The sequence below is a fragment of the Canis lupus genome, chromosome 16 (assembly GCF_011100685.1).
Source record: "Canis lupus familiaris isolate Mischka breed German Shepherd chromosome 16, alternate assembly UU_Cfam_GSD_1.0, whole genome shotgun sequence".
NCBI lineage: Eukaryota > Metazoa > Chordata > Mammalia > Carnivora > Canidae > Canis > Canis lupus.
Window position 1 is genome coordinate 22061773 of NC_049237.1, and position 893378 is coordinate 22955150.

General features: G+C 38.7%; 4 protein-coding genes, 4 long non-coding RNA genes and 1 pseudogene across 17 annotated transcripts; 4 read left to right on the plus strand and 5 right to left on the minus strand.

The window, feature by feature from the left end:
- Window positions 1-2755: 2755 nt before the first annotated feature.
- Window positions 2756-596809, minus strand: PSD3 (pleckstrin and Sec7 domain containing 3). 4 transcript variants are annotated; one of them, XM_038559857.1, is made up of 18 exons: window positions 596122-596809; window positions 450591-450699; window positions 405923-407006; window positions 402796-403191; window positions 340396-340590; window positions 340214-340294; window positions 338180-338292; window positions 335402-335460; window positions 308235-308324; window positions 251934-252005; window positions 208344-208387; window positions 179737-179930; window positions 94460-94530; window positions 62384-62541; window positions 59458-59602; window positions 39864-40007; window positions 15492-15550; window positions 11046-11215 (listed from the first exon to the last, which is right to left on the minus strand). In XM_038559857.1, exons 1-18 carry the CDS (start codon window positions 596428-596430, stop codon window positions 11182-11184), a joined length of 3357 nt encoding a protein of 1118 aa, XP_038415785.1. In that variant the 5' UTR covers window positions 596431-596809; the 3' UTR covers window positions 11046-11181. The 4 variants fall into 4 exon arrangements, 3 of the variants coding, with proteins under 3 accessions (XP_038415783.1, XP_038415784.1, XP_038415785.1); XR_005371404.1 differs by lacking the exon at window positions 11046-11215 and adding an exon at window positions 16045-16198 and having other exon boundaries at window positions 15520-15550; XM_038559855.1 differs by lacking the exon at window positions 15492-15550 and having other exon boundaries at window positions 2756-11215; window positions 596122-596785.
- On the minus strand, window positions 226873-236917 carry LOC119869591. The gene is made up of 2 exons (XR_005371409.1): window positions 236780-236917; window positions 226873-227290 (listed from the first exon to the last, which is right to left on the minus strand). It is a non-coding gene; the product is annotated as an uncharacterized LOC119869591 (long non-coding RNA).
- LOC111090268 lies at window positions 396930-421706 on the plus strand. Of its 2 annotated transcripts, XR_005371406.1 has the most exons (4): window positions 396930-397047; window positions 397149-397314; window positions 416050-416147; window positions 417080-421706. It is a non-coding gene; the product is annotated as an uncharacterized LOC111090268 (long non-coding RNA). The 2 variants fall into 2 exon arrangements; XR_005371405.1 differs by lacking the exons at window positions 416050-416147; window positions 417080-421706 and adding an exon at window positions 397724-398198.
- Window positions 532771-537184, plus strand: LOC111090269. Its single transcript, XR_005371407.1, has 3 exons — window positions 532771-532910; window positions 535287-535360; window positions 537044-537184. It is a non-coding gene; the product is annotated as an uncharacterized LOC111090269 (long non-coding RNA).
- On the minus strand, window positions 579253-581015 carry LOC475563 (ubiquitin-conjugating enzyme E2 E1-like). The gene is made up of 2 exons (XM_038559858.1): window positions 580568-581015; window positions 579253-579372 (listed from the first exon to the last, which is right to left on the minus strand). Exons 1-2 carry the CDS (start codon window positions 580998-581000, stop codon window positions 579275-579277), a joined length of 531 nt encoding a protein of 176 aa, XP_038415786.1. The 5' UTR covers window positions 581001-581015; the 3' UTR covers window positions 579253-579274.
- A 90478-nt stretch (window positions 596810-687287) lies between the features above and the next one.
- On the minus strand, window positions 687288-724521 carry LOC111090270. Its single transcript, XR_005371408.1, has 2 exons — window positions 724266-724521; window positions 687288-687531 (listed from the first exon to the last, which is right to left on the minus strand). It is a non-coding gene; the product is annotated as an uncharacterized LOC111090270 (long non-coding RNA).
- A 64214-nt stretch (window positions 724522-788735) lies between these two features.
- LOC100855487 lies at window positions 788736-790019 on the plus strand (annotated as a pseudogene).
- Window positions 790020-813652: 23633 nt separating this feature from the next.
- On the plus strand, window positions 813653-884759 carry SH2D4A (SH2 domain containing 4A). 6 transcript variants are annotated; one of them, XM_038559860.1, is made up of 10 exons: window positions 813653-813980; window positions 819314-819693; window positions 830744-830903; window positions 832570-832741; window positions 849715-849795; window positions 854930-855041; window positions 856724-856934; window positions 859655-859785; window positions 882787-883007; window positions 883492-884759. In XM_038559860.1, the coding sequence occupies exons 2-10, from the start codon at window positions 819513-819515 to the stop codon at window positions 883582-883584; spliced, it is 1362 nt and encodes a 453-aa protein (XP_038415788.1). In that variant the 5' UTR covers window positions 813653-813980; window positions 819314-819512; the 3' UTR covers window positions 883585-884759. The 6 variants fall into 6 exon arrangements, with proteins under 6 accessions (XP_038415788.1, XP_038415789.1, XP_038415787.1 ...); XM_038559861.1 differs by lacking the exon at window positions 813653-813980 and adding an exon at window positions 813991-814144; XM_038559859.1 differs by lacking the exon at window positions 813653-813980 and adding an exon at window positions 814317-814455.
- On the minus strand, window positions 814286-816811 carry LOC119877061 (collagen alpha-2(I) chain-like). The gene is made up of 2 exons (XM_038559191.1): window positions 816736-816811; window positions 814286-814992 (listed from the first exon to the last, which is right to left on the minus strand). Exons 1-2 carry the CDS (start codon window positions 816809-816811, stop codon window positions 814286-814288), a joined length of 783 nt encoding a protein of 260 aa, XP_038415119.1.
- Window positions 884760-893378: the final 8619 nt, after the last annotated feature.

Here is an 893378-nt window from a genome sequence, read left to right on the forward strand (position 1 = left end):
TGTTGTGGCCAGCCTTGTGTGGAAAGCTCTTCCTTCTATTAAGTTCTTGTAGATTCCAATAATCAATCCTAGTTAAACCCCTTAGATTGCTATAGCACAATTCTCATTTCCCTTCCACATAAGATTCATTAACTTTTAAATCAGTATTCCTTAGTTCTGTCATGGATTAACCGTTCTCTGTTCGTATATGCTACATTTCTCATTACATTGTTCATGATTTTTGCCATCCTGACTGATAATTTTGCATACTCTCTGGTTTGTTTACATCTCAAGTCTCAAGACACTTTATCCTGGTGTAGTCTCATTAGTGTAGAGCATTAGTGTAGTGACTCACCTTCTTGTTTTAGAAATCATACTTATATCACACAAAGTATGCACCAGTGTCTTTGGTGGCTACATCACTGTTCGTTTTGAGCTTGCTGTGGATTAAAGCTGGAGAATTTCTTTCCTATGTGTTTGCTATACTATGCAACAGAAGGTCTTAGCTTGACCTTGTATGGTTGGTTTTTTTTTTAATAACTGATATGTAAAATCTTACACACTTACACTTTAACACTTCACATTGTTAATTTGTCCCATTTCCCTGCCTCGTGAGATTTTTTTTTTTGTATTTTGATTCTATCCTTTAGTAAAATCATTCTCTCCCAGCCTTTTGACATACACACTTTTAATAAACACATTTTTTTGTAGTTTTAGTCAAGTTATTAATTGAAATGTTGGACAGCTGGAGCCAAAAAGCAGGCTTTGCATAAGGACACTAGACATGCTCTTCTAGGTTGAGAGGTATCTTAGCACCATTCAAATGATTACACACCCACCAATTGTATTATATCGATTATTTCACTATTTTGCCCAGATATATTTATGACCACATTAAATTCTTTGTTATGGCTCATTTTGTCTACTACATTTTCTAATCTACTTAATCTTACAAAATAGGAAATATATAGTCTGAAATGATTTGTTCTTGAGAATCCATGCTGGCTTGTAGTAATTGTTGCATCCTTATGCTCTCTTAACTATGCCTAGAATTAATACCAAGCTCACTAGTCTACAGTATCCAGAATTTCTTTTCTGATATTAGAAAAAATATATGCCTATCTCTAATACTTACCATGGCTTATAATTTTTCAGTAAAAATTGCATGACTCAGCAGTCCCACTGTTAAATCTCACAGTACTGTGGAATAGAATTAATGTAGAGGTGAGACATTACTTAGAGTTGATAGTTCTTTCCTATCTTAATTTTCCCTGGGTTTTAGTTTCTTCTCATGAGTGTTTCATCTTTTAATATTAAATTCTGCAATAAATAGAATATGCTAAGACATATAAAACTCCTAATCCTGAACAGACAACTGGGCAATTAGGATTCATGTTTGTTTCTTTTCTAAATTGAGATATAATTGACATTATAACATTATATTAGTTTCAGGTGTACAGTAGGATTCAATATTTAAGAGGATTAATTTTTTTTAACAATACATTTATTTTTTATTGGTGTTCAATTTACCAACATACAAAATAACACCCAGTGCTCATCCCGTCAAGTGCCCCCCTCAGTGTCCGTCACCCATTCAGCCCCCACCCCCCGCCCTCCTCCACCCCCTTCATCACCCCTAGTTCGTTTCCCAGAGTTAGGAGTCTTTATGTTCTGTCTCCCTTTCTGATATTTCCCACACATTTCTTCTCCCTTCCCTTATATTCCCTTTCACTATTATTTATATTCCCCAAATGAATGAGAACATACAATGTTTGTCCTTCTCCGATTGACTTACTTCACTCAGCATACCTTCCAGTTCCATCCACGTTGAAGCAAATGGTGGGTATTTGTCATTTCTAATGGCTGAGTAATATTCCATTGTATACATAAACCACATCTTCTTTATCCATTCATCTTTCAATGGACACCGAGGCTCCTTCCACACTTTGGCTATTGTGGACATTGCTGCTATAAACATCGGGGTGCAAGTGTCCCAGCCTTCCATTGCATCTGAATCTTTGGGGTAAATCCCCAACAGTGCAATTTCTGGGTCGTAGGGCAGGTCTATTTTTAACTTAAGAGGATTCATGTTTGAGAGTCACACAGGGAATCTTAGTGGAAGCCAATGGGTGCCAAAGAGCCTATCTCCTCCATTTTCCCCACCCCAAGCTATTTATTTCTTTGAAATTTACACATAACAACAGTTTTCATCTCTGCCAGACAGCACTTTCATTCATTTATCAGCTATCTTGCTTCAAAAAGCCCAAATCCCCAAACATAAAACATCTTCTCAAATATTCAGAAGTTAGGTGATTAGGGTGGAGTTTTATTTTTTCATTTTTCAAATCAACAGATCTTAGTTTTAGTATTAAGTTTGGTTATGAGAACACAGATGTATATACTAGGCACCATAAAGCAGTGACCAACATTTGCATTTTAGCACAATAATGAACTCTCCAGTCCTTACTTTGATAAAAAATGTTAGGAGTATGGGAATGCAAAATGAATTTTTGAAATTGCTTCAAAACTTCTTTCTCTGCTCAAAGTCTGCTAATGAAGACAGTAGGCCCCCTAAGTCTCATCAACATCTTTGTGCAAACACGGGTTTTGACCGATGTTAATGGAGGTGAGAGCTAACGATTTGACTTTCTTAACATCTTAATCAATTATCCTGGCCACTGTGGGGCTTTTTAATGCAGGATGGGGTGTGTTGTGTTTTGATTTTTAAAGGTATTATACAGTTGCTTAAATAAGCAAATAAAAATATTCCCCTAAATGATTGAAATTTGTTAATTTATTTCTTTCTAAAGTTTGTACATTTACATATATCATATACATATTTTAAATCTTTCACTATTTTGCATAATTTCTATTACATAAAAGCCACTTAAGTTCAATTGATTTTGTTGTTGTAAAACAACAAATTATCCCCAACTTATAAAAACACAGAACAATTATATTCATAAACATTTACACAATAGAGAAAAGTACTATATATATATCATAGCTTCTATACATATCAGGTGACACACTTGTCTACATGGTTAGGTTTACTTTAACATCAGTGAAATGGAGTAATATTTATATACAACTATTTTAATAAAAAATAAAGCAATTGTAAAATGTAAACTTAATTTTCAAAATAGTCTCTGAATACTTTAACAATATCCGCATAAGTTACTGTTCCATTAAAAAGATGACCACCATAAATGCCATAATTCTCTAGGAGATGGCATGTCTTCAGTCTGGTGGGTGATAATGAGGAACAGGTTTCCAGTACATAATTCAGTCCCACTAGCTTACCTAAGTCTGCTAATGCTGACAGTCTGGCCACTGAAAAGGATTAGGCTGCTATTTTGTCACTAATTACTTTCACAATTTGCAGGGAGATATGGCACCAGTACTGCAATGAAACTGCAATGATTGGTGGAGAAAACTTTGAAGGTAAATGAAAGTTCCACACTGCCAATTAGTTTGAGTCACAGAAAACATAATCCAGTTACTAGGTTGGACAAGTTAAAAGCTTGTTCTATATTACAGGATACATATTACTACCCTCCTGCCTGTCCTACAGTAATCAAGGCTGACAGTATTGGTTCTCCACTCGTATAAATTTCTGTTCTAGAAATGGGCTCCTAAAACCTGAGGTAGAAGAGAATGGAGGGAGGCATTTAGGCCTTTACCCAACAGCTCTCATCTAAACTGAGCAGAAATGCTAAGCAATAAGCACTGAGCAGAAATGCTAAGCAATAAACTTAGTGTTCCCTGACCCTTCCCACAGAACTGAAACATTATCCATTTCCAGAAATCTGGGTGCAAAGGCAAAATATGTGGTCTTGGTGTCAGTCAGAAAATTTTTAAAATACCTTTGTCATATGCCACCTCCAGTGACTCAGTCACTCTCAGAGTTGATATCTTACCTCAGCAGGGTCTACTCATTACAACAGCTGGATTCCTAAAGCCAGGGAAACAACATTGAAATCCAGGATGTGCCTGCTGCTCAGTAGAAGCCCAAGTGGAGTGGAAGGCCAGAAGAGAAGCTCCTCTTTGCAGAGAGAATACATTGTCATCCTCTGTAGTGCCCCAGTATTCAGGGGTCAGAGCAAGGAGCCTCAGACCTACAGTACTGTCCTTAACCGAGCTTTCTGAATAGGACTCTCTTGGGAGTGTCTAAAGTCTTATCTATGCAAGCTCACAGGGAAATGGTAAGTGAAACTCCAAATTTCTCTCCATTAACCAAGATTTTCAGGAATTGAAGTGAAGGTGTTTATGACATTATTAGTGAGAGTTTAGTTCTTAACCCTGCAAAGGGAAATATATTTTAGCTAAGTTTCTTTTCATCTCCATCTTTACTGTCATTGTTGATAGAAAAGTGCTTAACTGTTCAGCATAACTTCAATCTGAGCTTTCTCAACAGTATGGCTGAAAAGCGAATGTGGACAATTCATATTAATGCTCCTATGGTAAGCGCTTTTTTGCTTCTCTATTTGTGTTCCTTTCTCAAAGGAATGATCTCCAGGGCAAGCAGCAGTGCCACCCTGGAAAACAGTGAACATCAGCCTTCTGGAATGTCCCCATGGTACTGCAAGATGTTGGAGACTGGCTGCTTATGAATGATAAGAAAGCTTTCAATTTGGTGGATGTGATATATATGTATTCATATATTTGTTAAAAATCCGATGCTTCTCAAAGTCAGACTCTAGAGCTCAAACTCCTCCCTAGCCCTTAGAAAATATTCCTGTGATGCAGTTTCCACCCACTTCGTTCAACATTTTTACACCCTGGCCTTTTGTGTTTTAAAGTTTGTATAACTTAAAACATCCACTATGTATACATGTGTGCAAGTGTATGTACACATGTGGGAGGCCTACATGTGTAAGACTTTCCCCTTACACATGTCCCTAAGGGGACAGTTAACTGGTTCTGAATCTCTCAGGAGCAGAGGACTGACCACATGTATGTCTACCTTAAATGGAAGGCAACCAGCTCACATACTTCCCCCTCAAGCCCTCTGATTTCAATTTGGTCTAATTAGTCTCATTCGTATAGCTTAAAAAAGTATCCTGATGGCATTAAAAATCAGTGTGCATATATACTCTCTATACAGTGGATATTATTATCCATGCCAAATGGTTACTTGGCTTTATAACATACATGGCTTTATATGAAAAGTCCAAACATTTCAAATGATTAAGGCCCAAAATGAAACTTTATTTTTGCTACTCCTTTTATGTATACTTTCTGAATCAAATGGATTTTTTTGCAAATCACTATAATTTTTAGAAAGAAACACACTCTTGCAGAACAAAGATCCTTCTGGTTAGTCACAGAGCCAGTTTACTGCATGTCAAAAACAAATTAGGAAATATGATATATTTGCAAAAATAGTTTGAAACTGTAGTTTAATAAAAAAAAAACCCTCCAATGTAACTACCAACACACTACTGTAGACTGGAGCCAAAGATTGGTCTTCCACTCTACAACTCCAATTCTCTGAATCAGATACAAAGAATAGGAGACAGTATTTTTAAAAATATACTGCACTCAACCACTCACTCAGACATACTCAGTTGCTGCTTTAAATACACCAAACATGCTGGTTAATATACATTTAATCTCTAATTATATATTTACACACTGTAAGATAAGCAGTAAGCTCAAACAACTAAGGCCAGTGGCTCTTCTTTGGGGAGAGGCAGGAAGAGACCTAAATATAAAAATATTAAATTAAGTTTTAACCTGGTCCACAGCCTGCCCTAAAATTCTTTTACTTGTGACACTAGATGCTAATTTGTACAACTGCAAACCTAGAATATAGTACCTGATCTTGGGAAACCCTGATATACTTTAACATTGTAATATTTCTTAAAATTAAAGAGGGTAAAGAGGCGGTGCTAGAAGAGTGGCTTGATCTACTGTAAAATAGACACAGGCACAAAAATGATATGGTGGGCACTTATTTAATTCTTCTGAAAGCTCTATTTTTCTGGACTAATTACAACAATAAAGAACATGTGCTTTAAAGCATCACAATTTGTAATAAGCCCAAAACTGCCAGTTTGAGTTTATGGTTAAGCGCCCAGAATACTGAAGTTGTTAAGACTGCATAGGATGTCTGTTTTTTCCCCTCTTTCCATGTATCTAAAATTACAATGAGCTACCCCCTTAGTGTTGTACACAGTACACTGAAATAGTTTCACAAAGTTAGTTCAGAGTCATTTTGCCCTGGTGATTCAAAGATCAAAGATGGAATTTTCTAACATAAAATCTTATTAAAAATCTAATCAAAATATTTTAATTTAAGTTTAATAAAACAGTACCACTATATATATTCTCAATAACTGCATTATATAATCAATCCTATGAGGTTTTTACTTGCTTTTCATATCACACTGGTTATTAAAGATAAAAATAAATTTGATATACATATACCATATACTGATATACAGTCTACACAATGATACATATACATACGTACAACTATAAATAACCACAATACAACATTGGCAGGTGACAGAAAGCATTTTTTTGATGTCTGACACACTATCGATATGAATATTCTCCAAAATCCTGCACTACTACAGATACACACATAAATTACAAAGAACAAGCCAAGGAGATTTAAGGAAACTGTATATACAATTACTTAACTTGCAATATTTTCTTGCTGTTGCATTCAAGTCAACAAACTATCATGCAGATTCAAGTATTTACTGACATTCTGTCTATGAAGATATTCTCTTTGCATGCAATGGGCGTTATTATCCTAAGCAGAATGATGCCCACTCGGGATTTGGATACTATAGGTACAAAAGGAGAATGGCAATGGCTTTGGACTTTAGTCCCCCTTTTATCAGTGAGACATTGAAAAGGATTCTGAGAGGAGAAGCAATGACCAAGCACTTCCCTATCATTTGTTGGGATTATTTTATGGTGAACTACTGACCTTTAAAGTCTTGTAGGTGACTTGACAGTACAGGATGTCAAAGGCTAATGGAGATATCTGTTGACCCAAGGAGAAGGCAGACGAATGGCCTGAACTGGCCTGGGAGAAGAGACAGCCAGAAAGCTTTGGTGCAAGGTAGCTGCAGAGGGCTCATCATACAGCTGCAGTCACAAAGCTGACTGATCTCTTTTTGTCAGAGCAAATTAGATGCTGAGAAAAGCAGATGCTATTTAAATCCAAAGTCACACTATTATTCATTAACTAAACTCTACTTTAACAAGTCCTTGGATGCCACTTTGGTTCTTTGTTTAACAGTGTTAATGTTACAATTGGAAAAAATTGTCATTTGAAAAGTGAAGAGATTGTTCACCGCTGAAATTAGGTAAGGTAGCTACCAATGTGCTGAAAACTTGACTAGGTCCATAAGTGCTAAAGTACAGAAATTTGGATCTATAAGGCTGAGAAACTCCCTGTGAATTCAAAATCCAATGACAACTAACTGTACTCAAGAAAGTCTGGCTAGTAAGAAATAGAGAAACTTCTGAAAAGTTCAATATTCTTCCCATTGTCTATGATTAGGGATAAAGACAGAGAAGAGGTTTAGCTCATACCAAATCAGGCCCTTCCTTACCTAAGAACAGATTTTCAAGCTTTTTACATCAGAAGGAGTAATAGGACAGGAACAGCAGAAAACTCTCCTTCACTTCAGGTTGTATAAATTATTATCTAGCCTCAGAAGTTCTGTGGTTTGGCCACAGGGTAAAATACAAACTCAAGAAACCACCTGTAGCTTGGCCTTGGAAAGCCAGCCAATTTTTCTCTTTCAGAATTAATTCTCTCTTATCACTCCTGACTAGGACATTGTCCTATCTTCTGAATTAGTATAACAGAGAAGTCTAGAAGGTCTCACACAATTGCTTTCTACCATCTTTACCTAGGATCAATTGGAACTACAGTTTTACCAGTGGACTCTCCCACATATTGGTTTTACTTGAGATTAATTAAAAACATGGAAGTATTGCTTGGTTGAAGTAGGTGTTGCTAAAAGTACCAAAGTGTTTCTAAAAAGTGCACTTTAAATAAGGGCTATAAGCCTGGCAAAAAAAAAAAAAAAAAGGACTCTGTATGCTAGTGATTAAGTTTGATTGCTATCAAGAGATTTCTGACACCTGTAAAAGTCAACATGCAAGGTGGGGGAACAAAGCCCGAAAACTCTCAAAGATTTTATACATTAGCCACGGTCAATTATGCAACAAGACTATCACCAAGGTGTTTTGATGACTATCAAGATTTTCTGTACAAAAAATATTAAGTGTATTTATATGAAGGAGAATAATAATTTACCACACGGAGAGAAATCCCAAGGCTCCTGGTGCTGAGATATGGATGAGGAGTGGGAATGGGAAGAAGGAAAGGAGAAGAAGAGGTCCCTGTACTGTGAACTAGGTAGCAGGCTTGGAATAGCTGTGAAAGGAAATGTCTTCAATTTCTTCTGACTAGATATCATTGTAAAAAAAATTATCACAAAGGAAAATGTGGTTGGCTATTGGCAAAACTCTTAGAATCTAGTCAAATCAGGGACCACTTCCTCCTATTGAATAAACTCTTGGCCTGCTAGGTGCACTGACAGCAAATAGGGCAGAAGTATTCTCAACCCATCCCCTGCAGATGGGCAACATCATGCCAGGGCAATCTGGGATCCTGGCTCACAGAAAAACCTTTTGCAGTTGTTTTTAAAGAGGAACTATGCAAGCATAGTATATGGCAGCTTCAAAGTGTCCTTCTCATCCATTTATCTATTAGCATATCCTACAGAAGTTCCTGTAGGCTAACAGTAGTAAGTCATATAATAGGAATAATGCTATAGTGCTGCTGATGCTAACTGAGCATTTCAGAACTACTCTAAATGTCAGAAACACTGTAGCAAGGTACCATTTCATGTCTATTATATACTGTAAGTAAAATACACAGAGACATTCTATATACACAGACACAGTCACACTATGGACAAACACATTCAAGCCAATCAGGGATGTTTATTTTTCTTTAGTTATTGAAGCTCAGAGATTATATAGTCTAGGTATTTTTCTGCTTGGTATGAGTTAAGTATCTAGGCAGAAAACAAATAGGTTAATTATTCAGATTTGAGGAAGAGAGATGATTCCCTCATGGAAATCTCGGATTTGGTCAGAAGCTACAAAAATGAATCAGGTACACAGGGCTATATTGGGAACTACCTTGTTTTTTGGGTTTGAAACATAAATTAGTCATTGCCTTCATGTAAACAAGATAGAGGGTTAGAGTGAACTTTTCAAGGTGTGGCAAAATACTTATCACAAAGCAAGCAGCTACAACCTTAGCATGGGGTTTCTCTTTTCTGGGCACTAGCAAATATGGGCATTTATATAGGTAAAGGAAGTAAATGTTAATAAATAATCTTGTGATTAAATGCTGGTACATCAGAACAATACAGCACTAGAAACCACCATGGTTTAATAGCAGGTTTTCTCTAATTTACCAGAACCATGCTATTCATGCAGAGTCCCTGATTCTTTGGTCATAGTACCTTTAACTAATAAACTGAGCACAACTAGAGCAAATATGTATGGGAGAGAAGAGTATTCAAAGTGATTCTATTATCTCTGAAGTCATGAAGATTATAGCTTTAACTATCACAAAGTATCAAGGTTTCAAAATCAGAAAGTTCTAACTAATAGAAGGCTCAATTTTCACTTTTTCTACCTCTACAGGAGAATGTGATGTTTATTATCCTAAATTGCAAAGGGACCATCACTGGAAAAAACTCATGACTGTAAGGTTAATAAAATTTGAGTAGATAGAAAATAATGATTTAAAATAAAGTACTTGTTCTCAGGAGAAAGTTCAGTAGTAGCAGACTGAATTGGCTATCAAAAAGACTGAGATAAGAATAAACTAAGTAACCTTGCTTATGTAGCCAGTAGATTCCAGTTTTCCAATCACAATTCATTCAATTTATTACTTTCAGATTTATTTTAAAGAATCAATATTCATTGCATTGCTGAACAACTGCAGCTACTTTTTCCTGTCTTACTTTGTTTTGATTTAAAAAAGAACAAAAGGAGTTCTGTTTTCAACATTATTTTGTTAGGAAGACTCCAATATTTTACAATCAGGAGATAACACCATGCCTAAAATAACCTAATTCCTGAATGGCAGAGTATTGACGATAGAGATGATTCTGGATTCCTAGTCTAGACCCTGGGAATGAGGTAACGATTTCCTGCACACCAATCGCAAGCCTACTGCTACAGCTCCCCAAGAGTCAATTATTGCCACTACCCTTTAGGAAACAAAATGAACTTGGTGTCGTCTTTCCACAACCTTCAATGGCGAAAGATTTCACTTTCTCTTTCCTTCTTTGGCTGAAATGAAATCAATACTTCAAGGAAGCTAATGCACTTCTTAAGTTCTCCAGTCCTCTGATCTTCACACCTCCTATCCCTGCTTCCAGCAGAGTCAGAACTCAACAGTAAGTGTGAAGATGTATGCACATCTGCATCACAGTGGGACATCTTGATTCCCAGAATTTTAATTCTTAACTGAATTTCTGTGAGTGCTCAATTTCACCTCAGTGACTGAGCAAGATTTCACATATAAAGGCTTATATTAACTCTGGCTAGAATTTGCTAAACTACCAAGTTTGTCCAGTTAAATGTTCCACAAGGAATTTAATTTTTTAACCTTAAAAAAAAGTGTAATAGCTGATTTGAGAATACATAAAACAACTGAGCAGAGTGCAAACAAGAAAAAAACCAAAGGAAAAGTGACACATAATCATTCTGAAATCATGATCCCCTTCCCCTCATGAAAAAGGTGCATTAGTCATCAAGTAGCAAAAAAAATCATCAAAGCCAAGAAATCAAGAGCAAAGAGACAATCAGTACAGAAACTAACAAAGCTATGCAATAGAAAAGGTTACTAATGCACCATTTAGTCACAGACTGTTTAAAAAGATATTCACGGGTTTACCAGAAAGATCTTGAAAAACTCTATTTTGCTCCATGACCAGTACTTCCTGGTCACAGATGGATTCTAAGTAACTTTTTGCTTAATGCTTGGTGTTTCAGGTCGGTGATCTTTCCTCTCTGACACGTTACGCTTGACCTTGGCTGTAACTGGAGATGAATCTGGGTTCAGCGAAGGACTTGAATGTGACTTCTTCAATCCTACAGCCTCACTTTCATTGTTACTCAGGAGCTCCTTGCCTCCTTCTTTTAGAATGCTGACATAAATTTCATAACGGGTTTTCTGGAGGGAAAATCAGAGAAGAATGGTAGTCAGTACATTGTTCATAATGCATGGAGGAATCATGCTTCCTCAACATTAAGGCTCAAGAATGGTACATGCTGGAGGAGCTATCACCTCTGGTTGTGGGCAATCAGATGGCCCCTATTGCGCCGTCACTCGAGCTTCCCTCACATGACCTAGGCCCTCATCTGAACCTAGTTTGGATATGGTTGTTTACTTCTTTCCTACTCTCCATACTTCTACAAAGAATCTATGGTGAATTTACTTTCCAGTCCCCTACAAGACCACAACACTTTCTAGAAGCTGCTCTGGGTTTCCCAACATCACTTTCTGTTAGAATTATCAATTTCTCAGAGTATTATGGTTTCTTATAAAACTTCATATAATATTTTGATAGTTTTCTCATACTACAAAATTTTTTTCATCATCAACTATTTCTTGAATATTATGTTTAAGCAGCCATTTGATTCTCCTATCTCCATGTATGTTTACCTAAAAATACCTGGAAAAAAAAAACACTGCAGAGATTTTTTTTCTCTAACTGTAATTGGTGCTTTTGTTTTTATCTAGGTCACTACAGAACTATATAGTATACTATATATGATATATATATATATAGAAAGAGAAAGAGATCTTGCAAATTACAGATGGGTCCCAGGTTCTTGATTTGATAGATTCTAGTCAAAAGAAGCCTTTCACCATACTGCTTTGACACACGAAGCATTTATAGAAAACCTAAAGAGTTTTATTTCTAAACAAAATGACATGTCGGTTATAAGTTATCACAACAGAGGCAAGCAAATTCCGTTATGACTATAAGTCTCTTAAGGGTTTTCCTAGTCAGATTGAGATTTTGTATATCTTAGTTTAAAGTTAATAATTATGAAGTTGACGCTACTGGAAGTTACTTTTTTAGGTAGTTTTGTTCAAAAGTGGGAAAAAGTTGCTAGTAATTAAGCTTGCTCTGAGTTTGGTATCTATGTGGAGATGCCAAGCTTTGCTTGATGATGATAATGGCATATATAGGCAGTACTCATCATATGCTAACTTCAAGTCACTAGTACAATAATCATGTATGTAATTGGTACATTATTATCCCTGTTTTACAGTAAAGCAGACAGAGGCATACTCTCTAGAAGTCCAAAGTCAAAGTTTGCAAAGACGCTAGGGTTTAAACTTAGGAAATCTGACTCCAGAACCCATTGTCTAAGATATAGTTCCTTCCCTGGATATGAAAATATATACATGTATATTTTAGGATGACCACTCTGACAGTTGTTGGTAATTTAGTCAATCAAAACGGATTCTCAATCCCCTATGCTACTCCTATATTCCTCCCACTATAAAGATTCCTCTCACTGTAAAACATGAATGCTTTCCCAGCCCCTCTTGCAGCTAAGATGGGTCATGTGATAGTCTTGCCAATAAAATGTAAGGAGAAATGTATTGGGGAGCTTCTGGGAAGGTGATTTTACTTTCTGATAAGGGGGCCAGGCTTTAGAGGAGAAACTACAGGTGCAAGGCCCCCTTTCATTCTTATTTCTTCCTCAACTTAGATATGATTGCTTAAACTGCACCCCATGACATAGGGCAGCAGGCACGAAGACTAAAGGACCAGATGCTAGCTTGAGGAAAACTGGAAAGACAGAAAGAACTCAGGTTCTTGAAGATAAAATCAGTTGGATCCAAATCTAAGATTCTCTATTATCTCTGAATATCTTGTAAAGTATGAATAATAAATATTTTTAGGGTTTAAGCCACTGTTCATCAGGCATTGTCAAATGCAGCTGAAAGCATTATTAACTGATATACATTCCAATTTTAATAAAGTAACAAAGTAAAAGAATAAAATACTAAGCTTATCTCAGAAAGTTGTAAAAGGGCTTAATAAGGGCATTTGCTAATAAAAAATGTTATCAGTATTACCCATCAGTCAAATCAGGGGACTGAACTAAACAATATCCAAAGGGCATACTAGTTCTAAAGTCTTATTTATTATGAAAGTTTATTATTTTAATCTATCTCTACACTGCTTTGGTGGCAAGATAAAAGTGCAGGAAGAACTACTCCCAATATGAACATCCTTTAGTAAAATGATCTAAAGGCAGTTTAAAAAGAGATTTGGAAAACCAGCAGAAGGCATACTATTTATGAAGCTGGGGCATTTATACAATAAAACGAGTATGAAAGATGAATTTTTGAGATGACTTAAAGGGGACAAAAGGAGAGAAGGTAATAGGGCCAATTTTCTAGTAGTCTTTGAAGAAACTGATACCACTGGGAAAATTCAACTAAAAAACACATAAAGGGAAAACCATTTCAAACATTAATTCTACAGCTTTAGCTATAAAGCTATTGTCTCAAATAAATTACATCAGTGTGTCAGTCAACAAACAAAAGGAATAGCACAGAAGAGTAGGAGCATGAGTCATCAGATGAAAAGAAAAGGCAAAGCAAAGGATGAAAGGGGACTAGAAAATGAAGTGTTCAGTTGTTGTTAAGAGAAATAAAGAAAAAGAAACTGATGGGTCTTTATAAACTTCCAAATAGCTTTACTCTGTGTGTGTGTGTTAAAAAGGTTTACAGAGACAGAGACTACCAAACCCACTGATGCAGACTTGCCTTTCAGCCTTCTCTAAAATCAAACCAAATGCATACTGAAAATATTTTAGGGCGTCTTTAATCTTAGAATTATTCAGCGGGTAGAGTTTCCTCATATTCTTCTGAGATTACAGATTCATCTGAATATGTAAATCTCTATCTATCTAAAGGCTTGCGGCTAAGGAAAATGATGTGGGAGAGTTTATTTCCTTTCTTCCTTTCTTTCAGAGAAGATGTGATTCTTATCTCTTTTTCTAAGACCAACTTTAAGTTTGAAGTTAAAGCTGGGGAGAGAGGAAGATGGAGGAGTAGGAAGATCCTGCACTCACCCCCTCTCAAAAACATGAAGGGTACAAATACGTGTAGTGCAACTCACTCTGAGAAAGAGCTGAAAACTATTATGACTCTTCACAAGATAGGGAGAAAAAACCAAATTGAGAAGGGCAGGAAGGGCAGAGATATGGTCAGGAACTAAATCCCTGACATAGGGACCCACAAGGGGCAGAACTATTTATTACAGGTGTGGAGGTCCCCCTTGAGAATTGTGGGATTTAGCCCCTACATTACACCCTCCCCCTGGAGGTGGGAAGATGAATGCCTATGACATTTGACTTTGAAAATCAAGTGAATCTTAACTCTGGGAGAGCCAGAAATGGAGACTCCACTCTTAAAGGGCCTGTGTGCAATATCACTCACTCTAAGCACAAAAGCAGCAGTATGAAAATACTTGAGCTATCCACAAAGGACACTGATTGAATAATTTTAGGGCATGTGCTGGAGGTGCAGGGATCTAGCAGAACTTTTGCTGGGAATGGAAGTGTGGGCAAGTGCCATTTTTATTGCCCTCCTTTAGCCTAGCAGGCTTGGTTGGCCGATGTCAGTTCTGACATTCTCCATCTATCTTGCTAGCCTTTTGCCTCACCCTCCCCAATCTTTCTGTCCTGGCAGGTGCTCCTCCAAAATAGCTCCCTACCATCCCTGCAACACCTGGCAGGCAGCATCAACCAGGACCTGTGCCCTTCCAAAGCAACTACTGGCCCATGGAGGGGGATCAGGCCTGCTCACCAGAACTGCTGCAATAGTTACTTGAGTCTTGCAGCCAGCCACAATGGATGCTAGTCCCACCTCCAGTACACCTGTAAGCCACACCAGGCTGCAAAGCCAGCCATAAGAGAGGCTATCCCCACCCACCAGCATGCCTGTAGCAGCTGCAGCTGGACCTCTTAGCCAGTCCTACACACCAGTACATCTGCAGTAGTGATGACTACATTACAGCCAGCCTGGCAAGGGGCTAGCTCTATCTATGAGCACTCCTGAAGTGGTGTGGCCTGCCTAATCACAACAGGAAAGCACAGGCAGCCCACACAGGGGACACCCCTAGAGTGCCTGGTTCTGGTCATCAGGGAGAGTTGCTGATTCCCACAAGATACCTTCATTTTTTAAATTTATTTTTTATTGGTGTTCAATTTGCCAACATATAGAATAACACCCCACAAGATACCTTCTATATAAGGCCACTACTTTTAAGACCAGGAAACATAGCTAACCTACCTAATACATAGAAACAAACACAGAGAGTTAGACAAAATAAAGAGACAGAGGAATATGCTCCAAATGAAAGAACAAGGCAAAACCTTAGAAAAAGAACTAAACAATATGAAGAAAAGCAATCTACCTGATAAAGATGATCATCAGACTTGGGAGAAGAGTGGATGAACTCAGTGAGATCCTCAACTAAGAGACAGAAAATATTAAAAAGAAACAAATCAGGCTGAAGGGTACATAACAGAAATGAAAAATACCCCACAGGGAATAAACAGCAGGTTAGAAGATACAGAATGTATCAGAGATCTGGAAGATAAGGTAACGGAAATAATCCAAACTGGACAGCAAAAAGAAAAAAGTTTAAAGTAAAATGAGGATAGGTTAAAGGATCTCTGGGATAACATCAAAAGTACTAATCTTCCCATTATAGGAGCCCCAGAAAGAAAAGAGATAAAGGGGTAGAAAACTTATTTGAAGAAATAGCTGAATAATTCTCTCCTCTCGGGAAGGAAACAGACATCCAAGTCCAGGAAGAAGAAAGAGCTCTAAACATGAACCAAAAGAGGTCCGCATCAAGACACACAATAATTAAAATGCCAAAAACTAAAGATAAAAAGGGATCTTAACAATAACAAGAGAAAAGCAACTAGTTACATATAAGGGAACACCCACATGACTCTCACCTGATTTTTCAGCAGAAACTTTGTGGGCCAAGTTGGCTAGCAATATGAGTAAAGGTTATCATGTCTAGTTTAAATCATGATTCCATTCCTGGGGCTAGGTATACTGATCCCCTCAAAGAAAATCACAGGTCTGCTAGCATGATGGTAGAGGTTGCTAGGGAAGCAGAAAAAAGTGCGCAATACTATACAAGCTTGTTTGACCAACATTGATCATTTGAACACGATCATCAAGTTTTCAGTCTCTAAACTGGTACCTCAGATAGTTTAAAATCAATTTACAAATATACTCCCTGTTGATTCACTGCTTGCCTTGCACACTAGCTTTAACTTAACTTAAAAATGTTTATTTTTAATTAATGTATAGCTGACATACAATATTAGTTTCAGGTGTACAACACAGTAATTTGATATTTATATTTGTTATGAAATACTCACCATGATATAAGTATTGTTAACATCTGTCACCATACAAAGTTATATAATCTTACTGAGTATATTCCCTCTGTTGTACTTTACATCTCAGTAACTTATTATTTTATAACTACGGTTTGTGCCTCTTAGTCTCCTTCACTTATTTGACCCATCCCTGTACTCCCTTACCCATCAGGCAACCACTGGTTTCACTGTTATTTATGATTCTTTTTTGTTTTGTTTTGTTTGTTCGTTTTGCTTCTTAAATTTGACATAAAAATGATGATGTCTTTGACTTCTTTTACTTAACATAATACCCTCTAGGTCCATCTATGTTGTTACAAATAGCAAGATCTCAATCTTTTTTATGACTGAATGATATTCCACTATGTGTGTGTATATATACACACACACTAAATCTTCTTTATCAGTGGGCACTTAGGTTGCCTCCACACCTTGGCTATTTTGTGTGTGTGTGTGTGTATACACACACACACACACAGAATAGTGTATATATACACACACACTAAATCTTCTTTATCAGTGGGCACTTAGGTTGCTTCCACACCTTGGCTATTATAAATAATGCTCCGATAAACATATAGGTGCATATATCTTTCAAATTAGTCCTTTTGTTTTCTTAGGAAACATACTGTTTTCCATAATGGCTATACCAGTTTTCATCCCGGAAGGGTTCCCTTCTATCTACATCTCCACCAATACCTGTTATTTCTTGTCTTTGATATTAGCTATTCTAACTGATGTGAAGGTAATACCTGTGGTATCTATTTGCATTTCCCTGATGAGTAATGACGTTGAAAAAAAATTTGTTTTTTCATTATCTGTTGGCCATGCGTATATCTTCTTTGGAAAAATGTGTATTCAAGTCCTTTGACCAATATTTAACTGAACTGATTTTTTGTTTGTTTTATTTTTGGCGTTAAGTTGTATGTGTTCTTTATCTATTTTGGACACTAACCCCTTATTGGATATAACATTTGCAAATATCTTCTCCCATTCAATAGGTTTTCTTTTCATTTTATTGATAATTTCCTTTGCTGTGCAAAAACTTTTTATTCTGGTGCAGTTATTTTTGCTGTTATTTCCCTTGCTGAGGGAAAAGGACGGTCTTTTCTCCAATGTATATTCTTGCCTCCTTTGTTGAAGATTAATCAATCATGTTATTTTGGGTTTATTTATGGGCTCCCTATTCTGTTCATTGATCTATGTGTCTATTTTGTCTATGTGTCTATACACTGATGTATGTGCCAGTACCACATGTTTTGATTACTCTAGCTTTGTTAGTATATCTTAAAATCTGGGATTATGATACCTCCAAGCTTTATTCTTTCTCAAGATTGCTTTGGCCATTTGGGGTCTTTGCGGGTACCATATAAATTTTAGTATTATTTATTCTAGTTCTGTGAAAAATGTTATTGGTATTCTTAGAGGGAATTCATTGTATCTGTAGATTGATTGCATTGGGCAATACAGACTTTGTAATAATTCTTTAACAATTAATTCTTTCAATCCATAAATATTCCATATTCTTTTGTGCCATTTAATTTTTTCATGTGTGTCTTATAGCTTTCAGAGTACAGACCTTTCTTTTCCTTGGTTAAATTTATTCTTAGGTATTTTATTTTAGTCTTTTTGATGCAATTACAAATGGGAGTTGTTTTTGTTTTTTTTTTTAAGATTTTATTTATTTATTCATGAGAGACCAGAGAGAGGCAGAGACATAGGCAGAAAGAGAAGCAGGGCTCCATGCAGGGAGCCTGATGTGGGACTCGATCCCGGAACTCCAGAATCACGCCCTGAGCTGGAGGCTCATTCAACTGCTGAGCCACCCAGGTGAGTTTTTAAAAGATTTTTTCTCTTTCTGCTAGTTTGTTATTAGTGTATAGAAACACAATGGATCTTTTGTACATTAGTTTTGTATCCTGCAACTTTACTAAATTCATTTATTGGATCCAGTACTGTTTTGGTGGAGTCTTTAGGGTTTTCTATATATGACAGTATCATGTCATCTGCAAATAGTGACAGTTTCATTCCTTTTCTAACCAACTTAGATGCCTTTTGTTTCTTTTCCTTGTCTGCTTGCTGTAGCTAGAACTACTAATACTGTGTATAATGAATATGGCAAGACTGAGAATCCTTGTTTTGCTCCTGATCTTAGAGGAAAAGCTTTCAGCTTCTCACCATTGAATACCATGTCTGTTGTGTGTTTGTCATAAATGGCATTTATTAAGTTGAGCTATGTTTCCTACACATCCATTTTGTTGGAAGTTCTAATAATGAATGGATGTTAAAATAAGTTCACTTGAGCATGTCATCTTTGCTCAAAATTCTCCAATGGTTTCTCATCCTTAGAAATCTTTCCCAACCTCAAATCCTTAAAATGGCCTAGAAATAGCAATGCCTACTCTTAATACTGTTCACTGATTTATTTTTCTCCTTAGTACTTCTATCAGGCTTAAATTTTACTTAGAAAAATCCTGTTTCTCTTTCTCCTGCCAATCCTAGAATATAATTACATGAGCTTAAGGACTTGGCTTTTGCACAGAGAATACAGAGAACACATAGAATACATTGAATAAATGTTGAATGTTTGAATGAAAGTGGGAACAAATATGAAAAAATAAAATTTCTCAATACACCTTCACATATTTTCAACTCTCAATATGGAAAATACTAGAAAAATTAAAATAACATGTATATAAAGGATGAATAGATGCCTGATGAATTCCTAAGTCAGTAACTCCTGGGGACACACATAACTCTTCAGCGTTTTACCATTCCTATGTTTTCCAGAAAAACACGAAGGGCTGAACCTGTGGATCAGTAATGAGACTCATGACCCTCTACTCATCAAAGACTTGTTTATATTCTTCCCATGTCCACATCTACTTGAGTATGGTCATCATGATGACATGCAGGGCAAACCCTGCATGGTGCAATGACAGGCAGGCTGCTATGCTTAAAACAGAGGGTCTGTTGGGGTGCCTGAGTGGCTCACTCAGTTAAGTGTCCAACTTGATTTTGGCTCAGGTCATGTTCTCATGGTTGTGGGACTGAGTTGTGTTAGGCTCGAGCTGAACATGAAGTCTGCCTGAGATTTTCTTTCTCTCCCCCTGCCCTTCCCCACCAGTTTGACCACACGCACACTCTCTCTGAAAAGAAATAAATAAAATTTAAGAATTAAATTTTCTCAGTTTTCTCTTTCTCCCTCTATGCTGAGAAAGATAAGTAGTTTATATCATATTTTTATGGTAACTAAAACAGACATATTTCTGAGCATCTCATATAACAGTAAATGAAGACCCACTTTGAGCTTAAAAATAAATTGAGAAGTGGGACCACTGTAAACAGACTATGGTGGCTCTTTTTCTGATAGTTACTAGACACTGTTTTGACATGAAGAGCAGCTTCTACATTTACCTTCTAACAAAAGCAGCCATTATAAAGATCCAAGGATTATTTTTCAATGGTTATTTATATCTGAATTCCCTTGCTTGATCATCTACATGTAACTTATATCACATTTACTCTTGGGTAAATACCTCAATACTGACTGAAGAAACTAGACTCCCTGGGTCTGAGAGTAATAGCCTTGTCAATATTAATAATCATCTGTTGATAGTAAACAAATAATAATAGTTTTTAAATATTTTTATATTATTTATATTATATTTTTTATATTAAAATTTTATACCTTTGCTGTGACAATAATGTTCATAGCCAGATGGTAAAAAAAGGAAGAAGAAACAGCAAAAAATTGAATGTTTTAGTTAATATAATTTCATGCCACAAAGTAATCACTATGTAAGAATTAACATGGTCCCTCTAGGGCAAGTAAAAAATGAGATAGAATATAAAAAAATGAGTGAAAAGCAATGAAAAGACTGGTGGCAATGAAAAGACTAGTCTTGGGGTCAGGTGGCCTGCTGTTGACACTGCCACTGTAAGTGTGGAATTTGTCTATTTTCATAAATTGTTATTTACTCTTTGTTATGTAGTTCTTTCAGAGATATTTCTTTCATTAAGGAAGGCATAGAAAGGGATGCCTGGGTGGTTCAGTGATTGAGCATCTGCCTTTGGCTCAGGGCATGATCCTGGGGTCCTAGGATGGGTCTGGGATTGAGTCCCACATCAGGCTTCCTGCTTCTCTCTCTTCCTATGTCTCTGCCTTTCTTTCTCTCTCCCTCTCTCTCTCTGTGTCTCATGAATAAATAAATAAAAATCTTAAAAAAAAAAAAAGAAAGGCAAAAAAAAAAAAAAAAAGAAAGGCAAAGAAAATTTGAGAATAAGATGTACCTCAGGGACAATTTGCTGCCTTTGGCCAAAGTTATATTTTTTATTTTATTTATTTATTTTTTATTTAAAATTTTTTTTATTTTTTTATTTTTTAAAGCTGTAAACTAGGCTTTATTCATTTTGGCCAAAGTTATTAAAAATTTTGTCTTAGTCTCTGCTGATTCATTCTCAGATCAATTCTAGAAAATCTGGTGGTTGTATGTTTAGCTTTCTTTCTCAGGAATTCAACAGTGTGAATAGATTTCTAGCAGTGTAACTGCAAAACCTTAGTATACTATCAAAACAATTTGAGATGGGATTTTACCAAATCCAAGTATAATAGCTACTCTCTTACAGAAGAACTTCTAAATTTTTTTTTTTGGTGATTTTATCCATTCAGGAAGCTCTCTTCTTTAATCTCCTTCTTAAGATTTGCTATTTTCATGAAGCCTTCTGTGACCACCAAGAGCTAAAGACAATTCAAATGATTAATGCCTTCTTTCTCTACTAAAATAAAATTTTCTTCTGTCTGTAACCTCTTGACTACATTTTTGTTTTGCTATATTTGTTTATTAAAAAGTTGGTCTTTAATTACCTATAACAATGCTTCTCAATATGTAGAATATCCCTTTCAATAGCAGCAATGCCTACTGGGGAGGAATGGAAAACACTATGTCTAAGAGGCAAGCAAGCTGTTGCTTAGGTTGAAAAAAGAAAGAAAAACAAAAACAGAAAAAGAAACAACAACCAAACTATTGATATAATTTGAAAAGAATGTACATGCATCTGATTGAACAGCTTATTTTCTCTTGAACCCTGCATACCATTTATTTCATTTAAAGGTAGACTATATCCTTTTGATTTCTGATACATGAATACAATAGTAATAACCAGAATGAAAATAACACTGTGCTGGCAATTTTAATTTGGTACTGCCATTTGTATTCAGACCTCATTGCTTTAGCAATCAAATCCTGAATACATTTCCTCCTGACATTTGCCTTTCTCATGCAGGTAGGGTAAAAGGTCATTCCAAAATGAAGGAAGGAAACCAATAATGTCATATACACGACAAAACACTTTTGCTCTTAGATTTCTACACTGGGAAACAAACTAAAAAATAAAAACATGCAAACAATAGAGGAAGGAACTCTTCAAGTAACTGCTTATTCAAATAAAGACTGTTCATCTCCATTTTGCGTTGTATGGAATGATGGCAGAATTGATTTGCAGAGACTTTATTCTTAACAAGCTGGCTCATCCACCATTACCTGCTAACTTAAGAAAGCAATTACATTCAAAGCAGCTTTCTGGAAGTTCTTATCTGAAAGCTATGCTAAGACTTACATTTTTAAAAAGAAATTTTTCCTTTATGTGACTCTCATATTAGGCCTCAGCATGCAGTGGTAATGCACTGCCTAAAAATAGCAAATATACACCTTTCAATCTGTATAGTCTGCATTTGTGGCTTTCTGGGAAAATCTGAGGAAATGTGAATTCCACTTTTTTTATTTCACCTCTTGGCTGGCTCTCTCTTTTTAAAAGATTTTATTTATTTATTCATGAGAGACACAGAAAGAGAGAGAGGCAGAGACACAGGCAGAGGGAGAAGCAGGCTCCATGCAGGGAGCCCGATGTGGTACTCAATCTCGGGTCTCCAGGATCATGCCCTGGGCCAAAGGCAGGTGCTAAACTGCTGAGCCACCCAGGGATCCCCCTCCTCCCCCAAGAACTTTGTGGCTTCTATTTGAAAAACTTTAAAACAAAAAGCTTGCTTCTGTATAATAATGTAAGCAGAAGGGATCAAAAAGTTCTACTATATACAGGAAGGACTGGATTTGTTTTTTTTTTTTTTTTTAAATTTTTATTTATTTATGATAGTCACAGAGAGAGAGAGAGAGAGAGAGAGGCAGAGACACAGGCAGAGGGAGAAGCAGGCTCCATGCACTGGGAGCCCGATGTGGGATTCGATCCTGGGTTCCAGGATCGCGCCCTAGGCCAAAGGCAGGCGCCAAACCGCTGCGCCACCCAGGGATCCCGAAGGACTGGATTTGTAGAGAGCTTTTCTGTCTCCATTCTTTTGCCCTTGGCCCTCCCAGCCCAGATATTCCTATGGCATTCTGTCTTTGCCAGGTGGGAACTCAGCCCTCCTCCACTGCACCTAGAAAGCTCTTCCACTGGCCCATTAGAGAGCAAGGGGAGATGAATGGTTATCAGTGGATCCATTCCACCTCCTGGTCCAGCTACTGCTCTCCTCAGGGCCTGCCTGGCTGCCAACACAAAGCACGCAGGTCACCTGCAGTGCTTTTTACCTTTGTAGGACAACATCTCCATCTTTGTGGAAAAGGAAAAGGCTTGGATTTTTAAAAATATTTTTAATTCATTTATTCACGAGAGACACACAGAGAGAGGCAGAGACACAGGCAGAGAGGAAGCAGGCTTCCCATGGGAAGCCTGATGTGGGGCTCGATCCCCATACCCCAGGATCACAGCCTGAGCCAAAGGTAGATGCTCAACCACTGAGCCACTCAGGCACTCCAAGGCTTGGATTGTTAAAGAATAGTCCTGATTCCTGCTAAGAAATAATTTTTAAAACACTGTTACCTCTCTCAATCATTTACTTTCTCTTGCTTTTAAAACCCTTTCTAAGCACCCAGTCTTTATTAGTGTACAGATTTCTATCTCTTTTAAAAAATTAAAGTCAAAATTCTTAAAGTCCACAAAGCTCACTTAGAAAATAGTACACATTTTGTTTTCTTGGTGGAAAGTTCAAGAAAGGAATTGTTTAGTTCCAAACCCACCCTGGGGCATTTGTACAGAGAACTGCCATCCACAAGGCTTCTGGCTCTGGGAGCTCTAGCTACACCTATTCTCAATGGACCCACACAGTTTGGCCTTGTGTGAGGGTTTTGAAGCAGCCAAGTATAAAGTTAAATATAAAAGAAAGTTCAAAAAAAAAAAAAGAAAGTTCATTCTGGATTAATGGTATTAAAGTTTGCTGTTAAAAAAATGGAAAATATATTGTCCTTTGAAACACAGGGATACAAAGTCAAGTTTTACATACCCAAGTTAAGTAATGTGAGCTAGAGAAATGCTATTTATCTGGACAAATGACTAAATTTAACTCTTATGGAATAAAAGTTTGTCTCTTACTAAATTTTTCCTTATGGAACTCACATCTAAAACATCTAAAACAAAATTTTAGTTTTTATGACAACATTTTTATAAAAACTCTTAGTCTCTTGGTTTATATCTTGGTAATACTTCTGATTATATTGTAATTCCCTAAAGTCATATCCCTTAGCAGCACATTCCCAAAGTCCTCACTATAGCTTGTCACAAATTCACAGTTCCACAAAGCCCAATGCCAGTCATAAGGACCCAAAGTCAGTCTTTCCAAGAAATTTTTAAAAGGTCGGATTTGAGGAGGCTTTGAAAAACCTTGGCTTTAAACTACCTTCCCCACTAATCTTCCATGATATTTCATTCCTGAGATTTATTAATTGCTTTTGAGCTAAAAGCATTTTTACACTTTCTGTATTCTCAGTTCAAATGTCCCTTTAAGAGAAGTACCATAAGCTACTATCTGTCCAATTTTTTGAGCCTGTCTTGGTAAAGCAACTTCCCAACAGTGGAGTAAGAACACCAAGCAACCCAACCATGGCTAAGTCCCTTGCTCTCTCCAGGTCTCAAGTTCCACATAGGGCACTGAAGGGAAATGGAAAACCAGCCATGCTTTACTTATTTCACAATTTTGCCAAAAGCCAGACCCGGTCAGGGAAGAAACCTGCTGTGAAAACACCTTGCACATTCCTTGGTGTGTGTGAGCTACACCTCAAGGAGGAACACAAGTAGACAAATTATTGAGTACTCCTAAAAGAAGTCTATGACACGAACAGAACCAATTTCTAGTCTTCCAAAGAATGTTGGCTGAAAGGTCTTACAGAAAACATCTTTTGCTTTGCATATGGTTTTATTCCCTAATATTTCCAGAAAATTTTTTTAAAAGTTTACATTTTCATTATAAGTCTTTTGAGTAATTTTAAACCAGATACATCTAAAGAATCTCAATAGCCTGTTACAGCACCCCACCCCAAAGCCTCTTCATCTCAGATTAGATACTGAAGTTTTTAAAAGTCTTATATCAAAAACATATAGATACTTCTAGAATAAATAGGAAAAAAGTCTAATGTAGTTAGAGATAAAGTATTCTGGGTGAAAATAAAAAAGCAAAACCAATATACACACCACCTTTTCATTGTTCTGATTTGGCAGGTTAATCCAAGGGAAGGATTCAGCACCAGCAGTTAACAAACAGATGAGACAGGGAGGGTCATTTAACAAAAAGTCTACAGGAACCAGAAAGGAGGTGATTCACATTGTTTGCATAAGAACTTTCTTTGTAAGGGAAATGTATTTCGTTTTTTCCTATCTCAAAAGTTACTGATATGAAAAAGGACACAAGGCTACAGGCAACATCATTCACACCAGGTGAGCCTCCTGTTTATTGTATTTCTAACCAGAAGTAATAATCAAAATATTAAACTACTGCTACAGTGCTAAATCAGAATGAAAACCACTTGCAAACCATTGTAAAGCTTTACAGATGTCTGATAACTGCCTATCAGCTCACTTACCACTTCTTAAATTAGCCATTAAATCTACCGAGGCCTGTTATCAGACCTCCAAGTCCCTGACTGACTTTTAAGCAGATTTAATGGTTTTATACATGTATTAGTCAATACAGCAGCCGCTACCCTCAGGTAGCTAAAGTTCATGTGAAATGTGGCCAGTCTGCATTGACATATGGTGTAAGTGGAAAATAATTACTAATTCTCAAGATTTAGTAAGAAAAAAAGAATGTAAAATATCTTAATATTTTATATTGATTACATGTTAAAATGATAATGTATTTTGGATATATTGTGTTAAATTTATAAGTCTTATTACAATAAGTTCTACGTGTAATTTAATTTTTAAATGTAGCTACTAGAGAATTTAAGATTACATAAGTGATTTGCATTATATCTCTATTGGATAGTACTGGTCTAGATCTCCTGACATCCCTAAATCAAAATATCTTTTTTTTTTAAAGATTTAATTTTTTTTAAAGTAACCTCTACACCGAACATGGGGCTTAAACTCACAACCCCAAGATCAAGAGCTGTATGCTCTATGGATTGAACTAGCTAAGTACTCCCACCAAATTGGAATATTCTTATTCTATGTTTAACACTCTTAGGGGGGTCTTCATGAGACAAACTAATAAACTAAGTGGTGGTAATACATCACTCTCTTCAAAAATACAGAGTTGTAAGGGACATTTAGCCCTTTGGGATCTTTGGGTTAGTTCACCCAATCCCATTTCATTTTTAATAGCTAGGAAACTGAGGCCCAGAGACAATAAATGTGTAACAAACACATCAAGGATAAGATTAAAACAGCCTCCTAACTCCCAGCCCAGTCCTTTTCCCAATTTTACTATTTTATCCCTGCATTTGCCCTTATCCTGCAGCTAATACCTTAACCCAAAGCAGTGACCCTCATGAGAGCAAATATTTCAGGAATAAGGAGGGATATAGGGACAATGAGTCATTTTAAGTCATATGGCTGGCTGTTTATTCTGTCTTCTCAGGTATGGTCTTAGCTCTTTTTGATCATCTACTTAAAATATGATTCAAAGGATCCTGTTGCTTAGCTTCTCCTTTTAAAAGCATATATCTTCACTTCCAGAGTAAACTTCTGAGCTTCTTAGCCTTCATTGTCATAAAAATGCAATTCCAAATGGCATGGCAAGAATGATGTCTCTATTATTAATCACCAATCTAAGTTCTCTAGCATTTGACATACAATAGTATCCCACTAAAAAAAATTCTTAAGTTTCCTTAACAATTCTATTAAGTTGCAATACAGCTTCTCAGATCCAGACATTATCAATACTTCTGTGATGTTTTCTGTACTATCATTAGATTCCAGTCTAGATTCAGTTGCTAATACTGAGACTTCTCTAAGTGAATGGAATTTCTCCCTTGCTTTCACGAGAGAGAAAAGGGTAATAACTGCTATCACTGTACCTTTATGATCAAAGCCATTATAAATTAATAGCATGATCATTTGCTTCAGAGGTGGATTTGCCTTGTGACAGTTGACATTGTATTGAGGTATGCCCTTGCACTGCTCCTGTGAGAGGAAAAGTGGTCTACAATGTGAGAATTACTTATCTAATGTTGACAAATTAAAGATGAACAATCTGAGGAAACAAGGCTAAGATCACAAGGAATTTATTTTAAAAAGTATCTCAAGCTACCTACCCACCCACCATGCCACAAACAACCCAACAATAAAACTGAGGGTTTGCAACTAGATATTTATATTATGTGCACTTCTAAATATGAGTTTCTCTAATGAGGATGTGTCAAATATGCTCTTATTCCCAAGTATGTAAATTTCAGAAAGAATCATGCCATTTTACATGTCAAGAAAAATTAGAAATTCAGAAAAAAATGCATCATGTTTCAAGAATGTCCTAGATTTTCTAGATTTAAAATACTCTGTCCCCAAACTATTATGTCTTGTTATAGTGGACATTTGTTGTTTCTAAAACTGAATTTTCTAGCCATGTGGTTGGTGTGAGTCCTAATGGTCTTAAACCATAAGCATATGCTACACTAGGTCGCAATTCAGGAGTGAGAACTCACTTAAACCTACCACATGAAGCCAAGGGGACATTATTCTGCATCTAGCCTGAGCCATCCGGGAAGTAGACATTTTTTCCTAAGATTAGGACCTGAAAACACATACCTGCAAGTATCCACTTTCTAAATATGAAGGGACTAGTTGACTCCAAAGCACATATTCAAATGTCTCATCTAACTGAGACAAAATATATACAACTGGCTGCAGCCTTTTTTCTAGGGATGGCAAACCCAAATGCCTCCGGGGGCCAGGCCAACAAGTCAATGTGGAAACCTACCAGATGTGATATAATAGGGAGTCATGGAGAAGATACTGCTTATCTTCTCTCAGTGCATATAAATTACAATGAAAAAAATATAGCACTATGGTAATCAAACAAAAATGCTGACATTAGGTCTGATGGCCACATAAAATTCACTGACATCGCGTTGGCCACCAGGTTTCCAGCTGGCTCTACAATGAACCTTAGAAACCAATCTCTATTAACCCAACTCTAATCCCTTTTCATTATATCTCTTACAGCCCACTTATATTTTTAATCAGTTTGGGCAGCTACACCATTTCCCTTTCACTACTTAGGTCTAACGATTAATTATTGATGCCAATAAAAACATCTTAATTGTTTTTTTAGAAATCTCAATGAACTAATACTTTTATTAGCATCAAGGTAGAGTTTAGTGATTTATCAATTGTATATAATACCCAGTGCTCATCCCATCAAGTACCCTCCTTTTTTTTTTCCAAGTACCCTCCTTAATGCCCATCACCCAGTTACCCCATTCCCCCACCCACCTCCCCGCCCAGCAACTCTCAGTTTGCCTCCTAGAGTTAAGAGTTGCTTACGCTTGTCTCCCTTCTGATTTTTGTCATATTTTAGTTTTCCCTCCTTCTCCCTATGATGCTGTTTTGTTTTTAATATCCACATATGAGTGAAATCATATGTAATTGTCTTTCTCCAATTGACTTATTTCACTTAGCATAATACCCTCATTACATGCATGTCATGGCAAATGGTAAGATTTCATTTTTGATGGCTCAGTAATATTCCATTGGTTTTTAAAAAATACTTTATTTATTTATTCATGAGAGACACAGAGAGAGAGGTGGAAACATAGGCAGATGGAGAAGCAGGCTCCCTCCAGGGAGCCTGATGTGGGACTCAATCCCAGGACCCCAAGATCAAGACCTGAGCCCAAGGCAGATGCTCAACCACTGAGCCACTCAGGTGTCCCTCAGTAATATTCCATTGTATATATAGACCACATCTTCTTTATCCATTCATCTGTCGATGGACATGTGGGCTCTTTCCATAGTTTGGCTATTGTGGACATTGCTGCTATAAACACTGAGGTGCAGGTTTAATCACTATGTTTGTATCCTTTGGGTAAATATCTATAGTGCAATTGCTGGGTCGTAGGGTAGCTCTATTTTTAACTTTTTGAGGAACCTCCATACTGTTTTCCAGAGTGGCTGTATCAGCTTGCATTCCTACCAACAGTGAAGGAGGGTTTCCTTTCTCCACATCCTCTCCAACATTTGTTGTTTCCTGTATTGTTCATTTTAGCCATTCTCACTGGTGTGAGGTGGTATCTCATTATGTTTTTGATTTGTATTTCCCTTATGCCATGCGATGTTGGGCATTTTTTCATGTGTCTGTCTCCTCTTTGGAGATATGACTGTTCATATCTTCTGCCAATTTCTTGACAGGATTATTTGTTTTTTGGGTGCTGAATTTGATAAGTTCTTTATAGGTTTTGTTTACTAACCCTTTATTTGATAAGACACTGGGAAATACCATCTCCCATTCAGTAGAGTGTCTTTTGGTTTTGTCGACTATCTCTGTGCTGTGCAAAAAAGCTTTTATCTTGATGAAGCCACAATAGTTCATTTTTGCTTTTGTTTCCTATACATTTGAAGATGTGTCTAGGTAGAAGTTGCTGTGGCCAAGTTCAAAGAGTTGCTGCTTGTGTTCTCCTTTAGCATTTTGATGGATTCCTGTCTCACATTTAGATCTTTCGTCCATTTTGAGTTTATTTTTGTGTGTGGTGAAAGAAACTGGTCTAGTGTCATTCTGCACATGGCTGTCCAATTCTCCCAGCACCATTTGTTGAAGAGACTGTCTTGTTTCCAGTGGATATTCTTTCCTGCTTTGTCAAAGGTTAGTTGACCACAGAGTTCAGGGTCCATTTCTGGGTTCTCTATTCTGTTCCATTGATCTATGTGTCTGTCTTTGTGCCAGTACCACACTGTCTTGATGATCACAGCTTTGTAATACAGCTTGAAATCAGGCATTGTGATGCCACCAAGCTTTGGTTTTCAACATTCCTCTGGCTATTTGAGGTCTTTTCTCGTTCCATACAAATTTTAGGATTATTTGTTCCAGCTCTGTGAAAAAATGTCAATGGTATTTTGATAGGGACTGCACTGGATGAGTAGATTGCTCTCGACAATATTTGTTCCTCTACCTATGAACATGGAATGTTCTTTCTATCTTCCTTAATTTCTTTCATAAGTGTTCTATAGTTTTCAGGGTACAGATTTTTTACATTTTGGTTAGGTGTGTTCGTAGGTATCTTATGGTTTTTAGTGCAATTGTAAATGGGATTGATGCCTTACTCTTTCTTCTGCCTCATTGTTAGTGTATAGAAATGCCACTGATTTCTATGAATTGATTTTATACCCTACAACTCTACTGAATTCCTGTATCAGTTTTAGCAATTTTTGAGAGGAATCTTTTGGGTTTTCCAAATATAGTATATCATGTCATCTGTGAAGAGGGAATGTTTGACTTCTTCTTTGCCAATTTGAATGCCTTTTATTTCTTTTTGTTGTCTCATTGGTGAGGCTAGGACTTCTAGTACTGTTCTGTTCCTGGTCTTAGGGGAAAGGCTATCAGTTTTTCTTCATGGAGGATGATAGTCACTGTGGACTTTTTGTAGATGGCTTTTATGATATGGAGGTATGTTCCCTGTATCCCTACACTGTGGAGAGTTTTAATCAAAAAAAGATGCTGTATTTTGTCAAAAGCTTTTCTGCATCAATTGAGAGGTTCTTTTCTTTTCTTTCTTTTTTTTTTAAATAAATGTGGTCTTTCATTGACTTGCAGATGTTGAACTACTCTTGTAGCCCAGGAATAAATCCCACTTAGTCATGGTGAATAATCCTTTTAATGCACTGTTGGGTTTGTATTGGTATCTTGGTGAGAATTTTTGCATCCATGTTCATCAGGGATACTGGTCTGTATCCCTGGTTTTGGTGGAGTCTTTGTCTGGTTTTGGGACTATTGTAATGCTGGCCTCATAGAACAAGTTTGGAAGTTTTCCTTCCATTTCTATTTTTTTAAACAGCTTCATAAGAGTAGGACTTAATTGTTCTTTAAATATTTGGTAGAATTCCACTGGGAAGCTATCTGGTCCCAGAGTCTTATTTGTTGGGAGATTTTTGATGGCTGCTTCAATTTCCTTGCTGGTTATAGGCCTGTTTGGGTTTTCTATTTCTTCTTGTTTCAGTTTTGGTAGTTCTCTGTTTCTAGGAATGCATCTATTTGTTCCAGGTTGCCTAATTTGTTGGCATATAGTTGTTCATAATATGTTCTTATAATTGTTTTTCTTTGGTGTTATTGTGATCTTTCCTCTTACATTTATGATTTTATTTATTTGGATCATTTCTCTCTCTCTCTCTCTCTCTCTCTCTCTCTCTCTTTTTTATAAGTCTGGCTAGGGGTTTACTGATCTTGTCTCAGAAAACCAGCTGCTAGTTTCAATGATGTGTTCTACTATTCTTTTGGTTTCTATTTCATTGATTTCTGCCCTAATGCTTATCATTTCTCTTCTGCTGAATTTAGGCTTTATTTGCTGTTCTTTCTCCAGCTTCTTTAGGTCTAAGGCTAGCTTATGTATTGAGACTTTTCTTGTTTTTCTTGTAAAAAGCCTGTCCTGCTATATACTTCCCTTTTAGGACCACCTTTGCTGCATCCCAAAGGTTTTGAAGTGTTGTCTTTCCATTTTCATTGGTTTCCATGACTTTAAAAATTCTTCTTTAATTTCCTGGTTAACCTATTCATTCTTTAGTTGGATGTTTTTTAACCTCCATGTATTTGTGTCCTTTCCAAATTTTCTCTTGTGATTGAGCTCAAGTTTGGAAGTGCTGTGGTCTGAAAATATGCAGGAAATAAACTCAATCTTTTGATATTGACTGAGACCTTATTTGTGACCCTACTCTGTAGTATGTGATCTACAGTATGTGATCTACTCTGGTGAATGTTGCATGTGCACTTGAGAAGAATGTGTATTCTGCTGTTTTAGAATGAAATGCTCTGAATATATCTATGGAGTCCATTTCTCCTGTGTGTCATTCAAAGCTTTTGTTTCCTTGTTGATCTTTGGCTTAGATGATCTGTTCCTTGCTGGGAGTGGGGTGGTAAAGTCCTCTACCATTATTGTATTATTTATAAATGTATTTATTTAATTTGGTTTAATTGGTTGATATAATTGGCCGCTCCCAAGTTAGTATTTACAATTGTTATATCTTCTTGTTAGATAGACCCTTTTATTATGATTAGTATCCTTCTTCATCTCTTATTACAGTCTTTGGCTTAAACTCTAATTTGTCTGAAATAGCGATGGCTACCCCAGCTTTCTTTTGATGTCCATTAGCATAATAAATAGTTCCCCATTCCCTCACTTTCAATCTAGAAGTATCTTTGTGTCTAAAATGTGTCTCTTATAGACAGTATATCGATGGGTCTTGCTTTTTCATCCAATCTGATACCCTTGACTTTAGTTAGGAGTATTTAGTCCATTTACATTCAGAGTGATTATTGAAAGATAAGGATTTAGTGCCATTTTATTATGGTTAAAGTTGCTGTTTCTGTAAATTGTCTCTGTTCCTTTCTGATCTTTGTTACTTTTGGGCTTTCTTTTCACTCAGATAAGTCAGTTTATTAATATTTCTTGGAGGGCTAGTTTAGTGATCAACAATTCTTTTATTTTCTTTCTGTCCTAGAAGCTCTTTATCACTCCTCCTATTCTGAATGATGGCCTTGCTGGATGAAGTATTCTTGGATGCATATTTTTCTCATTTAGCACCTTGAATATATCATGCAGTCCTTTCTGGCCGGCCAGGTCTATCTGGACAGGTCTGCTGCCAGCCTTATGTTTCTACCTTTGTAGGTTAGGGACCTCTTGTCTGCAGCTGCTTTCAGGGCTTTCTCTCTGAAATTTGCAAGCTTCACTATAATATATTGAGGTGTTGACCTATTTTTTTTTTGTCTCTCAGGGAGTTTTCTGTGCTTTCTCAACTTTAATGTCTGTTTCCCTCCCCAGATCAGAGATGTTCTCAGCCATAATTTGTTCAAATAAACCTTCTGCTCCTCTCTCTCTTTACTTTTTTTTTCTGGGACCTCAATTATTCTAATACTGTTTCATTTTATGGTATTGCTGATCTCTCAAATCCTCAAATCACTTCATGATCCAATAGTTAGCTTTTTCACAGCTACCTTATTCTCCATCATTTTGTTTGCTATACTACTGACTCTCTATTCTGTCTTATTTATCCCAGCAGTTAGAGCCTCCATTTTTTATTGCATCTCAGAGAAGTCTTGATTTTAACCTGATTAGATTTTAGTTCTTTTGTTTCTACAGTGAGGAATTCTCTAGTGTCTTCTATGGTTTTCTCAAGCCCAGCTGGTATCTTTATAATCATTGTTTTGAATTCTCATTCTGACATTTTACTTATATTTGTCTTGATAAAATCCCTAGCAATGAGTAGTGGCTCTTGTTCTTTCTTTTGGGCCAGGTCTTCTGTCTTGTCATTATGTCCAGAAAAGAACAGATGAAACAGAGAAAATACAAAAATAGCAACACCACCACCAGAAACATATACAGTAAACAAATCAGTAAGGAACAGAAACACACACACACACACACACACACACACACACACACACAGAATAAAATCAAAGAAGAAGTTGAGCAGGATGATAAACTAGATCTTGGGTATATTTTGGTCTGTTGCTAGCACAAACTAGATCCCAAAATAGGAAAGAAAAAAAACACATACGAAAATAAAATTGAATGAAAGGAAGCCAAAAATGGGAAAAAAAACATAAATGTAAAAATGAAAATTAAAAAAGATCTAAAAAAAGATTTGATATAATAAGGAAATAGCTGAAAAGGAAGAAATTATAAAAACAAAAGACTAAAGAATAAGAAGAAAAAACCAGGAATGCTAAATATTGCCTTCCTCAAGAGCTTAAGTTTTGCAGTTCTCTATAATGGGTAAACTGGTATTAGCAGGATGTTCCTACTGGTTTTCTAGGGGAAGCGCCTGTTGTGCTGATTCTCGGGTGTCTTTCCCCATGTGGAATTGCATTTGCCCTTGTCAAGGGGTTGTGCTCATGTCAAGGGGTTGTGCTCAGTGTGAGAGGCTCTGGATTGCTCTTTGTGCCTGATTTGCTGCCTGAAGGCTTTCTGCACTGATGTGGGGGATGAAAATGGCGGTGTCCCAACTCTAGCTCTGGAGCTGAACATTTGTGCCCTCTACCTTTCAGTATAACTCACAGAAAAGTAGTCAATCACTCTTGTCTCCCTGGTTTCCAACCTCTTTGTTCACCCAGCCTGTGACCAAGCGTTTTTATCTGGGATATAGGATTCCATTTCCAGCCTCCAAACTTTATGGACTCCTTTGGCGTGCCCCCATGTCACTCCTCTCAGGGGATGGAGGGGGCTCTCACCATAGTTCTGCTTCTTGCTGGGCATTTGCTTGGAGAGTGGTCACCTGACCATGCAGTCATTCATGGTTTACTGTAACACTGAGTAAAAAGTCAGCACCTGGACTCGATGTTTTCAGCTGGATTCCCTGTCGATGCTTGGGAACTCTGCCACACTCAGGCACCTGCATTCTTTTTGAGACCCTGGGGATCCTGAGACCATGCTGTCCCATCTGGGATTCCACCCCTCTTCACCTCCTGAGGACCTTTCAGGCAGACTTCTAAAAGTTCTGATTTTGTTCTATGCTGCTTATAATACTTTCTGGTAACATGTTTACAGAGACTCCCTCCCCCTGTGGTTTATCTTCTAATAAATGTATTGCCTTGGATTCATATCTCCACACCTCCTACCTTGCAAAAAGTGGTCACTTTTCTATTTGTAGAATTGCAGCAATTCTTTTTTTTTTTTTTTTTCAGATCTCTGGTTGATTTCACAGGTGTTCAGAATGACTTGATAACTATCTAGCCGAATTCTAGGGATCAGATGAAAGTAGGGTCTCCTACTCCTCTGCCATCTTAACTCCTCTGAAAACCTAATTCTTACATGAAAAAGATCTTGTTGTAAATAGTAACTTCACTTTCTAATTGCTATTGTCTTTAAGGCTGAAGAAACTAAGACAAATTTATGGGGCTACCATGCTATCAAAGGAATCTCCTTAACAGGGCTGTTTCTTAAAGGTCTCAGAGGTTTCCTGGCACAGCTCAGCCTACTGTGCTTTGACTGGCTCAAGTTTTGTAAATTTTTATATTTGATTCAAAGTATCCATCTCTCTCATATCTTGAAAAATTTCCAAATGCACCAGAAGCATTTAGACAATTTTAAGTGAAATAGGAACTGAATAAAGTAGAAATTACTTTTAAAGAAGTGAGGCTATTACTGATATTTATTTTTTGAAATTGGTGAGTTTCTGAACAGAGACTTGTGATGTCTAATAGCTCTTTCATTTTTTTTTTTTTTGATGTATAATAGCTCTTTCAAAAGTGAGTTTAGGTTCCAGGTGAACTCTTCCAAAGAATTAATAGCCACAGCTTGGGGGTACCAATCTAATCAAAAACAAAACAACTGCCCTTCCCTGCTAACTAACAGTTAACAGAGAGATAGGCACGGATTTAGTCAATGATAGCCCATTCTAAAGGAAAGTTGCTGCTTTAAGTAAAAGAGAATCTATTTATTACACGCTAAGGCTAGTAAGATAAATGGACGTTTCCTTGCTTTCTTTTCTTTCTTTTCTGTAGATTTTGTATAGACCTTAAAACAAAAATGAAACAAACTCTGAACCTATTTATTTAGTACAATTTCTAGTAACATACTGTCAGAGTTTGGAGACTATTTCTTTCTTCTTTTGGGGGCATTTTATATATTTATTGTCAGATCTAAGACAAATACTTCTTGAAAAATTAAGAGGCAGTAAAAGGTAGTGCTTTCTTCTTTTCTTTATTGAAGTTTTAATTTAAATTCTAGTTAGTTAACATATAGTGAAATATTGGTTTCATGAGTAGAACTTGGTGATTCATAACTTACATATGACACCTGGTGCTCATCACAATAAGGGCACCTCCTTAATACCCATCACCCATTTAGCTCATCTCCCTCCCATCTCCCCTTCAGCAAACCTCAGTTTGTTCTCTATAGTTAAAAGTCTATTTTCTAGTTTGCCTCTCTTTTTTTTCTCCCTATGTTCATGTTTTGTTTCTTAAATTACATGTGAGCGAAACATGGTATTTGTCTTTCTCTAATTTCACTTGGCATAATACTCTCTAGATCCATCCACATTGTTGCAAATGGCAAGATTTCATTATTTTTGATGGCTGAGTAACAGTGTGTATATATCTTCTGTATATATCTTCTTCATCCATCTATTAGTCAATGGATATTTGAAGTCTTTCCATAATTCTCTTATCAACAACAATGGCTATTGTTGATAAGAGAATATTTCTGAGGCACAGGAAGAGCTGTGAATTTGGCCCACCATGAAGAACTGTTGGTACTGAGAACACCTTGGGATATAAACAACTGAAATGCATACATTTAGGAACAACTCCCAGTGTAATTACTAAAAGTTTAATATTTTAACAAAATAAAAACACTTGTCTTGGGATGCCTGTGTGGCTCAGTGGTTAAGCATCTGCCTTTGGCTCAGAGCATGGTTCTGGAGTCCCGGGATTGAGTCCCGCATCGGGCTCCCTGCATGAAGCCTGCTTCTCCATCTGCCTGTGTCTCTGCCTCTCTCTGTCTCTCTCATGAATAAATAAATAAAATCTTAAAAAGCAACAACAACAAAAAACATTTGTCTTTACCAAGATGTAAAAAATTATAAGAACTGTCTGTGGTCTGAAACCACAGGGAGGCCCTTTCTATAGGAATAGGTGAAAGAGCTCATTTCTGTCTCTGATTCTTCTTGGTGACTGCATGCAGATGGGATTAAAACTCCCCTTCTTGTCACTGCCCATTTGAGGTTCACACTGAACTATGGAGAATGCTAGTGCTTTCTGTTCTCATCTGCCTATCAGATTTGTTCTCAGGGGACCTACACTAAGCTATCTCAGAGAACTACTTTCTTTGATGTTATTTTTTATATATAATAATAAAATTCCACTCATTTATTCAATGAATATGTATTGAGCACTCAGTGCATGTTCCAGAATGTGATAAAATATACAAGATGATCAACCACTCTCACGTCCCCTATTCAGGGAATGAGATTAGATCCATCTGGGGAATGAAGTTGTCTGCTCAGGGAATGCTGTTCATAAAGCAGGGTACTTACTGCTATATAAAAGATCTCCATAAGCACACACACAAGGCAAATACTGGTGGCTGAAAGAATAGCAAAGTGGACCCCACAAGATATACTATTTCAATTTTAAGTTCATGAAAAATAATAATTCATTTTTAAAAAGGATTACTTTTACAAAAGCCTGTTTGGATAGCATCTACTCTTCTACATTCCTGGTGGACACAAATTAATGCAGTTTGAGAGACAATCTAACATGCCTAACACATCAGCATCAGAATATGATTTTAATGAGCCAGAGGCTGTGGGTACAATCTTCAGGTTCCCTGAGGTGATGGTATGATGAAAGCAACATTTATCCCCACAAAGCTTGGTCTAAGTTTCATCAGGAAATGAAAATGCTGCTCTTGTTAGGTTGCATTTTTGAAAAGGGGGCACCGGAGCACGTTTGAAAATAAGGAGTGCTTTTAGCAGTGACAACCCTCCCATGGTCGTGCAGCCACCCCCCGTCTCCTGGGAGCAGACTTATAATCTGCAAAGGCAAGGACTGAAAGTGAGTTGTTAGGGACCAGAAACAGGGGACTGAGGTGTTGGGAAATTTAATTAGCATGTGTGAAAATAAAAGGGCCTATAGGTGAAAGCTACTCTAGGAGTGTGAAGAATTATGATTGCTTTTTGAGATATTCCCATTTCTCAAGAATGAACAAGCCTGGGGAAAGAAAGATGAGCTGTAGTTGTTTTGTTTATTTTTTAAAAAATATTTTTCAGGTCTTTTGCTGGCAAGGTTGATGTGGAGAACAAAGGCAAAAGAAATGTAGATAAAATTAAAGTTCCTTACAACTTGCAGCCTATTGACAAATACTTGAGACAGGCAGAGAATGACATTCCTCCAGGAACTCCCAACTGTCTTAATTTTAATGCTTTGCTAGAGGAAAAAACAACCTTAGTGTGACAACAGTTAGGCCTCCAGGATCCTATAAAGCTTCTTTAACATACAAAAATCCTTTTGGAAACTTCCTTTGTAAAGACAAACTTAAAAAATACATAACCAATCACTGCTCATATTCCCAGTGCAGCTCCTTCTGCCCAGGAGTCCAGTCCGGGTGCTTCAATAATAAATCAACTTATTTTTTTGCACCAATGACATCTTGAGAATTCTTTCTTATCCATACACTCCAGAAGCCAACAACATTCCAAAACTACATGAGGAGGAATTTGAGCTGCATCTTGAAAGATGAACAGGACTCTTAGAAATGAAGGTGCAGGGAAGAGCATTTGGAGCAGAAGAAAGTAGAGGAACAAAGGTGTGCTTGGAGAGAGTGGGCAGAAATGTGACTAACATACACAAAGGCTGTTGTGGAAAAACTAGTGTGGTGGAAACATAGAAAGAATCCAAATCCTCTTAAATTAAGGATCGAGACTTTATTCATAAGTTGTGGGGAGAATTGTAGGGGAAGTCATGGCAACTGCTGAAGAGAGGAACGCCATTGTCTGGGTTAAGCCTTAGAAAACTGTCAGAAGAGAACTAAAGAGCAGGAGGTAACCACCACATTCAGGTGAGAGATGAAAATCCCAGGGCATGAGCAAAGGAAGTATAAAAGCAATGCCTGTGATAAGGAAGGGACAGAAGCAAGACACTATAGAGACAGAACACTGAGATTTGACTCCTGGCTAGACGTGGGGGCCTGCAGGTGCCAGGAGGAGGGTGCTCAGATGATTCTGAGTTTCAAGATAAGGCTTTCTTCCTTCCTATGTGAGGAAACAGGATGGTAAGATGGGAATAAAGGAGATGAATGATGGGAAGTAAAACAGACTGTAACTAGAAGAAAAACAGTAGCTAAAGATGGATTTAGCACACCTAACAGAAAACACAATCATGTGAGAAATTTTAAAATAACTGATTTATTCATTTTGGACTATATGCTATCCATGTAAAGCAAAACAAAAGACACTTTAAATGTCTGAAAGTGGCAGCTGAAGGGGGGGAGGGAGTCAGAAGATCCTTCCTAACCCTGATACTGTCTAACTGGAGAGAAAATGTAGCCAAAGCTAACATTGACTATATATACTGCTTTCACCTTGCTGTAAAATTTTTCACCTACCCAGAGATTACAGATCCTCCTCATTCTTTGCTTTTAAGATTTTATTTATTTATTCATCACACACACACACACACACACACACACACAGAGAGAGAGAGAGAGAGAGAGAGAGAGAGAGAGAGAGGCAGAGACACAGGCAGAGGGAGAAGCAGGCTCCACGCAAGGAGTCTGACGTGGGACTCGATCCCAGGTCTCCAGGATCAGGCCCTGGGCCGAAGGCGGCGCTAAACCGCTGAGCCACCCGGGCTGCCCCTTCCTCATTCTTTTTAATAACTATACTTGCTATATACTTCATGGATATGACACAATTGATCTATTAATCTCCTTCTGAAGGATACAGGTGAGGAGAGGAACAATGCATCAGTGTTGCCTAAAAGCAGGCATGTAGGAAGAAGCTGATGTTTCATATCACCCTGTAGCTCATTTCCTCCACTGTATTTTTATTTATTTATTTAGACTAAAACTCTGTTAGAAAAGACACAGACACATAGAAACCAGCTGCCCATTCTGGCATTGTCCATCTAATGTTGTTTTTTTCTCACAGCAGGCACACCTTATCCCAAATGAGCAGGCTATTTGCTTTTAAGCACATAAACTGGCAGTTATTATTATTTTTTAATGTTTGTTTGATGCTTCAATAGAATCTTGGACACGAGTGGCAGCATGAACTAGACCATGCCTGGAGCTCCAAGTTAGAGCCACGGCCAAGATACATGTCCTACAGTTACGGTGGCTGAAGAAAACCTGCCTGGTGGAAAAATCATAAAATAACTTAGGCATAGGCACTTACTACATTTCGGTTCAACATACCTCGAACTCCAGATAGTGATCCTTCAGTCTGTATTCATCTATCTCCTTGGCTTTAACTTTCTTGTCTGGGGGATAGGAGCGGTGCTCAGCCAGCTCAGTGGTAATCTGCTTCAGCTTGCTTTCATGAGATTTCAGCTGTTCCTCCTGCAGGAAATTATTAAGCTATTTAGCATCCGGAAAATAAGTCAATCAAAAAAATCATAGAGTACTTTTCAAAATCTCTGATGATGAATGATTTTAATTAATCAAAACAGTCCAGTGTGCCGCTGCTGCCCCATCTTATCAACTTTCTCAGACTAGTATTCATATGTACCTCTGCAGAATGACAACCAGGCCCCTTGCTGAAATCCAAACACTTTCAGAGCCCCTTATCAAGGGTAGCTGTCATGGAGTGAGACCAGGCTTCCTAAGGAATAGTTCAAAAGGCAAGGCCCCAGTGAAGCACCTATCCTTAGAGTCCTGCATGACTTTTTCATTCCCTGTTCACTCAGCAATGCTGCTGATTCCTCCGTCTGTCACAATGAATGAAGAGCATCTCTGCTTAGTTTTTTTTTTTTTCCATTTTGAGAAAAGCAATGCCACCAATAAATCATTCTCTGTAGACTATCAGATGATATTCTAAAAAATGCAGCAGCTTATGCTTTTTCCCTCCAAAGTAGTATAGGTTCTGACTTCTTTCAAAATCATATTGACCCAAAGTAATGATTCAATTAAATGTACCTATAGAGCAATTCTTGCCTAGACAGTGTTACTATAGATAGGCACCAAGCACCAACGCAACATGATTGATCCTATGTCAGAGAACTCCCATCCTACCAGCACCATTTTTATCACCTTACAATAATGAAAGATGCTGATCAAACCCTCTGACAACATTTTAAAAATGAAAAAGATTGGCATTTTCTTGCATTCCTGTAATTGCATAACCACTTTTTAATATTCCACTTTCACAAATATATTACCCAAATTCTTGTTGAATATAAATTTTACATGCACAGTAAGACATAATGGATGAAAGTGAATGAAAGGAACTGATTAAAGTAGGTGATAAATATATATTGTATAATAATATCATAATTTTTAAAATAGCAGACAAAAGGGATTTCCCTCTTTTATTAACTTCTTATTTTAGGAACATACCATTTGTACTTCTTATAAAAGGCATGACATTAAAAAAAAAAGATGAGTTTTTCCCTTCTGTTCCCAAAATTCATGTCACTGTGGATGAACACAAGCAGAATTAAAGGTAAAAAATTAACATGCACAACATATCATCACCACAATTTCCAGCTGAATTTTTTCCATATGGCATTTTATAAATCAAAATTATTATCTAGGTGAAGAGTTGGACTAAGGCTGGTGGTGAAAGCCTCCAGGACAGGAAAGCCCAGCCCCAGAGAAGCAGGAATGTTAAAAATCTGCACCGGGGGGGATCCCTGGTGGCTCAGTGGTTTGGCGCCTGCTGGAGTCCCCAGATCCAGTCCCACATCAGGCTTCCTGCATGCAGCCTGCTTCTCCCTCTGCCTGTGTCTCTGCCTCTCTATCTTTCAAGAATAAATAAATAAAATCTTAAAAAAAAAATCTGCACCAGATTCTTCCCATACGGAAAGGTGCTCATCAGGGAAACTGGGCAGAACCGCAGGAGGGGCAGTGGAGCCTCCAATCTCCCAGAGTCACTGAGGAAGTACGCCAGGGAAGAGTGGCCACAGACTGTGGGCAGACCTCGGTAAAGGGCTGGAGTGTGCCCGGTGGGGCCTCAGGGAGAAGCCGGTTGGTCAGGCAGGGACTCCGGACCGAGGGGGCTGTGCCTTGCTGCCTTCAGGAGCTGAGGCTCCAAGAGTGCGATTCCAGTAGGACAGACTGTGGATCCCAGGGCGTGGGGGGACACAGCCCACAATCCTGCGCTCCCCTGGAGATAGGCGGAGGCAGGGAGGGCACAGGACAGCGACGACTCTCCTGACCACTGGGTGCCCCCGAGCTGTGCAGATCAGCACCCCTGCCCCGGAAGCATCCAGGCCAGTGTGGACTGGGAGCTACAAGTGGTTACCCTGGGAGCTGACTCCATAGCTGGAGAGCTGGCCTGCCGCCAGTGCTGTTGTTCCTCTGGTGTCACCCTGTGCCTGGGAGGGGTGAGGCTGCCAGGGAACAGAGGCCTCATGGGGTAACGGCTCCCACTGAGCCCCGGCACCTGGCAGGGGGTGGGGAATCTCCCCCAGGTGCACACACCTGAGAATCAGCACAGCAGACCCACCCCTGGAAAAGCAGCTGGAAGAACAGGGGAAGAGCAAGCTCTTGACCGAGTAGTGCTGGAAAGCTCCAATGGAAGTCGAGAGATTCACAGTATATAGAACGAGAGGGTACCCCTCCTATTTTTTTTCTTTTCTTCCTTTTTCCAGTACAACTAGTTTTTATATCAGACTATAAATTTCCATTTTTTCCTCTTTTCCCACCTTAACTACAATATTTTACCACCTCTTCATTTTTAAGATTCTTCATTTTTGACTTTGATATTTCTACAAATACAGGTCCTAGGTATATTTTCCACTTCTAAATTCCCTTCAACATATTCAACTTAATTTTGGAGATATACATGATATGTTTTCTTTGTTTTGTGTTTTTTATTTTCTCTGCCTCATTTTGTTCTACAATGGCAGAAGTTAATACCTTCTAAACCATACCAGTATGCACCCAGAACCAACTGTGCTGGTTCATTCTGTGAGATTCCTCATTCCCATTCTGCCCCCCTCTTTTTTTTTTTAAGATTTATTTATTTACTTATTCATAGACACACAGACAGAGAGAGAGGCAGAGACACAGGCAGAGGGAGAAGCAGGCTCCATGCAGGGAGCCTGATGCAGGACTCAATCCCGGGTCTCCAGGAACACACTCCTGGCTGCAAGTGGCGCCAAACCACTGCACCACTGGGCTACTCTCTGCCCACCTCTTTTATCACATTTATGTTTTGGGGGTCAATGTTGGAGCCCTCTACAAGTATTTCTGGTTTATATAAACTTGGGACTGAGCATCTTCTAACATACAGAACTTAATATACTCAGAAACAAGAGGATCACCCTCTAGAACCCCTCAGATAGACTACATTCTCCCTCCACTACACTTCCTCACCACCACCATCTCCCAGTCCAGGCCTTTTCTTTCTTTCTTTTCTGTTCTTTTTCTTCTTCTTTGGGATTCCTGGCCTTTTACTTTTTACTATTTTGTTTTAAAATTTGTTTTTCACTTTAGAGGTCCTTTTGTTTTATTTCGCTCTGATCTTTGTTTTCAGTGTTTGGCCTCTGACCTTGGAAGAATCACCTAGGGGAAATTTCTTGGGTCATGGTTGATATTCTTTTTGTTTGTTTGTTTTTAAAGATTTTATTTATTTATTTATTCATGAGAGAGAGAGAGAGAGAGAGAGAAAGAGAGAGAGAGGCAGAGATTCAGGCAGAGGGAGAAACAGGCTCCATGCAGGGAGCGTGACATAGGACTCAATCCTGGGTCTCCAGGATCATGCCCTGGGCCGAAGGCAGCGCTAAACTGCTGAGCCACAGGGGCCGCAGCACGGTTGATATTCTTGATGCAGCCCACTCATACAGACACTCTGCACTGAGCAAAATGAGCTTCCAAGATAGAGCTTCCAAGATAGGCAGAAACTGAAAGCATGTGTGACCACAAAACCAGCTCTGCAAGAAATATTAAGGGGAACTCTGTAAAAGAAAGAGGAAGTCCAAAGAAATAATCCACAAAAACAGGGACTGAATGGGTATTCTGATGACACTAAATGCATATCTTTCAATAGCAACTCTGAATATGACTGGGCTTAATGATCACATCAAAAGATGCAGGGCTTCAGACTGAATAAAAAAGCAAGGTCCATCTATTTGCTGTCTACAAGAGACTCATTTTAGACTTAAGGACACCTAAAGCCTAAAAATGAAAGGGTGGAGAACCATTTACCATTTAAATGGTCCTCAAAGAAGGTCATCCTCATATCAGATAAATTAAAGTTTATCCCAAAGGCTGTAGTAAGAGATGAAGAGGGATACTATATCATACTTAAAGGATCTATCCAACAAGAGGACCTAAAAATCATGAATATTTATGCCCCAAATGTGGGAGCTGCCAAGTATATCAATCAATTAATAACCAAAGTTAAGACATACTTGGATAATAGTACAGTAATACTGGGAGACTTCAAAATGGCACTTTCTATAAATGATAGATATTCTAAGCACAACATCTCCAAAGAAATAAGAGCTTTAAATGATACACTGGACCGGATGGATTTCAGATACTTCCAAAACTTTAATGCAAACACACCTGAATACACATTCTTCTAAGTGCACATGGAACTTTCTCCAGAATAGACCATATACTGGGTCACAAATCTGGTCTCAATCATACCAAAAGATTGGGATTATCCCTGCATATTTTTAGACCATTATGCTTTGAAACTTGAACTCAATCACAAGAAGACATTTGGAAGAAACTCAAATACGTGGAGGTTAAAGAGCATCCTGCTAAAAGATGAATGGGTCAACCAGGAAATTAGAGAGGAGTTAAAAAGACTCATGGAAACTAAGGAAGATGAAAATACAACCATTCAAAATCTTTGGGATACAGCAAAAGCAGGAGGGAAATACATCGCAAAACAAGCATTCCTCAAAAAACTCAGATACAAGCTAACCTGGAAAAAAACTCAAATAGAAGTTACCCTCACAGCTAAAGGAACTAGAGAAAGAACAGCAAATAAAACCTACACCAAGTAGAAGAAAAGAGTTAATAAAGATTCGAGCAGAACTCAATGAAATAGAGACGAGAAGAGCTGTAGAACAGCTCAACAAAATCAGGAGTTGGTTCTTTGAAAAAATTAATAAGATAGATAAACCACTCAGGTCCTATTCCCAGGGTCCTGGGATCGAGCCCCACATTGGGCTCTCTACTCAGTGGGGAGTCTGCTTCTCCCTCTGACTCTGTCCCCACTTGTGCTATGTATTTCTGTCAAATAAATAAATAAAATATTTTTAAAAAGACAGATAAACCATTAGCCAGTATTATACAAAGAAAAAAGACTCAAATTAATAATAGCACAAATGAAAAAGGAGAGATCACCACCAACACCAGGAAATACAAATGATTTTAAAAGCATATTATGAAAAAAAAAACATATTATGAGCAGATATACCCCAATAAATTAGGCAATCTAGAAGAATTGGATGCATTTCAAGAAAACCACAAACTACCAAAACTGGAACAGGAAGAAATACAAAACCTGAACAGGAACCAGCAAGGAAATTGAAGCAGTCATCAAAAACCTCCCAAGACACAAATGTCCAGCGCCAGATGGCTTCCCATGAGAATTCTATCAAAAGCTTCAAGAAGAAATAATACTTATTCTGCTAAAGCTTTTCTGAAAGATAGAAAGGAATGGAATACTTCCAAACTTGTTCTATGAGGCCAGCATCACCTTAATTCCAAAACCAGACAAAGACCCCATCAAGAAGGACAGTTATTATTATTTTTCAAAGATTTTATTTATCTATTCAGGAGAGACAGAGAGAGAGAGAAAGAGAGAGAGAGAGACAGACACAGAGACAGAGACAGAGACACAGGCAAAGGGAAGAAGCAGACTCCATGGAGGGAGCCCAACATGAGACTCGATCCTGGGTTTCCAGGATCAGGTCCTGGGCTGAAAGCGGCACTAAACCGCTGAGCCAACTGGGCTGCCCCAAAAAGGGGAATTACAGACCAATAACCCTGATGAACACAGATGAAAAAATTCTCAACAAGATACTAGCCAATAGGATAAAACAATACATTAAAAAGATTATTCACCATGACCAAGAGGGATTTATCCCTGGGATACAAGGCTGGTTCAACACTTGTAAAGCAATCAACATGATACATCATATCAACAAGAGAAAAAACAAGAACCACAGTATTCTCTCAATAGATGCAGAGAAAGCATTTGACAAAATACAGCTTCCATTCCTGACCAAAACTCTTCAGAGTGTAGGGATAGAGGGAACATTCCTCAGTATCTTAAAGCCATCTATGAAAAGCCCACGGCAAATATCATTCTCAATAGGAAAACACTGGGAGCCTTTCCCCTAAGATCAGGAACAGGAATGGGATGTCCACTCTCACCACTGCTATTCAACATAGTACTGGAAGTCTTAGTCTCAGCATACAGACAACAAAAGAAATAAAAGGCATTCAAATTGGCAAAGAAGAAGTCAAACTCTCCCTCTTCGCAGATGACATGACACTGTACATAGAAAACCCAAAACTCCACCCCAAGATTTCTAGAACTCATACAGCAATTTGGCAGTGTGGCAGGATACAAAATCAATGCCCAGAAGTCAGTGGCATTTCTATACACTAACAATGAGACTGAAGAAAGAGAAATTAAGGAGTCAATCCCATTTACAATTGCACCCAAAAGCATAAGATACCTAGGAATAAACCTAACCAAAGAGGATAAAGGATCTAATCCTAAAAACTACAGAACACTTCTGAAAGAAAATGAGGAAGACACAAAGAGATGGAAAAACAGTCCATGCTCATGGATTGGAAGAATTAATATTGTGAAAACGTCCATGTTAGCCAGGGCAAGTTTACACATTTAACGCAATCCCTATCAAAATACCATGGAGTTTCTTCAGAGAGTTGGAACAAATCATCTTAAGATTTGTGTGGAATCAGAAAAGACCTTGAATAGTCAGGGGAATATTAAAAAAGAAAACCATAGCTGGGAGCATCACAATGCCAGATTTCAGGTTGTACTACAAAGCTGTGGTCATCAAGACAGTGTGGTACTGGCACAAAAACAGACACATAGATCAATGGAACAGAATAGAGAATCCAGAAATGGGCCCTCAACTCTATGGTTGAGGTCTCCCTTTAATTATGTTTTATATTCCCCAAATGAATGAGACCGTATAATGTTTGTCCTTCTCCGATTGACTTATTTCACTCAGCATAATACCCTCCAGGTCCATCCACCTCGAAGCAAATGGTAGGTATTTGTCGTTTCTAAAGGCTGAATAATATTCCATTGTATACATAGTCCACATCTCCTTTACCCATTCATCTTTCAATGGACATCGAGGCTCCTTTCACAGTTTGGCTATTGTGGACATTGCTGCTATAAACATCGGGGTGCAGGTGTCCCGCCATTTCACTGTATCTGTATCTTTGCACTCCCCAGCAGTGGCAATTGCTGGGTCGTAGGGCAGATCTATTTCTAACTCTTTGAGGAACCTCCACACAGTATTCCAGAGTGGGCGTACCAGTTCACATTCCCACCAACAGTGCAAGAGGGTTCCCCTTTCTCCACATCCTCTCCAACATTTGTTGTTTCCTGTCTTGTTAATTTTCACCATTCTTACTGGTGTGAGGTGGTATCTCATTGTGGTTTGGTTTTGTATTTCCCTGATGGCAAGTGACGCAGAACATTTTCTCATGTGCTTGTTGGCCAGGTCTTCTTTGGTGAAATTTCTGTTCATGTCTTTAGCCCATTTCATGATTGGATTGTATGTTTCTTGGATGTTGAGTTTCATAAGTTCTTTATAGATCTTGGATACTAGCCCTTTATCTGATAGGTCGTTTGCAATATCTTCTCCCATTCTGTAGGTTGTCTTTTAGTTTTGTTGGTTGTTTCTTTGGCTTTGCAAAAGCTTTTTATCTTGAGTAAGTCCCAATAGTTCAATTTTGCTTTTGTTTCCCTTGCCTTCATAGATGTATCTTGCAAGAAGTTGCTGTGGCCAAGTTCAAAAAAAGGGTGTTGCCTGTGTTCTCCTCTAGGATTTTGATGGATTCTTTTCTCATTTAGATCTTTCATCCATTTTGAGTGTATCTTTGTGTATGGTTTAAGAGAATGGTCTAGTTTCATTCTTCCGCACGTGGCTGTCCAATTTTCCCAGCACCATTTATTGAAGAGACTGTCCTTTTTCCAGTGGATAGTCTTTCCTACTTTGTCGAATATTAGTTGACCATAGAGTTGAGGGTCCATTTCTGGATTCTCTATTCTGTTCCATTGATCTATGTGTCTGTTTTTGTGCCAGTACCACACTGTCTTGATGACCACAGCTTTGTAGTACAACCTGAAATCTGGCATTGTGATGCTCCCAGCTATGGTTTTCTTTTTTAATATTCCCCTGACTATTCAAGGTCTTTTCTGATTCCACACAAATCTTAAGATGATTTGTTCCAACTCTCTGAAGAAACTCCATGGTATTTTGATAGGGATTGCGTTAAATGTGTAAATTGCCCTGGCTAACATGGACGTTTTCACAATATTAATTCTTCCAATCCATGAGCATAGAATGCTTTTCCATCTCTTTGTGTTTGGTGGATTTTCTTATATCTCAAAAGTTCTTCTACCACTTGACTGTACAGTAATATTGCACAAATGGCATCATTTTGGTGGTCCTCAGGGTGAAACCAGGCAGTTTCTGATGATGTCACACAAGGCCACGATATCATCACTATCTAGAGGTTGAGCAGGTTATGACAACCCTTTATCCCTCGGTAACTAAGCCCTGACATCTTGACACCCCAAAACAGGGGGGAGAGGGTAAGTCATTAATGTCACCCCTTTAGGCCCACCAGGACAGGGTCTTGGCTCATAATTTTAAGATATAAAAATTTTATCTAGGGTGCATGGGTTAAGCATCTGCTTTAGGCTCAGGCTATGACCCTGGGGTCTTGGGATTGAATCCTGAGTTGGGCTCCCTGTTTAAGGGGGAGCCTTGTTCTCCTTCTACCCCTCCCCAGATCATGCTCTCTCTCTTGCTCTCAAAAATAATTTTTTTATATAGAGAGGGAAGAACTAAAGACTACCAAGAAGTGAATAATTATGACCATAAATTAAGATTATATAGCATCATTCTAAATTAAAAAAAGATATTCAGAAATTATGAGTCAAATGTATTTGTTAGGGATTTGTTATAATGCACATCTTAAAGGCCAAACAAGGAAAAAAATCCAAGTCTAAAGCCATCAAAATAAAGAGAACATGAACAGTTTTTAAGAAGCTAAGTACATAAGTGGAAAACTAAATGAGAGAGAGGGCAGGAGCAAGTAGAGTAGATGAAAGATGACAAAATTCATTTTTAAATATTAACTAGGGGTGCCTGAGTGGTTCAGTCGGTTAAGCATCTGACTGTTCATTTGGGCTCTGTTCATGATCTCAGGGTCATGAGACTGAACCACAGGTCAGCCCTGTGCTCAGCATGGAGTCTTTGAGATTCTCTCTCTTCGTCTCCCTCTGCCACTCCTGCTTTCTCTCTCTCTAAAACAAACAAATAACCCTCCCCCCAAATTATTATCAACTAACTAAAATAAAAACCCAACAAGATACCAGAAAAGTAGAGGGAGAAAAAAAAACTTTGAGATTTTATTCAAACCTGTCACTTGTACACTAATAATAGATGTAAGTAGATGAAAGCAATACTTCAGTAACTTTTATTTACAACTTCTCATTTATCTTTTTGTTTCTTTCTCCAAGAAGGCTGTAGACTGGGCAGCCTGGGTGGCTCAGAGGTTTAGCACCTCCTTTGGCCCAGGGCGTGATCTTGGAGTCCTGGGATTGAGTTCTGTGTCGGGCTCCCTGCATGGGGCCTGCTTCTCTCTCTGTCTGTGTCTCTGCCTCTCTCTCTCTCTCTCTCTCTGTGTGTCTCTCATGAATAAATAAATAAAATCTTTAAAAAAAATAAGGCTGCAGACTATATTATGGACTGAATATCTGAGTCCCTTCAAAATTTCTGTTGAAGCCTAGTGTAGTTATCTCTATACATAGGGCTTTTATAGTAGTAATTGAGGGTAAATGAGGTTTTGCAGGCAGGGCCCTGATAGGACAGAATTAGAGACCACTTAGGAGACAGAGAATACACACTCCCTCTGTGCACAGACTCTAAGAAAGACCATGTAAGGATGCAGAAGGGCCCATTTGTGATCCAAAGGGAGAGCCCTCACCAGACTCTGATGCTGCTGCTGCCTTGATCTGAGACTTCCAGTCTCCAGAGCTGTGAGAAAAACATTTCTGTCATTTAAGCTACCCAGTCTGTGGTATTTGGAACTAAGAAGAATGTATCAATAGATTTTTCCTTTTTTTTTTTTAAGATTTTATTTATTTAACAGAGAGAGTACACACAGAGCAGCAGAGGGAGAGGGAGGAACAGACTCCCCACAGAGCAGGGAGCCCAACACGGGGCTGTATCCCAGGACCCCAGGATCATGACCTGAGTCAAAGGCAGACACTTAACTGAGTCACCCAGGTGCCCCTCCTACTTTTTTTTTTTTTTAAATATTTGTTTGAGAGAGAGAGAGCGTGCATGTGCACTCACCAGTGGGGGGAGGGGGTGCGGGAGAAGGAGAGAAAAGCAGAGAAGCAGACTTACCACTGAACGCAGAGCTTGATGCAAGGCTCAATCCCAGGATCTGGGGGGCATGCCCTGAGCCAAAACTGAGTTAGAGGCTTAACCAACTGAGCTACCCAGGTGCCCCTATCTTCTTCCTTTCAAAATAATTTTCTTTTGTGTATTTACTGAAACATGTACATTATTTAATAGAAGGTTTGACAAAGAATTTGGTAATCAGACCATGTCAATAAATTAAATATTTGGTATTCTTTTCTTTAATAAAATGTTTCCGATATACAAAAAGTCATATTGAATGATGTATAAAAAATGCTCATGTATCTAAAGAAAAAAATAAAAATTTACTCATCTTTAGGATTTATTTATTTATTTTAGAGAGAAAAAGCAGGGGTGGGGGCAGAGGGAGAGAATTTCAAGCAAACTCCCTGCTGAGCATGGAGCCTGACTCTGGGCTTGATCTCATAATTCTGAGATCTAAGCCGAAATCAAGAGTCTCCTGCTTGACCAACTGAGCCACCCAGGCACCACTATCTAATTCTTTTTCTATGCTTCTCCTGTACAAATATAAGGATCCATAAAAACAGAGAATATGTTCTACTTTATAGGTTTCCTTTTGCAATTTGTTTTTCACTCAACATGTTTTTAAGATTTATTCACATATATACTCTAATTTCTTTTAAGTATACCATTCCACTGTAGGACATACTATAATCCCACTGCAGTATGTTTAGGTTGTTTTCAGGTCTCTTGAGGCTATTATAAATGATGCTACATTGAACATGCTGCCAGTGGCTAAGGGCAAAAACTGTCCTACAATGTAATCAAGATACAGAATTGGGGGGTTTTAGAATATGCACATCTGTAAGATGACATTAACTTGTTTTATAAACTGTTTCTACCAGTTTACATTTCCATAGTAGGCCTAAAAATTCCCATTGTTCTATATCCTTGCCAAAGTTTGATATTCACTCAAAACCAGTGTTATTCCAGATCTCACAATCTCTTCCACTTCTGCATTACTATAACACTTAAATGTCTGTACTGCATGCTTATAACAAAATATACTTTGACTTATGTGTGAATTTTATCTCCTTTACTGATTACAGGCTTAAAGGCAGAAATCCTGTAGTGTGCAGTACTGGGCAGAAAAGATAGTAATGGAATAGTTTTATATAATACCTGAATAACATTAACACATTCCTTAAGTTCTCATTAGCTGAGAGCCAAGACAATCATCTTAGCTATTTTTATAATGCCCATACCTAATACAGTACCTGATATATAGGTTCTTCAGTAAACAATAGCTGAATAAATAATTTAATAAAGGGGGAGAAGACTTAAAGAGGGTAGGGCTCAGACTGGTTCCTTTGTGCTGTTTTAAAGTAGATGATTTAGAAGGCAATGACATTTCTAAGAATCTTCTGGGAAATGTATAAGTTGAATTGCTAAATACTGCAGCCTCATCAAACCACCCAAGCTATATGGAATTTAGAATAAAGAATATTAGTTTTAAGTCAGTTTGAACTATTGTCAGAAAGATTTTATCATTTTATGTTTAAGAGATTTAAAGACTTTAAACATTAGTGAGCTTCTGCATAACTTCAACATGATTTAATTGTTTATTGAATACTTAATATATGTTAAATACAAATGTCTAAGAAATGAAAAATCTGTCTATTTTGGAAAAGTGTAGTCAACCATTTAAGGCGATGCCAAGGAGTGTGGACTGCATCTTTTTGGCAAAAGTGAGCCAATTAAGTTTAAGTGATAGCACATGAGTCATATTTTAGCCACAACTGTGAAGGATGGATTGGAGCAAAGCAAGACTGGAGGAAGAGAGATCTCAAGTGGTTATACAAATAGTCTGTTAGAGTTTTTCAAAGTAGGTTGTGTGCAACCCAGGCAAGACGATCCACTGAGGAGAATTTTAAAAATCAGCTTTGGAATATAATTCACATAGCATACCATTAACCCATTTAAAGTATATAATTCACTATTTTTTAGTATAGTCACAGGGTCGTACAACCATCACTACAGTTTAATTTTATGACATTTTATTTTCCTAAGAGAGATCCTTTTGGAATGGAATCACACAATATGCTTCTTTTTGTGACTAGCTTCTTTCACTTAGCAGAATGTTTTCAAGCTATTTTGTAGGATGTATCAGTACTTCATTGTGTTTTACAACTGAATGATATTCCATTGTATGGATATATCACACTTTATTTGTCTATTCATCAGCAGATGGCCATTTCCACCCCTGGCTGCTATGAACTTTGTGCAAAAAACATTGTGTAAAAAGCTGTTTTCATTCTCCTGCTACCAAAGCATGGATTGCTGGGTCACATGTTAACTTTATGTTTAATCATTTCATGAACCACCAAACTGTTTTCCAAAGTAGCTGCATCATTCTATATTCCCACCAGCAATATATCGAAGCTGTAATTTCTCCACATCCTCATCAGTACATTATTTTCCTTGAAAAATTAAAAAAAAAATTATAGCCACCTCAATGAGTATAAGGTGGCATCTCCTGGTTTTCATTTGTATTTCCCTAATGACTATTGATGTTCAGCATTTTTCCATGTTGTATTGATAATAGGACATACAGTATATTTTTATAAAAATATATACATATATTGGAGGATATCTGCTCATATATTTAGTATTAATAAGGTGAATAATCAAAAAAGCTAAGAGACCAGTGATTTAAGTGAAAGATGACAAAAGTCTGAATTAAGGAATGTGGGTAGGATATGGAAGTTATTTAAGAAGCAGAAGTGACAGGATTTGTGACCAACAGTATAAAATAGAGTGGGGTGGGAAGGGTGTGGTTTTGGCCAGTGAGAGACACAATTACAAGAATGACTTCCTCCTGTGAAATCCTACCGCCCTAATGCTTGCCTGTCGGTGGAGGTCATCAAGAGGATGTAACCACCGGCTGACAGGCAAACTGGATCTGGGCAATTGGAGGCTCCTGACCTCCTCCCCTCCATGAGATGGACATTCTACTTGCCTTTCCTGAGCTAGAAGCTGCCCCAAGGACATAGCCTTGAAATAGTAATGTAGTTTTGAAACCATCTGAATGGTCTCAATTAAGGTCTCTGTCTCAACTTTATGATTCTGGCAGGTGGGTATAAAGATCTCATCTTGTGGCCAGCTGAGACAAACCTCTTAAGTAAGTTCCATTGCTTATTAAAACTACCACTTACCAATCTGAAGCAGTTTACTTCTTTCTTCAGTCTCTCCTTGCCCTCTGTGTATATAGGGCCAGTTTATGAACGAGCCCTGCCACACTCATCTGGCCCCCTGGCCACTATTGCCCTGATGGTCAAACCACAGGATAAAAAGAGGGGTGAGAGGGAAGCAGAGGGTTTCCCTTTGTTTCCAGTCAGTGTTTATCACAAAGCCTGGCCCTCAACAGCTAACATTTAGTGAACAAACTAATCACTGATTATTGATTCAAATAATCATTGATCATTGATTCAGACCTTTATAGGAAGAATGGCTGAAATTCAAAGAAAAGAGGACTACATATCAGGAAATGGTAACTCCATGAGGTACAGGTGAGACAGAGCAGGGACTAGACTCACGTCCCCTAACCCTGACTGTGAACAGTGTTCCTTGCCTTCTCCATAAGGAGAAAAAAGAAAGATAAAACTCTGTGCCTCCTGAGTGGCACATCTTGCAGGAATGCAGGGTGAGGATGCTTACTGAAAGGAAGATATTTACTATGATGACTGGTAAAGACCGGACCAAACCAGTCTGCACCAAGATGGACCCCAGTGCTGAACTTTTAAGGACTTCTTCCCTTATAATAATATTAAAAATCACACCTAGGGGTGGAGATTTCACATACTATTCAGACATGTGAAATATGAAGAAAAATGAATTTTAAATGCTTAGGTACTAATAAACCCCTGCCTCTCCATGCTTACACAGTACCCTATTCCTACCCAAGTTTCTTTTAAAAACTCCCCTAACCTTGCCTCAGGGGAGCCCGCTTGAGGGGTTTTCCTTTGTGTTGACTGCCCTGTGCTCAAGCATAAGCCCCAATAAAGTCTTGCCTGAAACTCCCATCTGGCCTCTTGTCAATCTCTATGGTTGAACTAGCGCCAGGGTTCAGTTCAGTTTCACAGTCTCCAGAGAAGTAGTGTAAGGGAGTGGGGGTTGTAGGAATTACAGTGCAGTCCCTTTAAGTATGATCTGCACACCTGGTGTGTATTAAAACATACATGTTCCTGGGCCCGTGACCTGGACTTGATTGACCTGGGGTGGGGATGCTGGGACATGTGCACTTTCAAAGTCCCCAGATCATCTTGTGCATATTCAAGCCTGAAAACCATTACTTTGATGTGTACAAAGGGAGGTCCTGAATAGATCCTGCAGAGGGCCAACCATGAAATCCTAAATTGAGAGTGCTGTACCAGAAGGAGAAATGAAACTTAAATTTTCAAACTAGTCTCCCCACCCTCAAAAGAAGAAGAAAAATGTGCTTTGGCAACACTGCTACAAAAACAACCAAAGAAGATGACTCCTACACAGCAGAGTTGTTCAGAAAGAACTGCACTGCACTGACAATAATCAATTTTAATAATGAAGGCTAATATGTTTTCGATAGAAGACAAGAATAAATTAACGAAAAGCTTGCAAATGACAGGGTGATCATGAACAGTATGTCTTTAAAAGCATCAAACAATCTTTTAATTGAATGTTTAGTTTTTTCCTAATACTATTAAGTTTTTTTTTTTTTTTTCCAGCTGGGTACTCACACTGTTATACATGTATTTTGTAAACTAAAATTATCCAAGTGGTTCTGGCATTTAGGGGAATCACAGCCAGGCTGTGGGTGTATGGAGAAAGGAAAGATGGCTTGGATAATTCAGTGGTTCTCAACAGCAGCAGGTAGCAGTAGAGTGGGTTTTGACCCCACAGATATTTGGCAATAAGTGGAGACATGTTTGGTTGTCACAACTAGGGGGATGATACTGGTATCTAGCAGAGAGGCTGGGAATATTGCTAAACATCCTACAATTCAAAGTACAACCACCACAACAAAGAACTAGCTAGGCTAAAATGGCAGTGGTGCTAAAGCTGGCAATGCCAGGGTTAAATCATGAGGATTAATCTCCAAGGCACTGGAAACCTTGTGGGTGCACCTTGACACATATTCCAGGAATCACTAAAGTGCACTATGACTCCTCCAGAAATGCACCCACAGAGTCTCTACCTGATGTGGAGGGTGCACTAAATACTGTACAGGCTGTGTGCGGACTAATTCTTCTCTTCCTCTTTCTAAACTATTCTTTATCACGTGCTTGGTTTTACATATTTATTTCTAAATTGTCCTGTTACTCTCAAAGGCAAACTATCTTCATTTTTAAGTTAACAAAGATAATCACCTGGGCAAAAAATACACAGCTAGTGAAAGAATCTTAGAAACATTCTAGAACAATCTCTTCATTTTCCAGATGGAACTGAGGCCCACAAAGACTTGGTGATTTACTTGTGGAGGAGGAAAATGTCTTATTTTTTATAAGGAAATTAAATTCCTGAAAAGTCTTGGTCATCTTATGTGACAAAGGAACACATTTCTTTTTGGTTATTGCCTTATTTTAAAATGCTATCCATCATTTTGATCACATTACATAGCAGTTGTTTTTTTTTTTTTTAAATCTCTGTGGATTTATGTTCAAAATCAGGACAAATATTAAAACTTTTATGTATTCTATTTTTAGTTCCAGTGTAAGACATTTGTTTAAAATAAGAGATTTTTGCCTTGATAAAGGTGCTTGCTTGCTCGGTATTGTGGTAAAAAATACACAAATGGAGGAACATACTCATTTTCATGCACCCATGACTTACTAATATACAGCGCATGTATAAATAGAACAGAAGTACATTTTCAAAGTAGAAAGTAAATAGAAGTGTAGATCCATAGGAAGGATAGAACAAGTTAAAACTTGCATGTTGCTCTATGCTTATTAATGCTTCTTTTAAACTTTAACTTACCTTTCTCCTGGATCTTTCATAAGAATGATTGTGAGAAAGACCAGTCTATTGAAAAAATAACTACTGGAGAATCCCTATTGAAATTAATAGAACAAAACCCAAAGGTATCTGTTGCCTCTATCTAGTTGTTCAATTGTTTTCTCTCCTTATATAATGTGGTTTACTGTTTCATTTCAAATATCCAAAATTAAAGTGGGGGAAAGCATTTGCTTTAAGAAGTCATAGTTTAGTTATATAGATGGAGAATCCTGCTAACATTGTTCTTGGTCCTCAATAAGATGACCTGTTCTCTTAGAATATTTGTTATCTTTGAAAATTAAATGCCATTCTGCCTTGTACAGTCCTTTCTATTCTTAACGGTTTTGGGTTGTCTTTGAACTACAGAGTAATAGTAATGTTTACATGGGGAGTATCCAATTCACATTAATAATAATTATAAATTAACAAAACCAAAAGAGTCTGTCATTAAACCAAGAAAGGAGTCTCCTCTTACCACTAGTCTATTTTTCATAAACCCATGGCAAGACTTGTACATATTCCCTTCCTCCACTTCTTTACCACCTTCCAGTCCTTCAAAGAAGACTAATGTGGCTTCTCTTTCCATCACTCCATGAACTACTCCCACCAAAGGACCCAGTGACATCCTTGCCACTTCATAGGAGATATTTTTTGTACTAATTTTACCTGATTTCTCTCCTCGTTCTCCCTTTTCCTTGGCACAACATTCTCCCTGTTTTTCCTTAAAAAATTGTTTCTCATGTGTCCGTTTTGGCTTGCTTCTGAGCACTGAGCATTACAACATTTGGAAGTAGAAAGAGGAAAAGGACCCAGGAAAGAACCCTCAAGAGAAGAACAGGATGAAAACCAGATGATGAGGTCACAAAGGCCAGTCAGACACTACAGTCGCCAGTTGCTGATGCCTAGATGACAGTCTTTATTTCTTTAGGAGCCATAGGAACACACAGTCCACACTCTCAAGATCTCGCAAATACTTTCACTTCTATTCCTCTCTTCTACAAAATAACTTTGTTATTTTTCCTTTCATTATTTCCCCTGCCTTTAAAATTAGACTTTCTACTTCTAGTAGTTTCCTCCTCTGATACTTTCTTCCTATTTTAACATAAGTAATTTTTAAAGTATAAATTTGGTCACATTACTTTCCTGCTTAAACTGTTGTCTTAAGAATGCTGGGGAACCAGTGAAGCATCCAAAAAACTGCACATGACATACAAGACCTTTCATCATTTGGCTTTACTTACTTCTACAGAGGAATGTATCTTGCCTTTTCTCAGTATTTTGTGCTCAAGTCACATTTGATAAATTGTATGTGATTCCCCCATCTCAGTATTTTCTCCTCTGGGCCTTTCTGATCCTCTGCTGTATCATTTTCTCTTCCCACACCACAACTAACTGCTGTTCATCCTTTAAGTTTCATATGAGATAGCACACTTCCTCCTCCACCTACAAGCCAGGCTAAATGTCTTCTTATTCTCCCTTAGCACTCTGGACTTATGTTTCCTGTACTCTAGTCAAACTGTATTATAATTACTTGCATGTTTTGTATCCAAAGAGTGTCTGGGTTTCATTTGTCTGTCTTCAGAGCCTAAAATAGTGTCTCAGGTTTAATAGGTACATAATACATTGATAATCCATGATATCAGGTATGTAGAGGAGTTAGTTAATAGTACGACCTAGTTGACTAGAGCCAGATGAAGCTATTTCTATTATTTCACCAATAAGAAATTCACAAGGACATCAAACTAGCTTCCAAAATCCTTAACTAGTCAATGGCAACAGGGGCACCACAGACAGGTTTTAAATTGGCAAAACTGGCCTATATACCATGTCCTTACAACAGAGTTTTAAGTAGGAGAGGGATACAATAAAATATGATCTTTAGACAGATCAATCTAACACCAGGAGAGAAGCTTATGTGACTACATTTGGAATACTGTTTTACTGTTTATTGTCTTGATTAACTAGGAAAACCCGTATGTTCTACTCAGCTGCTCCCTGAGAGGCAGGGAAATCTCTGCCCCATGGTACTATGGATAGTGGATCCCTGGAAATATTCTTATATATCCAGCATAAAATACAGCCTGGGATATGGGAGAAGTTCAAGAAAATGAAAAATAAATAAATAAATAAGCTTATTTTTCAAGACAGGATGTCTAATACTAGCCAGTCATTTAAAAAATATGAGCTGTTAGTACAAACAAGACCAAAAACCTAAACCCGCCGTTTATAAAAACATGGATGGACCTAGAGAGTATAATGCTAAACGCAGTAGGTCATACAGAAAAACAAATACCATATAATTCCACTTAAATGTAGAATCTAAAGAACGAAACAAATGAATAAACAAGCAAAAAGCAGAGACAGACTCATAAATACAGAGAATAATAGACTAATGGTTCTCAGATGGGAGGAGGGATGGAGAATGGGCAAAACGGGTGAAGGAGGTTAGCCTGGGTAGCGCAGCGGTTTAGCGCCACCTTCAGCTCAGGGTGTGATCCTGGAGACCTGGGATCGAGTCCCACATTAGGCTCCCTGCATGGAGCCTGCTTTCCCTCTGCCTGTGTCTCTGTCTCTCTCTCTCTCTCTGTGTCTCTCATGAATAAATAAATAAAATCTTTAAAAAAAATAAAATAAAATTGAAAGTTTAAAAAAAATGGGTGAAGGAGAATAGGAGGAATAGGTTTCCAGTTACAGGATGAAGAAGTCATGGGGATGAAAAGTAGCAGAGGACATAGAGTCAATGGCATTGTATAGGGACAGATGTAGAGGGACAGATGATAGCTACACTGATGATGAGCATGGCATAACGTGCAGACTTGTTGAATCATTATGCTGCACACCTGAGACTAATGTAACATTATGTCTCAACTATACTTCAATTAAAAAAAGTAATTGTTCTTTAAACAAAGTAAATGAGTCTTGTATGACTGAGTAGTATAAACTAATATAAATTTTGGAAACTCATTCAAAGTATGTGTCCTACCAACCATGACTCAATTGTGTCAGCTTCCAATATGAAGTATAAAACATACTGCATTTTGCCCCATTTATACAATAGACCTCCCAGGGCAAGGTCTCATCTCTGCTGCTAAAATGTGGAGTATTATTCCACTCAAATGTTAATAAGATTATTTTACAAAGTGGTTTTGCCGAAAGTCGGAGCACTATCAAAATGACTTACTTACCTGAGATAATTTTGTTGTAGTGGCAGGCAGAAGTGGACGACTAAACTTTTTCTGAGATCCAATGGCTGCTGGAAATGGTGGTGCAGAAAATACAGCTGCAACACAATTAATTTTGTTTATCCACCCCTGCATTTCCTCTGGACTCCTATGAGAAACAGATAAATTTACATCAGGGCATTTCTCTATCTTAAGTGCATTACATATTGCTCATTTCTCACTATTTATTTATTTATTTATTTATTTATTTATTTATTTATATTTTTTATTTTTAAAAGATTTTATTTATTCATGAGAGAGAGAGAGAGAGAGAGAGAGGCAAAGACACAGGCAGAGGGAAAGCAGACTCCATGCAGGGAGCCTGATGTGGGACTCGATCCTGGGTCTCCAGGATCATGCACTGGGCTGAAGGTGGCGCTAAACTGCTGAGCCACCCAGGCTGCCCCTCACAATTGAATTAAAATGGCACATAAAATTATTTTTCTTGGTACAGTTAATTCCTGACAAAATTTCACTAAGATGAACATTTTCAACAGCAATCACCACGGTAATAAGAGGTCTTGGAACCTGTGATCATTATAGTATAAGGCTGTGATTATCCCTCAAGGATACAGAAGGGGAAAAAGCAAAGTCACTTGAAAATAAATATTAAACCCCTACTTTGTCTGATGCTAGGCTCAGTCAAAAACTAATTGAAAATTTAACTCATCTTTTCCAATCACATAATTCAATTTAAAAATCCAACTGAGTGACAAACTGATAGAATTTAAAAGGAATGTAAAAGAGAACACCCACTTGGAAAGCAGCTTTGACAGTTTCTTGAAAAGTTAACTATAAATTTATCATATAACCCAGCAATTCTACTCCCAAGATAAATAAAAACATACAGGCACAAAAAGATTTGTATGTGAATTTTCATAGCATGAGAGTCCAAAAGAGGAAACAATCCAAATGTCTATCACCTAGGGAATGAATTTTAAAAGTGCGGTATATATTTATACAGTGGAATACTACTCAGCAATAAAGGCAAGAAGTGCAGATACATGAACCCCCAAAACTTTATGGTAATTTAAAAAAGCCAGACACATATCATTATATGATGCTATGTGTATGAAAAGTCCAGAAAAGGCAATATTATAGAGACAGAAAGGAGATTAGTAGTGTCTGGGATTGGGGGTAAAAATGGGGAGTGAGTACAGAATGGTCATGGAGAATCTGGGGTGATGGAAGTTTTCCAAAACTTGATTGTGGTGATGGTTGCACAATTCTGTAAGTTTTCCAAAAGTCATTAAAGTGTACACTTAACCTAGATGAGATTAATGGTTGGTAAAGTATATCTCAAAAGGATGTTAAAAATATACCTGAAAGGATGTGAAAATCATCTGGTGACATTAACATAATTTTAACTTGAATGTCATATATTTGCAGAGACCAGCCTTGACAGCACTTAATAAATATTTGTGAATTCATAAATGCATGGGAGAAATAGTTAGGAGCCAGGAGAGATTATCCATCATGTATATAAGCAATAAACAGAAGATGGACAAAATTTCAACCCATTTAAAATCATTTCATTTACTGATTACTCTGAGAAACCACACTAATCTGAGACCACACTAGAAATCAACTCCTCTTTGCACCCCATATGCTTCTCTAATCTGATTTCTTGGGCTCTGTTAATTTAATTCACTGATTTCTGCATCAATTCTATCTGAAGTAATTAGAGCTTCTTAGTTATCATATTTGGTATTTTAGCAAGAAAAAATGTTGGGGAATAGAATAATTTGAGGGACTCTGATGACTAATAACTGCAATTATACATCTGGCTCTGATTCCCTCTGTGGTGTTAAAGCTGTCTTACTCCCACATTAAAAAAATCCTGTGTAACTTGGATTTCCTTACAGCTTCCTCCTCACCCGATGTCAGCTATCTCATACCTCTGCAAATTCAACATTCAAAAACCACCAGAGTACCTGCTACTGTTCTATTTCTTTTTTTGATCTTACATTGCTACAATCAACAAGCATGCAGATGTTTGTGTTCACTATCTTGATGTCAAATTTTAAGTCTGGTGCCTAATGCAGTCAATTGGTGGTGTGCTGAGAGTGATTCTGAAGTCAGGCTCAGGCTGTGAAAAGCATGCCATGAAGAATTAACACTGCCACAGATACTGATGCTATGTGTGCTTCTATAAAAATTCTTGTTCTAGAGGCTCAGTTCTGAAAATCCAAAGTTTCTTACTTCACAAATTCAGAATTCTCCACGTGAAATGCTTCACTTCTAATCTGAAGTTTATCATGGATTCCTTATTAAACTGGCAATCCATCCCATTTCCTTGCCTACAATATAATTCTTTCTTTTTCTTTGAATTTTATCACAGACTATTAGAGCTCAGAAGGAGAAAGAAGAGAGACAGAGGGAACAAAATGGAAATCTACACTAACTAAAACAGTTTCTATGTGCCAGACACTGTATGGAGTACTTTATATACTTGATCTCATTTAATTCTCACAAAAACCTTATGAGATAAACAGTATCGTCTGCACTAGTGACAAGCTAAGGTTCAGAGAGGTTAAATTACACACCAGGACAAAGAGCTAGGAAATGATGACTTGAATCCAGGTTTATTTTACTTATTGTGTGATAAAACTTGTACACTACAACCTTTGTATTTTATTCATAAAAATATTAAGTTCTGGAGTTGGTAAGTGGCTGACTAAAAGTCATAGGGCTACTTTGCAGCAAACAAAAAAACCTGAACTCAGGGTTTTTATTTATGATTCTAGTTTTCTTAGGTAATTGCCTAAGAAATGTTTTGAATCTACCTCAAAACATTTCCCCTGAAGACTCTGATTCTAGTTCTTGGTCTAAGGTGATGCTATGCAAACTAAGAAGTCAAACCAAACCAAGCCAAACCAATGAAACATACTGGGCTTGAAAAAGCAAGACCCTCCAGTCAGCCGTTTTAAGTTTAAGCACATTTGGCTTCTTCTCGTAGTCTGTGGCCTTGGATGCCAGCGCATGATGCACACTCACGGCGTTTTTCAAATCCTCTTCTGACAGGGCCTTTTCTGGTTTATATTCATCCTATAGATGGATAGATGGATACAAAGAAAACTAAGACAAGAACATGTTCACATTTCACCTCTTTTTATGATAAAGAAAAAAAATCCTTAAAATTAAAAGAAATTAGAAAATCCAAGAAGGTGCATGAAAAAAGTGACATGGTGTAAAAAAACTTCTTTGCTACTTCAAATACCCATCAACAGAATTATACTAATGGTGAAAACCACACCATTGTGTTCTTTGCTCTAAAGATACTATATTTTTCTTGCTACTTTCTTTCGAATCTAGTATTATCAAAAGAAAATGAACAGTAAAATAAAATGATTTCTCCAGCTATTCTTTGAAAAAAAAAAAGAGGAAAATCAGTTTAATATACAGGAGAAGGCTTAGTTCTATTAATAATAAACTTGGAAAATGGATAAAATTATATGAAATGGAAATTATATACACTGTCATGTATACATGCAATTTTATCTTTGGGCATAAATTACACGCAGTTTATAAAGGCCTTTGTATGGCTTCCTTCCAAAATAAAAACAACAAAAAAATCCCAACTAGTACAATAATAATTTAAAGCAAATTTGATTATTATTATCATATTATTACATCTAGTAGTTTCCGCAGATCCATTAGAATAAAAAAGGACTTCAAAAGCAATTAAATATAGTGGATATTACAAACTGTTTTAGGAGATGTTTTCTAGTATTTAAGGTCCTTTCTTTCCCCTTTTCATATTTTGTCAGACATGCTAAATAAACTTGTACTTCTGTAAAGAAACATGAGCACGCATTCCTCTTACTTTCAAACTAGTAAAAAATCCTACAGGAAGACATTATCTATTCTCCTGTAGTCTGGTTTTACAAATCTCCAAAAAATCAATTACACTTTCTCATACCTCCTACTTCTGTCCCCCATCCCCTCCACAAATCAAGCAATTCAAATGTACTATTGCTATTAATTCAAACTGAGTCAGAAATAAACAGCACCTGTTGATCCTCAATGATCAGTCAGTGACAGTGTTGAGACAAAGGTAATTAAAACCTAAAATACATAGCAAATAGCAATAGGAATATAAAGATTACCCAAATTTATAATATTAAATGATGAAATTACTACTTTAAATCACAAGTCTATTTAAGCCTCAGGGATTAAGAATTGCTATTGACAAGGACGGTTATCCAGAGAAGTATGACAAATACAGAAAACAAAAGGCAATCTTAAATACAATATATTTACACCTATCTGCTCTATAATTCCCATTAATACATAAAGTTGTAATCTAGTTATGTTCTAGGGTCTTGTATTTTCTAAATGAGATTTTCCTTAGTATGTGGCATTGCAAAGATTCACAAATCTCCTCCAGGGGAACTGTCATTAGAGTAGGAGGTATCAATTCATGGTTATGCTACAACACAACCCTGCGTAGCTGGCCATCCACTCATTTTAACCACTTAGTTCCATATGGGAATCTGGAGCAGGTAAATCATGGGGAGTGGGCATAGAAGGCCAGGGCCAAAATTATCTTCATAAAATTTATATGCTATCTCCAATTCCATACACCCTTATCTCTAATACACTGGATACTGGAGTTTGCACAAAGATCAGCCTAGAAATTTCTGTGTTGACACACAGAATTACCTTAATTCCTTCTCACTAGTTTCTTTTCTTTTTTTGTTTGAATTTGAAATGATTACTTCTTTTGCTTTTCTGATTTCTTAAGAAAGAATTTGAGGCTAGAATTTTTCCTCTGATTACAGGTTACACATAGTTTGAGGATGAGTATTTTTTTATTGTTCCCTAGATAGTTTGTAGTTTTATTTTTTGATCTCTTCCTTGATCTCAGTCATGTCAAATACTATGTTTCTTAACTTTAAAGTAGTTAAAGTTTTAGTTATCACTATATATTTCTAACTTTATTGGCTTGTGACCAGAGATTTTCTAGCAGTCTGTTAAATCTACTTTATTTCTTCAAAATTTGTTAGGTTTTCAAAATATATTTGATTTTTGTTAATGTTCCATGCACACACAGAAAAAAATTATTCTGAGGGATGAGTGTGATTTTATCTTAAAAAAATGGAATATATTCTATCTGCTGATATTTTCATTTAAAACCAAGATTACACTCTTAGACTGTGCTTAAAGTTCAAGAGATTTTAAAATGCAACATTTATTATAGCCCTAAGTAAAAGCAAACAGTGATTATCAAATCTGGGAGAAATTATATCAATGTTGCTGAAGAGGACTCTAGAGATTCTATGGTAGTTTCCAAAACTAAGATACACTGCCAGTTTACCTACATTGGAAGGAAAATACTGCTCAGGACAGAAATGGTAGGCAAAATCTATGTAGTTAGGATGGAACCGAGGTCTAGGAATTTAAGTTTAATAAACTTATTTTTTTCTAGTTGATAGTAATACCACTTTACCATGAAAAAATAAGGCAAAATAGTAGAGGATCAAGATAATGGAATAGGAAGATCCTGACTCATCCTCTCTCACTGACACACCAAAAAGCTACAACTACAAATAGAACTATCTCTGAGAACAAACTGAAGAACAGCAGAACAGATCATACACAATTAAGGATACAAGAAAAAATCCACAAGGAGTTGGGTAGGAGGGGCAGAGATGTTGTCTAGTCAGGAACCATACCCCTGGTTCAGTGACCCACAGGGGAAAGGGATTTCAGAACCAAAGAGGGCCTTCCATGAGGAAGGAGGAGTTCACAGCCCAGGGGATCTGCACCAGAAAGATAAGCACCCATAATGTTTGGCTTCAAACATCAGTGGGGCTTGTGTCTGGGGAGCCTTTAGGTGTGTGCACACAACTCACTTGCTCCAAGTCCCAGCACAGGGGCAGCAGTTCCCAAAGTGCCTGGGTTAACAGAGAAGGAGATCCATCGACTAACTTTAGGGTGTGTGCCAGAGAGAGGAATCTGTTGGAACGTTCTCTGGGGATGGAAGTGCTGGCAGGAACCATTTCTGACAGTCCCCATCTACTGTGCTAGCATCATTCATTTAATGCTTACATTTAACTCTGTGGACTTACACTGCCAAACTGTCTACCCCAGCACAACACTCCTTTCAAGTGGCTTTCTGCCCTTGAAACATGGTGGTGGCCTTGGTTGGCACCAGTGACCCAACCCCCAACCCTGCACACCAGAGCATCTACAACAGTCAGCCATCCCTCACAGCCAGCTGTATCAGAGACCTGTCCCACCATCAGCACTCCTACAGTTGTCACAGCCAGGCATCTCAGCAGGCTATGCTGGGGGCCAACCCAGCACTCTATAATTTCTACAGCAGTCACAGCCAGGATGCTTGTCCAGATGAGTTGGGAGTCAACTCCATTCACCATGGTGCCCACAGCAGTTGTGGCCAAGCCTCACAGACAGCCACGTTGAGCCAGTCCTGTTAACTACTGAGTCTGCCGGGCAGCCCCGGTGGCTCAGCGGTTTAGTGCTGCCTTCAGCCCAAGGCCTGATCCTGGAGACCTGGGATCGAGTCCCACATCGGGCTCTCTGCATGGGGCCTGCTTCTCCCTCTGCCTGTGTCTCTGCATGTCTCTTGCCTCTGTCTCTCATGAATAAATAAGTAAAACCTTAAAAAAAACCAAAAAACTACTGAGTCTGCCAGTCATGACCCAGCCAATAGAGGAGTGTTCACACTGCCAACAAAAGGGCTTGGGTGACTAAAGTTTGCAGAACTGGGCCCCAGTGACATCTCCATCAAATCACTCCTTCAAAACCGGGAGATATAACCAATCTACCTAACATATTGAAACAAACACAAGAAGTTACTTAAAATGAAGAGACAAAGGGATATATTTCAAATGAAAGAACAAGACAAAAATCAAGAAGAAGAATTAAATGAAATAGACATAAGTAATCTATCAGATAAAGAGTTTAATGTGATGGTCATAAAGAGGCTCACTGAAATCAGGAGAAGAATGGATAAAAACAGTGAGAACTTCAACAAAGATAGAAAATACAAAAAAGAATCATTGGAATTGACAGATACAGTAACCAAAATGAAAAATACACTAGAGGGTATCCGCAGCAGCAAATTAAATGAAGCAGAAGAATGGATCAGTGATCTGGAAGACAGGTAGTGGAAATCATCTAAATATAACAGTAAATAGAAAAAAGAATTTTAAAGAAAGAGGAATATTTTAAAGGACCCATGAATATACTATCATTCATTTAAATGTGTCTCAGAAGGAGAAAAGAACAGAAACTCTATTTGAAGAAATAACAGGTGAAAACTTCCCTAACTTGGAGAAGGAAACAGATATCCAAGTCCAGGTAGCACGGAGAGCCTCAAACAGGATGCACTTAAAACGGCCCATACCAAGACATATAATAAGCAAAGTGTCAACAGTTAAAGAGAATCTTAAAAGCAGTAAAATAAGAAAAACCAGTTATGTACAAGGAAATCCCCACACAATGACTTTTTCAGGACTAACTTTACAATATATTCAAGGAGGGCACAATATATTCAAAGCATTGAAATGAAAAAAAACCTCCAACCAAGACTACTTCTTCTGGCAAGGTTATCATTCAGAATTGGAGATAAGGAGTTTCCCAGAAAAGCAAAAGCTAAAGGAATTAATCAACACCAAATTGGTCTTACAAGAAACATTAAAGGGCCTTCTTTAGCGGAAAAGAAAAGGTCATAACTAGAAAAATAAATATGAAAGAAATAATCTTACTGCTAAAGGTAAACATATAATAAAGGTAGTAGATCAAGTACTAACATAGCTACTATGAAGGTTAAAAAACAAAAGCAGTAAAATCACCTAGACCTAAAACAATTAGTTAAGGGACATAACAAATAATAAGATGTAAAATATGACATCAAAAATATAAAATGTGGTGGGGGGATGGGAAGATATAGTGCTTTTACACTGTACTAGAACTTCAGCCACTCACAACTTGAAATAGTCTGCTACATATAAGAAGCAATGTATGAACCTCATGGTAACCACAAACCAAAAACCTGTAAACCTGTAAGAGATACACAGTAAATAAAGAGAAAGCAATGCAAATACACACCCCTAAAAATCACAAAATCCAAACAGATGATGGCAAGAGAAAGGAACCGAGAAGAACTATAAAAACAACCAGAAAACAATCAATAAAATGACAATAAGTACATATCTATCAATAATTACTTTAAATGCAAATGGACTAAATGCTCTAATAAAAAGGCACAGTGAAATTGAATGGATAAAAACAAGATACCAATCCATCAGTCCAGGAGGCCTGAAGGCAGGAAGAGGGCAGGTAGGGCAGTGTCATTGTGTTGGCTGCCTGGAAGTGGGAATTAGGTCCCCAGGCACGGCTCCAGGTTCAGGGCCTGTAGGGATTGTTTGGGACACCACTGGTGCTTACAAGGTTACCTCAGGGATGAAATTATAAGGAAAAAAACTGGAAAAAAACCCAAGAAACACATACAAGCTGACATCCAACGTGTCAAAGAAGAAAACAGATAGGAAAAAAATATATTGAGGCAAATGAAAAATAAAACAGTCCAAAACAATGGGATTCAACAAAAGAGGTTCTAACAAGGAAGTTTACAGTGATATAGGTCTACCTCAAGAAACAAAAAAAATTTCAAATGAACAATTTCATACTTAAAGGAACTAAAAAAAAAAGAAGGCCCAAAGTTCGTAGAAAGAAGGAAATAATAAAGATCAGAGTGGAAATAAATGAAATAGAAAGAAAAAAAATAGATCAATGAAACTAAGCTGGTTCTTTGTTTGGTTTTTAAAGATTTTATTTATCTATTCATAAGAGACACAGAGAGGGAGGGAGGGAGGGAGAGGGAGAGAGAGAGAGAGAAAGAGAGAGAGAGAGAGAGGCAGAAATACAGGCAGAGGGAAAGCAGGGTCCATGCAGGAAGCCTAACGTGGGACTTGATCCTGAGACTCCAGGATCACGCTCTGAGCCAAAGGCAGACGCTCAACCACTGAGTCACCCAGGCATCCCCCAAAAAACAGAACTTTCATATGAGCTAGTAATTGTACTTACAGGTATTTATCCACAGAAAACAAAAACACTAATTCAAAAAGATGTATGTGCCCCAAATTCATTGCAACTTTCTTTTTTTACTATAGCCAAGATGTGTATGCAACCTAAGTGATCATCAACAGATGCATGGATAAAGATGTAGGGTGTATGTGTGTATGCGTTGTGTGTGTGTGTGTGTATGTGTATACATACATACAATGGAATATTTCTCAAGACATATAAAAGAATGAAATCTTGTCATTTACAACATGTATGGACTCAGAGGGTATGATGCTAAGTCAGAGAAATACAAATAGCATATGATTTCACTTATATATGGAATCTAAAAAATGAAAGAATTGAACAAACAGAAACAGACTCATAGATACAGATAACAATCTGGTGGTTGCCAAATTAGAAGGGTTGGAAAGATACAAAAAACAGAGTAAAGAGGGCGAAAAGGTACATACTTCTAGTTATAAAATAAATTAAGATAGGCAGATACAATGTAGAGCAAAGGGAATAAAGCGCATAATATTGTAGTAACTTTGTATGGTGATATGGTAGCAGATTTATGATGGTGATAAATTCCTAATGTTGAATCACTGTGTTGTACACCCAAAACTAATATAATATTGTATGTCAACTACATTTCAATTAAAAAAAACAAAGGCCAAATAAAAACAAAAAATAAAAACAAAATATGTTTGACATTCTAAACTCTCACTAGAAATTGAAGCTCCAAGTCCCTAGAAAATGAGCAAATCCCGAGACTAGCAACACTAGGATTGACAGCCATATAAAAAGAAATGACTTTATCCTACACAGTTTGTTCTGACTTCTTTTTCACTATTTAAAGCAGAAGATAGTGTTTAAATGATAGAATTGGAAAGGAAGAAATGGGATAAATTATCATCAAACCATTTCAAACATAAGATTCTTTGCTATGCAGACTATATACGAAACAGCAAAATAAATACAATCAAGAAATTTTCTGCAAGAAAAGGAAATGCTCCATGACATCTAACTACTGTCCATTTTTTTAGTGCCGAAAAACATGTTACTTTTCTCTCCATGTTCTGTCACAATCTTCCTATCTAGTGTGATTCATCAGAGCATTCCACCACCCTATTAAGCACCAACAATGTGATTTTACGATGCTGTTTACTTTAACTCCATTTAAAGTATGGAATGAAAAGCTTCCCCTGTCCCATAAGCTTGTTAATTAAACATCTAATAAAACTGAATCATAACATACTAAAAAAATCATCTACATCTGTACAAATAACTGGTATCGGTCTGAAAACTTGTACTCTCAGGTAAATATAAAGTCCAGTTTGGAAAGTGACCAAATTGCAACTGAAATTCTTCAACATCAATGAAAAAGATTCTCAGATTTACAGTTTTCAAAATATTATTAACTTCATGCCTTACTAAATATGTAAATTGGTATACCTACTTAAAGCAACTTAAAGCAAGTTGTAATGGTCTTGATTTCCACTGAGAGAATACAGACTGGAAAACAGAACAAATTCTTCTTTGAAACTATGATGATATTAATTAAAATGTTAGTAACTAAGGGAAACTGGATTCTAGGCAGTCTATTAATCCTTGATTTTTAAAAAGGCATTAACAGTGTTTTTTTATAATCTGATGACTATCTTTTTTAAAAATTTAAATATTTCTGGCTAGATAGCTTTCTAAAAACCATTCAGTTTCCTTTTCTTCTCCCAGGGAACACATAAAGTGCTATGTTTTCACAAAAGTGGGAAGTGAAGAGTAAGAAGAACAAATGAAATGAAGGCATGTTTTAGCCCATTACTCAACTAATTACATATTTGAAAATTAATTATTTGTAGAATTTTAAAAATGGAAAGGAACCTAATTTTCCCATTTTAGGTAAGCAATGTTACAGTCAGAAAAATATGACCTATTTTACAGTACACTACAGAGAATTAGGGACAAAATAAACAAGTCAAAGGCAAAGGATTCAAAATGCTTATATTACTGCTACAATAATGTGGAGGCACTGGCTTGTACTAGGAGAACTTTGTTATGTACTGAACACTTTGCACTGTAGCCCTCCTTAGTCTACATAGAGAGGAAGCACTTACAGACACAGGAGAACATGAAGGACTTGAAATCCTTTCTCAGTAAAGGTCCTGAACTTCTGCAAAGCCCAGGAAATTTTCTAGGATCAGTCTGGTGACTGAATTAGGAATTTAGGATCAATATTTTTAATGATTCCACAACTGAACTGAAAGAGTTAGGTGGAAGTGATGGTTACATCAACAGCCTTTGACCAATTTTTGCAACCTCATTTATTGAAGAGAGTGTCTTTTCTCCAGTGGATATTCTTTCCTGCTTTGTTGAATATTAGTTGACAATAGAGTTGAGGGCCCATTTCTGGGTTCTCTCCTCTGTTCCAATGATCTATGTGTCTGTTTTTGTGCTGGTACCACACTGTCTTGATGATCACAGCTTTGTAATACAGCTTGAAACCCAGAACTGTGATGCCACCAACATTGGTTTTCTTTTTCAATATTCTTCTGGATATTCAGGGTCTTTCCTGGTTCCATAAAATCTTAAGATTATCTGCTCCAACTCTGTGAAGAAAGTCAATGGTATTTTGGTAGGGATTGCATTGAACATGTAAATTGCCCTGGGTAGTATAGACATTTTCACAATATTTATTATTCCAATGCATGAGCATGGAATGTTTTCCCATCTCTTGGTGTCTTCCTCAATGTCTTTCATAAGTGTTCTGTAGCTCTTAAGGTATAGATCCTTCACCTCTTTGGTTAGGTTTATTCCTAGGTATCTTATGCTTTTGGGTGCAAATGTAAATGGAATTGATTCCTTAATTTCTCTTTCTTCAGTCTCATTGTCAGTGTATAGAAATTCCACTGATTTCTGTGCACTGGACAGCCACATGCAGAAGAATGCAACTGGACCATTTTCTTACAGCATACACAAAGATAAACTCAAAACGGTTGAAAGATCTAAATGTGAGAAAAGAATCCATCAAAATACTAGAAGAGAACACAGGTAACACCCTTTTTGAACTTGGCCACAGCAACTTCTTGCAAGATACATCTATGAAGGCAAGGAAAACAAAAGCAAAAATGAACTATTGGGACTTAATCAGGATAAAAAGCTCTGTACAGCAAAAGAAACAGTCAACAAAACTAAAAGACAACCTACAGAATGGGAGAAGATACTTGTAAATGACATATCAGATAAAGGGCTAGTATCCACATCTATAAAGGACTTAAACTCAACACCCAAGAAACAAACAATCCAATCATGAAATGGGCAGAAGACATGAACAGACATCTCACCAAAGAAGACCTACACATGGCCAACAAGCACATGAGAAAATGCTCTGCGTATCACTTGCCATTAGGGAAATACAAATCCAAACCACTGAGATACCACCTCACACGAGTGAGAATGGTGGAAATGAACAAGACAGGAAACAACAAATGTTGGAGAGGATGTGGAGAAAGGGGAACCCTCTTGCACTGTTGGTGGGAATGTGAACTGGTGCAGCAACTCTGGAAAACTGTGTGGAAGTTCCTCAAGAGTTAGAAATAGATCTGCCCTATGACCCAGCAATTGCACTACTGGGGATTTACCCCAAAGATACAGATGCAGTGAAAAGCCAAGACACCTGCACCCCAATGTTCATAGCAGCAATGTCTACAATAGCCAAACTGTGGAAGGAGCCTCGGTGTCCATCGACAGATGAATGGATAAAGCAGATGTGGTCTATATATACAATGGAATATTACTCAGCCATCAGAAAGGACGAAACCATTTGCTTCTATGTGGATGGAACTGGAGGGTATTATGCTGAGTGAAGAAAATCAATTGGAGGACAATCATCATATGGTTTCACTCATACAGGGAATATAAGCAATAGTGAAAGGATAATAAGGGAAAGGAGAGAAAATGAGTGTGAAAAATTAGAGAGGGAGACAAATCATGAGAGACTCCTAACTCTGGGAAATGAGTTGTGGAAGGGGAGGTGGGCAGGGGGATGCGGTATCTGGGTGATAGGCACTGAGGGGGGCACTTGATGGGATGAGCACTGGGTGTTATACTACATGTTGGCAAACTGAATTTAAATAAAAAAAAATTTAAAAACCAGCCTTTGATAAAGCCAATAGGATTCCTTGACTCAATATATGAAAAGACATAAGAAGTCTTTTCAAGTTTATAAACACACAAAAAAAGAATCTTGAGCACCCTTCCATATTTCTAATACAACAATTAGAATTTTTATTGGTTGGAGGCTATTTTCTGCTTTCCTCTCAGTTATAGGCATCACTAACATTCTGTTAAAGCCTGTGGTTTTTGTTGGTGGGAATGTGAACTGGTGCAGCCACTCTGGAAAACTTTGAGGTTCCTCAAAGAGTTAAAAACAGATCTGCCCTACAACCCAGCAATAAATACTGGGGATTTACCCCAAAGATACAGATGCAGTGAAATGCTGGGACACCTCCACCCCGATGTTTCTAGCAGCAATGTCTGCAATAGCCAAACTGTGGAAGGAGCCTCGGTGTCCATCGAAAGATGAATGGATAAAGAAGTTGTGGTCTATGTATACAATGGAATATTACTCAGCCATTAGAAACGACAAATACCCACCATTTGCTTCGACGTGGATGGAACTGGAGGGTATTATGCTGAGTGAAGTAAGTCAATCGGAGAAGGACAAACATTATATGGTCTCATTCATTTGGGGAATATAAAAAACAGTGAAAGGGAATAAAGGGGAAAGGAGAAAATGTGAGTGGGAAATATCAGAAAGGGAGACAGAACATGAGAGACTCCTAACTCTGGGAAATGAACAAGGGGTGGTGGAAAGGGAGGTGAGCAGGGGGTGGGGGTGACTGGGTGACGGGCACTGAGGGGGGCACTTGATGGGAGGAGCCCTGGGTATTATTGCTATATGTTGGCAAACTGAACACCAATAAAAAATAAATTAAAAAAAATAAAGCCTGTGCTTTCATGTGTCTGTCCATCACCCACCCTACCATCATTCGGTTCAGAATCCTGTGAGATCCAGTTAGTGTCTAATTCTTGTTTCCCTTTACAACTTTCACATGATTGATGAGGGTATAATATTTATTAAAAGGAAAAAAGAGGGAAAGTGAGAGGGAGGAAGACAAAGAGGGAGAGAATCACTGCCTAGGGACCTGAGAAGCAAATGCAGAAAAAAACAAAAAAGGGTTTGAGTTTGGGATCTTTCTCACAGTTGAATAATTTGGAAGAAACCACAAAGTACCACATCATCTCTTCATGTGGGGGGCAAAAAATTTTTTTAGGAACAAACTAGTTTCTATTTGCTAGTTTCTCAGCTGAATGAGAATTGTGTTTTAAACAGAAATCTTCAGAGTATAGTCTATATGACTTAAGCCCCAGAGACCAGGTGTGTTTCTAGATATACTGTCTTTTTATAAATTTATAGTTTTTTTGATGTGATTATTTCTAAAATATCTCTTATATAATGGTCACATTTCTCTGCTGGACTACATCATTCATCTAAATTATGACTAGTGAACACTTGGATCATCGTTCTCCCATGGAAACACTAGGCTTAAAGCCTAATTATCTTTATCTTTCATGCATTTTCCATTGTTTTAGAGAATAAGAGAAGTCCTCACAGCCTTTTCAAAGGATGAAAGGGCACAGGAGCCAGCAATTTCATGAAAGGAAATAAAAATGCTCTGACAATACAGGAAAGATTTTTGCTCTTAGGGATTAGTCGGATCCTGGCACTAAGCATCTGTTATATCAGCCCCAGACTGGCCACCATCATCACAGTTAGAAGACTTAAATCATCAGTATCTTCCTTCCAGGTTCACTCCTGATGCAACCTATACTTCAGACAAACACTGCAAAAAAAACAACAAACAAACAACAAACAAAAAAACAAACAAAACCCCCTCTCTTTCTAATCACATTTTAAAAACCTTATAGGTAATTGGAACAAATCTCTTTTCCAATTAATCCAAGAAACAAAAAGAACATCTTGTTATATGCACAGAGAGCTCCTAGGATCTAATAACAGCAAATACACTTTTATTTTATTTTTAATAAATTTATTTTTTATTGGTGTTCAATTTACCAACATACAGAATAACACCCAAGGCTCATCCCATCAAGTGCCCACCTCAGTGCCCGTCACCCATTCACCCCGACCCCCCGCCCTCCTCACCTTCCACCACCCCTAGTTCGTTTCCTAGAGTTAGGAGTCTTCATGTTCTGTCTCCCTTTCTGATATTTCCCACACATTTCTTCTCCCTTCCCTTATATTCCCTTTCACTATTATTTATATTCCCCAAATGAATGAGAACATATAATGTTTGTCCTTCTCCGATTGACTTACTTCACTCAGCATAATACCCTCCAGTTCCATCCACGTTGAAGCAAATGGTGGGTATTTGTCGTTTCTAATGGCTGAATAATATTCCATTGTACACATAGACCACATCTTCTCTATCCATTCATCTTCCGATGGACACCGAGGCTCCTTCCACAGTTTGGCTATTGTGGACATTGCTGCTATAAACATCAGGGTGCAGGTGTCCCGGCGTTTCATTGCATCTGTATCTTTGGGGTAAATCCCCAACAGTGCAATTGCTGGGTCATAGGGCAGGTCTATTTTTAACTCTTTGAGGAAGCTCCACACAGTTTTCCAGAGTGGCTGCACCAGTTCACATTCCCACCAACAGTGTGAGAGGGTTCCCTTTTCTCCACATCCTCTCCAACATTTGTGGTTTCCTGTCTTGTTACTTTTCCCCATTCTCACTGCTGTGAGGTGGTATCTCGTTGTGGTTTTGATTTGTATTTCCCTGATGGCAAGTGATGCGGAGCATTTTCTCATGTGCATGTTGGCCATGTCTATGTCTTCCTCTGTGAGATTTCTCTTCATGTCTTTTGCCCATTTCATGATTGGATTGTTTGTTTCTTTGTTGTTGAGTTGAATAAGTTCTTTATAGATCTTGGAAACTAGCCCTTTATCTGATACGTCATTTGCAAATATTTTCTCCCATTCTGTAGGTTGTCTTTTAGTTTTGTTGACTGTATCCTTTGCTGTGCAAAAGCTTCTTATCTTGATGAAGTCCCAATAGTTCATTTTTGCTTTTGTTTCTTTTGCCTTCGTGGATGTATCTTGCAAGAAGTTACTGTGGCCGAGTTCAAAAAGGGTGTTGCCTGTGTTCTCCTCTAGGAGTTTGATGGAATCTTGTCTCACATTTAGATCTTTCATCCGTTTTGAGTTTATCTTTGTGTATGGTGAAAGAGAGTGGTCTAGTTTCATTCTTCTCCATGTGGATGTCCAATTTTCCCAGCACCATTTACTGAAGAGACGGTCTTTCTTCCAATGGATAGTCTTTCCTCCTTTATCGAATATTAGTTGACCATAAAGTTCAGGGTCCATTTCTGGGTTCTCTATTCTGTCCCATTGATCTATGTGTCTGTTTTTGTGCCAGTATCACACTGTCTTGATGACCACAGCTTTGTAGTACAACCTGAAATTTGGCATACGGTTTTCTTTTTTAAAATTCCCCTGGCTATTCGGGGTCTTTTCTGATTCCACACAAATCTTAAAATAATTTGTTCTAACTCTCTGAAGAAAGTTCATGGTATATTGATAGGGATTGCATTAAATGTGTATATTGCCCTGGGTAACATTGACATTTTCACAATATTAATTCTGCCAATCCATGAGCATGGAATATTTTTCCATCTCTTTGTGTCTTCCTCATTTTCTTTCAGAAGTGTTCTGTAGTTTTTAGGGTATAGATCCTTTACCTCTTTGGTTAGGTTTATTCCTAGGTATCTTATGCTTTTGGGTGCAATTATAAATAGGATGGACTATTTAATTTCTCTTTCTTCTGTCTCCTTGTTAGTGTATAGAAATGCCATTGATTTCTGGGCATTGATTTTGTATCCTGCCACACTGCCAAATTGCTGTATGAGTTCTAGCAATCTTGGGGTGGAGGCTTTTGGGTTTTCTATGTAGAGTATCATGTCATTGGCGAAGAGGGAGAGTTTGACTTCTTCTTTGCCAATTTGAATGCCTTTAATGTCTTTTTGTTGTCTGATTGTTGAGGCTAGGACTTCCAGTAATATGTTGAATAGCAGTGGTGAGAGTGGACATCCCTGTCTTGTTCCTGATCTTAGGGGAAAGGCTCCCAGTGCTTCCCCATTGAGAATGATATTTGCTGTGGGCTTTTCGTAGATGGCTTTTAAGATGTCGAGGAAAGTTCCCTCTATCCCTACACTCTGAAGAGTTTTGATCAGGAATGGATGCTGTATTTTGTCAAATGCTTTCTCTGCATCTAATGAGAGGATCGTATGGTTCTTGGTTTCTCTCTTGCTGATATGATGAATCACATTGATTGTTTTACGAGTGTTGAACCAGCCTTGTGTCCCGGGGATAAATCCTACTTGGTCATGGTGAATAATTTTCTTAATGTACTGTTGGATCCTATTGGCTAGTATCTTGTTGAGAATTTTTGCATCCATGTTCATCAGGGATATTGGTCTGTAATTTTCCTTTTTGGTGGGGTCTTTGTCTGGTTTTGGAATTAAGGTGATGCTGGTCTCATAGAACGAATTTGGAGTACTCCATCTCTTTCTATCTTTCCAAACAGCTTTAGTAGAATAGGTATGATTTCTTCTTTAAATGTTTGATAGAATTCCCCTGGGAAGCCATCTGGCCCTGGACTCTTGTGTCTTGGGAGGTTTTTGATGACTGCTTCAATTTCCTCCCTGGTTATTGGCCGGTTCAGGTTTTCTATTTCTTCCTGTTCCAGTTTTGGTAGTTTGTGGCTTTCCGGGAATGCGTCCATTTCTTCTAGATTGCTTAATTTATTGGCGTATAGCTGTCATAATATGTTTTTAAAATCGTTTGTATTTTCTTGGTGTTGGTAGTGATCTCTCCTTTCTCATTCATGATTTTATTAATTTGAGTCTTCTCTCTCTTCTTTTTAATAAGGTTGGCTAATGGTTTATCTATCTTATTAATTCTTTCAAAGAACCAACTCCTGGTTCTGTTGATCTGTTCCACAGTTCTTCTGGTCTCGATTTCGTTGAGTTCTGCTCGAGTCTTTCTTAACTCTCTTCTTCTGCTGGGTGTAGGATCTATTTGCTGTTTTTTCTCTAGCTCCTTTATGTGTAAGGTTAGCTTTTGTATTTGAGTTCTTTCCAGTTTTTGAATGGATGCTTGTATTGCGTTGTGTTTCCCCCTCAGGCCTGCTTTTGCTGCATCCCAAAGATTTTGAATAGTTGTATCTTCATTCTCATTAGTTTCCATGAATCTTTTTAATTCTTCCTTAATTTCCTGGTTGACCCTTTCATCTTTTAGCAGGATGGTCCTTAACCTCCACGTGTTTGAGGTCCTTCCAAACTTCTTGTGATTTAGTTCTAATTTCAAGGCATTATGGTCTGAGAATATGCAGGGGACGATCCCAATCTTTTGATATCGGTTCAGACCCGATTTGTGACCCAATATGTGGTCTATTCTGGAGAAAGTTCCATGTGCACTTGAGAAGAATGTGTATTCAGCTGCATTTGGATGTAAAGTTCTGTAGATATCTGTGAAATCCATCTGGTCCAGTGTATCATTTAAAGCTCTCGTTTCTTTGGAGATGTTGTGCTTAGAAGCCTATCTGGTATAGAAAGAGCTAGATTGAAGTCACCAAGTATAAGTGTATTATTATCTAAGTATTTCTTCATTTTGGTTATTAATTGATTTAAATATTTGGCAGCTCCCACATTCGGGGCATATATATTGAAGATTGTTAAGTCCTCTTGTTGGATAGATCCTTTAAGTATGAGATAGTGTCCCTCTTCACCTCTCATTACAGTCTTGGGGTAAATTTTAGTTTATCTAAGGATGGCTACCCCTGCTTTCTTTTGAGGACCATTTGAATGGTAAATGGTTCTCCAACCTGTAGGTGTCCTTCTGGCTAAAATGAGTCTCTTGTAGACAGCAAATAGATGGGTCCTGCTTTTTTATCCAGTCTGAAATCCAGCGCCTTTTGATGGGGTCATTAAGCCCGTTCACGTTCAGAGTTACTATTGAAACGCATGAGTTTAGTGTCATCATGATATCTATTCAGTCCTTGTTTTTGTGGATTGTTCCACTGGACTTCTTCTTAAAGGGGAATTTTAAGAGTCCCCCTTAAAATTTCTTGCAGAGCTGGTTTGGAGGTAACATATTCTTTCAGTTCCTGCCTGTCTTGGAAGCTCTTTATCTCTCCTTGCATTTTGAATGAGAGCCTTGCTGGATAAAGTATTCTTGGTTGCATGTTCTTCTCATTTAGGACCCCGAATATATCCTGCCAGCCCTTTCTGGCCTGCCAGGTCTCTGTGGAGAGGTCTGCTGTTACCCTAATACTCCTCCCCATAAAAGTCAGGGATTTCTTGTCTCTTGCTGCTTTAAGGATCTTCTCTTTATCTTTGGAATTTGCAAGCTTAACTATTAGATGTCAAGGTGTTGAACGGTTTTATTGATTTTAGGGGGGGATCTCTCTATTTCCTGGATCTGAATGCCTATTTCCCTCCCCAGATTAGGAAAGTTTTCAGCTATGATTTGTTCAAATACATATTCTGGCCCTCTCTCCCTTTCGGCGCCCTCTGGAACCCCACTTAAACGTAGGTTTTTCTTTCTCAGGCTGTCGTTTATTTCCCTTAATCTATCTTCATGGTCTTTTAATTGTTTGTCTCTCTTTTCCTCAGTGTCCCTCTTTGCCATCAACTTGTCTTCTATGTCACTCACTCATTCTTCCACCTCCCTAACCCTCGTCGTTAGGACCTCTAGTTTGGATTGCAACTCATTCAATTGATTTTTAATTTCTGCCTGATTAGATCTAAATTCTGCAGTCATGAAGTCTCTTGAGTCCTTTATGCTTTTTCTAGAGCCACCAGTAGCTGTATAATAGTGCTTCTGAATTGGCTTTCTGACATTGAATTGTAATCCAGATTTTGTAACTCTGTGGGAGAGAGGACTGTTTCTGATTCTTTCTTTTGAGGTGAGGTTTTCCTTCTAGTCATGTTGCTCAGTGCAGAGTGGCCAAAAACAAGTTGTATTGGGAAAAGGAGAAAAAGAGAGGAGAGAAAGAAGGAAAGAAAAAAGAAAAAAAAAGGAAGATAATAAAGAAAAAAGAGAAGAAAAAGAGAAAGAAAAAGAAAGAAAAAAAAGGAAAAAAAAAAGAGGAGTGAGGGAAGCAAACAAATCAAAAAAAAAAAAAAAAAAAAACCACGGGGGAGTATCTTCTGATTCTCTATACTTTAAGTCCCTTGACTTCCCCTGGAACTTGTCCGTCTAGCTGGTCTTCTGGGGGAGGGGCCTATTGTGATGATTTTCAGGTGTGAGCACTTGGAGGAGCTGCTCTGCCCCCTGCCTGGTGCAGGGCTCAGTGGGGGTTGTTTACCCCGTGAGGCCGCAGGAGGAACAGCCCCAGTGGCGGGGCCAGCTCTGCAGCCCTGGAATTAGCTCCCGCAGGAACTACGGAGCTCTCTGTCTGCAGGGCCTGGAGGCTCCGGGGCGGGGCCGCTGATCTGCTCAGCTCGGGGCAGGAGCGTCCTTGCTGTCTTGGGCCCTCCCGGCCTCTGCCTGTCCCGGGCGAGGCCGGATCCTGGGCTGTGTCCCGGCGCCCAGTGCTCTGGGACCTGCGCTGTTGGATTCGCGCTCCCGGCCGCGCAGCCCCCTCCACGGAGCCGCCGCCCGAGCCCCTCCCAGCTGCTCCCGGGGCCGCGCAGCCCCCTTCGTGGAGCCTCTTCCTCTGCCCAAGCCCCTCCGAGCTGCTCCGGGTCCCGCCGTGCGCTGCAGCCCTTAGGGAGCTCGGCGCACTCTCCCGGGGCGCAGGTGCCTGTTAGTGTCCCCGGGAGCCCAAGGGCATCCCCGCCCTCCTGGGTCCTGCTCCAACTCCCTGCGAGCCCCTTTCCGCCCGGGAAGGTCGGTGCAGCTCCTGCTCCTCCGGGACGGGTCTCTCCTGTCCTGGGGACACTCGCCCCGGCCGTAGCCCAGCTCCTCGCGGGGCCCCTCCCCCTTGGAGGCCTTTTGTTTCTTTATTTCTGTTTTCCCGTCTTCCTACCTTGATAGAAGCGTGAACTCTCCTTACTGTAGCATTCCAGCTGTTCTCTCTTTAAATCTCAGGCCGAATTCGTAGATTTTCAGGATAATTTGAAGGTTATCTAGGTAATTTGGTGGGGACAGGTGATTTGGGACCCTACTCTTCCGCCGTCTTGCCCCTCCCTCTAACAGCAAATAAATTTTTAGATAATGAACTGGCTTTTCACCTTTGAAAGACCTGATGAAGATAAATACATCCAGGTTTGAATAGTTATCTTCTACACCCTTGAGATAAAAGAGAAGATTCTTGGGAGCCTGGTCTGGAGAATGCAGTAATCAAGTAATTTAGTGCCATGTACTAACCGACAACCTACGCCCATTTGTCTGAACCAATCCATCAATCACCTGACAATTTATTTTAAGAGTCACATAGTTCAGTTTTGTCACCACCAGACCTGTAATAGAAATACTGTCATAAAGCTTACAAAAAACTACTTTCAAGAAAAAGGCACAGACTAGCAAGGTCAGGCACAAAGCCCATGATAGAAATCAAAAGAGAACTTTTGAAGCTCTGTGATAGCAAAGGCTTGTCTAAGCATTTAGCTAGCAGATGACTCCTTCTCAGTTAACAAATGGATATGAAGTTAATATCTGAATTAATAATGATGGATCATCAGGACCAATAAGAATTTAATCATTAATTCATCATAATTTCAAAATTTTAAAGCATATATAAACTGTTACATTAAAGTGATAATACTAGAATCATCTGTAATGAATACTTTATATTCCAATAATAATAATATAATTACAAGGGTATACTTTTCTTAGGGATGAGCTGCCTGGGTTCAGGTATACTGCAAGTATGAGACCTAAACAAAGACAGGAGTGTATTCTTACTTACCTGGAAGACAGACAAAATCCTTGTATTATAAACACCCTATTTTGGTGTACCTGAAAGAGTACTAGAAACTGGAATCAGTTATTCATCTAATTTTATTCCATTTATCCTATTTTTCCATCTATACACTTGGTTAATATCATATCACTAGCCCTTCATTGCACGAGACTGGTCTTCTCAACTACATGGTAAGCTTAAGCTTTCTTAGGGGGTAGTTTGTTTCTTACAGAGCTCTCAATATGACATTTTATAAATAGTCCTAACATTACTATGTGATACTCTGTGGACTTACTTTTTGCTTGAAAGTTAGAGACAAATGTGACTAAATAATATTAAGCAAGGGGCAGAATGGGAAATGGGTGGTCATGAAGAAGACTATGTGTACCCCAGAGGAGCAAAACAAGGGCTCTGCATAATGTCAGGAATTGTCTAGGGAAAAAGAAGAAAGAAAATGATGTATTTTACTTAGAGAAAAATCAGTAACAGGAAATAAAAGAAATTCAATAGAAATGTATTAGAAACTGGGGATATGTTATTGGTAAAATTCACAGAGAGAGGGTATTGGAGAAGGGGGAGTGAAGATCAAAGGGAAAGCTATAAAACAAGCCTCTTCAAAACAGTTGTCTATATATTTTCTGCCTGTATGCCTTTTTTAAAAAAGAGTTATTTATTTGAGGTCGGGGAGAGGAAGAGAAAGCGCCTCAAGCAGACTCTCAGCTGAGTATACCCGATTAGAGGCTTGATCTCATCACCCTGAGATCAAGACCTGAGCAGAAACCAAGAGTTGGATGCTCAACCAACTGTGCCACCCAGGTGCCCCATCTGCCTATGTGTCTTTAACTCTTAGTCCATTTTGGTTTCCATACCTGCTACTCTACTGAAACTGATTTATCAGTAATTTCCTTATGGTGAATTCAAGTGATACTTTCCAATTCCTATCCTATCCTATCCTATCCTATCCTATCCTATCCTATCCTATCCTATCCTACTTAACTTCTTACAAATTGACATCTGTAGCATCTCATTTCTCTGTCTCTCTGGTTACACTGTTTAGGCTCCTCAGGCTCCTTCACTGTCTGTTCCTCTTAGAATACTTATGAAGTATCTGTTCCCCTAGCTCTATCTTCCATCTTTTCCTCACTCTACTCTGAGTGACATCACTTATTTCAATGGCTGAAATCAGTAACTATTTTTTGATGCCTCTCCAGCTCTGTATTTCTTTTTTTTTTTTTTTTAAGATTTTATATTTATTCATGAGAGAGAGAGAAAGGCAGAGGGAGAAGCAGGCTCCATGCAGGGAGCCCGATGTGGGAGTTGATCCCAGGTCTCCAGGATCACGCCCTGAACTGAAGGAAGTGCTAAACCGCTGAGCTACCCGGGCTGCCCCACCAGGTCTGTATTTCTAGGTTCCCTCCTCAGCTCTGGAACTGAATATCCATAACTGTTGGATATATTCATGTATTATTTATTATTCCAAAGACACTTTGAATTCAACACTACAAACTGAACTCTCTAGTCAAACTATGTTTCTCCTTTTCTGTTACTCCTACTATAGTTCAAGCTAATCTGGCCTCTATGATTCTGATTTAATCGGACTCCAGTCCTCTCTATTATATAGTCCAACTAATCTTTCTAAAATATTTATCTGATCATGTAACATCCCATTTATACCTTCTGATAACTCCACATTGCTCTACAACAAAATCTCAGCATTTTATTTATTTATTTATTTATTTATTTATTTATTTATTTATTTATTTATTTTTAAGAGTGAATTCTTTTTTTTTTTTTTTTTTTTTATTTATGATAGTCATACAGAGAGAGAGAGAGAGAGGCAGAGACATAGGCCGAGGGAGAAGCAGGCTCCATGCACCGGGAGCCTGATGTGGGCTTCAATCCCGGGTCTCCAGGATTGTGCCCTGGGCCAAAGGCAGGCGCCAAACCACTGCACCACCCAGGGATCCCCAAACTCAGCATTTTAAAAAAGATTTTATTTATTTACTCATAAGAGATACACAGAGAGAGGCAGAGACACAGGCAGAGGGAGAACAAGGCTCCCTGTGGGGAGCCCGATGTGGGACTTGATCCCAGGACCCTGGTATCATGCCCTGAACCAAAGGCAGACACTCAACCACTGAGCCACCCAGGCGTCCCAAAATCTCAACTCTTAAATATAATTTTCTAGGCTCTTTTATCTGCTTTGAATATCCTTTATTCTCCACTGACACTGCAGTTCCTTAAATGTGTTGTGGTCTCTCACAACTAGGCATCACGCTGGTTTCTCCTGTTTCAATTCTTTGTATGACTAACTTTTATTTGTCTTTTAAATGTAGGCTTAAATATCACCTACTTCATGAATTCTTCCACAATCTCCCCTTCTCTTCCTGAAGCTCATTTAAGTGTTTCCAATTTGTACTTTTTGTAGCATCTATTAAGCTGGATTCAAATAGTTTGTTTTGATTTTGTTTTTGATCTCTTCAGATAAAGCATAAACTTTAGGGACTGTATCTTGCTCACAATCATGTCACGAGTGTATAACACTTTGAAAAACGGGCAAAGTCCTAATCTAATAGATGTATTCATTATGGATTTTCTTCCCAGTATGGTCCACTGTATCAGAATGGTAGTTTCTTTGCCAAAGTTCAGCTGATAAAGAATGCTTGGAGTACTTTTACGTGTCTGTCTGGGAGTCATGAAATGGTGAGAATGTTGATATTTTCATGATTTTTCATGGTTTGTGGGAATAAGGAAGAATAATTGAAAATGTTAGAAAAATTTCAAATAGTTACTCTAACTATAGAAGATAATTAGAGAGTCTCATATTTTAGTTAAAACAATAGCTGGAACCAGGGGAGCACAATAAGAGAGAGAAGGTAACCATTAGTTCTTACCAAAGCAGGGTGTTAAAGGGAAAGAAAATAAGCTATTGTGTAATTGCTATGTATTGGTTGAGAATGTAGAGTTAAAGAATATCTCTCCAAAACTGCTTGTTTTAAATGTCTAGTAGGGGTGCCTTGGTGGCTCAGTGGTTGAGCATCTGCCTTTGGCTCAGGCCGTGATCCTGAGGTCCCAGGGTCGAGTCCTGCATTGGGCTCCCCACGGGGAGCCTGCTTCTCGTTCTGCCTATGTCTTTGCCTCTCTGTGTCACTCATGAATAAATAAATAAAATCTGAAAAAAATAAATGTCTAGTAATTAAAAAAAATCACAAAATAGAGTTTTAGTGTTTATTCAATTAATACTTTAATGGAAAAAATACTAGTATAGCTGCTACTATCTTCACAATCTTGAGGAGGATTTTTAACCTTTGAGCCTCAGATTCTTAATTTAAATAATGGGGACAATATCCTCCTATGAAGCTGTGATACTCAAATATACAAAATATCTTAAATACTATATCATACTAATAAACCAGTCATTTCTGGTGAATATCACTGAAGTAAACTGGCTTATTAATAAGTTTGCCAACCCATTTCCTATCTCTTTGCTGTATGATGCTTGGATCAAGAAATGACTATTCTCCTAGATGTTAGATAAAAAGCAGTGCTCTGTAAGGATTTTTTAAAATACAGGAATAGTCATGCAACAGAGAAGGTTATAAACATACCAGCAGTATTATAAACTTTAGAGTTATTAGATATTTATTAACGCTTCAATTTCTTATAATGGTCACTAAAAACCTTTGGGATAAGCTTCTTTGGCTGGGATGGAAGTAGAAAAGGAGGCGTAAATGGAGATTGAGGCTTCAGAACTCTTAGTTCTGAATGACTTTTTTTTTTTAAAGAGGAAGTGGTTTTTCTTATTCTTCACTCTTAATCAGGAAATACTAACTGAATTGTTCCATATGGGTAAAAATTGTTAGGCTATTTCATAGCTGGGAAGTCTTGATGAAAGGCTTAAATGTAAATGATGAGCATCTGATAATGGAATGAGCACCTAAATATGCCATTAACTAAATAGGAGAGGGGTTTTGTGTATGTGTACAGTGTGTAAATATTTATAATAAAAAGAAAGTGGGCTTTAAAGGAGGGAGTTGCCAGTCATTACAATCTCTTTAGAATATTTACTTGATTGATTTATCAAGAAAGTAGAAGCCCTGTGTCTTCCTGCCTTAGGCAATACTATCCAGCACCCCTCTCCACTGCCCACTGTTGTCCCTTTAGGAGCCAAGATATCAGAAGTCATGATGTGGTAGGGAGCAGTGATAGAGCATCTGAGCACCTGAGAAAAATGGAAGGGACCCAGTACAGAACAATTACTGGAAGTCTTTGGATAGGAATCTTTAATGCTAAGAAGTTTATATAGCGTGAAAACACATGAAAAAAAGAATGGTGGGCAATCTAAGTTTGAAGCTCTAATACAAACTGATGCTAAATATTCAAAGTTCACAAAATTATTTCCTTGTCAATATTTGTCCTTTTTCTTCAGTTATCTGAATGAGTCAAACTCAGTCCAATATACTTAAACTGAGGGAGAGGGCAACAAGATAGGAAAGCTGGTAAGCTGGAAACAGCATCTCTCTTTGTATTGCCTCTGTCAAATGTTGAATGCAAGAGTATTTTTCTCTCTTCCCAGGCTCTGGGATGGAGTGGGTGGAAATCCTGTGGCTCAGTATTCAATGAAATGGTTTTGCCAAAGACAGCCATGCCCTTTATAGAGATTTTAGAGAAAATGAAAAAGTAAGCCAAAAGAATAGGAATTGTGCTGGGGAAACAACCGTGCAATGTGAAATTTAATTTCAAAGGGTTGTTTCCTACAGAGACAAAGCTAGCTGAAAGAACCAGTGTGGGGCCAGCATGTACATACCTGCTGCTTTGGCAGAGGCCAAAGTGGTTGACTTATAAATTAGAAGCTGTAATGGCTCCATAGGGAAATAAAGACAATACAAGATATCTGACCATGTAAGAACATGGATAATCTAATATCAATGATAGTCTCCATTTCTCCTGTTGTTTTGTAACTCAAAGTAATGTGTACATTTTAGAAGGATGCTGCAACCTCTTTGTAATCTTTGGATTTCAGCTAAGTCCACACCTTTTTCTGCAAAGGTGATATATCAACAAAGAGAACTCTGGTCCAAGGTGAAGCATCCCATGCTCTAATATTCCTTACCTAAACTATTACAAAAGCAAGAAAACAAAAGGGTTTGTGTAAGATACGGTTCTTTCCAATGTAGACATCTAAAAAAAAAAAAAAAGGCTCCAGTAAAGAACAGAACAAAAGAGAATTATAAAAGTTTTCCTTACAAAGCTGCTCTGGCAATATGCAAAATGTTGATATAATAAAGTACACTCAAAGTCCTTTGGACTGAGTGGACTCCTAAGGAAGGGTGGTTTTTAAAGCAAATCATTCTTTCAATTTTATTATATAGGGCATTATTAGAGCATTTGAAATGTTTAAAATAAAAATATATGAAATATATTTCCAATTAGTGATATCTCCATTCCAAAGCATTTTATTATCTCAATGGTGCAAGTGTGGGTGCCATCATACAGGGAATGCTACCTGACTCAGTACTGTAGATGTTATAGCAAAGGAAGGGCTCTTTCCCAGAGAAAAACACATATGAAAAGGTAGCTATAGAAGAGTATAAAATGTATAAGGGCATGTGTTTGTACACTAAAAACAAATAGTTCAAAATGGATGGGAACTTTCTCTTCAGATATACAAATAACAGTAAGTAATGTGGCGAGAAGAGGCTCTGATGAGACAGATATTGTTATAAATAATTGTTGGGAATAAATGTTGGTTCAGCCTCTTTGGAAGGAATTTAGAATTATGTCTCAATAGTTTTAAGCAGTTCCTATCCTGTTCCTATGACCCGTGACACTACTAGGGCTCTATCTTCCAGATATAAACAGATACGTGCACAAATACACCATAATTTTAACTGAAAATCAACTGAAATGAGGGTATGTTTGAAAATGGGAAAAAGATGAAGTTATGGTAAATCTACTTAATGGAAAATATACTATAAGCAATTAAAAATGAATGCTTTTGTAAACTTTATTAAGGAGAGAGGAAAGAATTAAAACCATATGACTTACCATATCACAGTCACTAGATACCAGATTGACCAAAAAATATGCTTCTGAAAAAAATTTTAATTCAAGAATGCTTATAAGTAAAAAAAAAGATGCCAAAACTATATGTTATAGTCCAACTATATCTAAAAATATTTTCCTAGAAGTGATGTCAGTAAGATGGCAAAATAAAAGTCTCAGTTCTTGTTCCCCTACAGAGACACAATTTAGCCATGATATATGCATCAAAATGCCTTTGTAAAAATTTCAGAATGCAATGAAGAGGTTGCATTACTATAGGAGAGCAAAAAGTCAAGAACCACACTGAAAGATAAGAACAATTTTACTTTACCAGTGTCAGCCTCTCCCTGAAACTGCCACAGGTCAGCACTACAAGAAAACACCCTGACCCTTGACTACTCCCCTCAGGGTAGAGTGAAGAGTGGGAAAAAATGAATAATTAAACAAATAAAATAAAATGATCTGGCTTTTTTAAAGGTTTCTCAAGGAATGGTTTCTGGCTTGTCTGGCTTGGAATTCTGAGTGAACCGGCATAGATTAGATGCCTGGACGTTGCTGAAATTAAAGGAAAGTTGTGGGTGGCTTACTGCAGCCAGTACGGCCTGCTAGAGTTTGGGAGAAAAGTGCACAACCTAAGGCTTCTCTCTCAAGAGGGAGATATAGGTGTGGAGTGCATATCTGGCATTCTTATCAGAGGGCTGCCCACGGGAAATGGTATCTGTCTTGCCTGACTTGGGGTATTGATGGGAGCTGGCATACTCTGGATGCGTGATTGTCACTCAGAAGAAGAGGGAGCTGAATGGCTTGGTGCTATAAAACCAGAGCATTTGCACTGCTACAAATAAACACGAGAGAGCAAAAATTACTAGTGCTTAAAAAAGAAGAATGCAAGATTGTTCTCCTGAGAAACTGCATGCAGAGGCACAGAGAAGTTGCATACCTCAAAAAAGTTTTAGAGGTCCCCAGAATCTTAGCCAAGCAGATTGGTAAGGGTCTTCCCTATACAAAAATGGTCTGTAAAGATGAGAGATGTAACTTTAGATGTGCAGATCCCAAAACAGTGTTATTAGACAAATGAACAAACAAACAGATATGGCCTGAACAGAAAATCAAAATAAACCTCCAGAAACGAACTCTAACTAAGAAACGGTATATAACGAAAAAACAACAACAAAAAAAAAAAAACAACAACAACAAAAAAAAAAGAAACGGTATATAACGTATCTGATAAAAAGTTCAAATTAACCATCATAAAGATGCTTAATGTGCTCAAGAAAAAGATGTGTGCACAAAATGAGAATATTAACAAACAGATAAAAATATAAAAAGGAACTAAAGAGCAACTTTGGAGTTAAATAATAGAATAACTGAGCTAAAAAAATCACTAGAAAGGTTCAACAGCAGACTGGAGCAAGAAGAAAGGATAAGCAAACTTGAAGACAAGAAACTTGAAATTCTTCAAAGAAATACAAAGAGAAAAAAGAATGAAAAAGAGTGAAGAAAGCATAAGAGACCTATTGGACACTATTAACTGGACCAAAATCTACATTATCAGAGTCCCTTAAAGAGAAGGGAGAAAGAGACAGAAAGCATACTGAGATAAATAATGGCCAAAAATTTCCCAAATCAGGAAAGAAATAGATATCTAGATTCAGGAAGCCCAAAAGTCTCAAATCTAGATAAACTTACAGACAACTACACCAAGACACATTATAATCAAAAAGTCAAAGATGAAGAAACTTTTGGAAGTAGGAAAAGAGTGACTTTAAATATACATGGACTCTCTTAAGACTCTCAAAGGACTTCTCAGCAAAAACCTTGCAGGTCAGGAGAAAATAGCATGATACATCCAGAACAGTGGGAAACAAACAACCTGCAAACCAACAAATTAGTACTTTACTCAACAAATTAGTCCTTTAAAAAATGAAAGAGAGATAAAGATTTTCCCACATAAGCAAAAATTGAGGGAATCGGACATGCTTTACCAGAAGTGTAATGAAAACAAAACAAGAATTTGAAATGAGAGAAAGTGAAACTGTAACTTGAAAGCATATGAAGTAAAAATCTCACTGGTAAAGGTAAATATACAGACAAATACAGATTAATGTAATACTGCAGCTGTGGTGTGCAAATCACATATAACTACAGCATGTAAGTTAAAAGAGAAAGGTATCAAAGAATAACTTTAAACACAAAGCTTTGTCAAAAGAATTCTGACATCAGTATCATAAATTGTGCATGTTGTGGTCGGCAGTGAAAGTGTATGTTTTTGTATATGACTGAAGTTAAGCTGTTGTCATCTTAAAAGAGACTGTTAGAACTATAAAATATTTTATGTAAGGCCCATGGTAACCACAAAGGAAATATATACAGAAGATGCACAACAGAAAATGAGAAAGCAATAAAAACATGTTTCTACAAAACATCAACAAAATGCCTAAGAAGACACTGATAGAGGAAAAATGTGTCAAAAGGCCACAAAAGAGACAACACTTTACAAAATGCTAGTAGTAAGTCCCTGACTATTAATAGTTAAATGTAAATGGATTAAACTCTCCAATCAAAATAGAGAGTTTCTCAATGGATAATAAAACAACCCCCAACTACGTTGTCTATAAGAGGCTCACTTTATATTTAAAGGTATATTTGAGTTAAAGCAGTAATTAAAGAAGCAGAAGCCAGAAAAACAATATGAAAAAAAATCAGTGAAACAGAATTTTTTTTTTAAGTAGGTACGCTCCATGCCCAAATTGGAGCCCATCAAGGGACTTGAACTCAAGACCTGAGCTGAGATTGAGTCAGATGCTTAACCAACTGAGCTACCCAGGAACCCCAAGAATTGGTTTTCTGAAAAGATTAATAAAACTGACAATCCTTTAGATCCACTACAAATAAATAATATCAGAAATGAAAAATGAGGCATTACAATTGACACCACAGAAATTAAAAGGATTATAAAAAACAACTATGAGCAAATTGGACAACCTAGAAGACAGGATAGATTCTCAGAAAAAAATACAATCTGTTAAGACTGAATCATGGGGCAGCCCTGGTGGCACAGTGGTTTAGTGCTGCCTGCAGCCTGGGGTGTGATCCTAGAGACCCAGGATCGAGTCCCACGTCGGGCTCCCTGCATGGAGCCTGTTTCTCCCTCTACCTCTCTCTCTCTCTGAATAAATAATTTTTTTTTTAAAAAAAGACTGAATCATGAATAAATAAAAAATCAAAACAGATGTATAACTAGTAAGCAGATTAAATCAATAATAACCTCCTCCCCTCCATGAAGAAAAGTCCAGGACCAGATGGCTCACCCATAATTTCTTTTGAAGAAGAGTTTTAAAGAATAATTAATGCCAATTCTTCTCAAATTCTTCCCCAAAATTGAGGAGGGAACACTTTTAACTCATTTTATGAGGTCAGCATTATCCTGATACCAAAATCAGAAAAAGATACACAAGAAAGCTACAGGTCAGTATCTCTGAAGAATATAGATGCAAAAATCCTCAAGAAAATATTAGCAAACCAAATTCAACACTACATCAAAAAGAGCACACACCATGACCAAGTGGAATTTATTCCTGGGATGCAAAGATAATTCAACGTATGAAAATCAATTAATATGATAAATCATATTAACAGAAAAAAGGTTACAAACCACATGATTATCTCTCAATAGGTGTAGAAAAAGCATTTAATAAACATTGAAGACTTTTCTTTAAAAAGGTTTTATTTATTTATTTAAGAAACAGAGATAGCAAGAGAGGGGAGGAGAGGAAGCCCAATGTGGGGCTTGACCCCAGGACCCTGGGGGGTCCAGTATGCCGCCCAGGTGCCCCAAAGCTTTTTTATGATAATATTCAACAAGGAATAAAAGGAAATTACCTTACTATAATAAAAGCCATATATGAAAAGCTCACAGCTTACACTATACTCAATGGCGAAAAACTGAATGTTTTTCTTCTAAGATAAAAATAAGACAAGGAAGCTCACTCTTGCCTCCTCTATTAAGTTCTGAAGTCTTAGCCAAAATGGGTGAGAAAATGAAATAAAAGCCTTCCAAACTGGAGAAGTAACATTATCTACTCACAGATGTCATGACCTTATATATAGAAAACTCTAAAGATACCACAAAAAAACCTGTTAAAACTAAGAAACCTATTTATTCACCTGGAAAAATCAGGTGCATTTCTATATACTAATAATGAACAACCCTGAAAGGTAATTAAGAAAACACTTTCACTTACAATAGCATCAAAAACAGTAAAATATTTAAGAATAAACTTAATAAAGGAGGGGAAAAAAACTTATGCACTGAAAGATACAAAACATTGCTAAAAGAAATTAAAGAAAAAAAACAAATAAATAGAAAGACATTTCATGTTCATGCATTTGAAGGCAATAGCGTTAAAATGTTCATACTCCCCGAAGTCACCTACTGATTTAATATAATCTCTATCAGAATCCCAACGGTATTTTTTACTGAAATAGAAAAACCCTCCTTGAGATTCATATGGAACTGGAAATGATCCTGAACACTCAAAGCAATCTTTAGAAAGAACAAATTTAGAGGCCTCACACTTCCTGATTTCAAGATATATTACAAAGGTACAGTAATTAAAACATAGTATTGGCATAAAGACAGAATCACAGACAAATTAAACAGAAAGGAGACCCCAGAAATAATCCTATGCTTATCCAGTAGTAAACTGATATTCCATACAGTGCCAAGTGCAGAAGGGGGAAAGATGATTGCTTCCACAAGCAGTACTAGGGAAATGGGTTTCCACATGCGAAAGAATGAAATTTCATTTTTATCTTATATCATTCACAAAAGTTAACTCAAAATAAAGTCTCAAATGTAAGATGTGACACTCTAAAAATCCTAGAAGAAAACATAATGGAAAAGCTTGTTGGCATGGACAGTGGAAATGATTTCTTGGATGTGATACCAAAAGGACAGGCAACGGAAGCAAAAACGGACAAGTGAGACTACACAAAAGTAAAAAGCTTCTGTACAGCAAAGGAAACAAGGGAGTAAAAAGGCTACCTACAGAATGGGAGAAAATATCTGAAAGCCATGTATTTGATAAGGGATTAATATCCAAAATATATAAAGAATTCCTATAACTCAATAGAAAAAAACAAAACAACACAAAACAAACGGAACAACAGAGAATAAGAAGTACTCTGACATGCATATGGAGACATTGGAACTGCTGTGCTCTATTGGTGGGACTTGAAAATAATTCAGCCACCATGGCAAACCATATAGACCTCCTTCACAAAATAAATAGAACTACCATATGATCCAGTGATCTCACTTCTGTGTTACCCTTATCAATGGGAATTGAAATCAGGATATCAACGAGAGATTTGCACTCCATGTTTACTTCATCATTATTTAAAATGACCAGAGGTGGAAACAACATAAATACCCATAGGTGAATGAATGAAGTAAAAAAAATGTAGTATTAGCCCTAAAAAAGAAGGAAATTCTGTTATAGGCTACAACATGGATGAACCTTCATCACATTATGTTAAATGAAATCAGCCAGTCATTGAAGGACAAATATTACTTGTTTCCACTTATATCCAACCACATTGAAACAGAAGGTAGAATGGTTGGTGCCAGGGACTGGGGAAAGGGGGGAATGGGAGGATTACTGTTCACTGGGTATTATTTGTCATGCAAGGTGGAAGATTTTTCTTTTTTTAAAAGATTTTACTTATTTATTCATGACAGAGAGAGAGAGAGAGAGAGAGAGAGAGAGAGCAGAGACACAGTTAGAGGGAGAAGCAGGCTCCATGCAGGGAACCCGCTGCGTGACTCAATCCCGGGACTCCAGGATCACACTCTGCGCCAAAGGCAGGCACTAAACCACTGAGCCACCCAGGGATTCCCCCAAGATGGAAGATTTCTACAAACATATTGTACAACATTGTTCTGATAGCTAATACTATCCACTGTGCATGCAGAAATTAATTGAGGGTAGATCTCATGTTATGTGTTTTTGACCGCAATTAAAAAAATAAGATTTTTTCCTATCAGTCATCATTAAGGGGCAGTGGTAGCAACTGCCTTGCCACCTATTTGCCCAAATTCCAAGCTGCCCTTCACAGTTAGAGCTGAAATCCTGTTTGGCCCTGGGAAGCAGTGGACCTTATTCCAGTCAACACACATATTTTCATGTCCACATACACAGAGCTAGGGAAGTAGAAGCTCCAGGGATTACCTTACAAAGGCTAGAACACACAAACTTGATCCCAAACAGATTTCCAGATTCTGGGATCAGAAGAAAGGATCCAGGCAGGAAATGGTCTGATGGAAAACTTACCCAGATAATTTGGATTATATACTTGAATGAAAATGTGTTTTTAGATTTAAGTAAGATCTAAATGAAGGCAAATCACTAAATGAAGAGATACTGTTACATAGCAATAGTGAGGGACATAAATGAAGGATCTAACTAATCTATAGTATAAATAACCATTGAAACAAGTGCTGCCACAGGTCTATATCTACATAGACTGTATGCAGTCTGACTTAACCTATATTTTAAATTTCTAACTGAACACAAATGGAATATAGTTCTGATCACAGGCACATATACACTATTTATATATATTTAATATATTCTACAAAATATATATAACATATACCTTAAAATATTTTGTGCAAAATACTTTATATTATATATACAATTATACATATATAATTTCTAAAGTAATTTTTTAACCAGAAACAAAAACAAATCTGAAAAAGAATTTAGACATCAATTAAATAATTTTTAGGGTGTCTGATGTAGCCTCTGTGCAAAGTAAATATTTCCTGGATACCTTCTCAAATCATTTCATGAAGTTTTCTGGGCTTCATTTATTTAACTTATGTTTACCTTTTGCAAATAAAGGACTGTTCCCTTTAGTACAGCATAAAAAGTTTTCCATCCTCGCTTTCCTCTTGGAGCTAGAAAGGAGAAAAAAAGGAAAATTTTATTTGACAGAAAATAGCATTTTAGACAAAATTGAAACAATCAACATGGTGATTGTGTTTCAATGTTCCTGGTTTATTAATATCCAAAATTAGTAACAATGAGAACTAAAATTTTCTTGAGGCTTAACTTTGTAACAGGCAATATTCCAAACATGTCTTCCATATATTGTCTCACTAAATCCCCACAATAATCCTTTGAGGTAGGTATTATGACTCTTGTCTTTTTATAAAACTGAAACAATGATACATAATCCACCCGTGGTCACATAACTAGGAAGAGAAGCCAGAATCTGAACCCAGAAGCATGGCTCTATAGTCTGCACTTGAGTAGACAGAACTTAAGGACTGGGAAAGCAGTGAGACATTCTGGAAATACATATTAATCCAAGAAAAGCTTAAAAGTCTCATTGTACCAGATCATTTATAGCCCTGTCAAAGTTTCTAGAAAACATTAAAATCTCAGAATATAAAAGAACTCCTGTTGGCATTTCCACACACACACCCACCAATTGGATTATAACTTTAATTATTACTATTCTTATGGCAACCTGTGATACCTCAGTTGCAGATCTTGCCATACTATAATACAATATTTTTGTTTAATGTCTCTCAGGAGACTATGAATGACTTGAGAGCAGGTATCCTTCATTTTTATAATTCACAGTATCTGGCACAGTGTAAGGCAGACATTAAGTACCCTCATAAAAATTCTCCAAATTAATTTTATTTCAGAAATCCTTACATTCTTTTTGTTTACATTTTCTTGGAGTAAAAAGTAGAATTTCCCTATTGAGATCTATCTATCTATCTATCTATCTATCTATCTATCTATCTATCTATCTATTCTTAATCTTAATTAAAGTATGTAACTGGAAAATGTTACCCGAATGCCATTTTTCTAAACATGTCTATCCAAATAGGGAGGGAGGACCACTTATTCTTATTTCTTTATCAACTATTTGGCTAATTTTATACTGTCTTTAACTTGGATACCTGATTAAATTAGGAAATACATTATTCTTAAGCAAATCCTTTAAATCTCCTTTGACTGAAGACTCAAGAATCCTTAGGGTTGGGAACTGTGTGAATATCCACCTGCAGAACACAGGTGCCCTTGCCAACACCATACTGATATATTCACCTGGCAAAAAAAGACTCAAAACATCCACTCTGCAGGTTTCCAGGGGAAATTAAAAAAAAAAAAAAAATCATCCCATCTGTTTTCACTATGCAAGGATGTACTCAAAAATAAATGATCATCAACAGTACATCATTATCTCCTTTATAAAGAAAATCTAGATAATTATACATATATATATAACATAAATATTGACTATATTGTTCAAAGATGTCAAATTCTGATATACTTAATGTGAGAACAGTACACACAGAAGTGACCACAGGCTGCAGGAGTTGTTGCAGAGCAAACCAAAGGCAGCAGCATGGTGTGCTGAAGGCACCTGACCAGAAAGACCAGCTGGTTTCTAGTCCTGTCTTAACACCCATCTCACCCAAAACCCCTAACTGGGGAGCTCCTGACAATCCAACTTTTCAAAGCTTTGGATGCTTCATTTAATAACATGGATAATTTACCTAAGTTAAAGCAAATACTAGCTAATGGTGGAAAGTAACTTAGAAAAACCCTTTTCTTTTTCCCTGTTTCTTTCTTTCTCTCTCTCTCTCTCTCTCTCTCTCTCTCTTTTTTTGCTTTTTTTCCCATCATATTTAATCCCCATCACTTCCATCCATCCCCCCACCCAAATCACCTCTGGTAACCATCAGTTTGTTCTCTATATTTAAGAGTCTGTTTCTTACTTTGTCTCTCTTTTTTTCTTTGTTCATTTGTTCTTTTCTTAAATTTCACATATGAATGAAATCGTATGGTATTTACCTTTCTCTAACTTATTTTGCTTAGGATCACATTCTCTGATCCATCCATTTTGTTGCAAATGGCACAGTTTCATTCTATTTTTATGGATGAGTAATATTAACAGTGCGATTACTGGGTCCTAGGGTAGTTCTATTTTTAATTTTTTGAGAAACTTTCATGCTGCTCTCCACAGTGGCTGCACCAGTTTGCATGCCCACCGACAGTGAGTGAGGGATCTTTTTTTTCCACATTCTCACCAACACTCATTCTTTCTTGAGTTTTTGACTTAAGCCATTCTGACAGGTGTGAGATGATATCTCATTGTGGTTTTGATTTGTATTTCTCTGATGACTAATGTTGAGCATCTTTTCATGTGTTTATTGGCCATCTGGACGTCTTCTTGGGAGAACTCTCTGTTCATGTCTTCTGCCCATTTTTTAATTGGGTTGTTTTCTGGGTGTTGAATAGGTTCTTTATATATATTTTGCATACTAACCTTTTATTAGATATGTCACTTGCAAATATCTTCTCCCATTCCATAGTTTGGCTTTTAGTATTGTTGATTGTTTCCTTTGCTGTGCAGAAGCTTTCAATTTTGATGTAGTCCCAACTGTTCATTTTGGCTTTTATTTCCCTTGCCTCAGGAGAAATATCTAGAAAAATGCTGTGTGTGATGTCAAAGAAGTTACTGCCTGCACTCTCTTCTAGGACTTTTATGGTTTCAGGTCTCACATTTACATCTTTAAGCCATTTTGGCTTTATTTTTGTGTATGGTGAAGAAAATGGTCCAGTTTCATTATTTTGGACATAACTGTCCAGTTTTCACAAGACCATTTGTTGAACAGACTTTTTCCCATTACATATTCTTTCCTCCTTTTTCATAGATTAACTGATCATGTGTTGTGTGTTTATTTCTGTGTATTCTATTTTGTTCCATTAATCTATGTGTCTATTTTTGTGCCAGTACCACACCATTTTCGTCACTGCAGCTTTGTTAACATAACTTGAAGTCTGGATTGTGATGTCTCCAGCTTTGCTTTGCTTTTCAAGATTGTTCTGGCTATTCAGGGCCTTTTGTGGTTCCACATAAATTTTAGGATTGTTTGTTCCAGTACTGTGAAAAATGTTAGTAATTGGTTTTTTTTTTTATTTTTTTTTTTTTTTATTTATGATAGTCACAGAGAGAGAGAGAGAGGCAGAGACACAGGCCGAGGGAGAAGCAGGCTCCATGCACCGGGAGCCTGACGTGGGATTCGATCCCGGGTCTCCAGGATCGCGCCCTGGGCCAAAGGCAGGCGCCAAACCGCTGCGCCACCCAGGGATCCCTTTTTTTTTTTTTTTTTTTTTTTTAAATGTTAGTATTTTGATAGGGATTTGCATTAAATCTGCAGATCGCTTTGGGCAGTACAAACATTTTAACAGGATTTGTTCTTCCAATCCATGAGCATGGGATGTCTTTCTGTTTCTTTGTGTTGTTTTCACTTTCTTTCATCGGTGTTTTACAGTTTTAGAATACAGGTCTTTCACTTTTTAGTTAGGTTTATTCCTAGGTATTTTATTATTTTTGGTACAATTATAAAGGGGATTGTTTTCTTAATTTCTGTCTGCTGCTTCATTAATATTGTATAGAAATACAACAGATTTCTGTACATTGATTTTATATCCTGCAACATTAATGAATTTATTTATCAATTCTAGTAGGGTTCTTTTAAAAAAGATTTTATTCATTTATTTATTGTCGGGAGTGGGGAGACAGAGAGAGAGAGAGAGAGACAGAGAGAGACAGAGAAAGCCTGCACAAGTGGGGGGGGGGAGCGGGGGGTGGCAGGCAGAAGGAAAGGCAGGCTTCCCACTGAGCAAGGAGCCTGATGAGGGACTAGATCCCAGGACCCTGGGATCATGACCTGAGCTGAAGGCAGTCACTTAACCAAGTGAGACATCCAGGGCTCCCGAGTTCTAGCAGCGCCCAGTTTCATTATTTTGGACTTTTAGGGATGTCTATGTAGGGATTTCTATGTAGTCTTATGTCATCTGCAACTACTGAAAGTTTTACTTCTTCCTTGCTCTTCTGAATGCTTTTTATTTCTTTTTGTTGTCTTACTGCTGTGGCTAGAACTTCCAGTTGAATAAAAGTAGTGAGAGTGGACATCCTTATCCTCTCCTTCACATAAGTGAAATGCTCTCGGTATTTTTCCTGTTTAGTATGATGTGAGATTTTCATATAAGGTCTTTATATGCTGAGGTATGGTTCCCTCTAAATTACCTTGTTGAGGGCTTTTTAAGAAAAAATCATGAATGGATGTTATACTTTGTCAAATGCTTTTTATGTATCTATTGAAAGATCATATGGATCTTATCCTTTCTCTTATTGATATGATATACCATGTTGATTCATTTGCAAATACTGAGCCACTCTTTCACCCTGGGAATAAATCCCACTTGATTTTGTTCAATGATTTAATATAATTAATGATTTAATATATTGTTGTTGTTTAATGATTTAATATATTGTTGGATTTGGTTTGCTGGTATTTTGTTGATGATTTCTGCATCCTCAGAGATATTGGCCTGTAGTGTGGTTTTTGTTTTTTGTTTTGTTTTGTTTTTGTAGTATCTTCCTCTGGTTCTCTTATCAGGCTAATGCTTGTTGTTGATCTTATAGAATGAATTTGGAAGCTTTTCATCTTCATCTATTTTTTTTTTTGGAATAGCTTGAGAAAAATCGATGTTGACTCTTCTTTATATGTCATCATGATAAATACTCGTTAATCCCCTTGCCCTATTTCCCCTATTGATTCATCCCACCCCCACTCTGGTAAGCATCAGTTTGTTCTCTATAGTTAAGAATCTGTTCCTTGGTTTGTAGGTCTCTCTCGTTTCCTTTCATTGTTTTCTTTCTTATATTGTGCATATGAGTTTGTCTTTCTCTGGTTTATTTCATTCAGCATTATACTCTCTACCTCCACCTACATTGTTGCATATGGTAAGATTTAATTCTTTTTATGGCTTATGTATATACCACATCTTCTCTATCAATTCATCAGTTGATGAACACGGGCTGCTTCCATTAATTTGGTTATTATAAATAATGTTGCTATCAACATAGGGTTGCATATATATCTTTGAATTAGTGTTGTTATATGTTTTAGGTAAATTTGTGATTATTAGATTATAGGGTAGTTCTATTTTTCAGTTTTTGAGAAAGCTCCATACTATTTTTCACAGTAAGTTCACATGTCTATGTTCCGGTCAACAGTGCAGGAGGGTTGTTTTTCTCCACATCCTCGCCAACATGTTTTTCTAGTGTTGCTGATTTTAGCCATTGTGACAGGTGTGAAGTGGTATTATACTGTTGTTTTCCACCCTTGGTCTTATTAGATAAGATAGTACATTTATATTGAAAGTAATTGTTGATAGATGTGTACTTATTGCCATTTTCTTACTTGTTTTGTGGTTTTTCTTATTCTTTTTCTCCTATCCTATCTCCTCTTGTTCTCTTTCATGGTTTGCTGGCTTTCTTTAGTGAAATACTTGGATTTCTTTCTTGTTATTCTTTGCATATCTATTACTGGTTTTTGATTTGTGGCTACTATTGGTTTGTATATAACATCTTCTGCATATAGCAGTCCATGCTATGTTGATGGTTGCTTAAGTTGGAACCCATTCTTTATGCCTCTCACCCCTATGTTTTAGGTATATGGTGTCATATTTTACATCCTTTAATTTTGTAAATCCTTTGAGTGATTTTTACAGACACACTTATTTTTACTGCTTTTGTGTTTCCTACGTTTCATACTCTCAACTTTCAGTCTTTCCCTTTCTTTCCACTCAAAGGATCCCCTTTAATATTTCTTGTAGGGCTGGTTTAGTTGTCATGAACTCCTTTATTTATTTATTTATTTTTTTGTTGTTGTTTTTCTGATAAATTTTAGCTGTCATTCTGTTCTGAATGATAGCCTTGCTGGAAAGAATATTCTTGGCTGAAGATTTTTCCTTTCAGCATTTCAAATATACCAGGCCACTGCCTTCTAGCCTATAGAGTTTCTGCTGAAAAACCTGCTCATTTTCTTATAGGGTCTCCCTTATAAGTAATGTCTACTTTTCTCTTGGTGTTTTAAAATTTTTTTCTTTGCCACTCTTCCTATCTTCTTTCACGTGACGACTTCTTTACATTTAGTTATCGACTTTGTCAGTCTCGGGCTTGTTTTCTTGGGTTATTTATGCTGATTTGAGTGTTACCTAGTTGTATCCGTGGGAGACAGCGAGCTTTGGTTCCTCGTACTCCGCCATCTTCAAGAAAACCCATTGTTTTTATAGGACTATCAGAGTCCTGGATTTTAAAGGCTTTCCCCAAAATTCTAAAACTAGTTTAGAGGCATCTTGAGATTCCTTCATTTCAAAGATCTACAAACCTATTTTATACTTTTCAAGTAGAAATCTCTAATCCATGAATCCTTGTAAATGTTCCCCCCAAATTTTAATAGCTCTTTATCATTACCACACCAAGCCTACTAGAATCAGATCCCAAAGAACCTTCCAAATGAAATGTGATCTTAAGTTACTATGGATGACAAATGCTTAAGTCAATGAGCATTAACTGCTTGCATTCTCTACTTTTTCATCTCCTACAGAAAGTTAAAACTTAAAATCTTGTTTTTGATCAATTATATTGTAGTTGTTTAAGTCTTTGAGTAAACAATCAATTCTCCTAACAGATGACTAGAAGCAAGTGCTCAACAGTATATAATTAGTGTGTCATAAAAGCACTTCTTTAAATGATTTTACATGTATTAATTCATTTAACTCATACCACAATGCTAAAAATAAGGTATACTGTTACCTCCACTTTACATATGGGACTGTGAGTGCAAATGAATGGAACTCAGGGAAGAAAGAGACTACTATGCACTAAAGCAGGCTGGGGAGGCTCTCGAGAGGCAATTTCAACTGTCCTGATCCTAAAGCCACACACATAGTGCTGCTATGGCTCTTGCATCTGTGATAAGACTTGCCATGGGAAGCACATGGGTTAGAGGTCAATGAACCAGGAGCATCCTCCTCATAATGACTGTAGAATGAGTTAAAACTGATTTCATAACTCTAGATTACTAAGTACAGAAGACCAGGGAAAGAGTTGTAACTGTGGTTACATAATAAACATGATAGAAGGAATAAGTGAGTTTGGAAACCCAATGTTTCCTACTAAAAGGCTTTAAATTATGAAGGTGATAGGGAGTGGGTAGATAGACTTTTAAAATACTTGGGTTTATACTGTGAAAAGATGTTTACTGACCTTGATCAAAAGACACCACTCTAAGCACTAGACTATGTTTTCACTGCCGTTTTTAATATGCATACTCAAAACCTAAAGATACTTTCTTTCTTTTTGAAAATACAAAGATCTTGGAGTATTTTATTCTAATCATCTGCCTCCAGTCTTACATGATAATGGTACCTGTTACTTTATTTTTTTAAACACTACCAAAAGGGATATCATTTTTCTATAAACTGCCATTATCTATTTAGATTTACTCTCCTCTTTACTATTACCTGTATTCATTATCACTTTCTTTACCTTAGATTTTTTTTTTGAGGTAAAGATTTTTTTTTAAGATTTAATTATCTATTTAAATATTTTATTTATTTATTTTTTATTTGCGAGAGAGAGCCAGGGCCAGAGCACACGCAGGAGGAGCAGCAGAGGGAGAGTGAGAAGCAGGCTCCCTGGTAAGCAGGGAGTGCGATTCAGGACCTGATCCCAGGACCCTGGGATCATGACCTGAGCCGAAGACAGATGCTTAACCAACTGAGTCACTCAGGTGCCCCTAAAATTTATTTATTCATTAGAGAGAGAGAGAGAGAGAGAGAGAGAGAGAGAGAGAGAGAACTTGAGTAGGGCAAGGAAGCAGAAGGAGAGGGAGAGAAATCTTCAAGCAGACTCTTTGTTGAGCCCAGAAACTGAGGTGGGGCTCCATCGCAGGACTCTGAGATCAGGACTTGAGCTTCAAAAAGAGTCAGATGCTCAGCTGACCGAGCCACCCAGGCACCCTGAGGTCCCTTTCAATTAATTCTTTAAATGTATACTTATAATTTCCTTTAGTGAGGGTAATTTTGTAAGTAAATCTTTTTCTATTTTTGTTTATATAAAAATGTCTTCATTTTATTAAAAGTTCTAGGTTGAGGGCAGCCCGGGTGGCTGAGCAGTTTAGCGCTGCCTTGGGCCCAGGGTGTGATCCTGGAGACCTGGGATTGAGTCCCATATTGGGCTCTCTGCATGGAGCCTCCTTCTCCCTCTGCCTGTGTCTCTGCCTGTGTCTCTCTGTGTGTGTCTCTCTCTGTCTCTCTCATGAATAAATAAATAAAATCTAAAACAAAAAAGTTCTAGGTTGGCAATTATATTTTCTTATGAAGATATTATTTCACTATCCTTTGGTTCCCTCCCATCATTGTTGCAATGCCTATCTTGAGCATATTAGGTCTAAAAAGAGGTTTCTTTAAAATGATGCAGATTGGTGTTCTTTGGGTTTTCTGTGTATTATTTCCAAGCACCTGTAGTCATTAGATCTTTAAATATTGTCTGTCCTCCATTGTTTTCACTATTGTAACCTGACATTTTAAACTTCTCATTCCCTTCCACAGGTTTCTTAACTGCTTCTTCATATTCCTTTTGTCCTTCTGTGCTAAAAATTGTGTAATTTTATTTCCAATATTCCTTCAACCTCCAGATCTGGAGATACTCTGAAGGTATAGCAGCCGGAGGTTTAGCTTCCTTCCCCAGATTTGTATTCACGCACTTGACATGGCTCACAGGATTTCACTTTCATTGTTATAGTCATTCATTCTTAGGGAACATACCTCAATATCATAAAAGCCATAAATGAAAAGCCCGAATATCATTCTCATTGGGAAGAAGTGAGAGGTATTCCCTTAAGGTGAGGAGCATAGCAGGGATGTCCACTGTCACCACTGCTGTTCAACATAGTACTAGAAATCCTAGCCTCAGCAATCAGACAACAAAAAGAAATAAAAGGCATCCAAAGCAGCAAAGAAGAAGTCAAACTCTTACTCTTTGATCACGTGATACTTTATAGGGAAAGCTCAAAGGACTCCACCTCAAAATTGCAAGAAGTCATAAAGGAATTCAATAAAGTGGGGGATCCCTGGGTGGCGCAGTGGTTTGGCGCCTGCCTTTGGCCCGGGGTGCGGTCCTGGAGACCCGGGATCGGGTCCCGCGTAGGCTCCCGGTGCGTGGAGCCTGCTTCTCCCTCTGCCTGTGTCTCTGCCTCTCTCTCTCTCTGTGTGACTATCATGAATAAATAAGGATTAAAAAAAAAAAAGAGTAAAATCTTAAAAAAAAAAAAAGTGGCAGGATATAAAACCAAAGCAAAGAAATCAGCTGCATTTTTATATACTAACAATGAGACAGAAGAAAGAGATATTAAGGAATCAATCCCATTTACAACTGCACCCAAAAACATAAAATACCTAGAAATAAACTTAATCAAGGAGGCAAAGGATCTGCATTCAGAAAACTACAGAACACTCATGAAAGAAACTGAGGAAGACATAAAGAAATGGAAAAACGTTCCATGCTCACAGATTGGAAGAACAAATATTATTAAAATGTCTATGCTACTTAGAGCAATCTATACATTCAATGCAACCTCTATCAAAATATCATTGACATTTTTTACAGAGCTGGAACAAATAATCCTAAAATTTGTATGGAACAAGAAAAGACCCTAAATAGCCAAAGGAATGTTGAAAAGGAAAATCATCCAATGCCAGACTTCAAGCTATATTACAAAGCTGTGATCATCAAGACAGTATGGTACTGGCACAAAAACTGACACATAGATCAATGGAACAGAATAGAGAACCCAGAAATGGACCCTCAACTCTATGGCCAACTCATCTTCGACAAAGCTGGAAAGAATATCCACTGGAAAAAGGACAGTCTCTTCAATAAATGGTGCTGGGGACATTGGGCAGCCACGTGCAGAAGAATGAAACTAGATCATTTCCTCACATCAAACACAAAAATAGACTTAAAATGAATGAAAGACTAAATATGAGACAGGAATCCATCAAAATCCTAGAGAACACAGGCAACAACCTCTTTGACCTTGGCCACAGCAACTTCTTGCTAGACTTGTCTTCAAAGGTATGGGAAACAAAAGCAAAAATGAACTATTGAGTCTTCATTAAGATGAAAAGCTTTTGCGCAGCAAAGGAAACAATCGATAAAACCAAGAGACATCCCACTGAATGGGAGATGATATATCCAAGTGTCTTATCAGATAAAGGGCTAGTATCCAAAATGTATAATGAATTTATCAAGCTCAACATCCAAAAAATAAATAATCAAGTCAAGAAATGGGCAGAAGAACGTGAACAGGCATTTTTCCAAAGAAGACATACACATGGCCATCAGACACATGAAAAAATGCTCAATATCACTCTGCATCAGGGAAATACAAATCAAAACCACACTGAGGTACCACCTTACACCAGTCAGAATGGCTAAAATTAACAACACAGGAAATAAATGTTGGTAAGGAGGTAGAGAAAGGGTGCAGTCACTCTGGAAAACATTATGGAGGTTCATCAAAAAGTTAAAAATAGAACTACCCTACAACCCAGCAATTGCACTACTAGGTATTTACCCAAAGGATACAAACATAGTGACTTAAAGGGGAATCTGCACCCCAATGTTTACAACAGCAATATCCATAGTAGCCAAACTACAGAAAGAACCCAGATGTCCATCAACAGATGAATAAAGGAGATGCAGTATGTATGTGTACACACACACACACATACACACACACACAGAGGAATACTACTCAGCCATGAAAAAATGAAATCTTGCCATTTGCAATGAAGTGGATAGAACTAGAGGATATTATGCTAAGTGAAATAAGTCAGAGAAAGACAATTACGAGTTCACTTATATGTGGAAATGAAAAAACAAAACAGGATCATAGAAGAAGAGAGAAAAAATAAAATGATGAAATCAGAGAGGGAGACAAGCCATAAAACTCTTTAATTATAAAAAACCAACTGAGGGTTGCTGAAGGGCAGGGGGTGAGGAGATGGGGTAACTAGTTGATGGATATTAAAGACGGCACATGATGTAATAAGCACTGGGTATAAGACTGATGAGTCACTGACCTCTATCTCTGAAACCAATAATGTTATATGTTAATTAGTTGAATTTAAATAAAAATTTAAAAATAAAAGGAATTTTAAATACTTAATCATTTTTATTTTTTATTTATTTTCCTTTTTTTTTCCCAAAGATTTACTTGTTGGGGTACCTGGGTAGCTCAGTAGGTTAAGTGTCTGTCTTCAGCTTAGGTCATGATCCCAGGGTTCTGGGATTGAGCCCCATATTTTTTCTCTCAATATATTTTCTTCTCAACTATTTATTTGAGAGAGAAAGAGAGCACATGAGAGATAGCCTGAGTTGGGGGGTGGGGCAGAGGGAGAGGGAGAAGCAGGGTCCCTGTTTAGCAGGGAGTCTGATGTAGGGCTCCATCCCAGGACCCTCTCATGACCTGAGCTGAAGGCAGACACTTTACTTAACTGACTGAGCCCAGGCTCCTCTATTTTTATCATTTTTAGATGTTTTATAAGAGAAGTTTTGGAATTTGTAGGCCATCATATTGCCAAAATAGATCCTCTAGCTCTTTTATCTTTTCTTTTTTTTTTTTTTTAAAGAATTTATTTTGTAGAGAATTTTGAAATCTTTGAAGGGTTCACTTACAGCAGAATACAGGAGATAAGTGCTGAGGGCAAGATGAGAGAAATTAAAAAATGGAACACTGGTGAGGAGGCTATTACAATTGCCCAGATGAGAGAAAAAGCCCAAAATATGACAGAGGTGAATGATATAAAAGATAAAAAATAGGAGGAGTGTCTGGATAGCTCAGTTGGTTAAGCATAGGACTCTCGATTTTAGCTCAGGTCAAGGTTTCAGGGTTGTGAAACTGAATCCTACATTGGGCTGTGTGAAGCCTCCTTGAGATATTCTCTCTCTCCTCTCTCTGCCCCTCTCTCTGCTCTCTCTCTTTAAAATAAATAAATAAAATCTTTAAATAAAAAAGAATAGAAGGAAAGGGGTCACAGTCGTCTATGACCAACAAAGAATAATCAGACCCAAAGAGAGCCATTAAAGGTGGTATCACCACCTTACTCAAACCAGGACATCACAAGAATGATAAGGCCCCAAGCTCCCTGCTCAGTTCTAGATAAAAGATTGTCCGAAGAGGCCCCCATTGGCAACTCTGTTGGGACCCCCTCACTCCTGAGAGCTTTCTCTGTATCCTTGCTTAATAAACTTCTGACACTTTACTCATTCTCCTTTATCCTCAAGACTCATTCTTCGACTCTGTGAGACAAGAACCTAGCTCTCCAACTTCACACCTAACCTGTGGTACTTGGTTCCCATAGTATTGGATACTTTTATTCTGGTTTGTATGCATGGAAAGATCAGTTAAGCTAGACTTAGGATATAAAGATTTGGTTAACTCAGATATAAGAGTTATATTCAAGTTATTTAACAGCTGACTCAGCATGGACCCTGACTCACCAGGAAAGGCATCACCCAACCAGGATTTGAAGGGATATCCATGGTAAACAATCTGTACAACTGAACCAGTCCACATTCCTTGATTAATAGCTCTGGCTGGGGGGCTGTTTCCTGCCCACAGTAGGTTAAAAGAAGAAGAAAAGTCAAACAAACCTCTGTGGTTATTATTCTATACCACACACAGACACACAGATACACACACACACACACACACACACAGAATATACATTTCTGCAAAAGAGAAACTGGCAGTTGTTCCAAAGATGGGCGATATTGGAACTATCATTAAATCTTCAATATTACAAACCAGTTCTTATTAATGTTCTTATCTCATCTTCATTATACACTTGAAAAAGTCTTTTTGGAAATATACAGTAATAATACCTTGGCTTCACTTATTGTCATTGATCTTTGTAAAATAGTGAAATATAAAACTGGGATGGAAAGCACCGGTTGTCATTCTTTCATAAAGAGGAAGGAATCAGAAAATATTTCTGAGCAATGTAATGCTGGATATATGCCAGAAAATAGTTATGCATTTTTTAATCCATCAAAAGATATAGGCATCCTGTTTATTTTTTTATTTTTTATTTTTTTGTGTAAAAGTTTATATATGCATGTTATACTCTCCAACTTTAATTTCTTCTTAACTAAACTGGAAACAAATTGTGGCTAAGGTCTTAGTGTTCCATTTTTTCTAATTTATTAAAAAATCAGAGAATTTTTTCCTACATCAAAATCAATTCATCCTGTTTCTGACCACTGGTCACTCTGGGTTCTCTGATCATCGATTTTTGCTTTTATTCAAGTTTAATATGAGAAAAACTTAATATATATTGAAAGATATAGTACATACATTGCCTAATTTTTTCTCTTAATGTGCAAATCTTTCCTGTTCGTTGGCTTGAAAAGCATTCTTCCACTACCCCAGTAAAATGACAAAAATACCATTTCCCCCAAGAGTAGAGAAGATCAGTAAGCCATATCCGCACTTATGAGAAAGAATTGTGGAGTAATGGCCTGAAGGCTAACACTGCAGGCTCTATGAGGTATGGAACCAAAAGAAATGTGAAAATGTGAGCTCTATGCAAAATACCTTCAAATTCCTTATATTAACAGACAAAGATATTTAAAATACAGTGTGATACCAATGAGGGCATTCCCAAATAAGTCCTTGCTGAACTTGGAAACAGGGATGTGCTCAGCATAGCTCTTCTATACTAGTACAATTGGGATACATTTATATTAGATTTGTAAAAGGAACAAGACATTTTTAGAGCTGCTCTATTTCTCTAGTGACATCATCTGAAAATTGGGAAAATTCCTAAAGTATCTTCCTTACAGGAGGAAGAGGTATCCTATCTTGGTAGAAGGCCAAATTCTTAAATTCTACATCACTGAGGGAGGTTTTTTTTTTCTTTTAAAGATTTATTTATTTATTTGAAGGGGGCGGGGGGGGGAGAGAATGCAGGGGGAGGAGCAGAAGGAATGTAGATGGAGTTGAGCACATTTCCCACTGAGTGGGGAGTGGGACCTGGGGCTTGATTCCAGGACCCTGGGATCACGACCTGATCTGAAATCAAGAGTTGGCCCCTCAACTGACAGAGCCACCTAGGGGTCCCTAAGGTAGTTGAAGGTTCAACACAGGCAGGCGGAGTTTGCTTTCTGTGACTGGTTTGCAAAGGATTTAGACAGATTCATAAATGACAGTCCTACAAATCGTTAAGAAAGTTAAGGGTAATCCTTGTGAATTTATCCTTAATTTTTTCCTATAAATATCCTCAGGCATCATCATAACCGATGAGGGAACAGAAAGCTAGGAGAGGACAAAGCACAAGCTGACACCCTGCATCCCTTTCACCCCCCACCCAGATGTGATTCTGTGTGACTTTCCCCAGGCACTCCTGGCTGACCTAAAGCTAAGGAAAGGATAAACAAATAGTTAGATCAGAATCTTGCAAGACATGAGTCTCCCTCAGTTTACAAATGTCCTAGTAATTTACACGAACAAAAAGCATTTTTATCAATAACCTAGCTTCCAGAAGGAAATTTAGATACAATGAAATGTCCTTATAATCTGCCCCCCATTAGTAAGATACTTGAAGTGTGCAGAGTGTAATGCTCCTCCAGGAAGCTCCCAACTACTTATTGTTAATGCCTTGCTAGAAGGGAAAACAACCTTAACTTGACTTTGGCAAGGCCTCCAGGATTCTGGAATCTTCTTTAACATATGAAAGTCCTTTTGAAACCTCTCTTTGGTTACCTCCCTCCAACTTCCCAGTATATAATCAGCCACCCTTACAGGCCCTGGGCAGCAGCAGTTTCTGCCATGGGTCCGGTCCTCATGCTTTAATAAAACCACCATTTTGCACCACAGATGTCTCAAGAATTCTTTCATTTGTAGAATATAAGAAATAGTGCCATAAGTGAAGGAGGGGAAACCAAAATGGGGGAAAATCAGAAGGGAAGACAAACCATGAGAGACTCTTAACTCTGGGAAACAAACTGGGGGTTGCTGAGGGTGGGGGCATGGGGTAACTGCATGAGGGGCACTAAGGATAGCATGTGATGTAATGAGCACTGGGTGTTATACTATATGTTGGCAAACTGAAATTAAACTTAAAAATAAATTAATGTTTTTAAAAAGAGAATTCTTTCTTGATCACTAGCTCTGGACCTCCCACCACCAAACCTCACCAGTATTTTTGAAAAGTACATCAATAACAACTACTAAGTCTTTATAGAGTGTAAAGGCCAAGGGCAGGCCACACAAAATGTTCCACTTCAGCAAAGGCCAAGGGCAGGCCACACAAAATGTGCCACTTCGGCATATCCATTATTTTTAATAAAGTTGAAACTTAAGAAACTACCAGGGATCCCTGGGTGGCGCAGCGGTTTGGCGCCTGCCTTTGGCCCAGGGCGCGATCCTGGAGACCCGGGATCGAATCCCACGTCGGGCTCCCGGTGCATGGAGCCTGCTTCTCCCTCTGCCTGTGTCTCTGCCTCTCTCTCTCTCTGTAACTATCATAAATAAATAAAAAAAATTTAAAAAAAAAAAAAAAAAAAAAAAAAAAAAAAAAAAGAAACTACCAATGAACCTAAGGAACAACCAACGCAAAAGGAACACTGTAATCCCACCCTCCTTTGACTCCAGAAAACAAGATGTACATCTCTCATGTGAAAGGTACCCTTCTTGTACCAGATAGTAAAGATATTCTTATAACCAAGAGATTGAATCTTATTTGGAGCTGAGAAGGCTATATTAAGAACCCTTATTATTTTTTACTAATTTACTACCCGAGCCCAATTCTTCTTAGAATTCCTTACTAATTGAAGTTCCTAAGATTAAGTATTCCTTTTGTCAATTCCACACAGATTTATTGTCTGTTTGTCTAAAAAAGTATAAAAACTGCCTTCTTTGGCCATTTTTAAAGGCCTCAATTTCATTTTTGGGCTTCTGTTTGCATGTAATAAAACTTTGGTATTTTTCTCCTATTACTGTCTCATATCAATCTAATTCTTAGTCAAGAAAGATCCTGAAGGGCACAGGAAAAATTATTTCTTCCTTTCCTACAGTAGGCATGGTTGGCAAGATCAAATTCTGCTTGATATTTTCTCTGAAGATTCTGCAGCTTTCTGATCTTGGGACATCTGATATATAGCCTGCAGAAGGTAAGATTTCTTACCATGGCAGCTTTCAGGACCCCATCTGCAGAGTCCAATGGAGCAAGTGGCAAGGTGCTTTTTTTTCCTTTCTCTAAAGTTAGATTAGGGCAGCCCCAGTGGCTCAGCGGTTTAGTGCTGCCTTCAGCCCAAGGCCTGATCCTGGAGACCCGGGATCCAGTCCCATGTCAGGCTTCCTACAGGGAGCCTGCTTCTCCCTCTGCCTGTGTCTCTGCCTCTCTCTCTGTGTCTCTCATGAATAAATAAATAAAATCTTTAAAAAAATAAAGTTAGATTAGCAGGAGAAAATATTATGGAACTAGTTCTTTGGGCTTACTTACTGATTCTTGGTAAAACTTTGGTAGAATACTCTTGGTTTTACTAATTCATTTCCTCTTAGAGATGGTTATTTTCCTTTCTCAGTGTTTTTTTGTGTTGTTTGCTACACAAAGGTATCTTATAGGACAGAACACAGGCATAGGCCCTATACACCTGCTGTTCAAGCTTGCTTTACAGACTGAGTTCATGGTTCTCATCAGACCAGCATCTGTTTAAGACAAGCTTTGTTGAGGGCTAACGTGCATATGAGGTAAAGGCTATCCTTAAGAGACATCTTGGAAGCCAAAGCCACAAAATTGGCTGGCATAGGTCGAACACTTAAAAGCTGTTAGGGCACTCGCCACCTAACTCAAAGACTCCTACGTTAGGATAAATTGGTCACAGAACAGGGCAGATTGACACTAGATCACTGGCAAACCTCAGGAAAACTATCATGCAATGAGGTACACTGTAAAAGAACACATAATCCCCAACCCAATGGCACATTCCTTATAGGTATTAGCTTAATGCTGAGAAACCCAATGCTTAGCTAAAGCTGCTAATGTGCATTAAAAAAACCAAAATAGGGCAGCCTGGGTGGCTCCACGGTTTAGCGCCGCTTTGGCGCCGCCTTCAGTGCAGGGCATGATCCTGGAGACCTGGGATCCAGTCCCACGTGGGCTCCCTGCAGGGAGCCTGCTTCTCCCTCTGCCTGTGTGTCTCTTTCTGTGTCTCGCATGAATAGTCAAAATCTTAAAAAAAACCAACACATGGTTTAAGAAATTCTATTCACAAATTTACCAATCTAAAACAATGCTGGTGCAGCAGTTAACATTTGCCATTTAGCTTTCACTAGAAATTAAAGCTTCTGAGAGTGAAAAATTTCAATTAATATATATGGATAAAGCTGAGGCAGGGAAGCTGAAGGGACTCTATTTGGAAGTAACTTTGTCTCTGCTGTTTTTTTGCTTGGCCCCATTTATTCATGTTCTATATTTTATCTCTGAATAAGCCAAAGAAGCTTAAGCCACTTCAAGGGGGAAACAAGAAAGTTAATCATTCTCTAAGTTTTATCCTAAGCTCCAAACACCTAATAATGTCTAAGAAAAGCCAGATACTGAACATGTTCCAGAACTAGCTTCAAACAAACCTCGACTGAGGCTGGTATTGGTGTAGGAAACAAAGGAGGAAGGAAATGTAGATAGAATTAAATGTTCCTATAACCTGCAGCCCATGACAAATATTTGAGGCATGCAGAATATATGTTCTCCTCCAGGAGATACCTCCTGTCTTTTTTTTTTTTTTTTTAAGATTTTATTAATTCATAAGACACATAGGGAGAGACAGAGACACAGGCAGAGGGAGAAGCAGGCTCCCTATGGGGAGCCCAATGTGGGACTTGATCTCAGGACCCCAGGATCACTACCCTGAGCCAAAGGCAGGTGCTGAACCACTGAGCCACCCAGGCACCCCTTGTCTTAATGTTAATACCTTGCTAGAGGGAAAAACAACCTTGGTTTGACAATAGAAAGGCCTCTGGTATCCTTTGACTTCCTTAGCATATGAAGATCCTTTTGGAACTTCCCTTATCTTTACTCCCCCCAGCCCCAAAACATATAGTCATTTGCTCCTCATAATCCTGGGGCAGCAGGCAACAGCAAGCAGCAGCAGCTCTTTCTGCACATGGGTCCTATCCCCTGCTTTTAATAAAGCCACCATTTTGCATGGAAGATGTCTCAAGAATTCTTTCTTGGCCATCAGCTCTGGACTCCAACAAATCTTAGCTAGGTATCCAAAAACTACATCAGCATCAATATACCTACCTTTGGTAATTTATGGAATAACATGTATTGTTCACTTAATGGTTGCCTTTGATGGGATCTCACCATGGATTCCTGAAGGAATGAATACTACCCTAGACCTCTTTCTTTTCTTTCTTTCTTTCTTTCTTTCTTTCTTTCTTTCTTTCTTTCTTTCTTTCTTTCTTTCCTTCCTTTCCTTTCCTTTCCTTTCTTTCCTTTCCTTTCTTTCTTTTCTTCTTTCTTTCTTTCTTTCTTTCTTTCTTTCCTTTCTTTCTTCTTTCTTTCTTTTTTTTTTAAGATTTTATTTATTTATTCATGAGAGAGAGAGAGAGAGAGAGAGAGAGGCAGAGACACAGGCAAAGGGAGAAGCAGGGTCCATGCAGGGAGCCTGATGCAGGACTTGATCCTGGGACTCCAAGATCACGCCCTAGGCCGAGGCAGGCGCTAAACCACTGAGCCACCCAGGATCCCCTACCCTAGACCCCTTTCTAATATAAATCCCTAACCCCAAGCAATGACGAGACTTATTCTCCTTTTCTTTTTGAGTCTTCCAGACACTGCTATTCTCTGTTACTCACACTATTTAATAAATTCTGTTTTCACTTTCTCCAATTTGCATTTGATTTCTATGCTGTGAAAAGCCAAGAACCTTCTTGGCTGGTTCTGTGGGGGCCCTCTCTGGGTCCACGAACCCAGCCTGCCTGCGTCAAAGCTACCAAAAATAAAAAGAAAAAAAATCTTGGTAAGAAAGGAAAGTAAAATGCATGCTTTTGGTATGAAAAAGTATGAGGAATGGAAATAGGTTTTTTTTTTTTTTTTGAGGAAAAAGAAAATTTTGTCCTAAAGTGAAGTTAGTTATTTAAAGAGAGAAATCTCAGGACAAAATCTGAATGTAAAAAAGAAAGTTGTAAAAGGTTTACTGGAAAGGAACCTCTAGAAAGAAATTTTTCTATGCAGTCTGTATCAGCTAAATTTCAAAGAAATTTACTTAAGAATGAGTTTTGAGAATGAAATTTGCTCATTTGCAATGACAAGGATGGAACTAAAGGGTATTATGCTAAGCAAAACAAGTCAGTCAGAGAAAGACAAATACCATATGGTTTCACTTATATGTGGAATTTAAGAAACAAAACAGATGAACATAGGGGAAGAGGGGGAATCAAATAAGATAAAAACAGAGGGAGGCAAACTGTGAGAGACTTAACTCTAGAGAACAAACTGAGGGTTGCTGGAGGGGAGAGGGGTGGAGAGTTGGGGTAACAAGGTGATGGGCATTAGGAGGGCACGTGATGAGATGAGCACTGGGTATTCTATACAATTGATGAATCACTGATTGGGTCTGATGAGAGGATTCAAAGGATCCTCTACATAAGAAAGTGCTCTCTACATAAGAAAGAGATAATAAATGACTTAGGTTTTTTAAAAAATGTAAACTACATGGGAAGCACTATCAAATAAGTGATACTTAACCTTCTTATATTATATTTGCATAGGTATATACTATAAAAAATATAATATGCCCTGGTATGTTATTGTCTTGAAGTATTGTACATTCCAGAAATGACCAAATTTCTCTGTCAACTGCAATATGATGAACACTGATCTGATCTTTAGCCATGGCCATTTTTAAATCTTTGATCATTCACAACAATTAAGCTATAACTCAGATGTGTTTGCAGAATCTTTCTGTAAATGAATGCATTTCATCTTTAGTAAGACTCAAGAGAAGAACTCTAAGTACAAGTTTCTGATGACCTTAAGATCATAAACTGACACTGGCTAAAGGTTTCTGGAACTAGTTTAAGAACTGGATTCAAGCAAAAGTAGAATTAATAACATGGGACCGAATGAGTTGAAGGGGATGGTTATAATTTTTATAACAATTTTGTTTGTAGCATTGCTAGTTTTCCTAATTTTTGTTTTTCCAGATTTAGGGAAAGTTTTTCTCTTAAAGTAACTAAGACTTAGAGCAATTTGATAAAATATACCTTTGTGAACAAAATGAATCATTTATCTTTTTCTCCCTACCAGATTCCTACAGAATTAAAAAATTCTTAGTCTTATATTTTCATGACAACATATTTATTTGCTTAAGTTCAATAAGAATCTGTTTTCTTTGTAACAATTGGAAACCTTGGTAAAATAAATAAATAAATTTATTTTTATTTACTTACTTTCGAGGGAGAAAGAGAGAGCAGGAGCAGGAGAGGCAGAGGGAATGGGAGAGAGAATATCAAACAGACACCATGCTGAACACAGCCTGATGAGGGGCTCAACCTCATGATCCTAAGATCATGACCTGAACTGAAACCAAGAGTTGGACACTCTACCAACTGTGCTACCCAGGCACCCCTGAAACATTGGTTATATTATGAAAGACTTGAGCAGAATGTCATATTTGAGAGACATGCATAAACTCAAGATATGACCAGACAGCTTTAAGGTGCTAAAGTTGACTTTACAGAGCTGATAAAGCCCATTGGAAAAATAGCCTGCTACCTTGTTTATGGGGTTCCCAAGCAGCCTTAACAGATGAGTAAAGAAAGTTACTTCCTGGCAGGCCTAAGAACCTCAAGATATTTTAGGAACCTTAAGAAGAGTATTATTAACCCAAGTGCACACAGAATGATAGGCTAAATCTGATGGCAAGTATTTTGCTTGGCTTTTGGCTTAAGAGACTGTTAAAAGTTCAATTTGGAGATTCCTTATAAAAAGTTTCAGCAGAGACTCCTGAGTAGCTCAGCGGTTGAGCCTCTGCCTTCGGCTCAGGATGTGATCCGGGGTCCTGGGATAGAGTCCCTCATTGGGCTCCCCGCAGGGAGCCTGCTTCTCCTTCTTCCTATGTCTTTGCCTCTCTCTGCGTGTCTCTCATGAATGAATAAATAAAATCTTAAAAAAAAAAAGTTTTAGCAGACCAGATTTAAAGAGCTTATATGACCAATTGTTCTTCTTGCTGCACTAAGTAAATAAAAAGGACAAAGTTTTTTGTTTTTTTTTTTAAACTTGACTTATTTTGCAAACAAATTAGTATTAATTTGGCTATTTTTGGTAGGGTAATGGTCATTACAGAAGGAAAAAATGATATTTTGAAACACACCTTTGTGGATATTAGAATATCCACAGTAATACAGTCCATTATAAACTGAACTAGATCCTGATCTCTTATACTTTTATACAATGCCTAGGCTACAACTCTCCAAAATAATTTTTTCAATTCTTCCTCCATCCTTTTGACTCGTTAACCTTTTGATAACTAAAACTACCCTTTTTCCTGAGGCCCTACAAACTGATTATGAACAACTTAAACTTCATAGCAATCAGCACAATCTCATATATAGTCTTCATGCCTATTGCCCCAGTGGGCAACTCAAATAGATCCCCAAAGACACCTGAACGACAAAAATCTGTTAGATTGCTGCTACCTGCCCTCACTCTAAAGATGCTTGAGGCTGATATCTAGAAATCCTCTTGACTGCCCTCAAAACTCAAAAAGTAGTTTATAATTTGATCTAATCATTAACCATTGTTTTTTCTTTTGTTTCCATGCCTCTGACTTATTACCTGATTATTTAAGCCCTAGGTCTCAGTTTGAGAACACACTCATAGCACCACTACCTGAAATGAGTCTAACTGAACTGACCTACTATCAGAACAAGGAGACTAGTTGGAGGAGACAGAACCACCTACCACCTGAACTTTTAATGTGTGAAACTGATGTAAGAATGAGTTAGGGACAGATGGGGCTAGCCAGGGAAAGATAAGGTAAAGGCCCAGAGTCAGGCCCCCGCAATCTGCGGGTTCCCATAAATCCCAAGGAAAACAGAGATAAGGCAATCAAAACAGAGAAGAAAGTAAGTTAGGCTCCCTGGCTCTGAGGAGTTAGGGAGTATCTCCCCCTTTGATGGTTACCAGACAATCCCAGAGATGAGATTCACCAGAACCCCAAATAGCCATACATCAATCACTTGAGATAGTACAAAGAAATCTCAAGATCTTGAGTTACCTAGTTAGGTTCCCAATAAAAGGTCAGTCCTACAGGTCCCCAGTGGCAACACTGTCAGGACCTCTCTCACTCCTGAGAGCTTTCTCTGTATTTTTCCTTAATAAACCCCTATTGCTTTACTTACTCTCTTGTGTCTGCAAGATTCATTTTTTGACTCTGTGAGACAAGAACCAAGCTCTCCTGTATCAAAACTTCCAGAGAACTTTAGGGGTGAAGGGAAGGATACCCAAAATGTGCCACTTTGTTATATATTTTTCAATAAAAGCTATTTAAGAAGCAACCAATGCAAAAAGCACTCTCTGATCTCCCCACCATTAACACACTTTGTCTACAGAAATAAGAATCTCTTATGTTGAAGTAGGTTTTTGTCTCATGGAGTCAAAGAATGAATCTCATGGACAAAGGAGAGTGAGTAAAGCAACAGAAGTTTATTAAGCAAGGGTACAGAGAGAGCTCTCAGGAGTGAGAGGGGTCCTGACAGGTTTGCCAACGGGGCCTCTGCGAACAGTCTTTTATTTAGAATTGAGCAGGGAGCTTGGGGCCTTATCATTCTTGTGATGTCCTGGTTTGAGTAAGGACGGTGATACCACCTTTAATGGCTCCCTTTGGGTCTGATTATTCTTTATTGGTCACAGGGGATTGTCATAAAAAGACACCTAGGGCAGGGTGATCTGGTTTGTTTCCTTATCTCTGGTTTCCTTACACCTCAGCATTTTTGGGATTTCTGTGAGCCTGATCCTATAGTCCCCTACTTATTTTTCCCTACCTAGCCCTGCCTGCCCCTTACTCCATGTAAAAGGTACCCTCACTGTACCATGAGGTAGAGGCATTCTCATCACCAGAGACAGAAAATTTAGAGATGAGAAAAACAGTATAAACAACCATTGTTACTTATTTTTTACTAATTTACTCCTCCAGCCCCAACTCTGGTTAGAATTCCTTACTAACTAAAGATCCCGAAGTTAAATTTTTTCACAGGTCTATTGTGTCTTTGTCTAAAATGTATAAAACTTGCCTGCCTTGGTCATTTCTTTAGGTCTTGGTTTCATTATTGGGCTTCTGTGTCCATGTAATAAAACTTTTTTTTCCTGTTTATCTGTCTCATGTCAACTTAATTCTTAGTATAGTTAGAAGCATTCTGAAGGGCAGAAGAAACATTTCTTCCTTCTTTACAAGAGTAATTCAGACATTTTTAAACTACTACTTGAAGCAATGGAATAGAAACTCCACATAACAGAAGTTACTTTTGGAAGATGAGTCACACAGGATTAAGCTACTGACAGTGTTTATCCTGGGTTCATAACAGAGTAGTAGAAATAAAATAGGACTATTATTATCTTATATTTCTACATCATTTATATTTGAAACACTTAAGGCAATTTGCTTATGTTTGAAATCAGTTAATCTTTGCAATTTTTCTCTTCAAGACTAGGAGCTGTTATTTGTACTCAACTGTATTTTATAAAGGAAAAAAGCAGCAGCCTCAACGGAACCAGAAATATAACCTATTCTTACTGTTGTATCCAGTAAAATATTTCCTTCTTTTATATATAGGACTAGGTTTTTTTAATTGATAGACAACAGAACCTGAAACAAAATAGAGGACTGTGAGAATATTCAACATAAAAATGTCCCCTAATGGGCTGATGATCGTTCTGGATGTGGTTCTATGCCTTTAAGAAATCAAACTCTTACCTAAATTGATCTTCCTAGAATGGCAGAAAATGCCTTAAACTGGTTGCTAAGAAATGTGGATTTTATTTACACCTTTATATCCACTATTTTTCTGATTTTAGATAAGTCACCTAACATCTCCAGTTATAAATCTATAAAATGAATATGCTATATGGTACTATAATTACTTTACAATGTTGTTAGAATTTTGTTACGTAAGGATTAACAGTACACAGATGCTCCCCCTAGCGAGTCTGTATATAGAGGTAGGCACATTTTGTTAATAATAAAACTTAATACAACATAGTAAGCTGTGTAAACAAATGGTAGCATGGTAGCAATCTAAGAAAATCTAAACCATCTAAACACAATGGTGTTTCAAGTTGTTAAAGACCAAAAGAAGTCATTAATTCTACCAATAAGTAGGATTTAGAAGTCAGAAGATTTTAAATAAGCATTTAGTTTTCAACAGGACTTTGAAAGAAAAATAAAGGTTTTCTTTTAACCTTCTCTTTCTCTACAGTATGTCTGGGCTAAGACACTGAATCAAAATGTGGATCTCAATTATGCAAGTCTCATAACATTGTTAATAACCACCATCCCTTAATAAGACAGCCTCTGGATGAAAGCCAACATAGCATTTTTTTTCCCCAAGATTTTATTTATTTATTCATAAGAGATAAAGAGAGAGAGGCAGAGACACAGAGGGAGAAGCAGGCTCCCTAAGGGGAGCCCAATGTGGGACTCGATCCCAGGACCCTGGAATCATGACTTGAGCCAAAGGCAGACGCTCAACCACCTGAGCCACCCAAGGTGCCCTATCAACATATTATTTTTTATAGAAAGCATCAGATTTGAAATTGTGATATTATCAGAGTGACATTGGGCAAGTCACTTAACCTTTTCATGTTTCACTTCTTTTCTCTGTAGAATAATAAAACAGTACCTACTTCTGAAAATTAATGTATGTGAATCTTTTAGAAGTGTACTTTTATTTTTTTTAAGATTTATTTATTCGTGAGAGACACACAGAGAGAGGCAGAAACACAGGCAGAGGGAGAAGCAGGCTCCCAGCGGGGAGCCCAATGCAGGACTCCATCCTTGGATCATGCCCTGAGCGAAAGGCAGACGCTCACCCACTGAGCCACCCGGGCGTCCCTAGAAGTGTATTTTTCTTTAAGGATACTGTCTGCTAAAAGAAAATGCATCCAAATTCCATGATAAAACATAAGAGCTTCTTTTAAAAATTTCATTCATGTATTCAGAATTTTTTCTTTATTGTTAAAATCAATATTTTGAGAATACTCCCCTGACATAATTGATAAATTTTTAATAGAGCATATACCTTTCACTCTTAATTTGACTAGGGTAAGTGCAACACATTTATTAACATATTTTTTATCTATTTGTCTCAGGCTCCATCTTAATATTAGTGATATAGAATACAATTACAAACAATAAAAATAATAGGAGAAAGGACAAAAGCTGATGGAGAACTTTTTACTCAAGTAATAAGCTACAAAAATGTACAAACCTAACTTATAAACAACTATCTTTCTCCACTTGGGTAGAGATAGCGTCACTGGTGACCATTACTGAAGCACAGGAAGAATTTAAATGATGTTTGCTGAGGTTGAAAGGAGGGCAGAACACGAGAAGAACTTATCATAAACTCAGAGCTACAGGATTCATCACGCAGGAAGCAAGAATCACAAAAATGACGCTAAATATATTTTCAGGAAAAACAGAAATAGTAGTCATGTAAAACTTAAAAAAATTTTTTTTACAAAGGAACATAGCTTACATTCTCTCCAGCTAAAATGTTCCTTCCTCCAGTATCATCGTGGCTTACCCCTTCACGTCAACCAGGTCTCTGCTGAAATGCCACCTCATCCACAGGTCCACATTAATCACTGTATGTGATACAGCACCTACCCACTTGCTTCACTCTCAAAAAGAAAACCAAAGGCCCAAGATGGACTCAGTTATATTTAGGCCCCAAGTCAGCAAATCAAGACTTAATACTTAACCTAAATGCAGTTTCAACCTCCCCACGAATGTAACCTTTGACCGATCAACATAGAATTTCTTGGTCAGCACTAAGAAATTTGTGGGAAGACAACCTCTGTTGCCTTTAGGAGGAAGATCTTGTCTAAAACAATGCATTCTTTGTGAATAAACTTTTTTTTTCTTTTTTCTGTTCCTTTTCTACTTTTAAAAACCTTTCCTTTTTTACTGCTGAATAGAATTCCTTTCTATTTGCTAGATGGGATGCGGCCTGATTAATGAACCATTTAACAAAGCCAATTAGATCTTCAAATTGACTCAATTGAATATTTGTTATTTACACGGATTTGGTGACAGTAGTTGGGACCAAAGGAGACTTATGGTGGCTTGAGGAACAATGAAAAAAAATGTATAGTATCACAAACCCTTTGAGGTCACTATTTTTCTTGCAGTTTCCAAGCGCTGTGGATAAGAGTTCCCTCTTGGTTCTGAGCTTTGCTCTCTTTACTTTGAGCACCCAATCTAATCGGCTTTTCTTTCCAAGGAACATCAGTTGGAGCTGGCAGACAATTCTGCCTCCAGCCCAGTTGAACTGGCAGATGATTCTGCCAAAAGCCAAGCCCCGTAGTCTTTCAGACTGCAATCCTAGGTTTTTTAGTGGAAAATCCTAGTCCTCAATTCTATCTCCAGATTCCATGCAGGAAACTGCTGGCAGTTTAGTCCATGGTTCTCCATTTGTTTGGAATCCTTCCTGGGATTCCAACATTGGGAACTGTGGGTGGCAGCTGCAGTTCTGCATTTTGTTTGGAAACAGTCTGCAGTCCCCATTCTTGGATTTGTTGGTTCAATCCTTTCCCCAGTCCAAGGTTCCATGGGAATTAGTGGTGGTGTGCACAGGGCCTTCTCTTGGCCAACACAGTAACATCTCTTGGTTACTGCTGATTTATTAAATGCACATGTTTTTTTGTCTTGTTTGGTGTAGATAAAAGCTATTGCTAACAGGGATCTCAAATGCCAAAAGGTCATAAAGATTGGTGGGTACACAATGAGCATTTAAGAGCTGTGAAAGTGCTCATTTCCTAACCCAAAGACTCCTTTGTTAGGATAATTTGGTCATGGAAGCTGTTAGATTGACACTAAGTCACCCACCAACCTCAAGAAAATTTCTGTGCAACAAGGCACACTGTGAGACACTACACAACCCTGCAGCATTATCCCTTTTTGGTATTAATTTGGCTCCAAGAGACCAAGATGCATAGCTAAGAGAAAAATCATAAATAAAGAACAATAAAATGGGATCCAGAATTAAATGCACCACCTTCTATCATACCTGCTTATTTTATATTTAAGAACTATGGTCCCAGAAGTCAGAAATATCTACAAAAATGGCAAAATCTTACCAAGTTTGTTTTGTGTCCTAAAGAACTTGATTTGATGACTGTCAGGCTACGGTCCTTAAAAATAAGGCTGGACAGAAATGTGAGTTGTCATATGCAGCTAGGGTCTGAGTGAACTGCCATCCCTCAGGGTTATTACAATCTAGAATTACAATGGCCATTATGAGGAACATTCTAATTAGATAAAATTATGTAAGAAGTGAACCTAAAGGCAAAATTTTCAAAATTCCCCAAATAACTTTACTAAAACTTTCACTGTAAAAAGCTGGTAACAAATTAAAGATAAGAAGTACCTGATAGGAAAGGCTACAGATATAACTGATGTAACTCCTGCTGCTCTCTTCTGTTTCCCCTGTGAGTACTCATTCTAGTGACTCTCTGAATAGTTTTCCCTGCTCTGAAAAGAGGACATGAATGTAAACAAGAGCCCACCAAGTTAATGTCCTTACAGACACCTTCATATCTACCTTTCAAAGGAGGGCCCTATGCGCCTCTTCCAGTCTACTCAGGGCTTTTCTGATAAACTGCAACCTTATACCCTTAAACAGCCAAGTGAAGATTAAGATTAAAAGAAATTGTCCTTATTTTACAAGTCTTTTCAAAACCAGACATGCAGCACTAGAGGCAATTCAAAATTTACTTATTTCTTTCACACTGATCTCCAAACATCCTGTTTATCTCAAAGGCTTTTAAATTATTGGTCTTGGAAAAACAAAGTTTTCCTTTTGGAGGAACTCACATTCTTTCCCTGTGCCAGAGATGAAAATATTAAAAGTACAAACCTCAGGGAAGTAATTCTTTTCAGAAGTAGAATGAAAAAAGGAAAGGTCATTTTAAATTTAGAAGAGTAAAAAAATCATGTGTTGTTTCCACAAATATTAGCAGAAAAAACTTAAACCATTTGAGCAGGTAACCTTAATTTACTCTATTTGCCAGTAAAACAGTTTGGATCCAACTGTTCTTTTACAGACTAGTGAATATTGCATACCATAATACCAGTCCTATGGCTAAAAAAATCTGAAAACAAGATCTCTGTTTATATGTTTATCTATTGTAGATATGCAGCATTTTCTACCTCATTTCTACATTTGCTGAGATTTGCAAAGCATTCTATTTAATTGGCTTAAAAATAAGCACTTATTTTAAAATCTCAAATAAAATAGAAATCAACACAAATGCTTTTAAGTTCATGTGACCATAAGATATTTATATTAAAGCTAGTTTAAGGTTGTTGGTTTGATTAAAATACTTATCTTAGAATTATAAACATTGAATATAATGCAGACATAACTTCCTTACTCTTTCTGGGTTTATGAGTCAGGTAAGTTAATGTTATATCTGCTGCAAAACTTGTCAGCAAAAAATAACAGAATAATGGCTGACTTTGCCTAATGCTTCTTGATGTCTTCACAAGTAATCTCAAAATAATTATTAAGAACAAGTAAATTAAATAAATATATGGATGATAAAAAGGTTTTATGTCAACTTTTTTTAGCAGTAAGTATGTTTTATAAAACATATGTACTTAAAAACAGTTTTCCTAATCTCTTTGGTAGCTTAAAATTCTAAAGTTTTGCTAAGTGAAGTTAAATAATGGAAAATTATCAAAATATCTAGAACATTTCCAGATAAGATAAAATAATGAAACACTAATCACTAAACATAGGCTTACCCACTTTTTGCTCCCTTTTACATAGGAACTAAAAATATCTGCAGCTATTAGTAAACATGTTTTAAGCAATGCTAAGAAATTTCCTGAGGGAAAAAAGCATGTTTCTAGAAATCATAAAAAAGTATTTATAAATCTGCCAAATTCACAGAACGCTAATGTAAAAGACAGCTCACAGTTGTTTACTTTTTAGTTAAGGTTCCTAAAGGTTAAGAAAGAATTCAAGTAAATATATGTGATTAGAACTACTAGAACATCTCTGTATACAAAAAAAGTAGGATTGCTCTTCTGATTTGGAATCATTAAGAACAAAGACTGCCCTTAAATCTTCCTGGAAGGGACTATACCAGATCTTTCTTAGTACCCAGATGAGAGTCACAATTCAGGGACTTAAATTTTGGATATGCATCTCACAAATAAAGAAGTCTCCACCTGACATGCAGTGCTGTACAGATGTTGGAGACTCCAAATTAAATTGATGAGGAGGGCAGCCCGTGTGGCTCAGTGGTTTAGCGCCGCCTTCAGCCCAGGGTGTGATCCTGGAGACCTGGATCTGGTCCCACATTAGGCTCCTGGCATGGAGCCTGCTTCTACCTCTGCCTGCGTCTCTGCCTCTATCTGTGTCTCTCATTAATAAATAAATAAAATCTTAAAAAAAGTTGATGACGGAAGTGAAGTCGCTGACATTGAGGTAGACTCCTTCCTCCAAACATGCTGGATCAAGATTTCATACTTTAACTAAACAGGTAACTCCTTCTTCTTTCCTTTCTGTCCTTTACTCTGGCACTGGTCTGGAAAAGATAATGCCACCATCTGGGTCTCCCAGGCCATGGCAAATGGGAGAAAGTTTGTCTTTCAGATCGTTGGATCTGCCATCAAAAACTTGTAGGTACCTGAGCGGCTCAGTGGTTAAGCATCTCCCTTAGGCTCAAGTCATGATCCCAGGGTCCTGGGATTGAGTCCTACATCGTGCTCCTTGCTCAGCAAGGAGCCTGCCTTACCTTTCCCTCTGTCCCTCCTCCCTGCTTGTGCTCTTTCTTTCTTAAATAAATAAATAAATAAAATCTTAACCCCCCCCCACCACACACACCCAAACTCTTGTCTATTAACAGTGCCAGCTTAGTGGAAGTAAGTTTATATCCTGATAGGGTTTATCTTTGTCTGTGATGTTATTCCTTGGGCCTGTGAATGCTAAAATGGCTGCTGCATAATCAGGTAATGCCTCTCAGGTTTTCCCAACTGTGCCCTAAATTGTTGTATCTCATCGTTAGACTCAGGGGGATTTACATCATGAAGGTAGAGAAAGGAGCTACAGAATTATTTACAACTCAGGATTTGCTTCCTTTGGTGGGACCATACTACTCTGGTTAGAAGTAAATATAAATAAGAATATGATCAGAAGCCACTCCTTAACTCAAAGATTGAACAAAATCTGTTGCTAAGACAATAGCTGCTCTACAAAGATCCTTAGAGCTTCCTTCATTTATAAGGCTCCAAGTAAGCAAACCAAGACTCAATACCTGACCAAAGTTCAGTTTCAACTCCTACCCAACCCTGCCAGGAATATAACCTTTAGCCAGTCGACATGGAATTTCAAGGTCAGCACTAGGAAATTCACTGATAGGCCCCTTCAGTTCCTCTCAGGAGGGTGACCGTGCCTAAAACAATATATTCTTTGCTAACACTTTTCTTTTCTATGTTCTGCCTTCAAAAACCTTTTATTTCCTACAGTTCCTTTTTCTTTGTTAGATGGGGTGCTGCCCAATTGTTTACAAAGCCAATTAGATCTTCAGTTTACTCAGCTTAATTTTTGTTATTTAACAACTCTCCCTTGGCTTTTTCTCTGGATCACTTAATATCTGTCTGAAATATGGCATGTTTATTATTGAGCTCCCTCTATGTTAGAATGGAACCTCTGGGTTTGTACTTCAATTTGTTGCCATTTTCAGAGAGCAGATTAAAAACTTGGAAGAAAAATGGAAAAAATCGGAGTCCCAAATAGGCATGCAAATGATATGACTGAACAAATGCTAAAGGGAATTTTTAAAAAATTTACTTTCTCAGGCAGCCCAAGTGGCTCAGCGGTTTATCATCATCTTCACCCCAGGGTGTGATCCTGGAAACTCGGGATCAAGTACCGTGTCGGGCTCCCTGCATGGAGCCTGCTTCTCCCTGTGACTGCTTCTCCCTCTGCCTGTGTCTCTGCCTCTCTCTCTGTGTCTCATGAATAAATAAACAAAATCTTAAAAAAAATTTACTTTACCATTGAGGTGAAACATGTTAGAAAACTCAGGTTGCTTAAAGAGAAAAGAGCAGGCAGGATAAAATTTTTATGCAGATTATATCAGCAAGATGATGTTAGATACGAAAATAAGATTATTAGCAAAGACAAGGGCTCATAAGGAACAAATATAGCTTGACAAATTACTATGGTTTTCAAGAGTGTATACAATGAACATTTGTGGTAAAACTTCAAAATTCTAGGAAAGAAATAACACCTCAAAAGTCCTTTTTTTAAATTGAGGTATAATTGACATATAACATTATGCTAATTTCAGGTATATAATATAATGATTTGATATTTGTATATAATGAAATGATCACCACACTAAGTGTAGTAGCATTTTTTTTCTCTCACGATGAAGATGTTTAAGATCTTTTCTCTCGGCAACTTGCAAATATGAAATATAGCATAATTAGCTACAATCAACATGATCATAATTCTTATAAAGTGAAGAAGGATGCAGAAGAACTTGTTTTTAATAACCATCTTAACAAGTTGGACACAGCTAAGTGTTACTGAAGTTCAATAACTTCATTATACATGAGAGGTATGAACACTGAACTACAAGAAAATCAAGCATACTAACATTTTTTTCATAATTTCTTCAGCAATTTATAGAGCTCATAATAAAACTTACAGAGAGCTAAGTGCTAAAATAAAATGTAAGGTTAAGTCTATCTGAATAGTGCAGGTAACTGTTGGATCAGGCACATAGGCTTATCAAGTGACATCAAATCAGGTTTCTTCAACTTCATAAGAATGTTATGACTGAGAAAAGTCAGAGTCAAAGACCTGCTGAACACGCATTTCTACAAATAGCAATTCAAATAAGCTATTGTCATTGTAAAACAGCCCAAGGCTCCTGACATCTTTAGAATGTCCCTAGGTAAGAGCTACTGCAGGTCAGTAAAAATAATTCCTAGCGGCAAGGATGAGCAGCCTCCAGACAGAATCTGTTCTCCAGGGCATATAAGAGCAGTCTTCCACTCTTCTCCAAACTTAGAAGCTTTAGGAAAGGCTTCCAGCTCCTTCTTCTGAAATATGACTCTGGATCCTCAAGCTACAAGGCTGCTCACACAGAGGTGTCGCAGACTCTATCTGAATGGATGCTGCTGTGTGCTAAGTTCTTGGCTTTTCCAATTTAGGTCAAACTTCTTCCATTTACTTAAATTTCTGGTGCTCTAAAGTGCTTCCCACTTTGTAAAAAGGCAAACAGGAATGCATTCCCAGTGCAAGAAGCAGACTTTAAACAAATTACTGCTGCTAAAACAACACAAAACCACCTTTGTCAACTATATGGTCATCCCTTAGCTCCAATTTATTTATGGTAAGAACCGTATCACAACTACCATTAAGTGAATCTTTAAAAAGGAAAATACAGACCCGTGTTACCATAAGTCATTATTTTTTTATTGTTAACTCCGCTATGATAAATGTTTGTAACATCTTTTTTGATTTATCATTATTTTGCAAATGTTTCTCTAGATTTTTAGATATAATTCTACTTCATTAGAACATTAAAAGATACCATTGAATTAATGTCACATTTTAAATAACAAATGTTTGGGCCTGGGTGGCTCAGCGGTTTAACACTGCCTTTGGCCCAGGGCATGATCCTGGAGACCTGGGATCCCGTCCCATGTCGGGCTCCCTGCATGGAGCCTGCTTCTCCCTCTGCCTGCATCTCTCTCTCTCTCTTTCTCTCTCTCTCTCTGTTTCTCATGAATAAATAAACAAAATCTTTAAAAATAAATAAATAACAAATGTTTTAACATAAAATATTGATTTTCCCTGAAATTGTAAATCATGCTTGCTCAGTATTAATAGCAAAAATACAAAATTAAACAAAAAATAAAGAGAAATAAGTGAAAAAAATATATAAAAAAACTATAAATTCACCAATCAAATCAGAGACTATCATTGTTGACATTTTGGTATATTACTTTCTAATAATTTCACTATTCACACACAACTGAAATTTTACACTTGTATCTTTTAAACACTTCTGCTAAGAATATATCATATGTTGCTTAAAAATGACATTAAATAATGACATTATATTGTTCTCTTTAGTTTACTCAAGTGAATCTTCCGTTGGCCATGGAATTTCCGAGATGATGATGATAATATTCTGTAGCAGAAAGGGCAATTAGGTTCTTTCTATGTGCTAAGGAAATTTAAGTAAGCACCTTAATAGGCATTAGCTTCATTTGATCCTTCTCATCTTAAGGCTTTGCATGATCTACTTCCTTGCTAGAATACTTATATCCATGATCTCTGTGTGCAAAGATTTTTATGGGCTTCCTTTGATAATTCAGCTCTCAGTTGAATGACACTTTTCAGATATATCCACTTCTCCTTACTTCCCATCAAGAGTAAGTGTACTGGGGATCCTTGGGTGGCACAGCGGTTTGGTGCCTGCCGTTGGCCCAGGGCGCGATCCTGGAGACTTGGGATCGAATCCCACATCAGGCTCCCAGTGCATGGAGCCTGCTTCTCCCTCTGCCTGTGTCTCTGTCTCTCTCTCTCTCTCTCTCTCTGTGTGTGACTATCATAAATAAAAAATAAAAATTAAAGAAAAAAAGAGTAAGTGTACTGGCACACAGCTGGTGCTCCAAAGTATTTTTTAAATGAATCCATGAAGGAGGAGAAATAAAAATGGCAAAATTGAAGATTTGGAGCTCATCTCCTCACACAGACATGCTAAAACTACAAACACATAAGAAGAATCTTCTCTGAGAATGACCTGACACTAGGAGAACAGCTCTTTCACAACTAAAGATATAAAGAAAAAGCCATATTAAGAAAACTTGAAGGGGCAGAGATATGATCTGGTAAGGACCAACAATTCCACTGTGGTGGCCTACAAAGCAGGAAAGTTATCACAAATGAAAAGATTCTATCTGAGGAGTGGGGTGTTTTGCCCCACATTGGGTACTCCAGCCCTGGGAACCTACACCAGAAAGCCAAGAAACTCACTTGTCCTGAGACCCTGCACAAAGGTAGTAGTTTGAAAAGCACCAAGGTCACATGTGAAGGAACACTTAACTAATTTTAGGGTATGTGCCAGAAGGGAAAGGATCTGTAGGAACTTTCTCTGGGAATGGAAGTAGATACCAGTTTTTGTTACTCTCCTTCTGTGTTGCTGGCCTGACAAAGGTGAACACCATTTAAACACTTTCTGTCTGCTTGGCCTGCCTGGGCATTCCTCTATAGACTTGCCCCATTCAGGTAGGCACCCCTACAAATTGGCTCTAATCTTGCCACAAGTATCAAGCAGCCTTGGCAGGAAAGCAACTCTCACACACACAAAAGTGGCTCTATTCCAAAATACCTAGCAAGTAGCCACAGTCAGGACCTGTGTCCCTGATTCAAAGCAGCTCCCACCCTACCACACCTGCAAGGTGCCTTGTGGGGACCAGTGCTGACAGCTGCTGGGCCTGGCAACTGGCAAAACCAGGGGTTACCCTGCCCATCAGTGTACCCACAGATGCCCAAACACAACAGAAGGACACATGCAATAAATACAGTAGACACCCCTGTAATAGCTGGTTCGGTTACCAGGAGGAATATTATCAAAGGCCACCACAGGACAATTCTACATAGGCCAAATATCTTTAAGACCAGAAAACATATGGGATCCCTGGGTGGCGCAGCAGTTTAGAGCCTGCCTTTGGCCCAGGGCGCGATCCTGGAGACCCAGGATCGAATCCCACGTCGGGCTCCCGGTGCATGGAGCCTGCTTCTCCCTCTGCCTATGTCTCTGCCTCTCTCTCTCTGTGACTATCATAAAAAAAAAAAAAAAAAAAAAAAGGCCAGAAAACATAGCTGACCTACTAATACAAAAAAGCAAACAAAGAAAGTCAGGCAAAATGAGGAGACAGAGAAATATGTTTTAAACAAAGAAAAAGGAAAAATCCTAAAAAAAGAACTAAACAAAATGGACATAAGCAATCAACCTGACAAAGAGTTTAAGGTAAAGGTCATAAAGATGCTAATTGAATTCAGGATGAGAATTAACATGAGGAATTTTTAAAAGTGATAGAAAATACATACAGAAAGATTTAGAACTGAAGAATATAGTGGAAATGAAAACCATACTACATAGAATCAGCCTAAGGGACTAAAAGAAAACTTCAAGCATAAAACATTCACATCATACCTATCCCATTATACAGAAAGAAGAAGGAAAAAAGGAACAGAAAACATATTTCAGGAAATAATAGCAGAAAACTTCCCCAACCAGGGAAAGGACATCTAGATCCAAGAACATAGAGCCCCAGGCAAGATCACACAGAAACAGATTATAATTCAAACGTCACAAATTAAAGATAAAGACAGAATTTTTTTTTTATTAAAAAAAAATTTTTAATTTATTTATGATAGTCACACACACAGAGAGATAGAGGCAAAGACATAGGCAGAGGGAGAAGCAGGCTCCATGCACCAGGAGCCCGACGTGGGATTCGATCCCGGGTCTCCAGGATTGCGCCCTGGGCCAAAGGCAGGAGCCAAACTGCTGTGCCACCCAGGGATCTCAAGACAGAATTTTTAAAGTGGCAAGATAAAGTTAGGTAGCTACATATAAGGGAACACTAATAAGACTATTATCTTTGAATGATAGAAACTTTGCAGGCCAGAAGGGAGTAACATATATTCAAAGTGCTAAGAGGAAAAAAAAAAACCTATAACCAAGAACACTCTACTCAGAAAAGTTATTATTCAGAAATGTGGCAGAGAAAGAGTTTCCCAGACAAATAAGAGTTCACTGAAACTAAACTGGACTTACAAAAAATTTAAAGTGACTTCTTGGAAAGTCACTTTATTTATTTTTATTTTTAATTTTTATTTATTTATGATAGTCACAGAGAGAGAGAGAGAGAGAGGCAGAGACACAGGCAGAGGGAGAAGCAGGCTCCATGCACCGGGAGCCTGATGTGGGATTCGATCCTGGGTCTCCAGGATCACACCCTGGGCCAAAGGCAGGTGCCAAACCTGCTGCGCCACCCAGGGATCCCGGAAAGTCACTTTAATTGGAAAAGAAAAAGCCATAACTAGCAGTAAAAAATTATAAAAGAAAAAAAAATCTCACTGGTAAAAAAGCAAACACATAGTAAAGGTAGCAGATAAACACTATTACAAAGGTTGAAAGAACTGGTAAAATCAACTGTATCTACTAATTGGTTAAATGATACACAAAATAAAAAGATGCAAAGTAACACATCAAAACATAAAACATGGGCAGCAGAATAACAATGTAGTACTTTTAGAATGCATTTCAATTTAAGTGAACATTAACTTCCAATAGACTGCTATGTAAATAGGCTGTTATATGAGTCACATGATAACTACCAATCAAAAAGATATGACAGGTAAACAAAAAATGAAAGGAATGCAAACATAACACTTAAGAAAGTCATCAAATTACAAGGGAAAAGAGCAAGAAAAAATTAACACAGAATAACAAAAACGATTAAAAAAGCAGCTAATAAATGGCAATAAGAACACAGCTATTACTTTAAATGTAAATGCACTAAATGTTCCAATTAAAAAAATACAAGGTGGAGATTCCCCAAGATGGCAGCAGATTAGGAAGATTCTAGGCTCATCTCGTCCCAGGAACACAACTAGATAGCTATCAAAATCATTCTAAATACCACAGAAATTGGCCTGAAGATTGACAGAAAAAACTCCACAACTACAGGGAGAGAAGAGGTCACACTGAGAAGGTAGGAAGTGTGGAGATGTGATTTAAGGAAGAAATGGATTGTGAGTGCTGCAGAGGGGAGGGAGCCTTGGCCCTGGAGCAGGGCAAGAGAGAGGAGCACTCTGGGGAATGCACAGAGAGACCATTTCCCCAAAAATGCTTGCCTGGAAAATAAGAGGGGATGAATTTTGTGAGTTCTTGCAACCAGCAGGTCTTAAAGCCTAGAGTTTAAAAGGCCAGTGGGCTTGGCTGGGATACAGCCTGGAGGGCACTGCTATGTTCCTGGAGAAAAGGCAGGCAAACAACCCAGGGGCAGATGACATGGAAATAGCGATCTGAAGAATGCCTGGGGCACACAGTGGGGAGATTATTTGCTCATCTTGGGAATGCATTCAGAGACCCCTTTCCCCAACAGGGAGCTGGCCAGTGCCATTGGCCTCCCCGGCCCCTCAAGATAAACACAGTGCCACCTGCAGGAAGCAGTGCAGAGCCCACACAGGCTGCCTCAGTTACTTACACTGATGGAACTGCCCCCTGTCTTTTTTTTTTTTAAGATTTTTTTTTTCGTTAAGATTTTATTTATTTATTCATGAGAGACACAGGGAGCGAGGCAGAGACATAGGCAGAGGGAGAAGCAGGCTCCACACAGGGAGCCCGATGTGGGACTCGATTCTGGGACTCCAGGATCACCCCCTGAGCCAAAGGCAGATGCTCAACCCCTGAGCCACCTAGGCATCCCTGAACTGCCCTTCTCAATCAAGTCTACCTCAGTCTCACTGGTGGGCCATTCTCCAAGAAGACTAGCACAAACCCCTGCCCACACAACAACTCCTGACTAGAAGCTTGATGCAATGAATAGCAGGATGGAAGAAGCAGAGGAATGAATTAGCGAACAAGAAGACACAATAATGGAAAATAATGAACCCAAACAAAAGAGAGGAAGAATTATGTAACATGAAAGTAGACTTACAGAATCCAGTGACTCAATCAAATGTAGTAACATTTGTGTTATAGAAACTCCATAAGAGAAGAAAGAGAAAAGGGGACAGAAAGTTTATGTCAAGAAATAACATCAGAAAACTTCCCTAATCTAGGAAAGGAAACAGATATCCAGATCCAGGAGGCAGAGAGAACTGCAATAAAAATCAACAAAAGTAGGCCAACACCAAGACATATTGTAATTAAATTGGCAAAATGTACTGATAAAGCACAGCAAGATAAAGAAGTCCTTAACTTACAAGGAAGACTAGCCCATTAAGCTAGCTGCAAGAGTTCTCCACAGAAATGTAGCAAACCAGAAGGGAGTGGCATGATATCTTCAAAGTTCTGAATATGAAAAATCTGCAGCCATGTACACTCTATTCAGCAAGGTGATGATTCATAATAGAAGGAAAGATACAAAGAGCTTCCCAAAGAAAAACTAAAGGAGTTTGTGACGACTGAACCAGCCCTGAAAGAAATATTAAGGGGGACTATTTGAGTGGAAAGGAGAGACCAAAGTGACAAAGACAAGAAAGGAGCAGAGAAAATCTCCACAAACAACAAAACGAGTAGTAAAAATAGGCCTAAATACATATCTATCAATGACTACTCTAAATGTAAATGGACTAAACGCTCCAATCAAAATGGATTACATGTTCCAATCAAAAGTGTCAGAATGGATTAAAAAAACCAGACCCATCTATATGCTGCTTGGAAGAGACTCAATTTAGACCTAAAAACACCTATAGATTAAAAGTGAGGGGATGAAAAACATTTATCACACAAATGGATGTCAAAATGAAGCCAGAGTAACAATATTTCTATTTGACAAACTAGACTATTTTGTTCTTGTATTGTTTTTCTTTTTTAAAGATTTTATTTATGAGAGAGAGAGAGAAAGAGAGAGAGAGAGAGGGGCAGAGACACAGGCAGAGGGAGAAGCAGGATCCATGCAGGGAGCCTGATGTGGGATTCGATCCCAGACTCCAGGATCATGCCCTGGGCTGAAGTCAGGCGCTAAACCGCTGAGCCACCCAGGGATCCCTCTTGTATTGTTTTTATCCTGCTTTGGTATCAAGGTAGTACGGGCCTCATGGAAAGATTTTGAATGTGTTCACTCTATTTGTAAGATTTGTAAAGATTTTTTAAAAAAGATTTTTGTAAGATTATTTGTAAGATTTTTTAAAAAATATTTTATTTATTCATGAGAGACACACAGAGAGAGGCAGATATGGGACTTGATCCCAGGACCACAGGATCATGCACTGAGTCAAAGGCAGATGCTCAACTACTGAACCACCCAGGTGCCCCTATTTGTAAGATTTTGATAATGATTGTGATTATTGTTTTAATGTTTGGTAGAATTCATTAGTGAAAACATGTAGTCTTCGGCTATTTTCTTTGCTAGGAGATTTGTTTTATTTTTATTTTTATTTATTTATTTATTTATTTTGCTAGGAGATTTGTGACTTCTAGTTCAACCTTCATTCCTAATATTGGTCTAAGATGATTTCCTATTTCTTGGATTTAAGATTCATGATTCAATCTTAGTAATTTGTGAGTTCTTAATAATTACCTGTTTTTCTTTTCCTAAATAACCTATTTGTCAGTATATAATTTCTTATAGTAGTTGATTATCGCACTATGTATTTTTGTGATTATCTGTCGTATTATTTTCTTACACTTCTCATTTTGCTTTTTGAAGCTTCTCTCTCTTTTTTCTTAATGTAGTATGGCCAATTTTGTTTATATCTTTGGAAAAACTGGTCAATATTATCTTATTATTTATTCTGGTCTCTATTTTATTTATTTCTGATTTTTCTTTTTTATTTCCTTCCTCTTCTAAATATTAAGTTTCTTCTTTTTCTAGTTCTTTGTGGTATAATGTTAAATTGCTTATTTTAACTTTTTTCTAATACAAGTATTTATATAATTTAGAGTATAAATTTCACTCTAACATCTGCTTTTGTTGCATCTAATAGGTTTTGAATATTGTGTTTTCTTCTTTTATTTTGAGACATTTTTGACTTGCCATTTGATTTCTTATTTGGCTCACTGCTTGTGCTGCAATGTTTTAATATTTGCATATTAAATATTTCATATTAAAAACGATAAAGACAAATCAAGAAAGACAAGTCTTAATTATAGAGAACAAGCTAATAGTTACCAGAAGGGAGAGGTGTGGGAAATGGGTAAAATAGGTGATGAGGATTAAGGACTACATTTGTCCTGATGAGTACAGGGTGATGTATGGAAGGGCTGAATCACTCTATTTTACACCTGAAACATATTACACTGTACACTAAGGAGAATTAAAATAAAAAAGTTTTTAAATTGAACAAAAGATATAGGATGGCTGAAAGGATAAAAAAGCGAAACCCATCTATATACTCCCTACAAATGATTCATTTCACAGCTATAGACACATATAGACTGTAATCAAAGGAAAAGAAGAAGACATTCCATACAATTGGGAATGAAGATATATTTGAGATAGCAAAACTTATACCTAGAAAATAGATACTAAACAAATCTTATCAAGCATCTTTTCCAACCACAATGGTATGAAACTAGAAATCAGTTATAGGAAAAACAAATCCCACACAGAATACATGGAGGCTAAAGAACAGCTACTAGACATTCAATTGAGTCATTGAAAAAAATCGAAAGAAAATTGTTTCAAATATCTTCAAACAAATAAAAATAAAAGAACAGACGAAAAACTATGGGATGCATCAAAAGCTGGTTTAATAGGTTTACAGTGATATAGGCCTACCTCGAGAAATTAAAAAAAAAAATCTAAATAAATAATCTAAACTTACACCTAAAGGAAATAGAAAAATAAGAAAAAACCCCTAAAAGTAGTAGAAGGAAGGAAGTAATCAAAGATCAATAGAAAAGATCAATAAAACCAAACAGTTTCTTTGAAAATATAAAACATTTTGACAAACATTTAACCAAAGCCATTAAGTACAAAAGAGATGACTCAAGTAAATAAAATTGGGGATATATGATGTTATAATGTATACCACACAAATACAAAGGATTGTAAGAGACTACTACAAAAAACTTATACACAAATAAACTGGAGAACCTAGAAGAAATTGATAAATTCTTAGAAACATACAATTTTCCAAGACTAAATCAGGACGAAACAGAAAATCTGAATAAGATTGATTACTAATAACGAAATTGAATCAGTCATCAAAAAACGCCCAACAAAAATTCAGGAACTAGATGACTTCACAAGTGAATTCTACCAAGCATTTAAAAAAGAATTAAATACCTGTTCTTCTCAAACTATTGCAAAATATTAAAGAGGAGGAAACACTTCCAAATTCATTCCACAAAGCCAGCACTACCCAGATATCAAAACCAGACAATGCAATGACACTACAAAAAAGGAAACTACAGGCCAACATCTTTAATGAAAAAGATTAAAAATCCTTAAGACAATATTAGTAAACCAAATTCATCAATATTTTAAAAGATTCACATACACAATAATTAAATGGGATTTATTCCAGGGATGCAAGAAGGGCTCAATGGTTTAATATCCATAAATCAATCAACAGTTCACCATATTAACATACTGAAGGATAAAAATCATGTGATCACTTCAATAGATGTAGAAAAGGCTTTGATAAAATTCGACCATGCATTTATGGTAAAAAGTCTCAATAAAGTGGATATAGAAAACATACCTCATAGTAAAGGCCATATATGACAAAACAACAACATCATACTCAAAAGCTGAAAGCTCATCCTATAAGATCAGGAAGAACAAGACATAGATGCCCAATCCTGCCACATTATTCAGTGTTAGAAATTTCAGCCACAAAAGACAAGGGAAAGAAATAAAAGTCATTCAAATTGGTATGAATGAAGTAAAACTATCACTATTTGCAGATGACATGTACTATATATAGATAACCCCAGACATTCCACAAGAAAAACCAATCAGAATTAATTAATTCGGGGATCCCTGGGTGGCTCAGTGATTTGGCACCTGCCTTTGGCCCAGGGCATGATCCTGGAGTCCCAGGATCGAGTCCCGCGTTGGGCTCCTGGCATGGAGCCTGCTTCTCTCTCTGCCTGTGTCTCTGCCTCTCTCTCTCTCTCTATGTCTATCATGAATAAATAAATAAAATCTTAAAAAAGGGGATTCCTGGGTGGCTCAGCGGTTTAGCACCTGTCTTTGGCCCAGGGCGTGATCCTGGAGTCCCGGGATCGAGTCCTGCGCCGGGCTCCCGGCATGGAGCCTGCTTCTCTCTCCTCCTGTGTCTCTGCCTCTCTCTCTCTCTCTCTCTCTCTCTATCATAAATAAATAAATAAATCTTAAAAAAATCTTAAAAAAAGAGAATTAATTCAGTAACGTTTCAGGTTATAAAATTAATATACAGAAACTGGTTTTGTTTCTATATACTAAGAACAAACTTAAAAAAGTGAAATTAAGAAAACAATCCTATTTACAATTGAATCAAAAAGGACAAAATTTCTAGGATAAATTTAACCAAGGGGAAAGACTTATACGCTGAAAACTATAAGACACTGCTGAAAGAAAAGGAAGATGACATATAAATGGAAAGATATCTTGTGCTCATGAATTGGAAGAATATTGTAAATATTTCCATAATACCCAATGAAATCTACACATTTAATGGAATACCTACTAAAATACCACTGTTATTTTTCATAGCATTACATATCTATGGAAGCACAAAAGACCTTGTCTTGTATAGCCAAAGTAATCTTGAGAAAAGATAACAATTCTGTAGGTATCAATCTCCTTGATTTCAAACTATATTATAAAGTTATAGTAATCAAAATTAGTATGGTACTGGCACAAAACCACATAGATCAATGGAACAAAATAGCCCTGAAATAACTCAGGCTTTTCTGGTCAATCAATCTATGACAAAGAAGACAAGAATACCAATGGGAAAAAGACATTCTCTTCAATAGATGGTGTTGGGAAAACTGGACAACTACACACAAAAGAATGAAGCTGGGCCACTTTCTTATACCACACACAAAAATAAACTCAAAATGGATTAAAGACCTAGATGCAAGACCTGAGACCATAAAGATGCTAAGAGAAAAATAAAAGCAATAAACTCTTGGACATTAGTTTTAGTAGTGTTTTTTGGAGTTGTCTCCTCAGGCAAGGGCAACAAAAGCAAAAATAAACAATTATGACTATATGAAATAAAAAATATTTTACATAGTGAAGGAAACCATCAACAAAACAAAAAAGGCAGCCGATTGAATGAGGGAGGATATTTGCAAATGGTATATGTGATAAGGAATTATTATCCAAGATACATAAAGAACTCATACAACTCAATAGCGAAAAAACAAGGTGATTAAAAAACTGACAGAGGATCTGGATAGGTATTTTCCCAAAGAAGATACAACAGATGGCTAACAAATACATGAAAATAAATTCAACATGATTAGTTATCAGGGAAACACAAATAAAAACCATAATGAGAGAACACCTAACACTTGTCAGAATAGCTATTATTAAAAAGACAACAAATAAATGTTGGTGAGAATATAAAGAAAGGGAACCCTCAGAAACTGTTGGTGGAAATGTAAATTATTGTACCCACTATAGAAAACAATATAGAGGTTCCTTAAAAAATTAAAAATAGAACTACCATATGATCCAGCAATACTATTTTTGGATATTTACCCAAAGAAAATGAAAACAATAACTTGAAAAGATACATGTGCCACTTTGTTCACTGCAGCATTATTTACAATCATCAAGATATAGAAGGAACCTAAATGTCCATCAATAAATGAATGGATAAAGAATATATACACATGCACACACATACACATATATATGCATGTTTGTGTGTATGTGTGTGTATAAAAAAGACGGCATATTTAGCCATAAAAAAGCATGAAATCTTGGCATTTTGACAACATAGATAAACCCAGAGAGTATTATGCTATGTGAAATAAGACAAAGAAAGACAAAATCTATATGATTTCACTTATATATAGAATCTAAGAGACAGATAAAATAGAAACACACAAATACAGTGAACAAACTGGTGGTGCTGGAGTAGGAGGGATGGGCAAAATTTGGGAAGGGATTAAGAGGTACAAACTTCTAGTTATAAAGTATAGCATAGGGAATAATAGTAACACTGTAATCACTATGTATGGTGACAGAAGGTAGTTAGACTTATGGTAATTATTTTGTAATGCATATAAATGCTAAATCACTATGTTGTATATCTGTAACCAGTATGATATAGTATATCAACTATACTTTAGTAAAACAAAAAAAGTGAGTCAATGGCCTAATTTCAAAGTCCAAATTAAGTCTGTATTCGGCAGCCCCGGGGGCTCAGTGGTTTAGCGCCACCTTCTGCTCAGGGCATGATCCTGGAGACTCAGGATCGAGTCCCACGTCCGGCTCCCTGCATGGAGCCTGCTTCGCCCTCTGCCTGTTTCTCTGCCTCTCTCTCTCTCTCTCTCTCTCTCTCTCTGTGTGTGTGTGTGTGTCTCTCATGAATAAATAAAATCTTAAAAAAAAAACCAAATTAAGTCTGTACTATTTGGTGATAAAAGTTTTTTTGTGTGTGTCTTTGCTGGAAGCTTTATTTTTATTATTTTTATAGAAGCCTTATTTTTAAATGCCCTTGGTCACTTAAAGAGATCCTTGGGGTTGTCTTCTGTCTGTAGAAGATGAAAAATAGTTTATTTTTGTTTACCATACAGGACCCAGAATTTCTGGATTCTCTCTGTTTTCTTTTATCTCTGCTTTCCAGTCAGTCAGTTCTTTCCTGGGTTCATTTCTAGTAACTTCTTTTCTAGTAACTTCTCCATTACAGCCAATATTAACCAGATACTCCTGTAACATTGTATTTCCTCATTTCTTTTAAGGCATAAATATATTCAGTACATTATCTGCCTTCTCAGTTGTTGAAGTTGATAGACTCACCAACACTATGAGTTCATTCCAGCCTCCAGTAATAATTTCCTCACCAACCACTCCCAGCAGCAGAGCTAATGACAGTGATATTTTTAGTGGTTTTGCTACTGTTGTTGTTGCTGCTTAGGCTGCACGTTTGTGTTTCCAGCTTCTATATCACTTAGTTGTGGTGCAATAGTAACAAACAACCCCCAAATCTCAGTGGCCTATGGCAACAGGTTTTTTTGCATGTCACTCAAAATTAGATATTGCCCATAGGTTGGCTGTACCTCCACTCTATTGTAGAGCACAGGCTGAAGTAGCAGTCTCCATCTGGGTGATGTCACTTTTGTGACAGGGAAAAGAGAGATGATGGAACTATGTGGTAGTTCTTAAGGTTTCTACTCAGAAGAGACACAAATATTTTGTTAGCCAAAGCACCTTACATGATATCTTCAGGAACAGATGTATAATCCTCTCATAAGGACAGGCTTAATAGAGAGGGGCAGAGAATGTTTGAACAAACAATATGCAATCTCTTAAAAACAATGTATCTGAAAATACAGGGAAAAGCAATGTATATCAATTTTAATGCATTTTAAAACATTCCGTAACTACAGAACATCTATTCAATGAAATATATAGAACCATCAAAACAACCAGTCAGTTCTATATTTATATACAAATATATGCACAGAATATCTCTAAAACATATTAAGATGCCAATGTTTGTTCCTTAGAGGGAGGAGAACTCTGATAGAGGATATGTTTGTGAGGGAGATTTATTTTTCACTATATACTGATTGGAAACACTTGAGTTATGTAATTTATATTTAACATTGCCTAGTAAAAGTGAATTAATTTAAAAACATATTACATGAAAAGCTTGACTCAGGAAAAAACTGATAAATTAAAGCTTTTGCTTTAATAAAAATGAAAAGCTTTTGCTTTGTTAAAGTAGTGTGGAGATAGTGAAAGACAACCTGCAGCCTGGGAGAAAATATTTGTAAATGACATATCTGACAAATGACTAATAGCTATGATATTTAAAGAACCTTCAAAATTCAGCAACATAAAATACAAACAATCCAATTAGAAAATGGGGAAAAATATGTGAAGGTGTATTTCACCATGGAAGATATACAGGTGTTAAAAAAACACATGAAAAGATGTTCAACATCATTAGGCATCAAGGAAATGCAATTTAAAACTACATTGAACTATCACTGCATACCTATCAGAATACCTAAAAATGATGACAACACCAAATGTTCATGAGGATGCTATAGAATCTAGGCCACTCATACTTGCTGGTGGGAATGTAAAGTAATATCACCATAGAAAAAAGTTCCAGTTTCTCAAAAAACTAAGCATGAAACTACCATAGGACTCAGCAGTTATACCTTTGGGCATTTATCCCAGAGAAATGAAAACTTATGTTTGTACAAAAACCTATACATGAACATAAGGGCCAAAAATCAGCCCAGGTATCCTTCAATAGGTAGATGGCTAAACAAACTGTGATAACACATATCATGGAATACTATTCATCAGTAAAAATAAAGTAACTATTTGATTCATGCAACAACTAAAACAAATTTCCAGATAATTATGCAGAGCCAAAAAAGCAAAGCTCAGAGGTTACATACTGTAAGATTTCATTTACACAACATTTTGAAATAATAAAATTTTAGAAATGGAGTGCAGATTAGTGCTTGCCAGGATTTAGGGATATTGGATTAGCAGAGGCAGAGGGAGGGGAGTATGGTTATAAAAGGGTCCTTGTGGTACTGGAGCTGTTCAGTATCTTGACTGTGGCAGTGTATACATGAACCTTCATAGGTAATAAAATGGTATAGAATTTAATACCTACACAGACATACAAATTAGTACAAGGAAAACTAAGAAAATCTAAATAACATTAGTAGATATATCAATGTCCATATCCTGTTTTTGATATTATACCATGGTTTGGTAAATCTTATCATTAGGGGAGGGGAAGCTGGGCAAAAATGTACAAGGTATCTCCATATTTTTTTCTAACAACTCCATACAAAACTACAATTATCCAAATAAAATTTTCTAAAAATATTAAATAAAAGAAAACTAATAGTCTAGCAATATAACTGCCCCCCCCCCCAAGTGCTGATGTAGAGGAATTATCTTCAAAGTGATTAATAATTTATTTTGTGACCAAAAAAGGAGGAAATAAATCTCTCTGGGCTTATTAAACAATCAGGGAATACTGAATGAGAACACATTATATGAGAAAATTATTGCTAAAATCCCAATTTAAGCATTTTTGAATAGCATATACCAAATTTAAATCCTGTTGTAGGAGTCTGATATAAATAAGAAAGTTCTTTAAAGTCTTAGAGCTAAAAAGTGGACCCTAGACAGTCTTATCCCTTGACTGTTGTAGGTCTGATTTAAGAAGAATGAAATCACAGTTATATTGTTGAAGTTGTTATATTTTTTATATTTCACTTCTTTACACTCATTCTCAGTAAGAGGGTAAAAGTAAAGAACATTCTTAGTACACAAATCTTCCTGGAATATTTTCTTTTCATTATTTCTATGTCTCACAGTCTATTTCTTTTTATTATTTGCATTTCTTCTTACAGCATATTGGAGAATTGCAATGAAAAAGTTATTTGATGGATTGAAAGCTTCTACAGGTTAGTAGGAAATGATATGAAACCAAGATCCTCAGGCTTTATGTAGTAGTTCATTTTTACATATTTTCTATTTTATTTATTTTATTTTATTTTTTTAAAAAAGATTTTATTTATTTATTCATCAGAGAGAGAGAGAGGCAGAGACACAGGCCGAGGGAGAAGCAGGCTCCATGCAGGGAGCCTGATGTGGGACTCAATCCTGGGTCTCCAGGATCATGCCCTGGGCTGAAGGCGGCACAAAACTGCTGAGCCACCAGGGCTGCCCTTCTACTATTTTATTACTGATTTGTAAATATTAGCTTTCAACCTTTTCTAATAAAATATTTGCTCTTCATGTCCCATAATTTGCCTTTTTATATAGTAATCAAAATCAATAACTTACCAACAACTTCTAAACTTTCTGGAGTTTTTAGACTAACAATATTTATTATTTAACACTAGATTCCTAAATCAGGATGTATCAAGCGACAAGATAAAGTTTTATTGTCAGTATTAAAGCAAATAACATTTCAGAAAAAAATTTTTATTTTATTTATTTATTTTTAAATTTTTATTTATTTATGATAGTCAGACACAGAGAGAGAGAGAGAGAGAGAGAGAGAGAGAGGCAGAGACATAGGCAGAGGGAGAAGCAGGCTCCATGCACTGGGAGCCCGACGTGGGATTCGATCCCAGGTCTCCAGGATCGTGCCCTGGGCCAAAGGCAGGCGCCAAACCGCTGCGCCACCCAGGGATCCCGAAAAAAAATTTTTAAATGTAAAATACTCTGGTAAGGTGTGTAAACGAATTGATGTTGATAACCAGATAGTTATTCAGATAAAATTCATTCTCTTCTACTTTGACTCCTTGTCCAGTTAGGAAATCATACTTTTCAGTATGTTTATGTTTAAATTTGATATATGGTCCTTAATTCTGAATAGATGTATATATGTTATTATATCCTTGAACTTCCACAAATTAAGAAGAAACATGTTTAATATCATTAAATTATTATTTGAAATAATTATTCTATAAAATTATTTAATGATCACATTTCATATTTTCAAAGGACGAAGGATTAATGTGCAACAACTGCCAGATTTTGTGAGCAATATGTGTATTGAGCTAACAGATAACAAAAGAGGCTGCTAAAGGAACTTCCAGTTGATGGTGAGCCATAAAGATACCTTAGTTGCCATCTGGAATACTTAGCTTTATGGTATGATGGGAGAAGTTTTTTCAAGTTCTCTTTTAGCTGTAAGAATACATTTATTTAAAGTAATTAGAAAAGGTATGTCTTAAGTTATATGGATACCCTTCTGTTCATTTTTTTTTTAAAGATTTTATTTATTTATTCATGAGAGACACACACACACACACACACACACAGAGAGAGAGAGAGAGAGAGAGTCAGAGAGAGCAGCAGGCTCCATTCAGGGAGCCTGATGTGGGACTCGATGCCGGGTCTCCAGGATCACACCCTGGGCTGAAGGCAGCACTAAACCCCTGAGCCACCTGGGCTGCCCCCCTTCTGTTCATTTTAATCCAGGCCATCAGGGGCAAAATAAATTTAGTGTCATAACCTCTAGCCAAGGAGAAAACTACAGGAAAGAAAATGAAGAAATGTGATCTGGGGAGAGATTTTTTAGAAGAATTAGAGATCAAAGGAGAAAGAAATATCAGTGTAGAAAGTCTGTTAACAGTCCTGTCACCTGTTTGGAATTGCATAATTCTCCCTTTTAAAAAAAATAACACTTATTAAAAAAAAAATTTTTATTGGAGTTCAATTTGCCAACATTTAGCATAACACCCAGTGCTCATCCCGCCAAGTGCCCCCCTTCAGTGCCCATTACCCAGTCACCCCAACCTCCTGCCCACCTCCCCTTCCACTACGCCTTGTTTGTTTCCCAGAGTTAGGTGTCTCTCTTGTTTTGTCACCCTCCTGACATTTTCACTCATTTTCTCTCCTTTCCCTTTATTCCCTTTCACTAATTTTTATATTCCCCAAATGAATGAGACCATATAATGTTTGTCCTTTTCCTGATTGACTTATTTCACTCAGCATAATACCTTCCAGTTCCATCCATGTAGAAGCAAATGGTGGGTCCCACAACTTTATGTTCAACTAATATTCTTTTGCACGTGGCAAATTTGTCATTCCAAATGGCTAATATTCCATTGTATGCATAAACCACATCTTCCTTATCCATTCATCTTTCGATGGACACCGAGGCTTCTTTCACAGTTTGGCTATTGTGGACATTGCTGCTATATACATCGGGGTGCAGGTGTCCCGGTGTTTCACTGCATCTATATCTTTGGGGTAAATCCCCAGCAGTGCAATTGCTGGGTCGTAGGGCAGATCTACTTTTAACTCTTTGAGGAACCTCCACACACCATTCCACAGTGGCCATACCAGTTCACATTCCCACCAACAGTGCAAGAAGGCTCCCCTTTCTCCACATCCTCTCCAACATTTGTTGTTTCCTGTCTTGTTAATTTTCAATTTTCCCCATTCTCACTGGTGTGAGGTGGTGTCTCATTGTGGTTTTGATTTGTATTTCCCTGATGGGCAGTGACCCGGAGCATTTTCTCATGTGCTTGTTGGCCATGTCTGTGTCTTCCTCTGTGAAATTTCTGTTCATGTCTTTTGCCCATTTCCTGATTGGATTGTTTGTTTCTTGGATGTTGAGTTTCATAAGTTCTTTATAGATCTTGGATACTAGCCCTTTACCTGATAGGTCATTTGCAAATATCTTCTCCCATTCTGTAGGTTGTCTTTTACTTTGTTGACTGTTTCTTTGTGCAGAAGCTTCTTCTCTTGATGAAGTCCCAATAGTTCATTTTTGCTTTTGTTTCTTTTGCCTTCGTGGATGTATCTTGCAAGAAGTTGCTGTGGCCAAGTTCAAAAAGGGTGTTGCCTGTGTTCTCCTCTAGGATTTTGATGGACTCTTGTCTCACATTTAGAACTTTCATCCATTTTGAGTTTACCTTTGTGTATGGTGTAGGAGAATGGTCTAGTTTCATTCTTTTGCACGTGGCTGTCCAATTTTCCCAGCACCATTTTTTGAAGAGACTTTTTTCCAGTGGATAGTCTTTCCTACTTTGTCGAATATTAGTTGACCATAAAGTTGTGGGGCCCATTTCTGGATTCTCTATTCTGTTCCATTGATCTACGTGTCTGTTTTTGTGCCAGTACCACACTGTCTTGATGACCACAGCATTGTAGTAGAACCTGAAATCTGGCATTGTGATGCCCCGAGCTCTGGTTTTCTTTTTTAATATTCCTCTGGCTATTTGAGGTCTTTTCTGAATCCACACAAATCTTAAGATGATTTGTTCCAACTCTCTGAAGAAAGTCCACAGTATTTTGATAGGGATTGCATTAAATGTGTAAATTGCCCTGGGTAACATTGACATTTTCACAATATTAATTCTTCCAATCCATGAGCATGAATATTTTTCCATCTCTTTTTGTCTTCCTCAATTTCTTTCAGAAGTGTTCTGTAGTTTTTCAGGTATAGATCCTTTAACTCTTTGGTTATGTTTATTCCTAGGTATCTTATGCTTTTGGGTAACAATAGTAAATGGGACTGACTCCTTAATTTCTCTTTCTTCAGTCTCATTGTTAGTGTATAGAAATGCCACTGACTTCTGGGCATTGATTTTGTATCCTGCCACACTGCCAAATTGCTGTATGAGTTCTAGCAATCTTGGGGTGGAGACTTTTGGGTTTTCTAGGTACATTATCATGTCATCTGCGAAGAGGGAGAGTTTGACTTCTTCTTTGCCAATTTAAATGCAAATTAAATTGCCAATTTATTTCTTTTTGTTGCCTGATTGCTGAGGGTAGGACTTCCAGTACTATGTTGAATAGCAGTGGTGAGAGTGGACATCCCTGTCTTGTTCCTGATCTTAGGGGAAAGGCTCCCAGTGCTTCCCCATTGAGAATGATATTTGCTGTGGGCTTTTCGTAGATGGCTTTTAAGATGCTGAGGAATGTTTCCTCTATCCCTACACTCTGAAGAGCTGTGGTCAGGAATGGAAGCTGTATTTTGTCAAATGCTTTCTCTGCATCTATTGAGAGGATCATATGGTTCTTGTTTTTTCTTTTGTTGATATGATCAATCATATTGATTGCTTTATGAGTGTTGAACCAGCTTTGCATCCCAGGGATAAATCCCACTTGGTCATGGTGAATAATCTGTTGGATTCTATCTGCTAGTATCTTGTTGAGAATTTTTGCATCTGTGTTCATCGGGGATATTGGCCTATAATTCTCCTTTTTGGTGGGGTCTTTGTCTGGTTTTGGAATTAAGGTGATGCTGAACGAGTTTTAAAGTACTCCATCTCTTTCTGTCTTTCTGAACAGCTTTAGTAGATTAGGCATGGTTTCTTCTCTAAATGTTTGATAGAATTCCCTGGGGAAGCCATCTGGCCCTGGACTTTTGTGTCTTGGGGGGTTTTTGATGACTGCTTCAATTTCCTCCCTGGTTACTGGCCTGTTCAGGTTTTCTATTTCTTCCTGTTACAGTTTTGGTAGTTTGTGGTTTTCCAGTAATGCGTCCATTTCTTCTAGATTGCCTAATTTATTTGCGTATAGCTGCTCATAATACGTTTTAAAAAATTGTATTTCCTTGGTATTGGTGGTGATCTCTCCTTTCTCATTCATGATTTTATTAATTTGAGTCTTTTCTCTCTTCTTTTTAATAAGGCTGGCTAATGGTTTATCTATCTTATTATTTCCTTCAAAGAACCTACTCCTGGTTTTGTTGATCTGTTCTATAGTTCTTCTGGTCTCTATTTCAATGAGTTCTGCTCAAATCTTTATTAACTGTCTTCTTCTGCTGGTTGAAGGTTTCATTTGCTGTTCCTCTCCAGCTCCTTTAGGTGCAAGATTAGCTTTCGTTTTGAGCTCTTTCCAGTTTTTGGATGGATGCTTGTATTGTGATGTATTTCCCCTTAGGACTGCTTTTACTGTATCCCAAAGATTTTGAACGGTTGTATCTTCATTCTCATTAGTTTCCATGAATCTTTTTAATTCTTCTCTAATTCCCTGGTTGACCCTTTCATCTTTTAGCAGGATGGTCTTTAACCTCCACGTGTTTGATTTTCTTCCAAACTTCTTGTCGTTTAGTTCTAGTTTCAAAGTATTATGGTCTAAAAATATGCAAGGGACAATTCCAATGTTTTGGTGTCGGTTATGACCTGATTTGTGACCCGGTATGTGGTCTGTTCTGGAGAAAGTTCCATGTGCACTTGAGAAGAATGTGTATTCAGTTGCGTTTGGATATAAAGTTCTGTAAATATCTGTAAAATCCATCTGGTCCAGTGTATCATTGAAAGCTCTTGTTTCTTTGGAGATGTTGTGCTTAGAATATCTATCGATTGTAGAAAGCACCGTATTCAAGTCTCCAAGTTAAGTGTATTATCCAAGTATGTCTTAACTTTGGTTATTAATTGATATACTTGACAGCTCCCACATTTGGGGCATAAATATTCATGATTGTTAGGTCCTCTTATTGGATAGATCATTTTAAGTATGATATAGTGTCCCTATTCATCTCTTACTACAGTGTTTGGGATAAAGTTTAATTTATCTGATATAAGGATGGCTACTCCTGCTTTCTTTTGAGGACCAACTGAATGGTAGATGGTTCTCCATCCTTTTATTTTCAGGTTGTAGGTGTCCTTAGCTCTAAAATGAGTCTCTTGTAGACAGCAAATAGATGGATCTTGCTTTTTTATCCAGTCTGAAACCCTGTGTCTTTTGAGGGGATCGTTAGCCCATTCACGTTCAGAGTTACTATTGAAAGATATGAATTTTGTGTCATCATGATACCTATTCAGTCCCTGTTTTTGTGGACTATTTCCTTGGACTTGCTCTTTCTTTTACAGGGTTCCCTTTAATATTTCTTGTAGAGCTGGTTTGGTGGTCACATATTCTTTCAGTTTCTGCCTATCTTGGAAGCTCTTTACCTCTCCTTCTATTCTGAATGAGAGCCTTGCTGGATAAAGTATTCTTGGCTGCATATTCGTCTCATCTAGGACCCTGATATATCCTGCCAGCCCTTTCTGGCCTGTCAGGTCTCTGTGGAGAGGTCTGCTGTTAACCCATAAAGGTTAGAGATCTTTTGTCTCTTGCTGCTTTAAGGATCTTCTCTTTATTTTTGGAATTTGCAAGTTTCACTATTAAATGTCGAGGTGTTGAGCGGTTTTAATTGACTTTGGTGGTGGTGGTGGGGGATCTCTCTATCTCCTGGATCTGAATGCCTGTTTCCCTTCCCAAGTTAGGGAAGTTCTCAGCTATGATTTGTTCAAATACAGTCTCTGGGCCTCTGTCCCTTTCAGCGCCTTCGGGAACCCCAATTAAACGTAGATTTTTCCTTCTGAGGCTGTCATTTATTTCCCTTAACCTATCCTCATGATCTTTTAATTGCTTTTCTCTTTTTTCCTCAGCTTCCTTCCTTGCTATCAACTTGTCTTCTATGTCACTCACTGTTCCACCTTGTTAACCCTCATTGTTAGGACCTCCAGTTTGGATTGCATCTCATTTAATTGATTTTCAATTTCGATCTGATTAGATCTAAATTCTGCAGTCATGAAGTCTCTTGAATCCTTTATGCTTTTTTTCTAGTGCAACCAGTAGCTTTTTATTGTGCTTCTGAATTGGCTTTCTGACATGCATTGTAATCCAAATTTTGTAACTCTGTGGGAAAGAGTACTGTTCTTGATTCTTTCTTTTGTGGTGAGTTTTTCCTTCTAGTCATTTTGTTCAGTGCAGAGTGGCTAAAAACAAGTTGTACTGGAAAAAGGAGAAAAAGAGAGAAAAAATAACGGGGGGGAAGAACAAACAGAAAACAAAAAACAAGGAGGGGTATCCTCTGATTCTATATACTGTAAGTCCCTAGACTTCCCCTGGAAGTTTCCAGCACTGCTTGGTCAAGAACTTGCTTTTCTCCTGTCCTTCCAGATGGTCTTCTGGGGGAGGGGCCTGTTGTGCTGATTCTCAGGTGTGTGTACCTGAGGGAATTGCTCCTCCTCCTGCCAGATGCATGGCTCAGTGGGATCTGTTTATCCTGTGAGGCCCCTGCTCAGTCCCAGGTACAAGGTGACACCAGGAGGAACAACAACAGTGGTGGCAGCCAGCTCTGCAGCTCCAGAGTCAGGTCCCGCAGTAACTACTGCAGCTCCCAGTCTGCAGCGGCCTGGATGCTCCCGTGGCAGGGGCCCCGATCTGCACAGCTCAGGGCCACCATGTGGCACGAGCATCCTCGCTGTCTTGGGCCCTCCCAGCGTCCGCCTTTCCCGGATCCTGGGCTGTGTCCCTCTGCGCCCTGGGGCCTCTGCCACTAAATCACGGTCCTGGAGCGGTGCAGCCACTTCCATGCAGAGCTGCCGCCTAAGCTGCTCCTGGGGCCCTGCCAGTCCAACGCTCCAGCCCTTTAGGGAGCTTGCCTGCGGTGTGTGGTGCGCTCTCTCCCAGGGGGCACCTCCTCTGTTAGTGCCCCTGGGAGCCTGGGGGCTCCATTGCCCCTCCTGGATTCCTGCCTGAGCTCCCTACAAGCGCCTTTGTGTTTGGGAAGATTGGTGAAGCTCCTGCTTCTCCGGGCCTGGGATTTCCTGTCCTGGGGCACTCACCTCGCAGCCTGCCCAGCAACTCGTGGGGCCCCTCCCCCTTGGATGCTTTTTTATTTCTTTATTTTTTTCTGTCTTCCTACCTTGATGGAAGTGTGTACTCTTCTCACCGCAGCCTTCCAGCTGTTCTCTCTTTATAAGCCGAATTTGTAGGTTTTCAGGATGATCTTAAAGTTATCTAGGTAAGTTGGTGGGAACAGGTGACTTGGGGACTCTACTCTTCTGCCATTGTGCCCCACCTCCCTGATAAACGTTTTGTACATAAATTTCTGTCACTGTAATTATTTCCTTTAAAAAGCATTATTGTATTTTTCATTTCAAATTTTTACCTAATTACTGAAGAATTTCAGAATGCATTAAATAACCATAACAGATACACCAACATTAGTTTTTTCAAAAGATCAAAAATCTTTAGAATCAACAGTTCAAATAGAATAATTTCTAAAAATCAGATATAGTGAAAACAGTGCATTCCTCTTTCAGAAAGAAATATGTCAGAAATTATGAACACAGACATTTTTTATGAACACAGGTACTTTATTTTTTCACAAAGGGAAAGGAGAGAAAATGAGTGAAAATATCTGTGAGGGTAACAAACCATGAGAGACACCTAACTCTGGGAAATGAACAAGGGGTGGTGGACAGGGAGGTGGGAAGGGGGTTGAGGTGACTGGGTAATGGGCACTGAGGGGGGCACTTGGCAGGATGAGCACTGGGTGTTATGCTATATGTTGGCAAATCAAACTCCAATAAAAAACTTAAAAAATAAGTATTTATTCATGAAAGACACAGAGAGAGGCAGAGACACAGGCAGAGGGAGAAGCAGGCTCCATGCAGGGAGCCTGATGTGGAACTCTATCCTGGGTCTCCAGGATCACGCCCTGAGCCAAAGGTAGATGCTCAACCAGTGAGCTACCCAGGCGTCCCCAGATTTTTTTTTGTTTTTGTTTTTGTTTTTGTTTTTTTGCACTATAATGTTTGCAGTTCCTGTTACATGTCAAAGGCTTGTCAAGGGCTTCTGAGGATAGTGGATGGTCACTTTCAAACAACTTTTTTCCACGTTAAGAAAAGAATTTTAAATTATAAAGACAGGGATCCCTGGGTGGCGCAGCAGTTTGGCGCCTGCCTTTGGCCCAGGGCGCGATCCTGGAAACCTGGGACTGAATCCCACATCGGGCTCCCGTTGCATGGAGCCTGCTTCTCCCTCTGCCTATGTCTCTGCCTCTCTCTCTCTCTCTCTGTGTGACTATCATAAATAAATAAAAATAAAAAAATAAAAATAAAAAAATAAATTATAAAGACATTAGCCATCAAAATGAAACTTAAAAAATTAATTTAAATGTAGAATTGTGAAGAGGCTTTCCCCATGAAAACCAGGTAAAATGTTACCAAAACAAGACTGTTACATGTCATACTACTACATGAGATTCAAAAGGTGCTGCCCCTTAACCTTATACAACATATCAAAAGCTTCATTTTACACCCAATTCTCACAGCACAGCAAAGTGGAAGGAGGGGGAGAACTTAGCATACTTTAAAATAATTGCTTTGCTTTGCCTCCACTTAAAGAGTCTTTCTCTAACAGGAGAAAACAACTGGCTTATGGAAATAAGAAAACTATTTCAATTTTATCAACTTTTAATTATAGTGTCACTGTTCCAAATGTTACACAGTAGCAAAGGATTCTACCTGCACTGCCATTATAAACTCTATTTTCAGTATGTGTGACTCAGAATAACATCTACTCTCTCAAATTTGACACGTTGGAATAAATTTTCAAAACTTTTACTGACAAGCAAGTGTGTAAATCCCTTTAAAGTGAGTGAACCTCCCTAACCTTCTCAAGATGCTACCGAATTCTCCTTAAATACAAAGTATTTAAAATAGGATGGCTCAGTGGTTTAGCGCTGCCTTCAGCTCAGGGCCTGATCCTGGAGACCTGGGATCAAGTCACACATCAGGCTCTCTGCATGGAGCCTGCTTCTCCCTCTGCCTGTGTCTCTGCCTCTCTCTCTGTCTCTCGTGAATAAATAAATAAAATCTTAAAAATAATAAAGTAAGATTAAAAATATGAATCCAATGGGTCTTACTTTCTTACAAAGCAATCTACATTTCAATATTTCAAATTAGAAACAAATCTCACATGGGTAAGGTCACTGAAGAATCTATACTGGAAATATGATGTGATTAAAGTATTTTAAAATTATTAAAGTGGCATGTCCACACAATTAGCCAACTTGGTTCACTTCTTCACAAGTCCTCCTATCCAATTTGCCATCAGAAACTACTTTTAACAATTGACCTAGAGACGCCTGGGTGGCTCTGCAGTTGAGCATCTGCCTTTGGCTCAGGGCGTGATCCCAGAGTCCTGGGATCCAGTCCTACATTGCGCTCCCTACAGGGAGCCTGCCTCCTTCTGCCTCTCTGTGTGTGTCTCTCATGAATAAATAGGTAGAACCTTAAAAAAAATGTTATTGTAGTGATGGTGATTACTAATTGTTTTTTTTTTTTTTTTTGGCTTTTCCAACTGTTCTTTTTCTCACATAGACTTCAAGAAAAAAACACCCTCCACTGTTTCTAAAGTTCCAATGCAATCATGTGTTCTATCAAGTTTTTAAAAATCATAAAACACTAATGCATCTAAAGTTTATCAAGAGCAATAAAGCAAACAGACATGCATCCTCACCTAATTTTTTAAATGATCGATATAGTTGCACTGCTGTGTATTCCTCACTGACTACATGTTTCCCCTCTGTCAGAGGTAACCACTATTCCATATTTAATAATTTTCTATATGTGAACATATTCCTACTAAAAACAGTGCTGTTTTACATGCTTTAGAATCTTAGGGGAAGGAAGGGAAAATAAAATTAAGATGAAATCAAAGAGGGAGACAAATCATAAGAGACTCTTAACTACAGGAAACAATCTGAGGGTCACTGGAAGGGACAGGGGTGAGGGGATGGGGTAACTGGGTGACGGGCATGAAGGAGGGCACGTGATAGAATGAGCACTGGGTGTTATAGGCAACTGATGAATCACTGGAACTCTACCTCTGAAACTAATAATACACTATATCTTAATTAATTGAATTTAAATAAAATTAAATTTAAAAAATCTTCTATGTGTGCATTCTTCTGCAAGCTGGTTTTTTTCATTTGACATCATGTTTGTGAGAGCCATCCATTTTGATACATGGAACTCTAGTTCCTTGCTTTTCATTGTTACATAGTTTTCTATTATATGAATATACGAAACCTATTCAATCCCTTATTAAGGTCCATTTTGGTTATTTCATTTTCAGCTATTATAATATTGCTATGAAGTTTCTCCTCATAAAATGGCAAGAGTTTTTGTCAATATGTACCTAAGTAGGATTGGATTAACTAAGACAGACTGAAGTATTTTCAACTCTTGATGAATGCCACCTGTCTTCCAAAGTGGTGATACCACTGATACATTTACATGGTAGGAGAGTGCTCATTGCTTGCCAACATTTGGTATCATTCTTTTAAATTCTTGCCAATATGACATATGTGAAATAATATCTCAACATGTGTTTAATATGAATACCCTTGATTACTGGAGAGTTTGGGTATCTCTTCATATATTTATTAATCATCTCAATTTCTTTTTCTATTGGTGATTTGTTGCAACTGTTGCTCCTTATGTTATTAGGCTGTCACTTCTAACTAATTTAAGATTTTTTTAAACGTATATTATGGAAATCAATCTTTGCAATGTGCTACAAGTATCTTTTCCCAATCTGTGGATTGTCTTTTAATTTTTCAAGAGGATTTTAATACAAAAGCCATTACTTTTAATGTAATCATATATTAAAATATTCTTCCACTGTGTTTTTGTTTTTCTAAATTTTATGAAATCTTTCTCTGCCCAAAGATCATAAAGATATCGTTCCATAGTTTCTTTTAAAAATTTCAGATTTTGTCTCTCAGATTTTTACTTTTGATTTATCTGGAACTAATTTTTCTGGTTGGACTGATGTGGAGAATACACACACACACACACACACACACACACACACACACCCTACTATACCCTACATGAACACGTACTACATAACCCCCTACCACACACACCATATCCTCTACATACCCCATCCACATACTTGTATGCCCCATACTCTGCACATTTACTGAAGCATTTCTGATATCCTTAATTATTTGAAATACTTTTTTTAAAAAAATTATTTATTTATTTGATATAGAGGGAGCACAAGCAGGGGGAATGGCAGAGGGAGAAGGAGAAGCAGGCTCCTCGCTGAGCAGGGAGCCCAATGTTGGGCCCAATCTCAGGCCCCTGGGATCATGACCAAGCTGAAGGCACACGTCTAACTAACTGAGCCACCCAGGCCCCTGAAATACTTCTTATGACATCTTTCAAGTTATTATAAATAATGGATATTACTGCTTCTGGGCTCTCTTCTATTCTAGTCTTATCAATGTCTTCTTATTTGAGAAAATGTAAGCATAGTCTGAACAGCATTTCTTCCACTCAACTCTGAACACTAGTGTGGTACCTTAGCTGATTATGTATATAAAAATTTGTACTGTGGATGCTAGATTGTAATTACTTTCTACATATTACACCTGAAAGTAAGCTACTTAGGAGGGAGATTATGTTTCATATAAATCTTTCTCCATATACAGTCTTAGGTACTTAAGGAGTGCTTAATTCATGTAGGAAAAAATATCATTACTTGCACTTCACCTTATGTAGACTGTGGTAATAAAAACTTGGCAACCACTTCATTTCTTGCCACACTGATACCACTAAAATACAAAGATGGCACTATGTATGATCTTATTCATCTGCTTGCTCCTAGCTTTTCTGTGCTACACTAGTCTAAATGGAGGACAGGTATGGGGGTAACAATCTCAAAAGAATACGTGGCCAGAAAAGGAACAATTATTGTGCGAGAAGGCCTTATATGACGTAGGGAGTTGTGGAAAATATGGTCCACAAGAAACTAACAAAATTAGAATTTTGCCTAACAAAATTCATGCAATTCAAAATATATAAAAGAACTGTGTTGGCCAAGGAAAAGAAATGCTCAGCCCACATAGGCTCTAGATTGAGACCTCTAGTCATCTAAACGCATGCTACATAGTAACAGACTGTTTCTCAACAACACAGAAAATGCAGAACTTAAATATTTCATAAGCATATTTTCTCTTGGGTACTGCTTTAAACAATATGCTGCAATTAGTTTGCCATAATCAGATTTTAATAGTACCAGATGTCCTGCTATTCTCTACTATAGCCTTGGTTAAGAGGTTTAATATCAATTTTCTCCTTAATAAAATGGGGATACTAATAATATTAACTTCATAAAGTGAAGATTAAATGAGTTAATACATGAAGTGATTAGGATAAAGCTTTAATATTGTCACTTTTATCACTTGCTTATCAATGTTATTATCCTCATTTTAGGGCATTTATATTTTGAATACTTTGTTTCCAGTCACTTTGATTTCTACAAGTTTCTTACATCAGATTAATAAAACTAAGAGTTCATACTGGATTTTTTTAAAAGAGTTTATTTATTTATTCATGAGAGACACAGTGAGAGGCTGAGACAAGGCAGAGGGAGAAGTAGGCTCCATGCAAGGAGCCCGATGTATGACTCGATCCCAGGACCCCAGGATCATGACTTGCGCCGAAGGCAGATGCTCAACCACTGAGGTTGTTTTTTATTTTACTTGACAAAATCCAAAGATACAGTTTGCTTTCCAAATTTGACTATTCAAGGGCTCCTGGAGGGCTCTGTGGCTGAGCGTCTGCCTTCGGCTCAGGGTGTGATCCCTGGGATCAAGTTCCACATTGAGACCCACATAGGGCTACTTGCTACCTGCTTATCCCTCTCCCTCTGCCTGCCGCTCCCCCTGCTTGTGCTCTCTCTGTCAAATAAGTAAAATCTTAAAAAATTTTTTTGACTTAATGTCAGATTTAATGAGGCTGATAAACACATATACTTCTGTGAGAGATACAACATTTGCTTTCAATCATGATTTGTCTCCTGGAGGAGACAAATCATATTTTAGAATTTAAAATATGATTTGAGCATATTTTTAAAAGGCTAAATAAATTAATTAAATGAAGCAAAGAAAAGCTCCAAAGCTTTTAAAGTGTTTATGAGCAATTACAGATGCAATCTGACAAACTGAGTCCTTAGGGTTAATTACAAAAGTGAAAGATACCAAATACTGAGTCAGACAAAAGGTCCTTTAGAGACAAGTTAATCAGGGTTTTAATCTCTCCACAGAGCTTTAACCCAAATCTTCACTTATTAAAAAATTGTAGTAATATCTGTCATGATAGCACCTGGCTATGTTTACATATATATTCAAATGCAATACAGTTCTTGCTACACTGACCATTATAACCCAAATAAATGTCTATAGACTTTGCAGGATGTCATTACACAACTTTCTTAAAAATTATTTGAAGCACCTATTCCAAATAAGCTTCACTATTGTTCTGATTTTTTAAATGTCTTAAACATGAAAAGGGATATATTTTAAAGCACATTAGATATGAGTGGCATAAAATATATTCCAAATTTACTTATACTGACCACCTCTCAAAAGAGAAGAGCAGATGCATTCAGAAACAGTTCAGCCACTCTGGTACATCTCTAAGAAGCAGCAGCTTCACTGAGACAAACCAGTTCAACCAGATATTACTGAAAGTCCAACAAATAGGAGTTGGGTAGAGCATGGAGAAGATTAGCTGGGAAGCCAAAATATTCCCTTCTGGATTTCCAAATACATTTCTAAAGAGTTCGATTGTACTCACATGCTTAGAATTCCTTTTTTTTTTTTTTTTTTAATGGTTCCCTTCCCACCCACCCTACCCCCAATTTCTATTTAAGTTCTTTTTGTTTTTTTAAGATTTTATTTATTTATTCATGAGAGACACAGAGAGAAAGAGGCAGAGACACAAGCAGAGGGAGAAGCAGGCTTCATGCAGGGAGCCCGATGTAGTATCTAGGATCAGGACCTGGGCTGAAGGCAGAGGCTCAACCACTGAGCCACCTAGGCGTCCCTCTATTTAAATTCTAATTAGTTAACATACAGTGTAATATTGACTTCAGGAGTAGAATTCAGTGATTCATCAACTTACATTTAACACCCTGTGTTTGTCGTAACAAGTGCCTTCCTTAACATCCATCACCCATCTAGCCCCTCTCCCCGCCCCTCCAGTAACCCTCCATTTGTTCTCTGCCCTTAAGAGTCTCTTATGGTTTGCTTTCCTCTCTCTTTTTTCCCCTTCTTCTCCTATGTTCGTCTGTTTTGTTTCTTAAATTCCACATATGAATGAAATCATTTGATATTTGTCTTTCACTGGCTGATTTATTTCACTTAGTATAATATGCTCTAGCTCTATCCACCTTGTTGCAAATGCCAAGATTTCATTCTTTTTGATGGCTGAGTAACATTCTGTTGTGTATATATATATATATACACAACAGAATATTGTTATATATATTGTTATATATATGTATAACAAATTCCTTCCTTCCTTTCTTTTCTTTTTTTTTCTTTTTTTTTCTTTTCTTTTCTTTTCCTTCCTTCCTTCCCTTTCTTTCTTTCTTTCTTTCTTTCTTTCTTTCTTTCTTTCTTTCTTTCTTCTTTCTTTCTTTCTTTCCTTTCTTTTTCTCTTTATATTTCTCTTTTTCTTGTAAGTCATAAACTTTATTTTCAAAGTTTCCCACTGGTTGTTGCTGAGGGCAACTTGCAATTATGATAAAACCAAAAGGCCAGTGCAGTCAGAACATTGGTTATTGATATGCTGAGACTAGCACAAAGCAAGTTCAGCACAACTGAATGACATATATAATAAATTCATATTCTATCATTGCAGTTACTAACCAGTGGTACCACAAATATGTTCAACATTTTTAATACTTTGTCATTTCCAAAATTTTATATAAATGAAATCAAATAGTATGTAGCTATTTAAGATGGGCTTTTATTGGAGCACCTGGGTGGCTCAGTGGTTGAGCATCTGCCTTCATCTCAGGGCAAGATCCTGGGGTCCTGGGATCGAGTCCCACATCGGGCTCCCCGCAGGAAGCCTGCTTCTCCCTCTGCCTGTGTCTCTGCCTCTCTCTGTATCTCTCATGACACATATAAATAAAATAATAATAAAAAAAGATGGGCTTTTACTCATTCAGCATAGTTCTCTGTGTCATCCCAGTTGCCTGGTGTATCAATAGTTAATTTTATTATTACTGTGTAGTATTCCAGGTGTGTATATAATACAGTTTACATTTAACCTGTTGAAGGAACATCTGGCATGTTTCCAATTTTTGGCTATGACAAATAAATCGACTATGGACATTTGTATAAAAAGTGTCTGTGTGGCCACAAATTTTTATTTAAGATAAGAGTGTATTTGCTGGGGTATATAATAATTGCATATTTAGTTTTATAAGAAACTGTTTTCCAGAGTGGCCTTGCCATCTTACAATCTCACCAGCAATACAAAGTGATCCAATGTCTCCATATCCACCCCACCATAGGATGTCACTGACTTTTACTTTAGCCATTCTGATACATGTGTAACAAAATTTCATTGTGGTTTTAATTTGAGTTTCCATCACAGTTAATGATATTGGACAATCTTTCATGTGCTTATATGCAGCAATATGTCTCTACAGCCTCATGTCTACTCATTTTCTCATTGGATTTTTGCTGGTTTTTCTTTTCTTAATTTTTACTATTGAGTTTTGAGACCTATTTATATATTCTTGATAGTAGTTCTTTATTAGAAATTTGATCTGCAAATATCTTCCTCTCGCCTGTACTTATGTTTTATCCTCTTTACAATGGAATTCGCACAGCAAGTTTTTAATCTTTATGACATCGAATTTATCAATTTCTCCTTTATTGACCATGTTTTTGTTGTCAGACCTAAGAACTCTTTGGCCCTAAACTCCAAAGATTGTGTTTTTATCCCTTGAAATTTTAAAGTTTTATATTTAACGTTGTGATTCACTTTGAGTTAGTTTTTATATAAGATGTTATGTTTAGATCAAGATTTAAATTTTTTTTTTAATTTTAATTTTTTTTTCTTTTTTGCCTGTTAATGTCCAATTGCTTCAGTGCCACTTGTTGAAAAATCTATCTTTCCTCCACTGAATTATTCTTGCACCACTGTAAATAAGATGAACATATATGTATGGTCCTATTTCTGGGTTCTTTATTTTGCTCCATTGATAGGTGTGACTATACCTGTACTAACACCACACACTCTTGCGTAGTGTCAGTATACAGTAGGCCTTCATATCACATAAAGTCATTCCTGATATTTTATTCTTTTTCAAGACATTTAAGCTATTCCAGGGCCTATGACTTTCCATAGAAGTTTTAGAAATAAGCTTCTTTATGTCTACAAAAATCTTGCTAGAATTTGGATATTAAATTGCATTAAATCTACATATCAATTTGGAAAAAAATTGACATCTTGCATATGCTGAATTTTCCTACCTCTGAACACACTATGCCTCTGCATTTATTCAGTTTATTACTTCCATCACAATATTATAATATTGAGCACATAAATACTGTACATGTTTTAAAGGCATACCTAAGTGTCTTAGTCTGCTTTGGCTGCCATAACAAATTACACAGACTGTGGCTTAAAGAATAGAAATTTATTTTCTCACAATTCTGAAGCCTGGAAGTGTGAGATCAGGGTGCCAGCATGGTTGGGTTCTAGGAAGAGCTGTCTTCAAGTATTCACATGGCATTTCCTCAGTGCATGCATGTGGAGGGAGGGAGAGAGAGAGAGAGAGAGAGAGAGAGAGAGAGAGAGAGAGAAAGATTCCTCTTCTTTTAAGGCCACCAATCCTATTGGATTAGGACTCTAACCTTATGAAATCATTTAACCTCAATTACTTCCTGAAAGCCTAATCTCCAAATAAAGTCACTCTGGGGGTAAGAACTTCAACATATGAATTTTGGTTGGGGGGTGGGGGGCAAATTCAATCCACTGCACTAAGTAAAATTTTTTCCTTAAAGTAACTGTAAATGGAACTTCATTTTTAATTTGGTTTCCTTATATTCATTGTTAGTATATAGAAATGGGATATATTTAACATGTAGATCTTTTAATCTGCAACAAGTCTGAACTCACAACTAAATACTATGATTTTTCTTTTGCACTAAATCCCAGGACTTTTTGGTAGATTCTTTGGAAGTTTATATAAAAAATCATGTCATCTATGAATTGAGGCAGTTTTATTTTTCCATCTAATTTTCTAATTTTTTTTCCTTTATCTGGCCTTATTGCACTGATTAGAATTCCAGTATTATGTTGAGTAAAAGCGGTAAGCATATAAATCCTTGCCCCCTTCTCAGTCTCAGGGGGAAAGCATTTAGTCTTTCATTAGTAAGTATGATGTTGGAAACAGGATTTTGGTATAGGCTCTTTACCAACTTCAGGAAATCCAATTATTGCCGAGTGTTCTTTCGTTCAGTTAACAGTTTTTAATAATTTAATATTGTCTATATTCATCATACTTCTGATCTCCAGAACATACATTTTTTTCCCAAGTTTTAATTAAATTCAAGTTAAATTCAAGTAGTATTTAGTGACTCATCACTTACATATACCACCAAGTGCTTATCACAACAATGGTTTTCCTTAATTCCCAACACCCATTTAGCCCATCCCTACTCACCTTCCCTCCAGCAACCTTCAATTTGTTTTCTATAGTTAAGAGTTTCTTATGGTTTGTCTCTTTCTATATATATTTTTATCTTATGGTATTTTTCCTACCCATCCCCTCTGTTCATCTGTATTGTTTTCTAAATTCATATGAGTAAAATCACATGGTATTTGTCTGTCTCTGATGGACTTATTTTGCTTAGTAGAATACACTCTAATTCCATTCACGTCATTACAAAAGGCAAAATTTCGTTCTTTTTGATGACTATTTTGCCACATATTCATTACTATTCATCAGTCTATAGATACTTGAGCACTTTCCATAGTTTAGCTATTGTTGACAATTCTGCTCTAAAGATTGGGATGAATGTACCCATTCGAAATTTGTACTATTGTACAAATTCTTTGGGTAAAGAATCTAGTAGTGCAATTGCCGAGTTGTAGGGTAGCTTTATTTTTAATGTTATCAGGAACTTCCATACTGTTTTCCCAAGTGGCTGAATCAGTTTGCATTCCCCCCAACAGTGCAAGAAGGTCTGCATCCTCACCAACATGTGTTGTTTTCTGTGTTGTTAATTTTTGCCATCCTGATAGGTGTTAGGTGGTATGTCATTTTGGGTTTTGATTTGTATTTCCCTGATGATGAGTGATATTCAACATCTTTTTATATGTTTGTTAGTTATCTGGATATCTTCTTTGGAAAAAAATGTATATTCATGTCTTCTACCCATTTCTTAACTGGATTATTTGTTTTTTGGGTGTTGAGTTTGAGAAATTCTTTATAGATTTTGGATACTAACCCTTTATCAGATATGTCATTTGCAAATATTGTCTTCCATTCTGTAGGTTGTCTTTTAGTTTTGTTGATTGTTGTCTTTGCTATGCAGTTGTTTTTATTATTTTCATTAAATTTTATTTATCTGAGAGAGAGAGAGAGAGAAAGTGAGTGAGCGCAAGAGCAGGGGGGAGGGCAGACTTTCTGCTTATTGGGGAGCTTGATGCAGGGCTCCATCCCGGGACCCTGAGATCATGACCCAAGACAAACATAGATGCTTAACCTATTGAGCCAGCCACCCAGGAATCCCAACCAATAGTCCATTTTGCTTTTGTTCCCCTTGCCTGTGGCAACGTGTTTAGTAAGAAGTTGCTACTGCCAAGGTAAAAGAGGTTTTTGTCTATTCTTGTAGACTGTCTTTTTTTCCATTGGATATTTTTTCCAAAACATATTGGCTCTAGCAGTTTTTTGGTGGAGTCTTTTGAGTTTTCTCCAGAGTATCACTTCATCTGAGAAACTGAAAGTTTGGTTCCTTCCCTGCCAATGTGGATGCCTTTTATTTATTTGTTTTTTGTTTTCAGATTGCTCAGATTAAGATTGCCAGTAATATGTTGAACAATAGTGTTGAGAGTGGACATCCCTGTCGTGTTCCTGACTTCAGGGGAAAAGCTCTCAGTTATTTCCCTTAGGATAATGTTAGCTGTGGATCTTTCCTATATTGCCTTTATGATGTTGAGGTATGTGCTGCCTTCTTTCCCTACTTTAGGGTTTTTACCAAGATAGTTACTATATTTTGTCAAATTCTTTTTCTGCATCTATTGAGAGGATCACATGGTTCTTATCCTTTCTTTTATTAATGTAGTGTATCATGTGGATTAAGTTTGGGATACTAAGCCCAAAGGAAAAAAACCTTTCTTGGTTGTGGTGAATAATTCTTTTAATGAACTGTTGGCTTTGATTGGCTAGTATTTGTTGAGAATTTTTTTAAAATTTTATTTATTTATTCATGAGAGACACAGAGAAAGAGAGAGAGAGAGAGAGAGAGAGAGAGAGAGGCAGAGACACAGGCAGAGACACAGGCAGAGAGAGAAGCAGGCTCCATGCAGGGAGCCTGAGGTGGGACTTGAACCCAGGACCCCGGGATCACTCCCTGAGCCAAAGGCAGATGCTCAACTGCTGAGCCACCCAGGCGCCCCTGTTGAGAATTTCTGAATCCATGTTCATCAGAGATATTGCTCTGTAATTCTTAGTAATTTTTAGTGGGATCTTTGCCTGGTTTTAGAATCAAGGTAATACTGGCTTCCCAGAATGAGTTTGGAAATTTTCCTTCCATTTCTATTTTTTTGGAATAGTTTTGGAAAAAAAAAGGTATTAACTCTAAGTGTTAGTTAGAATTCTCCTGGGAAGCCATCTTGTTCTGGACTCCTTTTCTTTTGAGAGAATTTTGATTACTGACTCCATTTCTTTGCTGGTTATGAGTCTGTTCTAATTTTTTATTCCTTCCTGTTGTTTGGTAGTTTATATGATTCTAGGAATGCATTCATTTCTTCCATATTGCCCAATTTATTGGCAGGTAATTGCTCTTAATATTCTCTTATAATCATTTCTATTTCTTTGGTGTTGGTTGTGATCTCTCCTCTTTCATTCATGGTTCATTTATTTGGATCGTTTCTCTTTTCTTTTTGGTAAGTCTGGCTAAGAGTTTATCAATTTTGTTCATTATTTCAAAGAACAAGATCCTAGTTTTGTTGATCCATTCTGATTTTTTATTTCTGTATCATTGATTTCTGTTCTAATCTTTATTATTTCCTTCTGCTGGTTTTAGCATTATTTGCTGTTCTTTGTCCAGTCCCTTTAGGTGTAAGAGTATGCTGTGTATTTGATACTTTTCTTGCACCTTAAGAAAGACTGGTTATCATTATATACTTCTCTCCTATGACCACTTTTGCTGTATCCTAAAGATTTGGGACTGTTATATTTCTTCTTTAAAGTACTGGTTAGCTCATTCATTCTTTATTTTTTTAAAATATTTTATTTATTTATTCATAAGAGAGAGAGAGAGAGAGAGAGAGGCAGAGACACAGGCAGAGGGAGAAGCAGGCTCCATGCAGAGAGCCTGACGTGGGACTCGATCCCAGGTCTCCAGGATCACGCCCTGGGCTGAAGACGGCACTAAACTGCTGAGCCACCCGGGCTGCCTTCATTCATTCTTTAATAGAATATTCTTCAACCTCTATGCATTTGTGGTTTTTTCAAATTTTTCTTGTTATTGATTTCAAGTTTCATAGCGTTGTGGTCTGAAAAAAATGCATGGTATGATCACAATCTCTTTATATTGGTTGAGGCCTGATTTGTGACCTAGTATGCGATCTAGTCTGGAGAATGTTCTATGCATACTTAAAAAGAATGTGTATTCAGTGCTTTAGTATGAAATGTTCTGAATATATGTTAAGTCTATCTGGTCCAGTGTGTCATTCAAAGCCCTTGTTTCCTTGTTGATTTTCTGCTTAGATAATCTGTCCATTGCTGTGAGTGGGGTGTTAAAATCCCCTACTGTCATTGTATTATTATCAATGAATTTCTTTAAGTTTGTTACCAATTGCTTTATGTATTTGTCATGAAGTTCAGGGGCATCAATATTTACAATTGTTAGATCTTGTTGGATAAGATGCTTGTATTATGATACAGTGTTATTTTTCATCTCTTATTACAGTCTTTGGTTTAAAATCTTGTTTGTCTAATATAAGTATGGCTACTCCAGCTTTCTTTTAATGTTCATTTAAATGATAAATGGATCTCCATCCTCTCACTTTGAAACTGAGGGGTCTTTGGGTCTAAAGTCCATCTTGTGTAAGGAATTTATCAATGGGTCTTTTTTTAAAAATTTTTAAAAATTTTTATTTATTTATGATAGTCACACAGAGAGAGAGAGAGAGAGAGGCAGAGACACAGGCAGAGGGAGAAGCAGGCTCCATGCACCGGGAGCCCGACGTGGGATTTGATCCCGGGTCTCCAGGATCGCGCCCTGGGCCAAAGGCAGGTGCCAAACCGCTGTGCCACCCAGGGATCCCCAATGGGTCTTTTTTTAAAAAAAAAAAAAAAAACCTATTCTGATACCCTATGTTTTCTGAGTAAACAAACATTCAGAATATTGTTAGATAGGAATGTAGTGCCTTTGTATTACCTCCCGAGTCCTGTTTGTATAGCTTGTTTCTGTTCCCTTCTGGTCTTTGTTGTTTTTGGTCTAATATTTCTTGCATAGCTGGTTTAGTGTTCATGAACTCCTTTAGTTTTCACTTCTCTTGGAAACTCTTTATCTCTCCTTCTATTCTGAGTGACAGTCTTGCTGGATAAAGTATTCTCAGCTGCATATTTTTCTCACTTGCATGTTGAATGTTTCCTGCCCTCCCTTCTGGCCTCATAAGTTTCAGTGGCCAGGTCTGCTGCTAACCTTATGCATCTACACTTGTAGGTAAAGCATCTTTTGATCCCTAGCTGATTTTAGAATTTTCTCTTTATCACTGCATTTTTTAAGTTTCACTGTGATATGTCATGATGTTGACCTGTTTTGTGTATTTTGAGGGGAGTTCTTAGAACCTCTTGGTCTTCAATGCCCGTTTCTTTTCTGAGCTAAGGGAAGTTCTCAGTATAATTTGTCCAAATAAAACTTCTGCCACTTTTCCCTACTCTTCTGCTAGGACTCCTATGATATGGCTATTATCTCGCTTTATGGAATCATTGATTTTCTTAAGCCAACCTTCATGATCTAACAGTTTTCTTCCCCTCTTCTTTTCAGTTTCATTATGTTCCATAATTTTATCTTCTTTATCACCTATTGTCTCTTCTGCTTCTCCCATCCTCATTGTGATTATATTCATTTGGTTTTACATCTCAGTTCTAGCATTTTTTATTTTGGCCTGGCTGGTTTTTAGATTTTTATCTCTGCAGCAAGGATATCTCTGGTGTCTTCTATGTTTCCTTCAAGCCCAGCTAGTATCCTTATGACTACCGTTTTGAATTCTTGTTCAGATGTATTGCTTGTATCTGTTTTAGTAAATCCCTGGATGTGATTTTTTTCTTGATCTTTCTTTGGAGAGAATTCCTTCATCTTGTTATTTTGTCTAGGGTTCTGTCTTTTGCATGTTATGAAAGCTTATTATGTTCCCTGCTCCTGAGAGTAATGCTATATCAATAAGGGGTAATATATCAATATTGATATATTAATATATCAATAAGGGGTTACACTGTCCAGGGCTTGGCACTTCAAAAGGTGTTTCTGGTATATGCTGTGTGTACTCTGCTGTTGTGTTCTGGCTGTACTTCACAGGTTAGTCATTTTTAGAGTTCCTCCTTGCTTGCAGTGGGGAATGTTTAGGCATTTAACCAGGTATGCTTTGATTTGCTTGAAACTATAAGCCTGGTTTTTTAAAAAGAGAGAGAGAGAGAGAGAGAGAGAGAGAGAGAGAGACATAATATCCCAAACACACAAACTAAAAATGATGAGTCTGATTCCAAAGAGAAAAAAAGAGGAACAACAACAAAAAAACCTGATCCGAAAAATGGCTTTGGAAATGAAACCAAAACCAAAACCAAAACCAAAACCAAACAAATTAAAAACTATAGACCTGATTCCAAAGGGGAAAAAAAAAAAGGAGAAAAAAAAGAAAGTCTGGGCCTCTTTCCACTGGGGGTGAAGATGACAGTTTGGAGCACTCTAAGATCAGTAGACTTGGTGCATGCAGGGATCTTGTGCTATTCCTCTGGGGGAGAAACCTGCTGTGCTAACTCTCAGTCTGACCTGCTATAGTAGAGATGCACCTGCAGGATGCAGAGGGGCCTGGTTGGGTGTAAGTGTCTCAAGATTCCACTGGGGGCACTGAGTGTTGCTCACTGAGGTCCAACCATGCAGTTGGGAGAGGGAAAGATGGCATTGCCCCATTCTCTCCTCCCCAGAGAGGGGAGCTCAGGCTGCTGCTGTTCAGAAAACTTTCACAGAAAAGAGAACAATCTCCCTTCTCGTGTCTCAGGCTTCAGTCTGATCCCCATCCTCAATGTGTCTGTGCCTGGACCACAGGCACACCTGGCGACAGAGTTCTCTTATGTTTTATCTCTGGTGCCTGGATAGGACACAAAACTCAAATTCTTAAAGGACTTGATATGGCTCGGACCCAACCTGTTCTTCTGGAGCAGAGCTACATTGCATTGTTTCTGGTGCTGTTCTGTCCCAGGAAAGTAATCATATGACAGTGTAGGTGCTTGGATTTGATTGTGAAGCACAGTGAAAAACTGCGAACAGGTTATTTGCCCTCTGTGTGTACTTCTATTCCTTGCTAACAAACAGCCACTCAACGGTGCTCAGTGAGTATTTTGTCCTTAGAGAGACAATGTAGCCTCTTCCCAATGTACTCAGGGAGGGGAGTAATCTCTCCCAGGGTGACCCAGGGGACACCTGCACCACGCTTTCTTCCCCTGGGCCTTCACCTTCCTCCCCAGAAGAAACACTGCCTACCCTGCTGGATTCTGGTGAAGAGTGCAGGCTTCTAAAACTTCAAAATTTGAATTCTGCTGCTTGCAAAAACTTGTGACAGTCCCTCTGGATTCCCAGTCAATGGTTTTGGGGAAGTGCTTTTCTAAACCAAAACACTGCTCTCTGTTCCCCTCTCTCTCTTTCCTTCCTCCATGGAAAGTATTCCCTCCCCTTCATGGCACTGTGCCTTTTCTCTCCTCTAATTCATATCTCTGCAGCTTGTACATGCCACATTCTCTCCAGTTGTGCAGACTGTTCTCTTAATCCTCAAATAATTTCCTAGGTATTTAAAATGATTCAATGTTACCCTAGCTATTCAAAGGATAAGGCAAGACCAGGGTACCCCTACTACTCTGCCATCTTAACTCTCCACACCCATCACAATTTCTTTATTCAATCATCAATAAGTGGATATTGAGGCTCCCTCCATAATTTGGCTGCTGTTGATAATGCTGCTAGTAACATTGGGGTGCATGTACCCCTTAAAATCAGTATTTCTGTATCCTTTGGGTAAGTACCTAGTAATGCCACTGCTGGGTGATAGGGTAGTTTTATATTTAACTTTCTGAGGAATGTCCATAGTGTTTTCTACACTGGCTGCACCAGTTTGCATTCTCATCAACAGTGTAAGAGGGCTCCCTTTTTCCTGAATCTGTGCCAAAGTCTGTTGTTTCCTGTGTTGCTTATTTTACCCATTCTGATAGGTATGAGGTGGTATCTCACTATAGTCTTGATTTGTATTTCACTGATGAGTGATATTGAACATCTTTTCATGTGTCTTTCAGTCATCTGGATGTCTTCTTTGGAAAAACGTCTATTCATATCTTCTGCCTATTTCTTCAATGGATTATTTGTTTTTGAGGTGCTGAGTTTCAGAAATTCTTTGTAGATTTTGGATAATAACCCTTTATCAGATGTATAATTTTATTTATTTATTTATTTATTTATTTATTTATTTATTTATTTATTGTTTAGAAATTTCATTTTATCTCACATATGTAAACACAAAATTTGGGTGAATACAGAAGTCAGAAATAATTTTTGTAGATACCCATAATATTCTTTACTCTGTTTTAGTGCCAGTGCATATTCTACAAAAGAAAATGGTTTCATAAATTAATATAATTTAAAAGTAAATGCCAATGTTTTTATTTTAAAAATTAATTTTATGTAATGAAATCTAAAAAAAAGGTGTTGTTGACAATTTTTAATGCAGCAAGTTGGTCTGGGATAACAGTTTTCAGGTTAGATGTATCATTTTAAATATTGTCTCCCATTCCATAGGCTGTCTTTTAGTTTTGTTGGTTGCTTCCTTTGTTGTGCATTAGCTTTTTAACCTGAATAAGTCCCAACAGTTTGTTTTTACTATTGTTTTCCTTGCCTCTGGAGACATGCATAGTAAGAACTTGCTCTGGTTGAGATAAAAGAGGTTGCTGCCTGTGTTCTCCTCTAGGATTATGATGGTTTCCCATCTCACATTTAGGCTTTTAATCCATTTTGAAATTATTTTTGTGTATGGTGTAAGAAACTGGTCCAGTTTCATTCTTTTGCATGTTTCCATCCAGTTTTCCCAATATCACTTATTGAACAGACTCTCTCTTTCCCACTGAATATTCTTTCTTGCTTTGTTGAAGAGCAGTTGACCATATATTTGTGGGTTCATTTCTGGGTTTTCTATTCTGTCCCACTGATCAATTTGTCTGCTATTGTGCTGGTAAATTTTACTATGGCAAAACTGAAGAAACAGCAGTAAAAGAAGTTACTAAAAGAAAGTCCTAAAAGTACAAAAAAAATTTAGAAAAAAATAGAATAGTCTTAATGAACTTTTTGTGTAATATCAAGTAGTTGAATATACAGGAAAGGAGAATCCCAGAAAGAGGAGTGAGTGCAATGGAACAAATGGCCAAAAGATTTCCAAAATTGGTGAAAAATGTAACCTGATGAATCTAAGAACATCAAACAGTACCAAACAAGGAAAACAAAATGAAGATCCCATTAAGCCAGCTCATAATAAGACTGATGAAAATCAAAAATAAAAAGAAAAATCTTGAAAGCAGCCAGAAGGAGAGAATAAAACCATGATAGGTACAGAGAAACAAATAATGTCAGTAGGCTTTTTGTCTAAAACCACACAGGGCATTGAAAAATAGAACATTTTTTAAATTACTGAAGGAAAAGGAAAACACTGGCAAAAAATTCTGCAACCAGTAATAAAAAAATTCCTAAAATCAAGGTGCAGTGTACAATTTTTAAAAAAACAATAAAACAGAACATTTCTTGCTAACAGGATGTCACTACAGGACATATTAAAGGAAATTATTTAAGCAGGAAAAAAAGGTACTAAATGGAAATTGGGAATGCAAAGAGAAACTCAGTATGCCAGAAATAGTCAATTTGTGGGTAAAAGTAAAAACTACATTTCTATTTAAAGCAAAAATAATCACAATGTCCTGAGTTTTATGCACAAGTAAAACAGAGGACAATAGCACAAAAGCAAGGGAAATAGAAAAGAAAATAATCTGTTGTAAGAGTTTCAATGTACACATGAAGTGGTAAAATTTGAGAATAGACTGTGCCAAATGAAAGATTATACTGTATATCCTAAAAAAAATCACTAAAATTATTAAAGAGGCACAGCTAATGCACTAATAATGAAGACAGAACCACACAGAACATATGCACAATCCTAAACAAAGCAGGAAAAGAGGAAAACATAAAAGATAGAATAAGTAAAAATAAATGGCAATATTGAACATTTAAAGTCAACTATATCAGTAATTACTACAAATATAAATGGTCTAAGCACTCTAACGAAAACAGAGATCATAAGCTGAATAAAAAACAAGTTCTGTCATATGTTTTATACAATGATTTTCAAGACAAGATCATAGATTAACAATGTGGGGAAAATGTCTAAATATCAAACAAAAACTAAGAAGAAAGGTGGAGTCACCATTATTATAGTTCAAAATAAGTAATGACCAGGAATAAGGAGGATCATTTCATGATAAAGGAATCATTTTATAAAGAGGATTTAACATGCAGAGCTGGCCAGAATGCAAAATGGTAGACACTTTAGAAAAAAGTTGGGAGGTTTCTTATAAAGTTAAACATATATTATACTAAGGATGTACTGCAGTAATGTTACAATCCTTCTCACTCCAAAATAACTTATTTTTATTTTTCCAAATTTTCACCTAAATTCCAGTAAGGTAACATATAGAAATATTATTTTCAGAATTAGTGAAATTAGTGATTTAGTGAATTTAGTGATGCATCATATACAATACCCAGTGCTCATCACAAGTGCACTCCTTAATACCTATATCAATTTAAATATTAACTGGTCCTCCCACCTCCGCTCATCTCCCCTACAGCAACCCTCAGTTTTTTCTCTATATTTAAGAGTCTCTTATATGGTTTGGCTCTCTCTTTGTTCCCCACTATGTTGGTTTCTTTTGTTTCTTAAATGTCACATATGAGTGAAATCATATGACATTTGTCTTTCTCTGACTTATTTTGCTTAGCCTAATATTTAGATGCATCTACATAATAGCAAATGGCAAGATTTTATTCCTCTTGAGGTGGGGAGCTAAGGAATATTCCATTGTATAACATTTCTTAATCCATTCATCAGTCCCCATGGGATATTTGGGCTCTTTCTATTATTTGGCTATTGTTGGTACTGCTGCTAGTAACATGTATCTATTGGAGGTGCATGTATCCCTTTGAATTAAATTTGTATCCTACTAGGATAAATACCTAGTAGTTCAACTACTGGATTGAAGGGTAGCTCTATTTTTAACTTTCTGAGGAACATCCATAGTGTTTTCTACAGTGGCTTCACCAGCTTGCATTCCCACCAACATTGTAAGAGGGCTCCGCTTTCTCTGCATCCTCACAAAATCTGTTGTTTCCTGTGTTGTTAATATTAGCCATTCTGACAGGTGTGAGGTGGTATCTTATTATGGTTTTGATTTGCATTTCCCTGATGATGAGTAATGCTGAGCATCTTTTCATGTATATGTTAGCCATCTGGATGTATTCTTTGAAAAAAATGTCTATTCATGTCTTTTGCCCATTTTTAAACTAGATTGTTTTTGGGGGGTTGGGTTTTTTTTTTAAGATTTTATTTATTGATGAGAGAGAGAGAGAGAGAGAGAGAGAGAGGCAGACACACAAGCAGAGGGAGAAGCAGGCTCCAGGCAGGGAGCCCAATGTGGGACTCAATCCTGGTACTCCGGGATCATGCCCTGAGCCAAAAAGGCAGGTGCTAAACTGCTGAGCCACCCAGGGATCCCTGACAAGTTCTTTGTATATGTTGGATACTAAGTCTTTATTTGATATGTCATTTGAAAATATCACCTTCTAGTCTGAAGGTTGCTTTTTAGTTTTGCAGACTGTTTCCTTCACAGTGTGAAGATCTGTATTTTGATTAAGTTCCAATAGTTTATTTTTGCTATTGTTTCGCTTGCCTTTGGAGACATGAGTATTAAGACGTTGTTGTGGCTGAGGTCAAAGAGGTTGCTGTCTGTTCTCCTCTAGGATTTTGATGGTTTCCTACCTCCTACTTATGCCTTTCATTCATTTTGAAATTATTTTTGTGTATGGCATAAGAAACTGGTACAGGTTCATTCTTTTGCATGTTTCCATCCAGTTTTCCCAATACTATTTGTTGAAGAGACTTTTTCCTTTTTCCTTCCTGCTTTGTCAAAGTGTAATTGACCATATATTTGTGGGTTCATGTCTAGGTTTTCTATTCTGTTCCATTGATTGTGTCTGTTTTTGTGCTGTATTATAGTGTCTTGATCACTGCAGCTTTGTAATATGACTTGAAGACTGGAACTGTGATGCCTCCAATTTGCTTTTCTTTTTCAAGTTTGGTTTGGCTATTCAGGATCTATTGTGGTCCCATACAATTTTTTGGATTGTTCTAGCTCTGAGAAAAACGCTGGTGGCATTTTGATAGGGATTGCATTAAATGTGTAGATTGCTTTGAGTAGTACAGAAATTTTAACAATGTTTGTTCTTTCAATTATGAGCATGGAATTTTTTTCCCATTCCTTTGTGTCCTCTTCAATGTCTCTCGTAAGTGTTCTATAGTTTCCAGAGTACAGATCTTCTCTCTGGTTAGGCTTATTCCCAGGTATCTTACAGTTTTTGGTGCAATTTTAAATGAGATTGATTCCTTGATTACTCAGTACAACATATTTCTGTATGTTGATTTTGTGTCCTATGAACTTTACTGAATTCGTGTATCACTTCTAGCAATTTTTTGACGGCATCTGTAAGGTGTTCTATATAGAGTATCATGTCTTCTACAAAGAGTGAAAGTTTGATTTCTTCTTTGCCAATTTGGATGCCTTTTATTTCTTCTTGTTGACTGACTGCTTGGCTAGAACTTCCAGTACTGTGTTAAGTAACAGTGGTTAGAGTAGACATCCCTGTCTTGTTCCTGACTGTAAAGGAAAAGTTGCCAGGTTTTCCCCATTGAAGAGGATACTACCTGTGGGTTTTTCTTACATGGCCTTTATTATATGTTGAGAATTTTTGTTTTTTTTTGTCATGAATGGATGTTATATATATTTTTTCAAATGCTTTTTCTGCATCTTTTGAAAGGATCGTTTGGTTCTTGTCTTTTCTTTCATTAATGTAGTTGATCATGTTGATTGCTTTACAAATATCACACCACCCTTGCAGGCCAGGTATAAATCCCACTTGATAGTAGTGAATGATTTTTAAAAATTATTTTAAAGATTGCATTTATTTATTTGAGAGATTGAGAGAGAGATTGCAAGAGAAAGAGCAAAAGCATGGGGAAGCACCTTGGGATCATGCCCTGAGCCAAAGGCAAGATGCTAGAACTGACTGAGCCACTCAGGCACCCTGGTGAAGGATTTCTTTTTTCTAATGTACTGTTTGATTTGTTTTGCTACTATTTTATTGAGAAGTTGTACATCTATAAGCATCAGGGATATTGGCCTATAGCTCTCTTTTTTAGTTGAGTCTTCATTTATTTTTGAATTCAGGGTAATGCTGGCCCCATAGCATGAATGTGGAAGCTTTCCTCCCTCTTGTATTTTTTGGAATAGCTTGAGAAGAATAGGTATTCACTGTCCTTTAAATGTTTGGAGGATTGATCTGTGAAGCCACCTAGGCCTGGATTAATTCAATTTATTTGCTAATTATTGGTCTCTTCAGGTTTTCTATTTCTTCCTCTTTCAGTTTTGGTGGTTTATATGTTTCTAGGAATACATCCATTTCTTTCAGGTTGTCCAACTTGTTGGCATATAGGTCTTCATAATATTTTCTTATAATTATTTCTGTGGTGTTGGTTGCTATTTTTCCTCCCATTCTATTTATTTGGTTTCTTTCTCTTTCTTTTTGGTAAGTCTCACTTGGGGCTTATCAATTTTGTTCATTTTTTCAATGAACCAGCTCCTGGTTGCATTGATCTATCATTTTTTGTTTTTTAAGTTTCTATATTACTTATTTCTGCTCTAATTTTTAGTATTTTCTTCTGTCTGCTGGATTTAGGCTTCATTTATTGTTCTTTTTCTGGCTCCTTCAGGAATAAGGTTAGGTAAGATTCTTCATGAGGTTACCCTATATTGCTATATATTTCCTTGTTAGGACTCCTTTTGCTGCATCCCAAAGGTTTTAGACCATTGTTTCACTGTTTTTTTTTTTTTTTTTTTTTGTTTGTTTGTTTGTTTGTTTGTTTTAAGATTTAATCTATTAGGGTTTTTTTTTTTTCCTTTTACTGAGGAGGAAAAAAAATTTAATATTTTTGTTGTATAAGGAATAGCGCCCAAGGCAGGTACTTATACTCCTGACCTCAGCCCCACACACTCCTGTTTTAATAAAGCTATAGGACAGAGCAGAGTTGGAACTGAAAATAAAGGCAGGGTAGAAGACACAACAGATAAACCAAAGGGAGCAGGGGGATGCAGAAAGAATGACAGTCACACATATACCACACACATTCTAGCCCCTGCAGCGAATCAGAATGATGCCAACAGAATCTGCACTGGCTGGTGACCCTGCCATGGACGCAGGAGGAACGATGGATACTAAGAGTGACAACAAAGAAGACTGGGCCATGGCCACAGTTGGGCAATCCAGAGGAAAGAGGGGGAGTACCGGATTTTACTCCTTGTGTCACACAAGGAGCAAAGAAGAACCCTACCTCCCATTGTGGAGGCACACCTACGTCCCACCCATTTCCTTACCTTACCGTACGGTCTACCCCTCTGGGAAAACTGAGACCCTGGCTAGATACTCCACTCCAGGATAAGGCTGAGCAGTCTTAGTTCTCGAGACTGCCTCTTTTATAAAGATTGGATTAGAGTAGGTGAGAAGTGAGACAGAGACATCAGAGACAGAGAGAGAGAGAGAGGCAGAGACACAGGCGGAGGGAGAAGCAGGCTCCATGAACAGAGGGAGCTTGATGTGGGACTCGATCCCGGGTCTCCAGGATCAGGCCCTGGGCTGAAGGTGGTGCTGAACTGCTGAGCCACCCTGCCTGCCCCATTGTTTTCACTTTTATTTGTTTCCATGTACATTTCTATGTCTTCTTTGATTTCCAGGTTGACACATTGTTTAAGTAGCACATTATTTAACCACCATGTGTTTTTAGTCTTTCCATAGTTTTTTTTTTTTTTTTTTTCTGTGTGTGTGTGTGTGGTTGACTTTAAGTTTCCTAGCACTCTGTTCAGAAAAGATGCATGGCATGATCTCAATCTTTTTGTACTTGCTGAGAACGGATTTGTGACCTAGTACATGATCTATTCTGGACAATGTTCTATGTGCACTCAAAAAGAAATGTGCATTCTGCTGGTTTAGGATGAAATGTTCTGAATATATCTGTGAACTTCCAGTGTGTCATTCAAAGTTATTGTTTCCTTTTTGAATTTCTGCTTAGGTGATCTGTCCACTGATATAAATGGGGTGATAAAATCCCCTACTCTTACTGTATTATTTTCAATGAGTTCCCTTATGTTTGTTTTTTTTATATATTTGATGCCTCCATATTATGCATATAAATACTTCAATTACTAGACCTTACTGTTAGATTGTGCCCTTTGTTATGATATAATGCCCTTCTTCATTTCTTGCAGTCTTTGGTTTAGTCTAGTTTCTCTGACAGAATATTGCTTGCTACTCTGGCTTTATTTTGACATCCAGTTACATGGTAAGCATTTCTCCAAATGGAGAAATTCACTTTCAGTGAATGCACAGGTATCTTCAGGTCTAAACTGAGTTTCTTGTAGGCAGCATTAGATAGGTCTTTTTTTTTTTTTTAAATACATCCTGACACTATATGCTGATTGAAGTGTTTAGTCCATTTATATTCAGAGTAATTATTGATAGATATGTATTTAGTGCCATTTTATTTGTTTTGTTGTTGGTTTCGGAGATTTCTCTCTATACCTTTCTTGTCTTTGTCACTTTGTTCTTTCCTTTTCACTCAGAGTCCCCTTCAATATTTCATATAGGGCTGGTTTAATAGCTACAAACTCCTTTAGTTTTTGTCTGGGAAACTCTTTTATCTTTCCTTCTATTCTCAATGATACCCTTGCTAGATAGAATATTCTTGGCTGCAGATTTATTGCCATTCAGTACTCTGAATATATCATGTCACTCCCTTCTAGCTTGTCAAACTTATGTCGAAGATCTGAAGCTAGCCTCGTGGGTCTTCCCTGTAAGTTAGGTCCTTCTTTTTTTCTTGCTCCTTTTAAGACTCTTTTCTTTATCAGTATATTTCATAAGATTTAATTACAGTATGTTGTTGGCCAGCTTTCATTTTTTTAAAAGATTTATTTATTTATTTGAGAGAGAGGGAGGGAGGGAGGGAGGGGAAGAGGGAGAGAGAATCTCAAGCAGACTCCCTGTTGAGCACGGAGCCCATGCTCCACGGGCTCAGTCTCACAACCCTGAAATCATGACCTGAGCGGAAATCAAGAGTCAGATGCTTAAGTGACTAAGCCACCCATGCACCCCAGCTTTTGTTGATTTTGATGGGAGTTCTTACTTAGTGCTTCCTGGATCTATGATGTCTGTTTCCTTCTCCAGTTAAGGGAAGTTTTCATATATTATTTTCTCAAATAAATTCCCTGTCAACTTTTCTCTGTCTTCTTCTCCTAGCACACCTATAACATGAATGTTATTATGTTTGATGGGGGCACTGAGTTCCTTAAGAGTATTCTCATGTTGCAGAATTCTCTGTTTTGTTCAGCTTCAATATGCTTCATTATTTTATCCTGTACATCACTTATTTGTGCCTCTGGTTCACCCATCCTTGTATTCATTACATCATGTCTGTTTTGAATCGCAGTTATCACATTTTTCACTTCTGACTTTTTTTTTTACTCTTTTATCTCTGTGGTAAGGGTCTCCCTGGTCTTCCATTATTTTCTCAAGCCAGCAAATATCCTTAACGATTGTGCTTTGAATTCTTCACCAGTCATATTACTTTATACCTGTTCTGCTTAATATCTGGCTGTGTCTTTTTTTTTTTAATTTTAATTTTTTTATTCATGATAGTCACAGAGAGAGAGAGAGAGAGAGAGAGAGGCAGAGACACAGGCAGAGGGAGAAGCAGGTTCCATGCACTGGGAGCCCGATGTGGGATTCGATCCCAGGTCTCCAGGATCGCGCCCTGGGCCAAAGGCAGGCGCCAAACCGCTGTGCCACCCAAGGGATCCCTGGCTGTGTCTTTTATCTTGTTCTTTCATTTGCAAGAAATTCCTCCACCTTGGGATTTTGTCTCTGTCTTCTTCTCTGTGTCAGAAAGCCTGTATGTTTCCTGCTCCTGATAGTCATGACTTTCTGAGGAAGAGATCATATAGGTCCAGGGTTTGGTAGTTCAGAATTCAGATTCTCTGTGTGCGTGTGCTGTGTGCTCTCTGCTACTGTGTTTTGGCTGCTGTATCCTTCCGGCCTGTCATCTGCAGTCTCTCGTTGCCTGCAGTGGGAAGTGTTTGGTCTTTGCCCAAAATGTTTCAACTAGGTGCGCTCTGGTCAGCTTGTTAAATGAGACCTGATACTTCCACTTAAACTGAAGTCATGTAGAACTCTCTGGTCAGGGGCCATGGTGTGGGCAGTGGTTTTTGCTGCTCCTCTGTGGAAAAGGCCTATAGCACTGGGACTGAGGCAAGCTTCACTGACAAGGGCAGTACTACCAGACTGCATGGGTGCTGGATTTGTAAGGAGGTTAGACAGCCAATGTGGGTACTCTGCAGCTCACTACAGGTGGCTACTGTTTATGTTGAGGGGTGGGAAAGGAAGTAGCACTAGTCAGTTATTTTGCTCCTGGACAGGAGTATCTACCTATGCTGCTTCTCGGGGAGGCACACCTAGAAGAGTGAATAATCTCACCACTGTTTGTTCCTGGTGTTTTTCAGATTGCTGTTTCCACAGTCTGCTTCTGGGTTGTTTGACTCCTCCCAGAAACAGGGCAATGCCCTCTGGGCAGTATCCCAGGCAAGTCTGCTGACTTTTGAAACTCCAGGCTTCAGAAGGCAGGGCCTTGTGCTGGTGCTCAGGGGCAGGATCTCCCCTTTGCAGAAATTCTTAAGTTGCTAAAATGACAAAAGTCCCAGGACACTTAAAAATTGCCTTAATGAATCTAAAGTTCTCAAAGGAGTTAACTAAGGCTCTAAATGAGTTATATTGGCAAGAAAATCTAGCATGATATAAAAGGTCTGTGATGGCTCAACTACTAAGCAACTCCCAGGTTTTGTACCTATATGCATATACAGTGGGCTGTTAAGGGAGTAGAGCTTCCAACAAGGGAATTCTCTCAAATAATCCTCAGAAGTGGCCCAGGAAAACAAGAAAGAAAGAAAATTTCACTGGTAGGCTGAATCTGGGGACTCTTTGGAATGAGTTAACCAATTATGTCAATCCATTGCTAGGGAAGTGAGTCAATGAAAAGATGCTCAAGTAGGTTAACTTTGTTATCTTTGTTCAGCATAATGTAGTAAAATTGCTGTTTTTGCTTCCCTTTTTGAGCCTTTCCTGAACTGGTATTTTAAACTACAGTTATTCTGCTTTTTTCATCTAGTACTTTATATGAAATATGTCAGATATTTCTGTATTTTTCATTTAGCCCATAGAGTGAAATTTACATCCTCACCTGAGGAAAATGGACACCAACCTGCAAATTTAAACCTTAGAGATGGGAGCTATTCCTAGGCAAAACATGTGGGACAGAGATGAATATACCTGTGGCTATAAATGGAAAACAGTACCGTGTTCAGCAAAAGCTTCATTTGAAGTGGCTGGAGAAAGGGTGTGTGTGTGTGTATGGTGGCAACTAAGAGAAGATTATTGCTTTGTCTACCAAAAAGAACTCCTTTTCTGTGAGAACCGTATCTTATTCGTTTTTTTTTTTTTTTTTTTTTTTAAGATTTTATTTATTCATGAGAGACAAAGAAAGGGAGGTAGAGACAGAGGGAGAAGCAGGCTCCTCATGAAGCAGGGAGCCCAATGTGGAACTCTATCCCAGGGCTCTGGGATCATGACCTGAGCCAAAGGCAGATGCTCAAACAACTGAGCCACCCAGGTGCCCCCTATCTTATTTGTTCTTGAGGGAGCTTTCCTCTTTGCATTTCAACCAAGTGAGAGCTGTCAATTCAGTATTCTATCCCTCAGTCATACAAATCGGAGTTCTGCCCCAGATTATAGTAAATTCAAAATCAGGGAAGAAGGAGAATACTTTTTGTTGACAAAATTGAACACATGCTCTATAATGCTGCTAATAATCCTGTACCCAGCAATGTAAAAGAGACCTGTTTCAAAGAGTAAAGGTGACATGCAATGTAATGCAGATACAGAAATGGACAAAATGTCCTGGAAACAATTCATTTGAAGTGTGTTGTTGCCTTTTTCCCTAAGCCAGTCAGACTTGCTGTCACTGGCAACTATAAGAATCCAGAAATAATTCTCTTAGAGAAAATTAAGTAGTCTAATAGGCTAGTATATAGAGTGTACAAGATGTATGGTAGAGGTACTCCTAAGGAACTTGGAAAAACTAAGAAACATACTCAGCATCAAAAGGCAGTGTCAAAGCCACTTTATTACAATGTTTCTCTTGACTGTAACTCAATAGAATGTGCTAACACATTAAGAAAAAGTCCCCAGCCAGATAGAAATAGTGGTACTGTCCATCCAAGCACTGCATGTTTGCGTTTATAGGGAGAAAGGAACACCTTAAAGGTTTAACCTACTAATTTTGAGCATACATTCCAGCTTACCTTAACCTGTTCAAGTATATCAAATGGCTATTTCACTCTCTGCATTGGCTTTTCCAAGCACAGAAACACACTTCATTTCTTTTAAATTTCAAATGTCATTACCTGTCAGTAGATAACAATGTCTCACACTTCACAGAGCCATCAGATGGGACTCCTTTAGTTTTCCAATACTAATTATACCATGCTTACCTACAACACACCTCCCATCCATCTCTCATAAAGGCCAATCCATTCAAACGTGTGTGTGGACTGAAATTCTTTCCCTTCCTTGTCTGTGGGATCTTACATTATTGATTATTCTATGTGTTATAAATCCACTCTTCCCCCTTTCCTTCAACCAACCAGAGATATCAACTCCATGAAGACAGGGACCTTGCCAATCCTATTCACTGCTATATTTTTGATGCTGAGCCCATGCTAAGTACTTAGAATTATATTTGTTGAAGGCAAGGGTAAATAAGTGAATAAAAGGTTGGAAATGAATAATCTGTAAGAGGTCTTCCATTTCTGAAGCTTTATAATTTTACTTGGAGAAAAGCAGGTGCCAGAATGGATTTCTGCCTTAGGGTTAGAGGTTTCACCAAACTTCAGTTAACACTTCTCTAGATAAACCTAATATAATATTTCTTCATTTGTGACTTTACTTCAGATAAATTCACTTTAAATTTTGAGCCTCAGGATGAAATAAGTGAAATAGACAATGACAATAAATTGTGCTTACTCTTCTTTCCATCCATATCTGCATGGATTTTCCGAGCCAAGAATCCACTTTTGTACACAGCAGCATTCGGGTCGTGAGGAATGTCTAAGAATGGATTGGTAGTGCTCCCGATACGACTGATGGTCTTTGGATGTGTTCCATTAGCCTTCTCATCAGTACCTTCTGATGGAGATTTTTTTTTCTCTTCGTCATCTCTAAAGGGAGAAAACACAGATTGAGCACCTAACACAATATTCAATAACTAAAGTTATTTAATATAATAAACTATCATGTTTTCCAATAGTCTATCAGTCTTGATAACAAAGACTATAGTAACAGCTATCACTTACTATGTGTGTATGTGCCAGGTATCAATGATTATAACAATTTTCTAAGACTGATATTTGTATTCTATAGCACAGATAAGGAAACAAACTCAGAATAAATAACCCAAGGCCACAGATCTAGTAATCAAAGAAATAATGAGGCTATGATGGCAAAAACAGCTAAAGCCTTTGCTCTTTCTACCCACTACAGTTTCTTCCTGTCTTGTCCTCTTTCAAGAGTGGAGATTCTTTGGCAAAGATCATGATTTTGGTTTTGATTTTTTATTTTTACATGGTTTATAACAGTTCCAAGTATACAGAATACAATTATAGATTATTCATTATATATATTATATAGATTATTATATTCCCCAAATAACCAGGTTATTCTTTTATAGTAAAGCCCCTGGTAAACCTATCAATGAGGTAGGATGGTGACGTTACCCACAGTGCTTTGGCATCTTATAGTGACTACTTCCTCAGCTGCCACGAAAGTGTGGGGCATCCTAACAGCCATGAGAAAACCTGTAATTGCCTAGTCTTTTAAAAATTCTGTTCCTTCAAGGAGGGAAATTTAACTCTGAGATTCTAATGTACATTAAGTATGAAAGAGGCATAAAGTGAATGGTTACACTCAATAAAGAGGAGTGAAGAGAAGAAAATAAACTCTGATATACAGCTGAAGAACACATCACCGAATTAAGAGCATTTGTTTTGGTTCACCTGTTCAATTTCCCGAATCACCTCTGGTTTTATTGCCCATTAGATACTGATTAGTGAATATATTTATTAAAACTTCAAAATAACCACAACTAAAATATATTTAAAATAAACCACAAAATTGATAATTATCAAAAGTGTTTATCTGGTGATCAAATTAAAAGTCTTTTTTTCTCCAGTGCTATTTGATTATTGTGAGATATAAAAACAACACTGGAATGATCCTTAGATATCTATATTTTGTTTCTATTTTTGAGATAATTCTAGGTTTGTAAAGATAGTACATACATTCCCATCTGCCCATTATCCAGTTCCCCTAATTTTAACTTACATAACCATAGTAAATATTTCCAAATGAAGAAAGCAATAGTGCAAAATACTGTGAGTTAAATTTAAAACATTATTCAGAAAAATTTGTCCTACTCCAGGATCTATCCATGATCCCACAGTGCATGTACTTGTTAAGATTTCTTAGTTTTCTTCAGTCACCAACAGAACATTTATCTTTCCTTGTCTTTCATGACCTTGATATTTGAAGAGTACTAGTACCAGTAGTACCAGCCAATGATTTTGTAGAGTAGCCCTCATTTAGGTTTGTTTGATTAGACTGAGGTTGTACATTTTGGGGAAGGTTATCAGGGTGATGCATCCTCTCAGTGCATCAGATCAGGGTATATATGTTTTATGACAAGTGGTATTAACCTTATGACTTGGTTAAGGTGCTGTCTGGCAAGTTTCTATTCTGTAATGTGATTTTCATTTGTGAATGTCTTGGAGAAAATTTGTGACTATGAAAATACCCTCTTTCTCCTTAAATTTCTCAACACTAATATGAGAACTCATCAGTGGATCTTGCCTATGATAATTTTTATTGTGCTGATCAAATGGTGTTTATTTCCCTCATTTCTTCTACATTAGTAATTGGAATTCTTCTGTAAGTATGGACACATGGGTATAATCTTATTCTTTTGATAAAATATTATCATTATTAAATTTGTTGCTCCATTTTTTTCAGTTTTGGCCACTGGGAGTTCTATCAAAGAGGTTTCTGTGTCCTTTCAGCATGCCTTTCTCTTTTTCCTTTTTGTTTTTTAAGCTCTTCTTCTGGATAACACAAGATGATATTCCAAGCTCATCTTAAATTTTCCCTATTTCAACCCCCAAAGAAATGTCTCCAAGAAGTCTAGTTTTTCTTGTTGGACAATGGTATTTAAAACCAAATTTAGGTGCTAAATGTGTTCACTATGTGTACAAAGTTCCCTCCTGCTGCCCTCTTTTAGTCAATTCCTTTCCCCACCAATTCTTGAAAATTACTGATGTCATCCATCGCTATAGATTTCCCTTTTTCAAAATAGCATAAAACTGAGTTCTTTTACCCAGTAAATTATATTTGATTCATCCATATTGTGTAAATCTATAGTTTGTTTCCTTTTATTGCTCCATATTATTTCATTTTATGCTAGACCATATTTGTTTATCCATTTGCCTCTCCACTTTACTGAGGAACTGATTTTTAATACATTTTAAAATTTTTAAAAAAGATTTATTTATTTGAGAGCGAGAGACAGAGATAGCAACAGAGAACAGGAGCCAAGGAGGAGGGGAAAAGCAGGCTCCTCCCTGAGCAGGGAGCCTGACGTGGGGCTCAAGCCCAGGACCATGACCTAAGCTGCAGGCAGACACTTCACCAATTGAGACACTCAAGTTTTACTTACTGAGCCACCATAAGTTTTTAGTTGATTTCAGTTAATTAATACACAGTGTAAGAGTTTCATGTGTTAATACAGTGATTAAACACTTCCGTATATTACCTGGTGTTCATCACAAGCACATTCCCTTGGATCCCATCATCTCTTTAACTTATCTGCTCACCTACGTCCCCCTTCTAGTAACCATCATTTTGTTCTCTACACTCAGATATGTTTCTTGATTTGTGTGTGTGTGTGTCTTTTTTGTCCCTTCTCTCAGTTGTTTTATTTCTTAAATTCCACATTTGAGTGAAATCATATGGTATTTGTCTTTTCCTGACTGACTTATTTTGCTCAGCATAATACTGTCTGGTTCTCTCTGCTTTGTTTGCCTCCTTTCTCTTCAGGAGTAGCACAGTGCCCTCTAGTCTCTAAGTAAGCCAGGCCCTCTGACCTTTAGAACTCCAGGTTCTGGGCAGCCCAGGTGGCTCAGTGGTTTAGCACCACCTTCAGTCCAGGGCCTGATCCTGGAGACCCAGAATCCAGTTCCACGTCGGGACTCCCTGCATGGAGCCTGCTTCTCCCTCTACCTGTGTCTCTGCCTCTCTCTCTGTTTCTCATGAATAAATAAAAAATCTTAGAAAAAAACAAAACAAAACAAAAACAAAACTCCAGGTTCTAAGCTCCTCTGATGGCAAGAAGACATGAAATCCCATCCTTGTTGTTTGCCAAACCAACGGCTTTGGGGAAACATTCTCCTTGTGTGTTCCCCTGTGTGCTCCACTCTCTTTTATCCTTCTCTACAACCACACTTCTCTCCCCTCTGTAGCACCTGGCTTCCATTTCTCCCCTAAATCACATCTCTGAAATTCCTATGTTCTTCAATGTCTTCTCTCCCTTTAGTTGTGGGGCTTTTCTGTCAGTCTTCATGTCAATTTCTGGGTTATTTAGGATGATTTGACAGTTATCTAGTTTGTGGTCATGGGACGTTAGCCTAGGATTCTCCAACTCTTCTCCCTCTGTAATAACTGATTAGTGAAATGTAAGAGATTTATTTATTTATTAATTTATTTTGAATTAATGGTCACTATTGATGTTCAGAAAATATCTTCTGGATATTGCAAAAATCCTGGAAAATTATAATTCGTTATTGTACGGATTACATTTCCTCTTCTATGCTGCTTATTAATTTTTTTGAGTGTAATTGACAATTTAATGTGAGATTTTTATTTTTTAAAAATTTTTATTTATTTATTTATGATAGTCACACACACAGAGAGAGAGAGAGGCAGAGACACAGGCAGAGGGAGAAGCAGGCTCCATGCACCGGGAGCCTGATGTGGGACTCGATCCCGGGTCTCCAGGATCGCGCCCTGGGCCAAAGGCAGGCGCTAAACCGCTGCGCCACCCAGGGATCCCCTAATGTGAGATTTTTAGAGTACACAGTATGAGGATTTAATATATATATACACACACATATTGTGAAAAGAGTCCCCTCATTGAGTTAACATCCATCACCCTACATATTTTATACATTCACACACCTTTTTTTAGATGCTGCGTAATATTCCATTGTGTGTGTGTGTGTGTATATATATATATATATCTCATGTTCTTTACCCACTTATCTGTAGGCACTTAAATTTTTTTCATACTTTGGATATTGTAAGCCATTCTGCTATAAACATGAGAGTTCAGGTTATTCTTTCAGATTATTTTGTTTCCTTTGCCTATATATCCAAAAGTGGGATTATTGGTAGTTCTATTGTTTTGAAAGATTTTATTTATTTTTGATAGACAGAGAGCATGTGCACAAAGGGTGGCAGAGGAAGAGGGAGAAGCAGACTTCCCACTGAGCAGGGAGCCCAATGCAGGGCTCATTCCAGGACCCTGGGATCATGACCAGAACCAAAGGCAGACACTTAACCAAATGAGCCACCTAGGTGCCCCAGGTAGTTCTAGTTTTAATTTCTTGAGGAGCCTCTATGCTGTTTGCCATAGTGGCTGTACCAGTTAACATTTACACCAACAGGGTGAACGTCTTTTCCCATTTAGTAGGTGGCCTTTTTATTTTGTTAATGGTTTCCTTTGTTGTGTAGAACTTTAAAAAATGTTTGATGTAGTTCCATTAATTGTTGCTTTTATTCCTAAATCTAAAAATGTATTTATTATCAAGATCAATGTCAAGGAGCTTATTCTTTGTTTTCTTCTAGGAGATTCATGGTTTTAGGTTTCATGTTCAAATATTTGATCCATTTTGCGTTGATTTTTGTGCAAAGTTGAAGATAGAGGTCTATTTGCATTCTTTTTCTTTTTTTTTTTAAAGATTTTATTTATTTATTCATGAGAGACACAGAGAGAGTGAGGCAGAGACATAGGCAGAGGGAGAAGCAGATTCCATGCAGGAAGCCAGATGTGGGACTCAATCCTGAGACTCTGGGGTCATGCCCTGAGCTTTGGCTCAATGCTGAGCCACCCAGGCATCCCATTTGCATTCTTTTTCAGGTGTATATTCAGTTATCTAAAACCATCTATTGAAGGGACAATCTTCTCCCTTATATATTCTTGGCTGTCTTGTCAAAAATTAATTGAACAAATCTCTGTGAGTTTATTTCTAGGTTCTCTATTCTGTTCCATAGATCTGTATGTTTAATTTTTTTTAATGTCAATGCCATATTGTGTTGATTACTGTAGATCTGTAGTATAGTTTGAAGTCGGGACTTATGATGCCTTCAGCTTTGTTCTTCTTTCTCAAGACTGCTTGTCAAGATACCACAAAAAAAAGAGATCTACAATCCAATATTTCTCATGAATATAGATGCAAAATTCAACAAAACCTTAGCAAACCAAATCCAACAAAAAAATCCATTAAAAAAATTATACACCAGGGCACCTGAGTGGCTCAGTTGTTTAACTGTTTGACTCAGGTCACAATCTTATGGGTTGTGAGATCAAGCCCCACACTGGAGTCTGTGCTCAGCCGGGAGTCTGTGTGAAGATTCTCTTCCTCTGTGCCTCCCCACATACATGTTCTCTCTCTCTCTAAAAATTAAAAAAAAAAGTCATACACCATGACCATGACCAAATGGGATTTATTCCCAGGATACAGGGTGGTTCAACATTTCCAAAACAGTCAAATGAAATATGTCACAGGAGTACAGAAAGGATAAAAACCCTATTTCATTAGATGCAGAAAAAGCATTTGACAAAGTACAACACTCATTCATAATAAAAATCTGTGAAGTAGGTCTAAAAGGAACATACTTCAACATAATAAAGGCCTATATGAAAAACCCACAGCCAATATACTCAATGAGAAAAAACAGAGCCTTTCCACTCAGGTGAGGAACCAGTCAAGGATGTCCACTCTTACCACTTTTATTTGATATAGTACTAAAAGTCCTAGCCACAGCAATTAAGCCACATAAAGAAGTAAAATGCATCTAAATTGGTAAGGAAGAAGTAGAAATTTTAGGATTCACATATGCATGATACTATATATAGAAAACCCTAAAGACTCCACAATAAAAAAAAATTATCACTAGAATTGATAAATTCAGTAAAGCTGCAGGATACAAAATCAAAGTATAGGAATCCGTGGAATCCGTTGAATTCCTATACTCTAATAATGAAGCAGCAGAAAGAGAAATCAAGAAAATAATCCCACTTACAATTATGCCAAACACAATAGGATATCTAGGAATAAGCATCATTAAAGAGATGAAAGACCTGTACTCTGTATATGATAAAATACTGATGAAAGAAATTCAAGACAATGTTAAGAAATGGAAAGATACTCCCTGCTCATGGATTGTGTGAATAAATATTGAAAATGTCTACACACACACACACACACACACACACACAAAAGAAAATGTCTACACTACCCAAAGCAATCTACAGATTTAATGCAATCTCTAACAAAATACCAAGAGCATTTTCTACAGAACTAGAATCCTAAAATTTGTATATAACTATAAAAAGAACTCAAATAGCCAAAGCAATCTTGAAAAAGATCTCAATCTTGAAAAAGAAATACTGGAGGTATCACAATTCCAGACATCAAGTTATGTTCAAAGCTGTAGTAATCAAAACAGTACTGTTTATGGTACTGGCATAAATACAGATACATAGATCAATTTTTTGCTCTTTGTTGATTTGTTTCTTAGATTCCACATATGAATGAAATCCTATGGTATTTGTCTTTCTCTGACTGACTTATTTCCCTTAGCATAATAATCTCTAGAGTTCCAACCATGTCATTGCAAATGGCAAGACTTCTTTATAATGGCTGAATATATATATATATATATATACACACACACACACACACACACCACATCTTCTTTATCATTCATCAGTTGATGGACACTTGAGCTATTTCCATAATTTGGCTATTGTAGATAATCCTACCATATATATCAGAATGCATGTAGCCTTTTTGATTTGTATTTTTGCATCGTTTGGACAAATACCTAGTAGTGTGATTCCTGGATGATAGAATAGGTTCTATTTTTAACTTTTTGAGGAACCTCCACACTGTTTTCCAGAGTGGCTGCACCAGTTTGCATTCCCACCAACAGTGGAAGAGGGTTCCTCTTTCTCTGCATCCTCACCAACATCTGTTGTTTCCGGTATTGTTGATTTTAGCTATTCTGAGATGTGAGGTGATTATTACATTGTGGTTTTGAGCTGCATTTCCCTGATAATGCATGAGGTTGAGCATCTTTTCATGTCTGCTGCCTATCTGTATGTCTTCTTTGTTTTTTTTTTTTTTTTTTTTTTTTTTTTAATTTTTTTTTATTTATTTATGATAGTCACAGAGAGAGAGAGAGAGAGAGAGAGAGAGAGGCAGAGACACAGACAGAGGGAGAAGCAGGCTCCATGCACTGGGAGCCTGATGTGGGATTCGATCCCGGGTCTCCAGGATCGCGCCCTGGGCCAAAGGCAGGCGCCAAACCGCTGCGCCACCCAGGGATCCCTGTATGTCTTCTTTGGAAAAATGTCTACTGATGCCCATTTTTAAAACAGATTATTTGTTTCTTGGCCTTTGAGTTTTATAAATTCTTTATATATTTTAGATACTAATCCTTTTATCAGTTATGTCATTTGTAAATATCTGCTCCAATTCTATAGGTTACCTTTTAGTTTTGTTGATTGAAGACAGTCTTTACAACAGATGTAGTTGGGAAAACTGGACACCTACATGCAGAAGAATGAAACTGGACCACTTTCCTATACCATATACAAAAATAAACTCAAAATAGATGAAAGACCAAAATGTGACACCTGAAATCATAAAAATCCTTGAAGAGGACACAAGCAGTAACTTTCATGACATCAGCCATGGCAACATTTTTCTAGATACGTCTCCTGAGGCAAGGAAAATAAAAAGCAAAAATTAACTGCTGGAACTATATCAAAATAAAAATGTTCACAGAGTGAAGGAAACAATCAACAAAACTAAGAGGAAACCTACAGAATGGAAGAAGATATTTGCAAATGACATATATGATAATGGCTTAGTACCTAATATATGTGAAGAACTTATCAAACTCAACACCCAATAAAAGAGTTATCCAACTGAAAAATGAGAAGACATGAATAGACATTTTTCCAAGAAGACATACAGATGGCCAACAGACATGAAAAGATCCTCAACATCATTCATCACTAGGGAAATACATATCAAAACTACAATAAAATACCACCTCATACCAGTCAAAATGGCTAAAATTAACAACGCTGGAAACAGGTATTGGCAAGATGTGGACAAAAGGGAACCCTCTTTCACTGTGCGTAGAAATGCAAACTGGTGCAGCCACTGTAGAAAACAGTATGGAGGTTCCTCAAGAAGTTAAAAATAGAACTATTCTATGATCCAACAATTGTTCTACGTATTTATCTGAAGGATACAAAAATGCTAATTCAAAAAAATACATGCCCACCAACATTTATAGCAGCTTATCTACAATAGCTGCATTATGGAAGTAGCCCAAGTGTCCACTGACTGATGAATAAAGAAGAGGTATATATGTATATACATATATAATGGAATATTACTCAACCATAAAAAAGAATGAAATCTTGCCATTTGCAATGACATGGATGGAGCTAGAGAGTATTATGCTAAGTGAGATAAGTCAGAGTAAGACAAATACTGTATGATTTCACTCACATGTGCAATTTAAGAAACAAAACAGATGAACATATGGGGAAAAAAAACAGAGAGGGAAGCAAACCATTAAAAGACTCTTAACAACAGTGAACAAACTGAAGGTTTGTTTGTTTGATTTCTGTGAAAAATGGTATTGCAATTTTGATAGGGATTACATCTAGTCTGTAGATGGCTTTGGGTAGTACAGACATTTTAACAATATATATTGTTCTAATCCATAAACACAACGTACTTTTCCCATTTACTTGTGCCCTCTTCAATTTCTTTCATTAGTGTCTTATAGTTTTCAGTGTACAGCCTTTAACTTCCTTCATTAAATTTATTCCTAAGTATTTTGGTGGTTTGGATGCTATTGCATACGGAATTTACTTAAAATCTGTTTCTGATGGTTCATTTTTTTTTTTTAAGATTTTATTTATTCATTCATGAGAGACAGAGAAAGGAGAGAGAGAGAGGCAGAGACACAGGTGGAGGGAGAAGCAGGCTCCATGCAGGGAGCCTGATGTGGGACTTGATCCCAGGTCTCCAGGATCACGCCCTGGGCCGACGGCAGGCGCTAAACCACTGAGCCACCCAGGGATCCCCGGTTCATTGTTAATATATAGAAATATAATGGATTTTCATATATAGATTTATATTTTGCAACTTTACTGAATTCATTTATTAACTCTAATAGTGTTTCTGTTGAAGTTTACAGGCTTTTCTACATATTATATCATGTGATCTGCAAACAGAGGTAATTTTACTTCTTTCATTTTGATTTGTAGATCTTTTATTTCTTTTTCTTACCTAACTCCTCTGGCTAGGATTTCCAGTACTATGTTGAATAAAGTTTTGAGAGTGGGCATCCTTGTCTATTGTTCCTTATCATAGAGGATCTGCTTTTAGTATTTCACTGTTGCGTATGATATAAGCTATGGCTTGTCACATACAGCCCTTCCAATGTTGAGGTACATCCTCTCTCTACCTAATTTTCTGAGACTTATCATAAAAGGGTGTTAAATATTGTCAAATGCTTTTCTGAGTTTACTAAGATAATCATATACATTTTTTATACTTCATTTTGAACATGTGGTACATCACATTTATTGATTTGCAGATGTTAAATCCATCCTTGCATCTCTGGAATGACTTCCATCTGATCATGGAGTATGATCTTTTCATTGATTGTATTTCTGTTGTATCAGTTGTAATGTGTTTCATTTCTTCTAAGATTTTATTTATTTATTCATAAGAGACACAGAAAGGCAGAGACACAGGCAGGGGGAGAAGCAGGCTCATGCAAGGAGCCCAATGTGGGACTTGATCCCGGGACTCCAGGATCACACCCTGGGCTGAATGCAGGCACCAAACTGCTGAGCCACCCAGGGATCCCCAACTGTCTGTTTCATTTCTAATTTTATTTGAGTCCTCTTTATTTTATCTTTTTGAAAATTGAGCTCTTCGCTTTATTGATCTTTTCTATTGTCCTTTTTAGACTATTTATTTCTACTCTGACCTTCATTATTTCCTCTTTTCTTCTAATTTGCAGTTTTGTATATCCTTTTCTTTCTAATACCTTGAAGTATAAAATTAAGTTGTTTTTTTGAGATCCTACTTTTTACTTAATGTAGGTATTTATTGCTATAAACTTCCCTCTTAGAATTGTTTTTCATGCATCCCATAAGTTTTGGTACATTGTATTTCCATTTTCATTTTCTCAAGATTTGTTTTTATTTATCTTTTGAAGGATATTTAGGGTACTTCTAGTTTCTATGCTTTATTTTCATAATGAAAAATTATCTATGTTGGTAAATACCATCATGATAATAATATAAAAATACAGTTTTATAGATCTTTCATAGTTTGGAATCAATCCAGAAGGAAAATCCCTAATATTCAAAAAGATTATTCTACTGTCATTATTAAGATTTAATACTGGTAAGATATAAGTTTGGATTCATTTGAAAAACAAAAAGTAATTCATTGTATTAAAGAAAAACAACTGCAGGTTCACATTCAAATATTGCTTGTTGAATATCACTTCATTCTGTGTCACGTCCTATATAATTTTTTGTTTGTGCAACTGATGATATGTGAGCAAGCCAAAATACATTTATCTGAAGAAATTATAACTCCTTTCCAATTTCACCTATTTACAGCATGCTTACAAAAATTACTTATTTTTTTCACATTATTCTATATTATTAAATTTGATAGTCATCAGAAATACAAATTTTGAAAGTTCTGATTATATTAGATATTTTGTAATGTGAATAAGCTACATTTCTATAAGAGAGCACATGACACACATAGTTATTTCTAAAACAATTTTGACTGCTTTAAGTGGTTATGTCCAAGACAAAAATAATAGTAAATTATTATTTTGCAGTTTTCCACTTGCTATGCAGGGGTATTTTAAGATGACCCAAAAGTACTATTTTCTCATTTTTAAAAGAGAAAAATAGGACACATTAAATAAAGTTAATGAACTGTTAGCTGCTTGACTTCAAAATTTATTCATAAATTTGTCCTTAGCATTTGGGCATAACTAATTTTTTGGGGGGGTTAGTTATGAATAAAAAAAACAATGATTATCCTGGGAATTATGTTAATTATTTTAGAAATGAAGAGCTATAAGAGACACTACTATATACATGGTTTCCAAGCTTGTTTTCTTTTTTTTTTTTTTTATTTTATTTTATTTTATTTATTTATTTTTTTAATTTATTTTTTTATTGGTGTTCAATTTACTAACATACAGAATAACACCCAGTACCCGTCACCCATTCACTCCCACCCCCCGCCCTCCTCCCCTTCTACCACCCCTAGTTCGTTTCCCAGAGTTAGCAGTCTTTATGTTCTGTCTCCCTTTCTGATATTTCCCACACATTTCTTCTCCCTTCCCTTATTTTCCCTTTCACTATTATTTATATTCCCCAAATGAATGAGAACATATAATGTTTGTCCTTCTCTGACTGACTTACTTCACTCAGCATAATACCCTCCAGTTCCATCCACGTTGAAGCAAATGGTGGGTATTTGTCATTTCTAATAGCTGAGTAATATTCCATTGTATACATAAACCACATCTTCTTTATCCATTCATCTTTCGTTGGACACCGAGGCTCCTTCCACAGTTTGGCTATCGTGGCCATTGCTGCTAGAAACATCGGGGTGCAGGTGTCCCGGCGTTTCATTGCATTTGTATCTTTGGGGTAAATCCCCAACAGTGCAATTGCTGGGTCGTAGGGCAGGTATATTTTTAACTGTTTGAGGAACCTCCACACAGTTGACAGTCTCTTCAATAAATGGTGCTGGGAAAATTGGACATCCACATGCAGAAGAATGAAACTAGACCACTCTCTTTCACCATACACAAAGATAAACTCAAAATGGATGAAAGATCTAAATGTGAGACAAGATTCCATCAAAATCCTAGAGAACACAGGCAACACCCTTTTTGAACTCGGCCATAGTAACTTCTTGCAAGATACATCCATGAAGGCAAAAGAAACAAAAGCAAAAATGAACTATTGGGACTTCATCAAGATAAGAAGCTTTTGCACAGCAAAGGATACAGTCAACAAAACTCAAAGACAACCTACAGAATGGGAGAAGATATTTGCAAATGACATATCAGATAAAGGGCTAGTTTCCAAGATCTATAAAGAACTTATTAAACTCAACACCAAAGAAACAAACAATCCAATCATGAAATGGGCAAAAGACATGAACAGAAATCTCACAGAGGAAGACATAGACATGGCCAACATGCATATGAGAAAATGCTCTGCATCACTTGCCATCAGGGAAATACAAATGAAAACTACAATGAGATACCACCTCACACCAGTGAGAATGGGGAAAATTAACAAGGCAGGAAACAACAAATGTTGGAGAGGATGCGGAGAAAAGGGAACCCTCTTACACTGTTGGTGGGAATGTGAACTGGTGCAGCCACTCTGGAAAACTGTGTGGAGGTTCCTCAAACAAGCTTGTTTTCTAAGCAGATTAATCTTTTGGAGGGAGTAAACTAAACAAAATCTGAGTATGAAGTTCATGAAACATAATTCTGCTTTATAAATTTTAATGTATTTTATTATAAATCATCAATTGGAAAGGTGGAACTTAATTTTTTTTTGTTTTGTTTTGGGGAACAGTTTTTTACAAACACAGAATTTATAAAACTTGGACTATGTATCAGTGTAGTTAGCCTCAATATTCTGTTTAATTTTGTACTTTGGATGGTTATACAGGTTTGTAAAAATTCTGATTCATGCAAAAAAAAATGGTATAAATGATAAAATTTTTATTTTAAGTTGCCTACTTCATAAACAGATCACTCATTAATAGAAAAGTGAGATAGCAGTAGGACAGTATTCTGAGATCTGTAAAAATTAATATGATGATGTATAAATGCGTACATTTTTAGTACATGTCAGGCATTTTGTATTTTAAGCTGAAAAGTTTAAAACACATTTTAAAATGAATGCAGAATCAAATTCGTTTAAAAGTCCTGAAGGACTATGAAAAACTCTTCAACTTCAGTCAACACAAACACAATTTGAAAAGCACTGTACTAAAGAGTTAGCATCAAAGTCATGTCCCAATTAATGTACTTAATTCATTTCTGGAAATCAATGTTTGGTCAAAAAATGCAAAATGGAGGGGCCCTGGGTGGCTTAGTCAATTAAACACCTGCCTTTGGCTCCAGTCATGAACCCGAGGTCCTGAGATCAAGCCCTGCATTGGGCTCCTTACTCAGTGGGCAGTCTGCTTTTTCCTTTGTCCCTCCCTCTGCTCGTGCTCTCCTTTGCTCTCTCAAATAAATAAATAAAATCTTAAAAAACAAAAGCAAAATGGAGACCTACTTCCCATTACTTGCAAGAGAAAAAAAATGATCGTTTATTACATGTCAATCTCAAATAATTTTCTGAAGAAGTGGCTAAAACATAATAATAATGCCTATATATAAGCAATAATCACTCACATAAGATAAAAAGAACTTAAAATATTACTTCCATATCACCAAATAACTGTGTTTTTAAAGATTTTATTTTAGAAAGAGACATAAGAGAGCATACACACACCAGTGGGGGGAGGAAAGAGGGAGAGGGAAAAACTCCACACCCAGTCTGATTTTTCTCTAAATAAACATCAATGAAAAGAAGCTTACAGAGGGACAATGTTTAATATGGTAGCACTGGCCAGATATACCTACTGAGAGCTTGAAATGTGGACAATCCAAATTGAGATGTGCAATAAGTAAAAAAATATACACCAGATTTCAAAAGATTCAGTATGAAAAAATGGGAAAAAATGTTTCCATAGTTTTTTATTCTGTTTACATATTAAAATGATAATATTCTGTATACTCTGGATTAAATTAAAAAATACATTGTGAAATTAATTTCATTGATATATTACTTTTATGATATGGTACTAAAATTTTTAAAATTACATATGTGGCATACATTAGATTTCTTTTAGGTAGGTCTGCTGTTAGAGTAGCTTGTATATTCTAGAATACTTGAATATTAAAAAATAGTTGGACAACAATAATTAAAGAAATGTTCAGTAAAACCCCGAAAATAAGTGAGGGCTGAAAATATTCAACCCTGCAAAACAAGTATTCTTGATATTTTGAAAATTAATGAAATGATCTTGTCAAACTCTGAGAGTAAAAATCTACCCTAGTCTGAGATGCAGATTGGTTCCATCTGGTGGTAGTTGCTTTTTGGGCTTAAATATATGTAGGTATAGGCCTGTGTTGGCTGGGATTTCTAGGATGAATGTAATAGCAGATAATAATGTGAGGACCTTCCCTTTCTCTAACAGCTACCCCTCCACCCCTGCAGTACACTCCGTTTCTCTATTATTCCTGCCTTTCTTCCGATGTCTCTGTAATCCCCAGAGGAACCTGTACCAGCCTTCATTTGAGACATGGAATTTGCATAGAATGGGAACCAATCACTTTATTCCTTAATTCCTGACTGCATTATTGTGAGGTTTTATTGCTTTTATAGTTTATCATAAATGCCAGTGCTTCCCCATAAGGGAGATTATTTCCACTGTATATAGGAGAAGACATAATATTTTGATAAGAATAATTCTATAAATAAAGTTAGCTCATTTCTATGGCAAACAGCCCACCTAACTAGGACTTTTCTGCGTACACTGAACCATTAAGAAATTTTCAGGATGATGATACTTTGTTAAAGTAAAATGATGGAGACACACAACAGGGCTCTTGGTCTTGATTATGAAAAGAATGATTCATGCCTGAATATTTTTATAAAGACTAATAGTGTAATATTTTCTACTTGAGATTCCAGACATCTCAAAACCTTACAACCTACAAAATTCCCCTACTTTTTAACATGAATGTATTCTCTCAGTAATCAAGTATATAACTCATGGAGTGGTCTAAATTCACTACTTAGTGGTACAGTTCATTTTAAGATGATGAAAGCTCTAATGCTGATAGCAGATAATCTTTATACTTGCATGTTCTTTTTGAAGGTCACCTGTAAATCACGACTTTCCGACATTCTGTCTTACTCATGACAGGTGATTTATTGTGAAACCACAAACTTAGATAAGAAATCATATGAATTCGCTGGAGTATTGTATCTCAGTGGAATTCCACAAAGAATGGAAAACAACTGCTTCCTATAATTTAGAAAAGCTGAGTATCATTACATTGACCTGAACACTGAGCAGATTTTGAAATACCTCATTTTGGTAAGTCTCATCATAGTGGAGTTTCAGTTTAAACTAAATAGTTAAGCTAGAACCAAACTTAAACTTATCTTGAAGGGCCTTGGTTATATGGAATTCAAATACTGAAATCAAATATAAATTGGAGGGGCTTGTGGGTGTATGTGCATGAGTGTGTTGGGGGTAGTGGTGAGAAGTAACAGTTGAAAACAAAACCATTTTCCAGAGCAAAACTGAATATTACTCAACTACATTCAATATGAAATCATCACTAAGAATGTGATATTGGAATTGGATAATAAAGATAAGTTCACTAGGCAGAAAAAGTGAAACACTTCCAGTATTCACATTTATACGTGCATTTCCTTTTTTTCTAAATTGTAGTAAAATATACTTAATATAAAATTTACCATTTTCAAAATGGTACTGTTCTGTGACATTAAGTACATTCACATTGTTTTAAACCAAAACAACCATCCATCACCAGAATTATTCATCATCCCAACTAAAATTCTGTAACCATTAAATAACAACTTCTCATTCCCTCCTCCCCCAGCCACTAGTAACCATCATTCCATTTACTATCTCTATGAATTTCACTACTATAGGTATACCTCATATAAGTGAAAACATACAGTAATTGTCTTTTTGTGACTACCTTCTTTCACTTAGTATACTGTCCTAAAGGTTCATCCATGTTGTACATGTTTCAGAATTTTCTTTTTAAGGCTAATATTCTATTGTGTATGTATATGTATATAAATGTGTGTGTTTATCCATTTTGTTTAAGCATTTAGCCATCAAGGGACACTTAGGTTGCTTCTACACTTTGGCTACTGTGAATAATGTTGCTATGAACATGAGTGTAAAAATATCTCAAGTCATTGCTTTCAGTTACTTTGGGAAAACAGAGCTATCCTATGACCCAGCAATTGCACTTCTAGGTATTTGTTCAAAGAATACAACATAGTGATATGAAGGGACACATGCACCCCATTGTTTATATAGCAGCAGTGCCCACAACAGCCACGTATGGAAAGAGCCGAGATGTCCATTGACAGATGAATGAAGAAATACTACAAATATACAACAGAATATTAATCATCAAAAAGAATGAAATCTTGTAATGGGTGACGGGCACTGGGTGTTATTCTGTATGTTAGTAAATTGAACACCAATAAAAAAAAAAATAAAAAAAATAAATAAAAAAAAAAGAATGAAATCTTGTGATTTGCAACAATGCGGATGGAACTAGAGTGTATTACATTAAGCAAAATAAGTCAGTCAGAGAAAGATGAATGCCATGATTTCACTCACATGTAGGATTTAAGAAACAAAACAGATGAACATAAGGGAAGGAAAGGAAAAATAAATTGAGATGACAATAGAGAGAGAGGCAAACCATAAGAGACGCTTAATTCTAGGAAACAAACTTAAGGGTGCTGGAGAGCAGGTGGGTGAGAGGAAGAGGTAATTCACAGGTGGTCAGCATTAAGGAAGGCACTTGATGTAATGAACCCTGGGTGTTATATGCAAATAATGAATCACTAAATTCTATCCCTGAAAGAAATAACATAGTATATGTTAACTAAATTGAAGTTAATAAAGAATTAAAAAAATTACTTTGGGGATATATTCAGAAGTACAATTGCTGGAACATATGGTAATTTTTTGAGGGTGGGGGGTAATTCTTTTCTTTTTAACTTTTTGAGGGGGGATCCCTGGGTGGCTCAGTGGTTTAGCACCTGCCTTTAGCCCAGGGCACGATCCTGGAGTCCCGGTATCGAGTCCCACGTTGGGCTCCTGGCATGGAGCCTGCCTCTCCCACTGCCTGTGTCTCTGCCTCTCTCTCTCTCTATGTCTATCATAAATAAATAAAATCATTAAAAAAAAAACTTTTTGAGGAATTGCTTGCCATAGGTGGCCATGCCATTTTACATTCTCTCAGATGGTCCACAGAGTTCCTTTACATGTTTGCTAACACTTTTCTTTTGATTTGATAGTAGCTATCCTAACAGGTATACAGTAGTATCTCATTGTGATTTTGATTTGTATTTCCTTAATGATCAGTGATGTTGAGCATCTTTTCATATGCTTATGAGCCATTTGTGTATCTTCTTTGGAAAATAATCTATCCAAGTACTTTGTCCATTTTTTAATGTTTTGGTTTTTTAATTGTTGAAGTGTCATCCTTTATATATTCTGGATCTTAATCCATCATCAAACATTTGAATTACAGATATTTTGTTTCATTTTATGGGTTACTTTTTCACTCTGTTGATAATGTTTTGATGCACAAAATTTTTTAATTTTGATGAAACTCAGCTATCTAACATTTCTTTTGTTTCCTGTATTTTAGGTGTTATACCCAAAAAATCATTGCCAAATCCAGTGTCATGAAGTTTTTCCCCTTCTGTTTCTTCTAAGAGTTTTATATTTTAGCTCTAATATTTAAGGTCTTTGATCCATTTTAAGATAATTACTATATATGGTGTGAGATAAAGGTTCAAATTCTTTTTTTTTTTCTCATGTCTAAGTCCAGGTTTCCAAATGCCAATTGTTGAAGAGTGTCCTCTCTTCATTTGAATGATCATAGCAAGTTGTTGAAAATCATTAAATCATAATATGGAAGGGTTTATTTCTGGCTCTCCATTCTATTCTATTGGTCTTTATATCTTTCTTTCTGTCAATACTGCACTGTTTTTGATTACCATGGATTTATAGTTAAGTTTTGAAATCATGAAGTGTGAGGCCTCCAACTTTGTTCTTTTACATGATTATTTTGGCTATCTGGGGTTCTTTCAGATTCCCTATGAATTTTAGAATAGGTTTCTATTTTTTTGCAAAACAACAAAAAAGTCATTTAGGAATGTTCTGGGAACTACACTGAATCTGTAGGTTGCTACAGGCAGAACTGATTCCTATAGGTTCATTGGGCCTCTTGGATCTGGTGTCTATTTCTATCTCTAGGTTTGGGGCATCTGGGTGGCTTAGCTGGTTGGGTGTCTTGACTCTTGGTTTCAGCTCAGGTTATGATTTCAGGGTTTTGAGATTAGGCCCCACATTGGGTTCTGTGCTTGGTATGGGGTCTGTTTGGGATTCTTTCCCTTTCTGCTCCTTCTCTTGCTCATTTTCTTGCTAAAATAAATAATAAATGGATAAAACCTCAAAAAATATTTTTTGAAAGTCACTGCATCATCCACAGGGATGCCTGTGGAGCATGGCAGACAGCAAGAGGTCAAGCCCCTGCTTGTCTCTCCAAGATGGAGTGGGTGCTGGCTCAGTAATAATTAAAATGAGCCTTTAGTTGTCAGGCAGTGTGCTAGGCAATGTGTATATCAAAAAGATTAAGACCATCTGAGGGACTTATAGTCCAACAGAGGAAATAAATACATATAATAATGGGTAATATACTTTTTTAAATAAATAAAATAGAGTATTGTATTATAAACCTCAATAGAGCTGGGCACAAAACAGTGAAGGACTGGACAAGAGGGAAGAGTTCATATCAAATATGCTGAATGATATGCACAAGGGATCTTTATGAGTGGTAACAATGGGTGATGAATTCTAGTGATTGTTATACAACTCTATAAATATACAAAAAATCATGAAATTACACAATTAAATGAGTGAATTTTATGGCATGAAAATTGTACCTCAGTAAATCTGTTCTTAAAAAATAAACATAGTAGTTGAGTGCAGGAACAGAACACTAAGTTGAATGTGATCCAAATATTATGATCAGGTGATTGTTGGAAAATAAAGAATAAACTTATTTTAAAAATCTGCTGATGTGTCAAGATATTTCTGTGATACCAGATTATATTATGGCACAAGGCAGAGTGAGTTTAAAATGAATGTCTTTGTCATTTACCAACAGTATAAAGTAAAAAAGATATGTAAATTTAAAATTGATGAAACTTAGAAATATATTTTATTTTCTAAAATTATCTTATTCTCACACAGGCATCTGAACTATAAAAAAGAGACGGACTTTGTATTAAAAATGTCAAACTCCGTCTTTATTTTTTTTACCATCAAAAAGAATGCTGCCAAATGTGATGAGGATGATGCAGGCTGGTAACTTGGCTTTCTGAAACAAAGGAGCCGACCATATGTACAAGTACTGTAGCATGCTTTTCCAACTAAGAAAAAGTTAACTATAAATGATAAGAGGTTTTTAAAAAGTTGTTGAAAGTGTAGTGGGATCAAATAAGAGGTTTCCAAAAGATCTACTGAGAAATTTTTAATGGGCAACTTAAAATAACTTCTTTTAGTATTATTGACCTGGCTAAATTTTCCTCACCCCTGAAAATGTATGTATGCTAAAATGTACACATACAAAATGCTTAATTAAATCCAGACAACTATTGTCTAAAATGTCTAGGCACTATATTAGCTACTGCATACATAGTATGCTTCATTTAGAAACTATATGCATTATAGTATTTTCCTCTTATGTCATTAACAAAAATCAAAAGGTTAGCAATTAATATAGATGGTATAAAATTCTAAATCATCAGCATGTTAGGAAAAATGAATTCCTTATAGCCCCGCTTCCATAATTCTTTGCACCTCAGTGATTCTAAAATTGCTGTGGGACAAGTAGGATACTAACATTATAATCATGTTCTATCTGGTCACCAACTATCTGTTCAGCATATTCTGAAGTTAACGATAATGTAAAGCAAAGATAACAATATTTGTAAATTACATCATTTTCATCATCATCTTTATGGATATTAAAACTGTTAGGATAATAATTCCTTAAGTATTCTAAGTATCCATCTATATCAGCATTGAGAGATATGCTGCTTACATAGAAAGCAGATGTTTTGTTTTTAACTTGCCCTTTAAAGCTAAGAATTGGATAACAAATTCCTCCAGTTTCCTATACACTTGAGTTCAGAATACTTGAAATGGCTGAGAAAAACAGGTACTTACAGATTAAACATTGTGGGCTATGATTCAGATTCTTAATAAGTTACATTTCACAGACTATGAATATATTCTTTTCAAGTGTACATGGAACATTCTTCAGATAGACCACATATTAGGCCAAAAAAACAAGTCTCAAGAAATTAAAAAATATTGAAGTTATACCATGCATCTCTTGTGACCACAATGGTATGAAACTAAAAATCAACTACAAGAAAAAAATCTGGAAAGAGTACAAATACATGGAAGTTAAATATCATGCTATTAAACAATGAATGGGTCAACCAAGAATTTTTTTTTAAATAAAAAATTAAATGGAGAAAAAAAGAGATAACATAATGATACAAAATCTTTGGGATGCAACAAAAGCAATCCTAAGAGGTAAGTTTAGCTGAGACACCTGCACCCCGATGTTTATAGCAGCCACGTCCACAATAGCCAAACTGTGGAAGGAGCCTCGGTGTCCATCGAAAGATGAATGGATAAAGATGTGGTTTATGTATACAATGGAATATTACAGCCATTAGAAACGACAAATATCCACCATTTGCTTCGACGTGGATAGAACTGGAGGGTATTATGCTGAGTGAAATAAGACAATCGGAGAAGGACAAATATTATATGGTCTCATTCATTTGGGGAATATAAAAAATAGTGAAAGGGAATAAAGGTGAAGGAGAAAAAATGAGAGGGAAATATCAGAAAGGGAGACAGAACATGAGAGATTCCTAACTCTGGGAAACGAATTAGGGGTGGTGGAAGGGGAGGTGGGTGGGGGGTGGGGGTGACTGGGTGACGGGCACTGAGGGGGGCACTTGATGGGATGAGCACTGGGTGTTATTCTATATGTTGGCAAGTTGAACACCAATAAAAAATAAATTTATTAAAAAAATAAGAGGTAAGTTTATATAGTAATACCGCCCTATCTCCTAAAGCTGGAATAATCTCAAATAAACAACCTAACTTTTTACCTAAAGGAGCTAGAGAAAGAACAGCAAACTAAGTCGAAAACAAGCTGAAGGAAGGATATAACAAAGATTACAGCAGAAATAAATGATACAGAAACTAAAAAAACAATAGAACAGATCAATGAAACAAGGAGTTGGTTTTCTGAAAAGATCAAAGAATTGATAAAATTCTAGCCAAAATATCGAGAGAGAGAGAGAGAGAGAGAGAGAGAATGAATGAAAGAACTCAAATAAACAAAACCAGAAGTGTAAGAAGAGAAATAACAACCAACATCACAGAAATACAAACAACTGTAAGAGAGTATTATGAAAACCTATATGTTAACATACCAAACAACATAGAAGAAATGGATAAATTCCTAGACACATATTACCTGCCAGAACTAAAGCAGGAAGAAATAGAAAATTTGAAAAGATCTATTACCAGCAATGTAACTCAATCAGTAATCAATAACTCCCAATAATCAAAAGTCCAAGATCATATGGCTTCACTGATGAATTCAAATATTAAAGAGTGAATACCTATCCTTCCCAAAAACTATAAGAAGAAAGAAAACTTCTATATTCATTCTATGAGGGTAGCATTACTCTGTTACCAAAACCAGATAAAGACACAGTAAAAAAAGAGAACTGTAGTCCAATATCTCTGATGAACACACATGCAAAAATCATCAATAAAATACTGGCAAACTGCATCCAACAGTACATTAAAAAAATCATTCACCACTGTCAAGTGGGATTTAATGCAGGGATGAAAGGTGGTTAAATACTGGCAAATCAATGGACTACATCACATCAGTAAGAGAAAGGATAAGAATCTTAAAATATCTGCAGAAAAAGCATTTGATAAAGTGCAAGATCAATTCATGATAAAAGCCCTCAACAAAGTAGGGCTAGAGGGAATATACTTCCACATAATAAAGGCCTCATATGAAAACCCACAGTCAACATCATCCTAAATGGGGAAAATCTAAGAGCTTTTCTCTTAATATCAAGAACAAGAAAAGGATATCCACTCTCTCTGCTTTTATTTAACATAGAACTGAAAGTCCTATCCACAATAATCAGAAAACAAAAAGAAATAAAAGGCATTCAATTTGGGAAGGAAGAAGTAAAACTTTTGCTATTTGCAGATGATACCATATTTTAGATAGAAAACCCAAAAGACTACACCAAAAAACCTCTAGAATTCATAAATGAATTCGGTAAATACATAGGATACAAAATCAATGTACAGAACTCTGTTGCATTTCTGTGCACCAATAATGAAGTAGTAGAAAGTGAAATTAAGAAAATACTCCCTTTTCCAAGGCACAAAAAATAATGAGATAAGTAGGAATAAACTTAACCAAAGAGGTGAAAGACTTGTATTCTGAAAACTATAAAACACTGATGAAAGAAATTCAAGATGGTCTGAAGAAATGGAAAGACATTCCAGGCTTACGGATCAGAAGAACAGATATTGTTAGAATGTCCATACTACCCAAAGCAAACTACACATTTAATGCAATCCCATCAAAATACCAACAGCATTTTTCACAGAAATACAAAAAACAATCCTAAAATTTGTATGGAATCATGAAGACTCCAGATAGCCAGAGCAACCTTGAAAAAGAACAAGAAAGCTGGAGTTATCACTATTCTGGACTTCAAGTTATATTACAAAGCTGTAGTGATCTAAACAGTATGGTACTGACACAAAAAGATACCGAGATCAGTGGAATAGAAAATCCCAGAAATAAACTTATAATTATATGATCAATTAATATTCAATAAAGCAGAAAAGAATGTGTGTTGGGAAAAAGACAGCCTTTTCAACAAATGCTGTTGAGAAAACGGACAGCAACATGTAAAGGAAGAAAACTGGATGACTTTTTCACACCATACACAAAAATAAACTCAAAATGGATTAGGAACCTAACTGTGAGATCTGACGCCATTAAAGTACTAGGAAAGAACACAAACAGTCATTTCTCTGACACTGGCAGTAGCAACATCTATCTAGATATGTCTTCTGAGGCAAGAGAAACAAAAGCAAAAATAAACTATTGGGGCGACATCAAAGGAAAAGAAATAGCCAAGAAAACTAAACAACAACCTACTGAATGGGCAAGATGTTTGCAAATGACATTTCTAATAATGGTTAGTATCTAAAATATATTAAGACTTTATAGAACTCAACACTCAAAAAACAAAAATCCAATTAAAAAATGGGCTGGATGCGTCGAGCTCTCGGCGTGGAGCCTGCTTCTCCCTTTGCCTCTCTCTCTCTCTTTCTCTATCATGAATAAATAAATAAATAAATCTTTAAAAAAATGAGCTGGAGACATAAACAGACATTTTTCCAAAAAAGACATTCAGATGGTCAATAGACACATGAAAAGATGTTCAACATCACTCATCATCAGTGAAATGCAAATCAAAATCATAATGAGACATTACCTCACACCTGTCAGACTGGCTAAAAAATACAAGAAGCAAGTGTTAGTGAGGATATGTAGTAAAAGAACCCTTGTGCCCTGCTGGTGGGAATGCAAACTGTAGTAGTAACTGTGGAAAACAGTATGAGGTTTCTCAAAAAATTAAAAATAGAACTACTCTATAATCCAGTAATCATACTAGTTATTTACCACAAAAAATACAAGAACACTAATTCAAAGGGATACATGCACCCCCCCCCATGTTTATTGCAACATTATTTACAACAGCCAAATTACTGAAGCCGTCCAAGTATCCAGTGAAAGATGAATGGATAAAGATGGGATGTGTGTGTGTGTGTGTGTGTGTGTATACAATTCTATATATATGTCTGTATAGAATTGTATACACACACACACTGATATTATTCAGCCCTAAAAAAGAATGAAAACTTGCCATTTGTAACAATATGGATGGACCTGAGCATACAATGCTAAGTGAAATAAGCCAGTCAGAGAAAGACAAATACCATACTATTTCACTTGGGTGGAATTTAAGAAATGAAACAAATGAACAAAGGAAAAAAAAAAAAGAGAGACAAACCAAAACAGACCCTTAACTATACAGAACAAGAAAATGCTTACTAGAGGGCAGGTGGGTGGGGGGATGGATAAAATAGGTGGAGGGGATTAAGAAAACACTTATCTTGATGAGCACTGAGTAAAATATGGAACTGCTGAATCACTGTATTATGCACCTGAAACTAATATAAGACTATATGTTAATTACACCGGAATCAAAATTAAAAGAGAAAATACTTTTTAAATTACTCAAAAATAATTAAAAAATAAAAACTGAAATAAAAAACGAAATTACTTTTGGATGTCTTAGATCAAAGTGTGATATAAATGTCTTGATCCAAAATACTTTTAAGTAAGAAAGTTTTCCTTTGTCTACATATACTATTAAGAAACACCACCTTAGGGAGATCCCTGGAGATAAATAAAATCTTAAAAAAAAAAAAAAAAAGAAACACCATCTTAATTAATAACTTCATATATCTAAATTCACTAGGGCTTTAGGATATTAAAGTTATTAGCAGAATAATTCACTGCAAAAATGAATTACTGTGATTTATCTTTTTGTGATGGAAATAAAATAATTTTAACTTCAAGGTAAAAAGTATTTAAAAAATAAGACAGAGAAGTACCCTTTTCTTTAGAATACAAGTTCAAAACATTCTTTTTTTTTAAAAAAAAATTTATTTATTTATTCATGAGAGACACACAGAGGGACACAGACAGAGGGAGAAGCTGGCTCTACACAGGGATCCTGATGTGGGACTCGATCCCAGGACTCCAGGATCACACCCTGGGCCAAAGGCAGGCGCTAAACCACTGAGCCATCCCGGGATCCCTAGCATATAAGTTCAAATCTAAAAGGTAAGTATAGGGAATTACAATTTTTCTTCCTGGAGGACTCTAATGTTTACAAATAATAAAAAATAGGGAGTATTATAATAAAAGAGAAAATGATAAGGAAAACAAATTTAGGACAATAAATTGCATTCACAAGCTAAAGGTGGCTCATCTAAATCAGTCTAAGTTACAAGAAAAACACGATTGAATGGAAATAAAACTACCCTTTTCATATGGCCATTTCCTACAGAGCAACATTTGAAACAACATTTTAACAAATTCTAGCTTTGTCACTAGACTGTAACTTTGGATTTCTTAATGAATGCTTCTTTCTTTTTTAAGATTTCATTTATTTATTCATGAGACACAAAGATAGAGAGGCAGAGATACAGCAGAGGGAAAAGCAGGCTCCTCAAAGGGAGCCCAATGTGGGACTCGATCCCAGGATCCCAGGATCATGCCCTGAGCTGAAGGCAGATGCCTAACCACTGAGCTACCCAGGCATCCCTTAATGAATGGTTCTTGACTTCATTTTCTTCATATAAGAAATGAGAACACTGGGATTTCAGTGAGATACAGTGAGAACCAGTGAGAACTGGGAACTGTGGATTTTGAAATACACATTTCAAAAAAGATAAAAGTGAGGCTGCTTTGATCATCTGAAATAGGCATGATGCTTCTAGAATGTAGAACTGAGCCCCTGTTATTGCCCTTCTTTCTCCTTACTCAGATCACCTAGGGTGGTACCTAGATGTATTCCTAGGTTCTAGGAAGTTCTAGTGCTCTATGAAATCCAGCTAGAAAGCCAAAGGACTAAAAACTCTTAAGTCTCTCCATTTTATAACATTCCACAGTTGCATAATTTGATTTTTTCTAAGCTTCTACAGTCCGTATCAAGTAGCCTCCCAAGCAAGTATACATTATTCTACAAATTTTGTAGAAGCATCTTCTTTCTCACTAACCATTGTCTAAACTATACAATGGTAGGCTGATCTTTTAGGAAACGCAATTCCTTGCACTATTGTTATTGTTCTTTCCATAGCTTTTTATGTAGACTTCATTGCCTATAAGCACTATACTCAGTAAAGGAAGATATAAAGGGACAAATGCAGACATGTATCATTTCCTTAAAGAGCTTACAGTAATGGAACATTCCTACAAATAACTATAATGAGGAGTAGAAGCTGACAGTATCATTAAATAAAGTAAAATAGATGTCTAAGGGCTGAGATTATTTCCAGTTAGGAGCTCAGCTACAAAGAATGGCAGGCTTTGAACACAAAAGATTGGTACAGATGTGGATTCTAGGCAGAGGTTGCTTCATGAATACCAGCATAAAGGCAGGTAGCCATGAGACAAGTACAGGGATGTGTGCATAGTAGTTAACTTAGTTGAAATGTAGGCTATGTAAAGACAAATATTGGAGAAAAAATAGATTACCGACAGAATGTAAAGAGCCTAAGTGAAGTTTTATTTTTTTATTTTTTTATTTATTTTATTTATTTATTTTTATTTATGATAGGCACACAGTGAGAGAGAGAGAGGCAGAGACACAGGCAGAGGGAGAAGCAGGCTCCATGCACCGGGAGCCCGACGTGGGATTCGATCCCGGGTCTCCAGGATCGCGCCCTGGGCCAAAGGCAGGCGCTAAACCGCTGCGCCACCCAGGGATCCCCTAAGTGAAGTTTTAGAGCAGGGGAGCAAGTTTGAATTCTGAATTCAAATAGGTTAAAGTAGTAGAAATGAGGCTGGAGACGGATGCACCTGCTAGGATACAAAAAGTCTGATTGCCTGAAATCAGACTGTAGCAGTAGGAATGGAGAGGAAGGGTGCTGTTTGGAGTCGAATCTGCAGCAGTGAAAAAAGTGGCATGGGAGGAGTCAAAGATAATGTAGAGGCCAAAATCTAACCAGACGCCAAATTCCCTAAGTAGGGAAATACTGGTACTGTTAACAGAAATGGAGAATATATGACAAAGTTCAGACAGATGATTAAGGCTAAGTTTATTTTTTTTAATATTTTATTTATTGATTCATGAGAGACATAGAGAGAGAGAGAAAGGGAGGGAGGGAGAGACATAGGAAGAGGGGGCATAACTCTGCCTCTTTCTGTGTCTCTCATGAATAAATAAAGATCTTAAAAAAAAACTACTGTAACAAATTCACTACATCAAGAATTTAGATTTACAGAACAGATCCTCAGAGGTACATTTATCTGGTTTTTAAAATAACTTTTATAAAGGAATCTTCAAAATATTCTCTCCCATAGTATGAATATATTTATACTTCATTTTTATTAATTTTCTCTAGAGGAGATTAATTTTCTCTACAGAGGTCAGGATATGCCTTTTTTTTAAAAAAAGATTTTATTTATTTATTCATGAGAGACAGAGAGAGAGAGAGACAGACAGAGACAGAGACACAAGCAGAGGGAGAAGCAGGCTCCATGCAGGGAGCCAGATGTGGGAGTCAATCCCTGGACTCCAGGATCATGCCCCGGGCCAAAGGCAGGCACTAAACCACCGAGCCACTGAGGGATCTCCAGGATATGCCTTTAGTATCTCAGCAAGATTCTAAGTATATTATTTATGAAATTTTTCTAGGAAACTCACTTTTATTCATGACTTATAAGTCCAAAAGTGATCACTTTGGAGCATAGGCCATGAATTCTTTTTATTATCTTAACAAGTTTTCCTTGAAATGATATATTGTCTTTGAATCTGATGATGTATACAAATATAGACATATCACATGTACTTGTAAATATTAGTCTCAAATTCAAAATCCCTAATTTAAAATAGTATCATACAATCTTACAGTTATTGGAAACAGTTTAAGTAGCATTTGCTTAAATTCATTCTGGCCTGTTATATGTGAGATATATGTAGTCAATGCTAAACCACTTTTTTCCAATGTACAGATGAAAGGAATAAGATTTATCCTCCAAATTCTGATTCTAAGTTCATTTGCAGATTGTTGTTACGTCGCATGGTAGAAAAACATATTTGAATTCTTACTATCAGTGAAAATCAAAAATAAAAATCATATGCAGTTCTATTTAAAAGACATATTTTGATCTAATTTATGGACAACTTTAGTAACTTTTTTAAGTTAAATTCTTACATTAGACACTGGTGTAAAATGAGAACTGGCCATGCATATTTAATCCTTCTCTAGGATCACCTTCTCTAGGATCACCTCTAAAGCATAAAGAAAGACAGTAAGAAAGAACTGGTTCATTTATTAAAATGCTGACATGCAGGTACTTACACTGCCCATTCAAGCTTCTCATTCTTAATAGAGTTGTACAAAGCCTGTAAAGAGAGAAAATAAGATGGAATATTCTTTCAGTTCTATTCAATATTTTTAATTCAGCAAATGACCAAAGCCAAAAGGTTTGAATGGAGTCAGCAAGCAACTCCCCAGCCCCTTGTTGGTCACTCTGTCGGCTCTGAAAGATCAGGAATACACAGATGAAACAAATGAGCATAGGGTAAAAAAGCAGCATTTTGTAAAATAGATTTTGCACCAAGTAAAAAATGACTTTTATAAATACACACAACACTGTATTGCATTGTACCATAGTAAAATATTAGGATATGATGAAAATTAGACTGTGTACTCCATTTTTTAATTCAAAATACGGTCTTATAGTTTCATGAGTTTGGATACTGAAGTGTGAATATCTTTTTCATTGATATAATAAATATAACTGTTTTCATAACAATTTAATGAGCAAGATACATGTGAGGGGGGCTGAAGCTAGATTATGGAGAATGATCGTGGAATAATTTTAGAGTTTTATACCAATGACTCATGCAGTTTTTATCAGTCTAACTTCATAATTGTGCTTATAGCTAATGAGTGTTACCCTGGTGTGCATGAGGTGGTCAAGGGGAAAGACAGAAAACTTCCTTAGAGCCTTGGCAACACTAATGACAAAGTCAACCTGATTGCCTCTGATTCTCCCAGATATGATAAGATCCTTGAAATCAATTGTTCCACTATGAAAATCATCCAAGAAAATGCTATTCCACATCTCTACTTCCTTAATTTTGAGTAAGTTATATATAAAAGAAAACACAAATGTATCTCTAAGCTATAAAACCACTGCAACAAATTGTATCAAAGAAAAGAATACTGCCTCATAACATTATAATGATGTTGGAATGTTTTTCTTCAAAAAGGACTTGGACCTATATGACTCGCCAAAGATTCAGCACAAAGACATTTAGGTTATAGACTTTATATTACTTAAGATTTAATCCATGTATCTTAGCCAGTATTTTCATAGATTCTGTGGGAATTTTGTAGGTGGCTATAACAGTCAGTTTAAATACTAGATAATTACCAAGCTAATAAAAATTAGGAGGCATTTCATCACTATCAGGACATAGTAGAATGCATCCTCACATGTAAAAACTGATAGAACATCAAATTAAAATAAGGGGTAAATTGAAGGACAAAGATTGGATATTCTTTTTGAAGAACTAAACTTCCTGAAGAACTACAGCAACCCACTGTTTAAATGTCTCAAGAGGCTGCACTTATTTAGAAGTGCAGAGAGAGTAGAAGTCTAACTCAAGCCTGGAGACTCCTGCTGGCAAATCCTTTCTGAATGTGTTTCATTACTTGTGTGAGTATTTTGAATCCCCAAGCAAGAGTGAGCTGAGAAACTGCATTGAAAAGAGACAGATGTTGGCAAATTGAACACCAATAAAAAATAAATTTATTGAAGAAAAAAAAAAAGAGAGAGAGAGAGAGACAGATTGGGGCAGCCCCATTGGCTCAGCAGTTTAGTGCCGCCTTCAGCCCCGGGCCTGATCCTGGAGACCTGGGATTGAGTCCCACGTTGGGCTCCCTGCATGGAGCCTGCTTCTTGTAGTAAAGATTAAAAAAAAATCGATTCTTAAAGGCAGATACTTGAAAATGATATCTAAGCATCTAAAAATTTTCAATACATTTAATTCTGTCCTAGAACAAGTTTTTTCAAATATTTTGCCCTTGAGAATATTCTCCTTAATGAGGTACTGAGTTCCAAAATAGAAAATCCTATTCAGCTGTACATCATGCAAAAAGAAATCTTTTATAAAATATCCTATAAAATTCAGCAAACTTGCCATATTGTAGTCCCCTCCCAGTGTATATATTATAACATGACAAATCTAAGAAGTGGATGTTCTCCTTATCCTTTTCAATTGCAAAATTACAAAGGGATTTTCTTGAATTTTTCTGGTACTTTATAATGACACTATTTTCCTTAAAAAAAAAAAAAGGAAAAGATATTTTGCAAATGCATCTAACACTACATATCCTTCATCACAATTTCCCCTTTTTTTATCTACTTAGCTTAGTTAAGAATTGAATTCCCTGATTCCCCTTATCTTTAGCACCAGTCTCCCTTCCATCCTTGTGCAGCCTAGACTCCACGGTCTCCCATATCAACCAGTCTTGTTATTATTAATATCCTCAATTTCTTTGTCCCCCTGCCTCTTTGCTGTACCCAAAAAGAAACATTGAAACTCTTGAGCAATCCTACTCTGACTTCTCCACAATTATATCCCCTACATTAGTTAAGGTTTCTTTAGTTTCAGACATTAACCCAGAGCTACCTTGAGCATGAGGGTGAACTCTTGGTTTCTTTAGCCAAATCAAAAAAGACATGGATGAACCTGGCCTCAAGGACACAGGCATTCAAAACTCTGCTCCTCTCTTCTCAACAATTCTCCTCTTTTTACCCCAAACATCTCCATTCCTTGTTTCCTTACTATATAAGCAACTTGTCTACAATAAGCAACACTCATTTACTTCTTTTATAATAAGAGAAAACAGTTCTTTCTCCTAACTCCAACTTGAAAAGATTCTAATTGATGTGGTTTAGATCACCTGTCCTCCCCACAGACTAATCCATGTGGCTGGAAGATGAGGTATAATAATTGGACCCATCCCTGAAGTCAAGGAGGTTGGCTACGCAGCGCTGACCTAGCCCCTAGAGTAATCCTCCTGAGCTTCACAGCTGACCCTAATTCAGCCCTAATAATGAAAATTAAACAAGAGCACAAATTAATGCCATTGAATATTCATCATCTCAAACTTCAGGAGACACTTCATTCATAAGCCTCTTTTTGCCATCTTCCCTAAAATACATTTTTTCTGTCTTTCTGATGGTAAGGAAGGGGACATCCCACATCTACAAAAGGCTGTCTGTGGTAACACGTCTCTTCCTTTATTAGCTCTTTTCTATCAGCTCTCAGACATGTGCAAGTTTCTCTGAACCCTACTTCTGCAACTTAGTTATCACCCTTTGTTCCTCAGTCCCTATTGTAGCCAAATTTCTGGGAGAAGTTTCTGCAATTCATATCTGTACTTAATTGTCTTCTCTTCAACTCAAGCAACTTGCTTTCATTCCTGCTCCTTCATTAAAAACTGATCACAATAAATGTGTCAGCTTCATTATAAATTCAAGGCCACTTTTCAGTGTTCCTGTATCACTTTGCCTATCAGCAGCATTGAATATTCTTAATATTTTCTTCCTTATTTTCTGTGACACAATACAGTTATTTTCTCCTCTTTGGATAATCCCCATTACTCATATCTTCCTCATCTTATCACTTAAATGTGGATGAGCCTAAGGGTTTATCTTCAGCCCATGTGACCTCTTGTGAACTTTAGATCCATATGTCAGATGCACTGAGATGTCTCCAAAGCACCACTACTCAGAAAAGAGGAACTATGGCATGAACGCCTAAAAGCGAAAATGTACTCTCAGTCTTAGTGAACTCTATTAGTATACAGTACTTAAGTTTTTGATGGAAATGCTATACATAAAGCCCAAGTAAAGGTAGCTTATAGTAATATGAAATATATCCAAGATGATCCTAGGACTGCCAGAATTTTTCTATCAACTGTTTCATCCATTACTATTATATTTATATCATACAAGCAAGAAAGCTCCAAGTTAAAAATCATATTTGTATCCGCCTACTAATGGCAAAGGGACAAGCCTTTTACTAATAATGTCGGGATGAACTGCGAAACTCTCTAATTTCTACTCAAGAAATTGTCGGGCTGGCAGGATCAAGGGGGATCAGGAGGGACCAAAGAAATGGAGGCCAACCCTCCACCTTGTTGCCCCCACCTCAGAACTTTCCCATCACAGCAGACCACCCAACAATACATCATCAGGGGGAGACTGGACCTATGCAGGAAACCTGAACCGTACTTTACCCAGATCCCATGTAAGGGCATAAGCAGTTATCACTCCATGCTGATTTACCAGTAATATGCCTTATACCTATCATCCAGTACAGACACACAACCCCTCTCCCCTCCCCCCTTAAAAAGCCTGCTTGCACTCCCCTGGGCGCAACTTTCCCAGCTGCGACTTCCCTGCTCTCTCCCTCCCCTGCTGGCTGTGGAACCTCACCCTAGAGCACATCCCATTAAAAGCATGTTTCAAACCAACTTTCTTTTTTCTTTTCTTTTCTTTTTTTCTTTCTCTCTTTATCTTCTCTTTCTTTCTCTCTCTCTCTCTCTTTCCTTCCTTCCTTCCTTCCTTCCTTTCTTTCTCTTTCTTTCTTTCTTTCTTTCTTTCTTTCTCTTTCTTTCTTTCTTTTTCTTTCTTTCTTTCCTCCCTTCCTTTCTTTCTTTCCTCCCTCCCTCCCTCCCTCCCTTCCTTCCTTCCTTCTCTCCCTTCCCTTCCCTTACTTTCCCTTCCCTTCCCTTCCCTTCCCTTCCCTTCCCTTCCCTTCCCTTCCCTTCCTCCCTTCCCTTCCCTTCCCTCCCCTCCCCTCCCCTCCCCTCCCCTTCCCCTCCCCTCCCCTCCCCTCTCCTCTCCTTTCCTTTCCTCTTTTCTTTTTCTTTATTGGAGTTCAATTTGCCAACATATAGCATAACACCCAGTGCTCATCCTGTCAAGTGCCCCCCTCAGTGCCCATTACCCAGTCACCCCAACCCCCTGCTCACCTCCCCCTTCCACTACCCCTTGTTCATTTCCCAGAGTTCTGTCACCCTCTTGGATATTTCCCACTCATTTTCTCTCCTTTCCCCTTTATTCCCTTTCACTATTTTTTATATTCCCCAAATGAATGAGACCATATAATGTTAGTCCTTCTCCAATTGACTTACTTCACTCAGCATAATACCCTCTAGTTCCATCCACGTTGAAGCAAATGGTGGGTATTTGTCGCTTCTAATGGCTGAGTAATATTCCATTGTATACATAAACCACATCTTTATCCATTCATCTTTCAATGGACACCGAGGCTCCTTCCACAGTTTGGCTACTGTAGACATTGCAGCTATAAACATTGGGGTGCAGGTGTCCTGCCATTTCACTGCATCTGTATCTTTGGGGTAAATCCCCAGCAGTGCAATTGCTGGGTCGTAGGGTAGCTCTATTTGTAACTCTTTGATGAACCTCCACACAGTTTTCCAGAGTGGCTGCACCAGTTCACATTCCCACCAACAGTGCAAGAGGGTTCCCCTTTCTCCACATCCTCTCCAACATTTGTTGTTTCCTGTCTTGTTAATTTTCACCATTCTCACTGGTGTGAGGTGGTAGCTCATTGTGGTCTGGATTTGTATTTCCGACCAACTTTTGCCTGGCCTCTCTATTTCATTTCACTACCCATCGATTGGATTAAACCTGACAGAAACAACAAAATGAAATTTCACAGATGACAGGACAGGAGCCTTAGAGATCATAAAACAAATTCTTCCTTTTATAGATGAAAAAAATTGAAGTCCAGTGTTAACTAACTTCTCTCAAGGTCCAATAGCTGTATTTCATAAACTGACTCAAAAAACACATTTCTCAGAAATCAACTGGCTATATTCAACTAACTACATTCTCTCCTCTCAAGACCAACCTTTACAGCACTGTAAATGCTGGCTTGTCAAGGCCCAGGTGAAAAGGTAACAAGGCTTGTGCCTCTCTTAGAATATATTCAATAATGGTAGTCACTGTAATATTCTAAAGGATGAGCTTTCAACAAGAGCCACTGCTGCTAGGACATATACTTGAAATGCCTTTTTGGTGACCATGATTGGTTTGCCACACTGATTCTATATCCTCAGTCCACTTACAACTAAAGATACTTGCCATATAAATGGCTAAAACTGGAGATGTAGTCTATAGCTCAGGAAAATAATTTATCCCTAATTTAAGGAATAAATTTGTGAGGAATTATTTGGTCTAGCTCCAAGAGAACAAGGTTTCTGGGCAACATTGTCATGAAAGGCTGTTATATCTTGGTGACTATGAATTGATGGTTGGGGATAAATCAACCTTAATGGGCCCATAGCAACCCATATATATATGCAGTGAGGTGATAACCAGTTGTGGTGGGATAAATAATGGATCCTCCAATGATGTCCAGGTTCTAATCCCTGGAACCTGTAAACATTTCTGATTATAGTAAAAGGACTGCAAATGTGATTAAGTTAATATCTTGAGATGGGGAGGGTATCTGGTCTGGGTGGTATCTATAGACGATGGAAGATGGGATATTTATGGAAGACAGAAGAAGAGAAGGACAAGTGAAGATGAATACAGAAATTGGATACAGACACAAGTGAAGGAATGCCAGCAAACACCATACATTGGAAGAGGCAGGGATTCTCTCCTAGACACTCCAAAGGGAGTACAGCCATGTTGATACCTTGATTTCAGATTTCTGGCCTCCAAAGTTATGAGAAGATAAATTTCTGTTGTTTTAAGACACCAAGTTTGTTAGAGCAGCCTTAGGAAACTAATACACAAAGGTATAAATGGAAGACAGATATCTGAGTAAAGAATGAGCATACCCATAGGCTGATTTTCAGAAATATTTCCAGAATTGGTACCTAGGGAAAACATAGTCTTCACCATACTGGTTTCAACCAAAAGTGTAAGGTTGCACACCAAAATGAGTCAAGGGATTCTTTAAAAATATTGATCACTGAGTCCCATCCCAGATCTACTAAATCAGATTTCCAGTTGAGAAAATACATGAACGCTTTTAAATGCTCTACTCCTGACTCTGATATGAACTCTTTGTTGAAAACCACTGCTTTTGATGGACATCTGGGCTCTTTCCACAGTTTGGATATTGTGGACATTGCTGCTATGAACTTTGGGGTGTAGGTGTCCCCTCGGATCACAACATTTATATCTTTGGGGTAAATATCCAGTAGTGGAATTGCTGGACAAAGAAGATATGGTCTATATATACAATGGAATATTACTCAGCCACCAGTAAGGATGAATATTTCCAATTTACATCAATGTGGATGGAACTGAAGGGTATTATGTCTAGTGAAATAAGTCAGTCAAAGAAAGACAATTATTATATGGTTTCACTCATATGTGGATTATAAGAAACACCACAGAGAATCATAGGACAAGGGAAGGAAAACTGAATGGGAATTCATCAGAGAAGGAGAAAAACCATGAGATGCTCTGCTCTTAACTATAGGAAACAGAGTTGCTGGAAGGGAGGTGGGTAGGGGAGATGGGGTAATTGGGTGATGGACATTGGGGAAGGCACTGTGCGTTATTGCAACTGACAAATTATTGAACACTACATCTGAAGCTAATTATGTACTACATGTTGGCTAACTGAATTTAAATTAAAAAAAAACAACAACATACCACTGCTTTGAAGTTTATCAATTGTTTAAGTGAAATTCCTGCAACTTAACCCAGGAGGTAGATAATAACCAAATCTCCACTGAGATTAAATAGGACAGAATGATTCTTCAGATTTGAAGTTCATTAAATTTTAAGAATGAGAAAGCAAAAGTAAATTGCTTAAATCACAGAGATCAAGGTATCTTGGTCTAAATTTACTTTTAAGTCTTTGTTCTAAAATTTTGATTGCTTTTCACTGAGATGATAAAATGCAATTTTATTCAAGGCTTAGCACCACCACTGACAGCCCACACCTGGTTCTCTGATGTTTTCTCCATTATCATGCATTGTGTATCCCTGAGATTCTCTGTCTCTCTTTCTTCCTCCCTTCCCTCTCTCCCACCCTTCCACCGAGAGGCACATTTTACAATCTATGATGTTCATGTATTTTAGTTCAATCATCTCTAAACTCCCATGATTTTTTTCTCCATGTAGTCCTTAAGTTATTATACAAAGTACAAAGGATAAATTAGATAGCTTCCAATTTCCTTTAGTGAGACAGTGACCGCAGTAAAATTTGTACCCAGGAAGAATTATGGCACCATCAACACCATAGCAATCTTTTCCAAGTGCAATGCTGCTTCATGCAGATAATCAGATCAAATAGACTTTTTAAATATAAAATTAAATATGTACTCCTCTGGAAGTTATTATAAAAAAATGACTATGTTTGAAAAAGACATTACTTAAAAACTAATGATAAAACTAGTAACCAAATGAATTTCAAATTGTTTAGAGAAACTCAAAATATGTTAAAGTAATGGTGATCTATTTCTATTTTCTTCTCTGTGCCTTCAAATAATATTGACAAATTGCATTATCTCCCTCATTAGAGGCTCCTCTAAAATCAATATTTAGAATAGGCTTCTTGTTTGCCCCTTCTATTCCTGTAGGATTTCACATGTTTGCAATGTACCAAATAAGATTACAGATAAGAGCTATACCTCCCCTTTTCTTTAAATTGGTCTGTCATTTATTTCATCACGTGTAGGTAATTCTTTTTTTTTAAATTTTATTTATTTATTCAGAGAGAGAGAGAGAAAGAGAGAGAGGCAGAGACACAGGCAGAGGGAGAAGCAGGCTCCATGCAGGGAGCCTGACATGGGACTCAATCCCGGGTGTCCAGGATCACACCCTGGACTGAAGATGGCGCTAAACCGCTGAGTCACCGGGGCTGCCCCCCCTCTTTTTTTTTTTTTTAAGTGGCAGAAGGCAATTGTCAAGCAGAGGTGAAAAACAATAAACAGCCTGAAACTCTGACCATAAGTGCATTCACAGAGGGTAGATTCATTTAAGGGAGAAGTACTAAAGATGAATTTCTCAAAATTGATTCCCTTAATCCACTTGTTTTCCCATACCCATGAGGCAATTTTCATGTACCCAAGTTTAAAGAGCACTACATTAAAGGACATATATTCACAAACATCATAAACATTCATCTCTAGTTCTCACTCAGGGTGACAGAAGCATGCTTAGTATAAAGTAACTTATTTTGAGTTTTGTTTTTTCCACATCTGTTATCAGATTTATTTTTTTGGATCCAGCCACCATGTAAACAGAATCAAAACCTATGTCTTAGGTTAACCTATGTCTTAGACAATTAACTTAACCTTCTGTTGTGGTACACTTACAAACCCAGCTAGCAACGGCGGAAATATTGAACCATTAACTGTCTGACTCAACTGAGTAGACATGCCAACAAAAACGCAAATAAGCACTAGAAAACTAATTAAAAAATGCTTATATTATTGAAAGGCAATCTGAGGTATAATTAATATGCATAATTCATCACATAATAAACACTTTTGAGAACATTCTATTGTCTGGAGTAACACTATGCTAGGTGCAGATAATTACATTCTGCTTTCAGGGGCCTCTTATATGAGGGTGACAAAATGTGATGCTAAACCTGACTGATCTATTGGAGAATTAGTTGGCTAACAGTCAACTAATTTTACTTCCTATTTACAATGTGCAAGATGCTTTTACACACAGAAACTGTAACTGCTAATTAACATTTCTATTAATGTAATACTCCAAACAATTACACACACACACACACACACACACACACACACACACATTTTTATTCATTCATTTTGAGGGACAGGTTGGTCAATAAGGTGTTATGAGAATTTATACTCCTAAAGTGCTTTTCCTACACCTTACAATTGCTTTCCATTTGATTAGCACCTGTGTCTTTGGGAAAATTTCTTAAATATGCTAGTACAAAAAACATTATTGCAAATGTAAGCAAAAATTTAAATACTAAGTAGCCACTAAGTTCCTTTTTTTAAATTGAGGTATAATTGACATATAACATTACATTAGTTTCAGGTATACAATATAATGATTCAGTATCTATACTAAGTTCCTTATTAAGCAAAAAAAAATTTTTTTTAAAGAATTTATTTATTTATTCATGAGAGACACAGAGAGTCAGAGACATAGGAAAAGGGAGAAGCAGGGTCCATGCAGAGACCAACACGGTACTCGATCCCAGGACCCCGGGATTATGCCCTGAGCCAAAGGCAGTCACCCAACTGCTGAGCCACCCAGGCATCCCCCAAAATTTTTAAGCAGAATTTTCTTCTACTTGTTAGAGCTGTAGCAGATCCCTTAACATAATAAAGGCCATATGTGACAAGTGCACAGCTAATATTCAACAATGAAAAGGCTCAAAACTTTTTCTTTTTTTAAAGATTTATTTATTTATTCATGGGAGACAGAGAGTGAGGCAGAGTGAGAAGCAGGCTCCCATTAGGGAGCCCGATGCGGAACTCGATCCTGGATCCCAGGATCATGCCCTGAGCCGAAGGCAGATGCTCAACAGCTGAGCCACCCAGGTGTCCCTCAAAACTTTTTCTCAAGTCAGGAACAAGATAAAGATGTCTACACTTGCCACTTTTATTGATCACAGTATTGAAAGTCCCAGCCAGACCAATTAGGTAAGAAAAAGAAATAAAATTCATTCAAATTGGGGAAATTAAAAAAAAAAAAGAAGTAAAACTGTCCTTATTTCCAGATGACATGGTATTATATATAAAAAAACCTGAAGATTCCATAAAAAAAAAAAAACAAAACTATTGGAACTAATGAAAGAGTTCAGGAAAGCAGCAGGACACAAAATCAATATATGAAAAATATGAAAAGTGTAAAGTGTTTCTATACACTAATAACAAAGTATAAGAAAGAGAAATTAAGAACATAATTCCATTTATGATTATATCAAAAAGAATATAATATCTAGGAATAAATTTCACCAAGAAGGTAAAAGATCTGTACAGTGAAAACTGTAAGATATCAATGAAAGAAACTATAGAAGACAAAAATAAATGTAAAGATATTATGGGTTCAGGTACTAGAAGAATACTATTAAAATGTTCATTGTACCCAAAGCAATTTATGAATTCAGTGCAATCAAATAAAAGTTCCAACAGCATTTTTCATAAAAATAGAACAAACCACCCTAAGAGATGGATAGGACCACGAGACCTCAAACAGCCAAAGCAATCTTGAGAAAGAAGAACAAGGCTGGAGGCATCACTCTCCCTGATTTCAAACTATTTTTCAAAGCTACAGTAATTAAAACAGTATGATACTGTCGTAAAAACAGATTCACAGGTCAATGGACTAGAAAGCCCAGAAAAAAAAAGTCATATATATATATATATATATTTCAATTAATTTATAACAAAGAAGCCAAGAATCTGCAATGGAGAAAGTACAAGTCTCTTCAATAAATGATGTTGGGAAAATTGGACAGCTACATGCAAAGGAATGAAACTGGACCTCTTTCCTACACCATACCTAAATATTAACACAAAATGAATTACATATTTGAATACAAGGCCTGAAATCATGTAAGTCCTAGAAGAAAACATAGAGGGTAAGCTTGCTTTATTTATGTATGTATGTATGTGTGTATGTATATATGTATGTATGTATGTATGTATATTTTTTTATTGGAGTTTGATTTGCCAACATATAATACCCAGTGCTCATCCCGTCAAGTTCCCCAGAGGGTAAGCTTTTTTTTTTTTTAAAAAAAGATTTTATTTATTTATTCGAGAGAGAGAGAGAGAGAGAAGAGAGAGAGGCAGAGACACAGGCAGAGAGAGAAGCGGGAGAAGCAGGAGAAGCAGGCTCCATGCCGGGAGCCTGCCGCAGGACTCAATCCCAGGACTCCAGGATCACGCCCTGGGCCAAAGGCAGGCGTTGAACTGCTGAGCTATCCAGGGATCCCCCAGAGGGTAAGCTTTTTGATGTCACTATTGGTAATGATGGTTTTGGATTTGGTACCAAAAGTAAAGGCAGCAAAAAGCAACAATCAGTTAAGTGGGACTGCATTAAACTAAAAAGCTTCTGCACAGCAAAGGAACCACCAACAAAATAAAAGGGCAACCTACTGAATGGGAAAAAATATTTGCAAATCATATATGTGATAAAGGGGTAATACCCAAAATATAATACACACAACTCAACAGCAAAAACAAAAAAAATCCAATTTTAAAATGGGCAGAGGATCTAAATAGGCATTTTTCTAAAGAGGATCTAAATAGACACTTTTTTCCCCCAAAGAAGATATATAGATGGCCAACAAGTACATGAAAAAAATATTCAACATCACTAATCATCAGGGAAATGTAAATCAAAACCACAATGAGTTATCACTTCACCCCTGTTAGGAAAGCTAGTATCAAAAAGACAAGAGATAACAAGTGCTGGCAAGAATGTAGAGAAAAGGGAACCCTTGTGCACTGTTGGTGGGAATGTATACTGGAGCAGCTACTATCGAGAACATTATGGAGGTTCCTCAAAAAATTAAAAGTAGAGCTATCATATGATCCAGTAACTCCACTTCTGAGCATTTATCTGAAGAAAACAAAAAGCATTAATTAAAAAAGATATATGCAGCCCCATGTTCATTGCAGCATTATTTACAATCACCAAGATATGGAAACACTGACAGATGAATGGATGAAGTGTGATATATATATATATATATATATATATATATATATATAATGGAATATTATTCACCATAATAAAGAGTGAAATCTTGCATTTGACACAATATGGATCGACCTGGAGGGCATTATGTCAGGCGAAACAAGTCAGACAGAGAAGGGCAAATACTGTATGATATCACTTATATGTGGAATCTAAAACAAAAACAACAAACAAAAAACCAAGTTCATAGATACAGAGAACAGATTGATGGTTACCAGACTAGGGGATGAATAAAATGGGTGAAACAGGTCAAAATGTACTAACTTCCAGTTACAAAATAAATTATGGCATGTAACGTATGGCATGGTGAATATAGTTAATAATATTCTATTGCATATCTGAAAGTTGCTAAGAGAATAGTTCTTAAAATTCATCATCACAACAAAAAAATTGTTCTGTCAATACGTAAGGTGATCATTTTATAATATATACAAATATCAAATCATTATGCTGTATACCTAAAACTTCTCACATACTATAAGAATTGATAGTAGTTCGAATTATCCTTTAACACATTACTGAATCTTTATAAACTGTTTCAAATGGCATATCTTGCATAATTCATAAATACTGTACCACTCTACTGTACTGTAAGTACAACAAATATTTTATCATAAGCTGATATGTCACAGGAAATTCTTAAGTAACTTTTAAAAACTACTTTTTATAACTACCAATGATATTTTTTTCTATAATAGTGTATATATACTGTAAGTATTTACACAAAATAGTAGTTTCATTCTTCACTACTAGAAGCCTATAATTCCTACTGTAACATCAACAGTACAGTATAACAGTTGTAACACTTGTAACAATATAATATAAACAAATGCCTTAAAACTATTCACTCATTCATTCATATATTCAGTCAATAAATATTTACTGAGTCTCTACTACCTATCATGGCATCAGGTATTAATACAAGTCCAGTGGTGAAAAACACAGGCATAGAACTTAGATTTAGTAGAGGTAGAAACAGACAATAAAGGAATAAGAAAACAGACAAACACATCAAGGTGATTCTGTCATTTTCTGGTAGACTTCCACATAATTATCATAAGGTAGTTAATATAAGGTACCTTAAAAGACTAGCTTTTCAACTGGATGGACAAGAAGACCTCTATGCAAGGAAATTCAAAACATAAGTGGACAAGGGGCAACCATACAAAGATAAAGGGAAGATCAATAAGCAGCTCCTTGGCATACCTGAGCATGGTAGGTCTGAAGGCCTGCGGTCAGGGCCAATAGGCAGACAGGATCACATAGGACTTTTTGACCAGAAAATAAGGAGTTTCTGTGTGTGCTGGGCAACCATGGAGGAGACACCTACTCTAGCACATGTTCTTACAGGTTACCCGGGGTTCTGTGTGGAGAAGGAAGTGCAAGAGAGCACAGGAAGTGGCAGAAAGACTGGTGATGTCTGGGTAGAGATGATGGGACCTGGACTGAGGTAATGGCAGTGGCAGATTTGGGACGTATCAGTTATATTCCTAAATTATGGGAGAAGGGTGGCCCATTTTTGCATGCCTCAAGCACAAATAAAAAATAGCTTATTTTTTATTTAACAATACCAGACATATATTGTTATCCATTCATATTTAAAGTCATTTAAACGAAAAATGAAGTAGATATATTAGGACATATTGTTAAAAGAAAAAGGTGCAAAACAGTGCATATGTGTATGTACAAATATAAATGTATGCTCCTACAGAACACTTCTGAAATGCAGAAAAAAACCATTGAGAGTGATTGCCTTTGGATCCCTTCTGGGGCGAGAGAATTTTCAATGTATAATCTTCTGTACTATTTCAATGTTTATCACACCATGTATATATTACCTCAACCGAAAATCTAGATAATACTAAATTTTAAACTCCTTGCACATGTGATCAAGTCTTTTCCCTCTCTGTGTTCTCTACAATGCCTTGTAAATTATTTTGACCACAGCAAGTTTAAAAAAAAATTGTTGAAAAGACAAAGACCTCAAAGATGATAATCCTAATATAACAATTATGATGGGAAGCAGCAAACATAGAAAAAAGAACAATGGACTAGAAATCAGCAGACTTGTATCCAACCAGCCTCTTCAATCAGCTGTATGACTTTAGCCACTAACACTAAACCCTCACTTTCTTCATCTGTAAAAATAGATAACAACACCTACGTCACAGAATTGTGAAGATGATATGAAACCATTGTACTCTGGTTAAATGACACATAAATAAAAGGTACTACTTTTGTTGCATGCAGTCTACTCCTATCCTCCTCAGTACTTTACAGAACACTTGAATTTAAATATCCAGAATCTTTCCATTTCATGCCAAATCAACTCCATGAGAATCAATAGCCCATGGCAAACATATGCTGGGCATTGGGAGAATCACTTATTTTGAATCATGGACAAATTATGTCAACAGCTAACATTTACTGAGTAGTTAACAAGTGCCAAGACCTGTTCCTAGGGTTGTGCAAAACCTACATCATTTATACTCTGTATACCACCACCAAAGGGTATTACTCCTATTTTACAGAGAAGGAAAAGAGAGTGCAGAGAGGTTCAGTGCTACTAAGTGGAAGATCTCAAAATGGAATCATAGGCAGTTTGACTTTACAGCCTTTATAATTTTTTCCTTGACCTTTGGTTTCCCTAAAACCAAATGTGCTTTCACTTCCTATTTCCACCTCTGTGTATAACTAATGAGCCTGGGTTATATAATTCTTCCTCCCCAAATTTTGAAAGACAAGAGTATAAAGTCTCTGACCAGTCAGACTAGCATACTGTTCATTCAAATATCCTAGAATTTGACACAGACGTCCAACCTGGGGGATCCCTGGGTGGGTCAGTGGTTTAGCGCCTGCTTTCAGCCCCCCGCGTGATCCCGGAGTCCCGGGATCGAGTCCCACATGGGGCTTCCTGCATAGAGCTTGCTTCTCCTCTGTCTGTGTCTGCCTCTCTCTATCTGTATCTCTCATGAATAAATAAAATCTTTTTTTTCCCTTTTTTTTAAATTTATTTTTTATTGCTGTTCAATTTACTAACATTACAGAATAACCCCCAGTGCCCGTCACCCATTCACTCCCACCCCCCGCTCTTCTCCCCTTCCACCACCCCTAGTTCGTTTCCCAGAGTTAGCAGTCTTTACGTTCTGTCTCCCTTTCTGATATTTCCCACACATTTCTTCTCCCTTCTCTTATATTCCCTTTCACTATTATTTATATTCCCCAAATGAAAGAGAACATATAATGCGTGTCCTTCACCGACTGACTTACTTCACTCAGCATAATACCCTCCAGTTCCATCCACGTTGAAGCAAATGGTGGGTATTTGTCATTTCTAATAGCTGAGGAATATTCCATTGTATACATAAACCACATCTTCTTTATTCATTCATCTTTCGTTGGACACCGAGGCTTCCACAGTTTGGCTATCGTGGCCATTGCTGCTATAAACATCGGGGTGCAGGTGTCCCGGCATTTCACTGCATTTGTATCTTTGGGGTAAATCCCCAACCGTGCAATTGCTGGGTCGTAGGGCAGGTATATTTTTAACTCTTTGAGGAACCTCCACACAGTTTTCCAGAGTGGCTGCACCAGTTCACATTCCCACCAACAGTGTAAGAGGGTTCCCTTTTCTCTGCATCCTCTCCAACATTTGCTGTTTCCTGCCTTGTTAATTTTCCCCATTCTCACTGGTGTGAGGTGGTATCTCATTGTGGTTTTGATTTGTAAAATAAAATCTTTTTAAAAAATAATTATTTGTATTTTTTTGGTGTTGGTTGTTGTTTCTCCTCTCATTCATGGTTTAATTTATTTGAGTCCTCATGGTTTAATTTATTGGAGTCCTTTCTCTTTTCTTCTTGATTTGTCTGGCTGGAGGTTTATCAATTTTATTGGTTCTTTTCAAAGAACCAGCTCCTGATTTTTTAAATCTGTTCTATTGTTTTTTTTTACTTTCCATTTCATTTATTTCTGTTCAATCTTTATTATTTCTTTCTTTCTGCTAGTTTTAGGTTTTGTTGTTCTTTTCCTAGCTCCTTCAGGGGTGAGGTTAGGCTGTTTGCTATTTTTCTTGCTTCTTGAGTTAGGCTTGTGTTGCTATAAACTTCCCTCTTGGAACAACTTTTACTGCATCCCAGAGGTTTTGGCTATTGTGTTATTTTCATTTGTTTCCATGTATTTTAATAGCTTGGATTTAATTCCCATTGGATTCATTCATTGCTTAGTATCATGTTATTTATCCTCTAAGTATTTATGGTCTTTCCAAATTTTTTTCTTATGACTGACTTCTAGTATCATAGTGTCATGGTCAGAAAAGATACATAGCATGACTTTGATCTTAAATTTGTTGAGGTTTGTTTTGTGGGCTAATATGTGATCTATTCTGACAAATGTTCCATGTGCTCTTGAAAGGAATGTGTCTTCTGCTGCTTTAGGATGGAATGTTCTGAATATATCTGTTAAAGCCATCTGGTCCAGTGTGTCATTTAAAGCTATTGTTTCCTTCTTGATTTTGTTTAGATGATCTGTACTTTGATGTAAGTGAGGTGTTAAAGTCCCCTACTATTATTATATTATTGATTAGTTCCTTTATGTGTGTTATTAACTATTTTATGCATTTGGGTGCTCCTATATTGGGTGCATAAATATTTATAATTGTCATTCTTTTTGGATTATCCCTTTATAAGATAGTGTCCTTCTTTGTTTCTTTCTTAGTCTCTGTTTTAAAGTCTACTTTGGGGCAGCCTGGGTGGTTCAGTGGTTTAGCGCTGCCTTTTGCCCAGGGCATGATCCTGGAGACCTGGGATTGAGTTCTGTGTCAGGCTCCCTGCATGGGGCCTGCTTCTCCCTCTGCCTGTCTCTACCTCTCTCTGTTTCTCATGAATAAATAAATTCTTAAAAAAAAAAAAGTCTAGTCTGATATAAATATTGCTACTCCAGCTTTCTTTTGAAATCTCTTCACATGATAGATGTTTCTCCATCCCCTCACTTTCAATCTGCAGGTGTCTTTAAGTCTGAAATGAGTCTCTTGTAAGCACTATATAGATGAGTATCAGTTTTTTTATTCACTGTCACCTTATGTCTTTTGATTGGAGCATTTAGTCCATTTACATCCCAGGTAATTATTGAGGGGCACCTGGGTAGCTCAATCAGCCAGATCTGCGTTTGGCTCAGGTCATAATCCAGGGACTGAGCCCCACATCAGGCTCCCTGATCAGCAGGGGTCTGCTTCACCCTCTTCCTCTATGCACTCACTCTTTCTCTCTCAAGTAAATAAATAAAATCTTAAAAAATAAAACAAACCAAAATAATTATTGATATATACTTACTGTTGTTTTATTATTTGTTTTGTGATTGTTTCTTAATATTTTCTCTGATCTTTTCTCTGTTTCATGAGTTGCTTATTCTCTTCAGTGATATATTTGGATCTCTTTCTCTTTATTCTTCATGTTTATTAGTGGGTTTTGATATATGCTTATCATTAGGTTTGAATATAACCTCTTCTGCATATAGCAATCTATATTAAGTTGATGGTCATTTAGGTTTGAACTCATACTTTACTCTTCCCTGCACTTTAGGTTTATGTTTTCATACTTTCTGTACTTTTATTTTGTGGGTTTCATGACTGATTTTTTTAAAGAAGTATTTATTCTTATAGCTTTTGTGTTTCCTACTTTTATACTGTCACTTTTAGTGTCCCCTTTACACCCAAAGAGTCCCCTTTAATATTTCTTGCATGGCTGGATGGACCTAGAGTATATTATGCTAAGTAAAATAAGTCAGAGAAAGACAAATACTATATAACTTCACTCATGTGGAATTTCTGTAACAAAACAGATGACCATAGGGGAAGGGAAGGAAAAATAAGAGAAAAACTGAGAGGGAGGCAAACCATAAGAGACTCTATAGCTAAGAGACAAACTGAGGGTGGCTAGAGGGGAGATTGGGGGGGATGGGCTAAATGGGTGATGGGTATTAAACAGAGTACTTGCTGGGATGAGCAGTGGGTGCTATATGTAAGTGATCAATCACTAAATACTACTCCTGAAACTAATATTACAGTATATGGTAACTTGAATTTAAATAAAATTAAAAACATATTTCTTGCATGGCTGATTTAGTGATCACAACCTCTTTTATTTTTCATTTGTTTGGGAAACTATCTCTTTCTGTTCTGTATGATAGCCTTGATGGCTATTCTTGGCTGTAGGCTTTTCCCATTCAGCACTTGGAATATATTATGCCACTCCCTTTTGGCTCTTAAAGTTTCTGCTGAAAAATACCCCACTAGCCTTATGTGTTTTCCTTTTGAGTTACTGTCTTCTTTTATCTTGCTGCTTTTAAAATGTTTTATCACTGTATTTTGCCAATTTGATTATGTCTTGGTGAGGATCTGCTTTTGTTCATTTTGATAGTAGTTCTCTGTGTCTCTTGGATCTGGATGTCTGTCTCCTTCCCTGGATGAGGGATGTTTTCAGCTATTATTTCTTCAAATAAATCTTCTCCCCTTTTGGTCTCTCTTCTTCCAGGACTCCTATAATACAAATGTTGTTACAAATGGAGTCACTGAGTTCCCTAAGTCTGTTTTCATTTTGCATAATTCTTTTTTCTCTTTCAGTTAGCTTAATTTCCATTACTCTGTCTTCTAAGTCACTAATTCATTCCTCTGCTTCTTCCGTTGTGCTGTTCATTTCATCAAGTGTACTCTTCAATTACTGAGCCTTTTATCTCTGCTATATTATTCCTTACCTCCATGTTAAAGGTCTCACTCATGTCTTCAACTCTCTTCTCAAGTCCGGTGAGTATCCTTATGGTCGTTACTGTAAATTCTCTATCAGGTATATTACTTATATCTGTTTCACTTAGATCTCTGGCTGCGGCGTTGTCCTGTTCTTTCATTTGGGATAAATTTCTCTGTGCTCTGATTTTGTTTAAGGTTCTATGTCTGTTTCTGTGTTATGAAAGTCAGCTATAATCTCCTGCTCTTGAGGATAATGGCCTTATGAAGAAGAGGTCTTGTAGTGCCTTGCTGTGTAGCGTCCCCTATTGCTTAGATTCTGGCATTCTTGGAATTGTCTCCAATGTGTGCTGCTTGTGCTCTGCTTTTGTGTCCTTGGGGCTTTATCCTTGTGGCCAGTTGTCTGCGGAGTCTCCTTTTGCTGTGGGCAGTGTTTGTTCCTTGGCCTGAATGCAGTGCATTTTATCTAGGTATGCACTGTCTGCTTGTGAAATGAGATCTGTCACTTCCACTAGTAAAAGGCTCTACAAAAAATTTCATATCAGGATATTGATGTGAGCAGGGGTTTGGACCTGTCTTCTGGGGGAAGGGGTGACATGTTGTGGCTAAGGCAAGACTGGGAGCGGCTGTTCCACTAGAGCATGGGGGTGGGGCTTGGTGTAAGCAAGTTAGGGAGCGAGTGTTGGTGCTGTGCTGGTTCCTGCAGATGGCCTGAGCTTATGCTGAAGGCAGGGAAGGGAAATAATGCGTGCCAGTTCCTTATTTCCTGGAAGGCTGTCTGTGAATGCTCTCTCTCTGGGGTGAGCTCCAAGAGATGAGCAAATAACCTCCCCACTCTATGCCCTGGGTGTTCTTCAGATTGTTTCCTCACTGCAGGTCCACAGGTTGTTTGCTTGCCTTCTCCTCAAGAGTAGTCCCAATGCCCTCTGAGGTCTCCCAGAGCCAAAGCAGGTTGACCTTTAAAACTCTAGGCTTTAAGCCCCACTGTTTGCAGGAACTACAAAATTTGGACCCTCTTGCTTTCCAAGCCAATTACAATGGTGATTTGTTTGCCCCATGAGCTCTCCTATGTGCTCATCTGCCTCTTACTCCATGACTGTGGCTCCCTCCCTATCACAGCAGCCATGCTCCCTTTCTCTTCCAGCCTGTGTATCCACACTTCTTACCTTCTTTGATGTGTCCTCTTCTCTAACTTTAGTTGTGAAGTATTCAGATTGATTTCTGGGGCATTTAGGATGATTTGATAGTTATCTAGTTATATTCATGGGATGAGGCAAGCCCAGTGTCCTACTCTGTTGCCAACTCCTCCTCTAGCCTTTCTACAGGAACCATTTTATTCACTGGAAAATATTCTAGTCCTGTGTGTGTGTGTGTGTGTGTGTGTGTGTGTTTGCTATTTTCTATTCATTTTAAAAAGCTTAACAAGGCAACACATGTCTGTAATTTTTATAATAAAACAATTACTAAGAGGCATATAATGAATATAACAATCCCTTGATTTACCTCTGATTCTTGCTGCCCAGAAATAATCTCTTTCAATTCCTTTTGGTTTTTTGTATTTTCAGTATGACCTATTGACTTTCACCTATTGATTTGTGGAAAAAGGGGCACTTATCTCTCTCCCTCTTTCTCACTCACACATACACACAGCTGACTCTCACTCTCTCTCCCCTCTTGCACCTCTAATCCTTTCACTATAATTATATCACAATCACAATTTAGCACTACATCCATTTTCAGTGCTTACATTATTATGACTGCTCAGATATAATCCACCCCTGAGCTATGTATGCACTGTTTCATTTGTTTTGTTGTGACCTTTTTGTTTTCTCTGGAGTTATTACCTGATTTTGTTGTTTACTTCATTTTCAAAAGCCTATGTCTAATTCACCTCCACAATCTCCAAAAGAACCGTGACTCTCCTCCTCCATATGGTCCAACATTTCACATATTTTCTCAGTGACATTGTTGGAAGCATCCTTGGAAACCTCTATTCTCCCACTCAAAACTGGTTGGTTTCTATCTCCTGCATAGTTGATGTTCTAAGGTTTCCCTTTATTATCATCCTGAGGTTTTCCTCTGCCTCTTTGCTATTAGATTTCCTGTTTACTGGATACAAACCTCCTATTCTTCAAGTACCTAAGAAAAAGTACATGAATGAGGAGAAAGGGAAGAGTCTACCCACTGTGAAATGTGTGTACTTTACCCTTAAATTTGCTATTTTCAATGTTGGAATCTCACTATTATTGGCCTCAACTAAGCCTGAATTCCTATGTCCAAAGCTTTTGGGCTAATCTTCTAAGACAGGAGTTGCAGAAGATGAGGAGAGTAAGGTCATTCGACTCTACAAAGTAGGGAGGGCATTGATAGTGTCTAGTTATTAATTTAGAACCTTTAAAGGGTCTTCTTGTTTTGACCCACTGCCCTTAGATGTAACCAGTGCATCCAATTCCTAGACTTTCCTTGTGTTCTATGGGGAAACATCAGTCATCTTTTCTTGGCTTCCAGGCCTGCAGCCACCTGGGTTTCAGCTTTCTCTGGGGTGATAAATAGTTGACGTCTGTAAGCTTTCCATATTTCAAATTTTTTTTTTTGACATTTTGAGGGCATCAGGTCTCATTCTGTGTCCTTTAAGATCTATGGAGTTCTATTGTCATTTTAGTAAGGTTTATATAGGCATGGAGAAAAAAGCATACTATTATCTTTATTTTTAAGAGTTATGCTTTTGCAGTATGTAAATACCACTTAATCAATATTCTTAGAGGTCACAACAGGAGGTTAATGAAACATACAAAAATTCCCTTAAAATACTGCCCAATCATAATTAAAGTATTCTGGAGAGTCTTTCTATTTTACCTGTTCTTTAAAAAGTACTCTGAGGAGAATTGTCATAAATCAGTGCACTGATTTATATACCAGTGACTGCTGGTATTTTAGCAATCCTACGTGCCTATAAAGAGCTTTTTCTGTCAAAGCATTCTCCTGTATCTGTCTGCCTATTCAGTCTACTTAATTAGCTAGACCTCAACACTTCTAGTTTGCTTACACTGGGAAATCTTAGAAGAAAACTAATAAAAAGCTCCATAGGAATGAACTCCCTTGTCATGAGCTGCTAGGAGCTCCAAGGGTCTAGCGAAGTTCCTATTTAGCTGTAAACAGCTCAGCATGATCCAGCGGATTTCTCAATTACAGAGTGGAAACTGACCCCACCTAATTGCACCTGGATGCAAGGGGATTATTGTGTCCGGAAAAGCTATAGAATATTGTTTAATTTGGTAGAATCAAAGAAAAGCATGGCTTGCCAGATTTGAATCTGGTGATGAGTAAGTATATTAATGACTCCAGTGCCTTGGGTATCATCCTGCCTTCCAACACTTAACTGTAGGCTACAACCAGTGTTATGTTATGAGATGAGTCAGACTATAAAAATTGAGTTTCAGCCAGTACTTTCTTAAAATTTTTGACATGAAGCACTCTAAGTAATCTACCTAGAAAAACAAATTCCACAAAGATCAGATGACCTATATGCACAAATAAACCAAATGTTGTACCATCAGAATGTGAAAGATTGGCTTTTAAAAAGCAATGAAAAGTGATGTGCTTAAAGAATAAGATAATGCTCCAAAATCTTAATTAAGATCAAAGATAAAATAGAAAATCCCATGATAAATGACTGAGGAGGAGCCACCCTGCCCAGCTCCTCATGGTTTCTGTATCACTATGGATGAGTAAATAGAAATATTTTCCAAAAATCTATTAGTCCCTAAACTGAATGCAATCTCTAAATTATAAACCAGGCAACCAGGCATGATCTAATAACAGGATAAATAAAGGAAAGGCATCATCCTGGGAAATCAGGACATCTGGTCACCATGCATATTCCCACACAAGAGCTCCCAGATGGTTAAGTTCAGGTTATCACGATGCTACTAAGTTCCCTCAAGCTTCAAAAACTCTTAAAAATGAGAGGATTCTTTTTTCCTCCCTGAACTCTGATCTTAATATTTGATAGATTTTTTTTTTCCTTTTCCTTGATTCTGACAAGGGTATTATACTACTTGCCAAGAATGATGGCATGGGCCAGCAATTTCCTTACAATGTCCAAATACTACATGGAAACCCTGAAACACCTGCTTTAGAGTACCATCACTGGAAGAATGTGTTCAAATAGAAAGGCATGAGGTAGCAGATCAAGAACACAGTATGACACTGGGAATTATTTTAGAGACACTCAAATCAAGCACAACTCTACTGGCACTTTAATCAAGTGAAAAATGAGTAAATGATAAGATCTGCTTTTAATTATATTCAAGGGTCAACAAGGGTCATTTTATCAGGAGCACAGTTTGCTCAACACTCAAATAATTTGTATTATCTAAGGGAAAAATATTAATTTACATGAAAGTACTGGCAAGAGCTGAGAAACTCAGAAACAAGCTGGTGGTGGTGGGAGGTAGGGTTAGGGCTTAAACGAAAATAGAAAAAAAACCCAAACCAACAACAAAAACCAGTATCACTTTGCTAGCTTTATTATTTCAAAATAAACCCAAAAGTAGTACAAGCTTCTATTTGGAGGCAAGGCTGACTAAAGTCATAGGAGAGTTAAACGGCTATTGATAATAATATAGTCTGCAGAAATATCTTCCAGAAGGAGCCAGGTCTCTTCCTAACACCTCCTTTGGGTAAAGACCACTTTAGAACATCAAAATTTGTTAGTCTAGTAGAATCACATCTGAAGGAAAAGTGTAACTTCTTGAAATACAAGAAGTGACTCTAGTGTAGAGCCAATGAAAGAAAAGCACAGAGTTCTGGAGATAAAATTATTTTTATCTTTACACTATCAGATTTGTTTTGTAAAAAACACTTGCTCTCTAATTTTCTCAAGTGCCAGAGTTATAACTAGTACAGAGAGATGTTCTTGAATTCTGATCCCAATTGTTTAAATCTCCTGTCCTTCTGAAAGGATCCAAGTAGGGATGAATTTACAAGATTAAAAGATGTTCTGCTTCCATTTAATAATAAAATATATATAAACAGACATTTGCACGAAATTTTTCAAATTATGACTAAGGATTTTTCCCATAATGTATGAGATATACATTTTTAAAAAGACAGATATAAATGATCCATTTGACCAGAATCTCCTTCCCAGGCTTTAGCCTTAATCTAAAGCACAAAAGGGATCTAGTAGAGAAAGACAACAATCTGCAAACCTCTCATGAAAAACTTTGGATTGCAATGGGCATTGTAGTGGTATCTTTAAGGTTCCCTTGTCGTATAGATTTGATTCACAGAAGGGGAAATGAGTAACATTTACCTAACAATGTAAAGAAATAACAGGCAAGCTTATGCAGGATGGAGAGAATAGAGTTGATGGGGTCTTTCACCACAACCGCAACATGTTTTACAAAGCAATGAATTAGGCACTTACATGTTTATGGTTAACATCTCCTAGCACAGGAAGAGTTTTATCCAAATACATATAAAACTCATCTTCCCTGAATCTAGCTCAGTCTTTAGGTTCCTTTTAGAGAGGAAATAACCCCCATCAGCCCCCGCAAGATTTCTAAAATTAACATTGCTCAGAACAAAGCTATCATTCTATCAACCCCTGCATTTTATGGATGAGTCCTAGGGAGAAGTATCTGTCTAGGCACACAGTGTTAATTATAGGGAACACCAGGATGCAACACCCTGGCACAGACAGCAAATGGCCAACTTCTTCCATTTTGCACTATCCAAAGTACCAGGTTTTGGGGTTTTTTTTTAATGATTTTATTTATTTATTTATTCATGAAAGACACAGAGAGACACAGAGAGACACAGAGACACAGGCAGAAGGAGAAGCAGGCTCCCTGCTGGGCTCCCTGCAGTCCGGCAAGAGATGAAGTAAATAAGTGATCTTATCAATATCAACTTTTACAGACTTATGTTTTAAACTTGTAATTGACTTACTCAAGTTAAAAAATAAGGAATAACAAAATAATTTATATTTGAGGTATAACTAAATCCAAGGGAGACCTGTGAAAATTCCTGGCAGAATTGAGGCCTACTCAACATATCTTATACTACACACACCAAATTCTCGAGCACTTGCCTGTTAAGAAATTGATTCCAAAACGTTACTTCTGTCAAAGTCATAGCAACCAGCTGGACCTGACAGCAGGAAGGTCTGCACTGCCCCCTCATGGCCAGGAGCCTCACTGGTAACTCTTCCAATGACAGACCCTTGTGATAAACAGCTTAAGTCAAAGTAAGACTTATTAATACATTTGAACATTGACTGCGTCCTCCACAAAAATGCATAGTCTTCTAAAACATACTGAACATGTGTCCTATCCATTTTATCTGCTTCAGAACTTGATATAAGCAATGTTACCTAGAAAAGGACAAAGCCACATTCTATCCAGAGGTCTAAAGAATAGTTTAAAATACCTTGAAGAAAAAAGAAAAAGACCATACAGAAAATCAAGTTTCAAAGAAAATAACATATAGACTGTGTTTTGGTAGTACAAATAACATTCTTCAGACTATGTCAAAATTAACCACAAAAGATTAGAAAATTCAATTTTCTTAATTTAAAATGATTAGATCAAGGGAAGCTTTTAAGATATTTTGCTAAAATCAAAGGCAAAAATACCTAATCCTTTCAGAAGTCCTTTAAGACTTCAAATGAAGAACAAATATGAATAAACTAGATAAAAAGGGAGGAAAACCGTTGAATCAAATTTACATTAAACCATTAGGTTTTCAATAAACAACAAAACAGAAGTTACAAACATGAAAAATGAAAGCTTTTAAGGAATACAAAACATGTTCCAATTCCAACTCTCTACAAAGGACATTTGATATCCCTATTCTAGAAAGAACCAGAGTTCCAGAGAGAGAAAATTAAATCCCAGGAGCATATATCACAAACACCTTACCAAATTTTTGGAAGGGATTAGGGGAGAAATTTTTTCTAATCATTGGAGTAGATCTCTTTTATTTTGTATAAAAAGTCAGATAATTAAAGAGTGTTATTTACATGGTTAGCAGGAAGAAACACTAATTTGAGTGCTAACAAAGTACTACCAGTGAACAAGAATTGATTATTAACCCCCCAGAGTAAAATGTGTACACTGTGGATAGAAATATGTGTTGATATGTATTTATGCAACTATAATACAATTCAATTCCCCTGTATTTAGGGTACTATCTTTAGTGTTACTCAGTTAACTTCATTTAGGCAGTAAAAATCGCTAGTGAAAGATGAAGTTCAATCTATCTAATTTCCTGTTCTAGTGATTTTCTATTAGCTCCTGGTGTTCAGTTTTAAAAGACTACATAATCCTACAAAAATATCTCTTGTGAGATATTGGGGACTTGAATTACATTCTTAAATATGCACTCTAGAACTTAAGACCACAAATGTTTAAAAAATATAATTAAAAAAATTTGACTATCATTTCCGAAGTATTATATGATGACATATTGATTACAATTCTACCAGGGGTCTTTTATACTGTTCACTCCTTGTAATGTTTGTGTTATTAAAAAAAAAAAATTCTTGGCTTTCTCTTGCACAGATGCAATGTCAAATAAGAAAACCTATACTGTGTAACAAACAGAGAAGACAGTAGAAAGTCTTTTCCTCTCACATCTATGCTAGATTCCAACATTAATTACAGTATACAGCCATAATTCTGGGCAAACAGACTAATATTATAATGCTCACATTACCATCAGGATTGGTGGTAGATGATGATGATCTGTTAATTTCCCAAAGTCTCTGACTGAATACTGTAGGGTAAAATTCATGTTAAAACAAAATCTAAAAGATGCTTCTTAGCATTCCTAGTAGAAGCTAATGTTAAAGCCATGTTGAGAATCATACATATGCTTACATACATTTAGTTATTTAACAGTATAATAAGCCATCCAGGTCTATCATAGCATGACACAGTAGTCATGACACCACAGGAGGTCTCACGGCAGTCTCAACAGAGACCGATACATCACTGTGTGGGTCCCAATGACAGGACGGTGAAGATTACATGTGAACAGGACACGTGAAGACACGTTTCTCCCCAAAGCTACAGCTTTAAAAAAAAAAATACCGAAGGGGAAAGAGCTATATTTGAAGACGTTCTGGCTAGAAAATTTGTTAATGCTAATAACCACAGTGGGTTACATCCCACTGTGTCATGATCTAAGGGGGTGGCGGGTGGCTAGAAAGCCAACATGTTTCTTAAAGTCACATTAAGGTATTCTGCACCCCCCACCCCAATTCCTCACCCCTGCCATTCTTTGAAAGGAATCTGATATTGCCAAAGGCTTTCAATAATATAAATGCCATAGAAGGGGACCGGGAAGGTGAAAGGTGGGAGGTTGTGAAAGCCTAATGTCACTCTCCGGGGGTCTGGATATACGACTTGTGAAAAGACTGAAAGGACACGGAGATCTACCTTCTGAGGCTTTTTCTGTGCATTTTCATACCTCCGAAATCTCCATCATAATCATCTACATCTCCAGCCTTAGAGTTCTATGATCCTATGATTCTATGATTCCATTTTTAAACCTGTGGAGTGGGAGTGTTTCTGAGTACCCTGCTCACACAGATGGTGGTGGGAAGATCTCAAGAATATGTTGCATGTAGTAAATGCCCATTTCACTACGTAATCACTCCCTTCATATTTCATATGAACAGAGATAATATCATCCTACAGACAATCACAAAAAGACAAGCAATTAATGGCAGCACAGCCAACACACGTGTAAGAAAAATGAAAGAAGAAAATCTTCCCGATTACATATACCTCAGGCTAATGCCTCTGTACAAGGCAAGAATGTAGTTTAGTAAGACCAGGTTGCTATTGTACCTCAGCTCCATATACTGTGGGCAGAGCAGAGAAGGGGAAGCAAGGGGACTAACTGAATGCTAAAATCATACACAATGTCTCTGTATTCCTGATGTTCTAAAAATACACTGCACTGGCAAATCATCTGTCAAGGCAACCTTTCTGAGACTAAAAACAAGATCGATGTGCCAACCAACACTTTCTCACAGTCATCTCATTTTGAGCATTGCCTCACCTTCTCTCTTCCACAAATGGGCTCTTTACAAAACTGACCCATGCAGCCACAATCTTCCTATCTGGAGTTCAGATACCACCCCTGTCAACTGATCTCACCTGATTGTCTTAGAACCATTCTATACACCTTACTCTCCCATTCTGTCACTGCACATTCAACACTGGCAAGACTATCAAATTGTCAATGCAGTTTAACATGGTATTTCTTTACCTTGGTATCCTTAGCTGAAAACTCTGAGGAGTTAGAAATTTTCATAGACTTTGACCGGTGGGACTGCCGCCGGATAGAATCCTCCCGGGAGTATTTCACGGAACCTGAGGTCCTCACCCGCACCTTGCTGGTACTCTGAACACTGTTCACGCCAATCATGTTGCAGGTTGACGGGAAGGAGGTTGGGAGAAATAGAAAGGCACTTTCCAACCGCTGAAAGGCTCTATGCTGAAGGAACTCCGTCCGGTTGTGCCTGAGCAGCTCCGAGAGCCGAGATCTGCGTTAGCTTAAGAAACACCAGGCTGCCTCCCCCAGCATCTTCAACAACCCTGTTTGCAGCGAGTCTGATTGTTCCAGGCACGGCTCACGTCACTGGCTGCGAAGAGGAAAAAAATGCAATCCCACCCCTGCTACTCGCCTCTCTTTTACACACACACACACACACACACACACGCACACGCACGCGCATGCACGCTCCATATTCACACGCTGGAACAAATGGCAACTGGCCAGGCAAGCTATTCATTAACATTCCAAATAGCAACACCGTTTCTCTTGTGATATTGTGCAGCAAGCTCATTAATGTCAACAACAAAATAAAGATAGCACAAATAAAAGTCTCAAGTAACCTGCTAGGCACCATGTGGGGTGGGAACAGAGATAAATCTCCAAAAGGAGGGGGGAATAAGGATGGAAATCAAAAGGCTCATGAGTTATGGGCTAGGAAAAGGGTGGTAGCCACAAAGGCATCTCCAAAGATCATTCATTTTCCTCTTTCTCCAGGCCACAGATTATTTAACAGTCATTTAAACTGTATAGCCTTCTGAAGAATTAAATGTTTATTATGACCTTAGAGTACTTAGTCATATATTTAGACAGGAATTGTGTCACATTGTATGAAAAATCCAGAATAAAAAAAGGTTATGCTACCTTCCTATCACACTAAAAAGTCAGTTCGCATGTTAATTTTAAATATGGTTTAGAATAAGAGCAATAAAACCGATTCCAATCAATAAAAAGAAGTAAGTTTTTCCAATAGCTGTAAATGCTTGTCAGTGTAAATAGCACATACAACCTTCTGAGTAAGAATTACAAATTGGAGTTTATTAGAAGACCAAATAATTTCCGTTCCTGACACACAGAGTCAGTTTCGAGTATAACACTCAGGAATACAATGTCTCACTTATCTGGCCTCTCAGGAGTAGAAAGAGTGTCAGCCAGATAACCTCCAGATAAAAGAAGCTTTAGTATTAATACAAATTTAAAAATTTTAAAATAGTTTGTAAAATGCCAATCTAGGAAGAGAGTGGGGCCTCAATTGATCCAATCCTCAAGTCTGAACTCTCCCTCGATGACTCAGGATTATAAATTTTGTACGTAGTACGTGGTAAAGCACAGAACTTAACCACCACTTAAGAACACCAATGGTGTCCAGGCCATTTTATCCACTGTCAATCAGCCCAGGCAAAGTGATATTTGGACTTGGGGTTTTGTTTCACCCTCAGGTCAGGGGCTTCCTCCCACCCTCCTCTAGACTTCTTTACTTTCCATCTTTTATCTCTGAAGGCACTTGATACTTCAACTCTGTTATAAACAAAAAAAAAAAAGAAAAAGAAATTTATTTTTGATAGAATTTTGTCTAAAATAATAATAGATGATAGCTTTTTAGAAGATCTTGGGGATCTCCTCTAAGAATCCATTTCAGAGTCTATAACATCTTTTTGGTTACTATGCAGTTGATTTTTCCTCTTTTCTCAGGTAATCTTAAGCGATTGCATAACTGTTCTTTAAATTAAAGAATAAAAACAAAAACAAAAATGCAGCAGCTTTACATATTACAAAGCATGTTCCAAAGACATAAAAAGAAGTGCTATAACATTATGATAAAGTTGATCATTTAAAATATGCATAATTCAGATTTAAAATATGCATGATGTTTATATAGGAACATATCTTCATTTAACACAAGTAAGCCTGAGGTAGAACCCATGAAGGAACTAACAGCAGAGGCAAGATAAAAATTCAAAAAGTACTTTGTAAAAGACAAAAGCCCCTGCCTCAGCATGGTTATAAAACAGAATACTGGTTTAAAAGAAATATGTCTTTTGGATATTTGCTAGTCACTATAATAAGGAGTTAAAACTTGTTTCCTGATGAACTGAATTTCCTTTTCTCCACCAAAAAGGTTACATAAAAAGAATGAAAACCACGTGTTAGTATGTACAGAAATGGATTGTGACATACAACTTGATTTCTGTTTAGCAGAAATATTCTCTTTCTACCCACAGACTGCCCAAATGGCACTATTATTCCTGTAATGTCATTATTAATAACAATTTTCATCTGTTAACACTTTATAGAAGCAACATTTGTTATCTCGTTTTGATTGCAATTTGGCAATTTTGTGAAGTGGGTTGACGTCACATTACAATCCCTACCATTTTATAGATGAGAGAGTTCAGTTCGGGATCATGCCACCAACCATACAGTCTTCCACAAACTATGGCTGTCTACATTGGCCCCTTCCTTTTTAAGCCTAGAATAAATCTTTCTGCAAGTCAGGGAGGGAAAATTCCTTCCCTTTACTTCCCCTATATTTTCTGTTCCAAACTTCTATCTGGACAGAGTGAAGAGAACCACTGCAACGCTGCTAGTACTCTACGAATTAACAACAGATGATACCTATCTGAGCATGTCCACCAATAGGTATGTGGAGAAGCTGGCAGGACCCCTAGCACTCATGACTAGTGGTGTGGGCCTCATCCTACTGACCTAAGCTTAATTCCCACCACTTCCCAATACACTCTCTCCTTCAGTCAGGACTGTCTCTCCATTCCAGTTTCATGCACTGGACTGTAGCTTTCACTAAACCCACATATAAAATGCAAGCTCATTTCCTTACTGTAGCTTTCCTGAGTCACTTCCTATTTGCTGTCCTCCCACCTGGAACTCTGTTGCCCCACCCTGATCCTCCACATAGCTGGGTTCTCATCATTCAGGGTTGAGCTCAGCCGCTACTCGTTCCAGGAGACTTTCTCTGTCACCCTTCCTAAAAGAGCCCCACTCTCCACCCCTCTTGTTCTCAACTGTAACCTCTATCTTCTGGTCTTTATAATGCTCATTCCTGTCTGAAGTCATCGGCCCCTCTGAGCCGACAACAGTACCTGGTAGAGAGCAGGAGTTCAAGGACTGTTTGTTGAATAATTAAACTCCTTAAATACACAATAAGCTTTGCTTCTCTACTGCATTTCATGTTGTTAAACTTTCTAAGAAAATTCATCATAACTTTTTTCTGAAAAATGAATATATTTAATACACAATTTATTTCCTAATGGTACAAAAGAGTATGCAGTGAAATTTAAGTTCCCTCCCACACCAGTTTCCCAGTCCTCTCCCCAGAAAAAAGCACTATTGCCAGTTTCCTGTGCACCCCTCCAGAGATAATCCATCCACATACACTGTGAGAGTGTATGTTGGGCTTTTTCTCCTTCTTATGGGCTATAAATGAAAGCATGGCATATATTCTTTTAGTTTCTTGCTTTTTTCTCTTTTCAAGATCTTTCTACATCAACACAAAGCTACCTTATTCTTGTTAATAGCTGCATAGTATTCCAGTGTGGTGAGGTATCATATGTTATCAGAATCATCTTATTGGACATTTACTTTACAGTCTTTACTATCATAAATAAGGATGCAGTTATGGGCACCTGGGTGACTCAGTCAGTTAAGCACCTGCCTTCAGCTCAGGTCATGATCCTAGAGTCCTTGTATTCAGCTCTGCATCGGGCACCCTGTTCAGCCCATCTCCCTCTTCCTCTGTCTACCGCTCCCCCTGCTTGTGCTCTCTGTGTCAAATAAATAAACAAATAATTAATTTTAAAAATCCTTGAAAAAAAAAAGGGATGTTGTGAATCTGCCTGTAATATTCTACATCTTAAATAATATTTAAACCATATGGTTTTCTAATTGTTTTCTGAACAGGTCTTATTTTCCTTTTCCTACATTTATTTCATATCCCTCATTGTCATCATGATTAGGTATTTATGGGGTTCACAACTAGAATCAGTATGAATCACTTCAGAGACTTATTGGATGGCCCTGTCCTGCCCCATCCTGCTCTGAGTGGGCTTGACTGTCCTTAGACTTTAGCCAGCCAGTGCACAGAGAGCCTGCTTGCTATAAAATAAAGGCAGGCCTCCTAGAGAGCACCAGCTATTTAGAAGTTAAAATAACTTTACATAAAAGCTTTCATAGAAAATAAAAGTCACTTCCACATGAAATAAAAAGGGTAAGGGAAATTTAATTATACAAATTAATTAACTGGAAGTCTGAAAATTAGCACTTCACCTCCTGATGCTTTCTCTGACTTAGGATACTAAACCCTAAAAGGCTGCTAAAAAAGTGTCCCAGTTAATGGGTAACAGAAAAACTCCCTAAGCCTTTCCACAGGCAGAGTTCCAGAGAAACTAATCCAATTTAATGCCTTGTTCATGTGTGCCAACTAGATACCAGGTGCTAGGGATATATACAACACCAGTACGAGGCCCCTAACTTTAGGTAGCTCATAGCCCATTGGGGGTAAAAGTCAGAAAAAACAGGAAAGTCTATTACCATAATTATAATGGTAAATACTTTGAAATATCAATGAACTTAAGACTGTAGGCCCCAAATGAAATAGAGAAGACAGCATCAATGGTATCTACGTAGACACTTCTTTCCCTTCTAGGAAAATGTCATGGAATCACGAGCAGAAAAAGATAAAGACTGAATTATGAAGAGACAACTGGAGATAAGCCAAAGTGGTATAAATTCTAAATACCCACTGTCCAGAGGTAAAATTATTGACATGATACATAGAAGGGCTGGGGGTGGGGAGAGACGTGTGATCTGGCAGGAGGAAATGAAACCAGCTCACTTTATTTTTAGAGCAGAGTGGTGGATGTAACATTCACTTAATATAAAAAGTTCTCGAGGCTTTCCCTCGGTTCTTTAGAACACACTGTCTTTTTAAAAAGAGAGTAAAGTGACAGAATGTTCATCTGGGAGTCAGGTGCTCACTGAGCCTCTCTGGCCATGACTATCATGTGGCCCCACATATTTAATACTGGTGCTAGTGTTACTGTCATAAAGGTGCTAATGAGTGGTTGTCTTCTAGGTCATTCATTTGGATTTCAGCTCATTGGTAGAGAGCTACAAGGGACCTTAGAAATAATCACCTTCGATCTCTTCACTTCACCAGTGAAGGCTTCTGAGACCCAGAAACATGAAGTGACTTGTTTAGGATCTCCTAACTAATAAGTGACAGAACTGAGACTTGTGTCCAGGTTTCCTAATTTCTAACAGAGGCTGTTTTTCTCCTGTGTTGTTTGTTTCTTGAAAGCTAAGGATTCTAGGGCCACACATTTTTTCAGATTGCAGTAAGGCTTAAAATGGTTACCCGGAAATGGAAACTTCACTACAGGAAGATTGACTCTAAAAGTAAAATGGACGCCAGCCACTCATACAATAACTGCAGGGAAGACCTGAAAAATCAACTCCACCAATAGCTTAGGAACTAGTCTTAGGGTCCAAGAAAATGTGTGACAGCCTCCTGTTCCTGATGGGGCAAGAATGAGGTATGCATGCTCCCATTCTCTGGGTCCTATTCCTTTCCATACAGCAACATGATTGCAAAATTAGTTAATCTTCTAGAGGACAATGTCTACTTTATTGTGACTGCTGAGAGTACATAAAAACAACAAATGATTTTGAAGTAATAGATACATTAGATAAAAACTTATTCCCTGCTTTATTTTCCTGTCTTCTTTCAGGCTTTCCTATAATACTGATACTTTTCCTATCTGGGGACCCATAGCCTAGATTCTTCTAGAGCTCTACACCCCAGGACTCGATCCTGATCCACAGGTGGTCTGACCACACAAGGCCTCGTGCAGGCTCACCTGCCTGACATCTGTGCTGACAGTTTGAACTTGAGCTCTATTGCCATGTGTCACCAATCTACTACTTTAATGGACCAGACACACCATCCACTAACAGACACTGAACCTATTCTCTAGTCCCTCTATCCTTCAGTCTCAGCCTAACAAGCAAGTCTCTTTCCTTTGTCCACTGTCCCTTTTCCTAAAGGTCTGACCATGCTTATCTTTACATATCTCAGCCCTGCACAAAAGTGAAAAGTTCTGTCTAGCAGTGGGGCTACAGGTTTCTTTGGGTCATAATTCATCATCTAAAAAGTCTAATTTTAAGGAATAACCAATTGTCTTCTGCAATTGGCAGTTTGAAGTCAAAATCCCTATGACTTGTTCAACCTATGAAGGCACACTGCCTCACTCTAGCAGCCCTCAATCTTGCCTCTATTATCACATGCTTTAGTTCCATCTGTTCCTCATACAAAGCAACAGGATGGGGAAAAAAAATCTTTAAATAGAACCTTCTTACATTTAAAATTAAATAACATTCTTGAGGGGGGAAGACACCCTGTAAGCATGTAATAGTTCCAAACTTGAAAAAAAACCTATCATTTTTCCATCATAAAACCAAATCCAGTGATGTAAAACATTTAGATAAGGGTCAAATATTAAATACGCTATTTAGAAGTACAGGAAAGTACAGAAGGAAGACTTCATTCACGTGTTCATAACACAATTTTCTAGAACACTGTCATGCTCAGCTTAGGCCTTCTAGGATGCTAGAAAAACCTATCATGTATACCTGAGACACTATAAATTCTTCTTTCTGTGCCACAAGAAGGTACTCTTCATTCTATCCCAAAATACACACAAAATGCAAATGCTGAAATGGTTATCATTTCAGAGCCATAAAAGATGTTCTTCTAGGAAGTAAACCAATAATTATAGATGGGATGGTAAGTGCTGAGAAAATAATCTGCCCCAGAAGCTAATCCAGTAAGTCCAGTCACGATAATCTCTTTATAACATTTAGTGTTAATTCAACAAATATTCCCTAAGTCCTTTACACATGTCAGGCACAGTGTCTGGGAGTAATGAAATTGGTCAGAGATTGCTGCCCTTGTAGAGATTCACACAAAAGACAAATTATTATCTGAGTAAAAAATAATGCTAATCAAAGTACATGACTCTACTTTCATTTTTTTCCCCAAAAAAAACCCACATGAGTTGTAGAGAGAGAGCACCACTCTTTGCTGTCTCTTTTTCAGAAAATCCTTAGAAACCACAAAATTTCATTTTCCAATTCTTTGATTCGTTTGCTTTGATAGGTTAGGTCACTTTATCAGTTTCTATCAGTCCTTAGTTATTCAAGTCATATTTAATGTCACCAAAAATGGTCACCACTTAGTGTTACATAAGAGTAACTATAAGCTCTATGGTGCAAGACAAAAGACCAACTTAATTTTGTTCACCACTAGAATTTCCTTCATTCACTATGTTAGGCACTAAGAACAGAACAGTCACAAAACCAGACAGGTTCCTGCTTCTACTGAGTCTACACTGAGATGGACATTTGTCAAAGAATCAATAATTAGTAGATAATTAAATAATCCCACAAGCAAATGGAAAACAATAACTGTGCCACTGATGTGAGAAGAAACACAAGGTACTTTGAGAGTCTCCAACAGGTTCAGAGCTGGTCTTAAGAAGTCTAGGAAGGCTTCCCTGAGGAAGCCGATGATGAGATGGAATCTGAAAGATAAACCGGAAGGAGAGGGACCAACAGTCTAACCAACTAAAGCATAAAGCAGTAGCTAGCCATGGTTATATTAGTCAAAAAAGGAACTGCAAAAATTGTTATTTGGGGACATTTTCTGTGTCCAAATCTATCTGTGGCTTTCATTTTCAAAAGGACAGTAAAATCAAACTGCTCCAACTACATGGATACTATTTTAACTTCTTAATAAGAAATTCCAACCAAAGGAAAGAATGGAACACAGAGTGTTAGGAACATTCAAATTCCTGAAATATCAAAGTTGTGATCTGGAGCTTTAGAAAGTCATTTCCATGGGTAGAAGGTCCAGGTGGGAGGTTGGATTGGTATGGGTTTACCTTCAAGTAAACTCCTGAAGGGTTCAGAAAAATATTGAAGAAAATTCAGGAGTACAATTTATTCTGAAATAGACAAAGGCTAGACTAGACTATATATATATTATAGAGTATCCAATGATCAACTTCTCAAACTGAGCCAGATTTTTCCAATGGAACCAGACCAGCTGGAAATGTGCAACCTTCAAAAAACAAAACTAACTAAACAAAGCAACAGATTTTCTATTTAATACTCCTTGCTTCATTCAAATTTCAATGTGGACAAGACTATAGCTGTGGCTTCTACAAGGTTAACAGCCTTAAGACAGCAGTAAAATGTAAGGTTATGAGCCAAAACAGACTAGAGTTTAAACCTTGGCTTCATCACTGACTGGATGTATGACTTTAGGTAATTTATGTGAATTCTTGAAATCTCAGCGAAAAACAGGGGTAACAACTCAGTGTACATTTGTTGATTTTAGGCTACTCATCAAGAACAACTTCCTACTTTGGGGGAAACCCCTACTGCAGGCCAGAGGTGGGGTCCAGATAGTCTCTGTCTGTGTAAGCTGGCAGCAGAGGCCCTGTGACCTAGGTTTGACCACCTGGTGCTCCCAAGGGAGAGGCAGTAACAGAGCATTCCTGTTACAGTCCTGGTGGCTGGTGCAGGGTCCTAACTGCACCTTTCTCATGGAAGCAACTTGATATTTTCCTCTGCTGTCAGCCTGCCTTGGAAGGAGCCCATTTTCCACTACGATTCTCAAATAATCTCCCCCTCCATTCTATGAGCTACCTGATGACCCTCCAACAAATTCTTTTTATCCTTACCAAAGGTCAGTTTCCTTTTTGAGGAGGAGGGGAGTCAACAATTGTGGTTATTACAATGTCATTATGGAAGATGGTAGAGACAGGAAACACAGATGAAGCACTTAGCATAGCACCTGATATATAGAAGATGTATTTGTGATAATTGAATAGTAAAGCTAGATCCTGATGCTCTGAAAGACTTGATTTTGAGATCAGAAAATACTCCTGTCCAAGTTTCATGAACAATAAAGCAGCTCAAGCCAGAGTTTCACTTAAGCAATGAAGATTAAAAAGATCCTGGTACCTATTTAAGCCTGGGCTATAAACAGTAAATAATCATTAATAAAACATTCTTATTTCCTATGGCTTAAACAGCAACCCACCATTCCCACCCACCAGCCAACTCTGCTTACATGTTCCCCTTGACACAGTGCTCCCAAGTCTTTTGGAAAAATATCCTACCAAACTCAAATTAATTAAAATGTGAGGTTACCTTTCTAGATGAAAGCTCTTCCATGTCTTACTTAGATAATGAATCTAAATTATTCTGATAATAAAATGGTTTTTAGGTTAGTGGCAGTCATTCAAAGGGATCCTTAGAGCTAGCCAAGTATATGGAAATTTATACCACCCCCTCAAAATACTACTAACTCTTAGATATTAAAATCCAATACACATTTTATTTATTTATTTTTAAGATTTTATTCATTTATTTGAGAGTGTGAATACGCCCACACAAGCACAAGCAGTGGGGAAGGGGTAGAGGGAGAGCAGACTCCCCAGTGAGTGAGAAGCCCCACTAGGTGCTTGAACCCAGGACCCCAGGGTCATAACCTGAGCTAAAGATGGACACTTAACTGACTGAGCCACCCAAGCAACCGGAAAAACAATCCAATACAATCCAATACATTTTAATATAAGAGGAACCAATAAATGGAAACAGAGAATCTAAGACAAATAGTGTGAAAAATGGACCACAGCTATTCTGTGCAATTCTAAAATTCTCTGGAGATAAGTCTCTAAGAAGACTAAAGACCTCTAGCAGAAGGAAAAGCTTCTTTACAAAGAACAACAACAAGGACTGATGAGAGCTATATCACAGTAATACAGTAGCATAATCACTCATCAAGTCATACTCATCAATTAAGTTTATCAGGAAATACTTAGTTTTGATTAAGCTAGTTCTAACAAATTTGGCTCTACCACTTTCATCCATTCTAACTAGGACAGGGAAGAGGTGTTCAGTCTTAAATCATACCATCGTTAGTTTTGGGGAAAAATTGGGGGCAGGTACTGTCCAAGAGAAATATAATGAAACATACGTACTTTAAAATTTTCTAGTAAACTCATTAAAATGAGTAAAAAGAAAACAGGTAGAATTAACTTAAGGCTAATAGGGCTGTTGCTGGAAACACCCACTGTTTCTCAGCTCCACTTGCAGCAAGATGCCTGCCAATGGAATGTGAGTGGAAGGAACATGTGCCACTTCCAGGTCAAAGCTTTTTAAGAAGGAGCTCCCTCTCCCTGCCTGCCCCCCATGTCCTCTTTCTCCTTTTACAAGCCAGATATAAAAAAAATTAAGGTGTCCCTGGGTTTGTTAAAGCTAAAAAATGGAAACTGACTGCTATTTTTCTTCATAGAAAAAAGCAACAACTTGCTCACCAGGAATACCTGCCTTGGACAACTGGGTAAGAAGCAAAATAAACTTCTAATGTGTTTAGCCATTATACAATCTGAGATTATTTACTATCGCAATTTAGCCTACCTAACTGACAGATCTAGTTGCAATTAAGAAAGAGGACCCAATATTTGATTTCAGTTTACTTTCATGGTGACAACGTGGTATGTGGTAATTCACGTAGTAGGAAAGATAAATTAATCATAAGAAAGGTTTGGATCGGCATATTGAGATACAAAATGGGTTTTTAAATTAAATTAAATTTTACTTTACATTTTATTTTATTTTATTTATTTTTTAAACTTTAAGTCCAAAGCGGGGCTTGAATTCACGGCCCTGAGATGAAGAGTTGTATACTCCACTGACTGAGCCAGCCAGGCACTCCAGAATGAGTGTTTTAAGACAGATGAAAAAGTAAGATGTAAAGCATTTTAATTATTTCCATTATTTAAACAAAGTTTATTAGTTTTCTTCCTAGTACTACACATCGTGTAAATTGTAAAGAGGCCTTAAAAAAACAAAAAGCAAGAGATTCTATATATTCTGCTTTTATTTCTTCCTTTCTTTACTGACCACCGGTGAATGGTTAACTTTTTAAACTTACTTCCAAGAATAAACTTTTTCCCACAGGCCGTTAGTTAATCAATGACAAAATTCCTTGAAAATTTTAATGTGGTGAGGCTTCCTTCTTTGCAAGAGGATTTGATAGAGTCTTACTTCAGCCAAATCCTGTTATCATTTTCCTAAGCCAAGATTTAACCAAATGGGACCTAAGAAATTAATCACCACTTTTGGGGGCTCTCGTGTTAGCATTAGACATATCTTTTAAAAACAAAGATCTATTTCACTCTGAAAACAGATTTCTTAATCAGTTAATTAAATATAATTTAAAAAGCTACATAAAGTCCCAGAATTTATAATATAGGCTGATATATTATAGATTATAATGAATGAGTCATCAAAAGGGTATATTTATTCATATTAATAACTGGAAATATGATGTACTTTCTACAGTGTGGCTGGTTTTTTTTTTTTTTTTGGATCAAGTTCTTAAAGATATAAAACATCACTAAACAGTGTGAACATTGCTTACAGGCCAAATCCTACACCTACCATCTACACCTGCTATATACTTCTAATAATCTGAAAACTGTTTAAGAAAATCAACAATTTGCTTTGGGAGCTAAGACTAAGCAGAAGCACAGCTTCATCATTTAGCAGGCCTGCAGAATGGAATAATGGCTTCCAAGCAGCTGTTTAGGGGTTTATAATTTTATAATTAAACACAGTTACCTGTTTATATATGATCTGTACTCTGTAGAATAAAGATTTAAAGAAACTCCCTTTTATAAAACAAAATGTATAAACATTCTCTTTCCCATCAGAAACCAACGAAACACCAAAATAGGACCAGATACATAAAACACTGCAAAAAATAGTTTTTATTTAAGAGGAAAATAAGACCAATATTAGCAAGGGCAAAGACAGTAACAGAAGCCAAACCTCTAAACTACTAGACTCTGAAACCAATGGATTTCACATCACACTAAAGACCAATCTACAGAATATTGAGGCCTCCTTTCCTTTTGTCCCTTCGTCCTTCATTTCTTTTTAAAGATTTTATTTATTTATTTGACAAAGAGAAAGAGCGAGAGACAGTACAAGCAGGAGGAGCAGCAGGCAGAGGGAGAAGGGGAAGTGGTCTCCCTGCCAACATGGGACTTGATCTCAGGTGGGGATCGAGCCCAGGGCCCTGGGATCATAACCCGAGCTGAAGGCAGATACTTAACTGGCTGAGCCACCCAGGTGCCCCTCGTCTTTTCTTTCTTTACCTCTGCCTACGTCTAAAGAAGCAGTGGAATAGAAAGTGTGCTAGGCTGAGATTCAAAACCCTAAGTGAAGTTGAAGCAACCTTGGAAGAATCTCTTCACATCTCAAGGCCTCAGTTTACTCATCTGTACAGAGGGTATGACCTCTTAGGCCCTGGCAGATTTAAAGTTTCACAATTTCATAAAATAACATCTTAAATTACAACTAAAATTTTTTTTGGTCATTTTTTGGAAATGATACTTTGAGTTGGTATAGCTCAAAGTTGGAGTTGGATATTTTGAGTTGATATAAATAATTTCAATGACAAAACAAGTTTCATTCAGCTCGCTATAAATTTCAAACCTGTATAAAGTATGCTACTTTAACATGTCCCTACGTGAAGACTGCACAACTTAAAACCTAGCATATAGCAAAGGACCTCTCATACAGAACAAAGCAATCTTAACAATTATCAAAAGACTATAGTTGATCATTTATATTACAATCCAGTTAAACCAAAAGAGTGCAAAGGCTATCATTATAAGTTCTTCATTGTAGAAAGAAACAAAAAATGGTTTCCCAACAGGACACAACAAATAAATTCCAAGATATGCACATGTATCTGTCAAGGTGAATTTTCTTCAAATGCAATGAGTTTATCTGATAATGTTTAGTATTTGTCTTTAAGTGGATATTTATTTTTAAAATGGAATTATTTACCACTTACAATAAGCCTTACAATAGCATAGCCATAAGCTCTCCCAAGGGTGTAAAAACCTACTTAGGAAGTAGAGACTTATGGACAATACTTCATTTCAATCTTTTTCAATCTGACACACAAAAAAAATCATGAAAATGTCTCCATGTGTAATACTACGTTCATAGGACGACTTATGGCTCTTGGGACTTTTTGCCTACATATTGTTTGAAAACTATGTGAAAGAACTGAAAATAAAAGCAAAACAAAACAAAAAAAAAACTCAAGATCTAGTTTTAACACTGTACTTCTCAAGGCAGATGTTTCCCAGGAATTGTGGTGTTGCCTTCAGATACTCTGAGTGACGTTTATCACTGCGGGTATTACACTGATAGCTCATCCATCTGCAGAGGAAGGCTGAAACCTTCCAATTTGTAACCAGCAGTTGCTTCTACATGCTTAAAATAGTCTTGAAATAGATGGAACTGTTTGTAACTCTATATCTAAGACCCACATTCTTTCTCCCTAATAACTTCAAAACATGACCTGATCAATTAAGAATATTATACTGCAGCACACACAAACACAGTACAGTGGTTGAGAAAGATGGGGGGGTGGGATGGGGAGATGTGCCATTTTCTGCCAAGGGAACTATGCTATATGTTAAGCTGTAGTTTTCAATTCTGTAAAATAAGGAAATCTTGTGTATGTGTATATGCGTACATATATATATGTATATATATATGTACGCATATACATATCACCTACTTAGGGATTGTTCTCAGAGTTATAAGATGGAAATGACATAAAATGTTATTACAAATGTTATTTGTAAAATATCTATACCTTAATTGGTACTCTTTACAAAAGGCACTTTATTATTTTGCACACTGCTTGCCAGGGCCATGTTCACGTTCTACTAAAATATCCTTCGCTTATCTCTTTTCTAATAACTGTCTTGGTTTTTGTGAGGACTAGAACTGGGAGAAATTCTAGCAAGAGAAAACTCTTATTTGTCAGTGTCAAGAGCTGCATAAAGTGTCCTTTAATTCTTTGCTGCTAGGACTCCATCAAAAAGAAGGCACCAACAGTCCCTGAGCTTTCTTATTATTCTCCTGGTTATAGAAGGTGTTTTCTTGTTGAATTCATAGTCTATGAACCATGACAGTGATTTTTCTCATGTGTCTTCCATGGTTGTAAAAGAGAGTGAAGCTCACTGACCAACATGCAAATGAGACCTGCAGCTACCTAGGACCCACTTCGCTCAGGAATGGCTTACCCACAGTTATATAGTCATTGTCCCCTCCAGGTACCTAAAGGTGCTTAATCTGACTTGATTCAAGGGGTTGAAACCAAAATGGTTTTCCGTCAATTCTTCATTAGCAGGAGATTATTTGAACTCTGAGGAGATCAGCCATCTACTTTTCAAGGACAAGTTTAAAATAAATTTCTAAGAATATAAATAACAATGTGCCATTTTTGTTGGTGTAAATAATCACCCACAGAAAACACACTCCCACATAGAGAATTTCCCTGGAAGTACAACTGTTAGTTAAGATAAATAACATACAAATAACTTCCACAGAAGACTGGGTGATATATATCCATTACAATGGATGCTATTTCTAAAAGATCAGTTGCCAACCTTTAGGGTCATTTTTTTTTTTAAAGTAAAATAACATGAGTGTGTTTCTAATGAGAATATAGAACACTAAGCCAGAAAATTAGTAAGTAAACATTGCATTCTAAAACCAAGAGAAATGAATGCAGTTGAATCTCAAAGCAATCATTTTCAGCATTTGGCTTGAAGTATATTGCCATGAATTTCACATTAATCAAAGTGCTTTTAACCCTGAAAATACTGCAACATCACCGGTTTGTTCCTAAAACTGTGGCACTGATTTAAAAACAAATAAGCAAACAAACAAAAACAAAGAAAAAGAAGATAAAGAAAAAAAGCTGATTAATTGAAAACTAACTTCCTGGCAGTAAGACCTAAAATAAAGATGCCAAAAGGATGAAAAAGCAAAAATCAAAGCAAGGCATGATGTACCAAAGTATCGCTTCCCAATTGAAAACATACACTTCTGTATTCTTTTCAATCACTAACTTTACTGCCACTAAAATAAAGATTATTTACTTTATTCTGAACATTTTTTCTCTTACTAGATAAATGAAGAATGCTCCGGTTCTGGGAAGATACATGTCCACAGCGGGGGGAAACGTTAAATACGGAGTCTAGAGGAAAGAAAGAGAATCTCAGTGCTTCCTGCTCTTCAAGTTTCACCCCAGGCCCTCCCAGTTACTGAGAGACCTTCTGCCCTGTCTCAGTGCGTCTATTTCCTGCATTCTACTCAATATACTATCCATAAGGTTTTTGCCCTGATTAATATTTAGAAACCAAAAGTTTAAAAAATAGAGTTAAAAGACAGACCAGAAAAAATAAATAAAATAAATAAAAGACAGGCCAGAAAAAAAATAAGCAGCATAGGTGAGAGACAAAGATTAAAAAATCGTTAAAATACAAATTTTAGAGATGAATCAAAGAAAAAAAAAGATGAAAAACCCAATTCAAAAAATTGGAAAAAAGTAATAAGCAGGCGATTCAAAAATGAATACTAAAATGTTCAATAAACATAAGGAAAGGAAATTAATACTTAAAAAGGAAACAATAAGATAGTATTTTAACCTGTCAAACTGGTCCAGAAACAGCACAGAATAGCCTTTCTGGAGTATAATTTTATAATACAAAGGAAAAGCACTAAAAATATGAATTTATCCTTTGACTCAGCAATTCCTAAGTAAATAACTGAGAAATAAAACAAATGTTTAAACAGGTGTTTAAAATAGCAAAAACTAAAAACAAATGTCTACTAACAGGAGGACTGGTAAAAACCCGTATGCCATAAATAATGAAATGCAATGCAAGCACTAAAATTTTATTAAAATATAAATGGATATGGAAAGACTATTTATTATATGAATTGAAAAAAAGAAGACCACACCACTTAAATTTGTTTTCATTTATGGCTATATTATAAAACCCATGAAGAATGCAACACAGGCTGTTCTTGGATGTCTCTTCTTTGGAGAGGGGGTAAGAGTATGTTTGCCTGTGGAAGGAAGTTAGTATTCATGAACAGGAAAGTAGAACGTAGTTGTTGTTTTACTGGATACATGTATATTTGGGGTGTGAAGGAATATTTGTGACCAAAACTATCGCAAATTGTACTGTTTTTCACAAATCCCTATATACACCCTTCTCCCAAGGTTTCCCAAGAAAACCTACCTACCCCATTGATGTTGGCCACAGCCATGTAAGTTGCTTTGGCGAACAGCATATGAGTATTTAAATATGATCTATGTCACACACCAGTAGAAGCTTTAAGTTCGTTGTGGTTGGGTTCAGCCTCTCCTGGTCTTCCTTCTACCACAAGAATGGGCCTGTACACAGAAGAACCCCTTGTCCAGGTTGGATCTCCAAATGAGAAGACACTTGGAGCAGAGCAGAGATCAGTCATAGCCATTCCACAACCACCAATATGTAATAGGAGAAGGAAATAAATCTGATTTAGGTCATCAAGATTTTGGGGTTGTTTGTTATGTAGCAAAGCTATTTGAAAAAATATCCAACGGAATGCTATTCTGCAAAATGTCATTATGGGAGAATTTTTCTCTTGTTTTGCTTATATTTATTTCCTAATTTTTCTATTATAACTATGTATTACATAATCATACAGTAGTTCAAAAAGTTACCTCAACAAGCCAGAAGTATTCATGCTGACCGCATATATTACAGTATCTAAAGAAATACACACTGTCAGCTATTTATTAGCCAAGGAAGAAGAGCAAAAGAGCCATACACAAAAGCACTGGCAGTGCCCATCCCTGTACATTCCAGAGGGGAAGAAGCCTGAGCTAGTGAGGCTAGATATATTTTTGGTCCAATTGGCAATCTCCAAGCACAGAGATGAATACAGAAGCTACAGCTAAGGAACTCTGAAGTTTGTGGTCCACTGCACACTCATCTCTATTGGAAACTGTTATATCAAGATGCCTTATTAGCTCAATGACGTTAAACATTCAATTCATCTAACTCTCTCTGTCCTGATGCTACCCCCCAAAATCTTCTACATATAATATGGTCTTGTAGTTTTAAGCAATGGAAAAGAATTTGCTAATAAAAGGCTCAGATAAAGTTATTTAAGTCCATAAGTTAATAAACTGGGATTCAGATTTCATTTTGAGGAGAGAGAGCAACAAGGTGTTTTCAAAAAAAACACCTCCAAGCTCACTCTCCTCTCCTTTCCAGGAACCCTTATTCCTTCTTTTCTAATTCACAGCAGCACTACCAGTTATTTTGCTCCACTCACGTGTCAAGTATATGAGACTTTTCCTCTGCAGAGAACTATAAGCTCCTTGAAACTTTCTATATTCCCCACAGCAACAGGTGAGCAGTAGATTCTCAAAAAATATTTGTGCAACTGATTTCTGACCACATTAATTTGGCAGTTTCAGGGCATGTAGGCTTAGGATTTATGGGCAGCAGCCCTGCAGCAATCATATTTACTATTCCAAGTTATAGTCCTGAGCACTCGTTTACAAATTACCTGGAAAAAAAAAAGTACAAGACTATGAGATAGATACTGTCACCACACCCATATTTCATAGACACAGCAAGACTCAGATAATTAATAACATTCCCAAGGGCAGTAGTAGTAGAACTGGGATTCAGAGTCTATTAGCTTGGTCTTGTGTATATTACCTCCTGCTAATTTTAGCTTCTAATGTAAGGCTCATTGGAAATGTAACAGGATAGAGAAAAATTATTATACTCCTCAGAAGAGTACCATGTGAGATTGGAAAGTTTGGAACAGGAAGTAAGAGCCTCCCCAAAGAGTGCTTGAATTAAAACAAATACCAATCTGTCTTCTCCGGAAGGCAGAGGTCACAGTTTTTGTTTGGTCGAGTAGGGTATGACAGCTTTAAAAAACAGTAAGGTCATCCACAGGCAAATTTCAAACTTTCTTTTTTTTTAAAGATTTTATTTTTCATGAGAGACAGAGAGAGAGAGAGAGAGAGAAAGAGAGAGACAAACAGGCTCCATGCAGAGAGCCCAATGTGGGTCTCGATCCCGGGACTCCAGGACCACGACCTGGGCCAAAGGCAGGTGCTAAACCACTGAGCCACCCAGGAGTCCCCAAATTTCAAACTTTCAATATCAGCGGTACTGCTGGGTAAAGCTCTATCACTGATGAATTGTGGATCATACAGTTGCCTCTCCCATGTTTTTTTCAGGCAGTTTCACTCCAATATTCAGTAACAACATTTTCATCATGACCCAGCACATACAAGACACAAATATATATCTGAAACAAAAATTTCAGAAAGTAATACTTTTCCCATAGGTACTTTTCCTACATGTACTTGCATTTTTTCTATTCCATTTTAATGAAAGAAATGCTAGTTACAAAACAGATTAATTTAATGATCCAGTAACCTGCAATTTAAAAAGCAATGGTCTAAACTCAGCAGATTTAAACACCCAATTTTAGGACATTAATTTTATTAATGTATTCATGTATGTATTTGTTTATTGTCCATCTACAAACTGTAACACTTGAAGAAAACATTCTGCTATTCTTTAAATTATCCTAATTCTGATTGTTCAAGAAAAGTAAGCACTCTACAAATTCTAAATTACATAGCTTATAAATTGGCAATAATTTTAAAATGTGACTTATTTCTAGAGACTAAGTCTAAAGACTTATCTGTTATATTTATTAAACATAACAGATTTTTAAAAATATTAAATTACTTGAAAATGCTTTCTAAACACAGGTATCTAAACACAGGTATCAAATATTAAATTACTTGAAAATGCTTTCTAAACACAGGTATCAATGCTTTCTAAACACTGTGCCTCATCTGTGAAAGTCTACGGCAGGCATGGTAAACACATGCCTTGCTGCTCTTTATAGCCCATGATGGATATCACTTATTAATAATGCTTGTTTTTCTTTCTTTTTTTTTTTTTTTTACCAAACCCCATTTAGGTCTTTAGTTTCTATCTCAATTCTCTCAGAAGCTACCCCAAAACTGGATTGGCAAAGAGATTCTTTCAATAAATATGTACTGAGACTACTACATGTCAGGCATTGTTTTGGGTATAGAGGGGCACACTAAAACAAAGAGCATCTACCCTCCTAGAACATGGATTTCAGTGAGGGAACCCACCAACATATGAATAAGCAAATGCACGAATCATTCCAGGTTGCTTAGGTGCTATGAAGAACATGAAGTGAGTAAGATAACAGAATGTAATGGTCGGGGTGGGTAAGTGCTACTTGAGAGAATAGGCACAGCACAAATACTGGTCAGGGTGTAAGTGCAGAGAAAGGAATCTATTTAGGAAGTTTAAGACTGTGATTTACCAGATATTAAACAGTTTATAGATTGCTAGAAGGGCTAATGAAAAAATCCTGGCTGAGTGTGCAGGAAATAGTAGCAGAGCTGTACCACAGAACAGCACCACTATCAGGGCCACTGCCCTGACCACGATCAGGACACAGTGCTGCCATCAGAACCACCTAACCTCAAACATAACTGGCCCTTCATCCTGCCTCTGGATAGGTACACAAGCAATGGACATTGGCATATCTGCCATGGAAGCTACAGAAAAATGAAACTCCAGCAGAAAGAGGAGCACTATTACAAGCAGATTCGGCCTCTTCACGGCTTATGTCCATCTCACTTGGAATCTGGATGGCCAAACCTAAATCACAAATCTGAACCTGAGCAGCAAGGATAAAAGTAATACAATTTTTACCTTTTCAGGCACTGCAGAGGCATACACGCCTGAGAATCCAATTTTTGAGGAGGCTGCTGATTAAGTTCTGAGTGTGTGAAACAATAAAAAGGCTGAGAGTAGGAATGAGCTTATTGTATTCACAGAGTGGCAAGAAGGCCAATGGGCTGAAGGTTGTGCAGCCAGAAAAAAACTGGCAAGACATGAGGTGGGGGTGAGGTTAGAGGGTCAGTGTCAGGAGTCTGATCACAGGAGCCTTGCAGGTCTTGATAAGGAGTCTAAATTTGTTTTTCTAAGTGTGGAGGTTAGTTATAGGATGAAGGATTTTATGCAGAGTAGCATGATCTGATTAACCTTTATAATAGATCATTTTATCGTTTTATAAACTATTCTCCATGTCTGCTTTAGTCAATGGTTTAAAAATGGCTAATTTGGGGATGCCTGGGTGGCTCAGTGGTTAAGCGTCTGCCTTCAGCCCAGGGAGTGATCCTGGAGACCCGGGATCGAGTTCCACGTTGGGCTTCCTGCATGGAGTCTGCTTCTCTCTGCCTGTCTATGTCTCTGCCTCTCTCTGTGTCTCTCATTAATAAATAAATAAATTCTTTAAAATACAAAAATGGCTAATTTGATCTCATCAGAATGAGAATTTTAGAAATCAAAAGGAATAACTACAAGGTAGTATCTCTCAATTTTATCTCTGTTACAGAGATAGAAGTGTGAATATGACCGTCTCCACCTCCCCCAGGACAGAGAAGGGTGGTACGATGGCCGCTGGCCCAACCTTGGGCAGATGTCTCCTGCCAGCCTCCAAAGACATGTGGTTGACCAGGATGCACCTACTTAAAAAAAAAAAAAAAAATTCAAACCCCTGGACTTAGAAACCTGAAGCTCTTCAAACATGAAAAAAATGGTGCAGTTAGAAAAGAAAATGAAAATTAGCCAGCAGAAATGAAATCAGCCTTTTTAAAGGAGTCCCAGTATCAACAGTGGCTTTTTGTTTTCTTCTCCAGTACACAAAACAAAACCAAAACAACAGGATTAAATAAAAATAAATAAGCCATCAAAGTAAATCATGTTTCAGGTAGTAAGCATTACACCCCAAGATTACATTTACAACAGACCTACCTTTTTTTTTTTTAACAAGGAGTGAAGCCATTTAAAAGAAAATGTCAATTTAAAAAATGTTCCAGAATGAGAATTAGGGGAACTTTCCTTAAGTATATACCAAGTTAAGCAATTGTCTTGCTTTTGCCAGGAGCACCTGTTACTGGTGTGAGGTCACACATCTCAACTGTGGTCAAAACATTCTAATTTGCTTTTATTTTTACAATTATAATGTTTTGGCCTTTTGAGCCTAAACATATTTTGCTCCAATTTTAAAAGAAGACATAAAATTGCAGAAAGGAGTCAGTTTTATACATCTCTTGATATATTATCTATTTCGTGTATTTGTATATTAGTTATTTATATAATTTCTCTTACCTTTTTCTACACAGAGCAACCACAATACTGGCTTTGATGAATTCCTGCCATCTTGACAGACTCAGAAAAAACATTATTTGGCTTTTTTTCCATACAGCCTGCCTTAGTGATTTTTTTTTTCCACACATAAATTAAATCTGAACCAATCATTCTTTCCATGTCACAAACTTTCACCTGCTTCAGCTCCCCTTCCTATACTAAAGGAGACAAGTTGACACTTGGTAAATAAAAGAACATAGAAAATGTTCCACAGGGTTCAAACCAAATGCCAAAGACAGCTCAGAAGGATTTGTGGCAGCAGGTGGCTTAAGAAGGTACCCACTGTGTCCTGCCTCTGGGAGTCATGCTCTTGTGCATCGCTTCCCACTTGAATTTTTTTTTTTGTTTTAAGATTTTGTTTATTTATTCATGAGAGACACAGAGAAAGAGGCAGAGACACAGGCAGAGGAAGAAGAAGGCTCCATGCAGGGAGCCCAATGTGGGACTGGACCCCAGGACCCTGGGATCATGACCTGAGCCAAAGGCAGACGTTTAACTACTGTGCCACCCAGGCGTTCCCCTTTTCCCACTTTGTAACAGGGTTCTTTTTTTCAAGGATATTCAGTACGGGGGGGGGGGGGGTGTGCAGTTTTCACATGGGCTCCAGTGAACCCTCCATGAACCTTCCACTGTCAGCTGGCTTTGACTGTTTCTTACCTCCTGCTGCTCCCATGCAAACCACCTACCTCCATTTACTAAAAGAACACCACACAAAGTTATAGTGTAAATAACACTCTTTTACACTCACACTTTATCCTTTCATCCATTTATTCATTCATGTTCATTTCTCTAGAATCATCAGTAATGTTTATCTGTTTTCCCATGCTATCCATTACCTTTTTCTCCCCATAAGAAATTATAAAAGACACCTACCTTTTGCATACTATTGTATGTGTTTTTGGTTTTAGTTTTTCTAAGAAAGTAGGCAGAGGAAGGGATTACAAAGAGATTAAACCATTCAGCTTCATAGATAAAAAGGACTAGAAGGAAATATTCAAAAATATTGTCTCTGGGCTACAGGAATAGTGAAGGCATTTTTAATACTTTAAATATTTTCTATAACTAGTATTTAGTAATTTTATAGTCATAAAATATTAATAAAAAGAAAATACATGACTACTGCATATATTCATGTCTCAGCTGTGTTCTTGAGTATAAGGTCTTCTAAAACTTGAAATGTCAAACAACCTGAAGTAAAAACCAAAAGCCCTTAGGAGATGAAAAACAGAGGCAGGAGGAAAATAGGAAATGATAGTAAAAGAAAGTAGGAAGTCAGGGAAATTTTTTAACTTAGAGATATAATGAATTTGAAAGTAAAGAGATTTGGTGTTAAAAATAAAAAATTAAAAATTAAAAAACTAAACTAAAATGGGAAAACAGGTTAAAAAAAAAAAGAAGGCAAATTAGGATAGCAGAGTTTAGCAAAAATGCCTAGACAATGTGCAAAGACAGACATCACAGAACTTCAGACTGTACCCAACAGACATAGACATCTGTAAAACAGTCAGGCAGCTGATGTAGAGAACTTGTGAGAATAAAGGATTAAGGAATATAAGTGATAACAGAGTTAGATCAGGATGAGGTTAAAGGGAAGAATGAAGAGGGAGATTGAAAATTAGGTGTCTGTGACTTCTGATTGGCATGGAGTCTGTTTCAGGAGCACTCTGTCCTGTTCCAGCTAATAAACAAGATTCTAGAAAGCACCTGGGAGGAGGAATATGAGTAGACGCCACTGAGGCTGTCAAAGTAACACGTTTGGTGTGTAGCATATATAAAGTCCCCTCGTTTTTTTTAAGATGTCATGTGAGATGATTAGTAGCACCGAGATCACTACGGGTTCATCTTTAACAAAACTGCCAGCTTCTTTATGGGATGTATCCTGTTTCTAAAATGACAGTATAAAATACAAAATCAAAGTTAAGACTCTGGAGTCAGGGATGCCTGGGTGGCTCAGCGGTTGGGCGTCTGCCTTCGGCTCAGGTCGTGATACTGAGATCTGGGATTGAGTCCCTCAATGGGCTCCCTGCAAGGAGCCTGCTTCTTCCTCTGCCTGTCTCTGCCTCTCTCTCTCAGTCTGTGTCTCTCATGAATACATAAATAAATCTTTTAAAAAAAAGACTCTGGAGTCAGACTTTAGGATTGTAGAAATGTTCCTCACTTAAACACTTCAACTGCCTTATCTCTAATCTGAGGATGACTCCTAAGAAAAAAAAATTTCAAGCCACATAAGCAACATTGGCAGAAATAGAAGACATTCAAAGGCATCATCTTTATTATGTATTACTAGTCATCTTGTTTAAAACAATATTCACATCTGTATTAAACTGTAATGAACTATAAACCATAGACTCTTATTTGAGAAACACTTGAAAAGTTATTTGGTTCAACTATTCTTTTAGCTGAACCTTCTCCTTCAGTATCCCAGCTAACTGCCCAGTATGCTTGAACACTTTCAGGTCACGGAAGCCACAATTATAGAGGCAGTACATTTTATCTGTGGACAACTCTAACTCTGAGAAAGACTGACTTGCTTGTTCTAGGATATTTTATTTTTATTCCTAAAACTGCCTACATCTCCTCTTTTATGGTCAAGTGGTTTCATTTAACCAAATAGCTTTGTAGGAAGATAGCATATATGTAAATAGCAAAACTCGGTATTTTATATTTTGTTTTGCTAAAGATTTTGAGATAATAAGAAAACATTTTGTACATCATAAGCTATATACTAACACATATGATTAAAAAATATAAGTTACCTGCATTATCCTGATATCAAAACCAGACAAAATCACAAGAAAAGAAAACTACAGGTCAATATCCACGAGGAACATAGATGCAAAAATCCTCAACAAAATATTGCCAAACCACATTCAACAATACTTAAAAAGAATCATTCAGCATGATCAAGTAGGATTTATTATGGGGATGCAAAGATGGCTCAGTATCAGTGAGCATGATATACCACATCACAAAACAAAGGATAAAAATCATATGATTATCTCGATAGATGCAGAAAAAGCACTTGACAAAATTCAGTATCCATTCATGATAAAAAAACTCTCAACAAAGTACATTTAGAGGGCACATATCTCAACATAATAAAAGCCATATATTAAAAACCTACTGCTAACATCATACTCAATGGTGAAAAATTGAAAGCTTTTCCTCTAAATCAGAAATAAGGATGTCCACTCTTGCTACTTTTATTCAACATAATACTGTAAGTCCTAGCCACAACAATCATACAAGAAAAAGAAATAAGAGGCATCCACATGGGTAAAGTAGTTACACTGTCACTATTTCCAGAGAATCCTAAAGTCTCCACCAAAAAACTATTAGAAGTAATAAATTTGAATACAGTAAAGTTGCAGGATAAAAAATACTCAGGAATCGGTAGTATTTCTAGACACAAATAACAAAGTAGCAGAAAGAGAAATTAAGAAAACAATCCCATTTATGATTGTACCAAAAAGAATAAAATACCTAGGAATAAACTTAACCAAGGAGGTGAAAGACCTATACTCTGAAAAATTTAAAATATTGATGAAATTGAAGATAACACAAAAAACTGAACGATATTTCATGTTTATGGATTGGAGGATTTAATATTGTTAAAATGTCCATACTACTCAAAACAATCTACAGAGTCTATGTAATCCCTTACCAAAATTCTAATAACATTTTTCAAGAACTAGAACAAAAAAATCCTAAAATTTATATGGAGCAAAAAAGGCCCTGAGTAGTCAAAGTGGTCTTGAGGAAGAAAAACAAAGCTGGAGATATCATAATTCCAGATTTCAAGATACATTACAAAGCTATAGTAATCAAAACAGTATGATACTAGCACAAAAACAGACACATAGATCAATGGAACTGAACAGAAAACCCAGAAATAAACCCATGCTTATCTGTTCACTTAATCTATGAAAAAGGAAGAATATACAATGGAGAAAAGACAGTCTCTTCAATAAAGGGTGGTGGGAAAACTGGACAGCCACATGCAAGATAATGAAACTGGGACACTTTCTAATATCACATACAAAAATAAAATGGATGAAAGACTTGAAACCACAAAAATCCTAGAAGACAACACAGACAGTATAATTTCTCTGACATTGGCCATAGCAACATTTTTCTTAGATAAAAATCTCCTAAGGTAAAGAAAATCAAACCAAAAATAAACTATTGGGATGATAAAAAAATTAAAAGCTTTTGTATAGTAAGGGAAACAACAAAACAAAGACAACCTACTAAATGGGAGAAGATATTTGCAAAAGACATATCTGATAAAAGGTTAATATTCCAAATCTGTAAAGCGGTTATCAAACCCAACACCAAAAAGCCAAATAATCTAATTAAAAACGGGCAGAAGACTTGAAAAATTTCTCCAATTAAGACACACAGATGGCCAGCAGACTTATGAAAAGATACTCAATACCACTCATCATCACGGAGATGCAAATCAAAACTGAGTTACCTGTCAGAATGGCTAAAATCAAAAGCTCAAGAAATAACAGATGTTGGCAAAGATGTGGAGAAAAAGGAGCCCTGGTGCACTGTTGGTGGGAATGCAAACTGGCATAGCAACTGTGGAAGACAGTGTAGAGGTTCCTCAAAAAATTAAAAAGAGATACTCTATGATTTAGTAATTGTATTATTGGGCATTTACCCAAATAATATGAAAATAATAATTCAAAAACATATATGCACCCTATGCTTTTTGCACTGTTATTTACACTAGTCAAGAGATGAAAGCAACCTAAGCATCCATTAATAGGGGAACAGATAAGGAAGCTGTGACTATATAAAAATACACACACACACACAAACACACAATGGAATATTATGCAGCCATAAAAAGGATGAGATCATGACATCTGTGACAACATGGAAGGACCCAGAGGATATTACGCTAAGTGAAAAAAACCAGAATGAGAAAGACAAATACCATATGACTTCACTTATATGTGAAATCTAAAAATCAAATGAATAAACAAAAAGCAGAATCAGACCTGTAAATACAAACTCAATTGCTAGTGGGTAAGTGTAAAAGAGTGGTAGTAGGATGGTCAAATTGGGTGAAGGGGAGTAGGAGATATAGGCTTCCAGTTATGGAATAAGTAATGTATAAGTAATGCCCATAAAGGGCACATCAAAAGGAATACAGTCAGTGACACTGTAACAGTGTTATATGGTGACAGATGGTACCTATACTTGTGCTGAGCACAGCATAATGTATAAACTTGTCAAATCACTATGTTGTATACTTGAAACTAATGTAACACTGTACTCAAAAAAAATTTTTTTAAATAGAAATGAGGTATTTCTCTTCTGTTCATAGTGATGTATTACATTTCTCTCACTAAAATACAGAAAAGTAAAGATATGTAAATTTTGTCCTCAGTGCACAAAGTGTAAAATATAGAAACCCACAGGCCATTATGACTATTCCATTCTGACCCACCCCATTAAGGGTAACTACCATACCCAGTATGGCAAAAATGGTATGTACAGAGAAAATCTGCAGCGATATTCTGCAAGTAGAGGAGCATGCTGGGATATATAAGGAAGCTCAAAGCCCTAGCTTTGGGTATAAAAACATGACCCTGTTTTATTGGACTAGACAATAAAGCACATAGGTACATTCCAATCATTACCACCTACCTGAACTACCAGATGTTTACTGGATTATACTTTTGGCAGAACTGCACTCTGAACCTCTTAAGACCCTTTGAATTGACAATCTATTTTAATATAAATCTGGAAAAACAGCACAATTTTGGTGAGTAAAACGCAGTAATGCAGGGAAAAAAACTTAAAAAAAAAACTATATCCAGATCCTCAAACTACTGGAATTACATATATTTAGAGCTATTTATAATTAGCAAAAAGCAGCAAGAATGAGAAGCTCTTGATGGGACAGAAACAAAGTATCATATGCAAACTGACCAGAAGAAAAGAAAAAGGAAAGATTCTTAAAGAAGTTCATACTGAAATCTGCCAGAAAAACTGAAAGAAAAATCCAGTCTAGTATGAAATCCTCCTCCCTGACCACCCCCACAGTGCTCTGCAGATGGCATATAATACCCATAAGCAGAGATGCAGATGCATTCATGTAATGCGCTTTAAATACATGCATAATTACAACAGCTCATCAAGTCTTCAAGAAAAGCAAAGAAGGTTAAAGGTCACTTTCAAAATTTGTGACTTATCATTAGTGGTGATTTTTTTAAAGGTTTTAATTTTTTCTACCTATTTTCTTTTTGAGGAAGAGAGCAGGAACACAAGCAGGGGTGAGGGGTTGAGGAGGGGTAGAGGGAGAGGGTCAGAGAGATTCTGAAGCAGGCTCTGGGCTCAGCACAGTGCCCTAGGCAGGGCTCAATCTCACAACCCTGATATGACCTGAGTGGAAATCAGGAGTCCGATTCTTAACTGACTGAGCCATCCAAGCACCTCTAATTTTTCTTATTTTATATCACTCTTCCTCAGAATTTGGGGAAACCAAAAGGAGCCTTTATTCTAAAAGCAAGCATGAAGATAAAAATATTTATACTGAGGCGTAAGCCTCATCAGCCAGTGTAAACAAAGAGATTTCATGAACATTCTATCAATTTTCTTGGTGAAAGAAGACTTTGCCCACTGTCCCCATCCCTCTGAGAACAAAGGCCTACCCGCTCTTAGAACCCCAGTGAATATCACTGCCATCTGACTCACAGGATACCACTTTGGAGCACTCTCTTCAGGGCTAGCAAAACAAGATGTATGCAATTTCTGTTTTTTTTTTTTTTTTTTTTTTTAAATACACTTAATGGGTTCCTTTTAAGGATCAATTATTTCTGAATAAAATCTACCAAATTTCTAGGAGAGGCTCCAAAAGGCTGGGGGAAGAAACAGTGCTATTTGATGTAAGATTCATTTTGAGATATGCCTACAAATGTCTGCTTGGATGAGTCAACCATGTCCTAGGTAATCAGAACCAAGTACTTGAGCCACCTGAGACCAAGGAACTGGATTGATCCTTTCATATTCCTCCAGAGTTCTGTAGAATACCAGGAGCATAAAAATCTCAGAAATTAAAAAGATTGACATTTACTAAGATGATAAGGCAATGTCTCTGTTTATATAGGAGGAAAGTGAAGCTGTGTGTACCTGGCCCAAGGTCACAGAACAGTGTACCATCATGGCTATAGGAGGACCTGCGTGTCTCGACTCCTGCTCTAGGAATCACTCCGCATAAACAGATGGTCACTCTGGAAAATGTGTCCTAACTAACACAGAACAGGGGGGAAGTACTTAATTACTATTAACTATTTACTAGATAATTCCCTGAACAAAAGCTCATTGTACTTCTTCACCCAGTAAGATCCAGTCCATTTAGAATCAGTCAGTATTCATTTAACCTCTCAATGTTCAAAATCAGGTTGCAATTAAAAGACAGATTTGTAGAGGGCCTACAAGTCAACCAGTGGCTATACACATGTTGTTCCCAGTGCAAGGACAACCATTTTAAGTAGGTCACAGATAGTAATTCCATGTAATTTAAAGTGTGATGACTAATAACATTCTAAAATGAAAGTCAATTTATTGTTATGATTTCTAAACTAGTGCCGACATAGAGACTGTGATTTCTGAGGCTTTTTTAACAGTATAAATTATATTTCAACTCCCCTTTCTCCCAGCTGCAGTATTGAACTTAAATGTCTACTAGATCAGTGGGTGGAAGATCAAAGAACATTTAAAAAATTTTAACTTTACTACCCACAAGGATGTGGGAGTAATATGTCAGTGGGACTAAAAAGTATGTGACAGAGTCTTAGAGATTCCCTAATTCGACAAGGAGCAGGTTGTTCCCTTTTTTAAAGAGGCAACAGTCAGCCTTCCTTTGCCGGGTCTACTTTAGAGAGCTGACAAACACAAGAAAAACTTCAACCAGAATCTAAAAATGTGTATGTTCTTATAATGTTCTCTTTCCAGCACAGTATAAGCACTAATCACAGGTGACGATCTGAGATTTTTCTTACCTAGATGGCCTTGTAAAAGGTTTCCCTTGATCTGGGTAATAAATAATCTATTTACTCTTTACTAAGAGTAAATTTAGTCTTTGAAGAAAGGGACAAACATTAAGTCTTTCTCTCCATTGTCTCTCCTTCACTCCCACTTCACAAGAGGACATGGCAGTGGCATCAGCTGTGCATGGAGCAAGGGAAGCACACCCACCTCCTCAAGCCCCTGGTTGCTCTTCCAGTGTCTCCCATTAGCGTGACATCCTCTCAAGTAACCACAAGACTTGAGCAGTCAGACTTCAGTTGGCCATTTCCAACTGCTAGCCAACACTATTAACTATTCTCCCTCCTCCCCCCAAATCTCTAACCCCAGAATGTCCTTTTCCTCCTCACCACAAGCCCCCTTCCCATCTGTCTAAATCCCATCAATTAGGCCCATTCAAAATTCATCACCCAAAGAGAGCGTCCCTGGAGTACCACCTATCTGCCAGGCTCTCATTTTCTGAACTCTTACAGCACTCTTGTGTGAAATCTGTTAATTCGTCACCAATTCCAGAATGTCTTGTGTCCTTTGCTAGTTGTTGCATATATATCACCAGCTTTGTTTCCACACTTAGACTGTAAGATCAAGGACATACACCAGAACTTATGCTTTCAAAATATGTTCCATTGGGGATCCCTGGGTGGCTCAGCAGTTTAGCGCCCACCTTCAGCCCAGGGCATGATCCTGGAGTCCCGGGATCAAGTCCCACGTCAGGCTCCCTGCATGGAGCCTGCTTCTCCCTCTGTCAGTGTCTCTGTCTCTCTCTCTCTCTCTGTCTCTCATGAATAAATCTTTAAAAAAAATATGTTCCATTGCACTAGTATGCCAGTGGACAAATAGGTACTTGGGGAAAAAATCCTGCTGCACTGAATTAGCATAGCATGGTCAAACTCATGCCTCTCAAAGGTGACACAGTATTTGTTCCTTTGGCTATACATGAACTCAGATGCAACTAAAAAATTTATGGCTGTAAATCACACTGTGATCCAGCTCCTTTGCAGACTAGACATAATCATCAATAGTATTGTTGTTATTCATCTTCAAGAAAGCAAAGTGCCATAAGCAACACTTAGGCATGCAAATTCCTCAAATGCCTTTGTGCCAATATGGAAGTAATTTTCCTTTCATTTTTGGACTTCATCATCCAGTGCATTTTTTTTTCATTTTACAGCAAGTCATTAAAAGGATCCTTCAGTCAAGTATTTTAATGTAATCCAAGTTAGTCATATAGGCATTTATTTCTCTACTGAAGATCTATTAAATGCCCAGCACCAAACAACACCCTGAAATACAAAAAGACATGTAACAGAGTTCCCTTCTTATTTTGTTAATTCTCAAATATAAAAAGCACACACATAAACACACCTAGACACACTCACATATACAGAGTTCTCAAAGAAAGGAACAGAAACCTATTCCTTCTTTATCTCCATCACCATCTTTCCTAGTGCTGCATACACAGTAATAGCTCAAAGAGTGCGTCAGTGGCACTGCATTGTTTATGAAATAATGAAGTTTGTAGGTATAAAGACAGAAAAGCACAGTAGCCCTTTATAAGTAAACAATCCTATGAAAGCCAAGTACATAAAAATAATATATTTTAAGAACATGTTTTTTCTTCTGACTTAATTTCTAGAGAAGAGTTGATTCACCCACACACTGTCACTGCAAAAACCATTTATTGATTTTAAATCTCATGTTTCCTGAAGCAGAAATTAGAGAGTCAACTTCTGTATCTATACATATTAATACCTATGGAAGCCTGCTGTTGCCACAGCAGTGATTTGCTATCACAGCTATATTAATATAAGTAAAGGACTGTAAACTTATGTGTATAAAGAAAGTTCCATAGAAAATTATGTTTTCAAAAGTAAAAAACAACAGTCATTAAAAAATAGATATACTAAACAGACCAAAACACAAACCTAGGGTTTGGGTCACAGGTGACTGTGGAAGTATTATGAGGAATGGAGACTTGGCATCAGGCATGCCAATGCCCGTTATCAAGGGGTTGATCACCAGAAGAAAAATGAGGCACCAACATACTAAGTAGCCAAAACAAGTAGCAGTACTTCTATGTCTAGACACTTCTTTATAATTCTTTCCAGCATGGGTATAAAAGTTTGTGTGAATATGCAATGGTTAATGTGAGGAAGGCAATTATTACTTAACAAATGATTCTAGAACAAATAAATACATAAATAAATAGAGGAAGGAATAAGTGAATACAAGAATAGAACAAGGAGAGTGGGGATAAATGATTTACTCTTGGATACAGGGGAAGTAAATGAACAAAGAACAATCCTAACCACTAGACAGCAATACCGGATGATCTGAAGTGGGCAGGTGAGCTTGGGGCAAAGTTAGTTAGGAGGAAAAACAAAATTATGTAAAAAGATTTTAAGACATAGATAAAGTAAATTGAATTTTTCCCATGTAGCTCATTGAGCAAATCCTAATTTCCTAGTTCTTTTCTGCCAAATAACCTTTCATTAGGCTTTCACTATAGAAAACATGTTCTATGTATTGGCTCCCAACTATGTTACTTCTTTTGTACCTCACGTCCGTAATAAGCCTCCACCCCACCTCACCCTGTATTCATCCTTAAGGTCTAACTCAATACAAGCCCTAAGAATTCTTTCTTCTTTAGGAAACTTAGAAAATAGCTAGCTTTGAGAAGAGAGCCTACAAACAGATAGGGACAAAAATAGATAAAGGAGGAGATGTAAGTAGGATCTGAGCTTGGAAGAAATTAATATTACAGACTTCCTTGGTTGGGATCTGAAAAAAAAAAAAAAAGATGAAAACCAGGTCTCTCAACCACACTTTGTCCTAAGGGGGTAAAAATTCTTCAAGAAGGCTTGCTTTTGATTTCTGGAATCACTGGAAGGAATAGGGTTGGCATTCTTATTTTACAACCCTTCTATCTTATGTCCCATTTTAAATCCCCTCTTTTTGGCAACTGAGGCATCTCAAATATATTCATTTAGGATATGTCCCGAGTAGAAGACAATCAGAGAGAAAAGCAGAAGATCAAGTGAGAGGGACCTTCTCTCTCTTCCACTGTATTTCTTTCACCAATTCCTCTAGCATTAACCCTGTAAAATGGGATGGGTAACATTTCCTAGATTATTGAGAACATTGCCACACCTCTAAAGAAAATAAAATGCTGAGACACTGGGCTACTCCCAAAGAAACAAGGATGGATGGGGTAAGTAAAATTAGTGGCACTAGTGGCAATGACGCAGAGCAAAAGAAAAAGGGAAGAAATGCCAAGCTGTAGCCAGGCAATGCAATGCGAACCATTGCTTCACGTCCCGCCCACTTCCACACCCACTGAGAGTGCTGTTCTTGGGGACGGAAAAAAAAAAAAAAAAAACAGCTTGAGATAGCAACAGAAGAATCAATGCCAAACCATCCTTATCTCTGAGCCAAGACACTAACCTCACAGTTCAGGGATATTATTGAAAGAAAGAAGAAAAGACAAGAGAAGCTATGACCATGGGTCTCTCCTTATTTCACTTCCCTAAACCCAGAAAGGCACTCATGTGCTAATAAATCTATTTAAAAATCATATGAATTACTGGTCCCTATTTCTTTCATGCATTTGTTGGAGACAAGCCTAAATTGACATCGATGAGCTAGTGAGATACTGCCAAGTAATAAGCAAAGAGAGACATTAAGTTACTGAACTTTAATAAAATGACAGTTCAGAATTTAAAGACAAGGAAATGTCTTTATTTCCGTACTTCTTCCACATATGGGAATGGAGTATAGCTAGATAAAAGATTCACAGTAATTCCCTGATTTTCTCTTATCTTTTTTATTTTCATATCAATTGCCATATAACTGTTTACAATTATTACATTATTATAGCAAACCCTAGATATAAAAACTTAAGTAAACTATAAGATTATCTGCTACCTAGACATCCCATGGCTGCAACTCATATTTGTTACAGAAGATTGCCAAACTCTGATCTACAATTCCATCCTCTCATTTGGGTATCCATTAAAATGTAAACTTTATGACAGCACAGGCCTCATTGGTCTTGTGTATGTATGACTCTGTATGACTACACATACACGAGAATGATAAAGTGTGAGAGCTTAATAAGCATCAATTGAGTGAACCTAAGTCTGATGAAATCTGATTCAACTTAGGCAAAATATCTTAATTGCCCCTGTGTTTCTTGCTTTCCAGGCTCTAAATGTATAGTCTTAATTTATCTCTCTCCTTTATTTCCTTTATCCAGACAGTCCATCATCTAGGACATTTTCTTTAGAAACTAAGTTGCTGAATTAAAAACAAGTCCAGGGACACCTGAGTGGCTCACCGGCCAAGCATCTGCCTAAAGCTCAGGGTGTGATCCTGGAGTCCCAGGATTGAGTCCTGCATCGGGGTCCCTGCATGGAGCCTGCTTCTCCCTCTGCCTGTGTCTCTGCCTTTCTCTCTGTGTCTCTCATGAATAAATAAATAAAATCTTTAAAATAAATAAATAAAATAAAAAGAAGTTCAACACTCCCCCCATACACACGTGCACTCTCACACACACCACACACACACAGACAATGTCTCTTCTAACAATCTTTACCTCTCTGCTACTACCCTATTCCAAGTTGGGTATCATTACCCCTATTTTGACAATCTTGTCTAAGTTGGACTTTTTACTTTCAGTTGCTGCATACTAATTACAGACTAAAAGTCTCCTTTACTCAAAAGCTATATATACTTCTCCAATACACACCTACTTTCCGAAGTTAAATTATGCTCTTAAGGGGAGCCATTCAAAGTCCAACTTGCAACGTACCTTATTCATCAAGCTGGTCCTCCCCATTGCCTTACTAGCACCAAGCTAATTTCTATACTCCAGTTTAACTCATTTTTATCCATTTAGTCCATCAGAATATGAACTCCACTCTTCTTTACTTTTATATCTTCAGCACCTAGAATAATGCTGAAACATATTAAGACATCAAAAAATATCTGTTGGATGAATGAATGAGTTGTTATAAGAATAATAGAAAAACAGAAGGGAGAAAAAAGAGAAGTAGGAGAAAAAAGATGCCAAACTTTCCCCACGAAGGAGTTTATAATTCAGGTCAAATTCCCATTTTTTCAAATCACTTCTATCTTCAGTGCTTTTTCATTTCATACAGCTTAGCACTTTGATACTCATCCCAAGTATTCAGCGAGTAGTTGAGAACCAGCTATGCATCAAGCTCTGTGTCAGGCACTGGTGATAGATCAATGAATACAATAGACATGGTCTTTGTCTTCTCCAAATTTATAGTCTGGTGTAAACATTAAAGTCAATTAAAACCCAGGTGCTATGGATGAAACAGAAAGCACACTTGGAAGTCAACAACAGGGAAGGCTTCTCAGAGAAGGGACATATAAAGGAAGACCTGAAGGATGGGTATGAGTTAGGAAAAAAAAAAATTGAGATGTATTTGAGGCAGAGGGAATGGCATGAATGAATGAAGACCTAGAAGCAAGAGAGAGTAGAAAGTGTTCAGGAGTTGAAAGAAGTTCAATAGGTCTAGAGTTCAGAGCTCAAAGGAGTTCCAGGATCGAGTCCCACATTGGGCTCCCTGCATGGAGCCTGCTTCTCTCTCTGCCCCTTTCTCTCTCTGTGTCTCTCATGAATAAATAAATAAAATCTTAAAAAAAAAAAAACCCACAGAATAAGATCCTTGTGATCTTACATTTTCTCTATATCCTGAAATGCCTGCTCAAGAAATGCACTGTTGAAAAAACTGATGGAAAATTTTTATTCTTCTAGCCCCTTTCCCAAAGAGTAATTTTAAAATGTAGTAATTGAACTAATAAGCTATTTTATTTTATTATAATAAATTTATTTTTTATTGGTGTTCAATTTGCCAACATACAGAGTAACACCCAGTGCTCATCCCGTCAAGTGCCCCCCTCAGTGCCCGTCACCCATTCACCCCCACTCACCGCCCTCCTCCCCTTCCACCACCCCTAGTTCGTTTCCCAGAGTTAGGAGTCTTTATGTTCTGTCTCCCTTTCTGATATTTCCCATACATTTCTTCTCCCTTCCCTTATATTCCCTTTCACTATTATTTATATTCCCCAAGTGAATGAGAATATATAATGTTTGTCCTTCTCCGACTGACTTACTTCACTCAGCATAATACCCTCCAGTTCCATCCACGTTGACGCAAATGGTGGGTATTTGTCGTTTCTAATGGCTGAGTAATATTCCATTGTATACATAAACCACATCTTCTTTATCCATTCATCTTTCGATGGACACCGAGGCTCCTCCCACAGTTTCGCTATTGTGGACATTGCTGCTAGAGACATCGGGGTACAGGTGTCCCGGCATTTCATTGCATCTGAATCTTTGGGGTAAATCCCCAACAGTGCAATTGCTGGGTCGTAGGGCAGGTCTATTTTTAACTCTTTGAGGAACCTCCACACAGTTTTCCAGAGTGGCTGCACCAGTTCACATTCCCACCAACAGTGTGAGAGGGTTCCCTTTTCTCCACATCCTCTCCGACAATTGTGGTTTCCTGCCTTGTTAATTTTCCCCATTCTCACTGGTGTGAGGTGGTATCTCATTGTGGTTTTGATCTGTATTTCCCTGATGGCAAGTGATGCAGAGCATTTTCTCATGTGCGTGTTGGCCATGTCTATGTCTTCCTCTGTGAGATTTCTGTTCATGTCTTTTGCCCATTTCATGATTGGATTGTTTGTTTCTTTGGTGTTGAGTTTAAGAAGTTCTTTATAGATCTTGGAAACTAGCCCTTTATCTGATACGTCATTTGCAAATATCTTCTCCCATTCTCTAGGTTGTCTTTTAGTTTTGTTGACTGTATCCTTTGCTGTGCAAAAGCTTCTTATATTGATGAATTCCCAATAGTTCATTTTTGCTTTTGTTTCTTTTGCCTTCGTGGATGTATCTTGCAAGAAGTTGGTATGGCCAAGTTCAAAAAGGGTGTTGCCTGTGTTCTCCTCTAGGATTTTGATGGAATCTTGTCTCACATTTAGATCTTTCATCCATTTTGAGTTTATCTTTGTGTATGGTGAAAGAGAGTGGTCTAGTTTCATTCTTCTGCATATGGATGTTCAATTTTCCCAGCACTATTTATTGTAGAGACTGTCTTTCTTCCAATGGATAGTCTTTCCTCCTTTATCGAATATTAGTTGACCATAAAGTTCAGGGTCCACTTTAAAAAGATTTTATTTATTTATTCATGAGAGATACGGAGAGAGAGGCAGAGACATAGGAAGAGGGAGAAGCATCTCCCTCCCATGGGACTTGACCCCAGGATCACGACCTGAGCCAAAGGCAGACACTCAACTGCTGAGCCACCCAGGTGCAATTTTATGTGTAGATTTCATCAACTATAAGAACTTTAAGTCTCTAATTCCCCTCACCCATTTGGACTCTGAACTTTCTTTGCTAGTCAGCAGAGATTTCTGAACTGGACTCCTCTCAGGATCCATAATCCTATAAATTTGCATAATTACCAGGAGTATGTAAAAGTTTAAGCAGTGAGCTAAGGAAACAGTTCAAACTGGTTCTGCTTTCCATTTTATTTCTTGCTTTGAATTTATGAGATCTCTTTAATCCACCACATTAGTCCATAATCAATACCAAGTTCTGTTCAAATGTGGTATCTTGTTTGGGACTGTCATCTGAAATTCAAGACAGAGGGCTAAATCTAGACTCATATAGTATTCCTGAGAACATGCCATTACATTAAAGAAGTGGACAACAAAGATAAAAGGGATAAACAGAATTCACAGCTCCCAAGACAAAAAAGATGCAGTTTTCCAAGTATGAATTAGAAAAGGTATGGATTTTAAGTGGACAATTTCTAGTAACTGTGCATTAAGAACTGCCCAGAACCTGTCTCATATATTACCTTTAAACATTGTTCTTCCTCAAAACAGCCATCAATCACTCTGAGCAATGAATGAAATGAGGACACTATGAAAAAATATAAATGCTATTCTGGGGGAAAAACCTCATATCTCTGTTCTGGCCTACTATACAAGAGAGGGAAACAAATCCCCTGCTAAGCCTTCCTTCTGAAGAAGTTATTTATTAAATCAATTTTTAAAAATAATATTGCCCTACTGCATTAAACAATGTTACCATCTAGTAAAAACTCTATCACATTCATTTATTTCCTCTTTCATTAAAATAGAGAAGCCAGAATTCCATGGAGACTAGAAAAGAGAGCATCATAAAACAAAAAAGCTGCCCCTTTTCTAAAATAGGGGCATCATATGCCATACTAGTTCTTGCCTTTCAAAAGGAAGAAATAAAGTGTTGTTTTTTCTAATTACAACTGGTATGCTGTGTTATTCCCAACTACCACTTCTTTTAAGATTTTCCTAACAGGGAATGTTACTTTGGAACAGCTTTAAAAAATCACATGTATTCCACAACCCTAGGACAACAAAATGAGGACCTGACATTATAAGGATGAAGGTCCCATGGTGTGATCAACCTTGTCATTAATTCTCATCTGTTAACACCCTAATCTCTTGATCTCTAGTTGGTAAGTGGCAAGTATTCTCTAATATAAGCACACATGTGTGCATGCATACATATACCCACCCCCACATTATAACTAAAAACTTATTTATCTTTCATCTCTATTGTGTGTAGGAAATGCAAAACCCTTTTATCTATGCAAATTAACAAGAAGACCATGTGATCTTTAACAAAGCCTATGCTCAGTATCTTTGAGGCAAGAGAAGGGTGACAGACTAATAATCTTGTTACACTCACTGACCTCTCAACCATCCATTTAATACTCATTTAATCATCACTTCCTGTGTGCCTGATATCATGCACTGCACAATGTTCAGCGGCACTTTTAGTCTCTGTGCATTAAATATGAGTAGCATCCATCCACCTCCAGTTGTAAAACCCAAAAATGTCCCCACACATCGCCAAATGTCCAGTCGGAACCAGGGCCTCAGAGGTTGTTAAGAGTACATAATAGCACATTAGGGTTGGAAAGATGGTAACCAAGCAAAAATTAACACATACCTAGGTAAGGTCGAAAATATTTTTAAATAAAATGAAGGAAAGAGAATTCAGTCCTAAAAATCATTCCCCTCAGCCTTTTATAGAAAATTGTCTCCTCCCCTTCACCTCAAAGAATCCTCTCATCAAACAGCAAAACATTTATTCTAACTATGGACTACTGCTCATAGAATCATGTTACCCCATAAATAATGACTCGAAGTAAGTGAAACCGTAAAAAAATCATTAAGGTGGGCCTGATATGATTTTTCTATTAATAAAGGCAACTTAGATCCTCTAAACCCAGCCTCTTCTATCCATTAGATAGTTAAACTTTACTGCCTGATCAAACGTGATTCTAGTAAGTCTTTTTAGTCAACTGTTTGGGAGTTTGAATAAAGAAATTGCTAGACCCAAAGACAACAGAAAAAATGACAAATCTTTAATTGAAGTATAAAAAACTGACAACAAAATGAGAAAAATACTACCTTGAGTTTTCAAAGGAAATTGCTTATAGAAGCTGACACTAGGACCTCAGAATAAGCATTCATTCTACTCAGGAAATTAAAAGTCATATTCTTAAAAATGGTTTCAGATCCTTCCAGAAAATGTAAAGTAAAACTAAATAATTACTTTCTAAGTTTTCTGGGAATACTTACAATTTGAATAACCAATATATGTTGTAAACTCTCCCTGGACTATCTTGGTCTTTGCTTGATTTTTTATCCCAGATCCTTCTGCTTTGTTCTTTGTCCACAATGAGCACAATGTTCAGTTACTTTGGAGTTTGAGAGGTGAATATGTAGTAGCAGAAATACTGGGGTAGCAGAAATACTCTTTAGAGAAAATAAGTTATCTTTTTTGTTTTTTTATTTTTCTTTTGAAAGACAAGACTAATATTTTGTCGTCCACACACTATGAGAAATCGGTCTCTCTGTGTGCTCCATAGAAATGACCTCTTAGGGGCATTTCAGGAGACATAGAATCTGCTCTAAGTGAAGACAAATAAAAAGCTGGCAAAGAACAAAATGAGAAGAGCTATTAAAATAATGTCAATACATTTTTACCACAACAAACAAAGTCTGTTTGTAACTGATCAATTAGCAGAACCCTCAGGAATATTATTAGTTCATGGATGTACTTAGATGATCAGTAACCAGCTATGAGAAAAGAGGAAAGATTTGGAAGAAATAAAAATCCTGTTTTGATTATCTCTTGCTCTGCAACAAGCTACCCCCAAAGCCAGTGGCATATAACATCTACTGTTTTATTTGCTCATGATTCTGTGGATGTGAGTTTGAGGCAGAGCTCACAGGAGACTGCCTATCTCTGCCCCCATGTGTGTTAGCTGGGATTACCTGGTGCTGGAGGATCCAAGGTACCTCACTCTTATGTCTGGAAGTGGTGCTTCCTACAGGAAGCAGAGTTTTGAAGTTCCTATTACAAATGCTTCCCTTCTCCAGCAGGATAGCTTGGGCTTCCTTTCTTACATAGTGGCTAAGAAACTGTTCCTTCTAATGCCTAGAACTCTCACAGCATCCCTTCTGCCACTTCTGTCCCACTAAGGCCAGTCCAGACTTCAAAGAGAGGGGAAAGATGGGTGGAAGAGCATGTGCAGAACAGGATGTGAAGAAGTACAGGTGACTATCTTTGCAAACAATCTGTCATAAGCCCCACTACTGGAAACCACTATAACACAAAGGAAATCAAGAGAAAAAATTAAAAATGGCCAAAATAAAGTGTCTTTTCTTGCCAATACACCCTATTTCCTACCCTTGACTCTTCAGCCAATGAAGACAAGAACAAAGTGGAAGATGCAGGACACAGTCTAGTCTTCACAGAGAGCAACCTTGATTATAACATTTAATTAGAATTTCTTATTAAATGTAGAAATAGAGAACATAAGAGTGAAGTTATAAACTGTCCCTCAGTCTCTTTGTACTTTAGCTAAATGTATATTGTAAACAAAAAGATACCAGAATTTAGTACCAGGTAAAGAATATACAAATTCTTAGGGGAAAAAAATGGAAAGTTCTTTTCAAAAAAGTTCTACTTCTTAGGGTCATGATTATAAGACATCAACGTTTCTAACATCTTTTTAGAAGAAATAAATATTGGAATATCCACAGTTGAAAAATAAAAGTGATAGCAGCTGCCTCTTTCCTGCACCAGCCGTGCAATGCTGTGGAATACCATCCCCTCTTGAAATCTCCAGTCTCCATGTAGGGGAAACAATGGTATTACTCATGCAGGACTTTTCCCAAAAAGTGGTTGATAGATGGGTTTATATACCAAAGTGGAGATGTAATGAGATTGTCCTGAGTCCCAAGAAACTAGTCCAATTGAGCTTAGACAAAATTTCATTGGGTAAGAGGTTTATCATTTGCAATGAATGTGGACAAATATGCTTCCACTCATTTCCCAGTTTGTCATTGTTCCTCTCCATTTTCCAGAAGAAAAACAATAAAAGGCAGTATTTTTCTGCCAGCCATAGATGTTAGTTTCCAACTAAGTAAATACCATATCATCTCAAGGGTGTCCATAATTTATTGTTTCTTTTTTTTTTAAGATTTTTAAAATTTATTCATTGGAGAGACAGAGAGAGAGCTAGTGAGAGCACAAGCAGGGGGGAGGGTCAGAGGGAGAGGGAGAAGCAGACTCCCCACTGAGCAGAGAGCACAGTGTAGGGGACACCAGGATCATGACCTGAACCTTGATCCCAGGACCCCGGAATCATGGTCTGAGCCCAAGGCAGATGCTATCTGTAATTTACTAGGAAACCTCTGAAGCCTGCAAATCATATAAGACCAAAATTGGGAAGCGATGCTTCTTTTCTTATCTTTTAAACAGAGACCTGTAGGAAAAGCCAACACTCAACAAACTTTACAGGTGTAACGTCCGCGACATAAAAGGCTAAGTAATTTCAGGTACTGTTATTTTGGGCCTGGATCATTCTTTATTCTGGCAAACACTGGCCCCACATAAAAGGCAAAAGTAGAAAGATCACTAAACTTGGGAAGTGGTAAAAAAATGGATTTGAATCCTGGCTTTCTGACTCTGTATAGAACTCCTGGTAAATTAATCTTTAAAAGTGCAAGTTTCTTCACCTATAAACATATGGATAAAAATACACTCAATCAATGAGTTTTACTCTATGGGCTCAATGAAATAAGTAGTTTTTATGCCTGAAAATTAGTATCGAATAAATGTAAACTGGTATGATTCTGCCTTTTTATACAGATTAAGGCCCCTGAATAATTAAGTAAAGTCTATTTTTTTAATCATAAAAAAGGCACAAAGTTTGTAGTCAGAAGTTAAAGCTTCTAGGTCATATTTTGCAACTTCTGGAAGGACAATCTTGGGTAAGTCTTTTTTCCCTAAGTTTTAGGCTCTTCACCTATTGGAGCACTGGAGACCTAACAGTGAACAATGCAGATCGAGTCCCTGCCCTCATTGAGCTCTTTGTGGCATGGGGAGACATCAAAGGAACAGAGGCATAGTGCCAGGTAGTGTCACCTATATATGACGTGAATGGGCCAGAGTGTCTTCAAGCCCCACCTCACTCCCATTTAAGTCTGTGAGTCCATGACTGTAAATATCAAAGTCAACAAAAAGAAAGGAAGATCACAATTTCTCATTCTGATGTTTTATAAGGTGTTAAATCATTCTTTCTAAAGCTGAAATCAAAGCTTCCAAAGAATAGCAGCGTCAGTCACTACAAAGCTTTTCTGTATGACAAAAGTAATAGTCCTCATCTGAGATGACAACTTAAAATTCTGTTAAAGGGAAACTTAGATCTTCACATCAAAGACTGCTTTTCCACATAATCCTAAAGCCAATAATTTAGAGGGCAATACTGGCACATATTCAGAAGACCACCAAAGGCCTTAGCATAAACAATCAAACTGATGGCTGAGAGGCTCACAATACTAGTTCAGAAAAATATACTGAGCTGGTGCATGGACTGCAAATGAGCACAAGGAGACCTACTACCCTGTAAGTTAAGATTCAAAGGGAGCAGAAATGTTTTATTTGCAGTTTTTATACTTTATATTCTGTCACCAGTCATACAAACATATCTGCTAAAGTAAGCAGATGAAGACTAAGTTCTATAAGGTCAATTTTTCTCTGAAATGTTTCCATTCCCCAGTGGCATGGTTTTTACTGGCAACCTTGAATATATATATAAGCCTTACACAGAAAGACTGAGCTTTCAGAATGAATCAGATAAGGACTAAGAAATAATATTCATAAAAAGTTAGAATCAATACAAATTTCTCAGGCTGGTGAAACTGTGAGAACACAAAGGATTACTAGGTATCAACAAGTGTTCTTGAAATGATTTTTCAATGATACAGTTGAAATTTTCTGTGAGTTAATTGAAGAAACACTCATCTAGATAATAAAATTATGTTTTAGAAAATTTACTTGGCAAATTGAACAAAGATTATCTAGCAGAATTCATTAAAAATCTACTTTAAAGGGATCCCTGGGTGGCTCGGCGATTTAGCGCCTGCCTTTGGCCCAGGGCACAGTCCTGGAGACCCGGGATCGAGTTCTGCATTGGGCTCCCGGCATGGAGCCTGCTTCTCCCTCTGCCTGTGTTTCTGCCTCTCTCTCTCTATGTCTATCATGAATAAATAAATAAAATCTTTAAAAAAAAATCTACTTTAAAGAATAAATAAAAATAACATAATTAGCATATAAATTGTTTTTATGGAAAGTAGTTTCTGAAGTACTTGAAGTTTCTTAAAACAGCATGTAATTATAACAAATCTGAGCACATCTCCTATAATTTAGTTTACCTATTTAGGTATAAAGCATAAACCTCATGCTCTCCATATAACTCCTTTAATTTCCAACTTTCACAATTACAAACTAAGGATAATTCAAATCATGAGTCACAATGCTTAAAACTCTAGAGATCTAGAATTCTATGAAATGAAATATAACAGGATTTAGGCCAGATTCTCCCTAGACTTTTAGATGATGGATGAATGAACAGAGTTTATTTTACATGTTTATGCATGTATGCATGTCTGTATTACTATAAAATAAAAAGATTAATTTTTTGTGCAAATTTAGGCAATGTATATGTGATTTATAATAAAATAAATGAAAAACTCTTGGCTTCAGAAATCTTTGCATATACTATGCTAAATTGATTAGTATCAATATATTAGTATTAATTTACATAGAATCATAAGAATTTGGAGCTTAGTACTTAGAAATCAAGATTCTTACATTACAGATGAGGAGACCTCTACTGAAAGGCTGAAGGGTTACAGGTTCTGCAGTAGGAGGTTTTATAGTATTCCTACTCTAGCTCTGCCACCCATTATAAAAATCAGAAGCAAGATACCTACCTGTCATGCTTCTTGGCTTGTTTCTTCTTTTTATCTATAAAATGAAGATAATAATGGTATCTACCTAATAGGGTTATTCCAATAATCAAATGTGTTAATATACTTAAACACTAGAACCATGCCTGGTACATTAGAATTCAAAAATACTAGGGATTACATAATCTATGGTATTTATTAGTGAATATATTTGTAAACTAGTGAGTGTCAGTAAATAATTAATTATTTACTGAAACTAGGGTCTTTCATTAACCCTATGCTCAGTAAGAGTTTCAGAGGATGACAATCACCAAAACCACCTAGGCTCCCTCCTGTCATCATCAAGGGATTGTGTTCATTTCTGGGAACACACTTCACAGAGATGACAGCCATCCAGGATGTCAGGATATGGACATATTGTCCCATCAACAGAGATGGGTATTCTGCTTTAAGAGGCAACTTTGCAGAATCATAAAAGTAATCTTCATATATTAGAAAAGTCATCAAATAAGGAATTAAAGTTATTATCTGTTTCTCCAAAGGCCGATATGGTTGCTTATCAGAAAAAAATTTTTAAGAATCTTAAATTTCTGATGGTAATGGGTATTCTTTCAATGTGTTAACATAAAAATAAGATCCCACTTTTCAAATACTAATGGATGATTTTGCTAAGTGAGAAGTTGGACTAGATGACATTTTTTTAAAACTCTGAGAATTGCAGAATATTAGAACTTGAAAGAACCTTCAAAGTCATCAGGTCTGCTGGCTTAGTTCTCCATTGGAATCACCTCAAGAGCCGTAAAAACAACACTAATTCCATCCAGGATCACTTAAAATCAAAGCTTTCTCAGGGTAAAGGCTGGCACTATTTTGTTTGCTTTGTGTTGTGTTTATAATTCTCCCAAATCATGCTAACATAGCCACAGTTGAGAAACAGTGCCTTAGTTCAACAAGAAAGATTAGAAAGAAAATTAGATGGAACTCAGAAACTGATACAACTATCATTTGAACCCAGGAATTCTGCTTGCCATATTATCTTTGTTCGATTTTAGAAGTCTTTTGGTGTAAGACTGGGAGAAGGACAATGTAGTAGGAATCATGAAATGTGATCCCTGACATGGGACCCTGGCAAAAAAACAGAACTGAGTGTTAATTCTAGACCTTGGCATCTGTATCACAAACTATTATCATGATTTTCCACTAACCAGTTTTACATATGTCATTTCAAAATCAGAGGCATCCTCATAGGTGGGAAAACCATGGCAGTGAGAAAGAAAATTAGCTTTTACTCCTCTCTATTGTGTCTTTGCCGAACCATACTGACTAGGACCTTGAATAAGTCACTATTTCCCTGAAACCCATTTTCTCATTTGTCAACAGAGAGCGTTCATCAGAATCATGTCAGGAGTGACTTCTAACCCTAATGACTTATGACTAAATAACATTCATATTGTCAGGACCAATATGGTTTACTATATGTAGCTGCTTTTTCTGGGGACACAATCCACCATTTGAATGGTACATTTGAATCCACCTAGTAATCATCTTATAAAGGGGTCTACAGTACATACTGCACATTAAATTTTGAAAATTCTACTCATTATTGGATATAGGTTAAATCACAACATGAATAGGTCTAAATGCCAAACTGGCACCTTATTCTTAGCACCAAAATGAAGACCCATACTAGTTACCAGAACAATGGCTGCATGAAAGAAATATAAACATCACATGGGTGGAAGGATTGATTACACCTTTAATTCACTGATTATGTTCCAGAAATGGTCTTCTTGGATTGCTAAAAAGCAGACAAAGTTAAGCTTTCTGACTACCTCCTCTCTCCAAAAAAAATTGCTCTATAATTCTAGTCATTCTTTTCTCTAAAATTGTCTTAATATATTTATAAGACAAAACCCCTAAGAATGATTTTCTTTTCCTTTTAAGAACCTGTGGCATATAAGTGTCACAGATTGTTCAGGACAACTCGGACTAAAGGTTGATTTTTATTTTGTGATTTAGTTAGTAATAAGTTCAATGTTAAAAAATCATTTTGGAAGGCACATATGGAAAAGCAGAAAAAGTTCAAATGGATAAGAATTTAGCAATAAATATCCTTAAGAAAGAAAATATTAAGCAACTGAAAAACTCATTTAGATTGAAAACTATGCTCAGCTATAATCGGTAACAAGGAAACATATGATTCTCCCAGCAGAAATAGATTTTAGGCAATAAACAAATCTTTGTGCAAGAAAGAAGACTAGGATATATAAGGAAAAAAATGGGTGTTCCTATGCTTAATTATTAGTTTTAGGCTCACTGTTGAAATACCATCAGTATTTAAAGAAACAGAGGGCTGGGCAAACCTGGAAAACATCAAATATAAATACATTTATTTGAACTCTACGGTGAACCATAAAATTTCCTAAAACATCTGTGTTTTATTATAGGATTGGAAGTGAAGAACAGCATTATGTACTCCAAAATTAATTTTTTAAACTTCCATTTTTCATGTCTAATAGTAATAGGATAAGTCCATTTTATTAATACACTCTACCTTTTACTTACTAATAAACATGGTCACAGATTTCTAACTTATCTTTTTTAGTAGCAAAAAATAAAAACCAATTTTTTAAGATTATATGAGACTAGATGAAATTAACACTATTAGCTATTTTTATTTATTTATTTAAAGATTGTACTTATTTACTTGACAGAGAAAGAACACAAGCAGGTGGAGCAGCAGAGGCAGAGGGTGAAGCAGGCTCCTCACTGGAGCGGCGGCCCAATGGGGCTCGATCCCAGGACCCCAGATCATGATCCGAGCTGCAGGCAAACACTATTAGCTATTTTTAGAACATAGGGTCTTTTCAAAAGAATACCGCAAATAATATAACATCAAATCTGGGATAAAAGACTGCTTGGTAACTTTCTTCTTCATGAAAAAGCTCAGAGAAACAAGCCTGCAAGATGTCAGAAGTCAGCAAAACCCTCAAGAGCATAGTTGGCAGGCCAGCCTGTGGGAGAGGTCCTCGGCCACCTCACAACAGCTTCCCACCTTACTGCTCTGCACCAACTCCATATTCATATAACATGGCCTTGCTTCCTTGTCTTCTGCCCTCAGCTCTGATCCCTACCTGGCCTGCTGAACAGGTCACTGACCCTGGCTCCAGGCTGACTGCTTATGCTGTGTTGACTCACCCTGGGTCACTCACACACTCCCTTTACTAGCAATGGGTGTTGGCAACCTACTCACTCCTCAGAATCTGACCTCAGCTCCATCCTTTTTTTTTTTCCCCACTTCACTACTCCTCCTCCATTCTGACAGCTTGCAGTGACCTCTTCCTACAAAGACAGAAATGCCTTGGTGTTTCATGCGTAAAATTCTCAAGTAAAACACATAATAAAACCTTTAGTCCCATTTTGTAGGGCCTCTTTCAGCAATCAAATTACTCCTAATAAATCAGGGAGAGTGTCTGAGTGACCTTGAATAAATCTCAATTCCTCTTTGAGCCTACGCTTAATAGTTCCAGTTTTCTCATCTAAAATTTCAGGGATATCAGACTAGATAACCTTTTAAGACTACCTCCAGTTCTTGCCCTTGAGTTCCTAATCTCAGTGAAATGACACCACCAGACATTCAGAAATCCTCTCTCTCACTCATCCCCATATCCAAATGAACAAATTATTCCCTCTATCCCTGTCACTTTGTCTTCTGTTCCTCCTAATTTTGCTTAAACATTGCCTCAACCTCCTCTATAGAGCCAACGTTAACCCTCTCACACCTTTTAGCTCCCCTTCAGACTTCTCCCAGTGTCTTCTAACATTCTCCTGAGTGTGAGCTTGGGTGCCTTCCTAAGAGTTTATATGATCCTCCAGAAAATGTTCTGATACACAGTCAACAATGAATGAAAGAATGAAAAGAATAAAGAAAGCCTGTAAAAATCTTCAGGCCCAAATCTATAAAAGGGACTTAAGTAATATATATTTTTAAATTTTTTCTTATTTTTAAAATTTGACTTAGGTAATATTTTCTGTTTTTTAAATATTGGAAAACAAAGCACTGAGCAAGAGGTAGATTAGAACAAGTGGGGTAGGGTGGAGGTAATAGTTATGAGCCAGAAGATGTGATAAACATTTTGATACACAAGATCTAATTTAATCCTTGTAACAACTGTTCAAGGGGATTTAATGTTGTCTCCATTTTACAGTTAAGGGAAAGGATCTCCAGAAAACTGCAATAATTTGCCCAAAGTCACAAGGCCAGTTAAGTGGCAGGGTCAGAACTACACCCAAGATGATGTGACTCCAAAACTCTATTGCTCTTTCCTAGACTTGATACTATCACGATTCTACCTTCAAAGCACTGGCTCACATGAGCAGTGCCCACTACAGCTAGCCAATTTTATCTCATATTAAAATTCTAGAATTTAAGAAATCAAAGTATTTAAGAAAAAGTGGGAAACTCTTGACATCCCAGCTGTGCTATTCATGTATAGACTCTATAGTTGTATGTTGGCCCTAGCTATACATACCAGTCAGTATCTTTAAAATGTAATATTGTATAACCCAATCTTGTGCTAAGATTATCCAACAGTACCTTATCTACAAGCACACTGCATTTGGGGATGCCCTCCTTTATCTATGTTAAGCTTCCCAGAGATTGCAATATAATAATATGGGCTTTGATGCACTGCATCTAATTTTATCGTAAAAGAAACATTCTCTGCCATCCAGTTACCATGGATGAAACAGTAACTACTGCAAACAGAAGAAAAAAGCAGGTGGAGTCCTGAAGTAAAAGTGAAATGTAAATGAAACCTAAATTATTTTAAAATAGTAGGTCAACTACCGGTTGTATATTTGAACAAAATCGTTTAACAAAACCAGGAGGAAAGAGTGTAAAACCATTAACAAGAGTCAAATGAGGAAAATATGCTTTCAACATTTTCACTTTTTTTCTTTCGAAATCTTTAGTGATTCAAATTTGAGAGTCCTCTTATAGGGAAGATATTAAAAAGGAATTACAAATGCAAAAGAACAGAAGAGCATTTTACCTTTTATTCCAGTTTCTAGAAATAGTCTTCCTATATTCCTGGAATATACTTATTTTTGAGATTTCATCCTAGTCCACCCTGTGATCCTTTTAGAAACCCAGTACAGTCTAAAACTACAAAAACAGATGTACTCAAATCTTCCACACAGACCTGTACAGATCAGAGTGGTCAAGCATAGAGTCCTAGCACCATAAAGAACTTCAGAACATTATAAGTACTGAAGAAAGTATGAAACACAAAAACAAAACAAATCAAAAACAAAAAAAAAATCACAAACCTTTTAATCACAAAAAAACTGATGTCATATTCCAAATATGAAGCAAGCATATTCTTAAAAAATGTGTAGTTATTTACAGGTATACTTATAAGTATATTCTATCCATACTGTATATAAATATAAATGGCTTTTGCTATCATAGTGGGCCACACCACTACCTAGGGGTCAAAAAGCAATTGATACCTATCTATTTTAAACTATAAGCCTAGAGATTACATCATTTTGGTGCTCTCCTTCAGAGTTTAATCATTTTGATGAAAATTACTAGAACTACTTATTTCTGGCTAAAATCTACAATTTATGCCTTTTGGGTTAGATCCCATGAAGACAAGATCCCATATCCACCCTCATAATAACCTTTCATAGGCTAGAATAATCAGCTAGAGCCATTCAGTTCTTCATTTTCCAAGTCAAGAACCGTGTTGCAAAGGATTAGATATCGAGTAGCTTTACATGATTAAGAGCAGAGTCAAATCTCTTATACTTTCCACTATAATGGAACACAAGTCATATGATCTTGAAGACTCATCTAGAATGACTAACCAATTCCTTTAGCCTTACGATACAGTTTCCATTTCTATTAATAATTATTTCTATTTAATAATTTTTATTTAATAATTATTGATAGCAGGTTTCTTTTAAAAGCTAATATATATACTTGTCCAACTATATACTTTATAGAAAATATATTTTTAAAAGTTTAACTTAGAATGTGCAGGTTCCTTAATTTGCCAACCTCCCCTAACACCACCACCATTAACACATTAGTATCTGATCTTTAAAATTCATACCTATGATTTAAGTAGACTTCTTTTTTTTTCTTTAAAGATTTCATGTATTTAGAGAGCACACATGCACAGGCACACACATGAGCAGGGTTGGGGGCAGAAGGCAGAGAGAGAGAGAGAGAAACTGAGAGAGAATCTCAAGCAGACTCAGTACTGAGTGTGGAGCCTGCCTGACACGGGGCTCAATCCCACAACCTCAAGACCATGACCTGGGCAGAAATGAAGAGTCGGATGCTATCCCGAGCCACCCAGGTGTCCCACAATTTTTTTTAACAGAAATGGCATCATTTAATACTTAATGTTATTTTGGATTTTTTTCCTTCATTTATTCCTAAAAAATAATAAATAATATTTAATCAATATTACACTTGCTAAGTATTATTAGCACAAGCTTTACAAGTGTTTTCACATTTAATCTTCACAGCCAGTCCATGTACTTATGTATTGGAAACTGGTAACAGAGAAAAGAGAAATAATCTGCCCAAGGTCATAGAATTAGTTTTAAGTATGGAGGAGAGGATGAAAATCCAGGCAGCCTAAATGAAACTGTACACTCTCAACCCTTCACTATGACATACCTGTAAGTACACACAATGCTATGTGGTTCTTTTTATGACTATATTAATTGTATGAATATAACATAATTTACTTAATCCCTTACCAAAGATGGCTATCTGTTTTACTTTTAATTTCTTGCTTTGGTACACAGTGCTGCAATTAATGTCCTTGTACACACAGCCTTGTACATTTAAGTACCCAGCATCTTCTCTTTTTCTTTGAAATAATTCTAACTTAGAAAAAAGCTGTACCAATAGTACAGAGTTTCTGAATACCCTTTATACCTGGCCTTCCCCTAATGTTAACTTATAAAACTAAACTATAATGACTAAAACCAAGACATTAACATCAGTATGGTCTTATTAAACTAAACTACAGAACTTATTTGAATTTCACCGGTTTTTCCATTACTGTCTCTCTTTAATTCCAGGACCCTATCCAGGATTCTATGATCCATTTGGTCATTGTGTTTTCCTATACTCCTCTAATCTGTTTATAGTTCTCCAATCTTTCATGACCTTGACACTCCTGATGAGAATTGGCTGTTCTATGGAATATTCCTCAGTTTGAGTTTGCTTGTGTTTTCTCATGTTTACAGTGAGGTTAGGCATTTTTCAATGGATACTTGTTTCTTTCTATGGGGTATAATCGAATATAATATTTTTGCTCGAATCATTCCAGCGTTGACCTTGGGCATCTCTCTAGGTTGGCCAGGGGTCCTGGCATGCCTCTCTCCTTTGTTGAGCACTTCCTTAACTTTCTGGCATTCTGAGATGTATTTTCCCTGCCTCACGCCTAGAACCAAACACTCTCCCAAGGACCTCTGGTTCCTTTTATTGGTGAATAATACTTAAAATCAAGGTCTGGATGCTAGGAAGGTCACTGCTTCTGGATCCTCTCAGCAGGCAGAACCAGGAAATATCTGGATGTGTACTAACCCAGCATATACACACCCAGCTATATTTCTGTGTCTTTACATTAAAAACTATAAATTCATACTGATAACTCCAATTCCAATCTGACACCAAAGGGTTTGATTTTACCCCCTTTGTAATTTGTAATGTCTTTCTCCTATAGAGAGAAACCTGGCTCTTACCATCTACAGTTTATTTGCTTATTTGTTTAATCTTAGTAATAATTTCAGAATTGCTGCCTCATGGCCTCCTGTGTTCATAGGAAATAATGTGAAGTTTAGAAACACTAATTTTTTAGTGTTAAAAAGCACTTCTCAAATGCAAATACTGCCAGATAGTTCTCTATTTCTTAATAATGTAAAACACACCACAAATCAGAGTTTGGCCTTTTCATAAAAATATATGTGGGTACCTATAGAAGTACTGACACTATTTACTGGAGGTTAACAGCACTGGAAAAATCCTTACAGTAAGCTTTATTAAAAGTATCATAAACAAGGAAAATATAAGACCATAAGAACTTGAAGAAGTTACTGAAGAGAGTTTCTAAAGGTTTAGTTTTCAGGTATTTTTAATTCAATTTTTCCTATTAAAAATGTACCTGGTATAGTAGACAGACAAAAAAATATATAATCTCAAAGTCAGTAGCATTATGGAAATATGAAGAGAAAGAAATAAGTAAAAGTAATTGCAATCTCTTAGAGCTCTTGGGAAAATATACCTTAGCATATAAAAGTGGGTAAATGACTGGAAAAAGATGAAATCTGAAAGAGTTCCAGTAATTTTGAATATGAAAGCATCAAGTTTTGATCAAAACACCAGCAGAGATCCTGGCAGGATGATGACAAGAAAAAGATGTGTGCTTCCTTTGCAGGTGCTAAATAGCTAAATTAACTACTGTATGAATAACTTATATACAATTTACCCAGAATGCAGAAAGCAATTCCAAAAACAACAACAACAACAACAACAACAACAGCTAATTCTCCTCTTAAAGCTAGTAAAAAATGACACAGAAGAAGTGGTTTCTTTAGCAGGACTCCAATCATCAATGACTACCACTTCAGGTTTGGGTAGAGGCTGGGAAGAGAAGGAAAGAAAACAGACACTGGCAAGACCTAGGAAGAAAAGTCTGGGAAGACTCTGGAATGCTTAGTATGCACCAGAAGTTTAAAGAGCTAGCTGTGCTCATCTTATTATTTTAGCTTTTATGTACATATCTTTAGAAGGCTGAATAAAATGGCCATTGGCAGTTACATCCTTTGTATTTTTAAAAGGTTAGCAAGAAGTATTCTAAGACTTTTTAGATAGATGCATGTATTTCAAAATAAAAATTTCACACAATCTTTTTAAAAACTACCTGGGTGACCCAGTTGGTTAAGTGTCTGACTCTTGATTGAAGTTCAGGTCATGATCTCAGGATTGTGAGATCGAGCCCCAGTGTGGAGCCTGCTTAAGATATTCTCTCTCTCTCTCTCTCTCTCTCTCTCTCTCTCTCTCCTTCCACTCACCTCTCCCTATCTATAAATAAATAAATGAATGAATAAATAAATAAAAGCTTATAGATAAATTAGGTAAAAAGAAGGTAACATACAAAGTAATTAATGCTTATAAAAAATTTTCCTTCATGCTAAATTAATATAAAAAAAAATCAGTGGAGGGATCCCTGGGTGGCGCAGCGGTTTGGCGCCTGCCTTTGGCCCAGGGCGCGATCCTGGAGACCCGGGATCGAATCCCACATCGGGCTCCCGGTGCATGGAGTCTGCTTCTCCCTCTGCCTGTGTTTCTGCCTCTCTCTCTCTCTCTCTGTGACTATCATAAATAAATAAAAATTTAAAAAAAAATCAGTGGATAACACTGAGTTTTTTGATAGATGCCACAGGGCCATGCCACTCTACACAGAAGCTGCGATTGTATTCATATTTTATCACCCATCTATAGCAGGGTACAAAGTCCACTAAAAATGGTCAAGAGTTAAGTATTGTGGGGAAATATGAAGGAAGAGTGGTATACTTTTACGGAAGGCCACAATCCCCAGGTTTTCTTTTTTTTTTTTTTTTTTTTTTTTTTTTTTAATTTTTATTTATTTATGATAGTCACACAGAGAGAGAGAGAGAGAGAGGCAGAGACATAGGCAGAAGGAGAAGCAGGCTCCATGCACCGGGAGCCCGACGTGGGATTCGATCCCGGGTCTCCAGGATCGCGCCCTGGGCCAAAGGCAGGCGCCAAACCGCTGCGCCACCCAGGGATCCCAATCCCCAGGTTTTCATCAGTATATCTGGAGTTCTGAAAAATTTAGAAATACATAACTAACTCTTTAGACTTTCATATGTAATTCTACTGGGTTCTAATAGCTGAAGAAAAGTTGACACAAAAGTCACATCACATAATTGCCCAGTCTTTTTAAAAATGATATTTCTACATTAAGTGTGTAACTTTTTTACATTCCTATTCTTCTACTTTAATCTAAAAAAAAAATCTGATTTTATGCTATAGTGGTTCAAACAGCTCAGTGTAAATAACCAATACACATGGATGTTCTAAGTGTATCACACACTGTCACCTTTCCATTCTCTACACTTGGCACTTAAACTATTACCCCACCTCTCTAATCTAGAGTTCTGTCTCCTATTTTAGCCTCGCAGAATCCATAAGAACCACCTTTTAAATGATTAACTAAATTCTACTTTCTCAAAGGAGGTTTCCATGATCCCTAGTTGGAAGTCATTTCTCTTTATTCTGAAAGCCCAAAGCTTTTTTTTTTTTTTTTTTTTTTTTTTTTTTTTTTAATTTTTATTTATTTATGATAGTCACAGAGAGAGAGAGAGAGAGAGGCAGAGACAAAGGCAGAGGGAGAAGCAGGCTCCATGCACCGGGAGCCCGACGTGGGATTCGATCCCGGGTCTCCAGGATCGCGCCCCGGGCCAAAGGCAGGCGCCAAACCGCTGCGCCACCCAGGGATCCCAGCCCAAAGCTTTTTATACGCAACTAACTCTACTGTAGTCTGAACATGCTTGCCCTCCCTCCCATGATTCTCATTCCATATGTGCTGCTGAGAAGGAACTCTGCAGGTAGAATTAAATTTATTAATCAGTTGACCTTAATACAGGATGATCATCCTTGATCATTTAGGTGGGCCCAATTTCATTTTACAAGCCCTCCAAAATATAAGAGGAAGGCAGAACAGTCACTCGGGAGATGTGCCAAAAAGAAGAGCAGAGGAAATATGAAGCAGAAGGGAGGTCAGAGAGACATGAAGAAGGAGAAGAACTTGGGCCATCATTGCTGGGTGTGAAGATGAGAAAAGGCACCAGAAGCCAAGGAATGTGGCTGGCTTCTAAAAGCTGAGAATGACCACTAGCCAACATCCAACAAGGAAATGAGGACCTCAGTTCTATAACCACATGGAACTGATTTCTGCCAACAGCCTATATGAGCTTGAAAATGGATTTACCCTCAGAGCTTTCAGAAAGAGTAAATTTGTCTACACCTTGACTTGGTTTTGTGAGATGTGGAGCATAAAAATCCAGGTCAACCCAAACCTGTGACCTACAAATCAGTAAGAAAATCAGTCTGTGTTGTTTTAAGCTGCAGAGTTTATGGTAATTTGTTACAAGAGCAATAGAAAACTAACATGTTTGCTTTTGCACTTTATCCTACTCAAGAAACCTTCATATCTCCTAGGACATCAGAAATGTCTGAGGAGCTTTTAAAAATGCAGATGGACCCAGAGACTTGAAATTGATGAGGAGGGGAGAACTGGGAGAAGACATCAAGATTTTATTTACAGCTCCACAAGTGACATTTTCCCCAACACTTTTTTTTTAATATTAGCATCACCAGAGAAAGTTCCTCCTGCATGCCCATTCCTAAGATATTCCCACTCTCACAACCTCAGACTTTTTTTTATTCACCATAGGTCAGCTTTGTTTATAATAGAACTTCATACATCATATAACCATGCATTGCATACATTTGTTTATAAAGCTTTTTTCATTCATGAACACCACACTACGTGCCATAGTTCATCCATTCATCTGTTAACAGACTTTTGGGTTGTTACCAGTTTAGAACTATTATGAATAAGGTTGCTAACAAGTATTTTTGCGACATAGGCTTTCATTTATCTAGAATTGCTAAATCATAGGATAAATGTATGTTTAGTTTCATAAGAAAGTTCAAGACCTTACTTCAAAGAGTCTATACCATTTAATACTTTCCACCTAAGTAAGAATACAGTAGTTGCCTATTATTTCTCCTCTCACCTCAAATGATTTTAATGTGTAGACAGAGTTGTGAACTACTATATTATATTAAAAATTCCTTCAAGGCAAGATGCATGTCTCACTCATCTCTGCTTTCCCCAATATATTTAGCACAGTCTTTACCAAAGCAGAAACTCATGAATCCTACCAAATTTCATCTTTTTTTAAAAAGATTTACTTATTTATTCATGAGAGACACAGAAAGAGAAAGAAGGCAGAGACATAGGCAGAGGGAAAAGCAGGCTCCCTGCAGGGAGCCTGATGTGGGACTCGATCCTAGTCCCCGGGATCATGCCCTGAGCCAAAGGCAGATGCTCAACCGCTGAGCTACCTAGGCATCCCTCAAATTTCATTTTAATCCAGTTTTTTATTACTTTTGTCATACATGGCAAACCTATTAAGTATGCCTTTTCTACCTAACCACAATTAGTGTATAATTTTGAGTAAAGCATTTCATAATCTGTATAATCATCGGTCCAAAATTTGTTTTCCCTAACAAATTCTGAGCTCTATGAGGGCATAATCTGTATCTGTCTTATTTAGGGGCTGCACCCCAGAATCTAACAGAGATTGGCCCATAGCAGGACCTCAATGAACGAACAACAAGTGTTGGGGAAAGAAAAACTCTTCCTGCTAAGTACTTTGTGTGTTTATTTAAATCAAAACAACAAGGCACAAATCTCTACTCTCGGAGGGTCCTAAGTTTATAGGCTCTTAATATTTGGGGACCAAAGATCCTTCTGCAATCTGATTAAAAATATAGTTTTTCATACTTAATATTAAATAATAATTTAGTATTTAATAATAATTTAATATTTATGGATCCCCTTGCTCTCAAAAAAAAAAAAAAGATGGAATTATATATACACACACACATTCACAATTCTGCATACAATGTCAAGTTGTTCACATGATGCTCACAAAGCCAATTCATGGTCAGAAATCACTGCAAAGTGTTTTATGTAAAACTACTTTCTTTCACAAGTATTTGTTGAATACCTGATTTGTCCTGGAATTACACTAGGTATTAAGATACTGTGACCAATAAGACACAGTCTCCGCCCTTAAGAATAGGGTGAGAGAAAACAAAAGCAAAAATGAACTATTGGGACTTCAACAGGATAAAAAGCTTTTACACAGCAAAAGAAACAACCAATAAGACTAATAGGCAACCTATGGGATGGGAGAGATATTTGCAAATGACATATCAGATAAAGGGCTAGTATCCAAGATCTATAAAAAACTTGTCAAACTCAATACCCAAAAAGTCCAGTCAAGAAATGGGCAGAAGATATGAACAGACATTTTCCCAAAAAAGACAAACAAATGGCCAACAGACACATGAAAAAATGCTCAACATCACTTGGCATCAGGGAAATACAATTGCAAACCACAATTAGATACCACCTCACACCTGTCAGAATGGATAAAACAATTCAGGAAACAATAGATGTTGGCAAGGATGTGGAGAAAGGGGAACCCTCTTACACTGTTGGTGGGAATGCAAGCTGGTGTAGCCACTCCTGAAAATACAGAGGTTCCCCAAAAAAGTTAAATATAGAACTACCTTATGATCCAGCAATTTAACTATTGGATATTTATCCAAAGGATACACACACACAGTGATTCGAAGGGGCACTTGCACCCCAGTGTTTATAGCAGTAATGTCCACAATAGCCAAACTATGGAAAGAGCCCAGATGCCAACAGATGAATAGATAAGATTTCACTCATAAGTGGGGTTTAGGAAACGAAACAGATGAACACAGGGGAGGGGAAGAAAAAATAGAAATAAGATAAAAACAGAGAGGGATGACTGGGTGGCTCAGAGGTTTAGTGCCTGCTTTCGGCCTGGGGCATGATCCTGGAGTTCCGGGATCAAGTCCCACATTGGGCTCCCTGCATGGAGCCTGCTTCTCTCTCTGCCTATGTCTTTGCATCCCTCTCTCTCTCTGTGTCTCTCATGAATAAATAAATAAAATCTTAAAAAAAAAAAAAAGACACAGAGAGAGGCAAACCAGAAGAGACTCAACTATTTGGAATAAACTGAGAGTCACTGGAGGGGAGGTGGGTAGCGGGATGGTCTAGATGGGTGATGGGCATTAAGGAGGACACTTGATATAATGAGCACTGGGTGTTATATGCAACTGATGAATCACTAAATTCTACCCCTGAAACTCATAATATGCTATATGTTAACTACATTGAATTTAAATAAAATTAAAAAAAAAAAGAATAGGGTCAGGGAAATGAATAAAGAATATGTCACACACACACACTGGAATATTACACAGCCATAAAAATGACAGCATACCATTTGATACAATATGGACCTAGAAAGTATTATGCTAAATGAAATAAGCCAGGAAGAGAAAGATAAACACTCGTTTATCACTCGTGTGATATGATTTCACTCGTGTGGAATGATTTCACTCGTGTGGAATTTAAGAAACAAAACGAATGAACAAAGTGGGGGGCGGAGACAAATAAAAAAACAGATTCTTAACTATACAGAATATTCAGATGGTTACCAGAGGGAAGGAGAGGGGATGGGATGGGTGAGTTAGGTGAAGAGCATTAAGAATACATTTATCTTGATGAGCACTGAGTAATATACAGAACTGCTGAATCACTATATTATACACCCGAACTAATATAACACTGTACGATAACTACACTGGAATTAAAATTAAAAAATGAATACATAAACAAAAAGAATCAGAACTATAAATACAGAAAACTAACTGATGGATGCCAGAGAGGAGAAGGGTGCAGGGTTGGGCAAAATGGGTGAGAGGGAGAGGAATAAGCAAGCCACAGGAATAAAAAGCAGAACATAAGGAATACAGTCCAGAATATTATAATACCAACATAATGGGTCAGATGATAGATATACTTGTGGTGAACATACCACAACACATAATCTTGTCAAATCACTAAACTGTACGCTTGAAATTAATGTAACATTGTGTGTCAACTATACTCAATTTTTTAAAAAAGGGCCAAGGAGGTCATACACAAGCAACAAGCCATATCATCTAATAAAAATTCAGATACTCTCAAAATCCATAACTCTTTTCAAATATGCCTTTCTTTGGTGAAGTCTACAACATATGACAACCTGAAATGCAAACAACCCTTCAAGGTAATATTTTAGGTACACAGATTCGTCTTTGATTTATGTTTCTACAAGTGAAAGAAAACAAAAGAAAAAGAAGTCAAAACAAAATTTATCTATGTTGCATTCTTAAGGAATAATTGCTTTTGATTGCTTCTAGAATTAAGTAACCACCAGGTAAAATGACTTGCCTAGGATTAAGTACTGACTTCCCTTAATGGTGTTCTTTAAATGGCAGTGTATTGAAATGAACATAGTAATTCATTTACATGAAACCATCAGAATTTTCAACAGGTAGCTGAGATGATGAGGGAGAAGTGCAGGAATGTCTACTGGTCAACAGTAAAGCTGTGTACCTACATCATACTAGAAACACTTCCTTGTGAAGTGTGGGAAAATGCTATTTCATGTTTTTTTCTGAAAAAGCAGCATTACAGCACAATAACTATACTTCAATCTATGACAAGTCTGAGGGAAGGGTAAATGTTACAATTACTAAAATAAAAAGCTTTAAATTAACAACAAAAAATCCAACATTGACAGGGAATGGAGTTCATAAATGAGTAGAGAAATGAATTATTCTACAATACTGGATTTTCTGATGTCAGCTAATTTCTTTAAATACCAAAATCTTTATAAAATAGTTTTGTTGGCAATCTTTCCAAATCTATTTCACACTGTCTCCTTAAACTAAAGTTTAATGCAACATTTTTGACAACTCATTAAATAGAACCATTTCTTTGATGTGCCATATAATATAAAATAATGTAATTAAATATAACTTCTCTGAGAAGTTACTTGACTACATAGATTTCCTATCCTTTGTCAAAACAACTCCAGCTGTTCCATTTGGAGACCCAGAGCTTTTTACGGTTTCATTTCCTTGTCACCTCATTATCACATCACTTCTTGCTAAGGTCCATAGAGCTAACAGCACTCACTCCAGCTTCATCCTTCCAATTCATGGCTAACTGGGAAAATAACAAAATTAAGTTAAATTTTCAAATAAAAAATTTAAATGAAGACCTAAATACTTGTGTTTTATGAAGTATGTTTATGAAAAACTAATTGGATATGGCTATTACTTTGTCAGTAAAGAGCTGGTTGAGATTGGCAAGTGCCCCAGCCAGCTCATAGACTGAAGCAGTCGTTTGTGTATCAAGTATCCACCTGTGTCTGCATGTCCATTTGCTTAGGATACACCAAGGAAGGGAGATAAGGATGAAAATTTTGAAGTAAAAATTGTGGTTTTTATTCAAAATAGGCCACAAATGCGGGCCTGAGTAAAATATTAAGGTCTGTTACACAGACACTGTAACACTCATTTCTTCTGGCTGTTTAGAGGTCTTATTTTAACTTTGTGTTTTCAATTTTCTGAGTCTTTTTCAGACAATTGACCTTTACATGAGTAAAACATCAATACAACCACAAAAATTGTTTATGGCATTTTTATTGTACAGCTAAAAATGCCTTTCTATTAAAATTTGTTTCATTGTATCCTTAATGGATAGGTAAGCATTGTACTTAGAATACGTATTTGCTGACAATTCATTTACATTTGATTGCAGACCTGTTTAAAAAAAAAAAAAGCACATCACTCCTAAGGAACCCATCCCCATGTGGTGTATCATAAGCAAAAGGACAATGGTTTAAATTCACAGTGTGACTCATGACATTCATACTAATATCATATGTTCATACTTGAGTGAAAGGAGCAGCAACCTGGACAGATTATGCTATGATGTTTTAAAAAATCTCCAAACATACAATTTAACTTCCATAGAGACATCTGAATATGAAATTCTGTAGCACTCCTTCATGATCAAATTAAAAATAGAATCTCTGTGGGAATCATTAATATTCCATTAAAATACCCATAATGATTACTATCTTGCTACTCAAACTTCTTTCCTTTCTTTTTTCCTTTTTTTTTTTTTTTTTTTGGTTAAAAAATCTGTTCGTACTCTTTAAGTAGCATCTGTTCTGCCAAAATGTTCTACCAGACTTCTTTTTGGTAGATTTTTAAAAAAAGATTTTATTTATTAATTTATAAGAGACACAGAGAGAGAGGAAGAGACACAGGCAGAGGGAGAAGCAGGCTCCCTGTGGGGATCCCGATGCAGGACTTGACCCCAGGACTCCAGGATCACGAACAGAGCCAAAGGCAGATTCTGCTCAACCACTGAGACACCCAGGTGTCCCTTGGTAATTTTTTTTTTTTTTGGTAATTTTTTTTTTTTAAGCATGAACGTGATTTGTGGATTTTCAGCTACTTCAAAGTATTATCCTCATTACAGTTACCATGTTTCATTCAAGGTCTGAACCATATGAAAAAGCAGCATCATTATTCAGTCCGTGACGAGCACAGGACTGACAGCAAAGCATGTTTCTAGATCTCCATGGGGAAAGCAGAAGGAGAAACACACCACGAACCTTTCATCACAACTCAGCTTGATTCATTTTACTGAAAAAAAGCAGTAATCTTTATTTTAAACAAGAACCTTTAGAGCTTTTCTCTGAAAAAGCTTGCTAACATAGCTTTTCTCTTTAAAAGCTATCCTGCTTATACCAGGATAAGTATCCAAGCCCTTTTCCTCCATAGATACTGTTGCTACCAGGTTTCCATGACCTTCTCTCTAAGAGAACTCACCTACTCTAGGCAACAGTAGATGCTCTTTTTTTAGCTACACTTAAATACCACCCATAAGTTCCTATTTTCAACTACATACTCCGAATATAACTCAGATCAAGTATTTTTGAGAATCCACTTCAAGCTTTTCATTTATAAAAAGTTCAGACTTTTTTCTGACTGCAGCCTGTTTCTTCCTCTCATGTAATTCTTTAGGACTAAGCCTTTGAGAATGCTGCTACAACAAAAGTGATTTTCCTGGATTTAACTCTGAACTTTCACTATTAGGTACACACTTGTTTGTCTAAACCAATAAATGCAATATGAAGGATAAAACTTGATATGATTTGAGTTTACAAAGAGGAAAATGATGTTCAGAATGCTTCCAATATTTAGATTGAAAGGTACCTTAAAGATTATTTGTAAGATTTTTCCAATGTATCTGCCATGGAATATTTAGATCAAAAAATATGAGCACAACAGAAGACCAGAGCAAGAAGTTCAGGTCCGGGTGGCAAGTGGTGGTGACAGAACAGGAGTAGGCCTTAGACATGATGGGCTAAAGGAGACCAAACAGATTATGGGCACAGCCCAAATATCTTATTTTACAAAGAAGAAACTAAGGCACAAAGAGTTGAAATAACACCGAGGGTCCATCATCAGTCATTGGCAGCTAAGACAGGCTCTGAGCCAGTGACCTCCACAACCCAGTCACAAAAACTATAGTAGTAGAAAAAACAAGGAAGCTAACATTTATGAACATTTGAATGCATTTTAGATCACATAATGCTAGCCACTGAACACACATCATCTTACTTAATCCTCAAAATGACTCCTGGAGGAAAGTAGTATTATCCATGTTATACATGAGGAAACTGAAAAAAGTTAATCAGGTAAAATATTGGGCTTGCTTTCCAGATCTGATACTATTCACTTCAAATGGCCACAAAGCCTACCATGACATTCAGCCTAATAGGTCAAACATTAACTCAGAAAAAAAATTATGGTTGTTCTACCTTTTATTGCTCTTCCATTCCACGCAGATTAGAATGCAGGTGATATAAGAGGTGGCAGATAGGCAATTCAGGGTAACAATTTAGCAAGAGAAACTCTAATGATAAACTTGAAATAATAAAATAGTATATTTTTCTCAATACTGTCAATTACCCCTCTCCACATCACTATTCCTTCTCTCATGGGCAGATCATTTCTTTATCATCTTTTCCATTTCTATTTCCACATCTTCTCAAAAAATCTCTACACTCTCTGGAGTAATCATAAAGGTAGATTTACATGACTTTCCAGCTTTCAACTCTTCAAAATAATTCCCATTGCCTTTTTCTTAATATGCCATTGTTTCTAATGCTGCTACACAGTTATACCTATCCTGTTGATATTTGGTAATTTATTTTTATTTTTTTATTTTTAAAATATTTTATTTATTTATTCATGAGAGACACAGAGAGGCCGAGACGTAGGCAGAAGGAACAGCAGACTCCCTACAGGGAGCCTGATGAGGGACTCGATCCCAGGACCCTGGGATCACCACCTGAGCCAAACACAGATGTTCATCCACTGAGCCACCCACTCAACCACTGAGCCACCCAGGCACCCTGATATTTGTTATTTTTTTTTAAGATTTTATTTATTTATTCATGAGTGACAAACAGAGAGAGAGGCAGAGACATGAAACTTGATCCTGGACCCCAGGATCATGCCCGAGCCAAAGGCAGATGCTCAACCGCTGGGCCACGCAGGTGTCCTGATATTTGGTATTTTAAAAGCAAGAGCCAAGAGTGGTAAAATTTCATTAAGCTGATTTTTATATGATTCCTAAATCTCTGGCTGAGTGGAGAGAACAGCCTCATTTGCCTTATTTTTTTTTTTAAGTGAGCCTTTTCTTCATGAAAGTTTTATTGAGATAATTTCAGATCTGCATATAGTTGTTAGAAATAATAGATTTCTTATACCTTTTACCCAGTTCTCTCCAATGGTAACATTTGCAAAACCACAGTATAATATCACAACCAGAGTACTGACATTAACAAAATCCGATCTTAGATTTTTGTCTTCAGTGATAATATTTGAAGAGAAGATGAAAGCAAAAGTGATGTGTGCAAGGGGGAGTGCGGGATGTTGCTTAAGGTCAGTTTTGGGCTAAAAGAAAAGAAGGGCAATTTTAGGTGTTAAATTTTCAACCCTCTCCCTGGCTGAAAGGGTTAAATTAGATAGAAGCCTGGGAGTGAAGTGGCCTGGATTTGCTCTTTTTTTAAGAAGAATTCTTACAGCTCTTCCTTCATGTCACACTGTGTGAAGCAGGTCCTTTTCAGGGATTGAGATCACAGAAAAATCACTGATCTCTAAGTCTAACTGCTGACTGATTTTTGTTTGTTTACCCTTAAATACAACTGTAACTGATTGAAAAGCCTAATGGTTATCAACCTTCACAGGATATTTCCTAATCATATTTCTTCCTTGTCCAATAAGACAGATTAATCTTTATTTAAAATGTATTTTTCACCCCAAAGAGTCAAAGCAATCTCTAAAAAGTAAAGCAAAGTGGAAGGCATCACAATTCTGAACTTCAAGTTTTATTACAAAGGTGTAGTGATCAAGACACTATGGTACTGGCATAAAAAATAAGCAAAAAGATTAATGGAACAGAATAGAAAACCCAGAAATGAACCCACAACTATATGGCCAACTAACATTGACAAAGCAGGAAAGAAGATCCAATGGAAAAAAAAGGACAGTTTCTTCAACAAATAGTGTTAGGAAAACTGGACAGCAATATACAGAAGAATGAAACTGGACCACCTTACACAAAAAGGAATTCACAATGGATGAAAGACCTAAATGTGAGAGAGGAAACCATCAAAATCCAAAAGAACACAGGCAATAACCTCTTTGACATTGGCTATAGCAGCTTCTTACTAGATATGTCTCCTGAGGTAAGGGAAACAAAAGCAAAAATAAACTACTGGGATAGGACTTCATCAAGATACAAAGCTTCTGCACAGTGAAGGAACAACAACAACAAAAAAACTCAAAGGCAGTCTACGGAATGGGAGAAGATATTTACAAATGACATATACGATAAAGGGTTGGTATCCAAAATATATAAAGAACTTATCAAACTCAATATCCAAAAAAACAAATAATCCAGTTAAAAAATGGACAGAAGACATGGACAGACACTTTTCCAGAGCCAACTTATAGATGGCTAACAGACACATCACTCAGCATCAGGGAAATACAAATCAAAACTACAATGAGCTACCTCCTCACACCTGTCAGAATGGCTAAAATTAACAAAACAGGAAACAGGTGTTGGCAAGGATGCAGAGAAAGGGGAATCCTCTTGCACTGTTGGTGGGAATGCAAACTAGTGCAGCCACTCTGGAAAACAGTGTGGAGGTTCCTCAAAAAGTTCAAAACAGAATACCTTACAGTCCACCAATTGCACTACCAGGTATTTACACAAGGGATACAAAAATACTGATTTGAAGGGATACATGCACCCCGATGTTCATTGCTGCATTATCGACAATAGCCAAATTATGGAAAGAGCCGAAATGTGCATCGACTGATGAATGGATATAGATGTGGTCAAATATTATATATATATACTTACACATGCAACAGAATATTACTTAGCCATCAAAAAATGAAATCTTATCATTTGCAACCATGTGCATAGATCTAGAGCATCTTACGCTAAGCTAAATAAGTCAGTCAAAGAAAGACAAATACTATATAATTTCACTCATATGTGGAACTTAAGAAACAAAACAGATGAACATGTGGTAAGAGGAAGAGAGGCAAACCAGAAAACAGACTCTTAACTTTTAGAGAACAAAGCATTACTGGAGGGGAGGTGGGCAGGTGAATGGATTAAAAGGCTGATGGGTATTAAGGAGCGCACTTGTGGGGGATCCCTGGGTGGCTCAGCGGTTTAGCGCCTGCCTTCGGCCCAGGGTGTGATCCTGGAGTCCCAGGATCCAGTCCCACAACAGGCTCCTTGCGTGGAGCCTGCTTGTGTCTCTGTCTCTGTCTCTCTGTCTGTCTCTCAAATAAATAAATAAAATTAAAAAAAAAAAAGGAGGTACTTGTGATAAGTTTGGGTGTTGCATGTAAGTGATGAATCACTGGACTCTACACCTGCAACTAGTATTAAGTTGTATGTTAACTGGACTTTAAAAACTTGAAAAAAAATTAACTCTTTTTTTTTTTTTTGCTGACCTTTTAAGTATATCTGTTTAAATGATACCCTTCTGGCTAATTTCTCCATCATTTTCACAAATTATTTTTCCCTAATAATACCAAATAGGAAAACTGCATTTACAATAAAACATAATGCTTTCTTTCTTTTTTTAAAAAAATATTTTATTTATTATTTGTTTGAGACAGAGAGAGAGAAGGAGAGAGGCAGAGACACAGGCAGAGGAACTAGCAGGCTCCATGCAGGGAGCCCGACGCGGGACTCGATCCCAGGTCTCCAGGATCACGCCCTGGGCTGAAGGCAGCGCTAAACCGCTGAGTCACCCGGGCTGCCCGAACATAATGCTTTCAGCCAACTACCTATGTTAAGGATTATATATAGCAGCTTATATATTCTTAGAAATTTCTTATAAAAAAAGCTCACAGAAATTCTGTCTTTAGTGAAAGCTAAAGGAAAACAAGCACATCTGAATAAGAACTTTCATTGGGATTCTGAGCAATACAGTATGTAACCTTTTAATTCACTATGTTATTTACCATTCCACTTAATGGAATGATGCATATAAATCCCACTAAGCCAGGCATACTGATTAACATTCTGTCAATTTAATTTAATTGCCACTCCCCCCTACCCTGCAATCTTCACACACACACACACACACACTCTCTCTCTCTCTCTCTCTCTTTCTCTCTCAAACACTTTTCACCAGTAACTACATCCCTGAGAGAGTGAAAACTTTTGGTTTTCCCTCACTGGAATGCAAGTTAATATAATGTTAATAAATTCTCAACATGCAAGTAATTTCTACCCCCAAAATTAAAATTTCAGATATTCTAAAGTCAAACATCTAATCATAACCAGGAGCCTGAAAGGATGGCATGTTATTGACTTGCCCAAGCAAGATTTATTTACCTTGCTTTTTTTTTATTTCCAGTGACACTGCCTTGTAACCAGAGCTATTATTAAAGCTATTTGTGTACATAAGCAGATTTAAAAGGAGTTATGTTTCAAAACCTCTGCAAAATGTATTCAGTTTTTTTTAGTTGTATTAGAATCATTTTGAAAGTTGTGGGTGGTTTGTTGTTTCTACTCTCTCATCATTAAGATGGTATAAAAGTTCTTAAGACATTTTTTTAGATAATTTTTTTCTAATTTCCTTTGGCACCTATTGAATTCAACTGCTGCTCAAGAAAAAAGAAACTTAAAGACCTAACTATGACAAGGATAAAAATATTAAGAATGTTACTTGAGTATCACATGGTAGGTGGCAATAAGAAAGTTGAGTTAGAAAACAACCAGGGTTTCATGTTTCATTGCCAAAATCTTGAATCTTGAATCTGAATCTCCCCAAAATAAAATTATGCAGACAATAACTTACCTTCCATCCTATATGTTTACATGACACTTTTCTTCGGCTCTTTTTGCCTTATTTCCCATTGCTTCTTTCATGCTTTCATGTAAATATATTTTGAAATGGCTACTTTCCCTCTAAATATACTATAACTGGTGGCCATCTCCCAAAGTTCCTGTGTTTCCCCCTATATGTAATGAGAAATGAAGGATTATCAACTGCCAGGGTTAGAAATGGAAAGCAGAATGAAGATAAAAATGTAGCTCTTCTGTTAAAACCAAGAATAGAGATTTATAGGAAACTCAGAAGATATAAAACTTACAGAACAGTTTAAGACCAAACTTAAACTGGTCCTGGAATCCTGATGAACCTTTGAGGAAGCAAATTAGTTCCTGTCCCCTTTGATGATCCCAAATAATCCTGGGATATTAATGGAGATGTGAATTATTTGAAGTGGTGAAAAATACTGGGGAAAAAAGAAAGGTTGCTAGATGTCCAACTGCTCTCTTATATTTTCTCCAAATAGTCCTAGGTAAGAAAGCTCAGGACCTCCAATCTTGCAACTTCAAAGATCCAAACCAAATATCACATATAAAAGTGTGGCAAGAGGGATAAGATCTAGGAGAAATCGCTTATTGTTAACAAGGTAAAAAGGCAAGGAAAACATATTGCTAACCAAGGTTCATTTTCAGGTGCCTCCACGATGATAAGACAGACTTTACGGAACAAATGTATCCTGCAGAAAATTTTGATGGCCATTCTTTGGAATCAACAAGTCTCCGGAAAGAAAGGAAGCTATAAATGATAAGGGTTAAAAATCTTACCACAGAAAGAGGAAATATTCAAGGTCAAGGTCACAGATGGCCCATTTAAAAGAGCAAGAGAATGTGTATGCTTAGGCTAAAAAAGGATGGGTAACAGAGGTCTTGTGAATTAATGCTAATCCCACGTGGCCTAGTACTTGTAAAACACCTAAGATCCAAACCCTAAAGGGATGCAGGCCCTTTCCAGTCCACTTCAAGCTAGGTTAAGAATAAAATAATATTAAAAATAAAAAGCTATGACAGCTAACACATACAGCATTTATTACATGCTAGAACTCTAAAGGCTTTATGTGTTAATTCATTCAATTATTAAAACTGATGAGGTGGGTACTAATAAAATCACCCATTTCGCAGATGAGGAAATCAAGAGACAAAGTTTCAGTGAATTTGCTTACAATCCCTAAACTAATAAGAGAGGGGAACTGGGATTAGAACCCAGTCAGAATAGCTTCCAAGTCATAGTCATAATCACCACACTACAGTGTCTCTCAAAAAGTTCAGTCTCCAACCCAGAGCTGGCCCACATTTACATTTTCATCCTTCTCTATTCGTGTATGTAAGAGTTTTATTACTTATTATAAAATCTTAGGAATGTCTTATTGAGTCTATCAGAACTCAAAGCAGAGCCTCCCTTCCCCCTTCTCTTCCACATCGTCCCTCCAGGATGTTTAAGCACAAACCACATCCAAGTAGTGCGATGGGCAGTCCCTATGCAAGCCATAAAACACGCCAGATTGTTTGGCATATTTCGTTAAATGAATTGCTATCCTGGTTTGGTGAAATAATAGAGAAAGGTACTTATGACAGAGATCATTAATGTTTATGGGTGGGAAAGGTGGGAAATGAAATACAATAATAATCTAACTAAAAAACAAAATAAGTCTACTATTACAATGGTACCTATGTTTCAAAGGCCTCTCTCAAACATCACATCCTCCCAGCCAGATGACAGCTTTAAAGAACCTAAATAATATTCTGTAACTGGTTGTCTTTTTAGTATTCAACTAATTCTACTTTACAATATAGGCATCTAGAATGTATACTCAAAGCAACTTGTGGGAGAAACATTCTTATTTGCACTAAGCACTCATTTATCTCTTAGGTCATCAGGTCAAAAGGGACACTGCAGTGGAACTGAAAATTATTTAAAAAAGCACAAAGTAGCATCTATCCCTTTCACAAAGTCTAAGGCAAAATTAAAGCAAAATATTAAATAACTGAAGTCTCCAAAGTGAAGGCTTGAAAAAAATTTCTCATCTTTCATACTTTTAAATACATTAAAGTTTATCTTTTTTGATAACCATTTCTGTTGAGAACAAGTAGAATCAGTTTATATTTTAATTTTAATATGGAATAACTGTTCATTTTAAGGGAAAAAGAACCACCCATCTTTCTTAGTGATTTGTGAGGAAAGGTGCCCAATTAGTTCCAGCATGTTTTCCAAATCTACAATACCCAATGAAAGCAAAGGGCCTTCACTAAGTATTTCCTATGACCCAACCACACTGACAATAGACATTAAGTGAAATATTACTGCCAGTCCAAAGAAATCTGAATAGACACAGATCCAAATGTTACTTTTGATCCAAAGAAACCTAAAAGTAATAGGATCTATATGTAGCAATGAAAGCCTCAGTTTAATCCATGTAACTCTAGGCATCTCACCTCATAAACTGATTGTACATGCCTGCAATTTTCAAGTTGGAGAGAGGGTAGAAGAAGACTGAGAGGGGTTAGGTTACTCAGAATCTGTAATGTAATATCAAACATTTTGTGTTTATCTGTGTGATGTGTCATTTTCCACAATAGTTCAAATCAACATTCCACTTAGTAATTTATCCCCGAAGAGAATCAAGAAACAGCCATTGAGAAAGAGAGTGAGGGAGAGAGTTTGAGAGAGAGAAGAGGAAAAAGAAGAAAGACAAAAAGAAGAGCACAAGAGAAAGGAAAAAGCAGAAACAGAACCAGAGGAGTAAGGGAGGGAAAAGAGGAGGAGGGAAGAGCCAGAGGGCAGGAAAGGAAAAAAGAACAGCCACATGGGAAAGAGAAATGAAACAAAAATGGTTTGAAGAAAACCTTTTCTAGATGGAATCTGCAGTAAAATCCAGATTCTTACTGAAATGGAACACTCCCCCATCTCAGGTGGGTGAGTGGCTGGAGTCTTTGCTATGAAAGGGAATCGGTATTTTACTTGACAGTTTCCATGCAAAAAACCACTGTCATTTTTCAGTGTCATTTCACTGTCATCTTCCTACAGTAAATAAAAGAGTTTAATAAATATTTTCCCCCCTGAGGTTTATAAACATGATCTCAATGGACAACTGTAACAATCATCCAGAAAATTCTCGGCAGAGTCAATCAAAGAACATATGTTTACCCAAGGTGAATGGCAGCCACTGGACTGTATGTTAACTATATTTGGTTTCAGACAGCTCATCAAACATGCTCTAAACCTGCCCAATAATTCATCCACAGTCATGCAGGTTACCACAAGCCTACCAATAGAATCTAAAAGCTTCACTATGAAAATTTTTCCTGCCAATTTCCATTTCTGACATAACTTGGTAAAAGCCTCACCAATCCTTATCTTAGAAAGACTGCATTATTTTCCAGGTTAATACCACTAAGCTGAAAAAAGGCTTATTAACATGTGTCTATAGTACATCTTCAATGGATATAAAGAATATATTTATTATGTCACAATCCAATACCGTTTCTCACTCAGAACCATAGCTTCAGCAATGGCAGCATTTGTCCTTTAAAGAAACAATTTAAAAAATACCTTCTTTATATAGTAACCTGAAGCTACTTTTCTTCCTGCTTTTTCCATAGTGTAATTTTTTAATGAGCTGCAATTAAAGTCAATAAAGAGAATCTCATAATACCATATTCTTGTGCCTTTTTTCACTTTCCATATATATATGTCTTTCAAAATACAGAACACTCTATATTTTATATGATTTAAAAAATATCATAAAACATAATAAAGGACTTATTTTCAACTGGTATTTTTTCCAGATCATACCATGATTCACGTGTCACCCTTAGAAAATTCAAAGGAATTGCCAAAGAAATCTACACATGTACAAAGATTTTAAAAAGGCTAGAATCAAACAAATCTGTAAAGCTCACATTGTCAACATACACATCTTATACTGAACTTCTAAAATACAACCATTATCAATCACTATTTTGTATTCACTTTAAGAAATGAATATCATCTCATTATACTGCTGTAGAATGTTATGAATTGTAAAGCTGATTTTTTTGCCTCCTTGAAAATAATCTGATGGGAACAACATGCTGATTGTTACCAATAATGAAGCTGACTACAAATAATTCGGACGTTCTACCATTACTCAGATTTCCAGAGACAACCTAAGTGGCTCTGTAACTAGGAACTGAATACAGCTTCCATTATAGAATGTAAATGCTTTTTTGTTTCCATAGTAAATAAACCTTTGTGATCTTTCTCAAGTTCTGGCAGTATGTTTACAAATAAAATAAAAACTACCCATTATTTGAATCACTATTAATTACAGTGTGAACTTTTAGCATTATTCATTGAAGGGTACTTGCAGACTGACACATTAGAGGTCCAATAGAAATATCATCAACAAAACCAAAAACCAAAACCAAAATGCTTAAGTGATCCTTGGTCTGTTTATTTTAGATTAAAAAATAAGCAGAAAAGATAAATATAAGCATATCTTTAAAAACAAATATTTCATTGCTCACTTTTAGTAGATCCTTGGAGAAATCACCACCCTCATTTACCCCTTGGAGGTTTGCAATGAACTCTTGGCAGGTCATCTTCTTTCCAATATTCTGGAATAGAGGCAAATGATACATTCTAATGACACACATACATGGAATCCTTAAAACCATATAATTAAGCAAAGCAAGACTGGATTTTTCAAAACATAAATGAATACACATGACCTGTATATGTGCATATATATCCACACATACATATAGTATAAACTTATATGCATAAGAAACAGATAACATTATGCTTTCAAAAGTCATTAAATATAAATAACAAATTATCCAAACCTTTATTTTAACCTAAGAAAACACCTGAAAAATCTATGCTATGTTCATATACAAATAAGGTCATTTTAATGAAAAATATGTATAAAATGACATTTCTGAGCTAAACTCTGATAGCCATTTATGAAATAAGCAAATAAATGGCTATCAGAGTTCCTACACATCGTCAAGAACTGTGAAGGATCTGAGATTTTAGCCCACTTTCAAGCTAACACAGTCTACCACAATCTCACATGTTGGCAGATGAAGTAAGATTCCTGAGTCAGAGGCACAGAAATTTATTACAGCAATAGGAGTAGCCAAGATACCAGCATTTTCTTGTTCCAGTTTCCTGGGTCCCAATTCTCACAGAATCTGAACATGGTCAGCAGATATGCATACACAGTGGGTTGTGACAAGGAAAGGAGCCCTATAATTTGGGAATCTGAATATCTTTAATGGACAGTAACCATGTCTATCAATTGCTTTTGCTCTAAAGGAAGAAACCAACTCCTATCATCCAAGGCTATAAGCAAACCTACCTATTGTTCTAAAGTCACTATATTTTCCAAAGTTGATCACTAGAGAAACAATTTTGAAAAAATAGACCAGAACAAAGGCAACCAAAGCTTCTGTTCACAAAATGTACCGAAATGCAGGAGACCCATGGAAAATTGTCTCCAAACACATTTCCAAGTTGATTTTAGAACAAGTTTAACCAAAAGAAGACTACATAAATAAACAAAATGAAAAACACTAGGAAATCTAAACTACAAAGAAAGAGAACATACAAATATGTTAGACTGAGAAAACTAATAAAACTCCTATGCCAGCTTCAGTAAACTAGTAAGAGCTTCCAGTCATGAAGGATTCAGAGGTTCAATATGAACATCAACAGAAGTTTGTCATGACTGCAGGAGAGGGATGTAGAACACACATGCACCAGCATGGGATCACTGGCAAAATGTGGTCCAAGCGAAATGAAGTGTACCAACATATGAATATCCTTGTACACAATATGCATACAAATAAAAGTATGTTCTGTGAGGCTTTTTCAGAAAAGACTAAGAGTGGGGTGGAACATTAATTTTCAAGTTGAGGAAAAATATTAAGGCTTTAAAAAGGATTCAAAGCCATGGGTAGTTTTAAGAGAGTATGTATACAAAACCTTAACTTCAAAAATACAGATCTGCCTGGGAACATATACATCAACATGCCTTAAAAGTAAGCACTTCCCACTCCTCCTCTCAAAACTGCTCTCTGCTTTATAACATGAAACAAATCATCAACCAATCTCATCTAATTAATTGTAGTCAAAGTGCTAAATAATTTTGTTAAAAACCTTGCCTCTTCCATCAGCGAAGAGGGCATGAAAGATTGGATGAATGCTTTAATAATGAAAACTGGCTTTGCCAATTATTTGGTAGATACTTCCCATAATTTAAGTAAATTAAACCTGCAGCCCTAGGTTCTGATGAAAATTTATTTAAAGCACAGAAACTTTAATAAAACATAGTATTTCAACCTTATATTGAAAAACAAAATTATTTCAACCTTCCAAATCCTTATCAAGTGTATCAGATCAAAAAAGGTACTTCAAGGTAAAAAGTAACAATGACTATTAAGTCATTTTGATATGACTTGACAAGGTCTTTCTGGTTAAGTTATGAAGACCTGAGAAAATGACTAAATAAGGACTACATAATAAATTCTTTCCCAAGCCAGTCAGTTTCCAATTCTCAAAATCAAAAGAGGACATGATTTAACCAACATTTAAAAATCAAAATTTTCTCTAACATGTGATCTGGTGAATTCGAATATTTGTAACATTATCCTTTGTAACAATTTTGTATTGTTCATAACAAAAATTTCTTGAATGATTTATATTTAAACTATTGTAGTATTATACTCGTGAGATATCAAAACTCTCATTTCAGTTTATACAGTTTTTGTTACAAATAAGTAGCAAATAATAATCAATAAAGGACTCCCAAGTATAAAAACATATTACATGAGAAAAAAAAACTATAGAAAAGTAGACAATTATGACTATTAGGAGAAAAAAAAGTGAAATAAAATAGTTGATTTTTTTATATGATGGAGTGTCCACTCACTATAATTTTTTACAAATACTAGTTTTATTGAAATATAATCTACATAACATTTATTCTTTTGAGTTATACAATTCAGTAACTTATTTATTTATTTGCTTGCTTGAGAGAGCAAGAGGGAAAGTGGCAGGGCTGGGGCAAATGGGGAGGGAGAGGGACAAGCAGACTGCACTGAGCATGCAACCCACCTCGGGGCTCAATCCCACAACCTTGAGATCATGACCTGAGCTGAAATCAAGAGTCTACTACTCAACTGACTAAGCCACCTAGGGGCCCCCAGAATTCTTAATTCAGTAATTCTTAATATATTAATAGAGTTGTACAGCCATCATTACTATCTATATTCAGAACATTTTCATCACCCTAAAAGACACCCCATATCCATTAGCAGTCAGTCTCATATTTCTCCTCTCAATCCCAGTACCGATCTCCTAACAACCACTAATCTTTTTATTCCCATGGATTTGCATCTAAATTAATGGAATCATATAAAATGTGGCCTTTTTTGACTGGCTTCTTTCATTTACCATATTCTTTTATTTATTTATTTATTTATTTTTTTAATTTCTATTTATTCATGATAGTCACAGAGAGAGAGAGAGAGAGAGAGAGAGAGGCAGAGACATAGGCCAAGGGAGAAGCAGGCTCCATGCACCGGGAGCCTGATGTGGGATTCGATCCCGGGTCTCCAGGATTGCGCCCTGGGCCAAAGGCAGGCGCCAAACCGCTGCGCCACCCAGGGATCCCTACCATATTCTTTTAAAGTCACATCTATATTTCAGCATTTTATTGCCAAATGACATTCCATTGTGTGAATATACCAAATTATCCATTCAGAATTGATGGCTTCTTGGACTAGTCTCACATTTTGGTTATTATGAATAATGTTGCTATAAATATTTTTGTTAAGTTTTTGTATAGACATATGTTTTCATTCCTATATATATAACTCACGAGTGGGTTTGCTAGGTCGTACAGTAACTGTTTAATCATTTGAGGAACTGTCAGAATTTTTTCTAAACAGACCACACCAGTTTACACCCTACTAGAGGTGTGAGTTTCAATTTCTCGACATCCATACCAACATTTATGTCCTTTTTATTTTAGCCATGTCTCATAGATATGAATTCCCATCTTGTGGTTCTAATTTGCAATTCCCTAATGACTAATGATGTTCAGTGCCCTTTCATGCACATATTGGCCATTTGTATATATTCTTTTTTTTTTAAAAAAAAAGATTTTATTTATTTATTCATGAGAGGCACAGAGAGAGAGAGAGAGATGCAGAGACACAGGCAAAGGGAGAAGCAGGCTCCATGCTGGGAACCTGACGTGGTACTCGATCCCACGTCTCCAGGATCACAACCTGGGCCAAAGGTGGCACTAAACTGCTGAGTCACCAGGGCTGCCCCATTTGTATATATTCTTTGAAGGAATGCCTACTCAAATCCTTTGCCCTTTTCTTGAGTCTTTTGCCTTTTATTGTTGAGTTGTAGGAGTTATTTATATATTCTGGATACAAAACTCCTTATCAGATATATACTTTGAAAATGTTTTCTCCCATTCTGTACTATCTTTTCTTGATAGTATTGTCTGAAGCACAAAAAGTTTTCATCTTGATGAAATCCAACTTATGTGTTTTTTTTCTTTTGCTGCTTGTGTTTTTATTGTCAAACGTAACAAATTATTGCCTAATCCAAAGTCAGAAAGATTTACTCCTATATTTTCTAAAAATGTTATATGGTTAGTTTTTATATTTAGATATTTAATCCATATTGCAATAATTTTTGTACAGGGTAGGAAATACAAATCTGAGTTCATTCTTTTCCATGTGGCTATCCACTTGTCCCAGCACCATTTGTTAAAAAGGCTGTTCTTTCTCGCACTGAATAATCTTGGCATCCTTGTTGAAACTCAACTGACTGTAAATATAAGGGGTATACTTATAAATTCTCAATTCTATTGTATTGACCTAGACATATGACTGGATGCCAGTTTAATACGGTCTTGATTCTTGTACCTTTGTTGTAAGTTGTTTTTGCCTTTGCACTTTACTATGGCTAAAAAATACACAGCAAAAAAAAAAAAAAAATTGACCATCTTAAGCATACTTAAGTGTATATTGCAGTAGTGTTAAGTATATTCATATGGTTGTAAAACAAACTTCTAGAACTTTTGCAACTTGCAAATCTTAAACTCTATACCCATTAAAAGACAACTCCCCTTTCCCCATCTCCTGAGCCTCTGGTAACAATCATTCTACTTTCTTTCTGTTTCTCTGGATTTACTGCTTTAGATATTTTATGTAAGTGGAATCATAGAAAACTTCCTATATAGGTACATATATGTATGTATAAATGTATGTATATTTTTCAAGTGTACAGCTTCATATATAACGACATCTGCACACACTACCAAATGATCATCACAAGTTCAGTTACCATCTATCAGCATACAGTTACCACCATCACCATGCTCTACTTTATCCACTCCCCAGTTCCCTTACACTTAGGTAACCACTCACTACTCTATTTTCTCTAACTATGAGTTTGTTTTGTTTGTTCATTTATTTTCTTTCCATATATGAGGGAAATCACGCAGTATTTGTCTTTCCCCATCTGACTTATTTTGCTTAGGATAATATACTCAAGGTCCATCCATGTTGTTTCAAGTGGCAAGATTTCATTCTTTTTATGGCTAATATTGCATTATATATCACATCTTCTTTTTCCATTCATCTATTGATGGACACTTAGCCTGTTTCCAGATCTGGGCTATGAGAAAAGGGGGACATGCATCTTTTTCAGTGTTTTTGTATTCTTCAAAAATATGTTCAGAAGTAGAATAACTGGGTCATATGGTAGCTCTATTCTTAATTTCTTGAGGAATTTCCATAATGTTTATAATGTTTTCCATAGTGGCTACACCACTTTACAATCCTAACAGTGTATGAGGGTTCCCTTTCTCCTACACCCTATCAGACACTTACTTCTTGTCTTTCAATAATAGCCATTCTAACAGGTGTAACGTGATATTTCACTGTGGTTTTGATTTGCATTTCCAATAATCAGTGATGCTGAACTTTTGCCCAACCGTATGTCTTCTCTGGAGAAATGTCTATTCATATTGTCTGTCCATTCTTTAATGAGGTTATTTGGTTTTTGTTGAGTCCCTTATATATTTTGGATATTAACCCCTTATTGGATATATGGTTCACAAATATATTCTCGCATTCAGTAAATTGCCTTTTTGTTCTGATGATGGTTTTCCTTTTCAGAAGCTTTTTAGTTTCATATAGCCCCATTTTATTTTTGCTTTTGTTTCTCATTTTGGGTGTCAGATTCAAAAAGACATCACTACGATTGATGTCCAGGAGTTTCCTGTCTATGTTTTCTTCTACAAATTTTATGGTTACAGGTCTTATATTCAAGTCTTTAATTCATTTTGAGTAAATTATTGTGTATGGTATAAGATAGTGTGTGTAGTTTCATTATCTTGGATGTGGCTGTTCTGCACTCTTTATTGAAGAGACTATCCTTTCTCCATTGTATGTTCTTGGTTTCTTTTTTGTAGTTTAATTGTCCATGTATGGATTTATTTTGGGGCTCTCATTTCATTCTGCTGATCTATGAGTCTATTTTTATACCAATGACATACTTTTTAATTATTACAGCTTTCTATTATGGTTTGAAGTCAAGTAGCATGATATCTACAGCTTTGTTCTTTCTCATGATCATTTTGGCTATTCAGAATATTTTGTGGTTTCATATAAATTTTACAAAACTTGAAAATTTTAAGTTCTGTGAAGTATGCCATTAAGATTTTGATTGGTATTGAGTCTACAGATTATTTTGGGTAGTATGGATATTTTAACAATAGTAATTCTTCCAATCCATGAGCATGGAATATCTTTCCATTTATTTGTGTCATGGATTTCTATGTATTGATTTTATGGCCTGCAACTTTATTGAACTCATTTATCAATTCTAACTGAACAGTTTTTTGGTGGATTTTTCAGGGTTTTCTATATGTAATACCATGTCATCTGTGAAAAATTTGACTTCTGCCTTTCTGATTTGGGTGCCTTTTATTTCTTTTTCTTGTCTCACTGCTATAGCTAGGATTTCCAATACTATGTTGAATAAAAGTGGTAGGGGTGGGCAATGCTGTCTTATTCCTGTTCTCAGAGGAAGTTTTCGGCTCTCTACCATTTGAGTATGATGCTAGCTCTAGGATTGTGATACTTATTATGTTTAGGTATGTTCCCTCTATATCCACTTTTAGTTTTTCTCATAAATGAATGTTGAATTTTATCAAATGCTTTTTCGGTGTCTACTGAGATGATCATATGATTTTTATCATACATTTTGTTAATAGATCACGTTGATTGATTTGCAGATGTTAAACTGTCCTTGCAACCCTCAAATAAATGCCACCTGATGATGGTGTATGATCTTTTTGCATATTACTGGATCAGCTTACTAATAATTTGTTGAAGATTTTTGCTTCTATGTTCACCAAGGACTCTGGACTATAATTTTCCCTTTTTTGGTTGTCCTTGCCTGGGTTTGGTATCAGGATAATGCTGGCCTCGTAAAATGTGTTGGGAAAGGTTCCTTCCTCTCCAATTTTCTGGAAGAATTTGAGAAGAATATTAAATCTTCTTAATGTTTGATAGAATTTTCCAATGAAGCCATCTGATCCTGAACTTTCATTTGTTAAGAGGCTTCTGATTATTGTTGTAATCTACTTCCTGGCAAAAGTCTATTAACATTTATATTTCTTCATTTTCAGTCTTGGAAGATTGTATGTTTCTACAAATTTATCCATTTCTTCTAGGTTGTCTACCTTGTTAGCATACAATTGTTCACTGTAGCTCTTATGATCCTTTGTATTTTTGTGATATCAGTTGCAACTTCTCTTTCATGTCTTATTTTATTTATTTGAGTCCTCTACCTTTTTTTCTTGGTCAGTCTAGCTTAAAGTTTGATTTTGTTTCTGTTTTCAAAGAACTAGTTCTTAGTTTCACGGATTTTCTTTTCTTTTGGTCTCTATCTCCTCTCTGATCTTTACGATCTTCTTCCTATCAATTTTGGGCTTTGCTCTTCTATCTTTAGTTCTTTCAGGTATAAAGTTAGATTGAGTTTTTCCTTGTTTTTCTTGAGGTAGGCCTATATTGCTATGAACTTCCTAGAACCACTTTTGTTGTGTGCTACAGATTTGGGATTGTGCATCCCATAAATTTTTATATGTCACATTTGTTTCATGTTTCTTTAGATGTTTTTTCTTTCTGTTTTGATTCACCCTCGTTTTTCAGTGCCTTATTATCTAATCTCCAAGTTTCTGTGAGTTGTTTTTTACTCATTATCTTCTTGTAATTTCTAGTTTCCTATCATTATGATTGGAAAAAAAATGTTTGATAGGATTTATTTTCTTCAATTACTAAGACTTGTTTTATGACTCAAAATGTGATCTACCCTGGAGAACATTCCATGTACACTTGAGAAGTTTGTGTATTCTGCTGCTTCTGGATGGAATGTTCTGTATATAGTTATTAAATACATCTGGGTCTAATGTGGTATGTAAGCCTGATGTTTCCTTCTATATCTTTTTGCCTGAATGGTCTGTCAATTTATGAAACACTACTACTGTTATTGTACTGCTTTCAGTTTCTCTCTTTAGGTCTGGTAATATTTGCTTTTTATATCTTGCTGCTTCTGTGTTGTGGGCATATTTATTTATAAGTATTCTATCTTTCTATTGTACTGACCCCTTTAAGATTGTGCAATACCTTTCTGTCTTTTACTACAGTCTTTTAAAGTCTACTCTGTCTGATACAAGTATATCTACTCCGCTTTCATTTCAGATCCATTTCCATGGAATATCTTTATCCATCCCTTCACTTCCTGTGTGTGTCCTTACTTCTGGAGTGAGCCTCCTATAGGAAACATCTATATTGACTCTTGTTTTCTTGCCCATTCAGCTACTCCATGTCTTCTCACTGGTGAAATTAGTCCATTTACATTTAAAGTAATTATCAATAAGCATATACTTATTGTCATCTTGTTCACTGTTTTCTGGCTGTGTTATAATTCCACTCTATTCCTTTCTTCTCTTTCTCTCTTCCCTTGAGGCTTGATGGCTTTCTTTCAAATTTTATTTAGATTCATTTCTCATTTTTGTCTATTTTAAGTTTCTTTCTTTGTGGTTACTGTGAGGCTCACATAAAATATCCTATATAAACAGCATCCTGTATGAACTTGGTAGCAAATTTTAAAGTTTTTATATAAATTCCAGTTAGTTAACATACAGTGTACTATTAGTTTCAAGTGTACAATATAGTGGTTCAATATTCCCATACAACATCTAGCGTTCATCACAGCAAGTGCATTCCTTAATCCCCATCACCTATTTTACCCATGCCCCCACCACCTCTCTTCTGGTAACCATCAGTTTTTGTTCTCTATAATTAAGAGTCTGTTTCTTGGTTTGCCTTTTTCCCTTTTTTCGTTTCTTAAATTATACATATGAGTGAAATCATATGGCATTCCTCTTTTTCTGACTTATTTTGCTTGGCATAATACTTCCTAGTTCCAACATGTTGTTGTAAATGGCAAGGTTTCATTCTTTTTTATCTATTCATCAGTCGATGGACACTTGGGCTGTTTCCATAATTTGGCTACTGTAGATAATGCTGCTATAAACTTAATTTTAAACATATTCCAAAGCTTTACCTCTTTTACTTTCTTCATCCACATTTTATAATTTTGATGACACTTTCTACATATTTTTATTTAATGGTTCCATCATCTGTATTGTAATTTTAGTTAATTTTACCACTTTCGTCTTTTTAATGTTCATGCTTCATTTTTTATTACAGTTTTGGTACATATACAGGATATTGACTCCTCACCACATACAGAATTTGCAAATGTTTTCTCCCATCCATTTAACTCTGTTGTGTCCTTTCATGCACAAAAGTTAAGTCTAATATAACCCTGTTTGTCTATTTTTGCTTCTGTTGCCTGTGCTTTGGGTATCATAGCCAAGAAATCATTACTAGGCCCAATGTTATGAAGTTTTTCTTCTATGTTTTCTTCTAGGAGTTTTATACTTTTAGCTCTTATATTTAAACTGTTCATCCATTTTGAGTTAATTTTTTATATGGTATAAAGGTCCAACTTCATTTTTCTGTCTTGATATCATTTATCCCCAACACCATTTGAAGAGACTGTACTTTCCATTGAGTGGTTTTGGCATTCTTGTTGAAGATCATAAACCAAATATGGAAGGATCTATCTTTGCACTGTATATTCTATTCCACTGATCTATTTGCTGATCTTTATGTCAGTACCACACTCATGATTACTGTAGCCGTACACCCATATTTTGGAATCAGGAAGTGTGGGTCCTTCAGTTTTTTTCAGTCATTTGGGCTATCCACAGTACTTCCGAATCCATATGAATTTTAAGTTTTTTTTCTATTTCTGTAAAATATGCCATTGGGATTTTGATACAAATTGTTGAATCCACAGATCACTTTGGGTGGTATGAACATCTTAACAATATTGTCTTCCAATCCATAAACATGGGGGGTCTTTCTACTTATTTGTCTCCTCTTTTAGCAACGTTTTGTAGTATGTTTTACAATCAAAAAGTAGAAGTCCTCCCAGTTATTTCTGGGCTCTAGGGGTTTTTTTTGGCATTTCTACATGAACTTCAGGATTCACTTATCAATTTCTGCCCCCCCACCGCTGAAAAAAGAAAGCCAACTGGGATTTTTACAATGATTTTACTAACTTTTAAGATCATTTTAGAGAGAGAAAAAAAAAAAGATCATTTTAGAGAGTATGACAATTGAACATTAAGTGTTCCAATCCCTATAGAATGACCATGGATAACCTTCCATTTGATTTCTTTGAACGTTTTATAATTTTCAACATCAATATATTAATCTTATTTTCAGTTTATTCTTATGTATTTCTAATGCTACTGTAAATGAATTTCATTTTCATATTGCTCATTACTGATATGTAGAAATATAATTGATCTCTGTATATTTCACTTTCATTCTGCAGCCTTGCTGAACTTGTTTTTGAGATTTTTAAAGGGTTTTTTGGTAGATTCCTTAAGATTTTCTATATACAAGATTACTGCAAACAGAGTTAATTTTACTTATTCCTTTCTGATATTGGTATGTTTTTATCCTTACCTAATTACTCCAGTTAAAATCTTCAATACGGTACACAGAAGTGACAAGAGGTACCAACTTACATATCTATCAACAATGCACAAGAGTTCCCTTTTCTCCAAATCATCACCAGCACTTGTTACCTCTTGTCTTTTTGATAACAGCCATTTTAACAGGTGTGAGATAATATTTCATTGGGGTTTTGATTTGCATTTCCTGATAAGTGATGGTGAGCATCTTTCATGTACCTACTGACCATGTGTATTGATCTTCCTTGGAAAACTTCAGTTCCTTTCCCAATTTTAATTTTTTTTCTTGCTATTGAGTTGTAAGAGTTCCTTATACTTTTTGGATATTAATCTATCAGATACATGAAATACAAATATTTCCTCTCATTCTATAGGCTGCCTTTTCATTTTATTGATGGTTTCCTTTGCTATGCAAACTTTTCAGTTTGATGTAATCCCACTTACCTATTTTTACTTCTGTTGCTATTGCTTTGGTGTCAGATTAAAAACAATAATTTCCAAAACCAATGTCAAGGAGCTTTCTTCCAATGTTTTTGGCCTTATGTATAAATCTACTCCGTTCTGAGTTAATTTCGTGAGTGGTGTAATATAGGGGTCCAGTTTCATTCTTTGGCATGTCGATAACCAGTTTTCCCAACCCCATTTATTGGAGAGACAATTATTACCCCATAGAGTATTTTTGGCTCCCCTGTCAAATATGAGTTGATTATAGGAAACCTGGGTGGTTAATTAGCTTAAGTGTCCAACTCTTGATATCAGCTCAGGTCATGATCTTAGGGTTGTGAGATCAAGCCCCATGTCAGGCTCTGCACTCACCGTGGAGTTGGCTAAGATTCCCTCCCCCTCCCTTTGGCCTTCCTCCACCTTTGTTCATTCTCTTTCTCTCTTTAAAAGAAAAACATTGGGCAGCCTGGGTGGCTCAGCAGTTTAGAGCCGCCTTCAGCCCAGGGCGTGATCCTGGAGACCTGGGATCGAGTCCCACGTAGGGCTCCCTGCATGGAGCCTGCTTCTCCCTCTGCCTGTGTCTCTGCCTCTCTCTCTGTGTTTCTCATGAATAAATAAAATCTTAAAAAACAAACAAAAACAAACATTTATATACATATAATGTATACATATAACATATAATACATAATAATTATATATAATTATATGTGTGTGTGTATATATATATATATAATATATAAAATCAACACATATGCTGATTGTGTATGTGGAATTCATTTCTGGGCTCTCAAATCTGTTCCATTGGTCTGTGTGTCTATTTTATGCCACTTCCATACTGTTTTAATTACTGTAAATTTGTAGTATAGTTTGAAATCCAGAAATGTGATATATCTGGCTTTGTTCTTCCTCGAACTGCTTTGGCTCTTTGGGGTTTTTTTGTGATACTATATAAATTTTAGGGCTGTTTTTCCTTTATTGTAAAAATTGCCATTGAAATTTTGATAGGGCTTGCTTTGAATCTATAGATGACTTTGAGTACTATGGACATTTTAACAATATTAATTATTCCAATCATGAATGGGACGTCTATTTGTGTCTTCAATTTCTTTCATTAGTGTCTTCTAGTTTTGAGTGTACAGATCTTTCACCACCTTTTATTCCTAGGTATTTCGTTGTTTTTGATAATATTGTGACTGGGATTGTTTTCTTTTTCACATACTCTGTCATTAGTATATAGAAACCCAAAAGACTTTTTGTATATTGGCTTTTTATCTTCAATGTTTACTGAATTCCTTGATTAGTTCTAACATTTGTGTGTGTGTAGTCTTTAGTTTTCTATATTTAAGATCATATCACTTGCAAACAGATGATTTTACTTCTTTCCAAATTGGATTCTTTTCTTTTCCTTGATTGCTATGGCTAGGATTTGCATTACTAAGTTGAATAGGTATAGTGAGAATGGAAACCCTTGCCTCATTCTTAGATGAAAAACTTTCAACATTTCACCATGGAGTACAATGTTAGCAGTGGTTTGTTGAGGTACACTTCCATATCCAATGTATTGAGAGTTTTATCATGAAAGGATATTTATTAAGTTTTGCTAAATACTTTTTTTGCATCTATTAGGATGATTATATAACTTATTTCATTTTATTAATGTAATATATCATATTTATTGATCTGTGTATGTTGAAATATCCTTGCCTCTTGGGAACAAATCCCACTTTATCACAGTGTATGTTCTTTATCAATGTGCTTTTAAATGTGGTTTGCTAGTACTTCAAGAATTTTTGTATCTGTCTTCATTAGTGGCCTGTAATTATCTTTTCTAATGGTGACCTTATCTGCTGTTTGTAACAGGGTAATGCTGTTCTTATAAATGGTTTGGAAGGGTCCTCTCCTCTTCTTGAATTTTTTGGAAGAATTTGATAAGGACTGGCATTAATCCTTCTTTAAATGTTTGAATTCATCAGCAAAATCATCTGGTACTGGCTTGTGAGGCTTGTTTCTAATACTGAATCAATCTCCTTACTCACAATGGGTCTGTTCAGGTCTTCTGTTTCAAACAATCTTGATGGGCTGTGTGTTTCTAGAAATTTATCCATTTACTCCAATAAACTGGAGTATAATCATTAATATGTAGTTTTCCATAATTCTTTGGATTTCTGTAGTGTCTGTTTAATGTCTTCTCTTTTTTTCTTGGCTAGTCTAACCTAAAAGTTTGTCAGTTTTGTTATCGTTATCATTTCAAAGAACCAATTCAGTTTCTTTTTTTTCTTTTTTCTTTTTTTACCAATTCAGTTTCTTAATCTTTTCTATTGCTTTCCATTTTCTATTCCATTTAGTTCTAATCTTATCTTTATTATTTCTTTTCTTTTGCTAACATTGGGCTTTTAGTTTGTTGAGGTATAAGATTAGGTTGTTTGAGATCTTTGTTTATTCTAGCTATAGTTTCCTTTTATAGCTTTTATAGTTTTTAGTTTAGTTTTAGTATATATGTTTTATAGTTTCCTTTTGTAGCTATAGTTTCCTCTTGGAACTGTTTATGCTACATTCCGTAAGTTTTAGTATGTTGTATTTCCATTTTTAATTGTCTCAAGATACTTTTTCATTTCCTTTTTGATTTCTTCTTTGATACACTGACTTAATTTCGATATATTTGTGAATTTTCCTGTTTTCCTCCTGTTATTGATTTCTATTCTCATTTTCTGACCTTTGTGGTCTATAGTATTGTTTAAATATATTGTTTCTTTATTGATTCTCTAAGTGATCTATCCATTCATGAGAGTGGGTATTAAAGGCTATTACAGTACTGCCGCTTATTGCTCCTTTTAGTTCTGTCAGTATTTGCTTTGTATATTATGGTGCTTTGATTTTGGGTGTATTATCTACCTTCCACTTGTCAGTTGTTTATCCATTTATTACAGGGCTATTTACTAAGTGCCTACACTTAGACCTGTTGTAACCTCTTGGTGCATTAACCTTTTCATCACTACAAAATGCCTTTGTTTCTAGTAATTCTGGTCTTAAAGTATATTTTGTTGATGTTAACATAGAAACACCAGCTTCCTGCCCATTACTGTTTACATGGTACTACTCTTCTCATTCTTTAACTTTCAACCTATTTGTTTCTAAATCTAAAAAGTGTCCCTTTTAGACAGCACATAGTTGAATATTTTTAATCCCAAAGTCTGGCTTTCCTTGAGGACAGTTTCTATTGACTTCTTTCTTTTACTGTGTATGACCCATACTTTCTTATTTCTTTGCAAGTCTCATAGTTATTTGTTGAAAACTAAAGATTTTAAATAATGTGGCAAATCTATAAATCAGATTCCTCCCCCTTCCCACCTGTTTGTTGTTACTGTATTGTTTTTTTTTTTAGTGGCTTTTCCGGAACTAAATCTTTGCTGTTCAGGAACAACGTTGACCTCTGAAGTCTCAGTGAGCTCAGCAGCCAGCTTATTATTGGATAGAGATTTCCTTAAATGCTTTGGCATCGGGTTCTGTGTGTGTTAAGAAACACCTTCAATGCTCCAGGAGACAGTAGATAAATAAGCTTTGCAAGTCAGGATTTTCCAGGGAGCTTCCAGACAATTCAAATAATGACAATTCCCTGGGAATGGGGCTTTTGAGGGAGCTCCTAACTGCCCATTCCAGTGAATGCTAAACTTCTGGTTTTTACAGCTACTTTTTACTGACTGTCAGAGACTACTGGTTTTCAAGACTACTGTGGAGCTGGGGAGAGGGGAATGATAATCTTGCAAGTGAAAACACCACAAATTTTACTGTTCTTATGGATATTCAGTTGTTTTTTGTTTTCTTCAATAAACATTCTTTGTATTGTTTGTAAGCCTTTGTTAATCTCCAAAGTTCTGAGAACACTGATTTTTGACCAATTTTTGCAAGTCTTCTCATTGTTCTTTGAAGGAACAGATACTCAGAAGTACTTGCTGTCATTTGGAAGTACTATTCCCTCAGTATAACCTTTAGACTCTAACAAAACACTATTTTTTTTAAGATTTTATTTATTTATTCATGAGAGTCAGAGAGAGAGAGAGAGAGGCAGAGACACAGGCAGAGGGAGAAGCAGGCTCCATGCAGGGAGCCCAACGTGGGACTCGATCCTGGGACTCCAGGATCACGCCCTGGGCTGCAGGCGGCGCTAAACCGCTGCGCCACCAGGGCTGCCCAAAACAGTATTTGTTAATGTCAATACTCTCCACATCAAAAATTATTTTTTAATTATTTAAGCTTATAACAAAAAAAAATTTAGAGGACATCTTTAAAATGGAAGGATACTATTTTTTGTTCAAAATTCTTTTGAAAGATTCATGAGAATACGTTTAAATATCACTAAGTCAAAAAAGCTTCTTTAGGGCGGGCACCATAAATTTCTATTATATGGTATAAATAAAACTTTCATTGTTTAATTAACAATTGTTATGTTTTATAACATTTAAAAACAATGGTAAAGTCTCTGGCATTATTTTGGTTTATAAAATCATACTGCGTTCTAAAGTCAGATTTATTTTATTACTTACTTAAGCGTTTCACTTTTTGTATACTTTCACAGACTACCTTAGTTTAAAGATACCATTCTGACTCATCTGTATTTTGAAATACAATTAGGAAAAGAGCAATTAGAGGGAAAATGGATATGTGAATTCAAACCAACAAAAACAATTCATACGTTCTGGGTGCTCCATAGTAAGGAAGAATTTGTATAATCAACCCAACACCAGGTGCCTCAATTTGTCTGACTAATGCAAGAAAATAACCAAGATAAATGGCTTTCTATTAGTCCAAGATGCCCAACATCTTACTGAATATTTCATTAGTTGAGGCTATTTATATCTGCTATTTATTCTCCTCCTCTGACTCCCTGGTATTTCTAGGTAAGGCCTAGGAGGAAAGGCAAACGTTCTCATTAGCCCATTTGTGCCTTACTAACATCTATGTTTAAACGTTCCCTGAGTTTTTATACCATTTTTTAAATTGTATTTATTTTTATTTTTTTAATATTCTTTTTTTTTTTTAAGATTTATGTATTTATTTATTCAGAGAGAGCGAGAGGCAGAGACGCAGGCAGAGGGAGAAGCAGGCTCCATGCAGGGAGCCCGACGTGGGACTTGATCCCAGGCTGCAGGCGGCGCTAAACTGCTGCGCCACTGGGGCTGCCCTTTATACCATTTTTATCATGGATTAAAAGTAAAATGAAGTAAATAAAGTCTTTGTCTTCATTTCTTTGTCGAGAAACACTCCTTCACATGATACCTGGATTTTTCCTTCTTGTTATAGCAAATTGTATCAATTATTTTGAAATACTGTTATTCAAATACTGTCCACTGAACAAAGCTAGCTGTAATCATTGATTTTGTATCTCTACCATATATAGCTATCACAGAGAAACTCACACAATGACATGGTTCTATTTTTTTCCCAAATTGATTCATAACTTTGGAAAAAAGTAGGCTTGCTCTGAAACAAATGCTGGCCAATTACATGCCAAGGCAGTAATTCTGTAGTAACTTTTTATATTCTGGATTGCTTTCCATTAAACGAATAAAGCATAGAGATGTGAAAAAGCCTCCTGATACACTGAGAGCCAAAGAAATTGTTATTGAAGTCAACGCAACATTTCCAATATAATCTGAGATGTTCAATGAACATGAATCTCTAGATAATTAACTTTAAAACCAAGAGGCATCTTTAATCAAACCTAAAATTTAACATACAGAATGGAAAACCAACAAAAACTAAGAATTTTATTTGAAGTCCCAAAATAAGGCAGGCCCAAAATTTTAATATTTGGCCAATTAAGGCAGCATCCTTAATGAGAGAAAATATTAAGCAAAAAGAAGAAAAACCCAGGGCTGGAGGTTCATATACCCCAGAAAAAATTAAGGCTTTTCTCCAAAATGATTATATTGCTATTTTTTTAAAAAAATATTTTACTTATTGATTGTGAGAGACACAGAGAGAGAGGAAGGGGGGGCAGAGACATAGGTAGAGGGAGAAGCAAGCTCCCTGCAGGGAGCCCGATGTGGGACTGGATCCCAGGACCCCAGGATCATGCCCTAGCTGAAGGCAGATGCTCAACTGCTGAGCCACCCAGGTGCCCCTATATTGCTATTTTCAAATAAGTTCTCTTATAATACATAATAAAAAGCTGTTTATTCCATTTGTTTTCTTTTAAAGATACATTAAATCCCTTTTAGAGAGAAATTCTTTGATAAATGTATCATTTCTGAAAAATTGAACTCAGATGTTTTTAACATGTTCTCATTCAGAGTGTAAGTAAAAGGATCATCGTCAACATTACTACGGTTGGGAGACAGAGAAGGTTTCAAGGACTAAGGATAGGGGATGTAGAAGAGAAAAGTTCTATAAATTTGTGGAAAGAACCAGATAGGAAATATTTTAGGCTTCACAGCCCATGAGGTCCTTGTTACAACTACTCAACACTGTCATTTTAGTGTGAAGATGTAAAGAAATGGATGTGATTGTGTTCCATAAAACTTTACTTACAAAAATAGACTGTTAGCTGGATTTTGCCTATGGTGCATACTTTGCTGACTCCTGATTTTTTTTTTTTTTTGAGATTTTAATTTTAAGTCATTTCTATACCCACATGCTCCACCAACTGAGCCAGCTAGGTACCCTTCTGACCCCTGATCTAAAAGAAAACTGGAAAGGGACACCTGGATGGCTCAGCAGTTGAGCGTCTGCCTTGGGCTCAGGTCATGATCCTGGGGTCCTGGGATCAAGTCCCGCATCGGGCTCCCCACAGAGAGCCAGCTTCCCCCTCTGCCTATGTCTCTGCCTCTCTCTGTGTGTCTCTCATGAATAAATAAATAAAATCTTTAAATAAAAAAAAAAGAAAACTGGAAGGAAGTGGCTTGTATTGAGGACAACACCATGAGCAAGCATACATCCAGGCATCCTGATGTATTCTGTGCCTTACTATTAAAATTATGGCATTTTTTTTTCCTAATCAGCTGATAGCTCCCAACTTTAGTGGTAACAATGAGAGCAAAGGGGCAAAGTTAAGATGAAGACATTCCTTCTTTAGGCTCACCTACAAACCATTCAAGCTGCTGGCCAAAATTCTGCACAAGAGTGACCAGGTCTTTGCTTTGAGCATGCCTTCCCTGACAACCGGAGGTATGAAGCCTTCTTTATTTATTTTTTATTTTTTTTTAATAATAAATTTATTTTTGTTTGGTGTTCAATTTGCCAACATACAGAATAACACCCAGTGCTCATCCCTTCAAGTGCCCCCCAGTGCCCGTCACCCATTCACCCCCCCCCCCCGCCCTCCTCCCCTTCCACCACCCCTAGTTCGTTTCCCAGAGTTAGGAGTCTATGTTCTATCTCCCTTTCTGATATTTCCTACCCTTTTACAGCCATACTACCGTGAATGCGCCCGATCTCGTCTGAAGCCTTCTTTAAAGCTCCAGTCAAGACCTAACCCAAACTCAGTCGCAAGAGAGAGCTGCTAGCAAAGCCAGGTATTCCTGTGAATACCCAGAAAAACAGAACGCAATATATATACTCTGACCTACAGGTTGTAGAATTAGGCAAAATAACCCTAAGATTATTTTTTTTAATAATGTAGAGTATGGAAGCATTGTGGGAAACATGCTTTCAGAGAAATTAAAAGCCTTCATGATCCATTCATAAAATCTGGCCCCATAAATCCTGGGATACTAAAAACACAGCAGGCATACCTTCCCACATGACAACCCCACCCTCTCCAACATGTTACAATAAATGGTAAAAACGAAACAAAAAAAAAAAAAAAACCCATACTACGAACTCGGTAATTACTTTAGTTCCGTAGCTCTGCTATAAGATCCTATTTTGTTTTTGTTCTGTACTCTTCTCTAACAAATACGTTTAATCGTATTATGCCACCCTCAGGTGTCTATTTTTTTATATTTTGATTAGCAGGCAAAGCAGAATCCTTTGTAAATTTCCAACCAAGTAGCTATGACTGATATTCAATGTACTCTTTCATAAACCCCAATCACAGAGCTAATGTAAGTTTTAGAAGTTCAACTTTTAGGGATATCTGAACTATTACTTGGACTTTTCCTGCGTCTTGTGTATAAACTACCATTGACAAAAGAACTAGAAGTGGTATAAAGAAAAAAATATGGCAACTGATAATAATACTGTAACACAGTGCTTCTCAAAGTATGACTCAGGGATCCTGTTCAGAGTGTTCATGAGGTCAAACCTGCTATTAAAATAATACTCAGAACATTTTTGTCACTCTCTCTCACAAGTTATAGTGGAGTTTTCTAGAAGCTACATTACTTGTGACATCCTGCAACTAAATAAATAACAGCAGCAGAGAGTTTAGCTGTCTTCTATTAAGCGAAATACGAGTTTTGCAAAAAATTTTCAATCCTATTCTTTTCACTGATTTTTTTGTTTTTCTAAGTATAATTATTATTCATAAAAAAGAATTATTCTCATATGATTTCACTTATATGTGGAATCTGAAAACAAACAAATGAACAAATAGGTGATGGGGATTAAAGAGTACACTTGTGATGAGTACTTAGTGTTCTTTGTAAGTACTGAATCACTAAATTGCACATCTGATACTAATATTATGCTGTATGTTAACCAACTAAAATTTAAACAAAAACTTGAAAAAACGGCAGCCCGGGTGGCTCAGTGGTTTAGCGCCGCCTTCAGCCCAGGGCCTGATCCTGGAGACCAGGGATGGAGTCCCATGTCAGGCTACCTGTATGGAGTCTGCTCCTCCCTCTTCCTGGGTCTCTACCTCTCTCTCTCTCTTTCTCTCTCTCTCTTTCTGTGTCTCTCATGAATAAATAAAATCTTTAAAAAATTTTTTGAAAAAATAAGTGTTTGTAAAGTAAAAAGAAAAAAAGAAAGAAAAACCGAAACAGACTCATAAATACAGAGGAACAAACTGATGGGCTGCCAGAGGGGAGGAGGATGGGGAGTTGGGCAAAATAGGTGAAGGGGACTGGGAGACACAGGCTTCTAGTTATGCAGTGAGGAAGTCACAGGAAAAAAAGTACAGTATAGGGAAAATAGTCAAAAGTATTGTAATAGCATTGTATGGTAACAGATGGTAGTTACAGCTGTGAGCACAGCATAACATAGAGATCTGTCAAATCACTATTTGTATACCAGAACCTAACAATGTATATCAACTATACTTCAATTTTTTTTTATACTTCAATTTTTAAAAAGGGTACAATCTTCCAGTTATAAAATAAATACCACATTGGGATATAATGTAATTCATGGTGACTGTAGTTACAGTCACATGGTGAATGTTGGAAAATTAAGAGTAGCTTAAAAGTTCCGATCCTAAGAAAAAAAATTATAAACATGAATGGTGACAAATGTTAACTGGACTTATTGTGGTGACTATTTTGTAATATATATAAATAATGAATCATTATGTTGTACACCTAAAAATAAACTAAAATATGAAATCCACTCATTTTAAAATAGTATGTTATTCAGTTAATGGATTAATTAATGCTACTTTAACTTAATAAATATTTTAAAATATTATCCATTTTAGTTTCTAACATAGTACATATTAATGGATATAAACAAAGGTTCTTTGGAGCCCTCAAAAAGAATTAAGAGTATAAAGGGAATGTGATACTATCAAGTTTGAGAAGTACTGTAGTAGCAGATTCTATCACAATTTCATAGAAAGTGTTTCCTCTGAAATTTGAGAAGATAAAGGAAAAGATATTGACCTCATTATCATATTACAAAGACTAAACTTGTACTTTAGGACAAATATTAACTTAAATAATGGAATTAGAGGTGAGAGGTTTCAATCACCTTCCTCACTTCACAGGAAGAAAGAGCAAAAACAGACCTAATATGGAGTTTCATCTACTTTCTTTTATCATTTTCTACTAATGACTGTGCAAATGTAAAAAGTTCATAATAGTAAGAAGGAATGCAGCAACTGAATAATGTATAAATTATACTACCTGAGGTCCCTAAATGAGCCCACTGACCCAACTGATATCTGAGTTGTATTTTCCATGTATGAACCTATTCTTAAAAAAAGCAGAACTACAAAAAAAAAAAAAAAAGTGAAGAATGAAAGAAGAGGTATGAGGTGACTAAGGAAAAAGAAATGGGAAAAAAAGGAAAAGGAAAGGAGGAAAGAGAAAAAGGAAAGGAGGCTTTCATTTTGAGCAGTCACAGAAGAAAATGCACCAGTACATGGTTAACTGTGACATGATTAAGTAAGCAAGCATTCCTATGAAAATTCACATAGTCATATGTGACAGGATTTTTTTTTTTTAAGATTTTATTTATTTATTCATGAGACACAGAGAGAGAGAGATTAAGAGAGAGAGAGGCAGAGACACAGGCAGAGGGAGAAGCAGGCTCCATGCAGGGAGCCTGATGTGGGACTCGATCCGGGGACTCTAGGATCACGCCCTGGGCCAAAGGCAGGCACTAAACCACTGAGCCCCCCAGGGATCCCTGTGACAGTATCTTAAAGGTCATTTTAAAATTGAAAAATCTGAGGGGTGCCTGGGTGGCTCAGTCAGTTAAATGCCTGCCTTCAGCTCAGGTCATGATCTCAGGGGCCTAGGATTGAGCCCCATGTCCGGCTCCCTGCTCTGCTCAGCCAGAAGCCTGCTTCTGTCCCTACCTCGGCCCTTCCCCACCATTTGTGCTCTCTCTTGCTCTCTCTCTCTCTCACTCCATCTCTAATAAATAAATAAAATCTTTTAAAAAATTTAAAAATCTGAAATCAAGACATTTTTCTGTATAACATTTCCACAGCTGATGGTTAAAGTTGTCAGGCAATCCCCAAAATGCTCATTCTAACCAGAGAAACAGTAACAGTAAAACTGAACCCAACACCCCACCATAAACCTTTGGCAATTCTGGTCCAGACCTGATGCTTCTGTGAACTACCAAATCACTGAGAAGCCCCAGGAATGAGAGCCTTCTGGAAGTCACGGTGGCTGGGAAGCTCTCAAAGAGGTGAAAAGAAAGATTTGGTATCAAGGACATGGAAAAGAGGATTCCCAAGGGATGGGAGTTGTGCTGGGTGAATGGAAATTAAGAACAAGGCTAGAATCTACAGTAGAGTAAAACTTAGGAAAATTAATGAATGCCAGGGATGGCTTTCCTGGCAGAGGGCATCAAGGATATGGGACAGCACAGACAGGAGAGGAGCCCATAGAGAAGAAAGCTATACAGGAGGGAGGGCAGTAGGCAAAAGGTACTTAAGGTAGCTTCCAGTTACAATAACGATAATCACAGCAAGAGCTTTCCTAAGGATATTAAACCTACTTAATCAACCTCACAAAGGTTTGTGATGCTTTTGTGAGTAGAAAGGCAAAACAGCATACATGAAAAGTAAATGTATTAAACAATTCTACTTATAATAGTCATTTTCCACTTCTGATAATAAACCAAATATTTTACCCGCCATTTAAAACTCTATGATCCTACAGAGCAAACCTAGAAATTAAAAACACAATTACCAGTGCAGTTTACAGACTGCAAAATAATGGACTGCTGTGACCTATGTCAAATTGAACTACATATATATATTTTTAACACTATTCTATTAACAAAATCTATACTTGATTCCTTGACTTCTTTATGGCCCCCTACCAGTATGGTATACTAACTGGGTTTTATTCCTTTTTTTTTAAGATTTTATTTATTTATTCATGAGAGACACAGAGAGAGAGAGAGAGGCAGAGGCAGAAGCAGGCTCCATACAGGAAGCCCTATGTGGTACTCGATCCCGGGACTCTGGGATCATGCCCTGAGCCGAAGGCAGATGCTCAACCGCTGAGCCACCCAGGCGTCCCACTGCGTTTTATTCCTTATTCAACCTACAAGTGAACACCAAAACAAAAACAAAACAGTAAGGTCCTGCCTCATACACTAAACTCAGACCACTGAGGATGATACTCAACACACTCAGAGTATCCCAAAGATATCTACAGGATGCTCCTTGCCTGAGCCACATAGAGCCACCACTCCAGAACCACACCCCCAACCCCTTTACACCTGTTGCAGAGCAGGCTAGCTCCTTCCATTACTGAAAAACATAAGATACTTCGGGTAAAATTGCTACTAAAAATCTTAAGCCACATTAAAAATAATGTCCTGGCTATTGCCTTTGACCATGGTCTGACCCTGGCAGCCACTGTCTTATAGATCTCTTTTGACTTCTAGTTGTGAAACTGACCAACTGATTCTATACTTATCTATCCCACTTTTCATTACAACTCAGTCTATATCTAAAACCTCCTCCCACCTCAGGGTCCAGTCCTGGTGAGAAGTTCCTGCTTATTGTCCTGCCCCTGATACCTGTCTTCGGTCCAAGTGATAATCCTGGCAGATAGTTGAATCTCAACTATGACAGAAGTACCAGAGAGCTACAGTCAATAAAGTACATTTGAATATTAGTCCAGAAAAGAAATAGGTTTGAATTCATTCTAACATGACAAAATCTTTTTATTCATACTATTTCCAATAAAACACAGGGCTTTAAAGAAAAAAGATTTTCAGATTTTCAGCTCTTTCCACATTGGTAGTTTAAACATCAATACAACTTAATTCTAAAAAAAAAAAAAAAAAAAAAAAAAAAAACTTAATTCTAGTACAGTAAGAGAAAAATAAACTCTAGAGTTTATTTTAATGAAATTTATCTGTATGTGCAAAAATTTAATTTACATACATATTTTACAGATGAAGGCATTTTAAAAATAAGAGATTACTTATAGCAAATTAGCCATGTGACCATAACTATAAAATACTTAATTCATCTAAGAGAATAAACCACATGCAGACAAACAAAACCAAGTCAATACTATTGCTAAAATAATGATGTGCCATTCATATTTTTAAAAATAGGTAAGAAAGAGAATCATCGTTTTTAGCTCCAACAAAATTATAACATCTGAATGAACTTCTCCCAAAAATATTGCATTTTCTTCAGTTTGTTTTTTTTTCCCTAGGCTACTTAGTGAAATTCAATAATCTAAGGTATAATTAAAATAGCACCCCAGTACTTTTCCACCATAGCACCTCATTTACCTGCTATCATTCTTCAGTTAAAAGGAGTAATGGAAATCAGCCTAACCAACACTACCAGAAATGAAATTTGACTTCCATGAATGTCTCATTCATTCCCGATCCTTACCCAAATGGCACAGAACTTGGATAGAGTAGACATACTGTGTTTGCTGAATGATAGAATAAATTTTAAAAAGAAAGGCAGAAAGGCATTCCAACATATAACATTATATTAGATATGCTATATTATTAGTATTTGTTTTGTCATTTTATTAGTAAGAAAGTTAACAGAATGAACAAAGGCCCATACCAGTGCATTTTCAATGTATCATCATTCCTTAGAGTAAATAAAACTTTCAAGGAGGATTCATACACACACACACACACACACACACACACACAAAGCCAAAAGAAGCTAATTCCCAAGTTATGCCTCCCCCACTGAAAGCATGAGGACAAATTTATCTCAGTACTTCTGAGAAAGATCATGCTGTTGTATTGCTATCATGGCACAATGGTAAGGAAGAAAAAGAAAATGGTTTATTAGTTCACTCCCCAAGAGGGTTATTCTAGTATTAGACTAAGTAATGAGAAGTGATGATGGCCTAGGCAGTACAGCCTAAGGAGGTGAAAAGTGGCCAACACTGGAAATAATTCACTTTATATTTTGAATGATTCACCTTCAAAGGGGCCATGCTATTAAGTCAAACAAATACTGTAACAATAAATCAGGCAATCATGATGCAAGAGAAGCTACATCCAAAATTATGGATAAAAACTTACCACCTAGAAGGAAAATTTATTTTTTAAGTGAATCCAGAGTTGGAAGAAAAAGAAACACATTTTCATATGGTTAGTTTTTATGAAACTACTATATATTCAGCAAACTTTTAACAGCATCCATTGTAATTAAGGATTAAAAAGCACCTCTACTATTTAAAACCTAAACAACAGATAACCCTAAGTATATATATATAGCACACATTTTTCAAAAACAAAGCTATGAACTAATAATCACTAAAAATATGATGATGCTATTGTACTTATAATATTCTCCCTCTTATACGTAATTCTGTCACTATAGCCAAGTGTTAATTATGTATGATTGGCATAAATCAGGATAATACTAAACTGCTCATTTGTATACTGCCTCTTACCTATAAACTCTTACATTCTAGTTGCCAAAAAGAAGTATGATGCTCCACTTAATCTCTTTCCAGTTATTCAAAAGTGGTCTGAAGACAGAGCAAGAGCAAATCCGAGGTCTGTGGTTCTGAACCTATGGACATAGACACTAGGGTGCCCATGGCTAGTTTGGATATCAAGCATGCTGAGTTATCTGAATAAAAAACCAACTTCACACCTTTATTTACTACTATGTTTCAAAGTATTGTGATTAATAAGATACAAGTTTATTTGAAAGTATTATTAAAGCAATATTAGCTTTCCACAAAGTAATTCAGGTTTTAAAAGAAACCAGTCTCCCATCTAGCAACTTCCACAGAAGTTCTATGAGATCCTCAACTCTTAAATAAGAATTGAGAGTATTACTGGACTTTTTTTTTTTGGTCATTACACATTTTCTCAGTCAACAGACACTAACTGCAAAACCACTGTATGTGAAGGAGACCTCAAAATATCTCATGTGAAGAAGATACCTAATGCTGGAACTCACTGACTTGGGTCAAAGTTATATGTGGACAAGAGTATTCAAAATTGTCTCTTTCAGCTGAAAGTTAGGTTGAGAAATTATGTGGGAGGAAAAGAATGGGGACAGGATTGTAACTGTCACCATAAGACAGAGAAGAAAGGAGAGAAAAACAGTGGTCAGGACTGTCCACTGACCGGTCATTGCCGTTACAAGCTGGATGAGTTTAAATTCTGATTCTCATGTCAACGCTCACATTATGGGAATCCTAATACTTTCATTTCCCCAAGATGTATTACAATGCCACTACCCCAAAATGTCCTTCGAAAGTATCTACTAATTTTATTCTGTATCACCTCTGGACACGTATCTCTGAATCAATAGGTCATTCTAAATTTACCTCATGGAAATTGCAGTAGGAACTTCCTGGTTGAGTATTGTGAGATTTGCGAAGGCAATGTTAACTATCACTACAACTCTTCCTCATTTTTCTGATGATAGAACACTTATTTTCCCTTCAAACCATCTCAATGGCCCCATACAGCTCCATTTTGCCTTTCCTAAGGAAATTACATAGCCTTTTGGAATATGAGATCAAATTTGGATGGATACCTAAAGTTTTAGTTCTTTTAATATGATTTTTTTAAATTGCAAAATACATTGTATAGCAAATCAAGGAATGATCTAGATTCTTTAATTCTAAGAAACCTAGTTTTCTCTTCAAAATAAATGGACCTGGGACTAATGAAATAATTTTTGTGCTAAGTACATATTGGCCTATATTAAACAAAAACACTTTCATTTTCTCTAATATAAAGTTTAAGTGAATGCTAAAACTTCACATCTATGATAGGTAAAAATTTATATATAATTATAAATTAAATTTCACTCAATATCTTAAATAGAAGATGAGACAGTAATTAGATTATTTTGATATTTCAACTAGTAAAAGGCCAATGTGAACTGAGAAGTGTAGAAAAGGCTGATCCTAAGACTGGCTAGCTACTGTATTTAGTAAAAATACAGTTAACATTTTCAGATCTAACTTATATCCCCTTTCCATCAAATATTAACCCAAATAGCTAACCAAAAAAATGAAACAAAAAAGCAAATGCTCTGTCTCTGCCATCTACTGGAGAAAGAAGATACAGAACACACTCACTACAGATAAGACAATTCCACACATGTAGACAATATATTCACTTTTAAGTGAATTATGCTCATAAAGTTATTTCTTTTTCCAAGGATTTACATTTACCTATCTGCCATGTAGAGAATGAGAGTTGGGAGGCAGAGAATAAGCACATGTGAATGCAAAAGCAAAGATAAGCCTAAGATATTTCACTTTCTCTAAGACAGCTTCACAACCCTATACTTACATGGCCATGGAGATCTGTGTTAAGAAGCATCATTGCACAAGTGAGACAATGGACTCCATCTAAGAGAAGAGACAAGGAAAGAAAGCATTGATTCGCTATTTCCTGTTGGATTCCTTATTATCATTAAAGTAGCAAATTATATTAAGAACCTGTGAACACATAATAATGTAGCTAGCCACCATTGATCATATCTGTTAGGGAGACAAGAAATAGATAAATTATTAAAAGGACCTCAGTGTACAGAGTTGGACTCTGTTGGTGATAAACTATATTATTCTTCCCTCTTTGGAGGGCAATTTGATAGTACATATCTTAAGCTTTGAAACAGTATCTTTTGACATATCAAATTAGTTTATAGGGCTTTTCACTAAGGAAATAAAGATCTATACAAAATACAAGTGTATCCAAAGAAACGTTGCTTACAATGGGGAACAAGTAAATAAAACTCTCCAAAAACACAATCCTATTATGCTTAAGTCACTAAAAACATTGTCCAAGTATACATGTTGAAATAGATAGTTCACAATAAATTATTATATAAAAAACACATTATATGCAGTATGGTACCATTTAAATATAAATACACCTAGAATAATATATAACATTATATTAAAAGTTTATTGTCTCTGGATAGTGAGATAATTTTTATCTTTTTATTTATATTTTCCCAATTTTCTGTAACACAAGATACAGAAGCGAAAATAAGTCATTTGCTACTCTTCTTTCTTTTTTTTTTTTTTTTTTTACTTCCTGGGAGGAAAGTGAAGAAAGAAGCAAAAGTCAAAGAAAACTAAGTTTTGGGTCTTTCATTGTACTGTCTTGGTATCAGTTCTCTGGCTAAAAACATATGGGCAGGAACAGTTAGGCAACATGTAGGTTGACTGGTCCAGGATATTATGGATCAAACAAAAATACAATAATACAATAATCTCTAAAAATTGAAAAATTAAATATTCAGGGGGAAAATGTTGCTTAAACCAGACGGATCATGTCACATTTAGACAGAAACATCACTCTCTCCTTACTTTATAAAGGAAAAGAAAAAGCACTAAGAATTAAGCTTCTCATTTCCAAACCTTAGAATTACTTCTCCCATTCTTTTCCCCCAATTTTCAATCTACGTATAGTAGACAAAGGTGGTTGCAGATACAGAAAAATCTTATTAGTGTATGCCAAATATACAGCAAGGCCTTCCTAATTCCTGAATTCATGAATTAAAGACCACTTATTCTTCAGGAGTATGCCTTTGAGTATAGTAGGTGATTTCTGTCATTAAGGTCTCTAAGGAGATGCTACTAAATGCCCAAAAGTATATTTATTCCAGTTCTAGTTTATTAAATTTTAAATATATTTAAAATAAATTCCTTGAAAGCATTTGTAAAACTCAGCAGCCAACTCTCATATATCCTTATCAATGTCCAGTTGAGTGTACACATCCATATTCCTTATTTCACTCAGCAATGTCACCATATGGGGCACCTGGTGGCTCAGTTGGTCAAGTGTCTACCTTCAGTTCAGGTCATGATCCCAGGATTCTGGGATCAAGTCCTGCCATCAGGCTCCCTGCTCAGCGGGGAGCCTGCTCCTCCTTCCTGCTTGTGCTCGCTCTCTCTTGCTCTCTCTCTCTCTCAAATATATAAAGTCTTAAAAAAAAAAAAAAAAAAAAAAGGAAAGTCAACATTTTATTAGATTTGAAGGAGGTTTTAATAAAAACAACTCCCTTCTATCTCTTTCATTCTCTACTCAATCCTGATAGTGATAGAAGCAGTGAATAAGTAATCTAAATATAATCCAAAAAAGGACTAAAGAAAATTAAGTTTCCATTTCACAGAGAGGAAGTGACTCTAATGATCAGTTTGTTAGTTAATTTAGCTATACACTAGAGGGCAGAGGCTGGGGGATAAGTACACTCATTCCAGTTAACTGGCAATACTGAAGCTAAGACAGAATTGTTATTTCTTGCGCATTTAGTACTAGTGATCTATTTCAGATTTGTGTTTATTAAAATTCTCCAATGGCAAATGAATGCATCAAACTTTGAAAATTTTGCTTTATTGCAGGAATCAACATGGAGGAGAAACCTCTTGGTAGGGTGAAAAATAAATAGTTTAAAGTTGCATTTTAAAAATAATACAATGAATATAAACTCATAGTTCATTAAAATCACAAGCCAAAGTCAGTGGTCAGTGCTGTTACAATGAATATCAAACCAAAGCACTGGAGACACACTACAAACTCCAGTGTGATTTGTAAATGTTCCCAAAACATTATTATCCCTAACCACAAAACTAAGCAAACATGCACTTCAAGAAGTTTAGAGATCAGATGTATAGGGAGAAGAAATAAGAAAGCTGGCATTTCATTTATTACAATATGCTTTGCATGTAAAATCTCTGAGTGACTGCATGAGCAACTTAAAGCATCTCGTCATACTATGGAACTGGAAAGCAAAGTAAAAAAAAATGAAAAGAAAAGAATATCAGGCAGTCATTAAATATCATGTTTTTTAAAGAATATTTAATGACATGAGAAAATGCTCAAAACGAAAAGGAAACAACAGGAAAAAAAAATTCTGGAATGATTCAAATTCAACATTGTACAAATAGAGCAGAAGCAAATATATCAGTGAATAATAGTTATCTCCAGATAATTAGAGATATCTAGATGATTTTCATTTTCTTCTGTATAATCCTCCATATTTTCCACAATAAAATAGAACTTTCATAGTGAGAAAAATAAGACTTGTTTTTGGAAATATAAACATTTGCATCAAATTACCTTGTGAAGCAATGGCATCTGGGTTACAATAAAAGTATCTATTGGAGAAGTGTATTAAAACTCTCTCTCGTTCTTGAGTTTCTCCCACAAGAGAAAATGCTTTAAAGAAATACCTTAAAAAGATTTAAGAGAAAAAAAGTGAAACTAGAAAAAATTACCATACTCTTCATGTTTGACAATTAAAGTTAATTCTATATAAGAAATTAATTATACAAAGTAAGATAGATATTCTAGTTATTTTTTTAAATCACTAGATAGCCATTCAATATAAATTTATTTAATTCTATAAAATGTCAATATAAAAGATGAAAGGCAATACCAACAACATGTAGTTAATACATTAAGAAATGCTTTGGCAAGGTAGTAACTCTCCCATATGACTAAGTGACAAGTAGCCATTTAAAAGATAGGTCAGATAAAAACCAAAGAACACTCAAGACTAAACCAACCCATAACCATTGGATCATTGTTTGTCATCTTGCTGTATGATTGATTGTATTTGCTACTGACACATTGTTAAAATTACAACTATATTATTATCCTGTGTACAGTAGGTTTCTGTTAATTTTATTTTGCCTATTATCATATTATATTACTTTTTATATGAGAAGAAAATTGGGAGCCAAAATCCTAATTTACTCCTTAGGTTAAGAATAAATTAATTTATGTATAAAAATTTTTGAAAAGTAAAAATATGCCTAGAACCACACACCAATCTAAATCAGAGTCACTAAGAGTATTATCTATTAGTGATAAAATCCTCACTTGACAAAGTATATGGACTTCCCTGAATATAAGATGGAAGAAAAAAAAAATCCTTTAAAATGTTCTAAGAAATCTTACAATTAAAAGAAACATACAAAAATCTTATTTCTGGGACACCTGGGTGGCTCAGCAGTTGAGCATCTGCCTTTGGCTCAGGGTGTGATCCCCGGATCCAGGATCAAGTCCTATATCGGGCTCCCCGCATGGAGCTTGCTTCTCCCTCTGCCTGTGTCTCTGCCTCTCTCTCTCTGTGTCTCTCATGAATAAATACATAAAATCTTTTTTAAAAAAATCTTATTTTTATGATAAAAATGTTGCTATCTTAGTTTGTTAAATCTAAATTATATTGATCAAACTTTAATTTTTCATAACTGTCTTTTATAAACCACATCAGAAAGCAAACTACAAATATAGATATTTCCTCTCCTCTTATCTGTTTTCAGTGGGAAAACCTATGCATGCCCTCAATTCACGCGAAGTGCCACTGAATAAGTCACTATTGTGCATTCTAATCCAAACACCCTCACTTTACCTCTCAAGATTCCTGATTTATAAAACTATAGGGTTACACAGATGATCTCACAATTCTTCCAGGCTCTGACACGTTATAAAGTTTATAAGAGTAACTGCTGACTGGGTTTTACCTTCAGTGGCTCCTAGAAATTTACAGTACCATATGGTGTGAAAAGTGAGGATCAGTGTGTTTATTAAACTTTAATTTGAACAGATGAGCAAAATGTGTTACTACCTAAAACAGTTTTGCAGATATCTTCTGCTTATTAGTATGGTGATATTCTTTTTTATTCCATTCATGAATTAATTCCAAAGTATCATCTTAGAAGGCTATTTAGTTATTATAAATCTGTGCCTTCTTTAAACTGATCATTAGAAAACCAAATTCCCAGATTCCACTTCTCAAGACTTACTTTGTCACTATTCTTTTCTACGTCATCTACTAGATACAAAATATCAGTTCATGTGTGTTTTTATAAAAACAATATAATTTTCATTCTACTAATGGGCTACTAATTCTACATTCTACTAATCTGGGCTAAGATCACAAAGTCACTGTGTGTTTTATAAAAACAATATAATTTTCATTCTACTAATGGGCTACTAATTCTACATTCTACTAATCTGGGCTAAGATCACAAAGTCACTGTGCTCTAAAAAAAAAAGAAAAATCAGATTTTAGTTTCAGCATTACTTTCTCTTCTCCGAACTAATCATTTGGAAGCAAAAAAGAACAGAAGTGATATTTAATCATACCTGAGAGACTGATCCAGGGTCATTCCTGTAAAATCAAAAAACTTCAGATATTCTTCTGCAACTAGTTTGCTAAATTCATTGCTATAAGAAAACAAGACAGACTTTGTTATTCAAATTCAAGCTATTAAAAATGAGACACAAACGAGGACATACGCAAACACCAGCCCTAGTATAGAACGTACTTCTTGCCTAGGTGCTTTGCGACATCCGACCTTTTGAATCTGTCTAGTTGATAAAGTCGTCTGGCCAGCCTCCTGGCTGCTTCTACGTTGCTGCGGGTACCATTACTGAGACTTTCTGAGGCCTCCTTTTCCAGAATTTCAGTGCTCCCCATCTCAGAATGAGCCTCTAGCAGGGTTGTTTTTACACCAGCATTGCTGTGAGAATTGATAAAGAAGAAAAAAAGAACAGAAAAGTTTTTGTTTTTTTTTAATGTGACAAAAAGGGAAACTAGCTGATGAAATTATTGTGCCTTAGAACCAAATGAAAAAATTTAGATGAGATAGTTTTATACTTATTATTATTCATAAAAGTACTTCCAGCTGTTATATTTCCATCTTTCAAAGTGTTGGCTTAAACCCTTGATGAACAGTTCTCAAAACTTTTGATCTCAGTACCTCTACATTTTAAAAAATATGGAGAAAAAAATAAAAAATAAAAAATAAAAAAAATAAAAAATATGGAGGACTCCAAAGACCTTTGTGTTTATCTGAGTTGTTATATCTATTGGTAATTCACCATATTAGTAATTTAAAAAGAAAAAATTTAAATACTAATTCACTTAAAAATAACTAGCTCATTTCATGAATATAAATATTTTATTAAAAATAATTATAACTTCCAAAACAACATAAAATTTAGTGAGAAAAGCAATAATTATTTACATTTTTTACAGATTTCTTTAATGGCTGGCTTACTAGAAGACAGCTGGGTTACTCACTGTCACATCTATTTGTAACCAATATTTTGTTTTGGTTGAAATTAAAATAATCCAGTCCCACACAGATAATTTAGTTAGAAAAAGAAGTATTTTAATATACTTTTCAGATAATTGTAGATATTCTTTTTTTATATGGCACTAAAATAAGACAAGTGGTAGTTTCCCAAAGGTTAGTGTCAATATAGTATCAAAGAATTTTTTGTACTCATATTAAAATTTGTCTTCATCTTTAAATGGATCTTTTACCCAGGCAAGATTCTGTACCATGCACTGGTCATTGGCAAAATATTGGTTGACACATTTTATTATACAATAGTTTTGAAAATCACATTTATCATGTCACCACTACTATCTTCATCAAAATCTTTAAGTACGGAAAAGCTACTAAACTTTTAGTGGAAGACAGAAGTTTTTTTGACTGAAAGCTCACATTGTATTGTTGGCAACAAATACTATCAATTGTTTTCTTAAAGTATTGATAGGCTTACTCAATTAATTTTTGAGAAAATGGTTGCCAATAACCATGGCTTATCAGCTACACTGAAAAAATGGCAAAATTTTTCCTAAAATTGCATTTCCTAAAAAGTAACTAGTTTATAAGTCACAACTCAAATTGCATACAAAATTGTCCTCAAGAAAACCATCAGGAGAAGTGTCTTATGCATATTTTCCATCTCATCACATGTGAAATTAAAAGGGTATGTACCAAGGGTTAAAATATAATTATCAAGGAATTTTTATCAAGGAATTTTTAGGTGAGACTGGTTTTTTTATCTTGCATGCAGGACAGTAAAGAACATCAGAACGATTAGGACAGTTTAGTGCCTCTACGTTGATTTGTGCTGAAGCCCTCACCATGGCTTTTGTACCATCAGTGTGATTATCAATATAATGAAAAAGGAAAATAATGCTGTATACTGTTATTATAAAATAACTTCAACCTCATAAACATCCTAAGAGGGCCTCAGTAAGCCATGTAAACCACCTGTGAGCATCTCTGCTCTTGAAAAAGATCACAAACTATAGTCTGTGGCTGCCTATAGAATGCTACATCATGCAATATATAACATGGACACCAATAATGCAGTAATTTCCAAATTGGTGAATGAGGAAAAGATACATTTGTGATAAACTAGACTTAAGTAGCCTTCCAACATACCTACCACACACTCTAAACCAGACATAGAAATTCTTCTGTAATGAACTAGATAGTAAATATTTCAGGTAAGGACACATAAGTTCTCTGTTACACATACTTGTTTTTCGTGGGCTTTTTTTCAACCTCTTAAAACTTAAAACCATTCCAGGTTAGGCTGAAATAGGCCAAGAGGCCTCATTCTGCAGGTCTTTGCTCTATCATATTCTTCTTTAACTTGTCCTAAATTATGAGTATCCATTTATTGTCTAGCCTGAGACACTTGGAAGAGGGAACAGGGATGATAAAATCACTCAATATGTAATTATAATTGTTATAATGTTTTTTAAAAAGGTACTGCCAATAAAAAAATTATTTGTAAACTTGCAGTATATAATAAACGACAAAAATCATTATAGCAAAAAGTGAACATATTTCTAAGCAGAACTATTCAATATCTATTTTTGTTACTTATTCTACCTCACAATTTTCCATTGTAATTGGAAATTACACCAACTAAGTGGTAGCCTAGCAGGTTCACTATCCCTCAAATGCAGCAACTGCCACTGTCCACCCAGCCCATACACCAAGTAGCTCCGAGGGACCGCACAGCCCCAGACATCCCCAGACATCCCCAACCACTGCCAGACTGGAGGCAGATAACTGTCCCTCACGACTTCTCTCCGAGCTCATTGTATCAACAAGTATTCCACATGCTGTCCTTGACAGGGAGCATACAGGGAGGGAAAAGAGAGATTACCTCACATTGTCTTTTAGACTCAACTATGTGAAAATTCTGTTCAACGCACACGTCCACTCACACAGCCCAGAGGAGACTGCGGAGAAGCTTAGAAGTACCAAGTGGAGGCTTATCAAACCCAAGCTGACTTATTTTACTGCAGTTATTAATGATAATACTTCATTTTTTAAAATCAACGTAAAATGTTAAACCACAGTCAATGCCAGGACAACAAACATAAACTGGAATTGCCCCAAACTAAGATGTTTAGTAATCCTTCTTTAAACAATTAGCCACCTTAAATAATTTTCCAACAGAGACAGATACCAATTAATATAAATTGCTTCATTATGATGAGATCTTCAGGCAAATACATTTAAATATTTTTTCATCCTAAACCTTCCTCCACAGTTACCAGCCAGTTTTATGAAATCCATCCTATCAGAAAAATGAGTATTTAATCATTATATACAGCAAAGCTATAATAAGTAAACTCATATCAGAAAATTCATTTAAAGGACAATTCACATTTCAGGTTTTCCCACATTCATGGCTGAAACATAAAATATTAATTCCAAGAACTATTTTAGTGACGATCAAGTAATCTTTTTAATTATAAAAGAAAATCCCTGCAGTTGTGTCTGCATGCATTCTCTTACTCTATATAGTAGCTATCATGGAGAAAAAAACAAATGCCAAAGAAAGAATTTTCTTTTCAATTACACTGCCACTTATTGCTCATTTTTCATGACAAATTTATGGCATATATTTATGTCACTCCATGTAAATGGTATAATTACACCAGATATACGGCACTGCAAAAATTTTGTTCAAATACAAGAGACTTATCCTAATGAGTATATGTATTTTTTAAATGTAGTGGTCACAGTCACTCCTGTTTCTTATTTTTCATTCCTTATGTTTCCCTTCTTCCTACTCTCTTGCCCAACCTAGGCTATTTCGCCTCATTCTCCCTACATTCATCAAAAAGAGGTAATTTAAAAATCTGTAAAAATCAGACTTCTCTGGATCTTCTTAAAAAAATCTTCAATAAGGGCAGCCCCAGTGGCCTAGCAGTTTAGTGCCACCTTCGGCCTGGGGTGTGATCCTGGAGACCCGGGATCGAGTCCCATGTTGGGCTCCCTGCACGGAGCCTGCTTCTCCCTCTGCCTGTGTCTCTTTCTCTCTCTCTGTCATGAATAAATAATTTTTTTAAAAAATATCTTCAATAAAATAGAAAATAAGGACTACAGTGAGGATAAATACTTTCATTCCTAGATGGCTTCATTCTGTCCCACTTCATGATTTAAGAGATTACTTGAATAAGAACAGAAACTGTTTCATTTAAATCAGAAAGCCTAGCAATATAAATATAAACTTACCAGCAATCAGACAGACCCCAAAAAGAACTCATCTCAGAGCCCAGGGTGCCTGGGCCACACATATGTCCTTTTATAAGCCCCTTCCCAGTACTCTTTGCCCTATAAGTTCAGTTATCTGTTGGTCTCTAGGCTTCTAAGGACCTGGCTCCCTGTGGGGTCATATTACTATGACCTCACATTCTTGGCAGAGTGCTTATTGTTAGAGTTTTTGTAATGTTTTTACAACCCTAATAAAAACAGAAGCCAGAACACAAGAGCCACTGTATATCAGGAGCATAAACAACAGTGGCAACCCAGCCTTGCTCACATTTGATAAAGCAAACTGGATGATCCCTCTCAGGAGGGATGACACCCCATTTTGTTTCCTGGAATACACAAGACATTATCCATCTAGTCCACTGAATATTAGATGCTTTCAGTTGTTTCAATTTTCCCTTTTTTTTAAAAACTCTCTTTTCTTTTTCACAAGTAACTTTTACAATTTTCTAAGGCGAAATCCCTAATAGCCACTTAAATGTAGAAAAGATTCCCCAAAAGGTTCTCCCTGTGTTCCAGAAAATGCTTCACTGGGGCCCATACCTCACACCTGCAAACAAATATGGTAACACTATCACCAAAAGAAGGATCAGATTGTTGAGTGTGATCGTGGGGCATTCTTATAACCTTTTTATCATACTAGGATTACCAATTTTTCTAAGTAAATATAATAGGATACTCAGTTAAATCTGAATTGCGGATAAACAATAGTTTTTAAGCACAAGACATACACTAATAAAAATCATTCAATGTTTATCTGAAATTCAAATTTAACTGGCCATCTTATATTTTACCTGGTAACCCTACTTCCTAAAATGTTTGTTCTAAACTTATTTGAAGAATTCCAATTATGGCATTCCTTGTCAATTGGTAATATGTTTCACAATAGATTCCTTCTGGGTTTATTTTGACTGACTTATGTGATTCAATTCTTATTCCTTATTAAACTATTGTTCTATAGTTTCACCAAGACCTTCTCTCAGTTGTCCATGACCTACTGATTCTTCTCTGATGTCCTCTAAATATAAAGGAAAAACTCTATTTTCTCTGTATTTCCACCCTTCTTTCCCAGCCTACATACTGCTACCACAGATGTAATAAAAGGCCTCCATAAAAATCCTACACAAGATAAAAATCCATATTCTGTAGTATGTCAGATAAGACCATTCACAAGGTGACCCCTATAGATCATTTAGATTTATCATTTACCAGTTTCCTCATGCTTGGGCCACACAGGAATTTTAGCTATGCTCTCGTACCCTTGTTCCATCTTGCTCCCTTTGCTTCTCTTGTTACCCCTACCCTAAAATTCTGAGATGCCCCAAGTTTTGCAAATTCTTGTTGATTCTACAAGAACCCTAGTGAGATAACTTTTTTAAGAATCATACCCCAATTCCCTCTTGCTGCATTCTCAGAGCACTTGATAAATTACCTTTATTCTAGCTCTTCTTTTAAAAGTCCTGTCTTTCTCGTCTACTACAATCTTGATTTTCACTCTGTATTCACATCACAGGAATAGGCTAAAGTTATTCAATAGCCATTTGTTAAAAGGATGCAAGAACTGAAATGGCTGTGTCCACATTCTCCACTGTCTTCTATGCTATCAATGACACGCAGCACAAATCTTCTAATTCATTATGACTAATCCTGGAATGTTCTAGAAGGACTGATATCAGCAGAGGGTACCAGTTACATTGTCTGGTTTCATATTCACTTTGAATTAATTTTAAAAAAGTATATAAATTTTTATTGAATTGAGATAATAAAACTAGGATAAAAAAATACATTAGGCTAAAGGTTCAAGGCTTCCCCTCCCCATCATCCCACTGCATTTATAAAGTATACTAGGGGAGTTGTGCATAAAAAACAACAACAAACAGTAACTTGATTCAATTTCATACTGTAAAAGCTAGATAAAGGCAATCAGAAGAATCCCAAAGAGTGGAAAGAAATGACTCCAGTTGCACGTGGAATGAAAGGACCAGAGGGTACAATGACTCTGGAAGCATTCTTCAGGCTGCAAAGACAGATATAAAAGGCCTGGAACTGATAGATTCAGGAAAACTGGTACAAATGCATTAGCTTTCATGGGTAGAATGAATGTCAGTCAGAAAGTGTTCTAAGTATATCATAAGCAAGATTAAAATCCTGAAATATAAAAAATTGCCTTTGAGAAAGGAAAGGAAATCTTCTTGGCCATCATTATGTAAGATATTCATTTCTCAGGCATTGCAGAGATAGCATATCTAATCTTGGAAGAAATATACCTGAGAAATTATTCAGAGTAGCTACACTTCTTCCAATGGTTCCCATTCACCTAACAGCATCTAACATTGGCTAAGTACTTATTTTGTGCCAGTCACGGAGATAAGTGCTTCCTAGAAATTGTCTCATCTAATCCTCAATTATTTTATGAAGTACATAGTAGTATAAACATTTTACAGATAGAAACTGAGGCACAGAGCTGGACATGGACAATGGCACTTCAGTACCCAAGTCCTTTATATCCTCTAGTACTATTAATTTTGCTACTGCTAGTCATTTTCTGGTATGATTGTTTTGGCAGAGTCAACAAATATCTTACCATGTGTCAGGCAATGTATACTTCAATAAACAAAACACTTCTACTCCAGGGGAGCTAAAACTAAACAAACATAATAAATGAAAAAAATAAATATACATAGTATGTTAGAAAGTGGTAACTGCTATGGAAAAAACAAATAGAACAGAGAGATCAAGAATTGCAGTTTGGGGAGAGAGGTAGATATATTTTTAAAGTGGTCATGGGAGTTCTGAGCAACTTGAAAGGTGGAGTTACCTTCAATTAACATAGAGAAAACAAAGTTGGCACAAGTTTTAAGAGAAAAAAGTTCCATTTAGACACATTCTATCTATCTCCCTTAGATATCCAAGGAGAAATATGGCAATATGAACATATGTGACACTTTCAGAAAAGACATGTGCCTGGGGCCTACTCCAGGGAATTCTCAGACCATTGGCCTTCACATTTTCTTTTTAAGCTCTAAGATGATTCTGATGTGTATCAGGATTTTGAGCCACCACTATCCCAGGGAAAATCACTATAGGTCTAAAGAGGGGAAATGGTAATGATCAGACTTGGATATTTTATTTTATTTTATTTTATTTTATTTTATTTATTTTATTTTATATTTTTATTTTATATTTTGTATTATATTATTTTATTTTATTTTTATTTGAGACAGGAAGAGATTGTCTTAAGCAGGCTCCATGCTCAGAGTGGAGCCCAACTCTGGGCTCAATCTCACAACCTTCTAAGATCATGACCTGAGTGGAAATCAAGAGTCAGACAGTCAAAGTACCCAAGCACCCCATTAGACTTGGATTTTTATAAGATCACTTTTCTTTGTACCGTGGAGGAAAAACTGAGCCTAGAGTATTTTGATAGCTAGGACAGCTGAACCTGAATTGAAAGATAATTCATGTGAATATTTTTTAAAAATACCTGCTCTGAGGGGCGCCTGGGTGGCCCAGTTGGTAAACTGACTGAATCTTGATTTCAGCTCTGGTCCACAGTCTCAGCGTTGTGAGATCAGGCACCTCCGGCTCTATGTTCAGCACATAGTCTAAGACTTTCTCCCTTTCCCTCTGCCCCTCCCCATGTGCACTCTCTCTTAAATAAATAAATAAATAAATAAATAAATAAATAAATAAATAAATCTATCTAAAAAAATCCTGCTCTGAAAGATATTTAGAAAGTAAATTCAAACAACATAGTGAATAATTTGGTATGTGTTTGGAGTTGTGTTCAAAGAGAGGGCAGAAGGCTAACTGACTTAGAATCAACAAAATATGTTGCCAACAACCAAGATAACAAATACAAGAGGAAGACAACAGAATGTGTAACAGTGTGGGGAGGGGGGCATGTGAGCACACACATGCACATACAGAAACAGGAAACAGAAAAAAGATGATGAGTTTGGCTTGAAGATGTAATAAAACATGGCATCCATATGACTCTCAGACAGAGCTGTCTAGTAGCCACAGCAACCATCCACTACCTGTAGGAACTCAGTATGGGCATAGCAGTCCCCTCCACTAATGTGAATAGATCATCTGGTAAGGGGTTGTAATGTCCAATATGCTCAAGGAACTCAGAAATGTGTCAATAAAGAAATATGTATAGCAGCGTATTCATCTGAACACAGTTCCATTACAGTAGAAGAATTAGGAGGTCTCTTTTCTTATTAATGAGATTCTACATGCAAGTGCTTGGTTTGCCAGTAATAATTACTAATTTAGAAGATGCTAAATTCAAGTAAAAGATTCACATAAATGCTTACTTAGTAGTGTTTGGCTCATAGTGAACTATAAATGTTAGGTGTCATCACCAGACCCAATTCTTATCATTACTACTACTCCCTTCATCTTTAAGATTATTACTTGGTTATTTGGACGACCACATGAGATAATTACATCAGGCAGTAAATGTAAATGTAAACTGCTATTTGTATTGTATACAAGTGTTAATTTAGCTCTTAGTAGCAACTAATACTTGACTTCTCTAAAGAAAATTACCTCAAATAAACACACTTTTGACATTTATATAGAATATATCTCTCTAGATAGGACAGCATTTACTTATGATTTCAGAGACTTTAAGAGAACCATAGGTAAAATCTGATAGAAACTCCTAATGGCTATTTCTCTGTTTGGAATGGAAAACGTAATTCAGTCTTTACAAATGAAGAATTGTAATTAAGTGTCACCTAGAGGTTCTGGCTCAGGATATTGTTTTAAATAAACTTCATTCGTTTTATTCAGTTCTGCATTCAGTATTCAGGTCACCGACGTGCAACTGACCAAACTTAGCAATTTGCCCTGGAAGCACTTATTTCCAATAAAGAATTGGAATCTTTACTCTTCTGGAGCTTCATACTCCTCTGGGGGCATAATCCAGATGATTCAGGGTTTTGGGGGTGTTTCTTGTTTTTTTTTTTTTTTCTTTTTTGTTTTTTAAAAGGAGTTTTTTTGTTTTGTTTTGATTTTCCATATTAAACTCAGTTTTTCTGGACCAGCTCTCAAATGAGAACATAATTTTGCTGCAATATTATTAAGTCAATTTTAATACAACTACATTATAAAAAAATTTTTAAGATTTTACTTATTTATTCCTGAGAGATATAGAGAGAGGGACAGAGACATAGGTAGAGGGAGAAGCAGGCTTCTCACAGGGACTGGGATGGGGGACTCCATCCCAGGACTCCAGGATCACACCCTGAGCCAAAGGAGGACGCTCAACCGCTGAGCCACCCAGGCGTCCCACATTATAAAAATTTGAGATGAATCATTTGCAAAGCAACTACTACTAGATGTCTAGCTTGATAATAAATAAGGAGGAAAGTGATGCATAACCACTAACATGTTCATTATTTGCACAGAAGCTTCAGTGAACAAATCAGTGAATTCCAATTCCAGTGGACAAGAAAGGAAGAATGAATCATTCACAGATGGACTAGCTTGTTTTCTTAGAATGCTATTAAAATGTCACTGCATATTTTGAGTTTACATCTTTCATGAGATATAGCTTTTGGCTATGTTACTTCATTGCCTTTATATGGCATTAAAAATCTCTAATGATACCGTATCACTCTCTACCCTGACAAAAGGAAATAAAAGGGGTAACTACATTCCATATCCTTGCAAATTCATAAGTCGACAGTCTGAAATTGATCATACCCTTTAATGACTGTGATTATGCACTGCACATTCTGAGCAAACAGGGTGGTATGAAATTGGACAATATGTCTACACAGAAAAACACTAGCTTATCCCCCATGCCAAGATATTACATTCTTTCATGGTATTCCAAATCCGAATTACCTAACTTAAATTTTTTTCATTTAAAGGAAGGCATTAACACTCTAAATGAATGCATACATACACAAAGCCAAACTCATCAAAACACACGTTCCTTTGACTGAGGAGAAAGGAGGTACTACTTGGCCCTATGACACATGAAAAAAGAAACATGTAAAAGAGACTAAACTGCCAGAGCTCACTAACCTCATTCCTGGGATTTAGCCGAGGATACTATTGCCAAATGTAATACAATTATAAGCAAAAAAATTTAATACCCTTAGGGAGAATATTTATAATAACACAGAATGAGAAAGATGAAAGACCTGCACTCTGAAAACTTTAAACACTGATGAAAGAAAGTGAAGACAACACAAGGCAATGAAAAGACATTCTATGCTCATGGATCCAAAGAACAAATATTGTTAAAAATGTCTCTATTACCCAAAGCAAGCTACACATTTAATCCAATCCCTATCAAAACACCAACAGCATTTTTCATACAACTGCAACAGACAATCCTAAAATTTGTATGGAACCACAAAAAAAACCCAAATAATCAAAGTAATCTTGAAAAAGAAGAGCAAAGCTGGAGTTATCATAATTCTAGACTTTAAATCATATTACAAAGCTATAGTAATCACAACGGTGATCACTGGCACAGAAGACACATAGTTCAGTGGAATATAACAGAAAACCTAGAAATAAACCTACAATTACATGGTCAATTAAACCTTGACAAAGCAGGTAAGAATATCCAGTAGGAAAAGACAGTCTCTGCAACAAAAGGTGTTGGGAAAACTGGACAGCTACATGCAAAAGAATGAAACTGGACTACTTTTTTACACCACACACAAAAATAAACTCAAAATGGATTAAAGACCCAAATGTAAGACCTGGAACCATAACAATCCTAGAAGAAAGCACAGGCAGTAATTTCTCTGACATTGGCTATAGCCACATTTTTCTAGATACATCTCTTGAAACAAGGGGGATAAAGGCAAAAATAAATTATTGGGATTACATCAATATAAAAAGCTTCTGCACAGTGAAGGAAACAATCACCAAAAATAAAATGCAACCTATAGAATGAGAGAAGATATTTGCAAATGACATATCCAATGAAGGGTCAGTATCCAAATATATGAAGAACTTATACAACTCAATATTCAAAAAACAATCCAATTAAAAATGGGGAGAAGACATGAACAGACATTTCTCCAAAGAAGACATACCGATAGTCAACAGACACATGAAATGATGCTCAACATCACTCATCATCAGGGAAATGCAAATCAAAACCACAATGAGATATCACTTCACAAACCTGTCAGAATGACTGAAATCAAAATCACAAAAAACAAGTGTTGGCAAAAGTAGGAGAAAAAGGAACCCTCTGGCACGGAGGGTGGGAATGCAAACTGATGCAGTCATTCTGGAAAACAGTGTGGAGGTTCCTCAAGAAGTTAAAAGTAGAGCTATCCCCACCATCCAGTAATCATCATGCTACTAGGTATTTATTTAAAAAAAATAAAAACACTATACCAGATGGATACATGCATCCTTATGTTTATAACAGCATTCTTTACAACAGCCAAAATATGGAAGTGGCCAAGTGTCCAGCAACCAACGAGATATGGAAGTGGCCAAGTGTCCAGCAACCGACGAGTATATAAAAGAAGATGTGGTGTGTATATATATATACACACACACACAATGGAATATTACTCAGCCATATAAGAGAATAAAATCTTGCCATTTGCAATGCCGTGGATCAAACTCGAAAATATAATGCTATGCAAAATAAGTCAGTCAGAGAATGACAAATACCATATTGATTTCACTCATGTGTGGAATTTAAGAAATAAAAAAAAATAGAGCAAGGGAAAGAAAAGAGAGGGAGGCAAACCAAAAAGAGACTTTTTAAAAATTTAAATTCAATTAGCCAACATATAGTACATCATTAGTTTCAGAGGCAGAGTTCAGTTATTCATCAGTTGCATATAACACCCAGTGCTCATCACATCATGTTCCTTCCCTGAATGCTCATAACCCAATTGCCCCCCCCAACTCTGTCCCCTCCAGCAACTCTGTTTGTTACCTAGAGTTAAGTCTCTCATGGTTTGTCTCCCTCTCTGATTTCTTTCCATTCAGTGTTCCCTCCCGTCTCCTATGATTCTTTGCACCGAAGAAACAGACTCTTAAGTACAGAGAACAAACTGATGATCACCAGAAAGGAGGGGAGTGGGGGGGTTGGGTAAAATAGAAGATGGGGATTAAGAAGTATTCTTAGCATGATGTGCACAGGGCGATGTATGGAAATGTTGAACCTCTATACTGTACACCTGAAACTAATATAACATTGTATGTTAACTATATTGTAATTTAAAGAAAATTTTAAAAGGCTGGTGTATCTAAACCAATCTTGTGAATCTATTTCCCTCAGAGCACACAGGTCAAGAGGCACCAAACCGAGTCAGGGATAGACAGCCGTCTTCTATCTTGCAAGCAGTGGCTAGAGTTAGAATATGTATCCTAATCAAAATTGAATGTTTTTATTTTAATCAACCCCTGCTAGAAGTCTCAACTTAGAACTTAATTTTTCTTTAATGTAATTTACTTGAGAGTAATAACCATTAGGGGTAAAACAGTTAAAATTAGCTTAGTGAACATAAGTACCCCATCCCTAAACTCAAAAGTATACTTGTAAATACAAATTTAGCTTGATCAAACACCGCCCCCCCCCCCCCCAGCCCCACACACACACCTTTGCAGGTCCAGGTACTAAATAGTATTATCTAGCTAGGGAACATTAGATCAGTTTTGTGCTCTCCTCTGTCTCTCTTCCTTTTCTCTTTCATTTTCCAAAGAACAAGAGGCTTTATGAATATTTTTATGGTTAGATATATCCAAATGTTATCATCACTATTAGTGTTTTATGATCTCTCTTTGAATTTTTATGAATACTTGTTTTCACCGTCCCATATCACAGTTTTGCTGCACCTAGAAGGGCATGTCTGCCCTGCAGCACCCCTCAGCTCTGGGAGGTTCACTACCGGGCCCTTAGGCTCACGTTCTGCAGTCTTCCAGAAGAGGGCACCAACATGCAAAGCAGTGGCACAGAAACTGACCAAACACCAAATGAATAAAATAGGCTGCATTTACCTTAGAAGCATTTATTTCCAATAAATAATTGTACTCTTCACCTCTCTAGAGTTTCACACTCCTCTGGAGGCACAATCCAGATGATGCAGGTTTTTGTTTGTGTTCGCCAGCTCCATACATGTCCTACTACCATGGCCTGTCAGTACATCTTCTCCACACTAGGTTTTCTCTGAGTGCTATTTATTGCCACTACACTGTAAGCTGCTGTATTTGACAGAGGTTTCTCAGATTTGCTTAACAATTTTTTTGTGTGTAATTTTAAAGAGAAAAAATTAGCTCCCTAACAAGAGTGTAGGAAAATCAGCATGAAGAAGGCAGGACGATCATTCCCTAAGGAAATAAAGTCTTATCTCTGTCATGTCCTGCTTTCATCTCTTTACATTACTCAAGCTCATCTGGAGACAGATCAAAGAGATCATCATCATCTGGGGCTACAGGAATAAAAAGGGATTTTTCCACTCTTTATTGCCTATGATGATGAATGAGTTAGCAAGAAAGGCCATATACATTTTTGTCTAAAAAATGTAAGCACATCTGGAATGTTTACTGTGCTCTGTGCACTATTCTAAGCATTTTATATTGCCTCACCTATAACCCCTTTAACAACCCTATGAGAAGTACTACCATCACCATTTTACAGAGGAGTAAACTGAGATATGGAAACATAAGTCATTTCATAAGTCACAATGCTAAAAATGGCAAAGCTGGGATGGGGCTCAAGCCAGGCAGTTTTATCTGCAAAGTTCAAGCTCTTAAACAATATGCTGTGTGGCCTGTCTTCTGTTGCAGTATAACTACAGGTTCTACTTCAGGTATAACACTGGCATGTGAGAATAAAAATGTCTACTTTTTAAGGGACATCCATATGACTAAGCATGCTTAGTATAACTATACTTAATTAAGTGTACACATCAAAATTGCGTAATTCTCTCTGCAATAACTTATTAAAGCATGTAATATGTGCTGGACATACCACAGGTGCTAGGAGTACCGAATAACTATAAAAAAGCCCTGTCTTTGGTACAGTTTTCACTTCTAATAAGAGACAGACAATAAACCAAACAAAGGTCCTCCCTCTCTTTTACCATTCCACAAATATTTCCTGAATATATTATGAGTCAGACACTGTCCTAGGTAAATATTAAGTATTCAATAAAGCACTGAATAGCAAAAGTGCTTGCTTTCATGGAGCTAACATTCAGATAGTGATAGTGATTAAATGCCATGGAGATAAATATAGCCAGGTAAAGACATGGGGAGGACTAGACTTGCTGTTTTATTCATGGCACCAGGAAAGTGCCATTTGAGTGAAAACTGAAGTGAGGGATGTGTCCTGGCAAGGTATCTTCAGGAAAAGTGTTCCAAACAAGGACTAAGGACGGCGCAGAAAGGGAACTATGGCTAGAGAGGAGAGAGCAGGGGGTGGGTGTTGAATTCACTTGTACTTCCAAAGCAGTCCCTCACTCAAAAGACCCCAAATCAACTCCAATTCTCAAACATCTATGGTCAGAAAAGGCACAGTTAAAAAACAACAGACTGTTAGTATCCTAGACACATGTTAGCTTCCCAAGTTAGTAGGCAGTTTTTCAGTTCCTCCTCTACTACTGAGAATGCTTCTGTGACCCTTAGCATCATCCAAGGCCAGACTCCAGCCATCCCCTAAGTCATCCTGTGGAAGGAACAAGGATCCACTGCATACTGTGCATACTGTCTACACCATGGTCCCCACTGGGCTGGTCTGTGACGTTTCTGGGGTTGAATCCAGATCTTCACCACATTTCTATCCCAGTGCCTAGTACAATAGGCTGGCACATAAATGGTTGCTCACTAAAAGTGCCCTAAATCAAATTGCAAAAAATTTAAAAAGAAAAGTCAACGACTATATTCTAAACAGACCACTCAACTTCACTAGAAGATGCCTAAAAATAATAATTTGGATGCTTCCTCTCATGAGCCTAAATAAAGGCTGAAAGTCTCCACCACGAAGTTTTGGTTACCCTTATCCACCAATAAGAATTATTACTTCAATAATTTTAAGGACTTCTCTTCTCATGTAATCTAGAAGCTCTGACCAGTAGAAAACACTTACCAGTGAGCTCTCTCTAGACATTTTTCCCCAGGTTTATTTATTTTTAAACATCACCTACTCCGTAATATTGCACAATGGGGAGCAAAGACAAAAAAGTGGCAACAAAGTAGACAGAATCCAAGTGGGACACTCAATTCCTAATAACTCAGAAAAGTAAAACCATATTTACTAAATGAAAAGACCATATTCATTATCTTAAAAAAGAAAAGCACCATTGCCAGTTGCCAAGCTCTGTATGTTCCCAGGCATGATGCTTAAACCAGTTTCTTTCCATCTTCATTTATTATATGTTAAAAATAGATGAGACAATGCTTAAGATGACTTCCTCAGATCACTGAGTCACATAAGAGGAGGAGGTGCTCAGACATGGGGTGCCTTCCTTTCCAAGGAATATGTTTTAGAAAGTTACAGGTTTCTTGAAACTATCTTTGATTTTTAAAAAATATATTTTTAAACAAATGAGGTAATAAGCGAGAAAACCAGGAGAACTGTGCCTACCAGACAGTTGGCACACAGTCTATTCTTACCAAAGTGTTTGCTTAATGAATAAATCATCTGAACCATGTATAAGTTTAATTTAGAAATAAACTACTTTGGGCAGCCCCGGTGGCGCAGCGGTTTAGCACCGCCTGCAGCCCAGGGCGTGAACCTGGAGGCCCTGGATCGAGTCCCACGTCGGGCTCTCTATATGATGCCTGCTTCTCCCTCTGCCTGTGTCTCTGCCTCTCTCTCTCTCTGTCTCTATGAATAAATAAATAAAATCTTAAAAAAAGAAAAAAGAAATAAACTACTTTGCCCATGCAAAAAAAATTACCAAATTTTAGGGAGCTGTTTATCATCTTAATTTGCCCTTTGATTTCACACCATCACCTCCTAAAATCAATCACCTGCAATGCAAGCGGAGGGAGCCTGGTGCTCCTTAATGTAAATTATATCAGCTATCTACCATCTAACCCTTTTCCCAAGTATTTTGGTATTTTAAAATTGAAATTGTAGGATTTCAGAGGTAGTTTAATAACATGAGCTGGAACAGATTCAGTTTCTGGACACAAGACAAGACAATCTGCTCCCCAAATAAGCTGAGAATTAAAGGGACACATTAGACAACAAATCGTAGTGAACACCTCCCCTCCCCAAAAAAGAAAAAAAAAAAAGAGTCTTTAAAATCAGATGAGAAGAAAGAAAAATCACATTTCCTATCACTCTGGCATGTGACAAGCCCTTTACATATATCATCTCATTTTAATGATGATCAGAACCTCCAAGTACAAATTCTTTGAGTGAATTTTAGAAAAGTATCCCTATGTACAAATGAAATATAAAAAAGTATCCATTTTGGTACATGTTTTAAATAAAAGAAACCCTACCAGGACTCACAGCTGAGCAAAAAATAATTCAGGACATATAACTTATCACTCTGAGACCCTTGGAGTGGTGCAAAGAAGTTAGTGCATAATTACGACTACCACCTACCATTAGATCATGCGGCCTTAGGAAAGCACCTGCAGAATTTTCAAGTAATAGATCCCCTAACTATTCATTGTTCACATGATAATAATTGATATCCAAAAGGTGTGACTTGCCCTTGGAGTCATGTCTTCCAACTCTAAATCCAAAACTTCGTCTACTACACAACTGTCCAGGCAGAGATGATAATTTAAATAATTGATAACAAAGTTGTGCTTCCCAGAGGGTAGACTCAGTCTCAAAAAAGGTTTCAGAAAGTATTTTTCAGGTAAACTGAAAATGACAAGTTTCTTAGTCAAGGGAAGGGCACTGGGGGAGGAGCACTTCTGAAAGTCCAGAAAACTAATAAAGGAGGGCATGGTATCAAAGGCAAAGCAAACTAGCTTGAAGCCCTGAAAGTAATCCTCTAGAACCTGATCATGAGCCTTCCTATAAGGGAGGGGGGTGATAACAGGAAGAGCCAGGGATGCTCCTGAACAGAAACTAGACATCCTCTCCCCCTTCCTGTTTTTCCCAGTGCGCATCCCCAGAGAGATGAAGAAAAAGTGGTACTGAATTTGGCAAAACTGTATAAATACAAGTACATATCATATTCCATTGACTCTTAATTTCTTCTAAATGTCATAGTCTCTGAAATTAGGATGGTTTCTTATAAAGTATAACCCCTGTCAGCCAGACAGATGTTCATTACCTGTGTACAAAGAAATATTATACATTGTTGGTTTTGTCTTGACTTAATTGATATGTGTACAAGGTCTCCAAAAGGATTATCCTATTAATTGGTATCAAAACAAAAGTATTATGTATGGAGAAGGTAATGAAAACAAGCAACTAAAAAAAAAAATAAAAATAAAGAAAACAAGCAACTATATACTTATTTTTATGTAAAAATCTGTATGTTTAAATAGAAATACCATATGATCTGGTAATTTCACTGCTGGGTATTTACCCAAAGAAAACAAAAACAAATTTGAGGAGATATATGCACCCCTATGATTACTGTGATATTATTTACAATAGCCAAGATATGGAACCAACCCAAGTGTCCATCGACTGATGAATGGATAAAGATGCAGCATATGAATACACAATGGAATATTATAAAAAGCTATAACAGAAAGAGACCTTGCTATTTGCAACAACAAAGATGGACCTAAAGAATATTATGCTAAGTGAAAAAAGTCAGAGAAAGAAAAAACTTCTAAGTATTAGAAAGCATTGGCATAATTAATTAGTGGTATATTATTTTCCAGTGGTACTTAAAATAATGATTTATTTCTAATCAAGAGCATCTTAGATTTTAAAAATTTTTATGCCTTTTTGTTTTTATTACTTTATACTTACCTTAAATTTCAATAACATTTAATTTTTAAAAGGAAAATTATATTGTTTCTTGATATGCTCGTTTATGAGTCATGAGAGTAAAATAATGATGGCACAGAATTCTTTGGCTTCTGTTTCCTCCATTTTGGAAAAGACAAGTTATTTTGTCTTTGTCTCTTATTTTGAAGTTCTGGTATTTACATTTAATTCCAGAAGTATATGACCCACTTCTCAAAAATCACCATTCAAAAGGTCGTATACTCTCTAAACAGTGCTTTTTAAAATACTATTTTTCAGCATAAATGAGAGCAGTATTTTTAAAGCTGTTATCTCCAAGACAATGTGCACCAAGAACACATTTGAGATCATTAGTATTAAAATTTTGCTCCTCTAATTTAAAAAAACAACAATATACTAAGTTCCAAAATGCTAAACTTTTAAAATTATGGTTAACTATTCCTCCTAAGAAAAATGATAAAGTATAATTTATGTGAATTAGTTAAGGCCTAATAGGTGAAAAGCAAATGAGAACTCTTGTGCTTTCTTTAAAAAAATAAATGCTTTTCTCATTTTTTGGCCAGTTTCTGTAGAAATTAAGACTATTTCCTAGCTAATTCAAACACACTACAGATAATATTGAATATTCATATTACTATAATATCAAAATTTTGAGCTTTTAACATGCATGCACACACACACAAATAAAGCTGCAACTCCATACAGTTCATGAACTTCTATATCCATGGCTTTAAATATATACATATTTTTTTAATATTGAATCATAATCAATTCTATCACTTCAAATTGTATTTTGAGAAAGTGACAGCAAAGAGAGAAAATAATCTATAGAATAAATACCCTTCATACCATAAAAAGGAGGAATGGGAAATAAAGAGTATTTACTTCTAACACCTCCTCCTCCCCTGCAGATTCACAATACAGTTAAGTCCTCTTTGTAATAAAGACTTAGAAGTTCTTCAGAAAGAGTTTTACTTTAATCTTCATAAAATCTTTTTTTGTTGTTTGGTTTTGGTTTTGTTTACTACCCATTTAGATCCTAACTATTCTACATGGAACACAAACTCTGTGAACACAAGCTTTCAAACTTTCACACAGTTAGATGCTTCTGTATTACAGAAACTTTTGCAGGGAGGGCCATAAGAAGATCCTGGGTGGCCTGAATCTAGTAGATGGCCCAGGCTGAGTCTTTAGATTTCAAAGACAAGCAAGCAGAAGGAGATCTGGTCACACATATGCCTTCCTGAAAAAGAAGTACCATGCAGAGCCCTAGACTGTATCTGTTGTCTCTCCAGCGCAGCTCCTCAAAGAGTGTCACTCACTTCAGAGTAGGAAGGCAAACCTGGGTCCCTACTTCCCTACTACAGTCCATCCCCTATAATGTGTTCCTGATACGCCTTCACCTCATCCCTAGCTGGACATACACACTCTTATGAGCAATACCTTACACCATGGTGCAAGAATAAAGTAGAAATATCCTCAAACTCAACTTTTAAAGCAGCTAGAACAAATAGCCCAGATGTGATGTCTTGGGTGAAATCTATCTATCCCCAAGCCATATCCCCCTAATGACTATCTGTTTATTTCCTGACCTAAATGCCATAGCTGTCAATGTGAACCATTTAACAAATCCCATCTATGTGCCATATAAAGCTGCGTATCAGAGATTAACCCAGGAAACAGCTTGCACATATATTTTGTGACTTTCAGAGAATATTCTGACATTTCAGAATGAAATTCACAACAGAAAATAAAATATACTGTCCTCACTAGTACATTGACTCCATAGAACATCTTGTCCTTCTTCCAAAATAAAAAATACATGTCAGACGACCGTAAGTATTTTAAAGTTTATAGAAAAAAAATATTTGCTTGCCCACCCTGCTCCTAGATTCTAGCACCACAACTCCTATTCCTGCTAGGGAGATATATACTCATTCAAAAATGATGAATCAATAATCAGTCCATTCTAGTTTTTATATAAGCATTATTCTTTAATTTTATTTCTTAGGTATATGTAAGAAATTTTATTCTGAGGTATAAAAACTCTAGTTTTATAAAGCAATAGGGAAGGAAGGAGGGAGGGAAGGAAAACAAAGAACAGAAAAAACTAAGTTAATAGCTAGAAAAACACCCAAGGAGTAAAATTAAAACACACACACATACACAAACAAAAGAAAACCTACCAGTCTGGAACTTCTACCCAAAGGATACACTCCTTCCTTTAGGGTCTGTAGGAAACAGTTTACTGTGGCGCCATTCTTAAAATTCATTTTTAAATTTCTCCCTCAACTACAGTCAAATCACCTGGACAGTCTTACTTTCACATTCTCAATTCTTATCCTTGGAACAAGGGTTGATGAAATAAGATCTAAACATACTTTAAGTCAATCTCACCATTCCTATCAAAAGATTTTTTATCTCAACCACTTAAAATAAAAGAAGACAGTGCAAGTCAAGTGGCAATAATTGCAAAGGTGTGAATTCTCCACTCCCCTTTATCCATCAAAGGTGTTAAAAGTCCTGTCCTACTGGAGATCAGGCTAGCTGTTTGGTCCTGTCACAGAAGATCCTAAATTCTGCAATTTGCTGCAATGCCACCAGCTCCAAGTCACCCAAGAGATGACGTTTCTGCACCTTGTCACAGTGTTGTCACATGCTAGTCACTTCACAGCGACCAAAATACTTGCAGAAGTAACCCCCATTGATACCATTTTAAACTTGCCAAAGTTTGGGGATTCTCATTCTTATAAATGAGAATACCATTACCTGCTCTCTTCCTTTACAGTTACAGATGGAACTTTATACTGAATACACACACATACACACACTCAAAACTTTTCCTAATATGCTGAGGATAAGATCTGGAAAGCACTACAACCTTAATGGAGGAAAAAAAAGTGAGTCCCAGAGAGATTACTTCCTTTCTCCCAAAACACAAACTACTAAAGGCACAGAACCGGAACTGAGTGGGGCACCAGAGTGAGTGGGTCAGCAGTTGAGCATCTGCCTTCAGGCTCAGGTCCGGGGTCTGGGGATCGAGTCCTGCAACGGGCTCCCCGCAGGGAGCCTGCTTCTCCCTCTCCTTGTATCTCTGCCTCTCTCTGTGTCTCTCATGAATAAATAAATAATTTTTAAAAAACAAACAAACCTGAAACTGAGCGACTTTAATCTACAGTCTTAGAGTATTTCCCACAGTAAACAACCCAATGCACTAATATAGATCTTAAATGAAATTGAAAGGCAAGATCCCTACGGAAAAAAAATTATGAGTTTAGAGACTCAAACAGACTTTAGGGTCAAGGGTCAGCCTCACCACGTTGTATCACTTATTTCAGCCTTGGCTTCCCTACCTACAAATAATGAAGATCACAATACCTCCATTCAAGGGTTACTACAAAGATTAAACAAAATTAGTCACTCAAAAATAGTGATAACTATTAAACTTTTTAAAAGATTCTAATGTTTTCTCTTTCCCAGAATTCTTAATTTTACAGAATAGAAATGGGGAAAAAAAAGTTCCCCACAACTCCCCAGAATCAATCCAGGGACCACATACCAATGCCTAAAGTTCACACTTCATCATCTATGATAAATACTCCAAAGAAACTTTCAGTGGTTGGGGACAGCAGTTAATAAAAAAGTAGAACCAAGATAGCTTTATTCAATACCTGACTGTAATACAGACACCTAAAAGAGACAGGCTAACCCCCAACTCAAAGTACCAATGACCAGTGTGCCCTACTATAAACAAGTCCAACATCACCTCTTTAGTCATGTCTTAGAACAAAAGGGACAGGAGCCACCTTCTTCAAATGTCCCCCATGTCCCCCAAAATAGTATTCCATTCCTAGTGCTCCAGGTTCTGAAAAGTGGAGTTATTAAAGACAACAACAAACAAAAAAAACTTTTTAACTTTCAACATTGCGCAAGCTTATTTTGTACTGAGACCATCTCTACTGACACCTGAAGAAATACAATTCAGAAAACCCTGACTTACTACAGTGCTGTCATATACTAGAGCAGTTTCTTGAACTTACTTTGCATTAGAAGCACCTGGGAAATTGTTACAAAGGCAACTTCTCTAACCCACTCAAGACTTAAAGTTTGAAAAACAATGGGTTAGTTATATTTCAAATAAGCCTCCCAGGTTATAACAAATTTAAAACCCTATACCAATAGTTGTAAAGTTGTTAGTTTGTCTCATTGTAATTACCACCAGTACTTCTCAAAGTTCATTGTCTTTAAGAGTCACCTGGAAGCTTATTCTAAACAAAGCACATGACTGGGAACCATCCCCTAAAAGAATCAGATTTACAGGATGTAGGCCACTCTGAGAATCACGCCTAGAGGGCATAACTGAAATGCTGGCTATATGCACCCTCATCCTAATCATTATATTTTATAAGATTATTGTTAATTAACAATTAGGATATGAATGCTGAGAGGGAAGGGAGCTCTGTTCACTGGTTAAAAACAGCTCAAAGCATTTCAATATTATTTTGAATGAAGATGCTTTCAATATCTGCTTTAAGATAGGAAACTGTGATATATAGTTTGACTGGTTTGACTGATGGCTACCTTTCATGGACTAAGAATGACCTGGTAAATCTGATCTCTCCCACTGCCTCCATGCAGATGGCTGTCAAAGTATGGCAAGATCAGAATACCCAGCAGGATCTATGTAGTTGGCTCACAGCCACTTCCTTTGGTCAGATACTTAAGTTCTTCTGCATGTTCCCTTTATAAAACTAAAGGCATTGTGATGATTAATTTTATCTATCAACTTGGCTGAGCCCCAGGATGCCCAAATATGTGGTTAAACATTACTTCCTGGGTCTCTGTAAGGGTGTTTCTGGAAGAAATTAACATCTAAGTTAGTAAACTCAGGAAAGCAGATCACCCTCCTCAATATGGGTGGGCATTATCCAATCCACCAAGGGTATGAACAGAAGAAAAAGGGAGAGAAAAGCTGAGTTTGACCTCTGCCTGACTGTTTTAACTAGGACATCGATCTTCTTCTGCCCTGATCACTCCTGGTTTTCAGGTCTTCAGACTCAGAATCTTGCTTCTCTGGCTCCAAGATCTTTGAAATTACACTGCCAGCTTTTCTGGGTCTCAAGATCAAGATGGCAGGCCATGGAAACTTTCAGCCTCCATAAGCATGTCAGCCAATTCCTTAAAATAAATCTCATTATATATAGCTCCTATTGATTCTGTTTTTTGAAGAACTCTGACTAGCACAGGTACACTACACTCTGTATGAATTTGTGCAATTGTTGGATCCAAACAGAATAATATTAACAGTAATTTCCCTGCTAACCCAAGTTATAGGTTCTCCTATAGTTCTCCTTAGATGGTATAATGTCATAATACTTTATATTCTCTGTGATGTAAAAAGAGTTCCTTTTGTACTTTTCTGTTGGGAAAATAAAAGTGTCATCATTAAGGAAGAAAAGTTTATTATGTACAACTGATTTCACTAATATGTATTGCATTATCTCTGATGCTTGGGAATGCATACCAGTCTTGGCAAAGGCCCTTTGGAAAAATTTTTGAAAGTTTTGTTTCTGATTTTTTAAAAATCTAATTATGTCTACACATACCCAGGACTACTTCCATATCATATTCACAAGAATGATATACATATTTCTATAGCCAGAGGAAGTACATCTTCTATCTTTCAAATGTACTGTAAGTTCTAAGTGCTGTAATAAAACTAACATCAGCTCATACCAAAGTAATATGAATAGCATGATGGTTTCTACATTGTTTTGCACAATGTTAACATCATGGGAAGAGCACAGGCTTGACAGATATGTGTAACCATCTGCGATGTACCCTCACTGACATCAATTACTAAGTATCCAGACTTCACAATAGGTACGGAGTATACAGAGATGAATAAAGAACAAAATATAGCTCCCAACATCCAGGATTTCAATCTAGGGAGTGAAGACAAACTATACAAATAACTACAAACAAGATAGAAATCATGGATCAAATAGTGCTTTAGATGGAAGAGGTTATATTCTGCACAACCCTGAACCAAAAGGAGGCATTCACCAGGTGGATCGTGATGAAAGGAAGGCTTTCCCAGCACAGGAAATAGCTATGTGTAAGTTATGGAGGAGTAAAACTGCATAGTTTGTTCAGAGAACTGCAACAGGCCAGGGTCACCAGATTACAGGGTTCAGGAGAAGGGGAAGGAGGAGAATGAATATGCAGGCAAGGAAGCCAGACAAGACTAAGAAGGCAGGAAAAATGGCCAGATATGAGAGAGATAAAAGTGGCTTTATGGAAGGTGATTGGATTACACAGATGGATTAAATTAGTTGGAATTTATAAAGTACTTAAATTGGCAGCTGGAAAGTAGTGCCATATAGATGTCTGTTAGGAAGAGAAACTGAATATAGGGGCTTCCAATTATTAAACTACTGCAAAGGTCCAGGTGAAAAACACAAAAGACTCAATACAAGGTAATGAATATGGAGCTAATGAGCAGAACTGTGAGAAAAGTAGTAAAACTGGTAAGATGTTTTAGCCAATTATACTTGGGAGATGAAGGAAAGAGAGGAATCAAAGTAGGCTTCCAGGCTTTTGGCTTTGTATACCATATGGGTGTTGGATGAGTAATAGTGAATTTAACCAACTTTTAGCCAAGATAAGAAATGGAAGTTAGACTGATTTTGGAAGGACAGTGATAACGCATATGATTTTTTTTTATATCTGCAATAAAATCTGATATTTCTCATTCTTAACCACATGGGTTTCATAAACTCCTTGTAAGGTGGACAGTTTATGTTAATTTACAAAAAAAAAAAAGACTCAGAGAAGTTAACGAGATTCCCTGAGTTGCATAATTTATTTTTTTTTTAAATTTTTTTTTTATTTATTTATGATAGTTACAGAGAGAGAGAGAGAGAGGCAGAGACACAGGCAGAGGGAGAAGCAGGCTCCATGCATCGGGAGCCCGATGTGGGATTCGATCCCAGGTCTCCAGGATCGCGCCCTGGGCCAAAGGCATGCGCCAAACCGCTGCGCCACCCCGGGATCCCTGAGTTGCATAATTTAAAAGTTACAGACAGAAGAATTACAAGCCAAATCCTCTGGTTCCTTGGTTCAGACTTATTTCCGCTTCACAGATTTCACTGGAGGAAACACATCATCCTCATACTCTAATTTTCCACTTTTCCCTTAACTAATTGTAGAAAGCAGTCTAAGTTACCAAAATAGCCTTTTTTAAATACAGACTAGTCTGAACAGATGCTAATTTTTCCATTGAAGGCTTTGCCATATCTATTTAGTAATGAGAAATGCCTAGACACTTAATAATAACTAAGGATTCAAGTCTATTTATAAGTTACAGGAACAACCAAGTTATCATATCCCAAATTTTGATAATAGAAAAAAACTGTCTTATTCATGATTTTTAAAAACTTTTTTTAATTCCCTGACAAGGGCACTTTTCTTTACAATGAAAGGCAAGGTACTTAATATTAAAAATTTTATACATTTTGTTTTTAATTAATATTTAAATTTAATATTTAATTAAATTTAATAACTATGTATAGAAAAAATAAAAGCTCATTAAAAAATACAGAAGGAAAAAAGTTTCAAGGTTTTATGGTAGCGTGGAAATCTTTAGACCCATTCAATCACCATGGGCCTTTTCTTTCTAATCCAATTTCCATTCGTCCAGAGTTCTCCTACTATCATAGGATGGATATCATTCTCTTAAAAACAATTCCAAAGCCTACAGAATATCTTCCTACCTCTCTCAGCATGATGTTCATCACACTGTTCCCAGCATGGCACTGGTTCTTAGTACTGCTGATCGAGTCCCTAGCCCCTGTCCCCACTGCATCTTTCCCTGGACACTACACCGCCCTTTGCTCAGATTACTGTTCTCTTATAGCTCCAAGTGCTTCATCCTGTCTAGCATAAGGAAATCCACTCACTCCTCCAGGCTCAATTCAAATGCCCCCATGCAGACTCCCCAAGCCCTCAAATGACTTGACTTTACAATCCCCTAGCACCCTTGCTCTGCCTCTAAAAGGGCACTTCTTTAATTCTGCCTTGAGATAATATATAGGAGATGAATTTAAAGATGCCCTAAAGTTTGAGAGAAAAATTTTATTGTAATTTTATAAACAGAAATTTTTAAAAGGCTACCATCTTATATAACCTGACTAGAAAAAAAGAACCACTATTTTTCCCTCAAAAACGCTCTAGGAACACCAAACCTTAGCAACTTTCTACTTAATGAATAAGCCCTCTGGACACCATGGACTCTGGATTCCTAAGGTGCAGTAAAATGTGTTCAGGTCTACTTGGTCTTCCCGATGATAGATATGTTCCATATCTAAAACAGATCCATTTGGTGGTAAACCTAGCTTTACAGCAAGTTTTATGCACCAAAGCCCCTGGGTTTTAGCTATTTCTCGAGAGGACATAGAACAGATGCATAAAACAACTCATTTCAAAGAATACGAGTAGAAATTACCTTCTGTGGGACACCTGGGTGACTTAGCGGTTAAGCGTCTGCCTTCAGCCCAGGGCGTGATCCTGGCATCCTGGGAATGGAGTCCCACATCAGGCTCCCTGCATAGAGCCTGCTTCTCCCTCTGCCTGTCTCTGCCTCTCTCCCTCTCTGTGTCTGTGTCTCTTATGAATAAACAAATAAAATCTTTAAAAAAAAAAAAAAAGAAATTACCTTCTGTGATCTACAGCAGATAAATATTTCATAAGTATCAGAGTACCTTTGCCTATTATAGCATTAACAAATTTCATCTGTTGGTTTTTGAGGGAAAACAAATTAGTTACCTAAAAAATTCCATGGCTGAGAAAGGAAATAAAAGGATTGCAGCATAACCTAAACTATGTCCCTACAGAAGTTGTATTGGTCTTTTGGGGAAACTGCCCCTACTGCCTGTAGATCTATCTCCTGTCTCAAGGTTCCTTAATCACAGAATAGATCCGTTCAACTTCAACCAGCTCTGAGGACAGAGTATATATGTTGTCTTGGGGAAAAGCTAATACCATTTTCAGGTATGAAAAACATCTACAGGAACCAAATACAGGGGAAACAGCAATGCTGAAACAATTCTAGGGGGCAGTATGGTAACTTAGAATACCGGACTGAGTGGAGAAGCAAAACAATCCAGCAGTTAAAAGCAAGGATGTGAGACCCAGTCCTTGGCTGATGAGCAAAGGTTTGTGTGTAGGTGAGCAAGTTACTATTCTGTGCCTCAGTTTCCTCTTCTGTAAAGCAGGTAAGAGTGTTACCTCATCAAGTGCATACAACAGTGTGGCTACTATTATTAGTCTGACCCTGCAGCTGGAAAGTCACATGACCTCAGGTAAGTCCCTTAATATCTCATACCTGGTCTGTAAAGTGAAAGGGTTAAATCTGAGCCCTTGTTCAGCTCTAGAATTACACTGAACTGAAAAATTCAGCACCGCAACCAAACTGCCAAAAAGCACAGTCTCAACTTGTTTATTAGTCATACAGTAATCTCACATAAAATCAGCTCAATTGCTGTTTGTCTTTAATAAAAATTCAACCCTCAGTTCAACATTATGTCAAATAGCAGATTTCCTCAGAAAGACATAGTATGAGTAAATGAGACCTAGAAAATAACAACCAAAAATGTATTTGATCTTCCTATTAATATTCAGTTCTGAGTTCACACTTTATAATTTATAAGAGGATACAATAATAGTCAAAAAAGAAGCATAGGAAAACAAGTTTACTCTCACTTAAAGAACACTGAAACTATATGATAATTTTTCCCTCATGGCTGGAGATATTTTCATCAGCTGGTACCATCAGGCTCACAAAAGCAAAGCTTCCTTTTTCTTTTGACAACAAAAGAGCACCAAACACTACATTTTTATAAACATTCTTGTTTTTCCTTTTGCATTTTTTCACTCTGGCTTCTTAAATATGGTCTTTATTGTAGGTGGGGTTCCTGAAATTGATGAGGCAGCCTGCCATTGCAGACAATGTAGAAGTCCAGGAGCTGAACAACTTCAACCCCAAGGAGCAAATAAATTAAAGGGTAAAGGAATAAAGTACAGGGTTATATTTTCTTTCATGTCCAAGGGTACACAAGGGTACACAGAGTTCATCTGTGTATGAAACAGCCTTCCAAATTCCTCAAAACCCTATGTTCAAACACCAGCAAGAGAAGACAGGCCTTCTTTCAGTACTGCAGGGGCTGAGATCCAGGTAAAACTAAGTGCTTTTGACACAAGCATATGCTGTTGTTACCCCTTTCAACTCCTCCAACTTCTCTCTTGCTACTACTGTTGCTACTTAATCGAGGCAGCTCTCTGCAGGATCTTACTGATAAATTCACCCATAAGCACGCAAAGCACTATCCTCCATACTCTTTTTTTTTTTAAATTGTATTTAAATTATATTAATGAACATACAATGTATTATTGGTTTCAGAAGTAGAGTCAGTGATTCATTCGCCTTGTATAACACCCAATGCTCATTACATCACATGCCCTCCTTAATGTCCATCATCCAGTTACTCCATCCCCTCACCCCCTCCCTTCCAGTGACCCTCAGTTTGTTTCCTATGATTAAGAGTCTCCTACGGTTTGTCTCCCTCTCTGATTTTGTCTTGTTTTATTTTTTCCTCTTCGCCTATGATCCTGTTTCCCGTTAATCATCAATTTAAGAAGCATTTATTGAGTGAGAACTTTTATGTGTCAGACACAATGGTCAATCAGGCAGATACAAGATATACTCTCTGGCATTGCAGTATGAGGGCACAGTTGAATAGCTGTAACAATTTTTTAAAGGCATGATTTTAAAAATCACAATGTTATTCAAAAGACAAAAACCCCAAGTGCATTAGGAATACATGGTAGGACTCAACTTAGTCTAAGAAAATCAGTCTTCCTAGATAAACTAATACTGAAGTTGACCCTGAGGATGAGGATGTACTGGGGAAAAAGAACAGGAAAATCCAATGCAAAAGAACAAAATATAGTTAAGAAAGCAAAAATTCACTAAGGTTGAAGTTTATGGGGTGGAAGTGGGAGGTATGCAGAATACAGAACAGGCAAAAGAGGAAGCTAGAGAGGTATGTAGCTGCTAACTTATGAAGGTTTTCTGCTGACATTACCATCAAAACACTTTCTATTTCTATTTAAGGTGTATTTATCAATTTTCTATAATAGTAAACAAGAAACAGAAAAATAAATCCATCAGAAGACTAAATCCATGACATACTATATTAGCAAGTATAATATGTTAATGGGAGGGATCATAACAGGGACTTTCTAGAGACATTGGTTGGACCAGAAAAAGTGTGAAATGTTCAAGCTCTAAGAGAAGACAGTGGAAAACAACTGGAGGTCAAGATCCATTTTTCACTCGTTTCACTTACTTATAGGTTCCCAGAGCATTCTAATCAGAATGATCCCTAACAAAATGCAACAGAGTCAGACATGCCTTAAATTTCAATATTTCAACTATTACATTTATTTATTACAACTATTAGATTTCAACTATTATTATTCTCATTCTAAAAGTTCTACCACCAAAAAATGGAAAAAGAAAGAAAGCAATGAAAAAGGTAGAAATAAAGTGATAATTACTTATTTATTAAAATTCTCCAAATGTAAAGCCCTAAAGTATCAAGTAAAAAAGTTATTAGAACTAGTATGAGCCAGCCTGCCAGAGTTGGTCAGTCATAAAATTAAAATATTTTTTAAATAGCTTTAATAAACCATGAAGGAACAGTTAGAAAATATAACTGAAAAAAAATCCTACTCATAATTAAAAAATTTATAAAATAGCTTGAAATAAACTTAAAAGTACAAAACTAAAATAAAGCGACAAAACTTTGCTAAGCGGAAAAAATTAATACTAAATAAAGACTATACTCCTGGAATGGATATGGCAAAGATATTATTTCTCAAATTCCTCTAAAATTTAACACAATTCAAGGGGCACATAAAAAATAAAATCATAAAGAACTAGAAGAAAATATAGTTAAATGTATAATTTCCTCACAGAGAAGGTATTTCTAAACATTACACCAGCAGAAATCATGTTTTAAAGTAACAGATTATATGGCAAAAACACTAAGCAAAACTAAAAATGTTAAATGGACAGAAAAACACCCATGAGATAAAGACAACACTAGCCTACATATGTAAAAGACTTCTGTGTACCCAAAAGAAAAAAACGAATACAACAAATCAAAAAATGGGCAAAAGCACTCTACTGAACATTCTAGTTGCTGTGTCTCTTGTAGAGAAGCTGCTTCATCCACAGCGCCTGGAGAGAACGGACCCCAAGTACCTCAACTCCTGATCTCAGCTGACTGAGCCAATCGACTGCTCACTCCTAGAAACCTGGGACACAGTGACACACGGCATTTAGATGATGATGGGTACCCTGAACTGGAAGGTCCTGTGAAAACAAGGGCTGAACTAAGTGACACACATGCCAAAGCTAGATGGAACAAAGAGTTACGGGAGGGCAGAGAGGCCAGGAGCAAAAGGAAATCCAGGATGTAAAGGAAAGCAGGAGAGTGAGGATGACAGAGGCAGTCTGACTCTCAGGTTCTGGTCTCTAGGAGGGAGGATGAACCTTTGTATTCTATTCCTCGATATAAACCAGAGGGCCTGTGATATCAGTCTCATAAAACCAGTTCATGTAGGTTTTCCATCCACTACAACCAGAGCCCAGACCAAAATAGACATGAGCAAACAATTCACAAAACAGGATAAAAAATCAGAATTATACATGTGACAAAATGCTCATACATATAAGTTGTCAAAGAAGTACAGGTTAAGGTACTCAGACAGCTTTTTTAGCTATTCAACTGGCAAATATACAAAAAAATGTACTGAGATAACTGCACAGTGGGGCATGGGAAGGAATATGTATGGACACTCATACTGGAGGGAGGAGTGTTAACTGTAAAGTTTCTAGTTTCACTAAAACTTAAAAACTGTATATCCTAAGAATCAGAAATTATACTTTTAAGCATTCAGTTTAAGGAAATAATCATAAACATGCACAAAAATTATGAAAAAATATATAGTACAGCACCACTTATAATAACACAAAAGAAACAAATTCAAAGATTCCTTAAATCAGTGTTTCTCAAACATCATTCCTTTATCACTTTCAAGGCTTTTATATATCCCTTTACCCCATGTATTGATTTACTTAACATTATTCAAGTCAGCTCATGATTTTTATTTAACCTCCTATTTCGACAAGGTTTTACTGAGTGCCTACTATATGCCAGGAACTGTTCTAGGTGCTGGAAATGCAGCAATGACTAAAGCAAACAAAAGTCCCTATCCTAGTGGAGCATACATTTTAGTGGGGTGATAGTTAATAAAAGAACTAACATATACTGCATCTAAGTGACATGGTTAGGGGAAAAAATAAAACAGGAAAGGGGAATATGAGGCTTAGGGGTGTTAGAATTTTAGAGAAGGTAGCCAGGTAAAATGCTAACTAGAAAGACCTGAAGTGAAGGAGCTGGCATTGAGACTAAGAGATAGTATTCCCGAAAGACGAATAACAAGGACAAAGAACCAGAGGTGGAAACATGTCTGGTGTGTTCAAATAAGGGGAAAGAAGCCAACGTGAGTAAAGCCAAGTAAGAAGGCTGAAAGGAGATGAGATCATAAAGGTGTAGGATGTAGACATGGAGTATATTTAAATTGTAGGGACTTATAGGTCATGGTAAGGACTCTGGCTTTTGCTCTGAGATGAGAAGCCAACAGAGATTGTTCAAAGACTGAAGTGGGACACTAGTTAAAAGGATATTGTAATAAACCATCATGACTTGGATTGTTTGGATCATGGAGGCATTTGTGATGGTAAAGAATTATTTTTTTAAAATTGAATTATTAATATATTTTGAAGCTAGGGATGCCTGGGTGGCTCTGCAGTTGAGCATCTGCCTTTGCCTCAGGTCATGATCCTGGGGTCTTGGATTGAGTCCCATATTGGGCTCCGTGTAGAGAGCCTGCTTCTCCCTCTGCCTGTGTCTCTACCTCTCTCTCTGTGTCCCTCATGAATAAATAAATAAAATCTTAAAAAAAAATAAACTAAATTTTAAAATATGTATATATATAGATGCTAGAGCTGACCAGATTGCTGATGTGCTGGATATTAAAGACCTAGTGAAATCACCTAAGGAGTTAGGCACTGCAGAGGTATGGAGGATGCCCAACAACTAAAGGTCTTACACAGTAATTGTAACCATGAAATCACAGGCTTGATGTGCTAGTTATAATTTCATAATATATTTTAGAATATATAACTATTAATGAAACATGCTCATTACCTCATATACTACAAATAATGTCTGCACCAAACTTGGGGAAATTCTATTTAAATAAAGTTGATACATTCTGTGCACACACGCATGCACACACACACACACACACACACTGAAAATGTATATACCAAAATGGCAACAGTACTAATCTCTTGGTGGTAGAATAATAGACTGTTTTCTTCTTTGTGCTTTTCAGGTTGTCTTCAATGAATATATACTTTACTTTTTGAAATTATCTTCAACAGATATATACTTACTTTCCTTTTTAGAATTAGATTCCTTTTAAAGTGGTTGGGTTTTTAATATACACGCAAGTCTTGTTCAATTTAAGTTCTTTGGCTTATCAAACTCAACACCCAAAAAACAAAAAACCCAGTCAAGAAATGGGCAGAAGATATGAATAGACATTTCTCCAAAGAAGACAAACAAGTGACCAATGGACACATGAGAAAATACTCAACATTACAGAACACCAGGGAAATACAAATCAAAACCACAATGAGATACCAGCTCACACCAGTGAGAATGGCTAAAATGAACAAGGCAGGAAACAAGGCAGATGTTGTCAAGGATGTGGAGAAAGGGGAATCCTCTTATACTGTTGATGGGAATGCAAACTGGTGCAGCCACTCTGGAAAATAGTATGGAGGTTCCTCAAAAAGTTAAGAATAGAGCTACCCTATGACCCAGAAATTGCACTACTAGGTATTTATCCAAAGGATACAAACATAGTGATGTCAAGGGGCACCTGCACCCCAATATTTATAGCAGCAATGGCCAAACTATGGAAAGAGCCCAGATGTCCACCAACAGATGAACAGATAAAGAAGAGGTGGTATGTGTATACACACACACACACACACACACACACACAAAATGGAATATTACCCAGCCACCAAAAAAATGAAATCTTGCCATTTGCAACAACATGGATGGAACCAGAGGGTATTATTATACTGACGAGGTAAGTCAGTCAAAGGAAGACAAATACCATATGATTTTACTCATATGTAGAATTTAAGAAACAAAAGAGATGAACAAAGGGGAAGGGAAGGAAAAATAAAATAAGATGAAAACAGGGAGGCAAATCAGCACCAGGTGTTGTATGCAACTGATGAATCACTAAATTCTAACTCAGGAACTAATACAAAAAAAATAACTTCTTTGTTTCTGGTTTGATCCAATGGGTAAGGCTTTTAGTTACATATCCAGGACAGAAAGGAACTAAAGAGACTTCAAGGTGGGGCAAGGGATTATTCTCAGAAACAAAAACCAGAAGCCCAGATAGCAGTAGTATACATAATATTACTAGTCACAGATACAAATATCTGTTTAAGATTGTATACACAATCTTAAAACTCCAGTAGATGGCATTCCACATGCAAAAATCAAGGTTCAGAAAGTAGAAGATAGCAAATGTGAGATGCTCTTGAATCAGTCATGAGTAAGCTCTTGGGCACTCTGACCAGGGGCAGCTCTCTACCAAGAGCCTCTTCAGTGCTTTGTGGTAAACAAGTCTTCTCAACACATGCCAATACCAAAATACCATATTGTAATAAACTGCTCAAATATTTCCACATTAATGTCATCTAAAACATTACCTAGGTAAAATGAACATAGGTTCACCTGCACAGAGCTCAAGAGGAGTAAGAGCAAGTTCAATGAAAGTCAGGGTAGATTCAGAAGAAACTGACTATGCTTTCCATCTCCTTCCTAATGGCCTAATTTTCATACCATTTAAATTATCAAGATATCACTGTTCTGAACACTTTATTACTAACTGGCAAGAGACCATAAAATGTACACACTAAATGAAATGAGAGAAGAAACTCTAAAACATTCTAGTCAGCTCTAAGGTTTTCAAGTACTCCACCCTGGGTGAGAACTAGGATGACTCTCTTCTAACTTCAATCAGATCAACAACTCGTTTTATCTTCAAAATGTCATGCTGGCTGTTGTACATCAGATAGCCAGTCACTGGGTAAGGGAGGGTTAGTCTGAGAGTGAAATGATAGAGGACTCTTCTAGATGCCTGCCCTATGTAGACACTGCTCTCCAATTCTCTAATAAAGCATAATTATGAATGGTTTTAAGTTGTCTCATTTATTGAATGAATCACATGGCTTAACCAGTTATCACACAATGTTATCTGACAAAGCTCACACCTGTATTCACCTGGCAGCCCTGAGCAGGGCTTTTAGTTTCTAAACAATCTTCTGCCATTAATACTAGAGTTTAAGTTTTGATTACATGTAGAGCTATGGCTCCATGATGTGATCAAGAAACATTAAGTCTAAAATACTATCCAAAGGACTGCATTCATGGTCTTACCACTCTTGACAAGTGTTAGAATATGGTTTCCTTGAAAGGAAATACTCCACATCTGCTCATCTGCTCTCCAAAGTACTTCTGTGATTAATAAAGTTAAGTATCACTATTCACTAAATATGTCCTGTCCTGTTTAAAAAAACAAACAACAACAAAGCTACATAGAGTTAGGGAAACTTTTTATTTATTTATTTTTAAAGATTTTATTTATTTTTTCATGAGAGACACAGAGAAAGACAGAGACACAGGCAGAGAGAGAAGCAGGTTCCATGCAGGGAGCCCGATGTGGGACTCGATCCCAGGATTCCAGGATCACGTCCTAAGCCAAAGGCAGACACATTCAACCCTTAAGCCACCCAGGCGTCCCTACGGAAACTTTTTAAAGTACATGCAAACCAAAGTTCGATTTTTCAAAAAAATTATGTTCAATAAAACAAATATTCTACAAATGACCCAGAGGAAATGGGCTTATCAAATGGAAATGGCAGAAAACTCAAATCCAACTTTGAAACAAACAGAAAGAAGAGGTCTTTGAATAGGAAACTAAATCTCAAAACATCACTTCTTGGGATGCCTGGGTGGCTCAGTGGTTGAGCATCTGCCTTTGGCTCAGGGCGTGATCCTGGGGTCCTGGGATCTAGTCTCACAGCAGGCTTCCCACAGAGAGTCTGCTTCTCCCTCTGCCTGTGTCTCTGCCCACCCCTCCCCCATTGCTCATGAATAAATAAATAAAATCTTAAAAAAAAAAAAAAACACCACTTCTTGCACTAAGCTCTAAGCCCTCTCAAAAGCAGCCAAGGTATTGCTCCTCATTTTAACCAGAAGAGCAGCCATGGAAGTGTGCCAGCATCCTAACTTGAGAGTACACCATTTACAAGTGTTCTGATTTGGCTAATTCATCAGTTTCTCGCATTTATATCTCATCAGAGCACAGACAGAAAAGGCATCCCTAGTACAAACACATTTTCTCTATTGAACTTTTAAACACAAATCTAACTTACTTTTTAAAAATATTTTATTTATTCATGAAAGACACAGAGGGAGACAGGCAGAGACACAGGCAGAGGGAGAAGCAGGCCCCATGCAGGGAGCCCAAGGTGGGACCTCTATCCAGGGTCTCCAGGATCACGCCCCGGGCTGAAGGTGGTGCTAAACGGCTGAGCCACCCAGGCTGCCCTAATCTAACTTACTTTTAAAGGAAAATTGTTTCTTAAGCCTAAAAGAGGAAAATGACCAAAAAACAATACAGCAAAGCTTTTCCTTTAAAAGATCCTTTATCAAAAGGCAAATTTCCCTGGTTTCTCTAGGAACACCTTCCTCACAGAATTCTCTCTCCACCAAAGCACCTTGAATTTGCTTTTCCTCATACAATTCATGGCCCTTAAAGGCAGAGCATGTTTACTACAGCAAAGCAAAGGGAGTGACAGCCTATGGCCAGTCACAGAGGGGCAACTGAGGAGAAATGCTTCTGCAGATGTAAGCTGGAAGCAAGATTACTCCTCCAGAGAAAAGGAAGTTTCCTAAGAAGGTTTCAGAACTCCAGTAGTTCCAGAACACCACTCACCACAGGTATCACCCGCTCAAAGTACCAATGGGGTTATCCTCCAAGAATTTTAGTACACAAAGCAAGACTTGGGCTTGGCTGTAGCTCTCCCATGACACAGTGATGACACAATTAGCTTCACACAATATCTCCCTGCCTCCCCTGCAGCCTATGGCAGTGGACTGACAGATGTGGTAGTTACTTAGCATACTTTGTGGTTATTTCACCCACATCATTCACATAGACAGACAATGCAGTGCCATCGCTCCATAAAAACCTTTCTCTCTCCTCCCACATACTGTTCCACATAATAATTTACATTTTTACATGAACAAACAAAATAATGGCTCATGCTTAGTAAAAAGTAACTATCCCATGATCCTACTTCTGATCCCTTTGTCCTCCAGGTCTCTGAATTATCTCAAAGCAATGTGATTGCCAAGTGAATAAGCCTAAAGAGCTTACAGCGAGAACTACCTGCCGCCTGAAAACATCCCACCATATCATGTTAAGCAGCTAAGCCTCGTGCCCCTAATCACTCCTGTGTTATAGGCTGGGATGGGGAGGTGTGTACTGGAGGGCAGGCTAAGCCAAAATGTCTCATACTTGTGACAAACACGTCAGCCTTCTGGAGATGACCTGGATGGTATATATTTTGCTAATGCTACATGAACTAAATGAACCCTAGCTGGTCTGCCCAGGTGGAGGTAAACATTTCAGTGTAATCTATAATGGACCACACTCAATTTCTCTGCACTGCCATTCAGTGCCTATCTGCATTCAGATAAAGATGACAGTTATGGGATCCCTGGGTGGCTCAGCGGTTTAGCACCTACCTTCAGCCCAGGGCATGATCCTGGAGTCCCGGGATCGAGTCCCACATCAGGTTCCCTGCATGGAGCCTGCTTCTCCCTCTGCCTGTGTCTCTGCCTCTCCCTCTCTCTCTGTGTCTCTCAGGAATAAATAAATAAAATCTTAAAAAAAAAAAAATGACACTTAATGTGTATTAAGTACTTTCGATGTTCCAGGCACTGCTCTGAGACTTTTACAGGCATTTGCATACTTAATTTTCATATCAACCCTATGAAGTAGATATTATTAGGATGTCCACTTGACAGATGTGAAAACTGAGGCACAAGTAAGCAGTATGTCAGAGCCATGATGTGTATCCAGACAGTCTGACTTAAGACATCACACTGCTTATCCTGCCTCCCCAGCACAGGCCTACGATGCCAGTGTGGTAAGGCAGACTTACAAATAGTGGTCAGATGGGGAAGCACATGTCAAGGACATTCTGGAACAGCAGGATATATATTGGAGTCAAGGAAGCTGAATTCTTGTTTCCATTTCATCATTAGTTGTGAGATTTGAGGCAAGCTGCCTCACTTCCTTAACTTTTAGTATATTCATTCATCTGCACAACTCTGGGGAAGGGTAGGTGGGTGTTTAGGAGAGGGATGGATTATGAATGTGCCTTCTCCTCTAAAATTCTACAACAATCTACTATAGCTGGTCAGGTTATTAAAATACTTATGTGCTACTAAAAAAAGCACTAAAAACAACCTAAGTAGGGGATGGAAAGTAAAAGAAGTCTCATAATTTCTGTTGAATAAAAATCAAGTTTATAACCTAAACTGCCTGGTGAAGTCCTGGCCGCAGTGACAATTCATACTTAAGGCATTTAGGTAGTACCTAACTTTGTCATGGCTTAGTAAACTGTCCTACTTGTTATGGCTTGCTGACGTATATACCCGTGCATATGCATGTTCATGTATAGCACGGAAAGCATATGTTATGCATTCTTAGCAAGGACAACTCATGAAAGCAGCCCCTGGGGAATGCTGGGAATGCCTGGAGTAGAATTCAGTTTATCACCCTATTAAGCTTCTGACAAAGCAAGTTCCATTGTCAACCATCTGATAAAACTGGGAGTTCTCTATACTTTCTTATTTTTAAAAATGTCTGTTTAAACACACATACAAGCGAGCAAACCCACTAGCATGGAGGAATCAATCACTCTTACTTGCCATGAGGAGAAAGAGCTCACTGGATCCCATGTGGAAATGAATGGAAGTGCAGGTGTTGTTTGAACTGGGTAAAAAGGACGCTGGTGAGTGGGTGGGCTTCTCTGGGTTGCACCCAGCCAGCTGGTATCACCCAGGCATGCCTGGGTGACTCAACTTTGATGATGACGGACAAAATTCTCTTTAGTATTTTAAGAGACAGTTGCGTGCTGCTAACAGGAATGAACCATTCTCAGGAAGCCTTAGAAGGACCAGGAAAAGAAAAGTCTTGTACACTGAACCATACTACCTATAGAAAAATCCTGCATGGCTCAATATATGAGGGCTAACAATGAACTTTATTTTTTTTATTTTTTTTATGATAGTCACACACACACAGAGAGATAGAGATAGAGATAGAGATAGAGATAGATAGAGATAGAGATAGAGATAGAGATAGAGATAGAGATAGATAGAGAGACATAGGCAGAGGGAGAAGCAGGCTCCATGCACCAGGAGCCCGACGTGGGATTCGATCCCGGGTCTCTAGGATGGCGCCCTGGGCCAAACCGCTGTGCCACCCAGGGATCCCAACAATGAACTTTAAAAGCTTGACCTTACAAAGGGTCCCTGGCCCCTTCCAGAATCTACTGTATGTGTAAGCAGAATACTCAAGGTCAACAGAGGTGTATAGCTGATGAGGAAACCCTAGCTACTTGTTGTCATAGGAGCAGAAAAAGAGTCCCTCCTCTGCTGTTCCCAAGGCCAACAATCAAATGGACTTCACCATCTTCCCATTTTAGTCAGTATTTCAAATGTCTTAGAATCCCAGGAAGGAAGTAGTACCTGGAGCCTACCACTGGATACACAATAAGACTTGAGTCAGCTGACTGAAGATCACACCAACTAGCATTTAGCCCACAACCAGAGCTCCGTGGACAAAAACCACAACTACTCTGTATGGTATCACTGTGTACATTCCCTTTATCCCAAAGCAGCTCAAGACTGCACAGTTTCAAAGTTTACATGCCTTTATATACCTTCTGTGTTGCAGAGCCTGCTTAGAGGTAGTCTATTAGATGTAGTTCATTTTTGACACAAAAATGCTCCTACCATGCACTTAAAGGGAAAAATCTTTTCTGGATCTCTTCGTAGCAATCTAAATGTTTTCTTTATGGGTGTCTGCCTAGCTCAGTTGGTAGAGTATATGACTCTTGATCTTGGGGTTGTAAATTCGAGCCCCACGTTGGGTATAGAGATTACTTAAAAATAAATAATTTTTTCTTTAGTTTTAAGATGAGTTCAATCTCACAAAAATTTATAGTTTTACTAATACATAGACTTTGTTAATATTCAGTCAATGAGAGCTCTTCAGCAAAGGTTTTAGACATAAATATATATCAAAGAATAAGTGTAGTGACTAAAGAAAGCCTGGTAAAATGTTAAGGTACAGAGGTTTTTCTCTTATGTTCCCTTTTGTCATTATGGAATCAGGCATGGGATTTTTCTTGGGCAGAGACCCATAAATTTTCATATTATTCTAACTTTTAAAAAGAGATACTCAGTTTCCATGTTGTTTTACCTGATGTCAATGCACCACTCTAGAAAGCTATGTTTCTGCTGTGGATGTTAATAAAAAAGAAAATCTTTGGAAGAATTATAAGGAACCGGTTACTGAAAGTTATTATTCCAGATAGACAAACAGCAGCATGAGGAATTAAAATCACCATACTTAAAAATCAAAGCATAGGAATCAGACATTATCTAAATTTTTCTACTTTTTTTTCTCTTTATGCAATAAAGTACCACCAGAGACATTAGGAAATTCCCTCTCCCTGGAAAGATGACTGCAAAGAACTCTGTATTCTGGATTTTCTCCTCCTCTAATAATAGCTGTGAGATACAGCTTTAATCCTCACCTAGCGACCCCTGACCAAAGGGCACCAAGAGGTACAAAGTAGAGTGGAGAAGTAGCAAGAAAATGAGTATGCAATAATGTCCCCTGTTGCTAATTTAAGCTTTTATGCTTGATGGAAATAATATAAAAAGCAGAATGAAAACACCGACATTTTCAAGTATATGGAATAACTTGATAATGATGACAACTGACATCTTTCTGTAAAGTGCTTCATGAGCATTATCTTAACTGAAACACCTCTAGGAAGTAGGTATATTACTGTCCTTTTAAAAGGGACAAAAGGCCCGTTTTTTTGTTTTTGTTTTTGTTTTTGTTTTTTGCCCAAGGTAATACTGTCAGGAAATGGCCAGCTTGGGCTGTGAAGATAAATCTCCTGATAAAGAAAGAGTTTCTTAGCCCTACACGTGATACTAAGCCATTGCATACTTAGAATTCTAGCCCTAAAAGAGGTCCAGCAGTTAGCCTGATGGGATTACGTAAAATAGTTACAGCAAGACATGCATTAATACCCTTTAAATCATATAAATTACCCATAATGATCTAAGGGCTGTGGCTTCCCAAGGATAAACCATGAGTTCAGGTAATTATTCATCAAATATGAAGATATCCTAGAAAGTAAAGAAGATCCCTGCCCTTCGTTCCCTGAGAGTTCTAAAGAGGGTGGAATTTTCTATAAGGTGACCCCTCGGGCAGCCCAGGTGGCTCAGTGGTTTAGCACTGCCTTCTGCCCAGGGTGTGATTCTGGAGACCCAGAATCCAGTCCCACATGGGACTCAGGCTCCCTGCATGGAAACTGCTTCTCCCTCTGCCTGTGTCTCTGCCTCTCTGTGTGTGTGTCTCTCATGAATAAATAAATAAAATCTTAAAAAAAAAAAATGTGACCTCTCCCCTATTGCTTTTCATATAAATAATTTGAAGTAAACAAGCATACCTTCCATCAGAAACTTGAAAACTCTATTACTAATTACTAATTCCTCTACTTCAAGGCCTTATGTATAAACAATTTAGAGTACACTTTATTTTGGCTAAATAGAATAATGATTCTCCTTTTATTCACCATATTTATTGCTCTTACTGTTCTATACCCTTGAACCCAAACCGCACTGATATTAAGCCATTTCCGCTGAATACTCTGAAGCTAGAAAATCAAAATAGAACACACTGAGCACACACACACATGTGTGTGCTCGCAATTTCAACCACAACTCCCACTCCACCTTAAATAGAATGGACTGCTTTCTCATGGAAAAATAAGATTTATTACTAGCAAAATGAGAATCACAAAAACAATAACTTATAAGGGAAACTGTTCACTAGCAGGGTTCCTTTGCAACAGATTTTAATTGGGAGAAAAATAGAGCAGTCAAATTCCAGAATAATCTAGTCTGCACAGCATTTATTTTGAGTATAAAGAAAATGATGTCATTATAGGGCTAGGATCTGAAACAACTGTCCCATACAAAACTGGTTACAATGACCAGTTCATTCCAAATTGGTGGGAAAAGCCTTGTACTCAAATCTAGGAATGTACAACCATGGATGGATCAAAGCACATCATATGAGTTCACAAACTAGCCTAGATTGTCTAAAATATTGTTATTTAAGTAGAACAAAGTTTTAACTTGAGGGCAAGTTTGTTCTAAATCGGAAAAAATCAGGAGGTAGAAATATATCTAGTAAATTAGTATTTTTCTTCAAAAATAAATAGCATCTTTCACTATTACTATTCTGATTTGAGATTACTCATAGAAGCTTGGCACATCAATACAGATATTATCTTGAAGAAGATGGGGAGAGAAAAGGCTATCACATCAGCAGTCAGCTGAAGAAATCTTGGAATCAGCTGGAGTAGCGGCCCCTGGGCAGTCAGCACCTGCTCCATCCGACTGACATGGCCCTGTTTGTGGTCCCAGAGCTAGTGACAGAGGCAGGGTAGCAGCTCCATCCTCAGTCATCACCTCCAGGGTAGAGGACAGGGCTTTGGGAGGGTAGGTACTTCCAAACTCAGAGAGCTCTGTAACTACCACATCCACGCCTTCTTAGTTGTGTCATCACACGGGTGGGGGCTACTTAAGCCCTCTGACCCCCTTTTCTCCCTCAGGCAAAGCTTTGCACATCTCATCAGTATATCAATTAGGACACAGCAGAAGAGAGAAACAAAAATAAATCAAACTGTAACCCAGTCTAAAAGTATGAGAGGAGAGAATACTGAAACTATGATTTTGGGGGTTTTTTGTTTATTTTTTATTGGAGTTCGATTTGCCAACATATAGCATATCACGCAGGGCTCATCCCATCAAGTGCCCCCCTTCAGTGCCTGTCACCCAGTCACCCCATCCCCCTGCCCACCTCCTTTTCCACTACCCCTTGTTTGTTTCCCAGAGTTAGGAGTTGCTCATGTTCATCACCCTCATTGATATTTTCACTCATTTTCTCTCCTTTCCCCTTTATTCCCTTTCACTATTTTTTATATTCCCCAAATGAATGAGACCATATAATGTTTGTCCTTCTCTGATTGACTTATTTCACTCAGCATTATACCCTCCTGTTGAAACTATGATTTTGAATAAAATAAGCATATATAAGTAAATGAAATCCTTCCTATTTCTGCCAACAGCACAGATAACTAAATGCAATTGTAATAATCTCTACTCACAGGGATACCCTTCCCTTAAGTCAGTGGTACGAGCCTAAACAAAAGCATTCTCCAGGATTGGATATAGTGGCATCCCTCACTGAGACAGGATGTATTTTAAACTCAGGGCAATGTGCCAACTCTGAAGTTGCCCTGTGCTACCAAAAAGAAGTAAAAATAGGAGAAGGATTCTTTCAGATCTCCTCAGGAGCAGAAAACAATTCCTAACAATCTATTCAATGCACGTACTCAACTTTATCAATCAGAATACACATTTTAAAAATTTTTTTATTTAAATTCAATTTGCCAACATATAGTATAACACTCAGTGCTCATCCCATCAAGTGCCCTCCTCAGTGCCTGTCACAAATGTTTTGAATGGCACTATTGTTATCAAGAAGGCAAAGGCAAAGAATTCCCTGAAGAAATACTAATGTCCCTTGCTAAGCTTCAGGAAGGGTTGAAATCCACAAGCAGGTCCTTCAACCAGGATGCCAACAGACATTTTGACAAGCTTGGGAACAACGCATGTCCTTGAGGCTTTTGTTGAAGAAAAAACAAAGAGAGATCAACAGAGAAGTTTCTACCATTCCACGGAGGGAGACATTTTCCTCTTGAAGGTACAGATAGTTCAAAACTTCGCCACCATGACAAGGAAAATTCAGGGTGAAATCCGCTCATGTTTCTGGGAGGTTGTCTCCTCACAGGGAGAGCCTCAGACTGCTGATGCCTTCATAAATGCTAAAATCAATACACCAACCCAAAAGAAGACTCAATTTTAAAACACTGTGGTAACCCAAACATAGTGCTGTACAAAAATTAAAAGAAAGCCTATGCCCTCAAGGAGTCTGTAAGTGCCACACAAGGCATAAGAAGAATCTGAGTGCTGTCACTGTTGTCTCCCTCACTGCCACCTCTTTCTCATGGTCTCGCAGATGAAGAGCAAAATTACAGGGCTCGTGGCATGCTGGCTCTGGAAATAAATCTAAATACTGCCTAGCCCAACTCCCTCATTTTAAAGACAAGATCAGCTCAGAAATGGGTATGTGACATGCCCAGAGCCACAGAGCTAATGTAAAGTACTAGAAAAACCCCAGGCTCCTGACTGCCAAGTCCATACTTCAGTTCAAAGAGCAGAGAATATTTCTCCTAAATGCAGGGGATACAATATCCAGACATTGGATAACTTAGAATCCAGAGAGAATTACATGGACTTTAACCTCCTACACTCTGGTTTCATTTCAGCTGCTGTGGGTCACACTTCTGCTTTCATGTGAGAAACAAGGACTCTAAGAAGGGATAAAGAAGATGCAACATTCAGTCACTTCAGCCAAGAGAAGGAAAACTCTAACGCCTTCCTATCTCTGCGCTCATCTTCCTAGCAGAGTACATTTGGATTTCAAAATAAGTATTTCTTTTCAGCCAACTCAGACTAAAAAAGGGTAATTGGTAGATATTGCTTCCATGGAAGGACAATGCAAAAGTCAAGCTGTGTACACAGCCCAAAAAAGATCACAAAAGGATGGAAAAATGGTCTCTCCCGCCAGTTGCTCTCCATCCTATCAACTCTATGAGCATTGTTGGTAAATATTGGTGTTATCCTACCTGCTCCAATTCCACAGTCTCCTCATGATTTTTCAGTTTGTTCTTGTAGAGAAGATTCTAATCGGTCACAAAGAGCTAATCTAAGGAGCCAGAATTTGTGTAATTTCAGAGTCAAGTAATGGATTTTTGGAGTTGAAAACACACTTTGTGAATTATTTAATATAATCTCATTTTCCATATGAATGCAATGAATGAAAATGGAGTGAATGAAGAGACAGGTTAAGAATTTAGAAGAAACAGAACAAGGGCTAGAGCCCAAGTCTTCCGACTCCCAGCGCAGCACTCTTCCTACTACCACTTGCATCACCAGAGGACACGGGGCTCCTGTAAATGTCTACCTTTCATAGACAGGCCTGGAGGCAACCTGGGCTTATCAGAGACTCACGGGTCTTAGATGTGCAATGGCCATACCAACAACATAGCAACCTAAAGACCCTGCCCATCAGTGGCTACTGAGGCTCCGCAAGATAAGAATGTGGACTGGAGAAACAATAGGGGAGACATGAACATGGTTAAATATTCAAAGAAAGGAAAAGACCCTGTAGCAATGTGAATTCTGAGGATAGAGGAGACAGGAAAGACAGAGGACGGAAAGCAAGAAGGAGAAAAACACGTTATCAAAAAAGCAAGTGAGAGAATGGCATCAAAGCACAGAAAGGATAGCCGGTGGCCGTATTCCCTTCAAAATATATAATATTTTATTATATATATAATATTCTTATATACTATTATATATAATAAATATTATTTAATATTAATATTTTATTATATATTATATATTTTGAAGGGAAATACCTAAATCCTGTTATTTTTCACAATGAGACTTCCTCTATAAGTTCTTTAAGAAGATATATCTAATTCAACTTTTAATCAGCTTGGTGTACAGATACAGCAGATTGCTGTCTTTAGGTATGGTTCAGAAAACTGAGTATAACACTCGACAAATATTAATTCTACACTAGCCAATATGGGTGGATTTTAATACTTAACACATACTGGGTAAGGCAACCCCACCCCTGGCAAACAGTCCAGCTTCTCCAGATGTACGTCTCAGCTCATTGCCAGAGCTGGCCCTATGGCTGTGTGGCCCTGAGACATCCCAAGAAGACCAGGAAGAGATATTGCTGAATCACGAGATGGCCAGCTCTCACTTTGCAGCAACCAAATGAAGCCAGGCATGGAGCTAAGAATCAGTATGTAGCAGTGCTGACATTTCAAGAATCCAAGGACTGTGGCTCAAATGTAAATGCTGTATGTTCTTTCTCATGTTGGGATATTTCTGTGAATAGCCGTGTGTGTGTAATAGTGGTGCCTGTTTTGTTCAACCTAAATTTCCCAGTAAAATATTTTGCTAATAAAAATGTTTTTCTCCTTAAAAAGAAGTTATATTCTAAGGATTGAGATGTGAAATCCATATTGCCTACCAGTGAGGAGCTCCAGAATGATCAGCTCCAGAATGTACCAGGACCTACAGAGAAGGTAGGGCTCAGAGACTAGGCAGTTCCTTATTACATTAAAATATGCCAACATTTTTTGGCTGTGTTTCCAGTAGATACTTTGGTTCTCTCATTTTTAAGCTTAAGATAATGCCCAGCAATTATCACGGTGAATTCAAAGTCATAGTCAAGGATGGAATACACCAGCTCTCCCAAGGTCAAGATGCCAGAAAATGCAAGGCCAAACTCATCTTATATTGACTTAGTCCTTAGGTTTATTCTTCATTACCTTCTAAACCTGTTGGCCATATCCCCACCTCCAATCCTGAAGCAGCACTTATACGTTTGACATTTAAGTAGGTATTGATCTACTTATCACAAAGTTTATGCAAGGTAAATGTCGGAGACCTCACCTTTAGGAATTGGCAAGAAGTATGAAATCTTGAGCAACAGAATCTCTACTTACACTGAGACAGAAGAGTCCACAACAGAGATGATCTCTTTAACATATGGACATTATTGGGCTATTCAGCCAATCATATAAGAAATCTATTGCCTTCCTACCAACCATTGACTTGAATTCATGAATCCTGGAATTCTGTAGCTGAATTATTTCAACAAGGACACTTTCCATAGGACTCCAACAGTTGGCTCGGCTGATCTAAGGAACTCACTAAACACAAGTCACAGCAAGCAATGACTGTCTCACGATACTTGGGCCAGTCCTAAAGCCATCTGATTTATAAGCTGCAGAGACGGTTTTTAACTCTTTTTATCTTTTAGCAGCAAAATACTGAAGAAATACAAATGTTTCCCTATCATTCTGTCACCGAGAAATGCAATCTTATCCTGGGAAAGCCAGACTAAAATGTCCACACATGATAAATGTGCTCCACTAGTGAATAAGATTTAGATTAAAAAACAAACAAAAAAACAAACAAACAAACAAAAAACTTAAGAAATCAGAATGGATGAATAGTACTGAGAACCAAGCCACAGCAATGCAAACACCTCATACACAGGCTGGCAAAAGACCCCTCCTTTTCACACTCTGTTTCTTCTCATGGTGGCATCTCTATTTCAGCTACCACATGCCATGGTATCCTTTTTCTCTCTCCCATCAGGTACTCACAGCTCCTGTAACAATAGATCTAAGACATGGAAGCCCTAATCAAAGATGATTAGTTCTAGATAATCATGCTATAAAATAAAGCTTGTCAAGGTCACTGGATTATAGACAGGAGAATCTGACATTCACTCTTAACCCTGTCACTCTTAAAGGGTTTTCATTATATTTAGGTCTCACAAATCAATACAACATCCCTCAAGTTGATGTTTAGCCTCATTACTCACTTGTCTTATCTGTCCTAAGAAGATAACTGTCCTAAGTTGTTTAAAAGGGGCAGTAAGAATTGATCAGTAAGATGATGGATATAATTAAGATAGAGGCAAGATAGAAAAAGTCAGATATCTAGTCACCATCTCCACTCCCACAAGCCAAAAAGTCCTCTGTCCAACCGCCTTTGTTTTACAGATGAGAAAAGTGAGAGATCAGGAGATGAAAGGACTCTTCCCAGATCTCACAATCAATAGCACAGATGGGCCAGTGGAGATGCCCAGGGCCTTCAGTTCTCAGTGCTTCCTCTGCTAAAAAGTAGGGTCTCAATAGAGGACCAGCTGAATCAACAAAATGGAGTGGCCTCTTTGAGACATCACACTGCTCTCCCCCATTCCCAATGCAGGCCTTATAGGTATGCCAGGAGCATTCAACAGCAGAGGGGACCAGCGGCCTTCACAAAGAGGTGGGATCAAGTCCAGCTATACCATTCCTCCTTCTCCAAGGCACAGAATTTAACATACCTAAGCCAATCAAGAGAAATAAGCCAGTCCTTCCAACAATCCATTAAGAAAAACAAATTTAAAAACCCCTAGAGGACTTTGCAGTCCACCTAGCACTTTCACATGCATTATTGTATCCCACCCTCACAAGAGTCCCATTTTCCAAGTAAAGAAACAGAAGCAAAGATGCCTTGGCCTGGCTCACAGCTGGTAAGCAGCAAGGCTGCAGTTGAGCTTGTATCTCCCAACTTCACATTCAGTGCACCTACTTGTATGCTCCCTCCACCCAGTGTTATTAATGACAAAAAGCCTAACACAACAGCAGCTCAAAGGGCTGACTGAACCACACCCTCTAGCCAGCTAAACAATGACTAAAATCCTTGCTGGAACCCAAAACAGATTCTGCCTCCCCAGAATTCCAGGACTGAACATTTCACAGTAGGGTCAGACCCAGTATGCCTCACTATCCTGCAGAAAATCTGGCCTGATCACATGAATCACAGCAGTGTGGCTACAGCTGGACCTGCCCAGTGCATGCGGCTCCTGGTGACACAGCCCAGCTGTGCAGGCAGCTTCCCTGTAGGAGCTCCCAAACATTCCAAACATGCTGCCGCAGAGCTGGAGGGAGGAACTGAGCTACAGAGGGAGCTGGCAAATCTGACAGAACTTTCCATCCCACATCTGCACTTTTGCACCAGTAAGGCAGTCTAAACATGGTTCCCAAAGTCGGCACAGACCATGCCTTAAAAAACACACTAGAAATCATCAGGAGGTTCCTTCTGCAAAGTGGGAGCAACGTGGGAACAAAGAGAACATCGATTTCAATTTTTACCACTTGGCACATATTTGTTTCATAGTTTTGAAAACTAGTTCAAAATTAAATGTAAAAGCTATAATGACTGCCCAGGAAAGTCATGGGGACAAAGAAACTGACACTAGACAAAGTAAACTATAACAGACAAGAAAATCATTTTAAGCAAAAGCTTTAGAAACACTGATCTATATATGAGACCTTTATAAAGCAAAACTGGGGAAGAGACCCATCTACAAGTTGTATGGATTTTCCTTTCACAGTAATAGAAGAATGGAAAAAATTTTGGAGGAGCAAAAAATCTGTTGTTACTTAGGACTTTGTGCTAAGGCATTTCCACATATTTTATCTTACTTTTTAAAAAAGTTTTTATTTAATTATTTGAGAGAGAAAGCACAAGCTGGGAGAGGGGAAGAGGGAGAAGCAGGCTCCCCACAGAGCAGGTAGGCCGACTTGGGCCCAATCCCAGGACCCTGAGACCATGACCTGAGCTGAAAGCAAATGCTTAACTGACTGAGCCACCCAGGTGCCCCATATTTTATCTTATTTAATCTCAATAAGCATTAAGAAAAGATATAATAAGAAAAAGACATTATCCACAAGTTATAATTCGGGAGATAGAAGTTAAGCAGCTTTAAAAAGCTGCACAGCTACTAACCCCGGGAGCATAAAGATAGAAAAGGCCAAGCTGGAAACACAGAGAAACCCTATCAGAACAGCCACCAGCGGGTGGAAAAGGACAATGTACACCTATGGAAAGAACGCAGAAAGAATGGCTTGGTTCTGACCATCGTTTCAGCATTACTCCTAGTGTGGGTCACACTCCTCCTCTGAGGTACATGTGTATGCAGTGCTGTGCTCCCCTCCAATGATGATGGAACAGGTACACTATCAACAGGACACAAGCATAAGGAAGCTTTCACAGGGTGTTGATGGACAGCTGTCAAGGGGAAGCCTGTCTGTCAGAGGCTCAGGGCACTGCCTGGAACCCTGCATGCTTGTGGTGTAGGCATGCAACAACTGCAAGTCCACCACCACCTCCTCTGAGGTCTAAGTGCCCTCACGGGCCTGATGTAAGGAAGGGCAACTTAAACATAACAAAAGCCAGCTTATTAATAATTATTGAGCTTTTATTAATGCAGTAGAAATTCTGCCAAGTGCTTCCCATGCATTGTACCTCAGTTAATCTTCACAACATCCTCTCTCGGGTTAGGTGCTGTCACCATCTCAAGGTCACGTCTGAAGGCTGGTTAAGTGACTTACTAGAGGTCAAACCGTAAAAAACAGATAAAACTCAATCAATAGGCCTAAGACTCAATCAATAGCGTAAGTCCAAACTCATAACCACTAAGCCTGTCACAAAATGTTCCACATCCTTTTAATCAAGTATTCTCTTTGTCCTTTGTTATTAAAGCTATCAAACAAAATATCCAATTGGAAAGAAGCTTTTCTAGTGCTGATGGCTATGTAAGATAAATGACATTATAAAATACTGGAAATATGAATTTAAAATGATGAACTTAAAAACTGTTATCAAGGCAAGAAACTTCAACTTAGCCAATACCAACCCACCAACACATCTGTTACAATCAGCTGGCCATCCTGGGCATCCAAACGCCAGGGTTCTCATGGGCATCTAGGTGCTCGTGAATCCTCTAACCTCAAGCATCTCAAGAATGGACAAAGTACCAACACACTGGGTTCAAGCTCCTTTCTTTACCATCGCTGGCCTTATTTATGAATATGAAATAAGAGAGAGACCTTCTCAGAGGTAGACTACGGAGGTAGTAAGCTGGTGACCTTCCAATGCCTAGTCGCGGTTTCAGAACAGGTAGCTGAAAGCACACTACAGTCGTGTCTGAGCACCTCCAAGAGCAGCACAGCTCTAAGGAAAAAAATCTCATCCTGTCCAAACATTACAGACCCTACAACAAATACACCCTCTTCATTTTTTCAACCTTATTTAGAAAACCATACAAATGAACTATCATTTTCTAAGACTTTCTTACAATGTTTTCCATTTTAAATAAAACAACTTAAAATCCAAGGAATTTTCTGTAACTACAATTATACAGAATCCAGTACTGCCTAGGAGGAGACAAAGAAAACAAACTGAATTCCAGTTACATCTGTCAGCAAAGAGTCTGCCCCTAATTTTGTCAGGAATACAAAGAATATTCTCCCGTTCCATGTGTTCAGCAAACCTTCATCATCAGCAAGGCCTCTTCTAATATACTTACACAGCTGCTTCTGTCATGAGTACCAACTGTTCCACGCTGACTCCACAGAGACATGCTCCCAGAACGCCACTCTGTCCCTCAGGGGCTGTGGGATAAAGACTGCAAAGAAGTTCAGGGAGCATGCCCCCCACCCCACTCTCAGCCAGCCTCCTTCTCAACAGGCAGCTTCCCTCCAAGAGATCTGCTTCAAAAGTCCAGACCCAGTGAAGTCACACATGATCTCACAAGCCTCCATTTAACTCTTTGGAAGCCAGACAGCAAGCGGACCACAGGGAGGAAGGACAGCTGTCCTAGCTGACCTGGAGTGGCTCTTATAGGAGGAGGGAAAGTTTGCCCAACATCATTTTTTTTTTTTTTTTGCCCAACATCATTTTAAAAAAGAAAAAAAAAAAGGTAATTTCAGCATTGTTCTTCCATAATAGCACTAAGACTTCTGAAGTACTGTTTTTGAAGTACCATTTCTTGCAGCGCACAAAAAGATTGAATTCATTTATACTATATAAAATTCACAATCTTATGTGATTTGTGCTTTCCTATTTTCATTTCTAGTTTTGTTTCTGTTTTTCTGCTATAACACTAATGTGAACATATTCATTTGCCCTGTTGTTAAGTCTTGCTTCACACAACCAGAAGCAGACAGGCAACAGTCACAGATGTCAGAGGAGCAACAATTGTCACTGGTGCTGGTGCTTCCAAACTGGGAGCATTAAGCGTCCAGAGAAAGGACGGCCACCAGACCCAACTAATGGATAACAGAGTCTGCACTCAGTGCTCCTCAACAGGAAAAAAAAAAAAAGGAGTATTTTACTTCATTTTCCTTCCCATGCATTTCCTTCAGGCACTAGCTCTTTTTGTTGGGATTATCAGAATTATAAGGATCAGGAGGTAAAATAACTAAAAATTATAAACAGAAGTAGATAAAATTATATCCTCTCAAAGAAAATGTAATATACACATTTTCAAGAATGCCTTGGTTCACCCAGAAAATGATTATAACTTACTGTCCAGCAATTTTATTCCTAAATATACACCTCGCCTAGAGAAACTCTCATTAGTGCACAAAAGGCCATGAATTAGAATGTGTTCACCATGATGCCATTTGAGATAACAAAAATACAAGACAACCAAAGTGTTCATAAATAGGAAAATGGAAATAAATTATAGTATACATCATGTAATGAATACTATACAGCAAATAAATTAATAAATTTGGACTTCATGAATCAGTAAGAATGAATTTGAAATACTGAGCAAAAAAGTGAGTTACAAAAGGAGAGAAGATAGTAGCATTTATATAAGGTTTAAAAATATAAAAAAATCCTATCTAGTTTACAGATGCATTTATACAGGAATGACAAACACCCACAGGTCATGGTTACCCTAAAGAGAAAGAGACGAATGGTACCATGCAGACATTCACAAGAACTGGCAATGCATCAGCAATGTTTATTTTTTAAATTGGCTGGTGAGGTCACAGATATTTATTATTTTCTACACTTTTTGGTATGCCTAAAGTGTTTCAAAAGTGGTGAAAGTCAACCATATAATGGCTGCCTTTGAGTGTAGCAGCACCTGTTCAGTCTAAAAACATTAACAGAAGCAAAGAGGTTCGCAGTTCCCTCGAGTCCCCAAATCCAAGTACATGTTACCAATTCTGCCTCAGTCTGGCTCCATCCCGATAGTGACCCTGCCTACTCCCCCCATGACCATTTACATGTATCTGCCTCTGCCTCAATAACCCCCACAAGAAGCAACACTTCAGAGGGCCTTCAGGACACCTTAGACTGGAAGCAGCCCCAGCCTCAGGACCTTACCTGAGGCTGGCTGGCTAGGCCTGTACTAGAACTATTTGTGAAGTTATCTTATCTGCCTGCTTTCTGGAGACACCAAGTACCTAGCAGCTGGTAATTAAGTTCTTCTTTGAACAAAAACCGAGTGCTGGTATGTGCAGGCTCCTGTGACAGAGATTCTTTGAGTCTCCACACTGAAGACTTGTGAAGATCACTGCCTAAGAGAAGGGACAGGCCCATACCTGACTACGTACAATAGTACAGGATGAATCCTGAAACTACCAGTAACACTGTGAATAAAGAACTTTTATGATTTTGTTTTGCAATAACTATGCAATACCTCTTATTTTCTCTGTACTAAAACTTTTATATTACTATATCATTAATACAGATATACAACAGCTAAGTTGATCTGACCACAGCCTATTCCATTCAGATAACTTTAAAAAAGTTTTAAAGAAAATACTTCAAGCAGTGTTATTACTGACAATAACAGCCAACATACTTTGAGTATGACTCAGGTGGAATTAAATTATTATCCCTTTTCCTAGATAAGAAAGTTGAGGTTTAGGGAAATCATTCACCAAAATTTGAACCAAAGCAGTCTGACTTCAGAACTCACACTGTACTAAAAAACCCATACTGTTTCCTGGCAGGAAAATGGATCAATCCCTATTATTTCCAGAGCAAGGACGGGCAAGATGAAACGAGGTTCACAGCCAGGACCACTCATGTTTACAAACCTCTGTTAGGCTTCTCCCTGCCACCAGCACAGTGACCCTGTTTACCTGAGAAGAGGGACTAACTTAGTTTTGTATCCTGCCTCTAAAGAGTTTTTACCGCATGTCAGTCTCAAACTTTGAAGTACTTATGAATCACCTTGGAATCTGCTAAAATACACATTTTGATTGGCTAGGTCCAGGGGTCAGGTCTGTGGTACACATTTCTAACAAACTCTGAGAGGTGACGGCCTAAGCTAAACACCAAAATCATTTGGGAATCTTCTAAAGCTATCATTGTCACCACTGTCCAGATGTCGCCCCACAACAACAGAATGAGAACCTCTAGACATAAAGTGTGGGAAGTCGGAATTTTAAAAAGCTCCCATGTAACTGTAATGTGAAGTCAGGTTAGAAAACCCTATTCTAGAGCTTTTCCTACTTTAGCTTGGTCCATGGACCACTGTTCTAGACCAGTGCTTCTCAAACTTCATTATACATGTAAATCACCTGGACATCTTCCTAAACTGCAGATCCTGTAGGTCAGAGGTGGGGCCTGAGATCCTGCACTCCTAACAAGTTCCCAGGTCAATATTCGGGGAAGCAAGGTGGTAAGTAGAAGGATTAAAAATCTTATTAGTTCAGTGTGTGTAGTTTATAAGGCTTTCCTTTCATAATTCTTAATTCAGAGACCAGTAGAATACTGCAGATGGATGTTTAGGCACAGGCATACGAAATAGCATATGGGATACAGGGATTATAAAGATAAAGTATTATCTAACATTGGTTTAGATGTAGTTTAATATTAATCCTCATTAGCATTCATGAAAAAGATGATGCTGAATACAACTTGCACCATGGCCACTCAGGTACTAAGTATTAAGGCTCTGCTAGGACCCTGAACCCATTTAATCCAGACTCCATACATCAATTTATAGAAAGCTTATGAGATCTGCAGTAGAAAAAGAAAAAAAAAAAAGATTAAAGCACTGGAAATGTACCCATTTGGAGTTCTGATAAATTGGTAGTCCATGTAAAATACCTTCAAAGAACTTTATTTCTCTTTTTTCCCCCTGAAACCACAAATCAATGGATAACAACTCATCTAGTACTACAAATCTTGTGTTAAGTGATCTCTGCTGAGAGGAAGTGTTGTTTCCTTTAAAAGTTAAATATTCCACTGATATATGAATAAAAAGACTGCTGCATCATCCCAACCAGTTTACAGTATTAACCGCCAGTCCAGTTTTTATTTAGACCTGTGATCCTCCTTGACCAACATCTTTTATCACTTGAAGTCTTTTAACGTGGTCTTTGATAAAAGATCATCCACTTGAGGGAGCAGTGTTATTACTGACAATAACAGCCAACATACTTTGAGTATGAATCAGGTGGAACTAAATTATTATCCCTTTTCCTAGATAAGAAAGTTGAGGTTTAGGGAGATCATTCACCAAAATTTGAACCAAAGCAGTCTGACTTCAGAACTCACACTGTACTAAAAACCCATACTGTTTCCTGGCAGGAAAACGGATCAATGTGTGCTTGATGCACAAGCAGCACCCTGGTGTTCCTTCTGTGCGCGTCTCTGCAGCTGGCCTCCGCGCAGCCCTCACCCGCCATGAGTCCGCGTGCACCCACATCTGTGGGCTTCACCTCTACAAGGTCACTCCACAGTCTCTGTAGCCAACCTTCAATCTCATATTCCCACCAGCATTTCTACATAAAGCACCATCCCTCTCCTCAAATTTAACCTGTGTAAAATGACTCCACTACAAGCTGTTCTCCTACAAAACCCTGATCTCCCCAATTCCTATTACTTCTGGATTCAGTAAGTCCTCTAAGCTTGAAGTCTTACAATGATTTTGACTCAGCCTGCATGTCCTGTACTCAAACAGTCACCAAATCCTTACATGTTTTTTTTTCTTTACCAGGCTTGTCTTACCTATTTTCTTATATCCCTTAGTCTATTACTGAGAGTACTACAAAACTCATAACAGGTTTAAAATAAATATCCACAAACTAGAACTTAGCAAATTCTTACAACAAAAACATACACTGAATGGTAAGGTTACTTTCATTTTATCCATTAGGAATCAGAGGCTTTCTGAAGTAAAACAACCTACCCAAGATCAGGCAGCCAGTGAAAAGGATGACTTGACCTCCTGGTCTTCTGACCCCAAATCCCCACATTTATGCCACCCTACCACAGTGCACTGTACTTTATGAAAAGAAAGGATATAGCAGGAAGTCCAGTAATAGGTATGCCAGATAGCTTAGAGTTGAGAGGACAGTGCTGGCAGCTCAGAGCACACGGTAGAGTGGCACGATGACATAAATTTTAATTTATTTATCTCCTACTATGTACACCAGCCACTTGATTTCCTTTTCTTGATTTTTGTCACCTGATTCATCCCGTTTGCTTCTCCTTCCTTTACCAGATAGATATTATTCATTGTATTTTACACTTAGAAAAGTTCCCAGATTTTCTTTTTTTTTTTTTTTTTTTTTATTTATGATAGTCACAGAGGGAGAGAGAGAGAGAGAGGCAGAGACACAGGCAGAGGGAGAAGCAGGCTCCATGCACTGGGAGCCCGATGTGGGATTCGATCCCGGGTCTCCAGGATCACGCCCTGGGCCAAAGGCAGGCGCCAAACCGCTGCGCCACCCAGGGATCCCCCAGATTTTCTATAATACTCAAGATCACACACTAAGTAAGTAACTGTGGCAGGATTCAAACCCAGGTATGCCTGGCTCTCCTAGAAAAGTCCACATCACTCATCACTCAGCAAGAAGCCCCTTTAATTAAAAAAAAAAAAAATCCATTATAACTCCTAGAACGCAAGCTAGAAAGAAAAAAATGAGAACCCATTCTCTGCAGAACTAGTTTTAAAGCGTAAAAAAAAAAAAAAAAAAAAAAAGGACTAAAGAGATTACTAGGGCAACAGCAAATCACCAATAATGAACCTATGAGACAGCAGAGCTTCCCACTCCTAATGATCCAAGAAAAGTTGGGAACTCAGTGGTCAGCCAGATATCTAAAAACCATTTCACAAGATCAAATCCTTCTCTCGGTCACCAGCTTACCTAATACATTATTTTAATTTCTTATTTTAATACTTATACCTCATATTAAAGTGCCTGCAAGTCTTAAATTGGAATCAAAAGAATTTTTGAAATCACACTTCCCAAATTTCTATATTAATCTTATTTCACATGACTTTTTCCTAGACAGAAAGACACTAAAGAAAGAGAAAAACTAAGAAAGGGATACTTTTAAATGCCTGCATTCCATGTAAGAAGGGGCAGAGGGAACAAGAGGAAGACAAAACCCAAAACTACCCAATTCAGAGAGGACTCAGGGTGGGCTGAAGCACTCCCTCAGGCAAGCCAGCTGCACACAGATGCAATTCACCTCCTCTGCTGGCCTCCGTATCTGGAGTGCTATCTGAAAGGAAAACTAGGAAGCTGAGACATAAAATATATCCATTACCCCAAACAGGTGATTTTAAAAAGCAGTTTTATATATTTCAGAGAAACAGAAGAAAGCTCCTGCCATATTACTGTATTTGATCTCTCTTTTCCTATCTGTCCAAACCCAAGCTCAATGGAAATGGACAATGTTCAGCTCTGTTAATGGACACAGTGACAACATCTGTGCCTTAGTCTTCAGGTCAGAACTTACTGATTGGAGCCGCAATCGTCAGAGGATAAGCCAGCGACGGAGAAGCACCCAGACACAAAGGAACCCATTGGAACATGTACAACTGTAAGTAGATAATCATCCTTTCTAATTTTGGAGCTATGTGACCCTTTCAGCCTGAGTGCTGTGTAGCGGACCACAAAGGGAGGGGATACTCCTCTTTGCTCCTTCATTAAAATATTGTGTTACATTCATAGGGTGAGCTATTTCCTGACTGATGTGCAGCTCCCTCACCAATATTCAGTCTTCAGAGCACTCAGAGCACCTGAGAGAACTTAACTATTTCTGTCCAGGTTTATTAGTCCAAGGTCTTAAGAGGTTTTTTTCACTTTATAAAGAATGATCTATTTGATTATTGCAAAAGTATATAATCTTTAAGAGACAAATAGTGAGCACGTGTTCTCTTTACAAACATCCCTTCCTGACCTGACAATAGAATATTATAGATTTGAAATGTTTTCTTCTTTGACTTAAGCAAAGAGAGAGAATAAGGGAAGAACCACCCCCGCCTCTGGCCACCAACTCATGGTTAAATCCCAAACTGGAAGGTGTTCCTGAGAGACAAAACTAACTTTTGCTGAAGCAATAGGACAACCTCATCACCTTTTCCAAACACTTGCACCTGTCTTTAAAGAAGCAACACAACAGAGAACAGTGTCATCCTGCGTTCAAAAGAAATCATGTCAAATATTGCCACTGAAATCATCTTTAGCAACAAAGTAAGTCATGTAGTCGTAGAAAAAGATTTTAAAATATACCTAGGCCGTGTCAAATGCATTTTTGTTTAGAAACGAACAATAAATGGACTATGGAGCCTGACTGGCGGGTTCAAATCCTGGGTGTGCTGCTTACCACCTGTGTGACTTTGATCAAGTTACTCAACTGTGCTATGCCTTATTTACCTTATCTGGAAAATTAAAACATTACTAGCTCCTTTCTCCTGGCTTTTTTTTTTTTTTTTAAGATTTTATTTATTTATTCATGAAAGACACAGAGAGAGGCAGAGACACAGGCAGAGAGAGAGAAGCAGGCTCCATGCAGGGAGCCTGATGTGGGACTCCATCCCGGGACTCCAGGATCATGCTGTGGGCTGAAGGCAGGCGCCAAACCGCTGAGCCACCCAGGCGTCCCTCTCCTGGCTTCTTATGAGAATTACGCACTCATGTGTTTACAAAATAAAACCTATAGGATGCCTTTGATATTAAATTGTGCTGAAAGACAACCTCTAAGTAATCTTACAATCTTTTCTATTGGCTGAGAGCTAACATTTTATACAATAACATCAATGCCTCAATAGAAATGGGCTTAATTTCTTGGTTCAGGTCTAGTTGAATCAAAGAAGCATTATCAGGAAGACAGTCATATCATTAGTCACTAGTCATATGATTAGTGGTATCATCCCCTCTCCTTTGAGCCTTCTTCAGATTCTCATTATTTAATATGGTCAGAGCCCCCCAGTCTACTGCCAACAAACAGCAAGACCAGTGAATAGAGACAAAATACTAAACATGTGCACTTATTTGTCACTTTGCTTATGTAAATGTCACAACATTAATAAAATTGGAAAATATTTTTCCCCCTTGAATTATAACACTTTGTCTCTGAGTGCTTGGTTGAGGGAAGTCAATCAGGTTGACAATTGTGCAGTCAGCATTCTAGTCTGGATCTCCTTAACAGGCTCAATAGTCTATCTCCTTACCTATGCAGAAGAATGTTTTAATGTAGAAGAAATGTTTAAAAGCCTGCTCATTGATTACTTTAAAAATTTATGGAGGCATGTTTATTATCAATTTGGCAAATTTTTTCTCAAATTAAACACACACACCACCACCACCACCACCACCACCACCACCACCACCACTACCACCACTTGGTTACAATTACCAACTACAGACTCCTGATGCTATAGACTTATGAATGAGAGAAATTAGATTTAGAAAAAGAATAAAGATATGAGACCAGGCAGCCTAGAACAATGAATGTATCTGGTCTAGGAGTCAGACAATTTGAATTCTGGTACAGTAATTTTGGTACAGGATCTCTCACAAGGTAAATCTATCCCATCAAACTGGGATTTGGATTCTTTACCATAAAACCAGATTATCTAAGACCCCTTTAAGCTGAAAAATGTCATAAATCTTCAACCTACAATTCTGGTGCTGTGACTTGAAAGCATCAATAAGAAAGAGGGAGTAAAGAAAAATGTAAAAGTTACCTAGTTTCTTTAAAATATCTTAGGATCATTGAGCCCACTCTATATTTTTAACCCTGAATAGAGACATATATCATAAAACAAAACCTCTTCCCCCTATAACCACTTATTATCATATGCCAACTCAAAGAACACAAATAGGTCCAACCATATCACCAGCAGGGTTCAAGGAAGGGTAGAATGACCACTAGTCAGGAAGCATGTGGAAGAGTGCCAGGGCTGGGAGAGAAGTTTGGCTGGCACATCTCTAAGAACACTCCTTATTCAGTACTAGAATTTCATCTTATTTTTTTAAGCTTTAATTTAAATTCCAGTTAGTTAACATACAATGTAATATTAATTTCAAGTGTACAATATAGTGATTCAACATTCCCATACAACACCCAGTACTCATCAAAAGTGTGCTCCTTAATCCCCACCTCATCCATCCAAACAATACAAAGAATATCTTTTTGTTTGTTAAAAACCAGTAAATTTAAATATCTGTTCTCTTTTTGGTTTTTTTGTTTGTTTGTTTGTTTTGAGGTAGGGAGGTTTTGTTTGGATTCTTTTTGTAGTCATTGCTGGTGACACATGACTTTTTTTTAACAGGAAAAAGGAGTTCATTATATTCATATTTTTATTTGTATTTTCAAGGCTTGAAACACCTACATTTAAAAGTGAGAAGAATAATAATATTCAGAAACTGATTCTTGAAGTAATGCAAGCTGATAATGTATCCCAATAACTTTCTGACATGATGAGAAGACTTTTTTCTATAGTAAACTCTGTGGGCATTCTCTAAGTATTACCTCTGGACTATAAGAATTAGCTCCTGCATGCACACATGGACATACCCCCCCCACACACATCTATCTATACATACTAGCTTAATCCAAACTCTTGTCTGGCAGATATAGAAACTGTTGCTTTGTTTCTCTGATAAAACTGGTTTTAGAGAAAAAATAGGGATAATCTCTCTCTTAGACCATGCGAATGTTAATAGAGAAGAAGCATTCTTTTCTTTCTTCTATATAAAACTTGAATGAGGAAAAGCAATTCTAGTGTAAGTCATATAAGCATTGTAATTACTATATATAAGAAAATTCAAGAAGATTCAATCACTGTATAGAATGGTAAAGTACCAAATCATTTCTTCTATCAATCATACTGTTAAATAAACTGTGTGCAACAGACAAAAAGAGTGGTCCTTTCCTTAAACTTACCTGAAAAAGCTCTAATTTTTTTCCTGGATTCAGGTTCATAATATTAACACTTAGCTTTGGGTTTTTTTGTTATGAAAATGCTGCTGCCCTCCTTATTCCCCATCTCACCCATCCTCCTACCCATCTTCCCTCTGGTAACCATCAGACTGTTCCGAGTCTGTTTCTTGGTTTGTCTTACTATTGGCCAAGATCCTGTGGTTTTACAATGCAGGTACTGTAGTTTTGTCTTGAGAAGACCTGAAGTATACAGCTGTCTAAATCTAAGATGCTAAAATACTGTAACCTACCCTAATACTCTCTTAACTATCTAACTCTGCCCTAATAATAATGACTGGCACCCATGCTGTGCCCAATGATGACTACTTCCTATTCCAAGTAAACAAACCATACATTTGATAAGCCTTTTACCTAATTTCTTCCTGATCTGACTCCCTGATGTTCACCTCTTCTTTTTCTTACCGTCCGTCCCTGCAGATTCTGTAAACAAAGCCTCTCAGCTCAAAATGCTTGGGCTCCCCAACTTATTTTTTGGGTCTGTAATATAAACTTCAACTCACCCCAGAAAGGTGGACTGAAATTTTAATAAAATTATCTGCGTGCCTATGCTATTGCATTTTATCACAACTTAAAGTTATCAGAGATGATGGTAAAACAGAAGGATAAATGAGCAAAACAAAAAGTTTCCCCTCTGAGAGGAGGCCACCTGTCTCAGAGAAACCTTCCCCTCCAAGATCCCCTCCAGAGATACCCCCTCTCAGAGATGCAGGAAGCCTAAATGTGGACTTAGCAGCCAAGCCAATTCTGATTCACACCTTTACTCAAGCTCCTACTTTGTGCCAAGTACTGTGCTAGTTGCTTAAATCTATATTAATTCTTTAAATTTCATAGCCACACAGCATACTGAGTATCATTAACCCTGTTTTGCCAATAATATCAGAGAAAGTGGCTTGCCCAAGTAATTCAGACCAAGGTCTTCTGCTTTTAAGGCTAGTATTTTTTCATTATCTCACTAGTGACCCAAGAAGATAATCAACATCCGTGGTCCATTTCACATGGAAATGCATAGCTACAATGCTATAACATGCTGGTCTTAAATGTGTTCATTCAACGAATTATAGAAAATGCTCCACATAAGACAGTCTGCTCACACAGAGAGGTTCACTGGAAACCTATAACATGAATACTGACTGAAAAAAAGCACTGACACTTTTTCATACAGCTTTAAAATAGTTTATCCCCGTATAACCTCCTCTCCCCCTTTCCCAACACACATGCACTGATACACTTTAATTCAAGTAAATTAAATAAAAAACTAAATTCAGAAAATCGCTAAGAAGTTTAGCATTTCCTGCCCACTGATAAAGATGCTAAAGGATAGGTAAGTGACCTGAGGATGATGAAGAAGAAATGAAATGCTGGATAATCCATAAATAGACAGGGAATCACTAAATGACCAGTATGGCAGATAGAAACTATATTACTTGTCATCTTATCTCCCAGATAGATTTAAATCCTAAATTTCGCAGATGTAGAAACTGCGATTTTTTAATATTTGTATTTATAGCTTTGACCAAGGTACTGGCTCTATCAAGCATTCATACAATCAGATTCTTCCCCCACCATCTCAGGAACAGGAAGAAGGCCTGACTGAACAGGATTTCATACAGCAAAGGCCTGGAACAGACTTTGGTGACCATCTAACCCAACATCCTTAATTTGCAATTAAGGAATTTCTGGCCTAGTCAAGCAACCTGCTCCAAGTCATCAACCAACATTAGTGCCAAAACGAAAGTCAACACCTCTCAGTGTTCTTTTCACAGCACCATACCACTGCTACCAAAGCTGCACCATGGGAACTAACACCCACTCCTCACCCACAAATATTTGCTCACGACAATTTACATATGGTAATCCAGGAAATGTCACCTAATAAGATAACCACAGCTTGCCAATTTGGCAAACTGCTAAAGTGTATTCTGCCTGCTCCTCAATTACTTTCTACTCACATCATTCACTTATATCCAACAGAAACTGGCCAGATGCTGCTCAGACATATTTCACACTCAGATTTCCCAAAGAGAAAATAATACCAAAACCACTGCATGAAAGTAATGAGAATAGGGTTAGTACCTTCCCCAGAAAGCAATCTCCGGGGTGCCTTTCGTGTAGATGGGGTCACTGGTGTCATTCAGCCCATTGGCGATCTCACTAGAACAGCCCATCACTATCTCACCAACTGCTGAGATGCTCAGGACGTCCTGCTGTCCTGCCACCGATGTCCTCTCCAGGAACTGAGTGCCTTCTTTAATGCGCTGCTGGATCATCGGAGTGAGGGGCATGTCAAAGCTAAAATAGCTATCGGGTTCTGAATATAATGTCTCCAAGGATTCAGCACTGTAGTATAACGAAGTGTTGTCCAAAATAGTTTCAAACTGGGAGCTGTACACATCAGTGGAGTCCTCTGCATACCCATGCCCAAGGAGATCATCATCTCCCCCCCTAAAGTGCTCCTCTTGCTCAAGAATCCTGGAAAGGAAATAAGAATAAAGAATTTCAATATTAGGTTAATATTCTTTTTTACTTTTTCCTATATTTCAACCATATAAAAAAGATAATATTCTGTAAAGCTAACAATTATATTCTTTGGGGTTATATTTTAATATATTTGGAAAGGAAGCTATCATGGAAACATAGGCTGAGAAACCTCTTAGCATACATGTGCTACACAACCCTCTAAATAATTTATTTAGTTTCATACTAGTTTCCTAGCATGTGACTAATCTGGTCTAATGAATATCTGGATAAAATATTAAATTTTCTCATTTTAATGAACTAAACTCCACAAAATCAAATTATTAACAGCTACTGTCATACTCAGTGTTAACAGACACAGATAAATATAGTGTGTAAACCTAATGGAGTAAAATACACTAAACTTTCATCAGTCTATTAATACTTTCTGGTTTAAACAAAACCAAATGCTTTTAAGAAGATGAATACATTAGAATCTAAGGGCCGCCCTCTGCTGACAACAAGGCAGCACTGCAAGAGAGATTTCAGGCCCAAAATTAGCCAGTGAAGGACCTTTAAAAAAAAAAATTTTTTTTTAAGCCAACAGACATGTTAATTGCAAGGCTAACCAAAAGAGTGAAAAAACTATAAACAAATTACAATTTAATATATATGGGTGAAGCATCAATTAATTAGTATGTAGCATTTTGTTCAAATATTAAAAATGAATGTTAGAAAAATAAAATAAAAATGAATGTTAGGATAGCTATGTAAAATTTTTAAAACTCAGTAAGAGGAGGAGATCAAGTGTTAGAAAAAGCTGCAGCTGAATGCTGGATTGCCAATCACCAGCTGTGTCACTTTAGAAAACTTCACTTAACCTCTCTGAGCCTCAAATTCCTAGATACAGGAATAACAGGAAAAAAAAAAACTACCTCATAAGTACCCATATTCCTAGGTATTATGAGGATTCACATCAACCATACAGTTGTCTCTGTTGTGGGTTTGTTTTTGTTTTTTGTTTTTTGTTCTTCTCTGTTGTTTTTAAATTACAAAGGTCTACCATGTACCAAAGAGCATCCTGGGTTTATCTCTCTTAATAACTTCTTCCTGCTTATGGAATCAAAGGGGAAGTTCCTTTGAGGAAGCTCCTCCCTCCCCCTCCACACTCACTTCCCACTCCCACCTGGCTTCCTCGTGGTCCAGCCACACTGCTGGAATTCCACATCTTCAAACTTGCCATAAAGCTTTTGTTTCACACAACTCTAGGAAGTGCATGTAGTCAGGCATCCCAGCAGCCCTCCTCTGCATGTTGTCCCTTTACATGTGCTGATCCTCCCTGGAATAGTTTTCTCCTCATTCTCCACCTAGTTAACTCATACTCATTTCTCAAGCCTCAGCCTACTTATCATTTCCACAAAAAGGCCTTCTCAGAGCTATCAACTGAATTTATTTTTTCCAGTATGTCTCTCTTCTTCTTCTTCACAGAACCTCCCACAATTTATGATTAACCTATTTTATATGGTCAGTGTTTATCTTCAGCAGTAAACTCCATGAAGGTAGTGACCACAGGCCATTACCTATTGTGAACATCCTTTTATGCCCAGCATCTAGCAGGGTCAAGAACACTGTGAACAAACAAACACCATTTGTGAGAGGAGAGAGAGAGAAAAGGAGGAATGAATTAATAATATCCATAAGTGCATATTCCAGTGGGAATATCATTAGTGAGCCACATGCTCTTAAGGGAAGTCAAGAGATTTTATGTATTAGGGAGTTGGGGAGGCAGGAGTAGAAAGGAGACACATCCTGGTAACCATCTAAAGGAGCATTGCTATAGGTGGATTTGTTAATTAACTGCAGAGGAAAAGGCATTTCTTTGCGCCAAAAAAAACCACAAAAGCCCTTCAGCCTTGACACAGATGTTCCTACACATAAACTATAAAATGTGGTCTTATGAAGACTGATGGAATTCAAACTGGAATGATAGTACACAATAAATGACTTTGACAAAAGCAGCACTGCATGCTCAAGACTGCAATCAAGAGAAGTGAAGAAAGACAAATCATGTCTTCCATTTATCAAGCCTTTAAAGCTGGTACAGCTGCCAGAAATGCATGGGAAGATCAGGAAATATCATATATATAAGTTGACTTTTCAGGCTTAAAAATCAAAACATGCTACTTGCAAGAAGGGATGGATTCTCAGGTGAATGCCATGGGACAGCTGAACAATGAGTCACCTTCTGACCTCCTGACCTCCTTTCTAAACCCAGGAAATTGAGGCAGCCTGAAACCCAAAGCTTCAGTGTTCACACATGTCTGGAGCTTGTATGCAGGCACTGGTGTTGCACCCAGAAGAAGTGTCTAAAATATGACTATAGGATACATCATGACTCTAAATCTCTTCATATTATTAAAGATAACTGTGGGGTATTGTAGTTATCTTGATGCTAGAAAACTTTAAACCTGGCAAATATAAAAAATGTCAGAAATGTATCAACATGATTTAGGGTTCACAGTTTGTCCGTAACTCTGCCTCCCCTAGTCAATGGCTAATGCACAACTTTATAACAAAAGCACTTACATATCCTACAGACTTAAAACCAATCTCGCTTACAGGAACTCCTCTCCCACTGTACAAGGACCAGAGTACTGTGTGGAGTTCTCACAGCTAAGCACAGGATAAAGGTCTCCCATGATGCGTATCAGGCATCACAGATAGCAGACTGGCTATGGGAGCTCACCTTTCCTTGTCTCTCTCCAGTTCAGGTTTCTTCTCAAGATGTTCTTTGTTTTCCTTTAGGAAGACTTCATCCTCTCCACTGTCAACAAGAGGCAGAGGCGAGAATGCCCCTGAGCTAGCTCCCGGCTTCTCTGATGAAGCGCTCCAGGTTTCATCCCAAACACTCTCAGTTAAACCAACTGAATTATACAAACCAGCAGATGAGATGAGATGGCTTGGCACTCGGGGAAACTCTCTGCTTTCAGGAGGGGCCGTCCTTTCCAGTGAAATCTCAAAATCCACAGGCTGTTGTGGCTCTCTTTTCTCCCCTCCTGTCCACAATATCTCTACCCCTTGAAATTCCACATGTTTGACCCGGCCTGGGCGTCCCGTGGAGCTACCTTGATCAGACCTCATCTCCCTCAGAAAACCAACAGTACCTACAGAGGCATGGGCAGCTGCTGGGCTCCCCACAGAGGATGCTGGACCAGCTGGCCCCTGCACATGCAAAGCCCCTTTCCTGGCATCATCAGTTATCCTGCAAAGCTCTACTTGAGCCTCTCCAGCTAACAGTACAGTCACATCCTTCTGGATGCTCGAATAAGAGTTCTCCTCAGTCGTAACTTCAGCTGAAAGAGGTACATCTGGTCCTTTTTCTTGGCCAGCAGGAAATATTTTGTTGGCTCTCTGTCTCTCTGTTTTATAAGGGGCAGTGTCCAGCTTCTCCTCCACCTGCTGAGTTGAAAAACTAGAAACAGCATTCTTTTCCAGTACCTTTGTAGCCTGTAATGTTCCTGAAGCTATTCTGGCTTCTGTGGCTTTCAGAGTTGAAATCAAATCATCAATGGGTTGTAAACTCTGTTCCTTGAGCTGACATCTAGGATGGGACTCTCTGCCATCCTGTGGTCCTTCTGTAACGTTGTTGAGCCTACAGTGGGGGCCATCGACAAACTGGACCCCCTGCTGTCCTCGTGGGGCACCTGACAGAGACTCTGTATCAAACCCCAGAGAAGCTCTTAGGCCGTCTCCACTTTCTTCCATGGTCCCATATTCTGGAAATTCATTTGTGACATTCGGTGGGAGTAAAGTGCTTCCTCCATGATCACCTATGAACACAACAGAATGGACATATAACTTGTTTTGAATAAGTTCCAACATGTATTAATAAATATCCACACATAGCAGGCACTCAATAATCCTTATTTGATTCTTTCACTGTTCCCGCCTGTCAACCACCCTGCCATACATCTTTCTCATAACTTTGCCAGTGGTCCCCTCCACTTAGCTTACACGAGGGCAACCACGAAGGTTTCAGTGTAGAAGAAGACAATCTACTGACACATCCATATCACACCTGCTTTTGATAAAGTCTCATACATGCAACTCAACTGCTGCATATGCAAAAATAGATTACAATAAGATGTATTTCATTTCCATATACCACTTATGAAGTAGTAACTAGAATATTTACATTGGGCATAAAAACATACAGCTTTATGATCCAGCCAACAGCATCTGTGCAATGCAATCTCTGAGACTGATTTGATCTATTTAAAGTCAGTAAACACTTTTTCAGCTGGAAGCCTCCCCTTCGCTATTGGATTTCTATGGGGAAAAAGGCTTTCAGAACATCCTTTGAGAATGAAAGTGAAGTCAAAATGGATTAGGATACTTAATGTGTTAAGAAAAAGTTTCTGGGATCCCAGCTGCATAAAACTTAAATGGTGTTATGCAGAATATATATATATATATATATATATATATATATATATATATATCACAGTAAAGACAATAATTAGTATATATTTACTATATTGAACCAAGTTTACAACTTTTTCTTATTAAGATGGTAGGCAGTGAGAACAATAAAAATGTTCTGATGAAGAAAGATTTAAATTGGGAGTTTATGGATAACAGTTAAAGTTATACCAGCTTTGATATCCAATTTCCTTTTGAACATGGTTTTAGTTACTTTGTATCAAGAAAATCCTCATCTACATGGGGAAATGTAGTATACTCACTTTGACAACTTTATGAAAGAGCACATTTTTTGTTTTGGGTTGTTATTGTTAAAGCACTGTGAACTACAACCTTTCTATTTAATGAAATATTAGATAAATGTCTGAATATATACACTAAATGACATGAAAAACTTAATTCCAAGACATGCAAAAAATGAGCTTAACTTGGAAACATGAATTTATATATGGTATCCCATAGTATACAAAATATAATGAAAGGTATTACATCTGAGAGCGTATATTGTTTAATATTCCATTTTTAAAATAATTTGAAATACATTTTTAAAATTAAATTTGAATATAGTATGGATGGAATCCAACAAGCACTTCTCTATGATGGCAGTACTTATAATACCTTTGTAAGACAGAACTAAGAGAATGTGGCTTGCTAAAATCTGAAGAGGGAGCAGCTCTTCAAATCCTGATTTTGAAAACAAAGACAGTTAAAAACAGTAAGATCTCTCTTACTAGGGTGGCATATTGACATTTTTTTTTCCTCTAGTATTTTTGCTGCATAATATTAGTCTGCAGTTGTTTTGTATTACATCTTCATCTGGTTTTGGTATTAGGGTAATGCTGGCTTCATAAAACAAATTGGGAAATATCTTATATTGGCATCTGTTTATACCTTTTTACACTTTCATAAAACATTTTTCATGTTTTACACTTTTTGGGGCTTTTAAAATTTTTATCTCCATTAACCAGTTTCTTCAGCACTTTAAACCTATAAATTTATTATTAATATGCAATGAAAGTAAAAAGTGAATAATCCAAAAAGATGTTTTTCTTTAACATAGTAAAAGAGCTTAAAATGAATAGAGAAGTACTTAGTCCACAGTAGGAAATATTTCCTTTAGATTTTAAATGTTTTTCATTAGTTCTCTAAGCTAGAAAATACATTTACAAAGAATTCAAGAACGAAAGAATATAGAATTTCAAAGGTTGAAGGTATTTAAGAATTAATTCAGCCACCTAATAATTACATAAGAAACCAGGCTCAAATGGATTATGTACTCTACCAACATGACACAACAATAACGACAAAAAAAAAAAAAATCAGAGCTTTTCTATTCTACCTCTACTATGCTTTAATCCCCCCCACCCCTCTATCTTTATTGTAGTAAGGTACCCTAATATGTGTGTCTTCGACCTTTTCCTACAGAATAAAGTCTAAAGTCCAAACTCCTTGATCCAGAGTAAGGATCCATAATTCTGTCCCAATCTATTTTTCCCAAACTACTTCGCTTGCTCAACTCTCTTTACAAATATGTTATACTATTACTTCTCTAACTGAAGGAGGGGTACAGCACATGGATATTTTGAAAAGATTCTCTGAAATATATACTGGAAATAAGATTAACTATATATACACATCTTTGCCTTTGCTCAAAATCTTTTCCCTATAGGACACAGTTTTTCTCCCCATCTCTAAATGACCAGATTGTCTTCATCTTTCAAGACCTAACTCAAATCCCTTCTCCCTAATGAAGCCTTCCCTTAATCACCATCCCTTGCAAGAAGTCATCTTTCCCCTAACAAATGTCAAGAGAATTTTAGCTGTACATTACCTATAGTACAAATAGATAAAATAAGTGACATCACGTTAGCTCATATTTTAAACTAAGAGGCCTCTGAGTTGCCAGACCTTTATTTCTAACAGCAATAATATTACCAGACACAGTAAAGACTGAAAACGCTTCCAGATGTAGCTTCTGGGTAGAAATAGCCTTAAGCATCACATGGCCCAGGTTAGACCTGACTCAGCACAGCATGATATCTTTACTTTCAAATAAGACACTTCTTCATTAGAAAGCAAGAGCAGTTTATTTCTGGTTTGCATTTCATGTCACCACTTAAGCTGCATTTAACAGCAAACAAAACTTCATAAAATATTAATCCTGACCTTTTTATTTAGAATCTAAGATTTATTACTTATTTTTAAAAATCAGGACTATTAAAGACCAAATTCTTTTACTATAAGACTTTTTTTCTTTTCCCTTTTGAAACAGAACATAGATAATTCCCATTAAATGCCTATCATTTCCAAAATTCCTTCAAATTCCACAAACATTTATTAATTACTTGCTATTACTAAACACAGGGGATTCAAAAGTGAATATTGCCAAAGCATGGAAAGTCCATTTAGTATGTTAGAAAAGTCTATTCTGGTAGCATTTGAAGGAATAAACAGGAGAGAAAGAACGAGCATAAACAGACTCAGGAATAACAACACAGGCTACTGGCTGTCGCACAGGTAAAGGGGATACGTGCTTGAGCCAGGGCAAAGACCACCATATCTCCCACTCCAGCCAGTATCCACACCCAGCATCACCTCATGCCCTCTGCCCAGTCCCCCCTAACTTCAACGTGTTCCCACAAAGCTACTGTGCAGCCTGTGCCCTGCTGTGGGCTCTTACACCTAACTTGTTAAAGCTTTTCCTTCACCTTTGTCAGTCTAAATCTATTACTAATGTAAGAATCCACGTGAATACTAAAATAGCTATTTCTCTTCCAGAAAGTCTTACTGAATTAGTCTTGCCCAAATTTGGTTTCATATGTGTGACAAAGGGATTTGCAAAGTATAAAAAAAGAACTTTAGCACTTACCTAAATATAAACCACACACTAGTAGAATCTGAATTAATAAGAGTTCATAGCTTTTCTGCATTTATTTTTCCCCTCAAAGGAATGAAAATGTAGTGTCATATGTGTTGGAGGGCAGGGAGGGGAGAGAGAAGAGCTTTTCATACTTGTGTGGAATGTATATACTTTGGGAGGCAGCTACTTATATTCCTTTAGGAGTCATCTTTTTCTTTTTTTTTTTTTTTTTTTTTTGGAGTCATCTTTTTCTAATAGGAATTGTATCTACCACTTTGTGTATTTGGTCAGATCCCTAACAAATTTCTTCCTGTTGTTTAGTAAAGATGCTTTTCCTGTGGTGAAATAAACCCAGTAATTTTTTTCTTTTAACTTAATATATTGAGAAAGAAATGAGATACTTTTGAATGTTAACATGATCAATTTCAAGAGTGTTTTGGGTTGTATATTAAATAGCCATCCACTTCTGGGAAACAGGGACAGGATTGAAATAAAACAAAACAGAAGAGAAAAAAAAAAAACTTCCACATACAACTAAAAAGTTTCTTGTTTGGTAAAGGAAATCATCAATAAAATGAAAAGGCAACCTACTGAGAGAAAATACTTGAAAATCATACATCTGGGAAGAATTGATATCCAAAATATATAAAGAACTCCTATAATTCAATAACGGAAAAAAATCCAATTTAAAAATGGGCAGAAGGGGCAGCCCAGGTGGCTCAGCAGTTTAGTGCCACCTTCAGCCCGGGGTGTGATCCTGGAGACCCGGGATGGAGTCCCACATCGGGCTCCTGCATGGAGCGTGCTTCTCCCTCTGCTTGTGTCTGTCTCTGTCTCTGTCTCTGTCTCTTTCTCTCTCTCTCTCTCTCTGTCTGTCATGAATAAATGAATAAAATCTTTAAAAGAAAAAAATTAAATAAAAATGGGCAGAAGATCTGAAAAGACTTTTTTTCAAATATGACATACAGATATACATACTGGTATACGAAAAGATGTTCAATATCATTAATCATCACAGAAATGCAAATCAAAACCACAATGAGATATTACCTCATACCTCTTAGAACGGCTATTCTCAAAAACACAAGAATAACAAGTGTTAGAGAGAATGTGGAGGAAAGGAAACCCTTGTGCACTACTGGAATGTAAATTGGTGCAGTCACTACAGAAAACAGTATGGTGGTACCTCAAAAAATTAAAAATAGTACTAACACACCTCCACTTCTGAGTATTCAAAGAAAATGAAAACACTAATTTGAAAAGACACAGGCACCCCCCTGTTCATTGCAGCATTATCTATAAGAGCCAAGATATGGAAACAGCCCAAGTGTCCATCGATGGATAAATGAATAAAGAAAATCACACACAAACATGCATGTACATGCATGCGCACACACACACAATGAAATATTAGTCAATCATAAAAAAGAAGGAAATCTTGCCATCTGCAATAACATGAACAGACACCTTGAGCGCACTGTGCTAAGTGAAATAATCAGTGAAAGATAAACACTGTATGATCTCACTTACATGTGGCAATCTAAAAACAGCAACAACAACATCCCACACTCATGGACAGTGAACAGAGTGGTGATTACAGAGACAGGGGGTGAGGGCTAGGTGAACTGGGTGAAGGGGTCCAAAGGCACAAGCTTCCAGTTATAACATGAGAGACTCCTAACTCTGGGAAATGAACAAAGGGTAATGGAAGGGGAGGTGGGCGGGGGGGGGGGGGGGGGGGGGGGAAGGGATGGAGTAACTGGGTGATGGGCACTGAGAAGCACACTTGATGGGATGAGCACTGGGTGTTATTCTATATGTTGGCAAATCGAACTCCAATAAATATACAAAAAAAGAAAAAGAAAGAAGTCATAGAGATGTAATGTGCAGGACAGTGACTCTAACAATACTGTATCATACATTTCAAAGTTGCTAAGACAGTTGATCTTAAAAGCCCTCATCACAAAAAAAAAAAAAAACTATATATATGGTGATAGATGTTAACTAGATTTACTGTGGTGAATATTTTGCAAAATATACAAATATCGAATCGTTATGCACTTGAAACTAATATAATGTTATATGTCAGTTATATCTCATTAAAAAAAAATCCTGTTTTTCTTCCAATCATGAGGAAATGTGCCTCCTCCATAGATGGGCTTCAAAAAGACTGTGGCCCTTCTAATAATGATCCTGTTTGAGGACCAGTAAATGAAATAGATCTTCTTCTATCCTGGCTAGCAAACCCCTTAAAAGAAAATGGTCAAAGGAAAAAAGTAAGAACTATTTGGCAAGTCGACTGCAGACTGTGACACAGGAAACTGAAATGTGAAGCAAGTAAAAAGGTTTATCGTGAGGGATTCTGAGCAACAGTACCTCGGTTTCCCAAGAGACTATGACTGTCAAGTCTATGCCTACAGCCCCAGAAGACTTAGTCATTTATAATTGGACTTAGTCATTTTTAGGAAGAGGTTTTTGTTTTTGCCCTTGTACTGTTTTTGTTTTGTTGCCATGAAAATATAAACTACAAAAGGCTGGAACTTTGCTTTCCTTATCATTATATCCCCAGAGCCCAGAACAACAATACCTAGAAAATGGATATATATTTGTTGGATCAATGAATTAATAAAGAATGTCCTATAGCCATCAGGATACCATTTAACAGAATCTCAAAACAGAAATAAAAAGAAGCCTACCAAAACGCGAGCAAAATACTACATGTCAGTGCCATCCACCTTTCTGTCCCCTAGTCCCAAGAACAAGCTTGAATAGAATGCTGAAAATACAGGGGTCCTTCCTAACATGACAGCTAGCTAATTCTTCCAATTGCTCAGCCAACATTTTCTGTGAGCCAAGTATGTGCTGAACACTAGAAAACAGGCCAACATGGCTCTTGCCCTCAGGGAGCTTGCCATCCAGTAGCCCCCATTTGTAGACACTTATCTACTGCAGACAAAGCTCAGGCAGTGGCAAAAGTAAAAGGACACTATCTTGTGCAGGGGCTATTACCAGTAAGAATAAATTTCTCTATTAGATTATCTTACTCTAAATGCTATGCTGCCCAATATGTTATCCACAGCCACATATGGCTATTTAAATTTAAATTTATTAAAATAAAATAAAATTTAAAATCCAGTGCTCAATACCATATGTAGTTAGTGGCTACCATATTGCACCACACAGATATAGAACATATTTCTGTGATCAGGAAAATTCTATTTCAAAGTACTGTCCTAGAATCTTCCTACTCAGAATGTGGCCTTGGGACAGCAGCACTAACATCACCCAGGAGTTTGTGCCACCCTAGACCTTCCTAATCAGAATCCATATTTAAAAAAACAAAAACAAACCAAATTATTTGTATACACATTAAAGTATGAGAAGCACTTCTCCACAGAACTACAACAATATCTACTACAATATTTAGAGGCTGTTCCTGACTACACTTTAATGGCTCCTTTTTTTATTCTAAAAGAGAATCCCAAGAGCTCCTACCTCCCAACTGAAAAGTCTAAATGCTTATTCAAATAGACAACAAGTAATGGAGCATACAGTCCCTCATTCCTACCAAGAGAAAGGCTTGCTCATTCTGGTCTGGATTTGCCCTCCAATTATCCTGGAATCCTTCTTAAGAGAGGAAGAGAATCGCCTCTACAGTCATATAATCTCTTCTTTATTTTACATCTCATAGTATATTTCTCTCACAATGAATGGTCAATGACTCAACTCTACTTATGCAAAAATACCATAAAATCCTGAAATAATGCAAATGCAGCCTGAGCATTGTGAACATCTGTAGCCTTAAAGAAATAACAGGAGAGCTTAAAGGTAAAGGGTTGAGGGAAAGGTAAGTTTTTTCAATTTCTAAAAACAGGGTATTTTCCCAGACTTTTATTGTACCTGTAATTGGATATATTACTCGTAACATTAAAATGCATGGGCAAATTCACTCTGATGAGGTACTTTCAAGAGTGCACTAGGGGTCTGTAATCTACTTTTTATGAGTACAAATCAACAGATTTTCATTTCTTTATAAATTGTAGCTAACTTAGCCCCTAAAAATCTATTTTCTCTCCTTTCCATGTACTTCGTTCATAAATGCAATAATATCGGGGTGCCTGGGTGGCTCAGTCGTTTAAGTGTCTGCCTTCAGCTCAGGTCATGATCCCTGGATCACATGGGGAGCTGCGAGTCCACTTCTTCCCCTGTGCCTCCCCTCCTTGTTCTCTCTCTCTCTCAAATAAATAAATAAAACCTTTAAAAAAAAAAAAATTGCAGGGCAGCCCAGGTGGCTCAGTGGTTTAGTGCAGCCTTCGGCCCAGGGCCTGATCCTGGAGACCCAGGATCGAGTCCCATGTCGGGCTCTCTGTGTGGAGCCTGCTTCTCCCTCTGCCTGTGTCTCTGCCTCTCTCTCTCTCTCTCTCTCTCTCTCTCTGTCTCTCATGAATAAATAAAATCTTTAAAAAAATAAAAAATAAAAAAATGCAATAATGTCCCTGGTACTCTTTTTTCCTTAATGAGTATCAGCTAGCAAACACCTTAAGACTTATATCATGAGTTAGTAAGATAAAAGAACTATATATTCCTAAATTATTTTAACACTGGAGATTTTACAGAAATAAGCTTAAAGTCCCCCTGATTTGTCAAACAGGAGTTCAGTCCTATAAACAGGAGGGTGATTATTTTGTCCCCATCAGTCTGAAATTTCATAAATCAATTACAAAAAATTGGAAGACAAAGGTCCAATTTATAAAGCAAATATAAAAAGCTTCGCAGAGCTAAAAAAATCTCAAATAAGTTTCACCTGTATATAATCCTTAACTGTGAATAACACTGTTTTTTTAAGTCTAATAATCAATAAACCCCTCCAGTAACAGTGACGCATGCATGTACTATCCAGATTTGCAATGCAATACAAAAGTTGCCATTAAGAAAATAATCCAGGGATCCCTTGGTGGCTCAGTGGTTCAGCGCCTGCCTTAGGCCCAGGGCATGATTCTGGAGCCCCAGATCGAGTCCCACATCAGGCTCCCTGAATTGAGCCTGCTTCTCCCTCTGCCTGTGTCTCTCTCTGCCTCTCTCTCTCTCTCCGTGTCTCTCATGAATAAATAAATAAAATCTTAAAAAAAAAAGAAAAGAAACTAGTCCATTTTTACTAAGCAGTAGAAAACATATTTAGCATGATAAAAATAACAGAAAATGAGTATGAGTAATGAGAATTTACTAAGTGAGTAATCTAAGTATTTCAGTACATACCCTTCACCCTAATAAAAGTCACAGAGAATGCTGGCTACTGTCTGGTCACTAATACATCTCTAAAAACACAGACATTTCAGGTATTTATTTACATGCTGCAAAAACAAGGAAAACGCCTGCTAACCACGACACAAGCTATTAGTATGTGCACACAAGTAGAGGGACTGTTGCATAAATTGAAGACTCTTTTCCTGACTGATTAATAGTTACAGCTGTGCTTACCACGAGCGGAATTTCACATACTAATGATTCAGAACCTTTTTTTTCTCATTCAGTTCTAATCCCTGGGAAAATGAGACTAGCTTACCATCCCAGTCAACTTCAGAGGATGCTCTGCAAACTAAGGAGCGGCACTGCATACAGCATACAGAAGGTAAAATGAGTGAGATAAGAACAGCCCATTAATTGTAAACCAAAGTCTCTGCAAGTGTGCAGAACACTGTTCTTGTCATGGAGAAGAAATACTAAAGCTGTAAGACCTGATTTTAAGCCAGCTTTAAAATCATTGTTTTTTAAAGCTGGTTTCCTTTTTTCAAACAGTAAGTTCCTCCACTGTCATCCACTTCTCATAACTTTTGTTTCTTCTTATATCCACATATCGTGCTTCTCCTTTCAGCTTTACCACATCTGATCAGACTTGCTCCTCTGATTTCATCTACTCTATCCATTTTCTACTGCTTCTTCTTGTCTAGGAATTCAAACTCTTAAAAACGTAATTTTATTTTTTCATTTTTTTCCAACTTTACTGAGCTATAATTGACATACAACATTGTGTAAGTTTAACGTATACATGTTAATTTGATACTTATAGACTGCAAAATGACTACCAACATAGTTTAAACTAGCATCTCCATCATGTCACATACTTACCATTTCTTAAGATCTACTCTCTTCAGCAGTTTCAAAGTACATAATACAATATTATTAACTACAGTCACTATGCTGTAGCTCAGATCCCCAGAACTCATTCATCTGAGAACTGGAAGTCCGTACCCTTTGGTCAACATCTCCCCACTTGTCTACCCCGTAGCACCTTATAACCACCATACTATTCTCTGAAAAAGCCAATTTTAACACTTCTCTTTGATCTTTACTTGTTGTTTTAATTTTATTTTGAAATGCAAAAAAAAACTTTAACTTTTAAAGAATTCCACAGTTTTGTTTACAGCAGGCTCTCTTCTGCTAAAGTTGATACAAATGTAGAAGTATTAATAGAAATTCTTCTAAAAATATTTTATGAAATATTTTAATATTTAAGAAACTGATGTTTCAAAATACACCTTTTTTTTTTTTTTTTTTTTTAAGTCATGCCTGCCAAGCAGCTGGAGCTCCTAGCAGTGATGATCAACTACAGCTGTGGACTTCTGCACACTGCTGTGTCAAGACAGATGTTAGGTGCTCAGCCTGCAGTCTGTAAGAAGCTTTAGCTGATTCAGATTTGCATTCAGTAATTTTCATGCTCAAAAAGAGACCCACAGTCTTGCTAAGGATTCAGCTGCAAACTAACATGAGCAATAATCCCAAGTAGATCTGAAATGGAGATTTTACAGAGAGTTAAGTACCCTGGTGAGAGAAAAATAAATCTTGTATTACTCTAAAAGTGACACTTTCAATAGACACAAAAAGGCACACCCCTATGTATAAACTGAAGCATTAAAATACCTGTTATAAATCTCCAGCAGATACCATCTCAGCTTTAACTACAGTGTTCACAGAACATTTTTGGTGCTACCGTGTGGTCATAGCCATACATTAGGCATGCAGATGGAAAGGGGTTTGAGCTCTTTAAGAGAAACTCCTCCCCTATTCCCATCCAGCGCCACAATATTATGTCTTTCTAAAACTACAGGGGTAGCCCGTTTTCCTGACTCGTTCTATACAATACATCACAAACAGAGTAGAGAAATAGCTTGAGAGAACTGTATTCTCAGGAAAGCTCGGTTGAACAAAAACAAACAAACAAACAAACAAAAAAAACAATGAAAGGAAATGAAATCACAGGTAAGAATATTGCTTTCTATTTAAAAATAAAAATTTTGGAGAATCCAATGTCAGATGCTAAAATAAACATTCCCAGTTAAAGCCAGGTAAGGTACTGGGCGAAAGCATTCAGGGGGTAGGTGGCATCTTTTTGATGACTTGGGAATTTAAAAAACACTGGCTCAGGCATCCCTAAATAATGCAGTATGCTCTTCCCTATGTCAGGATTCAGCACAACCTGGTCCAGCCCCAGGAGTCTCCTACCGGGACAGTCAAAGGACAAGACTAGTAAGCAAAAGCAGTCAGTAATACAGATGGATCATTTCACAGCAGCATTTTACAAGAGAGAGATATAAAATATATTTGCCTCCGCAGACCTACAAACAGAGGTTACTCACAGAGATTACTGCAGCTCCAGCAGTTACCCATTGATCATAGAAAATGCCCAGTTCATCAGCTTAATGCTCGAGAAAAGTTAGCTAGAAAAAAAGGCAGCTAATTCAAAATCTGCTGTTCTAGTCAACTGGAAGCAAATTAGTTTCAAATTTCCTGGCAGCCCCTTTTGCCCTGCACTGCACACGGTGATGTCAGTGGAAGCACTTTGAGCACCAGAAACCCTCGCGGAGAGGTGCTGCCGCCTGGATCCTCTCTCACAAAGGCTAAGCTGCCTGTTCTTTCGCTCGCTCACTCACCCCCTTTCTGCCTGTCTCTCTCTACCTTGGTAGCTTACCGAAAACAACCACCGTAGGGCTTTTCTATATTTGTGAAAACTACTTCCAAGGAGATAATTGAGATGCCGGGAGTTAGCTTTAATGTAACCATTTCCCCAGTGCAGCGGCAGAAACCCCAGCGAAGGCTCTGAGAGGATTGTACCATCCTCGGTGACATCAGAGGTGGGGCTGTCATCTCAGGATTATGCAGCATTTTCTCTGATGAGAGAATGACATATGTGAAATGAAATGCATGGGTTCCCTTTAAAAGGGCTTAGTTCCTATGCTGTTTTAAACAGAACAGGCAAAAGCAAATACAATGTTGAAAAACTGCTGTAGGAAGATAGAAATCTTGCTTTGCCAGTCCTTATCTCGCTACTAAATGACGCTGCCATCTCAAGTCATTTTACTGATGATTACATTATCATTACTGTGATTAAATTAATATTTCATAGGTAATTGATAGTACTTGGAAAATGTGATATGAAAAATTCATATTTAACATCTGGTTTTAAATATGATGGCATAAACTTTTACATCTCTAACAGTACCTTGGACATATGCAATACTTCCAACACATTCTCAATAAAAATACTATATGTAAAAACAGTTTTGTAGATGAGAAAAATGAGGTGAAAAACAGCACAAGATGAAAAGCATAATGTAATACTGGTCTTTAGTCTTGGTAATGGAGGTTAATACAAACAGCAAAAAGAACTCATCTTCTATAACCTTAATACTCCAGTGTCAAAAGCGTAGGCCAACAACACAAAGCAACTGATGGTGATTTTCATTAATTCCATATGCATTTACTGAGAAGAGGCTAACAGGTTTTAAAAAATGTGTGAAACCTACTTTGGAATGTACCTTTCCACTAAGTAATAAAATCACAACAGAAAATACATATATAATGCTTATTATGTACCAGGCACCAGGCAGGTTTATTGTATTAACTCATCTATTCCTACTAACAGCCCCCTGGGCTGCTGCTACAGTTAACCCATTTTACAGATACGACTACTGAAACACAAATAGGGATGTAACATGTCTGAGGTTACGTGGCTAGAACTGGCACAGGCAGGATGCAAACATAGGCAAGAAGGCCACAAAGTCCACCCTCTTAACCACTAGGCTACATTGTCTCCTGTGGGCTTCCTTGTCAAGTATAAGAATTCTAAAGGAAGAACATAATTTTCAAGATTTAGAACCACAGAAAGCCAAAAATAGCCACCTCTCCAGAACACTGGCCCAAATATAAGAGGATAAAGGTGGAGAGGGCACCCAGAGACTGCACACAGAAACAACGGAAATAATGTCCAGAAGGAGTTTAGTGCTGACTGCTCAAGGGACCTGGAGACAATGGCTTAAAATCGTCCAGCATTAGTTTCCTTATTTCTAAGCTGCAGGTTTTTAAATTATAGCCAATATTAAAGTGTGGTTAAAGCACACGTTCCAGACTTGTAATCTGGGCTCCATTATTTTCCAATTATGTCAATTTAAGCAAATTATTTAACCTCTGAGAGGCTCAATATCCTCATCCAAAAAAAATGAGGAAAACAATGGGGTCATTCTGAGGATTAATGACTATGCATATAAATATATAAAGCACTCAGAGTAGCAACCAGTATATAATAAAAGCTCAAGGCTCACTATTATTGTTTTCCATAATCATCATTTCTTTTAGTATTAATATCACATTTTTTTACTAAAACTACCAACTTTTCAAAAACCTCTCCAAGGAGAGCTGCTATTTTTCCAGAGTTGATGGGAAAAGCAAAGAAAAACCTCTACTGGCTTCATATAAACATTAACCAATGACACTGACTTCTTATGAGAGGGAAGATGGAAGTTATTAGGCATGCCTTTCAAAAAAAGCTCCTTCTATGGGAGCTTTTGGGGAAGAAACAGGAGCGTTTACCTTTTTGCCCTCCCCAACTTCTTCCTCTGCCAGGAATATGGAACGGGGCTAGAGCCAAGTAGCCATCCTTAACTGTAGGCATCCTGTTAGTTAGGGAGATGACACAGAAAATGAGTGTCCAAACCCACCATAGATCTCCCACTCTCATCTTCTTTTATGTTAGAGAAAAATATACCTTTAGTTCAAGTACTTAATTCAAGCTTTTATTTAACACAACTCTCCACGACCCTGTGAAACACAGTTAAAGGCCACAGTTTCCCGGTAGTTTCAAGGGCTACCTGGCGGGCTAGGCTATGTATCATGACTTTTATGTCACATCCTTTGAGCCTGCACCCTCCCCAATGCCAAGTCAAAGTCAGTGGATGACCCCATGGGAAAGAAAAAGCAAAACATATTACTTCCAATACTTAACAGCTATGCTGTTTTTTTTACAAACAGAACAAAAAGGGTTGAATGGCTAAAGCAACAGCATGTGAAATGCTCCTCCCCCATCTTACTTTCCTCCAGTCTCTAAATGGATCCAATATATCCAATCTGCATGCTACTAAGCTAATGTTAAAGGAGAAAAACAAAGAAAGTCAAATACAAGAATAAGGATGCTTGATAAAGTTACTGCTATTATAAGGCTATCCAACCGCAATTACCAGGGACCATGAAGAAATATGTCTCCACCTCACAAATGTTCCAATTCCAAATGTCTAGCATTTCACATTAGGCTTTAACTAACAGTATCTTGGACTGACACTCTAAAATCTTCTATTTCAAAAAGTAAAGCTCAAAAATAGACTTGTTACATATTCTCTAGTCTCTCATGGGCACCATCTCTAAAAATCGTATATACAAAAACAGCAGTTGAGTCCATAACTAGATTAAATGAAAGGATTTCAATCTAAAATGGAACCAAAAAAAAAAAAAATGGAACCAGAGGATATGAGATGGAGAAACTCACACAGGCACCCACAGAAAAACAGTACTTAGCAACTAAGAGAGAGATTCCTATTCCTATTCCTATTCCGAGACTTATCTCCTGACCTACAAGTATCTGCTACTACTCTCTCTCAATCCTCAAGCCGAAGAACTTACCTCCCTGAACTCTGGCTGGCCCCTCACTGCTGTACTCCTTGGCCAGAAATACAGCATGTATTTTCCAAACTGCAATTGCTCTGGTATTCCCAAATAAACTCAATTTCTGGTCATTCAAGCTTGCCTCAGTTTACCTCTTTATTTAGATTGACAGAAATACCATCCTTGAAATTATTTTATGTCTGAAACTTAATCCAATAATACTGCCATTATTATTAAAGAATGCATAATACCAGATACTTCGGAACTATTAAAAAATTCAAACCAATATTCTGTTTATATTTCTTCTGTAAAATATAATAGTTTTTCTAGAAATATCACTGACAGAGTGAAGTAATCAAAAAAGCTGGATTTATTTTTCATTAGAATGTAAAGGAATATTTTATAAGTAAAAGTATGCCAACTAACTACAACCAATGTTTATTAATAAAGTATGAAATTTAAATTATAAAACATTTTGTACAGTAATATAAAGTTTATATTGACTGTATCTTCTTATTTGCTATACTGATGCTCTGGCATTAGGAGCTTGGCTCTTGAGGAGGCAACGAATCCCTCCCTGCCCCAGTAGCTGTTTCCTGGAGATAGCAATGGACTCCCAGGGGAGTGCACTTTTGATATACAAACCAATCTACAGCCACACCACATTTCCTTCATAAATCCTTCACACTCTTAAACCAATATTCCCCCTATCCTAAATCACTCCAGGGCCTTGTACTGGACAAGTAGGAACTACCATGATAGACCAGAACACCCATGAAATTATTCAAACTATCCAATCCTAAACATACTCATGGATATTCTGCTTGCCCATTCCTTCCTGCAAGGAACCACAGGAAATACTGGGCCCCCTTGGCCTCCTTCCCCATGTTGCCCTGAATACCTACTATGCTTCCTGTTTCTAGGGATCTGTGGATATAAACTTCTTCCTTCATGACAACAGCTTCCATGCCTGTGTGCCTTACCATATCTGATAAAACAAAGCCAGGAAAAAAAAAAAAAAAAAAGGCCAGGTACAAACTTTCTAATAAATTTTTAAGAGAAATGAACAACTAGGCACTGCCCAAGAATAAAATTCTAATCAGTAATGTATTTCTCCTCTTTAGCATCCCTAGCACTGCCCCTTTTAGTTCAGAAATGATAAGCAGTAGGTAATAAATTGTTATTTGATATGTGTTATTTCTCAAAATCTTCAAAGTAATACCGACAAGCAAGCAAATTGTTACCTAATTTAGTATGAGATTTCAGAATTAAACTTTTACAAATCAAGACTGCCTATATGATGCCAATTCTTATCACCATATCATATTTTATTGTTAGCTTTTATTAATTCCTAAATCCATGTGGAAGACAATACTATCAGAAGAACTGGTAACAATAGTTCCTTATTTGAAATAACTGTCTGTCATTAAGCAAATTCCAGTAAATCAAGAGTTTAAGTTTGGTTCTTAGATCTTAAAAATAAAAAACAAACAAAAAAACTCAATCCAATTTCAAGGTTACTGAAATTTAGTTTATATATGTCTATTGTCTCTATCCTAAGATACATCTGAACTTTTAAGCTTCACCCAGACAGATAAATAGAATCTAGGAAGATACAACGTGAAATAAATCCAAGTGAGCACAGAGGAGTGGTGGGCCATACCAAGACTGGTATGATGCCAGAGCTTTATGCTCCAAAATACTGTTAAAAAAAAAATTAACTCTACAGTGAAATGTAACATATTAAAGAAAACACAAAATAATAAAAAAGTAAAAACAAAACAAAACAAAAAAACCAACAGGCAATGGTCTCGCTTATTCCTAAGCTCCACAGTACCAAAATGAGACATATCTGAAGTACAGTTTTGGCACTCTCACAAATGTAATCTTACACCACTCAATCTGGAATGAATCACCTGATCAGTACTAGTTATATACTATGCCTGACAGGCCCCAGCCATCCCCTATAGGAAAGTGACTTTACAATAACCAACCCATTTTGTTGCCTACTATAACCTCCTTGTTCCATTCCTTTCTGCCTATTAAGTTTTTCATTTCATACAGCAAATTGGGACTCCTGTCTGTCTCCTATATTGGATGCTGCCTGATTCAAATTAATTTTTGCTCAAACTCTTAAAATTTTTAAGACCTGGGCTGCCTGAGTTGGTCTCAGTCACTTAGGTGTCCAACTCTTGATTTCAGCTCAAATCATGTTCTCAAAGTCATGAGATCAAGTCCCACTTCTGGGCTCCGTGTTGGGTGTGGAGTCAGCTAAAGATTCTCTCCCTTTCCCTCTGCCCCTCCTTCCTCTCTCCACCTCTCTTTAAAAAAAAAAAAAAAGTTTTTTTTTAAAAGATCTCAGTTTACCTATTAGCACTTTTACTGTTAATTTGTCCATATTTGTACAAATTTGCACATAAGTTATGCTAATTTTGTATTTTGTTAATTCCATGTTAATTTTGTATATATATGTATTTAACAACATACCACATAAAACAAAAATATTAGCCTTTATTCATTTATATTTCAGAGAATTATATTATTCAAGCTTTTCACATGCAATTTGTCACTAGGATCTTTGCTACCATAGCATCTTATTTTGATATATTACATCTTCAGTTCTGTCTTAAATTGAGATACAACAATATTTAAATCTGTGTGATGCTGTAACTGGAAATTCTATCCTAACCTACAGTATCCATTCGCTTTAGATGATACTCATAATGTAACCACTTACTCTATGTCCTTGGGAAGTCATCTTTAAAAGGCTACATTACAGTGACTTCTGACACTTACAACTCTAGGATCATTTCCCCAGAAATAATTACTAAACGTGTTTAAACATTTTCTTCTTTTTTTTAACCTGTTTTAGTGATTTCTGTAAACATCCCAACTAGCATTATCGGTAGTTGTTTCAAACTAATGTGCTTTCTCCAAAAAGTTCTTTGTTATTCAAAATAATAAAAACATCTCTAATATAGGAACAGTAAAAAACTTGAGTATAAGGCCACTCCAGGGATGCCTGGGTGGCTCAGCGGTTGGGCACCTGCCTTCAGCTCAGGTCGTGATCCTGGGATCTGGGATTGAGTCCCACATGGGGTCCCTGTAAGGAGCCTGCTTCTCCCTCTGCCTATGTCTCTGCCTCTCTCTCAGCCTGTCTCTCATGAATGAATGAATGAATGAATGAATGAATGAATGAATAAATAAATAAATAAATAAATAAATAAATAAATCTTCAAAAAAAATAAATAAATAAGGCCACTCCTTTTCTGACAAGCTTTTTAGGGAAACATCCTTACCCTAATTTGGGAGTATATAGGATATTAACTGCTTTTTACAGATCAAGAGTATGAAGCTGAAGAAACCTAGCTGACACACAATTAGAAGATAAGAAGAGCAAGAAACATCTCTCAGGCCAAAGTTTAAAAAAAAAAAATAAGGAAGAAGAAGGAATTTAGTTGCCAGCCCACATACAGAAGAGTAGAAGGAAACAAAATCATTAGATTATACTTCATTCTTATATCTTAATCTAGCACAGTTTGGGGATTTGAACTTTTATTTTCTTGTTGATTGTATTAACTTATTTTACCATAGTATTCATATCATGTTATTTTTATTAATATAAACCACATAAACATCATTTTTAGTAGTAATATAATTTAGTTATTGTCGAATGGTCTAGTTATTTCCAATATTATCCTTAGTAGATTCTTATACTGACAACTGGCTAATTAACATTATTCAGAATGTAATAAAAATATAAGCCCTCCAAAGATCCAAATGAAACTTCCATGAAGTCACTGATTTTTTTTATTTTGTTACCTGTTGTATCCTCATACCTCTGAGATCTCAGGAAGCACAAATATCAAAGCACAGGGCAGTTCAAGATGGCACAAAACTCTGGTTGTGTATAATTAGTGAGGAAAATGTTTACAGTCAGGAAACTGCCTTCATCACATATGGGGCCCAGGGTGGAATCAGAGCCCAAGGGTGCCAGGACAGCATTAGAAGGAAAGTAGAGTCTTGAGCTAAAGAGGTGACCTGAGGGGTCCTTATCCATACACAGAAGTAAAATTTGAAAGCAAATACTATGAGTAATTGAATCTCCCCTAACTTAGAAAAGTTGGTAAGTATCCAAATTGTATTCAAGTGGGCAACTAATGCTAGCCAGAAGGACTCAGTGAGCCATACTTAAATAATTATCTATCCTATAAACTCCTCTATTTGCTATCTCTATTTTCTTTCCTTCTTTTGGTAAGAGTTTCTGTTCAAAAATTCTCATCTTATCTCAACTACGTCAGTGTAAAATGTAAAGTTTCATCTCTCTGTAGGGAGCAATAAGGGCATCCATGAGCTAGATGGCAGGGAACCAAACTCTCCACTCAGCCCCCAAAACAGAGCAGAATCTGCTCAGCCAAAGGACAGAAGGGAATACCATTTCTTTTAGAAACTGTCCCCCCATTGGCTTGTATAGCAATATACCGTCCTGGTCCTGGTCATGGTTCTTCTGTCCTTTGATTATAGGTAGTATCCAGAACTCGATGGGATGAGCACTGGGTGTTACACTATATGTTGGCAAATCGAACTTAAATAAAAACAAATGTAAAAAAAAAAAAATCGATCAATTCTCAGCTTACTGCTCTTCTAACTTAGCATTCTTTGCCTTCTAAAATACAAGAGCTTGTAATAAATATTTATCATCCAAAAGACAAACTGGTATGGTGGCAAAGGCATCCTAATGAGTTAATACACATAAAGTGCTTAAAAGGGCACCCAGCACATAGGAAATATTTAGTACAAACTAGCTAATATTACTATTACTACTAGGAATCAGACTTTGCTCCATTACTTACTATATAATTTGGGCAAATATTTTTCTCTCTGAGCTTCAGCTTTCACGTATTATTTTTTTAAAAAATCATTAAAAGTCAACTTTTTTCCAGCCTTTTGTACTCACTAAAATAAAAATTTGCAATTAATTTTGATTCACAAGTCAAACAATGTAGTTACCTCACAAGGTTGCTAGAAGATTAAAACTAGAAAGGTCACATGATAAAGTAACTGAAAACCACAAAATGGTATTTGAAAGTAGGGCTCTACCCTGATAATTCCAGGTGTCCAGACCCAACATCTCTCCTAAGCTTCAGCCCACCTCACACCTCTGTTGAGCGGGAAATACTAATCATATGGAGACCACTATAGATAGAAAGAGAAAGACGTCAATGATTCAAATAGTTAATTCAGAAGCAACTATTAATCAGCCAGACCAGACATCTGGGGTGGGGTCTTGCCTTGGACTGCAGTAACAGAACAAGGAGAGAAAACAGGGGAACTCTGGACCAGTTTGCATTCAAGTACAAGAATGAAGGAAGCTGGGATGCCTGGGTGGCTCAGCGATTGGGGGCCTGCCTTCGGCTCAGGTTGTGATCCCTGAATCCGGGATCGAGTTCCGCATCAGGCTCCCTGCGAGGAGCCTGCTTCTCCCTCTGCCTGTATCTCTGCCTCTCTTTCTGTCTGTCTCTCTCATGAATAAATAAATAAATCTTAAAAATAAAAAAATTTTAAAAAAAAAGAGTGAAGGAAGCCAAACACAGAGGAAATCTTCCCAAGGAGAGTTAAGGGTCTTGAGGCTACATTCCTACATGTCAACCTAAGATAAGGACAACATATGAGAAACTCAAGTTAATGACAACATAATGAGAAAACAAATAGAGTGAACCACAGCTAGAAGCAGTTCACAAAAAAACTAGTTCGGTTGCACAGTGGTAGGGGTAGGGGGGATCTTAGGAGGCATCTAGGAGGGATGTGTGTTTCATGTGAAGAATGTAAAGGAAGAGTTTTGTATGATGGGCAAAACTTGAATCGGTATGTTCCAGGGAGCCTTTGGAAGCTGTGCCCTGTGCTGCTCCATAGCCAGTAATCAAACATGTGTTAAACATCCTCCTTATTTCACCAAGCCAACCCCCTGCCTTCAAGCTTTGAAAGGTGCTACCAGGAAAAAGGAAACCTGGACTGAGGAAATAAATTCTCTTTTCTGGGATCCTGTATGGGGTCTCAGGGCAGCCCCCCTTGAAATTGTACCTACCATCCCTGGAAAGTTGGGTCCATCCAGAGAAGCAGGGAAAAAGCAAAGAGTCAACAATACTAAACTACCTGACAGATGTCTCATGTAATATATTCAACATGTCAAAGTCATAGTGATCACCTTCCCTGAAAAACTAGCTTCTGAGAGAGAATTCCTATTTTGATGTAACATTAACTTCCCGTCACCTTAGAGTCCTCACATTTCCCCATTATCTTTAGTCTCCAAGACTATAACTAGTTCCTTAAAAGTCTTATGAGTCTATCCCTTCATTTATATTATTACTATCGCTTCTCTAGAGCAGGTACTATTGCTTTAGGAATTAGCTACTGGTCCTAAGCAGCCTCCCCACCTCAGCATGAATTCATATCCTCTAAAACACTCTAAGTAATTTTGCTATATTAATCTTCCTAAAGTACTTTTCTCATAGCATTGTTGTCACCACAGTCCCATTATATGCCTCCCTTCCCCCAAACAAAACAAAACAAATTCCCAGTGTGACTAAATTAAAGCTGTAATTCTTTAACTCAGGAATCAGCAAATCTTTTCTGCAAAGGACTAAATAGTAAATATTTTAAGCTCCATGGGCCATAAGGTCTCTACACAAATATGCAACTCTGCCACAGTAGCAAAAACAGCCACAGACAATAGTAAATTAATCCATGGCTGTGTTCCCATAAAACTATTAGGCAGTTATTCCTTCTCTTCCAACTATGCCTTACTCATCAGTCATGACCATCCCCACATAAGTTCTACTTCTCACTGAGGTCCTCCATGCTTGACCCGACTCTGTGATCATTCCCTCCTTTTTACTCTTAAAATATATATTGCCTATACTTTTCACTGGGTCCTTATATATTCATGATTTCATAATGCTTTCCCCACTTACTTTTTCACATTTTCTATATCCTAGACAACTACCCTACTGTTCAAAAGTTAAAAGGTACTCATTAATTCTTTACTAGGATGATGACAATGTTAAGTTACAAGGCAATCCATGGATATACGGACCCACAACATTTTTCACCACTCCTCATATTTATAAAGATTATAGAAAGCGATCCCTACACAGTAAATACGTCAATTTTTTAAAAGGAAGAAATAAAGTATAAATCAATCAGTTTGATCTTTTTAGTATGAGATATATCTTGCAAAAAACAATGACAACATACATTCAGTAACTGAACTACTTCACAGAGGTTATTTTACAATAAACATCTTATTAGTGTTGTTGATTTAGGATAATAGTTATATTTGTAAGACTAGGAAAATATAGTCCTTAAACTGATTTTTCTGTTTCCCACGTCTCAGAAGTGATTCTTAATTTTTTGGTATCGTGGATCTCTTAGAGAAAGCTATGGACCCTTTCCCAATAAGAAGCATCCAGATGGACATTTACAGAAACCTTGCATAAAATTTCTAGGGGGCTCATAGACCCTCTGAAGTTAAGAAATCCTCCCTCAGAGGGTTTCATGTTAGACATTTACAGCTCTCACTCACCTAAGAAATTTTCCTTTTAGTTCAAGTCATTCAAAAAAATGTCAATGCACCAAAGGGTCTGGGCAATATTTTTTTTTATACTGGCAGTATAAAAAAAAAATAGAACAAATAATTATACCCAAATCAGAAGATGTCAAAGATCATAAACAGAGGAAATGGAGAAATTTAGAGTTACAAGCAAATGGGTGGGCGGTGAGAGCAAAATACCAGGAAGGACTCTCAAGTTTCAATTTCATTTCATGGCTTGCTGTAAAACATCTCTATAAAATTCAAATTCAGAGATAAAAATGAGTTCCTAAATACCACTGGAATAACACACTGTCAATACAAGGGCAGCTAAATAAAACATTATAATATTCATGATACATAGTGGCTAAATTTTAATTTTCTTTCAATTAGTCTTTTTTTAAGACAAATTCATTAAATGTATTGTTAAACAGGATTTAATTTTTAATGTCTTGCACTTGGCACATGAGGAAACCAATATAGCACAAAAATCTAAATTTTAAGATTCAACATAAAAAAGTGAAAATCAAACTATCATAGAAGTAATCCATCATGAATATAATAGGTAAATTGAAGAATGTGGAATTTCAAAAATAGCCAAATTCCAGGCAGGGTCACAAGGTGTAGTGGAAGTCAGAATGACTGACTCAAAAGCTCTGTACTCTAAGGTACAGAAGGGGCCCTCAATCAGATTGAGAGGGATTAAATAAAGCTTCTCCGGACAGAGAGTAAGTAAAGCTTCTCAGGACAGACTGCAAATCACACCTTTCTGAGCTGATGCTAAAGGCCATGACCATTCATACCTTCACTCACCCCTCCACTGGAGTCAATATTCTACTGCTCTCCACATCACTCTCATCTTCTCCCAGAACACAATGTTCTCCCCATTCTTTCCCTATGTTCAAATACTAACTACCCTTTAAGACACAGAACACATCATCATCCCTCCAAGAAGCCTCTGATTATGCTTTTACCCACTGCTCTGTTCTCTCCTCTCCTGTACATAATATGATGACCACATCTCCTTGGCTTCCCATGCTGCTTCTGATCTTGACAGTCTGTCTCCTTTTATAACGTATGTCTGTCTCTACGCAGGATCTTTAGCATGAAATTAGTCATCTGTTCATGAGGTTTAAACCAATTATCTGGCACTTAAATACATCATTTTCTATTTAGTGGTTCCGAGTATACCATCTTGCTCATAAATTCATCAGCTTCCCATAAGTAGTGATTAGCAGTATTGGGTATGCAGCAAATACTCAATAAATATTTGTAAAGATTATTCAAATGTATTCAACAAGAGATACTTATTTCCTGCCCTTACTTTTTTCCTCTTATTTTTAAACACCTAGATATAAGAACCAGAGCTATTTAAATCTCACTTCCCAACACATTTTAGGGAACTTGCCACCACAAAGAATCTCCAGTCATTTTTCCTTTAAAAAGAACAGGGTGAAAAAAAAAAAAAAAAAAGAACAGGGTGTCAAGCTTCTTTTAAGAATTCTCTCCATTTTCACCAGGACTAACTCAAAGTTCACCATGCCAGCTGTTCCAAGGACAACTAAAGAGACCATATTTTAAATATTTAACAATGTGCATCAAACAGGCAAGCTCTCTAAACTGCTTTTTCCTTAGTACAGTTAGTTGGGTTTTACACTGAGCCATCCTTGTTCATTTGCTGGTGCGCCCTCATAATCAACAGAAATATTTTTGTAAAATTGTTTGTAGGTCTCCTGATATACTGAAATAAACTTATCTATTCCTTAGGATTGGACTCTGGCCTTGTCAGCACCACTGTCTTATCAAGTGAGTGAATACTGACTGGATACTCCAATATACGAACAGAACAGACACAACAAGGGGAAAAAAAACTATAAAAGAAAACACAGATAACATAGCAATGTATGAAAGGGTGCTTGGTCTTGCTCATTGCTCTCGTGTATCTTGCCAAGAAATCTCTAATTCTACAATGTCAACAGCAAATAGATATTTTAATTTATGTTTCAGTATTTTTATGTATTTTTTACTTTTATCACATTCCTGGCATTATAATTTCCCTCTGGATGAAGAGGCTTGGGTTGAGGAAGTTACACTGCAAGGAAACAAGGGCAGGCTGGATGCTCCAATTATAACAGATAAAAGATTTGAGACTTTTCAGTATCCTGAGACACAGAAGACTGCTCCATCAAGAGTCTGCTTTCTTCCTCATTTAATGGCCTTGTCATCAGCATTGCTACCAAAGGAAGGAACATGCATTAAATAATCTGATGCCTTAGGTCCTATCTCCTTTCCCTCTCAAACGAAAATACAAAGGGGTACTACACTGCATCAACACCTGTCAAAAAATAATCATCTACATGAGACCTCAGAAATCACACAGACCAACAAAACAAAAATGTTTTAAAAGGAAAAGTGGTGCCTTCAAATGGTATCTCACACAATAGTCCAATATGTAGAAGAGACAAATGAGGGGGTGCCTTTGGTTGACTGGGATAAGGCATGGACTCATATCAACGTCTCCTCGTTCCCCAAACCTCGGGGAGACATGAAGATTTTTGTTTCAAGATTAAAAAAAAAAGGGAAGAAAAAGTGAAGCCAAAAAGTTAAATAATTTATCCAATATCATACTACCAATGACTAAGTCAGAATTACAGTCCAGTTTCACGTAGATGGCAGCTGGGGGAACAGTGGCACCCACTCTGATTCTCTATGAAAACCTAGGACATTGTGGGAAGACTTAGGCTCGGAAGTCATGCTCAAGCTGGCATGCCAGCCCCATGCCTGTGAAACCTAAGGTTAAATTATTTAAATCTCAGTGAGTCTCATCCATGAAATAAAGTGGAGGAGGGAACACGACACTAGTATCAGAGGATCAGAGGATTCTTCTGAGGTTTAAACTAATATAAAAATTTTCAAAAAAAAAAATTTTCTAGTAGAGTATCTGTTACATAGCACAGAAACCAAAAACCTATTTGTTAAGGAAAATTTAGGACTTTCCACATTTGTCTTTCAATCGTTACATCTCCAGTAATACTGATTTCTTTGGAAGTTTTTGCAAAATTTATTTATATATGAGGGGAAAAAAAAAAAACAAATAGCATTCCAGACTGGGTTTCATGTATTATTTTAATGCATCTTATATTCAGGCAATATTATTATCAGCAGACTACTAAAATGTCCATCTGATGGTATAGTTGGTTAACATCTCTATTTCAAAAACTGAAGTGGATTTTTTTTTTTTTCCATAAAAATTCCAAAATCTTGGGATGCCTGGCTGGCTCAGTCTGTTAAGCATCTGCCTTCGGCTCAGGTCAAGGTCCCAGGGTCCTGGGATGGAGACTGTGTCAGGCTCCCTGCTCACCGGGGCATCTGCTCCTCCCTCTCCCTCTCACCCCTCCCCACTAGTGTTCTCTCTCTGTCTAGCCAAGTCTCTCTCAAATAAATAAAACCTTCAAAAAAAAAAATCCAAAATCTTTCATTTCATAACATAATGAGATTATGTATTTGTACACCACTGGAATTTTTATAAACCCCCAGATTAGATTAGGCAGAAAGAACAAAAGCATATTAGTGACCTCCAAATCTGCAGGAAATCTGCCTGCAGGAAAAGCACTGGACACCTTGACAACTGCTACTGGAAGTGCCACACATTCTGTCCACCAGAGGACAGTGTCGTCTCACTAGTAACAGAATGTGAACAATTTAGAACTCAGGAATACAATTCTGTAGTTTCAAAAAATTTCCTTCCAAGTTTTCGGGGGCGGGGGCGGGGGGGGGGGGGAATATCTACTCATTGAAGGAAAACCTAGAAATCTGTCATTAGGTATCTGTAATTAGGTTAAAGTGTTATCCTAAAAGATGGTCCAGTTTTCAAAATCATGTTGTGCCTATCAATTAATCAAACCTCCAGGTGTAGGATTATCCTAAAAGGAACAAAGACTCACCATGTCCTGGTCCACTGAGCTGAGGCCCCTGGGCTCTGACCAGTCCTCATCCTCACTCAGCCTGACATGAGAACGCTCAAGAAAGTGGTGGACAGTGGCAGGTGGAATAATGTTTCCTCACATATTTTAAACCATTTCATGCTGCTTAGGGCACACCAGTCCTGGTATTCAAATACTTGCCACTCTATACTCCAGAAAACATTCTCGCTTAGCAGTAAATACATGCAGAATTTTACTTAGGAGATGCAGTCACTCTTCTGTCTCAGTGACAAAAGCCACTGTGGACTGCCATGGGGTGAGGAGTCACTTCAAGGAAACAGCAACCATCTACCCTGAGTGATTTTAACAAGTCAGAAGACCACAAAGTTTAACCTAAACAACTTTAAACATACACACATTTCTCTATTTTATTGCATTCAGTTACCTCTTAATTTCTAGACACTCCAGTCTTAATCTTACTAGATTCATATATGGCATGAATTAATCCCTTATTAAAAGCCTTTCTCTCGTTTCCCAAATAATCTTCCTGTCCTGATTTCCTTCCATATTCCGCTAATCCTGCTTATTTTCCTTTAAATACTACATTCTCAGGGGCACCTGGGTGGCTCAAGGGCTGAGTGTCTGCCTTCAACTCAGGTAATGATTTTATAACAAATATTTTACAATGTCTCCTCCTTTATCATCCTGAAGTGACAATCAAAAATAATATAACCTGCCTAAATGTAAAGTTCAAGATAATTAATATAATAATTTATGGAATGTGGTACACTCAGCAGTTTACTAAATACAATACAAAAATTAAAATTATTTTCATTATGTAAGTACTTAGGTTAATCAGCTGCTTGCCTGCACCTAAGCACAGAGTTACCTGGACAGCAGGGCTTGAGCACAGACTAACAGGGTGTGAAGTGGACAACTCAACAGCAGGAACATGGCCTGTGGGACATGGTATTTTGAAACAGTGGACAATTTTTGTAAATTTCCAAACTAAGTAAAATCTTCCCTTGGTTCACATGATAGTTATAATCCTAGAAAATGCAGCGATATTTAAAATAATGCAGAAAACACTGTTTAGATATCCTAAGTACAGATCATTAAAAACACATTTTCTCCCCTATGGGACCATCCAGGAGGACACTTAAAGTCATGCAGCATATCGAACACTTCTTCCCTGTACAGAACTGTCCCAAGCACTACAGGATACTACCATCCCTGGTCTGACCCATGAAAGGCCAGTAGCCAACCTTCATTCCCAATCATTGTGACAATTAAAAACATCCCCACAAATTTCCAAAACCACTGCCTTAAAATAACCATCAACCTCCTCAAGCAATAAGAACAGAGGCAGCTGTATCAGGCTGCAATCTTACTTTCCCTCATACTACTGTCTGACGTTATAGTAACTCCAGAATCTTTACCTCATTCCACCTATACAAAAATGTTTTCCAAAGCAAACATTTACATACATACTAGCAAAACAAAAATTGCTGATGAAATTCCACATGAATAGACAAATTATCACAGATATGTGAAAACTTCTTCATCAATTCTTTAAAAATTAATGCACATTTTTATAATCAAATCACATTTTCCTATTGACATTACTTTTTAATTTCAGAGATGTCTTCTCATTTCACTGATGGGTCTTCAAACTGGCAGTGGTCCCTAAGCCCTTCGGTTTTGAATGTCTGTAAAATATATCCACAATCATAGTTCAAATGTATTGATAAATCCTTTTAGTAGTAAGAAAAATTTTAAATGCAGTTTTTAAATTCCAGTTAGTTAATGTACAGTGTAATATTAGTTTCATGTGTACAGTATAGTGATTCAGCACTTCTATACCATACCTGGTGCTCATCACAAGTGCCCTCCTTAATCCCCATCACCCAGTTCATGCATCCCTCCACTGACCTCCCCTCTGGTGACCATCAGTTTGTTTTCTATAGTTAAGATTCTGTTTCTTAGTTTGCACCTCTCTCTCTCTCTCTTTTTTCCCTTTGCTCATTTGTTTTATTTCTTTGCTCATTTGTTTTATTTCTTATATTTCACATATGAATGAAATCATATGGTGTCTTTCTCTGAACAACTTATTTAGCTCCATCCACACGTTGCAAATGGCAAGATTTCATTCTTTGTGATGGCTGAGTAATATTCCATTGTATATATATACAACTTCTTCTTTATCCATTCATCAGTCAGTGGACACGAGCTATTTGCATAATTTGGCTGTTGTAGATAATGCTGCTATAAACATCAGGGTGTATGTATCCCTTTGAATCAGTATTTTTAATACAGTGGTTCTTAAGCTTGTCTGTATAATAATCACCTGGAGGGCTGCTTAAAAATTTAGAGATGCCAGGCAGCCCAGGTGGCTCAGTGGTTTAGCGCTGCTTTCAAGCCTAGGGTGTGATCCTGGAGACCCAGGATCGAGTCCCACATCAGGCTCTCTGCATGGAGCCTGTTTCTCCTTGTGTCTGTGCCTCTCTCTCTCTCATTTTCTCTCATGAATAAATAAAATCTTAAAAAAAAAATTTAGAGATGCCTGAGTGCCTTGCCCAGAGATTCTGATTGCATAGGCCTAGAGAAGGTAGGGCCCAGGAATCTTCATTCTTTTTAAGAGTTCTATGAAAAGGTGATTTTCATGCTGGCAGGGCGAGATTCAGTTTTGTGCCTCCTGAAACTTGCCCAATTTGGGGTATTCTCATTAAGAGAAAGAAGAAAAAACTGCTATGTCTCTCAAGGCCTTGGAAAAGTCCTCTGCATTAGCTTCATGATATACCCCCTGCTGGATGCTAGTCAGGGTTGCAAAGTATGACATAATGAATCATTATTGCAAAACATGACTGAATGTGTCAAGTCTTACACTAGTATGACTTTGAAGCAGAGACCATAAGCTCAAAATGCCTACAAACTTCAGGTTACAAGCATAAGGCAGGCAAAACAGGAGACCACACAAAAGGGCTGGTGACCGCTGGTGAACCTGAGCTCCAACAGGGCCAGCTGCTACTTAGCATCAGTGCCCACTGAGCATTGCAGTCTCAAATTTTTAACAGAAGGTTGAAATCTGGGTTTTTGTATGAAATCTCCCAAATTTTAAAAGTTAGCTTAATTTTTAAATAAAACATTGGCTAAGCTAAACAAAGCATGAATGAAAGACAGCTGCATATAACCCTTGCTTTACAAAATAAAAGGGAAAAGACACCTTCTACCTAAAAATAAAAGGAAACTTAAGATTAGACAGTTGATTTAAGGAAGACGGAGAGCAATGCTGCCAAAGGCACACTTTGTAAAGCAGTCTGTACACTTGACAATAAAATATTTGGTTCAGGGATCCATCTCAAGGACCCAAATTTACTCTAAAACATCCCAACAGCACTCGGCAAGTTCTGCAAGTCAAGAACAGACTATCTCTCTAGTATGAAACACAGACACATTGAAACACTAGTATATGTTTGAAACACTAGTATGTGTTTGAATACACTAGTATTAAACACTAGACACATCTAGTATGAAACAAAGAAGAGAAATCCTTAAAAATGAATCCTTAGTGGCTAATAAGTACCTAAAATAAGTTTGATCTCAACTACATGTGGTGCCTTTAGTTTAGCGAGATAAAAGCTTTTTTCTAAATCACTATGCTGTACACCTAAAACTAATTTAACCTTATGTATCAACTATACTTCAATTTGGAAAAAAAAAAAAAGCTCTCTTTTCCGATTGAGATGTCCTGTTCTAAAGTTGATTGTATCCCACTCTCAAAGTCAAATCCTGTTCAGTATTTCAATAGGTGCCTTAAAAAAAATATAATGAACAATGGTTCAAAAAAAATGGATCTCCTAGGTAAAATTAAAATACTGTACTGAGCAGAGAGGAGGAACAAGCTTTTCAACATGCCCTCCACATTGATTTCTGCAACGTTCCTTAGCTATCTCAGTCCAAGAAACACCAGGCAGTTCTGAGGAGGTGGCTGAGGCTACCAGTATACAGTTCATTGCGCACGTATGTGGACCAAGCCAGGAGAAGATGAAATGCTGGATTATCATTACCCAAAATGCTACCCAGAGACAAAGATTACAGTCACTTCCTGGCCTACTTCACCACGCCAAAACAGACCACTGAAGACTACAGCCTATCCAGCAGGGTCTATGCAATAGCTAAAATAACAGAGGACATCTGGACATTTGGCCAATTTAATAAGGGCCAAGGATTGGTGAGCTAGTCTAATATATACTTGTGTATCATACTGTAAAATTATCTTTCTGCTTCCCATCATGGGTGGGAAGGAGGCTGGGAAGGGTAAAGGAAGGAGCAAACTAAAAACAATGTGCCAAAGACAGAGGATTTACCAAAGGACTAGGCATAAAATAACAAACCAACTTGTATCTGTGATGAAGACAAGAAAATAATACAACAGAAGACCCTAGAGTTAGTGGATTTGTCATTTGTTACTTCAAACGTTTGTGGTTTTCTACACCAACCCACATTTTTCCTAAAGCAATGTCTCCTAGCTTTCCTGGGTCCCGGGTCCAGATGCAATGAATAGGGTTAGGCTGCAATGCTACTTTGTTTGCATCCTGCCTTCCAGGAATTTGGTGTGAATGGGGAGGAGGTCAACACAATCAAAAAGATGCTCCACATTTACCCAAAACCTTCCATCATTAAGAATTATTCAGCTGCCTTCTCACACCAAAAGCAAAGGAAGGAAACCAAGGAAAAAAGGGAAAAACAATTAAAAGATCATGAGGAAAGGTTAAGGGAAATAAATGACAGCCTCAGAAGGAAAAATCTACATTTAATGGGGTTCCAGAGGGCACCAACAGGGACAGAGAACCAGAAAGTGTATTTGAACAAATCATAGCTGAGAACTTCCCTAACTTGGGGAAGGAAACAGGCATTCAGATCCAGGAGACAGAGATACCCCCCTAAAATCAATAAAAGCCATTCAACACCCCAATATTTAATAGTGAAAATTGCAAATTCTAAAGATAAAGAGAAGATCCCTAAAGCAGCCAGAGACGAGAGATACCTAACCTTTATGGGGAGAAGTATTAGGTTAACAGCAGACCTTTCCACAGAGACCTGGCAGGCCAGAAAGGGCTGGCAGGATATATTCAGGATCCTAGATGAGAAGAACATGCAGCCAAGAATACTTGATCCAGCAAGGCTCTCATTCAGAATAGAAGGAGAGATAAAGACCTTCCAAGACAGGCAGAAAATGAAAAGACTATGTGACCACCAAACCAGCTCTGCAAGAAATATTAACGGGGACTCTTTAAAAAAAAAGAGGAAGTCCAAGGAAACAATCCACAAAAACAGGGACTGAGTAAGTACTATGATGACACTAAATTCATATCTTTCAATACTAACTCTGAACGTGAATGGGCTGAACGATCCCCTCAAAAGGCGCAGGGTTTCAGACTGGATAAAAAAGCAAGACCCATCTATTTGCTGTCTACCAGAGACTCATTTTAGACCTAAGGACACCTACAGCCTGAAAATAAAAGGTTGGAGAACCATTTACCATTCAAATGCTCCTCAAAAGAAAGCAGGGGTAGCTACCCTAATATCAGATAAATTAAAGTTTATCCCAAAGACTGTAGTAAGAGATGAAGAGGGACACTATATCAGACTTAAAGGACCTATCCAACAAGAGGAACTAACAATCATGAATATTTATGCCCCGAATGTGGGAGCTGCCAAGTATATCAATCACTTAATAACCAAAGTTAAGACAAACACACAGGATTTTTTTAAAGATTGATTGATTGATTGATTGATTGATTGATTGATTGATTTATGTATGTTAGACATAGAGAGGGAGAGAGACAGAGGCAGAGACACAGGCAGAGGGAAAAGTAGGCTCCATACTGGGAGCCCGATGCAGGACTCAATCCCGGGACTCCAGGATTGTGCCCTGAGACAAAGGCAGGGGCCAAACAGCCGAGCCCCCGAGGGATCCCCAAGACAAAATTAGATAATAATATGCTAATACTGGGAGACTTGAACACAGCACTTTCTGTAATTGACAGATCTTCTAAGCACATCTCCAAAGAAACAAGAGCTTTCAATGATACACTAGACCTGATGGATTTTACAGATATTTACAGAACTTTATATCCAAATGCAACTGAATACACATTCTTCTCAAGTGCACATTGAACCTTCTCCAGAATAAACCACATACTGAGTCACAAATCAGGTCTTAACCGATACCAAGAGATTGAGATTGTGCCCCGCATTTTTTCAGACCATAATGCTGTGAAACTAGAACTAAACCACAAGAAGAAGTTTGGAAGGAATTCAAACACGTGGAGATTAAATACCATCCTGCTAAAAGATGAAAGGGTCAACCAGGAAATTAGGGAAGAATTAAAAAGATATATGGAAACTAATGAGAATGAAGATACAACCGTTCAATATCTTTGGGAAACACCAAAGCAGTCCTAAAGGGGAAATACTTGGCAATACAAGCATCCATCCAAAAACTGGTAAGAACTCAAATACAAAAGCTAACCTTGCACCTAAAGGAGCTGGAGAAAGAACAGCAAACAGATCCTACACCCAGCAGAAGACTGTTAATAAAGATTCGACAAAGCTCAATGAAATAGAGACCAGAAGAACTGTGGAACAGATCAACAAAACCAGGAGTTGGTTCTTTGAAAGAATTAATAATATAGATAAACCATTAGCCAGCCTTATCAAAAACAAATGAGAAAAGATTCTAATTAATAAAATCATGAATGAAAAAGATCACCACCAATACCAAGGAAATACAAACGATTGTAAAAACATATTATGAGGAGCTATCTGCCAATAAATTAGGCAATCTAGAAGAAATGGATGTATTTCTGGAAAACCACAAGCTACCAAACTCGAACAGGAAGAAATTGAAAACCTGAACAGGCCGATAACCAGGGAGGAAAATGAAACAGTCATCAAAAACCTCCCAAGACTCAAAAGTCTAGGGCCAGATGGCTTCCCACGGGAATTCTATCAAACGTTTAAAGAAGAAACCATACCTATTCTCCTAAAGCTGTTCCGAAAGATAGAAAGAGATGGAGTACTTCCAAACTCATTTTATGAGACCAGCATCACCTTAATTCCAAAACCAGACAAAGACCCCACCAAAAAGGAGAATTATAGACCAATATCCCCGATGAACACAGATGCAAAAATTCTCAACAAGATACTAGCCAATAGGATCCAACAATACATTAAGAAGATTATTCATCATGACCAAGTGGGATTTATCCCCAGGATGCAAGGCTGGTTCATACTCGTAAAGCAATCAGTGTGATAGATCATATCAACACAAGAAAAAACAAGAACCACAGGATCCTCTCAATAGATGCAGAGAAAGCATTTGACAAAATACAGCATCCATTCCTGCTCAAAACTCTTCAGTGTAGGGATAGAGGGAACATTCCTCAGCATCTTAAAAGCCATCTACGAAAAGCCCACAACAAATATCATTCTCAGTGGGGAAACACTAGGAGCCTTTCCCCTAAGATAAGGAACATGACAGGGATGTCCACTCTCACCACTGGTATTCAACATAGTACTAGAAGCCCTAGCCTCAGCAATCAGGCAACAAAAAGAAATAAAAGGCATTCAAAATGGCAAAGAAGAAGTCAAACTCTCCCTCTTCGCCGATGACATCATACTGTACCTAGAAAACCCAAAAGACTCCACCCCAAGATCGCTAGAAGTCGTACAGCAATTTGGCAGTGTGGCAGGATAAAAATCAATGCCCAGAAATCAGTGGCATTTCTATACACTAATAATGAGACTGAAGAAAGAGAAATTAAGGAGTCAATCCCATTTACTATTGTTACCCAAAAGCATAAGATACCTAGGTATAAACCTAACCAAAGAGGTAAAGGATCTATACCCTAAAAACTACAGAACACTTCTGAAAGCAATTGAGGAAGACACATCATGGATTGTAAGAATTAATATTGTGAAAATGTCAATGCTACCGAGGGCAATTTACACATTTAATGCAATCCCTATCCAAATACCATGGACTTCCTTCAGAGAGTTGGAATAAATCATCTTAAGATTTGTGTGAAATCAGAAAAGACCCCAAATAGCCAGGGGAATTTTAAAAAAGAAAACCACAGCTGGGGGCATCATAATGCCGGATTTCTGGTTGTACTACAAAGCTGTCGTCATCAAGACATGTGGTACTGGCACAAAAACAGACACATAGGTCAATGGAACAGAATAGAGAATCCAGAGGTGGACCCTCAACTTTATGATCAACTAATATTCAACAAAGTAGGAAAAACCATCCACTGGAAAAGACAGTCTCTTCAATAAATGGTGCTGGGAAAATTGGACATCCACATGCAGAAGAATGAAACTAAACCATTGTCTTACACCATACACAAAGATAAACTCAAAGTGGATGAAAGATCTAAATGTGAGGCAAGAATCTATCAGAATCCTAGAGGAGAACACAGGCAACACTATTTTTGAACGTGGCCACAGCAACTTCTTGCAAGATACATCCATAAAGACAAGGGAAACAAAAGCAAAAATGAATTATTGGGACTTAAGATAAAAAGCTTCTGCACAGCAAAAGAAACAGTCAATAAAACTAAAAGACGTCCTACAGAGTGGGAGAAGTATTTGCAAATGACGTATCAGATAAAGGGCTAGTTTCCAAGATCTATAAAGAACTTCTTAAACTCAAAAGCAAAGAAACAATCTAATCATGAAATGGGCAAAAGACATGAAGAGAAATCTCACAGAGGAAGACATAGACATGGCCAACATGCACATGAGAAAATGCTCTGCATCACTTACCATCAGGGAAATACAAATCAAAACCACAATGAGATACCACCTCACACCAGTGAGAATGGGGAAAATTAACAAGGCAGGAAACCACAAATGTTGGAGAGGATGTGGAGAAAAGGGAACCCTCTTACACTGTTGGTGGGAATGTGAACTGGTGCAGCCACTCTGGAAAACTGTGTGGAGGTTCCTCAAAGAGTTAAAAATAGACCTGCCCTACGACCCAGCAATTGCACTGTTAGGGGATTTACCCCAAAGATACAGATGCAATGAAACGTCGGGACACCCGCACCCCGATGTTTATAGCAGCAATGTCCACAATAGCCAAACTGTGGAAGGAGCCTCGGTGTCCATCGAAAGATGAATGGATAAAGAAGATGTGGTTTATGTATACAATGGAATATTACTCAGCCATTAGAAATGACAAATACCCACCATTTGCTTCAACGTGGATGGAACTGGAGGGTATTATGCTGAGTGAAGTAAGTCAATCGGAGAAGGACAAACAGTATATGTTCTCATTCATTTGGGGAATATAAATAATAGTGAAAGGGAATATAAGGGAAGGGAGAAGTAATGTGTGGGAAATATCAGAAAGGAAGATAGAACATAAAGACTCCTAACTCTGGGAAACGAACCCGGGGTGGTGGAAGGAGAGGAGGGCGGGGGGTGGGGGTGAATGGGTGATAGGCCCTGAGGGAGGCACTTGATGGGATGAGCACTGGGTGTTATTCTGTATGTTGGCAAATTGAACACCAATAAAAAATAAATTTATTATTAAAAAAAAAGAGAGTAGATCTTAAATATTTGCTTAGAGAGTAGATCTTAAATATGCTCACCACAAACAAAAAAGAACAGAAAGAAATAGTGACTATGTGACATATACATGTGCTAACTAAACTTAATATGGTAATCACTTCACAATATATTTATATATCAAGTCATCACATTATATACCTTAAAATTACACAATGCTATCTGTCAATTATATGTCAATAAAACTGGAAAAAAAAGAATTATTCAGGCTTCTGGGTTACTATGACAGACAAGGACACAAGTTTGCCTCCTCTCATTTTCTAAGTCCTATTAAAATGAAAACAGGGACGCCTGGGTGGCTCAGTGGTTGAGCATCTGCCTGCAGCTCAGGGCACGATCCTGGGGTCTGGGGGATCAAGTCCCACATTGGGCTCCCCACAGGGGGCCTGGTTCTCTCTCTGCCTATGTCTCTGCCTCTCTCGCTGTGTCTCTCATGAATAAATATATAAAATCTTTTTTAAAAAAATAAATAAAATGAAAGCAAATTTCAAAAGAAAATAAATGTGTTAACAATGCTGAGAAAAAGAGGAAAATTATTAAGCCAGAAATTTTAATGAGTCTTTCAGACTGAAAAGGATAGGGTTATAGTCACAGGTAAAATAAAGCAGAAATCACAACCAAGACCTTAACCCAGAAGGGTTCAGATAAAGCCCAGAGAAACAAAAAGCCCAGGGTTGACAGGTGTCCATACCTAGAATGGGAAGAAGAATAGATGTCACTCTGATTAACTGAAGAATTATCTATAAAACAGCTTCCCATGTTAGACCCTCTCCCACCATCCTCCCTACCTAGAGGCTTGGTGGTCTCTAAGCACTTAGCCTGATTATAGCAGGCAGTCCACCGGCCTACCCCGTACCAGTTGACAAATCTCAACTCATCAAGATTCTTCTCAGCCCTCTCTATTTACAAGAAAGAGGACTGCTGGGGATGCACTCCACACATATAGAGAAATTCTAGGTATCTATCTTTGGGTACTCAGTCTTTTAATTCATACCATATGGATGGGAAAAGAATAACTCCAACAGACTTTTGAGGAAAGACAGCAGCTTCCAAGAGAAGTTCCAAAATTTAATAAAATAGAACTGACTCTGGATGAAGTAGAAATTATATGAACAGAAGGTAATCTTAAAAAACAAATATGATTAATTCTTTAGAGATTCAACATAAAATGGATACATAAAAGAGATTACAATGAAAATTGAGTGATCAGAGAATGAGAAACATCTTTTGAAATTATAAATATAATTATCAAAGTGAAACTTTTATTAGAAAGAATATAAGGTAATATTTTAAAATAGAGAAAAATAAGAGACACTGACCATTAACCACATCCTAGCAAACCAACATCCATGTAATAGGATTTTTTTGTGTGTGTAACAGGAATTTTGAAGTAAAAACCATCAAAAAAGTGGAGAGGGAATAAAAAAAGAAAAAATAGAACAAATGTTTCCAGAGCTACAGAAAAATACAACTGAAAGAGCTCAACAGGTGTCATGTAGAAAGTACGATGAAAGATTCACGCCTCCGGACACATCAGAGGACAGTGGTAAAAAGAATACTTAAAAGTTTCCAAAGAGAAAGAGCAGATGGCATATAAAGGAGCAAGCATCAGAATGACATCAGTACCAATGGGCGCAACAGAAAGTGAAGCAGTAACATCAGACTTTTTAAAGGAACCTAGACATTCACTCTGGAAAAAAACAACAAAGCATAAAAACAGGATAGTCATTTTCTGACATACAAAGCTGAGAAATATTACCAATCCCAGAACTTCTCCAAAAGTATTACTAAAGGTTAAAGGACATACTCCAGCCATAAAAAAAAAAAAAAAAAAAAAAAAAAAAAGATTCCAAGAATGAAATGTGGAATCCAAGAAGTAGTAAGTACATCTAATCAAGAATGCAATAAACAACAAAAAAGTTATGTTAGGGATGCCTGGGTGGCTCAGTGGTTGAGCATCTGCCTTTGGCTCAGAGCGTGATCCCAGGTCCTGGGATCGAGTTCCTCATCGGGCTCCCCACAGGGAGCCTGCTTCTACCTCTGCCTGTGTCTCTGCCTCTGTGTCTCTCATGAATAAATAAAATCTTTTTAAAAAATTCTGTTAAAACCTAAGTAGAATATCTGGATAAAGGCCTAGAAAACTTTTGGCACAAATTAGCACAAGTTGTCAGAAGGTTCTAAGGATGTGTTCAAGATGAAAATGAATGACCTGTTACAAATAATACAGATATACCTAGTGATAAAGTGAAGACATAACAACTGATGAATAAATTATAACAATCTGTTGGCCCCGCCCCTCACTCTTTTCTCCCTGCTGCTCTGGTCAACTGTATACCCATGAACGGCAGGCTGTCGACACAAGATCTACTTCTGTTTCACATCAGATCCAACCCCATGAACGGCAGGCAGCTAACACAGGATCTACTTCTGTTTCACATCAGATCCAACCATGTTAACATTCTGCTAATGCTGATGCTGGTTTTAAATTCTTAGAGTCAATGTGTAGCAAAACACAAAAGATTTTGTCATATTACAGAACAGAAGATTGTGCCATCAGTTCCTGTAGAAGTAAAGATGAGTTGGATGGAGGCTTAGCATGGGGAAGGGGGAGACAGAAGGGGAAATGCAGAGGTGCTACATTCTCATTTTATAGAAGGTTGTGAGATGACTTTTTAGAACGGATGGCTGAAGAAACAAAGTTTGAAATATTAATATTTGTAACCAAGTAAATAATAAAAACACAACTTTTGTTACGGGGTATGGGTAGAATATAATATGAGTCAAATTTCTGATTTTTCATATTATAGAATTAATATTTTTTAATAATACGTTTCAAGTAGATAAGAAATACAGATGTAAGCATATTATCTATAAGGCAATTACACTAAAAGCTTTTTTAAAAAGGAAAAGAAAAAAAGTTGAATAAAAAAGCAATAATGAGTCAAAACAGCAATCACTGTCACTGGGAAGAATAACTGGAGGAGACTGTGGTGGGGTCCTCACTTGGAGCAGTGAGGGGTAGGGCTCCCGGGGTTTAGAGAGAGATTGGGAGACCCGTGTTGGCAGGCAGCATGCCTCAAGGAAGGGAATGGAGAGTGGTACAGAAGGTGACTCTCTTTTCTGGCCATGCATGACTGGGTAAAAGTTATAGGTTTCAGATTATACACACATATCATTTGGATAATTTTGTTCATTACTCTAGTCCAAAACCTATAACAATGTCTGCTACAGAGTAACCACTCATATATTTACTGAACAAGGAAGAAACAAGAAAAGAAGAAACATTTGTGCACTCTAGGGTATGGAACATACAAACAAAAAAAAATCAGAACTGGGGCACCTGGGTGGCTCAGTGGTTGAGCGTCTGCCTTTGGCTCAGGGTTTGATCCTGGAGTCCTTGGGATCGAGTCCCACATCGGGCTCCCTGCCTGGAACCTGCTTCCCCCTCTGCCTGTGTCTCTGCCTCTCTCTTTCTGTGTCATGAATAAGTAAATAAAATCTTTAGAAAAAAAGGAGAACTTTACCAAAATGAGACCATATTGCTGGGAATTACTGATGTTCTTCTCTTCTCCTTCTTTTTACTTCTCTATAGATAACATTTGATAAGCAGGGGGGAACGCGGGCTTCAAAAAAGAGTTCATCAGCCCCCACCAAATGTAAACTTAATAATGTGCACCTAATCTCACATTGTGGAATTTTTTTTTATTCCCCTATCTACATATTTTTTTATTTTCTGTATGTTGTATTTGGTTCATGTTCAAATATGTGTTCTCTACTTCATACTTTGCTCTTTCATCATAATGGTTTCTTTCCCCTCTTTTATCTTTTAAACAAACCAATTTTACAATTTCAAAATATTCTACTGCCTCTAGTTCTTTGGGTCTTGATACCCTATTTGTTGTGCATCTAGGGACTTCCCTTCCTTCCATGCAAGTTCCTTCCTTTTTGCAATTTATACCATTTTATTGTGAGTTGATCAATGTTATGGATTACAGACTTATTTATTAATATGAGTTTTCTACGTCCTGAGCTGTGAAATGATTTCTCAGTGGTTTTGCATTTACTTTGGGAATACTCTGTGGGTTTTCCCCAGTCTGTGAATGGAGTGGGGAGGCCAACAGGGGAGCTCTCATGCTCTACCACTGGCCAACTGCAGACCTCAACATGAAGGGAGACGCTGTGGTTTCACAACAGGAAAAAGCTTACTTCATGATTCCAGCGGGAAAAAGGAAGAATTTCTCATTGGCCAGCAATAAGCTCAGCCAATAATGCCACAACTCAACCAATGAGAAATGTCACCACCTTAAGCTCTCACTTTCTTCCAACAGACTTTTGTTAAAAGCAGCCCCTTCCAACTTCCTTTCTCGCTATAAAGTAAGGTTCCTCTCCTTGGATCTGCTATGTTTTACCATAGTTTGCGTGTCCCAAACTGCAATCGCTCTACTATTCCTGAATCAGCTGATTTGCTAGTAAAGTTAAGAGGCTCTTTTACTTTTAAGGTTAACAGTCGAACACCAGTTTTGTGTTCATTTCTAGATATCATGTGAAGATACACCTGGATCTCTACCCCCTCTGTACTGCAGCCTTGGATTTCATTCCATGTGAGTGATGTTTCCCCCCTCAGAGCTCTGGAAAACCAATATCAATCCCCAGGCCCCTCACCTCCTCTCTGATCTCCATCTCATTCTAAAGCATCTAAACTATGTATCCATGGGCAAGTTCTTTAAGATTTCTGAGGTGCATTTCTTTACCTACTTACCTTAAAAAGTCTATAGATCAATAAAGAATATAGGAGTAAGATTTTGTCAACTTCTAAGAGTTAATATAAGAAGTTGACTCCCCTTCTAGCATCCTATAGGCCCTTTTACTTCCTCACACACTTCCATAAGTCCCTTGTTCTCCCTATAAGTTAAGGAACAGAGTCTTAGTTTTCTTCAAAGACTTTCTCAAATATTTTTTCCTTCCAGATTGTGACCAAAAGAAAGACCAACCAACCATGGTCATTTGATACTGCCTTACAAACACATCAAAAAATATGCTTTCCCAAGCCACCCTCCTGTTAAACTATATGTTATTTGGCTAGTTTAGAAAAGCTGTGCTGGTCATCAAAGTGTGGCAACCTACAGGGGAAAACTGAAAGGCACTGCCACCCAAACACTAATTCATATAGGCCTTATGGCTAGCCTAGGTAAGGTTCCTATGATATCTCTTTTTATCTCTTTGAAGTTCAATGCAGCTCACACATATTCCAACAGCTGATTGGAATGGAAGAGGGGAACCTACCTCTGGTAGCTCACAGCCTCATTAAGTCACATCACAACTCATGTCACACATAGCTCAGAGCCTCTCAACAAGTACCAACCACTGCTCTAGCCCTTGAGAAGCTCCTGAAAGCTACAGCTCCAGGAAGCAGAGGGAACACAGAAACCAGAGAAGCACAGTTATCTGTTTCCTTTCACTATACTGATGGACAGATAATGAGAATCTAGATCTTAATTTCAAGCCAAAGGATTCTTCCCACTATTCACATGTTCTCCTGTATCCCATCCAACACCCTAAGCCTTGTCATTGATTCAAAATCTCCGCGGTAAGCTATAGTTGGCAAATAATCTTGACTTGTTTTCCCTGGAACCTCCCACCTACAACTCCTGTTAAATCCCTGCTCAATGGCAAAGTCTAAGCCTTCTCTTGTTGTAGCAGCACCACTTTCCTTGGGCCTGACTGGGGATCACAAACCAAGTGACTGTGCCTGATCTGATTATGTCATTACTAGGGCTCTACCCCTCAAGCGACAACACCAGAGTATGACTGGGGATGTGTCCATTTCTCCAGCAGGCTGTTTCTGAAGCACCTAGTCTAAATCACTTATTAAATTCACTTTTTTTTTAAGGAAAAAAACAATCTTTGTGGAAAGAGGTATGTCCATCAATCAAATTCAAATAAAACACTGTCCTATTCTCTCCACTACCTTACCCTACAGTCTTCTAAATTTGGGCAGTGTTTGGATGAAAGATGACTAGTCTATGTAAAAAACTTCAATAGTGTTTTTGAAATGAAAAAAATATGCCATAAATTTTGTAAAGATATGAAAAGATACGTAAAGATATGAAAATGATCTTACAACCCTCCTGTGGTAAGCAACAGCTTCTGCTACTCTATTCCAATTTCCAGATCAATTCATCTAGATTTGCCACTTTCATTTGCACACCTGGATAAAATTCAAACTCTTTACCTTGCCGTAGAAGGCCCTACATGTTTTTGCCCCTTTTTAAATGATTATCTTGCTAAACTTCTCTCTTACTGATATGCTTTGTTAACCAACCAGGCTAGTCTCTTTCCCGTCCTTCAAACAATTTTTATTTTCTGCCACCATACCCTTACTCATATCATCCCTTCCAACCTGAAATGCCCTCCCCAGACGTCCTACTAATCAGAACACTAGTCATCCTTTACAAAAGAGTCCAACTTCTACTTGCTTCATGAAGTCACGCTGACAGTAATCATTCCCTCCCTCTAGTCACTTACAGAAATGTTACTCCCTGACCAAAGGAAAAGCTCCTAAAGGCAAAGAATTCTAACTTCTTTGCCCCTCACAGTGTCAAGTACAAGTGACTACACATAATAAGTGTTCTTTAAATATATCTGTTCAATAAATGTATGCATACTTTCACACTAGAAACAAATAATACTAACATTTTCACCAAGGCCAATAAAAATAGGTTTAAAATGTCATTAAAATTTCATTTGGATTTGCCTCAGGTATACAGGTATACTCAAAACCTGAATAAGGAAGAACCAAACTCACCCACCAAGTCAGAGAACTATGTAGACATTTGATACTATCTCTACATAGCGAAGTAAAAATAATTTTTTATCAAAGTCCAAAAAAAGCTTAATCAGCACAAAATCACAATGTGAGAAGCAAAGATAAGGCTATGTCAAGGACTTTTAAATAGTCTTGGGTGAATCAGTATTCTCTGTCTGAGAAATAGTGAATAGATGATTAAGTGCCCCAACCTCAAGCCCAGAATAGTTAGGTATTTATGCTGAATGATAAATAGAAATTCGAGAACTTTAATGAAAGCAGAACGATTTTTAAAAGAATAATCAAGCTGATTTATACTTCATTAAGAGTCCTCAACTATTGAAATGTCTAATAAGTATTCATTATTAAGATAAAAGAAATTATTAAACAGATGCATGTGCACTACATTCTTGCTATCCCCAAATATTATGGGGATAATCCTATCTAACATGTAAGTCAAAAATGCAGTTATTATTTAATATTTTTTCAACTGAACAACAGCTATATTAGGTCAGAATCCTTGACTACCCAAAACAAAAATCAGTGTCAGACAGTGATAAAATCGAGGAAAGTCAGGACTGTACATCTAAATCCCAGCTTCAAAGGTCAGGGAAATGAGGATGATGATTACAATAAATAATAACATCAGCAAACACTTTCATAGCACTTATTACATGCCACACATGGCTCTAAGATCTTCATAAATGTCAATATATTTAAAACCTTAAGAGAACTCGGAGACATATGTAACTATTGTCTTTATAACATGTATAATCCCATTTTACAGGTGATAGCACTGACACACCAACAGATCAGCCTACTGAAAGTCACGAACCTCATAAACTACAAGGCTGGACTTCAAATGCAGTAGGTCTAGCTCCAGAGCCCAGGCTCCTAATTACAAGCAACATCCCTTCCGAGGTAACTCCCAAACACACTGATAACCCCTTTATCACCTACTGAGTATTTCTCCACCCTCATTGCTGCCTTCCTACCCCTTTGAAACCTCCTCACTTTAATTATTCTTCAAAACAATCTTTCTAAGAAATACAGGATGTGATTCTTGTAGCCTCTTCTGGGTAATTTCAAATGAGTTCTTGGTTTGAAGAATTCTCAGTTTCTGATATTTGAAATTTCAGTAGCATTTCACATCTGTTACCTGAAGGGGGAGAGTCAGGAAACACTTACTAGTATTTGGAGGTTTCTCTTCAGATCTGCCAAATAAAAATTCATATTTGGCCTTGGCAACACTCTGGGAATGCGCTGATGCATTGTTAACCCAAACAAATGTCTCTGCCTGCAAAATTAAAACATAACAAGAACATCATTTAAAATATATCATAAAAAAATAAATAAATAAAAAATAAAATATATCATAAAAAATACATCATAAAGCAAACCAAACACAAGAGAATGTTTAGGCAATAATGACATATCTACTTGACAGAATTCTACACAACCATTAAAAATGAAACATGAAAAATAGAACACAACAAAAAGCAAAATACAAGATGATCAATTCAAGATTGCAATTATAGAGAAAAATAAGCATACATCTATAGGGGAATAAGAAAAATACATAAACTCTGGCTTCATGGGGAGCAGAACTATGGTACAATATTTTTTTTAATTGAAGTATATAGTTGACATACAACATATTAGTTTCAGGTATACAATAGTGATACAAAATGCTCATCACCATAAATGTCATTACCACCTGTCACCATACAAAGTTATTCCAACAATATTGACTATATTCCCTATTCTGTAATTTTTATTCTTGTGACTTACTTATTTGGAAGTTTGACCTCCTAACCCCCTTCACCTACTTGGGCCATCCTCCCAGCCCCCACCTCTCTAGCAACCACCAGTTTGTTCTCTACATTTATGTTCTCTGCACTTATCTGTATTTCTGAGTATGTTTGTTCACTGATTTGTTTTTTAGATTCTATATATAAGTGAAATCATATGGTATTTGTCTTTGTCTTACTTATTTCACTTACATAATACATTCTAGGTCCATCCATGTTATCATAAATGGCAAGCTTTCCATCTTTTCTATGGCTGAGTATCATTCCCTCGTACATATATACCACATCTTATTAATCCATTCATCTGTGGATGGGTACTTGGGTTGCTTCCATATCTTGGCTATTGGAAGTAACACTGCAATAAACACAAGGGTGCATATATCTTTTCAAATCAGTGTTTCTGTTCTCTTCTTCCAGAAGTGGAATTCCTGGATTACACACTACTTCTATTTTTAATCTTTTGAGGAACCTCCACAGTTTTTCATAGCAGCTGTACCAATTTACATTCCCACCAACAGTGCATGAGGGTTCCCTTTTCTCCACATTCTCATCAACACTGTTATTTCTTGTCTTTTTGATAATAGTCATTAGTCATTCTGACTGTATGAGGTGATATCTCGTTATTGTAATTCACATTTCTCTGATGAGTGATGTTGAACATAGTTTCATGTGTCTCTTGGCCATGTGTTTGTCTTCTTTTGGAAAAATGTCTATTTAGGTGCTTTGCCCAATTTTTAATACATTATTTGTTTTTTTTTTTTTTCAAGTTGAGTTGGATGAGTTTCTTTGGATATTAACCCCTTATCAGATATGTCATTTGCAAATATCTTCTCCCTTTCAGTAGCTTTCCTTTTGGTTTTGTTAATTTCTTTTGCTGTGCAGAAGCTTTTTGTCTCAATAGTTGGTTTTTGCTTTTGTTTCCCTTGCCTGAGAAGACAGACCCAGAAAAATATTGCTAAAGGCAATGTCTGAGAGTTGACCGCCTATGTTTTCCTTCATGAGTTTTTTTATTCTAGGTCTTATATTTTGGTCTTTCATCCATTTTGAGTTTATTTTTGTGTATGGTATAAGAAAAGTGGTCCAGATGCCCCAATACTATTTATTAAAAAGACTGTTTTCCCCCAGTGTATTACCTCCTTTATGATAGATTTATTGATCATACAAGTGTGGGTTTACTTCTGAGCTATCTACCCTGTGCAATTGATGTACATGTCTATTTTTGTGCCCAGACAATACGGTTTTGAGTAACATACATAGCTTTGAAGTATATTCTGAAATCTGGATTGTGATACCTCTGACTTTGTGCTTCCATCTCAAAACTGCTTTGGCCATTTTAGGATTGTTTGTTCCAGTTCTATGAAAAGTACTATTGGTATTTTGATAGGGATTGCACTGCATCTGTAGACTGTTTTGGGTTAGTATGGATATTTTAACAACATTAATTCTTCCAGTCCATAACTGCAATATATCTTTTCATTTATTTGTGTCATCTTCAATTTCTTTCAACAATGTCTTATAGTTTTCAGTACAGGTCTTTCACCTCCTTGGTTAAATTTATTCCCAAGTATTTTCTTCTTTTTTATATTATTGTAAATAGGATCGTTTTCCTAATTTCTTTCTGCTAGTTCATTATTACTGTACAGATATTTGTATATTAATTTTGTATCCTGCGACTTTACTGAATTCACTTATCAGTACTAATAGTTTTTTAGTGGACTCTTTAGGTTTTCTATATGTAATACCATGTCATCTGCAAATAGTGATGTGTTACTTCTTCTTTACCAATGTGGATGCCTTTTATGTCTTTTTCTTGACTATATGCTGCAGCTAAGACTTCCAATACTATGTTGAATAAAAGTGACAAGAGTTGGCATCCTTGTCTTGTTCCTACTCTTAAAGAAAAAGCTTTTGGCTTTTCACCATTGAATATGAGATCAGCTGCGGGTTGCTGGAATTTTTTTAATTAAATTCATGTTACTTCTCTGTAAAATTAGAAAACTGTATTTTATTTTTAGATGCATCATTTTCCAAATGATTACCATTACCCCACAGCACATAGCAGGAATATTTGTGCATGGGTCCTACTAAAATATGCCAACAAAAAGTAGTCTTTCCCCAAAAAGAGACCATATTTTTATAATAAGGAACACCATTCAGCCAAATATGGGGCATAGAGCAGAAGTGCCAGTTATCCCATTTATACTAATTGTCCTAAATTTATTTATTTTAAAGATTTTATTTATTTATTCATGAGAGACACAGAGGGAGGCAAAGACATAGAGAGAGGGAGAAGCACGCTCCTCACAGGGAGCCTGAAGTAGGATCCCCAGACCGGGATCAAGCCCTGAGCTGAAGGCAGATGCTTAACCGCTGAGCCACCCAGGCATCCCACTAATTGTCCTAAATTTAAGCATCTGTCCCATTGTTCTTTGAAATCCCTTCAAGTCCTCTATTTGAAAGACTACAATAGTAACAGTGAAAGTGGTTCACATCATGGTTCTGAATTCCTATGACCTTCTTCCTGGCTGCTTTAGGCAACTGCCAAGAATCAGAAATGCCTCCTTTCTCTGGCCCAGGATTAATTAAAAATCAGTAACAAGGCAGAAGCTGGAAAACACAGAGAAACCTGACCTAGTTCAGTCAGGGACCCATTCTTCTGCCACTTTACCCCAAATTCAAAAATCAACCAGGATCCAGATACTGCCCTCACTGGCTTCCACCCTTCCAGTCATGAGACACCTTCCTTTCTCATGTCTAAGTAGCATACTTGACCATTCACTTTGAGAGAAACACAAAGGGTTTTATTGGCAACCAGGAAACTACTTCAAAGAGGGAAATTTTATTATTTCTATTATATTCTTTGGAGCAGAAATGATTGACAGTAGTAAGAAAGCCCATGATGAAGTTCTGATTCACTCTATCACGCTACTGCAGACCAGTTCAATGAGCAGGCTTCTCTTTGTTCTTTAATACCAATATCAAAAAGCCAGTTGTACAATTTTGAGATAACAATTTATTTCTTAAAATAGCTCTACTATCATTTAATGTTTATAATGTGTAAAATTTATCTTTTTGGTAAAGGTGCATGCTCCTCTTGGAGTTACATGCTTGATAATTACAGGATCTTAATCATCCTTTTCCCCAGCACAGAGGAAATAGCAACGTTTTAATGTATTTGGGGAGCTTCAGACTGGTAGAAGAGGAATATGGTGCCCTAATTTAGGTAGAGTGGTTAAGGAAGGCATTCTGAGGAATGAATGCTTGCAGAGATGAGAACAATGAGAGGCTAGGAAGGGCCAGAAACCTCCATCCAAGCAGAGGGAGGGTCATACAGGATGACTTTAAGCATGAAAGAGTTAGGCTACTGGAATGATTGAAAAGCCAACGTGACTACAGAATAGTGGGTAAATGGGAAACTTTAGTGACTGGCCAGGACAATAACACAGCAGAAAGTAATAGTAGAGAGGAGACAGGTACCAAATACACAAGGTGTGTAGGTCAAAGAAAGGTTTACTGGGAAGCCAGTAAAGGGTTTGTAATATACAGTGATTCACTAACATTTTTTAAAAATCATTCATTTAAGCTTTTAAAAGAATATTGATTGTTATAGGAAAATGGACTGAAATGCATCCAGAGGAAGCAGGCAACAGTTAGGAGTCCAAGTTAGAGAGTATGGAGGCTTAGAGTAGAACAATGGCATGAAAATTGGCTGAAGTAGATGAATTTTAAATATATTTTGTAGGGAGGTTCTACATAAATTTTCTGATAAATTGGGATTTAAGGAATGAGAGAAAAGGAGAAATCAGGGATAATTATAATGAGTAACATTTGCTAATCACTTAGTCCTGGCAAATCACTGCTCTGATGCAGCAGAGAGAAACTTCGCATGTCCATATTGCTTCTATTTCCCTTGATACTGTGACCTATAGCTTAGAAACTTCTGCTTACTGTAACCTGCACATGGGCATGTTACAGCTAAGATTTGCAAAAACTGTTTTCCATCCAAAATCTACCTCACCCAGGGAGATAAGAAAGTATGTACAAAAATGACTATGCTCTGTTCAAGATTTACGGAATGACATGACCAGAGTTCTGTATGCAAAGATCAACTGACCAAGGACAAAGAAGTTACACAACCTCCTTCAGATATCTAGAGACATCAGTCACCTCTGGACTCCAACCCTCTCCCACTTCCCCTCTTCCTAACATAAAAAATCTCAAATCTCACGCCTGGGGAGATGGTTCTTTGGGACAATAGTCCTAGTCTACCATCAGTTCGCTGGTTTTCTGAATAGAAGTGCTTTCCTTACCCCAACATCTTGCCCTTGACTTACTGGTCTGTCATGTGGCCAGCAGAACAAGCTTGGACTAGGTGATGCTAATGCAATACATGGGGTATCTCATTTAACACTCAGAACCATCCTGTGAGGTGGGCACTACTATCACCCCACATACAGAAAGAAGCAATGAGTGGGTAAGTTACTTGTCCAAGTTTATAAATTGTGGATTCAAATCATGAATCCAGAACCCATGACTCTCAGGAATCTGGCCTAAGCTACTGGGTCCATGTACTGAGACCAGGGAGACTGGAGAAGGGACATTATCAATAGCTTGGATTTGTGCTTCCAGGTGACCTCTTAAGGTCTCAGTAAAACAACAGAAAAGAAAATCCTAAAGACAAAATCCATTACTATGGTTCTAAAAAACAAGAAAAGATGCCATCAATGAAGTACCAGTTTTAAGAAATTACAGAAAGATCATTTTTTGGCACAGTTTCAATTTAAAGCCTGAAAACTGTTCTCTAAAGGAACATTCCTCTTCAGCCCTTAAGGGTTCTTAACCTCAGTTCCATAACGGCCTATCAATAGAATTCTGGAAACCTGAAGTTCCTGAAGGGGGAAAAAAATTCCATCTTTATTTTCCCTTACCTTAAGCTGAAATGTAGCATTTTTTTTTCAAATATGAACATATGCAATGAACCACAGTAGTATTATCAGTAGCTGCAACTTTGTTACCAATGGAAATCACAACCATTTTCACACCATATAATGGTTACTGCAGATATCTTAAAACACAATTTACATTCATCCCTACTTTGAAATGATAGTAGTTACTAGATCCACCACTAAATTTTTTTTAAATATTTTTTATTTATTTATTTATGATAGTCACACAGAGAGAGAGAGAGGCAGAGACACAGGCAGAGGGAGAAGCAGGCTCCATGCACCGGGAGCCCGACGTGGGATTCGATCCCAGGTCTCCAGGATTGCGCCCTGGGCCAAAGGCAGGCGCCAAACGGCTGCGCCACCCAGGGATCACCCACCACTAAATTTAATTATGAATAAAGAAATGTATTACAATATCACAAATTTGTTTAATATTTTGTTAAATATAAATCATTAAACATCTGTTAAATACTATCACTAGTTTTCCTGAAGCTCCACGTATATTATTAAATGTACTTAGAAAGCATTATTCTGACAAGAGATCCAGAGCATTACCGGACTGCCGAAAAGGGAGATGGCACAAAAGAAGAGACCTTGCTTTTTACTATAGAGAACAAAGTGATGGCTACCACAGAGGAGGTGGGTGGTGGGACCGGGGAAATACATGATGGGGATTAAAGAGTAGACTTATAATGAAATGAAATAAAACAAATAAAAAAGAAGAGGCCCTGCTTCAATAGCATTGTTCCTCAATGTGCATCTCATCACCCATTAGTGACTCGATCAGGTTTTTATATAAATAAATTTATACACACATATATATTTAAAAAAATAAAACTGAAAATACCAGACTATGATACCTTACTATTGCAGTAAGATAAGCATTGCTTTATAACATTTTAAGTTACTGTGTGCATGTGCACATGAACGTGTGTGTGTGTGTGTGTCAGAGCATGATGTAAAATGTGTATCTCATCGTAAATCACAATCAAACTGGTGCAAACACATTGCTCTAGAGAAGCTCTCAAACTTCAGCATGAATTAGCATCATCAACAGGCCTTGTTAAAACATGTACTTTGGATTCACCCAGAGTTTCTGTTTCAGTGGGTCTGGATGTTTGGCCTGAGAATTTGCATTTTCTAATAATGCTACAGGCAGTGTTAATGCTGGTGCTCCAGGGATTGAATTTTGTGAGTCACTGTCCTAGACCAATGTTTTTCATCCTTTCTTGTATATATGAATCACGTGGGAATATATTGTTAATATATAGATTAAGCAGGTCCGGTCCGGGGTGGTGCCTGAGATTCCTGAGACTCTGCATTTCTAAAAAAGTTCCTGGGAGATGCTGACTCCAGTTCACAGAGCACATCTGTGCTACAGTTTGGAAGTAAAGTGGTGTTCAAAGTATATTCAGACTGTAGAGAAGAGAAATATTTTTTAAAGGGATGCTTTACCCAGAATTAAATACACTAAAAGGTTCCACTCTGATAAAGCACCCTACACTCTGACAATTATGAGGGATCCTAAACCCAATTTTCAAACCTGAATCAAAGCATTAACATTCCTCCACCTTGCCTAGTGAAATAAAATTCATTCTACCTACATTAATTTTATATACATATAAAATTATATACATCAATATATATATACACCTTATTCCCATGCCAAGTGTTATAAACAAGTACCCATCTCTACAATAATTTTTGCAGGTCTCTGAAAAATCGTATTTGAAAAGAGCAACTTGAAGGAAGCCCCATATAATTCAGTCCACATTTCCCTCTGTATTACTAATTGAATAAAATAGATCTTTTATTTTTATCAGTCATTTAGAAACATAAATTGCATTAAGAAGTATGGGATATGAAGTAACATTAGCAAATGGACTGTTAGATGATCTAGACTTTAATCCCACCAGGAATTTCCACTCAATCTCACACTAATGCTTATCTTTGGACTTTAGCTTCTCTATTGATAAAGAATGTTATTCATATTTATCTCTAAAATCCCTTCAAATTCTGAAGCACAAAGATTCTTCACACTTCTGAGCCACCTTCACAAATATTACATTAAGGAGGAATAACACAAATCCCCTGTGATAACATTACAATGACATGATTATCAAAACAGGCCCAGCATTTAAAGATGCGAGTCCACTGTTACATGGACAGGACAAATAAAATCTCAATCTTACTTTTTATATAGCTTTTCAAATTTGCAAAGAATTTTCTATTACATTATCCAACTCTCGGGATGTTGCTGAATCGCCGATCTTAGACACATGAGAAACACATGATGTAAAATAATTCTTCTAATTGTCTAGCTACAAAACATCAAGAGGAGAAGCCGAAAGCAGCAAGAAATTTTTAGATGTAAAAGCAGTTTGATTTGGGAGGAGACGGATGCGGCCAGAGGAAGAGAAGGGTGGAATAGGGGCTGAGAGCAGAGTTTGAGGAGGGTGTTGTATGTTCTTTCATTTCCTTATCATTTCAATTTCACCGTGGGGTTCAGAGCATATGAGAGCCTCCTAGTCAGTTAGAGCTGAATATTATAAATGCTTTAAGCCAGAGATTATTAAAAGCTAAAATAAAGTATTTTATTTTAAAAACAGTATTTCAGAACTCATGAAGAACAAATACTTGGTTCCAACATTCACACCTCATACTTGATCCTTCAATCTCATCTGCTCCCACTGCCCAGCAGAAATCAGGCCTGTGGATACAAGGCATTGTGCATGCCATCTTACATGCAGGCAGGGCTGAGTACTAATGCTGCAAAAGGCAACAGTCAATTAGGTAGGTGTTATGGGGTGAACTGTGTCCCCTAAAATTGATATGTTGAAGTCCAGTGCCTTAGATGTGACTTTATTTGGAGACTGTCTTTAAAGGGGTAATTAAGTTAAAATAAGATCATTAAGGTGGATGCTAATTCAATATGACTGGTGTTCTTATAAGAAGAGGAGATTAGGACCATATGAAGGCACAAGGAGAAGCCAGCCATCAGCAAGCCAAGGAGAGAGGCTTGCAGAAGAAACCAGCCCTGCTGACACCCCGATCCCAGACTTCTAGCCTCCAAATCTGTTGCTGTCTAAACCACCCACTCTGAGGTACCTTACTATGGCAACTACCACATTGGGGAAGGCTGAAAGAGCTAAGAGCAAAAAGGAAGTTATTTAGTATAACAAGTACCTTACATTCTGTCAAGAGAGAACAGAACCAAAGTCACACCACACAGTATTCACAGTCCAACGGGAGGGGAAGGTGGAGAGAGGAGTGGCTAAAACAAGGAGAATTAGTAAAAAAGAACTATCAGTTCCCCAGTTCCTTACCCCCACTTCAATGGGCAAAGGTCCCTCCCTAACCCAGGCAAAAGAATGGAGTTGCATTCACTAGAGACATTTTTTTGAAGAACACCTCCGGCTGAGGGACACCAGGCACAAATGACACAAGATACTATAGTGGAAATGGGGATTTATTTGCTAAACGTTAAGATGCTTAGTCTTCTCCCACCCAGGCTGTAAAATGCTGGCTGCGCCCTAGAGTCTACCCTGCAGGCAGGCAAATAGATAAAGAGCTTTCTCTGCAGAATGTAATCAGCTCAAGAAAGACCTACATAATTAAATCAAGGGTCCACTAGTAAGTAGCTAACCAGGTCCTCATACAGTGAAATTTAGAACTACCAACTGGCCATTAGACCCCACTATTACATTACATTATATTCCTTAATTTTCCTAGCTATGATACTTTTTGAAAATTACAGTCCAGTTATTTTGTAGAATGTTCTTCACCTTGGGTTTGTCTTTACCTTTCCTCATGATTAAATTCACACTATGCATCTTCCATATGAATATCATAGAAGTGATGCCATTCTGCTCTTTGCATCCATCCTCCAGGGGGCACAAATTTAACTTGTCCCACTTACTTATTAATCTTATTCACTTTGATCTGCCAGGCTTTTCCACTGACAATCGCAACTTTTTCTCTCTGTAATTAATTATTATGCTGTAGAAAAATACTTAGAAAATATGTAAATACCCTGCTCCTCATCAAATTTTCAACCTATAAATTTATTTTTATCAGTAAAGGCTGAATTTACTATTTTATTCGGTGGGCTGTAATCTACTTTCATTATTTACTTCAAAGCTCAGATTGCCTGGTTTTGGCCAGTGGAATTTCTACCTGGCCTCTGTTTTTCTGAACATATCTCCACTATTCCATGAGTACCACTTTATTTTCTGGTACAACAGGACATTCCAGGCTTCTCCCTACAATCAGCTGTTTCTTTAAAAAAAAAAAAAAAAAAAAAAAGTCCCTTTCAGTGAAAGATATTATTTAGTATTTGGATAAAAGAACTGGACTTTGGGTGATTGAGTATGCTCATTGCTACTAGGGTGTACTTGCTTATAGACTGGCTCAGAGGACCCAGAGAATTTTAAACAGACACAAACATGTATGTTCACTGCAACAGGCCAGCATATCCACGTTCTAATCCCTGCTATCTGTGAATGCAGCCTGATATGGCAAAGACTTTGAAGACATGATTAAGTTTCTTGATATAAGGAAACTATTCTGGATTACTCAGGTGGGCCAAGGTTTGATACAAAAAAGAAGAAAGTCAGAGGAAAGCAAGAATGAGAGAAACAGTGCTGTTATTAGAGCAGTGAAGGGTCCAAATGCCCCTTGTAAGGAATGTGAGAAATGGCAGTTCTAGAGGCTGGAAATAGCAAGAAAACTGATCCTCCCTCGTTTCTAGAGGAACCACTACCTTGCTGGCACCATCATTTTAGCCGCTAAAACTCATTCAGACTTTGGGCCTCTAGAACTGTAAGAGAATAAATTCCTGTTGTTTTAAGCTACCACATTGCAGTACTTTGTTACAGCAGCCATAGAAACTGATAACAAGCACACAGACAAATATATATATATATATATATATATATATATATATATATATATATATATATACAGAAGTGCATACTTTTTATTCTATAATTATTTCTACATCTATGCAATCAAAAAACCAAGGACTCACATTCATATTTTTTCCATGAATATACCTTTTGTGCTTTGAAGTACAAATGAGTTGTTAATGAAATAATCACAAGACTTATCAAGGAATTGTTATTCCACTAATATTTTCCTTGTTATTATAGTTCATTCAAATATACTCCATTATTCCACTAAAACTAAGAAATTTGTATTGCTGAAACACCAAAAATAAAACCATCCATTCCTTCCATTTACATGGCTATAAATAGAGATATTCAAATCTTATCATGTGTAGCATCTTTCCATTTAAAAAGATTACTGGCACATGCCTGCCTATGAACAAGCAGAAAAAACACTCGTGTTTGAGAAGAGGATGGCCCAATTGATGGGCGGGAATTTACAATTCCCCTATAACTAGCCCCTACTATTTTGACAAGCTAATAGGTTAGATATTCAAAATCAGTAACAGCACCAAGGGAAATTGGGACAGAGGGCCTCTCAAGAGTAGAGAGAGGCCAAAAACAGTCAGGAGATAAACAAGGTAACAGAAAGCCATTAAAAAACAGCATCAAAACTAAAGAGCAAAGCAGGAAATGGACTACAAGACCAAAGAGAAGACAGTGGCCAAAACTAAAGCGCAAAGCAGGAAATGGACTACAAGACCAAAGAGAAGACAGTGGCCAAAAGGAGAACTCGGCTCCTCACCTAATCACTATCTAGCCCTGCTCCCAAGCCTGGTTTTTACTGTGTGTTCACAAAGACAAGAGCTGAATTCATGGCTTTTTAAAAAGCCCCGGAGGTCCATTCTTTTGCTACCAGCTGTTGTCCACTCACTCAGCCCATTTCCTGAATGCATACTCCCCTGGGGCAAGGCAAGTAGGGGTTCTGGGGCTTCTCCAGGGATGGGGTCAGGGAAGCTGGCCTAAAGGGGGAGGCGGTGGCAGGAACTCCAGAGCAGAGACAGACTTACCTTGCTGCCCTCCATTGCGGAAAGTCAAAGGGAAGAATAAGCAGGCTTTGGGCTACAAAAGGCAAGTCACCCTCACAAACACGGATTTTCAACAGACAATGCATGAGCTAAAGAATAATGAGTGAATGCAAATTACCTTTGTTCTTAAATACAGAACACTGGAGAATAAATGATTCACTGAGAGGTATCCTCACTTTTATAGTTGTAAAGACATTTACATATACCCTCCTCCCACCCACCTACCCACATACCCCACAGTCTAGATCAGGAGAGCTTCTGCAGATTAGAGGCTTGTTCTATTTTTACATCTATAATTGGAATATAAAAATCATGTGATAAGCTATATTTTTTTAGGCTGAGCTCAAATAATACTTAGTGCTTTACTAAGTATTAAGAGTTAATTTTGGGAAGCCGGGGTGGCTCAGCGGTTTAGCGCCTTCAGCCCAGGATGTGGTCCTGGGGACCCGGGATTGAGTCCCACATCGGGCTCCCTGTGTGGAGCCTGCTTTTCCCTCTGCCTGTGTCTCTGCCTCTCTCTCTCTCTCTCTCTCATAAATAAATAAAATCTTTTTTTAAAAAAAAAAAAGAGTTAATTTTAAGAATACTTGATTGAGCTTGCTGGAAACCTAGAAACTGGGGATCCCTGGGTGGCTCAGTGGTTTGGCACCTGCCTTCGGCCCAGAGCGTAATCCTGGAATCCTGGGATCAAGTCCCACATCGGGTTCCCTGCATGGAGCCTGCTTCTCCCTCTGCCTGTGTCTCTGTGTGTGTCTCTCTCTCTGTCTCTCATGAATAAATACATAAAATCTTAAAAAGAAAAAAAAAAAGAAACCTAGAAACTGATTTGTTCCTGTGGAAAAATAAAAGCAGAGTTCCAAATAATGATAAACTCTTTATTATTTACCTATACATTTTACTCAGACATATAGTAAAATCTGGTTAACTGAGGTTGGTAGCTCATATAAATTTATGAGTGAAGACTACTGATATGAGTGATTACAGATCCTTAATTTTGTCTGGGGGAGCTGAGAACAAATCATCTTTTTGTACAAGAGCAAATTAGTTAAAAATATAAGGAGATGGTGGTATTATTAGTGTAACACTTCCCTTATCTGAAACATAATAATCCAGCAAACACATATTGAGATAACAGAAAACAGATTTTCAGAATGATTAAAAGTATACATGTTCAAAGGTCCATGCAATTAAATATATATACACTAATCAGGAGAACATTTCAAGGCTCTTGTATATGAACAACTGGGGGTAAATCTTGTTCTCTTCTAAGTTGGTAAGACTCTCAACAGTTTATTAGGGTGAAGGGCTAAAGGCAAGCAGACACTATTAAAAATCAAGAATTGGGCAGCCCCGGTGGTGCAGCGGTTTAGCGCCGCCTGCAGCCCAGGGTGTGATCCTGGAGACCGGGAATCGAGTCCCACATCAGGCTCCCTGCATGGAGCCTGCTTCTCCCTCTGCCCGTGTCTCTGCCTTTCTCTTTCTCTCTCTCTCTCATGAATAAATAAAAACTTTTTAAGAAATAAATAATAAAATAAAAAATAAATAAAAATCAAGAATGACAACCAGAAGTCTGACAGTAAAGACAAACAATAAAAGGTAATGTAAACAAGGTAAAAGACAAGCATAGACTGGGAGTAAATATTTGCAACATATATTTAAATAATGAAGATGCAACAAATTCCAACAGACCCATAAGAAAAAGATATACTCAACAGAGAAACAAGCAGAAGATAAAAATGATCTGAGAAATGTAAATACCAATGACCAATATACACTAAATGATGTTCAAACTTGCTAATAATCAATGAAGTACAAATTAAAACCAAAGTCGCCAATTTTTACCCATCGTATTGGAAAAGATTAAAATCTATGAAAATAACATAATTTCTTCATGTGGAAGTAACAACAGTCTTGACTTTATAGGATTTTTGCAAGGATAAAGGAAGATAATATATATGAAGACCTTAGAACAGAGGCCAGAACATTATAAATACACAACAGATGTTAGTTGCGGCTGTCATCATTACTATACTTGTATTTCTATATTATTTGGTTTATATATCTCTTAGTCAACTATAAGTCTTTGGAGTACAAGAATTAAAGCATGCATTTTTTTAAAGATTTTATTTATTCATTTGACAGACAGCATTATTTATTCATTTGACAGAGGAAGGGAGGAGTAGAGGAAGAAGGAGAAGCAGGATCCTCATTGGACAGGGAACCCAATGTAAAATTTGATCCTAGGACCCCAGGATCATAACCTGAGCCGAAGGCAGATGCTTAACCGACTGAGCCATTCAGGTCCTCCTAAACATGCATTTTTAATAATATATTTTGTATTGGTAATATAAAGCTAACATATTTTCATTTCAGTAATACATATGCATCTCAGTTTCTTGACTATGTAACAGTCTGCTATATAACTGTAACAATTTATTAATTTATCAATTCTTACTATTATAAGTAATGTTGTAGTGATCAACTTTCTATCCATTTCACATTTCTTTACATTCTCCTCTGATTATTAGTTTAGGAAAATCTCCTATAAGTAGAATTTTGGGGTCAAATAAAAAGCACACTTTAGACTCTTGATATGTACTGCTAAGCAGTCCTCCAGAGAATTGGTACCAGCCGTAGGCAGAAACTACACTATCAATGATGTCTGAAACCAATCCAAATCATAGTTCTTAGCACATTTTAAGGATCCTAATAAACTGAATGAATGGAAGGAAAAACAGAAGGAAGTTGACAGAAAAAGACATTTGTGGGGAAAACGGTATCATTTGAGGAAAGGCAGCTACTGGGGAAGTAAAGAACACGTTCAGAAAATGACAACCCAGTTAAGGGGATGATGGCAAGGTACAGAGGGAAGGTGAGAAAGTGAAATAGATTGGTGCTTCTCGAACTGCACTGGGCACACACCAAACACTGGAGATCTAGCTAAAATTCTAGTTCTGACTCAACAGATCTGGGGTAGGACCTGAGATTCTGCATTTCCAAGAACCTCTCAGGTGGTGCAGATGGAATGCACTTCAAAATAAGGAAGTAGGTGATTTACTAAAGGAACAGATTAACACTGGAGACTTTCAAACCTCAAGGTAAAGAGTTTGGACTTCGGGGTATTGAATTATGTGGTACCCAATTGGAGGGAGCCAGTTATATTAGAAGTTTCTGGGCAAGAGAGACCTCCATGACTACAACTACAAGGACTCATAATTCAGTAAGAGATGGCAGCCAAAACTAGGAGTACATATCAATCACCTGAATACACCTATGCTTCAGAATAAATAATCCCTCAGGAAAGAAAGGGTGATTGCACACAACTCGAGAAATTAATCTAATTTAGGGCAACAAAATCAAAGGTAAGAACAGCCCAGACAGAGTCCAATTCTCCAAGAGCTAATTCCATGTCATCTCTTCAATCCCTATCCTCTCCAATCAGCATAAGCACTGGAAAGGAGACTAAGACAGAAGCCAGAATTTGCTGAATTTATTTCCACTATCCCACTACACTATGATCTGGAAAAGGAGGAGCAAAGAGAAGGGACAGGGATAAGTTAGGTAGACTGGGATCAGGTAGACATTAGAACAATAATATGTTAGAACATAGCCATTTCCAAGGCTCCCTAAAGGCTCTTAATCAGGAAATCACTGCTTGCTAAAAGCTTATGAGATCACCAAGATCATCAAGTTAATAATGAATACACTTATTGGTGGGATGAAGAGTGGGTGCAACTGGCATGACAAAGAAACCCAGTGACCTGTGCTGTAGTAGTCAGGATCTCTCGGACATTTGCCATGGCATGCTCATACACTGTTGGGAGTGTGAAGAGTTGTAACCAATTTGGAAGAGAATTTGGCTATTTCTGTCAAAATCTAAAATGTACACACCCCTTTAGCAACTCCAATTGTAGGAATTTAGTCTACAAAAAACCAACAAGCCAAATAATTTACATGTCTATCAATAGGGATCTAATGACCTATTCTATAATGAAATACAAAAAAGATTTAAGAATAAGGAAGACTTTATGTGCTACTCTAAAGGTATCTCTAAGGTACATTATTAAATAAAAATAGTGAAGTAGAAAACTGTGTAGAATATGCAACCATTTATGGGAGGGATGTATGGGTATACACACCACACACACACACACACATACACATACAGAGTCTGGTAACAGATGGCCAGGAGACATGGGTTTCTGAGATGAGAGGAAGACTTTCTTTATAGAGTTCCTTCCTTTTTGTATCAATTAATTAATTAGTTTTTAATCATACATCATGTATTATTATTTCCAATTTGGGACTTGTTTTTTGGGTTTTTTTTTTAAGGTCCCTCAATGCATGGATTCCTTCTGAAATTTCAAGGAGTTACATTTTACACATTTTCCTGCAAACAAAAACTGCAGGTCAATCTCACAAAACTAAATGTAAAAATCCTAAACAAGAAATTAGCAAAGTGAATTCAACAATATTTAAAAAAAAAGTAATCCATTACAATCAACTTGGCTTTATTCCAAGAAAGCAAAACTGTTTTAATTTTAGAACTCCATTAATGTAATCTACCATACTGACAAATAAAAGGGAAAAAAAATCTATCTGATCATCAGAATACATGTAGAAAAATATCTGATAAAATTCAACATCAATTTATTATTTTAAAAAGGATCCTTAGCAAACTATGTATAGAAGAGAAGTTCCATAAACTGGCAAAGGCATTACAAGACGATCCAGAGTAATTGGTGAAATTCTTCCTACATGTCCAATAAGCAAGCAATACAAAGATGTTTAATGATGGGCCTTAAACTCTTTTTGGAGAATGACTTTAAAATATACTACATATGCTTTCAGCATACTTATAATATCTTACATCATAACTTCCAAAGCCAGAAGTTCCATGAATCCAACTGAAGGTTTAAAAAAAAAAAAAAGTATAAAAATAGGAATCCATTCTATAGCACTATCAGATTTACATTACCAAAACAAGACTCTATACACTCTAGAGTTCAAAAATTTGTAAGTGTCCTCAGCCTACAAATTAAAGTCCATGCTCTGCAGCCCTGCAAAGTCTGGCTCTATCTCCACTTTCAATTTTTACCTCTCACTAACCAACACTACTCATCACCTCAGTATTTTAATGCCTTATGCCTCCACCAACCTTGTCCTTCCACCCTCTCTCCAAGCTCACAACCAATCAAGAGAGAAATAAGTCAAGATTAGTCAAGATATCATCTTTGTTATTGATAAAACTGGCTAAAGAAAATGGCTATAGATCTATGATAAGAATTAGCCAGACTTCTCTAGCTAGTCATTGGCACAGCTAGACAACTCCAAGCCATCCCAGCAGGGTCAGGTCTTTTAAGGCAGAAAAAGCCAAATGTGGCTGACTCTGAACAGATGCCCAGCAGGTGCTGCATTGAGAATCTTTGTTCTCCCCAACTCACCAATCATTAAGTCTCTCCTCTTTCCATGGCAGTCCCTTTGACTAGAAACATGAGGCCAGGTAAAGGTAGACTGTCTCACTAATACTCAACCCTTTCTTCAAGGCACAGTACAAATCCCATCCCTGACCTGAAAACTATCCCATCCCAGACATCATTTATCATGTTATCCTTTCCTTTGGAATTCCTATAGCACTTAATACTGTGCTACTCTTTTCATTTACAATAATATCTGTTATACTGATGAGCAGTCTACAAGATAAAATAGACAAGAAGTCCCCTGTCTGACTTCTCATCACTTAGCTGCATGCCCTAACAAAACGATAGTCAAGCATCCACTAATTCTGAAAAATTATTTACGCCAGAATGTGGACTGGAGTGTTTGATAGTTAAAGAATGCTAAATAAAGGGGAAACATGATCAAGTGGTATTCTCTAAAGACTCATAGTCAATGACATGCCCGGTTAGAATACAAAGAAGCAAAAGCCATGAAGATAATAGGCAAGAGAGAAGCAAAAGAGAGAACTACAGCTCTTTAGAGGTAATTTGGAAAAGGCTTCTTAGAATGTCAGAGTAATAAATCAGAAATTATTCAATAATGGAAACCTGTCAAACACAGAACTGAACAAAACAATTCATGAAAACAAATTAGGAAATGCATAAATATACTAAGGGTCACAGTAGATCATTAGCTGATACTCACATAACAGAGTTGCCAAAAATTGGAGGTGGTAACTAAGTCATTTTTATACTCTACGTACAACCAACAGATCCCAATTAGAGCCTTATTAGAGTTCCAAGCTTAACTGAAAAGAATAAGGAAGATGATTTAAGGACCTGAAAAATGAGACTTCTGCAAAGAGTAAAAAAGCTTAGGACAAATATAAAAAAAATTCTGAGGAGTAATCATACTCTCAAAGACCAGAAGTTAAAGAGAGTATAGCAATTAGACATTTTACAACTCCACTGAAAAATGATGAAATTCATCAACAGAGAAATTTTAGCTAAATACACAGGAGAAACTCTAAGCATAAGCATTGTTAATGAAACAGTAGTAGAAAGAATACTGTCTTTTTTAGTTAGTCATCTCAGTACTCGATAGTCTACACAGCTGTCAACACAATGGGACAGTAATACAGAACATAGTAACAGAACATGTTGCTACAATTTACGCTATCTAAAGGCAACAGAAAACAAAAAATAAGAGTCATAAAAAATAAATATACACAGAAGCTATTTGTAGATATAAATATTCCTCTAATAGGTCTTTAAAATTGTCATTAAGGGGGATCCCTGGGTGGCGCAGTGGTTTAGCGCCTGCCTTTGGCCCAGGGCGCGATCCTGGAGACCCGGGATCGAATCCCACGTCAGGCTCCCGGTGCATGGAGCCTGCTTCTCCCTCTGCCTGTGTCTCTGCCTCTCTCTCTCTCTCTCTGTGACTATCATAAATAAATAAAAATTTTAAAAAAAATTTTTTTTAAATTGACATTAAGGTACAGCCCATCAAATCAGGTATCTGACAAAAATATTCCTAAGTCCTAGTCAACAATGAATGTGCTTCCACCACTGCCCAGAGCTCATTCCTTCAAGCACATAACAGACATTACCTACTTTCCTCATCAAACTTTGTAAAATCTACAACACTGGCTTTCATTCTGCAAAGATTTTGTATTAGTCTTAAAATGAAGACAGGTCAACCATGATTCTTAAAACCTTGTTGTGCCTATCAGGAATTTCCTTCAACACTTTCCCCAACATTAAAAAACTTATGTCTTTGGTTGGCTTTAAAGTTGGCAAGATAAAAAAAATAATAATAATAGTAAAATAAAGTTGGCAAGATTTAACAATAAAGACATGCAGCAAAGGGATTTTTTTTTTGTGGGACAAAAAAAAGTTGTTTTGGAAAAAAATGGCAAACCATATTGCTAATGTAATATGCAATTAAGATGTCTTTTTTTAACTGGGTAAAAGGATAATTCTTAGATGGGACGTGGAGTTATTTCAGTTTGACTACCAAGTTTATGCTTGAATCCTTCCACAGCCTACTGAACTTTGAATACCTCCAAATGTCAAAGAACTGACTAGCCTAGATAGTTCTTACTGTCTAATAAAAAATTTTTTTTTAATTTTTTTTTAAAAAGGTATGTATGATTACAAACTATGAGCCAGGAGTGCCTAGGTATACAACTTCATATATTGTATCACCTTAATCATTACAAGCACTTGAGATCTAGGTTCCATAATCAATTGTATCTCAAAAAAGACACACAGGGTTAAAGGTCATATCAAGCCATCCACAGAACCAAGATCTTTAGAAGATTTCTGCTTAGACCATAATACTCCCATACATTACAACCCACAAAGAACTTGACTTCCTTAACTTCTGCTTCTAAAACTAAAAAATTCCTTCAAAACTTTTCTTATGCATATACCAGGTTCTCAAAGTTTTCTGCGTGCTATGGATTCTCAGTTTATGAACCTCAGGGGTTTTCTTTTCCTATTTTATACATACTCAACTAGCAACAACTGAAATGCAAAGCATAAACAAAATAAATTCTTTTTCAAAATTACTCAGGAGGGTGAGTAGAGACCAACAAAATAGTTAAAGACTAGAACCAATGATTAGTTCTTTACATTTACCTTGCCCGAGCAATTTCTACTACACAACACTGCCAGGAGTAAATAAGAAATGGGCAGGGAGTGGAAATGAATGGTCAGTAGCAATGTTTCAGGTATAAATAATTAACAGTACTACAAATTTAATAAAACAGCAAATATTTTAAGGCTTTGCTTCTAGCTACAATATAAAGGCCATATTATTGCAACATGAAGCAAATATGTCACTGGAAACAGTAGGAGCTATCAAGTTGGCCTCATCGGATGGGTCCATTCTTCCTGTGTATTCCATACTTGTATGATCTGCTTACTACTTCTCTGTGAATCATGGCGCTGCTTTCAGTAATGTAGCCACAATAGGTAGGCCTTCTTCATATACAGAGGAAAGAAGAGTCATGAAAACTAATGAATTTAAACATTTCAGTACTTTCTATCAAAAATATAATACCTCGTTAAGAAGGCAGTATATATATATATATATATATATATATATATGCATAGTTTCCACTTGTATTTGCCTATATTTACAGGCGAAATAGCTCAATTAAGTTCTAAGAAATATTTATTTCTAATTCCAATCAATATCTCTTTGTTACACTTCACAAAAATATTGTTTTACTCCCTAAAACCCTGGAGATACTTACTTTCTTTTTTCAAGGATTCTGTTGCCTCAGAACCAATTCATATCACAAGCAATGATTTCCTCCTTACAATGCTAATTCATGAGCAACCACTACCTTCACTTCTCTCTTTGCAAGGTCCCCCTTGATTTCCAAAGCTGTTGGCATGCAGAGTGGCTGTTTTTACCCACAGGGGCACAAATGATTCCTGTGTCTACAACTATTCTCAATTCACTCAACTCACAGGTCTCCATTTTTACATCTAACCCACTCCTTTTGCATATTTTGAAACTCAAAGAAAACATTATAAAGAAAACATTATAACATTATAAAGAAAGTGACACATTTTCACTGAGCTATATACAATGGATTATTATTATAATTAATGTTGCTTGTAGGTCAGACTTTTTGCTTTTAGAGCCTAAAAATGTTTTTTAATCTCAGCCCTAAAATGTTTAAAACAGACCACTAACAACAATTTGCATGACCAACTTATTCTTCACTGAAGTTCAACTCACAAAAAGGTTCGTTCATGTTAAAAAGCTATTTTTAAATATGCCTAACTCATTGCTTAAAATCACTAACAATTAAGCATTATACTTTAGTGGAATCTTATGTTTAAAATTGTATTTCTCTCATCTCATTCCCAACTCCCCCAATTCTGCCATCCTGAATATCAACATTATTTTAAACGTTACTGTCTTCTATTACAGTAGCTTCATTCATTGATAATTCAGAAATAATGCCTTTCTGAACACTCTGGCATCTGACTTTTAAATGCAGTTATTATACTAGTCAGGTTTTGGCTACATAAAGATTTATGAGCACATCCTGCCAAGCCCAAGAGGTTTCTCCAAATGAAACCTGGGAAGATCTACCCAGAGAGAGAAGGCTATGCCCCTCAGGAATCATCATCCCTACTGGGCCATTCACAAAAAGACCACTTTGCTTTGCTGGCAAGGCTTTGTTCTCTCCCCTCTCATCAGCCCCCCTCCTTGGCCTGCATCATATCCCCTGGTGAGAATGCACATCAGGTTGCCAGAACGACAATTTATTACTCAAATAGTACACAAAATTTAAATTATATGCTTTTAAAAATAACAGCCTAGAGTTAGTAACAAAGCCAAGTCCCACAAACAGACTTGAAACTGCAAAATGTAGTAAGCAAAGTCTACAGAAAAACATGCAATCCAACATGCAATAGTCAAACATGCAGAAGGCAAGCTAAAACATGTGAAAACAATGAGCATACCACTCATTTTGACACACCCACTGGATGGGCCTCCAGCTTAAAACAGGACTTGACTTTATTGTTTAAAGCAGCATGTAAACAAATAAATAGGACCTTAGTGGCAGAGTAAAAGCCATGCCTTGCCCATTTCTTCCAGAGTTTAAGGCACATTACTAGCATGATCTCATTAATCTTTAGAACATCTTATGAGAGGAATAGGCAGCAAGTATTTTAATCTGCCTTTTTAAAATGGAAAAAAAAATGTGATGTATAACTTTTCCCAGGATTACAGGTGGCACACAGTCCCAGAGTCAGGAAACAGTTGACCTGACTCTCACTAAAGGGTGGAATGCACTGGGCTATTTGAGATAAGATGGATTTCTTAATTAGGTGGCTATATACTGTTAACTTTGAATATAAAACTGCCAGTTATTTTGCCAGCAAAAATGGGTTTATTTGGGTATAGGAGAGAATTGCAATTGAGGACACACAGACTACCACGCTATGGCAAAAACCATAGCTAAGTCTGGAGAACAAAGGAGAGGAATGCTGTTTTAGAGAAAAGGAGGAAGTTGAGAGGGGCTATTATAGTCTACTGGGGGAGTAAACTTGGAGTTCCAAGTATAGTGGCTTTTCATTGGCTGGGCCCTTTCGAGCAAGGTGAAAACCCTTCCTTCTCCTGTTGGGGTAGTAAAGTAAAGTTGGAGTAGTATGGACTTGCAAAGTACCTCTCTCTCTCTCCTGTTGTTTCTACAAATGACAAGTGGTAGGGCATGAAGGCTCTCTCTTCTGACCTTGTAACTTCATTTTGTTAGGTTTTCTTCATAATTTTCAAACTACTATATACTTTGCAAAAGGGATTGCCATTCCACTTCTCACAAAGTTTTTACAATCTATACTACAATGTCAGACAAAGTAGTTTTTAAAAATGTATACTTCCCCAGACCTCTTAGCTTCTAATTATACCCTACAACTGTGCTCCTCAAACATGGGTATCTTCAAATCCTCAGGGTTACACAGTGGTGTGTCAAGGGGTACACAAGGTCCCAGGACCAATGGGTACATTTTCTGGGAGTTCAGTTTGAATAAACAGTCATTTAAAACCTGATTTGTATATTAAAATAAATATATTCTTAAATGTAATGCAAAATGAGCATAACATTTTTATAAAAGAAATTATGTTCTGGCAGCATATTGCTTTAGGGCATGCACTTAAGCAAAGTTGGGAGAAGGAACATTACTTAGTATTTTAGGGGTAATTCAAGGGAAATGTTTGAGAAGTTTTGATAAACAAAACTGAGATTTAAGAGAAAAACTTATTCCAATCTTCTTGCCTGGCCCAAACTATTCCAGGCAAATGGGAATACACTGTTCCATAAAGTCTTTTACTTGGCTTCCTTTTCGTGTAGGTTCTAAGACCTATTAGGGGATTCTACTTCAAATCTTCTACAAAGGTATCTTAAGATTACCAGCAGTAAATGGGGCTCCTGGGTGGCTCAGGAGCCAACTGTGATTTCAGCTCAGGTCACAACCTCAGGGAGCTGGCTTCAATTCCCAAGTTGAGCCCCAAGTCAGGCTCCCTGCTCAGCGGGTAGCCTGCTTCTCCCTCTCCCTCTGCTTCTCCTCACCAATCCTGCTTTCTCACTCTCTTTCAAACAAATAAATAGAATCCTGGATATATATATATATATCTCCATTAACTGCCAGGAGTCATATGATCAAGTTAGTAACCAAAGGTAAAAAGCACACAAAAGTAACATGCAGGTTACCAGGAAAATCAAACGACTGAGCAAAAACAGGCTTCCGCCAAAACTCACTTGCTTCCAAATGCATAGAACTAGGATTAAGTATTGAGGGCCCATTCGTATATTCCCAGACGCTATGAGGGGAATTGCTTCCAATGTCCAAGAAGTTCAAGAGGCTAGTGAAAGATCTAAATCTAAACCACCAAAATGGGGGGGGAGGAGCAAGATGGCGGAAGAGTAGGGTCTCCAAATCACCTGTCTCCACCAAACTACCTAGAAAACCTTCAAATTATCCTGAAAATCTATGAATTCGGCCTGAGATTTAAAGAGAGACCAGCTGGAATGCTACAGTGAGAAGAGTTCGCGCTTCTATCAAGGTAGGAAGACGGGGAAAAAGAAATAAAGAAACAAAGGCCTCCAAGGGGGAGGGGCCCCGCGAGGAGCCGGGCTGAGGCCGGGGCGAGGGTCCCCAGGACAGGAGAGCCCCGTCCCGGAGGAGCAGGAGCTGCACCGACCTTCCCGGGCGGAAAGGGGCCCGCGGGGAGTTGGAGCAGGACCCAGGAGGGCGGGGATGCGGGGATGCCCTCGGGTTCCCTGGGGCAGTAACAGAGCAACTGCGCGCCCAGGAGAGTGCGCCGAGCTCCCTAAGGGCTGCAGCGCGCACGGCGGGACCCGGAGCAGCTCCGAGGGGCTTGGGCGGCGGCTCCGCGGAGGGGGCTTCGCGGCCCCGGGAGCAGCTCGGAGGGGCTCGGGCAGAGGAAGAGGCTCCGTGCGGAGGGGGCTGCGCGGTTCCAGGAGCAGCTCGGAGGGGCTCGGGCGGCGGCTCCGCGGAGGGGGCTGCGCGGCCCGGGAGCGCGAATCCACCAGCGCAGGCTCCGGAGCACAGGGCGCCGGGACTCAGCCCAGGATCCCGCCTCCCCTGGGACAGGCAGAGGCCGGGAGGGCCCAGGACAGCAAGGACGCTCCTGCCCCGAGCTGAGCAGATCAGCGGCCCCGCCCCGGAGCCTCCAGGCCCTGCAGACGGAGTTCCTGCCGGAGCTGAATCCAGGGCTCCAGAGCTGCCCCGCCACTGGGGCTGTTCCTCCTGCGGCCTCACGGGGTAAACAACCCCCACTGAGCCCTGCACCAGGCAGGGGCACAGCAGCTCCCCCAACTGCTAACGCCTGAAAATCAGCACAACAGGCCCCTCCCCCCAGAAGACCAGCTAGACGGACAACTTCCAGGAGAAGCCAAGGGACTTAAAGTACACAGAATCAGAAGATACTCCCCCGTGGTTCTTTTTTTTTCTTTTTTTTTTGTTTTGTTTTGTTTTGTTTTGTTTTGCTTTTTGATTTGTTTCCTTCCCCCACCCCCTTTTTTTCTCCTTTCTTTTTCTTTCTCTTTTTCTTCTTTTTTTTTTCGTTTTTTTTTCTTCCCTTTTTTTTCTCTTTCTCTTTTCTTTCCTTCTTTCTCTCCTCTCTTTTTCTCTTTTTCCCAATACAACTTGTATTTGGCCACTCTGCACTGAGCAAAATGACTAGAAGGAAAACCTCACCTCAAAAGAAAGAATCAGAAACAGTCCTCTCTCCCACAGAGTTACAAAATCTGGATTACAATTCAATGTCAGAAAGCCAATTCAGAAGCACTATTATACAGCTACTGGTGGCTCTAGAAAAAAGTATAAAGGACTCAAGAGACTTCATGACTGCAGAATTTAGAGCTAATCAGGCAGAAATTAAAAATCAATTGAATGAGATGCAATCCAAACTAGAAGTCCTAACGACGAGGGTTAACGAGGTGGAAGAACGAGTGAGTGACATAGAAGACAAGTTGATAGCAAAGAGGGAAACTGAGGAAAAAAGAGACAAACAATTAAAAGACCATGAAGATAGATTAAGGGAAATAAACGACAGCCTGAGGAAGAAAAACCTACGTTTAATTGGGGTTCCCGAGGGCGCCGAAAGGGACAGAGGGCCAGAATATGTATTTGAACAAATTCTAGCTGAAAACTTTCCTAATCTGGGAAGGGAAACAGGCATTCAGATCCAGGAAATAGAGAGAACCCCCCCTAAAATCAATAAAAACCGTTCAACACCTCGACATTTAATTGTGAAGCTTGCAAATTCCAAAGATAAGGAGAAGATCCTTAAAGCAGCAAGAGACAAGAAATCCCTGACTTTTATGGAGACGAGTATTAGGGTAACAGCAGACCTCTCCACAGAGACCTGGCAGGCCAGAAAGAGCTGGCAGGATATATTCAGGGTCCTAAATGAGAAGAACATGCAACCAAGAATACTTTATCCAGCAAGGCTCTCATTCAAAATGGAAGGAGAGATAAAGAGCTTCCAAGACAGGCAGCAACTAAAAGAATATGTGACCTCCAAACCAGCTCTGCAAGAAATTTTAAGGGGGACTCTTAAAATTCCCCTTTAAGAAGAAGTTCAGTGGAACAGTCCACAAAAACAAAGACTGAATAGATATCATGATGACACTAAACTCATATCTCTCAATAGTAACTCTGAATGTGAACAGGCTTAATGACCCCATCAAAAGGCGCAGGGTTTCAGACTGGATAAAAAAGCAGGACCCATCTATTTGCTGTCTACAAGAGACTCATTTTAGACAGAAGGACACCTACAGCCTGAAAATAAAAGGTTGGAGAACCATTTACCATTCGAATGGTCCTCAAAAGAAAGCAGGGGTAGCCATCCTTATATCAGATAAACTAAAATTTACCCCAAAGACTGTAGTGAGAGATGAAGAGGGACTACTATATCATACTTAAAGGATCTATTCAACAAGAGGACTTAACAATCCTCAATATATATGCTCCGAATGTGGGAGCTGCCAAATATATAAATCAATTATTAACCAAAGTGAAGAAATACTTAGATAATAATACACTTATACTTGGTGACTTCAATCTAGCTCTTTCTATACTCGATAGGTCTTCTAAGCACAACATCTCCAAAGAAACGAGAGCTTTAAATGATACACTGGACCAGATGGATTTCACAGATATCTACAGAACTTTACATCCAAACTCAACTGAATACACATTCTTCTCAAGCGCACATGGAACTTTCTCCAGAATAGACCACATATTGGGTCACAAATCGGGTCTGAACCGATACCAAAAGATTGGGATTGTCCCCTGCATATTCTCGGACCATAATGCCTTGAAATTAGAACTAAATCACAACAAGAAGTTTGGAAGGACCTTCAAACACAGTGGAGGTTAAGGACCATCCTTGCTAAAAGATAAAAGGGTCAACCAGGAAATTAAGGAAGAATTAAAAAGATTCATGGAAACTAATGAGAATGAAGATACAACCGTTCAAAATCTTTGGGATGCAGCAAAAGCAGTCCTAAGGGGGAAATACATCGCAATACAAGCATCCATTCAAAAACTGGAAAGAACTCAAATACAAAAGCTAACCTTACACATAAAGGAGCTAGAGAAAAAACAGCAAATAGATCCTACACCCAAGAGAAGAAGGAGAGTTAATAAAGATTCGAGCAGAACTCAACGAAATCGAGACCAGAAGAACTGTGGAACAGATCAACAGAACCAGGAGTTGGTTCTTTGAAAGAATTAATAAGATAGATAAACCATTAGCCAGCCTCATTAAAAAGAAGAGAGAGAAGACTCAAATTAATAAAATCATGAATGAGAAAGGAGAGATCACTACCAACACCAATGAAATACAAACGATTTTAAAAACATATTATGAACAGCTATACGCCAATAAATTAGGCAATCTAGAAGAAATGGACGCATTCCTGGATAGCCACAAACTACCAAAACTGGAACAGGAAGAAATAGAAAATCTGAACAGGCCAATAACCAGGGAGGAAATTGAAGCAGTCATCAAAAACCTCCCAAGACACAAGAGTCCAGGGCCAGATGGCTTCACAGGGGAATTTTATCAAACCTTTAAAGAAGAAACCATACCTATTCTCCTAAAGCTGTGTGGAAAGATAGAAAGAGATGGAGTACTTCCAAATTCGTTCTATGAAGCCAGCATCACCTTAATTCCAAAGCCAGACAAAGACCCCACCAAAAAGGAGAATTACAGACCAATATCCCTGATGAACATGGATGCAAAAATTCTCAACAAGATACTGGCCAATAGGATCCAACAGTACATTAAGAAAATTATTCACCATGACCAAGTAGGATTTATCCCTGGGACACAAGGCTGGTTCAACACCCGTAAAACAATCAATGTGATTCATCATATCAGCAAGAGAAAAACCAAGAACCATATGATCCTCTCATTGGATGCAGAGAAAGCATTTGACAAAATACAGCATCCATTCCTGATCAAAACTCTTCAGAGTGTAGGGATAGAGGGAACATTCCTCAATATCTTAAAAGCCATCTATGAAAAGCCCACAGCAAATATCATTCTCAATGGGGAAGCACTAGGAGCCTTTCCCCTAAGATCAGGAACAAGACAGGGATGTCCACTCTCACCACTGCTGTTCAACATAGTACTGGAAGTCCTAGCCTCGGCAATCAGACAACAAAAAGACATTAAAGGCATTCAAATTGGCAAAGAAGAAGTCAAACTCTCCCTCTTCGCCGATGACATGATACTCTACATAGAAAACCCAAAAGCCTCCACCCCAAGATTGCTAGAACTCATACAGCAATTCGGTAGCGTGGCAGGATACAAAATCAATGCCCAGAAGTCAGTGGCATTTCTATACACTAACAATGAGACTGAAGAAAGAGAAATTAAGGAGTCAATCCCATTTACAATTGCACCCAAAAGCATAAGATACCTAGGAATAAACCTAACCAAAGATGTAAAGGATCTATACCCTCAAAACTATAGAACACTTCTGAAAGAAATTGAGGAAGACACAAAGAGATGGAAAAATATTCCATGCTCATGGATTGGCAGAATTAATATTGTGAAAATGTCAATGTTACCCAGGGCAATATATACGTTTAATGCAATCCCTATCAAAATACCATGGACTTTCTTCAGAGAGTTAGAACAAATTATTTTAAGATTTGTGTGGAATCAGAAAAGACCCCGAATAGCCAGGGGAATTTTAAAAAAGAAAACCATATCTGGGGGCATCACAATGCCAGATTTCAGGTTGTACTACAAAGCTGTGGTCATCAAGACAATGTGGTACTGGCACAAAAACAGACACATAGATCAGTGGAACAGAATAGAGAATCCAGAAGTGGACCCTGAACTTTATGGGCAACTAATATTTGATAAAGGAGGAAAGACTATCCATTGGAAGAAAGACAGTCTCTTCAATAAATGGTGCTGGGAAAATTGGACATCCACATGCAGAAGAATGAAACTAGACCACTCTCTTGCACCATACACAAAGATAAACTCAAAATGGATGAAAGATCTAAATGTGAGACAAGATTCCATCAAAATCCTAGAGAAGAACACAGGCAATACCCTTTTTGAACTCGGCCACAGTAACTTCTTGCAAGATACATCCACGAAGGCAAAAGAAACAAAAGCAAAAATGAACTATTGGGACTTCATCAAGATAAGAAGCTTTTGCACAGCAAAGGATACAGTCAACAAAACTCAAAGACAACCTACAGAATGGGAGAAGATATTTGCAAATGACATATCAGATAAAGGGCTAGTTTCCAAGATCTATAAAGAACTTATTAAACTCAACAGCAAAGAAACAAACAATCCAATCATGAAATGGGCAAAAGACATGAACAGAAATCTCACAGAGGAAGACATAGACATGGCCAACATGCATATGAGAAAATGCTCTGCATCACTTGCCATCAGGGAAATACAAATCAAAACTACAATGAGATACCACCTCACACCAGTGAGAATGGGGAAAATTAACAAGGCAGGAAACAACAAATGTTGGAGAGGATGCGGAGAAAAGGGAACCCTCTTACACTGTTGGTGGGAATGTGAACTGGTGCAGCCACTCTGGAAAACTGTGTGGAGGTTCCTCAAAGAGTTAAAAATAGACCTGCCACATAGATCAATGGAACAGAATAGAGAACCCAGAAGTGGACCCTAAACTTTATGGTCAACTAATATTTGATAAAGGAGGAAATACTATCCATTGGAAGAAAGACAGTCTCTTCGATAGATGGTGCTGGGAAAATTGGACATCCACACGCAGAAGAATGAAACTAGACCACTCTCTTGCACCATACACAAAGATAAACTCAAAATGGATGAAAGATCTAAATGTGAGACAAGATTCCATCAAAATCCTAGAGAAGAACACAGGCAATACCCTTTTTGAACTCGGCCACAGTAACTTCTTGCAAGATACATCCACGAAGGCAAAAGAAACAAAAGCAAAAATGAACTATTGGGACTTCATCAAGATAAGAAGCTTTTGCACAGCAAAGGATACAGTCAACAAAACTCAAAGACAACCTACAGAATGGGAGAAGATATTTGCAAATGACATATCAGATAAAGGGCTAGTTTCCAAGATCTATAAAGAACTTATTAAACTCAACAGCAAAGAAACAAACAATCCAATCATGAAATGGGCAAAAGACATGAACAGAAATCTCACAGAGGAAGACATAGACATGGCCAACATGCATATGAGAAAATGCTCTGCATCACTTGCCATCAGGGAAATACAAATCAAAACTACAATGAGATACCACCTCACACCAGTGAGAATGGGGAAAATTAACAAGGCAGGAAACAACAAATGTTGGAGAGGATGCGGAGAAAAGGGAACCCTCTTACACTGTTGGTGGGAATGTGAACTGGTGCAGCCACTCTGGAAAACTGTGTGGAGGTTCCTCAAAGAGTTAAAAATAGACCTGCCCTACGACCCAGCAATTGCACTGTTGGGGATTTACCCCAAAGATACAAATGCAATGAAACGCCGGGACACCTGCACCCCGATGTTTATAGCAGCAATGGCCACGATAGCCAAACTGTGGAAGGAGCCTCGGTGTCCAACGAAAGATGAATGGATAAAGAAGATGTGGTTTATGTATACAATGGAATATTACTCAGCTATTAGAAATGACAAATACCCACCATTTGCTTCAACGTGGATGGAACTGGAGGGTATTATGCTGAGTGAAGTAAGTCAGTCGGAGAAGGACAAACATTATATGTTCTCATTCATTTGGGGAATATAAATAATAGTGAAAGGGAATATAAGGGAAGGGAGAAGAAATGAGTGGGAAATATCAGAAAGGGAGACAGAACGTAAAGACTGCTAACTCTGGGAAACGAACTAGGGGTGGTAGAAGGGGAGGAGGGCAGGGGGTGGGAGTGTATGGGTGACGGGCACTGGGTGTTATTCTGTATGTTAGTAAATTGAACACCAATAAAAAATAAATTAAAATAAATAAATAAATAAATAAATAAACCACCAAAATGAAACTGGTAACCTTTCTGAGGAGCTAAATGAACAACTACACCCATGGAAGACATTCATTTCAGCTCCTTGGGACAGCTCTAGATTTATAAAAGAAACAGGGTACAGAATGCATCTCCGTGCTCCTACAGTTCCTGAAGTGCCAGAGAAGGGAGAGTCTCTTGGTTTTCAATTGTTTTGGGGTTCCAGGAACCTTGGAGAAGATGGTGAATACACTGTACCTTTTCCTGAGGGGAAATAAAAATATCTACATATATCCACCTAAAACACTTTACACTGCTTTAGGGTAGCCATTGCCCTTGGTTGAAATCATCTTATATTTCTACCCAATAACTGAGATTTCCCAACTCAGAAAAACTATTCCCAAGTCCAATTTTGCCTAATTGGGATACTCAAACATTGAGGAAGATTTCACAGACAGAACATAAAGTATATTGAACTTTATTTTTAAAAACAGAACTTGAAAAAAAAAAAAAAAACAGAATTTGTATGTCTAAATGAATTGTCCTCATTCAAAGAGCCTCCTTAGGAAACCACACTTGTTATTTCAAGAAATCCTGAGCAAATCATTTAGAAATCCTGTTCTGAAGTAATTTCCAAAACCAGTTTTCACATCAGAAAGGACAGGAGGTTTCTTTATAGACACACCTTAATGTCTCACTAAAAAGATACTATGTCCCAGCTTGCTATCACCTGGCCTACAGAGCAAACTTTAAAAGTTATAGTCTGACTCAAAAATAAAATTCACCCACAAAAAAATAAAACTCCACCACCACTGATGTTAATTTTTCAAAATGCAATGGAGGATATAAATATAATTCCAAAGTAAAAAGGTCCAGGATTGTGTTGAGCTACCGCAAAATCATAAAAATAAGAGTAAAGCCTTCTAAAGTGTCTTCTTTGAAAAGAACAACATTCTTTTAAATCTTTATGTTTTGATATAAAATTTACTTATTTAATAAACATGTCAGGTGGCAGGGGGAAGCTAATGTTCAGTATGCCTTCTTTTACTGGGATCCATTTTAGTAACAGTTTTAAGGTACTAAGTAAAGTTACATCATACTCATAGTCTTTTAAAACTCTCTTTCCCACAAATATTCTTTGTTCAAGTGCCCCACAATGCACAGTATCTTAATGAAATCCTGAAAACAAAATAGTTGAATTTAGATTTAGAAATCCACAGTACAATGTGAATTTATAGAATGACCAGAAAATAATACAAATTCCTAATGGGGGTAAATTCAGTAATGAAATACAAAGTATCCATGTTTAGGTCTTGTTAAAAACTATTTTATACTTATGGCCTTTTACTTGGGTCCATTTCTAAAAAAGAGGTCACGCTATACTTCATTTGTTCAAGGTATGGTATTCATAGAGTGTTCATCTGTAAGAAAATTCAATATCCAAATTGTTATAGTATTAGTATCATTAATATTAACATTATTAATATTAGCCTTGGCTATCATACTCCACAGACCCAAATTCCTGTTAACTTACCTATGATTTAACAAAAAATGGGTGTAATTTAAAGTAACCCAAGGACCTTTAGGTATCTGAAAATCCTAGTCATAAGAAATAAATATTCTGAATGAATAGATTATTATTATGGATTTGTAGACACCACAGACATAGGTCTCCATATAGAATGGCCCACATTACATATAGATTTAAGAATTTAAAAAGTTTATTTCTGTTCATAAACGTATACAAGTGAGCAAGGTAATATTAATTATTTCTTAACTATCTAGTTTTTGAAATAAGAAATAACTTGCTAAAAGAGGGGGAAAAAAATCCTCATTTACCCTGATATATCCAAACACTGATAAATTAACTTACCTTATTTTCTTAAACTTATTTGCAATTTGAACCTTTACATGGAGCTTGGTAAAAACTTCAGTGTTCATAATAGATTGTAACCTTCCTAACATCAGTCATAGCTCTACCATTTTGTAACACTTTCCACGTCCAAAATTTCAATATCCTGGCATTTCACCACCTGATCACCTTCTTTTAAAAAATGCTATTACCAGGGCACCTGTCTGGCTCAGTCAGGAGAGCATCCGACTATTGATCTCAAGGTCATGAGTTCAAGCCCCACATGGAGTGTGGAGTCCACTTAAAAAAATAAAGTAAAGGGCAGCCCCGGTGGCGCAGCGGTTTGGCTCCGCGTGCAGCCTGGGGCGTAATCCTGGAGACCCTGGATCGAGTCCCGCGTCAGGCTTTCTGCATGGAGCCTGTTTCTCCCTCTGCCTGTGTCTCTGCCTCTCATTCTCTCTCTGTGTCTCTATAAATAAATAAACAAAATCTTAAAAAAAAGAAAAAAAGTAAAATAAATAGAAGTACTATTACTAGCGGGAGAGTCTGTGTGGTGTGAATGGTCTCAGGTCTTGGATTCCCCATGAAGGATTTATGTGAGGATCCACGCTCAAATAAAGACAGAAAGAAAGTAGCAATCATAGAGCAGTGTGTTAAGGTGGAAGAGTGGAAGAGCAGGCAGGCCTAGAAGTGGGCAGCTGCACCAGTCAGGGATCTTTTCATGTCAGTAGAGGTTATGGGTCACGGCAAGGGCAGTCTCCAACTGAGGTTGTTTCCAATCATCTAAGGGATTCCTTCTAATGGTTGAGAGGGCAAGGTTTTTGGCCGTACAAGGTACTTGCCAGAACAAACACAAATATAACTGTCAGAGTCATCTTCTCCTATAAGCGTGGGGGGGGGGGGGGGGGCGGTCAAAACCATAACATAAATATATTATAATGAAGCCACAGGTTACCATGGGGCAGAGGCTGAAGAGGAGAGTACATATACATGTTCTGTGCCTGTGGCTCTTGCTCTGTCAGCCTCAGGGTGCTGGCAAGAGTTAAAAGGCAAAGTCAGGATGTTGTACCCTCAGGCTTCTGACGTGTCACCTATGTATCACCACTTATATCTCCAGGTCATGTCTGACTGCCTACTCTATCAGTATCTGCTTTGAAAGGGTCAAAATATAAATCTTTCTGGGGAACCTGGGGCTTGGTCAGTATAGCAAAAGACTCATAGGGTTCCAAGCCCCATGCTGGGCATAGAACTTAATTAAAAACAAACAAATTAATCTTTCTTAGAAGAGTACTCTGAAAATCAGTTAAGGATGAGAAGATATAACTCCTAACTGCCACATAAATAGCAATTATACACCCTAAGGAGTACATTCCTTAACCAACATGCAAACCTCAGATGTGCTTAGGCAGAGATGATTAAACACCAAAATCCTATACCACAACTTGAAAACACTCAAATAAGAATGTACTGTCTAGGTTCCTGGTAAAAAACAAGAAACTGTCTCAGGATAGTTTAGGCAGAAAAGGCGTTTGTTACTGGCAAGGTTTCAGGGAGCTCACTGGGTACAGGAGGATTGCAGATGCAAGCTCAGACAGGAGCCAAGCAGGGCAAAGCATTGCCAAGGTCCTACAACAGAACAGCCTCGCCTGCTGCAGCCACCGCTCCTGCTACTACTTCACCACGGTGGGCAGTCTCCTCCATCCACCCAGGCTCTGGATCATAGATACTGTCTGCAGGATGCCCATCAGCCAGCCAGGCTGCCTTCAACAGTCTACAGAGGCAAACTAGAAGAACTCAGGGCTCCTCAGACTCACAAGCCCAGCCTGATGGCAGGGAGTGAGCCAGGGTAGGCTGAGCCCAGCTGCTGACTTCTTTGATTACCACAGCAAAAAACTGAGCGCAGAAAAGATAAGTATCTGCCACAGAAGGGTCTACAGGAAATTCAGTGTGTAGGTACCTCCCAGATCTAAAATACTATGAAGAGTTCAGGTAAAGACTTAATGCTTATCACATTAAACAGAAAAGAAAGGTATTGAATCTTACAGATTCAAATAATAAGGAATGAATAGCCTGTTACCTCAAATCTGTTTTCATAGAGAATGATCTGATGGAAGCTACTCATTAAAAAACCAAATACAGTATCCCACTGTCAATTAAGCTCCTCTTTTAATTATGTATTACAGATTCATTTCTCTATATATCTTTGGCCTGTGGAAAACAAGTGTGATTAATTCTCCCAATGATGCTAATATTATCATATTGTTGAGAGCAAATAACAGGAGGAGAGAGGGGAGTCTATGAGAAACGGTGAAGTGCAGGCAGGACAGAAATTTTCTGCCACAGCCACAAAGACAGATTTTGACTCAATGTAAGTCATTCCTCAAAGCACTTAAAGGAATCCAAACAATGGAATAGTTTCTACAGCAAAACAGCAACCTCCCCACCACTGGAAGTAGAGCAGCAGGCTAGGTGGCCAACGTTAGGAACACTGGGCAATGTGTTTGTGTCTCCCCAAAATCTGCATCCAAAATTCTAATCCCAATGCAATCGTATTTGGAGGCGGGCCTTTGCCAGGTAATTAGGTCATGAGGGTAGAGCTCTCGAGAATGGGATTAGTGCCCCTTATAAGAAGGGGACAGAAAGCCAAGGAGCTATCTTTCCCCTGTGTAAAGACAGCAAAGGACGGCCCCGTAAACCAGAAACCAGGCCCTCACTGCAGAACCACCACGCCACCACCCTGAACCTGGACTCCAACCTCCAGAACCATGAGAAATGCTAATATGTAAGCCATCCAGTCTACGGTAGTTTGTTACAGCAGCTCAGACTAACCAAAACACACAACATGAAAAGTGCCAGCGCTGAGTAAGCTGGTCCAGAGAGAGCTGGGGGGGGGGGGGGGGGGGGGGGGAGGCCGAAATCAACAAGATAACAAATGAATTCTGAAGGCATATAAATCATCCACAAGATCTGATCTTAAGTACCTGAATGACGGTGACTGAAGAAGATACTCACTTGTTTATTACTCCAAGAGGCAAAATTGGAAATTCAGGAGTAGGGGTGCCGGGGGTGGGGGGGGCTTCAGTCAGTTAAGCGTCCCACTCTTGATTTCCCTTAGGTCAGGATCTCAGCGTCCTGAGATTGAGCAGGGAGTCGGCTTGAGACTCTGTGCCTCTGCCCCTCCCTTGCTCACAGACTCAAGCACTCGTGCTCACTCTCTAAAATAAATAAATAAATCTTAAGGAAAAAAAAAAGAAACACGGGGGTACTAGACGCTATATAACATCTAAGCTTGTGTCACCTCTACTAGGTATTCTAACTATTACTATTGGGGCACGGGGGGCTCAGCGGCTGAACCTCTGCCTTCGGCCCAGGGTGTGATCTTGAGTGTTGAGATCAAGTCCCGCATTGGGCTCCCCACAAGGAGCCTGCTTCTCCCTCTGCCTATGTCTCTGCCTCTCTCTCTCTGTATCTCTCATGAATAAATAAATAAATAAATAAAATCTTAAAAAAATATACCAGTTGTTTCTACACACTGCCAGAGTTCACCTTCACTTGCACACCAAGGAATTGGGTATTATCATGCACATTTACAGATGAGCAAAGAGGCTCAGAAAGCTTTCCTTAAATTCATACATCAAAGTGCTAATTACAAACAACAGATCAAACAGCAAGAAAAATATGAAGTCTTTTTCCTTGACCTCAAGGAAAGCAGTTACCGTGCACTGTTACCATGGCATTGGGAAACACGGAAAGCAGCATTCTAATGCCAGGGTATGAAGAGAAATGCACTAGCAAGAAAAGCCAAGTGAAGTATCACTCCCCCGAAAGTGTGGGGAAGGGGAAGAGGTCAAAGCTATTAAGGAAAAGGTCTTTGCCTAATCCCCACCTATTTTCTATGCCCCTAATAAATCACAGTTTGATTTTTTGTTTTGTTTTTTTAAGCTTTTATTTATTTGACAGAGAGCACGCACAAGCAGGGGGAGCAGTGGCAGGCAGAGGGGGAGAGAGAGAGAGAGAAAGAAGGAAAGCAGGTTCCCTGCAAAGCAGGGAGCCCGATATGGGGCTTGATTTCAGGACCCCAGGATCATGACCTGAGCTGAAGGCAGACGCTTCACTGACTGAGCCACCCAGGCAACCTATATCACAGTTCTTAATGGAAGAATTAGCAGAAAAAGAAACAGAAAAATACACCAAGTTTCTAAAGTACTCTATATCACATTAGCATATTTCTAAACAGGTATTTTCTGAAAATTTCTTCTTTTTGGTCAAAATGTACCTTAAATTTCAACCAGCTAACTTAACACCTAATATAAATGTGCCTTCTTACACAAGTTATGCCCAGGAGTGGGAGGCTACATGGTTAGAGTGGAAAAAACATGTGCCACAAGGTTTTAGGCAGGTGTATACCCTATTTCTGCCATTTACAACTATGGGACCCTAGGTAAGTTACTTGGCCTATCTAAGCCTCTTGTTCTTCAACTGCAAGATCAAAACAGAAAGATTAAAGACTGACTTATAATTATAAGTTAATAAATATTTATTCCCTGGCTTTTAAACAGTTGCAGTATCTAACTGCTACATTAGTATCATCCATGGGGAAGGTGAGGCAGTTCATTCCACTGGTAGAAAACTGGAATAACAATCGAAAAATGGTTCAAAAGTTAAAATCTTCCTTAATGCTTGAGCAGACAATTCATGAAAAAATATCAACTCCTAAAAAAAAAAAAAAAAATCAACTCCTAATAAATATATGGAAAAAATCTCAATCTTAACTCATAAACAAAGGAGTACATACTAGCCAAGGTTTTTTTACTTAATAACACCAGGTAATATCATCAATTATGAGAACACAAGCAATGTGTTATACACAGCTGGCCAATATATTTTGCAGATGGAAATAGAATATGAATCAAAGCCTTAAAAATGTGTATTCCCTTCCATCTACCATTTATACTTCTAAGAAATTTCATAAGAAAATATTAAGTGGATGTTCTTGACAGCACTGCAATAAAAAACTAGAAGCAAAAAGACTGGCCATTAAAATAAATTACAATATCTCCATATAATGGAAAACATAATCATTAAAAATGCTTACATTGGAAAAACATTTTCAATGCATATGAAAGTCGATGGGCTAATTATTTTATAGAGAACTCAATCTTTTTTAAAAAAAAAACAAAAAAAGAACAGAGGGATCCCTGGGTGGCGCAGCGGTTTAGCGCCTGCCTTTGGCCCAGGGCGCGATCCTGGAGACCCGGGATCGAATCCCACGTCGGGCTCCCAGTGCATGGAGCCTGCTTCTCCCTCTGCCTGTGTCTCTGCCTCTCTCTCTCTCTCTCTGTGACTATCATAAATAAAAAAAATTAAAAAAAAAAGAACAATCTACAAAAATGGACCCCATCTTACACCAAAAACAAAAAAATCAACTCAAAATGGAAATAAGGACTTAAACATAAGATCTGAAAACATAAAACTCCTACAAGAATACACAAGCCTTGAAATCAGCCCTTGGCTATGGTTTTTAAGATTTGACACCAAAAGCTAAGACAACAAAGGCAAAAATAAACAAGTGTGATAACATCAAACTAAAAAGCTTCTACAAAGAAAAGAAAATAATCAACAAAGTGAAAAGGCAATCTATGGAATGAGAGAAACTACTTGCAAATCACATATCTATTAGGAGTTAATATCAAAAGATAAGAATAAACACATGTCAATAACAAAGGAACAATCTAATTTTAAAAACTGGGCATTGGAAGTGAATAGTTATGTTTCCAAAGAAGACATCCAAATGGTCAACAAATACATAAAAGATGCTCAAATCACTAGTCATCAACGAATGCAAATCAAAACCACATTCTGATATCACTTCACAACTACATGAACAGCCATCATCAAAAAAACAAAGATGGGATATGTGGGTGACTCAGTCAGTTAAGCATCTGACTCCTGATTTCGCCCCAGGTCATGATCTCAGGGTTCCTGGGATTGAGCCCCGCAACTGGGCTCCACACTCAGCGAGGAGTCTACTTGAGGATTCTCTCTCACTCTCACCCGCCCCTCCCCCTGCTCACATATTCTTTCTCTCTAAAAGAAATAAATATTTAAAAAAAAAAAAAAAGACGAGATAACGATATTGGTAAGGGTATGAAGAAAAGGAAATCCTTGTGCAATGCTGGTGGGAATGTAAATTGTTGTAGCCACTATGGAAAACAGTATGGAGGTTTCTTCAAAAGTTAAAAAAAAAAACTACCATGTGATCCAGCAATCCTAATTCTGGGGATATAACCTAAGGAAATGTAAACAGTATGTGGAAAAGATATCAGCATTCCCATATTTATTGCAGCATTATTTACAATAGCCAAGATATGGAAACAACCCAAGTGTCCATCAAGGGATGGATAGTGAAGATGTGGTGTATTCGTATATTTATAAATATATAATATGCACATTATGTACATTAGACATAAATATACATTTATAAATACATGCATATAATTACATACATGTTTATATAAATAATATATATATTAGTATATGTATATATAATGCAATATTATTCAGCCATGAGAAAGAAAGAAAAATCCTGTCACTCCAAAAACATGATGTATCTTGAGGGTATATGCTAGGTGAAATAAGCCAGAAAGAAAAAGACAAACATTGCACAGTATCACATGTGAAATCTAAAAACAAACAAACAAACCAAAAAAAGCCAAAAAATAAAAAATTTAAGTCAAACATTTACACAGAGTAGAAAAGTGGTTCTCAGGAGCTACATGTGGGGAAAATAAGGAAAGATTGGTGAAAAGGTACAAACTTTTAGCTATGAGATAAAGTATGAGGATGTAATGTAAAACATGGTGACTACAGTTGATGACACTGTATTGTAAAAACAAAATTTACTGAGAGTAGAACTTAAATGTTCTCACCAAAATAAATATATTCAGGCTCCTCCACTTCTGGGTACTGGGAGGATCACAACTCCCTGGAGCCAAACGTTAGGCATATATAGACTGGAGTAGTGAAGATCATGTGCCCCAGAATCACAAGGCTGGGTTCAAATCCTGGGTTTTACTCACTTTACCATGTGACACAATGAAAACTGTTTAACCTCTCTAGGCCTTAGTTTTCTTACCTGGGAATAATAACACTATTTCTTAGGGATATTTTGAAGATTAAATAAAATTTTAGCACAGGGTGTGGCACATAGTATTAACAGTAATAACAATAACTATCTTATTATATAACAGGTACTGTTCTTTGAACTTTACAAATAGTACCTGGTTTTATCACTTAATAAATATTAGTATAATAATATTATTGCCACATTGCTTATAGGTGCAAAATCTGGAAACAACCAAATTGTCCATTGCAGTGAACTAGATAATTAAACCAAGATACACAAAGGATGTCTACGTAGCTGTTATATATAATGAAATAGCTCTGTGTATACCAATAAGGATCTCTAAATTTATTAATTGTTTAGAAAAATGTGTATGATCTCTCTTGTATCAACAGAAATGGACTGGATAGGGGATGAATGAATGCTAAAATGGACATAAAAGTATTTCTGTTTGTTTCTTTGGTATATGGTTAAGAAATTGGCTCTGGGGCCAGACTGCCTGAGTCCTATTCCAAACTCATTTCTTACTAGCTCTACGGCTTTGGGAAAGTACTTAAACACAGCCTCAGTATCCTCATCTGTAAAACAAGATTAATAAGAGTATCCAATTCTGATACCTTCTGTGAGGATTAAAGGAGTTAACAGAACAGTAAGCAACCATTTAATGTTAGTTGTTTTATTATTAGCCATTCAAATATGTCAACATGGGTTGTGAGATTATGGGACTTTTTTGTTTTCTTGTACTTACCTGTATTTTAAAAGACAGAGGCAAAGAGATCTGTCTTTTGATGAATGGATAAAGAAGATGTGGTCTATATATACATGGAATATTACTCAGCCATCAGAAAGGATAAATATGTACCATTTACATTGAGGTGGATGGAACTAGAGGGTATTATGCTGAGTGAAGTAGGTCAGTCGGAGAAGGACAATCATCATATGGTTTCACTCATATATGGAATACAAGAAATAGTGAAAGGGACTATAAGGGAAGGGTGGAAACTGAGTGAGGAAAAATTGGAGAGGAAGACAAACCATGAGAGATTCCTGACTCTGGGAAACAAACAAAGGGTTGTGGAAGGGGAGGTGGGGGGAAGGGTTGGGGTAACTGGGTGACGGGCACTGAGGAGGGCACTTGACAGGATGAGCACTGGGTGTTATACTATATGTTGGCAAATTGAATTTAAATAAAATAAGTTAACAATTTAAAGAAGAGACCTGTCTTTTGAAAATGCAAGACTATATTTATTGACATGAGAGAGCTATAAAATATGCAAATGTAAAATGCTAGTACAAAACAGTATATACAATACAAACTCATTTTTATTAAAATATATTTAGTATTATGTGAATAAACATACAGAGAAAACCACTGAGATATGCACTAAAATGTTACCAGTGCTTTCTCTAGGAGGAGTATTATAGAGTACTTTATATTTTTTCTTATTTTCCCTATTTTCTGATTTTCCTAAAATGAACATACATTACTTGTGCAATGAGAACATATTAACTGTCATAATTTATGTATGTATAGAACCTACAAATTAAGAGGTCAAACTGAAAGACTTCCAATGATATAACCAGAAATGGACTTTAGAGTACAAACAAGTGAAGAGCACACGCTTTCTAAGAAGTTGTAAATCAGGTATCACATTAATACCAAAGAAAACAATTGATAGTAGCTAAGACTACCAGGCTCCCTGACTTGAGGGAAGTATTCAGGGATTTAAGAACCTAAATCTGGCGCCAGGTAAACACCACAGGCTTGATGAAAGTCCAGAGGGCACCGTGGGCAACATTAAAAACCAGCGCCGCTCACCCACATACACTGTTTCAACACTTGCTTCACAGCAGCAAATCACCTTGTGTGAACTGGGAAAGGATAACTAAAACAATCAAAATACCTCTGAAAATTTGTTTGCATTATGACTCTTTTTAAAAAGTCAAACTCCAACCAAGCAAGGAAGGTCAAACAACTTGGCTCAGAAGATTTGAAAGTAGAAAAGAAAGCAGAAAGGGTACCTTTTGCTAAGATTTGAAAAATCTGAAATCTGACAAATTATCAGACAAATAAATTTCAATTTGCCTCTTCTCTACTTAACATCTCTATATATCCTGAAACAGCTAGCGACTGTGGAGCTGGACTGAAGTACAGCCAGCAAGTCTCAGTTAGCTCGAGGCAGGATTTCTATTGAGGGTATAGAACATTCCTAGCTCCCGACCACTGCCAGTGTCCGCTCACCCCATATATGCACTGTGTCAGATCCCTGCTTTACTTCCCCGTTCTGAGGAGCAATGAGGACATTACTGTTTTCTTTATCATCCTCTATGCCCCTCCTCCTCTCAAGCTCAGTCTCTCATCTCTCTCTCTCTCTGACACTAACCCTCTCAACCTCTCTCCCTTTCTATTTCCTTCTAGAGTTAGTCATAGAAATTCAGTCCAGTCCTCTAACCACTGTGGATCTATTTTCTTCTCATCTGAAGAATGAAAGAGTGACAAGAGTTTTTTGAGAACCTCTCCCTGGCTTAAAATTCTGTGATTTCATGACAACCAAATAAATCCCTAGACAAGAGGACCACCAGGACACTGAGGGGAAACAGCATATACCTTATTTCTCAATAAACATTTCCAAAATGTCTAATGCAAAAAGTACACCCAATTAGACTCTGGCTGCAGGTTTTAAGTTTTATATATTGTGATTAAAAACAGAATGTCTTGTTTTTACTTTGGATTCTGTAATTCTTTCCACTCATAAGTAGCTCTTACATGAAGTCAACTGAGTTTTATATCAAGCAGTATATTCTCGGTCAACAAGGGAACTTTAAGCATTTGGGCTAATAGAATCAAAAATACCTTTACTCCAGAAAATGAAATTGCGTTTTGACATATTCTGCCCAATATTTCTTCCAAGAAAAATATTTCTATTATCTTATTATTAATATTTTACTATAGATTTTATATAAGCAAAGTATTTATTTTGGTATTAAATAAATCATGCTTTTCAAAACACAAGGAAGAACTTTTTTGGATGTTAATTTATTTTTTTAATTTTATTTTAATTGCAGTGTGTTATAACACATACTGTGTTATATTACTTTCAGGTGTACAATATAAGTGATTTAACAATTCTATACATTTCTCAGTGCTCATCAAGATAGGTGTACTCTTAATCTTAACCCCTTCACCTATTTCATCCATCCCCACCACCACCCCAAAAGAATACTCTTCTACCTATAAAATATATTTATGGAAAAGTAGGTTATTAGGTTCTTTATTATGTAAAGAAGTGATTTTTATTTTTCTGTGCTATACAAAAAAGCCTCCAAAGCATTCAGAGGTAGAATATCCCCATGCAGAAGTCAGATTTAACCTTGACTGAATTAAGAAATATTTATTATATACTTATAAATATTTTAACAGATATTATGGAAAAGTTAAACTATCTCATATGGAAATCAAGTGTATACACATGATAAATACTAGAAAAGGTATTTATATTTATGTATACCAAATACTATCATGTCAAACACTGCATAAGTCACTAGGGATGTACATAAAACTCCCACCTCTGCCATAAAGGTCTCACAACGTAGTAGGGAGCCAGTCCTTCATAATCCAGAACAACTAACCTGCCAGCTCCCAGTACGACCATTGCACTTACAGCGGGCAGTCCAGTGACAGCTTCCCGAGTACAAGGGGAGTTGAGGAGATGGGGGTATATTACTTCACGGCCACTTCTTGCCATTTCTCATATTGTGAGGACCAAGAAAAAAGTATGGCCTTCTCTGGTGGGTTGGTTTTTATCAGTCCGTCAAATCTTTGTCTTTTAATTTAGTCCATACACATTTAATGTAATTACAAATACATCTGTAAGATGTACCATCTTATTTTGTGCTATTAATACCACCTATTTTATTTTAATCTTTCTTGCCTCCTTTTGAACTGATTTATCATTGTTTCCTCTACAGGTATGGAAGCCATCCATATACTCTGTTTCTCTGCCTTATTATGCAGAAATTACAGTAAAGCATAAAGTTATTTATTTTACTTTTCTATCTTAACTTAGAACAAACACTTTTATACTACTTACACCCTTCATCTCTCCCAATTCAAAACACTGAGCTTTAGCCACAATTTAAAGTTCCCTGAACAGGGATCCCTGGGTGGTGCAGCGGTTTAGCGCCTGCCTTTGGCCCAGGGCGCGATCCTGGAGACCCAGGATCGAATCCCACGTCGGGCTCCCGGTGCATGGAGCCTGCTTCTCCCTCTGCCTGTGTCTCTGCCTCTCTCTCTCTCTCTCTCTGTGACTATCATAAATAAATAAAAATTAAAAAAAAAAAAATAAAGTTCCCTGAACAACATACACAGCCTCTCACCCCAGCCTCTGTGCTTAATTGTTCCTTCTAACCAGAAAGTCACCCTTCTTCTCCTCACACCTCCTTCCCACTCTAGCTCAAGCCAGCTTACCTCTCCAGCCCCTCACTTCTCAGTGAGTTCTTTGTAACCCCACAGTAAATCGCACTCTGCTACATCTGTCTTCCCTCCTACTAGACATCAAGCAGTAACAGTCATGAGCTGCTAGAGACTGAACTCCAACAGGTAAGGGCCTACCTGGATCACCTGCTGAGCCCTCAGCACCACATGATGGGTGCTCAATATGTGTTGATGAACAAATGAGTGAACAAAAAGTTTCACAACATATAAAAATCAGGATAGAAACAAAACAGGCCACAGATTACCAAAAATGAAAAACAAAATCCATTTGTTACACAACAAAGTCACACTACCTTGGTGATTAAGAGTGAAGGCTCTGGTGCCAGATCAAAGAATTCAAATCTAAATGCTACTAATTACCAGTAGGTAAGTTTAGACAAGGTACTTAACTTCCCTGTGACTTCACAATGAGGATAATTATAAAACAAACAACCACAGTAAGTTGTAAGGAATAAATAAACTAATACTTGAAAAGTACTTAAAACATTTTTTCTTAAGATTCTGTATGTACATCTACAATAGGGGCTGAATACCTAATTGTTAAATAGCGTAATTTAAAACTGTTTTTTTAAACCTGGTTATTAAACACTATTATTTAAAACTGTTATTTAAAACCTGGCTAACCATACATCAAAATAATTTACCATAATGCCTTTAAGATACAGATTTATAGCCTATAAAGCCAACTTTAAGTGAATACTAGAAAACAGTCAACATGAATCATCAAAAACAGTTAAGCAGCATTAAGTACACATTTTTTAATTCAAAAAAGGGAATAATAGATTTTTTAAAGAATTCCATCAAAAAATGATCTAAAAGTGCAGTGAAACGCCAGAACACCTGCACCCCAATGTTTATAGCAGCAATGTCCACAACAGCCAAACTGTGGAAGGAGCCTCGGTGTCCATCGAAAGATGAATGGATAAAGAAGATGTGGTATATGTATACAATGGAATATTACTCAGCCATTAGATACAACAAATACCCACCATTTGCTCTGACGTGGATGGAACTGGAAGGTATTATGCTGAGTGAAGTAAGTCAATTGGAGAAGGACAAACATTATATGGTCTCATTCATTTGGGGAATATAAAAATTAGTGAAAGGGAGTAAAGGGAAAGGAGAGAAAATGAGTAAGAATATCAGTGAGCGTGACAAAACATGAAAGACACCTAACTCTGGGAAACGAACAAGGGGTAATTGAAAGGGAGGTGGGTCGGGGGTTGGGGTGACTGAGTGATGGGCACTGGGTGATAGGCACTTGGCGGGATGAGCACTGGGTGTTATGCTACATGTTGGCAAATTGAACTCCAATAAAAAAAATTAAAAAGAAAAGATCTAAAGGAACCATTAGACTATTCTAAGGAAGTGTCAGTTTTTTAAATGAGGCAACAAAGCAAATTTATGAATATTATTATAATTCCTTAACTGTAGCTATAAAAAATGTTGAGTTTTTAAACTTCTGCACTATACAAAAATATTACCCAAATAATTAAATCAATATTCATCATTATCTCTTAAGACAGACGAAATATTTTAAACAGTTGTTTTGGATTTCTTTTCTCCCTAAATATTTAAGTATTAGAATGATGTATTTCAGTACCATGAAAAGGTCTCAGAATCAATTCTAATTCTCTGTTCCTGATTTTGGGTAGCAAATCACTCTATAACATTTTCTTTTTTTTTTTTTTAAGATTTATTTATTTATGATAGACATAGAGAGAGAGAGAGGCAGAGACACAGGAGGAGGGAGAAGCAGGCTCCATGCCAGGAGCCCAACGTGGGACTCGATCCCGGGACTCCAGGATCGCGCCCTGGGCTAAAGGCAGACGCTAAACCGCTGAGCCACCCAGGGATCCCCTCTATAACATTTTCTATTATTTCCTAGAAGCCAATTAAATATTTTCTAATTAGTTTGATTTTAATAGATCTCTAGTGACTAAATTAATAACATTATAATCATATTTAATCAAGCTTTGCTGTTGATAACCCACTTCATTTTATTACCCGAAATTCTATTTAAAGACTAAGATTCCAGTTGTGTCTCAAATTCCCAAGCCACAGGATGCTGTGTAGCAGAGCAATAGGTCTTCAAAATCCTTAACTGGTAATGATGTAATAGAGGCTCATTAACTCAGATTAACTGTGAAAGGTCATACTGAATTGAGAAGTTTTTATTTTAAAAAGAATGATTTTGATCATTTCACCTACATGGAATAACTGAAATTAGGTTAATAGTAGAGGTCTTTGAAGGGACTGCATTAATAAATAAAAATTAGAATTAGAATTTCAATTATAAAGCAAATGAAGGCACCTAAAAATAGTTTTATTCTCCCCTTTGGTGTTTAGGTTTTTACCTGGTTTTGTTTTACTTTGTTCTTGCTACCAAACCTTGCGTACCTCATAGAAGTAGCACCTTGCTTAAATGGATTACCATGTAATCCTCGAGACACTCCTACAAGTTTGGTGTAATTACTCCACTGTATATCACAAATACACTCAGAGGGCTCAGAATGCTGTTTGGCTCTTCACCTCACTACAGATTTTCAGAAAACCCATCACTCTCACTTAAGGTTAAGGACAATGGACAAATCGGGACAAAATGTTCACTGTGTGAAAAAAGTCTCATAAGAATGTTCTAATAGTGCTGTATTTATCTGATTAGTGTATATATATATATATATATATATATATATATATATATTTATATAAAACTAATGCTGTTTTTGAAGAGTTAGACACTTTACTTACTGCTGAATGCCCCTAAGGATTCTTTAAACCCAGTGGGTGTACTGTAGCCATTTGTGAACTGACTGCAGAGGAAAGTATTCCTTTAAGAAGAGACTAAAATTAGCCAGGAAAGGGAAGACAAGGTAATGTTCTGTCTCTGTTACATACTGGCTATGAGACCTGAGGAAAATGGGCTAACTTTTCTGCACTCCACACAATGTGCCCAGTATCAGGGTTCCCACAGGACATGTATGCCTGCCTGCCTCACAGTTGGCGGCAGGATAGAACAACACAGCATGTGTAAACGTGCTTAGTAAATTGCACCTGATACCATATTAAAATTTGGCAAAATTTTTCACTTTGTATTTTTATTTTTAAAAGATCTGCAGCATTGGGACACCTAAGTGGCTAAGTGGTTGAGGTCTGCCTTCGGCCCAGGGCCTGATCCTGGAGACCCAGGATCAAGCCCCACATCGGGCTCCCTACATGGAGCCTGCTTCTCCCTCTGCCTGTGTCTCTGCCTCTATCTCACTCTCTGTGTCTCTCATGAATAAATAAATAAAATCTTTTAAAAAAAAAAAGCAAATCATTTGAAGAGATTCAGCTTAAAGTTTGAAACTACAAGGAAATAAATGGGATTCAGTCTACAGAAATTTCTTTTAAAAAAAAAATCTGTTTTGCCAAATCAGCTAGAATTGCATGAGGTGAATCTGAACATATGTATCTACCATGCCAAGCAGTTGGGGCAATTGGGGCAGTAACACTGAACAAAATAAAGTCTCGAATGCTACATATATTTGTATCCTTTGTATCTAATAGTATCTGGCACACAATAGACACTGAAGGAATGACAGATAAATAAATGTACACATGAAGAAGTTAGGTATATAAAAATGTCAAGAGGCCTGCCACTAGAAAGTTGCTTGTTCACTGACCAAATAAAACACTCCAGTTGTTTGCAAAGACCTAAGGCTTAACTACAGGTGCCCTATTAGATCTGCTCCACTACAACAAGGCAGTGCAGAAGGAAACAAGCAGAAAAGCCCTAGTCCCACACTCCAAAATCAGATATACCTGCCTCTCCTCTATCAGAAAAATAAAACTGAAACAGATGAAAACCAGGCAAATCCCTAATTTTAAAAATAAGTAAACCCCATGTGTAAAACCTGTTCTTCATCAATCAGATAAATCAGGAAAGGCGGCATTTCTAGGCCATTACCCTTGGGCACTTACAAAATGGCTTAACTAATTAGTCCAATCATCATTTCTGTTCCACATGGTTGTAGCTGCCTCATTACCTAACTCAAAATGTTCACCCAATCCCCATAAGCCAAGGCCCTCTACAGCTCTACTTCCTTAAATAATTTTTCCACAAGAACATTTAATGATACAACCACACGTAAAAAAACAAGCATTGATTTGGGAGTGCGATAGAAACCCCAAAGTTTTGGGGCATTTTTTTCCTTAGAAACTTTTAAGGAACAGAAGTTAGAGTTCTAATAATCCTTCAGGAGTATACAAATAAGAGTAGGGAAAATAACTCTGGTTTCTGAGATTCTCGTAGTCAATTAATGTTTTAAAAATCTGCCACAGGGGCCCTGGGTGGCTCCGTGGATGAAATGCCTGCCTTTGGCTTAGGTGTGATCCCAGGGTCCTGGGATCCAGCGCCAGTCGAATGGGACTCCCTGCTCTGCAGGTGTCTGCTTCCCCTCTGCCTGTACCCCCTGCTGTGCACAAGTTCATGCTCTCACATGCACACACTCTCAAATAAATAAAATTTAAGTAAATAACCAAAAAAAAAATCTGCAGCAAATTGAGCAATGATAGAACAAAAAGCATGTTTCTGTCCCAGAAGGTGAGGTGTGTACTTGTAGACTAGAGTCTGCCATTTGAGCTGGGGGCTTCAAAACTAACTGCACACCCAGGCCAAGCAAACCATGGGGTCGTCGGAGCATCCTCCCTCAACCACAGCCTACGCAGTGAGGACACCAGACAAGGGTAGCTTGTGTTCTGGACCCATTTTTCTTAAACTGCTTCTATTTAAGCCCTCTTGTTTTAAAGTTTCTCCTGAGAGGAAATAAAAAGCATACCAGAGAGAGCAACAGCCTTGAATAAGACAAACCAAAGCACCAGCACGGGTGAGCAACTCCTGAGACCCAGCAAGGCATTGTGCATACAACATCAGGGGCACATTCTGGGAAAGGGTTTAGTAGGCCCTACAACCTCAGGGAGCTGGTTGCTGGGCCACTGGACTGATTTCTTCTGGTGTAGGCCTCATGTTCACAGGCACTTCAGAATGAGGGTTTTTGTAAAATAGAAAAAAAGAGACTGAAAGAAACAGAGATAATCAAAGCAGCATCAAAGGTTCAAGGACCACCCAAAAACAACGTGGCTAGTTACATAGTGTCTTGTTTTACTTTTCATATCAGGATGCCAAAGGAAGAAAAGAAAAATATGATTTTAGGCAAAAAAAAAAAAAAAAATTACCCAGAAGAACAAGAATAGGGTAGATGATTTAATGAGAATACCAGGGAATAGAAAATGTTACAGCTCAATAAATTAAGGCAGATTTCTTTAACTCTAAGGACTGATTACATTTGCTATAAAATGCAGCTCTTGGTACCTTCTTCCCACACAATTTGTATCTTAAGCAAATTTAAAAATCCAGTAAGGTATGTCCGAACAAATAAGGATTTGTCGTTGTTACTTTAAGCCTCCCCTCAAGGCCCACCCTGGAAGGTGACTAGGCTCAACCACCCACCTAATAGATGCTGAACCCAGTGCCTATCACACACTCCAGCTCTGTGCTACAACTAATGATGAATAGAGGATGTCTAATCCTATTCTCAGGACATCCACAGTCTAGGTAGAAGGAATTGGGTGACACAAAACAATACCAACAAGAGTGCTGAATCTCAATAATGGCAATTCCATCCATTGTGTTAATCAAGCCAGAATCTAGTTCATTCCCTTCTCCTTACAAACCATCAACAATCAGGTCCTACTGATCTACACAAAGTATGGCTTATTTATCTATTTGTCTGTATCACAAGTGCCACCATTCCCATCCAAGAAGCCTTCCTCTCTCACCTACAAATGCCTCCTGAGTGCCCTGCTCCCCTTCTACAGTGTGGAAAATGGAATGGTGAATGATCTTTTTAAGGATTTTATTCTTAAGTAATCTCTACACCCAACATGGGGCTCACAACCGAGGTCAAGAGTTGCACACTACCAAGGGAGCTAGACAGGTGCCCTGAGAGTGATCTTTTTTAAAATGTCAAACTGCCTAAAACCCTTCAATGACTTCCCATTTTCATAGGATAAAATCCAAGCAGCCTACTTTATAAGGTCCTGCACTATCTGCTTCAGCCTACCTTTCTAATTCCCTTCTCTCCCATCCCTATCTCCCTCACTTAACACCTCCTTAACTCACTTATTTCTATTCTTTCTAGGCTAAGCTCTAGCCCACTCTTGGCCCCTGTGCTCACTCTTCCTCTATACAACATATGCCTCTTCTGGCCAGCCCCACTTCATCTGTCACCAACAGCTGTTGTTTCTGCCTGGCCAGCACTTTCTCTATTCATAATAGAACACTCTTCTTGGAATCCTCTCTCCCCTAATCTCACTCCAAATGGACAACTTCCCTTCATCTCTACCTTGGACCATGCATGTGGTAATGTGACGCAGGCCTAGCCAAGGCATTCCACTCCCTTGGCCACAGATATAGACACATAACTCAAGCTAGGCCTACCAAAATTAAGCCAGGGGATTTTGCTAAGAATATGGTTAGGAGGCATGTCAGGAGGCCAGATGATAGTACTGTACTGTACACCAAATGGAGGATCTGCTATAGCCAAAAAAAAAAAAAAAAACAAATCTGGCCCCATTCCCCTGTAGCTCAGTCCTGGAGACAACTATCTGGTGCATCAGGTTCAAGCTGAGGAAGAAAAGATACAGAACAAAAAAGAGTCAAGTCTCTAACCCTGGCTCAGCCAATTACAAGCTATATGATCTTGGGTAAATTAATTAGTTCACTGTTGTAGTTCTCAGTTTCATCTATAAAACTATTAAAGTAGGACTAGATCTCCAGATACAAAGATTTCAGCTCTGTGATGCCACCACCTCCTTTTTAAAGGTGTAAACTTAGGATAATGGCTAAAACGGAGCCAGCCCTAACATGAAATGCCTAAAAACTACACATTTCTGTCTGACTCTGTATGATGGTGGGTAAAATGTAAATGCCACAACCTTTCCAGGAAAGAACATGGATTCTGGGGCCTTAAAAAGTTTGCACCTTTGACTCTTAAATTCCTCTCCTAGGAAAATATTCTATGGAAATAATCAAAGACACAGAAGTTTATGTAAAAGCCTTTATATATAAAGTATATATATATATATATATATATATATATATATATATAATCACAATAAAAAACCAGAAACATCTTAGGTATTCAATAATAGGGAACTGATTAAATGAGTTACAGAAAAGCCCTAAGATTAAATAGCAGGTGGCCATTTAAAAGACATATTTGTTGGGATGCCTGGGTGGTTCAGTGGTTGACTATCTGCCTAGGGTGTAATCCTGGAGTCCCACAATGGAGTCCCACATCGGGCTCTCTGCATGGAGCCTGCCTCTCCCTCTGTGTCTCTCATGAATAAATAAATAAAATCTTAAAAAAAAAGACCTATTTGCTGAAACTAATGTAACATTGTATGTCAACTATACTTCAATTTAAGAAAAAGTGTGCTCGTCAAAAAATAATAAATAATAAACTGTATTTGTAAATAGTTTTAATGATATGGGGAAATGTTCAAATTATAATATTAAGCAAAGTAAAACAATGTAAAACAGTATTCTATGTAAACACATATATACACATATACTTAGATAAGAGAGGAAATAGAAATGTCTCAAAAAAGGTTAACTATTTAATCTCTGAGTAGAAGGATTAGTTGATTTTTTGTTGTCTCTTTTAAATATTTCTGTATATCCCAATTACCAGGCCTTTTCCCAAGTCAGAAAAAGTGTAAAATTAAAATTTTATATTTTAAAGTAGAATTTTAAAAATTACACAATCCAAAGAGGGGAAAAAAAGCCATACCTGCCCATATCTTCACAAGAGTCCTGCCACACACCTACCTTTTTTTAATGATCTAAAAGACTCCTATGACATTCACTAATGACTCAACTGAAAATAATGCTGTACGGTTATGTTAACACAGTGGTCTTAAGTTTTGCTGAAGTATTTTCAAGTAACTGAGAGGAGAGGAAAGCAAAGTAGTGCCTTTAAAAACAGTTAAAATGTCCTCTAACCCTCTCCCATTAACCCACATGAATTTATTAACTCAGCTAGATGATACCTAAAGCCTCGGGAAAATAAGACATGGAGCTGGGCTAGAAGCACCCAACAGCCACAGCCCAAGGAAAGACAGGCACCATGAAGACGCGTTTTACAGAGGTCCAGGTCAGCTCACACAGAGCTCTGCCCCAGTATCACCTACGACTGGCTAGTCAACTTCGTTATGCTTTTAACCAGCCATAGACAGAATAGATAGAATACTGATAGAATATGGAACTGAAAGTCAGACTGAATTTCCAGGTATAAAAAAGGGCAAACAAAAAAAATTACAGAGGTGAACTTATCCATAGAATCATAAGGTGTTGTTTACTCTCGGAGGACAAAGATTCTGGATAACAGTGTACACACACACACACACACACACCCTAAAACCCAGGGAAGCTTCACCATGAACCAGTCCCATGGCTACAGGTCAACTATGACCTACAGGCAGGGCTCTTTCCTGCTGCTTCGATCAATAACCAAGACTGCAAAACTGATAAGGTCCATGGAATGTGGAGGAGAGCTCTAGAATTTACCACATTATGACACAACAGCTAGTGACAAACAAAAGGATTAATTTCATATACATGTAAAACAGTGTTAAGAAAGCATATTATTTTAAGCATTGGGTCAATGTCAAGGCTTCTAGACAAAGATATTTAAGACATTTAGTCTAAACTAAAAATAAATTAACACTGAGTTACCACCCCAAATCTATCTTTAAAATAATTTACCCATTCGTAAAATTCCCTTGACTAAATTATCATAGTACTAGTTTGACTGAATGCTTGAAATGTGCCAGGCACTGAGCTGAGGATTTCACATGTGTGGTCCCATTTTAATCACTTAGCCATCAAAAAAGGCCCATGAAAAAGGTTTTACCCCCATTTCACCAATGAGGAAATTGAAGCTCGGAGAATTAATACGTTTCAAAATCAGATTACCACGGAGAGGAGGGATTCAAACCCAGGTCTTAAATTCCATCATGAAGTTATAATGTTTTACAAGCTGGTATACGGTCGACTATTTTCAAGAGGTTTATACTTGTTTTGTCGTGAACTTACATATATAATTTATATGAACCTCTGACAGCAGTTATTCCAGTCTTGTGCCTCTCAGCCAAAAGGTGTGTCTCACTCAATCAAGGCAGACTATGCCTGGTTGAAGCTCCTAGAGTCCTTTTTTATTTCAGCCATACTTAAAAGAAATAAAAGTAAAAAATAAAAAGCAAATCTCCTCATCCTCTGCTCAAAACTATTTGATGGCTTCCCATTTCAGAGTAAAGCCTGTGACAGTACAACTGTGCTTAGAAAAGTGTTTGGCACACAGAGATCTTCAATAAGTATTTGAATGCACAATAAATTCTCAGCACCACTGTTGCTTTCTTTCTGCCTTCAATGTGAAGATGCATATGTCTTCAAGGAACTAATATACCATGAAGAAACAGAATGTTTGTCTTTAGGAAAATCACTAAGCTCCAAGTTCAGATGAGATAACAACGAAAGGACTCCAATGTGCCCCAATTAGAAAATGAACTTACAGCTGCTTCATTCTGTTAGCTCTGGATAAGACTAAAAAGGACCTTTAAACATGTGCTGTAGGTGATGTAGTCTGTTGCCCCTATACGTTAGTAATGGTAATGAAAAAAAAAAGCAGTGGAGCGGAAGTCAGTACCTGACTATTTGTCCAACTGGGGCTTATCTTCTCTTTCTCTCTCCGTTTCCTCAATTGCAAAATGAGTTTAGGTGATAAGATTTCAGAAGCTCTGACATTCTTATTAAATCACAATCTCCAACTTAATTTACAAACTAACTGAGACAATTATTTATATTACAAAAACATCTGATTTTGACATAGTTTATGACAAAATCACAAACCCCCAAGAATGGAAAAAACTTCTATTTGAAGAATTGGACAACTTGCTCAATGGCCAATTCCCATAATCCAAATCTTCCAAACACAAGCATTAAACTAAAATGTCTAGGTAAGGACCCAGCCTCTGTCCAAACAAAGCTAAACAAAAAGCTGGCTTAGTTTTTCAAACAATTCTTTGAGAGAAAGTTCTCTCTTATTCAGAAATAAAAATATATTATTCCGTAAATTTTTCCTCTATATTCTTTGGAGAAAGACAGAAAAGTATATTCCTTTCTCATAGTCAGGTTTCTCTTTAGATCATATTCCTTGTCCTAAATACTTAAAGACAACTATTCTATTCACTGAGTCTTTTTTCCTTAGGTTAAAGACAACAGTTTCTACCACCTCTCCTATCACATTATTTTCTGACCACTCACCATTCAGCTACATAATTGTCCTTTCACTGTTAGTGTCTCTCTTAAAATATGATCCCCAGGATCAAATATAGTAATTCTCACAGAATCTAATTGTCTTAGATTACAGTGGCACTGCTTTTGGTACTTTCTTGACTTATTGAGGAAGAGAAAACCAACCATGCAGCATCATTTAAAGATTAAATAAGACAAGAAGTACAAAGTCTTATTAGCACAATGCCTGGCATGCAGTAATCACTCAATAAATAGTTGTTGTTACTGTTGTTGAACTCTAGTTCTCTCTTACACTGAAGGTTTGCCTTACATATTATTAGGAGTTTTTTTCCCCAAAATCAGAGTTGGACAGAGTAATAAAGTGTTGAGGCTCCATTTTAATGGAAGATCGGTGAGAAATCAAGACAAAGCAACTCTAATATTAAGACAAATTAATGATAAACAGAATGTGATTTATTTAAAGAGTTAATTTACAGTCAAGTTTCCAGAATATATTGATTTCCTAAATCAAGCGATCCCCATTCTTCACCCCTCAATCATACAATTTAAAGATGCATTGTTAAGATATGTTGAGGAAGCAGTCTCACAAAGATTTTAAGAAAATAAGCTCTTGAATCAGACTATTTAGAGTTCAAATCTTGGATCCTCACTGTGTGACCTGGGGCAAATTACTAAACCTCTCATCTCAGGCTCCCTGTCTGTAAAATATGAGTCATGATGGTCCCTATCTACCTTATGGGGCGGTTTGTGGGAATCAAATGAAAATGCATGTTAAGTGCATTTGGGATGGTGCTTCTCATCTTTCAAAATTCTTAGTAAAGTTGCTGTTACAACTAATACTCAAAGGTTATCTGAAGAAGCAAATTATTTTAGATAATTTTGCTAAAACTTATTATCAGAAAGTCTCAGCCACTTTTAAGTTATGTAGACCCCTGCCTCTATTAGCCATTGCTGAAGTCAATCACAGCTTAGTGTTTTTTTCTGCATATTTATGATTATGTTTTCCACACACACATCTATTCATTTTAGGGTAGATTTTAGAATGCCCATCCTACTTTAATTATTTAACGAACCATAAACGCTATCACTTTAACAATAGTGTGTTGATATTCACAGAGGATAGTGAAATAAAGACAGAAACAAAACTACCCCTATATCTCCCACTGTTCTGCATAGAGATCTAATAAGCACTCGGGGCAGTGGACATCTGATATATGGCAGATATGCTAGGAATATAAAATACACATCAGACTTAGACTGAGGACGAAAAAAATACAAATTATCTTGACAATTTTTATAACAATTACATATTGAAATGACAATATTTTGGATATACTGTGCTAAGTAAACTATATTATTTAAATTCATTTCACCTGTCTCTTTTTACTTACTTAAGGTGGCTACCAGAAAATTCAAAATTATATATAAAACTTACATTATATTTCCATTAGACAGCACTGATATAGATGATCCTAAAAAATATGCCTCATATCTTGTCCTGAAAATTAAATTCAGGACAAGATACAATATCTAAATTTTAGCAGAAACTAAATGTAAAACTTAAATGAATTTTCAGAATTTATATGTAATTAATTAACTTCAAACTATTCCTCAACCAAAAAAAAAAAAAAATGTTATCTTTGATAAGAACCTCTTCAAATCTAGAGCCATCTAAGAAGCTTTCACCAGTATGTGGTGCTTCAGGACTTAAATAAGACCCAGAAGTCTGCCATTCTTACAAATAAATGTACCTTGAGTCTCTTCAGCTACCTAATCACTACACATATACCCAGGAGCCAATAGCCTTTTTGCAGAGATCAGTAAAAATGCAAAGGCTGGGTGACAGAAGATTCTGAAATACTACCTGCTCTGAAAGTCAAAAAGTTCCTGTTCGAGAGGACCTGATAATAAGAGAAAGTAGGAAGAAAAAAAAAAAAACCTAAGAAGAAAGAAATAAGCTCATTAGTAGTACCTCTGAACTCTCATTCAATGTTGGTGGGAATGCAAAATGCCATGTGGAGGACAATTTGGCATTTTCTTATAAAACTAAATGTATTCTTACCATGTGATTCAGCAATCATGCTCCTTGTATTTACCCAACGGTAAATACCAAGTGACATCCACACAAAAAACCTACAGATGTTATATTCTTAGCAGCTTTATTCCTAATTGCCAAAACTTGGAAACAACCAAGACATCCTTCAGTAGATGAATGGATAAATTGTGGTGTATCCAGACAATGGATTATTACTTAGCACTAAAAACAAATGTTATCAAGCCATGAAAAAACATGGAGGAAGCTTAAGTCATATTACTACGTGAAAGAAGCCAACATGAAAAGGCTACACACTTCATGTGTCCAACTATATGACATTCTGGAAAAAGAAAACTGTAAAGATAGTTAAAAAAGATCAGTTGTCAGGTGCTGGGACAGTGGGGAAGGATGAATAAGCAAAGCACAGAGGGCTTTTTAGGGCAGTATAAATATTCTGTATGATATGATAATGAAGGATACATATCATTATACATTTTTGCCAACCCACAGAATGCAGAACACCAAGAGTAAATCCCAAATGCAAAGTTTGGACTTTGGGTGATACTGATGTGTCAGTGTGAGTTCATCAATTTTAATAAATGTACCACTCTGATGGGAAATGCAAATGGGGGATGCTACAAATATGTGGGGGCAGGAGATAAATGGGAAATCTCTGTACCTTCCTCTCAATTATGCTGGGATTTAACACTGCTCTTAAAAAATAAAGTTTAAAAAAAATGTCAACAGCTACTAAAGAAATTATGTGAATTGAGTGTACCTCAGGCCCATGCATACAGGTGCAGAACTAAGGACTACATTAGGTTGAGTAAGATGAAAAGAAACTATCCATACCAAAACATCATTTATTTAAAGGCTCAGACAAAAGAAAAGGTTTTGGTTTTTGATGGAGATGGGAAGATAAGAACGTTGTATGTTGAAAATACAGACAACATTAACAAAAATTAGTGTTTACAATAGCAAGTCAAATGATTTTGGCTTTATCAAACAAAACCAATGTTCTCCCAAGATTTATGCTACTACATGAAGACTCATTCCTTTTTTCCTCCTCTTACCTATCAGCAAACATCTTGCTATTTTCCCCATTTTAAAATCTCTTTTGACCTCACTTTTCCCTTCAGTTATATTTCTCACCTTCCCTTTGAGCAATATTTGTCCACGTTTGATATTTCCATTTATCTATTACTGCTCTCTCTTGAATCCTTACCAGTTTTGGTCCCTAATACTCCACCAAAATTGCTGTTGTTAAGTCCACCAGCGACCTTCCCATTGCTAAATATCTAGGACAAGTCTTGACCCTTATGTTAGGAGCATCTGATTCACTGTCCTGCAGTTTCATCACTGGGCTCCCAAGACTCCGCTCTCTCCTGGTTTTCCTCCTGCCTCTTCTCAACTCTACTGGTTGCATCTCATCTCCCAACCTCAGTGTGGAAGTCACCCAAGTTCTTGGTCCTGAACTTCTCTGCTGCTCTATCTACGCTCATTCCCTTATGGATTCCATCTAATCCCTATACTCTGACAGTTCCCAAATGTCTACCTCCAGCCCAGACCTCTGCTCTGAAATTCAGAGTGATACATCCAACTGCCAATGGGGCATCTCCAAAACTGAGCTCCTGCTCTTTCCCTCAAAATTAGTATCTCTGTAGCTTAGTTGGTGCAATTCCATCCCTTCAAGCTGCAGAAGCCAGAAACCTTGCAATTCACCACTGATTTCTCTTACACCTCACATCCTGTCACTCAGGAAAGCTTCCCTACTATACCTTCAAAACATAACCACTCGTCAGCAACACTCACCTGGGTTCCTACATTAACCTCTTAACTGGTGTCCTCATTTCTACCCTTCCCCACTTAAGCTTAGGTCATGAGACACAGCAATAGTCTGTCTTCTTAAAACAGAAGCCAAATCATGTCACATCTTTATTTGAAATTCTCCTCTGGTTTCTTTGCTCACTCTAAGTAGAACCCCAAGCCCTTGACACTAGCTTATAAGACCAGAAGCCTCACAGGAACTGGTGTCTGCTCTCCTCCTTGCTCACTCTACCCCAATCACACTGGTCTTGTAGGACCAGTATGGAAGGCGGGAAGCATGCCTCAGTCTCAGGACTTAGCATCTGCTGTCCACTATTCCTAAGTACTCTTCCCTATATGACTCACTTTACTTTCCTTAGGCCTTTTATCACAAAGCACCTCAGTGAGGTCATGCTTGATGATCCTGTTTATAAATGCAACTCTAGGGATCCCTGGGTGGCACAGCGGTTTGGCGCCTGCCTTTGGCCCAGGGCACGATCCTGGAGACCCGGGATCGAATCCCACATCGGGCTCCCGGTGCATGGAGCCTGCTTCTCCCTCTGCCTGTGTCTCTGCCTCTCTCTCTCTCTCTGTGTGTGACTATCATAAAAAAATAAATAAATAAATGCAACTCTACCTCATTCCTAATCTCTTTCCTCTGCTTTATTTTTCCCCAAAGTACTTCACACACATACAGTCTATCGCACTTCGCAAAAGCATTTTTTGTCTATTTTGTTGACCACTGTGTATCCCCAGTATCTAAAATAATGCCTGGTACATAGGAGACAATAAATATTTGTTTAATAAGTATATGAGTGAATGGAAGAGAACAGTGATACAAATCTGTACATAATATATAACAGCATACTTTGCAGCCTTTCCAAAGGGTTATATTTTAATAAAGCACTTTGTATGTATATACATATTTAGATACTTTGGAAAAAACAAAGCTGTCCCAATTTGATAATTAAGTTAACCTCATAAAAAAAACAGTATTTGTAAAGAAATAGTTCTCTAAACTGAGAGATACTCTAAAACACTCCAAAGGCATTAGGATTTCTCAAAACCCTGGATCTTGCTTCACCAGAGCACACTGAAGAGATGGTCCCAATATATACACCTTTCCTGAAGCAGGTGAAAGGTGCCAGGCCAATATAATGGGCTTCAGTTTCTAAAAAAAGAGAAATTATGACACAAAGTACAAAGCACTTAATGCTTTAATAATATTAAAAAATCTAGGTGCAACCTAGTTTTAGTGAATCTCTGAACTTAAATATAAGACAAAAATTGTGTTTTTTAATACTTTAGTAATGTATTCACTCAATAGATAGACATGGGTGGGTCATATTTTTATAAACCACATTTTAAAAGAATTTCAGCTATCTTCCAAGTAAAAAAGAAAGCAAAATAATTTCAAAAAAATTAACATGCAGAAATAACTTATTCAGGAGTAAAGTACACAAACAGAAATGTGAGGCAGATAAAAGACAAAACTGACTTTCAAAAAAACGAGTGTCTAATTCTCTACTTAATAATATTAATTCTCATATATATGTTTGTTTCTGAAGTTATATATAGGAAGTCATGTAATATAGCAGAAGCTCTTAACCAGCTTCCAATAAGCCAACTCCAGAATGAACATTCATCCTGTGAAATATCCTAGCTGATGCCCATTACTACTCGGTGCCCAGAGCTAGTAATCAAGACTGTCAAGCTTACAAAATTCTGCTCCTATCATTGAGTTGATGGTCACCAAGAATCAACTATGTTAGCTCCCAAACTGACTTGTGCCAGGTTATATTTGCTACTGAAATTGTGAAATTCAATTAAGTATTATGTAAAACAATTACATATGGGTATATATGAACAAGTTGTTTCCATGAAAGCTAAAAGGAATGTTTTAGAGACATTTAAATGACCATAAGAAAATTCTACCAACAATAGTTTATTTTTAAATTGTTTTTGCTGTATAGAAACAAAGTAAAACTTATAAGACTCATGATGCAAATACCCTTACATACACTGAGACAACCGCTATCCTTTTAGCTCATATGTGAACCTTCTTGACAGATAGTATTATAAATTAAAACATTTTTCTCACAAACTACTTAATCACAGATATATTTATTTATTTTAGTAGTGCTTTTAAAATGTTGGCTTTAATTGCTGTAAGCCTACCAAGTTCTTTGAAATACATAAATATTTTTATATATCAAATTAAAATATATAGGGACACCTGGGTGGCTCAGAGGTTGAGTGTCTGCCTTTGGCTCAGGGCATAATCCTGGGGTCCTGGGATCGAGTCCCACATCAGGCTCCCTGCAGGAAGCCTGCTTCTCCCTCTGCCTATGTCTCTGCCTTTCTCTCCGTGTCTCTCATGAATAAATAAAATCTTTTTAAAAAATTAAAATATGTAGATATTTTAATGTAAATATACCTTTTGTAGGTTTGTTTTAGAATATGCCATTTTATTAGACTTTTTTTTCCAAACAGAACCCAACAACATAAGAGACAATCTACTGACATACAAGCCACATAAGGATGGTAAAAGAAAATGAACCAAGAATGAAATACGGTAAAATCAAAAGAATAGATGAAACAGGTTTCTGAGACCATTACATAACTCCAGGCAAACACAGCCCATACGTACCTTCTCTGCCATAAGGAAGAGGTCTGTGTGAGGAAATTCACAGTGACACATTACTCTTATCTCTTGTGCCCTCAGTTATCATTTGTAAGAAAGTTGTAATGAAAAGTCACACTCCTGAAGCTCTAAAAGCAGACCATAAATGCTGTCTGCAAAGTAGGGGAAAATGCCACTCTTCTAAAACAGGAGATGCAACAAAACCCACAGTAAGGTCAACGGCAAAAAATGATGAGGCCATCATTTCTGAGTCTGGAAATTCTACTCCACCAGGACACAAGGCTAAATGTCAGAGCACCGACTCTGTCCATACCTTTTTGGAAGAGTTCCTGGGCTTAGCTATTCAATAGACTGTGGTCTTCAACTCCTTCACTGAACAAACATTTACTGAGTAACTACTGTATGCCAAAGCACCACACAAAGTACTAGAATTTTCCTCTTGGCATCCACCGTGCACTACAAGCAACAATAATATAGGGTACAAGCAAGATCAGTTTTACCACTTAAAAGCTGTGTGACTTTAAGAATGAAAATAATTCCCACCCATCCAGGTAAGTAACCTACCATCCAAGCTACGTGGAGATTTGTGTGGCTACGGGATTCAACGATGCTAAGAAATTTATAAACACATCTTAAAAGAGAAGAAAAGGAGAGAGCAATACTCTCAGGAGGATGGTGGTAACCTCATGACATGAAAATGTTTATGAACCTTGTTTTTAATTTTTATAGTGGAACCACCTCTACTATATGGCGCGGGGGGGGGGTGGTGGTAGAGAATTTGGGTTGTGTTGGATCAAGATCAGTAACTGCAGTAACCAAAGTAGCCAGACCAGCTGGATCTTCTTTTTGTAATAACCTTCAGTGAAGGATGCTCATCCCTGGAGGGCACACCCACTAAAAAGGTCTAATTAAGTTATAGGAGCAACCACTAAAAGGTCATTATTATCACCAGTTTAGACCACAATTTCTCAAGTATTTCTGACCCTAATCATATGAAGTGTTGATGAAAACTGCCACTTCAGAACTATTGAACCAAAACCTTCAATTGGCCCTAGAACCCTAGAAATCTAAAACCAGGTAATTCCTTCTAAAAAAAAAAAAAAAAAAAAAAAAAAAGTTACATAAAACCAGGTAATTCCTGTGAGACAAATATGGGAAACACTATTTAGATCATAAAATTACAGGACCTCAAAAGAGGGCTCTTCTACGTACTCCTATTCTTTTTAAACAGTTCTCTCTAATCCAGGAAGAAAGAACTACATTCTATACATAAAATTCTATAGAGAAGTGACTTCCGAGTTTTATTTTCAATACACATGATAGTTTTGCAATCCTGCCTGAGTTGCTTAGTCAAAGGCTAAACCTATCTTTTTCTCCAGCCAGAAACAAACAAAATGACATTCATTACACAAGCCATTTAACAAGTCATTTTGTTGACTGACCTCAGTTAAGTATGTGAAGTGTGCTAAGCCCTCTCATGCTTTGCTTGAGATAAAGAAACTCACTCGCTTCAAAGTATAAGAAAATGAAAAGACCACCCACAGAATGGAAGAATATATTTGCAAAGCATATATCTGACAAGAGCCTTGTATCCATAATATATAAAGAGATTTTACAATTCAATAACAAAAAGACAAATACCCAATTTTAAAAGACAACCCATTTTACCATGAGCACAGGATCTAAAGAGACATCTCTCCAAAGAAGATATACAAATGGCCAACAAGCATACGAAAAGATGCTTAACAACATGAGGGAAACCACAATGAAATAACACTCTACACCCACTAAGATGGTTAATATCAAAAACACAGAAAATAAGTGTTGATGAAGATGTACAGAAATGGAACTTCTCATACACTGCGGATGCAAATGTAAGATAGTGCGACCCCTGTGAGAAAGTTTGACAAATCCTCCAAGTGTTAAACGTAAGTTTTAATATGACCCAGCAATTGCATTCCTATGTATATACCCAAAAGAAATGAAAACATACGTCCCCACAGAAACTTGTACATGCCTGTTCGAAGCAGCATCATTCCTAATAGCCAAAAAATAGAAACAACCCATTATCTGATGAATGAAAAAATGATATGTGTCTTGTGTATTCAACTGAATATTACTCAGCAATAAAACTAATAAAGTACAACACAGATGAGCACTGAAAACATTGTGCTAAATGAAAGGAGACACAGAAAGTCACATATTGAAAAAAAAAGCCACATATTATACAGAATAGGCAAATCCATAGAAAGCAGATTATCAGTTGCCTGGGTTGGAATGTGAGGGACAGCTAATAGATCCAAAGTTTATTCTGAGGTGATAAATATGCTCTAAAGCTGACTATGGTGACAAATGCACAGCTCTGTGACCACTAAAAATCACTGAACATACACTTTAAATGGATAAATTGTGTAGTATGTAAACTTTATTGTCAAGAAAGTTGTGTTTAAAAGAATCCCATTTAAACCTTCATAAGCCTCAATTTCATCCTCTGAAAATGGGGACACCACCTGTCTCACGATATGGTAAAGAACATACAAGAATATACAAATTTACACACACACACACACACACACACACACACACATGGACACTTCACAAAGAACCCGGCATGTAGTAAATGCAGAATCCATGTTACTCCTTCTCCTCCTCCCATCCCCAAATTTTTGCATTGCTATGCCTTGATTTCATGGTGTATTCACCACAAGTTACAAAACTCCAAAACTGGAATGTATTTCAACAAGGGCCTAATCCATGAGAATTTTTTTTTTTTTTTTTAATCCATGAGAATTCACTCATGATTTCACACATGCTACACTCAAAGCTATTCCCATATGCCTACCTGGAGAAATCCTGGAGCCTGCAAACAGGGCTGTCCACCTGCTGGACTTAACATTAAAAAGAATTTGGGTGGCTCAGTTGGTTAGGTTTCTGCCTTCTGCTTGGTCATGATCCTGGGGTCCTGGGATCGAGTCCCACATCAGGCTCCCTGCTTCTCCCTCTGCCTCTGCCTCTCTAATGTCTCTCCTGAGTAAATAAATAAAATCTTTTAAAAAAAAAAGTATTTGGGGGACAAAGAGTAAATTTTTTTTTTCTGCATTCCATTGTCTTACTGTGTTTTGGTATCTAATGATGGTGCAGAAGCACCTCTATTAAGGAGTAATTTTAAAACCAGGCACACACAAAAAAATAAAATAAAAATAAAAAAATAAAACCAGGCACAATTCCTTGCCAATATCTACACTATTCAGGCGTCTTTCCGAGTTTCATCTACACTGAAAATCTATTGGGTCTCCAGGACAGCTTTGAGGGGTCCTAGGAAAGAGCCTAGCCACTTGGATACCCTCATATTCACTGCAATGTAAGCAGATCAAAAGGGACCTGAAATTATAGCACTATCTACCAGGTTGTAACAAAAAAAAAGTCAACTGCAATGCTCTCACCATCTCAGCAAGTTTTCAAACAACTCATTATTAATACAATAGTAATATAATGGTAGTATTAACATAATAGTATAATATAACCCAGTATTCATATAATAACAAGACACTCAAGGTTTTCCAGTTTATCAAAGGTTTTCCTCCATCTTGCGGAATACTTTTCCTTATCACTTTCAATGATTCTACCTCCACTTTCATTTGCATTATAATCCCATGCTTCCATACACTCTCACTGCTTTCATATTATTTGACATGATCAGGTAAATATGTGCAAAACTAAAAATGCAGCAAAGCCTTGTTCCATGATCATATCATAAGCAACCAGATGGTCAACTGTGAAATGACTGCCCAGGACAGCCAATCCCATCTATTAGTGCATTTTTGCTCTAGAGCTATGTTATCCCACATATTAGCCACTAGCACATGAGGCTATTTAAATCCGCCTAAATAAATAAAACTTAAAATTCAGTTCCTAAATTTCACTAGTCACATTCCAATATGAGGCTGCTGACTACCATCCTGGCAGCACAGATATGTTGCCATCACAGCAGAAAGTTCTATGTAACATTTACTGATATAACAGAAACTTCACTGATTCTACTAAAGTTTGTAAGTTCAGAGCTCTTAAGTACATTATCAGTATTTACAGATTATGAGGTCTGACTCTGAGAAGTACCCAAATGCCTCTGAATGTTCTTGGCAGGCTTTCTTACTAGTCAGTAGACCAGGTTTTTTAGAGCCTACCACAGAACTCAGCACACAATAAGTACTAAACATCTGCTAAATGAATAAATAGTGTCTGTATTTCAGTTTCTGCCTTAATTTACTTATAGATACTAGTTCATGGAAAGCAACTGGACTTTTTCTTGCACAGGGGATTTGTATAGGGAGAAATAAGCATCAGCAGATGGGGCAGGCAGCTCATGAACCCTTTGAAGCCACTAGAAACAAAGCTGAAAATAAACATCTGCCCAGAGTGAACTCTGATATTCAAATGAAAAGTTTCAGACTCAAGGAAATATCTTGCTTCTTTAAACACTCAGGACTTGTAGCTTTTAGAGACATGAAGGAAAGATCACAGGAGATGCTATGAAAGATCACAGAGCCTGCTGTCATTTCTCAGTATTCCTAATACGATTTTGTTAGAAAATATTATTAATCACAAAGGCAGCAATCATTTAACCGCATTGTCTACGCACTCAGTCTTACATCTAGATTGCCCTTTCTCCCAGGGTCTTATGTGTGAATATATACTGTGCCTATCAGATGACTTCTTGGAAAGGGTTACTAAAAATCTAAATTCAGAAAGAATGTATGTTTTCATATACAGAGAAATACATACAGATATACGTATGTAGGGATCCCTGGGTGGCACAGCGGTTTGGCGCCTGCCTTTGGCCCAGGGCGCGATCCTGGAGACCTGGGATCAAATCCCACATCGGGCTCCCAGTGCATGGAGCCTGCTTCTCCCTCTGCCTGTGTCTCTGCCTCTCTCTCTCTCTCCCTGTGTGACTATCATAAATAAATAAATAATTAAAAAAAAAAGATATACATATGTATACATTTTCATATACAGAGAAATTTCATATACATATACGTATTTAATATACAGTTCCATTGGCCCTTAACCAAGAATCTCCTGAAGTCCAAACAAAAGAAGCTACAGCCTCTTCTATTTACATTGTTCTACTTGCCTTGTCCACAGACCAAATAGCCATAGGAAGAACCAAGCTGCTTCATTTCTATAATTCACTTTTTCTTAGCAAAAGTCTGGGAACAGAAGGCAAGTGAAAAGGGAGCAGCTGCCGCCCAATCTTTTCATTAATGCCCTCAGCTCATTCCCCATTTTCCTCCTCATTGTTTCAGGTTCCCTTTCTCAACAGCCTAAGTCCCGCTCATGAGAAGAAAAAAGCAGCCTTCTCTGTGTCAACACCCACAATTATAAAAAAAAAAAAAAAAAAAGTCTAGATTACTTCTGAGGTGATGTAATTATAAAAGTGGGCCTTATAGTCAATTTTAAATTGTGAAATCTGCTTTATTTTGAATTCCAATGAATTGCTTATAACTGTATGGAACTTCTTACGTAATCCACTTAGTGATCCCTTTAGAGACTAAGAGTGTTTCTGAAAGAAAATTACACAGTTTCCATCTCTTAAGCCAAACTACAATCCTTGTCCTACTACTTAAACCAACCCGTATGTAAAATAATGGTTTTTGGTTAGTCAACCAATTTCAGATTCTAAGACCTCCAAGAATCTAAATATGAGAGCCAAAAGTTCAGTTTCAGCAATACACAACACTAACTTTGAGGACATAAAAGCGGAACAGTAGTTAAGAAAACCATACTGAATTTAAATCTTATTCTGCCACTTTTTAGCATCTCCAGACTTCAGAATGGACATAATGACAGTAGTGGCCTCATGGGGCTGTCATGGGGAGGAGAGAAGGTGATCTGTCAACGCACACAGTAAGGTCTCAAAGGAGATGGTAACAACGCATCTCCTGAAAACTTAAACTTTTCTAAAATGCTTAAAATAAGCCTTTTCTAGAAGCTACAGCTTAAGATGAAACTTAAAGGAAAATGTTGCTCCTCAGACAACCCAGATGAGAATACTCTGTAGGAGAAGAGCCCCAGGCTTCAGTCAAATGTTCACTTTTCCACTTACCCTAAATCCCTAACTCCAAGAATAAACTTGAAAACTATCCATCAACATGTACAATTATTCTGACTCATATCACTGACTTGTGGCCAAAGAAAAAAGAGTTTTATACTAGATGACTGTTCAAAGTTAAGCAAGCCTCAAGAAATGAGTGGCGAGCCCTGGCCAGGGCCTGGCACTAACACAGAAGAAGGGGTGAGGAGCTGATGACTCCCTCACACAGGAATGCCCAAAAGCAAAAATGTTTCACCACCTCTGTGCCCCAGATTGTCGACAAAGTCTCTGCCGACTGGGGCCCAGTATGTTGACCTTCTGGGTTCAGCAAAAAACAAGGACTGCAAGGACATGTGCTATTTTTATATAAATAAGATAGCATAAGCAAAGATTCATTATTGTTAGGAGTTACACCTTCTTTTCAAAGGAAGCATGGAAATCTGGTGATCTAGATTTAAGAATAACTTGTTAACTACATGCTGCAAGCTATCCTTTTTCCCTTCCGTAAACTGCAGTAAACTGCAACAGCGATTGACATTGCCACTGTAGCCATTGCAACTAACATCAATTTGCAGTATGTGAAAAATGTCTTTGGAAGATGGTCTTGTAACTCGGAAACACAGGAAAAGTACAAAGGAACACACTCTCAACATGTCACCACTAAAGTTCTTTCTGGTAAACCTCTGAGTCTGCACATAATATCACAAACACCACAAACTATACAGGCACAGGCACTCTGAACACATGCTCTGGAGAAATTCATCTGGATCCTGTATTCCTCTAACATAAGGTTAGGCTGGTTTAACTGTAAAAGGACTCAGAAAGAACTAAAAGGCAGTATTCAAGATAAATCACCTCCACTCTCAGCAAAGGGAAGCTAAGGATTTCTATGTTTGGCCCAGACTACAGGTGAAGAGTCCCTAAATATTGAGAACCCACAAAACAACAATAATTTAAAGCTAGACTAGATCCCCAGCCTTCTGTGAGCCTGACGCATGTCCTGAGGTTAAGTGGACTTTGGTCACCTACTGATCACCAGATTATTTTTCACAGACTGCTTAAACTTCAATTGTGTCCGAATTCATTTCTAAATATTGGAAAGGATCACCATCCATTACTCACCTCCTAATCCAACCCAAGCCCAAAGAAACACTCCTTTCATAACTGCCACATGACAACATACTTCAGGTAAACCTCGAACAAACCAATCTGAAGCCAAAGCACATACACATTTTAATGTTCACATAGTTTTTCCCTCAGCTTAACCATGACTGAACTTGAGACGCTTGCGTGGCTCAGTGGTTAAGTGCCTGCCTTCAGTCCAAGGTGTGATCCTGGGGTCCTGGGATCGAGTCCTGCCTCGGGCTCCCAGCATGGAGCCTGCTTCTCCCTCTGCCTGTGTCTCTGCCTCTCTCTCTCTGTGTGTCCATGAATAAATAAATAAAATCTAAAAAAAAAAAAAAAAAAAATGACTGAACTTAACCCATTACCACAATGACATGTTGGTTTATGAATAAGGCAGGACAGAAGACTCCAGAATTTCTAAAGGGAAAAAAAATCACCTCTAAAAGTAGTAATGACTTGGACATATTTTTTTTCAAATGTAAGGTAAGACTAAATCCCATTCATATTTTCCATCAGGATTAGCAAACAAATATACAAATACCAAGTTTTTAAAAAGTGAATAGAGCCATTTATGGAAAGTATCTCTGAATTTTCCTTTTTCAATTAACTGATTTTGTTTTATTTTATTTTTATTTCCAAATTCCCAAGATTTACTAACCTAAAAGGATTTCCAAGGTACCTCATTTTTCAACTGCTACTATTCAATTAAAAGCAAAATTGAACTTCTTAAGTACAATGTACATAGTAAAGTATTATTCTTTGTTCACAAATGAAGAGTGTCAACAAAACTTTTTTTAAAGCCAACACAAATTGAGTTTTGCAAGTCAAGCTTATGCTTGCATTTTTTAAAAATAACATTCAACCGTGAAATTTCACCTTAAAATAAGGTTATTTTAGCTTTTCAGCTTTAATGGCTCTTCCACATTCAATGGCCAGGGTAAGAGTGATGATCTGTTCACAAGCATACAAATTGAGAGACAGTCTGTTAAGCGTCTGCCTTGGCTCAGGTCAGGATCTCCAGGTCCCAGGATCAAGCACCACATCAGGCTCCCTGCTCAGCAGGGAGTCGGCTTCTCCCTCTGCCTGTTCCCACTGCTCATTCCCTCCCCCACCTCTCTTTCTCTCTCTCTCTCTCTCAAAATCTTAAAAAAAAAAAGTACATCACTAAGTGATGCATGTACATGTTAAAGCATGTTAGCATAAAATGCTAGTGCTAGACGGCTCTCAGAAAGCACCTACCCAATCCCCTCAACCTACAAAAGAAGAAACTTTAGCTAGAGATTAAATGATTCGCCCAAGACAACAGAGGTAACTCAGTCAGTGACAAAGTGTCCCACCCAAGTGCTTTCCAGGGTACCACTCTGCTCTTTTAGTATAAAAAACATACGTTAATGAAATATCTGACAAGACAAATCAGCCATTTGTGATATGATCTGTGAATGGATATAAGAAAGTTATTAGAAGCACATGCATCAGGGCACTAAAAATTGGTTGGGAAGGTGTTAATTTATTCCGTATTGTTTTGCTGGTTCTGTTGAGCATATTGCATTCTTTAGTGAAGAGGAATTTAATGACTTTTAGAGAAAAAAAAAATCTCGATTTGTAAATACTCTAAGAAAGAAGAGTAAAGCATTTCTTGTTATAGAATAGAACGTGCACTTCTCTTCCTTCAGCAGGGAACATCCTTTCCGCCACACACAAAAAGCCAGCCAAACCCTCCTCACTACAAGCTCCTGCTCAACTGCTAGCTCCTTTCCAAGGACTTCCAAGCCTTAGGTCAGAAGCTCTCCTTCCTCTGGGTTCCTCTATCCTAACCTCTGCAGAAGTCTGTCTTACTAGAAAGCAGCTCGTTGACGGCAGAAATTCTGTCTTAACTTACCTGGCTCTTGGGCTCTGCAAAATCCTTTATATATATTCAATTATAGTTAATGAACTGAAGCATTTATTCTCAGAATCCCACTTGGTGATCTGCCTTTGCCCCACACCAACACCTGGACGCACTGAAGCGTTACCCTGGAGTGGAAATCCTGCATCCCGCTGTCAAGCAAAACAGTTTCTATAATATGAAATCCTAATGCCTTTTACATCTTCTGCGTTCTGGGTGTCTGACGTCCTTTCCCCTCGAGGGGAACGGTAAAACAATATTCATTATGCAAGTCAACCACACCGTTCTAAACCCACGTTCTCTAAGTGCTAACCTGGATTTTTTTTTTTTTTTTAAATCTCGGAACATCATTTGCTAGAGTTTACAGCTGAAAACAGCAGATAAAAGTGAAATGCATGTAAGACACAATGAAACGTCCTTAAAAGCTCCTGAGACTATTAAACCAAATAATCTTCCCCTGTTGGCTCGCTCAAGGCAAATTTGTTTTGGGCATTTTTGCTGTTTTTCTTTCCGACAGAGCAACGTGATAGCCCAGACTAGCGGGGCGGACTTGGACGGAGCGAAAGCGGCGCCGTCCTCGCCGCGATCACCGAGGGGTGCGAGCGGCTCGGGCTCCCCGTCCGGGCCAGGCTCTCAAAGCGCCCGACCGCTCCCCGCGAAGTGAGCCCTTCTGGGCTCCGCACACAAAGAGCGGGCGGAGGGTCCGTGAGCGGACCCGACTCGGGCACACGCACCGGGGCCGGGCACCGGGCCGGGCGCCACCACGCCAAGGGTCCCGCCGGCCCGCGAGCCCCGCGCCCCGCACGCCCCCCGCCCGCCGCCCCGGGGTCTCACCGCCGCGCGGCCGCCTTCCATCTTCCATCGCCCGCGCCGCCGCCGGGTCCGGGCCGGGGAGCCTCGGGGAGCCTCGGGGAGCCTCGGGGAGCCTCGGGCGGGCTGGCGGCGCGCTCTTTGTTGGGCTCCCGGGACGGCCGGGCGGTGGCGGCGGCGGCGGCGGTGCGCACCCTGGCGGAGGATGCCCAGGCCGAGGCCGTCCGTCCGCCCGCGCGCCCCGAGGCCCCCAGAGACGTCCGAGCGCCGGCGGGGGCGGGGGCGGGAAGGGGGCGGGAAGGGGGCGGGAAGGGGCGACTTCCTGGGGGTAGGAGGGGCGGCGCCCCGGGGAAGGGGGGAGGGGGGAGGGGAGGGGCAGCCCCCGGGGGTGGGAGGGGAAGAGGCGGCGCCCGGGGGAAAGGGGAGGGGCAGCTGGGGGAGGGGGAGGGGGAGGGGAAGGGGCGGCCCCCGGGAGTGGGAGGGGCAAGGGGCGGCCCCCGGCCCTGAGCCCACGCGGGGTCCGGCGCGCTCGCCCTCGGGCGGCCTCCCCCGGGGGAGCCTGCCTGCCGCTTTGTCTCCTGGCCGGCAGTTTCCCTACCCTGAGGACAGTGAGAGGCGCTTTCCGGGATGTTTCCTCCCTGGAAGGGCGGGGAGGGATCCGGGAGGGGGAACCGCGCGCCTGCGCTCCCCGGGGCCGCGGCGGCGGGGGTGCCCCGGGGAGGCCCCTCGGGTGGGGGCCGAGCCGGCCGGCCCCCGGGAGCGGGGCTAGGTGGCTGCGGACGCCCCACCCGCCGCCGCCGCCGCCGCCGCCGCCCCGCAGGCCCACCCCCAGGAGGGGCCCCGGGAGAGCCGCGCGCACGCCCACCGCAGGCCGGCCTCCCTTCCCCGTCCCTGCGACGGGCACACCGGGCGTGCTGCAGGCCGGCTCTCTCGCGGGCCGCGCTTTCGATCCGAGCGCCAAAGTCCCGAGTCGCGTGCGGCACAGCGGGGCCGGGAAAGGCGCCCCCGTCTGGGGACGGGGAAGGGAGGTGTCGGGCCGAGCGCAAGCCCGGGGCTCAGCCCAGCTCCCGCCAGTCAGCCCGGAGCTGGACGTCCACGTGGCCAGCTGCGCGGTGCTTACGGTGCGTCTGTTACACCTTTGTGTCACGAGGCACAGCCTTATCGCTAGAAGATACCAAAATAAAGGGAAGTGGCTAAAAAGGAGTTTTGACCTAGCATTAAATCTCCGCTTAGCTGGAAGTGTGCGGTAGGGAAGGGGGTGGGCGAGGCCCCCGGAGGACATCTCCTGTTCCCGCTCAATCTCCCTCTAGCGCACCCTTTTGAATCCAGCCCAAGAGGGCTGACCCGAGACCAGCTTTCTTGCATGTAATCCACATCTGGTTCACAGAAACACTCTACTGTCCCTGGCTTCACTAATTCTGCAAGTGCAGACTAGTCCCAACCACACAGCCGCCACAGCTCTCTGGCCCTGCCCTCAAACCGTGCTCAACTGGCTCCTGCGCTGGGTTTCCCGGGAAGCAGCAGTCTCCAATAGCTTTTTGGGACATGGGTTAGGCCACCATCCTCAGTATTTTCCAGGCACAGGGAACAATTTCAAATATCTACGAGGGGCCCCTTGAAGTCCTTTCCCTAGGCTTAAAATTAGAGAGTAGCACCTCCCACCTCCTCCTGATGGGAAGGAGAGCTAGGCTCCCACTCTTCTCATACTCTCACTTCTTTTTATAGATTTGATATGGGTGTAGGACCCAATATTATGGAAGAGGGTCTCAGGACCATTTCCTTAAAAATCTGCATATGGGGTAGAGGTTTGCCTCACATTCACTTTGATATCTATTGCATTGACACTTCAATAGAACCTAAGACAGAGCTTTATTCACCATCCTCTTACACTTCTTAGCTTGAAAGAGTCCTAGTATTTTATCTTCTCACTATAAATATGTGGGCACATATATATTTACATGGACACTGAAGTATGCACAGTATACATTGTACCAATGGATATAGACTTATATATAAGTCCCTTTCATTGTAGATTCATTGAAGGTGATGATTCTGAAAGCTTGGGCACCCTTGTGGACAGATATCACTGGAAACAATCCTACCTCTATCTGCATCTAGCCCAGTACACCACAACCACATTGTCCATGTTGAGACACTTCATATTACTTATTCCTCATACATATCCTGTCCAATTTGATAACTACTAGCCACATGTGCCCATTTAATTTAAATGAATTAAAATTAAATTAAAATTCAGTTTTTAGCCATATTTCAACTGTGGCTAGTGACTCCTATATTTAGACAATGCAGACAGAACATTGCCATCTTCAAAAGTTCTCCTGACCGTCCTGCCTCACACAGGGCTTGACACATAGGTGGCATTGAATAAATGACAAATGAAAGTTTGGTCCAAGAATACCATGTGATTGCACTAGTTTATTTTTATGAGAAGATAAAGTTTTTTTTTTTTGAAGATAAAGCTTTTTAGCGCAATACTGTGTACCAACTCAACCATTAAAAACAAAAACCAAATCTTTACATAGCTACAGCTGCCTTTCCATTTCACACTTGAAAACCTATCTTCACCAGAAAATGCTTCACCATCAGAATAATTGCGGAAAATATTTGGGAAAAAGTCCCTATTCTCCACCCCCCCCCAAAAAAAAAAAAGACAAATCACTTTTTTTCTGAATCATTCAACAAATGAAAAGGAATTGTTTCAAAAGCAGTATTTGTATTGAAGGGGGAATCCATACAAAGTATTTCTTTGCTGAAATAAGCATTTCACTTCTAATATTTTTTACAGAGTAGAAGTGACCTATGGAAATTACCAGTGATGTGTGTGTTTGAATTGTAAAAGTAACCAGCCATTTCTCCAAGAATAAAGCATAACATAGTAACAGGCTGCTCTACAGTCTGTAATGAGAGGAGACAATGAAGATGACCCCAGGGGCCTCCAGAATACTGAACAAGAGTCAAGCAACAGATAGAGTCTCAGCTCACTCACTGTCTCACCATGGGATGGGAACTTCTAATCTTTAGGAGGCCCTCATTTCCTTTTCTATGACTGGGAAAGATTGGCCTTCCCACTTGAAAAAATTGCAGCATTTGGGGATTTAAAGGACTTTCGATTAAAAATATTCTTTATTTTCATTATCCTCAGTCTTTCTGGCAAGTCTTTAGTGACAATGGCAAATCCCATTGAATGCTCTGAATTGTGAATCCAACAAACTCCAAGCAGATAGCACTTTCCAGAGGATACAGACCACACCTTATTCATTCATTTATTTTTTGTCTCCAGCAGAGCATATTGCCTCGCAGAGAGGAGATGCTCAACAAATGTTCATTGAATGCATAAATGAATGAAAGAATTCTCTCTTCTTGTTTTAGGAAGGAGCAAGAAGTTTAAGAATCTCATTGACTCTGCAGAGAGTAATGTTGGTAAGCACTATCAACAAAGTAGGTAAGAGAACTTTGACTAGAACTCTCATCACAGAATACATGCATTATGAAGTCTTACATTTGAAATTTTCTGTAAATTTAAATGTTTCTGAAAGGAGAGAGATATACCAGTTTTCTATTTCCCATTATAGACTCTCATTCTAGACAAAACTGCTGAATTACTTGCAAGAAGTGACACATCCCTGAGGCTCAATTCTGACAGAGTGACTCTTTTTGAGTCACTTCACTTCTAAGATCTGTGAGACCAGCTATTTTGGTCTGTTGATTCAAATAAATCCCATCAGGAACCCTGGAAAAAAGGGTCTTTTCCCTCTGATATCAGCTATATTCAGGTACAATTTACAGACAGTAAAGTTCACCAATTTTAAGTATTATGATATTATGATTTATAAGAAATACTTATTCCATCTTTGTCCTCATTCCTGGCACAGGAAACCCTCAGAATTTCCTAAGTGACTAGAGCATTAAAATGTCTTTTGTTTTGGGGCACCTGGGTGGCTCAGTGGGTTAAGCATCTGCCTTTGGCTCAGGTCATGATCCCAGCATCCTAGGATCAAGCCCTACATTAGGCTCCCCGCAGATGAGAAGTCTGCTTCTCCTTCTGCTCCTCCTCTGCCCACTTGTGCTCTCTCTCTCTCTTGATCTTCTCAAATAAAAAAATAAAATCTTTTTTTCAAAAGTGTCTTTTGTTTTGTTAATGAGGTAACTTTTGGGCCTCACCTGAAGATGGGACTTGTTGCTTGTTGCCAGGAGAACCAACCATGTGACTATAGGGTCCCAACTCACTGACCTCTAGGAAGAGGAGAGGCGCTGAAGGTTGAATTGATGCCCAGAACTAATGGTTTAATCAATCGTTTCTGTGTAATAAAGCCTCCATAAAAAACAAAAAGCACAGGTTGGGAGAGAGTATAGGTTGGCAAATACTTGGATTCTGGGAGAGTGGCTCATTCAGAGAGGACATGGAGGCTTTGTGCCCTCTCCCCATACTTTCCCTTTGCATCTCTTCCATCTGGCTGTCACTGAGTTATATCCTCTAATAATAAACTGATAATCCAGTAAGTAAACTGTTTCTCCGAGTTATGTGAACTGCTCTAGCAAATTACCTGAACCTGAGGAGCGAGCTATGGGAACCTCTAATCTATAGCAGGTTGGTCAGAAGCCCAGGTGGCAACCTGGACTTGTGGTCTCTGAAGAAGAGGAGGTGGTCTTGCCATTAGTCCCTTAAGGACTGAGCCCTTAACCTATGGGATATGATGCTGTCTCCAGGTAGATAGTGTCAGAATTGAGTTGAATTGTAATATACCCAGCTGGTGTGGGAGAATCAAGAGTCACAAGCTCTACCCCTGAGCCAGCCAGGTACCTCTCATGCGTATTCTTATATGGATCTATAGTTTATTCCTCTATATTGTTCAGTAATGTTCCATTGCATGGATACATAATTTGTTTCTCTACCAGTTGATGGACAATTGTGTCCGGTTTTAGGCTTTTACAAAAAAAAAAAAAAAAGTATGCATATATATGTTCAAGTTTTATTGTGTATACATGTTCTTTCTTGGATAAATACCCAGATGTGGTATTGCTACTTTTATGGTTTATATATGTTTAACTTTATTTTTTTAGAATACCGAATATTTTTCCAAATTGACCATATTATTTTGCATTCCCATTTGCAAGGTGTGAGAGTCCAGTATTCTACATTGTTGCCAACATTTAGTATTATCCTTTTCTATTTTTTAATTTTGGCTTTTCATGTGTGTGGTTAGTAGTTTGACTAGCACTTCTTTTTTTTTTAAATTTTATTTATTTATTCATAAGAGACAGACGGAGAGAGAGAGAGGCAGAGACACAGGCAGAGGGAGAAGCAGGCTCCATGCAGGGAGCCTGACGTGGGACTCGATCCCAGGTCTCCAGGATCAGGCCCTGGGCTGAAGGCGGCGCTGAGCCACCTGGGCTGCCCTGACTAGCATTGCTTAATGATGACTGGCACTAAGCATCCTTTTATGTGCTTATTTCCAATTTCTGTGTCTTCTTTCATAAGGTATCTGCTTAAAATGTCTTTTTTCTCTTATGATTTGTGTTTTTAGTGTACAAAGAAATCTTTGCCTAACATAATGTCACAAAGAGTTCCCCTATGTTTGCTTCTAGAAGTTTTATGGTTTTAAGTCTTATGTTTAGGGATGCCTAGGTGGCTCTGTTGGTTGTCTGCCTTTTGGCTCAGGTCATGATCCCAGGTCCTGAGACTGAGTCACACATGGGGCTCCCTGCTCAGTGAAGCCTGCTTCTCCCTCTGCCTGCCACCACTGCCGGCCCGCCCTCGTGCTCTCTCTCTTTTTATCTCTGACAAATAAATAAATGAATTTTATGCTTACATTATGACTTAATTTTTATATTATGGTATAAGTGAAATGTCTTCTCACATGGATATCCAGTCATTCTAATGTCATTCTTTAAAAGATTATCTTGAGATGGGGTAATATAAGTTTTTCAACTTTGTTCTTCCTTTTCAAAATTGTTTTGCCTCCTCTAGGTCTTTTGTATTTCCATATAAATTTGAAAGTCAGCTTGTTGATTTCTTTAAAAATGCCTTCTAGGATTTTGATTTGGATTGCACTGACTCCATAGGTCAATTTGGAGAGAATTGAAAATTTCAGCAGCACTTAGTCTTCTGAAACATGAACATGTCATATATATATATATATATATATATATATATATATATATATCCATTTACTTAGGATTCCTTTCATTTCTTTCATCAGTGTTATATACCCATTGTCACATAATTTTTCATGATATGTAAATGTTATTATTTTCTTAATTATACTTTCAAATATTCTGCTACTAATACAGAAAAACAAATTTTATTTTTGTGTATTGATCTTGTGTCCTGTGACTTTCCTAAACTCACTTATTCTAACAGTTTTGAAATAAATTCCTTATAATGTTTAACATAGCTGATCATGTCATTTGTGAATGAAGATAATTTTACTTCTTTCTTTATTATACTGATCAGGAACTTTAGTATGATATTAAATCAAATTGGTAAGAATTCTTGCTTAGTTTCTGATCTTAGGGGGGAAGGCATTTGTCTTTCCCTAATAGGTATGATGTTAGCTACAAGTTTCTGGTAGATGATTTTCATCAGGTTGAGAAAGTTGCCTCCCATTCCCAGTTTGTTGAGAGGTTTTTCTTCTTTTTCTATCATGAATGGGTACTGAATTTTGTGAAATGCTTTTTTTTTTTTTTTGCATCTATTGATATACTCATATGATTTTTCTTTTTTATCCTGTAATTTTGGTGAATTACAATGACTGATTTTCAAATGTTAAATCAACCCTACATTTGAGATAAACCTCATTTGATCACCATATATTATTGCATTAGTCTGCTAAAGCAGCCATAAAAGAATACTACAGTCTTTGTGGTTTAAACAACAAAAATATACTTTTTCACAGTTCTGAAGTCCAAGATTAAGGTGCCAGCTGGATTAGCTTCCAAAGAGACCTCACTTCTGGGCTTCTAGACAGCCACCTTCTTGCTATTCCTCACATAGTCTCTCCTTTGTGTGTCCACACTCCTGGGGTCTCTTTCTCTTATAAGGACACCAGTCTTATTGGATTAGGGTCCAACACTTAGGACCTCATTTAACCTTAATTATCTCCATAAAGTCCCTGTCTCCAAATACAGTCACATTGGGGTTAGGGCTTCAACATATGGTTTTTTGAGGGGACATTCAGTTCATAACAATTCAGTTCATAACAATTATACCTTGTATATGTTGCTGAATTCAACTTGCTAATTATTTTTACTATCATTGCAGTTATGCTCATGAAGGATATTGGTTTGACATCTCCATTCTTCTATCTTTCTGATTTGAATATCATGGTAACGCTGGCTTCATAAAAGAGTTGGGAAATATTTTCTTCTCTCCTGCTCTCTAGAAGAGTTAGTGTAGATTCAGTTTTGGTTCTTCCAGAAGTGTTTGGAAATTATAATTTACCTGCAATGCCATTTGAACTTGGAGTTTTCTTGGAGAAGGTTTTTAATTACAAATTAAATTTTTAAAAATATACATATATATGTATATATAATTGAATGTAATAATAACATATAAACTATATATGGATATCTATTTCAGGTTATCTAATTCTTAAGTGAGCTCCTAAAGAACTTGTCTATTTCATTTACACTGTCAAAATTAATTCAAAAAAATTTTTCATAGCATTTTTTTATTATCCTTTTAATGTCTCTATGATCTCTAGTCATGTTCTCACGTTCATTCTTGATATTGGTCATTTGTGTCTATTTTTTCCTTACCAGTTTAGCTACAGGCCTGTCAATTTTATTGATCTTCTCAAAGAATTAATTTTTTGTTACATTTATAGTCTATATTGTTTTTCTAGTTCCTATTTTATTGATTTCTATTTTTATTGTTTCTATGTCCATTTTACTTCTTACTTTGGATTTAATCAGCTTTTCTTTTTCTAGCTTCTTAAGGTTGCAGCTTAGAAAAATCTTTTTTTAAAGATTTTATTTATTGGGATGCCTGGTTGGTTCAGCAGTTTAGCCCCTGCCTTCAGCCCGGGGAGTGATCCTGGAGTCCTGGGATCGAGTTCTGCATCGGGCTCCCTGAGTGGAGCCTGCTTCTCCCTCTATGTGCCTCTCTCTGTGTGTCTCTCATGAATAAATAGATTTTAAAAATTTTAAAGATTTTATTTATTTGAGAGAGAGAAAGCACAAGTAGGAGAGTGGGGGAGAGGGAGAGGCAGACTCTCCACTAATCAGGGAGCCCGATGTGGGGCTCAGTCCCAGGACCCTGAGATCATGATCTGTGCTGAAGGCAGACACTTAACTGACTGAGCCACCCAGGTGCCCTACAGCTTAGAGAGATCTTGAATTTAAGCCAACGACCAAGAAAATAAGGCATATTATAAGCAAGTGTAGACTGTAGAAAGGTTAAGAGGTGGGGCATCCAGGCAAAAATACGAAGCCAATATCTGACAGAGAATATCTCCAGATTCTGTAAATACTCCCCCAATACACATACACACACACACACACACACACACACACACACACTACAGAATAACACAGTTTTCCCCAACTCAACATTTATCCTCTCCAGCCCCAAATCAACTTAATTTCTAAACTTTTACCACTCTTTCATTTCTGAATTACTCAAACAGGAGAAACTCAGCATGATCATTGCTACAGCCTCTGAGGATCATCCTAACTCTGGCCAAGAAATGTACCTGGATAAGCTGCTTTTCCCTTCAGGCTCCTCTTCTTCAACTCATTGCTAAATGTGGCTCCTTGCTAAGGAATAACTATGGCAGAAACAATCCCCTGTGTTTACTAGCCTGTTTTAATTTCCTCCTACACATGTTAGGAAGACTATATTTCCTAGCCCAAAGGTATCTAGATGAGGCCATTTTATTAGTTCTGGTCAATGAAATGTCAACAGAAGTAATATATGCCACTTCAAAGCTTGACACCCAAAAATCTTCCTTGTTCTCTTACGTGTTTATGAGGGAGTTGCCAGTGCCCAGAGCAACCAGAACATTCACCAGCATACATTCTGTGAAGTACATGAGAAATAAACTTCTATTGTGTTAAGCTACTGAAATTTACGGGTTTTTCTATTAAAGCAAGAACATTACTTACATTGATTAATACGTAGCCCCAGTACACATAATCAAGTACCAAATAATAAGCATACTACTTTGAAAGCTATAAGGGAATTCTGTTGTTGGAAGATATGAGAATCATGTATTCTGAAAGCAGTTACCAGTTTAGTCACATTTGCCATGCTACTTCTAGGAGTAAAATCACAGCGGGGAACAGAGTAGTGATATAACTAATTTAAACTCATGCTTTTATCTACCTTGTTGAACTGCTTTTTGTTGTTTGACACAATAAAGTCAAGAATAATCTGAAAAAGTACTAAACACATATGTAGGTGAAGGTATTCCCTCACTTCTCAACAAATGATCTAAAAGCTCTCCAATAAGGAGACTTAGGATGAAAATTCATTAACAAGTATGTTAGATTCATCATAGTGTAGATAAGTGCTACTTGTGAAGAAAGTGGGTGACATTCTGATGACAGGTTTGTTTCTGCATGTTAACTAAACGGAGGTAGAAAAATAAAACCATGAGTAAGAGATTCAATCAACTTTGTAGACAGAACTAAAAGGGACATTAGAGATTATTTAACTCAATTTCTTTATTTTACACATGCACTCTTGGTATAGGTTGCAAGGCAATTGTTCCAGTCAAGTCATCATCATAACATTTTACTATAAAAATTTAATAATTGGTTTCCTGCCTTGTTAATTTTCCCCATTCTCACTGGTGTGAGGTGGTATCTCATTGTGGTTTTGATTTGTATTTCCCTGATGGCAAGTTGGAGAGGATGCGGAGAAAAGGGAACCCTCTTACACTGTTGGTGGGAATGTTAACTGGTACAGCCACTCTGGAAAACTGTGTGGAGGTTCCTCAAAGAGTTAAAAATAGACCTGCCCTACGACCCAGCAATTGCGATGTTGGGGATTTACCCCAAAGATACAGATGCAATGAAACGCCGGGACACCTGCACCCCGGTGTTTATAGCAGCAATGTCCACAACAGCCAAACTGTGGAAGGAGCCTTGGTGTCCATCGAAAGATGAATGGATAAAGAAGATGTGGTTTATGTATACAATGGAATATTACTCAGCCATTAGAAACAACAAATACCCACCATTTGCTTCGACATGGATAGAACTGGAGGGTATTATGCTGAGTGAAATAAGTCAGTCGGAGAAGGACAAACATTATATGGTCTCATTCATTTGGGAAATATAAGTAATAGTGAAAGGGAATAGAAGGGAAGGGAGAAGAAATGGGTAGGAAATATCAGAAAGGGAGACAGAACATGAAGACTCCTAACTCTGGGAAACAAACTAGGGGTGGTGGAAGGGGAGGAGGGCGAGGGGTGGGGGTGAATGGGTGATGAGCACTGAGGAGGACACTTGACGGGATGAGCACTGGGTGTTATTCTGTATGTTGGCAAATTGAACACCAATAAAAATAAATTTATTATTTAAAAAATTTAATAATTGGATATATCCAATGATCTACTCTATTTTAGAGAAATGATCACTTTTTGAGGGGAGTCCCTATTGCCACTCCCCATGACTTGGGAATGGGATTCTCAGGCCACTGGACACTTGGAAGGAGGGGACCAATGGAGGATGCCAACCTGAAGCCAATGAGTCATGTATCCTGATCATTTTATTCCAATTACCATCTTCATTTGTCAAATGAATTACAAATAAAAATTCTTTTACCTTATAGAAAAGACATTAAGATTTGTGGAGCAATTTCTATGTTTTAAAAATCAACATTTTATCATCTTACACTACCCCCAAAACACACACACACACACACACACACACACAACCCATATGAGTGATAGTTTATCATCTGTTGTGTTACATGTTAAATATAATATTTAGGGACAAATTGAAAGCCGAGTTGACTTATTTTATAATTTAAGTTATAAATTTGCTGTGGAATTTTTTCAGGTAGGAAAATATTTTCAAAGAAAGTGTTAGTAGTTTTGTAGTTGATGGATGTTCAACATAATGTCAGAGTGTAGAACTTGCCTCTCATTTTGTTCTGAATATAAGTTGAATAAGCCCACATTTTAGCTACATAAATTCTGAAACTATAAACATCAAAAAGGAGGGCTATTTTAATGCTCTAAAATTTGTCATTTGGTAAAAATGCCACATAGATGTCTCACACACACGCACCGAACAACAGGGATTTATCTTCAAATCCATTTTGTTCCGAAAAATGACTTTTTAGTTATTCTTGAATATGAGATTTTCTCCTTTAATTTTTTTCTCATCTGTGGTTTACTAAGGAAAGTGCCCATACCGGATAGACTAGTTTATATTGCCTACCCAGTAATAGTGCTTCTAGTAAATGATTAATTCTACAATGGCTGTCTGTAAAAGGACATTTTTTTCTCTTACTATCTATTTTGGCCTTCAAACTTTAATTTTTATTTTCTCTGAAGAATAATTTTTGCTGCATTTGAAGGATCTGTGTAGATGTAGGCTTGAAGGTAAAAGAACAGATTTTAAACCTCCTTTCTTTCTCTGCTTTGTGCTCTTCTTTTTCTTCTGTTTCCATTCTCTTCCTGTACTGTTTATATTGAGCCTTTTACCCTTGCCTTAGTTACCTCTCCAGGATTCACTTTCTCATTTCCTTTGCCCTTGGCTCTGTCTCAGCCTCTCTTGAAGGCTCTTAGTCAGTTCACTGTTCCCTTTTGTCATAGTAACAGCCACACTCCTAGGAGTAGCAGTCTCAGGAGTGGCTGGGACCAACCCAACATCATGTCCCACAAACAAGTCCCGAATGTTGTGGATTTCAGCAGCTCTGTGCAACTAGACCAGAGTTGTCACCATGCAGTACTGTTTAGAAAGAAGGAAAGAAAAATGGGGAAAAGGATGAGAAAGAAGCTCCTACTGTTTAAAACCTAGATCAGTTCCCTGCTTGCTCACTGACAGAAGAGTCAAACGACAAGGTAGAGGTTGATATAAATATTTAGGGAAATGTGATTATGACATCAAACATTCTGGATGTTAAGGGAAGTAATTTGTAATTTTAAATACAGTGAGCCACAGACTTAGGGAAACCAGTTGGAAAAAAATCTCCACTTAAAATGACCTAAGGGGTGGTAGAGGAAAACCTAGTAGAGACTAGATTGTCAAAACAAGTGGATTTTTCCCCCCAGAATTATGGCTATTTCAGAGCAAAAGTCTGAAAGAGAAAAGTTTGCTCCATATAATTAGTATCATTTAACCAATAATACCATATCACCAATGTAGTCAGTCTCCCAAGCATTACATTATAGAAAGAATCCAGTGTAGAAAAGGCTGAAAGATAAAAGAAGTCTTTCCACCTTCCCTTTCCAAAAAATCATATGGACCCAGGAATCACCTATTTCAATCTCACCCTCAAGTGGAAAGCCCTTCTACAATATTTTTAACAGGTGACATTACTTCTGGTGACAGAGAAGTAAGTCATTGCCTCACAAAGCAACCCATTCCTTTTTTTAACAACCTTCCACTAATGAAGTGCTGACACTCATGCACTCTTCACTGTATACAAGGCATAGGCCTGAGTGCATTCTCAGTGCTTTAATTTAATCCCCACATGAACCTGAGCAGCAGGTCTGTGGCTTAGAGTAGGTAGCCTGACTTATGGAAGGGACAGAGTCTGGATTTAGGCCCATCTGACTCCAGAGTGTTTGCCGTAACCATAATGCCATGATGTCTTAGATCATATTTCCCCGGAGTTTCCACCGTGCACCTTGGTCTGGATCCTAGAGGACAAACCATCAGTCCAATTTGTCTTTCCCTCCAATAACCCTTCAGACACTTGAAGATGGTGACTGGGTCATCTTCCCATCCTTCCCCTTAACTCTTCTCTTCACTGTTAATTTAACAGCAGATTTTTTTTCAGCCTCTGTCATTCTGATGACCCTCTTCTCAGGATGGGTACCCAGGAAGAAACATAATAGATAAGATACAGAGTAATAATTATAGATGAAATTTTCATTTTTAGCTATCCAATTCAGTAACAGAAAAAATTTTTGAGTAACAAAAAATTATCTTTATAAATATCTGCTGTTGCATGTACTTATGTGTACTTGCAAATCTTTTCATTAGTAACATTATAACATAATTGCCATTCTAAACATATTATAGTGCTACATAATGATGATTTATTGCCCATACTGAATTATGTTTCAGGAGCTAAGAACAGATTTGATGGAGGCAACTATTTCTGTGTATCTTTATTTGCTACCATGGCAACTAATTAAAATAGGTTTGTTTAATTAATTAGTTATTGGTGAAACACTATGAAGATGAAAACTGGTATTAATAGGTGCACAGTGTTTAGTATTGATGCTAGTGTTATCATCATAAATGGTAAAGTGTTCATGGCCAGAATAGATCAGTTCATTTTTTCATTAACAGTCATAATTTCATTGTTGAATTAGGAAGTTTTTTTTTTAAACTTCTTTTCATTTCTTTTCTTTTTTTAAACAAATTAGTTTCTCTTTTATACTTCTCTTGTCCAAATCTTAACTAAAGTTTCCTGATGAAAAAGGAATATCTTCTGATGGTGAATATAGTGTTCAAATACCACTGCTGGGCCTTTTAGCTTCCTAAAGCTGAACAAAGGATATGGAGATTGCCAGGTGTATAAAGCTGGAAGAATTACCACAACATCTCCCCAGAACTATTTCCAGAAATGGCGCAAGTGGTTGTTTGTGGGGGAGGTTTACGTTCCCCCAAATCTTGTTAACCTCCCCTAAATACTACCAATGCTTATGCAATTAAGGTAAAAACAGCCACTTGCCAAGAAGATGCAGCTCCATGACAGCCTGCAGCCTTCCCCTTCTAATAGATTGGCCCCAATTCTGTCCTAGGTTAAAATTCTAGAGCTGCCACTGCCTATCTGCCTCCTGCCGTGACCTCTTGAGTCTCCAGGGAGATCTTAAAGGTGAGCTACTATCATGGAACTTAAAAGTGGGAAGACCTACCAGAGGCCTTTTAACCAGCTCTCTGAATTCTAATAGATAAGGTAATTTACAAATGAGGAAACAGAAAATTCAGATTAGATGAACTCAGAGCTTGTTGGGCTGGGTTGGGTTGGACTGCATCTAGACTAGACTGTAGTAGCATTACATGGCTGGGGTTGGAAATCTCACCACAGATAGCCCAAAAATACCTTTAGCTTTCTTAGCTTAGACCAGATCCATGTACTTCTGGCTAGGTCCATTTAAATGGGCTAAATGGACTATCTTATTGCCCGTACTTGAAATGCTTAGGCCTGGGCTCCTCTTTAGATGATACCTCACCCCATCATCCACCTCGAGTTAGAACAAGCCAGGGGTATGAAGAAGGATGAATTTGCCTTCAATATTTCCCTTCCTTTGATGCCCTGTGCTTCTGTTTCACAACTCTCTAGAACTAACCCTTTTAGCAATATCTTATGCTCTTTAACATCCTCTGTGCTCCAACCTTTCCTACTGCACATTAGAATTTACCTGTCCTTGAGGTCATTCTACATTACTAACAAAGGAATGTTATAGACAAGTCACTACCAGTGTCTTCAATCCCAGGTTATATATTTGTTTGAAAGAATTCTTCTGTCGGAGTGCTTGGGTGGCTCAGTCAGTTTGAGTATAGCATTCTTTGTTTCAGCTCAGGTCAGGATCTCAGCGTCCCAAGACTGAACCTTGCTTCTGGCTCCCTGCTCATTGGGAAGTCTGCTTGAGATTCTCCCTCTCCCTCTGACCCTCTCATTATGTGCTCTCTCTCTCTCTCTCTCTCTCTCTCTCTAAAATAGTCTTCTTTAAAAAGAAAAGAAAAAGAATCCTCTGTCCCTTAAATCTAAGGAGTGATAGGTGTGCCTAGGTGATCTCACTCAGTTAGGCATCTTCCTTTGGCCCAGGGTCCCAGGATGGAGCCCTGCATCAGGCTTTCTGCACAGCAGGGAGTCTGCTTCTCCCTCTGCTCCTCCCCTCATTGTGTGTGTGCTCTCTCTCTCTCTCTCAAACAAGGTCTTAAAAAATAAATAAATAAACCTAAGGAGTGGTTGAATGTAACCATTTCAAGGCCCATGGCAAATCAGTGGGAGAACTTTACGTGCTGAAGAATCTAACCTGAGGAAGAAAGGTCTGGCTTGCAATATATCAAATGGGATGCTGTTCAAATACAGCTTATATGAAACTGCCTGCTAAAGACATTGTAGAGAGAATTCAGAGGAGATTGGGTCAGATGGCCTTTCAGATGACTTCCAACCTAAAATTCTGAAAAGACTGTGTTAAATCAATAGCCACTTGATTCAATGTTGATCAATGGCAACCTGGAGAGTCTTTCTCACAGCATGTTGTGGAAATCTATTCTTAGCTCTTTGCAGTGCTTATCAAATTTATCAAGCTTATCACTTCTAGTGTTGGAATTATTAGCCAGCATGTGACATTATAAGAAACAAGGACTCAAAAGCTCTCAACAAGCTGGGACATGGACTGATCTATCAAGGTGACTTTGGAATACATCTTTCTTTATAAAAATATCCATATTTCTTCTCATTCTTATAATCTGTTTTGTGTTCTTATTTCAGAATTTCAGAAACTAAGCACTGTTCCTAAGTTTGTGATCCTTTTTCCTTTCTTTACAGGATTTTTCACTCAAAAGCAAACTTCCTATGGGACACCTGGGTGGCTCATTGGTTGAACGTCTGCCTTTGGCTTAGGTCATGATCCTGGGGTCCTGGGATGGAGTTCTACATTGGGCTCCCTGCAGGGAGCCTGCTTCTCCCTCTGCCTGTGTCTCTGCTTCTGTGTCTCTCATGAATAAATAAATAAAATCTATTTTTTAAAAAAAGCAGTCTTCCCTTGACCCTATTAATTTCCAAAAATTTATCTCTCTCCTTCCTTGATATTCTAAACTTTTACCAAAAGAAATAATAACTAAATTTTTTTAGGCAGTTACTATGTGTCAAGTATTGGGGTAAACTATTTAAATGAATTATTTCATTTATTTCTCATAATACTTAATGTGATAGATATTAATTTTATTCCTGTTTAATATATGAGGCAATAAGGCATAAAGACATTAAAAATCTTGCCCAAGGGCATACAGTAAATGCTGAAGTCTAGATTTAAATCCAAGCACTTTAATTCCAGAACTCTTAACCATTAAGCCCCTCATCCTTAGTCTCTCAATCCTGAGCAATTTGACTTTTTATCCCACATTGTTGAAACTGCATCTCCTTCTGCCCAGTACTTACCCTACTTGACCTTTCCTATATTGATTTTCTTTCTTCTTTGACTCTGAGACCACATGGATCTTTTTCTTTGCAAATTGCTTCCATAAGTAAAGATTCTGATCTTTACTTTTTTTCCACCTCTCTTCTTTCCCTGTTCTTTTTCTTCTGTTACTCTACTCTTGGCAATGTCATCCTTTCCCACAGCTGCAATTACAAAGTCAATGCAAGTATCTGAGCTCATTTCTGAGTTTCAGTTTTTACATCTATGGTATATGACATATTAGTCTAAGTGTTCCAGTAACACTTCAAACTCAGCATATCCAAAGTTGAACTTATCATGTTTCCTTTGCCGTTTTAGCTATACCACCAACTTCATCTCTTCCTGCTGACTTAAATGAGATGGTGTGGTGTTGTGGAAAAAACACAGATTGGGGAAATTTATACACATCTTTCATTCCACATAAATTCAGTCTTAAAATGGAAAGGAAAGTTTTCTGATAACAAATATATTCATTTCATCAACATATATAGAATATCTACTTGTGGCACGTAGTGAAGAATGAAAGAGACAAAGTCCCTAACTCATGGAGTACAATAGGGAGGCTGACAATAAACATCCACACAAATAAACACGTATAGAATTGTTAAGTCATTATATTGTACATCTGAAACTACTATAACAGTGTGTTAATTAAAATTGAATATAAAAAATAATATAAAGGAATAATAAAACTATGAAGAAAAATAAAGCAGATCAAGCATTTATGAGTGATGTGAGGGGACCTATTTTAGTTAGGCTGATCTGAGGAGATGCTATTTGAGCATTGATCTGACTAAATGAGGAAATGTGCCATACACAGATGCATGGATAAAGCTCAGCAGGCACAGGGAGCAGCATGCAAATATCATGAAATGGGAACAGCAAAAAGACCCATGTGGTCAGTGCAGAACACTTAAGAAGGTGAGGGGCAGGAGACTTAGGCAGGAAGCCAGGCCATTGGACCCTAAGGCCATAGTAAGAATTCAGATTTAGATTTAAAGCATGGTGGGAATACCTTAGAAAACTTTAAGCCTGAGAATAGCTCGACCTGATTACATTTTTAACTGTTCATTTGCTGCAGTATGAAGAATAGATCATGGAGGTTGGGGCAGGACAAGAAAGATAGCAGAAAAGACCTGCTAAGACTCAGTGGGTTAGGTAAGAAATTATGGTGGCTTAGACCAGAATATCAATGCAAATGATGAGTTTGTTGAATAAGCTACTTGTGAAGTACTATGTCTCTTATTGGAAGTATCCAGGCAAAAGGGAGGGGAGTAGTTAGGGATGCTGTCTGTGAGTTGTGCTTGGACCACATAGTATGTAAGATTTCTTTAACTTCAACATTTTACATACTGTGAGACTTGATCCCATTTTATGTAGAACCTACCTTATTTACGTTTGTATGGCCCCCTACATCCTGTGAGTCAGAAGCCAAATGGGAACGGCATTATCTCAGAGAAGGCTCTTCTGAGTTGGTCTAGCTAATTATCCTATCCTATCTTTAGCAGCTCATACGACCCTAGCATGGTAACACTGCCAAAGTGAATGGGCCCCATTTTATGACACTCATTTTATGTTATGTTATTTTATTTTTTAAAAAAGATTTTATTGGGCAGCCCCGGTGGCGCAGCGGTGAAGCTGCCTGAAGCCCGGGGTGTGATCCTGGAGACCCGGGATCGAGTCCCGCATCGTGCTCCCTGCATGGAGCCTGCTTCTCCCTCTCCCTCTGCCTGTGTCTCTGCCTCTCTCTCTCTCTCTGTGTGTCTCTCATGAATAAATAAATAAAATTCTTTACAAAAAATAAAAAAATAAAAAAGATTTTATTTATTTATTTATTTATTTATTTATTTATTTGAGACACAGAGGGAGGCAGAGACATAGGCTCCCCTGAGGGGAGGCTGCTGTGGGACTCGTTCCTGGGACCCCAGGATCACACCCTGAGCAGAAAGCAGATGCTCAACCACTGAACCACCCAGGTGTACCTTATTTTATTTTTAAAAAATTTATTTATTTGAGAGACAGTGAGTACACTCATGAGTGGGGAGAAAGGTAGAGGAGGAGGGTGAAGGAGAGGGAGAGAGAATCTGAAGCAGACTCTGGGCTGAGTGCAGAGCCTGATGCAGGGCTGGGGGCTCCATCTCAGGACTAGGAGATCATGAACTGAGCTGAGACAAAGAATCAGTTGCTTAACCAACTTAGTCACTCAGGCACCCTGACACTTTTTAATTATGTCCCCTGAGCCTTAAATTCATGGTAAAAAAGGTATAAGTTTGTGAGGACTAAATGAGAAAATATATATGAAAACCATAAACTATAAAGTCATATACAAATCTAAGTTACTATTGTTTATTTAAGTAAAATTCAATACAAAAGGTGCGACCAAATATTTTCTCTGTCACCTTGTAACTGCTAGAAATGCTGTACCTCTTGAACTTTCCTGAGCTGTACATAAAGATAGCTAAAAGCTGTAAGTCAATATGTATCAGATAAACACACTGGACTATATGCCCAGACAGCTTTTAAATAGATAAGACAACAGTAAGGATGTGTCCCAACATGCTCTGAACAACCAGGATTTCTCTCTGTTGATCTTGTCAGCAAAAATATTCTGATTGATCTTTTCTCATTAAAAAGAGACCAAAAATCTTATTTGCTAATAATATTTTAAAATATGTGCTTTTATAGAGTTAAGTGAGTGAACATATTTGAGAAATGGAGACAAGAAAAAGAGACAATCAAAATGCATTTTGTTGTAAATTCTCTTTTGGATTCTTACCTTGTACATTTTCATAACTTAGAGTTCTACATGAATTCTATCATCAAACTTTAAGGGAAAAAGAAAATTTCTCTTTTCATTAAAATTGTCTTATTTTATGTGTATGTGTTTATATGGGAACAAAACATAACTGATTAGAAACAGCTGGATGAACATGTGGTTTTTAAAACTTATATAACAAAGGAGAAGAAAAAGATTCAGATTCCCACATTACACCTAACATATGGTATTTCATCCCTGTGGGCTCTTTTTTTTTTAAGGATATCAGATTCCAAAGTGATTTTACAGGTGACCGAGCTTCTAGAATTACATTCTGCAAAATGATTTCCCTTCCATATGCTTAATGAACTGTGGGATGAGGGTCCTATGTAAGTCCTCAACATGTTTCCACGGAAAACTGGCACATATTTAGAAGAAATATATCAGGCATGATACATCTAGTTCTATAATACATAAAGTTAAAAAAAATCATATGTAACAGCTGAATGTTAGTGATTGAAATACCAGAAACTTTTATTCTGCGCCAGCAAAGTAGGCAGTCTATGAAATTGACCAGGTCTAAACACCAATAGAATTTCTGCAGTTTTCTTTAGAAAAAAAATCGAGGATATAAACAAAAACCATGCATGAAAGTGCTTTTTTAACGGGTCACTGAAACTTAAAATAGCTGAATTCATGAAGAACTCAAAGGAGTATCATAAATCCACATAATGCTCTTGAGCACAGACTTGGGCGTTTTAATTTCATTCATAATGCTTGAGTTTGCTGCCAAAAGTTCAATTTTCTTTCTTTTTTAAATTGAATTAAATGCCTGTGAAAGAATCATGCTTTCTAAAAAGAAAGCACAACTTTACAAGAGAAGAATAATTGCTCTCATCTCCAGTTAAAAACGACTACCATTCTCGTAAGATCAAATAAAGAAATATTTTATCAGTGAGTTGGCCAATAATGTAAGTAAGAGGGAGTTAAAGAAAAATATAGCCCTTACTCTGTCTTATCTCTACTCTATAATTATCTGGTTCTTGCCCTTAAACTACTTGGACCTTATAGAAATAAAAGGTCTGAAAAGGGGAGAGAGGACAGAACAGAAGAGTTGGAAAAAGAGCGGACTCAAGACCTGACACATATTAGCCAGGAGGACAATTCTGTGTTCAGCATCAGACCACACATTTTGTCAAATACTACAGACTAGCAAATAGCATATTCAGCAAAAATGGCTGTGGAAAGAATTCATATGTGCAGAATCATGCTGCATAAACAATATTTCAAACAGTTTTAGTGGTCATTTATGGTCAACCTTTCCATATACTGTGATATTCAGCCAAACACAACTCAAACAGCCCTCTCATCTGTCAGTGCTTTTGTGGGGCTGAGTGCTGTCCTTTCTGGGCAGCAGCTGATATGTCCTGTGAACTTGACAAATCTGAGCTGAAAGAGAAATGGATTCAGACTATTATTTTTTCAGGTCACTTTTAGGTTCATAGGTGAAAAATACCTTGACCACCTCTCATGTCCAATCTCAAATACTCACATAGGACTTAACACATTATGATTTTTTTTTTTTTTTTTTTTTTTTTTTTTTGCAGGACCTGAGTCTTTTTTGTTTTCTGTTCCACATGCTGGAGCAGCTACCTCTGAGAATCCAGGCCAAGGACTGTCTCCTGCCCCTACTGCAGGTCCTCTGTCCCTCAACCACATCTGGACCATGTCCTGTTTGCATTGGTGATTTCTATGAATCAGCTTTTCATTTGCTTGGTTCTCAGTTTGGTTCCTCCTTGTCAGTGTCTATCACTTTCATTAAGTACTCTCTACTTAGTATCTTATCCAGGCCCTCAGTAGTTTACAATTCAATTGCTCCACTAGCTGGTACCCTACTGCTTTTCCTCCCTTATCAAATCTATACTGCTTACTAATGCCAGCCTATATCTTCCATTGTAGCATCTCCCTTCTCTGAGCCAGCCTAGTGTATTGCAAAGAACCTGGGTTTTGGAACATCAGATAGGATTCAAATCTAGGTTCTATTCTTAATTAGTCTAAAGAAGTCACTCTATCCTTAAACCATTTACTAATCTGCAAATGGGTTAATCCCTGTATGGCTGTTGAATAGATTAAATAAGATTTTATCAATTATATCTGAGAAAGCATCCAGCACTCCAACACAGTACCCAGCTTATAGCAGATATTAAATGAATATAAATTATCATCTGTTCTTTTCACTATATTTACTGTCCTTTTCAACTCATTCCATAGTCCTTAATCTAGCGACTTCCAGTGCCCAGGACTTGGTCTCCAGGACTTTGTAGTCCAATGAGGACAAAGACATGAAAATAATTACAATAAACCATGAAAAGTACTGTGGAATTTAAAGACATAAGAAAGAATGATAACCTTGCTCTATGAATACCATAAAACTTCATAGAAGAGATTCTTCAAGAATGAAGAGGAGTTTGGTGCAGAGATGAGGAAGCCTGTGAAGAAAAATGTGAAGACTTAGGTATGTTCCAGGGAGAGACAGAGATGACTTTGAAAAAAGTTAAGGTCTAAATTATGAAAATCCTTGAATGGCATTATCAGGGATTTGGACTTTATTTCTCACAGGAAATAGGGAGAAAATTTTAAGGAGAGGTAATAGAAAACTAAGAGATTCACAGTATCAAACCCTTGACCAAAGGGCCTAGATTTTCCTTTTTTTTTTTTTTAAGATTTTATTTATTTATTCATGAGAGACACAGAGAAGAGAGAGAGGCAGAGACACAGGCAGAGGTAGAAGCAGGCTCCATGCAGGGAGCCCGACATGGGACTCGATCCTGGGTCTCCAGGATCAGGCCATGGGCTGAAGGCGGCGCTAAATGGCTGAGCCACCAGGGCTGCCCTAGATTTTCCTTTCGTATGTCTCTTATTTTCAATATATCAGAAGCGTTAAGGGACTTGAGAATGACAGTAGCAAAACTCCCTTGAATATGTCAGGCATCTTTCTTGGAAAAATAAAACACATTTTTAAGCAACAGCATAGAGCACTTGAAAATAGCAGTTCCCAGTTGTTGTTCTCTAAGACTGACTCTATAGAAGTTCACCAAGTAGTTAGAAAATTTTGGGCTCTTGCAAAGATGAAGTTTCTTTATAGCACAAAAGAAAGGTAATAATTCCTTCCCTTAGTGACATCTCCATTGAAAGGGGAAGGAAATCCTAGAAATGGAAGGAAGTTAAAGAAACCGACTATCTGATTCAGCTAAAACTCAGCTAGTGTTGAGAGGGCTGAGAAGAGGCTATTAACAATTGTTGGCCATCTCCTAGGTGCCGGCATTATGCTAGATGCTTTATATCCACTAATTCATTTAATTCTCACAATAACCTGCCAGGTAGGCATTTTGATCCCAGTTGAATTCAGGATTCTATCAACCTAATCATTACTATGTTCTCAAATGCTTTTCTTTATATCACTTTTTAAGCCATAACCATCATCCCTTATGCTCTTAATAAATGGTTGCTAGGACAATTGAAATCAGTTTCAAGTTTAGAATTCCAAGATTCTTATTGGAATCATCCAGTGGGGACCAAAAAATGTTGTTTAGAAAAAGATGAAATAATTAGATCCTACACTTTCACATCTGATAGGGATCCTGATTTATTCATCATTTCAGCATTGATCAATTTCCTTTCTTGGGGCATCACTTACTTATTCACTAAACATGAAGTAAATTCCCAGCACCATGCATCTGTTTGAAGTCAGACTTAACAAAGGGCCATGCTTACTCCCTACTTAATTGTACTCCCCTTATCATTTCCTTCTGCCTCTTGAAATACCCAAGTATACTCTTGCCTTAAGTTTTTAAGGCAAGATAAACTTTTTTCTTACAAATTTGATCCAATGTTGGATTATCCAAATGAAACTCCAGATGCTAACCTATTTAATAAGATCTGATGACGTTTTGTTAGAGTCAACAAAAGAAGTTTCACAGAAATACTGTTGGCTAAACAGTATTTAATACTGAAACTTACTATCATTCAATTCTTAGCAAGTGAAATGATTGGTTAGTCCTGCAATAGAAGAAAAAGCATTGAACTGAGTAGGAACAGGGACAAAGTTCTCAGGTGTGAGCCTCAGGGGAATACTTGTCTTTGATCAAGAGTGCTCCCTATCCATCCTCAATCCACATACTATCTGAAGAATTAATAATTAAATCTTATGACTGGCATCCTTGGGACCAAGAGCTGCCAGCAATTATATTTGCCAGCATATCCTCTACAAACTCCACCACCTCTGTGGGGCTCACTGCCAGCAGGCCTCTCATTCCTGTGTATGCGGGGACATATATCTGTTTGCAGGAAGCAGGAACCAAACTATGTGCCTGAGTAGACAAGTATTAAGAGCCTCAACAGAGAAATGCAATGCCACTCTGCTGTTTATTTGCTAATGACAACATGCACTATTGATTTGCAAGCCTGTAGTTCTTGGCACTCTGGAGCAGCCTTTATGGACCTCCACGAGGCTTCTAGGCTACAGCACTATGACTGCAGTGTGCAGACTTCATCACAAAACAAGGGATTCAGGATTGTGTGATTGGAGGGTCCACAAGATGCTCATTTATCATAGAAGATCTTCTACCCAGATGATAAAATTCTACCATTAAGCATTCTTGCCTTAGGTGAGCATCACTCTTCCTGTGGCTGTCTTCCTCAGATGCAAACCTCCGGGAGTAGAAGTACAGGGGACAGATAAATGGAAGAAAGGACAAAGAAGAAGGAGATACAGAGGGTGGGTGGGGGAAGGAAACACAACCTTTACTTCTGCACAACTATACTATTGAGCCCAAAGGGCAGGGATCATGTCTATTTACCACTATCCTCCCACATCTTACATAATACCTGGCACAAGGCAGGCATTCAATAGGGACATGTTGAATTATGTGAATTAATAAGTCAGAGAACAGCCCCTCTCCTTCCTAAGAATGGGAACCTCTTCGAACGAACAAGGATCCCAAGGTGCCGATGCTCCAGGCAGAAGCTGGCCATCATACTGCACTGGGGGCTAATGCTGTGGCCAGATGGGCCTCCTGCTTTGAAGTTTCTGCTGTGAGGTGACATCTACTTAAAGTTCAGTTGGGCCACTGAGTGTCTTAATGGTTAGATTTTTTTTTTTTTTTTCAGATGAATCTTCCTTCAGATCTACTTTCCACCTTTGTATGCAGCAGTTCCACTGACAAACCAGTTAGCATCCTTGGCTTGCCTAAACCTAGAACAAACAGTATGGGCACAACCAAACACTTCAAAGAACAGGGCCAAAAGCTTCTACTTCATTCTCTAAAGCTTCTGTCAGAAGCAGCAGCCAGGGTGAGGCCAAGCTTGAGAGCTGCCCTCAGGGACTGAAATTAAATGCCAGTGAACCTGGTAGGGCAATAGAGCCAACTTCTTCGGCTCTTCAAAGAGAAGTGGCCCTACCCTCTTCTACAGGCCACAGGGTTCTGGCAGACCTAACACCTTGGTGGCTAAAGCAGCTAGAGACATCTTTTATGGGATCCTTTTATAAGGTCAGGGTGTACTTTGTCTCCCCAAAGCCCACACCCTTGAAAGATTTCTGAAGAAACGGTTTATAGCACTAATCATGGTAAAACAAACAAACAAACAAACAAACAAAACCATTTAACTTACAATGATATACGGGTAACCTATGAAAGGTACTTCACTACTGAATTAATACTTTGTGTACTCTAGGCAATTTAATTGCCAAGGTGCTAGCTTATTTATCTTCATAAGAGAAATGAGAAAGAAGAAAGAGAGGAGATTCCAAATCATCAATATGGTCAATACATGTGAAACCTATGTGATGTTGAGTTGAAAGAAATGGAAGGCAATTTGCTTAAGCAGTAGGCAGCCTCATTCACAAAATACAGAAAATTGTCACAGAGTCAGATTTATTCCATATGAGCAGGAAAGCAAGGAAACTTAATCAGGTTTTCTCATTTTACATGGATTTGGTAGAGCTACATGAGGCTCTGTATTAGTTTGCTAGGGCTGCCATCACAAAATACCACAGACTGAGAGGATTGAATAACAGAAATATGTTTCAGGAGGTAGAAGTCCAAGATCAAGTCATCAGCAGGTTTGGTTTCTCCTGGGGCCTGTCCGCCTTGGCAAGCAGATGAACACTTGCTCTCTCTGGCCCCCAGGATTGCCCCTCGGTCTGTGTGTGGTCTGTGTCCTAATCTCTTCTTATAAGGAAACGAGTCATATTGAATTAGGGCTCAATCATCCAACCTCATTTTATCTTAATTTCCTCTTTGAAGGCCTTGTCTTCAAATACAGTCACATTCTGAGGTGCCAGAAGTTAAGAATTCAACATATGAACTGGAAGTAGGGAAGGGAGCATGGTTCACAGGCTATCAAAGGAGATTATACTCTCCAATGAGGAGGGAGGAGCATATTTCCTACATTGTAGTCCTACACATAGGCAGGAGCTCAGGGATTCCTTACACCTAAATCGTATGTATGGATGCGCTTCCTATGCTTCTAACACTTTCCTGTGCCTCTAAGATCTATGACAGAAGATAACAGTAAAGATGGCTTTATTTTCTTATTTAATGAAAAGGGAAACATCTAGGTGTTTATCCTCTTGGCTCCTGAGCATGCTTTAACTAGTGAGAAGGCAGAGTGGCCTGGCAAAATCTGGAGTCTGAAGCCAGACTCCCTGCATTTGGATCCCATCCCTGCCACTTATTAGCTTCACCTCTTATTTGACTAACCCATTAGTAGAAAACAATCACAACAAGGAAAGGAATGAAACACTTAAATTCTTAGTTCCAACCAGTACTGAGCAGAAAATTGAAGTCTTGAAGAAGCCAGGATTTTAAAAACATAGCATTTCTGCTCAAACAAGCCAGCCAATTCGTGACGGCGATTGCAACAATTCTTAGATCAAGATCTCACTACTTATGATGTAGGTTAAGGAGGCCATGTCAGCTCTGCTAAGTTTGTTTTTGACAAATGCAATTTGGAAATTAGGAAAAAAAAGTGTTCTAATTTAAGTGATTCCACCTCTCCTGGGCCCGGGAGGTTTGCCTGAAGTTCTTTTAACTTGCCACAGAAATGCTGTGGGTTTCAGAGTCTACATATCCCTGCCTGTCAAATGGATTTTGGCTATGAGGCTTAGAGATTTTAAAAGGTATAGAATTAAACAAATGGGCTAAGGACCTCCTGTGGGCCAGAACCTAGTCACATACAAGCCTCTGTCCAGAAGAAATGAAGTCTCAGGAAGAAAAGAATCTGCCCAAGGTCACTGGACTTATACAATTTGGAGATGGAACCTTTAATTCCCAATTCTAAGTCTAGTGCTTGACCCCTAAACCCTCTACACTGTTCTTCACCTTGAGGCTAGAGTGCTCATTTATTTATACATCCGATTATGATCTGTTTTTTCTTAAATCATCAACAGCTCCATGGCTCTTAGAATAAACATACAACTTGTAAGTCCCTCCCTCATGGCATCTCTTCACTTGACATGCATGCCTCCCAACCTTCCATGGTATCTCCTTCCCTTGATGGCCTCCTCTAGGCTTATGTCCTGTTGAGCTCCCTTCCCATCCAGGAGCTCTACACAGGCTAGCCCTCATCTTGCCTCCATCTTTGCCTCCATAACCAGCACTCATTCTTCAGTTCCTAGTTCCATTATCCCAAGTTCAGGGAAGACTTCTTTGCTTCTAATAGAAGACCACATCTTCTATTATGCTCTTACATGATCCAGCAGCATCCTTTTCTAGCACTCACTATAGCATACTTAGTTGTATAATTAAGACTTTTCTTATTCAATTATCTATATGCTCCAGGAATGCAAGGGTCTTGTCCTTTTTTGCTCATTAAGAAGCCTCCAGCATCCCAGCAGTGTTAACACAAAATAGGCACTCAATAAATATTTTCTGAACGGATTAATGAATTAATTTACATTCATTTTCTCCTTTTCTATAATTTTGCTGCTAGAATGGGGGAAATTGGCTTCAGGGCAGTTGAAAAGCTTGAGAAAATAAAAATCCCCCATCAGAATAATTGTTCCTTCCTGAGAATACCTGGAGAACTATTTGTCATGGTGTCGTGCTGACTATATTATAATAGTCAGGGGAATAGCATGTTACTATCTTACCCTAAGTAGCTGAGGGCAGGAGCCACATTTTTATTCTTTATTATATCCACTGCATCTAGAACAGCGCAGGAAATCAAAAAAAAAAAACACAAAAAGCTAACTGAAAATGACAGACTACACAAGATGCTAGAAGAGGATGACAAGATACAGAAATAATATCTCTCAGCTTAGATGTAAAGAAATTTAGAGGACAGGTAAATGAATTGACTCTGGGAACAAATAGGAAAACCTCTTCCTTGCGAACTACAACAAAAGAAGAGAGAACAGATGTAGAAATAAAAATAGAGAAAGGTGATAGGGGAATGGAGCATTTGTGCTAGGTGTCCACAGTTTGCTTTGGTTCAGCTTTCCCACGGCAAGATCCTCAGGTAGGAATAAGGGTAGGTGGAAGAGAAGATGGAGGCTTGAAGAGAGGACAGGTGGTCGGGAAAAGCTACTATGATAATAAAGCCAGAAAGTTAGAAAAAAATACAGAAAGTCATAAAAGCAAGTATCAGGAGCTGAGAATTGGTTTGCTATAAATATATGTATGGATTTCTTGGGATTTCTCTAACTGTGCTTCAATGTCAAAATTCAGAACTTGAAGAATGGAGTGGAGTCTTTGCATGACTACAGTTAATCAAGGAGTTCAAGGTGGGGAAGGAATCCAGAGTCATCAAGAGAGGACAAATTATCCATGCAAAATGGGAATATTTGTTACTAGAAATCTTGATGATGCCTAAAGGTCAGGACTTAAGGCTCCAAGATGGTGAGTGGGTCCATTGGGTGCACCAGGACTTGGAAGTCAGACTAACTGGGGAGGACAGGTGTTTGGGTACAGACCTGAGTGTAAGTAGGGAGCTCTAGTGACCATGTTTCTACCTACCATTTCCTCCCCACTTGAAAGCCTAACACCGTGCCCTGTTCCTCCCTCCTCCCCACTAACAGCCTTTCTGTACTGCCTCAGATGCATCACCTAAAGGCAAGAAGGGAAAATGTCCCCCTTGAAAGGACCAGTAGTTGAGACACTAGCCAGGCGATATGTAAGATGTTTGGGAAGGAAAAATATGGAAAGAGGATAGAGGCAATGAGCAGTTAAAGAGGGTACCAAAAACAGTTCAGATGTAATAACAAAAAATAGGTAATGAAATGGTGAACACTCACCTGTTTACATCTAGATTTATCCAATGTAAACATTATGCCGTATTTGCTTCAGATTCTTCTAAGAGAATTTATGCTTTATGGATACACACAAGGACCTCTGTGTATCCCTCCCCAATCCATTTCCCTGTTGCTTTGCTTTTTTTTTCAAAAAAAACAACCACTATCTTACATTCTGTGTTCACCATGTTGATGCATGTTTTTAATTTTTAATATATTTGCATTCATGAAGAGTATACAGTATTATTTTCTGGGGTTCTTAAATTGTTTAAATGTAACTCTGGTTTATTAGTAATCATTCTGCAATTTACTTTTTTTCATACAATATTGTGGTTTTGAGATCTATTCATGTTGATAGATGTAGCTCAAATTTTTAAAGTTTATCTGCTTTATAGTAGTCTATTGAATAAATATATTATAATTTATTTTTCCAATGATGGACATTTATTCCCATATTTTTTTGCTTTTACAAACAATAATGTAGTAAACATTTTGTATGAGTGTTCATTTTTTATTTTTTATTTTTTTTAAATTTTTTTAAATTTTTATTTATTTTATGATAGTCACAGAGAGAGAGAGAGAGAGGCAGAGACACAGGCAGAGGGAGAAGCAGGCTCCATGCACCGGGAGCCTGACGTGGGATTCGATCCCGGGTCTCCAGGATCGCGCCCTGGGCCAAAGGCAGGCGCTAAACCACTGCGCCACCCAGGGATCCCGAGTGTTCATTTTTTAAAAGATCTTTTATTTATTCATTTGAGAGAGAGAGGGAGAGGGAACACAAGCAGGGGGAGGGGCAGAGAGAAAGGGAGAAGCAGGCTCCCCACTGAGCAGAGAGCCTAAAACAGGGTTTGATCCCAGGACCCTGAGATCCACTTGAGCCAAAGGCAGGCACTTAACCATCTGAGCCACCCAGATACCCCTAGTTTCTTATTTATATATACAAGATTTTCTTAAGAAGAATTTTTTCTACTTTTTTCTAAAAGTAGAATTTTTGGTTAAGAATATTTTAAACATTACCATTAGTCTAATGAGAGAAGAATTGTGTCTATTTTTTAAAATATTTTATTTATTTATTCATGAGATACACACAAAGAGAGGCAGAGACACAGGCAGAGGTAGAAGCAGGCCCCACGCAGGGAGCCCCATGTGGGACTTGATCTGGGAACTCCAGGATCACACCCTGAGCCGAAGGCAGGCGCTTAACAGCTGAGCCACCCAGGTGTCTATTTTGTTCCCTGTAGTATATCCTGTATCTAGAACAATGCTTGAAGGAGAAGGCACTAATGATTATTTGTTGAACAAGTGAATAAATGAAATTTTTATTTCTGTAAACCAAAAGAGGACTCCTTGAGTCTGTTTCTTTACGGTGCAGTAAGTCTTTCCTGCTCTGGCCCGCCCTTCCTGCGTTTGGACATGGCAGTGGTGGAGAGCACTCCGCAGCCAGGCCTATAAACATCCCTCCATGAGATCATCCATGTGTTTTCCCTTCTGCTGGCTTTTACAGTCATACACTTTGGAAGTCACATGTAAAATTTGTGGAGCTATGTGAGTGAACTACTTGATTGAAAACAGCCTCCCACTGCTCTGAAACACACATTTTGGATTTTACATGAATTAAAAGCAAACTTTTATTGTGTTAAACCACTGAGATTTGATGGTTTATCTGTTACAGCACTCAGTGTTAACCTAATATGGGGACAATGACGACCTTGTTTGTGAATGTTTCCTTGGTGCCTGGCAGAGTTTGTGGCATATGGCAGAGATTGAATAATATTTGTTGAAGGAAAGAAGAAAGAAAAGAAGGGAGGAAGGGAACAAGGAAATTATGTTTCCTATAATCATCTTGCATGGAGCCAGCTTCTTTGCCCCATATGTTTCTATTTTTTTCCTCTCATCTCCCCTACTTGTCTTTATGCTGAAAAATGAAGCAAAGAAACTTCACTTGGGAATTTGCCAAATGCAGTCCAGGGAATTAATCTTAGTTTTAATAATATGTGTGAGCTAATTATATGAATCTGAAACTATTTTATAAAAATAGGATTTTTTTCTAAAAGCCTACTCCCAAACAGGAATCATGCTAATAAAATTTCCCCTTAATAGCATCTAAGAATGCCAATAATTGTTAACTCTGGCATATCTGCAAGTCGAGGCTTGAGGGACTTTTGAACTAAGTTATTTAGAAAATAGGAACACTATACACATTACAGGTTACATGATATATATAATGCCAACAGAAAGAAAATGCATGGTAGAAGCTTGTCTGTCCTGTTTCTTTCTTCCTGGGCACCTAGAAGACCACATGTTGACCCACTTTGCAGGGAGCCACACAGTGCAGCTAATCCTATTTAATGTGAGTGGAAGAGATATATATGTCATTTTTGGACTGTGACGGTGAAAAGCCTTTGCATAACCTTCTTGATCTCTCTTCCCTTATTTGACTTTGCATTAGCAAGAAATAAACTTTTGTCGTGTTAATCCACTGAGATTCAGGGGTGCTATGTTGCCAAGGAAGAGTTTAGCCTTGCCTAACTAATATGGACAGCTGAAGATTACTGACGAGGCAGTTCATACATAACTAATGACACATCTACTTCCTAGATGACTTGTAGGCTTTTTCAATGATCTATATCACTGGTTCTGGGGTAAAACGACTATTTCAATCTCCAAGATAGCAAGAAAAGGCAAAAGGCTCAGAAAGGTAAGTGTAGAATTGATGCTAAAGATAAAGTGTGTTAACAAAGCAAAATTAATAGTTAGGACCAGTATGCTAAGTCCCAGACCCAACTACATCCACGCCCCATTCTGTGACCTGTGACAACAGAGATTTAATCTTCTCAGCGTTTCCTTTCTTGTATTCAGATTACCTTAAACATGACTGGAAAGCCATTCTACCAAATAATGGTAGATACAGAATTCAGCACAGTCCAACTTCAGGCTCCACACTGCATGCTGATGTATATGTCAAGAGGACACATTACTTCCCCCAAATTATTTGTCTTATACTAAAAGTGTTGCTATGTGCCTTATTAATATATCGTCTAATGAAAAATAATTCTATTATCTTGAAAATATTTGTTTCTTGGTCTGAATTTTCTTTTCCTCCTTAATGTCAAATTCTGTGCCCTTTGTTTTGCTTCTTTGAGTTTTAATCTCATCTAAGTGTGATAATTTATAACAACTTTCTCATGGGGTAGCTTCCTTCCCTTTCATCTTTTTCAAGTACAAACAAACAAAAGAAATTATTTCAATGCAAAATCTAACACTCAGAAGCCACAAAAGAAACCCGTTGTGGCCTCTGGGCAGTTTGTTACATTGCAGCTTTCGGATAAAGAAAGTTGACTCCCTTCTACCCTAATTAGCCAGGCCAGGCTGAGTCTGGATGTTTGAATATTTATATCAAATCTAAAATGTGTCTTGGAACCATTCCTCTCAGTTGAAGTGAGTCAGAGTTTTTTATTCATTGAACGACCACAAAGTAAAGAGAATGTTCCTGATGGAAAGATTGGACATATTCCATGCATGGAATCTAACTAGCACAGAAAAATGCATGGGCAAACCAAGATATGGGTTAGTGGAGACCATGTTAACAGGGCAGTTGCTTCATTTTCATATTTCAACCAACAGAAAACATTCCATTCAGACTCCAGAGTATATATGGTGTCTGTGCAGGCTTCCTCATCAGCTATTCCAAACCCCTTCTCTGGTTTTCTGCTTTCCATATTCTGAAGCTAAGTGAATACTGATGTCTGTCTGGTGCAAATATACCTGAGTATTCCTTGCTAACCCCTTCCTCAGTTGCACAGATTCAAAATATACAAGCAAAGACAAAAATAAAATGAAACAGAAAGTTAAACATATAATAAAGCTATTCACTATGTAAAAATTTGCAAAAAGAAATTGGGCAGAAGCTTCTTTTGCTCCCCAAATCCCACCTTATCTCTTGACTATTGGCGATGACCTCAGTTTGCTATTCTTCATTAAGAAAGTATAAGCCCTCACAGGGGACATTCTCTGGAGTAGATCACATGTTAGGTCACAAATCAGGCCTCAACAAATACAAAAAGACTGAGATCATAGCATAAGTTTTTTCTGACTACAGTGCTATGAAACTAGAAGTCAACCACAGGAAAAAGTTGGAAAGACCACAAATACATGGGAGTTAAACAACATGTTATTAAGCAATGAATAGGTCAACCAGGAAATCAAAGAAAAAATAAAAAAGAATACATGGACGCAAGGGAAAATGAAAATACAATGGTCCTAAACCTTTGGACCTACAAGGGATGTATACAGTCCTAAAAGGGATGTACATAGCAGGTATGGACCTTCTTGGTCCACCTCAAGAAGCAAGAAAAATCTCAAACAACCTAAAGGAGCTAGAAAAGGAACAACAAACAGAGCCTAAATCCAGCAGAAGGAAGGAAATAATTAAGATTAGAGCAGAATAATGAGATAAAAACTCAACAATAGAACATGACAGTAGAATAGATAAATGAAATCAGGAGCTGGTTCTTTGAAAAAATTAATAAAATTGATAAACTTCTAGGCAGTCTTAGCAAAAAGAAAAGAGAAAGGACTCAAATAAATACAATCACAAATGAGAGAAGAAAAATAATAACCAACACCACGGATATACAGAGAATATTATAAAAAACTGTATGCCAACAATTTGGACAACTTGGAAGAAATAGATAAATTCCTAGAAACAGATAAACTACCAAAACTGAAACAGGAAGAAATAGAAAACTTGAACACACTGATAAACACCAAAGGAATTGAATCAGTAATCAAAAAAATTCCCAACAAACAAAAGCCAGGGCCAGATTGCTTCACAGGAGCATTTTATCAAATATTTAAAGAAAAACTAATACCTATTCTCAAACTATTCCAGAAAATTGAAAAGGAAGGAAAACTTCCAAATTGATTTTACAAGGCCAGCATTACCCTGATACCAACACCAGATAAAGACACCACTAAAAAAGAAAACTATAGGCCAATATCCCTGATGAAGATAGGTGCCAAAATCCTCAATAAAACACTAGCAAACTGAATCTAACAATACATTAAAAGAATCATTCACTATGATCAAGTTGGATTTATTCCTGGGTTGCAAGAGTGCAAGAGTTGCAAGTATTCACAAATCAATCAACTTGATACACCATGTTAATAAAAGAAAGGATAAGAACCATATGGTCATTTCATTAGGTGCAGAAAAAGCTCTTGACAGAGTACAACATACCTTCATGATAAAGATCCTCAACAAAGTAGGTTTAGAGGGAACATACCTCAACATAATAAAGGCCATCTATGAAAAACCCACAGCTGAACATCATGCTTAACAGGGAAAAACTGAGAGCTTTTCCTCTATAGTCAGGAACAAGACAGAGATGTCCACACTCACCAGTTATTTAACATAGTACTAGAAGTCTTAGACACAGCAATCAGAGAACAAAAAGAAATAAAAGGCATCCAAAATTGGCAAGGAAGAAGTCAAACTTTCACTATTTGCAGATGACATGATACTGTATCTAGAAAACCAGAAAGATCCCACTAAAAAATTACTAGAACTGATTCACGAATTCAGTAAAGTTGCAAGATACAAAATTAAGGTACAAAAATCTGTTGCATTTCTATACACCAATAATGAAACAGCAAAAAGAGAAATCAAGGAATCAATACCATTTACAATTGCCCCCAAACCAATAAGGTACCTAGGAATAAACCAAGGCAAAGAGGTAGAAGACCTATACTCTGCAAACTACAAAACACTGATGAAAAAAATTGAAGATGACACAAAAAAAATAGAAAAATATTCCTTGTTCATGGATCTGAAGAACAAATACTATACTACCCAAAGCAATCTACACATTTAGTGCAATCCCTATCAAAATACCACCAGCATTTTTCACAGAACTAGAACAACAATCCTAAAATTTGTATGGACCCACAAAAGATCTGAGTGGCCAAAGCAACCTTGAAAAAGGAAAGCAAAGTTGGAGACATCACAATTCCAGACTTCAAGTTATATTACAAAGTTGTTATGATCAAGACAGTATGGTATTGGCACAGAATAAACACATAGATCAATGGAACAGAACAGAAAACCCAGAAATGAACACACAACTATATGGTCAATTAATCTTCAACAAAGCAGTAAAGAATATCCAATGGGAAAGAGATAGTCTCTTGAACAAATTGTGTTGGGAAAACTGGATGGCAACATGGAAAAGAATGAAACTGGATCACTGTCTTTCACCACACACACAAATAAATTCAAAATGGATTGAATTTTGGATTCAACTTTGGAATTTTGGATTGAAGGCCTAAATGTGAGACATGGAACCATTAAAACCCTAGAGGAGAACACAGGCAATAACCTCTTTGACATGGACTGTAAGAACTTCTTTCTAGATATGTCTCCTGAGGTAAAGGGAACAAAAGCAAAAATAAACTATTGGGACTTCATGAAAATAAAAACCTTCTGCACAACACAGGAAAAAGTCAACAAAATTAAAAGACAACTGATGGAATGGTAGAAGATATTTGCAAATAACATATCTGAAGTGTTCATATCCAAAATACATAAAGAACTCATAACCCCTCAAAAAAAGAAAAATCTAATTAAAAATGGGCAGAAGGCAGGAACAGATATTTTTCCAAAGAAGACACACAGATGGCAAACAGACAAAAGAAAAGATCCTCAATATCACTCATCTCAGGGAAATACAAATCAAAACCACAATGAGATATTACTTCACATCCATCAGAATAGCTAAAATAACAACACAAGGGTCAACAGGTGTTGGTGAGGATATGGAGAAAGGAGAACCCTCATGTACTGTTGGTGGGAATGCAGACTGGCGCAGCCAATGTGGAAAAGTATGAAGATTCCTCAAAAAGTTAAAAATAGAGCTACCCAATGACGCAGCAATTACACTACTAGGTATTTACCCAAGGAATACAAAAATACTAATTTACAAGGGATACATGCACATCAATGTTTAAAGCAGCATTATCCACAACCGCCAAATTATGGAAACAGTCCAAAAGGAAACAGTCCAAACAGATAAAGAAGAAGTGGTCTATCTATACAATGGAATACATTACTCACCCATTAAAAAAGAATGAAAGCTTGCCATTTGCAACAATGTGGATGAAGCTAGAGAGTTTTATGCTAAGCTAGATAAATTAGAAAGACAAATACCATATGATTTCACTCATGTGGCATTTAAGAAACAAAATGAATGAGCATAGGGAACAAAAGAAAGAGGCAAACCAAGAAACAGACTATTGATTATAGAAAACAAACTGATGGTTATTAGAGCGGAAGGGGGCTGAGGGCTGGGGGATGGGTTAAATAGGTGATGGGTTTAGGAACGTACTTGTGATGGGCACTAGGTGTTTTATGTAGGTATTCAATCACTAAATTGTACACCTGAAACTCATATTAAAATGTTGTTAACTGGAATTTAAATAAATACTAAAAAATTTAGAATTTTTAAAAAAGAAAATTTCTTTCGCTAGCTTTTGATGAACCCTTGGTGCTATTTCATCTCTATTCTTCTCAAAGCTGTATTATTTTGGTTCTCCCCTGGACTCTGTATCACCAACACTTACTCCCCTCTATTACTCACTGGCATGCAAATATATTTTACTGTCTCTTTACACATCCCTCCATCCACTTACTCAGTTTTCTTCTCTATTTTGTAACCAAATTTCTCAAAGAGTGGCATACACATACTGTTCTTCATTTACTCCTCAACCTACTGTAATTTGGTTTCACTCCTATCTTTCCACTGAAATTTCTCTTATCTAGGTCTGCGTGTTGCCTCATCTCAGCAGAGTTAGACACAATTAAACCTTCCAGCTTCTAAGACACCAAAAATTCTGTCTACCACTCTAGTTACTTTTCCATGTTCCTTTACAGGTACCAGTACTGATATTCAACTGGTCTGCACCACTTTGACTATACCAGTTGCTAAAATACTGAAATGCTTGGTACCACTTGTAAATAGCTACAGTCCTAAACCACTTCTGCCCCAGGCTTCCTGCTGTCTTAGATCTTCTTCTGGGCCCTGAGAAACATTTATTTAAAATAGCACAGCAGGGGGCTTCCAAGACCCCATTTTAAGGATGTCACCAGCATTTCTTCAGATTGGCCAGTGTCTGTGCCTGATCTTTGTGACTCCTCTGCTGCCTAATCTCTAAATGCTCAGAGGCCCAAGGCTTTGCCCTAACTTCTATTCTTTTCCCTCTACAGTCTTTCCCTGAGTAATCTCACCTATATCTGTTGTCTTCAATATCTTCAATCTGCTGATGATGCCTAAACTTTTATCTTCTGCTCCATCCTCTCGCCAGAGTTCAATTGCTTCCCCAACCTTTCCTTTTGTTTTTTTTTTTTTTTTTTCCCAACCTTTCCTTTTGGATGAATTCAGAGACATCTCAGACTTCATACATCCCAACTGAGCTCTTGATGCACCACCCCCACCCTCACACACACCAACTTATTTGTCTGTGGTCTTTGCCATGGTTCAAGTTGCTCAAGATTCTTCCTTCACTCTTAATCAACCCTTACATTTCTTTTCCATTTTCTGTCAATTCTACTTCACAATATATTTCACGTCCATGTTCATATCATTTCTTCATGAACCATTGAATAGCCTCTGATCTTGTTCTCTGCTTCCATTCTTGCCTGTATCCAATCTATCGTCAGAGTAATCTAAAAATATATATTCAATTATAGTAACCCCCTGGCTCAAACTCTTCAGTGACTTCCCACAGCGTGTAGAATAAACCAAAATACATCAGTAATAAGTAAGTAAGCATGCTACTTATTTTTTTTTCTGGGATCCTATCACATTGGTGCTCTTTCAATTCCCTAAATTCACCAAGCTTTTTTCCAACTTCAGGACTTTGCACTCCAACCTAAAATGCTCTTTCTTTCTACTCTTTTTTGTAAAATTCTTCCCACATTTTAGGTCTTAGCATAAATGTCTTGTCTTCCATAGAGGTCTTTCCTCACTATCACGTGTAAAGTATGTTCTACCTCCGCCCATTTTTTTCGCCCACAGTTCTCTATTCTTTTTTTTTTTTTTTTTTTTTTTTTTAGTACTTTCCTCAATTTGTAATTCTATTTCCCATTTGTTCATTTGTTTGCTTGTTTTATTTGCGGTCTTTCTCCTTCATTAGACCATAAATGAGAAGAGGGTAAAAATCTACCCCTTTTATTCACAATTATATACCCAGAGCCTGATACCACCACAAAAAACAAAACGAAACAAAAAACAAACAAACAAACAAAAAATCCTTCCTTGGATTTCATGGCCAACTGATCACCTTGCATGTAGCCATTCGGTCATATTCTTAACAGTGATACCATTCTTCTGCAGAAAAGAGCTTCAAGTAACCAGCATTGACAAAATAGAAGCCCTTTACCTCAGTATTATGAAATCAAGACATGGTGATTTCACTGATAGAAACCAATGAAAGCATATATTTAGAATACATCACCTATAAAAGCATATTGATTTGTAATTTGAGATTTTTTAGCTGCTGATCAGTGAAAGAATACAAAAGAAGCACCCATTTTGTTAGTAGAAGTATAAGAAATTCAACACTTATGTGCTAGCTATTGGGTAGACATTCATATACAACATCTCACCTTTTTGTGCAACAACTCTAAAGCATGAGGTCTCACCAACAGTGCCCAGACATTATTATCACCTGGGGATCTTTGAAATCATTATTATCACCTGGGGATCTGATACATGGGTCCCATCTTAGAGATTCTGATATATTTTGATAGATGTACCTATTTTAACATATGCTAGAAAGCATGTAATTAGAACATCAAACCTTGGGGCTCCTGGGTGGCTCAGTTGGTTAAGTGTCTGCCTTTAGCTCAGGTCATGATCCTAGGGTCCTGGGATTGAGCCCTGCATGGACTCCCTGTTTAGTGGGGAGCTTGCTTCTCCCTCTCCCACTGCAACTCCTCCTGCTTGTGTGTGCTCTCTCTGTGAATGAATAAATAAATAAAATCTTAAAAAAAAAATCAAATCTTGACTTTAGAGATACTTAGTTGTGGAAAAAAAAATCACAAAGACAACATATAAATGACTAAAGCTGCCTGAAAACACTGTTAGGCCAAGTAATCTTCCTATAGAAATCAGAAAACTCTGGTTATTTATAAAAGTGTCTGACCCAATCTGTAGATATTCTGAAGGCTTTACTCAAGGCCATTCTATGCATTGATGAGTGATTTGAATGGACAGGATGTCTAGCAGCAGAGAAGTGCAGAACTCAGGTTCCAAGAGCAACTAGTTAGCACTTATCTTCTCTTAATAAAAGACCATTTTCCCATTTGTCACCCTTCACTCATTAACTAGCAGATAGTGCCTCTCATTTCTCACACTCAGAAGTTGCTAGGAGAGAAAAATTAAAGTTGAGGGGCCTGCAACTGATTCTATAGGTCTGAAGGAAGGGAATTTTAGGGTCTCCAGACCAGTTTTAGAGGTAATCCCTGAAAGCCCAGATCACATTGTAATTGTCACTTCTCCTCAGATGTCAATGACATAAAGGACACACTTTGTGCTCTCTCCTCTCCAGCACAAGGGAAGGTAGATTTCAATATTCAGAAACTGCCCTGTCCTCTGTAGGCCTTCTCTTGAGCTAGCCCCATGGGCATAAGGGAAGAATGACAGCATGAGGAGAGGTGAAAGCTGCTCTCTTCCAGTTGGGACTATACTGGTTTGGAGGATGACTACTGAGAGAAGGGAGAGGGTGTCAAGTAAGATACAACATACAAGTACAGAAGTTTAGTGAGACTGCCTCTTGGAGATAGTGATTTTTTTCACTCAGACTTTTCACATAGTACTGGTATAATTTAAGTAGGCACGATTTTGGGATTTTTGAATTGATTTTCTTTACATTTGAAGAAAATATTTCTAAAGAGAAACAGGGCTGGACTTCGTTGACATTTTGGAAATATGAATTAAATTAAAGAATGATGTCAGGTAATCAAGTTAAAATTATGGCTCTCCTCCTTTGAAAAACTGTGATTGAGTGTCTCATCCCTGACTTAAAGACTAAGCCACAAGAATGTCTGAGAACAACAAAAAGCCTGACAAAATATACAGAATTGTTAGTGTGACTGTTCCTATGTACAAACAACAGGAAGAATGGAAGGGACACTTCTAAAGCAACTAGGACAGGATTTTTTTAGGAAAATTCAACTAAGCAGATGTAAACTGTTATTGGTTTGAAAAATAAGACTCAGTGCTTCCCAAATAGAGGGAGTGGTTTTAGTAAGGAATCCAAATTTTTTCAGCATTTAGAATTGAATGAGCTTTGGATTCGTACTAAATTGTTCTTCAGAGAAACAATGAGAAATTATATATTCATATAATAAGAAAACTCACATTTGCAATAACCTTCAAGGAGCATCATGGTTTATTTTTACAATTAGGTATCTATGGTAAAGAAAGAACTCCAAATTTTCAGTGGATTTTTTTTATTGCTTAACTTTCACATTTAAATTTCATTGTATTTTACTTGCTTAACTTTCATACGTAAGTATAAAATTGATACTATATTTATTTTACATTTTTCCTAAATTCTATATAATTGCTTAAATTTATCTTTTATCTCTATTTGCACATATATTTGAAATATCAAAATAGATCTAATCTTACAAAATGATTAATGTCTTTATAATGGTGTATAATGATGATACCAAAAGCTTATATAACATTATGTTTGAGGCACAATTCTAAGAGTTACGTATACATTACTTTATCTAAATCTCATAACAACTTAGTAAAGTAAAAATTATCTTCATTTTTCAGAAGAGAAACCTGAGGCATGGAAAGATCTAGTAATCTTTTATTCTAATTTTATATAATAATGCCTTAATTAACAACACTTCTTCAAATCAAAATTGGTTGGGTTAAAAAAAATTACATCATGCAAAATGTATCAGAAGTTCTGTTTCCAGGTATGATGGCATAAGAACATGCCACCTGTTCTCTCACTGAATGCAACTATAAAATCTAAATAGGAATCAGCGTTCAGATATTTGAAGAACTGAAAAAAGAAATATATACTAACAGGCAGATCAGGGAAGAATATTGGCACTGAAACTGTTGGTAAGTTTATCATTTTATTTTCCCTTTCGTGTGCTGCAGCCTGAAGTTGAGGTAGCTGGAAATGTGGAAGTGAGCACTGTGATACCTATAGAGAGAGTTCAGGAGAAGCACTGCAGTTCTGGCTTGAGAAGCAATGAAGGGATCTACTAAATTTCAGAGAGTGTAGGGGAAATCACCTCTTTGTTTTTTGTTTTTTCCGATTTCTCAGGTATGAGCCACCAGATTATCCTGTGGCAATGATGACGGCAGTGATAGCAGTGGCAACAGAAACCTGCTAGAGCCCAAACTCCAAAACCTAAAAGGAGAGAAGCTTTTTTCCTCTGTTCAGTGGAGTTGCAGCTCTCAGAAATGGGATAAAATCCCATTACTTTCCTTTTATTTCATTTCTCTCATCTTCTCCCTCTCATATCTCCTCCTGTAATTTGGCCCCAGATATGGTACAAGTATGGAAGTGGAAAGTTTCTTGCCAGAAGATCAAAAAAGGGAAACTAGTGAAGTGGAAAATACTAGAGAGATAGTGAAGAGAGAGCATCTTGGGAAACTGACTATGTACAGTTGTTCATGAACTCCTAGGCTCAAGCCTGTCATACCCATGCAAGGATTTGATGCTAATTAGTAAATCAAAGACTTTGAGAACTGAGTTAATGGATAAACTCCACCCAATTCCCACACTGACCACTGAGTGGTGCACCTGTGAGACAAATGAAACTAGTACTGCAAAAACTTTGAAAATTGAACTGACATTGGAACCACAGACCACAAAAGGAGGGTTGGAATTGTAGCCTGAACTTAACCAGGTCAGTTATCTGCTAAAACAAAAATAATATTCTTCATATGATTTAAACAGTTCTAAGTCTCAAGATAATATTCAACAAGTCCAGGATACAACCCAAAATTGCTTGGCCTACAAAGAATCAGGAAAATGTTAACTCATGTGGGAAAAGATAGTCAGTGAATACCAACAAGGTGACATAGATACTGGGATTATCTGATAAAATACTTTAAATAGTTATTGTAAAAGTGCTCAGATAAGTAATTGCAACCATTCTTGAAGGAAATATTAAACTAAAAGGCATCAGACAATATAAAGAAGAACAAAATGGCAATTTTAAAAATAAAATTAAATAAAAAACTCAATGGATTGGAAAGGAATAAATAAAACTATTCTCATTTATAGACTACATAATTGTCTATGTAGAAAATCCCAAGAAATCTACAGTAAAACTCCCGGAACTAGTAAGTGAATTCAGAAAGGTCACAAGATACAGAGTAAACACACAAGAGTCTTATTTCTATATACTAACAATGTACAATTGAAAACTGAACTTTAAAAATAATAGCATTTATTTTTGGGGTAATAAGAAAGTTATGGAGCTAGATAGAGGTGATAGTTGTGTGACATTTTGAATGTACTTGATGCCACTGACTTGTATATTTTAAAATGGTTAGAATAAGGGGCACCAGGCTGGCTCAGTTGGTAGAACATGTGACTCTTGATCTCAGAATTGTGAGTTCAAGCCCCAAGTTGGGGTAGAGTTAACTTAAAGAAAATAAAATATAATGATTTAAATGATAAAATGTATGTTATGTGTGTTTTACTGTAATTTATAAAAGAAGAATCAACACTAAAACAAAATATATCCCATTTATCATAAGTCCCCAGATTGCAATATTTAGTTAGGTAAGGTCTAAAAACATATTCAGGAGCTACGTGCCGAAATCTACAAAATAGCCATTAAAAAACCTCAAAGAAGACCAAAATAAATAGAGAGATACTGTGTTCATTAACTGGAAGAGCCAACATGTTAAAGATGTCAATTCTCACCAAGTTGATTTATAGATTTAATGCAATACTAATCTAAATACAAACAGAATATTTTGAAACTATCAACAAGCTGAGTCTAAAACACATATGAATGATAGATGAATTAGAATAGCTAAAACAGTTTTGGAAAATAATGAAGTTGGAGGAATCACAGTACCCAATTTTGACTATAAGCTATAGTAATAAGACAGAGTGGTATTCATCAAGAAATAGATATAGTTCAAGGGAACAGAACAGAACCCAGAAATAGGCCCACAGAAATATGACTATTTAATTTTTAACAATGATGCAAAAGTAATTCAATGGAGAAAGTGTAGCCCTTTCAACAAATGATGTTGGAACAACAGGTTATCTTTATTTATTTATTTTTAAAGATTTTACTTATTTATTCATGAGAGACACAGAGAGAAAGAGAGGCAGACACATGCAGAGGGGAAGCAGGCTCCATGCAGGGAGCTTGATGTGGGACTTGATCCCAGGTCTCCAGGATCACGCCCTGGGCCAAAGGCAGGCGCTAAACCGCTGAGCCACCCAGGGATCCCCAACAGGTTATCTTTATACCAAAAAAAAGTATGCTCAATTTATATCTTACATACAAAAATTAACTAAAAATGGGTAGTAAGCCTAAATCCAAAACCTACAATATAAAACTTTTAGAAGAAAACAACTGAAAAGAATATCATGACCTGGGATTAGATGAAGAGTTTTCAGACATGATATTCCATTAGCATGATCTATAAAAGAAAAAATATGATAAATTGTAGTTTATTAAAAATTTAAAACTTTTGTTTAGTGAAAGACACTGTTAAGAAAATGAAAAGATAAGCTATAGACTGATAAAATATTCACAAGCCACATTCCAAAGAACTTATATCTAGAATATATTATAAACATTCAAAACCCAAAAAAGAAAAAAAATCACTTAAAAAATGGGTTAAGGGGGAAAAATAGACAAAAGAGTTAAATGATTACTTCACTAAAGAGATTGTAAGCATGGACATTAGGGAATTGCAAGCTAAAACCACAGGGGATACTACTATACCCGTATTAGAATGGCACAAATACAAAACAGAGAAAATATCAAATCCTGGCAAAAGGAAAAATGGGATCTCTCCTACATGGTTGGTGGGAGTTCAAAATGGTAGAACAATTCTAGGAAAATAGGTTGGCAGGTTTGTTTTGTTTTTTAAAGATTCATGTATTTATCTATTCATGATAGACAGAGAGAGAGAGAGAGAGAGAGAGAGAGAGAGAGGCAGAGACACAGGCAGAGGGAGAAGTGGGCTCCACGCCGGGAGCCCGACGCGGGACTCGATCCTGGGATCACAGGATCGAGCCCTGGGCCAAAGGCAGGCGCCAAACCGCTGAGCCACCCAGGGAATCCCCTGTTTTTTTGTTTGTTTGTTTGTTTTTTTGTTTTTATGAAATTAAACATATTGTATGACCTGACAATCTCTCTCCCGAGTATTTTCCCTAGAGAAATGAAAACTAATGTTCATGCAAGACCTGTACATGAATGTTTATAGCAGCTCTATTCATAATCACTAAAACTTGAAAACAGTCCAATGTTTTACAAAGGGTAAATGGATGAACACCCATGCAGTGGAATACTCTGCATTAAAAAGGAACAACTATTGATATATGCAATAACTAATAACTTGGTTGAACCTCAAAATCCTTGAGACTAGCTGGGTGAAAGAAGCAAGTCTCAAAAAATTATATACCTATGATTTCATCTTTATGACAGTCTTGAAAATACAAAACTATTGTACTGAAGAACAGATCTATGATTTTCAGGGATTATGAGTGAGGGGGATGTATAACTATAAAGGAATAGCACAAGTGCGTTTTTTTGAGGTGATGTAACGGTTATATTTTCCTGATCATACTAGTGGTTGGTTGCACAAATTTACAGGTGTATGTATTATATATGTATATATATGTGTGTGTGTTGAAACTCAAAGAACTGTACATATGCACATATACATATGTGAACACACAAAAATCAATTTTTCTTTGTGATACTTTAAGTGTTGTCTACTCTACCAGCTAGGTCCAACTAAGATACTGCCAGTATCCCTTCTTTTTCTCTGAATTGGAATAATTTAGCACATTGTACAGAAGTCCTCTGAAGTTTGGAGGTGTTTCTGGAAATTAAGGAATGGTGCCAGCTGCTTATCTGGATATTTTTGATGGCAAGAGCTCAGCAGTACCTAGGACAATAGAATGAAAGAGGACCATAGCATGGAGCACACCAAAGAAGGAGAAAGTGAGGACATTGTCATTCCAGTTCTCTGTGGCTTTGGGTATCAAGGCAAGAACCCAGCTGGTTTTTGTGATCCAAATGAAATTAACCAAAGGAGGGAAGTCAATAGCCTGCCTTTGAGATCACCATGCAAAGCAGAGTTGCCCAGCCTGAAGGGATATAGCACATACTGTTGGCAAGAGCCACAAGAAAGTTTGACTATCTTCCAATGATCTTTTGGGCTGGTTACATTTCGGACCTGAATGCTGCCCATGCAAATTCTGTCTGCCACCTACACTATAATCCCTGTTTTAGTAGAGACCATGAAAAACAGAATGATCAAGGTCTAAGTCATGGGCACTTCCCTCCACCCAAATAGACCCAGCTGTCCTGAGTCTGCATCATCATGCCAGGAATCGGACCAGGGATTGCCACCATAGCAGGGACAACAAAGAGTGAGCACACCCAGGCTTCTAGATTCTGTAGACTGCCTCCATTCTCCCTAGGAAGATGGCTGCTCTATCCTCCAGCTCTGTTGCTGCTTCTGCATAGGATGCAGCTCAAAGGAAAAAATGGGAAAATTAGGAGAAGGACAAGGAATACAGGGCATGCCAAGCTCTGCAACTCATTCTTCCCAACAGTAGCAGTAGTAGTTGCTCTTGAACAAAAAACTAGCCTTAACAGGAAGGTGAGAGATTTAAGCTTTTAGAAAAGTCTGGGATTTAAAACAGTATCAGATTACATGGGGATACTTTATTTGATGAAGTCAAATAGATTCCTCTTTCTCCTCCCTTGGTACATAAGGAAATTATGACAGCAAGTTTATTATCAGTTATTAAATAATTAAAAATTTTCTATGTTTGTAGCATGTTGAGTTGAGACCTTTAACCACTCCCACAACAAAAAGAAGAAAGGTTAAAGAATAGATTATGGAGACAATGAAAGGAGAGAAATAAGCAAGAAACAACATTTGATAGACAGTTCAAGGCTTTTCTTTCTCTTGGACCATTTTCTTTTTTCTAGCCTGTCAGAGTCCCCTTCAGCTCTGGATAGCCAGCCTCCAGTCCAGGGTGCCTTCTGTCTCCTATAACCATGGGAACTTCTAATTTTGTGCTGTGCCTCACATTGCATCCCAAGCAACTGCACTGAGACCCAAAGGATTAGCAAGTTGGCCTGGGCTGCTGTAACATCAGTGCTTGAGATAAGTGCTTTGGAGCCCTACATGTCATTGATCTTTCAAATGGTAGCAATTATATCATATTATGATGTTTGGAGGGCCCAATTCCCTGAAATGTTAGATTTTGTTGAGTTGGGGTTTGTTTTTCTCCTTATTTGTGAATAATGTCAGGTGAAGGAAGTGAATACATTTTGAAGTTTGGGATTTAAGGAGCATGTGGTTTCAAGAAACTAGAGGAAAATTGAAAAATACATCACTTTAAAATTTGAGTTTCTAAGAAGCAGCTTTAGAAATATCTATATAAAGATTTTGCTATCAATACCTCTTATTTATCAATACATAAATATCTGCAGCTTCACTGATAGGACTGTTGGTTTCCTTATACCTATAGTCACAGAGATCTGTAGGTTTTATATACAGCTCAACAACACTAACACTAACACTAACTATACATGTCAACAAATCTTGTTAGTGTAGAACATGCTTCCCTGATGAAGCCAAAGTGATCATCATTTCATTCTTACGCTGTTTTTTATTGATAGGATGAAATTCTTCTTTATAATTCCCTCAATTATAAAGTTAACTAAAGGAAGAAAGAGGGAAATGAAAGATGATAAATGGAAGCAACCAGTCATGCAAGGGCATGAAGCTTTAGAATAGCAAGTGGCTCAGGAGGTGTCTGTACCCGGTTATCTAGATAACTTCTTTGGCAAGGTAACAACAACCCCTTGTTGAAGGCTCCTGGCTTTTACCTACTGTGACTGGCCCTTTCTTTGTCCTCTTCAGTCACAAAACACAGTAGGGCACATTCATTACCCAGGGTTTTCTTTAGAGCCTTGGCACATTTGCACGGCATCAGCCAGGTGCCAGGCTCTACCAGTGGCATCTGATCATGCCTCATTTGTCTTAACCCTTTCCCATTTTCCTATACCAGCTTAGAATTTCTCAGAAAGAAATAAGTGAAGTCATAGTTGGCAGTCCTTATAAATAACTCCTACACACACACACAACTGCACCATACTTAGAAAACAAACAAGCAAAAGAGATAAAGTAATTTAGTTGGTCAAGATTCTTATAGTTAGAGAATATTTTGGAAAATTTAAAAAGGACATAGCTAATAATTTAATCATTGACATCGAGACAAAATTAATGAAATGACTCAACCAACAAGCATGTTAGTTTGCAAATACTAACATGTCCCTGAAGCAGGACTAAACAGGTATTGCTATTTTGCTCATGGGCTAGTAAATTTGTTAAATTACATGTTTAAAAACATCGCTGCTGAAACTTTACATACACGGCTAATCCTGTTTAGAATGTTCCTCTTCTTACCTTTTATTTTAAACTCCTCTTCCTTCCTGGCCATGTTCTATCTCCTCCTCATACTTGCTGATAACGTTCACCTGCCCATCCTGGGTGAAATTCGCCACATCCAATTATATTTGCTCACCTACATGCCTAACTTGCCCTCTACTACCTTCCCTGTAAACTGTAAACTCCTTGAGGATATTCACCATTTCTGACACTTCTCTTGTTTCCTACATTGTATTTTTTTATGTCCAGGGTGCGCTTGCGTGCGCGCGCACACACACACACACACACACACACACTAAACAATGTTTGGATATTCAGCTTGCGGCTATGCAATGTGTTTCTATGAGTAGGCAACTGAAAAGAAAATTGACATATTAATTACTATAGACTTAGAGGCACCCTCAAATGGCAGAATTGAAGAGGTTCCAGATAATTTATTCAATCTTACAGTCATACATTGAGTCACATGACAGTGTTTCTCTCACTATATTGGTAGTTGGGAGAGAAAGATGACTAAAATCTGGTTGTAGGCTCAGGATGCTTACAATTGGTGCGGTGATCATAAGGTCCAATTTCCATTTCGTAGATGAGGAAACCAAAGCTTAGAAAAGTGATGTGAAAAAAAAAAAGTGACTTGCTCAAGTCGTGCAGCTAAGAGCAGCAATATTCCACTGTTTCCCTAGTTTTACCTCCTCACACATATGCACAAAGTTTGCTGCATATGAATAATATCTGTTCAATTCCTACAACAAATTACTTAATGAATTTAAGAAGAAATCTTTAGAATTCGCATCAATAAATGACAAACCAGTATTATTTTCTATAAGCAGAAGGCATATACCAGTATTATTTAAAATACATAACTTTTAAAATAAAAGTAATAAAAGCTATGTTACAACCTAAAGTTTGCATTTTGAGAAACATTAAATTATACCAAAATCCACATTGACCAGATAGATTAGTATATTTTTACATAGGTGTTACTATATACACATGATATAATCTATATTTGAAAAATAGATCTTTTCAAAGTCATATGTATGGGAGTTGACTATTTTGCCTCAAATGCAAAAGAAAATTCAGAACCACTCAAAATTAGTCAAGAAAAACGTCTATTAGCCCTGCAAAATAAAGATGTTAAAAAGTATTCAGCAAAAAAAACCCAAAACTAACAAATTAATTAGAAGGCATGTGTGAGACAGTGAGACTTGACAAATTCAGAATTAACTTTAAAAGGCAGAGAAAGGGACACCTGGGTGGCTCAGTGGTTGAGCATTTGCCTTCAGCTCAGGTCATGATCCCTGGGTCCTGGGATTTCGTCCCTCATCGCATTGGGCTCCCCACAGGGAGCCTGCTTTTCCCTTCACCTGTGTCTCTGCCTCTCTCTCTGTGCCTCTCATGAATAAATAAGTAGGATCTTCAAAAAATATAAAAATAAATAAATAACTTAAAAAAAAAGATAAAAAGGCAGAGAAAAATAGCACCTAATTCCCACCTGGCAGTCTATTTAAACTTCACTAAAATCAGAGTTGACCATTTCATTGACTCTGAAAAGTGGTCCTATTTTTTTTTGCAGATAAAACACTGTAGTTTCTGAATATGTAAAAAGTCAAGTCTTTATTAACCTGAATATTTTCTAAATTGGGCATTCTAGTTACCTGATTTTAATTGTAGCTTACCAAGGGTTAACCAGGAAATATTTTAATTTTAATTATCATTGTTAAAAATAATTTTTTGAAAAAATGAAGGCATAATGTTCCATAAGAGTACTGAATACCAAGTGTAATGTCACTTTTCTTTATTATTTGTGATATTGGATTAGCTAAATCTTGGTTTTAAAAGATTTCCGTTTCTTGAACACCTACCTATCTGTCAAGCACCTGAGCTGGCTCTCTGCTTTACTTATGCAAACCCTTTGGACTCTTCCTACGTTACTGCAAGACAGCATTATTATCTCTTTTGTGCAGGTGAATGAATTGAGCTATCAAGAAATTAAATAACTTGCCTGGAGACTAATAGCAAGTATAATAAGGACTCTCAGCTGGGTCCATCTGATTTCCAAATTCATGCCTTTAATCCCAAGTGTAGCAGAACTGGAATGCACAGAATCCTGGCCTGAGGTGCACAGTCAGCATGACATGCTTTACTCTTAAAATATATAAGCTGGATTTTTTTGACACTTTATTATCTCACAATTTTCCTTAAGCCTTAGATACAATTTGAGTTAATTGTGAAGTCCAGGTACCTGAATTCTAGTTAATTAGGCTTTAGTGGCATGTAATTCCTAGTAATTAAAGATGCTTTTGGTATGCACCTAGATAGAGTAATATTGGACATGCTTAAATTGCTTCTTTGGAAGTTAAGGTGGAAATGTTCTAATACTGAAGAATCTAAATACTGCCCAGCATGTTTATCTTTTAAATGTTATATCCTTCCTAGCTAAGAAATGTTCAAGTTAAACTTTTTTAGAGCTATGCTTAAAATGTCAGAAAGAAAATTCCTCCTTAGCACCATTGTAATATTTCCTCATTATTCCCACTTCTTCCCTGAATTCCTCGATTCCAAGTATCGAGAAAAAGAACCTGCTAGAATCAATGCCTTTGTGACCTTAGCTAGAATTATTTTAATATCAAAACAATGAATATCCACTGTTATTGCCATCTGATAAATACCAGGTGGAATTTCATTAAGATCATTGTTGAGTTTTATTACTCAAGGCTTATTAGAAAATTAGACTGCCATCTATCTTATGAGAAAGTTTTACATTAGAGAAATTCTACCTCTCACAAACCCTAATATTTCTGGCTGTATATAAACCATCCCATCTCCTTTCTTGGATTTTAAAGCAACTTGTTTTTCTTTCACAAAAATATTATCATCTTAACGAACAGTGAAAAACTCCCTCCCAAGTTCACACATAACCATTTGATACTTTCTTCTAGTGCAATTTCACACAGTCCATCAAGTACTGCAGGACCCGACCCAGCCTTTGTCTATAGGCGTCTAGCTTCTATTCTACCCAGAATCAGTGAAGTGTATGGTATAAAACTACCTGTGCCTGTTTCTAGCTGTTAGCTCTAACTAGCTGGGAGACTTGGGCATGTTTTTCACCTGTTGTGCTTTGATTTTTTTTTTTGTCTGTCAGTAGAAATAATAATAGACCCTACCTGACGGGGCTTTTGTGAAGACTAAGTGAAATAATGCACATGACATGATGACATGTAATAAATATTCAACAATATTAGCTGTTATATTAACCTGGATAGTTACTTCTGGCAGGAAGCTTTTGTTACCCACTCAAACCAGGGTAGGTGTCCCCTTTTTACATTTCTATAGCATCTTGACCTTCCTTATAACACTCATAATACTTTTAATTACTTATTCAATGTATGTCTTCCCAGCTAGATTATTTACACTTCAAGAACAAATCTGTGAATTATTATTATTACTATTATTATTATTATTATTTATATCTCTACTGTTTAGCACAGAGCCTGAAAAGGAATATTTGTTAAATGAATGAGAGTTAATGCTGAAGCTATAAGACTGATGAGTTCTTTGGGTAGACATTCAATTATCTTAATTATGATTTTTAAAAATTGGTGAATTTGAAGGAATTATTGAAAGAAATTGGTAACACTACATCTTAGTTTGTGATACGATGCAGAGGAAAATAAGTAACAGTAGTGACACCTACTTTATAGTGCTTTATAGCATGTTCATACCTATTATTCCATCTCAGAGGCTCACAGAATATTAGAGATGGAAGACACTACAGGGTCATTGCTTCCAAATCTTCATTTGAGAGATAAGGAAACCGAAAGTCGTCATTGCACCAAGAGCCACTGCATTTTTCAAAACATCTCCCACAGAAAGGGCATCAGGACAGCCCTTGGACTCTAACCAATGCATTCAATGAGCTCACAAGTCTGAATCATAACTTTCATTAGCATCACTCAAATAGCTTGTGAAAGGACAGGAAATCCCACAAAAATGAGCAGCCAGAAATATCATATAGAAGTACAGTTTGGTGGTCCAGACATACTTTTTCCTGGTGTGTCTTGAGCCAGCAGCAAGGGGTGATACCCAAGGCTCAGAGTGAAGTGAAGCACAGCAAGATAGGGAAAGCATGTAGGAGTTGCTCTGGAGAGACCCACAGCAGTCACCAATTGTGACTGATTTCCCCCTTTGAGACAACTGGGTAACCACTGGATTTATCAAATGTAGCCCTTCGTACTATTTATTGGCCAGGTTAGAGAAGTGCTCCTAGCATCATTCTATGTTCTATGTCTTTTCTGCGAACTGCAGGGGTCTCCCGTTAGCTTTCAACATGGACACCTGGGCTCTGAAAGAAAATCCCTCCATTAGTGAGGCACATGAGAAATGCTTTCTGATACTGATGTGGAAGAGAGGGATCTTCCACACGCCCAAAGGTTCACGTAAGTTCACTTGTTCATGGCTCAAGTCCATGACTGGGAATACAAGACTGACTTCCCAGTCCCCTAATTTGGGCTCCTCTGCAGCCTGCATATGGAGCTGTAGGGGCTAAGGGCAGGCCACCCAAAATGTACCACTCTGCGTACATTTTGGGTGGCCTTAAGAGGCCAAAGTTACTTAAGAGACAGCCTGTGCAAGAAGGACACTTAGACCATCCTCAGCGCCCTCAAAGCAGGAAAAAAACCTCCCATGTGAAAGGTACCCTGCCTATACCAGGAGGTAAAGAGACATCCTTACACCTGGAGATGGGAAATTTAGAGCTGAGCAGGCTGTGTAAATAACCCTTGTTACTTTAGTAATTGACTACCAAAACCCAGATTCTGTTTACAATTCCTTGCCATCAAAGTTCCCAAAGCTAAGTTTTCCTTGTCTTGTCAATGCCTCATAGATTATTGTCTCTTTGGGTAAAAAGTATAAAAACTGCCTGCCTTGGTCATTTATTTATGTCTCAATTTCATTATTGGGTTTCAATGTGTACTTTATAAAACTGGGCTTTTTCTCCTATTAATCTGTCTCCTGTAAATTTAATTCTTAGTCCAGCTAGAAAAATCTTGGGCCAAGGAAAATTTTTCTTCCTCTTCAAAGGATACTTCCAGAGCTCCCAGAATACCTGAGAAATGGGTGACCCAGTGGGATACTTAAGAATAACAGATTTGAAATGGGGGAAGCTAAGGTCATGGACATTTTTTAAAGATAAGGTTACATTCAGTTTTGATTTTTTACTTTCATTATTGATAGCAAATGGGCGCAGGACAAACAGCTGGCATGGGAGATGAGTGAAGTGCCTTGGTGCAGTGATAAACAGGTCATCTGGAGTTGGGCTTGCTGTTTCTGTGGGGACCATGGTGGTTCTTTCTTCTGGGCACCTCTCATTCTCTCGTGGTGTGATCTAGACAGATGAGCCTTCCAGGAAGTCCTTCCCACTATACCCTGTCACTGTCCTTGGAGTCCCCTCCCCCAATCCTTGTTATGCTTCATAATTCTATAAAAATGTCTGTTTCCATCATATCTAGCCCACAATTCTAATGGAGATTGTTCACACACCCTGAATTAATGTCAAGCTAACATACGGCAAGTTGTTTTAAACTGTCTAAACCCTGCAGAAAAATAGCTATTGAGCAGCATAATTATTTACTTTCAGAAGCTTGAATGCAAGTGTCATTAAATCTTTACAACAGTTCTAGTGAATACCATTCATTTTCATCAGTAGTTCCAAAGAATTACACAAGGGAACTTTCCAATTTAATATGAACGATAAATCTTATACACATTGTGGGATCTTTTGGCCTATAAAAACTGACTGAAGCCTTTCCACAAGGGCTTAACTTGCTTAAAATAACTTATGAATCAAGCTTTATTCTTCCTATGGGGGAAGGGAAAGGAAGGGAATAGGAGAATGGGAAGAAGGGGCCAGCCAAGTGGCCCGTCAACCAGACTCCACGGAAGTGGTAGAGGCTATATTTATGCAGAGTTCAACAAATTACAAGCCCATTATGTGCATCTCTGTACAAGTTATGTCAATCCTAACTTCTAATAAAGGAGATAAGACTTGTACAAAAATACTTGAAACTAGGTAATAATACGTAAAACTGTGTAATGTTTGAAACTACAAGTAACAGTGTCATCTGTGATTATAACATCTAAATAAATAAAATTTATTTATTTATTTATTTTTGTTTTAATATTGTTTATTAACACAGTAACAAATGTAGACTTAAAGGATCTATCCAACAAGAAGGCCTAACAATCATAAATATTTATGCCCCTAATGCATCCAAATGCAACTGAATACAAATTTATCTCAAGTGCACATGGAACTTTCTCCAGAATAGACCACATACTGGGTCACAAATCAGGTCTTAACCGATACCAAAAGATTGGGATTGGCCCCTGCGTTTTTTCAGACCATAATGCTTTGAAACTAGAACTAAACCACAAGAAGAAGTTTGGAAGGAATTCAAACACGTGGAGATTAAATACCATCCTGCTAAAAGATGAAAGGGTCAACCAGGAAATTAGGAAAGAATTAAAAAGATATATGAAAACTAATGAGAATGAAGATACAACCGTTCAAAATCTTTGGGAAACACTAAAGCAGTCCTGAAGGGGAAATACTTGGCAATACAAGCATCCATCCAAAAACTGGTAAGAACTCAAATACAAAAGCTAAACTTGCACCTAAAGGAGCTGGAGAAAGAACAGCAAACATTCCTACACCCAACAGAAGACTGTTAATAAAGATTTGACAGAACTCAATGAAATAGAGACCAGAAGAACTGTAGAACAGATCAACAAAATCAGGAGTTGGTTCTTTGAAAGAATTAATAATATAGATAAACCATTAGCCAGCCTTATCAAAAACAAATGAGAAAAGACTCTAATTAATAAAATCATGAATGAAAAAGATCACCACCAATACCAAGGAAATACAAATGATTGTAAAAACTTATTATGAGGAGCTATCTGCCAATAAATTAGGCAATCTAGAAGAAATGTATGTATTTCTGGAAAACCACAAGCTACCAAACTCGAACAGGAAGAAATTGAAAACCTGAACAGGCCTATAACCAGGGAGGAAAATGAAACAGTCATCAAAAACCTCCCAAGACTCAAAAGTCTAGGGCCAGATGGCTTCCCAGGGGGAATTCTATCAAACGTTTAAAGAAGAAACCATACCTATTCTACTAAAGCTGTTTCGAAAGATAGAAAGAGATGGAATACTTCCAAACTCATTCTGTGAGGCCAGCATCACCTTAATTCCAAAACCAGACAAAGACCCCACCAAAAAAGAGAATTACAGACCAATATCCCTGATGAACATGGATGCAAAAATTCTCAACAAGATACTAGCCAATAGGATCCAACAATACATTAAGAAGATTATTCATCATGACCAAGTGGGATTTATCCCCAGGATGCAAGGCTGGTTCACACTCGTAAAGCAATCAGTGTGATAGATCATATCAACACGAGAAAAAACAAGAACCATAGGATCCTCTCATTAGATGCAGAGAAAGCATTTGACAAAATACAGCATCCATTCCTCATCAAAACTCTTCAGAGTGTAGGGATAGAGGGAACATTCTTCAGCATCTTAAAAGCCATCTACGAAAAGCCCACAACAAATATCATTCTCAATGGGGAAACACTGGGAGCCTTTCCCCTAAGAGAAGGAACACGACAGGGATGTCCACTCACCACTGCTATTCAACATAGTACTAGAAGCCCTAGCCTCAGCAATCAGGCAACAAAAAGGAAATAAAAGGCATACAAAATGGCAAAGAAGTCAAACTCTCCCTCTTCGCAGATGACATGATACTGTACCTTGAAAACCCAAAAGACTCCACCCCAAGATTGCTAGAACTCATACAGCAATTTGGCAGTGTGCCAGGATACAAAATCAATGCCCAGAAATCAGTGGCATTTCTATACACTAATAATGAGACTGAAGAAAGAGTAATTAAGGAGTCAATCCCATTTACTATTGTACCCAAAGGCATAAGATACCTAGGTATAAACTCAACCAAAGAGGTAAAGGATCTATACCCTAAAAGATACAGAACACTTCTGAAAGCAATTGAGGAAGACACAAAGAGATGGAAATTTATTCCATGCTCATGGATTGGTAGAATTAACGTTGTGAAAATGTCAATGCTACCGAGGGCAATTTACACATTTAATGCAATCCCTATCCAAATACCATGGACTTTCTTCAGAGAGTTGGAATAAATCATCTTAAGATTTGTGTGGAATCAGAAAAGACCCAAATAGCCAGGGGAATTTTAAAAAAGGAAACCATAGTTGGGGGCATCACAATGCCGGATTTCAGGTTGTACTACAAAGCTGTCGTCATCAAGACGTGTGGTACTGGCACAAAAACAGACACATAGGTCAATGGAACAGAATAGAGGATCCAGAGGTGGACCCTCAACTTTATGGTCAACTAATATTCAACAAAGTAGGAAAAACTATCCACTGGAAAAGACAGTCTCTTCAATAAATGGTGCTGGGAAAATTGGACATCCACATGCAGAAGAAGGAAACTAGACCATTCTCTTACACAATACACAAAGATAAACTCAAAATGGATGAAAGTTCTAAATGTGAGGAAAGAATCTATCAGAATCCTAGAGGAGAACACAGGCAACACCCTTTTTGAACTTGGCCACAGTAACTTCTTGCAAGACACATCCATAAAGACAAGGGAAACAAAAGCAAAAATGAATTATTGGGACTTAAGATAAAAAGCTTCTGCACAGCAAAAGAAACAGTCAATAAAACTAAAAGACAACCTACAGAGTGGGAGAAGATATTTGCAAATGACCTATCAGATAAAGGGCTAGTATCCAAGATCTATAAAGAACTTATTAAACTCAACAGCAAAGAAACAAACAATCCAATCATGAAATGGGCAAAAGACATGAACAGAAATCTCACAGAGGAAGACATAGACATGGCCAACAAGTGCATGAGAAAATGCTTCGCATCACTTGCCATCAGGGAAATACAAATCAAAACCACAATGAGATACCACCTCACACCAGTGAGAATGGGGCAAATTAACAAGGCAGGAAACAACAAGTGTTAGAGAGGATGTGGAGAAAGGAGAACCCTCTTGCACTGTTGGTGGGAATGTGAACTGGTGCAGCCACTCTGGAAAACTGTGTGGAGGTTCCTCAAAGAGTTAAAAATAGAACTGTCCTACAACCTAGCTATTGCACTGTTGGGGATTTACCCCAAAGATACAGATGCAGTGAAACGTCGGGACACCCACACCCCGATGTTTCTAGCAGCAATGTCCACAATAGCCAAACTGTGGAAGCAGCCTCGGTGTCCATGGAAAGATGAATGGATAAAGAAGATGTGGTCTATGTATACAATGGAATATTACTCAGCCATTAGAAATGCCAAATACCCACCGTTTGCTTCGACGTGGATGGAATTGGAGGGTACTATGCTGAGTGAAATAAGTCAATCGGAAAAGGACAAACATTATATGTTCTCATTTATTTGGGGAATATAAAAAATAGTGAAAGGGAATGGATGGGAAAGGAGAAAATGAGTGAAAATATCAGTGAGGGTGACAAAACATGAGAGACACCTAACTCTGGGAAATGAACAAGGGGTAGTGGAAGGGGAGGTGGGCGGGGGGGTTAGGGTGACTGGGTGATTGGCACTGAGGGGGGCACTTGGCAGGATGAGCACTGGGTGTTATGCTATAATTTGGCAAATTGAACTCCAATAAATATAATAAATAAATAAATAAATAAATAAATAAATAAATAAATTCAGCAAAGTTGCCGGATACAAGGTGAACATACAATAGTCAGTAGTATACTATTTACTATAATGAACAACTAAAAAGGATTTTGAGATAACAATTCCATTTGCAATAGCATCAAAGGAATGAAATGCTTATGAATAAACTTAAATAAGAGCTGAAAGACTTGTATGCTGTTATAAAGTATCACTGAAAGAAATTAAAGAAGACCTAAATTTTTGGGAAAAAATCCTGTGTTCATAAAACTGGTGCTGGTGAAGGACAGACATATAGATCAAAATAATACAACTGTGAGTGTTAGTTAGCTAGCTTTTGACAAGGATTCCAAGATAATTACATTGGAAAAAAAAAAAAAAGACTAATTTCCACAAGTGATGTTGAGATAACTGGATATACACATGCAAAAGAATAAAGTCGGGTCTGTTCCCTTTAAAAAAAAAAACTGTTAAATATCAATGTTACCTCCCAAGAAGGGAAAAGAAATTCCAATTTTTTTGAACAAAAAAAATTTGTAGTCTTGCAAGGACTTTACATAAATCGCCATGTGTGTAACCTGTACAAAATTAAGCTATTTTAAATTTACAGACTATAAGAAACTGAACCCAAATGTCTATTCTCTGTACTACATTTCAGCTAATATTGCAGAACTAATAACAGTTTTTAAAGTGGCTATTACCAATTCTGTCTACTGTAGCAAGATACCTTAAGTTACAACAAAATCTTAGGAAATAAGACTGAATAATATCTGTTATAGAAATACCCTACTCCATGGGAAATATCAGAAAGGGAGACAGAACATGAAAGACTCCTAACTCTGGGAAACGAACTAGGGGTGGTGGAAGAGGAGGTGAGCGGGGGGGGGTGACTGGGTGACGGGCACTGAGGGGGGCACTTGACGCGATGAGCACTGGGTGTTATTCTATATGTTGGCAAATTGAACACCAATAAAAAATAAATTTATAAAAAAAAATACCCTACTCCTTACCAACTCCCACCCTCCCCCACCCCTTCAAAATCATAAGCAGCTCTCTCTGTGACAGACAAATAATGTAAGCATTGTGAAAACCCAATTTATGTGGCATATCTCTTGGTCCACTGTCTGACCATTCTGTCATATTCTGCTCTGTTGGTCATATACTGAGTGGCAATACTTCCCACCAAAGGGTCAGCTGGAAGAAAAAAATGTAGATTATTTTGAAGAAAGGAAAAGAACCTTTCAAATTTTAGCCAATAAATTGACAGCTTGGGAAGAAATATGCAAAGTATTTGTGATCAAAACCAGTTTTTAAATGCCATTCCATTGTCCTGGGCACTTTTTCTTTCTAAAACAGTATGCAGGGGGGAAGAATTCTCAGACTTTAGCACTAGTGTGGCTTTATCTCCTTAATTCATTCTATTTTTCTCCCAACAACCACCACCCACTTAACTGGAGTGTTAAGTAAGTTCAATAAAAACTGGAATGTTCAAGGCTATGATGAACATCCAGCTGTGTTCACACTGACTGTTCCTTCAAGTCCTCTGGGCTGTTAAAATATAACACTATTTACCTCTACATTAGTTACCTAGAAAAAAACCAGGCTGCCAGGTCAAAACCAACAATTAAGTTGAAACCTAAATAGAATCTTTTATGGTAAATCTTTAATAATAAAAGGAAATTAAGCCTCCTCTCACCCCTAATCAGTCTGAGAACCACTAACTATTAAGCAAAGAAACTCAACATTTAGTTAGAAGTAGGTGGTTTAGGGGAACCGTATGAAAAATGTAAAAATCTAAGGCAATTTTGTAAGTCTTAGTTTTAAAACACTTTGTTCCTATAGCATAGAAGTTGCTGCCTTTTTCAACAAGCAGATTGAACTTTTCTTGATTAAAACTTTTTTTTAAGATTTTATTTATTCACGAGAGATACAGAAAGAGAGGCAGAGACAGGCAGAGGGAGGAGAAGCAGGCTCCCTGAAAGGAGCCTGATGTGGGATTTGATCCTGGGAATCAGGGATCAGGCCCTGAGCCAAAGGCAGATGCTCAACCGCTGAACCACCCAGGCATCCCTGATTAAAACTTTCTTTCAAAAAAGGTTAGTTTTTGTCCTTTAAAAAAAAAAAAAGATTTATTCATTTGGGAGAGAGCATGAGCAGGAGGGGCAAAGGGAGAGAAAATCCCAAGCAGACCCCACACTAAGCCCAACACAGGGCCTGATCCCAGAACCTTGAGATCATGACCTGAGCCCAAACCAAGAGTCAGATACCCAACCAGCTACACCATCCGGGCATCCCTGCTTTTTGTTCCTCAAAAGCTTTGTACTTTATCAAAACAACTATTTTTCAGATAAGGAAGAAAAAAGAAAAGAAAAAGAATTATTAACCTTACCAGGATTACAGTCTGTAAGAAGGGAGCAGATAGAAAGGAGAACTTTAAAAATGGTTAGTGCTGGACTCCAATTATCTTTTAATATATCCAACCAAATAACTCCTTGACGGTTAATATTACAGTGAGAGATCCTTGTCCGAAATGTAACCTTTGGAGGCTTGAAGGGGTATTCTGGTGTAAAAGTGATATCAAGGAAGAATACACCACCCTCATACACGGATCCTGGAGGCCCCAGAATGGTTGATCTCCATTCATAGATGTTATCGCCCTTGGGACCAGCACTCTTGGCTCTGGTAGAGAGAAGTTTGGAGTTTTTGCTCATGCTGACTTTACTCTCCTTCTTCTTGGGGGTGTTTGTTTCTTTCTTGGTTTGCTGGTTGGAGGACGAAGGTGAGGAGGAGCTGGTGCTGGCCCTTGAATCGTCATCCGACATAGCGAACCCCCTACCCGACCCCGCAAACAGCCCCTCTGTGTCTGGCTCCTCCGTGCTGTCCCGGCGGCTGCTACATCTAGAATTTAGTAAGAACTTTACTACGTGCAAGAACTGTGCAAGTGCTTGACATCCTCTATAAAAAGGATGCTCACAATAATGGAGGGGTACAAAGAAAGTGAGGCTCAGAGAAGTTAAATAATTTGTCAAAGATCACTTAGCTGAGTGCAACAAGTTGACTTCAAACAAGGACAAGTTGACAAGTCCACCTCCAACCAAGTATTGCTAAATAAAATATAGGACACCAATAAATTTGAATTTCAGGTAAAAAAAAATTATACTGAAAAGCAAAAGTATGTCTCACATATTGCTATTTTTATTTGCTAAATCTAGCAACCCTACTCCAAATCTCAACCTATAAGGTAAGGTAAGGTCGTATTTTTAGGTGGTAGGGAATTCAGGACTAGAAGAGATTCCCTCTGGGTAGGAGTATCACAAAACAGCCTATTGCCTGTATGTGATATTATGATTTATAATAAGAAATACGTATTTGGTCTTTGTCTCATTCCTGGCTGAGAGCTCCTGAAACCCTTGGAATTTCCTAAGTGATGAGGGCCTGTGAAGATACATTTTGTTATGTCAGCGAAGTAACTTTTGGAAAGCCCTCCTTGGGTGAGAGCTGGTCCCTAAGGAACTAACCTGTGATTAGAATTGGAGCATTGCAGTCCAGTTCCTCCTTCCCACACCGCTCTGGAGAGGAGAAGGACAGGAGATCGAGTTCAATTACCAATGGTTAGTATTAATCATACCTGTGCAATTAAGATCCCATAAAACCAGAAAAGGTGGGACTCAGGAAACTTTTGGGTGAGCAAACACTGGAGATTTGGAGAGTGGCATACCTGCCCAGTGAGAGGATGGAAGCTCTATCTCCCTTTCCCGTACCTCACCCTATAGTCTCTTCCATCTGGCTGTTCCTGAGTTACATCGTTTTATAATAAATTGTGGTCTAGTAACTAAACTGTTTCTCTGAGTTCTGTGAGCTGCTCTAGCAAATTAATTGAACTCAAGGAGTAGTCCTGGAAAGCTCCAATCTAGAACCAATAGTTCAGAAGCAAAGGTGGCAGTCTGGTTTGGCATCTAAAATGGGGGAAGAAGGACAGTCTTGTGGTACTAAACACTGAACCTGTGGGATCTGAAGCTGTCTCCATGTTGATAGCATCAGAACTGAGTCAAATCATAGGGCACCCAGATGCTATAGAATTGGTTGGTGGTGTGGGGAAACGCTCCACACACTGGAATTTGGAGCAGAAGCAGATCATAGTCCTGGGCACTCCCGCCCTATTTCAGATGCATCATGATGCTACAAGAAGCATAAGACCTCAACAAAATTGTCACGTAAGTAGTATTTGTTTTTAATATAAGTTTTTAGTGTCTTATACCTAGTAATGTTTAAGTCTTTTCCCCGAACCCAGTCATTGCAATGAATACTATCATATTGATATATCACATAAATTTTATGACACTAAATAAAAATTTTAAAAGACCAGATGTAAAAATATAAAAGGAGTCTATCTTTTTCTTTCTGTACCAAATAGATTTTCTTGTGCACTCCACTTTGCACATCATTGCGCACTTTGGGCACATTATTGTCCTGAGCAAGACTTGTTGAAGTCTTCAATAATATTTATTGAAGACCTATGTGCAGCTTTTCTCACTCGTCTTTGCATCAGTTCTAGAGTTCCTATTTCAAGTCCCACCATAACCAGCAGAATTGAGACTGCAGAGCCCATGCTCCGTCAGCCAAGCTGCCTTGTAGGGCACCCAGGGAGGGGGCTGCAACAGCTGCTGGAAGCTGGGGTGAAGCTCTCCCTGCTTTACTGAAGAAACTACAGGTAATGTTTGCCAAATGTCACATAATTAATACATTTGTGTTGGAATTTGAACATTGGTTCCAGGGTCTGTGCTTTTCCCTGCTTTGCTATCCTGTTTAAGATGCATCTGAACAGGATCCCAAGTGTAAATCAAGGTTGGTTTTATCTCCCAAAAATTAAAAAGAAAAAAAAATACACTGGAACTAACCAAGTAACTTGAATCTTGAATCCAGGATATTGAATCCAAAGAACCAGCATACTTTATCAATAAATTTTTGTAAAATCTAAATTTTCTTTAACTATTTCCTCTTAGGCGAGGCAGACCCAGCCTGAGTTATTTTTAGAATGTGGTCTAATAATTAAAAACCTCTCTAAACCATCTTGAGGGGCAGAATAATTTATTAATAAGGATTTGTGAATTTTCTCTTGATTTTTTTTCAGTGCCCTTCCCTCTAAGCAGAGCCCTTTGCTGTGCCTTAGGGAGGTTTATCATGTCAAGTCACAGTGTCTCTCAAGACATTTCCCTTCTGTCAGAAGACACTAAAGATGCTAAAACAAGTGTCTGGGAGAGGAAGGTGTTGACCTGAGCCTGACAAAGGGTACAATGAAATTTCTGATTAATCTCAGGGGGCTGCTCAGAGGCAGCGCTCTCCGGGAAGTTTTAAACAGGAGAAGGCAGAAATTAAAGGAAGGGTGGGTATGTTTATGAAATGACTTGCACTTAGCCAGGATTTTACAGGCTTTCATATTTCTGCCTCCCTCTTCCTAACCTTGTTTTAGGACTCAGAGGCAAATCACTTCACGTTTCCAACTACAGAGAGCTCTCTTTTGTTTTCCTGAAGGTTTCTAAGCTTCAATGCATTTCCTTTCCTCCCAGGTCCATCAGTTTTGGACTGCAAGAGATGATGACTCGATAGAGAACTCACATACTAGGTGCACATAACACAGAAGTTATGATTCAACAAAGAGAGTCTTTACCATTTAGAGATGGAAGGGGGTAAGAAAAGGAATCATTATTCAGGCCTACAGCTAGAGAGACATTTACCTCCACTCCCCTACTCCTGACTTGTCTCCTTCCTATGTGTTACTCTTCCAGAAGCACAGAGTCCAGACCCCAGGCCCTGGGGCAGAGAAGCAATGGAGCTGCCAGACCTGAAAGCACACAGCCTAGAATGACAACCTTTGGCAAAGGTTGTAGTAGATGGAGAACTGGTGATCAAAGTTGGAGGAGGTCCCCAGTATCTGCATTCCCTGTGCCAGGCTTGGGTCTATGCGCCTTACAAACTGGAACTTAATTCTTATTTTCTATCTGGTAAGAACTCACCTCACCTCCATTTTATAGATGAGGAAACTGAAGTACTGATTTAAGTAAGTTACCCAAGGCTACCCAGCTAGGAAGGTGCAGGCAGAGCTGAGACTCATACCCAGAATCTGGCTCCAGGGTTTGTACTCTCCACCATGGTGCTATGCAGACTATGTCCTGAAGGGACAAGTAAAAGCAAGAATTCATGAATGCTTTTGTACCATGGAAGTTTCAGGACCCTTGACCCAATTTTAGTGGACAGAGAACCCTGAGAATATCTGAGACTGAATTTATTGCTAGTCCAGGAAGATGGGAGTATGGAGCGACATTTTAGTGTGATTTTATTAAAAATAATAAAATAGCTCTTTCTCTGAACATGGTGATGGCTTTTGAGACCCACTATAGTCATAATTCATGAATGACTAGTTTCTTCTTTTTTCTTGCTCTTAACAGAGTAAGAACCAATTTTTTCATAAGGCAACAGGTTGTACCTGTAGCATAGGCTAGGCAAGTCTAAAGGGAGGGATATTAAAACTACAAATTCATTGGCCTGTCTTCATGATTAAAAGGCCTAAGAGGTCTCCAAAATCATTTTGTCTGGAAAGAAAGATGTAGAAGAGAAGAGACAATGTATACATGACTGCTGTGAACTGACATATTGTTATGGTGTCACAAAGTTCTAAACTTCATTTTTGTTCAGAGACCATATTCTGCTCATTCCCAACCCAGATCACCTGCTTTGATTTGCTGTCCAAATGACAGAATCCTTCACGTGCTACAGGCAGGATTGTGGTCCTTGCACAAGGAGCCACATTCAAAGAAGCATCCCAAGCCCGACCTCCCCTCCCTGTCCCCCTGTGCACTCTGGCCAGGAAACAGTTTCAGATTCACTGGCTTTGATCAAGCTTACAAGACCCATCCCTGTATGTCTGCTGTCTCTTAGCAACGCCTTGCGAAGTGGCCTTAATCAGTTGCCATCACTGCCTACCACCTGGGAAGGGAAATCTTATAAGGGGAGGAGAAATATTCTCCATTGAAGGGGGGGGGGGTGCTACCTCTCTCTATTGCACAAACATGGCAGTCTACGTCCAGATTTTCTGGTCATGACTTCAAATTCTCCAATGTTGGATTACATGATGCATGTTTTTATGCTGAAATCTGTGCTACTTTTTGTGATACTTTTTATTCAGTAAATGCAGTCTATTATTCTAAATTTGTTTTTTCATATTTTGAATAAAAGGTATAAACTTACAACCCAGAAATCTTAGTTTTTAGTTAGGAAAACATTCACTCTATGTGTGTATAACTGTACTAGTTGTTATGTTCCTTATTAATGAATAAGAAAAGTTACACATGAACTCAGGAGAAAGTCCATAGTAAATCCTCCTTACATTCTATGAGCCATACTTTTCCTTCCTTCACTCAGAAAGCTCCTGAAGCTGATCCCAAATATAAATCTTCCCCTGACTAAATGGAACAGAAGTGGTGACTTTTCTCCTCAAATCATGATGAGCAGGTAGTAACTTGCACAACAACCTTCTTATTTGGCCATCACCAGAGTGCAGGCCTACATTGATTATTTCACAAAGTAGCAAGCCTTTGTCCTTATTCTGCTGATGTCTCTTATCTATGTCTAAGAATGCCTTTTAGCATATATGTTTGTTTGTCTCAACCTTCAAGCTTATAAAAGGCAGGGAAAGAATGTCCCACCTGTTTTATGTCTGCCCAAAGGGGCTACAGAAACATTTTTATTTGAAACTAGAGGACATGAGGAAGGAAGTGAAGGGATTAGTAAAAGAGGAGGTCACTTAGAGTGGCTATGCCATGGACAATCTAGAGGTTATATTTATGGAGAACCTGTTATGTGCATTTATAATAAACAATAATAAACAATAAACATTTTATAATAAAAAATAAACTTTTAAAAATTTAAATTCTAAACATTGTTATCCTAAACAAAATCAAACTTTTCAAGGTTACAAATATTGAAAGGACCTGCTAGATTGTCTATCACCAGAATGCAGTTTCATCCAGGGAAATATCAAATACTTGAGTAACTGGAGTATCCTTCCCCTTAGCCTGTCTTAATGCTTCATGGATTCATCATAGCTCTTTGGTTCAGAACTAAAGGACTTTGAGGACAAAATTAGAGCTCCCTATCATCCAGAGGGAGTTAAATGGTATGCCTCAAGGATTTTTCGATAAGATTAGGAAGTGGGAGTCAGGAATATTAAGTCCTATAATCTGTGTTGCTCTCCTGTTTAAGACTCTCCAAAAGCTTCCCATTGTCCTTAGAATAAAATTCAAACTTCTTACCTGAGTCTATGAAGCTCTCCATGATCTTCCTTTTTCTATGGCTTTGACTTTTCTGGAAACCATGGTCACTTGTGATTCTGCAGGTATGCGGGACTCCTGTGTTAACCCTGCCTTAAGCCTTCCTCTTCCCAATCCTCTGCTGGCCTGCTCCTGCTGCTCATTTAAGTCTTAATTCAAAAGTCACCTTCTCTGTTAGGCCAACTTTTATCACACAAATCAAATGATTCATTCTAACACTCTTCACCTTACCATTGCCTTCTGTTTTATTTTCTCCCAAGCATTTGTCTCAATCTGACGTTGATGTTCAGGTCTTATTTCCTTGTTTCATCTCCTGCTCTTAACAGGATATATGAGCAACAACTGTGGTTGTTCTATTCTCTGCTGATTCCTAGTGCCTAGAACAGTGCCTGCCATAGATCTGGAGAGCAAAAAATATTTACTGAATGGATGAATACAGAAGTTGTTTCTTTAGCAACTATTCATCCACATTGTGACCATAGTCATGACAAAAGTATCAGGTCTGAACACACAAAACCAAAAGAAACATCCATATTAAAATTCATGAGATTGTCTGCTAAATGAGCCACTCAACCCCTCACATAGAGGTTTTTTACTTTTACTTTACATAATTAACAAACTTGTTTTACAATTTACACAAATTTGTTATCTAGTTTCCTGGCATGTGGTGGATGCTGGTTAGGCACACTAATAGCAGTAATGAGAAATAGGCCAGCATGGAGGAAACAGAAAAATCACTAAAAATCAACAAGAACTCAGAGAGCAGAGTATTTGGGGGCATTACATACAAAGCAAATAGTCTTATAGATGTAAAGTTGCCAACGAATGATACTGTTATTATAGAAATTACTTAAGTTATCAAGAAAATTAAATTATGTTGTATATACATCTAAAGAAACAAGGAAATAGTAAATATCAAGTGCTCCTTAGAAAAGATTTTATCCAAAATGTTATTGTTTTATTGCTATTTTAAAGGGGAAGCAAAATTTGGTTTTCTGAATTATTTCTGTGGAACATGTTAAAGAAACTCCTTTCTCTCCTTCTTTTCTTCCCTCCTTCCTTTCTTCCTTCCTCCTTTCCTGGGAAGGAAGAAGAGCAGGAGAGAAAAGGAAGGAGGGGAAGAAGGAAGGAGAGAAATAAAGAAAAGGGCGGAAAGAAAGAAGAGGGAAGGAGGCAAGGAGAAAGAAGGAGGAAGGGGACGAAGAAGGGGGGGACGGACAGGAGGAGCGAAGGACCCTTTTCGGGAAAGAAGAAAGGAGACTCTCCCCCTCCTGGAAGAACTCCTCTCCTTCCTTCCTTCCTTCCCCCTTCCTTCCTTCTCTCCTTCCTTCCCTCCTTCCTCCTTCTCTTCTTCCTTCCCTCCTTCTCCCCTTTCTCCTTTCCTTCCCTCCTCCTCCCCTTCTCCTTTCCTTCCTTCCTCCCCTTCTCACAATGAGAACTAGGTAGTTAACCATGTCCCTTACAGCATGGATACCTAGAAAGCGCAAATCCAAATCTCTCAAAAACACCACTCTGTAAGCTTTTATGGTACTTATGTTGTTATTGTTGTTCTTTTCCTGATTTTGACTTGATCTCTTTTTCATCTTGATCCTTATTTATATTTTCCTAGACCTGATTCTTTATTACTATTTACCTTTAACATTTTTTAAAATTTATTTATTCATGAGAGACATAGAGGGAGAGGTAGAGACACAGGCAGAAGGAGAAGCAGGCTCCACACAGGGAGCCCAACGCGGGACTCAATCCTTGGTCCCCAGGATCCCACCCGGGGCTGAAAACGGCGCTAAACTACTGAGCCACTAGGGCTGCCCAACATTATTTTTATTTATTATTTGTGCTATAGTTGTAGTACACTTGAAATCCTTTATGGAAAAAGATCAAGTATATATAACAAACTCTCTTGAGAACTTTTTGCTTATGGCAGGGGATAAATGGTATGATATTTTAATTGTTCCTTCATCATACAATCACTTTAAGAATTCAATAAAGAGACACCATGCTCCTTGCTGGTAAAGTGGGATCTTTAAATGATAAAACATTGTGATTGAATAATGCCCTGAAGCTTTTTGCTCATAATCTGCTGGACCTGGTAATTAAAAGGTTAATACAAAATCACACATTCTGAAAATTGAAAGTTAAATTCCAAAAAGTTAAAGTTGACTAAATATAATCACAGGAAATATGTACAACACAAAGGCCAGCCAAAAAAGCATTGCAGCTGCTGATTACTTCAAAATGAGGGAAAGTAAACCTCCTAAAAATGCAGCCCTGCAATAGCCTAACAATGTGAACTATATGGGACCATCTTCCTTCTTTTGCCCATCTTTTTGTTGTTGTTGTTGACATGGTTCAATTCAAGGAATCAATACAATGTGGCTCAAGGAATATGGCTTACCCATACAATTTTTGTTATTCTTAATTTTTGAATAGTGGGTCAGGAGTCCCAGTGAGTTGCTGTAAAGTGCAAGAGATCACATGTAGAATCTGAGATGGTAATCTATAAACTCCACTTTCACTAACGACTTCAATTTCTTGTAAATCTTATAGCATCCTATAGTCTCTGAAAAACCTATGACGAAGAAACATATTTGCAAGAGAATATTTACAATGTCATAACTACGGTTACAGTACGGATTCTAGAAGCAAATCTATTCATAAACCATAAGGCAATAGTTTGATCCTAACATTTTGCTTAGTTCAGGCATGCTCTTTTTTTAAAAAAAAGATTTTATTTATTTATTTATTCATGAGCTACAGAGAGAGAAACTAGAGACATAGGGAGAGTGAGAAGGAGGCTTCCTGCAGGGAAACCCAGGTGGTGCTCGATCCCAGGACCCCGGGATCACGACCTGAGCCGAAGGCAGAAACTCAACCACTGAGCCACCCGGGTGCTCCCAGGCATGCTCTTTTTAAAAATCTCCCCAAAGGCATATAAAAATGGCTTCTCTAAAATTTGAGAAGGCTCAGATAAGACATTTATACAAAGCAATCATGTTATAAATTTTAGTCGAAAACTACCTGAAAGTGTTTTTGGTCATTTATTGGCTTGGTTGTCCAAATTTGTTGCCCACCTCTCCATGTCCCATTAGTTTCTAGAAACTGTCTCTTTTTAAGATATACATATTTATCACCATCTTTGGGCTTTCACAGACCCAGTAGCACCTTGTGAGCTGCACCTGCCCCCACCCTCATCATAGTAAACCGGGGGGACACCCAACCCACACTGGAGATTGGGAAGCAGGTCTAAAGGGTTCCAGTCATAGTCTGCATTGTCTCTAGAGAGGAGCTGTAAACCTGGGAATTGTGGGTGACCATATTTCCTCCTTTGGAAGAGGGAATAGAGGAAGCAGATGTGCAGAAAGAAAAAATAATTCAGAGAAGAGCAGAGACCAACAGAAAAACAAGATAGAGAGTTCTGAAAGGTCTGGAGCCTTCACTCCAGCTGGTCTTGAGGCCCATTTACTTTTCTGCCTTAGGGTTTTATGAGATCCCACTCTTAGACATGTGTTCTTCATCCAATGAGTCCCCTGCATTTGGGATAGAATCCTTGATTATTTCTATCATACACAACCAAGAACCCTAACTAAATCTATAAATAGAACACTTTTGTTCAAGGACACAAACCTTCAAAGTTAAACTGAGGCAATCTATTGGAACTAATTCAAAGTAGCTAAGTGAGGACAAGTCTCTTCATCACTCTAGGTCTTAATTTCTGATTGGAATTGATTTTCAAATGCTCCTTTTGCTGAATAAGTGATTAAAGAGATTAAAAAAACACTGAACAACCCCTTTCAGCATTTATTTCCTTTTTAATATAAGAAAATAACAAGACAAAACTCCTAGGTATAGTTATAAAGAACATTCAATTTTATTCTCTTTGTCCAAATGTCTTGGGCCAAACTAATACTCGTCTAATGCTACTAATATTTTATAAAAACAATTAACACTTGGTATAAAGTGTTTTAATGTGTATTTATTTATTTTTAAATATTTTATTTATTTATTCATGAGAGACACAGAGCGAGAGGCAGAGAGAGGCAGAGACACAGGGAGAAGGAGAAGCAGGCTCTGTGCAGGGAGCTTGATGTAGGACTCGATCCCAGGTCTTCAGGATCAGGCCCTGGGCTGAAGGCGGCACTAAACCACTGAGCCACCGGGCTGCCCCTTAAGATGTATTTAGTTCTGGGGCGCCTGGTGGCTCAGTTGGTTGAGCATCCAAGTCTTGGTTTCAGCTCAATTCATGATCTCAGGGTTGAGAGATGGAGCCTGCATCAGGCTCTGTGATCAGCAGGGGGTCTGCTTGGGATTCTCTCTCTCTCTCTACCCCTCCCTTTGCCCCTCCCCTTGCTTGCACTCTCTCTCTAAAAATAAATAAGTATTTTTAAAAACAAGTAGTTCTTGTTTACCCTCTGGATAGTGGAGAGGCATCTAATTTTACTAATAAAGGAGTTTTCCAACTCACAGTAACTTCTAAATATGATGGTCTTTTAGAAATTTGTCATCAAAAGCTGTATTTTTGGTTGAATTTTAAAGTAGGCACAAATGGCTTGGCAAGAACTTAGAATCATAGAACTAGATAGGAAGAAGGCAGTCTAATCTTTTCACATTACAGATAAGAGTTTAAGACCCAGAATGAAGAGACTTGTCCTTACTTAGCTAACTTGAATTAGAGTCCCAGCTCCCATTCCAACTGCTTTTCTGTATGTCACAGGGACACCCAACCATAAAGTGGCCCATGTGTTCTCTGCTCTCTCCTACCAATCAAGATACTGCAGTGCATATAGTTCTATGACGGTAGGACTTGTACAATGATCCACAGGACTTGTGTATTTGAATGTGAAAGGAAAGGGTAAGGAGAGAAAAAGAGCAAGTAAATGTTGCCATGGGAACACCAAGGCAAATCACAAGATAAAAAAGAATTGAAACCCATTGTGCTATCTCAGACTTCATTTATTCAAGTAATAAATCAAGACATCTATGTCAAAACCAATGCAGTGTAAAATAGACTAAGGATAAGCTTTTCAATCCAATCAACACCATTTCCTAAGTACCAAAATCTTTTAAAAGGGACACCATTGCACATTTATCTATATTGTTGTTAAAATTACTATATAGGCATTTGTGCAAGCTCTTTGTTCTAATTTCTTTTCTAAATTCTAAAATGCTCACCAAGAAGGATTAATGTAAAGGATTATCTAGAATAGCATTTTATGTGCAGAACAGTTTCTAAACTTATGACAGCCCAGAAAAGTCCAACAGATTTGGGTAAGTGTTTACCCTAGATAAGATAAATTATCTTTTCCAGGGGTCATTTACAAATTTATGTATTTACAATACATACCTGGGGGGGGGGGTCAGTATTCAACACCAGAGGGGAATTTAATTCACCTGGAATCTGGTCAAAAAGGAAGTATCAATCATTTGGGGATAGACGGCTGGGAATTCTAGCCCTAAAAATCCCGTGGTAGGGATTTGTTTTATTGCCCAGAAAAGGCACTGACTCTTTGATCTCACTGAATGCTAATCAGCCTTTCAAAGTTTCATTCCTTTATTTATTCACTCCTTCAACTAATTGTTAAGTGCCAGGCACTGTGTTATTCATGTATATAACCACACTAGTGCCCACTGGAGTCCCAGACCTCCCTGAGAGAGGCAAGCCCACTAAGTATCTTCCTTGCAGTGAGGTCATTTTACAAAATCATTGATCTTTAGAGACAAGCTGATTGTTTTAACACTTTTATTTCATTAAACAGTTTCCTTCCCTCTCTGGATTAATAGAGTCATACTGATTACAGTGTCAGAACTGGACAGACCTCAGAAAAAGTGATAACCTAGCTTTGTTCAATGAGTTGTCAGGGGCCACTTAGCTAGTTAGTTGCCTGAACCAGAACTTCATTTTCAACTCTTCAATTTCAGTGCCAGAGACCTTTACTCTAAATAAACCTTTCCAACAAAAATGTAATGCACTTTACAAACATATTTCAGACATGGGTCTTATTTAAGGCAAAACAATCCATGACACAGAAAATTAAAACTATTTTTGTTCTGGTCTGCTTGACAAGGCCTGCCTAAAGGGCAGTAGACACTTAATTCTCTTCACTACTTTAAAGAACTACCCATCTCTGTCTCCCTCCTGCATAAACCCTCCATGGACTCCAGGTCCGTCCTGCTCATTCTCCACCTTATCTTCTAAACCTGAACACTCCTAGAAGCTGGTGATAAAAACTCAAAAAGGTGATTGCTTTTGAGATGAAAGAAGAAGAGAATAAAGAAGACCAATAGAAAAAGGTAAAATTTCTAGGAAATTTAAAGCTATAAGTGAAAATTTGGGAAGGGGGCTTATAAAAATTGTATTTGATGGAAGATTTTCTGTCATTTACATACCAAAAGTCATTGTTATTTCAAAATATAAAATTTGTAAGATATGGAGACCTAGTTGTAAGAAAATTGGAAATTTCCCAAAATTATTATAGAGAAGGGTTATTTCCCTCTCTTGTGTTATATCTCTTTTCTTTATCTTTGTATCTTTTGCCCCAAATTGAAAGCCACACACTGACAGTTCCTCTCATTCCCACAGAGAGGCAGCAGAACATGGGGCCCAACAAATTGTTAGGGCTGGCTCTGGCTTCAGACCATGGAACATTTTCTGATTCACATTGACAGACTCACCACAGGAATGTTATAGCCCTCAATTGGCATTGTCCAGAGCTGCAACTCCAAGTCCTCCAAACCCAGGCCTTCATTGCTTCTAGAAAGCAGCCCTTGTTAGACAAGGCTAGTCACTAGATGTGATATTCCTGAGGGTTTTTCTCCCATCCTTTCCATCAGAGAAAGTAGGAATATAGTATCACAGGTCCTAGGAGGTAGTGGGTTGCCTTCCAAGGAACTCTCACCTTCTCAGAAGATACTGAGAGAAGGCCAGCTTTGGCCCCTGAGTGGAAAACCAGAGTTCTGTCCTGAGCTTCCATATCCTGTTTATGGGACCCAGCAAGTCGCTGACCATCCCCAAGCATCTTGTCTCCTCATCCATGAAGGGGGATGATAATAATGTATATCCTCATAGAGTTTTGAGGTTTTAATAAGAGGAAATAGTGCATTGGAAGTCCTATGTTGGTCACACAGTGCTATAATTGTTTTTACTATAAATTAGGAATCAATAAATTGATTTGATTTGATTTGCTGCACTTACTCCCTGTGATAACTTGGAAGGATTAAGTCAAGAATTTTCACATTGAAGCACATTTGTTTCAATTGTGAGAGAATAAATTTAGCCATCTGGAGTACTGTGAAAAAGAGGGTTTATACTTAAGATCCAGATTTTTCTGCTTGGAAATCAATCCTATTATGCACATGTAGTATATGTAGGCTTTGCTTTCATATAACCAGCATTTCACTTTAACAAATACAACCTATCACATATTTCTTGAGTACATCAAATGAAATTTCCCATGATGGGTAATCAAGGGTTTTCCACTAACAGGTGACAAGAAGATTTTTTTTTTAAGAAGATGTTTTTAATCACCTTTCTGCCACTTTGCTGTGACTTATATAGCTAAATTCCAAAGTCTGAGAAGACTGGAGAATTCTCATACACTAATCTACTAAATCTAGACAACTTAGTCTGATCAGGACTGAGCAGATGGAAAATCTCTCTCTGTTAATTTCTCCTTCTCTAACACAAAAGACCGGGCAGAGGTCACCTGGTTGATAACAGCCATAGGGCATTTAAAAGACTTGTGGTCTGAGGGTGCTAATTTCCCAACTTGCCTTCTTGTGGTGGAGGGAATCATAACGTCTAACCAGAAAACCCAAGGTTAATTTTTTTAGCCCTGCTTCTTAACCACCTTGTGTCCCACCCTATAGGGACAATGTATTCCCTGGTCCTCCTCAGAAGTCCTCTAATTAGCTCTCTTCTTCTCTCCCTTAAGACAGGAATACTGAGAGTCTCTTTCCCTGGCCCAACACTTTTGTACACAAATCTAAGTTTTTAGTCTGGAACCTTGCAATCCCTACTTTATATAGTGCATTTATCTGGAAGCCCATTAGTAAAAGTGGCTACAGTGAGGCAGGCAAGTAAAAAATCTACCACTTGGACCAACTCCCAAGGTGCCTCTCCCTAGAGAAATGGCAACCGTTCTGAGGGGAGGGTAAGAAAATAGAGTTTTCAAGTTATCAGACCAGCCTTAAAGTACGTAAACTACTGTGTGACCCCACATACAGAGAGAAGACTCTAATGCCTGGGTATGTCATTCCTTCTAAATCCCTGTAGGAAATGAGGGATACAAAAACTAGGAAGGAATGTAAACTATTTCTTAAGGAAGTATGCTAGCTAGCATCTCTCTTTTTCTAAGAGTTCCCCTCTGAGTAGAAATTGGGCTTACCCTTTCTCCCCGACTCTTAACTGTGACTGTACAAGCTCCCTATTACAAAGGGAAAGGGAAAGGAAGGATGATGTATAGAAGCATTCAGGAGAGAGCCACAGAATCTAGATAAAGCCGCATCACTTCCAAGCCCACGGAAGACCCATTTTCCCTGTGATTTTCATCCATTTCTCCTGTGAGGTCCCTGAGAATCTTCTCCATGTCAACCTTCCACATACCCCAATAAGAGTCCTTACTCTTCTATCTCATCCCAGCAACTCCAAAACATAGTCTTCCTCACCCTCATTGCTGTCACTTATATATGTGCAAAATATAGCATATTGTCCATGCTGTGAAGAAAGGGAAAATAAAAGCATAATTTTTTATTTTGTCCACCCACTTTAGCAGCCATACACCTGAACTGGGTGGAGAGAGCATCAGCATGATGAGGAGGTGGAGTCAGAGATGCAGAGAATAAGAATGGCCATGATTGGAGATAAAGCCCGTAAGAGCTGGAAGAGACCCTGAAGATCAAACAGATATACCCATCCTTTCCCTTTCTGCTGGAAAATGGAGGCTGGGAGGCTATAGATCCTCTTGAGGCAAGAAAGGGTGATGGGAAGTAGATGTGGGCCATAGGAGGTCAAGCATGTAAAGATGTGGCTGAGTCCCAAGTTCTGAAAGCCTCCACAAAATTCACTGAAGCCTCCCCAAAGTCCCCAGAGCTCACTCTGGAGAACACACTTTGCTTCTGCTCTTTTCTTTTTGGAAGGAAGAGGATTTTTGCCTAGCCACTTCTCAGTTCCTCCATCTGGAATTGGGGATATGGGCCTCTATTTTTCAGGGTGGTTATGAGGATAAATGGGATATAAGAAAACATCTAGTATGATGGCTGGATTATGCATAGGGCTCAGTAAAGGTCTGTACACCTCTTTTGTTCTTGCTCTGGTCCTGTCCTGCCAGACTTTTCTCCTCCTGTCTTTGGCAGAGATCTTGGGAAATAGTTATTCATTCTCTCTGTCCAAACAAAATGTGGCTAATGGCTGGGAAGGTGGCAGAGCACACAGGAAAGATCCAGGGCCCAGGGGACCGTCGCTGGTGAGTACCTCTGCTGTTGAGGTGCACCCCATCCACAGTGGAGGGGACAACTAAGTGTTCAGAGCTGGGAACCCTTGTGGGCACATCTACCCCACTCTCTATTCCTCTTCCAGGGGAACAGCTGGGGTCTGGGGCTTCAGCCACACACACTCTCTTACCTTGAGAGGCAGAGGGGCAGGCGGGGCCGGGGAGCTCCGGCAAGTCTGAATGGGCGGACAGTACATGTAGAGCCTGGCTCTCCTGGCTTGCACTGTGCTGCAGGGGCCCTCTTCACAGCTCTTCGGGAGAACCTGGCAGGTGGCAACACCTCTCCTCAGCACAGCACTTTTGCCCTTGTCAGTAGTGTGAGCCAGGCTGGCCTGTGGTACTGAATATCTCAAGGGATCCCAAGACCGAGGGTCCATGCTCCACAGGTCCTGGGGTCGGTGCTCCCAGCCCATGGAGGGATTGCTGCTTTCCTCGCTCATTATGGGAGCTGGGCTACGAAGTCTGCATGACAGGGGCAGTAGTCGTCCAAATTTCTTGGAGGCAGGGGCCAGGGAAAGCCTGTGATGTGGAGCTCTGCAAACGCCACCCCTCCTTACATCCAGATCCTGGGGTTTATCCTCTCTCTCCTCCTTCAGAGTGGCGCAACGGAAAGCAGCGGGTTCCTCTGTCCCAGGGCCCCCCTTCTGCAGCAGGCGAGAGGGAGGAGCAACCAAGCCCTGTGTGCGCCTGGCCTGCCAGGAAGCCAGTGCTGGGACTTGGGAAAATGTGTCCCTCCTCCAGGCCCCCTGGGGCTGCTGTCCAGGCCTGGGCCTCTGGAAACCGGGAGGGGAGAGCTCTGGCGGGTGCAGGGGTGGGGGGGGGGGTGCTGCGGCTGGATGAAGAGGAAGGAAGTTTTCATCTGCTGTTGCTCAGGCTGTTCAGCCGTTTCCTCCAAGGGGGTAGGGCTGGCTCTTGCCAGGGTCGAGTTTCAGATCTCAGTGCCCAGGGATGCAAATGCTAGCAGCTGTGAGCAGATATGACTTGGCCCCGTGGCTCCACTGACAGCCTGAGGAAGCAAATGACACACCTTCAGAACCCGGAGGGTCTTCAAAGAACAGGGGTGATGTTGGCTGTGGGACTGGATTCAGCACTCACTTCATAGAATCACAAAAACAGACAGACTGCTGGAGAACAATCTAGGATTGAGGGATGGGAGGGGACGGTCAAGACTCCGCCACTCTCACCCTGTTGCATTTGACAGAATTCTTTTTTCTTAATTAAAGGTCCCCTTCCCCATATTTGAAATGAAAACACTAAAGTTATTTGTTTCTTTTTAATCCTAAATTACATATTAGCTACACCTGTTCTTTGGTGTTTGACTTGTGAGACACTACGTGATTTATAGATGAAGCCTCCAGGACACTTCAAAGTGTATTTTTAATCTACCTTGCCTGTACCAATAATGCACAGTTGTAAACAGCTTTAGTGTTTTAATGAATTTCCTCTTTAAACTCTGTGGTTATTAAGGAGTTCCCCAGGATTAGTCCCATAGTCCCACATCAAAATATTTGGCATCACTCGAGTGCGCATGCACACACACACACACACACACGAATAAAAATAAAGACATAAAGATAAAAAAGAGATAAGGAAAAAAGAGAGAGAAAGATGAAATAAGAGAAAAAATATTCAGGTGACAAACTAGATGCAAGGGGCTTTTGTTTCTTTTAAAGAAATACTTAGCCTCTGTGAGAACTACAGTGATTCACCTGAAAGTTCACTGAGTAGTAATTCACTTGCAGAATGTTACTGTAGGCTCAATACCTCTCACAATAGAAAAGAACATTTTGAGTTCTATGGCCTTGTTCACGAGGAGTGAAGAGAGCAGGAAGTGGGAAAGGTCTTTTCTTTCTCAATTTGAGCTTGACTGAAAGGAAACCAGGGAATTATGCCCTGAGACCAACTGAGCACATACATAGCCCCGAAAGTCGGCTGCTATGCAGCACACGAGTGTGAGCTCTCTCCCCCTGAGGCCCAGCCATCGCCTTCCTTTTTTTTTTTATAATAAATTTATTTTTTATTGGTGTTCAATTTACCAACATACAGAATAACACCCAGTGCTCATCCCGTCAAGTGCCCCCCTCAGTGCCCGTCACCCATTCACCCCCACCCCCCGCCCTCCTCCCCTTCCACCACCCCTAGTTCATTTCCCAGAGTTAGGAGTCTTTCATGTTCTGTCTCCCTTTCTGATATTTCCCACACATTTCTTCTCCCTTCCCTCATATTCCCTTTCACTATTATTTATATTCTCCAAATGAATGAGAACATATACAGCCATCGCCTTCCATTGAGGGCACCCCTGCAATGTCAGGGTTGAGGCCCTGGCTGACCACCAACGGCCAGGCTCCCTTGGGAAGTTCTCAGGATAGGTGGTTGGGGCTCTCCATTTATTTTTATTTTTAAACATTTTGCACACTCTCTACAACCAAGGTTACAGAAGCTCTGCCTGCATTTCCAGGCAGCTGACAAAGGACTCTGTGTATATCTACTTAGAAATGTGCCAGGGCTGTCTAGTATACGCATGGGACGTGGTGCCTCCTTTATGACAAACACCGTCACAGAGAAAACTTTGGCAAAACAACATTATGTCCAAGTCTTAGACCCTCCGCAGAATAATGATATGTGGATCTGATCACACTGTTTTTCTTTCTTTCTTTTTGATCAGAACCAGAGATTGAGAACTTTTATTTTAACTTTTTAAAAAAATTATTTATTTATTTTTAACAGTCAGGATTTTCATTTAGGTCTGCCTGATTCACACTGTTTTTCAACAAAAATGCTGTATGAGTGATGCTTGGTCCTTTTATGTAATTCACCCATTATCCAATAAAACTCCTTGCTTGGACACTGGAATCCCTCAATAATACTAGTTTGTTAACTGATTAGCTGCTAATAAGGCAAGGAGCCATGTTTTTGTACAGAACAGGGATTTGGGTGAGAAGAAACCATCTTTTTGTTTTAGCTTCTACAGGTGCCAGGCATTACATTAGGTGCTTTACATACCTTATGCTATTCAAGGCAGAACACAATCCCATGAGGAGGTGGCATCATCTTCATTTGGCAGTTGAGAAATGTGAGACCCAGGGAAGTGAAATAATTGCCGGATGCCTCTTTCCCACAACTACCTGAGAACTTCAACCTCCAAATAAAACAATGTATAAAAGAACTATGGTGGTCGTGGTGGTATGTTCAGGACACTTCTTTCTTCTAATTTTTATTTGTAAACCTACCACAGAAGTGATTACAGCCAAATATTTCTAGATTGTGGGGTTTGGAGTAGGAGAAGAATAAAGTAGATGTCACAAAGAGTTTCCAGAAGGACTGACAGGACTTACTTGGAGGACACATTTAAGACATCTCCTTAGGATATTCTTAAGTACTTGGGGGGCATCTTTAAGAGAAGCTGGAGTTTTGTATGAGAAGTTGGGGCAAGTGCCAGAGAAACATGGGTTTCTGCTATGATGTAAATAGCACTATGATTGAGAACATGTGCTTTGGTGCCAGACAAACATTTCTCTGAATCCAGTGTGACTTTGAGCAAATTACTTAACCTCTTTGATAATTCGGATTAAGTGGAAGTGCATATAAAGGGCTTACTTAGCATAGTAGCTATTACATCATGGTTTCTCACAAAATGTTAGTAACTCTTGGAATTTATACCCATATACTACTGAGGCCTAGAGAAGACTGGTTGACCCAATGGAATGATTAGAGCTATGTCATGAAATGTATATATTTAATCTTCAATGGACAATCACATGCATGTTTTTATGCTTCTCATGTGATGGGAAGCATCTAAGAGCTAGGAAATTATTTGGGATGAGGGAAGAGTCAGACTGAATTGGGGTCTGGACACATATGCTTGAGTCCTGGTGTGATCATTTATTAGCTCTGACTCACAGCACGTTTCTTTTCTTTTTTTAATTTTTTTATTGGAGTTCGATTTGCCAACATATAGTGTAACACTCAGTGCTCATCCTGTCAAGCGCCCCCCTCAGTGCCCAGTAACCCCATCCCCCCACTCACCTCCCCTTCCACCATCCCTTGTTCATTTCCCAGAGTTAGGAGTTTTTCATGTTCTGTCTCCCTCACTGATATTTCCCACTCATTTTCTCTCCTTTCCCCTTTAATCCCTTTCACTATTTTTTATATTCCCTGTATGAATGAAGCCATATAATGTTTGTTCTTCTTTGACTGACTTATTTCACTCAGCATAATACCCTCCAGTTCTATCCATGTTGAAGTAAATGGTGGGTATTTGTCATTTCTAATGGCTGAGTAATATTCCATTGTATATATAGACCACATCTTCTTTATCACAGCATGTTTCTGAACTTCAGTGCATTTACCTGAGAAATAAATTTCTGCTTTTCCTGCCTTACAGAATTATTTTGAAGGTCAAATGGGATAATCTATGTAAGAACACTTTGTAAACACAAAATTAATATATATTAGGTCTTTAAGATAGCATGGGTTTGTTATAATGATATCAAAAATAAATCTAAATCATTGTCTCTGATTTCTCTGAAGACTCAAGATTTCTTTGTCTGAAAGCGTCTAGGTTGACTCGCACCACCACTGACCTTCAAGATTCGTAAGGTGCGATCGCAACAACAGATAATTTAAATGGTACTCTATTTCTGCTAGTGATTTCTTCTTATTACTTTTAGAGAGAAAAAGAACATTCTAGACTCTGAACAAGGGATGAGTGGGCACTGGGAAGGGGCATTAGAGCACTTGTTTCTCTCTCTTAAACTTTATGACAACTTTAGGAAGTAGGCAGCAGAATCCTCCTTTTAGAAATGTAGAAAAGAGAGAATAAGGGAAATGAAGTCACTTGCTAGAGCAATGTGACTTGAGAGTACAGGAATTTGAGATTTTCATCCAGGTCTGGCTCTTTTTCCTCACTAGAATGGGTAGACCCAATTAGCGCAGCTTGTTCAGCCTATGTGTTCTTCCCTTCTCCAAAGCCTGGATTCCCAGCAAAGAACTACTCACCACACATGTGTTACATTTGCTCTAAAGTGGTTTCCCTAGTGTCTTTAAGAGCTTAAATGATTCAAGATTGTCTAAAAATGGTACAATCAAGATTTGTTATCTGAGTTGAAGATAAGTAATTCTCCTAAGAATTGGAATTCCAGAGAACAAGTGTTAGAGGTGCATGTTCCAGGGAATCCCAAGGATTCCTGGAAGTATTCTCTTTGGAGTTTAAGTCAAAGAAGTCACAACCTGTCCCTCCACAATCATTCATTCTCTCAGAAGGTGGCATCCACAGTGGTCTGCCCTTGGCAATTAAAGGGGGAAATTTGTGGAGTCACCGTGTCCAATTTGTCTATGACCTGTTGGTCATCCACAGCCTGATAGGAAGAAAAGAAGGTAGTAACTATAGCTTCTCCTGCTCTGTGTGCTTGGAAAATGCATTATTGAGTCAAGAAAGAATGAGAAACGGGGCAGAGGTAGGGGTAGGGCATGAGACTGAGGAAGGGCTTGGCAGAAGTGAAACCCCAATGGCTGGGGAGGCACGAAAAGGCTAAAGAGAGCACGTCTAGGGCCGGGACACAGACTGAACTGAAAGATAAAACTTAGGAAAGTCTGAGCAATGCCAATAATAAGCACTGAGCATTCCTATTCACACTATTTCGAATAAGGCTTCAAGATTCTTCAGGATATTCTATCTACTGGCTAGAGTACACCTCACAGTAGTGGCTTATACAAGATTTGCATAATAGTGAACATGTTAATGCTGACATAGACAGTTACCACTTACTGAATGTCTACTATATGCCTGACACTGCCATGGGCATTTTAGATACATGTATATATGTCATTTCTAATCCTCACAAGGAGTCACTGTCTCAAAGACACAGATACTGAAGAAGTCTTCAGAAGTTAAACTATTTTCCAAAGTGACATAGCAATTAAGTGGATTCAGACTCAGGTCTTTCAGGCTCCAAAGTTTATGCTCTTTCCATGATGCCACACTACTTCAGAATGCATCTATTAAGGGACCAACTTTATCTTCTCTTTTGTAGACAAACACTTGAGATTTGGAGAGGTTAAAAAAAAAAAAAAAAGGAAAAGAAAAATTTCCTCACATCCTCTTCAAGTACCAGAGGCAAATGATCTCCTCAAGTCCTTTGCCTTTTTCTTCACACTCACTCCCCTGTGACCATTTTGTCTCTCCCCCAAAAGCAAGCTCAGCTCATTTCTTCAGCAGTTGACACCATGTCAGATATTCCACCTTGTGATGATAGTTTTTGGAAGAAGTAGGTGGAGTTTTCCCATTTCCATTCTGTTTCTATTTCCTTTGCTGCCTGCCATCTTGACTCCACACACATGGGTATGTTTTGAGTGACTCTTTCTGTTTTAAGTTGGTATGTGTCTACCCCAGTATCTGACCACACAGGCTGACTGTTTGGAAGTGAAATGGAAAAAGTTCTTGAACAGATCAGAGCGATGGCCATGAGGAATGTGAATGCTCTTCTGTGTCATGCCCAGGTGGCTCTTTTGGTTTCTAAAAACTTTTCCACTGTGGAAGCTCTGGACAGTCAAAGGTGGGGTTCCTTGCAGCTTGGCAGGGGGCAGGCTCCCCTTTACAGAGGGGGTGGGTGCGGTGGGGTGGGACAGTTTGCGGTATGAGGAGCGAGGTTTGAGGTGTTTGTTTTTCTGAGAGCTAGGTCAGAGTCAGAGGCTATACCTCCTTCGCTTAATCTCTAACTGTTCTAGATTATTCCTCAGTGACTCACAGTGTTGTGAGTTTACCAGAAGCAGCCTTCAAAAAAGCTTGATTAGATCAATAGGGATTATGTTTAAATGCACTTTTTATAACTAATTAGAGGAAATGACTCATTTCTCTATTGAACTCTACAGTAGCTGCAATTTTATCTAGTGCCATCATGTGCCAAGACTTCTCATGTGCTATCCAGTTTAGTCCTCAAGAGGCCATAGGATGAAGAAACTGAAGCCCAGAGAGATGAAGCACCTTGCCCAAGGCCATTAACAAGAGACAAAGCCAGCACTTGAGCCCTTTTTGTCCTAACTCCAAACAGGGGCCAAGTGCTTGTCAGTGCCTCCCTGTTCTCATTCCAACCCACTTGTAGTTCCCTCAATGCTCACTCCATCCCCATTCAACTGATATTACTAGCTGCTGCTACATCTGTCTTCTTAGACCCCAAGTCTGCCATGCCCATGAGCTGTGGTCATCAGTTTCCAACATAAGGATAATCTTAGCCACTGGTTTATCTGTACCTTCCCTCTTTTTCCAGACTTTTCTCCCATTGCTCCTCCATGCGATCCCCCTCATGCAGGTGTGCTCTCCATGCAAAGCTTTCACTTCGACCATTGTTGGGTCCTTCCCTTCTCTGTCGTCCCCACCTCTGGAAATGCCACTGCCTTCTGGGATCCTGTATAGATTCCACCATCTTTCTGACACTTTTGCCAGACTCTCCAACCATCAGTAATCCTTCCCTTTCTAGCACTTTCTGCCAATAACATTTATTCTGATGCCAGTCACATATTGTTCCTATGGTGAAAGAAAGGAAAGAAAGAAGATTTCAAAAAGTTTTAGAAATTTTCTTTTTTTAGTTAAAAATAGAGCTGCCCTACGACCCGGTAATTGCACTACTAGGGATTTACCCCAAAGATACAGATGCAGTGAAAAACTGAGACACCTGCACCCCAATGTTTATAGCAGCAGTGTCCACAATAGCCACACTGTAGAAGGAGCCTCGGTGTCCATTGACAGATGAATGGATACAGAAGATGTGGTTTATGTATACAATGGAATATTACTCAGCCATTAGAAATGACAAATACCCACCATTTGCTTCAACATGGATGGAACTGGAGGGTATTATGCTGAGTGAAATAAGGCAATCAGAGAAGGACAAACATTATATGGTTTCACTCATACGGGGAATGTAAATAATAGTGAAAGGGATTATAGAGGAAAGGAGAGAAAGTGAGTGGGAAATATCAGAGAGGGTAATAGAACATGAGAGACTCCTAACTCTGGGAAATGAACAAGGGGTAGTGGAAGGGGAGGTGGGTGGGGGGTTGGGGCGACTGGGTTACGAGCACTGAGGGGGGCACTTGACGGGGTGAGCACTGGGTGTTATAATATATGTGGGCAAATTGAACTCCAATAAAAAAAATATACAAAAAAAAAAAGGAAATTTTCTTTTTTCTAACTCTCAACTCATTCTCAAAAATCCCAAATAATTTGGTGTTGCAACTATTCTAACCTAAGTAAAACATTTGGCTTAGTTGTAAACTCAGATCAGAACTACATATTGATAATCTTTTATATATGCCAAACAATAAATTCACTTGAAACACTATCAAGTTATGACTAATGCAGCAGTGAACTTGGAAAGCTGTGTGTGTGGCATACCAACTTTCCCGCTGAGGCACTGTTTAAATAGAAGTGAAGGAAGTTTAATTAGGTCTTAATAAAAACAATTACTAAAGGCATATAGATTGAGCATCACTCTCTACCCTGCAATAATAATGCTACTACATTGCTGCAATAATGCTTCTGTGTAAAGGCTCTGATGGGAAAACACAGCGATCTTCAGTCCTTGGGAGTTTGGTTTTTTTGCTTTATTCCCTAACTCCTGCAAGGGCAAAATGATCCAGAATCAAACCAGTCACCTGGATTACTGTTAAACACAATTTCTCTCCCAAGAAAAGAATGATGTGATCCCTTAAGTAACAGGAAGAAAGAAGTCTAGAATAGAAGGCTAGATAATATTTGGGAATACTTACTTATCCAAAATGGATTCCCTGCTTTGTTTTTAGGATTTCTGGACCTCTGCTATAATTCAGGTCAAAGGAATGATGTTAATTGGAGACAGGCCTAGGCTTTGTTTTGGAGATGAGTGATAAAAAGATACGAACCCTACCCAGATTGCAGTACTAGCACCATACCTCACTGGAGCACAGATTCAACCTCTATGTGTAATATAAAAATATCTGCCCTAACTCAGAACATTATTGAATAATTACCATGTTAGGACTATAGAGAAGAATTTGAATCCTGATGTTTCCTTTTAAGAGAAGACAAATTGAACAAATGAGTTTCTTTTTCTTAAATTTATTTTATTTAAATTCAATTAATTAACATATAGTGTATTGTTAGTTTCAGAGTTAGAATTCAGTGATTTGACATTTGCATAGAATACCCAGTGCTCGTTCCACCACGTGCCCTCCTGAATGCCCATCCCCCAATTACCCCATCCCCCCACCCCCACTCCAACAATCCTCCATTTGTTTCCTATGATTAAGAGTGTTAAGAGTCTCTTATGGTTTGTCTTCCTCTCTGATTTCATCTTGTTTTATTTTTCCCTCCCTTCCTCTATGCTCCTCTGTTTTGCATCAGTTGAGATTTCTAACATCAGTGGCATATATGTCATTGCCATGAAGTGACACAAATTCACCATTTCAACAAATATTGTTGAGCATCTGTGTGGCAGGGACTACAGGGGTAAGTACGCACTAGTCAGTGCCCAGAAGCAGCTTAGATCCAGTGGAGGTGCTGCCTACATGGAAAACTCTGAATCCAGACACAAGTAAGTAAATGTCCTTAGAGGCAATGAGGCCAACGTGCTGCAGGGCTCAGAAGAAGGGACATTGGAGATAGTCAGTAGATGAATGCTGAATGCACTGAATGTTAGTGCCCCCCCGCCCCCAAGGTTTATATGTTTAAATCTGCTCCCAATGTGGTGGTATTTGGAGGTAGAGCCTTTGGAAAGTAATCAGGTCATGAGGATGGAGTCCTTTGGGTGGGATTAGTGCCTAAAAGAAGAGGCCAGAAGGCTGTTCCTTCTCTTGTCATGTGGGCATAGTCAGCAGTGCACAACCAGGATGAAAGCTCTCATCAGACACTGAATTGGCCAGTGCCTTGATCTCAGATTTTCCAGACTCTAGAACCTTGAGAAATAAGTTCCTACTGTTGATAAGCCACCCAGTTTATGGTATTTTGTTATAGCAGCCTGAGTTGACTAAGACAGAAATTCATACCAACAAATGGGGTGCTACTACAACAAATATCCAAAAAGGTAGAAGTAGCATTGAAGTTAGACTATAGGTAAAGGTGGGAAGACCTTCAGGTGTATGTTAGAGGAAGCTAAAATGATCATACAGGGACTTTTATAAACAATTGTGGTGGGAGCTCAGAAAGGAAAGGAGAGCTGTAAGGAAGGTTTCCATGTTAGAAAATACATAGATGGGGACACCTGGGTGGCTCAGTGGTTGAGCAGCAGCCTTTGGCTCAGGTAGTGATCCTGGGATCTTGGGATCGAGTCCCTCATCGGGCTCCCCACAAGGAGCCTGCTTCTCCCTCCGCCTGTGTCTCTGCCTGTCTCTGTGTGTCTCTCATGAATACATTAATAAAATCTTTAAAAAAATAAAATACATAAATAATCATGTACAGAATGTTGATGGAAATGCAAACATTAAAGGCCATTCCGATGTGTGGTGGAAGTCAGGAACATGTGGTGGAAGTCAGGAACATTCTATGGGACAGTGGAGAAAAAAAGGCAATCCCTGTTACAACATGGTGACGAACGCGGCTAAATTGTGTTTGTATTCTACTATTTTGTGGAAAGTAGAACTTGCCAGTTAGGAAACTGGATACTTGGCTGAGGAAATTTCTAAGCAGAAGTGTTGAAGAAGTGACTTGGTTTCTTCTGACCTCTTACGGTAAAATACAAGAGGAGAAAAATGACGTAAAGTTGGAATTATTGAGCAAAAAGGAACCAGAACTTAAAGATTTGAAAATTTTGCATACTGAATAATAAGAGAATGTGCTTGGAGGAGAATGTAGGGTGTGGTCCAGCACCCATTTGATAAGGAGATTAGAATAGGAGTGAACTGACATGTGAGGAGCATGATGAGCATTTGACTTTTGAAGATCAAGGTGAGATCAGAGTAGGGAAGAGGGGGCAGTTCAGAAAATATTTACTTAGGGATGCATCTCTGCAATAGGTTTCACAGCACATATGATGACACATATGTGTGCTCGACTCAATGGTACCCAGTACCATGGCAAGCACCATATGATTTTATTCTTCGCCTCATCCCCAGGCCCCAGCACAGAGTGTAGCACAATAAATACTTGTTAAATGAAGAAATGGTGTATATATAGGCAAGTTCTTGTCTTTCAGAAGCTTGTAATTTAATGGAGAAGACAGAAAAATACAGTTTTAATATAAGACAGAAGGTTATAAATATTGAACAGAGGTACAAGTAGAGAGAGATTGATTCTGACAGCCGTCAGGCAGGTTGCATAGAAGAAGTGTCACCCGAGGTGGCCTTGTATGTCAGTATTATACTAGGTAAAGATTAGGGAGTTATACATTCAAGGCAGGAGGACCTAGGGGAAAAGCACAGAAATGGTACGTTATGTAGCAAGTTTAGGGCACATGATATGTGGCTCAAAATGATGGAGTGTGTGCAAAGCATGCTTTACAATGGGAAATTAGAGGGGTTTGTTCTAGATCATGAAGTGCCCTGAAAACAAAGTCAAGGGGGTCCTTTAAAGCTTTTGAGGAAGAAGTGACTTTGAGTGTGTGAAAGACAACATGTTAGTGCATTCAGTTCAGTTCTCCAGCCCAATAAACATTTTTTGAGGATCTAGCAAGAGCTACGTCTCCATACTGTGCTGGATGTGAGTGTACCAGGTTCACTCGTACCACATTTCAGGAATTCCCACAGTTCACACTGGCACCTCCGGGTTTAGATAAGTCAACAGAGACTCTGAGGGTGTCTTGGCCAGGCAGCTGCCTTAGTAACTAGTGCCAGACATCCAAGTCACTCTCTGCAGCCCTCAGGCTATGTTCCTGTCAGGAAGCAAACAGAAACGCTGTCTGTGAGACACAGCATGTCCTTTCTGCTGGGGGAAGAACAGAGCCAGTATGGTTCACTGAACTTAGTGGGCAAGTGGCCATGTCCAGACACGGGCACATGGATCCGCTTCCCCTTTGCCTGGCACACCAGGCGGCATTGACTACCTTGCCTGGATATGAATGAATGTGCTTCTCTCACATAGTTTATGCCTTTCAGAAAGAAATATAATAGCAGGAGGGGAAAAAAGTCCTATTTATCTTGAAAGGAGTAAAAGAAGAGTAGAGGGTAAAGGGCAGAAAGCAATACTTAAAAGTATAACTGTTTGAAATAGAATGCTTTTCATTAGGTTTGTGCAGCTCTTTCAATGATGGAAAATGGTTGTTTATTCCATCTCACACACATATGTGTTAGGGCCTCTATTTCAACTTAGCATTACTTCCTTCCCTCTGGTAGTCAGGATGGCCCTATACGTGGGGAAAGAAAACGTCCTTCCATATGATGTGAGTTGAAAGATGCCAAGGAAAGCCGACTTGGCTTAAAAGAGATGCTCGTCAGAGTGACATAGATCCAATAGTTCCACCCTTACAGATTAACTTCTCTGGGTCAATTGTCACCTAGGGGTGAGGGTGGATTCTCTTTTAAAATTCTAATTACTCTGGGAGTTGCAAACCCACCATACCACTAATATCTTGGTGCAAGCGGTTTTCTGAGGCTGTTTCCTCATACGCTGTCCAGGTTCAGCAGCTCCTGGAGATGAGAGTAGGGCAGCAGGAGGGAAGGATGGACCATAAGCAGGCCAGGGATAGTCTATTCCACGTGAACTCCACACAAAGTCAAGGGCATGGGGCAACTAGTAAAGATAAAGCCCTACAAGAGCACAGGTCTTTATTGGGCTGAGCGTTTATAACTGTAGGTGGAGAATTTTTCTTTAGTCACTTTCTACTTTTATTTCTTTTTTTATTTTTTAAAGATTTTATTTATTTATTCACAAGAGACACACACAGAGAGAGATAGAGGCAGAGACACAGGCAGAGGGAGAAGCAGGCCCCATGTAGGGAGCCTGTCGTGGGACTCGATCCCGGGTCTCCAGGATCACATCCCGGGCTGAAGGCAGCGCTAAACCTCTGAGCCACCAGGGCTGTCCACTTTCTACTTTTAATATATAGAAAATGATGTAAAAAAATTTTAGAGGCAAGTTTCATCCTTTCCAGCTCCTTGTTATTACAAATATTTGCTTCGAAAAGACATATACTAGCATGTGTATACACATGTGACTGTGCTTTTTGTTTGTTTTGCATTTAGCAATAGGAAAAACACAGTTAACACTCTTTAAAAAATCCAGCCAAAAAAAAAAAAAAAAAATCCAGCCAAGCAGAAAATTGGGAACAGCAGCAGCTGTGAGAAGAGACATGTGCACAGGGTACAAATGAGGTTTATTCCACCCTAGATTCTCTGTCCTTCTCAGTCACTAAAGGCCCATTCAAGAGGCAGACACTATGATGCTGGCAATGATGATGTCAGAAAAAGAGACACTCAGAAAGAGATAGAGGGAGAAGCAGATGATTTTTTTACAGGAAGCGCTTTAAATGCTTTGAGACTATTTCTAATAGCTCACATACCCACTGTATGGGCAGGCCTTGGCTTTGAATTGCAAATGCCCTGCTTCTGCCATTTCCTGGTGGGGTAATCTTGAGCAAGTCACTGGGGCTTGCTGATCTTCATTTTCTCACTTATAAAATGATGATAATAATAAGGTCTCCCTTGTAGAATAGAAGCAAGGACTGAATGAGACAATATGTAAGAAAGCAATTTATAGAATGGGCATTGCTATGCGCAGGCAAGTTATTTTTCTGAATATATGACTCCACTCAAAGTTACAAAATACCCCTGACAAGCATGGCCTCCTGGATACTTCTCACACAGATCTTAAAAGATGAACAGGAATTAGCCAGTCTGAAAGGTGGGAGAGCATTTGTTTTTTCAGTGAGCAAAACATACATAAAGAAACCATAAGTCATAGTCAGCCGGGCAGTGTGGAGTGTGCAGACTGGGGGTGGGGGAGGGGGTGGGGGTGGCCTCTGGAGATGAGCCCCCCATGATCTGGCTTAGCAGCACTAAACATTAAGTTTGTGGCAGGCAGAGGCAGGAGCTCCATCCTTCAGGGTGTTATCCACCCTGTTAGCAAGCTTGGGTTTTATACCCTAGAACAGTGTATTGTGTTTGGTGAAATTTTAACAAACATACTTTTTTCCAGCATGATTTCTTTTCATTTAATTTTATTTTTTCATCATGATAAGCATATATTTAATCCCCATCCCCAATTCCCCCCATCTCCCCATGCACGTCCCCTCTGGTCACCATCACAAACGCACATTTTAAGAAGTTTCTATGGTCAAGAGAGTTCAGGGGTTAAATAGTTAATCCTGTTTCTTTCCTGTGTGTCTCCCCAGAGCCTTCAATATGCTAATACACACCATGAATCTTCAAAAAGGGAATGCACGCGGCAATATTTCTTTAGATTTGACTGCGGGACCTTTTCCTGACCCCTACTCTCTCTCCAACTCCCACTGCTCAACGATTTCCATCTTCACACACTGGGAAATGCTGCCGCTGCCAGGAGCCATTTGTCGGGTTCACTACATATCTGTGCTTATAAATGTTACAGTGGTTTTGCCAGCTTTTCCTGATCTCCTTCTGCTCACTAAGACACTCCTAAACTTTCTCCTCACATAGGCTCCTGCTTCTTCCCCTAGTGGATAACATCATTTCCTCTCTACAGAGAGGATGAGGGCCAAGCTGGAGGCTGGCTTTCTACTCCACTCTTTAGCGCATCTACATCCATAGACTCTGTCCTGGTTAGTCTATGATATGTCATTCCTCCTGGCTAAGGTGGATGTCAACATTTTAGTCTAAGAAGAGGAAAGAATTGTCAGAAAAGGGAAGCTAACTATTCAAAGTCAGTGGTGGTAAGAGTCAGAGATCTGGCTGGAACCAACCCATCTCCTGAGGGCCCTTTCCACCCACGATGCTATCTTTCAAATGTCTCCTCAGAGGCCCAAGTATATGATAGATGCATGTCACTAATACATTTTTTATACTGGTATAAAATTACCTAGTCACATTGTAAATATCTGTTAGTCGTAATCTGTCAAGTTTGTTTTGTTTTGTTTTTGTTTTTTTTAATGGAACTATTTTGTTTCCTTTTTTTTTTTTCCACTGTACTTTCTTTAGGATAAATGATTCTAGTCCTAGAACTACCCTAGAACTATAATGCTTTCTGTCCTATTAAAAAGAAAACTAATTTTTTCAGCTGCCTTTCCTAGGAGATCCATTTATTTTTTTTCCATCATTTTCTCTGGGTTACCACTATGTTGAGGATGTCCCAGTAGGTGAAAGTAGGGCAGGTGCCACACCTGCAGAGCCTATGAAGGGGGGTGCTTGAGTCGTACCTCCTTTTCAGTAGGCAGCAAACTGCTTTCATCAACATATCCATGCATGCATTACCACTACAGAACCAAACACACCAGTGTGCACTTACAATTTTTGGATTTTGAAACAACAATGAATAAAATAATCATTTATAGCCCTTTGCTAGAGGTCTCTTGGCATCAATTCAGTTCAACACGTTTCTTTCTCCACTGTTCATTTCTTTCGTTATTTAAAGTAGAGCTGTTCTTGACCTCTTTCATTTCACAGGTAATTTGTGTAAAATTAGTTTTTGTTTATTTGCTTTTAAAGACATCTTTAAAATCTGTATGACTATTTTTGAGGTTTTCAAACTTATTGCTACTGTAGTCACTTTTTCCAGGCACTATTTCAATCCAGATACTTTGAAGGAAATGGGTCTTAGACCTTCAAAGCTGCTACACACATGTCCTGAATAAGAGTGCTTCTTTTCCAAGTTTAAAGCAATCTGATTTGGAAGGACTGAGAGGTTGCTTGTGTTTAAAAATAGCCAGCTGAGTATGGGAGGACTTTTTCCAATTACTGTGGAAAGATACTTTCAGGCCTGATTAGCCCCCAAGCCACAAACTATAAATATTTTACAGCTTGTGGTCATAAAGAGACTGAGATAATCTGGGGAATTTACTTAAAAATCATGATGATTTGACCATGACAAACCAAGGTCGAACTATTTGATCAAGTCGAATATTATTAATTCTTAATGAAGATATTACTAAATGTAAATTGGTACAACCATACGTTTATATATAGCCCATTTACCTTTTCAAAGACTAGATTTATATCTGTAGAATCACTTTATCCTGTTGGAATCACTTCCCAACAGTTTTGCCTCCAATTTCCTTCTAATTTAATTCATTCCTTATGCTGCTACTGGGGATACTTGCCCATAACACATCTATGAAGCAATGTCAGATAAGTAAATTTATGGCATGTGTAAAAAATGATTATAATGGTGGAGTATGGAATTGAACCTAAACAGGAAGGGAGGTATTTATGAAAATATTGTTGGATAGTGAGAAAGTGGGAGGATCAATGAAGTGGAAGGCATGATGAGATTAAAGGATATCTATAGTAGGGATACATAAATAATTAAACTAGAAGGATATGGATAGTTTGGGAGCCTGATGTTGGCATTCAAGGTTTCAGAGTTGGTGCAAATTGTCCAGGGTGCAACTATAATTGAAGGCAACTAAAGTAGAGGGAAAGAAGATCATATGAGACAGAGGTAAAGAAACCTGAGATGACAGGGAATTAACATAGACTTGCCTAGGAATGTTGCAATTACAAAAAGTGACAGAATTTGGAGTGGAGAGAAAGTCTGGGAACAAGTGAATGAAGAAGTGATGGGAAGTGACAGAGACACGGGATGCAGTGTGACAAGTTACATGAATGTCAAAGGGCAAGGTTTTGTAGGAAAAAATGGTCTGGAGTGGAACCATCACCTCTTCCTTCCTGAGCTCTCACCTGTCCACGGTCCAGGTGCCTAGTAGCTAGTTGTGCTGCTTTGCCCCATCCTGGCAGGGGCCCCGTGCATGTGTAGTAAGTACTCTGTATGGATTTATTGAGTTAATAAAACATCCTGTGAGGTAGATGGGAGTAGGTCTTAGCCTCTGTACTTTCCTGCTGAAGATTCTGAGGCCTAACAAAGTTACGATGACATCCTTGTGTTATGTAAACAGGGACTGACAGCGCGGGAGGAAGAATCCAGGCTCCTTATGTCCTGGCATGGCTACCATTTGCTTAGCTGAGTTAAGCAATGGGAATGATTGGGATATGTAGAAGAGAAAGGCAAAACTTTGTGATTCTGTACTACAATTATCTTATAGGGGGGCGCTGTAAAACTTACTCCTTTCGTCTGCATAAACAAAAAGCTACTGAATCTCCTGATATGAGCGCTACAATAGCTACAGCAGGCCAATTGAAATGAATGCGGACAGGATTTGAGAGATGATATGCAAAATTAAATTCGTTGTAGAGTTAGGTTGGGATTATGAGTAATACCCACTGACTTTTCTTCAATATTTAATATACTATTTTTATGTTATATTTTCAGTAGAAATGCTTAAGAAAAATCTCAACTTTACAATAAGGCAACAACTAGTAGCATTTGTTGAATTACTGTTCATGCCTTTGCTCCTGGAAGATGGGGAGAATGTTCTTTAGGTAAGAGCAGCATCAAAGACTCTTCCACTCAGGAGACATTTCACTTGAGATACAGGAGGCCCTGGGTATTAGTTGAGGACTCTATGGATTGACTGCCACAAGTCTCAGGTGCCTTTTGAGGCTTTGTTAATTGAAATGTAATTGAGTAGGAAGCAGAGATGATTAAGGAGCAAGGATGGAGAAAATGGGAGGGAGGTGAAATGCATATATTAGCTTCAGAACATCATCAGCAAATGCTACCCATTGCTAGTTTCTCCCTACCGAATTCTCATTAGCTGTCACCTTGACACCTCCAGCTGGCAGCTCCTGAGCAAATTCTGATTAAGGCAGATGACATCTCAGGACATTTGGGTCCATCAGTGTGGGACTCCAATTAGACTGGCCGCCATAGGTGACAAGGTCTAGGGGGCCCACGACATCGTCATGCTCCCTGTGTTAGAGCCTTTTCCTGAGTCTTGCATGTAGGAGGTTAATGAAAGTAAAGATCGACTACATTAATTCCTGCTCTTAGAACTTAGGATGCAGTTACCTTTAAGGTGTGTGGGTAGAGCCTGGAAAGGAGCAAGGAGGAATGTCTGGGTCGCTAGTCAGTCGTGTGAGAATTTACTAAGAGATGTACTCTTCTAGATGTAAATTAGAATTCAATCCAAAGTCAAAAGGAATGAAGAAAGAAGAGGAGAGAGGAAACAAGGAAGGAGAGGAAGGAGGCAGACAGGGAAGACTGTAAAGCCAGATGGAGGAGAGCAGTTGTGCACCATTCTACTTTGTTCAGTGGTGGTATGACACGACGATAGCTTTAGTAGAGCACAATTAGCTTGACTGTGGAGGGTGGTTTAAGTGGAATGACGGTAAGGCAAGAAAATGCAAGAAAATGCAGAAAGGATTGCCTCAGTCTGGGTGATGAGGGCTTAGATTAGATTGGTATCCACAGTGGTGACATCCAAGAGGGTAGCAGGGCCATTAGCTATAGAAGGAGCCAGCTGTGGGATAAGCTATTACAGAAGTGAACCAATCCACAGCATATGCTGCAGGCTGCTTTACATAAGCTGATATTTATTATTGTGTTGTACAATATTAAAACCCGCCTCATTTAAATAGTGATTATCATTCTCGTTCTTATCAGTTGGGCAGGGCCCAAGGTAGCTCACTTAGACATGCTCAACTGAGTTCTGGGGCCTGGAGCTTGGGGCCTGACCAGCCTCTATTCCCAGATCAGTGCCATTTGTCAAGAAGCACCTGGGGAGTGCCTACAGGTGACTCTAGCACACACCAACTGAATGATTGCCTAGGGTGAACCTTCTTTTGTTGTTTTATTTTGCTTTTTAATACATCATGATAATGTTCACGTCAAATGATTAACCTGTCAGATAAAACTACTAAATATTTTAGGACCTGTTCAAAAGATTAATTTAATATTTGAGGTTGAAGAAAATATTGCTTTCCAAACTACATAATGAAAATTTTAATGATTGGATTGAACAGATCAAAGTTATCCTTTGGGAAAATAATGTGAAGAATGTATTAACACAGGGTCCTTAGTAGAATTTAGATTTATGCAAATCTTCAATTTTCCATAATCCAAATTTAACAAACTCAGACTGACACAAATTTGTTATAATGCAAACTAAACATTTTAGTACATCTTTCTAGAATTCAACAGAATGTTGACATCTAAATTCACATTATGCACCTCATTTAATTTCTGCATGATGAACCAACAGGCAGAAATAGATGAATTGCTGACACATTGACTTTTTTCCAACTCCTAGGAGAAAAACTAAGGTTTGTGTCAGAGATAACAAAGAAGCTCATCTGCTTGCATAAAGTCATAATTATGTATGTAAGTAATGTCTATGTACAGCACTACTGTATTATTATTATTTGGCTTTTCTGTGATGCCAGTCATTGAAACATAATCGAATTTTACTTAGTTCTTTAAAGGCTTGGAAAATCTTAGTTGTGAGCTGGTTCTGTGCTCATTAACATTGACCTCTATGGTGTGTTTATTTGGATTTTTTTTCTGTTTTAACTTCCTGCCCCCAAGTTAACACCCCTTTGTTTCATAATCCATATTGTCATTGTGCCCTCTTGACCCAGAAGAAAGGCAGATGAATGGAAGCATTGATGCCAACTTTACAGCTTCTGCAAACAGGCAAAGAAGCCTGAATGCCTACTCACTTGTCTCTAATTTATTTGGAAACAAAGAAGGGAGGAAGAAAAAGAGAAGAATCAGAGAAGTATTTGGGGCCTTTCTGGATTCATCAGTAAGCACTGGCATATGTAATATGATTACACAGTGCATAGCCCGTAGGAAGTCTTGTATGAATAACATTTGTTATTGTTGTCATCTCTTGTTGGTATTTCTGAACTCTATTTCAGTCTCGTACTCCATCCTGAGACTTTGTACAAAGGTTCTGTATCCTCAACTGCAACTCCCAACCAACTAAGCAGCCTTCTGCCCTCTAGAAAGACAGGAAGAGTCAAATAAAATGATCTGCAGGATGGGTGGTGCTATGTGAGGATGTGCAAAGGAGGGCAATGCTCAGCCTGCAAAGCCCAAGTAGGCTTATGTTCAAAATCTCTAAAATCTGAGTGGCATGCATAAAATGAACATGGGCAGTCCCTAAATCAAGAAGTACTCAGAAGATACATAAATTCTTAAGTTCTAAGCATTTAGGATACATACAATGAGTTTTTGCTTCACACAGTTGGTAATGAACTTATAAAATTCACTAGTGCAAAGGTCATGCAAGAAATATAATTGAATTATAAAAAGGTCATACATATTTGTTAGCATTGCCTTCAAAATAAATATTATACAAACAATCTGAAAACATGGGAAATTATATTATACTATAATTTTTTTTTAATTTTTTATTTATTTATGATAGTCACACACAGAGAGAGAGAGAGGCAGAGAGAGAAGCAGGCTCCATGCACCGGGAGCCCGACGTGGGATTCGATCCCGGGTCTCCAGGATCGCGCCCTGGGCCAAAGGCAGGCGCCAAACCGCTGCGCCACCCAGGGATCCCTATACTATAATTTTTAAAAGAAAAAAACTGAATTGAAATTAAATGCGTATCACAAATGTAATATCCAAATATGGAAGTTTGGGAAAAAATGAAAAATTTACAAAAATTAAAAATCATTGTGGTTAAGATTTTGAGTGGTTTTGTTTTCTTTATTCAAAAAGCTATTTAATATAATATTTCTTTAAATTAGTATTTATCTGCTATATCATTTTCTATTCTTGTACTTAAACTTTCTGGTGCTTTTTTTTTTTAAGATTTTATTTATTTATTCACAAGAGACACAGAGAGAGAAAGGGGCAGAGACACAGGCAGAGGGAAAAGCAGAATCCATGCAGGGACCCCGATGCGGGACTCGATCCCGGTTCTCCAGGATCACGCCCCAGGCTGAAGGTGGCACTAAACCGCTGAGCCACCGGGGGCTGCCCTGGTGCTTTTGTTTTAAACATATCTCATATAATAGTACATAGCTGGAATTTTTTCTCTCTTTGATTTAGTTTCTTTTTGTAAGATGATAACATTTACATTCACTGTGATTATTGATATATTTAGACTTGTTTATTCCACCTTATTTTATTATTTTTGTCTGTTTTCTACACCTCTTTTCTCCCTCTTCTTTGCCTTTAAAAAATATTTAACATGACTTCTATTCATTTATCTTTCTTATTCTCTTTTTGCTTCTGGTTTGGAAATGAAAAAGTTCTATTACTATTTTTTTTTCAGTAATCTTTCTTGAGTAAACAAAGCCTAATTGTAATCCATTATCTTCATCTTCTCCCCAAAATGCAAGAGCTTTGGAAGAGTTTGACAACTAGACATAATTTTTTTTATTATAAGCTAGATGTTTTCTAATCTATTTGTTTACCATTCCTTCCTGCATCTCAGACCTTCCTTCTGGAACCACTTTTCTCTATTTTGAAGTGGATTCTGTAGAAGTCTCTTTAGTAAAGATCTGCTAGTGGCAATTCTCCCAGCCTTGATGGTCTATAATGGTTGTTATTTCAGACTTACTTTGTAAACAGCTTTTCTAGTTTTTCGTTCAACTATTCATGACGTTATTCCACAGTTTCTGGCTGCTTTTATGTTCTGTTCAGAAGTCTGCTATAGGTTTAATTGTTATACCTTTGTGAGCAATTTGCATTTTCTCTTTGGCTGCTTATAAGATCTCTTTGCTTGGATATTTTGCAGTTTCACTCTGATTTATCTAAGTGTAGTTTTATTTTTATTTATCCTGTTTGGTGAGTCTACTCTCATCAGAAACCCATTTTTCTCTTCAGTTATCACCTCTCATCCATATTTCCTATTCTCTACTTCTGCTTCTGGGACTCTGGTTATACCTATGGCAGGTTTCTCATTCTCTTTTCCACATGCCTCTATCTCTTTTTCATAGTTTCTATGTATGCCCTCAGAGACTCCCTCTTCAGCTGCTATTAATCCATTTCACCTCTCCATTGAGTTTTTAATTTCAGCAATTATATTTTCAATTTAAAAAGTGCTATTAGATTCTTTTGTAAATATACCTGTTCATTTTGTTTCCTCATCAAATTTAAAAATCTCATCCTTTATTTCTATATTATGTATTGTTTATCTAATAATTTAAAAATGTGAAATCCTTGGGGGTCTAAACCTGTTTGTTTCCTTTTTCTGCAACATGGTAGCTTATTTACTTGTGTTTTTGGTGATCTTTTTGAACTCATATCTGCATCATCTTTAAAAATCATGGAAATCATGTAGATTTCCTCAGAATTTCTGCCTGTTTTTGCTACTAATCAGGTACTATTTTAGTCCTCTCTTTGTCAGAATGGCAGATTTCCCTTATCCACCTGGTACTGGCCTGAGCTTCTTTTTTTTTTTTTTTAAGATTTTTTTTTTATTTTTTATTTATTCATGAGAGAGAGAGAGAGGGAAGCAGAGACACAGGCAGAGGGAGAAGCAGGCTCCATGCGGGAGCCCGACGCCAGACTCGATCCGAGGACTCCAGGATCGCGCCCGGGCCAAAGGCAGGCGCCAAACCGCTGCGCCACCCAGGGATCCCTGAGGCCTGAGCTCCTGAGGGCAGTGCTGCTTTTAGCCTTTGTTCTCAGGAAAACACTACACTTCTCATTTTCCTATACTGCTCCCAGCTTCTGACTGCTTTCAGCTCACTTTGTGGTTGGGAGGTAGGGGTTGTGGGCTAGAGATTGTGGGACATGGATGTTCTTAAAGGGCTCCTTTACTTCTTCTTCTTTTTTTTTTTTTTAAGAGCTCCTTTACTTCTTATGAATCCAGCAGTGTATTAAAAGCTATGATTTATCTCAAAAGAGATGTATTTTTTTTAACTCAAACTCCTTTAGCACCTAGCACAGTATTTGGCACTGTGTTTATTTAATGAATGGATAAGTAATAAAAATTTAACAACGACAATATTCATGGAGCATAGCCTTGTGCAAAGCCTCTATGCTACTTTTAGAAATAAGTGTCCTATTTAATCTTCCCAATAACCTTACAAGATCAAGGCATTTACTATTTTTTAAATATTTAACAAATAGTAAATGGCAGCTATGATTCTAATCTAAGTCTATTTTGTTCCAAAGACTATGTACCTAATTGCTATATGCGTTGTTTCAGCATCAATAAATGAATAAATATTTAAAAAGTCATTCATTTGGGGTACCTGAGTGGCTCAGTAGGTTAAGCATCTGTCTTCAGCTTATGTCATGATCCTGGAGTCTTGGGATCGAGTCCCACATTGGTCTCCTTGCTCAGTGGGGAGTCTGCTTCTCCTTCTTGCTCTGCCTCTCTCCCTAGCTTGGGCTGTCACTCTCTTTCTCTCAAATAAATACATTTTATTTTTAAAAGTCATTCATTTGTTCAATTAAGGATTGAGTAAATCCTTATTGAGGATTTACTAAGATCCAAACATTGTTATCAGGTACTGGGGATATAGGAGGGAACAAAACAGAAAAAAAATCTGGCCTGTATGGAGCTTACATTATTAAGGACAGAAAGAGCACAAACACATAAGTAAATTCAGAATAATGAATTTATACATAAATTTATAATTTATATATTTATCATATGGAATTATATGTATAAATTTATAATTAATAAAGATTGAGATTGCCAAGGGCTGGGAAAGTTTATTATACTTTAAATGATCAGAGAAAGTTTCACTAATAGATGATATTTGAATGAAATGAATGAATGAGTTTAAATTTCAGCAGTTTGTTACATATAATTTAAACATAAAACAACATGGACAGAGCTAGAGAGTATAATGTTGAGCAAAATAAGTTAGTCAGAGAAATACAAATACTGTATGATCTCACTCATGTGGAATTTTAGCAACAAAACAAATGAATGAAAGAAAAAAAGAGATAGACAAACCAAGAAACAGACACAACCCTAGAGAACAAACTGATGGTCACCAGAGGAGAGGTGGGTGGAGGAATGGGGGAAATAGGGGTGGGGATTAGAAGGTACACTTGTCATATGAAAAATAAAATAAAATAAAATGTTAAAAAATAAAGCAAATTTGGGAATCAAAAAAAAGAAATACTACTCAATACTATATTAATGCTCAAGTGAAAAGATCTCAAGGCTAAGTTATTAGGTTTAAAAAGAAGCAAAATTCATAGCACTCTACATATTATGCTAACATGTGTATTAAAAGAGGGACAAAATACATATATTTATAAAACAAAGCCACAGCAAATAGGATTTCCTTTAACAAAGGTATTTTCACTAAAAGATTGTTTTTAATATTGCATTTATACTGTGATTTCTATTTAAGGCAATCAGGTTTCATTTTATTTTTATCTCATGTTATAAATGTAGTAGGTTACAGAATTATGATTACTAACACCAGTTTGAATACTATTTCATTTCTTCTTAGCTGTGTGATCTTGGATAAATTACCTCTTTGGTCTGTTTCTTCATCCTTCAAGTGGGAATAAAATACAGTGTCTTCTGTATACAATTATTGTGAAGATTAAGCAAATCAATGCAAGTAATACACTGAGAACAATGCCTATAATAAACACTAAATATTATTCTCATTTTGTAGTTGTCAAAATCTAGATGCAACTCATTATTGCACAATAAGATTGTAAGACCTAAATTCCCTGTTCCAGAAGGCAAGAAGGCTAACTGCCTAAACATGCTTGAATTTTATTTTTAAATCATTTTAACATTCACTTGTTAGCATTTACCATGTTCATGTTTTCCTTAGAGCAGTTTAAGTTGCTACCAGCAGAAGTTCAGGCTGAAAGCAATAGAGATACCTGTTCTGCAAATTTCTTTGCAAAAAGACCAGTGGGCAACAAGTTTCTGATTGCACTATTACCCCAATTTTGGATCCAAAGTGTGACTTCTACCTAGCCAAGGAATGACACACAATTCTTAGCATGAGTCCTGGGTATTTCATTAGTTTACTGGAAGTACCGACATTATTTTCCACCTAGTTGGTGGTCTTTACATTTCTTTACAATATGTAGTAGAATTAATGTGAAAGAAAAGTCAAGGTAGGAGCCATTTTGTCCCCAGACTTCTGCTTTCTACACTTTCACATTCCTTTTACTGTCCAGTATGGTAGCCAAGAGCATGTGGCTCCTGAGCACTTGAAATGTGACTCGTGCAAATCGAGATGTTCTTTAAGTATAAAATAGCCACAAGATTTCAAAGACATGGTGTGAAAAAAAAGTAAAATATTTTGTCATTAATTTTCATATTGGTTACATATCAGAAAATTAATGTTTTAGATATATGAGCTTACATGAAGTATATTATTGGCAACTATATTATTGGCAATTATATTATGTGGCAACTAGAAAATTTTAAATGGCAAGTATGGCTCACATTATGTTTCTGTTGGACAGCCCTGGTCTACATGGCTACAATGGAGCCTTGCTAACACAGCCCTTAGTTCTCCCAGCTAAGAGCTTTTCTTCATTGCGTAGGTCTGAAGACCAAGAAAATTGCATTTTCAGTTCCTACACTGACAGCTCTGCCGTGAAAATTGGTTCACAGCCAAAGAGATTCACATTGACTATACTCGTTATGCTTGTGCTAGTTATCAAAATAAGGTTTTTCAGAATTTGCTCATACTTTCAATCCCATTTAACTTGGATTGGGGGTAGAGGGCTCAGAGGGAAGAGAAGAAACAAAAGAATAGGCAGGGATACCTCATACATTTACATTTGCTTGGAAAGTAAACATTTTTTTTATCATCAGATAATCTTGAACTGCTAAGATAAATGATTGACAAAATTTAGGTGACAGTGAATGAGAGAGTGAAAGATTCCCAAGATAATTATCTGGAAGGTAACATACTCACCATGATTCACCAAAATCAGCAATTAGAGAATCCTTTGACTGGCTGTATCACTAACAAGGATTTCTGAATGAATGTCAAATTTCTCTCCCAAGACACATAGATCTGTTAGAGCGGGGGTCAGACTGGGGCCTGCAGCACTGCTTTTTTTTTTTTTTTTTTTTTTTTTTTTAGTATATGTGCTGCCAAAGCGAGCACTGCAGCGCTGCTCTTTTGCTCAAGTTCCATTATAGGGGTGCCTTGGTGACTCAGTGGTTGAGCGTCTGCCTTTAGCTCAGGTCGTGACCCCAGGTACTGGGTTCAAGCCCCTAGTGGGGCTCCCTGCTCAGCAGGGAGTCTGCTTGCCCTCTGCCCCTCCCCCACTGCATGTGCTTGTATGAGTGTACACACACTCGCTCTCTCTCTCTCTTTCTCAAATAAATGAATAAAATCTTAAAAATAGGGCACCTGAGTGGCTCAGTGGTTGAGCGTCTGGCTTTGGCTTTGGCTCAGATCATGACCCTGGGGTCTGGGGATTGAGGCCCTCTGCTTATGTCTCTGACTCTCTCTCTGTGTCTTTCATGAATAAATAAATAAAATATTTTAAAAAAATATTCTATTATGAAGTGTCAAAGGGACACAGAGGGTGAAAAAGATATCTGAGATGATTTTCCACCTACAACCAAGACAAAGAGGGCAAGCTCTTTAATTTCATTACAGGTTCATAATCTTTTATCCACAATTCCAAAATAATCTCTAGAAACCAAAGGATTTTTTCAGAATTCATTTGAAGGTAAAACCTGATCTGAACTGACAAGAGGCTGTTTCAGTCATTTTTTATCCTACTTAGTGACGTTCATACATTAAACTGCAGACATGCTGATACATGTAGTCATGAGCTCCAGTCACCCTGGGGAGGTCATGGCATGACATGGTCAAATATCCAAAACAGATTACCTTCATGAAGTCCAAAACACTCAGAAATTTGAAAGACCCCTCACTTGACCCCACGAATTTCAGCTAAGGGGCTGTGAGACTCCCTGGGGGGATACCACGGCACAGAAGGCAAGGCGAGGAACATGGCTCTCGACCTACTTGATTTTTCTTCTGACTCTTACTTACCTAAAAGTTATTTCTCCCTTCTCCACTCCCTCATTCACATAATCCTGCCCAAACATGAAGGTAATTTAGCAGATGATTTAATGGCTGCCAGATATGTTTCAGGGACGCTGTGATAACGTGCATGCTGTCTCTTTATAATGTGGGTCAGTCTGCGTTCGCAAGTCTATGTGAAATTAAAGTAATTAAGTTTACCTTCTCTAAACTTATTAAAACAGGAAAAGGATCTATAGGACCTGTTGAGTATAACACAAAGAGAAAAAGAATCCCATGAGTTATGAGAAGAGAGTAATGTGTGAAGATGTGGTATTCCTGTTAAGATTATAAATTATTTTGAGAAGGCTATGCAACATTGAGAGAGCTTGATTGTTCTCAAATTTCCTATTAAGAATTATCAGTTTGATTCCTTTTCATGAAAGATTTCAACAATTTGGGTAGGAATTAGCATCTAAAATATAATTAGATCTGATTTACCTTAACCAAGAAGTTAAGAAAAATCCTACACTGTTTCTTTAACAACACTTCACATTATTTGGCTTTGGTGAAGGCATTTATGGATTCCTTCTTGGAATCGTTTCCTTAGCGACTACTCATGTACCACTCCAGATGGTTGTTGCATATCTGTTACTGCTTACTGCCCTTCAGACCTGAATTTCATTTTGCATGATGACAGAACATGAGAAAACTAATCAAAAAGATGTATACTTTCCTTGCCTTAAAAAAAAAAAAATCCTTCCATTTCTCTTTCCTTGGGAGTGAGTTAAATATGTAACTCCTTAAATAGCTTACAATATGCAGTGATTATAGTCAAATATCTGTCAAATTACTATTTGTTTGCTTTTGAGTACTATTGCTCTAGTATAAATTAAGAACTCAAGTATTGTCAGCCTACTATAACACACAAGATATAATGTAACTTTCCACTTTGTGCACTACACAGAATTTCTACATACCAGTCTATTGCGGACCTCTTCCTTCCTCCTGCCTGCGTGGGTCATCTTATTCTTAACTTGAAAATCCAGACAAGGTTGCCTACCAGTCAGGGCCCCTCAACACTCCTGGGTCTCCTAAGGAAGTTGACACTTGGAGACTACTCCACTTACAACAGGCTATATCCCATTACTCCATACGTTGAAAACCACTCTTGAATTCTTTTTCTCAAAGTTCCTCTCTCTTGTGGTGGGTTTGCCTCAACAACCATGGAGTCTCTGTCTTGCTGCTTCGACTATATCTTTTTTATTGTTCTTACTCTGGCTGTAGATCAGGGAGTGGCTCCAAGAAAAGGTTCATCAGACCATTTCCTCGCAAGATGTACAGCATTTGATGTATTTCTGGGTAATGAGCTTTTAACTTGCTCATATTTTAAAAAAACACTTGTCTTTTGCCATTAAACTCAAATCTTGTACTTCTGTGTTCTTCTTTTGGGAATGAATTCAGATGAGTGCTGGTTTGACGGGATCATCTATCCCAAACTCCACAGGTGGCCAGAGAAAAAGCATTCAATGCATAAATAGATTATTTTCCCATGATGTATGAAACCCATGTGCTTTTATAGTTATAGTGGTATTTTTAGTTTTGTCATTGTTTCCTTATTTCTAGTAGTTAGTTTCATTTCTGCCTGAGTTTTACAAGAACGTATGAAAGCTCTGCCCTACCTCAGGTGAAGGCATTGGCCAGCAGCCCTTAAACTGGCCTATCATCATGTTCTTACAGGCATTTGTGTGCCCCACCATCGTTGTGTGCACTCAGTGTGAACACTTGCATTTTCAAACTGCTCACTACAGCAGTGACCCTGAGAGTATGGCAACCTGAGAACTAAGTCCAACTCTGCTTATCTGAGAGGATCACTCAGGCTGGCAAAAAAGAATTGTACCACTGGGATTTGATTCACAAATCCCCCCTCAGCAGAAATCCACAGTAGTCTCTTTCATCCATCCATTTATTTTCTGGATCACAAAGTTGTCTCTAAATCTCTAGATAATTTCTGGAAGACACCATTTTTTTTTGCAATGTTTATTTGGGATATCATTCATATAACATGAAATCCACCACTTTAATGTGTTTTTTTTAGTACGTCCAGTGTTTTTCAGTCTATCCACGATGTTGTTCAACTGTCACCTCTATATAATTCCAGAACATTTTCATGACTCCAGAAAGAACCTCCATACCTGTTAGCAGTCATTCACTGTTCTTCCATCTACCCATCTACCAGCAACCACTAACTTACTTTCTGTGTGTATCTGTCCACTCTGGATAGTTCATATAAATGGATTCATATAATATGTGGCCTTTTGTGTCTGTTTTTTCCACTTAGTATAATGTTTTCAAGGTTCATCCTTGCTGCAGCATGAATCAGTACTTTATTCCTTTACACAGCTGAAAAACATCCCATTGTATGCCCATGCCATATTTTGTTTATCCATTTATCAGTTGATGGACATGTAGGTTGTTTCCACTTTGGGATATTTTGAAAATATTGCTGCTATGAAAATTTATGTGCAAGTTTTTGTGTGAACGTATGTTTTTAATTCTCTTGGATATATACCTGGGAGTGGAATTGCTGAGTCTATTTAAAAATTGGCATATTTGTCCTTTTTTTATTGAGTTGAAGACTTCTTCATGTATTCTGGTTATAAGACTCTTATCAGATACATGATTTGCAAATATTTTCTTCTGTTCTGTTCATTTCTTGATTGTGTCTTTTGATCCACATAAGGTCTTAATTTTGATAAGGTTCAGTTTATTGGAATTTTTTTTGGTTGCTTGTGCTTGGAGGACCCTTTCAAAAAAATTAAATCTATGTTGAATCTCACTATAGAAAACAGACAAAAAGTGAAGGTACTCTGGTGAAATAGAAGTGGGTATCTTAGATCTCTGATCATAATAGGAAGCCTCCTACCACCACATCAGGCCTCAATAGCAGGGGAAAAAAAAGTTTAAAAAGTATTGCAATGATATTTGTCAGTGAGGATGAAGAAAATGACACGGATTCCAGAAACATTTTGAAGTAGAATTCATGAGGTATAGTAGCTATATTAATGTGCAAGTTAAAGCAGAAGGAAGATTCAAAGGTAGCTCTGAGTTTCCACTCTGGCTATTTGGGCATGTTTAAATGCCATTAAATTAAGTTAGAATATATAAACTGCAAGGAAGGTAGTAAAAACAGTGGTATCTTCTAGGGAGAAATGCCAAACGGACTAACTTCTGGGCTTTATGGTCAGTCTCATGCTATGAGTCAATTTTTACATATTACATGAGTGATTTCCTATACCAGAGAGTGGGCATACTAGCGATGGTCTGTCCTTAAATTCCTTAAATTCAGTTCCCCAATTTCAACTGGAATCTAAGGTTGGAAATGTGGGGAGATTAAAAATAAGCAATTCATACTTAGATTGGAGATACTGGAAGCTTTTTATATAATACTATAATACAGATTTAAAGATAGCAAATAAGCATCCAAAATATTCAACATTTTTCATCAAGAAACTGCAAGTTAAAACAAACTATACAGGTACTAGAATGGTTAGAATCCAAAACACTGCTGACACCAAGCGCTGGTAAGGATGTGAAGCAGCAGAACACTCATTCATTGCTGGTGAGAAGGCAAAATGGTTCAACCACTTCAGAAGGCAGGTTGTCAGTTCCTTACAAAGCTACATAGGGTCTACCCTATGATCTAGAATCACGCTCTTTGATATTTAATCTTGCTTTTGCAAACGAGTTACAAAATTATGCCCATATACAAAAACCTGCACATGAATGTTTATAGAATCTTTATCCACAATTGCCCAAACTTGAAAGCAACAAAGATGTTCTTCAATAGGTAAATAGACAAATTTTAGTATATCCATGCAATGAATATTATTCAGTGACAAGAAGAAATGAGCCATCAAGACACAATTGCTGAGTCATATGGTAACTATACATTTAGCTTTTTTGAACAAATGCAAAACTGTTTTCTACAGTAGCTGCACCATTTTAGAATTCCAGCAGAAATGGTTGAGAGTTCTAATTTCTCCACAGCTTCATCAACACTTGTCATTACCTCTTTTTGATTATAGTCATTCTAGTAAGGTGATATTTCATTGTGGTTTTAATTTGCATTTCCCTAGTGACTAATGATGTCGGGCATCTTTTAATGTGCTTGTTGGCCATTTGGATATCTTTTTGGAGAAATGTCCATTCAAATCCTTTGTCCATTTTGTCCTGTCTTACCGCCACCCATTGCATTCTTTATACTCTATACGTATTTAAGTATCTCTCTCTCTCTTTCTCTCTCTCTTTCTCTCTCTCTCACACACACACACAAAATGGTATAACCACCTCTCTTGTCCTGTGATTTTCTAATTTTTTAAAATATTTTATTTATTTATTCATAAGAGACCCAGAGAGACAGGCAGAGACACAGGCAGAGGGAGAAGCCCTGCTGGGAGCCCAATGTGGGACTCCATCCCAGGACCCTGGGATCACGCCCTGAGCCAAAGGCAGATGCTCAACCTCTGAGCCACCTAGGTGCCCCTCTATTGTTTGATGAAGTTTTACCACAGCACCTTCAAGAGTTGGACCCTTGTGTATCCCTTCAATCTCAACTTTGATCATTTCATTCTTTATTCAGACCCCAATCACTCATTCATGAATTTTACAAATATTTATTGAATGTCTATAATATTCTGAATGTTATTCTAAGTTCTGAGAATACAGTAGTGAACCAAACAGACAAAAATCTCTATTCTTCTGGAGCTTATATTCTGGGGGTGGATTTGAAATGGCAAATAATAAACCAAATAAATACATAGAATATAGAATGTGTTTGATAGTTACGTATGATATGAAAAATTAAAAAGAAGATAGAGTGAGAGGAGAAATTGCAACCTATAAAGGGCAATTAGATTTACTGAGAAGGGCCATTGGATAAGAGCTGGAGGGAGTGGAACAGGCGAGCCTGGGGGCAGTGGTGGGGGCAGGGTGGGGGGAAAGCTGGAGGAAGGGCTAGACTTCTGTGGGTGGAGAGGAGGTAAGCAGAATGAGGAGGGGGAAGGGTCAGATTACTCAGGACCTTGATCAACCAGTGAGGACTCTAGCTTTCACTCAGAGTGAGTTGGGAATCAAGGTGGGGTTTGATCTGGAGAAGTATATGATCTATTTTACTGTATAGACAGATCACTCTGTCTGCTATGTAGGTAAAGTGGGGCAGCGCAGCAGAGATGATGGTGGCATCAACCAAGATGGAAGCAATAGAGCTGCTGAGTTGTAATCAGGTTCTATATCCTTTCAGGGGATCCAGAAAAGTTTGCGGATACTTTGTATATGGAGTATAGAGAAGATTCAATAGTGACTCGTAGGCATTTGGCTTGAGCAGCTGAAGGATGCAGTTGCCATTAAGAAGAGGAAGACCTAGGAGAAGCTGCTGGAGGTAGAGAGTAGAGAAATAAGCTCAATGTAGGGTATATACAGTTTGAAATGGTTATCAGATATCCAAGTGGACATGTTTTTTTTTTAATTTTTTTTATTATTTATTTATTATAGTCATACAGATCGAGAGAGAGGCAAAGACACAGGCAGAGGGAGAAGCAGGCTCCATGCACCGGGAGCCCGACGTCGGATTCGATCCCAGGTCTCCAGGATCGCGCCCTGGGCCAAAGGCAGGCGCCAAACCGCTGCGCCACCCAGGGATCCCCCAAGTGGACATGTTGAACAGACATTTGGAGATATGTATCCTCCGTGCCCAAGAACAGCAGTATTCTTGTCTTTCCTTCCATACCTCATTCTTTCATGTTTATATACTGTTTTGCATTTGCTTAGATGTATTTTCCTCTTGACCTCCACATTACCATTTACTCCATTGCACTGTAATTACTGTTTTAACTTAATCTGTTCCTTTCACCACATTGTCCCCCTGCTCATGCCCGGCATCATGCCTAATCCAAAATTAACAATCCAGAGAAGTCCACTGAATAATTGAAACCTATGAGGGCCATAATCTCCTATGTTCACTTGATAGATTTCTTAACATATGCTGCTATTATTCCTCCCCTACAAGAATTGTTTGGCACATATTGTATTAATCAACATGAATTACATTCTATTTTTGTTGATGTGCTTCTTTTCATATTCCCTTGGGCATGCAATTTATCAAGTATGAGTAATATCTGGCACATAGTATCTCTAATAGCTTCCTTTTGTTATTAGATCAGTGATTGTCTGAATAATTGAGAAAGAAAATACCTAGAAAGAGAATGCCTCAATTCCTTGAAAATAGAGCTAAAGAGAAAACAGGGCAGAATAAAGACATTAACAGTGAGATTGTTTTGGGGGCACTTAAATCCTTATGGATGGAAACTTGGAACCATTTTTACAGTATATGTTCAGCAGCCAATATCTTAGAAATTACATTTGGCCTCTGATTATTGAATGCAATCATTGTGCCTTCTTTAATGTTTGTTATATTTAGAAGATACATTAAGAAAAACTTCATTTTAACAAATTCCCCCTCACACCTCTCTACCTTCACCTGCCCACAAATACCTTTCCAGAGCCTAACCAGTTAATAGCTATTTTCCCTATTTTTTCAGAGACTGTTTAAGCCTTAATATACATTTATATTTACATATATCCCTTTTAAAAAAAATAAATGGTCCTTTTTTCCTATCCCAGAGCTTTCTTTCATAATGTATGCTGATACACTTTTTTCTTGACAACAGCTCCATAACATCCCACTGTATATATGGCCCATAATATAATTTAAAATATCTTATTGTTGGGCTTTTATTGTTGGATTTATTATTGCAATAAAAAATGTTACAGTGAACAACTTTATGTACACACACACATATGCCTATGTATACATATATACACACAGATACAGTAGCATTAAGTACTTATAATATGTATATGTAAGTAAATGAATATATAGATATATGTGTATATATACACAAAGTTGTTCATATACATATTTAATATATAGGATACTTTTTAAAAGAGCTTTTGCTGTCATAATTTTTTATATATAATTGACAACTCTGAGAAATCCTGCAAGATACACTAGCATCCTCAAAGACATGCTGCACAAAATTTAATCAGGATCCAGATTTCTATTATTAAAACCTCATTAACCAAGTCATCTACACTCATTTTCTAGATTGCTGGCTGGCCAAAAAGCAAGTAGCAGATGTTGACCTTGCAAAGGTAAACTTAATAGAGTTGAATTTGATTCAGATTCAGTCATTGCCTCTACAACTGTTCTGTGGGCCAAATAGTAGGCTGCAGAGGTGATGTCATGGTGTTGCATTGCAGAGCTTGATGCTCAAACATGACTCACACCTATGCCCTGAAAGGAGCTATTGTCATTTTGCTCCTGGGTGGAGCAGGGATTGACTCACTCACTGACTCAGTCCACCAGCACACCCTCAATCTGCTGATGGGACTTTCACGTGGGGACTTTAACTCCAACATGACCCCCTTTCCAGCAAGCAGACAAAGGCGTGGAAAGCCCCAATCTAGGATGGGCTTTTCTTATGCAAAATAAAGTTAGATCTTGGAGTTCTCCATCCTCTACTCTTTTCCCCACTCTACCCCCACTACCTAGTTCCCTAATGGTATTTTAAATTCAAAGTGGTCATTTAAGTATAATTCAACAAACATGGTATGTGTAATATTGTAGCTAAACATTTCAGTTAAATCTATGTGCTTAATTATAGATATATAATTTATCTGTAAATAAATCATGCTAGAATAAGAGCAGTTTGAGCCTCAATCCTTCTTTACCAGGGAGGTGATAGTTTCACAGCTTGGATGTGAGCAAGCTTCATGCTTTGATTGGATTCCTTACCCTCTTTTAAAGCTCTACGTTTTCTCTACTGCTTCCAGAGTTACTTTTTGATGTGTTCTAATTGACATGGTTATGAATGTTAGTAACAAGATCATTTTCTGGCTGCCAATTCTTTGTCTTTTAATGTATTACTTTGCTTTGCTTTGCTTTCTCTTTGAAGAGATGCTGCTCCTCTCCAAATATTCCCCTTTCTTCTCATTTTCCTGGTAGAGTCAGCATCTGCATTAAGTCAATGTATGGTCTATGTTTGTTTAGATCTTTCTGTCTTTCCAGAGATCTTTCTGGGACTAGCTCTTTTCACAGAGTGAGAGGCAATTTCTCTGCCATGCAGGAAATCTCACTAGTAGTCAGGAAAGACCAGGATTCAGGCACAATCATCAGGAAGAGTGATCCCTCCCCAACACACATACACACACACACACACACACACACACACACACACACACTACAATGTGCCTTTTTAATGCGAATTACTATTCTTGCATTTTAAAAAACACTTGAGATTGGCTGAAAGTACCCCTTAACACCTTCCCTTTTTAATCCTGACCTGCAGCCTCAGGCTGTTTTGAGGTCTAGGATGTCAGCAGATGGGAGGGATGGAACAGACATGCGTGAGTGGAGGAGATGGGCAGGAGGGAGCCATGTTTGTTTCATCATCTGGGTAGAATGTTGTTCCAGCTTGGACTGGGATAAGGCTATGATCTTATTCCTTGGGGTAGTGCCTATTCTGAGCTACAGATTTTGGTTGTTTGCCTTTCTTAAATTCTTCCGAATCCGCCAGGTAGAAACATAATATACCATTTTTTATTCTACGCTTACCTCTTCACTCTATACTTTGAACTGGTCAAGGAGAACTCATGGTACAAATGGGCCATATCTCAAACACATTGAATCTCGCTTTCACAACAAAGTTCAGTTTAGAAGAAGGAGATTTTAAAAGGTGGAAGGATCTTAACAGAAGATCTGGACTGTGGTTTTCATTCTGCCATTTTTTAGCTCTGTGGCACAGAGAAGGTGATTTAACCTCTCCTGCCCTCCTGTGCATAATCTTCTGAAGGCACAAGGCTAGCTTACACCTCCCAAAGCCCTTCTATCTCTAATATCTATGGTCCGAGCACTTAGTTGAGTTAATTTGTCACTGTCCTCATCCTCCCCTCAAAAGAGAGAAGTACACATAAGTGATTACCCAAGTCCTGTGAGGTGAAGAAGATTACATTAATGGAAAAGCTGCCATAAGTCAAATGGTATAAGTCAGATCAGATGGCCCCCCAAACCCTGAGATTCCTTGAATACATTACTTTTAGTTAGAAACAATACCACAATAGAGGGGACATGAAATCATGCAAAATGTGGTCAGCACAGTGCCTAGAACACAGGTACCAAGAAATGAAAGCTTCTAATAAAAAAATAATGATATTCTTGTTAACTTTTTAAGAAAGATCCTCATGTGATATACGCAGTTGGTATATTACCTATCTTTGGTTTCCACCGAGCAAACAGGCACACACATTTTAACTTAATATTATATATTATCTCTATGAAATATGCCTCATTTCAATTCATAATTATGGTCTAATTTTACTACAATAAATTAAAAAGCTTAGGAATATGTTTACTTGGAAGACAGTATGGTCCAGTAAGAAGAGTATGGGGTTTCAGGCTGTCAGGAGTAACCAGGAAAACCTGGTTACAAAAATTAAGGATGTTGTTGTCAGATATGATGCCACTTTTGAAGAAGGGACACTTTCTGCTATTCTGAGATACTTCTTGACACATAAAGCCTGAACTTGTGCCTGGCCTAATCCTGGGCATTTCTTCCTTTGGAATACATAACCAAGTCTTATTCACAATGAACTTTTACCTTTGTTCCTTTACAAAGTGGTTGCCTTACAATGTCAAAAACTTGAAAGGCTTGGTTGGCTTGAGTGGTGCCCAAACTCAAAGGTGCAGGACTTCGAATTTGATCCTGAATCTTTAAAAACAAAATTATTTCCCTCTTGGTTGTCATTCTCAGTCTACTCCAGTACTGTGTAGCTACATATGCCCTGTCCCTGCCAAAACGATCTACCAGCTTTAGGCTTGGACCTGGTGAGGCTGTGAGCCAACAAAAGTGAGACCTTGCAGTACATTCAGAGCTCCCACACTCAAGCGAGTGGGTTTGGAAGCTTGTTTGCTGCCCCATGTCTGTCGTATGGGATACACAGGGCTGAACTGGTGCTTACGTGATGCTTACATGAGTTAAGAGCCATGGTAGCCCTACTAAACCTTTACCTAGAGGATGCCAGTCTGTCCTACCTTGTTCTGATGTTTCATCTCCATCAACTGAGACCATCACCAATTCACCTAGTACCTGCTAGTGTATTCCTTCAGGGCAGGATACGGTTTCTATAATGGCTTCCATCTTCCAAATGTCTGCTCTTTACCCTTAAAGACTGGTCCTTGAACCAACCCAGATAAACTATCTAAACCTGGCATTGCCTGATTCTAAGAACCTAGGCTTCCTCATTACCTCATTCCTAAGAACCAAGTTCCCCAAAATGGACCTCATTCTGGATTAAACCCCTGGACTTGTGATTCTGGCCTTGTCTCACAGAGCTCTGCGTGATCTGACTTACCTATCCACACATACGTCCTTGCCATCTGCCCTCACCACCCCACTACATGCCCACTGGCCTTCTTTGTTCCACTGGGACTTGTTAAACTTGGTCCTTTGCATTAGCTGAGCCTTCCAGTTATGTGTTCTTCTCACCTGATTTTATATGATTTGCTCCTTATCATTCAGATCTCAGCTTACATGGTACATTTTCAGAAAGACCTTTCTTGATGACTGCATTTTCTTTCACATCACTTTTTAAAATCTTTACATAGAATTTGCCACAAACTGATGTGTTTGTATTTATTTATTTTCATTATCATGTGCCTCTTTGTCTAAGTCTTAGCCTTCAACCTCCTCCATGCCCTACCATTCAAGCTTCATGAGAGCAGGACCTCACCTTTTTCCATCTCTGCTGTGTCTACCACCTAGGATATCTCTTAATATATAGGAGTTCCTCAGTAAACGCTTAACAAGTGAATGGATGTTAACCCCATTTTGGGTAGGAGGGGGGACAGAGACTCTCACTCTGCTAATTACCCCACCTTGGTTACCACATAATCACCTGAGTTCTTATTTTATTCCCCATCACGTATACCTAACATCTGCAAGTATAAACTACACAGCATAAAATAATTATCCTACATTTTGTTGCAAGAACACTGTTGTTCTAATTTTTTAAACAAAATTCAAATATATCAATAAAATAATGAGACTTCTACTATATACTCACTTCTTCAACACATTGATACAATTCTTTCCAACTTTTAAAAATCAGCTAATTGCTAATAAAGCAAAAATCACATTCCAGGGCATTCTTGTTTCTTTCCCTCTGTCCTCATGAGTTCTCTTTTTCCTTGGCCACACTTGAGGACTGTCATGCAGCAGAGTTGTGGTGGCACAGAGTTACTGGGGAGAGGAGCTGATGGAGCAGGCTAAAATAGAGAGATGCCACTTATGTGCTGCCCACCTAACTGTCATGGGCTTTAATTGTGTGTGACGAGCTGGACACAAAACTCCAGGAAATTGACAATTTTCCCCAATTGAAGAATGGGGCCTGAATCAGTGATAGAAAGAAACTCCAAGGCACAACTAGAAATGATGAGCTTTAGCTAAGAAAGGCTTGAAAACAATCTGGAAAGTGCCTCCTAAGTTGCCATTAGGAAAGGAGAAGCTCCGAATAAAAGCAATTCTCAGAAGAGTCTTATCTCACATAGAAGTACTCAACCACATGGAAGTTATTCCAGCCTACACCAACACACACACCCAGAGATGGTAGTGACTATCAAAAGTCAGGCCTTGATATGGAGTATGGAATATGTATGTAGATAATATATAAAGTATGTCAGTAGAACTGGAAACAAGACTTATGGAACTTCAAATAAAATCTAATGCATGCTACTTAAATCCTATTTGTAATTCTAATTCCTAACAATTATATAAATTTTGGATTCTATAGAGCATTTTCCTACATTATCTTCCTTGGTCCTTATAAGCAATCTCATAAAACAGAGCAAATAATATCATCCTTACAATTGATATCATTGAAACTTATTGTCGTTTAAAAAATTACCGTAACATCATACATGTTGTCAGATTCCCTTATAGGTTCAGTAGGTTTAATAGAATCTAAGAAATGACATTTTTCTAAGTGTTAATTTTGAGAAACTTATATTAGCCTAAAAAACTTGCCATAAAACTTTGATTTTTAAGAAGTCAGTGGAGTATATAAGTCTATCTCATTTTTTTTAAAAGACTTTATTTATTTACACAGAGAGAGAGAGAGAGAGAAAGGCAGAGACACAGACAGAGGGAGAAGCAGGCTCCATGCAGGGAGCCCAATGAGGGACTCGATCCCGGGTCTCCAGGATCAGGCCCTGGGCTGAAGACGGCGCTAAACCGCTGAGCCACCCGGGCTGCCCCATCAGTCTCATTTTAAATAAACTGAGTAGGTGAAATTCCATGTTTCCGAAAAGAGAAAATTGGAATGGATGAGAATTACTCACTTTATAAAGGAAATCTTAATTTCTCAAAAGAATGTGACATGACTTATTTAACAAACTCCTTAAAAATTAGAGTGTCTGTTTTTTCCACTTAGTATAATCATTGTAAGATGCTGGGAAATGTAGTCCTTGGCTGGACAACCATGTGTCCAGTAGGAAGGGGAGAAGGTGAGGACTAGCATTCCTTCCTAAGCAGGTGTTTATTGACCTTTTGGGCTTCATCATCTATGACTCAGCTGGCAATACATTTTGTCCATTTTTATTTTCTTTGCTTTTTCTTACTTATTTATAGGAAATCTTTATATAGTCTAGTTTGCTTATTTATAATAAATTTGATCTCTTAAAAATGTACCAATATACATACATCAATAAATATAACTTAAAATATTCTATTGTATATAACAATTGTAATACATATACATTGTTACATATACAATTGTAATACATATACATTGTATATTACAATCATTGTAATAATTAATAAAGATTAGCAATATGAAAATGAGAAATTCTCAAATAATTCTACTAGGAGTATAAATTGGTACAACCATTTAGGAAACAGTTTGTCCATATTACGAAAGTAGAAAATAACCTTCCCCTACAACTCATTTGTTTTACTTCTAGGCATTGTAACTTTGTACACTGAGACATATCTACAATGGTTACAGCATCACTTGTATTAGCAAAACTTGGAAACAAAAGTCCACTAATAAGAGGATGTATAAATAAGTTGTGATATTTTCATATAATTTAGCATAATGAGCATTTAAAATGAATGAGCCATATCTATGTGTATCAATATGAGTAAGTTTCCTAAACATAATGTGAGAGAAAAAGAAGCTGAAGAATATGAACAATATGATAGCATTAGGTAAAATTCAAAATATACAAAGCATAATTACAGTTTTGACTACATATGTATTATAGTAAAGGTGTGAAGATGCAGTCTGGAAGAATACATACTGGATTCTTGATAGTGGTGTCTCTGGGAAAGGAAGATAAGGAGATGGATCCTTATGGAGAGAAACAAGGAGGACATCAACATTGTTCATAATGTTTTATTTTGTGAAAAATCACCATGCAAAAATTGCTAATATTTATTAATTATGGCTGTTGGGTATGATCAGTGTGTGCTGGATCTGGATAACACCAGGCAGAGTGAATTTTGTGCTTCCCTCCCCAACTCCCCTTTCAATGATGTCACCATGAGAGCTTGAAATTGGCCACTGTGGAAGTATTTACGTCACAGAAATCAGTGGATGCTACAAATCAGAGCTTTTTTCCCCCCTCTGGAGAGTCAGTTGTTATCATTGACCAGCATACCTCTGGGTACAATGTATCTATCAAATTAATCTTACTACTTTTTAATGATCATAAAACTTTTCAAAATATAAAAAATTACAATCCTATCTTCATCTAATTTTTCAGAATTTTTTTTTCACAAAACATCTTGTATATATGTCTTGCTGGGGTAATGAAAAAGTAAAGCTTCTTTCAGAAAGATCTCCACCAAACATCAGGTTTTATTTGGTTTTTGAGACAACCTGGTTAATTTGTGTTGGGAGAAATTTTGGACTTCCCACTTGTTGCACAATTTCAGGAGAAAGTATCTTCAAATCATATATGGCATCCTCTATGCGATAAGAAACTCCCTGCCTCTTCTTAAAACAGATTAACACTTTTTATAACTGCCAGAATACCTACATTTACCTCATAAAAGTTTATTCATTGAACTGCAATTTTGATTTCTACTTGTATAAAACTAAATGTGAATTGAAAGTGGTTATGGTATCGCCTTGAAAGTCGATATCGTTTGAGTGAGCCTCTACTTCCATAACTTAGGATGCAATGTAATGACATTTTCTGAACCTCCAATCAGTACCTGTGGTCACACAGGTATGGAAGACTATGGGGCAGGATGTTTGACTTCTTCATTAATCACATAGGAATGCTCTGTTAACCTTAATCCTTGGAGTGATTATTTCAAAATAACTTGCAGTTTTTTAATAAAAAGTAAAACATCTTAAATATAGAAAACATAGATGTGAAAAAAGAAGTAAATAAAATAAAATCATCCATCCATAATTTCATGACCCAGAGACAATAAACATTTATAGTTCAATAAATAACTTTTCAACTTATCTTTTATTTATATTTTCTTTTAAAAATAATATTAGATCATATACACTGGATTTTTTATTAAGGTATGGTTGGCACACAATGTTAAATTAGTTTCAGGTGTGCAATACAGTGATTTGACAAGTCTATACTTTATGCAATGCTCACCAGAAAGGTAGCTACCATCTGTCACCATACGATGCTATTACAGTATCATTAGCTATATTTCCTATGCTGTAACTTCCATCCTGTGATTTATTCATTTCATACATATACACTACTTTAACCAGCCTTTTTCACTGAGACCCTATAATTAATTTATTTCCATATCATTTAATTTTCCTCAAATGTGTTATTTTTATAGCTATATGCATTATATAGCTTTATTCAAATTTATTTCATCCGTTCTCCCACTGTTAAATATTTGGATTGTCTGCAATTCTTCCATATAGTAAGCAGTGATGTGGTCATCATTCTAGTAAATCTTTGCATACATCTCTGTTCCTTTCTTTGTGATAAATCTTAATCATGAAATTCCTGAGTCAAAAGTTAATGCATATTCTTCAAGCATGTTTTGCTGATTATCTTCATGAAAATTGGTTATTCATGTAAAAACATTATATCATACACAAAAATACACTTCAAATATATTAAAGACAAATGTAGAGGAGGGGCAAGACGGCAGAAGAGTAGGGTCCCCAAATCACCTGTCCCCACCAGATTGCCTAGATAACCTTCAAATCATCCTGAAAATCTACGAATTCGGCCTGAGATATAAACAGAGACCAGCTGGACTGCTACACTGAGAAGAGTTCGCGCTTCTATCAAGGTAGGGAGACTGGGAAAAAGAAATAAAGAAACAAAAGGCCTCCAAGGGGGAGGGGCCCCGCGAGGAGCCGGGCTGAGGCCGGGGCGAGTGTCCCCAGGACAGGAGAGCCCCGTCCCGGAGAAGCAGGAGCTGTACCGACCTTCCCGGGCGGAAAGGGGCCCGCAGGGAGCTGGAGCAGGACCCAGGAGGGCGGGGATGCCCTCGGGCTCCCTGGGACAGTAACAGACACCTGCGCCACGGGACAGTGCGCCGAGCTCCCTAAGGGCTGCAGCGCGCACTGCGGGACCCGGAGCAGCTCCGAGGGGCTCGGGGGCGGCTCCGCGGAGGGGGCTGCGGGGCGGGAGCGCGAATCCAACAGCGCAGGTCCCAGAGCACAGGACGCCTGGGACACAGCCCAGGATCCGGCCTCCCCCGGGGACAGGCAGAGGCCGGGAGGGCCCAGGACAGCAAGGACGCTCCTGCCGGAGCTGAGCAGATCAGCGGCCCCGCCCCGGAGCATCCAGGCCCTGCAGACAGAGAGCTCCGGAGTTCCTGCGGGAGCTGAATCCAGGGCTCCAGAGCTGGCCCCGCCACTGGGGTTGTTCCTCCTGCAGCCTCACGGGGTAAACAACCCCCACTGAGCCCTGCACCAGGCAGGGGCAGAGCGGCTCCCCCAAGTGCTAACACCTGAAAATCAGCACAACAGGCCCCTCCCTCAGAAGACCAGCTAGAGGGACAAGGTCCAGGGGAAGTCAAGAGACTTAAAGTATACAGAATCAGAAGATACTCCTCCGTGTTTCTTTTTTTTTCTTTTTTCTTTTTGATTTCTGATTGCTTCCCCCACCCTTTTTTTTCACCTTTCTTTTTCTTTCTCTTTTTCTTCTCCTTTTTCCTTTTTTTCTTCCTTTTCTCTTTTTTCTTTTTCTCTTTTCTTTCCTTCTCTCTCTCTCTTTTTCTCCTTTTCCCAATACAACTTGTATTTGGCCACTCTGCACTGAGCAAAATGACTAGAAGGAAAACCTCACCTCAAAAGAAAGAATCAGAAACAGTCCTCTCTCCCACAGAGTCACAAAATCTGGATTACAATTCAATGTCAGAAAGCCAATTCAGAAGCACTATTATACAGCTACTGGTGGCTCTCGACAAAAGCATAAAGGACTCAAGAGACTTCATGACTGCAGAATTTAGATCCAATGAGGCAGAAATTAAAAATCAATTGAATGAGATGCAATCCAAACTAGAAGTCCTAACGACAAGGGTTAACGAGGTGGAAGAATGGGTGAGTGACATAGAAGACAAGTTGACGACAAAAAGGGAACTGAGGAAAAAAGAGACAAACATTAAAAGACCATGAAGACAGATTAAGGGAAATAAACGACAGCCTGAGGAAGAAAAACCTACGTTTAATTGGGGTTCCCCAGGGCGCCGAAAGAGACAGAGAGCCAGAATATGTATTTGAACAAATCCTAGCTGAAAACTTTCCTAATCTGGGAAGGGAAACAGGCATTCAGATCCAGGAAATGGAGAGATTCCCCCCCTAAAATCAATAAAAACCGTTCAACACCTCAACATTTAATAGTGAAGCTTGCAAATTCCAAAGATAAAGAGAAGATCCTTAAAGCAGAAAGAGACAAGAAAGCCCTGACTTTTATGGGGAGAAGTATTAGGGTAACAGCAGACCTCTCCACAGAGACCTGGCAGGCCAGAAAGGGCTGGCAGGATATATTCAGGGTCCTAAATGAGAAGAACATGCAACCAAGAATACTTTATCCAGCAAGGCTCTCATTCAGAATGGAAGGAGAGATAAAGAGCTTCCAAGACAGGCAGGAACTGAAAGAATATGTGACCTCCAAACCAGCTCTGCAAGAAATTTTAAGGGGGACTCTTAAAATTCCCCTTTAAGAAGAAGTTCAGTGGAACAATCCACATAAACAAGGACTGAATACATATCATGATGACACTAAACTCATATCTTTCAATAGTAACTCTGAACGTGAATGAGCTTAATGACCCCATCAAAAGGCGCAGGGTTTCAGACTGGATAAAAAAACAGGACCCATCTATTTACTGTCTACAAGAGACTCATTTTAGACAGAAGGACACCTACAACCTGAAAATAAAATGTTGGAGAACCATTTACCATTCGAATGGTCCTCAAAAGAAAGCAGGGGTAGCCATCCTTATATCAGATAAACTAAAATTTACCCCGAAGACTGTAGTGAGAGATGAAGAGGGACACTATATCATACTTAAAGGATCTATCCAACAAGAGGACTTAACAATCCTCAATATATATGCCCCGAATGTGGGAGCTGCCAAATATTTAAACCAATTAATAACCAAAGTTAGGACATACTTAGATAATAATACACTTATACTTGGTGACTTCAATCTAGCTCTTTCTACCCTCGATAGCTCTTCTAAGCACAACATCTCCAAAGAAACGAGACCTTTAAATGATACACTGGACCAGATGGATTTCACAGATATCTACAGAACTTTACATCCAAACTCAACTGAATACACATTCTTCTCAAGTGCACATGGAACTTTCTCCAGAATAGACCACATACTGGGTCACAAAGCGGGTCTGAACCAATACCAAAAGATTGGGATTGTCCCCTGCATATTCTCAGACCATAATGCCTTGAAATTAGAACTAAATCACAACAAGAAGTTTGGAAGGACCTCAAACACGTGGAGGTTAAGGACCATCCTGCTAAAAGATGAAAGGGTCAATCAGGAAATTAAGGAAGAATTAAAAAGATTCATGGAAACTAATGAGAATGAAGATACAACCGTTCAAAATCTTTGGGATGCAGCAAAAGCAGTCCTAAGGTGGAAATACATTGCAATACAAGCATCCATTCAAAAACTGGAAAGAACTCAAATACAAAAGCTAATCTTACACCTAAAGGAGCTAGAAAAAAAACAGCAGATTGACCCCAACGCCCAGCAGAAGAAGAGAATTATTTAAAATTCAAGCAGAACTCAGTGAAATCGAGACCAGAAGAACTCTGGAACAGATCAACAGAACCAGGAGTTGGTTCTTTGAAAGAATTAATAAGATAGATAACGCATTAGCCAACCTTATTAAAAAGAAGAGAGAAAAGACTCAAATTAATAAAATCATGAATGAGAAAGGAGAGATCACTACCAACACCAAGGAAATACAAACGATTTTAAAAACATATTATGAACAGCTATACGCCAATAAATTAGGCAATCTAGAAGAAATGGACGCATTCCTGGAAAGCCACAAACTACCAAAACTGGAACAGGAAGAAATACAAAACCTGAGCAGGCCGATAACCAGGGAGGAAATTGAAGCAGTCATCAAAAACCTCCCAAGACACAAGACTCCAGGGCCAGATGGCTTCCCAGGGGAATTCTATCAAACGTTTAAAGAAGAAATCATACCTATTCTACTAAAGCTGTTTGGAAAGATAGAAAGAGATGGAGTACTTCCAAATTCGTTCTATGAGGCCAGCATCACCTTAATTCCAAAACCAGACGAAGACCCCACCAAAAAGGAGAATTACAGACCATTATCCATGATGAACATGGATGCAAAAATTCTCAACAAGATACTAGCCAATAGGATCCAACAGTACATTAAGAAAATTATTCACCATGACCAAGTAGGATTTATCCCCGGGACACAAGGCAGGTTCAACACTCATAAAACAATCAATGTGATTTATCATATCAGCAAGAGAAAAACCAAGAACCATATGATCCTCTCATTAGATGCAGATAAAGCATTTGACAAAATACAGCATCCATTCCTGATCAAAACTCTTCAGAGTGTAGGGATGGAGGGAAGATTCCTCAACATCTTAAAAGCCATCTATGAAAAGCCCACAGCAAATATCATTCTCAATGGGGAAGCACTGGGAGCCTTTTCCCTAAGATCAGGAACAAGACAAGGATGTCCACTCTCACCACTGCTATTCAACATAGTGTTGGAAGTCCTAGCCTCAGCAATCAGGCAACAAAAAGACATTAAAGGCATTCAAATTGGCAAAGAAGAAGTCAAACTCTACCTCTTTGCCGATGACATGATACTCTACATAGAAAACCCAAAAGCCTCCACCCCAAGATTGCTAGAACTCATACAGCAATTTGGTAGCGTGGCAGGATACAAAATCAATGCCCAGAAATCAATGGCATTTCTATACATTAACAATGAGACTGAAGAAAGAGAAATTAAGGAGTCAATCCCATTTACAATTGCACCCAAAAGCATAAGATACCTAGGAATAAACCTAACCAAAGAGGTAAAGGATCTATACCCTAAAAACTATAGAACACTTCTGAAAGACATTGAGGAAGACACAAATAGATGGAAAAATATTCCATGCTCATGCATTGGCAGAATTAATATTGTGAAAATGTCAATGTTACCTAGGGCAATTTACACGTTTAATGCAATCCCTATCAAAATACCATGTACTTTCTTCAGAGAGTTGGAACAAATTATTTTAAGATTTGTGTGGAATCAGAAAAGACCCTGAATAGCCAGGGGAATTTTAAAAAAAGAAAACCATAGTTGGGGGCATCACAATGCCAGATTTCAGGTTGTACTACAAAGCTGTGGTCATCAAGACAGTGTGGTTCTGGCACGAAAACAGACACATAGGGGATCCCTGGGTGGCGCAGCAGTTTAGCGCCTGCGTTTGGCCCAGGGTGAGATCCTGGAGACCTGGGATCGAATCCCACGTCGGGCTCCTGGTGCATGGAGCCTGCATCTCCCTCTGCCTGTGTCTCTGCCTCTCTCTCTCTCTCTCTCTCTCTCTGTGTGTGACTATCATAAATAAATAAAAAATTAAAAAAATATATTAATTAATTAAAAAAAACAGACACATAGATCAAAGTAACAGAATAGAGAACCCAGAAGTGGACCCTGAATTTTATGCCCAACTAATATTCGATAAAGGAGGAAAGACTATCCATTGGAAGAAAGACAGTCTCTTCAATAAATGGTGCTGGGAAAATTGGACATCCACATGCAGAAGAATGAAACTAGATCACTCTCTTTCACCTTACACAAAGATAAATTCAAAATGGATGAAAGATCTAAATTTGAGACAAGAGTCCATCAAAATCCTAGAGGAGAACACAGGCAACACCCTTTTTGAACTTGGCCACAGTAACTTCTTGCAAGATACATCCACGAAGGCAAAAGAAACAAAAGCATAAATGAACTATTGGGACTTCATCAAGATAAGAAGCTTTTGCACAGCAAAGGATACAGTCAACAAAACTAAAAGACAACCTACAGAATGGGAGAAGGTATTTGCAAATGACCTATCAGATAAAGGGCTAGTTTCCAAGATCTATAAAGAACTTATTCAACTCAACACCAAAGAAACAAACAATCCAATCATGAAATGGGCAAAAGACATGAACAGAAATCTCACAGAGGAAGACATAGACATGGCCAACGTGCACATGAGAAAATGCTCTGCATCACTTGCCATCAGGGAAATACAAATCAAAACCACGATGAGATACCACCTCACACCAGTGAGAATGGGGAAAATTAATAAGCAGGATACCACAAATGTTGGAGAGGATGCGGAGAAAAGGGAACCCTCTTACACTGTTGGTGGGAATGTGAACTGGTGCAGCCACTCTGGAAAACTGTGTGGAGGTTCCTCAAAGAGTTAAAAATAGACCTGCCCTAAGACCCAGCAATTGCACTGTTGGGGATTTACCCCAAAGATACAGATGCAATGAAACCCCAGGACACCTGCACCCCGATGTTTCTAGCAGCAATGTCCACAATAGCCAAACTGTGGAAGGAGCCTCGGTGTCCATCGAAAGATGAATGGATAAAGAAGATGTGGTTTATATATACAATGGAATATTACTCAGCCATTAGAAACTACAAATACCCACCATTTGCTTCAAAGTGGATGGAACTGGAGGGTACTATGCTGAGTGAAGTAAGTCAATCGGAGAAGGACAAACAGTGTATGTTCTCATTCATTTGGGGAATATAAATAATAGTGAAAGGGAATATAGGGGAAGGGAGAAGAAATGTGTGGGAAATATCAGAAAGGGAGACAGAACATAAAGACTCCTAACTCTGGGAAACGAACTAGGGGTGGTGGAAGGGGAGGAGAGCGGGGGGTGGGGGTGACTGGGTGATGGGCACTGAGGGTAGCACTTGACGGGTGAGCACTGGGTGTTATTCTGTATGTTGGTAAATTGAACACCAATAAAAATTATTTTATTTTAAAAAAAGACAAATGTAAAAAGTAAAACTTTCGATCTTAGAGTAAAATTTATGAAATTACCTTTTATAACATCAGGTTTGGGGAAGAGAAAAATATAATCAATAAAGGTAACACATATTTTTGAGTATATTAAAATGTAAAACTCTTGGGGTGCCAGGGTGGCTCAGCATTTGAGCATCTGCCTTCGGCTCAGTGCATGATCCCAGGATCTGGGATCGAGTCCTGCATCGGGCTCCCCTTGGGGAGCCTGCTTCTCCCTCTGTCTATGTTTCTGCTTCTCTCTGTAGGTCTCTGATAAATAAATAAATAAATCTTTAAAAAAATAAAACGTAAAACTCTTACATAACAAAAGGCACTATATAAGACAAAGGACAGACTGGAAGAAAATATCTGTAACCTATAGAATACAAAAATGTTGGGATCCAGAACATAAGAACACTTATAAACCAATAAGAAAAATATAAGCAATACAGTAGAAAAACAGGTAGAGAATATGAAAGGCAAGTCATGAGAAAAGGGAATCTGAATGGCTAATAAACTTAGAAGACAAGCTCAATTTTATTAGTAATAAACAAAATGTAAATTGAACAAACTGGATTACATCCATCAGAGTAACAAAAATTTAAAGTCTGACATCAAATTTGACAAGAATGTGATATAACTGGGACCCTCACATGTTGCCAATGAGAAAGTAAATCAGTGCAAACATATGGAAGAGTAATTTAGTGATATTTATGAAAGCTGACAATGTTTGCGCTGGGGGTCAGCCAGGTTGAGTCAAGCCAGGTGCCCAGGACACAACATTAAAGCTGTGTTCCAGGTATTTTGCTTGCCTCACCCTGGTCCCAGCCCTGACGCACATATCCTAAAAGCCAGTCTCCATTTCCAAATATGTATCCACAAGTTTGTTCACAAGTGCATCAAGAGATGTAAGAAAGTCATCTGAAGGATAAATACCAAATTCATATTAGTCTTTCTGCAAAAGAAGGGAGAGAAATAGAGTCAGATTAATAATGTAAAAGGTTTCTTTAACTGTTTTTATGATTTTTTTTTAAGTATCTGAAGCAAACACAACCAAATATTAAGAGTTCTTTAAAGTTGGATGGGGCACCTGGGTGATGCAGTTGGTTAGGCCTCCAACTCTTGGTTTTGGCTCAGGTCATGATCTCAGGGTCATAAGAATTAGCCCCACATTGGGCTCTGAGCTCAGCATGGAATCTGCTTAAGATTATCTCTCCCTCTCCTTCTGCCCTTCCCTCCTACTCTTTCTCTCTCTCTCTCTGAAATGGATAAATAAATCTTTTTAAAAAAGAGTTCTTAAAGATGGGTTATTCTCTCCTGGGTGTTAGTTAAATTATTTTCCATAGTTTTGTGTATGTTTGAATATTTCATAATTTTTTAAACGCCTAAGAAAGTTAAAATTCATATTCACATCCACAGATGGATGACTCTGGGCAAGTTAAATAACATCAAATTTGTTATTGATTAAATATTTTTAAAAATTTGTTATTGAAGAAATATTGATGAAAAATAGCATTAGTTTTTTGTCTCCAAAATAACTATATTAATTCCCAGGTCATAGAGTAATAGTTACTATGTTTTCTGACTCTCCAGAGATTTTCTTGCTCCATAGTTAACAACAACAATGAAAAGCACAAATGGTCACTGGCAAAACCAGCTATCTACAGTGGATTGAATAGTGTTCTCCCCTACCACCCATATTCACATCCATCCAGAACCTCAGAATATGACCTTATTTGGAAAGAGGATCTCTAACTTCTGACTCCATACACAAAAATAAATTCAAAATGGATTAAAGACCTAAATGTGAGACAGGAACCACTAAAATCCTAGAGAAGAACACGGGCAGCAACCTCTTTGACCTTAGCTGGAGCAACTTCTTACTAGACACATCTCTGAAGGCAAGGGAAACAAACGGGAAACAAAAGCAAAAATAAACTATTGGGGCTTCATCAAGATAAAAAGCTCCTCCACAGCAAAGCAAACAATCAATAAAACTAAAAGGCAGCCCACAGAATGGGAGAAGATATTTGCAAATGACATATCTGCTTAAGGGTCAGTATCCAAAATATATAAAGAACTTGTCAAACTCAACACTCAAAAAACAAATAATACAGTTAAGAAATGGGCAGAAGACATGAACAGACATTTTTCCAAAGAAGATAACCAGATGGCTAATAGACACATGAAAAGATGCTCAACATCATTCATCATCAGGGAAATGCAAATCAAAACTACAATGAGGTACAACCTCACACCTGTCAGAATGGCTAAAATTAACACAGGAAACAACAGATGTTGGTGCAGTTGCAGAGAAAGGGGAACCCTCTTACACTGTTGGGGGGAAGGCAACCTGGTGCAGCCACTCTGGAAAACAGTGTGAAGTTTCCTCATAGAACTATCCTATGACCCAGCAATTGCATTACTAGGTATTTATCCAAAAGATACAAAAATACTGATTTGAAGGGGCACATGCTCTAATGTTTAAAGCAGCATTATCAAGAATAGCCAAATTATGGAAAGAGCCCAAATGTCCCTGGACTGAGGAATGAATGAAGAAGATGTGGTTTATATATATGTACATACATACATACATACATACAGTGGAGTATTATTCAGCCATCGAAAAGAATGACATCTTGCCATTTGTAATGACAAGGATAGAACCAGACAGTTTTATCCTAAGCGAAATAAGTCACTCAGAGAAAGACAAATACCATATGATTCTACTCGTATGTGGAATTTAAGAAACAAAACACATGAACATATGGGAAATGGAAAAAAAAAAAAAGAGGGAGGCAAACCATAAGAAAGACAGGTAACTATAGGGAATAAACTGAAGTTTGATGGTGGGAGGTAAGTGGGGGATGGGTTATATGGGTGATAGGTATTGAGGAATGCACTTATGATGAGTACTGGGCGTCACTAGCTTCTACTCCTGAAGCTAATATTATACTATATGTTAACTAACAGGGATTTAAATAAAGATTTGAAATATTAAAACAATTTTTTAAAAAAGGAAATAAGGTCTTTGAAGATGTAATTAGTTAAGGGTTTCAGGATAATCATCTTAGATTTAGGATTGCTTTAAATATAATGATTGGCATCCTTTTGAAAAAAGGGGAAACATGCAGACAGAGAGATGTTGGGAAGAAGGCACATGAAGATGGAGACAAAATGTAAAGTCATATAGCCACAAGCCAAGGGATGCCAGGAGCTACCAAAAATAGGAAGAGGAGGGAGGAATTCTCTCTCCTAGAGCCTTCAGAAGAAGACTGGCTCTACTGATACCTCAATTTCAGACTTCTAGCCCCCAGAACTGTGAGAGAATAAATTTCTGTTTTTTAAGCCATAGGAAACTAATACTTGGTTTGGTTGTTAAACCTTTCACCAGTAGCGAATTGAAATGGTATACCAGTGGAAGGAAATGCAGTAGCTGGTATAAAGAACCAGATGTGTCCAAAGTCTGGAGAAAATAGTAACTATAATGTAATTCAGTAGCTATTACTAAAATAGGTTGACACTCTGGAAAAGAGAAAACCTGAAGGCAATTTACAGGCAAATGAGAGCCAAATGAAGAAGCAAGAGGACCTCCTTGAAGTGTACAAAGAGGCTCTCAAATGCTGGATAGAGAAGGCAGAGAAAGCTGACTACCAGACTCAGGATAATTGTGAGAACAGCAGACCTCTAAAAAAAGATGAAACTTTTAGCCAAGGACTTCTGAGTTGATTTCAGCTTCCCCCTTTGATCTTGAAATTCCTAATTCCCCAAGCCCTCTGGGCCTACAGAAGTGGGCCACCCTCTCTATTAATAGCAGCATCCTCCCTTACTTGAAGACAGTGTAGAGACCTCTACCCACAAGATATGTATCCCCATCAGAACCTACCCCTGTTCACCTCTTGACCTCAGTCCTATAACAAGGGCTAAGTTTCAGCACATCCCAGATGCTGAGAATACAATTTGAGCCCACATCCCTTACTCTCTTACAGGAGTGGTTCCTGATGACACACCCAATAAATCTCCTGGGAGTCAATTTTTGTCTCAAGACTTCTCCTGGGAAATTCTACCTAATACCATAGTATTGTCATTGTCCAAGAGTTTGACTATTTGCATACGATTTCATGTTTTAAATAAGTTTCAACATATTGGAAGAGGAAATTGGGAAGCAAGGGTGGTGAAACTAGTATCTCTAACTTTGTCCACAGCAGATCTGACTGTTCTGAAAGCTCCATAAATTGTCCTAAATTCTCTGGCTTTCCAGTCAGTTTTATTAATGAATTTAAGAACATTTGACCTGTAATAGTTCCACACAAGCTTACAATTCACTAATTGGAAAACTGCCTGAAACTAAAAGCATGCTTTGCACACCACGGCCTTCTTGCATATTGGAAACAAAGGGCTCTCAAGGGATTTCAGATTTAGAAAGTCACATTCATGTTTGGAAATTTATGGGCTTAACATTTTTTGTTAGGTCATTTCATATGTTTAGGTTTTAAATCAGAGGATTGGGAATATGCAGGCATGGTCATGGAACATTAACTGGAAATAATGAAGCTTTCTCAAGTACCTCTGCACCACTGCAAGGGAGATACTTGATTTAAAGTCCATGCAACACTATGCCTTTCCAAATTAGATTATTTGGGACTAAATCTGAAGGGTTAAATAACTCTTAACATAACAGAAAATACATCTCATGGTGATATGACCCAGAGGAGAACTAGCAGTGATGCTGAAAGGCATTGATGACCTTGAACTTCAGTTCAAGGCAGAAAGAGCTTCACCTAAGTAAGAGAGCAGACATTGCTCCCATCAAGCCACAACTGAACTGCGGCTCATCTAGTTGCGCAGGGCTCATCCAAGTGTAGTTGGTGTGCAAACACAGGCAGTGTGATTATGTTTCTGTTTAAGGAGGTAGCCTCAGCCAGTGCTAAGTTAACTTCCTTTGTGCAGACAAAATGAACAAAGTGAAACTATGGGGACAAAGGCATGTGAAGTCATAGCCTTCAGCACCCAGTCTAGCATCTCATTACAGTTAAAGAAATACAGATGCATTGGCATGAAAGAAGTAAACTTAAGAGCTAAGGTAAAAGGATTTCTTTCTATGAAACCATCATGAAAGTGAAAAAACAACCACAGAACAGAAGGAAATGTTTACAAATCACTTATTGGATGAGGGACTGATAACTAGAATATATAAAAGACTCTTAGGATTCTGTAGTAAAGAAACAACCTAATTAAAAATGAGCAATGTCTTTCAGTAGATATTTCTTCAGAAAAGGTATTCAAATGGCCAATAAACATATGAAAAGGTATTCAACATCATTAGTCATTTAGAAAATGCACATCAAAACCACAGTAAGCTATCACTAGGATGTTAGAATCAAGAAGACAGATATAACAAACATTGGTTAGGATGTAGAGAAATTGGGAACTGTATACATTGCTGATTAAGATATAAAATGGTGCAGTTCTTCAAAAGGTTTTTTTATTTTCAAAAGGTTAATAGAATTACCATCTGACCCATTAACTCCACTCCTTCATATGTACCCAAAGAAATGAAAACATATGTCCACACAAAAACCTATACACAAATGTTTATAATAGTCAAAAATGAAAACAACCTAAATGTCTATTAAGTGATGAATGGATAAATAAAATGTAGTATATCCACACAATGAAACACTATTCAGCCATCAAACATTATGAAGTACGATACAGCATGTGCAAACCTTGAAAACAGATATTTTATGATTCCATTTCTATGAAATGTTCAGAGTGGGCAAATCTGATGAGACAGAAAGTAGATTAGCGGTTGTCTTGGACTGCGGGACAGGTAATAAGGAGAGAATACTAGGAGTACTGGTTTCTTTTTAAGGAGAAAAATTTTCTAAATTTAGATTGTGATGATGGTGGCACAATTCTTTCAATATATTAAAACCACTGGATTGCACTGTATACTCTAAAGGAATGAATTTTATGATATGCAAATCATATCTTAAAAAGATACAAAAAATTTTAATTAACTTCATTTCATTAAGGATGCTCTATCCATTTTTTCTCTAAGCCTAGGTCAGAAATGGAAAGAAGCCATCATTCTTAGTCTCCTGAGGGAAGACCTGCAAGTTATTCTATAGCTAATCTGAATTTTTCTTCATCTATGTATATTTTTCATGGAGGCTAGAGCTATGTATACAACAACTTCCTAACGAGAAATTATATAAGGATGGAAAATTAATGTGAAAGAGCTTTTTGAATGCACTTGCTTAGCTTGGCAATACTGTTGTTATAACACTGGAGATCTCCTGTGGATCTGCTTATTTTTAGTTCTGTATCCTTCATTGTCTTTCTGGTGGATTATATTATTTTTCAGTAAATATTCCCTCACTTCTGAACCTGTTCCTCCTCATTCCTGGGAGAAGAATATTTCCCAATGAAGTAGGATTTGGCTGGGTGACTTGCTTTGGCTGAGTAGTGTAGTAGTGAGGGAAGTAGTAACTCCTGTTAGTTCCAAATAGATGATTGAAGAAGCTTTGAGATTTCCCACCAGTCTTCTTATAACCACTCAACAATAGAAGTGAGCATTCCAGATAGAAGTGTCTCTTTCAGCTTGAGTCCCAGGTGAAAAACACATGGAGCAGAACTGAAGCAAACATCACCCCGAAGCACAGATACCTGACTGTCCACAACCTCTGAGAGAGAAATAAATTTTTGCATTCCATTGATTTTTTTTTACACAGCTTATCATAGTGAAAGCTAAGTGATGCAATTGTCATTTTACTCATTTAGAAAATATATTTTGAGCACTACCATGCATTAGATTCTGTGGCTATTCTTTAATATACAAAACTTGGTCTCTTTTATTGTCAAGCACCTTACAGTACAGAATGTAAAATACAAAAGGACACAAATACAAAAATATAAAATATGTGGTGATATGAGAGATAAAAACATAAGAAGTTTAGAACAGAAAGAGATTATTTCTGATTCAGAGGGATCACAGAGCTTCTTGCAGGAGGTGGCATCTCCATAATCAGTTATTTTAGGAGATGAAAACTCATTTGTATATAGATTGAAAGTAAAAGATAGATAGATGATAGATAGATCATCTTGTTTATGCTGTTAACTGAACATAATATAAGCAGTAATCAGCATAAACAAGCATAAAGGTAAAATACAATGAATGAAGACAAAGGTGAAGGTAATTTAATATGCTAATTTAATGTCATAGAATGAACCCTGATACACTATAGATTTCCAGTTGCTTACAAAAAATTTCTTCTTAATATTTTTTTTGTAAGTGAACTACTTTCTCTTTTCTTTATTCTCTCCTCTCTCATTCAATTATTTAAGGCACATTCACACCACAGAGTACTTCAGAGGTGAGGGAATTACTATTTCCCTGAGCAGAGAGGTGTGTCGTGGTGAATACATAAATCAAGTTCACTTGAGGGAAGAGTTCAGAGGAAAGGTGGGCCCATAAGAAAGCTGTTTCCACTGATTTTAGTATTGGAAGGGGCCTTTACTACTTTAATCCCACTCCGTCATTGTATTAGTGAGGAACAGAGGTGCAGACATGCTGAGGGACTCAGTCACACAGCCTGCTAATTGGCATTCATGAGACCTGGGAGCAGGTCTCTTGATTCTCCATTCTGCTCTTATATTTATTTATCATAACTCTAGTCAGATTTTTTTTCCCTTGTCTATGGTGAGTTCAATTTAAAAACTGAATGTAAAAGTTAGTAATTGAGGACCCAAGTCACATGCACCTATAGGCTTTGGACAGTTTACATAAGGCTGGAGGGCAACTGTTACTTCACATGGATGGACTGCCGTCAGACAGGCATAAGGACCCACTGTGGCCACAACTCACAAATATTCCAAGATTGAATAATGTTCTGAGACAAGATTACTGAATGGAGAAGACTACAAATAGAGGGATCATGTGGGCAAAAACTGAGAAATGGGGATATGTACTTAAAGAAAAGTCAGCGGTCTTATTTGAGGACATATGAAGAGTGTCTCTTAGTTGAGACAAGAGTGTGGATGCTATTGCCCAAACTGAGATAGGGATGAATTCACCCAAGTGAGCACCAGTATGCAGAGGGGTCCACACCCAAGGATGAAGCAATTGTCCTTCTCACTAGGTGCCACTGTAGGACAGAAAACAACTAGAGCTCTTGTGCTTTCCCCAAATGCAACTTCTGCCCTATGATGCTAGACAAGCCTCTGGAATGTACACGATCCTTCAAAATAGAAAGAAGGGGGCAAGAAAATCCTAAAATGACTGAAAAACCTTTATGGCAATAGGTATACTTGGAACTGACTACATTTCTTTTTTTTAATAATAAATTTATTTTTTATTGGTGTTCAATTTGCCAACATACAGAATAACACCCAGTGCTCATCCCGTCAAGTGCTACCCTCAGTGCCCGTCACCCAGTCACCCCCAACCCCCGCCCTCCTCCCCTTCCACCACCCCTAGTTCATTTCCCAGAGTTTGGAGTCTTTATGTTCTGTCTCCCTTTCTAATATTTCCTACCCATTTCTTCTCCCTTCCCTTCTATTCCCTTTCACTATTATTTATATTCCCCAAATGAATGAGAACATATAATGTTTGTCCTTCTCCAATTGACTTATTTCACTCAGCATAATACCCTCCAGTTCCATCCACGTTGAAGCAAATGGTGGGTATTTGTCGTTTCTAATGGCTGAGTAATATTCCATTGTATACATAAACCACATCTTCTTTCTCCATTCATCTTTCGATGGACACCGAGGCTCCTTCCACAGTTTGGCTATTGTGGACATTGCTGCTAGAAATATCGGGGTGCAGGTGTCCCGGCGTTTCATTGCATCTGTATCTTTGGGGTAAATCCCCAACAGTGCAATTGCTGGGTCTTAGGGCAGGTCTATTTTTAACTCTTTGAGGAACCTCCACACAGTTTTCCAGAGTGGCTGCACCAGTTCACATTCCCACCAACAGTGCAAGAGGGTTCCCCTTTCTCCGCATCCTCTCCAACATTTGTGGTTTCCTGCCTTGTTAATGTTCCCCATTCTCACTGGTGTGAGGTGGTATCTCATTGTGGTTTTGATTTGTATTTCTCTGATGGCAAGTGATGCAGAGCATTTTCTCATGTGCGTGTTGGCCATGTCTATGTCTTCCTCTGTGAGATTTCTCTTCATGTCATTTGCCCATTTCATGATTGGATTGTTTGTTTCTTTGGTGTTGAGTTTAAGAAGTTCTTTATAGATCTTGGAAACTAGCCCTTTATCTGATAGGTCATTTGCAAATATCTATTCCCATTCTGTAGGTTGTCTTTTAGTTTTTATGACTGTATCCTTTGCTGTGCAAAAGCTTCTTATCTTGATGAAGTCCCAATAGTTCATTTTTGCTTTTGTTTCTTTTGCCTTCATGGATGTATCTTGCAAGAAGTTACTGTGGCCAAGTTCAAAAAGGGTGTTGCCTGTGTTCTCCTCTAGGATTTTGATGGAATCTTGTCTCACATTTATCTTTCGTCCATTTTGAGTTTATCTTTGTGTATGGTGAAAGAGAGTGGTCTAGTTTCATGCTTCTGCATGTGGATGTCCAATTTTCCCAGCACCATTTATTGAAGAGACTGTCTTTCTTCCAGTGGATAGTCTTTCCTCCTTTGTCGAATATTAGTTGACCATAAAGTTGAGGGTCCACCTCTGGATTATTTATTCTGTTCCATTGACCTATGCGTCTATTTTTGTGCCAGTACCACACTGTCTTGATGACCACAGCTTTGTAGTACAACCTGAAATCTGGCATTGTGATGCCCCCAGATATGATTTTCTTTTTTAAAATTCCCCTGGCTATTCAGGGTCTTTTCTGATTCCACACAAATCTTAAAATAATTTGTTCTAACTCTCTGAAGAAAAAACATGGTATTTTGATAGGGATTGCATTAAACGTGTAAATTGCCCTGGGTAACATTGACATTTTCACAATATTAATTCTTCCAATCCATGAGCATGAATATTTTTCCATCTCTTTTTGTCTTCCTCAATGTCTTTCAGAAGTGTTCTGTAGTTTTTAGGGTATAGATCCTTTACCTCTTTGGTTAGGTTTATTCCTAGGTATCTTATGCTTTTGGGTGCAATTGTAAATGGGATTGACTCCTTAATTTCTCTTTCTTCAGTCTCATTGTTAGTGTATAGGGATCCCTGGGTGGCGCAGTGGTTTAGCGCCTATCTTTGGCCCAGGGCACGATCCTGGAGACCCGGGATCGAATCCCACGTCGGGCTCCCGGTGCATGGAACCTGCTTCTCCCTCTGCCTGTGTCTCTGCCTCTCTCTCTCTCTCTCTCTGTGACTGTCATAAATAAATAAAAATTAAAAAAAAAAAAGAAATGCCACTGACTTCTGGGCATTGATTTTGTATCCTGCCACGCTACCAAATTGCTGTATGAGTTCTAGCAATCTTGGGGTGGAGGCTTTTGGGTTTTCTATGTAGAGTATCATGTCATCGGCGAAGAGGGAGAGTTTGACTTCTTCTTTGCCAATTTGAATGCCTTTAATGTCTTTTTGTTGTCTGATTGCTGAGGCTAGGACTTCCAGTACTACGTTGAATAGCAGTGGTGAGAGTGGACATCCTTGTCTTGTTCCTGATCTTAGGGAAAAGGCTCCCAGTGCTTCCCCATTGAGAATGATATTTGCTGTGGGCTTTTTGTAGATGGCTTTTAAGATGTTGAGGAATGTTCCCTCCATCCCTACACTCTGAAGAGTTTTGATCAGGAATGGATGCTGTATTTTGTCAAATGCTCTCTGCATCTAATGAGAGGATCATATGGTTCTTGGTTTCTCTCTTGCTGATATGATGAATCACATTGATTGTTTTATGAGTGTTGAACCTGCCTTGTGTCCCGGGAATAAATCCTACTTGGTCATAGTGAATAATTTTCTTAATGTACTGTTGGATCCTATTGGCTAGTATCTTGTTGAAAATTTTTGCATCCATGTTCATCATGGATAATGGTCTGTAATTCTCCTTTTTGGTGGGGTCTTTGTCTGGTTTTGGAATTAAGGTGATGCTGGCCTCATAGAACGAATTTGGAAGTACTCCATCTCTATGTTTCCAAACAGCTTTAGGAGAATAGCTATGGTTTCTTCTTTAAACGTTTGATAGAATTCCCCTGGGAAGTCACCTGGCCCTGGACTTTTGTGTCTTGGGAGGTTTTTGATGACTGCTTCAATTTCCTCCCTGGTTATCAGCCTGTTCAGGTTTTGTATTTCTTCCTGTTCCAGTTTCGGTAGTTTGTGGCTTTCCAGAAATACGTCCATTTCTTCTAAATTGCCTAATTTATTGGCGTATAGCTGTTCATAATAAGTTTTTAAAATCGTTTGTATTTCCTTGGTGTTGGTAGTGATCTCTCCTTTCTCATTCATGATTTTATTAATTTGAGTCTTCTCTCTCTTCTTTTTAAGGCTGGCTAATGGTTTATCTATCTTATTAATTCTTTCAAAGAACCAGCTCCTGGTTTTGTTGATCTGTTCCAGAGTTCTTCTGGTCTCGAATCGTTGAGTTCTGCTCGAATCTTTATTAAGTCTTTTCTTCTGCTGGGTGTAGGATCTATTTGCTGTTTTTTCTCTAGCTCCTTTAGGTGTAAGGTTAGCTTTCGTATTTGAGTTCTTTCCAGTTTTTGAATGGATGCTTGTATTGCGATGTATTCCCCCTCAGGACTGCTTTTGCTGCATCCCAAAGATTTTGAACGGTTGTATCTTCATTCTCATTGGTTTCCATGAATCTTTTTAATTCTTCCTTAATTTCCTGGTTGACCCTTTCATCTTTTAGCAGGATGGTCCTTAACTTTCACGTGTTTGAAGTCCTTCCAAACTTCTTGTTGTGATTTAGTTCTAATTTCAAGGCATTATCATTTGAGAATATGCAGGGGATCATCCCAATCTTTTGGTATCGGTTCAGACCCGATTTGAGACCCAGTATGTGGTCTATTCTGGAGAAAGTTCCATGTGCACTTGAGAAGAATGTGTATTCAGTTGAGTTTGGATGTAAAATTCTGTAGATATCTGTGAAATCCATCTGGTCCAGTGTATCATTTAAAGCTCTCGTTTCTTTTCTTTTTTTAAAAAATATTTAAAAAAATTTTTTTTTATTTATGATAGTCACAGAGAGAGAGAGAGAGAGAGAGAGGCAAAGACACAGGCAGAGGGAGAAGCAGGCTCCATGCACCGAGAGCCCGACGTGGGATTCGATCAGGGTCTCCAGGATCGCGCCCTGGGCCAAAGGCAGGCGTCAAACCGCTGCACCACCCAGGGATTCCCAAAGCTCTTGTTTCTTTGGAATGTTGTGTTTAGAAGACCTATCGAGTGTAGAAAGCACTAAATTGAAGTCACCAAATATAAGTGTATTATTATCTAAGTATTTCTTCACTTTCGTTATTAATTGATTGATATATTTGGCAGCTCCCACATCCGGGGGATATATATTGAGGACTGTTAGTCCTCTTGTTGGATAGATCCTTTAAGTATGAGATAGTGTCCCTCTTCATCTCTCACTACAGTCTTCGGGGTAAATTTTAGTTTATCTGATATAAGGATGGCTACCCCTGCTTTCTTTTGAGGACCATTCGAATGGTAAATGGTTCTCCAACATTTTATTTTCAGGCTGTAGGTGTCCTTCTGTCTAAAATGAGTCTCTGGTAGACAGCAAATAGATGGGTCCTGCTTTTTTATCCAGTCTGAAACCCTGCGCCTTTTGATGGGGTCATTAAGCCTGTTCACGTTCAGAGTTACTCTTGAAAGATATAAGTTTAGTGTCATCATGATATGTATTCAGTCCTTGTTTTTGTGGATTGTTCCACTGAACTTCTTCTTAAAGGGGAATTTTAAGAGTCCCCCTTTAAATTTCTTGCAGAGCTGGTTTGCAGGTCACATATTCTTTCAGTTCCTGCCTGTCTTGGAAGCTCTTTATCTCTCCTTCCATTCTGAATGAGAGCCTTGCTGGATAAAGTATTCTTGGTTGCATGTTCTTCTCATTTAGGACTCTGAATATATCCTGCCAGCCCTTTCTGGCCTGCCAGGCCTCTGTGGAGAGGTCTGCTGTTACCCTAATACTCCTCCCCATAAAAGTCAGGGATTTCTTGTCTCTTGCTGCTTTAAGGATCTTCTCTTTATCTTTGAAATTTGCAAGCTTAACTATTAAATGTTGAGGTGTTGAACGGTTTTTATTGATTTTAGGGGGGGATCTCTCTATTTCCTGGATCTGAATGCCTGTTACACTTCCCAGATTAGGAAAGTTTTCAGCTATGATTTGTTCAAATACACATTCTGGACCTCTGTCCTTTTCGGCTCCCTTGGGAACCCAATTAAACGTAGGTTTTTCTTCCTCAGGCTGTCATTTATTTCCCTTAATCTATCCTCATGGTCTTTTAATTGTCTCTTCTTTCCTCAGTCTCCCTCTTTGCCATCAACTTGTCTTCTATGTCACTCACTCGTTCTTCCACCTCGTTAACCCTCGTCATTAGGACTTCTAGTTTGGATTGCATCTCATTCAATTGATTTTTAATTTCTGCCTGATTAGCTCTAAATTCTGCAGTCATGAAGTCTCTTGAGTCCTTTATGCTTTTGTCGAGAGCCACCAGTAGCTGTTAATAGTGCTTCTGAATTGGCTTTCTGACATTGAATTGTAATCCAGATTTTGTGACTCTGTGGGAGAGAGGACTGTTTCTGATTCTTTCTTCTGAGGTGAGGTTTTCCTTCTAGTCATTTTGCTCAGTGCAGAGTGGCCAAAAACAAGTTGTATTGGGAAAAGGAGAAAAAGAGAGCAGAGAAAGATGGAAAGAACAGAGAAAAAGAAAAAAGAAAAATGGAAGAAAAAAAAAGAGAGTAGAAAAAGAGAAAGAAAAGGAAAGAAAGGGAAAAAAGGGTGGGGAAAGCAAACAGAAATCAAAAAGAAAAAAGAAAGAACAAAAAACCACGGGGGAGTATCTTCTGATTCTGTATACTTTAAGTCCCTTGACTTCCCCTAGAACTTGTCCATCTAGCTGGTCTTCTGGGGGAGGGGCCTATTGTGCTGATTTTCAGGTGTTAGCACTTGGGGGAGCTGCTCTGCCCCCTGCCTGGTGCAGGGCTCAGTGGGGGTTGTTTACCCGGTGAGGCCCCAGGAGGAACAACTGCAGTGGCCTTTCTAGCTCTGGAGCCCTGGATTCAGCTCCCGCAGGAACTCCGGAGCTCTCTGTCTGCAGGGCCTGGAGGCTCCGGGGCGGGGCCGCTGATCTGCTCAGCTCGGGGCAGGAGCGTCCTCGCTGTCCTGGGCCCTCCCGGCCTCTGCCTGTCCCGGGGGAGGCCGGATCCTGGGCTGTGTCCCGGCACCCTGTGCTCCGGAGCCTGCGCTGTTGGATTCGCGCTCCCGCCCCGCAGCCCCCTCCGCGGAGCCGCCCCCGAGCCCACCCCCCCCCCCCGGGCTGCTCCCGCCCCGCAGCCCCCTCCGGGGAGCAGCCCCCGAGCCCTCCGAGCTGCTCCCGCCCCGCACCCTCCGCGGAGCCGCCCCCGAGCCCCTCCGAGCTGCTCCGGGTCCCGCCGTGCGCGCTGCAGCCCTTAGGGAGCTCGGCGCATCTCCCAGGGGCGCAGGTGTCTGTTAGTGTCCCCGGGAGCCCGAGGGCATCCCCGCCCTCCTGGATCCTGCTCCAACTCCCTGGGAGCCCCTTTCCGCCCAGGAAGGTCGGTGCAGCTCCTGCTCCTCCGGGACGGGGCTCTCCTGTCCTGGGGACACTCGCCCCGGCCTCAGCCAGGCTCCTCGCGGGGCCCCTCCCCCTTGGAGGCCTTTTGTTTCTTTATTTCTTTTTCCCCCCATCTTCCTACCTTGATAAAACGTGAACTCTTCTCACTGTAGCATTCCAGCTGTTCTCTCTTTAAATCTCAGGTTGAATTCGTAGATTTTCAGGATGATTTTAAGGTTATCTAGGTAATTTGGTGGGGACAGGTGACTCGGGGACCCTACTCTTCCGCCATCTTGCCCCTCCGCCCCTGGCTACATTTCTAAAAGTAATATTCTCTTTTTTTTAAAATTTTAATTCCACTATAGTTAACATATAGTGTTCTATTAATTTCAGATGTACAATACAGTGATCCAACAATTTCACGCATCACCCTGTGATCATCACAACACTTGCACTCCTTAATCCCCATCACCTACTTCACCCATGCCCCCACCCGGCTCCCCTCTGGTGACCATTAGTTTACTCTCTATAAATCAAGAGTATGTTGGTAGAGGAAGGTGGCAGCAGAGTGAAGGGCCCTAGACCTGTCTTGTCCTGTGAACACTACTTGATAGCAATCAAATCATCCTAAATAACCCAGAAATCAACCTGAAGACTGACAGTACAAACTCCACAACTAAAGGGAGAGAAGAGGCCACATTGAAGAAGGTAGTAAATATGGAGATGTAGTTTAGGAGAGAAATGGATTGCAGGTTCTGCAGAGGAGAGGGAGCCATGGTCACAGAAAAGGGTAAGAGAGAGAGGAGCACACAGGGGAACACACAAAGAGAATATTTCCCCAAAGCCATTCACTTGAAAAATGAGAGGGGCTGAATTATATGAGTTATTGCTACCAGTAGGGCTCAAAGCCTGGAGTTTTAAAGGTCAGTGGGTTTGGTTGGTACAGAGCCTGGAGGGCACCGTGCTACTCATAGAAAGAAGGCAGGCAAACAACCCAAGGGTAGGACAGCATGGGGACAGCAATCTGAAGAGCACCTAGGGGCACGTGGTGGGGAGATAATTTGCTCTTCTTGGAGTATGTCCCTGAGAAGCAGCATTCATGGAGACAGCTCTGTGGGGACAAAGGAGCTGGCTGGTGCCATTTCCCTCCCTGGCCTGCCAGCATAAACACAGAGCCACCTATGGGAAGCAGTATAGTGCTGACAGTGGCTACTTAACTTGCTTGCACCCAATGCCATACCTCTGCACTCTGGTGGAACTTTCCTCCTCAGAAAAGCGTGCCTCATTCCAGTGCAGTGGGACCCTTCTATAGAAAGCATCAGAAACCTCTGTCCACATCACAGCACCAAACCAGAGAGTTCTACAGTTCTAGTGGAAGGAGTTCTATAGATCTAGTGGAAGAAGTATCAGGTCTTATTTAATAAGTACACCAGAGCACATCTAGTTAAAACTCACCATATTCAGACTAGCGTCCAAACACTGGCCACTGCAAGCAAGGAAAGCCTCTGCAGATGACTGGCCTGAAGGATAGAGCAGCCAAAACACAACACCACAGCTCATGTGGCACATGCTGCAGACACTGTCTGAAGTGCCAAGCCCTGGGCACTATATGATCTCTCCTCCATAAGGCCATTACTTTTAGGAGCAGGGGACATAATTGGATTTTCTAACACTCAGGAGAAGACAGAGACTTAGGAAAAATGAGACGAGGGAAGAATTTATACCAAATGAAATAACAAGGTCATGGCCAGAGATCTAAGTAACAGATATAAGTAACATGCCTAGTGGAGATTTTTTTTAGAAAGAAAGAAAGAGGGGGAGAGGGAGAGAAACAATCCCAAGCAGGCTCCATGCCCAGTGCAGAACCTGACATGGGACTCAATCTCACAACCCTGAGACCATTACCTGAGCCAAAATCAAGAGTCAGACACAACTGACTGAGCCACCCAGGTCCCCCTATGCCTGATGGAGAATTTAAAGCAACTATCATAAACATACACTTTGGGCTTGAGAAAGGAATAGAAGACATCAGAGAGATCTTTACAACAGACAGAAAAAAAGTTAAAAAGAATCAATCAGAGATGAAGAGTGTAATAAATGAGATTAGAAGCATGTTTGATAGAATGAACAGCAGGCTGGAAGAAGCAGAGGAACTAATTAGTCACATAGAAGATAAAACAATGGAAAAGAATGAAGCTGAACAAAACAGAACAAAGAATTATGCAACACAAGAATAGACTTAGAGAAGTCAGTGACTCCATCAAACTTAATAATATTTGTATTATAGGAGTCCCAGAAGAAAAAGAGAGAAAAAAGGGGACAGAAAATTCATTTGAGCTAGTAATAGCTGAAAACTTCCTTAATCTGGGAAAAGAAACAGACATTCACCTCCAGGAGGCACAGAGAACTCCTATCAAAATCAAAAAAATCAGGCCAACACCAAGACTATTGTAATTACATTTGGAAAATATAGCAATAAAGAAAAACCCTAAAAGCAACAAAGCAAAAGAAGTTCTTAACTTAAAAGGGAAAACCCTTAAAGTAACCTGGAGATTTCTCAATAAAAACATGGCAGACCAGAAAGGAGTGGCCTGATATATTCAACGTGATAAATGAGAAAAATAAACAGCCAATAATATTCTATTCAGCAAGGCCATCATTCAGAATAGAAGGAAAGATAAAGTGTTTCCCAGACAAACAAAACCTAACAGAGTTTGTGACCACTAAATCAGCCTCTGTGAGAAGTATTAAAGGGGGCTCTTTGAGTGGAAAAGACAGACCAAAAGTGACAAAGACAAAAAAGGATCAGAGAAAAGTCTCCAGAAACAATTATAAACCAAGCAATAAAATGGCAATACATACATATCTATCAATAATTACTTTGGATGTAAATGGACTAACAGCTCCAACCAAAAGATATAGAGTGTCAAAATGGATTAAAAAGCAAGACCCATCTATATGTTGCCTATAAGAGACTCATTTTAGAACTGTAGACTCTGCAGATTGAAAGTGAAGGAATGGAGAAATATTTATCATGCAAATGGATGTCAAAAGAAAGCCAGAGCAGCAATATTTATATCAAACTAGATTTTATTTATTTTTTTAAAGATTTTATTTATTCATTCATGACAGACACACAGAGAGAGAGGCAGACACAGGCAGAGGGAGAAGCAGGCTCATGCAGGGAGCCTGATGTGGGACTTGATTCCTGGTCTCAAATATCACACTCCAGGATGAAGGCGGAGCGAAACCGCTGTGCCACTGGAGCTGCCCCACAAACTAGATTTTAAAACAAAGACTGGGGGATTCCTGGGTGGCGCAGCGGTTTAGCACCTGCCTTTGGCTCAGGGAGCGATCCTGGAGACCGGGGATCGAATCCCATTTCGGGCTCCCAGTGCATGGAGCCTGCTATTCCCTCTCCCTGTGTCTCTGCCTCTCTCTCTCTCTCTCTCTCTATCATAAATTTAAAAAAATAATAATAAATAAAAAATAAAAATAAAACAAAGACTGTAACAGGATATTTGAGAAATGGGACATTCCAATAAGAAGATATAGTGATTGTAAGTATTTATGCCCCCAATATGAGAGCACTCAAATATATTAAAAAATTAATAACATATATAAATGAACTCATTGATAATAATACAATAGTATTAGGGTACTTTACCACTCCCCTTCATCAATGGACTTAGACAATCCAAGCAGAAAATCAACAAAGAAACAATGGCTTTGAATGATACACTGGACTAGATGAATTTAACAGATACATTCAGAACATTCCATCCTAAAACAGCAAGAATACACAATATTTTCTAGTGCACATGGAACATTATCTAGAACAGATCGTATATTAGCACAAGACAGGCCTTAAGAAATATAAAAAGATTAAAGTCGTACCATGGCACTATTTTTTAAAAAGATTTATTTATTTATTTTAGAGAGCAAGATTGGCAGAGGGGCAAAAGGAGAGGGAGAGAGAGTTTGAAGCAGACTCCATACTAAATGTGAAGCCCAGAGTGGGGCTCAATCCCATGACCCTGAGATCATGACCTGAGCTGAAATCAAGAGCTGGCTGCCCAGATGACTGAGCCATCCAGTCAGAAAAAAATCTAGAAAGACCACAAATACATGGAAGTTAAATGACATGCTACTAAAGAATAAATGAGTCAATCAGGAAATCAAAGAATAAATTTAAAAAAAAATATGGAAACAAATGAAAATGAAAACACAGTAGTGGAAAACCTTTCGAATGCAGCAAAAGAAGTCCAAAGAGGAATATATAGGAATTGGGAAGCGGGGCATGATGGCGGAAGAGTAGGGTCCCCAAGTCACCTGTCCCCACCAACTTAACCAGATAACTTTCAAATCCTGAGAACCTACGAATTCAGTCTGAGATTTAAAGAGAGAACAGCTGGAAGGCTACAGTGAGAAGAGTTCGCGCTTCTATCAAGGTAGGAAGACGGAAAAATAAATAAATAAATAAATAAATAAATAAATAAATAAATAACAAACAAACAAACAAACAAACAAACATCCAAGGGGGAGGGGCCCCCGCAAGGAGCCGGGCTAAAGCCCGGGGGTGAGAGCCTCCAGGACAGGAAAACCCAGGCCCGGAGAAGCAGGAGCTTCACCAATCTTCCTGGAGGGAAAGGCGCCCGCAGGGAGCTCGGGCAGGATCCCAGCAGGGGCAGTGGAGCCCCCAGGGTTCCCAGGGGCACTCACAGAGGAGGTGCGCCCTCGGGGGAGAGCGCGCCCCACACCCCGGGCAGAGCGCCCTAAAGGGCTGCAGCGCGCAAAGGCAGGGCCCCGGGAGCAGCTCGGGGGCGGCTCGGGCAGTGGCTCTGCACGGAGGGGGCCACGCAGCCCCAGAGGCACCTCTGCCCAGAGGGGGCTGCGCGCCCCGGGAGCGCGGTCACAGTGGTGCAGGCCCCGGAGCCCAGGGCACTGAGGGACACAGCCCAAGGTCCGGCGCTCCCCGCGACAGGCAGAGGCCGGGAGGACACAGGACAGCAAGGACGCTCCTGTCGCCGGGCGCCCCGACCTGGGCAGATCAGCGCCCCTCACCCCGGAGCATCCAGGCCCCTGCGGAGTGGGACACTGTGGTAGTTACTGCGGGAGCTGACCAGAGCTGGAGAGCTGGCTGCTGCCACTGTTGTTGCTCCTCCTGGTGTCACCTTGTACCTGGGACTGAGCAGGGGCCTCACAGGATAAACAGCTCCCAGTGAGCCGTGCACTTGGCAAGGGGCTGGGCAGCTCCCCCAGGTGCACACACCTGAGAATCAGCACAGCAGGCCCCTCCCCCAGAAGACCAGCTGTAAGGACAGGGGAAAAGCAAGTAATTGACCAAGCAGTGCTGGAATATTCCAGAGGGTGTTGAGGGATTTACAGTATATAGAATCAGAGGATACTCTCCCTTGTTTTTTGTTTTCTGTTTGTTCCCCCCCCCCCTTTTTTCGCTCTCTTTCTCCTTTTTCCAGTATAACTTGTTTTTGGCCACTCTGCATTGAGCAAAATGACTAGAAGGAAAAACCACAAAAGAAACAATCAGAAACAGTCCTCTCTCCCACAGAGTTACAGAATTTGGATTACAATTCAATGTCAGAAAGCCAATTCAGAAGCACAATTATAAAGCTACTGGTGGCTCTGGAAAAAGGCATAAAGGATTCAAGAGACTTCGTGACTGCAGGATTTAGATCTAATCAGGCTGAAATAGAAAATCAATTAAATGAAAAATAAAATAAAATAAAATAAAATAAAATAATAAAATAAATAAAATAAAATAAAATAAATACAATAAAATAAAATAAAAAAGCAATTAAATGAGATGCAATCCAAACTGGAGGTCCTAATGATGAGGGTTAACAAGGTGGAACAGTGAGGGACATAGAAGACAAGTTGATGGCAAAGAAGGAAGCTGAGGAAAAAATAGAAAAACAATTAAAAGATCATGAGGAAAGGTTAAGGGAAATAAATGACGGCCTCAGAAGGAAAAAAAATCTACATTTATTGGGGTTCCAGAGGGTGCCAAAAGGGACAGAGGACCAGAAAGTGTATTTCAACAAATCATAGCTGAGAACTTCCTTAACTTGGAGAGGGAAGCAGGCATTCAGATCCAGGAGATAGAGAGATTCCCCCCTTAAATCAATAAAAACCGTTCAACACCCCAACATTTAATAGTGAAACTTTCAAATTCCAAAGATAAAGAGAGGATACTTAAAGCAGCAAGGGACAAGAGATCCCTAACCTTTATTGGGAGTAGTATTAGGTTAACAGCAGACCTCTCCACAGAGACCTGGCAGGCCAGAAAGGGCCGGCAGGATATATTTATGGTCCTAAATGAGAAGAACATGCAGCCAAGAATACTTGATCCAGCAAGGCTCTCATTCAGAATAGGAGAGATAAAGAGCTTCCAAGATAGGCAGAAACTGAAAGAATATGTGACCACCAAACTAGCTCTGCAAGAAATATTAAGGAAAACTCTGTAAAAGAAAGAGGAAGTCCAAGGAAACAATCCACAAAAACAGGGACTGAGAGGGTATTATGATGATGCTAAATTCATATCTTTCAATAATAACTCTGAACGTGAATGGGCTTAACGATTCCCTCAAAAGGCGCAGGGTTTCAGACCGGATAAAAAAGCAAGACCCATCTATTTGCTGTCTACCAGAGACTCATTTTAGACATAAGGACACCTACAGCCTGAAAATAAAAGGTTGGAGAACCATTTACCATTCAAATGCTCCTCAAGAGAAAGCAGGGGTAGCCATCCTAATATCAGATAAATTAAAGTTTATCACAAAGACTGTAGTAAGAGATGAAGAGGGACACTATATCATACTTAAAGGATCTATCCAACAAGAGGAACTAACAATCATGAATATTTATGCCCCAAATGTGGGAGCTGCCAAGTATATCAATCAATTAATAACCAAAGTTAAGACATACTTAGATAATAATACACTTATACTTGGTGACTTGAACACTGTGTTTTCTATAATTGACAGATCTTCTAAGCACAACATCTCCAAAGAAACAAGAGCTTTCAATATACACTGGACCAGATGGATTTCACAGATATTTACAGAAATTTACATCCAAATGCAACTGAATACACATTCTTCTCAAGTGCACATGGAACTTTCTCCAGAATAGAACACATACTGGATCACAAATCAGGTCTTAACCGATACCAAAAGACTGGGATCATCCCCTGCATATTTTCAGGCCATAATGCTTTAAACTAGAACTGAATCACACGAAGAAGTTGGAAGGATTTCAAACGCGTGGTGGTAAAGGACCATCCTGCTAAAAGGGTAAACCAGGAAATTAGAGAAGAATTAAAAAGATTCATGGAAACTAATGAGAATGAAGATACAACTGTTCAAAATATTTGGAATACAGCAAAAGCAGTCCTGAGAGGGAAATACATCGCAATACAAGCATCCATCCAAAAATTGGAAAGAACTCAAATACAAAAGCTAACCTTGCACCTGAAGGAGCTGGAGAAAAAACAGCAAATAGATTCTACACCCAGAAGAAGAAGAGAGTTGATAAAGATTAAAGCAGAACTCAATGAAATAGAGATCAGAAGAACTGTGGAACAGATTAACAAAACCAGGAGTTGGTTCTTTGAAAGAATTAATAAGATAGATAAACCATTAGCCAGCCTTATTAAAAAGAAGAGAGAAAAGACTCAAATTAATCAAATCAAGAATGAGAAAGGAGAGATCACTACCAACACCAAGGAAATACAAACGATTTAAAAACTTATTATGAGCAGCTATACATCAATAAATTAGGCAATCTAGAAGAAATGGATGCATTTTTGGATAACCACAAACTACCAAAACTGGAACAGGAAGAAATACAAAACCTGAGCAGGCCGATAACCAGGGAGGAAATTGAGACAGTCATCAAAAACCTCCCAAGACACAAAAGTCCAGGGCCAGATGGCTTCCCAGGGGAATTCTATCAAACGTTTAAAGAAGAAACCATACCTATTCTACTAAATCTGATCTGAAAGAGAGAAAGAGATGGAGTACTTCCAAACTCGTTCTATGAGGCCAACATCACCTTAATTCCAAAACCAGACAAACACCCCACCAAAAAGGAGAATTATAGACCAATATCCCTGATGAACACGGATGCAAAAATTCTCAACAAGATACTAGCCAATAGGATCCAACAATACATAAGAAGATTATTCACCATGGCCAAGTGGGATTTATCCCCGGGATGCAAGGCTGGTTCAACACTCATAAAGCAATCAATGTGATTGATTATATCAGCAAGAGAAAAACCAACCATATGATCCTCTCAATAGATGCAAAGAAAGCATTTGACAAAATACAGCATCCATTCCTGATCAAAACTCTTCAGAGTGTAGGGATAGAGGGAACTTTCCTCAACATCTTAAAAGCCATCTATGAAAAGCCCACAGCAAATATCATTCTCAATGGGGAAGCACTGGGAGCCTTTCCCCTAAGATCAGGAGCAAGACAGGGATGTCCACTCTCACCATTGTTATTCAACATAGTACTGAAAGTCCTAGCCTCAGTATTCAGACAACAAAAAGACATTAAAGGCATTCAAATTGGGAAAGAAGAAGTCAAACTCTCCCTCTTCGCCAATGACATGATACTCTACATAGAAAACCCAAAAGCCTCCACCCCAAGATTGCTAGAACTCATACAGCAATTTGGTAGCATGGCAGGATACAAAATCAATGCCCAGAAGTCAGTGGCATTTCTATACACTAACAATGAGATTGAAGAAAGAGAAATTAAGGAGTCAATCCCATTTACAATTGAACCCAAAAGCATAACATACCTAGGAATAAACCTAACCAAAGAGGTAAAGGATCTATACCCTAAAAACTACAGAACACTTCTGAAAGACATTGAGGAAGACACAAAGAGATGGAAAAATATTCCATGCTCATGGATTGGAAGAATTAATATTGTAAAAATGTCAATGTCACCCAGGGCAATGTACACATTTAATGCCATCCCTATCCAAATATCATCGACTTTCTTCAGAGAGTTGGGATAAATCATCTGAAGATTTGTGTGGAATCAGAAAAGACCCCAAATAGCCAGAGGAATTTTAAAAAAGAAAACTATAGCTGGGGGCATCACAATGCCAGATTTCAGGTTGTACTACAAAGCTGTGGTCATCAAGACAGTGTGGTACTGGCACAAAAACAGACACATAGATCAATGGATCAGAATAAATAATCCAGAGGTGGACCCTCCACTTTATGGTCAACTAATATTCGACAAAGTAGGAAAGACTATCCACTGGAAGAAAGACAGTCTCTTCAATAAATGGTGCTGGGAAAATTGGACATCCACATGCAGAAGAAGGAAACTAGACCATTCTCTTACACCATACACAAAGATAAACTCAAAGTGGATGAGAGATCTAAATGTGAGACAAGATTCCATCAAAATCCTAGAGGAGAACACAGGCAACACCCTTTTTGAACTTGGCCACAGTAACTTCTTGCAAGATATATCCATGAAGGCAAGAGAAACAAAAGCAGAAATGAATTATTGGGACTTCATCAAGATAAAAAGCTTCTGCACAGCAAAAGAAACAGTCAATAAAACGAAAAGACAACCTACAGAATGGGAGAAGAATTGCAAATGACCTATCAGATAAAGGGCTAGTTTCCAAGATCTATAAAGAACTTCTTAAACTCAACAGCAAAGAAACAAACAATCCAATCATGAAATGGGCAAAAGACATGAACAGAAGTGTCACAGAGGGAGACATAGACATGGCCAACACACACATGAGAAAATGCTTTGCATCACTGGCCATCAGGGAAATACAAATCAAAACCACAGTGAGATACCACCTCACACCAGTGAGAATGGGAAAAATTAACAAGACAGGAAACAACAAATGTAGAGGATGTGGATAAGGGGGAACCCTGTTGCACTGTTGGTGGGTATGTGAACTGGTGCAGCCACTCTGGAAAACTGTGTGGAGGTTCCTCAAAGAGTTAAAAATAGACCTGCCCTACGACCCAGCAACTGCACTTCTGGGGATTTACCCCAAAGATACAGATGCAATGAAACGCCGGGACACCTGCACCCCGATATTTCTAGCAGCAATGTCCACAATAGCCAAACTGTGGAAGGAGCCTCGGTGTCCATTGAAAGATGAATGGATAAAGAAGATGTGGTCTCTGTATACAATAGAATACTACTCAGCCATTAGAAATGACAAATACCCACCATTTGCTTCGACATGGATGGAACTGGAGGGTATTATGCTGAGTGAAATTAGTCAATCAGAAAAGGACAAACATTATATGGTCTCATTCATTTGGGGAATATAAAAAATAGTGAAAGGGAATGGAGGGGAAAGGAGAGAAAATGAGTGAAAATATCAGTGAGGGTGACAAAACATGAGAGATACCTAACTCTGGGAAATGAATAAAGGATAGTGGAAGGGGAGATGGGTGGGGGTTTGGGGTGACTGGGTGATGGGCACTGAGGGGGGCACTTGGCAGGATGAGTACTGGGTGTTGTGCTATATGTCACCAAATTGAACTCCAATAAAAAAATTTTTAATAAAATAAAATAAAAAACAAAGAGGAATATATATAGCAACAGAGGCCTACCTCAAGAAGCCAAAAAATTTTCAAATAAACAACTTAAATTTACACTTAAAGAAGCTAGAAGAAGAACAACAAATGAAGCCTAAAAGCAGAGGAAGGAAGGAAATAATAAAGATTACAACAGAAATAAATTATATAGAAACAGACAAACAAACAAACAAAAAAAATCCAGTAGAATGGATCAATGAAACCAGAAGCTGGCTCATTGAAAAAATTAATAAAATTGATAAGCTTTGTAGGCAGATTCACCAAAAAGAAAAGAGAAAGGACTGAAATAAATAAAATCACAAATGAGAGAGGAGAAATAACAACAAACACCACAGAAATACAAACAATTATAAGAGAATGTTATGAAAAACTATATGCCAACAAATTGGACAACCTGGAAGAAATGGATAAATTCCTAGAAACATATAAAACTACCAAAACTAAAACAGAAGGAAACAAAAAAAATCAACAGACTGAAAACTAGCAAAGGAATTGAATCAGTAATCAAAAAATTCCCAACAAACAAAAGTCCAGGGCCAGATGGCTTTCCAGAGGAATTCCACCAAACATTTAAAGAAGAGTTAATACCTATTCTTCTCAAACTATTCCAGAAAATAGAAAATGAGGGAAAACTTCCAAATTGATTTTATGAGGCCAGCATTTTCTGATACCAAAACTAGATAAAGAAACCACTAAAAAGAGAACTACAGGCCAATATCCCTGATGAACACAGATGCAAAATTTCCCAATAAAATACTAGCAAACCAAATCCAGCAATACATGGTAAGAATCATTCACCATGACCATTTGGAGTTTATTCCTGGGTTGCAAGAACAGTTCAACATTTGCAAATCAGTCAACATGATATGCCACATTAATAAAGGAAAAGATAAGAACCATATGATGGAGGTACCTGGGTGGCTCAGTCAGGTAAGTCCCTGCCTTCAGCTCAGGTCCTGATCCCAAGATTCTGGGATTGAGCCCCCACATTAGGCTCCCTGCTCAGTGGGGAGCCCGATTCTCCCTCTCCCTCTACTGCCCCGCCTCCCTTGTGCTCTCTTGCTCTCTCTCAAATAAATAAATAAAATCTTTTTTTAAAGAATTGTATTATCATTTCAATAGATGCAAAAAAAAAAAGCACTTAACAAAGTACAAGCATACCTTCATGATAAAAGCCCTCAACAAAGAAGGGTGAAAAGGAACACAACTCAACATCATAAAGGTCATCTATAAAAAACCCCGCAGCTAATGTTATTCTCAATGGGGAAAAACCGAGAGCTCTTCCTCTATAGTCAGGAACAAGACAGGGATGTCCAGTTAATACTCTATATAAAAGACCCTAAGGACTCCATCAGAAAACAGCTGGAACTGATAAATGAATTCAGTAAAGTCCAGGATACAAAGTCAACACAGAAATCTGCTGCATTTCTATACAGCAATAATGAAGCAGCAAAAAGAGAAATCAAGGAATCAATACCATTTTCAAATGAACCAAAAATAGTAAGATACCTCAATTTCACTTAACCAAACTTAACCAAAGAAGTGAAAGAGCTATACTCTGAAAACTATAAAACATTGACAGAAATTGAAGGGGACACAAAGACGTGGAGAAGCATTCCCTGCTCATGGATCTGAAAAACAAATACTGTTAAAATGTCTACATCTCAAAGCAATCTACACATTTAATGCAATCCCTATCAAAATGCTACCAGAATTTTTCAAAGACCAAGAACAACAATCCTAAAATTTGTATGAAACCACAAAAGACCCCAAATAGCTAAAGTAACCTTGAAAAAGAAAAGTAAGCTGGAGGTATCACAATTCTGGACTTTGAGTTATATTACAAAGTTGTAGTGATCAAACAGTATGGTACTGATATGAAAATAGACATATAGATCAATGGAACAGAATAGAAAACCCAGAAATGAACACACAACTTTATGGTCAATTAATCTTCAACAAAGCAGTAAAGAATATCCAATAGGAGAGACACAGTCTCTTGAACAAATCACGTTGGGAAAACTGGATGGTAACTTGGAAAAGAATGAAACTGGATCAGTGTCTTTCACCACACACATAAATAAATTCAAAATGGATTAAAGACCTAAATATGAGGCATAGAACCATTAAAACCCTAGGGAAGAACACAGGCAATAACCTCTTCGACATGGACTATAGGAACTTCTTTCTAGATATGTCTCCAGAGACGAGGTAAGTAAAAGCAAAAATAAACTATTGGGACTTCACAAAAATAAAAAGCTTCTGCATAACAAGGGAAACAATCAGCAAAATTAAAGGGCAACTGATGGAATGGGAGAAGATATTTGCAAAAGAGATATCTGATAAAGGGTTAGTATTCCAAAATATATAAAGAACTTATAGAATACAACATACCAAAAATAATAATCCAGTTAAAAAATGGGCAGAAGACATGAATAGACATTTTCCCAAAGAAGACATCCAGATAATTACCAGACACATGAAAAGATGCTCAACATCACTCATCATCAGGGAAATACAAATCAAAAGTACAATGAGATATCACCTCACACCTGTCAGAATGACTAAAGTCAACACAAGAAAAAACAGATGTTGGGGAAGTTGTGAAGAAAGGGGAACCCTCTTACACTGTTGGTGGGAATGCAAACTGGTGCATCCACTCTGGAAAACCGTATGAAGGTTCCTCAGAAATTTAAAAGTAGAGCTACCCTATGATCCAGTAGACACACTACTGGGTACTTACCCCCCAAAAAGAAAAAAGCTAATTCAAAGGAATTCATGTACCTGTATGTTTATAGCAGCATTATTTACAATAGCCAAATTGTGGAAGCAGCCCAAGTGTCCATCCATGGATGAATAGATAAACAAGATGTGATATATAGATAGATATAGATAGATATATAGATATATAGATATAGATATAGATATAGATATAGATATAGATATAGATAGATATAGATATAGATATATCACACGAATGGAATTAGAAGGTATAATGAATGGTAAGTGAAAGAGGTCAGTCAGAGAAAGACAGATACCTTATGATTTCACTCATATGTGGAATTTAAGAAATAAAACAAATGAACAAGGGGAAAAAGAGAAAGAGACTAACTTAAAGAATCTTTCTGTGATGTAATTTTTTAGATCACATTTCCTTTTTTCTAGGTTTTTATTTAAATTCCAGTTAGTTAATATATAGCATAATATTAATTTCAGGTGTACTATATAGTGATTCAACACTTCCAAACAACACCCAGTGTTCATTACAAGTGTACTACTTAAATCTATCATCTATTTAACCCATCCCTGTATCCACCTTCCTTCTGGTAACCATCAGGTTTTTTCTATAGTTACGAGTCTGTTTCTTAATTTGCTTCTTAGTCTCTTTTTACCCCCCTTTGTTCATTTGTTTCATTTCTTAAATTCCATGTATAAGTGAAATCATGGTATTTGCCCTCTCTGACTTAAGTAGCATAATACTCTCTAGCTCTATCCATGTTATCGCAAATGGCAAGATTTCATTCTTTTTATGGCTGAGTAATATGTGTGTGTGTGTATATGTGTATGTGCGTCTGGACATCTTCTTTGGAGAAATGTCTATTCATGTCTTCCTCCATTTTTAATTAGATTATTAATATTTGGTGCGTTGAGTTCTGTAAGTTCTTTATATATTTTGGATGCTAACCCTTTAGGGTATAAGTGATTTACAAATGCCTTTGATTTTTATCTTCAGAAAGAATGAGACCTTAAGGTAGACTTGAGGTTTAGTTATAGAAACATAGAGGCAGTTAGAGTTCTGTATAGTTCAATCTGTGACTATGAAAGTCATACACACAAGAAGGGAACAGCTATTCTAAAGAAGGCTATAGATCTTAGATATCCAGGTGCTTGGGTTCTTGCCCAAATGTCTTGTACCATTAAGTAACTGTTCCATTTCATTTTCTTTGCTAAAATAAAGTCCTATGAATTTTCCATATATTATGCTATGACTAAGACATAATGAAAACCAACACACCCAAAAGAAAAATCAACACATTTGCTCTTTTTCTATACTGAAGGCATGCTTTGGAATAGTGGAATTTCCTCCCAAGTGTTTCCGTTAAACCATCCCTACTCAGACACTTCAACTTGTTTTAAACAATACACTTATAATAGGGGAAACTTCAATGTACCTTTATTATAATATATAAAAACAGACCATCAATACACTAAAAAGACTCAAAACCATGTTGAAATTATACAGACATTTTTGGTAGCCTGAATTTTAACTCCAACTTAAATGTATTTTTTTGTGAAATCAATCAAAAGAATAGGAAAATATATCCTTCAACTTCCTTCAGTCAATTTTAGGATAATCACTAAGTCTCCAGTAGGTTTCAGGACTAACTATTGCAGCAATGGATTGCAGAAGACTGATTTTGGCATCTTCAACAAACTCCAGTGAGAGCACTGGAGTGGGCCTGGTTCTACTCTTGGCTCTCCCAGTAATTCCTCAGGAGGCTCTGGCTAGTCCTTTCCTGTCACTGGACCTCATTTTCTCATCCTTAAGATGTGTGGGCCTCTACATGATCTCTAGGCCTTTCCCATTGTCACATTCTTTGATTCTCCTTATTTTTCATGAGACTTTTAGACTCACAGATTGACAAATGAATCCTTTGGAATTTTTCTAGCAATAACATGTTTTATTCAAGTCCATTAGAGCTAACTTTATCCATCTTTCTAAAAGTTGATTCAGAATTTTTCTTTGTACTTACACATATGGAGGGGTGTTAATGCTGGAGGAACTGTACGTTTCTATGTATCTTTTCATCTCAGATCAATTAACTCTTCCTTTTTGATCGCAAGTAATTGCATATCACTCAGTAAGGAAAAATATTACCCCACAAAAAGAGAAAGTGAGCATGATTTTTCATTAGGAAGAGAGCCTGTTGTATCTCAGCAGAGGTTGTTCAGTACAAACTATTACCTAATTCCTACATTCCCATACAGATTTGTTGGTAGATTCAAGGGTAGGATTGAGTTTGGGGGCAGTTAACAGGATTGATGGTTTTCTTTCAAACACAATTTTGCTATATAGAAAGCTCAAAAATATAAAGCTTAGAAACAAATGCAACCAGTGTAATTGTGTAGACAGTATGACATGCTGAGAAGGAGGGCCTCAAGATTACAGAGAAGAAAGGGAGAACCAGGGGAAAAAAGATAATTTTAAAGATTCCACAAAAGGAATGTAACAGCATCTAAAGTCTAAATGGGAAAAGATACTCAATTAACAGTAGAATATAATATGAAAATAAAAAGTAAACTGATGCACCTGGGTGGCTTATTAGGTTAAGCATCCAACTTTGATTTCAGCTCAGGTTATGATCTCAGGGTTGTGAGATCAGGCCCTGCTGAGCATGGAACCTGCTTAAGATTCTCTCTCTCACTACCCCTCCCCTACTCACTCTCCACCCCTTCTCTCTCTCTCTCTCTCTTTCTCTCGTGCACACACATGTTCTCTCCCTGCCCCTCTGGGAAAAAAAAAGTAAACAGAAAATAAAAAGGATGGATTTTGAGAACTAAAGTAAACAGTGAAAATGAGAAATTACTAGTCTGAGTGAAGAACTAGTGCTCTAGGAAAAAGGGAGAACATAATTCATAAATACTAATATCCTTCTCATCAGCATAGTTGATGCATGTCTATATCACTATGCTCACTCTCATCTTCGTGGTTTATTTAACTCATGACTATGTTGTTACAGGGTATTTAAGTATTTTGTTAATATATTCTTAAACTTCAGATAGGTAAATAGATAAGTGAACAGTCATTAGACTATGTATATACGCATAAACTAATTAACAGAAGGTTAAGATAATTGAGGTGGAACTAAAGACAATTCTTAAACTTTTTCCCAAAATACTATTTTTCACAGGTCCATTCAAAAAGAGTATGCACATTAAAATAAAAAATTCGTATGCATATAATATCAAAGATTTGCTATTGGCATTTACAATGATAAAATATTTTTTAACTTATAATAAAAAATTATGCCAAGATTCTTACAGCATTAAAACCAGGTTGTATTAAATATTTTGAAGAAAATTTGAGAAGTATGACCAAAAATATCTTCATGATGATGGGTAAAAAGAGTAAAATAAATTAATTTTTTCACTTTAATTTTTTCTTAGGAAATTCTCAAGGAGTGTTTTTTTTTTTTTAATCTTTTTTTTTTTTTAATTTTTATTTATTTATGATAGTCACAGAGAGAGAGAGAGAGAGAGAGGCAGAGACACAGGCAGAGGGAGAAGCAGGCTCCATGCACCGGGAGCCTGATGTGGGATTCGATCCCGGGTCTCCAGGATCACCCCCTGGGCCAAAGGCAGGCGCCAAACCGCTGCGCCACCCAGGGATCCCTCAAGGAGTGTTTAACAGTGTTTGCTGTTACTGTATAATTCATAAATAATTTACATTTAAATTCATCAATATCTTTAAATCAATAAAGTCATTTGAGATAAGGGATCCAAAGTACATGTATCTAGACCCCTTCAATATTTCTGGTTGTACAAGAGACCCATCTGAATACAAGACTCCTGTAGTCCAAGGGGGGTTTCAGTGGGTTTCAAATGCCTTTCTTTGCAAGAGGACTTTGAAGGAATCCTGAACCAAATTAAAGGGCTATGTAAGCAAATTCAGGGCTGCAAGTCTGGTTCATAATGTTACATACTCTTTCTTCAAAGAAGTAAGGAGTAGTATTGTTTATTGGAATGAACTTAGACATCTGGTGCAGCTGCAAGAGGAGGACTGGAAGGTGATGCTTACCCACAGTCATTTGGCTCATATGAACCAGAGCTGCAAGTGGGATCCCCTAGTTTGATTTTTACAGCCCTGCTCCTTTCACTTCCCTATTGCTGTTATTATTTTTGTGTCTTTACTTTCTCTCAGCCTAGTTTTTAAAAGTAGCTTTGGGAATAAGTCTTAAATATTTAAATGCATGGCATTAGGCAAATTGCTAATTGCAGTTCCCCTGTAAGGATTAGACACATGATTGCAAAACATACAGCAGTATTGCATCTGCCTTATAAATGGCTTCTTTTTAAGGACACAGTGCAATTAAACTCATAGTTCTGGTCTGATAATCAGAACTCCCCATCTATGCCCTAAATTTAGTTGCTACTTCATTGTATGATCTTTCAGTTAACATTTATTGAGCAAATCACTCTGGAGAAGTACTGAGCTAATAGCAATGATTCTCATTTTTTGTGCAGTTATTGTGCGCCAGGCACTGTTCTGAAAAATTTCTGTGTATTGTTATTTAACCCTCAGAGCAATCCCACAAAGTTATATTCTTATCTACATTTTACAAACGAAAAAACAGACACAGATAGGCCAAGTAAGATGCCTAAGGGTAAGTGGTAGGGCCAGTCAGTGTTCAAGTTGAGACAGAGACCAGCTCAGTGGTTGGGGTGAGGTCTGTCTCTGTGGAGCTCAGGGGCTGGGAAACAAACGCAAACAACCGGGCCCACATTTCCATTTGTGTGTGTGTGTGTGTGTGTGTGTGTGTGTGTTGGAGAGGGTAGTTGACGGTATTTAAACTTCTTTCTTTGCCAGCCTTGAGGGGATTTAAGGCTGTGGCATGAATGCCAAAGGGAAAAGAAAAGGAAAACATTAGCATTAAGATTCTAGTGGACATGATTTTTGAATTAGATTTTCCATTACAAAATAGGCCTGAAAGGCAGGCACTATGCAGACATGATATGAAGGGAAGAAAGCTGTTAAATTTCAGGCCAGATGTGCAGACCAGAGTTTCATGTAAGGGGAGGTGGGGACAGCCAATCCACAAGAAACGGAGGAAGGCCTTCATTCTACTTCGATGGATTGTAGGAATAAGATGGTCAGAAGAGGTTGTATGTATGTTTGATAGAGTTTGGAAGTATTAGGGGCAGGAGAGTTGAGGAGTCTGGTTGTCCTGGCATAAATCAGTGCAGGGCAGCACATTCCAGCAGGTAAAGGGTCCAGTTTGTGCTACTGAGCTCCTCACATGTCTCATGTGGTGCAGGTACTACGCTGAGAGGCCACTAACAGCAAGAAAGCTGGGAGCGGGGGAAGTGTAGACCATCTGGGCAGGGAACAGGAGGGGAGACCTGACACAGACTCGGAAGAAGCTGCATCTGCAGGAGCTCATCAGCAGGGAGAGGCTGGGAGGTCTTCTTGAGCGAGGGGGAGGTGAGTGTGAATTGTAGCAGCAGCACCAGTGAAAGGCCCATCAGTGGGGATGAGACAGGACCAGAGGGCACTGCAGTCCTGGAGGTCCTGACACTCCCCAGGCAGAGGCAGGACATTCCCTCTTCCTCCTAAACCTCAGACGCCCACCTGGAGGATGTGGGTGGGGTTTGGAGAACACAGATAAGAGTCTAAGCAATTATTTCAAAGACAGCATGATCAATGGGCTATTTAAATGATTGGATCAAACTCCCTTTACAAAGCTGGAATGACTTTGGTTGCTTCATCTCCCAGAGCAAGAAGAGTAGAGGTGGCGGTTGTCTGTCAAGAGGAAGCCCAGAAACTTTATGAACAAATTGAAAGAACTTTATCTGCACAACTGAGCTTTGATGGTCCTCTTTTTTGCTCTTTCAGTCCTGCTCTGCATATAAACAGTTAACTACCCTGAGTGGGAGGTTTTATAGGAGAATGATAGAACAGCACTTACTAGGTGTCACTGTGCTGAGCACCCTGTCGCCTACCTCAAGGCCTCCAACATTTCTGCGTCCCCCATCTTGCAGATGAGGATACTGAGGCACGGAGAAGGAACTGGCTCAAGATGACACAGTCTGTAAGCCCCAGAGCTGGGACTGAGCCCAGACAGCCTGGCCCACAGGTCTGTGTGCTTTACCCCCATGTCAGTCTTCGCGTACACAGAGTGTGAGGAGAGTAAAGAGGTGACCTGATGCTCTCTGCCATATGCAGCGTGGGCTTCTCAGAGGAGGCGGTGCCGGCTCTGGCCTTGGCGAGGAGAAGGGAAGCAAAGACCGTAGGAAACAGGGAAGGCAAAGGCACGAAACCCTGAAACAACATGCACTCAGGGAAGAACAGCTCACTAGGAATGCTTAGCAGTCAGTCAGGCTCACTCACTAGCTAAGCGATCGCCAGCCCATGACTAAATTCAAGCTTCAGCAGAATAGCTCAGGAATAGTCAACACCAGGAAAGTCAAATCTGGGAAGGCCGCAAGCGCCCTCTGTCCTGCAGGCTGCACTGCATGGCGTGGACCCGCGGCGGGACGGGGTGCCAGGGCGTCGTGGTGGCCCACCCGGCAGGCCTCAGGGGCCCTGCTCTGACAAGCTGAGGCCTGTGGAGAAACGGGAATCAGACAAGGAGTCTCGGAGCCTGGACATACCCTCAAGCCGTGAAGTGTTCTGGGTAATTTTTCTGGCTTAGAATATTTCCCTACATGTCTATTGGCCACTTGTATTTCTTATTTTGTACATTTTTAGTTTACTTTTTTAAAATTTATCCATCTTCTCAGACATTTGTCCCTTTTGTATTCTTAGAATATTAACTTATACATGTCGTGTTTTGTTCAGTTGTTGTTAACCTCCTAAACTTTTAGAAAGTGTTTTTTTATATAAAAGTTTTAAAATTTCATGTGGTTAAATCGGTGCATTTTCCTTTATGGTTTCTTCATTTGTTTATACCACAAAAAGTTTTTTTCTTCCTCCAGTTCAGAAAAATCGCCCTGTATTTTCTTACATGGGCTTTTTCAGTTCTATTGCAGTTTAGAGGTTAAGAGCCCAGATTCTGAGTCTGAAGAAGGTGAGGCTGACTCCTTACTGCCCTTCTCTGGCTTTGAGACTATTCCATCCTCCTGTTTCCTCACTCGCTGTGAGCCTCACTCAAAACTCCAGCGCCAGGAGTACTGCCCCAGTTATGTTGATGGGAAACTTGACATTTAGAAGGGCGAGATTATGATGCAGAGATTTTCAGTAAATGGAAACTGAAAGGATACAGATTTTGCTCTTCCTAATTTCACTTACAATCTACCAATTCACACAAAACATTACCATTTTATTCCTTTACAATAATATTATAGGAAGCTTTTTTTTTTTTTTTTGAGATGTTTGCAGCTATCAGCAAAAGAGAAAATGTTGTGCATTCTTACTTACAGACACATTTCCTAGCCTTGGTATTTAAAGTACTTGTTGACTTTGGCTGCTATTCAGAATCTATGATATCTTCTGAGGCCTTAACTACAATGTGTGGCCTCTTTCAAACACAGTACTAAATGCCTGGGCTTGGCGGACAATCTCTCTAGTGGGCCCTACAAAGGTCAAGGGATCCAGAGCGAGACTAGAAGAGATCTTCTGCTTGATTAGTAGCTCTTAGTAGGTTTCTCTCTCCATCCGAAATGAAATAAATATGTTGTAAGGAAGTGACAGGAACATGTCACTCCCCCACTGTTACTTGAAGCAAGAACTATCTGTAGATGGTGTGGGTTCAGTTCAGGGTATTTTTTCATTTTCATTTAATCTGATTAGAAACAGCTGGAGATCAGAATGACTGCATAATGTCTCCAGTGATGCAGAGGGAAAGAATGTTCGCAGTGACATAAACACAAGTTACCATCCTGGCTTGATTCACACAGGAAAACAATTCGCATCGCTTCAATGACAAACCCCAGACGTCTTGTCCTTTCAGTGTTCATCTTTATGTCTGTCCAGATAAATAATGTCCCAACCCTCCCCTCCGTGGCTGCCAAACGTGCTAATCATCACATAATTAACATGCGTTTGGCTTTTACAAAGGGTTTTTTAAAGTATTTATATTAATATAAGATTCTTAAAATCAATAGTAATTATTTTCACTATTTAATCATAAGCAAATGGGGGAGAATTTTCTCTAGACAGAGAGAGGAATCAGACGTTGAAGGAGCCCTGAAGAAACGTGCTCCTGGGAGAGCAGAACCCCACCCCCACCACAACCCAAGCAGCTTCCAGCCCCTTTCCTGGGGATCTTCTTCCCAGGCAGGGGCCCAACTCTATCCTCAGATCCTTGATTGAGTTCAAGACTAGTTTCACTGAGAAGTTGGAGGACTTTTCGCTAATCTTTTCTATTCTTCATTGCATAATGTAGACAATTAAATCAAAATTTTAAGTGTCAACTTCACAGAGCCTGCTGGCAGAATAAATAGTACAGCTTCTGTATCATGTTTTTTTTTAAAGATTTTATTTATTTATTCATGAGAGAACAGAGAGAGAGAGAGGCAGAGACCCAGGCAGAGGGAGAAGCAGGCTCCACGCAGGGAGCCCGACGTGGGACTCAATCCCGGGACCCCAGGATCACGCCCTGGGCTGAGGGCAGGCACTTTAACTGCTGGGCCACCCAGGTGTCCCATGAATCATGTTTTAAATAAAGCAAGTTGCCCAATGACGAAAACTAATAATACTTAGTTTTGAAATGTGAAAATACAGAAAAGAAAGAAGGTAAAAGAGAGAGAAAAAGTCATCTATGATCTTTCCACCTCTCACAACCACTATTAACATTTTGTCACGTGTTGATCTAGTATACAGTACTTTATTCTCTCTTTCTCCTTCCTCTGTCCTCCCCATCTCATTCAGAGGTTGCCTCACTTATTTTCTCTTCCAAATAAGAGAGAGAGGTGAGAAGGGAAATGGGTACAATGGGACCCACACTCTGGAAACCTTGTTGGGGTTACTAACTTGCCATGGCCTTGGATCTCCACATACCATGTCTTTCCAGCCCCACTAGACCTAGAATGTTCATCAGCTTACTTCGGAAGTATCTACAACTATCTCAGTAGAGGTGAGCAGAGATGGGATAAAGCGTGGAAGCATGTGGACAGGATACAGAAGGACCAAGTTTTCATGGCTACTTGACCCCGGCCCTACAAATTCCAGGTGCTGCATCTAACCCTACCTATCACCCCTCCAGGGGCTCTTCTTTTGTCATAGCCAGATTGTCTTAAAATTCTTTTCCTCTTGGCATGGCAAAGACAGTTAAAGCTCACCAAACATTTCATTTGCTCATCAACAATTCTAGCTCTTCTTCGGTTAGGCAAGGCTGTATGAGTAATCCCCTCTTCCCTTGCTGATGAGGAGGACTTGCGTTCTCTCCAGATGCTGCAGCTCCAAGACGGAATATTGAGGGATCATGTGTTGCAAAACCCTTGCCAGCTCATGTGGGACACATTGTGTGGGAGAGAAAAATAAATGTATTTTAAGCCCTTAAAATTTGGGGCTTATTATTGTAGCACAACCTAGTACATTCTCATTAAAACAACTGGGGTCTCAGTTGATGCTATACTTTGATGTTTTTATAACCTTAAAATAAGAATTTGAGCATGGAATTTCCTTATTTAAAAAGTAGAAGGGGCTGGCCATTAGCTAAATGATGACATACAAATGCTTTACCCTGGCCAGCTTGTCCTCGTGGGTTAATCTCCTGGTGTTATGCCCCCCAACCTATATCCTAAATTGTTGACACAGTTACTCCAATGCCATTCCTCAAGATGCCATTCCCTGACTATCCCAGTCCTTTAAATGTCACCAGATCTTTGTTAACGTTGTTTCTTTATTTTTCGCTGGCTCTTGTGTTTCTCTATTTGGCATATCGTTACATACCCTATAAGATCCAGCTCAAATATATCTGTGAAGTTGAACCCAACTCCACAAAGCCCTGTTGGCTCCTTCTTCCAAATTGCCACAGTGCTTGGTAAAGTCTCTCCTTCAGAAAGCCTCCTCCCACGAAAATCACCTTCTGGGGAAAATTCTACTGAAGAGCCAGATCTCTATAGATGGTGTGATGGGCCCCAAATACACAATTTTCTGTAACAGACACATCTACCATTTTCAAATGGTCAGAGTGCTGTCAGCATGTCATGTTTCGCAGCTCTCGCTGTTGTGGCTCAGTGGTTAAAACTTTGTTGCCTACAGAACTAGATCTGGTCCCAGCTCTACTGCTTACCAGTCAAGTTGATGGGAGTTAGTGGGACAGTTAGGTAGTCAGGGCCAGGCCCAACGAGAAGTTATGGAGTCAGGCCAGCTGAGACAAAACAGCACTGACATCCTGTTGTACAGCTTAGACAGGGCCACACCGACATTGTGTTTTGCAGCCTTTGCAGAAGTGACTTTTGCTAAATGTCCTAAAAAAGACAAGTAACCACAAAAGCATTTGTCACCATCACAGGCAGGAGGCAGTTAAGACATAAGCCCCAGATGTCAGCACAAACCATCATCCACACGTGGACACTAACCTGAATAGGTAGACAGATACATGACCAAGCCCTGATGGCACGACTCCGCACACTCAGATTGCTTAGGAAAGTTCTGCAAAAGAGCTCCTAAAAATCTCTAAACTTAGACACTCCAATGACAGCCCTCTCAGAGAGTTTTGTACTATTGATTGATAAAACTTTGCTTTGCTGCCCGCCACTCTTCATCTGGTCTACCTCTTCATTCTTCAAAGCAGCCTGACCAAGAACCACGGGCACTAAAGACATAGAATTCTTGCAACAAAGTCACCCTGAGCAAGTTGTTTAACTTATTTCCCCCATTTCCTCAGTAGAAAATGGGGGAAATACTAGACCAACCTTATTGGGTAAGGGTGTGAGGGTTGTGTGAGCTGATGCACATCAGACACCTAATAAGGGACCTGGTGCTCACTGCTACTCATCATTTTTCTCAAGCATTACCCTTGCCATGAGAGAAAGTGTGCAGGTATTAAAATGTTTTCCTCTTATTAATAGGGTCAGCTAGAATGAGAGCTGTCCCTGAGCTATCTGTGAACCCAATGCTCTCCTCAGTGCACTGAGAACCGAGCAGACTTAGCAGAGGCACTGTCAAATTAGGTGTCCAGACCCAAGTCACTTCTTGGCTGTGCAAATAGCAGGCATCTCAGAGCTTTTGACTCAATCTCTGGACAATGAAGATACCAATATGCCACACTGTATAAGTTTCTGACTTAACTGTGAAATCAATGTATAAAGAAAATAGAGGTGGAAGTTGTTTGGTTATGTGAAATTTGTGATTTTAAAAAAAGATGTACAGGGCACTTGGGTGATTCAGTTGGGTGTCCAACTCTTGGTTTCGGCAGGGGCCGCGATCTCAGGGGTGGTGGGATGGAGCCTCTTGGCGAGCTCACCAGGGAGTCTGCTTGAAGAATCTCTCCCTCGGCCCCCTCTGCCTCTGTGTGTGTTTTCTCTCTCCTTGTCTCAAATAAATAAATATTTAAAAAATAAATATATAAAATAAAAAAGACATATAATTATGTGTAGCCTACTAAGGAAAATAAGCCATGAATTACAAGAATGAAAGCTATGTGGGAAGTGGACTTAAATATTTTCTATGATAAACTGGTATAATTATTCTGTAAATGATTTTTTTAAAAAAAGCTTAAAATATTCCTTTGTTTGTTCATTCAATATTTTATTTATCATGATCCAGGCACTGTGTGAGGCACTTTCACATATTGTCTCATGTAATCTCATTCAATACGCCCACTAACCCCACGAAATGGTCAATTGTAGAGAGCAAGGTGGGGTCTCTCACGTCAAGCAGGGGCCTGTGCCAAGCAATGAGGTAGGCAGGTAAGGGTACTGCTCCTGGGAGGTGTCCTGGGGACCCAGGCCTGACCACACGCAGAACCAGAGGGGGTCTGCAGGAGCCCGAGACTGATTCAATCCCTTTATTACGGGAGGACCCGGGCAGCGAGCTGTCAGCCTCCTCAGACGTGACCCCTCTGTGTCTGACCACCCTAAAAAGGCAGCGGCTGCCAGGCTCTGGCGGTCCCTCTCCACGGTCTCCGACGGGAGAGCCCCGAGGCCCTGCCCTGCGGGAACAGCAGAAGCACCAGGTGCCGGCCCGCCCCGGACCCACCGGACCGAGGCCCTGTCTCGGCTGCGCGCCCACAGACCGACTCTGGCTGTGGCCACTGCTTCTGCGACCTCGTTTGTCGTGTGACTTGCCTCCTGTTCGCTCTGCGTGCGCTGGAAGGAGCCGCGTTTAGTCACCTGGTGAGCTGCTGACTTTGGAATCTCGAACCTGCTCTATAATTATGGTCGACTTTGCTTTATTACCGAATGAAGCTGACCTTGTGGAAAGACACAACTCGTGTGCACCTTGGGAACGTGCTCAGGACAGCAATCTCTTCTCATGTTACAGAGGAAGAACCGAGGCTAGGCACTTAGCCACCTTTAGAAAAGTCATAGCCAGGGACACCTGGGTGGCTCAGCGGTTGAGGGCCTCCCTTTAGCCCAGGGCGTGATCCTGGAGTCCCGCGATGGAGTCGTGCATTGGGATCCCTGCATGGAGCCTGCTTCTCCCTCTGCCTCTTTCTCTGTGTGTCTCTCATGAATAAATAAGTAAAATCTTAAAAAAAAAAAAAAAAAAAAAAAAAAAAGGTCATAGCCAAAGGCAGAACTAATGCCTATAGTTTTTTTTTTGTTGTTGTTTTTATCCGTACTTAAGCAAGAGGTTGCTCCAAGATTATTCATGCACCTCCCTGCAGACACACTGTCAATAAGCGAAGAGCTCAAAGCAACAGTCATCTAGGTCGCCTTCCAAGCCATGTTAGCCCTCAGCTCACACCTAAACCGCACACTCCTAAGGCAGAAACCAGAAACTAAAGGGTTTAGGAGGAGGCGATCAGCTTTCAATTACTTAGAGGATGTTCATTCAGATTGAGATTCACCTCATATGCTTTTACACTCTCTTCCTTTAGAAGAATTTTCCTGCTAAAAGTTACATCTGTGAGAGAGAAAAGGTAAGAAGGAGTAAACTTCATCCAGTTTTTCAGAAGAGCTCTGGGAAACAGTCAGAGGGAAATACTTGAGTTGTACTAGTTCAAATGGAATTTAGAAATACTGAGCAACATAGGTGCTCTCTGTTCACACGGCATAATACATTTCTAGAAACCACAACGTAAGCTGCAATCTCTAAGCAGCTGCTGTTGCACTGCTTTACATCTCACCAGTGGGTAATCTTTGTTTTCCCAGGCTATTTTTTATGGAAGACGCTGTGGTAATAGTACGAAAAGTCTTGACTTTTTAGGCAATGCCAGAACTGGGGATAAGGTAATCAGGGTGTAAAAGTAATTTTCATATTTTTGATTCCTGAGACCTCCATTTTTGGAATAACATTCTTTCTGACAGGGACATATGGCAGTGTGGCATGCAGAGGCTTTGAAACAACACAGACCTGCATTCACATTCAGACTCCACTCTCTACCGTGTGATGTCAGACAAATTGTCCACCTTTCTCAGTTCTACTGGTGTTACCTGTAAATTCAGGATAATAATGTCTAACTGTAGATTGTTCTGAGGCTTAATGAGTTGTCATATTTATACAAAGTTCCAGGGCCCTGGCACACCCTCACTGGCATTCAAGAAGGTAAATCATCTGTTACTCCCCCGGGGTCCCCTTCTGTCACCCTTAAGCCTTGGGTGTCTCCTCCATAGCCTGTAAGCTTTGCCCAGCATACCCCTCTGAGGTCCTGTGACTTGGCTGCTTGGTCACCAGCTCTAACTGGTGGCCCAGCCAGTGCTGGACCTGCCTGGTTACTCTTGTGAAGGCCCTGCTGATCACCTGGAGAGGTTTAGTCCCAGAGGCCAGCCCTATCTGATCTAGCCCTGCAGTTAGCTTTAACTTGTTATTAGTTTGCACCCCTGTTGCAAGGCTTGAATACTTTATAAGTAGACAAACTGTTTAATTGTATTTAGTCCATTTAAAGAAAAATATGAGTAGTCATATATGTTTAAAACACACAAACTACTATACCTACACTATCCAATGTAGTAACCACCAGCCACATGTGGCTATGGAACACCTGAAATGTGGCTAGTCATATGAGTGCTGCGACATAAAGTACATACCAGATTTCAAAGATTTAGTACACAAAAAAATTCTTTAAATATTTAAATGTATTTGTATTGATTGCATAGTAACGTCCATAGGGTTAAATAAAGCATCATTAAAATATGATTCAACTATTTCTTTTTACTTGTTTTACTGTGATTACTAGAAAATTTTAATATGGCTCATATTATATTTCTATTGGGTAGTACTGTACTAGACAAGCCTGAAAAGCAGACTTATTAACTATTGTGAAAATACTACAGTAACCAAAAAATAAAAAAAAATTAAATTAAAAAAATACTATAGTAACCAGTACTATTGGGGCAGCTTTTTCTCTAAAGTGATTAAGGAATGAGCTGTGTATGTCATATGCCCTACATAATTATTAATATTTGAAAGGGTGCTTGTTGCCCTTTGTAGCCTCCTTCATATATTGTCATAGGATGACCATTTCTTTTACTTTTCTGAATAAAGTCACAGATAAATGGTTTTAATTTGGTAACAAAGTTAAAATTATGCATAGGTTTTTCTGTTATAAGACTAATGCACAATAATCACCAACTGATAAAGCATTTACTATATCCTATGAAGAATTTACAGTTACGGAGTAGTATTTGTTTCTGGTTTATTTATTTGATTTTGCAACACATTTTGTAAAGGATTTCCAGTTATTTTGATTAATGTTATGTAAATTATTTTGCATAAGCAAGTCATTTTTAAAAAATTGTTAGTTGATCACACAAAAATGCATCAAATCCAATAATCAGCTTAATTATTTCCATGAAAGTTCCAGTGTTTTTGAAGAAAATTTCTCATTGCACTTCTCATTGCAACATCAGGATAATCTTTCACCTAAAAAAATAAACAAAATGGGCCAGTGAAGAAATCAAAGAGGAAATTGAAAAGTATATGGTGACAAGTCAAAATGAAAACGTTATGATCCAAAATCTTTGGGACATAGCAAAAGCAGTTCTGAGAAAAAAGTTTATAGATACATAGACCTACCTCAAGAAATAAGAAAAATCTCAAATAAGCAACCTAATTTCATACCTAAAGGAGCAAGAAAAAGAAGAGCAAATAAATCCCAAAATTGTTAGAAAGAAGAAAATAATAAAGATTAGGGCAGAAATAAATGAAATAGAGATTAAAATAACAATAGCGGGGATCCCTGGGTGGCTCAGTGGTTCAGCGCCTGCCTTTGGCCCAGAGCATGATCCTGGAGTCCCGGGATCGGGTCCGTGTCGGGCTCCCGGCATGGAGCCTGCTTCTCCCTCTGTCTGTGTCTTTGCCTCTCTCTCTCTCTCTCATGAATAAATAAAACCTTAAAAAAGATTATAAAATAATAATAGCAATGAAACCAAGATCTTTTAAAACTCTTTTTAGTCTTTGAAAAGATAAACAAAATTGATAAACCTTTAGCCTGACTCAAGAAAAAGAACACTCAAATAAATAAAATAAATAAATAATCAGAAGTGAAGGAGGAGAACTAATAACCAACACTACAGAAATACAAGTAGTTACAAGAAAATATTTGAAAATTATATGCCAATAAGTGGAACAATCTAGAAGAAAAGGATAAATGCCTATAAACATACAAGCCTCCAAAACTGAATCAGGAAGAAATAAAAAATTTGAACAGACATACTACTAGTAATAAAATTGAATAGCTAATCAAAAAACTCCCCAAAAAACAAATAGACCAAATGGCTTCACAAGTGAATTCTACCAAACATTCAAAAAATACCTATTCGTTAAAAAACAACAACAACAACAACAACAACAACAAAAAAAAACACCTATTCTTAAACTATTCTAAAAAATAGAAGAGGAAGAAACACTTTCAAATCCATTCACTGAGACCAAGCATTACTCTGATACCAAAATCAGACAGACACTATAAAAATAGAAAACTACCAGCCAACATCTCTGATGAACATGAACACAAAATTCTCAATAAAATATTAGCAAACTAAATTCCACAGTATATTAAAGAGTCATTCAATATTCACAGATCAATCAATGTGATATGTCACATTAACAAGAGGAAGGATAAAAAATATGATTATTTCAATAGATAAAGAAAAATCATCTGATGAAATACAACATATGTCCATGATAAAAACTCTCAACAAAGTGGGTTCAAAGACAACCTACCTCAACAAAATAAAGGCCATTTATGAAAAACCCACAATTAACATTATATTTAATGGTAAAAAAACCTGAAAGCTTTTCCTCTAAGATAAGGAATAAGATAAGGATGTCCACCCTCACCACTTTTCTTCAATCCAAGTAGTGGAAGTCCGAGCTGCAGCATTCAGTCAAGAAAAAGACATAAAAGGCATCCAAATTGGTAAGGAAGAAGTAAACCGTCACTATTTGCAGATGATATGATGTAGAAAACTAAAGACTCCACCAAAATAGTTTTAGAACTAATAAATGAATTTAGTTGCAAGATAAAAAATTAATCTACAGAAATCAGTTGCATTTCTATACACTAATAATGAAGTAAAAGAAGGAGAAATTAAGAAAAAATCCCATTTAATTGGGATTGTATCATAAAAAGTAAGATTGCGGGCAGCCCTGGTGGCGCAGTGGTTTAGCGCCGCCTGCAGCCCAGGGTGTGATCCTGGAGACCCTGGATCGAGCCCCACATCGGGCTCCCTGCACGGAGCCTGCTTCTCCCTCTGCCTGTGTCTCTGCCTCTCTTTCTCTCTGAATAAATAAATAAGTATTTTTTAAAAATCATAAAAAAAGTAAGATCGCTCAGAATAAATTTAACCAAGGAGGTGAAAGACCTATACTCAAAACTATAAGGCATTAATGAGAGAAATTGAAGAAGACACAAACAAATGAAAAGGTATACCATGCTCATGGATTGAGACAATTAATATTATTAAAGTGTCCATAGTATCCAAAGCAATCCACAGATTCAATGCAATCCTCATCAAAATACCAATAGAATTTTTCACAGAACTAGAACAAAATAATCCTAAAATTTATATGGAACCACAAAAAACCCCAAGTAGCCAAAGCAATCTTGAGAAAGAAAAAACAAAGCTAGTGGTTTCACAATTCTGGACTTCAAGTTATATTACAAAACTTTAGTAATCAAAACAGCATGATACTGGCACAAAAACAAACAGATCAATAGAACAGGATAGAGCCTAGAAATACCCTATCTCAATTAATCTAGGACAAAGGGGGCAAGAATATATAACGGAGAAAAGACAGTCTTTTCAATAAATCATGTCAGGAATATTGGACAGCTACATGCAGAAGAATGTGACTGAATAAGTTTCGTACATTGTACACAAAAATGAATTCAAAATTGATTGAAGACCTAAATGTAACACCTGAAATCATAAAACTCCTTAAAAAAACTCATAGACAATAATGTTGTCAACATTGGTCTTGATAACATACTTATGGATCTGTCTCCTCAGATGAAGGAAACAAAAGTAAAAATAAAGTGTCGGGACTAAACAAAATTAAAAGCTTTTACACAGCAAAGGAACCCATCAACAAAACAAAAAGACAACTAAATGGGAGAAGATATTTACAAATGATATATGTAATAAGGCATTAATATCCAAAATATATAAAGGACTTACACAACTCAACACCAAAAACCAAATGACTAGTTCAAAAACTTCAGGCAAAAGACCCAACTAGACAATGGACATGAGCTTATAAAAACACCCAATATGAGGTAAAGGACAGAGACAAACAGAGACTGAAATCTTGACCAACAGTGCTTAAAATATCTTTTCTTGGGACACCTATGTGATGCAGTTGGTTGGGAGTTTGACTTGGTTTCAGCTCAGGTTGTGATCTCAGGGTCACGATCTTTGGGTCATGCCATGCACTGGGCTCATGCTCAGTACAGAGTTTGCTTAATATTCTCTTCTCCCTCTGCCCCTCCTCTGACTCTCTCTCTCTCTCTAAAATAAATAAATAAAAATTTAAAAACAAAATATCTTTTCTTTTCCTTTCTGTGAGCATATTTTAAAAAGTACATCTGACTGTGTAAACACATTGCTAAGGCCCCTCCCAGGGCCTCTTGGAAGTGGTTCATAGAAGCTAGGGGCCCCACAGCATAAGTTTTATTAGCTTCACTATGAGTCAGCCTCTACCCTATGTCAGCCTTGGACCAGTGTTCCAGGACATGGACAGGTACCTCAACTATCTGTTTGGTTAAGGTCCTTTTGATGCTCACCCACTGTGCTCTTGACCCAGGTAGGGACACCATGTGCCCCCTTTCATTCAGATGCATTCATCAGAGTGGAGAAGCCCTGTCATATATGTTACTGGTCTTGATTTCTCCCAGATGGTCTGCTGCATCTTAATGCAAATATGTCTCCTCCTGGCTTGTTCTGATAACTCACACTTCCTCAACTAAGCTCCTTACTTCTGGTCTTCTTTGGTCCTCACTGTGAGTTATGGAAGAAACTATCTTTGAATGAGTGAAGAATATGAAAAGTTAAACACCAGTTTTATCACACAAAATTCAAAGAACCTACACAAACTTTCTATGTTAACAAAGGAAAAACTTCCCAAGTGTATTTCGTTACTTAACATAATGTAGATAACTTGGAAATGATTCTGGGAAGAGCATCAAACATCAGAGTAGATGATGTAATGCAAACCCCCCCCACACACACACACACATTTTTTTTTTAAAGATTTTATTTATTTATCCATGAGAGACACAGGGAGAGAGAGAGAGGCAGAGACATAGGCAGAGGGAGAAGCAGGCTCTATGCAGGGAGCCCCCGACAGGGGACTTGATCCCAGGTCTTCAGGATCACATCCTGGGCCAAAGGCAGGCGCTACACCGCTGAGCCACCTGGGGCCCAGCCCAAAGAATTTTTAACTCACTTGTGACATTTGGAAATGGATATGATAGCTACCTTTTAATAATTGCTATGTATATACAAGAAAAGGATGAAAAACTTAGCTTGGTAGACAGCAATCTAAATTAAATTAAGTAAAAGATAATTAAGGCCAAATGTGAAACTCCATTAGATTATGGAAATCTCCCAGAAGAGACACATGTAATACTATTACTCAGCATAGATAAAGCAATATTGTCACTGAATGTGTTATGATAATTGCACTGTGTTTCTTCCAAGGGACAAAAGGATGTCCAGACACATGTTTACGGTTTCTTTTCTTCACATGCCATGATTCTATGGTAACCACATCTTTGTTTACACAGTGCTAAATTATGAGAACAAATGTCTTCACTAATGTAATACTTAAATACAAAGACTGTTGTCTATAGAGTTCAATTACTTAAAGCCCTAATTCAAATGTAGTCATCTCATACAATAGCTGAATTTTCCATGCAAGCCAATTAATCTTGATGTTATCCAATGAAGAATGTCAAACCAGAAGGAAAGATGAGAGCAGAGATAGCAAGTAAGTTTCATCTAGCAAGCCTACCCTAATCTATTAGTAGTGTTTGCTTGAAGCTCTGAGTTGAGAAGGGTTTTAGGAAAATAATACGATTCGTTAATAATGCCCGCCACGACATAAGATAAGCTAGTGACAATTTGTCTGCCATTTGACAAGCTCTCTTGGATCACAGCTAGAGGTCAGAATCCAAGATGCCCCTGGCAGTATGGACATCCTGTGCCAGGTTCTGGAGCTGAGATTGTTTTTCCTTTGAAGTTTATCAGAAGCTGCTCAAAGACTAGAAACCCATGTTTTAGGTGCCACTACCTTAGGTTCTGGAACTCACGGGTATACTACTGAGCTATACCCCCTACAGGGAAAGCCCTTAGAAGTCTTCTTACACAACTCTACCATTTTAATTATGAAGAGGCTGAGGCCAGAGAAGACATTTCACCATAAGACATAGGAAAACTTAGAGGCAGGGTTCGGACTAGAACCCATACTCCCTGGCTCCCAGACCTGTGACATGAAGTTCTTTGAGAATGGAAGATCCTTCCCCTATGCCCAACCTGCAGTACCAACCTCAGGTCCTGGGTAGCCAGAGCAGATTCATCTTGAAGCTATGCGGGACTTGTCAATGTCTGGGCTGTTGGCTGTCTTCCTTCATTCATAGATCCTGATCCTGTTTCATTTCAGTGTTACAGGTTTGGCCTATTGCTCTTTAAGATACAGTCACTCACATGTCAATAATCATGGCTCCCAAAATATCCAGTCAAAGCTCAGGCTGGAATATAGTGTCTTTCGTCATGTAAGCAATTAAACTCAATGTTCGGGATCCCAGGGTGGCGCAGCGGTTTGGCGCCTGCCTTTGGCCTAGGGCGCGATCCTGGAGACCCGGGATCGAATCCCACATCGGGCTCCCAGTGCGTGGAGCCTGCTTCTCCCTCTGCCTGTGTCTCTGCCTCTCTCTCTCTCTCTCTGTGACTATCATAAATAAATAAATAAATAAATTAAAAAAAAATTTAAACTCAATGTTCTTGGGCAGCCCAGGTGGCTCAGTGGTTTAGCGTTGCCTTTGGCCCAGGACTGTGATCCTGGAGACCTGGGATTGAGTCCCATGTCGGGCTCCCTGCATGGAGCCTGCTTCTCCCTCTGCCTATGTCCCTGCCTCTGTGTGTGTGTGTGTGTGTCTATCATGAATAAATAAATAAAATCTTTAAAAATAAATAAACTGAATGTTCTTTTTTTTTTTTTTTAAGATTTTATCTATTTATTTGAGAGAGCACAAGTGGAGGGAGGGGCAGAGGGAGGGAGAAGCACACTGAGCAGGATGCCCGATCAGGGCTCCGATCCCTGAGATCATGACCTGAGCTGAGGGCAGATGCTTCACCGACAGAGCCACCCAGATGCTCCCACACTGGATGTTCTTAACTGGTGCCTAGAGAACCCTGAACAAGCCCCAACATTCCTGTCTGATCTGTCAGTGACAAGAACCATTTCAGGGCAAGATAGGAGTCAGATTGATGTCAGGCTCTACGTCAGGCTGACCTTCAAAATGCTCTGCCCAGAAAAGTCCTAGGGACAATGAGGAGAAGCCTCCCTGGCTTTGCCACAAGCTTTAATACTTTGCAGAGAATGATCTGATCCATTTCGCTTGGCTTCCTTTCACTTATGCTTTTTTCTCTTCCTATTAAAGGACCTACAGTTATCTGACAGCAGGACCATCCCCACCTTCATTCTTCCAAAGGCTTGGCAAGACACTGACAAAAGTAGAAGAAATAGAATTTCACATCAGCAGAAAGTGGAACTCCCCAACTCCTTTCCATGACTGACAGCTGACTTGTTTCCTCGTATGCCCTTCTGAGCTTTCTTCTTGTTTTACTTACTTTCTAGGTTTGGGCATGGGCCACAGCCAGGGGAGATTCCTACAGGTCCCCTGAATGGAAAGAGCTTACTCTCCTCCTGCAAGAACATAAACCATTCCTGATGTGAGGTTTTGGGCATTTGAGGTTGTTTTTATACATGACTTGGCTCTGGCTGGACTACAGGTCAGTGTTGTTCTGGCCATAACTAGGATTGCATTGAATGAACATGAAACCCAAAATGGCATCATGGTCTCCTCAAGCCGTAGGACCTCTTATTTGCAGAGTGCCTGAGCAAACTGCAATCATTCCTCCAACCATCTGCTGCATTTTACATATTTAGGCCTCTGTGAAGGGGTTCATTTTTCTGCCTCATTATTTAACATTTAAAAAGGAAATATCCAATTTCTCATGTAAAGCATTTAGCATAGGGTCTGGCACATGACAAGTGCTACTGTAATTTTTTTCTAAGATTTATTTATTTATTTATTTAGAGAGAGAGACAGAGAAGAAAGGAGAGCACACATGTGAGTGGGGGAGTAGAGGGAGAGAATCTTCAAGCAGACTCCCCACTGAGTGAAGAGCCCCAGATGGCTCAGTCCCACAACCCATGAGATCATGACCTGGGCTGAACCAAGGGTCAGATGCTCAACCTACTGAGCAACTGAGTCACCCAGGAGCCCCAATGCTATTACAATTTTTATTGGGTACGTAGTATTATCCTGTGGTGTGTAGTACTATGCAGCTTAATCTTCATAAGAGCTGGCATATTACAGAACTTTATAGCTATTACATAATTTTGTCATAATCCCATTTTATCCACAGATAAATAGCTCTATATAAAATTTTCCCCATTGGTTCCAATCTCTCCCTTCTCTGAACCACCATAGCATTTTGTTTGTCTCCATTTGTTCACACCCCTGACCTCCACCACCCGCTCAGCATGCACAACCCTGGGACTCAGCCACTGTCTTCTGCATTGCTCTGAGCCCCAGGACATCATCCAGGTCCTCTGCTGGCTGGTTTTGGCCAATGGAAAGCACCAATAGGAGTTCAGAGTGTGTACTAGTCAGATATTAGGGTTCTCCAGACAAACAAAACCAACTAGATGTGTGTGCATGTGTGCATAATTTATAGGTGTATTATAATTAATGGGCTCACACTAATCTGGAGGCTAACAAGCTCCAAGATCTGTAGGGTCACTCAGTAAGCTGCTGACCCAGGAGAGCCAATGGTATGGGGTTCCCTCCCAAGGACTGGCAGGCTTGAGATCCAGAAAAACTTCATGTTTCAGAGAAGTGCAAAAGTAGGAAAAAGTCAAAGGCAGTCAGACAGGAAAGATTCTCTCTTACTTGGGGGACAGGCAGTTTTTTTGTTCTTTTCAGGCCTTCAATTGATTGGATGAAGTTCACCCACATTCTGGAGGGTAATCTACTCGATCTACCAATTTAAAGGTTATGCTCATCCCCAAACACCCTCAGAAACACCTACAATAATGCTTGATCACATATCTGGGCACACTGTGGCTCAGTGAAGTTGACCCAAAATTGACCATCACAGTGGGTAAAGGAGAGAAATCTGAATATTTCCTTCCTCCTGCCTCTCTGCTTTGGCACTGTATCTCTGTAAATGTTCATGTTTCTCTGTGACTACAGTTCTGGTGGAATAGCCTCTGGCCCCAAGCCACTGTTTTATTTCTTTTCTCTCGTACCCTTCCAATACCCTGGGTGGTGGGGGGAGTTACTATTTTTGGGAAGCCTGAACAATCTTTGCTCATTCTTTTAACAGCACATGCCTCTTTAGAATATCCACCATTCAATTCTCTTTATTTAAACCATTTGGGGTGAATGTTGTTTCCTCTTGCAGCCCTGACAGATACAGTGGTATTCATCTGCTTTTCATTATATAATTATAATGGAAATATATGTTTATAATCAATATTTTGGAAAATAAAGAATACATAAATAATAAAATAAGATGAAGTAGATTCCTACTAAAGGAGATAATTATTACTGATTTATTATTGCATTCTCTTATTGGATACATGGGAGGGGGAGCATTAGATAAATACTTTGTTGTTGTGTGTGTCCCATTCCTATAAATATTCCTCAACTTTAATTTTTAACAGTTGTCTATTATTTTGTGATATCTTCACTCTTTTGCCCTTGGATTATAAATTATTTCCTGCCCTTAATAGAAACTCATAGAGGTCAATTTACTGTGTTATTCAACTAGCTTGATACCTTACACATTAATGTAGTCATTCATAGACACACATCATCCACCCTACCCTGTCAAAAATGTAAAATAGTTTACAGAGATAAATACAATGTAACAAGATAAAGTACATTTCAAATGTATGACACTGAAAGAGAAAAAATAGGCATAGTTAAATAAGATGGAGCCAAGAGCAAGGTTGGAATCCAATAATGCATGCCAAGAACCTTATACTCTTATTAGAAGTTGGCTACAAACTTGGCTTTAAGCTTTCTTATTGTCCATTCAAAGAGGACAACACTAGCAGTTACTCAATTCAGAGTTTCCACCAAAGAAAACCAATCCAGTTACTCAGGAGGAATACAGAAGGCAGAATTTGTTCTTTTCAGCAATATCTTTATAGCAAAGGCAGTAACGGGTTTCACAGGGCTGTTTCTGATAAAATATGCCTATATAAGTTGAGAATGTCATGTCAAACTGTAATTTGAGAAAAGCAATTCTACAAGAGGCCTGATGAGATGCATTCCTGGTATCTAGCTCTGGATCCTTGATCTAGCTTATTCCAGGAGCTGAGTTTGAAGAATCTATAGAGAAAAAGATGGCTTGCATATTCTTCAGGAAAATCTTCCTGCTAGGTCTCTTTATAATATCTATATATCTATATCTATTAAGTGGCAGAGTTCTGGTTCCTACAAAAGGGTCATTTGGACTAAAACAGGTTCTATCCCTTCTACAAACACATAAAATATAACAAAAGAATTGTGTAAACACATAGCCAAGATTGAAAGAACAAATGGACTTTCTACTGTTATTGGTAACAGCAAGAAATGTCTCAGGCAGAGTGATAGGCTTACAAACTGCCTCTGGCAGCCCAGGGGGCACATCATCCCTGGATACAGGTCCAAAAGACTGAGGTTTTAATGCCCCAAGGAGGGTATTTTGATGTGGTCTTAAGACTGCAAATTAGAGAACTGAAACTGGGAAAAACTTTCTGTAGCTAAGTCCCTGGAAAGACATTCCAGAAAATTCTAGTATTAGCTATTCTGGAAAGGCTTCTGATTTTAAAATAAAAATCAAATAAATGGACAACAACAAATCCTGTTATGAAATCCCAGTAAGTATAGAGCCCTAATCTGTGGGATAATAAGCTGCAAAATTAATATAAAAATGGTTCCCAGGTCACTGAAACCCATAGAACAATTGGCAAAAGAAAATGCAAAATGAGTCTCATGGGACACCCAGAGAAACAAACAACTTCAGTCAAAAATGAACTCACAAATAGAAGTTACAAACCACAAAAGAAAATGAATCACCATAAGGGAAAGTCAGCACATATAAATATATAGGAAAACATGTGCTCCCTACCAAATTGAAATATTGGAAAGGGACTATATAATAATTATGTTTAAATAATTTAAAAGTTAAAACAGGAAATAGAAACCATTTTAAAGATCAAGACACTATCTGAAGAAAGGGGAATCTAAAGAGAACTAAAAATGAAAGATACAGTTATTGAAGTTAAAATTTCAAAGTCTGGATTAAATAACAAATTAGATGTAATTAAAGAGCAGAAGGGTTTTGAGGAAATACTCCAGAATTCAGGTCAGAGAGAAAACAATTCTAAGGTATTAAATGACTGTGAGTTCAAGATCATGTTTAACTTTGCATGTACATAGCACTCACTTCAGCAGACACTGTGCTATGTTTTTTATAGATATCATCTTACTTCATTCTCATTAACACTCCTACTTTTCAAATGGATTAATTCAGGTACTAAGGGTTTGATTTCCTTACCCAAGCATCACAGCTAGAGAGTGGCAGAACTGGGATGGGAACCCAGCTTCCTGACTTGAGGATAACTATGCTCGGAGACGTCACTGCCTCTGAAAACCCCTCTCTCCATTGTGCCACTTACCCCCTCCAATCCCTCTGTGCCTGCTGCATCATTCCTATCAGCATGTCAGGATGTTCTTCTATTTCCCAAAATTTAGAAAAATCCTTTCCTGACCCTATATTCCCTACAGTTACCAACCCCATTATTTTGCTTTCTCACAATCAAAACTTATAAAAAATTCTACAAAGGCTCTTGACTTCCCTTTCTATTTCCTCCTCAATCTACTCAATGATTCATCTATATTATACCACACTACCTTAAAACACTACTCTTAGCTTCATATTCATATATTTGATTTTCTATTTGATATCTCAAGTTAATTTATCTAAAACTAAACTCTTGATCCCCCACTGTCCCTATTTTTATTATAAAAATATAAATTAAAAATATATGAAAGTAAATGATCTCTTCACAAGATGTTTATTAATGACAAAGAGAAAATGTAGCTTTACTGGCTTAAATAACCTTAATCAAGTAAAGTTAGTCACAAATAATGTGACAAACAGATATTGTGTGACTCTTGATAGGACACTCTGAGAGGATACATCCCTTCTGTGGTTGTTACAGCCTTCCGGCTGGTCTTAAGGGTTATTACCTTGCTTTAAGTTAGCATACTTCTTGCTTGCTGACTTAAGGCCCTTCACCAGAACTAATTTACTTTCTTGGAGATTTGCAGGCCTTAAGGAATGAAAGACCAGAATGTTCCAGGCCATAGAGGCCAAGAAGTCTGTTGAAGCCCCCTTAGCTTTCTGATTAGCCCAGCAGTCTTTTATCAAAATTCTTTTATTTTTTAAGGTCACTTTTTTTAAGGTGAAAAATGACTTTACTGGCCTCCCTTTGCACATCTGTAGGCCTTGCCCTCCTTTAAAGAAACAAGAGAATACTCCTGCACAGGCCCTGGGTGCCAAGGAATCGGACCTTCTCGCCCAATCTCCAAGCACCACGATAACTCTTGAGGCTGACATCACTGAGTCTGCCCCTGATCAAGAAATGTCACAGACCACTGCACTCCCTTTAAAAATTCATGGGCCAGGCAGAAACCTTGGATAGGCCTTTGGACAAGAGTCTACCTTCTCCAGGTGGCTGGCCTCTGAATAAAGCTCATATTCCTTTCCAGTCCAAACCTATCTCTTGAGTATTAGCCTTTAGAACAACGGGAAGCTGAACTTGGGTTTCTGTAACATGGCTTTCCCATCAAAAATGTACACCCTGAATCTAATCATAAGGAAACATCAGACAAGCCTAGACTGAGGGACATTCTACAAAATAAAGGGCTGCGCTGCAAGATGATAAAAAAAAGAGAGAGAGAGAGACAAGACAGGAACTGATCCAGATTTAAAGGGATTAAAGACATTAAACAAACATCTGCTAAATGCAAGTGTGGTCCTTGATTGGATCCTTGATTGGATACTGGACCAGAAAGCAAAAATTCTTTTTCTTTAGCTATAAAAGAGGTTAGTGAGACATTTGGTGACATTTGACTGAGCTATGAGGCATAGATAATACTGTATAAGTGTCATACATGTAATATTTATAATGCTATATAGGCATTAATGTCCTCATTTTGATCATTGTACTGTAGGCATGAAAGAGGATGAATTTGTTTGTAGGAAATACACATTCATGGGAGTAAATGTCATCATGTTTATAACTTATTCTCAAATGATTTAATAAAAAACCCAATACATACACATTCATCCATATTACATATAGAGAATGACAAAGCACAAGGGGTATATTATCAACATTTGGGGAATCTGATGGAGTGTATACAGAAATTTTCTGTATTATTTTTGCAGCTTTTCTGTAAGTCAATTATTTCTCAACACAATGTTCTACACACACACACAAGTAGAATGTGTAATAAACTCCTATGTGCTTATCATCTAGCTTCAATTATCATCAACTCATGGCTAACCTTGTTCCATCTTACCTACATCTATATGTTCTACATCTGTACAGTGCTTTAGTCCTATAACATTCTTATAAGCACTATTTCATTTTGAGCCTCGCAGAAATCCTCTAAGAGGAAGGGCAGGAATTATCCTCTCCACTTAGTAGAGGAAGCAGCTGAAACAGAGAGAAGCTTAGGTAGGAAACACTCTTTTGTTCATACAGTTAGCTAGCAACAAGTTTAGGACTGGAAGGCTTTCGGGCTTGGGCTTATTGCTCATCTCACCACATATCATTATTCTATAATAGTAACCATGAAAACCCCACCACAGTGGGATCTCCAGGACTTTCCTCTTTCTTCCTGATTCTGTGTCACTATCATTAACGAACCAGCCCAAGATCTCTTAGGTTGTGAGGGCATAAAGATGCCAAGAAATCCACCACCTCTGCTCTCTCCATGGCTCAGGTGCTATGCTCTGGGTGAAGACTACTCTATGTGTCTCCTCGCCTCTGTCTTTCCTGGGAACACATCCTCATTCTTTCCTCGGGGCCCTGACATCAATTTGCATGGGCCTTTAATTGTAAAGTTTTTATTTTATGATACAGTTAGCTGTTATACGTCTGTCTCTCCAGCTAGAAGTGAGCTCCTTCATGGTGAGTCCGTACTTTCTTCAATTAGGATCTTAGCCTCTCATATTAGTAATCTGGAGTCAGTTTAACAAACAGACTATTTACAAAACTGTGAGCAGAGTTTAGGAAAATGAGAGAAATCCTATAGTATCGTCCCTTCCCTTCTCTCACCAGCTCCCCCAAACCCCATATTTACCAGCCCTAGAGCTGACCAGTTACTGGAATCCTTTTGGAGTGAGAACCAGAGAAAGTCAAGTGGACACACCCTGTGACAGATGGGCACCACTTCGCAGGTGCAGCTAACACTGACTGGAAGCCAGGAGGCAAGGGAGCCATCGGTAAGGGTCAGTCTCCAGGGTACAGAATGGGGAAGAGAGGGCAGAAAGTGGAACAGGTGGAGATGGTACTCACATCTTTGCATCCCTAGCATGTGAGAAAGTGCCCAGCATATAGCTGGTGCCAGAAATATTTTTTATTGAAAAGCTGAAACTTAGATATTGCTCATTGATATACCCTAGAAATATAGAAAACATTTTTTCGCATTGCTACAGCATATTTAACACAGTTAAAACCAGAGAAATACCAAACATATTATCAAAGTTTAAAGTGTATGTTGTCATAATGAAGTTAGATTTCTAAACCAAAACATAAAACTGATTGGTTTTAAAAAAAAAAAAAAAACAAACTGATTGGGACAGCCTGGATGGCTCAGCGATTTAGCACCACCTTCAGCTCAGGGCATGATCCTGGAGACCCAAGATCGAATCCCACATCAGGTTTCCTGCATGGAACCTGCTTCTCCCTCTGCCTGTGTCTCTGCCTCTCACTTTGTCTCTCTCACGAATAAATAAATAAAATCTTTAAAAAAACCTGATTGGTTAATGAACATTATAGCCAAGGTAGAGTGTTGTATGATTTTGAAGTGATAATTCTTCTCTAAGTGGATTCAGTTAAAGATTTTATACACCCCTTAACATGAGAAAAATAGATTTTTTTTTGGTTCTACTTTTCTCGCCCAAATACTTAACCTCCTCTAGCTGTTTAATAATCAAAACACCATGAAACTCAGGCATAATGGAAAGCGCTGCTACTAATGACAAACACACAAACGTACCCATTACACCCCTGCAACGACACTGGAGAGCTGGTCCAATGTCCCACGGCAGGCAGTGCTGGTCCTCCAGCTCTCTAGAGTCAGAGTCTCTGCTCTTCTAAGTATATCTGCTCGGTGATTTTTGCAACATAAACCCTTGCTTCAGGGCCACCGGGGTGGCTCAATCTGCGAAGCAGGGTCTGACTCTTGATTTCTGTGCAGGTCATGATCTCAAGGTCCTGAGATCAAGCCCTGCTTCCTGCTCTCCGCTCAGCAGGGGTCTGCTTGAGCTTCTTTCCTTCTGTCCCCCCTCAAATATAATCTTTAAAAAATAAAACCACAAAAGAAAACCTTGCTTCAAAGGCCAGTCAGTACTTATTTCTGTTGATCTACTTAACAAAAAACCCCTGAAGTGTTTGCACTCTACACTAGAACTCCTTGAACATCTATACTTAAAGTGAGGTTGTAGTTCCAATAACAAACTTAGCAGGGGCCAGTAATTTGCTGGGAATTTACAGTTTAGGCCCTTGATCACATAGGGCAGTCTGTCCAGGATTTGTCCCCGCTGTCCAGGCGTCATGATGAATAGTACTCCTTTTCTCCAAAGTATTCTGATTTGGTCAATAAATTACCTGGTCACCCTACTTAAAGGCAGAGCCTCAGTTTACTCTTGAAGACGGCAGCATTCCGCAGGGATGCGGTCCAGCGCCCCGGTTGCGATGCCTCTGCGGTGGATCGCGTACCGGACCCTGTGAACAACAGCCACCAGCTCCATGGCTCCCCGCAGCACACATTCATTCCCTCCCAGCTCTGGAAGCTCCAAGTGCAGAATCAAGGTGCGGGTCAGTCTGCAGGCCTCGGGAGACCCCGGGGCGGGGCGGGGGGGGTAGCCGTTCTTTGGGTCTGAAGCTTCCCAGGCTGGGAGGCCCCCGCCCCCCCCCCCCACCGCCCGTGTGTCCCCCGCTGGTCCCACCACCTGTTGGATTCAGGTGCCACCCAGGTAACACGAGGTGATCTCCTTATCTCAGATATTTAATTTTTAATTATATCAGCAAAGACTTTTTGGGGGTTTTTGTTTTTTTCAAATAAAGTCACATTTGAAAGGTCACATCTAAGACCTGAGATCACAGGTCTCAGGGGTCATGAACATGGACAGATCTTTCTGAGGGCTACCATTCAACCCAATACACACCTTAAAGTTAAGCTTACATTTTCTAACTAGATTGTTTCAAGTATGGAATTTCTGGGTTACATTTTCAAATGTAATTCAAATCTCATTGAATCACTTACACTTGGCATGTATATCCCAGATGTCCCCATGACACATTAAAGGCCAACTAAGGACCGCCTCCCTGGCCCCTGCCCTGAGAAATCTGCTTTCTATAACCCTCTTCACAAAAGATTCGTCAAATTCATTTAGAATCCATCAATGGAACTAGCATGAGGGGAGTGAGCCACTTGCCTCAGGCACAGAATTTAAGGAATTTGCTAGTATTATATTATTTATCTTGATGACGGAAGTTTTGGCACCCCAATGAGCTGTGTCCCCAAGGTCAGTGCCTCATGTGTGTCTCCCTCTAGAATCTACATCTTCAGCCACTTTCCTTTGTAAGATCAGGCATCATAGCTGTTGTGTTTGTGGCAATTCTCTACTAATGAATATATAAAACATGCTCTTTCCTCTCCACTCTCAACATTTCTCAGTTATCATAATCAGTGTTTTAAGTCAATAAAAATACAATACAAATGCTTTGAAGGATTAAGTTTTCCTTGGTCCCTTTTCTTCCTCCTCACCACTAGTCTGCCCCACTTTTCCTATTCTAAAGCCCAGAATAAGAAAAAAATAGACTTTCTAATTTTCCCTTCTTGGAGTGGCCATCAAACAGTGAAGACGAGATTTTTTTTTTTTCTGGATGAAAAGGTACATTTAAATCAATAATAAGTAGTTGTCGAATGTCTTAAGTGTTCCTCCAACCCCAAACACTCAAGATTTCATGTTCCTTTCACTTTTATTTCCACTGGAAAATATGTATTGATATGTTACCACCATCCTACCTCATTCTGAAACGTCACATTCAAAGTTATGAAGACCACAAGCCACCATTCTGAACAGCAGCTACCATAAGCATTATCTTCCAAATTAAGCCAGCAGAACTTGAGAAGCCTGGCCTAAAACCACAGCCCCCGAGTCTTTACTTGCAGCCCAATTCCCTAAGATATCGCTTCTGTTAGAATTCCAGCCAATTCTGACCCTTCTCTTCTTCACCTTTGAGAGGATGTATGGGACCTGTCCTGAAAGAGTCTTAGTCTGACTCTCTGTGTCTAAATCACAGCCTCTTTCCCATGATACTGGGAAACATGTCCCCCAAGCAGGGAGTAGGGGAGATAGATCTAGAGAGTCCCCTGAGGAGGTGAGTCTCTTGAGGGACATTCCACTTTTCAGAATTTGCTTAGCTTCATTTTCAGAACAGGATAGAACTTCATGGCTGGTCATTTTTCTGAACAATTACTTTTTCAGTCACTATTTAGACATCATGTCAAGCTGGAATGAGGTAGCAGACTGTGGAGACAAGTTAAATTTGTTATGAGATGTTTACATGGTTCGAGATATGAATGCTTCAGAAAGAGAACTTCTCATTTTATGTTTTTTACTTCAAGCTCAAGTATATGAGTCTGGTGGCCACTGGCTATTCATTAATAATAGTTCATTGGATCCATGTTATTTTTGTTTTCAGCTTGATCTGCTCACTGGTCTTTAGTCTTAGCACCCTCAAAAGACATTGTTTTGAAATTACTATAAGGGCTCCTGGGTGGCTCAGTCAGTTCAGCGTCTGTCCTCGACTCAGGTCATGATCCCAGGGTTCTCAACAGGAGCCTCACTTGTCTCTCTGCTCAGTGGGGAGTCTGTTTCTCCCTCTCCCTCCGCCCCTACCCTGCTCATGCTCTCTCTCACTCTTTCAAATCAAAATAAAATCTTTGAAGAAATAACTATAAAACTATAGCCTTAGGAGATTGTGAAGAAAAACAATTTATCCTTTTGTCAAACCTTAGAAACTTTGTTATAATGCAATTTACTAAGTAAACCATTGGCTTGAGAACAATTATAAAAATATAAGCTTTCAGTTTTCGTATAATTAAACTCACAGGACAAAAGGACAATCAGTCAGTCAATAATTTAAAGCCTGCTAAAGTATGAGGCAATATACTATGTTATCTATTATAATGGAAAACAATCATAATCCAAAATCATAGATAATATTAAAAATCTATATTTGTTGGAGTTTGCACATGATATTTGCAGATCACCATTTTTTACTTATATTTTGGAGAGACTAGCATTAAGAGTTACATTATTTTGAGCACACTCCATTGGACAATAAAATAACTTGCGAATTTGTGGGAAAACTTGAGGACACTTCAGTTTGAGACTGAGAAAAAAGAATAAAGAAAAAATGAGAAAAGAAAGACTGAATAAGCTGAAAAATATAATTAAGACTAGATCTATTTTGTCATAGCTATAAAATAAAAGGATTGTGGGGCATTTGGATGGTTCAGTCAGCAAAGCATCTGGCACTTGGTTTCAGCTCAGATCATGATCCCAGGGTCATGGGATCAAGCCTCTTCTTGGGGGCAGCCTGGGTGGCTCAGCGGTTTAGCACCGCCTTCGGCCCAGGGCGTGATCCTGGAGTCCTATGTCAGGCTCCCTGCATAGAGCCTGCTTCTCCTTCTGCTGGTGTCTCTGCCTCTCTAGACTCTCTCTCTGTGTCTCTCATGAATAAACAAATAAAATATTTTTTTTTACAAAAGCCTCTTGTTGGGCTCTGCGCTCAGCACGGAGTCTACTTGTCCCTCTCCCTCTGCCCTTCCCCCTGCTCAATCTTACTCTCTCTCTCTCATAAATAAATAAATAAATAAATAAATAAATAAATAAATAAATAAATAAATTCTTAAAAATAAAATAAAAGCACTGTTTCTCCTGTGCAGTCGGGCAACCAGTTTATGGTTTTGTAGTCATTTTATATATTAGAAGAATAAGGGGTGGGGATAAAAGGAAGAAGTTAGAGGGATCAAAACTGTAGAGAAAGAATGAAGTGAAGGCTAAGAGCACTTCCCTGACTCTCTCTGCCTCTCCCTGGCAGCAGCAGTTACACTGGAAGGTGAAGGGGAGACTCTAGATGAGGCAGGTCAAAGAGAGAACATGCTTGACAATCGTAACCAAGTGCAATATTGTTGATTCGTTTTCCCTTCAGACTACCTTGCTAACACAGACCTAGGTGTAAGCACTAGCGATTGTAAGCTGTTCTAGACTCAGGCTGCATCTTACAGGACACCAAAAGTTTGGAAAGGAAAATATTCAGGCACTTGTTGTGCATCAGCCTCTGTGCAACAATTGCCAGCGCTGGCATGAGAGCACTGTCCTGGTGCCCTGTGGGGCTTTTCCTCCTGCACACAGGGTGTCGCCCAGCCTCTGCTGGGTCCTCACCCGCAGCCGCACCCACCGCTCAGTTCTGGTGGTGCGGTCTTTGCTCGGCTGCTTCATAGCATATGAGCTTGAGCTTCAGAGCTCCTCTTTTCTGACACGTGGGCTTTTTAAAAAGGTGAAATATCACATAGGGAATATTAAAAGACTGGTGGTCTTCAAAAGCCATAAATACTTTAACTTTTTTTTTTAAGTGAGGCAAAACCAATAAAAACATGTTGTGGGGCACTCTTGCACCTGTTCTTCGAATAGTGACTCAGGGAATTTGATTTGTGTTTGAATTCCAAAGGTAAAATTTCCAGAGAGAGACATTTGCTTTGGGTGTAGGAGCAGTACTGATTTAATCCTGCCAGCAGGGCAGATGACCATTAATTAAATATTGTGATGTAAAATAGGCCAACTGGACTGCTGATTAGACAGGCTTTGTGTACAAATGGATCCAGCTTCGGCAATAGCCATCTGACATCAATCTCATCATCTGTTTGCAAAGGCAAAACCAGAGTTGTTCTGTAGCAGCAAATCACTGAGAAAAAGATGACTTGGTTTGTCTCAGGTGTTTTATACATACAATGTTACACTTTGGAGGTTATAGGGAATAGTCGGGTTTTAAAATATAATTTTTCTCTGTATGTGTTCTTCACCAAAAAGTGAAATTCCCACATTAATCTTTCAGTTTCTCTTACATATGCAGAGATGAAAATAGAAATCCATCTAGATTGCCATGTATGATTATCATGCTGTAACATTGTAGTTAGAACAGCGGTTCTCAAAGTGCAGTTTCTGTCCAAGTAGCATCAGCATCATCTGGGCACTCAGGAGTGCAAATTCTCAGGCTTCCCCAGGACCACCGAATCAGAAACTCTAGGGGTAAGGCCCAGCCATGGAGCAAGCCCTCCGATTCTGATTCAAGGCAAAGTCTGAGAAAAACGTTGTCATTACTTATTTTTGCTTATAGTGGAATCATTACAAATTGAGCACAAGGAAACCACGGAATCACACATTCTCTTATCTGGTCTCACATCTGCTATTCAGCAAGATGGATGATTTTGGAACTGTGCTCACATGTATCTAAAACACAAAGCCTAGACTCATTCCACTGGAAGGAGAATTCTGAGATGACAGAATTGTCATCAGAATGTCAACAGAATGGCTGTTTGCCATTCAACTTCTGAAGAAAGATTAGATCCTGAAAAAAACATTGCAGCTGAGTTGCAAACATTGTAAATTATTCAAAGGGATGGATGTTACATAGTTTCAGACTCTGGATGGCATTTTGTTAGACTGGGTAATTTAAACTCCCACAGCAATTATTGAGTACTCTGATTTTTAAAGAAAGTAAAACAAAACTAAACAAACAGGAATAAACCTTTTGTTTGTTAATAGATGGATGGAAATATTTGGGAGAGCGAAAGAAAGAATAAACAATATACAATATCATTAGCATGATCAATCCTTTCCCATCCAAGCACTTCCATTCTAAATTAAAGCTGTTTTCTTCTGGTGTAAACTCTTGAAACTCTCCAGAACATACAAAACTACAAAATAAGGTAAAGAAAAGAGTCTTCTGATAATCTTTTACATCCTAAAAGGGTACTGTAATGAACTGCTCCTTGGAAAATTATCAAAAGTGTTCACATTCCTTTAAAAGTTGTCTTTAAAAAAAAAAAAAGAAAAAAAGGAAAACGAAAAGACTGTTTGAGCCTGAGAAAATCAATATCTTTTAGTTTGTCAAAAAAATGGGGGATTTTACTCATTTATTTTTGTAAAATTTCATTTATTCATGAGAGACACAGAGAGAGGCAGAGACACAGGCAGAGGGAGAAGCAGGCTCCCTGCGGAGAGCCCAGTGTGGGACTCCATCCCAGGACCCCAGAATCACAACGTGAGCCAAAGGCAGATGCCCAACCACTGAGCCACCCAGGCATCCCTACATTGGGCTTTTAATAACTGCTAGAAATAAACTATCAACATCTGCGAATGGTGCAACATTAAATGAATTTTGATACTCTAAAACTCTCAACGACCTATCTGGGGTGATTAGTTTCCCTCTATTAATATCAGAGAGGGCCAGAGAGGGCCTCTGAAATTCCTAGAGCTTCAGTGGTAGGTTTTCTGTTCGCCTTCCCCCTTGAGGCCATGAAATAGGTCTTACGCTTTATTTCAGGCTTCTTTGCTACTTTCTGAGTTTTTCTCTTTCAGTTTGATATGTGCACAACTTCTGTTGTCTGTTTCCTCTGTTCTTTAGGGGAAAGTTGAAAGTGCAATTTGGGGGGATTATTAATAGTTTCCAGTAAAATAGTCCCATGAGCAAGAAGGGAAGGACAGAAAAGAAAAAAAGTAAAAAAGGAAGACTTTGCTGAAATGAGAAGTAGGCGAGTAACTCTAGCCTCCACATACAAATCTGTAGTATAAGCAAATCTTCTAACTTTGGGAAACCTTTGAGGGAATATACCCAGAGACTAGAGGAAATCGCCACTGGGTGTGTTTCCTGGACATTTCTCAACATTGTGGTAAAGGGATATTGCATAACTTGTAACAAGCACCACCATTTCCTAAATGAAAGACATGGTACTTATGCATCAGAAATACTTTATGCAGAATCCTGGGATCCAGCTCCTGCTCTGTGGGGAGCTTGCTTCTCCCTTGGCCCCTGCCCTCACTCCCCTCACTTATGCTTGCTTGCACTCTCTCTCTCTCAGTCACTCTCTCTCAAGTAAATAAATGCAATCTTGGGGGGAAAAAAGGAAGGAAATAAAAAATATCAAGTTCTGGATTTGCGTGTTAGATACTCTGAAACATTCCAATTTCTGTAAGGCTGTAGGGAAGAAGAGAACGCAGAACCCAGTGAGTGGCCCAGGCCCCGAAGTGTCACCACACAGAACATGGTAGGAGCCATTGCCAAGCCCACCTCTGCAAACCCAACTAAAATCAACCCCCGCGACAGAACCATGGGTAACATTTAAGGGTGAGACTAGTTAGGGAGGAGTAGGGAACTGCTCCGTAGACCCGGGGAAGACTGTCAGAAGAGAGGACTAGGGATGCCCAGGGGATCCTGAGGAAGAGGCTGCCTTGGGCTCAGGATGATCCTGGGTCCTGGGACCCAGCCCCACATGAGGCTCCCTGCTCAGCTTCCCCCCCTCCTTCCTAGTCATGCTCTCTTTCACTATCTCTGTTGCTATCTGTCTCTGTCTCTCTCTCTCTCAAATAAATAAAATCTCTATTTAAAAAATCTCTATTAAATGAAGAATTGCTTAGCTTCTCCCCCTCCTTCCTAGTCATGCTCTCTTTCACTATCTCTGTTGCTATCTCTCTCTCTCTCTCTCTCAAATAAATAAAATCTCTATTTTAAAAATCTCTATTAAATGAAAAATTGCTTAGCACAGAGGCAGTTGTGGTGAGGTCCAGTTAGATGACCATTCAGAAGGACGCTAGATTTGAGACCGTGGATGATTTTTGCTATGACAAGTTCAGTTGTGTAATGAGGATGGAAACCAAGCTGAAAAGTAGACAAGAGATGAGAAAGCAGCGATTGCAGAAAACTCTATCAGGAAGTTGGCAATGAAACAAAGCAGAGGGGAAGAAGGGTAACTGGATGGAGACTGTGAGCTTAGGGAAGATGCAGGGGTAAGACTTGTACACATTTATACGTACCAGGAAGGAGAAACTAGAAGAGAGAATGAGAGAGAAAAAATAGTAAATTAAATCCCAGGAAAGGTAGGAAAAGAGAAAGATCATTGACAAAGATGAAGAAAGATGGTTTTGGAAAGAAATGAAGGGTTTCTTTTCCTCTAAGATAGGAGGGAGAATAAGATAGATAAACATATGGTAACTTGGAAGCAGACAAGAAGGAAAGGCATGACGATGCCTCATAGCTTCTCTCCGGGTGAGCTAGGACGCCGTCCTCCTGGGAGCGCGGCTAGTGGAGCCCAAACAGGAGTGACCCGAGTTCACACAGGGAGTGACGGATGCCGGGCTCCAGGGTGCAAAGCTTAAAAAAGAAAGAGAAATCTTATGTATTTAAAGCTTTCTCTTCCCTTCAGTACATCTCCTGGTAAAACGACACTCTAAAATAAGGAGAAAAGTGCTATTCGGACAGGAGCAGTGGTAATGGTTCAATGGCACCACTTTTGTCTGAAAGAGAAACCCACGTGGGGAGTGACCTGAGCACGGCCGTGGTGGGCTCCGTCGTCTTCAGAGGCGCCCAAAGCAACATCAGTCTGAGGCGAGGTGACCATCAATCTTCACTCCGAGACTCTCCCAGTCATAACTGTGCAGAAACCTTGTCATAACCTTGCCCAGGTGTCAACGGCCAGCTTGCTTGGCCGAGTGTTGCCCCAAGTGCAGCATTTAAACCCCTTCAGGGCTCTAATTCCCAGCTTCTGCCCAGGAAAGAGGAACACGAAGCCAAACTCAGTGGAGGAAACGAACAAGCCTCAGGTGACACACGCTGCTTTCTGGCTGCTTCCTACAAAGCTCGGAAAACTGTATGCTCTAAGCTAGGGTTTTATTAGAAAAGGGAAAATAGGCGGCTTACCGTAAAGACACTGACCCAATGTGTGTACAATCCTTTATAACATATGAAACCTACAGTGTGTGCGATCGCAAAAAGTTTGAGGGTACACACACTGTCCCAGGACACTGATTACGTTCCCAACAGGGAAGCTGAGCTACCACCAGGAGGAAGGTGCCAAAGGGTGGAAACCCCGGTGATGGGTCTACATTCTCCAGGTGAGAACAGTACACTTGTTACAATGCAGACATTTATTCTTTTCTACAAATAGAGTAAGGGGGGAAAAATATTTATTAACTCTTGTGTAACTACATAAGCTGGTACAGAGCAAGATTTAAAGAAACTCAAACATCCAGGTATATCAGGGTCTTCTGAACAAAATTCAACTAATAGTTCTATCCTTAAGGACTCATGGGCAGCCCGGGTGGCTCAGTGGTTTAGCGCCACCTTCAGCCCAGGGTGTGATCCTGGAGACCTGGGATGGAGTCTCACGTTGGGCTCCCTGCATGGAGCCTGCTTCTCCCTCTGCCTGTGTCTCTGTCTCTGTCTCTCTCTCTCTCGGTGTCTCTCGTGAATAAATAAATAAAATCTTAAAAAAAAAAAAGGACTCACTGAACCTTTTCTTAAAATCTGAAATTGCTCAGCACACAAACAAGTGTATACATTGTATATAATATACATGCAACAATCTTGTGGACAAGAAAGCTTATTGCCCTATCAGGCCTTTTATTAGTTCTTTATTCTAATTAGGACTTTATCTGTATCTGTATCTTTATTATGAGAGGAATCGAAAATCCCTGAATCTTCTTTTCTAAAAGAAAGTTACTTTTCCTTCTCTCTGCTCCAAATCCCTAAGTGTTCTCTTCCTTACCTCTAGCAGAACAAGATGAGGAAGAAACAACCAACAACCCCACAGCACACGCTACAGTTTCCTTTGTCTTTCCTTTGTTCTATCATAACAGTGTCGCTCTGGCAGCGAAGTTACTAACTTCCTAGGAATGCCTTCCTTCTTTATCTTCAAATTTTATGTTGCATCAAATATTGCTTTGTTTGACCTTAAGACTCTTACTCCTAAGAGACTTTTTTTTCCTTTCCAGTTTTATGGAGATATAATTGACATACAGCACTAGGTAAATTTAGGATGTACAGCATTATAATTTGACTTACATAGATTGTGAAATGATTAAGAGACTTCTTAAATGGGCCAAGCTTTTTTTCTGAAGATTTTAAGATTAAACAATACTCAAAAAGTGTCTTTAGCCAAGATATCCAATGGTTTCTTAAAATATCTTTAGAAAAAATGATTGAAACCATTTTGTTATACGTTGCATTGCTTTCCCACCATCAAATTTGTTGACTATACACATTTTCACACAAGAAGATATTCAATTTTATTTTTCTCAAAATTAATTTATTTATTGAGACACATTTATTTCCAATCATTATTTAAAGTCCCTATCTCATGAGATAGTTGTGAAAACTGTATGACTCATAAATTAATTACATGTAACATAAAACCCTTAGGGAAGTGCACACAAATAAGCAAGTGATACAAAAATGTTAGCTGCTCTTATTATCACTTTAAGAGTGATTAAGAAAATACTGATTATCTTTTTTATGTTTTTGATTACATATTAAATACATATTTAACAGATGGTTGGTCTGTATTTTCTGCCTAAGAAATGTATGAGTTTTTTTTTCTTTTCCAGAGAAGTCATTTGAAAGTTAATAATATTTAAGATATTAAACTCCTGCTAAAAACTGAGCAGGGACTGTGGTTACCTAAAAATCTCCTATTAAAACTTCAGACATATGCATGTATGTGGGATAGAATAAACTGCAAAGCTGAACATGAGATGTAAACTATGGAGGGACATTATGTTTACTATCATCCTCTTCTTTTTTAAATAAATTAATTTTTTATTGGTGTTCAATTTACCAACATACAGAATAACACCCAGTGCTCATCCCGTCAAGTGCCCCCTCAGTGCCCGTCACCCATTCACACCCACCCCCCCGCCCTCCTCCCCTTCCACCACCCCTAGTTCGTTTCCCAGAGTTAGGAGTCTTTTTCTTCTCCCTTCCCTTATATTCCCTTTCACTGTTATTTATATTCCCCAAATGGATGAGAACATATACTGTTTGTCCTTCTCCGATTGACTTACTTCACTCAGCATAATACCCTCCAGTTCCATCCACGTTGAAGCAAATGGTGGGTATTTGTCGTTTCTAATGGCTGAGTAATATTCCATTGTATACATAAACCACATCTTCTTTCTCCATTCATCTTTCGATGGACACCGAGGCTCCTTCCACAGTTTGGCTATTGTGGCCATTGCTGCTAGAAACATCGGGGTGCAGGTGTCCTGGCATTTCATTGCATCTGAATCTTTGGGGTAAATCCCCAACAGTGCAATTGCTGTGTCGTAGGGCAGGTCTAGATAAGAAGCTTTTGCACAGCAAAGGATACAGTCAACAAAACTAAAAGACAACCTACGGAATGGGAGAAGATATTTGCAAATGACGTATCAGGTAAAGGGCTAGTTTCCAAGATCTATAAAGAACTTATTCAACTCAACACCAAAGAAACAAACAATCCAATCATGAAATGGGCAAAAGACATGAACAGAAATCTCACAGAGGAAGACATAGACATGGCCAACATGCACATGAGAAAATGCTCTGCATCACTTGCCATCAGGGAAATACAAATCAAAACCACAATGAGATACCACCTCACACCAGTGAGAATGGGGAACATTAACAAGGCAGGAAACCACAAATGTTGGAGAGGATGCGGAGAAAAGGGAACCCTCTTACACTGTTGGGAATGTGAACTGGTGCAGCCACTCTGGAAAACTGTGTGGAGGTTCCTCAAAGAGTTAAAAATAGACCTGCCACATAGATCAATGGAACAGAATAGAGAACCCAGAAGTGGACCCTAAACTTTATGGTCAACTAATATTTGATAAAGGAGGAAATACTATCCATTGGAAGAAAGACAGTCTCTTCGATAGATGGTGCTGGGAAAATTGGACATCCACACGCAGAAGAATGAAACTAGACCACTCTCTTGCACCATACACAAAGATAAACTCAAAATGGATGAAAGTTCTAAATGTGAGACAAGATTCCATCAAAATCCTAGAAGAGAACACAGGCAACACCCTTTTTGAACTTGGCCACAGTAACTTCTTGCAAGACACATCCACGAAGGCAAAAGAAACAAAAGCAAAAATGAACTATTGGGACTACTATCATCTTCTATATGGATTTCTCAGACTCTACATTATCAGTTTCTGCTGATGTTTCATCCAACAAAATATTGCTGAGATCAGTTTATTCATGAACTTGCCTGAAGTATGGCTCCAGTAAAGCTGTGTGTCATAGTCTGCTTTTTTTTTGTAATAGTTGCAAAATATAAAATTTTATAAACACTGTAAAATATTGTAGCATTTTACCACACTGTGCAGATTATAGAGTCTTGAGAATTCAGGTAGTAAGGAATGAAACCTTTCATAAGTGGGGATTGCATGGTATAGCATAGAAGTACATGTGTCATCAAACTACGGGCTATCTCCAGGAGCACACCAAGGAAGGGAGAGCTTTACAAGACCAAAAACGTGGTCAGTCATTTTAAAGGTGGGGACTTTTTTCCTTGTGAAGATCTACTGACTACACGCATGTGTTTGGAAAGAAATCAACCAAAGATGTCACATAAATTTAAAGAGATACAATTCTTAAGAGAAAAATATAAAATAACCCAATCACTTTGCAAATTAGCAACACATGATACAGAACCTTCTTTAAAAACAAAAGTAAAATATATTTAGAAAGGCAGAGAAGGTCACAAACCATTGAAATATCTAGATTTTCTTTCTCCCCCATGAACCCCTAGAATATTTTCTGACTTGGAAGTGATATCAAGCTCACTGAAAAAGTATGCTGTTGATGGATATTTATTGACATGGAAAGATGTTCATATTTTGGATAGTAAAAAGGTAGAACATACAATATAATCCATATTTATTTATGTATTTATTTGTAAATAGGCATAGAGAAAATGTCTAGAAGTTTCTGTAAAAATATTAATCATGGTTATCCCTGGGTGGGAACCAGACAGCATCTATTCACCTTCTCAATGTGCAAGCACTTGTCATGTCATTTATACTTGTAATAACTCTGTGAAATAAGTACTAGAAGCCTACAGTGAGACCAGGGCAGGGGAGCAGGCATTTAATAAATGATAGTTATTTTTAAATTATCATCTTATTTTTATTTTAATATTATTTATTATTTAGAGACTATCTCTGTTTTATAAATTAATACACATAGGTGAAGTGGCACCAAGGGCCCCACTTTGAATCTTTGCTGTTAGCTGGCTATCATTGGGTAGGTCATTTAATCTCTGATATTCAGCTTCTTCACTTATTAAATGATCCCAATGATAGTAATTATACTTACTTCATAGGGTAGATGTGAGGATTAATAAATTAATCCATATAATGTACTTAAAATAGTGTCTGATACATAGCAAGAACTCAATAAATGTTGGCTTTTATTCTTCCTGTCAAAAAAGGAATAATAACGTCCACCTCATGAAGTCAGTAAAAATTAAATAAAATAAAAACAGCTACCATGTAATGAGTGCCAGATGTGCAAAAAGCACCATACAAGTCCCTTTACACAAATTCCATTATAGGCTCTAAAAAAAGAGTTAATAACATTTCATTTCAAGCTACAAACCATCCCTGAATAAACTCTTCCTCCTTCTGTCTTCCATTACCAAAGAATATCGTCTTGAGATTTGTGACTATCACAAGGATCATCGGCACTTATCACACTCTCTAGGAACCTCTTCTCTCATCAAATAGTGGTTTTCCTCTTCCTTCAGACCTCTCTGTTGCAGAAAGAGGGAACAATGATATGGGTCTCCTGCAACTGACTTCTTTTCCCTGCTTTAAAACCTCTCTCAAGGTCCAAAAAATACAGAAACTATGAGTTGGGTTAAAAGATCCAGAACACAACACCAAGAAAGAGATGGTGGAGAAAGTATGGCCCAATAAATCTGTATATTCCTAATGTCTCCCTGTCTCCCAGGGAGACCAGAAGGGATGAAAACTTTAGTTAAAATTTAGTTAGGTAAAAGAAAAGATACTTATGACTGAAAGCTATAAAATAATGGGGAGGGTTATCTTTTCTGCAGAAACTTCCTGGAATGACATAGAAAGGGTGCTTCCTAAAAATGAAGAAATGTACAACATAAATCTTTTTCTTAGAGAGAGAAAGAGCACATACATGGGTGTGGGAGGAGCAGACAGACAGAGAGAATCTTAAGCCCTCATGTGAGTCCAATCTCATGACCCTGAGATCATGATCTGGGCCAAAATCAAGAGTTGGGTATTTAACCAACTAAGCCACCCAGGCAGCCCACAACATAACTTTTTAAAGATCCCCCAATTAGGGAGAAGCATAGATGATTAACATTCAGTTTATACAATATTCTGTGCAAGGGCTGAGATACTTAGACAAACAGTCAAAGCCTTGCCCTTGTTAGTCTTATGCTCCAGTTAGGGGAGACAGACAATGAACGTAATAGTATATAAAGCATATCTTAGAATGTAATAACTGCTACTGAAAACAGAGCTGGTTAGGAAATAGAACCAGCCAGAGTGGTGATAGAGACCAGAGATTGTGATTTTAAATAGGGTGGTCAGGGTATCATTGAGGTGTTATTTAAACAAAGACTTGAAGTAGATGAGGGAGAGAAATATGTCAGTATCTGAAGAAACATGTTCCAGCAGATAAAGCAGCCAGCATGAAAACCTTGAGGTAGGAATGTGTCCGATGTGTTTGTAGAACTATAAGGAAACACCTCAGGAAAAAGTCATGTAAGAGATGATGGTGGAGAGGAGAGAAGATAGAAGGGACTTGGAAGCCATCCATTGGCAGGACCAGTTTTCATTACAAGTGAAACAAGGAACCATTGGAAGGGTTTGTTGAGAGTAATGTGCTCTGACTTATGCTTTAAAATGGTCATTCTGGCTGTTGTGTTGAAAATTTCCAGGGAGGGGACATATGATGAAGCAGAGGGCACACCTACTGCAATCATCCAGGTGGGAAACTATGGCAGCTTGAACCAAGGCGTCAGATTCTGGATATTTCTGAAGGCAGAGCTGACTAAACTTCCTGAAGAGTTGAATGTATGGTGTGAGAGAAAAAGCAAAATCAAGAGTGACCCTGAAATTTTGGGAAGGATGGAGATGCCATTAATGGAAAAAGGTTGTAGGCAATTTAATTTCCCCCTTTTCAAAAACAAGGAACATCCCAAAATGAGACGGAGAAACATCCAGTCCTTCCCTCATCTCAGGGAAGTGGGGGGAAAAAATCCCATCTCATAACTACAGGAGTTCTTCCTGAGAAACTGGTCTTTTCAGTTCATATCCACAAAAAGTACAGCAAACATACCCAGGACTCTCCTCCCCTGGTGCTTGTCCTTGAAACCTCACTCCTGTGCTTATATCTTGCCCATGTATCTGACATCACGGAATGAGGCTGAAATTCTCTGCGCTTACAGTTTTCTAACACGCTGATACTTAATCACTCTTATGAATGACACTAATGGAAATACTTAGTCTTTTTAGGAACATATAGCATAACATGATACACATGCTTTCTAATCTTTTGTTCATAATTATTTGTAAACTATGCACTCTGTGTTATCCTTAAAGAGAAGACAGACACTTCCTGGGTTAGCAAGTGCTCTGCGTGGCAATTGGTTATCTGATACGTCTGGTTAACAAGTTTCTCTTTGACATTTAATAAACTGCAATGATTTCTCATGTGGTTATTTCCCCACTTGCTTCATGAGGGCAAAGGTCGGTATAAAGGGCAGCTTAGTGGGTCTGGTTACAGTAATAAAGGCAATTCCTATGGATAAGTGGGAAGTAAAAAGTTGTATTTTCTGCCTCTGTTTTTTGAAGTTTAAATGTCCAGCTTTTCTGTGGAAATACATGATATCTTATTCTAATATTTTTGCCGTTCACAGTTTTATTTATACCTTCTTTGCCATCAATTCAATGCTTTTAGTTATGGTTTCACATCTTCCACACTAAAGATATTATTTTTTTTAATTTTTTTTAATTTTTATTTATTTGTGATAGTCACAGAGAGAGAGAGAGAATAAGGCAGAGACACAGGCAGAGGGAGAAGCAGGCTCCATGCACCGGGAGCCCGACGGGGGATTCAATCCCGGTTCTCCAGGATCGCGCCCTGGGCCAAAGGCAGGCGCCAAACCGCTGCGCCACCCAGGGATCCCACTAAAGATATTATTAAATAAAGGACAAAAAGCAAGGTTTTTAAAAAAATGGAACTAGATTTTCTAAAATCAAGATATACTTGAGTTTTCCAATAAAATCATCCTTCAGTTTATGTTCATGAAAACTCTATATATCCAATAAATCAATATTTCAAAATATACTAAAAGAAAAGCATGATTCACAAGTCATCAACCTGCCCAGAGCCTCAAATACCCAGCCACTGGCAATTTGACTTTATAGAGTAGATTTAAATGGTAAAACCAAGAGTATTTTTCTGACCCTCCTCCCTCCAAAGGAAAACATAACACAAAGCAGCCCAGAAAATACCTCAAATCACCTCACCCATCACCATGTAAGAATTCTTATTTTTACATAGTCATGGTTACAGAAAGGACAGAATTTTTTTAAAGACCCAACATTTCCTCCTAAAATATAGTCTTACTAGTGTTTTGCTTCACATGAAAGTTTACACGCTCGTCAGTGACTCACCAGGCTTGCATCTCGTTAGGTCCTTGGAAAGGTTCTCTTTGCTTTGAGGCTGTGTCAGAAACTTAAAATATAAAATGTGTTCAGTGAAGCTGCCTGGTGTGAGTGACTTTGTTTATTCCCTGGACTCCACAACGGAGTGAAAATCCCAATCCTTCTCTTTGTAAAATAGCAAAAATATTCTCTACCTCACTCATCTCTTCTATCCTTCAGGCCATAACGAACCCCACCACATGATCTTAGCTGATTTGTCAAGGAAAAGGTGTAAAATGTACATGTGTCGAGCAAATTAGGAATGGTCGATTACAAAATGATTTAAAAGTCTCTTCAAGTTGATGGAGCTGCCTCACTAGCTCTTTGCTTGTATGTATTTGTCGAAAGAGTACGCTTTTTCAGGGTGGCAATGAGGTAAGTGCAGCAGGAGACACTTGCATTAGCAGAGAGAGAGTGATTCTAAAACAAGCCTAGGGTAATCAGACTCTTTGGCTCTGATGACCAAGCCAGAGCACGTACAGGAAGCGCACTGGTCAGCTAATGTTAGAGAAACACTGGCCTCTCACAGGGCCCCAGATGTCACACTGATTATGGATGGTGTGATAACTTGTAGTGTATTTTGACAGTCATTCAAGTAAAAATATAGCTGAGAGAACAGCAATAGAAAAGCCATCTGAGGCCTGATTTTTTCATTTTTGTGAGTAAGGCCATAAAGTTCCCAGTCCATTACCATCCTCTCTCCTTCCTTTCCAGTAGCGTTTACCTTCCTCTTATTTTTAAAGGTGCAAATACACTAATGAGATACAACTTTTTAAAAATTAGTATTGATGTGCAAATTTTTGTTTTCCTAATGTTTCTGGCATCATCTACGGTGATATCATAAGCAAACAATCTTACAGTATGTATCTTGACTACTTGTATAGACAAATATCATACGACTAGGAAAAACCCTCCATCTCTGTATGAAGTGTTTTGTCCATTTATAGCAGCATAAAATACAGCCAAGAATCACAAACACTGGGAGATGGCAAGAGGTAGTGGCTAAGTTCTTGCACCGTTGGCTAGGTTCGTTTATTTTTTTTATGCCATTTTTACACATGTGAGCCAAGAAAATTAGCATAGCTGAGTCTACCTGAAGTGTAGTAACAAGCTAATTCTAAGGAAAAACCAAACAGAAGCTGTACCCTGACCCTTTTCAGATTTGCTCTTTATTGGGGCTTAGGGACCTAAACCTCTCCCTGGCAGACCCTAGTGTGCTTTAGTGTCACTCTGGATGTCAGAGTGACATCCAGAACAGGTAGTGATGATAAACAGAGCAAGGCCAACGAAAATTGTAGGGAAGAGAAATAATATTTGAGGAGAGCTCCCTGAACTAGCATATATTTAAAACAACACATTGGTAAATGTGAAGTAAATTCCAAGATAAACCAAAAGGAAGGTTCCAACTGGCAGAAACTTATCTGCCTACTAAAGATAATTCCATGGATTTTTATTTAAGGGATAGTACAAGGTCATGTGAAATAACATAGTTATTAGAAAACTGAGTCAAAGACTATTTTAACACTTCGTATAGCTTCAAGGAAGTAGCCCTGTCACATCATATTATCTGTTTACTAAGCACAAAGCCAGGAAATATCATGGATCAGTATCAATATCAAGATTCTAAGAATTATTCAACTAGTTTTCAATTATGTTCCTCCAGGGCCCATTTGTGGTCTTATTTCCTAGAAATATTTTATTTAGTTATACAATTGCTTATTAAAAATTCCCAATGCATAAATGTTTCATAAGACAACTGGATAGTCAATTTCCACTTCTGTTCAAATGCACAGTCCATGGAAACATTCTGCAGTCCTCATGGAGAACCAAGAGGAATCCTGGTAAAGGTCTTCTTGAGGGTAGCAAACCTGATGGAACACCTTGTACAATGAAGCACTGTTTGCAATTATGACGTAACTGCGTTCTTATCTACTTCTGGAGTTGCTTTTGTATTTATCAGAGCTGCAAGCATTTTCCTAAGATCAAACTACCTTACAGAGAAGTATTCTGATTTTCCTTCAGTAAAGGAAGGAAAAACTGCTCTATTTTTGCAGCACTGCAAAATCTTGTTCAGCTCTATTCCCCGTTTCCTCTGAAGGTCACTTCTCCATCTCTACCACTTCTTCAACATTATTCTCTTCCACTGATACTTACCAAGTCAGATAGAGAAGGGTGTACCTATTTTATATTTTATTTTTAAACAGTTAGAAGGGACACATCTAAAGATTTTAAACAGTAGTAGCTGATCTCATTTTTTTTATTTTCCTAAATATATTTTTTCTTATTTAAAAGAAAAAAGCCTCATTGTACAAAATTTGGAAATTCCAGAAAAGTACAAAGTACAAAAGTGATGATACAAATTGGTCACATTACCATCAGCCAGAGATGACCACTCTTAATGTTTTTTCCAATCTTCTTTTCTATTCATATATATATATATATATTTTAAGATTTTATTTATTTAATCATGAGAGACACACAGAGAGAGAGGCAGAGACATAAGCAGAGGGAGAAGCAGGCTCACTGCAGGGAGCCCGATGCGGGACTCAATTCCTGGTCCCTGGGATCACGCCCTGAGCCAAAGGCAGATCATCAACCACTGAGGCACCCAGGTGGCCCCATATATTTATTTTTAATGATGTTCAGATAGTATTGTGTCCTGTTTTCTCTACCTACCTTTATATTTTGAAAGTTATGCCCCCAGGTTGTTCAAACATAATTTTAATTTCTCCATAATGGTCATAATTTATTTACATCTTCCTTCATTGTAGGACATTTAGATATTTCTCAATTTTTCATTATTTTAAGTAATGTTATTGAGAATATCTTTCTAGATATTTAAAAATTGCCCTTTATCATTAAAACAGCTGATTAATCCAATATTTCTATGTACCTAGTGAGTTTTAGTCCCATGTGAGATGAGGGTCGCTGTCACATTCTGCCATCACACTGTCTCCAGATGAGGCACCCCAACATATCTTATGACTTGCCTGAGGCCACAAAACTAGTAATGTGAAATTTGGAATTCTTCGATTTTTTCACTTTCTCCATCTCCCATGCTCAATCACACTACTAAGTCAATCCTTTTGAATGGTATCTTTTTAACCCATTTATTTTCATTTAATACTAATGTTTGCTCCCCTATCCCAGGCCCTTCTTTGTAACCAACCCCAAAGTCATCTAAATGGCCTTCCTGCCTCTGGGACCTCCTTGTTCTAATCCTCCTCGTACACCTGCACAGTAGCAGATGGATCGTTCTTTATGCCACTGTCCAGCTGATTGACTTCTTAGTGAAACCCCACACATCATATAAACTCCTTTGACCGGCTCTCAAAGCACCGTTTTATGCAACCAATCTTAACCTCATCCACTCCCCTCTCTGTTCACTATCCCATACTTGGCTTCTTGCCTTCTCCTTATAGCATTCACCCCACTCAAAATATTAATGTTTCCCTTCATCTCTTCAAATTTTACTCCATCCTCCAAGGCCCAGTTCAAGTCTCATGAAATTGAAAGAGCTTCCTATTGGATTGGAGCAAGTTGCCTTCCTTCCCAGTGGATTTGACATTGGCCAACTTGTGTTAAAAACTCTTGCTTTGCTGCTTCTGCTGGGAGAGTTGAGGGGACATAATTAACTCCCCAGAGCCTATTTCTACATTTGGAAATATGAATGGTTATACTAATATCTGCTGTCTATCAACGTCCCAGGATCCTAAGAAGGACTGGATATGTGTTACATAGTTTTGGTAAGATGTTAAGTGTCATAAGATAAGAAAAAGGATTGTCCACACTTTGAAACAATTCAGTACCCAGGTCTGTACCACTAATACCTTCTGCTTCATCATATGCTCTCACTGTTTGCATATGTTAATCATTTCTCCTCAGCTTGATTGCTAAGTTTCTGAATGCAATACAGTATCTCATATTACTTCTATAATCCCAGACTGTAACACTGAACATTGTCCTAAAGACTGCTAGTCTAATAGAGATGAGTTACAGCTGGTAAGGTCTGGCTATGAGTCACATTGGGATTTAGATATAAATGAAAGACCCCCAGATTTCTGTAAGCCTTCTGGAAGAGGATAGTCTGACACTTTGGGGAGCCCTGGAAGACTTTGTAAAGTCTATGAAACGTACTCTTAATTTGGATCTTGCCTTTCAGAGATATTCACTGAATTTTCACAGCAACCCTTAGGTAAAATACACATTCTGAAATCAGAGAACAGAAACAAGTATATCCTGTAGACATCCAGGAACAATAGCCAGACCTTTGGATATCTTTATCAGAAAGCTCAGGTTACCTAATCATGATATGTTGTTAAAGATGGTCTGCTGATGGTCTGCCTATAAATTACTCATTTGGTCTGAAATTCATGTCTCAGTTTTGATTATCTAATTACCAGAGATCTGAAGAACACTTTTCCCCATAGGCTTACCCCTAAAAGAGCCAGTTCTAGGTTACAGTTAGAGTTAATGACAAGAAATAGAATCAGTGCTATATTTAGGTTCAGAGTTGGGGTTACTGTTAAGTGGATGGTTAGTGTTCAGGTGAAGGCTCAGCTGAGAATGAAGTGTAAGTCTAGGTGTACAGATGTAGATTTCTGCTAGAGTTAGTATTACACTTGGGGTTAGGGTTGGGGATAGAGGTATGGTTAAGGCTACAGTTTAGGGTTGGAGTTCAGTTTAGGGTTAGGTTAGATTCCTGGGTCCAAAGACAATTTAATAAAAAAGGATTCCTGAAGATCCCACTTTGTCTAGTAAAACATGACAGGCTTTTCCAATTTCCAAATTCCCAGAACTAGTGAAATACTGTTGGTAAAGAACACTGTACAGCATTCCAAGATTAAATGCAACTATATGGTTTCCCATAGCTTATCATGGTTTCCACCAGTTTATACAGTTTTCATTAAATCTCTAATACCAAAAGGGCAAGTAACACTTTTAATGTCAATGTTAAAACCCCCAAGTTCAATTTGCAGATTGTATTCAGTCTGTATGGCCCACTTCCTCTGCCCTGGTAGGCCCAATTTCCAACATAAAAGCTGACACCATTAAAGAAAAAAACCATAATCTAGAATTTACTTACATTTCTATAAAAAACTATCTTCAAATAAACTCTATACTTTGAAAGTACTAGTCAGTTGTCCAATGCCATCTACAGAAAACACCATTGGTTTTTAATAGAAACATGCTTCCAAATTGTTAGATGCCAGTCATGTCTGTTTTTCCAGCCCAGACCTCTTTCTCAAACTTCAAACTTGGATTTCCAATGAACAAATGATGTCCCCATGTCGCACTGAATGGGAACAGTCCAAAAATGAACCCATTGTTTCCACAGCCCTCACCCAAATCACCTGCTTCTGCTTCTTTTACAATCTGTTTAAAGGCAATGTTAATTACCAAGTGCTCAGAACCAAAAACTTTTGCTCAACTTTTTCCTCATCTCCCCCCGTATCAGTTCATTGTAAAAATTCTCTCAAATCTTTTCTGCATCCTCTCTCTCAATCTTCAATTAGGCCTTCGCTATCTCTTGCCTAAATCATTGCAACAGCCTCCTAAATAACCTTTGAATAATTTCCCTAATTTCAAGTTCTTCCTTGTCCAGTCTGCCCCTCTACATTGTCACCAAAATGTGACATCTTTGTTGGAAATCTTTTCTAGATTGTCTTCTAGTTTCTTCTACAAAAACCTTCTCCCTCCTCTGTTCCCCTGGAACTTTCCAATTCCTCCTTTGCATCACGCCATATCTTGTACATCTATGGTGGTACTTACCACACTTTATTACACTTGTCTCCTTGGAATCAGTGGTAAACTTCTGGAAGCTGAGTCTATCTCATTTATTCCTGCACATGGTATGTGCCCACAAAATTTTGCTAAGAGAAAATGGTTTACAGGACTAAGTAACTTTCACAGATCCTCTTTATATATTAGCACAGCCAGTCCCAAAATAAAATTCATGCTGTGTAAGGGTTCTTTAAAAAGCACACCCTGCATCTTAACAGGAAGTTACAGATTAATAAACAGCTGACAGAACAAACTAAATAGCATCCAGTGAATCACCAATTGACTGTCCCATTGCTGCTAACCAGATGCAGGGAGAAAGTAAAGATGAAGACAAAACATCATCCCTCAATGATGAAGAATTTTGCAAGATGCTCCAAGGCTCTGGGTAACAGAGCGTTACATATTTCCCTACACCATGGTGATAATTCAAACACAGAAAAAAGGCTATAATAAAAATGGATTTGGAGGCTACATGAATACAGAAACTGGATTAATACCAAGTTAGAGGCCACAGAATATCCACCACACCCTATCTCATCCACTGTGTCATGGAGACCCTTGCATGTGGTGTATAATCAGTTTTTTAGTTACTATTCATGAGCACATGATGAATATACAGACAATATTTGGTTTTCTGTAACCACTGGCTGCACTGCAATAGAACTAAGAGAGGTGGGTTTCACAATTTTAAAAAGCAAAGAGCTCAGCTACCCTTCTTCTGAAGGCCTAAAAGACACAGCTCTGGGCATAGATTGTATGTACCAGAGGCCTAGCACTTAGAGCTTTTTCTCTTGGGAAAAATGCTAAACCTAGTACCCTGGAAGGTTAGTCCCTATTGAAAACTCCCAATGAAAAAAAAAAAAAGAAAGAAAGAAAGAAAAAAGAAAACTCCCAATGACAGCTTTTACTTGAAAAGTGGCCAAAGGAAGCATAAGGGATGACTAGTGGGAGACAATATACAGAAGGACTGTGGCCGTACCACATACAAAAATAGAATACTGACCCACAACGTCTGCACTGACCAGACCCAAATAGTCAAGATTTGATCAATAAATGCAAGCTCCCCTAATATTTGCCCTGCTTGTGCCAGTGCTTCTAACTCAGAACCAACTAGAGAAAGCCAAATATACTCCCCAACAAATCACATAGAATGTTTGCCTTCTTTCCACAGGTGAACAGCCTCTAATCAAGGCCTACCCACAGCCTTCCTTGTTTTCCACAATAGAATCTTCCCACTACTTGCCTGCTCTTTGAGTCTTTTCTTAGGTATGGCAGTGGCTGACTTCCCTGCCAAATCAAGCTCTGAATAAATGGCTTCTGCTTGCTCTCATTTGAGTGTTTGTGGTCTTTGAAGCCTTCTAAGAGCCTACGTGTGACAGAAAGAGGACTTGGTGTTACAGTGGGGGCTGCAGAGGATGGGGGGGGACAGTGGGGGAATTGGCACTTTCAGTTTCAGTGGAAGTAGCTGGGGGTGCAGAAAAAGTGCACAAGTGACTCTTCTGGCTAGGGCCTGAAGGCCCACTGGAGAAAAGGGAAAGGAAACAAAAAAATATGCTCAGGAGTGAGCCAATGGTGCAGGCACATGAAGATGGGGGTGCACAAGGCTTGGGCTGGAAGCTGGGTTTGCCAGCTGTTCCAGAATGTGGAGATTGAGGAGGGTGGTGCATGTCGTGCGGTGACATCTCCAATGACTAGTGAGTAAGAAGGAACAGTTCCGCAACCCGGAGAAGTACATCAGCAAGGTCCACTAGATATCTGCTGTGCAGCTGGGATCCAGGTGGAGGAGGTCCACATGCCGGACCTTGCAGTGGGAAACTGGTGCAGATCCCCTAGGGCAATAGGCTGCAGTGGACCAGCTGCTGATCCTCCAGCACCACCTCAGGATGGAGGTAGGAGATGGTGAAGAAGACACTGACCCGTGACCACATGCTGCTGTCTGGGTCCTAGATGGCCACAGTCACTCTTCACTCCAAAACAGTCTCATCCTGTCTTTGCTGACTCATGAAATAAAGAGCAAAGATGATACAAAGAAAACAGATTCTCATAGGACCAGAGAGGGTAAAACAACCCAAGAGAGCAAAAACAAATGCAGTAGATTCAGATGTTACTAGCACCGAAGAGTAGTTGATTCTATAAGACAAACTCAGTTATCCACAACGAAACTGGCAAGTATGATTTGCTGATGGCTTTTCTGCCTTTGTCTTCTTAATGACCAATTATGGACTTTTGGAACTGGGGAGCACAAGTGGTCTTTATATTGCATTGCAGTTTACATAGAATATAGTGTTCAGTTTCTCATTATTGGAATTTGGTGATGGTGAACCCAAAAAGCCTTCCATTTGCAGTCTCTCTTTCCTTGGCTTATTCTGTAAAGAAAATAACAAAAGATAATAACTTACTAAAGCACTTGGAAGCTTTTGAAACTACAGGAAATGAAGCAATCGTTTGCTTGGTTAAATAAGAACACTGACAATTAACAGAATGATAGTCCAGGCTTACATTGGTGAGATCATTATAGAACAATTCCTAAACTTAAATCTGTTCCAGACCCATTTTGGGATATCTTTTTAACAAATATTATGTTAATGGTTCTTATAATTCCAATATGTTTTTTGTTTTTTTAGATATCAAAGGTCCACTACAACAGACTGGCAATAAAATAAAATATGTGTTGTTAGGATTTATACTGCATTTAAAAATAGACTATAGGAGGGGATCCCTGACCGGCTCAGCGGTTTAGCACCTGCCTTCAGCCCAGGGCATGATCCTGGAGTCCCGCGATCGAGTCCGACATCAGGTTCCCTGCATGGAGCCTGCTTCTCTCTCTGCCCGTGTCTCTGCCCCTCTTTCTCTCTCTCTTTGTCTCTCATGAATAAGTAAATAAAATCTTTTAAAAAAATTTTTTTAATTAAAAAATAAAATAAAAATAGACTATAGGAAAGAAAGAAAGAGAGGAAAGGGAAGGAAGGGAGAAAGGAAGGGTATAATATAAGAGAGTCTATAAAAGTACATACCTTCTACTCAGAGAAGAAATCCATGACTTCAGTCTTAAAACTGCCTGATGGGGGTTTCTGTTGTTCATCAAAGGAATCTCAGGACTATGACCTAACAGATGGTGTTATATCCTGAATAAAAGAAATACCCAGAGAATTGGCAGATGCATAGAGATCTTTCCCAAAAGGTTATGAAACCAATGACTTAGGAATTTTCCAGATGCTGAAAATGAACCTGACCAGGCAACAAAGGGGATATTATTAAAGATCCCACATGCATTGCTCTTGTAGGAGTTGAGGATCCTGTGAGAGCTGAAGTATTAGTTTCCTGTGGCTGCTCTAACAAATTCTTACAAACTGGGTGGCTTAAAACAAATTTTTTTCTCTCACAGTTCTGGAGGCTAGATCAAGATCAAGGTGTTGACAAGGCCATGATCCCTCTAAAGCTCCAGGGAAGAATCCTTCCTTGCTTCTGCTAGTAATTGTTGGTGTTCCCTGGCTTGCCACCACATCACTCCACTCTCTGCCTCTGTCTTCACATGGCCATCTTCCCTCTATGTGTGTGTCCAAATGCTCTTCTTGTAACAAGGACACCAGTCATTGAATTAAGGCCCACTATTAAGCAATATGATCTCATCTCAATTACATCTGCAAAGACCCTACTTCCAAATAAGGTCATGTTAACATGTACCAAGGGTTAAAACTGAATCTATCTTTTTGGGAAACACAAGTCAACTCACAGTACTTGAGGTGCCAGATAGGATTTTAAATGTCAGAATGGTGGAATCACTATGTGTATGATTATCATGATAACCTTTGTACTGAAAGTTCAATTGCCCTAAGATGTAGCATCATACAGGCCCCTGAAGACTATCTATGTTCAGAGGGTACAGATTGTATATAATAGAAATGTAAGAGAAATAAGTAATAGAAATAGAGAGACAGAAACAGTTCATAGATAGGATTTGGCCAAAACTTTGTGTTCTTGCAGCATCTAGTCCTACTGACAAATACAATCCAGTAAAAGGTGTAACTGAGAGTAATGTTTTAAGACAGAGGCAAATTGCAATAATTCCTGACCATGGTAGACATGATGGGTGACCCAGTGCTAAAGAGAGCTGATGCTAAATTTGCAATGGGATTAACAAGAACAGATATAGGTAAAGAGCTCCCAATATCATTCTTATCAATGACAATCTCAAAAAATTGTTAAAGTTGTCAAGAAGGAATAGCAATGTTTATAACAGCATCTCCAAATTCCTCCAATTTTAATGGATGGTCAATATTGTAGCCACAGGTGGAAATTTCTGAGGAGCATGTGCTGTCTAGGGCTCTCCTCTCATAGCTGTACCCAATCTTCAGGTTTTGCTTTACTTGCGCACAAGAAAAAAGGCTATGGAATCACTTTTTCTTCTCAAACCTTATGGGAATGGGAATATGTCTTGTTCATTTCAATTACAAAATTAATGAGTTCATAGTCCCTTTTAGTCTTATTTTTGTTGGTGAAATCCTTTTTAATTTTGATAGTGAAAGAAACATTGCACTGCAGGATCCTCCTCATACCTATTATACAATGATATTTAATACTTCTCTGATGTAACTTTTTTTTAAAAAAAGATTTTATTTATGTATTCATGAGAGACATAGAGAGAGAGAGAGGCAGAGACACAGGCAGAGGGAGAAGCAGGCTCCATGCAGGAAGCCCGACATGGGACTGGATCCTGGGTCCCCAGGATCAGGCCCTGGGCTGAAGGTGGTGCTAAACTGCTGAGCCACCTGGGCTGCCCTGATGTAACTTTTTAATGAAATTAATGCCAGGAAGCTTCATGGCAAAATAAATATATTTCAGAGACTCTTCAGTAATAATATCTTTTGCCTAATTATCAGGGGCACATTTATCCTACAATTTTATATTATGCAATATGGGAGACAAGTGTCCAACTGCACAAATCTTGGTCCAGACACATGGTTATGGTGCATTTTTGAAGGAGTACAGGTGTTAATGCACTGCAATTCTTTTTTAAAAAATTTTATTTATTTATTTATTCACGAGAGACACACAGAGAGAAGCAAAGACATAGGTAGAGGGAGAAGCAGACTCCCTGCCAGGAGCCTGATGCGGGACTCAATCCCAGGACCCTGGGATCATGCCCTGAGCTGAAGGCAGATGCTCATCCACTGAACCACTCAGGCATCCCAATGTAGTGCAATTCTTAATTACAATTTCAAATGGCTGTGTGGAGCTTATTAAAAGACTTTCATTGAAGGAAAGGAATAAATTTACTAACAAAGTTCAAGAGTCAGAATTAAAAGTAAAAAGCAAAGAACCATTTTGTACCCAGATAGAACTGAGAATCAGGATAGAATGGTAGATGTGTATAATCCTTCCATCCAACTCACCTTATTTATCAGTCATCTAGTATAAGGAAAGGAAAACTTTCAGAGAATTTGTGTAAGCTGTGAAAACTAATAAAGAGAAACCTCACTATAATGGAGTCAGGAGTTTTGGCAGGAAGAGCTATCATGTACTACCACTTGTCATTAATTGCAAATCCAACAAGAAAAGATGGACCCTGAAACTTTATCATCCTTGCAGGAGGAAAGGTTTACCTCCTCCCAGTGCTGAGAGCCCATCCAATGAGAGAGTCACAACTCAGCTAGTGAGAAGCTACCACACTCCCAACCCCCCGTTTACTCCAATGGACTCTGTCTACAACATGCCTTCCAACTTCCCCCTTTCCTCTATAAAATAGGGTTTCTCTCCTTTGTTCAGTGGATTTGCCTGTAATTTTTGCTGTAGCTTGCTTGTCGTGGATTATAATTCTCTACTATTCCAAAAAAAGCCTATTTTTTGCCGTTAAAATAACTGGCAGTTTTATTTTAGAGGTTAACATAATAAATAAGTACTTTATTTTATCCTTTTTTGAAAATTTTGTTTTTATAATAAACATGTTATTTGAGCTATCCTTAATGCTACATTTTAAGCTGTTGAGAGGTGAATATTTTAGACAGAGTTATATTTTTAGAGAGTTAATGTGACAGTTATTTACAACTAAAACAGACTCAAAAAATAGTTTATTGTATTTCCTTTGATTTTTTAGTAGACTTCCAAGAGAAAAATTATGAATTATTAATATATGTTATAAATAAAATCAATTGTCTATATTATACAAAATAAAAACATTCAAAAGGCCATGTACCCTGGTTGATGAGAATGCAAACTGGTGCAGCCACTCTGGAAAACAGTGTGGAGGTTCCTCAAAAAGTTAAAAATAGAGCTACCCTACAGTCCAGCAATCAAACTACTGGATATTCACCCAAAGGATACAGAAATACTGATTCAAAGAGGCACATGCACCCCAATGCTTATAGCAGCATTATTAGCAATAGCCAAATTATGGAAAGAGTCTAAATGTCCATCAACTGATGAATGGATAAAGAAGTTGTGGTACACACACACACACACACACACACACACACACACAGTGGAATATTACTCAGCCATCAAAAAGAATGAAATCTTTCCATTTGCAACAATGTGGATGAAGCTAGAGTGTATTATACTAAGTGAAATAAGTCAGCCAGAGAAAGACAAATATGCTCATATGCTCTCACTTATATGTGGAATTTAAGAAACAAAACAGATGAATATAAGGGAAGAAGGGGGGAAAAGAGAGAGGGAGGCAAGCCATAGAGACTCTTAACTCTCGGGAACAAACTGATAGTCGCTGGAGGGGAGGAGAGTGGGGGATGGGCTAATGGGTGATGGGCATTAAGGAGGTCACTTGTATTGAGCCCTGGGTGCTACATGTAAGTGATGAATTGCTAAATTCTACCCCTGAAACTAACATTATACTATATGTTAACTAACTGGAATTAAAATAAAAACTTGAAACAAAACAAAAAAAGCCATGTACCTTCTTTGAAAGTGTATTGATTTTTTTTTGGTAATTTACCATAGATAAGTAATATGTATTATTTTAAGAACACAGGCAACATGAGTGCTTTCGAAGAATAGAGACAGCAGTAATCTAATGTCATGGCCTTTGAAGTAATTCGTTCTTTATGCACAGTTGCTCTTTACAGTTACTAAAGAAAAGTAGAAAAACTAAAAATACCAGCAATATTTTCTCTATTTGTCATCTGACTCAAGTTACCACTGTAGCTGGCCCTTGTAGTATATTTGAAATGTGACGAAACTCTATAAGGAAAATGAAATAGAGCATTAAGAAAATCACCGGGGGGAAAAGTAAGGCAAACAACTGACTTTTTACCTATGTAAAATGAAATATGCTTCACTTTTTACTTTAGACATCTTTGCCTGCGTTAGCTTTGAGATTATAAGTGGAGAGAGTGGGGCAGCCCGGGTGGCTCAGCGGTTTAGCGCCTTCAGCCCAGGGCCTGATCCTGGAGACCCGGGATCAAGTTCCACGTTGGGCTCCCTGCATGGAGCCTACTTCTTCCTCTGCCTCTCTCCCTCTCTCTCTCTCTCTGTCTCTCATGAATAAATAAATAAAATCTTAAAAAAAAAATAACTGGAGAGTGTCAGGTTCTAGTTTGTCACCAAACCCTAGAAGCTTCACACTCAATTATCTACTACTAGAGAACAATTAAATCTATCCCTTTTTTTCATTTCTGTTTGGCTTTTCTGCATGCCAAATTTGAAATGACATGGAAAGCTAAGGCATATTACCCATATACAATGAGTCAAGGAATTTGGCCTTATTAGTGCATTCGCCTTCTTCTCTATGTAGATTTTTTCAATAAATCAAGAATTTGCTGAAAATCACAATGCGGACAGCACTGTTCTAAGTATTTTAAAGTGTTACAAGGAACAGAGAAGTGCTTCTTGTCTTCAGGCAACTTTTGTAAAAAGTAAACTTTGCAGAGCACATAGGTTAATAAAAGCTTTACGTATCAAAGAACCCACAGAACTTCTGAATCCACAGATGATGACCTCACTTGTGCCAAAGAATCCTATGAGAATTCAGGGGGCCCAATCTAAAATAAACTTAGTCTACTTCTGACTTTGTAAAACCCAGAATTTAACTAACAGATATTGCTATTCCCTAAAAAGATTAGATTAACCACTCATCATGATGGCTGTGATTTGTATTCTTGGGCACATCAGCACAAGAACCATCTAAGCAAATCTAGTAATAGAACCAAACCCAAAGGGTCCTAAGAAACTGTGCACTTTGATTTTAACTTATGGACATGTACACAGTTTCTTTAAACAGAAAAAGGACCTTTTTTTAAGTTAAAAAACTGAGTTTATTTGGGACTAGCAGAGGAATTGCAATTCTGGACAAGTAAGCTATGACGAACCACAGGCAAGTCTGAAGAGACAAAGAGAAGGTCAACTTTTGTCACATTTTAAAAAGCAATTGGGTGAGTTAGGGGGAAGGGTGAAATAGATAAAGGGGATTAAATGTACAGTTATCAGAGCACTGAGTAATGTATGGAGTTGCTGAATCACTATATTGTACACCTGACACTAATATAACACTGCACATTAGCTATACTAGAATTAAAATATTAAAAAAGATCTTTAAAAAAAAGGCAATTGGGGAAAGTTGTTCTGAACGAAAGTGTATTGGAGAACAGGAGCTTGAGGTTGTGGAGGTTTCTCATCTGCTGCAAACAGTGGCTAACGCATTGTTGCTGAGGCAGGGGAGAGAGGGCTTCCTTCCTAAAAGGCAAAAGATAAATTTCATGTGAAAGGTGCCCTCCCTTTGTTGAAGTGATTCTTGTCTTCCTTCTTCCTCCTGGTTCCCTCACCCACCATGAGTGGTTTGTGAGGGCTCCCCCTTCTGGACTACCCAAACTCCATTTTAAATGAGGTTTCCTTATGTATTTTCCCCAGAAAGACGGAAACATTTCTTTTCTGGATTATTTGAATGCCTCCATATAGAACCAAGGGATCTAAATTTTTTTCATTTGCTGGGTCTTGTGATTAATATGTCTAGAATAATCAGTGAATTTTTAAAAAAATCAATGTGGTAATGGAGCTTATATTTGAAAGTTTTGGAGAATGGCTAACCCCCAGATACCATGTAATGGAGTATGCTATAATGTGTGGAAGAGTTAAAGCCAAAAGTCATCATTATTGGTTTCTGGTTTCTATATAACATATTCGCTATAATTTTTCTGCATTAAGGATGAAATGAGGGCAGCCCGGGTGGCTCAGTGGTTTAGCACCCTCTTCAGCCCAGAGCCTGATCCTGGAGACCCAGGATCAAGTCCCGCGTCGTGCTCCCGACGAGAAGCATGGAGCCTGCTTCTCCCTCTGCCTGTGCCTCTGCCTCTCTCCCTGTGTCTCTCAAAAATAAATAAATAAAATCTTTAAAAAAAAAAAAGAATGAAATGAATTACAAAATGAATGAATGAAATGATTGACTTATGAAATAAACTTTTAGAAAACTTCAGAAAACATTAGGGCTGTTTACATTCTGAAAAAGAATAAAAAGATGATATTAGTAGTAATCATACTTCTTAAATATTTGTTTTTGTGTCAGAAGTTGCTAATAGGACTGGGAGAGAGGGGGGCTTCTCATTCTGACTCTCACTTCTTCATTTCTTTCTCTAAAGTCTGGAGTCTACCACCAGAAGGGAGAACTCCTGTCCATCAGCAGCCCTCTAGACCAGAGAAGTTAACCTGCTAAATCCATAACACTTTGGCTTATCTACCCACACTCTCTTCTCACCTTCTAGGTGTGGGAATCAAATCCCCAGCGGCCTGCTAATAAGTCAAAAAAAACAAAAAAACAAAAAAAACAAAAACAGTTCGGGCAGAAGAATCACACCTGGTGCTAAAAGAAGGCTTTGGTTCATGTTCACATGGCTACAGTCTTCATGGTCACAGAGAGGATGGGACTGTCCTCTTCTTCCATCCTCTGTTAGCACTGGTTGATGTTTAGCCTTTTTATGTGTCCTTTTGTGTCCTATGAAGTCATAGGAGATTATTTCAATCTGATTTATTTCACAAGCACACAGTTCTGTTGAGGGAAAGGACTTGTATATGTGCCTTTGTTCATACCCCTGGTAATGCTTCCTTGCCCCTGGCTTATGTCCTCTAATGCTGGGGCAAGCTCTGTTGACTGCTTCTGGCAAAAGAATTTGTATCACTTTTGGGTCACCTGGGTGGCCCAGTTGGTTAAGTGTCTGCCTTCAGCTCAGGTCATGATCCCAGGGGCCTGAGATTGAGCCTGCATTGGGCTCCCTGCTTGTTGGGGAGTCTGCTTCTCCCTCTATCCTCCCCACCCCCTCTCCCCTGCTTGTGCTCTCTCTCTCTGTCTCAAATAAATTAATAAAATCTTTTTAAAAATTAAAAAAAAGAATTTGCATCACTTTTAGTTCACTATAGCCAAGTACTTGTGAATAAGTTTAGCACAATAGAAAAATGAACCTCAGAAACATGGAGGGATTACTTATGGGGCCTTTGACAAAGAAGGATATGGCTCAATCACCTAGTGACCCTATCCCACCCCATATATGATCAGATATTCATTCCATTATTAGATTAATCTTCCTTAATAAACTGCTTTTCCCTAACTATTTTTCAGTGGATCTTATTTCCCATGATATTCAATGTAAATGTGACTTGGCTTTTAAAGCCTTCCAAAATCCATCCCTACCATGCCTCTCTAAATTCAATCCCTAAAACTCTATAATCTGAAATTTTCTGATTAGTAATAGTGAGGTAATATTCATGAGGAAAACCCGGTAGACCCCTTCCCCCCCCAACCTGAAGAAAATGTTCTGGCCCAAAACTATCCTTTTTTTTTTTTTATTAGACAATTTTTAATTATTAATTTAATTTGTTTTTTAAGCTTTATTTTTTTTAATTTATTTTTTATTGGTGTTCAATTTACCAACATACAGAATAACCCCCAGTGCCCGTCACCCATTCACTCCCACTCCCCACCCCCCTCCCCTTCTACCACCCCTAGTTCGTTTCCCAGAGTTAGGAGTCTTTACGTTCTGTCTCCCTTTCTGATATTTCCCACACATTTCTTCTCCCTTCCCTTCTATTCCCTTTCACTATTATTTATATTCCCCAAATGAATGAGAACATATAATGTTTGTCCTTCTCCGATTGACTTATTTCACTCAGCATAATACCCTCCAGTTCCATCCACGTTGAAGCAAATGGTGGGTATTTGTCATTTCTAATAGCTGAGTAATATTCCATTGTATACACTGTTGGTGGGAATGTGAACTGGTGCAACCACTCTGGAAAACTGTGTGGAGGTTCCTCAAAGAGTTAAAAATAGACCTGCCCTACGACCCAGCAATTGCACTGTTGGGGATTTACCCCAAAGATACAGATGCAATGAAACGCAGGGACACCTGCACCCCGATGTTTATAGCAGCAATGTCCACAATAGCCAAGCTGTGGAAGGAGCCTCGGTGTCTATCCTTTCTTTTCTTTAGCTAATCATCTTTTCCCCCACCCTCCTTCGACAAACAATCTTAAACTTTGTATGGAACCAGAAAAGACTCTCAATAGCCAGAGGAATGTTGAAAAAGAAAATCAAAGATGAAGGCATCACAATGCTGAATTTCAAGTCATACTACAGAGCTGTGATCATCAAGACAGTGTGGTACTGACCCAAAAACACATAGATCAATGGAACAGAAGACAAAATCTAGAAATCGACCCTCAACTCTATGGTCAACTAATATTCTACAAAGCAGGAAAGACTATTCACTGGAAAGATGATAGTCTCTTCAAGTGGTGTTGGGAAAACTGGACAGTTGTGTGCAGAGGAATTAAACTGGACCACTTTCTTATACCATACACACACACACACACACACACACACACAAAATGGATGAAAGACTTAAATGTGAAATAGGAATCCATCCAAATCCTAGAGGAGAACACAGGCAGCAACCTCTTTGACCTGGGCCACAGCAACATCTTGTTAGACATATCTCAAAGGAAAGGGAAATAAAAGCAAAAATGAACTATTGGGACTTCTTCAAGATAAAAAGGCTTCAAGATAAAAGCCCAGCAAAGGAAACAGCAAAACTAAAAGGCGACCTACAGAATGGCAGAATATATTTGTAAATGTCTTTTTAAAAAAGATTTTTATTTATTTACTCATAAGAGACAGAGGCAGAGACATAGGCAGAGGGAGAAGCAGGCTCCTCGCAGGGAGCCTGATGTGGGGCTCAATTCCAGGACCCTGGGATCATGACCTGAGCTGAAAGCAGACGCTGAACCACTGAGCCACCCAGGCATCCCTTTTTGCAAATATCTTATCAGATAAAGAGCTAGTATCAAAAATCTATAAGGAACTTATCAAACTCAACACCCAAAGAACAAATAATCCAATTGAGAAATGGGCATAAAACATGTACAGTCATTCCTCCAAAGAAGACATACAAATGGCCAACATCCAGTTTTATTCTTGTAATTGACTTTTTAGTTTATACCATTGTAGTCAGAAAAGATGCTTGATATGATTCTGATCTTTTTAAATTTTTCAACATTTGTTTTCTGGCCTAACATGTCATCTATCTTGAAGAATATTCTGTGTGTACTTCAAAACAATGTGTATTTTGCTGTTTTGGGATGGTATTTTCTGTATAAATCTGATAAATCTATTTGTTCTAACATGTCATTCAAAGCCAGTCTTTTCTTATTAATTTTTTTGTCTGGATGATCTAGCTATTTATGCAAATGGAGTCAAAGTCCCTTACTATTAGCATTAGTGTCAATTTCATTCTGTTAATATTTGCTTTCTGTATTTAGGTGCTCCTATGTTGGGTGCATAGATATTTATCATTGTATCCAATCCTAGTAGGTTGATCCCTTTATCTTTATGTAATACCTTCTTTGTCTCTTTTTTGCAGCATTTGTTTTAAAGTCTATTTTGCCTGACATACATATTGCTACCCCAGTCTTTCTTCATTTCCATTTCCATGGAATATCTTTTTCCACCCCTTCACTTTTGGTCTATATTTGCTTTAGGTCTTGTGTAAGTTTATTCTAGGTAGTGTATAAGCAGGTCTTTTTTGTTTTTTGTTTTTTGTTTTTTTAATCCATTCCATTACCCTATTTTTTTTAATTAGAGCATTTAGACCATTTACATTTAAACTAATTTTTCATGATTATATACTTTCCATTTTGCTGTTTTCTGGTTGTTTTTGTAATTCTCTGTTCCTTTCTTCTTTTCTTGCACTCTTCTCTTGTGATTGATGACTTCCTTTATTATTATGCCTGGATTCTTTTCTCTATATGTTTTATAGGTTTTTGGTGTGCTATAAGTATATAACAGTCTATATTAAGCTAATGGTCACTCAAGTGCTCAGAAAAATATTCCAAAACACTATATTTTTACTCCCAATGCCACATTTAATGTATATGATGCTATATTTTACACCTTTTTATTTATTTTTTTTAAAGATTTATTTATTTTATTTATTTATTTATGATAGACATAGAGAGAGAGAGAGGCAGAGACACAGGCAGAGGGAGAAGCAGGCTCCATGCTGGGAGCCTGACGTGGGACTCGATCCCGGGACTCCAGGATCGCGCCCTGGGCCAAAGGCAGGCGCTAAACCGCTGAGCCACCCAGGGATCCCCACCTTTTTATATTGTGAATCCTTTAAATAATAGTTTAGATATAATCGATTTGCTAACTTTTGTTTTTTAATCTTTTTACTAGCTTTATAAGTATTGATCTACTACCTTTACTGTATATTTGCTTTTATCAGTGAATTGTTTTCCTTTCATTATTTCCTTACTTCTAGTTTTGGCCTTTTCCTTTCTGATTTAAAAATTCCCTTTAATGAGGATCCCTGGGTGGCTCAGGTGTCTCTCTCTCTGTCTCTCTCTGTCTGTCTCTCATAAATAAATAAAATAAAAGGGATCCCTGGGTGGCGCAGCGGTTTAGCGCCTGCCTTTGGCCCAGGGCGCGATCCTGGAGACCCGGGATCGAATCCCACGTCAGGCTCCCGGTGCATGGAGCCTGCTTCTCCCTCTGCCTGTGTCTCTGCCCCTCTCTCTCTCTCTCTCTCTCTCTCTCTGTGTGACTATCATAAATAAATAAAATCTTTAAAAAAAAATAAAATAAAATATTTTTAAAAATAAGTAAATAAATAAAATAAAAATAAAAATTCCCTTTAACATTTTTTTGTAAGTCTTGCTTAGTGGTGATAAACACCTTTAACTTTTTGTCTGGAAATCTCTTTATCTGCCCTTCAATTCTGAATGATGATGATGATATTCTTGGTTGTAAGTTTTTTCTTTCAACATTTTGAACATACCTTCTGGCTTGCAAAATTTGTGCTGAAATATCAGCTGATCATCTTATGAGACGTCCCTTGTATGTAACTAATTGTTTTTCTCTTGCTGCTTTTAAGATTCTCTCTTTATCTGTAATCTTTGACATTTTAATTATTATGTGTGGTGGTGTGGATCTCCTTGGGCTCAACTTGTTTGGTGCTTTCCATGTTTCCTGGATCTAAATGTCTGTTTTCTCTCTCAGGTTAAGAATATTTTAGCTGTTATTTTTTTCAAACAAGTTTCCTCCGCCTCCTCTTTCTCCACCTCCTAGAATCCTTACATTGTGAATGTTAGTATACTTGATGTTGTTCTGGGGGTCCCTTAACCTACCCTTTTTAAAAAATTCTTTTTCTTTTTGCTGTTCAGCTTAGGTGCTATCCATTACCCTATCTTTTAGGTCATTGATCCATTCTAAATCCTCAAATCTGCTGAATTCCTCCTACTATATTTTTAATTTCAGTTATTTTATTCTTCAACTCTGATTGGTTCTTTTAATATTTTCTATCTCTTTGTTGATGCTCTTGTTGAGTTCATCCACTCCTCTGAGGTCTGCTGAGCATCTTTATGACTATTATTTTGACCTCTTTATCAAGTAGATTGTTTATCTACATTTTGAGTAGTTCCTTTCTGAAGATTTATCATGTTCTTTCATTTGGAGCATATCCTCTGTATCCTCTCTTGGTTTACTCTCTGCTTGTTTCCACAAATTAGGCAAAACAGCAACCTCTCCCAATCTTGAAGGGGTGATCCTCTGTAGAAATATTCCATGTAGATTGCATGTGCCTGACAGCTTTGACTGATTAGCTGGAGCTGTACCAGGCATGAGTTGGTGGTCATCTGGTGTGCCGAAGTCACCCTGGAAGGATGATTGGAGCAGAAGTAAGTGCTCACATGGGGAGTGTGTGTGTGTGGGGGGGGGGGGGGTCCTGATGCCCTCTATGTAGTGCAGTGCACAACCTGGCAAATGGTTGGAGGTGAAGCAAGCATGGGGCAAAGAGTCCTGTGAAACTCTGTGCCAGGGGCACCCTAGAAGGAGGGCTGCAGCTGAGTGGTTATGGGCGGTGTAGTCCCAGGGTGCTCTGCACAGGGTGTGCCCAGACAGAACAGTTGGAGCTGAAACAGACATGATTGGGGGAGACAGGGAACCCCATGCAGGTAACACCCCAGAGAGACGTATTTTATAGTTTTTTATGCTATGGTAACAGGATTGCTTTCTTTGTTTCTCTCTCAGGTAGCTCTTTGGTAGTGTATAGAAACATGAACAATTTGCTTCCAAGTGATGATGGCTGCATAATAGGAGGCCATTAACTTCATTTCATTTCTTTTTTTTTTTTTAATTTTTTTTTAATTTTTTTTATTTATTTATGATAGTCACAGAGAGAGAGAGAGAGAGAGAAAGAGAGAGAGAGAGGCAGAGACATAGGCAGAGGGAGAAGCAGGCTCCATGCACCAGGAGCCCAACGTGGGATTCGATCCTGGGTCTCCAGGATCGCGCCCTGGGCCAAAAGCAGGCGCTAAACCACTGCGCCACCCAGGGATCCCAACTTCATTTCATTTCTTGAACACAACTAGATAGTTATCAAATCATTCTGAATACCCACGGAATCTCCCTGAGGAGATTTCAACTAGAGGGAGAGAAGAAGCTACATCAAGGAAAGTACAAAATGTGGGGACAGGATTTGGAGGTAAATGGATCACGAGAACAGCAGAGGGGAGAGAGTGATGGCTATGGGGAAGGACAAGAGAACACAGAAGAATGCACAAGGAGAACACTTCCCCAAAGCCATTGGCTGGGAAAATGAGAGGGGCTGATTTTCATGAGTCTTTGCAACCAGCAAAGCTTGAAGACTGGAGTCTTTAAAATTGGCAGGCTTGGCTAGAATAGAGAAATAAGGGGTCAGCCCTACTCTTGGAAAGAAAATAGGCAAACAACAAAGGTGCAGATGGCACAATCTGAGAAAGGCCTAAGGCTCACAGGGGAAAATTATTCACCCTTCTTGGAGGGCATCTATGAGAGATGGTATTCACAGAAACACCTCTCTGGGGACTCATAAGCTGGTGGGTACAATTTCACTCCTGCATTCCTCAGCATAGGTGCAGATACACCTGCAGGCAACAGTACAATTGGACATTCTTTATTTAACCTGCTTTGCTCCAAATCCCATGCCGCTGCATTCTGGCACAATTGCCCTCGTCAGTCAAACCTGCAGCAGTCCCAGCATGGCGAGACTCTCCCCCAGAAGACCAGTTCAGGCCCCCATCCACATCATGTTCTTTAAATTTAGAGTTTTAAAACTTAGCTGGCTTGGCTGGGAGAGAGTCCAGAGGGCACTGAGCTGTTTTGGGTGAGAAAGCAGGCATGAAAACAGTGATCTGAAAAACACCTGGGATGCACAGAGGGAAATTATTCACACTTCTGGGAGTGCTTCCCTGAAAGAAACAAGCACAGAGACCCCTCTCCAGAGATAAAGGTGCTGGCTGGCACCATGTCCCTCCCCGACACCTCAGCATAAACACAGTACCACCTGCAGTAAACAGCACAGCACTGACACTGGCTGCCTAACCTGCTTACACCAAGTCCCGCCCCCACAGGTACTCCCTTTGCTCTGCTGGTACTGCCCTTCTCAAGCAAGTGTGCCTCAGTCCTAGCACAATGGGTCCCTTCTCCCAGAAGACCAGCAGAAATTCCTTCCCACACCACATCTTCTGACCAGAGATTTCTGCAAGCCTTCAGTTCTAGTGAAAGTAGAATCACGTTTCATTAACAAGCAGAACAGAGCACACCTACTTAAAACGAGCCACACTCTGGCCAAGGTCCAAAGACTGCCCACTGAAGGCAAGGACAGCCCCTGCAGTTGACTGGCCTGAAGTTTAGAGCAGGCAAAACACAGCAACCGAGTACACACAGCACACACCAGAGACACTCCCTGAATGCCAGGCACTGGTCACTACACGACCTCTTCTTCATAAAGCCGTTAGTCTCAGGAGCATGAAATATAACAGGCTTTTCTAACACAGAGAAGACAGAGACTTAGACAAAATGCCAAAACAGAGGAATTCATCCCAAATGAAACAACAAGATAAGGTCACAGTCAGAGATCTAATCAAAACAGATATAAGTAATATACCTGATGGAGAATTTAAAACAACAGTTATAAGGATACTTTCTGGGCTTAAGAAAAGAATAGAAGACTTTACAGTCAGGAAAGACAAATACCGTATATTTCACTCATACATGGAATTTAGGAAACAAAGCAGATGAATGTGTGGGAAGAGGGAAAAAAAAAGAAGGAGAGGGGGAGACAAATCATAAGAGACTCTTCACAACAGAGAACAAACTGAGGGTTGATGGAGGGAGGTGGGGGGTGGGCTAAATGGATGATGAGTACTAAGGAGGGTATTTGTTGAGATGAGCACTGGGTGTTATATCTTAGTGATGAATCACTAAATTCTACTCCTGAAACCGGTATTACACTATATGCTAACTAACTAAAATTTAAATAAAAATTTGGAAGAAAGAAAAGATGAAAGATTTTAGAAAGGCCCTTACCGCAAAGATAAAAGAGTTTAAAAACAGTCATAAATGAAAAACGCAATAATCAAGATTTGAAATAGACTGGATGTAATGAATACAGGGGACAAATGGGTAAATGATATAGAAGATAGAATAATGGAAAATAATGAAGTTGAACAAAAGAGAGAAAGAAGAATTATGGGGGCACCTGTGTGGCTCAGTGGTTGAGTGTTTGCCTTGGGCTCAGGTCATGATCCTAGGGTCCTGGGACCAGGTTCTATATCAGGCTCTCCGCAGGGAGCCTGCTTCTCCCTCTGTCCTGTCTCTGCCCCTCTCTCTGTGTCTCTCATGAATAAATAAAATCTTAAAAAAAAAAGAAAAAAGAAAAGAAAGAAGAATTATGGATCACAAGAATAGACTTAAGGAACTCAGGGTCTCCAACAAATAATAGCATTTATATTAAGAGTCTCAGAAGAGAGAAATGGGGAGCAGAGAATTTATTTGAGAAAATAATAGTAGAAAACTTCCCTAATCTGGGGAAGGAAACAGATATCCCACTCCAGGAGGCATAGAAAACTCCCATTAAAATCAACAAAAGTTGGCCAACACCAGGACATATTATAATTACATTTGCAAATATAGCAATAAAAAAAAATCCTAAAAGCAGCAAGACAAAGGAAGTCCCTAACTTACAAGGGAAGACCCATAAGGCTAGCTACAGATCTCTCAATAGAAATTTGGCAAGCCAAAAGGCAGTTGTATGATATATTCAACACGCTGAATGGGAAAAATCTACAGCCAAGAATCCTCTATCCAGCAAGACTATCATTCAGAATAGAAGGAGAGATAGAGTTTCCCAGACAAACAAAAAGTAAATGAGTTTGTGATCACTAAACCAGCCCTATGAGAAATAGTAAAGGGGACTCTTTGAGTGGAAAAGAAAGAACAAAGTGACAAAGACAAGAAAGGATAGAGGATATTTCCAGAAACAATAACAAAACAAGTAATAAAATGGCAATAAACATATATCTATCAAAAATTACTCTGAAGGCAAATGGACTAAATACTCCAATAAAAAGACTTAAGGTATCAGAATGGATTTAAAAAATACCCATCTATATGCTGCCTACAAGAGACTCATTTTATTTTATTTATTTTTTTTTAAAGATTTTATTTATTTATTCATGATAGTCACACAGAGAGAGACAGAGAGGCAGAGACACAGGCAGAGGGAGAAGCAGGCTCCATGCAGGGAGCCCGACGTGGGATTCGATCCTGGGTCTCCAGGATCGTGCCCCGGGCCAAAGGCAGGCGCCCAACCGCTGCGCCACCCAGGGATCCCAAGAGACTCATTTTAGATCTAAGAACACATGTACATCGAAAGTCAGGGGATGGAAAAATATTCGTCTTACAAATAGACATCAAAAGAAAGCCTGAGTAACAATACCTATTTTAGACAAAATAGATTTTTTAAAGATTTTATTTATTTATTTGAGAGAGAAAGTACAATAAGGTTAAGGACAGAGGGAGAGGAAGAGGGAGAAACAGACTCCCTGCTGAGTGGGGAGCCCAACGTGGGGCTCCATCCCAGGACCCTGAGATCATGACCTGAGTCAAAGGCAGGTGCTTAACTGCCTGAGCCACCGAGGTGCCCCAACAAACTAGATTTCAAACTGAAGACTACAACAAGAGATATAGAAGGGCACTATATCTTAATAAAGGGGATTATCAAACAAAATGATCCAACAATTGTAAATATTTATGCCCCCAACATGGGAACACCCAAATACATAAAACTATCAATAACAAACATAAAGGAACTCACTGAAAACAATACAATAATAGTAGAGGACTTTATCACCCCAGTTACATTATTGAATAGATCATCTGAGCAGGAAATCAACAAAACTTTAAATGAAACATTGGACCTGGACATAACAGATACATTCAGAACATTTCATCCTAGGGCAGCAAAGTACACATCCTTTTCAAATGCACATGTGACAATCTCTAGAGTAGATCACATACTGGGTCACAAATCAGGCCTAAACAAGTACAAAAATACTGAGGTTGTACCATGCATTTGTCTGGTCACAATATTATGAAAAGTGAAGTCAATCACAAGAAAATGAGTCAACCAGGAAACAAAAGAAGAAATTAAAAAAATACATGGGAACAAATGAAAATGAAAACACAGCAATTTGAGGCACCTGGGTGGCTGGGTAGTTGAGTGTCTGCCTTTGGCTCAGGGTGTGATCCTGGGGTCCTTGGATGGTCCCGCATCAGGCTTGCTGCAGGGAGCCTACTTCTCCCTCTGCCTGTGTCTCTGCCTCTCTCTCTCTGTGTCTCATGAATAAATAAAATATTTTTAAAAAAATTAAAAAAAGAAAACACAGCAATTTAAAATCTTTGGGATGCAGCAAAAGTGGTTACGAGGGAAGTATACAGTAATACAGGCTTACCTCAAGAGGCAAGAAAAATCTCAAATGAACAGCTTAAACTTACAACTAAAGAAGCTAAAAAAGAACAAAAAATGAAGCCTAAATCCAGCGGAAGAGAAATAATAAAGATTAGAGCAGAAATAAATTACATAGAAACTAAGAAAACAATAGAACAGATCAATGAAACCAGGAGATGATTCTATGAAAAAAAATAATAAAATTGATAAACCTCTAGCCAGACTTATCAAAAAAAGAGAGAAGAAAGGAACCAAATAAATAAAATCACAAATGAGAAAGGAGAAATAACAACCACCACAGAAATACAGAGAATATTATGAAAAACTATATGTCAACAAATTGGACAACCTGGAAGAAATGGATAAATGCATATAAACTACCAAAACTGAAACTTGAACAGACCAATAACCAGCAAAGAAACTGAATCAGTAATGAAAATCTCCCAACAAACAAAAGTCCAGAGCCAGATGGGTTCACAGAAGAATTCTACCAAACATTTAAAGACAACTTAATATCAATTCTTCTCAAACTATCCCAAAAATATAAATGGAAGAAAAACTTCCAAATTCATTTTGTAGGACTAACATTACCCTGATACCACAACCAGATAGACTTCACTCTAAAAGAGAATTACAGGCTAATATCCCTGATAAACATGGATGCAAAAATTCTCAACAAAACACTAGCAAATCAAATCCAATAGTACATTAAGAGAATAATTCACCATGATCAAGTGGGATTTATTCCTTGGTTGCAATATTCACAAATCAATCAACTTGACATATCACATTTATAAAAAAGAAAAAAGATAAGAACCATATGATCTTTTCAATAGAAACAGAAAAGGCATTTGACAAAGCATGATAAAAAATAAAAACTCTCAACAAAGTAGAGTTTGAGGGAACATACCCCAATATAATTAAAGGCCATACAGCTAATATCATGTTCAATGGGAAAAAACTGAGAGCTTTTCCTACAGTCAGGAACAAGACAGGGATGTCACTCTCACCACTGTTGTTTAACATCGTACTGGAAGTTCTAGCCTCCACAATCAGACAACAACAATTAAAGGCACCCAAATCAGCAAGGAGGAAGTCAAACTTTTCCTATTTACAGATGACATGAAATTGTATATAGAAAACCTGAAAGAGAGGGCATCTGATGTAATGAGCACTGGGTGTTATATGCAGCTGATAACTTACTAAACTCTACCTCTGAAACTAATAATAATTAATGTTAATTTATTTAAAATTTAACAACAACAAAACAACCCAAAAGACTCCAACAAGACTGAACAGGTAAACAATTCAGCGGAGTCCCAGCATACAAAACCAACACACAGAAACCTGTTGCATTTTTATACATCAACACTCAAGCAGCAGAAAGAGACACTAAGGAATCAATCCTATTTACAATTGCACCAAAATTTTTATGGAACCACAAAGACCCCAAATAACCAAAGCAATCTTGAAAAAGAAAAGCAAAGCTGGAGACATCACAATTTCAGACTTCAAGTTACATTACAAAGCTGCAATGATCAAGACCTTATGGTATTGGCATAAAAGTACATATATAGATCAATAGAACAGAATAGAAACCCAAAATGAACCCGCAACTATATGGCTAATTAATCTTTGACAAAGCAGGAAAGAGTATCCAATAGTAAAAAGACAATCTTTTCAACAAATGGTATTGGGAATGCTGGACAGCAACATACAAAAAAATGAAACTGGACCACTTTCTTACACCATACACAAAAATAAAAATGCATGAATAAAAATGTAAGACAAGAAATCATCAAAATCCTAGAGGAGAAAATAGAGAGCAACCTCTCTGACCTCAGTCACAGTACCTTCTTACTAGACACATCTCTGAACGCAAGGGAAACAAAGCAAAAATGAACTATTGGGACCTTCTCAAGATAAAAAGCTTTTGCACAGTGAAGGAAACAATCAACAAGACTAAAAGGCAGTCTGTGGAATGGGAGAAGATATTTGCAAATGACATATAGGATAAGGGCTAGCATCCAGAATTTATGAAGAACTCATCAGAATCATCACCCCCAAAATAAATAATCCAGTCAAGGAATGCACAGAAGACGTGAACAGATATTTCACCAAAGAAGACATACAAATGGCCAACAGACACATGAACAAATGCTCAATATCACTCAGCATCAGGAAAATACAAATCAAAACAACAATGAGACACCTGTCAGAATGGCTAAAATTAACAAGCCAGGAAACAACAGATGTTGCCAAGAATGTGGAGGAGAAAGGAGAACCCTCTAGCACTGTTAGTGGGAATGCAAACTGGTGCAGCCACTCTGGAAAACATTACGGATTTCCTCAAAAAATTAAAAATAGAGCTACCCTATGATCCAGCAACTGCAGTACTAGATATTTATCCAAAAGATACAAAAATGCTTATTTGAAGGGGCACATGCACGCCAATGTTTACAGCAACACTATCAATAATACTCAAATTATGAAAAGATCCCAAATGTCCATAGACTGATGAGTGGATGAAGAAGATGTGTGTGTGTGTGTGTGTATATATATACATATATGTGTATGTATATGTATATCTGTGTGTATATATGTATATGTACATATATATCAGAATATTACTCAGCTATCAAAATATTGAAATCTTTCCATTTGCAAGATGGGTGGATCTAGAGAGTATTATGCTAAGGTTAAGTTAGAGAAAGACAAATACCATATGACTTCAGTCTTTCATGGAATTTAAAAAACAAAACACATGAACATAGAGGAAGGGAAGGAAAAATAAAATAAGATAAAAACAGAGAAGGAGGCAAACCATAAGAGATTCTATAATTAAGAGAACAAACCGAGGATTGCTAGAGGGGAGATGAGTTGGGGGGATGGGCTAAATGGGTGATGGGTATTAAAGAGGGCACTTGTTGGGATGAGCACTGGATATTATAAGTTAAATGATGAATCACTAAATTCTACTCCTGAAACCAATACTATATTATATGTTAACTAGCTTCAAGTTAAATAAAATAAATAAAAGATAAGTTCATTAAGTATGCCCTTTGAGAAAATTGAGAAAAAGACCTGAAAATAAACATTAATACAGTAGGTGCAGGCCATTAGATAAAAATTTTAAATAATTAAAATTTTTTAAAAATCACAGAAATAACAATAGAATCAAATCTCCATTATTTGTATAAATAGATAACTTCCATAAAGCCTGATAGATGAAAAAAAGAAAAGGCAAATACAAACACATCAACACCAGGAAAGAGAAATAATATACCCATAGACACAAAGAAGATTAGAAAAATTATGAGAAATTATTGTATACTGTTCAATGGTAATATAAATAACAACCTAGAAGAAATGGAAAATTTTATGGAAACATAAGAAGCAATAAAATTGACTGGAGAACATATAGGAAACTTAAATAAATCCCCCCACTCAAAATTAGAGTCACCTGATTCAATTGGTTTTGCAATACTAATCCCAACATTGTTTAAACTATTTCAGTACATTAAAAAAAAGGCTCCCAATTTATTTTAAAAGGTAACAATTATTACCAAAATCTGATAAAATACAAAAAAACTCTATGACTTAAGTTGTCTTAAGAATAGATGAAAAATCATCTTAAGAATAGATGAAAAAAAATTATTTGTCTAAAATAGTAGACAAATAAATATAATGGCATATTAAAATTATTTTAAAATTATGACCAGGAAAAGTTTATTTCAAAATGCTCATATGAGGAAATTATCAACATGAAATTTCATCAACCAATTACCCAATAAAGGCCCTATGTCGACATATTCTAGGAAAATATTCAATAAATTTCAGTGGCTATTTCAAACAAAAATTCTAGGTAAAATATGAACAAGAGAAAAATAAACAAAAGTTTTATGAACTATCAAAAACCAAGAGAAAGCATTGTACTTGGGGTGAAATGTAAAAGCTATTGTTCTTAAAATGAGGAAATACTTTCTTCACTTTTTTCCAACAAGTGCTGTCTTCCTACCTTTCTTGTGAACTCATTGGCCTTTCCGTCTCAGTCTTCCTTGCTGGCTTTTATTTCTCCTTGACATTCTAAACTTTGGGATCTGGGCTCAGATTTGGGTTCAGCTCTTAATCTCCATTCTATTCTCTCTATAGGTTTACCTGATATTCACGGTAGTCTCATAGCTTTTCAATATCACCATTATTTATTGTTCAATTTCTATCTCTAGCCTAGATGTCAACCTTTAATCCCAAACTATGTCCAACTGCCTATGGCTATCTCTACTTGGATCCCTGATATAGACATGTGTCAAATGTAACATGTCCAAAACTAGATTCCTGATCTTTTTCTTTTCCCCAACCTCTCTCCCCATAATCTTTTTCATCTCAGTTAATGGCAACTCCACCTATCCAGTTGCTTTCACCAAAAGCCTCAGGTTCAACGTTAATTCCTCCTTTTCTCCCAAAGCCTCACAAGTTGTCCGCAAATCTTGCCCCTTCTGCCATCATTAGAATCTGACTACTTTTGATACTCACACTACTGTTACCCTGGCTCAGGTACAAGCCACCAACATAGTGGGCTTCAATGTCTGCAATAGCCTCCAAATTGAATTCCTTGCTTCCACTTTTTTCCCTCCTCTTAGAATCTAGTCTCAACATAACTGTTAAAGTGACCCATACAAGACATAAGTCAAGAAACTTCAATGGCTACACATTTAAGTCAGAGTAAAAATCATATTCTTACTATGGTCTATGTACTTCTGCATGTGTTGGATCTGGTCCTCCATGTACTGAGCCTCTTAACTCTCTGATGGTATCTTCTACCACTTTCTCCATTATATGCTCTGTTCCAACCACACTGGCCTTCTTGCAGTCCATTAAACATACTCCTGCCTCAGAGTCTTTAAATTGATTCTTTTTTTCCTGTCTAGAACGCTCTTGCTGCAGATATTCCCCTGGCACACCCCTCATCTTCTTCTGGTCTGCTCAAATGTCACATTCTCAGCAAAGCCAACACTGACCATCCTACTTAGAATTGCATACCTTCCATCCCACTTTTAGCACTCTTCTTTTATTATTTTCTATAATCTACTCTTCTTTTAACAGACAAATATATATAATTTACTCATCTATTTTCTTTATAACCCCCTCAGTCCTTGAGAAGGCTGTAGGCCATACTTTTCATGATGGTAGGGGTTTTTTTTCCTATATGTTTCACTGATGATTCCTAGTACATTGCTGACATTCAGTAAGTATGCTCTGAATCAAAGAATAATGTCTTCTCTCACAAGAGTCATTAAACATTGTTTGTTAGTTCTAGCTAATGTGATAAGACAAGAAAATGAAATAAGTGATGTAATATTTAAAATAAAGATACAGAATTATTCTTAATCGTAGTTAATAGAAATAGTAATATTTATTTTTCATATTGTGGCCCCTTAGCATTTCCTCAAACCAAATGTCTTCTTCCCTCACTGCAGGAGACTTGCAAGGTGAGGCAAAAAATAAAATAAAATAAACAAGCAAGGGATGCCTGGGTGGCTCAGTTTGTTAAGCATCTGCTTTCAGCTCAGGTCATGATCCTAGGCTCCTGGGATTGAGCCCTACATTGGGCTCTCTGCTCAGTGGGGAGCCTGCTTCTCCCTCTCCCTCTGCTGCTCCCCCTACTTGTGCTCTCTCTCTCAAATAAATGAGTAAATAATCATATTTTAAAACAAACAAATAATTAAAGTTACAATAAAGGAACAGAGCCAAGATTTGAATATAAGTCACCTGATTCAAAGCCTGTACCATGTAGCAACCCTAGATCTTAGAGACATAAAATGCACATCTATTATGTCACACTTTTTGTGGGCAAGGCTTAGCTGGGTGCCTCTGACTCAGGGTTTCTCATAAGATGGCAGTCAGCGCATCAGTCAGGACTCTCCTGAGGGAGAATCTGCTTCCAAGTTCATTCACTTTGCTCTTGGCCCCAGAAATCCACTTCAGCCTCAATCAGATGGCTGTACACAAGCCATAGCTCCTCACTGATTGTTGGCTGGAGATGTAAGTTCCTTACCTATGAGCCTCTCCATAAGACTACTTACAGCATGCCATCATATTTCACCCAGAGAGAGGGCTCAGAGAGATACAAAGAGAGTGAGAGAGCAAAATGGAAGTCACAGTCTTTCACAACCTAAACACAGAAGTGATATCCAAGCACTTTGCTAGAAGACAACTACAAGATCCAGCCCATACTCAGGGGCAGAGAATTAATTACATGGGAGCGTGAATCCCAGGAGATAAGAGATTGTTGAGAGATATGTAAGAGGCTGCATACCACAGTGAGTATATGTTATGCTTTGAGAGAAACTGTATTTTAATTCCATTTTAAAATCTTGTGTACTTCTTGGTCTACTTATTTTTTTTAATTCCAGTATAATTAATGTACAGTGTTGTATTAGCTTCAAGTACACAATATACTGATTCAACAGTTCTATACATTACTCAGCTCATCATGATAGGTACATCCTTAATCCTCTTCACACATTGCACCCATCCCCCCACCCACCTTCTCTCTAGGAACCACCAGTTTGTTCTCTATATTTAAGAATCTGTTTTTAGATTTGTCTCATTTTTTTCATTGTTCATATATTTGGTTTCTTAAATTCTACATAAGAGTGAAATCACATGGTATTTCTTTTTTTCTGACTGACTTATTTCACTTAGCATTATATTCTCTAGGTTCATCTATGTTGCCTTAAATGGCAAGATTTCATGCTTTTTTACAGCTGAATAATATTCCATTATGGGTGTGTTGATGGACACATGGGCTGTTTGCATAATTTGGCTATTGTAAATAATGCTTAAATAAACATAAGGGTGCATATGTATTTATGAATTACTATTTTCATACTTTTGGTTAAATATGCAGTAGTGGAATTACTGGATCAAATGATAATCCTATTTTTAATTTTGGTGGGAAGCTCTGTAGTATTTTCACAGTGGCTTTACCAGTTTGCCTTCTCATTAACAATGCATAAGGGGTCCTTTTTCTCCACATCCTTGCCAATACTTGTTGTTTCTTGTGTTTTTGATTTTAGCCCTTCTGACAGAAGTGAGGTGATAGCTTATTGTAGCATCTGCTTTCAGCTCAGGTCATGATCCTAGGCTCCTGGGATTGAGCCCGATTTGCATTTCCCTGATGATGAGTGTTGTTGAGCATCTTTTCATGTGTCTGTTAGCCATCTGGATATCTTCTTTGAAGAAATGTCTATTCATTTTTTTCTGCTCATTTTAAAATTGGATTATCTGGTGTTCCTTGGTGTTGAGTTGTAGAAGTTGTTTACATATTTTGGACACTAACCTATTATCAGATATAACATTTGCAAATATCTTCTCCCATTCACTGTTATCTTTTTGTTTTGTTCATTACTCCCTTTGTTGTACAGAGGCTTTTTATTTTAATGTAGTTAAAATAGTTTATTTTTGCTTTTATTACCTTGCCTCAGGAGACATATTTAGAAAAATTTTGCTGTGACTGATGTCAGAGAAATCATTGCCAGTGCTCTCTTCTAGGATTTTTATGACTTTAAGTCTCATACTTAGATCTTTAATCCATTTTGACTTAATATTTTGTATGGTATAAGAAAGTAGTCCAATTTCATTCCTTTGAATGTAGACATCCAGAATTCCCAACACCATTTGTTGAAGACACCGTCTTTTTCCCACTGCATATTCTTGACTCTTGTGTTGTAGATTAGTTAACTACATAATCATGGGTTTATTTCTGTTCCATTGACCTATGTGTCTATTTTTGAGACAATGCCATACTGTTTTGACTACCACAGCTTTGTAGTATATCTTGAAATCTGGGATTGTGATATCTCATTTTGTGTTTCTTTTTCAAGACTGCTTTGCTATTCAGGATCTTTTGTGGTTCTCTGCAAATTTTAGGAAAATATATTTTACTTCTGTGAAAAGTATTACTGGGGTTTTGATAGGGATTGCATTGAAGCTGTAGATTGTTTTGGATAGTATGGACATTTTAGCAATATTTGTTCTCCCAATCCATGAGCATGAAATGTCTTTTCACTTGTTTGTGTTATCTTCAATTTCTTTCATCAGTGTTTTATAGTTTTTAGAGTCTTTGCTCTCCTTGGTTAAGTGTATTACTCTGTATTTTATTATTTTTGGTGCAATTGTAAATGGGACTGTTCTGTTAATTTCTCTTTCTGCTGCTTCATTATTAGTGTATAGATATGCAATGGATTTCTTTATATTATTTTTTTGTATCTTGTGACTTTACTGAATTCATTCATCAGTTCTAGTAGTATTTTGGTGGAATCTTTAGGGCTTTCTATATATAGTATCATGTCATCTGCAAATAGTGAAAGTTTTGCTTCTTCCTTACCAATTTGGGTGCATTTTATTTCCTTTTCTTGTCTGATTGCTATGACTAGGACTTCCAGTATTATGTTGAATAGAAGTGATGAGAGTAGATACCCTGGGCTTATTCCTGATCCTAAGGGAGAACTCGTTTCTCACCATTAGGTATGATGTTACCTGTGGGTTTGTCATAAATGGCCTTTATTATGTGGAGGTATGTATGTTCCCTCTAAACCTACTTGGTTGAGGGTTTTTATCATAAATGGATGTTGTGCTTTGTCAGATGCTTTTTTGAATCTATTAAAATGATCATATGGTTTTTATCTTGTCTTGTTGATTAGATGTATCACATTGATTGATTTGTGAATATTGAACCACATTAGCATTACAGGAATAAATACTACTTGATAGTGGTAAATGATTTTTTAAATGCATTGTGGGACTTAGCTTCCTATTTTTTGAGGATATTTTCATCATGTTCATTGGACAAGTTGGCCTGTAGTTCTCATTTTGGGGGGTATTTTTTATCTGGTTTTGGTACCAGAGTAAAGTTAGCCTCATAAAATGAATTTGGAAGCTTTCCTTCCTCACTAGGTTTTTTTTTAAATGGTATAAGAATAAGTATTAACTCTTCTTAAAATGGTAGAATTAATCTGTGAAGCCTTCTGGTGCTGGACTTTGGTTTGTTGGGAGTTATTTGATTAATGATTCCATTTCATTGCTAGTCTTCAAATTTTATATTTCTTCTCAATTCAGTTTTGGGAAGTTTTTTATTTCTAGAAATGTATTCATTTCTCCTAGGTTGTTCAATTTGTTGACATATAATCTTTCATAATACTCTCTATTATAAGAACCCTTTGTATTTCTGTGGTGTTGCTTGGTTTTTCTCTTCTTTCATTTCTGATTTTGCTTATTTGAATTCTTGCTTCTCTCTTTTTTCCTTTCTTTCTCTCTTTCCAATAAGTCTAACTATAAGCTTCTCAATTTTGTTGATCTTTTCAAAGAACCAGTCAAATTTTGTGGGGAATTCATCTTCCCAAAGCAGATTTTCCCATATCTGAGGTGACTGGGATGAGGCCTGTTCACCCTACTTTTCCATGCTTATGGTATCCTCCCTCCCATGGGCTGTCTCTCTCCCAGCTCAGTTTGGTTCTTGACTACATCTCTGTTCTTTCTATCCTTTTTATGTGGCCTCTTCTCTACATTTAGCTGGAGAGGGTCAGTTCTGTCAATCTTCTCGTCATTTTCTGAGTTATTTACACTGATGTGAGTGTTATCTAGCTGTATTTATGGGATGAAGTGAGTTAGGATTCTCTTACACCACCATCCTTTCTAGAAGTTCTGGTCTATTTAATTTTTAAATTTCTCTTTGTGTCAATTTTTACAGTTTTTACATGTTACATTTTACATTCAGGTTGGTTTTCAAATTCATTAGTATATATTCATTCATAACAACCTTAAATTTTTGAAGTGTCTATAGTTACTTTATTATGTATTTTGTATACTTGCATCTTCTTTTTCCCTTCATATTTTTGTTATCAATTTCTAATTTAACTGAATAAAATACAATTTCTACTTGAATAAATCACAAGTTGCAACTTCTCAGTGAGACTTTTCCTACTCTGAGTTTTGGCAGAAACAGTAACATTTCCTTCTTCTTTTCCTGTGTGAGGTCAGCCCACCCAGGCCTGGCCTATGTGAGGGGCTCACTCATACCTCTGCATGCTGTGAGCAGAAGCTTCTTCCTCTGTCTCAGGCTGATGCTCCTAGAGCAGCTGTGGCATCAGGCAAAGCCACCCTGATTTTCAGCACATGAGCACTTTTCTTTCTTTCCTGCAAGCTCAGCTCTGTGTTGGAAGGGCTATTTGCAATATGCATTACAGCATTGTCTGGTGTTTGAAGTAGGAGGATTTTCAGGTAATTTAGTCTTTTGTGTTGCTTATAACTGGAATAGATTCAAATAACACAAACAAGTACAAAGTGAAACCTTCATTTCACATCGGGAATCTTAGTCTCTAGTACTAACCACTATGAAAGTGTGGTCTCTTCTCATGAGACTTTTCTTTAAGCTTAAATAGTCTTATATGTTTGGGGTAGTGATAAAAGAGGGCTTTGATTCCTGGGCACAGCTTTGTCACAAACTACCTGTGTGATTTTGAGAAGAGTCACTAAGTTCTTGGGTCTGGTTTTCTCCTTTTGGGAAATGAAGGAGCCAAGGAAACACGAAAATGTGGCATTAGTAAGCTTATTTTTTTCTTTGACTTCTTAATCATTAAAGTGGACTTTTCATGAAAGTAGACTGTGGTTAGTAATGTGTAACTTATCTGTAACTAAAAAGAAAAAATAAAGGCATTCATGCTATGTCTAAGACTCTTTTAAGCACATATGCACAGACACACAAAGCCAAAAAATAAAAAACAAACAAAAAACCCCCCTATGATTAGCTATATGAACATTCCTAATAACACAGACAAGTAGTTCTCAAACGTGCTATGCATTGGATTCATCTGAAGGCACTTGTTAAAAATGCAGATTCAGGGGCACCAAGGTAGCTCAGTGATTGAGCATTTGCCTTTGGCTCATGTCATGATCCCGGGGTCCTGGGATCCTGTGATCCCACATCGGACTCCCCACAAAGAGCCTGCTTCTCCCTCTGCCTCTCTCTGTGTGTCTCTCATGAATAAATAAGTACAATCTTTTAAAAAATGCAGATTCATGTTAAAAATATAATCCCTAGGTTTCAAGAAAAGAGTCCTGGAGAATTCAGATGACCAGCTGATAGAAGGTGGAACAAATCTCTGGCATTGAGAATGTTGCCTCGCCAATGCCACCAAGGGCAACAGCACAAGGACATTGCTTATATCAGTACTGAAGATAATTTGCAGGTGGATTGTGAGGTCCTCTTGCTGACGTGGACAGAATTTTTCCTCTCCTTGGGCCTCAGCTGCTACTTCTATGAAACGAAGGCTCGGATTCTCTTCCAACTTGGACATTCTGCCTGTTCAAAATCCAGCTATAATGCTCCCTTGTACCAAAACATGTCCTCCACTATAGGACATCCCTTTGCCCAGGGCTGGTCCTCTTCAAAATTCTGAGGTGACACTTGTCCTTCAAATCCTTCACAGAGAAGAGATGTGTGGGAAATATCGGAAAGGGAGACAGAACATAAAGACTCCTAACTCTGGGAAACGAACTAGGGGTGGTGGAAGGGGGGAGGGCAGGGGGTGGGGGTGAATGAGTGACAGGCACAGAGGGGGGCACTTGACGGGATGAGCACTGGGTGTTATTCTGTATGTTGGTAAATTGAACACCAATAAAAAATTAATTTATTAAAAAAAAATCCTTCACTCCCAAGGCATTGTCACTGAGCTGTCCTGAACCCTTACATTCTTCCTGATAAAAAAAGATTTGGTAATCACACTTACTCCAAGGAGGTGGTCTCATCCTTCCTAAGGAATGCTTATATTTTCAAAAAGCCCTCAGGCATGGACAATGTTTAAATCGAATAAATTATTGATAAAATTAAATACCTGTTTGGCTGATAAACGAGATACTGGGAGGTAGGGGGTGATGGGGTTATGTTTATTTCAGACATACTATGTAAATTTCCACCCAAATTACCTGCACATAAGGAAAATCTTACTTGTCTACTAATCTTCTTTCATTAATTAATGAATTCTACTTCGAAGGACTCGGTTCATGTGCTCAGGGAACTTAACATATAAGGGAGAGACATATTTGCAACATATATGGCCAGGAAAGGTGGACTGAAATGACCAAGGGAGACAGAAGGCCTCACAAAGAGGCTGACCTCTGACTCCCTCTGGATGGATGTAGAAGAGGGTGTCAAGTGGGAGAAGTGGAGGAAAGGTGGGAACTAGAGGGTTTTACAAGGTGACCAGTTTTAACAAAAAGGCTGGCTGTTGTTTCATCAAGTGTCAGATGGAAGGTTCCCAAGGAGACTGACTGCCCCAGTGTTCAGGCTCAATGCATTTTCAGTGAGATTTTCTTTTAGTCTCTTCTCTCAACATGAGTAAATAAAATCATTAATGACCATATATTACTTTCCTCCTCCTACTGTGAGCAGATTTAATGATTCATTTGAGGAGTCTCTGTATCCCAAATCATTAAATAGTGACCCAAAAGAGCACTGTTTTAAGACTCATTTGCTACTTCTTAAACTATATCATGACAGAGGCTCGATTTCCTAATACTTACCAGCCTTAGGGAAAGGACATCACTGTATTGTAATTGATTACTGAGGATGAAAGGACATCTCAACAGTGACACATTCAACATCATGTCAATGGTTTTGTTTGGGAGCTGTGGGGGATCATTTGGAGAGATCTAGGCACCCAGTCACGGTTAATGTCTGGATTCAGTTGCAGGAACTAGTCCAGCTATGCAATTTGGCCCTGTTCACAAATGAGCAAGTCAATTCAGAAAACTGAAAGCTCACTAGATGTAACCTGTTCTTCCCATTATATCACACTGACTTAAGAATAATACAGATAATACAGGTCAAGAATAATACAGATGACCTTTGCAACATTGTACCAGATACCGGGATCATGCTCTGGAATCATCTATGGAACTTAAGAAAACACAGAGGCCCAGATCCCACCCAGACTTATCCAATTAGAGCATTCAGGAATGGGAGCAAACAATGTTAATTTTGTTTTTAGGCTGTAAGGAGATTCTGATGAGTACCTCTGCTTAATTATATGCTTTATTTAAACTTAAGTTACTTGGTTTCTTTGGTTCATTTGTTTATTTGACCTTTAATTCAGTCCAGTTTCTGTTACACGGCATATATAAAGCTAACATTATGGTGTTTCACCAGGATTATTCTCCATGCATACTTGGGCTAACTTGCCCTTCTATTTCTCCAGGATTGCAGTACTTCAGGAAGGCTATATGTCTTGTCTGTAACAAGATGACATGACAACACTGTTGGATTCCAGGATGAAATCCTGAGTATGTGACTCTGTCCTTGAACAAAACTAGAAAGGCTTCTTTTCTGACTGTAGAATGGGCACCTATTTCTGGAGCCAGTGCCTTCCAGATCCTCTGGAAGCCTACAGTGCCGCCTGCTGGAAGAACTTTTTATTTTATGCAATTTTAGTAAATAGAAGTGGTGAACTTGGAAAAACAAACATACAAAAAGTATCAGCCAACCCCATTCTTATGCCTATATATTGTAGGCAAATAGAAGGTCAACCAGAAAGAATTCTGCCAAAAGGAGATGGGGTGGAGAGAGGGAGGTAGGAAGGAAGGAAGAAAAATGGATTATGGCATTTCATTTCGGTAGCCACTATGCTAACTGTTCTACACATGCTATCTCTAAAGCCAGTGCACAGCTAGACAGCTTTATGAGATGGCTAAGAATAGTAGTACCAATATTTTATAGAAAATATATGCCCATTGGTTCAAGAAAGTGCTGAGAGGGACAGAAGATCAAAAAGCATATTTGAACAAATCATAGCTGAGAACTTCTCTAATTTGGGGAGGGAAACAGGCATTCAGATCCAGAAGATAGAGAGGTCCCCCCCCCCAAAATCAATAAAAACTGTTCAACACCTTGACATTTAATAGCGAAACTTGCAAATTTCAAAGATAAACAGAAAATCCTTAAAGCAGCTAGAGACAAGAGATTCTTAACTATTTCTTATATTCCCCATATGAGTGAAACCATATGGTGATTGTCCTTCTCCGACTGACTTACTTCACTCAGCATAATACCCTCTAGTTCCATCCATGTCGAAGCAAATGGTGAGTATTCGTCCTTTCTAATGACTGAGCAATATTCCATTGTATACATAGACCACGTCTTCTTTATCCATTCATCTTTCGATGGACACCGAGGCTCCTTCCACAGTTTGGCTATTGTGGACATTGCAGCTATAAACTTTGGGCTGCAGGTGTCCTGCCATTTCACTGCATCTGTATCTTTGGGGTAAATCCCCAGCAGTGCAATTGCTGGGTTGTTGGGTAGCTCTATGGGTAACTCTTTGAGGAACCTCCTCCACACAGTTTTCCAGAGTGGCTGTACCAGTTCACATTCCCACCAACAGTGCAACAGGGTTCCCCCTTCTCCACATCCTCTACAACATTTGTTGTTTCCTGTCTTGTTCATTTTCACCATTCTCACTGGTGTGAGATGTATCTCATTGTGGTTTTGATTTGTATTTCCCTGATGCCGAGTGATGTTGAGTATTTTTTCATATGTCTGTTGGTCATGTCTTTTAGAGAAATTTCCATTCATGTCTTTTGCCCATTTCATGATTGGATTGTTTGTTTCTTGGATGTTGAGTTTGATAAGCACTTTATAGATCTTGGATACTAGCCCTTTATCTGATAGGTCATTTGCAAATATCTTCTCCCATTTTTAGGTTGTCTTTTAGTTTTGTTGACTGTTTCTTTTGCTGTGCAGAAGCTTTTTATCTTGATGAAGTCCCAATAATTCATTTCTGCTTTTGTTTCTTTTGCCTTCGTGGATGTATCTTGCAAGAAGTTACTGTGGCTGAGTTCAAAAAGAGTGTTGCCTGTGTTCTCCTCTAGGATTTTGATGGAATCTTGTCTCACATTTAGATCTTTCATCCATTTTGAGTTTATCTTTGTGTATGGTGCAAGAGAGTGGATCTAGTTTCATTCTTCTGCATGTGGATGTCCAGTTTTCCCAGCACCATTTATTGAAGAGACTGTCTTTCTTCCAGTGGATAGTCTTTCCTCGTTTGTCGAATATTAGTTGACCATAGAGTTGAGGGTCCACTTCTGTTCCATTGATTATGTGTCTGTTTTTGTGCCAGTACCACACTGTCTTGATGACCACAGCTTTGTAGTACAACCTGAAATCTGGCATTGTGATGCCCCCAGCTATGGTTTTCTTTTTTAAAATTCCCCTGGCTATTCGGGTCTTTTCTGATTCCACACAAATCTTAAAATAATTTGTGTGATACAGATGCAATGAAATGCCGGGACACCTGCACCCCGATGTTTATAGCAGCAATGGCCACAATTGCCAAACTGTGGAAGGAGCCTTGGTGTCCATCAAAAGATGAATGGATACAGAAGATGTGGTTTATGTATACTATGGAATATTACTCAGCCATTAGAAATGACAAATACCCACCATTTACTTCAACGTGGATGGAACTGGAGGGTATTATGCTGACTGAAATGAGTCAATCGGAGAAGGACAAACATTATATGTTCTCATTCATTTGGGGAATATAAATAATAGTGAAAGGGAATAGAAGGGAAGGGAGAAGAAATGGGTAGGAAATATCAGAAAGGGAGACAGAACATAAAGACTCCTAACTCTGGGAAACAAACTAGGGGTGGTGGAAGGGGAGGAGGCGGGAGGTGGGGGTGAATGGGTGACGGGCACTGAGGGGGGCACTTGATGGGATGAACACTGGGTGTTATTCTGTATGTTGGCAAATTGAACACCAATAAAAAATAAATTTATTATTTAAAAAAAAAGGTGGGAAAAGAGAAAAAAACTGGAAATTTTTAACCTGATATAAAAACAAGTCATAATGAAAAAAAGTAAAAGAAATGCAAAGGAAAAAAAAAGACCCTCTAGTTCTATATACTATTTTCCCTCAGTCCCAGAGCTTTCCAGCACTGCTTGGTCAGTAAACTTGCTCTTCCCCCGTTCTTCCAGCTGGTCTTCTGGGGGAGGGGTCTGCTGTGCTGATTGTCAGGTGTGCCTAGGCGGAGATGCCCCACCCCCTGGCAAGTGCTGGGCTCAGTGTGAGCTGTTTATCCTGTGAGGCCTTTATTCCCTGCAGCCTGCCTCTCCCAGGTGAAAGGCGAAAAGAAGAGGAAAAAAATGACAGCGGCCAACTTTCCAGCTCTGGAGTCAAGCTCCCTGTGAGTAACTAATGCAGTCTCCCAGTCCGTACTGGTCTAGATGCTCTGGGGCGGCGTGGGTGCACTGATCTGCACAGCTTGCAGGGAGCCCAGCAGCAGGAGAGTCCTCACTGTCCTGTGCCCTCCCCACTTCCACCTATCCCAGGAGGAATGGAGGATCACTGGCTTTGTCCACTTCAGTGCCCTTGGATCCAGGGCCCTGTGCTGCTGGGCCACCTCCATCTGTAGCCAGGCTCTAGGGTAAAGGGAGCTCCCCATGGCCCACCTAATTGACTGGCTTCTCCCAAATGCCCTGTCCAGGAAAAATCCAGCATGGATTCTTAAAGGTCCCACTTCTCCAGGGCTAGGCTTTCCTATCCTGGAAGCTTTCACTGTTCTGCTTTAGCCCAGCTTATTGCAGTTCCCCTCCTCCACTTGATTTTTTTTTTTTTTTTCGCCTTCCTATCTTGTTAGAAGTGAAAACTTTTTTCTCTGCAGTATTCCAGTTGTTCTCTCTTTACATCTCAGGTTGAATTCATAGGTGTTCAGGATGTTTTGAAAGTTATCTAGGTAAGTTTGTGGGGCCAGGTGAGTTGCGGATCCCTACTTTCTCCAAATCCAACAATACATTAAAAAAATTGTTCACTAACTACAATATAGTGGGATTTATTCCTGGGATGCAAGTGTGGGTTAATATTCACAAATCAATCAGTATGATACATCACATCAACTAGAGGAAGGATAAAAATCATATGATCATTTCATTAGATACAGAAAAGCATCTGATGAAGCACAATGTCCATTCATGATAAAAATTCTCAACTAAGTAAGTTTAAAGGAAGTGCACCTCAACATAATAAGGCCATATATGAAAAATGCACTGCAACCATCATGATCAATGGGGAAAACAGAGCTTTTCCCCCAGGTTCAAACAAGACAAGGTTGTCCAGTCTCACCACTTTTATTCAACATAAGTCCTAGCCACAGCAATCAGACAAGAAAAATAAAGAAAATGTACCCAAATTGGTAAGGAAGAAGTAAAACTTTCACTATTTTCAGATGACATGATACTATATGTCGAAAACCCTAAAGATTCCACCAAAACATTACTAGAACTGACAAATGAATTCATTAAGATCACAGGATACAAAATCAATATAAAGAAATCCATTGCATATCTATACACTATGAATGAAGTACAGAAAGAGAAATTAACAAAACAATCCCATTTATAATTGTACCAAAAATAATTAAAAATCTATGAATTAATAAGGGAGGTAAAAGACCTGTACTCTGAAAACTATAAAACATTGATGAAAGAAATTGAAGATGACACAAACAAGTGGAAAGATATTCCATGGTCATGGATTGTGAAAACAAATATTGTTAAATTGTTCATACTATCCAAAGCAATCTACAGATTTAAAGCAATCTCTATCAAAATACCAACAGCATTTTTCACAGAACTAGAAAAAAATAATTCTAAAATTTGTATGGAACAAAATAGAATACCCTGAATAGCTAAAGCAATCTTGAAAAAGAACAAAACTTGTCGTATTATAATCCCAGATTTCAAGATATATTACAAAGCTGTAGTAATAAAGACAGAATGGTACTAACATAAAAATAGACACAGATCAATAGAATGGAAGAGAGAGCACAGAAATAAACCCATGATTATATAGTCAATTATCCTTTGACAAAGGAGGCAAGAATATGAAATAAAAAAAGACAGTCTCTTCAGCAAAAAGTGCTGGGAAACTGACAGCTATATGCAAAAGGAATGAATTTGGAATACTTTCTTTCTCCATACAAAATATAAACTCAAAATGGATTAAGGATTTTAAATATGAAACTTAAAACCATAAATCCTAGAAGAGAGCACAGGCAATGATTTCTCTGACATCAGCCATAGCAACATTTCTCTAAATACGTCTCCTGAGGCAAGATAACAAAAGCAAAAATAAACAATTGGGACTACATCAACATGAAAAGCTTTGGCACAGCAAAGGAAAAAATCAACAAAACTCAAAGGCAATTGACTAAATGGGAGAAGATATTTGCAAATGTTACATCTGATAACTGGTTAATATCCAAAAATATATAAACAACTTCTACAACTCAACATCAGAACCTCCAAATAATCCAATTTAAAAATGGACAGAAAACATGAACAGACATTTCTCCAATGAAGATATACAGATGGCCAACAGACAGATGAAAAGATGTTCAATGTCACTCATCATCTGGGAAATGCAAGTGAATACCACAGTATCACCTCACACTTGTCAGAATGGCTAAAATAAAAATGCAAGAAACAAGTATTGGCAAGGATGTGGAGAAAAAGGAACCAGCTTTTAACTGTCGGTAGGAATGCAAATTGGTGCAGTCACTTTGGAAAACGATATGAGGTTTCAGTAATTCCACTACTGAGTATTTATCCAAAGAATATGAAAACACTAATTTGAAAAGATATATGCAGTCCTATGACTCCTATGTCTATTGCAGCATTATTTACAAAAAACAAATTATGGAAGCATCCCATGTGTCCATTGATAGATGAATGGATAAAAAATATGATATATATATATATAATGAAATATTATGTGATATATATAATGTGATATATAAATATATATTTTATATATGTCACATAAATATATATTTATATCATATAAATATTATGTGATATATATCATGTTATATATAATGAAATATTATGTGATATATATATAATGAAATATTATCCAGCAATGTAAAAGAATGAAATCTTGCCTTTTGCAACAACGTGGATGTATCTAGAGTATAATGCTAAGTGAAGTAAGTCAGTCATAGAAAGAATTACCATATGATTTCACTCATTGTGGAATTTATAAAACAAAACAAATGAAAAAAAGAGATAAATCAAAAAATAAACTCTTAACCGTAGAGACTAAACTGATGTTACCAGAGAGGAGGTAGGTGCAGTGATGAGTGAAATAGATGAAAATTAAGAGTACACTTATGATGAACATTGAGTAGTGTAATAATACATATAATTTCATAGAATTGTTGAATTGCCATATTGTACATCTGAAACTGATATAATCCTGTATGTTAACTACACTGGAATTTAATAAGATAATTTTTTTTTAAATAAGGTGCCATTTCTGCTGAAAGCAGATCTAATTCATGGGCAAAGGGTGCTCTGGGAATGCATCTGGCTGGGTGAAGCGTGGCCCCACACCACAGTCCTAGAAGCCTGATGCCTTGGGTGAGAAAAGCAGGCTAGAACTACACATACTAGAGCCACAAGGCCTTATTTACACTTCTTGTGTATGTTTCAGGTCTTTTATCTCTGGGGATTTACCCATTCTCATTGTAGACTTCTGTGGTCCACTCGACTCCAAAATATTTGCCTCTTTTGCTTAAGCCAGGTCTCATGGGAATTCCTGATCCTTATGATAAGGGGCAAATTTTGGAACTTCTCTAATGAAAAATAGCTGTAAGGATTGATTTGTACGTAGGCCTGAGTATCTCTTCAACAGTGGACCACAGTGAACTGTCTGATTCTTTAAAAAAAAATTTTTTATTTGTTTATTCATAAGAGAGATGCAAAGAGAGAGAGGCAGAGACAAGCAGAGGGAGAAGCAGGCTCTACGCAGGGAGCCCGATGTAGTACTTGATCCCAGGACCCCAGGGTCACAACCTGAGCCAAAGGCAGAGGCTCAACCACTGAGCCACCGGATGCCCCAAACTGTCTGACTCTAATGATCTTTCTCTTCATATCATCAATGTAATGAGAGTAATCCCAGCTACAGACAGCTTGCTGGCTGGGGCACCCTTTGTTTTTTTGTCGTTGTTTTGTTTTTAAAGATTTTATTTACTTATTCATGAGAGACACGGAGAGAGAGACAAAGACACAGGCAGAGAGAGAAGCAGGCTCCATGCAGGGAGCCCAATGTGGGACTCGATCCCAGGTCTCCAGGATCACGCCCCTGGGCTGAAGGCAGATGCTCAACCGCTGAGCCACCCAGGCGTCCCTGGGGCACCCTTTGTACACATAATCCTAGAAATCTGAAGCCTGAGTTCGGGAACTTCCCAGAAAGCAAAGTAACCATGTGTTGGCTGCTCTGGAGAATGAAGGCTCCCCTGTATGGGCACCTGGATCAAGGCCACAGTAGGGTAGTTTGGGTAAAGGCATGGACATGTGGGGAATACACAGAGTCAAAGGGTCCATTCTGCTCCAGATTCCTCTGACGGCAGATCCTTTGCGATATCAGGGCCAGTTTTCACAGGATCTCATTGGCCATTCTAGGCCAGATTAGGACTAGATGGAACAGGAAATACTTGGGAATCGTAGTTGCCAGTCAGGCCTCGACTCCTATAAGGAGAGGAAAGGCATATGCACCTGACAGGAATCACCATTCAAACCTTTTCATCAGTGAAGTCGTAAGGAGAAATATTACCCCCAAAATTCCTTGGTAAGCAAAATGGGCCAGATGACTAGAACACATGTCAGGGAACAAGCAAACTGCAATACTGGGCAATATAACTCAGTGTTGTGTGTTGGTTTGAATGATTTCAAATCCACTTATTTATAATGTAAGTGAAGTTGTTTTAATCCACTTGCTTATAACAAAAACAAAAACTATTGTTTTGATATAAAAATGAAGTAAGTGTCAGGATATCATCATTTCATCTGTTCTCACCAGTTAAGAATTCAGTAGCTCAACTATTGGTATTTAAACTATAAATTCTGAGATTTTGTGAGGATGATGCGAGACTGTTTGGTCTGGCCACAATTATGCTTTGCTGATCTAAAACAGCTCTTTGAATATCGTGGGGGCAATTAGCTCCTGCAGCAGTAAAGGCGCCTCTTATTAGCAGTGGCAAAAGCCATACAGTGGTCCTTTGAAGAATGTCATCTTGCCTATCAATCCCAGTGGCATCATTTGCTAGTAACATGCTCTAGCAACAGGGGACTTTGACTTTTCATGCTGGCAGCTGGACATCAGGTCTTGGTTGACTAAGCCATCTCTCCCAAGTGCCAAATCATATAAAGGTGCACCTCAATTCAATTTGGACTTTAATTCTAAAATCTTTCCTTACAAAAAATAAATAAAATAAAATAAAATAAAATAAAATAAAATAAAATAAAATAAAATAAAATAAAATCTTTCCTTACTTGGAACAATAGTACAATTAATCAATCTATCATTGATTTGGACTATGTCATTTCTTTATTGGCTTGTCAAATTCCCACAGTGAGCTTATATTAAATAAATTGCTGGGGGAAATGAACTCAGTCTCTAAGCATAATTTGCCTTCAAAACAAAACACCTGAGCATCATGACCACCAGACAGGTGTCTAGCCCCCTAAGAACAACAGGGCCATATAGGGTCTGATAGTGACCATGATTCAAATGTCCTCATCAATGACACATGGGGAAAGTCTGCCCTAGGAAGAAGACCTGGTGGGTGAGGGATGGTCCTATCTGAGGACCAAGGAGACCAGATGTCTGGAGGCAGGTTGGTGGAGTATGCTGCACATGTGCCTGTCATGGTGATTCAGCATCCATGCACTCTGCCCCAGGATTTGTGGGGATGGACCTGGTCCCCAATGGGGACATTTGGGGGATTCACAGAAGTGGCAAAGTTCATCATACTTTAAAATTCAAGTACAGGTAAGCCTGTACCCCAACTTAACTCCCTAGCCTCACCATCCTGGGTATCACTGGGAATTCCACTGATAGAAATACCAGGGGAACCTGACTCACCATGTATCTTGCCAGCACGAGTCAATAAAGAGTCTGACTCTAAGACCTTCCCCACTCTGCATCACCAGTGCAATGCAGGGAACCCCAACTCTAGGAAGACAACCTATAGGGCTGGGGCAGTCCTGCTTACTCAGGCCTAGAGGACTTGGACACATGAGGGTGGGAGGCAAGCAGGGATCAGAGTACTCATGCTCCTGTGGCTTACATCCTGCAGCCAGGTTCCCTAGAGTCAGTCTCTGGGTCAAAGCCATGTAGGTACAGGCTGAGCCACAGGTAGGGACTGCTGGGGGACACATGGGGCTGCCAGGCTCCACTCTGCTCTACAACAGAGTAGCTATTTCCTCTGATACCAGATTTCATGAGATCCCAGAAGTAATTCTGGGCCTGACTAGGGCTATATGGTATGGGAGACACCTAGGAAATACAATTGCCAGAGAGGACTCTAGTCCCATAAGGATAATAGAGCCCAATGGAGTCTGAAGGTAACCACTACTCAAGTGTCCTCACTACTGGTGTAGTTCTGGAAAAGACTGGTTCAGGGGGACGGCTTGGTCAGCAAGGATAGGCCCTATCTAGAGGACCTAGAGATTCTGATACCTGGGAGCAGGTGTACCAGAGCAAACTGTACATGGAAAAGCTGCTGCAACTCCATGTTATATATACCCTGGGATGGTCTTCTATATCTGGGACTTGTGAAGATGGACTGAGCCCCCATAGGGACTTCTAGGGGACTCACAATGATGTGAAGTCCATCCCATTCTAAAACACAGTTGCTTTTCCCCCTAAAAGCCATATTTCAAGGAGCTTGTTAGCCTTGCCATCCTGGCATGGCCAAGAATTCTGCTGAAAGACACCTAAAAGACCTGACTCCCAACAAGGCCCATGTATCCTCCCAGCATAGGTCCACAAGGGTATGACTCAAATGACTTTCCTCACTCTACAGCAGAATTGCAATTTAAGGAAGCCCTAGCTCTAGGAATATGGTCTGCTAGAGGTCTTGGATGCCTTTGGCAGGTTGCAGGAGTTAATTTGCATATGGAGTCCATGGGCTAAGAAGCCTTGCTTTCTGAAGTTGGTCCCCAAATCTTGGCCTACTAGGGATAGGCCAGGCCATATGTGGGGGTTTCTGGGGCACATGCAGGGCTGCCGAGGTCTATCCTACCCCTAGAGTTATTAATTTTCCTCAAGCTAGATGTATGTAAAATGTTATGCATAGTATGTATGTGTCTATATATATATATATATTGCACGATAGCAAGTATAGCCATATATATACTTCTTAAATGCAAGACTGAATTCAGTAATATAACTTTCCCTCCAGTTAATTTGCATATTTAACAATTTCTCTACTGGCAGGGCTCTGTGAATCAGACTACCTTCTGTATCAATGGTGATTTTGTGAAGCTGCACAATCCTTCAGAAGGTAAGCTGACGGGCAGCCTGGGTGGCTCAGCGGTTTAGTGTCACCTTCAGCCCAGGGCGTGATCCTGGAGACCTGGGATCGAGTCCCACTTTGGGCTCTCCGCTTGGAGCCTGCTTCTCCCTCTGCCTGTATCTCTGCCTCTCTCTCTCTCCCTCTGTGTGTCTCATGAATAAATAAATTTAAAAAAGAAGAAGAAGAAGAAGAAGAAGGTAAGCTGGCAATATATGTAAAGAGTTATAAAAATATTGGGGCACCTGGGTGGCTTACTGGTTTAGTGTCTGCCTTTGACTCAGGTCATGAACCTACAGTCCTTGATCGAATCCCACATGGGCTGCCTGCAGGGATCCTGCTTCTCCCTCTGCCTACATTCCTGCCTCTTTATCTGAATAAATGCCTTTTCTCATGAATAAATGAATAAATTCATAAATCTTTTAAAAAATATATATAAAAATATTAAAGCACTTTGGCCCATAATTCTATCTCTGGGAATCTATTTTAAGGAAGTAATCTAAATTAGAAGAAAACCATAAGTTCATAGATGTTCACAGCAGTAATTTTGATGATGAAAATGGAAGCTATTAAATGCTAACTAATGGAGAATGATTATGGTATGTCATAGAAAGAATATTATGCAGAAATTAAAATTACTAAACAGGAAATCACATTAAGGAACAGAGCACAATACAAGTCTTTATTGGAACAACTAGTAAAAAGCTGAGAAGCAAATGTTTAAAAACTTACATTTTATGAGTTAGGATAGTGAGTGACTTTCTCCTTACCAAAGTGTTCTAGAATTTTCCTGCTGTTATGAAAGGCAAGTAAAATTAAAGCATAACTGAGTTATAAAAGTGTACTTTATTACTTGGGATTCAACTAAACACATCAAAATAAATTGCAAACAGTTTTAACCTATCATTATTCATTTGGTTTTTTTTTTAAGATTTATTTATTTATTTGAGAGAGAGAGCAGAGGAAGGGAAAGAGGGAGAGGGAGAGGGAGAGAGAGAATCCCAAGCAGACTCTCTGCTGAGTGTGAAGCTTGAATCGGGAGTCAGTCCCACAACCCTGAGATCATGACCTGAGCAGAAATCAAGAGTTAGATGCTTAACTGACTGAGCCACCCAGGCGCCCCAGGCACTATTCACTTGTTAATTGCGAATACTGCTGAAGAAGAAGAAAACATTTCTTGAATGTTTTAGGAATGTCTTGGAAACCAAACTGACCACATGGTAGCAAACATTCTTTCTCAAAGCGGCCACTGCAGAGAACAGGTCAGACTGCACACCCACTCCTCAGTAAGTCATGCCAAGGGACTGTGTTGTTTCCCCACCTGGTCCAAGGCTCACAAACACCTGGCCAAGTTTTCAAAACTGCCAATATATTCATTGCAGTGAGAGAGAAAACTGCCCCATGAATAGATACAGGCACCACATGTGTTGGGCATTCTTGTCTCTGTCCCTAGATAAACCACTGGTAGCATCGCAGCAACCCTCTGGCCAATCCATCTCTGCATTAGCACTGCCTCACCTGAAGTTCACACCACTCTGAACTCTCCCTCTGTCCTGGGCAGCTACTGCAAGGAGATCTGATCCCTCTCCTTTGTCCTTCTAATTCCATTTTCCTGCTCTGTCTCCCTTGCAGCTTGCATCCCCAGGTGCTCTTGCCCTCAGGCTTCCAGTTGGAGGCCAGGGAAGGCATCAGAAGATAGCTGAAGACCAGGAAGAGAGTCAGGACATTTCCCCAACTGCCCAATAGGTCCAAGGATGTCTTCCTCTCTCAGACTTTTCATCACCAGGGTGGTAATGGCTCCTCACCACGCAAAGCTTCCAGATGCTTCAGCATCTTTTGTTGGTTCACTTAGCCCTATTCACAACTTTGGGAATAATCTGTTTAATAAACTCTCTTTATTAAGGGTCTCTTGAAGTTGACCCTTCAAGTGTGCCATCTGTTTTCTCCAGGACCCAGACTGATGTAATCTCATTGCCCAGGTTTGACTTGAGGGCTCTCCACTGTCTATACTTCAAAGGTTAATCAATGGACCAACTCTTCAATCAAGTAATGGGAGCTTTTCTAGAAACACCATCCAGTAGAGCTGTGATATAAAATGTCTACCATCTGCACTGTCCAACGAGATAGCCTTAGGTACATTGTCTACTGAGCACTAGAAAAGTGATAGTGGGACTGAGGAACTGAATTTTTAATTTTATTAAATTGTTATTAACTTACCTTTAAATCACATCATCTTTGACAGCACAGGCCAATTACTTACTCAGTCAAGTACTACTGACTGGGTAGTTATTTATTTGTCCTTCAAATGATATGCCTGTGTCTAATTAATCCCTTATGTAGCAGTCTTCCCAATCTCCAAGTGTTTGGTGGAAAACTCAGCGGAGCCCCCAGGCCTCATGACAACAGTACCCAGAGGCTGGACAACTTACCAAAGTGGGTGGTGTAATAGCAGCTATGAGAGTGTTAAACAGAGGCTTCCTCTAGTCAGGGGTGGGTGTAACAGTGCTACACAGGGAATGTTTCATGGGGCCCCGTCACTTCCTTGTTTCTGTTTGGGAAGTGGAATAAAATTCTCTTCCTTTATCCAGATAGAAAAGTCAGAAAATACTTACCAATATATTATCAATAGCCAGTAGGTTCAGGGAGGCAGAATGACTTACCGGCTGTGAGTTGGGGAAAGGAACTGGATCTTTGTCAGTCAGGCTTTCTCCATCTCCTGGGAACCAGCTGTCTGTGAGAAGTATACATTTTGCTCTCTCAGGCCGCCAGGAGGAGGGCCTGAACTGACCCAATGTGTTTAATTCTGGGGCTAACTGTCCAAAGGACTTTTTCATGGCAAACATAAACTGTTCCCTAGCATCCTCCAGTAACTAAAGGAGTCACTTAGGTGTCCCATCTGTTTCACTCTTGTCTTAAATGTTTCACAACTTGGAAAAGAAAGAGTGGGGTTATTACTGGGACTCCTCAAACACTCCATTTGCAAGTCTGGCAAGTATTTCATGATAATGACAATACCATGTGATATGACAGGGAGAACGAGCAAAGGAACAAAGCAACCCCAAGAAGCAGCTCTGGGGAGGAACTGTGTACAGGAAATGCCGGAGCGAGGAAACACACCGAAGCTTACCATCATTACGAGTCTGAATCAACTGCTGTTTTGATTGCTGCGTTATCAATTGGGTATGTAGCTGCATCAGGAAAGGCACTGTCTTGTTCATTGCTAAATCCTCAGCACTTAAAGTTCTTCCTGGAACATAGCAGTTGTGCAATAAATATTTTTTTGAATGAATAAGTAAAACAAAATTGCCAATGGTAGAAGCACAGACTCCCTTTACAGGTGCAGATGCTCAGGCCAAGGGAACCTGATTTCCCACAGAGAAAATGCTGATTTGTGGCAGAAGCAGGGCTCCTAGACTCCCACTCCTACTCTTTCCATGACAATATGTTGCTCTTCCTCTCCTCCAGGCTGCCTCCCAACCCCAGGCTCCTGACAAATCAGCTCACCTTTAACCTAATTTACTTAAATGCTCCTTAATCTCAGACTTTAGTTTTTTGGACTAGTCAGCAAAGTGGTTCCTCTTCCCAAAACAAAGCTTGCCTCTGTGCACGCCCTTCTCACTATCTGAACTAGGCTGTGCCTTACCAAACCAGGTCCTTTTAAGTTGCCATTCAGGGACGCCTAGGTGCCTCAGTGGTTGAGCATCCGCCTTCGGCTCAGGTCGTGATCCCGGGGTCCTGGGATTGAGTCCCACATTGGGCTCCCCAGAGGGAGCTGCTTCTCCCTCTGCCTGTGTCTCTCATGAATACATAAATAAAATCTAAAATAATAAAATAAAATAAAATAAAATAAAATAAAATAAAATAAAATAAAATAAAATAAGATAAATAAATAAAATAAAATAAAATAAAATATTGCCATTCAATCTGTCTCCCTTCTAAGAACGCCTTCCTGACCAAACTTACCCAGCTTTAATTGTACCATTAAAGATTTATTTTACTTATTTATATAAACGTTCTTGTGAACTGTGGTAGTTCATGCAGAATTGACGTAGAACTGAAAGATATGGTATAGTCCCTCAGCTCTTATCTATTTGTGTTTCTGCTGAAATTACTTCCTTCCCCCTCTATTCCCACCTGAGACGCCAGGTGGGGTCCTACAGCTGTGTTTGTACTTTAAAGAGCCTCTCTCCCCCGTCATAGATGAGTGATCCTGATGTGAGCAGCTGACCCAGCCTGAGCTAATTGGATGTTTCTCCCAGAAATTGGAGCTTTTAGGTTGAGAGACACAGAGTTTTCTGAGGAGAGGGACCTTGTTATTAAATCATGTGCAAAGCAACATTCTAGAAAACAAATTCACAAATCCACCTGCTGGGGTTCCTCGTCTCTGTTATTTCCAGGCCTAGATTTTCAGCCCTTCTTTGGATATTACCTACCCCAGCATCTTTCCAGTATATTCTTGTTTTTGCTTTAAGCAGCTAGAGTTAGTTTCTGTGAATTGCTATCAAACCAAGACATATTTCATTCTTTTCATTTTAAAGATAAGAAAACTTGAGGGCTGGAAATACCTTCCTTCAGGCATTTTTGGGCATGTCTGTCCTTTTTGCTTCCACTAGCTTATCATTCACCCTTTTGTTGTTACCTTCCTCACCCATATCCCACTTTCTTGTCCCTGTCCCATGCCTGTGCTTGTATTCAGGTAAAAGTGCACTCCTTATGTATGCAAAGTATGTTCCATCTCCCTCCTCTCCAAATCTGCATGGACCATGTTTCACAGGAGGCATTTTATTAAATACATGCTGTTTTCAGGGCCTTCTTGCCCTTGCCCTCTCCACAGCCAATCTATCACTGCTCATCCATAAAGGCCATTTGTTTACTAGCTTCTAAGCTGAGATCTAGTCATGTAAAAAGCACTATTTCATAACAAGGCTCCTTTGATAATCTGCACAAGTTTTACCAGCCCCAAGAATTAAAAACCCAAGTTCTTGGTTTCATAATAAGGGACAGTGATAGCTGACACTTCCAGCTCAGAGATTTAAATTTTATATGCACCTCTGCTTCTTTGTAGAACCATGGACAAGGGACTGGATTGTGTTCAGATAGCCTTCCTTTAAATGCCTCTCAATGCTGCCAATACTTACAAGGTTGGGAAGTCTGGGTGCAACATGAATGGGAATAGAAACTGTCCTTTTTGTAAAGATCAATAGAATAGAATAGAGTAGAATAGAATAGAATAGAATAGAATAGAATAGAATAGAATAGAATAGAATAAGCCCTACTTTATTTATTTTAAATTCTGCTGTGAGAAAAGCTAGCGTATTTGATTATGGGATTTAATGTCTTTCAGAAACTCACATTATTCTTGGATATTTTTAAAAGATACCTTTTTACACTAACTACTTCATTATATTCACAAATACGAGCTGCTTAATTTTATCTTTAAAATAGATATTAAAAAGGACACTTGTAGGACACCTGGGTGGCTCAGTCTTCAGCTCGGGTCATGATCCTGGGGTCCTGGGATCCACATCAGGCTCCCTGCTCTGCAGGATACCTGCTTCTCCCTCTTCCTCTCCCTGTTGTTCTACCTACTTGTGCTCTCTGTCTCTGTATCAAATAAATAAATACAATCTAAAATACAAAACAAAACAAAACTAAAAACCAGGAGACTTGCAGTCCCTGAGGGAATAAAGGAGACTATCAGTTTCTAAAACTAATTCTGAAGTTTTATTTGTCATCCATGACTTGATTTTTATACCTAATGATAATTTAGTGCCTGTATGTTTTCATTTCAATTTGGCAGCAATTTTTATTAGGTATTACACTTACTGTGCCCCTATGTCTTGATGTGTTTTTAAGGAGTTTAATAACTGGGCACCTGGGTGGCTCAGTGGTTGAACATCTGCCTTTGGCTCAGAGCGTGATCCCAGGGTCCTGGGATCGAGTACCACATCAGGCTCTTGTAGGGAGCCTGCTTCTCTCTCTGCCTATGTCTTTGCTTCTCTCTGTGTGTCTCTCATGAATAAATAAATATTAATTAATTAATTTTTAAAAGGAGTTTAATAACTAAATGTAGAGGCAAGTCTTACACATATAAAATAGTTTAGATAACATCCTAAGCCAGAATAGGTTTGCATCCCATGGAGGTCAAAAAATAGGGGATGATTATATAAATACGTTTATGATCTTCAGAGAATGGTTTCCCTTTCAAAAACATTATACCAATAGACTATTCAATCATCAAAGTTATGAAGCACAATTAATAGGCAAGACATTATGCAATGATTCTAAAAATGGATATGCTTCATTAAGTACATCTTTAAGTGTTTAAATCAAACAGAATCCTTTTCAAGGCATGTTTCGTAACTACTTAAATAATGTCATTTTCAAGGAAGTTTGAAAAGTACAGAGATGCCTTGAAAACTTTATTTCCCTGTGCTATATCAGTTGAAAAGTCAGTTAAGACAGCTTCACTTCCACACAGGCATGCTGGTTCTGAAGGTGTAAGCGTCAGCCAGATGTTCACGCCATGAGTGACTCAGGAGCATACTTGTTGGTTTGCAATAAGGGAGGCCAGTGAGGCAGATAGATTAGCTTCTGTGGATGCCAACCATACTTTAGGATGCCACTTGGTTCAGAAGGCATGGGAAGTGTGACAAAGAAGATTTCCAATCAGTTTTTCACTCTAGGATTACAGAATGTGTACCAGTTAAGGACATAAACTTGGGAGTTTAATGGTCCGGATTGGTATCCTAGCTCTACCATTCTTTAGCTGCATAATCTTGGGCAAGTAACTTCTCTGCTTCAGTTTACTCACTTATAACATGGAGATAACAAAAGGTTTACTGTGATGGTTAAATGAAGTAAAGCATGGAAGATATATGGTGCCTGACAAACAGTAAACACTTAATATAAGTTTTTGTTTTGTTTTTTTACTGAAGACTATTTGAATTATTTCTTATATAAAACACCAGTACATAGAGGGCAGTGTTCTCTGGACCCTTCTCAGGACCACATCCTGTTGTATAAATCAACTGGAGAACAGAAAAGGTGAGGAATGACAAAGTCCATGTGAATATTTGCTGCATCCACTTTGCATATCATTTCTGTCTGCATGTGTATCTACATTCTGTTGTCTATCCATACTATGTGATCTAGAACTATGCAACTCTCAAAGTAGATAGTCTCCAAGATTGAGTCATAAACTGAGATCGTTTAACTAATTTTTCCATTCTAAAGTATATGGTAGGCAGAGGACAAAAACAGAACCAGACAAAAAGAGAAGAGAAAGCATAGAAGCCTGTGTAAGTAAGTCTCCTAGAGGGATGAGGAAAGGTTCCACCTCATCAGTGTTTTGAGTACTTAAATTAAGCCTGTGCCATTTCTGTGGCCAATGGGCCTTTCTTTCAGTTGTGCTGATCAGATCAAGTTTTAGTGATATTTTTGCCCAAATAATTCCGGTATTCTGTTTCAGGAATCCAGTAGAAATCTACTTGAAATCTTTATTTTTTTTCTTTAAGATTTTATTTATGTATTCATGAGAGACACAGGGAGAGGCAGAGACACAGGCAGAGGGATAAGAAGCAAGCTCCCTGCAGGGAGACCGACGTGGCAATCCCCGGTCTCCAGAATCACACCCCGGGCTGAAGGCAGCGCTAAACCGCTGAGCCACCCGGGCTGCCCATACTTGAATCTTTATTATGTCAGTCTGAAGAATGTTACCCTTCCTCAAAGGACTGGAAACCTGAGCGCAAAAGCCTTATCTTGCCTTTATGTATATATAGATACATATACTCTCCCACCTAGCACTTGCTTAGAAAATACTGGCACTTGGCACATATTTTTTGACTGTTGGGTCAGATCATGGAAACTTGTAACTGAGAATAATTCAAATAGTTCAGTTCTACATGAGTGCCCATGCATTTGTACTGTTCCCTTTGGAAGTGCTGAGGGACATGCTGAGAAATATTCAAGTGCTGGAAACCTATCAAGGGTTCTAGTCTCCCATGCCTCATATGTCACTAGCCACTCACTAATCACTGTAAGATAGGTTCCAGATCTGTCATCACAAGACTTTGGCAAAAAAAGAAAAACAAAAACAAAACAAAACAAAACAAAAACAAAACAAAAAACAAAAAAAACCCAAGACTTTGCCAGATGGCAAAGTACTTTTGAAATTCATCTAGGTGCATTATCATAACAAACACTGACAGGACCTTTACATCCCCCCAGACCCTTGTCCTTCATGAGGCTCTAGGAAACTGACATTGCTGATGAATGTTTGACACATCAATGCTAAATTTAACTGGCTTGGTTTTGGATTTCAGTTTGATCTTTAAGAATGAAAAAAAATTAAATTAAATGGTTACAGGAACACATCTCTTTTCCTACTGAATCAACCAGAATTTCTAGTCTTAAATCATTCCACGTTTAAATCTTGAGGCATTAGTTTCTGATTTACGAAAAGAAAAAGAAATAGGTTGACAACTGGATATATCTTGTCATGGGCTGGAGAAACCAGATTATTGGCATTTTCAAAATCGTTCCTATTTATTATTTATGACAATATGTATAGAATAGTGATTGAAATTGCAACTGTATTGCATTTACCCTTAATTACATTTGACTCAAATTAGTTATCTACTTCTCAAGGTTTATAAAACTAGAATTTTAAACTTTTCCTTTCCTTTCCTTTTAAATCCCTCATTATGGAGTTGGGGAAACTGAGGCTGGAGAGAGGAGTGACTGAGCCTTGGACCCCTTATTTGTTCTGTAGGAACCAAGATAAGCCTCCAGGTATCCTCACTCCTCTTTGCATTCTTCATTTCATCTTTATTCTGCTCCGAACTGTCATCTTTCAATCATAGGCCATTTCTACAAAAGAGTAGTGTTCAGGGACTCATTTCCAGAAGCATGGGTGTTTTAGTTAATGACAAACTCACTTCCAAAAGTGTAACTGCAAAAAGTTCCTTTTGTCCTCTAAGGAAGTTAGTTCCCCGCCAAACAGCCAAACACACTAGATGTGGGAAAACAGAAACCAGTCCTAGGGCTATTGTCACATTAACATTCATTTGGGGAAGGAAAGGCTCCTAGCTGCAATGAATGCAACTTTCACCATTCTGGGCAGAGGGTAGCATATGGTTCCCATGCAGAAAGGAGGGGACAGTGGCCTATGGCCAACAGCTGGCATGTCCTCAGGGAGCAGCAGGAAGTGGTCCCACTGGAGATACCAATGAGTTTAACAGAGCAAAAGGAAACAGAGTGTATGTCATTCATAGGCTAAGAAGGACCAAAGGACTCCAACAATCATGAGGCTAATGGTTATGGCTCTCATTGAGAATGACCAATTAAGCATAAGCCACACAACTCACAGATAAAAATAATACATTAATCCTTTTTTTAAAGATCTTACTTACTTATTTGAGAGACAGAAGGAGAGAATGAGCAAGAGTGGGCAGAGAGGCAGAGGGAGAAGGATGAGCAGACTCCCCACTGAGTAGGGAGTCCCACACGGAGCTCTATATCAGGACCCTGAGACCATGACTGGAGCTGAAGTCAGAAGCTCAACTGACTGAGCCACCCAGGTGCCCCATCCCACCAATCCTTTCAAGTTACCCTGGCAAAAACCAATTATACACTTGCAATTCAATTATAACATTTGTATCTAAAAAACTTTATATTATTGCACTATAACACATTTTGCCATCTGCATACTATATATTTATGCTATACTATATGACCAGGCTATAGCCCATAGAAGGAAACAGTTTATTAAGTAAGAGAGTCTTTTTACCTGATTACATTTGCTCTGAGAGCCCAGATTCCACCAACATAGGGCTTTCCTCTTAGGAAATACAGATGATTAATACAGATGATTAACAAAAATAAACAATTAATATTTTCTTTAATTAAGGTAAATAAACAAATAAGCTTCTAAAGTTTATCTTTCTGGATATTTGGCCATTCCAAAGGTCCAAGAGCATTTTGCACAGTGGCAAGTGAAGGGGTTTTCATTGTTCTGTTTTCATAAAGAAGGATGGAGTATTTGGGTCCCTGTGAAACCTACTTGGTAGATTGGCATTCTGGCAACTTATATAGTGGTCTTAAGCTCTGCTTCATGATTTCCCTCAGAATTTCAAAATAGCCCCAAATAAGAGTTAAATCATTTAAGAGTGGAGTATATCAATTCAGGGAATCTAAAAAACCTTTGAAAGTTGAACCATGGCCATGGCACATGATAAGCACTCCTTCCTCAACTGCTCTAATTTCATTCCAGAGATTGCAATATATTGGACTTCCATGGGGTTTTGTCTTCCTTCTTACCTTGCCTACCAACCTTGGACATATTCTGATTATCCAGGGAGCCCAAAGGTCAGTAGTAGAGTGCTTTATTAATTTTAGACAACAGACAGTACTTATTCTGTCACATTTGTGATACTGATGGGCCAACTGTGTAAACTTACACTCTTAAGCTTTAAAGTGCTGTTAGAATTATATTTTGGTAACATTGTAAACCTTAACCATAAGATTATTAAATGGTAGAGCCATTTTTCATATGCTGTCAGGGAATAATGAGACAGTTAGCATCTTGGCACCAAAATATGATGCCCAAGTTTGTGTGGGCCATGAAATTTCCCTGTATGGACCACCAAATGTGGGACAACCAGATTGGGGGGAGGCTGGTGGCATGGGCAGTGAAAGAATTCACCAAAGGTAGACCAAGAAGATAGAAGTTTATTGAATATACTGGAAGGAAGTGGTTGACAGGACAGCAAGGTAGAGACTATCTGCCAGGAGGTGGTGGATAGGGGTGGTAGTTAAAGGGGAGTGTAAGGAGGTGTGGGAAGATATGGAATTTCCCTTTATTTGGTACCTGTGTCTGGATGTAAGTAACCCATTGGTCAGCTAGGACTTATGCATATTTTGAGATGGGTCATCTGATGGGCCTATCTGTATTCAGCCAGGGGGTCACCTTACTCAGCTTTTCTTTGTTCAAGCTGGTTGCCTAAAAGCGGCCTCTACATTCTTCCCTAAACAATTTAGACCCCTAAAATCTTTAAGTCTGCTGAGGGTAGGAGGTCTTATCTTCTGTAACTTCTTGCTTCACATTGAATGAGGGATGTAGAGATATCCCAACCTATGGGTCAACATTGATCAGTTGGGAATTTAATAGAAGTTATTGAAGGCTGAGACAGCTGTATCTAGAGTTGATGACATATGGGACTCTCTTTGAGCAGAGAGGATCATCTGTCAGCTTGAAGTTATGGCAGTGAAGGAGTCTTGGCACCAGGTGAAGAGACATGGGAGAAAATAGCAAAACATGATTATAACAACAAGAAGAAAAAGAAGCCCAAATAAGAGTCAATTAATAGTTGACAAAAATCTTCCTCCTATCTAGAGGTTAACCCATCAGTAAAAGAAAGGGGGGAACTTTTAGTGTATCAGTTTGAGTGTTCCTGTCAGTTAGAAACCCAGAAATATTGTAGTAACCTGCAATGTATACATGGCATTCTGTTTTTATGATAGCACACATTCCATCTTGTGCAGCAGGTTAAACATCTAATGCCATTCTATTTTGTAAAACTGCTTTATGAACTTGTGTTACTTCAGTATTTAATAGGGAAATACTATTTTGAGTATCATTTGGGGCTTTGGCTTTGTACTTATTAAGAGCTTCCATGTGCCAAGTGACATCCTCTAGTCCTAAAGAGGGAATAAAGAAGGGTGGTAGGTGGTCATACCAATGAAACACAGGACATGTCCACTGTTACTTTAAATTTGGAAGATTGGCTGGGTCGGTAATGGTCTTAATGCATCTGAGAATCCAGGCAAAACCCAGAGTACAGTGACCTATCCAGCCTGGGGGAAGCTGTGGCCACATTGCCATTGTGTCCCACTGGGAACCAACCATCTAATTCTGGGTCTCCTCCAGCTGAGTAAGGGACAGGTGAGGCTAACTAGTAAGAGATAGATAGGGAGCTATATGATCAGGCTTACAGAAATCCCAAAGATGTTGAGGTGTAAGGAAACCATAGATGAGGGAACAAACCAGACCAGGCTGCCTTAGATGTCTTTTTATGATAGTCATCTGTGAGCAACAAAGAATAACCAGACACCAAAGAAGAAGTAAGCCATTAAAGATATTATCAGCAGTCCTTACTCAAACCAAGACATCACAAAAATGATAAGGCCACAAGCTTCCTGGTCAGTTCTAAATAAAAGACCATCAGTGGAGGTCCCTGTTGGCAACCCTGTCAGGACCCCTCTCACTCCTGAGAGCTTTCTCACATACTTGCTTAATAAACTTCTATCGCTTTACTCACTCTCCTTTGTGAGATTTATTCTTCGACTCTGTGAGATGAAAACCTAGCTCTCCTGCTTCACAATCAATAGCAAACCAATCAGTAACCCAAAGAACAATGCTTTGTGAGCATACTTCTGATGACAGCCATCCTAACTGCTCTGTGCTACTTGCCCAAGTATTATAAGTATGGTTTCTTTATTCCCAGCATAGAATTGCCTTTTGACCTAACTGTCCAATTGTGGAGGTAAGCCATAAATATTCATCCCAAATATGATACATCCCTTTCAGTAAAACTGAGAAGTTGGGTTTTGTAACTTAGGCATTTTCTGATCCCCATTTATTTGTGGGTGAGTGAATTCAGTCAGAACCTTAATAGTTTGAAAGCATGAAAATGTCTGATTGTGGCCTAAAAGATTCCAGGTGGCATTGACCATAGGCCAGAGGGTAACATTTCATTTTGTTATAGAAATATCACAAAATATAGCATATTAGGGTGGTCAGAGATCATCTCTAAGGCATAGTTATACAAGGAATGCCTACCTCTGCCCTGAAATGGGGAGAACCATCAAGGCAAACGAGATATGCTTGATAGAGGCAGAACACCACATATCCAGCAAATTTGATTTTGAAGCTCAGTGTAATGCTGTGCCCATTGTAAGAAGGAATTGTCAGTATAAATTGGGAAAAGATAATGACAAAGAAAGGTACAGCCATCATTGTCATTTAAAGAGTTTCAAGGTCTTTCACAGGTTCACAGGAGTAAGAAGATACAATATGGTCTATGTATTCATTTAGAGATTTATGAATATTAACTCCACTTTTTGGCAGACATATTTGCTGGGAGGGCTTTGGCCTCAATAGTCTGAGTTAGACTGACTATAGCATACCCAGCTTTTCTTATCTCCTTTTCCATGAAACTGCTGCCATCAGTAAACCAACTGCCAGTTGCCTTATCAATAGGAAAATCTTTTAAGTCTGATCTGCTATAATAAATAAGATCAATAACCTCTGAATAGTTAATGTTCTATAGAAGTACAATTGTCAGGTCCATGCATAAATGGCTTTAAGAGAATGGAAGGCACGGATATTTGAGGAAAACAGAAGAATTCAGAATCTAGTCTAGTTTATGATAAATAGTATTAAAATATAATATCTAGAAAGATGTTATTGAAACATTTTCTCTATAACTGCCCTCGTTTTTATCAAAGATAGCCAAATCAAGACAAGTTTGTTTTTCAAAAAAGTCCAATTTTAACAAAATTGGCCCCGTTATTTATATAAGCTCAGCAAGAATAGTGATTTATTATATAGATCTTTTAGAATCTGCTTTGCAGAAATTTTTTATAAGGAATCTCAAAGTTTAACTTCTATTAGCCTCTTTAGACCAGAAGCCAAGTACTTGCCATCAGACATGCCTGCAGTACTTGTAGATTTGGGCAAATTCCTCTCCCTGAGGTCCCCAAGGTATCCTGAAGTTCCCGCACCTGCCAGGAAGTGACATTCTTTACTCACCTGGTAAGGCTTCTGGAAATTTTGTGAGCAAGGTATCAGGCCAACATTTCCATGAGGCTCTATTGGCTTCATGCTTCATAAAGTCAACCTTAGTTCCTTAAAGCTGCCTGGTCATATCTGAGTCTATGCAGGTCCCTCAAATATGACATTCCAGTCAAAGCCTTGGTAAAATACCAGTGTTTCCAATGGTGTCCTGTTACAAGGAGAACAGATTCTTATTGAACTTATGCAAATGACCATGATTACCAAGGAAGAAAGAATACTCACCGTGACTTTTCTGAATTCTGGAGGGTTCAAGTAGACAGAAAAGTTAAACACTTCAATCTGTTCACAAAGAAATAGTTTATCATATTTCTGTATATCATCAATATCTTAGGAGAAAGTTTCCTTAATCTGGAAGAACATAGAGAACCAGTAATGTTTCAAAGAAGAGTAAAAAACTATAATCACCTTCCTTAATTCATTTAATCCCATGTTACTAATTCTTGTCAGCTACAATACAGCTTTTAGTTAGTTCTGGAAGTTCTTAGCTATTTTAGTTTTATGATCTTAAGGATATCAAATAGCTGTATTCATCAGAAGTCCTTTTTATGAATCTCCTTGAAGATGAAACTCATTTTGCAAGAGAATAAGAACAATAACTATAAATGACAGAAAACTCAAAAATGGACGACATGGGTAAAGATCTGAGAGTTACCAAAACACATGAAAACCTTAGGAATTGCTTATAATCTCTAGAATAGCTATACCATTTACCCAAACGACATAACCAAAGACCTAACATTGTTAAGCAGTGCTTCCAGAGTAATTTAACATACTAAATAAAAAGGCCTAATAAGTCAAAAAGACTTCATTTACAATTCAAATCTCAGGGAAGTTTGTTAAAACCTCAGAAAGTTATAAAGCACATGCCTAAATAGGATTAGGGATCTTCAAAGACTTGATAAAGACAAAATGGAAATTTTGGTTTTCTGGGCAGACAAAAGAGGAAAAAAAAAAAAAAACCTGTGTTTAAATTTTTTTAAATCAAGAGCAGACCAACAATCCAAGAAAACTTTGTCTTTTAACAGTCCCAGTCTTATACCAGTGAACTTTTAAAATCCATTCACTTCAACCTTAGCCTGTCTTCCACATATAAAATTCTAAAGCTTTCCCCTTACAAACCTTCTACAATTTTCATTTACACTCAGATTTTGTTCTAAGCCTTTTCTCTCCAACCAACCAGTCTCATCTTAGGACAAAATTACTCTCTTTTCCCTTCAACAAAATGTATTCCCACTCCTTATACCTTTCTTACACATATATAAGTCTCTGACTCTGTGAGACAAGAACCAAGCTCTCCAGTATCAATAGCCCCCCACTAAAAGAATGCAGTCCAAGGGTGAGTCCAAAGGAATAGAGGGAGTTTGTCCCATAGTGAGAAAGACCCACCACCAATCCCCAAAGGGGCATCTCACCAAAAGGAACAAAGCTCTGACTAGTAATTGTGGAGGCCAAGAAAATTAAGGCCATTCCACTTTAAATTCAGTGTTAGCACAAGTACAGCCATCGCAGGCCCCTGTGAATAAGCTGAACTTTACCTTACTTCAGTTACAGGAAGAAACAGTTTACAGCTTAATGTCCTAGGAAGCCCCATATTAGAAATAAGAACAGAGCTCAATGCCCTTGAAAGCCCCATATCAGAATGTAAACAGAACTGGAGAAATTCCTCCACCCCTTCTGGAGGTCCCCTAGACCAGCCCATAAAACTAAGCTGGAACCCACCTCGGGGTCCAAGTCCCTGCTCGGCTGTGTCGGGTATACTTGGACCCAAGCTCGAGCTTGTAAATAAACCCTCGTGTGTTTGCATCGGTGTCGGCTCCTTGGTGGTTTCTCAGATTCACAATCTTGGGCACAACAGTAATCACAATTACAGTCAGGACATCCCAGTGACCTGAGAAAGCACTGAAGGGGGAGAGCGTGGTTCTTGTCTCACGGAGTCGAAGAATGAATTTCATGGATACAGCAGACTGAGTAAAGTGATAGAAGTTTATTAAGCAAAGATACAGAGAAAGCTCCCAGGGATGAGAGGGGTCCTGATAGGGTTGCCACTGGGGGCTTAAAGGGTTGGTCTTTTTTTTTTTTTTTTTTAAACCCAACCAGTGGAAGTCAAACCAGGAGAGACTCCTAACTGGGAAACAAAGAGTTGCAGAAGGGGAGGAGGATGGGGAGATGGGGTGACTGGGTGATGGGCACTGAGGAGGGCACTTGATAGGATGAGCACTAGGGGTTATACTATATGTTGGCAAATTGAATTAAAAAAAAAAAAAGCCAACCAGGGAACCTAAGTCCTTTTAACATCTCCATTGACATCACTATGAGTGAGGACTAGTGAGAACATCTTCAATGGCTCACTTCCTCTTTAGGGTCTGGTAATTCTTTGTTGGTCACAAGTAGCTGTTATAACAAGACTCCACCTCTGGCACCTGGATGGTCTGATTTGCTTATCTATGGTTTCTTTTCATCTCCACATTTTTGGGATTTTTGTGAGCCTGATTCCATGGATCCCTATCTAGCCCTGCCGGTCACTTACTCAGGACCAGACCTTATACAGGGTGATTGACTCTTTTGGGGCATCTCACCAAAAACAGGGTTGCAGCAGATAGTGGTAGCACTTCCTGTTGCGGTGTCACCTACAACAGGAAAAGCCAGACACCAAGTGGCTGAACCAGATCAGAAAAAGGATGGGGAGGACTCACCACTCAGATGCGTAGGAAAGTGTTTACCCATAGATTAAGATGTGGGCTGGATCTATGGAAACAAAGGAAAAAGAGGAGGTAGCTGAAACAAGTGAGGCAGCTAAGAGTCAGCCAGCATCAGGAGAGGGTCCCAATTGAGTCTGTAACATATGTGGACTCGCCCTGGTCAAGCTGCCATTGCCAGCCGTGGCACATGTTAGAAACAGACCTTGAGGGGTGGAGTGAGAAAGCAGAGGCAAGGGGTCCTTCACCCTCATAGGCATAGACAATCCGACCTGTTTGCTCTCAGATCTGCAGACCACACTAGGGAGCTGCCATGGCCAGAGATCTTCAGTTGGCTGGAAAGTTCTAAGGTTAGGCTGTGGAAAAGCTGAAAAGAGAAAGGAGAAGGAGGAAAGAATCCCTCCAATGGGCTAAAGGGGAAATCCCTCACCCTTTCAGGCAAGGGCAGTCCTCCTGATTCTCCTTGGGTCTTTGGATGCTCACCAAGGAGTAACCTCAGCCAGAGTTTGTCAATTCCCCAAGGAGTACTAGACTTGGTCCCCTAAGGCAAGTCCCAAGAAATTCCTGGAGAATCCAGGAAGACCCCTGGGTTGGCAGAGGCTCCCCCATAAAGGCCATCAAATGTTGGGGGCTACCAAATGTGGGGTTCCCTGATTAGATAAGGGGCCAACAAATGTGGGGCAACCTAATCAGGTGGAGGTCAGTGGCCTGGGCAGTGAGAGAACTCACCAGAGGCAGAACAAAGGGATAGAAGTTTATTGAATACACTGCAAGGGAGCAGCTGGCAGGACAGGGCAGGGAACTGTCTGCCAGGAGATGGGGTGGGGGGGCGTGGGGGTGGTAGTTAAAGGGGGAAGGGGAGGAGGTATGGGAATGTAGGGAATTCCCCTTTATTGGGACCTGTGTCCAGGGGTAAGTAACCCATTGGTCAGCTAGGGCCTATGGTGATTTTGAGGTAGGTGGCCTGGTGGGCCGTCCATACTCAGCCAGGGGGTTGGGGGTCCCTGTGGGCCTTTTATCTTACTCAGCTTTCCATGGTTCAAGTTGGTTGCCTCAAAGCATTCTCTACACATTTCATTAGTTTCTCAGATACTAATGAATTATCTACTAACTGACAGGTACTTTGCCAGATTCTGAGGTTACAACAAAGAATGACACTAGTTTTTCCCTTAAAGGTACAATCTCATAGAACAAAAGACCTCTTATAACTTGATGTTATAAAATATTGAATAAGTGCTCCAACACTTCATAGCACGCATTATGGGAGAACTCAAATGGAGTACCTAACTCTGAAGTGGAGGAGAAAAGAGGTCAGGATCAGCTTTGTGGAGGAGCCTGCAATGATAAGGAAGCAAGGATAAGGATGAGTTAGACATTGGCTGGGGGGTGGGGACTGTTTTGGTGGAAAGGAGTAAGTGGGGGCAATATAGAGAAGGAAAGGAAGAGCATTCCAGAAGATGAGATGGTATGTGCAAAGATGCAGAAGCCAAAAATAGTGTGGTGGTGCAAGAAATGATAAATTATTCTGCTGTTGAAGCCAAAAGTGTAAAACAAATAGTGTAAGGAATAAAACTGGAGAGGGAGACAGGAGCCCACCTCAGGGATAGAGAGCTTTGACTTTACCCTCTCTGTGAAGGAGGCAACAGGGATCAGGAGAAGATCGTATGCAAGAGAATTCCAAGAAGTTTGCGAGGATTTTGTATAAGGCTCGTGTAATTGGTCCAGTGAAGTGGGTGCTTTGATCACTGGGGATGGTGGAAGGCGTACCCCAAATGGGAAACACACTTTCTAATATTTTCTTTGCTGCTTTGAGGGCATCAGTCTTGCAGCAAGGAAAGGCTTTTTACTCATCTGGTAAACATACATGCAATTACAGGAAGATGTTGATAATCCATACTGAGTGGCAGGTGAATGAAGTCCATCAGGAAATGTTCAAAGCAGGTAGAGAGAGGAGACCTGAGGTCACTAGGGAGCAAAACCTTTTTATCCAGAATTATAGACCTGAAAAGTCAGACATGGTTGATAGACTGTTTCTGTTTTATAGAAGTCTCCCCACTAACACCTAATGTATGCGTCATCTTAAATGTACTATGGTGGATGAATGAATGCAAAAATTTAAAATGGGGTTTGTCAGGGAGCCAGGAGGAACCAAATCTGTCTTGGGTTTTCTAAAGCCCTATTTGCTTAATTTACAGTCACTGTTAATATTTTATTTAAGAGCAGACTGTTGCCATGTTGGAAGGACCAGGATGGCAAAAGTCTGGCAATGAGGGGCCATTTTTGATACCAGAATGGACTCTATCCACCTATACCATAATCTTACAAATGCAACATAAAGAAGGTTTAGTACTCTTTTTATTTAACAGTGCTTCACCATATAATTTAACATTGCAAATAAGCCTAATTGTTTAGCAAATCTTTTGGAACGTTCCAGGTTAAAAAGACTTAAGCAGACTAAGAGTCCAAAAAAAAAAAAAATGTCCTTTTAACTGAGAGAAAACCAAATTCTAATTTTGCACCAGCTTACTTTTGATATTAAAACTGCTTTTTAAATGAATTCATTTTCAACTTGGTCGACTTGGCCACAAATTAAAATGTGCTTTCAAAGATTCCCTTTTCAGGGCACCTGGGTGGCTCAGTCAAGTAAGCATTTGACCCTTGACTTCAGCTCAGGGTTGTGAGATCCAGCCCTTGTCAGGATTCACACTGGGCATGGAGCCTGCCCGAGATTCTCTCTCTCCCTCCTTCCCACTGCACCCCCGTGCACTCTCTCTCTCAAAAGAAAACAAGATTCCCTTTTCAAAAAACTTCTACAGCTTTCTTTTTTACATTCTGTTTTTTTTTTTCTTTAAACAGCCAGCCTTACTTTAGGACGAAATTACTTTCTTTTTCCTCAACAAAAAATGTATCTCCATTTTTTTAAACTTTCTGTTACAGAAAACACTACTCTCCTGCCACATGGAGATGTTTTCCCTTATTATTTCCAGTAGCTTTAATTACATATATTAAGTAGAATGTTTAACCCTTAGCAACCTTAACCAAGTAGTGAGCAATGGTGAACTGTTACATCAGCAGTTTTTGTTTGTTTATTTTATTTTATTTTTAAAGATTTTATTTATTTATTCATGAGAGACACACAGAGAGAGAGGCAGAGACATAGGCAGAGGGAGAAGCAGGCTCCATGCAGGGATCCTGACGCAGGACTTGATCCTGGGTCTCTAGGATCACGACCTGGGTCTCCAGGATCACGACCTGGGCTGAGGGTGGTGCTAAACCACTGAGCCACCCCGGCTGCCCTGTTTGTTTAGAGAAGGAGGAAGAGGGAGGATGGGTGGGAAGGGGCAGAGGGGGAAGGAGAAGAATAGTCTTAAGCAAATTCCACACCCAGTGCAAGGCCAGTGCGGCGGAGCTCGTTCTCACAAGCCTGAGATCATGACCTGAGCTGAAATCAAGAGTCAGATGCTAACCCACTGAGCCATCCAAATGCCCTAGCATTCTTTAGATTTGCAAAGTTACGAATACCTTTCATAGTTTTTAGAAACATATGCCTTTTAAATTTTTCCAGTGTAGCATTAACATATTCAAAGGTCATTTAGTGCTCGCTTCGATTTATTTTTTTGTCTTATTCTTATTCAATTCGATCTGGATTTTAAATAAATTTAACTTAATTCATCATTTAACCTAACTCAGCAAAACTAAGTTTTCAGGTTACCAGAAAGATTTAGGAGACTATTTATTTTTTACAATTATTATTATGTTTTAATTAAAGAGAAAGAGTGGAGGAGGGGAAGAGAGAGAGAGAGAGAATCTTAAGCAAGCTCTTCACCCAGTGCAGAGCCTGATGTGCGTCCTCTATCAAGAGACAGATGCTTAACCCACTGAGCCACCCAGGCAGCTCTTGGGAGACTATTTAAAAATATACCTAATTTTTAAAAAAAAATTATTTACATCTATTCCATGTACTTGTTCTTAACAATAATGCTAAGATTACCTATATAAAAACTTCATGTGACATCAAACTTAGTCATTCTTCCAAGCTATTTAAAATATTTTTATAACAAATAACCTCCATTTACTTGACTTTAACTAAAGTCAGGCAGAAAAAAAAGTTTTAATTTTATTGCTGATAACTCTAAAGATATGCCTATTTTAATTAAACCAACAACTTAGTTCCTGGCCTGAGCCTGAGTCCTTGCCTCCCGTGTCACCCTATTACTCTCCGAACAGCATGAGCTTCACCACCCGCTCCACCTTCTTTTCCAACTACTGGTCCCTGGGCTCTGTGCAGTCGCCCAGCCACCGGGTCTGGCCGATCAGCAGCAGCGTGGCCAGTGTCCATGCAGGCACAGGGGGCTCGGGCTCCCAGATCTCCTATCCTGCTCCACCAGCTTCCGGGGTGGCTGGTGGTCCAGCAGCCCAGCTGCAAGGATGGCTGGGGGTCTGGCAGGCATAGAGGGCATCCAGGGTGAGGAGACCATGTGAGACCTGAATGACTGTCTGGCCTCCTACCTGGAGAGGGTGAGGAACCTGGAGGTTGATAATCAGAAACTGGTGATGAAAATCTGGGAACACCTGGAGAAGAAGGGACCCCAGGTCAGAGACTGGGGACAATTACTTCAAGACCAGGGAGGACCTGAGGGCTCAGATCTTTGCAAGTGCTATGGACAATGCCCTGCATCATTCTGCAGATTGACAATGTCCGTCTTGCTGCTGATGACTTCCGAGTCAAGTATGAGACGGAGCTGGCCATGTGCCAGTCTATGGAGAGTGACATCCATGGGTCATTGATGACACCAATCTTGCTTGGCTGCAGCTAGAGACAGAGATCAAAGCTCTCAAGGAAGAGCTGCTCTTCATGAAGAAGAACCACGAGGAAGAAGTAAAGGGTCTACAAAACCAAATTGCCAACTCTGGGTTGACGGCGGCATTGGATGCCCCCAAATCTCAGGACCTCAGCAAGATTGTGGCAGATCTCTAGGCCCAGTATGACGAACTGGCTCGGAAGAACTGGGAGGAGCTGGACAAGTACTGGTCCCAGTAGATCGAGGAGAGGACCACAGTGGTCACCACACAGATTGCTGAGATAGGAGAAGCTGAGATGATCCTCTCAGAGCTGAGACGTACTGCCCAGTCCTTGGAGATCAACCTGGACTCCATGAGAAACCTGAAGGCCAGCTTGGAGAACAGCCTGAGGGAGGTTGAGACCCGCTATGCGATGCAGATGGAGCAGCTCAACGGGGTCCTGCTGCGCCTGGAGTCAGAGCTGTCCCAGACCGGGGCAGAGGGGCAGCACCAGGCCCAGGATGAATGTCAACCCTGCTGAATGTCAAGGTCAAGCTGAGGCTGAGATTGCCACCTACCGTCGCCTGTTGAAGACTGGGAGGACTTCAGTCTTACTGATGCCCTGGACAACAGCGACTCCTTACAGACCATCCACAAGACCACCACCCACAAGATCGTGGATGGCAAGGTGGTATCTAAGACCAAAGACACCAAAATTCTGAGGCATTGAGGCAGCAAAGCAGTGTTCCCTTGAGGGGCAGGAGGCCAATAAAAGGTTCAGAGGCCAAAAAATTTAAAAATAAAAAAATAAACCAACAACTTAATTTTTTAAAAGATTTTATTTATTTATTTGAGAAAAGAGAGTATAAGAGCACGAGCAGAGGGGAGGGAGGGAAGTAAATTCCCCACTGAGCAAGGAGCCTGACATGGGGCTCCATCCCAGGACCCTGGGATCATGACCTGAGCCAAAGGCACATGCTAAACCAACTGAACCACCCATGGGCCCTAAAGCAACAACTTTAAACTAGCTTTTATATAGAATATTTTCTATTTTCCTAGATGATCTAGGAAAGATGAACATGAAAAAACATTGAGTTTCTATCTTTTTGAGAGTTGTAGAATGCCCAGTTCTTACAAGCACTTGGTTTAAAACCAGGTGGGATCTTTTACAAATTATTTTAGCAATACCATCCAGAGGTAGAAAAATATCTCATGTTTACAACATATGTAGGGACACACAGAGATAAATGCAAAGATCTTATAGTTACTAATATTTGTGAAGAGGAATTTTTTCCAAAAATTATTTATTTCATATTAATTGAAATTGAGCACATGCTTTACACAGTGAAAATCAGTGAAAATATTTTATGTTTTTCAAAGGAGGGAGGGTATCATGAGAACAGAAAAATGAATAGAACTTCCTTGCAATAATGGCCTCAGTCTGGGATTTCAGGTGTATTTGAATAGTGAGACTAGTGAGGTGAGGTCTCCAAGTTCTTATCCAGATTTTTAAAATATTTTATTTCACTTTTATTTATTTTTTACTGAAGCATAATTAACATACAATGTTGTAGTAGTTGCAGGTGTACAATATTAGGATCCAGTTCTATATCTTACTCATTGCTCATCATAAGTGCATTCTTTTTTTCTTTAAGATTTTATTTATTTATTCATGAGAGACACAGAGAGAGAGGGAGAGAGAGGCAGAGACACAGGCAGAGGGAGAAGCAGGCTCCATGCAGGGAGCCTGACATGGGACTCAATCCTGGGTCTCCAGGATCACGCCCTGGGCTGAAGGCGGTGCTAAACCACTGAGCCACCGGGGCTGCCCTATTTTTTAATTTTTTGAGGAACCTCCACAGTTTCCACAGTGGCTGCACCAATTTGCTCTCCCACCAACAGTGCATGATCCTCCCCAACACATGTTATTTCTTGTCATTTTGATTCTAGCCATTTTGATAGGTGTGAGGTGATAGCTTATTATGGTTTTCATTTGCATTTCCCTGATGAGTGATGTTGACCATCCTTTCAGATGTCTGTTGGTCATTTGTATGTCTTCTTCGGAAGAATTTCTGTTCAGGTCCTCTGCTTCTTTTTTTTTTTTAAATTGGATTATTTAGGTTTTTTGGTGTTATCTTTACATATTTTCGATATTAATCCATTATGGCTATATCATTTGCAGATAACTTCTATTCAGTAGGTTGCCTTGTCACTTTGTTGTTGATTTCCTTCACTATGCAAAAACCTTTTATTCTGGCATAGCCCCAATAGTTTAATTTTGTTTTTATTTCCCTCATCTTAGGAGACATAGCTGAAAAACGTTCCTATGCCCAATGTCAAAGAAATTACTACCTATGTTTTTTTCTAAGAGTTTTACGGGTTCAAGTCTCACATTTAGGTTTGTAATCAATTTTTAGTTTATATTTTTTATGGCGTAAAAAAGTGGTCTAGTTTTATTCTTTTGCATGGAGCTGAACAGTTTTCCCAGCACCATCTGCTGAAAAGACTGTATTCTTCATTGTATATTTTTGCCTTCTTGTCATAGATATTCATCTATGACATATAATTGACCATATAAGCATGGGTTTGTCTCTGGGCTCTCTATTGTTTTATTGGTCTATATGTCTATTTTTGTGCCAGGACTATCCTGTTTTCAATATTACAGCTTTGTAAAATATCTTGAAATGTGGAATTATGATATCTTCAGCTTTGTTAATCATTCTCAAGATTTCTTTGGCTACTTGGGGTCTTTGTGGAGAGGATTTTTGAGATTTGTGTTTGTTCCTGGATTTAATCTCATGAGGCTATGCAAGAGTTTGGGCACAGAAGCCTGTTTAGCAGTTTGTGTTTTAATAAGGCTTCTTTTCTCCTCTCTTTTTCCCTTCAAGTCTCAGGTGCAGTGTAGACTGTGTTTACAATTCAAAGATATGATAATATATATGGCTTTAAGAGACAGAGAAAGAATGTTAAGTTCTTTCAAGAAGGATTTTAGTTCTCTGAGGCCAATAATTTACAAGCTTTTTGAGATAAACAGGAATGGGTGAACTTTGAATTGCCTCCAGAGCTGACTTTTGTTTTGCGAAGATTTTTAAGATAGTTGTTCTCAGTTCTTCAAAGCATTAGGCTATAACCTAAATGACTTCATAGGTTGATCTACCTATCCAACTATCTTATCCTAAATATGCTCCTTTCCCTCTAGCTACATAGTTTTAAATATTTCTGGCAGTGTTGAATAACTCCTCTTGGGTATAAGATTGGCCCCCAAAGAGGGTGCAAAGGATATTACCTTTCACAAATCCAGAGTCACTCCCCAAGGTAACCAAAAGAAAGAATCAACAACCTGAGTTGTTGACAGGCAGAACACCAAACCCAGTTATGCAAAATGAAACAAGCAAGAAGGAAATGGTTATTCCTGGGAAAGAGAGGATTGATAAACAGTGGGTTTGGATTTAGAAAGGAAATGACAAGGTAAGATTTTATTTTTCTCTCTCAAGTAAGAATTACAGACAGGGATTTAAAAGAAATTATTCTAATAAGAATGTTTACCTTTTGCCAGTTTTTATAGGATCCCCTTTGCAGGCTCTGGTAGCTATCAGTTTCCTCTTAGTTTAGATGAAAGATGTTGCAAAAATCAGTGAATGATTTTTTTTTTTTTACTAGAAAATCCCTCAGTTTTGTGAACTCTGGGAGGAGTTCAGGAGCCCTCCTTTGAAGATAGATAGGAGAGTGTCTGTAAGTGTCTATTAACTTGGTGGACTTTTGTTTCTGGTTGTGGCATCATTTCAGAGTGGAAAAACAATTTTGACAGAGGATTGATTAACAGAATAAGTCCTCAAAGGAGGATAGAAGGGAGCGGTAGGAGTGACACTGGTGCAGGCAGGCTGGGTCCAAGGACCTAGTGTGGTTCCCACAGGACCAGCCAAGAGGTCCTCGACTTTGCACAAGATGGAAATCAAACACAAACTGGGAGGAGGTAGGAGCAAAGTTTACTGAAGACATGGAGAGAGCAGATACAGAGCATATGGGAGATCCAGAAAGGAAAAGAAGCATGAGGCTCACCTTTGCTTGGGCTCTGGGGGTTTTATTGAGGAAGGTGGTCTCGTGTACATGTTGTCTCAGGCATCCAGAATTGGTTGGACAAGAACAATTGCTCAGGTATCCTGCATAAGTCGCTTATACCCTGGAGCCAGGGGCTTTGGTGAGTCATTGGTCTTGGAAAACATACATGACAAACTCACATAGTCACTTCTTAGATGTTATCCATTGAGCTGGAAGACTCCAAAGAAATCATCAACCCCTCACCTTTACAAGGAGGACATACATCAAGGTGTGTGTAAGATGGGGAGGCAAGTCCTAACAAGAACAGAAACAGGACAAGGAGCAAAGAAAAAAACTAACTTTTTTTCCCTTAAAGAGGTTCCTTTAATTTCTTTGTCTTAATATCAGTCTTACAAGTCTTGTCTTAGATACCTCTTACATCTTTATTTTTTCTTTAGCCTTTTGCAATGAATCATCCAATGAAATTATTTTGGGATTTTAAAACCTTTTGGAGTCTTCTGATTGCCTGTTTTAACTGCCTGTTTCCCATTCTGTTTAATTTGGGAAACTTGCTGTCAAGTGCACTTCTGGAATGATCTTACCTAATTGAAGTATTCCCTACAATGGACATTGCAATTCTAAAATTTTGCCATTTCTTTAGATATTCACAGCTCTTAACACTATAGTTTTTAGACTTTCAGATAAGCAGGTGTGCTAGAAGTTGATGTTCTTAATTCTTTGGATTTTAAGCATCCTATCAGCTAAGCTTTTATTTACACAAAACAAGACAAACAAACTTGTGCACCTTAACATACCAACAGTAAACAAAAGAAATAACTGGCCAAGAAAAGGCTATGCACACCATCAGCAATTCCTAAACCAGTAAATGGAGACTAGGAATGGGAAACAGGGAAAGGACTCAATCAGCAAACTCCAATAAACAGGGATAGTAGCCTGGAAATTGGGAAAGGACTCCCATGTGGAATCACAGACTGAACCAAGGGCAAAGAACTGGTGTTCTGTTAGACTTTTGTTAGTCTAAACTAATACATTAACCCTGCACTGGAAAGCCAGTTAGGTCAGTAGCTCAAACAAAAAGAGCAAAGCTCAAAACTAAAGAAACTTATCAACAGCCTAGGAAACTATAAGAACTCAAAGGGCTTCTTGGGTCCCTGCCTGTGTTTCTCATTGTCCCCAAATGCCATCAGAAGTTCATTTCAGATCCCAACACTGCCACCAAGTCTGTTAAAAAAACAAAATGCAACCAAGTAAATTTGAAGATCTAATTGGTTTTATTAAATGATTTGTGAATCAAGGAGCATACTGTCTAACAAGTAGAGGGAAGCTCCACTGAGCAAAACAAGCAAAGGTTTTTAAAGGCTGAGAGAGTGCATTAAAAAAAGAAAAAGGAAAAAGGGATATATTAGTGGGGCACCTGAGTAGCTTGGTTGGTTGAGCCAAGTCAATTTTGGTTCAGGTCATGATCTCAGGGTCATGAGACTGAGCCCTATGTAGGGCTCTGCACGGGGTGTGGAGATGGCTTAGGATTCTCTCTCTCCCTCTCTCTCTGCACCTCCCCCTGTCTCTGGCTCATGCATGCACACACTCTCTTTCTCTCAAAAGAGACAGAGAGAGAAAGGAAGGAAGGAAAAGAAAAGAAAGGAAGAGAAAGAAGAAAGAAGAAAGAAAGAAAGAAAGAAAGAAAGAAAGAAAGAAAGAAGAAAGAAAGAAAGAAAGAAAGAAAGAAAGAAAGAAAGAAAGAAAGAAAGGAAAGAAGTTAGCAACGAATGATTGTTTAGGCAAAGTTACCTTCCTAAGAGGAATGGAAAGGGCCTATCAATAAATTTCCTAGTTTTGACCAGGAAATTTTATGTTGACTGCTTTAGGTGTTCCCCAGGGCTGAAACTGCAGTAAAGCTAGGTATTAAGTCTTGGTTTACTGATTTGGGGTCTTTTTTTTTTTAAGATTTTATTTATTTATTGAGAGACATAGAGAGAGAGGCAGAGACACAGGCAGAGGGAGAAGCAGGCTCCATACAGGGAGCCCGACACGGGACTCGATTGTGGGTTTCCAGGATCATGCCCTGGGCCAAAGCTGGCGCTAAACCACTGAGCCACCCAGGCTTCCCTGATTTGGGGTCTTAATCTAAGTGATTTAGATTAAACCACATTTTGGGCCTGTGGTTTTCTGAAATCATGGAATAAGCTTTATTACAAGAAATGTGATAAACTGGAAAGCAGTGGTGGGTGAAAATATTTAGTGTGGGTGCAAATATTTAGAAAGGAGTCACAGTCAGAACTAAGGATTATGAAACCTAGTGTATCAATACACAAGAAAATGGACCAGTAGAGGTTGAAGATGGTGGTAAGTTCTGGTTGTCCTTCATTTAGTAAATGATTATCAGAAGAGATGAGATGTCTGCTGAACAACAGCTGATCTTATATTTCAAATGTCCTTATTTCATCCAAAGTATTTCTATTACTAGAAATAACTTGAAACCACACAGGACTCCCTCAGATATTTGAAGATGTTTCCACATACCCCCAGGCCTTCTTTTATTCAGGTTAACCATCCCCAATTCCTTTAACTATCCTTCACTAAACATATTCATTATTCTCTGGAAAAAAACGGCACTGGGTTGTGATTGATGTTATCTCAGTATCAAACAAATGTCCCAAAGGTAATCTGACCAAAGAGGAATATGGTGAATCTATCTAACCTTTCCTCCCTACTCCCTAAAATTGCTTCATTGAGCCAAAAGAAAGGCTCTGACATTTTCTTTGATGTTCCCCTTCTTTTCTTCATTTCCTTCAAATGTACATGTGCCTGAACAAAAAATGTGCTCATTGATGACAAAGTAAGGAGAACAATATGACTAATAATGACGATGATAAAATGATGAAGCTCAGGGCAATCCACGGATAATAGAGATTTCACAGAACTCACATTAGCACTCCTGAGGTTGGTAATGAATAGGTTTTGTTTTGTTTGTTTGTTTAACCTGACACTTATATATAAGACAAAGAATATGAATTGCTCAAGGACCTGCTATTCTAATGCCCAAGTTACCTCCTGCTTTAAACCAGGTAGTACAAGTTGAGAGTGTTAATGTGGCTTCTAGAGGGGCCGAACTTATCCCCCATATAATGGCCTGGCATACTGGGAAATTTTGACTCCTACAAAAGGCACAACAGAAAGAAGTACTCAACATCCTCCTCCTATTTGGCACTCTACTGTTTGTTAAATTATACCTTAAAGCTTAATGAAAACTAAAATCTATCTTAAAATGTACTTTGAATTCACTTAGTTACAAGTTGAGGTTTATTTGATATGTAATGATTATCTCTTTTCTGAAAAGCAACCCAAGTTATACATCAAACCACAACCTTATAGTCAGATTACCAGCTAAAATAAGGTAAATCAATGGTAATAATAAACAGGAGGAAATATAGTTTGAGGAATACAAGATTCAGTGCTAAAGGATCTGGTTTGGGACCATTCCTCTTTGTTGGCTCTACTAGTAAATGTTAAACATCATAAAAACAAAATTAATGAGAAATTAATTAGGAGGTAAATAAGGGTCATTCGTGGCATTGAAAAGTAAACAAAATATCAAATACATTAATTATAAGCATTGAAAATCACATAAAATGTTAGACAAGAAGTCCTCATTGTATAGTTTAAAGGAAATGAAACTGGAGACCACATATCCTCGGCAGATGGATGGGGAGAAAGGTTGTTTGTGCAAAGATCGTTAGATTAAGATTGTGTTTAATGCTCCCTAATTTAGCATGAGTAAGTAATTGTCCTCCAGGGAGAAAGGAAAAAAGGAGGAGGAGAGGGAGAGAGGAAAGAGAGAAAGTGGGGAAGGAAGGAAAGAAGGAAGGAAGGGTGGGAGGGTGGGGAATTGTTGAGGGAGGGAGGGAGGAAGAAAAGTCCTTATAGGAAATGCTGCAATGGTTTATTATAATTTATGAATTGTCTAGTCACTCCATATCAGATATCTGCAGAAATAAACCAACCCAGGACACTGTAGAATAAATTCCTATACTCTGAGCTTCCCTGGGCATGCTGTTCATATTCTAGAGAATTCTGTATTGGACTGTGTGGTAGATTGTTACACCAGTGGTTCCCAGGGAGTCGCATCTCCCAGCATTCATGCCTTTGTGTAGCACCTCCTGGGTTGACTCTGGCTGTGGCCCTGCGGCTTTCCTCAGCCAATAGGATCATGGGCACCTGTGCTCCAATACACTGGAACTTGTCCCCTTGAAATGCTACTACTGCTATGTGAAGACCGCACGAGAGAGGCCAGGTGCAGGGAGAGGCTCAGCTGTTCCAGCCTGTCAGGTTTCAGCCAACCCACATGAGTGAACCCATGCAGATCACCAGAATGACCATCCAGTCAAGTCGCAAACCCATGAGAAATATGAAAGTGCTTTTGTTTAAAATCACTCAGTTTTGGGGTGTTTGTTATACAGTAAAAGATTGCTGATACAAGCTGGAGAGATCAAGCCAGAGAACTAAAAAGTTCTAGTTGAGAAAATCTTAGAGCTTTAAAATTTTGTTATGTGTTCAGCCTCCCTGAGAACCCCAACTGCCTCTGGGACTGCCCCACGAATTCTCACCCTTCCTTAACCAATAAGCTATAAAAAGAGAGAGGAAATATAAGATAAATTTTATGTAATGTAAAGAAGAAAACTTCTTCATTTCTAGGTTTCTTGGATGGCCTGATAATTAAATTGATATAAGATAGATTAACAGGGGAAAAACAAATTTAGTTTCATATGCTTATCAAAATATAATATTCAAAGAAGTGACCAAAGCAGGCAGTCTTTATATCCTTTTGAAACAATAAATTTGTGAAGAATTGACAAGATAGATGAATTTGAGCTTGAGGTAGTAAATAGTGAAGCAACAAGGTTTGTTTATCCAGTCTTCTCAGCCCTAAATTCCCGCTTTACCTCCTGACATAATGAGGGCACCTTTCACATGGAAGATTTATATTCTGCTTTCAGGTGTACAAAGGAGGATAGTGTCCTTTTTGCAGTAGCTGTTGCTTAAGTAACTTTAATTTTTAAAAATCAATATGCCAAAGTGGTACATTTAGGGGCAGCCTGCCCCATCAAAAACCATCAGAATTTTCCATATACAAGGTAGAGATCCTTCCAGGTTGATGTAATCTGTTCTCTCCTGAATGATCACAGCTTTGTCTCTGTAGCCTTTGTAGGTCTTTATACTTTCTACCCCTTTGTTAAAGTTATTACAATTGTTTTTATTTATAGCATTTCTCCTTTTGCTTATTGCCATCAGTGACTGTTTCTTTTTATTACCTCCCTCTCCGGTAATAATAGGCATTTACTACACATTTGACAAATAAGCAGAAGCAATCATTCATTTCCCTTTCACTTTAACAATGGAAAGTATACACCTACAGATTTTAAACATGTTAAGTGAGCAGGAAAAGAAGGAAAAATAGGAAGAGAAGGAGAGCCATATGTGGCTTTTCTTAACTCAAATATCCTAAAAGTAGCTCTCTTAATTCTGTCTACATATTTTGCCCTACTAACAAAAAGTTTCATTATAAAAAAATATATACTCTTAGGAAAAACTGTGAGGAGTTTGATAAAACAGAATTCCATTCTAGCTACATCTATCTATTAAGTTGGATCAAGATGAAAATTTGAAAAGACAAATATTTTCCCAAAACATTTTCAGACCTCACTAAGAGCTCTCTCAAAGGAGAGAGCTACATTCTTTGCCTTGATTTGTGTGCTCAGAAATTCATCTTTGCTGTGCTTTCAGTTGTTTATTAGGCAGGAGGGAGCTATGAAATGAATAAAATGCATAAATTGATCCAAAGGAGTTTTTAAACTAGTTGGACAACCAAAGACAATAAAACTATTGAATAATAATTTTAAATGGTATATTACTAAAATTGCAAGACCAATCATAATAATAATTCTTCTGGGCCAGAGTTCTAGAAATGCTATGTATTTAAAAACAATAGTTACTCATATGTGTGCCATTCACATCTTAGGGATAAAAGATTTATATCATTGCATGTAATGAGTGATTATTTGAAAAATCATAAGAATTCAAGGGAAAATAAACAAATATATGATTCTGTGACAGGATAATAATCTGATCCCCATAAATTATTCCCTCCTTTCCTACAGAGTAGTATCTCATCTCAGGAGATTCAACTTTAACGAACCATTCCTGGGATTAAGATAATTCCATAAAACATGTTGATAATTTCTTAGGCTACAAGGCCTAAAATTAGCTTACCCTGACTATTCAGAGAGGTACTGATTCTTCCTGGGCAAGCCCAAATTTAGATTCATTCATTTATTCAACAAACATGTATTCAGGACCTACTCCATATCATGTACTGGGTTAGACTCTGGGGATACAAATATAAGAAGACAAAGTTCCAGCTTTACTATGCATGCAGGGAAATGAGACTGCCAGAGACAGTAGGTCATACGAGAAAGAGCCTTGGACTGAATGTTAGACATCCTGAATCCCAGCCCTGGTCTCACCACTACCAGTTTACTATATAACAGTACATGTTAATCTGTAAGGATTTATGGTGCCATTATCATTTACAACACACACAGAGGACTAGAAATTATTTCTGTTAAGTGTCATCTCTTTAGTGGCATATGTTACCTCCTGAAGTCTAACTAGGAAATATTATTTTAAAAAACAGATGAATTGAGACCATTAAACGTCTGCCTTCAGCTCAGGTCATGATCCCAGGGTCCTAGGATCAAGCCCCATGTGGAGCTCTCTGCTCAGTAGGAAGCCTGCTTCTTGCTCTCCCTCTGCCTGCCACTTCCCCTGCTTGTGCTCTCTCTCTCTCTCTCTGTCAAATAAATAAAATCGTAAACAAACAAACAAAAACACCCAGATAATTTGGGTCTTTTGTTCCTGGTAGCCCTTTTATTCAGCCAATTTAGGAGGGCTGTCCACCATGTTGAAAAACTAACAATAACATTTATGCTTTTGGAGGAGGCATTTCAAGATGGCAGCTTAGGAAAATCCTAAACTTACCTCCCAAAGACAAAACAAATATATAGCTATATATACAATTAATTCCCTCTAAAAATCTCCCTGAAAACTAGCTCAACAGATCTTCCACAATCAAAAATTAAAAGGCCACATTCAGATGGGTAAGGAAAAGAGACACAGTCTCTCCAAACCCCCTGCCCCCGACATGTGGCCCACGCCAGGAGGAATTGGGAGGGATCTCCTATACACAGAGCTTCTCTCTGTGATGCAAAGGTTTTGTGTCTCACATCCAGCATCCAACCCAGGGGACCTAACCTGAGAGATAAGTTCCCAAAACAGCTAGCTTCAAAAACTAACAAACCTTCTCTTCCAAGAGAAACACAGGGCTATAAGGAATGGAAATTCTGCTCTTAGAAGGCTCATACAAAGACTCTTGATCCAGGACCCAGTGCAAAAGCAGCAAACTGAAAAGCACCTAGATCATATGTGAGGCAGATTAATTTGCTAACATTAAAGCATCTGCCAAAGGATCAAAAGCCTGTTGGAAATTTCTGGGGACAAATGCACTAGCAGATGCTATTTTTGGCACTCTTCTTCTACCTTCTAGTGCCAAAAAAGGCAGGTAGCATCTTTACATTTTCTTTCTACCTAGCTGGCACCAACACACTGTGTGATCTGATGGGCAAGTGTCCTGCCTGTCCATGGGCTGGTGCCCTGCCACTCCCCATTGCTCCTGTGGCTGCTGCCAGGCTCAGTGGTTCTGAAACAGAGAGACGATTTGAGAGAAAATCAAGAGCTAGGGCAAGATTAAAGATATGGTTCATCTCCTACACAGGGCTACTCCTTCAAGCCTGAAAGAATCAGCTGTTTCTCTTAACACATAGAAACAAACAGAGAGTCAGTAAAACAAGGAGACAGAGGAATATGTTCCAAATGAAAGAACAAGATAAAACTCCAGGAAAAAAAGCAGAGTTTTAGAATGCATACAGATTAAACTTGCTATCAACTTAAAATAGACCATTATATATCAATCAGTATGATAGACTGCATTAAGAAATGAAGATTAAAAATCATATAATCATCTCAATAGATGCAGAAAAAGCATTTGACAAAATTCAACATATACTCATAAAAATTCTCAGCAAAGTGGGTATAGACAGAATGTACCTCAACATAATAAAGGCCATGTATGGAAACCCTTCAGTTAACATCATATTCCCCAGTGAAAAGCTTTTCTGTGAGTTTAGGAATAAGACAAGAATGCCCACACTAACCAGTTTTATTCAACATAGTATTGGAAGTCCTAGCCAGAACAATTAGGCAGGAAAAAGAAATAAAAGATACCCAAATTGGCAATGAAAAAGTAAAACTGTCACTATTTGTGGGTATGATTTTATATAGAGAAAAACCCTGAAGAGTCTACAAAAAAACTGCTAGAACTATAAAAAAAAAAATTCAGTAAATTTGCAGGGTATAAAAATCAACATACAGGCATACCTTGTTTTATTGCACTTAACAGATATTGTGTTTTTCACAAATTTAAGTTCTGCCGCAAGCCTACCTCAACCAAGTCTATCGGCACCATTTTTTTTTTAAAGATTTTATTTATTTATTCATGATAGACAGAGAGAGAGAGAGGCAGAGACACAGGCAGAGGGAGAAGCAGGCTCCATGCAGGGAGCCCAACGTGGGACTCGATCCCGAGGCTCCAGGATCACGCCCTGAGCCAAAGGCAGGTGCTAAACCACTGAGCCACCCAGGGATCCCCTTGGCACCATTTTTTAAATGGAATTTGCTCACTTCCAATCTGTGTCACATTTTGGCAATGCTTACAATATTTCAAACTTTATCACTTTCATCATATTTGTTATGGTGATCTCTGATTAGTGATATTTGATGTTATTGTTGCAATTTTTTGAGGGCACTATGAACCACATCCATATAAAACAGCAAACTTAATCAATAAATGTGTGTGTTTTGACTGCTTTATCAACTGACTATTCTGCTTCTCTCTCTTTCCTTTGCCTTACTATTCCCAGAGACACAATAATACTGAAATTAGACCAGTTAATAACCCTACAATAGCCTCTAAATGTTCCAGTGAAAGGAAGAATCGATCTATGTGGCAAACTACATTGTTGTCCTGTTTTAAATTGTCATAGCAACCCCAACTTTTAGCAACTACTAACCTCATCCAGCAGCCATCACCATCAAGGCAAGACCCTCTAACATCAAAAAGATTTCTATTCACTGAAAGTTCTAATGATATTTAGCATATTTTAGCAATAAAGCATTTTTAATTAAGGTATATATCTTGTTTGGGATGCCTGGGTGGCTCAACAGTTGAGCATCTGCCTTCGGCTCAGGTCATGATCCCAGGATCCTGGGATGGAGTCCTGCATTGGGCTCCTCACAGGGAGCCTGCTTCTCCCTCTGCCTATGTCTCTGCCTCTCTGTGTGTCTCTTATGAATAAATAAATAAAATCTTTTTTTTAAAAAGGTATGTACCTTGTTTTTTTAGACGTGATGTTATTGCAGACTTTAAATAGAGTACAGTATGTTATAAACAGAACTTTATATATGCATGCACTGGAAAATAAAAAAATTATTTGGATTGCTTTATTGTGATATTTACTTTATTGTGGTGGTCTGGAACTGAACCTGCAATATCTGTGAGATATGCTTGCACAAAAATCTGTTGTGTTTTTATATACTAACAGTGAACTATCAGAAAGAGAAATTAAGAAAACAATCTCATTTACAATTGTATCAAAAGAATAAAATAGGGCAGCCCCGGTGGCACAACGGTTTAGCGCCGCCTGCAGCCCAGGGTGTGATCCTGGAGACCTGGGATGGAGTCCCACATCAGGCTCCTTGCATGGAGCCTGCTTCTCCTTCTGCCTGTGTCTCTGCCTCTCTCTCCCTCTCTCTCTCTCTCTCTCTCTGTGTTTCTCATGAATAAATAAATAAATAAATAAATAAATAAATAAATCTTAAAAAAAAAACAAAAGAATAAAATACCTAGAAATAAGTTTAACCAAGAAGTCAAAACCCTGTACACTAAAAACTGTAAGACATTTATGAAAGAAACTAAAGAAGACACAAAAAAATGATATGCCATGCTCATGAACTGGAAGTATCAATAGTGTTAAAAAAAAATCCTTGTGTCAAGATATCCACATTATCCAAAACAATCTACAGATTCAGTGCAATTTTTAACAAAATTCCAAAGTCATTTTTCACAGAAATAGAACAAACAGTCCTAAAATTTGTATGGAACCACAAAAGATCCAGAATAGCCAAGGCATCATGAGAAAGAAGAACAAAGCAGGAGACATCACACTTCTGGATTTCAGACTATATTACAAAGCTGTAGTAATCAAGACAATATGGTATTGGCATAAAAACAGACACACAGATGAATGAAGTAGAGAGTCCATATGCATATGGTTAATTAATTTGTGACAAAAGAGGCAAGAATATATAATGGGGAAAGGAGAGTCTCTTTAATAAACGGTGTTGGGAAAACTGGACAGCCACGTGCAAAAGAATTGACCACTTTCTTATACCATACACAAAAATTAATTCAAAATAGATTAAAAACGGTCTCTTCCTGCGGATTCCGTCCAGGGTACAGCAGTGGCGCCCTTCGTGATGAAGACCCTGCACCGATCGCACGGCTCAGGAGCCAGCAAGAAGTATTCTCTCTCCAAGAACTGGCTCCTTGTCCACACTCAACGGTACTGGTGTAGGTTTAAGCACTTTCTGAAGCCATCCGTGCTTCATGTGGATGCCCGTCTGCTGGAGAAGATTTTCGGACCAAGCAGAGCCCTCGTCCCGGGGTTCGAACGGGAGTTCAAGGTCCTGCTCCAGATGAGAGAGCCCAACTCCGAGGGCAAGGTTGAGATCCTCATCATGGGGAGGCGCCAAAAGGCTGATTCGCATCTTGGTGGCGAAGCCCCGAGGGAAACGCTATGGAGGCACAATGATGTTCAGCCTAGAAACCATGAAGTCTTTTGAAAGAGAAAATGTTCATTCTGATGATTTCCTCTCCACCGCAGTGATGAGCAGCCTGGATGAAGCCATGCAGTCCCTGGAAATAGGTCAGGAGACTGTCCAGGAACCTGTTACCAAAACAGTGTAATTTTTGTGATTAGGAACCCAGTGCAGGGGGGTCGGTTTGGGTCAGGAGCCTTACCCTCAGAGGCCCGGTCTGAACTCTGCCTTTGTTCCTGTGGCTAAGAAGAAACAAGTATTGTCAGTGGTCTATCCACCTTCCTCCTTCATAGATAGTTGTTTAAAGATTCAAATGTGAGTTACAATAAAAAATAAACTTTAAAAAACATAGATATATACATAGATATAGATTAGTAGTGTCAAGAAAGGCAATCTTGCTTTTGCATGCTCCAAGATGGGAAAATGCTAAGAATTAACAAATGGTTGGTTCTGCTTTTTCATAGTGTTTTGTGTGAGGTGGGTATGGCTGGGATCTTTAATGTTCCAGGAAGCTTTTGTCCATAAGGAAGAACTTTACTACTGTTTATTCTTTCACTAATACTAATTTTGAAAAAAAAAAATGTTTGATATTAAACAAGCTTTAAAAAAAAATAAAAAATAAACAAGCTTTATAAACCCAATCAGTAAGTATTGAAACATTGATGACAAGCTGATTCCATTCTCTTTGGCTTTTAGTTAAAAAGAGGTCAGTTAATGTTTCTTTGTTGCATCTTTTTTAATAGCTTAAATGTCAAAACACATTAGCGAGTACAAAATTTATTATGACTGGAACAAAAGCATCTATGTTTCTTCATTATTCCTGTAATTCCAAATAGAATAGATTTCCTTATTTAAATAATTTTGTTATTTCACTTTCTCAGAGTATTACCATAAATAAAAGAAAACGGATTCTATCACAGCCCCCCCCCCAAAAAATAGATTAAAAACCTGAATGAAAGACCATAAACCATAAAACTCCTAGAAGAAAACAAGTACTAAGCTCTTTGACAGTATCTTGGCAATATTTTTTTGATCCGACTCCAGAGGCAACAGCAACAAAGCAAAAATAAACAAATGGGACTATATCAAATTAAAAAGCTTCTGCACAGTGAAAGAAACTATCAACAAAATTAAAGTGCAACCTACTGAATGGGAGAAGATATTTGTAAACCATATATCTGATAAAAGGTTAATATCCAAAATATGTGAAGAACTCACACAACTCAATAACAACAATAAAAACAATTCAACCAAAAAAATGGACAGAGGATCTGAATAGACATTTTTCCAAAGAAGACATACAAAGGACCTACAGGCACATGAAGAGATGCTCAACTTCTTTAATCATCAGAGAAACGCAAATTAAAACCACAACTATCAGACACCTGTCAGAATAGCCATTATCAAAAAGACAAGAAATAACAAGTATTGAGGACATCTAGGGTAGGGAATCCTTGTGTACTCTCAGTGGTAATGTGAATTGGTGAAATCACTATGGAAAACAATATAGAACTTTCTCAAAAAATCAAAAATCAACTACCATATGATCCAGCAATTCCACTTCTGGGTATTTATCTAAAGAAAATGAAAACACTAGCTCAAAAAGATATTTGCACCCCCATGTTCATTGCAGCATTATTTACAATAATCAAGATATGGGAACAATCTAAAAGTCTACCAATGGATGAATGGATAAAGGAATTGTGGTGGGTCTGTTTATCTGTCTACCTGTCCATCTACAGTGGAATACTATTCAGCCACAAAAAGGAATGAAATCGTGCCATTTGCAACATGGATGGACTTTGAGGGTATTATGTTAAGCAAAAGAAGTCAGAGATAGATAAATACCATATTATTTCACTTAATTGTGGAATCTATCAAAACAAAACTCACAGATTGGTGGTTGGCAGAGGGGAGGCAAGTTGGGGGCCAGGTAAAATGGGTGAAGGGGGTCAAGGGGTACAAATTTCCAGTTATAAAATGAAGTCATGAAGATGGAATACACAGTGTGGTGACTAGTCAGTAATATTGTATCACATATTTCAAAGTTTCTAAGGGTAATCTTGACAATTTTTACCACAAGAAAAAAACTTTTTGTAACTATATGAGGATGGATGGTAGGTAGCTAGATAGTATTGTGATGATCACTTTATAATGTATACATATATTGAATCATTATGTTGTACACCTGAAACTAACATAGTGATACATGTCAATTAGACTTCAATTTAAAAAAATAACTGGACCATGAAAAGCACTCAATAAATAAACACACACACACACACACACACACACACACACACACATCATGCTTTCATGTCCAATACTGGCCAGAAATTCTTCCTCCATTAAGGATTCTTCAAAATCTGGAAGCCAAATGCACTCTTGCTTTCTCTGCTGTGTGAGCCACTCCCCTACAAGAAAAAAGTGTGAATTTGAAGCTCCAAAGGAAAGCACCAAGGAAAGCTCACTTAAGAAATCAACCAAATTATGTTCAAATTCACTTCCATTCTCTTGATTCTTTTGGTATTGATTCCTCTATTCCTTCTCAATTTATCCCTTCCTTCTCCTTATGCTTCCTCCTTTGGTCAGAACCTAACATTCAGAATGAATTTGTTGTTTCATCAATACCTGCATGTTATACTTAATAGGGTCTCAGCCTCAGCTTTGTTTCCTCCAGAGGGGGCTTGAAAGTGTAGCATGTTATCTGCAGGTCTTGTCCTGTGAGCCCAGTGCTGGGAGTGGAGGCTGGAGTGATCCTGTGCACCAGTTGCTGGCCAAGAACCAGTGCAGCCTGAGGGCAGTTCCTGTATGCCTCTCCACACACAGGGGTGCTTTATGTTAGGAGAGAATCACAGGATGTGGTGAACTCTCACTTTCCTGAGTTCAGTAAGGCAAATGAACTAGTTAATCTAGCATAGTATAAGAACTCTGCAAAGATTATGTGTCAGTCTTTTGAAATTCTGGATATGCCTCTGATCAGCTAGTTCTGTAATTATTAAAATTGTTTTTGCCTCATTTCTTTCAGTGGCAGAATGGGGTCCAGGTGATGTTCAGATTCCTTCTGGTCCCAAACATTGTATGGTTTATAGTCTTTTAATGAGAACTCATAAATATGTAGTGTTTAATCCCAATGAGGGTTGGCAAGTGTGGTTATATACATTCTATGTGGGTAGAGACTCCACAAGGGAAAGTCTTCCCTCTTTCATATTTCTCTTTTGTATAGCATGATCTGTCATTTATTGGCCATAACCTTCTACTATGCTAGATATTGCACAAAATGCCTTGTCATTAAAACATTAACATGCCAATAAAAACCAAGTTTCTGTCATAAACTAAATGATAGCACTCACTACTGTGGCCATAAGCTGGCTCTTATTTAAACATATCCTTAGAGGAAGAGGCAAAGTATGTTCTCTTACCCATGGGTGGAATGAACTCCAATTTCTAGTTAGAGAAAAGTCCTCAGGCAAACAGTACAATGGAGGGAACTGGTTTGGTGGAGAAGGCAAGACTTGCTGGGGGCAGAACTGGAGCTACCTCCAGGAAAGAAGGACGTGACCACACATTGGAGCCCTGCTGTGGGGGGCAGCCTCTGGTCTAGAGAGGAAAGTGCTTTCCTCAACTGGAAGGCCAGAGAGAACATCTGGCTTTCATAACCAGGAGCAGTGAAAGGAAGGAAAGAAGCAAAAGTTAGATATATTGAAGCAGCCATGATGAGCCAGACGCTGTCACCTGTTTCGTTGTATTTAAATAACTGGGTTTGGTGTAACATTCATTTCCAGAGAAGGTGGTGGGACTTATATTAAGAAAGGAACCCAAGACATGAATATCTAGCTTCATGGCTGTTTTCGTAAAGTCTTTTTTTTTTTTTCAAAGATGTTATTTATTTATTTATTTATTCATGAGAGAGAGAGAGAGAGAGAGAGAGAGAGCAAAGACACAGGCAGAGGGAGAAGCAGACTCCATGCAGGAAGCCCAATGTGGGACTCGATCCCGGGACTCCAGGATCAAGCCTTGATCCAAAGGCAGATGCCCAACCGCTAAGCCACCCAGACGTCTCTGTTTTCATAAAGTCTAGGGACTGCCACCACTGCTCCTTCAAAAACCATAGCCAATTAAGTTTGTTTCCAAATATTTTGGTGGTTCTCAGCCTTGGCAACACATTAGGATCTCCTGGGATGCTTTGAACAAAATGTTGATGCCTGTGTGCTATCCCATTCCAATCAAATAGGAGCCCCTTGGGAGAGGGGGAAAGGGACAAATATTAAACCTCCCAAGGTTACTTTAATACATGCTCGAGACTACTTCTGTGCTCCCAGGCAGCGAATTCTTATAAAACTAAAAAGAGTTTGTGTACTTTTTGCAAACATCGCAAGATGAGCGATGTCAGGAAATCAAGACCTGGTTCTGAATCTGGTCCAAGGAAGGGATGAGACTTTGGTTTTGTTAGCATTAGGTGATGTACTCAGAGCTCGTGGGAAGGTTCAGGGAACATCACCGTACTGGTCGAAGCTGGTTTCTGCTCCTTTCTCAGGAAAGAGAAAAGCTTTCTTCAGAGCTTCAACCCTGTAAGAGAGCATGGGTTAACACAGGCTGTTCTCAGATGTCCCACATCACTTGGGGTGTAAGTTGTCCAGTTCTATCCCCAAGCCTCAGATGAGCAGTTCTTCTGAGCCAGTCTGCTTACCACTACATTACAGAGATATATGGAACACATAATGTCTTTTTTCTTTTTTTAAGATTTTTCTTTTATTTGAGAGAGAGAGAGTGAAGAGAGAGCATGAGCAGGGGGTAGACGGAGAAGCAGGCTCCCTGCAGGAAGCCAGATGCAGGACTCGATCCCAGGACCCCAGGATCACGACCTGAGCAGAAGGCAGACACTCAACCACTGAGCCAACCAGGGGCCCCCACATTTTTAATTCTTAAAGTCATACATTTGCCCCACAGTGAATGTGAAGTAGATGTGAAAGAAAAATACTAAAATGTTTCAACTTTACTAGAACTTGATCAAATCTCAAAATAAATCTGTTAAGTTACCAATCATAAAAAAATGTATTGAAAGTGTGCTATTTCAGTTTTCTGCCAGCAGTTATGTTTAATTTTGAACTATTCTCATTCCTTTATGGCTCTGTGAGGGCTTTATTTTATTCATTTTCATAAATATAAATTATTGGTGTTTACTTTCATCTTTAAAATATTCTAATTTCAGTGTTTTCCCTGAATTACCTTTATGAACTTATTTCCTCAAAATCTATGCTCTGAGTTTCTGATAAGACATTCTGTGTTTCACCAAAAAAAAAAAAGAAAAAAAAAAAGAATGAGAGAGATACAGAAGAAAAAAAAAAAAAAAAAAAAAGGAACGCCTGGGTGGCTCAGTTGCTCAAGCGTCTGCCTACAGCTCAGGTCATGATCCCAGGGTCCTGCCTCTGCCTGCCACTTCCCTGCTTGTGTTCTCTGTCCCTCTCTGTCAAAAAAATAAAATCCTTTTTTTTTTTAAAGTCTCTCATTTTCGTAAAAAAAAAGAATGTAGGCTATTTGTTTCATGGTATCCATTACTACAAATAAATGACAAATTTAAAAAATTAGCATATAGTAAATAGATATTTAGCTTTTCTCTTGGAGCACTGGCCCTGGATGGGCCTTGGGGCGCTCCTGAACACATGTGCTGGTGACACGCGTAGTACATGTCTCCACATGCCAAGGGGCCAGTCAACAGTAGATGCTCAGCACCTGTGCCCTGCCAAGGCCTAGTCATCCAGACCTCCCACCTATCAGATGTGCTGCCAGCATGTGAGGCAGCAGTCCTCCTCACAGGGCATCCTAGGCCACTAGTAAGAGCACTGGCCCAAAGGGAGGAAAAGTAAGGGAGGGCCTCATGAGTAAAGAACAGAGCCACTTGATGTTTTTTAGAATCTGTAACATTTTAATTGTCTACTTGTGAAATTAATTTAATTTCAATTGTGTCAATTGAAAGAGAAAATACTGGGTGATGGGAGAGAGGAAACCAAAAGGAAGGTGGTAGAAGATAAGGAGGACAAAATTAAGAGGATAGAAAAAGAACTACAGAAATAAAAGGAGGAAAAGGGAGATATTCACAAATACAGGAAAGAGGCACAAGACAAGAAGGATGGCAGGGAAAGCAGGAGAGAAACAAGATGAGTTGCCAGGCTCCACACTGAATGATTGCTGAGGGTATTTGTGTACACCCTAAAATTCATTTGGGCTGTCAACACCCATCCAGCTGACACGCATTGAATACCTACTGTGTGCCTGCGTGTGGGTAAGACTCAAACTTGCATAGGATTAGTCTTTGTGATCAAGATGTTTACGATCAAAGAGACATAAAACATATACAGCTACGCATGCAGCAGGAGCCCTGGCTGTCTGCTCTCTGCCATCCTCCAATGTCACCACAGGGCCCAGCACTTAGCAAGAGTTCACTAACTGGTTCTTGAATGTGTTAAATGCTAACTTGTGATATAAGCACTAGAAATATAGAAGAGGCAGGGATTGCTTCCGGCTGAGGACAAAAGAGACAGGAAAGGATTCCTAAAGATTAATGCTTGAAGAATAGGTAGAATTTTCATAAGCCAAGTTATAGGGCAAGGCATTTCAATTAATTAATTAATTAATTATTAAGGTGGGCTTCACACCCAGGGTGGAGCCCAACATGGGGCTCAAACTCACAACCATAAGATCAAGACCCAAGGTGAATTCAAGATTTGGATGCTTAACTGATTGAGCCATCCCAGGACCCTGGGGCAAGACATTTTAGACAAATGCCACAGTGTGAAGCTGCAGAGCTTGTGTAGGTTTAAGAGCCAGGAAAATACCAGATTATCTGAATGCAGGGTCTGTATTAGGGAGATGATAAAGCTGAGGAAGATGAATACTAGGCTGCCCTCGTCCTTGAAAGCTGACAGGAGGTTTCGTCTTACTTGAAACAAGAAGGAGTGGTCATCAAAGGATTTTTAGCAACCAAATATGAAGGATTAGAGTTAATGTTTAAAAAAGATGACTTTGGCAACTGCATTCAGGAGAGTCTGGAGCAGAATTTCTGAAAGCATGATCTGTAACCCCATTTTTGATCTAATCACTTGGAGTGCTTATTGCCTGGGCCTCACAGACATTATATTCCCTAGCTCTGAGGTGAGGTCCTTGGATCTGCATTTACAGAAGTTATCCAGTATATGAAATTTTCTGTACACAAAAGCTATCTAAAACTGGCTTAGAAACAAGACTAATGAGGAGGTATATATTAGTTATGCATTGCCATGTAACAAATTTCCTCAAACTTAGTAGCTTCATATAGCACAAATTTACTACCTCAGTGTTGTTGATTAGGAATTGGAGAGTGGCTTAATTAGGTGGTTGCATGAATTTGTACCGAAGCTATAAGCCAATGCTGCAGCCACCCAAAGGCTTGACTAGGGCTGGAGGATTCACTTCCAAATTGATTCTGTGGCTGTTGGCAGGAGTCCTCAATTCCTCCCCAAAGGTTTGCTCATGACGGAGCAGTTGACTTCCTTTAGAGTGAAAGATGAAAGAGAAAGAGAGAAAGAGAGAGAGAGAGAAAGAGAGAGAGAGAGAAACCAAGACAAGCTACAAGGTTTTTTTAAAAAAATTATTTTTATTTATTTTGTTAATTTCAACTCTTATTTTTAAATGTTAAACTTATTACAGGCTGATCAAGTAAGATCAAAAATGACTTCTTTAAACATGCAATATTTGAAATTAGAAAGTTTTGACTTAGAACTAATATTTTTTAAGTTGCAAGAGCATTTTATGAAGATGTTGCCTGTTTCAAATATAGAGTAGGATCTTCTCTTTCACTCCACTTTTTAAGACCAGCAAAGACCAGGGATATGTTTCTTTGGGTTCTCCAAATATTCCATCAGAGTTTCCTCTCCACAGATAACCCCTTTGTTTTTGATAGCACTGGAATAAGAAAATCCTAGTGCTTGTCCTGTTTTTCATCTCAAAAGGCCCAGGGATTTGGACCAGTCTTGTGTTTTCCACTTTTTTCCACTGTGTGGCACTGAGTACATTTAAAAAAAAAAAAAAAAAAGAAGATTTTATTTATTTATTTGAGAGAGAGAGCACAAGCAGAGGGAGCGGCAGGCAGAGAGAGAGAGAGAAGCAGACTCCTCACTGAGCAGGGAGCTCCATGTGTGGCTGGATCCCAGAACCCTGATCACCACTGAGTGGAAGGCGCACATTTAACCGACTGAGCCACCCAGGTGCCCCCACATTTTTAAATAAAGATCTTCTTGCCTGCTTCAGCATCTCCCATCTTGTTCACAGGGTTAGCGGCTCTGCCCACTGCTTGCATGGAGAACACTTAGCAGTCACCCAGGCTGCTGGTGGGCCAGAAAGTGCACTACAAATTTGAGGCTGGTGTTCTCACAGTCGTGCCTCAAAGACCAGTGCTGGATGCCCAGCCAGGCATGTGCTCACGTCTTTTACAACCTAATCTCAGAAGTGACATACTGAGGAGGTGGGGATGGATCACTGAGGTTAACATGGAGTCTAGGTACCACACAAGGCAAAATCCAAGGTCTGAGTATGAAGTTATAACTTGAAACTGCAGTATGTGATGTGAAATAGTATAAGCTAATGTATTTGTACATTCACCAGTCCACGAACTATTCTAAGCACATTACATATATCATCTCATTTAACCTTCACAACAACTTCATGAGGTAGGCGTTGTTATTATCCAGAAGGGAAAACCGAAGTACAGACAGGTTAGTGGCCAAGTGGGAGTACTCTTATAAAGAAAGACTTATCAGCACATGAACTTGAGCGTCGGGGAAGGTCATCCGCTGCAACCAGTGTCCGTTGTAGGAAAATTTTACTGACTGATGAACCACCTGTTAGTTCTTCAACTGCTGGATCCATGAAATGGGAGGATTCATTTTCAGCTGGCCACAGCCGCTACCCAGGGGCAAGAGACAATCCAGCCAAATGCAGTCACAGGCCATTCATTTAATAAGCAGTGGGAACCAAAAGTAAACCAGAAATTCTCCCCTGATGCGATCCCTAGAATGGTTCCTAAATAGGTTCTCAAGGACTTCTCTCTGCCCCCAAGGCTCTTTCTAACTTTGAGTAACTTCTGAGGTCTAGAGAAGTTAGGAAGAAGAAAGTTTCACTTTTGAAGGAAGCCAATCAGACCCCTGAATGTATCAGGTGGGCTGTGGAGAGGACTAGAGAAGGCTCAGTGTTCTTGACTCCTCCCCACCATGCGCAGGGTGGGGTTCCCCAGAGCAGGCTATTTCTCCGCGCACATTCCCAACGCTCCTGCACAATGGAAAACGCCCTGCAACGTTTCTACTCGCTTCTGCCCAACTTTCCTGTACTCCGTCAGCTCCTCCCTTCCGGCACCACCCCAACCTGTTCTTGCTGCTATTCACAAGATTCCTTTACCTTCTTTCCTTTCTCCAGAGTTCTTTCATTTTTCCCTCCGTGTCTGTTGTTTGCAGCCTGCATCTTTCCAGCCTTTCGCCTCCTTGATTCTGCCCTACAAAGCTTTGTGGCCTGTGCTGACAAGTGCCCGAGTGTCTGATAAATGACTTTAATGTCAACAAACGGGGGCGGGGCGGGTAGAGTAAGCTCCGGGAGTCGGGAGGCGACCCGGGAGGTGAGCTGACTCGGCCTGCTGGGGCTGTCCGTGTGACCGAGGCCTCCCGCCTCCGCAGGCCCGGGCTTGCAGGAGCCCTTGAGCCCCGCGGCGGAGCAGGCCCGGGCCGCTGACACCACTGCGTCCCGCGGCCGAGAGGGCGCGGCGGCCTCGGCGGGCTGCAGGTGGGGGGCGGCGGCCTGGCCCCCACACGCGGCAGCTCGGGGCCGGGTGCCCGGGCTGGGGGGTCCCCTGGGGCAGCAGGCCGCGCCGACGCCTGGGCCTGGAGCGCGTCCAGGGGCCCGGGTGGGGCCGCGAGCACCCAGTCAGCCGCTGGGGCACGCGGGCCGCGGGTGGGGCAGCGCGGGCGGGCGGGCGCGCAGGGACACTGTTTGCACAAGCGAGGCCGAGGGTTTGAGCCGCCTTCCCTCCGTCTCGGCCCCGCTGGACGCCGCGTGGCCCGGGGCCACCTGCTGGGGAGCGCGGGCCCCGCCCGGTAGGTGCGGGGGGCGGCGGGGCCAGGGGGCAGAACGCGGGACCGTGCGGGTGGGGGCGCGGGAGGCGCCGGCCCCAGGGGGAAGGCGAGCACTTCTGGGGCACCGGGAGGGGCGCGGGCGCGTCACCAAGCCCAGGCGGCCGGCGGGGGTGGGCGAGCCGGGAGCGCCGGAGCACCCGCGGGGCCTGTGCCTGCCGTGGGTCCGGGCCTCCTCCGCGGCCCGGCACCGCGCTCCCGCCCCCGCCGACGAGCGCCCGCGCCCGCGCCCGCGCGGAACTCCGCCGCCCAGACCTTCCGGGACCGCGGGGCAGCCGGCTCCCCGGGGCCCGCCCGCAGGACGGCAGCCCAGCCTCGGTCCTCCCAGTCGGGTGGGCGCCCTGCCCGCCCCTGCCCGCTCTGGCCCTCGGGTTCGCGGGGGCACCGAGAGCCGCGCGCGCAGGTGCCAGTTTATAGGCTTCCTTAACGGTATCGTTCCCTTCCCAGGGCGCAGGGCGCAGGAGCAAGGGCACCTCTCTCTAATCTTAGTCTCCTCACCTCCTAAAAGGGTTTTTTGTTTGTTTGTTTAAGTAAACACGAGCACCCGCCTGAACTCAGAACAGGGAAATCAAGATTGCGCATGCCCTACCCGCAGAGCCAGCCAGGCCCCCGCCTGAGAGGCTTCGGATTGCGGACGGAATACTAACGACTTGGAGCTTTAGAAAGTGAATAAACACGTGGAAGTCCTATGCAGGCGTAGATTTGGCCCATGAGTGCAATTTCCTAGATAAATCTGTACAGTCGTTTCACATTTCTGAAGAATGGCACATATGTACAAAACTTACCAAATTGCTATCACCTCTGGTAAATCATTTTATCCTCAAAAATAGCCCTTTTGGGGCACCTGGGTGGCTCAGTGGTTGAGTCGGCCTTGGACTTAGGTCCTGATCCCCAATGAGTCCCTCATCCGGCTCCCCACAGGAAGCCTGCTTCTCCCTCTGCCTACGTGTCTCTCTCTCTGTCTCTGTCTCTCATGAATAAACAAATAAAATCTTTAGAAAAAAAATAGCCCTTTTGCAGATAAACTCTATTAAGTGAAGTTGAATAAGATAAATGAAAATCTGAAAATAGCCAGCCATTTTAAAAGAAGTACAATTCAAACTATATTCAAACTATATTCATTTTCTTAAAAGATTGTATTTATTTATTATTTATTTATTTATTTGAGAGCGAGAGAGGCAGTAGGGGGAGGAAAGGGGGGACAGGGACAGACTCCATGGTCAGTGCCAAGCCAAAGGCAGGACTCAATCCCACTACCCTGAGATCCTGACTTGAGCCAAACCAAGAATGGGATGTTTAACTGACTGAACCACACAGGTGCTCTAAATTATATTCTTACCATTAAAGTTTTACTGTCCATATTACATTACTGCTATAATTTAGGCTTTATCTACCTGCCCCCCCCCCCCAAGGTCTTAGAATCATGAGAAACACAATTTTTATTTTGTCGAACAGGGCTATGGATGATGTGAGAGTCAGGCCAAATGTATGTTATCCTGGAAAACAACTGATCCTATCACCCTTTAGAAATTTAGTTTTGGAATAAATAGCAGATTTGGGCTTGTTGCTTGTCATTTCCTTTTTTAAGTAAAGTGCTATATGAGAAGAAAACTGAGTTAGCTTAGCTTTTCTTTTTATTGGATCTTGAATAACTGGAAGTTTGCTGCTCTCAAGTGTGTTAGATGAGGAAAGTCATTCAAAGTTTGAATCAGTGTCAGTGGTTGTCCTTTCAGGGACTGAAAGTGGGAAAAACCCTGGTTAGTTTCCTCATTCCTGTTTCCTCTACCCTACCTCCACTTGTGTCTGTAACTTCACATAGACTATGACATAGTCTTCACATTACAAAGATGTATGGTGCAGTTCCTCATTTCACGAATGGGAAAACAAAGTAGTGAAATGACAGCTGAAGGGCACACAGCTCTTCAGAAGCTCATGCTGGGGTCCTTGCTAGGTGTTCTGTGATCACCCTGTGCTGAGTTTTCCTTCTGAAAGTGTAAGGGAGGAAGGAGTTAATTCACAGCCTTAGAATGGCATGAATATTATTCATCTGCCTGACTCCAAGGCAAGTGCTAGCTGAGTATCCACTGAGGACACAGGGAAGCCAGTGTCTTTCCTTCGAGATCCAGCAGTTAAGTTTAATGCTAAAAATCCATGTTTGCCAGAAAAGGCAAAACAAACTCAAATTAAAACTGTGAAAGAGCATGAGTGTCTCATGGAACTCTTCACACCTGTGAGAGGCTGTACCATTTGTGCAACTCCTGATGGCTGTGAGAGGGGAAACTGAGAACACGAAGTACCTGTGAATCAAGTCGGCAAACATGTACACATGGGCCACTGTAACATTTCCCTGCTTCCTTCCTTGGGGGAGGTCTTTTTCATACCTGACCTCCCCTCAGCTTATCTACAGTTACCTAGATGAGGCTTCTGCCCCTCAGAGGCATTGTGTGTCACGCACCTTCAAGTCAGCATTTACATTGCTGTAAGATCCTACTGTTCTTCATTCTGAAATTTCATACATGGTACCATATCCTGATGATATGCTGATTCTGAGCTTATAGAGAAACTCTGTTGTGCTATTGGAGGACAGTAGAGCCAACTTAGAGTCAGACTGCCCAGTTCTGCCACTCTCCATCTTCTTCATCTGTGAAAGGGCAGTAGGGATCCCCAGGGTAACTGTGAAAATATAATAAGTTAATACATTCAAGGTGCTTGAGGTAGTGGCTGGCACAGTGCGTGCAAGCTCTTATCGTTGGGAGTACTGCGGGCAGGGGAGAGGGGAACAATGTGAATTTGGCCCTTTCAGGGTTCCAGGTTTTAGGCCATGCTATCCCTGTTGCTAAGATTCACCGCATTCAAAATAGGGAACAAAACAGAACCTCAGGCCTCGCTGGGTTCTTCCTTTTCTACCATGTTTTATTTCTGTGAAAGTCAATCATCAGTCATGGGATGTGCCAATGTAAGGACACCTATTGGAACATCAAGGAGTACTTTTGTTTTTTACCACTTTGTCTCAGAGCCCTGGAGTCAAGTGTGCTGGGGAGCCAGACTCTTCCTGTTGTTCCTAGGAAGACAGAGCTCAGCCTCTGGCAAATTCTCCTTTAGTGTGGATTTTTTTTGGCCCTGCCCCTCCAGGAGCTTGTTGGAACCCAAAAGTCAAAAAAAAAATTACAGAATATCAATTCTTTGTGACAGACTTTGAGGGTCATCTTTCAAAGCAAGGGAACTTTGGAGGGACACAGCAGACCAAGTTAGAGTCAAACACTGCTTTTATTTGTTTTTAAATTTTTTCCCTTAAAAAAAATTTAGGTGGGGGCCAGGGGCAGAGGGAGAGAGAGGATCCTAAGTAGGCTCCACCTTCAGTGCATGACCCTGAGATCATGACCTGAGTAGAAACCAAGAGTCGGGCATTCAACCTCCTGAGACACTCAGGCTCCCCTAAAAGTTTTCTAATGCTGTGTTCCATTTGAGTTCCAGTAGTTTGAAAGCTGCAGGAGATTATAGGATGCAGTTAGCAAGAATAGTTCCAGCCTCAATAAAGGTCCCAGCTACACAATGAATAGGTAGTGAATTTAAGTATGTGCTGTGTATGCAAACATCCTGGGGTGTCCCATCTGTTGAACATGCTTGTGTAAATGAAGGAACAGCTTTGCAGGGAAGAAGAAGGAGAAGGGAAGCTACAGGGGAGCTCCCAGGGAGTCTGTGGGGATGACAAGGTGAAGGGCCGAAGAGGAGCCAAGGAGCGGGAGGGGGGGGGGGGGGGGGGGGGGGGGGGGTATGACTAAGTGATAGTCTGAAGCTTGTGAGCATTTGCACTTAGTTGGCGAGAGGAGGTATTTGAGAGGCATGGCTAGATGGTGAGATTATCTGAGGCATTGTGAGCACCAAATTCCCAGTCAACTTCTTTAAAACCGGTGATCCTGAAAAGTCGCAGTAAGTAAACTTCTTTGTGCATCTTATTATATTGAAAAAAATTAAAAGTCTTAAAAAAATCAACTAAGTAGAAATGCATAAGTTACATGAAACCTCAATGGAATCGTCCATCCCCACCCCCAACCACTGTGAGTGCACTTGTGAGTGCTGGAGCCTGTGGCTTCTTACCAAAGGAGCCTCTAAGAAACTCTTTAGTAAATCAGGAGCCTTTATTATGAACCTAGTTACCTCTTTATTCTCCCAGTTTTTCTGGTCCGTAAATTCAGATTTTAGTAAATTAGATATATGGGACAGATAAACTTAAAACCTGGTGACCTTCAAGAATATACAGGGATGTTTTCTCCTGCTCCTACACTGTTTTCATGGTTCAGGTGGGCTGTCTGGAGATTGCCTTGTCTGACTTTTATTTCTTCTTTTTCCTTCCTTGAACATGGCCCGGTTTTGGTTTGGTTTGGGGTACATAATTCTGTGAAATCTCAAAAACAGTATTTTCTTTTGAAATAAGTTGTTTAGAGAAAATCTTTTAATTTCTTCCTGTGCCTTTTTTTTTTTTTCTTTTATTCTTTTCTCAGCCATCCAGTTGGTGCTTAGGCTCTGAGGTAATAATATGTTTGCTTAGTTGGGAGAAGACCAAACCTCTGTTAATTTTTTTTGTTTCCCTGAGAGTGACCTGTAAAAAGTTAGGATTTGTTTTGTTTTTTGGATATACTATCTGGAAATTATGGGATACAGGTTACACAAACTCTTAACAAAGCATGCCTCGGCTTTTCTTCTCCTTTCACCTGAAATGAAAAGTGATACTGTATTTCCTCCAAGCTTGATTCATGAGCCTGCCCCTGCCTGGCGTCTGCACATTTGAACACTGCCTGTTTTTTCCTATTGCTCTCTGCAGGTTCCTGAACAGCTTTGTGGACGGTATCCGTGGTTCCAGGAGCCAGGGGCCAGCTCTCCGAGTCACCGTCTGGGTCACTAGGATTGCTGAGAGTCTGGGAAGGTGTGCGGGTGCCCTGGGTGCCAGCCCAGGGGAGGCCACCTGGAGGGCATTTTCAAGAACTTCTGCCACAGGTGTAAAAGACTCCCGACCTGCAGAGATGCTGAAGCAGATACTATCCGAAATGTACATAGATCCCGATCTGCTGGCAGAGCTCAGCGAAGAACAGAAACAGATCCTGTTCTTCAAGATGAGGGAGGAACAGATCCGCCGGTGGAAAGAAAGAGAAGTAGCAATGGAAAAAAAGGAGTCCCTGCCAGTGACATCCAGGCCGAAGAAAGGTGAGCTCACCGGGTCTCTCCCCTGGATGTGTTAGCACAGGGGCTCCCGCTTGCGTTACCAGTTCACGCCAGAAGCAAGCCAGGTGTGTGTTCCAGTTTGGTAGATGAACCCTACGTGTTGTTGAGATCCTAACAGGGCTATTTATCAACTTGAAGTTCATACTTAGGCACACAGAGCCATCCGTGCACAGCAATTATCATGTGCTTGGGTGGCTGTAAGCAGATCTCTTACTTGAAACCAGACTCACCTGGAGTACAAGTGAGTGTACAGTTTGTTTGGAGTGGGTCTTGAGGAAGGGCTTCTCTCCCATGTATTGTCACTGGTGCCAAGTATTCTACAACCAGCATAGAAAGGCATTGTATCAGCAGGTTTATAGCAATTAACATTTACATTTCTTAGACTTTAAGATAATTTTCTTTGCATTGTCTTTTTTAGGATAACTCCCTCTTAAAATGCAAATACTGCTGTTGAGGGAAAAAGTCATACTACACATTTAAAAAAAAAAAAGATTTCTTTATTTCTTCACGAGAGACACAGAGGCAGAGGCAGAGACACAGGCAGGGAGAGAAGCAGACTCCTTGTGGGGAGCCCAATGTGGAACTGGATCCTGGGACCCCAGGATCACGCCCTGGGCCGAAGGCCCCCCCCCCCCCCCAGGCGTCCCTCAGATACACTTCTTCCTGATGCAAGGAAACCCTGGTAGCTTGAGAGAGCCTTTTGAGACCATGAGGAAGGAGTTCTTGCCCATCTAACCATTAGGGGTTTCAAAGAGGGAGAAAATGAATGTGCGCTGGTGTAGACAGACTCAAAAAGGAAGTCAGTTTAGGGACCTTTATCTTACATTGCCTTTAATTAAAACCTTTCCCATTAAGCCTCTATAATGATGTGGAAATACATTTGAGTATCTTATTGATTATTGTGGTTATTATCAATAGCAATAGCTTTTTATTAAGGATGTGTTTCATCAGACACTTTTATGTATATTATGTCTCATCTTCACAAAATTTCTGCAAAGTTGATCTCATCTGTTTTATAGGTGGAGAGACTTAGAATCAGAGAAGTTAAGTAATATATGCAAAGTCACACCACCAGCAGATACCCAGGTTTACTGGATTTCACAGTATCCTGTATGATCCTAAATAGAATTTTTTTTTTAGTAAGTAACATGTCCAAGCTGAAGCATGACCCTTTTATATTTCTTAATTGGCTTCTACATCTCCTGCACCCCTGAGTCAGAGCTCATCGGATAGAGCTGGATGTCTTTGGGCACCGTTGTTCACCGCGAGGATGGCATACTGACATGTCGGATGACTTTGGGGCCAGGGAGAGGTGAAGGGCTGGTGCCCCTATTGTCGGTGGCCCAGACACTTTCTAAAACTGAGCTTCTCATGTTTGCTGAAGTGGTCTCAGCACCCAAGCAAACATGAGTGTGACTACTTAAGATAGTAATTTCATTTCCTTGCTTAAATTCTTTTTTTTTTTTTTTGCAGACTTTGAATCTACCTCTTAGAAAATCTATATTATTCTATTAAATGGCCATTGAAAAAGTACGTTAATATACACAGTGAACGTTCTATCAATATTTCATGCCAAAAGTTTGTTACTCCCTTAAATCTAACACTTGGAAAAATACATTTTGCACTAGATTAGTTCTCTCATGACTACAGAAAAAGAAAAGGTTTGAGATTCTTTCCTGACTTCCCCTAAAAGACAGTACTTCTCCATCTTTCTTCATGTTCTGCCTTTGAAGATAAAGCCACAGTTAGTACCAGGCAGTGTTATGGCTGGTGCTCCCCAGAGCTGTGTATCTGTGCTGTTGACCGAGGCCCTGGCTGTTGTTTGCTTAGATCTCACTGTGTGCCTCTGATCCTTTGAGGCTGGTGCTCATGGCCTCCCCCTGCCAACACCCCCTACACCCCTCCAACTCATACTGGGCTGACAGTGCTGCTTTTTTATTAGCAGTTCTGAGCCAGGCTCTGGAGATTGTCCTTTTCTTGGCTCTTTAAATATATCATACGCCCTCCCTCCCCGTCATTCCTTTGCACCAGCTTAGCTCATCACTTGGCAGTTCTTTCATTGTCATCTGGTCATTTTTTTTTTCTCTATATGGTCCACTCTGGTGAGTTTTCAGGGAGCATCACTAAAACATTTGCATATTGTGCACACCAGGAACCTTTAGCAGTCTATGGCTAAAGTAGAAAGGGCTGAAATGCAATTAAAAATATGGATTTTACTTAGTAATAGATGAGAAAATCATTTCAAAATGTAATGGGAAAATGTGATTCTTAGGTAGAGGATCATGGCCTCCTCGGCCTGTGGAGGACATAGAGCCGGAGGCCCCATTTGTGGCTGTTGAGGACGTGAAATGAGAATAGTCTGGATTGAGGCATGTGACAAGTGTAAACTACCAGATTTCAGAGACTTGATAGGAAGAATAATGTAAAATACCACATTAATAGTCTTATATTCATTTTATATTGACGTGATAATCTTTTGGATAATGTAAAATTTATTAAAATTAATTTCATCTATTTCTTTTGCTCTTGTAATGGGGCTACTGGAAAAGGTATAATTACAGATGTAGCTCACGTTTGGACAGCGCGGCTCTAGACGAGTGAAGTAGCACCGTCGAGCTGATGGTGTATCAGAGCTGAGCTCCGTGCTTAAATATATGATCTCATTAAATGATGACAGCCCAGCCTGAAGCTGACTTACTGCTCACGTGTTACAGAGGGAGGGGAGTGAGACTGGGACTCACTAGCTTGCCCAGGACAATGGCTGCTGGACCCTGAGCCAGACTTTCCCGAGTAGTGAGGTCACGAACTGGCTGCATGGCCAGCTTGCCTGGAGCTAAGACGTTACCCTTGTCTGCAGGTGCCTCATGCACATCTAACACGTGTGCTTGTGTCAGGGCCCTGCCTTGGTGCTGTGAGCTCTTTCTGGTAAAACAAACGGTAGAGGCCTTTCCTCAGCAGTGGGCTGCCTGGCACTGGTTTCATTGGGCCTTCAAGCGCTGGAAACCTAAGCGGTAGGCTGCCATCTGCTTGCCGTGGGCGGTGTGGGAGGGGCTGTATGGGACCTGGAAATGGACTTGCATCTGGGAGACTACCTTTGCTGCAGTCCCATTGCTACCCGGTGAACAAGGCCCCTGCTAGAGGGCCTTCCATTTTTCATGAAGTGGCCATAAACCACTGGTTTGTGCCACCTGCAATGGCAGCCCCTCCCTCCCCTTCACTTCCAAAGCTGAAGCCACTGTAGTGACCTCCCCTGAGGGACTCAGTGCTGATCTAGTAGACTCCACCCTCATCTGACTTTAGAGTTGCCTCTTTCGGTCTCTTTCTCGATGTCATGGGTTTCGTGCTCTCTCCATGATAGTTTCTTTTTTATCTCTGCCTGAGCCCTGAATGTCCATGTTCCCCCTAGGGGGCCTCACTCTGCACTGGTGGCTTGTGACCTGGAGGTGGGGTTGAGAGGCTCTTAGACTCCTTTGAAAATTTAGTGAGAGCTTCAATCAGGAAAATGCACATAAACCGCATTTTGAATATAGTTTCTAAATGTTCATTCTCCCTAAATCTTGTTCACAGATGCTGGGGTCCACAGACCCTAGGTTTTACCTTTTGTTTTTGTTTTTTGAGAGAGAGATGGTGAGTAGTGGCAGGGCGGTGAAGTGGGGGTGTGGTGGGGAGAGGGAGAGGGTGAGAGAGAATACCAAGCAAGCAGTATGCTCAGTATGAAACCGGACCTGGGATTGATCCTATAACTATGACCCTAGGTCATGACCCAAGCCAAAATCAAGAGTCAGATGCCCAAGGGACCAAGCCACCCAGGCACCCCCTGCTTCTACCTTTTAGGGTTAAACACCACCTATATGCCAGCAATGCTCAAACCCATACTGCCAAGCTCATCAGTGTCAGCTCAATCCTCCTCACTACTGCCAGGCCTCTCATTCTCTGTTAAAATCAGTGGCACTGCTTTTTCCCTTGTCACTGAAGCCAGAAACCTGGGAGCCACTCTGGTACTCTCCGATCTCAGCACACATCCAGTGACTGAACCCTATAGATTGTAGTTCATCTGTTCCATCCCCTAGCGCTTTTTTCCTACCAAAGTGCTGGCCCATTAGGATGTGCCAGATATAAGCATTATATTTACGCTATTTCATTTAAACCTCACAAGAATCTGTGTATGGTAAATGTTGTCACCTTTCTTCCTACAAAGAAGGAAACAAACAGGGAAGCCTGGGTGGCTTGGTGGTTGAGCATCTGCCTTCGGCTCAGGACGTGATCCCAGAGTCCCAGGATCGAGTCCCACATTGGGCTCCCCATAGGGAGCCTGCTTCTCTCTCTATGTCTCTGCCTCTCTGTGTATCTCTCATGAATAAATAAATAGAATATAAAAAAAGAGAAAGAAACAGAGAAAGTGATTTGTATGGGTCGCTGGTAGAGTTAGGATTTGAACTCAGGTCCAGATCTACTCCATGTCTGTTCTGAACCACTGGTTCTGGCCCTCACTCTGAGTGTGGTGGTTTCGCTCAGTTTATCTTGTTCTGTGGTGAGCACCCACGTGTGGATGATAACCCATCTCCCCTTCCCATTCACCTGCCTGAGTCCTGAGCTGGTCTCCTCTCCTGACTCAAGTTCTCACTTGTCTGTAGTGCCACCTGCTTTCCTGGGCTATAGCCCAAGCACATGCAGCTTCTCCAGCATCCTTTCTGCACATTGTCTCTAAAATAGGCATAAAAATTATTAGAAATTTTAAAGATGTACTTTAGTATTAGTAACTACAGGATTATGAACCCAGACTAACAAATCCTGCAACCAGTGGGGAAAGCAACAGTCCTCAGTCATTTTAGGAAGTCCCGAGGGGACTCTGCAAGCATGTAGGGCTGGGTCTCACCTTCTCCTGGCCCTTCTTCTCCTGCTCCTCAGGACCTGGAGGGCACGTGATGGTGGCTGGAGCTTGCCTGTCACAGCCCTGTCTGCATTTGTGTCCTGGCATCCTTTTTGCTCTCAGAAGTGTTCAGTTTGGACAATGCATTATAAGGCTGCCTTAGACACTGGTTCTGCAGTCCTGCAGACAGGTTTTGAATTCTGGTTCCAATTTCACTAGCTCTGTGATCTTGGGCAAGTTAAATACCCTCTCTGGGCCTCCACTTCCTTCTTGTAAGATGGGACTAGTAATAGCCTTGGGTGACACTCTGAATATTTAATGCCGACATGGTGTGGGCATCAGTCAGAGGGGATGTGGCTGTAGTACTGGAGTCCCGGCACTAATGTTTTGGTTTCTGTTTGTGGGGGTGGGGTCCCGAGAGGAGGGTCTGAGTGGGGGAGGCACATGAGAGGCTGCGAATTTAGGGAAGTGTATCATATTTGAACAACCTTGGTCCTGGTGGGTGCTGTGTCAGCCCCAGTGATAGTCTGTGTTTAATACATAAACTGGTCAGGAGGCCCCTAGTGTTGATGCTGTGGCTTCTGTTCACTCAGGTTTTGGTCTTCTGTGTGTAGGGACATGGTACATAATTCTCCTGTCTCTGTCTCTTGTCCTTGCCCGTCACTATGTTTGTCCTTCTGAGTTGGATCAGGTTGGAGTGGAGAGCAGCTGCTGACCCCCTGAATCACAGTCTTAGTTTGGGGAGAGCCCTGGGGGTTTTGCTGACCCACACCTGAGATGTGAACACCCACACTTCCAGTCTCTCCCTCCTGCACCCCTGCTGCGCCTGCCATGTGGGCAGAGATCGGGCAGAGATCGGACATGAAGATGGTGTGAGCACACACCAGTGGAAGACTGGAGTAAGCCTGGCCGTTCTCTTGCCAAGAATGTGTTGCCCCGTTTTTATGTGATGTTTTACAGCATTGCCTAGTTGGAGATTTTATATGGTGAATGGGGTGTGGATGAGAGTCTGTGCGGCGGTCCTTTGTGCTACCGTGCAGAGCAGGACTGATCCACCGATCTAGAAAAGTTGGTTTTAGAAGTTCTCAAGAAGCCCTAAGCTAGCAAATATGATGAGCACTGAAGGATGCAAACATGATTCAAGGAAGGACTGGCACAAACCTTATAATTAAATGGAAGTGCTATGAAAAGGTCCCTCCCTCACTGTTCCCTGATTAAAGAGTGCATCTAATTTCAAGGTGAAGTAGACAGAAAATCCAGACTGCAGTAAAATATAATAAGATGTACTACCTGCCCCTTTAGGATCTCTTAAGTTTATCCCTTTACCTTCAGGAAGTACCCTGGGGACAGAAATGTGGGTGTATGTATAGGAGTTTGCAGCTGTTGGCAGACAGGAGCTTTTCTCCTTGTCTTGTCAGCATCTGTTTCTTTACCTGTCCTCTGCACATTCATTCCCCTGGCCTCCTTGCTCTCTCCCCACCCCAAACCCCAAGTATCTTCTATTTATTTATTTAAATATCTTTTTTAAAGATTTTATTTATTTATTCATGAGACACAGAGAGAGAGAGAGAGAGAGAGAGAGAGAGAGAGAGGCAGAGACACAGTCAGAGGGAGAAGCAGGCTCCATGCAGGGAGCCTGATATGGGACTCCATCCAGGGTCTCCAAGATCACACCCTGGACTGAAGGTGGCGAAAAACCGCTGAGCCACAGAGTCTGCCCTGTTTCTTCTATTTAAAGAAATCTTTCAACCCTCCATACCCCTAAGCGATGCATTATCTCATCATAGGCTTTTGTCTCATAGGCCTGTAGTATAGTGCCTGGCACATAGCAGATGCTCAGTAAATATTTGTTGAATGAATAACTGAGTCCTCTTTTACTTCCTTGCTAATAAACTTCCCCAGAGCACGTCTTTACAACTTCTACCTTTTACCATCCTTTCTGTCCTGCGTTTGTAGCCTGTCTCCGCCTGTCTCCCTAGAGATACTCTCCAAGGTCAGGGACTGCCCACGACCTCCTCAAGGCTCTCCATCCCACTTTCTATGTCTCCCTTTTCCTCTCTTGGCTGCATGGCAGTGCATTCTCCCTAGGCAACTAGATTAGGTCGTGTTTAGTAATCAGAAATCTTTTTCTCTCTCTCTCTCTCTTTTAATCAGGATGTTCTTTTGCTTACCCTTTTTTTAAAAAATTATAATTTATTCATGAGAGACACAGAGAGAGGCAGAGACATAGGCACAGGGAGAAACAGGCTCCATGCAGGGAACCCGACATGGGACTTGATCCCGGGACTCCAGGATCACACCCTGGGCTGAAGGTGGTGCTAAACCACTGAGCCACCTGGGCTGCCCTTTTGCTTACATTTTGCCTCCTGAATGGAGTACATGCTCTTCCTAGGTTCTCACTAGGCTTCATTCCCTTTGCAATTACTTCTTCTGTGCCAGTGGCTTCCAACGATGATGGCTGTAAAGTAATTCCCAAATTCACACTGTCAGCTTAACGGTGTTTCTGAACTCCATAGTTTGGGTATCTACTGAAGCTCTCTGTGTAGATTATTTGTAAAGTTAAAAGTAATTTATTCTCCATTTCCAAAAACAGCTCAAACAAATTTATTTTCCTCATGTCACTGTTTCTGCTTATTACCCCACCATCCTCCCAGTTAGTAAGTCTCACAATGTTGACATTATCTTTGAGTCCTTCCTGATCCCTACTGACCTTTCCCTCATTCAGGCCCCTGGTACCTCACTCCTGGTCTTCACCCCGATCCCAAGTGTCCCCACTCAGCCACTGGACAAACACCTCCTACTTCCCAGATCCAGCCTCCATGCTGACGTGGTATGGTACTTCCTAGAACTCTTTGACCCTGGCACCATGTCACAGAGACAGCCATGGACTCTTCCCTGGCCACTTAATCAAGAACACGGAACTAATATTTTTGAGCTTTGATCATGTGACAGGCCCGGGAGGTGTGACTTACTGCTTCTGTTTTATCAGAGAGGGAGCTCAGGCTCAGTGAGAGAAGGTCACATAGCCATGGTCACATAAAGCCTTGTTAGAAACACTGGAATTTTAACACCACTTTCTGGCTTTATGCAGTGCGGGTCCTACGTTTAAATCATTTAGCCAGGTGTCTGGGACTTGTGCCATGTGGCCCTGTGCCCTGGGCTGGATCCTCCGCCCACGGCCAGGTGACATCTAAAGGTCTTTTCAGCTCTCCCTTAGACCCTGATCCCCTCTGGCCCTTCCGTGATTTCCTGCTCTGATCATCGATCATCTTTGTGTAGGTCACCAAACTGACACCTACTCTGTCTAAATTCTACATTCCTCCTCCAAAATGCAGTAGAAGAACTTCTTTTTTCTTCTGTGTGCTTCCAAATTGATTTCTCCATCTTGTGAGTCTTCACTGGACTTAAAGTCTGTTGCGGTTATAACGTATATCCTTCAATGGTCCTTCAAACTGATCGGTTCTTCTCCTTAAGCATTCCTGTGGTGGCATCCTTTCCCTCGCCCCTTCCCCAGGTTGTGTTACTTTTATAATTAATTAAGTGTTCGATTTCTGTCTCCATCTAGAACAAGTTCCCTGAGGAAGGGCTGGTCTGTCTCACTCATAAATGCTTACGCATGTCTACCTCAGTGCCTGGCATATAGTAGATATGCAATAAAATTCATTAAATAAATAATTTATTATTTATTTAATGAATAAATTCGCCTTGCTCTTTCTCTCACAGACTCTAGGTGACTTGCAGGAAAACAGCCACATCTGTTTGATCCCTGTATCGCCTGCAGCATTTAACTCATCTGCATTAAGCTCAGAGTTAGAAACTCAGTAAGTTTTTGGGCCTGAATGGGCCTCCCCCATCTTGGTACCAGACTGAGGGGACCAGAGCTCACACTCATTTTAGTATAATCACTTCTCCAGCCTCCTGTACGGTTTTAGGGAGCCGTGGGGAAGCCCTTGAAGCCCCCCACACTCTTTGCTCTCAGGTGACATTGAAGAGATCCTGAAGGTGAGGAACACTCAGAGCAGAGATTTACTGTCAGCGCCTTTCCATCAAGAGCCCTTGTTGCAGCATCCGGCTAAACCTGACAGTTCTCTTTTTCTTGCCTCCAAACAGTCATTTCTTTCTTCACCTTCACCGCCCTCCGACCATTCCCTTGCTTCTAAAATGTCAAGATTCTAGTCTTCTAGTCTTCTTTGGTGATCTTCTCTACTTTTAGTCGCAAAGTCCCCACCTCTGTTCACAGGCAATTCTGGGGTCTCACCCCACCTCACCCGCAGGGCAGCATCTTCCTACCCTGAGACTTATTCCCCCAGCCTGCAGCCTGCAGCACTCTCTGCAGAAGGTGTCCTGCTGTACTGAGCAAAACTGCAGGAATCTCTGGGTCCTTCCTCTCTGCCTTCCCTGGCCCTCTCCACCCTCCTTTCAGGGCATCTTTCTCCTGCTGTAAGAGTTACTTAGGTGAAAGTTGAGAGATGGACATAGTAAAAAATATTAGTTGCCCTGAGAGACTGTAATAGAGGGAGTTTTATGAGGTATAACAGTTTTCTAGAGTTAACAAATCATTTGGCATTTCCTCAAACGGAGCCACAGCCAGCCAGGGCCCATCCCCATGAGGGCACACTTGGGATCCATCTTCCCTTCATAGCTGGTGCCTCTTTCACTGTTTCTCCACTTGAGAGAACAGAGTGAGGTCAGCTTCCTTCTGAATGATACATTTGACTCCTCCTATAGCGAGGCTTCTGTCTTGCCTCCCTGATGCCCCAGTGTCCTATTTAGAATTTCATTGTACCATAGAGAGTCTTCATTGCACTGAGAAGGGTAGAAAGTGCCCAAATAAAGAGCATATCTGAGTTTGAGCAGCCTGCTTCTTGAATGTATCCTGAGGCCACAGTAGGAAGTAGGTCAACAATTCACTGGACAGTAGATGCTTTAATTGGAAACCTACTAGATATATGAAGATGAGACACAATCCTAGTGTGGATTTCTCACCTATAAGCCTAGCCTTGCCTGTGTCCATCAGGGGCCCTCTTACGCATACTCAATGCCACCGGCCAGTTTAGGGTCCTTATGGCCCAGGGATCTTGACTACAACATGGACCATAATGACTTTGGTAGGTCTGCTTGGGGGCTTTTAGATTTAGGGACGGCACCTCTTGGCCTCTCCTGGGTGTGCTCCCCATAGCCCAGGTTTCAGGGAGCATGACCTGTGTGGCCACATCTCAGGAGTCCAGGAACTAAAATGTAATACAACCCCTGAGACCAATTGTAAACAAAGGTCATTTAAGTAGCTTCACCAAGTATCACACTACCAGTAGTATTATCTTCTCACAAGCTGGTGTGAACCTCCAAGTAAACAATAGCAGGGTGACAGTAGCACTTAACCTCTCGTGAACTCCTATTATGTGGCAGGTACTGGAGGCAACAGCTGGCATGTATGGCCTGCCCGCTCCCCATGGCGGTCCTGCATTGTACACAGTCGTAATCCCATTTTGCAGACGTGGGAATTGAGGCTTAGGGAGATTAAATAATTTGTCCAAGTCACACAGCGAGTAAGTGGCAGGGCTAGGATTTAAACTAAAGCCAGTCTATTTCTAAAATGGAAGAACCAAACCTGGGAGCAGCTATGTACTTCTAAGGTTCCAGAAGATTCTCAGACCTTAGAGGTTCTGATATCTGATGTTAGCATATACAGTGCATGCCTTCTCACCATTTCGCCTTCTTTGGTTACAAAATGGGCACACTCAAAAACCATATTCATATTTTATTCATTTATTTTAAAGATTTTATTTATTTATTCATGAGACACACAGAGAGAGAGAGAGAGAGAGGCAGAGGAAGAAGCAGGCTCCCTGCAGAGAGCCCCATGCAGGACTCGATCCCAGGATCCTGGGGTCATGCCCTGAGCCCAAGGCAGACACTCAACTGCTGAACCACCCAGGTGCCCCCATATTCATATTTTAAAACAAACATTGCTACAGCTGCCACCCATGGCTCCCACCTCCATTGCTCCCTGGGAATGCTGCTTGTTCCCGAAGAGACTGGAAGTGCTTTGTCTCATCTAATATATTTTTTTTTCCTGAAAGACCCTAAATATTTTAACGATGGCAAACATAATAACCCATGACTAAAGATACTTGTCCAATCCAAATTTTGTTTTACTTGCAGAGAATGGCAAATCTGTTCATTGGAAACTGGGAGCCGATAAGGAAGTCTGGGTGTGGGTGATGGGTGAACACCATCTAGATAAACCCTACGATGTGCTCTGCAACGAAATCATTGCTGAGAGGGCCCAGCTGAAAGCAGAGCGGGAAGCGGAAGAGCTCAGGTACGAGATCTGTAAACCAGTGAGAGGCTGGCCACATATAAAATCATACAAAGGGGGGGGAAGGGAATAAAAATAAATAAAATAAAATCATACAAAGATTCCTCTTTTTCCCAGTATCTGCAGGGTGAGTAGATTGGGGCCTGAGAGTCACAAAAGTAACTTTAAATCCCTCTGGCAAGTTTCTTTATACTTTTCATGGTTCCCTTCATTCCCACAATGTGATCACATTAACCATTTTACCTCCTCACTTGTCATCCCAGTTTTGATCTGGATGTGGTTCCCCCATGATCAACTGGCTTCACTAGAATCATGCTGGAGCACCGCAGGCTGGCACAGCTGAGCATCGGAATATAAGTGAGAGGTGCAACATTGTTCAAGCTTTGGGCCTTCAAACAAGATTGGTTAGAGAGGGCAGGCCTCTGGGTGCTTACATGTGCCAGGTGGTAGGGATTCAAAGGTGAACGACAAGCTACCAGTCTAGGAGAAGAAACAGGCCAGTACACGATTAACTTCAGTCAGGACGGGCTGTGATTCATGCTACAACTAAGTTATAAACAGAGCATTAACTGAGCCCATTATTCCAAACCACAATAGAAGTGAAATCTGAATTGAACCTTGAAAGATAAGTAGAGTTTTCCAGCCGCAGAATGTCAGGAAGGAGATGGCAGGGAGAGGACATGATGAAGACCCCTAGTTTTGAATGTGTATGGTTCTTTGAGTGACAATGAGTTCTTCCAAGTGTTTGGGGGTATACATGAGCAAGTAGCAGGAGACAGAGGGCTGTGCTCTGAAGTGCCTTGGAAGCCAGATTTAGGACTTTGGACCTTATTCTGTGGACGGTGGAGGTGTTTGAATAAGGGAGTGACGTGATCAATCAGAGATATAGGATAACTCAGCTGGTAGTGGTGAGGCAGATGATAGATCTATCCCCTCTGCTAGGGGCCAAGGTGGCTTCTGTGAAGCCTCTTATCCCTTGAGTATTGACAGCCCTATCTGAGCTTATGAGATAGACAGCAGACATATGGACCTCAGTTCAGGTCCCGAGGGCTAGTGATGCTGCCCATCAATTCCTATAACTAAAACTATAAATGGGCATACAGAGATAAAGTAGTTATGTGCTGCTCATCATAGGAAGGCAGGGTGCTCTAGCAGACTAGCTTCTGAACAGAAGTTGGGCAGACCTGGGTTCAAATCCTGGCTGTGCCACTATGTGGTCTTGGATAAATAATACAATTATTTTGAGCCTCTTGCAATCAAGCAAGGATAACACAACCCCTTCCTTATAGGGTTATTATGAGGATTAATTAATGCATTTTCTTTTTTAAAGGTTTTGTTTATTTATTAGAGAGAGCACTCACGCAAGCAGGAGGAGGGAGAGAGACAAGCAGACACTGCACTGAGCACGGAGCCCAAAGCAGGTCTTGATCTCATGACTCTGAGGTCATGACCTGAGTCAGAATCAAGAGTCAGACACTTAACCAATTGAGCCACCAGGTGCTCCTAAATTAATGTCTTTAAATACTAGCAAAGGGCTTAACATATTATAAGCACTTAGTAAATGGTAGCTGTTAGTGTTTTTCACATAATTTGAATGTAGGCATCTGCTTTGGAAAAGCTGTCTGTGTTGGAGAATGTTTTTTATAATTCCACATTTGTTTCTCTTCAGAAAAACTCAGTCCAAAGAATTTGCCAATAGCTTGAAAATGAAATCACAATATTATGATCTGCAAGCACCAGATACCCAGGAGACTCACAGTATCTGTAAGAAAGCTGCAGAAGAAGAGGAGCTGGGGAAAGGCTCTCGACCATCACCATCCCTTGAAGAAGAGAAAATCCCAGTGAGTCTTTCATATGTGTAAACATGAGAATTTCATAACCAGAGGAGTTAGAGATATTGGGACACTGAGATGAATGTAGCTGAACAACAGGATCTCAAACGTTTCTTGGAAGAATCCCTCCCAACTTGAAGGTCCTGGTGTTCATTTCATTTTGGGGAATTTGGCTCACCTGCTACTTCACACCCCCTTTTTTCATGAGACTGAAGGCATAAAGAAAGAACTCCAGGAATAAAGTTTTACATTTTAAGATATTTTCAGGGTTTATTTTTCCCTGATATATTGTCTTCTATAACAGAGGTGGGCAACTTTTTTGTATGTGTGAAGGGACAGATGGTAAATACTTGAGGCTTCGTAGACCATACGGTCTGTCACAACTACCCAAGTGAATAGGTGAGGCTCTGTTGTGGTAAAACCTTACTCACCAAGACAGGGCCAGGTTGGCACCCAGGCTAACTGACCCCAGGCCCAGGACGCTGACATTTTTGTGATGTTTGGCTTCACAGACCTTGCCTGTGACTGTGGGGACCATTATTTCCTCAACACAATAGAACTTTACAATCAGAGTTGGTGTGAATTCTCTTGTGTGTCAGTTGGTTTAAAGAGCTCAGACATCATTTGCTGCTTAGATTATAGTTTGGAAGAACAATAAAACTATATTAATGAAGTACCTTCTTCTGCCAGGAATTTAATTAAACTAAGAATTCACAGGGGATTTGTAGTTTGACTTGCATTCAGGTCCCCAGCTCCATGACACTAGGCGCGTGGCTCTTGACCTCCATGAGGCTCTCAGACAGGGCTACAGTCATCTGTTCTTCCTACTTCATGGGCATATTATGTGGCAAGGCACACTGCTGAATGTCTCATTTAATTCTCTCAATGACCTTTTTTTCCTAGGGACTGTATTTGTCCATTTTATAGGTAAGAAAACAGGATTAGAGATGCCCAAGGTCTCATAGTTGACTGAACTGGGATTCAAACAGAGGTCTGCAGGACCACTAGGTCATTCCTTAACTATTGCATTTGATTGTCTTTTTAAATGAGGAATGTGAAGAGGCTTTATAAAGGGCTGCAAATATGAGGCTCGAAATATGTAGGGGCATAAAATTCTAAAATTTGGTTTATATCCCAGGGTCAGAACTGGGTCCTTTCCTCACATCTGCTGCTTTGTACTCCACACTTAATACCAAATTCCCTCCTTTTCTAGCACCCCTAAAATGAGAAACAAAACAGCAAGATCAAAAAACCTCCTTCAAAAGCATCGAGTATCCATGCTTATCCTTGTGCTTGAATTATAGTATTTCCATAGAAAAAAAAATGTTTTCAAAAGCAGGACAAAAGATTAAAGTAGAAGTTAAAGTAAATACCATGGCTATTATTTTGCTATATCATCAATATTACAGGGATTGTATTTTATGCACATGCATATGTGTGTAATAAACCCACAGTGAGAGGAGACAATCTCAAGATTGACAGATTTACTCATTCATTTAAAAAGTACCCATTACATGCTTGGCACTGAGATTGTAGTGTAGGAGTAAGAATGGAATCACTGCTGAATGAACTTTGTAGTTGAGAGAACAGAGAGAGACTTCATATAACATGTCATTTCAAAAGATAGTAAGTGATCTCCATAAAAGGATATGTTTCTGTGCACCCCCCCTCACACTAGAACTTGAACAACAGTGGGGACTGTGGAGGGGTTTTGCGGAGGACATGGAGCTGGAGATGGTGGCAGAGGATGACTGGGCTGGCGGTTCCAGTGAAGGGACAGCATGGACAAAGGCAGTGTAGCCAGGAGGACAGGGAGCTGAGGAGAACCCAAGGGAGGCTGGAGTACAGAAGGGACAGAGGAGCCATGTGGATGAGTGGGAGGCTAGGCAAGGCCACACAGGACAGGCTCTCAGGGACAACTTTGTGTTTTGACCCCTGTTTTCAAGAACCATTGATATTGTCAGAGATTTTTGAGCAAGGGTTTGACTGGATCAGATTTATATTTTGAAATTTTATAATTTGAATGGATCATTTGTGGGTCAGAGTAGGTAGAGGGGCAAGCTTTCCAGTATAAGCCATGTTTCTAGGCTTAGATGCCTGGGATAATGGGGTTGTTATCAGCATAAACAGGAACATCTGGAGGAGAAGCCAGTTTTATTTTTTTATTTTTATATTTTTTAATTAGAGTTCAATTTGCCAACATATAGCATAACACCCAGTGCTCATCCCATCAAGTGCCCACCTCAGTGCCCGTCACCCAGTCACCCCCACCCCCTGCCCACCTCCCTTTCCACCACCCCTGGTTCGTTTCCCAGAGTTAGGAGTCTCTCATGTTCTGTCTCCCTTTCTGATATTTCCCACTTATTTTTTCTCCTTTCCCCTTTATTCCCTTTCACTATTTTTTATATTCCCCAAATGAATGAGACCATATAATGTTTGTCCTTCTCCTATTGACTTATTTCACTCAGCATAATACCCTCCAGTTCCATCCACGTCGAAGCAAATGGTGGTTATTTGAAGTTTCTAATGGCTGAGTAATATTCCATTGTATACATAGACCACAGGGAGAAGCCAGTTTTAGAGAAGAGATATCAAGGATTTTGCATGCCACTTGAAGTGTGGCAGTAGTATAAGTTGATTTTATTCATAATAATATAGTGCATACAATTTGACTTAGAGTTGCAAAACTTTCTCTCATATAGTTATTTCATTTCACAATACTCCTGTGAGGTAGACAATGCAAGTATTTCTTTTGTACAGATGAAGAGACTAATGCTCAAAGAGATAAGTGGCTTGCCCAAAATTCAGTTAGAAAGCTCTCGTTTTTGTTTATCTACTTTAATTCTTATCACAACCTTGGTGTATTTAAAACAGAATTCATCATACTCCCCAGATCTGCACCTTTAGACAAGAACTCTGGTGAGAAACCAAGACTAGGGCTTTGGGAGTCATCCATTATGTTTACAAATGCAATTCAGGCAAGCCTGTAAAGAGTTCTACATTTAATCCATAATTTATTTTAACTATAATATTTAGAAGGGTATTGTCATGTCTTTAAACGCCATGGTCTACACATGGCCTAAAATTTATTATAAAGAGAAAAATTGTCAAACAGGTTTTATTGAAGTTAGTGATCATGAAGCTTGCCTGGATAACTGTGGACAGGTTTAAAGAGCAATGAGTCTTCCAGAATTATGAACAGGATTCACGGAAAAACAACTATAGATTTACCAATGTAAAATGGCCTTGTTAGATTTGTAATAAATTTCCACATGACAGATCATCACCAGAGGACTCCAGACCTGAATGTGAAAGCACCCCTTACTGGTCTCATCCAAACTCTCTGAAGGGCTGCGGAGAACTGGAGAATGTTAAATTCTACCCAAATATTGATGTGCATCCAGAAACGTAGAAGCCTCTAGTGTGGAGTCATTTAGTTGTGGAAAGTAGTTCTTGTGGCCAATGGTGGCCCATTGTATTTGTGCCGAGGCATAAGGGTACACTGTATTTCTGCATTTGTGTCAGGCAGTGTTTTCCAGCTCTGCTCTGATTATCTTATGAAAGGGTCAAGTCAAACAGAGTTAGGGACCCCTCTGGGCCTGTGTGGGACTTGAGGTAAATTCAATAGTTACTAGTTACTCCTTCACTGTCCTCCTTGTTTACCCAGAAATATTTTGAGCAAGATAAAATCAGCCTGAATGAATGCTATGGCTAGCTTCAATGGGAGAAAACAGTACATCTTAGGAGCATAGCCAGGAGCCTGGGAAATTATTTGGTGAAGCAGGCAGCTTGGCCTTTGTGCTAGTAATTGGGGGGATAGTGGTTGAGGTGAGGAATCTGGCATTTAAAATGTGTGTAGCCCTGTACAGCTGTCAAAAGACTTAGATTTGCGGGAATCCCTGGGTGGCTCAGTGGTCTAGTGCCTGCCTTCTGCCCAGGGCGTGGTCCTGGAGACCCGGGATCGAGTCCTGCATCGAGCTGCCTGCATGGAGCCTGCTTCTCCCTCTGCCTGTGTCTCTGCCTCTCTTTCTCTCTCTTTGTGTCTCTCATGAATAAATAGATTTTTTAAAAAAAGACTTTGCCATTTCACTTCCTCCTCACAGCAGAGATATGAAACAGGTTCTTGTTCTCTGAGTGAACGGTTCAAGGGCAATGGTTTCCACAAAGCCTGATTAGAGGTGGAGCTGGGCCAGAAAGCAGGTCCTTTCCTTGGGGGCCATCTCATTGTGTCCCGGGGGGGTATTCACATCTGTATCTTAAGAATCACACTGTTAGCGATTGGGGTTTCTTCCCCTAATGCAGGAATGTGTTAGGCCCAGAAGAACTTTTCCTGTAAGAGAGCATGGAGGAAGGCGAAGAGGAAGGACTGGGGAAATAGTGGAGAAACAGACACGGTTCAGTGGAACTGCCCGGAAACAGTCTGATTCTGGGTGGAGGTGCTTCTCAGAGCTCAGGGCCCTGCCGTGACGCTCCCATCACGCTGTCTCCCAAGTCTTCGGGGCCAGCACTGATCCGTGTGGCGGTGTCTATCACTAGGCCACTTTGCCAGCTAGGCAGATCTCTGGACCTTCTGGAGCTTCTGTTTTCTCAACCAGAAAAACTGGGAATTAAAAATACCCGCCATGTTTATCTCATGATTTTTTTGTAAAAATCACTTGAGACAGTATATCTGGGAATGCTTGAAAAACTGCAAATCCCACTACAAACCCAAGGGGTTGGTTCAGCTACAAATTCTCAAAGCCTCTCATCCTCTGCATGAGAGTGTCCTGCAGGCAGGCTGCACAGGTGAAGGCCTTACTCGGTCTGGCTGGCTGGATGGAACCAGTGCTTCTCTGAGCAGATATTTATCAAAGGTTCCCAGTACATGTAGTGACAGGTATTATGGAGCCTCAAAGGAGGCACAGACAAGGTATTTATCTTTCAGGAGCTAGGAGAAAGATCAGAAGTACTCAGTATTCAGTGAGGCAGGACAGAATCAAGTTCCAGCAGGGGACTGGCCAGGGGTTGACTGGTTTGTGGAAGGCAGGGATTGGGGTAGGCCTGAGCCTGAGGGAAATGCAAAGTGTCTATGTGATAAGGAAAGCATCGTGTGTGGGGATGCTGTGAGGAGAGCAGCCCGACTGGGAGAAAGTACCCTGGCTGGGATGGGGAGGGTGCTCTGGAGGTGCTGAGAGGCCACATGATGGGATGGGAGCCACATTTGTCTCGTGTATGTTTTCTATTGCTGCAAATTACTGTGAACAGAATGGCTTGAAATAATACGTATCTGTTATCTGACAGCTCTTTTGGTCAGAATTCTCATGTGGCATAGCTAGGTCCTCTATTTGAGGTGTCAGAAGGCAGAAATCAAGATTTTGGCTGGAAAAGAATCCCTTTCACACTTACTGAGTTTGTGGGCCATCAGAGTGAGCTTGGAGATGGGATGCTTGCTGAGATGATTCCACATAAGTTTTCCAGGCTCTAAACGTTCACAATCTGAAACAATACCCATTAGCATGACTTGAAGTCAAATATTTTTATCTTTAAAAAATTTATTTGTTTTTATTTTAAAAAAAACTTTTAAAAAAGATTTTAACTTATTTGAGTGAGAGAGTGTGTGTATGTGAGTAAGCAGGGGAAGGGACAGAGGGAGAAGCAGAGCCCCTGCTGAGCAGGGAGCCAGACTTGGGGCTCGATCCCAGGACCCTGAGATCATGACCTGAGCTGAAGGCAGATGCTTAACCTATGGAGCCACCCAGGCGCCCCTCAAATATTTTTTATATCACTACAGCTGTAAAGGAGGGTTTCCATACAGTTTCAATAGATAAGCCTCAGCATGAGGTCTGGACTTTCATATTCAAGTAACATTTAGGCAAATATGTGAAGTTCAAGACCAGTAGGACAAGGCTGAGGTTAACCCAATCTCATTCCTGGCAATAAAGTACACATTTTGTCTTTCCCAGTCAATTGGCAATCCTCTTCTGAGCTATTCTCCACAGCTGTTCACCCCAGACTCAAAAGCGTATCTTTTGGCCCACCTGTGAAATAGCTAAGCTTCTCACATACAAAAAAGTATAGAGTTGCACCTTTCCCTCTATGGAACTGTTGCAGGAATTCTGTGTCTTCAGTGCCTGTGGTTCTTGGTCATGCCTCTTCGAAGAATGAAGAGGTAGACCAGACGAAGAGTGGTGGGCAGCAAAGCAAAGTTTTATTGAATATAAAGCTCCCTGAGAAGGAGGGGACCCGAGAAGGTTGCCATTGGAGTGTTTAAGTTTGGGAGTTTTTATGAGCTCTTTTGCAGAACTTTCCTAAGCAATCTGGGTGTGCTGAGTCGTGTTGTCAGGGCTTGGTCGTGTATCTGTCTACCTATTAGGTTAGTATCCACGTGTGGGTGGTCGTTTGTGCTGACATCTGGGGCTTATGTCTTAACTGCCCCCTGCCTGTGATGGTGACAAATGCTTTGTGGTTACTTGTCTTTTTTTAGGACATTTAGCAAAGTCACTTCTGCAAAGGCTGCAAAACACAATGTCAGTGTGGTCCTGTCTAAGCTGTACAACAGGATATCAGTGCTGTTTTGTCTCAGCTGGCCCAACTCCATATCTTCTCGTTGGGCCTGGCCCTGACTACCTAACTGTCCAATCACTCATGATAGAATCAGGAGTGAGGTTTACCTTTGGATTATTTTATACCATTATAATAATGATTCATTTGTATATCTTCATTAGCAGATGGATTCATCCAAAGAGATCTCTTATAGAATAATGAAAGATTTGCCCCAAGTATAAGGGTAAAGAAATTGTTTCAACACTTTGAGCAGTGAGAAACAAATTTGGGGGTTTTGAGAAGAGTTGTTTCATCCCCACTTCAGGGCTTAGAATACTTGGATCAGAACAGTTTTCTACACATTCAGGATAATCTTTATGAAAAATATTTTTTTGAAATAGTATACTTATGTTGATTTAACATGTTCATTTTAACAAATAGATAGCCAAAGGTAAGACTGCCCGATTAAGTGCCACATACTGTGAAACCGTACCACTGACATGGGGAAGACCTCTTGTCTGGGTGGAGGCTTCAGCCCTCAGAGGTGGCTGTGGGGCTCTGGGCAGTACCCCGTAAGGAATCCATTCCTCCAAAGAAACTCCTTTGTTTCTTTACAAAGGAAACTGAGGACATGTATAAACATGATGTTTGCCCCATATCATCTGATGCAAGCAGCAAGTTCTTCAGTGGTATGCTCTTTTTATCATGAGCCCAGCCTTCGTCCTGTTCATTTTTCAGATGAATAGTTGGAGACCAGGGAGGCTCCATGGTTTGTGCAGTCTGAGATGAGGCTGAGATGATGACTGGATTAGAGCTGAGTGTGTATGGTTCTTATTCTGAAAAGCTATTGCCTCCTACAAAATACCTGCCCTGTCCTTATTTTTGGCAGTGGTGATAGTGCTTGGGAAACTCAGAAATGATGCCCTGATTGATATTTAGTGAGAATGTCATGGTTCTCAGTGGATCATGGTTGGACACTTAGTGTTCCCGGGAGCCTGTCCCTGAACTGGAGGTGATGGTGAATATCGGGATCTGGCTGTCTGTCACCCAGCCAGGCTCTGAGACAGGCAGGTTGGGAGGCAGACACCGTTCCCAGGCCAAGGCAAGTGTAAGGGGAAGTTAACAGGAGCCAGAGAAGGTGACAGATGATGCACTGTGCGGGACTTTCCATTCCAGGGGTTTCAGGTATAACTAGAAGTACCCTGAAGTGGAGTGGAGATCTCAAGGACCCTGGATATGGACAGCCTTCTCGATGCACTCGTTTTCCCCATTCTTAATGTAAGAGAATTTGGAGGAGAACAGAACAGTTCTCAGTGTGATCCAGAAGCTGGCAGATTATGCTAATTCAAAGATAAGCCCCTTTGTGTTTCTGTGTTTATATGTAATTTGTAGGCTGGGAACTCATTAATCAGTAGACTGACCATTCTTGTCCTAAGGGGACCTTGAGTAAAACTGTATCTGCTCACTTGTAGATTTTATCTCCAGAGAATTACTTGTTATTTTTGTAGAAATGGCCTTCAGAGTGGACCATACTGCAAAATAGAAGATTAAAAAAATTAGAACACAAACATCTGGGATTCAAAGCATTCCTTTAAAAAAAAAAAGACCTTGAAGCTCATAGATTAAAATGCCTTTAACAAGATTCCTCCTCTTCTTATCTTTAAAGAAGTAGAGTTTGTGATGACACCTCTCCCCTCTCTACCACTGCTTTGCACTCATGCACAGGGCTGATAGGTTTTTAAATCTGGCATTTTACTATAACAAAATGAAAACAAAAACATGCTACTAAAATGTACATTCTTATTGTAAACTTGACATTGACATTGTGGTGGTAGTCAGTTATATTTATAAGTGTTATTCTAACTCACAGCTTTGTGTTCCCATTAGTAAATAGTAGTGAAGGAACACTCTGTAAAACTACTTTCAGACATGACGAGAGACTTCCACTCAGGTTTCTTCCATACATCCCCTCCGAACCAAAAAGTTAAGCTTGCTCTCTACTCAGAAACCAACAGTTGTCTAAAACCAGATTTTAAAAAGGAGAGACTCAGAGGCAAGATACTAAGATCAGGACCACTTCTTTGAAAGAATAGAACAGAATATGCTGAGTTGTTTTTGGACTCCTGTTCTTCTCCAGGTGCTACTTGTAGAGCAATCAAAGTCTTGCGTTATATATGTGGTTTGTGCTTTTTGTAAGGAGTGAACTGTAATACTAAATCACGGTTCCTTAGGTTATTTAATCGGAGGTGAGGACTAAAGCTAGCTGAGTAGGCAGGGTGGAGGAGTCTGCACCCCACCCCGGAGTAGGTGGTGGTGGAACCATGGGCATGGTAGGACCATGTTGGCGTTGCCTGGCTCTTATCTGCAGACAGTCATATCATCAAGCCCTGAAGGGAATTGGGTTCACATTTATAATAAGAAGCCCCAGTGCAAACAGAATGGAAAAATGTATTCCTGAAATGCAAACTAGAATTTTAAGGATTGAACTGGATGTGTCAAATAACAAAAAGTAAAATTGAGCAATTTTTGAAGATCTAACTGCCTTTATTAATTGGTTCATGAATTGGACAGCATTTAGCAAATAGAGGGGAACTCCAAAGGGCTATCAAAAAGGAGAGTTAGAGAGGGACTGGAGAAAAGGAAATGAGTAGCAAAGAATCCATTGTTTTAGGCAAGGTTGCCCTCCTAAGAGGAACAGAAGTGGTCTATCAGTAAAATTCCTCATGCTGACCAGGAAATTCCCATGTGGGCTGTTGAAAGGTCACATTTCTGGGGAGTTGAAAGTGCAGTTAGGTTAGGTATTAAGTCTTAGTTTACTGACTTGGAGCTTCAACATAAATGACACCATTTTGGGCCCTTGTGGCTTTCTTTTCAACCGATGTGAAGGAAACTGAGAGATAATCCCAAACCTATAACTGTGTCCGTTGATGTATATTTCCCTCTCATATACCTGCAGGAAGCATTTTAATGTTGTTGTTGTGAGAGACAAAGTATTGGGGGGATTTGTTGTGCTCATTTTATTAATTCCAAAGTAGAGCCGTAATTGGAAAGTTACACGATTACCCAAGTAGTTTCCGTGTAACTGTAATAGAATTTCATGGTAGTCTATAGAATAACATTTTTTTAAAAGATTTTTATTTATTCGGGATCCCTGGGTGGCGCAGCGGTTTGGTGCCTGCCTTTGGCCCGGGGCGCGATCCTGGAGACCCGGGATCGAATCCCACGTCGGGCTCCCTGCATGGAGCCTGCTTCTCCCTCTGCCCTGTGTCTCTGCCTCTCTGTCTCTGTGTGACTATCATGAATAAATAAATAAAATCTTTAAAAAAATAAAAATAAATTAAAAAAAAGATTTTTATTTATTCATGAGACACACACACACACACACACACACACACAGAGAGATTGGCAGAGAAAGGCAGAGGGAGAAGCTGACTCCACACAGGGAGCCCGATGTGGGATTTGATCCCGGGACTCCAGGATTACGCCTTGGGCCGAAGGCAGTGCCAAACTGCTGAGCCACCCAGGGATCCCCTAGAATAACATTTTGTATAAGATAGAATTACAAAGTCCTAGAGCCTTAGACGCCATTTAAGCTGCTATGTTTTTAAAAGCACTATGTTGTATAAAATGGTTAATATAAAGTAAATGACAAGAGAGAAAAACATTTCTAGTCTTGAGAATTGCACAGTACAAAGTTAGTAACACAACTTTATTTTGCATGATGTTTACAGTAATTCACTCATCCAACTCACTAGAAGTAGTGTGCCAAGAAGAAATCATGGAATCCTGAGTCCAGATACATGAGGTCCTGCTGACTCATTTAACCTGTCCGGGGCTCCATTTCCTTACCTAAACAATAGCGGTTATAATAGCTACTACATATCACTGGGTTGGATATGAGAACAATCCAAATGAAGCAATAAATACTGAAGTGCTTTATATGGTATTATGTATGATATAAATATTACTTTCTATCACTTATAGTTAGGTTCCTCTATTCCTATGTGCCAAGACTTCCCACAACCATCATGCTTTTAAGACTCTGTCTATTCTCTCAACAGTCCTTTATTACTTTATCCTTACACTTTATATTGAATGATTACTTTATTTCCCTTGCTTATTATCTTCTTTTCGTTTTTCATGGAACATATATCAGGTGTGTTCCTGGTGAGACAGTGAGGGTGGCCTTTGAAACTCTTTCACATCTGAAATGCTTTGCCCTAACAGCCCTTACCAGTTCTGCATTATCTGATTTTCTGAGCCTGTCCCTGCCCAGTGCTGCTGTTTGCACATTGCTTTGAGAGTTCCAGTGGAAGTGGACAGATGTTCATCCAGTATGACAGTTCGTTGCTCTAATCTGTGTAAAATAAACTCAGACAATGTGTTATTTAAAGATGTACCATAAAACAACACACCACATTAGAGTCTGCTGTACAGGCTACACAGTAGTCCCTGTGCAGAAATTTTACTAGGAACAGTGTTAGCAAATAGGGAAAGGACTCCCTAGGTCTCCATTGTCCTAATTCATGTTAGAGAAAAATCATTCCATAGGGACTATGTACCATATTTTCACCAGTAAAATTGATTGTTCTGTTTTTCATCTTGTTAGTCTATTGGCTTTTGGAAGGTATCTCCACTCTATATTATTCTCCCTTTGTAACTTTATCAAGGCAGTTTCATTATTCTCCTCTCTTACTATTCTAGAAAGAAAAAGCTAAATCTCAGTATGCTCAAATGCTTAATATTATAGTCATCATTGGGAAATTTTGTTTAAAATGGCTGGAAATAGGATGATCTGATTATTCCAGTAACCTGATTAATGAACTAGGTGAGTTACAGGCCATTGATTTTCAGAGAATTTTAATATTAAAACAAGGTAGAATATTTTTTAATGATTGAGAAAGTATTTTGTGAATTTATGGTGAGTTCATTTATGCACCAAATATTACTGAAGCCCTTTACTAAATACCAGTCACTTTTCTATTTGCTGAGGCCCTGGATATCAGTGAATTAAGCTGACGTGCTCTTTTGCCTTCATGAAGGTTATTATTCTAACCTGTGGTCCATTAAGGAATACCATGGATGTAAGAGGTGTAAGAACAGGATAGCTAAATACTTACCCTACTATTCTGTTTTCAAAAGTAAATTCTTGGTTTTAATCTGTTAATTCATCATTTTCATTTTCACTATAAAAATTGGGTGCTAAAATTTTTCTGTTTATTGGAGCTTTCTGGTTTATTTTGAATTAATAAAATTGCATAGCCTGACTTTAAACAGAGTGAATATTAAATTAAAAGCCAGAACAAATTATTTTTCAAATCACATTTTAAAAATGAATATAAGGGGCAGCCTGGGTGGGCTCAGTGGTTTAGCACCGCCTTTAGTCCAGGGCCTGATCCTGGAGACCCAGGGATCGAGTCCCATGTCAGGCTCCCTTGCATGGAGCCTGCTTCTCTCTCTGCCTGTGTCTCTGCCTCTCTCTCTCTCTCTCTCTCTCTCTCTGTGTTTCTTATGAATAAATAAATAAATAAAATCTTAAAAAAAGTAAATATAATTAGAATAATCCTTATAGGACACATAGTCTCTGGGGGAAATATAATTTGTAATCATGTAATACTGATGTTGCTATAGCATCTTTTGATAATCCAGTCGCTTATATAAATTTGAACTGTCATACTTTTAAGTTTAATGATAATTAATATATACTTATTATACAGACACACACACACACACACACACACACACACACACACCATATACCCTTTGGTCAATACCGATGGGCTCCACTCCCAGATCTAATTGGTCCTGCATTGACTAGAGGGGACCATTCTGACTCGGCATCTGTAGAAAGTCCACTAGCTCTTGATGGCACTGGCTTTCAAATTTTCACTTTATTTTGTGGAGTTTTTGTATAAATATTGTGGCAGTTTTTATTTTTAAATAAACAAAATATGAAGCAGGTAAGATTGCTTTAACTGTGCCCACAGAGTTTCAGCAGCTACCAAAGCATCTATAGTGTAGCAATTGGGAGGTGGCTGCAGAGGCTTGTATGCATGAGAGCAAATGTATGTTCTCTCCGGAACACCCCATGAAGGAGCAAGCTGTAGACACGGCCTTCAGTGTCTGATTTCCTCCATATTAGTAGGTCAGTTTACCTCTTTGGTAAAGGGACAGTACCTTGACAGTCTTATAGGGTTGATAATGAGGGTCAAATGATATATTGGACTTGAAAGCACTTTGAAATCATGCAGGTAGGTGGGAGTTTTCCTCTCTTTCTCATTACAAACAGGAATAACTAAAGAGTATATTTCCTGGAACACAGCAGCATATGAAAATTTCAGAGGGGGCCTGGTACGCAATCTAGGAAACCTCTCCATCTTCATTCTGGGAATGCTCAGAGTGGCAACAGCATCCCTGAGGTTATCTCCATTTGATATTGACATCATTAATCATCACTTTTTGAGCCAATAATCTTGTTTTGTTTTTTAATAAAGGAAATCTCTTTGGGATCATACTATTTTTTGTCTATTACACTGAACTTGTGTCCCATGGATTTGTAGAACGAACATGTAAATGTGTCTGAATGAACCTAATCTATACAAGTGTTGATTAGTTTTCCATATTATTTTAGCACTTTGGAATAATGGCAGATCTTGGCGCACATTGAAAATTAGAATTTTTACAAATGTGGTTCTTAGTATATGTGGATAGTTTTAGAGTGTGCAATATATTTTAGATGTATAGAAGTGCTTCAGAAGACGTACTGGGCGATTGTTAACTGGGTGGTTGCTAAACTAATTGAAATCATTTATGCTCACTCTTCTACTCAAGAACCAGCTTTGAGCTTTGGTATACTGAAAACAGAACCTCAAACTTCGGACAAAGAAAGGAAGGCAACTCTGACTGGCACCAGCAGATGGTGCCGATGGTCATAGTCTTTCCTTCATCCCCAGCGTCACATCCATTTCATCGTCTGGTTAGTGTGTCTGTGCTTAGTTTTGGATTATCTTAATAAGAATATTAATAACCTCATCATTTCTGATAAGTGCAAAAGCAGCGAGAATGTTGAAATGCTGGCATCAGGGAGGAAAAATTTCCTGTCTTTCAAGGTCCTCCAGGCCAGGCTAAGAATCAAATTGACACAAGATAGATTAACAGGAGAAAATCAAATTTAATTTCATATGTATGGGAAACCCACATACACGGAAATTCCAAAGATAGTCAAGTAAAATAAGATATATGTATCATCCTGAACTAAAGAGAAAGAGGCTAGGGGTCTGGGACTTAAAGGGAAGGAATGCAGTTCACAGGAAGTGAAAAGGAGTGAATGTTTGGTGAACAAATGTTTACTGGTCCACTCAGAAAGAATGGGACATAGGGGACTTTGATCAGACAGGCTTGGCTGGGTTCTTCGTTTCTGCTGTATCTCATTCGCAGTATGATGTAGTTGTCTGTAGCAATGGTTCTCTTTCTGGAGCAGGTCCTCTGTCTAAATTCTTTTAGGCATTTGCAGGTGAGGAGTTAAAGAGCTTTTCCTGAATACATTGTGGGTTGATAACTTTTAACTCAACAAGAATCTGCATGCCAAAGTGGTCCATCTTGGGGTAGCTTGCCCTTGGTGATAGAAAAAAATTAAGATCATAAAAAAAAGCAAATGTTGAGAAAATAGTGTTGTATGTGTGTATAGGATGAATCATTCAGTTGAACAAATAATTCTATGGGACAAAGAACTCAGAGTACATGTGAAGTGTTATATCTGTGACAGTAATTGGCATGTGATAGGAGGAAAAACATTTGGCAAAGTAGAATATATGTTAGAAGAGACGTGTCAGATGCCTGTTAGTCTGATGCTAATTCAGGAGACAACTGAGACTTTGTTGAGAGCTGAAAGGCTGAGCGTGGTGGAGGTGCCACTGGCAAATCATTGGTCCCAAGCTCTGCTGGCTGCATGTGTCCAGGTCCTGTGACAAGCCAGTGGAGAGGCTGAGTGTGTAGCTACTGTAGCTGGAAATTTAATCTACAATGCTTGAGGAGGCAAGGGTGGGGGGTTACCTGCCTAATTTTCAACATAGCAGAAACTGATCCTTTTTGCAAAATGATGCCCCACACATCTTATATTATTGAAGAAAGGGAGAGTGAGCCTGTTTTTAAAGCTCACATTCCTTATGGTGGAAATTTATTCAGAGACTGCAAGTCAAAGCCCTTTTTAAACAGATATACACAGAACCTATTGGAACAATTCTGACCCGTTCATAAATTAGGATGAATTAGAATGGTTACTGTAGTTTATTTGTTTGTTTTAAGATTTTATTTATTTATTTGACAGAGAGGGAGCACACACAAGTAGGCAGAGTGGCAGGCAGAGGGAGAGGGAGGGGCAGGCTCCCCCCTGAGCAGGGAGCCTGATGTGGGGCTCGATCCCAGGACCTTGAGACATGACCTGAGCCAAGGCAGCTGCTTAACTGACTGAGCCACCCAGGAGCCCCTACTGTACTGTTTTGGATGCAAAGCAATTATGTATCCTTTTATAATATTAAAATAAACAGCAAGTCAGAATATGGTAGGTTGCAGTTGTGAAACCTATAGGATCTATTATTTTGCCAAGAAATAAGCATAATGAAACTTTTTAAAAAAAAAAATATTTATTTATTTATTCATGAGAGACACAGAGAGACACAGACACAGGCAGAAGGAGAAGCAGACTCCATGAAGGGAGCCCAATATGGGACTCGATCCCAGGACCCCAGGATCACAACCTGGGCGGAAGACAGATGCTCAACCACTGAGCCACCCAGGCATCCCACATAAAGAAACTTGATCTACAACTCATTTCCTATCATTACAGTGTTGATATAGTGGAAAAGTATAAACTCAAGCCAGCTGTGTGATGGCTGCAAGGTACACAGCTCCTCTGAGATTCAGTTTCTTCCTCTGATAATTGGGCACTGTGTTACCGATCCATCAGAGATGTTGTGAGGAATAAAATCACATTTAGTGATTTTATTTATCACACTAACACAGTGCCTCATCATACTGGGCCTTCAGTGACTAGTGGCCATCAGTGGAAGTAACATTAATAGTAAGAAATCCCAGCAGAGGATTTTAAGGGTGCCACCAGCAATTGCTGTGGCCAGTTTTATTAACTAAGATGAATGAAACTTTTGTAACAAATAGCCCAAAAATGCAATGGTCAAACACAATGGAAGTTCATCTTTCTCCCTTAAAACATCCAGGATGGGTTCTGGTTCAGGAGGGAGAGGTTCACTCCCCTCTGTAGAGTCAAGTAGGGACTCAGGCTTTTGATGGCTTTCCTGTCTTCAGCAGCAGTGTGACTGTGATCACCATTCTAGCCCAGAGGAAGGAGGAAGTGGCCTAGAGGCATGTGTGAAGGAGGTTTTAAGGGCTAGAATAAAAGTGGCAAATACCAGTTTTTACTTACATTATATCAGAGATAACTTATTCCCCTGGGCACACCTAACTGCTAGGGCAGCTGGGAAATGCAGTGTAGCTACTGTGGAAAAGAGGGCAAAATAGTAATGACTCTACAGTATCCTCTGTGCTCCACACTGAATCTTGGTAAGTAAATGTACCGACATTTTCTGAACGATACCAAAATTCAGGAGTGAGTGTTCAGTCACAAGACACATAAATCCTGGTAATAAAGGTGCAGGTGGCTCTATTAAGCTGTCTAGGGCATGTGGCTTTTCATGCTGGGACTTGGCCCAGACTCTGCACTCAGGCCAGGGCCAGAGTGAGGGGGTCACGGGTAGCTGACCTGGTCTACAGAGGCACTCGGTGTGATATGCCAGCTCTGTTGCAATGCCAGAGCAGTTGGCATGTGGCGGGCAGGAGTGACACTAGGGAATCCAGGCGATGGATCTGGGAACCCCATGGTCAGAAATTGCCTCCTGGGAAATCCATCTCTCCAGCAGTAGTAACCCAGACACTGGGCTGGCTAACAGGGATGGAGAGGGAGTGCAACCAGGCAGGGAATATGGGCTGGCTCACAGGCAGGCACCAGTCATGCTTCTGGTCCTAGCCAGGGAGCGAGGCATATGCAGTGAGATGGCAGCGACTAAGTGTTTCTCTGATCTGACCTAAAACGGGATGACATAGAGCAGGGATAGAGAGAAAAAGAGAATTTAAATGAAGGGATAATGGTGATGTCTTGAAGTCATTCAGGGGCCCTGGGGCCAGCTGGGAACAAAATACAGAAACCCACTCATCATGACCAAACCACCTCAGGGTCCCTACTGAGTAGGGAAGCTGAGGCTTCACATACCTACTGCCTCAGTCATTACCGCTCAGGAACTCAGGTGCTGGAGGGACACGTTGGTGCCTCTACCTATGGGGGGAAGCAGGTTAAGGGACATTGAGTCCAGGGAAGCATTAACAGATTATCTGCTGAAATTACATTGTAGCTCTAAATGGTATAAAAATGTGTTTCATTTAATTTTTAGTCACTCTCCAGTTCCTCAAGAAATATTCAACAAATGTTGGCAGATTCTATCAATCGTATGAAGGCATATGGATTTCACCAGGTAAAGACTTAAATTCTGTCTTCACGGGGCTAAATTCATAGCCATTTCCACTAATATTTCACAAACTGCTATATTAGTCTCATGCAGAAATGAAAGCAGCAGAATGTGAAATCTGTCTTTAAAAGCTTGTGAACATAGCTATTCATTTTTACCTGTTTGTCTGGAGTTGCAAAAGTCTTGAGGATTGTGGAAAGAACAGCTGCCAAGACATATCTGCTAAACTCCTCACAGAAGATCTAAAACAGACAACATCCTGGGCTACAGTGAACACGGAGGGAACACTGATTTCAGAGAGCAATAAACGAAGCATTTAGCTTGGCAGAAATCTGAATTCATATTAAGTTCTTTGTGTGTTCCTTGTTTCTGGGAGGTTGACCCTTTCCGATGAGCAGCCTCTTGTGCCATCCAGGCCCACTGTGCCAGGAGCTCCTTGGGCACTCAAATCTCTCCTCTCACACATCCATCCAGGTATCATTCTCCCTATAGATACAGTTTATAGGGCATGGTGTTTCCTCCACCATGCTAGGCCATGACCATTGGCCCATTGCATTGACCATGCCTCATGATAAATGGGGCATGACAGGCAGTTGGAGACCATCGTAGGATTTGACCTGCAGAAAGTTTGAAAAAGTAGTATAAGATATGAGACTGTGAAGAGAAGGTTCTGAGTGACTACAGACCTGAGATGGAGCCATGGTGGAGGCCTCTGTTCCAGCAGACAGTGCCATCGATTCCCTGACTGGTCTGCAGGGATGTGCATGAACTGGGATAGTTTGCATGGAGACTTAGTGAAACTATGATGAATTTTTGCAGTGTAGTCCAGTGTGCATACTGCTGGCATAATAGGTACCTTTCTAAAACAGCAGCAATAAAGCATCTAAAGGAAAATTTCAGTAAATCTGAAATTTTGTGTTCAAAATTTCATCTTAAATGATAGAAAGACAAAGGGTTTATATGTTTATTCAACCAACTGTCTGTTGAGTTTCTCCTATGTGCTAGGCACTGTTACAGGGACTACAAACACAGCAAAGCATAAAATCCCTGCCCTCAGGAAGCCTGTATTCAATGAGGGAGACAGACAACAAACACATCTATGAAGTCAGATGATCATAAGCTCTGTGGAGAAAAATAGTGCAGGATGAAGGAGCTGAGGAATGCTGGGACGTTGGGAATTGGCTTTTTATAGAGGTGGTCAGAGAAGGCTACTCTGAGAAGGCACTATCAGAGTAGAGACCTGAAGGAATGAGGGAGGGAGCTATGCGGATCGCAAGGGGAAATTATGTTCCAGGCAGAGGCAACAGCAAGTATGAAGGCTCGCTGGACATGGTCAGGGAATGGCAGAGATGTCGGTGAAAGAGAAGGGAGACTAGAGCTGAGAAATCATGGAGACCCCTGTAGGGAAATCATGCAGACCCTGGGATCTTGGTGTTCTGTCAAGCCATGATGAAAGATGAGATCATCTAGAGAGTGAGTCTTGATGGAAAAGAGAAGAGGACCTGGGCTTTTTTGTCTCCAAAATAAGGGGGGTAGACTAGACCAGTGGTTATCAAGCATTTTTAGTTATGAGATAGGCAGATTTTCATCTGTCTTTACACTCTCTCAGGAGAATGGCCATAGCCATGGACCAATGCATTTCTTTTCTAACTTAAGAAATTATAGGGACGCCTGGGTGACTCAGTGGTTGAGTGTCTGCCTTTGGCTCGGGTTGTGATCCCGGGGTCCTGGGATCAAGTCATGCTTTGGGCTCCCCTTAGGGAGCCTGCTTCTCCCTCTGCCTGTGTGTCTGCCTCTCTGTGTGTCTCATCAATCAATAAACAAAATCTTAAAAAAATATTATATGGGAACTCAAGAGAATGGATGAACAGATAGATCACTCACCCATCTTCTCTATAGAACAAAGAATAAAACAGAGCCTTCCAATTTTGTAGGCAGTGGAGAGGATCTAATGAGGAAACTGGAGGGAACTATTTCTATTACAGGCTGGGATGGGAGGCTTTCTGTGGGAGATGTTTTGACATCAAACTACCCATCCCTGTGTTTAAACCTCAGTCAGTGGCTGTTTGGACCAGGGTCCATCCTCAGCTTTGCTGCTCCTTCAACCCCTCACCTGACTTTCCCATGCTTAGCTCACCATACCATCCTGGACCTACATGCTTCCTGCAAACATTTCTAAAAAGGAATTGGTGGTTTGGTTTCCTAAGCAGCGGATGTAAAGACCAATCTGTAAAGATTTTGTTCAAAGTAAATTTTCTGGAGGAATTCTTAGAGAAACTCATGACAAAGTCCTTAAGTTTTCCAGCTTCTTGGAATAAATGTAGTTGTCAGGGCTCATCTCATCCATTACTCTGTGAAACTCGTTAATTTGTTTTCTTTCCTTCTGTTCCCCATACAGAATGATACTGCAGGTTAAAAAGGAATATGATTTACTTGCTGTAGCACTCCCCAACATTTGATTGTCATCAACCACATACCACCTACATTATTAGGTACTGAATATTTCTCCTTCAGTGGAGTCACTTTGTAAACTTTTTGCTTTTCCTAAGCAACAATATTCATGCTGTCATGGTTTAATGTTATAGCTCTATTCTAATCATTTTAAATCATTTTAAAATATTCATGTGGAAGTTGAACAAAGTTCCACTTTTAAGTTTTTTTATGTTTAAACTTAGAAATTGCTAGCAGTACTTTTTATGTATTTCAGGTTTATAAATGGCTTCAGTTAGGTGACAGCAAATTTTAACAGTCACTTAAAACACCAAAAACTGTTTTTTTAGTTTTTGTAATATTGTAAACCAAGAGGGCTTAGCTCTAGGCAGAAAAAGAAAGTAAGAAAAAAAATACACAAAAGTTGAAAATAATAAGAACACAAAAGTTCAGTTACATCTGAAATGAAATACAGTGTATGAATTATCAGCTTTTACATTAACTGTGATTTATGACTTCCCACAATGGTTGAAAACAAGTTTCCCAACATCAAGGTTTATATTTTAGTTGAGGTGAAATAGTTTAACAGAAAGAGTGTCTTTAGTGTCTTTTACTATGGGAAAACATAAAAGAAAAAAAAACTGTCATTTTTAGGATGGAGAGCGAAGCATGGTCAGTCAGGCTTTTATACAACCTCTTAGCTTGTTTATCGAGGTGACCAAGGCTTTTATTTAGTTCACCAAGTGCTAAATTCTGTTTTCTAATAAGCACTCAAAAGGCAGTACCCAAATAAACAAAGTACTTTTTTTAAAAAAAGATTTTATTTATTTATTCATGAGAGACACAGAGAGAGAGAGAGGCAGAGACAGGCAGAGGGAGAAGCAGGCTCCATGCAGGAAGCCCAACATGGTACTTGATACCGGGTCTCCAGGATCATGACCTGGACTGAAGGCGGTGCTAAACCGCTGAGCCACCTGGGCTGCCCAACAAAGTACTTTTTAGGTCTAAGTGATCTGGTGTGTGTTTCTCTTTAGTTAAAAACTAGTTCCTTTAATGCCACGGAGCTGTTCACTTCAAAATGGCTAACACAGTAATTTTTATGTTATGTATGTTTTACAATAAAAAAAGCATATTTCCTTTTAAAGGAGGACTTGTGTTTCTTATTTTATATTTTCTCAAAGAGGATGTTTAGTAAAAAAAATATATATATATATATTATATATATAGTAAACAAAATATTCCTTTTTGGGTCATCAAAAATGTGTAAGTACCACATTTTAAGATAATTTTTAAAAAAGATTTTATTTATTTTGAGAGAGAGAGAGAGAGAGAGAGAGAGGACAAACAGGCAAACAGGGGTTGGGAGTGTAGATGGAAAGGGAGCAGCCGGCTCCCCGCAGGGAGCCCGTGGGAATGGATCCCAGGACCTGGGAATCATGACCTGAGCCGCAGGCAGACGCCCAACCACTGAGCCCCCAGGTGCCCCTAGCACCACATATTTAGACACACTGGTTTGAGGGCACATGGAGATACAGCTGAGACTGCTCTAGAAATGTACTGTTATTTTATGGAGCTGGTCAGATACTGCAGTGTTCACACACTGCCTCAGGGAATTCAACTGAAACCTGGTAAGTGCTGTTGAAACGGGAGAGCTGGGTTCTCGTGCGGACAACAGAGCCAGCAAAGCGACAGATGTTTATTAACCAGAGATACAGAGGAAGCTCTAGGAGTGAGAGGGGTCCTGACAGGGTTGCTGAGGGTTTGTAGGGTCTGTCTGTTATAGGAACCTTACCAGGGGACTTGGTACATTGCATGTCACTATCAGGGTGGCTCTTCGGAACAAACATGGCGGACTTGTAACCATCAGAGTGACAAACAAGATGGTTTTATGAATATCATGAGCCCAAACAAGGTGTTCCCTTTTCTCAGGTTAACATCTCCATAACATTTCTCTACATCTGGGATTTCTGCAGCCTAATCAGGGAGCCCACGGCCTTGAGATTCTTGTGTGGTCTTGGTTTGAGCAGGGACTATCGATAACACCTTAATGACATGTTTCTGTGATTACTTAGTAGCCATTAAAGGGGGGAGACTCCCTAACATTTTGGAGTTAGGGAGCCAAGTTTATTTTTTTATGTTTTTACTGTTTTATCTCTGTTTTCTCGGGATGGGTAGGAGCCTGACTCTGGGGCTTTTCCCTTATCATTCCCTGCCTAGCCCTATCTGCCTCTAAGTCATTCCTACATCACTGTGTTTGAGAAAAATGGATATTTATTGGGTCATATACTGTGACTCATATACTATGTGTTTCATATACTATGGAAGATACTTTTAAAATATTATTTAACCCTCACTATAACCTTATGAAATATTCTAAATTTTCTAATTCTGCTAAGGCAAAGACAGCCTAAAAGAGGTTTGGTAATGGTCCCTAAGGTGCTATAGCTAGGTCATGACTGAGTCAGCCTCAGGTATCACCGACTCCAAGCTTTTCCTGCAACAACAAACTGCCCAGTCAGGGGCCAATGGGAGTCACAATGAAACTAGGCCCCTCAGTGCCCCTGGCCCCTCTGCCTCCTCCCCCTCCCCCCACCTCCCCCTTCCTCCTCCCTCCACCACTTCCTCCCCTGCCTCTAATCCCTCCTCGCAGAAAACTGCCAGAGTTAATCACTGGTGTTTGTTTCTGGTTTTTATTTTTTCTTTTAAACAGAAGAAAGAATCCATGAAGAAAACACAAGATGAAGAACTAAAACAAATAGACGAGGAGAAAACCAAGCAGATTTATAAAAGCTGGAAAGAAGATTCGGAGTGGCAGGCGTCTCGTGAGTACCCAGAGGCCTCTGTAACACCTTAGACCCGCCAGGCCAATTCCTTCTCTTAACAAATGATCAATCCAGGAAGCACTTAAAATGGTTGTTGAGAGAATTATTACCAAGTTGTTACATAAAGGCTTACGAGTCACTTCTTGAATAGTAGGAAGTTTCTCCATTGTCTTTGTGCCATCACAGCTGTGGTATAGTAAGTCTGTTTGATGGAACGGTATATAGCTCTGAAAAACCATGTTTTGGAAATGTTTAAGGACCTTAGGATATGTTTATAAATTGTTTTTCACTTGAAGAAAAAAAATTATAAAATAGTATGAAAAACATCCCCTATTTTAAAATGCCTTGGTATGTGAAGTAAAAGAACTAGAAAGTTATTAACATGTTAATTTTTTTGGAGACATGATATTTCAGATTTGTTTTAATTCTTCTTGTTATTCTTTACTTTTCTAAATTTTCATAGCGAACTCATCTTAACTTTGTAAGAGAAGAACCAGGAATAACCGATTGAATATATCAGCATCTGTCCCATGCCTGTGACCTGACCCTGACTCCTTTTTGAGTTAGCGCTGCTGGAGATGACCCTCCTCAGGAGGAGGTGGGGTGGGCTAAGGCAGAGCAGAATGCACTCAGGGATGCTAGGAGACAATGCAGGTTTGAAATACCAGTAGGGTTTCCAGGTGACTCAGAAAGAGCTTTACCAGCCGGGTCATCCGTTGGGGCCATTTAAGGGAGAGAACGAGAGTGAGAATGTTTGCAGGATGTGGAGCATCCTGTCTTCAGTTTCATTAGTGAACACCATGAACAGGACAGTTTTTGTGAAATGAAAATATTTGCAAGATCCAATCACTTCTATGCAGTGAAATTCTAGTGTAATGGAACATTTTTGGCATCTATTTGAAATGAGACTTAACAGGGCTTGACCAAGAATGCCCGAAGCGCAAATACACTCAATAAAAATTAGTCTTAACATCCTGCATTATAGCCCTTTACTGCCGTGTTGCTAAAACAAACACAAAACAAAACAATAAGCCCTCTGTTATACAAAGCAACATTAGAAGGTGGCCTTGAGGTGCTTTTATGTGTACCAGCACGTTCTCTGATTGCCGTGAGAACCATTGTAGTGTTTCCCTGGCAGGCCAGTTCACAGTTGGCTCAGCTCTGGGGGGGCCTCTGAGTGTGATCTTTGGCACGACTGGCCCACCTGTCACCCTGTCCACAGCCATGAGCGACTGCACCAGGAGCTGCCGACAGCTGGTCTCCGCTAGTGACTCGAGCTGAGGGCGTCAGGGATGTGACATCACCTCTTGGTCAAAGGCTCTGGGCCAGTTGGAATTCGCACTCGGGCTATGACTCATCCCTTGGTCTTGCCAAGTGCAGGAAATTGTCCAACAGGTGGTTCTCCAGTTCTATCTCCTCCCTTCCTCATCCTCCTTCTCCCCCTTAGGAAGCCCTCCCCCCACTGCCATTGCCACCACCACCCCACTGCCACCGCCACCCTTAGAAAGACAGGGATTGTGCGGCAGGCTGGGCAGTTGTGGCTGCACAGGCCCGAGCTGTGTGAGCCGGAGGTGATGACAGCGACGGTCTGTTATCAGCAGGTGACAGCATCTCCTGAGGGACTGCTCCCTTCACCAGCAGATCCTTCTCACCATCTTCTTCTCAAATCCCCGTTTTCCTAGTGCGAAAATCCAAAGCAGCTGACGAGAAGAGACGCTCTTTGGCGAAACAGGCGCGGGAGGACTACAAGAGGCTGTCCCTGGCGGCGGACAGGGTAGGGAGCGGAGGGGGGCAGCACGGCGCCCCAGCTGCTCCGCAGAGACCCAGGAGACCCCCCCTTCCACCCAAGCCGCAGTTCCTGCACCCAGCGGGGTCCCCTCGGCAGCCTCTCAGGTAGGAAGCCACATAGACGGCTTGCAGCGCAGGCAAAGGGCAGGCTGCCGGGGTGGGGGTGGGGGTGGGGGCGGGGGGGCGCGGCCGCAGCGCGGAGCCCAGCTCTCCTCCACTTAGCCAGTCGCCCCAAGGTCCCCGCGCCGGATGCACCCCCTTGTCGTCTGGAAAATACCCACCGTTGTCATAATTAAGATAGACAGTGATTAAGGATGAACACGGAGTTGGTGCCTCCGCGCCCCACCAGCGCCCCCACCAGTCCCCCACCAGCGCCCCCACCGGCACCCCGCCAGCCCCGCACCAGTGCCCACAACAGCGCCCCCACCAGAGCCCACACCGGCGCCCCACCAGTGCCCCCACTGGCCCCGCACCAGCCCCGCACCAGCGCCCCCACCAGCGCCCCCACCAGTCTCCCACCAGCGCCCCCACCCGCGCCCCACCGGCCCCCCATCAGCTCCCTACGGTGGCCACTGAGGGGGAAGCAGAATGGGTTTCGGTCAGGACTCAGCATCACCCTTAGCCCGCGCGGTGCCAAAGCAGGAAGCGGGGCTTGCTGCGGTTCAGGGCATCATAGAGTCGTTCTCCTTCCTCCGGGTTAAAGGTTTGGTCCCTCCTTTCGGGCTACAGAGTCGAGCTCCTACACTGAGAATCTGGAACTGTTCCTCTTTGGAATGAGTACTGTTTTGGTCACGATGGTGCCTTTGCCCCCTAGGCTGTAGAAAATTGCGTAGAACAGTTTGTTCTGTAAAATCCCTGAAGAAAAATAACGATGACATCATAGCAGAAACCCCCTTTCCCTTGTGTTAGTTAACTGATTATAAAATTATTGTCTCCTGGATATCATATGATTGTTTTCATATTCTAATACGCAGAAAGACAGTATTTACATACCAGAGAAATCAAATAGCAATTGAATGAAACAGAACTGTCTCAAGTCTCACCTTCTGAAATAAAAAGCAGAAAGACTTCTCTGTTGCAAGTATGGAGAAATTAAAAGCAAAGAAATCTCTCTTTGCTTGGAGTCAGTAGTGATCTTCAAGGCTTTTCCTAACGGGGATTATGACCTCAGAGGAAACAGGAAGGTAGAGGTTTTTTCTATGACAATGATTTCTACTTACTCAACTGAAAGGTTCCATTTTTGGATGTGGGTACCAGGACCAGAAGATCATGTTCTATACGGGGACAGTGTGGAGAATGATTTTTTTTTTCTTATGTACAAAAACCCAAGAAAAGTAATAAAAAAAAAAAAAACTGGGATCCTGGCCATTTTGTGGCCAAGTCACAAAAGTGTGAATCCGTGCTCAGGGCCCTCTCGAGTGCTCCCAGCTGGTCAGGGTGTCGTCCACCCCCCGCAGGGCTGCGTGTGTACCCACCCCTGCCCTCCCAGTTCTTCCAAGGGTGTGACTGTCATTCATAGTCATTCATAGTGTGCCCTGGCCCACGGTACTGTTCGTGCCCTGGGTATGTGATGGACAGCAGGAAGGTGGCCTTTAATAAGAGCCGTTCTTCTTTTGAGCTGTGCTCACTGAGCTGTTTTTCCAACTTCACAGACTTGCACGAAATGCTTCTTGTGAGGCAGCCACACAGGATGGTTTGGGGGCTGGGACCACATCACATCACATCAGCGAGGAGCCAGGCTGAGAAAAGACAGAGATTGGCTGTCCTTAGAGTTTTTGCTTAACCTCCAAAGACTTCCCAAAGAAAAAGAACCTAATTTGAAAGCTGGTAACAGCACTCATCGTGTAATCTCACGTGCGTGCAGTATCTGGTTTCCCCAGTATAGGCTATCTTCTCCAAAATACTATGTGGTATGTAACTGGATGCGTGCATGCATACATGTACATCTGAAATACATGTCACATGCAATTCGTGGAGACGTGTGTTACCATAAAATGCAGAAAGAGCCATAAGTTAATTTACATGACAGGCATCCCAGAAGTTCATCCAAACTCATCGTTTTTACACTGAATTCTGCTCAAAATGAGTAGGCTGTTGTGAGAGACTTGGAAATATGTTTATTACATTGCAAAGTTACTTTTTGTGATGGAAATTGACTTACATCCCAGAACTTAAGTTCTGCTACTGAATATATTTCAAGATGATTCTGCCACTTGTATCTTTTTCTTACCAATCTTCAAACACTCTTCTTTCTTTGACTTTATATTTCTGAGACTGTCTTTAAGCAGAACCAAACCTCTTCGAAGTACAGGAGGAAGAAAGCAAGTCAGGGAGTTGGAAACAAAAGAGAAAGTTTAATACTGAAACTGTTAAAGAAAATTATTTTTTTGCATTTCTTTGGTTTGTGAGAGCATGTTCCCAAGGAAAATAGCGCTGGGGGTGTATTTCACTTTTTAATAGTTATTTTCTCAAATTTTAATTGGAAGTTAATGGACCTTTAATTCATATTAAAAATGAATTAATATCTATGTATTAACAGCAGTAGCTCATACCCATGACTAGTCCGATAGGACTGGAAGGACAAGGTGACAGATATATGTTCCTTCCTATTTTTTTTGAGCAGCCCTTGAGGACTTAGTTGTATAATGGCAGTAATTAGAGATCCAACTTCCCATTAGCCCAGCCCATGTAATCCGATGTTCAGACATATAGGATGCTCTTTCCTCTTATACATGATCTATATATACAGGATAAATATGATTTTCGAAGGCATTGTTTTCAAATTAGTTAAATCTAACTTGAAAAAAACGTTTTCTGAATAACAGAACCCAGGGAGTGACAAGGACGGCATCGAGCTCTTCCCAGGAGGACATCATTCGGTGGTTCAAAGAGGAGCAGCTACCTCTGCGAGCAGGCTACCAGAAGGCCTCAGACACTATAGCGCCCTGGTTCCACGGTGAGTACATGGGTTCCTTTGAAGGAACCTCATCTGACGCTGGAGGGTGCTATGCTTGCCCACCAAGAGGGCAGAAGGAAGAAAGGCTTCCTTTTACTTGTGCTGCCCAAAAAGAATCTTTGAAATTATTTTCACAAAGCAGTTTTTCAAAGGTTTCTCAGTGAGTTGCTAGCTCATGATGAAATTTGAAAACAGTGAGCAGTTGTAGTCTCTGCATGTATAGGTAATTTGTCACCACAAATAAAACACCACTGGGTGGGTGGGGAAAGCAGTGCCTCCTATGCATCTCTACTAGGGCACTGGATTGTGATTTCCTTCAAACAGCAATGCCTTTCATCCACCATCCACCATCCACTGGAAGAGAGTCATACATGCCCTGTATATGATGTGCAGAGCATCTGGTGAGCAGTCAAAACATCAGCTCTCCATTGACAGGTGAATGACTGAGCAAATCAGCTTTCTCTGTAGCAAGTCAAGTTATCTGAGCTGCATTTTCCTCACTATTAAATGAAGGAGTTGAACTTTATGATTTTTAACCTGAAAATTCTGTTACTTTTTTTGTATATTTTTTATTGGAGTTTGATTTGGCAACATATAACATAACACCCAGTGCTCACCCCGTCAAGTGCCCCTGTCAGTGCCCATCACTCAGTCACCCCAATCCCTATCCCACCTCCCTTTCCGCCACCCCTTTTTCGAAGCCCAGAGTTAGGAGTCTCTCATGTTTGTCACCCTCACTGATATTTCCCACTCATTTTATCTCCTTTCCCCTTTATTCCCTCTCGCTATTTTTTTATATTCCCCAAATGAATGAGACCATATAGTGTTTGTCCTTCTCCGATTGACTTACTTCACTTAGCATAATACTCTCTAGTTCCATCCACATTGAAGCAAATGGTGGGTATCTGTCATTTCTAATGGCTGAGTAATATTCCATTGTATACAAAGACCACATCTTCTTTATCCATTCATCTTTCAATGGACACCAAGGCTCCTTCCACAGTTTGACTATTGTGGACATTGCTGCTATAAACATTGGGGTGCAGGTGTCTCAGTTTTTCAATGCATCTGTATCTTTGGGGTAAATCCCCAGCAGTGCAATGCTGGGTCACTGAGTAGTTCTATTTGTAACTCTTTGAGGAACCTCCACACCATTTTCCAGAGTGGCAGTACCAGTTTACATTCCCACCAACAGAGCAACAGGGTTCCCCTTTCTCCTCATCCTCTCCCACATTGTTGTTCCCTATCTTATTAATTTTCCCCATTCTCACTGGTGTGAGGTGGTGTCTCATTGTGCTTTTGATTTGTATTTCCCTGATGGCAAGTGATGCAGAGCATTTTCTCATGTGCTTATTGGCCATGTGTATGTCTTCCTCTGTGAAATTTCTGTTCATGTCTTTTGCATATTTCATGATTGGATTGTTTCTTTGCTGTTGAGTTTAATAAGTTCGTTATAGATCTTGGATACTAGCCCTTTATCTGATAGGTCATTTGCAAATATCTTCTCCCATTTTGTAGGTTGTCTTTTAGTTTTGTTGACTGTTTCTTTTGCTGTGCAGAAGCTTTTTATCTTGATGAAGTCCCAAGAATTCATTTTTGCTTTTGTTTCCCTTGCCTTCATGGATGTATCTTGCAAGAAGTTGCTGTGGCCAAGTTCAAAAAGGGTGTTGCCTGAGTTCTCCTCTAGGATTTTGATGGAATCTTGTCTCACAATTTGATCTTTCATCCATTTTGAGTGTATCTTTGTGTATGGTGTAAGAGAATGGTCCAGTTTCATTCTTCTGCACGTGGCTGTACAATTTTCCCACCACCATTTATTGAAGAGACTATCCTTTTTCCAGTGGATAGTCTTTCCTGCTTTGTTGAATATTAGTTGACCATAGAGTTGAGGGCTCATTTCTGGGTTCTCTATTCTGTTCCATTGATCTATGTGTCTGTTTTTGTGCCAGTACCACACTGTCTTGATGACCACAGCTTTGTAATACAGTTTGAAGTCTGGCCCCCAGCTATGGTTTTCTTTTTCAATATTCCCCTGGCTATTCAGGGTCTTTTCTGATTCCACACAAATCTTAAGATGATTTGTTCCAACTCTATGAAGAAAGTCCATGGTATTTTGATAGGGATTGCATTAAATGTGTAAATTGCCCTGGGTAGCATTGACATTTTCACAATATTAATTCTTCAACCCATGAGCATGGAATGTTTTTCCATCTCTTTGTGTCTTCCTCAATTTCTTTCAGAAGCGTTCTGTAGTTTTTAGGGTATAGATCCTTTACCTCTTTGGTTAGGTTTATTCCTAGGTATCTCATGCTTTTGGGTGCACTTGTAAATGGGATTGTCTCCTTAATTTCTCTTTCTTCAGTCTCATTGTTAGTGTATAGAAAAGCCTCTGATTTCTGGGCATTGATTTTGTATCCTGCCACGCTACCAAATTGCTGTATGAGTTCTAGCAATCTTGGGGTGGAGTCTTTTGGGTTTTCTAGGTACAGTATCATGTCATCTGCAAAGACGGAGAGTTTGACTTCTTCTTTGCGAATTTGAATGCCTTTTATTTCTTTTTGTTGCCTGATTGCTGAGGCTAGGACTTCTAATATTATGTTGAATAGCAGTGGTGAGTGGACATTCCTGTCGTGGTCCCGATCTTAGGGGAAAGGTTCCCGGTGTTTCCCCATTGATAATGATATTTAGGGCTTTTCGTAGATGGCTTTTAAGATGTTGAGGAATGTTCCCTCTATCCCTACACTCTGAAGAGTTTTGATCAGGAATGGATGCTGTATTTTGTCAAATGCTTTCTCTGCATTATTGAGAGGATCATATGGTTCTTGGTTTTTCTCTTGTTGATATGATCTATCACATTGATTGCTTTACCAGTGTTGAACCAGCCTTGCATCCCAGGGATAAATCCCACTTGGTCATGGTGAATAATCTTCTTAATGTACTGTCAGATCCTATTGGCTAGTATCTTGTTGAGAATTTTTGCATCTCTGTTCATCAGCGATATTGGTCTATAATTCTCCTTTTTGGTGGGGTCTTTGTCTGGTTTTGGAATTAAGGTGATGCTGGCCTCATAGAATGAGTTTGGAAGTATTCCATCCCTTTCTATTTTTGGAACAGCTTTAGTAGAATAGGTATTGTTTCTTCTTTAAACGTTTAATAGAATTCCCCTGGGAAGCAATCTGGCCCTGGACTTTTGAGTCTTGGGAGGTTTTTGATGACTGCTTCAATTTCCTCCCTGGTTATAGGCCTGTTCAGGTTTTCTATTTCTTCCTGTTCCACTTTTGGTAGTTTGTGGTTTTCCAGAAATGCATCCATTTCTTCTAGATTGCCTAATTTATTGGCATATAACTGCTCATAATATTTTTTAAAATCATTTGTATTTCCTTGATATTGGTTGTGATCTCTCCTTTTTCATTCTTGGTTTTATTACTTAGAGTCTTTTCTATTTTGTTTTTAATAAGGCTGGCTAATGGTTTATCTATCTTATTAATTCTTTCAAAGAACCAACTCCTGGTTTTGTTGATCTGTTCAGTCTTTCTGGTCTCTATTTCATTGAGCTCTGTTCGAATCTTTATTAACTCTCTTCTTCTGCTTGATGTAGGTTTTATTTGCTATTCTTTCTCCAGTTCCTTTAGGTGCAAGTTTAGCTTGTGTACTTGAGTTTTTTTCCAATTTTTTGAGGGAGACTTGTATTGTAATGTATTTCCCTCTTAGGACTCTTTTTGCTGTATCCCAAAGATTTTGAATGGTTGTATCTTCATTCTCATTAGTTTCCATGAATCTTTTTAATTCTTCTTTAATTTCCTGGTTGACCCTTTCATCTATTAGTAGGATGCTCTTTAACCTCCATGTGTTTGAGTTTCTTCCAAATTTCTTTTTTGATTAAGTTCAAGTTTCTTTCTTTTTTTTTAATTTTTATTTATTTATGAGAGACAGGAGAGAGAGAGAGAGAGAGAGAGAGAGAGAGCAGCAGAGACATAGGCAGAGAGAGGCAGGCACCATGCAGGAGCCCAACGTGGGATTCGATCCTGGGACTCCAGGATCACACCCTGGGCCAAAGGCAGGCACACAACAGCTGAGCCACCCAGGTGTCCCAAGTTCAAGTTTCAAAGCATAATGGTCTGAAAATATGCAGGGGACAATCCCAATCTTTTGGTATCGGTTGAGACCAGATTTGTGACCCAGTATGTGGTCTATTCTGGAGAAAATTCCATGTGCACTTGAGAAGAATGTGTATTCAGTTGCATTTGGATGTACAGTTCTGTAAATGTCTGTGAAATCCATCTGGTCCAGTGTATCATTTAAAGCTCTTGTTTCTTTTTTTTTTAAAGAGTTTTATTTATTTATTCATGAGAGACAGAGAGACAGAGACACAGGCAGAGGGAGAAGCAGGCTCCATACAGGGAGCCCGAAGCAGGACTCGATCCCAGGTCTGTAGGATCAGGCCCTGGGCTGAAGGCGGTGCTAGACCGCTGAGCCCCGCCCCCACCCCCCCACCGGGCTGCCCTAAAGCTCTTGTTTCTTTGGAGATGTTGCGCTTAGAATATATGTCATTTGCAGAAAGTGCCGTGTTGAAGTCTCCCAGTATTAGTGTATTATTATCTAAGTATGTCCTTACCTTGGTTATTAATTGATTGATATACTTGGCAGCTCCCACATTAGGGGCATAAATATTCATGATTGTTAGGTCTTCTTGTTGGATAGATTCTTTAAGTATGATATAGTGTCCCTCTTCATCTCTTACTACAGTCTTTGGGATAAACAATAATTTATCTGATATGAGGATTGCTACCCCAGCTTTCTTTTGAAGACCATTTGCAAATGGTTCTCCAACCTTTCATTTTCAGGCTGTAGGTGTCCTTAGGTCTAAAATGAGTCTCTGGTGGACAGCAAATAGATGGGCCTTGCTTTTTTATCCAGTCTGAAACCCTGCATCTTTTGATGGGATCATTAAGCCCATTAATGTTCAGAGTTACTATTGAAAGATATGCATTTAGTGTCATCCTAATACCTATTCAGTCCCTGTTTTTGTGGATTGTTTCCTTGGACTTTCTCTTTCTTTTACAGAGTCCCCCTTAATATTTCTTGCAGAGCTGGTTTGATGGTCACATATTCTTTTGGTTTCTGCCTATCTTGGAAGCTCTTTATCTCTCCTTCTATTCTGAATGAGAGCCTTGCTGGATAAAGTATTCTTGGCTGCAGGTTCTTCTCATTTAGGACCCTGAATATATCCTGCCAGCCCTTTCTGGCCTGCCAGGTCTCTGTGGAGAGGTCTGCTTTTAATCTAATATTTCTCCCCATATAAGTTAGGGATCTCTTGTCTCTTGCTGCTTTAAGGATTTTCTCTTTATCTTTGGAATTTGCAAGTTTCACTATTGAATGTCGCGTTGTTGAACAGTTTTTATTGATTTTAGGTGGGTATCTCTCTATCTCCTGGATCTGAATGCCTGTTTCCTTTGCCAAATTACGGACGTTCTCAGCTATGATTTGTTCAAATATGCTTTCTGGTCCTCTGTCCCTCTCAGAGTCCTCTGGAATCCCAATTAAAGGTAGATTTTTCCCTGAGGCGCTTGTTTATTTCCCTTAACCTTTCCTCATGGTCTTTTGTTTGTCTCTTTTTTCCTCAGCTTCCTTCCTTGCTATCAACTTGTCTTTTATGTCACTCACTCATTCTTCTACCTCATTAACCCTCATCGTTAAGACCTTCAGTTTGGATTACATCTCATTTAATTGATTTTTAATTTCAGCCTGATTAGATCTAAATTCTGCAGTCATGAAGTCTCTTGAATCCTTTATGCTTTTTTTCCAGAGCCACCAGTAGCTTTAAAATTGTGCTTCTGAATTGGCTTTCTGACATCAAATTGTAATCCAAATTCTGTAACTCTGTGGCAGAGAGTACTGTTTTTGATTCTTTTGTGGTGAGTTCTTCTTTCTAGTCATTTTGCTCAGTGCAGAGTGGCTAAAAACGAGTTGTACTGGAAAAAGGAAGGAAAAGTTAAAAAAGGGGGGGGGTATCCTCTGGTTTTATATACTGTAAATCCCTCATCTTCCCCTGGAGCTTTCCAGCGCTGCTCCATCAAGAACTTGCTCTTTCCTGCCCTTCTAGCTGGTCTTCTGGGAGAGGGGCCTGCTGTGCTGATTCTCAGGTGTGTGTACCTGGGGGAGCTGCCCGCCCCCTGCCAGGTGCATGGCTCAGTGGGAGCTGTTTATCCTGTGAGGCCGCTGTTCCCCTGGAGGCTCCACTCCGTCCCAGGCACACGGTGATACCAGGAGGAAAAACCACACTGGCAGCGGCCAGCCTTCCAGCTCTGGAGTCAGTTCTCGTAGTAACTGCCGCAGCTCCCAGTCCGCACTGGCCTGGATGCTCCCTGGGGTGGCAGTGGGTGCTGATCTGCACAGCTTGGGGGTGCCCTGCGGCAGGACAGTCCTCGCTGTCCTGTGCCCTCTCCGCCTCCTCCTGTCCCCGGGGGGAGCGCAGGATCACTGGCTGTGTCTGCTCCAGCGCCCTGGGATCCGGGACCTGTGCTGCTGGAATCACGTTCTAGGGCCGCAGCTCCCGGAGGCAGCAGGGCGCAGACCCTCCGCCCGGAGCCCCTACCTGAGCTTCTCCCCGAGGCCCTGCCGCGTGCGCTCCAGCCCTCGACCGAGCTCGGCCTGCGGTCTGTGGCGCCCTCTCCCCCTGGGCGCACCTCCTCTTAGTGACCCCAGGAGACTGGAGGCTCCACTGCCCCTCCTGTGGTTCTGCCCGGTTTCCCTGCTAAGCGTCTTTCTGTCTGGGAAGAATCCGGTGTGGAGTTTTTAAAGTTCCTGCTTCCCCGGGACTGGGCTTTCCTGTGTCAGGGGCTCTCGCCGCCGGCCCAGCTCCTTGCGGGGCCCCTCCCCCACTCGATTCTTTATTATTATTTTTTCCACCTTCCTATCTTGTTAGAAGCGCAGACTCCTCTCTCTGTAGCGTTCCAGCTATTCTAAACCTCAGGTCGAATTCATAGGTTTTCAGGATAATTTGAAAGTTATCTAGGTAAGTTAGTGTGGACAGGTGACTTGGGGGACCCTGCTCCTCCACCATCTTGCCCCGCCCCCAATTCTGTTACTTTTATCTAAGTTTCCATTAAGCATCAAACACACTGCCAGGTAGATGAATGGATAAAGAAGATGTGGTCTATGTATACAATGGAATATTACTCAGCCTTTAGAAACAACAAATACCCACCATTTGCTTCAACGTGGATGGAACTGGAGGGTATTATGCTGAGTGAAGTAAGTCAATCGGAGAAGGACAGTGTATGTCCTTTGGGGAATATAAATAATAGTGAAAGGGAATAGAAGGGAAGGGAGAAGAAATGTGTGGGAAATATCAGAAAGGGAGACAGAACATAAAGACTCCTAACTCTGGGAAACGAACTAGGGGTGGTGGAAGGGGAGGAGGGCGGGGGGTGGGGGTGAATGGGTGACGGGCACTGAGGGGGGCACTTGATGGGATGAGCACTGGGTGTTATTCTGTATGTTGGCAAATTGAACACCAATAAAAAATAAATTTATTATAAAAAGAAAAGAACACACTGATAGTTGCTAGAGGGGAGGTGGTGGGAGGATGGGAGAACAGGTGATGGGGATTATGGAGGGTGCTTGGCGTGCTGAGCACAGGATGATGTGTGGAGGTGCTGAATCACTATACTGTACACCTGAAACTAATATCACACCATATCTTAACTAACTGGAATTTAAATGAAAACTCTGTGAAAAGAGTGTAAACTAGGAATACTGAAATGAAAGGTCATCGTCTTATGCTCTGCTGGAGGAGGCAGCGGCCTCTGACCAGTATCAACGCCTCTGCCACCTTAGTGACAAAGTCGAGGCAGGGAGCATAGAAGGGAGGTGACATTTTCAGGTCTTTGACCAGGCTTGGGAAGCCTTTGTTCAAGCTGAAATTTGGAGCCACATGATCTCTTTCCTGGGCCACTTCTCCCTCCAGAACATGAGTACCCCCTCCATAGCAAACAGACTCTTCTTTGATATTCTGAGGCTTATTCCATCCAACATCATGGAAAAAGCATTCTTCCATCAACCATGAGAAAACAAAGTACAGAGGTGAAGGTAGGAGTTATGTGTCTGTGCCAGAAACTAGGAATACATTAGGGACCAACTAAAGGAAGAGAGTCACACCAGGTTGCTACAAGGGAGGGCACAAAAAGGACAGAGAATGTAGCACTGAAGGTTGGGCATGCTTCAATAATACTACAAATCGTTTATTACAAATCCTATAATTTGCCTTTACCTGTTAAGACTCTTGAAACCATGATCTCAAAACTTAGAAAAAGAAGAACTCAGAAGAGATCTGAAAAGTTTCTATCTTTGTTGGGGATAATTTAATGTGCTGGGTTAATTTAATGTGCTTGAAATCAAGATGAGTTTGGGATGAGGAAATAAGTCTGAGGGGAAAAAGGAATTCAGATTACTATGAACTGCCCAGACTTTGCGTTTGTCAGGGAGATCCAACCAGACCTTGGTCTCCTCAGTTTTCCAGCTCCTCCCCATACAAGCACATACAGGGTTATACCATTGGCCAGAAAAATACTTGCAAGTTCACTGGTCAATAGCTTTCCTTGGGAGGCTAAGGAAACATCCTACGAGCACTTTTCTATCCTCTTCCTTGATAATCCTGCCTAAAAATGCCTACTCTATCCTTGGTCCAAATTATCATTCACTCCGAACAACTGGGAATTGAACTTTGCGTACTATGCTCCCACAAAATGTAATGTTTTGCATCTCAGGGTAATGAGAACAAGAATGTGATGGAATTTTAAGGAAGGAAATGGTGAGGAACAGCTGTTGACCAAATGAGCAAGGGTAGTGATGATATGAGAACAATAATGACAGTATTACCTTGTATTTTAAAAGCACCTTTCTCCAAAAGGCTCACAGTGCTGTAGATTTTCTCTCTTTTCCTTGGTGATTGAAAAATAAAATTAGATGCATTCTTATTAAGATGCAAAAACAAAACAAAACAAAACAAAACACACTGCCAGGTGTGTTTGTTGGAACCTGAGCAGATACTACCTAATAAACCATTTCTTTTTTTTTTTTAAGATTTTATTTATTTATTCATGAGAGACACAGATAGAGACAGAGAGGCAGAGACACAGGCAGAGGGAGAAGCAAGCTCCATGCAGGGAGCCCGATGTGGGTGGGACTCGGTCAGGGACTCCAGGATCACGCCCTGGGCTGAAGGCGGGCGCCAAACCGCTGAGCCACCCAGGGATCCCCTAAACCATTTCTTAATATGACCCCAGAAACTGGATTTATTCAAGCCCTCTGTCTAGCCAGCACACAGTTCACTGTCTTCTCAGTTTCTTGGACTTCAGGCAAAGAAGTGGTTTCTTGCTTCAGATGGCTTCTTTAAGGGTCTGTGGTTGAATTGGATTGAATGGCTCTATGTACAACAAAAGTGCTTTAGAACAAAAATAAGATTCTCTCACAGAGCACATTTGTCCTAAAGGGTATCTTGGTTTGAATCATGTTGAAGGCTTCTCTCTTAGTATCATGTCATACGTAAATATACCCTCAAAAATAGGCTCCCAAACAAACAACATGGGAACCTTCTAAAAAGAAAAAAAATTATTTATAGTGGGCTTTCTGTTAATGGGCTGCTTTTAGGTCAGAACACTATGGAACTGTCTAGCTATCCTTGAAAATACATGTTCTTTGGTGATTCAGGCTTTAGTGACCCCAGAGGAGCACCTCTCGCTCTTAGGACTGAGTCATGAGCCTCCTTCCTTTCCATTCTTCCCTTCAGAAGACATTGGAAGAGGGGCCCCTGGGTGGCTCAGGGGCTGAGTGTCTGCCTTCAGCTCAGGTCATGATCCCAGAGTCCAGGGATCAAGCTCCACATCGGGCTCCCAGGAGGGAGCCTGCTTCTCCCTCTGCCTATGTCTTTGCGTCTCTCTCTGTGTCTATCATGAATAAATAAATAAAATCTTTAAAAAAGAAAAGAAGACATTGAAAGAGTGACATCAGTGTCAGAAGAGGAATGTTTCATGTTGCCTTTTTTTCCCCCTTTTTAAGATAAGCACTGCCAAAGTCAGTACTTTATCGTTTCTGTGTCTTTGGACAGAAGATGTCATTATTCTTGATTACAAGCCTAGTAGGTCATTCTAACAATAGGAAATGAGAAATTTAAAATGTTGGTTGATGTTTAAAAATCCTGGTACTTTAACAGGCAACTCCATTTGAAATAGTTGCTTAAAGCTAGGAAGAGAAATTTGGACTAAAAATCCAGTTGGAGCTTTGGTTAAAAAATAAGTTGAGTTTTACATATAATAACTTATTAATCGCATATCTTAATATTTTTGAAATATAATTGTTTATTGATCATGAGCTCTGTTTGAAATAATAGATTGGTAGCTCTTCTAAATTGGTTTACCATCTTCCTTCCATTATCATACACTCCATAAGTTGCCTTTCTTTGTTTTTTGGTGTTTTTTTTTTTTTTTAAGATTTTATTTATTTGGGAGGCAGAGAGTGAGTGAGCAAGACAGCACGAGTATGGTGAGGGACAGAGGGAGAGGGAGAAGCAGATTCCATGGGGCTTAATCCTGGGACTCTAGGATCATGGTGTGAGCCAAAGCAGATGAGTAGCCAACTGAGCCACCCAGGCGCTGCCCCTACCGCTTTCAAGATTTTTATTTATCTGTTTGACAGAAAGTATGTACAAGCAGGGGGAGTGGCAGGCAGAGGGAGAGGGAGAAGCAGGCTCTCCACTGAGCAGGGAGCCCAAGGCAAGGCTCGATCTCAGTACTCCAGGAACATAACCTGAGCCAAAGTCAGACATATAACCTACTGAGCCACCCAGGCGCCCCCAAAAGTTGCTTTTCTTATGTTACTGTTTTGGTCAGCTAATTTTTCCCCATGGAATTTCACACTTTTACCCTTTTCTTTTCATTAGCTTTAGACAGGATGGGAATGGTTAGAAAAGGACAAGGGAACTGAAGATTACTGGTCTCTGGTGTGTGGGGCTGGTGAAAGGTGACATGCTATAAGTTAGAAGAAGGAACACAGCAGTATCAGGAAATTAAGGGGAGAAAAAGAGGAGAGACAATGAGCTTATTTGGGATATCATGAGTTTGAAATGTCTTTGGGGCAGTCAAGTGAAAATATCCATTTGGTAATTGGATTAATAGATCAGTTCTAGAGATAATAGATTGGAGTCATCAGTACACAATGAAAAGCATGGGAGGGAATGACATTTTCCAGGAGTGAACTGGAAGGAATAAGAGAAGACAAAGAACAAGACCCCGGGAAGCACTAACAACAGTGTGATGGCAAAGAAGAGCAGAGACCCCACATCGACGCGTCAAGTTTCCTTTCCCACTTGGGGTCATGACAAGGCAAATACCTGGCCCTGGGTGCCACTTCAGCAGGCAGTAAAGTAAGGCATTGCCTCTGATCTCCTAGATGTAAGAACTTGGAGAATCCCAAGTACAAGAGAGATTCTGAAATGCAGTGCTGAACTCTACTTTGTGAGCATCTTTTGATGATCTCAAGCACATCTAGATATGTGGTCTCCCCACTACTCTCTCAGGAAGCTTTTTTCACAGAGGCCACGGGGTCTCAACTTTCACTGCCCTTTTTGGTGCAGCTCCATCTCAAACCACATTCCCCACAGAACCCTACCTTGATCATTGCTTTCCATCATATGTTCCTGTTCTGTCCCTGACACACCACACTGGCCCCTTTTGTAGGGCCTTTGCTGAAGATCCTTCTATGTCAGCATCTTAAGGAGATGGCTCACATGCCTGGAGACCTGAGGGGTCCCAAATCTGTTGGGTGGGCTAGCAGGCTGGAGACACAGGGGAGACTAGCAGCCCGAGGCCAAAGGCTGAACTCTGGCAGAATCCATCTTGCTCAGGGAAGGTCAGTCAGTATTTTTTTAAGGCCTTCAGCTGATTGGATGAGGCCTACCTACACTATGGAGGGGTTCTCACCCTTCATTTAAAACATAATTTTTTTGATCATGGAATATTTTGAACAAACAGAGAGTACAAAGGAATCTATTACACCAGTGGTGTAACAAATGTTATATCTACTTTCCAGGATACAATAAATGTTAGAAGCCATAGTTACTTCATATCTATTTTTCTTATGAAGAAATAAAGCCCTAAAGAATGAAGGCCCTCTCTTTTATTTCCTTATTGACTCTACTTACTTCTTTCCCAGAGGTGAACCACTCTTTTGTTGTCTTTTTCATCCATATTTTTATACTCTCATTACATATGTATGTATGTGTGCATTTTTGTAAAATATATTGAAATATATATAAAACACATATATCTGCTTCTATAAAACATGCAATATTGTGTTTAACATTTACATAGTGTCATGCTATAGGCCTTCCTCTGCAACTTGAGTTTTCTCCCAACATTATGTTATGTAGATTTGTCTTTGTTTATAAATGTAGACTGGCTCATTCATTTTACCAATTGTGCAGTATGTTATAATATATGTATTATATTTTGTTGGAGCTGTAATTTTTTGAGGGTCCCATATGTGCCAAGCATTACATTGAGCACTTTAAAGAAAGTAACTTTTATTCCTACTTTATGGAATAAGAACCAAGGAACTAAGATGTTAAGTTCTTTTTAGGCTTCTACCATTAGTGTCAATATTCAGAGCCAGATCTATTTAACTTCAAATCCCCAGCATATCTGACCATTAATAGGGGAACACCCGTGTCATGCTTTTTATATAACTTAAATATAAATCAGTGAACAATAATACCACAGAGATGTGTTTCTCTAATAAATGGATGTGTTTACTAAATCTCAGTCTGTGGTGAAGTAAAAATGTGAAGGAACCTTCATGCAGCGTAAGTTTTGTCCTATCCCCCACCTATGAGAATAAGGAAAAAGCACATTTTTGTCCAGACACTATTTTGCTCACTCTCAGGTAGAATTTCAAGAAGCAGATATGTAACATTCAGGTCTTTAATACAGTGCTCCAAAGGCCACAAAGGCTTAGAATAATAGAAATTGAATCCATATTATGATTGTGGTAGTGGTTACCTAACTGCATACATTTGTCAAAGTTGATCATTTACACACTTAAAATTGGTAAATTTTATTGTACATAAAAATCATATCTCAAGCTGATTTTTAAAAAATATAAAGCCCGAGAAGTACAGTTTTCTTAGCTCTTAGTATAGAAAGATAGTGCAGTTGACCCTTGAACAATGTAGAAGTTGAGGTGCCAACTCCTTGCACAGTTGGAAATCTACAAATAAATTTTGGCTTCCCAGAAACTTAATGACAAATACCCACTATTGACCAAAAGCCTTACTAATAACATCAACAGTCAACACATATTTTGCATGTTCTGTGTATTATGTACTATATTCTTATAATAAATTAGAGAAAAGAAAACATTATTAAGAAAATCATAAGAGAATATACATTTACAGTATTATATTTATTTCTAAAAATCCACATATGAGGGACCCACACAGTTCAAGCCTGTGGTGTTTGAGGGTCAACTGTGTGGTATAGGTTTGGCACAAGACTCCCAAGTCCAGATCACCTAGGTTTGACCTATGTTCTCTTTATTTACTTATTTTTTTAAAAATATTTTATTTTTTCATGAGAGATACAGAGAGAGGCAGAGGCAGAGGGAGAAGCAGACTCCCTGTGGGGAGTCCGATGCAGGACTCAGTCCCAGGACCCGTGATCATGACCTGAGCCAAAGGCAGGGACCTGGGCCACTCATGCATCCCATGCTCTCCTCTTTAAAACAGGGATGATAATATCTATACTGTAGAGTAGTTTTGTTCTTTTTTGTTTTTGTTTTTGTTTTTTTTTTTTTAAAGCAAATCAGCTAATATATATATAATGTGCTTACCACAGTGCCTGGTACGTAGTGTTTCTGTTATTATGACTTACCAGAACTGAACATCTAAAGAGTAAGTTTGCCCTTCCTGTTCTCTCCACCTTTCTCTTCATTATTAAAATCCTCATCTTGCCACAAATATTGTTGTAACAGCATCATGACAATACCATATACAAGGAATAAGTGGCACTTCAATAAAATGGATCTTAATTACTGCTAAAACTGGCCTCTGCTCTTTTGACAAGTATTTATTTAGGGCCTGTCCTTAAAAATCCCAGAACCCAAGAGGTCACCCCAGAAGGCAACAGGAATTTGGAAGGACAAAAGGACAACTGCAAAACAGGGAATTAAGTTGTTTGGAAAAGTTGAACAGAACATGGCCTGTCAAGTTTGGGAGGGAAGGTGCAGTGAGATGGGGGTGAGTCCTAGACTTGCTACAATAAACTCTTCTATTCTCTAGATTTAAAATCTTCTGAATACTGTAATTAAATCTGTTTGGTTTTGTTTCCTTAAGAAGGATTTTTTTCTTTTCCCTTTGTCCCCCTTCTCGTATCCTGTTAGACTCTCTTGACCCTGAAATACAGTCCTTGTTTTTATTCATTTTCTTCTTTCATCTGGTCACCGTATTATAGCAGTCTTTAAGACACCCGTTCTGTTGCAGAATGTTTGTACAGTGGAGATGAGTGTTGGAGAGTCCTTGTAGCTAAATTTAATGTCTTGAAAAGTCATTTTACTTACTGTGGTTCCTGATTATGAGTATCCAGAATGTGCAGATATATAAGTAACTGTACTCACTAACATGCTTTTTTTACACTTTTTCAAGCAAAGAGCCAACAAATAGATAAAATTGAAGTTTGAAAGCCTGTTCAGAAACCCACAGACTCATTTCTTCATTCTCTCCATTAGCATATCCCATCTCCTCTGAATATATGACAGTGTTTAGGAGCTTTGAATTCACCAGGGGCTGGGAGGAGGAAGGTGGTTTATCCAGCAATAGTAGATAAACAAATTTCTGATTTAGAAATTTTCTAATTGCTTCTGTTGTTAGAGAATTGACGTATTTGCTTTTCGCATCAATAGTCGATCATTACTCCTCTGAAATGTAATGTAATGCGTATTTCCTTATTCAAATATGGATATAATTAGCCTGCTGCTGAAATGTTTCCATCCTGATCCGTTTCTTTGTGGATATCTTTTTCTGTCATGGTTTATAATTGAACCTGCCTGTAAATTCTTTAGTCCCAATATTTTATATTTTAAGCTACTTAAAAAGCAAATCCCTTTCACACCTGTGGGATTTCAGTATAGTTCACACTGCAGCTATTTTGAATGCTTCCACTTTTGACACGTCCCTCCAACGTTTCCTTCTCCTTGGAGAGCAGGTGCTGGGTGTTTCTGTGGAGGCAGCTGCTCTCTGGGACTTCAGTTCCCTGAGCCACGCCGGCCCGTCCAGGTGGAGTCCTGGCTCCCACTCCGAGGGCACCTGCCAGCCCACAGCCCCTGCCGCTGGGGCCCTGGCCCCCCAGGGCGAGTGCACACATGGGAGACATTGCACACACAGAGCATCACAGAGGCTGCCCAGGATTTCCTTCAGGCTAAAATGTTAATGAACCTGGGAACTGGCACTCATAAGTGATATCTGTCCTTCAACTTTTTGGCTGAGGGGTGGTGATTTCTTAATTGTGGGGCCGTCGGAATTCTGCACCCCCCTCACAGGGAGCCTTTCAAGCTTCTGTCTTACTAAGCGCATCTGGCCTCATTTACACATGTGATTCCTAGGCTTCATGTGGCCAGCAGCAGGACTAGGTCACTGTGAGTGGACAACTGCAAGTCCCTTCCCCGGCAGTCCCTGTCCTACCCTGGAGAGGGATCGCCATCGCTTTAGCATGGAGCCTGGGCATCTGCCTACATTCTAGCACGAAGACTTCATCTACAGTAATCATGAAAGCACTTTGAATTATTCTATGCAGTTCTCTTATCTGACTGCTTAGCATTTGTTCAGATTTCCCAAATAACTGAAGAGGAAACATAGAGAGGGTAACATTTATTACCTCTTTATTACCCTCTTATATACGTTTTTGAAAAGAGATCACTTTTCTGCAGCAAATACTATGCACTATTGTGGGGTTTTTTTTTCTGGAAGACCTTGACTTTTCTCATAAATTACCCAGTGTAGCAAACTGGCTGCACAAACATTAGTATGTATTTCCATTAATGTTGGGAATAGTACATTAATCCTAAAGGCCTTGCTTACTTGAGTTTTTAAAATAATGCCCTTGAGTCCTCACCCTAGTGCTGCCAGCCACTGAGTGACATGGCCTGCTTGTGCCAGGTGCCCCATGCTTCCCATTACAGATGCCCAGGGCTCAGTCTTGTGGCTTCACTCTGTGTTCTTGGAGCGACCAAGACAGACCCCGCAGACAAAGGAAGGACAGACTGGATGGATGAGGGGCAAAAGAAGGTGACTTGCTTTGGGGGTTTGACTTCAGATTTCTTATGGAAAGGGGGATTCTGGTATTTAGAGAAGTACGTTTATTTTTTTATTTTATTTTTTTAAATATTTTATTTATTTATTCATGAGAGACACAGAGAGAGAGGCAGAGACAGGCAGAGGGAGAAGCAGGCTCCACGCAGGGAGCCCGACGTGGGACTTGATCCTGGGACTCCAGGATCAGGCCCTGGGCTGAAGTCAGCACTAAACCACTGAGCCACCCGGGCTGCCCGAGAAGTACTTTTAATCTGTACTCTTATTGCCAGAGTTTCTTTGTCATCACATGGTTTGATTATAAAACGTGGACACTCTTTCTCTATGTTGGGCAAGGACACAGCAGAGGATAGTGGTTAAGAGCACATCTCCAGGGCCAAGTCCCAGCTCCCACCAGCCAGCTCTGCACCCTCAGGCAAGTCACATGACTTTTGGACTTCTATGTAATGCAGACAATGATATTACCTGCCTCACAGAATCATTCAAAAGGTTTGTGAGCTAATGTATGTAAAGTACTTAGTGCCGAATGTGACACACAGTAAGCCCTAATTAATAAGTGTTAGCCATTAAGGTAATGAAGAAAGAACAAGTGATGTAATTTTAATTCTCAATTCATTAAGGAAACATTATGAATAACTTTGAAAGCTCTACTTTTCCTCATCTCAAAGGGCCTGAGACCTCAAGGATGAAGCTCGACGTGATAGTGGATCTCCCTCCATATAGAGGATCTAGTACAGGTCCCAGAGCTTCTCTGAAAGTACTTCCTTTAGGAACTAGGGAGCTAAAAAAAAAAAAAAAAAAAAAAAAAAAAAACGGCATAAAATAGGAGCTAAAGTGGGAAAATATAGAGCTCATGTCCAACTTTAAGACCTCCTATGGATAATGTGTGCATCTGGCAGGGTTGCTACTTGGAAATAAGTTCTTCTAAGACTCAGCTTTCTGGGGCACCTGGGTGGCTCAGTCAGTTAAGCATCTGCCTTTGGCTCAGGTCATAATTCCAGGGTCCCGGGATCAAGCCCCACATAAGGCTCCCTGCTCAGTGGGGAGCCTGCTTCTCTCTCTGCCACTCCCCCTGCTTGTGTTCTCTCTCTCTCTCAAATAAATAAATAAAATCTTTAAAATAAAATAAAACTCTTTTTTTCTTTTTTCATCTATAATCTAGGCACTTTGCAATGTAAGACTTTGAGCTCACCTTAACAGTGGAGATGAATTCCTTCATGAAAGTTATTTTAGCTCTGTCTCCTCCCTGCAGGGTATTCTGGACAGCCCAAGTAGCAGAGAATGACAAATGACAAAAGAAGGAATGAGAGCTTCTTGGCAGAGCTCTGGAAGGGCAGCCCCCAGACAGCTCTCAGCAGACTGGTGCATGGTCAAGGAGAATGCTGAAGCCTGCCTTGCTCTGGGGCTTCTCAGTCCCTGGAACCAGGAATCCTGAGCTTAGGGGAGGTGGCATAGGTCACTGATGTATGATTCTGCATCCAGGTGACTATACTTAAGTAATCACTGAAAAATGCATCATCTTTATGTTGCTTGGGTCATAGGACCTGGGGAGCTCAGTCAGCTGAGTGTCTTTCTCTTGATTGCAGCTCAGGTCATGATCTTAGGGTCCTGGGATTGAGCCCTGTGTTGGGCTCTGTGCTCAATGAGGAGTCTGCTTTTGGATTCTCTCTCTCCCTCTAACCCACCCCCACCCCTACTCTATGTTGCCCAGGTCAGAAACGAACAACTCTTTGTGAAATAAATATTCATAATTTATTTTCAGCCAATTTCAGGAAAAATTCATGAGCCCAGGGGGGTTAAAAAACAAAATACTTGAGTGAAAGACAAGAAACTTGAAACCATCACTAAACTAATCCTATAACCTAAAGCATATACCTCTTCTCCTTCAGTTTTCCCATCTGCATGGCAATGGTAGTAATAGCAGTTCTGTTTATTTTGAGTTGTTTGAGAATTAAATGAGATAGTAAATGGAGGCACATTGAGCAGCGTGAAATGCTAGCACACAGGGGTAGTATTTTGGTTGAGTAGGAGAGAGCCTGAACTCTGGGGTCAGACTGCTTGGGTTCAAGACCAATGCTTTTTCTGGCCTGCCTAAGTGACCTGAAGCACATTGTGAATGCTCTCTCATGCAGGTTTTGCTCATCTGAGATTTCAGAGTAGGAACAGTACTTGTTCATCCGGCTGCTTTGAGGATTAAATGAAGTAATGTGCCATTTGAGGAGTTCCAGACAGACATTAAGAACTCTATATGCTACTATTATTTGGTTACCTTTCATCTATTTTTAAACATGCATTTTCCAGATTCTGTAAATAGGTCATACAAATGTACACATATAAACAAAGTTGGTAGTGCCTTGGAGAAATGTATATATCCCTTGTCCCTATACATAACAATGTTCAGACTAGAGGCAGTGGTTGCATAGAAGTGTCCTAGAGAAGAAAGTTTCTGGCTTGGTGATAAGACAAAATTACTCATTAGATCTTTTCTGGGCATCTTGTAAGTGGCAGGTGCTGCAAGTGTGGAAATAAATAAGATGCGGTAGTTGCCTCTAGGAGAGCACAAGGACGCGGGGCAGGGAGAGACAGAGTAGAATATACTGTGAGTGCTCTGATAGAGCTGTGGGTTGTACATGCCATGATAGAGGGGGAACCAGATGAGACCCGGGATAGACCAGGTGAGTCTCAGGTGGAGGTGGGAACCGGGTGTAGAGCAAACTTGACTTACTGCTCAGGGAGAAGTCAGAAAGCTTCATGCTATGGAGTTGCATCTTGGAGAACAAGTAGGCATTTTCCAGAAGGAAGTGGTGGAGACCTGCCCTCCTTCTGTAGGGTGGTAGCTGCCACTTGGATTTCTAACTAGGGCCATGCTGGGGTTTCTAAGTTATATGAAGTATAGAAGGGTCTGTTCACCCTCTTTTGTGTAAAAAAATAGTCCTCCTAGGCCTGTCACGGAGCTGTACCTTCACTCCAGGGGGTTTAAAGCCACCCTGTCTAATATGGTAGCCACTATTTATATGTGACTCTTTAGCCAATATTAATTAAAATTAAATAAAATTAAAGGGTGAGTCCCTCAGTGACACTAGTTACATTCCAGGCCCTCAATAGTCACATGTGGCTAATGGCCTCCATATGGCCAGCCAGACATTTCCCATGCCACAGAACATTCTATGGAACAGTACTGTCCTAGACAGTGCTCTGGCATCACTCAGAGAAAGAAGTGGGACGTTTCTCTCTGCTGTCTCCCAATTCCTGCTGTTGTGAACCTCTGTGCTGGGTATTCAGGCTCGCAGGGGTTTTAGCCAGCTCTGTCCCAGGCTGTTTGAGAGCTACAAGCTGCCCAGTAAGACCTTGTGCGTGCAGTGACATCTGCTTTCTTCCAGATTGTAGTAGTTCTGACACACCCTGCCCAGATTCAACTTAAAATAGAGCATTGCTGAATATCTGGCTCATTTGAAAAACTGATGAAATAAAAGAAAGCTTTTTATTTACCCCTCTTCACTAGCACAGAAATCCTCTTGTGAACTCACATGGGCTTGGTTCTTATAATATCAGAGAGGTGGTCAGAGGAAGGTTGCCTGGAGGCGTCCCTGCCTATAGGGAGCTGGATGAAGACTCCTGCTTCAGAATTCTTAGAGTCATGCTCCAGGGTAAGGAGATTGCCCTGTGCACAGAGATTAATGTCTGACACTGGGTTTTGTCTTTGTATTCAAGAATTCTCTCTGCATGCAGACAAAGCTCACTGCTTGGCAGCAATCATAGCCAGGCCTCCCTGCCTTCGATGGAATCATGACAAATTGTACAAGGACAAGTATCATCAGATGAGCCAAAAGACTATGCTCTTCAGGAATGATAATCCTGTTGTGAAGCAAAAAGAACAAAGTGTGGTCCCCACAGCACTTCACTTCTAAACCTGCCATCAGAATGATTGTGTTCGAATCTCCATTACGACTTAAGATTTGCCACAAAATCATTTTATTGTATTCTTGTGTCTCTGGATATTACACAGTGCCAAGATCTGAGTGTAATGGGTATTAATTTCAGTTTGAGAGGCTTTTGGGAAGTTGGATTTACAGCTACTATCTGACCTGATTTTAGGAGGAATTTAACCTAACTTAACCCAGGTTTGGTTATAATTTTCCAGAATAGCTTTCATTTTAGGATCTAAATCCATCTGGATAACATGCTGATGTTATAAATTATAACATCTACCCAATCTGTTGAAGTAACCTGGAATTTCAGAGTTAGCCTGTTGGGAAGTCTGGAAGAAGTTTTTCCAGAATGCTGCTTCTCCTTCACTCATTGCTTATGAGCCCCCTCACCGCTGAAAGGGAGTTTTCGGTGTCAGTGAAAAATATCCCTGGTTTCATAGACAATCAAATACAGAGTCATGAAACTTCAGTCATGTTTAGTGCCTGGGTAGGCTGGTTACCTATTGCCTTGTTTCAGATTATTGTTGTCATCTGCAATGATCAGTAGGATCAGGTGTGTTTAGAAAGGTTAAACTAGACCAATGGAAGCAGCAGTCGTATCTGTTGGCACTTATATGGGCATCATTTGAGTGCCTAACCTGGAGAAGACAGCAGCTGACCCAAGAGGCTCACTCAGTATCAGTGGTGCTGCAGTTTCCATTGGCTCAGTCTCCTCAAGGAAGGGGCAGAAAGGTAACTAGAGACAATGGAGATCATGCACAGGCATCAGTAACCTGTAACCTTGTTGGGCCTCAGTGCAGTAGAGCTAGAGGCCCTAGAAGAGAGGCTATGACTCTTCTTCTCTTTCAGGGATATTTCCTATCTGTGAGTGAGGGGACCTGTCAAGCATTTTCAGCACCCCCAGTTCCTATCCTGGTGCTTCACTGGGGTTGAGCCTCACAGGGCTTGAGCGCTATAACTTTGAGGCATTGGCCCTGGGGCCTCCTGAAAGGTACATGGGATGAGAGAAAGCAGGGGGATTAGTTGGTTGGTTATTGGCTGGGAGAGAATGGGTGATTTTTTTAAATCCCCACCTTTATTAAAGGTCTGTTTACAAAAAAGAAAATAGAAATGCCTTTTTTTAAAAAGATTTATTTATTTGAGAGAGAGAGAGAGAGAGAGGAGGGACAGAGGGAGAAGGAGAGAGAACCTTAAATAGACTGCACACTGAGTGGGGAGCCCAATGTGGGGCTTGAGATCATGACCTGAGCTGAAACCAAGAGTCAGATGCTCAACCTACTGTGCCACCCAGGTGCCCTGGAAAATAGAGATGCTTTTATCTGATGTCCTACTCTGGACACTTAAGGTTCAATTCTCAATTAACTTTACTAATAACAAGAATAAAGGGCTATAATAATCTATCCATTGCCTTTTCACCAGGAGATTGTTTGCCTGGCTTTTCCCTAATAATAAGATACAGAATATCAATATGGAGCAAACCATGGATTACGAGAAGCAAGAGCTTCTGTCTGCTGAGGCAAAAAGGATCACTAGAAGAGTGCCATTCCTCCCAAATCTGAGCTCACTTGAATAAGTGAATGACTTCACCATCTCTCCAACACATGTTTGCACACTCCTTATATGTCTCACAGCATTACTGATACATCTGATGAACTATAATAGGAATAAGAAGGCTCGAGAGTTTGGACTAGTTGGGGAAAAGGCTGGTCTGAATTAGTGTGAATTCATCTCTACTCTATGTACATATATATGAAGAGTTTTATTTTGAATATATATGAAAACATAAATATAGAAGCATATATATAAATCCTTATGTATGTATATAAACTTTTATTCCTTTAAATGCCACTGAAGCATCATTTAAGAGTAGCTAGAATAGAAAGCACTTGTAGATAGGGGTCCCTCCTGGTTTTATTCTTAACTTGCTGACTTCTAAGCCGGGGTCCTCAGCACAGCACTATTGATATTTGGGTTGGATGACTCTTTGGAGTGTGAAGCTGTCCTATGCACTGTAGGCTGTTTAGCAGCATCCCTGGCCTCTATGCAGTGGATGCCAGTGGCACCCCCTACCCATGACATTTCCAGACGGTGTCCTGGTTGAGAACCACTGTTTAAGACTGTGTAGGATAACTCTTCAGGCCACAGAGTCCTCACTAATAAACTGAGGAGGGCACCTTCCAGTCCCTTTCCAGAATTGAACACTTCCAGGATGCCTGTAAAGGGTCCTGCCAGACTCAGAAGCCGCCTAACATCTGTGGTGTTATAACCAGGGGCACAGGTGGAAACATATTCTGAAGGTTAAACACTCTCATTGATATTATCCAGTGGCTTCTGTCGTTTCCCCTGCTTGCCCAGTCACCAAATACCAGGAGATGAATGATACTGTACTATATGCTTAAGAAGTCCCAATGGCGGGGATCCCTGGGTGGCTCAGCGGTTTGACACCTGCCTTTGGCCCAGGGCATGATCCTGGAGTCCTGGGATCGAGTCCCGCATCGGGCTACCTGCATGGAGCCTGCTTCTCCCCTGCCTGTGTCTCTGCCTCTCTCTGTCTCTCTGTCTCTCATGAATAAATAAAATATTTAAGAAAAAAAAAAAGTCCCAATGGACTTGAAGTTGCTCTTACTTTTAACTAAATGTTATCCACACAGCTACATTAACTGAAGAGGGTTCTCGAAATGATTTGGCTGAAATACCTGCTTTTCTTTCCTACAGGGATTCTTACATTGAAGAGAGCAAATGAGCTCCTGAGCACCTGCGTACCGGGCAGCTTTCTGATCCGAGTCAGTGAGAGGATCAAAGGCTATGCCCTGTCCTATCTGTCTGCGGAGGGCTGTAAGCATTTCCTCATAGATGCCTCTACAGACTCGTACAGCTTCCTGGGCGCGGACCGGCTGCAGCACGCCACCCTGGCAGCGCTGGTGGACTACCACAAGGTGAAATGGCCTACACTGTGCGGTGGCGTCCTCAGCGGCCCTAGCAATGAAAGGCAATTACAAGAAAAAAGATTGAAATGGGTAATGGGGGGATTAGTCTTTGATAATTCTTCTGGATACTCCGGATTCTTAACTGCATTTCCTTTATCCCGGAACCTGGTCCCTCAGATATTCAGGGAGAACTCGCTGAGGCAGAGAACGTAGAAGATACTAAACATCGGTGCACAGACGGATCCCGTCTGAGACCACTCTTGGGTAGAATTCATGCCCAAGAGGGAAAAATCATACATGGCAATTTGCAGATGAGAAAAACCTCTTTTAAGATTGTCATAAATCGATAAAGCTCCATGTAAATCAAGGGTATACAACAAGTTCTGTACTCTGAGGAGGCCGGAAGGGCATGGCATTATTATTTACAGTATCTTAACAGCCTGCCCTTCCCCGTCCCCCCAGCCTGGTCTGATCTCTGCCTTCTGATTCACAGGAGGAACCCATAACTTCCCTGGGGAAAGAGCTCCTTCTGTACCCCTGTGGTCAGCAGGACGAGCCGCCCGACTACCTGGAACTCTTTGAGTGACAGCCTCCGTCATGCTGTGTCATCCTCAGCCTCCATTGGGCTTTCCTCTGGGTAAACTCTGCTGAAACAGACATTTGTGTGTGAAGCCAACGTTACCCTGCAGCATAGCCAGGATTGATCAACAGCAAGGATGCTTGGAGCCCCATGGAGATCTCTCTTCTGCACTAATGCTGGAGTTAACCACATTGTATTCACTCCAAAAGACAAGGGAGATGATCCCCAATTTCAGCAACTCCCTAACATGAAGTCTACAACCTTAATGATGTACATAAATGAACAAAGAAGAAATGGAAACTTTCTAGGAATTAAGGCGTACTTCAAAACCCAGTAGCTCATGGTAACTATTTCATGACCTCTATACTCCCACTTTGCATCATTTCAAAACATCTCAGGATTGTGTTTAGATTAAGTTCCACATTGGCTTTGGGGAGCTGGCAAAAAAGCCTTTACTGGTGGCTGAAATGACCCTGCAGACACACTTCATTTATTATGCATGTTGGAGCCAGGATATAAGTAAGAGGCATTGAAAAACAAAAGTTGGGAATGGAAATCGAATGAGGAGTTTAAAACGGAGGAGAAGCTTAACATGTCCAGAAATACTGTGGACTGTAGGGGAGTGAGCAAACTGTTGTGCACTGTTTTCTCATTCCGGACAACAGGACAGTGGTCACCCCATCTACTTTGGATCCATCCACAAGCACACCAAGGAGGTTGAAGTGCATGCATGTGTGAGTTGCTGTCAGTAGTGATAGGCCAGCACAGAAGAGCATGTTGTGGGCTGAGTGGTATCCCCAGAAAGGCAGGGTGAAGTCCTAAGCCCTGGTACCTGTGAACGTGACCTTAATTGGGAATAGGGTCTTTGCAGATGTGATCAAGTTCATATCGGGTTCAGGTGGGCCCTCCATCCAATGACTGGCATCTTTATAAGGAGAGAGGGATTTGGAAACACACAGAGGAGAGGCAACCATGGGGTGACACAGGCTGAGACTAGTGATTCCAGGGGATTTCCTGCAAGCTAGGGAATGCCAAGAAGAGCTGGCCACCCCCAGGAGCTAGGAGAGCAGTATGGCACAGATTCTCCTCGGAGCCTTAGAAGGGAATGTGGCCATGCTGGCACCTTGGTTTCAGACTTCCAGGCTCTAGATCTATAAGAGAATAAATTTCTGTTGTCTTAAGCCTCTGAGTTTATGATAATTTGTTGCGGCAGCCCTCAGAAACTAACACAGAAGTTCATGTCATTACAGAACCTGATGGGCATTATGTGCCATTTGTTGCTCTACAGCCTGCCCCCTGATGATGAAGGAAGGATGGGAGAGGAGAGTAGCCTCCCACCTGGCTATGCAGGTTTGCTCAGGCAGGAATTGTATCCCACCTCCCTGCCATCTCCACACCCCCAACCCCTAGCAACCCTTGGGCCAGCCCAGCAAGGGCTGGAGTCACTATACCAGGGGTGCCCTGAGCCAGAGATGATGCTTCTGGGAAGGTGGAGATTCCCCTGCGCTCCAGTCCTCCTCCTGGTGTCGGCACTCTTTCCAAAGGAGCAGAGGTGGTTCATGAGGTTCTTGGTTGGGTAAAACACTCACTGCCAGTATAAAAGATAGCCAGAGAAGACAGTAGGGTATGTGTGTATATGTGTCCGTATGGGTGTGTGTGTGCTTTAATGAGAAGGTTTTTAAACACAGACCATTGTAAAGTGTCACTTGAAATGTCCCCTGTGTACCTATAGTCTGAGAGATGACTGTCAACTAGACATCTATCCAAGAGACCCTGTCTTTAACCTTCATTTCAGTGATTAAATGGCCATGACTTTATAGAACTGCAAAGACAGCACGGGACAGGAAGTTACAAACTTCTATTCTGTCCCCATATCTTCCCACCATTAGCCCTCTGAACTTCAGTTTTCACTTTTATTTTTTTTTAAAAAAGGTATTTTTAAAAAATTGCAGTGTACCTGATATTTAACATTAAATTAGTTTCAGCTGTACAACATAATGATTTGACCTTTGAAACAATCTTTGACCACTGAAACAATCACCACTGTAAGTCTAGTTATCCATCACCTTACAAAGTTACAAAGTTTTTTTTCTTGTGATCACTTTTAAGATCTACTCCCTTAGGGCAGCCCAGTGGCTCAGCAGTTTAGTGCCACCTTCAGCCCAGGGTGTGATCCTGGAGACCTGGGATCGAGTCCCACGTTGCGCTCCCTGCATGGAGCCTCCTTCTGTCTCTGCCTCTCTCTCTCTCTCTCTCCCCCTCTCTCTGTCTCTCATGAATAAATAAATAAAATCTTTAAAAAAAAACCTCTCTTAGCAACTTTTAAGTCTGCACTGTAGCATTATCAACGATTGTCACCATGCTGTGCATCCCCATGGCTTACTGATTTTGTAACTGGAAGTCTGTACCTCTCGACCCCCTTCACCCACTTTGCCCACCTCCCAACCCTCCTTCCTTCTTGCAACCACCAATCTGTTTTCTGTACCTATGAGTTTGGCTTGGTTTTGTTTGTTGTTTAGATTCCACATATCAGTGAAACCATAGGGTATTTGTCTATCTCTTATCTCAGTCACCATCATACCACTGAGGTCCATGTCACAAATGGCAAGATCTCATCCTTTTTTATGGCCAAGTAATATTCCATGGTGTACATACACCATATCTTTTTACCCATTTGTCTATGGATGGACACCTGGGCTGCTTCCATATCTTGGCAACTGCAAAGAATGCTGCAATGGACATAGGGGGTGCATGTATCTTTTTGAATTGATATTTTTGTTTTCTTTGGATAAATACCAGAAGTGGAATTCCTGGGTCATATGGTAGTTCTGTTTTAATTAAAAGAAAGTGTTTTTACTAGCTGATTTTTATTCATCAGTTCTGAAATCTTAAGGTTCTGAAATGAATAGAAAAGTACCCTGTTGTCACTAATCATTATGAAGACATACGATTCCAGCATCACCGTCTGCTTAAAATTATTCTGGAAGAAATAAGTATAGTCATACCGGATATAATGACACTAAGTAACTGTGGGATGTACTAAGTACTGTCAGATGGCTTAGAAAACAGGAAATTACCTGACTGAATTAACCTAATAGTACAAGGGGGGGTGGGTCTGAGTTCTGTACTATTTTATCCTTTTGGTTATTAACATTCAGAGGAATAAACTGCCCATTTCTTGATGGTGTGATGGCCAGCAGTAATACTTGAAATTCTTAGGGGGTGAGAACAGTACAGAATTCAGGAAGTGGTTAAAACCGAATGGGGTTGAGGAAGCCTGAATTCTCATCATAGCTCAACTATTGGATACAGTCTCCCTGTGTCTGACCCTCGTTGTGGCCTAAGGCAAGGATGTCGGAGCCCTGGTCCTGCACCCCGCCCCCCCCCCCCTTCTGCTGCCTCAGCAAGCTCCCCTCCTTGGCTGGCCTAAGGTTTCTGGTCTGGGGTGTTTCCCTGCTGTTACCCTCCAGGTCCGAGTTCCCAACACTCCAGTCGGCCTACTCTTTGGAACTGGGTGCAAATGCCTCTCACTGCCCATATCGACTCTCCTCTTTCTCAACAACTTCAGGGAGATTGTAGAATCTCCTCTTACAGTCGTCCCAGATTCTCTGGCTGCCACCCCGTCCTCCAGGCCCTCACAATCATTAGCCCCCACTGGGTCACCTGTAGGGCCCCTGGTCCTGGTCTCCCTCCCTCCCCAGCTATGGAGGATGCGCACGAAAGTGACTTTGTGCCTCTGGGTCACCAGCAGAGCTGAGCAATGCCAAGAAACGCCCGTGGGCCCAAACTTATGCCAAAGAAGGAGAAACACAGAGTTAAGAAAAAGGAGAACAAGTGGCGATGGGCATGGACAGGTCACTTACAATATCTTAGGGGCATCTATATCAAAAGTTGCCATTTTTAATTAACCCTCCCTTTTAAGTGTAAAATAATGGCATGTGCTAATGTGGCAAAAATGTGCTTTTAGATCTAAAATCATTCGTGGCCGGAAGTCTCAGAGTGGCGGCTTCCTGTGGAGGCAGCTTTCCGCAGGCAGCGCTGTGGGCCTCACGCGGGACGCCTTGGGACGCCCGCCCGTGACGGTGACGGGCAAGGAGACAAGACGACCTACAGGGGCTGCGGGGCCTCCTGGCTTTCCTGCCTGCGGGGACGCGGACGCGGTCAGTGCCTTCCGAGGCCGGGCCGGGGCTCCAGTTCCGCCGGCAGAGCTCGCCCGCCCTCCCCGCGCCGCCCCGCCCCGCCCCGCCCGCCTGCGCCCCCTCGGCCTCCCGCCCGCTCCGGGTCTGAGGTGTGTCTGAGCCGCGCCTCGCCTCTCGCCTCTCACCTCGCCTCGCCTCACCTCTCGCCTCTCGCCTCGCCTCTCCCCTCTCGCCTCGCCTCTCGCCTCACCTCGCCTCTCACCTCTCGCCTCGCCTCGCCTCTCGCCTCGCCTCGCCTCTCACCTCTCGCCTCGCCTCTCGCCTCTCGCCTCGCCTCGCCTCTCGCCTCGCCTCGCCTCTCACCTCTCGCCTCACCTCTCGCCTCTCGCCTCACCTCGCCTCGCGCCTCTCGCCTCACCTCACCTCGCCTCTCACCTCTCGCCTCTCCTCGCCTCTCGCCTCTCGCCTCACCTCGCCTAGCGCCTCGCCTCGCCTCACAGCGCCCTCCGGCGCCCTCGGCCTGTGCGCACCTTCTGTTCTCACGCGCACCTGGACGCCGGAGGCCGTCCCCGGTCCCTCCCGCCCCGCGCCGGCCCTTCCTCCTGCCCGAGCCCAGGACTCGAGGAGGCCTCCCTGACGCGAGGGCTTCGTTTTCGGGTGGTGAAGACACACTGGTCCTGAGTTGGCTCCCTCTCGCAGAAAGTCCGGCAGCTGTCGGTGTGATCCAGGCCAGCTCACTGGCCAGCTGCGTGGAATCTTTTTTTTTTTTTAAGAGTTTTTGTTCATTTGAGAGACACACACACAGAGAGCGGCGAGCGAGCGAGCCCAAGCAGGGAGGAGGGCCCGAGGGAGGGGGAGAAGCAGACGCCCCGCTGAGCAGGGGGAGGCAGGATTGCTGGGTTCTTGCCTCACGGAGCCCAAGAATGAGTCTCAGACAAAGGAGACTGGATGAAGCCACGGAGGTTTATTAAGGATACAGAGATAGCTCAGGAGTGAGAGGGGTCCCCACGGGGTTGTCCCTGGGGGCCTGGAGGGCTGGCCTTTTATGGAAAGCCAACCAGGGAACCCAAATCCTTTTAACATCTCCACTGACATCACCACGAGTGCGGACTAGTGAGAACACCTTCAATGGCTCACTTCCTCTTTAGGGTCCGGTAACTCTTTGTTGATCACAAGTAGCTGTTATAACAAGACTCCACCTCTGGCACCTGGGCAGGATGGTCTGGTTTGCTTATCTAGGGTGTCCTTTCACCTCCACATTTTTGGGATTTCTGTGAGTCTGATTCCATGCTCCCTCCCTATCTCTCCCTACCTAGCCCTGCCTGTCCCTTACTTACTGATGCAGGACTTGATCCCCGGACTCTTGGATCATGACTTGAGCCAAAGAAGATGCTTAACTGATTGGGCCACCACGGTGCCCTATCACTGTGTGCAATCTTAAAAGAAAAAAAAAATACTAAGCCCATCTGAGCTTCAGCTCTCCAACAGGAGTTACTTAAGAAACCCACTGGGTTCTGAGGCTTAGAAAAGAAGTGTGCAAAGCGTCTGGCATATATAAAGTTCTCCCGAAATAGTAGCTATTCTTTGTGAATCACAGGTCCAACTAAGGCAGGATTCATGCCCTCCCTGCTCTTCTGTTATGAACTCGGTTTATATAACCAATGGGCTGTGTATACCAATGGCCCATCTGCTGGAGTTTGTGGGATGAGTTGTCAGGAAGAAAAGGCAGCTTTTAGAGTAAGGGGTATAACCGGGAGTCCCACAACGGATCAGCCAGTTGAAGTAGCATGCAGAGAGATGGCTACCTTTGTCTGAATGACGAATGGTAGGTTTATGGGTGGCATCCTCATAATGGTGGATTTTGACAACCCCCAAGTCTGCAGGGACCAGTCCTTACCCCAAATTGGTCACTGACAAATTGAGTTGCTCAGGAATTCCTGATCACAAATCCCCTAAGTATTTGCCTGGCTTTTTGACCAAAGACTTGCAACCCCAAATCCCTTTGGGATTAACTTTGTTTTGTGGCCCGAAAAGGCCAGGCAGAGCCAGTGCTAACCCAGACTGCCAGGAAGGGGGCAAGCCCCCACCACCGTCATCAGTCTTAGTCAGCTTTTGTTTTCCTTCAGCCAAAAGGATGTTCCTTCACGTCTTCCTGCCAGCTGAGCCCAGCTCCGGTGACCCTCCACCACAGTGCACTTCTACAGCCGGACCACATGGCTCCGAGTGACCCTAGCCCCCTGCCGTGCTCTCAGTGGTGGTGGCGGTGGGGGAGCTCGGAAGGTGCTTCCGAAACACAGCTCCCACTGCCCCTCCTGACAGCCCCACACCCTACAGGTGGGATGTTTGAGGCTAACGACCGGAGAAGGAACCAGTAGTTAATACGTTTTTTCCTTCAGCCTCTCTGAATGTAATGTGAGGGTTTTGCTGTTTGTTCTCCCCTTGTATTTATTTTTCCTGTTTCTTTTTTTTTTTTTTTGGAATATTTATTTATTTTTTTATTGGTGTTCAATTTGCCAACATATAGCATAACACCCAGTGCTCATCCCGTCAAGTGCCCGCCTCAGTGCCCACCACCCAGTCACCCCCACCCCTGCCCACCTTCCTTTCTACCACCCCTTGTTCCTTTCCCAGAGTTAGGAGTCTCTCATGTTCTTTCTCCCTTTCTGATATTTCCCACTTATTTTTTCTCCTTTCCCCTTTATTCCCTTTCACTATTTTTTATATTCCCCAAATGAATGAGACCATATAATGTTTGTCCTTCTCCGATTCACTCAGCTGTTTTAAAAGGGTTTCACATCCTAGCAGGCTGGGTGATCATTATTGTTGTTCTTCAGACACTGGGCGGGGGTGAGGAGTCAGAAATGGGGAGGGGAGTCAGAAATGGGGAGTTAACAGCCAAGCAGGAGGGAACAGCGAGCTGAAGTCCTGCCCCCCAGGTTGATGAAGAGGAAATCCAGTTCACTGGGTATAGCCTGTAGCCGGAGGCCGTCTGTACAGTCGACCACCAGACATTTGGGGAGTCTTGGGCAGAGGTTGCTGAAGGGGCCTGGCCCTGCCTGAGCCTCTGGGTGATGGGGTGACAGGCAGAGAGCGCCCAGGGGCGGTGCCTGCTTCTCTCCCCAGGTCATGATCTGTGCTCTCCCCTGGAAGAGCAGACAAGGCCGAAAAGGCCAAGAGACCCTGGGGAGGACCCTCCAAAGGGCGAGCTCAAAGGATCAGTGTCACAGAGACATTGAGAAAGGCACCTCTGCTGAGAGAACATGTTCTGTGTGTAGAAGGAACCACCGCCCAGCGTCCCCACCCCGGGCTGGCAGGCTCCCCATAGCTTTTGGCAGTAAGAGCAAAGCCCTGGTGGGGTCATGCCAGGAGAAACAGCTTTGAATTCAAATATAAAGCCAATCAGAATATGGATCACACAAAGCTGCCAGTTATTTGATGGGTGTTGGGAGTAAAACACACCCACCCTTGAAGGGACCCCCCTGAGGACAGGACCCCTGATGAGCAAGTCTCAGATCCAGGTCAGGCCTTTTTTCAGAAGGTGAGGATTTAACCTGTGCTCCCCTCCCATTCACGGCAGCCTTTATATCCACAGAGTGCATGTTGGGGGCATGCAGGGGGCAAAAAGGGCATGCAGAGGGCATGTGGGGGCATGCAGGGTGGTATATGGAGGGCATACAGAGGGCATATGGGGGGCATATGGCGGGTATGGGGGGAATACGGGGGTATACAGAGGGCATGCGGGAGGCATACGGGGGACAATGGAGGGCATATGAGGGGCACATGGAAGGCATACAGAAGGCATATGGGGGGTATGAGGGGGGTATACAGGGTCATACAGGGGCATGTGGGGGGCAATGCTGGGGGGCATATGGGGTCATACAGAGGGCTACTTCCAAGGCTTCAGAGCCCCCACCCTCACAGAAGGCCTGCAGCCAGGACGGGGAAGCTCTGTGCATTCCGTGTGTTCCTGGGCCTCTGTGTTGTTCTCACTCATTGTCAGGGGATTCTGAGGTGTGCTGAAGAGCAGAACATGGTGGGAAACTGAGGCAGCAGAGAACAGACTCTGGACTTGCTGGAGGCCGAAGCTCCCTCTTCCCCCCACCCCCACCCTGACCTTGTAGCCCTCTGCAGCTGGAGGCAGGATGTGGTGTGAAGGTGTGACCCCGAGCAGGTTCCTCACGGTTCCCGCACCTGGAAAATGGTACTGCCTGCTTGAGGAGGTGGTCTTCTGTGCGGGAGGTGCCTGGCTCTACAACCAACCTCAAAAACCTCTAATGCTCTTCGACTGCCTGGGGCTCATCAATGCAGTCGTGATGACCAGCTGCGAGGGGGAGGGGGTGGTGGGGCAGGAGAGCAGGGGAGTCCTGCTAGGTAGCCTCCGCCAACTGTTTCCACAGTGTAAATACTCCCACCTTGGTCCACTTCAAGCTACTGACCTGCCATTACTGAGTGAGATGGGGGAAGAGGTGGGTCAGCTCACCACGGCTCAGAGGGGACCCAGGTCTGCATGGACGCCCCCGCTCCAGGGAGATGGCTGGGCTAGTTCTTGGGTGACCCAGATACCATGAGAACAGAGGGAAGATGCAGACAGCGCATCACACAGGCCCAAGACTCAGCACTTCCTTCGTCTAGAAGTTCTCATGGGACTGGGTCCTCTAAGCCAGAGGTCCTCACTCCTTTCCTTTGCTGTCTGGGGTTAAATTCCTAGTCCCCTAACTGTAATGTCGCAGCAGGGCCTTCACCAATCCTTCTGTATACAGGACAGGGTAGGTCCTGCTAAGGCCTGGATGTTTGCAACCCCCCCCCCGCCCCCCGCCCCAGCCAAATTCAGATGTTGAAGCCCTACTGTGATAGTATTTGGAAGTGAGGCCCTTAGGAGGTACTTAGCCCTCTGCCGGGTCTCTGTCCTGCGTGGATCCAGTGAGATGGGTCCTCACCAGACAACGGATCTGCCCGCCCCTCAATCCCAGAATTCTCGGCGTTTGTGACCTAATCATCCCCTTGCTGGTTAGGCCACTCATCCAGGGACGTTTGTACAGCAGCCCAAACTAAAACAGACCCCCCTCTTACATGTGCTTTAAGAGGACTCCTACTTGTTAATAAAACTGCTATACCTAAGTTCTAAAAAGAGAGAAATAGGTCAATATTATGCTGTTTCCTTTCTTCTTCATCTACCTCAGCAATTCTTAACCAACTGTTGAAACTCAATTCCTAATCACTGCCTCAGGCATCAGTGATATGCAACCGACAGCAGCACAAATGGCTGGTTGGCCCCCAGAGTGCAGCCTGGGATTACACCGTCCGCAGGACACCCAGACCTGCCTAATCACAAGGTCGCAGCATTGCTGCCGGCCTGCTGGAAGTGCATCCTCCTGACACCTGGAGAATATGGGCAGGACTGTGCAGGGCAGTCCCGCGGAGCCCCCAGAACTGCTAGAGAGAGGCCAGAGATGCCCTGAATCTCCAGTATCCCAACTGTATGTGAAAATATGAAACCCAGTCAGAAAAGGACCTTAGAAATCATTTCTCAATTTCTTCTAAAAAAAGACAAGTGAAATAATATTAACAGCCAGGTTTTCCCTTGTGGTTCTCTCCTTCTAGACCAGTGGTCCTCAAAAGGGGCAGGTAGGGGGGTGCTTTTGTGCCCTCCAGAAGACATGT

Coding starts and splice junctions, on each gene's coding strand:
- LOC475563 (XM_038559858.1), bottom strand. CDS start 581,000: ATGTCGGATGACGATTCAAGGGCCAGCACCAGCTCCTCCTCACCTTCG. Junction 579,373..580,567: donor TCTTACAGACTGTAATCCTG/GTAAGGTTAATA, acceptor TTTTTCTTCCAG/CTGACCCTTTGGTGGGAAGT.
- PSD3 (XM_038559855.1), bottom strand. CDS start 596,430: ATGAGCGAGGAAAGCAGCAATCCCTCCATGGGCTGGGAGCACCGACCC. Junction 407,007..450,590: donor AGAGAAACCTCCAAATACTA/GTAAGTGTTTCC, acceptor TTGTGTTCATAG/GTGATCATGGAGGAAGCACT. Junction 340,591..402,795: donor GAGATTGCTTTCTGGGGAAG/GTACTAACCCTA, acceptor CAATTCTCACAG/CAATGCTGGTGTAAAAACAA.
- LOC119877061 (XM_038559191.1), bottom strand. CDS start 816,811: ATGTTTGCCGACTTGATTCACAGGTACTTCGTGTTCTCAGTTTCCCCT. Junction 814,993..816,735: donor CATCAGGAGTTGCACAAATG/GTACAGCCTCTC, acceptor AAACCCTTTTAG/GAGGTGAGGAGACTAAGATT.
- SH2D4A (XM_038559860.1), top strand. CDS start 819,513: ATGCTGAAGCAGATACTATCCGAAATGTACATAGATCCCGATCTGCTG. Junction 819,694..830,743: donor GACATCCAGGCCGAAGAAAG/GTGAGCTCACCG, acceptor TTTTACTTGCAG/AGAATGGCAAATCTGTTCAT. Junction 855,042..856,723: donor TTCGGAGTGGCAGGCGTCTC/GTGAGTACCCAG, acceptor CCGTTTTCCTAG/TGCGAAAATCCAAAGCAGCT.